Below are 1,153,433 nucleotides of genomic sequence, written 5' to 3' on the forward strand. Positions count from 1 at the left end.
TTAATCCACATTTTTAAAACTTGTTTCCATTATAGTCAAATAAGAAAATAATATTGGAAATTATATTTATACAGTTGATTGCAAATCACTAAACTTAGTAATCCTAATATAAAACAGGATGACATGCCTTGTTTTATTCCCCTTCATAATGAAGTAACACATTCCAAAATCACTAGAACCTACCTTCTAATTGTCAGGCATTAAGTAGCAAAAGCAAAAATAAAATATTAAAAACATATAGAAACCCTGCATTTATGTTGCCTTTCTGTCAAATATGGGAGCCTGTTTATTGCTAATATAAGTGCTGTCATATAATGCTGTGATATGAAGAGGATACTTCTATTTGCTTTGCCTTTCATGTAACTATACATCACTAGGAAGTAGCATGATGTCTCTGCAGGACATAGACACAAACTCTTGAGTTGTAACCATGTCTCTTTCAAAGACGACTTCTATTGCCTTCACTTAACCTCTCTGCTTCTGTTCACTCATTGTTAAATGTGGGATAATATTTTCCTACCCTCACAGATTGCTAAAAGGATTAATGTCTGTCAAGAGTAAGTGCTATATAAAGGCTAAATGTTATTAACAGTAAAGTGCTTGGTAATATGAGAACCAACATTTTTACCTGATTAAGTTGATATCTTACAAAAACGATTAAAATAAACTGCAGATAATTAATATGCCTTCACTATGTTTTGTTTTAGAAAAGCATGGAATAATGATTATACTCAAGCAGCATCAAAAAACCTTACTTCACTTAATTAAAACAAATTTCTAACATTCTTCAGACACCAATACTTACAGTACAGTCAGAGAGATAAACATCCCATTTGGTCCCCAGACAACACATCTAAACAAAAATCATTTGAGTTGAGTTTCTGCCATTAAAATTCTCCAGTCCTTCAGTTCAGTGCTTGATTTCTTGCAATAGTTGAGAGCAGAGAAGTTAGACCGTTCAGTAATATTTCATAAACACAGCTCCCCAAGCACAATAACTCCTACATCTCAGTTATCACTCACTTGTAAGATTCCTAACTCTTTGTGGGAGAGAGGGCAACCACATTACCATATAAAAGTTTGAGGCATATCATGGTCAATAAACAACAACTGCTTTTTCAAAAAAGCAGTTTGTCCTTGTGCCAGTTTGTTAGAAAACTTTCAGAACAAGTTATCTTAGATATTTTTTACTGACATTATCTTTGTTATGGTTAGAGACAGCTACCAAGAAGGTGTGGGTGTTTTCTGTCTTTTAGAGTCCTCTGGGTTATACAAAACTCCTTCCACCATCCAAATGCCTCATTCTCTGTGTGGGCTGTTCATTTCCCCATTGCACACTCACTCTAAATTATAAGCTTGTGACAGAGGCAAGAAACTGGCCCAGACCACAAAAAAAGCTTTTGGGGGTATTAAAGTGCACAACTGTAATTTTATACATACGTATTTTTTGAAAAGATTTTCTAACTCAACCAGCAGCTAAAAGCTGGCTGAAGAAATTAATGACTGAAATTAAATTACCTGTATTATGAAGCAGATCACACTAGATGTTCATAATGTTCTGCATGGCCTTGAAATCTATTGTGTAAATTTCTTTGGGTGGGGGGGAGGGGATATTTTGTTTTGGTCCAACAAAAAATCAAGTTTCTTCACAATGTCCCTGGTAAAAGATCAGCGATAATGTTGTTCACATCTGTTTCCTTTCAGATATGCTGTAGTGTCTAAATAGTGCACAAACATATTCATATTTTACAAGATTAATGATATTTTCAGTTTCATGTGGAAATATTACAAATAGGATGCTTTATTATCCTATTATTTCTAGTGACTCAATAATGCTTTGGACTCAAGCTGGTTGAGTATGTCAGGGTCCACAGACCATGCCTGCATACCAGCACACAGGGAGCTAATTCACCCAGATGTACAAAAAGTAATGATAAAGAGCCAAGTGCCCAATTAACCTCAAAAGATGAACAGGGAACTATGAAATCAGCCATATGACAAGGATCTAAAAACAATCATATTTATAGGATAGCATAAACATTACCATTTGCTTCAGGTATATTCTTTGAAATTCAGTTTGTGCTGGTAAATGTAGGAGAGCCCTACAAAGGGGTTAGGTCTGTGAGAAAGTCTAATACAATTCCTAGTTAATACAGAATCCAGTTTGCATTCCAGCCTGGGATTTTGTGCATTTGTTCTTATTTTTTTCCAAAGCCATTTTGTTTTCATTTTTCTTCTTGTAATTGATATTTTCTTTTTAAACTCTCCTCTTGAAAATAGAGTGCTCATGTTCCATGCTTAGGTTTGAGATTTATGTAAACTTTCAAAGGCAGAGGAACAGTGAGAATTTTTTTCCAGAGATCAGCACTTTGCTGAATTAAAAGCTATTTAATTATTTGACATTTTACTCATGTTCTCACAAAATCAACTTTTCTATCTGACTACTACCACATTTTCAATGATTTTCTACAGTGTGTGAGGTAACTAGCGAAGAGTTGGGTTTATCTGCATATTTTTTTTTTTTTTTTTTGGCTTCTTTGAGTTTGTAGTGTGGCACAGCAACCATCTATCAGCTGGCTCGTCAGACAGAATAAAGATTTGAAAGTGGAAATAATCCATGGCTTTAGCATTACTCAGGTAAGAGTCCTATAGAACTTGATGGAGCAATAACTTTTCTATGGATTTCTTTAAAAACCAACCTGTAGCATTCTCTAATATGGATAACATTCTTTTCTAAATTCTATAGGTTTTCAGAGGAGATTTTATAAAATCTTATTTTCATGTCTATTAAATTATCTAAAGCTTTTAAGCTCATAGATTCCCAGCTTCTTCCCTTGATAGTTTACTACATTTTAGACACAAAGTGGAAGAATCATAGGTTACTGGTTTGGGAAAGAAGAAATATTTTAGGTCTATTCCTACTAAAGGTTTTAATATGTGTTGAGACATAGTTTCCAACAAATCTTCACTGGCCCAAACATAATATTGCAGGCGTGGCCAAACTGCAGCTTGCGAGCTGAGCACAGTTAAAGTGCGGCTCGTTGAGCTCCCCCCCAACCTCCACCCCATTCTCCACCTACCAGACTGGAGGAGGAAGTGTAGGGCTTCTGTCCTGTGGCAGGGTGATAGGACTAGGGGCTCTTCCCTGCATGGAGAGGTTCTGGGGGCTTGAGTCCTGCATGGGTGGGAGGAGATGGTGGGTGCCGCTCCACAGGGCAGGTTGTGTGTGTCTTGTGGTGCTCAAACTTCTGAAGATTATTGTATGCAGCTCAGAGGGCCTGTAAGTTTGGCCACCCCTGTAATATCACTAACCCCAAGGGTTGAAAAACTGAGTCAGGTTTCCACAATCATGAGATTAGCTTCCAAGTCATCACATAAAAAAAAAGTTTGGTTCTTTTATTTGCCCTCTGAGTTGAATTTTTAGGGTTCAATTTCTTTGTATTCTTCCACTGAGGTCTAGTAACTAGTCTCCCCCCTCACCTCCAAATATGACATTTGTGAGAAAGTTGGTAGAGTTGACAATACTACAAAGATGTGATGCTGGTTTTAAAATATGACGACAAAAGGAAGCCTAAAATGATGTGAAACGTTAGGCCAAATTCACCCCTGGTAGAAGTGGGTATACCTTTGGCGTTAAATCTGCTTCGAGCAGGGCGCCGTTTAACCCAGAATTTATATACAAAATAACAGGTTTCAGAGGAACAGCCGTGTTAGTCTGTATTCGCAAAAAGAAAAGGAGTACTTGTGGCACCTTAGAGACTAACCAATTTATTTGAGCATGAGCTTTCGTGAGCTACAGCTCACTTCATCAGATGTTTACCGTGGAAACTGCAGCAGACTTTATATACACACAGAAATCATGAAACAATACCTCCTCCCACCCCACTGTCCTGCTGGTAATAGCTTATCTAAAGTGATCAACAGGTGGGCCATTTCCAGCACAAATCCAGGTTTTCTCACCCTCCACCCCCCCACACAAATTCACTCTCCTGCTGGTGCTAGCCCATCCAAAGTGACAACTCTTTACATAATCAAGTCGGGCTATTTCCTGCATAGATCAAGGTTTTCTCACATCCCCCCCACCCCCATACACACACAAACTCACTCTCCTGCTGGTAATAGCTCATCTAAACTGACCATTCTCCAGGTTTAAATCCAAGTTAAACCAGAACATCTGGGGGGGGGTAGGAAAAAACAAGAGGAAACAGGCTACCTTGCATAATGACTTAGCCACTCCCAGTCTCTATTTAAGCCTAAATTAATAGTATCCAATTTGCAAATGAATTCCAATTCAGCAGTTTCTCGCTGGAGTCTGGATTTGAAGTTTTTTTGTTTTAAGATAGCGACCTTCATGTCTGTGATTGCGTGACCAGAGAGATTGAAGTGTTCTCCGACTGGTTTATGAATGTTATAATTCTTGACATCTGATTTGTGTCCATTTATTCTTTTACGTAGAGACTGTCCAGTTTGACCAATGTACATGGCAGAGGGGCATTGCTGGCACATGATGGCATAGATCACATTGGTGGATGTGCAGGTGAACGAGCCTCTGATAGTGTGGCTGATGTTATTAATTAAATTAATTAAAATAAGCATTTCAATTTTTAAAAAACCAATAGTGCAGTAAGAATTGATCTCAGCGTGCAGGTAAATATGTCTAATATGAGATGTATCTCAATGAAATAGCTCTTAAGCGAACAGGAGCAACAACCATGGGAGTTTGTGAGGGAGTATGAAAAGCCAATTGTACCTAGCATACTGTAAACTTAGGCCAATACTTCCCCCCGCACACACAGAAAAAAGATCCTGCAAGAATAAAAAAATAATAATAATGCATGCAGAATTCCAGCAGCAAGGTGGGGGTTATCCAGTTCATTGCTCTGAATTCAGCATGCATAATTATGTGCCTTGTGGGCAGGTGCCATAAGTGTGCAAGCAACTCATGGTTCTATGAGACAGAGTATGGGCTCTTGATGCCAGAGTGACTGAACTGGAGTAGCTAAGGGAGACAGACAAGTACCTAGGGGAGACTTCCAGTGACATAGTGCAATGGTCCCATTCCCGGTCTGACAGTCTCTGTGCTATGGAGGAGAATGGAAAGTCTTGGGAAAAGGCAAACATTTAGCTGGAGTGGAGGAAACCAATCCCTCCTTCTAGATGATGTAATGGTTTCCTCTTGCTCTGAGGCTACCCCTCTTGGGAGGGGACCCCAGTTATTAGGAAGAGACAGACGATAGGAATGGGGGATTCAATCATTAAAAACGGTTGCTGACCTCTTGGGACTTCTAGATAGACTTGTATTCAGTGCTGGGGAGGCACTAGTGTTTGTGGTACATGCAGGTACCAGTGACATAGGGAAAGATAGGAGGGCAATCCTGAAGGCCAAACTTAGGCTGTTCGATAAGAGATTAAAGTCCAGGGCCTCCGTGGTAGCACTCTCTGAAATATTTCCAGCTCTGCACACAAGACCAGACAGACAAACAGAACTAGAGGGTCTAAATGTGTGGATGAGATGATGGTTTTGGAACGAGGATTTAGGTTTATTAGGAACAGGGGAAACTTTTTGGGAAAGAGGATACTATACAAGAAGGATGGCACCATCTAAACCAAAATAGAACGAGATGGGTGGCATGTAAAATTAAAAAGAGCATAGAGGAGTCTACACTGAGTGCTGGGGCCAAGCTGGCACATGTGGAGAACATACAGTTTGGACAAAGACATCTCTTAGGGAGGACTTATTCAAGACATACTCTATATTCTAGTAAAGAGGGGATGATAGGAGTTGCTGAAGTACAGGTAGGAACTGAAGAGAAACAGTCAAACAAGAGTCCCATTCAATTATATCACATGAAGGCAAACAACTAAATGTTGACAAATTTTATAAATGCTTGTAAAAAAATGCTAGAAGTCTAAATACTAAGGGGGTGAACTACAGTGCCTGGTATTAAATGAGGATATTGATATAATAGGTAGCAGAGAACCTTGATAGATGATCAATGGGATATGGTAATAGCAGGTGTACAAAACATATAGGAATGACAGATTAGGTTGTACTGCTTGGCACAGGCACCAACTTTTTTCTGCACAGGTAGGTGCTCTTGCCCCCTACCCGGCCCTGCCCCTACCCCAAGTCCCCACCTTAACTCCGTCCCTCCCTGCCCCATTGGATCCCTCCCCAAGTCCCAGCCCCGGCCCTGCCTTCTCCCCCAAGCATGCCACGTTCTCCCTCCTCCCTCTCCCTCCCAGGCTTGCCACGTGAAACGGCTGTTTCGCGGCACCAGCGCTGGGAGGGAGCAGGAAGAAGCAGGACGTGGCGGCACGCTCAGGGGAGGTGGCGAAGGCAAGCTGGGATGGGGCAGGGACCCACCGGTGGGTGCAGAGCACCCACCAATTTTTCCCCTCCAGCCCTGGAGCACCCAAGGAGTTGGCACCTATGCTGCTGGGGGAGTGGTATTTTATGTGAAAGAAAGTATAGAATCAACTGTAGTAATAATCTTAAATGAGTCAAACTGTACCATAGAATCTCTATGGATAGAAATTCCATGCTTGAACAGTAAGAATATAGCATTAGGAATATACTACTGACCACGATGGTGATTGTGAAATACTCAGGGAGATTACAGAGGTTATAAAAACAGAAAATGCAATAATAATCGGGGATTTCAACTATCCTCATATTGAATGAGAGCATGTCACCTCAGGATGGGATGCAGAGATAAAATTTCTAGACACCATTAATGACTGCTTCTTGTAGCAGCTAGTCCTGGAACCCACAAGGGAAGAGACAGTTCTTGCTTTAGTCCTATGTGAAGCACAGGATCCAGTCTAATTTCTGAGTGGCATAGCACTCATACAATAGATCTGGGAGTAACTTACATGCTGCAGCTATGGGAGCAGACCACGAGAGGTAGCTCTAGGGTGACCAAACAGCAAATGTGAAAAATCGGGATGGGGGTGGGGAGTAATAGGAGCCTATATAAGAAAAAGACTCAAAAATTGGGACTGTCCCTATAAAATTGGGACATCTGGTCACCCTAGGTAGCTCTTATCGCAAAGCAGTGTAGAAGGCAGCCAAGGCTGGAGAATTGAGGAGAGAGAGCTGTTCATTGGTCCAGCTTGTACTCTGGGTAACGTTACCACAAGAACCAGTGGTCACCGAATGAAATTAATAAGCAGCAGGTTTCACACACACACACACACACACATAAGGAAGTGCTTTTTTCGTACAACATGCAGTCAAGCTGTGGAACTCTTTGCCAGATGTTCTGTTCATTCCCTGTGAAGCCTCTGGCACTCGTTACTGTCAGGAGTCAGGGCTAGATGAACCCTTGGTCTGACCTAGTACGGCCATTCTTGTGTTTGTGTGTGTAAGTATTTACAATAAGTGGTTCCCTCTCTTTTTATATTGCTTATATTTATTACCAATACAACACCAAAAGTGTCCTTGCCCTCATATTAGCCTGACTTAGGACAAGTGATAAGAGATTGACAAATGGGCTGAGAGGGACCCACAAGTACTTGAACAAAGAGGAAGCATCCTTTTAAAAGCAAGTCAGTCCCAGAAGTATCTGGATCACTACTGGCTAACAATCCTACTTCAGACCTAGGTAGTAAAGGTCACAGGAAAACCCTCCTGAAAGTCATAGCATTCCTCTCTTTTTTAGAGCTAGGCAGCCTAATGCAATAGGTCAACAGGCTGGAAATCTGGTCATTTCACTTTCTCGTGACTTAACATATCAACTGGTGTTAGATATTGCAATCATTGTTCTCTCTATTTCCATGAACTTAGTTATGTTTTTATATCGGAAAGTTACAGGTTATTAATCTTAACTCCGCAGGGTTCATTCATGGTCTACAGCAAGTTCCTTTTTGCAAGCTATAATAATGTGCCTTATTACTGAGTACCATGTCTTCTGTGACTTCAGCTCTGCAGCACTGGACTTTTGCCACAGAACATATCCCCTAGAAAGTGGATTCCCTAAGAGAAAGCCAACACCAAGACAGGGCTGATCAGTACTGTTTACAGCAGAGGTGGGCAAACTACGGCCCGCAGGCCGCATCCGGCCCACAGCACTGTCCTGCGCGGCCCCTGAGCTCCTGTTGTCTCCCCTCCCCCGCAGCCACGCCACCGCATGGGCAGCGCTCTGGGCGGCGCGCTCATGCAGGGCAGCGCGTCTGGCTCCGGCATGACTCCCAGACATGCTGCTGAGTGGCATGGTAAGGGGGCCGGGGTGTTGGATAAGGGGCAGGGGGTCCTGGGGGGCAGTCAGGGAGCAGGGGGAAGCTGGATAGGGGGTGGGGTCCTGGGGGGCAGTTGGATAGGGCAGAGGTTCTTGGGGGAGTAGATGGGGGTGGTTAGGGGTGGGGGTCCTGGGAGGGGGTGGTTAGGGGACAAGGAGCGGGGGGTAGGGGGGTTGGATGGGTGGGAAGTGGGAGGGAGTGAATAGGGCACAGGGGCCAGGCTGTTTGGGGAGGCACAGCCTTCCCTACCTGGCCCTCCACACAGTTGCGCAGCCCTGTGTGGCCCTTGGGCCAAAAAGTTTGCCCACCCCTGGTTTACACACTGACTAACATGTTGGTAAAGTCATGATCAAAAGAATCAATACCTGCTGCCACAAGTGCCAATGTCTGCCACCACTATAGCTGCTAGACTTTCTGTCCCTGTGTCCATATGGGATGGAAACTTCCCACCACCATGGTCTATGAAGTGAGGGAGAGAAAGAAACACCATCCAGGGAGCAGATTTAGGTGGGAAAAAGGTGGTGGTCTTCCAACCATATCAGAAAAGTCACATTATTACCATGTGCTCTCAAGGTTCAGTTTTCCCAAAATGGGGATCCAGAAAATCCATGGGGTTTGATGGTCTTCTCCTGACTAGACTCAGATGCCCCACCAGACTTCATGCACTTGACTTCCATTTTGGCCCTGAGTTGCCTTACACACAGTTTCAGAACACCAGGGAAGTACCAGAAGCCTGGAAGAAAGTGAATGCTGTGCCAATATTTAAAAAGGGTAAACAGGATGACCTGGGTAATTATAGGCCTGTCAGTCTGACATCGATCCCTGGCAAGATAATAGAGCAGCTGATATGGGACTCAATTAATAAAGAACTAAAGGAGGGTAATAAAATGAATGCCAGTCAAAATAGGTTTGTTGAAAATAGATCCAGTGAAACTTTGATTTCTTTGGATGAAATTAAAAGTTCAGTTGATAAAGTTAATGGTATGATGTAAAATACTTACACCTCTGTAAGACATTTGCACTATTATTGCACAACACTGATTAAAAAACTGGAAAGATATAAAATTAACATGGTACACATTAAATGGATTAAAAGCTGGCTAACTGGTAGGGCTCAAAAGGGAATTGTAAAGAGGGAATCATCAACTAGGTGCATTTTCAGTGGGGTCTTATACGGATGGGTTATATGACCTATAATATTTATCAATGACATGGAAGAAAACATAAATCACTACTAAAGTTTGCAGATGACACAATTGGAGAAACAAATAATGAAGAGGGAAAGTCATTAATACAGAGGAATTTGGATTGCAGGGTAAACTGGATCCAAGCAAACAGCCATTTTAATATAGGTAAACATATACATCTAAGAACAAAGAATGTAGAGCCTACTCAGAGCATGGGGGACACTATCCTGGGAAGCAGTGACCCTGAAAACTGTTTGGGGATTGTGGTAAATATTCAACTGAACATGAGCTTCCTGTTGAATCCTGAATCAAAAGAGCTAATCCTTGGATGCATAAACAGGGGAATCTCAAGTAGGAGTAGAGAAGCTATTTTACCCCTCTATTTGTCACTTTTGTGATCACTGCTGGAATACTCTGTCCAGGTCTGGTGTCCACAGTTAGGGTTGCGAGAAGACTTCTAAGAAAGATTACAGGATTAGAAAACATGTTTTATAGTGACAGAAGGAGCTCACTCTATTTAGCTTAACAAAGAGGACAGTAAGGGATGACTTGATTACAGTATGTAAGTATATCCAGGGGAACAAATATTTGATAATGGATTCTTGAATCTAGCTCACTCAATGAGCGGAAGTTGAAGCTAGATAAACTGAGATCTACTATTTTAACAGTGAGGGTTAACAACTCCATGAAATATAGGCTCTAGTTTGGAGAGATTTGATAGTATATTTTATATAGCAGGTCAGACTAAATGATCACAGTGGTCACATCTAGCCTTGGAATCTATTTCTGCAGGGTCCAATTCTCAGGCAGCAAGTGACATGTCATCTTCCAGGAAGGATATTAGGGGATTTCTTCTCCAGAAGCTAGAGGAAAGGGGGGGGGGAGCAAAAGAATAATTTCCTCACTCCTCTTATACTTAAGAGCCCTGAACCCCACTTTGTGATGCAAGCACAACTTGCACCCCTTCTATATGATTCTTCTCTACTTCTGTGCAATGCTCCTGGATTTCTCTGTCACTCCACCCACTGAAATTCTTCAAGTTGAAATGCACAGTACTAGTCACAATTTATTGCCGGGCATTTCATACCACCTCACAATTTTCAGACTTAAGCATAGGGTTTTGCTGCAGGATAGCTCCAGTGCTCCACAGACTCCAGAGAACCCTGTCAATATTTCAGTGACTAATAGAAATAATGAGCAACAACGACTTGGTGACCTTTTTAATACATGACTGAGTTAGTGCTCTTTACACAGAAATATACAGATTGTGCGCCTGTCAAGCATACCTTGTAATCCAACATTCACCCTATGCACAATCAGGCATAAATCATGGGCCTTGAGATTTTGAAAGTCCTGTTTGATCTGGGTGGGGAGCGGAGGCTTGCAACTCTTTTCATGTAATTTAAATTTAAATACCCACCCTCCTCAGCTATGGGGAGGAATTTCTAATAACCAGCATAGCAAGGGCAGACTGGCACACTGTATGCTCTATGCACGGAGCCCTATTTAAAGTCTCTATCCCCCTTCCACATTCCTGCCTGAGCTAAACTTGAACCAAGAATGTTTGACTCAGGTTGGAGGTTTGTGGTATTTCAAAGGCTTACATCGTAGGCAAAGCAGGTTTGCTCACGTTCTGGGTGGCTGGCATAAACATACACGAAGGACAACATGCTTTAGGAGCAGCTTCTCGCCCCATTTGCCCCCCTCCCCCCCCCCAATCAGGCTAACAAAGAGGGGGTGGGCTAGGGAGAGGAGCCTCCGGGAAGGTGACTGACACCACGGGCGCACTTCAGTCCGGGGAGGTGCAGAAGGGGACTGAAACGAAAGCCCACACTTTGGGGCCCGGCCCCCGCAGGCTCCCCGCGCTCACCCCAGCGATGGATCGGGCCCCTTTATTACCGGAACGCGCCTGAGATGCTGCCTCCCGGCTTCTCGCCGCGGCCCCGGCGGCCTTGGCCAAGCCAGCGGTGCCTCCGCCAACGCCGCTGCGGGCCCGCGGGGTTTGGGCTGCCGTCCCAGCCCAGCCCGTCGGCCCCCTGGAGGCCGGTGGGGCGCAGAGCTCGGCGGTGGGGTGGATTCTCCCTGGCTCCCAGGTGGCGCGGCTCCGCAGCTAACGCCATGCAAGTGCTCGGCCTGCTGCGCCAGGCTCCTTACCGACCAGCCTCGCCAGCGTCCACCGCCAGCACCAGCCAGGGGCTGCACGGGGCGCGCCCGGCCGGGCCCGCTGCCGCCTCCAGCACAGGGAGGCGAGAAGCGCCAGCCGCCCCCGGCTTCTGCGGCCAGGAGCGGAGCCGGGCGGAGCAGATCAGGAGCCGGACGCTTTACCTGCCCCGGCCGGCTCTGGAATTGCTCCCACTAATAAGGCGTCGGGAAGAGCAGCTTTCTGTGCCAAGTAACCCTCTTCTCCCCCCGCCTCCTCCCACCCTCCTCCCGGTCTCCTCTCCGGCGAAGCCAGCTCGCAGCTGCTGCTCCCCGGGAACCCATCATGAAGGAGGCGACGAGAAAGAGCCCAGGAAACAACTGGCCTTTAGCGCCTTCCTTGTGGCCCGGAGCCGTTGGGTTGAGGTGAGGGCGCTGTGGGCCGAGTCCGGGAGGAACGGAGCCTAGAGATCCAGGGTTTTATCCTGCGCCTCCTCCGGCTTTGTTTAAACTGGAGCTGGGAGAGATTTCCCCCTCCCCCCCGCTCAGATCCCGTGCACATGTTGTACACCCGCTCACATCTCAGCTGAAAGCCATCAGAGAGAGAGAGCTGGAGGAGGTGGCTCGGGAGGGAGCTGTTCATCCCCCTTGATCATCCCCTCGCCAGTCCCTCCTGCACACTTAGAGCTTTGCACCTTTGCGCATTTTTTATTTAATAAATTGGTGAGCTCATTATGTTTTTCTTTCTTCTCTGCTTGATCAGTCCCAGGAGAAGAATGGTAACACGAACCGCATCAGAGTGTGAAAATATTGTCCGGGAGGGAGAGAGACCGAGCGGTGGTGAATGCACTTTGCAATACGCTAACAGTGCCTAGAAGGGGGGAGGGTAAGTCTCAGACTAGTTGGTATTTTGCTGGTAATGATGTCAGCTGTCTCCTTCAAGGGCTCTTTTCCCTCTGTCACGAAGTGCAGTTGAGGCTTGAGGGCGAGGAGGGGAAACCGAGGCCGTCTCCGGAGGGGTGTGTGTTTGGTTCAAGGAGTTCAGAGCTCGCCTTTCAAACGGGAGTTCCTGTTCCCTCCTTCGGTCCCAGCTGGAGTTGCACCTTGTAGCTCCGGATTTCTTTCGTGGTGGGAAGCAGCTGTTCTGATGGGGGAGATGATCTCCTCCTGCTAGAGGCAGAGGTAGCATTTCATCTCGCAGAGGAAGAGCTTGCAAATTGCTCCCTGGCAGTCCCGCTCTGATCAGTGGGTTGCGGAATTGCGTGCTTTGACCAGCGCGTGGCCCCCACTTCCCACCCAATTTCCCGTAAACCATTTATTGTCGTATCGATTTCTCAGTAACTTCTGATCAGTCTATCTGCCGATCATATTTACTCTCTTGTTTTATAATAACGTGGATCGATCATGTGCTTCACAGTTTCCTCGGGAAAGCCTCAGCCGATGGGCGATGATTTCAGTCGCATTTGTGGGGGAATTAAGTGAATCTGTGTTTGCGTTTGTTCCGCAGGTTACAAACTCGCCCTGTGAACTGCGCGGATTGGTGGTGACTCGAGGCTTGTAACAAAAGTTTCTTCTAACCGACTCCCAGTTTCGGGGTGACGGGGAGAGACAGAGGGGAAAGGAAACTGGCCCCGAGTGCAAGGAATAGCGCCTCTTCTTCTATATATGCTGCCATTTGCCATGAAGAGAAAACAGAAGAGATTTTTGCAAATGACGTTGTTGTTCATGGTGGCTTTAATTTTCCTGCCTAATATTGGCCTGTGGTCTTTGTACAAGGATAAGCACCTGGTGAAATCCCCAGAGCCAGGAGAGCAGCAGGTGAGTGAGGTGTGTGTGTGTGTGTGTGGGGGGGGAGTTATAGTTTTGTTTGCTAAGTAACCAACCATTAAGATTTAAAAGCATCATTTAGCCTGATCCGTGGCTGCTATAAAAAGCTAGTTTGCACTTAATGATGCTCATGTGTCATTTTTAACTTGAGATTGCTTTGAATGCCAAATTATATTTAATAGCTTGATGACGTCTTTGATATCCCAAATGGTAAATATAATGTGGAGAAAAGGAAAGCATGCATTATACAAAAAACGTTAGCGAGGATATTGTAGAAGGCAAATTAATCTATGGATTTAAGTTTCTCAGAAGAACACTTGCATGAATGGTTACAAAATCTGACTATGTAATGTTAAAGAGCTGGGACCAAATGCACACTCTGATTTAGACAGGCACAGTCCAGTGGCTGTATCCTGGCTAAATTTGCCCCCCCAAACTCTGTAATATTCACTAGGGGGAAACAAAAAGTGCAGACATCAGAACTTCCATCTAGCCAGCATGCAGTCAATGTTGCCTCCTAGAAGGAAATACAGCAGTGTGTCTATTAAAATTGCTCATCATCCAATCAAGTTAACTGTCATTTGTTCTTCTCCTGCTAGGAACTGCTTTTACTTTTTCTACTAGAAACTTAAAGAAGTGACTGTCAGTCTTCTCCTTTCTACTGAATGTTGTTAATATGGCCTGCTACAACTGTAGATAATGTATACAGAGATCAGGCTGTGTGTTTGATGTCATAATATGCACTTAAATATTTCAAAAGTACAGTCCTTCAGTCATAGTTATTATTAGCAGCAGTTGTTATAACCTGTTTTTTCTTAATATGGTTCAGCTAATTAGATTTATATATTGCTCATAAATCTCAATAAGACTTTCATTAAATTATATATATTGAGAGTTGTTATAATTCAATATTTTTAATCACTAACTGCTCTTAAATTACATAATTACTTCTTTTGCATAACACTGCTGTGTTTCCACTGTGTAATCTTTGGTATGCTTTAAGGCTGGTTATTTTTTAAAAAAAGTTTAGTTTGATCTTTTAGCTTGTTTACCATTTCCACAGCATTGATATGAGTTTATTAGATAGCATCATGTATCATCTTAGTATATTAATATTCTTAATTTCAAGGGTCATCACCCATATACATCGTACAATTTGCACATATTGAATGTATTTGTCATCCTATTCAGTTGAACAATGACATATGTCACTAACAATCAAAGAGTTTTGCTACTACTAAAGTTTACTCTTCACATTACCATACCTATTATGTATAGTTGTAAAATGTTGTGAATGAAGATACTACTTTATAATAATAGGAAATCAATGTCAGTTCCTCTATTTGCAGAATCCTTTGTCTTTACAGATTTTTTTAAAATACATTGGATCTCAGATTATTAGGAGCTAGAAATATTTTTTTCGAAAGAAAGTCTAAAATATTGATTGGTGGCTATCAGTAGTGTACAAGGGGGGAAAAAAAACCACTTTAAAATCTTTTCAGTTTCTTCTTCAGCTGGTGATTTAAGGAAGGTAAGGTGTTCTATGCGAAATCAACCTTTCAATGACTGACGCACAAAAACAGTTTCTGTTTTCTAAAAAATCATGGCTAGAAATATATTTTCCAGTTTTAGAGATTACAGCCTAAGTAGAGCAACATGTATAAGAAAAAAAGGGAAACAATTAAAAAAACCAAATACTACAAGAGTGAACTTGCCACCTCTGAGAGATCAGCTGGTGGAATGTGTGAAGAGCTAATGAGTCTTATTAATAAGATTTTAGCAACTTTAAAATTGAGTAAGTTTTATTTCTAATGCTAATTGAACAGCAATGTGACTGCGGGAAACGAACGGTAAAAACAATAAAACCTGGCAATGAAACTTTCAGCCCTGACTTCAACTTTACAAAACGATCTGGATCTGTTCAGTTGCCTACAGTCCAATATCACTATCATAAGTGAGGTTCATTGTTGAAGATGTCATAACAAATAAGAACATCAGGTTGAAGTAGAGGTGAGTAATGTTACTTCCGTACATTTAACTCGTCCAGTTGATGTCATGATTTAATGTATGCTATATTATAGACAAAGGTGTACAAAAGGAACAAAGGATTCAGATAGTTTTGAATCAAACAACTTAAATACTTACAATCTTCTTTTTTGCTTTATATTTTAAGGTAATCTCAGGGAAGAGAATTGGTAAAACAATGTTAACAATCTGCTGACCCATTTTTCTAATAACTGTACAAAGAGAATAACTGTTTAGCCGTGAAACTATATTTCTTACAGACTTTTTATATTAACATTCTAAACTGATCAATAATGAATGCTGCAAGTTAATTTTAAGCCTAATTAAGTACGATATCGAAAAAGTTAGCTGTGATGTATTTTAGTTGTGATGTCAGAGAAAGCATGTATAACTTGGAAAAATTAGTCTGTTACTGTACAACATGGATATGATTGGGAAGAGGGGGAAAGAAGAGAGAATTATGACCTTAAAATAATAGGTGAACAATTGGTTGAATCAGGAGTGACGCTTGCTGTCATGAATAAAACATGTGTCCAACTTTTTTATAGTATATTTTGACATTGTCTGTACTAGTTATAGAGCTGATATCTTACTTTGTTAAAATTAGGCTAACATTATGTTGAATAAGCATCAGCTGTCCTTCACTGGAGGGTACGGTATAGTTTTATGGCACTTTGACTCTATATATTGCATAAAAATTACCAGTGAATTTTTAAAGAAGATATCTTCCAACTTACTTGGTGAATAAAGGTTCTGTCAACCATTTTTACCTTACGAATCTGCTAGTTACAGAATAGGATGCGAGGAATGATAGTGGGCTGACTGAAGCATTGACATCATGACAATAGCAGGCAACAAAACTACTCAAAATGGATCACATGGTTAAATGAGGTGTCTGTTTTTATCAATATATAGGAAAGAGGCCCTGCTGTATGGTATGGTTGCATGTGGGGAAAATCTGTGGTATTTATATACCTGAGCTGATAGACTATGTTACAGTGAAATGATGATTTTACAGTTCCTAATAATAATTAATAGAATTTTAGTAGACCATCCTTAAACTTATTCAGATCACATTGTGAAAGTCTTGTATCATGGAAGTCTTGCATAGCTATTGTTAACATCAAAGCTTGCTCTTATGAGAGGGAAATGGAAAATCAGCTTGGAAATATGATACTGGCAGCACTGTTTCGGAGTATATCATCACTTTAGTCATTGTGCATTAATTTTATATGCAGTACTAATCCTTGAGTGTTTCATACAGTTTTATTTCTCTGGTCTCTTGTAGTTTTCTGGAGTGATTATTTACATTTTGGTAGCTTTATCACTCTGCTGATAAACACAAACCGATCAATTATCATCACAAGTATTTAAACAGAGACTCCAAAGGCACAGTGGCACAGACCAAGGGTTCTAAAATGACAGGAAAGAATATTAAATTCTCCCTAAAAATCCTGTTTAACAATTAAATGGCAATTAAGAAACCCTAAATATAAATCTCAAAAATGAAACTGAATTTCTCTTTTACTCTCTATAAATCAGTCTTCCTTTTTATACCATGGAAACAAGATACATGTAATAGACCAGGTTGTCTTTCTTTCTTTTTTTTTTAATGGCCTTGTTAATTCTTTAGCACATCATGGTGTATTTGAGTTCTATTTACAGTTTTTACAGTTGGCGTTACTTTATTGTAACTCATTCATTCTGTTCCTTTGTATTGTTTGTCACTGAAATATTCATATACATTATTTTAAGTGTCTTGTCTGATCTCTTCTTATCACCTGCCCAAGGAAAGGAGTTTGGATATTAAACTACTCTGATTCACTGTTTTAATTTCACTTCTCATTTTCTCTTATTGGAGTGCTTGTTGTTGCTTACTCCTGTAGCCACTATGATATAGTGCTAAAACAGAGCTATTTAATTTGGATGGTGTGACACCCTGACACCCCAGTATTCACCTCTGCCATGAAATTAGTGTATGTTTTATAGAAAGTATAGCTTGTGAGGTATCATTCTAAAAGTCTTGATCTGCTAGACATTAATATCTCGTTGCATTATATGTGTTATTGTTGTGTGTGAAGTTATGAAGTTTGGCTATGTATGTGTTACTGAAACATGTGAGGTTGAAAACACCCACAAGCAGCCTTTCAGGTACAACAGTGAAAAGGCCAAACAATGTTCATGGCTTATTGAGGAAATGCACACAGGCACAAGGATTACCCCAGGAACTGTGTACAATAGAGACCTCTCAGAGATAGCACTACACAATGGGAACCGTTTGACCCAGTTCAGCAAAAGAGCTTTCCAGCAAGTGTGAAGAAGATATAAAAGGGGGATAATGCGATCATGAGGCTACCTCACTGTCCTTGCAACAACACACCTGGAAACACCCTGGAAAGTGATGGTCTCAGATTAGAAGGATCTTTAGCCTGTGTATGAAAACCTGGGAAACCAAAGGCAATTTGTGCCTTAAGACTCTGCCAGTCTGTTTATCACTCAGGGTGAGAATTTGTTAATTTATAACCTACCTATCTAGTGTGTTAAACTCAGTTTGCAGTTTTTGTTTATCTACTAAAATAGTCTGCTTTGATCTGTTTGCTATTCCTTATAATCACTGAAAATCTATCCTTTGTAGTTAATAAACTTTTTTGGTTCTCTCTAAACTAGTTTGTGAAATTCATAACTGGAGGCAAAAAGCTGTGCATATCTTCGTCCACACTGAGGGAAGGAGTGAATTTCATGAGCTTACGCTGCACAGTTTTCTGTGCAGAGCAAGACAATACAATTTTGGATTTGTACCACAGAGGGGGAGGGCACTTGAGTGCTGGGCAATCCCTTAGTTGATTCTTCCCATGCAGAGCTGATTTCAGTGTCTGTGTCATTCTGCAGATGGGTGTGTCCCTACTTGCTTGTGTGCTAGAGGAGGCTTGAGGGCCTGGCAAAGCACAGGGTGAGGGACCCCAGGCTGGTGGAATGGGCGGGCTCAGTGGGACTCCAGTACATCAGGTGGCACCCCATCAGTGGGGGACAGTCTATCACAAATGGTATCTTTGTAACACTTTTATGCACCTGTAATACAGTTTTATCCATGTTTATTCTATGCAACTATTCTTTAATGTAGGAAAAATTATTCCACAGGATAGAATGTCCTGTAATGCCTTTCATAGTCAAGGTATCCCAAAGATAGGTACATGTTGAAAATTACTGTGTTATTTTTTATTGTTTGTTTGTTTGTTTTTTGAGGGAGAGGTGGGGTGGAGAAGGTAACATGGTAAAGTAAGAGCCCACCTTCAAGTGATGGTCTTCATGTATTCCATTGTGCATGCTCATGCGCTCCATGTGCCTAAGACTGGAAGATTTGTTAGTAATATCCATTCGTAATGCCTGTGCCCTACTGCTCCGAACCAAGGCCATAAGGGGCGATGCAGACCAACTGACTCTCCAGTTCCATTCCGCTGCCGATGGAACCACTCGGTGTCTGCAGCACTTGATACTTTCTTCAGCTTATTTACAGTTAAAATTGTAAAAAGTTCCTTTAATACTTTTAGATAGTTTTAGCTATTTCTTAGTACCTAGTTAGTTTAAATAAGCTTAGGGCTTGGGTGTTCCCTCTCTCCCTCACACTCTCTTCTGAACAGGGTGACCTGAATGCCTGGGATTCAAGAATTGTCTCTCCTGGCCCTCCCTGTCAGTAACCATCTGAAGTGCCTCTTACTACCTTGGGGAAACTCACATCCTCTTGAAGTGCAGGGTTTGCTGATCCTTCTGCAGCAGGACTCAACAAGTCCATGAGTGTAGACTTTGAAGATATCTTATGGATCGTGTTATGAGGCCCCAGTTTGATCTGGGTCAGACTGCAGGTGGAGGCACTGAGATTCCAAGGCCAAGAGGAGTAGACCTGAAGACTCTCTTTCACACAGGGACATTAGGAGGGTAGAAAACATACTCCTCAATGATTAAATAAATCCTCCTCTAGGTCCACTTTCAAGAAGATGACCCCTTTTTCAATGCTATTAAAGTTGGGTGAGATTCTGCGCCCTTGGTAAAAGGAAGCTGAGGCACTCACAAGAGACACAGTACCAATCTCCTGGCTCTAAAGAGCAAGAGTAATTTGAGACTGGCACCATCTGCTGGAATGGAACCATCCATGGTACTGACGAAAGAGAAGTATCAAGCTCTTCCCCCTCCAACTATTGTATAGTCATACTATGATAAGGAATTGTTGGCGCTGAAAGTTCTTACAATGCTGACTCTTCCAGACAGAGAGACAGGAGTCCTCCATGCCACCACAAGCCTGCAGGGAGATACAGTACCAATGAGGATATTGTCATCCTCCAAGATGTAGAGTCTCCCATTCAATCCTCATAAGGATCGATACTACCAGACCAGGGGTGGCACAAAAGAGAGAGTTGCTCCCTGATATCTTCCCCAGCAATGATCTCACAAGTTCTGTGATTCCAATAACACCACCCATGGAAGTGGGATCTATCTTTTCCTCCTCAGGTGCATCAAAAATGGGCAAGAGACCATCACTGCCTGCAGTAAGGAGGAGTCAGGAGGTTAGTCAAGATATAAGATTTAGAGTCTCTCTTGGGATCCTTTCCATTCTAATAATACAGTGCACCCATGTTGGGACCAATGGTGTGGGATCTATTCCATGAGGGCCACCTCAACCACCATTTGACCCTCCTTAATGGCTGTAATGAGGACAATGTGACCGATACATATGCTATCCTGTGTCAGAACAACCTGTCAGAAATCACGACATTCCTCTCCTTAGAGAGAGGAATCTGAACCTGCTTAGGAACTAATGGAAGGGGAAGAAGAATCGGAACTGATGGGGTTATCATCATCATCATCCCCCGATAAGGTGGTTGTGCTGGCCTCACTTTCTCCTCCTGATTACAGGCAATTCCAAGACTTATTAAGGTTGTCTCCTTCTCCTGGAGGAAATGCAGGAGACATCTCAAATTCCTCGACATTCTGTAGCACATGGGACCTAGCAAGGGACTGCCTGTTAATGAAGATATTTCAGAATCTGGCAGGGTGGTCTGGCATTCTCCAGCCACATGTAGTCCCACTCCAAAGAGGACAGAAAATAAATATTTTGTACCAGCCAAGGGAGCAGAATTTTTATTTACATGCCCTGCCCTGAACTCCTTAGGCCAAGCAGTCTCTGAAAGAAACAGGCAATATTAGCCAAAATCCATCCCTTCCGATAAGGGAGCTGAAGGGTTGGACCTGTTGATGAGGAAAGTTTTTGCTTCATCCAACCTATAGTTCCACATAACATTCTGTCAGGGGCATTAATTGTTAAATGCAACTTTGTTAGTAAATTCTGCAAACTTGGAATAATTAACAAGCTCCTGCAGGAGGACAGAGCACAGTTCCAAGCTGCCAGGTCATTTTCAAACCTCAGTCAATGCAGCAGACACAACTTCCTGTTTGATGGCAACAGCTATTGTCATGAATAGGACATTGTGGCTTCAGTCCTCAGGATTTTCCAAGGAAGTCCAGCCTACTGTGGAGAATTTGTTTGTGAAGGGAACAATCTGTTCAGTGGGAAGAGAACTGATTTGTTACACTTACTGAAAGACTCAAGGGCAACCCTCTACTCACTAGAGATCTATACTCCATCAACAAGGAGGAAATTCCACAGGCCAGAACCATATAAGCCATGACTCGCACCTCAACACTTTAATGATAAAGGGTTTATGAATCACCAGAGAAATGACAGAAGTTGCAGTAAAACAAACACATTTCCCCTTCTTCCTCCTTCCAACGCTAACCTGCCACTAAGAAACACTTTCGGATTTCCGAGAGCTGTGAACCACTCCAGATACCATGTCCATCTACCCAAACTTATAATATCCAGTTTTGATGGCCATCTGTTTCTTTTCTTCCAAGCTTGTCTGATAACAGTCAAATGGGTACTTGACATTATTCATACTGCCTACACTATAGAGTTCCTTTCCCTGTTCCTCTTCAGGGACGCCTCTTGCAAAAGGATGCACAGTCAAGAACTAGATCCTCTGCTTCATCTGTGAGAAATAGAGGCAGTGCTGTTGTAATACCAGGGAAAGGAATTTTTACTCAAAATATTTCCTCATCCCCAAAAAGAAGGTAAGATGGAGTCTCATCATGGATCTCAGATAGCTCCATGACTGTATCTGCAAACTGAGGTTCAGTTTCAGTAATTTCCTCACTGAACAAAATACTACTGATTCACAGCTCTCAGTATGAAGGATGCTTATTTCTATATAGACATCCATTCCTCCCACAGAGGATTCCTAAGGTTCACTGTATGTTCATACCATTATCAATATACGTGCTTCCCTTCAGCCCTGCAACTATGCCAAGGATATTTACAAAAGTACTTTGTCGTAGCAGCTCATTCTAATGACTGATTACTGAGGGGGTGATCTCATCAAGAGGAACTGACAGCAACCTCAACTTTGGTCAATCTTCTGAGTTCACTGGGAATCTGCATAAAGTTTTGTGCGTACAAAAGTCCATTTTAGACTATAGACTAGATTTTATTGAGGCAATATTGGACTCTATCAGTGCCAAGGCATACCTTCCTCAGGACAGATTCCAATCTATAAAGAACTTGTCACACAACTTCAGCTGAGCCCACAGACATCAATCCATTCATTCTTATTCTCCTAGGTCACATATCTTCCTGCACCTGTGTGACACCCTTCATGGGACTTTGCGTTTGTTGTCTCCAGGATTGGCTTTGAACAGTATATGTGCTGAGCAAACACAGTATGGAAAAGCTAGCATTGATTTCCACACACAATGCAAGCTTCTCTAGCCTGGTGGGAGAACAAGGCCCCCTGCCTCAGAAGACATTAATCACAGTGCTTCCTTGTGCTATATGCTTATCTAGATAGGCACTCCACCCTAAGGGACATGGACTTCTCAAGGGTCCTGGATGCACATAAAACTATAACTGTGTGCAGTCCGTGAAGCCTGCAAGCGATTCCTGCCATTCATACAGACCTTGTATAGTCAGGTGATGTCAGACATGATTACAGTATTCAACGTCAACAAACAAGGGGGTATGATATCCGTACCTCTATGTATAGAAACTGTCAATCTTTAGAACCGGTATATTTGCCACCAGATCACTCTGTTGGCAGTGCAGCTCTCAGGAATACACAACACATTGGCAGGCAGCCTCAACGGACAGTTTTCCAAGGACCATGAATGGGAGCTACATGATTCCATAGTATAGACATATTTTCCCAATTTTGGGGGGAGGGCGTGTTCCATCCTAGTATCTGTCTGCATCTCAAGAGGACTGAAAATGCTTGATCTACTGTTCCAGAGGAGCTCAAGGTCAGGGAGACTCACTCCTAGTCATTTGGTTGGGACAGCTGATGCCTCAAACTAGACGGAGTGTTGGTCATCCTGATTGCTCCCAGATGGTCTAGACCATTCTGCTTGCCCAATATTTTTCAGATGTCCCTGGACTTGTTCTCTTAGGACAGGCAAGGTCAGGCATCTCAGTACAACTTCCCATCACAGGACAGGCTGGTATTTGGATGGGTGTTGACTCTAAAAAGGACACATTCACAAATGGTTGAGGTTATTCTTAACTACAGTAGGAAGGAGTCCACTAGAAAGTGCTACGTAGAGAAGTGGAAAAGGTTCTGTCTGGGGTCAATATTATCTGATGACTCTCTAACATCCCCATTGTGTTTAGAATATATAGATATTCTAATATATCCTTTCTTTAAAGACTTTAGATCTGGGTACACACAACAGCTTTTTCTGCCCGGCATTCCCTAATTTACAACCACTGTACAATGTATGTACAGTGTCTGAAAGGTCTGATCATAGCCTTTCCTTGCTATAATGAAACCTACTCCATCATGGGGCTTCAATCTGGTCCTTTCAGAATTAACAAGACCTCCATTCAAACAACTGGCCTCATGTTCTTTGATCCACCTATCTGTGAAGGTTCTGGTCGCCATCACCTCAGCTAGACAGGTAGGTGAGCTGATCCATCAAGGTTTGGCATTCTACCTACAAAGAACAAAATCTTTTAGGAAATTGCTTAGACTCTCAACTAGGGCCAAAGCTGCTTTGGTAATCTCACTTTGAGATGTTCCTCTTACTGAAATCTGTAAAGCTGCAACATGGCATTCTGTTTGTACCTTCATGAGACATTACACCCTGTTGCAAGTTTCTTCAGCTGATGCTTCTTTGGGCACAGAAGCCCTCCAGTCATCGATACCACAGAAGTCCTCGTACCCTCCTTTAATTAGCTCTGCTTGTCAGTCACTTACAGCAGAATACACAGGGACTATCGCTTGGAGGGGGAGGAGAAGTTACTTACCTCATGAAGTAACTGAAATTCTTCAAGATGTGTGGTCCCTCTGTGTATTCCTCTACCCACCCACCATCCTCTCTGCTTTGGATCCTTTATGCAAGATTCATGGTAGAGAAGAAACTGGAGAGGTGATTGTTCTGCACCATGCCATATGTCCTCTCTTTGGAGCACAAGAAGGAGAAGGGCACAGGCATGGACTAACAGACATTGCTAGCAAAAATCTTCTGGTCTCAGGTGCATAAAGCACAAATGCACCCATAATGGAATACAGATAGGCACTACACATCTTGAAGAACTCAAGTTACTATACAAGTCAAGTAACTCCTCTTTATTCTTATTTGCTAGAAAACTCCTCTATTACCCCTATTCTATTTGTTTAAATCCTTCTCTCACCTCCAAGTCTCCCTCCTTTTGGTTGCTAGAATATCCTTTTCCTACTGGCTTGAATTCTTCCCCCACCTCCCCTGCCCCTAGTTTCTCACATCATTCCCCTCCTCCTATTATTTGCATACCCTTTCCACTGTTTCTCTCTTTTCCTCCCCCTCCCCAGTCTGTCTGTCTGACTTCTCCACATTGGAGAGTCTATAGGAAAGAGTGCTTCAACTTTTGTGCTTCTCTGGGTGTCCAGCATCTGCCTGTGTTCCACAATGTTCTGCTGCACAAGAGCAGAACAGATCAGAGATGAGTGGGTACTTAAGTTAGCTCCCTAGGTGCACTGGCTACTCCATTCTCCCAGCAGTACACTAGTGAGCAGGGCTTTGTCATGAGTGAAGCAGGTAAGGAAGGTAGGTTGGCAGGGGTCATTAAAGAAGTCACCTTGTTCTCCCAGCTCCTGCTCTTTCCTCCAGCTCCTGCTCTTTCCTCCATCACCAACACTGCATCTAAATCTAATGTCTTGTGCAAATTTACACTGGTTTAATTTAGCTGGTTCAAACTCCTACGTGGACACACCTAGGTTGATTTCAAATTGATTATGTCAGGTTAGCTTGGGCAGGCTGAACTGATATGTCTGTCTATGGTACTTATATGATCCCCATCACCAGAGTATCTGAGCACATCACAATCACTTTAGGGTATTTATGCTCACAACACCTCTGTCCCAACTACTACTGTCCCAACTTCCCAGATGGACAACTGAGGCATAGACTAATTGACTTGCCCAAGGGCACACAGGAAATCTGTGGCAGAGCAAAGAAGTGAGTCTGGGTCTCTGAAGTCCAATGCAAATAGCCTTCCTCTCTAGTTTGTCCTTTCTCTCTAAGATACAGGATATAAGCAATGTAAGAGTATGCACATACAGTTTTAAGTCACACCTTTAGTTAAATTACTACAACTTTGTGTGTCAATGAGTCTATGCTTCCGCTTTCCCTAGCCACTTTTTATCCCAAAGCATTTTGTAAAGCTCCAGGTGAGATAATGATAACCGAGGGGCTGTATAGGCAAATATGGCAGCTGTTGAGAACTCAGCAATAGCCAGAGAATATAGAAAACTACAGGGCATTTGGAGAAATATGCTGGGATAGTTTTACACAAATTTGTAGAAAAATTAGTGGGGATTTTACCAAATGTCCAGAATGTTTGCAGTAATTTATTTTCTATTGTGCTTGGATTTGTTGTTTATATTCTAATATGAGATACTATTGTAAGCCACAAGGAAAATCATGAAAACAGGAACAATCTTTACAGAGTTTTTACAAAGTAGTCTTGCCTGCACCACAGGGAACCTGCAAGTTGAGTGAAAACATCACTTTATGCCCTATTTTTTTATGTCCCATAGCAAACATCTCCATGAAAAGAGCCATCTTATATTCTTTTTATTACTGGTATAGTGGAAGCTGGGTAGTGGAAGCTCCATTACTACTTGGTACTTCATTTTCTCTGTCTACTGACCTGCAAGGGGCCCTATAGAGAATGGAGTAACTTGTGATGATCTTTGATGACCCTGTGGCCTACTAAGAGAAGTGTTGATTCTCTGTTAATGAAATAATAGTTTTTCCTCCCCAAGTGTGATAGAATATTCACTGATATTTGCATATTTAAAACTTCCAGCCTTTTTCATGTGGAACATCCCTTCAAAATTATTTATTTATTGATTTGTAGTATCAAAGCACCTAGGACCTCCAGACATTGTGCTAGACACTCTACAAATACAGAACAAAAAGACAGTTCCTGCCCCAAAGAGCTTACAACTTAAGTATAAGATGAGATAAAAGATAGAGACAGATGGGGAAATAGAAGGAAACAATGAGACAATATTGGTCAGCATGATAGGCTATGATCTCAGTGTACCAGTGGTCTAACCATTGCCAGGTTTTTGCAGGCATCATGGAAAAGGAAAGTTTTGAAGCAGGAAAATGAGATAGTTTTGGCAATGTTTATGGAGAGCTGCTCCCCCAGCCTGCAAGGTATTATGGGAGAAAGCACAAAGGTGCTTGTTTGATAATTTAACAAATGGGTACTGAAAGTTGGCATCATGGACTGATTGGAGTCAGGAATCAGTATCTTGATAGTGAGTGAGAGAGAGAATGTTAATGCAGATGAATCTTGAAAGTATATAAATGCAGATCCAGTGACTCCTAGCCTGCCTGGCAGTCACAAATCAGAGCTTAAATGGTATAAAGTTCTGTCTACTGGCTGTCTGTACAGGGGTGAATTTCACTTGCAGTATAAATAGTTAAAAATGCAGTTAAAGGAGGAAAACGTGTTATATCTACTTTTGCGTGCCTGTACATCTTGGTGTGATCTTAAAAAGTCTCATTTTAAAATGATAGAACTTTTATTACTTTTACTTTTGGCACCTAACAATATTTTTATGTTGAATTCAGTATACCAGAGGAAGTCCTCCTGTGGCTAATCTGATACCTGTCTCTTTGCACGGATATTACCCAGAAGGGTATAATTTTGAAGATAAAATGACTATTTTCTATATCTAAACTACAGTCCAATTTAAATTTTATGTATGTCTATTATACAAATCCTGTTAACATTTTCCCCTGTCTATTTTAGATTAATTAATTGTTGACAATTTTTTCTAGGAAAAAAAATCTAAAAATAATCCAAAACATTTTCCCCATGAAGAATCTAAGGCCCTGATCCTGCACTGAACTCAGAGTATGTGGACCTCTGCATCCATACAGAGATCCATTTAAGTCAATGAGCTATTGTGGGCTCAGGTGTCTGTCCACAGGGAGCACAGTACCGAATTGGGACCTAAATTAGAAAAAGAACAGCTCAGCTATATAAAAATGTCAAAAAATAGCTACATTATGGCCCTGATCCAGCAAAACACTTAGGCATGTATTGACTTCAGTGATATAACTCTATGTTCATAAAGTTAAGCACACGTTTAAATGCTTTGCTGGATTGGGGCCTAGGAGAGGGGCATGTTTGAATGGTCACATTAAAAAACACTGCAGAAAAGTGAATTTGAAGGTTGATAATTTACTCAGAAAAGGAACTCAGGAAATTCTCAATTAAGATTCCCACACCTACCCCACCTCACCCGCAGCCAGTCAGGCGGAGCAGACTAGGCTGACTAAAATAAGCTACAGCATAAATCTTTGCCCTTCCCTCAAAATTAATGGGATGCTTTTTTTTTTTTTTTTTGGGCAGCGTGTAGGGGCGGTGGAACCAGTCCAGTAAACTCTTTCCCTTGTCTTTGGTTGACATGATCTCAGCCTAATATACCAGCTCCCGTCTGAAAATGTTTTAATAGAGTAACCTCAGAGTACATGGTATACTGGCAAGCCCAAGTCTCTTATGATTTATGGCTTGCTATACATGCTGTACAGGACCTTGTGCTGCCATTTTTTGGAGAAGGTTCTTCTGCTGGAACCTTCCTCAAAATAGTTCTGCAATTATGGAGGAGCGAATGAACTCTCTTCTCTGAGGACATTTGTACAGCTTGCCAAGCATTACTTACAGAGTAGTATTCTGAAGGGGAGGAGAAAGCTTGCTCAACAGATGTAGTTATACCATACTAGGAGGAGGCAGGAGGCAAACGTCGTGTAGGTAGGAATTTAACTGAAAATTGTCTGCCTTTCTCATTCATAAGTTCTCTCACATGGCATCAACAGATCTTAAACTGAGTTTTTCTGACTCTTATTAAAAAATACTGAATTAATGGATTAGATGATGGCCTCCAAACTTATTCATATCTAGTTTCTCAACCACTGACCTGACCTGATTTTTCCAATGACAAATACCTGCCTTGACAATCATGTCAGCTGCCAAGCCCCATACAATTGCACTGTGTGAAAAAGAAATATAAAGTGACCTGTACAAAGTGGTTCTATATGAATTATGAACTTACATTTCTGTAATGCCTTTCCTACTACTGAAGGATTCCAAGTGGTCTATAAGCTTGAACTAATATACAAGATATATAGTCCCTGATTGTCCACTCTGTCCAAGAGTTGTTTGTAACTCCCTGAATCAGAGCTACCCGGTCCCAGCACAAGTTAGGGATGTACATGGACAGCACAAACTTACGCCACCGGTGTAAGGTACCTCAGAGGACTTTATACCAGTGGAGAATTGGACAGAGTAGAACTTTCTCCTGCAATGCCCCCTCCCCTTCCTCTCCTCCGCACACCCTGTTTCTGGAATGTCTCCAACATGCTCTCCCCTTATCACTACACTGGGAAGGAATAGATAGCTCTCATACAGGATAGTAGAGCCACCTCCACCAGATTTATAGCAGCAGAGAGTTCCCATACAGAGGGAGCCTTTTCCATTAGCCATCTTTTGATGAATTTAAGGCCCCTTCGTACTGTTTATGCAGTGCAAATTGGTCTTAGTGGACTAGATACTCTGGCCCATACAGTTCATACATTACTTCATCCACCACTGAAAAACAGTGAGTTCTGGGCTAAAACATAGTGACCATTTAACAACCTATATCAACACCATACAAAAGTTTAGGACAGAACAGGAAACTACAGTAGGAATTTATCGTATGTTTCACAGCTCTATTTAAAATGAAAAATGGGTTAATCTGTTTTTGTGACCCATTCCTCCTTCCTCACCCCACAAAAGAGCATTATAAAGAATTTATTTTGAGAAATAAGAGTATGAAAACAGGTGGTTAGTGATCACATATGTACTGAAACCTTATAGCCAGATTGTGATGGGCTCCTGACTGGTTATACAAGGTGGGGAAGAAGCAAGGAGCATTCCCAATGCCTTGTGTACCTGTTTGGGAGCTAATGACAGTGTGGCTGGGGAGTGCAGACACTGTGGCCAGATATCCTTGTCAGCAGTGCTAATCTCCCAAGAAGGGGTGGGATGGATGAGAGTATTCTATTATAAATGTGTTTACACTGCTCTCATCAGTGGACTATCCCAGCACCTTCCACTAGGTGGTGTGACTAACATCTGTCCTGTGTGGTTCTCTCAAACCTCTCCCTAAGGAGAAAGTTGTGTGTTCAGTGTTTGGTTTTGGTAGTGGTTGTTTAAATATGTGTGTGTCAGTGCTTAATTTGTAATGAAAGAGGTGTCCGGGCTCAAGCTTGATGGCTGGAGAGGGGTGGCTGCTGGCCGGGTGCTAAGTTCTGAAGGCAGTGCCTCTGCGAGAAGCAGCACAGAAGGGTGGCGTGGTATGGTGGATTGTTACCCTTACTTCTGCACTGCTGCTGGCAGCCAGAGAGTGGTGGCTGCTGACTGGGAGCCCAGAAGTCTTTGAAATGCCAAGCCTAGAGGGGCCTGGGCTCAGCCCCAGCAAGCCCTGGCACAAATTAAGCACAGGTGTGTGTGTGTTCGCACGCATGCACTGCTATTTTGTGTTTATATTAAGGCAAGGTCAAAGTGAATCATGCAATTGGAAGGTTTGTTAGGGTCCTTAGTTCCTGGGGGAGTTTGTTCCACAGCCTGGTAGTAACCCCACAAAAAGCTCTGTCTCTTGCACAGAAGAGCTTTACCTTTTGCACAGTCCTGCCACGCTACTCTGAAACTCTCTCTCAGCTCATGGGTCAACTAGTAAAGCTAGTCAGCCAGAGAGGTGAGTGCAATCTGCACCTGATCTCCTGCCAGCCAGAAGCCTCAGAAGGATTTCTTTCCTGGGGTTCCAGCTGTGACTCAGCTACTTTGCATTGTCTTCCAGCACAGGGTAGTTCTTAAAGTCACAGCCTAACACATTTGTTGATTTTATTAACCATTTTTATGGCAATTTAAACATGTATTAAAGATTTTTAAGAAAGGTTAAGCACACACACTGGTCATGTAATGGGGAAAGATCTCCCCTATTCAGTCTCTCAGCATACCACACTCTCTCTCTAAAAAGAAATACATTTCAATGTATTAATTATTGTTTGGATTTCTCATTTGAGTGCTGTGAAAAATTATTATATTTGGTTCCTTGAATCTTGGAACTTTGTAGATTGCCTTTCTAAGGAGTGATTGTTACACATTAGCATGGAGCGTGCATGAAGAACACACATTAATGCCACACTACAAGAAGTATATTGCTATCTTACAGGCTCTGATAAACAACCACATTTTAAGTTGTCTTTGATATATACACAAAATGAATGACAAGCTTGAATGGATGTTGTTTATCCAAAATGCTTCAGTATAAACTAAAGTGACAATCAAATTGCTGATCAAATTTTGCAATTATAACATGGATATAAAAATGTAAATCCAGAACTTTTGACATTAAGTAAAGCCAAGAGTGCTCTATTAAAATAATGGTCACAAAGCACAACAAGGAAAGGGATATAAAAAGGAGTTGGGATAGTTATAAGAATTACCTGAACCCTCTATAAAACTGATGTATGAAAGCATCACAGCAAAATATTGAATAGTTTTTTTTTTAACTTTTGTTGCATGCAGAATTAGTTTGTTCAGCATAGTAGATCCCCCAACAATAGTAAGGGCATCCTGGAAAAATAATTGAAACTTTCAGACACATTTTGCCAACAGATGTTGAGTGGTAGGGAATTTTCTCTAAGTATGTCAAGAAGCTCCATCCTATAATGGTCAAATCTTATTTTCCTTCTTGGTTTATCAAAGCCCAACAAGAAAAAGCTTTAGAATCTTCCTTATGGCATAGAAGGCCCATAAAGAGATAAAGCCTCCAATAAAACTACTGCCAAACATTCATCAGCATAATCCAAGGATTTATGTCAAGGAATTATGACGTGATTGGAATAACAGAGACTTGGTGGGATAACTCACATGACTGGAGTACTGTCATGGATGGTTATAAACTGTTCAGGAAGGACAGGCAGAGCAGAAAAGGTGGGGGAGTAGCACTGTATGTAAGGGAGCAGTATGACTGCTCAGAGCTCCAGTACGAAACTGCAGAAAAACCTGAGTGTCTCTGGATTAAGTTTAGAAGTGTGAGCAACAAGAGTGATGTAGTAGTGGGAGTCTGCTATAGACCACCGGACCAGGGGGATGAGGTGGATGAGGCTTTCTTCCGGCAGCTCGCAGAAGCTACTAGATCGCACGCCCTGGTTCTCATGGGTGACTTTAATTTTCCTGATATCTGCTGGGAGAGCAATACAGCGGTGCATAGACAATCCAGGAAGTTTTTGGAAAGCGTAGGGGACAATTTCTTGGCGCAAGTGCTAGAGGAGCCAACTGGGGGGGAGCTTTTCTTGACCTGCTGCTCACAAACCAGGAAGAATTAGTAGGGGAAGCAAAAGTGGATGGGAATCTGGAAGGCAGTGTCCATGAGTTGGTTGAGTTCAGGATCCTGACACAGGGAAGAAAGGTAAGCAGCAGGATATGGACCCTGGACTTCAGGAAAGCAGACTTCGACTCCCTCAGGGAACGGATGGGTAGGATCCCCTGGGGGACTAACATGAAGGGGAAAGGAGTCCAGGAGAGCTGGCTGTATTTCAAGGAATCCCTGTTGAGGTTATAGGGACAAACCATCCCGATGTGTCGAAAGAATAGTAAATATGGCAGGTGACCAGCTTGGCTTAACGGTGAAATCCTAGCGGATCTTAAACATAAAAAAGAAGCTTACAAGAAGTGGAAGGTTGGACATAAGACCAGGGAAGAGAATAAAAATATTGCTGGGGCATGTAGGAATGAAATCAGGAGGGCCAAATCGCACCTGGAGCTGCAACTAGCGAGAGATGTTAAGAGTAACAAGAAGGGTTTCTTCAGGTATGTTGGCAACAAGAAGAAAGCCAAGGAAAGTGTGGGCCCCTTACTGAATGAGGGAGGCAACCTAGTGACAGAGGATGTGGAAGAAGCTAATGTACTCACTGCTTTTTTTGCCTCTGTCTTCACTAACAAGGTCAGCTCCCAGACTGCTGCGCTGGGCATCACAACACGGGGAATAGATAGCCAGCCCTCTGTGGAGAAAGAGGTGGTTAGGGACTATTTAGAAAAGCTGGACGTGCACAAGTCCATGGGGCCGGACGAGTTGCATCCGAGAGTGCTAAAGGAATTGTCGGCTGTGATTGGAGAGCCATTGGCCATTATCTTTGAAAACTTGTGGTGAACGGGGGAAGTCCTGGATGACTGGAAAAAGGCTAATGTAGTGCCAATCTTTAAAAAAGGGAAAAAGGAGGATCCTGGGAACTACAGGCCAGTCAGCCTCACCTCAGTCCCTGGAAAAATCATGGAGCAGGTCCTCAAAGAATCAATCCTGAAGCACTTACATGAGAGGAAAGTGATCAGGAACAGTCAGCATGGATTCACCAAGGGAAGGTCATGCCTGACTAATCTAATTGCCTTCTATGATGAGATAACTGGTTCTGTGGATGAAGGGAAAGCAGTAGATGTATTGTTTCTTGACTTTAGCAAAGCTTTTGACACCGTCTCCCACAATATTCTTGTCAGCAAGTTAAAGAAGTATGAGCTGGATGAATGCACTATAAGGTGGGTAGAAAGTTGGCTAGATTGTCGGGCTCAACGGGTAGTGATCAATGGCTCCATGTCTAGTTGGCAGCCGGTGTCAAGTGGAGTGCCCCAGGGGTCGGTCCTGGGGCCGGTTTTGTTCAATATCTTCATAAATGATCTGGAGGATGGTGTGGATTGCACTCTCAGCAAATTTGCGGATGATACTAAACTGGGAGGAGTGGAGGGGAGGGATAGGATACAGAGGGACCTAGACAAATTGGAGGATTGGGCCAAAAGAAATCTGATGAGGTTCAATAAGGATAAGTGCAGCGTCCTGCACTTAGGACGGAAGAACCCAATGCACAGCTACAGACTAGGGACCGAATGGCTAGGCAGCAGTTCTGCGGAAAAGGACCTAGGGGTGACAGTGGACGAGAAGCTGGATATGAGTCAGCAGTGTGCCCTTGTTGCCAAGAAGGCCAATGGCATTTTGGGATGTATAAGTAGGGGCATAGCGAGCAGATCGAGGGGCGTGATCGTTCCCCTCTATTCGACATTGGTGAGGCCTCATCTGGAGTACTGTGTCCAGTTTTGGGCCCCACGCTACAAGAAGGATGTGGAGAAATTGGAGAGAGTCCAGTGAAGGGCAACAAAAATGATTAGGGGTCTGGAACACATGACTTATGAGGAGAGGCTGAGGGAACTGGGATTGTTTAGTCTGCAGAAGAGAAGAATGAGGGGGGATTTGATAGCTACTTTTAATTACCTGAAAGGTGGATCCAAAGAGGATGGATCTAGACTATTCTCAGTGGTAGATGAGGACAGGACAAGGAGTAATGGTCTCAAGTTGCAGTGGGGGAGGTTTAGGTTGGATATTAGGAAAAACCTTTTCACTAGGAGGGTGGTGAAACACTGGAATGCGTTACCTAGGGAGGCGGTAGAATCTCCTTCCTTAGAAGTTTTTAAGGTCAGGCTTGACAAAATCCTGGCTGGGATGATTTAATTGGAGATTGGTCCTGCTTTTGAGCAGGGGGTTGGACTAGATGACCTCCTGAGGTCCCTTGCAACCCTGATATTCTATGATTCTATGAATCCAGCCCATTCTAGTATATGAGAGTGAAATCTGGATCTAACTCTAACAATACCTTGCACTAACTAGCATAAAACCCCAACAGTAACCCAACAGTTGCAGTTCTACAAACACTGCAGGTGTACAGGAACTCCAGCTACAATAGTTGCAGAGCATGATGGGGCTAATGCCCCATGCTAATCAAAGAAGAAAAGAATATTCAGGCTCTGGTATCACCTCAGTCAAAGGAGCAAACACTCCCTTCACCACAAACCACTAGAGGATCAAAAGCTATATCCAAATGAAAACACAATCCAGTCATTTGTCATCACTCCCTGGGCCTCAACAAATCCAAACTCCTGACCAGCAGATCAAACAATCAAAACTGAAAGATGCTCAAAACGCAAGACCCACACCCTAAGCCACCAATAGATAAGTTACTGGGAGGGATAAATCATAAGCAGCAGCAAGCTGGCCTGCCTCAGATCCCTGCACAGAGCTATCATACTAGGAGACCACCTCACTTCAATGAAATATGCAAAACTAAGGCAGATTCTCACCAAATCAGTGACCACAACCTAGAGGTGGAAATGAGGATGTACAAAGCACAGTCTAAACCCAGAGAGGTGTGATTGCATGGCCCGTGTAACAGAGGACAGATTAAGACAGACCAACCTTTCTGTTCCAAATGTCTCAAATATGAGGAAGGGAGACAAATATTTCCTCTAATGATCTGGAACCTTAGGACATCTCATCCAAAAGTGATGAGGAAAAACTGTCTGGTGCTGGAAGAGAGAGAGAGAGCGTGCAGATGTCACTGTGCTACATAGCAACCTGCCACCAGATCTTCAGTGGTCTGCAATGACAAATGGACATGAGGGGGGCAGAACCCAAACAGAGTGTACAGTCCTATTTGGGGTGCATCATACCTGCCTTTCAAAATGTACTTGATGGGCCTGTGGTTTTCTTCCACTCTGTCAACACTTTATTGTTATGAATAGCAACTCAAGTCATATTGAATTGAAAACAGAATAAGACTCAGTGTGTTGAAGCTCTCCTTTGTTTTCAGCCTTGTTTGATCCACTAGAAGAGTGGACTCTATAGAAATACTTATTAGTCCTCTGTGCTATTCTTATTTATTATTGTAGTGAGTGTCAAAGGTGCCAACAGGAATGGAGCCCCATTGTGCTAGATACAAATGTACAAATGTATAGGAAAAACATTGTCCCTGTCCTCAAAGAGCTTGCAAACTAATTTTAGTAACATCCAAAATGCTATTTCCTATTTCTGCCATTCTGCAGTGTTACCTTTTTATCCATGTGTGATGATTCTTGGGGTACCCAGGACTGTGAGTCATCTTGTTATTCCTTACCTCCAGTGAGGAGGACTCTTGGAGTAGCTCCTGGGGGTGAGCTCCCTAACACCACCAGCATTTTAGCCATTCCAGCACTTTTCTTTGGGCTATGCCAGCCCTAACTTTGCTTGCAGGTTAACAATAGGTGCACCCCAATCCCAGAGCCCCCTTGAATTGTTCCCCTGTGATATCCACCTCTGACACTGGCTACTCCCAGAAATTCCAGATCCTCTGCACCTAAAGGTGCAGGGTAGCCCAGTTGACCAGTTTTACCTTAAACTGTTGCTGCTGTAAACCACATAGCACTCAGGTGAGCACTTACAACCAACCAAAAGTAGGTTGATTTAAGAGAGAGTATTTAACTAGAAACAAGAGTGAGTGGTGAAAACAACTGGTTACAATACAAAACAAAATCATAAAACCTGGGGCTACACTTATCAATAGTTAACTTTCCTTTCCAATAAAGTAGATTTTCACTCCCCGCTTCTTTCCCCTCCCCCCAAAAAGCAGTCTCTTGCTAAGTTGGCTGATTTCTCAAGAACTGGGATCCAAAACATTCATGAAAGAAAACTCCTCTCAGCCAGGGGTTTTCCTCAGTGAATGGATTCAGAGTGTCTTTTCCTATGCTCTGTTACACTGAAAACAATCTTTTGTTTCTGTTCACAACAACGGCAAAGCTGTTCCTTTTTCACCTCCTAAGAGGTTTTGATTGTTTGGTGGTACCTCTCATGGTTTTCCATTGATAGTTTTGGGAAGGAGCAAGGCTGTTCAATTGAGCCTTTTATTATCTCACCAGCTGATTAGGGAGGGGAATGACCATTCCCCTTGCCTGAATGTGTCATCACCCAGACACATTATCTCTGGAGACCAGTTTTTACTCCAAGTCCATAAAGCATGCTTTCAGTATAAATACATCATTTCTTAAATATTACCCATACATTGACAAGTTACAAGCATTCTTTAGACACCACACATGATATCCTTTAGGGATAAATACCCTGCCAGATATGTGTTTGGTGTAATGAGTTTGTCAGGTGTGAGGTGAGAGCTGCTTACAAAGAGCAGGGGGACCCTTTGCCAGTGGGTCTTTCTGCTCACATGGTGTTACATAATGTTTTTTGTTGCCTGCTCCTTCACAGACTATTTATACACATTTCCTTTTGCAAAGGTTGCTCTATACCAGGAATTCTCAACCCTTTTCTTTCTGAGGTTCCCCTGACATACTATAAAAACTCCACAGCCCACCTGTACCACAATAACTCTTTTTCTGCATATCCAGTAGATGAAAAGCGAGGGCCAGCATTAGCGGGTAGCAAGCAGGGCAACTGCGTCAGGCTCCATGCCACAGGGCGCCCTGTGAGGCTAAATTACTCAGGCTTCAGCTTCAGCCCTGAGTGGTGGGGCTCAGGCTTCAGTCCCAGGCCCCATTGAGTCTAATGTTGGTCCTGCTCCCTGAAACCTGCTCATGGCCCCCCAAGGGCCCTGGACCCCTGGTTGAGAACCACTGTTCTATACGATGATTTACCTTAGGGATCGTCATGGATTCTTTACTATACTTTTGTGAGTCTTTGCTATTAATGAATGCTTCAGCTCTCTGATTATCTTGATGTTCTGTAAGATATGGAGCTATTGAATCATCTGCTAGAGGAGCTGTTGGCTCTTCACATTCACTCTCATTACTAAGAATAAGATTTTGTCATGGAGGTAATGGACTCTGTGACTTTCAGAGAACTCCATGATATTTTCCGCTTCAGCTGGAGCCCCATGCCCTGGGACGGCGGGTGTCTGGGAGCTATCAGCTGCCGATGGGGCTCAGGAACACTCAGTTCCACCAGCAGTCAGCCTCCCCGCCTCCATTATTTTTAGTAAAAGTCATAGGTCACAGGCTTCTACGAATTTTTGTTTATTGCCCATGACCTGTCCGTGACTTTCACTAAAAGTAACCATGACAAAATCTTAATCTTACTCATTCCTTTCTGACATTTAGTTATCTTTACTCTTTGCACGTGGATTCTACCTTTTATTTCTCCCTTTCAGTCACGAAGTCTATCTCCAGTTTGGTCATGAAGAAAAGGTTTCAAAGATCTTGTCTGCCATCCTTCTCTCCTCCTCATGTGCTTGCTAACAAAATCAATTGGCTTGATCCTCTCAGCTTAGTTACCTTTTTCAGGTCACAGGCCGATCTGTAACTTATTGACCTACTCTTTGGGAGAGCCAAGCTGTTCTGTTTAGTGATGCTGGAAAGTGAGGGGGAAGCTGCTGGTGGGAGTGAAAGGAAAATAAGAGGAAATACACAGAAAGGGGGATTAGTGCAGGCATAAAAGTAACAGAGAGGAGGAGGAAAAGCAGTGTCAGGGGTGGGGGACATATTTCCCTTGTGTAATATGTTCCGAAATCGCCATGTCTTATTGTTAACCTCCTTTCTTTATTTCACATTTCTGTTTTCCATATCATTTTGATGACTTTTTAATGTGTGTGTGCACAGCTCAGCTCTACCTTAATTCTCCACTGTAATTTCTTAAAGTATAGTAGTAAAGCTGTTTTGGAATGCCATGGATTAATGATGCATTTAAACTGCTTTAAAATGACCCCAGGCGAGGTCAATTATTGAAATAATGCCAGTGAGGAATATTTTATTTTGATTGCAGTAAGCTCTTAGTTTTATGTTAACCACATCATACAAATATGACCTGCGAAGTTTTAATGTTGTACTGAATTCAAAATAGCATATTTCAAACTCTTTTTTTCCATTAAAAAAACCAAACCCTGAAATCTCTGCTCAGACTTGGCATTCAGCAAGCAGACTCTACAGTCTCATTCTATTCTAGTATATGTATGGTCACTGTTTTTGTGCTGATTCCGAGTAGAGCAGGCTTGTCTGACCTTTGTGATAAAAAGGCAGAATTTACTGAGGCACAGGTGCCGCTTATGGTCAATTAGGTAATCCTGCATTTTCTTTCAATTCCATAGCCTCCAGCTCAGTAATATTATAGTGCCTCCCAAGTATTTAAAAATAGATATAATCTCTCCTTCTTCCTTCCCAGGGAGAAATAGCTTGAGTAGCTTAGAGTGGGGTTTTATTTATTTATTTATTTTTGGTAGTGGGTGTAACTTGAGGTAAAAGTAAGATTCCCAAACTTTTACTATACTGTTGGTAACGACTCCTTAAACTCCTACTAAAATCAAGTCAAAGGCAAAACAGGGATTCTGAATGACTTTTTTATTATGTTTCTGACATGCTGTGCCCTTTCAGACAGCAGCAGACAGCTACAGGTTTGCAGATGATGATGTCAAAATGGAGAATCATCAGATTGTTCTGAAGCTCATGGATAGAAGCAGGCCTTCAATTCCTCTCAAATTCCGGGGTAGCAAAGGCATCTGTGACAGTGTGTGGAGAGAAACATGGACTTATGTGTTCCACAGTCACACAGTGCAGGGCAGTGCACTGAAAAAACCACAACCCAGATCTCTCTTGGGCAAATTGACTTCGGTGGCGAACAAATTTAAATCCTTAGTGATATTGCCATTGAGATGGACTATGAGGTGCACTAAACAGGAAATCATAAGAGATACTATGAAGGTGAATTACCGTCATGTGCTGGCACCTGAATGGGAAGTAAGGATAATTCCTAGCACTGTGTGAGACTATTGTGCAACAACAGAGCATCAGAGAACTTCTCCCTCCCCCAAGCTTCATTCACAAAAACAGTACATCTAATTTCTTGTGATGAAGTTTGCATTAGTGATTATAATGGTAATTATGTGCAGAAGACATGGCTTCCTTTCTTCCTTTGGAAAGGAGTCACTTCCATTTGCTTTTTATTTTTGAGTGGAGCTGGTTGAAAAATTACATTTTTAAAATAATTTTGATTGAAGAAAGGGACAAATTTTTCACAATCAATTTATTTGTTGTCAGTAAATCCCCCCATATTTTAACTGATTTTACTTTTGAATATAGAGATGTATTGCTGTTCCTCCTATGAGCATTCATCTCCCTTTCAGGTCTTCTGGTTAGCTATATTACAGATAGAAAGTCATCTCAATGGCAGCATTTAATGACAGCTGACCCTCCAATGACATTGGGATTGTCCACTTATACTTTATAATCAGGTAGTCCCAGCTATATAACACTGTTGTCTGCAAGTCCTATATGCTTTGGGGACTCACGGGTCTTGCCAGAGGCAATGCATGGGGGGGCATGCGGGGTCATGTGCACCCCCTCCCCCAGATTTGCTGGTTGGCTTGTACTGAGCATGCTCATTAATACTGCTGAAGCCGGCTGCCCTCATTCTGCACCTCCCACTATAGGCAGGCACGGGTCATCTCTGGGTCTTGGAGCGTCAGCATGACCCACATAATTTTAACTGCGGTGGTGGTGTTTCTTCTTCTTCAATATCTAGAAGAGGAGCAGTCCTTGGAGGAGAAGTGATAACCTCTTATCACCACCACAAAACTCTACCTCTACTACTGCACATAACAAGTGACAACAAATGGGGCAGTCTTCTGTAAAAGAAGGGAGAATGATGCTGGAGGTTTGCCAAGCAGATCTATAATAATCCCACCCTCCATCTCAGCAGTAGAAGAGGAAGAGAAACTTTAGCCTTTTCCACCAGCTTGGAGCAGCCAGACTATGAGGAAAGGGTATGGTAGCCAGTTATAAGGCCAGGAACTCAGTTTACTAGTCTAGGAAGCAGGGAGTTTGGTGGTGACTGAGGCCCATGAGAGACCAACAGGGATCTTAAGAGTCACTATAGGAGCCCAGTCAGTGGAGGAAAAAAATGAATACATTATTTTTTAAAAAAAGCGTAATCCCAGCAGCCACAGAAGAAGGAGGGAGGGGAAAGTAGACCACTGTCTTTTGTTGCTGCTGCTGCTGTTGTTGTTTTTGTTATTAACTCTTTGTGATGTGCTCAGACACTACAATGATATGTGTGGTGGAAACACCTGGATAGGTAAATAATCAATGTGGAAACCAATAGCCACTTGTGGAGGGGCACTAGGGTGGGCTCTTTCCATAGATGAGGAAGGGACAGAGCATCAGACAGAAAGTTGTGTAGGATAGGATCCTCACTTTTAAGTTGTGCTTGGAATCCTGCCCACCTGTTTTTCTGGCCTTACCAAATGTTGAACCCGACATTCAGCACACTAACTGCAGCAAGCATTCTCTCATCGATCACATTTATATAATGTGTACAGATTGGGTCTTCGGAGCAGAATCAGAATCTACAAGAAACCTAAAAAACAAGTTGTGGTATTCATTAGCACTTATCCATGACTTTGGCCCTCAGCGTGAACAATTTGCCTTAAACTGAGTAACATGTAACTTCAGATTACGTGTAGTAGGTGGTGTTGGGAGATCAAGCCACACGGAGTGAAGAGATTTTAAATTAATTACCTGGATGTCTGAAAATATCTTTTCAGACACCAAATATCTGGATGGCTGAAAATATCCAGGTATGCCAGAAAGGATGGTAAAAGTTGGCATAAGATTCATAGTGTTGCAGTTTCTTAGTGAATTTGAGGTGTAGCAAATTGAGAGATGATGTGAAACTATGGTGGACTGAACATATCTGTAATTATATGCGTTTTCATATTTAAAAAAAGTATTTCTGTGTGCCAAACTGCTTCAGAGAGAGAGAGAGAGAGAGAGAGAGAGAGAGAGATAAACCTCAGTAACAGAAAATTGAAGTGCAGGGGTGGTTGGGGGAGATTTTCAAAGGCACAAATGGCAGGTAGGCACATAACTCCCTTTGAGAGTCAATGGGAATTGAGCATCACCTATCATTATTGCTTTTGAAAATCTTCCCCATTTTCTGCTGGGCATTAGCAATATCTCCCCCAAAATCTACATGCATGCTTAATTAGAAAAGACAGCAAAAGTGGAGGGAATATGTACAAACCAACTTAATATTGTTGCAATGTCATTTCCCCCACTCCTCCCTTCCTAGAGTAAAGTAGAAAAATCTTGGACAGGGCTGATGGCCAGGCAGCAACCAGAGGTCAAGTTGTTGTCTTGCTTTAGCATGGTACATGTGAAACAGTTGCTTGATTCTTCCTGTATGGGGAAAAGTCTGTCTGCATCAATGCATAATTGTATGGGGTGAGTTCAGGATCTCAAAATTTTGTTTGGACTATGCTGTGGGGCAGAGTTGTACATGTGTGACTGTAGTTAGTACTCTGTGCAATATGAATGATATTCTGTTACTTCTGCCTTATACACGTTTGTTCTTCAGCTCTAAACTTTGTTTGATATACAAGAAAATATATTGGATGCCAGTATGAATGGAATCTATCCCAGAAGTATGCAACTCAGCTGTTCAAGAATAAAGAAAAAAATCTTTTCCCTTAAGTACATGTTTTACTTACTGGAAACCTTTTCATTAGAATTCTGTATGGGATGTGCTAGTCAGGGATTTGCCAGGTGCTTACCAGAATACTACTTAAAGCTTGCTGACAGTTACTGGTGGAAATAAAAGCTGATATTTTTCCAGTGCATAACGCAGTGTGCAGTTGCTAATGCACAGAAGAGTGCATCTAATTCGTAAGACAAAAAGGAGTTTCCTAATGAATGCTCATTTGCTAAAACCTACCTATATACTAGAAAAATCAAGCTTTACATACAGGACAAAAATTGTCCTGTTTCTTTTTAAACATGTATGTAGTTCACAGATCTCGCTCACATGTAAATGACTCAGAGTATGACACTGTACCTGCCTTGCAGTTGTTTTAGAATTACCAGACTCCTGAGTCTTGTACTACTTAGTCATTTTTAGTGTTTTCAGTCTATTTCTTGCCAAAACAATTGGGAGTGGAGTTTTCAAAAGTACTCATCATTGGCCTCACTCTGCACTTACTGAAATAATCGGTAAAATGCCCATTGATTTCAATAGGAACAGTTATAATTATTACTCACCATCTTGGGCTGACTTTCCCTCTCGTTCCCCAATACAGGGTTCTTCTTTTCTTGGGTAGCATCTGTTTGACTACTTGATTTGACTCCTTCCCAACTTCTGTCATTGTACCTTCTCTCATGTTTTCTCCTATGCCTGAAACAGTCTTCCAAAACTGTGCCTCTTTCAGATAAATTCTGAAAATTCATCTACTCCATGAAGCACTCTAGCTATAAGTAGTCCAGGCCATACTGTGCTTGGTTTGTGTTGTCCTGTTTTGTATTGTTCTTCTACACTGTAAAAGCCTTTCTAAGGGAGCTCTAACTTGTTTGGTGGAGTTCCTCTTTTGAACAGCACTACTGGAACTAAACGTACAATAATTTATTATCCTGCACAATGTTTTACTTTTTTATTTTATTTTATTTTGTTGTAGCTTTGTTTTGAGCAGAGCATAGTGCTTGTATTTCTGGTGGATTAGACAGGGGAGTGTTGTAGCACTCAGAACAGAAAACAAATGTTAAAATGCTCTTTGACTTAAGGAGTTTAGACTATATGAATTTGGGATTTGGACACAAAGGCCTTCGAGTTTAAAAGATAGACACGCAGGAGATGAGATACACTGGTGAATCCAGGGGAAGGAGAACAAAGAAACTGCACTGTTGGCTAATTACTTGGCTATGAATTCTAGAAGGAGGGGGAAAGCATCTGGAAATAACATTTAAAATTATGTGGAAAAACTGAGTTAAACTAGAAAAAGGATATCTTGTGGAATGCACCAAATATGACACCTGGAAATCTGGATATCTAGACAGAGCAGTCAAGTATCAGGGGGGTAGCCGTGTTAGTCTGTATCCACAAAAACAACAAGGAGTCCGGTGGCACCTTAAAGACTAAAAGATTTATTTGGGCATAAGCTTTCATGGGCTAGAATCCACTTCTTCGGATGCATGGAGTGAAACAGAGCAGACATGTTTACAACAGGCTTCTTTGAACAGTTCATTCAAACAAAATTTGAGCAGACCATTGTCTGCTCATGAATATAATTTGATCTCTAACCAAGAATGATTTGGGATTGCTTGTAATTTGACCTGAACAATACATACAGATGTAATGACAGTAATTTTATGGAACTGTTTTTTGGAGGATTAAAAATTGTATATGCAGAATGCTGCCAGGCACCAAGCATGTAGAAATAAAAATATAAAATGTACATATTAACATACTGACCCTGGAAATGAATAACCATGGGAAAGAACATCCTACTGCAACTTAGACCATCCATCTTTTCTTTTAAAAATATTGAGAAGTGTGACAAAGAGCAATCTCATCACAGAGTATTAAAATATAAATTGTATATTGGTAAGGACTTCCCAATAAAACCACAGATCTGCTAATTTTTATGTGAAAAAACTAGTAACAGCAAGAGTGCAACACAGAAAGGTACATTTTAATTGCTGAACAATTAAAAATTAACACATACTGATTGTGAAGCCCTTACTTAATTTGTCTAGCTGTATTTAAGATACAAGTAAAACAAATAAAGTTGTTCAGAGGCTGAACAGAAACATGTACGACTTTCTATTTAATATCTGCATACTGGGGGATAAGTTCTCTCCTCTGTTCTGTTGCTGCTGAGATCTTTCTCTCCTTTCTCATTGAGCAGTGTGGACCAATATGGGTTGTTTTTCATGGCTGCCACTTGGGTAAGTTTCTTCACCGCTCTCTGACTCAGTTTCTCTATCTGTAAAATGAGAATGATACAGACCTCTTTTGTCAAGCATTTGTAAAACTACAGAGGAAAAATGGTATAGAAAAGCTGGATATTATTTTATCATTTATTTATTACGACTGACATTGCTGGGAGGCCTCTCCCTTGTGGTTGCTCCTAGAGGACTGACAACCCTGCTGTTGCAAGGGGCTCGCTGCACTGGTCACTTCTGGGAGTTGTTTCTTTTCCTTTCCTGGCTGAGGTAGCTGTGGTTATCATGACCTTCTTCTCCATGGGCTGACCCTGTGGCTTACTTTTACTGTACTTCTCCATCTTCAGTGCTGAATAAAGAAATTATTGCTTCCAGCAAAGCCAGTGAGATATTGTTCTTGCAGGTTAGTGACACGAGAAAACATGTTTCATTCTCAGGTTAAATCCCTCCACCTCTCCCACCCAAAAAGAACCGGCAATTTCCACTGGCATAAAACTGTCATTTTTCACAGGCAGATACACATGAAGAGAGAATATCAGATCTCTTTACAGCCTGTTCACTGTGAAACCAGGGGTATTGCTCACAGAATGCTATGCTATTTAGCATGGATAAGGGTGGCAGAATCTGGTCCTATTGTGTCAGCTTTCAGCAGCTCTGTGAAGGCTCAGCTTCAACTCTAACACAGGGAAGCCTGTCAGCACTTCAGTTTGGCTTCTTTCTATCTGTCTCACTCACTCCTTTCTCTGATTCAGCTCCTCTGTTCTTGACAGAAATTAAACAGAGCAGCAATCATTCTCATGATACCCTCTATGCTGCTACTGAAATGCCTCCCTCCATACATTTTAATTGTTTTTTGTGTTGCTACTCCTCTGATTGGCCAGTTAGTTTGTGAGGCCATTTTGTAGGTAAGGTGGACCTGTTCAAATACAGGATTTTGTCACACAGCAACCGCTGTAAAATTAAAATGTTGGCTGCTGTCACTTAAAACTCAACAAACAGAGTAATGTGTTTTCAGATTAAGGAACTAGAGTTTGAGAGAGAGTTTGTGTCATGGTTGCAGGGCTAGCTGCACCTCAGTCCCCTTTCTAATCTTTCCAAGTGCAGCCCCCCCGGTGTCAGACTGCATGCCTTTACTTATCCAGGGTCAGACCTCCCCAACTGTCCAATGCCTAGACTGGTTCCTGGGCTACAGTATCAGTATCAGCAGTATCAGCAGGGTCTGACTGAGTTTGGATACCTGCCGTACTTCCCTTCAGGAATCTGTAACCAGTGGTTTATATAGCAACCAGGCTGCCTTCTTAAAACATGCTATTGATTCTTTAACAGTAGAAACAAATTATTGCATGAAAAAGGATTTTACAACAGTCTACACATATGTCTATCTCACTTCAAGTTTTACCATCCCCTGATGGTAACCTTTGCAGTCCTAACTCACTCGGGTACTTCTGCCTCAGTCTGGTTTACCCAAACAATGTCCTGCAGTCTAGAGAGAGACACCATTTTAAAGTCCTGCTAAATTCCTTTTTGTTCCTGGGGTTTGGCCCTCCTGTAGGCTAACCAGGAGATCAAGGCACAATCCTCAGGTCCAATGGTTCGGGCATTGTTCTGTAGCAACCGTCAAGTGCGTGCTGAAAAATGGCTTCTCATGAGCCTTTTTTTCCACTTCCTACCTGTTTTTCCTGACAGCTCCCTATTAAACTAAACCAAAATGTTATACTGTAAACATCCCAGTAACCAGGACAACATACGGTATTCATAAATTATTACAGAGCAGCTCCAAACCTGGCACAGGATGGTCCAGTGATTAAAGTATTAGCCAGGCTCTGGCAGAGCAGGGTTCAATTGCTACTCTATTAGAGAGATTCTCTGTGATCTTGGTCAAATCACGTAGTGCTTATCTACACTGCCCTGCAGTTTGGCGTGCACGGGCATGACTAGCACCATGCACCAAAGTTCTGCACTGTAATTCTCACAGGTGTATGCTGCGGATGCGAACTAATAGCTTCCTAGTTTGTGTTTTAATATAGTCCTCTAGGAACCTTTTAGTTCATGCCTTCAGCGTCCACACAGTTACAGAGCAGCACTTTGGTGTGCGCTGCTATTCACATCTCCTACTTCAAACTGCGGGGCGATGTAGACGTAGCCTAACATTCTCTCTGTCTTGATGAAGGGAAGTACTACTATCCCCATTGCAGAGATGGGGAACCAAGGCACAGAAAGATCTTCAACAAGTCACGTAATCACAGGAAAGTGGCAGGATGAATACACTAAAGATTGTGAGACACTTAGTCACTACAGTAATGGAGCCTAGAAAAGTGCATAGGATAGTTTTTTAAAAAAACCTGGATAATAATAGTGGTAACCTTTAACAATCTTTAGTAAGTTTCCTCCCAAGCTAGTGACCCATCGGTTTGCTTCAGTGAGTCTCCCCACGGAGGAGTAAGGGAAGATGCTTGTGGATGCATTTGGAGAATTGGGGCTCTGGACAAATGTATTGTTTGCCACAAAATGTATTATAAGCAAATACAGGAGTCCTAAATACCAGACATGTAGACTGGAGTTGACATCCAAGCACATCTGTTGTTTCCAGGTCACTCGGTTCCAGTGGACACAGGAATTAAAGAAAAACAGATTAGTTCCAAAATCTAAAACGGTTCTTTACAAGATGTTCAGATTTGAATTTACTGCTTGTATTTACTCTACAGTTCCTGATTAATGTACAGATTTGAAAAGGCTTTATCTTATTTGAGTAAGTACTAATACATAAAAAAAAATTGAAAAGCTTTAAAAAGTTCTAATATCTTTTGCGAAAGATTGGATGTAAGGAAAAATTGGTTTTATCTTACGAAAGTTAAGCTTTCGTAAGGAATTCTGGATAAATACTGTAAACAGTACTTATTGTAAGAAACATCTTTATTTTTTGGAGCTTTGACATGGCATTTTTTAGCTACCGGTTTTACTATAATCATGAAATAACTCCGTTATCTATTAGGAGACAGCAAGGCCTAGCAGAAGAATATTGGATGCAGATTCAAGAGACCTGGGTTCTGTTCTTGATTCTGCCACTGACCTGCTGGGGCGAGGATAGGGAAACTGAAGCACAGTTATTCTATCTGTAACCCAGGTAAAGTATTTTGTGAAAAGTTCTATATGAATGCGATAGGGTGCTTGGAGGGCCTGATGGCCGAGTGGTTAGTGCTCCTGACCTCCAACCCCTTGTCTTGCTGTTGAGGGAGGGAATGCGGGGAGAGTTGGTAGCAATGTCTGGTCCATGACCCCAGACCAAGAGTGTTTGGATCTCCCCACTGTGTCTTTGTCCTTAAGCAGGGCATGGAACAGAGACCTAGGACCTCATTCTACCCTCTCCACGGGGTCCTAGCCAAGGACCCTGTAGGAAGTAACACTAGCACGTTCCTCCCCATAGAGAGCCTACATCTGCCACCCTGGGCTGCTTCCTATCTGTGTGCCCTTTCAGTATGGGGCATGACTTCTGTAGTCCAAACAGTCAAGAGCTTCACAAAGTCCCAAATGAGTGGGGCATGCAAGACCTGCTGCATCTTGAAGTGTCTGGTGGTTGGAGAAGGCACTTCTGGGGGCCTTACCCACTATGTGGTCCCCTCTCAGGCTTCACATTCTGTCTGGCTTCCTGGAAAAAGATTCTTCTTCCTTGCAGCCTGTCCATCACTCCTTGCCTGAGCATCTGAGCTCCTTTCAATCGCTTCTCCATCTAGCGTGTGCTCAGAAGGCCTGTAGGGGTAGAGCTACTTGGGCCCAGTATTGCCTTTTAACCACTTCAGGCCTTGGATGGGGTTTGCATACCTTATCACAGAGAGTGAGATACCATTGTAGCAATAGGGCAAAAATAGAAGTAACATTTATGTAAAAAATAGAAAGAAAAGATAGAAGTTAACTTATTACTGTTGTTTTGTTTTTTGTGTTTTACAATTGGTATTTATTCACCATTTACATTTACGCCATTCCACAAGGAATGAGCATTCTCAGTTAGGGGACATAAGAACTGCTAAACCAGAACAGATGACTGGTCTATCTAGACCAGTATTCTGTCTCCGATACTGGCCGGTACAAGGTGCTTTATGAATTCCCATAAAGGACAATTATGGAATAACCTGCACACAGAGGAAGTTTCTTCCTAACCCATGTCATTAAGTGGTTGGTTTATATCCTGAAGCATGAGGATTTATAGCCTGTATATTGTACAACCAAGTTCATCCAGTACTTCATTTTAGCTGACATCAAACTTTGTTCATTACTGATTTCCAGCTTGGGAATATTATTATTCCTTATTGTTCTGCACTTTGGCAGATTCAGTCAAGAGGCCATCATTCTAATAGAAAGCTGTGACCAATTGCTTTAAAAATAAATGATACTTGCACTGATTCAAGGGAGAAGGTTCATTAAAACTCATGTTGAAGAACTCTCATCACTCTTTTTCCATTGCATTTTGACATTGCCTGAAAGACTGTTATATATTATGTTTATTTTTAGAACCTATTGTTCTGTTTAAACTTAGTCTGCAGCATGAAGAAAGCCAATAACGCTTCCCAACAGTGCTTACATTTAGGGGAAAAAGATTGTTCTCTTGTTGTAAGGGACTGTGAGCTGAAAGATCTCTTTGGAAATAACATTTTGGCTTTTGGAGGGGAGGAAAAACTATAACAAGAATCACTGGCTGCTTGAGGGCGCACATACTGAAAACCTCTGTGTCTTTTATTAAGACTTTAATGACATGTATGAGCCAGGACTATAATGTCACTGGCCCTGTTTTCTAATGATTTGCTGTGAAGTGAATAAAAAGAAAAATCATTTTTATTTAATTTCAGAAATTTATTTGTCTGAGATTGACCTACTCTGCCTCTCCATTTCCTACTCAAATGCAAAGTTCTGAGGAACTAGGTTAGTTCCATAGTAATAAGCTTGAAAAGACAAATGTACTTTTCAAAGCTAAATAGTTAGAAGATCAAGTTATTTAATTAGTGTCTTTGAACTGCTCTTAATACAAGTAATAGAGAACTATAGAAGATGAGTACTTTTTTGTTTTTAACGTAGGTCAGAACTAAGATATACACTCAGATTGCTATAACTGTTCTAATTCACAGAAAAGTGAGGGGAAAGCTTATATGGGTTTCAACTGAACCAGAAAACCAAAGTTACGGATAGTCTTAAGACATATCAGTACACCAGTACCTTGGAAATTAATAAGCAGATGTTTCTTAGAGTATAAATTCTAATAGGAACTATACTGAGATGGTCAAATTAGATTCAGAAAGTGACATTGGATATTTCTGTTTGGTTGAATTGTCATCTTCCATGTTCCAACTGCCAGTCATTTTACTTTATTGCTGTGATATGCTTTCACTTTACTAGCATCATTTAGGTTCATGTCACATACAGCAGTAAACATAAATGGAAATGCAAAATGGAATGCAGTCCAGAACCTTTAAGAATTCTGAATCCATGAAACTCTGAGCCATCTTTATCTTTATACCCTGGATTTTCACATAATTTGAATGAACATTTGATTCTGGGAATTGCTCTTTTCAAACAATATGAAGTTACTGGTTTCCCTCCTAGAATTTGATGTATACTTCAGAAAATGTCGGGAGTAATTGGTTGGCTGGTGTGGAGGGGCGGGGGTCAAGTCTGGCACTGTAGGATATCCAAATAGCAGAGAAAATAGAAAAGGGTGAGTGAAGCAACAAGTTACATGTGCTGTCTTTTCTGAACTACTGTAATTTTGAAAATATTAATACATGAGGGCCAAATTCTGCTCTTAGATGTATATATGCAACTCCCACTGTCTTCCAAGTGAATTTCATACCCTCTTATCCATGGGCAAAAAGCAACATTAAAGCTGGCAGATCAGGAATCCTTCTGCTTAGATGAATCCTGGGGTGGTGTAAAAGCACCATACCAACATATATACCACACCTTCTGGCCACTGTAGTCCAGCGAGGGAGTAGGGGTTGTGGTCAAGTCATTTATATACCTTAGCAATCCCAACATCCTTGGGGGCTGAGGGCAACTGCCATAAATTAGAGTAGCCTACAGGCTGCTCTTAATTGTACCAAGTGTCTCATTGACCAGATTGTATCCAGGAGCTGCAAGGTAACTTAAAGCCACCTTTGCAAATTCGTCCTTCAATCCTGACTGAAGTATGGCTCAGCCACACCATAATATCTGGCCTTCACCATCTTGTATACTACCGACTAAAACAGATAAGTGGTTTTTCTTTTCCCTCTATGATATGTTCTGACAGCAGATTACTATGCATCAAATTAATCTGTCCTTTGACAGAATGTCTGTAGGGAAAAGAGATGCATGACTAAGCAAAAAAAAAAAATTCAGAAAATAAAGCTGTAATTTTTGTATATTCTACTTTGCCAAAGCAATTAATGTATTATAACAGCTGTCAGGTTTCCTGTAAGCAGCAGCTAAACAACACCATTGTGGAATTGTGATTAACACCTCTTAACAGCCAATATATTTTTCAACAGCAGTGTAAGGGTGACATAGTGGTGCACATCCTGGGCTGATTTTGGATATAGTAATGTTAGACTGTTGTCAGAAATCTAAAATTTCAAAAACAGGCTTTGAAGCAAGTGTCACGGTTCCTCCCCCACTCTGAACTCTAGGGTACAGATGTGGGGACCTGCATGAAAACCTCCTAAGCTTATCTTTACCAGCTTAGGTCAAAACTTCCCCAAGGTACAAACTATTACACCTTGGACTGGCCGCTACCACCACCAAACTAATACTGGTTACTGGGGAAGAGCTGTTTGGACGCGTCCTTCCCCCCAAAATACTTCCCAAACCCTTGCACCCCACTTCCTGGACAAGGTTTGGTAAAAAGCCTCACCAATTTGCCAAGGTGACTACAGACCCAGACCCTTGGATCTTAAGAACACTGAACAATCCTCCCAACACTTGCACCCCCCCTTTCCTGGGAAATGTTGGATAAAAAGCCTCACCAATTTGCATAGGTGACCACAGACCCAAACCCTTGGATCTGAGAACAATGAAAAAGCATTCAGTGTTTTACAAGAAGACTTTTAATAAAAAATAGAAGTAAATAGAAATAAAGAAATCCCCCCTGTAAAATCAGGATGGTAGATATCTTACAGGGTAATTAGATTCAAAAGCATAGAGAACCCCTCTAGGCAAAACCTTAAGTTACAAAAAAGATACACAGACAGAAATAGTTATTCTATTCAGCACAATTCTTTTCTCAGCCATTTAAAGAAATCATAATCTAACACATACCTAGCTAGATTACTTACTAAAAGTTCTAAGACTCCATTCCTGTTCTGTCCCTGGCCAAGACGACTACAGACAGACCCAGACCCTTTGTTTCTCTCCCTCCTCCCAGCTTTTGAAAGTATCTTGTCTCCTCATTGGTCATTTTGGTCAGGTGCCAGCGAGGTTACCTTTAGCTTCTTAACCCTTTACAGGTGAGAGGAGCTTTCCCCTGGCCAGGAGGGATTTCAAAGGGGTTTACCCTTCCCTTTATATTTATGACACGCCCCCCAAATCTCAGCTAGGGTGAAACACTGGCTGGGATTTCTTCCTGGAGCTCTAGGAAAACAGAGTTAATAAGACACATGCATCTCTAAATATACTACCAAGTACATAAAGACTAACAATATTTTCCACATCTCAAGGACGATTTTAACCAGTTGATTCTGGGAAACTTTCACGGGAGAGTGCATCAGCCACTTTGTTAGAAGCTCCTGAGATGTGTTGGATGTCGAAATCAAAATCTTGGAGAGCTAAACTCCACCGAAGAAGTTTTTTGTTAGTTTCTTTGACGGTGTGAAGCCACTTTAGTGCAGCATGGTCGGTTTGCAGGTGGAAACGCCGTCCCCAAACATATGGGCGTAGCTTTTCCAGAGCGTAGACAATGGCATAACATTCTTTTTCAGTGACTGACCAGTTGTTTTCCCTCTCAGACAGTTTTTTGCTGAGAAACACTACAGGGTGGAATTCTTGATCAGGTCCTTTCTGCATTAAAACTGCTCCCACACCACGCTCGGATGCATCTGTGGTTACTAGGAACGGTTTGTCAAAGTCTGGGGCCCTTAGTACAGGGTCAGACATGAGTGTCGCTTTAAGCTTGTTAAAGGCCTTCTGACACTTTCTGGTCCACTGAACAGCATTTGGCTGTTTCTTTTTGGTTAGGTCTGTCAGTGGGGCAGCGATTTGGCTGTAGTGCGGTACAAATCGTCTGTAATAACCGGCCAAGCCTAAGAAGGATTGAACCTGTTTCTTTGACTTTGGGACAGGCCACTTTTGGATAGCATCCACTTTGGCCTGTAGGGGGCTGATAGTTCCTTGACCCACCTGGTGTCCAAGGTAAGTCACTCTGTTTAGGCCTATTTGACACTTCTTAGCCTTAACAGTTAGTCCTGCCTCCCTTATGCGCTCAAGGACTTTTTGTAGATGTTCCAGGTGGTCTGCCCAGGAATCCGAAAATATGGCCACATCGTCAAGGTAGGCGACTGCATATTCTCCTAATCCCGCTAGGAGACCATCTACAAGTCTTTGGAAAGTGGCGGGTGCATTTCGCAGCCCGAAAGGGAGTACATTAAATTCATACAGCCCGAGATGTGTGATGAAGGCTGACCTTTCCTTGGCAGATTCATCTAGCGGTACCTGCCAGTACCCCTTGGTTAAGTCCAAGGTAGAGATGAACTGGGCCCGTCCCAGTTTCTCTAATAGTTCATCAGTGCGTGGCATTGGATAGTTGTCTGGGCAAGTTACAGCATTTAGCTTACGGTAGTCCACGCAAAAACGTATTTCCCCATCTGGTTTGGGAACTAGAACCACTGGAGATGCCCATGCACTTTCAGAGGGGCGGATTACACCCATCTGTAACATATCCTGGATCTCCCGTTCTATAGCAGTTTTAGCTTGAGGAGACACCCGGTAAGGGTGGACCCTAATTGGGTGAGCATTACCTGTGTCAATGGAGTGGTATGCCCGTTCAGTCAGTCCTGGGGTGGCTGAGAACGTTGGCGCGTAGCTAGTGCACAGCTCCTGGATCTGCTGTCGCTGCATACGCCCAAGGGTCATGGAGAGGTTCACCTCTTCCACACCACCAGCACATTTCCCTTCGTAATAGACACCTTCAGGCCACTCAGCATCGTCTCCTCCCTGGGCTGTAAACTGACAAACCTTTAATTCTCTGGAATAAAAGGGCTTTAGAGAATTAATATGATACACCTTAGGCTTTCGGTTGGAGGTGGGGAATGCTATGAGAACCTCTTAAGCTTATCTTTACCAGCTTAGGTCAAAACTTCCCCAAGGTACAAACTATTACACCTTGGACTGGCCGCTACCACCACCAAACTAATACTGGTTACTGGGGAAGAGCTGTTTGGACGCGTCCTTCCCCCCAAAATACTTCCCAAACCCTTGCACCCCACTTCCTGGACAAGGTTTGGTAAAAAGCCTCACCAATTTGCCTAGGTGACTACAGACCCAGACCCTTGGATCTTAAGAACACTGAACAATCCTCCCAACACTTGCACCCCCCCTTTCCTGGGAAATGTTGGATAAAAAGCCTCACCAATTTGCATAGGTGACCACAGACCCAAACCCTTGGATCTGAGAACAATGAAAAAGCATTCAGTGTTTTACAAGAAGACTTTTAATAAAAAATAGAAGTAAATAGAAATAAAGAAATCCCCCCTGTAAAATCAGGATGGTAGATATCTTACAGGGTAATTAGATTCAAAAACATAGAGAACCCCTCTAGGCAAAACCTTAAGTTACAAAAAAGATACACAGACAGAAATAGTTATTCTATTCAGCACAATTCTTTTCTCAGCCATTTAAAGAAATCATAATCTAACACATACCTAGCTAGATTACTTACTAAAAGTTCTAAGACTCCATTCCTGTTCTGTCCCTGGCCAAGACGACTACAGACAGACCCAGACCCTTTGTTTCTCTCTCTCCTCCCAGCTTTTGAAAGTATCTTGTCTCCTCATTGGTCATTTTGGTCAGGTGCCAGCGAGGTTACCTTTAGCTTCTTAACCCTTTACAGGTGAGAGGAGCTTTCCCCTGGCCAGGAGGGATTTCAAAGGAGTTTACCCTTCCCTTTATATTTATGACAGCAAGTATGTTTAATAACTACTTAGAAAAGTGACTAGGTTGTCAAATGAATGCTTATTGGCAAAAGTAGTAAGCTAATCCTATTGGCTTTTTATATTTTTCTCATTTTGACCATATTAAACCATCAATTTTTTAAAGCACTTCAGGTCTCATTTCCTTGACATGGAGTCTTCTGTGATTTCTTCTTCCTTTTTAATTCCATATATAAGCTTTAAAAACTTATTGTAATAACCTGTTGCAGAAGAATACAGTATTTCATCTCTGGTCTATGTTAGTTCAATTTGTAAATTCACCTGAAACAATGTGTATGATTATGACACACACAATGGATTCCTCTAAAGAAAAGCTTCTTAAAGAAATGTGTTAGAAAAGTCAAGGCAGGACACTTCTCATCCAGTTACTTCTGATAATCCTCTGGAAAAAACCTCAAGGCTTAATTTTGGACACTGAATTATGCTGAGTAAAGTGGCCCAATTATTTCTCAAAATGTGCGATTCTAGTATTGTATGTCTTGGACCTCATGATAAGAGGAATATTTTAGAGGACAAACCTGATGAATAGGCCAATCTGGATTCCTCAGATGAAATTCTGACCCCATTGAAGTGAATGGAAGTTTTCCCCACTTCGGAACTACAGATTCACAGCCTGACATAGCCCTTCATCCTTCAGAGGTATGTACAAAGCTTTTTCCAACTCCCACTGAAATCAACAGAAGAGTACAAGTTGGCTTAGTACCATGAAACTTACGGTGTTGAGATATTTTGGATGAGACCTTCAAACCAGGGATCCTTTCCTTTCTGATTGAATATTAAAGAGTCCATGGAACTTTGTATAAGAACAAAGCATTGCTCAAGTGTCTTTGGCTTAATTTACCTTTTCCCTGCTGTTGTGAAACACACAGTGAATTAGTTGGTTGCTACTCTCTGCCCTAAGGGCATAACTTCATTTATGTGGTGCTGTATATAGATGGCCTGACTTTTCAGAAGTGCTCAGCATGTACCCCTCCTAGTTGATGGAAACAGGAGATGTGGGTGTTCAGCAACTCTGAAAATCAGGCTACTAAAGTGGTTTTGGATAAAGAGGGTGTGTGTTGGGGGGAGAGTGGGGGGATGTAAATTATTGTCCCAACTTCAGAGTCGTTGAGAAAAGTCTGGGCTTCTGGTGTGGGTAAACCTCCAATTGGCTTCAGTAGGAACAGGATCTAGACACTACTGAGCATTCACTATGCCAAAATATTCTTGACTCTGAAGAAATAGATATCAGACTTCTTTGTCAGTTTGGCAACAATCAAATGAATTTCTCCCAGCCTATCAAACTAGATGTATCAACAAAATTTGCACTGTGAAGGCCTTAGTAGATGCTGTAGAAAACACTCATTGTGTCAAGCTCCCAGTTTGTTCTGTTACTAGAATGTATTTTGTCAGCTTCCTTTGTCTAATCCATTAACAAAATGGTGCTTGTCAAACTTATCATAGTTTTAGAAAGAGACTCAAATTTGGTAATTATTAAGTCACTGTCTGAGGAACAGCCAATCTCTACAGTAGCCTGATATATTCTGTCAAATAAGTATTGCATATCCATAATAGGGCAAAGTGTGCTATCGTTTACGTCTCTGTAATCCCACTGACCTCAACAGAGTTATGCCACTGTGATTGAGAAAATAATTTGATGCACTATATGTAGAAGTGGCTTGACTGAAATGAACCATCATAGAAGATCCTTTTTAAAATAAAAAATGTAATATAGACTGAAAGATGTAACCAATTGTTTGACTATACTCATGGGTCATTGTTTAAAAATGTTCAAGAGACTAAACTGAGCCAAAGCTATTGTCTAAAGACAAAGTAGTACAATATGGAAAGAACAGCTGCATGCCCTCCTTCCAAGAAGCAATTCTTATCTTTCAGCATGTTCACCTTTCACAGAAAATGTATTTCAAAGATAATGCATTTCAGCTAGTTGTATTTATATTGTGATATTTACAAGTTACAAAGCTCTTTACCCAACACTAAAATCCAACCCACCATCACCTAAGCATTCCTTAACTTGTTGTTTTATTCTTTACTTTTTTCTTATCTTTGTTTTGGATACTACCTTCCAGACCAGTTGGATAGAGAGGTACATCCCAGCCTGTGCCAGGACACAGCATTCATGTATGTTGGCTTTGACAGACTTCCTGTTTTCTAATGTCAAAGCAGGGATTAGAAATTTGGTGGGATGTGAAAGGTGGGGTGGTAGGAGTATTGTTGTGGAGTCAGGAATTTTCATTTAGCTGTTCTGGTGAAAGAGTGCTTACATTTGGCCAAGTTACAAGCTTTCAAAAAATTTCAGTTGAGACAAGCTCAATAGAGACATGTTAGCATTTGGTAGTTAAATTCTCCAAAGAGTCCATCTACACTGCGCATGCTCCACTTCCTCAGAGCTGTGTGTCAACCAAACTATATTTGTACCATCCCCACAGAGTGACTGAGCATGTGCAGCCTGCAGCTGTAGGCTCTGGACAGGTGTTTCCCTGCAATTGTTGTCCCTACCTGCAAGGGGCTGCAGTGGCACCAGGTACTGCAACCGAGACCAAGGAGACAGTCTTGTTCTCTCAGTGCACCTGCTGGTGCCCATGCAGCAAGGAGAAGAAGACGTTAAATAACCTGACTTGAACGCAGTAATATCTAGCGGGTTATATAGGTGCAGAGGAGATGGGGGCACAGGGCCAGAGCCAGGGTAAGGTGGGGGAGACGTTGGATAGAAGTAGAGAGGAATAGGACCAGGATCCAGCATGAAGGTGGATAGGACCAGAGGGGGAGGGAATCAGGAGCTGTGGGGTGAAGAGTAGCAGAAGGGGATACAGATAAGGTTGGGGTCCAGGGGTAAAATGGTTTGTAACCACTTGACACATACTCTTCCAGAACCTGAAATTGAAACCTGGAGTCCTAAATCACTATATTTCTCTGATGTCAACAAGTAGCTGTGAAATCCATTGACAAAGTGTGTGTGTTTCAGCCCCCACTAGTGTTCTGCCCACTCTAGTTCCAACTATGTTGATGAGTCACATTGTGGGACAATATGGGTCCATGTACTGCACTTTCTGCATTTTTAGTCTACTTTTTTTTAAAAGTAGGAATTACAAACAAAAAACTATGTAAAAAGAACATTAAGTTTGCAAAGTCATGGACTCAAAAACTAGGAAATGTCAAAATTAAGGTCACCTCTGCAACCTTAATATGATCCCTTGGCCGTTTGCATTATGCTGCAGTCTTTAAATGATCACATAATAATTTTTGGACAGGACTCCTGCTTCAGTCAATATGTGTGATGGACAATATTCAGGGAATGAATCAGGGTTGGCTAGTAAAGGAGATGGTTGTCTGTGGTGGTTGTCTGTGGGATAGGGTGACCAGACAGCAAATGTAAAAAATGGGGGTGGGGGGGTAATAGGAGTCTATATAAGAAAAAGACCCCAAAATCAGGACTATCCCTATAAAATTGGGACATCTGGTTACCCTACTGTGGGAACTCTGCTTCATTTGTTGCAGAAATTTAAGATGGGTAGTGAATGAGGCAGGGGGTTGCAGGAAATGAAAGAATGGCCTCAGGGTTAAGAAAGTTGAATGCTGCCCTGAAGAACTGGATTCTACCCCTTCCTCTGCCACATAGTCCCTATGGAATATTGGGCAAGTCACTTAAACCAGACTTTTCACAGGTGGTCACTAATTGTGTTTTCCTCATTTTCTAGGTGCCTGTCTTGAGACCCTGGGGTCTGATTTGTAGAAGTGCTGAGCACTCAGAGCTGGGACTGAAGTCAATGTTTTTCAAACATAGAAAGTTTATATAGAATGCTTAATTTCTGTGCCTCGGTTCCCCATATGTAAACAAGGGATAATAATGCCCTTCACCTCACAGGGGGTGTTGTGAAAAGAAATTCCTTAATGTCTGGGAAACACTCAGATACTATAGTGATGAGCACCTTAGAAAAGCCATGAGGAAGTTATTAACTGAGGGGGCGGCACATTGAGCAGGCGTTGAATAGTGTGCAGTAAATAATTCATGGGGCCACATTGAACAATAAGAGTAAAACAAAATATTGAATATCTGTTATGTGTGCACCAACTATCTTGTGCAGTGAACGAGGCAGACGTCCTGTGGAAAAAAATATTATATGATTGTGTAATTAAGGGTTGTATCATGATGCATAACCCATCAGGAGGCTGAATTAAAGTTGCTCAGGCAACCTTGATTCTGGCATTTCCTAATTTATGTGAGCTTCACTTTTTGCAACATTTTATTTTTTTAATGTAGTGTTTTGGAAGTAATATCTACTTTTAATATATTCTGGTTAGAATAGAAACAATACCTATGAATATAGACAGTCATCAGCCAATTTATGGTCTGTTCCCTACCTTATGCTTTCAGCTGGTGCCTCTTGCTATACAGCAAATGTTCCCTACTATTATCCAAATCCTGTTCTGTCAAGCAGAGACACTGCCTGATGCATCCTCTGCTCTGCAAATCCTACTGAGCAAAGAGGGGCATGCTGGTTGCAAGATGCTCATTTAAAAAGGAGCATTGTGCAATTCCAGCTAGCGTATGCTGCCTTATCGTAGTGATGGAGAATTATCCTTTTAGTAGTTACCAAGCTGTGATGATACATTAGGGATCCTTTTTAATGTAGTTTCGAAAACATCAGACAAAAATGCAGCGAGAATATTCCAGACATATTTTGTTTCCATTTACTCTTTTTTTTAACATCTTAGACCAACATAGTGTAACCTGTTTGCATTCCCAGTTGTCTCTGAGCAGTTCTAGGTTCAGCATGATTAGATTATTAGTTTTAACAGAAACTGTGGCAATTCACTGAATTGTTGGTTAGATGAATCTGGCCCTTATCCTGTGAAGTGCTGCATGTGCTAAATTGCCATTTTCTTCAGTGGATAATGAAGCAGTTCAGTGGCTCACAGAAGTGCTCTGCATTTTGCAGGATGATTCCCTCAGTTAAACTGATCAATTTTAACACCTCTCCCTCCCCCACCAAAAAAAAGTTTCTAGTAGCAGTGAGGGAGGTAGTTTAAAAATTCAAACTCACTTTCAGATGGTAAGTGCAAGTGATCTAAACTAAGCCTAAGCAATATGGGTTCTCTTTAGGACAGCCCTGAAACTGAAAATTTCCACTGAGACACTAACTGGTTTGTGCCTTACTGATTTCATTTCCCTGCTTTTATCCAAAATTTTCTTAGCATCTCAGGAACATGGGATAAATTCACAACCAAACACAACAGAAAGTCCTGTTTGGCCTGAATACAGCTTGCACTTCCCATGCAATATTTATTCTGTGGACAAGTTGAAATATTGTCTTCTGATCTGTCAGTTGAAGAACTTTAATGAGCACTGAATTTACTTAACTTCTTAAGGAAACTGTTTTCATTTTATGGTGAGATTCTTTATTGTTATTATTTTATCAATAACTGTTAGTGTTTATAGGGATTTTAAGTCTTTCACACTTTACACCTGAAAACATAAAGGGTTATATCTCCATACCAGGAACGTTCTCTCAAAGCTGGTGATCCAAATGACAGTACTCATTTATGCTGTGTCTGGATCCTCTGCTCCACCTCTGGCAGTCTTCCTGTGCTGATGAAGGGGTGGAAAAAATGACCCACAGCAATAGATCTTTTCTATCTCTAATCTGTGTCTATGACATGTGAAGGAGTGAAGGGAGCCTGGGCTAGAGCAAATGAGAGGCAGCCATTTCAAACCTTCCTGTCCTTACCTGCAGAGGGAGAAGATGATCTGTTGAGTCTGACATGTCTCTCTACCTCTTTCAGGAAGAGAAGAGCTCCTTCTAGCCAGCCTTCCCAGCATCCTGGTGTTGGAACAGTTCCAGCCATGGGTATTCTCCAAAAGAAAATCTGTTTCTCCTGGGAGGAGCCCTGACGGTGGGCTTCCCACAAAAGACATAACCTCTGGCTCCTGAAGAATTGGGAAAGGGGACCAGGGTGGTAATCAGGGATTCAGAGTTGCTGGAGACAGAGAAAGAAAGCATAGACTAGAGATCTGGAGGAAAGGGTGTGTGGGGAAGGGATGTGAGTTTGGAATGAGAAGGGGAAGTAATCAGCTGGGAATCCATGTTATTATCAGTGACTTTTTTGTTCAGGAAAGGGATGCATCAGATCTTGCACGAGTGAACAGGAATATGTTTTGGGAGAAATCCTGGAGGAAAGCCTTGAGGGGATCTGGAGTTGTTGCTAGTTAGGGAAAGGAAACTTCTCTCCTCTGAAATTGGGAGTTCATGGGTATCTTGTTGGTCAACTCACTTCCCAACTATAAAGTCAGTTTCTCCCTTGTTGATGAGTATCATATACTCAGGATTAAAAGAAAAGTATGTGCATAAATTTAATATCAAACTAATGCAAGTACAGAATGTGCAAAAACATTGTTTATTAGATTATGAAAATATCTAAAGGTGGTTACAGGCTATAGTAAAGAGCTGGGCTCTGGTGTTAAATTATTTGTCAGAACAATTTGTAGTATCAGATTAAATCAGGATTTAAATTTTTTTAAGAGACACAGACATTTCATGAGAGAAAAATGCCCTAAAGCCTTACATCCAAAATGCATCCGTACTGAAGAAAAAACAAGCTTCTCTTTTATTTTGCCAAAGGAACTCTATGAAAATGAAAAGTAGTGTTACTCTGACTGAAGCCCTCTTTAAACCTTAGAGTTCCGTACTGTGTGTATAATATACTAGACCTTCTCTTAAAAAGGAAAAGAACACGATGGTGTCAGGTGAGAGTGGATGGCAGTACAGACCAGTGGGTTCAAAATGTTATCAGGGAACTGACATTGTCTGCACCAGGCAATACTTGCCACCTCCTTTTCGTTTGGGTTTGCTCTCACCAGCAGTGAGTCCTGTGATTGCTAGACTTTGGTGCATACTAGGGTTTGGAATGGCTCTAATTCTGTTGAGGTTTGGAGCATGAGTGGGAGGTGGTCAGCAATGATGCTCTAAGGCCCTAACACAGATACTCATTAGAGGCCCAGTGCTGCCCCACACAGACTGGCACTGGAAGTTACTGACTGCCCTTGTCTTCCCAGTGAAGTGAATGAGAGTTGAGGGCACTTAGTTCCTCGAAGTCGCTAGATCTAAGGTAGGGAGTGTATGCTTTAGAATGCCAGTCATAAAAGCCTGAAACCCAGTGGTTCAATACAGAGCAGGACAGGGAACCAGCAATGAGGAGTAACTAGAAAAATGTCCAATCTCACACATTTCAACTGGTTTTGGGGGCAAAGTTTGAGGGATTTTTGTCTTTTTCTTGTTAGAAAACAAAAAGCATCATGGTGACATTACTGAAGTTGTTAAAGGGATGGAAAGGATAAATAGTATTGATTGAAACAAACTCTGGATGCTTGCCAAGAATACACAAATACGAAGCCAAGATTACATGATTTTAAAATTAGGAATGTGAGAGTGAAAAAGGTAGTTTAAACTGAAAGGTAATAAAGGGTACAGAATAAATTACCAAAGAGGGCAACAGAGGCAACGAGCTTCAATGAGTTCAACAGAAAATCAATTGAGTTTCTAAATGAAGGAGGATATATGTGTGGTGTAACAGGCAAATAAAAATGAGAGAGATGTTCAGGGATGTGGTGTTATGGGCCCTATAATGTAATCACTTTCTTAAAGCTAAATCCTGTCAACCTGAAGTGATCCTGAATCACTTGGATTGGTAGAGGAGGATGTTGTGGGGGAGGGATCATCTCAAACAGGCTATAGAATTCCAACATAAATGTTCCATGGCCACTTCCATGGTAGTCCTTGACACTCTGCCACCCCCCCCTCCCCACACACACACTCCAAATGGTAATGGCCTAGCCACTGCCATTCCAGAGGCCTTGGGCACTGATGCACCTTGGTCCCTCTTATTCTCTGCTTGTGGTACATAATAGTCTAGTCTCCTGTGGGTTGTAATTGGTTTCATTTGTACTGGTGAGTGCTGGGTGCTGTTGGTGGTCTGTGCTATACATGAGCTCAGATTAAATGATCCAGTAGGACCTTCTGGCCTTAAACTCTATGGCACTGCCTCTCACCCTGCCCTTTCCCCAAAAAGGCTGCTCTGCAGGCTCCCCTGCATTTCCATTATTTGGCTTCATGTAGGCATCTGATAGGCTAACATTAGCCTCTGTACTGTTCACTCGGACACAGAGGTGAAAGTAACTTAAATTACTTACTGATATGCAGGAAGGATGGGGTCCTGGGCCAGGTGGTGGTGGAGGGGTGGCTCTGGGCCTCCAAAAGGGGCAGGGCCTCAGGTGGAAGGGATGGGGCTGCAGCCAGATTCCCCCAACCAGCCTTTCATGCACCGCCTGGGGGTCTGGCGGCAATTTAAAGGGCCTGGGGCTCCAGCTGCTACTGCAGCAGCAGCTAGAGCCCCAAGCCCTTTTAAATTGCTGGGCCCTGGGGCAGCCGCCCCTTCCTCCTACACCTCCACCAGTCAGCAGCACTGCCAGTATGGTCGGCTGTGTACTGGCCTGTACCGGCGGCTACTTTCTTACCAGTGCATCGGTCCAGCCTGTACCGGCTTACTTTCACCTCTACTCATACATCTCTGCACCACTTACTGATATTCTCCAAACCAGCAAAAAACAGTGGACCCACGATTTCCCCATGTGATCAGCCCTCCACCACAGCCCCCTTCCGCCACAAAAAGGAATGGAGCAGCAAGAATTAGGATGATTTTTTTCCCCATTAAGGATAGGTATTTGTCAGGGTTCCCCTCACACTCTGAACTCTGGGGTTCAGATGTGGGGACCCCCATGAAAGACCCCCCAAAACTTATATTCTACCAGTTTAGGTTAAAACTTCTCCAAGCCACAAATTCCTTTCCTTGTCCTTGGGCGGTATATTACTGCCACCACCAAGTGATTTACACAAAAATTCAGGGAAGGGTCACTTGGAATCCCTATCCCCCAATATATCCCCCCAAGACCCTTCAATCCCTTTCCTGGGGAGGCTTGAGAATAATATACCAACCAGTTACCTTAGCAATGTGAGCACAGACCAGACCCTTTGTCTTCCGGACACTGAAATCAATCAGGTTCTTAAAAGAAGAACTTTATTTATAAAGAAAAAAAGTAAAAAAATCACACCTGAAAAATCAGGATGGAAGGTAACTTTTACAGGGTAATCAAAAGATTTAAAACAGAGGATTCCCCTCTGGGCTCAACTTCACAATTATAAAACAGGAATGAAACTACCTCTTTAGCATAGGAAAATTCACAAGCCAGAACAAAAAATAACCTAACACATTTCCTTGCCCTACTTACAGTTTCTGTGGGTTTACTTGAATTATTCCAGGTATGGTTTTTGGGAGATAGCGTACTTGCTGTTTTTTCCCTCCATCTGTAGAGAGAACAACCCACAGAACAACAAAACAAATCCTTCCTCCCCACCCTGATTTGAAAGTATCTTCTTTCCTCATTGGTCCTTCTGGTCAGGTGCCAACTAGATTATTTGAACTGCTTAACCCTTTACAGGTAAGGCAATCCAGTACAGCTGCCAAGCATATATAAAGGTTGCTACTCTTCAGTTCATGACAGTATTAAAAAAACATATTTCCTGGAAGTTATTCCATTCCTAAACAGAATAATTTGAAGGATTGGGGCCTTAATGATATTGCCAGCAGATATTTTCTCTCCTTGTTCATTCTTCTCCTGTTTAAAAAAAAAAATCTAATGCGGGAGTAAAAACATGTTTCTTAAAATGACCAATTCTCTACCACGAACAAGAGTCAAAGTGATACCTGACATAAACATAGGATGAAATTTATTTGTCCATGGATGGATTCTGATGAACAGCATGCATTCTTTCAAAGCAGGATCAGTTTGTGAATGATTTGCCTACAGAAAAAGGACTAAATTATCAGGTAATTTATGTGCAGTGCACCATTTGACAAGTCTAATCAATAACATGGTGGGCGTAAAATAAATGAGTGGAATGTTGAGAGATGATTCAAGAAACCTGCTTGGTTAATATAAATGGTCCTGATTCCCTAGAATCACTCTATACAAAGCAATTGAAACAGCATCACCTGCAAAAAATCCGTATTTCTTTGTTTATCATTTTCAGTTGATAGTAATGCTGACTTTGGCACAGGGCATTTCATAGGATTAATGAGCAGTTGTAGGTTAGTGGCTCTTGACTACACCTCAGGTTGTCTATGCCTCCTAGTTGCAAATTAATCTCTAGGAAGTGTTCTGTGCCCTGATCATTATTGCATAAGACATCAACCTACAATCTGAATATCTTAGGAAATGGAATAGTGTGATTCACATCTTTCGCATAATTGTTTTTGATAGTTAAAGTACTTGAGAGAACAACCTTGCTGAAATGTCATTATAATTCCTATAAAAATATATCCTGAAATGTAATACAATTTCAGATCTGGGGGTTCTGACTGAAAAGCTAATGTCTTGCCAAGCATACTGTTTACTGGCTACGTTTGGGCAACATGCAATAAAGCAATGCAATTATTTGGAAAATAATTTATGACAATGAAACATCCGATTTAGTCAGCAGATGAAAATCGAGGTATAACAGGGAAGGTGACTGCGACATGTTTTTATGTTTAGTCAGATATTGGAGTATTGCCAGATACAGGAGTATTTCTATTTTCAGTGTTATCACATTATACAAGTTAGTCCACACATTCCTCAAGGCCAGCATCAATCCAAGAGGGTTTTTTATGCCACCTAAACACAAGAGGCCTGTTCCTCCCCTTGCACCTTGTGTAGTCATATTACACCTGTGTAGTGGGAATAAAAATGCTACCATATGGTGAGATTTTTAGACCCACTTTATTCTTGCTTTACCATCACAAGGTGCAAAGCTGTGGGAAATCAAGCCCAGGCATTTCAAAGACATTTGTATCAGATTTTCTTTTTTAAGAAATACAAATCAGCTTAAAATAATGGACTATGTACGTGGCTTTGTGCCTAGCTTTGCTCAATGGTTTTTTAATAATTTAGGAACCCCTTTTAGGGGAGTTTTATATGAGTAAAGAGCAAGTAAGGTGCTGTGAAAAGGGCTTGCAGAATATGTGTAAGAAAAAACATTTAGGATTATATGATACCATCAGATCCACATTGAGGATATGCAAAATCTGAATTTAGATAAATATTCAGTGGCTCAGCTTTAGACTCTGCACTGTTCACTAGTGCATCTCTGCTCAGTCCACCAAAAACAATGGACCTCCATTTCCCTATGTCTTACAAAAGGGAGCAAGATTTGATTAAATATGAATGGAATCTGCAGAAATTGGCTCAAAGCTGTGAGGAAAATTTGGAGCATACCTTAAAGCTGACTTTGTCTGGTATAATACACACACTTAAACATTTGTACCTGTGCAGTTATTTCCTAGAAGAAATAGGAAGGGCCAAGGGAAGGGTAACAAAATGAGTTGGGAAGAACTTCTTTACATCTGTATATGAGAATAATAATAATTTGATAGTTGTATTACAATGCAGTCTGTAAATGCTGTGTGGGACCATCCTGGCCCAAAGAGTTTACAGTCTATTTAGACAATACATATAAAAGGTGTGAAGGGAAATAGAGTCACAAAGGGGTGAAGTGACTTGTCCAAAGGTCACACAGCAGGCTAGTGGCAGAGCCAGGATTAGAACCCAGTCTCATGATCCATCCATTATTAGACCAAGAGATAGAAGACAACAATAAATTGCAAATTCCTTAGTTTCAGCGAATGTACATTGTTATGGAAGGTGTTAGTATGTGGCTGTGTTACATCTACTCTTCCAAGTTTTTCTTCTTAGCATTCAAACAACTGTGCAACTTTGGGCAGATGTGCTCTGGTGTCAGTTTTGGTTATGCAGGGGGTTCTCGATAGAGAGAACTGTATGAGTCACAGGAGAGTTTGGTATGCCGTGGTCATAGAATCATAGAATAACAGAGTTGGAAGGGACCTCTGGAGGCCATCTAGTCCAACCCCCTGCCCAGAGCAGGACCAATCCCAACTAAATCATCCCAGCCAGGGATTTGTCAAGCCTGACCTTAAAAACTTCTAAGGAAGGGGATTCCACCACCTCCCTAGGTAACGCATTCCAGTGTTTCACCACCCTCCTAGTGAAAAAGTTTTTCCTAATATCCAACCTAAATCTCCCCTACTGCAACTTGAGACCATTACTCCTTGTCCTGTCATCTGCTATCACTGAGGATAGTCTAGATCCATCCTCTTTGGATACATCTTTCAGGTAATTAAAAGTAGCTATCAAATCCCCCCTCATTCTTCTCTTCCGTAGACTAAACAATCCCAGTTTCCTCAGCCTCTCCTCATAACTCATGTGTTCCAGTCCCCTAATAATTTTTGTTGCCCTTCGCTGGACTCTCTCCAATTTCTCCACATCCTTCTTGTAGTGTGGGGCCCAAAACTGGACACAGTACTCCAGATGAGGCCTCACCAATATCGAATAGAGGGGAACGATCACGTCCCTCGATCTGCTGGCAATGCCCCTATGTATACACCCCAAAATGCCATTGGCCTTCTTGGCAACAAGGGCACACTGTTGACTCATATCCAGCTTCTCGTCCACTGTCACCCCTAGGTCCTTTTCTGCAGAACTGCTGCCTAGCCATTCGGTCCCTAGTCTGTAGCGGTGCATTGGGTTCTTCTGTCCTAAGTGCAGGACCCTGCACTTATCCTTGTTGAACCTCATCAGATTTCTTTTGGCCCAATCCTCCAATTTGTCTAGGTCCCTCTGTATCCTATCCCTGCCCTCCAGCGTATCTACCACTCCTCCCAGTTTAGTATCATCCGCAGATTTGCCGAGAGTGCAATCCACACCATCCTCCAGATCATTTATGAAGATATTGAACAAAACCGGCCCCAGGACCGACCCCTGGGGCACTCCACTTGACACTGGCTGCCAACTAGACATGGAGCCATTGATCGCTACGCGTTGAGCCCGACAATCTAGCCAACTTTCTATCCACCTTATAGTGCATTCATCCAGCCCATACTTCTTTAACTTGCTGACAAGAATACTGTGGGAGACCGTGTCAAAAGCTTTGCTAAAGTCAAGAAACAATACATCCACGGGAGGATAGGAGTTCTTTAAGTTAAACACCAGTGTGGACACAAGAACAAATGAATATAAACTGGCCATCAACAAATTTAATTTGAAATTAGATGACGGTTTCTAACCATCAGAGGAGTGAAGGTCTAGGACAGTCTTCCAAGAGGAGCAGTGGTGACAAAAATCATAACTGGCTTCAAGACTGAGCTTGATAAATGTATGGAGTATGACGAGACTGCCAATCTGTGACTTCTAGCAGCAGAGATCTCCAGCAACCAGTGATGGAACACTAGATGTGGAGAGCTCTGAATTACTACAGAGAATTCTTTCCCAGGTGTCTGGCTGGTGAGTCTCACCTACTAGATCAGCATCTAAATCACCATTTTTGGGGTTGGGAAGGAATTTTCCCCTCGGTCAGATTGGTAGAGAGTGGGGGGTGCACGGTTTGCCTTCCTCTGCAGCATGGGGAACAGATCACTTGCAGGTTTAAACTAGTGTAAATGGTGGATTCTGTGTAACTTGAAGTCTTTAAACCATGATTAGAGGCCTTCAGTAACTCAGCCAGAGGTTAAGGAGTGTGTTGGGGAGGTTCTGTGGCCTGAAAAGTTCAGGAGATCAGACTAGATGATCATAATAGCCCCTTCTGACCTTAAAGTCTGAGTCTTTGAGTCTAACATATAGAGGAGCGAACTGATGATGTGTTAGAGGAAGAAAATGTGATAAAGACACATTTTCTGACATTGTACTGGCCTGTGGAAGGGAGAAAAGGAATAGTGGCAAAAACTTTCAGCAAGACCTAGAGGCAGCATGGAAGGAGCACTGGGTGTTGGGGGTGAGGGAGAATGGGATGAGCGGAGACATTGGAAGAGGAAGCCAAACTTTAATTTCTGCCACCCTTCCAGTTGTGTTGTCTGACTCAGTTGCGTTGCCAAGAGGAGGGAAGTTGGAGGGACAAGTCCCACTGCACGCCCCAGTGGCTGCTCCCATTTCCATGGTCAGACCCACACTGAGCTCTGCATTTATGAAAGAGTGTAATCTGGTAGCCATCCTGCTGTCCACCATCATAAACTATTTTTTCTCTACTAAATGGCTGCTATTGGTCTTTAAGGAACAATACAACATGCACAGGCACTAATCAAAATATTTTAATGAAACCTAAATGAATTCTCTTGTGTCACATTCATAATTTAGTAAAAATACTTGAAGGAGAATATAGAATTATTATCCTAGGCCTCCTGTTTTGCCACGCAGAGAAAGATAATGAACTAATCAAAATAATCCTAGGGCAACTCTGAGACCCAAACTTATTTTTAAAAATTATTTTTTCAAGTTAATTTGGCTTTTCCCATGCAGTTTGTGTGATGCTAGGTTGTCACAAAATAATGAGAATAGTAAGTGAATACTTGTTGAGCCTGATATGACATTAAACAAAAAGGAATTCAGCAGTCTTATTTATTTTCAAAACTGCATGCTTGGATATAAAATTTAGATACAGTTCATTACAAATGGAATTTTTTAACTGCTGTGTATGCCAGTCATGAAGGGCCCTTTGTACTTTTTCCTTTCTGTCTGACTAAACAGAGGAAGGAATAATTAAAGACATGTAGGTAAATGGAATACTGGATAAAATGCAACATGGTATTACCAAAGGTAGATACCTTTCTTTGATAAACTAACTGATTATTTACATAAGGAAAATGCAATAGATGTAATCTAGCTGGACTTCAGTAAAGCATTTGACACAGTACCACATGGGAAATTATTAGTTAAATTGGAGAAAATGGGGATTAGTACAGGAATTACAGAGTTGGTAAGGACCTGGCTAAAAGGAAGGCAACAGGCTGTACAGAAAGGGAAATTATCAGGCTGGAGGACTCTTACTATTGGAGTTCCTCAAAGATCTATCTCTGTGGCCCATCTTATTTAATAATTTCATTAATAATGTTGGCACAAGAAGTAGGAGTGTTCTAATGAAATTTTCTGATGGTACAAAGCTGGGAAACACTGTCAATACAGAGGTGGATTGGAATACTATGCAGGAAGAAATAGATGACATAGAGGACTAGAGTAATAGAAGTAGGATAAAATGTAACTGTACAGAGTGCAAGTGCTAATAACAAGAATTTTTGCTATAAACTGGGGCTCATCAGTTGGAACCAACAAAGGAGGAGAAATACCTAGGTGTGTTAGTCAACCACACATGACTGTGAACCAACAATGTGGTATGGTGGTGAAAGACACATCCCAGGATCTCATTTATCAGATGAGACATTTTCAGCAGAGATAGGGAAGTATTAATGCCATTGTACAAGGCACTGCAAGACCTCATCTGAAATACTGTATCCAGTTCAGGTTACCCATGTTCAAGAAAGTTTAATTCAAATTAGAATAGATGCAGAGAATGGCACGAGGATGATCAAGGGAATAGAGAGCCTGTCTTATGAGAGGAGACTAAAAGACCCTTGGGTTGTTTAAACTAACGAAACAACGGCTGAGAAGGGATACGATTGAGCTCTATAAATACATCCTGGGGTAAACCCCAGGGAGAGAGAAGATCTATTTAAGCTAAAGAAAAATGTTGGCACAAGAACAAATGGATATAAACTGTGTGCGAATACAATGAGATTGGAAATTAGAAGACGGTCTCTACCGTTCAGACGTGTGCAGTTCTGAAACAGGCTCCCAACAGGTTTTAATTAGCCTTCCAGCTAGTTTTAATGTGGAGCTTGATAAGTTTATGAACAGGGTTAGGTGATGGGGTTGTCTGTGATTGCAGGGGACTGGATTCAATAACCCAGAAGGTCCCTTCCTGTCCTATGTTCCTAATTAAGTGTTTTTATTAACTGTCTAGTTGATACATTTAAGAAAATAAGTTACTTGTTTTTATATCTGTAATACTGGCAGCTGCCTTCTGAGCACCCCTTCATGGCTCAGAGTCACTCTGCAGTGCCCTACCTCTGTTTCCCCCTCTTGAGGCTCCCTTGCACAGTCTCCACACATTTTTCTCTGTGGTCAAAATACCCCTCCTTGGGTCTGTGTTTATTCACAGAAAATAACCCCCAAAGAAATCTCAGTCCAAAATAAAGTCCATTAAATGAACATTTTTCTTCCTATTCCCTGTCCTTTCTGCCTCGGGAGCGCTGCAGTCTTTCCACTGTTTACTCAGGGTGTCTCCTGCCTTAACAGACTACTCCGAGCCCTTCTTGGCTGGAATCTTACAGTATGTCTACACTGCAGTTAAAATCCACTGGCTGGCCCATACCAGCTGACTTGGGCTTGCTGTGCTCGGGCTAAGGGGTTGTTTAACTGCAGTTTAGATATTTGGGCTCAGGCTGGAGCCTGCACTCCAGTACTCTGCAAGGTGGGAGGGTCTCTAGCTTAGACTGCAGCTCAAGCCCAAACATCACACTGTAATTAAACAGTCCCTTAGCCCGAGCCCCATGAGCCTGAGTTAACCTGCACAGACCAGCCACAGGTGTCTAATTGCAGTGTTGACATACACTAAATCCCAAATGGAGCCTCTTGCTCTTAGTAGTCTCTGTTCTCCCTGAGCATCCCTTTGTGTCCCGACTTTCACTGCAGTCTCCTGCTGCTCTTCATAAGGCTCATTTTGTAATCAGGGTTCACTAGCTCCAGGCTTTTCAGTCTATGGGACAAGCCACCCTGCTACAGCGTCTTTAATCTAAAATGCCTTTAATATATGTTTTTTTTCTCCAATGGTTGTTTGGATAATGGCTTAATATTAAAGAGCTATATTGTCCTGAATTAAATTATAGTTTAATCAAATAAAGATCAAGTGGGTATCACATGACTGTAAATGTCCTGTCACTTTTTTCAGTTGTTTTAGATTATTTTTTCATATACTCATCAGAGTCTTTCTCTCTCCGGAAGGTAGGGAGGGGGACTTTTCACATGGAGAAGTTGATGTATTTCCATTTTTGAATTACACAATTTTTTGCACAGACAGACATATTACAATATGTAAAAATTGGTCATCATCACGGATTTGAATTCCAGAAGTATCCATATCAGTTCCCATTGAAAATGAGCTATCAAGTCTGGATCCTGCCAACATGTAAGCACATGTATTACTGTATTTAAAAGCAAAGCTGGTGCAGTAGGATTACTCAATTAAGCACGTACATAATTGTGTGAAAGATCAGAATCTGAGATACTGGGTAAAGTTTTCTGTCAAGGTTCCTCCCCCACTCTGAACTCTAGGGTACAGATGTGGGGACCTGCATGAAAAACCTCCTAAGCTTATCTTTACCAGCTTAGGTCAAAACTTCCTCAAGGTACAAAATATTCCACCCGTTGTCCTTGGACTGGCCGCTACCACCACCAAACTAATACTGGTTACTGGGGAAGAGCTGTTTGGACGCGTCCTTCCCCCCAAAATACTTCCCAAAACCTTGCACCCCACTTCCTGGACAAGGTTTGGTAAAAAGCCTCACCAATTTGCCTAGGTGACTACAGACCCAGACCCTTGGATCTTAAGAACACTGAACAATCCTCCCAACACTTGCACCCCCCCTTTCCTGGGAAATGTTGGATAAAAAGCCTCACCAATTTGCATAGGTGACCACAGACCCAAACCCTTGGATCTGAGAACAATGAAAAAGCATTCAGTTTTCTTACAAGAAGACTTTTAATAAAAATAGAAGTAAATACAAATAAAGAAATCCCCCCTGTAAAATCAGGATGGTAGATACCTTACAGGGTAATTAGATTCAAAAACATAGAGAACCCCTCTAGGCAAAACCTTAAGTTACAAAAAAGATACACAGACAGAAATAGTTATTCTATTCAGCACAATTCTTTTCTCAGCCATTTAAAGAAATCATAATCTAACACATACCTAGCTAGATTACTTACTAAAAGTTCTAAGACTCCATTCCTGGTCTATCCCCGGCAGAAACCCAGCATATAGACAGACACACAGACCCTTTGTTTCTCTCCCTCCTCCCAGCTTTTGAAAGTATCTTGTCTCCTCATTGGTCATTTTGGTCAGGTGCCAGCGAGGTTACCTTTAGCTTCTTAACCCTTTACAGGTGAGAGGAGCTTTCCCCTGGCCAGGAGGAATTTCAAAGGGGTTTACCCTTCCCTTTATCTTTATGACATTTTCAAAAGCACCTAAGTGTCTTAATAATCTGAGACCCATTTTCATAAGTGAATTGGGCACTTAGGAGTCTAAGTCATATTGAAAGTCAGTTGTGCCCAAACCATCCAGTCCCACATAGTTTCAGTTACATATATTTCAGAAATTTTCACAAAGTTCAGCCCAAATGTGTTTGACACTAGGTAGGTCTACATTTATTTGAAACTTAGCCCAAGTTCACCCAATGGGTTGGTGAAACATGGCAACCTTCTGGACATGGACAGTAGAGGGAGTTTGTAACACAAACTGAAATTAAATGTGTTTCAATTAGCTTGTGAAAGTTTCAGTAAAAGTTTCAATCAGCTCTACAAATCCTATATAGTACATTCCGTTTTTTGGGTTAATTGTAATTGTATTTGTCAAGACACACATCTATTATCAGCCTTCCAATTTCTTTTGTGAATTTGAGTTAATGTCCAGTTTTGTTTGGAAAGGTATTTTTGTTGAAATAGTATTAGAAACATTATGTACCTTTAGATATGAATTTCTCAGTGTTAATATTTTTCTCATGTCCCAAGTTCTATTTCTGGTTTCCCCAGTGCAGTAGAAATTCAGTGCCTAATGAATAAATATTGATAAAATCATGTTTGGAGGGAATTGTTTTTTTTTTTAATTGTTCAGAAGACTTCATGCTCATCTCTAAGAACAAATCTCCTAGCAATAATACTTCCTTTTAATTTCCATTGACGACATTCTGCAGAGTTTGTGAGAGGAGAGGAATTTGGTTTAATCCGCAAAGGTGCATCCCTTGACCATTTCATAATCCCCACTGTTCTCTTCAGATCTGTCAAGATTTTAATAAAGTGATTCACTAGCTAAGAATGCTAGCTTTTAATATACTTTTTTTTCTGTGTTAAGCTAGCAATGTGTTGGAACTAGATCTGTGTCTGGTAACTATTTGAATAATTAAGAATTAGGCTTCTTGTTTGATGCAGGGCTGAACAAGTAGCTTGTTTCAACAGAATAGTCCAAGACAAAAATCTTTAAGACAGAGCTAAGGTTGATTATTATGTTGCTCCCTGAAATAATGTTAAGAGAATATTGTTACAGTTTAGATTATTTTTCTTTTTACTCTAAAGTCTAAAGGCTGTAGAAATATAGAATTATTTTTCTGCACGAACTTTAGTTCTGCCCCTTATCCATGTTAACTCACTATGTATGGGCTGGAAATATATTAGACCAGGAGTCTCAAACTCAATTTACCTTAGGGCCAGTGCCAGTCCTCAAATGCTCCCAATAGGCCAATAACGTCACTTAAGCCTCCCAGAACCTGCCCCCCAAAACTCCGCCCCCGACCTGCCTAGGGCTCTGGGAGCGAGTTTGGGTGGGGGAGCAGGTCTGGGGAAGGGATTTGGGGTGCAGGCTCTGGGAAGGAGTTTGGGTGCAGAAGGGGTGAGAGGTTGGGCTCTGGGAGGGAGTTTGGGTGGGAGAGGAGGTCTGGGATGCAGGCCCTGGGATGGAGTTTGGGTGCTGGATGCAGGCTCTGGGCTGGGGGTGGGGTTGCAGGCTCTGGGAGAGAGTTTCAGGGCTGGGGTGTGTGGGGAGGGGTGCAGGCTCTGGGAGGGGGTTGGGGGGGTGCGGTGCTTACCTGGGCCTCCATGTGCTGCTGCCCCCAGGCATTGCCCCCACAGGTTCCCATTGGTCGCAGGGGTGTTCGGGGCAGGGGCAACACGCCGAGGCACAGCCCTGTCCTGGGGCCACAGGGAGGGGCCAGCAGACATGTGCTGCCGGTGGTGAGTGGCCCCAGGCCATTGTAAATCGCCTGGGGGAGGGGGAGCACTTAGGGGCGGCAGGGGGGGCCAAGGGAGAGACCTGGCCCCAAAACTGCTGGAGCCACGTGGGCAGGTTCGCAGGCCGCAGATGATCTGTGGGCTGTGAGTTTGAGACCCCTGTATTAGAGGGCTAGAGTGGTAGAATAAAGGCAGATACATGTATCTCTAAGATGTGGACTGTCTTCTGGCGAGGAACCCCCATATTTGTCAGCTGATTATTAGTATCCAGCTGTCTGCTACCAGTAAAATGTACTGGAAATATTCTAGATGCATCTTGTCACCTTCTGGTTCCATTCCTTGACATTCAGTGACTTCTCTGTGGGAAGGTAGGTAGTATGTCAACTGTGTGCCACCAGAGATGCCAAGCAAGGTCTACACCACACGCATCTCCTTCCATTGACATATATTTGGACGATATGGTGATAGGCATGTTCCTGATCTGTCAATAAACAACTGATCATACACTTATAGTGCTACAAATGTACAAAGCCACAGTGGTACTAACACCCAAAGCATGTGGAATAGTCTATGGGTTGGGCAGGTGTGTTGCCTCTCTTGCTGATAGCTGCTTGGCAGCACAAAAAGACCACTTGAAAGCAAAAAACATTTATCTTAGGCTACAACTACACTAAACACCATTGACGGCAGCGTGTACTGTACGTGCAGCTACATGCTGCAATGAAAAACACTCCACGTCCACACTATGGCGTGCAGCTACCTGTGTCAGCATAAGACTGTGGTGGAGACAAAGCAGCAGGGAAAGGTTTCAGCAACTCCCCCATGCTGGAGGATTTGCGGCAGTGGTGAGGATTTCATTTTGGCGAGGAAAGGCTCTGGTGGTGGCTTTGGTGGTGGGACACAGTAGGGAAAGTCTGAGCGTTTCTCCACTGCCTCCCCCACCACAGCCTTTCCCTGCAGCAAGAGTCTTTTCTGGGGAAAGACTCCAGCAGGGGGACACTAAAAATAGCAATCTGGACAGGGAGGCATGACCGGAGCGAGTAGAGAGCCATGTAAGGTATGTCCTCGAGTACCAACCCATGCCCTTCAGATGTGTCTGTGCTCTATTTGCCTAAGCCATGGCTCACTGTCTACTATCTATACCTATGCTAGCGGCACTACATGGGTATGTATACTACATGCCATTGAAGGAAGCATACAGTGTAAACGCCATTAAAATGAGGACTCATGTCCACCCTTAAGTATGCTTCCTGTTTGAAGGCATAATTATTCTCATTTAAGTATAGCATTAACTGAACTTTGTAAGGAGTTGAGTGAATCTGCAGTGGTTGTCCCTCTCACCTATTTTGTATATGACATAACAAGAAGTGTATTTTTCATATTACTGTCACTTTCTCTGCACTAGCTTACATTTAAATAGGACCTTTCTTCCTGAAGTAGCACATTTTGCAGACTGTAGACCAGGTCTTTGACCCTGCTCTGGCTGCTGTATACCACACTGGCAGTGCAAAGAAGCATTAAAACCATCTTAACTAGTCCCTTGAGAACCTTTGTTGCACTGGCAAATTCTTAGGTGGGATAGAGCCACTGATGTGGCTCTTGCATCATGTCCTCTGCCTGCCCCTGGCGCAAGGGGAATGTCTGCCATGGAGAGGGTCTGTGCGCTGGTGATCACTGACTCTTGAAACAATGTAGATCAGTCTCGAGGATGAACAGGTAGCTTAAAGCAAAATAATGGGCCAGATCCTCAGCCTTTGTAAATTGCGCAGTTCCTTTGCCTTAAACAGAGCTGTGCCAATATACAGCAGATGAAAATCTGGTCCAGTGTATCTAAAACCTTTCTGATTAATTCACTTGTGACTCGGATGTTCAGTCTCTTTTTCTTATTGTAGCATTAAGTGTCCAGTGTACAAGAATTGTTATTAATTAACTTGGGTCTAAATTAGGGCATCTAAAGACAAATGAGCCAATTCATTTGCAAAGAAAAAAGCACTGTGTTGTCTAATTTAGAAGTAAGCTAAAGCAGGTACACGTGCACCCACTCATGTTATATTAACCTCTAGAGGGGAGAAAAGAAAAGATAAGTGTTCAAGAAATTACATTTTGTTTGTATATTTGAATGTAGTCACAGGTAATGACTTGCACATATGGTGTAATCTATTTCTCTTTCCCCTTATTTCTCTCTTTCTAAAGTCCTCACTGTGCAGGAGACAGAAGCTGTGGAGAGGTTGTGTTTAACATAAGTTATTTCAAACAAGCTCTGATTTTTCTCAGTTTAAGCAGCAAGTCTGCACTATAATTGTGATTTTTTTTCTCTTTGTGCTTCCCACTTAGCTCTGAGTTTCTCTTTTCTCCTTGATTGAACTTCCTGCCTGCTTTCATGCCCTTGTTGTGCACCCTTATCTGTTTCAATGCTTTCTCTGCATTTTCCTGGGCCACTGCAAAACTCGACTCCCTTTGGGCTGTTTTGTGTTTCTGTTAGATGCCATCTTAACTACTCTGATTCTCTCTGTCCCTCCTCCCACCCCCTTTCTCCTTTCCTGTGAGCAGAAATGACATTGCACTTGCTGTCTCGACTTCTCATGGCTGTCCTCAAATATTTTTTGTTTTTGTTTAGGTTCCTGGTCCCTTCAGTGCTCATTGAGCTTGTGAAAGCTACTCTGATCTGTCCTTTTCTCTCACTGCTTTCCTGGACACTTTAGACCTGATTGTTCCCTTAATTCCACCAGTGTAAATCCAGAGCAATGGAATTACACCAGTGTAAAATTGGTATGTACTTAGTCAGGCCTTTTGATGCTATTCTGTGCTATACTGACCACTTCAACCTACTTGCTCAGATCCATTCTCTGTACTCCCCATGTCAGGCCAGTCACTTTCTCTTATCTTTCCCTGGCCTTTCACTTTCCTAGGTTGTTTTCAGTTTCTTTTGTTCTATTTGGGGCCATTCTCAGTCCAAGTCTCCTTTTCCCTTTCCCTTCCAGTTCTTCCCATGTACTTATGTTCTGACACTGTCTATGTGCTGGTGAGATTTTGTTTATTTTACTGATCTTATTTCTTCTGTTGAAAGCTCACCAGAGCAGGGACTATGTCTAGGTATTTCTAAAATGTCAAGTACAATTGAGTCCCGATTTTGATTGAGGCCTCTGGACATTACTATGAATATAAGTAAATGTTATTTATTAATATATTGTATTTGATTTATATATCCTTTCTACACAGAATTGGGGATATGGCACCTGTTGTATCATCTCTAGCATGTATAAATTATAGTTTTAGAACAGGAAATGAGGAATATTTTATCCAGTACAAACTATTATTATATTATTTATTTAGGTAGGTAGATACCTAGGTTGGGATTTGGTTAGGACATTGGAGTTAACAGACCAAAATCAACCCTAGATTAAGCAGGTTCAGCTACAGCCCTACATCCTGCATTTGCAAGAAGTACCTTGGGATCTGTATAATATCCCTATCTAGTTGGCGTCTTATGCAAACTATAATATGCTGGTACGCTCAACAATAATGAAGTTGCTGACTGCTTTGTTAAAGTTAGTTGTCACATATGCAGTTGTAATTGGTCTCCCCTTTTGACACAAAGTAAAAATATTCTTTTTCAGAGTCTTTTCTGGCTCAGTTTAAAAGACTAAAATTTGCACAACTGTATGTATCCTTTCTGATAACACAGACTGTAATCCTTTTGTGAGAAGATCTTTCTGTCAGTTTGGCTCCATAAGCTGCAGACAAATGTGCAGATTTATATTACGATATGAATCTTTTATCATAAAGTGCAATCGGAATATTTTTCTCTTAGAAATTCATTCAGTGGCTGTACCGATAGCATCCTGCTCTTCTCATTTCCGTTGTGATTTTTTTTGTGATTGAATATTTGCAGAGGTATTAATCTAAAGAAGTAGAGAGGCACCTGCTGGGATTTAGAAAAGCACCTAGTCAGGTTAAATGACTTACTCCCATTAAAAGGTGCCTAACTCACTTACTGAGGCCGAGATCCAAAGCCCATTGGGACTGGGCCCTGAACGATTGGGCTAATAATTTGGTTTCCTGGCATGCACACTAAGTCTGCGTTTTAAAATTCCTTTTGTAAATATTTATGAAAAGTTTTACTGTCCGTGTGTGGTGACCTGTTTTACCACACAGAATAGCTTGGCACAAAATCAATAAACCAAATAAAGTGTTAAAGAAGGCTTAGTCTTGTGAAGTGCTGAGTGTGCTCAACTTCCATTTACCTGAGGAGCTGAATTCACTTCGTGTATTACAGTATAAAGCCCTAATGCAGTAACTTAAATACTTTATTTTAAAAAGGCAAATCTGGTTAGGATTTTGAAATTATTCTCCCTGGCTAAGACCTTTGTAGCGTTAGCTACTGTCAAGTTTTAGCTAAGGGCATATGTTTGTGACATACTACAAACTATTTGAGCTATGTTTTTGTGTGACCTCAACTTGGCCGCTAATTCTATGAATCAAAACATTTGTGCGTGCCAACTTACATGCACTACCATTTTATCATTTGTATGTCCAAAGGATAGAAAGTGAACACCTAAATGACAATGCCTGTGCTTGCAATGCACAAACATCAGGTGTTCATGGAACTTCTGTCATTTGTGGGGATTAATGAGAATGTATGCAGAACTAGAAGCCATGCTTTGAATATTTAGCCCTGTGTGGTTAGGTGGAGCATGTGTTAATATAGCTTTATCCTCCAAATATGACTTTTGTTCACAGAGGAAAACAAATGACTCCCTTTGGCCTGCAACAGATTCCTCCAACATGCTCTGGATATTCTATAGGCCGAGAATACAGAAAATGATTTTCACGCAGCTCTAAAGTGCTTGGCTGGAGCGGGCTCTAAATGGCTCAAAGTTTTTGAATGCAAGTTATGTGTAGAAAGAGAGGAGCCCATTTCTGGGAGCAGATATTTTTAGGGTTAAGCAGCACAAACTTGCAAATGCTTCTTAGAGTCACTGAGAGAAGCATTCTCTCTACATTTACAAGCAGTTAACAAGGAATTTGGTGGTGGTGGTGTTCTCCCTCTTTCTAGAATTCGGCTTGAAGAATCATTCTATTTTGAGTGCAACATCCATGCAGATTTTTATTTGAGTAAGCATTGCTTGAGTAAGATATTACTTCTCCCTTTTTGTTTCAGTCAAACTCCTCTTTTGACCCTCAGAAACTGGATCTGTCCTCCCAAGTGTCATGCATTTTTTGAGACATACCTAAAGAGCCACTGACAGATCTTTCTATCTGGACTTGGACTGTGTCTGAAACCAGAATAGATCAATTAATGTGGTGATAGGTTAATTAAAGAGAGTTAAGATCAAATATTCAAACTTGTGTGCCTAAAGTTAGGCACCTAAGTGCTGAGAAGCAGCTATGGTTCCTACTTAAGTCATGCTTCATGTTTGCTGAAGAATTGTGCTAGGGAAAGGAAAGCCACTTGCACTGATCTTATTGCTTCCCTTCCAGAATAGCAAATTTTTGAACATAACTCTGTCAATTTAGCTATAAAAGATATGAGGGTAGATATTTGCCATGTAGTATTGTCATAGCTCCATTTACTTCAATGAAGCTATGACAGTTCATACCGGGCTTTGCCCCATAATTTAAACAACAAAAAATGAGAGCAAAATTCTAGTGACCACAAGGGAGTTGTGGGGAGCTCCCTCAGAGCTAATTTGACACTTACAGGTACAGTAAAGAGAATGATAGTGCCAGTTTCCCCATACCACCTGGCCAGTGTGCCTCAAACTTGATCTGGAAGGATCACTTCCAGAGTTGAGAATGACAATAGTGCTGATTAGTTCAAAATTCGATTCTGCTCTTTGATGTGAACATTCCCCTGGAACCTTACTCCACATAGGTTACCAAACAGGTACCAGAGGTTTTCAGTCACATCCAGATTAGGCTGAATTTGCAGTCTTTAGGTCTGTGAGAACAGTTCACCTAAGGCAGGGGTTCTCAACCTTTTTCTTTCTGAGTCCCCTCCCAACATGCTATCAAAACTCCACAGCCCAGCTGTGCCACAACTGGGTTTTTTTTTTCGCATATAAAAGCCAAGGCTGGTGTTAAGGAGTAGGAAGCAGGGCAATTGCCCAGGGCCCCACACCACAGGGGAGACCACAAAGCTAAGTTGCTCAGGCTTGGATTCAGCCCTGGGTGATGGGGCTTGGGGCCCCTGGCTGCAGTCCTGTGCAGTGGGGCTTTGGCTTTCTGCCCTGGGCCATGCTTGGCAGACGCCCTAAAACCTGTCTGCCCCTGAACCACGGACCTAGGGCATGATCCAGCTTCCACTGAAGCTAATGAGAGTCTTTCAGTTTACCGGGAAGGTCCCTAGAAAGCCAGAAGCTTACTTATATCTGTATTCTGTTACCAGCTCCCTGAGCCATCCAATTCTCCTGTGCATTTTTCTTTGGCAATAATGATTTCTGAGTGAGAAAAGGAACATTCTTCCGGACCTGCTGTAAAAAGTCTGTGAATAGAAGAATGAGAGGTGTGCAAATCTAGAGAAGTATTGAGTTTTTGTAATAGTGTATGTTATCCATGTTCATTTACTCACCAGTATGTATACCAAATGGAGTCTGAGAATCAGTACAGGAAAAAGGTACAGGAAAAAGTAAAAAGTATGTGCCTTAGTTACTTTAAAATGCGCATAAATCTTTCAAAACTGGTAACGGCTGACGGCTGATATAACTTCTTTTGTTTCTGTGTAGCCGGGCAGCTTTACCTTAGTAGTATATTTAAGGTTTGTTGGACTCAACCAGCCAAAAAAAAAAAAAAAAGCTTTCTCAGGCAAAAGAATATATAAAATGAATATCTTGTATTGATTTTTTGTTGTTGTAAAAGACAATCTACAAGTCACAAATTGGACTTATTTAATTATTTTTAATATAGTTTACACCAAGAGATATAAAACAATTTCCTAAATAAACTGAAATCTTCAGTCACTGTAAGGTGGAAACTGCAACACAAATCTCCAGAGAGAGAAACTTTAATTTTTTAACAGTTACTGTTGGGTCTATTTTAGATCCTGTCATAACTGGGATAAAACCTGGGAATTTACTTACTCTGAAATTACATGATTGCAATGATTTAGGTTTAAATGATACTAATTTTTTTTTCTGGGATGATGAGTAAATATGCTTTCAATTAATATGCTGAACTATGCAAAATTAATAACTGTAAGGAATAACATAATAACAGGGCCAGAAGGGGCTACTATGAGCATATAGTCTGATCTTGACTGCATAACACAGGCCATAGAACTTCCCTAAATTAATTCCCATTTTAACTAGAATATCTCTTTTATAAAAACACCAAAACTTGATTTAAAAATGGACAGTGATGGAGAATCCACCATGACCCTTGGTAAGTTCGGATGGTTAATTACGCTTAAAGTTTTATACCTTATTTCCCACCTGAATTTGTCTAGCTTCAACTTCCTGTCATTGGATCTTATTATATTTTGGTCTGATAGAGTGAAGAGCCCATTATTATTTTTTTTTTTTGCTCCCCATGTAGGTATTTATAGACTATATTCAAGTCCCCCCTTAACCTTCTTTTCTGAGTGGGGAACTGACATGCTGGGCTGGGGAAGCAACTCAAACTCATAGGGCCACATTGTGCCCTGAGTGATTCAAGGGGGGTTAGTGAGGGCCCAACTGGCCCAGTGATATTGCCCACTGGTTTGGCACATGCTACTCTGGCAGTGGGACGAGGCCAAAGTACTCTCATTAGGTTGGTACAGCATTCTTTGTATTTCAGGTTTGATTTCTAGGCCCCCTCCACTAATAAAGGAACCAAATCCATCCCTGGTGTAACTGCATGGAACCTGTTGTGGTTGGGGGATACAAGCATAGGCTTTAATTTCAGATACACTTATGCACTCATAGAATCATAGAATATCAGGGTTGGAAGGGACCCCAGAAGGTCATCTAGTCCAACCCCCTGCTCAAAGCAGGACCAATTCCCAGTTAAATCATCCCAGCCAGGGCTTTGTCAAGCCTGACCTTAAAAACCTCTAAGGAAGGAGATTCTACCACCTCCCTAGGTAACGCATTCCAGTGTTTCACCACCCTCTTAGTGAAAAAGTTTTTCCTAATATCCAATCTAAACCTCCCCCACTGCAACTTGAGACCATTACTCCTCGTTCTGTCATCTGCTACCATTGAGAACAGTCTAGAGCCATCCTCTTTGGAACCCCCTTTCAGGTAGTTGAAAGCAGCTATCAAATCCCCCCTCATTCTTCTCTTCTGCAGGCTAAACAATCCCAGCTCCCTCAGCCTCTCCTCATAAGTCATGTGTTCCAGTCCCCTAATCATTTTTGTTGCCCTTCACTGGACTCTCTCCAATTTATCCACATCCTTCTTGAAGTGTGGGGCCCAAAACTGGACACAGTACTCCAGATGAGGCCTCACCAATGTCGAATAGAGGGGAACGATCACGTCCCTCGATCTGCTCGCTATGCCCCTACTTATACCTCCCAAAATGCCATTGGCCTTCTTGGCAACAAGGGCACACTGCTGACTCATATCCAGCTTCTCGTCCACTGTCACCCCTAGGTCCTTTTCTGCAGAACTGCTGCCTAGCCATTCGGTCCCTAGTCTGTAGCTGTGCATTGGGTTCTTCCGTCCTAAGTGCAGGACCCTGCACTTATCCTTATTGAACCTCATCAGATTCCTTTTGGCCCAATCTTCCAATTGGTCTAGGTCCTTCTGTATCCTATCCCTCCCCTCCAGCGTATCTACCACTCCTCCCAGTTTAGTATCATCCGCAAATTTGCTGAGAGTGCAATCCACACCATCCTCCAGATCATTTATGAAGATATTGAATAAAACCGGCCCCAGGACCGACCCCTGGGGCACTCCACTTGATACCGGCTGCCAACTAGACATGGAGCCATTGATCACTACCCGTTGAGCCCGACAATTTAGCCAGCTTTCTACCCACCTTATGGTGCATTCATCCAGCCCATACTTCCTTAACGTGCTGACAAGAATACTATGGGAGACCGTGTCAAAAGCTTTGCTAAAGTCAAGAAACAATACATCCACTGCTTTCCCTTCATCCACAGAACCAGTAATCTCATCATAAAAGGCGATTAGATTAGTCAGGCATGACCTTCCCTTGGTGAATCCATGCTGGCTGTTCCTGATCACTTTCCTCTCATGCAAGTGCTTCAGGATTGATTCTTTGAGGACCTGCTCCATGATTTTTCCAGGGACTGAGGTGAGGCTGACTGGCCTGTAGTTCCCAGGATCTTCCTTCTTCCCTTTTTTAAAGATTGGCACTACATTAGCCTTTTTCCAGTCATCCGGGACTTCCCCGGTTCGCCACGAGTTTTCAAAGATAATGGCCAGTGGCTCTGCAATCACAGCCGCCAATTCCTTCAGCACTCTCGGATGCAACTCGTCCGGCCCCATGGACTTGTGCACGTCCAGCTTTTCTAAATAGTCCCTAACCGCCTCTATCTCCACAGAGGGCTGGCCATCTCTTCCGCATTTTGTGATGCCCAGCGCAGCAGTCTGGGAGCTGACCTTGTTAGTGAAAACAGAGGCAAAAAAAGCATTGAGTACATTAGCTTTTTCCACATCCTCTGTCACTAGGTTGCCTTCCTCATTCAGTAAGGGGCCCACACATTCCTTGGCTTTCTTCTTGTTGCCAACATACCTGAAGAAACCCTTCTTGTTACTCTTGACATCTCTGGCTAGCTGCAGCTCCAGGTGCGATTTGGCCCTCCTGATAACATTCCTACATGCCCGAGCAATATTTTTATACTCTTCCCTGGTCATATGTCCAACCTTCCACTTCTTGTAAGCTTCTTTTTTATGTTTAAGATCCGCTAGGATTTCACCATTAAGCCAAGTTGGTCGCCTGCCATATTTACTATTCTTTCGACTCATCGGGATGGTTTGTTCCTGTAACCTCAACAGGGATTCCTTGAAATACAGCCAGCTCTCCTGGACTCCTTTCCCCTTCAAGTTAGTCCCCCAGGGGATCCTGGCCATCCGTTCCCTGAGGGAGGAACGCCTTTTGAACTCCTTTTTGAACTCCCTCGGAATGAACTGCACTCGTGTCCCTTGATGTGAGTCACATTCCCGGTATATCCTCTGCCTAGCCACGCCTGCTCATTAGCCTGTTACATTGATGTGCCCCAATATATGTGAGGTGTTACTAAAGCATATTGTCCTTTGTGTATATTCTTGCCAGTCACATGAAAAATGAGCTAATCTGCTTTGCCTAATTTGTAAGCCTTTTAAATCTCATAATCCCCCAAATTTGAGTCAAACATTATTGGCTTCATGTTCAGCAAAGAGGGAAATATGAATGTAGAGGGGAGAGTCGGGGTGCAGGAGAAGCAAGAAACAAATATGGTGTGTTCATATAGGGTACCCAGTGTGTCAGTTTGCCCTTTCTATTCTGCTTCAGTTGGAAAGTCCTTACCCAGTATGGGGAGAAGCAGAGAGAGGAAGATGAAATGTTCAAATTACAGGAAAAAAGAGTGGGACCCCCCCCCACAGAAGAAAACAAAAACAAAACAAAACCCAGGACGTTCCTATCTGAAGCACCATGAGATATGCCTGACCATATAGGGTGAATGTTGGATTAAAACATACACTTTATAGGCTTACAATCTATATATTTCTCAGTAATGAGCACTAACTCAGTCATGTATTTAAAAGGTCACCAAGTCGTTTTTGCTCATTAATTCTATTAGCCACTGAAATATTGACAGGGTTCTTTGTAGTCTATGGAACATTAGGACTGTCCTGCAGCAAGAGCCTTTTGAATTCTGCATAAATCTGAAATTTGTGTAGTAGTATGAAATGCATGGCTATAGCTTTGTGACTGTATGCATTTCAACTTACTGAAGAATTTCAGTGATTGCAGCAACACAGAAATCCAGGAGCATTGCACAGAAGCAGACCAGATGCTGTTGGAAAGAAAATTTAGGTTGCTCTTGCTTGAGAGGGAGGATTCAAAGCTCTTAGTATAGAAAGATTGAGGGAAAGTCTTCTTTTCCTCTCCTTCCCATGACCCCTCTCTCTTTTGTTGGGCATGGTTCCAAATAAGCTTCCCCTCCTCCAGCTTCTGGGGAAGGAATCCCTAGCTGTTTCCTTCCTAGGAAGTGACGTTATGTCACTTACTGCCATAGAATTGTTCCCTGCAAGAAAATTCTTAGATTCCAAGGCCAGAAGGGACCACTGTGATTATGAAGTCTGACTTGCTGTATAACACAGATCATAGAACATCCTCAAAATAATTTCTAGAACATATCATTCAGAAAAAAACATCCATTCTTGATTTAAAAATTGCCAATGATGGAGAATCCACCATGACCCTTGATATGTTATTCCAATGGTTAATTAATCTCACTGTTAAAAATGTATGCTTTATTTCAGGTCTGAAATGTCCAGCTTCAATTTCCAACTGGTGGATCATATTATACCTTTCTCTGCTAGATTCAAGAGCTCATTATTAAATATTTGTTCCCGTTTAGGTATTTACAGATTGTAATCACAGCACTTAACCTCTTTGTAAAGTAAAACGAGTTCCTTAAGTCTACCACTATAAGGCATGTTTTCTAATCCTTTAATCATTCTCAGTGCTCTTCTCTGAACACTCTGCAATTTATCAACATCTCTCTTTAATTATGAACACCAAAACTGGACACACTATTCCAGCAGTGGTACTACCAGTGCCAACTAAAATAATCTTTCTCCCACCTGAGACTCTCTCTTGGCTTATGTATCCCAGGATTGCATTAGCCCTTTTGGACACAGCAATGCATTGGGAGCTCATGTTCAGCTGTTTATCCTCCATGACCCTCAGATCTTTTTCAGAGTCACTGCTTCCTATGATAGCGTGACACATCCTGAAAGTATGGCCTATATTTCATGTTGTTAGAGGTATGACTTTACATTCAACCATTTAAAAATCATATTGTTTGCTTGCATCCAGTTTACCAAGTGATCCAGATCGCTCTGTGACAGTGATTTGTCCTTTTCTTTATTTACCACTCCTCCAATCTTTGTGTCATTTGCAAACTTCATCTGTGATTACTTTTTCTTCCTGGCATCGACAAAAGTATTAAATAGCGTATTGCCAAGAACTTATCCCTGCCGGACCCCTCTAAAAATACACCTGCTTACTGATGATTCCCCATTTACAATTGTATTTGCTAACCTATCAGTACAATTGTACAATTGTAATTGCTAACCTATCAGTTAGCCAGCTTTTAATCCATTTAAGGTGTGCCATGTTTGTTTCATATTGCTCTAGTTTTTTAATCAAAATGTCAGGCTGTACCAAGTCTTATGCCTTACAGAACTCTAAGTATATTATATTAGCACTATTGTCTTTATCAACCAAACTTGTAATCTCATCAAAAATATATATCAAGGTAGTTTGACAGGATCTATTTTTCTATAAATCCATTTTGATTGGATTAAATATATTATACTCCTTTAATTTTTTTTATTAATTGAATCTTATATCAGCCATTGCATTACTTTGCCCAGATTCAATGTCAAACCAACAGGCCTGTTATCACCCCGGTCATCTGTTTACCCATTTTAAATACTGGCACAACATTAACTTTCTTCCAGTCTTATAGAACTTCCCCAGTGTTCCAAGACTTATTGAAAATCAACATTAATGGTCCAGTGACCTCCTCTTCCAGCTCTTAGATAACTTGCATTCACAAGTTTTCAGTGCATACTGATTTTAAAATGTCTAATTTTAGCATTTTCTGTTTAACATAATTCTGAGTCAGTATTGGAATGGGAAGTGTTTCATCATCATTATATGATATGACTGTGTCAATTACAGTGGCATCAAATTATATGGGCCTGTGGTGCCCAGGGGCCCGGCTCCACCAATGTTCGGGACTGAGAGCCACTTTGTATTACTTTAGGTATTCTGACTAATAATCCACAAGTGAGAAGCTGGAGTGATCTGAAGGGTTCAAGAAGACAGTAATTTTCCTTTATGGGTTATAGAACGTAAAAAGCTCTTATTATTTTTGGGAGGGTTTGTGCAGGGACAGAACTCATCGTCGTCATCACCATTGATCCGTACAAAATTAGAATTTAAAAATTTTCTATCATAACTTGTTGTTGTTCAATTTTTTTCCTGAGTGAAATAATCTGATGCAGTATTAAGACTGCCACTAAGAATTGTTAATGTATAATTTATAGTCACAATTAAAAAGCATTTTTAACCAAATGTCACAACACAGTGACAAGTAAATTAGACTGAGATTTACATTACAGTACTTTGCAACTTGATTTAGTGTCACTCTGGAGGAACTGACAAACAGCCCCAATGGAGCACAACAGTGGTTTCAGTAAAGAATGCATTCATTTTCCATGTGATAGCAGACTTGAAAGATAGTTGGTGCGTGCTACTGAAGTAATGATTAATAATTTTGTTTTATAGAATGTAGCCCAATAGACTATCACAGCTTTCTATAATCACACAGGAATATTCAGGTCAGACAGAGAAAGAGATTGATAATTCTTAGTGTTTTTGTGAACCAAAGGCTAGTTTTAGCTCCTGTGAAATGGTTTTCATGGTAAGGAAAGAAGACTAATCCAGTTATCATTTCATATGTTTTCAGCCAAAGTCCACAATTAGGGGGTATGGAAAGGTCAACATATGAAAAATGAGAAGATGTCAGGTTAAATGTCGTTAAATCAAATTTACCAAAATGAGGCGGCTGAAACATCATTACGGTGAATGTAGTTGCAAAAGCTGCCGAAGATATAAAGAAAGCATTGACTAGGTTATTATTTTGGAATATCATTCACTGTCATTTTTACAAGGCTTCCATTTTTCCTTGTCTTTCGTTTTTACTGTAAACATAATGTTATAGAATAATAGTATAATTGCATGGTATAATTTAGGGAAGATTTATGTTACAAGAGAAATATAAGCGTGCAATTTTCTTTGGAACATCCTCTAATTCTCCTTTGTAACGAACAGTTACTATAGCTTCCCCAGAGATAGCTAAGAGATATGGGGTTAGATTCAGCAGTACCCTCTGGATGCTTTGCTCTGCTCCAGTGACTCAAAACAGCAGTAAACCAAGCTTAATTTGTTTTAATCCTGGCTACTTGAGAGACTACTTCTCTGTCCATGTGATGCCATGACAGTTGTGACAGGTGCAGTCACTTGAGCTAATAGCTTCTTAATTTAAAAAGGATGGGGCTAGGGATGGGACACTTTTCCTGAGTGGGTTCTTTTACTCTGAAGTGTGCTCCCTTTCCTTCCCCCAACTCAACAGAGTCCTGGTTCAGTTGAGTGATGGGATGGGAGGTGTTTGTTTTTGATCACTGGTCCAATTTATGTGGGCATACAGTTAATCAGTTTTGGTACTTTGCCAAACCAGTTTCTGAGCTTGCAAGATGGTCAAGCAAATCTCTATGTCTGACGATAGAATCCAGCACTTCAGTAACATACAAACCACTTTTTCTTCACTCCTTTTGTTTGTCTGTCTCAGGAACAGCACAAACCAGAGGGTGGTGGTGGTGGTGGTTGTTTGTTGTTGGAGCCTTGCCTTCACTGTCTCATTAAAATATCATTCTCCACTGTCCTTGAAAATCAACAAAACAGATTTTGTTTTGAAAACATTTATCCAGAAACACAGCAGGGAAAATGTATAATAACAAGCTAAAACCAGGTCTGATTTAAACCTATAGCAGCAATAAATAAATAAATAAAATTAAATCAGAATTTGTAATGTAATGCAGGGACATGAGTATAGCCTATATCATCTTTGAATATGTGTATATAAGTATTATAATATGCCCCTCAAGACAACAGTATACTTAGCTGTAGAATAATTAAGTAATTATGTGCAGCTTGATTTGCATATAATTTCTGGATGGGCTGTAATGGCCCATCTGATATTCTCATGGATTTTAGGGTAACAATATAATTGCAGGTTTTTGCAAAATGCACATGGTATTGGTCACTTCACAATTGATAACTGATTGAAGGAGGTTTTAAAAGGATCTGCTATAAGGTTTTCAGTTTATAACATGTAGACAGGCACCCACCCCATGTTGCAGGCACATTAACATACTTTTACAGTAAAACATCACTGGACATATGTACAAATATGCAGTGTGAGACTTTTTTTTTTAAAGCCTCTTCAGCACATTGTGTTCCTCCCACTCTTAGCACAGAACCTATGTAAGGGCATAGAAGGTGGACCTTGAATCATGTTCTGTGTTTGTACAGTACCTAGCACACTGAGACACTGATCCATGATTACTTGTGGCACCTTAGAGACTAACACATTTATTTGAGCATAAGCTTTCGTGAGCTACAGCTCACTTCATCGACATTGGTTAGTCTCTAAGGTGCCACAAGTCCTCCTTTTCTTTTTGCGGATACAGACTAACATGGCTGCTACTCTGAAACCTGATCCATGATTGCGACTCCTAGGTGCTATGATAATAAAAATAATAATAAGTGGCCAGATCTCAAATGCAGACCTTGTAAGTTAAAAACAATAACATGACTTCCACACAGATCTTTTGATAGCCAGTGCAGATCCTGCAGTGATGATGTTATGCGCTTCAGGTATGAAACTCTGCTCAAGAGTCATGGTACATTCTGCACTTGCTTTAGTTTCTGAATGGTCGTAATGTATATAGAATCTGTACAAAATACCCATAACTTGACTGGAAATTAAGTTAAGGTTATGCACATAAGCACTCCAAAGTCAGGAAATGCCAAAATGAAGGTTGCACTTTTCAGCTTTCCAAAATGCAAGTCTCCTGAGGTATATCAGAGCTGGGCTCCTTCCTACATACCATATACATTTCACAGCAACAGCAACCTTTCCACCTCCTTCATACTTCACAAAATCCACAAGGGTTGTGGAGCCTTTGCCAGGATGCCTTACAAGGTCCTATTCCTTCAACACGAGATTATCCTATTGATTTCATCCATTTGATTTGCCTGTTCATTGTTCATAGATACACACAGTACAGGCGTGGTGCACTTAAAGGGCCTGATCCAAACTTTGGGCTTTGGATCATACCCTAACAAGCTTGGTGGGAAAAAAAATCATTTGATGTGTTGTTTTCAAAAACTCATAACTCACATGAAAACCAGTTTCTCCTGGAACCGGGCTGTGCATTACTCTTCATTGACGGCTATTTCTATTCCAGTGTTCTACTTTTAAACCTTAGCAACATTTGCATGTTACAAATAAGAAGTCAGAATGTCTCCATCAATCCACCCCAAGGAGGTGATAAGAGAATTTTTCCCACCTGTTTTTATTTGTGGCCATCCTAACAACAAATCTTCCTTCAGTACCATTATTTGTCATTACTTTGGTGGTTTCTTTCTCTTTTTTTTTCTTTTGTGTGCATTTAAGACCCCCTTATGTCAATGGGACTTATACACATTGTCAAGGGTCAAAGCAATGGCACCTATATTCCCACTCCATGGTTCAGCAAGGGCACCCACTCCAGGCTTCTCAGCATGGGCAATGGGTGAACCCCCCCCTTTTGGGGAGGCTAGCCCTTCAGCCCCTCCCCTTCTTCCCTTGGCATCCCCTCCCAACACATCTGGAGGACACCCGGCCCGCCCACCCTAGCTGCCCCAGCTATGCTGGCGGGCCTGAGCACCAGGACGAGCTTCTCTGGGCTGCTGGCCAACCTGAAGTGCCCCGGTCACCCCAGTCCCTGCCACTGGCTGGAGCAGAGCCTCCTCTGGCTTCAGGTGGGAGGGGGAGAGAGGGTGGGGCCACAGGCCTGGGCTAAGTGAGGCTTAGCCTCCCCTGGCCTACAATACCCACCGCCCATGGGCTCCTGTCTCCTCAGGTGCCCCCTCAGATGTGTCTCTCCCACTCGACCAGGGTTTTTCCAGACTCTGCACAATTCCATGCCTATTCTGTGATAGTCTTGTATCTGTATCTTGTATCTGATAGTCTGAATAGGCAACCCAGACTGCCTATACAGGCTAGCATCTACACTTCGCTTTCTTTTTGAAAGCTCTGAACTGCATAATTGCCAGCAGTTATAAATTATCACACAGCCCATTATAAACTAGCATATTTATTCATAAGGTGAAAGAATTACAGAGAAAACATATTAAAAACAATAAAAGAACCTCCACAAATGCTAATAAACTTACCAAAGGTTGTCCCAGACTCTAACAAGGACCCTGGTAGGTGTCAGTCCTTCAAATCCCACCAATGGGTTTTTCTGTGTTCAAAAGTTCATAAGAACTTTAGATCAGAACCAGCATAGCCATGAATAGTTCAGTCTTTCCTTTATTAGGCTTAGACCTTTTGATTTTCAGATTCTAGGAGAAAGTAATCAATAGACAATGGTCCCCTCCTCTGAGCGTAGCTTCAAAAGCCTGTTTTCTGCAGAAAAAGAGGTGGGAATTTGCATTCAGCTCCCCTAAGGGAGGTTACATACAATCCTCACCCACAATAATTCATAAACTAAGCATTTAATACAATGGACCCCAAACATACTTAAACTTAATTCATAACATCTCCCAAGAATATTAAACGAAATTGCCCTATCTGTCTCTCACAAAGTTTTAGTACTGTCTTGAATAGGGATGTTTTCTGAAATTGTTAAAGTGGATTTTAACTTTAAAATTACTTCCTTGTTTCACTTACGTTAAATATTTACACAAACTACATTTGGAAAGCAATCCACCATTATCTGATTGAAATTTTACATAATTCCAAAAGATATGAAAAACTTTCAACAGATTTAAATTAACTGGGAAATTAATTCAGTTTTGTTAGAACTAGGGAGCTATTAATTCTAAGCACAAATGGTGTAGCTTTAGACTTCTGAACTTGTTAATTTTAGGGAAATGAAAGGGTTTTAAAAATTTCATTACTTTAATAAAAAGAGGACCTCAAGCGTTTGATTACTCTGTAATATTGCTTTGCTTATTTACAGACTCTCACATCAAAGAATCTGAGAATCAACTCCCTGTCAATTTGTCTTTGGAGAGCATGGGCACAAGATTAGAAAACTAATAAAAGAGGGGAAAATGTCAGCACTGTGTGGTATTTTCCTAGCAGCAGGGAAATCCTTTCATGGATGCAGCAGCGCGTAATAGAAGCGAGATAAATAAGGCGACCTTACTCCTTTCATTATAAACCCTATTTTCTAAAGAATAGTAACTCAGCTATAAATATTCACTTTTGGCTGAAACTTGCTATCCAAAGTCTTAGCAAATAAATATTTTTTAGTATTAAAAGACTTGAATAAAGGAAGCAAAACTGATCCAAAAAAGTAATACAGTTAATAAAGATGTTGGAATACACCCAGGAAAACATATCCTGTAAAATCTTACTCACAGGAGTAGCCCTATTGGAATTATTAGGAATACTCACAGGGGTAAGATGTTATAGTATGGAGACCAAGACTTTAAAGTAAAAGAGAGAAGAAAAGCTGTAAAATGTGTGGAAAATGATCGATCTGTCCTTGCATTTATCTTAGATGACTCATGATGGAGCTCCACTATTGATGTATTCTTGTCAGCGAAAATATAGATGTTTCACAGAGAGTAACTGAAGCTTCAGCACAGTGGACATGATCCATAGATCACTGAAGTCAGTGGAAAGGGTCCCAATCTTTTCTATATTCTTTTTCTTTTCCCATTCTTTCCCATACTTTTCAGACCCATGTAGAGGAAAACCTCTTTTTAAAAAAATAATAATATAATAGGTCCTGATTCTCATTTACTGTGAGGCCATTTTGCATCATTTTGGCAGTGAAAAGGGACTTAAAGTGGGCTAAAATGTAACATAATCTGCACCCATTTTGCACTGCCAGAGCAATATAAAGTGGCCTTAGTGTAAATGAGAAGGATGCCTATAATACGTAGACTCAAGAGTGGAGTTTTTGTTCATAGGGAAAACAACTGGTCTAAGGTAGGATTTGATTTCAATTAGTAAATGCAATCAAATTAGAAACTGATGAAAATCAATTTCAGTAATAAAAATGCAAAGCAACAAAAATGTTTTTCTCATTTACATAAGCTTAAAAATAAGTGTAAGATGTGTGAAGATAAGCTAGGGTTGAAGCTGAGGCATGAGAGAGTATATAAGGCCCCGATCCTGCATTTGGATATACACCTAAGCAAGAGTCTGAGGGTATGTGCTTGTTTCCTACAGCACAGAAGTATTCTCCACTCAAAATAACAATCTAAGACATTTTCGTGACCTTGGGTTTTAATGTATATTTTCAGCAATAAAATCTAAAGTGATTATAAGCATTGACATTATCCTTCAAACATGAAATAAAATAAAAATAGTATTTTGCTAACTCTGTTTAGAGGGAGACTAAAACTGTGAAAGTAACCAATTTTTGATTCACAGTCAAACCAAAAAAAATTGTAAAAAATCATTTCCGGTCAATATTTTTTTAAAAAAATTCAGTGAAACAAAAAAGCTATATACTGAATAAAAATATGTTTTGTGTGTACAGTATATTTGAGTCAAACAATATGTTTCATTTGGCCTAAAGAAAAATGTTTTCTTTGAGTTTTTTTATCCTTTTTTCTAATAAAATTGAAATAAAATTCAAAACTAAAAATAATTTTGAATTGAAATATCTAAATGTTTCATTTAAAAAATATCAGATGAAATGTTTTGTTTTTTTCAGAGCTGAAACAATTGAGCCAAATTGTCACAAGTTCTCACAATGTTTCAATCAATCCAAATCTGCATTTTTTTCCCCCAGAAAAAAAGTTAATCAAAAAACTTTTGTGACCTCTAAGAGAGTTACTTGGCAGAGTGGCCTAAAAGGATCAGCAAAGAGCTGGAAGGAAAAAGCTCCTGAATTCTCTTTACATTGCTGTCATTGACTCACTGATATGAACCTTGAACTGTCCTGTGGTATATTGGGGACTGTGTTGGAATTGCAAATTTTCACTTTAAAAACATGGAGAGGGGGTGGGCTCTGCATTAAAGTGTGTGATGAGAATCACTCTGGAAGGAACTTACCTAGAACCAGGTGGGATATGCCTCTCTGCCTTAGGGAGAAGCCTGCTTTGTCTCTCTGTTTTTGGTTACTGTGTGTTATGGTTCTGAATTCTGAGAAATAAAGTTGTGTTGCCTTGCAACCTTCCAGCAACAGTATTTGATGTTTTTTGTCTCACTTCTTCGTATGTATGCCAAGACTTTCTTCTTCTTGAACTTCATTTTTCGATCAGTATAAGGGGGAGGATAATACCAAGTCACAGGTATGTCTGGAGTAATTAATGAATGTATATGCAGTGCTTTGAAGAGGGAAGGTATTCATCTGTACAAATATATTTGGCCAGATCAATCCCATCTATGGTAAAACCTTCAGGAAGTGGGGGATAGAATCATAGAACTGGGAGGGACCTCGAGAGATCATCTAGTCCAGTCCCCTGAACTCATGGCAGGACTAAGGGTGGTTTGAGCATTGGCCTGCTAAATCCAGGGTTGTGAGTTCAATCCTTGAGGGGGCCAGTTAGGGATCTGGGGCAAAAATTGGGGATTGGTCCTGCTTTGAGCAAGGGGTTGGGCTGGATGACCTCCTGAGGTCCCTTCCAACCCTGATATTCTATGGCTCTATGACTAAGTATTGACTAGACCATCCCTGACAGGTGTTTGTCAAACCTGCTCTTAAAAATCCCCAATGATGGAGATTTCACCACCTTCCTAGGCAATTTATTACAGTGCTTAACCACTGTGACAGTTAGGAAGATTTTCCTAATGTACAACCTAAACCTCCCTTGCTAGAATTTAAACCCATTGCTTCTTGTTCTATCCTCAGAGGTTAAGAAGAACAAATCCTGATTGCAGTATTGGGGCTAAAAGATCTAGCCAGTTGCTCCCATCAGCTTTACCATGATCTATAACCTTTATACCAAATCTGTTTTTAAGGAGAAGACTGTATCTGACTAGGGTACCTCACTAGTTAGAATAAAAAGGAGATTTAATTGTAGGAGTATGTACCCAGAATAAACACAACCTATCTATGTATTGTTTCAGAGTAACAGCCGTGTTAGTCTGTATTCACAAAAAGAAAAGGAGTACTTGTGGCACCTTAGAGACTAACCAATTTATTTGAGCATAAGCTTTCGTGAGCTACAGCTCACTTCATCGGATGCATACTGTGGAAAATACAGAAGATGTTTTTATACACACAGACCATGAAAAAATGGGTGTTTATCACTACAAAAGGTTTTCTCTCCCCCCACCCCACTCTCCTGCTGGTAATAGCTTATCTAAAATGATCACTCTCCTTACAATGTGTATGATAATCAAGGTGGACCATTTCCAGCACAAATCCAGGGTTTAACAAGGACGTCTGAGGAACAGTGGGGGAGGGGGGAGGAATAAACAAGGGGAAATAGTGAAGTGAGCTGTAGCTCACGAAAGCTTATGCTCAAATAAATTGGTTAGTCTCTAAGGTGCCACAAGTACTCCTTTTCTTTTTGCGAATACAGACTAACACGGCTGTTACTCTGAAACAAGGGGAAATAGGTTACTTTTTATAATGAATTAACCATTTCCAGTCTCAATTCAAGCCTAAGTTAATTGTATCCAATTTGCAAATTAAGTCCAATTCAGCAGTCTCTCGTTGGAGTCTGTTTTCCAAGATTTTTGTTGAAGGATAGTCACTTTGAGATCAGAAATCGAGTGACCAGAGAGATTGAAGTGTTCTCCGACTGGTTTATGAATGTTATAATTCTTGACATCTGATTTGTGTCCATTTATTCTTTTACATAGAGACTGTCCAGTTTGCCCAATGTACATGGCAGAGGGGCATTGCTGGCACATGAGGGCATATATCACATTGGTAGATGTGCAGGTGAACGAGCCTCTGATAGTGTGGCTGATGTTATTAGGCCCTGTGATGGTGTCCCCTGAATAGATATGTGGGCACAATTGGCAACGGGCTTTGTTGCAAGGATAGGTTCTTGGGTTAGTGGTTCTGTTGTGTGGTATGTGGTTGCTGGTGAGTATTTGCTTCAGGTTGGGGGGCTGTCTGTAGGCAAGGACTGGCCTGTCTCCCAAGATTTGTGAGTGTGTTGGGTCATCTTTCAGGATAGGTTGTAGATCCTTGATAATGCGTTGGAGGGGTTTTAGTTGGGGGCTGAAGGTGACGGCTAGTGGCGTTCTGTTATTTTCTTTGTTAGGCCTGTCCTGTAGTAGGTAACTTCTGGGAACTCTTCTGGCTCTATCAATCTGTTTCTTCACTTCTGCAGGTGGGTATTGTAGTTGTAAGAATGCTTGATAGAGATCTTGTAGGTGTTTGTCTCTGTCTGAGGGGTTGGAGCAAATGCGGTTGTATCGCAGAGCTTGGCTGTAGACAATGGATCGTGAGGTGTGGTCAGGGTGAAAGCTGGAGGCCTGTAGGTAGGAATAGCAGTCAGTAGGTTTCCAGTATAGGGTGGTGTTTATGTGACCATTGTTTATTAGCACTGTAGTGTCCAGGAAGTGGATCTCTTGTGTGGACTGGACCAGGCTGAGGTTGATGGTGGGATGGAAATTGTTGAAATCATGGTGGAATTCCTCAAGGGCTTCTTTTCCATGGGTCCAGATGATGAAGATGTCATCAATATAGCACAAGTAGAGTAGGGGTGTTAGGGGACGAGAGCTGAGGAAGCATTGTTCTAAGTCAGCCATAAAAATGTTGGCATACTGTGGGGCCATGCGGGTACCCATAGCAGTGCCGCTGATTTGAAGGTATACATTGTCCCCAAATGTGAAATAGTTATGGGTGAGGACAAAGTCACAAAGTTCAGTCACCAGGTTTGCTGTGACATTATCGGGGATACTGTTCCTGATGGCTTGTAGTCCATCCTTGTGTGGAATGTTGGTGTAGAGGGCTTCTACATCTATAGTGGCCAGGATGGTGTTATCAGGAAAATCACCGATGAATTGTAGTTTCCTCAGGAAGTTAGTGGTGTCTCGAAGGTAGCTGGGAGTGCTGGTAGCGTAGGGCCTGAGGAGGGAGTCTACATAGCCAGACAATTCTGCTGTCAGGGTGCCAATGCCTGAGATCATAGAATCATAGAATATCAGGGTTGGAAGGGACCCCAGAAGGTCATCTAGTCCAACCCCCTGCTTGAAGCAGGACCAATTCCCAGTTAAATCATCCCAGCCAGGGCTTTGTCAAGCCTGACCTTAAAAACCTCTAAGGAAGGAGATTCTACCACCTCCCTAGGTAACGCATTCCAGTGTTTCACCACCCTCTTAGTGAAAAAGTTTTTCCTAATATCCAATCTAAACCTCCCCCACTGCAACTTGAGACCTGTTCTGTCATCTGCTACCATTGAGAACAGTCTAGAGCCATCCTCTTTGGAACCCCCTTTCAGGTAGTTGAAAGCAGCTATCAAATCCCCCCTCATTCTTCTCTTCTGCAGGCTAAACAATCCCAGCTCCCTCAGCCTCTCCTCATAAGTCATGTGTTCCAGACCCCTAATCATTTTTGTTGCCCTTCACTGGATTCTCTCCAATTTATCCACATCCTTCTTGTAGCGTGGGGCCCAAAACTGGACACAGTACTCCAGATGAGGCCTCACCAATGTCGAATAGAGGGGAACGATCACGTCCCTCGATCTGCTCGCTATGCCCCTACTTATACATCCCAAAATGCCATTGGCCTTCTTGGCAACAAGGGCACACTGCTGACTCATATCCAGCTTCTCGTCCACTGTCACCCCTAGGTCCTTTTCCGCAGAACTGCTGCCTAGCCATTCGGTCCCTAGTCTGTAGCTGTGCATTGGGTTCTTCCGTCCTAAGTGCAGGACCCTGCACTTATCCTTATTGAACCTCATCAGATTTCTTTTGGCTCAATCCTCCAATTTGTCTAGGTCCTTCTGTATCCTATCCCTCCCCTCCAGCGTATCTACCACTCCTCCCAGTTTAGTATCATCCGCAAATTTGCTGAGAGTGCAATCCACACCATCCTCCAGATCATTTATGAAGATATTGAACAAAACTGGCCCCAGGACCGACCCCTGGGGCACTCCACTTGACACTGGCTGCCAACTAGACATGGAGCCATTGATCACTACCCGTTGAGCCCGACAATCTAGCCAGCTTTCTACCCACCTTATAGTGCATTCATCCAGCCCATACTTCCTTAACTTGCTGACAAGAATACTGTGGGAGACCGTGTCAAAAGCTTTGCTAAAGTCAAGAAACAATACATCCACTGCTTTCCCTTCATCCACAGAACCAGTAATCTCATCATAAAAGGCGATTAGATTAGTCAGGCATGACCTTCCCTTGGTGAATCCATGCTGGCTGTTCCTGATCACTTTCCTCTCATGCAAGTGCTTCAGGATTGATTCTTTGAGGACCTGCTCCATGATTTTTCCAGGGACTGACGTGATGGGGCGTCCAGGAATTTCCAGGTTTATGGATCTTGGGTAGTAGATAGAATATCCCAGGTCGGGGTTCCAGGGGTGTGTGGATTTGATCTTGTGCTTTTTCAGGGAGTTTCTTGTAAGGAGAGTGATCACTTTAGATAAGCTATTACCAGCAGGAGAGTGGGGTGGGGGGAGAGAAAACCTTTTGTAGTGATAAACACCCATTTTTTCATGGTCTGTGTGTATAAAAACATCTTTTGTATTTCCACAGTATGCATCCGATGAAGTGAGCTGTAGCTCATGAAAGCTTATGCTCAAATAAATTGGTTAGTCTCTAAGGTGCCACAAGTACTCCTTTTCTTTTTGCTATCTATGTATTGTATGTGTATGCATACAATAGGGCAATTCTACTGTCTTAGAGACTTAAATTTCTGTGGGTCCTGTAGGAAACTTCTTGCAGGGTGAATTCTACTGAATAATTGTCCTCCTTTCAGGAAAGATCACACTTAAAGGACAAAAAATGGCAATAAAGTTTCTCAATTCTCAGACCACAAGCAGGTGACTTGAATGTGCCACTTTTTGGGTGCCCAACTTGAGACACTTATCGTGCTCAAATTGGGCACCCAAAATCAGAGGCCACTTTTGAAAACATGCCCCTAAATGTCCCTGACAGTTAAACTCTTCTCCTGTGTGCCCTGATCCAGCTGTCTTTGAAGTCCATCTTGCCATACAATAACTCAGGGAGAGGAAGCAGCCCATCCCAACTGCAGAGAGAACACTGCCAACTTCCTCAGTCCCATCTAACAAAGAGCAGAACATAAATCTTGGCACATTGTGGCCCCTAGGAAACACATAAAACAAGTACCCATTTTCAATTGGTTGCTCTCCTCTGATCTCTAGTAATAACTGTCAAAGGCTTCCGCTGTCTCTAGGTATATAATCAAAATCAGCTTACCCCTTGGATGTGGACAGCCTCATATATGTTAAGAGATACTGAATAGTAAAAGTAAGTGATGCAGCTTTACTAAATTTACCTGATTGGACCAAACAAAAGAGAGCAATGAATCCAAATGGCTAGTCAGCATCTTTGTGAAGAAAAGTAACACTTTATTAACAAACAAAATGGATTAATCCCCATCCTCATCTGGGCTTTAATATTTAAAGAGATACATGCTGTGTTAGAAGGAATGGCGAAGTCCTTTTTTCAAAAGATTTATAAATACTTTTGAGAGCCAAGTTTGATGTCATCAGTTTACAAACTCAACTTGAAAGACAGCCAGACCTGGGGTTTTCCCATGTTTAATTTAAGGAGATAAGGTTGTTTCATCTATCTTCCTCTTCTCTATTCCCTTTGATCCTTTTCTCACCTTGGTGTCTTTCTCTCTCTCTCTTAATGCCATGCATGATATAGCATAACATTATAGAGAACCTCTCCTGTGTCAATTTATCTATCTAAACTGATTACACTGGATTATTGGTTTACGTATGAAATATTTCCACACCTCCGTCCTGTGCAACCAAGATTGTAAAATAAATATTTATTTAGTTGTCTGTCCCATTCCCAGGATAATGTGATCATGTAATGAAGCTGCCATCATGAATATATGTGGAGAGGCAGAGTAAGGGTAGCATAGAAAATAAGGGAAGAGACACTATCATAGTGAATCATGAATGAGGAACAAAAAGGGATAATTAACAATCCTGTGTTCAAGGGGTTTTTTATGCAACACACATGGTTTATGAAGCTGTCATGCTGTGTGGAGTACTCACAACCATGAGTGCCAACCTCAGGGCAGACTATCAGAAAACAAGGACAGACACCCCAAACTGGTATTATGTTCTCTAATAGGGTTCACCAAATCGGTAACAAATGTGGACTCCTGGATCACTATACCAGTTTTACCATGGAGTCACAGACTCCTTAGAATCTCCAGCTTATCTTGCCACCCAGACAAACTGGACATTGTGATAATAGTCACTTAAACTAAAAATCACACTGCATCAGGTTTCTCCAAGTCCCAAGAGACCAGTCACTTACCCCAGATCAATTGGTATTCTGAATCTTACACCAAAGACAATTCTGGCAGCCAATTCTATAGTAAACTAACTAAAGATTTATTAGCTCAGACAAAAAGAATTGAGTTATTGAGAGGTTAAAGCAGGTACAGTATATGTACACGGGAGTCACAGTTTGTAAGTCCAGATGCTGGCATTCCCAAAAGCCTTTTTCGGGTACCCAGATTGTCTCTGGGGATCTCTGCTTTGCATCTGGTACACTTCCCTATAAGAATCCAATCCATTCAGAGATGAAGGATCTTTCTTTGAATCCATTCTTATGTCTTCTTCTGACAGAAGACAAGCTGACAGTGTCTCTGCCCACCTGGGCTTTTCTTTTGATGATGTTGAGTGAGGAATGCACTTTGAATCTCTGACCTCAGGTCATCACACCCACACAAATGGCCATTTGCTTTGGAATTAGCTCCTTTTCTGATAAAGTCCTTCATTAGCATTCCATAAGGCTTCTTTGATATCTATTTAGTTACAGGGGTATTTACAATGTAAATGTTTGCCATTACATTATGACAGGATACAGATAAGTAAAACAATGCATGTAAAATCCCATTAGTTTTATATCAGAGTAACAGCCCTGTTAGTCTATATTCACAAAAAGTAAAGGAGTACTTGTGGCACCTTAGAGACTAACCAATTTATTTGGTTATGAATGTTATAATTTATAACTGGTTTATGAATGTTATAATTCTTGACATCTGATTTGTGTCCATTTATTCTTTTACGTAGAGACTGTCCAGTTTGACCAATGTACATGGCAGAGGGGCATTGCTGGCACATGATGGCATATATCACATTGGTGGATGTGCAGGTGAATGAGCCTCTGATTCATAGATTCATAGATATTTAGACCAGAAGGGACCATTATGATCATCTAGTCTGACCTCCTGCACAATGCAGGCCACAGAATTTCACCCACCACTCCTAAAAAAGACCTCACACCTATATCTGTGCTATTGAAGTCCTCAAATTGTAGTTTGAAGACCTCAAGGAGCAGAGAATCCTCCAGCAAGTGACCCGTGCCCCATGCTACAGAGGAAGGCGAAAAACCTCCAGGGCCTTCCAATCTGCCCTGGAGGAAAATTCCTTCCCGACCCCAAATATGGCGATCAGCTAAACCCTGAGCATATGGGCAAGATTCATCAGCCAGATACTACAGAAAATTCTTTCCCGGGTAACTTGGATCTTACCCCATCTAAAAACCCATCACAGGCCATTGGGCCTATTTACCATGAATATTTAATTACCAAAACCATGTTATCCCATCATACCATCTCCTCCATAAACTTATCGAGTTTAATCTTAAAGCAAGATAGATCTTTTGCCCCCACTACTTCCCTCGGAAGGCTATTCCAAAACTTCACTCCTCTGATGGTTAGAAACCTTCGTCTAATTTCTAATCTAAATTTCCTAGTGGCCAGTTTATATCCATTTGTTCTTGTGTCCACATTGGTACTGAGTTTAAATAATTCCTCTCCTTCTCTGGTATTTATCCCTCTGATATATTTATAGAGAGCAATCATATCTCCCCTCAACCTTCTTTTAGTTAGGCTAAACAAGCCAAGCTCCCTGAGTCTCCTTTCATAAGACAAGTTTTCCATTCCTCGGATCATCCTAGTAGCCCTTCTCTGTACCTGTTCCAGTTTGAATTCATCCTTCTTAAACATGGGAGACCAGAACTGCACACAGTACTCCAGGTGAGGTCTCACCAGTGCCTTATATAACGGTACTAAAACCTCCTTATCCCTACTGGAAATACCTCTCCTGATGCATCCCAAGACGACATTAGCTTTTTTCACAGCCATATCACATTGGCAGCTCATAGTCATCCTATGATCAACCAATACTCCAAGGTCCTTTTCCTCCTCCGTTACTTCTAGTTGATGCATCCCTAGCTTATAACTAAAATTCTTGTTATTAATCCCTAAATGCATGACCTTACACTTCTCACTATTAAATTTCATCCTATTCCTATTACTCCAGTTTACAAGGTCATCCAGATCCTCCTGTAGGGTATCCCTGTCCTTCTCTAAATTAGCAATACCTCCCAGCTTTGTATCATCTGCAAACTTTATTAGCACACTCCCACTTTTTGTGCCCAGGTCAGTAATAAAAAGATTAAATAAGATTGGTCCCAAAACTGATCCTTGAGGAACTCCACTGGTAACCTCCCTCCAACTTGACAGTTCACCTTTCAGTAGGACCCGTTGTAGTCTCCCCTTTAACCAATTCCCTATCCACCTTTCAATTTTCCTATTGATGCCCATCTTATCCAATTTAACTAATAATTCCCCATGTGGCACAGTATCAAACGCCTTACTAAAATCTAAGTAAATTAGATCCACTGCGTTTCCTTTATCTAAAAAATCTGTTACTCTCTCAAAGAAGGAGATCAGGTTGGTTTGGCACGATCTACCTTTTGTAAAACCATGTTGTATTTTGTCCCATTTACCATTGACTTCAATGTCCTTAACTACCTTCTCCTTCAAAATTTTTTCCAAGACCTTGCATACTACAGATGTCAAACTAACAGGCCTATAATTACTTGGATCACTTTTTTTCCCTTTCTTAAAAATAGGAACTATGTTAGCAATTCTCCAATCATACGGTACAACCTCTGAGTTTACAGATTCATTAAAAATTCTTGCTAATGGGCTTGCAATTTCTTGTGCCAATTATTTTAATATTCTTGGATGAAGATTATCTGGGCCCCCCGATTTAGTCCCATTAAGCTGTTTGAGTTTCGCTTCTACCTCAGATATGGTGATGTCTACATCCATATCCTCATTCCCATTTATCATGCTACCATTATCCCTAAGATCCTCTTTAGTCTTATTAAAGACTGAGGCAAATATTTGTTTAGATATTGGGCCATGCCTAGATTATCCTTGACCTCCACTCCATCCTCAGTTTTTAGCGGTCCCACTTCTTCTTTCTTTGTTTTCTTCCTATTTATATGACTATAGAACCTTTTACTATTGGTTTTAATTCCCTTTGCAAGGTCCAACTCTACTTGACTTTTAGCCTGTCTCACTTTATCCCTACATATTCTGACCTCAATAAGGTAGCTTTCCTTACTGATCCCTCCCTTCTTCCACTCCCTATATGCTTTCTGCTTTTTCTTAATTACCTCTCTAAGATGCTTGCTCATCCAGCTTGGTCTACAACTCCTGCCTATGAATTTTTTCCCCTTTCTTGGGATGCAGGCTTCCGATAGCTTCTGCAGCTTTAATTTAAAATAATCCCAGGCCTCCTCTACCTTTAAACCCATAAATTCTTCAGTCCAATCCACTTCCCTAACTAATTTCCTTAATTTTTGAAAGTCAGCCCTTTTGAAATCAAAAACCCTAGTTGCAGATTTATTTTTGTTAATCCTTCCATTCAGTTTGAACTGAATTAGCTCATGATCACTTGAGCCAAGATTATCCCCTACAACCATTTCCTCTATGAGGTCCTCATTACTCACCAAGACCAAATCTAAAATGGCATCCCCTCTAGTCGGTTCAGCAACTACTTGCTGAAGGAATCCATCAGCTATCGCATCTAGGAAAATCTGAGCCCTATTATTATTACTAGCACTCGTCCTCCAGTCTATATCTGGGAAGTTAAAGTCTCCCATGATCACACAGTTTCCATTAGTATTTACTTTATTAAAAACATTAAAAAGGGCTCTATCCATATCCAAATTAGATCCCGGCGGTCTATAGCACACCCCAAGCACTATCCCAGGGGAGGCTCTAATAGTTTTCTTCCCCAATTTAATTGTTGCCCAGACAGACTCAGTCATATCCATTTCATCGCTTCTTATTTCTTTACATTCTATCTCATCATTGATATACAGTGCTACTCCACCACCTTTACCTTTATTTCGGTCTTTCCTAAACAGCACATACCCTTCAATACCTGTAGCCCAGTCATGACTACTATTCCACCAGGTCTCTGTTATACCTATAATATCTGGTTTCACTTCCTGCACCAGTAACTCTAGTTCCTCCATTTTGTTACCTAGGCTCCTTGCATTAGTGTACAAACATCTTAATTTTTGCTGTTTGGCCTCACTCACATTCTGTACCCTATTAGGCACGGTTATTTTACTACCAGTATAACCTATTAGACTTGTATCTACACTGCCCTTCCTCCTACCTACAGCTGTATCCACTCTTACTTCATTTTCTTTCCACTCTATGCTAAATTCTGGCGTGGAGATTACCTGGACATCTCCCAACCATCTCCCCCAAATTCCTAGTTTAAAGCTCTCTTAATCAGTTGTGCCAGCCTCCATCCTAGAAGTCTATTTCCTTCCCTACTCAGATGAAGTCCATCCCGAGAGAACTGTCCTCTATCCATGAATGCCTCCCAATGGTCATACATCCCAAAGCCCTCCTTATAGCACCACTGCCTAAGCCATCTATTGATAGTCATAATCTTGTCACACCTTTGTTGCCCTTCTCTAGGAACAGGCAGAATCCCACTAAAGATCACCTGAGCCTCAATTTCCTTAAGCGTCCTCCCCAGCCTAGCATAGTCTCCCTTAATACTTTCCAGCGAGAATCTAGCCGTATCATTTGTTCCCACATGAAGGATAATTAGGGGATTCTTTCCCGCTCCCTTTAGAATCCTTTTCAACCTCAGGTCTACATCCCGTATCTTAGCACCTGGAAGACAGCACACCCTCCTATTTTCTGGATCAGCTCTGGTTACAGGCCTATCTATTCTTCTCAGTAAAGAGTCCCCACTCACATAGACCTGCCTTTTCCTAGTGATGGTGCTATTCTCCAGTCTATCCCCTGTTCCCTCTGGCTGCAAGTTCTTTCCATTCCCATTCTCCCTTGTAATCCTTTTTAACCCATCCTGTATCCTCCTGGGGCTCATATTTGGTGTAATCTCCATTAACTCTTCCCCTTTTCCTATAGGACTAACCGCTCTTCTCTTCTTCCTTGCCCTGTCACCTTCAGTGACTACCAGCTGAGCCCCTTCTTCATTTTCCAACTCTGATAGTGTGGCTGATGTTATTAGGCCCTGTGATGGTGTCTCTACGTAAAAGAATAAATGGACACAAATCAGATGTCAAGAATTATAACATTCATAAACCAGTCGGAGAACACTTCAGTCTCTCTGGTCACGGAATTACAAACATGAAAGTTGTGATATTACAACAAAAAAACTTCAAATCCAGACTCCAGCGAGAAACTGCTGAATTGGAATTCATTTGCAAATTGGATACAATTAACTTAGGCTTGAATAGAGACTGGGAATGGTTAATTCATTATAAAAAGTAACCTATTTCCCCTTGTTTATTCCTCTCCCCCCCCACTGTTCCTCAGATGTCCTTGTTAAACCCTGGATTTGTGCTGGAAATGGCCCACCTTGATTATCATACACATTGTAAGGAGAGTGGTCACTTTAGATAAGCTATCACCAGCAGGAGAGTGGAGTGGGGGGAGGTATTTTTTCATGCTTTGTGTGTATAAAAAGATCTTCTACACTTTCCACAGTATGCATCCAATGAAGTGAGCTGTAGCTCACGAAAGCTTATGCTCAAATAAATTGGTTAGTCTCTAAGGTGCCACAAGTACTCTTTTTCTTTTTGAGAATACAGACTAACACGGCTGTTACTCTGAAAACTATACTTCTTACTTACACAAAGCTTTCTGTGGTTTGGGTTGATTCTATAAATTTCCCATCATCCACTGTGGATCCTTTGCTTAGCCCAAAGCCAGGTCCTGGTGCAATGAAACTGCCAGTAGCAGGCTAAACAAGTGAAAGAGAAAAAGCTAATAGAAAGAAATGGACAGATAAAAGGTGGGGACAAGGGCTTGAGGGGATGAAATGGCAAATGATGGGAAAGAAGGTGCACTAGAAGGAAAAAAGAAAAGGAGTACTTGTGGCACCTTAGAGACTAACAAATTTATTTGAGCATAAGCTTCCACTGTATGCATCCGAAGAAGTGAGCTGTAGCTCACGAAAGCTTATGCTCAAATAAATTTGTTAGTCTTTAAGGTGCCACAAGTACTCCTTTTCTTTTTGTGAATACAGACTAACACGGCTGCTACTCTGAAACCTGTCATTAGAAGGAAAAATCTTTTCACCGACAACTTTAAAGGAGAAGTATGGGGAACTAAGGAAAGACAGGAAAAGAAACAAAATCATTATTCCACAGAGCTCTCTGGGACAGAGTCTATTCCAGGACTACTGTCACGGGAATATGGACAAAACAGGAGAGTTGGAGAGTAAGGAGAATGTAACTGAAGCAATCCTCTCTCTGAATTGACTTTCATCAACATAAAAATCATGTCTGCAAACCTTTTACCCATTGTTACAAGTGGCACCAAAGATCATTATAAATGAAAGAAATGAAAGGGGAAAAATCTTTGTTTGCTGTTTTTTTTCTGACTAGTCAATTTCACAAAGCAACAGAACAGAGAAGTATATATAAAATAATGTAATTGGAAAAACAGACTCAGACGGCAGGCAAAGTTCCTGAAACTGCTTTAACTCTTTTCTTTAATTAAATAGATCTCAAGTTGGTCTCTCTTAGCCTGAAAGCAGGCCATATGCAGATTTATGATTTTCTAAATAAAAATTGTCAGGCTATTTTTAAATTCTAGAAACATGGACAAATTAGATGTTTGTATATTTATTTCAGGAGCTTTCACTGGTTTCTATAAACTTAATTATTGTATATTGTCTAAACAGTTATTCTTAAAATCTGTTTTATACATGATTGAATGAAAGGATACTATAAAGGCATTTAAGATACTTAGCACAGTAGAGTTGCAGACAAAAGATAATGGGCAAGATTTAATTTTTTTACATTTTATTAAATTAGTCTCAAACAGAACTACTGAACTAAAGGGAATGGCTGGATACTTTATATACATTAGCAAAAGTCTTTACAAGATGGTGTTTAAAATGCAATTGGGTACTCAGGTAAATGAGAAATTTATTTCCATTAATAAATGTCTAATGTTATATTTGCAGTTTAACCATGATATAAAGAGGTGTGCATTCAGCAGTAATCCACTTCTGTCGTGGCAATGAACTATCTGGCCTTTGGCTTCATAGTTTATCCATCTGAGAGCTGGATCATTACTTTGTAAAATGGAGCACCAAATTTAATCTTTTCTGTTCTGGAGTGCACTAGTAATTGCTATAGTTGCAAAAGGGGACAAAATGCCATATTTAAGTGTGTTGTTCATTTGTCTGACTGTGCTGTTAATGTTTTGCCACAAGGGGGCTAGTTCCTGTTTTTAATACAGGGAAAGCTGATGCTGTAGAAAAATCCAGAAAGACACCAAGATGAACTCAAATAGTAAAATCTGAGAAATCCTCTTTATGTGAATCTGAAGTCCTCATGTAGTTTACATGCCACATAAAATTAAAATATACTTTTAAGTGATTTTTTAAAATAATTCTTTTTAAGGGATTGTGATGGGGTGGACTAGGCTGAAAGGCCCCCTGCTGGAGGCCTCCGGGTTCTGCCACAACCATCCCAGGAAACGAGCAGAAGAGAGGTCCTCCAAGTAGGCTAGAGTGGCTGCAGGGGAAGCAGCCAATCGGGCAAGGAGGGCCACATAAAAGGAGCTACAGAGACAAGACAGTTCCTCACTAGAGCTGCAGGAGTGTGGATGGCTGAGGCAACTGCAACACAATGGACATTCCAGTGCTAGTAGGGACTGGGGGAGCAAGGAAGAGCTTCTGGATGACTACTGGGTCTGAGCTTAGAAGTGCCCTGAGCTAAGCATAAGACATTGGTGAAGGCCAGGGCCTGGAGTAGTGGGCACGCCTGGGTCACCCCCGTAGGCTGCTGGGGAAGGGCCTACAATTGGACATCAGAAAACCCCTAGAAGTGGACTGAACTGTCAGGAGGGCAAAACAGACTAGGAGGGCAAAAACATTGCCTCCAGAGAGGAAGCCCTGGGGATATGGCATGAAGGCAGGGCTCGGACTAGTTTAACTATGGAAACACCCAACCAGAGTGGGCACTTATGAGAATTGAGTGCTGACCTCATTACAGGGGTGTACTCTGTTCCGTTCAGAATCTTAGACCCATCACTGTGGTATCTGAGTGCCTTCCAGTACAGCATTAAGTTATGTGACTAGCAACTGTCATGGGTGGTTCTTTCCTTCTTTCTCCCATCCTCTCCTCAGTGGAGTTTATGTATGTGTAAGGATAGATTCACAAACACTTGGGCACCTAATTCCCGCTGTAAGGCAACTAATCCCAGAATCAGGCCCCACAGGAATTCACAAAGCTCTCACTCAGCTGCCCCCAAACTCTATAGGCAGCTAAACTCTCCTGGTGCCCAAATGTTTACAGTAAACGTTCTCCAGGAGCCTGTGTTTCTACTTGTGTGCATGCATATTAGTGCCACTACAGGCATCTGGACACCTAAAACCCATGAACTGTGGGGAAGATAGGTGTTTCTCCCCCTAACTCACCTGCTGGGCCTGACCTGGTAAGCATTCTCAGAGCTTGCCTACTATATTGGGTCACTGTAAAGAAGCTTACACAAAACAGAAGGGGAAAGAAGAGGAGGAGACACTTCTTCATAACTCTGTGGTTAGAGCACTTAACCTGGGAACTGGGAAACCCCTGTTCAGGTTCCCCCCTCTGACTGGGGGAGATGAGATTTGAACAGGGATTTCTCAGGAGAGTGCCTAAAAACACTGAATTAGGGGATATGCTGATGTGGGGCTCCCTCATTCTTTACTACTGAAGCTGGTCCACTGTGGATAAATATTATTTAAAATTAATTGGCACAGGGGGTCTGGATCCTGGGTCTCTTACCTCCTTGGTGAGGCCACTATCTAAAAATTTTGAGGGAGTTGTTCCTTCTCCTTGCAAGATAGCATGGATGTTAACTTCAAGAGAGGATTTGTAGCTGTAAAACCCAAGCACATGTAGGTGCCTCCTTGCAGCCCAGGTTTAGGTGCCTATCACTGGGAGAGGAGTAGGGATTAACACTCCCCTCTCAGTGTGGTACCTCCCATTGGTTAGTTTAGGCATGGAGCCACCTAGCATGCTGGCTTTTGTGAGTCCCTTTCTGAGGCCCCAACCTCTCCCCATTTATGGTATAGGAAGTCTTTGTGCCTGATCCAGGATTTGTGAATCCCATTGATTTTTAAAGACACCTGAAAGTTATACATGACAATGTTGAGTGTTATTACTCCTATGTTTCTTTGTGAATCTACCCATAGTCTCTAGTAGGGTTCTGCACAGTGTGTCACAAAAGAGTCAAAGATGTCATCCTGAGCAGCGGGTGTCAAATAGCAATGGATCTGACTTTTGTGGGACTGAAAATCAAAAGTTAAATTTTATAGGGAAAATATGCTGAATACTAATGTTTGATACATGTTGTACCTAATTCTAACATTATTTTATTTTAAAAGTATATTTGTAGGTCAGAAAGAGAGAGAAGCAGCGATAGAAAATGCTACCAAATTACCATGAAATCTTAATTTTTCGTTTCTTGATTTGTTCAAGACCATAATCTTGCTGTCATAGGATTGCCAATCCCAACAATTCATTTTACACCAGACCTAACAAATATCTTATAATTGTATACAGTTCATTTAAAGCAGTGTGGGCAAAGTGCAGAATATATCCACATATTTTTTAGGATTTTGGTTTAGTTCTTCAGTGGTATATGTCAACATAGATCAGTGGAGGATCTGGCCTTTGTTTTTAATATATAATCATTTATCTTGATAGCTGGGTTCAGGAGAAATCATTATGGTTGGCAACTTTAAAGAACACTATCAGTGCTGGAGGAAACATTTCCAGAATATTTGCAAATAGACATTTGTTCTGGTCATTTGATATCTTGTTCATGTATAAAAATTCTCAGCAGTAGAAAAATAAGAAATAGAAACACGGGGGTGGGGAAGAGCAGTTGATGAGGCAAATATATATATGTATTTGCTTTGTTAAATACCATTAGTCATACAGCTCTAAAGATTTTATCTGGTGGCTTGCTTTGCCAGTTGCATCAATTCTATATTTGAAGTACACTCAAAACAGTTAATATCACTGCAGTCTGTTTTGCAGATTTAGTTGGGCATACTATTTCACTAGATACCCATGCCTGGAACACAATTTTATTTCTGTGTGTGTCTGAAAACACCCGTTCAACACTGGCCTGCTTATCTGGCAAAGTCAACAATTCTTTGTCAGTATGAATACACTTGCATAATCGTTTTTGCTCAGTTCTTAGCAAATATTTGGCCTCACCACACATCTGTTTTTTCCCAAGGTCTGAACATAGGCAAGTATACTTGACATTCATTCAATTTATGGCAGAATTTTCCTTCTCTGTCTCAAAGGAGACTAGTGTGGGAAACTTCCGAAGGAGGAGATGATTGGTTTGGGCACCATAGTGTGTCTTCTTCACAGGAGGAGGCACCACTAAATTCTGCAACGTTTGGTCCTTCAGTGGCAGCTTCTTTAATAGTCGATCTACTGCTGCAGTATAATTTTTTCACACCGCTACAAATCCTTTTCTGTGCATAAGCTGCCGTATTTATGTTGGCTGAAATGAAGACATTAGCCTTAATGCCAGTAGAAAACGTATAGACTCTTCCCTGGTGCTTTTGTTCTTTGAAGTCCAGTCAGGTTCTGTAAGTGGTGCTGGTCACTACTTAGAATGAACCAAATTGGTTTAGGAGGGTCGTTAGACACTCATGACACTCATGACACTCATATGCAACCCTGAGATCTTCTGCTTCTAAGAAGACCTTACATGTCTCTACATCGTTCAGGGCCGGCACCGAAGAAGAAAAAATGCAACTGTATCTCCATCACTTTTACATAACCAACCAGTCACTGAACTCTGCTGTGCTTTTCAACAAGAGAACAGCTGTTCAAATAAGCATTAAAGTAGCTCTCACTGGTTATTTCAGAGTAACAGCCGTGTTAGTCTGTATTCGCAAAAAGAAAAGGAGTACTTGTGGCACCTTAGAGACTAACCAATTTATTTGAGCATGAGCTTTCGATGCATCCGATGAAGTGAGCTGTAGCTCATGAAAGCTCATGCTCAAATAAATTGGTTAGTCTCTAAGGTGCCACAAGTACTCCTTTTCTTTTCAATGGTTATTGTATCTTTCGGTAGTCTTCTCAAAGGGTTAATCACCTGATTCTACCAGGCTTAATCAAGGACAATTTGCTGCATTGCTACTACTGGTACTAGCGATATTCCTGTTTAAATTTCCTATTTCCATTCAAAGAGTAAACTTTGCTTTTAAATAGTATGTGTGAGACACACAATAAGCTGAGTGATAGAGCAGACACAGGCAATTTCATCAGTACATCCTTTAGACCTGTCCAGAGGAGAGTGGTAGAAACACCAGCAGCTGGTTTGCATTAGCACTCCCATTGCTAGAACCAATGGATCTACATCTGTGCTAGAGCAATGATGGGAGAATGCTCAGCAACAGCAGAAATGAAGGAGCAGTTTTCAAAGGCTTCTCTGGAAGAAACTGAAAGTGATCAGTGGCTCGATATCTAGTTGGCAGTTGGTACAAGTGGAGTACCCCAGAGGTCGGTCCTGGTGCCGGTTTTGTTCAACATCTTAATTAATGATCTGGATGATGGGATGGATTGCACCCTCAGCAAGTTCACAGATGACAAAGAAAAGCTGGGGGAGAAGTAGATACACTGGAAGGTAGGGATAGGGTCCAGAGTGACCTAAACAAATTGGAGGATTGGGCCAAAAGAAATCTGAGGAGGTTCCACAAGGACAAGTACAGAGTCCTGCACTTAGGATGGACGCATTCCATGCACCGCTACAGGCTGGGGACAGACTAGCTATGCAGCAATTCTGCAGAAAAGGACCTGGGGATTACAGTGGATGAGAAGCTGGATATGAGTCAGCAGTGTGCCCTTGTTGCCAAGAAGGCTAACGGCATATTGGGCTGCATTAGTAGGAGAATTGCCAGCAGATCAAGGGAAGTGATTATTCTCCTCTATTTGGCACTGGTGAGGCCACATCTGGAGTATTGTGTCCAGTTTTGGGCCCCCCACTACAGAAAGGATGTGGACAAATTGGAGAGAGTCCAGCAAAAGTCATGGGGGCTGGGGAACATGATTTACGAGAAGAAGCTGAGGGAACTGGGTTTGTTTAGTCTGCAGAAGAGAAGAGTGAGATGGGATTTGATAGAAACCTTCAACTATCTGAAGGGGTTTCCAAAGAGGATGGAGCTAGGCTGTCCTCAGTGGTGGCAGATGACAGAACAAGGAGCAATGGCCTCAAGTTGCAGTGAGTGAGGTCTAGGTTGGATATTAGGAAAACTATTTCACTAAAAGGGTGAAGCACTGGAATTGGTTCCCTAGGGAGGTGGTGGAATCTCCATTCTTCAATGTTTTTAAGGCCCAGATTGACAAAGCCCTGGCTGGGATGATTTAGTTGGGGTTGGTCCTACTTTGAGCAGGGAGTTGGACTAGATGACCTCCTGAGGTCTCTTTCAACCCTGATTTTGCAGGTTAGATGTCACAGTGGTAAAAACACCCAAATCCTTTCTACAGTGTGGTTGCTTCTATTGGTACCACTGGTGGTGAATGAGAGCTGTGAAGTTGACTTGCGTAGGTGTGTTAAGGACTGCAGAGCCTACTCCAGCCATTGAGTTGCTGCTGTCTCCACAAAGTAGCTCTGTGTCCAACCAAAGAACATTCATCCTCTGGCACATCTTTCCAATTCCCAGCTCAGGTACTTGGGACATGTTAACTTTTTTTTGAGAGAGAGAGATTTGAGCATTTTACATTGTGTCCTAACCCTGCTTTTCACAGCATTGTACTGTCTGGCTCTGCAGGTCCACCTCTTTTCGTCCTATAAATGGAAATACAGTATGTGCATGGGGCAGAATGCTAACTTGAAAATTAGTGACATCTATTGTGATCTTTTGAGTGAAATGTTCTTGTTTCACAAATTAATGTGGAGGGCAGAATGTTGATTTATGAAAAATGTTGTACAAGATGGTATACTTTTTCAAATTTACCAATTTTAAATTTCATGAAATCATATGCATGTGTGCGCATGCTCTCTCACTTGCACCTACACACATGCACACATCTGTCTGGGAATGCTTCATAAATTCTATAAGTAAATGTACTGATCTTACATAATTTGAATGAGAGCCAGCCTAATGCCATTTTTTTGTTCAGATTACACAAAAGTCTGACAATACTCTACAGGATTTATAATAGGGGAATAGAGCCCTAAAATTGTAATACATAATGTTCTCTTCATTTGTCAAAATTGTTTTGAAACTCCTAACTAATTAGATCAGAGGGTCATTGAGATAAATGACATAGGCCACAATGACTAACTCCTGTTTATAATGACTAATATTTTGTAGGTATTCAGAGAGTGGAAAGATAATTTCACTGTGATTTGAATGAAATTAGAGATATAACCTTCATGTTTGGAGAGAGAAAATATCTCTGCAAATTGTAATCTGTATCCCAATGGAATAGGTGGGTTTTGCTCGCTGTGAATGCATTCATTGTGCATGCCAATGCAGGTCTATCATTATAGATCTCTAACAGTAATAAAATTACATTCCACATTTTTGGCTTATCTAATTTTGTTAATTAAGTACTGAGTGTTATATTTGAAAAGGTATGTATTCTGTGCCTTCAAGGACTAATGATGAGACATGCTGCTGATTTTCTTGACATCAGCAGTTTTTCTTCCACCAAATTGCAGTGGAGGCCTCTGCCCTTTCCTGAATAATTCAAAGGGAAGATAGAAAATTATTACAAGCTCTAATCTCCGCTTTAACCAGCAATGTTTAAAATGCAGTGTGAAACATGAAGATGAAGAATAATGTTTTGTCATCTAAAATATTTCAGTGATGTGCTGATTACTTTGACATCATAATTATAACATCAAGTCTTCTTGTAAAAGCTAGAGCATTTTGTCTCACTTCTAACAAAACATTTCCCATGGTAGTTTTTGAGTAAAAGGGCCTGGTCCTGCATTCTTCTACTCAGGCAGAAGTCCCATTGTTATCGTGTAATGCAAGATTGGGCCCTAAATGTGTATGATTTGTAAGCAGGAGGATTCAAAGATCCACATTCAACACAGCATTTCAAATCATAGGGTTAAAAGGGACCACAAAGGTCATCTAGTCTATCTTAAATATATTTGTAACTTTAAGAAGGTGTTTAAAACCCATTAACTTTAATATGCTTGACATTGTTCATATACCAAGCAAGACAAACTGTCTATCTTGAGAACCTTAAAATAATCTAGACATCTGATCCTGCAAACACACAAATGAGTGGCTTTATTCATGTGTCAGGGGGTAGCCATGTTAGTCTGTATCCACAAAAACAACAAGGAGTCCAGTGGCAGCTTAAACACTAACAGATTTATTTGGGCATAAGCTTTTGTGGTGGACTTTTTACCCACGAAAGCTTATGTCCAAATAAATCTGTTAGTCTTTAAGGTGCCACCAGATTCCTTGTTGTTTTTATTCATGTGAACTTTATACTCATTATTCATTGAAGTCCATCAGACTACTCAAGAGAATGAAGTAACAGAAGCTTGTTAGTGTCTACATATCAGAACTAGAGGTATGTGAATTTTTTTGCGTGAATAGTAAATTCACTGGAAAAATGCATTTTCAGGAATGCTGAAAGTATTTGCAATTTTTTAAAAAAAGTCAGAACATTTCATTTACAAATTTAGCTATATTTAAAAAACAAACAAAAACAATCTCTTCCACCAAAAAAGGGTGAAAAGCACTCTGGAAATGAAATGAAATATTTTTTTTCTTTTGTTTTGGGTATTATTTTAGTTGGAAACCATTTTTTTTCTTTTTCATTTTGGTGAGAAACCAAAAAGAATTAGCTTCCATATTTGGTCTTGAACGAAAAACCCCAACTATTCACTGAGATCTAATCAGAATATAAGATGAAAGCAGTTTTTCCCAAATATTTACCCAAAGTGTTGGAACACAAGCACTTCAGATATTGATTAGTTCTTGAGAATTTGAAAATGAAATAGACTCAGGAAAAAGGAACAGTAACTTGTTTATTTTCAATGTCCACAAACTGTACAAAGTAAACAAACAGCATGACTAGTGAAAGTGAAGCCTTGTCTGCACTTAAATTTTGCCACTAACAATTTCCCAGCATATTAAAAGCAGCAAAACTTCCTTAGTGTAGATGCAGTTGTTCTAGTATGGACACACTTATGCCAATATAGCATATTGCAGCTCCGCAAAGCGCAATAACCTACACCAATATAAAGCACCATATATTTGTATAACTGCCTCTACTCTAATCATTTTACTGGCATGCTATATGTGTAAAAAATATTACATCCCTTACCAACATAATTATGCCAGTGGACCTTTTTAAATGTAGACCAGGCCTCTAGAAGACATCTAACATTCTGTTTTAAAGTGCTGTTTGTAGAACAAAATCAAATATGATCCTTTAATTTCTAGTTACTTCCCTTTTCTTGAGAGAGTAAAACTGATTTGAAACAATCCATGAGGTGCTAGTAAAGATTTTTTTGCTACATTATATCATTAGTGAGGCAGGTTTGAAGGCCTCTAGAAAGGCAGGAGCTGGTGCCTGTAATCCCCATGTAGGATGGAGATGCCTGCAAGGCTATCCAAAGACCATGGATCCCTAAGCAGGTACATGAAGCTGAAGACCTTCCATACACCCACCAGTCCCATTGCTCCCTGACAGCATAGTATGCTCATGTGTCCGGCTGCTAGTGGTTCCCTACACTCAACTATGCACAGTGACTTTTCTCCCTGCCTACGCATTATCTGACTCTGTAGGCAGCTTCCAGATGAGATAATTAAACTCCTTTAATGTTTTATTGCAAAAGTTCATGTTTTGCATATGCATAGTACAGAAACCTACTGTAAACAAAGAAAGTAGCAATGGAACGTTGAGAGATCATTCTAATTTAAGAAATCTTTCTCTAAACTTTTCAAATCAGAGGTTTAGGACTTTAAAGAGACATTTTTTAGTCCTTTGTGGAAATTTTAAATATGCTGAGGAAGAACTGTGCAAAAATATTTATCCTTGGAGTTTTGACACCTTATAGGAGGGATTCATATTTACTTGTTGCAGTATTAGCAGGCTCCCACTGACCTCTCCACTTCTTCCCCTGTCAGACAGAAGACACCATTTTTTCCCGGTATAACATATAACCTCTTAAAATAATTCCCTCTCCTGACACAGGATAAAATAACTGTCGGCCTCTCTTAGAAATGCTGTTTTTATTGCTGGACAACGTCAAAGGATTTTGTTAACTTTGATCTAAACTGGTGCAAGTACATTGGCATCAGATACCCATCTTAATGTTTGAAGCATCAAGAACACATTGGCTTTGAAACACCAAGAATCGATTTGTGTCCTCAATTTGATCTGCTTAAGTCTTTGAAATGTTTGAAAATACAAACCTTTAAAGTTATTTGTGATGCAGCTTTTATGTTTATAACCTCTTGGTCTAAAAGCACAACACATGAAAAGGTTTTAAGCTTTTTGTCAAGCAGTACACAATATATTTTGTAGGAGTCAAGCTCTATCATGCTTTGCAATGAAGTCACACAAATGAGGGTCATTCTTGTCAGTTGCCAGCTTGTGCAGATCAAGGAGTGACTGGTTCACATTCTTTTCCAGGTGCAAGGCACACTCCATTGCTGTCAACCCATTCTCCCAATCATACATAATAAATGTATTATTCAACAGTAACATTAAATGGCTGCTTACCACTTGTTCTTCTTAATGTAAGGGGACTGTTGCCCCCTTACTAACATTCAGTGGGGGTGTTTTGGTTGGCTAGCTCCCAGTACTAAAAAGGGGGAAGGGTTGATGGGGAATCAGGACCCTGAGACTGACAGCGCCCAGGAACAATGGGGAGAGGACAGTGTTCCAGGTCAGCCTGAATGACAGGGCGAGCAGGCTAATCAGGGAGTCAGGAGGCTAGGGAGGTCCCGTCCTCCATGTGAGCTGGAATTGCCTGGGCCAGACAGAGTGGGGCCCAAGCTAAGCTGCGGAGCAGAGCTGTGCCAGATCCAGAGGGACCAGAAAAGCAGCCCGGAGAGAGCAGACCCTGTCCTGAGAGCAGAGCTGCAGCCCCAAAGCCAGAGGCACAACCCAGAGAGAGCAGACTTGCCCTGGGAGCAGAGCTGCAGCAACCAGAGCCAGAGGGGCCAAAGAAGCATCCCAGGGAGCTGGAGGCAGAGCAGCAGCAGCGTGGAGACAGCGTGGTGCAGCTGGGGCTGGAGCAGTCTGGAGCTGGGTGCGGTGAGCAGCTGGGAAGAGCGAGGGGGACCCTGGGCAGCGGGCCCAGCACAGAGAGACGCCTCAGCCAAGAGGCTCTGCAGGCCAGGCTTGGATCGTAACCTCGACAGGGCGGGGGCGACACTGGGACAGAGGGTCCTACTGCTTAGAGCCTGAGAGCATGTGGCCACCACCAGAGCAAGTGTCCAACCCACAGCATCCCTACAGCACAGCCAGGGCCTGAGAAGGCGGCCTGGGACTTACAAGGAACAGACTGTGAACTGCCCTGACATTCCAGAGACACTGTTTGTGATGTTCCCTGCCACAGAGCGGGTTGATGTGTTTCCTTTAACCTTTCCCATTTTTCCTTATTCTTTTTAAAATTAATTGTTGATTAAATAACTTGCATTTGCTTTAACTTGTATGTAATGGTCAGTGGGTCAGAGAAGTGCCCATTGCAGAGAGAGTGCCCCGGAGTGGGGACACCCTAGCCCCTGACCTAGGTGACCACAGCAGGGTTGGGGGTCGAGCCCCCAGGAATCCTGGGCCCAGCCTTGTTGGCGTTACGAGGACTCTGCCAGACAGGAGAGTGGAAGGGGAGTCCTCAAAGGCACACTGGGTAAAGGAAGTGGGAGCGAGGACTCCGATCCTTTCGCTAGCCCACTTCACCGGGGTAGTGCAGAAGCCAGGAAAGTTCCCCACAAGAGCGGGACTATTCCCCCGCTTACATTAAGCACAACAGCTGGGTTTAGGGTAGAGATTGAGTTAAACCAGTAGTATTTCTTGATTTACAATGGCCACTCCTCCCACTAAGTGCTATTTCATATTTTTTGTTTTCCTCTGTTAAATGGTCACAGGTAGAATTATTTCTCTCTTGGCAGCCAGAAAAAAATTGGGCCTATTGAAACTTTTCCTTTGAAACATTTTTTTTTTACATATAGGTTTTCAACTAAACAAATTTTTTTCATGAAACATGTCTGTGTTCTGCAGAAAATATCAACCTTTCATTGAAAAACCAAACATCCAAAAACTGGAAAAAAAGAGTTCTTAGTGTAAGGGGGAGCTCATTTACACCCTCTTTACATCCAGTGGTGAGCTGCAGGGGAAAGACTTCAGGAACAGACTTTATTTGCATAAACACACCCTACTTTGCCTAGGTGCATAGCATGATGTAGCTGCTTTGCCAAAGTGATCAATTGTGGCTGTTGTTGGGTTGCAAATCACTTTAGTACGACAGTACCAGGAGGAGTGAGCCGGTACGACATTGTGCAACACACTGTGGGAAACAGACTGAGAGGCCTTCCCCATCGGACCGTATGAACTGGAACCGTAAACCCGCTGAATATTAAACCTCACCAAATGAGGGTAGACCCATCTCCAGCCCCGTATTCACTCACTGTACCCAGCATACTGTGGAAAAAGCTAATGTACTCAATGCTTTTTTTGCCTCTGTTTTCACTAACAAGGTCAGCTCCCAGACTGCTGCGCTGGGCATCACAAAATGGGGAAGAGATGGCCAGCCCTCTGTGGAGATAGAGGTAGTTAGGGACTATTTAGAAAAGCTGGACGTGCACAAGTCCATGGGGCCGGATGAGTTGCATCCGAGAGTGCTGAAGGAATTGGCGGCTGTGATTGCAGAGCCATTGGCCATTATCTTTGAAAACTCGTGGCGAACCGGGGAAGTCCCGGATGACTGGAAAAAGGCTAATGCAGTGCCAATCTTTAAAAAAGGGAAGAAGGAGGATCCTGGGAACTACAGGCCAGTCAGCCTCACCTCAGTCCCTGGAAAAATCATGGAGCAGGTCCTCAAAGAATCAATCCTGAAGCACTTGCATACGAGGAAAGTGATCAGGAACAGCCAGCATGGATTCACCAAGGGAAGGTCATGCCTGACTAATCTAATCGCCTTTTATGATGAGATTACTGGTTCTGTGGATGAAGGGAAAGCAGTGGATGTATTGTTTCTTGACTTTAGCAAAGCTTTTGACACGGTCTCCCACAGTATTCTTGTCAGCAAGTTAAGGAAGTATGGGCTGGATGAATGCACTATAAGGTGGGTAGAAAGCTGGCTAGATTGTCGGGCTCAACGGGTAGTGATCAATGGCTCCATGTCTAGTTGGCAGCCGGTATCAAGTGGAGTGCCCCAAGGGTCGTTCCTGGGGCCGGTTTTGTTCAATATCTTCATAAATGATCTGGAGGATGGTGTGGATTGCACTCTCAGCAAATTTGTGGATGATACTAAACTGGGAGGAATGGTAGATACGCTGGAGGGGAGGGATAAGATACAGAAGGACCTAGACAAATTGGAGGATTGGGCCAAAAGAAATCTGATGAGGTTCAATAAGGATAAGTGCAGGGTCCTGCACTTAGGACGGAAGAACCCAATGCACAGCTACAGACTAGGGACCGAATGGCTAGGCAGCAGTTCTGCGGAAAAGGACCTAGGGGTGACAGTGGACGAGAAGCTGGGTATGAGTCAGCAGTGTGCCCTTGTTGCCAAGAAGGCCAATGGCATTTTGGGAGGTATAAGTAGGGGCATAGCGAGCAGATCGAGGGACGTGATCGTTCCCCTCTATTCGACATTGGTGAGGCCTCATCTGGAGTACTGTGTCCAGTTTTGGGCCCCACACTACAAGAAGGATGTGGATAAATTGGAGAGAGTCCAGTGAAGGGCAACAAAAATGATTCGGGGTCTGGAACACATGACTTATGAGGAGAGGCTGAGGGAGCTGGGATTGTTTAGCCTGCAGAAGAGAAGAATGAGGGGGGATTTGATAGCTGCTTTCAACTACCTGAAAGGGGGTTCCAAAGAGGATGGCTCTAGACTGTTCTCAATGGTAGCAGATGACAGAACGAGGAGTAATGGTCTCAAGTTGCAGTGGGGGAGGTTTAGATTGGATATTAGGAAAAACTTTTTCACTAAGAGGGTGGTGAAGCACTGGAATGCATTACCTAGGGAGGTGGTAGAATCTCCTTCCTTAGAGGTTTTTAAGGTCAGGCTTGACAAAGCCCTGTCTGGGATGATTTAACTGGGAATTGGTCCTGCTTCGAGCAGGGGGTTGGACTAGATGACCTTCTGGGGTCCCTTCCAACCCTGATATTCTATGATACTGAACATAGCCGCTGTGTGGATAACTTACCCCATTTCTCGATGTCTGTACTCTGACCGGTTAAACTTTTCCCCCAGTCGGGGAGATTGCAGATTATTATGTGATCCTTGCTCCATCAGCTCCTAAATCGAATTTTGCACCCCTTGATCATCTGTACCTTATCCCCTGACAACCAGAAACTTCTATGCTTGAACTCTGTACCGTTCCTTATTTCAACATTATCTTAATAAAATTATTAAACTTGAGTGTGGAGATAAAGAAATGTTATAGTCTTTGTATGAATGGGAGGCAGCAGAACTGTACTTAGCCTGCCCTGATGGAGAGGGTCAGCCTAAACTGAATCTCACTTGCTAGGCAGGGAGTAGGGATGCCAAATCCCAGTGAAGGGGAGAGAGGATGGGGACTATTGTTCCTATGTGGTGGTGTGGCCTCTGCCTATGCAACCCTCTACACCATTTGAACCTCCCCTCTCCACTGTTTAAAGGCGGGGCTGATTAGACTCAAATGAGAGTCCTTGCTTTGTTCAGTGATCACTGGAGTGAAATTACGGATAACCAGGTGCTGAGCCTTAGACCTGGCATGAGATAGTCTTGCAGTGAAAGAGACTGCACATTCTGCACTGGCTGTGAGGTTCTCCAATACATGCTGAAATCACTGAGAGCTGTGTCAAGTGATGGAATCTCAGAAAGTTGACACTGTGGCAGAGAGTGATGATAGAGGAACGGTGGCAGAGTGAATGGTGGCAACTCTGAGCCAGTTGCAGCAGCAGCCTCAGCAGCTGAGGTGTTGCTAAATGCCTCCTCCGCCACCCAGCTTGGGAGGTGAACTCATATAATTGCACCTCTGAATTCAGAGTCTTCGCTGACCAAGGACTGCAACTGTGAGAGGGGTGCAATGGAGAGAGAGGGGAGTGGCATGTTAAAGGAACATTTGTTTGTCAAATGTTCACTCCACATGGTGAGAAGCTGAGGCAAAGGATGCTGCCCAATGTACTTTTGGGTGGATGTTTGGCTGATTCATGGTTCTGTTTCCCACCTTCGCCCTCTTTATTAAAAGTTTTGTTTGCTATACACAGACTCAGGGCCTGTGAGAGGGGAAGTATTGCCTTTTAGAGGTGCCTGGGGTGGTGGTTAATTTTCCCAGATTACTGGGTGGAGCCTCAAGCCAGTTGTGTTTTGTAATGTTAAGAGGAACCCCTAGATATTGAACCTGGCCTTTCTTGCTGTTGACTCCACCTGGCAGAAGGGTTATATTAGGTAAAAATTGAAACATTTTGATTTGGAAATACTGCCACAGTGCTTGATAGGAGTTGGGATATGGGTTCCTTATGCACTATGAGCAGGGGCTCCCATGATGCGCTTCAGCAGCACACCGAAAGGGCAGACCATAGTTCATCACAGAAAAATAGTTTGGCCAGGAAGACCAGCCCATACCAGACAATGGAGGCATGAGTCATCCTAACTCCAGCTCTCATAAGAGACCATAATGGCATTTCCATTTCAAACAAAATGTCCTGGTTTTCAATTTTCCACAAAACCCCCAACCTTTTCTGTGTGGAAAAATACATTTTCCGACCAGCTCTACTCAACCTAGAAATACGATAAATGCTGGAACTTCTTATTAAGCAATGCAGTGGACTGTCATATTGCACGGTATATCTCTTTCAGAGATGTGCTTGCAACCAAGGACAGCTTTGAGGGCAAGAAGAGCATTTGATCCATGATCACATAAGATGTCAAACAATTTGAGGAGCCATGACAAAGAGCAATCATGATATTTTCACTGTGAGGAAAAAATGACGCACATCATCTACTCTTTGGCTCATACTCTTACTACATGTGCACTTAAACAGCTAGCAGATGTCTAGAACAAAAAGTTATAAAGAAGAGCTATCGAAGAACTGAGAAGGGAGATGGCTAGAATCCTGGTAAGCGAAGGCTAGTGCTGAGTCTGATTTTAGAATAAAGTATTTTTTAAGTAATGTGCGAAGCTGTGTAGAAGAAAGTGTTCTTTGCCTTTACCATAGCATCTTCAAAATTATCCACAGCAGAACTTTTGGGAGAAGAGCCAAGTTAACCCAGGCTGCCTTGACTTGATTACAAAATGAAGTTTTTCTTGCTGTGAGAAATTTTCTATTAACTTCACATATTGCTCAGATGTGTTTGTTTATATTGATTGGCCAAACACAAAGGCTTCGCTGCTTAAGGTCAGCGCCTTTGCTGATTATTGGAAGCCCTTTAGGGCATTACATGGGTTTTGGACACATGTCCATCATAACTGACTAAACCCAGTGGGAAGACATTTGTTGAATGAGATTATCAATACCTCCCTTAATGAGGGTAGAGTGCCAGGTGCTCTCAAAAATTGGTGAGGTTTTCAGTTGGTAAACTATAATCCGATGTTTATAATCTTGTTGACTATGTTAGCTATGCCACTTTTCTCTCTTTTTGGGAAAGCTTACTGAGATAGAGTTCTGGCAAAGCTTCTCTGGTAATATCTGGAATCCTCATTTCTTTAATGCTGGTCAATCCAGTTTTAGATATGGCTTTGGATACAGCTAAACATCATTAGACATACTGGTTGATGACTTCTTCCTAATAATAGGTGATGTCTCAGTTGATTTTATCAGATCAATCTTTGATACTGTTGCTCCCTCGTCACATATCTGTGATCCATAGACCATAGTTGGGATTGCTTTAGAATGGCTCATTCCTTTGCAGCTGAGAGAACTCAGGATAATCATGGAGTATAGGTCAGTTGACCTGAGGGTACTCTAATGCCAGTGTCACAGAATACTATTCTGCCTCCTTTCTGCTCAACTTTTTATATTAGGCATCTGAGAGACAGTTGTGAGATATCTTCAGAACACTGATGATACTCAGCTCTACATCTCTATTTCAACTGATCCTGTTGATGCAGTGGAACAAATTACTTAGAATCTGCAGGATCATGGGATCTAGATAAAGGTAACTGGCTGAGATTCAATCCCTATATGATAGAGATATTGTTGGTAAATTGAGGGAAGCAGTTACATGAAATAATAAGTATCATATCAGCACCCTGACTGAGGCAGTGCTTCTGATATTTGTGTCTCGGTTTCACAGTTTCTGGGTTTGATAGACTTCAGGCTACTATTAGATGCTCAAGCAGCAGCTGTAGCCAAAAAGGCTCTTTCATCTTTATTGGGTGAGATGAATATGATTGTTGGTTCTGGATGAGGATCTTGCTTTGCTTACTTTTGTCTCTTCAAGATTAGACTTCTGGAATGAGCTTCTACATAGGACTGTATCTTCATACCTCTTTGAGAAAGATGCTTGTTCAGAATATGGCAATCCTCCTACTGTACAGTTTCATAGCACTTCAACCACATTAAGAGCACATAATGCCAATGTTCTGGAGGCTGTATAGGCTGCCTTTCAGTTTCCAGGTGGAATCCGAGGTGTTGTTTTTAGCCTTTAATACCCTAAATGGCTTGAGATCATGTTACCCGAGAGACTTTCTGCTTTGTTCTATACTGCTCGAGTTTTCATCAGCTGAGGAATGAAAGCTGTAGTTGTAGGGAGCTAAACAGAGATAACAGAAGGTCATTCTCTGTGAAGGCCTCTCTGTTCTAGAATGCCAGAGTCCAGATTTGTTAACTTTTCACACAGGGTTCAAGGCCCATTTTTCCTCCTAAGCATCTGGGTAGAAATTGTCTGGGGTTGTGGAGCTTTTATCTTGATAATCGGGGTGTTAGGTATTTGTGGTGGGATGAGTAATTTATTATGTTTTTATGTGAGATAGCAAAGTTAATTGTCATATGGGCACCTGGAGAATGAGATAAGTATCTATTGAGGGTCAGACACTGTTGCATAAGACATTTACAGAAGGCATCTATATCCCATTTTCAAAAGTTACTGGGGTACTCTGGAGTCTCTTTTACAGAAAGTCAGTGGGTCTTGGACTCGTAAGTCTTTTTTTCAAAATTGGACTTCCATATCACTTAAGTTCTTTGGACAATTTTACCATAATTCTAAAGATATAAAAATAAGTACAAAATATTATTTATATTTTGTACTGTTTTTACATGTTCAGATTTGAATCCCTTCCGCAGAGAAGAAGAGAGAATACACTTTCAAAAGCAGCTTCAGTTAAGACTTCTTCGCATTCTTGCTATCTCTACCCTTATATTCCAGTTTGTACAGCTCTTAGCCCAGTGGGGATCCAAGTCCATGACCTAGAGCTCCTAGGTGATACGGTAATAAAACCGATATTTTTATATATTTTGTCTTTTGTTATTCCTGCCAAGACAATCTGCTGGAGATTTTTAATTTGTGCCTAAGATTTAGAGAAAATTAGGGAAAGCTGATTCACCGTTTAGTTAAAAATGAGTATTTGTCAAGTCTCAACTCGCCTTAGTAACTGACTAACATTTGAAGAAAATGTGTTTTATAATAATTATTAAAGATATATGCCAAATACAAGTAGTTGACTTGGACTTTTATTAGTTCATAAACCTTTACTTGTCCCTTGTTTACCAACAAATTTTCATGGTTACATGGGGAGCTGTGCTTTAGAATCCATTTAGTCCCTCTGGAATGCACTCCTTAGTGACAGGTCTGGCTTCCTGCACCTTTCTCAAGGGGGAACCATGCAGTCCTACCACTCTTAGACTGGATCTCTGGCTGCAGCCATCCTGTTTGCTATATTAATCCAACAGTCTTAACTGGGTTTGGTGTCTATGACCAGAATAAGTTTGAAGGGACACAAAAACTGCTTCTTCAAAACAATGCATTATTTGTTCACCCAAATGTGCATAGCAATGGGTAAAAACCATTAAAGGCCTATATTCATATTTCCTCTTACCCACATGTTATTCTTTCCTTGTAAACTTTGGTAAATTCCATTCACCCTAGTTACCTCAATATCTAGGCTGGTAGGAACAGCCTGTGACATTCTCTGTCAGAGACCCAGCTCCAGCTGCTTCTGACAACCCACTCAACTACCCTTTCTGCCTAGCTCAGCATCTTTAAGGTTTTAGTATGCCCTTTGACCTTAGATTTGCTCTGGGAAGAGTGAACTTTGCCAGCCTAGTGTGTGAAAAGGCAGGGGGTATTTTCCACTTAATAGCTTCCCCATCATTTCTTCATGGACCCTCTTATGATATCTTTGCCATTGTCACCTTTTCTGTTGTTGTCCCTCTTATACCTTCCTTGATGTAACTCTATTCATTTGGGCAGGATAACATTACAGAGGTAAACTAAGACGTACATGATACTTAAGGTGAAGATTTTTGTCATGGTTATTTTTAGTAAAAGTCACAGATGTGTTTTCTTTCAAATTTATGAAAACTTAGTTAAGCTATGTAGGCCACAAAGTAATAGGCTATATGGGAGATTACCATTATACTGGTTAATGAAACATGCTATAAGATATCATCATCCTATAAATAGTATTCTGGGTAAAATTGCAGCAATTTGCAGCCTGAACAACTTTAAGCATGAACTTCATCAGCTGATTGACAATTATTGCTAAAATGATTCTTTATTGCCAATTAATCCTTAAATTTCTAATTTTCTTAAATTGATGGGTTCTCACAATGAATTTCATAGGAACCTTAAATGCTACTTGGAACAGCTGTTCTTCCAGAATACTGCCACTGATTTATGTAAATAGATTTTATTCTGTACTTGTTTGCTGTTCGCCCATTGCTGTTACCTTAGAATATGGCAAGCAGGACTTTTACAAATTGGAAAGTCTTCAAACAGTCCTATTTGTTGAGAAAATAGTAGCAAAACAGAGTTGTGGGTATAGAATGTCTTCTATATGTTAATAACAGAAAACTATGTTTTAATAACAGAAAACTATGGAAAAATATGGCAAGAGAAATCTTCAATATCTAATTTTTATCTGAATTATTTATCACTAAAATAAAGGAGAGGTAGTTTGTTTCTTGGCATGGACAAAGTAAAGTATTATACTTTCAACAGATTTGTGACTAAGGAAGGATTGTTGCCATCGGAGGATCATGAGATAATGAGGCCACTGTCTGTACTGTCTTCTTTCACGTCCCAATTCTAATGTTGCTGAAGTCAAACTCAGATGACAGTGACTTGAAGAAGAGCCTAGGTCTGTGTAACTAACAAAATCTTCATTAAAGAGATGTGAAGCAGTGAGGAACATTTTGTGCTGGAGAAAAATGCAAACACTAGACATAGCTACAGAATAGTGAATTAGAATTGAAAATTGGAATTATAAGAGTTCTGAACTTTGCTTTAGTAGCACAATGGTGTGACTGTGTAATGCATCGATTTGGGAAACTATATACATTTCTCATGTAATTATATAGTTTGTGTATTTTGTTAAACATAATGTAAATGAGATTCATATCTATGGCCTGATCCTGCAAGGTGAACTGCATAGGCAGATTGGTTGAAGTAATCTCAGGGTGGAAACTCATTCCCTTCCCCTTGCCCAACAAGCTCCTCCCTATTCCAGCATACCTGCTGTGACAAGGCTGTGAATCACCAGCTGGGGACTTGACCATGGTTTTTGCTCTCTTTTGTCTTTCGGAGTGCCAAAATGGGAGCAAAATAGGCAGAAAAACTTCCCCAAATCATTGATTGTGTCCTCTTAATTTAATATACATATATGTGTGTGTGTGTGTGTGTGTGTGCATACACTCATGCTCAGGCACACACACAACTGTAAGGCTGAAAATGTTGGATGCTACTGTAATAGGCAAAATTTAGGAGTAACAGTTATTGTTGGGATGGTAATGTGACCCTATTTTTTCTAATCTATATTCACAACATATTTTGCTTACAAATGTGGAGAAGCAGAAAACTTCTATTATTTCCATCATTATTCCCTATTTGTCTAATGGGAACTTCTGCTGGAAATGGCAGGATCTTTCAAATCAGTTAAAACTGGGTGGGTATCTATTGAGTCTACCAAAAATAGTTCTGTCCAAAATAATGGCCCTACAAACACTGTCTTGTGCCTGCCTATGAGTATGTACATGAGTTGTCCCACTGAATTTGTTCAACAGACCTGTGTTGAATGATCTTATGCAATTTATATTCTGCAGGTCCCTTTCAGGTAATTGTTTCTCTTATGGGAATTGCTTGGGCTACAATGCTAAGGAATACAGGAGGGGCAAAATGGACCATTTTTCTTTTGTTATATTAAAGATACACAGAATTGCTGACTGTACAAATTATTTGCTTAAACAAGCAGTTAAAAGAGCATGCAAGATAGACATGATAAGGAAGTACAGCAGTCAAGGCAATATAAGTTATGGTCACCATAAGTATAGATTTTGTTGTTTATATATCAGGTTAAAATTGTTTCTAATATAATTCACATGTTTATCTAATAGAGGCAGTAAGTGGATCCTTGTGTCTCAGTTTTTTTACTAGGTAGTACAGTATTTTGATCTTACTGAAGTGGGGACAAAAACCTAGGAGAGTAAATAGATAAAGCAGTTCCCTCTGTTTTTATCAGATTGTGAAGCAAAACACTGCAAACTTTCTGGTTAAGAGCTGTATGTGATTGCTGAAATGTACAGGAAGACCAGAAGAACATGTAATACATATTATTTTAGCTTAAGACAAATAAGTATGATGAATGCTTGAAGTAAACAGGAGACTAGAATACTACATACTATCAATTTTCATATAAATATGGCATTAGATGTTTGTGTAATGAGTGGATGAGAGAACTGGAAACACTGGCAGTCATATTCTAAGATATATATATATATATATATAGAGAGAGAGAGAGAGAGAGAGAGAGAGAGAGATAGTATGTATTCATTTGCTATGGTAGAAATCAGGGCTAACTAACAGTAACTGAACTCTCCTTACCCACAAAAAGTGTTTTAAAAAAAAACATATACAACAAACATGAGAGAAAAACATTGTAGGCCATATTTACCCATCATTACTCAAGTTGAATAGTACCTTACTCCACAAATGGTTCCATTGAAATGAATTGGACTACTCATGGAGGACGGTATTAGTCAGTGTAAGGATGGCAGTGTCCTTAATTGAGCGAACAGTGTCTTTCTCTGCCACCAGGGAATGCCAAATCTCAAGTGCAATGAATATTGTCATAAGAGAAAATGGCCTGATTTCTCAGTAACACCAAGGCCTCTGCACAACACTCTGGCCATATAAAGGGGCCTTAAAATGGGCATAATTGTAATTTGCATCTATATTAATTCCCCTCTTTCAGAGTACTATAAAGGGATGTTAATGTAAATGAGAATCATGCCCAATAAGTGTGAAATTGTGCAGAGGGAAACTTTGAAACCTGTCATGATATTGTTATGGACACTGGAAAGCAAACCAGATCCAGGGCATTTTGAGAAATTATTTGTATAGTCAAGTCCTTTTTAAGCTTTTGTAGATGATGGACTTTAATGCAACCCCTTCCATACTTTCAGCCTTGCCAGATTCTTTAAAAAATATAACTTTTCTGTTATTGTTAGTACCTAATGATAAATCAGTGGAAACATTTATATGAATTAACATTCGCTACTGTTTAAGGTTTGTTTGTATGTTTGTTTGGTTTTTTTGGAAAGGAATAATGTTCCTTTAACTTACCAATCAATGAGGATTCCTCAGTTGTCTGATGGTGACTTGAAACGATACTCTTAAGAAAATAAGATTGCTGCTGAATTTTGGGGAATCCTGGATGCTGGTTGCCCGATAAGGAGGCCGAGATAAAGGGCTTGATCCTGCGCCATTAGCTTCAATAAGAGTATTGCCAATGACCCCAATGGGAGCAGGATCAAGCCCTTTATCTCATAAAGTAGCCATAAAGTATTTGCATTTGACATTTTATGAAAGATTACTGAAGAGACAAGGCAAACTGATATGCTGCTGAGGTTGAGGAATTGGCAAGGTTGGACATGCAGCATGACCAATCCCTGAACTATTTGACAACCAAATAGGGAGGAAATGTGGTCCAGTGGACTGGGAATCAAGATTTCTCTTCTGTAATCCCAGCTCTGTCTCTGACTCTTTTTGTGTAACTATAGGCAAGACATTTAGCTTCTCTGTGTCTCAGTTCATCTCTTTGTATAATGAGCAAAACAATACCCCTATCTTAAATAATTATTAGTAAAGTGTTAGGAGATTCGCAAGAAAGGCACTTTAGTGATGCAAGATATTACTACTATTAATCATTTTTTTAATAAAAAAGAAACAAATCTCTGCAACTTTTGAGTCTCTGCTCATTAAAATACAGTTGAATGTACTGCTCTTGGCCCTCAGGGGCTACTGTGGGAGCAGATACCTCTGTGTGTGTCTCTAACAGGTACCATAGGATGAATATTAAAGGAAAAAGAAGTTTGCAATTTGTCATCAAATATAGACATTATTTTGTTTTCAAGTGGTTAACAAGTGTTACAGAATAGAGCCTTTTAGAAGATTTATTTGTGAGTAATTTTGTATTCCAGGCATTAAGATATAAAGAATTAATAGGCACTGGTATTTGAATTTTCTACTACTAGAAATACATTTGAAAAGAAATGATCATTAGAGCAATAGATCAGAGTGTCATCAGCATAACAATGAAATTGGAGGGCATAACTAACCATAATCTTGCCTACGGCTGACATGTAAAGAGGAAATTTTAAAAGACCTAATGTGGTTCCCTGGGAAATTCCAGATGTCACAGAAGAGAAAAAAAAAATAGATGGGGAATAGATTTTATTCCCGTTAGTAAGACCAGAATGAAAAAGATAAATGTGGGTAGTATTTTCTCATAACATGCATTTTCCTTAATATGTAATTGATCCTTTATAAAGTTAGGCTTTCAGTACCAGTTATTTTTATTTTAAATTGTTCATTTTACCTAATTTCACTAGTCTACTGATAGCCATAGACAACACCATTGTACCGCACTAGATAATACTCATGTACTTTCCCTTTTTATAATTGATTTTTATTTCTGAAATAAAAAGTGCACTTCAGAGCTGTCAGCCACTGGGCGGTTCTTTGCATTATGCAATCCCTTTCACGTAAATGTCTTTCCAGTCAGCCAGAGAATAACCTGCCCTTGAGTGAGGGTGTCTGTGATTGCACTGTGCATCCACCAATGTCACTCCTATGAGCATGGTTGCCACATCTCTCTATTCCTGTAAGGGAGGCAGGTGTGGATAGGGTTAGACATTATGGCAGCCATTATGTGGCTGCTTCAGAAGGGGAAGTTCCTCCTTTGAGTAGATAGCAATCTGTCTTTGCAATACAGAAAGGCAGCTTGTACTAAGGGAAGAGCTCCTGAATCCTTATCCTGGCTCTGACATTGACTTACTGAGCAAAACTGGGTCATGGCTTTTGGGTAAGTCACTTAACCTCTGTACTTTCATATCTGCATCTGTGGAAGAATGTACCATAAGTCAGTCACAGTATGAAAGCAGAATTGTAGGTATTCTGAGCCTACTAACAGGGGCTTATATGAAATCTGAGCTTATCTGTCTCTTATCTTCCAGACTGAAAATTAAAGGCCTCCCTTCTACCTTTCCAAGAGCTTGTGGAACTTCAGAGAAAATGCTGATGAGACAGTTTTGTTCAGGTGATTTTGTGGCGTTAAAAGTGATGCACTTTAGCTCTTTTCATTTAAAGCTCAGCTAAGCAGGGTCATTTTCTTTGAAGCCTTGATGCTGCTTAAAAGGCCCTAGGCAGCCTGGTGGCTTTTCTTGGTGAGCTATTTGACCACTATGGTCTGTGGTTCACAGGTGCATATGTGTGTGAGAGAGAAAAACAGTGTGTGTATGTGTGTACTACATATGTGTTGGTGATATCTATGTGATATATTACAGAGCCATGCAATAAATCACCCCCCTTGAGTGTCTTGTTAACCCTCTTCCCACTAAAGCATCTCCACCAGGATTACGTCCAGTATTCCATGGGTGAAGTTCTACCCCACTAAAATCGAGTTTTGTCACCCGAGCCAGTATTTCACCACATACTTCTGAGTAACTTCGAACAGCCACCATTTTCAAAGAAAAATCAACCTGCCTGAGAAGTGTTTACTCCTTTCCCAAATGTGGAATTTCTCCTAAAAACTTACATTTGTGCAAGATTTGCAATATTTAGTACTTGGACCAGTGGCCGATTGAAGTTCTGATATATTAGGAACTTTCAGGGTGAAAAAAGAGAGGTTTATGCCATTGAAAAAGGAGGCTTCCCAGCTCCGTAGGGTAAGAAGCACAAGCTTCTATCCCTGGAATAGCCTGAAAAAAATGGCATCAAAATGTTGATATATTTGTTTATAGAAAAGCTATTTTAGGCTGTATTTTAGAGGTTTTAAAGTAAAAACGTAAGAACGGCCGTATTTGGTCAGACCAGTGGTCCAACTAGCCCAGTATCCTGTCTTCCAACAGTGGCCAGTACCAGGGCTTTATGGGAACTGTACAGAATAGTGCAATTTTGGAGCCTTCCATCCATGTCTTTCTCTCCTGACATCTGGCAGTCAGAAGTTTAGGGTCACCTACACTATTAACTATGTGTTTTTCCCCACTTCTTCAGAATTGTGAACAGTTGGACTTGTAGTTCTAAGACAGACAGCTGGCTTTACAGGAAAAGAGGTTATAAGAACAAGCCCCCAAAACAGGCTTTAGAAAATACAGTAAGATACACTTCCCTGCCTGGAAGAGCATTCAGTCTAAATTATATATACATTACATTAATTACAAAAAATCAAAACTAATAACTCTAATAACCTAAAAATAGGTTTGCTGTAAAAACTGTGGCATATACAGAGTGCATGATAGTGATGCATAAAAATCGTATTGCTGCTTTACTGGGTGACCTGCATAACTAACAAGGGATTAGCTACTCTTGAGTAATATGTCCTTCGATTTACATTGAAAATAAATTTTATTACACCACAAAATGCTCAGAGAATTCTCTCTCTGTGGAAGGACACAGTATGTTCCATTAGGGTGAATTTCACCCCTTTGTAGGGCACCAGCTATGTGCCACTTAAGTCCTGCTTACAGCCTGAATCCTGCTAGCTGTTTCATGCAGGCAGACCTCTTGAAGTCAGTGAGACTCTGCAGGGTCATTGAGGTCTGCCTGTATGGAGCAGCTTGCAAGACTGAGGTCTTAGTCTTCAAGATAAAATGTAAGTGATCCACAGTGTGCATAGCCTTGTTGGTGTTCTGGCCAGGGTGAATTTCACCCATAAAGAAGACATTAGTGTCTAAGTTTCTTTTCAGAAAGATGCTCCCTCTAAAGAGTTGTGGTTTGTGTTTTTGTTTTTGTTTTTTTTAAAAAAATCTCATTGCTAAACTTTTACTAAGCAGGGAAATTTCCACTTTCATCCAGTCTCATGTGACTTTTTTCTTTCTTTGTAAATAACTTTCAAAATAGACAGCACTGAGATAATATGGAAGCTATGCCCTAAACAGATAGAGCACACTTAATAGGGAAACTTGGGATAGCTAATCAATCTACATATCACTTTCATAAATTCCTTCATGCAACTTTTTGCATGCTTGTTTGTTTGCAACAGCACACTCCAAAACATATTCATTTTAAGTTGTCATGTCAAAGAATTCCCTAATGAATCTTCAGGCAAATTTTTTTATTGTACTTGTAGGAATCTTTTGAAAGGACGTATATATTTTTTCCCTTTTACATGTCAGGGAAATAAAATCTGTTAGGAAACCCCCCACACCTCCTATAGGACACTTGAAAAAAGCATTCCAACACTGATAGATAAAATAATATTAATTAATATTTGATACCATATTAGTTGCAATATTATAGCAATCCTAATTTTAATTGCAATGGGAATCCATTTTGAATTGCGAACAACAAAGAATGAATTAAATATATTTCTACCCATTAACTAATAATTTTGAATTAAATTAATTCTGAGACCTTATGATATCTTTATGTACTGTACTGAGGTTAGGTTAGATTACTGCTGTCTGGCTATGTACAGTTTAGTTTTGAACCATTATGTCTGGATGTGGCTACCTTCCTATTGACTGAGATACTGAACCAGCCAGCATTAGTGTTGCTGCAGAGTAAACAGAAAGAAATACACAGCATGCAATACTATGCAGCTTCACACAAAACACAGATGATGCCCCTTCCATCCTAATTTCTCTTTGTACAGCATGGAAGGGGAGGTTCAGCTACTTCTGAGGCACCATGCCCTTCCTCCCTTTGGGAACCAAGAAGTCAAGAGGTTTGGAGATCAGAATTGGGTAGAGATTGGCAATTGGGTAGATTGGGAAGGAGGAGTGAGTGGATGGGCGAAGACAGATCTGGAAATGGACACATTATCCTCCTCCCCCTCTTCTTTGTCCTTACACAGTGTAAATTGAAAAGATAACATAGCCCGAGGCTGCATTATCTTTTCTGCAGAGTTCCCCCTCAGGTTAGTGCAACCAGAAGGAATTCCTATATGGGCAGCTACAGTTGAGCCAGGGAGGCCAGTGCAGGTGCAGAGACAAAGGATTTTCACCTGGTAGTCCTACTTCCCCCCCATCCCTCTTTGAAACACTAAAAAGTTTGAAGCAGATCCTGTGTCCTTTTGAATGAGATGGGAGTAGGAAATTCTGGATGACACCATCCTTGCAGAGATTTCCCTCCCACATATCCCTGAGTTTCCTCCAATAGATTTTACTTTGATAGGCAATAATCTTGCCAACAGAGGTGGGGGGAGAGACATCTCAGACCATAGGAACTGGAATTCCTCCAGGCTCTTACGCTAGCAGTACAAGAATGCAGGGGGTGGCAGAATCCTTACATTCTCCTTTCAACCTCTGCATGCTCATGTAAGGGCCAGGCAGACCTTGGTCCTGTGTTCATGTTTAATGGTGTTTTGTGGAGTGGGGCATATGTGTTTTGCCTGAGTTATAGCTGAGTAAAAACTGAAGGCACAATTTTATCACATTTGTTCATGACAGTTACTCTGCAGTTACACCATTGAAATTAATGGAACTCATGCTTGGAATTCATGAAGTAAAGAATCACTTAGTATAAGTAAGGATGGCAGAATCTGGCTCTGAATGTGAATTTAAGGATTTCAGGCCTACTGTTCCTAAGGTTTTGTATATCTAAAGATACTAGTAAGGAGTTTGTAGAAATATGAATGTGAAGGCACCTGAATATCAGTGCTGTGGGGCCTTTGCTGAAGGCTAGGTTCTTCCATTATACAGGGGATTTTTAATGAGACACTTTAGCAAAGCTTTTTAAAATTTAGCAAAATGTTTTAATACTCCCTTCCCACCAGTATTATAGGTTTCAGCATACTATTCTGCTAAAATGAGAAAATGAAGTAACAAAATTGAATTATTGTACTCCACATAGATGTATGGAAGTGTAAGTAGTATACATGGGTGTGAATTGAACTCTTCAGGGGCAGTATAAAGGAGACTATTGTAAGAGAAGCAAAGAAAGCAAAAAACATATTTCACATATTAAGGACATGAATGAACCTTTTCCTGACTATGCAGTTTAAAGATCTGAATCTCTAAAATATAAAAGTAGAGAAAGGATCCTGTATTTGATCTGGTTAGCTTGTATTATGAGAAGCCCAAAGCAGTGATCCTCGTGATCTATAGTAACCACAGAAATGCTTAGCGTGCTGAGAGCAGGGAATGGAAGATATAGAAAGTGAATAAATTTGGATTGATTTACATTGACCAAATTCATGTCCATAACTCCATTTAAACTTAATTAGAGAATATCCAGGCAAATCTTATTTTCCTTTAGTTTCACAAATCAGAGCCTAAACTTGGAATATTTATTTATAACCTTTTTATATTTAGCACTTTTTTTTCTCTGTATTTATTGGATTAACATTACAAACACCATTAGCAGTTCTTTTCATATTAAAAACCGGTGACAATATTCTCAGCCTTTTGAATGCAATTCAGCTTGGTGTCTCAGTTGATGACATGAAATACCTATCAAAATGTATGGGGATAACTGTACTTTATTCATTTACAGCTACAATTTCTACCATGTATGTATGATATCCTGAATCTGATTTCTTTGCGATGCACAGAAGAATAATTTAGCATAAATATACCGTTAGTGAATGAAGTTGAAAAATTCAGTCACGTGTTTTTATTTTCCTAGTGAATACTTGTTTCCAGACTAAACCAGGGTAGAAAAGACAAATTACAGTTCTTGTGAATCAGTGACTTTTATTATCATTAAATATAAATGGATAGTTGCTCTGAAGTCTGAGTTTTCCAGACTGAATAAGGTTTAATTCAGATCTTTTTTACACAGTCAGTGTTTTAATTTCTTCTTTTGCTATCTTTCATTTGGATCTTTCAGCTGTTTGCTCTTCTAATAGAGTTGTTGCAATGCAAAGCAGTTGAATACCCACATAGAAGAAGTCCAGAGAAGAGCAACAAAAATGAGTAAAGGTCTAGAAAACATGATCTGTGAGGGAAGATTGAAAAAACTGGGTTTGTTTAGTCTGGAAAAGAGAAGACTGAGAGGGGTCATGAAACAGTTTTCAAACACATAAAAGGTTGTTACAAGGAGGAGTGAGAAGAATTGTTCTTCTTAACCTATGAGGATAGGACAAGAAGCAACGGGCTTAAATTGCAGCAAAGGAGGGTTAGGTTGGACATTAGGAAAAACTTCCTAACCATCAGGGTGGTTAAGCACCGGAATAAATTGCCTAGGGAGGTTGTAGAATCTCCATCATAGGAGATTTTTAAGAGCAGGTTAGACAAACACCTGTCAGGAATGGTCTTAGATAATACTTAGCCCTGCCATGAGTGCAGGGGACTGGACTTGATGCCCTCTCGAGGTCCCTTCCAGTTCTATGATTCTATATATAGCAAAGTAGGGATGAGGATTGCTTTAATAGACCATATGTCATTCCGGATTGTACTATCATTGAAGTTACTGAGTACCCTTCAAATAAAACATAGTACAAATGTATTTGGAATTGTAAATCTGTTTCTTTGTTTATTATGAGTTTGTCTCACTCAAATGTGCACATTGATGCTCTCCATTTATAATACTAGTCACAAGGAAGCCTTCTTGGAATTGTCACCAATGGAGTAAGATCAGAATGATTTACTTGGAGTTTTGCATGAGGAACTGCATTTACCAGAAGATTTGTCCTCGTTCTTTATGTGGCAGCCAGTGGGTGGACTGTCCTTGGTGAAAGCCTGGTATTGTGTACAGAAAATGCTGGCACAGTTCATTATCAATGGTGAGCAGCTCAAAGTCAGTGGGCCTGCGGCATCTTTCTGAGAATAATTCTGTCCTATGTAGGAAGCAATTGGTAGATGAAGTGCCTTGTCTATGCAACAGGGGTCATTGCACAGCTGTTCAAAGGAAGTGTTTTGCAGGCAGAATGCCCTTGTGGGATACTTGGCATAATTTATTAAAAATATTAATGTGACCCCTGTGTGTGAACTAATGGAGAAATTCCATAAAAGTTAAAAGTAAAAATGAGGATTTAATAAATAGATACTAAAGGTAATATGGAAATAGTAGTGCAACATTCAATACAAGAAATCTAATATATAAATGAGTGTAACATTTAATATTATTAGTAATCATGTTTATTATGGTAGTGCTTAGTGACTAACAAAAATGGGTTCCCATTGTACTTGGAACTGTACAAACGCAGAGTAGCAGACAGTCCCTGCCCCAAAGAGCTTACAATCTAGATAGACAGAACAGAGGAAAGATAAAGGGGAGGAGTATGACACACAAGAAGAGAGAACAATATGATGGTGTCAAATGTCACTAGTCCCACAAGTTTTATTTGGGTACTGGGATTCAATTCGGAAGGGACAAACTGAATGGAAAGACATGGAAAGCGAGTGGGGACATTGGAGGGAGGGAGGTGGAGAAACAGAGCACCTGAGGAACAAGAAGCATATGAAAGGCAGGTGTAAAGTGAGGCCAAGGTGAAGAGACTGTGACGGAGGACCTGAAAGGAGGTTGGAACTAAGAGCAAATCAGCACACAGGACAGAATGTCCAGTCAAAACTGTAGAAAATACTCTGACATTATCAACGTCAAACAGTCCCTGCTTAAACTGATCCTGCAACCGCTCTTGTTGGCCACCTTTTCTGGTAGTTGGTTATCTCAATAAAGAGTAAAGCTTTTCTGCTGGCTGTTAAGTAGGTTGGACACCCATTTATAGTCTATTCCATACTGTTCTCATATTGTCAGTGTCACAGTTAACTTACCTTTTTTGCAAGGTGGATACCTCCATGGCTGCACCCTGAAATGCTCATTATGCTTAAAATATATCAAGATTTTTGGGATAGAGAGCCTCCAGATAAGGGGGAGGAGAGGATGCTGGTGGTACTGAAGGGAAGGAATTATTTATCCCCATTTCCACATTGTGATATGTCCCAGGAGTACGCAGGTTTGTGAGGCCACCACTACCTGCCCTTAGCCTGAAGGAGTTTTGTTTGTGCTTGCAGTGGAACTGCTCCCTAAAACCAACAGCCTCTAGCAACACAAAAAACTGCCTTCCAGGCCTCCGCAGACCTTGTTCTGTCTGCACAGATAGTGACAGGCACACACCAACCTCCAAATACTGAGAGCATTCCCTGCAGCATTGAGCCCCTTATCCGCTAAACACAGAATTACCAGGACTGCTGTTCCCAAAGGAACAGTACACACCAGCTTGTAAGATTCAACTAGGGATCAGCACTTTGCTTAACACCACAACATGTAGATATATCGATAAAGAATAAGTTTCAACTAAAGTTAGCTGAGACCCTGCTTTGTGAATTCCCAAAACTGGAATAAGTATGTGTGGATTTTTTTTTCTTTCTTCTTCTAGCACTAAAGGAAATACATTTCTTTCTTCACTATGATTCTAGCAGTAAATAATGCCCATAAGCTTTGGTGCACTACCTAGGGAACGGTTTCAGAGTAACAGCCGTGTTAGTCTGTATTCGCAAAAAGAAAAGGAGAACTTGTGGCACCTTAGAGACTAACCAATTTATTTGAGCATGAGCTTTCGTGAGCTACAGCTCACTTCATCGGATGCATGCTGTGGAAACTGCAGCAGACTTTATTTATACACAGAGAATATGAAAAAATACCTCCTCCCACCCCACTGTCCTGCTGGTAATAACTTATCTAAAGTGATCATCAGGTGGGCCATTTCCAGCACAAATCCAGGTTTTCTCACCCTCCACCCCCCCACACAAATTCACTCTCCTGCTGGTGATAGCCCATCCAAAGTGACAACTCTTTACACAATGTGCATGATAATAAAGTTGGGCCATTTCCTGCACAAATCCAGGTTCTCTCACCCCCTCACCCCCCTCCCAAAAACCACACACACAGACTCACTATCCTGCTGGTAATAGCTCATCCAAAGTGACCATTCTCCCTACAATGTGCATAATTAAGGTGGGCCATTTCCAGCACAAATCCAGGTTTTCTCACATCCCCCCCACCCCCATACACACACAAACTCACTCTCCTGCTGGTAATAGCTCATCCAAACTGACCACTCTCCAAGTTTAAATCCAAGTTAAACCAGAACGTCTGGGGGGGGGGGGGTAGGAAAGAACAAGAGGAAATAGGCTACCTTGCATAATGACTTAGCCACTCCCAGTCTCTATTTAAGCCTAAATTAATAATATCCAATTTGCAAATGAATTCCAATTCAGCAGTTTCTCGCTGGAGTCTGGATTTGAAGTTTTTTTGTTTTAAGATAGCGACCTTCATGTCTGTGATTGCGTGACCAGAGAGATTGAAGTGTTCTCCGACTGGTTTATGAATGTTATAATTCTTGACATCTGATTTGTGTCCATTTATTCTTTTACGTAGAGACTGTCCAGTTTGACCAATGTACATGGCAGAGGGGCATTGCTGGCACATGATGGCATATATCACATTGGTGGATGTGCAGGTATACGAGCCTCTGATAGTGTGGCTGATGTTATTAGGCCCTGTGATGGTGTCCCCTGAATAGATATGTGGGCACAATTGGCAACTGGCTTTGTTGCAAGGATAAGTTCCTGGGTTAGTGGTTCTGTTGTGTGGTATGTGGTTGCTGGTGAGTATTTGCTTCAGGTTGCGGGGCTGTCTGTAGGCAAGGACTGGCCTGTCTCCCAAGATTTGTGAGAGTGTTGGGTCATCCTTTAGGATAGGTTGTAGATCCTTGATAATGCGTTGGAGGGGTTTTAGTTGGGGGCTGAAGGTGACGGCTAGTGGCGTTCTGTTATTTTCTTTGTTAGGCCTGTCCTATAGTAGGTAACTTCTGGGAACTCTTCTGGCTCTATCAATCTGTTTCTTTACTTCTGCAGGTGGGTATTGTAGTTGTAAGAAAGCTTGACAGAGATCTTGTAGGTGTTTGTCTCTGTCTGAGGGGTTGGAGAAAATGCGGTTGTATCGCAGAGCTTGGCTGTAGACGATGGATCGTGTGGTGTGGTCAGGGTGAAAGCTGGAGGCATGCAGGTAGGAATAGCGGTCAGTAGGTTTCCGGTATAGGGTGGTGTTTATGTGACCATTGTTTATTAGCACTGTAGTGTCCAGGAAGTGGATTTCTTGTGTGGACTGGACCAGGCTGAGGTTGGTGGTGGGATGGAAATTGTTGAAATCATGGTGGAATTCCTCAAGGGCTTCTTTTCCATGGGTCCAGATGATGAAGATGTCATCAATATAGCGCAAGTAGAGTAGGGGCTTTAGGGGACGAGAGCTGAGGAAGCGTTGTTCTAAATCAGCCATAAAAATGTTGGCATACTGTGGGGCCATGCGGGTACCCATAGCAGTGCCGCTGATCTGAAGGTATACATTGTCCCCAAATGTGAAATAGTTATGGGTAAGGACAAAGTCACAAAGTTCAGCCACCAGGTTAGCCGTGACATTATCGGGGATAGTGTTCCTGACGGCTTGTAGTCCATCTTTGTGTGGAATGTTGGTGTAGAGGGCTACTACACTGCAAAGACAACCAAAGTGTTGTGGGAGGGGGGATATTTGCAGGAAAGGAAGCTATTTGTATGGGATAGGGCATGCTGTGTGTGAACTCAACTAGGACTGTTTCACTGAAATTCTGTAGACCTGGGCTGTTTCTCAAGGCTCTGGTCCTGCAATTGAATCAAAGTTGGCAGACCCTTAGTGCTATGGTTGAGCCCCATTTCAATCTGCAAAGCACAGCAGGCCACCTCAAACCTGTAGGATTGAGACTCAGGATTGTAATTAGAGTTGACTGAAAAATTTCCTCAAAGCTTTTTCAGGAAACAGACACAATTTATCTACATTTTGCGTTCAGTTTTCCCCGTGTTTTTTACCCAGCTCAAGTTTCAATAATACCTACCCAGTTGGTTTTGAGGTTCTGGGTCAACATTTATACAACCTCATTGATGATCTTAACCCTACACAAAAGGTTATGTTAGGGTTCCACAAAGACACCAAGGTGAAGGCTTAGAGCTTTTTTTGGCCACTGGTCTAAATATGAAGAGTAGAAGTAGCCATTTGCTGGACATTGTTTATCATGGGAAAATTGAGATATAACACAATGACTGACAAGAGCACCATTGTAATTTGTTTAAATATAATAGTTTTCTATAGTGCATGTTCCACTTACTTTAGTGATACCCCAGTGTTTTGGGATATTACCATAAAATACTGCAGTGTGTGTTTTAACAAGAGCAAGGATGTCTCAATAAGAGTTCAGAAGTGTTTTCTTTTTCCCTCTTATTTCTTGTTTTTATCTCATCTTATGATAGTAGTGCTGAAGGCTGGTTACACAATATTTGGTCCAATCTTAGTAGGCCCATCTGATAAGTGGTTGTGTTTTTGTGGGTGGGGAAGTAAATGATATGTTAAGTAACATGCCAGCCTATCGAATTTTTGCATCTAATTTGTAGCAAGAGAAAATTAACATATCCTTGCAAACAAGAGTTCTATTTGCCAACCCAATATGCTGATTTTTATATGACTTCTAGCTTGTCTGTTCAATGGCAATGGTTTCCATAACAACTGCCATATCCCTCACCCTGTAATTTTTCAGTTATCTTTAAGGTACAAAACACCTTAAAGAAAAGCATTTAATGGTATGTCATGTGAGCTTTGGACCGTTTTGGAATGTTTTGGAAAAAATGTTTTTTCAATCAAACATTTTATTTCCTACTTAAATGTTTATTACAGTAGCTACTATAGTATTTTCTTTAAAGGAAAACTGTAGAGCATCTGCCCCTAAAGGCATATTTTGTGGATATTTTTAAAATGTCTGGTTTTCGGTGGGGGAGGCCTTTAATGTGATGTTTTGCCTCTCTCTCTCTACATATATAACATTTTAAAAATTAAAAACCCATAATATCTGCATTTGGGCATAAAATGTTCTCTATATAGTATGAATTTGCTATTATAGACACAAAAAAGATGTTAAAAGAACATTATTAAGGTTGCAAAATCAAACACTCAGAAGTTAGGAAGTGCCAAAATTAATGTTACACAGGCATTCACGTTCACATTCACTCCAGGGCTAGAGCACCCACAGGAAAAAATAGTGGGTGCTCAGCACCTACCAGAAGTCCCATGGATCAGCTCTTCCCTGTCTGCCCCAGTGCCTCCCACCTGCTGCAATCAGCAGTTCAGCAGCATGCAGGAGGTGCTGGGGGGCAGGAAGAGGCAGGAGGGGGTGGGAAGGGATAAGGGTGAAGGTTTGCGGGAAGGGTTGGGCCTGGGAGCAGGGGTTGAGCACTCCCCGGGAACTGGGGAAGTCAGTGCCTCTGGATAGAAACATAATTTTTTTCAACAGGAGAGCTTAGATTCTGTTGTCATCCCGTGACTCTGAGCTGAGGCCAGTGGTATGCTCTTATTATGCCTATCCTGTAATCCTTTCCTGCTGAACCTCAAAGCTTTTTACCTGGCTTATTCAAAAAGTCAAACTGTGTGAAAGCAACATCCCATCCAAACATATGGGCATGAGTGAAGGCAAGTAATAAAACAACATACTGTATATGTACATTGTTTGCATTACGTAGACAGGGCACTGCAAATTGCTCCATACACGGAACTCACTTTAAAGTCAGTGAGTGTTTGAGTACAGAACAACCTGAGGCTCAGGCTATATGAGCAACAGGCTTTGACACCATTGAAGTAGACTAACCTGTAGGATTGGGATGGAGAGTGTCATGATGTCTACATTTCCTTCCATCTCAAAGTCTCCTTTTAAATAGGCAGTTTAGTATACATAAGACATGTTTAGTATAAATAAACCAGATGGTTACAGAGCTGTTTTCAACATTGAACATTTCCAAATAGGGATTGTGAGAAACTGCTCAGACTAAGAACCTCTCGGTTATGTTTTAACTGAATTCTCCTGGTATTTAATCTTTCAGTATGATTCTCCTCCTGCTGTTTTCATTCTACTTTTATCTATAAATCAGTTAGCTAAACAAATGTGAAATTCTGGTGAACCGAGAAAGTATGTAGCTCCTGCTCTGAGTTGTGGCACAAGAATCCTCCAGGGTATTTGCTGCTAAGAATGGTTTTTTCCTTCTTCTTACATGGGTTGGGTCCTGGGTTCTTTTGTGATGCCTGGTGCCTCCACCAAAGGTGACTTCTCATTGTGCTTGAAACATAAGGTGCTGTCTGTTGGGAAAATGAATAATGCTACCACTGCAGACAAGAAGTATAAAACACAGTGCATAAAAAACAATAAAGTGCATCAACACAAACCCCAGAAAGAAATGACCCACCCAAAATAACAATGTAACAAAAGGGGGCTTTATTGGTAACAGGAAAATAGCACCTGGGGAAGGAAAGGGTTAGGATAACTAATAAATACTAACAGATCAACAAATTTCTCATCTCCCAACACTTAACTTTTCCAAACCCCTTGCTACCTGGCTGGCACCTTCTCAGACAGATGGCTTGCTGAGGATGAGTCCAGAGATGACTGCTGCAGCACTGTGAATGAATGTTGGCTGGCTGAAACAAAAAAAGGAGGATCCTCTTAAAGTGTCTTCAGCCCTGGGAGGGGCAGGGTCCTCTCCAGGCTCCCGGGTCTGGAGTCCTGTGGACATTTCAGTTGGCTCTCTGTAGCTGGACCTTAGCAGGCCTGTAACTGCTTGACTCATGCACTGGGCTCCCACAACAGTTCAAAGACTCCCTTTGTGGGGAGGAGAGTTAATCAGAGATTCTTTGAGCTGTTCTGCTTGTCTCAGCTCCCAAGCTCAAAACTGAAACTAGAACTAGTCTCATTTTCTCAGTCAGTCATTTTCAGCTGTCCTGTTTCAGAGAGGGGCTGAGAAACTGTCTCATTACTGGCCCAGCAAACTGCTTGTTGGTATCACCCCCCATGCAGAAGAGTCCCTAATGGTCTCAAGAGGAGATTGTAGTCCATTCTATCCTCTCCCTGACTCCAGGCATTCTGGGAAATGATGTCAGAGGGTTCTAGTAGCCATTATTATTGTAGTCCATGGGATCAGATTGCCCCTTTCTCCCCCAGTAGGCCAGTCCAGAGTTCTAGGAGCTGGAGTGACAAACTCCAAGTGGGCATTGCCAGTATATTTATTGACATGGCCCATATTTCTTTGCTGGGGAAAAATTCTTGGTATTTTGATAGAAATAGTTTTCAAGTCATTTTCTTTGCCGAAATCAATAAATGTTACATCTGTATCTTTCTGAACATAAGATAGTGGCTGTTAAATGCTGTTATGTTCTAAAACTATTGGACAGCTGGAACTATTACAAAAAAATTACTGAAATGTTCTGAAATCCTTGACATTTACTAAAAATCATTTGATTCCTCAATGGGACTTGCATTTTATGATGTTCACAGAAGCATCTAACATATGGTCTCCATTTACCTTTGCAAATGTGTAAAGTTGTTGGCAGCAAGTGCACCATTTCAGTAATGTTGGCAGATTTGTTTTTTGTGTTTTATTTTCAAAGGGCATATTCTTTAAATAAAATACTGCTGATTGTGCTTGATTTTTACCTCACCTTTATTTTTTTGCTTGTATTTCTTCCCTTTCACTCTTCCTCCTCCCCATGCCCCTGGTTCCTGATTCAGGGCTACAAGGTAAATATACTACCTGTCATGTTGTAATCAAATGAAATATGATAAATTGGCATTAAGTTAGAGCCACTGTGACTCAGTAATTAATAATTTTCAGTGACATTTTTAGAAAATGTTTTAGAAGATTCATACTTACAGATAAGACAAAAATGAATAATTTGCTTTCACTTTTCTTGTGTCTTGAGTGTTTCTTGTATCACAAAAGCTTATTCTGCAGAGTCTCTGTTGATACTGTGTTTTATGAGATGTATGTATCATGTCCTTGACTGGAACTGATTCCGTTTGGCTGTTGCTGGAAAGCAAGATATGAAAGTGCATTGCAGGGAGGTGCATAGAAGCCCATTTCTACTAGGGCTCCCTGTGCAACAGTGCACAGCATGTGTTCAGATCAGGTCTGGATAATCCACCACTACCATATGGATCCAGTCTTTATCCTCCAACTGTGCTCTGGTTGCAAGGGCTACTACAACTATTAGCTAGTTGAGCTAGTACTATTAGGTAGAGAGGGGGATCCTGCAAGCCACCAACAAAGGTGATGCAAAGGCCCTGGGGAGGAAGGACTAGTGACTCTGAACTCGGATCAAAGACTCAATATGAAGCTAGAGGACTTCTGTTGGATTCTCTGTTAACACTGGAAGATGTGGTAACCAGGCAGGAGTGCTGAGTCCTAAGAAGAGGCAGCACACCACAGGGCCAGAGCAGCTGTTGACAGGGGGCTGCAGGAAAGGAGAGCCTGCTATGCCACTGCCAGCCAGGAGAGGCTGCCTCCAGGATGGTGAGTCTCTGACAGTAAATTCTTACAACACATCCATAATTTTGAGTGGGGTATCTGATTCCTTTCCTCATAGTGATCCCCAGCATCTTTCTGACAAACACAAGGGGCTGGCTTTGCCCTTAGATTGCTGCAGTATTAACACTAGTTAGTTTTTAAAGTTTGGAGTTGATTATTTTTGTAGAAGATCTGGGACTACTAGCTGTTAATAAAGTATGTTGGGAAATAGACTCATAGGGTTCCTGGGACGGAGTGTGATTATGAGAGGAGTACTGTTGGTAAAATGTTGTACTCAAAGTCCTTGCTTCTAATTTTTGAGCAACTTCCATAAACATGCCATGTTTTGCTAGAAATATTTTAATAATAATCAGTAAAACATTTGAAGAAGTTCAATATGTAATTTATTCATTTTTTTGCACTCTCTGACACTAAGCAAAGATTTCCCTAGGTACTTGTTCGCAGTGTGCTTGGAATTTTGAATTGGGATTGGTCACATAGATTAAATAGATTGTTAAAGACAGAAGGGACATTATGATCATCTAGTTTGACCTCCTCTATAACATAGGCCCGAAAACATCACCCAGTGATTCCTGTATCAATCCTATATCTTCTGCTTGACTTAGTGAGTTTCTTTTAGAAAGACAACCAGTCTTGATTTGGATACTTCACATGATGGAAAATCCAGCACATCCCATGGTGACAGGTTTCAGAGTAGCAGCCGTGTTAGTCTGTATCTGCAAAAAGAAAAGGAGTACTTGTGGCACCTTAGAGACTAACCAATTTTATTTGAGCATAAGCTTTCGTGAGCTACAGCTTATGCTCAGATACATTTGTTAGTCTCTAAGGTGCCACAAGTACTCCTTCTCTTCATCCCATGGTGAGTTGTTCCAATGGTTAATCACTACAATGTTTTTAAATGTGCACTTTATTCTCTAGTCCGAATTAATCCCGCTTCAGGTCCATATCCAGAAACACAAGCCAATTAAGGAGATTTTTTTGAGACAGGGGCTACTTGTGTATCCTCGACTAAAAATAGAAAGTTAATTCCAACCTTAATTATGGAGGGTCCAGGACCCTTCCATAATATACGGAAATGGGAGAGGAGAAGTAATTAGATGAAGAACAGACCAAGTGCCTGTAGTATGGTGGAACATAATCTCAAAGCCCAATGTATTGTGAAATGCAGAAAACTTCTGAGATCTGCCTTGAGACACCCAGTCCCCCCAACCCCCATATTTACAAGTTAAAGGAAAAGTTGCAGAGTTTTCACAAGAAAGATGGGATCCATAAACTTCCAAAAACTACTTTTCTCCACTTTCAAGTCCTTCCTTAAAACACTTTTGACATAATGCTTAAAAAAATGGAGATCTGTTAGGCTGCTGGTGTTTTGAAATTGCTGTCTATCCTGCTGCTCAAGTTCATTGTTACCTTGTGCTCCCTGACCGTATCCACTAGTAGTCTCTTTTTTATAATCTGTCATAAATAATTTAACTTTCTGTTCTATTTGTACAGGGCCTAGCACAATTGGGTCCTGGTGCATGACTGGAACTCCTGGCCTCGATTGAAATACACAATAATAGTGATGAATGAGTTTCTATAGTATTTATTTTAGTTTTCTGATGGGCTGAGACTACTCCATATGCTCAGGTGAGGCAAAGAAACCATACTGATTTGATTTCTGATGTAGAGATGCTAAAATTATTCAACTCTTTGAATCCAACTAAAAATTAATAATGATAAATAACTTAATTGATACCTTTACACACATCACTATCTGATTTGTGTGAACAGGGGCTTCATACATTTTATGTCTTTAAAGGCAGTGGTGTGGACTCCCTAAGCTGTTCCCTCCAACGTCAGGGTATCAAATTGGGAAGCAAGAAAATGAGGAACATATAATTGGTGACCATCTGTGAAATAATCAGTTTAAGTAACCTCACTAGCATCATGTAGGAGCTCTGTATCAAAGGCAGAGATAGAATTTAGTTCTCCAGAGCAGCATTCGATTGCCTTAACCATGAGACCATCCTTTTTCTTCCTGCAATCCCCTGCTGCATTCACCAGACACCTTCCAACATCTACAACAAATAAGGTAGGGGTCCTACATTCAGCAGTGTCCTCTAATATACAACAGGGTGGATTGATTTAAATAGGAAATTTAAATCACCAAACATTGATTAAAATACTGTTTTGTATTTATATTGGTTATTTACCTAAAGAAAGGTATATTGGTTGGTTTAACCATTAGAACCTGTTGATTCACAACTAAATGTAACCCTTACACTAAATTTGTTACTTCTTTTTGCGAACCAAGATAAAATGCTATATTTATACACAATTATTTAAACTATTATATACCTCAACATACATTTATCCAGATCCTTATTATTCACATTTTTTATTATGTAACAAAATGATAATTACACATTTCTTCTTTACTAGATTATATTTTATTCATTATTTGTGTTAAGCTGCATTTGGATGGAAATTAGAATTCAATTGAAAGCACAAAACAGCATTTTAATTGTTTTTATTAGTTAAATGAAACTACTTAAACATGCTGGATTTATTACATAAAGAAAGCATTAACTGTAGTTAGTGAATTCATGGAGTGTTTCTGGTCATCATGGGCCAGATTTTCAAAGGTATTTATGTGTCTAACAATGCAGATATATGCCTAGTGAGATTTTTTAAAATTAAAATTCAGTTTATGACAACCTACATTAAGGCCTTGAAAAATATATTTAATTCAAATAAAATATCCAATGTATTTATTTTAAAAATAATCGCTTCTTATCCTTTCTTCTGTACAACTCTTATTTATCCCCAGAGCAGGTCTGTCTTATACATTGAATAAGGCAGGGGTTCTCTGCAAAAAATAGTATGTGACCATAAAGACTGTATTACAATGCATATGCACAACAGAGTCAAATAAAGGTTGCACGAGCAACCTTAATTCTGACATTTCCTAACTTTTGAGTGTTTGACTTTGCAACATTAATACTATTCCTTTTAATGCGGTTCTTTGTGTATAATTCCTAGGTTTCTGTGCCTCTTCCCCTCCAACTCTCCAGTGACTCCCAGTCCTAAATTCCCTCTCTGGACTCATTATCTAATTTCAGTCTCCCGTCTACCACCTTTCTGACTCCTTGCCCAACCAGTTTTAACTTCCTCTCTTCATACCCACCTCCCCCCAACTCCCAGTCCCAGTCTCCTTGCCCAAGAATTCCCAGCCATCTGATACCCACCATGTCTCAGTCCCAATCTTTTGCCCAACCAATTTCAGTCCCAGTTTCTCTTCCCGCAATTCTCTCTAGTCCCAGTCTAACCAGACTTCTTGTCCCAATCTATTCCTTTCTGTCCCACTCACCTGGTTTTTGTCCCTTATGCATTAAGATGGATGGCTACCCTCTCCACGCTGCTTGGGCACCACCGGAGTGGAGTGAGACATTGAGTGCACAGGAGAGACAGGCTCCCTGCTCTCCACTCCAGTGCTCAGTCCTGAGAAGGCCATTAGAGGGAAAGTCATGTAGCCTTGGTCTGGACCATGCTTATTCACTGTCTGGGGTGGCACATGTGAAATCTGGTCAGCACTAGAAAGTGGGTGGGCTTGAGGTGCTCTCAGTGAACATGGAATCTTGGGAGGTTTTATCTCTTAAAAATGAAGAATGTGCAAATTGTGATTTTTTTTCCAAACACTTATAACTTTGCTGAACATGGAGAGGAGGGAAATCAGCCTGAGGCAGATATGCACGATGGCAAATTTCAGTCCAAACACTTAGAGTTTGGAAAAGTTATAAGCAACTGAAAATATGATCTTATAATGGGAAATGTTAGGCAACTTTAATAATATCAGTCCTGCCTATAATAACAATATAATCAGTTCTCACCTCAGAGCCTGATCTGTGTCCCTGTAGGTGAAGTGGTGAAATGAACAGCGATCCAGTTTGGTGCCTAGCAGTAGAAACAAAGACCATCCTGGAGTTATGGATGTATAGGTATACTACTTTTAAGTGGGCCTGTCTGAATATTAGATGGTGACTTAAGAACAGATAGGCCTTTCAACATGCAGAGCCACATGCACATAATCACAAACATCAAAGGGTAGAATCTGGTATAAATTCTAGTACCCGTAACATGCACAGCAAATATTTTGAGGTTAAACTTGTAAATCCTGAGAAGTCACAGGAACATTTAAAAGCTGAGGCATGGCCACCACTCCCCTTTATCCCAGTTGTTGAGGTGCAAATTCGGTATATAGCAGTATATTTCAAATTGATACTTTCACACATGACAATCTGGCAATTCTCCAGAAGTACAATTTTCCAGTTTCACATAAATATGAGCAGGTGGGCTTATTCTATTTTCACTTTAATCACCTCAATGTGCTTTCTTTGTATCAAGTCCTGCACAGTAGAAGATGAATATCTCCGAACAAAAAAATAACATTTAATACGTTTTTATTGATTAAGCAGTCATTAATAACTGTCAGCCTCCTTATCTAGTGATGCCCCTAGATATTCAGTATGGATACATTATAATTATTTCATTGACTTTACACTGGCAGTTTTCCTCTAAGATGTCAGTAAATCATCTTCAAAGTTCTTCCTTCTTAATGCCACATGTCTAGAAACCCACTCATTATTATCAGAACAAAGGCCACTTTTCAGGCTCAATCTTCTAAATACCCCAGAAAGGTGTTCATTGTGAGTTCCTAAAACTGAAGAGAAGAGAACCCCCACACCTCCTTTCTATTTGTAGAAATATGGAATGGATGTCATTCTGAAATTATGATAATATCCCAGATTTCTGCAAAATACCTACTATAAAAAGTTATCTGCCCATGATTTTGTGTAATATAAAGCTTTTCAGTGTTTTAAGCAGACAGATACATTTATTTTCAACATAAGGAAAAAAAAGAAGAGGAAGAAATTAAATACCATTGACAATCCACAGTTTACAAATGTGTGTAGGCTGGAATTAGTAACTTGAGGCAAAGTTATTATTTTTATCTAGACTACACCGTGTGTGTGTGTGTGTTTAAAAAAAAGTTAACTCGTGTCATAGATGGATCTTGAAGATTATGGGCCAGTACTGCTCAGTTACCTGGTGTAAATCTGAAAGAACACAACTGGATTCATCAAAGTTTTGCTTTGCACTGATGTTGGGGAAAGCACAATCTGACCACATAAATCCCTAAATAGATTATATGTTTTGTTATTTTTGAGATTTCTATTTAGTATTTTTAATCTGTCTTTTTGGGTGATGAATTTCATCCCCATTAAAATGTGTTAAAGTTGACCACCACTTCATCCCCAATCTCTTTTGGCTCTTCTCCAAGAGGAAAAAATAACATTTAAATCCTATTGTATTGATTAATCAAACATTATTAATTGTCAGCCTTCAGAGGCGCTGGGACAATTTTTCTAGTGGGGATGCTGAGAGCCACTGAACCAAATTGTAAACCCTGTATATAATGTAAACCACTTCAAGCCAGGGGGTGCTGAAACACCCCCTGCACCCTTAGTTCCAGCACCTATGTCAGCCTTCTTATCTGGTGACGTTTCTGAATATGCAGTATGGATACTTTTTTTTTAAAAATATTTATTTCATTGACTGAAAATGTAAAAGCTAACTGCTGAAAGCTACAGTAAGAGCAGAATTTTCCAATGGTGTTGTCTTAGAGAAACAGATTTAGAAATGTTTCAGCAGGTGGTCCTTAGATATTTTAATATTCCTGTTATGATGTTTTACACTTTTGCTTATTAGCATTTTATTTGTGAACTGTCCAATTTCAGTAGTTCAGATCAAGAATTTCAGCTATTGGACAAATAAAAATATTATTTGGGAATGTGGGAAATACAGATTTGCTGAATCCAGCCCCAGATCTGTGGATCGCTCTCCTTGATATTTCCATTACTTTATCATTCCAAAAGATTTTGTGGCCGTCTTCTTGTCTGAACTGAATATTATCATTCCTGGGCTTTCAAGAAAACGAGTGACAGAGAAATGAGTTTGGAATGCCACTACCTTAATCCCACACTTCTCCATTGCTGAGCCAAAAATATGTGGCTTTCCAGCTCTTTAAAAAGGACAGCTCAGCTCATTTCCCAACAGCAATGACAGGTCACAAGTAGTAATTAGGAAGTGATGATAACTGAGTTGTTAAAAACAAAGCTGAACATTTTGAAAAGTGAATGCAAGTTTTGTTGTACACCGATAGAAATTGGGAAAATATTCTTTAGGAAAAAAATGAAAAGCTTAATTAAAGTTTAAGGAAAACGTAAAGCCTAAGTATAACATCACTCTGCATGTAAAGCATCCATTGTTCCTGATCCACAAGCACCATTTCTATTGGAGATACCTAGAGCACTATCAGCTTTGTTACAAATTATACCTTACAGGTCACGCACACAAACTGCTGTGAATTATACCTAATAGGTCACGCACAGTTTGAGTCTAGGCTGAGGCACATGAACAAAGTCCACAACTGCAGAGTTCCCAAAGATACTAAGTTTATTACGCTCAAGCATGGTGCCCCCCTGCTAATTAGGAGGGGACCCCGAATGCAGGTTATACAGAGATTATATACCTTTTAGCAAAGCATGTTGACCTCGTGCTTCGGAAACCTTAGCCAATAGACAAACTTTTTTTTTATTTACTATTTATTTTTGCTAGGTACATTCTTCGTGCTAGACTATTACTTTAACTACACAACGTGGTCCTAAACCAATGCACCAGTAGCCTTTCTTATTAGGATGGGAGGCTCACATCAAGGCCAGGAGGCAGGGAGTTAGGAACAGACAAAGAACAGAAACCGGGAATCAAGACAGGCTGGAGACAAGGGGTGGGGGTTTTCACAGGAATGCAGTATTTAAGGAACGCTTCTTCTGGTGCATGATGTGTTTGCTTTTAGACAATGGTGGGCCTCAAACTAAAATGGAGTCACATATGCATATATGCTAAGTTTTTCTTAACAGCTTCTGTCTTATTTTGTACAGTATCTGACATTCAAAATAGATGTAGAGTGCACTTTCAAATGGAAAAACAAGTGACTAAGATTAGATTTGTTTAATTAAATATTAAAGTAAATTCTGTATTTCAAAATGTAGGTTTCAGAGAGGTCTGATAGTGGCATACATGTGTGTATTAATTCTTAATTAAATATTATACTACTAAATGTTTAAGAACAAAAATATGCCTCAGAAATTCAGACCTCATTTGAAATATGATTGAAGCTGCAACATTATGTTCTGAAAAAATTCTCCCATGATGAACCAGTGCAGCTCTGCCTCAGGAAAAGACCTTTGGGCATCCTGGGAGATGTAATCTAGCTGGGGAGCATAGCCCATGTCAAAATGTGGAGAACAGACGCATGAGGGGCCTCCCATAAAACATTATGTGGCTCAGGCAGTTGCAGAAATTCATGTTAACATTCAACAGGAATGTTGAAATGTTACATTTTGGCCAAAAACATGAAAATGAACAGTTTTGACATTTCTGAATTGCAATTATTTTGAACTTTTGTTCCATGATATTTGATATTTGACATTTTGTTCCAATTTGGGATGAAAAAAAAATGTCAAAATACCAGAATTTTCTGTGAGACAGAGATCCTATTTTTCTGTTAGCTCTCATATTCAATTTTAACGGACTGTTACTTTATGTATCTTGCATTCTGTATATTGTGGAAGTCACTAACAACTTGCAAACTTCTAAATCATGACTGCACAGATTTAGACTCCCTCTTTGCTTTCTGTATATCGCTTAATCCTGAAGGTTACATTGTGTTCAACAGACAAATGAAAACCATATAAAATAATAGGAATTATGCACAATATATAGAATGTATATATTGGCTCCTATACATGGCTCTTGTTACATAACCCAAACCTGCTTCACCGGCTATATTGTAATGAATATAAAAGTTCCCTCCTCTGAATCATGCTATACTAGCAATTGTCTGTGCTAGTGTCCATCATCAGCAGGAAAGTAAACTACTTTATTTTTTTTAATAAATACATTTTCACAATAAATTCAAAAAGGAACACTATAAACTATACACCAGATTCTGATTTCCTTTACACTGGAAAGGACTCTATTGACTTTAACTGAACTATGACTGATTTACAAGTAAGATCCAAACTGGTTACACTATTTCCTTCCACAGGTTCCCCTTATATTCTATTTTCTCATTCACAGATGAGGCTACCTTTTCATTATTACCATTACTTGTCCATTACAAAATAGGTTTGATAATCTGATTTCCTCTTGTTTCTCATTTTCTACCTCTGCTTCCAAGGCTGCCAGTTAAGTTTCTAAACTGTTTGTTCTGCCTGCTGAAGTAAATGCTGCTATTTGCCCCTGTCTTTCTGTGATAGACTCTTAGATCTTCCACATATGTTAAACATCTGATTTTGCCCCTGAGTTCTGAGTGACACTGACATCTTGAATCTCCATGAAATATCAAGGATTTTTTTTTCATAATGCATTTCTTAACACCCATTTGTTTCTGTGTAGCCTACTGCACTCCCTTCCATACCAATATAGGCAACAAAAATTAGTGTTAAATGATTCATCAGATGATTCATTTTATGTGGTGTGCTGCAAGGATTCACTGGGAAAAGAAGATATGAGGATACAAGACAACTAGTAAAAATGGCTGTAATCTATTTTTGGCTTTTAGATTTGATCTGAAATTTATCAGTATACAAGACTAGATTCCAAAAGTTGCCTGTTAACTGCTTCTGGAATACATGACACATCTCATTGTACAGGTCTTAAAAAAGACTAACTGTGATTAATAGGACAGATGAGAATAGGGCAGCTCTAGCAGTGAGAGAGCCATTACACCGGCTACCAGTAGATGATGGGTAAGGGGAAATGTGCTTGCATTTCTACTAGGCTGCTGTCCCTTTGATGTGTTAGGAATTCTGTTTTGTATTAGCCTCTGGCTTAACAGATAGCTTTACAAGAGAAAGGGTAGTCTCTCTGGAGTCTGCTAGCTCTGCTTGTGGGAAGGTCTCTGTTACTTTATTTGTGCCCTAGAATTTCCAAGAGTTCTGCTATTTTGCCTCTTCCTTCCTCTTATTCCTTCCATAGGGAAGAGGAATGTAAAGTAATTCCAGTGCCTGCCCATTGTTGTTCATAACTTTCCCAAGTTACAACATGATTCCTCACAGCTTCAGTGTTCTCTACAGAGTTCTGAACTGCAGGAGTGGGACTGACTAGAGTCTTAAACTTTGGTGCCATTTGGCAAAATCATAAGCACTGGGGCTATTTGAGTGTAGAATCAGACAACACTGCATTAATTAATATCTGATTTCTTTGTAACCATCAGGGATAAAAATATTTTTAATGAAAGTGTACATTCTGTAGAAATTTGTGGCTGAAGACCCCATGTTCACCAGGAAAAGCTTCTCACTAACCACTGGCAACTGGATGAGTGAGCTTTCCAAGCCTGGCATTGGGTAAGGATCCTGATTGTTTGCTCACAATAGCTGTTAGCATCTCAGACAACACACTGCCTGGGACCTTGACCCTTTTTCTGGTGAATTGCAGTTATTCTACTTTCTTTTGAGGGGATGGGAATTAAAAGGTAAACTTACCATTAAATTTTAGTCAGATTTCTAGATTATACTTAAAACTCTCTCTCTATATCTACAATCGTTTTATGTAATGATGCCCATCACTGTACTATTAGAACATCTCCAAAGAGATATCACAACAGGCCAGTGTTCTGATTTTCTTCTCTGTTTCCCCATGGGCAATATGCATTGATGCTGAAACTAGGGGTTCTGTAGAACCCCCTGGCGTGAAGTGGAGTGCATTATATACAGGGCTTTCAGGGTTTCTCAGCACCCCCACAATAAAAATTGTGCCAGCACCCCTGGCAATATAGGTCATTGGTTGTTAGTTCCTCCCCCTTCCTCATTATTCTGTCTTTACATGCCTGTGTTCTTTTCCCCCTCTTCATCTTGGTTGGTTTTAGTTGTAGCTGTGGGAAAGCTAAAAACTGCCACATATATCACCAGCATCACTGCAATAGTCACCAGCCTGTATCTCCCAGTGCACTAGCACAGAAAGGTCAGAGGACGACAGTGATGCTAGCTCGAGTTTCATGCTGTATGTGTGTGGGAAGAGGACATGTGTATGACCACTGTGATACCAGCACCCAGTGCTACCATCACAGTTGCTGCATCTGGTCATGTATAGTTACTAGAACATCGGCTCCGACCACTGTGAAAATGGTCAGATCCTATGGGTCTATACAGATGATAAATCTAATTTTCTGGTTAACATGTTATGAATGAAGAAAACCCATTTAATTAATTACTCTAATTAAAAAGAGTTAGGACAAAATATTTAAGGAAAAATGTTGGAAATTGCTTACTATTTGTTTTATTTTCTTAAATCTAAGAGTTCATAAGTTTCTAAGGAGAAAGATGTTACAATGAATGCTTTGTGAGTGATCCAGAATATCTGAAATAAAACTAACGTTAGCTTGGGACTATTTAAAGACTGCAGCATGCAAGTGCAGAAGCCTTTCCTTCCCCTCTATGGGGCTCTTTTGCAAACCTTCTAGATCCCTGAGGTTTTCTTTTGTTTGCGCTATTCTGGGCCCCCTTATGACTGTTGTCCTCCAAGTCTGACGATAGGATGTGACTGATAGTGCTACCATTGAATGGGGTAAAGGAATTACTACACAAAAACTCAAAGCATTCATTCTTAATTCTTCCATGTTTCCATCTAAGGAGTAAGGCATAGTCAGAAGTGTGGTCCTGTTGCCAATGATTTTATGTATTTATTAACCCATTAAAATCTTTTTGATGCATAAAAAGAGTCATGAACTTTCATATAATATGAACTATTAGGAGGCAGCCCAAAACAATCACAACACACAGTGTTTGTACTGGAGATGGGACTAAACCAAAGTCCTTCATCCAGACATCCTCTGATTTTGGCCAGGGCTCGATCTGAACTTTATGATTGGCCCATATGTATGCAAGGGCCAACTAAGGCTCTGAATCCAAACCTCTCTGAAATGTGGTTCCATATTTTAATTGTGTGGTTCAGGTCCAGCGTTACATTTTTACACAGCATCTTTCAAAGAAAATGACAAGTATGTTGTTGTTGTTTTTTGTTTGTTTGTTTTGGTTGGTATTTTTTTTAAAGCTATCTGTTAAATTTTCTGAAGGAAAAAAAGGAAGTTTCTCTACAGGGGATGAAGAATTATACAGCATTTTATTCCTCTTTGTTTGTGAAGGCTTTACAAAGAGAATCAAGTTAAAAATAAAGTTATAATATGCTGCAAAAATGAAAGTGAACAGGACAGATATTTTGTTTATATCTTTTGAACCAGTAGGAGCCACACACACACAAAAAGCACTGCTTTGTGCTAGCCTCTGATACTTGGAAGGAATAAAAAGTCTTTACAGAATGTTTTATTAGCTCTGACAGCATGGGAGGCTTCAATTTTAAACTGTAACAAGTAGCATGTATAGTAATTTGTATGTGCCAGTGAATTGAGCACTGCAAATGAATTTAAAATGTGATTTCAGAAATATTGGGGTAAGTTTAATAGTGGTTAAACTCTTACATGAGCATACAATAGATGGTTGGTAATTCATTTGGTTAAACTTTTTAAAAAGGTGTCCTAGTAATAATCAAAACTTTATGGGGGACATTTTCAGACAAATTAGCTGCACAACTGAATGCCTAATTTCCACCCAGTTAACAATCACCTAACTTTGGTAATAACTAGAACTGGGGTGGTAGGGTGGTTAATTTTGAGTGATTGCACATATAATTTGAAAATTTGGTGCTCAGATTTGAAGTTCATTATGCACAATTGAAGACGGAATTAATTTGACTTCAGTGACAGTTTTGGTTGTGGGAATTCTGCAGGGTCAGGCACTGAATAGTTTTAAATATCTGTTTCTAACATCTCTGTTGTTCGCCACTGCCAGAACTCCTCGGCAGGAAAGGTGGTCCACATACAAGAGCCTGCACTCCTTGGAATGCTGGCATTTCAAATGAAACATATTATTTAAGTATCACTTAACATAGGCTCTGATTCCGCAAAACACTTAAATGCTTGCTTAACTTCAAGTATAGAATTCCCCTGCTTAAAATTATGTGCTTAAATTCCTTTGTTGAATTTGTCACTCTGTTAAAGGGACATGTTACTTATCTGTGGAAACTTGGACCTGCGAGGTACTAAACCCTGGGACTTCAATAATAGTTCAAAGAGTTTAGTACCTCAGAAGGTGTCAAGTACCTTACAAGACTGATTCCTCTATGAGATCCCAGTTACTGACTGGGAGAGAGGAGAGTATTGCCAAATTAATGTTTGATTCAAAGGATTATGTGACGGTATTTGACTTATTTTTAAATTAATTGTTTGTTACTGTTGATTTATAACCCCCCACTGGAAACTTGAAATTGATATCTATTTCTTACTGAAATATGATTTGTTCCAAGATGTGCACTGATTTGATACTGAAGACATAGAAGTGTTTTCCCGTTGCCATTGAATTTGTTTATGAATTAACCCGTAGAAATGTTTGACACACAAAAAGTTTTATGGATTTTATAAATAGATTTTTTTTTAAAAAAGGGTAGGTAAAATTTTTGGTCCACCATCCTTTATGTTGTCCTTCTAAAGTATAAATTCAGGTGTATGTTCTAACTAAAAACCTGCAAACCTAGTTATCATGTATTGTAAATTAATCCTCCTTCTGACTGACCTAACTAAAATACATAATAGCACAACTCCTGTACACAGATGACTTCTGGTTTTGCAAAATAAAGCTACTCTGCCAATTTTAAGAAGATGGTAAATCTTTTGGTTTTATCTTGTAATATAAGTGATAGTGGACAAAAATTCCTGGCTCTATGTATTTTGGTAGGATTCTTTACAGAATATAGAGCTATTTTCCCTTTTGTCTTGTTTCCTTGGAAAGGAAACCACCTTAAACCTTTTGTTACTATTGTACCTTGTCAACACAGGGCCAGTGCACCCGATGTCTTAGGCATCAGTGTCAAACCCTGTTGTAGTAATTCACAGTTTCCAGATTTATTTCTGATAGAAATTTTCAAGGCTGAAGGTCAAAATGGTCTTCTCTACTGTCAGCTCAATCAGTGCCATCATTGCTGTGGAGGAAATCAATCATTACTTCAAATTACTGTCCAACAGAGGCAGTCACTCACTAACCTGAATTCACCCATACTCAGCACTGTTCACAGTGGAGTTACTAATGGGTTGATCTCTTCAAAAAAATGTGCAGTGTATCCCTTCTCACTTCATATTCTTACATGTGGTTGTAACAAGCTTTGAGCTGTAACAGAGGAAGAATCTCTTGTTCGCCTAACCAAAGGTTTTTTTACATTGTGATGTTGACATTTTTGTATATTTACCATCTTTTTTTTTTACAGAAATGTAGTGACAAATCAAACATTACTCACTTTATTTTTTTATTCTGAAAACTGAAGAATGCCCAAACCTTTAAAAGAATATTTTCTGTTTACTTTTTATCAAACAAAATTGGGGTGTATACTTAGAGCTTTTCAAGGTTCAGTGCACTAAGTTTAGAAATGAATTAACACTTGCTTGTATGCTTGAAGGTTGAGGTTTTTTTACAAACACACCCCTCTAAGTGGACCCCTTTTCCCCTCACCACCAGAGGTGTGACAAATTTATAGGGACAAAGTCAAACTACATAAATTGAGGTTCATCATGTTTCATTAGGGACTTGAACATAAGACATTTCTGCAGAATTTTTTTCCAAATACTTTAAACAAAAACAGGGCCCCATTCATGGGAAATTGGTGCAGTTTTCAATCAGAACCAAGCCTGAGACAAACATTTCTTGAGTGACTATGTCTGTCACATAGAAATTAGGACAAATAAATTTTTCCTCAAGGTGGCCTTTACATATTCCCATTATTCAGATGTATCCCCAATTCTGCCTAGCACCCTGAGCTCTGACAGTGTGCTGAAAAAGTAATGTGGATTGAGGCCTTGTGGCACTGAGTGTTTGTAGCTGAGGTTATAAGAGGCCAAGGAACTGCCTCTTTTTTAAAAAAAACTTTAGATTGTGCTGCAAATGTAGCAGTTCCACCTCAAGAGATTTCTCTTTGTTTTAACCCCAAATAATCTGTATTTTAGACTTTATAGATAGGTAACTGTAGGTGCCAGGGAAATTAATTGTGCCCCTTCCCAGGTAGGGGGTGATGGTGTCACATTTGTTTTAGTGCTGAGTTTCCCTTGGATCTGGGCTCACATCTATAGCGGCATCAGTTCCACTTTCCTTTGTCCTCAAGCATAATGACAGAGGAAGTAGATCTTAAAAATGGTGAATGTGGTGCTTCCCAAAGGAAGGAATAATTAGAACTCTGGGAGTTCAGAATTTGTCCCATGTGAAATTCTGATTTTTAAAAAATTAATTTTGTCCCAAATCAGGAGAAAGCTGAATTATCAAAAACTTTTCCATAATGAAATATTCCGAAAAATTTCTAATTAGAAATGTTGAAAAAAAGCATTGACATTCCAAAATTTAAATGTTTCATTTCAGTTTGCTGAACTGACCCAAACGCTGTTTTGAGTCACCTCAACATTAAATTCTCTTTTCTCATGGCGACATGTTGCCTTATGGAAATTATGTGGGATCCTAATGCCCCTATTTCTCCACACACACACACCCGTAGCCAGCCTCCTTGACCGGACTATCTCTTCTTTGATGCACCACACAACTTGGTCAGAGAGGAATAGACATTGCATTATAGGAGATATATCCCCTCCAGTGACCACAGCCCACAGGAGACAACTCTCATGAAACAGCGTATTGATGTTTTATTGAATTATTTTCATTCAATAAAACTGAATATTCCAATTTGGGTTGAATGGACCCAAACCAAAATATTTTGTTTTGATTTTCCCATAAGAATTTTATTTTGCAAAACTGAAATTTTCCTGTTGACACTGGATTTTCTGTTGGAAAATCATTCTAATGATTCCCGACCAGCTCTAAGAATAAGAAATGTTACAGTGGATTTGGGAGTGTATGGGTGGGTCCATCGTCTCTGCTCCACCTTATTCAGTTCTGAAAGCACTTCCAGCTGGTCTACTAATACTGGTCATTCTGACTTAGACTCTCACTGCTTCATGGCCAGTATGGGTCTTTGAGTGCTGATGTACCTCTCTTCTACAGTGTCCTTATTATATTGGAGGGATCCAGTAAAGGTCCCTGGGACCCAAAAGATGTAACCAATGCTCTGGAGTCTTGGTTGTGGGAGTTGTTTGATTTCACCTCGGTATTATCTGGGACAAATCTGTAATCTCACCTTGACAACACCTATGACAGGGGAATAAAAGCTTCTGCAGGATCATGTTCCTTCTCAGGCTCCACAAGGAGCTAGTCAGACAATCCTTAGTATGGCAGTGAGGGAACTTCCTGCTGCATTTAGGTTCTTTTGAATTTAGAGTGTATGACCTTATTTAATACCCTAGCATGCTCCCTATTTGCCTTTACTAAAGGTAGGTAGTTCTCATTCCTCAGTATGCTCAATTTAGGGAGGTGGGGATTCTCATAAACCTATCCAGATCTCACTGTAGCTATCAAAGCTAAATGTGCTGGTACAAACCATCTCTTGCCTATTCTTCAGTTGCAGTCCTTGCAAAAAAAAAATCCACTAAAAATCTGAATTAGAGTGAATAGAAGCAATTCAGGAGCAGAACTTGCTAGCCATCAAAGTGCAAATAATACAGTGGTTGCCTTAAGAACTCTGATGTTCATGTGAAATATTTTTTGGGATGAAATGTTTCCTGAATAAACCATTTCAATCTGTAATTTTGCATAAAAGGAAATTACCAAAACTTTCATGTAGCCCTTTGGAGAACATAGAGTGATTAGTGCATATTGATTTCCAAGAAGTCACCCTTATGGAAGAGAGTCATTGCAACACATGCGTCCTTCTAATCACTTAACAAACAGCAGCATGACTTGAGACTTTTTAACAAGAACTGCTGTGAATTCTTTTCTTCCATCAGCATCCTGTGCAGACTGCATGTGTACTAACATAATCATCCCTAGCTGTAAATAGTTTAATGCTGACTAATAGACTCTCACAACTAATCAGCCTTAAAAAAGTATGTTACGTAAACTGACCAGGTATCCAACCAATCTATTAAACTTGAAATGACAAACTGTTTTGCTAGCTTTTATTAGCATAGTTACAAAGAGAAAAGAGAACTGTTTATTCTGCCTATTATTTCTTACTATAGGAGTAATTAAATTTATGTTGTGTTTATTTGGAGTTCACTCTCTTAAATCTTCCCTTCTCATTTCTTTACTTTTTGTGTATATTTTTGTTCTGTTCTCCCTTTATTTTTGGGTAGAGACTCAGATTTTTTTAAAAAGAAATAGAATGAGATTAGCCCTTTCATAGCAGACTGGTAGAAACTAAGCCCTTGGCTCTCCTGTTGTTGTTATACTTTGTTATGAGTAAATTGTAATATAGACCTATAACGCTATCTGGCATCGTAGAGGGATCTTTAGTGCCAGATCCTCAACCAGTGTAGATGATGGACATAATTGCATGCTCTGCTCTATGGTCTCTACCCTGAGGACCTTGCAATATAAGTGAACCAAAGAGAACTTTAGGACAGACGAAAAAAGGACAGGGATAAACAGAGATGAGACTTGTACAGGAGAGCAGTAAAACTTAAAATACAAACAACACCTTTCACTTGCTCACCCATGAGTCACTAACAGGCTCAGGCTAAAACTGGAAGTGTGGAAAGAAACATTCTGTTACTACAACCACTGTGGTAATATACAAGGTTCCCTCCTTAGTAGAAAGTATTACATTGGATTAAAATGACAGTCAGGTGAGTTCTCTTAGGACCACAAAGTTTCTTTGTTAAGGGATACGCCAAACTTATGAACGTAAAAAAAAAAATAATCAGAAAGCCTGGCTCCTGAGAGAAAGTAGTTTGGACAACAGAAAAATAAAAGCAAACTTTTAATTGGTGTTTTAGAGATTGCCAGATGCTTTAGGACTAGAGCATAAAGCATGACAGGGCCAGCCTTTAACCAGTTACTTTTGCCAGCAGAAATAAACCCCATAATTCCAATCAAATATAGCAATCTTCTTCATGATTACATAAAAAATAAGGCTACTTTATAATAGATTCTGATATAAGAAGGCATTTTCTCTGCATCTGGTACATTTATAATCAGTGATACAATCACTTTTCTAAAGGCTTTTAATCTCTCTCCTCCCCATGTGCTCAGCATAATTCTTTCATCGGTTTGTGTACTATATTTTGCTTTAATGACTAAATACAACCTGCTAACTGTTAGGGCTGGGGCCATAACTCTAAGCATATACAGTTATCATATGTCATTATTAATTATTATTTTTATTATTCTATAGCAATATGAATATGCACAAAATATAAATCAGGTGTTTTTTCCTGTTTGGTTGCATTTCTGCTTTATCACTTGCTCCCCTATTAAGGGAAACTTGTATATTAAAAAAAAGAGCATTTGGTGAATATATTTGGAAATACCTCTTTCAAATTATGATTTTAAATGCCACAAAATGGCCAAAATAAAAAAATCGCCTCCAACCCCCCCGCCCCATATGTTGTGTTTGTGTGAAAGTATTTTTACATACAGATGGTCTGAATGCTTAATCACGTAAGGATAGATGCTGCAAAAAATACAGCTAGTTTCTGTGCTGCAAAGCCAACACAAGCTGGGGAAGCTTGTCTGAATCACACAAACAGTTATTGCCGAAGAAAGAGTAAAACATTGCCATTTAAAAGGAAAATACAGAACCATGTTGGGAAGTTTATTGTGTCTTCCAGAATTTCTGAACACCAGCTTAATCTGTATTTTTTGCTTCATAACATATTGGTCACTTAGGGATGTCATTCCACAGGCAGACTGGGGTATTGTATATGGAATGATAACACGTAGTTAAGGGGCACTGTTTACTGTTACTGCATTTCCATAAGTGAAGTCATATAGCATAACTCAAATTACATTCTCTTATTCATGAAATGTTACATGATCATTCTGGTTATGCATTTCTTGCTGCCAAAAATATTTGCACCCACATAACACTTTGCTTCCAAGCATGTCAACAGGCTTTGCAAACAAAGGGGGCCAGTTTCTCAGCTGATGTAAATCATTTTAGCTCACTGTGGCACCACACCTATTTAGGCTAGCTGAAAATATGGCTCAGTGGTCCTGAACCTGAGAGGTGCTGAGAGTCCCTATAACTATATAGCTTTGGCATACTGCACACTCCCAGCGCTAACAACTACTGGGAATTTTCTCAGGGCCATAATGGTGAAGATGCAAAATAGATCATTAGAGAAGATCTCAGAACAGAATTTGGCCCTAGTTTGAGTCTCTCAATACCCCAGAGAGACTGGTAAGAATTAGTAGCCCCATATGATTAACTGTACCCCAGAGACATTAGTTGATTTTCTCAAGGTCACAAGGTGAAGTTAGCTGACTTTCTCAAGTTGATACAGTGAGTCAATGGCAGAACTGGAAACATAACTGTAGAGGGGTCTGGCTGGGGCTCGTCCCTCTCCGGGGCGGCGGGGAACCAAACTACTCGCTACTTCCTTCCAGTGGTTGATGGGGAATAAGGTGGGCCATGGGAGTTTCTCACCATGGCAGCAGTAGAGTCAAACACAGGCAGTTATTTGTGTCTAGCCTGTGGTTGGCAGGCAATAGTGAGTCAGGTGCTCAGGTCCTCAGGCCAGAGATGAGCAACAGTTCATGCAGTTAGCCAGCCCAGGCCCTGGGTCAGCAAAGAGTCAATGGCTCAGACCCTCAGACAGGGACTGAGCAAAGAGAGGTAAACAGCAAACTCAGGCTCTTGGCTCAGAGGGGGAGACTGCTACCCACAAGTTGGGTGGTGGTGGGGTGGAGTGTGGGGACACAGCCCCACCCACTCCACTGCATCCCAGCCCAGAGCCCTAGAAACAACAGATGGCTGGCTGCTGAGTCAGTGGGGATCCTGGCCACAACACACTGACATAGGTTCTGGCAGTGCTGCAGCCAAACTAGGGTCAGCTACCCCAGGGCTACTTCCTAAGAGGTACCTGGGTCTGGATGGTGTCCTCCCAGAGGGAGAGGCCAAGCACCATGGTTTCCTCAGGGTAATTGGCAAGGGGTAGGTTTGGTGGCTCCTCCGGGCTCTCATCAGCATCAGGGATTGGTCGGGCAGGCCTGTATTTGGGTCCACTGCCGGTTGCCAGGGTCTCCCACCCAGGAGCTAGGCCACAGGTGTCTGGCCTCTCCAGCAACTGCCCCTCTGGTGGGCTCTGGGGTTGGGCTTTTATATTTCATGTCCTTGACCTCTGCGGGGCGGGTGCAGGACTCTCTGGCTCTGCCCACTTTGGTGTCCAGAGAGACTCGTCCCCCCCAGGGCGGCAGGGAACCACACCGCCTCGTTACAATAACCCAGGAATACAACTTTCAGTCCACTTATAGATATAGATCTTACAGAACTGTTCAGAACAAAAAGGGGGGAAGGGTAGGGAACGGGGGTTCTCTTTTTCCCCTTTTTTATGTATTAAAATAATTGACTAAGGATGATTTTGTTGACATTTACAGGTAGTGTGAGGAAGGGGAAACCAGCCCTGGACATCAGTGGTAGACCGTTACTCATCCCCATGTGCTTTATTCTAAACAGTTCAGAAACAAAAATGACGGTTTTCAAACATGAGGAACTTTATGAGACTATGTCAGAAATGCTGTTGGGAGACTGAGAATGTCTTGACATTGCAGCATCATTTTGTAAATGGATGTACTCCTCGCTCTGACTTAGCCAGAGCTCTAGCTGTGCTCTTTTTTGTATCCAAACGAGCCAGACTCCAGCCTGCTACAATCATTGCTGGAGGAGGCTTAGAAGAACATCTGAAGAGGAAAACAGCTATAATTATTATTAATATTAAAAAGGGTGCAAAAGAGCAAGGTAGATCAAGCAAATAGGAGAAGCGGATTAGCATGCGTTAGTTTGCTTGCACTTTGTGTCTGCACACAGAGCACAAGATTAAGCTGAATAGAAATCCTACTCTGATGACTATATTGAATTTAGTGAGAGAAAATAAAAGATATAAATGCATATAAACATCACCTTTGTCAAGTGAGATGAATTGTCCATATACAATGGAGGCCTGAGAAATAAGAATCATCTCCTAAAACAATCATCTAACTTGCCAAAAAGATAAGAGTTGTTAGAATAATAACCTAGCAGGACGGCAGTGTAAAAGAACTCTATGGAAACAGATGCCACAACAATAATCTGTTTCTTGCAGTCTAAAAACTCTTAAGGGTATGAACAATAATAGGTGGTAGTTTAACAAAAAAAAAAAAGAAAAAAGCTCAAAATGTATTACAGCACCAATCATCCCATAACCGCTTACATTTGCCAGTTACTCTTTCAAGCATTGCTAAGATTTGGTTGTGTGGTGTCTTTTTGTATCACACATAGTTCAGTTTGATAAATGGCTGCTAGCTTATGTAAAATACTCCCCAGTACAGAATGCTGTGCTGAATGTCAACAGCTGCACCACTTTTGTGGCTTGGCATTGCAATCAATATATGGTGTTCTGGATCATAGCCTCAGAAGAAAAGAATCTGTAGGTTCTTAGCTTGCAGATCATCTATTTTCCCAGCTGGGCCATTGTGCTTTTGGCCCTTAACAACTAGAATTACCACTTTTAGGGGAGATATGCTAGGCAATGCCTTAAGTGCTTTTCCACAGAAATCTTTCATCCTCCTCAAAACTAGCCCCCAAAGAGCAATACATGAGAGAAAATGTTGTAGTCCACCATAATGTAGCATTGTGTTACCATCTTTTGAATGTTTATAACTATTTTTGTACTTTTATAAACCTGCTTATAAAATAACTTTTACTATTGACACCACAGTGTTTAGTTTGAGCACCTTTATTGTTTTGTGGTTCACAAACCAATCCACATTAAAATAGGCAATATTCAAAACAAAGCCTGTTTCCCCTTCTGTTTTTTCTTTTGTTTTTCTTTAACTTAGTTTAAATAAAAGTAGCTATAAAATATAATTATATGAGAACTGTACCCTGAGAATATAAAACATACAAGAACCTGAATAAAATAGTGTGAGAGCAAGTGCATTAGAAAAATGGAAGCATAAACACTGCAATAAAAGATTTTATGCTTATGTAGCCCATTGGTGCTAGGGAAGCAAAATCAAATACCTCTTCTCAGTTACAATATTAATTACCAGCAGATATCCTTTCTGATTTATTTCTAATATTTTCTTTCAGTTTTTGAGAATTGCTTGTAGTGACATTCTTTTCCTTTTGAGAGTTTTCAGCTGCATGAAATCCTCTCTAGAGTTATCTCAATTTAGATTAGCTGGTCAAATGACTGATCAGTTTGCTGACAGATATATGTTTATTTTGAGTATGGTCAAATTGCAATCACAGACAGCTGAAAATTAACACATATATAAATCAGAACATTCATTAGATAGCTCACAGGGAATCGAGAGCCCTGGTTTCGTTTTCAGGTCTACCACAGATTCAAAGCACAACCTGGAAAAGTTACTCAAAATCATTATGCATTAGTTTTCCCATCTGCAATCTGGGGCTAATGCAACTAAAACTCTGCAAGGGCGTGATAAAGTTAAATTAATCCATGTCTGTAGTGTTGTTTGAGAGCTTGAGACTGAAAGAGCTATAGAAGTGGAAATTACTATGATTTTTAAATGATTATGATTCTTTATGTAGCAGTGACAGACTGTAACAAATATTTCTCTTGTTACATGAGTTTCACGTAGGGCCCTGTTGTGCGGTGACCACCTCACACAGAACTGAAATGGGTTAAGGTGGCCAGGCAAGCCAATTAACTCCACAGGCTGCACCTGGAGGAAGAGACAGGGAGCAAGTAACTAATTGGAAGCAGGTTCAGCTGTGCAGGAACTGATAGCTGGCAACAGATGGCAGCTGCTGGGGAAGGCTGCAGGGAAGTTACTCCCTAGGAAGAGAGGAGTAGGGGGAGGTTGTAGCTGGTAAACCCAGAGAGAGAAGGGGAACCACGTGAGGTAAGAAGCAGTCCAGAGAAGGAGCAGTGAGGGCTAAAAGAGGAAAGCCTAAAACTGCTGAGTTGAGCTTACCAGCTACTGAAGGAGCAGGGGAAGGGAAGACCACCTAGAACTGCTGGGGAAAAGGGACTTTGCTACTCCGGAAGCGGGGGGGAACACTGACTAACCTAGCTGGAGGACACTGCAGTTCCTGGGATGAGAGAGGAGCCGCAGAAGCGCGAGAGAGGCTGTGCAATGGCATGCAAGCTGAGGAAGGGGGCGTTGACCTCAACAGCTAATCCCCAGAGTGACCAGGAGGAGGCCCACACTAGTGGTGAGTGGTGCATCGTGTGACAGACCCCCTTCCTTTTTTCTCAAAGAGCTTTGAAAAAGTGTTTTACTGTCTCTTGTTGTTTTGGGATTTGGAATATTCCACACAGAGCAAGAAATAGCATGATTTCTCAAGGACCTATGTGTGACTAACTGTTTTTGAATGTTGTCATTTTGATTCAGTTTTTTAAAGGAGAGACAGACATGGTGATGTAAGGCAACAAACCATAGAACAGTAACAAAAAAAATTACAATAGAATGCATATGGTCGACACAATCTGCAGGAGACTCAAGCTTCTGAATATAAAGCACCCGTTGTCATTGTCCAAAGCTTAAGAGATGTTAAGGAGATCTCTGGCTGATTCAGAAATTTCATTTTCCAGAGTTGCCTATAAAACTCTCTTCTTCATTTTTCAAATTGCATGTATCTACATCCATCTGAACTTTTGCTTTGATTTTTTGTTAATATAATTGATTATTAGTATTTAATATCAGAGATGGTCAGAAAATTTCAATAAATACAAAACCTCTTTTTAAAACTTCATAATCCCCTCTCTCCATATTCTGACCAGCTGCATTTAATATTTGGAACCAGATCCTTGATGTAAATCAGCATAGTTGTGGAGTCACACAGATGTAGAATAACTGAGATAATACCCACTTTCGCACCACAATTAATTGAGTAATCTAAAATAAGGTTTGCAAACTTTTGCAAACTCTGAATAGCTGTTTGATCCAACCATCTTCATGGTCCTTACTGTTGGATATCATGGACATTTGCACAAGCTGCTTTTTGTTTGCAACTCTTTTTGCAGAAAGATTGTGCTGTAGATACATGCCACTATTTACATGAGAACAAAATTATTTGTTGTTCACTATTCATTATTATTCTGTTACATTATTCATTATTATACTGTTCATGAGTGCCCCATAGGCTGAAATTTATGTGCATAAACTAATTAAGAATAATGAATAGATTTATAAACATCAAATTAAGCTTGTGAATCATTCACAAAAAGAAGAAATACGAAAAATCAGTGAGCAGCATCTTGCATCTCCCACCCCCCCAAATCAAATCAACCAGTTCAGTGTAAAACCCTAACTCCATCCTGGCCTCTTTAAAAGAGGACCAGCAATCATGGATCTTGCTTGCATTTTGAGTTTCTAATGAAACTTGTAATCTGTCAGTTGAAAGAGGCTCTTAATGGTATAATGCAAGCCTTACACAGCTCTAATATTAAGGAAATGAAGCAGATAAAATTGTGAAATGTTTCATCACAAAATTGAACTGTAATGGAAAATGAGTTGGGTTTGCTCGATCCAAAGCATGCTGAAGTAATGGAAAGACTCCCATTGTCTTCAATGTTTCTTTGCAACAGGCCCTAGGGGTATAAGCACACCATGAACTTGTAATGAGGAAAAGATGATGTTTCTATTTTTTATTAATTTACTGTTTAAAAGCTGCAGTTTTTCTGCACTCTGCTCCAAAAGAGTAGAATGATTCCTGTTAAGAGTAGGTAGAAAATAAAAGTAGAAAAATAAGTGTTTTTTTTGGCAGCTCAGAGTGATGTCATTGGGCATGCTATTAAATATAATTTTTTATCTTTTAAAAAGATATATACACTACTCCAGGCAATAAGATAGGACTTCTTGCGGAACCACAAATGATCAATTGCAAACGAAATGATCAACTTTTTATTTAATCTTTGTCAGTTAATGATCAATTTCTGAAAGATTTACTAAAGTTTGATACATGAATTACAGATTACAGTGACTTGGATTTATAGAAGTGTCAGTTAGGGCTTGTGAACACAGCCCTTTATTTCTGAATGCTGTTTTATGCACCATCATAGATGGTTCAAATGTAACCTATTACTGCATGGAGAGAAGGTCCTATTTACTAACTGGTAGAGAAGTTTTCAGGGTTGTAGGCTTTCACCTGGTGGCTTTCTATCGAAATGCCATAAACAGTTTTTCATATGCATTCATCTTTATTTGGGGCCATGGCTGCATACAGGACTCATACTAAGGGCTTGTCTTTGTGCAGAATTCACAGGGAAGTTAATCCAAACCCCAGACACGGTCTTAATGTAGAATAAGAGTGTCCGCATAGGGAGCTAGAGCAGCATATCTGTTCAACAGTAGCTATTTTGCACAAGCTGTCCTGGGCTTTTTTTCTTCGTGTACACAAGCCCTCAGAGCTGCCAGAAGACAGGACATATTGTGTAATGTCATTGCAGCCAGTGCTCTCCTGACCATTCTTATCTACTGAGTACATTACAATTCTTATGCAATAGGCACCATGTCTCCTTCGGCCATAAGCCTGGAAGTCTGAGGCTAGGTCTACACTATAAACTTACATCAGTAAAAGTAGATTGCTCAGGGGTATGAAAAATCGACACCCAAGATCAGTGCAGTTATATCGCCTTAACCCCAGTGTAGACAGTACGAGGTTGATGGGAGAGATTCTCTTGTTGACATAGCTACTGCCTCTTGCGGAGGTGAATTAACTATGCCAATGGGAGAAGCTCCCCATCCACGTAGTAGCATCTCTAAAGCTCTGCAGCAGTGCAGCTTTTTAAAGGTAAACCTGTTCTGAGTCTGCTATCGGCCTGCTTTTCAGATGACCGATCAAGATGTGAGTGCTTCACAGGGCCCACTTCAAAAAGAGTCTACCAAACAAGTGAGTGGAAAGCTTATTCTGTGAGGGGCTAATTTGGTTTAAAAAAATTTATACAAATACTAATGTTTTATTTTTTTACTTTCTGAATCTCATCAGACCATTTTGCTATGAGAAAACATAAAGGAAAGGAGGACATGGGGCCTGACTCTGCTCTGTCTTACACCTTGTATAAAGTATGAAAACCTAGGATGTGAAATGCTATCGTATCAGAATGGCAATATTCTACGCACGCTTTGCACTCACTCTATATAGGTGGAAAGGATGCTGCATGACACATAGCAGTGTAGAATCTGGCCCACTCTTCTTGCCCCAAAAAGTTTATAATCCAAGGGTCCCGCCTTGCAGTCATAGTGTACATAAAACTGTCCAGGGAGTATAAGATCAGGGCCTGAAGCAAGTATAGACAGTGTAATTCAAACATTCAAGATAGGTTTATGATCCAAGCCTGAAGCTGTGCAAATACACAGTACCAGGGATGTCAGTTACTTATCTAACATCTTAATTTCCAGGTTAGTTTAGTTTAATCTGTTTCCTGACTGGGAAGTGTAAGTTACACTGCAGTAGAGGGGCACCTACAAATCACTGGTATACAGATTGTGTGCATCTATTCCAAAATATCGACTATGAATTCAGTTCTACCTATTCCAGCAATGATGCTGGAAAACTGATACTAATGCATTGATTTAGGGTTCTTCCAACAATATAGTTAAACTGCCTGCTGGCAGTGTGCTGTACCTTGAATTTCTGTAAAAGAATATACAATCGGAAGTCTAGTATTTATGATGATTTCTAGAAATATTGTATTCCAGCTAAACAGAGCCATGTTACTTCCATTTATTTCTGTACATTTAGTGTTGGTTATCCTCTACCAAATATGAAGTTTAGTAATTTTTCAAGTAAAATAAAATGTGTATATGGCAACGCAACTGTCAGAATTGCAGGGCAAGCTGTGTTTTAGCTCCCTTTTTTAGTCCTCTAAAGTGCATCACTCAGATTATAGGACAAGGTTCATTCACCTCTTTCAAGGGTGGATTCATACAGTTCGACTGCTTTGGAACTGTCTGTGGGCTGCAGCCCTGTTTATCAACCATGTAAATATGAGTGTTTGGCACCTTAAAGCAGTTTTCCTCCAGGAGTCTGAGACAGTAGCTGATTAAAGTGAGTTCAAAAACATTTCTTCAAAACAAAGCATAATGTATTCAGCCCAAAGGTAAGTAGTATAAAGAGCAAAGGGTTAAAACAATAAAAGGCTATATGCCTGGGTTTTACCTATATTATCTTTCCTTGCAAGCTTTTTTTAAGTTTTCCTCACCCATTTACCCCTATGTCTGCCTGGGACGGACCGCTTTCTTCCTGAAGTTTCTCTTTCTCAGGCTATGTTTATACTGGCAATTGAACGATGACAACGTTGTGTCTTTCAGAGGTGTCTTCCCGCTTCCCCTGAAAGATGAAAGTTTTGCCGTGACAAGTGGCAGTAGGAACAGTGCGTTGTTGGCATGAGAGCTCTTCTGCCAACAACACAAACTCCGCTTATTGGGAGTAGAAGTATTTTGTTGGCAGGAGAGCCAACAAACAGCAGCGACACTGTTCGACTTTTAGCAACATGGCTGTGGTAACACAGCCATGTTACTAAAAGCTGTGTAGTGTGGACATAGCCTCAGGGTGTCTCTGTCAATGTCTCCTCCAAGGCAGCTGGAGACAACCCACTCAACCCTCCTTCTTCCCTAGAACATAAGAATGGCCCTACTGGATCAGACCAAAGGTCCATCTAGCCCAGTATCCTGTCTTCCAACAGTGCCAGGTGCCCCAGAGGGAATGAACAGAACTGGTAATCATCAAGTGGTCCATCCCCTGTTGCTCATTCCCAGCTTCTGGCAAACGGAGGCCAGGGACACTATCCCTGCCCATCCTGGCAAATAGCCATTGATGGGCCTATCTTCCATGAATTTATCTAGTTCTTTTTAGAACCCAGTTATAGTCTTGGCCTTCACAATATCCTCTGGCAAGGAGTTCCACAGGTTGACTGTGCGTTGTGTGAAGAAATACTTCCTATATACGTTAAACCTGCTGCCTATTAATTTCATTTGGTGACCCCTAGTTCTTGTGTTATGAGAAGTAGTAAACACTGCCTTATCTACTTTCTCTACACCAGTCATAGAGCTCAATCATATCTCCCCTTAGCCATCTCTTTTCCAAGCTGACAAGTCCCAGTCTTATTAATCTCTCCTAATACAGAAGCCATTTCATACACCTAATCATTTTTGCTGCCTTTTCTGTACCTTTTCCAATATATCTTTTTTGAGATGGGGCGATCACATCTGCACACAGTATTCAAGATGTGGGTGTACCATGGATTTATATAGAGGCAACGTATTTTCTGTCGTATTATGTATTCTTTTCTTAATTATTCCCAGCATTCTGTTTGCTTTTTTTGACTGCCGCTTCACATTGAGTGGATGTTTTTCAGAGAACTATCCACAATGACTCCAAGATCTCTCTCATGAGTGATAACAGCTAATTTAGACCCCATCATTTTATCTGTATAGTTGGGATTATGCTTTCCAGTGTGCATTACTTTGGATTTATCAACATTAAATTTCATCTGCCATTTTGTTGCCCAGTCACCCAGTTTTGAGAGATCCTTTTGTAGCTCTTCGCAGTCTGTCTCTTAATACAAAATTACTAAAGATAGTTATCTTCAAATTGTCACCTCACTGGTTTACCCCTTTTTTCCAGATCATTTGTGAATGTTAAATAGGACTGGTCCTAGAACAGACCCCTGGGGGACACCACTATTTTCCTCTCTCCATTCTGAGAACTGACCATTTATACCTACCCTTTGTTTCCTATTTTTTAACCAGTTACCAATCCATGAGAGTACTTCCCACGGGATAAGAGCCTTTGGTAAGGGACCTTGTCAAAGGCTTTCTGAAAATCTAAATACATTATATCCACTGGAACACCCTTGTCCACATGCTTGTTGACCCTCTCAAAGAATTCTAGTAGATTGGTGAGGCGTGATTTCCCTTTACTAAAACCATGTTGACTCTTCCTCAACAAATTATGTTCATCTATATGTCTGACAATATTGTTCTCTATTATAGTTTCAACCAGTTTGCCTGTTACTGAAGTCAGGCTTACATGCCTGTAATTTCCGGGATCACCTCTGGAGCCCTTTTTAAAAATTGGCATCATATTAGCTATCCTCCAGTCATCTGGTACAGAAGCTGATTTAAATGATAGGTTACAGACTACAGTTAGTAGTTCTGCAATTTCACATTTGAGTTCCTTCAGAACCCTTGGGAGAATACCATCTGGTCCTGGTGACTTATTGCTGTTTGCTAGCATTGCTAGCATAAATACCAGATCTGGTCACAACCTAATTTTTGTTTGTTGTCATGGCATATACAGTAGCTAGTAGTATCAGAGCTCCTGCTTACCAAAGATCCTACCAAAAGCTTTTTCAATCAAAGAATTGTTGAATCCATGCCATCCACTGCTACCAATGATGTCTGGCCTGCCGGCACAGCCAGAGCAGTACATTTATCTCTGTACACCTCATTTGAGTCTCTTATTAATGCTGACATCTGTTCAGGTCTGTCTTACCACATTACTACAACAAGTCCCTTGTCAAATCTAACCTAATACATTTTGCACTTTTGTTTTTGAACTACATTGTATCTCCAGAAATATAATAGCTGATAAAAGAATGGAAGGACTGTTTAAGAATATAAGACCATCCTACTTCAAGACTTAGCCACAGTTGCAAGTAAATATTAGCAATCACGATTAGAGGCTATTAAAATCTTGAGGTAACTGAGATATGCTTTGAGAGATGATCAATAATCTTGCTAACAAATTGCTTTTTCCAACAAATTTCAGTAATACTGTTGATGTGACGTGTAGTAATTTCTCTGTGTGTGTCTATATATATATATATATATATATATATATATATATATATATATATATATAAAATTATTTTTAGGTTTTAGTATAAAACTTTTCAGAGAATAGACCCTAGTTGGAACCATTTTATAGAGCAATCCCAAGCAACGTAAAAAGCCTGTATACCAAGACTGAAGCATTGTTCTACAGTGTTTGGTTTCAGAGTAGCAGCCGTGTTAGTCTGTATTCGCAAAAAGAAAAGGAGTACTTGTGGCACCTTAGAGACTAACCAATTTATTTGAGCATGAGCTTTCGTGAGCTACAGCTCACTTCATCGGATGCATCGATGAAGTGAGCTGTAGCTCACGAAAGCTCATGCTCAAATAAATTGGTTAGTCTCTAAGGTGCCACAAGTACTCCTTTTCTTTTTGCGATCACTTTAGATAAGCTATTACCAGCAGGACAGTGGGGTGGGAGGAGGTATTGTTTCATATTCTCTGTGTGTATATAAAGTCTGCTGCAGTTTCCACGGTATGCATCCGATGAAGTGAGCTGTAGCTCACGAAAGCTCATGCTCAAATAAATTGGTTAGTCTCTAAGGTGCCACAAGTACTCCTTTTTGTTCTACAGTGTTTATACTTCCTGAACATTTAATATTGTGTGATGATTTTGGTGCTGACCCTTTGGTGAATAACAAAACCTGAGCACCTGAAGATTTTTCAGATAAACTCGGAATGAATCAGTACATCATCATCATCATCATCATCATTCGATACTTAAGGTCAGTTTTTAAAGGTATTTAGATACCCACAGATGCAGATGGGCATCTAGTGGGATTATCAGATGGGCATTGATGCCTCGTTCCCATGGATTTCAGGTGCGTAGGTGCTTTTGAAAATTCCATGAGGTATCTATCTACATCTTTTTTGCACCTAAATATCTTTAAAGATCTGACCTTGAGTACAGAAGATCTGTGGTTGTTGCCATTGAATAGGCCCAAAGGAAATATACCAGATTTTCAGGATGTCTTGTCCAGGTGTTTTAGAAATTGGACACAATTTTATTTTTCCTTTCTTTTTCATATATGGTTCATCTACCTATGATAAAAATGTGCCATGCTGGAATACTGGTAAGAGATGACTGAACTTTACTGCCTGGCACCAGTCAGCTGACTTGGATCAGGCTTACAAATATTAAAACCCTGCTGTCACAGAACAAGTTCCTTATCTTCAGACTCAAGTGGCTGTTGGCAACTAAACACAACCTAGAACTCTCAAGTTCCCCACATTTCATGGGTCATCTCATTTTAAGACAGGTTTTTCTTGCCATTCTTTCACTTTCTGCCTCTACTTTTCAGGGATTTTTCTCCAGTTACTGCAGAAGCCCACGGGGAGTTAATGCTGTCCTGAAAAATCTATGAATCTATTAACGATTAAGATCTAGTTTAATCCCCTGCAGCTCGTAAATCATAAAAAACATCATTTAGTTCTTGCATCCAATCCCATAAAACTGCCTCACAACAGTAAGGAAGAATTGCCGTGCATATAGAGGAATCTTCAGCCAGCATAAGAGTTACGCAATCCCCACTCCTCCTTCATACTGATCACAGGTTCTGGTAGATGTCCTAAAGTAAAGAGCCTCCTCCACCTATTCCTCTTCACGTCAGACATTGGGCCCCACTGAATACATGACTCCAGATGCCCTTGTCACACAGACTCAATCGAACCAGAAGATTTCTGAAACCATTTATATAAAAGAATATTAGGTAAGGCAATGGATGTGGGCTATAAGTGAATAGAAGATTAAAGGGAATTAGACAACAGTGAAATAGTAGCACAATTCCTTCCTTCCGTGTCTAAAACCTTTAGCCCCTAACTAAAGTCTCCAACCCTACTCGTGGTGCACATAAAGTTGAGATGCAGTAACCTGGTGAGGCATTCTGCTCTGCTTGCAGCCACTCAGACCTCTGGCCTGGTGGGGGGTATGTTGCCCTTCAGCCTTCACCTGCTCTTCGGACACATGTGAGTCTGAGTCCAAAAGTTCTCACAAGGCATCCCAGTAAAACAAGCAGTGTCCATTAGAGTCCTTTCCCTGGGTGCTCTCTTACCAGCATCCAGAGCAAGACAGTGCCCCTTCCTTCCATGGAGGTCTCCAGGAAGACTACTCCTGCCAAGATGGCACTTCCCACCCTCCAGCTTCTTGACGCTGAAGGCTGTTGATACTTCAGTATCTGGCCGCTCACACTTAGGTGGCAACTGCTGTTTGCGGATGTTACAAAATTATTCAATATAGTTAAGTCCAAAGCAGACTGCAAAAGAGTTACAAAGGGATCTCATAAAACTGAGTCACTGGGCAACAAAATTCCAGATGAAATTCAGTGTTGATAAATGCCAAATAATGCATATCGGAAAACCTAATCCTGACTATATACATACAAAATAATGGGGTGTCAATTAGCTATTACCACTGAAGAAAGTTCTTTTGAAAACATCTGCTCAATGTGAAGTAGCAGTCAAAAAAACTAACACAAATGTTAAGAACCATGAGGAAAGGGATCAATGATCAAACAGTAAATCTCATAATGTTGTATAAATTCATAGTATGTCCCCACCTTGAATACTGCATGCAGTTCTGGTTACCCCATCTCAAAAAAGAGATATTAGAATTGGGAAAGGTACAGAGAAAGGCAAGAAAAATGACTAAGTATGGAACAACTTCCCTACGAGGCAAGATAAATACTGGGACTATTCAGCTTGGAAAAGACTAATGGGATATAGTAAAGGTCTATAGAGTAATAAATGATGGGCAGACAGTGAATAAGGAAGTATTATGTACCCCTTCACCTAACAAGAACCAGAGATCACCCAGTGAAACTAATTGGCATCAGGTTTAAAACAATAAAAAGGACGCACTTCTTCACACAGCACAGAGTCAATGTGTGGAACTGATTGTGAGGGATGTTGTGAAAGCCGAAAGTATAACGGGGTTCAAAAGGAATTAATAAGTTCATGGAGGATGGGTTCATCAATGGCTATTAGCCAAGATGTTTAGGGATTCATCCCCATGCTCTGTGCGTCCCTAAGCCTCTGACTGCCAGATACTGGGACTGAATGACAACTGAAGGGTCACTGGATGCTTGCCCTGTTCTGTTTATTCCCTTTAAAGCACCTGGCATTAGCTGCTGTCAGAAGACCGGATACTGGACTAGATGGACCAGTGGTCTAAGCCACTATGACAGTTCTTATGTTCTTATTACATTGTGCCCTGAGACGTGGAACGGCCATGTAAGGAAAGGGCAGAAGTACAATATGATTCAGCAGTCCTAGCCAGTGGAGTGGCTCTTAAGGAAACACTATCCACTGGCACAAGTTAGAGCAGTCCTAAAATTGTTCTGCAGTGCTGGCAGTTGATTGGCCCCCAGCAATGCCCGTGATTGGGGGAGGCATGAGTATTTCTTCTGGCACATGTTTGTCATAACTCAGGGAAATTGAGTTTGTTTCAGTAATGTCTTTGTGGTTCAAAAATGTCAGGATCTTGAAGTTTTGAAATAAGGCAAAACATCCAGCAAGAATTGTTCTCAGAAATATAAAACTTTGACTACAACATGTGGCTGAATTTGCTATTTTCTGGTATTCGTGCTACCAAGAAAAAAAATACCATATCTGCTGTTCATTTGCCCAAACTCTGAACGTATCCGCACTTAGTGATGCTTAATGAAGGGGAATGTGCAAAGCTCAAGGTGGCATATCTTAAGTAGCTGTACCATGTAAAATGAATAACATAGTTTGCGGGTTTTTCATCAGTGCCACTTGGCTTTGCTCTAGCACACACTGTAAAAATTTTTACATGGCTGGAGATCATGCAAAAGGAAGTATTGATTTGGAATAATCTTTGAAGGGCCTCATCAAAAGCCCACTGAAATCAACAAAAAGACTGTCATTGATTTTAATGGGTTTTGGGTCATTCTCAAAGTGTGGCTCTATTTCAGTGGTGGACAACCTGAGGATCGCATGCAGCCCATTATGGCAATCTGATTGTGGGTCACGAGACATTTTGTTGACATTGACCGTCCACAGGCACAGCCCCTGGCAGTTCCGAGTGGCTACGGTTTGCTGTTCCCGGCCAATGGCATCTGTGGGAAGCAGCAGCCAGCACATCAGCAAAATGTATCATGGCCCGCAATCAGATTACTCTGATGGGCCGCAGGTTGCCCACCACTACTCTACTTCAAAGAATAACCATGTAAAAAATTATACCAGCTTACTCAACAAATTTGCCTCTTTTTGTGTATTCATTGTCATATCTGCTAACTTTAATGACAACAGTATTTTACAAAATATTATTAGGGTTTCAATTCATGTTACATCTACACAGTTAATCAAGGTTTTGAGTGAGTGAGGTGGATTGTATTCCATTTTGTGCATCATCAACAGAATGATTAACTAAGACCTTATCAGTCACACTTGCACAGTTTGTCTCTTCAGTGGTGCCACACACGTGGATTACAGAATCTATGTTTTTGCTGACAATGCATCTTGATTTTTTGAGCCCAGGATAAGCTTGCAGCATTGGCCATTAAGGGGGGGGGGAAATCTATTTTTACTTGTAAATTCAGCAGATAGTGAGACTTGTGAAAGACCGATGATGCAATGTAGTACAATTTAGATTTACACACATCTAAGAAATTGCTTCATTCACTCGCTTCTTACAGACGAAAGCATGCAACAGTCAGGGAATGTCTTTTACAAATGGTTTTCATGCTATGGAGTCAATGAAAACATATAGGCACCTCTTCTAATTTCTGTCATCTTGTGTCTGCTTTCACATATTCCCTCAAGAACATTAAGAACAATGAGCCTTTTTTTACCAGAGTTGTAGCTTGGTTGATGCATCAATACTGCTAACTGTCAGTAACCACCGTCTCTAACTCCAGAGGAGATGACTACAGTTTTACTATTAAAACTGGGTATGTCATCAGCACTTTTATTTTAGAAACGGTAATGTAAGTCTGCAGCACTAAAGACCTTGCTGAAGGCTTACATATTTGGAAACAGCAGCAGGTCTGTTGCTATAATTTGCAGTGTGTTGTTGCTGAGTATAATGGCCGTTGGGTGACTTGTTTTAAATTTTCACATCCATTCTACTCTTCTTTTCGTGTTTCAGCAGTCTGTCAGAAGTTTAGGGTTGGTCCCTTTTTTTTTTTTTTTTTTTTTGTAACAGCGCAGTGTTCACTGAGTGCGGTAGATGGCACTCAGCGATTTTTAGGTGCCTTAAAAGAGAGATGAAGTATGAACAGAGAAAATGGAAGACTATCTTTACTTCCCCAAATGCCAGTGTCAACATATATTGCTGTATTTCAGTGCTTAGTTTAGCACTGCCCATGGACTTCTTCATTTTTCTGGATCCAGGATACTCACTGTGCATTGACATTGTATCAGGCAGTAGATCAGCAAAGTAAGACAAGTTAAATATCTCAGTAATTGTTTCAGAGTCTGTCTTGCCACAGGATTATACATGTTCATTAGAGCATGGCCTCAGTATACTTGGTCTTGCCCCAGAGTGGGGAGATGGACTATAAATCAGTGTTTATTGGCTTGCTGCCCTCCTAAATTGTGTCAGGGAGATTTCAGGGACCGGCACCAGTTCACGGACCAGTAGTTGAGAAACATTGCACTAGATGCCTCTCAAAGTCCCTTCTAGCCCTCTGCTTTTATGATGCTATGATTAAGGAGACAGAACTATATATTTCAGGCTGGATCATGAACACACCTTGTATGGGTGTACAAGGGCCAAGTGATGGACAACAAGCTTCCAACCTCCTTGCACAGGTATGTAAAGATAACTCTCAGTGACTGTCCCTATGCCCTGGGGAATTTAGGGATTGCTTGTCCCCACAACAAACCCTGGGGAGAAGAATGCCAAAAAGGGAGTGAGACTGGGGAAGGTTGGACCATGCTTTTGTTCTCTCCTCCAGTAATGCAGAGTGTAGCCAGTTCATCATAGGGAGCAATCTTCCCTATCCGAATGGATAGAGCAGCATCCCATGCTCAAGGACAGCCTCTGAGTGATTTGTGCCTGTCTGAGGAACGATTTCTTGGGTTTTCCTCCTGAGTTGGGACAGCCTCGTACCCAAAACTGTGGCTTAAAAGCTATTATCTAGACCTTTATGGTATTACTGAATGTTTGGTGTAATAACGAGCAAAGTTGTACAGTCCACTAGCACAGCATAAAATAGCAATTGTATGCTTTGCTAATGCTACAACGGCACAAATTCATTATCTTTGCCAGTATAGTGTGTCATAGAATCACAGAATATCAGGGTTGGAAGGGACCTCAGGAAGTCATCTAGTCCAACCCCCTGCTCAAAGCAGGACCAATCCCCAACTAAATCAGCCCTCCGCTAACTGGCCACTTCAATTTTAAGGCATTATTTGTTAGTAAAACTGTTTGTTTTTTCAGAAAGCATGTTAACTCCAGAGCCTTTGTCTATATATGGTAACATCTAATTTCCTCCCACTACTTTTCCTTTGACCAACACCCCATCAGACTGTATTCTCATCTACCCTTCCAAGTAGTTGTTGTCACCTACCCTTCACCCCATTGCCAATCAACTTTCTCTCTATCTCAGTCTCCTGCCATCACCCTTGCTGACTGCAGTTTCCATATTGACATCCCTTGCAACACATTAGCCACCTCACCTCTTCCCATTTTTTCAGCCATGGATTACTCTTCCACACGCCAAAATGGCCACTTACTCAACCTTGTTTACACTAAACACAGGTCTTTCTCTGATTTATCAATATCAGAGTTCTTTTTTTCTGGCCAACAACTCATCGCATTCAACATCAGTCATTCATACCTGTTTCTCCCACCACTTCGGCCTACCGTGATCTACCATACTTCAATATGCTTGACTTTTCTGACACCCTCATCTCCCTCCTCAAAACTGTCCTCTGCTTGAGATCAGTACAGTCAGTTGTTCACTCCCTCTGTTGTACTCTCTCCGCCTTTGACTCTCATGCTTAAATTCCTAGATGAATCAAGGATATCTCTCGCCTTGACAACTGTAATATCCTACTCTCTGACTTTCCCACACGTTCCCACATCAGTCCATACAAAATTCAGTCATCATCCTTGCCCATTAACTTGATCATGTGATTTTGATCCTTGAACATGTCCGCTGTCTCACCATTTGCTATTGCATCAAATCCAAGTTTAGCACTTTCAAAGCCCTATATAACTCTCTGCTTCTCCTATATCAAACTGTGTGCACTACCTACATCACCACCTCTGCTCTGCAACTGTTCTCACATTTGACCGACCGTTTGCCAGCTTGTCACATCATTGCATCAGTCTTTTTATTTTAAACAGTCTAGTTCAACCCATACCATTTTCATAATATGATCTTCTTGCACTCATCTGCATGATATCTCCCCGTCCACATTTAAATCTCTACTAAGGAACCCACTTCTGCTGTGCTTCCTCCTATGAATCTAGGTGACTTGTACCACTTTAAAAATCCCTATTTGTTGTTCCCCTTCGCCTAACCTCTCTCTGCTTATTTGTCTGTCCTTCGACCTGTGAGGCCTCTGGGACAAGGATCATACCTTCCTCATCTATGGAAAGAACCTAGCAACTCATTAGCACTACCATGAACAAATAATAAATAAATCTATCTTGAAATCAGCATGAGATTCATATTCCAATTGGAAACATTTCTACTATTTTAGCCATCAAGTTGCCATTTGCTGTTTATCAAAGGCAACATTAATTGTTGGTCTTTGTGGTAGCTATGACTGTGTAAGCATATGGGGTTTTTTGTTTTTGGGTTTTTGTTTTTTTTTCTGAGATGGCAGGAAAGGAGCTCATAGGTATAATTTATAAGTTTTTCTTGACAACTTCCTGAATGACCCTGGTAAATTTTTTCTGTCTTCAGCAGGAGTTGAGGGAGTGGGAAGTGTCAAAGAAAATGAGAGAGAATTATTGTTTTTTAGTTTTATATAAATGCAAATCCACTTTCAAAAATTCTAAGAAAAACTTAACTAACCTAAAAAACTATTTGAAGTAAAATCGCTCATTACTCAGTTCCCATCTACAGAATCCAATTTTTAAGCACACCACCGTGCTAAGTATTACTTGTGCTGATCCTGAAAAAAACAAAAGTTAGGTTGTTAATAAATTAAGACTAACTCTTAAACAATCAACAGGAGATTCTTATTCCAACATAAACTGCATTTGGGTCAGAAACAAGCAAAAGCTTAATATCCTAATAAATATCTTATATACCAGCTCTTACCTGACTCTGATCTGTAGTGGGAGCAGTACACTAGGAAGCAAACAATTGAAAATATTTAAACTGACAGCTAATAAACAAGCAAAAGTTTAACTAATCAACAGGCTGTGGTATAGTTCACGTGCTGTAGCGATCTAAAAGATCTGACCTTTTGTGTACAAGCTACGCATGAAATGAAGCCCTGAACAAAGGCTTCTTGCAATTCCCTACTTGCCCCTCCCATTCTGATGGATGTAGTGGATGCTGCTCCTCCTGATGCTAGCAAGGAGGACGCTTCTGTTTATGTAACTACCATAAATGGATGCCTCTAGTGTTCCAAGACTCCTACTGTTCCTAGAACAGTTACTCTCTGCTGAACAAGCCAGCCTCTTCAGAGTTCAGAAGTGTCCACAAGTTTCTGCTTGTTTGATTTTTTTCAGTTATGTAGACCATGGTGCTACACTGGCCACCACGGAGGCAGATGCCTGCCGCCACACAGGGATCAGAGCAGGGTCAGGTCCTTAATGGTTTTTTAAAATAATAAAGTTGAAAAAAGGTATTTTAATTGTACAATGTTTATCAATAGACAGTCAACAAATTCTATTTAAGGAGGGGAGGGGCAATGGATGCAAGAAAATATTTGTGTGATTTTTATTTATTCACATCCAGAAAATGTGGATATAATCATTTGATTACTAGAGTAGGAACGTTTTTTCATTTAACGTATAATTAAATCACTGGTGAGGGAACCAATGTTGTTAACAGTTAGATCGTAATGACTACTGTTTAAATTACTATAGCTTGTTCTTTCATTGTGCAAGCATCACCCTCCAAGTAATGTTCTTGTCATTTCAGCAGTGACATCGGGAAAATAAATTAAATTGCTTAAATTTAAAATAAACAATGCATTGATAGAGCAAGCATCATTGTGCAAGCAGAATAAGTATCACAGTTATCTGCACTCAGCCTATTGTTGTATGGATGGGGTCTTTTCTGAATTATTGGAGAATCCAGTTTTACCCCCCCCCCTTTTTTTTTTAAGGTAAAGGAATCCGAGTGCTGGAAACCTGATTATATTTTTCCAGCCAATTTGCCCAGTTCTGTATCTTGTGCTGCTGCTGCTAGTTGTTGGTGTGCTAAAGACAGCACCTGGGAATCTCCCTCACTGCTCTCCGCAGTCTCCATTGATCCACTAACTGCCTGACCCCAGCCCTACTGAAGTCAAAGGTAAAACTTCCATTGACTTCAATGGTGCACAATCATTCTCTACCTTCTTACTCCTCCCCTGGGTTTTCTTTTCTTTCTATTAAGAAACTGAGCAAGTAAAATTTCAGCAGCTTATTATGGGGAGCTCTTCCTCCCAGCCTGCTTTTAGCACTTGCACTCAGCAAGATGACAGTTATGCTCCTCCTTGTTTTCAGGAATAATTTCCACTGTTAGCTTGGTCATCCTCATCACCAGGGATCCTAGAAATCCATTTGCCACTGAAAAATGCAGAATTTGCCTTTTTACAGAGAATCTTGTAAATTTTGTGAAAAAATAAAAACATATATTCACTATTAACTAAATTTTACTGAAAGTACCAGTGTCACATATTCAATGCACACAACATCCCCCTCTTGTGGTTTGATTTTTGAATGCTCTTTAAATTTACATAGCTAAACATACCACAATAAACTGCTTCTGGTGTATAGCGGTTATTCAATGGTGTATAGGGGTTCCTATGGTAATGCCTCTCAAATTTCACTTTAGCCTCCAGACATGAGTAACTAAAATTACAAAAAGGTGCAGAAAACTTTAAAAATCACCTCTAAAGACCATGTCAGTGAGTCTTTGGCAAGGACAAATTGCACATTACTATAATGTGCTGTTCTCTACTATAGGCAGCAAGGGTATAGGTTACGTTCAAAGGCAGACAACTGTAGAACACATGGAAAGCGCTAAATGTAAATTGAATGAAAATGAGACTGAAACAGCAGGGCCATAAACAACAGTAAAGAAATAATGCACTGTTAATGAATCATTCTATTTTATTTTATTATTGTAATTGATGGCACTGGTAGGTTTCAAATTTGCTTAAAAATTGTGAATATATCAGTAAGCGTTCATCTGATACCTATATATATAGTGACTAGGGAAACTAAAGTTCAGCATAGTGTTTGTTTTTTTTACAGAGAAAATGTTGGGGTTTTTATCATGGAAAATTTTATCACGGATCCCTGCTTATCACCAGTTCACTTGAAAACCTGTCATTCTGATCCACCGCAGATATTTCTTCTCTGGAGATTAAACAACAGCTTGTACTCCTCTTAAGCAGTTATCTCTGGCCTCTAACTTTGGGCTTTTCCTAATCTTTGTCCAATTAAAAAAAAATCTGTTTCTTTGCAGTAAATCACCATTGTCACCAATGGTAAATCACCATTCCACCAGCAGAAGCGCTTAGTTGTGAGAATAAAGCTGTGCTGGCGGTGACCATATAACACTGACTCCAAATTTCTGTCTATGGTCTAACCTGGCTCTTTTGGCAAATTCCTCCCTTCAAACCCTTCTTGCAATCTATTCAAAATATTCAGAGTGGTAATGAATGTGCTGATAAGTAATGGCAGTTACAAATGGGAATGAGACATTGCTTTAGTTACCACTGTAGGAGGACAAACTTGTGATATTTCCCCAAATCTTTATACAGAGTCCAACACCAAGAGTGTTTCCTGGATCTGACTGTGCTTTTCCCAAGGAGCAGGCATGTGTATGCATGCACACACCTACATGCAGTCAGTGCATATAAGTGTGTGTGTAACTGAATGTAGTATATGGTGCTAGATGGTGACAGAAAATGGGAGACCACTATATTTATAGAATCAGTGTTGGAAGGGACCTCAGAAGGTCATCTAGTCCAACCCCCTACTCAAGGCAGGACCAATCCCCAATTTTTGGCCCAGACCCCTAAATGGCCCCCTCAAGGATTGAACTCACAACCCTGGGTTTAGCAGGCTAACGCTCAAACTACTGAGCTATCCCTCCCCATGAGGGATTCAATAATGGCTCGATCCATCACTCATTTTGAAGTCAATGGGAGCCTTTCCATTGAATTCCGTGGGTGTTGGACCAAAAACATATTTCTTTAATATCACTTATTTGGATCTCTTGCAATCTCTTCCTTAGGTGCTATATCTCCTTACCACCTTTTACCTTGCAGGATCAAACCACAAAGTTTTCTTAATGTACTCCTCCTCTTTATAAAGGTGAGATCATCCAATCTTGAAGCAGGGGGGGAAAAAACAACTATGTGAGTTAGGTAACCAGTCACATAGTTCAAGCAGTAAATTCCAAATACTACAATTATTGCAGCAAAATAGAAAACAATTCATGAGGTGATTATTTGCCTAAATCATCCAGTAAACTATCTTGAATTAGGAGTACTGTCATCTGCACCCTTGTCACCTCACACCTTCTTTTTGCAAAAAGAAAAGGAGTACTTGTGGCACCTTAGAGAATAAATTTGTTAGGCTCTAACAAATTTATTCTCTAAGGTGCCACAAGTACTCCTTTTCTTTTTGCGAATACAGACTAACACGGCTGCTACTCTGAAACCTTCTTTTTGGTTTCTGAGTTGTATTCACCCACCACGGCCCCTTGCATTACACTTTCATAGGAGAGGAGAGCCTCTCAATGGCTCATTTGACCAAAACTAAGTGTGGGGGTTTCAGAAGCACATTTTGTTTCCTCAGCTAGAGCTGATGGGATTTTTTTGTCCACAGAAAAATTTAATCTTTCAGAAAAAAATAAACTGAAAACTTCTGGCTGCTAACCAAAGGTTTTTAGACAAAAAATCTTTTGATTTGGAAGTGCTGTCACTGTGCCTCATGCGCCCATTCTCCTCTATGGACTGGAATCCGTGGTCAGATGACTTCTCCCATGATGCTCGAGGGTCTCACTCTCTTGTTGAGCCATTGTGGTGCATCATGGGAAATGCAGAGAACCTGGCTCAAAATAGAAAATGGGTGCATGAAGCACCTGGACTATAACCCCCTTGAGGCACTGCAATGGTAGTAAAACAAAAGACGATTTGTGTAACATTTACTTTAGTTGAATACTCTACAAAGCCCAGTGTGGATGTTTGCCTTTAGCTTAGCCCTGGTCTACACTAGGACTTTAGGTCGAATTTAGCAGCGTTAAATTGATGTAAACCTGCACCCGTCCACACGATGAAGCCCTTTATTTCGACTTAAAGGGCTCTTAAAATCGATTTCCTTACTCCACCCCTGACAAGTGGATTAGCACTTAAATCGGCCTTGCCGGGTCGAATTTGGGGTACTGTGGACACAATTCGACGGTATTGGCCTCCGGGAGCTATTCCAGAGTGCTCCATTGTGACCGCTCTGGACAGCACTCTCAACTCAGATGCACTGGCCAGGTAGACAGGAAAAGGCCTGCGAACTATTGAATCTCATTTTCTGTTTGGCCAGCATGGCAAGCTGCAGGTGACCATGCAGAGCTCATCAGCAGAGGTGACCATGATGGAGTCCCAGAATTGCAAAAGAGCTCCAACATGGACTGAACGGGAGGTACAGGATCTGATCGCTGTATGGGGAGAGGAATCCGTGCTATCAGAACTCCGTTCCAGTTTTTGAAATGCCAAAACCTTTGTCAAAATCTCTCAGGGCATGAAGGACAGAGGCCATAACAGGGATCCGAAGCAGTGCCGCGTGAAACTGAAGAGAGCTGAGGTAAGCCTACCAGAAAACCAGAGAGGCGAACAGCCGCTTCGGGTGAGAGCCCCAAACATGCCGCTTCTATGGTGAGCTGCATGCCATTTTAGGGGGTTCTGCCACCACTACCCCAGCCGTGTTGTTTGACTCCTTCAATGGAGATGGAGGCAACACGGAAGCAGGTTTTGGGGATGAAGAAGATGATAGCTCACAGCAAGCAAGCAGAGAAACTGGTTTTCCCGACAGCCAGGAACCGTTTCTCACCCTGGACCTGGAGCCAGTACCCCCCGACCCCTCCCAAGGCTGCTTCCTGGACCCGGCAGGCGGAGAAGGGACCTCCGGAGAGTGTACCTTTTTAAAACACTATACATGGTTTAAAAGCAAGCATGGGAAAGGATTACTTTGCCCTGGCATTCGTGGCTCTCCTGGATGTACTCCCAAAGCCTTTGCAAAAGGTTTCTGGGGAGGGCAGCCTTATTGTGTCCTTCATGGTAGGACACTTTACCACTCCAGGCCAGTAACACGTACTCGGGAATCATTGTACAACAAAGCATTGCAGTGTATGTTTGCTGACGTTCAAACAACATCCATTCTTTATCTCTCTGTGTTATCCTCAGGAGAGTGAGGTATCATTCATGGTCACCTGGTTGAAATAGAGTGCTTTTCTTCAGGGGACACTCAGAGGAGCCCGTTCCTGCTGGGCTGTTTGCCTGTGGCTGAACAGAAACGTTCCCCGCTGTAAGCCACGGGGAGGGTTGAGGGGGTAGCCACGCGGTGGGGGGAGGCAAAATGCGACCTCGTAATGAAAGCACATGTGCTATGTATGTAATGTGAACAGCAAGGTTTACCCTGAAAGAGTGTAGCCACTGTTTTATAAAATGTCTTTTTTAAATACCGCTGTCCCTTTTTTTTCCTCCACCAGCTGCATGTGTTTCAATGATCACAGAATCTTCTCCTTCCCAGAGGCTAGTGAAGATTAGAAAGAAAAAAAAACGCACTAGTGATGAAATGTTCTCTGAGCTCATGCTGTCCTCCCACACTGACAGAGCACAGACGAATGCGTGGAGGCAAATAATGTCAGAGTGCAGGAAAGCACAAAATGACCAGGAGGAGAGGTGGCGGGCTGAAGACAGGGCTGAAGCTCAAATGTGGCGGCAGCATGATGACAGGAGGCAGGATTCAATGCTGAGTCTGCTGGAGGGAAAATCAGTATGCTCCAGTGTATGGTTGAGCTGCAGCAAAGGCAGCTGGAGCACAGACTGCCACTGCAGCCCCTCTGTAACCAACCGCCCTCCTCCCCAAGTTCCATAGCCTCCTCACGCAGATGCCCAAGAACGCGGTGGGGGGGCCTCCGGCCAACCAGCCACTCCACCACCGAGAACTGCCCAAAAAACAGAAGGCTAACATTCAATAAATTTTAAAGTTGTAAACTTTTAAAGTGCTGTGTGGCATTTTCCTTCCCTCCTCCACCACCCCTCCTGGGCTACCTTGGTAGTCATCCCCCTATTTGTGTGATGAATGAATAAAGAATGCATGAATGTGAAGCAACAATGACTTAATTGCCTCTGCAAGCAGTGATTGAAGGGAGGAGGGGCAGGTGGTTAGCTTACAGGGAAGTAGAGTGAACCAAGGGGCGGGGGGTTTCATCAAGGAGAAACAAACAGAACTTTCACACCGTAGCCCGGCCAGTCATGAAGCTTGTTTTCAAAGCTTCTCTGATGCGTACCGCGCCCTCCTGTGCTCTTCTAACCGCCCTGGTGTCTGGCTGCGCGTAACCAGCAGCCAGGTGATTTGCCTCAACCTCCCACCCCACCATAAACGTCTCCCCCTTACTCTCACAGATATTGTGGAGCAAGCAGTAATAACAGTGGGAATATTGGTTTCGCTGAGGTCTAAGCGAGTCAGTAAACGGCACCAGCGTGCCTTTAAACGTCCAAATGCACATTCTACCACCATTCTGCACTTGCTCAGCCTGTAGTTGAACAGCTCCTGACTACCGTCCAGGCTGCCTGTGTACGGCTTCGTGAGCCATGGCATTAAGGTAGGCTGGGTCCCCAAGGATAACTATAGGCATTTCAACATCCCCAACAGTTATTTTCTGGTCTGGGAATAAAGTCCCTTCCTGCAGCTTTTGAAACAGACCAGAGTTCCTGAAGATGCGAGCGTCATGTACCTTTCCTGGCCATCCCGCGTTGATGTTGGTGAAACGTCCCCTGTGATCCACCCGGGCTTGCAGCACTATCGAAAAGTACCCCTTGCGGTTTATGTACTCGGCGGCTTGGTGCTCCGGTGCCAAGATAGGGATATGGGTTCCGTCTATGGCCCCACCACAGTTAGGGAATCCTATTGCAGCAAAGCCATCCACTATGACCTGCACATTTCCTAGGGTCACTACCCTTGATATCAGCAAATCTTTGATTGCGTGGGCTACTTGCATCACAGCAGCCCCAACAGCAGATTTGCCCACTCCAAACTGATTCCCAACTGACCGGTAGCTGTCTGGCATTTCAAGCTTCCACAGGGCTATTGCCACTAGCTTCTCAACTGTGAGGGCTGCTCTCATCTTGGTATTCATGCGCTTCAGGGCATAGGGAAAGCAAGTCACAAGGTTCCATGAAAGTGCCCTTACGCATGCGAAAGTTTCGCAGCCACTGGGAATCGTCCCAGACCTGCAACACTATGTGGTCCCACCAGTCTGTGCTTGTTTCCTGAGCCCAGAATTGGCGTTCCACAGCATGAACTTGCCCCATTAGCACCATGATGCATGCATTGCCAGGGCCCATGCTTTCAGAAAAATCTGTGTCCATGTCGTGATCACTCACGTGACCACGCTGACGTCGCCTTCTCGCCTGGTATCGCTCTGCCAGGTTCTGGTGCTGCATATACTGCTGGATAATGCGTGTGGTGTTTAATGTGCTCCTAATTGCCAAAGTGAGCTGAGCGGCCTCCATGCTTGCCTTGGTATGGCGTCCACACACAAAAAAGGTGCGGAACAATTGTCTGCCATTGCTCTGATGGAGGGAGGGGCTTCTGATGACACGGCTTACAGGGTTGGCTTCAGGGAGCTAAAATCAACAAAGGGGGTAGCTTTACATCAAGGAGTATTTCAGACAGGACTTCATGGAGGGTTCCAATAAGAAATGGTGCACCTAAGTTATTGTTCTTATTGGAACAAGGAGGTTAGTCTGGTCTCTGATTGATACATGGCTAGATTTACCTCGCTGCACCTTCTCTGTGAGTGACTGCAGTGTGACTTAGAGAAATGAGTCCCCTAGATGGGGGAGGGTGGGAAGCAAATGAGTACAAAACAAATCTGGTCTATTTCTTGTTTTGATCCACTCCATCTATCTTTTACATCTTTAGCTGGCAGCAGACGGTGCAGGAGGACTGCATGCCATCCACTTCTCATGGCTGCTCGGCAGAAGATGGTGCAATACGACTGCTAGCCATCCGTATCACCTGCCTGCTCACCATAAGACGGTTCAATAGGACTGACTGCAGGACTAAAGAGAATGACCTGGTCAAGTCACTCCAAATTTAGTCCCTGCGCCCATGTCTGCCCAGGCGCTCCTGGCTGATATGGCCAGGAGCACCTCGGACATGACTATGACGGCTACCAGTCGTATTGCACCGTCTGCTGCCACAAGGTAATGGGTTGCTGCTACTGTGTAGCAATGCAGTACCACATCTACCAGCACCCAGGAGACATAGGGTGACGGTTACCTGAGTGGGCTCCATGCTTGCCGTGGCATGGCGTCTGCAGAGGTAACTCAGGAAAAAAGACGCGAAACGATTGTCTGCCCTTGCTTTCATGGAGGGAGGGAGGGAGGGAACGGGGGCCTGACAATATGTACCCAGAACCACCCGCAACAATGTTTAGCCCTATCAGGCATTGGGATCTCAACCCAGAATTCCAATGGGCAGCGGAGACTGCAGGAACTGTGGGATAGCTACCCACAGTGCAATGCTCTGGAAGTCGACGCTTGCCTCGGTACTGTGGAAGCGCTCCCCCAAGTTAATGCACTTAGAGCATTTTCTGTGGGGACACACGCACTCGAATATATAAACCGATTTCTAAAAAACCGACTTCTATAAATTCGACCTAATTCCGTAGTGTAGACATACCCTTAGTTACAGAGTACAAGAAAATCTTACATCTCTTGAAATCCAATCCCTCCCTCAGCCTGACAGCCTTCTATGCTGTATCTAAAAACTTTCCTAATCACGACTTCCTCATGAAGTCTTTCAATCCAAGCAGCTCCTAGAGTCGGCTAGGGTTCGATTCTGCACCCCTGAACTAAATGGGGGCATTGACTTCAATCGGCACTGGATCTGGCAGTGTCTCAGCAGGCTCCCATTTTCACAAATATTTTTTGGAAGATAAGTATACACAGTAGGGATTGGTAATCATGTGGATTTCCCTGTCCTCCAGGAGCCTATAAGGGCAGGAAAGAAGGCCAATTAGAACTATTAAATAGCTACCTTTTGAAATGCTTAGCCACCTGGCTCAAATACAGTAATTCTAAGATTATTTGGTTAATTCAGGTCTCTCAAACAGGCAGAATGTATTTTCTCCCATAGCCAGCCCTCTTTCATGTTATCCCTTATTATAAAATATCAGTTGGTCTACACTTAAGTTTTCCCAGCATAACTATGTTGGCTGGGATGTGATTTTTTTCTGACAAAGCTATGCTGATAAAAGTCCTAGTGCAGTTACACCAGAATAGTTTATTTTTGTTCCTGAACAAAAATAAGCCATTCCAGTAGAAGAACTTTTAAACCAGTATAATTGCATCCACAGTAAGATGGTAGGGTGGGTGTGGGAGTCGCCACTTTGACTATGCAACCATAATTAAAGCAGCAAGACTTTTTAAGCGTAGGCAGGTTCCTAGCAACAGACCCCAGACCATCCATCACAGATGCATTTGTAAAAATTGTGACATGTTCAGTTTGACTGGTAAATTGTTCGTCATGAATTATTTTACCATCTCTAATAATAAGTAAGGTATATAATCATAAAAGTGGTTCTTATAATGGATTTCAGTGTAGTCATGACTAAGTGCATGAGTTTTTTATAATGGAAACTTCATGGCATTAAAAGGGAACACTACTGTCACTATAATGTTCTCTGCTATGAATATATTCCACCTGTGTAGTACAGTTATAACTGCGGGGGGCGGAGGGGTGTCCCACAATGATAGAGGGGCAATATGGGTGAGGTAATATCTTTTATTGGACCAACTTTTGTTGGTGAGAGAGACAAGCTTTCGAGCCACACAGAGCTCTTCTTCAGTTCTGGGAAAAAGTATTCCTACCCTTACAACAAAATACAAGATGGACCAGATTTAGCATAAGTAGTTAGTGTATATTGTAAGGGACCACTCAAGATAGGTGGCCCATTAACACCTCTGCAGACATAGGACAAAAAGAGGGGGTCAGTGGGTTACAGATTGCTGTAATCAGCCATAAATTCAGTGTCTCTGTTCAGTTCATGATTTTTAGTGTCTAGCAGAGTAATGAATTTAAGCTTCCAGGCTCGTCTTTTGAAAGTGTGCAGGTTTCCTTTGAGGATGAGGACTGATAGGAGAGAGATTGTGTGATCACTTTGTGAAGAGTGTTCACCCACAAGTGATGTGGTGTTTTTGTCTTTTATCATTTCCCTGCATGAATTCATTCAAGAGCACAGTGATTAGCTGGTTTCACCCACAAAGTTATTTCAATAGTCAGGTGTAGGATCTATGGATCTTGAAAGGTGTGTTGTGGGAGTGGGGGGTTTCAGTCATTGTAGCAGTGGAGATATGGCTGCAGGTTTCTTGTATATGATTGTCTGTAGGGTTCCATTCTCCAATATTCCACACTTTTCATGGGACACCTTGAGGAAGAATTCTGGACAAGTGCACCATGAAACCAGTAATAAGCCTGAGATACATAGATGACATTTTCATACTCTAAAGAGGCAGCTTAAACTTCCTCATAGATTTCTACCACAACTTCAACAACTGACATTGGGGTTACCATATTTCAGGTTCCCTAAAATAAGACAGGGCCAGAGAGGAGGAAGGTTGGGGGGGTGGGAGGGAGGAAAGAAAGTGGTATTTGATGTGGAGGCTGCAACTCCAACTGTCAGCCCCCTCATGGGAGGAGAAAAATCCCCCACAATTGCTGATATTTTAAAAATCCGCCTGGATGGAGATGGGCGAACCAAAAATGAGGTCAAGTCCAGGAAAATCCGGACTTATGGTCACCATAACCACCACCCATGCATTAAACACTCTCTGGAACCTTCCCTCCCCCCAGCCTACACTAAAATCAACTTCCTGGATACCACAGTCAGCTTCAACAATGGAACCCAATGAACAACTATATACAAGGAACCCATAGATCACCCTACCTATATTCATGGATCCAATAACCATCCCAGACACATCAAGAAATCTGTTTATCTACTGCCAGGCACTCAGATACCAGAATATGTTCCAAGGAGAAAGTCTGGGATATTCACCGTAAGACCCTCAAAAGCACCTCCATCAACCAAGGACACCCCACAAGAGGAGTAGATCGCATCGTAGAATGGGCCACTCAAATACCCAAAGAGACTCTGGTTCAATACAGAAATAAAACCCCTCTGACTGTACATCCCGAACTACCACTGTGATGGGATCCCTGGGGTGCCATCTGGGACTCTGGGACCACTGTGCCCCCTTATCTTTCCAGCCTAGGCTGTCTCTCGCAATGCTTTGCTAGTGACAAGCAGAAAACCCCTCCAGGTGGTGTCATCACTCAGCACAACCGCATGTGGAGCCCCACACCCAGCTAGAGTGCATGAATGCTCTCAAAGCCACTCATGAATCACACAGAGAAAGGCACCAGCCAAATCACCCAAGCTCCCAGCCTTCCTTCCTCAGGAATATACCATCTTGCATGGTTCACGACCTTTTCTTGACAATTGCAAGTTTGTTTGGTTCATCACGTCATCAATGGAAAGTGGATATACACGACCAGCCTTTGTAAACCTGAGCAGATTTACCAAACACTTCAGGCAAACTCACTGGTAAAGATAAACAGTAAAAACAAGCTTATTCATTACAAAAGAGATTTTGAGTGATTATAACTGATAGGCAAAAAGTCAGAGTGGTTACCAAAATATAAGCACGCAGGCTAAACTCTCAACCCTGTCAGACTGGGCAACGTCTAGATTAAGCAGTTTTTCTCACCCCACTGGATAGTGCAGTTCATAGTACACAAGTTTCACTTTTGAAACCTAGGCCAGTCTCCTCTGTTGGAGTCTTCAGTCTTCTGACTGTTCTTGCTGCTTGCAGTATAGATGGGGGAGGAGATAAGACCAAGCATGGGGCCACTGTGTTCTGTTTTATACTCTTAGTCCATGTGCTTGGAGAACACTAGTCCAGGCATGTCTCATGGGCATTGTTGAGTCACAAGGTAAAGCTATACCCCAGTGTATCTCCTGTGAGTGAGTCATTGAATTGTAACTCTGCTGGACAATGGCTGGTGGTGTCTGTTCAGCACCCACCTGGGGATTGGTTACCTCCTCCCTTGTTATTGTCTCTGGAGAACTAGTATCTGGGCACTTCCCAAACCCACGGTGTATTTGAGTGAAAACTATAAAACACAATTCTTATAATTTTATATGCGTTAATGGTACACACATTTAGATGGAACAATGGCTTCTGCAGATCATAACCTTTCCCATGATACCTGACATGGCATGCTTTATATCCAATATCACAATTAATGTATAATGAATAATATGGGGATTACAGGGTATACCCTCAAGGTATAGACTGTCACAGCCACTGGTACCACTCCACATGGGCACCCATATAGGGTATCATCAAACAATTACAACCCATACTCAAGGGGGACCCCTTCCTGAAAGAAATCTTCCCTGAACCACCACTTCTGCCCCCAGCCTCTCCAAGCTCATCATCAGAAGCAAGCTGCCCACAGACTAGGACACACCAACTCAAAGTGGCATCAAACCCTGCCAGAAAAACAAATACAAAACCTGCAGCTATATCTCCACTGCTACAATGATCAACACCTTCCACAACACATCTTCCAAGACCAATGGATCCTACACATTCTTATCACAACATATGTGCTATATGTGCTATATCCCATCCAATGCCCTCTTGAATGGACTTACATAGGAAAATGATTAAAAGACCAAAAAACCCACAATACCTGTGGATGAACATTTTTCTCAAAGTGAATGTTGTGAATGTGCCTTTGGTCATTTGAAGGATCACTGGCATTATTTATTTATGAGATTGGATCTCAGTGAGAAAAAATCCCAAAGGCTCTAGCTACCTGCTGTGTCCTGCATAATATCTGTGAAACAAAGGGAGAAAATTTTCCGCTAAGGTGGAGATGTAGAGGCAGGCTGCTGAATTTGAGTGGCCAGATACAAGAGCTGAACTATGGTGAGCTATAGTGGTATGAGTTGCTGTAGCATGCTCCACCGGGCCTCTCTCTTTTGCGGCCTGGAATGAATTTTGCAGTCATTGCTGTATATGTAGGAATCTAACATTGTCAATGCACCTATTGATATTGTTTGTGAATGATGTTATGGGTTCTGTGACACAGTGCAGAAACAAGAAATCGATTGCTGTCAGACCTGCTCATCACCAGCCACCATATGTTGTGAACTAACAAAGATGAATTATGTTCCAAAAAAACAGAATATTATTCTGTAACATGAACCAGGAAAATTAAAAAACCCCATATTTAGAACTTAATAAAACAAGGGATCAGAACTTACGAAGGGGAAAGAAAAGTTATTTCAGGTGTACATACACCAACCATGTCTTTCACAGGTCAGTGTATATGAAGCTGTTCTTTTCTTCAATGTCTCCCTGGGTAGAATGGTCAGGGTAGTGCATTGACCCCAGATGCCACGTGGTATGTTGAGGTGGGGTATAGGGAGATCCCAATATAGAGTCCTCTATGGGATGCAGAGGGAGGTGATGCCACTTGAGGAGGTGGTGGTGTTAAGTCAGTGTAGTGGGGCATTTATGTTGGCGAGAGCGAAGTTTAAGTGAAGACGCTTCCACAACTAGGCCACTGTAAGCTGCCTTGCATTTTGCAGTGTAGACCAGGCCTAAATCTCTCCAAAGGAACATTATTCTACTTAGAGGAGTAATATATTCTTGAATTCTTCATAAATCTGATTACTTGTGCATTGAATTTCATGCCTGAACAAAATCCTTGTTTTTGATTCTTACAAAGGGTTTTTGTTGTTTTGTGCTTTAGCTCTTTGAAATTGATGAATGGACACAGCAATCATACTGTAAGTGTATACAAGGGGAAATGGCAAAAGCAAGAAAAAATAGTGTTCTTTCGTATACTGATAAACAGCTTTGCTGCTATTACCGGGGGGGGGGGGGGGGGGGAGTCAATAAAATAATCCACTATTCTTCATGATTGTAAATGAAGCTTTTAAGTAGTTGAAAACTGTGACTAACCAACAATTATGAGAAAGTGTTCCTCTCCTTAAATATAAAGCATTTTTTGTGCAACTTTTCTTTTACCTGCTATAGCTTTTTAGATAAGGTGCCACCAGCATCCAAAAGATGCCGGAAAGCAAACCCTCATTACAATTCATAATGCAGATAGCTATCTAATGGAAGGCCATGAATTGGCTGCCAATTAAAGTTATGCTCTTTCAATTTACACACAAGATAGATTAATTCTAAAACAGCTCAATTCAGAGACCAGCTATACTGACAAAAGAACCTGCTTTCCAGTTATTTCTTCTTTTCATTCCAGTAGTGTGTGTCTTGTGTTTTTTGTGTACAAGTGTCATAGGTGTATGGAACCAGAAAGATCTTCAGCAGATTAACATACAGCCTGGGCTCAATTTTGCAAGTTCCTGAGTGGCCCTTGAAATCCATGTGAATTAATGGCACTACGCTCCTTGCACAACCAGTTGTAAACTGATATGCCTGCCTCCTGCAGTATAACTTTTTGTTATGAGAGATGTGAGACAGCTTCTGTTTAATTTGACTTAAAGTGAACAAAACCCATGTGTGGTTACATTGCCACTTTCAAGTTTGCATTCTAAGAAATGGTTTGTCTTTGAGGAGAAGCTAGAATTCAACTCACTTTGGATCCTTGACTCCTAAGATATTCAGGTTCCTTAATATAAAGACCCTTTGATAAGCACACTGCTAATATGATGTATCTTTCTAATACCTCTGTTCTGAGAACCACTGTGCAGAGAAGTCAGAGTGTATTAGAATACTGAAAGCATGATGTATTAATGCTGTTGAGGACTTTGAGCTACAGAATCTAAACTAGTTCTCAGGGAATAAAAAAGGATGGTAGCTCTGTCAGGGTTATGGCTAGACTAAGGAAGGTTACTTTCAGTCTTAGATACTGGAGAATAAATCCCTGTTCCTTGGGTTTAGTGTTAATCCAAAGAACAATGAAATGTTGTTAGTACCATTCTCTTTTTTGTTGTCTTGGTTCCCTATTGCTCTTATGTCAAGACATAGCAAGCCTTAATCTGGTCTTGTATCTCTAAGTCATGAGGAAAAAATGTGGACCAACAATTACTGAGGGAGTGCAAATTGGAAAGAGATAAAGATGGGGGCTTGGACATTTTAAATATTTTGACAACTGAGAATATAAGGTTCTCAGTGTACAATATAGATATGGAAAAAAGAAAAGGTTCCAGGTTTTGTGCTGGAAATGGCCCAACTTGATTATCATACACATTGTAAGGAGAGTGATCACTTTAGATAAGCTATTACCAGCAGGAGAGTGGGGTGGGAGGAGGTATTGTTTCATGGTCTCTGTGTATATAATGTCTTCTGCAGTTTACACAGTATGCATCTGATGAAGTGAGCTGTAGCTCACGAAAGCTTATGCTCAAATAAATTGGTTAGTCTCTAAGGTGCCACAAGTACTCCTTTTCTTTTTGCGAATACAGACTAACACGGCTGTTACTCTGAAACCTGTCAATATAGATATGGAAAGGTAAGAACTTTTCAGACATCTTTAAACCAGAAAGATTAACTCACAGTATGGTAACTACAGAAGTAAATTATTTATAGTAATATTCTGATTTGATATCACTACCTAGTTGGAGTCTCTGACGCTACGTCCCATATTCTTCAAAGAGCTATGCTTATGATGTGAATATGGTATAACTAATATGTTCTATGCAAGATGGGTCAATATCATTGGAAAGGTTATGATTATCTCTTTGTATGTATGTATGTATCAGTTCTGTAGCTGAAGTTAGGAATATGGACTATGTATCAATTACTAAAGTGTTTGCACCTGGGGAATGCTCACTAGACAAAATGCAATCAGTCTGACTGGTTAGTCAATGGGCAATTAGGGAGGACAATAGAACTTTGAAGATGCTAATCTCCTACCTTCCCTAGAAGCTTCCTGGGATGCTGCTTTGACACTGCAGGGTCATGTGATCATGTCACCTGGTACTGGATTTCATCTTGGACTTCTGGTATTTTTCCACTAGGTGGGGTGGGGGGGATACCACTGAGAGACAAAGGATTCCTGCCATATGTAAATCCTATTTAAGGCAGGGAAGTGGTAATCAGGGCTCTTCTCCACTACCTCCTGGCCCAAGAAGGAAGAGTGCTGAAAACATCTGAAGAAACAAAGGAACTAAGTGGGGGGTGGGGGCTGAGCCCAGGAAAGAAAGGTCTAGCCTGTGAAAGGAATACCTGGAGATTTAAGGTGCAAACTGTGCAGTTTACTTTCACGAAACTCTGCAACCTGCATAAAACAACATTTAGGGTGAGAATTTGCTACTATTAACCAGTTAATTTAGTGTATTGAGCTTAGTTGTTGTGTTTTGTTTTTTATTTACTCAGTAATTTGCTTTGATCTGTTTGCTATCCCTTATCACTTAAAATCTATCCTTTGTAGTTAATAAACTTGTTTTTGTTTGTTCTAAAACCAGTTTGTGTAATTCATAACTGGGAGTGGGGAGGGGCAAAAAGCTGTGCATATCTTCCTCCACATTGAGGGAGGGGGCAGAGTTCATGAGCTTATGCTGTATAGATTTCCATGCAGTACAAGACAATACAATTCTGGGTTTACTCTCCACAGGGGGTGTGCACTTGAGTGCTGGGCAATTTCCTAGCTGAGGACAGGTCTACACTACAGCTAGGATCAATACTCTGAGATCGATCCACCTGTGGTCAATTTAATGGGTCTAGTAAAGACAAGAAGAGTAAGGTAAGTCGATGGGAGATTTTCTCCCGTCGACCCCCTCATGGTGTAGACCCCGCGGTAACTTGACTTAAGGTACATCGACTTCAGCTACCTGAATAACATAGCTGGAGTTGTGTAGAGTAGGTCAACTTACCATGGCCTGAGTCTTCCCATGCAGAGCTGATTACAGACTCTGTGTGGTTCTATAGCTCGGTGTGTCCCTACCTATGTGTGTGCGCTGGAGGAGGCCAGAGAGCCTGGCTCAACAAAACAGTGAAAGGGAAAGACTGGGTGGAGCAGGCAGACTCAGTGCAACCCCAGTACATCAAGTGGGACCCTGGAAGCGGCGTCCAACCCATCACAGAGGCATCTTCATATTGTTATTCCTGAAGTTTATTTCAGTTAATAGGAAGTCAACAATTACTTTTATCTTATTTTTATACCAGTAAGGATGCTAGAAGCTTACTTATTTACATCCATTATCTACTTCCATGTTCCACTGTAAAATTAATCAGCATTTCAATAGCTGGATTGTGATATCCTTACTTGTCTTCAGCAGTTCTTCTGATTGAAATCAATGGGACTACTTGAGTAAGTATTACTCAACATGAGTAAGGGTACCATAATTTGTCTTCAAATATCTAAACTAGCAATATTCTAGATCTAAAAGCCGTGAGAATTAAATAATTTTGCTTTGTTGATTTCTGTAATGTTATGCAGTGCTATGAGTTAAGGGGGATATGTGAAGAAGTAATATGACAAAATGTGAGGGAATGTACCACATGGTATTGTAACCAAACTAGAACCCTTTTGGACAGTGTACTTAGTAAGTGATTCAATTTTTTCTGGAAAACATTAATCTTTCTAGATTAACTGAACCAGCTGTTCACCTGAGCGTGTAATCTATGCCATAGCCACATTTCTGTCTACTAAATATGTATTGTTTCCTATAAACAATGTTAAGAGTGTGACCCAAATGAAAGGAACTTCAAAACTGAGTACACCTAACAGCCCATTATTATTTAAAACACCACCACCAAACACACAAACACAGAAGATCGAGATACAAAAGGAGCACTTAAAGATGATAAAGTCATTGCGGAGAAACTAAATGAATTCTTTGCTTCAGTCTTCATGGCTGAGGATGTTAGGGAGATTCCCAAACCTGAGCCGTCTTTTGTAGGTGACAAATCTGAGGAATTGTCTCAGATTGAAATGTCTCTAGAGGAGGTTTAGAAATTGAGCAACTTAACAGTAACAAGTCACCAGGACCAGATGGCATTCACCCAAGAGTTCTGAAAGAACTCAAATGTGAAATTGAGGAACTGTTAACTAGTTTGTAACCTGTCCTTTAAATCAGCTACTATACCCAATGACTGGAAGATAGCTAATGTAATGCCAATATTTAAGAGGGGATCTAGAGGTGATCCTGACAATTACAGACCGGGAAGTCTAATGTCAGTACCGGGCAAATTAGTCGAAACAATAGTAAAGAATAAAATTGTGAGACGCATAGAAGAACATAAATTGTTGCGCAAAAGTCAACATGGTTTCTGTAAAGGGAGATCATGTCTTACTAATCTATTAGAGTTCTTTGAGGGGGTCACCAAACTTTTGGACAAGGGGGATCCAGTGGACATAGTGTACTTAGATTTCCAGAAAGCCTTTGACAAGGTCCCTCACCAAAGGCTCTTATGTAAATTAAGTTGTCATGGGATAAGAAGGAAGATCCTTTCATGGATTGAGAACTGGTTAAAAGACAGGGAACAAAGGGTAGGAATAAATAGTAAATTTTCAGAATGGAGAGGGGTAACTAGTGGTGACCAAGGGTCAGTTCAAGGACAAATCCTATTCAGCTTATTCATAAATGATCTGGAGAAAGGGGTAAACAGTGAGGTGGCAAAGTTTGCAGATGATACTAAACTGCTCAAGATAGTTAAGACCAAAGCAGACTGTGAAGAACTTCAGAAAGATCTCACAAAACTAAGTGATTGGGCAACAAAATGGCAAATGAAATTTAAAGTAATGCACATTGGAAAAAAAAAATCCCCACAATACAGACAATATGATGGGGGCTAATTTAGCTACAACTAATCAGGAGAAAGCTCTTGGAGTCATCGTGGATAATTCCCTGAAGATGTCCACACAGTGTGCAGCATCAGTCAAAAAGCAAACAGGATGTTAGGAATCATTAAAAAAGGGGCGGAGAATAAGACGGAGAATATTTGATATAAATCCATAGTCCACCCATGGTTTGAATACTGCATACACATGTGGTCCCCTCATCTCAAAAAAGATATACTGGCATTAGAAAAGCTTCAGAAAAGGGCAACTAAAATGATTAGGGGTTGGGAACGGGTCTCATATGAGGAGAGATTAAAGAAACTAGGACTTTTCAGCTTGGAAAAGAGGAGACTAAGGGGGGGATATGATAGAGGTATATAAAATCATGAGTGATGTGGAGAAAGTGAATAAGGAAAAGTTATTTACTTGTTCCCGTAATATAAGAACTAGGGGCCACCAAATGAAATTAATGGGCAGCAGGTTTAAAACAAATAAAAGGAAGTTCTTCTTTACTCAGCACACAGTCAACCCGTGGAACTCCTTGCCTGAGGAGATTGTGAAGGCTAGGACCATAACAGGGTTTAAAAGAGAACTGGATAAATTCATGGAGGTTAAGTCCATTAATGGCTATTAGCCAGGATGGGTAAGGAATGGTTCCCTCACCTCTGTTTGTCAGAGGGCAAAGATGGATGGCAGGAGAGAGATCACTAGATCATTACCTGTTAGGTTCACTCCCTCTGGGGCACCTGGCATTGGCCACTGTCGGTAGACAGGATACTGGGCTGGATGGACCTTGGATCTGACCCAGACGGTCATTCTTATGTTCTTAAGTTAAAAGCCACTATAGCAGGCATAACCCAGAGAGAAATTTTACAACCAAGTGAGAAAACCCCTTTGGGTTTCTAATGAAAAGGCTGACATAATGTAAGTTGCACAGTGTAGACATCATTGTTATGATGCTTACTTTATTTTTTTTTTGGGGGGGGGAGGTGGGATGGACTTCAAGGGATGGGGCAGGCCACCTTTACTTGCTTAAAGTGAAATAGTTTGTACCTGTGCCCAGTCAGTGGTACATTATGAAAGATTAGAGATGGAACATATTTTCATGATTAAGCATAAATATCTAATTTTACTGAACATTTTTGTGGTGTGAAAAATGAATCCATTTCATTCACCAAACTTCCCATTCTTTCATAAATATTCCTGTTTTATTTTTTAAAATGGACAGAATGAACTGTCCCAAATTTAATTTTTTGTGTTAAAAAAAATACTGAAGCTTTACAAAACCTAAACTGAACAAAAAGGTTATCATGAAACAAACACAAAAGTGTGTATGTGTTTGGGGGGAAGGGTTTAAATTTATTCTGTTGAAGACACAATAACTCTCTGTTTGAGAACCAGAAAATGAAACTGACCAACCAGCGCAGGACCATGTTCAGGAGTGTCAGAGACTGGAACGATTTTTGAAACCTCTCTCCCTGCCCCACTGCCTTCCCTTCAGCATTTCCTCGCTTTCCCACTGCAGTTTTTCATCTTCATGGTTCCCTGTTCCCATCACCATGATTTTGTCATCTTCAACCAGTAGGTTTTACATTCTTATATTTAAACATAATTATCTATCCTCAATAATTTAATCTCCCTCTTATTTTTTGTATCCTGATTTATTTTGCTAGTTGTGTAACGCTGACAGACTCCAGTCATTGTTGGGCGGGATCGAACCGGAGACCTCTAGAACTTAGTGCATAAGCCTCTGCTGCATGAGCTAAAAGCCAACTGACTGTTAGCTAAGGCTATAGAGCAGACTCATTTTATCTCTCTCACTAAGTGGTCTTGATGCCACTAGATGGGACACAACACCACACCCAGAACGTGTGTGGGTTACATTTGCACATGTTAAGATTGAGGCAGGGGCAGCACTCCAGGCAGATGACCACACCAGCATATTCCAGGGAGGTAGTTCCTTACTCTTCCAGTCACTAAAGAAAATGGTGTAGAACACAGCTGGGTAAATCCCTATTCTCCCCTAAGCAGAACACTCAGACATTTAATTCACTGTCTGTCAACCCCTTAAACATCCACCTGTGCCCCTCACCATTCATTAACTCACCTAGTCAATCCCAATTAATTGACATAACCAAAAATACCACCGTTCGCTCCCAGTCAGTGCCACATACACCACACCTTCCCACCTGTAAACCATGTGCACATCATCACATATCCCAGACAGTCATCTCCTAGTTACCCTACTAAACCCACCACTCACCCAGCGAACACCACACACTGTAGTCTATTCAGGTTTATACCGCACTTATCTCTGTAGTATCTGAGCGCCTTGCTGTCATGCATTAAGCAATGTGACTAACATTGGTCAGGTCTTGTTTGTTCTCTCATCTTCTCTCCTGGGAAAGAAGCATGTGCAGTGGGATGCCTTGTTTTGGCAAGGTTTTCGGGCTTAATGTTTAAAATATATCTTTTGCTTTTTATTCATTTTGGTAAAGTCAAGGAAATGTGCACTTGGAGTGGAAGATGATCATGTTTTGTGAGGGTCCTTATTTCCAGGGGTAGTTCATTCCACAGTCTGGGACTGGCCCTCAAGAAAATTCTGCCTCCCATACAGATGTTACCCTTGTTTCAGAGAGTTCCATTGTGCCAGAGGAGTAAAGTTGTTGGCCATGGTGACACATTCCACTCAACTAGCCATGGCTTCACTTTCACCTATTTCTCCAGTCATATCCTTCATCAACACACCCACACCTCTCCTCGCCCAGTCACCTCCACCACAACACTGCAGATTTCGAGGGGACGAGGAGGACCTCACTTACCTCAGGGAGCAGGAGTTTTTTCTATTTCCTAGTGAATCCAAAAGCTGGAGCAGCAGGATTTCCCCTGCATATCTCCTCCAGGTTTTCCTCCTCAACCTCTTGTTATCGCATGCTGCTTGCAAGGATTGGGAATCATTCTTGCCTCTCCCTGCCCTGTACTGGATTTTTTAGTACACCTTTCAGAGTCATACAGCTCTGATCCACGCTGGCTCCTCTACAGGGAGAGTCATGAAGTGTCTGGTGGTTGGAACTCAGGCGCCCTCTGCTGCTACTTGTATGAAGTGCAACTAGCAGCTTTAAAAACAAACAAGCAAACAAACATCAACATAAAAATAAACAAAACAGCAATCCCAGGACCCTGGCACAGCCCATATTCCCATATGTCCATCCGCACATCCTCATAGCAACTCAACGTCGTTTCACCTTTCAGGCTGAATGAAACAAACAAACAACAAAAAGTAAAAAATCTAGGGGAAAAGTAAACTGCATGTTAAAAATTCTCTCTTTTAGTAACCTATGGTGCTCTTTGCATGGGAAATGACTTTATTAATACTGCTTTCATTCTGACAATATCTGCTTTAAAATGAGAAATAAATCTTTTAGTAAAATTTGAAAAAAAAACCCAAGAAGTCAAAATGGGATTTGTTGTGAAAGGGACGTAAGGTGAAAATTCGTTCTTCATTCTTTTCATGTTTTGTGTGGCTTAGCTGTAGTAATTCCTTTTGAAGGTTCCCCTTCTTGAGCTTCACAGTGTCTGCTTCATTCTTCATGTAACTTGAACTGTTGCTGTTAGGCAACCAGTTAACAGAATTCTTCTGCTGTCCAATTATTCAGAAACCCATGGTACTGTAATATTCAAACTGCTGACAGATAATGTGATGATTTAGGGCTGCTTTACAGCGCTCCAGGCTTATTCAGCTGTAAACTGAATAAGTCTTCAATTTTCCTCCAGTTCACTACTGCTAAATTCCCATTCTTCACACTCATGCTCCAGGGCATCCTTATTTTAGCTCTTTAATACTAATTTAATTTATGCTCTTTACATTTACAAATACCTCTTCAAGTTGCTTAACTAGCTTTCTTACAAGAGCAATTAGCAGTCTATGTTTTAGAAGTGAAAAAGTCAGAACAGAATTGGAACAGTGGTTATTTGTATCCATCCCTGGGACAATATATCTTGAGGTTGGATTATCATGATGGTGCTTCATCAGGTACAGTGGTGGTAGCCTCAACTGCCATGGCATTTTACTTCAGGTAGCTTCTTCAGTGCTTTGGACACTGCCTTTTAAAGGTTTAAAAGATGACACAGCAGAATTTGCCTTGGGTTTAGTATATACACCTCTTTTTTTCGCTCCCAGTGATATAGTCACAGATCATAATAATTCATAACATATTCTAGAGTCCTCGGATATATGCTAAAGTGAAACAGCTACACTGGTAACTTTTGAAAAAATCAAATTCTGTGTGTTCAGTAACTGTTCCCTAATTTGTTTCTCTCTATTAACCATTTAATGGCCATGTTAAAAGCTAACAATTTAAGAGCTCTATACTTTGTAAAAGATCTCTGTATTAGTATCTCCATTGCATAAATACACACATATATCTTAATGGCTCTAAAGTAGTCAATTTGATATTTTTTTTCCAAAAATTTGTATATGAATGTGTGTAGTATACCTTGTACAGTACCGTTTTGTTCTGAAATTTGTATAAATGTGTAGCAGGATTTGTGGTACAGATGTGCATTATACATTAATGGCTCTGAAAGTACCTACACTATTTTATGACAGATTTATTCTATCGTGTTTTGGGGATGCATCTCTAGTGCTATGGTTCTATAAACCCTGCTGCTGTTTAGGGGGTGTGATAGGGTATACACAGCCCACACTGAAGAAGGAGGGGTTAAGGAGCAATTCTGGGCCCAGGTAGCCATGCCCTGCTGCACCTGCAAAGCCTGCACAAGCAGGAGGCAGAGCTTAAAAGGGAAGCAGAGCAGCTTAGAGGGAGGCAGGTGGTAGAAGGGAGCAGACCTGAGCTCTTGTGAAGGAGTGTCCCAGGAGCTCTTGTTGCCTGAGACTTGGAAATGCTGACCTGTCCAAGCCTGCAGAGGAGGGACTGGTGACTTTTGAAGGTTAGAAACTTTAATTTTGTGTTTGGCTCTTTATTTTACCCTACAGAAAGAGGGGACATGGGTAAGAAGTGATTGGAAAAGGTGGAAAGTGGAAAGGGTGGGCCTGGGTTCCATTCCCAATCCCTAAACTGGGAACAATGACAGAAGTCTATCCTTCTGTGGGGACCCAAGCTGGGGAAGATCCTGAAGCTGCAAGAGTCCAGACCCTAAGACCCTGACTCCAGGGGGAAGCCCTTTGCTGAGTTCTACAGACTTCCATCTCATTGTACTCTGTGCACCCCTAAAGGGGTGGGCTCGAATGTGTAACCCAGCCAGAGGGCTGTGTTGCTAAAAGGACAGACCCCCACACAGTAGATCTACAGTGAGAAAGGGGAATGTCTGAGAGGAAAACATCGTGCTACATGCTGGCCTGATCACTAGGCAGCACTGCTGGTCAGTTCCCCTTCACAGTGGGGTAGTGTCCATATTTTACAGGGTTTGTCATTGTTCTACTATGACCTTCTAAAAAGCTCTTTTAGTTCAATGTATGTCATGGGTATTGCTGTTATCCTCCTTTGAGAGCTCTGTTCATAACTTTTGAATAGTAGGTGGTAAAACTGAGAGGCAGCACAAGCAGGGTAGGTAGACTGGTTTTGCTTGGCAACAGCTTCTTCATGCTAGAATTTTCTCCTTGTTTGAACAAACCCAACAGTTTTACTGACTTCCTCACCCTGGCATAGAAATAGTACTCAAAGTTTGGACTATTAAAACTTCTTTGAAAACCTTCTGAGTGGTGTACAGTCGGGTCATTTTATGGAGTACCTTTTGATGCTGGTCATTCATTTATTACCTGGTAGCTAGAGAGTCACAAGTAAGTCTCGGTGTCCTGCTCTCTGGCCATGTATAATTACACATTTTACAAAGGTCTGGCCATAGGATGGCTCCAACATAGTGTCTGGGTTTTCCTGATCATAGCTGTCCTGTAAAAAAAATAAATTTTGACAAGGGGTGCAGAGATTGGAAGTAGTATTTTGTAATCTGTGTGTTAAACTTCAAGACTATGATTTGGGCCCATCTCCTGCATTAGCAGGCAAAGCACTCCTGGTTCTGATGTAACTTATAGTGGTGTAAATCTGAAATAGCTCTATTGAAATAAATGGAGTTTCTCCAGTGAAAAAGCAGTGTTAGTCCACTGTGAAATTCAGGCTCCTCCATGTATCTGCATTAAAAAAAAAAGTTTAGAGGGCTTGTTTTGTCTTTTTTTTCCAGTGTTCACAGCTTTTTGTTACTGCATTGCAGTTTTAAACAAATAACCCCATAATTATTACTTTTGACATTATTACTATAATAAAGTTTTAACTATTATCCTGCTTTACTTCAGTTATTTCTGAGTTATTTTAAAGCATAATAGAGCTCAGATTGTGGCACTTTTGTCAATGTGTTACCACAGCTGGCAGTAGCAGCTTTTAGCACTGCACTACTGGCTTCCCTCGGCATGACAGCTAGCAAACCACTCTCCATTATCTTATTGAGGAACTTTTGGGATCATGCATATTTACAAAAATAGAAAAAACGTCACGTTAAGGAAATCAAATATAAAAATAGCAGTTAAACTATTATTTCTGTACTCCTGCCTGTACTGAAACCTCTTCCCCCCTTAGAAAAGCTTACATGTGCCTTATTATTTCAAAATAACAATGTTTAAGGAGTCTGCTTGGAAGACTCTTAACATAGCTTATGAAATTTCTCCTACAGTATAGATGTCTATAAAGACTGCTCTTGCAAGTGGAAAAAATAGACCTGAGCTGACTTCAGATAATTTGTGAGCACAGTCTTTAATGTTAAACTGGAACTGAACTGCTAATGTCAGAGTTATTTATTTTTAAGCTCTAAAAGCTGATTACGATCTGAAGTCTGTACTGCAGGAAGAGGTTCTCTCTGACCTCAGCAGTGCCACAATAATGTATATTTTAATTAAGCTTTCTCGTAAAGTAATCTTCTCACAGAGAAAGGTATTAAAAATGAGGCCAAATAGTGCCTTCACTTACATCCATTCAGTTCCAGTGGCTGACAAGAAAATTTGCCCATTTGAGTCTTAAAAACTGTACACCGTCATTAAACACTTTGTTTTAGAATAGCATGCCTTCAGGTAAATTGATTTTTCAGTTAAAACACTGAACCTGGTAAATCTTTGGAAGTCTTTATATGCTGCTATTGGTACATATTAGCTGCAAGATGGAGAACAGGCATGCAGATTCTGAGATCTTCCCTTGCTGCTTGGCCCATCAGGGAGTTGGAGCAATGAGACAGAAAGGAAGCAGAGTGGCCACGTCTTCAATGATTCTTCCTGGTCCACATGAAATTGCCTTCCTCCCCTTCATGGTCAGAAAGAATAAACACACCTAAAAGAAAGAAAAGCAGAAAAAGATTCTATCTCGGAGAGAGAGTTTTGCCTGTCAGAGAACACTAATGCGTGTCAAACTAGCTTCGCCAACTAGCTAGAGAAACTAACATATCCGTACATTTATAGCTTTTTCTGATGCCGTTTAGTTTAACAAAACAAACATCTAACACTTCATGCCATCAGGATAATTCATCAGTACTACAAGTTTCTTAACTGTCATTTTGTATGAACCAATTTTTAATTTGCTCCTCCTATTTATCTCCCCAGATTTCTCACACGAATAAGGGATGTTATGCTATACCAAGCACACAGGATCTTTTTTAAGAGAGAGGGCAAATACGCCATATTTACTGAGAATACAATAGTTAGCATATGCTTTTCAGTCACACACATACACATCATGCACACAGTCCTGCCAGTTGATGTTTTTATAGTTACCAATCTGTTGTAGCTTGAGTCAATCTAACGACCAGTTAGATTGAACACGAGTGAGGAGCTGGGCTCTGTCGGTCGCGATCTGTTGCTCCAAGGTTTTGGCAGGACTGAACCCAGAGTTTCGTGGCAAAACACCCCAGCTTTATACTTGTAAATTCCTATTTGAGTCCAAGCATTTTGCAATGTCATCCTTTAATCATTAGTCCTTAAGTGGTGGTAATCTTGGGGTTTTCCATTTTTATAATTTGATGGTTATTGTCAGGCTTTCCATCATTATTTCCTATTTGTTGTCTTGCCTTCCAGGGTGGTTGCCTCACCTCTGAGCCCTTCAATGCTGCTAACATGATTAGCATCAGATACAATGGATGTTTTCTGATTGTCTCCTGGTGTTTCCAAGTCTCACTTTTTCTTGACCATCTGGACGTTTGTGATGGCTTTCACACCTTATCTTTTCTTGATGCATGCATTCCTCATTCACACAATCTCTCACAGAGAAGACAGCAGTATTTTATATTCAGCAGAATACATTGTAAATTAAACTTCACTAAATCTTGTGGTCAAAACATTTTACATTGTGGCTCAGGCGTTTAACATTTCTTTAATCTAATTAACATAGACACAATACAAGATCCTGTCTTTTACTCACAAAACCTTAAACCAAAGAAATGACTAGAGGGAAGTTTATAATGCATATAGGAAACAAGATCCCAGTCTCAGACGGTCATTCCTTTCTGTTATTCAAAAAGGGTGGCTGGGAGAATTAATTCAAAGTTTACATCAATTTTTATAGTACAATTATAAAATCTTGTCCCCACGGGTATATTGGAAGAGGGAATAAATTCATTTGAATTAACATAGGTCTTCATCTCAGAAGCATTATTTGGTTATTCCTTTATCAAGAGAAGAAATCTTTCAATCAGAGTTAATTTATGTGACAGAGCTGTTGGTTTAGTTACATGGATTTTTCTGAAAAAAATTATAAGGTGTGTTTTGGTTTGGGAATTTTTGGCTTCATGCTCTTCACAGACTTCCTGCTTGCTTTTTTTTTTTTTTTGGTTCGATCTTGGGGCTTTGGCTGGTTTTTCATTGTCATTCTAACTTATTTTTATAAGCCCTTCCAGCTGCTCTCCTAATGACCCTATCAGACTCTCCAGGATTTCAACCATTCTTGGAGGATTATAGTTTTATTAGCACTCAGACTAGGGCGAAACTTTTTTTCTAATGATGTTCTATTAGCCCAAGCAAATTCTCTGTAAGCATCACATTTGTGTCCTTCAGAAAATCCTATGGCATCCTCCTAGATTTCTCTGTTTCCATAATACTCCAGTAAGACTGTTTTGTTTTCAAAGTACTTTTTCTTTCAAGCAAAATTATATATATATATATATATATATATATATATATATATATATATATATATATATATATATATATATATATATATATAGGATGCAAGTAAATGCTCTGATTCTTTCCAGCTTTCCGTTTTCCATCTGCAGTCTCATACAAAGGGTGTAATCCAGATTTTTAAATTTTTTTACGCATTTCTCCACTCAGTGTTGCTAGGTCTATGTTATTTAGACAGCCAAGTCCCATTTTCAGAAGTGACTTAGGCACATAAGCATTCCTAAGTCACTTACACCTTGCAAAGCTGAATACCATTAAATGATTACACCTTGCAACACCTAAATACATTTAAAATCTGGGCCTTGGGTCTTGCAACACTGAGTGGAGCAACACCAGAATATCTTTAAAAATCTGGGCCACAGTCCACTAGTTGTCTAGTGTTCTCAGCAACTGGAAACATATTCTCTATTTCACATCCTAGCTATGTGGTGGTACTTTCTTCAGAATCACATTGTTAGGTTCTTCCTGTTGGTTTCACCATAGGCATGATCTTTTATTTATTTTTTGTGGGGTAGGGGGGGTCTACAGGTGACACAGTAAGGAATAATACACAGCCTGCTTTTCTCCTCTACTTCTCACTCAGAGGCTCTCTCCCAAAGCTCTTGGATTTTAGGTTTAATGGAATGGATTCCCTCACCTACAGAGGTGATCCTGCAAATACCAACTAAGCATGTCAGTTCCCTTGGTAACTTGTGTACTTATTATGCAACAATCCTTCACTCAGTAGAACAGTTCACAAGCAGTAGTATATTTTTCTTTTCTTGTTTATACATTTCCTTAGAAAAGCATTATTCATACCGAAAGCTTGTTGGTGGAGATTTGGCAGGAAATATTCTCCCTTGTTACATATGTTAACCATAATATTAAATAATACTAATAACGTCTAAAAACCAACATGGTAAAATCTGTTTAGAAGAATAGGCTATGTAAGCATAAAGAGCAGAGGATTAAACTGGAACATACAATATTCCCAGAGGATTTATTTATAATGAATTAAGCAGATTAACAATCATATATTCAATAAGCAAATAAATAAAAAGCATTTGTTTTTAATGGTCATGGTCCAAATGATTCAGTTGTGTATGCCAGCAATCTTTCCAATGATCTACCCTTCAATGTGCAAGTAAAAAAAATAAAATAAAAAGGACATGTTTAAAAGTGTTCTTTGGGGGGTTTTAATGCAACTCCTAAAAAGGGCAAACTCTCTCCTTAGGTCTTATAACTCCACCAAATTGACCATTACAGTTGGAGATGACTTGCGTGTTTTTCAGTTATCTGATCTTTGATGTTCCCTTAAATCCTGTACATAGTTTATAAGGAAGCTTATACCTTCCCAAGGAAACTAATAGCTAGTCTAATTTAGTCCTGGATTTTTTTTTCTACATATATATATATATGTTGGGCTACATTTTATCCTTTTAACCCCATATTGATAACGTTTCTCATTTCTCCTTTCTGATCCACAATCACATCCAGCCTCTTGAAAGACAAGGTATCTCATGTGAAACCATAACAGTTCTCTGTGATCTAGTGAATGATTATGGGAAAGACCACCTGACCCCAACAGGATTCTTTTCCGTCAGGCTATGAAATGATTTCCTGAAATTGCAGCCAAACAGATCTCCTGTGTGCCAGTATATAGTACTTTCACAAAGCAATTGAGAAATCCCTGAAGACTGAGAGCCATCAAGATTCGGACAACAGCTCTGAAATATATGAGTTCTCTAATGTGACTTTTCTGGCCTTAGATAAATAACCACTGATGCCTAACAGCCAGGTTGTATCTTAATCAAGTTATCTGACTTTAATGAATCACAGCAATATGTTGTGCAAGCTTTTCCAATACAAGCAGTGTAAAACCAATGATATGGACATTGGTTACTGTCTTACAAATGTTCCAGCCTATCAACATGGCAGCTAATGCAGACACCATAATAATTTTCCCCTGAAATACCCTTGAAAACAGGTGAGTCTTGAAGCATCTCCTGAAGATCTCCAAATTCAGGTTCTGGAAAAGCAGTACAGGAAAAATTCCAAAATCAGGCACTCACCAACATCCTACAAATTAAGCCAGGAGCACATCAGACAGTTGTGATGGGTTCGGTCACAGAGATCCTCTTGGGACTGTCACCTGATGTGCTGAAATTACCTCTGAGCCTGTTTTCCCTGATGGCTTGGAACTCCAGAACCCTGCCTTGTTGAGCCAGCACTGTTCCCTCTAAGCTGTGCACGTGTGCACGCACACACAGATCCTAAACCCCATGCACATGGTGAAACACCACGCACACAAAAATTTGCACAGAAGTACAACAATTTCAACAGAAGAAATTTTTTGCGCACACGGCCTGTCAAAAATTAGAGGGAACATTGTGAGCCAGATAAGCTAGTCTGCTGCAACACAGACCCAGGTCTGATCCACGGCACCAAAGCTGCAGGCTTTAACCAAAAACTGCTTATCAGGTCACCTCTCTCCAGTATCCAGACACCCAGCTCCCAATGGGATCCAAACCCCAAATAAATTCGTTTTACTCTTTTTATAAAGCGTATACAGGGTAAACTCATAAATTGAGAGAGATGCACAGCTGTTTGCTCCCCCAGGTATAAATCAATTACTCTGGGTTAATTAATAAACAGAAGTGATTTTAAGTAAGTATAAAAAGTAGGATTTAAGTGGTTTTAAGTAATAACAGACAGAACAAAGTAAGTTACCAAGCAAAATAAAACAAAACACCAAGTCTAAGCCTAATACATTTAAGAAGCTGAATACAGGTAAATCTCACCCTCAGAGATGTTCCAATAAGCTTCTTTCACAGACTTGACTCATTCCTAGTCTGGGCCCAATCCTTTCCCCTGGTACAGTTCTTGTTAGTTCCAGCTCAGGTGGTAACTAGGGAATTTCTCATGCCTGCAGCCCCCTTTGTTCTGTTCCACCCCCTTTTATATCTTTGGCACAAGGCAGGAATCCTTTGTCTCTCTCTGAGCTCCCACCCTTCCTTCTAAATGGAAAAGCACCAAGTTTAAGATGGATTCCAGTATCAAATGACATGTTCACATGTCCTATGAGACTTCATTAGTCACTGGCTGGCACCCACGTATACAGGAAGACTTACAAGTAAATAGAATCATAGATGGGTAGGGTTGGAAGGGACCTCAGGAGGTCATCTAGTCCAACCCCCTGCTTGAAGCAGGACCAATCCCCAATTTTTGCTCCAGATCCCTAAATGGCCCCCTCAAGGATTGAACTCTCAACCCTGGGTTTAGCAGGCCAATGCTCAAACCACTGAGCTATCCCTCCCCCCTTATTAAATAGAGTCACTTACAACCAATTGTCCTAGTTAATGGGAGCCATCAAGATTCCAAGCCACCATTAATGGCCCACACTTTGCATACTTACAATACGACTTCAGAGTAATACTTCATATTTCTAGTTTTAGATACAGGAATGATACATTCATACAAATAGGACGAACACACTCAGTAGATTATAAGCTTTGTAATAATACTTTACAAGAGACTTTTTGTATGAGGCATATTCCAGGGACATTATATTCAAATTTATAAACATATTTCCATAAAACATATGGAGTGCATAACAATCACAACTATTCTGATATCAGATAGAGGCAGAGAAAGTATGTCAAATAGACAGAATGTCAACCACTGGGGATTTGGAGATCAAAACTAGCATATTAACCTTCACTTGGAAACTGAATGGTAGCCAGATGCAAATTATTAAGTATAGGAATAATGCGTTTCCTGCATGAAAGGCCTCTTCAATGTGCATTAGCTTCCATTTCTAGATGATTTGAAGATGATGTTCCATGTACAATGTATTACATTAATCCAACTTTGAGGTGAATAAGGCACATATAATTGCTTGTCCGATAAGAACTATTTTTGATACTTGTGCTGGAGTTTCCAGAAGCAACTGGGGAAACAAACTACAGACACATCCCACCAGTCAAAGATGCTGATATAACTCCCTCAACTTCTTTTCTTCCATCCTATCAGCATGATTTCATGCTATTCTACCATTGTAGTCAGCCAACTAACTCTGACCCTGCCCCAGTTTCTGTTAGGTGAGTCATTCTACTACAATGGCTGTATCAGAAGAGAAATAGTGTGTGTCATCATACTGAAGCTAGGACAGGAGAGGTAATGGTCAATAAGCATACAGTTTCAATCCCTCTTTCCTCTACTGCAGTCACCAAGTCATGGGGTCAGTTTCTACAAAGGGCATCAGTGGAGAACTATGGTCAGGGCAGCTGGCTGTTCTAGCATTCAACAACTGGCAGAAGTCCTCAAAAGACTGTCAGCTGAATGTAACTAGATAGCAGTGTGCTCCAGCCATACTGCCTCCCCATCCCTACCAAGTGCTATATACAAGTGGCCAGGATACTGTAGGAGATGGATATGCTGCGGGGGAATCTCCAGATGGGGGTTGCAACCACCCTTATTTCCTGAATCTTATTACGGGAGTGGAATGGGCCTCCAAAATCCGGAGTGCCCCATGCATGAGTGGAGTCAAAACACATGTGGGCCAGTGCCTTGGTTGTCATGGAGTCCACAAAATCCTGAGATGATTCACAGTGGCTGGTATCCAAAAATTGAAATAATCCAGGACAATTAATCTAGGCAATTTAGACCCCACTAGAGAGAGGCATACCAGGAACGGCACTGATGCAGACCAATTTCAGTCTGTGGGTTTAATCTTATCGCCTTTCTGGTTTAAAGTTATTTATTGCTTTATGTCTCTTCATACATCTTGTTCCTAATTACAGCCAGCTATTAAGATTAATGCTTACCTTGGGCAGGCAGTGTTTGCCAAGTTTGCCTTTTGTTTTGCCTGCCTGATGGATGTGCAGAAAGAAGAAGGGTTACAGGATTTCCCCCCTTGGAAACTGGGAAGATTGATCAGCTGTAGGGATAACAACGGCATCACTTTGGATTTGCTACTGGATAAAAACACATCAAAATTGTTCAGGACACCAAAACTGAAAATATATTAGTCAATGACATGATTGTTTTCTGTAGGGATTTTGTTAACCTTTCACCACCCTGATTCATGTTTGTTTCATGAAGCCGAGGGAGAAAAAATAATCTGCTGTCTTGGTTTCCTGACTGTTCTGACTGAAAAAAGCACTTTTTAAAAACATTGGTGTCTTCAGTTTGTTCAGTTGAACAGATTGCTGAATCTATTTCTGAAATTATGAAAGTGAGATTTGCAATACAATTATAGAAATGTGATATAGAAATGCAGATTAGAAGTTTATTCAGAAAGGTTTTATGAAACTCGGATGGAAGCACCTGAGCTGAAACCAAATCAGAATCAGAGATGGGACAGCTGGCAGAGTTTACCATTAGGGCCCTGGGCCTTGAACTCACTCCCTACTGAGGCCTGTAACAACCCTCCAGGGCAGATTTAATAATTTTTTTAAGATGATGTTGAAATAAAAAGAAAACGGTACAGAGTTCAAGCTTAAAAGTTTCTGGTTATCAGGGAATAAGGTACAGATTATCAATGGGTGCGAAATTCGGTTTAGGAACGGGTGGCATATGGAATACATAATCTGCAATCTCCCTAATGGGGGGTAAAAGGTTAAAGGGACAAAGGACAGACATTGAGATATGGAGGTATGTTGTTCATATAATGGCTATGTTCAAGTGTGGAGTATAATAGTGGAATGGATGATAAGGATGGATTTACTCTCATTTGGTGAGATTTAATGTTCAGTGAGTTTGTTTCCAGTTCATATGGTTCAATGGAAAAAGTCTCTCAGTCCCTTTCCCATAGTTGACGCACGATGTCATACCGGCTCACACCTCTTGGTACTGTCGTTGGCCGGTGATGTGTTCGATGTAGATGTCCCTGGACCATCGGATGGTGTCCGAGACCATGAAGCGCTGCATGAGCCGTGTGTAGCATCGACTGATCCCACAGGTCCGCAGCACACGCTCGTTGCAGGAGTCCCAAGCGTCCAGGGCTCCGACGATCAGGGCATCCATCTGCACCTCGTAGCCCTTCGCTCTCAGGGTGTCAGCCTAAGAGGGGGTATTTTTCCAGCTTATGAGCTCGGGCTTCGCGGAAGACGGGAGTCCTGTTCTCAAAGGAGACTGTGATGTCGACGAAGATGATCTTTTTCTAGGCCTCGTCGGTGACTGTCAGGCAACTGGCTGACAACTGGCTGTCAGTCCCAGGAATGGCGCAGTTCACGGCAACCTCCCCCAGACACGGTGCGATGGCATTCATCAGGCGGTTCTGGATGGCATTGTGGCACAGCTGCCAGGCTCTGGAGTGGGGCATGCAGCTGCATGGGATGTGGGGTAGGGTCTCGTTGGAGTAGCTGCACTTCTTGCAACGGTTTGTTAGTGTATTTGTCAAGCATTGTCAGGGATGCCCAGAGCATTGAATGGACTATTCTTTTATTGATTTACCGATCTACGGATTTTTTTTAACATTGTCACCTCAGAAATTATATGACGACATTGGGTAGGATTTTTTTTCCTCTACTAAGATTCACTTGACACAGGAAAGGGAGATGACCATCAGGTTCCTTGAAAAAGTCAAATGACTCTGGCTCTAGCTCCACTTAAGTTGGAACAGCCTATGAATTTAAGCCTACACTTCCAACCCTGAAAACTCAATCTGGGGTCTGAAAATCAGGTTGTTGTGTTTCTGGCTCTTACTCTATCACCAGTCATAAAAGTCCTGTCATTAGAACTTGGTTAAGTTTGGTGATGTGTGAACCAGAATAGAATTCAGCTACTCTTCCATCACTGTATTGCTCCAAAAGTAAAATGACGCTAGAAGTTTTTGTATGTGGTTGGTTGGTTGGTTGTTTTCTCTCATTTGTTTTGGGTGTTTTTTTTTCTTGCCAGTGAAGTAAACAGGATTGATATGGAAAACAAAGATGCAACATCTCTGTGGAATCAAAAAGTGCCAATTTACATAGTCACTCTTCTGACTGAAGGTCACTTCAAGTTGATATTAGCTTTGAAGATTTTAATTTTCTCTCGAGAAATGATATACTAGTTTCTTGACAATTATAGTAATCAAAATTGAGCATTCCACTTAGACAGCAATACAATTAAAAATAAAAGTCCAATATAATAGTATAAATAATTACTTACATAAAAATTGATTACTTAAACACTTGATTTTTTTCCCTTGAGTAGCTCTTATGAAAATTATATTTTTGAACTGTACTGAAGAATGCTGTAGTAATATGGCTGGAAGGAAACTAGAAGATCCTCAGCTGGGATACATTGTCATAACTTGAATGAAGTCATGACAATGGAGCTATGGCAGTTCACACCAGCTAAGGATAGATGTGTATCTCCTGAGGTAATCTAAGAAAGCAAAATTTAAAAAAGTTAGAAACCATGTAACAAAACAACTGTATTAAATGGTACAACTTTATATAACTTTGCTTTGTATATCATCTTTCATAGGAACTAGATCCCAAAATGTTGTAGAGAACTGAGTAATACAAACAACTATTCTTTGAACAAGTAGTTTTTTAAAATAAACAAATATAAAACCCACAACTCCTACTACACTTTTCCTATTGACTTCCTTTTCTTTCCCTCCCCTCAAGCTGGACATGCCAGACATAGTAATAAACTTATGATAAGTACATGTCAGAATTGGCTTCGGTTCTCCCATTTGCCAACAACTAATGAACGAGATCAACTGACAGTTTGTGGGTTTCTGACTGACAGCAATTTGTTTAATTTAAGCAAGTCACCAGAATACAAGTTTCATTAGCAGAGCCAGGGATGGCATGCAAGTGGTATTTAGCAAGAGGAGTTACTTTTTATTTTGTCATTCCCCTTTCATCTTTTGGCAGAAACAGAAGGAATTTGATTATTTTGCAATTACTTTGAGCTAAGAGTAGTTCTTTAATCAGTGCCAAGGATAGTGGGAAGGTAAAACAACAAAAGATCCTAAACAGAAACTGAAACCTAGAAATATGACTTAATTTTCAAAAGACCCACAACTAACATGTTTTATTGATTAACCATAATGATCATCACAGAAAATGGTAGATTATATGCCTTGTATGCTGAATGACAAGAGTAGCCTTGTATGCTGAATGACAATTTACACCAGCTGAGGATGTGCTGCGTAGAATATGATGGATTGCTGATGAGGAAAAGAGCTACTGACGTCTGTTCTATTTGTAAAGAATCGTAGTGAAAGTTCTTGCACCAACTGTGATGAGACTGTTGTGTAAAGGAAGAGAGAAGAAACTGAGAGTAGGTGATCAGGACAGAGTAACATGGTCCAGGGTAGCTTTAAAAATCACAAGGATAATGAGGGATGAAGTCCAAGTTTAAAACACACCTAGACCCACACAGAGTTGGATCCTTTGGAACTAGATACTTATATGTTTAGGCAGTTGAAGAGTTCATGTATGTATGGGGTAATGTGTGTGTGCTTTTTCAAATGGGGGAGAATACTGGAGGCAAGAGGGCTGGAATGCGTAGAGAGCAGAAAAGCTACAGTGTCTCAGGTGAAGGATTTTTGCAGAGGTAGAGTCAGGGTGATTTATGGATCTTGTTGTGAAGGTGATTTTAGGCAAGTTTCAGATATAGGAGAAGGAGAAACTGTGATGCCAAGTTTACAGACACTGGAGTAAATGATGACAGTAAGTTGAGGACAGAGATACCAGATATATTGTTATGAATTTTACCATAACCTGAAGTTGATTTTTCAGTTACTTAAAATGCTACAAGCTTGAGCACAGTGCACCTTGATTCAAATGTCTCTCTTTGATAGAAGCACATTTTTCAATAGGGTGTCTGTGCTAGCCTCTAAAATAGGGCAAAAGTCTGCCCTCTAATGTAGATGCACAATTTCTGATGATTTCAAGGGAAAGGACACATGTATCTGAAGACAGAATTTGTCCCATAGGATTTTGAGGGGCTGCAGAGGAAAATTCAGACCTAAACAGAAATTGATGGCTATCGAATCAAATTTCAGCACCCTCAGGAATTTTGTCTTTTTTAAATAGATAAATTAAAGAACAGTCTACAATCAAATGTTGACCATGCAGCAATAACAACATACATAGGTCCGATGTCTTTTTTTCCCCTTCTAACCTGTACAGTACTCTTGTGCGATGCCCATCTTGCACTTGTTTATATTTATACGTACTGAGCTAGAGAATCTTAGACCTTTGGAACTCAATGTGCATTGCTGAAAAATCAGTAGTGGCTTTTATCTATACATCTGCTAGAGCTAACAACTACTATCAATGTTTCGTTATCACATTCAATAGGTGACGACAACTCTTTTCCAAAAATAAATTTTGTTTGCAACTTATTAGTTTCCGAGGTTACCTTCTGCAGGAATAAATGTGATCTGTGCAATTTTAGAATGCATGTTTTGTGTACTGTGGCTAAGGTAATTGGGAATGCTGTTTTAGTGAAGATACTTGCAAGGCTAAATTCAAGCAAAATAATTGGAAAGAGCTGGGAAAGATCAAAAAAGAACCCTAATATTGGTGGAACTCGGTCACGTAGTCTCTCTCTTAGGTTTATATAAGATGCAAAGTAGACTAGTTAAATGGGATCATGCTCAAATATAAGTCCCTTTAACTTTCAACAGTTTCCTTTTCCTTGTTGATATTTATTCAAGTTCCAAGATTTTCACATCATATTTCATATGCCCCTCATGGCCTGTTGGCTAAGATTGACTCAGATACTGCTATAAAATCTGGAATTATATTCTGCATTTGAAGGAAGTGATCTGTTCTGCTTGTTTGTTACTTTATCTGTAATGAGAGTTCACTTTTATAGTATGTATTTTAAATCACAAATTGCAATGCTGACATGCGAGACTTATTTGTTGAATGCTGACCCATGTCGTTGGTGTTGTACAGAACATAGGGGAAGGCTTGGCCATGTCCTGAAGAGCTTACATTCTAAGTATAATTTTCTGTCTTAGAAAAAAGGAAGCATTCATGCTGGCAAAATATATATAACTTGCAGTGTGTAATTAAGTGTGTTCAGGTTGCAAAGGTTGGTATTCCCCCACAGATGCAAAGATACATAATGGATAAAAGTTAGGATGGCCGACAGGTGTGTGGGGATAAGGCAGGGAAGGCTGGGTGGATTCTTTCCTATGGCTATTGTAGCCTTGAAAAACTATGGCAGAACAACTGCTTCAGTGAGAAATAGGTTACTGCCAGTCCCTAAAAGTATTAGCTGTGCTCACTACTCTGTCACTCTGCCCTCCTCCATGAGCTTGTAACCTGACTTCTGTGGGTAAGCTGTAACGCTACCCCCTTTCTTCCACTTTTGTTGAGTTTCTAGAAGCATCATTTAATTGAAAAAAAATGTAGTAGATATTTGATGCAAGATATGCTGCTGTTCAGGCTTCCTATATGCTCATTTTAAATAGCCAATGTCCCTGTCGTAACTTCTTTCATCCTAACATCAAGGAACGCCCTAGTGGCCAGAGACGTGGAGGGGAAAAGGCTGTAACTCCAGCTTGAAAGAGTCTTTCATACTCCGTGTGAAAGCCTGGGCTGTCTCACTAAATAGACTGGGAAGGTATATGAAAACGTTAAAAGTAGAGAGGACTATCCAGATACGAGACAATAGAAGGTATTCACTTAAAGAGGTCCTGTTCGAATGTAGCTCACATAAAATCTACAACTCAGGGCACGCTCCTGGAATCAGATTTCTGTCTGACCCCATTTTTTGCCCCAGCAAGGCAGGGATTTAATACAATAGCCTGCTATAGTTGCTTGCCCATACTATTCTTTTTATTAGAATCAATATACCCGCTTCTCCAGTGTTAACAAAACCTTTCTTGCTGTGAAAATTACATCATTAAATCAGCAAATGCACTTGAAAACAGGTAACTTATTACATGCTTTAAATTAGAAACATAACAAAAAGAAAAACCCACAATCTCTTAAAATCATAACTTTGAATCCAGCCAGTTACAAACAAACAATGGACAAAATTAAATCGTCACTAATTACTCAAATACATTTTCCAGAATTCCTTTAACCTGTAGCCCGGGATCACTTCCCTTTCACAGGAATGAAACCTCAAACACTGTGTGTGCCCTGTGGCTACTGGCAGGTTTCTGTTTCTGGAAGCTGGATCTGATCCTTCCTTTTTCTTGTCCATATGGCTTGGGGGAGACCCTGGCAACATGGTGCACACGAGAGGTGAAATTGTTGCATGTCTGAGTTAATGACAACTCAAGATTGTCAAATCACAGGCTCAATTGGAATTATTTAATCAAAGATTATTGATCGGAGATTAGTACAGCGCTATAGAGAAAGAATAGAAATGTTACCACTCCTTGTTGTTAGATGGAAGCTGGTTCTCTCTCTCCTTCACTGTATCTGGAAGGATGCACAGTTTCATTCATCCATTAAGTTCCCATACTAGGGTCATTATATAGAGCAGTGGCAGATTAGTCATTGGGCCAAGATGCCCATGCCCAGGGTCCCTGGCCAATTGGGGGCACCCGAAAAATGGGCGCCCATGCACCCTGACCTGCTCCACGCATGCACACCCCCAGCACTTCTGCTGGGGAGCAGAGTCAAGCCCCCACGCCATGACCCCATTTCTCCTGCAGGAGTGCTAGGGGACACTGCAGGTGAAAGGGTTGTGGAGGGGCCCCCATTTGCTCTGGCCCAGGGCCCCACAAAAGAGTAATCTGCTTCTGATGTAGAGTTTCAGACAAAGAAAACCTCTTTGTCTAAGAAACACATGTTTTGATGTCATTTCTATACATTCTCAATTTACCTGATTTATGTATGAAGGCATGATTATTTACAGCTGAGAGGACTAACAATTCATCAAGATAATCTCTCTCAGTGGGTCCTTCTTACCCCCATAATCATTCTTCCCTCTTAATTGCCCAACAGAAAACATGTTCTGTAAGAATCATCCCTTATTAATTTTCTAAGTTTATATAATGCTTATGTAAGCATTTTATATATGTATGAATAAAATATACTGGGAGATAGTTTCCAAGAATATCTAGAGTATTATAATCATGAGTGCACCACATATTAAATACAGCTTAATGCATAAAATTCATGAATAGTGTTACTTATCTGTCAAGGACCAGTGTTCTGGGCCTTAAAACTTGGACATACTCCTTGTTAATATCATTAAGGTTCTAAAATCATTGATATATAAATGAATCAAATATACAAGAAAGTAAAGGACTAAAGGGTTACTATTTACTAACAGACACGTATATCTGCAGGGGATCCACTTATTAGGGGGAACAAGGGAACTCTGGCTGTGTTGGGGTCCCTGCTGCCCCCAGCTTCTTAATTACCGGGCTTATCAAACTTCCCCACTTTTTTTCTCTCCCCAAATCAACCTATTCCTTGCCTCTGAATTGGACAGGTCACCTTGAACAAAAGAGATTTTCTGTCCATCAATAGAGATAGCATGAGAAACTCAGAACATGTACTGACCTGTATTTTGTGGCTCATGCTGAGCTTAATCCCCAAAGAAATAAATGCAAATTAACAAACTAAAATCTCACATGCTTCATACTCTATTTATTTACTCCATATTTCTTAAAATACTTCTAGCAAAGACTTTGACTATTTAACTAACTTTGCCAATACATAAGCATAACTTTTGAACTCCACAAGCAAGAGCAGATAAGTTTTATTTATGACATCATCATATTTACTCCTTCTCATAATACAAGAACAAGGGGCCACCAAATGAAATTAATAGGTGGCAGCTTTAAAACAAACACAAGAAAGTATTTTTTCACACAATGCACTGTCAACCTCTGGAACTCCTTGCCAGAGGGTGTTGTGAAGGCAAATACTATAATGGGGTTCAAAAGGGAGCTAGATAGATTCATGGAAGATAGATCCATCAATGGCTATTAGCCAGGATGGGAAGGAATGGTGTCCCTAACCTCTGTTTGCCAGAACCTGGGATTGGGTGACAGGGCATGGATCACTTGATGATAACCTGTCTGTTCATTCCCTTTGGGGCATCGGCTATTGGCCATGGTCAGAGGAGCTCTCATCTTGCAGAATTTGGTAGTTCCACAAGAATTTTCTCGCTTACACAGTTTCTAGGCTCCAGATGTATAGAGTTTCATCTGGCTTTAAGATTAAACTCGATAAGTTTATGAAGGAGATGGTATGATGGGATAACATCGTTTTGGTAATTAAATATTCTTGGTAAATAGGCTCAATGGCCTGTGATGGGATGTTAGATGGGGTGGGATCTGAGTTACTACACAAAATTCTTTCCTGGGTATCTGGCTGGTGAGTCTTGCCCATATGTTCAAGGTTTAGCTGATCGCCATATTTGGGGTCGGGAAGGAATTTTCCTCCAGGGCAGATTGGAAGAGTCCCTGGAGGTTTTTCACTTTCCTCTGTAGCATGGGGCACGGGTCACTTGCTGGAGGATTCTCTGCTCCTTGAAGTCTTTAAACCACGATTTGAGGACTTCAATAGCTCAGACATAGGTGAGAGGTTTTTCGCAGGAGTGGGTGGATGAAATTCTGTGGCCTGCGTTGTGCAGGAGGTCAGACTAGATGATCATAATGGTCCCTTCTGACCTAAATATCTATGAATCTATATCTGGAACTTGAGTCCTGAGGAATTGCAGAAGGGCCAGAAATTTTGGCTTGTAGAAAAATTACACTTTTGCAGAACTTTAATGTGTTCTTATTTTTAGATATTATTTTGTAGTAGCAGTGCTAGTTATAGTCTGAAAATTGATTCCAGCATCTCTGATACTGCCAACCCCAAAAGTTCAAAAATCATGAATCAAAGCTCCCCAAAAATCAAGGCTTAAAAAAAATCAGGATAATTTTTAAAAATAAAATTTGGGGGTTTTGTTTTGTCTTCTGGGTTCTGAGCCTTTAGGGAGTGTTTGGGTCACAGTTTCAAGCTTTTCTCTGCAACTGTGAGAGCTAGAGACATACCTCTTAAAAATGTGCTGAGATTTTCATGTAATCACAGGACTTAAGGAGCTGGGAATCTAAATAAAACATAAAATTATGAGACTCGTGACAGACACTGGGAGAGAAGAAAGGAGAAAAAAAATGGAGTTTTCAATACTGTAAGAAACCTTGAAAGAACAACATAAATTTAGGGCAGACAAATACATGCTTAAGAAAGGACCATTTTAAGGGGTTTATGCACATTTTTATGCTCCTTTTAGCTTCCCAATTGACCAACAAGATCTGTATTCTTCTAAAGGAATGAGTTGTGGGTTTTTTTTTTTTTTTGCATTCTTTCTAAAATGTGCCAGCATGGACATATTTTTCCTGCCAACATTCTGCTTTCTGAACAATGGGGAAGCAGAGTGGTTAGCCCATAGGAATGCCAATTTTACGTAAACTAATAAATTGGGACTTGTCATCTTTAACAGCTTCTTAAGTTTTATAATGGTACAGGTCACATTTTCTTTATCAAAAACCTCATTGGTAGTCTAGAGCAGATGTATCATTTTCATTGAATAATATCTACAATAACTGTTCAAAAACATCCATTGGAATGTTCTGTCAACTCTAATAGCAGTGGAGTTGTAAGAAGTGGTTCTTTTTATTCAGATGTGTTGGTCCCGCTCTCCATTTTCCCCTGTACATCTGTATCTATGCCGGACCACCATACTGCTGGTTTGTGCCTCAGTTTACACACATATAAACATAAGGTGGGTTTGTGTTTATAAATTATTCTGACACCCCTATAGGAAAGGCTCAGTAGAAGTGTAATTATTAATACTAACTTTATGGCTTAATAATTGGGGAATCTCCAGGAATATATGAAGGGAATCTTTAAACAACAAATTCAGACTTTCCCCTTATAAAAAATGTTTGAGCCCTAATAATCAAAGTCCTACCAACAGTAAATACTTTAGAATCAGTTGTGTTTGTGAAGTTCTTGACGATGCAGAAAGTGGAGTGTTATACTAGCTTTGCATTGCTGCTAGTAGTGTAAAAAACAAATTGTCAATAAACTAACCAGGTATCTTTTGAAGGACAACTAAGAGCAGTTACATGGAGAACCATCAGCTATTTTTACCATGTCACTTTCTGAGCATAACATAGACAATTAAAGGCCTGTTGCCTGGAGATTAGGGCACCCTGAAAATGGAGCTAGAAAACACGGCCAGAGAAAATCCGCATTTCTACACCAGTTATTACAGTTTAAGGTAGCTTGTCTTGCATAATTTTCACAAAGTTAACTTTTCATATTTTGACAATGGTAAAAGATTGCTAATGTTATGGTTATATTGCCAGTCTCTGAAACTATTACAAGTTAAAGTTCACACAGTTGGAATGATCCGTCTAACTTGACAAAATTGAACTAGAGTGTCGTAGGCCATGCTGACCAGGACCAGAGCAACTAAAGTAGATAATATAATTTTAAAAATACCAACAGGGATTTATGCTAAAGGATACTACACTTCACATTGCTGCTACTGTATGTGGAACTAGTGTTGGCAATAATAAATTTGGCACTCAGTGTAGACAATCACTCAAAGGATTCAAGAGAAAGCAAATACGTTAATTAGGTCATATGATGACCTCAGTTATGGATAATCATTTAAATTCCCAGTTTAGGATTTATACCAATTAGTCAATTAAAATTCCAGTGCAACACCAATCTAGTGAAACCTCTGTTTAGGTGTTCAAATATAGATTATCAAATGTTCTTAATGACTACACATCTCATATGGCAAGAGCAAGGTTTTTGTTGTTGCCATTCTTGAGCATAGCAGGGTTTGCTCAGATAGTGGACATATCAAACTGATCATTTGTATTGGTTGCTCCTTAGACATTTATCCATCTGGCTGTTGTGCAACTCAGTTCTGAGGTTACCCCTTTTTACTCAACTACAATCCTCATTCCCTAATTCCTCTCACTTCCCTATGGTTGTAAAATTAAACCTCCAGGGAACCAGATACATTTTGATGCTCTTGCTCTCCTTTCCTCATCAGAGAAACTATTTTATCTGATAGCTATGTCCTTGAGTACATTTGAATCTACAATGGATGTAAACTCCTGCTCTTATGGCCAAAGGTCTTGATCCTTCAAAGCCCATGGCTTAGTCACTGGGACACTGTCAACTTGATTTTTCCATTTAATAGAGCTTCCTTCGAATGTGTCCATATCAAATTGTATTAATCCTTTAAAATTGCATATAAGATTTTTTTTCTGATTCCTTGCTGATGTTTGTAAGGCTTTTCTACAGTAAAGGAGAAACCAGTGAATGTAGAAGGAAACAGTAACACTGACTACCCACTCTGTACTCTCAAATGCACAAAGTAAACTAACCAAAAAAATACAGAATATAGTCGACATCTTACCTAGGAGATTACTATAAGGGTATGACTTGAACTATAAAAGCACACATTTCAGGTAGACATGTGATGTTCAAGCTGATTCTGTCATGCTAAAATGGGTAGTTTCCGCAGGAGAACACCACATTCTGAAATGTTGAGAAAGCTGTATATCTCTCTGGTGTAAATTACAAGCAAGTTGGTGGAGGTGAAGTAAACTTTAAGATCTCCATGGAAACTTGCTGATTACTGTCTTTCCCATGGAAGAAAAGAGCATTTCTGTACCAGTATGTTCTTGCATTAGGAGCTATCTCCTGCTCAACCAAATATCAACAAAAACTAATACAGTTGCTGGTATGAGAGGCCTTTGGAAGAGGCATGGAATCAAAATTAAGATAGTACCAAAAAAAAAGAAATTGAGTATGGCACATATAGCTCTTGATCCTTCAATCCATGTGCAGGCTGTTTTTTCTATTTCTTAGTATATATACAGAATAGTTTTTGGATATATTGTTCTTCCTCCTTTTCAGGTAGTGCTGGATGCAAAGTAAACTCCTGGCCCTTTCAGTCACTTAATAAAACACATTTTGTATGAAGTAGAAGGTATGCAGTTTACAAAATGGCATTTTTACAACTCCTCTTGCCTACAAGGAGCAGTGGGAACTTTTGAATTTTTTATTGCAACACCAGCCTGAGATGTTTTATACTGTTATAAAAGCACCAACTGTGTCTGTGGGGAGTAGTACTGGAAAATGACTACTTTGAGAAATACTTGGTCTGAAAGGTATTCATTAAGATGGATATTTTGCTTTAACCCCAAAGACTGCTAAGAGTGTAAGTGATACATAAGTGAGATCTTAATAACTGGTGAATCAAAGGTCACATTCAATATTTTCTCAAAAGAAACCCTGAAGCATTATGGGGTCGGATGCTTCTCTTGAGCCTTAAATGTGTAAAAGCAAACTTATCCCTTGTAGCTCTGCTTTTCTTATGCTGCGGTTTGTTATATACCCCACGATGTACAGACACAGTGCTGATGGTGGCTAATTTTGATTGATTTCATTAACCTCAGACATATGAAATCCATGTACAGGGCCAAATTTTTACATGTGTATTTACAAATGCAAAATTAACACGTGCAGATTGGATAATTGTACAATCACTTGCCCAATTGCAACTGTACTTTAATTTGCCTGTTTTTAAAAACTGGCCTACTGCCTTAATCTAGGTACATTTATGTGATATATACTTGTATATGTGAAATAATATACTCTGTGATTAAATTGCATTTATCATGTTCATTTCCTCTTTGCCCACTGATCCATTTCCTGGTTATTACCAGGGCTGGATTAATGCAGGGGCTTTAGGGGCTGCAGCCCAGGGCCTTGGGCTAAGGGGGACCCCAGCCCCGCAAAAATAAATCCAATTATATGTATGAAAAAATGGGGTTGGCAACAACCTTTGGCACGTGGCTCATCAGGGTAATCCGCTAGCAGGCCGCAAGACAGTTTGTTTACGTTGAGTGTCGGCGTCTGCAGGCAGCTCCCAGTGGCCATGGTTTGCCGTTCCCAGCCAATGGGAGCTGTGGGAAGCATGTGTCCTTGCATACCCAATTTATATGGGCAATTATTGCAATTACATGTGCAAATAGACAAATGAGCATAGAACAAATCTATTTTATCAACGTATCTTATTAAAACAACTTCCCTCCTGATCATAATTATCAAGTGATAAAATCCTATCACGTGCCATTTCTTATTGGTTGGATCTGTGCGCCTCTGCAGGGGTTTCATAAAAATGTTGGATGATAGTGCACAGGCACCTAGAAAATATGACAGCGAGCTCAAAAGAGGAAAGTGCAGAAGTTAAAAAAGATTCGTGAGGAACAGTTGTTAAACAAAATACCAAAATTGACAGGCTATTTTAGTAAACCACCAACAAATGCACTAGATATTAGTGATTTAGAAAATAAGTCAACAAGCATCACAAATCCATGCGAGGGAATGACAGCAACCCCAAAAGACAGTCCAGACACAGCCAGTCAGCCAGTTTTGGACAAGATTGAAATAGCTGCATGTGATGAAGGTAAAAATGCAGCTAACTTTGACCCATACAGCACTGATGCAGCATGCTGTGGCCCAATAAATGAAACAGTGCAATCTTATTGGATCACAAAAGGGCCAACACTATGTCAAAACAAAAACTGATTTTTTTCAGTGTCTAAAAAACAATACACACAACAGAAAAAGTGTTTATCGAAAACCCTCTTCACATGTACTCTTCAAAATGGGGGATTTATACCTTGTGATTGGGTTCTGTATTCTCCATCGACAGGATCTGGGTTTTTTTGTGTGTGTTGTTTGGAGATTTGTCTTCTAATACAACAACATTTAGTGGTTATGGCTTTAATGACTGGAAACACTCTGCAGTTCTTGTTGAGCACGAGAGCAACATTTGTCACATAAATGTAATGCTTACCTAGATTTCTCTGACACAAGCCAAAGGGCAAATCAACTTAGAAATGAAAAAACAGTTTGAAACTCACCTTGCTTATTGGAAAGAGGTCCTCAGATGGGTTGTTAGGTTTCTGGCAGAGCGTCTGCTTTCTTTCAGAGGAGACAATGAAGCTGTTGGATCCCCCAGTAATGGAAATTGGGCTCGCTGGAATTATTGAGTCACTTTGATCCTTTTCTAAATGAACATATAAAAAAAATATGGGAACGTTGGTAAAGGAAGGTCTTCATACTTTTCTTCAATGATTTGTGAGGAATTTATAACATTAATGGGACATAGGGTGCTTTCAGAAATAAACAGTTAGTTGCAGATTGCAAAGTACTTTTCGATTATTGTAGATTCCATTCCTGACATATCCCACGTATATCAACTTACGTTCATTGTCCACTATGTGTCGCAAGAGGGGCAGATTCAAGAGCATTTTCTTAAATTTCTCAAAACAAGTCATACTGGAGAATTGCTTTGTGATTCAGTTTTGCAGAAGATGGACATTGACATAGCAAATTGCAGAGATCACTGTTATGACAATGCTAGTAATATGTGAGGGGCATACAATATCTGCAATCATGAATTCTGGAGATAAGCCACTTAGCAGAGTGGGTAGCTTGCGCAGCTCACACTCTCAATTTAGTTGGGGGTTACGAGCGTAAACTGCTGCTTGGAGGCAAACGATTTTTTTTCCTTTGTTCAGTCGCTTCTTAATTTCTGCTCAAGATCAACCACTCACTGGCAAATTGTTACTGCAGGAATAGAGCTAAATGACAATAAGTGAATTGAGATGCTGAAAGCTCTTTCAGATACAAGGCGCTTCGCACATGCCCAGACTACAAAAGCACTACGGCTGAATTATGAAAATATTCAGGAATCTCTCCGAAAACTAGCCGATGATCCAAATCAGAATCCAAATATGCACAACGATGCTCAATCACTAGTCATGAAAATGGACAAGCTGGAAATTGCTTTTCTTTGTAACCTCTGGAACACAGTTCTGCAGAGATTTCAAGCAACTAGCAGTGCACTTCAGGCTGTTGACCTTGACTTGCCTAATGCTGTAAAGTTGGTGGGCTCTTTAAAGGATTTTGTGGCTGGTCTACGAGTTCAGTTTGACAGCTTTGAAACGATCGCTAAACAAATGACACCTCGAGTTTCTCAACAGTATAAACCGGAAAAGCACCATGAACTGAAGCATAAAAAACAGGATGAGTTTGGGGAGATGGACTGAAAATTGCCAGGCTGAGAGAAATTTTGCGTGGAGGTTTTCAATGTTGTTGTTTGATAAATTTGTTGCAGAATTGCATCGCAGGTATGAAGGATACAAAGGGGTATGCGGCTACTTTGGATTTATGAATAATCTTCATATTACTTTCTGCATCAGAACTACGTGATTCAGCTGTCAAACTACAAAACAAATCTAGTGCTGATTTACAAGAGGATTTTGCAGATGAACTGGTTCAATTGGCAGGAGGTATACTGGATGATGTATTGGACCAGATCATCAGCATGCCTCCCATGAGTTCAGTTGATTTATATCATTTCACACCAAGGATCCAGCTCATTCATTTTTTTTCCTGCATCTAATTGAGCTCTAATTTGTATCCTGAAATTTTGGAAGTAGTTGCATTTTTTAAACTCTCATTTTATCACTGTGGCCCATAATCACATTTTATTTGGCCTTTTATCTCATAATCCTATTAGAATTCCGGGATGCTTGAAATTTCATCATAACGCTACACAATGTTTCTGTCTAACTTGTTCAAGTAAAGTTCAGACTTGGTTAAAGTGTAACTTTCTGAAAAAATTAGTTTCCCTATTTATTATTTCTGAATATCTCCACAATGAATCTGCTGTTTAAAAGCTACCTCTTGCTTGTAAACTTTAAGCCCTGCAAACTCCATTTAGAAACTCAAAATCAAGCTAGGTTCTTTCTGGCAAAGGTACCAACAAGGTTAAAAAAAGTCTGCAACTGGAATTTAACAGTACTGCTGATAAATGATCTGTAACAGACTCTCAGCAGGACCTGCAATAGTAACAGGAGTAAAATGCAGTAACAGTTTATTTTTATTGTAGTATAAGCAGACGTGACTTAATATACCTGAAGAGAACAGGTCTGTGAAATAAGAAGTTACTGCTTTTTTGTAATTTTTCAGAGTAGAATTGTTTAACTATAACTACCATAAGTGTCCATGAAACCACAAGTGCTTTTGTTAGGCAAGACTGGTAACCCCATATAAATCTATGTCCTTGGTCTTCCTCCTCAATTTTCTTCCCATTATTTTTCACTATCTATAACCTGGAACATATTTTTGACTGTGGACATTCCTCCTCCAAAATTTCTGAAGTGTTTAATCCAATTTTCATTGTTTCAGTGACATTGCCTGTGACCACTTTTGCTTTGATTCAACTTTTCCTGTAAGATTAATCCATCTTCTAGACTTAACAATTGTAATTCCCTCCTGTATAGCCCCCTCTAAGGTCCATTTTAAAAAGGAAGGTTAGGGCACTACCTTGGGATTCTGGAGATACAGGTTTAATTCTCTGCTGCATCACAGACTTCCTGTGTGTCCTTGGGCAAACCACTAAGTCTCTTCCTTAGTTGCCCATCTGTAAATTATGAAGATAAATACATTAAAGATTATGAGGTGCTGAGATATTGTGGAAACAGGTGTGGCAGGGTACTCTTAGCAGCTATAAATTGGAAGACAGCACGCTGGTCATGTAGAACACACAGGGCACTGGATGTAGTTTAGTGTAGGAGGGACTTAGTCTGGATTTGGAAGGGTAGAAGGGATTCTTTGGACCCGTACGGAGCATGATGGTAACTAGCTCACCAGCTTATAGCTCTGAGAAGAAAATAGGCAGTATAAAAGACTTGGCCAGGGAACAAGAGAGGGGGCTTCCCCATTACTGCTGCTATGTTGTGTATGTACCTGGAGCATAAACAGTAATAAACACACTTGTTGGAGGTACCCTGGTGGACTGTGTGAATTAAGCAGCACACAAAAAAGGCCTACCAGCCAGGGTTTCCAAGAGCTGAAGAGGAAGCTGGTTCACAAGGAGCCATAAAAGGACTCAGCGAGTTCATCAGATAAGTAGCAGCATTCTAATCAACCGCACAGACATATCAAAAAGCATGACTACATCATCCCCATCCTCAACACCCTGGCAGCAATGCCAACCCCAAGCAGTCAAAACTCCTAACTCAAGCCCTAAAACCATGAGATCAGTTTAAAAATCCATTTTTTTTAGAAAGCATGGTTATTTTTATTTGCCTTTTGGTTTTTGAGCCTTTAGAGTACATGAGTCATGTTCTCAAGCATCTCTTCACATCAGGGATAGAGTTGGGCTTTAAGAAAAAACAGCAAACAGCATGAGAGTTCCAATAAAACCAAGAGTTGGCAATACTACACTAGCTTCCTGTTTATTTCCAGAGGCTGTTCAAAACGTCCTTCGTTGTTAGAAGCACTCCATGTACCAGTCTTAATCTCATAGAGCATCTTTCAATCTACTCTCACTGCATATTGAATATCTGCTTCCTATCTGATCTCTCCACTGTGGAGATGAGAACCTTTTTCCTCTGTAGCTCCTGTCATCTAGAACAGCTTTCATTGTGTGTACCTAAGCTGTTCCTTATCTATGTTTAAGCCTCCTCCTTCTTTACATAGTCATATTTTCCTCCATATGTTGTACTTATGACAGCAGGCTTTAATGTATTTGCTATACACTACTGTGGCAGAGCTCATTCACCCTCGGTATGCATCCCCTTGCATCAGTGCAGGCTGTTGCTGCTATCTTCGGCTCCTCCTGACAACCCCCTACCTCTGGCCCCAAGTCTTCTGCAGCTCAGACCTCTGGTCAAGGTACTTAAGTTAGGTTATCATAAACAAGTCCAAACCAAACCTCTTGGGCTGCTGAAGTCATTTCTTCTATACTTGCAATTTCAGGACTTCCCTTGCAGGAGCCTACATTTCCCCCTTTTTTCCATGTGTAGTCACCCTAGGTTTTTCTCAGCCAGTGAGTCCTGTCTCCTCTGTGCTCTCTCTCCCTCAACTGAGCTCCTTCAGACTACTTATTATGGCTCCCAGCCAGAGAAGGCAGAGCAAAGCTAATTAGCTACTCACCTCCCCAGATGCAAAGCAGGACTCATTTGGGGCATTTGCTAGCCTTGCAGGTGATGAGGGTTAAACCTGATTACAGTGGTCTTTAACTGTACTGTTTTCTGTTGTCTTGTATTTCTTAATTTGACTTGTGCTTTTTATGAAAGGCATTATACAAAATAAAGTGGCATTGTATTTAAGATTGCAAAACCCTGCTGATAACCATATTAAATGGCTTCTGTATAATAATTAGTACAAAATTATAGAGGAGCAGAAATCAACAGAAATATATGTTTTATGGTGGAAAGTGCAGTGTTGCTGAACTTCTTTCATGTTGGACCACATATGTTGCAGTATATAAGTGGGAGTGATTTCTGAGTGATATACCATAGATTGTTACTATATAAAGACAAAGAACAAAGCATTTGCTATAGGGAAAGTAGGAGAAAGGTCATGGAGACTAAACTTAGGCTGCTAGGTAAGAAATTAAAGTTCAGAACCTCCATGGTAATGTTCTCTGAAATGCTTCCAGATCCATACACAGGGCCAGTAAGATAGGCATGGTCTAAATGCATAGATGACATGGTGGTGTACAATAGAGGGGTTTAGGTTTATGAGGAAATGGGGAACCTTTTGGGGAGGAAATAGCCTATACAGGAGGGATGGGTTCCACCTTAACCAAAATGGAACCATACTGCTGGCATTTAAAATCAAAAGGTTATAGGGTTGTTGTTTTTTTTAAAAATCCTTTAAGGGCTGGGGAAAAGCCAAGAGGTGTGGAGAAGCACACAGTTTGGGCAGAGACAACCTCTAGGAATGAATTTTATTTCAGGGGGAACTCAATTTCCTAGCATAGATGATAGCAAAGAAGTAGGTAAAGTACAGGTTGGAACTAGTGAGGAACAGTCCAACATAAGGGTCCTACTTAAACATAACACATGAAGGCAAGCAATTAAATATTGACCAAATGTACAGGTCCTTATAGACAAATGCTTGAAGTCTAAATACTAAGATGTGTTAACGAGACTGCTTGGCATTAAATGAGGATATTGATATAATAGGCATCACAGAAACTTGGTGGAATGAGGATACATAAAGGGACACTGTAATATCAGGATACAAAATATATAGGAATGGCAGAGTAGGTCGAGCTAGTGAGATCGGTGGCACTATATATGAAGGAAAGCATAGAATCAAATATAGTAAAATAAATTAAACAAATCAAATTGTACCATAAAATCTCTATGGGTAGAAATTCCATGCTTGAACAATACAAGTATAACAGCAGTAACATATTACCAACCACCTGACCAGGCTGGTTACAGTGATTGTGAAATGCTAAGGGAGGTTAGAGAGGCTACAAGACCAGAAGACGCAATAATAGTGGGTGATTGAAACTATCCTCATTGCTTGAGTAAATGTCAGCTCAGGGCATGATGCAGAAAGAAAATATCTAGACACCATCAATGGCTGCTTCTTGGAAAGTTAGTTCTAGGACCCACAAAGACCGAGGCAATTCTTGACTTAGCCCTAAGTGGAGTGAAGGATCTGATTCAAGAGATAACTATAACTGATCTGCTTGGTAATAGTGACCATAACATAGTTAAAGGATGTCACATTTTATGGGAGAAAATACAAAAATAAAATAAATCCACCAGCACAATTTAAAAAGGGGAACTTCACAAAAATGAGGATGCTACTTGGAAGGAAATTAAAAAGAGTAGTCGCAAGAATAAAATCCCTGCAAAGCAGGATGGAGACTACTTAAAAACACTATAGTGGATGCTCAGACTAAATGTATCCACCAAATCAGAAATGCAGGAGGAGGGTCAAAAGAATGCCACCATGGCTAAATAGGCAGTGGGGCCACTACACAACAAAGATGTTAAAGGAGCACTCAAGGAAGTCACAACCATTGAACGGAAGCTAAATTAATTCTTTTGCATAGGTCTTCACTGCAGAGAATAAGGGGAGATACCCACCTGAGAGCTATTTATTTTGGAGTGGGGTACTGTCTGAAATCTGAAGTACTGTCTCAAATTGATGTCAATAGAAGAGGTTTTAGAACAAATTGATAAACTAAACAGCAATAAGTCACCAGGACCAGATGGTATTCACCTAAGAGTTTTGAAGGCACTCAAATATGAAATTGCCCAAATACTAACTGTGGTATGAAAACTCACTAGAATCAGCCTCAGTACCAGATGACTGGAGGGTAGCTAGTGTTATACCATTTTATTTACAAAAAGGGCTCCAGAGAAGATCCTGGCAATTTAAAGACTGGTCAGCCTAACTTCAGCACCAGGCAGATTGGTTGAAACTATAGTAAAGAACATTCTTAGACAGATCCACACGATATGTTGGGGGAAGAGTCAACACAGCTTTTGTAAAGGGAAATCATGCCTCACCGATCTATTAGAATTCTTTGAGGGAGTCAACAAGCATATGGAGAAGGGTGATCCAGTCGATATAGTGTAGTTGGATTTTCAGAGCCTTTGCTGAGGGACCTTCTCCAAGGCTTCTTAAGGAAACTAAGTAGTCATGGGATAAGAGGGAAGTTCTTCTCATTGATCAGTATTTGGTTGACAGAAAGGGAAAAAGTGCTAGGAATAAATGGTCCATTTTCACAATGGAGATAGGTTAACAGCACCATCCCCCAAGAATCTAGGACCCGTGCTGTTCAATATATTCATTAATGATCCAGAAAAGGGGATGAACGGTGAACAGGCAAAGTTTGCGGATGACAGAAAATTACTCAAGATAGTTAAGTCCAAACCTGATGGTGATGAGTTACAGAGGGATCTGACAAAACTTGGTGACTGGGCAACAAAATAACAGATGAAATTCATTATTGATAAGTGCAAAATAATGCACATTGAAAAAAATAATCCTGAGTAGACATATGCCATAATAGGGTCTAAATTAGCTATTACTAACCAAGAAAGAAATCTGGGAGTCACTGTGGATAGTTCTTTGAAAACTTCTCCTCAATATGCAGCAGTGATCAAAAAAGGCTAACAGTCTGCTGGGAATTATTAGGAAAGGGATACAAAATCAGACAGAAAATATCAGAATGCCATTATATAAATCTATGGTGTGCCAACATCTTGTGTTCAGTATTGCCCCATCTCAAAATGATATAGTGGACATGGAAAAGGTTCAGAGAAGAGTAGCAAAACTAACCAAGGCTACAGAATGGTTTCATATGAAGAGAAACTAAAAAAAAAGTTAGGGCTGCTCATCCGGGAAACAGACAATTAAGGGGAGATGTGATAGAGGTCTCCACAATCATAAATGGTGTGGGACAAGTAAATAGAGAAGTGCGTTTACCCCTTTCACATAATACAAGAATCAGGGATTACCTGATTAACTTAATAGGCAGCAGGTTTAATACAAACAATAGGAAGTACTTTTACACAACAACAATCTTGTGGAACACATTGACATGGGATGTTGTGATGGTCAAAAGTACAACTGGGTTCAAAAAGAACTGGATAAATTCATGGCAGATAGGTCCAAGAGTGTCTGTTAGCCACAATCCCATGCTTGGGGTGACCCTAAACCTCTGAATATCAGAAGCCAGCAGTGGAAGATGAGTGAATCATTCCATAATTGCCCTATTTTGTACATTGTGTGGACCACTTTTGGAGACTGGATACTGGGGAAGATAGACCATGGTCTGACCCAGTATGGCAGCTCTTACATTCTTGTGTTCTAAAGGTTGTCAGTGGCTTTTGTTAAAGGACATGAGGCGTTCTTTAAAATTCTTTAAAGACTGATTTTTTAATTAGCATTTCACTCTCATAACAGAATATACCAAAGGTAGTTTAATGTAGCTTCTGGCTTTTGAAGGTAACATTAGTGCAGTGAAAAATGATACCATGGAGAGAGGCTTCCTTAAAACTTCTATGTCTTGGTTCATTCCCCAACACTTAATGGAGGACAATAACAAAACCTTTCAATTACATTCTGCTGTTGAAGTGCATGTGAATTTTATTAATCTTAAGCTTCCTGGGAGATTTCTTGTAGCATACTGTCTGAGACAACAAATATGGCACCCCACATAAAACCAGGTCATGTTTTATGAATATTTAACTTGAGTTAAACTTTTCAGAAAGAAATAATGACCTTGAAAACTCCTTGTACGAGTACAGCATTGTTACACAAAGGCCATTGCTTTTGTCATTAATCAAAATAGACTGTGCCTACAGCTATTGTTGGCTTTTCAAAGTGAATTATTAAAAGATACAGGAACATGAGAAGTATTTATTGAAGATCATTTTATCATACCGAAAGGGCAGGAGTCATTTTGTACAGACTATAGATGGAGAGTTTTTTCATTTGCATTTACAGTAGGTCTGTAAATTTGTGCTTTTAGCATGTCATCTCAAAATCCTATGCTGTTCAAGCAATAAGGATTTAATAAACCAGCTGCTAAATATTAGTGTCTTTGTTCACAAAGACATCCTTGGAGTCAATTATCCTGATTCATGCAAAATAACATCCGCTGACACCTCACTGCATATCTTTTTTGTTTTTGTATTTCTGCATATTTGCAGAAACATGCAGGAAGGCATTACAAAACCTCAAAGGGGTATCAGTTAGATAAAGAAACAAATATTTAGCAGCCTGTTCATCTTAATTAAAATCCTCATTGCTAAAATGGTATATTGATTTGTAGCTAACACGCATGCTGAGAGTATGGAGTTTGAGACCCCAAAAAGGAGTTTTTACATCAAGATGAAAATAAGATAACGCTACTTTAAAAAAAACAAACAAACTTTGGTAGATTTCAGAACAAGAGTGAAAAACAGAGTTCTATAGGAGTGCTGTATTTTCAGTATGGTGAGTAGCTTGACTAACTGTTGGTGCTACTAATTGGAGTTATACACATTAATTCTCTCACACCATAGTAACTCTAGTGAACCTGATCCAAAACATAAGAACAATATAGGTTACATAATAAATAGGTATAGATGGGAAAGAACTCTTGTGACTTGCATCTTCAAGGAGTAATTCCTTAATGAGAGTAGTGTCTCCTAACACGTTTATGTTAAAGAAGATTAGCTTCCAATCAAGGTTCGATTAAAAAACAATGGCACATCTAATATATGTCTGCGGGTATTTTTAGGGTCATATTCTCCTTTGATAGTAGGGATTTTTGAACAGGGCCCAATGCAACTGCATAGTTGGTCATTTATTACGATCAGGGAAGCCAGAGATAAGTTACTTAGTGAGCTCCAATTTAGTTCTGCTCCATAAAGGAATAGTGTGCACCCTTCACTACTGTGTGATGGAGATTGCAGCATACAGAAAACCACACCATGTCGTTGCAGTCATATACCAACTGGCAAGGTAGCAGCAGTCCCCTAAGCAATCACTAGGGGCCTGATCCAAAGCCCTTTGAAGTCAACGGGAGTTCTCTCATTGACGTTAAATGGCTTTGGATCTTGTACTCTCCTGCTGCTGAACTAGAGGCAAAGGGGCTTTCAATGCCATTTTCCTTCTCCATCTCACTTTCACAGCGCAAGGAAGGAATGGCTTTGTTTACCTAAAGAGAATACATGATGTCTCTTGTATATAAGGATACTATATGTACTATAGCATCCTTGCTTTGGTAGATACAACTTGGGGTTACCCTGCTTGTCAATGAGCTGTTGAGCTCCAGCCTTTGGAAGTATCTGTCAAAATTAATTCTCAAGTATAAGAAATACCGGTTTACACACAGTTCAAAAGAGGACCCAGCACACTGTTAAATGAGGCATAGCTATGAGAAAAGTAAGGCTTTTATAGGGATGTAATTGTAAGGAAAAACAAACAGTCCACTATGAAGGGAACAGTATTGTCCTGGAATACTATACAGTACTTCATTCATTCTTAGGGTGCATATTTTGTGTATTTCAAATTAGATTCTACAGTACGTGGAAAAACTAGCAACTTTTTGACAGTAAGGTAAAAAGTGTGAGTGGTCTCTTTTCCAGAGGGAGTATTTTGTGATGAATAATTTATACAACATATTGCATCTCTTTCTGTTTGCAAAATATCTGAGAGAACACACTAAATTTCTGAAATATATTCATTATTGTGTTCTCTTGCTCTGTAAACAACAATATGAAGAAGCTGCATCAGTGCAATCGGGTTCCAAATAACTGTTTACACTAATTATATGAAAACATGCAAGACCTACCTACATACTGCTTCTCTAACTCATTTCTGGAGGCTTTCCAACACCGAGAACACAGTGAGTGGTTCCAGAGGGCTTTCAAAATATGTAAAGAGATACCGTGCTATACACTACATATTATGTAGATTTTTTTCTGTGCATTTAATTTACTATATTGCTTGCTATTTAAAATTAAAGCTATGGTATTCAAGATATGTTGTTTAGGTGAAATCAGTCCCATAAGTCAGATAAAATTGTTTCTGTTCAATGGCTGCATGAATGAAATTCTTCTGATCAGATTTCTGGTGCTAATGCTCCATGAAGTGCATTTAAAATGTACTTTTTGCAAGGGTTTGATTGTGGAAACTTAAAATTTGCTTCTTTGAGCATTCATGCTAGTAACATCAGTTCCATAGCTATTCATAGAATGTTAAAATAAAAAAGTATGTGGGCATGACCAAAATGAATTCATTTAAATAGTCAAATGCATTTTTGCTGATTTTTTTTTTATGCAGTATTCACCCAGCTCCCATTTTAATTCACTGAAGTTCACAGCTCATCATGGATATCCCCTACCTATACACCAACACCGCTCACAATGACGGCATAGCTGCTTGCCTCAAATATTTACAAGACAATAGACGATCCTCAGATATCCACCCCAAAAACATCGCCAAACTCACCCATTTCATCCTCACTCATAACAATTTTACATTTAACAACAAACAATTTGTCCAAACCATGAGAACAGCTCTGGGTACTAGAATGGATCCCTAATATACCAACCTTTTTGTGGGACCCCTTGAAGAATTTCTGGACAAATGCACCATGAAACTAATGATATACCCAAGGTACATGGATATTTTCATCCTTTGGACAGATGGCTTAAACTTCCTCACAATTTCAGCAACCACCACCCGTCCATTAAACTGTCTCTGGAACACTCCCACACTAGCATCAGCTTCCTGGACACCATAATCACCTTCAGCAGTGGAAGCCGACAAACAACTTTACACAAGAAAGCCATGGATCACCACACCTATCTTCAGAGATCCAGTAACTACCCCAAACACAGCAAGACATCTTTTCTCTTCTGCTCGGTGCAGAGGTGCTGGAACAGTTTTTATAGTGGGGGTGCTGAGAGCCATTGAACCAAACTGTAAACCCTGGATATAATGGAAACCACTTCAAGTCAGGGGTGCTGCAGCACCCCCCACACCTCTAGTTCCAGTACCTATGGCTAGGTAGGCACTAGATATCACAGAATATGCTCAAAGGAGAAAGTCTGGGATAAATACCTTAATACACTTAAAACCATCATCGCCAAGCAAGAACACTCCACAATCGAAGTAGATCAAATCATGGAATGGGCCACCCAAATGCCCCGAGAGAACCTGCTTCAGTACTGAAATAAACACCTTCTGACCGCACACCCTAGCTGTCACCTACCACCCCACGCAGGAACCCATACTGGGTATCATCAAACCCATACTCAATGGGGAACCCATCCTGGAAAAAAAATCTTTGCTGAACCTCCTCTTCTGGCCTTCAAACAAAAAGCGATCACTCTGTCTGACCTTTCAATTCTAATCCTCAAATGAAACCTGCTCAACACTTTCAAAAGATGAGCCTGGGAGCTTAAATTCATAACTTTGCTAGACACTAAAAATCATGGACTGAATAGAGACACTGGATGTATGGTTTATTACAACAATCTGTAACCCATTAGCCACCCTCCCCCAACAACTTCCCCACCTTCTTTTTCTCCCTGTGACTGGAGGTGTGTTAACGAGTCACTTAACCTTGAAGTGGTCCCTTAAATACTGTGCTAAACAATCTGTTCCACTTTATATTTAGCAGTAACAGTCTGTGTTATTTTCCCAGACCTGAAGCAGAGCTCTCTGTGGCTCGAAAACTTGTCTCTCTCACCAGCAGAAGTTGGTCCAATAGAAGATATGACCTCACCCACCTTGTGTCTCTCTAATCTCCCTCCATCTAGTTTTTGGCTAACTTGTGAAGTTTCCAGTTTCCTGTCTCAATGTGAAGATGAAACTCATTTCTTTTAAACACAGTTTGTATTGTATTTCAGGGAAATGAGATTATGTTCAAGAAAAGGAAATCTTAATCCCCATTCTTTTCAAAATAATTTATACACAGTTCCATAGATAGATAGATTAGATTTGATATAATTTGTAGAATTATTTTAACTGGAAACCAAATTAAGGCTTGGCAGATACAATATTAAACCCACATAAGGACAAACTCACACAAACTTAATATGTTTTAGTTTAAAATAAATAACTAAAAGCTCAGCTGTTATCAATATTTTAAGCTTTAATATTGTATGCTGTCTCTGAATCCTGACTTGTAATGAGGACACAAGTAAATGGAGTGGGAGAAAAACGAGAAGTTTGGATTCAAAGCCAAAGAGTTGGGTTCTAAATCAACTGTAAACATTCAAGAAAAAGACTTGAGTGTCCTTGTGGAAAGCTCAAGATAAAACTTTTAACAAGGCATCACCACCACATAAAAAATATGCAAAATGGTGTCAAAAATGGGACAAAATAGTGAATATTTTATACCATTACATAAATAAACGGTGCACCCAAATTAAATTCTGTTCACCATTTTTTTTTTTAAAAAAGTTTCTAAAATAATTAGAGACAGAGAGAGACTGTGTTTGAGAAGAGACCAAAAAGAGTAGGGATCTTTAGTTTAGAAAAGAGATGAATAAAGGGGAACATGATAGAGATATGCAAAAAATGAATGGTACAAATCTGATGCTTATGTCTTGAGGTAGCCTAGATATTTTGACTTTGATAAGCAGTTAAAGAACAAGTCTCTACTATAGTCACATAACAGGAAAAAATAGGGCGAAAAAAGCCTCAATTTTGACAAAATATTGCTTGTGGATCTGTTAGTGAATTTTACTCTTGTTTTGATGTGAGAGAGTTATCTGATCTTGTTTTGTGAGTACATATGGACTGTTGTGAAATGCAAGCCTTCACAATTTCTTAAGTACTGAATGGTCAATGACTTAGCATGGATTTTAATGGTTTACTTCAGGCTTGACTTCAATGCCTGGGAAGCTATGAGGGTAATACATGAAACATTCAGTTTGCAAATACCTGGAGGATGAAGGGTTAATTACTAGTGCCAGCATGGATTTACTAAGAACATGTCATGCCACACCAGCTTGATTTCCTTCTTTGACAGGATAACAGGTCTGGTGGGTAGGGGGAATGTGGTGAACATAACATACCTGGTTTCAGAGTAGGAGCCGTGTTAGTCTGTATCCGCAAAAAGAAAAGGAGGACTTGTGGCACCTTAGAGACTAACAAATTTATTTGAGCATAAGCTTTCGTGAGCTACAGCTCACTTCATCGGATGCATTCAGTGGAAAATACAGTGGGGAGATTTATATACACAGAGAACATGAAACAAGGGGTGTTACCATACACACTGTAAGGAGAGTGATCAGGTAAGGTGAGCTATTACCAGCAGGAGAGCGGGGGGTGAGGGGGGGAACCGGGGACCTTTTGTAGTGATAATTAAGGTGGGCCATTTCCAGCAGTAGACAAGAACATCTGAGGAACAGTGTGTGTGTGTGTGAGGGGGAAATAAACTATTTCTCCATGTTTATTCAAACCATCAAACCCTCATCCTGACAAGCCCATGCCCCTACACCTAGACCCCTCTGATGAGCCCCCCACCCCACTGATCACCAACGAGCCACACCTGCATCCCCACCCCATCAAGCCCCACTCCCCAGCACCCGGACTGTCACAATGAGCCCTCCACACCCAGACCCCCCCCTGCTGAGCCCCAACCACTTTCATGCAGAGTCCCATTGCCCTTGCACCCAGAGCCCCACAATGAGCCCCTGTGCATCCAGCTCTCACCACTGAGCCACCTGCATCCAGATTGCACCCCCCCAGAAACCTCTCACCCCACGCCTGGATCTCCACACACTAAGTCCCTCCATACTTGTATCCTGATGGGCTGAGCCTGCCCACCCACGTCTGGTGCACCTGGCACAGAGGGGCTGGCTCAGCCCTTGCATTGTGTCAGGGTCAGGTGCAGCCTCACTGACGAGTCCTTGTACCAGGGGACATGGGGGCTTCAGGGTGATCTCCCACCTCAATGCAGCCAGTGGCCTGTGTTCCCCACTGCCATGCTGGAGACACATTTATTTATTGGCAAATAAAATTTGCAGAATTTTAAAATATTGTGTAAATTTTTTTTTGCACAGAATTAATTTTTTGGCACCGAATTCCCTCAGGAATATTAAATCTTAAGAAAAACTTCCTAACTCTAAGAACAGTAGGATAATGGAACAGACTGCTCAGGGAGGTCACGAAAGCTCCTTTCCTGGATGTTTTCAAGAGGAGGTTGGATAGCCATCTGTCTTGGATAGTTTAGACACAACAAATCTTGCATCTTGGCAAGGGATTAGACTAAATGATGTTGAGGTCTCTATGGTTCTACAAATTTACTTAAATGATGTGTTTGTGGAGGAAGTATGAGTTCATAGTGTTTTGCATTACATTGCGAGGAAATGGGTAGCTTCCATACCATTAAGTTATGGGAAATGGTGGGCATTGTCCAGCTGTACTGAAAGAGGAGGAGGCAGGAGACACTTGATATGGATTTAATCAGGCCGTAACTTTATTATATAGATGTCTGGGACTATCCAGCAGATAAAGAGTACAGTGCAGGCAAATCCATATTTATTCAAATCACTATCTGGGGCTTCCACCAGCCCCCATTCATTTTCCATCCAAGTCCCCCAGCTAACCCATGGCTTGGACCTTACTATCCATCCCCCTTGTAGGAGGGTTAAGATGGGCTATAGGAACGGGGGTGGGGGGGATTGGTTGGCTCGCTGCCATACCAGTTGTAGCAGTCCCCAACCACCCTGTCCCATTCTGTTCTTTTATCCAGAACCTCCTTTTAAGTCCTTTACCAGGCCATTTATCTGGTCACTGTATCCCTTCTCCATGAAGTACCTGCACAGGACATCCACCCACACTTACTAAATAAGTTGTGACATATAGCCTACCATCTTTTCTTCTTACCAGAAAAGGTCCTCCCTGACACCCACTGTGGGGAAAGGTTAGAAAAACCTTACTCCACCAAAGCCAATATGCTGTGAGGGAAAAATTCCTTTCTAGCCCCCGTAAAAAGGAGTGACTAGCACAATGCCCACAGCAGGTCCTAACCCAACCTGATATTTGCCACCTCTCGGGGAGGAAGGGTGGGTGCTGCCTTGCCTGCTATGTGGAGAAAAGGCTTCCAACACCCAGGGTTTGCACCTTTATAGCCTTCCATCGTCACATTCCCCAGGGGGGTGAGTCAGTGCCGCAAAGCTGACCACTGCTCACCTTTGCAGCGGTTTCTGACCTCCTTCCCCCACCCTTGCCATTAAGCACTGCTGTATTCTTTCAGCAAGCCCGGACAATGTTCCCCTGCTTCAGGTGTAGTATGGTCACTGTGAGTAAGGGAAAATGTAAACACAGTGGGAAAGACCGAGAACAATTATTTATTACTTTGCTTAATTACAACTTAATTTCTTTATACGTTTGATGAGTGCTGGCAATGTGTTTGAATGTGTGAATGTTTTTTTTAAAAAAAGCTTCAAATAAAAGGTCAGACATTGAAAAATGTCTTAAAGGTTAAATTTTAAATGAAATTTAACTCAAACTAGACAATAAATTTAGTTGAAAATCCTCAGAAAATTTAATCTTTACCCCTACCCCTCTCCCAGATTATGTGCTGTGAATTTGGAGATAACACACTGCATCCCTCATACAAAACAGAAAGCTTGGATCCATTCATTAAGTGAAAAATTGAGACCCACCATAATAAATTTGTAGAGGCACAATTGCACCTCCTTAATAAGTGGCCAAATCCTCAGCTGGTGTGAATTGCCATAATCAATCAAACTGTGGCAGTTTACACCAGTTAAGGAACTGGTCCATGATGTTTAGTAACAAGAAAAGGGCAAGAAGATAAAATTGATTCTGAGCTTGTCTAGATGAAGTATCAGAGGGGTAGCCATGTTAGTCTGGATCTGTAAAAGCGGCAAAGAGTCCTGTGGCACCTTACAGGCTAACAGACGTATTGGAGCTTATGCATCCGACAAAGTGGGTATTCACCCACGAAAGCTTATGCTCCAATACATCTGTTAGTCTGTAAAGTGCCACAGGACTCTTTGCCACTTGTCTAGATGAAGAAAAACAATACCTCTTATTTCTGTTTTCTGATAAGGTTTTGAATCATAAAAATTGAGGAGGCAAAACTGGCTTCAGAAATAACTGCCACATGGTGGCTATTAGTAAGTATGAAAACACCTGGTTTAGAAAGCTGCTCTCAGCAGGAAGTTTCATTATATTTTATATAAAATATGCACTTGTTTTAGATAAGTACATATATCAGTATTAACAGACATTTAAAACCCTGAGTATAGCTCTAGTTTCATAGAGATCCTGCAGCCAGAAGAGAAGGAATATAGGCCAACAGTAATACTTTCAAAGCAAAGTAATACAGCTGATTGAAAATACAGTATAGCACTCCCAGAAGATGAAGGTGTGAACTTCCCCATACATCATCTTAATGGCAACATTTTCTACAAAGCGACATGAAGCACTCCTTTCATATTTCATGAGTTCTATTTGCCTGGCTTCAGAATGCCAGATGTGCCAGTGAACAGCACTTCAATATTCATGGATTTCTGAGGTGTTTTTGACAGTTGTCAACTAGAGAAATGGCTTTATCAGGAAGGAATCTGACTTGATTTCTGCCACTCACTCACCCACATATCCAAACATGCTTACATTAGCAATCTCTTTGAAACATGTACTATCTCCACATTTCTTTCATTAAAATATTTTAATATGTAACTGAAATATTTGTCCATCACACACAGCTGCTCTCATCTTTTTAGCTCTACAGTCCTAATATTTAAATTACAATAGTAATACCATGCTATTTATGATAGAAGATGGACTTTCATATCACACACAGAAAATCCACCGGGAGCTAATATTCTTCATGCTCTAAAGAATAAAAAGAAAACATAATGTGAGTGTCATAATAAACATTAATATTTACCTGAAATTTGTGCACTGCTTCTTTCTAAATTGTGAATCCACAACAATACGTCAACTATCATCAGGCAATAGATCCAGTTCAACAGGTAGTATGTATGTGTGTCCTTTTGAGCTGTGAAAAGCTATGGAGCCTGACTGTTCATTTAGGCAGCCCAACATAGCAAGTGTGTAAATTTTATTCTGTGATTGCCAGAGAAAGGGTACTTTCAACACGGAGTGTCATCCATTCAGTCATCCTCACATCTGTGGAGCTCAGAAACCTCATGAACCTAATGGAGTTTCTAAGGGCCAAAAAACTCCAGCCGACAGCTTAATAAGAAGAAGCTTATTAAAGTTAGTAATGATTTTTGTTATTCCATATGGGAAAATGTTCATTCATCTGGACACTGGTAAGTCATGAGTCCTTTCAGCTGTAGTTAGTTTATGTGAATGAGGCTAAGTGGTAAAGAAAATCTTCCTCAACAACTTTAAAATTTCAGGTTTCAGAGTAGCAGCCGTGTTAGTCTGTATTCGCAAAAAGAAAAGGAGTACTTGTGGCACCTTAGAGACTACCAAATTTATTTGAGCATAAGCTTTTGTGAGCTACAGCTCACTTCATCGGATGCATTCAGTGGAAAATACAGTGGGGAGATTTATATACGCAGAGAACATGAAACAATGGGTGTTACCATACACACTGTAACGAGAATGATCAGGTATGGTGAGTTATTACCAGCAGGAGAGCGGAGGGGAAAAAACCTTTTGTAGTGATAATCAAGGTGGGCCATTTCCAGCAGTTGACAAGAACATCTGAGGAATGGTGGGGGGGCGGGGAAATAAACATGAGGAAATACTTTTACCTTTTGTAATGACCCATCCACTCCCAGTCTCTATTCAAGCCTAAGCTAATGGTATCCAGTTTGCAAATTAATTCCAATTCAGCAGTCTCTCGTTGGAGTCTGTTTTTGAAGTTTTTTGTTGAGGAATTGCAACTTTTAGGTCTGTAATCGAGTGACCAGAGAGATTGAAGTGTTCTCCAACTGGTTTTTGAATGTTATAATTCTTGACGTCTGATTTGTGTCCATTTATTCTTTTACATAGAGACTGTCCAGTTTGACCAATGTACATGGCAGAGGGGCATTGCTGGCACATGATGGCATATATCACATTGGTAGATGTGCAGGTGAACGAGCCTCTGATAGTGTGGCTAATGTGATTAGGCCCTATGATGGTGTCCCCTGAATAGATATGTGGACACAGTTGGTGGCAACAGGCTTTGTGGTAAGGATAGGTTTCTGGGTTAGTTGTTCTGTACATTCAAAAACCAGTTGGAGAACACTTCAATCTCTTTAGTCACTCGATTACAGACCTAAAAGTTGCAATTCTTCAACAAAAAGCTTCAAAACAGACTCCAACGAGAGACTGCTGAATTGGAATTAATTTGCAAACTGGATACAATTAACGTAGGCTTGAATAGAGACTAGGAGTGGATGGGTCATTGCACAAAGTAAAACTATTTCCCCATGTTTATTCCCCCCACCCTCACCCCCCACTGTTCCTCAGATGTTCTTGTCAACTGCTGGAAATGGTCCACCTTGATTATCACCACAAAAGGTTCCCCCCCATCCCCCTTGCTGGTAATAGCTCACCTTAAGTGATCACTCTCGTTACAGTGTGTATGGTAACACACATTGTTTCATGTTCTCTATGTATATAAATCTCCCCACTGTATTTTCCACTGAATGCATCCGATGAAGTGAGCTGTAGCTCATGAAAGCTTATGCTCAAATAAATTTGGTAGTCTCTAAGTGCCACAAATACTCCTTTTTTAAAATTTCAGTCATAATATGCAAATAGTCATAACCTGCAACTTAAGCAATGAAGAATTCAATACCTATTTTTCCACAGGTATGGTACTACAACATATGGGCTCCGTATTCATTCTGCAGTCAAAGTCTGGAGCTGCCTGGGGGAAGGAGAGGAGCTCATGTGAAAGAACAGCCCATCGTAGATCTTGAGCTTCTCTCTGCCCTCCACTCAGGGCTGCAGAATTTATTGCAGCCTTAGAGCTTCCATGACTTTTAGAACTTGCACAACAACAGAAGAGTGGGACCAGGACTGTACACTCTAAACTAGGGAAGGGGAAAGGAAACGATTTGTATCTTCAGGTGTATTGGGAGGAGCCATTGGGTAGTTGAGGATGACTTGGAGGTCCATCCATATTGGGAAAGTGGAGTTCCCCCAAATGGGTGAAAAATTCCCTGGCTGACAACTCTCATCAGCCCTTCCACCCTTTCCATCTCCCCAGGTACCATGCTTTCCAAAAGAAACCAGCATTGAAAATTTGTGGTTTAATGTTATAAAGCTTCAACTTTTTGAATTTGTCTACTGTCATTAAATAATTTTCTGCCCCTCCTCTTCCTTTTGCCCAACTCCCCATAATATCCCAAACTGAAAATTTACATTGATTAAAAAAAGCGTAAAAGCCATAATTTTGTGTGACTGTGAAACTTTAAATCAATAATAAACATGTGTAAGAATAAACATTGATATCTTTAGAAATTACATAAAAAATAAAAATTGAATTCTGCCGAGCCCATGTATATACAGTGAATTTTGTGCTAATCATCAGTCGTGTGCCCCAATAATCAGAAATTAAGTGCCTGTGTGAGTCACTCCATGTCAATGACGCTGAACCTCCTGTTACTGCAGTCAAAATAATAACAGTAACTTAGGTGTCATTAGGTACTGTATAAATAATAATACTGTTGTCTTGTTTTATCCTTGTATAATTTTGTCTCTCTCAAAATTTGTTGGAGTGGCATATTTGTTTTTCGAATGAAAACTTTTGCAACTGTGCAGAGTTGTTATGTGTCTTACGCAATCAGCACATTTTTCAAAAATATGCCAGTTTAGTATTCCGTAGCTAATCAGGTGCTTTTATCATTTGGATGAGGAATGGATGATTAGAGAATATAATATTCGCTTGTGACATGCCATTATGCAAAGAGAACCATATTGGAGAAATTCTGTGACATAGCAGTATTTCTCACCCTGATTTGCACAAGGCTGAAGTCAAATTTATTGTAAGCCTGCGCCTCTGGTAAATCTGGTTCCCACTTAAGTTATGTCAGTAAAAGGTATCCCTCTACTGATGTCAGTCATTAAATTCCTTTTAATTTTCACTGACTAAACTGCAGATTATTTCACCTTTGTCCTACACTTTAAAATTAAAGTCAAAGATTAAGAGAGCCTGGTGGTTTTTGCTGAGGAAAGTGGTAGCCAAATATCAAAATCTGTATTTAAACCATGGGCCTGATTTCATAAAAATGTATGCATATATTGAACTTTATTCACACAAGTAATCCCCGGGACATTAATGTAAGAAGTCAGTGAGATTACTTGTGTTAATACAGTTCAGTATATGCATATGTTTAGCAGAATCTGGCTGGATGTCAACAAATTACAAATCAGTTGTGAAAATAAGAAGTGGAAGAATTTTAGTGAGGAATGTTGGCTTCTATACACAGCCTATACCATGACAGATTCCATACAGAGCGTACCGTATTGATTGCAGGTACAGGACATAGCACCCACACTAACGTGAGAGGAAGGAAGGCTGCCATATTTAAAATCTGATGTCAAACACAGCCATCTGTAATGCTAATACTCCCTATAGAAGGAATGAAAATCCACTGATATGCACTGACTTTCACTCCACTTCAGTTCACTATAAGTATATTCCAGTTTACATAGAATTAGTATTGCTGATCATAGTGAGGGGCTCTTGGTACAGAGATAATCTGCAACAGTTAGTTCTTATTTTAAAACAAAACCAAAAATCTCAAAATGTACACATATGCACACATGCTTCCAGAGCTATTGCTCAGGAAAGTAAATTCCTTGGACCAATATAAACTTTCAAGAGTAAATTATGTCCTTTCAGGCTTCAACATCTCTCAAGAGAACATTCATTATAAACCTGCTGAAAGCTGAGGAAATAGGATCTATTAAAAGCAATGCTTAGCATTTTAAGTCACACAAAAGCAGGCAGTTTTAGTTTTTCATTTACAGCCAGCTAAAATAAGATCAGGACATTGTGTGCTAATAGTCTGGCCACTCTGATGTTATCTTAAATTGCTGAGCTTTTCATCTTAACCTGCTTGCACCAAGTCTATTGGAAAGGGGTTAATAAAACACACATCAGACAAAATAAAAAAGTGTGAGAAGGTTACCAGATCAGACAGGTGCATTTAATCCACAAGACCTTTTTAGGTTATTTTAAAAAAAAAAAAGCCACAAGGTAATTTGTTTAAATTTAGTGAACTTGCATATTAGTAATCAATAATAAGTCATTAATCATGCTGGTAGATAGATGAAGCACTTAATTTACTGTGGGATAAGTCATCCAAGAGAAGTTACTCTTTGCCAGGGCCAGTTTTTGACCTTTCTCCCTCCCACCCCAATGAAGTCTTATTACTGAGGAGATTTGTTAATATTGAATGGACATGAGAACACAAATTGGGAGAAGAGGCAACTGCATTGTATATTGTAGCTCTTCATATTTCATGGAGACAGTAGGTAAATTTGCCAGAAAACATTTCAAATGTTAGAAGCCCTGGAGGTTAGTAGAAACAAAAGGGCATTCTTGGCAAATGGTTGAAATGCAAACTTGAACCTATCACCTTCCAGCCTGAACTTTTGTGAGTTTGAGCTTGGGAGACATATCAGCATGACTCAAGTCATCATGTTTGTGACATGTGAGAGTTGCTCTGAACACAGAATTGGAAGATTCTGAGTTCTAATTTTTTTTCTGATTTATCACTTTGACCCAGTATTAGTCACTTAAACTTTCTGGCTCCATCTCTTTGTCTTTGAAATACACACTTACCTAACTCACAAAGTTGTTGTGAGGATCATTATTTGCAAAGCACCTTGAATATAGTGTTATTCAAGTGCTCATTAGCATCTTGTATGATTTATTATATCCTCGTGTGACACATGTACTTACATTTATTATATGTGTATTTCACCCACAAACCATTCCTTTTGTTGTCATCCCAAAGCATCTTTGCAGACATGGGGAGCAGGACAGTAACCATGCATTCCTGTATGTGGCTTGTTCCTCCATTAAGCCTCGCCTGGTCATATCCCTGTGTATGATGTCTCACCATTTAGTCAGTGCCCAGCCTCTGGGTTAGACTGACCTTGGTTTTGTGTTTATATTATTTTCTTTTGCATCTTATCATCTGTTTCTTTTTGTCTTCTGCAGTGTCCCCACTATTATAATTGTTTTGATTATAACCAATCTGTACCCTGATTTCACATCCTACTTTCCTTCTGACTTTTTCATTTGTCTTAAAATTCATTCCACTTTACACCTGTCATCTCTACTGCCTCTAACTTTCTGATGTCAATTTCATTTAAGTGCAGCTGCTTCAGACCAGAGAGTAATACTGCTAGTACACTTATTTGATAAATTTACAGCTGTGCTTCTGTAAGAGAATTCCTGTAGCTGTGTTGTGCCAACGGGAAAGAGCTCTCTGGTTGACATAAAGTGGTGGTAGCTATGTCAGCAGGAGAGTGTCTCCCGCCAACCTAGCGCTGTGCACATGAGAGCCTAAGCCGGCAAAATTTATATCGCTCAGGGTGTTTTTTCACACCCATGAGCAACAAAAGTTTTGCAGACATAGGAGCTAGTGGGTACATGACCTAAGATGAACACTGTAGGTGATGCTTAGATTTTGATCTTTCAGACTTGGGCTACTCTCTGGCCATTTCCAAAGTTACAGAACTTATTATTTTAGTACATGTGGATGCATGTTGTTGTTTTGGGAGAAGCTGAACAAAACAGTGATGGAGGTAACAGCTGCTTATACCTGCTTGTCCAAGGTCTGTAGCAGCAAAGGAATTCAGAAATCTTCATTCAGTTCCAATGTATGCAATATCTAGTGCTGTTTAATTCGATGTAGCAGCCTAAATACTGTACATAAATATAATGTGTGTTAAAATGTAAGTATGCTGTGGAAAATTAATCTCTCAGGTAGTATGACTCAATTACATTTTATTGAGTAGGCTGTGTTATTTTGAATAATCACTTAATTAAATTAAACCATTCTTCTCTCTTTATTTATATCCACAAAAGTTATTTATTGTAAATTATTTAACTTTCAGACAGAATGATTGCAAATGTATGCATTTCATTTAGTAATACACATGAGTTTGATAGAGGCATTGGGGGCTTGAGGGGAACAGAGAAAACTCGTAGCAGAAAGTGGGAGGACTTGAGGACCATTTTGAGAGGAGCATAGCTATGTAGGGGTGGTTTGTGCTGTGTGTGGGGACATAATGGGTGTGAACTTATAGGTGGGGGCATCGAGCAGAAGTGGGATTTGAGTTAGATGTCTGACCCCGAAGACCTTCCTGAGCCAAGTTAACATGTACTGTGCTACACCATTTTTGCCAGTGTGGTGCAAGTTGTTGTTAGCAGACCAGAGAACATGGCCTAACTCAAATCCCACTTCTGCCCACTGCTGCCACCTATAGGCCACACACCTAGTATGTCCCCAAACATGACACAAATCACCCCATACATATCTATGTTCCTCTCAAAATGGTCCCCAAGTCCTCCCACAGCACCGCAACAAAGTTTTCTCCCTTCCTCTTAAGCCCCCAATGCCTTCCAGTGTATTGACCCAATGTTCTAATCTGCTCTTCATACATCCTTGTTCCCCTACATACATCCCTATAGCCCTGCCATTCAACATGCTTGCTTCTTCCCTACATCAGCATCAGTGCTGCCTTCAGAGCTGGGTTCCTCGGCCAGCAGCCTCCACTTCGTCTTCAGAGCTGGGTGGCCAGAGACTGACACCTGCTGTCTGGGTAGGTGTGGGGGAGGCAGGGCGTAAACTACTACAGATACAAAGAAGGGGGGCAAGATCAAATACGTTTTTGAGAACATTGATATATACTTATAATACCTCCCCTCTACCCCCTCCTCCAAAAACAGTGCAAACAAAACAAAAAGCACTGTTAATTTGGTGATAAGGTTCCTCAAGTGCAAACTCCACTTGTACTGTATGTAATCTCTAAAAATCTAGGAAATTCCCACTTTATAAAATGCATCATCTCTCCCTGTCATTCTTTATTTCTTCAGTGTCACTTTTTGTTGCATTAGAACTGTGTTAGTGTGGCAGAGGAATGGAATAACAGGAAATAACAATGAATTTTTAAGATGTGCATGTGTAATTGGAGTGTCTACATAGAAAAGCATATTGAAGTCACTATTTTGTGTTTAGGAAATATGCTTTAAAGTAGAATGGTTTGGGGGCTGATAGAGGTTGTTGGGGTGAGAATTAAGGTTGCACATTTCTTCAGAGTGTGATGGAGGTGGTACATGCATAGTGGCTAAATATAGGTGAATAAAAGGACAGATTTTAGTATTATTATTATTGTGGAATGGGGAAAAGAGAGAGGAATTTCACAGATCTAGATTTTTAGAGATGACTTTGGTAGAATTTGAACTTGAGAAACCTTACCTCCAAGCTAACAATAATGTTTTTCTTTTGTAGGAAGCTACATATGAATACACTCCAAACTTTTTATGGACTCTGTTAAGTCAGTACTTCTTTGTCTTCATCTGTGAGCAGAAGCTATTGCTTTAGGGCCAGACCTTGCAATTCCTAATCAGGTTAAACTCTGGTTATACTCAGGATCAGGCTTATAATCAGAGTCTGATTGTATCTGGGGTCCATAAGAGAACAAAATGCTTCCCAGACATCATTACATAGAATCTAAATCTCGAAAAATGGTTCCTGCCTTCCTCCTCCTCCTCCTGCTCACTGCCACCACAGTAATTGACTGACCCATCTACTGCCACTTTTCTATTGCTGCACTCTCTGCAGCTCTCTAATGACTCTTTGGAAAATGTTCATTGAGACCAATGCACTTGAATCTTATTTTTTCCATTCAACCTTGCTTTTTATTAGTTTAAACAGACATCTTGTGGTATTCTCTCAGAACAGAGATATTTATATATATACCATAGAAGTATATTAAACAATTGCTGTAGCCTAGAGCACTCATTAAATTTGAAATACAGTAAACATTTATTATATGAGAAATAGCAGACTGCACACCACTGGCTAAACAACAAATGTGTCAAAATGATGCATTAGTTGAATTTTCCCCAGCTTTTTTTCTGCCCCTTTTTACCTGAGAATAAGAAAACTGTGGTTAGAGAAATATTAGAGATGGAGTTGTGGAGTAAATGATATCAAAAGCAACTACCAATCTGATAAGAGTGAATTGTTAGAATTTTCTCGTTTATTGTTTTGTTTGTTTTTGTTTGTTTTTATTTTTAATCCAATACCATTATCAACAGACAAGAAAACAGATTGATATGAACAGTTGAAGTACAAAATAGCTTGTGGAGGTTTGTATTGTAGGAAATTTCAGAAGTGGATTTTCACTTACTTTTCACTCAGGATAAGCAGGGCTGGATTAAAGCATAGACCCTATCCCATCTTAGGTCTTCTGACGAGGGGTCTGAATAAAAAGTGAGGGAAAACAGAACTGAGGCTAGAACGTGGCTCTCTGTGGATATTACTTTCTTTCCTGACTGAATGTGTTAAACAACTTCTTTACTGAAGCTCAAATGCCTAGATGCAGTGGAAAGAAACTTGTGTTTGTGTTAAATGTCATTCTCTCTTTAGTGACACTTTATAACTGGCTTAGGATGGAGTCAAGGCTGTTTACATGGCAACTTGATTGTATAATGTGGTTGATAAGATTTAGTTAAAAGTAAAATTTGTGAAGAAAAATGGCAGGATATATTTATTGGTGCAGACATGGAAATAAAGTGGTGAAGAGATTTATGTTTACTTTGTAGCGGGTTCACACAGGCATGGTTAGAATTTTGTCTGAAAGTTGCTGTCCAACTTAGTTAAATGGCAGCAAATGTAAGAGGATGTGGGTGTAAAGTGAAAAGTGGTTCTTCACTCTGCCTTAGCAGCTGGTCTAAAACTCCCTAATTTGGCTCTATTACTTCAGTAAGAATAATTGAAGGATGTTTGGCACCATCTCTGAAAATCACCCAGGTCCTCCTGTTGACCTGCTAGAAAGAATTTATTTTTAACTGAGAAAACTATCCTTCCCCAAACTTCTCTGTCCATACTCCCTCATTATTTCAAACCCACATTTTAAAAGGGAGTACTTTTTCTTGGATACTCATTCAAAATCTGTGTTCCAGAAAGTGAAATACCATAAGGGTATGTCTACACAGTGTCTGGGAGGGTGCTTCCCAGCATAGGTTGACAGACAGGCAGCAGCTCAGTCTCACCCAATCCCCTGCATATGTACTCGGGCAGCCAGCTCATGGCTGCCACCCATGCTACATGGCCACACTGATATTTTTAGCATGCTAACTCAAGCAGAGCTAGCATATGTGTGTCTGCCCACCCTGAGAAGCACCCTCCAACTGCTGTGTAGACATACCTTAAGTTCAGTGCAGCTTGCTAGTTTCATTGTTCAAGCTGAGTGAAGAGCAAAAAGTAAACAAACTGCATCCAGGTTGCAAAATATATTTTATTTTTTATAAAGCTTATCATTATAATAACTAAGCTAAGGTGATATTAAATAACACAGGAGAAGAAGGGGAGGGACTGAGAGCCAGAGCCCCGCTACCTGGGGGAAGATTGGGGGATGTTCTCTCCACAGGTATCGTTGCGGAGAGTGGACCAGATGATATGTCTGGGGCGAGAAAGCAGAAGGAGACTCCGCTGGTTGGAAGGCATGAGATGCGCTGTCCTGAGGTTGGGGGTTCCACGACCACCACCCCCAAGAGGAGAAGGCGGGTGGTGGTGGTCGGGGACTCTCTCCTCCGGGGGACTGAGTCATCTATCTGCCGCCCTGACCGGGAAAACCGAGAAGTCTGCTGCTTGCCAGGGGCTAAGATTCGTGATGTGACGGAGAGACTGCCGAGACTCATCAAGCCCTCGGATCGCTACCCCTTCCTGCTTCTCCACTCGGGCACCAATGATACTGCCAAGAATGACCTTGAGCGGATCACTGCGGACTATGTGGCTCTAGGAAGAAGAATAAAGGAGTTGGAGGCGCAAGTGGTGTTCTTGTCCATCCTCCTCGTGGAAGGAAAAGGCCTAGGTAGGGAGCGTCGAATCGTGGAAGTCAACGAATGGCTACGCAGGTGGTGTCGGAGAGAAGGCTTTGGTTTCTTTGACCATGGGATGGTGTTCCATGAAGGAGGAGTGCTGGGCAGAGACGGGCTCCATCTTACGAAGAGAGGGAAGAGCACCTTTGCCAGCAGGCTGGCTAACCTAGTGAGGAGGGCTTTAAACTAGGTTCACCGGGGGAAGGAGACCAAAGCCCTGAGGTAAGTGGGAAAGCGGGATACCGGGAGGAAGCACAGGCAGGAATGTCTGTGAGGGGAGGGCTCCTGCCTCATACTGGCAATGAGGGGCGATCAACAGGTTATCTCAAGTGCTTATATACAAATGCACAAAGCCTTGGAAACAAGCAGGGAGAACTGGAGGTCCTGGTGATGTCAAGGAACTATGACGTGATCGGAATAACAGAGACTTGGTGGGATAACTCATATGACTGGAGTACTGTCATAGATGGTTATAAACTGTTCAGGAAGGACAGGCAGGGCAGAAAAGGTGGGGGAGTAGCACTGTATGTAAGGGAGCAGTATGACTGCTCAGAGCTCCGGTACGAAACTGCAGAAAAACCTGAGTGTCTCTGGATTAAGTTTAGAAGTGTGTGCAACAAGAGTGATGTAGTGGTGGGAGTCTGCTATAGACCACCGGACCAGGGGGATGAGGTGGATGAGGCTTTCTTCCGGCAGCTCACGGAAGCTACTAGATCGCATGCCCTGATTCTCATGGGTGACTTTAATTTTCCTGATATCTGCTGGGAGAGCAATACAGCGGTGCATAGACAATCCAGGAAGTTTTTGGAAAGCGTAGGGGACAATTTCCTGGCGCAAGTGCTAGAGGAGCCAACTAGGGGGGGTGCTTTTCTTGACCTGCTGCTCACAAACCGGGTAGAATTAGTGGGGGAAGCAAAAGTGGATGGGAATCTGGGAGGCAGTGACCATGAGTTGGTTGAGTTCAGGATCCTGACGCAGGGAACAAAGGTAAGCAGCAGGATACGGACCCTGGACTTCAGGAAAGCAGACTTCGACTCCCTCAGGGAACGGATGGCCAGGATCCCCTGGGGGACTAACTTGAAGGGGAAAGGAGTCCAGGAGAGCTGGCTGTATTTCAAGGAATCCCTGTTGAGGTTACAGGGACAAACCATCCCGATGAGTCGAAAGAATAGTAAATATGGCAGGCGACCAGCTTGGCTTAATGGTGAAATCCTAGCGGATCTTAAACATAAAAAAGAAGCTTACAAGAAGTGGAAGGTTGGACATATGACCAGGGAAGAGTATAAAAATAGTGCTCGGGCATGTAGGAATGTTATCAGGAGGGCCAAATCGCACCTGGAGCTGCAGCTAGCCAGAGATGTCAAGAGTAACAAGAAGGGTTTCTTCAGGTATGTTGGCAACAAGAAGAAAGCCAAGGAATGTGTGGGCCCCTTACTGAATGAGGGAGGCAACCTAGTGACAGAGGATGTGGAAAAAGCTAATGTACTCAATGCTTTTTTTGCCTCTGTTTTCACTAACAAGGTCAGCTCCCAGACTGCTGCGCTGGGCATCACAAAATGCGGAAGAGATGGCCAGCCCTCTGTGGAGATAGAGGCGGTTAGGGACTATTTAGAAAAGCTGGACGTGCACAAGTCCATGGGGCCGGATGAGTTGCATCCGAGAGTGCTGAAGGAATTGGCGGCTGTGATTGCAGAGCCATTAGCCATTATCTTTGAAAACTCGTGGCGAACCGGGGAAGTCCCGGATGACTGGAAAAAGGCTAATGTAGTGCCAATCTTTAAAAAAGGGAAGAAGGAAGATCCTGGGAACTACAGGCCAGTCAGCCTCACCTCAGTCCCTGGAAAAATCATGGAGCAGGTCCTCAAAGAATCAATCCTGAAGCACTTGCATGAGAGGAAAGTGATCAGGAACAGCCAGCATGGATTCACCAAGGGAAGGTCATGCCTGACTAATCTAATCGCCTTTTATGATGAGATTACTGGTTCTGTGGATGAAGGGAAAGCAGTGGATGTATTGTTTCTTGACTTTAGCAAAGCTTTTGACACGGTCTCCCATAGTATTCTTGTCAGCAAGTTAAGGAAGTATGGGCTGGATGAATGCACTATAAGGTGGGTAGAAAGCTGGCTATATTGTCGGGCTCAACGGGTAGTGATCAATGGCTCCATGTCTAGTTGGCAGCCGGTATCTAGTGGAGTGCCCCAAGGGTCGGTCCTGGGGCCGGTTTTATTCAATATCTTCATAAATGATCTGGAGGATGGTGTGGATTGCACTCTCAGCAAATTTGCGGATGATACTAAACTGGGAGGAGTGGTAGATACACTGGAGGGGAGGGATAGGATACAGAAGGACCTAGACCAATTGGAAGATTGGGCCAAAAGAAATCTGATGAGGTTCAATAAGGATAAGTGCAGGGTCCTGCACTTAGGACGGAAGAACCCAATGCACAGCTACAGACTAGGGACCGAATGGCTAGGCAGCAGTTCTGCAGAAAAGGACCTAGGGGTGACAGTGGACGAGAAGCTGGATATGAGTCAGCAGTGTGCCCTTGTTGCCAAGAAGGCCAATGGCATTTTGGGATGTATAAGTAGGGGCATAGCGAGCAGATCGAGGGACGTGATCGTTCCCCTCTATTCGACATTGGTGAGGCCTCATCTGGAGTACTGTGTCCAGTTTTGGGCCCCACACTTCAAGAAGGATGTGGATAAATTGGAGAGAGTCCAGCAAAGGGCAACAAAAATGATTAGGGGACTGGAACACATGAGTTATGAGGAGAGGCTGAGGGAGCTGGGATTGTTTAGCCTGCAGAAGAGAAGAATGAGGGGGGATTTGATAGCTGCTTTCAACTACCTGAAAGGGGGTTCCAAAGAGGATGGCTCTAGACTGTTCTCAATGGTAGCAGATGACAGAACGAGGAGTAATGGTCTCAAGTTGCAGTGGGGGAGGTTTAGATTGGATATTAGGAAAAACTTTTTCACTAAGAGGGTGGTGAAACACTGGAATGCGTTACCCTGGGAGGTGGTAGAATCTCCTTCCTTAGAGGTTTTTAAGGTCAGGCTTGACAAAGCCCTGGCTGGGATGATTTAACTGGGAATTGGTCCTGCTTTGAGCAGGGGGTTGGACTAGATGACCTTCTGGGGTCCCTTCCAACCCTGATATTCTATGATTCTATGTGAGATTCTGAGCTCTGCTGCCCCAGGGCTGAAGTGTCAATTTCCCATGTTCCTGTGTGTGTGCTGGTGGTTTGGTTAATGCGGGAAGCCAGATAATGGAGGCTCAGATAAACAGGGTTCTAAGGTATTTCAATTTTCAGCAGCGCTATTTTGGCTTTTCATTTTTCATAAAGAAGTCAACATTTTCCACAGAAAATATCCCATTTTCCAACCAGCTTTACTCACAGGTTTTTAATCTCACTGTCGTCCCTTTTCATTCATTTCAGTGGCATGCTGCCCATGGGAATTGTGAGGTCCTTGCAACCTCTTGCTGATGAATTTGATACATTGTAAAGTTTTGTACCTCATCTACCTTTCTCTCCCAGTTGTTTAAGAGACAGATTGTATTATTGTAATTATTATTGTATTATTGCATTATAGATTGTAAGAGACAGACTTACTCACATTAAATAGTAGTGTGCATCACAAATTGTCCCACTGAAGTCAAGCAATCAATTTGTGGAATAAAGTACCACTCAGTATGATCACAGTCTAGACAAATGTTACTCCTCAGGGCTCAGGATCAATATTCAGGCAGATTGTCAGATCACTTTTAAAAATGTACTTGATTACTTTTGAAAAAATTAGTACAAGAAGAAAAGGATTATAGGAAAGATATTTGTACAAAAGAAAACAGAAGTTATATAAAATCTGTGCTTACATATATGTTAATTTTATTTATACCTATTTGCAACATGGTAGCACTCAGAAGCTCCAGTTGGTCTGAGGATCCATTGTGCAGGGGGGGCTGTTCAAACACATTATAAGAGACAGTTGCTGTGCGAAAGAGCTAGCACTATAAGGTTTTCAAAGCGCTTTAGCTAAGCCTCTTATAACACACTGTGTTTTTAAGTATCATGAGCCTTATGTTATAAATGAGTAAATCAGTTATCCTAAGTCACACAGAGTCAATGGCAGACTTGGGACTAGATGGGACTCCTAGACTTCTGCTCTAGCATGATAACACTAGGATAACCATGCCAAAAATTTCAATTGCACTGTATTCCAGCATCATCCGGTCTTTCTCAATCTTTCTGACAGGTGTACAGTGGAAAAGAACAAAAAGCAGAAAGCGGTAGGATGAGGGAGAGTAATCTGTCTTTAACATCTTTGTTGCTGGAGGAAATGGGTATGAAGCTTGCCTGTGGTTGTTGTAGAATCTGTTCTCCATTGGCTGGAAACTCAGATAAAATTTTATTTTATATATTAACATAGTGCACACAGCTGTCAATTTTTAGACTTTTGCTGAACCTCTCTTGAGCCTCTTGTTTCCCTGCCGGGATTCCATATTTCTGTCTGCTTAGCAAACCCTTGGAAAACAATTAATACAGAGCAGCAATGAATTTCTTCTTCCAACTCTGCTGGCACTCTGAGAAGGAGCTTTCAGGGGGCTGCTACTTTTGATCCTGCTTTTGTAATATTTCTTTTTGGATCAACTATAATTTAGAAAGGTGTTTTTGTTTTGTTGTTTTTCCCTAACACCCCAAGCAGACTAATTTTTTCAGGCATCAAGGCTTTTAAGCTTCTGCGTGCATTCTCTATTTGCAACTGTGATACTATCCTGTCAAAGATGCATACTTATTTAGCACATGAATGACTGTGCAATATATGATGATGTTTTGAGATTGGCTCAACACTTTAAAAAAGACTAGCTGAAAGAAGAAAATAAAATAGGAATTCACAGATGTCTCCATCTTATTTTGATTACAGCGGGAGTGCAGTTGAATAAGATAAGCCATTGGACTGAATATTGCAAGGCTAATGAAAAGAATAGGAAAATATTTTCTTCGTTTGGTTTTAAGTTATATATACAATTATTTCTAAATTTTATAGTCCCACTTGTTTTATCCTGAAAACATTATTTTTTAGGATTGTTTAGTTCGAAGAAAGGGTTGTTTAGTTCTAAGAAGCTTTTCTTATATTGATCTTTATTATATGCATTCTACAACAAACTCATGTTATTACAACTAAAAAAGGGCCACATTGAGAATATATTTACAATTTTTATTAAAGCTAATGTTAAAAAAAATTGTATAATACATAGGTTCGGAAAACATGTCTGTACATCTGAGTATAGTGCTTAGATTATCCACAAATACAAAGTTTGTTTTTAAAAGTCATATGATACATAGAGTACACAATCAGCAATAACCCAAATTTAAGTGAATAGATTTAACAATACAGTTTAGATATTAGAATCCGAGTACTTGGGTACATCACTCATGAAAAGTTGTAAAGCAATTTGGTTGTGGAAAGCAAAATATATCAATGAGTGGAGATGGTCCCTCAATAATTGAAAATTAGGTTTGTTGTCTATTTAGAAAATACAATCCATGGGGAAAGTATTTCAGTTACTTTCCTGACTGTGCTTCTCATTGGCACTCCAGCTCATCCCTCCTGGTATTGCCGATGTCTGGTGATGTGTTCTATGTAGATGTCCCTCAACCACCTGATTTGTGTCCGACACCATGAGTTGCCACATCAGCTGAGCGTAGCATTGACCGATTCTACATTCTTGCAACATTTGCTCATTACTGGGGTCCCATGCGCCTAAGGCTCCGACGATCAGTGTATGTGCCTGGACCTGGTAACCCTTAGCTCTCAAGGTTTCAGCCAGAGGGGCATATTTCTCTATCTTTTGAGCTTGGGCATCGTGGAAGGCTGGGGTCCTGTTCTTGAATGGCACTGTGACATCCACCATGATGATCTTCTTCCAGTCCTCGTTGGTGATGACGATGTCCAGTTACCTAGGGAGGTGGTGGAATCTCCATCCTTTGAGGTTTTTAAGGCCCGGCTTGACAAAGCCTTGGCTGGGATGATTTAGTTGGTGTTGGTCCTGCTTTGAGCAGGGGATTGGACAAGATGTCCTGTCTTAAGAGAGACTTCCTGCCTGAAGTAGAACCCAGCCACAGGAGGAGGGCTGAGGCCTCCTGAGCAGGGGCAAGAAAACCTTCCAGGTGTCTTATATGGAGCCAGCACGGGCATGAACATGAGCAACTAAAGAAGAAAGTTACACCCTGTAGAAACTGTTGATAAACCAAACCCCATGAAGGGGGTATTTGCTTTGAATTAATATGCTCTAGGTAATAGAAAGAACTGGAATGGATGCTGAGGGCAATGTGCCTGAAGGACCATGAGGGGACACAAGGGTGTGTGCTCAAGGGCAGCACCCAATTATATAACCCCATCACATTTTGTAGGAGAGGATCAAACTTGCCTCCATGGTTTGGGTTGTGTCTCAGATCTAGAACAAGAAGTGGCCTTTTAAAGGCAACTAATGATTTCTGTAGCCCAATGATCTGCCACAGGGTAAGAATAATAGTATAGTGATCAGGTAACTAACCTACTGCAAAAATTTCAGAAGGGGGGTTGTACAATTGTGACATTAAACTATGTAAGTATTTAAAGGTCTAAATCCACGAGGCTTGTTTAAACTGCATAGTTAATTTAATTAATGTATTACTTTGGATTAATTGATTATACAAAAATATAATTGAATTAATTAATGCAAAGGAGACTGCCAAGATCTCATGTCTACCCACATTTATTTGACCCATAAAAAGTAAACAAAATAATGAAAGTATCGACCGAGTCCAGTCATCTTAGGTAACTGTTGCTTTCGCCTCTGAGAAGAACAAATCCTCCTTGTGGAAGAACATCATCTTCAGAATCCAGAGACTAATATGCTTGATTTACTTACAACATTGCATGGTGTAGAAGTTTAGGTACCTATAATATTTGTCAGTACTGTTGTAAATAACCCCCTTTTATGGCCTTGCCAACTTTTTTCAGTTAGAATGCAGAATGGGATTTATGTTCTGTTTCTACTTCCTGGACAACTCTGGCATGTGAGCTATTTGCTTGACCAGAAGATTTAGGTGGCTGTGGAAGAGAAAGGATAGCTCATTTCTCCACCCCAAATTATATTCTTATATTCTGATATAGATTTTAAAGCATTGTTAAGGTGAGAGCCAAGTGGAAGCACTGAATCTGATATTACAGATTTAAAATATGCATACATATATAGTACATATGAAATGTTGCTCTCCATATAAGGTCATCTGAGACCTGTTTTATTAATTTTAATGGAATATATGGGCTAAGGGTGTTAATATAACCCGGTCACTGTCCAACATTAAACAGTGTTAAACAAGTTCCCGGGTTTGGTATACAGAGACATTAGCCTACTTAACAATCCTTTAAACCGTTTATTAAAGGTGCAGAATAGAAAGGCAAACAGGGAAAGCATTTGAAAAGTAAAGTATTAAGTCAGGCTTTTATTTTAACACCATCTTTTGTTCTTTCCTTTTGCTGGAGAGTTTTAGAAGAAAAAGCCACTTGTTTGACCATCTCTTAAATAGTATTAAAGATGGTAATAACTGTCCTGTGGGGTATTTTTTTAAGTGAGTTGTTATGAGCTGGAGCTATTGTTGCTAATACTGTTTAAGTCTGAAACTGTCCTTTCTGGGGGAAAAAGGCACTAGCTAAAATGGGCTGGCATGATACTTGCTGCTGCGGTTAAAGTCAGATCTCGTTCTATCTCAGCTGTTGATTGAGATTCAGCCGGAGCTAGTAAGGGTGGCAATGTCATATGGATACCTCTCTCTGGCCCGAGCTGGTCAGGACCTCCCTCAGGATTAGGACAAAGAAAGGCTGGGTCCCAGGAGATGGGGTGGCAACCATGATCATCAAAGCTACTGGAGCAAGCTTTGCCTGTCCTTTTTAAGGACCCATAAAGGGAGTAATGTATGGAATAGCCCATCACCTCATTATTTTGTCCACTAGTTAGGCCTAATATTCAACACATCAATTTTGGTTCATAAATTTCCAGCTCCATATTTTCTGATTTTAGCAAATTTGATTTCAGCATGTTCCTTGAATCACATCAGCATGGCCTTTTTTGTTTGCCCCAATTTAGTCTCTCTGTCTGGTCCTCTGGCACCTGTTTATAACATTCATTATTAAAAACAACTTGACCTACTTTCCATCAACATTTCTTATATTGTAGGTTATTGTAACAAACATCTTATGAGCGTACCTATTTTTACAATTAATCTTAACCATTAGTGTAAATTTGTAAGCCCAGTTATCAGAACCATCCTTATCCACATAGCCAGAGATCAGGTACTCAGATCTTGAGCAAGTCTTTTGGCTTTTATTGGCTTCAGTGCTGATTATACTGGACTTAGTGGGCAGAAAATCTCTAATTAAAACTTGCAGTACTAACAGTTAAGTATCCTTCTCTTTGAAATAGTCACACAACAATGTGGCAAATATGGGGAAAGTAAGGAAATGCAAAATACATATTAAGAGCTTAATCTTTGGTAATTATTCTTTATTTATTGTACTTCAAGCAGTTCTCAAAGTCCCGAGTCAGAATGTGTTGATCCTATATTAATCTCTCTAAGTGCTCATTTAAAATCTAACAGTTTAAAGCCAGAAGCAACCATTATATCATCTAATCTGACCTCTTGTATATCATAGGTCATTACATTTCATCCACATACCCCTATACGGAGCCCAGTGACTTTAAGTAGACCAAAGTATTTCAGACCTTGGGACAATAAATTCAATTTCTGATGTTTATAGCGCACCAGTCACCATACCATCTAGGCACCACTAATACAAGTGTTTATAGTAGAGTATATATTATGGGAATGATCACTTGATGCTTACGTGTTCTGTTCATTCTCTCTGAAGCACCTGGTATTGGTCACTGTTGGAAGACAGGATACTGGACTAGATCAACCCAGTATGGTTATTCTTATGACCTTTATAAATATTATAGATCAAGCTGACAAAAGGGGCAATTTTTCCCTAAGGAAGACTCTACTACACCCACAAAAATATATTTCTATTCTATTCTTATACTGTTGTGTATGTTAGTCTCCCTTTATCTAGAGATATGGAAATTGAGGGTGAGGAGTTTTTGTTTTGTTTTTGTTTTTTGCAAACAGGCATTGGTGCATGGACGTTAAGGTAAGTGTGTGCTAATCTGCAGTAGAAACCATCCAAAAGACAGTATTGCCAACTGTTGTTACAGATGTCTCCCCATCTCGAGCTCTCTTATTTGATAACTATTGCAATATTGCCACCTTTCACAATTTTATTTTTTTCTTAAAGCTCGTGAAATCTTGTTATGATGTGAGAATCCCAGGTTTCATTTATAAAAAGGTGTACGTTTCTAGCCATCATGGAGAAAAGCTTCCGAATATTAACTTGCTGAAAAAACAGAATGCAAATAAAAATAACCCAAAATGTATCTTATAAAAACATCAACCTCATGATTTTTGGGCCTGATTCTTGATTTATTTTGTAGAGTTGGGGTTGACAATACTGCAACAGGCAAGTGCTGTTTATTTATTTTTTTAAATAGTGACTGGGGATGGTTTTGTTCAACATCTTTATTAATGATCTGGACGATGGGATAGATTGTACCCTCAGCAAGTTCGCAGATGACACTAAACTGGGGGGAGAAGTAGATATGCTGGAGGGTAGGGATAGGGTCCAGAGTTACCTAGACAAATTGGAGGATTGGGCCAAAGGAAATCTGATGAGGTTCAACAAGGACAAGTGCAGAGTTGTGTACTTGGGATGGAAGAATCCCATGCACTGCTAAAGGCTGGCAACCGACTGGCTAAGCAGCAGTTCTGCAGAAAAGGACCTGAGGATTACAGTGGATGAGAAGCTGGATATGAGTCAGCAGTGTGCCCTTGTTGTCAAGAAGGCTAATGGCATATTGGACTACGTTAGTAGGAGCATTGCCAGTAGACTGAGGGAAGTGATTATTCCCCTCTATTCGGCACTGCTGAGGCCACATCTGGAGTATTGCGACCAGTTTTGGATGTGAACAAATTGGAGATAGTCCAGCGGAGGGCAAAGAAAATGATCAGGGGGCTAGAATGCATTACTTAGGAGGAGAGGCTGAGGGAACTGGGATTGTTTAGTCTGCAGAAGAGAAGAGTGAGGGGGGATTTGTTAGCAGCCTTCAACTACCTGAAAGGGGGTTCCAAAGAGGATGGAGCTAGGCTGTTCTCAGTGGTGGCAGATGACAGAAGAAGGAGCAATGGTCTCAAGTTGCAGTGGGGGAGGTCTAGGTTGGATATTAGGAAACACTATTTCACTAGGTCGGTGGTGAAGCACTGAAATGGGTTACCTAGGGAGGTGGTGGAATCGCCATCCTTTGAGGTTTTTATGGCCTGGCTTGACAAAGCCCTGGCTGGGATGATTTAGTTGGTGTTGGTCCTGCTTTGAGCAGGGGGTTGGACTAGATGACCTCCTGAGGTCTCTTCCAACCCTAATCTTCTATGATTCTATATACCTTTCTGTGCATGCAGTTATCTCATTTGTGGGAAGCAGTAAGCATGCATGCCTCAGGCCATCCTGAAAATAAATTCTCTGGGAGGTAAGGGCATACAGGTAGATAAAACTGGCTTAATCGGAAACTCACGTGGGTTTGTACAGTTGCATTTTGAGTTTTTAAGTTCAAATGGAAAGCAAAGCTGAAGGAAGTGAATTGGCTCCTTCTGTAAGGCATACCTAAATTTGGGTGAACTCAAGCTACAGGGCTTCCCAATCCCCTACTTATAAATGAAAATTAGAATTAAGCTGGTCTGAAGGTTTTTGTTACTGGTGAACTTGAACAAGAAGCAGTTTCTATTTATCTATTAAGAAGGATACAAGTACAATCAAGTATCATGGCTGTGTACATTTCATGTTAATAACTTTTATGTAAACTCTGTGCAAATCTGTTACAGCCCTCACCTTCCTGGAAAATTGCCATTACAGGCTTACTTCCAAAACTTGCATTAGTGTTGAGAAATAAGATGCTGCAGAGAAGATTACAAACTGCTATGTAGAGACTGGCAATGACTAGAAATCAGAGGAACCCTCTTCTCTCAGCCACTGCATCTCTGCAAGAAGTAGTATCACTGAGGGGGAAAAGCAAAAAAAAAAAAAAAAATGTCTCCTCAGCTTCTGGTGTTGCCCAGGAGTGTAAGAGGAAGATCTCTTCATAAAAAAGTGACGTTATCAGAAGGACTTCTAAGACTGTCAGAGTTGCTTTGAAGTGGACATCAGGGAGAAAGGGTTACTTACTTTCTCTCCCCATTGTTCTTTCTGCTGTTTTATCGGGGTTATATCACTCCCTTGTTTCCTGTTGCATTTAAAACCAAGTTAGGAAGGATTGGGGGTATTTTGTAAAGTTCCTATTTCTTATAATCCTTGATTTACTATTACTGTTATTACTCTTATTCTGACTGTCAACACTGTGCAGCTACCTCTAACGCAGCCGAGCTTGGGCTTTACAGAAATGATTCTCCTTTATTAACTTATACAGTGCTATACTGAGGATATATTTTCCCATCATAGTATTACATTTAAAAGTTCTCCAGAGGAGGGAAATGGGGTTATTATGGAAAAATGTTACAGTCGAATCTGCTGTAAAGACCCATAGAAAATATCAATGAGACATTCTCTTATATTCAGTTTGTCTACATGATCGCAGGCTGTTACCACAGAACGCACCAGTAAGGCTTCTGAGGTCAACTGCTGCCGTTACGGCTGAGGTTTCTTTTGAAAAGATAGTTCTTGCAATTCAGGGACTAGAGGCACGGGTTGATGTGGTTGACCCCAAATTAGACTCTAATCATTTTTTTTCAGGGAAAATGAGGGAGAAATAATTGAGAAGAACTTTGAAAACTCACAGAACACTTACAGTGAACTGAAATTTTGAACAACGTAGTTCAAAGCCTCTTCCAGATAAATGACTGAAGGTTAATTCCAGATACGTGAGAAGATCAATATTTCTAAAAAATTATATTAAAAAACTAAGTGGTGAAACTGTATAGACTATATTACATGGGAAGTCAGACTAGATGGTCACACTGGTCCCTCATGGCATTCAGATCTTTGAATTAGTATAGTGGGATTTCCACTGACCCATTGGGATGGGAGAACATTTCTGATCTGACATCTGCCTTTTTAAATTCTATAGGTGTGTTTTGATACTACTTGTATTTAGGAAATCAAATGAAGCCTTACTAGAAGCACAGGAACTGACATGGTGGATAAGACCAGGGGTCTCTGAAGTCCACTGTTCTGCCTCTAACAGTAGCAAGGGCCAGATTCCCACAGTAGGTGGTAACAGAATAACTTACTAGGGAATTTCTTTCAGACACTCATCATTTACGTATTGGCGTATGTCCCGAAGCATAAGTGTTTATATCCCTTCCAAACATTTTTTTTAATCCTTAGTAATACAACTCTGAATTTTCTAATTATCCATATCTAATTCTTCCAGATCAAGTATTTCCTCCACTGTAACTACGTCAGTTTCAATTAGAGAGAATTATGTAACAAGTATGGGTAAGAAAAGGAATGAGGTTATAAAATGATTACAGGTTCTCTATTTTCTTTTTTTCAGTCTTTCTAAGATCATAGGCTAGAAGGCAGAAGTTATTACTTGCTTTAAGTGTTTCTTGCACTAAGCTACACTTGTCTAAAGACAATGAAAATGCTTTTTTCTCTGATTATGGTTAATATAAGGAGTTTCTGATAATTAAAATGAATAATGAGCCTTTTTCTGATGATTTTGCAAGGAACTTGGAATGGTAACATAGTCTCCATTACAGTGTTGATATCATGAGAGTAACATTATGTGGGGCTTTTTTTCCTTACTTATTCTGAAGCTCTCTGGTGACAGAGGATCCTTCAATTTAGCATTGGATTAATTAAGGTGGGTTGTTTTATTTTTAGCTGTGTGGTCTTTCTACTCCAAGGTGTTTAGAAGCTTTAAGTATTACTGAAAAGGTTTATTATACATAATTATTGTAGGATAATTGTGTAGGAGTATTATGATTTCTGAAATCATTACATATTAAAAACCCTATTGAGTAGAGATGCAGTATGACAGGGAATAGGTACAATAGGGTGAGAGAATAATAGCAATGGTTTCTGATACTAAGGTATTAAAAAAAAAGCTGCTAGTCGATGCCTCAAAGCCACACACATATATGAGTTGAACATAGTGATCTCTATACTGATTCAAAGCAATGTGCTTTATTCTTGCTGATAGCATGAAAGCGAACAAGTTTACACAATGTACACACAGAATTCATGCTTTCAGAGTAGTGTTGCTCCTTTTCAGAGGGTGAAAAAATATGGAAAGGATGTGCCTGCAAAGGGCTGGATCTTGCAAAGGAGTTATAGGGAGCTGAGGGCACTCAAGCAACTCTTAAGCTCAGCCTATCTTATTCTGGGGATAGTAGGCTAGAATTAATGGGTTTGTATGGATGGTCTAAATGAGAAAATAATAAGGCCCTACGTATTTAAACTTCTGGTCTCACCTTTACAAGACACAATGCAGGTTTCTAGTTTCTGTGAGAGAGATACAAAAAGATTAGACATTCAGGATGTCCTTTAGCAAGACTCTTGGACAAAGTGATAGAAGCAGATCTTAGACTTCTCTGGCATGGACTTACTTTTCAAGCTATTTGTCTGTACTTCAGTTGTACATACACAATACTTGCTGCTTTGAACACCTGCTATGCATGTCGGAACACTGCTTCCAAGATGTTCCCATTTTCAAATTTGATATTTAGTTTTGAAAAGGAATTAACAGGGCATCGATGTTCAAATATTCTATGAAAGAGCTGTGACTAATGATAAGAGATCCCATTAATACTGTATGCAGGCAAAATCCTGAGTAAGTTATATGGACCAAGTATTCTAAAGTCACCTTTCTAAAACTGGGATGTGCAGATTCCTCATGGTTCTAGCCCTATGAGTACAATCCTGATGCTTTTTATGTCTTATACATCCATTGAAACCCTTGTCTTGTTTGGCAAACTGACTTGCTGCAGTGAATTTATGAGGTTCAAACCTGTATCTTTGTTGCTACTTGTAAATTTGCAAAGTGCAGAAGTTGTTTGGATTGTATGCTGCATTGCAAGTTAGCACATTTCCCTCTCTCTAAGATTAGGAGGTTCTCTTGAGTTTTTTGCTTGTTAAAAATAAAACAAAGTTTTGTTGTGCCCAGTACAAGAAAATCACTCTTTCCAGTTTTTTGATTTTTTTAATCTGGTTTCTATAGCCTGATGTTCTTGGCCAAGTTCAGATTTTGATCACAAAGTTCTATTATTGTGGGATCCAATGGTCTGATTCAGGAGTCATGAAATGTAATGATATTTGACCTATATGAATATACAGTAGACTGTATTTCATTGTCTGTGTGCATCTATAACCTATTGGTAGAGTTGTAAAGATGGAACCAGAAATTACCTGTTTCACCTTGCTCAGGTGGATTTAAGTAAGTTAGGATGAATTAATCTTTCTTGAAAAAGTCAATTTTCTAACTCCAGTCCAAACTCTAAATATTCTTGTTTTATACACAATTTTATACACAGTATTAATAGATGTCCTGTGCAGATGAAATGTGTTCTACCTTCCTGTGATGTTTTGTCCACCCCACGCAAGGCCTGAAGGGGTAACTTAGGTCAATTAACCTTAGGCTGCACCTGGAGGAAACCTAGGAAGTGCTGGAGCCTAACTGCAGATAAAGTCCAGCTGGGGGAAGGAACAGTGTAGGGCCTATAAAGAGAGGAGGTTGGCAGGTTGGGGGAGGAAACCTGCAGTTGAACTTCCTGATACAAGGAGAATACCAGGAAGCTGCAAGAACAGAGTAGGAAGCTGTCCAGGGAAGTAGCAGTTAAGGGCCCAGAGCTTCTGGGTTGAGGGTCCCTTGACTGGAACTGGAACCGGAACCCTTTGTAGAGGGTGGGCCCATAGTCTCCTACCAGCCACTGTGGAGTGGCACAGACCAGGTAGTGGGGAGCAGACTGCCTGGGACAGTTTGCCTCAAAAAGGTTGAGAGGGCTAAGCTATGAAGAGGACAGTGCTGCGTAATGCACACTCACATATTTGCCCTGGCTTTCTTTTGTGCAAAGCCCCATCCTATACGTGTTGCTTTGAGAATACCTACTGGATTGGGCTCCATTAGGGAGATAGGTGAGGCGAACACCCTCCTATCCCACCACTTCCCCAACCCACCCACCCACCCCTCCAGGGCTTAGATATGAGCTAGGGCTCTGAGCAGCTTATTAGCTGTGGGGCAGTGTTGGGACTTAGGTCTCCAGCACTGGAATGGGAGAGGAGCAGGAGGCCATGACTCTCACTTTTTAACATGGGTGTAGTTTTGGGGGGCATTGCAAGCCTCAGGCAGGCACTGAGTAGCATCAGCAGGGACTGCACTCTGCAGCTGATCACAGTGCTGAATGGCAACTGGTGGGAAGGGCAGAGGAAGATGGGCTGCACGGCTTGTTCCTGGCGAGCTAAGTGCAGTCACTGGAGATAGGAGACTGGTTGTACCAAGTACCTGAGGGGCTGGGGAGCTAGGGCTATGAGGGAATGCATGGGGTTGGGGAGAAGGGGCACAGTAATCTACTTTGGGCTTGGCTGTGGCAGAGGTGACACACGGGGGGGCATGCAGGGTCATGTGCCTCCCCCAGATTTCTCAGGACCCCTCTGGATGGGATACCCAGCAGTAGCGAGAAGGCAGCGCTCTTCTAGCAACTGCACTGTGTGTATGTACGCGTGTGTGTGTCCTGGACAGGGAGAGAGGAAGCTCAGGGCGGCTGGCTGCCGGGTGCCAGCTGAGCTCCTCCCCCCATGGGACTGTTTCTCCTTCCCTGCTGCTAGCCACAGCTATGTGTTGCCTCCCCACTCCACACTTCAACAAAGGTTCTGGTGCCCTTGACTTAAGTGGCTTTGCGCATGCCTACTGGCAGAAACTCAGGAGCCTAGAGGACTTTAGGCACCTATAGCCAAATAGCGGTTTGAGGTCTGTGGTGCCTAAAGAGACAGTGCCTTTTGTGGACCTAGTCCAGAGAAAATAAGTGACTTGCCCAAGATTACACAAGAAATCTGTATCAGAGGAAGGAATTTACTTCAAATCTATCCAGTACCGAGTAGCACTCTAACCAATGCATCATTCATTCTTCTTGCATGGCCACATACTTGCCTCTGCAGATCACTGTAACATATTTGAAAAGGATTGAAGCAAGCATTCACATTAGATGATGTACCCTAACTACATTACCTACTTGTAATATATAAAAGTGCTCTTTTGTTTGGTTCATGGTAGTTAGACTGACTTCACATTTATTGGCATTACATTCTGTTTCCCTATTATTTTGTTGTGGTGTTGAAGTCAGTGGTAAAAACTCCCATTGAATTTAATGGGAGTGGATCTGACCCCGTATCACAAACTGTCTATTGTTCTTTTCAGTGTGTCAGTTTTTCTAACCTTTTTGTTTTGTTTTGGCTGACTGAACTTATCTTTGGAGAGACCTTTATTGTTAATTGAAACATACTGTCCAATTGAATACTTACATTCATTAATTATAAGGTTGGTAATGACCTTGTTGGTCAGTTCCTTCATCCAAAGGCTTTAGTTATATGTGGATTTCTACAGACTCCTCATTACTTCTCTCCCTTTTTTTAGCTCTTGCCTTGAATGCTTCCTAAAATGATAATCCCACTGCCTGTCTTGGCAGGTTATGCTATTAATTAACTTCACTAAAATAGCATCCCATTATTTAGCCTGCATTTTCCCCTTAATTTTATGCCATTGCATATTGCAGCACGCTCAATAACTACTGAAATGCCTTCCAATTTTATTAATTCCTCGCTCTTATTTATAGAGAATTACCATGTTTTGTTTCACTGTTTTTGTTTTTTTCTTCTAGTGTCTACTAACTCAAATTTATCTACTTTTTTTTTATGTTTTCTAACCTTTTTTAAAATTGTTCTTTGGACTCTCTCCAGCTTAGTAGTAGTTCTTTTAAATAAAAATGTGTCCCAAAGCTTCACACAGGATTCTGTCTATTACTTCATGGATTTTGTGCACAGAGAAATAATTATCCCTGGTGCTGGATGTAACACCTCTCTCTAGATATATTCAGCATGCTGTAACACTGCCTTTTTGTGGCAACATTGTATTTCATATTCAGTACTTTGTCTCCAATTCTTCTGAGGTTACTTACTGTAATACAGTTCCCTAATCAATATTTTCACTTCTTTATACTTGTCCCTTAGATTCTTTCCTCTCCAAATGAATGTCCTCTTAATGTATTCTGATAAAAGCTCATTTAAATGGTTTTTACTTATTTTCCCATCTGTTTAAAATCCCAGGGCCATAGTGTTAGCCATGTCTTTTCTCTTCACACTGTAAGCAAATGTTTACAGCATGACTTCTGCTCCTAATGCTAAAAGACTTCTGAAGATATTTAATTATATTAAAACCAAACCTGACTCTTGTTCTTCTGTCTCTTTCATATTTGACAGAACACTGGTAATTAATCTTTGTTTATAATCCTTGAGCCAGTTTTATGCATCTTTCAGTAATTCCCCTCATTGCCTTCAGATTTAGGGCAGGAATTGCCTTCCTATTGCACATATTAGGCACTATGATACCATAATATAAAGAGTATTAATTATTTATACACATGGCTATAGCCCTGGTCACACCAGCACCTGTGGCCTTTGGGACCAAGGCAGGTAGTCCTTCCCTTCAATGCAAAAAGATTCATTCTCCTCTTCTCAAAACTGAGGAGATGTATCTCCTTAATGGTCCCAATTCAGGAAAACATCTAAATTTGGGAAGGGCATGAAACATGTGAAAATGTCATATTGAAATCAATGGAACATGAGCTAATACTTACTAATAAGTATGTGCTTAATCACCCTTCTTGAATATGGATGGATTTAAACGTGTGCTGAAATAATTCTCTGAAATGGGCCATAAACAGCAGTTCTCTGATTCCACACTGCCATGATGCACTGCATATCCAGATACTACAGCACTTAATATTACAGCTACATATATTAAGTATATATTAATTTGGTCTCTTTCCTGTTCCTCCTTTTTGCTTAGTGTGCTTATTATACTCTAGCTATGTTGTAGTAAATACTCGGCTGATAGTGTAAATTGTTGTTATAGCTCCATTGACAACAATGAGGTTTTGACAATTTATTCCAGCTGAGGACCTCTTTCTCTAGTGTATCCTCGCACCAATACTTTATAACGTAGTTGGTGAGTCTGGCAGGTATTAGCAGAGGAAAAAGGAGCTACTTGAAAGTGACTGTGCCAGTAACCCAAAGCATGTAGATTCAGTTATTTTACAGAAAAATAATCAATAAGTTGTCCCAAGAAGCAATGATCATCTGCCTACTTTATAGGTTTAATGCTTAAATTAGACCCACTACTTTCACTCCCCTCCTTGACACTTGACATTGAATCAGTGTTGCCTTCTGGTTGTGTGCTCTTCTGTTCAGCTTCTGTGTGGATTTGAACTACATTTAGATGCATGGAGGTGTTACCACCTGTTTCAAGATACTTAATTAGCACTCTTCAGCAGCTCTTCATCTTGGTGAGTGAGCCCTTGATGCTGTTCAAGAGTAACACTTGTGTTCTGAGACCAGCAATCAGTGACATATTTCAGTTGTTAGTACTATAGAGATGGAGAGAGATTTTAACCTCTTATGGAGATAATTTCTGTAGCTATGATATCCTCACTGGACAGGAATCACTGGAAGAAGAAATCAGGAAGAACAAATGTCAATTATTCATTATTTTTACATCTAACTAAACTTATATTGGGATGTTACAAGCAATAAGTAACCCAGCAAAATTGAGTATTTTCTGGTTTTTGAATCAGCTGTGTACAAAAAAGGACAGCATGTAACATTCTCTTGCTGAATGTGGCATGAAATTATGATTGGATGTCTCAGTTTAAAAACCTTGTGAGTGTGTGCATAGAGAGAGTATGTTGTCAGCTTGCATTATTTCTTCACACAGGGGATAAAGTTGTTGTGCCCACTAATTGATGGATGTGATCTGGTAGAACATACGCTGATCTGGGGTTGGTGGGAAGAAACAGGATACAGCAAGCTTCTGAACTATTTATTTTCCAAATTAAAAAAGAGAGAAAACAAACAAATACAAGTTATGTTGTTATAATATTGTATTGTCAAGATGTGGCCAATTCCTGCTTGACCCTTTTACTTGTATGCTGCACCTTTCCCTCCCACCTCCCTCCATTTTGTCATTTTAAAGTGTAAGGGCAGGGACCATATTTTTTTTTTTTGGTGGTGGTCTTATACAGCACTTAGCACTTTGTGGGAATTACCAGAAACCAATAAAACATAATACAACAGATCTTTGCCTTTATATGCCTGAAAGGTGATTTCTTTCTTTTATAAGCTTTTATGATTGCATCTTTAATATAAACCATATTATTTGTCAAGTATATTGATAGTTAAAGCCAAAATGTATACTATTTTACAAAACTTTGCTCACTTGTGGCCAAATTATACCATCATCACTCACAAAGAATAATAGCTTGCTCTGAAGTTATTCCCACTGGTTTCAGTGGAGTAAGGTACTACTTAGTGTGAGTACAGTGGCACCATGTGGCCCTAAGAAAATAATAATATATGTTACTTAATTTAATGTAACGTCATTTACTGCCTCAAGATAATGTAAATGTGCCATTAAATTGGTTGAGAAACATTTATACAAGATAGAGATGTAAATTCAAGAACCGGTTTATCATTTTGCATGCAGTGACAGATCTGCAGCAGATGTAGTAGTGACCAATAGCATAAAAGCAATTTCAGAAGTGTGCTATTGTGTATCATACAGATTGAGAATTTTGTGGCGCCTGTGATCCGTTTAAAAAGTGCCAGCATTGCAACTTCTAATTTTCAATGCATTTCTGGTGTGAAAACAATTGGCGATATCAAAATTATGACTCTTAATAGTACTACAAGCATGAATATTTGTAACCGATTTTATAGCACAGAATTAAGGTGGGTGAAGACTTACTCAGCTTGAACTGAAAATCAAAAGTTTTCTATTCCTTAACACTTAGACTCATAGTTGTTGAGCTCAGATTCCCGATAAAGGTGTTCTAACTTACAAGTTTGATGTGATCAATGCCAGTGAACTTTTCTAATTTATTAGTTGGCAGTAAATAACTGCCAAAAGCCAATCAATAAATAAGAACTCATCTCAACAAAAAACTTTGCCTCTGAGATAATATGTCAGGGCTACCAGGAGTCAGTTGCTACATATTTCCAAAGCAAAGGCCCAGTAGGATCAGATGAAGGTTCTAAACTTTCCAGGGTTATGCATTAGTTTCTGAGTTTTAACAAAGTAACTATAGTTCTGGTAAAACCAGACAGTTGAAATGTATATCATATTTTCCCCTAGTATATTGCAAAACTTTCACCTGCCAAAGATGAACATAGATATTATTTTTGGAAGTGAGACTATCTATCTATCGCTATATATATCTATATATCTCCTCTACTACACCCATTCTGGTAGCATTATGTTACTCCTCCAATTTAATTGTTGATCAAGAATTAGCTGCAGTATCTCTGAGATAATATAATATTCAAAGAGGTGTTGGGGCTGATTGCAAGTTACCTTGTGGGGCTGTTACAGAATGGCTTGGGGGGAGCTAGTAGTGACCTGGCTTTATCCCGTCATGTGGCTGCAAGCCAGCCTGGCCGGTCAAACCAGAAAAAAGATAAGGAGGGTTAAGTGTGGGAATAGAAAACAGTAGTGTTTCCTGCCCGAGCCTGCTTGTGGATGTACATTATCTCTTAGAAGGAGATAATTAAAAACAGCTATGCAGATTGCTTTAGATGAATAGTCTCACCTGCGGACTCTGGCCTTGTGGGTGCCCAGGAATTCCCCACGCTGGAGCAGCGCCTGCTATGAGCCCTCAAGGACAAGGTTGGAGGGTCCGGGACTGTCCGTAGCAGAAGGGGCATAAGCATTGATGCTTGCTTCCTTGCTGAAAAGCACATATTTAATAATGTGTGAAGACTGGGAAGCTTCTTATACTTTGGTAATAAAACCGGTTATACTATGCACCTGGTGTGGCTTCATTAAGTATATCTGAGCCCCCTCCCCTGCGACCCCTTTGGCTTGACAAGAGGCCATTTCATTGCAAGTGAGTCATTAGTTTGGCATTATATAAAACACAACATTTTTGGAAATACTACATGCAAGTTGTGACAGGTTGGATCACAGTAACCCCCTTGGGAACTGCCAACTGATGTGCCAAGACGACTTCTGTCCCTGCTTTTCCTGCTAGTTTGGGACTCCAGCACCCTGTCTTGCTGAGCCAGACACCCCAGTCTGCTCCAACACAGACCCAGGGTCTGAACCACATACCCCAAAGCTGCAGACTTAACTGAAAGCAACGTAAGAAGTGTTCCTGTCTTTAACACTCAGATGCCCAACTCCCAATGGGGTCCAAACCCCAAATAAATCCGTTTTACCCTGTCTAAAGCTTATACAGGGTAAACTCATAAATTGTTTGCCCTCTATAACACTGACAGAGATATGCACAGCTGTTTGCACACCCCCCTCCCCCCCGGTATTAATACATACTCTGGGTTCATTAATAAGTAAAAGGTGATTTTATTAAATACAGAAAGTAGGATTTAAGTGGTTCCAAGTAGTAACAGACAGAACAAAGTGAATTACCAAGGAAAATAAAATAGAACATGTAAGTCTATGTCTAAGAAAACTAAATACAGAAAAAACCTCACCAGTTCCAATAAGCTTCCTTTTACAGACTAGTTCTAGTCTGGGTCCAGTAATCACTCACACCCCCTGTAGTTACTGTTCTTTGGTCTGGTTTCTTTCAGGTGTCCTTGGGGGTGGAGAGCCTCTCTTGAGCCAGCTGAAGACACAATGGAGGGGTCTCCCTGGGGTTTAAATAGACTTTCTCCTGTAGGTGGAGACCCCCTCCTGTCTCCTATGCAAAGTCCAGCTCCAAGATGGAGTTTTGGAGTCACATGGGCAAGTCGCATGTCCACACATGACTCAGAACTTAGTTAGCAGCCACGGTTCACATGCTTCCTTGAATGTCCTCAGGTAGACTTCTTATGTGGATTGGAGCCTTACAAGATTCATTGTCCTTTAAGTGTTTCTTGATTGGGCACCTAATTTGCACATTTGTTTCTCAAGAAGCTGACCAAATACTCTATGAAGGCTACTTAGAAATCAAGTCAGTACAAAGCGAATATTCATAACTTCGAATACAAAAATGATACATGCATACAAATAGGATGAATAGATTCAGTAGATCATAACTTTTACAGAGATATCTTATGTATATGTAGCATAAAACCTATTCTAGTTATGTCATATATACATTCATAAGCATATTTCTATAAAGCCTTATGGGAGGCATCGTCACACAAGTAACTTAGAAATAATCAATGTGTTGAGAAGTGTTGATGGAATGCATATATCATTTGAGCTGTCAAGTTAAATATCTTTTGTATTCTTGTAAAATGTATTTTTTGTTTTATTGGCAGCACAGGCTAAGTAATAAGGAGCTCCCAAGAAAATTATATTGTTGGAAGAGGAAATGGGTTATGAGGAGGTTGCATGATGTACAAAAGAAGAGGGAGTCTCTAATGGTTATAAGAAAGCATAAAACAACAAGTCGTAAAGGTGAGTTGAGTTGGCAGAGGGACGGTAGTAAATAAGGAACAAGTGCAGAGATATTGGCAGGACTAGATTTGGCAGGGCAGAGAACTTTGAAGGTGAAGGCAGAGGTTGTGAGATGGAAATCAATAGGAATGGAAGCTAGTTGGAACACGACAAAAGGGTAACGGCAACAATGGAGGAAGGTAATATTAGCAGTGGCATGTTGGATAAACTGGAGAGCAGAGACAGGAGAAGTAAGGAGGCTAAGAAGGGGGAGGCTTCAGTAGTTAATACATGAAATGACAAAGGCATGGAAAAGGGTTATAGCTGTGGCAATGGAGAGGAAGTGGTGCATTTTGGAGGCGATGAATCAGAAGAGCCAACAAGATTTGTTTGTAGGGAACTATCTAGAATAGCATTTCTTTTATCTGGGAATTAAGATCTAAGACTTGCATATAAACGTGAGCTCCACAATGCAGAGGTGGAGGGGGGGAAGCTATGACTTCAGCATAAATAATTCTTTGAATACTCTATGGACTGTTTTATAAGAAGTTTGCTGTGTGTCCCATTTGTCTTGCATTTACTCTGGGTGACAGAACAGCTATTGTGATTGTCTTGAAGTATTGCAATTTTCAAAAATTTTACTTGACATTTAAGTTAAATGTGAGGCTTCACTTGTCTTAATAAATTCATAGCATTCCTTTGTTTCATTTGATTTTACTGCACAGGGAATTCAGCACACCCATTACCATTATTAAATTGAAAGTATGTTATTATCACATCAGAGTTTTAGAAGTTGGCATATGAAATGATGGCAAGAGCACAATATCTCTACCCTCCCGGTGTGCTAGATACAAAAGTCATGCTATTTGCTAATTATGTAGATTGTATTCTGAGAACAGAGATGTTGAACAAAACTGGAATCAATAGAGTTTGTGGTACGTTTTCCGCAAGGCGGGGGGTATCAGGCCCAACAACAACAACAAAAACCACACATCCTTTCTATTCACAAATTACAAAGTTCCCGTCCATGGAGTAAGGGGGTTCTTTATTTCAATTTACCCAAGTAGACAGCAAAATGCACCAACAGTTTCGTAGGTTGTTTCAGACACTCTTCAAAGATGTCTACTCCAAAAACATCATAAAGCAAAGGATTACAAAATTTAAAAGAGTAAAAGTGAGTGGCTTTTTTTTGTCCACACATTAATAGGAAGGTAGAACACCACACCTCCAGATAGCTCTCTGTCTTGTGGAAAGGTGGACAGTTTATATGCTCCCACATCCTTTCTATTCACAAATTACAAAGTTCCCCTCCATGGAGTAAGGGGGTTCTTTATTTCAATTTACCCAAGTAGACAGCAAAATGCACCAACAGTTTCGTAGGCTGTTTCAGACACTCTTCAAAGATGTCTACTCCAAAAACATCATAAAGCAAAGGATTACAAAATTTAAAAGAGTAAAAGTGAGTGGCTTTTTTTTGTCCACACATTAATAGGAAGGTAGAACACCACACCTCCAGATAGCTCTCTGTCTTGTGGAAAGGTGGACAGTTTATATGCTCCCCTTTTTCTCCATCCTGCCTTGCCAGAAGTCATTGCATTGTCCATCCTGCCCTGTGTTTTTGGCTCTCATAGAGAGAGACTGGCTGAAACCAACAACAGCCAGCCTGATCCTTAACCACTGAAGGAGTTGGGGAGTCCCAGCCACTCATATAATATCTGGCCCCAGGACCTGAAGCCAGGGTCAGTCCAGACTTCTTTATAAACCTCCCTGAGAAAAATTCTTGCCCTTCAATGATGCACAGATATTTTAGTCAATTCTGGAATAAGTTGTTATTGCCTCAGGAGAAGCACCCTAATAATCTGATCTTGAGATGTATCCCTCTTGATTTAAGAGCTGTCCTGGTGGCTGAGTATTCTCCATGAGGAGCCTTTAATTTGGGAACAAGTTCTCCATCTTTGTCTGAAATAGCCCATGTCCATTATCCATCATTTGTCCTGCAAAGCACATCTACTTCTTTTGGCTTTGTAGAGATAAGGTTTGCTGATGGTTGAGGTCTATGGGAAGGTTGGGGAGTTTGCAAGAGTTTGAGAGGTCAAGTTGTCTGAATTGTTGTGGGGCTAGATGCTATTTTTGGGGGTAAGTAACCTATGTCAGAGGTGACTAGCATCTCAGACAGACACCTTTTAGAAAACTGTTTATAAATCAAAATTAATAAGGTCCAAAGGTCTGTACCACTCATTACACATAAGCTGATTTAGTGAATGGAAAATAGCAGAGAGAAAATTCCATTCATCACTGGATCAACATGGAAATATGTGCTGTCTTCTCCAGTAGCAGCGATATCTCTAGCAGCCAGAGAGCACATTTTACACAGCCTAGTGTGTATCACTTGTTGGTGAGAAAGAATCTCAGACTAAGGTCATGATTACACATACCTCTGGAGCAGTTGGTCTAGCAGGGGTCAATTTATCACGTCTAGTGAAGACGCAATAAATCAACTGCCGAGCGCTCTCCTGTCGACTCTGGTACTCCACCGGAGCGAGAAGCATATGTGGAGTCAATGGGGGAGTGTCAGCAGTCGACCTACCGCAGTGAAGACACCCCGGTAAGTAGCTTTAAGTACGTCGACTTCAGCTATGCTATTTTTGTAGCTGAAGTTGTGTAACTTAGACAGACTTAACTCGTCCTCCCCCCGCACCCAGTGTAGACCAGGCCTATGTGGCAGGCTAACTGTACTACTGCAAGAAAGTATTAGTTTTGTGAATGTTCTAATCAAATTTTATTATCATCATTCAGTTCTATACAGTTTCTAAAGAAGATTTTTTTTAATTTCAAGAAAGGAAAATCTAATAAGTTATTACAGGTTCATATTTCCAAGGGCCTGTATCACTAAAATACATACAATGTGTGCGTGCGGGTGTGTTATAATGGGGAATGTCAAAAGATCACCATTTGCCAGCGGACACACACATTTCCTTTTCTGAGGCAAAATACCGTAATGTGGAGGGGGCTCTGTGAGGCTCTCTCCACAAAGATTTTCCCCCATCATATCATGAGGCACACAGGATTTGCCCCACTGTACAATAGTGGCTGTGGCACCTACCCACAAACCTGAAGCTCCTCAAGGCTGCATGGTAACCTGGGCTATCTGTAAAGAGGTCTTGTGCCTCCATACTGCTCAGTCCCCTGTAAGCTTCTTTCTTTGATTCCCTGGCACTGCAACTCCACTGGAATCCATTCAAGTTCAAGCTGCCCCAGTCATGAATGGCATAAATCATGGATCAGATTTCAGAGTAGCAGCCGTGTTAGTCTGTATTTGCAAAAAGAAAAGGAGGACTTGTGGCACCTTAGAGACTAACAAATTTATTTGAGTGTAAGCTTTCGTGAGCTACAGCTCATTTCATCGGATGCATTCAGTGGAAAATATAGTGGGGAGATTTATATACATAGAGAACATGAAACAATGGGTGTTACCATACACACTGTAACAAGAGTGATCACTTAAGGTGAAAAGAAAAGGAGTACTTGTGGCATCTTAGAGACTAACCAATTTATCTGAGCATAAGCTTTCGTGAGCAACAGCTCACTTCATCGGATGAAGTGAACTGTAGCTCACGAAAGCTTATGCTCAAATAAATTGGTTAGTCTCTAAGGTGCCACAAGTACTCCTTTTCTTTTTGCGAATACAGACTAACACAGCTGTTACTCTGAAACCTGTCACTTAAGGTGAGCTATTACCAGCAGGAGAGTGGTAATCATGGAGGATGGATAAGGCCAGAAACCAGGCTGGATGTGAGATGATCTACATTTTCTTCTGACATCTGCTGCAAACTTCCTTTGTAACCTGAGGTGAGTTACTTTAGGCCTAGGTTTTCAGAAGGGTTCACTAATTTTGGGTGCCTCCATTGAAACACTGAGAGTCTGATCTTCAAATTTAGTCAGCATTTTCACAGCATTATAGCGGAAGTTCAAGAATTGTCTTATTTAAAGCTCCAGTTCTGCTGATAATGTTCTTTATGCCCTTCAAACTGTTATGTTTTTGAGATTAATTATCTTCATTTTGTTTTGTGAAAATCCTGGATATGTGTCCAGTGTCATATCTCCGAGGTGCTCATTGGCACTTCGAACAGAATATGGAGGCAGCGGCTCTTCACACTTCAGATACTGGCATGGAGAAATCTAGGTTCAAGTATGCCAGCAGCTAATAATGTTACAGAATCTAGCATGGGGTAGAATATTTTGGCTGTAATTTGGGCAGAATATATGGTAGCCAAGGAATCCAACTGTGAAAAATAACCCTATAGAAATAGACACACATTCAATAAATAAAATAAAAACCAAATGGAGCCCCTAAATGAGTTTGATGATTCATTTTTAATCTTGATCTGCAGTCTGCTATCATGAGACAATCTGTGGTTATCTCTGGGAAACAGCATCTGGAAGCTCTCTGGATTCCCTCCAAACTGCTTTGAAATATATGTCAATATAATAAAACACAAAGGATAGTCAGGTGGGCTTATCAGGTTGGTGGCAAAGTCTGCATTTACAAGATGTTCTGTTCATATCTGTAATGTTCATTGTTATGAATTCTGTTTTTTTAACCAAACTGAGAATAAACCTTTTATTTAAAGAGCCAAACACTGCTTTACAAATTTATGGATTCGCCCTCATTAGTACACATTAGAGGAAAGGCTCTACCTCTGAAGGTCTCAGGTTCAAATTCTGCTAATAGTTGAATCAAGTGGTTACTATAAAGACATGTTATAATGCCATAGCCACATCACTACAGTTAAGGTTGCATCATGATGTCTGTTTAAAGGTTGACCTTTCTCAGGCCAGGTCTACACTATAGACCTATATGGATATAATGACATCACTCAGCCCTGAGTGGCGCAGCTATACTGACCTAACCCCCCCCCCCCGCCCCCTCCCCGTCTAGACAGTGCTATGTCAATGGGAGAGCTTCTCCTACTGATACAGCAGCTGCCTCTTGGGGAGGTGAATTAACTACACCGGCAGACTCTCTCCCATCTGCATAGTAATGCCTTCGATGTAGCACTAGAGCAGCAAGGGGGAGGCTGAGGAAATGCATGGGGTTTAAAGTTCTCCATTGTTAAAACGAAAGGATTGATCTTCACAAAAAGAAAAGCTACAAAGGAATGCAAACTTTACCTGTATGGAGAACAAAGAGATATAGTTAAAAGGTTTACATTCCTACAGACAATATTTTATATTAAAGTATTTTGGAAAGATCATATAGCCTATGTTAGAGATAAATGCAAAGAAGGATCAACCTACTTAAAAGCTGTTGCAAGGACTAATTGGGGAGTGGGTAAGAAAACAGTGCTGATGGTATACCAAGCCTTAATCAGACGACTTATTTAATATAGCTGCCAAGCGTTTGGTTCAGCATCAAAATCAAAACTTAAAAAATTAGGTTTAGTGAAAGCACAGCTATAACATGTTGTGTGGAGTGCTTTTCTTACAACACCCATATGTGCGCTACAGATAGCTGCTAGTGAACTCCTGTTCCACTATGAATGAAACTCCTGGACCTAACTTTATGGGTATGTAAGGACTTTGATAAACAAAGAGAAAAGAAGCTACATTACTTTATTTAATGAAAATATTGGGGAAATGGGATAGTATTAGAAAGGTATATTACCTAAAACAAACAGGGGAGGACAAAATATATATATTTGGTGGCCACTATGGACTATCCAGTCAAGTCTACTTCACTAAGAAAAGGGGGGAGCACAGGAGGCAAGGATATGGGATCTCTGGATGGTGAGATCTTGCCCTTTCCATCCCCAGAGAGTGGGCTACCGGGGAAGTTTACTTCCAATTGTATGTTGCTGCACAAGGTTGCACTGGTGACCTGCTGGAGGGGACCCAATACATAATACACAGGTGCTTATAAGCTTGGAAGTATCCAGCCTACAGTGGTCCGAAAGGGTGGAGGAAGGAGCCCATTACAGGAACCCAAATTGTGAATGCCATTTAAGAACATGTTCACTCCTTTGTTTGTGTAGAATTGCAGTCTGGAAGGACTACAATATGCATGCACCAATAAAGAAAACAAATTGCAAGAGGATTTTAGGCAGCCACTTCATGGTTACCTGAGTAGTTTGAGGACATGTGCTGATGCAGTGTGCTTAGTGAACACATCTCTGATGTTTCTAGTCAGAACCTTTGTACACCTGTGAAATAAAGACTTATTAACTTGTGGCAAGCAGCAAGAGTTCTCTGTTAAAAGTTTTTATTTACTGTGAACACAGCAGTATAGTCAGAAACCGGTTTAACCGAAGCTTTTGTTATATCAGGTGGGGAGGAGCCAGAGACAGAGGACTTTGTGGTGATAGGGAGAAGACAGGGTATGGGGAAAGGGGTTGCAGTTGTGGAGGATTGAACAATGAGGACTGGTGGTGGAAGGCAAGCCTTGGATTGGGTATTTGAGGAAAATCTGTATTTTTACTAGCCCAAGGGGGAGAAAATGGTTACTTCCTGATCTTGGGGCAGATTAAGACACAAGACACACAGTGCAGAGTTTTGGAACTGGGAGTACAGCTACCTTTACCTGCTGAGGGAAATTAAATGTGTATGGCCAGGGTTGCCAATATGTGGATTCTGAGTGATTCCACAATCATGAGGTTGCAGAAATTTGAAGACAGCAAGGAGTACACCATGATGTGGGGACTGCTGACTACAGGCTGATTTGACTTTGTATGCTAATTGCAAGACATGGTATGTAAAACTGCCTAAATGACAACTAACTCCTGCCTATAACAACTTTTCCTGTTCAACAAACTCAGAAATTCAATGGCAAAAACCTACAGCAATGCAGAGCTAAGGTTTTGTGGTGAAATGCCATCCCCTGCCAGGAAGCTGAGTTGAGCAAAATTCAAATGTCTGAGACATCCTGTGGAACCTTGACTCCACCCTCCTTCAGCAGTACTCCTATAGGCTCTGTTAATGCACAAACTTTTACTCTGCTAACACCATAGGAGCTGAAATGTACAAGCTCTTCACCTTCTTTTACAACTCATACAATCTCGCTCAACAGATTCCATCTAATATTATTATAGGACAAAAACAGCGTGGATGGAAGGTTGCTCATGTTATCTTCACTCTACCCCTTTTAAATAGGTTTCAGAGTAACAGCCCGTGTTAGTCTGTATTTGCAAAAAGAAAAGGAGTACTTGTGGCACCTTAGAGACTAACCAATTTATCTGAGCATAAGCTTTCGTGAGCTACAGCTCACTTCATCGGATGCATACTGTGGAAAGTGTAGAAGATCTTTTTATATACACACAAAGCATGAAAAAAATACCTCCTCCCACCCCACTCTCCTGCTGGTAATAGCTTATCTAAAGTAAACTATTTCCCCTTGTTTTTTCTTACCCCCCCCCCCAAACGTTCTTGTTAAACCCTGGATTTGAGCTGGAAATGGCCCACCTTGATTATCATACACATTGTAAGGAGAGTGATCACTTTAGATAAGCTATTACCAGCAGGAGAGTGGGGTGGGAGGAGGTATTTTTTCATGCTTTGTGTGTATATAAAAAGATCTTCTACACTTTCCACAGTATGCATCCGATGAAGTGAGCTGTAGCTCACGAAAGCTTATGCTCAAATAAATTGGTTAGTCTCTAAGGTGCCACAAGTACTCCTTTCCCTTTTAAATAATGCCTCAATATGCACGTAACACGTACACTGGCCCTTAAGATTCAGGAGGTTCCAGATCCTGGCATACACTCTCTCACTCCCCAGACAAATACCACATGTCTACAATTTACATACCACTTGACAGCCTTTTATAGCTCCCTTACATTTATAAGATACTAACTCAACCTAAACTTTCACTTAACTATTATTAATGCGTAAGAATTCTCTCATGTTCCACTTCACTGCTAATAATATCATGGGTAAGAAAAGCCCTAGCCACTGCTACCAACATGATCGACACAATTCTGTACTGACATGATGTATACTGCATTCTGAAGGTACAGAGGCACCTCTTCCTTTGCCTCACACACATCAGAGGGTGCAAAACATAGATTTCAAATCATAATCACAGCTCTGTCATGCATCTCAAAGTAATCCACACATCCCCATATCAGAAACATTCTTTTACCTAGCAAGCCAACTATTGCCTCTGCCATTTAGCATAGGTACACTTAACACACTGACTGCATCTGGAGTGTACACAAATGATTTGCACTGGCGAGTGCCAAGTCCATTAACCCACTTGGGTTGAAACACTTAAGTTTATTAATGTAAACCTTTATTTGAACCAAAGCATACCCTGTAATTAACTATTAAAGCAATAACAGATATACAGAAAAAGATAATGAACGGTTACCTTCCAATTAAATCAGACACACAGTATTAGCCATTTCATTGATTAATTATCAATTATATGTAAGCCATATATGATAGCCACACCATTTATTGACTACTTAGCCCATTATTAGTTTCCTCAGTGGTATATTTCTGTTTTAACCCCACTTCCCTGTTTGTTGTGGTCACTGACCTGGTTGGGAACACAACTATAAGCACTTGCTTTTTAAAAAGCAAACTATGTATACAACTTTTACCTTGAGTACTTTTGCAGTTTTCACAGAAATTTTCTGTCCTCGAACATTAATAAGCTTGGCCATTTTATTGGTAAATGTTGATTTCATCACACATGCACAAACCAATGAAAAAATATTTCCATTGATGATGATCAACATTTAGGATCGGCAAAGTAAGAAAAATGCTGCTTGAGAAGTTTAAGGATGTTTACTTCCTTTTTTTGACATGTGATGTTGACTATTTGTGTTTTAACAGTTGTAAAGCTTTAACTTTTTGAAGCTCAACATCTGAGGTTGTTAAATAATTGTCTGACCTACCTCCATAATTTCCCACAACTGTGAATATTTAAATAGATAAAAATAAGAAAGCATATAATGCATAATTTTGCACTATTAAAATTTAAATCAATACAATTACCCATTAAACATTGTCACACTTTGACTTTAAGCAGACTCAAGCCTGACCATTATTTATTAGGAATAAATTGTCTAAGGAGGTTATGGAATCTCTGTCATGGAAAGTTTTTAAGATCAGGTTAGATAAACACCTGTTATGGATGGTCTATATAATACTTAGTCCTGCTTTCAGCACAAGGGATTGGACTAGAAGACCTCTTGAGGTCCCTTCTAGTCCTACACTTCTATTATTCCATGATTATTGCTCCTACATAATCCTAATAATTTGGCACACCAGTGGTAGTGTTAGATAAAATTCTGTGGATGAGAGAGAATGGGTTATAAAAGGAGAAGTGCTTGTACATTTCAGCAACTGTGGGGTTGGTGGGATAAATGTGCGTGTATGTGTGAAGAGGGCGTAACCGTGCATTCCCTGGCTTTCAAAAGTTGTTTTTTCTCAGCTCAACATTCTGAAGGGGGATGACATACAACGAATCAACCCTAAGTCTGTATTAATATAGATATTTGCCATTGAATACATACTTGGTTTTTAGGAGGGGGGTGAGGGGATGAGAGAACCTGGATTTGTGCAGGAAATGGCCCAACTTTATTATCATGCACATTGTGTAAAGAGTTGTCACTTTGGATGGGCTATCACCAGCAGGAGAGTGAATTTGTGTGGGGGGGTGGAGGGTGAGAAAACCTGGATTTGTGCTGGAAATGGCCCACCTGATGATCACTTTAGATAAGCTATTACCAGCAGGACAGTGGGGTGGGAGGAGGTATTTTTTCATATTCTCTGTGTATAAATAAAGTCTGCTGCAGTTTCCACGGCATGCATCCGATGAAGTGAGCTGTAGCTCACGAAAGCTCATGCTCAAATAAATTGGTTAGTCTCTAAGGTGCCACACGTACTCCTTTTCTTTTTGCGAATACAGACTAACACGGCTGTTACTCTGAAACCATACATACTTGTGAGGATCATACCGGCCCTACAAAAACAGTAATCTTTCCCTATGGTACTTCTCAGCATAATTCTCCGGTGAGGTCTTTAAATGACTAATTCTTCATTCCTTTTACAAAATTCATTATATAACACTTACAATTATACTCAGTGAAGTATGTTTTTAAATCATTTCATCTAAACAACACTTGTGAAATAAATTAAGTACTGTTAGTAGTGCATTATCCCTGTTTATTTTTGTTTGTTCATTTTGTTTTCTAATTTGAAAAATCTAGTAACTTGCAGTGGCTCTTCCAGTCATTCATGCAAATACATGGGGTTCTATTATATGTGTTAAATATATGATATGGTACTTATAAAAATGCATATGTACATTTTTAAAGCATCTGTATCTCTGAAATTTTGCACATGAGTAATTCAGTGGTTGAAAGTAGAAACATTAGTTTGGCATTTACCTAGGGAGTTGGTGGAATCTCCTTCCTTAGACGTTTTTAAGGTCAGGCTTGACAAAGCCCTGGCTGGGATGATTTATTGGGGATTGGTCCTGCTTTGAGCAGGGGGTTGGACTAGATGACCTCCTGAGGTCCCTTCCAGCCCTGATATTCTATTATTCTATTTCCTTGATGGTTAAGGAAAAAATAAAGTTTAGACCGAATCATTTGAATAAATATAAAGCTATGAGAACTGACATTTGCACAGCTCATGCGTGCACAGTGGAATTTTGCTGTCTGTACTGTAACTTACTGTGTGAAAGGATGTACACAAATTTTACTTTGTATTGTTTAACAAATCATATTTAATGATAGAAGAAAAGACCATCTGTCAAGACTTACATAAAGAGGCAGAGTTGGAGCTGAGCTTTCAGCCTTAACATTACATTAAACCTAAGGGGGGTGTTTTATGGAATTTAAAAAAAAAATGTATGTATAATGGGGGAAGAAAGAAGGCAAAGTTCCAGTTCTCCTAATCCTGCATAACTTCATTTCACCATGGCTACAATCCACTCTTCAGATTCTGAATGCAACTTGACAGCTTGGAGAAACATAGAATTTTAGTTTGTAAAGGTCTATTTGATTTTCCAGTTCATAATTCTAGTAATGCAAAACTTTCTCAAGTGCTTTCTCAAACCTACATTTTGAATTATTCTAGTAATAAGAAGCCTTCCATTTCCACTGGAGGACTATCCTATATTTTAATTAATCTTATTTTTAGGAGCCTAATCTCAGTTCTCCTTAAACTGTGGCCTACTTTTAATCATTTATCTAAAGACAATCCTCTACCTCCCTTAATATGGATTCATTTTCAATATTTATGGAGTACTATCCTTTTCCCTTTAATATTCTTCTAGACAAGATATATATGCTTAGTTCTTTTGACCTTTCCTTATACATGCATTTCTTCTTATTTATATCATTGTAATCCAATGAGGACTAGGGTTCCATTATACTTGGTGTAGTATCAACACATATAAAGACATCATCCTTATCCTAAAGATGTTGTTGATAGATGTTTAATTGTGTGTGTGTTTTCTGCGTGCTGTACTGACTCTGGCCAGATAACCTGGACAGCAGGCTCCGATCAAACTGCCCAATAAATCCACAGACTCGGTTCGTAGCAAAGGCACTTGGTCAGATTTATTGTCAGTGAAGCATGGGCCTAATGTCCTGGCTCAATGGTTACAGGTACACTAACACATGTATGTCTGTTGGAATGGACTAGCTCAGTTAATGGCAGGACTTTCCATTATCCCCTAAGCTTGCCAAAGACGCTCCCTCTGAGATACTTCTTTATTCACCAATACCAACAAGTTTTGTATTGCCCCACTGACGCGACCAGGTGCCACCCTCTGATGTATCCAGGAGCCGCCCCTTGCGTTGTACATGTTGGTTCGATCAAAACATCTCTATCCATCATGCTGTCATATCTTTAAGATGGGATGGCATGTCCCATTGTCTTTTGGGAATGTTTGGTATCAAGGTGTTCTGGTACCACCTTTCTGGAATGTGTTTACATGAGTGCCTAACACTACTTAGGCATGTTTATTTCTGCAATATCAGCACTGTTCTTGCCAGATTCTGTGAGCAGGGCCTGCCTTTAGTTCACAGCTCGACTTTGCTTTATATTAGCAAAGCTTTGACCACTACTTTAACCCAGGCCTCAGGCCAGGCTTCTGATACAAGGGTTTCTGACTCAGGCTTTTTTCCTACTACAGATGTTACAATCTAAGAGGAAATAAATGCTTATAGATCAAGACTACTAAAAATGGGTGCCTAAAGTTATGATCCTAAATCCATATTGAAGTGCCTACATTAGAGGGTTGCCTTTCCAAAATGTTGGATTGCTGTTCCAGCAGCTGCCAATGACTTGACATCAATGGAAATACTTATGTGATAAGAGCTCACCTGTGTAAAGTTTGCCCAATCTAGCCCATATAGTCTGGTACCTCTCACATTTATACATGTCTAATCTGCAATGCAGAAGTCAAATCTCCACATGAAATCCATAGAGGGAACGTGTATATAGTACAACCTATTTTCTATCATCTCCTTTCTTCAGAGATTACATTCATCATAAGAACGTGAATGTAAAAAAGCACTGCGTCTCAGCAGTATCTGCTTATATTGCCATATGCTTAAAGCTTTACAAAGGTTTTAATTTGTACTTTCCAATAGTAGAGAGTGCATGTAAGCTTAAAGGACCAATATGATCTTATTTTTCACTGTGTTATATTTGTTGTTTAAATGCTCAGGAATGTTAAGAAAGAGGTTTTATGCCTGATGTTGTGCTCAGTCCCCACACAACACTCACTGATTTTAAAAAGAATCTCCTTAGTGGTTAGAATTGGGCCTTGTAAGGAGGTGCAGTTCCAGCTCGGCTCTAGGGTAACCAGTCCAAATTGGCTCCTTTCCTGTAGTGTGGCTTTATTTGTTACCAAACATTCACAAGACATAAATGTCTAAGCTTTCTCTTCTCTCCCTGGATATGCCCCTTCCCTTCCCCTCACAGTATAGTACATGCTACTATTGAATGCAATACTGATTAATCTTTGTTGTTATGCCAGAGAAGTTTTTCTGTTTATTACAGCTTGAGTTTATGTCAGAGGTAAAGTCATTAATATTCTCTCTGCCTGCTTTCTTTAATGGATGAACTGCCTTGGGAGATCTAGTAAGGCCAAACTATGAGGGTAATAATTTGTTAACCTTTGAGATTGTCCTTAGCCTTAACAAAACTGAGGAAGATACTTGCTGCAGTATTGCAAGTCGCAAAGAAGTCTGTGTGTGTTGGCTTGTAAGGGTTTATTTTCCAATGAAAAAGCCTCCTTTAATATTTTGAATAATTTCATAGCAGAACATTTGTCTCTGTTTGCCGCTCAGGGGATGTGCATAAGCTCTTGTTGATGTGTATAAATATACACATGGTACTTCCCACACAGAGAGAAGAGAACATGCCCATGTATATTTTAAAGTCATCTAAATTAAGAAAATTTCACCAAAGCATTAGCAATGTCAGAAAGTTAAGTTCCCAAAGTAGAGTCAAGACCATTATTAGTTATCTCTTATTAGGGTATAAGCTAAAAGGATAAAAGTAGGACTCTGACAGGCCAATGAGGATTCCAAGCTGTTTGGATACCACAGTGCTCTTTCAGGAGTTCGGATTCATTAGCTTCATTACACCCTTGAAATCCACTCTCTTAAGAAAGAGTGAGAAGCAGATTATTTTAATGATAAAATGCTACAGATCTTAGGAGCCTGTTTGTTCCTAAAATCTATGGACTATGTAATAGCAATCATTAATAAAGCAATTCTTCAGTACCTCTGCAAAATCTTGGTGGGAAGGATTAGAAGCTAGCATCAGCTATTCTACCATACGTTTTAAACTGACCTACTGACTCCAGTGTAAATGATTCTGAAACCAAGAAAGGACTGTTTCTGGTGCTTTTAAAATTATGCAGCTCTCACATACAATCCTCACTGGCTTCTGATGCACTTGTCTTTAAAGTTTTCATACTAAGTAAAATTAAAGTGAAGTAAAGCTAATATTTAAAAATATATATATCAGACCAAGACTAACAGCTGTTGTTCAAACAAAACTCCTGTTTGTAAAATGGTACTAGGAAATCCTTCGTTCCAATTGGCTCATACCACCACCAACACAAATCTAATATTCATCATCATAAGTAATATTAATACACCAGTTTCCTGAGGCAACTGGCAAACAGTGAGGTGTATTTGGAGGGTTGTATGAGGGTGGGGAGTATTTTTTGCTTCTTTTACAGCCATTTCTTTCTGATTCAAAGTCATCATTTCAGGAAGGCAAAGAGAATATATCTAAGATAAATATTGTAAACAGTTGCAGAGAATATGCATGTTTTCACAAGAAAATTATGTCGACAGAAAGTAACAGGAAAATAAATGAACAATCTATTTTTTACACTGGTCGTAGGAAGTCAAATGAATATTAGGTACAATAAGTCAGTTTGAACACAAATAGTAGACACACTTGCAGATTAGCCAGTCTATATGCAAAGTTTGGGGGGTGTTTACACAGCAGTTGGGATGTGTAATTCCCAGTTTAGGTAGACCTACACACTAGCTCTGCTCAGGCTAGCACTTAAAAATAGCAGTGACTCAGGCTAGCCACTCCAGTACATAATCAGGGGATTGTGAGAGACTGTAAGTTGGGCAGCTCACCTGAGCATCAGCCCTTGCTGACACAGCCGTGTGGCTATTTTTAGCATGAGTGTACATCTACATGAGCTCCCAACTGCTGTGTAGACATATCCTTAGTGTAGTCACATTATATATGGATCAGTTTTTAATATGTTTGGAATGGCTATGTCATATTGCCCAAATTAATTTGAGTTGATACTTTATTGCAATATTTTTTTTGAGTTCATGGTTGTGTGTCTTTTGGGGCAAGGGGAGGGGGGGGCACATTAGTTCTTTTAGATGCTGCGAGAAGTAGCCCGCTAAGGCCCATCTTTACTCATGCCAGTCCCATGATTGTCAGATTCAGGCTGTAATTTGTTCCATGTCTTGCATTCCTTGAATCTTGTCTAGCCATATCTCATGTGAAGGGGCTCTCTTTGTATGCCACAGAAGGTGACACACCCCACCAGCTACTGTTACAATTTTGTGCAAATTTTGTTTTGTATTACTGTAAAGAACATGAAGGGTTCTTACCAGAATATAAAAGGTTGGATTAGTAGTAAAACGGATTGAAAGACATTTTGCAGACTACTGTTTGTGTGACCAGAAATTTTGTATTTGAGACCAGTCCCAGAAAAATATGATTGAGTAACTTATCTGCACCCATCTCCAAAAGAGAATCAGGGGTCTGTGATGGGGTGTTCACCCCACACTTGCCCTGAGAGGGTTAAGGCAGACTGACAAGGGGGCTAACTATCCCAACAGGCAACAGCTGAAGGGAATCAAATGGCTAAGCAATCTCCTGGTTGAAAGAGGGAGCCCAGCTGAGGAGGAACAAGCTGGGCTGAGAGTATAAAGACAGGAAATTGGAAATAGAAGGGGGTGGCTGAGAAAGTCTGCAGTCACTTGTTAGGAGGAGAGTTTTGAGGCTACAGTGACAGGTAGCCTATAGTTACTCCTTGGGAGAGGTGAGTTAGGTGGCTGGCAAACCCCAGAGAGGGGAGTGCCTGATGGGGTAGGAGAGGGCTCGGGGAAAGGCAGTAAGGTCCAGGAGGGAACAGACCTTAACCGCTGGCTAGAAGGTCCCAGAGTCGGAACCCGGAGTAGAGGGTGGGCCTGGGTTCTCCTACCAGCTAGTGAGGGAGTGGTACCATGGGGCAGTGAAGGGGAAGACTACCTGAGACTTCTAGTATGGAGAAAGTTTTCCCCTTCCAGGGTACCAAAGGGTTTCTAAATCTAACAGTGACCTGTCCGGAGGACTGGCATGAAGAGGCAGCAGTAGCTTGTGAAGCAAGAGAGGGGTGGAGAGATCGTGTGTAACCATGGGAAGGGGCATCAACCTCACAAGCTATTCCCCAGAATGACTAGGAGAAGGTGTTATCCTAGTGGTTAATGGAGCATCCTGTTACAGGGTCTTCGTATTCATTTTTTGTTAATAACTGGAGTGTAGAAAATATGTATGATATTTTCTCTTGCAGTCCTCTCTAAGATTGTGAGGAGATGATGTAATGAGTAATGAGGGCATCTGTCCAAGTGCAGCCTTCTGTGAGAATCTGGAAGTCTCATTCTTTTCTCTGTTATATGCAGTTACTTGTATGCGTCTGCATCATTTAGGACTTCATGAAGTGTGGATATAGTTCTCCAATTTTCCTGCTTTCTGCAGGACTTCTCAATTCAGTTTCAAATATGGTCATAAGCTGATCAGTATTTCCCCAGTCAGGAATAAGGTGAAACGTGTGTCACAACAGAAGGTACATGTGAAAATACAAGCTATCCAGTCTGCGTAGTTCATTCAGCTGTTGAAACTCTTTTTTGTGTCTGTAATAAGAAGGGTGGTCTACAGTCCTCCCTGCTGTGTTGTCATGAGGTGTTTTCCATTTGGTGAACCTTAACACTGTAAAAAAAAAATCAGCCATTTCAAAATATGAAAACAATAAACATTTGGAAAAAATACACAGATTAATACTCCTCAAATACAAGTCCATATGCAAACATAATTTTCCCAAACCAATACTGTTAAACACTTTTACTATTGAACTAATTATACAATAACATTGTTTAAATGCTTTACCAGAAAAACCCTCCTCTTGATGAACTGATGGTCAGAGTTAAAGTTGTGGTCTTGTGATGAAATATGTATTTCTTTATATTGGATAAGATAACAAACACAAATATAATATGTCCTTGCTTTTCAGCGACTTGGTTTTGCACATAACAAATAAAGTTCTCTCAACTTTAAGGCTCAATTGTACTGATTCTGTTTAAGAGGCAAACATGTCATGGTCCTATAGATATATAAAAATTGAACCTGACTCTCTTTGTGTTGTGTAAAACAGTTTAAAACAAAATAAGTAAATTATTTCAAAATCTGAAGTCTATAAAAAAAGTAACAAAACGAAAGCTTCATGTATTCTCTCTTTTCCTCTGTTGTTATTGAAAAATTAGCTAAGTGAAGCAACGTACAACTGGAAGTGTTTTATATGCTTAAGTGCACACTGCTTTGTAAAAAATATTTGCCGTTCTCATGTGAAATCATTTTAAATCTCTAATCTGATTTTTTTAAAATATTTTTGAGAGAAGACTGCTTTTGTTGCCTTTAACAATTAATACTATAATAAAGCAACCTGGCAATCTCTGTGAGAGAACTCTAATGATCCAGACTATGTCAGCAAGATATTTATCACAGATTTTTGTAGTCAGAATTATTAAGTGGGGTTGGCTGTAGGACGCTCTATATCACTTGTTGCAGAAGTTTGCACAGGCAACCTTAATTCTGGCATTTCCTAACTTCAGAGTGCTTAACTTTGCGACTCTAATAGTGGTCTTCTAATGTTTTTGTGTGTGCAATTTCCTAGATTTGAAAAAAAAAAAATCCATCATGTTGATACCCACGTGAGTCATCAGTAGACTTGGAGCTTTTAGATTCACCACACAAACTATTATCAGATACTATTTTGGGTTGCTGTTTGGTAACTAAGGCTACTATTTAGCCACTGGTATTTTTAGTAAAATTCATGGACAGGTCATGGAAAATAAACACAAATTCATGCCTGTGACCTGTCCATGACTTGTAATATAAACACCTCTGACTAAATCTTGGGGTGCCTGCTGCTGCAGGCCAGGGACCCAGAGGGCTGCTGCTGCCGGAGGGGTGGGGGGCGGGCAGCAGCACCCAGGGACCGCTGCCAGGGGCCACCGGAGCAGCCTTAGTGTTGTCACTAAGCCTGATCCAGATTCTCACAGCTCCTAGTGGTGACCAGACTCTGTATGATCCATTCCACTGAGCAACTGAACATGCTGCTTTCCCTGCTATTTCCTATGTCTGACCAGACTACACATATGCCCCAGCTGAGATCAACTGAACATGTTCTCCCTATCCTAGAGCTGCAGGGGAAAGTCTGGCTTTCCCTATAGTGACTGCTTCCAGTTGCTCCAAGCATGGGTGGGGCCAGGCACTGGAGCTGCGAGCAGGCTACTGTATGGTCTCAATGCCCTCCATGCCCCTGGCAGTGTGGAGGAAGAAATCATATGACTTGACTACAGAGAGGTGGGAAATGAGTAGATTATGATACAGTCTAGTGAGATTCATACTGCAGTGGGAGAGGAACTAGGACTGGCTGGGTGAAGAGACTGGGACTGAGATTTGGGAGATTTGGACGAGGAAACAGATTGGATGAGGAGGTGGGGAGGGGTGGGACTGGCTGGACAAAGACTGGGACTAGAACAAGTTTGTGGGAAATGGGGGTGGGCAGGTGTGAAGACATAAAAGTAAGAGCTGGCATGTGAGGGGAAAATAGGGAGTGGGTAGGCAAAGACTGGAGGGGAGGGAGGGCAAGGGACCTGGGAAAAGATGCTGGGGAGGTATGTGGGGAAAACAGATTGGATGAGGGCCCTGGGGGAGGATACTTGGTCTGGGAGCTGGGACAGGCAGATTCATGAGGAGCCAGGAGTGGGGAACTAAGACTGGCTGGGCAAGGAGACTGGAACTAGGTATGGTGGTGGGGAGGAGTTGGGGAATTCAGATAGTAAACCCAGTAGGGCTGGTAAGACAAGGAGATGGAACTGGGATGAGAATCCTGAGGCATGGAGAATGGAGGCTGAGAGATTGGGACATGAAGCAAAATGTGGGGAAGAGACAAGACTTGGGACAGAGACAGATTAAAGGAGATGGGGCAGAACAGGTCAAGCTTGTGGGAGACAGGCAAAAGAAAGTTTTCATTAGAAAACACTTTCCTTATCTTGGAATGGAACCCAAGATTCTTGAATCTCACTCGTTTTCTGCTGTCAGAAAACAGCTGTGAAATTGACTAGCAAAATGTCTTCCCACTCAAGTTAGGAAAGACAGAATTAAGGTTGCCTGTGCAAACTTCTGCAACAAAGGAGGTTAGGTGTTCTACAGACAACAGCCTCCTTCACTGTAGAATCCTGATTCATCCCCAGAGCACTGTCCATCCTATGCAGTGAATGAGGCAAGAGTCCGAGGGGCGGGGAGGAATCAGTATGTGATCATGTAATTAAAGACTGTATCATAATGCATACATATAAGTGGATGTATTAAGGTTGCACAGATAACCTTAATTCTGACATTCCCTAGCTTTTACATGCTTGACTTTGCAACCTTAATAATGTTCTTCTAACACAGAGGTGTGCATGTGCGTGCATGTGTACAATCAAGTCTGAGAACATTTTCAATAGTCATTGTAAAATGGCTGAAAATGTTGAGTAATATTACTATGGATTGGGGTGAAATCCTTGTCTCATATACGTCAATAATAGTTGTGCAATTAAGTTCAGTGGAGCCAGGAATGCACCTGCAACTGTGAAGACTGGGTGTGGCATTCACTATTTTGAGAAGTATGTGTTCTTTGCTCCCTGAATGGGACCCCATTCAGACAAGCATGTGCTGAAATCCCGTTGATTTCAATAGGAATTAAGAATATGCTTCAAGCATATTCTTTAAATGCTGCTCTGAATAGGGATTGGTTCCTAAATAGGGCTATAATGGGCATGGGAAGACAAAATTGAAAGAGAAACTTTCTTAAGTGTGTGAAATTTATCATCCGTCCCACTGATCTTGCTAGGCTCTCATTTCTGGAGCAAAGGGCATCGGATGACAGGGACCTTAATATTTGTATTATAATTTCTTGTATGTGTTGACTAACTATGGTGGACTTATGTACCACATTATGTGCTTAACACATTAATATATCCATATAACATGATATTGTGCAAATATATGCTATCAGTTAAATGGCCTGAATTGGCCTATGTCATTTTATAATGCTGTTCATTTATGCTAAGTATCCCATAACACCGTGCATAAGATAAAGTAAGTTTGATCTTAAGTAGACAGGAAAACTGTCAGGATCAAGATGAGTGTTCTACTGTGGTACAGGCCTAGGACATGTCTCCACAATCTTGGCACCCAGAATACTTGTGTTTAGGAAAAGAGAAAAGGGATACACTGTAGTACCAGAGAAACAAGGTAGAAAGATGACCAGTTAAATCTAGCCCAAGATAATATTTACAAGTAAAAGAATACCGTATGCAGGTTGGGTATAACTTTAGAAGTGCATCTTCTATTGAAGGTGAATTTAAAAACTCTGCATGAGGTGGCTTCCCAGAAACTGGTATATTTTGTAATGAACCAAAGTGCGGTCAAGAAAATGACTATACAACACGTGATTAGTTTGCTGATTGATTTGATGATGGATTTGTCTGACATATTTTCTTGTATAGCTGAGATGTGGCCACAAGGTATAGCAGGCTTTCTATCAGGGAACTTGCTCCAAATGGATAATAGGCACAGCATGAATTTTCAGATGGTAGTGGAGAAGAATGTTAATTCCCTGTTATGAAAATCTTAAATTTTGGTTTAAAGTGGCAATAGTTGAGGTACACAAGATCCAGTTGAGCTGACTGACTTTTATGCAATTTAGATTGGAGTTGCCTAAATACACTGTTTTGGGAGACTTCAGGGTCCGTCAGGTGACAGCTCTTCTAAGCTGACTCAAGATGTTATGGGTACTATGACAACCATGGAGATGGTGGGGCTTGTTTCGTATTCTGCGACTAGGTGGGCAGAGGTTTCCCTGGAATACAGAGAACCTGCCACAAATTAAATATGTGAGACAGAAGTTAGAGTATGTGGGAGGTTATTGCAGTGCAAACTAAACCAATTACAGCTAGACATTTATTAAAATTCTATGTTGTCACTGTGGAGGAGGAGGAGGAGATGTTTTTCTTCTCAGCAAGACCATTCACAAAGTTTCATCCAGGAGAGGTTGAATGATAGCTTAATGAATCCAGGCTGCTCTCACCTGGCAGCAGAGCTGAACGTTTCTTGCTATGAGTAGCCTTAATTTTTTCATGGATTAAAATTGCCTGCATTATATCTTATTTACGGATTGAATCTGATTTTATCTAGTTAGCATTGATTTGTCTGGGTGTGTGCAATATTTATATATGTACCTAAAGCTAATACAAAGTGGTATATTTTTCCGATCTTTTCTTACATATGTTGCTGTTCTGAGGGTCTACCACCCTACTCTTAAAAAAACAAACAAAAAGAAAAACCCAACAAAACATTCTTACTTTTTTTTTCTAATATTGATTCTTAATTGCAGAAAAGGCTTTTATCACTGACATTTTAATGACTGGCTTTATTGGTTTAATACCATGAATAAATATTGTAATTAGTTTATTGCATCTAGTATATGTAGTCATTACAGTCATGAGCTAAATCGCATAGGGAGACAATCAGGTACAAAAGGCCTCCATCTCTTAGTAGAATGAAAGGAGAAATTTCCCGTGACTATGTTTCCATTCCCTTTAGGCCAACAATAAGAGAGGGAATATATTAATAGAAACTAGATTATGACTGACTTCCCAGCCAGTAGAAGTTAGTGGTGTGCGTGCATACACACACAAATGCTTTGGGAGAATTGCAAATGAAAAAGATATTACTCAGTAAATGTATGTATAAATGGACTCAAGTTCCAATCCATCAAAACATGCTTACATGGAAGTATATGAGTAGTTCTGATGAAGTCATGGGAAGCAAAGCATGTGTTTAAATACGTTTTGATAAGTCAGGGCCTCATGCATTGTGCTTTGAATCTAAACTGAACAGGGGCTTTTACCAAAATTCAGAACCACCGCAGGAGTTATTCCTTCTCTCCACAGCCTGTTTTGTGCTAACAGACTGAATAATCAGTTTTTGCTACTTTTGCAAACTGAATTTCAGGCCCAACCCTGGATGTTATTTGCTACCTTTGTTACTTGGTTGTATCTTATGTGTTTGATTCATTCCGAGAACTGCTTCAGGGTACTGCTACAGTTAGTTAACCTCCCCACCCCCTCTGATTTGTGAAGCCACAGTTTCTACCTGGGGCCCCTTTATTGATGATCTATATTCATGGGCTGTTGTAATTATAAAATATGATAGATTATTAACCTAAAGATATGTGGTAATAGAAACATTGTGATAATGTTGCATTATTTGTGGGTGCACAGTTATCAAACATACTATTTTTCCCATGGTTTGCAAATATGCTTGAAAACAAAGAAAAAACACACTTCTTTTATAGGAAGAGCTATTAAAGGTGAAATGAAATGCTTTATTAAAGAAAAGTAATTGAAAAAAGGAACTAATAATTAGCATAGCCCACTTATCACCTTACAATAGATTTGTAATAGTGAAAAGAGGCTTCTGACCTTCTGGAGAAATATACTATAGGGGCACAAAAACAGTTCTTAGTGGAACAGTAAAGGAGAAAATGATGTTGGAGGTGAAGCAAAAATATATTTTAAACAAAAAACCTCCAAAATAACCAGAAGTAGTATTACTTGATATAGGTTACACATAAAACACTGGCTAGTGTTTAATCCTAGATAGTTAACAAAATATATGTGTAAACTTCCGTGGCAAATACATGTTTTTAGACTCACCATAGGTGAAAATAATTTCCTTTTACATGCCTAAACTGGCATTCATTTCCCCCCCCCTTTTTAAGAGTCAAATGCATAATCAAATCTAATGCATCTCTCTGCCCTGACTGATGAGGTTTATTTATGTCAACAACTTCCAGGAGAAACAAAGATCACTGCATTTAGGCCTTAACAGTTCTTTTGTTTTCTATTTTTATAAAAATATTCGGATTACTTTAAAATGTATTTATTTGGAAAGAGTTTGTGGGTCAAGGGAATGGTGGTAAGAGAGGTTAGGATGCCAGTTTAAATCCAGTTGACATCCCTTGTAATCAAAATATCTTGATCTCTGATAGTTCAGTGGATAGCTACATGTAAGAAGTTTGGTCTCAGGCCCGTTCACAGAAGTTGTCAAGGTTCCTTCCCCACTCTGAACTCCAGGGTACAGATGTTGGGACCTGCATGAAAGACCCCCTAAGCTCATTCTTACCAGCTTAGGTTAAAAACTTCCCCAAGGTACAGACTTTGCCTTGTCCTTGAACCCTATGCTGCCACCACCAAGCGTGCTAAAGAACAGGGAAAAAGGCCACTTGGAGATGTCTTCCGCCAAATATCCCCACAAGCTCTACACGCCTTTCCTGGGGAAGGCTTGATAAAAATCCTCACCAATTTGTACAGGTGAACACAGACCCAAACCCTTGGATCTTAAGAACAATATAAAATCAATCAGGTTCTTAAAAGAAGAATTTTAATTAAAGAAAAGGTAAGAGAATCACCTCTGTAAAATCAGGATGGTAAATACCTTACAGGGTAATCAGATTCAAAACATAGAGAATCTCTCTAGGCAAAACCTTAAGTTACAAAAAGACACGAAAACAGGAATATACATTCCATCAGCTCAGCTTATTTTAGCAGCCATTTAACAAAAGGAAATCTAACGCATTTCTAGCTAGATTACTTACTAACTTAACAGAGTTTCTAAGACTGCAGTCCTGATCTGTTCCCGGCAAAAGCATCTCTCTCTCTCTCTCTCTCTCTCTCTCTCTCTCACCCCCCCCTACCCCTTTGTCTCCTGATTTGAAAGCATCTTATCTCCTCATTGGTCATTTTGTTCAGGTACCAGCGAGGTTATCTTAGCTTCTTAACCCTTCACAGGTGAAAGGGTTTTGCCTCTGGCCAGGAGGGATTTTATAGCACTGAATACAGAAAGGTGGTTACCCTTCCCTTTATTTTTATGACAGAAGTCAATGGTATTCACTTCAGAAAACGATCAGCAGAAAAGTAAAGAAACAAATGATCCGCCTTTGCCTTTTTCATTCGTCAGTTGAGTTCAGAGAAGAAGCACATTGACAGGGCACTTTGGGGAAGCCTGACTCTGTTTATGCTGTAACGGGAGAGAAACAGAAGTATTTATCTCCATGGGTGTCAAGCTAGAACTTGTGGAGGGTACTAATCCTTCTTACCAACACATTCGGTATAAATTTTAAGGCACAGTATGTGATCTTTTTATGATTTAAGATCTTAAACAGTTGTTGTTTGTGTAACTTTTTTATTAAAAGAAATAAGTTCACCTTGGAACCACTGTAATTTAAAAATATATTATTTGGCAAGTTTAAGTAAACACAAATTGTATTGATTTGTTGTGTTTAGGGGTTTCCCCCTTCCTGGAAAAAGCATTTCAGAACATAACCATTTAAGTTAAGACCATTTGGGACAAACAAAGTCTAGATTTTTGCCAGGATGCTCTGGTGAATTTTACTGACTCTCTCACAGTTACAGCTTGGAGTTTCATCACACTTCAAACTTTGGTGGGACTTGAGGTAGTAGCAATTACTATTCTATCAAGAACATGAATAGAGAAATTCATTTGATCAGCACAAAGTCTGAGTAAATGGGATTTACATGGAAGTTTTATCTGGAGAGTCGCAGGGGGATTATCCTCCACCTCTACTAGAAACCAGTGTATGAAATGCCTGTCTGTGCTTATGACAACCCTTCCTAACCAAGCCTCTGTAACTTCTCCAGCCCATCCATGAACTCTTCCTCCAGCCTGTCTATGAACTCTTCCTACACGCTCCTATGGATAGAGCAATTGTAAAATAGAGTTTATAGCATGCTAAAGGTTGCAGTGTCCTCATGCATTGCCTGTCTCCATCCTCCTCCTTCACCCAATGCTCTCAGCTCAGAAATAAGCACACCCTACACAACAGAAGTATGGCACTTCCACAGCAGTTCAAGGGCTTAACTATACACCGCATTAGTCTAGCAGAGGAGTGTAAATTCTAAAGCACACTAGTGTGCTGTGCACTAACTGGCCCATGTGGACCCTGCTGACATGCAGTAAAGGTTCCCAAGTATGCATTAATGTAGTCTCATTTCAAATAGCACAACCTCAATATGCACTAGGAAATTTTCGAGGTGTGCCAGTAGGCAATGTGCTAGTGCACACTAGAATTTACACCCCTCTGCTGTAGCCTAATGCAATGTGTAGACAAGCCAGAAGTTGTACAGAGGTGCACAATTTTGTTCAGTAATAGCAATGAAAAGAGTAGTTTTCATAATGTATACGCACAAAATTTGATACTTTGAGTAACACTAACATTTAGTGAAACTAATTCCACAGAACTGGTATAAATTTTTCTGAATTTTGATTTTTTTTCAACCAAACTTTTGGTTGAAATTACAAACGTTGATGAAAGAAGGAATTTTCAGCAAATGCTTCTGTAAAATTCCTCCCATTTTCGACCATTTATAGAGAGCAGTAGAACTGGTTGGAAATTTTTGAAACCAAAAGATGATTTTTTTTCAAAAACATTTACAATTTTCCCCTCAATTTTTTACCCATTCTGTAATTTCATAAATGCACATACTCTTAGCTGTGTACCCTACAGTATCTTCTGTTTTTAGAACAGGAATGCTTAACTTCTGTAAGTCATATTTTATGAATTGCAGTTTTGCTTTGAAGTATGTGTAACAAGAAGGTAAGATTTTACTCTTTCCCCAGCTGGTAAACAGATGCTGAAACACTGTGAGTAGCTGCTGTTAACTATGGTTTATGTATTGGGCAAGTATGGTTCATTAGACTCTACTCTGAATATTGTTTCCCCTTGGCCTTAGCGGTTAGCTAATATTTGGGATGTAGCCAGGTTGTTCCTGTTAGTGGGAGAAATGGATGATATCTGGTAATCTTTGGTTCAATCTTATTTGATTATTATTACCCATATTATTTTATCCACAGAACCCCTGCTTCAGTCAATGCACAGGATGGATGTGCTCTAAGGATAGTCAAGGTTGTTTAGTGAAGACTCCTCTCTCTTTTGTTGCATACTCTGAAAGGTTTGTAATGAATGAGGCATGGGACTGCAGGAAGAGAGAATGATCTTTTGAATATGAATGCTATCTTGGAGACTGTTGCTGCCACTCGGTTCCTATGTTATATCAGCAAAGTCACTTACATCAAACTTGTCAAAGGTAGTGTGACGGGGCAAGGCCAGATGGCTATAGAAAATAATGGGAGATCGATATATTAGCTCCAGGCTATACAAATCCCTGGTACCAGGTTAAGTGAAATGGAAACTGCTACAGGTCAATTAAGACACCTGGGGCCAATTAAGAACTTTCCAGAAGGCAGGGAGAAGGCTAGGTCGATTGGGACACCTGAAGCCAATCAGGGGCTGGCTGAAACTAGTTAAAAGCCTCCCAGCCAGTCAGGTGGGTGTGTATGTCAGGAGCTGTGGAAGGAAGTTGTGCTTTTGGAGAGGGTGAGTAGTACACACCATATCAGGCACAAGGAAGGCAGCCCTGAGGTAAGGGTGAAGTGGAGCCTGAGGAAGTGAGGCCTGCTGTGGGGGAAGTAGCCCAGGGAATTGTACATGTCATGTTTCTAAAAGGTCAACTATCATAGCTGATACTATTAGGGTCCCTGGGCTGGAGCCTGGAGTAGAGGGTGGGCCTGGGCTCCCCCCCACCTTTGCCCCTGAGTAATCACTGAGACTGGGAGACAACAGAGACTGTGCAAGGAAGGATAACTTCTCCCCTCCCTTGCCTGCTTATGATGAAAATGGCTCAGTAGACTGTGACCCTTCTCTCTAGAGAGAGAAGAGTTACGTGGAGGGCCACAGTGAGCCTCTGAGGCTAGTGAAATCCACCAGGAAATGTGGGACCCATGGAGGCAAGGTCAGAGCTTTGTCACAGTAGTCACTTCTGGATGTTAAAGGCTGTATTGTAATTTGCCCCCCTTGTTCATATGCATTAAGGTTGCATAGCAGTGTTCATTCTGGAATTTCCTTACCTCAGTGTGATTGACATTGCAACCTTGTAATATATTTTTTAATCCTTTCATTTGTATTTCCAATTTTTTTTGTGATTTAGTTGATTTAGAACAACTCTAACAGTAAACTGTCTTTTGTTTGTGAATTTACAAAGTATATACACAAATCCCATTTCCCTTAATACAGTATAATCAAACAGTACATTTTTCCTTGCTCAGGGCATGTCTACGCTACAAACTTAAGTCGACCTATGTTAGGTCAACTTACAGACACTGCAGTAATTACCGCGTTTTTTCTTGTCCACACTACCCTCCTTCTGTTGGCTGTGCGCATCCTCACCGGGAGCACTTCCACCGACTTAAGAGGGGCAGTGTGGGGGGCTGAGGGTCTGGACTCTCAGCTCTGTGTGAAGCTCCCTGCTGGGAGCCCAGTGCCACCTGGGCTCCGTACTCACCGCCACTGGCTAGCACACCCATCAATTTCAACAGGGTCTGTGTTTACCTATGGCTCAAAGACCTGCTTGTTGGCAGCCTCTTGCATAACAATTTAAAGGAGGTGGGGAAGGAACCCCTATGTACAGCAGCTGTCAGAGAGAAGGCGAGGTTCATGTCACACTATATTGAAAACACCTTTTTAATAAAATGAGACCCCTGAAGGGATCATTTTTTGACTCTGCGAAATGTGCAGATTGTGTTTGTTTAGAGTTGGGGAGGGACTCCACCGGCTCACAACAAAATAACTAAAAAAAACCCAAAATGAACACCTAGTTGAGGTTCGTTGAAAACATTTATCACAAATACTTTCAGAAACATACTGAAAGTAGCTTTGTTTGTTGGTGTTGAATGTAGTGTTCATGTGCTACACTTGTATGAAAGTAGTGAGTTTATAATATATAAAAATGATTATGCATTTTCCCAATTCTTACCATAAATATTTTCAACTCCATTTTCTTAAGTGCTTTCAGAAAGGCTTTACTTTAAGCTTTAAATCAATATTCACTGCCTGTTTACAAAAGCCACCCTGCTTTTTTCAAAAGACAATGGTGGTAGTTAAGACCATAATCTCTCCCCACCATGGGAATAATTTGATACCGCACAGACATGCGGGAGGGATTGTGACTGTAGTGAATTTGCTTATTTGCATATTCTACCAAAAATTGCTATTCAGGATAAATCATTTAAAATCTATCAAATGTGCTAGACTTTCTGTGTGTAATTTTAAGAGCAGGCTCAGGGCAGAAATGATCTAGATCGGGGTAGGCAACCTATGGCACACGTGCCAAAGGTGGCACGTGAGCTGATTTTCAGTGGCACTCACGCCGCCCGGGTCCTGGCCACTGGTCGGGGGGGGCTTTGCATTTTCATTTTAAAAGAAGCTCCTTAAACATTTTTAAAACCTTATTTACTTTACATACAACAATAGTTTAGTTATATATTATAGACTTCTAGAAAGAGACCTTCTAAAAACATTAATGTATTACTGGCACACGAAACCTTAAATTAGAGTGAATAAATGAAGATTCAGCACACCACTTCTGAAAGGTTGCCAACCCCTGACCTAGACTGAAGGCTAGATGTGCACTGTTAATTTGATAACAAATAATTGACAAATAGTTTTGAGGTTTCCTGAACTAGTCATTGCTCTGCATGCTGTATTTGCCAAGTTTTAAGCTGCAGCATTCTAAAACATTGTACAGACAACATGTATTGCCAGGATTGCAAATAAGTTATCACAGGTCTAATGAAAGAAGTTAAAAGAGAAGTCAAGAAAGTTCAGTGCAATAATAAGAGCTTTTTAACTAGCAGAAGCCTTTACTGCAAGGGCACAAGAATGGATTTTATGAGTTGGACGACTCAAACTCTTTGTGGAAAAAGTGGGAACCTGACCTTAACAAACGTCACAAATTTAGAAAAAAGAATCAGCTCCAGATTAATCATTAGCTAAGTGGAGAGTGCAAAAAGGTGTCTATTGTGCCTCTTTGAGCTGTAATATGAATTGATACTACTGTGCTTTATTGTAAAATTTTCTGACATTCAGTCTTAGAGCTGTTATGTTTTTGCTCAAATATCACGGCTATGAGCACGTTATATGGAGATTAGTTTAGCTAGTAACAAATAAGGGATGCAAGGAATGTTAACGGACTTTAGTTTGTAGGAACCATATTATTATGTTGTCACTATATAAAGTGTTTTCATTTAACTGTGGATTTTTAAAATATTTTGAGCTGTCTCCACAGAATGGACATCTGTGGATATTATTACACACACAGTGTAATACACCTAGAGTGCCATCTCATTGAGGAATGCTGAGACATACCCAGGTACAATCTGGACTGATGAACAGCTGTGTCACCTCAGTTCTCTAACCTGGGGTGCCTTTTACACTGCTTTGCTGTGAGAGCTACCACTCCTAGTCTGCTCACGAATAGCTTCCAGCATGTAAATGGCGCATAGTTATATTGTATGAATGCTCTGGCCAGCCACTCTTGAATTACACTGCCGAGCAACACCAGCAAACTCCCAGTTCCAGACTTTCCCCAGAAATGTGAGTCTTGTACTGCCCAGCCCCTCCTGGATAATATAAGCTCATATAAAATCCATCATTTCATTAATAGAAAATGATGTGCACAAATCCTGTTATCCCAAATGGAATTTCCAAAACACTTCAGTCTAAACATATTGGTTTAGATAAAACAATAAAGCACATTTATTAACTACAGAAGGATAGATTATAAGTAATGAAGCATAAAAGTCAGAATTGGTTACAAGAAAAATAAAAGTAAAATGCAACTAATGCATAACTTAACAAACTAAAGTAAATTCAAAGCAAAGGTCTTTCTCACCACATGTTTCAGCAGTCTTACTGGCTGAATTTTTCAGTTAGGATCCCTTCCCCAGTCCAATGCTGCTTCCTTTGTCCTTCAAGGGTTGTGGGTTCCATGGGTAGAGAGAAAGGGAGGACTAATTTGGGGAGTTTATTCTCCCTTCTTGTAGTTCTTTCTCTTATATGAGAAAGTCTGTGGACAGGAACCCCAAGCTGTTTCTTTGCCAAGATGGGGATTTTTCACTTACACCCCCTTGTGGTCAGACGTTGACTGTGTGTGTGTTCATTTGGTGTGCTGTCCCAGCTCTGTGCAGATAGCAGAGATAGCAGACCTCAATTAAACTACCCAATAAATCCACAGACTTGATTTTTAGTGAAGGCACCCAGCCAGGTTTACTGGTAACAAAGCACGGTAATAGCATCTGGCAGACTCCACGAGGATATTAAGACATGTATGCTTGTGACAATGGACGCAGCTCAGTCAGTGGCGGGACTTTCCACTGCTCCCTAGGCTGGCCAAAGACACTCCCTCTGAGATACCCCAATACAAACAAGTTAATACTGCCCCTTTGTCATAGTTCGTTACTGCTGTGGATGTTGCTAGTTATCACCAATCATTTTGTACACATTTGTTCAATTAAAACATCTGTATTGCATACGGTCATCCTGACCTTATCTTTTAGGAGGGGTCAGTGTGTTCCTGTTATCCTTGGGGAATGTTTTTGTACCATTCTTAATATTGGAATGTTCTGGAACCACTTGATATTGGGATATGTTTGCCTGAGTATTCTGTGACTAGCACTTCTCGGAAACGTGTATGTCTGCAATATCAGCCCTGTTCTTGCCAAATTCTGTAAGTAGGTCCTGCCTCATACCAGGACTCTAATTCAAGGGCTTATGTCTCAGGCTCTCTTCCAACTACACCCCTCTCCTGCCAAAGAATGGCCACTTAACCAAGTGATGGTCCATTTGATTTTGCTGACACCTGGCTGATTCCTCAGTCTGCCTTTTGTCTCTGGGAAACTGGTTTGCGGTCGCTTGCCAGACTTGAAACACGTCTTAGTAATATCGTACAGAACAATCTTTACTTTACATACAATTTTTGCCACACATATTTTACCAGGACAATAATGGTTAGCAAATTGAGTTTTCAAATGATATCTCACAAGGCATGCTTTGTACAAAATTTATCATAATCCTGTAAAATTTGTGAACACAGGAGTACAGACCATAAATGCCAGCTGCTCACTTAAGGATTTTAGAGTGGGGTGATCAGTACGTAACCACCAGTATTAACTTAACTCGCACACGGTGGGTGATCTGCTTTCAATCCAGTTCTGTAGTGGGAGGCTACCTGCATTCAACCTGAAATGCAGGTAAGCACAGCCACACACACTTATACTTTTCAATTCATGCTACATCAAATTCCTAGCTGGAATAAATTCTGCCAAAATGAGTTCAGCAGTGTTGTTCAACCAGGTTTCTGTAACACATGCACCAATGTAATGTGTGCAATATGGAGGCTTTCATTGGAAGTAGACACCATAGAATCCAGAAATGAACTGGCACAAAATATTTTTTTTAGAATATCTATTGTTGCCTCCAAAACATGACTGAAAATACTTCACCTCCAAAGCAAAGCTGCTATGAAAGTATAGCAGTTAGTCCTAGAAACACAGTACCTAAAAAGGAAAACACCATCAAATACAAATACGTAAAGAAAATCAACGGTGTCAGATACTTACAGGCTGGCACTATGATTAGTTGTATGCTTCCTTTAGGTATTTGTGGGGCGTGGAGTTGTGGGATTTGGGATTTTTTGTGGGGGCGGGGTTCAGCAATGCTTTCTGGGACAATTTCCAGAAATAAGGGAAATGTGATAGATCAAATGCGTATCCAAATATCTATCCTAGCTACATAATCTCCTACCTTCTCTCTTCACAGGCTCTTAAACTTTGTACATTTGGTCTAGATCATCTCACCTTCACTTCATTCCCCCCCCCCAAAAAAAAAAAATGAAAGCAAGGATTATGAATACTGCAGAATAGAATTTGGACAGATTTAAATTTAGTCAGTGATTCCTTCCCGCCCCTTACCTGATTATATGGAATGAAAAAGGAAATAAAACATGAGTATCACTTTATTTTACAGCTCTCAAGACTGAGACAACTCCTGCTTTTGACCTATCCCTTTGCCACTAAAACTAATAATGCAGGGATATAATATAATGGGTATAATATATATGGTCATTTATGACCGTCTATATTTTTAGCACCTAAGCTTCTGTGCCGTCTTAGGCTTAATAGAGGATTAATTCTTTTATTTTCCACCAGTGATGTAGGCCAGGAATTGTTAGTCTGTCTCAGTCAATTTTTTTTATGGAGGATGCATTGGGCTCAAAAGCTTAATAAGTCTGTCCTTTTTTTACATGAAAGTTCCTCTTGTGGGAATTATAATAGGAATTTAACCTTGACTTAATTTCCAGAAAATTGTTCCACACAGATGTAGCATGTCATGTACTGGGGCATTACAGTTGTAATGTACTTTAATTTTGCAGTGTAGTTTTAAAATAATTGAAGGTGGCTGAATAGTAAGATGAGCTGTTTAGAATATGAATTGCTAATAGTAAATTGCACTACATCACAGCACCATTCAGATATTAAAACGGTCATAATCAGGCTATTATTGACACCCAAATCATTTCAGTTTGGTGTAAACATTAGAAGTATAAGCTTAAACACTTCCCTTGATTTGTAACATGAGACCCTAACAAAAGGGAGTATAGTGTAAAATATTAAATCCTATGACAATACAATAGTGGACAAATAAAGGATCTTTAATTACCTAAATAACAGTCAAAACGTAGAGCTACATTTTCAAAAGCATAAACACAACTCAATATGAATTCATATCACTCATGAGAGAGGAGGAGAGGATGGTTTTATTTGTTTCTGAGGTTGAAAGCATGGTTCTGAAGATAGCACTGGATTTCTGCTTGTATTGATCTACTGCACAAAGAAACAATAAAGAACAATTTAATAAAAACAATGGAAAGTGCTGGAAGTTTTTAATATTTTAGGATTATTGATGTGACTAAGCATCTGAATTTGCACGATTTTATAGCTCAAGCCAGTTGTTTGTGTGGTCATCCTGAAAAGCCGACTGTCTAGCTGATCAGATAGCTCCATTGATTGAGCACTCTGTCACCCTGTTTTTATTTCTTTTCCAATGAGATGTTGTCTCACAGAAAGCACCTTATATTGGAGTGATCCATTGTCAATGGAAGGAACTTTTTTTAAAAAGACTTGCAATATTCAAAGAATACTCTGTGCTGCAAACACACCAGTACACTTTTCACTTAAATCCAGAAATGTTGAAGCTAGGTTGCACTTGTAAACTTAGCTCTGCTCTTTTGTGCTTATGCACCACAGTATAGTCTTTCATAACATGATCACATGTTATTTCCACAGGTCCCTGCCTAATTTAATGCTTGTGGTAATTACAGTTAATGGTAATGGGGGTTACAAGTATTACTTCCCCCCTGTGTTTGTATTCCCCTACTGGTTACTTCTCTGTAGAAGTCTGATGCTAAGGAGGCTAAAGTTATTGCTACCACTGAAGGAAAAAAATGATCTCTAAAAATCACATTTAAATTGTTCACAGACATCCAGAATGGTCTGTTTATCATCTCTGTGTATCATTGGAAATATATTCTTCCTTGAGGTCCAAGAGGGAAATCTGTTCCTATAAATTTGTCTCCTGCGGGATATTGCCTTCTAATACTCATAAGCATCCTCTTTATCTTAATCTACATCCGGAGAAGACTTTTAACAGCTCTAAAATAGAAGATTAGAGTCCTCCTTAACTTCATTTACTTATATAATAATTTTGCCAATAGTTACTAAGTCAACCTTTAAATTCATCCGTGTGCAGGTGTGTGCGCATGGAAATAATGAGGCCTGCCCACATAGTTTCCATTCAGAATTGCAAATGAGTGGCTAAACTCAGGGAGAGAGACTTGATCTTGAAGCACATAACCATACCATTTTTTTTTTTTTGAGTGCATGTTGTCTCTTATCCTGCAGCAATTGCTGTCTGCCTTCTAGGGCCTCTTTATCATGCACTCAGTGGACTATTAAACAAAATAATAATACAATGCCAGCAACTGGACTTTTTGAAAACAAGATACACTTGAGAATGTTAACTGCATTGGCCTGATTTCATAAATGAATATCTACAGGGCTGCTCTCCATCTCCAAACAGGCTAACAATCATGGTAGTTAGTACTCTGTGTACTGGGCAGAGAAGGGCCCAGGGAGTCAATGGGAGTGTGTCTACTCAACCCTATTCCTTACTCTCATGGCCTCCTCCTCTTAACCATTCCTCCCTCCTTGTCCCCCAAGATTCCTGACAGAAATTCCAGTGCAACAAAATGATCTCTGAATGGTGGAAAGGAAATATCTGATGCTGAGAAGGGGAACTGATGACTAGATTATAGAGGGTGCCTTGAATAAGGCAATGGCTTATTTCCTTTGTTTATGGTTTGCACTGGTAGGATACACAGTCTAGGAGCTTTAACAAGATTTTTTTTTTTATCCAGGAGCATCTTTTTTTTTTTTTTTATACTCACCACATATGCAAATTTTAAAAAGAGAACATAGTGCAGAACTGGAGATATTTTTTCTACAAATATGTTTTCACAGTTAATGTATAATCTGCTGAAAAGAATGTATGGTGAGTGTCCAGCTGTAAGCTCATCAGCTCTCTACCTTCCCCTACAACCTTCCACCATGGTGGTGCTGCCATTACCATGGCAACACTCTGCCACTGCATGTCTTCTCTATCTCTGTTCCATTTTGTCCTCACCTACTACACCCAACATCTGCATTTCTGTGATACTGCTACCATGGCAACAGATAACAGCAATCTACCTCTGCATCTCCTCTCTCTGGTTAGATGCAAGCCTATACCAAAACACAAACTATATGGGCTCAGCTACTTGGGAAATAAAATAGTCACTAAATTCTTCAATTCTATAATGAATTTTCGATGTTTTATGCATTAGAGATGTGATTGAACACCCAAGGTTTTCTTCCATTTTGTTTTTGATAGGGGGAATATTTTTGAAGGTGGTGAGTATAGGGATCTTCCTGAGCTTCATCAGAAGGGTGATGCAAAACTCACAGCTTGTTGCTAAAAGGCTTTTGTTCCACTCCTTCATGTTTAAACCTGGGCTTAGTCATTGTAGGGTGCCAGACTGTTTCTCTCCTGGGCTTCAGGAGTCTGGATGTGGATCCAGTACTGAACTGAAGTGTTTCATCAGGAGAGCTAGTGTAATAGGTACTCTGACTTATCAGTAGGTGCAGCTTCTTTGTGAGATTCACTTTGTGTTTGTTTTGCATTGAAATAGTGCTATAAAAATCATGTTGAGTATCGCATTGCTCATTGGAGCTAAATCCTGTAAAGGAGAGTGAATTTGTGTGGGGGGGTGGAGGGTGAGAACCTGGATTTGTGCTGGAAATGGCCCAACCTGATGATCACTTTAGATAAGCTATTACCAGCAGGACAGTGGGGTGGGAGGAGGTATTGTTTCATATTCTCTGTGTGTATATAAAGTCTGCTGCAGTTTCCACGGTATGCATCCGATGAAGTGAGCTGTAGCTCACGAAAGCTCATGCTCAAATAAATTGGTTAGTCTCTAAGGTGCCACAAGTACTCCTTTTCTTTTTGCGAATACAGACTAACACGGCTGTTACTCTGAAATCTTTGAATTTACTCACTCCACTATATGCATACTCACAAATTGGAGGTACGTGGAATAAACCTGTACTAATGAATATTTGCATTTTCCCCTGCCAAGGAAATCAGCAGTCAAGCCTTATCGTTCTAAACATTAATTTCTACTTCATCTGATGATGCAGGAAAAAAGTAGTAGATTTTGTAGACCTTTACTGAGTCCATAAGAATTTCTGAGATGTGGTGCTTTAAAAAATAAATCAGTGTGCTTGTGGTATATATTTATGTATCCAATTTAAGATAAGCCCTAGATGCCAGCTCAGTTGAAAAAAATGTATTATTCTAGTTTGCTACACAGTAAGTTAGACAACTGACACTATTTCTATGTAGGAAATAACCTTAAAGCTATTCCTGTGGTGGCAGGGTACACAATAATATATATATATATATATATATATAATAAAATGCAGAAAGTCACAAAGTGTTGCTCTCAAAGCAAATGTGTTGATAAATATGGCATTTTTGTAAGCTCATCCCACTCGTTGGAAAGAATATCTAAGTTGATAGCTGCATATGAATGATACAGTATATGCTTCATAATTGGAATGATTATGAAAATGACTGCAGCTTGATCAAGAAAAAAGCTAAATGCTGCTCCAAACTGGACATTTATATATGACTGTCTATTTCTATTGGTTCTACCTTTCTAGAATGTACTTTTACTCTGTCCTTGCATTCCTGTTTGTATCTGAAGAGCAAATTCATTGAAATGGAGAGCCATCCATATTGAATGGGAGTGTGTGTGCATGAGCAACTTTTTTCTTCCGTGTATGATTGATTTTTTTTTTCAACCCCTCTGAAATCATAGAAAGATAGGGTTGGAAGGGACCTTGAGAGGCAGAACAAAGTATACCTAGGCCATCCCTCACAAGTATTCGCCTAACTTGTTTTTATAAACCTCTGATAATGGGGATTCCATAACCTCCCTTGGAAGCTGATTCCAGAGCTTAACTAGCCTTATAATTAGATTTTTCTAATATTGAACCCAGATCTCCCTTGCTACAGACTGTCTGTCTGTTTCTTGTCCTATCATCAGTGAACATGGAGAACAATTGATCACCATCCTCTCTAAGCCATGCTGAGTGCATATGTAACCCACACGCCTCCTGGGTGTGGTGTTCTCTCCCATCCAGTAGTACTGAGATCATTTAGAGAAAGAGATAAAATGAATCTGCTCTACAGCCTTGGCTAACAGGAGCTGGCTTTTAGCTCATGCAGTAGAGGCTCATGCACTCGGCTCCAGAGGTCCCAGGTTCGATCCCGCCCGCCAACAACCAGGGTCTGTCAGCGTTACACATACCCAGGGGTTTCAGGCAGATTTATACTCTGCACAACTAAGCAGTGCTGCTGCTCGTGCTCCCGTAGCTATACTGCTTACCAATGAGCGGTAGTGTGAGTAAGTGTACATGAGCTAGGAATCATACCCCTAGCTTGTCGTCTAGATGTAGTCTGTGTGTTTTTTAAAGGAGGAGGCTTTTTCCATAATTTTGATACGACTTTTCAGTTCAGAATGATCAGCAATTTATCAGCACTTGATGCTTTTTTGGTCAAATTCATGAATTTGATAAAACACTTACATTAGTTTTCTGCATTAGTGCACTTAATAGTATTTAGTGGCTTTATGATTCTAGCAATTTTCCTTCAGTTTCACGCATCCATTAGTGCAGTGTATTGATAGATACTTGATAGATGGGATTTTAAGATGCTCCACTTACAGGAATTAAATGTAAGAATTACCACCCATGATCTAGCTAATCCAGTATTCTGTCTCCACCATGAACCATGTATATGCCTGATGGAGGGCATAAATTGCCTGTAATGCACCTAAATAGTGAAATTCTAATGCTTCTGGAGGCAATTGCTTCTTCGTGGTCATTGGAGGTCAGTTTACATCTTGAAGCATTAGGGTTGATAACTCTATCACTTTTATCTTAGCAAATGTAATGCATAGGATGTTCTTATTCACACAGAGCCAGATCTTGATCTTGTGAAGGCCTTACACTTTACATGACAGCATTTCTCTGTCTGTATGTAATGCAGTAACTTTCCACAGCACATCTGATCAATTCCAAAATTTCAGGGACTGTTCTGGGCCAGAACAATATTGATTTTTTTCAGGGGGAGAAAGGGGAGACCAAAGCCCCTACCTTCTGATAAGTATAAAATATTAATTGGGTGGGGTAGGTGGGAATGTGGGAGGGGACACAGCCCCTGTCATGGGGAGAGTGACTCAGGAAGTGTTTATCTTAAGTGAAAAAGGCGGCAGCAGCATTCTAACAAAGATTATGAAATATCTTAGCAATATTGTATTGATGGGGAAAGGCTTGTTTAATCATGCTGTTTATAGCATTGCTAAAGTAACACAAACCATTATCCAGATATGTTTTGATCATGACCTTTACTATATTGGCTTATTCAATTCTGTCTCCTTTAGAAGGAGTTTTAAAAAATGGAGGTCACCAATATAGTCTCTATTTAGGGTGACCATGCATCCTGTATTTACTGGGACAGTCCCTTTTTTAAGCCCTCTCCCGACTGTCCCAACATTTTTGGCAAAAGTGGGCATTTGGCCCATTTTCTCTTGCCAACTTTGGCAAGAGAAAATGGGCCAAATGCCCACTTCTGTCAAAAAGGTGGAGTGTGGTGAAGCCAGCCCTGCATAGGGTAGAAGGGGGAGAAAAGAGAGCTCAAGCAAACAATGATACCATTGCTCTCCCCTGCATGAGGCTGACAGGCAGGGATCAAGCAAGCAGCAATGCCAGTTTCACGTGGGGTGCAGTCAGGGATCAGGTGAGCAGTGATGCCAACCCCACATGGGGAGTGGGGCTTGAGTAAGCGGCTTGGGACAGCCCCATGCGGTGGTGTCTCATTTTCTCTTTGGGACATAAGGTCACCCATCTCTATTATACACGTCAACCTCAGCACCATCTCCATGTGAACACTCAACCCAAAAACTCAAGATGGAATCATCTCATAATACACTGCTATTTGTTAATGTCATTTTTACAATAGAATGTTGGTACCATATTTATCTATGAATCATTGCCTATTTGCATTTTATACTCCAAAAGTTCACGTTAGCATTGATAGTGCATGATATCAATACTAATGTGAGTGTAAATAGTGATAACTTTTATGCTATCTGCAGGTTGACGAGGTTTTATTTTAAAAATTTAGTAGAGATTGACTGATTTAAATAATTAGACTGTAGCAATCAGATCTGATTAACTTCTGCATTAAGAGGACATCCAAAGAAATCTTTTAAATTAAGCTTTAATTTATTTAGGAGGAAACTTTTGGAAAATCAATCATTCAGAAGAGAGGGTCAAATCCAAGTATTGTATGAAATAAAATTAAACTGTTACATTTTATATGACTGAGTTACAATTCTATTTCAGGGTTCTTGTGATTACCCAAATCACTACTGTTACTGTGCATGGAATGTCATTATGACAGAATGATCTACATAACTCTCTCTAAATTAACAGTTGTCTGTAGTTGCTCACCTTGCTAGCTGGGGTGAGGCTTTCATGGGGCTGGGAGCAGTGGAGAGATCTTCTGGGGCAGTTGGGGAGAAATCTCAAAGCAATGTTCTATGTGGCCCATCTCCTTTCCTTTTTTTCTCTCCCCCTTCTCAGACCTTTGCTTTCAGCATATGGGGGCTACTTGTCTTTTTCCCCTTAACCCCTCTTCCTTCTTTTCCTATGCTGAAGAGCATGGAATGTGGTGTCACATGCTGGATCTAGGGCCCAGGCTTTATGACCCGTCTTGCCCACTGCTGCTGACACCATTGGGAGCTGGGGATGGTGCTGGGGCAGGGTGATTGGTTCCCGTTTGGTGGAGGTGCAGTCTGATGCAGGGGGGCTGATGCAGTTTGCTGTTTCAGCCAGGTAATCATTGCAGGCTCCCTGTTTCAGCCCTACCCTTCCTCTATTTGTAGGACCTCTGGTAATACTAGGGGCAAGGCTAATTGCCAGTTTTGGGGTCTGGAACAGATTTTTCCCACATGGCAAAATGACAAACTGTTGTGAGGTTTTTCACCTGCAATCCACCACCCAAAAGAGCTGGTTTTGGTGAGTTAAATTATAAGTATAACCATTTCAGTGGGTTCCAAGGCAGTTGATGGGTTAGAAAGGATTTGACTGAGGTCCTTGTAGAGTGCCTGGGCATTAATCCTGGGCACTGCAATACCTGGTGAGGGGGAGGCTTCTGTTTCTTGTGCAGCTTATGACTCCTTTTATCTTTTCTCTCCTACTTATAGTGTGGAGGAGGTGAGTGGGTGGGACTAGGGTCCCATGCCAGGCCTGATAATGATGTAAATAGGAGATGGCATTCAAAATCACCCCTGGTTTATGAGTGGTTTCAGAGTAACAGCTGTGTTAGTCTGTATCCGCAAAAAGAAAAGGAGTACTTGTGGCACTGTAGAGACTAATAAATTTATTTTAGCATAAGCTTTCTTGAGCTACAGCTCGCTTCATCAGATGCCTTCAGTGGAAAATACAATGGGGAGATTTATGTACAGAGAGAACATGAAACAATGGGTGTTCACCCCATTTCCTCACTAGTATTTGAAATATTCTATTTTACATAGAACTTGATTACTAGCACATCCGTTGCCTGCTTTCATGTTATTCAAAGATAGTTAACATGAAAAAAAAATGCTGGGATTTTTTGTATTCTTTTTCTTGGTTATAAATCCAGTTCATTTGCCTGACCCTGCTTTGCATTCAAAGCAGCACATGCCTAACTGTCACATATCAGTGCACAGCCACTTAAGTTTATGCTTTGTCTTTACATATTGCTGCACCCTGACCTTTGTTTTGGAAATGAGGGGGGAGGGTTTTTTAAGTTCTCCCATTCCCACAGGAAGCTTGTGGAGCAATAAGCCAGGATACCTACGAAATGCTCCAGAGAGAATTAAGTGCTGGGAGCGGGGTCCATAGTCCCTTCTGCTTCAGTCCAAAGTGGGCTTCAGCTGCCAGCTAAAAATCCATGAGGGAAGGTGCTTTGTTGGCTAGTGGGTATATTTGTGCTGCCTATCCATACTGCTTGCTTTTAAAAACCTCACCTCACCCCATTTCCTCACTAACCTCTCTCACCTACACTTGGCCTCTAGTCTCCTCCAACTCTAGTTTAGTTGCAGCAAAAAGAGCAGGATTAGGGTCAAAATCAGCACCCATAAAGTTTAGTTTTAAATGTAGGGTTATGGGGGGGGGGGGGGGAAGAGTAAGAAAGTAAGTGAAATTTAGCCTATCTCCTGCAATTGGATACAGACGCATCCTATTCTGTCTCAGTACAATCAGTTTAGGGATTAATTTCAATGTTAATATACATAGAATCATAGGATTGGAAGGGACCTTGAGAGGTCCTCTAGTCCAGTCCCCTGCACTCATGGCAGGACTAAGTATTATCTAGACCAGGGGTGAGGAACCCTTTTTTTCTATCAGGGTCACTGACCCACAGAAAAAATCAGTCATGGGCCCCACATAGCCCTGCGGGGAAGCGTGGAGTCTCTTGGCTTTCTCCCCTGCCCCCGCAGTGGGGCAAGTCTGCACTCACAGCTCCAACTCTGCACGAGGGCACAGAGGCTCGGAAATTTCCCTAGGCTCGGGGGTGGGGCCAGAAATGAGGGGTTCACAATGTGGGAGGGGGCTCTGGGCAGGGGCAAGGAGGTTGGGGTGCAGGCTCTGGGGTTGGGCTGGGGATGAGGGGGTTTGGGGTGCAAGAGGGGGCTCTGAACTGGGGCCAAGGGGGTTGGGGTGCAGGATGAGGTGTAGAATGCAGGGTCCGGGAAGGAGTTAGCGTGGCAGGAGGGGGTTCTGACAAGGCGTAGCGGGTTTAGGATGCAGGCTTTGGCCAGATAGCACTTACCTCAGGCAGCTCCCGGTTGGTGGCACAGCGGGGCTAAGGCAGGCATCCTGCCTGCTCTGACTCCATGCTGCTCCCAGAAGTGTCTGCTGTGTCTGGCCGCTGGGCAGTCCACAGCTCCCATTGGCCGTGGTTCCCAGCCAGTGGGAACTGCGGAGCTGGTGCTGGGGGTAGGGGTAGCACATAGAGCTTCCCTTATCACCCCTGCATCTAGGAGCCAGAGTCCTTCCAGCTGTTGTGCAGAGCCAACCAGACTTCTAACGGCCTGGCAACCCTCCTGCCACAGTGGGGTGAGCCAGTGCTCACAGCGCTAGCCCCGCAGGGGGTGCTGAGGCTTGGGGCTTCCAGCCAAGGGCACAGAGACTTGCTGCGAACCAGATGAAATGAAGCAGGGGGCCGGATCCAGCCTGCGGCCTGGAGGTTCCCCACCCCTCATCTAGACCATCCATCATAGGTGACAAGGCACACACAGGGCCATATTAAGGCATAGGCAAACTAGACACATGCTGAGGGCCCAGTGGATGTCTTGGCGGTGGGGAGCAACCTGAGTGGTGCTGCAACCCCATGCATCAGGTCACAAAGGCCAACTACCCCATTACATAGGGATAGCGGGGCCAGACATGAGAGGGAAATGGGGCAGCCAGTGTTGCTTTGCCTCATTGCTGCTGTGGGGACAGCTCCTACATCAGATCCTCCCCAGGGTCCAGCCTGGCCTCTCTCTGCTTCCAGCAGTCATAGAATCATAGAATATCAGGGTTGGAAGGGACCCCAGAAGGTCATCTAGTCCAACCCCCTGCTCGAAGCAGGACCAATTCCCAGTTAAATCATCCCAGCCAGGGCTTTGTCAAGCCTGACCTTAAAAACCTCTAAGGAAGGAGATTCCATGCCTCTTGTGCTCTGCAGAACTTGTTGAGTGACTGCATGGGGGAGCTAACCACAAAAGGGAAGCAGGGAGCCCTATCAGGATGGACATAAAAGGATTTGGCCTATGGATGGGTTAAACAGCCTTTAGGTACACATTCTCTTCCTCCTCACCCACCCCACCAAAAAAACCCTAACCGTCTCCATCTACTGGCTGAAAGTTAAGGGAATAACCTGAGATTAACTTCTGAAACAGTGATGAATTTGGCCTGTATATAAATGATTTTTGTAGCACAAATATATTTATCCTCTCCTCAGGATTGCTTTTTTTTTTTTTCTTCAGTCAAGATTCACATTTATTCCTATGTGGTATTTTACTAAAATACCTTTATAAGGTACAGAACAAACCCATGAGATCCTGGGTTAATGGCTTTGCAAATAGTAAATTACCAGTAGTAAATTCAGAATATTTACCTCTGAACGTAACGTGAGCCTTTATATTAATTATTCTAATATATAATCTGTTTAATTTCCCTGTTAATGGGAATGATCTAATTAAGAGACAGAACAAAAAGTAGGAAAGTGCCCTATTCTGTGGTTCTCCATCTTATACCGGCACCCATGGGATAACCTTGTATGGAAATGTTATGCCTTTACATCCATCTGTTTGCCAAGCAGTACTCGGTTGCACAGATGGCAATACTCAAAGGACCCTAAATTATCAGCGGGAGTTCAGGGACTTAGGGACTTGTAGTAGCTTACAAATTAAGTGCTAACTGCTGCTTTTTCTAGTCCTGAGCATCCAGATAGCTTGCCCAGCAAACCGGGAAATGCCAGAGATGGTTGGATGAGGCACATGTTCTGACAGTTATGTTCATCCTCTTTTCTTTCCTTTAAAACAAACAATAAGTGTCCTGCAGCAATGTCTTCTGATGCCTAACAGAAACATTTTTGTCCTGAACTGATCCTCATTTCACTAAAGCACATAATTGGGCTAACAATTATACTTATTTTTCCACTTCTAAAATATGATAGATTTTACTGAGTGTACTGTTTCTGAAAATCCATGTCCAGTAGCCCAACAAACAGATCTATAGTAAAGCAGAGACAGAGCAGTTATAAGGATAATATTGTTCTCTTCACTAAACTAAAATTCTTTGTTCAATGTAAAGGAGAGGGTAACTGTGACTCTTTGCAGTGTTCTTTGAAACCTCTTCTTCCTGGACTCCACTGCTTCAATGAAGAAACCGGGAATCCTGAATACATCTGCCTCTAGAAACCATCTTTAGGGGAGGTAACCATGGACTGGACTACTAGATTTGTTTTTCCTGAATTCCCTGTAAGTTTCTGGAAGAGGGGTATTCTGATTATATATGTTCCTCCTTCAACCTTGCTTCTTTCCTATTTTATAGAATTCAGACTACAGAAATGGAGGGAATGGTGCCAAGGACACATCTGAACCTCTTCTCCCATTAAGCTAGGGGACACCTACACACAGATGTAAGGGAATGATTGAGTCCTGTTTTTAAATATTCTTTATTTCTATTTGGAAAACAAATAACTAAACTATTGTATTTGTCATCTAAATTGTTGGGGAAAGTAATGGTGAGAGCAAATAAAAGGCAAAATGTCAAAAGCCAAAACATATAATTTCAGAATAATAATTCTCAGTACTGATATAGTGCCTTTCATCTAGTGTTGCCAGGTGTCCAGTTTTCGACCTGAACACCCCGTTGAAAAGAGACCCTGTCAGCTCCGGGCAGCTCCGCTGCCTCAGTCGTTAAAAGTCTGGTTAGTGGCACAGTGGGGCTGGCAGGCTATCTGTCCAGCTCTGCGCAGCTCCCGGGAAGGGCCGGCATGTCTCTCTAGCTCGGGGTGTGTGGGTAACCATGGGAGTTCCATGTGCTGCCCCCACCTCAAGCACCAGCTGTACAGCTCCCATTGGCCAGGAACCACAGCCAATTGGAGCTGCAGGGGCAGCGCTTGGAGCCTCCTGGCTGCGCTTCCATCTAGGAGCCACAGGAACATGTCACCGCTTCCCAGGAGCCACCTGAGGTCAGCACCGCCTGCAGTCCAAACCTCCTCCCACACCCCAACCCCCTGCCTAAGGCTCCTCCCACACTCACACTCTCTCTCTCTCTCTGAACCCCTTGGTCCCAGCCCGGTTCCCCCTCCTGCACCCCCAGACAAAACCCTCACCCCCTCCTGCCCCAGCCTGGAGCCTCCTCCCACAACCTGAACCCCTCATTTTTGGCCACAACCTGGAGCCCGCCCTCCAGCCCAGAGCCCATACCCTCTCCCACACCCCAACCTCCTGTCTCAGCCCAGAGCCGCCTCCCACACAAATCTTTTTTTTAACTATTTATTTAATAGGTTGGCACATTTGGTGCATTGATCACTACAGTATTTGCTGTTCTCATATACCATTTGAAATCTATTAGCAGTGATATAATAGTAAAGGTATTTTTATATGTTAAATTATAGGAATATAGAGTATCTGTAATATGTACATTACAGAATAAGAACGAGAGGCTGCTAGGCAACTCACTGACACCACATTCTACAGGCCATTACCCTCTGATCCCACTGAGGGTTACCAAAAGAAACTGTACCATCTACTCAAGAAACTCCCTGAAAAAGCACAGGAACAAATCTACACAGGCACACCCCTAGAACCCCGATCAGGGGTATTCTATCAGCTACCCAAGATCCATAAACCTGGGAATCCTGGATGCCCCATCATCTCAGGCATTGGCACCCTGACAGCAGGATTTTCTGGCTATGTAGACTCTCTCTCCTCAGGCTCTATGCTACCAACACTCCAGCTATCTTTGAGACACCACTGATTTCCTGAGGAAACTACAATCAATTGGTGGTCTTCCAGAAAACACCATCCTAGCCACTATGGATGTAGAAGCCCTCTACACCAACATTCCACACAAAGATGGACTACAAGCCATCAGGAGCAGTGTCCCCGATAATGTCACGGCAAACCCTTGTGACTGAACTTTGTGACTTTGTCCTCACCCACAACTATTTCACATTTGGGGACAATGTATACCTTCAAGTTACTGGCACTGCTATGGCATACCCCACAGTATGCCAACATTTTTATGGCTGACTTTGAACAACGCGTCCTCAGCACTTGTCCTCTAATGCCCCTACTCTACTTACGCTACATAGATGCACATCTACCAATGTGATATGTCGTCATGTGCCAGCACTGTGCCTCTGCCATGTACATTGGTCCAAACCGGACAGTCTCTACACAAATCAGATGTCAAGAATTATAGCATTCAAAAATCAGTCAAAGAACACTTCAACCTCTCTGGGCACTCAATAACAAACTTAAGTGGCAATTCTTCAACAAAAAAACGTTCAAAAACAGACTCCAATGACAAACTGCAGAACTGGAATTAATTTGAAAACTGGACACCATCAAATTAGGCCTGAATAAAGACTGGAGTGGATGAGTCACTACAAGAACTTAAAAAAAAAAACAAAAAAACTAATCTCCCCATGCTAATTTGCCTCCACTGTTGCTCACACCTTCTTGTTAAGTGTTTGAAATGAGCCACCCTGATTACCACTACAAAAGTGATTTTTCTTTTTCATCCTGTTGCCCACTGGGTAAGGCTTCTTTTCATGTACTGCTATATATATATATATATATATAATCTTCCTATTGTATTTTCCACTCTGTGCATCTGATGAAGTGGGTTTTAGCCCACGAAAGCTTATGCCCAAATAAATTTGTTAGTCTATAAGGTGCCACAAGTACTCCTCATTGTGGTGTTTTTGTTTTTTGTGTTTTTGTTTTGTAATACTCCAGTAATGCTATTTTACTTTTAAATTGCAAATGTCCACTTTTTAAAGATAACCACTGCATGGTGTGTAACATTACTAGAGGCTTTATTTCTTTGTCAGGAGACATTGTCTTATAGACAAAAATAAATGTGTTTTGTGATCTTTTAAAATCTTACAGAATATTAAACATCTGATTACCTGTCAGACATTCACATTATCTGAATTCAAATGTAGCAATGATGAAAATCCCCTAAGAATACTGAGTGACCATGAGAATTAACCACAATCATCAAAGTACATTTGTGTATTCCTAAGCGTACCACCGCTTACTAGCAGTGGCTGCAACCTTTTCAGCAGACATTTCAAGAATTACTTTGACACTCGACAAATTAAAAACAGGTGTTGGAAGCATTCAAGCTTTATGCTTTGATTATTACTTTATCACACTGATTAATTACTTTGGTTAGAATTGAAGTTAGCTAATGTGGTAGCATTTTGTTATGCTTATACAATTCAAGATTTAGATTAAGTTTTTTGTTTTAAATAATTAAAATAAAACTTAATTAAAATTACCTGAAGGTTCATCAATGAACAAATTCCTTTACATATTTTACATTGTCGTCACAGCAAAGAATCTTTGTATTTTAACAGATCAGCTCTATATGGGATTTAGAAAACTTCAGTGCACAACTATAACAACTCTAAATATATTAATTTGTGTATCTTTGCTGTTAGTTTAAAATATGCAATTTATATTACTGAATACACCCAAATTATCTGTATGGGGGCATATAGGCCTCACACTGGCAAGAAGGAGTTAATGAGGGCCTCTGGATTCGATTGGCCCCATGACACCTGTATTAGATGTCAAGAGCGCAGATGGGTGTTTTAAAAGGAGGAGACCAGATCAGGTTGGGTCTGACAAAGAAGAAAAGTAGAGCTCTACTTCTCCCTTGGTGAGGGAAGCCTGGTTTCAGCCAAAAGTCTGAGACAGCTTGCTGCCTGGATGAGTCTCCCGGTAGGTGGGATGACCAGGCCCAGGAAGACTGACTAAAAGTATTGGCTGCATGAAGACAAGCCCTGCAAGAACGGTGGACTCATGACCAGGACTCCTTGGATGATCATGGGTTTCAGTTCACTCTATTCCTTGGCTTGGAAGGAGTGGGACTCAAAAGTAGCTTAGCTAGAGGGCAAAAAACCCACTGTACTGGACATTTGAGAAGTGGCAATAGACTGTCAGACCCCATGACAGGGTGAATAATGCCCACAAGGGGGCACCACCAAGGGAGGCCTGTAACACAATGTTAAGATTGCAAAGTCAAGCACTCCAAAGTTAAGATATACCAAAATTTAAGGTTGTCTGTGTAACCTTAATTTCACCTTCTTGTGCATATGCCTTAATCAGGGTACAGAATTGACTGTGTTCTGGGGATGAATAGGGGTATGTAGTGAAGTAGGTGTTAGTTTGTGATCATATGATTAAAGACCATATCATAATTAGGGCCCTCCCAAATTCATAGTCCATTTTGGTCAATTTCACAGTCATAGGATTTTAAAAACCATAAATTCTATGATTTCAGCTATTTAAATCTGAAATTTCATGGTGCTGTAATTGTAGGGGTCCTGACCCAAAGGAGTTGTGGGGGGGTCACAAGATTATTGTAGGGTGGGTTGCGGTACTGCTACCCTTACTTCTGCGCTTGCTGCCAGTGCTGCTTTCAGAGCTGGGCAGCTGGAGAGTGATGGCTGCTGGCCGGGAGCCCAGCTCTGGAGGGAGAGCTGCTGCCAGTGTAACACCAAATACCCTGTTTGTCAGTGGGCAGGATTGAATTGGGGACCTCTGGTGCTTAGTGCATGAGACTCTACCGCATGAGCTAAAAGTCAACTGTCTCTTAGCTAAAGCTATAGATCAAACTCATTTAACTCTAAGTGGTCTTGGTGCCACTAACTGGGACAGAACACCACACCTGGAAGCAGGCAGCAGAGCAGACATAGGGATGGCATGGTGTATGGCATCACCACCCTTGTTTCTGCGCTGCTGCCTGCAGAGCTGGGCCCTCAGTCATCAGCTGCCACTCTCCAGCCACCCAGCTCTGAAGGCAGCAGCACAGAATAAGGGTGGCAGGGTATGGTATTGCCACCCTTACTTCTGTGCAGCTGCTGGTGATGGTGCTGCCTTCAGAGCTGGGCAGCCGGAGAGTGGCGGCTGCTGGCCAGGTGCCCTGCTCTGAAAGCACCAGAGCAGAGGTAAAGGTGGCAATACCATGACCCCCCTAAAATAAACTTGTGACACCTCCTCACTCCCCCGCAACTCCTTTTTGGGGCAGGACCCCCAAGTTGAGAAACCCTGGTCTCACCCATGAAATCTGTATAGTATAGGATAAAAGCACACAAGACCAGATTTCACAGTCCGTGACGTGTTTTTCATGGCCGTGAATTTGGTAGGGCCCTAATCACATTGCATGCATACCTACGTACAAGGAGTCAAATTAATGTTACATATTTTCTAAATTTTGAGTGCTTGACTTTTGCAAACTTGATGTTTTCATCACATAGCTTTTGTGTGTAACTTCCTAGTTTTGTGGGATTTTTTGTTTCAGTTTTTTAAAGCAAACTGAAAAAACATAAATTCCATCCTTGTGCCAATCTACTCCTTTCTGCAGTGAATGGAAGCATCAATCAGCTGTGTCAGACTTACATTTTTACAGTGATAAAATATATCCATTCTCTGCCCTTTCATATAGTCCCTGGTTTTATAATGTTACTAACTTATATGGTATCCTGATACAATAAATTTGTTTAAATACTGATGTGACCCACTAAGAGTGGAAACTATGTGTCTTAATTATTTTCCCTTCCTTTTGTTTTTATTTATAAGCCTATGTGTACTGCTCCTCTTTAACAAGTAGTACAATATGTTGGTAGCATCATATTTTTCCACAAAGACAGACTGATGTTTGTAGCTTGTGTTCTCACATACATTAATATAATTGAGCATTTTATGACCTTTGCGGTATGATGATTTTCTTGTAAATAATTTGTGCTGAGTCCAGACCTCAATGAATAGTGTAGCTTCACCAGAAGCAGACTGAAGAAGGCCCTAGGCCATTTACACTAAACCCAGGCTCACCAAGAGAATTTTGAAGATAATAGAAAATTGACCTCCATCTGTTGTTGGGCAGAATCAATTCACCTCAGGCTTACCATACACCTTACAAGGCATTTAACACAACTTGAGCAGATGGACCTCTGTAGGTAATTTTGTTGAAGCAGTCCAAATAATAATTCAGACTACTTTCAGTTCTCCAGAGCAAATTTCTGGAAGATACAGTGCAATGTCTTTAACCTTTTTGATCTTCCTGAGAGTTCATCCTTATCTTAGTTTGCAATTCACAAGTCTGTCTGGATTTCACAAGTGAGGCTCTGGACATATAGCTGATCCTCTGCATTGACTGTATATTCTTATTTTGCATTGTGGGATTATTTTATTTCCATATTTTAACAATTTCTAATTTAAATTTCTTTAGAAGATGCCAATGGTTTGAAATCCCTAGTCATTCTTATAAGTTAGATATTACTGTGGATTCCTGAAAAATTTCAAACCCACTTTTAATCTTTTTGAAAAAGGAGAAATCTTAAAATGTTTGCAACGTAGGGAGATTCAATAATTTAAGTAGTAAGTTAATCTTTGTAGATAACGTGGTGTTTTCTGTGTAAAAAGCTTGAGCATTAGAATACTACTTTAAGGATTGCTAAGAAGGGATTGCTTATTTTCAAGCTTCACTTTTACTCTAATTTTAGATGTGAATTGTGTACAATAGATCTATGAGAAATCTTTTGACTTAGTGGATCATAACTTTGATATTACAGTGAGCAAAATTTCCTTTTGATAGTCATAATAGTCTCAGAACTAGAACAATAGTTTATTGAAAGAAAGCAAAATATATTTTATAATAAAAAACCTTACACATTTATCAGATTGTTCAGCAAGGATTAATTCTGGGCCTTTCTTTTCATTGTGTACGTTAGCAACAGAAGTCGGGCGATTACTCAAGCACTCAGTCTTTGCTGTGCTAATGATCCCATCCTTTAAACAGATGTAATATATGTTAACATGTCAGAAGTAAATTGCAGCCATTTTCTGCAGGAATTGAATAAGACCACATTCATTTAAAATTTCCATTTGACTTAGATAAAACAATAGTGAAAGTCTTCCTTCCAGAAAAGACTACTAGTTCATTTTTAAGGTTGGCTCTTTGAAATGAGGAATTAAAACAGCTGAATTCTTGTACTCTAAGTTATTCCTTACCTGTTCAGAAACACTTTTGGTACTAGCCTTGGAGCATTAGCAATAACGTGCATTAGAAATATTGATATCTACAGGATGAAAGAACAAAAACAGCATTTTTTTTATCCCAGATTGCTTCCATGCTATCTGTTTTCATGAATTCGGACAACAAAGCAATGGCAGATTTTTAAAAAAATATTATTTTTAAAGTAGTTCTCTTGGGTGACCTCTTCTTTGAGAGGGGGAAGTTTTTTAATTCTCTCTGCTGATCTGTTCTTACAGATTATACCGAGGCCCAAAATAGCCTCAGTGTCTGTCGTTAACATGTTTTTATAAATACTAGTAATATGTAGCTCTTATATAAAGATTGCTTTTAACCCTGAAATGTCACATGCAGTGGCAATGCAACCATCCCCACACCCAGCTTTGCCTTTGTTATGACTTGTCTACACATGAAATGCTACAGCAGCATAGCTGCAGCATTTTAGGGATAGACACTACCTACATGGATGGAATGGGCTCTCCTATTTGCAAAGGTCACCTAGCTACTGCCTCTCAGAGAGGTGGGTTGATGGAAGAATTTTTTTTTTTGTCAACCTAGCATTGTCTACAGTGGGGGTTAAATTGGCTTAACTATGTCTCTCCGAGGTGTGGATTTTTCATACCCCTGAGCAATATAGATGAGTTGACATAAATATTGAGTGTAGACCACGCCTAAGAGAATAGTATTTTGTTTAACTGGCACATATTTTTCCCTTCTGGGCTCTAGATGTGAGTGAGACCAGAATCTGAGGTGCCAAAAAACCCACTCCACTATTGTTTCATTTGCAGCTGGGAGCCAACACGCAAGACATCTCATGACACCTCTTTTCTTAAACTTTCAGAGCAATTTTACAAATCCATGAGGTGGTGAGAGTTCTAGTTAGCTTCAAGTTATTGTGCAAAAGTTTGTCTGAAGAGAAAGTAATAAAATCTAAGGCTGGAAGGGACCAGTCTGACCATCTAGTCTGACCTCCTCTGTAACACAGGCCATAGAACTTCCCTCCAAATAATGCCTACAGCAGAGCTTTTGGAAAAACATCCAATCTTAATTTAAAAATTGTCAATGATGGAGAATCCTCCCTGATCCTTGGCAAATTGTTCCAGGGGTTAATTACAATGTGTGCCTCATTTCCAGTCTGAATTTGTCTACCTTCAGCTTCTAGCCGTTGGATTATGTTACATCTTTCTGTGCTAGATTGACCAGCCCATTATCAAATATCTGTTCCCCATGCAGGTACTTAGACTATAATCATCACCCCTTAACCTTCTTTGTTAAGCTAAATAAATTGAGTTCCTTGAGTCTCTCACTATAAGGCACACTTTCTAATCCTTTAATCATCCTCATGGCTCTTCTCTGAACTCTCTCCAATTTATTAACCTCTGTCTTGAACTGTTGACCAGAAGTGCATACGTATTCCAGATGCAGTTGCGCCGATGCCCAGAACTGAGCACTTTGAACTTCACCTATGTCAATCTCATAGCTGCTGTACTTTGTTTCTTGTCTAATGGTAGCACCATGGTGTGCTGATTACTCTGGGTGGAATCCTCAAAGGGACTTGGGCATTGCAACAGTTAGCATCATGGTGCCTAACTCTTTAGGTGCCTAGAAAATCACAGGAGTAACACTGATCCACAAAGCCAAGTTAGGTTCCTAGGCTCCCTATACAATGAATGGAGGTGGGTGGATCCCCCACCTAAGCTAGCCAATGGGAGATGTGCCCCATATTTGTCTCAGAGATAGGAGTCTAAATCTAGACTGCAGGGAGGCACTTTCCTCTGCTAGCAATCCATAGGATTCCCTCTCCTGGCTTCGGTACCTCTGCAGTTTCTTGAGGAATGAGTTTGGCTGCTTTTTTGTGAAGCAAGACAGGTGCCTAAGGAGGAAGAGGTGGTGGTGCCCATCTTATAACTTTTAGCCTAGTAGTTAGAGTACTCATCTGGGACATTTGAGACCCAGGTACAATTCCCTCCTCCCTCACAGAGGGGCAGAAGGGGGTCTCCCATGTCTCAGGAAAGTGTTCTAACCACTGAGCTATGGGATACTCGTATCTGTCTATCTCAATCTCTCCTCTTGAAGCTGTTCTATTGTGGATAAATAAAGGGATTGGAGCAGGGGAACTTGACCCAGGGTCTCCTGTGCCTAAGGTGGGTGCTCTAACCACTAAGTGCAGAGTCATTCCCTCTCTCTCTTTATGGCCCAATCACTGTTTGTTTGTTTATCCGCAGTGGGACATCTTCAACCGGAGGGCACCCACATCACAATACCCTATGGCTCAGTGGTTACAGCAGCCTCAGAGAGAGGTTTTGAACAATGGTCTCCTTTCCCCCCCTCTCTCAGGGACAGGGGAGTTTTGTGGCTGGGTCTCCTACATCCTAGGTGAGTACCCTCACCACCAGGCTAAAAGGTATACCACCATCACATCCTCTAGCTGGATTTGGAATGGAACGTGATCCAGTAAGTGTGCTCAGAGGGCCCCTACTAGATTGGGCCCCATTGGGAGTGTTAGGTTGCCGACTGCCTGTCTTCCCTTGGTTCATGAATCACGCTGTCTTAGGCAGGAGACAGGTGTCTGGAGACCTAGAGTGATGCAGCAACATGCTTGCTGACAGGCAAAAACCTAAGAACCTAGGAAACGTTTGCTTTGAAAAATTTAGCTGCCAAGTGAGGGTAGGTGCCTACAGGGTTCAAGAGTATTGTCTTTGATTTAGGTGCCTTAATCTGTGTTGAGGCACTCTGGTTAGTTTTGTGGATTCCACCCTCAGTTTTCATGTTCGGCTAACTCGCTACTGCCCACATTTCTGTTTGAATGTGCATTAGTGATGGTTTTTTATGCCAGGTCTTAGGGATGACTGACCCACCAGCTGATTATCTCACTATCCATCTAGCAGTCTCCAAATGTCTCTGGGAAGATCCCTGATTGATGCTGGCTAATTAAATAGATCCTGTGCTCAATCCCAGGATGATTGAACAGATCAGACATTTAGCTGTTTATTTTTTTAACTGGGGTTCTTGCCTTACTTGCTGTTCAATTAACCCCTGAGCAGGCTGACTTCGTTCTCTACAAATTCATCCTCTGCTGCTTCAGTTTTGCCATCATTGGTTGTTTTTTTTCCCCAAGAGAACTGACAAAATACAATGTAATCTTCCTTTTCTCAGTGGCTCACCTTCCCTTTCTCATTCCCTCTCATACTCTTTTCTCCTTAGCCTGACACTTTCCCGTGGTTGTTTTCCCCTCACAATAGAAGCTTGTTTTAACCTCTCCCATCTTAAAAACCCCACTTGCTTCTTCCAGCTCCCTTCTCTATTTCACTTGAGTTCAGTGAATAAGTAGTTTGTGATCAGTCTGAAGTTGCTCCCAATCTAGCTTCCATCCTTTCCATGCCACTGAAACTGCTCTTGCCAAGGTCTCTAATTAGTGCTTCCTAGACAAAGCTCAGAACTAGTACTCAATCCTCATCCTCCTCAATTTGTTGGTCATCGTTGACAGCCAGTCATGCTCTTCTTGAAATCTTGTCCTCTCTTCACTTCCATGACTCTGTCCTCTCCTGGTTCTCCTTATACCTCTCATTACTTCATCAGCCTGTCCTTCTGAAGATGATCTTCAGCTTTTTTCCAGCTTTTCCTGGGGGTTCCACAGAGCAACCCCAGAGTTCTATCCTTGGGCCTCTTCTCTTCCCCCCACTACACCTTATAGCTGGGTAATCTCATCCACAAACACATCCAACCACTATCTCCATGCTGACAACTCATCAGTCTCGTGCTCTCTTGCTCTGTGTGCATGTTTGCACGCACTGGACAGGTCTCCTTCTGTCCAAAATAAAATATCTGCCTGTCTCTCTAACATCTCCTTGTGGCTATCTGGTCATTAGCTCACACGCAACATGGCTAAAACAGAACTTTTCCCCCCGCCCCTCCTCAATCACTGTGGACAACATCGCCATCCTGCCTGTCACTCAGTCCCATAATCTGGGTGTCATCCTTAATTCAGACATCTCATTAGGTCCTCACATCCAGGCTACATCTAAATTTTGCAGATTCTTACATAACATCACCAAATACAGCCTCTCCTATCCATCTACATAGCTAAATCTCTTGTTGACACTGTCCCCATCTTGCATCTGAGTTACTGCAACATCTTTTACTCTGGCCAGACAAATGCAATCTTGCCTCACTCATATCCACTCAGACTGCTGCTGCAAAGATAGTAGGTCATTCTCCTAGCATGTCACTTTGATCATGTCACCTCTTGTTACCCTCCTGGGTGCAATCCAGACCAGTGAGATGCTGTGTCGCCACTTACCCTTCAACCTTGGGTGCTTTACAATGCCTTGCTGTTGTCGCTTTCCCCAGAGTTGCTTACAAACTGCCTGCCCTCATGGCATTTACTCCCCCTGTGTCTGTGTGCAGCCACAGCCCTGGTCCAGAACCTCTGATCCCAGCAGCCTGTCAGCAAACACCAGCCACACCCTGGCTTCTGCTTGTCTTAGCTGCTGTTTTCAGAGTGACCCCAACACACTCCCAATTCCAAATTTCTCCACAATTGTGCATTTTGCTCTGTCCAACCGTCTCCTGGACGGCTCAGATATATTAGGTCCATTGTCCCTTTAAGGGTACAACACAACAATTTACCACCTTAAATAGTTACCCAAACAGTTTAATTTAAACACACTGGGTTTGATTAAACAGTAAAACAAGTTTATTAACAAAAGAGGATAGGCTTTAAAGTGAGTTCAAGTATAGGCTTTACAGTTAGAAATTACAAGAAAAATAAAGAATTTCTGATGCTAAAATTTTAACAAATTAGGCTTGATTTAAAGCAAAGATCATACCCACCGCCTTACTGACTGGGCAAGAGGTCCTAACCAAAAAGGTCAAAGTCAAATGGCTCTTTTGTCTTCTGAGGTGCAAAGAGAGACAAAGAGAGGGGTACCTTGGAGTGTTTGCCTCTCATTTTTATAATTCATTTCTCCCTTTAAAGTGTAAGCTCTTGAGAATGATTTCTAGGTAAAAATTCTCTCCAGCAGAAAGCCTGGCAGCATGAAGTCTCCTGGTGAAGAGTCTCTCCTGCTGTTTTTTCTCATCCTTGAAATGCAGATCTCCTTTGTCTCCTGCTTTCTTCCTTACATTGTCTGAGGACTTTGTTTACCATTGTATGTGAATTTGAGGTAAACACACATCCCTTTTAAGACCTGCTTGACTCGATTTGCCTAACTGTTGCTATCTCAGTTTGAACATGACCCACCCACATAATTCAGGGGGAATTCATAACTTCATATATAATGCTGCCACATACACTTCACCGTAATATTGACCAGGGTTTTCAAATGGTATCTTACAAGTCATACTTGATGCAAAAATTATTACATTAGTGTGTAGGGATGTGAATACAGGCTACATTCAGTCACAACCCTCTCTGAATACCCTCCACTGGATCCCCCTTCTTTATCAATTTATCCACTACTCATCCTCACTTTTTTCAAGGCCCTTTGTTACCTATAATCATTCACTACTGACATGTCACTTCCAACCTCCAAATAACCCATGATGCCAGTCTCCATCGCTCACTGGTTACATTTTCAAAAGAGGTGCTTTTCTCCAGTGCTGCCCCTCATGCTTGGGAGGGGGTGCCCATAAACATCCTCAAGCTGTTTCCTTATCCACCTTCAAATCCTTCCCTAAATCTCTCTTTGCCATGATGCCTACAAAAACCTTGACAATGGTTAGGCCACTGGTGTGATGGTATCACTACCTATTGGGCCGAGCAATGTAGCCTTACTGCATCCTTGTACTCCCTTTGCACTTGTCTGCATCCATCTGTTTCTTCTACTTAAATTAAAAGCTCTTTGGGGCAGGGACTGTTTTTTTTTTCTTCTGTATTTGTTACAGCACCCAGCACAATGTGGGCTCTGGTCCATGACCATGGCTCCTGGGCACAATGATAATACAAATAAATAACTACTGGGCTCACTGAGTGCCTGAAATCCTCTCTATTGCAAAAGTTTACAGAGGTATAATTCTACTCTGAAAAGTGTTGTCAAAATGGCACCTTCTACTTAACACATCTGCTCTCTGTGGATTTAGTCATAGCTGCTTGACTTTGTGTCTAAAGTTAAGTTTTTACTACTTTTTGCTGCTACTGCTAACACTGCAGAGCTAAGGCAGCTAAAAGTGTGAATTGCATTCTATTCCTTATTGTGCATTGGGAGCAGAATTGTTACTAAAATGCAATTATAGGGTCAATTAGTTACACCTGTGTAAACCCGTGAACAGGCATGAACTTTCATAGGTGTTTCTGAGAGACTAATGTGGAGAACAGTGGGTTGCACAGGTTTAACTGAACACAAAATTTCACCTGCTGAATCCCAGTTTCTGGAGGTGGAAGTGAGAGAATCAAAGAGTCAAGCCTGAACTACAGATCTGTGGTTGAGGTGTTAGAACTGACAGTTAAAGGAAAAAAGTTACTTGTAAATTGCTATGGGGGAAAAATGTCATTAGACAATCAACATGGTATCCTACTATGCCCTGTTTCAGAGTGAAGTGGGGCTTATTAAGCATTTTGTTGACAAAAGTTGAATTTGCAATAAGTTGACCTGGCCATATATTCCAATATCCTTTCACAAATTTTCATACTAAAATCACAGGGATGCAAATGTTTATATTGTATCAACAGATCTGATATGGCAAGAATAGCTTGGTTCATTTTAGCTGGAAATAAAAATTAGCACTTATTTTCTGGTTTTCATGGTCAATTTCCTCCCATCAGAAACTGGACAAAGACATTGGTGACTTATTGAGGTGCAAATTATAGTTCAGATTTTTACTGACTCCAGTGGTATTCCTCATTTTAAGTACAGGGAATACAACTCAAATTTTAGAGTAGCTTTAAATGCAACATGTGAGCTGTAAAACAGGCAAAATAGTGTATGGCATTCAGTGGATGCAGTGTCATTGTAACTTACCAGCTAAGACAGCAAATAGAGGGATGAAGCAGGAAAAGCAACAGGTATGTATAAGATAAAGCTGCCTCCTGCCCACTTCCTTTAAAATAATCCCTACTGTTAGTTGCTTTTCCCACTCACCCTGTCTTTCTCTGTGTACTTTGCATACCCAATGAATGCCATAGTGGTTCCAAGTTACACTACTTAACTGTTTGTACCTACTTTGTCTCATTTATGTAACACATTTTAAAGTCAATCTCTTCTTTGAAGGTACATGGATCTTTATTAATAGTACAAACACCTATAATGCAGTGCAAAAAGACACTCTGGTCTGTATGAAACAGGACTCCAACTAAACTCTCTGACCCTATACCACAACAACCCCATACAGAAAATAGGGAGGGTAGGGAGTGCTGGGAAGCACCTTGGGAGGTTGTCCAAATAGTTTGACAACTGTGAAAATTTCAGTTATCAATATAAGATCATAGGCATTCACAAAAGGGAGTGCTAACTGTTACATCACCATTTGAGACACACAAAAATTTAGTCCTTTAATATAATTTATAGCTGATGGCATCAGGGTGGCATTTCAGAAATATGCCCAGAGAGAGGGAGGAAGGGCAACAGGAACAAGACATTTCCATGGCATTGTTTGTGTTATAAACTCTTCCAGCTAATGTTCTCCTTTTCCCCCAAAGGAAACCAAATACAAGAAGTCTGTCTGTAAACCAATCAATCTAAATATTAATAAATTAGAAATCCTAGTGAGTAGCATTCTATACTGTATGTAATAGCTCTAATATTTTCAGTATTCACGATCCTTTATTTCACATGTGAGCTCCAAGTATGGAAATGTATAAATGTTGGTTTTTAAACCAGTTTTAATCATATTTTACCTTTTCTATGCTTGGACTTTATGGCAATTCAATGGCAATTCTAGGCATGTGCTTTTCATTAACTACCCTGGTGTGGGTGCTCTCTCACTCATTCACGCTGTCAAATTTGTCTGATTCTACTTTAATGTCTTTGTACCTGAGATCTCCATCTTCATATCTACAGATAGAAAGTGAAATTTAGTAAAAAGCCTGTGTATTATAAGATATGTTAAACTGACAACTTAATCCATTTCCCCCTTTAATTCCTCCCCCAGACCCAGGACGTTTTAAAAGTTCATCTTGGCTGGAGTTTGAAATTGTAATAGTCAGGGGACAGGAAAAAGAGGGCTAATAATACTAATCCTTTGTTCTTACAGTAGTCACCAATAAAAAGTTAGCATTTGAAACAATTTCTGCATAATGGTATTTGAGGACATATATTTTTCCCTGTGGCAAATGTTGACTTTATAATGGTGGTAATTGTTTTTATTGCAGGGTGAGCTGTCCCTTTAAGGGAGCCTTGGATTGAACCTCTCAGCCAGCAGAGTATGTGATTAGGAATTAGACCTGCTGAGGGATATAAGGCCAGCTTGATGTTGGGTAGGGCCAGGGAAAAATTCAGAGGAGCAGGAGGATTCTATAAGCTGCTGTATAGAGTCAGGCTTGGAGAAAACAGCAGAGGCTCTCCTTAACTTCCAACCGGAGAACCTGGAGAGAGCAAGCCTGCGGGGAATAGGACTCAGAAAGGCTGGGGGAATGCTAGCCTGTTGAGGAAAGCTTTAGTAGGGAAAAGGTTAAGCCCTGCACCAAGTAGTGTGACCCAGAATGGCCTTAAACTTTAACAACCCGAGGATTATTAAGAAAACATCCGCAGTACAAAACTTCTTTCCCTGAGAGAGAATGGAAACTAAGGCAGTGGAAAAAAACCTTACTGGCTAAGCCCCTGCTACAGTACCATTTGTCTGTTTAATCACAATTTTAAAGCACTTATCACTACAATATCTAGATACTAGCTCATAAGTTCTCAAAATGCATTACAAGCATTAATGAATTAATCTTTGCAATAGCCCTGTGAGGAAATGAAATGTACTAGTTTACAGATGGGGATACCACGGCCAGTGGTTTCAAATTCAATTGAAATTCAGTCCATGGGGCGGTTGTCTGAAAATCAGGCCATTTTTATAAAGATTAATAAATACGGATTTAGGTGCTAGTTTTGGGCATTTTAAAATTTTTGTTGTAAGTGTCTTGTCTCAACTCACACAAGAAATCTGTAGCAAAACTGAGACTCTAACTCAGATTTCCTAACTAACAGCACCTGTGCCACGAAGACTATGATAATTACTTTTAAAGATTATTTTGGTGCAAGCACTGTGCATGTTGTGACATAAGCAATTGAAAGAGCTTCAAACCTAAGTTTGGTGCTTATGTGCTGGGGGAAATGTCAGACAAAAGCTGAAGGTTAAATGTCTAAAGCTCCGTTTGAGTTACAGTAGCTTAGTGTGCTCAATGAGGTGTAACCTTCAATTCCCACAAAAAGTGCGGGAGACAAGGAAATATAAATTGATACACCGAGTTTCAATCAAAGCTGTTCTTTCATCCTATTTTAATATGCTATTCACAGTCTGGCTGTTTATACAATTAGATTAATTAATCACAGTACTTTGTTTAGTGAAATATACCATGATTGCTTCTGTAATTGAAAAATATCAGCATAAAATGGAAAGGTCAATTTAAATGGCATAAGACAAAGGAGAGAATATCTACTTGTTCAGTCTTAAAGTTTTTGGTTTAAAATTACAGCCTGGCCATACTCTTAGATTTGAAGCAATTCATTCAATCTTTTCCCTCTGCCCCCTAGTAACCCCCTTCTCTCACACTCTGGCACAAATGGAAGAGCTTTAATGCAGCCCTGGATTATTTTAATAGTCTCAATATTAAAGAAAAATCAGCTCTCTTTCAGCTATTTATTGATATTTTTGAATCCCCACATATCAGAAGTTGGAGATGGAAGAGACCTGTTAGATCATAAATCCACCATTTCTGGTGCTTTGTCAAGTCTAATGTTAAATACCCTTAGCCATGTATTAAACTTTAACACAGAGATCTTTCCAGGGTAGTAACAAAACTTTTAGATTATTTTAATCACCCTTTCAATGGTATGTCCATTTTAAAATAATTTTAGAGAGGTTTCTTTCTAGCTCATACAATGTATGAGTAGTTGGCTGAACTAGTGGTTTGTTAGTATCTGAGGTTGTTTAAATGTTAGTGGCATCATCAAAGTTAGACAGAAAAGACCTATTACAGTAGGTAATTTAATCCATCCTGTTGCCAGGGCATGATTATTACTGATGGTACATTTTCTAGTTGTTTGTCTAGTCCCAGTACTTCCCCCTATGAGACTATTGCACAGCCTATTATATTTCTGTCAGAAGTATTAGGCTATCTATTAGAAAAATCTATTTTCCCTTGCTCTACTTCATTTAATTTTTACCCTCTTCTGCCCTATCTCATGCACCTACCAAAATAATGCCTTTCCAAGTATGGGATCACATCTGTGGTTTACAGGCAGATTGAACAGTATGAGAGTATAGTGTTCCCAGATGGCTTAAAGCTCACTGTAGCAGTGCATTAATTGTGGTGCTGCTCTGTGCATGCCATTCTGTCTCTACTGTTACACCATTGTGAACACTACCCTAATTTTTGATAAGCTGGGATGGCGACAAGAGGCTGAGAACAGCTTAAGGACCGTCATGGTATACGGATGTCCCTACCATCCCTCTTTTCCTGCTGACAGCAGGTAGGGTGGTATAGTGTAAGTCTCTCGGCACTGGTTCTATGCCAGAAAAGGATCACCTCACATTGGAGTGATCCTCCTTGGACCACTTAAGCCATTTTTATAGGCAGGTACACCTTTATGGTCGCAGCACTGCATTGCATGCAAAGATCTGGCCAATGGTCTTGACGTCATACAGAATGCAGCATTGGTGCAAAATCCATTGGGATGCCCTAGGATAAGTGGGACTACCTCATCTGAAATGAAAATAAAACTCTGATTGAATCAGAAAATGGAAATACATCTGCGGAGACCTGGAGGAACGGACCACTTGGAGAGTTTTACTGTTTCTTGATCCAATTCCATGAGTTTTAATCATCCTCTTGCATTTCTCTTTGCGGGACAACAGCTATGATGTCCAAACAGGCCATTCTGTGCACTTACACGCTATGGATTGCATTATCTTTTTACAAGACCCATACATAAATTAATCACCTCTTCATTATCTCTCTACTTAGAGGATTTCAAATAAGTTTCTTAAATCTATTCCTGTTTAATGACAAATTCTAAGTAATAGAATTTGTACTATAGGTAACATGCCCCATTAACATCATACGAAGGGGAGGTAAAATTAATTTTAGTCCAAATGATTTGCAAACCACTATATGGGCGACATTAATGCTCTTTCCATGTTCATGTTCTTCTCTCAAGAATGAATGTCTTGACATAAGATACAGGACTGTTTCACACTGGAACCTGTCAACCTCAAATCCTCCTCGTGCTTAATTGTCATGCCATCAGATTAAGAAAAATGTGATTAACCTTTTTTTCTTTTTTGACATAATTTTCAGTAGAAAAAGTTCAACGTGTGTGTGTGTGTGTGTAAACCTAAGAAGGTCCAACTAAGACCCCCAAAGTTTGGATGATTATCTGAAGCACTTCTTGGCTTACCTGAAATTTGTTCCCTCTTCTCATCCTGTTTCCTCCCTCTTTTCAAAGCAATACCATTATTTTTTTCCTTTCCTCCACTTCATCCACTGAGTCCTCTAATCCCTTATTTTGAGGAGGTATTTGTGTGTGAATATAATTGATTATGCAAAGTTTTTAAATGTGGTTGGATAAACATTGTGCTTTCTATAAGTTGTTGACTAGTTCCAAGTGTCATAATTTGATAAATATAACTGGCTTTCTTGATTGCAAAATGTAGTGTTTGTGTTAGGACATAAATTTTGGGATGAAGGAACCTCAAAAGATTCAAAATGTGGTTTGTTCAAATTATCCAAACTCATGTAGGACCTCACAATACCACATTACCATCTCTCGCGACACAAGTTCACTCTAACCCTATCTCTTGGAATTGTAACCTGCTCCTGTAACCTGCTCCTTTGTCAACCATCTTTCATGAATGGACTGGTCTCCCTTGGTAGGCTGCCATGATAGGTCACTGTCCTATTAAAATCTAGGATGTTCTTTGGGGATAGCAGTATGGAACCACTCCATAATCCTGCCACTGACCGTTTTTTTTTTGTTTTGTTTTGTTTTTTTAAATAAATGGGTCAGATGCAGGTCAGGAAATGCTGCCATTCCTTGTGACAAAATGAATCCAAATAGCTTATGATAATCGTGTTGACCACTGGAGCGACCCAGGAGACCAAAATGAATACCATATGACTTGTGACCAATCGCAACCAACTGATCTTGCTCAAACTTTGAAAACATACTAAAAAGTTGCCAGAAAAGTATGCAGTTGAGTTGGTAGGAAAAATGGGTTGCACATAATTTCATAAAGGCTTCTGATTATTTTAATGTAACTTCTTCCATTTCACACCTCTAAAGTTTTGGCCAAAGGCTTTTCAATAATTCAGAAAGGTCTAATATAGACATTTAATAAAATCCTGGTGCCACTGAAGTAAATGGCAAAACTCCTATTGACTTCAGTCAGGTCAAAATTTCAGACTGTAGGTACTTTTGACAAAAATTGTGTGATTAAAAAAATGTGTGATGGAAAAGCATAGCTGTGACTGTCTTATGTCTCACAAGATATTATGGAGGCATAGATACTGCATTTCACGGTGCTTGAACAATGGATTTGATCTTTCTTTGGTCTGTCTCTTTTGGTCACTTATAACATCTCATGGCAATATCTATGTAATCCAGTGATTCTGTCTCAGTTTGAATATGCAGTCATATTCCTTCTGCTCATACCATGTTATGATCTGGCTTATTGGTTTATCTGTTTACAGTAGTAAATCCAAATTACATAGCTGTTGGTGATTATGTAAGGAATGTGGTTTTTACTTTTGGAAATGTGGTGGCTGATTACCTTTTTTTCTCTCTTAATCTTTGTATCTTTTTCTTCAATAAATTTAGGTTTATAATAAAAACATATTGTACAGGGAAACATTTCACATGTAAACTATTCAAAAACAGCCTATGTTCCTGTTGGGGAAGAAGTAAAAAAATTAACAAGTCTTATGTACATAGTGTTGTTCAGTACAGATTTGTGAACTCCCATCTAAATGCCTTTAAATATATATTATGCAGAAAATATAAACACCTGGTAAGGATAATCAAAGTATTTTAATCAATTTAGAGAACAAGGCAAAGCACAAACTACTTTATTCCATATCAGCCATTAAAAGCTTCAGATTGGCAATACTTACTTCCTACAGTGAAATCTCCACAAAAGGCAGCATAATATCAGCTTTTCAGATATAGCAGGACATTAATGTCCAAACAAATAAAATAACATAGAAATCAGAGTTCTTAACTGCATTGTAAAAAATTCCTCTGCTTCATGTCATCTGATCTGACTCAGAAATTGATAAGTCCACTGTGACTGCTTGGAGATCTAATGTGCACACTCAGCATTCCAAGAAAAGTTGTACCATTTACTACTCATGATTTTGCCAGGGGAAGTAGTAGAGGTAAGCTAATTTACTGGAGAAAGCTTTGTTTGGTATTAACATACGGTACGTCCATTCTCCCTCATGAGTCAAATTGGGGGGGTTTGGTGGAGATGTATGTTCTTAATACCGCGAGTCATCAGAGTACTTCCAGCAGTATTGTTGATTGACATGTTCCTGAGATGAACTTGATACTTCTGTTGCATTTAGTAACAATTTGAGACCATCAAATAAAAGGTGCAAATGGAATTATTTAATCAAAGGTTATCAAAGATTAAAGCACTGTACAGAAAAAGAACCAATGTTACCAGTCTTTGTATGTTGAAGAGTTAGCCTCTTTTTCCTCCCTCTGTAACTGGTGGAATGCTGACTCTTTTCATTCCCAAACTAACTCCCAAAACCTCTTTCCTTTTATAGTGTTTCAGACAAATTCTCCTTTCATTGTGTTTCTAGTTCCTCATTTTACCTCACTATTTATGGAATTTATTATGGATCCTGCATGCATAGCTTTACAAGCTAAAGAATTTCTAATTCCATTAAGAACACCTGTTGTAATAAACACTTCCTAATGAGTTAAAAACATCTGGGAATGGATCATTTCATAAGTCACAGAAAACGTTTGATAAATATGTTCTGTAATTTATAAAGAGATAATTGGATTGCAACCCCTCATCTATTGCCCAGTCTTGTTTATTATGACATACTTCTGTAGGGTCCCTTCATTAGTTTCAAGGGGTCCCTTCCCTGGATATCAGGGCTTTGTTAGTAAGGTCAGGGTAAAAGTTGAGACACGTTCCATTGACTTCATTTTCCCTTCACCCATTAGGTTCAACTGAAGGACAAACATTTTCAATGTCGGTATAAGGCACTGACTATATAGATAACTCAATTTTTATGTTACACAACATAAAAAGGATTTTGGTTAACATACAGAAAAAAGGTTAATACTTACTAACACTTCCACTTAACACCCTCAAAGCTTGTTTTAAAGACTTCGAGTTAGAGAATCCACCATTTATTCTAGTTCAAACCAGCAAATGACCCATGCCCTACACCAAAGAGGAAGGCAAAAACCAAAACAAAACCCCAGGATCTCTGGTAATCTGACCCAAAGAAAAATTCCTTCCCCACTCAAAACATGGCAATCAGTTAGACCCTGAAAACATAGGTGAGGTCCACCAGCCAGACAGCTGGGACATAATTCTCTGTAGTAATGCAGAGCCTTCCCTATTCAGTGTCCCATCTCTGGCCATTGGAGATATTTGGTAATAGCAGATATGAATGGGCCATATCCCATTGTAGGCAACCTCATATACCTCCCCTCCATAAATGTATTTATCTTAGTCTTGAAAAGAGTTGGGTTCTTTGCCTTCACTACTCCCCCTGTTCCAGAATTTCACTCCTCCTGTTGGATAGAAACCTTCATCTAATTTCAAGCCTAAATTTGTTGATGGCCAGTGAATATCCATTTGTTCTTCTGCCAACATTAGCCCTTAACTTAAATAGCTCCTCTCCCTCTCTGATGATTACTCCTCAGCCTTCATTTTGTTAAACTAAACAAGCAAACCTCCTTAAGTGTTCTCTCATAAGGCTGGTTCTCCGTTCCTCTGATCATCCCTAATACAGTGGTGGGTGGCCTGCAGGCCTCATGTGTCCCATCAGGGTAATCTGATTGCAGGCCAGGAGACTTTTGCTGACGTTGACCGTCTGCAGGCATGGCCACAGTTTGCCATTCCTAGCCAATAGGAGCTGCAGGAACTTCTGGAACTTCTCTGGGTCCAACCTTGATCATGCTGGGATCAATGGCAAAACAAACATTGGTTTCAGCGGTCCAAGATCAGGCCAGTAATCTCCCACTTTCGGAAATGTCACAAAAATGCCTATTGAAAACACAACAGTTTGCATGCTAACATTTGCCAGTGAGCTTAGAAGAGGTCTCCTTATCAAGCCACTTTCTATCTGAGACTTCAACAAGACAATTACAATGTAAACCTGCCAATTAAGTTAATTTAACTTATTTTCTTCAGAAGTCTAAGGTGTTTTAAGAGTCCATTAGTGAATGGAAACTGCTGCTTGAAACAAGGGCGGGAACAGAATATATTGAGATCTAGTAATCACACACAAATTGGAACATTGGTAGCATGCTGAGCACAGTCAGCACTTGGGGTTTAGCAAGAGACTAGTTTGACTTAGAAGGACTATTTTAAGATGTAATTTAATATTAGTTGTTAAGAGATGAGATTTTAGTTTTAATTTTTTGTCATTTTTATTCCAGTATAATGTAAGCCATATGACTGCTCCAGACCCCAAAATTAAGTGCTGAAACATGCCAATTTTGTATGTCATTTAATTCCTATGCCCAGTTGATCTTGTTGCAGGAAGAAAGACATCTGATGGAAACAGTACTATGTTCAATTTTCTCCAGTGTAAAAGATTACTTTGTAGAATGGCTTAATTTAGAGTGTCCATTGCCAAACCAACACTCTGATACTCAGGAAAATATTCTAATGCCATGCTTTCTTTGTAAATTTTGGTTATTCTATTAAAGTCTCGAAGGTTTTGGCACTGCAGAAAGCAACATTAGTATGTATATTAGTATATGTAGTTCTACTGTATTCCATCACAAATCAACAAAACAGCCCAAAATACACTTTTAAACTGACTGCTTCTTACTGTGTTGAAGTATTTATCAAAAACCTTGAAATATGATATGAAACGGAACAGGGATATCATGTTTTACCATGACTTGACAGTATGGTAGAATGTATACAAAGATTTGGTGTTAAAGCTGACAAAAGCCGTTTTTAATGATCTATTGATTTCACTGTAAAAAACTGGAACTGTAAAAGCTAATTTTCTGTCAGCACATGTATACCCACTGAGGGACAAATTTAATTTGCAGCATGCAGCAGGAAATTAAAGTATGTAACATTGCTTTCATTTTTATTGGAAAAGCATGGATGATGGTCATATGTGCAAATTACTTTATATGTTCAAATCTGACTTCTGTTTTTTTATAGACTACAGTATAATGTAACATACAAAACTTCTGTGAATATCCGTGCAGAGTGTCTCCCAAATTAAATCAAGTCCTTGTTGGACCTCCACAACGCATAATACTTGTTTTTGATATAGTTTAATGGTCATATTTTAAATGCTTATGATATAGTGCTCTTACAATTCAAGGTAGTGCTTCCTTCTTGCATCATTGCTAACTCCAAGTGGTCAGGACTTAAGTTGGACTCTATATATCAAATTTGGATTTAAAATATTTTAATACTTTTGGGGTTCTTTATTTGCCTTGTTTCCTGAACATTTAAGGGTCACCTTCTCAAGCTTTTCTCCATAAACATGAATGGTATAAAATTACTTATTTTCAAAAAGAAAAGCTGAGATTCTCATGCAGTCACCTGACTCCAGAAGCTGGAGCTTTAAATAAAAACATCAAATATTGTTACATTGAATTCTTGCTACAAATTCTGTCACCAAAGCAGAGATGCCTGATTTCAGCTACAGGCTTGAGGAGAAACTTCCTTGGTATGCTGGAGGAAATCTTGACTCCTGTTTTGGTTTCCTCCTTTCTTTTGTTTTTTGTTCGATGTGTAAGCTATTTATATGGCCCCAATCACTATCCTCATAACTTCCCTGTGAAGTATACTCATGTGCATTTTTATGGATGCAAAACTCAGGCAGAGAGACTGTTAGCTTAAAGTCACATGGGTTGTCTGCTATTGAACTGAACCCTGGTCTCCCAAGTCCCAGGCTCTTTCTTTCCTATCTCCATCTTACTTCCCTAATCCCGCCAGGATTATACATATTTTAATTCTTATTTGGACACCTAAATCAGTGGCCTGATTTTCAAAATACCTAGCACATGAACTCTGCCAAATTGTATATTTACTGGGCTGTCATAAATCATACTGCAGCCTGAATTTGCATTTTCATTCCTCTGTGATATGAAAGTTTAATAAATTAATCACTTGCAATTATTTGTAAAAATAAATGATACATTTTTAAAAATGTGATTAAGAAAACACCATAAGGAAATTCAAGTAGTTTCCATTCTCTTCTAGTGCTATTTAAACAATCAGTGATGTGAACTGCGGAGGTCCAGTCAGTATAATGCTTGTTCTTGACAGTGTGATTAGAGAATGTTTTGTTTTTTATCCTGTACTGTTGATGTTGAGAACTTTTTCAAGAGAAAGGTGAAAGGCTGTCTTATATAAAACTATTATTTAAAATTTGTTATAGCAACACAACATGGTGAGGAAAAATTAATATTCAATCATCACCCATCACATAAACAACATGTTACTCATCTGCATGTCCAAGAATCACTCAGATTTTCATAAACACATTTTGATAATGTTCATCACGAATCTCAATAGAGAATGCTGCAAAGTGTGAAGGGGGAAAAACTTTGATATGTAAATATTCTAAGCGCAGCTACTGTTAGAAATGGAACTTGCTGCAAGTAATAATAGCAATAATGCCAGTGAATTCCCCTTTAACGCTCCTCATATTTTTCTGCTTTAAAAATAATTACTGAATCAAGTAGCTATTAACAACATAATGAAATATTAAAATAACCTTAGAGGTTCGGTTCTAAATTTTACAAAGTTTGAAAATTCACTCTGTGGACTTTCCCTTAGCTCATGCAATTGTATCTCTACACTATCCTCAAGTCCAAGAAGAGGCATGCCCAATGTTATGAGACAATATAAAAAGCTTTAATTTATGTGTTCTCTAGCTCCTCTGGGTTTATTAGACAATCATAAGTTATTTTAAAGTAGCTTTGTGTTTAATTTCATACTGTTTTCATTTGGATTTGTAAGAATAGATCTCTCTTCTGGTTGAAAAACCTGGCTCTACCACTGATCTGTCTTTCAAAGCCTGAAGTCAATGGGTCATAGGTGGTGGGCTGGAGAGCTACTAAGCTCACCCTGCACTCCCTGGGTGGCAGCAGCAGCAGCTCCTGTCCTTTGGGGCTAGACCCAGCTCATCAATCCAGGCATTGCAACCTGGCACACAAGGTCTCACCACATTTTGGTTTGGCTGTGCCACGCTCTCCCCGCCACAGGCCAGTCATGGTAGGGATGAGTCCAGTCCTGCATGACAGGAGCCACTGCTGCCAGATGAGGGTGGAGAGGGCTCGTGTGAAAGGCGCTACACATACACCTAAAGGCTGTCAGGGAGGCACTCCCCCCCCCCTTCTATTGGCTTCAGCGTGGGACAGGGTTGTTTTCGGTAGAGAGATGTAATACCTGAGTTGGAGACCTATACAGCTGACAGAAGCAGGTGTGGGGAGCTCACTTAGGTATCGCAGTTACAATACACTTCAATACTACTTCAGAGGAAGGATGGTCCAGTGGTTAGAGTGCTAGCCTGGGACTTGAGCCACACTGTTGTGAAGATGAATACATTAAAGATTGTGAGGTGCTCAGATAGTGTGCTGGTGGTGGGGGTCAAATAAGTAACTTTGGTATAATTTTTAGGCCTACGGCAGGTGCTCGCTCTAGGTACCAATCTGAGTGGGAGTAGGTGTACATGGAGGAGCCCTGATATTGCTCCACCCTACTCATCAGTGCCCCCTTTCTGGCTCTGAATGCTGCTGGCTGCACCATTCAACCCATCCTCAACAGCTGGAGAGCGCAGGAATCAACTTTCAGGCTGCCTTCAGATGCCCTCTTTTCCTCCCTTGTGCATGCCCACAGAAGGTGCCAGGCCTTGTTTATATGCCACTGTAATTGAAACTGCCATAGTTTTTCCATTGAGGAGATAATAGATCATGTTACAATTCAAAGGGAATATAAAACATTGCCAGAAGTATGTGGGAGATGTTTTCAACATGCGTCAAAGGGTACCAAAGCTCAGCATTTTTCTTGGTGCTCCTTGGCATACTCAGGAAGCCCGGCAATATGCAGTAAACGAAAGGTTCACAAATTCCTTTACCCAATATCTATAGCATCTTAACCAAATAGGCAGTACTATTCTGAACGTCAGTGAATGCTGAGAGCTCTTCATCCACGGATAATGGTCTCAAAAGACCCTACCTGTACCAATGAATCTGTTAGTTGATCATGAAAATGCATATTATTAGGGATCTTCTAAAAATTGACTTGATAAATCAGGAGTCTAATATGCAAATACAGATTTAGGGAGCTTTAATTCATAGGTTACTGCAACATTTGTTTGCTGTGTTAATGGGAAACATTTTTAAAATTCATCCTGTAAACTTCATACTGTACTGAGTATGCACAGCTATTGCATGTGTTAATACTCGTTTTGAAAACATAAAGTGGAAAAGAAGGGCATCAGACTTCACTAATTCTTTCTGTGCCTCCATTTTTAAATTTGTAAAATGAAGATAATACTTTCCTGATAGGAGTATACGGGCTTAATGCATTGATTTTTGTAAAGCTCTTTGAATGAGAGTTCATGAATACACTATCATTATAATTGCACAGTAGATTTTTTTTTTTAACCTTCACTCTGCAGGCTATCTTAGGAAATAAGTGTCTTTACTTTTATTCCCTATCCCAACCTAACACTTCTTTCCTTGGGACAAATTGTAAAGTTAATGGGAATCTGCTTGAGTAAAAACTGGGTAGGGACTTCAAGAGTTCATCTCGTATCTTTTGTGTGGTGTCGGCTAATTTTTAAAAAAAATCCTTTCTCCTGGAGTGAATTGGGGAGGTATGAAGGATTGGGGGTATAGCTTGTGCAGTGTACCACAATCTGAGGAGGAAGAGACAATGTTTTCTTCTCCGCTGAACAGTGCTAAAATCCAAGCATGCTCTCAGGCTGCTCTTTTCAATACTCGGCGAGGGAGAGAATCAGATCAGGCCAAGAGGATGAGTGCAAGTGAAGCCTTAGTATAGAAGTACCAGCAGTGGCCCAAATGGTGCAGAAGAAACTGAGGTAGACGGAATGAGGAGCTTGGGTGACTTGTGACTTCAAGGAGACAGAAGATCGTATCCTGTAACTGGTAAGGAAGAACTAACTCTGATCAGGTGAGAGAGGAGCAGAGCTGGCTCTTCTTTAGGTGGAAGGAGAAAAGTGGAAACGGGGGCTACTTGCTCACTTTCAGAAGGAGTTAGGGAGCAGTGGTGGCAGAAGAACTTATTTAGTGTATGAAAGGGGAAGGGATTCAAACTGGTTAGCTGTTTGGCAGATTTTATCTGCGATGTTATTTTTGTTGCTGTCAGCATTGGTCATTTTGGGGGCAGGGATGAGGGGGAATGTAACTGCCAGTCCCATCTCCTTCACTTACCCGAGGTACCAAGACTATGAACTGGTACTGGTGTTACTGATTTCCTTTATTCCTATAGGCCTGCATCTTAGAAGTCTCTCCCCTCTTACCTCTTCTAATCATAAAAGGATGATAGCTTTCATTTCTCCCCATCCCCATTTAAAAACTAAGTGAAAACTTTATTACCGCTTCGTAAATAGCAGCCAAATTAAGAAGAGCTGATTGACCTGTGGTAGCTGGATCTACCCCAGATGGGGCTCCTCTGATTGACCATGTTTGGAAGAGTTACATTCCTCTGGAAGCTGCTGAGTAGATTCACCTGACTCATTTCAGCAGATGGTGGCTTGTTAAGATTGTTTAGTCTGCAGAAGAGAAGAATGAGGGGGGATTTGATAGCTGCTTTCAACTACCTGAGAGGTGGTTCCAGAGAGGATGGTTCTAGACTATTCTCAGTGGTAGAAGAGGACAGGACAAGGAGTAATGGTCTCAAGTTGCAATGGGGGAGGTTTAGATTGGATATTAGGAAAAACTTTTTCACTAGGAGGGTGGTGAAACACTGGAATGCGCTACCTAGGGAGGTGGTAGAAGCTCCTTCCTTAGAAGTTTTTAAGGTCAGGCTTGACAAAGCCCTGGCTGGGATGATTTAATTGGGGATTGGCCCTGCTTTGAGCAGGGGGTTGGACTAGATGACCTCCTGAGGTCCCTTCCAACAGTGATATTCTATGATTCTAAGTCCTCTATTGTTCAGGGAAAGCTGGGGAGAGAGGGAAGTTAGGAATTGGCTGGTTTGGGGAGAAAGCCTAGGATGATAGTTAAGGTTTTTGAGTTACCAGTACAGCAAAACCCTAGGTAAGATGTGAGTTTGACCTTATACAGCAGGGGTGGGCAAACGTCCACATCTGGGTATGGAAATTGTAGGGGGGGCCATGAACGCTCATGAAATTGTGGATTGGGGCACAGGGGGGAGTGAGGGCTCCAGCTGGGGATGCGGGCTCTGGGGTGGGGCTGGGGATGAGGGATTGGGGGTGCAGAAGGGTGTTCTGGGTTGGGGCCAAGGGTTCAGAGGGGGAGAGGGGGGTCAGAGGTGCAGGCTCTGGGCAGTGCTTAAATCAAGCAGCTCCCAGAAGGAGTGGCATGTTCCCTCTTCTGGCTCCTACGCAGAGGTGCAGCCAGGCAGTACTGCACAGTGCCCCATCCGCAGGCACCATCCCTGCATCTCCTATTGGCCTCGGTTCCTGGCCAATGGGAGCTGTGGGGGCCATGATTGGGATGAGGGCAGCATGAAGAGCCGCCTGGCTGCCCCTACGCATAGGAGCTGGAGAGGGGACACACCACTGCTTCTAGGAGCTTTGTGGAGCCACAGCATGGTTGGAACAGGACAAGCCCCTGACCCTTTCCCTGGCTGTAGTACTGGAATGGGACAAACCCCCGACCCCACTCCTCAGCGGGAGCTCGAGGGCCAGATGCAAACAACTGAAGGGCCGGATGCGGACCCCAGGCCATAGTTCACCCACCCCTATTATACAGTGTGTAGGCTTCATTGTGGGTAAGGTGGGGATGCAACTTATCCTCCTTTTCCCTCCCTCACCCATGTAACTAGCAGCAGGGCAGATGGGGACAAACCAACTGTAAACTTCCTCTCTGCCACCACAGATTTTGAATGTTGGCTGTAGTCTGGGGAAAAAAACATTGGTATGATAGAACTTCATGGATTTTTCTTGATAGCTTTTCAATCAAACAGCAATGGAAATGAGTGTTGTAAGGTATTAAGCTGTTTTAGGAAGGATGGGGGAATAGTCTACAGATTTTCTGTGTTGCATCAAAGCCATAATTGAGTTACAAGAGAACAGAGGTGCATCTGCAACCACAGACTTTACACTTGAATCTGGACCTGAAAGAGCTTCCTGATTAAACTTTTTTTTTTGTCAAATCAATACATTTCTACATAACATTTTTTGTTTTAACAAAATAATATTCAATGCAAAAAATCCCAAAATATTTTGATCAGCTCTACAACATACCCTAAAATGTAGTCCTTGGAAACTCTGCTGACCCAATGTTCCATTCGGATAAGACAGAGCTCTCAGATGTCTGGTTAAATTGGTTGTGTGATTATAAAATACCTGACAAACTCTAACGTTCAGGAAACTTGCCAGTAATCTCAGAACACTAGTGACCAAGTGTTAAGAAGAGGGAGTTAGAGAACAGTAATATATGGTTGAGGTTTACTAAAGAGGTGAGTTAAGGGAAAGAAGAGAGATTTGTTTGGGTGGAAAGTAAGGAGGTGCTTTAGATAAGCTTTAGTTAGTTAGTTGATTTGTTAGAATGCATCACTGGCATTTTTCTAACATGTCAATTCCATTGCCTGAGAGTACTCCTTAACTGAATGCCTTCTTCCAACATGGTCAATAGTATTGATATGGCAGTAAGTTGTTTGTAAGTAAACACTAAAGTAAGATTACAAACTAGTTCCTCTTTCCATATCCCCATATTTCAGGAAATGCAAAAGTTAACATAACTATATTTTTCACATGGTATTTTCAATACCTGTGTTTTTCCTTGTTAATTATGTAAGTTACTATATTACTGTTTGTAATAAAATCCATACCATGAAAAACACAGCATGGTTGAGTTAACATTGCTGCTGGAACCTTTACTTTGCTTTTCTGATTTTAACACAGTGCAATGGTAATCTTGCAGTAATAGGCCTGATATAATGTGTGTGTCTTTAGAAAACTTCATGGTAATGAAATGACCTGGAGCTTGGTATTTCCTAAATGGCTTTTAAAGGTTTTTCTTTTCATTTGCATTTAATGACCTGATGTTCCTGCAGTGGTGCCCATAATATCTGAAACTAAAAACACAGTCATTGATTTAAGTGTTTGCGAAAATTAAATAACCTTGAGTCATTCTGATTTGAAATCAAATGCTTCCCTTTTTTGTTTTGTTTTTGTTTTGTTTCTATAATGTAAATGTCAATGAAATAAACAGTAACTTGATATTGTAGCATAATGAATATATGGGACAGAAAATCTGGGTGGGTGTCATAAATATAAAGGGAAGGGTTAACTCCTTTAAAATCCCTCCTGGCCAGAGGAAAAATCCTCTCACCTGTAAAGGGTTAAGAAGCTAAAGGTAACCTCGCTGGCACCTGACCAAAATGACCAATGAGGAGACAAGATATTTTCAAAAGCTGGGAGGAGGGAGAGAAACAAAGGGTCTGTGTCTGTCCGTACGCTGCTTTTGCCAGGGATAGACCAAGAATGGAGTCTTAGAACTTTTAGTAAGTAATCTAGCTAGGTATGTGTTAGATAATGATTTCTTTAAATGGCTGAGAAAAAAGAATTGTGCTGAATAGAATGACTATTTCTGTCTGTGTGTCTTTTTTGTAACTTAAGGTTTTGCCTAGAGGGATTTTCTATGTTTTGAATCTAATTACCCTGTAAGGTATCTACCATCCTGATTTTACAGAGGTGATTCCTTTACTTCTATTTACTTCTACTTCTATTAAAAGTCTTCTTGTAAGAAAACTGAATGCTTTTTCATTGTTCTCAGATCCAAGGGTTTGGGTCTGTGGTCACCTATGCAAATTGGTGAGGATTTTTACCAAACCTTTCCTAGGAAGTGTGGTGCAAGGGTTGGGTGGTTTTTGGGGGGAAAGTTGTGTCCAAACTACGTTTCCCAGTAAACCCAGTTAAAGTTTGGTGGCAGTGGATATTCCAAGGACAAAGGATAAAATTAATTTGTATCTTGGGGAAGTTTTAACCTAAACTGGTAAAAGTAAGCTTAGGAGGTTTTCATGCAGGTCCCCACATCTGTACCCTAGAGTTCAGAGTGGGGGAGGAACCTTGACAGTGGGGGTGAAGAAATTTGTTATTAAATAAACTGGCTACAAATAGTCAATGGAAATAAGTGTGTGTGTATCTTGGCAACCTTTCATTTATTTCTTTTTACAATGTTTTAAGTGTGTTTAAGAGGGACTATTTGATGCCATGTAGCATTATTTTTATTTTCTGGATGACTTTTCTTTTCTAAGGTTCCAAAGATCAGTTCCCATACTTCTGCCTACTGGTAATGGGTTGCAGTTATGAGCCTGATGTCACAGCGTTCTGAGCAACTCCTGCTTGTGTCTGAGTGTCCTCAAAATCTATTGAAGCTAATAGGGAACTGTATCGAAATTTGAAGGAAAAGGTATTCGCTTGCAGACAGGCAACTTGCTCACTCTTAATTTTGTACACATCTTGTGTTTAATGTGGATAGGTACTATAGGAATGCCTGATGAGGCGAGAACGTAGTCCTGATATCCCGGGGGGGAAGAGAACAGTCTTATGCTTACCAGACTGTGAATTAAAGATCTTTGTTTTTGCATCTCTGCCACAAACTTCCTATTGTCCGCTGGAAAATTAGGTAACCACTATATGCTGTATGTTAATTCAAAGTGTTGTTGAATCAAGTAATACTTGCTGTTGCTTGGTGACTAGAAGTACAGAGGAGTGGGGCAGGGGGCGATGCAGTCACCAAATATATACCCTCCTAGATAGAAGGCTAATGGCCACTCACAAGAATAACATTGTATGCCAACTGTTTGAGATTTCAAAAAAGCCACTGATTAACATAACTTTAATCCAGCAATGGCCTATGTTGTGTGGATCCAGATCACTAAATCTAACACTTATGAATCCTGTAGAGTCAGGGGTGAAAGTAACTTAAAGGACTTACTGGTACACCAGAGTCCTGCACAGGGGGCGTGGCCTCAACTGGAAGAGGTGTGACAACAACTGGAAGAGGCAGGGCCTTTAAATACCCGGGGCCTTTAAATCAAGATTAAAGGCCCCAGGGCTGCAGCTGTGAGCCCTGGGGCCTTTAAATCACCACCGGAGCCCTGTCGCCGCTACCCCAGGGCTCCAGTGGTGGGGCTCGGGAGCCCTAGGCCCTTTAAATTGCCATCCTGGGGAAGCCAGTCCGGTCTGGCATGGCATACCAGCTCTTGCTGGTATGCCGTACCGGACAGTACCAGCTTACTTTCACCTCTGTGTAGAGTGCCCATTACCTAAAAGATAGCTGCTTCACTCTTCTTGATCTAGTACTTAAGAAGAGAGATGGACCACTCAGTTGGCTGGCAGTTCAGATATAACCTTTTGGTTCCATTTGTCAGGCTAAACTGAAAGACATTTAAGTAGTGATAAGCCTACCAGTCAGTGTTTAGTGATTGGACATTAAGGGAGAGAGAGTGAGTGAGAGAGTATGTCAGTTAGGCTTCGTCTTTCTCCATAGATGCGGTTTTCTCATCCAGCGCTTTCAGAAAGTACAATACGCATCCTGTACATAATCTTACTATAGTCCCATGAATGGCAAGCTATCTTGTCATAATAGATGGTGTTTGTAAGTGGAACTAGATTGGGACCAGGCTTGAGTTTGGGGCTAGATTTCAAAATTAGATGTGGTTGTGCTGACATTTAGTGTGGTGTTTTTTTGTGAGAATTTAGACAAAATATGCAGAAAGGTAATTTTGATGTTAAGATAGCTTCCCCATCCTGATCAGTAGTAGAGCTTTGTGAAATTAATAGTTTCACTATACTGTTACAGGAATATCTGTCCTCATAAGATTGCAGCCATATCTGTACTGAAAAAGTGAAATAGGCTTCTTAAAATATTGTATTTGACCAGGAACCAAAACTAGGGAGGTATATGTGTAGCCAAGGATTTGAGTTCAACACTGAAAGTGTCCAGGATTGTCAATGGATTGAATTGTAGATGCTGGTTTTGAACTATCTCTTTAATTTGGTCTTTGGCTGCAATATGAATAAGAGCTATTGTATATGACTTAGAACGGAGCAAATAATTCACTTAATGAATTTCTTAAGAACATAAGAATGGCCATACTGGGTCAGACCAAAGGTCCATCCAGCCCAGTACCCTGTCTGCCGACAGTGACCAATGCCAGGTGCCCAAAGGGAGTGAACCTAACAGGTAATGATCAAATGATCTCTCTCCTGCCATCCATCTCCACCCTCTGACAAACCGAGGCTAGGGACACCATTCCTAACCCATCCTAGCTAATAGCCATTAATGGACTTAACCTCCATGAATTTATCCAGTTCTCTCTTAAACCTCATTATAGTACTAGCCTTCACAACCTCCTCAGGCAAGGAGTTCCACAGGTTGACTGTGGGCTGGGTGAAGAAGAACTTCCTTTTATTTGTTTTAAACCTGCTGCCCATTAATTTCATTTGGTGGCCCCTAGTTCTTATATTATGGGAACAAGTACATAACTTTTCCTAATTCACTTTCTCCACACCACTCATGATTTTATATACTTCTATCATATCCCCCCTTAGTCTCCTCTTTTCCAAGCTGAAAAGTCCAAGCCTCTTTAATCCCTCCTCATATGGGACCTGTTCCAAACCCCTAATAATTTTAGTTGCCCTTCTCTGAACCTTTTCTACTGCCAGTATATCTTTTTTGAGATGAGGAGACCACATCTGTACACAGTATTCAAGATGTGGGCATACCATGGATTTATATAGGGGCAATAAGATATTCTCTGTCTTATTCTCTATCCCTTTTTTAATGATTCTTAACATCCTGTTTGCTTTTTTGACTGCCGCTACACACTGCGTGGATGTCTTCAGAGACCTATCCACAATGACTCCAAGAACTTTCCTGATTAGTTGTAGCTAAATTAGCCCCCATCATATTGTATGTATAGTTCGGGTTATTTCTTCCAGTGTGCATTACGTTACATTTATCCATATTAAATTTCATTTGCCATTTTGTTGCCCAATCTTCTGTGTCCCTTCTTGTGGAATGCTAAATTTTGAAGCATTCGTGGATTGATTATGAACAGGTACTTGTAAGCATTTGACATTTTTAGCTCTGTTCTTTCATTGTTGTTGGTCATATAAAACCCATTCCTGATTGGACTATTGTAACTCTTTTATATTCAGGAGGAAATCTTGAAGGAAATGGGGCTCTGAATCTCTCAATGAGAGGTAGCAGTTGAGAGAGAGAGTAGATAAATAAGATGAGGGGATTCTAGAAGTTTAAATCTTTATTTCTTTTTGAATAGATATAATTGCTAAAAAGAAAATTATTGTAACACTTACTGATTGGGCACAGAGTTTAAATTTACAATTATTTGATATAAATGTGATAAAAGAATATTATGTGGACCTGGCTGTGAAAGGTGCAATCGGATCTTCATCTGACTCCTTTAACTGCCTCTGTGTCAGTGCTTTGGTAAGTGGTTTTGGGAAAATCTATTCTATCTTAACTCTGCTGTATTGACTAGTGTCCCATCTCTATAACTAAATAGTCACAGCAGTGATATCAGTTTCTTATCCATGATCATTGAGATGTTCATGTTAGACAAATAGCAAAGCAACAAAAGCACATTTAAAGCAAATTCATTTTCAGGCTGAACAAAATCACTGAAAGTTTTGCAGTATTCACCCAGCTACAGTAAGCATAGAATATCTTTAGACAGGTGAAACTTACCCAGACACTTAACTTTTTTTTTCTTTTTTTACAGTTCTACATTGAATTGTACTTCCTGCTTATGGCAGTATTTCTATTTGCATTGGAGATCACTAAAATACCCTTTAAATGAGAGTCAAATGGCCCCCGAAAGTTTGATAACATTTTTTAAGAAATTTGTATTTCCATGTTGTTATTTACTTTAGCCTAAGAAGTTGATTCTAATTGTGTACCTCCATACAGTGAAATTAAAAAAGTTAGATTCCGCAAAGAAACAAAGCATGGCTTCTTTGCCTGTGACATCCATCAAAAAGATTCAAATTTTCTTAATCACACTCCTTTTTTGGTTCATCATAGTCTCTAATTAAACCAGATGTTAAATCTTCTCTAGAGGAGATGGATCTTCTGAATTCATATAGTGTTTTAGCAGGCTGGCATTCCATACGGTTTGAGGTTAATATCAAAATCAAATGGTGAGGTAGACACTGCGTGTAATCTGTTTTTGTGTTGACAATTCCTCATGGACCAAAACACTTAAAAATTTGCAGCTTACAGATTCTGACTGGGTGTAACAAACAGCTGGAGTATAAAATATTCTGGAATCTTTGACAGTCAGTCAAAAACCAGATTCACATGCAGAAAGAGCTTTAGACCTATTACAGTAACAGCTTAACTTTAGGTACACTTTTTCCAAAATTTGGCTGAAAAGATAATAGCCTAAGGCACCAATCCTGCAAAGAATTATGCCCATGTTAACCTCTTTGCACATTAGTAGTCCTATTGACTTCAATATGACTATGAATGTATAGAAGTGTGTGCCAGATTGGGCTTAAAATACAGATTTATAAGTACTCATGGCTCATAAATTTCACTACAGTTAGGTTAAAACAAAACAAGCCTTATATCATTAATTCCCAAGCTAATACTCAGGATCATTAATATCCAGGGTACCTAGCAGGATCACACTTTACTGATTTTATAAAATAAGAACACCAACATATAAGAGCTGCATACAGACTTCAGAATGTGCAGAAAACATTCATTGACATGCATATTAGAGTATTTCAGTTACACATTGACAAAAAATGCCACATTATTTTTGTACCTTTTGAGGAGTCTGTTATCCATTTAAGATGATAGCAGAGGACTCTCAACCCCTTGAGATGAGAACTAAAAGCCCAACTTCTGTCTAAAGGCCTCAGTGGTGAACAAACCTTCTCTCCCACCTTCTATACCTCCCACTGTGGGCTGATTTCAGTGGGAGTGCTGGATGCCAGTCAGCACTCTTGAAAATCAGGCCATTTACATGGGTGTCTAAGTATGGACTTAGCTTAACATTTGGCACCCATTTAAAACATACAAACCAAAAAAACAACTTGATCTCTGTGCCACAGATCTGGCTGGCTGCTCCCTTTCAGCCAGCTACCAAACTGCTGTGAGGGGAATCCAAGCCTCTTTTAAGCTTTTAGAGCCTGAAAAGAGTCCAGCCACAGCCCCAGTCTCTGGGTCCTAGACAATGGGAATACAAACCTGCAGTTTAAGGGTATATGTACAGTTAAAACACTAGAGTGGCACTTCTGCAGCACTTTAGTGTAGATACTGCCTACCCTGCCAGGAGGGATTCTCCAACCTGTGTAGGTAATCCACTTCCCTGATGGGTAGTAGCTAGGTTGACAGAAGAATTCTTCCATTGACCTAGTCCTGTTTCCACTGGAGCAGTAGCTTCCCTTACAAATTGGTTCATATTTTACATTGTGATATTTTCAGCTCTTGAATTAAGAGTTAAAATTCCTGCCTAGAAAAGGCAAGGTGTATTGTTCGTTCTCTGAAAAAGCTAGTAAAATACACTACAGGAAGAAATGTCTGCTATTTTAAAGACTCTTGCTTGATTGTTAAATCATTTTAAAAAGGATTTTGTGTGTGTGTGCGGGGAGAGAGATCTGATCACTTTCAGTCTTTGAACTGCTCGGTGGTTAAAATTAACAGTTTGTTCCCACTCTCCATTTTACTTCTCTTTTGTGCTTTGTTGTGCTGTTTGATTTTCCCTTATTCCAGTTTAGCCATCAATTTATGGTTGAGATGATGTTGTGTTTCTCTTCAGCAGTAATACAAAATCACAGTTCTGTAGTAGGAACCAGTACACAAAAATACCTGTGCTACTTCTGAGCAGGTGCCTTGTCCTATAGTCTTTCAAAGAAGGTGTTACAGAAACTAGTGGTGATATTTATTTGTTTGTTTGGCATCTGAAAAGGCCTAGTTGAAAAGGACAAAGCAAAAAAGGAGATTGGCAAGGCATATAGCATTAACTTTTGAAATCTCACTGATCCTTCTTTAGAACTTCTTATAGTATCACATTAGTGGTTGGCAATTTTTTCTTCATTGGTGTGTGTATATATTTTCATAAGTCTCTTAAAATCTATGAATATCTTCCCTAGGGAATGGGGAAGGGAAAATGACTTCAAGCCATTTGGGGGTCTACCTAGTCCTCAGAACAAGGTAGAGTACCCTTACTTGGACTTCCCCGGTCTCCTAGGAACGATGGGCAGCTGAGAATAGCCATAGCCTAGACCCTCTTCCCAGCATTTGGCCATTTCTCCCCCACACTAGGGGCCACAAGTGTGTGTGTGTGTGTGTGAGGGGAGCAGGGTGTAGAGCCATTCTGCTAGCTCTCTGACATGTGGGAGAACTTCATGCCGAACTACAGATGGAGCAGAAAATCAGATCCCAACTCATAACTGGAGGTTCTGTATGCAGGCTGAGGAACACAGCTTATGCTGCAATGTTGTTACATGGGATCTCATAGAATCATAGAATATCAGGGTTGGAAGGGACCTGAGGAGGTCATCTAGTCCAACCCCCTGCTCAAAGCAGGGCCAATCCCCAATTAAATCATCCCAGCCAGGGCTTTGTCAAGCCTGACCTTAAAAACTTCTAAGGAAGGAGCTTCTACCACCTCCCTAGGTAACGCATTCCAGTGTTTCACCACCCTTCTAGTGAAAAAGTTTTTCCTAATATCCAACCTAAACCTCCCCCACTGCGACTTGAGACCATTACTCCTTGTCCTGTCCTCTTCCACCACTGAGAATAGTCTAGAACCATCCTCTCTGGAACCACCTCTCAGGTAGTTGAAAGCAGCTATCAAATCCCCCCTCATTCTTCTCTTCTGCAGACTAAACAATCCCAGTTCCCTCAGCCTCTCCTCATAAGTCATGTGTTCCAGACCCCTACTCATTTTTGTTGCCCTTCGCTGGACTCTCTCCAATTTATCCACATCCTTCTTGTAGTGTGGGGCCCAAAACTGGACACAGTACTCCAGATGAGGCCTCACCAATGTTGAATAGAGGGGAGCGATCACATCCCTCGATCTGCTCGCTATGCCCCTACTTATACATCCCAAAATGCCATTGGCCTTCTTGGCAACAAGGGCACACTGCTGACTCATATCCAGCTTCTCGTCCACTGTCACCCCAGGTCCTTTTCCGCAGAACTGCTGCCTAGCCATTCGGTCCCTAGTCTGTAGCTGTGCATTGGGTTCTTCCGTCCTAAGTGCAGGACCCTGCACTTATCCTTATTGAACCTCATCAGATTTCTTTTGGCCCAATCCTCCAATTTGTCTAGGTCCCTCTGTATCCTATCCCTGCCCTCCAGCGTATCTACCACTCCTCCCAGTTTAGCATCATCTGCAAATTTGCTGAGCGTGCAATCCACACCCTCCTGTAGATCATTATGAAGATATTGAACAAAACCGGCCCCAGGACTGACCCCTGGGGCACTCCACGTGACACCGGCTGCCAACTGGACATGGAGCCATTGATTGCTACCCATTGAGCCCGACAATCTAGCCAACTTTCTATCCACCTTATAGTGCATTCATCCAGCCCATACTTCTTTAACTTGCTGACAAGAATACTGTGGGAGACCGTGTCAAAAGCTTTGCTAAAGTCAAGAAACAATACATCCACTGCTTTCCCTTCATCCACAGAACCAGTAATCTCATCATAGAAGGTGATTAGATAGGTCAGGCATGACCTTCCCTTGGTGAATCCATGCTGACTGTTCCTGATCACTTTCCTCTCATGTAAGTGCTTCAGGATTGATTCTTTGAGGACCTGCTCCATGATTTTTCCGGGGACTGAGGTGAGGCTGACTGGCCTGTAGTTCCCAGGATCCTCCTCCTTCCCTTTTTTAAAGATTGGCACTACATTAGCCTTTTTCCAGTCATCTGGGTTTTCCCCGTTCGCCACGAGTTTTCAAAGATAATGGCCAATGGCTCTGCAATCACAGCCGCCAATTCCTCTAGCACTCTCGGATGCAACTCGTCCGGCCCCATGGACTTGTGCACGTCCAGCTTTTCTAAATAGTCCCTAACCACCTCTTTCTCCACAGAGGGCTGGCCATCTACTCCCCATGTTGTGATGCCCAGCGCAGCAGTCTGGGAGCTGTCCTTGTTAGTGAAGACAGAGGCAAAAAAAGCATTGAGCACATTAGCTTTTTCCACATCCTCTGTCACTAGGTTGCCTCCCTCATTCAGTAAGGGGCCCACACTTTCCTTGGCTTTCTTCTTGTTGCCAACATACCTGAAGAAACCCTTCTTGTTACTCTTGACATCTCTTGCTAGCTGCAGCTCCAGGTGCGATTTGGCCCTCCTGATTTCATTCCTACATGCCCGAGCAATATTTTTATACTCTTCCCTGGTCATATGTCCAACCTTCCACTTCTTGTGAGCTTCTTTTTTATGTTTAAGATCCGCTAGGATTTCACCATTAAGCCAAGCTGGTTGCCTGCCACATTTACTATTCTTTCAACTCATCGGGAAGGTTTGTCCCTGTAACCTCAACAGGGATTCCTTGAAATACAGCCAGCTCTCCTGGACTCCTTTCCCCTTCATGTTAGTCCCCCAGGGGATCCTACCCATCCGTTCCCTGAGGGAGTCGAAGTCTGCTTTCGTGAAGTCCAGGGTCCGTATCCTGCTGCTTACCTTTCTTCCCTGTGTCAGGATCCTGAACTCAACCAACTCATGGTCACTGCCTCCCAGATTCCCGTCCACTTTTGCTTCCCCCACTAATTCTTCCCTGTTTTTGAGCAGCAGGTCAAGAAAAGCTCCCCCCCCCCCAGTTGGCTCGTCTAGCACTTGCACCAGGAAATTGTCCCCTGTGCTTTCCAAGAACTTCCTGGATTGTCTATGCACCGCTGTATTGCTCTCCCAGCAGATATCAGGAAAATTAAAGTCACCCACGAGAACCAGGGCGTGTGATCTAGTAGCTTCTGCGGGTTGCCAGAAGAAAGCCTCATCCTACTAAATCCTGGCTCACGTTAAGCGATCATGAATAGTTAGATGATCTTCAATAGAACTGTGGGGAAAATCTGATGTATTTTTTTCTAAACCTTTTATCATTTTTGTTCCTTTCTGGACTCTCTCCAGTTTGTTCACTTCTTTTCTAAAGTAGGGAGCCCAGGACTGAACACAGTACTCCAGCTGAAGCCTCAACAGCACTGGATAGAGCTCTCCTATTAATACAACCCAGAATATTAGGCTTTTTAGCAACTTCATCACATTGTAGGCTAACATTCAATTTGTGATCCACTATAAGCCCCAGATCATTTTGTAGTTGTGCATTTGATTTTTTTTCTTCCTAAGTAAAGTGCTTTGCACTTGACTTTTTTGTATTTTATCTTGTTGATTTAAGAGAAATTCCCCAGTTTATCACAGTAGTTTTGAATTCTAATCCTGTCCTCCTGAAGTGCATGTGACTCCTCCCAGCTTGCTGTCATCTGAAAAATTTATAAGCATACTCTCTGCCTCCTTATCCAAGTTATTTAATTAAAATATTGACTCATACCAGACCTAGGACTGTCCCCCATGGGACCCCACTAACTACCCACTCCCAGTTTGACAGTGAGCCATTGATAAATACTCTGAGTATAGTCTTTCAACCAGTTGTGCACCTTCCTTGTACACAACTGTAACTTGTAACAGTCCTTGTAACTTCATCTAGAACACATTTCACTAATTTGTTTAAGAATGTCATGTGGGACTGTGTCAAAGCTTTACTAAAATCAAGATATCATACCATGTCCCATCTAACCACCAGGCCAGTAACTTTGTCAAAAAGGGAAATTAGGTTGGCTTGGTGTGACTTGTCCTTGACAAATCCATGTTGGCTGTTGTTTTCATGTAATTATCCTCTAGATTCTTACAAATTGATTGCTTAAGGATTTGTTCCAGTGTCTTTCTAGGTATTGAAGTTGGACTGACTGGTCTATAATCCCCTGGATCCTCTTCATTTCCCTTTTTAGATATAGGTACTATGTTTTCCTTCTCCAGTCTCCCTGGACCTCTTGTCCTTCATGAATTCTCAAATACAATTTATAGTTCCAAGATTGCTTCAGCTAGTTCTTCACCTTAGGGTGAATTTCATCAGGCTCTGCCTGCTTGAATACATCCAACATAGCTAAATATTCTTTAACTTGTTCCTTCTGTATTTTGGCTCATGTTTCTTCCCTCTTGTTAATATTTACTGTGTTGTGTCTGTTGACAATTTACCTTTTTAGTGATGATAGAAGAAAAATCAGCATCAAACACCTCAGCGTTCTTGATGTCCTCTGTTGTTACTTCTCCTTCACTACTAAGTAGAGGATCTACACTTTCCTTTGTCTTTCTCCTGCTCCTATTTATAGAACCTCTTCTTACTTCCTTATATGTCCCTTGCTAGGTGTAAGTCATTTTGTGCCTTAGCCTTTCTGATTTTGTCCCTACATGTTTGTACTCATATCACAATTCAGAATAAGTGCACCTGTATTCCTCCTCTGTGATCCCTTGAGAGTACCTACTTGAGGCTCCCAACTCCTCAGCCTTCACCATTCTTGGGCAAAGGTCCATATCTCTCTCCTGACCTGTACTGATCCCAGCAAGCCAGGCTGCTTAAATAGGCTAGTGTCTGTGCTTTGCTTTTTCTTTTGAAGGCTATGAACATCTGTAATTGCTAGCCATTACAAGCTACCACACAGCTCTTTCTAAAAAAACATGTTTATTCTTATGGTGAAAGCATTAAAGAGAAAACATATTAAAAACAGTAAAAGAATCTACACACATGCTAATAAGCTTATCGGAGATCACACCTTTCCCCCAACACCTCCGCAAACTCCCACAGGATTCCCACCTTTCAAATCCCACCACGAGTTTTTTCTGTGGTTACAAGTTCACAACAGGTTTAGCTCGGAACCAGAACAACCATGAATAGTGCAGTTCATCATTTATACAGCTTGTGCCTTGATCTTGGCCTCATGCAACATGTGATCACCAGACAAAGGCCCACTCTTCCAAAGGCTAGTTTTTTGCATAACTGGGAATGGAGAATTTGTATTCACCTCTCCCTAAATATTGCCCAGGAAATAGTTCACATCTATTGTCCTAAAAGACTATTCTTGTTGCCACATCCGGGTAAATACAGGTGTGTTAGTTTGATGTCTGTAGTATGCAAGGTCTTGGAAAAAAATTTGAAGGAGAAAGTAGTTAAGGACATTGAGGTCAGTGGTAATTGGGACAAAATACAACATGTTTTTTCAAAAGGTAGATCATGTCAAACCAACCTGATCTCCTTCTTTTGAGAAGGTAACAGATTTTTTAGACAAAGGAAACACAGTGGATCTAATTTACCTCATTTCAGTAAGGCATTTGATAGGGTTCCACGTGGGGAATTATTAGCTACATTGGAAAAGATGGGGATCAGTATGAAAACTGAAAGGTGGATAAGGAATTGGTTAAAGGGGAGACTACAGCGGGTCACACTGAAAGTTGAACTGTCAGGCTGGAAGGAAGTTACTAGTGGAGTTCCTTAGGTATCGGTTTTGGGACCAATCTTATTTAATCTATCTATTACTGACCTTGGCACAAAAAGCGGGAATGTGCTAATAAAGTTTGTGGATGACACGAAGCTGGGAGGTATTCCCAATACAGAGAAGGACCGGGACATCATACAGGAAGATCTGGATGATCTTGTAAACTGGAGTAATAGTAATAGGATGAAATTCAATAGTAAAAAGTGCAAGGTCATGCATTTACGGATTAATAACAAGAATTGTTTGTTATAAACTGGGGACACATCACTTGGAAGTAACAGAGGAGAAGAAGGACCTTGGAGTATTGGTTGATCACAGGATGACTATGAGCCGCCAATGTGATATGGCAGTGAAAAAAGCTAATGTGGTCTTGGGATGCATCAGGCGAGGAATTTCCAGTAGAGATAAGGAGATGTTAGTACTGTTATAGAAGGCACTGGTGAGACCTCATCTGGAATACTGTGTGCAGTTCCAGTTTCCCATGTTTAAGAGAGATGAATTTCAACTGGAACAGGTACAGAGAAGGGCTACTAGGATGATCCAAGGAATGGAAAACCTGTCTTATGAAAGGAGACTCAAAGAGCTTGGCTTGTTGAGCCTAACCAAAAGAAGGCTGAGGGGAGATACGATTGCTCTCTATAAATATATCAGAGGGATAAATACCATGGAGGGAGGAGAATTATTTAAGCTCAGTACCAATGTGGACACAAGAACAAATGGATATAAACTGGCCATCAGGAAGTTTAGACTTGAAATTAGACAAAGGTTTCTAACCATCAGAGGAGTGAAGTTCTGGAACAGCCTTCCAAGGGAAGCAGTGGGGGCAAAAGATATATCTGGCTTCAGGACTAAGCTTGATAAGTTTATGGAAGGGATGATATGATAGGATAGCCTAATTTTGGCAATTAATTGATCTTCGAATATTAGCAGTAGATAGGCCCAATGGTCTGTGACGGGATGTTTGATGGGGTGGGATCTGAGTTACTACAGAGAATTCTTTCCTAGGTATCTGGCTGGTGAATCTTGCCCACATGCTCAGGGTTCAGCTGATCGCCATATTTGGGCTGGGAAGGAATTTTCCTCCAGGGCAGATTGGCAGAGGCCCAGGGGGGTTTCACCTTCCTCTGCAGTGTGGGGCACGGGTCACTTGCTGGAGGATTCTATGTACCTTGACGTCTTTAAACCATGATTTGAGGACTTTAATAGCTCAGACATAGGTTAGGCATTTGTTACAGGAATGGGTGGGTGAGATTCTGTGGCCTGAGTTGTGCAGGAGGTCAGACTAGACCACCATAATGGTCCCTTCTGACCTTAAGGCCTATAATTCTGTGATTCTTCAGTACAGATTTTTGATCATCCAGACCCATAATAACTTTTGCTTTTAATACAATGAAATTCAAGGATACTTCAACTTAATTCATTAAGGTTTTCCAATAATATTTCAGGAAACTACTATATCTGCCACATGAACCTGAGCAAATTGTCCTTGTTTCTTTTTTGTAGGATAGAATTTTTTATTTTTGTTTAAAGTCATTAAAGAGCTGTTGGGGCAATACTGACCTTTTAGAATTTTTCCTTGACATGAGGTTAAAAGTCAGTTTTCATCAGTCTTAAAATCATATTCCATTAATTTGTGTGTAACTGGATGTGATGGTGCCCCCCATAAGGTTTTATGGAAATATGCTTCTGAATGTATTTATGACATAACTGGAATATGTTTTATGCTACATATACCATGTAACATATCTAGGTAAAGGTTATGATCTACTGAATATATTCATCCTATTTGTATGCATCTGTCATTGTTGTATTCGGAGTTATGAATATTGGCTGTATACTTGTTTGATTTTAAATAGCCTTCGTAAGACATTTGGTCAGCTTGTTTAGAAAGGAATTTGTAAGTTAAGTGCCCAATCAAGAAGCACTTAATGCACAATGGACCTTGGAAAGCTCCAATCCACATAAGACGTCTACATGAGGACGTTCAAGGTAACATGCAGACAGTGGCTGCTGCCTGTAAAAACTGAGTCATGCATGGACATGTGACTTGCCCAGGTGACTTGCCCAAAACTCTCTGTCTTGGAGCTGGACTTTGCATAGGAGAGAGTAGGTGATCTCTACCCACAAGAAAAAGTTTATTTAAGCCCGTGGGAGACCCCTCCATTTTGTCTTCAGCTGGCTCAAGAGACAGCCTCCCCACCCCCAAGGATACCTAAAAGAAACTGGAACAAAGGACAGTAACTATAGGTGGTGTGAGTGATTGCTGGACCCAGACAAGAAGGAGACTAGTCTGTAAAAGAAAGCTTACTGGAACACCACTGAGGGTGAGATTTTGTCTGTATTCAGGTTTCAGAGTAACAGCCACAAGTACTCCTTTTCTGTCTGTATTCAGTTTTCTTACTGTATTAGACTCAGACTTGCACATTTTATTTTACTTTATTTGGTAATTCACTTTGTTCTGTCTGTTACTACGTGGAACCACTTAAATCCTACTGTCTATATTTAATAAAATCACTTTTTACTTATTAATTAACCCAGAGTATGTATCAATACCTGGCGGGGGGGGGGGGGGGGCGGGGCAAACAGTTGTGCATAGCTCTCTATCAGTGTTATAGAGGGCGAACAATTTGAGTTTCCCTGTATAAACGTTATACAGGGTAAAGTGGATTTATTTAGGGTTTGGACCTCATTGGGAGTTGAGCATCTGAGTGTTCAAGACAGGAACACTTCTTAAGCCACTTTCAGTTTAAGCCTACAGCTGTTAGGGGATGTGGTTCAGACCTGTGTCTGGGTTGCAGCAGGCTAGTGGGTCTGGCTCAAACCAGGCAGGGCACGAGGTCCCAAGCTGGGAGTGCAGGAAAAGCAGGGGCAGTAATAGTCTTAGCACATCAGTTGGCAGCCCCAAGGGGGTTTCTGTGATACAACCTGTCAGACTGGCCTCTTTAAAAAAAATAAAAATAAAAGGAGCCAAGTCCAGGAAACAGTTTTTTCAAATGGTTTTAAAAACTTGTTAAGCAGTATAGAAACAACAAAAGGAAAGGCTTTCCTCAGTTGCTAACAAGGGAAATCTTGGAGATGTCTGCAGTCCTTCAACTCAAGTTTCCATAGCCATAGAATCTGCCCTACTGCAAAATTCCTTCACTCTTTTCCACAGAATTTTGGCTCTGAAATAGTACAAAATTGCAAAAAACGTGCTTTGTGTTCATAAGCAACACTGTGGTGTATGTGGGGGGGCAGGGGAGGGCAGACGGGTGTACATGTACATTTAATTGAATCTAATCCCCTAACCGCTTCTCATTAACAGGTTTCATTAGAGATATTACGCTGTCTGAATGCAATAGTTAGGAAATGGCTCACAAAATCACTATATTTAATTCTCCTCTAGAATGAATGAAGGCATGTAAGATAAAGCCTCAAAAATCACCATGGTATCTTTTTTTCCCCTTAACTGTATTTAACTTGATATAAGGGAGGTGGGGGATCTATACACACAGATTCCAATTATTCTTTTGACAGCATCAGCTATGTGTATATATATTGTGAGGTTTTGTTTGTTTTGTTTTCCTTTCCTGTTAGTTATTTTTGAAGGGTCACCTAGTCCTAACAAAATTCCAGAAAAGGATTTCAGATGGATATAGGCTAACCACCGTATTTACTCATGCATTGGATTAATGAGCTGGAGCTCCAGCTTGTTTGTTACATAGTGTTTGGATTTATATTTACCCTTTTCCTAAATTAATGTCAGTGAATGTATTTATTAAACTATCAGAGGGATAACCGTGTTAGTCTGGATCTATAAAAGTGGCAAAGAGTCCTGTGGCACCTTATAGATTAACAGACGTATTGGAGCATAAGCTTTCGTGGGTGAACACCCACTTCGTCAGATGCATGTAGTGGAAATTTCCAGAGGCAGGTATAAATATGCAAGCAAGAATCAGGCTAGGGATAACAAGATTAGTTCAATCAGGGAGGATGAGGCCCTCTTCTAGCAGTTGAGGTGTGAAGACCAAGGAAGGAGAAACTGCTTTTGTAGTTGGCTAACCATTCACAGTCTCTGTTTTATCCTGAGCTGATGGTGTCAAATTTGCAAATGAACTGAAGCTCAGCAGTTTCTCTTTGAAGTCTGGCCCTGAAGTTTTTTTGCTACAGGATGGCTACCTTTAAATCTGCTATTGTGTGTCCAGTGAGGTTGAAGTGTTCTCCTACAGGTTTTTGTATATTGCCATTCCTAATATCTGATTTGTGTCCATTTATCCTTTTACGTAGGGACTGTCCAGTTTGGCCTATGTACTTAGCAGAGGGGCATTGCTGGCACATGATGGTGTAGATTACATTGGTGGACGTGCAGGTGAATGAACCGGTGATGGTGTAGCTGATCCGGTTAGGTCTGTGATGGTGTCGCTGGTGTAGATATGTGGGCAGAGTTGGCATTGAGGTTTGTTGCATGGATTGGTTCCTGAGTTAGTTACTATGGTGTGGTGTGTAGTTGCTGGTGAGAATATGCTTCAGGTTGGCGGGTTGTCTGTGGGTGAGGACTGGCCTGCCTCCCAAGGCCTGTGAAAGTGAGGGATGATTGTCCAGGATGGGTTGTAGATCACTTATGATGCATTGGAGAGGTTTTAGCTGAGGACTGTATGTGATCATCTGGCTGGGATGATTTAATTGGGTATGGGTCCTGCTTTTGAGCAGGGGGTTGGACTAGATGACCTCCTGAGGTCCCTTCCAACCCTGATATTCTATGATTCTATGATGGCCAGTAGAATTCTGTTGGTTTCTTTCTTGGGCTTGTGTCACAGCAGGAGGCTTCTGGGTACTCATCTGGCTCTATGGATCTGTTTCCTTATTTTCTCATGGGGGTAACATAGTTTTGAGAATGCATGGTGAAGATCTTGTACGTGTTGGTCTCTGTCTGAAGGGTTGGAGCAAATGCGGTTGTACCCCAGCGCTTGGCTGTAGACAATGGATCATGTGGTGTGTCCGGGATGGAAGCTGGAGGCATGAAGGTAGGCATAGCGGTTGGTGGGTTTTTGGTATAGGGTGGTGTTAAAGTGACCGTCACTTATTTGCACCATGGTGTCTAGGAAGTGGACTTCCCATGTAGATTGGTCCAGGCTGAGGTTGATGGTGGGGTGGAAGCTGTTGAAATCGTGGTGGAATTCTTCCAGGATTTCCTTCCCATGGGTCCAGATGATGAAGATGTCATCAGTGTAGCGTAGGTAGAGAAGGGGCATGAGTGGACAAGAGCTGAGGAAGCGTTGTTCCAGGTCAACCATAAAAATGTTGGCATATTGTGGGGCCATGCGGGTGCCCATAGCAGTGCCACTGGTCTGGATATGTATTGTCACCAAATTTGAAATAATTGTGCATGAGGATAAAGTCACAGAGCTCAGCAATCTGTTGTGCTGTGGCATCATTAGGGATACTGTTTCTGACAGTTTGTATTTCATCTGTGTGTGGGATGTTTGTATAGAGAGCCTCTACATCCATGATGGCTAGGATGGTGTTTTCTGGAAAATCACCAATGCATTGTAGTTTTCTCAGAAAATCAGTCATGTCACGGTGATAGCTGGGAGTGCTGGTGGCATAGGGTCTGAGTAGAGAGTCCGCATATCTGGACAGTCCTTCAGTGAGTGTGCCAAAGCCCGACAGTCCCTACATAAAAGGATAAATGGACCCAAATCAGATATTAGGAATGGCAATATACAAAAACCTGTAGGAGAACACTTCAACCTCCCTGGACACACAATAGCAGATTTAAAGGTAGCCATCCTGCAGCAAAAAACTTCAGGACCAGACTTCAAAGAGAAACTGCTGAGCTTCAGTTCATTTGCAAATTTGACACCATCAGCTCAGGATAAAACAGAGACTGTGAATGGCTAGCCAACTACAAAAACAGTTTCTCCTTCCTTGGTGTTCACACCTCAACTGCTAGAAGAGGGCCTCATCCTTCCTGATTGAACTAACCTCATTATCAGTAGCCTGATTCTTGCTTGCATATTTATACCTGCCTCTGGAAAGTTCCACTACATGCATCTGACGAAGTGGGTGTTCACCCACGAAAGCTTATGCTCCAATAAGCCTGTTAGTCTATAAGGTGCCACAGGACTCTTTGCCACTTTTATTAAACTATGTTGTGGTTGCAAGAAAGATCCATAGTACATTAGAATTGTAAATGCTATCAAGTAAAGTAAATGCAAATAATTAACAAGAGTGTGCCTAAATGCAAGTTGGAGACCCCAGCAAACTAGCTGTAGGCTGCAACACTCAATGCTCTCAATGTGGTGTGATCTTATTTAAATTTTATTCAATGAGCCAGAATGACCCCAGATGCAGGGTTTCACAGGAAGGTATGGTCTCAGAGCAGAGTTGTACTTAATTTTGTTAGGGTAATGTACAGCATGGACACCATTTTCTTTTGAAAATGAACTTTTAAATTCTTAGTTCAACACTCATATGGACTGTAAACTGAATCAATCACATGGAATTATTAGAATGCATATCAGTGAACTCAGTGCTTGAGTAGGAACATTTTCACCTACAGAAGTGACAGTTTATCAAGCAATAACTGTGTTCAGTAGTTTTCTCAGTTGTTAACCAATTTTCTCTGTATTATGTTAACAAGTAGAAACTGTCTCTTACCAGAACACTAGAATCTATTATTTTGGTGAAAATACTAAAGTAAGTATCAAATTGCTCCTGGCATTCATCAAAAATCAGTTGCAATGTGAATCTTATGTGAAGGAGCAAATGGTTTCGATAGAAGGGAGATCTGCAATGAATTTCACAATTCTCTTTAATAGTAGAGAACAGATACGTGGAAGGTATGGATTCTAAATAAACATCTTGGGCTTTGTTTTTGCTAAAAACAGTTTAAACACTTCCTCTAGCTTTGTCGTTTCTAAGAATATGCATTTTTAATTAAAAGATAATGGAATGACTTCTTTTCTGACCTCAGTAATACAGACTGGATTGCATTTCCAGTGATAGGTTTGTAAGTTACTTGCCCATACTGTAAGAATTAAGCAATGACCTATATTAGGTCATGTTAGAATTTAAAATCATCATGATAGAAAGGTGGATAAAACATGATGAATTACTTCTGTGAAAGAGATTTTCCTTTCCCTCCTCAACTCGGTTTTCAATCTATTAATAGGTACTCTTAGGACATTTGAAACTACTGCAGTAATTAGAGATACTTGATACTCAATGAATTTGAGTATTAGTTTCCTGTCATCAGAAAATACAGTATGTCAAACAATCAAGTAAAATCAAATAAGAATGACTGATGGATCTAAATCTGGTTGCCAAAATGTTTATGCACATTTCTGACATAAAAACCAAGCAATCAACCATCACTGAGCTAATGCATGCAGCTGTCCTACTTTTTTTTCCTTCCACCTTCCTGTTACATGTAATAAGCTGGGTATGCTTTAGTCTTGTACTGCAAAACCATTGAGTATCACCCATTTTGGGGCTGCCAGTAACACTAAGTGTCTACATCATTAATGGAATAGGACAGAGTCCTGTGTTTATTTAGTTCATATACTTTAAGCATATGAGATTTATAACCATTTTTAGCACAATATAAGATGTTGGAATTGTTGCACTGTTCAGTGGAATGCTTATCAAATGTTGCTTCCCTAGGGTTGCCTTTCAAGCAGATCTTTATGTTTCCATTGATGCACACTTGAAAACATTTGTAAGAAGCATAAATATGAATATGCTTTCCATTTTGCATAACTTTTTGGCTTGAAGCTGCAATTAACAGAACAGACCCACTTTTTACCTTCAATTTAAGTGGCAGTTTTCATATCGGGTAGATAGCAGTAAAAATGTATAATATTCCACTTCACTTGTATTTCCATGTCTACATAATTTCAGAGCAAGTTTTCTTAAATTAAGGGTTCGAAAAAAAATCTCCAGTGGCATTTGAAATTACCTTTTCAGTGCCATATAGCCTGTCAGATTCGGATTTTATTTGCTATCTACTACTTTTATTTAATGATACTTTACCATTTCATTTTTGAGAGCCTTTTCCAAAAAGAGTCCGAGACAAAAAAGTCTTTTACTGTTGGAGGCAGGTGAAATATACTGTAGAAGTAGGGCTCAAAATTGGCTAGCACATGTTGGCACCATTTATCTTTACTGCTTCCACACTTATTACCTGCAAGAGAGCCTTGACAAAGTGGCAGGGAACATTGCTTGGGCTAGTTTCCACATCATGAGGAAATGTGCTGACTGGTGTTCTGTTTTCTCTGACTGTGTTTAGGCAGAGAGCATGAAAACTGTTAACCATTCTGTTCCCTCAGGCAGAGGGGTATGGCTGAGCCTAAGGACCCCAGTAATCTGAGGGCAGGGGGTAAGGTGGAAACTTGGCTTCTAACTGGATGTGGAAAGGGCCATATAGAAATTCCAGCTCCATTATCCAAGGAAGAAAGGATGGGGAGTATGTTATGGTTCACTGGGTAGGAGATAGCATATTGGACAGGGCAGTATGGTCCAGGGGTTAAGATGCAGGACAGTAATCTTAAGACTAGATTTTATATAGTCACCATGGAAATTGTCATGCACGATCTACCTATTCCAGATGAGACCTGTCTCTGAGGGTTTGTCTCTACTTACCAAGGGATTGATGCGTGGCGATCAATCCACTGGGGGTCGATTTAGTGAGTCTAGTGAAGACCTGCTAAATCAACTGTCGATCACTCTTCCATCAACTCTATACTCCCCCGGAATGAGAAGCATAATCCGTCAACCCAGCATGGTGTAAACACTGCAATAAGTCGACCTAAAGTATGTTGACTCCAGCTGCATTATTCCCGTAGCTGGAGTTGTGTAACTTAAGTCAACTTAGTCCCATAGTGTAGACCTGCACTGTGTGTGTCAGTTACAAGTCAGGCCTAGTAGGGGGTACTCAAATCTTTATCTGAAGATTTTGGAAGCATTTCCTGTCAGTTTACTGTGGTCTCTCTTATGTTGCTGTTTGATCCTTTAAAGCAAAAATGTTTTACTATGTGGGTGAAATAATATTCGAAACTGAAAAAAGGGATCAAAGTTTGGTGTGCATGTGATTAAACACAGTGGAAATGTGCTGCTAACCAGTGTATATTCTGAGACAAATTCTGCCCTTTAACTGTGAGACTCTCTGAAATCAGTAGGAATAGCATGTTTGTAAACCGATGGCACAATTGTGTCCTGTGGTGACGACTTAACTCATAACTATATCTCATGACTATAACTTGAAAGGTTATAGCATTCACTACTGTTAAATGTATTGGCCCCGAAAGTGGGGTCGATTAACTGTGCTTGGGCAGGGACCTGAGGCAGTGAAGTGGGAGTAAAAGTAAAGGAGGCTTTATGCCACCTTTTTGAAGCTTCACAATTCTGAGGCTGGCCAACTGACCTCCAACATAAATTACAGTGGCCCTAAATTGTTCTAATTTATAATACACCTAGCTTCCTATGATTCCAAGGAACTGGCCTGACATTTAAGAATAGCCATAGCATAGAAATATTCTCTCCCAACAAACTGAGGGCTGGAATATGTAAGGCCAATATGCCAGCAGTACCTCTTGCCCTCCTCTGGTTCCCACTATACCAGGGCCACATCTACTGGCTTTACAGGCCTTTTGTATTAGTGGAGCAAAGTGAAAGGGCTGGAATAGACCCAAGAATGTGGTCCTTTGTGTGTACCAATAGTTTGCGTTTAAGAGCCCTATGGAGGGGTGCTGAGCACTTAAATCTCCCGTTGTGAGCAATGATTAGTTTAAAAAATTGCTGGACAGCTCTTGAGTTTACGGGGTTGGGAGGTGTTTTGTGTGTCCTGGGTGTTTTGTAAACTGCTCACTTTCAGTGAATCATCTTCCTTCCCTTTACCCTCTTGCTATGAAAAATCCATGGGAGTGAGAAATACAAGGCTGAAGAAGTGGTACAGTTTTACTGTTGTTGTGTGGCTGTTAGTCATTTAGTCGAGAAAGAAATGGTGTAGCTTTCTTGCTAAATTTTCAGGTCCAGCTAGACTTGATTTACTGCATGTGGAGTTCAATATGTGCCTTGTATTAGCCAAATACCTTGCAGACAAGAATGGCAGACTCAAAAAGCAGTGCTACAAAATATTTAATCTCCTTTACAGTTGTATTGCTGTACAATACCTGGTACAAAATTAAACTTGTTAGAAACCAATTTTATATTAACTTTCAGTTAAAAGGATGCCTCAATTCCTGTATTAGATCATAAATGCCTCTATGCTTTAATAATAAAAATCATTCCCTTCCTTTTCTACAGACATTTCCACTGGGCCTGGGAGATGGACAACTCTATACCTGGACAGATGGCTTGAAAAGAAAGGACTGGCATAACTATGAAAGTATTCAGAAAGATGCTATGCGTACAGGTATGGTGCTCAAAGTAAATGTAAATCTTTCACTCGTTTTTCCAGTGAGGCATTTTTCCATTAGAGTATTTGCAGATGCTAGCTTTCTGATGTTTGCTCACATTTCACTGCACTATCTCATCAGGACATGAGATTTCAAGTTGAGATTTTTTGGCCAACTAGAAATAATACCTTGACTGGCAGAATAGGTAGGTGAAAAGAAAAAAAGGTTTTACTAGCCCTTATATAGTAGTTGCATCTTTATCATGCTAGCTATAAGTGAAAATGATTTATTCTGTTCTTTTTTTAAACCGCTCTTGAAATCATAATTAAATAGACTAGGAGTCATGCTTTCAAAAAAAAAAAAAAAGAGAGAGAAAAAAAGATGCTTTACTTTACAAAATCATTGTTGTTGGAAGGTCAGTTCTCACCCAGTATCAAGAACCTCAAGGTTCTATTGGGCACAAAGGAATCCAAATAAGTTCTAAGCCTACTAATATGTTAGTAACACTGACTCTACTTGTGGTCTTAGTCTGTCTCATTTATTCTGGCCTTCAGATCACAATGAGATCTAATAGTATGATAACCCTTGTTATATGGCTTTATACCACAAATGGAGGAAAAATGTCAGTGGTATTCCTTGAAGTGCTCCTCCCTCCCACTCATAAACACAGGAATATGCTCCAATTTACCACTTTTTTGTTGCTTAATGTAATTTATAACTACCCTATATGAAAGGGGTTAAATTAAAAGGAGTACTAGAATCACAGAAATTTAGGGCTGGACAGGTCCTCGAAGTCATGTCCAGCTCCCTGTGACAAGGCAGGACCAAGTAAACCTAGTCCATCTCCAACAGGTGTTTTGTCCAACCTGTTCTTTAAAACTTCCAAAGGCAGGGATTGTACAGCCTCCCTTTGGAGGGCTATTCCAAAGCTTAATTACTCTTAGTGTTAGAAAGTTTTGTCCTAATAGCTTACCTAAATCTCTCTTGTTGCAGATTAAGCCATTACTACTTGCCCTACTTTCAGTGGACATGGAGTATGGTTGATCACCATTCTCTTTATAACAGCCCTTAACATATTTTGAAGGCTGTTATCAAGTCTCACCACTTTTCTCAAGTCTAAATATGCCCAGTTTTTTAACCTTTCCTCATAGGTCAGGTTTTTAAACCTTTTAAACATTGTTGTTGCTCTCCTCTGGACAATCTCCAATTTGTTCACATCTTTCCTCAAGTCTGGTATGCAGGATTGGACACAGTACTCCATCTGAGGCCTCACCAGTGCCAAGTGGAATGGAATAATTACCTCCCATGTCTTACTTACAACATTCTTGTTAATACATCCCAGAATATTAGACTTTTTTTTTTTTTGGAACTACATCATGTTGTTGATTCGTGCAATTTGTGATCCTCTCTAACCCCAAGATACTTTTCAGCAGTAGTACTGCCTAGCCAGTTATTGCCCATCTTGTAGCTGTGCATTTGTTTTTTTCTTCCTAAGTATGTTACTTTGCACTTGTCTTTATTGAATTCATATTGTTGATTTCAGACCGATTCTCCAGTTTGTCAAAGTTTTGAATTCTAATCCTGTCCTCCAAAGTGCTTGCAGTTCTTCCCAGTTTGGTGTCCTCTGCAAATTTTGAAATTTGATAAGCATTTTATCCAAGTCATCAGTGAAAATATTTAATAGTACCAGACCCAGGATTGACTCCTGTGGATCCCTATTAGATGCACCATCCCAGTTTGAAAGTGAACCATTGATAATTAACTACTCTGAGTATGGTCTGTCAACCAATTGTGCACCCACCTTATAGTAATTTTATCTAGGCAGCATTTCTCTAGTTGATTTATAAGAATGTCATGTGGGACTGTGACAAAAACCTTATTAAAATCAAGATCTCTTCCACTGTTTCCCCTATATCCACTAGGTCACTAACCCTGTCAAAAAGGTGAGGAGCAATAGTCAAATCCTGCCCTTATCAGAAAAGTGGTTGAAAGTCCATATGCTGTGGCAGTTTGGCTTCTGTGAAATGAGTTTTGTTGTCTGAATTAAGTTGCCAATGTTCAGTGTCCACATCCCAGAAAGTACCGTTACAGCTTATTCTAATTGACAGTGTTGTTAGGCTCAGTAACTGATCTTGCAAGGTTCTGAGCACTCACTGCAATCCAGTAAAGCATTTAAATGTGCTTAATTTTATAATCTCACTGGCTTTTTTTTATCAAGTGCAACACCGCTTCTAAAAAAAATTATCCTCTAATCTCCCCATGTATGTCCTAAGTGAATAGGAGTGGAGCATGTAAAGTTGTTACAGGAAAATACGCAATTGACATACCAGGTTGGACAAGTGTTCACTCAGTATTCAATCTCTGACAGTGACAGAGTACCAGATGCTTCAAAGGAAGGTGCAAAAAAACAATGGAATTAAAAGTATTTTTATTTTTGTGTGTTTATTTTTTGTTGTTGGGGCTTTATCTTGCATGCATGCTTGCTGAGGAATGTGATATGTTTGCTAACTGAGGTGGAAATTTTTTTAACAAACCACTTGATATTTTGGCAGCATGTCACTGATCCGCTGTATTATGACTAATTAGATTATTACCAATTCCTATCCAAGGAATTGGAGTTCTAAACTGTCTGTAAAGAGCCATGCACAACTGTGGCATTGCATGAATACTAATAATCATCATAGTCTGTAGTATAATGTCAACTGAGAAATTAGGAGAGACTGTAATGTAATTGCAGCATCCAAGAGTCATCATCCTAATCTGCATGTTTAGCTCTAGGAGAATGTCAGTAGCAGTTAAATAAAATTCTAATATCTTTTCTTATTGTCAATAATAATTAATTAAAATATATTGATGTATTTATGGCTTTAGCTTCCTTGCCATAGCAATCACTGCAAGATTCCTTAGACAGTCAACTTTGGCAGGCAATGTCTAAGCAGTATTCATTATTATTCATTAGATTAAAATTAACTTTTAATGAAATCTTTCCTTTGACAGTCACAATATAATAAAGCAGGTGCAAGGTTGGAGTGCAAGAGACTCTGAATGCACTCTGTTGGGACATACTGTATTATTTTTCTTCTGACTACCAGAAGAAAATTTATCTGAAATCTACTTCTGGTTAAAATTATCTAGGGAATAATCCTCTCAATCTGAAGACATTAAAATAGCAGCAATGAAAAGACTTCTCCTGAGATTTCAGAAATGTCAGTCACAGCTCACTACATTGAAAAATATAAATGAAGTCTTTTTAAAATTCAGCTTCACTGTTTATCTCTAAAGCTCACATTTTCCAAGGTACAGGGGATGTTAATTTCATAAATCTAATTATGGAGAGATGCTAGTCTAGCTGTGATTAAGGTTATTGTTACAAGTTTTGTTCTAAAGCCAAAGTTTGACCCTCTTCTAGTTTCACTGAAACAAAACCAATGTGCCTGTACTTATGCACTTGTGGTTCTCTATCCGGAAAGAAAACTGGGACAATTTTGAGGTTAAATAGACAAGCCATTTGCAAGACATGACAGATGTATTTCAATTTATACAAAATATTCTAGCCCATCTTTTTAACATCATATCTTTTAAATGCCTTTGCATTTATTATGAAATTCAGAATTTGGTTTGTTTCCTCAACAGGACTGCCCCTCTGTGGGCTGTGGAGGTCCATTTGTGGTGTGCTCACAGTCTCCAGGTCTCATAACTATATTCCAAGGTCACATCTTGAGCAGGGATAATATCCAAGAAGGGTGTAGGTGTGGGATGGCTCTGAGCTGGAAGAAAGAGACAGGCCGTGATGAGGTCTTGATGTAGCAGAGGACTAAGGTGAGAGCTGGGCTATATCTACCCAGTCTAAGCCCAGATCTATAGACTTGGGCTTGCACTACAGTGCTAAAATCAGCAGTGTAAACATTGCAGCCTGGGCTGGAGGGTGGGGCTCTGAAGCCTATGTGGGGGGATGGGTTCCAGAGCCTTTACTGCAGCGCTGGCTGCAGTGTTTACACTGCTGCCTTTAACAGCAGCGCAAACCCAAGTCTGTAGACTTGTGATCTGAGACTTGCTGCCACAGGTTTTAAAATGCAGTATAGACATACCCTTAGTTGTGGGCTCCTGCAGAGATTGAGCCCCTCAGAAACTAACCTTTCTTCTTTGAGTGATTATCCACACAGATTCCACTCTTTGCATGCATGTGACCCATATGCAGCACGAGATCGGATTCTTTTGGCCAGCAGTGTCTATTGGGGATGGGCCTGCATTCTAGTTCCCCTTGTATCCACTCCCCTGGAAGCATAAAGGCCAAAGCAGGCCCAACCATGCCCCATGCCTTCTTATTACTTATGGCAGCAGACCTGAATCCCCTACTCTGTTGGCTTGCTCTTCCTATAGTGCAGTTTAGTCTTCCTTAGCCTTTTATAAAATGTGTAATTTTCTTTTTATACCAGCCAGCAAAGAAAAATATATTTAAATATAAGTCTGTTAAACTAGAACCCACCCCCATGTACAAGGTATTGGCATTATAGCAGATTTAAGACCAAGGTTTAAGACCTGTCCTTCATGAAACATATCAACATCTATTAATGACTGCACTTCCAGTGTCTGCTTTGTCTTGGAGAAGGACATGTCCCAGAGTAGTATTCAGTCTGTTGCTCTTTTCCAGAATACTCACAGTGAAGGAGGCACATCTGGAGCTCTCTCTTCTAGAGAGATCAGAACTGGCCACCTCAGAAACCGAGAGGAAGGCTACGAAAGGCCTCCACCATTGGGTTAGTCTCTCGGTGCATCAGTGAGCTGTTGTTCTGTCCTGAGCTCCAGGGAGACATCCACTCAAAGGCTGCATTCGTTCTCCACTATGTTATATCAACAGAAAGGAGCACCACCTCAAGGATGAGCCCAGGTGCAGAACACCATCCCTTGTACCTGACAGAGGCAGAAGGGTGGTCAGACTTGATTTGCCTCAGGCTCATTCATCCAAGGGTCATAAAAGCCCCAGTGAGGGCTCAGCTTAGGGTTTGGGATCCACCTGAGTGTTTTTTCTTGTCGGATCAAGGCTATAGTTTGTACACATGCTTTGAGAATCGTTGGGATGAAAGATATTATGTAAACAAAAATTAACCCACATCGCTATTTACACTTTTTTTCAACATGGTTATTTAAAAACTTTAAGACAAACACACTTCTGTGAAACAGCAAAATGTCCCATTGATTTTGCCAGTGGACAGTTCTGTTCCAACCAGAATAATGCTGTTCTTGACCCCAAACTTCCTCCTGTACTATACCTTAGGAAATATATAATCTTTTTTAAAAGAAACTACACCTTTTTCTGCCTACAGTTCTCCATCTGTGATCAAAATAGAAGTTGATTTACAACACTTTTTGATCTTCTTTCTGTTAAAATGTATCTATAGCACCAACATTAAATTAAATATTAGATAGAACTGCTGCTTTTCAAAGGTTCTAGAGTCAGATTCTGAGGGTTCTGCTCGTAGCAGAATGTGTCCCTTTTGGGAGAACAAGGAATCTAGTTCTTTGTTTCAGGTGACTACACATATTTGAGTTGAATATCAATGTAATTGGAGAGAGTCCTGTCCTGGAAGTATGGGCATTGGTGTTGAGAAATATCAGGCCAGCCATGACATTGAGCGGGCTTTTGTTTTGAGTCATACATTGTTCATTTAGGGCTGTATTTTGTGTGGTTTTTCAGAGCTTCTTCTCCCATGGGGCTAGACCAGTGGTAGGTTTAACATATTTCAATCTGTGCATGAAGCAGAGTTCAACACAGCGAAGGCTTGGGCAATGATGCCCTGAATAAATAAAAGTCTGAGCCACCTTTTTCCTAATTAAATGTGTTTTCATCAGCTGCCAGAACTTTGACAATGGCAGAATAGCTGAATAATAACTTCTGATACCTGGCTGTGCTGATAGCTGTTGGTTAACCCAGTACACCTGGAGAGTTAGTCCACATAAGTATTCTATTTAAATCAGGCAGGAAACGTATATTTCTGAAAGAACATGGTGTATGGTTCACCATTCTCATAGTGACTGAAATTTCCATCTGGCACATGATATATAAATACAAACAAAAGTGAAGGTGGTTTACTGTATGGTATTCTTGGAACTCTACTTGGCTCTGGATTTACAGGTAGCAGCAAATATCAGATGGCTTAAACTGTATGTGAAATGTTTATTTTTCCATATTGCTTCTCAGGTGTGGCTATTCATGATTTTTAAAAAAGCAGTTTCTGTGTTCTTTTCCCATGATTAAGGCTACTATTTAGTCATGGGTATTTTTAGTAAAAGTCATTGACAGGTCATGGGCAATCAATAAAAATCCACGCCCCCATAACCTGTCCCTGTCTTGGGGCACCTGCTGGGGCAGGGAGCCACTACTGCATTGGGGCAGGGCCAGCAGCACTGGCCACCGCTGCTCGGGTCGTCCCTGGGGTCAGCTGCCTGGGGCCGCTCCAGCAGTGGCCGATGTGGCCGTCTGCGGGGCCGCCTGAGAATCTGGCTGCAGAGCTGCTCCAGCAGCAGCTGGTGTGGCCGTCCCCAGGGACACCTGAGCAGTCTGGCCTTGGGGTCAGCCACACTGGCCACTGCAGAAGTCATGGTGGTTGCAGAAAGCCATGGAATCCATGACTTCCGTGATCTCTATGACAAACACTGAGCCCTACCCATGATTTCTGGTGGTTCAGTAATATCTTTCTTAGGCATCCAGAAAGGAGGTTGCCGTCTTTCCTTTCAGAGACAGACCTTACTGTATTATCTGTGCCTTTTGTCAACTTGAGGTTAGATTACTAGAGTGTATTCTATCGTAGGCTGTCAACAAGCCATTTGGAGGTAGTGTAGAATACGATGCCCTGCTTATTAAGTGGAGTTTCTTGTAGAGCACATAGTCTATTCAGAACACTGATCAGACAAGCAATCGATCAACTTCCTGTTGAAGTTTAAGATTTACACTGTAACCTTTGAATGATGTGGGTCCCAGCGGTTTCAGAGACCACATTTCTTGGGCACTACAGTGATTGTGGCATTTGAGGTTATGTAAAGCACTTAAGCTAAAAGCATTTACTGGCACAATGAGGTGGGCTGGTGGCAGAGCAGTCTTAGCAAGGGTTTAGAACTGGCTTTCTTCCCTGGCCTCTCAGAACCCATGTTGTTGGCCAGAATAGGTAACTCACCTATTCTCCTTGGGTACTTCCTGACAAGCCTACTTTATAAAAGATGTGATTGAAGAGGTGGTAGAGATGGGGTTGTGAGACAGTATTAGGAGATTTTCTTCTTTCCGAGATCTTTGGGTGTGCCCTTGCTTTTTTTTGTTCTTTTTGGTTGCCTCTTATTGTATTGTAAAGTATTCTTGTAAATCTGTATAATTCAGTTAGTTAAAGTAGAAGGTATACAGGTAATTATTGCCCTTTTAAGAGACGCTCGGTTACATCACCTACATTCACTAGTTTAAATGATCCTGAAGACAACTTCCTCCTCTGCAAAAAGCAGTGGCACAGAACTCCCTTTTATTTCCCAAGCCTCAGCGAGTGTGCCTCCCTCTAGCATCTTTCTGCTTCACGCACTGCTGCCCCCTTGACTAAGGAATTAGAGTACCTGGGTGGCCAGGTGTATGTCTCACAGATACCTATTCATCCCTCTTCCTCTGAAGAGGTGCAACACCACATGCCAAAAAATGTGCTCTAATTCACATTTAGTGTTCTAGGAAGTAGAAGTGGAGCATGTGATGTGACTATATGACCATAGGAATTGGCAGATAAGGGTAGGCTATCACACTGCATTTGTACTAACCCTCTGGCATTCAAGGAATAAACCATTGTTGGCCATTGGTACCCTGCCCCAATCCTGGTCCCTAGAAAGAAACCCTTCTTCTGCCTCTGCTTCAGGTGTTACTCAGATCATCAGGGAGTAAATAACTAGGCGTGTGTGGCAAGTATGAAACACTATAGCTGGCTGACCTTACCTGCATGAAGTCCTGGCCACTCATAGACGAGCTAAGCAGTGCGCAGTAAGACTATTGGTCCAGATAACAGGGAGGGATGAGTCTGCCATGGTTGTAGAAACACTTACCCCTAATAACTTGTTGCTGCTCAAGACTATAAAAGGAACGTGGCCTGGGGACACAAAACAGATTTCTGGGTTGTATATTTTTTGCTTGTGCTGCAAGAGCCTAACAAAAAAGAGCACCTCTACATATACCAAAGACACTTCAAGGAAAAAATTAATCAGAGCCTCCTGTCTCTTACTGAAGTGGAAGGCTGTGCTTGGTTATGTTGCTCATAGATGGGAAAGCTTTCTAACTGTCCTCAGTGGTTGACTGATGCCATGAAGTTTGAGCATTTGCATCCCTTTATATTGATATAGAATGAAAACTGTCTTCTGTAACTGTAGCTATTCCTACAAATATCTAAAGCTAACTTCTTGGCCTCAATAATCTCCTTTTGTTGAACAAGTCTACAGGTAAATTTTGAGGTTTGTATGGGTGTTTTTCTCTTTCAATTTCAATCTTGTTGTGTTATGAGACGGTAAATAGGAACACCTGAACTAGTTTCTCTAGACATTTCTTCATATGTCTCTAAGCAAAACCATCCTAATCTTCTCAGTCTCTTTTCAAATGGAGATCTGCCCATGCTTCTCCTCATTTTAGTTCTTGAATCATGCAGTGAGAGGAGCAAATCAGGAGAATATGCTGCTATTGGGGCAAAGGGACCAGCCAAGTAGCCAGTTACTGCTAGTGATCCAAGCCCCAGGCTGTGCAAAGGATGGAAAGTGAAAAACAATGTGTAAAAATGTTTTGAATAAACTATGGTGCCTATCAGAGTACAGCCCTAGTGAAACCAGTGTTATTTCATCTAGTCTTGCCAAGTACTTGTATTCAAAGAAAGGCATGGATCTCTGTTTTTGCACTTTAATACCTGTAATAGAAATACTAGCGAAGGGCATTGGAGAGTGTATGTTCAGAGATAAGTCAGTCTTTCTCATAAACCTAACAAAACATAAATAGCTTTGATAGACATTTTAACAGTTTCTGATTTTATTTTTGCCTAATTTTGTTGCCTTTTTGCTAAGCAGTTCAGCAAAGCAGTCAAAGATTACAATTGCTAAAAAAAGATTAATCAGAGTAACTGATTTTAGTGCAGCTGGTGTCATAACTTATTTCCGATAAGAAATCAGCATTAAGCTAAGAATAGTTCCTATTAATTTAAGCTCTTTTGGGAATTCAACTAAGAAACAGATGACATGTCTTGATGAGGAACCTGCTTAATTTACATTAAAAAAGCAAACAGTGAAAGGCACAAACTGTACAATGGCATAGTTCTGTTCAGATGAGTACTGAGCAGTAAGCCACATCGGCATTTCTGAATCAAACTGGAAATATCACCCTCTAAGTAGGGATGTTAATCCTCCTGTTAGCAAACTTCATCTTATTTTTTACACTGATCCCAATCCTGCAAGATGATGTATGCCTCCTGAAAAGGGCTGTGTATTCTTGACTCCTATTAAAGTCAATGGCTGTTGCAGTTGCTCAGTACCTTGCTGGACTAGACTTAATTTGCTTACCTAAATTTTCAGTTTGGTTCTGCCAAAAAAATTGATTTTTACTATTCAATTTAGTGGAGTGCAGGGGTGTGAAATTATATGGCATGTATTACAGGCAGGGCAGGTATTGCCACCTATAATTAAGGTTGTCCCAACACTTCCCTTTACAAGATCCTGTTTTCAATTGCTTAGAAGACTGCCAAACACAAACAGTTTGGGCTTAAATTTTCCATGCCAAATACCTCTTAGGTTGATTATTTTTTGAGCCTAGACAACATAGAGGAGGAAGCTGTCTGATTCAAATGTAGAGGGGACAAGAGGTGGATTAGGGTGGGGTGCGTGTGTGTGTAGTGGGATATGGATTGAGATAAGGAGTGGGAGGGAGAGATTAACAGGCTGAGCAAAGGCCCTGAGACAAAGAGGTAAGGCAAGGGAGGGGAGATGCTGGAATTGGACAAAGAGTCTAAGGGGGGAGACTGGAAGCCAGTGGGGATGGGGGAAACTGGAAGACAAAGGATGGAGAGAGACTGATTGGATGAGGAGCCAGGAAGGGGGAGAACTGAGAAACTGGAACAAGTATGAGGCTCCTGATAAGTGGAGATCAGAACTGGCTAGTGGAGGCAGCATGCTGAGATTGGATGAGAAGCTGAGAGTGGAGAGAGAGGTCTGGGACTAGAACAGATTGGTGGGAACAGGGCAGAAGAATCTGTAACCACTGGAGCATGGCCCGCTCCAGAACCTGGAATGAAATTATTATAAAATTTCTGTGTCTCACCATTTTGGTCCACAAATATTTGTGGAAGGCACTGGCCAAGTGTCCCATGCCTTTCTAGTACTGCTGCTCATAATGGATGACAACATACTACTGTTATCAGTCACTCTATTAGCTCAAGTGGCAGAGGTCTCCGTGGTGCATCCAAAAGTTCCCACCCTGCAGATGACCCGTATGCATGGCAACGTGAGTACGTTAACATCAAAGCCTAAGAAATGTGCAACCTTAATTCAGCCCCCTTGTGCATATGCATTATGATAGTCTTTAATTGCATGATCATATTTATTTTTTTTTCTGGAGGATCTCTCTCCCACTGCACAGGACTATTGGTGCTCTTGGGATGAATCAGGCTTGTGTAGACTGTTGTCTCTAGGACCCTTGCCTCATTTGTTACAGAAATTGGAAAGCGTGCAGTGAATGAAGCAGGGGTTGAAGAAAGTGGAAGGACAGTCTCTCGCCATTAAGGCAGTAGAACGTTGCCCTGGAGAATTAGATTCTATCCTTGCCCCTGCCACAGAGTTCCTCTGTGGTGCTGAGCAAGTCACATAAACCAAATTTCTCAGCGATGGTCTCCAAAGCCATCCCTTGGGTAGGGCGAATCGGGGCCACTGCCCCAGGGCCCACGCTTGATAAAATCATGAGGCAGGCGAGCAAGGTGAGGAGGCAAACAGGAAGACGAGTGGCAGACAGGCAGTGGGCAAGGAGGATCCCCCCTACCAGAAGCTCCCTCTCCCTGCAGCACCTCTTGCCCGCTGGCGGGCCCCACTAATCAGCACCTCCCCTTCCCTCTCCATGCCTACCATGGATCAGATGTTCTGTGGTACCAGGAGATGCTGGGGAGGAGAAAGGAGCAAAGGCTCAGCACGCTCAGAGGAGGGGCAGAACTGGGGAGGAGGAAAGAGCTGGGGCAAGGGCTGGAAGAGGTGGGGCAGGAAGAGGCGAGGCAGGAGTGGGACTTTGGGGGAAGGGGTGGAGTGGGGTGGGCCTTGGGCAGAGCAGGGGGGGAGCACCCCCGGCAGGTTAGGTGCCAAATTTCTGTGTCCCAGGCCCCACACACCCCTTAGGGACAGTCCTGATGATCTCTAATTGTTTCTTATTTTCTGGGTTCCCTATCTGAGATACTGAGGTTTGGTTTGCAGAAGTGCTGAACATTCAGATCTGCAACTGAAGTTGATGTGGTGTGGTTTGAACATAGGAAGTGCTATATAATGCAAAGAGATTCTGAAAAGTCAGGTAGTAGGTGTCAGTATGGGCATACAAAATTGGTGGATACTTTGACCTTAATCGTTCTGTGCCTCTGTTCCTTATTTTTGAAAGGGGGATAATACCATCTCCTCACCTCATAGGGGTGTTGTTAGACTACAAAATGATGTTTTTGAAGCTGGCAGAGGTTAGAGCAGTGGTGGGCAACCTGCGGCCCGTCAGGGTAATCTGCTGGCATGCCACGAGACAGTTTGTTTATATTGACCGACCACAGGCATGGCTCCCCGCAGCTCCCAGGCCAATGGGAGCTGTGGGAAGTGGCACAGGCCGCAGGTTGTCTACCACTGGGTTAGAGTGAGTGCTGTAGAAAACCCCATAAGGAAATTGATAAATTTGTTTTTAAAACAGTGTTTGAAAAGGGTGCAGCAAATAAAGTGTAGGACCACACATTAAGCAATGGGAGAAAAACTAAATATTAGCTGCTCGTTATGTGTACACTGAAGGACGCAGTAGTCCTGTGGGGGGGAAAAAGTGTGATCATAGATTCATAGATATTAAGGTCAGAAGGTACTATTATGATCATCTAGTCTGACCTCCTGCACAATGCAGGCCACAGAATTTCACCCACCCACTCCTGCGAAAAACCTCTCACCTATGTCTGAGCTATTGAAGTCCTCAAATCATGGTTTAAAGACTTCAATTACAGACAGTATCAAAATGCATATGCACAAGGGCTGAATTAAGGTTGCACAGACAACATTAATTCTGGCATTTCCTAACTTTTGAGTGCTTCATTTTGCAACCTTAATTATTTTCTAAAGTCGTTCTCTGTGGTATTTTCTTTGCGTTTTTTTTAAAAATACAATGGGGGGAAACAAATTTGATTATGAAGCATAAGAATGACACTGTTTTGGGGTATACAGACCCTATGTTGGCCAGGAAGGAGTTAATGAGAGCCCTGTGGGCTCAATCAGCTTCTCCCTGTTATTACTGTGCCAGGGGTGTCAAGTCTGGAGGGAGAAGTTAGTCCTATTGGTCATAGTATTGCACTGAAAGCTCATCTTCAGTTGATTGTCCAGCTCCACCCACAAATGTTTTTCATAGTTTTTGCTTCCTGCGATAAAGTCCCCCGTCCTGTAAGTGTGGCCTACGTTCCTAGATACACACACATACTCACTCACTCTGTTTGCTGGCACCCAGCTTACCAAACAATCTATATTGTTCTGTACCACTGACCTATCCTTGTCATTATATACTACTCTCCTTACCCCGATCTTGTTTTCCTCCAGATCACTGATAAATAGGGTTGCCAATTTTGGTTAGATGTGTTCCTGGAGTTTTCATCACATGACACAAACTTTAATTAAAGATTAATCATTAATTCCTGGAGACTCCAGTTTTTAATCCTTTTAATGTGTGCCTTGCGAGTCATCTGAGTCCTACCTCATGTTAAGCCAAACAAGTTTGTTTACATTTATGGGAGATAACCACTTCTTATTTAAAAAGTTACCTGAAAGTGAGAACAGGCATTCACATGGCACCATTGTAGCCGGTGTTGCAAAGTATGTGCGTGCCACATATGTTAAACAGTCATACGTCCCTTCATGCTTCGACTTGTAGGTTTTAAAATTTTACATTGTTCTGTTTTTGAATGCAGTTATGTATAAAAAAAATCTACATTTATAAGTTGCATTTTCACAATAGAGATTGTGCCACAGTACTTGTAATGAGATGAATTGAAATACTATTTTTGTACAGTGCAAATATTTGGAATCAAATCTAAAAGGGATCACTGTACTCTTTTCTTTTTATTCTGTATTGGAATTGAAATTGATATATTTGAAAATGTAGAAAAACATCCAAGAATATGTATAATAAATTTAAATTGGTACTCTGTTGTTTAGCAGTGTGATTAAAATGGCAATTAATCATGCCTATTTTTAATCTCATGATTAATTGCAATTTTTTAAATTGTTTGACAGCCCTAATATTTTACTCTTACTATAAACTGACCTCTCAGTAGAGTTAGTGTGTTACGATTTGAAATACATCCCAGGGTCACCGCCTCCCAAAACTATGGACCAAGGTTTAATAATGGTCTGTCACAGTGGTGGTATAATTCACATTGCAGGTGAGAGCTGAGGAGATGTTACACTGTGATAAAAGATTATTTAATGATGGACAAAACAATACTAATGGTTGTGGGGGAAAAAAACCAGAAGTGGATTCCACATATCTACAATAATGCTAAATATATGAAGAATGTACATAAAAAGTGAATACGCAAATACTAAACTTACTACTACACGTACTACAGTAAATATAACCTTCTAAATTAAAAAAAAATCTATATCTACTTCTTTGTACAGGCTATTATGGGTTATTAGTTTAAGGCTCCCCTTTCCCTAAATATCTCACTAGGTGCTGTTTAACACCAAAGTCAGTCTTTGAGCCTCAAGCATCTCATCTCTTCCGGAAGAGATGGACTTGATTTCAGTGCTGCTTGCTGGGGCGAGGGGGTGCACAGCAGACCAGATCCACAAGATCTGAAGGACCTTTGGTTCTCCATTTTGGATATCCAGGATAACATGGATTGAGTGGTGAGGGACGAGCAAATCCGAGACTCAGGAACACACCATCACTCAGGGACTGACCTGACCAGCCAGTTTTAAACCAAAGGGACCTTCTCCTGCCCATCTGTCCTGCTTCGCCTCAGCCTCTCCACTTACTCTGTTTCTCTGTCCTGGTTTCCCTCCATCCCTCTGGCTGCCCCCTCCTCTCTGATCCCGTTTCTCTGTTTGCTCACAGATGATGTTTCTCTCCATCTCTCTTTCAAGCTCCCCCCCCACCCTCTCTTTTCCCCCAACTGTCACTTTCCCTCCCACTGAAGGGAAGAGTTTGTCTTCTTCAGAGAACGACAGCACATTCACCCTGAATCCACCCTAAATCACATGTCTCCTTATAGGATTGAGTCCCTTTATCATATTTACATTAGGTTTGTTCTCTGAAACATTTGAACCTTTTTTGGCTTAAATAAAAAAAATGGCAGCCTGTGGCAGATGGGGAGGGGGGGGAAATTACAGACCAAAATTTGGCCTGTGGTTTAAAATTTGCCACAGTTAGAAGCAACTAAAAAGATGGCTGCTGGCATATTCTGTGCATTACAAATGCCAGTTAGAATCCATTAGGTGCTCTAGGCTATACAGGCTCTAGCTCTCAGTGGGCTACCACCAATGCAAACAGATTCCAAGTAACGTTTGTGCCACAGAATTAGTGATTCAAATGTGGGAGAGCCATTTTTGATTGCCAAGCTTTCTGCATTATGAAATGCTGGAGGACTAAGAGACAGGAAAATTGATGAAATTTTCCAGTCAAGCAGAACTGGTGGAAATAAAATATCAAGCCTTTTAAAGATGTACCCAATTCTCTTTTGCTCTGATTTAGAGCTGTCCCCTTAAAATTAAAGGCAATTGAAGTGACTTTGGAAAACTCACACCCTGAAGTTTTACTGAAGTCTTTGTTTTTTACAAATATACGAGTATCATATTGTTACTGAATGAATATTTTGAGGCAATTTTCTTTAAAAATTCTTTGTTCTTTTCCTCATAATTTTGGAGATACATATTTTACCAGGTTTTTAGTGTTCCCATTTGTATTCTTAAATGGCTATCACAGAAAATTCAGTATAATGGAAAGATAGTTAATTTGTGGAAAAAGGATGCTAACTGCTAAACATCTGTGCTGTAGCATTGAACATAATTTAAAGACAGACTTAGCTTTCAAAGGAGGTTGGTTAAAACACAAGTGATTTTAAAATGCCTTTTTCAAAGATAGTTTGTGTTTGAACATGGCTCTTGTGTACAAATATGCTCCCTCAGAAAGAGATATTTAAAACATATTCAATCTCCCAGTTGTTAACTTGGCAGCTATTCTAACATTCTCTATTTCTTTGGCTGTGAGAGCTATTATGGTGGCTGCTTTTATTTTTTTTTTAAAGGGAAGTAGATGTTGGAAGGGGGGAAGGAACTGCTTCTCCTATGTATTCAGTCCAATGCTGGAGATAAAAATCATATTTTAAAATTTTGAAGCCGTACACAAGCAATCCTGACTGATGGTGTCAGTGTAACTGTGAGGTGTGCTCTCCCCATATAAATCTCATGATCACCTCTTAAATACAAATTATTTATTGGACTCTAGCAGTGACGTTGGAACAATTTTTATAGTGCGGGTGCTGAAAGTCATTGAACAAAACTGTAAACCCTGTGTATAATGGAAACCACTTCAAGCCTGGGGATGCTGCTGCACCCTCAGCACCCCTAGTTCCAACACCCCCGTGCTCTAGTGACTAGTATGTTCTAGTTACTGTAATGAGGCTAAACGTGCTAGGGCCAGATTTTTAAAGCTATTTAGCCACCAAATATTGTTAAGTGCCTCGTGGCGTTTTCAAAAGTACATAGCCACCTTTAAAAATGCCAGTAGGCACCTCTCTGCAGCTTAAGGGCCTGATTTTTAAAGGTAGTTTAGTGTTCAAGTGACACTTACAAATTGTTAATTATTAATCAGTAAAATTCACAAAGGGAGTTTAGGAAAGATCAAGACTGTGTACAAATCTTATTCTGATCTCTGTGTCAGTTACTTCTGTAATTGCAGATTACTAATGAAGTAGTGCCTGTTTTTTATGCCTTTTTATATGAATTGCTAGGAAACAAAATCTAAAAACAGAGACCATTATCTTCAGCAAAAGAAAGGGTGGCCATTTTCATTTTAAAAAGGAGATGATAAACATTTAAAATGGCATTGTTGAAAAAAAACAAAGGACAAATTCAAAACAAGCAGTGGGCAGAATGGGGAGCAATATCCTTTTCCTCTTGACGGTACTACCAATTCCAATGTAGACCCCAAAGAATCATGAGGTTGTCCTAAAAGTAAAAAAAAATATTTTTAGGAGGTCCATTTTACTTGCCTTCCAGTTTTTGAGCCTTTAAGGTTTGTAGTCACCTTCATGGAACTTCAAGGAAGCAGCACAGATTGCCAGAGGGAGCAAGCAGGAAGTTGGTCTGTTCACATAACTGGGCTCTTAGCTGCAGCATCTCCGTAAAATAGTTCTCTTAATAAAGAGCCATTTAAGTTTTAGAAATATGGAATTGTGACTGACCCCGTAGTGGGTCAACAGGGGATGACCAATCACTGTGCACTATAGACTGAGCATTTGTTCTGCCCCACCCCAGGAGCTACAGAGTGCCCTGTCCTGTGCTGCCCTGCCCATAGGGTCAGAGCCCTCGGCAGCTTTTGTTTACCCCAGCCAGATGGCTTGGGAAGCAATAGACCTGAAAGTTTTCTTTGCCATGGCCCAGAGGCTACGGACTATTTGGTTGCTCAGCCCTGTCCAGGGTCCTGAGTTTCCTAATCACAATCATTTGACTTAGCAGGGTATCCCAACAACCGTGTTGGGTTTTATCAACCCCACACTGGACCAATGGGGGTTGCCTCGCTCAACGCACCAAGCCCCCAGGATATGAATCCTATGTTATCTAGTGTGCAATACGTGAAAGAAGGTTCATTCCAAGCTTTTCTCTGCAACTATGAGGACTGCAAACTTCTCTTTCAAACTAAAGCTGAGATTCTTATGCCACTATGATTCCAGAAGGCGAACTTTAAACAACAAAAACAAAACCACTCCAAATATCACAAGATTTGTGATTAATATCCAGGAGTGCAACACTATCATTGTTCAGATTACTGACTTAAAATATGCCAGGATTATTCATGTACAGCTCTGACCAAACTAGAGTGCACAGGGATTTGACTTGTTAGATAACCTACTTTCTATTATTCTGAGGGGATTCATCAGCACTCCCACAGTGTGTTTTAGAGTGAAGAGCAATAGAAGCGTTCCCTCAAAAGTCTTTGGTTAATCCTTTTTGTTTTTAAATTATGCTTGTTTACAAATGTAGAGGAACTTTGCCAAAGCAAAGCTTAGTATTAAGATGCCTCTAGAAGTATTATAACGCTGCACCAATATGATAGCAGAGTTAAATGTAATTCCCAATGGGTTATGAAAAGGCAATATTTGTTGTGTAGCAGTTACGTTTACAATCTAAAAGTTGTAAGTACTGTATGAAATGAGTTACTCCTGTCGTTCTTCACTAACAGCAGTAAAAATGAAAAGTTCAAATACTTAAATAGCATTTCAAGTGGGTTTCACTGCATAAAATCCTATCACCGTGAGCTATGTAATATATAAATAGAACAACTAGGTACCATACACCCTCTCCCCCATGAAAATATGCTGCTTCTCACAAAACACTTGCAACCTAGGTTAAGTTTACATTTTTAATGAAGTATATCACGTCTAGTGCCACAATGATAGCAGCCTGACATAAGCTGTGGACTTTTCAAGTGTTAGAACAATTTCTAATGATCCTGCCAGCTAGAGCCCAAAGCTGGGTCCAAAGGTTTCGGCTGGTTTCCACTAACAAGGCTGTAGTGAGAACAGAGGCCTACAGTGTATTTGGAAGCTGCTGATACTGAACCACCCGAACAAGGGATTAGATTGCATGAATCATGTTGAAGAAAATGAGGACTGAGAACCCTAACCCTGTGTGGCAAAGGGAACATATGGAGAGACTAATTCTTGTACAGTTGTAGAATTAGAAAACTGGTGGAAGTATCAACTCGCTTATTGTTTTTTTTAAAAAACAAAACAAAACAGGAAACCAAACTCGGAGATAGTCAGGAGAACGCGGTTGTGTGTTTCTGATATGGCCCATTGGGTCATATAAGAGAGGATTGCCTGCTTACAGAGTGTAGCTGTTTGGACAGCTTACAGTCAAGCTTGTTATTTGGGACATTCTCTCCTTAGGGTATGCACCCCATCTTATGTAGTACGTGTTAAGGTAGCTGGATGGGAAATGAGAGACTTGATCAACTCCACATGTGGGCAGCCCTTAGTCAGGGAAACACTTCCAGGTAGCAAGAATAGACAGACACGTGCTGGTAAGTATTTCTTGTATACACAACAAGACCTGGTTCTACTGGACAAGAGAAATAGAGGGAGATGTAAGGTCAGCTGGAAAACCTTCCCTGGCCCATAATCATACACAGAGACCAGCAACATTTCCTAGCACTAATATACATGGGGGTACTATTCGAACCAGTCAGTGGCAAGATGACCCTAGCCCAGACAAGAGGTTTTTTGTGCCCAGATGAGATTATTAGGAGTTGCCTTACAAGAATCCCTCTAAATCAGAATTGCTTTTTGGAGCTATTCCTGGACAGCACATGTACATGCTGCCCAAAATCAGTGCTGAAAATAAAGATGTAGCCCTTCGTATAGTTTCAAATTTTCTTCCTTGAGTTTCCCTACCCTTTTTCCACAAATACAATGATATTTCTCATATCAAACTGGTAACATTACTTCTAATAGCAAAGAGAGGTCACAGTAGTGGGAGTTCACTGGAAATCAAATCCTATTGAGGAAAATAAAAAGGAACACACTATGGCAAGTGAAATGTAAAAATATAATTAGGGAGGCCATTGTTTTTTAAAGAGCCACTAGCAAGACACAAACTAATACCAAACATTTTAGTTCATCAGAAGCAAGAAGCCTGACAAACAGTGAGTGGGGACTCTGGACAATCAAGGTGCTAAAGGAGCATTCAAGGAAGACAAGGCCATTGCGGAGAAGCTAAATGTAGTTTTAGCATTGGTCTTCACTGCAGAGAATATGAGAGAGATTCCGACACCTGAGCCATTCTTGTAGGTCACAGATCTCAGGAACTGTCCCAGATTGAGGTGTCACTAGAAGAGGTTTTGAAACCAATTGACAAATTAAATACTAATAAGTCACTAGGAGCAGATGGTATTCACCAAAGAGTTCTGAAGGAGCTCAACTATGAAATTGCAGAACTACTAACTGTGGCATGTAATCTATTGCTTGTATCAGGCTCGGTACCAAATGACTGCAGGACAGCTAATGTAATGCTGATTTTTTTTAAAAGGCTCCAGAGGCAATCCTAACAATTACAGGCTGGTAAAATTAACTTCAGTACCATGCAAATTGGTTGGAAAATATAGTAAAGAGCAGAATTATCAGACACCTAGACAAACATGTTGGGGAAGAGTTGACAGTTTTTGTAAAGGGAAATCATAGAATATCAGGGTTGGAAGGGACCTCAGGAGGTCATCTAGTCCAACCCACTGCTCAAAGCAGGACCAATCCCCAACTAAATCATTCCAGCCACGGCTTTGTCAAGCCTGACCTTAAAAAATATCTAAGGAAGGAGATTCCACCACCTCCCTAAGTAACGCATTCCAGTGCTTCACCACCCTCCTAGTGAAAAAGTTTTCCTAATATCCAACCTAAACCTCCCCCACTGCAACTTCAGACCATTCCTCCTTGTTCTGTCATCAGCTACCACTGAGAACAGTCTAGAGCCATCCTCTTTGGAACCCCCTTTCAGGTAGTTGAAAGCAGCTATCAAATCCCCCCTCATTCTTCTCTTCCGCAGACTAAACAATCCCAGTTCCCTCAGCCTCTCCTCTTAAGTCATGTGTTCCAGTCCCCTAATCATTTTTGTTGCCCTCTTCCCAGTTTTTCCACATCCTTCTTGTAGTGTGGGGCCCAAAACTGGACACAGTACTCCAGATGAGGCCTCACCAATGTCGAATAGAGGGGAACGATCACGTCCCTCGATCTGCTGGCAATGCCCCTACATATACATCCCAAAATGCCATTGGCCTTCTTGGCAACAAGGGCACACTGCTGACTCATATCCAGCTTCTCGTCCACTGTAACCCCTAGGTCCTTTTCTTCAGAACCGCTGCCGAGCCATTTGGTCCCTAGTCTGTAGCAGTGCATGGGATTCTTCCGTCCTAAGTGCAGGACTCTGCACTTGTCCTTGTTGAACCTCATCAGATTTCAACTAGACATGGAGCCATTGATCACTACCCGTTGAGCCCAACAATCTAGCCAACTTTCTATCCATCTTATAGTCCATTAATCCAGCCCATACTTCTTTAACTTGCTGGCAAGAATACTGTGGGAGACCGTGTCAAAAGCTTTGCTAAAGTCAAGGAACAACACATCCTCATCCACAGAGCCAATTATCTCATCATAGAAGGCAATTAGATTAGTCAGGCATGACTTGCCCTTGGTGAATCCATACTGACTGTTCCTGACCACTTTCCTCTCTTCTAAATCATGCTCCCCCAATCTATTAGAATTCTTTGAGGGTGCCGACAAAGGTGGTCCAGTGACTAAAATGTATTTGGACTTCAAGAAAGTCTTTGAGAAGGTCCCTCACCAAAAGCTCTTAACTAAAAGAGGTAGTCAGGGGATAAGAGGGAAGGTCCTCTCATGGATCAGTAACTAGTTAAAAGATAGAAAGCAAAATGTAGGAATACATGGTCAGTGGAGAGAGGTAAAAAGCGGGGTCACTCAAGTATCAGTACTGGGACCAGTGCTGTTCAACATACTCATAAATCTAGAAAAAGGGTTAAACAGTGAGGTAGTAAAGGTTGAAGATTACACTAAATTACTCAAGATAGTTAAATACAAAGAGATCTCACAAAACTGGGTGACTGGGCAAAAAAATGGCAGATGAAATTCAATGTTGGTAAAGGGCAAAGTAATGCACATTGAAAAACATAATCCAAATTATACATGCAAAATGATGGATCTAAATTAGTTGTTACCACTCAAGAAAGAGATCTTGGAGTCATTGTGGATCATTCTCCGAAAACTTCTGCCCAATGTGCAGCAGCAGTCAAGCTAACAATGTTAAAAATCATTAGGTAGGGGACAGAAACTAAGACAGAAAATATCATGATGCCACTATATACATTCATGGTATGCCCAATACAGTTCTGATCAACCCACCTCAAAAAAGATGCATTAGAAGTGGAAAAGAAATACAGAAAGGCAACAAATATGGTTTGGGGTATGGAACAGTTTCCATATGAGGGGAGATTTAAAAGACTGGGACTATTCAGCCTAGAAAAGAGAGGACTAGGAGAGGTATATAATAGAGGTCTATAAAGTCAAGAAAGTGAATAGGGAAGGACCCCTTCACATAACACAAGAACGAGGGGTCACCGAATTAATGTAATAGGCAGCAGTCAACCTGTGAAACTCATTTACAGGGATGTTTAACTGGCTTAAAAATAATTAAATAAGTTCATGGAGAATCGGTCCATCAATGGCTATTGGCCAAGATGATGAGGGTCGCGACCCAATGCACTGGAAGTTTCTAAACCGACTACCAGAAGCTGGGACTGGACAATGTGGGATAGAGCACTTTAAAATTGGCCTGTTCTGTTTATTCCCTCTGAAGCAGCTGGAATTGGTCACTGTCGGAAGACAGGATATCAGGCTAAATGGAACATTGGTTTGACCAAATATGGCCATTCTTGTGGTTTCATTTTGGCTTATACTGTCTTGAAAGCTTGAACATGTACATTTATGATGGGCACTGAGAGGTTGACTTTTAGCATGATCTTTGCACAGAAAATGTCGACCCCTAATAATACTTCCTAATTATTTCATCATTAACCAATGATGTGTCACAATTTGCAATATCCCTTACCTGCATTTCTAAATTTCCATTAGTGCTCTGTGAGGAAATCATCAAAGTTGCTCAAATATTCCAGGTATCCTAGATTTCCTATGTATTTAGAGAGGACAAATCTCTTATCTACACAAACAAAAGGACCTCTTGTGGCCAGAAGCTTTTGTAGAGCAAGAATTGTTCCAAGAACTTCCCTCCAGTACCTTTTACCACTTACTGAATTTCAAGGTCAATGTAGTTATTTAGTTTTTGAAAAAATAAGGAACACATTGATGACCAATGAACTGATCGATTATCTGCAGTCACAAGAGTGTTACTGAACATCATGGCTTCTCCACAGTGGTGAGGTACTGCCAGCAAACGTTAAAATTACCAAGAGCCTGGTACTCAATAATTTCTTTAGTTTGAATGTAATATTCTGTGGTATGGGTAATTGGAGTGAGAAGATGAGAGGGGTGGAGGACCTTTCCTTTCTTTTTTTTTTTTAATCACTGATATTTTGGCATGGGCCTGAGTCTGTGTATCAATCTGGTATTGCTAATATTTTTGCTATTAAAATTATCTGGTAATTACCCTACTGTCCTTCTCATTTTACCTAGGCCACTTCAATATTTCTGTATCCGCTAAGTAAATTAAATCTAATTTGATATAAACTATACACTAATAAGTCATTAGGGAGGGTTTTTTTTTTAAGACCAGCTGCCTTCCCCCCACCCCTCAAGTGTGAGGCATCTGACAGTGAATGAACCTCCTAGAATCAAAGAACTGGGAGGGACCTTGAGAGGTCATCTAGTCCAGTCTCCTGCACTCAAAGCAGGACTAGTATTATCTAGACCATCCCTGACAGGTGTTTGTCCAACCTGCTCTTAAAAATTCCCAATGATGGAGATTTCACAACCTCCCTAGGCAATTTATTCCACTCTTACAGTTAGGAAGTTTTTCCTAATGTCCAACCTAAACCACCCTTGCTGCTTCTTGTCCTATCCTCAGAGGTTTAGAACAATTTTTCTCCCTTCTTGTAACAACCTTTTATGTACTTGAAAACTGTTATCATGTCCCCTCTCAGTCTTTTCTTCTCCAGACTAAACAAATCCAGTTTTTTCAGTCTTCCCTGATGGGTCATGTTTTCTAGACCTTTAATCATTTTTGTTGCTCTTCTCTGGACTTTCTCCAATTTGTCCACATCTTTCTTGAAATGTGGCGCCCAGAACTGGACAAAATACTCCAGTTGAGGCTTAATCAGCGTGGAGTAGAGCAGAAGAATTGCTTCTCATGTCTTGCTTACAATACTCCAGCTAATACATCCCAGAATGATGTTTGCTTTTTTTTTTTTTTTGCAACAGTGTTACATTGTTGACTCATATTTAGCTTGTGATCCACTATGACCCCCAGATCCCTTTCCGTAGTACTCCTTCCTATGCAGTCATTTCCCATTTTGTATGTGTGCAACTGATTGTTCCTTCCTAGGTGGAGTACTTTGCATTTGTCCTTATTGAATTTCATCCTATTTACTTCAGACCATTTCTCCAGTTTGTCCAGATCATTTTGAATTTTAATCCTATCTTTCAAAGTACTTGCAAACCCTCCCTGCTTGGTATCGTCCACAAACTTTATAAGTGTACTCTCTATGCCATTATCTAAATCATTGATGAAGATCTTGAACAGAACTGGACACAGAACCGATCCCTGAGAGACCCCACCCATTATGCCCTTCCAGCATAACTGTGAACCACTGAATGGACTTCCTCTGGGGCATTCATGCCTGAATGGACTTCCTCTGGAGTATTCCTTCTCCATTTCAAATTTTTGAAAGCTCCTCAAAATAAAATGCCTAACTTGGCATAAGAAGGGGGACACTATTGATAGACCAATTAAATGGGGTCGACTTGACTTTGCTAGTATTTGTAAAAATTATCAACCCTGTCAGTTAAGAACAGGCAGTGACTGGGCCCAGCAGAACAAAGAAAAAGTCAGTGATCTTCTTCATATTGATATGGGAAGTCGAATTTTAAAAGAAAAGAGAATGCGTCCTAAAATAAATATTGGCAAAGGACTTGTACAAAAACTTGACAGCAATTATAGCCAATCTAGATCATATTTTTCATCTCACAACCATTACAAAAGAGTTTTCCCCCAACTACTAATGTCTAAGAAAACTTTGTATCTCAGAAAAAGCTATTGTCAATTAACTTTAAAGACTATTTGTCATAAGGGCATGGAAATATTTCAAAAGACCTAGCATAAAAGCTTCAATTTAAATACTTTGCCAAATGTCTATGGCTATATTTCTCAAATATATTGGAATAATCTCTGAAATTGAAATGGTAGAGCTGAGCAAACAATTTGCCATGAATACTTTGTGAATGGGGCCCTTCTTAAATATTTATATTACTTGTGAAACAGGTATAACCTTTCTGTCTGCAGCAGAAAGGCTGGCCTCAAATACCTATGGGTTTCTCTAAAATCTTGCCTACACCTCTGGCTTGAGCCCCCACTCCAGGAAATGGAAAAATGAAACACCTTGCCTAGATGCCCTTGGTAAGCAATATTTCCCCTCTCGCAAGTAGTGGATCAGTGTATACAACCAAGCAAATGATATAAAGGCGGAAAGGACACCGCATTTATTTGGGGAAACAATGAATAACAGTATATTTAAACACTTAGTAACTAATCCACTCCCCCCACATACACACCTACATACAGTTTCTTCTGAAGTAGTTCTCTTCCTCGGGTTCCTTACTTTCCACTGTGTATGTTCAGTGGATCAATGCCACTTCCATCCTTTTCTGTGCCCCCTACTCACAGTTTGTTGCCAGTGGTTAGTTCACACTCAGGTCCATCTCCAATCTCTAGGAGGAAGTGCTACTTGTCTTCCAAGAAGAGATACCTGGCTGCTGCCTCTGAGTCGTCTCTTGATGTAATGCTGTCCAGTCCAGAGGCTCTGCCACCCGACCCAGCTATAGGGATTACCATTTTAGTGATGTTTGTTAGGGACAGCTGGCCACCATCTTCTCTGTGTATCCTCTCACAATCTCTCATCTCAATGCAGATTCTCAGGCTCTACCACCTAATCTAGCTATAGGGATTACAGTGGTGATGGGTAGGGACACCTGTATGCCACCACCTCTGCATTTGTCTCTGCCACCATGCCGGATCTAGGTCCCCACCAGAGTTCATTCAGTTGTCATTCCTCAAGCAATGGCATATGGGACCCTTGACCTTGCCACCAGGGATTTTGTGCCATTAAAGTTGATCTAATAACTTGCTCTTGAACTGTTACTCACTAGAATAATTTGTATTTGTTACTTGTTACTTCGATATTAGCTATTTGATCACCCAAATAGCCTGATATTTCTGTTTCATGGTTGTATACACAGCCGAACTGTCCAAAAAAATACATAATTTCACCAACATCTTTGGTCAAAATTTCAAATTTGCAAATACTATTGTCTGCTCTAAGCTTGTTGGAAAAATGCCCAAATGTTGAAGAAAATTTACAATCAGCTGTAGTAAGCAAGAGCTGAACAATTCAGTGGGGCTTTGCCTTTCCACATAGAGAGAATGGATGTATTTTCTGATGGAGAGTAAGAAGAGCAGGCCTAGGGGATTTTACATTTGAAAAGCGTTTCTCCTTATTCTTTTACACAAGAAATAAACTATATTTTGCTGCAATATCTCTGGCCTGCTTGTCTGTATGGACTGAACTTGTGATTTCAGAAGTAAATGTGTGTGAGCAGTATTTGAACTAAAGGACCAGGCCCATCATTCTGGTGGCAGTGGCCAGACTCATGTATGTGATCTAGCTACCAGAATGGGACAGAGAGTCACGCTGAGTTTGTGTGGATTGTGCTGGTACCTGGATACCACATTTAAAAAGTCTGGGCTCCTATCAAGGGTGACAGACAGGTATAAGCCAAATCTATTGTCTCTTTAGCAGACATTACATTCAATTGACACACAGTGGTTGTATGTGTGTGCACAGTCCTGTTTATGAAGGGTGTAGTTGCTCTTGTCTTGTCAATTTAAATGTCTGAGGAGCAGAGTTCTGGCCAACGGGGATTAGAGACTTACTGTAAATTCCATATCCTATGTGATCTACATGGCAGAAATATGATATACGTTCCTGAGTGGACACATTTAATTTACTGGTCTGTATTTTATATTGTTACCACTAATTAGTCACATTACTCATAAAGTGCTTATATATATGTATGATCCTGTGACTGCCCTCTGCATAAACCTGTCTGATCATCTTCATTCTGTTATGGGAAAAGGCAAACAGGCTGTGGACCTGAAGGTGCACTATAGAACTGGTGCCATCAACTCTGGGGAGCAAGGGTGGGTTATAACTCCTTTTGTACATGATAAAGAGACTGTGTCTCTGTTACTGCTGCAGCTTGTGAGGGATTTCTGTGATAGGGTCTATGGGTCTAAGTTTGCATAAAATATAATTTGCTTCACCAGCCTTGCAATTTTTCTGTGTGATACTGCTGTTTGACATGTGACCTATATATGTGAGGGGTGAGGTATGTGCTGCTATGCTATAATGTATTTTATAAGCTTTAGCTCGTTAAAGCTCCTGACATCACTGCCTGTGTGCAGACCCTGGCTACCCATTAAATGTACTCCCACCTTACCCATGTGGCAGTATCCTTGTAAAGGGATTTGTTCTCTTTGCCACCAAAATGGTGTAAAAATAGAAAACACATTCTTATTGAATGGAACTTCTTCCACCCATCTGTTTGGAAGTTCAGCAGAACTCTGAAACAAAAGCGGTGTTACTTAAGTGCTGTTCAGACACAGTATCACAGTGAGGCCAGACTACTATACAGAGGTTTTTGTGCTATTGCAGGACAAATCATAAGGTCTATCATCAGGTTGACTGGTGAAATATAATAGACTACAACAATCAGATTTTAACTTTTTTTTGAAAAATAATTACTTGGAAGTTGCATTGTCCAAAATATTTTTAAAGTGATTACCACGGTCTCCCATCAATAAATACTGAATATATTTAATAACTTAAATGAGGTTAAGCTACCCTTACAAAATAAAGATTTTTTTTTAAAAAAAAGTTTCCTAACCTCATTTCAAGTCATTAAAACAAGTTTAACGCTTTGAACAGGTAATATTGTTTTGCATAGATAACTCCCAAATTATTGCTTTTAACCAAATAATCGTAGAATGCATATAAAAACACTTTTTTGCTTTCAAACATTCTTTACGCTATTATCCCAGAGGTGAAATGTGATCTGGAGGGCAGCCCTCACATGCCAGAATAATGGGGATTGGTTTCCAGGACATTGGATAGTGGTGACTCTCCCAGCTCAGCAGCAGCCTCCAGAGGGCAAGGAGGCATGATGAGAATACTGTTTGGAGAAAATACCTTCACCTCCCTCATCCCATAGAGAAAATCGTGTTGCCCTCTTCTGGGTCTGTCTCTCTTTCCCCTTTTACAGCCCCTGTAATGGACAGAAGTGGTCCTGGAGGCCCCCAACAAAAGAGAATTTGAGAGATTCTCTCGGTGGGTCATTAAATTGTTACCTTCATATTCAAACTTGCCCTTCCCTCCCTCCCCCCCCAACAAAAATCACACTCTGAACTAGATCCTTCTATGACCTGAAGTTGATTTCATATATTTTCACCAGCCGTTGTCATGATGATGAATCCATTGTTATGGAAGTAAGCTCATTACTAGTCATTTCTGCCAGCTTCAAGTCTTTCATGAAGCTTTCTCTGAATTTTGAAAAATATATTCTGAAAGGCGTGTAAACAAAAAAATGTCTGGAGTCAGCAGTTAGGACCAACTCTGTCTGATGTATCCAGAGCCACATATGTTGTGTGGTGCCAAAACTGAATCATATGCAAAGTCAGGTTTTTCCCACAGAAACATCATGTACTAATCCAGCCAAATCCTTACCTTTTCTCAGCTGTAGCTACAATGTTGTAAATAGGTATGCTTGCACTCTCTGGAACTGAGAGTTGCAGAGTAGGGTTTTTTAAGAAACTTTTTTTCATAACACTGAAGTCCTACAAACGACCTTGTTGTTAAACACTTGTAACAACCTAGTATACCACTATACGAAATCACCATTTGTCTGTATGTTACAAACTATAGACTGGAACTGGTTTATCTTCTCCCACATCCAACCACTTTCCCATTCCTTTGTCCTCTTGGAATGAATTTGATCCTAAAAGTGTCTGAAAGAGCTATCTGAAGTCAGGGGTGAGGGGTGTCAGCACAGCTCTTTTAACTCACATTTACCTTGATCTGGAAGACCTCCTACTACTAATTTAGTCCTGGGTCCCCACACTGAGGGAAAGGGTTGATTATTCTATGGAATAGTGTAAAATTATTGTGCGTTTTTTTTTGTTTTGATATTTTCCAGTAGCAAGCTAGGTGAATGTGCTAAAATAAAATAGTCTAAGCATCTGCTTGAAATTACAAGTGATCTTGCTTCAAGTGTGCTCAGACCTCTTGTCATCACTTTCCACAACAATCTTGATCGTGTTTTAATCGCAGATGCAAAACAAAATTTAAGCTTACCTGCTCTAATACTCACAGTACAATATAAAACTTGTACATGCAAACATTCTCATGACACATGGAATGTTTGTATGTGGGATGCGACACTGCTTGACAAAGTAGGTAGATGGGATTACCAACAACACCTCTCGCCAGAGCCTTGAAACAGTGACAATTAATCAAGGCAGACAAGGATCCAGCCTTAATTGCTGGGGACAATTAAACAGACTGGTGTAAATAAGATGATAGATGATTTAACTACCTTATACACAGCCAGTAAACCTTTTTTTTTTCTTGGAAAGATGCTTCAGATGAACCCTGTAAATCCAAAAGATTTAAAATCATATAAAATTCCCTAATCTTTGGTTTGATTGCAGGAATTACTGGGTGAAATTCTATGGCCGGTGTCAGGGAGGAGGGCAGAATAGATTATCACAATGGCTTCTAGTAGCCTGGCTTTCTACCTCTCTGAATGGTTTACTGTCCTTTTCCCAGGAGATTCAGAGCATTAGTACTGCCTTTAAAGTTGCTTCCTCGGCATAAAAGTTATGCTCTTCCAATCATAAAACAAATTCCGTACTATATGACCTAGGTGTGACTGTCAAATACCATAGCTTTCATTTTAAATATTTTATTATCAGACATTTTCAGCATGCTTGTTAATGATCAATTTGTAGACTTTAAAAATAAAAGTCTCACCAAAAATTGAGTAATTTTAAAATAGGAGCTGTGATCTGTTCAGTGACATTATCCCCAAAAAAGGCTATGTTCATTGAGAAAAATATTTTGTAAATTATATGCTCAGGTCTAATTACTCAAGATTCAGAGACTTTCACTTGGACTCAAAACCTGGCACAGGTTACATTTCTTCATTGTAGAATGCTGATATCTTACATCATTGTCTTCCCGCCTGTTAATCATTGTCTATTTTAACTACCTCCACTGTCTTAAATATCTAAACTGAAGGTAGAGGATTGTAATTTTTAGCCTGGCTTTCCCTGCAAGTGCCAAGGGCAAAGTCAATGCAATTTTGGTGAATTCTCCCCCCTCCCCTTATTGGAAATTTGAATAGTTTCCTCTAATATAGCTAGTGTGATAGACGTAGGCCAGTTGCGAAGAGCAGAGTAGCAGAAGGCAGATATACTGGCCACTGGATTAAGTTTTCTGTTCCCTGAACAGGGGCTGCTCGAGGCTAATGAGAACACCTGACTCCAATTAACCTGCAAAGAGTCAGGTGAGGTCATTAAGCTAATGTGACCACCTGACTCTAGTTAAGGCCCTCTGATACGATAAAGGGCTCACTCCAGTCAGGCAGAGGAGAGCCAGGGATGTAGAGGAGAGGAAGTGCAGCTGAAGGGCTGGTTAATGATGCTACCCTCAAGCCATCAGTAAGGGAGCCCTAAGGTAAGGGTGAAGAAGAGAGAAGCGGGAGAGCTGTGGGGAAGTGGTCCAGGGAAATGTAGCAACTCTGGCAGTGAAAGACTGGCTGCCGACAGCTGCTACTATTAGGGTCCCTGGGCCGGAACCTGGGGTAGAGGGCGGGCCCGAGTTCCCCCCAACCTACCACTACAGAAACACCTCCTGGGAGGGGAAGACAGGCCCCTGTCGGGACAGGAGGCTAAACTGTTCAGGAATAAGCCCATAGGGACAACAGAGACTGTGGGAGTTCTCTCACCAACCTCCTTGCTGGCTTATGATGAAAAGGGCTCAGTAGACTGTAACCCTGGCCCTAGAGAGAGAAGGGCTACGAGGAGCATCACAGTGAGCCTCTGAGGCTAGCATAAACTGCCTAGAAGCAAGGGACCCACGGGGACAAGGATGGAGCTCTGCCACACTAGTTAGTAACTGATTTAATGAAACACTTGTACTAATAGCATGAACTACCATTTCATGGTCCTTAGCATATTAGATGTTGACCAAAACACACTTTTACTGCAGGGCCATGGGGGGGATAAATCCTGATTTGAAGAGAAATGGCATTTCAGAGAGAGCCACTGGATTCTATCTCAAAGACTAAGAACTATTTTATCTTATTTGATTCTTTTCTCTCTCTTCCCCGTTCAACAAGGTTGTGTTGGTACTTTGCAGTTTCTTTGTTCGCAACCTCTCCGGTTTTAGTCATCCACTTGTAGTCCATGCATTGTTTATCTTTCATCTCGGTTACTTCAGCTCTTCCATGTTGCTCCACACATACCTCCCATCCAGTCCATTCAAAGTGTAGTTGTTAAAACTGAGCTGCTTATCCTTTGGTGTTGCCATATCACCACTCCTCCTTAGAATCTCTCCAGTGCCTCCCTTGTCTCAACTACTTCAATTTAAAACTTTTTGTCCTTGCCTGAAGGCTTTGTTATTCTATCTTCACCTAATGTGTTGCCCGCCCACCCACCCACTGCTCTGCTTCACAATTGTTGGCAGGCCTCCTTCCTCAGCTTCTCTCACACCTGTCTCGATATATTTTTCTATGGCACTTAATATAAATGCTCTCTCAAGTTTTGGTCAGTAAGACAATTTACTCTGAGTACCACTTTAACACTCATGTCTTCTGATCCTCACAAGAAGTGAGTTGAGTAATTGTAATATTCTGTATATAAATAAAATCATCAAGTGAACCATCAAGATGTGCACATGCCCAAACTCTCATCAAGAGATCATATTGCTTAAAGTATTGTCCTTCTTTATCCCTCCTCCCCACTATTCACCTTCATTCATCATGATTTATCGATGAACAGCCCATGAATAACTAATGAACAGATTTTCATATCTAAATAATTTGGCGCACATTTAAAATTCTCAGTAATGAGGGTCAATTAAAGATCATTTCATGAACAAAAAATCTAAATTGATTGGTTAACTGATTCATAGAGAAAAATATGCACCATTTTTGGCTTCTTAGCAAAACTGAAACTTGGGTTAATATTTTTTTTAAACAGGTTTTTTTGTAGTCAGCAAAAGTGTATTTAAAGTACCTTCCAGAAAGAATGAAAGCATTGTTCTAATGTACGTAGCCCGAGAGCGACAAGTAGTATCATCTCATGTGAGTCTCCTGAATGAGAATACTCATTCTGCCAGGCACCAAACTTACTTTCAAACATGTAGTCCAGCATAAAAGAACATTTAAGTGTCTGATATACAAAATGGCCCAGTTTTTTATTCAGTATTTTAAGGTTGGGAACAGAGAAAAGTCCATGGCACCAGGCTGTTTTCTTTGTGTAAATGAAGGGTGTTTTTTTAAGAAGGGAAAAATAAATGTTCCCCCATAGTAACCAGTGATATCAGTCTAATACTAATTAGCAATTAGTGTCAGTGGTTCAATTCTGTATAGATGTATTTCTATCTCAACAGCATTAGAAATGGTGCCAAAGCACTAAATGGATTTAGTACTACTTTAGATTGTATTTTGAAAATTAATGGGCAGTCCTCAAAAGTCCACTTTCTTTTCACTTAAGTCTATAATAAATTTTTATCATTATATTTTGTGGAGATTTTATATTTTGTCTTTGTTAATATTTCCACTAGAGGTGATTTGATCATGTTTGACTCACTAATGCTCTATAAACTGGTGGTTAGGATACTGGCCTGACACGTTGGAGACCCCAGGTCAAGTTGCTCAGCTGCCTTCTCAAACTATTTTAATTGTGTGCTTAATCTTGTTTAAGGAGCAGGCCCAATTTTCATTTCTACATACACTTGAAGTACTTTTCAAAGAACTAAATCCACTATTTCTCTGTAAGTACTGAATTGGGCCATCGAGCCTTTCGCAGTCCGGAAACTTTCATTGAAATCAAACTATTTCTGCCTGAATTATAACAACAATATTAGATGGAGTGGGGTTTTTGAGAGGAAGGTGATAAGTACCTTCAAAAATAGATAGAAAACCATATTAACAGAATACTTGGAGCCATTTCAAACAACAACTCGTATTATGTGGTTTGAAACACAGTTTGAATCACAGTCCTAAATAATGCTTAACTCCGGTTTCAAGTTTAGGGTCACCAATCTCTCACCATGCTTTTACAATAATTAACAGATGGATTAATTTTAAAACAAAAGTCAGAAAATACTGTCATTTCATCCAAAGGAGTGTCTCATGAATGCAGAGATGACTTAAGGGCAAAAATAATCCATATTTACCAAAAATGCATGGGGCCTGCCTCTCTTTCTCTTCCTCCTTGTGTTTCCAAGTGCCTCACACCTTGTTAAATAATTTCAGGAAACTCTTTGAAGTGTAGGGCATGGATTAGAGAATCTTTAGCCTTCTGCCTGTGGTCATGGAGCTAGGGGTTGCTTTCTTACTCACTGAAGAATCTCAACTTGCCATTTCATGGAGTTCCATTTACAGAGAAAAGATAAAGGAGTCAGCCTGGTCTCTCTCATCTTTTAGAGAAGTCCTATTGAGAACTTCTCATGGGACATGTAATTGCCGCATGCATCTGTGTATAGGAATGTGATGTATTCAGGCTTCTCAGAGTTAAATGCAGCAGTTTACTGAAAATGTTGCTACATGCATGTCAGAGAATATTAAGTTTCTGCAGAGATTAGGGCTGTAGCAGAGCTGTTAGTGACTTGCTGTAGATGCTGAATTCTGCTTCTGATATAAAGTATATTTTATAAAGTACGTGGCAAACTGTTCAGTATATGGTGGTAGGGAGTGATTCATGAGTCCACAAGATCTGCCCCTGCTTAACTCACTTACCAGCAATAGGATTGAATTTAAGTGTTGCCACGGGTGAAGTGAAAATAGTGATGGAATGGTTAGACTTCACGTAGTCAGAAAAAGGTGAAATAATGGAAGAAAGGTTTGGCATGGGAAGCAGCAGTTGTGTGTGTTCATGTTAGTTCAATCAATATGTTTTGCTGTTTCCACAACAGGACAGAGACAGTGCGTGCTCAGAGCATATTTACTAAACTCCAGTAAAAGATTTTTTCAGATAAAGAATTTGTTTTCAATAACGAAAAGCAAATGAGGAAGGAAAACACTGATGACTGCTGCAATAGTAATTTGTAAGAAGATGGAAAAAGCGATTATTGAAAGTTAGGATTTACTGATGTAAGTTTGCTAATAGTACTGTGCACATGCCACTAGCAGAGGGAGTAAATGACTTGGAAGAAAATGTGAAAAAGAAGGAGCCATGGGAAAAGAGCGTGGTGATTCAGTGTTACACTCTGGGGTGGAGGGAAGAATCTAATGTCTTCAAAAAACATTTTAATCATAAAAGTATGGTGGTTGCATAATATCATTACAGTGCTGAGTTAAGTGTTTAGGTGCCATAAATGTGTTTCGCCATGCCTTAAAATGTTGAGAATTTTTTTCAAATCTTAACTCTGAATGTCCTTGGTTTATAATGTTTGGTTTTGAGCATAATTACAATACCTCTCAATACCTCTACAATATTGTTTTTCTCCTGGATTAATGATATGTTCCCTCAACTTGAACTCCATATTAATGTATTTTTGTTTACTAAAGCCTAAAATACATTCCAATGTATTTTTATTGTGCTATAAATATGCTCGGTGATAAATGGACAATGAAATAAATACATGCTATGCAGAAGAATTTACCAGCTAAGGCCCTGTCTGCAAATTCCTGTCATTTGAGTAATCCTCATATAAGTACTCCCATTGACTTCACTGTGGGAGGAAGGCTGGCCTTGTGGCTAAGGCACTTGAGTGGGAATCAGGTTATGTAGCTGCTTTTCCTGCTTCTGCTGCAGACTTACTGCGTGACCTTGGAAAAGTCACTTAATCTCTCCATATCATGGCTTTCTCATCTGTAAAATGGGAATAGATTCCTTACTATGGGTCTTGTGAGACTAAACCCATTAGGGCTAGATTGTGCCAGGAGGAACAACTGGCTTTCCTGGTATGCATGGAAAAGTGCATGCACTGCTACGCCCCTCTTAAGGACGTAGCATACTCTTCTCCATGTGGCCAACCAGCTCATGCATGGGTGGAGCCTTGGATCCCTCCTACTCCACTCCTCCCCAATACAGAGTGGGCAGAAGACTTCTGCATTGTTTTCCTTTCATTAGCCTTTTATTTGGACTCTGATCCAGGGAAGGACACAGGTTTTGGTTGGAGGGCTAAACCCCCAAATGATTTATCCATGGGGAGCACTTTGAACCACCAACTGGAAAAGGGGAAACTGGGGGAGCAGCCATATTTCCATGCCAGGGAAATGTATGCTGCTGTTACAGCAATAGTTTCTTTCAAGGGAAGGGCTCAGGTTTGTAGACTTCATAGTAGTGTAAAAAGGCAGAATATCCAAAAGTTAAGAAATTTACAACCTAATTGCTCCATTGTATATCTTATGTATATATTATAACATATAAAATACCTTGAACAAGAGAGAGAGGAATAAAAGAATGAAAAACCAATAATTCTGGCTAAACTAACTTAAAGTGTAGGAATCCTAACTTTTGCATTTCCTGATCTCTTAAACTTGTAACTCTGAGATTGTAATACTGCATTAAGGTAGGGTTTTTAACATTTAATTATATACAGTATTTGTGACAGTCTAGTTCGAGTGCTTCAAAGAAATCAGGTTGGAGGCACACATTAGTTACAGTAGAAACACTGTTATTAAAGAGAATATTAGAATGCTACTTGTGAGCCAACTTTTGTGAATTAGTTTATTCACGAAAGCTTAAGCTCAAATAAATTTGTTAGTCTCTAAGGTGCCACAAGTACTCCTTTTCTTTTTGTGGATACAGACTAACATGGCTGCTACTCTGAAACCTTTATTTAAGCTGAAATCCTCCTCACTCTGTTAGCTGAATTTCTTTAGATGATCTAGGTCCATATTAGGTCTCTTTTATCCATGTGATTGAACCAAATTGCAAAGCTTTATGGTTGAGATCAGTGGTATTTTTCACATCTTGCTCACTCACTGTTTACAATGCTTGGCTCTGCATAATGGTCTACTGCCAGTCTGTTCTAATGTTAAATGAAGAAAGAAAAAAAAGAAAAGCATTCTTCTGCTTGTGACACTTGGTAATAAGTAGCTGGACTAAATAGAAGATGTACTGTGAGCCTCCTGGCTACAGAGTTGTGATTAGTTTTAGCTCAGACTGTAGCATGCTGCTGTGGACATAGCTTGTCCAGTATGGTGACAGCGGGTCAACTCCTATGAGAACAGCATGTTTTGCTTATTATCATGCATTATACACTATGGTATTTCAAATACACTGGACATACTGTATAGCAGTTGTTTTGGAATCTTGGCTTATGATGATAGGTAAGAGTCTAGATTTCAGTGTTTTTTTTCTTTGTAATTCCTTTGTACTAGTGGGGGTGGTTGTTCCAAGCACTCAAGTTTGGGTTTTTTATGAAGTTTTAATATAAGTTTTCAAATATGAGCTTGCAGTACTCATTTATTGTAATACATGTGTACTGAAATAAAATGTGGAAAAATACAGGCTATATTAATGGTACACTTGAAAGCAGTGAAGTCTCTCTCTCTCTCTCTCTCTCTCTCCATCCTTTTGTGATAAGAAGTGTACTGGGGAAGGTCTCATGCCAGGAATGGGGAAATGTGGCCAATGGGAGCTTCAGGGGAGGTACCCACAGGCGAGGGAAGCGCATGGAGCCCACTGCCCCTTCCCCCAGGGGCCGCAGGGACGTGGTGCCGGCCGCTTCCGGGAGTGGCACAGCCCATCATGGGGCCAGGGCAGGCAGGGAGCCTGCCTTAGCCCCGCTGCGTGCCTCTGCCACCCCAGAGCCACTCCAGGTAAGCGGCGCCAGGCCGGATCCCGCACCCTGAACTCCTCCTGCACCCCACACCCCAACCCCCTGCCCATAGCCCCCTGCTGCACCCTGCACCCCAGCCCCTTGCCCCAGCCCTACATTCATGGCCCTGCATGCAATTTCCCAACCCAGATGTGGCCCTCAAGCCAAAAAGTTTGCCCACCTTTGCTATAGGCCCTATCTAGCCCAAATGAGCACCTGTGGCTGCTGACAGAATATAATTAGACTGGAAACTGCACATGCACAGAGACTGCTCCCACCTCTTAATTAACAGTTGGGCATTAGCAGCTCAAAGCTACCCAGAGCTACCTGCTTCCCAGGGGTGGCAGAGTCTGTGATACTGTCCACATGATTGACATGTTAGATCAGCAGGATCATGGAATGATGCCTAGACAACACAGAGTAGATCCCCATATACTGAGGGAGATGTGTTCTTCAAGAGCTTTAAAAGGGCAGCTATCTCTTCTTGCTTGATGACTTTTGTACTGGAGATGAACTAGGCAGATAGGAGAAGCGGTCATGAAGTCCAAACATTGATCCCAGATACACATTTGCTCAGCAATTTGTGGGAAGGCAGAAAGAAAACCATCAGGATTCACGTTACTCCCACTCCTAGACCAGCAGTCATGAAATGAGCAAGGTTCATCCCCACTCCCAGTTACCTTAAGGTTTGTAGGGCAGAGCCTGGGGCTACTCTGTGTCACCACCGAGTGACGTATGAACTATTGTGGATTGAAATGACTGCTGGTGAGAAAACAGACTGTCTGGATTGTTTGTTTTTGAAGAGCAACTCAACGATGGGGAAATTCATTTTCACAGATTTCAGAGTAGCAGCCGTGTTAGCTTGTATCCACAAAAAGAAAAGAAGTACTTGTGGCACCTTAGAGACTAACAGATTTATTTGAGCACAAGCTTTCATGAGCTACAGCTCACTTCATCGGATGCATACAGTGGAAAATACAGTGGGGAGATTTATATACACAGAGAACATGAAACAATGGGTGTTACCATACACACTGTAACACGAGTGATCACTTAAAACGAGCTATTACCAACAGGAGCGCGGGGGGAGGGAACCTTTTGTAGTGATAATCAAGGTGGGCCATTTCCAGCAGTTGACAAGAATGTCTGAGGAACAGCAGGGGTGGGGGGATAAACATGGGGAAATAGTTTTACTTTGTGTAATGACACATCCACTCCCAGTCTTTGTTCAAGCCTAAGTTAATTGTATCCAGTTTGCAAATTAATTCCAATTCAGCAGTCTCTCGTTGGAGTTGGTTTGGAAGTTTTTTTGTTGAAGAATTACCACTTTTAGGTCTGTAATCGAGTGACCACAGAGATTGAAGTGTTCTCCGACTGGTTTTTGAATGTTATAATTCTTGACGTCTGGTTTGTGTCCATTTATTTCTTTTACGTAGAGACTGTCCAGTTTGGCCAATATACATGGCAAAGGGGCATTGCTGGCATATGATGGCATATATCACATTGTAGATGCACAGGTGAATGAGCCTCTGATAGCGTGGCTGACATGATTAGGCCCTATGATGGTGTCCCCGAATAGATATGTGGACACAATTGGTAACGGGCTTTGTTGCAAGGATAGGTTCCTGGGTTAGTGGTTTTGTTGTGTGGTGTGTGGTTGCTGGTGAGTATTTGCTTCAGGTTGGGGGGGCTGTCTTTAAGCAAGAACTGGCCTGTCTCCCAAGATCTGTGAGAGTGATGGGTCATCCTTCAGGATAGGTTGTAGATCCTTGATAATGCGTTGGAGAGGTTTTAGTTGGGGGCTGAAGGTGATGGCTAGTGGCGTTCTGTTATTTTCTTTGTTGGGCCTGTCCTGTAGTAGGTAACTTCTGGGTACTTTTCTGGCTCTGTCAATCTGTTTCTTCACTTCCGCAGGTGGGTATTGTAGTTGTAAGAATGCTTGATAGAGCTCTTATAGGTGTTTGCCTCTGAGGGTTTGGAGCAAATGTGGTTGTATCGTAGAGCTTGGCTGTAGACAATGGATCGTGTGGTATGGTCTGGATGAAAGCTGGAGGCATGTAGGTAGGCACAGTGGTCAGTAGGTTTCCGGTATAGGGTGGTGTTTATGTGACCATCACTTATTAGCACCGTAGTGTCCAGGAAGTGGATCTCTTGTGTGGACTGGTCCAGGCTGAGGTTGATGGTGGGATGGAAATTGTTGAAATCATGGTGGAATTCCTCAAGGGCTTCTTTTCCATGGGTCCAGATGATGAAGATGTCATCAATGTAGCGCAAGTAGAGTAGGGACATTAGGGGACGAGAGCTGAGGAAGCGTTGTTCTAAGTCAGCCATAAAAATGTTGGCATACTGTGGGGCCATGCAGTTACCCATAGCAGTGCCGCTGATTTGAAGGTATACATTGTCCCCAAATGTGAAATAGTTATGGGTGAGGACAAAGTCACAAAGTTCAGCCACCAGGTTTGCCATGACGTTATCGGGGATACAGTTCCTGATGGCTTGTAGTCCGTCTTTGTGTGGAATGTTGGTGTAGAGGGCTTCTACAGCCATAGTGGCTAGGATGGTGTTTTCTGGAAGATCACCAATGGATTGTAGTTTCCTCAGGAAGTCCGTGGTGTCTTAAAGATAGCTGGGAGTGCTGGTAGCATAGGGCCTGAGGAAGGAGTCTACAAAGCCAGACAATACTGCTGTCAGGTGCCAATGCCTGAAATGATGGGGCGTCCAGGATTTCCAGGTTTATGGATCTTGGGTAGCAGATAGAATACCCCTGATCGGTATTCAGATTAATAATACAGATTATTCAGATTCAGGTACTCAATTACAGATCTAAAAGTGGCAATTCTTCAACAAAAAAATTTCAAAAACAGACTCCAATGAGAGACTGCTGAATTGGAATTAATTTGCAAACTGGATACAATTAACTTAGGCTTGAATAAAGACTGGGAGTGGACGTGTCATTACACAAAGTGAAACTATTTCCCCATGTTTATTCCCCCCCACACACAGCTGGAAATGGCCCACTTTATTCCCCCCACTTTGTCAACTGCTGGAAATGGCCAACTTTGATTATCACTACAAAAGGCTTCCCCCCCTCCCCCAGCTCTCCTGCTGGTAATAGCTCACCTTACCTGATCACTCTTCTAACAGTGTGTATGGTAACACCCATTGTTTCATGTTCTATGTGTATATAAATCTCCCCACTGTATTTTCCACTAGTTACAGTGTGTATGGTAACACCCATTGTTTCATGTTCTCTGGGTATATAAATCTCCCCACTGTATTTTCCACTGCATGCATCTGATGAAGTGAGCTGTAGCTCATGAAAGCTTGCTCTCAGATAAATTTGTTAGGTTTCAGAGTAACAGCCGTGTTAGTCTGTATTCGCAAAAAGAAAAGGAGTACTTGTGGCACCTTAGAGACTAACCAATTTATTAGAGCATAAGCTTTCGTGAGCTACAGCTCACTTCATCAGATGCATATCGTGGAAACTGCAGCAGACTTTATATATACACAGAGAATATGAACCAATACCTCCTCCCACCCCACTGTCCTCCTGGTAATAGCTTATCTAAAGTGATCATCAGGTGGGCCATTTCCAGCACAAATCCAGGTTTTCTCACCCTCCACCCCCCCACACAAATTCACTCTCCTGCTGGTGATAGCCCATCCAAAGTGACAACTCTTTACACAATGTGCATGACAATCAAGTTGGGCTATTTCCTGCACAAATCCAGGTTTTCTCACATCCCCCCCACCCCCATACACACACACAAACTCACTCTCCTGCTGGTAATAGCTCATCCAAACTGACCACTCTTCAAGTTTAAATCCAAGTTAAACCAGAACATCGGGGGGGGGGGTAGGAAAAAACAAGAGGAAACAGGCTACCTTGCATAATGACTTAGCCACTCCAAGTCTCTATTTAAGCCTAAATTAATAGTATCCAATTTGCAAATGAATTCCAATTCAGCAGTTTCTCGCTGGAGTCTGGATTTGAAGTTTTTTGTTTTAAGATAGCGACCTTCATGTCTGTGATTGCGTGACCAGAGAGATTGAAGTGTTCTCCGACTGGTTTATGAATGTTATAATTCTTGACATCTGATTTGTGTCCATTTATTCTTTTATGTAGAGACTGTCCAGTTTGACCAATGTACATGGCAGAGGGGCATTGCTGGCACATGATGGCATATATCACATTGGTGGATGTGCAGGTGAATGAGCCTCTGATAGTGTGGCTGATGTTATTAGGCCCTGTGATGGTGTCCCCTGAATAGATATGTGGGCACAATTAGCAACGGGCTTTGTTGCAAGGATAGGTTCCTGGGTTAGTGGTTCTGTTGTGTGGTATGTGGTTGTTGGTGAGTATTTGCTTCAGGTTGCGGGGAGGTGCCACAAGTACTCCTTTTTTTTTCATTTCCACAGGAACTCTTCCCACCAGGTAACTAGTGTGAATTTCTGGTTGTTTTGGCTTCTGCAGCAGAACAAATTGACCAAGGCCATTTAGATACAGAGTCCGCATTTGTGACTTTTTAGGGTTTATAGTCCAAGAGGCCACTGATATTTTACTGGATCAGGCCTCCAGGGCTTTTTCTTCTAGGGCTTAGAAATACTGTTATGATTTTTTAATTATTACAGAAACACTTATAGAAATTCTGTCAGGGAACTCCTGAGCAAAAATGTGCCTTTTCAGTGATATAAACAACTTCTGAATTCAACAGTAGTAGATATTGTGCCAAGAAAAAGCCTTCTGCTGCCCCCAGGCCTTGACGGAGGTACATAATAAATATTTTAGAAAGCATTCTGAATCTTTTATTGGCAGAGACTTCCAATATGTTATTGGACTAAAGTAGTAAAAAAATCAAAACAATGGGCCTGATTCTGATCCCACTTACACCAGTGTAAAGACAGTGGAGCTAGATTCCTATGTAATGACAGATCAGAATTGCATTCAGAAAGTTGTGTAAATAGTGGGATCCTTTGAGAACTCTGGGAAAGACAGTAGAGAATTGTGATAAACATCTGTCTCAAGTACAAGATCTATTGATTTACAAATAAGAAATTATTCTAGCAACCACCTGCACTCTCCCATTCTATCCTCCAGCCCTCCAGTCTATTCAGCTAAAAATAGAAGCTGAGATGGAGGTGTCTAATCAAGATGTTTTGAGTGATGAAAATGAGGGAAATACGTTTCTGGGTGGCTGGTGTGCTCAAGTGACAAGTTCCCCAGCAGTACGCAGAGATGGTGGAAATCCACTGGTAACCCTTGGATAACTACATAATGTTATCTGAGTATTAGCAGTATTCCTTATAGTACTAGGTACAGGAACACTGAAAATAGTGATATTTTGCCCCTGTATTACAGACCAGCCAAAGGTCTATGCACCCCCCCCCCCCCCGTCCCACTTAATCTGTGGGACTTAACTGACACTTAAGAAATCCAAAGGCCTTGTGTGTTTTATGTAGTGTATCTGACTTTCAGTTTTTCAGGTCATCATCAAGTGAACTTTTACTTAGAGCTGTATTATGAAGAGCATGAAGCACATTATTATTTCTGTTGTGGTCAAACCCAAAGGCTGTAATCAGTATTGGACCTATTATACTACATACTGTACAAACATCTAGGAAGAAATTGTCTTTGCCCCAAGAGCTTATAATATAATGTTAGAAAAGAGACAAGGGAGAGTAACAAACAGTAACGGAGAGGGAGGGAAGGCTGACAACCATACAAGTCATAAGAACAATGGCTTACATAGGCTATCTGTGTGCATAATTTGATGTTATAAGTCATTTTAAAAGTTAATATAAATTTGTTAATGAAATTGCATCATTAATTCCACTGAAGATCACAAACTGACTTGAACTGAGCTCCCAACCATCTTTCTCACAGCTTGAGTTAATTTCTCACTCAGGAAATTTTAAGACATCATCTTAAACCGCCAAAACCATAACACAAATTCCTGAATGAAAATTTATTCAGTCTGAATAAATTTTCATAATTGTCCTTAAAAGAAATATTATCTGTTTCCCCTAAAAATGCTAACAATGCAGGTAGGAATAAAAAGTTGATTTACTTCAAGTGTTGTCCCTGTGGGCGCTCCACTTCAGGTGACAGTGCGTCCCGGCACTGTTGATCAGAGATTTTCAGTAGCAGTGCTCAGTTGGGCCGCTCGTGTGCAGTAGCTATCTCGTGGCATCGTTGGAGTCTTGTTTAGTGTGCACAGGGCCTGACCCCCTCAGTTCCTTCTCAACCATCCTTGGTTGAAGACAGAGCTCAGGGCACTGTGACAGCTTCTCCCCCTATAGACAAAATAGAAATGTAGTTGTTAGATACGTTTATAGTAATGTTTAGTTAGTTCGTTAGTTAGTAGTTTAAAAACAATAGTTTCTTCTCCAATTCCCTGCTCCATTTGGAGCACCAACCGTAAAAGTTTCTCTATTTACCCGTTTCCTAGAGGCACTACCCCAAACATGGCAGGATACCCTGGCTTTAAGAGATGTGGCTCCTCCTTGAGAAGCGATGCCATGGCCCGATGGGCACTCCCTCTGTGTGAGATGCCTTGGAGAAACATGCATACCACAGAAGTGCATTAACTGTAACAACTTGAAGGCTAGAGCCTGGTGTGGACTGGGTCCGGGACCCTACTACCGCACAAGGGACACAAAATACACCTGCCTTCAGTCCAGACGGTCCAAGTGGGGCAGGCAGAGAAATAGACCACCACTACCCATGCCACCAAAACCTCAGGAAGTGGTGTCTCAACCGCCATCTAATATGCTGCAATTTGAAGGATTGGTTGACGGTCTGAATGACCTCCCTCTAACACCAGCGCCACTGTGCCCATTTGGCCACCGCCTGAGACATTTCTACCAGGCTTGGGAACACATCACACAAGATCGTTGGGTTTTAGAAATCATATATGCAGGCTATTCCATCCCCTTTACTCCTTGCCCCCCTACTCTATCCCCTTCCCCATCCCTCTTCAGGGACACTTCTCACGAGCACCTCCTAAGGCTAGAAGTAGATCATCTACTACAGCTAGGTGCCATGGAACCAGTACCAACACAATTCAGAGGGAAGGGTTTCATCATCTAAATACATCACTGTTTTTTTCCTGAAATTGTCTGAGTAAAAAATGCGTTTGTTGAAAAAAGCAACAGGAGGTATAGAAAGATTCTTAATAGATTAGAATATGAAATTTCCATATAGCCAGTCTCTTGGGCCTTGAACCAGGAAAGCATTTAAGCATGTGAATAATCCCATTGAAATGTATTAAGTGTTTAATGTTAAGCACATGCTTAAATGATTTTTGGATTGGGGGCAGGGTGCTCAATATCTTAAAGGATCAAACCTGCCTACAGCAGTTTAACATTCTGATAATAATGTATCCAGGGGCTTTGTATGATACCTTTGTAGACCTAAAATCTGAACATTAGTTTTGTTTTTAATGAAAAATAAATATAAGACCATAAAAAGATATACTGGAGGGATAGTTCAGACAAATATTTGCTTACTTAGTAAAGAAGAGCAAAATGACTTGGTGAAAACCTGTCCTGCATCACATATACCCCCCAACCCTTGAACTAAATTAAACTTCTTTTTGGAAGTTTGAAAATATTCACATTCGGAAGCTTCTCCGAACCAAGATGCAGAACCACTTGAGATTTGCCTATCACTAATTTATTGCCCAATAGCTTGTAGACATCTCAGTTTACAGTATTGGCATTTATTGTTTTTGCCTTTGTTAGCTCAAAATCATGACTTACGGTACATTTAGAATACATACGATAGCCTGTCATAATTATAGGATTGGTTTCTTAGTTACAGAGAGCATCATTAGCCTAGTGAACATAGGGCTTGTCTACATTACCCGCAGGATCGACGGGCAGTGATCGATCCAGTGGGGGGTCGATTTATCGCGCCTAGTCTAGATGTGATAAATCGACCGCCGAGTGCTCTTCCGTTGATTCCAATACTCCACCAAGGTGACAGGCGCAGGCGGAGTCGACAGAAGAGCACCAGCTGTCGACTTACCACGGTGAAGACACCATGGTAAGTAGATCTAAGTATGTCGACTTCAGCTACATTATTCACCCCCTTTTTCCCCCCGCCCGCAGTGTAGACCAGGACATAGAGAGCTACAGCAGGATTAAAAGAGGACAGATTTGACTGGTGTACAGAGGAGAACAGAAGGTCCATGCCCCTTAATTATTTTCTTCTTTAACATCTTACATCTATTGCTAGAAAATTTACTGGTTGTTAAAGGAAAGATTACATTCCTGTTGTTTTTGTCAAGTACTTTAACAAACCCTTTCTAAATATGATAAATGAGTATTTTGTTTGTTAGAAAATGTGACATATCCATATGTGCTACTCTTTCAGAATTTGTATATTTAATTACCACCACAACTATCAATTAAAATGGGATAGACATTGAGTTTCTGAGGGGAAGAAGGTTTTGTGGGAGAGAACTTCAGCATCCAGTTCTATTCCTTCCTGGTATGTCTCTTTCTTTTAAAGCCAGCTTTAAGCTTTTGTTTTCTGGTGGATACTTTCTTTCTGAATCTTTCATAAACAGCAAGGAAGGTGAGGATGATTTGGGACTATGTATTCTTAGGAAGGAAGAAACTCAGTGCTGTCTTATGCTGCAATAGAAGGTGTGCTGTAAGACTCAACTGGTCATGTGAACTACTAGGCACCAGGCTGACCTATCCTGGCACAACAGTCTGATGTAAAAGGCCTGGAGGAAGTGTTAGCAGATTTGCCCATTATTTTGGGGTATGCTAATTTATTAGGGTTGCTCTTCTGGAGGTGGGGGAGGTCTATTGATGTACTGCTTCTGTCACTTGTGTTTTCATATGGAGCTCTACTTCTCCCTGCTGCAAGTTTCCTCCCAATGGAGCTATCCTGCAGGACCTAGGTTCCCCAGGGCTGGGTTCCTCCAACCCCAGAATCAGATGAACACACACACGCACATTAACAGAGCACATCTGAGCAGACCGGGTCAATCAGCACTCCCAAGCTGATCCCTTATGTGTCTCTGGACTCAGCAGCGGGGTCAAGCAGCACTTCTAAGCTGTCACCCTTATATGCCTTTGGACTAAGCAGGCTGAGTCGAACAGCACTTTCAAGCTACCACCCTCCAGTGCCACAGGATCAGCATGTCCCTATCCCCACTTTCACGGTACAATTGTTCTGGTAGTAACCCACATGATGAGCAAACCCCACCGGATTTTTGGGCACCACAGGTAAGAGAAGCATTGCTGCAGAGCAAATGGGGAAGCCAAAAACACAAAAGAGGGAGGGAGGGAAGCAACCAGCTTAGCCATAAAAGTTATTTATTGCCAGATAATAACCATACAAGGAGAGCCAAACAAACAAAACAGTTACAATATTAAATCTAGCTTAAATTTGATTACAAAAGTCAGGTTTAGAAAATTGTAACTGATCACACAAGTCAGAGTTACAAAGCTATACCTAGAGTAGAAAAAAATAGAGAGAGAGAGTTGGGTTCTCACCACTCCGCGAAGCTTGAACCAATCGGGGTTCCGAGATGGTGGTGGTAGCTGAGGGTCCGGAGTGCTGGAGAAAAGGCAGAGTCCTGATTAGTCTGGAGAAGATGAAGTCCCTATGGAAATGATGCAGATTTTGGATCCAGGCATCAGAACACTTACTTGAGCTTGGGTAGGGATTTTTGCAGGGAAACAACAATGGTTCAAGGGAGAACATTAGATTTGTTTGTGGGTGAACTGAGGGCTCAAGAGAATAAACCAAAGTTGCTTTGTTCAGGCTAGGCAATAGGGACTGATCATTCCTGGCTATGGGTAGTGTTACTTCGAGGGAGCTCATAATGCAATTAGGCAGCTTCAGTATTTTGGATACCAATAAAGGATTTATTACTAGAATTGGTCTGAAAACTACTGAGCTGGGTGTGTGTAGGCATGGGTTCATTAACATCTGGAGCAGAGATCTCCCATCACGCAGTGTTTCCCTGCTTTTCTGATCCCAGAACTCAGTGTGGTTCTTGCCTTGGAATCTCTGTTCTCCATTCTGTATGCTAATGGAGATGCCTCCCTGTCCCATCTTTGATGCAAATGAGGTTAGGGGAATTGCCTTAATCCTGTCACCCTTGTCTGGAGGAGTTTAGATGTGTCTCCCACTGCCTTTTCATTGCTTTTTGTAAGTCTTTCTTCTGATTGGCTTTGGTTCAAGCAGAGGTTGGTGTGGGGGCGGGGATGTGTCCTTCATGAGTCAAACAGGCTGGATACTGTGCCCTGGTTCCCCAAGAAGATAGAGCTGACAGGTATCAGAATAGACCTCCATCCACTCTGTGGGTGGGTTCATGCAGAGTTGCCAAGAATGGCAAATTCATGTAAATGATTTATGACCATTCAGGTATCTATATATGTATCCAGACTCCCGTCTCCCACTGGGCTGAAGTAATCATCATTGGTTCAAGTTTAAAGAAGGGGTAGGGGGCAGAAGGGTAAGAACAGGGGCACTTCTCAGATTTAAAATTATACAAATGCCAGTGTGACCAGGGTCCCGGGGGGGCACTCTGAGATTGCTCAATTAGCACAAAATGCAAAGAATGGGGCAGACAATCCCCAAAGGTGGTTTACCAAGCCAGCAATGAAACAGCTTCTACAATACCTTAGTGGTTATCTAGAAGCCAAAAACACAGTTCCCTTAAAGCAACCCAGCCTTGGGCTTCCACCCAGACAGCCAAGTCAAATCATAGAATATCAGGGTTGGAAGGGACCTCAGGAGATCATCTAGTCCAACCCCCTGCTCAAAGCAGGGCCAATCCCCAATTTTTGCCCCAGATCCCTAAATGGCCCCCTCAAGGATTGAACTGACAACCCTGGGTTTAGCAGGCCAATGCTCAAACCACTGAGCTATCCCTCCCCAATATGAGGAGGATTACTGAAAATCTTGTTCATCATATAAAAAGTTCTACCAATTCCAAAGGATTGGACACATTACCAACCACGTCAATGAATATTTCATATCTTCCCCAAATACATGCTTACAATCAATTTTTATTAGCTAAACTAAGATTTATTTAAAAAGAAAAGAGAGAGAGTGTATTAGTTAAAAGATCATTATACATACTGATATGAGTAGAGTTCTTAGGTCAGTTTCATAGTAGTGATGGTGAGCTTTAGTGTTGCAAAGAGTTCTTTCTGAATTAGTTTCATAGGTCATAGTCTCATGTCCAATATCAGGGTGAGCCAGACTGGAGCTGGGGATGTCGGTTTTGAGACTCAAACATCCCCTGATGAAGCTTAAGCAAATCTGAGATAATAGGATCAGAGCCCAAGAGTTCTTTATATAGTTCACTGGCAAGCTATGATAGCTTCTTGATAGCAGGTATTCCTTGAGTTAAGAACAGTGGCTTTGAAGTAGAATCACCTATTTCCTATGTTTACATAGGTAACTAGTTGCATTCATCAGCATAAGGTCATTATGCATTAAGCAGTTCATAGACATATTACTACAAACTTCAAAGAGAAACATAGACAATGAAATTATTACACCCAAGTTTCATCTAAAAGTTAATATTCCCTTTTGATCTCTGAATCAATAGATACAGTAACAGACAGGAACTATCTACATGGTTAACATCTAACAAGATATATTAATTGTATGTGTCTATTTATTACTTCTAATCCTCTAACAATACAGGTTTGCATTTCAAAGCTCTAGTCTATCTAACATGAAATGGCCCTAATTACCATTTACATACTTTTCTGACAAATCTCTAAAAGTAGAATTTGCGTCATTTAGCCCGCTAGTTGCTTAACCCTTTCTGGCTTAATGTCACAGCCAGGTGTTGGGTAGATCTGTCCCCTCCCTTGATAACTCTGGCATCTTCAATTCAGTGGTTCCTCCATGTTTTGCTGACTGATTTCTATCCAGAGCTTTCAGCTAAGTTACCTGTTTCATGTTCTTTCCTGTTTGACCATCAGCCAGCCAGGGAAAGTATCCAACCCCTGCAAAGACATTGGGGAAGCAGTGCAGTATTCAGTGCCTCCCCAACCTATTCCCCAATGCTATCTCCTGGACTGAATTAAATCAAGGAAGGTATCGGAAAGTAATATTAGATAATGAAATAAAAATGTTTCAAAATACATAGTGATCATGGCTGTCATGGGATGGTGCTGTTCTACATCATTGTATATATTTTTGTAATGTACAAGCATTGTTCTGTCTTTGAAGATAAAGTTCATTTTGTGGTGCAGTTCTTTGGGGGAGAGCAGTTGCGAGCAGCAGAAAAGTTCACTCACTGCCTTTGTGTCTCTAACTAGTCAGTTTTTGAGGCAGAGTTGCTCTTTGGGAACTGGACATTAATGAATATCAGCCAAAACACCAAAGAGGAGATTGTCTGTCTGCAAGCTGGTTTTGACCACCTCTGTTAAAGAACTGCTGTATATACTGTAAATTGAAACAAGTTACACCTAGAGAATACCCAGATTGTAGATCAATGATTTTACCTCCAATGGGAAACCAATATAAGACCATATTTGTTAAAACCTTTTCTGATTCTACCGTAGTAATACACACTAGCAAGTCACACTCTTGCTAGCAATCTTACAATATGGGCTATCCCTTTGAAATTTTCAGGATGTGTTCTCCCTTATGTCTTACATTTATTTTTTTCATCAGGGAGCTGGCAGCAACAATATGTGCAGCAGGATTTAAATCAGAACAAAAAATCATATGTTCAGCCACTCAGTGATGATGATCTAAACTTAAATAGTGGTTTCCAAAATTACCTCCTTGTTTCTGTTGTCCAAAATGGAAACTATTTTATTTTCTTTTGGGTCAAATCCAGATGCTCTCATCCAGATTTTACTCAAGTCGTTGATTTCAGTTGACCTTATAGAGTTATAACCTAAATTTTTAAAATATTTCTATAGCATTATATATTTGTGTGGCACTGTACTCCTGAGATGCTAAACTGAAGTCTCATCCAACTGTGAAGATGAAAATAAAATATTCTATCTTACTTTTGAAAGTTCACATGATAATTCTTGAGTCCTGGTTATTACAACTGATTTTATTCAGAGCCGTTATATTTTCTAAGGCTGTGTTTCAGCTAATGTTGAACTTAATAAAGGCTTCCTACTCACCCGATCATTGCATTACTTATTTATCCCTTACATTGTAACACATTTTGAGGCCCATTGAACATGCAAGACTTCTGTCCTATGAACCAAATCTTATACTGTGTATTTAGAAAATGATCCCTCCATCCACATAGATAACTGGCCAACCATCCTCAGCAGAAAACACTTTTTTTCTTCCACTATGGTGATGACTGATATAGAAAAGCCTCCGATTAAATAAATAAATTAAATAAATTGAATTTGGTTTCTTGGTCCTCAAAGAAGAAATTACATTTCCAAATCTTAGAAGATGGTGGCACTCTGCACTGACAGTGGGAAAGAGTCTAACAGATTGCAGATTATTAATCAAGGAAATCGGCAACACTCGATTGCAGATGCACAAGATAGCAGATTTGAAGCCAGGTGTGACACTGAAGTGTTTACTTTAACAGAGTTCTGACTCTGATTTATTTTTGTGCACAGAATCTATTTCAAAAGATTAAATCACCAAGTTTCACTAGGCAATATCAGAGATGAGGAGGAAAGTACTGTAGAGTCTCTTACATTAACTTGACTCTTGCATTCTGACACTCTTAAACCCACATCCATACGCTCACTGACTCGTGAAAGTGAGTGTAAAAGGTTCTTACACATAAGGAGCTGGAAGATGTGTAAATTAAATAAGAGGATGTCTTCTTCAAGTTCCGACTTCCTATTTGTTGTTGTTCTTGCTACATGCCTCTTTTCTGGCCAGTTTTAAGCTTGTGGCCAATGGTGTCGCCCCCCCGCCCCTTTGTCCCTGGTGAGAAGAGTTTGACTTTTTCTTTCAAACGTGTAACTCACTACAACTTTACATGGCAATCTTCTCCTTGCACTAAAATTACTATAAAGCACTATGGGGAGATGAACTTTCAGAAGTCACAATGTGGCTGTCCACTTACAAATGGTGCTGTGTGTAGACAGCACGCTGGTTGGTGTTCTGAAATCTGCACTATTAGTTTCTAAGCTCTTGCACTAACAGATCCCTTGATGAAAAAGAGGGAATAGTGGCAGACCATTCTCGGTGAGAGGTCCTCCGCTCTGGAACTTGCTTGCTGCTTTGGTCCATTGAAGTTAAGGTCTTTTTGTTATTCCAGCTTTGCATGCTACAAGGATCACCTGTTTTCTAACTTTTGGTTAGGGAGTAGGTTTAGGCAGGATGTGTCCGGTACTGTCGTTGGTTATTCTGGAATGTTATCTAGCTTGGATGGTTTGGACTGGGCTCTTCATTTGGACTTCTGGATTTTTTTGCATTTGTTTTTTGTAAGGACTAGGGACCCCAAAATTATGATTGATTACTATTTAAGAATTGCCTGGACATCAAGGCTTTTAAGAAAAGACAGGGCTGAGGACGATAAGAATAATATTAAAAAAGTCTAACGGCAAGGCTTCTTCAAACTTTCCAAATAGTTTTCAGCCTTTCACCAGAGTGTGCTGTTGTTGCAGCTGAAGAGACTTCCCTTTCTTCCATGTTTGTGAATGAATGAATTAAAATATAGATATCAATATGAGGTATTATGTGCCAGATAAATAATGAGAAAAATAGGGAACTAGAATACCTATTGTGATTAAATGTGTAAAAGGGAAGTGATACAGCTTTGGGCAAAATATTGTAAACTTTAATGACAGGGTTTAACTTAAGCAATCCTGTTAAGGAAAGAAGTAGTTCATATTAATTTATTTCAGTTTAGTGATGGAAGTGAAGAACTAAGGCTAATATTTGGAATCAAGCACGCTTTTTGCGAATACAGACTAACACGGCTGTTACTCTGAAACTTATGCTATTAAGTTAGTGAAATTCACCTATGCTGAAAGACAGTAATTAAAAGGGACAGGAAGCAAATAGTATGTGATGTTGCACTTCATATACTTTATGAAAACATGCTTATGAATTTGAATATGATGTAACTGGAATATGCTTTATGCAAAAGGTATCTTGTAAGGTATCATTACAAAGCTTATAATCTACTGTGTGTGTTCATCCTATTTGTTTGCATGTATTATTTCTATGTCTGGAGTTAGGAGAATAAGATATAAACTTGTATCACTGATTTAAACATATTAAGTGGAGGCCATTTAAGGGTACTCCAGAAACAATCAATTGTAAATGGCCTTAGTTACTTGAAAGCCTTCCTGTGTATGTGTGGGCCAGCCCATGGGGAATGTAGATTAGGGGTCGTACAATGACATGTGACTATGTCACCTGATGATGAAATCCATCTTAAATCTGGTACTTTTCCATTTAGATAGACTAGAGCTTTGAAATGCAAACCTGTATTGTTAGAGGATTAGAAGTAATAAATAGACACATACAATTAATATATCTTGTTAGATGTTAACCATGTAGACAGTTCTTTGTATAAACTACATGAACTTTAAACTGGCAATTTCAGCAGCTGGCAGAGTGGCAACTTGAGCAAGCATGGTGTGCAAAGTTGGCCAAGGGGTGCATTATAAAGAGGCCCATGGAACGTGACTTGCAGAAGTAAGTTGCTTTTGGAGCAAATCAGCCAGTGTTCAATGTATGTCTCAAGATGGTTGTATGAACAGCTGTGGCCTAAATGGCCTTGCACAAGCTGATATGCACCAAGAGACTAGAAAATTTCAGCCCTAATTGCAAGAACTCAAAAGGCATGCCTTGTTCCCTGGTGAGAGAACAACTCTCATTTTGGCTGGACACTTTGAATTTTTGGCATGAATATGGGTCATTATCTGACTGGAGATGCTGGTATGGACCAAGAAGATAACCCAATTTGGACTACCCAGCATAAATGCTTTTCTTCTTCAGCATATCACTTTCTCAAACCATAGATTCCTGGAATGGAGATGACTTGGATCCTGGCTCAGCCACCTGGGAATCAACCTGGTGATATTAAGTACCCAACTCCTGTAGACACATGATTTAACTGTCTCTTTCTATTTTCCAGCAATTTGGTTTGCCCACTAGCTCACAGAGAAAAGACTATAGTTGTGTCCATCCTTTGATCCACCTGCATTTGCTGTATCACGTCCTGCTGTGAACAGTAACGGAGTGAGGGCTGAGTAAAGATCTGGTGAAAAGTAGCACACATGCTTTCTCTTGTGTAAAGACCGAAGTCAGTCAATTGACCACTTCCTGAAACTGGGTACCTAAGCAGTAAGGAAGTGTAAATCTTTGTGTATATGCTTTAAAGATTGTCAGAGTTATAGTGTGTGGTGTTTTGTAACAGGTTCCCATCATCGTGGTTGTAATGTGATTTTGAAACTAAACAGTTTATTGTTAACTAAGGCTGTGGAACACTGCATATGTCTCCCTAGTTAAGGGTTTCATATAGCCTTTCAAGTTCTAGGTATATACAGACCTAAAATGAGACCAAGCGTGCAAGCTTCTTGACCTGTACCCAGTCTATGTAGTTTGTCATAAAAATGTAAGTTTGATTAAAATCCTTAACTATCTAACAAACCCTGGAGCTAATATCATTTGTGGGGAAATAGGCTAAAAGGATCAGCTATTATATATTCATTCAGAAGGAGACCTTGATGAACTGGCATGTAAATAATTCACCAAATTGTCTTATGCTTTAGCTTTGGATTGTCCTCCCTCTGTGATAGCAACACTGGAGTTGATAACCACTTGGCACAAGAGAGGCCCTATTCTGAAGGACTCTTAGTCAAAAGTATAAACAAGGTCACCTTCCCAAGACAGTGATTGAACATAAGTGTTACTGTCTATTGTGGTTGTGGTGTTTGATTCTGAAAACATGGATGGCTAGTGTATCGACCAGTTTTCTAGTTTATCAAAATCATAGTCCAATATTATTTTTGCCATCTTGCATCCGATACTATTATTTGCTGTTTATAAGAATAGTTAATAGAACACTATACAGTTAAACTCTCAAGGCTTTTATCTTTAGGTAAGCAATCAAAATTAAGAGAACCTTAAAAAGGCAGGATGGGTAATCAGTTAAGCAGTATGCTTAGCTATGGTTTCGTTTATACCCCATCTTTCTTATATTTGTGTGTGTTAAGAATTTTTCTAAAAGTACCAGGAAACAACGGGAATAGGTGATTTAATGAAAATAGCACACATTCATTAAGACATGGATTTAGTAAAGCACTTCAACACATAATAACCCCAGCCCTGTTCAGCAAAGTACTGAGGCGTGTGATTACATTGAAGCACATGCTTAAGTCCTCTTGAAGTCATACAATCATAGAACATTAGGGTTGGAAGAGACCTCAGGATGTCATTTAGTCCAACCCCCTGCTCAAAGCAGGACTAAATCATCCCAGGCAGGGCTTTGTGAAGCCGGGCCTTAAAAACCTCTACGGATGGAGATTCCACCATTTCCCTCGGTAACCAACTCAAGTGCTCCACCACCCTCCTAGTGAAATAGTTTTTTCCTAATATCCAATCTAGACCTCCCCCACTGCAACTTGAGACCATTGCTCCTTGTTCTGTCATCTACCACCACTGAGAACAGCCTAGTTCCATTGTCTTTGGAACCCCCCTTCAGGTAGTTGAAGGCCTCTTCTGCAGACTAAATAAGACAACTTCCCCCAGCCTCTCCTCATAAGTCATGTGCCCCAGTCCCCTAATCATGTTCATTGCCCTCTGCTGGACTCTCTCCAATTTATGCACACCCTTTCTTTAGTGGGGGGCCAAAAATGGGACGCAGTACTCCAGATGTGGCCTCACCAGTGCCAAATAGAGGGGAATAATCACTTTCCTCGATCTGCTGGCAATGCTCCTGCTAATGCAGCCCAATATGCCATTAGCCTTCTTGGCAACTAGGGCACACTGTTGACTCATATCCATCTTCTCGTCCACTGTAATCCCCGTGTCCTTTTCTGCAGAACTGCTGCTTAGCCAGTTGGTCCCCAGCCTGTAGCAGTGCATGGGATTCTTCCATCCTAAGTGCAGGACCCTGCACTTGTTCTTGTTGAACCTCATCAGATTTCTTTTAGCCCAATCCTCCAATATGTCGAGGTCACTCTGGACCCTCTCCCTACCCTCCAGCATATCTACCTCTCCCCCCAGCTTAGTTTCCTCTGCAAACTTGCTGAGGGTGTAATCCATCCCATCAACCAGCTCATTAATGAAGATGCTGAACAAAACCAACCCCAGGAGAGACCCCTGGGGCAGTCCACTTGATACCGGCTGCCAACTAGACATCAAGCCATTGATCACTACCCACTGAGCCCAACAATCTAGTCAGATTTCTATCTACCTTATAGTCCCTTCATCCAATCCATACTTTTTTAACTCGCTGGCAAGAATACTATGGGAGACCGTGTCAAAAGTTTTGCTAAAGTCAAGTTATATGACGTCCGCCAGTTTCCCCATATCCACAGAGCCAGTTATCGCGTCATAAAATACAATCACTTGCCCTTAGTGAATGGGACACATACATGTGGTGAAGTGCTTCAGTGAATCAAGGCCTGGGTTTGGTGTGCAGTGAAATGGATATACAGTGTAAGTGAATATTGTAGCAGTAGATTGAATATAAGAAAACAATGAGGTTTGTATATAGTCTAGGAGATTTGAGTGGATTATATCCCTTATCCATTTAGCTTCTATTAGCCCATGTGCTAGAATGCCAAGTTTGCAGTTGATGAACCTTGATTATTCTCAGTAGCAAAGCCAATGTTTTTCTGCTGTCTATGGAAACATAAATAACATCAAATTTAAAATACAGAACCTGTCAGTGTTTTTTAATCAACAGTACTTTTATCTAGTGCACATTAAAGTTGCACAGAACTGCTGCTTTTTAAATGTACAGTTTGATTTGCTCTTGTTCTCTTAATAATTGGCATATCTGGCAACTGTGCCATTCTGGCTGATACTGTGCCATTTTTACAGTGTTGTGCATTTGTACTTCTGAGAATAATGTTCCTTTTCTTGTCTCACACAATCCCCTGTCATGCTGTCTACTGTGCAAGAAAGTGTTCCCTCTCTCTGCTGTATCTGACATCTTCCATCATATGCAGATGTTTTGATTCAGACACTTCTGGCTACCAGCATCACAAACTGAGCGTAAGAGCTCAAACCCCTGGAATACATGTCCATTCCAAGGAGACATAAGAGCTCTTCCATTGGGACTGAAGAAGCCTTGTTGTATATGTGCCACTCTGATAAAAGCAGACTTCCAGAGAATTTCTGTAACCTCACACCTTCTCTTTTACAATCAGATTATCTGAGGGTTTTGGTGGCTTTTAGAAAATATTTATTATTCTAAGTTCCATGTGCATTTATATACTTACAATAGCATTCGGCTAACTAACATGGAAGTGCCATATTCAAAAAAAAAATTACACTATTTTAGGAAATATAAAACCCCTTGTGTGATAGGGAATAAGAACATTCTATTTTCAGATTGTTTAGACCTGAGTAGTGAATTGAGAAGTCTGATCTAAAAAGTAATAATTAAACAACACTTGAGTTTTATATCTGGGTTGTGTCCTAGAAACATGTCAAGATTGCAGTCCTGCACCACCTTCTGTTCCAGGCAGTGATAGGGTTTATTAATGACTTTCTTCTTGATCAGTAGCCATCATTTTTGCTGCAGGTGAACAACTAATTTATGGAATAAAAGGGTAGAATTCCAGTAATTAGTGGAGATGGCCATGAATTGTTGTACTGAATCTGAACATCCCTGAACTTTTGATAAAATGACACTGATAGAGATAGTGAGCCAAACTTTGTGGTATGAACGAACTTCTTGTATTTTTTCTTAGCATCTATATGAGAGGTTTTTTCCCCAAGAAAGCTTGTGAAAAGCGAATGTGTTGTAGATACTTCTGTGGATATATAATTCCACTGAAAGTGTTAATGTGTCTGTCCCCAAAGTTGTGTTTGGGACTAGAAATATGACACTGACTTATGTGACCAATATCATATGACATTGTGAATAGTGAATATTTGAAGTTGTCATGGCAAATATTTCATAAGCAATTCATTGACTGAAATACATTCACTTAAACCAAATAACATGTGAAACCAGAGTAGCAAGACAGCATTTAAAAGGAAAGCTGTGCTATGTCTCAGAGCTGCTATATATTTTCTCTGCCACAGCTTGTATCAGAGAAAATGTAACTGAACCCTACCCAAGAGGGAAATAGAGGTATAACTTATGTAGGAAAGGGCTCTAGGTTTGAACCTAAAGGAAGACAAATATTAAATTTCAAATCCAATGTTTGTTTGTTTGTTTGTTCTCTTTTAAAAAAAAATGCTGTTCCTATGCTGCCTTGAGTTCAGGTCTAGAATTGAGATAAAGACAATGTTAACTTCTTCACCTTTGAATTCTACTATCTAATTTAGAACCTAATTTTTAAAAAGTTTACACTTTTTGTAAATGCACCATGTAATGTCACTGAAGCCCTCAAAAGTTTACTTTTTACAGCTTTCTGACTATTGCGTACTTCAACGGCATAGAACTCAGAAGTATTTTTTCCAAGTGTCTTTGGTCCAGAGGATGAAATTCACACTTCCACAGCCCTACAACGAAGGGCTTGTAATAGGCATTCTGTGTCATGGAAGCTTTGTGCTAGCAATGAGCAAAGACATCCCCCAAATATTTCAACATGGAGAGGAATTGGGGGAAGACCAAGGAGTGGGCCACTGCTGCTCTATACTATACTCTTATATCAAGTGTTGCCATTTTATCACAAATCTCTCAATATCTGAGAATTTCAGCTTTCATGGTTCCTTAATAAACTAACTTTCTAGCTCTGATGGTGGCAGAGGGAATCTTGAAAATGTGAACCCCAAAGGCTTGAAAACTAGAAAATAAATAAATAATAAAAAAAACCAAAAAACCTTGTTTCTAACAGCTCATGATTTTCAAGCCAGTTTGTTTGAGGTTTGCAGCTCTGACCCATGACTTTGAAATTGTGGGGTTGACAATGCTGATTTATGCTAATTAGGATGCCCAGTTAAAGTGATGTCTTTGTACTGTTCTCGTGCCCCATTACCACCACAAAGTATATGGGGAACAGAAATTGTTGCTATTTCAAACTATATATTGGAACAGAGCTACAGAGGCAAAGGATTGGGGAGGATCCCATCCCTTATATCCTTACAGAGCTCCCCCCCTCGAAGTACAATAGTTGACACTTCCTTGGTAGAAGAGTAATTCATCACCCTTTGTGACTGGTCTTTCAGGAAAGGTACAATGTCTTGTGAACTGTCTCTCTCTCCTAGTTAGAGGAAACTTCAGAGGAAATAGTCTCCTTTAAAGAAAAAAACACCTGACTTGAAAGAGAGCAAGCAATGGGATTATAAGGGACATTAATTAGTGAAAAGGATGTGTGAGCTGTCTAGTTTAATTATAAAAAGAAAAGGAGTACTTGTGGCACCTTAGAGAAGTGAGCTGTAGCTCACGAAATCTTATGCTCAAATAAATTGGTTAGTCTCTAAGGTGCCACAAGTACTCCTTTTCTTTTTGCGAATACAGACTAACACGGCTGTTACTCTGAAACTAGTTTAATTATACAAGCTGTCTGTTCTGGGATTTCCTCAGTAGTACTTTCCAAATTGTGAATTATTACAACCAAATAAAAACTGCTTGGGGTCTACTTGGGATACATGCTGAGAGATTTATACACATTGACCACTATATAATGCCTTGTTGGACTGAAATGTGACAGCATATAGCTATTTTTTATCATTCAGATCTAATATTAATCCACCGGTAGACTTTGACTAGTGCTCTGTATTAAAGCGGGGTACTGTAATCAATAAATGAGCAGTTTTTGTTATGATTATTCATCTCACAGCTATTTCGTGTGAATTTCATGAAGATTCGCATAGAATCATAATTTCAGGGATTGTGTGTCCATATTAGCTTTAGGGATTTTGATATTTTCCTTTTGAATAGAAATAAGTTAACCGTGAATAACAAAACCTTTAAATGTCAGTAATCTCCAAACCTGAAATAATCATTTATCGGCACCATTACAAATGAAGCCAGAGTAAACAATGAAAATACTTAGGGCTCCTCACAATTTTACTTGCAAAGTTAAGTATTTGGTGCCAATGCAAAGAGATTAAGCTGGCAACATTAACTGCTGTCACCATACTAAATATATTTTCCCTTAAAGGTTCAAGAATTTCCCCTCTAAAAACTGGCTACAGCCTGGAAGTATCAGGAATGAGTGAGAAGTGGGAGATTTAGAGAAAGTTGTGGCTCAGAAAGAGTAATTCGCATGGGTTCTCAAACCCTTTGGGGCTGATTCAAAGCCAACAAGCCCACTGAAGTTAACAGAGAGAGTCTGGGAAAGTCTGCATTGTGTGCACGCACGCACACACACCACTAGCAGCAGCGAGTCTCAGAACCAGGTCAATTGACTTGGAAACACACACTGGAGTTAAAAATAACAGTGTGGATGTTGCTGCATGGGTGAGAGACTGGGCTCTAAAACCTGGTGAGGGTCTCAGAGAGAGTGAGTGCTGTGTAGATATCAAAAGAGCTGAGATGGACATATAAGAAACTGGTGGTGTACAATCTAATATAGAAGGCCCCGATCCTGCAAAAAAATGATGCTTATGTTCATTAGGACTACTAGTGTAAAATTGGGATACAGCAAGGGAGACCTAGGCCTGCCCACCTTGGCAAGCTCTGAGCAGAGACCCAGCAGCTGCCCCCTCCACTCCTAACCTTGCCTGAAACAGAAATGCAGGGCAGCTGCACAGGAGGTAACAGGCTGGGGAGCTGCTACCCGAGTCGTGGAGCTGTGGGCTGCGGGGGAGGCCCCAGCACTTCCCCGAGCCCCCTCTTCTGGGCAGCCCAGATTCTGGGGCTTTCCATAGGAAGCAGAAGTGCTGGGGGTTCATTGGACTGCACTGTACCTCCCACTGTGCTTTTCGCGCTCCACCTTCCTTGGCATTCAGAGCCTTGTCTTGGCACATTCCAGCACTGCGAACCTGCCTGTGACAGGCTCTGCCCTCTGCAAGCCATGTGCCCAGCTATGCTGTGTGCACAGGTCACTCTGTGCCCTACTGTCTTTACCCCGGGACAAGTGCCCAGCCTCAGATGGCTCCTCTCCACAGGCCCCCTCCTTAGAAAAATTTTGGTTTAACCGTTGTGTAAAGTTAAGCACATGCATAAGTGTTTACAAAATTAAGCTTAAAATTTAGAATCAGTGGCACTGGATTTAAGGAGTATTTTAAAGAAAAGTTTGGAGGTATTACTATGTGAAGAAATTCCTAATGCAGTTTCTTTGGAGGCTATCTTCACATTGTCAGCAAATCTAGCTCTCACTCACATGAATGCAGGGTCCTCTCTGTAGAATTATGGATACGACAATACTAGAATTCTGTGGAATTTAAGGGAACTTTTCATGCATTTGGCCAAAAGATCTTTGGTTTTAATAAAAATGTACAATCCTTTACTTTTCTCCTAATACAATAAAAAGTATAAATTAAGTTTCCAGAAATATAAAATTTTCTTTTGAGTCGACAGTACAGATGTGAAAGAAGCATATGAAATAAATCAAGTTATATTCTTCTCAAGGGCAGGAGAGAAAAATCAGTATTTTCTGACTAGTACACCTTATCGCACTTTGAGATGGTCTTGTAATGCCAAAGACCAAATATCCTTCCCCTTTTAAAAAAGGAATATAGCGAGATATGCCACACTACTCAAAGTGTGAGGGAGCAGAGGATCAGGCCTACAAGGTTCAGAGGAATGACAAGCTAGACCTTAGATCATCTGTCTTTTAAAGGCATAGATCACTTTTTTCTTTTCTTGCTGCCTTGTCTACATTGCAGAGGAGAGTTTTTGGCTTTCTATTAGTCAAATTTGTACTGCACAACTGTGCAAGTGAGGGCAGCTATTTACCCTCATGCACATACTGAACAATGTAATGCAAGATTGTTATAACAACCCTGTAGGAAATTATTCTTTCCCAGCTGTTGGTTCACATGACTATGGGGGAACTTACAGCCATTTAGTCAGGTATTCAACATCCTGCCCTCTCCCCACCCCAAACTAAGAGTTACAGAAGTTGACAAATTATCTTTTATGTCTTTTATAATTAAAGGTTACACTAAGGGGATATGACTAAGGACCATAGTTCCCCGCCCTCTACTAAAAATGAACTCCTTTTTTCCTATACTTAACTTAGAGTGGCACTTCCTTACGGCTCCCTCTCTTCCTTGGCTGGTTCATTGAGGGGTTTCCCTCGTTTGAATCTACTCTAGCTACTACTCGTTTCAATCTACTCTAGCTACTACTACTTATTACATAATGATTGCCTTCCCCCTTATATTTTTGTAATGGTATTTGTAACTAAAGAAGATGACACCACAGCTGAGCAGAAAAAGGTAATTCAGTTTCATAGAGGAATTTAGATTTTTTTTCAAAATTTGATTTCACTGTTTCAGAACAAAAATGAAACATTTTGCAATTCTCCATGAAGGGAAATGGACCCCTGGCTTTGGCATAGTCTGCATGATGGGCTGCCCCAGAGCCATGGGCGCAGGAAGTTGGGTGCCAGAGCGCCTTCTAGGGCTGGCAGGCTGCTCAGGCATCATGAACCTGGAAGCCTTGGGAACCCAGGCTGCCAAGGAGCCACAGACTTGGGTGCCGGGACTTCCATGGCTTTCAGCTCCCTGGCAGTGGAGCAAAGTAGGTGATCTGGGAGGAAACCAGCCATGATTCCAAAGCAAAGTCATTGTAATCGAACTGCCTCCATCAAACATTTCTATTTAGATGAACTGGCAAAAAATATTCTGTCTGAATTTTCCCACCAACTTTAAATGACACCATCATTTAAGTGTAGGCCATATCAAGGACAATAATGTTGAAACAAATGTGAAAAGCTTTTGAAACTTCTAAGTTTAAATATAAATTTGAAAACAAGACATGAAAACACTCTTTAAAGTTAAGGTCCAGAATTGGATCTTAATCTAAACTACCCCAGAACTTTCGGGAAATTCAGATTAGTTCTGATTTGATGTTCAGTCCATTATATGCACTAGACCTGAATCATGATGTTTATATCAACATGCATATCTAGATCATAAATTTCCTTAGAAGTGTTCAGGTGTGAGGTTCTGGTTTGAGTCCATCTCTGCTATATCCTTTTCGTCCTTGCCTTCTCCTTTTCCCATTCATTAGGGTTAGTGGCTCTTGTTCTTCAGCTCCAAGCATTTTTGTTAAGTGCATCTTCAAGCTGACACCATCCTTCTTCATATCATCTCAAACCATCCTTTCCTAGGTCTTCCTCATGGTCTTTGCCCTGTGACTGCTAGTCCTTGTGCTCCCTGGCCGGCATATTCCACATCTCATCCTCTCATGAGCCTGCCATCTGAGTGGATACTCTCAGCTTTTCTGCGATCGGGGCTACCTGTATCAGGGATCATACCATTTTATTGCATAGCCTATCAGCTCTCATCTTACTCAGAATCTACCTAAGTTTTCTCATTTCAGCAGTATGAAGTAGTTCTTTTCTCTTTGTTCTGACCCACAGATCTTTGGCCTAATCATGATCTTTTCAATTTGCTCTTTAGGATACGTGGGCATATTCTTATCATAGAGAATTCCTATCAACTCCCTCCATTTACACCAGCCACTCTTCATGTGGCTCCTAACATTCACATCCATGTTCCCCTTATGGTTAAACACTGAAACAAGGTGTCAAAGTTCAGGGCAGCTGTACCTGTATTTCCCCTTAGTGGTCCAGCAAGGCACATACTATCAGGCTTCCAGCCCCCTAGACTTTGCCTTCACAAGGGGAGAGCCACCTGTTTCTCCCTCCTGATCAGGTATTTCCAGGCTCAACAGTTCCCTGACTTCACTGTTATTCCCAGCAGGCTTGCTTTGCTTCTCCCCTCAGAGACCATAAACAGTGTCGTTGCCCCAGTTATAAGTTACCACAGTGTTCTTCCTAAACAAGCATACTTTATTCTTAAGGTAAAAGCACTACAGAGATAACATTAACAATAAAAGAACCTACACACATGCTAATAAGCTTGCCAGAGATCACCCCCAACTCCATAAGGGCTCTGGCTGAAGTCAGTTATTCCAAGACTTTCCTAAGGATTGGGGTTTTCCATGAGTCCTGTCCATTTTCTTGATCAAAACAAAGGCCCTGAGTCAGCTTAAACTCAGCCTATGTATTCAAAAATTCTTTCTTTGTCAGTTGGTTCCAAGAGAATCCAGTCTGAACCTTTGAAGAGACAATGACTACGTAATGAGCCAGACAATGGGTCCTCTCCGCTGTATGAAGCTTCAAAAGGCTGATAACCAGATGAAGTATATTAGCAAGCCCCCTCCTCTAAGAGAATTTACCTACAATTTCACAACAACATACAAACAATTACATTTTTAATACAATGAACCCAAAAGGAATTAAATTTAATTCAATAGATTTGTCCAGGAAATTGCCATATGTCAAAAACTATTTAAAGTGTTGCATAGTCTTTAACTCTACACCATCCAGTTTTACTGGCTTCTCATAGTCCCTTCCAATGAAGCGCTGCATGTATTCTGTCTTTTATGTTTGTTTGTTTGGCTAATTCGTAAGCCACTTTCTTCTAATGCAGCTCTCTCTAGTTCTAGGTCCCTTTCCAGTTTATATTTATCTTCCTGCGTGTCATCAACAAAACATGCTCCATGGAGCCTCTCTACTAATCTCCTGTGTCCTGGTGCTCATTTACAATCACATATAGGAATGGGCTTTGGGCTGATCCTTCGTGTAGACCTATCCTTTCTGTAGTTGCAACTGCTTCTTGCTACTGTTGTGCTACCCTTGTACATGCCCATGATAGTCTGAGCATGTGTCTCTGGCAGATTGCATAACCTCATGCTTTACTATAACAGCTCTCTAGGAATCCTTTCTGAAGGGTTAAAATCCATGTGCTGTTTACATAACCACCTGGTATATGGATTGTGTCAGCTCTATAACAGGCCCAAAGTTTGGTCAAAAGGTCAAAGGCCTAGCAAATAGTAATTAGCTAAAAACGCAAAATACAAAAAAAAAACACGTTGCTTTGCTAAAATAAGCCTAGTGAGCAAACTGCCAAATGTTAAAGCTAAGTACTAAATAATTGTGTCTTATGCAAAGTTGCAAATAAAACAAAAAAGCCCTGGTTCTGTTGTGTTACTTTCTTTTGTGTAAAAAAAAAAAAAAAAATGTTCTTCCCACACATCCAACCTTAAGTTTATAAAAAGGTTAAAACATGTCAGTATAAAATATGGCGTCCTCCCTTTCCCAAAAACCAATGCCTGCCTTAAAACAAACAAACAAAAAAACCAACTCAATCTTTGTCATACTTTCACTGTTTCTTTGCTTTAACCCCTAAAAATGTACCCTGTTAAACAATCGAAAAATTTGCTTCATTCCTATAAACCCCAAATCAAAATTCCACATATATATGTTATACTAATACATTTTATTAAAGTACTAATTAAATGTTAACTTGTTAACTTAAAACTATGGGCAAAAACATTATGTAATCTTTTTAACCATTGGCCACTGTGCTATCTTGTCTTGCTGCTAAACGTCTCCGGGGGTGTAAAACTGCCTACCCCGTCACTTTCCCCCGCCCATGGAAAATCCATATATTCCATTGTAATCAATTAATTAACAGTGTCTGAGCCTAATAAGCAACGTAACACTCAGTCAGTGCTGTACTTAATAAGAAAAGGAGTACTTGTGGCACCTTAGAGACTAACCAATTTATTTGAGCATGAGCTTTCGTGAGCTACAGCTCACTTCATCGGATGCACTTGCTTGCACTTGCTGTAGCTCACGAAAGCTCATGCTCAAAAAAGTGCATCCGATGAAGTGAGCTGTAGCTCACGAAAGCTCATGCTCAAATAAATTGGTTAGTCTCTAAGGTGCCACAAGTACTCCTTTTCTTTTTGCGAATACAGACTAACACGGCTGTTACTCTGAAACCTGTACTTAATAAGGTTGCTGTGCTTAACTCTACACGGTGTAAATTTATGTTCCTTCACTGTCTAAGTCTTCTCTAAATCCACCAAAACTAGGAGTTTCTCCTGGTACTTTTCCAGCAATATTTGGGGAGCAGACACTGCATCTATTGTTGACCTGTCTGGCATAAAGCCAAATGGGCTGTCACTTACTTGATCCTCCAATTCCATCCAAAGTCTTTTCTTGATCATTCTTTCTAGACAGTTCATCATGTGACTCGTTAGCTTGATGGGTCAGTAATTACTACATTCTTGTACATCTCCTTTGTGCTTGAAGATGGGGACCAATGTGCTCTTCCACCACTCATCCAGCATTTTTCCAGTACTGTCAGGATTCTGAGGAAAGGTAGGCAGGATTAGTATCAGGAGCTTGGGAGCTAGGAACTGAAGCCAACAGACATAGAAAGCGTCCAAATCAGAGACAGAGTTAGGAAGCAGGCTAAGGGTCAATATCAGATACTGGGAATTCAGAACAGAGAAGCAAGGCAGTGGTGGCAGCTAGCTAGAGATCCGTGTTGTTCCTTGGACACTTTCTGGTATGCTGCATGGTCTTATAGAGGATCAGTGATTAAATCGGGGATCACTAAGGCAACTGTCAATTAGATCACGCAAGAGGTTAGCTTTGTGTGGTGTGTAACCTCTGTGGATTGCGGGTCACGGAGTGGCCAGGTTACAGCTGTCAACAGGTGGAAATGCTGGTTGCCTGGCAGCTCTGAGATCCCAGGTTCAAGTCCTGCTGATCCTTACAAATATGGAGAGTTTGTCGTCATCACCATTCCCTCATGACCTAATGCTTTATAAGCCTCAGCTGGTACACTGTCCAATCCCACTGCTTTTCCCCACATCATGTGAGGTTGTTGCTTGCACATATTTCCTTCAACTGTTTCTTCACTTCCTCTTCATTAATCTGTTTCAGAGTAACAGCCGTGTTAGTCTGTATTCGCAAAAAGAAAAGGAGTACTTGTGGCACCTTAGAGACTAACCAATTTATTAGAGCATAAGCTTTCGTGAGCTACAGCTCACTTCCTCAGATGCATATCGTGGAAACTGCAGCAGACTTTATATATACACAGAGAATATGAAACAATACCTCCTCCCACCCCACTGTCCTGCTGGTAATAGCTTATCTAAAGTGATCATCAGGTGGGCCATTTCCAGCACAAATCCAGGTTTTCTCACCCTCCACCCCCCCCCACAAATTCACTCTCCTGCTGGTGATAGCCCATCCAAAGTGACAACTCTTTACACAATGTGCATAACAATCAACTTGGGCTATTTCCTGCACAAATCCAGGTTTTCTCACATCCCCCCCACCCCCATACACACACAAACTCACTCTCCTGCTGGTAATAGCTCATCCAAACTGACCACTCTTCAAGTTTAAATCCAAGTTAAACCAGAACATCTGGGGGGGGGGATTAGGAAAAAACAAGAGGAAACAGGCTACCTTGCATAATGACTTAGCCACTCCCAGTCTCTATTTAAGCCTAAATTAATAGTATCCAATTTGCAAATGAATTCCAATTCAGCAGTTTCTCGCTGGAGTCTGGATTTGAAGTTTTTTTGTTTTAAGATAGCGACCTTCATGTCTGTGATTGCGTGACCAGAGAGATTGAAGTGTTCTCCGACTGGTTTATGAATGTTATAATTCTTGACATCTGATTTGTGTCCATTTATTCTTTTACGTAGAGACTGTCCAGTTTGACCAATGTACATGGCAGAGGGGCATTGCTGGCACATGATGGCATATATCACATTGGTGGATGTGCAGGTGAACGATCCTCTGATAGTGTGGCTGATGTTATTAGGCCCTGTGATGGTGTCCCCTGAATAGATATGTGGGCACAATTGGCAACAGGCTTTGTTGCAAGGATAAGTTCCTGGGTTAGTGGTTCTGTTGTGTGGTATGTGGTTGTTGGTGAGTATTTGCTTCAGGTTGCGGGGCTGTCTACAGAACCTTGTGCACTTTCTGTAATAAGTTTCCCCCAAACCTTGTTGGTATCTTAGTAATTGACTTGGTCATTGTGCATCTTCTATAGGACCTCATCCTTGCATCTCAGACTAACTTCTCTAGCCATGCTTCTCTGCCATTTTATCCTTTGTTCGACAACTTTTCTTTTGCCCCCCCCCCCACTAGACTTTTCATCTTTATATCCATTACAAGCAATCTATGTTGGTCTGCAATCTGCTTTCCTAAGGTCACTTTACAGTTTCTCCTGTTTTGTTTAAATTTCTTCCTATTGTTAGAAAATAATTGATCTGGGACTTGTTGCTGTTGCTCTTTATATAATTAAATTAAATATACTTCTCTCTCTATACGAAGTACATATTGGTAACAATGAGCTCTGGCTAACGCAAAGATATCCTCATCAGCTTCATTTCTGGTTCCAAAGCTTTGTCCTCTATGACAATCATCGCAGACCTGTATTTTCCCACATGTCTCTGAGATCTGCTCTATGATTATTCCTGTTCCATTCCTCCTCACTATATCGTTGTCTACTGTGCCAAATTTGAACCTTCTCTATGATGTCACATAACAGAGACCGGTAACTATTTCATTTTGTACAGGGAAAGGTGAGCATGGAAAGCCGTATCCTCTAACAGAGGAAGACCGTGACGATTCTGCTTATAGGGAGAATGGCTTCAACATACTTGTTAGTAACAACATAGCCCTGGAACGATCGCTACCAGACATTCGACATCCCAAGTAAGTAAACTATATTTGATCAAATATTTCACTCTATGTATTCACCTGTTGTGCCTTTCTGGTGAAGTACCTCGCAGCCTAACAGGAAATGTGACTGTAGCTGTGGTGCTGTGTGATGAAGGTATTTTGTCCAAGTTGGCCAAAAGTAGATATATAACTATTTGCTGGAGTTAAATGTACAAGCAGTGCAGTAGTTTGGCAGCCTTATGTTGAGGGGGTGAGAGTTTTCTGGTTTGTGGATTTTATGGGGTTTTGTTCGAATCTGATTTGATCTCACAATAAATACTGTAAGCTGGATCTTGGTGAATCCTGCAAACAATTTGTGAATATTAACTTGTATTTTTAAACAAGTTTTCACTGTGTTTGTGCCCATATCCCATTTTCCTGAATATTCTAGTTGTGTTCCATGGCAGAAATGTCTGCCGAAACTATAAGTTTTAAGTGAGTAGTTGATATTCTGAATATTCAGTAACTCATGAGCTTGTTTGATTATGTTCACTAGGAACCTGATTCTAATAGTTTTATTCTGTATGTTTTTAAACAAATAATGCAGAATATTCAGAGTGTGAAATTTGAACTCAAACACATTTAATTGTGCTAGAAACCTGATTCTGTTTGTTCCTGTCATCTAGTCAGGGAACAGAAATGTACTCATGTAACCAATCCAAATCAATCAAGACAATTCAAATTTCAAATGCTGACTCTTCACAACAAATGGTTTACAATCTACACTACAAGAAATATTTGAAGAAAATAGTGAATCATTTAGAAAAAATAATAAATTTAAAATCAAAATCCTCTGATAATTTCTGATCAGAAAGAGGCAAGAATTGTAAAATATGTTTTCAATTCATCTAAAAAGCTTGCTTTAAGATAAATTAGCATATCTTTGAAATAATAATGCATCTGTATATATTTTTTAATGATTCTCCAGGACTTCATTTTTGATCAGACTGCTCTTCTATTTACAGAATGATTTCCCCCTGAGTTATCAGGCAGTATTTTATTAGACAGAGATAAATGTCATAGTATGTTAGAGCCTCCTGCTGCTATTGTTAAATGAGAGTTTGAAAAATCCTAGCAAATCTTTAGTGGGGAAGGGTGACAAGTCATATTGCTTCTGGTATACAGTATTTTGGCAACTGCTTTTTTTAGAGAAGTTTTATTTATGAAAACTTCAGTCTCTGAATATGGTCTCCTGACCTTCCCAACAGCAGAAGTAATGAGAGACTGTGGTAGGAAAAAGTTGATGCAACCAGCAACAAGTAAGGATACTATGTAAGGGGAAAAGTTCAGAACAAGAATAGATGACTAACTAAACTTTTAACCTGTAGTGGACCCTCACTCTTCAGTGGGGAGGGAGGCCACTCCATCTCTCTCCAGCAGGCAACAGAAGTCTGGCTTGGGCCCTGCTGGTCAGGGCCGAGCAAAAAGCTATAGTTTTCAGTCTCCTGGCTGGTGCAAAGTGTTAAGTCTGGGGCTCTGGCCTGATTCTGGGGTAGAGCAACAAGCAGTCTTAGCTCTGAGCCTCCTGACTAGGGCTGACAGCAAACACAGTCTGGGCTCTGGCCCTCTGGGTTTAGCCTTAGCCAGGAGACTCTAGGCTTATATTTACACTACAGACCTTACAGCAGCACAGCTATTCCAGCTGGAGAGAGCTCTCCCGCTGGTATAATTAAACCACCTCCAACAAGTGGCGGTAGTTATGTTGGTAGGAGACGCTGCCCACACCGATGCTTTTGTCAGTCAACTTGTGGTTTTTTTCATACCCCTGACCGAAAAAAAGGCAGACAGCAATCTACAGTCTAGGGCTCTGGCCCTCTGGACGGGGCAGAGAAATAAAGAGTCTTTAGATTCGAGCCTCCTGGCTAAGGAAGACAGCAGTCGACAGTCTAGAGCCCACAGCCTCCTGGCTGGGGCAACCAACCATCAGGGTACAGCCTTCCGGGTGAAGGGTGAGTGTGTTGCCAATCCTCAAGTGTGGAATACCAGAAAAGGGGATAGGGAGACCACGGCACAGCTTACTCCACCAGATCCCAGCCCAGGACCCTATTATTGGTGGATGGTGCTGCCACTGCGTCAGCAGGAAAACTGAAATCTGCTGCTTGGTTTCTCAGCAGCACAACCTGACCGAAGTCTTGTTCCCCTGGTCTACTTCCTACCTCACTTAGTCGGTGTTCCTCCATTGAGCTGGGGCTTTGTCTCATCGCCTCACCATTGGGCAGTGGCAACTTCAGCCACTTTCTGGGGTCCTTTGACTCTTCACTCAGTAGGGCACTGGTCTGCTTGGCTGCTGGACCAGGGTCCCACAGAAGGCTCGGCTCTCTAGAAGAGACATCCATCTCCTTCTGTGGTGCAGCCACAACTGAGCTGCAAGACACACTTTTTATACTTGCTGTCCTGCCCTGGTACTTCTGGTGGGGGTTTGGCTCCACCTATCGGGGGAGGGTAGTGGTACCTCGCTCTCAAGTCCAGAGGGAGGCCACTCTGCTTCACTACAACCCCTAAAAGGTCCTATTCCCACTTTTTTGCAGTGATTTACCTCTGGCAGCTTATTGGCTCACTTTTGGCTGGGTGGAAAGAAAATATCAGAAAAGTAAATAACTGTTTCCTTTTCCTTAGAAAGAAAAGGAGTACTTGTGGCACCTTAGAGACTAACCAATTTATTTGAGCATGAGCTTTCGTGAGCTACAGCTAAAGTCTGCTGCAGTTTCCACGGTATGCATCCGATGAAGTGAGCTGTAGCTCACGAAAGCTCATGCTCAGATAAATTGGTTAGTCTCTAAGGTGCCACAAGTACTCCTTTTCTTTTTGCGAATACAGACTAACACGGCTGTTACTCTGAAACCTTTCCTTAGAAAGTTTATCACTTACAACTCACTATTAGGACACTATTTCTCACATTTTAAACAGAACTCTCTAATAAAATAAATCTTTAAAACGGACCACTTCTATACATTCAGGCATCACCTCTGACAGCTGTCAGTACATCATATATTTGTGCCTGATTTGGTTTTGCATCCATCTGAAAGATCATAAGCAACTTGCACCAGGGAACCTCTTACTTAATTGCAAAGAATCAAACACATCAATGGTGATAAATATTAGATCTAATAGAAACCTTCAAATGCTGATTTTTTTTGACAAAAAAGGCACATTTTTCAACCAGCTCTAATAATATTGACAAGTACTGTGAATATGGGGGAAAACCCAAAAACATACTTAAAAACTAAAGTGTGTGATATTTTTTCCCATGTTGTCTTCCACTTGCAATTGCTAAAAATTTTCCCTTCATCCCTGTTTGATGGCAGCCTCAAACTCCCCCTCTGTTTTTCCTTTCTCCATCAGCTACCTCTTCAACATGGAATCATTTCTGGTTTTCATGCCAGGAAGTCTTTACCTCAATCTATTGCTTTCCTTTCTCCCTACACTTCTTTAGTAACTCTTATACCCAGGCTGGGGGAAAGAGGCGGGTTCCCTGCCAGACAGACTAGCTCTGTCCAGGAGTCCTGACTCTGCCCTTACTTCACCACCTCATGATGCATCATACCCAAGTAAAATGGTCAGTTTTGAAGGTGTATAAACTCCTCAGGACAGGTGTGCATCATATGAGGTAATCATCTATTTTGAAATGTTCAGAGAACTGAATGGAATTAATAACGCTGGATGGGAAATGGTGGGGGTGGGAGGTGAGGGGAAATCTCGAAAACTGAGAATTTTTTTGTAACATTCTTGAAATTCAAAAACAAAGAGAGACTATATAAATGCCAACATAATCGGGTAAATAAAGAATTTCAAAATGTACGGAGGAGGAATTAACCCAAGGAGAATCCCCAAAAGAATGTATTTTGTTGTTGTTGTTTTCCTATCTAAATACCATATTGTATGAATTTATTTTAAAAAACAAACAGTGTCCTTGTAGGACTGTATATTAATTTCCATATCCCAATGTTGATTTCCATAGGATGAATGCAAAGAACTAACCCTTTTTTCCTAAACTGTATGTTTTAAAAAAATTTGTTTATGCCTTGTGGCTGGCAAAATTATCCCCAGGTTGCCTGAAATTGTCTTCAGCAATTCCCCCTGACCAAGAATGTTTCCAGTAAGAAGGAATTTAAATGCATAATTGCACAGCATCAAAGTCCCATTAAACTACATTGTTGGCATGATAAATATGCTCATAAAGAAATCTCCTCTCCACAACAGAATATCTTAATTTGTGTTGGTGTTCAAAAGAGTGTGAATGGAAACAATGCAGAAAATCGTAAGAGACAAAAGGAAGATAAAGTGTCCATTTCCCTGTTTTTGCCAGTATATCTGGTAGTAATTTGTTTTTTACCCACAACTAGTCACATGGGGCACAGCATTTCTCAGAATCTCCCCAGAAGCAAGGCATTGTCAGCAGTGACTTAGTAGGAACCAGTCAGCACTATAGTGACCGCTTTCTTTTTCTTAGTAAGTGACTTTCACCCCGTCAAGGTTCCTTCCCCACTCTGAACTGTAGGGTACAGATGTGGGGACCTGCATGAAAACCTCCAAAGCTTACTTTTACCAGCTTAGGTTAAAACTTCCAAGGGCAAAAGGTAAAATAGTTTGTACCTTGGGGACTTTCGCTGCCACCACCAAACGTCTAACCGGGTTTCTGGGAAAGAGTGGTTTGGAAACATCTTTCCCCCCCAAATCCTGCCAACCTTTGCACCCCACTTCCTGGGGAAGGTTTGGTAAAAATCCTCACCAATTTGCATAGGTGACCACAGACCCAAACCCTTGGATCTTAAGAACAATGAAAAAGCATTCAGTTTTGAAAAGAAGAATTTTAATAGAAGTAAAAAAGAATCACCTCTGTAAAATCAGGATGGTAAATACCTTAAAGGGTAATTAGATTCAAAGCATAGAGAATCCCTCTAGGCAAAACCTTAAGTTACAAAAAGACACAAAGACAGAAATATCCTTTCCTTTCAGCACAGCTTAATTTCTCAGCCATTTAAAGAAATCATAATCTAACACATATCTAGCTAGATTACTTACTAAATTCTAAGACTCCAGTCCTGTTCTGTCCCCGGCAAAAGCATCACCCAGACAGACCCAGACCCTTTGTTTTTTTCCCCCTTCCAGCTTTGAAAGTATCTTGTCTCCTCATTGGTCACTGTGGTCAGGTGCCAGCGAGGTTATCCTAGCTTCTTAACCCTTTACAGGTGAAAGGGTTTTTCCTCTGGCCAGGAGGGATTTTAAAGGTGTTCACCCTTCCCTTTATATTTATGACAACCCCAACTAGCTCATTTGGAAAACCACAGTCCTCAGGCACCCAAATCATTCTCCTGTTCTGATTCAACCAGATTATTATACTATTCAGTGTAGCCCTGTACAATTGATTAGGCTTGGTAATATCTGTATGACTTGATTTGCAAAAGCAAACAAGGCTTAACTCTGCCAACCTTACTCATGTTATGTAGTACTGTGAGTGTGCGGGACTCAACCCTGCAGCGCCTTCTGCTAGTGTCCTGGGAATTAGATCTACTTTCAGCCTTGGAGCGCCCTCTGCAGGCTAGTGTCCCGCTTACGCCAGGCACCCATGTCCCTCCCAGACCTGGTGCCCCTTGTACGCCAGCGTGCTGCCCCCTGTCAGTAACCCCTCACTTGCAGGGTCTCCCCTCCTCAGGGAACCCCCACCCCCTATCCCTACCTCACCTCAGTCATAGGCTACTGCCAGTCACCAGAAAGCCCCCCACGCCCTGGGGCAGACTGCTGTATAAGCTACTCATCACAGGCAAGGTTGGGTTTGGACCTGCTGCCTCTGTCTAACCTTGGGCTGTCCCCTGCAACCCCAGGACCTGTTGGGCCTAATACTAGGCCACAGCCTGGGACTTTCCTGGCTGGAGCTCCCCCAGCTCCTCAGGCCCTTCCCCAGCCCTGCTCCAATCTAGGTACTCTGCTTCGGTCCCTGCAGCCAGGTCCCCCCACCCCTGAAGCTAGAGAGAGTCTCTTGAGTTGCAGCCCCTTTATAGAGTCAGCTGAGGGGGGCGTGGCCACAGCTGAGGCTGCCTCTCAATCAACCCAGCCTAAGGATCCCAGCCCTGGCCCTCTCCAAGGGCTGGCTTTTAACCCCTTTGACCTAGGAGCAGGTGACCACCCTGCTACAAGTACCTTATTACACAAATCGTCCATTGCAGAACTGACTGCCCCAAATAGGACAGAAATGATTTCCTGTGAAACTACTTGTGCAGTAAGGTACATGTGAATTGGGGTGGCAGAATCAGACACTAAAGCTCTAATGTCCACTGCTCAGGCCTTGAAGGCCTGATCCAAAGCTCACTGTAGTAAATGGGAAGACTTCCATTGACTTTAATGGGTCTTGAAGCAGTCCCTGTATGAATGATCTTCCCTTGTGCTTTTAGGTAATAAACAGGGAAGGAACTTGATAACTGGTACCAACCTGTTGTTGTTCAGCACAGTGTATGTTTATAGCATTATACCTGTGATGATATATGATTGCTAAAATAGAAGTTTCAGAGTAGCAACCGTGTTAGTTTGTATCCGAAAAAAGAAAAGGAGGACTTGTGGCACCTTAGAGACTAACCAATTTATTTGAGCATAAGCTTTCGTGAGCTACAGTTCACTTCATCGGATGCATTCAGTGGAAAATACAGTGGGGAGATTTATATACACAGAGAACATGAAACATTGGGTGTTACCATACACACTGTAAATGAGAGTGATGGTAACACCCATTGTTTCATGTTCTCTGTGTATATAAATCTCCCCACTGTATTTTCCACTGAATGCATCTGTCAAGGTTCCTCCCCCACTCTGAACTCTAGGGTACAGATGTGGGGACCTGCATGAAAAACCTCCTAAGCTTATCTTTACCAGCTTAGGTCAAAACTTCCCCAAGGTACAAAATATTACTCCCGTTATCCTTGGACTGGCCGCTACCACCACCAAACTAATACTGGTTACTGGGGAAGAGCTGTTTGGACGCGTCCTTCCCCCCAAAATACCTCCCAAAACCTTGCACCCCACTTCCTGGACAAGGTTTGGTAAAAAGCCTCACCAATTTGCCTAGGTGACTACAGACCCAGACCCTTGGATCTTAAGAACAATGAACAATCCTCCCAACACTTGCACCCCCCCTTTCCTGGGAAATGTTGGATAAAAAGCCTCACCAATTTGCATAGGTGACCACAGACCCAAACCCTTGGATCTGAGAACAATGAAAAAGCATTCAGTGTTTTACAAGAAGACTTTTAATAAAAAATAGAAGTAAATAGAAATAAAGAAATCCCCCCTGTAAAATCAGGATGGTAGATATCTTACAGGGTAATTAGATTCAAAAACATAGAGAACCCCTCTAGGCAAAACCTTAAGTTACAAAAAAGATACACAGACAGAAATAGTTATTCTATTCAGCACAATTCTTTTCTCAGCCATTTAAAGAAATCATAATCTAACACATACCTAGCTAGATTACTTACTAAAAGTTCTAAGACTCCATTCCTGTTCTGTCCCCGGCCAAGACGACTACAGACAGACACAGACCCTTTGTTTCTCTCCCTCCTCCCAGCTTTTGAAAGTATCTTGTCTCCTCATTGGTCATTTTGGTCAGGTGCCAGCGAGGTTACCTTTAGCTTCTTAACCCTTTACAGGTGAGAGGAGCTTTCCCCTGGCCAGGAGGGATTTCAAAGGGGTTTACCCTTCCCTTTATATTTATGACAGCATCCGATGAGGTGAGCTATAGCTCACGAAAGCTTATGCTCAAATAAATTTGTTAGACTCTAAGGTGCCACAAGTCCTCCTTTTCTTTTTAAAATAGAAGTGTTTAACATGGAATGAGCTTGTCTTTTAGAAATTTGAAAACTGTATTTCATCCCCATTGCCAGCTATTTTATTATATTTGAGAAATGTAAGTAATATGCTTGTTTACAAATAGATTTACTTGTGTAAACTAAAACTCTATGCCAAGTAAACATAGTTCTTATACCTAGTAATAAGTTACATGCTACAATTTGACAGCAAGTTTCCTAAAAATATATACCATGTTGGCCTGTTTTGTCAGATCTCACAAATTAAGCAGATTTGGGTGTGGTCATCCAGGGGCTGGGAGATTAATGGAAGGCTTGTCCACACAGGGAAGTTTACTGACAGAACCATAGTAGTATAATTATACCTCTATAGTTATAAATGTGCAGCTCCCTGTGTGTACAACCTTTTCTGGATTAGTTTATTCTGCTTTCAAAGTGATATTCTGGTCTCTCTCCAGTTTAGCATAAATGTCTCCACACACGGAGCTGGAAAACTATAACTACGGACATATAATTATAGAATATGGTTATGCCAGTAAATGTTGTCTTGCAAACAAGCCCTAACTCTGTGTGTGGCAATAAGTGGTGATTAAATAGGTAGAACTCTTCCTTGAGAATGGCTGCTGTGCCAGTGACCCACTTTGTGCACAGGGGCATTGCGTTCTCTTCAGAGCTAAAAAAAAAGCAGTGTCCTTGTGGAAATTCCTGAAGAGTTCATGAGACTATGGTGTCTGGTCTTGTAGTGAGGTGGTCTGGTTCCCCGCCACCCCGGAGAGGGATGAGCCTCTCTGGATGCCAAAGTGGGCGGAGCCAGCGAACCCTGCACCTGCCCCTCAGAGGTCAAGGCGCAGGACCGGAAGTATAAAAGCCCGACCCCAGAGCTCAGTTGAAACATAGCCACCGGAGAGGCCAGACACATGTGGCGGAGCTCCCAGCCACGAGACCACGGTGACTGGCGGCCAACCCGAGGATTGGCCAGATCAGCCAATGCCTGATGCTAGCCCGAGCCCAGAGATGCTGCCAAGCTTGCTGTTCGTCAGTTACCCTGAGGGCCGCCAAGCCAACTGAGCGCCAGTTACCCCGAGGAGCCCATGGTGTGTGACCCCATAGAGGATGCCAGCCGGCCGGACCCAGGTACCTCTGGAGGGGGAGGTAGGAAGTAGCCCGGGGGCAGCTGACCATAGTCAGGCTGCAACACTGCCAGAGCCAATGTCAGTGTGTTGCAGCCAGGAACACAGCAGTGGGTCTTCTGCCGCTGCTAGGGCCCTGGGCTGGGATGCAGTGGAGTGCATGGGCCTGCGTCCCCCCGCCACCCATCTCGCAGGTGGCAGTCTCCCCCTCTCCCAGGCCATTTGGAGCCAGGAGCCTGGGTTTGCTATTGAACTCTTTGCTCAGCCCCTGTCTGAGGGCCTTGAGCTACTGAGTGATTGTTGCCCCGCCCTGACCCTTGCTATTGAACTCTTTGCTCAGGCAGGCTAATTCCCCGACACACCTGACAGAAGTAGTGAGGTGGTCTGGTTCGCCAGAGAGTAATAACCCCAGGCCGGACATGCCTACAGGTCTTTACTGTTTTTATCAGGAATACCAACAGTAAACTCAGACTCATTTCTCTGCTCCAAAGCCTAGCTGACAACTAGAAAATATTCAGAAAAATACTACAAAAATATCTAATATTCACATTGTAACATCATTTTAATCCCTGAAACATCAGACAGCTGTTTCCAGTGTCTGGCTCTTCTTTTCTCTCCATGGGCTAGAACTTCATTTCCAAACCAATTTTGTTCTCACCTCAGTCTGAAAAGACTTATTATCATTGTATTTGCAGATGGTGAGGGAGGGGTTAGTTTGTAACAGCCATGATGGAATGGTCTTCACTTTTGTGCTTTTAGCAGGGATACTTCAAGAAGTACACTTAAAAATTAATCCTTTATTATTGCATTAATGGATAGTGAACACTACAATTAAAGTTGAGAAATGTTTTTTGGTTTCTCACATTATCTCCAAAATGTTCCTTTCAACCTGGTAATTTCCATCCTTGGTCTTAGCCCAAAGATGAATTTTTCCTGCTTTAATGATTAAGGTAGATTGTTGCACTATTTGTGAGGTACGCAGATGTCAAAACCCAGGCCCATTTTCCTACTGTAAATTCTTTCCTTTCTCTGTCTCCTATAACTCAGATAAAACTATAGCAATTCAGCTCAAACTTGGCAAAGTCATGTTCTTCCTTGAAGAAAAATCAAGTTAAGCTTGAAGCACAAGGGCTCAGGGCTTATTATAAAAGCTTGGAAATCTGAACTCTCCTGGAGAGGAAAAAAAAAATTTGTATTCCTTTGAGTAACTGTGCACATATACACCTGAAGTGGAATGTATGCGCACCCAATGCACTCAAGTCAGAGGCCTTTGCCACTAGGCTGCCTGCTCCTACCTCCAATCTCGTCATGAGCTGAGCTGAGCCGAGGATATAAAAAGAGGAGTGTCTGCCACCTCCCTCTCAGTTCCTTCTTGCTTGCAATGGTCAGAGTTGGAACTCCCTGTAGCTTTTCCTTCAGTTAACCAACTTTAAACCTTTAGTATATGTAGTTCTCATAATCAGGTAGCATTAGTAGAGTTAGTGATATTTTTAGCTAGTCAGTCTGGATTTTGTCATGGAAAAAATACCCTTAAGCAGCATGCCACTTGCAGGACTGTTATCCCTGTCATGCAGTGTTATGAGAGTTCATGTTCAGTTACTTATCCACCATAATCCTTACATTCCTTTCAGAGTCACTGCTTTCCAAAGTACAGTTTGTCATCCTGTGACTCTCAATTCTTTATTCCTAGATTTATTACTTTACATTTGGCACTGACAAATATACACATGAATCTTAATAGAATAATGCAGATGTTTCAAGCTTCAAACTACATATGAAGGTGTGTTTTAGAATTAATGATAATCTTAACCTGTTCTGCCTATGTGAAAGTTTCTTTTTCAGCAGAAACTAACAAATGTTCTTCTATAGAGAATAACTTAAACTGAAAATGAGAAATGGTGGCCATTTTGAAAGAGGGCATAAGCCTGTGTCCTCAGTCCCCCTGAGAACATCGCCATTTTAAAATAGGGCAATTTGTTGAGTTCTTGAGTCCTGAAGATGTAGATTTTATGCACTGACCTTTGTTGGACAGCTAAACTTTCCATTATGAAAATAACAGCAAAAAGGACCATTAATCATAAACACAAATTTTCAAAACCTATGTGTTGCACTAGATCTACTCAACATGGAGAATATGAGGTACAGAAAAATGTGGACTGTAGGATGGAAGGGCAAACTAGGATGTGTGAATCTAGGGAAATGTATGTAGGTGGAAGAAGCAGTGAGAACTTGGAGCACAGGAGAGAGAAGGAGCTACCCAAGAGTGTATGTCAAGGTTCCTTCTCCACTCTGAACTCTAGGGTACAGATGTGGGGACCTGCATGAAAGACCAGCTTAGGTTAAAAACTTCCTCAAGGTACAAACTTTGCCTTGTCCTTGAACTCTATGGTAAAAGAATCACCTCTGTAAAATCAGGATGGTAAATACCTTACACGGTAATCAGATTCAAAACATAGAGAATCCCTCTAGGCAAAACCTTAAGTTACAAAATGACACAAACAGGAATATATATTCCATTCAGCACAGCTTATTTACCAGCCATTTAAACAAAAGGAAATCTAACGCATTTTTAGCTAGATTACTTACTAACTTAACAGAAGTTCTGAAGAGCATTCCTGACCTGGTCCCAGCAAAAGCATCACACAGACAGACCCTTTCTTCCCCCTGCCCCCTCCAGCTTTGAAAGTAACTTGTCTCCTCATTGGTCATTTTGGTCAGGTGCCAGCGAGGTTATCTTGGCTTCTTAACCCTTTACAGGTGAAAGGGTTTTGTCTCTGGCCAGGAGGGATTATATAGTTCTGTATACAGAAAGGTGATTATCCTTCCCTTTATATTTATGACACGCCCCCCAAATCACAGCTAAGGTGAAACACTGGCTGTGATTTCTTCCTGGAGCTCTTGGAGAAAACATCGTTAATAAGGCACATGCACCTCTAAATATGCTACCAAGCGTATAAAGAATAACAATATTTTCCACATCTCAAGGACGATTTTAACCAGTTGATTCTGGGAAACTTTCACGGGAGAAGAACCAATTTATTTGAGCATAAGCTTTTGTGAGCTACAGCTCACTTTGCTGTAGCTCACGAAAGCTTATGCTCAAATAAATTTGTTAGTCTCTAAGGTGCCACAAGTACTCCTTTTCTTTTTGCAAATACAGACTAACACGGCTGTTACTCTGAAACCTTTCACGGGAGAGTGCATCAGCCACTTCGTTAGAAGCTCCTGAGATGTGTTGGATGTCGAAATCAAAATCTTGGAGAGCTAAACTCCACCGAATAAGTTTCTTCTTATTTCCCCTGGTGGAATGAAGCCACTGTAGCACAGCATGGTCGGTTTGCAAGTGGAAATGCTGTCCCCAAACGTATGTGTGTAGCTTTTCCATAGCGTAGACAATGGCGTAACATTCTTTTTCACTGACTGACCAGTTGCTTTCCCTCTCAGACAGCTTCTTGCTGAGAAACACTACAGGATGGAATTCTCAATCTGGTTCTTTCTGCATTAAAACTGCTCCCACACCACGCTCAGACACATCTGTGGTTACTAGGAATGGTTAGTCAAAGTCTGGGGCCCTTAGCACAGGATCAGACATGAGTGTCGCTTTAAGCTGGTTAAAGGCCTTCTGACACTCTTCGGTCCACTGAAGGCATTTGGCTGTTTCTTTTTGGTTAGGTCTGTCAGTGGGGCGGCGATTTGGCTGTATTGCGGTACAAATCGCCTGTAATATCCGGCCAAGCCTAAGAAGGATTGAACCTGTTTCTTTGACTTTGGGACAGGCCACTTTTGGATAGCATCCACTTTGGCCTGTAGGGGGTTCATCATTCCTTGACCCACCTGGTGTCCAAAGTAAGTCACTCTGTTTAGGCCTATTTGACACTTCTTAGCCTTAACAGTTAGTCCTGCCTCCCTTATGCACTCAAAGACTTTTTTGTAGATGTTCCAGGTGTTCTGCCCAGGAATCCGAAAATATGGCCACATCCTCAAGGTAGGCGACTGCATATTCTCCTAATCCCGCTAGGAGACCATCTACAAGTCTTTGGAAGGTAGCAGGTGCATTCCGCAGCCCGAAAGGGAGCACATTAAATTCATACAGCCTGACATGTGTGGTGAAGGCTGACCTTTCCTTGGTGGATTTATCTAGCAGTACCTGCCAGTACCACTTGGTAAGTCCAAGGTAGAGATGAACGGGGCCCCTCCCAGTTTCTCCAATAGTTCATCTGTGCGTGGCGTTGGATAGTTGTCTGGGCGAGTTACAGCATTTAGCTTATGGGAGTCCACACAAACATATCTCCACATCTAGTTTGGGAACTAGAACCACTGGAGATGCCCATGCACTTTCAGAGGGGCGGATTACCCCCATCTGTAGCATATCCTGGATCTCCCATTCTATAGCAGTTTTAACTTGAGGAGACACCCGGTAAGGTTAGACTTCGATTGGGTGAGCATTACCTCTGTCAATGGAGTGGTATGCCCATTCAGTCAGTCCTGGGGTGGCTGAGAACGTTGGTGCGTAGCTAGTGCACAGCTCCTTGATCTGCTGTTGCTGCATACACCCGAGGGTCATGGAGAGGTTCACCTCTTCCATGCCACCAGCACTTTTCCCTTCATAGTAGACACCTTCAGGCCACTCAGCATCATCTCCTCCCTGGGCTGTAAACTGACAAACCTTTAATTCTCTGGAATAAACGGGCTTTAGAGAATTAATATGGTACACCTTAGGCTTTCGGTTGGAGGTGGGGAATGCTATGAGATAATTAACAGCTCCCAGGCGCTTCTGGACCGTGAATGGCCCTTCCCACGACGCTTCCATTTTATGGGCCTGGAGCGCCTTTAATACAATGACCTGGTCCCCCTACTTTGAAGGAACGCTCTCTGGCATGTTTATCAAACCAGGCTTTTTGCTCTTTTTGAGCATCCTGTAGGTTTTCTTCAGCAAGGGCCAAAGAGGTTCAGAGCGTGTTTTGTAGGTTGTTTACAAAGTCCAGAATGTTAGTTCCTGGAGAAGGTGTAAATCCCTCCCATTGCTGCTTCACCAACTGTAATGGCCCCTTAACCTCACAGCCATATACAAGTTCAAATGGTGAAAACCGTAAACTGGGATGTGGTACAGCTGTGCAGGCAAACAGCAACTGCTGCAACACTAGGTCCCAATCATTGGAGTGTTCATTTATGCATTTTCATATCATGGCCCCAAAGTTCCATTAAACTTCTCCACCATGCCATTTCTTTGGTGGTGGTAAGAAGTGGCAACCAAGTGATTTACCCCATGAGCTTCCCAAAGGTTTTCCATAGTTCCTGCCAGGAAATTAGTTCCTGCATCTGTGAGGATGTCGGAGAGCCAACCTACCCTGGCAAAAATGTCTGTTAGTGCCTGGCAAACACTTTTAGAATAGAATATCAGGGTTGGAAGGGACCTCTGGAAGTCATCTAGTCCAACCCCCTGCTCAAAGCAGGACCGATCCCAATTAAATCATCCCAGCCAGGGCTTTGTCAAGCCTGACCTTAAAAACTTCTAAGGAAGGAGATTCTAACACCTCCCTAGGTATCGCATTCCAGTGTTTCACCACCCTCCTAGTGAAAAAGTTTTTCCTAATATCCAACCTAAACCTCCCCCACTGCAACTTGAGACCATTACTCCTTGTTCTGTCATCTGCTACCACTGAGAACAGTCTAGATCCATCCTCTTTGGAACCCCCTTTCAGGCAGTTGAAAGCAGCTATCAAATCCCCCCTCATTCTTCTCTTCCGTAGACTATCCCCAGTTCCCTCAGCCTCTCCTCATAACTCATGTGTTCCAGTCTCCTAATAATTTTTGTTGCCCTCCGCTGGACTCTTTTCAATTTTTCCACATCCTTCTTGTAGTGTGGGGCCCAAAACTGGACACAGTACTCCAGATGAGGCCTCATCAGTGTCGAATAGAGGGGAACGATCACGTCCCTCGATCTGCTGGCAATGCCCTTACTTATACATCCCAAAATGCCATTGGCCTTCTTGGTAACAAGGGCACACTGTTGACTCATATCCAGCTTCTTGTCCACTGTAATCCCTAGGTCCTTTTCTGCAGAACTGCTGCCGAGCCATTCGGTCCCTAGTCTGTAGCGGTGCATTGGATTCTTTTGTCCTAAGTGCAGGACTCTGCACTTGTCCTTGTTGAACCTCATCAGATTTCTTTTGGCCCAATCCTCCAATTTGTCTAGGTCCCTCTGTATCCTATCCCTACCCTCCAGCGTATCTACCTCTCCTCCCAGTTTAGTGTCCTCTGCAAACTTACTGAGGGTGCAATCCATGCCATCCTCCAGATATTGATGAAGATGAAGATATTGAACAAAACCAGCCCCAGGACCGACCCTTGGGGCACTCCACTTGATACCGGCTGCCAACTAGACATGGAGCCATTGATCACTACCCGTTGAGCCCGACAATCTGGCCAGCTTTCTATCCACCTTATAGTCCATTCATCCAGCCCATACATCTTTAACTTGCTGGCAAGAATACTGTGGGAGACAATGTCAAAAGCTTTGCTCAAGTCAAGGAACAACACGTCCACTGCTTTCCCGTCATCCACAGAACCAGTTATCTCGTCATAGAAGGCAATTAGATTAGTCAGGCATGACTTGCCCTTGGTGAATCCATGCTGACTGTTCCTGATCACTTTCCTCTCCTCAAAGTGCTTCAGAATTGATTCCTTGAGGACCTGCTCCATGATTTTTTCCAGGGACTGAGGTGAGGCTGACTGGCCTGTAGTTCCCTGGATCCTCCTTCTTCCCTTTTTTAAAGATGGGCACTACATTAGCCTTTTTCCAGTCGTCCGGGACTTCCTCCGATCGCCATGAGTTTTCAAAGATAATGGCCAATGGCTCTGCAATCACATCCGCCAACTCCTTTAGCACTCTCGGATGCAATGCATCCAGCCCCATCGGCTTGTGCACGTCCAGTTTTTCTAAATAGTCCTGAACCACTTTTCTCCACAGAGAGCTGGTCACCTCCTCCCCATGCTGTGCTGCCCAGTGCAGTAGTCTGGGAGCTGACCTTGTTCGTTTTAGCCCTGATGTTGCTTAGAGCTACTGCTTCCGGCCATTGGGTGGCAAAATCCATGAAAGTCAGTATGTACTGCTCCCTCTGGGTGTCTTTTTTTGGAAAAGGACCCAGAATATCCGCAGCTACTCGCTGAAATGGAATTTCAATGATGGGGAGTGGCTGCAGAGGGGCTTTGACCTGGTCTTGGGGTTTTCCCACTTTTAGGCATTCCTCAGAAGACTGGACATAGGTAGAAACATCCTTGCCCATTCCCTCCCAGCGGAATACCTCCCCAAACTGTCTTTGGTCCTCTTCACCATAGCATGGCCACTAGGATGATCATGGGCTAAGCTTAAGAGCTTGACCCAGTACTTAGTTGGAACTACCAACTGTCTCTGAGGATGCCAGTCTTCCTGGTGTCCACCAGAAAGAGTTTCCTTGTATAAAAGTCCTCTTTCTACAACAAACCTGGATCGATTAGAATAGCTGAGAGGCTGTGGGTTGCTCCATGCCACCGTCCAAGCTCTTTGGAGGCTTTCATCTGCTTCCTGTTCAGTCTGGAACTGTTCCCTTGAGGGTGGAGACATCAATTCCTCATTGGATTGTGGATCTGGGCTTGGTCCCTCTGGAAGCGATGTAGGGATGGAGCTGTTTCCTTTGACTGTGAACCGCTTTCTGCTGGTGCACTATGTTGGCGTTCAGGCTCCGGCTGAGCCTCTTGAGTAGGGTTATCTGCTGCTGCCAGTGCAGGTTCGGTGGGTCCTGCTGGTGTTGGGGTTGCAAGTACTGGATTCAGTGCTGGCAATGGTTCTGGTGCCGGTTGTTCCGCCGGTTCCAGTTCTGAGACTGGCTCTGTCTGGGTCTCTGTGACTGGATCCACTACTGCTGTTGCAGATGTTGGCATGGGGTCCAGTTCCATCACCTCTGACCGGGTCCTGGTAGAAGTTTCCGGAACAGAGCTAGGCGTGACAGCTTGCTTAGCCTGGCTGCGAGTGACCATTCCCACCCTCTTGGCTAGCTTCACATGATTGGCCAAGTCTTCCCCAACAGCATGGGGATGGGATAATCATCATATACTGCAAAAGTCCGCGTTCCTGACCAGCCCTTGTACTGGACTGGCAAATTGAAAGAGTTGGACTTGAAGGGTTGAATTGTTACTTGGATCTCTGGGTTGATTAAGTTGGGGTCCACTAAGGAAGCATGGATAGCCGACACCTGTGCTCCGGTGTCCCTCCACGTGGTGACCTTCTTCCCAACCATACTCACAGTTTCCCTTTGCTCCAAGGGTATCTGGGAGGTATTTGGGCCTGAGGACCTCTGGTGTGATTCCTGTGCAATGAACTGTAATCTGTTGGGTTTCTTTGGGCAGTTGGCCTTTATATGCCCCGGCTTGTTACATTTAAAACATTGTCCAGCTGACGGGTCACTGGGGCGAGGTGGGTTGCTGGAGAACGGTGTGGCGGGATGATAAGGTGTCTGGAGGGTTCCTTGGTGTGTAGTTGGGGCCTTGGGCTGTCCCGGTAGTAGGGTGTGGTCTGAGGTTGTCCCTTCTGGTATCCGCTCCAACTGTGACCAGTTTTTTTTCTTTTCTGCCACCTCCACCCATTTGGCTCCAACCTCCCCTGCCTCGATTACAGTTTTGGGCTTCCCATCTAGGATGTATCTTTCTATTTTCTCAGGAACACCCTCTAAGAATTGTTCCATTTGCATTAGGAAGGGCAAATCTTCTGGAGATTTAACACTTGCTCCTGATATCCAGGCATCCCAATGTTTCACAATGTGTTAGGCATGTCGGGTAAATGGCACGTCTGGTTTCCCCCTTAGGGCTCTGAACCGCTGACGGGAATGCTTGGGTGTTAGCCCCATTCTGACACTCGCCTTGGTTTTAAACAGTTCATACTTGTTCATGTGTTCCTTCGGCATTTCAGCCACCACCTCTGCTAAGGGTCCACTGAGCTGCAGCCTCGGTTCTACCATGTATTGGTCTGTAGAGATGCTGTACCCAAGGCAGGCCCTTTCGAAGTTTTCTAAGAAGGCCTTGGTATCATCACGTGTCTTGTAGGTTGGGAACTTCCTGGGATGTGAAGCGGTACCTGGAGAAGGATTGCTATTCTGCTGAGCCTTTGCCTTCTCCATCTCCAGTGCATGCTTCCACTCTTTTTTCCTTTGCCTCCATTTCTCTCCTGTTGGCAGCCTCTTTTTCCTCCTCAGCAAGCTTCCATTCTTTTACCTTTACCTCCATTTCTCTCTTGTGGGCAGCCTCTTTGGCTTTTTCTGCCTTGGGTTCTGTCATCTTAGCCTCTCTGTTTTAACTAACTTTACAGCCAAGAGTTAAAAAAACCCCAAAGAACTGGCTTGTAAAATTTTTTTTGTGCTGTAATGTGATACCTATGTTCTCTGATAGCTATTCTCAGCCTACAGAAAAATCCTTTGTCTCCAGGCAAATAGACAGAAAACCCCTCTAGTTGCTCTTAGCTAAAAAAAAAAACCCCAAACCTCTTCAGATCTGTGAAAAACTTGTGAATTTCCCTGCAGGAGGTTAACTACCCTGTCTTGAGGTAGAGAAAACTCCAGCTCAAAAAAGACAAGTCCCTTTGTTATGCTTACTGCTTTGGCCCTCAGGCAGAGACAAAAAAACTCTAACTTCTTTCAGCTTAAAACCTGTTTCCAAACAGCCCAAAGGAAAAAATGTCCTTTTAAAATTCTACTGTGCTTCTGCTTCAAAATGATCTTAAAAAAAACCCCCTTAAAATTATCCCACCGCTCCGCCACCATGTCAAGCTTCCTTCCTCACTCTGAACTCTAGAGTACAGATATGGGGACCTGCATGAAAGACCCTCTAAGCTTATTCTTACCAGTTTAGGTTAAAAATTTCCTCACGGTACAAACTTTGCCTTGTCCTTGAACCCTATGCTGCCACCAGCACGCGTGTTAAACAAAGAGCAGGGAAAGAGTCCACTTGGAGACGTCTTCCCCCCAGAATATCCCCCCAAGCCCTACAGCCCCTTTCCTGGGGAAGGCTTGAAAATAATCCTCACCAATTTGCGTAGGTGAACACAGACCCAAACCCTTGGATCTTAAAAACAAGGAAAAATCAATTAGGATCTTAAAAGAAGAATTTTAATTCAAGAAAAAGTAAAAGAATCACCTCTGTAAAATCAGGATGGTAAATACCTTACAGGGTAATCGGATGCAAAACATATCTCTAGTCAAACTCTGGACAAAACCTTAAGTTACAAAAAGACACAAAAACAGGAATATACATTCCATTCAGAACAGCTTATTTACCAGCCATTAAACAAAAGGACATGTAACGCATTTCTAGCTAGATTACTTACTAACTTAACAGAAGTTCTGAAGAGCATTCCTGACCTGGTCCCGGCAAAAGCATCACACAGACCCTTTGTGTCCCCCCTCCCCCCTCCGCCTCCAGCTTTGAAAGTAACTTGTCTCTAGATTGATCATTTTGGTCAGGTGCCAGGGAATTTATCTTAGCTTCTTAATAGCCTCTGGCCAGGAGGGATTTTATAGTTCTGTATACAGAAAGGTGGTTACCCTTCCCTTTATATTTATGACAGTGTACATGCCATCAATTTTCAAATACTCCAGCAAAACAGTGGCAGTAAGCAGAATTTAGTTAGCTAGTATGTTATGGCTGCTTCGTTTTGCTCTAGAGTGTCAAAAAGCAGCCACAGCATACTGATGAATCTGGTAATTTCAATTTTTAAAAATGATTTGAGGTTCTACCTCAAATCACGAGAAATGCTGCTAAATAAGTGTTTCCTTCAGAGTAAATTCCCACAGAAATCTGTGATTTATTGGTTCAAAGGCCAGAAGGGACCATTGTGATCATCTAGTCTGACCACCTGCATAACACTGTCCCTCGAACTTCCCCCAAAATTTCTAGACAGGGCCGCCCAGAGGATTCAGGGGGCCTGGGGTCTTTGGCGGTGGCGGTCCTTCTGCTCCAGGTCTTCAAGGCACTTTGTTGAAAACGTGGAGCGGAAGAACCCCTGCTGCCAAATTGCCGCTGAAGACCCGGAGCAGAAGAAGCGGCGGCGGGTCTGCGGCAGCGGGCCCTTCACTCCGGGTGTGTTTGGCGGCACTGAAGGACCCGCCGCTGAAGTGCCGCAGAAAACTTTTAGGGGGGGTGGGACCCTGACAACTCTCCTGGGGGCCCCTGCGGGGACTTGAGCAAATTGCCCCACTTGCCCCCCCCCCCTTCTGGGCAGCCCTTTTTCTAGAACATACCTTTTAGAAAAACATCCAATCTTGATTTAAATTCAGTGATAAAGAATTTACCAAGACCTTTGGTAAGTTGTTCCGATGGTTAATTACTTTAAGATGAAATTTACACCTAATTCCCAGTCTGAATTTACCTAGCTGCAACTTCCAGCCATTGGACTGTTATACCTCTCTCTGCTAGATTGAAGAGTCCGTTATTCAATATTTGTTCCCCATGTAGGTACTTGTAGACTGCAATCAAGTTACCCCTTAATCTTCTCTTTAAGATAAATAGATTCTGCTCCTTGAGTCTCACTTGACTTACTGACAATCTAGGTTTGCATACCTCATGGCAGATTAGTGCTAGAACTCCAAGATACTTAAGAGGAAATAAATTTGCCTAATATACATGTTCTAAATTTAACTATATTTAATGAAATTCTTGGATATAATGAATTCTTAAAGTAGATTTATTTTTCAATTACATTTTGATGTGAAGATAAAAACAACTTAAATAGCCTAAGAATTTATTCCAATTCTTGTTTTGGCATTCTGTGTATGTTTGTATGTTCAAATTTTATTAATTGGATAAGAAAACTGCATCTTCTTCCCCTTCAAAAAGAGAAAAATCATTTATAATTTCCATTTTTAGTATGAGAGCTAAAAAAGCTGGAAAAAATCAATAATGGGCCAAAACCATAGCTTTGCATATTAGTGGCTTTGTCTTATGTATGCAACTATTACCATCCTCCTCTCCCCCCCAAAAAATTGTCCCAATTTTTCACACTTGCTATCTGATCCCCCTAAGTGACATTAGCCAGCACAGGCTGCTTAGGTAGCCTGGGAATTAGAGTCATGGACAGCGACATGATTTTTGTTTGTTTCTTGTACCTTAAGTAAAGCAATCCCTTTGAAATTCACTGCAAATGAGACCTATTTCTCCTCTGCCATGAGACACTGAGGTGTTTAGTCACTAGCTTCAGTGCGACCAGATTCATGACCTGAATATTTTAGGTGTCTGTCTTTCTTTTTCTTTTTCTTTTTTTTTTTTTAAGGTGGTAGGGTAGAGGAAAGGATATTGTCGGGAAGCTTGTCAGGTTTTTTGAAACCTGCAATATCTCATAAAAAAATAATCTTTTAGCCCCTAGTAGAGGTTTTGCTTGAGTAAGGACTGAAGCAATATTGTATAACATCCTCAAAATAATAGGGAACAATTTTTCAATATGTGAAGTTTCAATGTTGTTCATGGTGGAGAAAGAGACAAGTTCTGTTGTGGTGAATGCAGCTCTTTATTGAAATATTGGCCATAAAGGAATGCCTATAATGATCCCAGATTAGCTACAAACCTTAGGCAAAATTTAAGCAGTCATGGAAGGGATTGCTGACTGCACTACAAAATACAAGAAGCACTAGGAAGAAGCTCATGATTACTGACAAATTGACTGACAAAGTTGACATTGTGACATGCCTCCTGGAAGTATAGTTTCATGGATGGTGTTTCTTGGAATGACAACATTTGTTAAGGATGTGTATGAGCATCAGTTTCTAGGTAAGCAGAGGGAAAAAATCAACTATACTTCTCCCCTCAAGTGCAATTCAATCTGATATGAATCCAGCCAATAATGCCCACAACAACAGGGCAAAGATTAGGTTAATCTAGACCACTTTTGGTATGGAGAGGGTAGGGAGTGTTTTTTTTTTTTAAAGTGACTCAGGGTAAGAACTTCTTGAAATATGTGCGAATAACTTATCTTACAAACTCAGCCCTTTTTTCTGTTTTCAAATTATCTGCAAATAGAGCATTTTTTCAATTTGACATAATTATTCAAATAATTAACTATGAGCAAACTAGCCTATGGTTCGTTCAAAAACAATTCACTCTGAATAGTTGACGTTCCTTATTTATTCTCTGGTCACCTAAAGCACAAGGGGTAAAATCTTGGTCCTACTGAAGTTGATGACAAATTTCCATAGTATTGCTTCTGGTTGGATGACCTAATAAATATTTATTAACTGTTTGCAAATAGTCTGTAATTATTTCAATCTATTGGAAAACTAATAAAAAAAGCTTTACAAAATGGTCACCAGAATACTCAGACACAAATATTTATTTCCATAAGTATTTGTGATGCCTTTGCTTTCTGTGAAAATTCTGGTAGAAGGGATGAGGCAGAAGTCTCCCTCATTTGAAAGTTTATAAATATATATTTTTAAAGCAATAAATTGTAAATTACTAGGTTTTAGTTGCAAGAGTAGGCAAATAATTTTACTGCATTCACCCAATTCTACTCCAGATACACCACAGAACTGGTATAGAGACAAATGGGGATTTATTTTGTAACAGTAGATATGTAATTTGAAATAATTATTATTACATCTTTAACTACTTATATGCCCCCCATCTCTGTAGTACCAGAGGGCCTTCCAAGTATTTAAAAATAGGAATAATAGCTGTCTGTCTCTTGCTTTCTGTTTTCCCTGCCTGTAAGAGAAATAGGATGATTGGTTTATAGGTTGTTTGCTTGCTTGCTCGTGTTTGAGAGTGGGTGAATGTGGTATGAAGACTGTTGAGGAAATGAGTCTTATATTTATTTCTGAAAGTGGTCAGTTCCATAATGGTCATTAACTTTTGTATGAGTGAGTTCCATAGTCTAGGTCCAGCTCCTGTGAAACTTTTGTGTCCCGTACTCACAAGCCTTCTCCCATTGGCACACAGTATCAAAGTTTCAGTGGAATATAGCCAGCATAGAACGACATGGTTACAGAGGAAGAGGCATTCTCTCAGGTAATTAGGGACAGTCTCTCAGGTTTGAATATTGGGACACTAACTTGAACGGGATGCTATAATCAGTGGGAATTAATGCAGAGAATTAAACAGATGGATGATGTTTTTTGCAGTGACATTGTTGTTAGACAGCAAGAACTGGCTGCCTTTTGTACTACTGGGAACTTTTTTAGGGCTTTTCTGGATTTCATAGGTTGCAATAATCAAACCTGAAAGTCATTTGTGGATTGATCTCTATGATTAGGTTTATCTGGTAAGCTGGGTCACAAATTTTTGGATAATCACACCTGAGAATCGGGGGGGGGGTGTCGTTTTGTTTTGTTTTGTTTTTTTTTTGCTGCCATAGCTATTTTGTTTTTCAAGTGCTGTTGAAGCCTGACTGGCAATTGGAGGTAAAATGCCAACTGATTTTGAGGTATGTTAGAAGCACTTTCTTCTTATTGACATGACCTTAGTCTTGCCTGGATTCAGCCAGTCGCTCTTCATCCAGGTCTTGCTTTGGAGTAGGCATTGAGAAACCCGGGGAGATAATGCTGAGTACATTTGATGTAAAGGAAATGTAGGCACAGATGTCATCCTGGCACCGCTGGCACTTATGCCCAAATTTTCTTACTGGCTTTTCCAACTGCTTCATGAAGTTGCTGAATAATATTATGGAGAACACGGACTTTGTGGAACTCTAACTGAAGGATTTGGAAATGGAGATGTTATCTATAATGTTTCTGAATTTCATCTGATATTAAGGACCAGAGAGACAAGATGGATGTGGTGATGTCTTACTGGACATTTCAATCATTTCAGGCCACTTCTATTCAATCTGCAACTCCTTGAAAAGGACCAGGGATATTTTGTGAACAGTAATAGTCTTGTTGCTATTGCCAAACAAAGGCATGGGGAGGAGGAGAGAGAGGAATCCTCAGTTTTATCCATACCATTTAAGTATTTAATCTAATAAACAACCTGAAACAATGCATTGTTGTTGTAACTGTGTTTGGTCCCAGGATATTAGAGCTCCTCCATGTTCTAGTTGCTTTAACTCTGATTGTATGGCAACAGCATCTGACATGTGGCCAAACACCCAGTTGTACAATCCCTTGTTCATTATAACTTAGATGCTGGGGAACAGGCCACAGACATTTTTAATGAGTTGTCAAGGTTCCTTTCCCACTCTGAACTCTAGGGTACAGATGTGGGGACCTGCATGAAAAACCCCCTAAGCTTATTTTTACCAGCTTAGGTTAAAACTTCCCCAGGTACAAACTATTTTACCTTTTGTCCCTGGACTTTATTGCTGCCACCACCAAGCATCTAACAAAATATAACTGGGAAAGAGCCCACTTGGAAACGTCTTTCCCCCCAAGCCCTACACCCCCTTTCCCGGGGAAGGCTTGATAAAAATACTCACCAATTTGCATAGGTGAACGCAGACCCAAACCCTTGGATCTTAATAACAAGGAAAAAGCAATCAGGATCTTAAAAGAAAAATTTTAATTAAAGAAAAAGTAGAAGAATCACCTCTGTAAAATCAGGATGGAAAATACCTTACAGGGTAATCAGATTCAAAACGTAGAAAATCCCTCTAGGCAAAACCTTAAGTTACAAAAAGACACAAAAACCGGAAAACATTCCACTCAGCACAACTTATTTTATCAGCCATTTAAACAAAATAGAATCTAATGCATATCTAACTAGATTGCTTATTAACCCTTTACAGGAGTTCTGACCTGCATTCCTGCTCTGGTCCCGGCAAAAGACACACAGACAGAGAACCCTTTGTTCCCCCTCACACCCCCCACCCCCAGCTTGGAAAGTATCTTGTTTCCTCATTGGTCATTTTGATCAGGTGCCAGCGAGGTTATCTTTAGCTTCTTAACCCTTTACAGGTGAAAGGGTTTTTCCTCTGGCCAGGAGGGATTTAAAGGTGGTTAGCCTTCCCTTTATATTTATGACATGAGTTAGTCAGGTCAAAGCCTGAGTCTGTTACTCCAATTCTGTGAAGGTTTTTAAACAAACAAGGACTACCCCTCACTGGTATATAAGGAGTTAAAGCAACCCTGGGGAGGCTGTACCAGAGACAGCCAATAAGGAAAAGGCTTGTAGTGCCAGCCAATTAGGGGAAGGTTTATTGGAGGAGCTAATCAGGGCCTGGCTGGCCCATATAAGAAGGGGCTGCTGAGCAAAGCAGAGTTCAAGGAGGGACGACTGGCTGCCCTGAAGGAAGGAGAAGAGCCAGCACCATGGTCTGAGTAGTGCTAGGTGGGGCCAGGAGAGCATGAGTGTGCTCCCAGACTGAGGCCCTGATACAAGGGCAGAGAAGGCCCTAGAGCTGCAGGGAAGAGGCCCACAGAAACAGATGGTGGAAATTGGAGGTGACCCAGTTGCTACTGATGCAGGTTACTAGACCCTGGGCTGCAGCTTGCCACTGAGTCAAATGGCTTGACAGAGGACTGCTGCCCGCCCCCCACTCCCAGAAGGTGGGATGGGAGAGAACCAACTGGGGCTGTGTCCAGAAGAGGACACCACAGTCCTGAGAGTGACACAGGTCCTGAGGGCAGAAGCTATTGCAGTGAGACACCACTAGATGAAGGTACACCAGCAAACCTGAGCTAATTCCCAGGATGGCCAGCAGAAGGTGCTGCGGTGGTGAGTGACACATCGCGTTACACATGGTGGAGAATGCAGGCATATGGTCACCCCTAATACACAGGGAAGATAGACAGTGGGCACTACTGCCTGGTATAGATGTTTGCAAGACTAAGGTACATGTATGGTGGAGAAAATGGAGTCAGAGGCCTTCTTTGTGGAGGGCTCTGGAGCCTTCCTGAACTGGACTCCAATGTTGGTGCCCCTGCAGAAAGGGGCCGACAAGCTACAAGGGCAACTTCAGATCCTGGTACAGCAGGTGCTCACAGCCCAGCAGAGACAATGGGAGGCACAGGAGTACCTGCAGACCTCTATGTCTGGACTAGCAAAGCAGCAGCTGTACCTGTTTAAGTCACTGCAGGGTGGAGCGGGGGGGAATGGGGGGTTCCATAACAATCACAGGAAGCAAGAGGGGAATTCAGGCCCCAGGACCAGGAGGTGGGAGAATGTTTTGCCTGTGGGTGGGGGGAGTGTCCCTGTGGGAGTGAGGAACAGAGGCCTCATCTGGAGAACAGGAAAGCAAAAGAGCCCAAGAGAGACCCCCTTGTAAGGAGAACAAGGAGGCACTGGGCATGTGGAGGAACTTCTCTCTGGGTTTTAGGGGTATAGTTAACCTAAGGAAAGGGCCCAAGCAAAAGGAGAAGGACGATGAGAGGGCCATGGCCAAGAGGAGACAATGGCTGTGCTTTCTGTGCCATGAGAAGGACCATATAAAAAGGCATTGCCCCCAGAGGAGAAGGGGGGGATGCCTGAGTGCCAGGCTCAGTCAGAGACAAAGAATGAGGGAGCAGTGAGGACCAAGGCCCTGATAGACAGCCATCTACCACACCTAGCAGGGGGAGGTAGGGAGGCGATGGGTAAGATGAGTGGGGCAGAAAGGACCCAGAGAAACAGGGGAACCCACATGGGAGTAGGACAAGCTATGGTGGGGACCCAGACAGACAGGGAAACCCACACGGGAGCGGGACAGGCTACTCTGGGAACCCAGAAACAGGGAGACAGGCTGCTCCTCTTGGTGGAGAGCCTGAGGCAGGAGAGAGACACCCTATGGGCCCAGCTGTGAGAGAAGCTGGAAAGATGGGGGGGGGAACCCTCCCCCCAGGATGTGTGCTTTTAAGGGGGAGGTTGTGTGATGGGGTGGCTGCCCCAACTGGTATATATGGGGTTAAAGCAACCCTGGGGAAGCTGTATGGCAAGCAGCCAATAAGGAAAAGGCTTGTAGTGCCAGCCAATTAGGGGAAGGTTTATTGGAGGAACCAATCAGGGCCAGGCTGGCCCATATAAGAAGGGGCTGCTGAGCAAAGCAGAAGGGGTCACTCTCTGGAGTTCAAGGGGGGAGAACTGGCTGCCCTGAAAGAGAGAGAGAAGAGACAGCACCATGGTCTGAGTAGTGTTGGGTGGGGTCAGGGGAGCATGAGTAAACCCCGGCTGACTGCTGCCAGACTGTGGCCCTGATAGAAGGGCGGAGAAGGTGCTAGGGCTGTAGGGAAGCGGCCCAAGGAAACAGACGGCGGGAGCTGTAGGTGACGCAGAATGTGACTGCCGGTCCCTCCCCCTCCCCTTTTGGCCCCAGTTGCCACTGAAGCAGGTGGCTAGACCCTGGACTGCAGCCTGCCACTGAGGCAAGTGGCTGGACAGAGGACTGCCAGCCCCCCAGAGTGGGGCACAGACAGAGGGCTGTGTCCAGAAGAGGACACCATGGTCCTAAGAGTGACATGAGTCCCAATGGCAGAAGCGACAGCGGCAAGACACCACTAGATGAGGGCGCACCTGCGAACCAGAGCTAATTCCCAGGAGAGCCAGCAGGAGGTGCCGTGGTGGTGAGTGACTGTCATAAATATAAAGGGAAGGGTAAACCCCTTTGAAATCCCTCCTGGCCAGGGGAAAGCTCCTCTCACCTGTAAAGGGTTAAGAAGCTAAAGGTAACCTCGCTGGCACCTGACCAAAATGACCAATGAGGAGACAAGATACTTTCAAAAGCTGGGAGGAGGGAGAGAAACAAAGGGTCTGTGTCTGTCTGTAGTCGTCTTGGCCGGGGACAGAACAGGAATGGAGTCTTAGAACTTTTAGTAAGTAATCTAGCTAGGTATGTGTTAGATTATGATTTCTTTAAATGGCTGAGAAAAGAATTGTGCTGAATAGAATAACTATTTCTGTCTGTGTATCTTTTTTGTAACTTAAGGTTTTGCCTAGAGGGGTTCTCTATGTTTTTGAATCTAATTACCCTGTAAGATATCTACCATCCTGATTTTACAGGGGGGATTTCTTTATTTCTATTTACTTCTATTTTTTATTAAAAGTCTTCTTGTAAAACACTGAATGCTTTTTCATTGTTCTCAGATCCAAGGGTTTGGGTTTGTGGTCACCTATGCAAATTGGTGAGGCTTTTTATCCAACATTTCCCAGGAAAGGGGGGGTGCAAGTGTTGGGAGGATTGTTCATTGTTCTTAAGATCCAAGGGTCTGGGTCTGTAGTCACCTAGGCAAATTGGTGAGGCTTTTTACCAAACCTTGTCCAGGAAGTGGGGTGCAAGGTTTTGGGAAGTATTTTGGGGGGAAGGACGCGTCCAAACAGCTCTTCCCCAGTAACCAGTATTAGTTTGGTGGTGGTAGCGGCCTGTCCAAGGTGTAATATTTTGTACCTTGGGGAAGTTTTGACCTAAGCTGGTAAAGATAAGCTTAGGAGGTTTTTCATGCAGGTCCCCACATCTGTACCCTAGAGTTCAGAGTGGGGGAGGAACCTTGACAGTGACATGCCCCATTACAGATTAATAAAAGGTAATAAGTAAGCAACTTCTGTGAATCAAGGAAGATAAAAATATATAGAACAGTTGTGAGATTATTAAAAATATAAATATATTTGGATATTTGTGCTGTACTAGTGCCTGAACACCATTGTGCTAGAGGCTTTAGGCACATGTGAAGTGTAAACTCAATCATGGAATGAGTCTGTGACTTTATAGTGCTTTAATAACAAATATGCTGCCCTCACTGGGCACTTATGTTGTACAGGCCAGCATCGATTCAGAAAATGATGGTAAATCTCTGAATGAGGGTAGTATGTTGACAGAAGTTTCTGAAGTTCAGTCAGGTTTCACTGACTAATACTTGCTCACTGCCCAGCTGAGAGCTACAGTGAAAATTAAAGATTTTTCTTCCCCTTCCCCACTTCCCTCTGCTTGCATCCAAAGTAACTTTACAGGATTGTTAAATGGAAATAGAAATTACCACTTATTACTTTTTCAAGTCCAACTGACAAGGCAACACAGAAACACAGTATAACTGAAGCTGGCCACTGTAATTTGAATACTTTAACACTCTGAGACAATTATTATGTAAATCTTCACTAGAAAAATGTCTTGTACAAGGTTTTTTTTTGTTTTGGCGTTTTTGTTTTGTTGCATGCTTGTCCTTAGCCTGATGCCAGGTGGGCACTGTATTCTCTGAAATTTGATTTCAGCTAGGAAAGAATGTGTAGACAGAAACTCAAAAGAAAATTGAAACTATTTTTCTTCTTTGCTGTGACTTAGTCTGACATGCTTTTATAAGAATTAAAAGAGAATATTGTGAGTAATCTACTTTTATGATCTCTTAGCTGCTATAGCGGGTTGCTTCCTAAAATGTTTTGCAGACAACCTTTGTTGCACTTAACTTTTCCTGTGCCATTATCCATCAGAAAGGGCAGTTTTACAAGGCAGTTAAGTCTAGAAGGCGTAAAATCTGGTAGCTGGCCAATGTACTGCCACTGGTTTCCCTTAATGTGTATAAAATGTTGTTGTTATAACCAAAGGGGAAAACAAATTGCAGCTTTTATGAATTGACTTTTGCTATAAACTGACTGAAATGGTGCCTGCACTGCCCTCCTTTCTCATCATTTTAGAAGCTCATTTTCTTTCAGTGCTTTTCTACAGAGCTTTGTTAGGTCTCTTAGAGATACTAACTGTCATAGTTTTAAAGTTGCACATCTTCAAAGATTTTTTTTTTACACATGGAGATTTTATTAATGATCCTTTTTACCTCTAATAATTGTATGAAATATGATCCTGTTGTCAGGAAATGCAGGAGAATGAAACATAGATTTAGGGATGGATTTTAACGCAAAAGTTAACTTGTAACTCTAAGGGGGGAGGATTAACTTCTCCCTGGCCCCCAAAATACAAGCATTTATTAGGATCCTGTGTAGTGTTAAATATAATCTGTCAAATAACTAATATTCAGAATTGGCCCCATTCAGCCTAAACCCCAGTCCAATTCTGAATTCTCTTCCTCCCCTCCCCTTACCTGTCAGACAATAAAAGGTACACATGAAAGGTAAGTCAGCCTGCAAAGATTTAAGACTTCCCTTTTTCCTCCAGGCCTAATAGAGGCCTGTCAAGATTCCTTCCCCACTCTGAGCTCTAGGGTACAGATGTGGGGACCTGCATGAAAGACCCCCTAAGCTTATTCTTACCAGCTTAGGTTAAAACTTTCCCCAAGGTACAAACTTTTTACCTTTTGTCCTTGGACCTTATGCTGCCACCACCAAGCGTGTTAAACAAAGAACAGGAGAAAAGTCCACTTGGAGACGTCTTCCCCCAAAAATATCCCCCCAAGCCCTACACCCCATCTCCTGGGAAAGGCTTGATAAAACTCCTCAACAATTTGCATAGGTGAACACAGACCCAAACCCTTGGATCTTAAGAACAAGGAAAAAGCAATCAGGATCTTAAAAGAGAATTTTAATTAAAGAAAAAGTAAAAGAAAAACCTCTGTAAAATCAGGAAGGGAAATACCTTACAGAGTAGTCAGATTCAAAACATAGAGAATCCCTCTAGGCAAAACCTTAAGTGACAAAAAGACACAAAATCCAGAATATACATCCCATTCAGCACAACTTATTTTATCAGCCATTTAAACAAAACAGAATCTAATGCATATCTAACTAGATTGCTTATTAACTCTTTACAGAAGTTCTGACCTGCATTCCTGCTCTGGTCCCAGCAAAAGCATCAGACAGACAGACCCTTTGTCATTCCCCCCCCACCCCCAGCTCTGAAAGTATCTTGTTTCCTCATTGGTCATTTTGGTTAGCTGCCAGTGAGGTTATCTTTAGCTTTTTAACCCTTTACAGGTGAAAGGGTTTTTCCTCTGGTCAGGAGGGATTTAAAGGTGGTTAACCTTCCCTTTTATATTTATGACAAGGCCACTGATTATCTCCCAGGTCTCATCATAGCTCTGGGAGCAGTCTCTTTTGATTCTCTCACCTACACCAGAACAGTGAGTTCTGATACTACAGACTCCACTTACAAACATACAGCTTCTTAAATTCCTGTCCTTACTTCTAATTAACCTAGAAACAGGCCTACAGAATGCTGTGAGGAAGGTGGGGGAAAAAACCACCAGGCACCTTCCTCAGTTTTGCCCTGAGGGAAAAATTCCGTCTTGAGAATCAAGACTAGTAATTGGTCAGAACTGCAGCATCCTAAAAAACAGAGTTCAAAGTATACACCCATTATAGGGCAGAGAGGGTGGGATATCAACCACTGCAGAATGATTGTTGGATGCTCTGAGGGCTTCAGATACAGCAAGGAGGGGACTACAAGAAACAGTCAACCCTTCCCTTTCCCCTCCATATACCAGCCACTGGCAGCAGGGAAAGGCAGTGGAACCTCTCCTCCTGTCCCTGCCCACCTTGGCATGATTTCCATGTGCATATGGGGAAGGGAACAGGCAGAAGGCTCCTGTGCAGCTGAGTGAGCTGGCTGAGCTCCCGCCTCCTTTCAGAACCTCTATTTGAGATAGGGGACATTTTTATATTTTAAATTGCTAAAAAGTTTTGTGGGCACCATTTTTTAGCATTCATGTTTTCCTTGTCAGATTGGTGTGCAGGAAAATCCCACCCTGTCCCTGCAACTGAGTCTTTTAGGACAGCTAACTTGATTTCAAAAGATTCTATTATAAACAAACTCCTTGATTCTCAATCCTCATTCAAACATAGGAAATAAACTTGTTTAGAATGAATGGCTAACTCATGGTATTAAGTATCTAGGAAGTTTAGGTAAGGATGTGATATCTGTGAATAAAAGCACCCCTATATTCATAACCTACACTATTGTAGTAATCTTTGTGCAAAATATGCCTTGTGAGGTATCCTTTAAACAAATTACACAAGAATATTCATGATTGGTGTTATGTATGTACAAAATGCATATTAAGAGTTATGGACAAAAGCTGAAATTATGACTACAATATGTTTACCAGGCAAGTCTGGGGAGGGGGTAAACTGGTTCCTCAAAGACAAAGGACAAGCTAATGCCTCCAGGTATCTTCAAAGTTGATTGGCAATCACCTGGCAAGTGGCCATTTTTGGGCAGCGCAGAGGGGGTAGGAACAAATTGATCTGCATTTTAGCAAACAGCATAGAACCTCTTTCACCATGAGACTCCATGTCTCTGTCCTCACAGCTGGAATGAACTTTACCTAGGGATAACCCTCAGGGAAATGCATTTTAAAGGGTGACTGGACTATAAAAGTGAGGGACAGAACGCCGCAGAAGTGCGTACACTCACGCTCTCACCCACCTTAGAGAACAAAGGAACAAGCCCTTTGTCTCTGGGGCAGATCCTGAGCTGAGAATTTGGTCAGTCATGTTGCTGGGAACCTGTGGTAAGGACTTTATCTTGAATCAAGTCTAGCTTAAGTTTTAGCTACTACAAAGCATTTAGTCTTTTCCTTGTAACTGTTTCTGATTTTAATACTTGTACTATTTTTAATCTAAACTAATCCAATACTGTATTTAAACCAAACTCTATGGTAATTCCAGTTAAAAGTAGCAAACTGTTGAATATTGACTTTTACAGGGGAAATGGACCTTTATATCTGAACTGTCCAGGAGAGGGCTGGAAAGTGTAAAACACACATTTTGGGAAAATTTGGGACTGGGAATGTGTTGGGGTCACTCTGTGAGGCTGTTGTAGACCCGGGTGTGGCTGGTGTTACTGACAGACTGCTGGGGTCACAGTTGCTGGACCGGGCTTCAGTTATACACAGACCCTCAGCGTTTGACCTGCATGCTGGTTAGCTGTTTGTTGAGTGGCCCCATGTTGGGACCTAAAATAGCAAACCATTGTGAGGCAACCAAGGTTGCAGAACAGGTGATGACACAACCTTTTACTCGTCTAGATTGCACTTGCAATGTGAAGTCATAATCCTTTAACGATCTTCTGACCATATATGATATGCCCAGTAAAGTCTTATAAAACTATCTAGGGTCAAATGCTCTGCTCAACTAGCAAAAGGGAGAAAAACACTCACCAACTGGATATCTGGCCCATGAAGTTTCCTCTTATCTACACAGATGACTGTTGTCATAATTGAGTTTACAAATTTAATTTAAAGATAAACTGTAAAAAGTGAGTGAAAGTGTCACAATAACCTGTAATACTACGAGCGTTGATGGGAAAAGCTGCAAAAGGGAGACAGACTGAATTAGTGCAAACAAAACAGGCTTACAGAATATAACTCAAGGACTGTTAAGATCATGCATAGTAAACAAGAAAAGTGTGGAACCAAATATCAATGAGCCAAAATTAGTGTGTTGGAAACTAGGCCTGATTCAGGGACAAAATCCTGGGAGAATGGGTTATTCTGTCCACCGCTCCCTTTTTGATTCCTTAAAGAGTTTTTGGTGAGAAAAATTGGCTACCAGAGCCAGCTTCACCATCATGACTGTCACCCCACCATCTCCTGGGACCCCAACCACCTTCATCCTAATCCTGAGAGATGTCCTGATCGTAATGGGCCAGAGAAAGAGACCCAGATAACACTGCTACCTCCAAAGACTCCAGCTAGATTTTTAAACAACCATCTGGGATATGAGACTGTCTCCCTCCCCAAATGTGTCCTCATCCTTCTCCACTTTTTCTTTATTTTGCTATCCTTTTCCTTTTTTCTTTGTCTCATATAGGCATTAGAGAAGATGATCCTTGTGGTCCCTTCTAATTCTGTGAGTTTTGTTTAGCTGGACAAGACTATATATTTAGCTAAACTGCTGTAAGCCTGTGGCCAGAAAGAGGCAATTAATAGTAATGTCCTAAGCAGCCTGATGCTGGTACAGCTTTCTCAGGTTTTGATGTGGTTGATAAGACCATGTGCTGTGCCTGTGTTTCTCAACACCAAGTTGCAAGTGAGAATCAACACCAAGGACAGAAGCTGCAGTTTCTATCTTTGCTGTTCTTTTCTTCCCCTTTTGTGTGCGTTTGTATTCTTTTGTCTTCTAGGAAATGGGATCAGACTTTACCAGTAGCAGCAATGACTACATGTCCAGCTCATCTCAACTAACTTTTTCTCTTTTACCCAAAAGGACAGTTGTTATCTAAGACAATGAAGTTTTTCCTTCTTAAAAACTCCCTTCAGCTAAAAGGAAAGGGAACAAGGGATGGTAAAATGAAAGTCTTATTTAATACTTTACATGCCAAATTCCTTAACTGTTTTTCCTTCTCTTCTGTGTCTTGAATAAAAAGTTTAAAGGATCTTAATGATGTTTGTCATGGTACTAAGCAGGCAGACTAACGTTGGCAAATGACTGGGCTAACATCTTTTACTCTTTGGGCCCTTTGTTCCATTTAAATTTAATAAACAGCACATTTTGGCTGTTAAATTAAACCACTTGAAAACAAATTAATAGACTTTTTCCAGTCTTATGAAATCAATAAAGTTCTCAAAACAAAACTATAATCTTTTTCGTGCCTCTCCAATATAGAACAGTTTGATATTGCCAAAGTTTCCAAAAGCACTTCATCAACTATGCTTTGTATATTTGAGATCTCTGAAATGACAGGATCATAACTGATTGGGGCTCAACATGTTGCATACTAATCATAGAAAAATAAATTTTAACTAAGGATACCAGGGAAGAATCTTACTGCTGTGAAAACTGCTATGAAATGTGTAGTGCTCACGAAAAGCAGACAGGACCTCTGTTTCCAAAGTTTTATCTTAAAGTCCCCATTCTCCTGCCCTCCCCACCCCCGCATTAATGGTGTGGAACTCAATTAAGCTATCACAGAAGGTTGAAAAAATTATTCGATACTGACAATTTTGAAGCAATGATTTGTGGGAGTCTTGATATCTCAAATTCTCTGCTTAGACAAGAAAACTACACCAGTTCATCAGCCAAATAGTCCGTTGGTGTCAATGGAACTACGTTGATTTACAACAGCTGAAGATCTTGTCCTAGATTTTCTTTTGTCAATAAATAGGGCTATATTTAACACAGGAAACTGCTACTAATATTTCACTGTTCTATGAAAACTGGTGCAAAATGTAGTGTGCAGGCAACATGCAGAATGCATCTTGTTATACTTGTACTCTTTATCTTTCCCTTTTCTACTGTACAAGGCTTACTTACATTTTTATTAAGTTATGTATATGAATGATCCAATAATTCCTGACTATCATGGTATGTTACAACTGGTGTTCTCACCTATCTCCTCCTCCAATATCTCTACCAAGGCATTTTGGATTTCAGTTATATCACATAATAACAAAGGCAAAATTTACTTTGAGCTTATATTTAATCAATAAGTTTAATAGAATGTATTCACATTTTCACTAAGAAATTGACATTCTGTTAACCTCAACCAGTGAACCTAACATTCAACATTGTAAAGATGCAGGCAATGCAACTGCAAAATTGATTAATGATTTTATCCCATATTTTAGATGTACATGTACAAAAGATATGCATTTGAACACGAGAGATTTCTGAACATTTGGAATACAGTAACTGACTATTTGATTTAATTTGTATTAAACAGAAGACTTCCATAATGTAGGATTGATTATTACAACCCCATTTTACATCAGTTGAAATTTTATTAATGCTTTATATTAGATATCTCTTTATGCCTATTATGTCATTTGTATTATCTTTTAAAATTCAATAAGGATGTTAAATGAAAATGAAGAGTCTGCAACATAAAGTCTGCAAAAACTGTGACAGTTAAATGTAGATCATGAATCCTTGCATCTCTGCTTCCCCTGGTTAACTTCCATGGTGCAAACAGACCGGATAGGTAATCTCTCTCCTTTAATGCACATATTCCTTTAGTAAAAGCACACTATAGTATTTAAACTTACCAATCATAAACAGCAACTAAATGGGCACACAGTCAATAAACTAGGTTTCCTCAAAAGTCATGGGCCTAAGTCTTAAGGACAAAGCCTAACCTACACTTTCCTCTTCAAAGCACAAGACACTCCAGTGATTGACTGTGCTTTGATTAAAGAGCACGCCAAACTGCAAAACTTCCAGGATGGGAAACAACTTTTTTGGGACTGTATTATTTCAAGATAAGGTAAATTTTAACAATAGTGTATCTTCTCTTGGCTATTCACCAGCTGCTGTGAGGTGATCCAGCCACCGGAAAGTGTGTATTTTAAGACTCCAGAGTCTGAACAGAGACCAGGCCCCACCCCTATTTTAAGGCATCTTAGCGTATTCTGAGGGTGAAGATCTTCTATCACCCTATCCTAAGAGTTGCAGCTGCATGGCCCACTGCCCAGTCCCTGAAACCAGTTGCTGATCACTCAGACTACACCCCGAGCTAATACATTCTTTTCCAGAACTCTACCCAAAGGTATGAGCCTTCTGGTTTATCTATTCAAGGGGACATGTGAGAGGTGAAACATATAAAATGGATACTATGCACAGGATTTTACAGCACTATTTTCCCTTGTTGCTTTTCTGTACCAACAGCCTGCACCTGATACTCTCTGACTCAAGAGTCATGACAACATCCCAGTTTTGGTTTTATTTTCAGTCTCTCATAATCAGGTTCAGACAGAATATTAACCTGAGCTCCTGTATCCAGTTTCAGTGGAATAATTATTCCATTCACTGTGATACGCAGTATCCAGCCCCTCATCAGGCTTGCTGGATCCCATGTCTATGAAATATTCCTCAACCAGATTATCTTTAACTGAATACACTTTTCTGCATTTGGGATCTGCAACATTTTGCAAAATGATTATTTTCCCCACATTTATGACAGTTTTCCAAAGGCAACACACTGTTTGGGGCCATGCTGTGATCCCCACACTTTCCATATGGCTGGCTGTACCCAGTTTCTCCTAGGAGTGGTTTTCATAGTGAGTGGTTCCACTCTTTCATTTGATCTATTAGGGCTATATTCTTTTCCACTTTAGTACATGGATAATTCCTTCTGGTGAATTCAGCTCTTTGGCGTGTGCTTCCACAATTGCTGCTATTTTGCATCTTTGGAGAGCCTTTTCTATCAAACCTATCATAACTATTTGACCAGTCAAAAATCCTGCATGTCTGATATTAAATCCCATCATACTAACACTAGGTCATTATGGAATATAAATGGCAATTTAAGGTTTGTTGGACTGTAAATTTTCTCATGTGTATTATGGGTGTTAAATTAACTCATTCAATAGCGCTCAGTTTCTCATTTCTTGCCTGAGGTGGATCTTTTCTATGGAAAAAACATTGACTGTACATTTCTCATTATACCTCAAGCAACAGCAACCACTAGTGTTCGGTTGAATCATGTTTATCATTCTAATACCTTGTTTTCAGTTAGTCAGCTTTCTTGAAACTAACCTCTTGGACTGAAAATTTTCCAGAGTTGGTCACCATCTGAAGGTGAATGTTTCTTTCTTTAAAAAATAAATAATTGAATAGAAGAATGGGGGGGAAATGGTTTTAAAAAACAATAAATTACCAAGAAATCCTTACATTTGTTTCGTTTGTTTTTGAAAAAGTAGATCTACAGCTAAAATGGCTTAGTATAAAAAGTTGCAGTTTGGTATTAAAATTCTGAAGTGCTTTGAGCATTCTGGTAGAATTGATTTTGATTTAACACTTTTGAACCTTTGAAAATCATGTTGCATGTACAATAGATTTTTCACCGGATTTTCTCACTTAGGGTACCTCTACATTTCACTCTTCTTTCAGTGGCTTGTAGTGTACATACACACGTTCTCCTCCCCGCTTCTCCCCATAGGTATAAATAGCAGTGTAGCCAGTAAGGCAGAGTTTAGACAAGTAAAGACGTACCTGATTGTTGTTGGTAAGTTCCAGAGTGCATATGCTACATGGCTCTCTACTCTCCCAAGTCCTGTCCCTGTCTACTCTGCTGATTTTAGCAATGTAGTGTCCTGTTGCCTCCCCACTGCTTGAGTTTTCCCCCAGGCGAAGTCTTAAGCAGTTGGGAAAGACTAGCCTTTCCCCACTACCTCCCCAGTCTGCTGCAGGGAAAGAATCCGGTAACGGGGAACGGCTCTGCTGGCTCCCAGCTGCTGAAGTCTTTCTGCCACTGCAGGGAAAAACTCAGTGGCAGGGGGCTCAGCCTTTCGCTGCTGCCTCCCCCATGCCAGAGTCTTTCTCTCATTACAATGAAAGGCTCTGGCAGCAGGGAGCTGTGAAGTCTTTCCCCGCTGCATCCCTCTGCAAGAGCCTTTCACTAACATGTGAAGATATGCATTGCAGTATGGATGCAGTCTGCTTTTCACAGTAGCATAGAGCTAAACATATACTTCACGCCACTGTCAGTGGTGTGTAGTGTAGATCTAACTTAAGGTTTTCTCAGAGTGAAATAAGGTAAACCAAATTAAAACCATTCTAATTGTGGCTGTGTCCCCCCACAGTGTTTAATGCAGTTTAATCCACTTTTAATTTACACCTTCAGTTAATATGAATTAATTTTCCCGAGTCCTTGTGTAGACAAGCCCTAAGCTTATAAAGGTACATTGACCGAGAGACCTCTAGGCTCACTGAGTCTAGTCCCCTGCTTCATGGATAATTTCGTTCATAAAATTATCAAGCTCCATCACAAAATTTAGAAGTAATAGGGGCAGACAAGCTATGTTCATAGATTCCGAGGCCAGAAGGGATCATTGTGATCATAGAACTTCCCCAAAACATTTTCCAGAGTACAACTTTTAGAATAACACCCACTATTGATTTAATTTTTTCTGTTCCAGAACTTCACACCTATAATGGTTAGAAACCTCCTTCTAATTTCCAACCTAACTTTATTCTTGCCCTGTTTATATCCCTTTGTTCTTGTGCCTACATTGTTCTTTAGTTTAAATTAGTTCTCCTTCTCTTGTGTTTACTCTTCCTCCCCCGCGCCCCCCCTCGGATATATTTATAGAGAGATCATATACCCTCTCAGCCTCAATTTTGCAAGGCTAAATAAGCCAAGTTCTTAGTTTCCACTTGTCAGATCATCTTACTAGCCATTTTCTATATAAATTGAAGTTTGAATTAATCTCTTTGAATATGGATGATCAGAGCTGTACATGGTATTCCAAATGAGGTCTTACCACTGTCTTGTATGGTGGCACTAATATTTCCTAGCTGTACTGGAAACACCTCACCTGATGCATCCTAGGATCACATTTACTTTTTTATGGCCACATTATGTTGGTTTATAATCATCCTGTGATTGATTAATAATACACTAGATTTGTCTCCTCCGTCGCTTCCAACAGAGGAGCCCTCCCCCCCAGTTTATAGCCGAAATTCTTGTTGTTAGAGCCTAAGTACATGACCTTGCAGTTCATAATATTCAATTTCATTCTACTTCTATCACTCCAGTCCTCAAGGTCATCCAGTTCTTCCTGTATAATATTCCAATCCAGCTCTGTATTGTCTCCCGACTTTGTGTCATGAGCAAATTTCATTAGTACAATCTTACTTGTGCCAAAGTCACTAATAAAAATGTCTCAAGACTGATCCTTGAGGAACTCGACTAGACTATGGCTCCGTTACAGAGCTTACAACGGTGCAGCTGCACTGCTGTAGTTCTGCTAATGCAGATGCTCTACGCCGCCAGGAGAGAGCTCTCCTGTTGACTTAATTACTCCAGCCCCCACAAGTACTGCAGCCCCCACGAGTAGCTACATTGGCAGGAGAAGCTCTCCCCCAATGTAGTGTTATCCACGCTGGCACTTAGGTCAGTGTAATTTACATCACTTGGGGGGAGGTTTATTCACACCACTGTGTGACATAATTTATAATGACTTAAACTGTAGTGTCTGCATAGCCCTATTAATCTCCCTCCAGCCCAATAGTTCTCCTTTCAGCACAATTTATCTCCCCTTCAGCCAGTTCCTTACCCACCTTACAATTTCTGTACTCATCTCCATCTTCTGCATTTTAACTAGTAATTTCCCATGCTGTGTCAAGTGTTTTACTGAAATACAGATTAGATCTACTACATTTCCCTTGTCTAAGAAATCAGTTAGATTAATCTTTCTTTGATTTAAAATATCTAGCCACTGTCTGCCTTTGGTAAACCCATGTTGCATTTTATTCCAATTTCCATTTACCTCTGTCTTCAACTTTTTAAGAATAGTTATTCTTAAACTTTGCATATTTGAGTTCAGACTCATGAGTCTGAAGTTGCACAGATCACTTTTCCCCCTTCTTAAACATTGATACCACATTTGCTATTCGCTGGTCATATGGTACCATCCCCAACTGAGAGATTTATTAAAAATCCTTGCTACCAGAATTGTAATTTCATGTGTTGGTTCTCATAGTATTCTGGGATGGAGATTACCTGTTCCCCCTACCTTGAGGACATTTAACTCTGAACTTTGTTTCCACCTTGGATATGGTAATTTCCATTTCTGTATGTGAAAGAATTGAAAATACAAAGACAGTACACATGTATCCATGGTTGTAAAAAAAATTCTGATATTCTTATGGTAGCTGGAGGATAATATGTAATTATATCATTAAAAATCCTATTGTGATGCATATGGAAAAGATGACAGAGTTACAGTCTTAACTCTAAAAAGAAAAGGAGGACTTGTGGCACCTTAGAGACTAACCAATTTATTTGAGCATGAGCTTTCGTGAGCTACAGCGAAAGCTCATGCTCAAATAAATTGGTTAGTCTCTAAGGTGCCACAAGTACTCCTTTTCTTTTTGCGAATACAGACTAACACAGCTGTTACTCTGAAACCAGTCTTAACTCTGGCATTTCCTGATTGGTTTTCAGTACTTAACTATGCCAGCTCAGGCTTTATCTTAAAACTTGTTCTTCACAGATGAATCTCTGCACCCCTCAGGTATCTGAAGGGAAAAGCTCAGACTTGCAGATGGAAGCAGGACTAGGGAATTTTGAGGGGAGACTGGGTGAGGAAAGTGGTCAGTGGAAGCATGTGACTAAAAGAACTAGGCAGAGGAAAAGACGGGCTAGTGAAGGAGAAATAGAGCTTCAGAATAGGTTTGCAGAGTTGGAAAATGAAGAAGGGGCTCAGCAGGTAGTCACTGAAGGTGACAGGGCAAGGAAGAAGAGAAGAGCGGTTAGTCCTATAGGAAAAGGGGAAGAGTTAATGGAGATTACACCAAATATGAGCCCCAGGAGGATACAGGATGGGTTAAAAAGGATTACAAGGGAGAATGGGAATGGAAAAAACTTGCAGCCAGAGGGAACAGGGGATAGACTGGAGAATAGCACCGTCACTAGGAAAAGGCAGGTCTATGTGATTGGGGACTCTTTATTGAGAAGAATAGATAGGCCTGTAACCAGAGCTGATCCAGAAAATAGGAGGGTGTGCTGTCTTCCAGGTGCTAAGATACGGGATGTAGACCTGAGGTTAAAAAGGATTCTAAAGGGAGCGGGAAAGAATCCCCTAATTATCCTTCATGTGGGAACAAATGATACGGCTAGATTCTCACTGGAAAGTATTAAGGGAGACTACGTTAGGCTGGGGAGGACGCTTAAGGAAATTGAGGCTCAGGTGATCTTTAGTGGGATTTTGCCTGTTCCTAGAGAAGGGCAACAAAGGTGTGACAAGATTATGACTATCAATAGATGGCTTAGGCAGTGGTGCTATAAGGAGGGCTTTGGGATGTATGGCCATTGGGAGGCATTCATGGATAGAGGACAGTTCTCTCGGGATGGACTTCATCTGAGTAGGGAAGGAAATAGACTTCTAGGATGGAGGCTGGCACAACTGATTAAGAGAGCTTTAAACTAGGAATTTGGGGGAGATGGTTGGGAGATGTCCAGGTAATCTCCACGCCAGAATTTAGCATAGAGTGGAAAGAAAATGAAGTAAGAGTGGATACAGCTGTAGGTAGGAGGAAGGGCAGTGTAGATACAAGTCTAATAGGTTATACTGGTAGTAAAATAACCGTGCCTAATAGGGTACAGAATGTGAGTGAGGCCAAACAGCAAAAATTAAGATGTTTGTACACTAATGCAAGGAGCCTAGGTAACAAAATGGAGGAACTAGAGTTACTGGTGCAGGAAGTGAAACCAGATATTATAGGTATAACAGAGACCTGGTGGAATAGTAGTCATGACTGGGCTACAGGTATTGAAGGGTATGTGCTGTTTAGGAAAGACCGAAATAAAGGTAAAGGTGGTGGAGTAGCACTGTATATCAATGATGAGATAGAATGTAAAGAAATAAGAAGCGATGAAATGGATATGACTGAGTCTGTCTGGGCAATAATTAAATTGGGGAAGAAAACTATTAGAGCCTCCCCTAGGATAGTGCTTGGGGTGTGCTATAGACCACCGGGATCTAATTTGGATATGGATAGAGCCCTTTTTAATGTTTTTAATAAAGTAAATACTAATGGAAACTGTGTGATCATGGGAGACTTTAACTTCCCAGATATAGACTGGAGGATGAGTGCTAGTAATAATAATAGGGCTCAGATTTTCCTAGATGCGATAGCTGATGGATTCCTTCAACAAGTAGTTGCTGAACCGACTAGAGGGGATGCCATTTTAGATCTGGTCTTGGCGAGTAATGAGGATCTCATAGAGGAAATGGTTGTAGGGGATAATCTTGGCTCAAGTGATCATGAGCTAATTCAGTTCAAACTGAATGGAAGGATTAACAAAAATAAATCTGCAACTAGGGTTTTTGATTTCAAAAGGGCTGACTTTCAAAAATTAAGGAAATTAGTTAGGGAAGTGGATTGGACTGAAGAATTTATGGGTTTAAAGGTAGAGGAGGCCTGGGATTATTTTAAATTAAAGCTGCAGAAGCTATCGGAAGCCTGCATCCCAAGAAAGGGGAAAAAATTCATAGGCAGGAGTTGTAGACCAAGCTGGATGAGCAAGCATCTTAGAGAGGTAATTAAGAAAAAGCAGAAAGCATATAGGGAGTGGAAGAAGGGAGGGATCAGTAAGGAAAGCTACCTTATTGAGGTCAGAATATGTAGGGATAAAGTGAGACAGGCTAAAAGTCAAGTAGAGTTGGACCTTGCAAAGGGAATTAAAACCAATAGTAAAAGGTTCTATAGTCATATAAATAGGAAAAAAACAAAGAAAGAAGAAGTGGGACCGCTAAAAACTGAGGATGGAGTGGAGGTCAAGGATAATCTAGGCATGGCCCAATATCTAAACAAATACTTTGCCTCAGTCTTTAATAAGACTAAAGAGGATCTTAGGGATAATGGTAGCATGATAAATGGGAATGAGGATATGGAGGTAGACATCACCATATCTGAGGTAGAAGCGAAACTCAAACAGCTTAATGGGGCTAAATCGGGGGGCCCAGATAATCTTCATCCAAGAATATTAAAAGAATTGGCACAAGAAATTGCAAGCCCATTAGCAAGAATTTTTAATGAATCTGTAAATTCAGGGGTTGTACCATATGATTGGAGAATTGCTAACATAGTTCCTATTTTTAAGAAAGGGAAAAAAAGTGATCCAAGTAATTATAGGCCTGTTAGTTTGACATCTGTAGTATGCAAGGTCTTGGAAAAAATTTTGAAGGAGAAGGTAGTTAAGGACATTGAAGTCAATGGTAAATGGGACAAAATACAACATGGTTTTACAAAAGGTAGATCGTGCCAAACCAACCTGATTTCCTTCTTTGAGAGAGTAACAGATTTTTTAGATAAAGGAAACGCAGTGGATCTAATTTATTTAGATTTTAGTAAGGCGTTTGATACTGTGCCACATGGGGAATTATTAGTTAAATTGGATAAGATGGGCATCAATAGGAAAATTGAAAGGTGGATAGGGAATTGGTTAAAGGGGAGACTACAACGGGTCCTACTGAAAGGTGAACTGTCAAGTTGGAGGGAGGTTACCAGTGGAGTTCCTCAAGGATCAGTTTTGGGACCAATCTTATTTAATCTTTTTATTACTGACCTGGGCACAAAAAGTGGGAGTGTGCTAATAAAGTTTGCAGATGATACAAAGCTGGGAGGTATTGCTAATTTAGAGAAGGACAGGGATACCCTACAGGAGGATCTGGATGACCTTGTAAACTGGAGTAATAGGAATAGGATGAAATTTAATAGTGAGAAGTGTAAGGTCATGCATTTAGGGATTAATAACAAGAATTTTAGTTATAAGCTAGGGACGCATCAACTAGAAGTAACGGAGGAGGAAAAGGACCTTGGAGTATTGGTTGATCATAGGTTGACTATGAGCTGCCAATGTGATATGGCTGTGAAAAAAGCTAATGTCGTCTTGGGATGCATCAGGAGAGGTATTTCCAGTAGGGATAAGGAGGTTTTAGTACCGTTATATAAGGCACTGGTGAGACCTCACCTGGAATACTGTGTGCAGTTCTGGTCTCCCATGTTTAAGAAGGATGAATTCGAACTGGAACAGGTACAGAGAAGGGCTACTAGGATGATCCGAGGAATGGAAAACTTGTCTTATGAAAGGAGACTCAGGGAGCTTGGCTTGTTTAGCCTAACTAAAAGAAGGTTGAGGGGAGATATGATTGCTCTCTATAAATATATCAGAGGGATAAATACCAGAGAGGGAGAGGAATTATTTAAACTCAATACCAATGTGGACACAAGAACAAATGGATATAAACTGGCCACTAGGAAATTTAGATTAGAAATTAGACGAAGGTTTCTAACCATCAGAGGAGTGAAGTTTTGGAATAGCCTTCCGAGGGAAGTAGTGGGGGCAAAAGATCTATCTTGCTTTAAGATTAAACTCGATAAGTTTATGGAGGAGATGGTATGATGGGATAACATGGTTTTGGTAATTAAATATTCATGGTAAATAGGCCCAATGGCCTGTGATGGGTTTTTAGATGGGGTAAGATCCAAGTTACCCGGGAAAGAATTTTCTGTAGTATCTGGCTGATGAATCTTGCCCATATGCTCAGGGTTTAGCTGATTGCCATATTTGGGGTCGGGAAGGAATTTTCCTCCAGGGCAGATTGGAAGGCCCTGGAGGTTTTTCGCCTTCCTCTGTAGCATGGGGCACGGGTCACTTGCTGGAGGATTCTCTGCTCCTTGAGGTCTTCAAACTACAATTTGAGGACTTCAATAGCACAGATATAGGTGTGAGGTCTTTTTTAGGAGTGGTGGGTGAAATTCTGTGGCCTGCATTGTGCAGGAGGTCAGACTAGATGATCATAATGGTCCCTTCTGACCTAAATATCTATGAATCTATGAATCTATGAATCCTGTTTGACATCAGTGGGGTTTTTCCTGGGTATACAGTTTTTTCTGTGTAGAATTTGCAAGACTGGGGCCTTAGTGCCTGTCATTGTGGGCTGCTGACTAACCTCTATTCAACACTGACAAATGGGACTTTACTGTAATTCTAATTCATAGCTTTGATGGCCCAGATGGGACTGTTAGGATAATCTAGTCTGATCTGCATAATAAAGGCCTTAAAATTTTACCCAATAATTCCTGCGTTAAACCTCTAACTTTTGGTTGAGCTAGGCCATATATTTTAGAAAGACATCCTATCGTGATTTAAAGAATGCATGTGATGGAGAACTTAAAATTTCACTGTGTAGGCTGCTTCAATGAGTAATATTAAAAATTTGCATCTTATTTCTAATCTGAATTTGTCTAGTTTCATCTTCCAGCCATTGGAACTTGTGATGCCTTTCTCTGGGAGGGTCATGTGAGGCATTGCAGCTGTGACAGAATCCAGAGTTAAGTATACCTGCCATGCAGCGCATAAAATGTTCAGGTTGTATATAGAGAGACAGGAGACACACAATATGACTCAAAAGTGCAGCGACAGAATTAGGTCGATTATATAATTTCTCTATGGTCCCTAATCCTGACCTCGAGAGGGGCCATCTAGTTGGCAACTGGCCTGAAGGTCAGCATACTGCCATCAATAGTCTTTGCATGCTCCATAACATGCTTCTTCTGGATGCGTTGATGGTTGGCCTAGGCAAAGACCAGGTCCATAAAATTGCTGGATGCTCCAGCGTCTATTAGTGTGAGTTAGGTACAGTTGCTTTCGTGTGGTAGGGGTCTAGATCTGGAGGAGGACCTGCAGGTGTGGTTGTTGGGATCTGGTTGTAGACCTTGTCTAGGCTGTGCCTGGGTCATGTCCAACTGCAACCCCCTACCTAGGCTGGATGGGATGGTTTCCCAGCACCGTAGGAGATCTGGGCCTGTGGGGGCACCCTGAGGCAAAGTGGCCATTTTTTGCCACAATACAGGTCAAGGTGTCCTTCAATCCCTGATGAAAATAGTATACTTGAGCCATCTCATTCCAGGGTGAATCCATGGTCAGGAGCTGGAAGTGGGCGGTGGAGAGGGGTCATGATCCCTATGTGAGGAATTGTAGGGCTGCTTCAGTGGCACAGGCTCAGTTGGGGTCATCTAATACTAATGAGAGGGATCAAATGAATTCTTCAAAGCAGCCCAACATTAGGTAAGCCTGTTCCAGGATGGGTGAAGCCCATGTCACTTTCAGGTGACATTGTAAATAAGCGGGCATTATCTCCCGTACATGTAAACAAACTTGTTTGTCTTAGCGATTGGCTGAACAAGAAGTAGGACTGACACTTGTAGGCTCTAAAGTTTTACATTGTTTTGTTTTTGAATGCAGTTATATTTTGTGCATAATTCTACATTTGTAAACTTTCATGATAAAGAGATTTCATTACAGTATTTGTATTATGTGAATTATGTGAATTGAATACTATTTTTACACTGCAAATAATAAAAGTGAGCACTGTACACTTTGTATTCTGTGTTGTAACTGAAATTGATATATTTGACAATGTAGAAACATCCAAAATATTTAATTTCAATTGGTACTCTATTGTTTAACAGTGCAATTAAAACTGATTAATTGTGATTAATTTTCATCAGTTTTTTGAGTTAATGAGGTGAGTTAACTGATTAATCGACAGCCCTAAAATGGATCAATCGGGTTGATGCTTTGTAAAAATGAATTAAATAAATTATTTAAATTTCCTTGTTTTAAATCACTCCAGTCTACATCTGTATTGTACTTCCTAAACAAAACTACACATCTACAATTCCCCATTGTAAATTTCCTTATTCCTATATAAATATTAATCTATAGCGCAAATTAAAATCTAGTAGTATTATAGCTAATATGGCTTTTCTCCAGGATTATGCAACTCTCTCCAAGCTACTATAATATAAATAAATAAATGGGGACTTGTGGAACAGAATATCCTGCTCTCAAGGGCCCTAGTTTGGGAAAAATCCCTATTCAGGAGGAACACTTAAGCACATACATGACTTTAATGTGATTAAAGTTAGGGTGACCAGATAGCAAGTGTGAAAAATCAGGACTGGAGTAGGAGGTAATAAGAGCCCATATTTAAAAAAAGCCCCAAATATCGGGACTGTCCTTATAAAATCAGAACATCTGGTCACCTATAGCGAGGCAAGACTTGCCAGTGTGGCGCCTTCTGCTGGTCGTCTCAGGAATTAGCTCTTTCCAGCCTTCTGAGCGCCCTCGGCAGGCCAGTGTCTCACCTGCCACAGGCCCTGTGTCCCTCCTGGATCCCAGTGCCCCTTTTCCTCAGGGTTCTACCCCCCAGAAGTAATCCACTCTCTCCGGGTCTCCCCTCCCTGGGGAACCCCCAACCCTCTGAACCCACCTTGCCTCAGTGGCTACTGCCAGTCATCATCTAGCCCCAGCTCACTGGGGCAGACTGCAGTCTGTAATGGCCACTCATCGTTGGCAAGGGGTTAGGACCTGCTGCCTCTGCCTATTCCCAGGCGGTATCTCTGCAGCCCTAGTACCTCTGTAGGCCTTCACCTTTACCAGGTTGGAGCTCCCCAACTGCTCTTGCCCTTTTCCCCTGCACTGCTCTGCTTCGGTAACTTGCTCCCAGGAAGCTAGCCCTTCCCATTCCAGGGCTAGAGTGAGACTCCTGTGCTTCTGGCCCCCAGTCCTCTTACAAAGGTCAGCTGGGTGCTGATGGAGCTGGCCACACCTGTGGCTGCTTCCCCAACCAGCCTAGCCTTTTCCAGCCACAGCCCTCTCCAGGGCTGCTTTAACTCCTTCTGGGCCGGAGCAGGGTGACCACCCTGCTACATCACTCTAATTAAAGTGCATGTGTAAAGTTAATGTGCTTAAGCATCCTTCCTGAATAGGGATGGACCTAAGTACATGCTTAAATGATTTCATGAATTAGGGCCAATTATAATGGTATAGAAACAGAGTTACTCCATTAATACCAATGAAGCTACTCCATTCAGATTTTCACTGCTGTGCCTGGGGATGGAAATTTTCCTAAGAATTTCGACATGTAGATAGTTCAGTCCCATCAACACAGGAATGGCTTATAATGTATCATATTGACAATGTGAATTTCCTGATCATAATAACAGTATATAGTGTCTTTACTAAACTAAGGGTGGCTTTGAAGAACGTTTTATATAATCCATGATGGTCACATAGCTTACAACATATTTTAATTAACTCTCACTGAATTTTTATGCATACATTTACAGTATTAGATATTCTGTGTGCTGCCTGCAGGCATTTAGGAAATAGTGTTAATATTGGAAAGTAACTTTTATTCATTTTTCAAAGTAAAACAGAGTTAAGGAGCACTAATCAATACTGTGTTTCTGGGACTTTCAAGAGATCACCTGTATTTGGGTAAACTTTGAGTCAGTTTGAGTTGGGCAGCTCAGAACATTGTACAAGGCTTTCACAATTTACCTCACCTTAGTTTCAACTGGCTGTCTTGTTAAATTAAACAAATGTAAAATATATATAAAAAAACCGAGCCACGTAAAAACTGTACACCTCACTATATTTTATCGTACTAATATTGTAAATGTGTTAATGAATAATAAGATTGGTGTTACTATTTGGCTTTATAAGAAATTAGTGGGGTGAGGGACACTTTTTGATAGCTCCAGACCCTAACTCCTCATTCTTCACTAGTTCTTAAAGGTTTCAAAAGGTTAATACTCACTTTCAGGTAGGGGTGTGTGTGTGTGTGTGTATATATGTATATATAGAGAGAAAAAATTTAGAATAGCCTCTGGGGCAATCTCTTCTATATTCACAAAAAGTACTTTTAGAAACTTATATTGTAACATAGCCAATTGCTCAAATACTCTGGCTACTATTAGCCTCTGTGTACTCAAATAACCTTGTTACTATGTATTCACTATCTCTGAATTCAATTCCCTGGGTGCCCATAGTTACTTAAAGGTGTGCATTTGCTAAGCACTGCAGTCTGCTCATGACAAGGAGGAACAGTTACTATTCACTTTGCATTGAGGCCAATATACATGAGCATTATCATTTTCCAAGTAAGTATTCTTACCTGAGTAAGTAAGTCTGGCAGAATTCCCTGTATTGAAGTGTAAATGGTTTCAAAAATCCCATATTGTGAATCATAGAATAATATTGGAACATATTTGTGATAATATTCAAGTAACTTTCACAGAACACATGAGATGTCAATTATGTTGGCATCTTGAAATTGATACGTAGTGCTCTGAGGCACAACATATGGGTTTCAAAGGTCAAGAAAGGCAATCTCTTGCTACGTGGAATTTTATTAAAAACATTCTTTTCTTCTCCCATCCTACCATAAAACGACCCAGATTATTTTAGGTTGTTAGTTTCTGGTTGATACTGATAGGCAATTCCTGAGCCCACTGTAGTAAATATCAGGTATTCTTGCTGCTACTGCTACTTCAGAACAACAAAGAACTCCCTTTTTAGACCATGATTCTACAAGGTAGTTAGGTATATGCCTAACTTTAAGGATGTGAGTAGTCCCACTGAGCTTAATATGATACACATATGCTTAAAATTTTGCTGAATCAGGGCCTATATCTACTCACTGAACAAATACTTTAGGGAATTTTAATTATTTGATTTATCTGATCATGACCGTCTTTAAGAGCATAATGCTCCTGTATTAAAAACCATTACTACGTGTGGGCTGAAAAATAAAATAGGCCATTATGAATATAATAAAGCACTTGCCAGAAACCGTTCCAACTTGAAGCTTTCTTTGAATTTAAACAAGGTTATTTCAAGGTTATAATGCAAAGTAGTTTTAGTGCAGCAGCACTCAAAATATACACTCCAAAACTCTTGAAAATGAATTAATAAATGTTGAAATAACTAACATTGCTAATTCCAAAGTCCTTTGATTGCTTAATGCTGAGGAGAAAATAGGTACACTTCAAAATACATTTTAGTAGGACTAAAGCTGGTTCCTAAAAATTCTGAGCTGATATTTTGTCTCCTCATCCTTTGAATAAATGTAAGAATAAGTTAAAAAATTATTCAGTAAGTAGTAACAATATGACCTGCAATGAAAGACAGCCTCTATTAATAAGAACTTGTTGATGTTTTTTTATTTGATTCCTATCAGTAAAACAGAGATGGGGGAAGAAACAAGCCAAAAGAAATTCTTTCAAGACTTGCAAATTAGTTCAAGTCTTTGGATGCATCATGAAGGAACAAAATGGACACTGTGTAGAATCAAGCACGTGGATTTATTATGCATAGCACTGGCGGAGTGTTACTTTGCTTATTAGGCTCAGAGACACTGCCAAACAATTGAATACGATGGATTTATGGAATCATCATGGGCGGAGGAAAGTGATGGGGTGGGAGGTCCCGAGCCCCTGTATAGGTCTAGCAGCAAGACAAGATATGCACAGTAAGCCAATAGTCTAATGATTATATAATGTCTCCACCCATGGTTTCAGGTTAACATGTAACATATATTGTTTGTACACAGGTGTTTTCCTTTAAACAATGTATAAAGTGTATAAGTACAAAATATATATGTTGAATTCTGACTTGGGGTCCATAGGAATGAGGTAGCTCCTCTGATTGTCCAACAGGTACATTCCTGGGGGTTAAAGCAAAGAGACATTGAAAAGTACATGGCAATAGAAATTGTTTTTCAGGTTGCTAATTGTGTTTCTAAAAGGCTAACATTGGCATCTCAGAGGGAGGAGGTGCACCAATTAGAAGAGGAGATGTCAGATCTCATACCGACATGCTTGGACCTCTCCATGAACTGAAGGTTGGTATGTAAGGGAGAGTGTCAGTATCTCTTCCTGCAAAAGGAGTAGACCTAGACACAGGCATAGACACAGTGGGCCCCTTTCAATACTTTGGTCTGTTTTCAGCTTCAGATAAGAGTGTGAATTACTGCTCCCCATCTGGAGTTTTGCTTACCATGCTTATCTTAGTAAAAAACAAGGTTGTCTCTTGTTTGTTCTACTTCTCTTAGCTAATATTGTTCACTTTTTGCTAGGCCTCTAGCCTCTTTGACCAAGCTTTGGACTTTGGGCCTCTGAAAAGTTGGTGACATAGCCTGTGTTAGGATTTTACATACACAGCACATGGATTTTGGCCCTTTACATCATTAGAACTATTATCTTTGTATTTTCATGTAAGTCCTAGGGCTATCTGGATTGTTTTAACTGGTGAATTCCATATGTAGGTTCCAAGCATCATTTACACTATAAAAGTTCATGATGTTCTATTTACAAAATTATTTCTGTCCAGTGAAACTTCCTGACATCCTAGTTAGTAGGAAGGAATAGTCACTGTTAAAGACCACCAATGATTCTCAATAAGCCATTTTCATAGATTCCAAAGCCAAAAGATAGCAATGTGATCATCTTGTCTGAACTCCTGTACAAAACAGGCCAAAAAAAAAAAAAAAAAAACCTCCCCAAAACAATTGTCTTTGAACGTCAACATGTCTTTCAAAAAAAAAAAATCCAACCTCAGTGTAAAAATTACTAGTGATGGTGAATCCATAATGACCAATGGAAAATGGTTCCAGTGGTTCATTACTCTCACTGTGAAAAATTTATACCTTATTTCCAGTCCAAATTTGTCTTGCTTCAACTTTCAGCAATTGGATCATGTTATACATTTCTCTGCTAGATTGAAGAGCCCATTGTCAAACGTTTGTTTCCCCGAGTAGGTACATATAGACCATAATAAAGTCAGCCCTTAACCCTCTCTTTGTTAAGCTGAATAAATTAGGATCCTGGAATTCAGGTTTCAGAGGAACAGCCGTGTTAGTCTGTATTCGCAAAAAGAAAAGGAGTACTTGTGGCACCTTAGAGACTAACCAATTTATTTGAGCATGAGCTTTCGTGAGCTACAGCTCACTTCATCGGATGCATACCGTGGAAACTGCAGCAGACTTTATATACACACACAGAATATGAAACAATACCTCCTCCCACCCCACTGTCCTGCTGGTAATAGCTTATCTAAAGTGATCATCAAGTTGGGCCATTTCCAGCACAAATCCAGGTTTTCTCACCCTCCACCCCCCCACACACAAATTCACTCTCCTGCTGGTGATAGCCCATCCAAAGTGACAACTCTCTACACAATGTGCATGATAATCAAGTTGGGCCATTTCCTGCACAAATCCAGGTTCTCTCACCCCCTCACCCCCCTCCCAAAAACCACACACACAAACTCACTATCCTGCTGGTAATAGCTCATCCAAAGTGACCACTCTCCCTACAATAAGAAAAGGAGTACTTGTGGCACCTTAGAGACTAACCAATTTATTTGAGCATGAGCTTTCGTGAGCTACAGCTCACTTCATCAGATGTTTACCGTGGAAACTGCAGCAGACTTTATATACAGACAGAAATCATGAAACAATACCTCCTCCCACCCCACTGTCCTGCTGGTAATAGCTTATCTAAAGTGATCAACAGGTGGGCCATTTCCAGCACAAATCCAGGTTTTCTCACCCTCCACCCCCCCACACAAATTCACTCTCCTGCTGGTGCTAGCCCATCCAAAGTGACAACTCTTTACATAATCAAGTCGGGCTATTTCCTGCATAGATGACAAACACCTACAAGATCTCTGTCAAGCTTTCTTACAACTACAATACCCACCTGCAGAAGTAAAGAAACAGATTGATAGAGCCAGAAGAGTTCCCAGAAGTTACCTACTACAGGACAGGCCTAACAAAGAAAATAACAGAACGCCACTAGCCGTCACCTTCAGCCCCCAACTAAAACCCCTCCAACGCATTATTAAGGATCTACAACCTATCCTAAAGGATGACCCAACACTCTCACAAGTCTTGGGAGACAGGCCAGTCCTTGCCTACAGACAGCCCCGCAACCTGAAGCAAATACTCACCAACAACCACATACCACACAACAGAACCACTAACCCAGGAACTTATCCTTGCAACAAAGCCCGTTGCCAATTGTGCCCACATATCTATTCAGGGGACACCATCACAGGGCCTAATAACATCAGCCACACTATCAGAGGCTCGTTCACCTGCACATCCACCAATGTGATCTATGCCATCATGTGCCAGCAATGCCCCTCTGCCATGTACATTGGTCAAACTGGACAGTCTCTACGTAAAAGAATAAATGGACACAAATCAGATGTCAAGAATTATAACATTCATAAACCAGTCGGAGAACACTTCAATCTCTCTGGTCACGCAATCACAGACATGAAGGTCGCTATCTTAAAACAAAAAAACTTCAAATCCAGACTCCAGCGAGAAACTGCTGAATTGGAATTCATTTGCAAATTGGATACTATTAATTTAGGCTTAAATAGAGACTGGGAGTGGCTAAGTCATTATGCAAGGTAGCCTGTTTCCTCTTGTTTTTTCCTACCCCCCCCCCCCAGATGTTCTGGTTTAACTTGGATTTAAACCTGGAGAATGGTCAGTTTAGATGAGCTATTACCAGCAGGAGAGTGAGTTTGTGTGTGTATGGGGGTGGGGGGGATGTGAGAAAACCTTGATCTATGCAGGAAATAGCCCGACTTGATTATGTAAAGAGTTGTCACTTTGGATGGGCTAGCACCAGCAGGAGAGTGAATTTGTGTGGGGGGGTGGAGGGTGAGAAAACCTGGATTTGTGCTGGAAATGGCCCACCTGTTGATCACTTTAGATAAGCTATTACCAGCAGGACAGTGGGGTGGGAGGAGGTATTGTTTCATGATTTCTGTCTGTATATAAAGTCTGCTGCAGTTTCCACGGTAAACATCTGATGAAGTGAGCTGTAGCTCACGAAAGCTCATGCTCAAATAAATTGGTTAGTCTCTAAGGTGCCACAAGTACTCCTTTTCTTATTGTAGGGAGAGTGGTCACTTTGGATGAGCTATTACCAGCAGGATAGTGAGTTTGTGTGTGTGGTTTTTGGGAGGGGGGTGAGGGGTGAGAGAACCTGGATTTGTGCAGGAAATGGCCCAACTTGATTATCATGCACATTGTGTAGAGAGTTGTCACTTTGGATGGGCTATCACCAGCAGGAGAGTGAATTTGTGTGTGGGGGGGTGGAGGGTGAGAAAACCTGGATTTGTGCTGGAAATGGCCCAACTTGATGATCACTTTAGATAAGCTATTACCTGCAGGACAGTGGGGTGGGAGGAGGTATTGTTTCATATTCTGTGTGTGTATATAAAGTCTGCTGCAGTTTCCACGGTATGCATCCGATGAAGTGAGCTGTAGCTCACGAAAGCTCATGCTCAAATAAATTGGTTAGTCTCTAAGGTGCCACAAGTACTCCTTTTCTTGATCCTGGAATTGTTCACTATGGGTGTGTCACTGTCTTGAGTGATTCACGTCCATGAGTGCCTACCTCAGGGCAGACGGTCAAAAGCAGGGCAGATACCCCAAATTGGTGGTATGTTCTATAATTAGATTTCACCAAACCAGTACCAAATGTGAACTCCCAAAGTACCACAATAGTCTTATAATGGAACCACAGAAAGTTCCAAGACACTCCAGTCTATTGTGCCATCCAGGCAAGCTGGACTATGTGATAAATGATCACTTACACCAAAAATAACAATATTTTCAAGTTACACCAGTCCCAAGAGACCAGTCAGTCACACAGGTTGACTTGCATCCTAGATTTCACACCAAAGGCAATGCTAACAAAGGCTTATTAGCTAAGAAAATGGAATGAGTTATTGAGTGGTTAAAGCAGGTAAAATGTATGTATAGTCTATAATTTCAAAAGGTAGCAGTGATGTAGTAATCTGGCCAGTTTCCCAAATGTCTTTTAGGGCTACACAGAGTAACTCTGAGGATCTCCATCTTTGTATTCAGTTATTCTGCCCTGTTAGAATCCAAACAGTTCAGAGATGAAGAATTATTACTTCTGTCCATATTTATAGCTTCTTCTCACAGAAACGAAGTGATCACAACAGTTTCCACACAGGTCTCTTCTTCATTAGGTGCTGGAGGAGGGAGAGGAACACACTTAACAAAGTATTTGATCCTTGAACTCACACAATGGCTCATTTGCATTTAATTAACAGGATTTAACATAATCTTGTAAGAGACCATCATTTGCATTACACAAGGCTTCTTTCTCATTTGATGGGTTACTTAATTACAGGGGTATATACAATGTGAATGTTTGCTGTTACAGTATAACATAGGGTATAGTTGAGTGAGAATAATACATGCAGCATATTTATTTTGATAATGCTAACACACAGGTAAACAAAGGTAACACACAGGTTTCCAGCTGTGCATTTGTAAGCGTTCAGTGAGGCATCAGAGCTTGGAATGAACCAGCACCTGGTCTGCCGGCAGGAAAATGGGTATGTCTACAGTGCAACTGGGAGCAAGCCTTCAGACTGGGTATACAGACTCATGCTAGTGGGGTCTGATCTAATGCACTATAGATAGCAGTGTGAATGTTGTGGCTTAGACTCTGAAGCCCACATGACCCCCTACACTTGAGAGCCTGAACTCCAGCAAGAGTCACAATATTCACACTGCTAATTTCACTGTACTATCTCAAGCCCTGCTTAACATGAATCTGTCTCCCTGATCTGGAGCATCCCAGCTGCAGTATAGACATACCCTGTGTGGCATATTTTCTAATCCTTTTATCATTCTTGTCTCTTCTCCTCCCCAATTTATCAACATCTTTCTTGAATTGTGGATATCGTAACTAGATGCAGTTGTGTAGAAGTCCAGTAGCGGTTGCAACAATGCCAAATTTGGAGGTAAAAGAACTTCTCTATTCCTACTCCTAACCCTCTGTTTGTGCATCCAAAGATCTCATTAGCCCTTTTGGCCACAGTATCATACTTGGAGCTCATGTTCAGCTGATTATCCACCATGACCCAAAAATCTCTTTCAGAGTCACTGCTTCCAGGATAGAGTCCTCCATTCTGTATGTATTGCTGACAGTCCTTTTTCCTAGATGTTATGCTTATATTTGGCTATATTAAAAATGCATATTGTTTGCTTGTCCAGCTTACCAAACAGTCAAGATTGCTCAGATCTTTTAGCAGTCTTTCATTATTTACCGTTCCCCCCAATGTCTGAGTCATCTGCAAACTGTATCAGTTATTATTTTTTGTCTTCTACCAGGTTACTGATGATAAAGTTAAATAGCATAGGGTCACAAACTGATCCCTCTGAGACTGCCCCCAAGAAACAACACCCAATCAATTATGATCCCCCATTTAGTTATAAATTGAGACTTATCCAGCTTTTTAATCCATTTAATGTGTGCCATGTGAATATTCTAGTTTTTTAATCAAAATGTCATGAGGTAACAAATCAAATGCCTTACAGAAGTCAAAGGTAACAGTGTTGATGTAATACACTTAATCAGCCAAATTTGTAATATCATAAAAAATTCAGGTTAGTTTGGCAGGATCTACTTTCCATAAATCTATGTTATTAACATTAATTATATAATCTTCCTTTAATTCTTCATTAATCGAGTCCCATATCAGCTGCTTCGTTATCTTGCCCAGAGTCGATGTCAGCTGATGACCTATAATTACGCAGGTCATCCGGTTTATCCTTTTTATATATTGACACAACATTAGTTCTTTTGCAGTCTTCTGGAACTTCTCCAGGGAGGGTTCCAAGACTTATTGAAAATCAGCATTAATGTTTCAATGAGATCATCAGCCAGCTCTTTTAAAATTCTGAGATGCAAGTTATCTGGACCTTCTGATTTTAAAATATCTAACCTAGGAAACTACTTTTTAACATCCCTCTGAGATACTAGTGGCATCATAGAACTGGAATGGACCTTGAGAAGTCATCTAGTCCAGTCCCCTGCACTCAAGGCAGGACTAAGTATTATCTAGACCACCCCTGATAGGTGTTTGTCCAACGTGCTCTTAAAAATCCCCAGTGATGGAGATTCCACAACCTCCCTAGGCAATTTATTCCAGTGCTGAACCACTCTGACAGTTAGGAATTTTTTCCTAATGTCTAATCTAAACTGCCCTATGTATGTGTGCAACTGATTGTACCTTCCTAATTGGAGTACTTTGCATTTGTCCTCATTGAATTTCATCCTATTTACTTCAGACCATTTCTCCAGTTTGTCAAGATCATTTTGAAGGTTAATCCTATCTTCCAAAGTACTTGCAACCCCTCCCAACTTGGTATTGTCCGCAAACTTTATAAGTGTACTCTCTGTGCCATTATCTAAATCATTGATGAAGATATTGAACACAACTGGACCCTGTGGAATCACACTCATTATGCCCTTCCAGCATGAATGTGAACTACTGATAACCACTCTCTGGGAACAATTTTCCCACCAGTTATGCACCCACCTTATAGGAGCTCCATCTAGGTTGTATTTCCCTAGTTTGTTTATGAGACGGTCATGCGAGACAGTATCAAAAACCTTACTAAAGTCAAAATATACTACATCTACTGCTTTCCCCCTATCCACAAGGCTTATTACCCTGTCAAAGAAAGCTATCAGGTTGGTTTGACATGATTTGTTCTTGACAAATCCATGCTGACTGTTTGTTGTTTATCACCTTATTATCTTCTAAGTGTTTGCAAACTGATTGCTTAATTATTTGCTTTATTATCTTTCCGGGTACAGAAGTTAAGCTAACTGGTGTGTAATTCCCCAGGTTGTCCTTATTTCCCTTTTTATAAATGAACACTGTATTTGCCCTTTTCCAATCTTCTGGAATGTCTCCCGTCTTCCTTGATTTTTCAAAGATAATCGCTAATGGCTCAGATATCTCCTCAGTCAGCTCCTTGAGTATTCTAGGATGCATTTCATCAGGCCCTGGGGATTTGAAGACATCTACCTTGTCTAAGTAATTTTTGAATTGTTCTTTCCCTATTTTAGACTCTGATCGTACCTCATTTTCACTGCCATTCATTCACTATGTTAGATGTCCACTTGCCACCAATCTTCTTGTTGAAAAACTGAAACAAAGAAGTCATTAAGCACCTCTGCCATGGAAAATGTCATCATGCGATATCTGTTTTTTTTTTTTCCCAACTGTAGAAAAAAATCGAACACTTCTGCCTTTGCTGCATTATTATTGACAAGTTTACCATATCCATCTAGTAATGGACCGATTCTTTTTGTTCCTAATATACTTTAAAAACTCCTTATTGTTCTTAACTCTTCTGGATATAGATTTCTCTGTCTCTTTTCCTTATCAATTTTCTACAATTCCCAGCTTCTGACTGCAATTCATTACTATTGACTTCCCTTTCTTCCATTTGTTTTATATAGATATCTGCTTTGACTTCCCATATGAACCATGTTGGTATATTAACCATATAACCTTCTTCCTTAGTTGTGGTATTATGACTTTTGAGGATTAAGTAAAAAATATTCTTAAACAATTCCCAATCATCATGCACAGTTTTTCCTGATTACTTTCTTCCTCAGAGCTGATTTGACTCTCAGTTGTGTTCAGTTTTGTGAAATTGGCCATTTTAAAACACCAAGTATATGTGGTACTCATTTGGACTTCCTTCTGTTTGCACATAAAAAATGTGATCAATTCATGAGTACATGCACCTAAGCTACCATAAATGTTTAGTTCTGTGATTGGTCCCTTTTTATCTGTCAAGGTGAAGTATAATATAGAAGTCCCCCGTTGAATGCAACACTTCTTGAGTTAGGAAATTGTCATCTGTAATATTTAGAAATTCCAAAAGTCATGGTGTTACATAGTGTTGAACAGTATCATTGCAGTCCACCTTTTATTAGACATCTCTTCTAAAATGCAGAAAGTCAAGAGCAACAGGGCACTGACAGATTTACTCCCATTTAAATTTGTCAGGGGTTCCAGACTTTTGGGCCATACCCTGCAATTCTTACTCGGATGGAACTAGAGAGACAAGATGGGTGAGGTAATATCTCTTATTGGATGAACTTCTGTTCTTGAAAGAGACACGCTTTCGAGCTACACAGAGCTCTTCTTCAGCATCTGGGAAAGGTGCTCAGAGTATCACAGCAAAATACAACATGGGACGGATTGTTTAGCATAAGTAGTTAACACATACTGTAAGAGACCATGTAAGGTGAAGTGGCCAGTTAACACCTCTGCAGCCATAGGACAAAAAACAGGGTTAGCAGATTCCAGATTATTGTAATAAGCCACAAATCCAGTATCTGTTTTAGACAATGATTTTTAAAGTCTAACAAAGTTAGGAATTTAACCTCCCAGACTTGTAATTGTTTGTTGGTGCCTTGTATGGGTTCCAGTGTGGGGCAATAGGTGACAAGTAGGGGCATGTAGTTGGAAGGCAGAGTTTCTGTATTGAAACAGGTATTTGGGAGGGTCATTCCATGATGCAATCTACTTCTCTGGAATGTCCCTGTCTGGTGAAGGCAGTTTTAAGTGTGTTAAATTGTATATCTCAAACTTTCTCCTGGGAGCATATTCAGTGAATCTGAATGCCTAGCTGTAGATAACAGATTTCTTGGTGTGTTTTGTATGGTTACTGGTAAGTGACCTTCCTGGTAGGTAAGTGTGGTGATCCATTCGTTTCTTGCATATAGTTGTCTGCAGGGTTCAATTGTTGTAGCTGATCATGGTGTCCATGAAGTTGATGCTGATGCAGGAGTATTCTAGAGAGTTGTTTGAAAGGGTGACTGTCGTTGACATTGTGATGGAAATCTGTGAAGGAGTTTACGTAGTCTGTCCAGAGGATGAAAATGTCATTGATATCTCCCAGGTATATCACTGAGTTTCTGCCCTTATCCAGAAAGTCTTCCTCAAGGTGAAGAGGTTGGAATTTTGGGGAGCCATCCTGGGGAGCCTTGTCTGTTACCATGGTTTGGACAAAGTGTTTGTTGAAAATAAAATTGTTATGGATGAAGATGAAATGGATGAGGTTGGCAATGTGTTTAGGGTGGATATCTGAGTATTGTTCATTGTCTTGCAGATATTTGTTACCGACAGCTAACCCGTCATTGTGAGGGATGTTGTTGCAGAGGGAGGCGACGCCCATGGTTGGAATGATAGTGTTCTGAGGGAGGTTGTTAATGTTGCAGAGTTTCTGGAGGAAATCGGTTGTGTTCTGGAATAAGCTGGACTTTTTGTGTGCTGAGTGATTTGAGGATGGTTTCTATGAGCCCTGATACTCCTTCAGTAAGAGTGCCATGGCCAGATATGATGGGGATGCCTGAGTTCCCTTGTCTGTGTATCCTTGGAAGCATGTAGAAGATACCTGGGATGGGTGTGTGAGGAATGAGGTTGTAGAGTTTTTCTTGGGGTCGTTTGGGAAAGGATTTGATTGTGTCCTTAAATTCCTGGGTGATTTGTGGTGTGGGGTTGTGTTTGAGTTCTTTATAGTAGAAAGCTGTTGATTTGCCTTGTTAACATAGTTGTCCTGGTGGAGAATTATGATGGCACCCCCTTTGTCTGCTTGTTTGATTGCTGTCTGGTGGATGGATTTCAGGGGCTTCTTTGTCTTGTGACTGTAGTGGTGTTAATTGACCACTTCACCTTGAATGGTTTCTTACAAAATGTGTGAATTACTTATGGTAATCTGTTCCACTTTGGATTTACCTGTAAGTACCTTTCCCAGGCATGATGAGCTCTGTGTAGCTTGAAAGTTTCTCTTTCAAGAACAGAAGTTCGTCCAATAAAAGATATTACCTCATCTACCTTGTGTCTCTAATGTCCTGGGACCCACACAGCTATAACTACACTGAAATCAGAAAAACCTCACAGTCATTTCAGTTTTCAAGACTGAACGCCAAATGCTGTCCTCCTTTCTTTCCCCATCATCCTTTCCAGCTATTGTCTCTTAAGACACTTTTCCCACCATTGCTACAACTGTTGTCATTCCATTAGCAGTAACAAGAGTGGGAGTGCTGATATCTGACAGCATTCTTATTATTGTTTCATCAAGACCTGCTCTGAGCATGGTTAAAGAACACAGAGGTACAAAATGATTGTGCCCTTTCTAAGCTAGTGGGAATTTGCTACAATGGGTGGAGTGGTAGCGATAGTGAAAGGTTTTAAGGAAGAGAGTTGAGGGTATGTAATGGGCTCTAAGCAGAGGTTCTTAGAAGTTCTCCTCCTCTTATCCTGTGTCAACCTACCAGCTGTTAGAGGCCTTGCCCTACCCGGAGCATCAGGCCTATGAATACAGTGGACACTCTTTTGGTTGACCAACCACAATATAACCTACATGGTGCTCCAGCATTTGACCTTGAATAAGGACTGTACGGTTCAGCCAATAGTTCATAGTTTATCTGGTGTGCTTATATGAAAGAGTGTGAAAGTTAAGGTATAAGCACTCCTAACTTTTACCCATCGTGGAGGATTGGGGAAACCTGACCAACCCAACTCAGAAGAAGAAAAAATATTTAAAAGGTTCCTACATTTATACTGTAACCAGGGCTGTAGTTCTCAGCTCATTTAGATGTTCCTGTGCTAGCTTTAAGCTAGACAGCTCTCTAAAAATAGCAGTAAGATTGCAATAGCATGGATTTCAATGTGGATTAGATACATGAGTTCATAGCTGGGATCCACGTGGGCTTTACAGGTGATTCAGAAGACTCTGCAACTGTGAGCTCACTGCTATTTTTAATGAGCTAGCTAGATTAAAGCTAGCATGGGTACATCTATGTGAACTGTAAATTACACTCCCTGTCTCAGTATAGCCATAGCCTTAGTGTTGTGCTCTTTGGTGTTGGTTCATATGTGACAAGACATCTCCTGCTAAAGCCTGTGCAAATACTTATCAAAAGGAAAGATTCGGGGGGTTGGGGGGAGAAAACATGAGAACGGAATATTTGAGAGAAAAAGAGTAGAAACGTTTAGAGTGAAATTCCCCCCTCACATTCCAAGCAGTAGTGTTTCATAGAGGACACTATGAGCAGGAAGGAATTTTTCTCACAAACTGGGAGGAATGCAGCACAGTAAACTTAATCCTTCCATGTTGCTATTATATTTCCATAAACTGGCATAACAGTAGCTACCACTATGCAATCTCTATACAGGCTGTGTTGGCCATCAATTCTGCGTATTCTTGCCCCTCATCCAACCCAACCTAAACCACCTCTATGTAGACCTGATTAAGCTCCCTTTAAAGTCAATAGGACTATTTGCATGATTTCAGTAGGAACTGGATTAAGTCCTATGCTGGCATATATGGGCCTGTAAACAGTCCACCATATGGTCACTCTCATTACTATTATTATTCTGCTTAGTTAAAAGTTACCCTGTGCTGAGCGTGCTCTTTTCCTTTTTGAAATGGTTAGTTGTGAAGAACAACACAATTTTTAGCTATAAGAGTCTTAGATAATTGCTAAACTAAAAGCTTGCTTTTAGAAATGCAACGAGTAATGCAATTATGCTTATCCAGGAAATTTAACTGTATGCGCACAATCAACAAAACTTGGAGCCTAGTCCAATGAGTGTTCCATGTTCACTTTCCTTTGTTTGCAAATTGAAATACTTTCTGCTACTAGAACAGAAAATCAGTTTATAAGATGCTTTTATAGATCAGCACAAATGAAAATTCACCTACGTTCAGTCCTCATGCTGTTCTACATAAATGTTGATGCATTGTTTTAAAAAAAGTCCATATTTGATTCTTACATTGTGGAATAAAGATCTTTTGCATTTTAAAAATCTGTGCAATCTGTTGTGGTTTTTTTCACCCTGGAAGATAAGAAATATTTTCTCCATGCCTTGGAATCTTTAAGTAACCATTTTCTCAAATGTGTTTATTAAATGGTTTGTATCTAAGTTAAAAAGTTTTCTACAGGAGTAATATTTAGGGGTCATTAATACAAACTGATTGCTGTTAAATTGGCAGCTTTGTTACCATGTCTTAGGAACACATGAGTGAAGCAAAAAGTAGTTCAGATCAATTTTATTGCTAAAACAACTTGAAAAACCTTGATTATTCACTAGTGGCCATTTAAAGCAGTTACCACATAATAATAGTTATAACAGCAACAGTTTCCACTCTATTTAGAATACAAGATAACTATATCAGCTGTGTGGTAAGTCAGCAACTATTGACTTCTAAATGGATTCTACTAAATGACATTTAATTCAAAACACAAACTGAACTGAAAATGTTTGTAAATCAATGTTATAACCTAAAGTAATATTTGATATTCATAGTAGTCCTCTCAATAAAATAAGCATTGACACTTTTATGTCAAGAGATGATGTAAGAAAACAAACCGATTTGAAATTCTCATGCCTAGAAGTTCTGAGTCCTAACCTAAATTTTATTGATTTTTATTGTGACTTGTAATCAGTAATGTCATGTATTTTTACTTACTGATATGGATTTCCATCTTGGGTGAGCAAACAATAATGCAGAATATTTTATCGAAGTTGCTGAGGATGTCATCCAGAAACAGAGAAAATTAGTTCTTTGCCTTCTGCTCAGACAACTAAAACAAATGGAAAAGATGAGTGCCACTCAGATGTAATCTTCCTAAATTTCTGTTTGAGTGTTCCTCACACTATTTAATCTTCATTGAGAAAGAACAAATACCCAACATAGTCTTAAAGTAAGTTGTAGAAGATAAAATATTTTTCTACAATCATGATCGGCCTCACACTCAGTTGTTGTTTTTTTAAAAAAAACAGAAATGATTGGCAGCTCAGCTTTTCCATCATAAATAGAATGACATTCACAACGTCAAACATCGCGGCCTCTCCCACAACCACAAGCCTCTATATAAATCCATGGTATGCCCACATCTTGAATACTTTGTGCAGATGTAGTCAACCCTTCTTAAGAGAGATACTGGAATTGGAAAAGGTACAGAAAATGTCAAAAAAAAAAACCACCCCAAAACGATCAGGGGTCTAGAACAGCTTCCATCTGAGGAGAATTAATAAGAATGGGACTGCTCAGCTTGGAAAAGAGATGATTAAGGTGGGGATATGATTGAGGTCTATGAAATCATGACTGGTGTGGAAAAAGTAAATAAGGAAGTATTGTTTACTCTTTCTCATAACACAAGAACTAGGTGTCACCAAATGAAATTAAGAGGCAGCAGGTTTAAAACAAACAGAAGGAAGCATTTCTTCATACAACGTACAGTCAATCTTTGCAGTTGTGGAACTCTTTGCCAGGGGATGTTCTGAAGGCCACGAGCATAACAGGGTTCAAAAAAGAACTAGATGAATTCATGGAGGATAGGTCCATCAATGACTATTAGCCAAGATGGTCAGGGATGGTGTCACTTGCCTCTGTTTGCCAGAAGCTGGGAATGGGCGAGAGGGGATGGATCACTTGATGATTACCTGTTCTGTTCATTCCCTCTGGGACACCTGGCATTAGCCACTATTGGAAGACAGGATATTAGGGTAGATGGACCTTTGGTCTGACCCAGTATGGCTCTTCTTATATTTGCACTAAGTCAAAAGGGAACTTGGATCAAAATAAAGCACATATTTCAGAAGAGAAAGACACTAAACTTACAAAAGCTCTTATGGGTTTAGGAGGCACTTAATTACAGACTGACAAAACCTTTGCATAGATTAATTACAGGTTGACATAACCTTTGCATGGATAAGATGGTGCTTCAGTCTTGTCTGAGGTTCTTTTATAAAATAAAGCTCCATGTTTTTTCCATGCCCATCCCAGGGAGACCCCTTGCCACACTCCAAGCTTTAAAGCTCCTTGAGATTCTACTTGGAGCAGGATGTAAAGGCCTGAGAATGTCCATTCAACTTTTGTCTCTTTGATACTAATTCCTTGGGAAATGCTCTCGTTAAAGCCATACCTAAAGCGCTGTCTAACTGCATTTTTCACTGCTATGACCTGGCTGGCTGACAGTTAGGTCATGTCAAGGCTTATATTATCTGAGGCAGAATATTTTCTACTGTCTAACTTCTGAAATTTTAAATCTGGATTTTAGGCAAAAGCAGCTGCATGTCCTCACTCATACTTAGTAAATCTCTTCTGCTTGCATTCAGATCACAGGGAGGAACCTTGTTTTGGTTCCTCAGTCTTAGAAAACATGTTTCCACAGAAGCAGAGCTCATATTCTCCCATTTCTTTGTAGTTTAACACTGATCTTACTTACAGTGCTTATGGCAGTGTTCTTCTTTATCTCTTTTATACATCCCTTGAGTTACAATATTTACCATCCATGAATGAGACTCCTCTAAAGAGACAGTCTGGGCAGCAGTACTTCCCAAATGTACTTTCAGTCCCCATTTTTATTAAATAAAATGAGCTCAGGCCCTGCCTTCCTGTGCGCTAGAGGCAATATTTGTATATGGGTGCAAGGAATGAAATACTAAGATACTTACGTATATTAGTACACAAAGACATTGTGTGTGTATCCTCTATGCTTTACTGGTTATATATCCTTCTCACCCTGTACCGCTTGCCTGTCCCCATTCCCTTCTCTCTTCCTATCCACTCTCCTGCCCCACTCCTCTGCTGCTATTATCCAGCCACTGGACTCCTATCCCACCTCCATTCCCTGGCTCCTATCCCACTCCCCTCTGCTACCCTCCATACCCTGACTCCTCCTGTCCCCATCCTCATTTTCTCCTAGCCACCCTTCCCTGAGCTGGCTCCTGTCCCCTCTCCCTGTAAACACCTTCAACCCCCATCCCCACTTCTGCACACTTCCAACCTCTGACTCATTGCAACCCTCCTCCTATTCTTCCTCTTTTTTCCCTCACCACTCTGCATTCAAATCAGTCTGCATCCGGTTTCTCTTCTCTGCTGCCTTGCTGGAAGTAATGGGAGGTTGAGAGCACAAGACAGGCAGTGTCCCTGGTATATCTTACTGTGAGACTATGGATCCTAGTTGCCAGATGCTGCAGTTTCAGGGAAAGTCCATCTTGGGGCAGTTAGAATCTTCAGAGACTTTAGCTGCCAAACTCTAAAAAGTCTGTATTGAGCATATATGAACTGTGATTTTTTTTTTTCAGAAACTCATAACTTGGCCAAATTTGGGTGAATTTTCACAGAGATGGCAAAAGGCACATCCCAGATAGAAAGAAACCCCCTCTGACAAATGTCAAGGCCCTGCTCCAATGTATGGAGGCATTAGAGCTTCCCAACAAAGAAGTTGTAATAATTTTTTAACCTGGGTAAAACTTAAATATAGCTGGCCAGGAACTGGATTTTTGTGAGAAATTCCATGATTTCATTTTTTTCTACTCCAAAACAGAACAAAACCAAAAAAATTGAAAATTTCTCACAAAACAAAATTCCTTTCCCTCCCCCAAAAATGGTTTCAGGTTGAGTGAAACATTTTGATATTTTGTTTCAATAAAATCAAAATGTTCCCATTGACTGATTTTATATCTATAAAATTAAAAATTGAATAAAAAGTCATTGCAAAATGGAAAATTGAAAAGTCCCTGTTTTTTCCAAATGACATTTAATTGAAATTTACATGGTTTTCGCATAACATTTAGTTTTGGATTAACTGGCATTTTCCAATGGAAAAAATTTCTGTCAGAAAATTTCCAAATAGTTGAATATTTTCCCTTATCCAATTCTCGGAAATAGTTGAATCACTTTAGATGCAACTTTATATACAGATATAGATATAGATATATCATACTCCTGGGGGAATTCTGCACCACTGCGCAATGTGGAATTTTGCAGAAATTAATGTGCGCTCAGAATTTCCTTTCCCCCCACAGAAATGAGCTGCAGTGCTGCTAGCCATCACTAGGGTCTGCTGGACCCTGAAGAGCCCAGCTTGCACATCGAAGACACGGAGGGAGGGAGGGAGGGAGGGAAGGAGAGGGAGCTAGATGGTTCCTGGCAGCTGGAGTTCCCAGTATGCCCTGAGGGAAGGAGAGGGCAGAACGCAGGGAACTCCATGCAAGCCTGGGACCGAGCATCAGGCTGTTTCTCCCTCTGGATCCCTGGGCTCTGGGGGTGGAGGGGGACAGGTGTCTGGGAAAGAGGGAGCCCCTCAGCTAGGACTGGGGGGAGACGGGGTGCAGGTATCTGGGCTGGGGGGCCTGCGGCTGGGTTTGGAGGGATGTGCGGGTACCTGGGCTGGGGGAGCCCCCACAATTGGGCTCTGGGGAGGAGACAGTTAGGGTGAGCTGGGGGGCTCCTGAAGGTGGGCTTTGGGGGGGTGACTTCCTAGCTGGGCTCTGGGGGGGCGAGGCAGCAGAGAAACAGGAACTGGGTTCTCATAGGGGTTTCTTTAACACTGTACTCTGGGGAAATTTGTGTGTGTGTCTGTATTGTTACAGACATACTTGCTGGCAGGTATTTTGAAATAAATTACCAAAATAATTGAAGCTGGCATGATTATGTAGTGTTATTTTGACAAATAACATTTGCAGAATTTTGCAGAATTTTAAAATATTGTTTGCAGAATTTTTAATTATTTGGCATAGCATTTTTAATTTTTTGGCACAGAATGCCCCCCAGAGTAATATCAGTTGGAGGCAGACACTTAGCATGGAAAATTTCAACTCAAACTGTTAAAGATTAGCAAAATTATAAGCAGTTGTAAGCCAGGTCTTAAAATGAGAAGTATTGGGCAACCTTAAGTATAATACCACTTATAACTAGGTGAAAGTTCCAAGTCCCACCAAAATACTGGTCAGACCCATATAGTGAGAGAGCCTGGTCTATATATGTAACTCTGCTTCCCTCTGGACAACAGCTTCCAGGATTCTCACTCATTCACTCACCCTTCTCTCTGCAGAGTGTGGGGCTTGAATGATGAAGTGATATGTAGGGAGTCATCAAAGGAGTACTCATTTGTCCTGCATGTAGTCCTTGTTCAGGAATGATTTAGATGCTCTTGTATCCATTTCAACTAAACCCTGGCCTTGTATTTTTATGTGTAATTAAAGATTAGGGGGTTCTTTCATCCTGAAGCTGAAACATGATCAACAGGGCAGACCCCTGAAGCAATCTACAGATGTCTGAGGATCAAAAATCTTCAGAGGTAGGAAAGCTTCCGAAATGATTTATGCTGGAGGCATGAGACGCAGGAGTAAGCCTCCTGCATCAGGATGTAAATTTTCATAGGTCCAAAGAAGCACATGGAACTATGATAATTCTTACCAGCTGATATGCCCTGATATCTTCAGATAAGTAGAATTACAGGTAATTTAGTCTTTTAAAAATAACTAGATTATGTAGACATGAAGAAAAGCAGACTGTTAGGGGCTGGAAACTTTTAATGATGGACACTAAACATATGAAACTTCATATTTTCTCTTTCAGATTAGAAGACAGCACACATTTTTCTAAGAACTCTTTGAATGTAAAGCTTTAAGTATATTTTCCTTATATCATGATCAGTTAACATAACCTCTCGTTTTCATGAACAAAAACTAATGCCAGTGATAGGCCACCTGTCAAGGCTGAATCCCCACTCTGGCACTTTGAGTACAGAAGCTGAGAGCCCACAAGGATTTTTAAAACTAATACTTGCCACTTCAGGCTTGTATTAAACTCCCAAGGTTATAACTTTTCTCTGACCTTGGCTTGGTAAACGCTGCCACCACCCAAATGCAAAAAAACCCCTTGGACCCAGGAAGGAGCACTTGGGAATTCCTCCCTGTGGGGTACCCTCAAGCCCTTTTACCCCCGCCCCCTTCCAGGGAAGAGCTGAGAAAGAAAACAAAGGAAATTAGATGTTGCTACCAGCTAATCAAACATTCACAAACCTCTTAGGACACCAAAAATCCAATCCTGTTCTTAAAGGTAAATTTTATTAAACACAAAAAGGAAACAAAAATACATCTGGAACTTAGATTTTTGCTAGATTTTGAAAGAGCAATTCCAAAAATTACGCACTCAAAATAGCTTTCTTGGGGGTTTAGCTTAAAGGTTACAAGCAACCAAAAGCATCTGGGGTTAGCCCAGAGGAGATTCACATGCCAAAATAAAGAAATAAACCTGATCACATCTATCTAAACATTCCTAATTTACTTACATATTTGGGAGATTTCAAATAAGTAATTCTAGGTATGATCTGACGATCATTCCTGGCTTAAAGCTTTGTACAGCATTCCTGCTGCCCTCTGTTCCCCTCTTTTCTGGAGAGACACAACAGACACAAGGGAATGCTTCTTTCCAAATTTAAAAAAGTTCTAGCCCTTTACAGGTAAAGCAAGCAGAGTACAGACACCAAGAGGGATTTTACAGCTAACTGGCTGGCTGGGTGTCCATAAAAGGGAGCTACCCCCTCTTCATTTATCACACCATTTGTTCTGAGGATTAAGCTTCCCAATGCCACAACCATGGCACGGATATTTTTATTTATTATTTGTGTTCTTCACCGTAGTGTCTGTAGCTATAGAATTTACTGCTGCTCCATTCCAATTTCTTTCTCCTCCAGTGAAGTGGGGGTTGTGCAGAAAAAGGAGTACTTGTCTCAGTTTATATGGCAATGAAGAAATTAAGAGCTGGCTGTACCTTGCTAACAGTTAAGAGTGCTTCTCAATGTCACGGATACTTGTGAGGAGAATGTGATAATGAAAGTTGTGCCTCGCATCTGTTCCCAAGACTGTTGAGTTTTTAATTAATGTTTCCTGGAAAATATAAGACCAAAACCAAGTTTCATTATATTGTTCAAAGAACACTAATAGAGTCTCTTCTACAATTACTACTGATGTAAGGATAAGGTTAAACAGAAATTAAAAGGAACAACAGTCACAAGAATGACATGCTTGCAAGCTGCATGGCAACTTTAAAAAAATACCACAATAGAAGCTCAAACTAAATGTGTATCCCATTTTTTTTTTAAAAAAGGAAGAGTACCAAAACAATGCCACCATAGCTAACCAGCAGAGTAAAAGAGGCCATTAGAGACCAAAATACATCTTTCAAAAATTGGAAGTCAAATCCTACTCAGGAAAATAGAAAGGCACATAAACTCTGGTAAGTCAAGTATAAACATGTAATTAGGCAGGCCACAAAGAATTTGAAGAGCAACTAATGGAAGCAAAAACCAACAGCAATTTTTTTTTAACTACAACAGACCCGGAAGCCTGCCAAACAATCCGTGGGGCTACTTGTGGGGCTCACAGAGCACTCAAGGAAAATAAGGCTGTTGCAAAGAATATATTTAGCTTCTCCGCCTCTCTCTTCACTACGAAGAATGTGAGGGAGATTCTCATATCTGAGCCATTCTTTTTAGGTGACAAATCTGAGGAACTGCCCCAGATTGAAGTATCAATAGAGGATGTTTTGGGAACAAACTGATAAATTAAACAGTAATAATCACTGGGACCAGAGGGTATTGACCCAAGAATTCTGTGTGAGGGGATGAATCAGGTACCATACTTATACAATCTTTGGCTTCTTTGCTGCACTGGATAAGAAGGCATGCCAACTATGATCTGAACATCCATTAGGGACTGGGCTGAGGTCACCAACTCTTTCCCATGGGTTACTAAAAAGATATGGGATCATAATGACTTTGCATCACTGTTGACTGGAGCTGATTTTGAAATACTGACCTTGAGATAAAAGGCTCTATAGCCCACTAAATGCAGTGTAGCTATCCATGCCAGACGTTATTTGGTTTGAAAGTTTACCTCAGAATTAAGGAGCTTTGAGACATTGTTGCAAAATGATGAGCTTTTAAGTATGTCTTTTACTGGATGGCATTATATAAATGCAGTTGTTGATTAACAGTTCTGAAATACCTTTGTCTTGAAGTTAGCTGCAAAAGATTAGTGTTGATATCCAGAGACATATTTTTTATAGCACAGTGGCATCCATTGTATTGAATATTTAGATGTAGAGCTGGAGTTGTACTTGCGTAAGTCTTTGTTTGAATATATACCATCTAGTAAAATAACTTTTCATTGTCTACCAGTTTTGCCTTTTTGAGTAAAGAACTAATTTTACAATTCTTCCCTTTGAATAATAAAGGGATCATTCAAATTCTGCTTTTCATATGATATTCCAAAAATATTTTGAGTAAATATATCCGTATAAAGAGAAATAGTATTTAGAATGCACATCCTCCACTAGTTACTCAGGAAAAATTCCCACTGAAGCCAGATAATCTAGTTCTGAGTTTACATCAGCATTTCACTATTGTACCTTCAAAATTTTCTAATTTAAAGTGTTATATTTGTAAAATCCTTGCTATTGAGTACTTGAATTAAAAAGGACCCAGTAGTTATTGAATATTAGTTTCGTGGCAGGTACTGTTTAGGTAGTTAATGCTACTTAATTAAATACATAATTTAGTTAGTGATGTGATTGATTGAAGAGTTAAAGACACTGTTTGGATATACTGAGTCATTTCACACCAGAAAATGTGATGGCTGAAGAGAGCAAACAGTTGAGTTGTATATACGAAGTCCATTCTACTCTTCTGTGTTCTTATACACCTCCTTTTTTTTTCCCCTTCTCAGCTGTAAGCACAAGGTATACTTGGAAAAGCTGCCAAATACTAGCATAATTATCCCATTTCATAACGAAGGATGGACTTCACTCTTGCGAACCATATACAGCATTATCAACCGGACTCCAGACATCCTTATAGCTGAAATCATTCTTGTGGATGACTTCAGTGACAGAGGTAAGGTCCAGTGGGTAAGATTGTGACTATGTAGAAATTAAAGGAGAGGAAAATATAAAGAAACAAAATCTGTTTGACCAGTTGTACCCAGAAAAGATCAGTTTAGTTGTTATAGTTTGCTCATGCATTGAGCACTGTTTGTTTAGTTAGGTTTTCATGGATAGCTTGTGTGTTACTATGGATGAAGGGTGAAATATATATTAGATTAAGAAGAAGAAGAAAAAGATAAAAGTTCTCTCATGCCTTCCCACTAATAAAATGTTCAAATTGGTGTATCTTTCTGAAATGCTGCAAATTGTAATGTTGTAAACATCTTTTTTTCTCTAGGCTTTATTCTCTCCAGTAAAAACCTATTAACTTTCACCTTTTGGATGTGACTTGACAGATTTCTTAACTTATGTTTATTGCATGAGGCAGCTCCATTTAACTGTACAAAATAGCCATACCGAAGAATGACAATATATTTTTTTCCAAATATTAGTCTTTTGACTAGAAAGGGATAATTGCTTCAGAACATGAGTTAGTTGAAATTTCTAGAAGTCTGGATACAGTAAAACTAAAAAATCTCCTTTTTTGTTTTGTTTTTTTTGTTTTGAAGCCTTAGCCTCTGAGTTGCTGAAAGTGTTCGTCATCCTCCATCATTAGTTCTTGAATTCAATATCATGAAGTCCCTTCTCTTCTTGGTAAAATCCAACAATGGCAGCTTGAGATTTTGATAAAAAAATCAAATAATTATTTCTTTTCAAGTGTACATTATTTTTCTGATCCTAAATCTTGTAAACAACTTTGAATATTAAAACTATCAGTGGGTACTTGATTTAGGTGAACCTTTCTCTGAACTGCAATCCACCAAAGTTGTTGCTCATCTCCAAATGGATTGATATGTGGTATAAAGGGGAAACTGCATTCTTGGGTAGTTTTCTAGATAATTAGCTTTTGTCTCAGTATGGAATTTATCAGAGCAAATTTCTGACCTACAACTATGATGGCAGGAAGCCTTTAGGTGTCTGAGAAAAATGTTTGAGGACCATAGCTGTGACAGAGCATTTCTCAGCAAGATTTTTATTTCACAATAATATTTGGGGGTGGAGGGAATGGTGACACATGCATCTATCTTGGCTTCTCATCACTGTCATCTCTATTGCCATATAGATTTTGATGAACTGTCCTTCTACATATAATGTAGTTTAACTGTAATCATGAAGTAAGCAAGTGTAATGCTGGCTGCTCCCTACTTGATAGATTCTATACTATGACCAGAGTTTTCTGGGACAAGAATCATAAGGTAGCGTTGCAATTTTTCGACAGGCAAGTGATTTTCCAGTAGTAAACAATTTGTAGAGACATCTGTAAGGAGAAGTCTTACTGGTTGTCTGAAAACATACTAGAAGTTAAAAAGAATAATTTTACTACAAGAGAACATTGTTACTGAGACCTTGTTCTCTCATAATCACTCATGACCATATATGTGTTGGGAATATGATTGTATATTAGTGGTGTTTTATGAAGGTTTTACTGACTATAAAAGTAGCTTTTATAATATTAAATGTTATTGGTCTACCAGGTTTAAATCTACCTCCTGGTTACGAGAGAGAGTCAGTTACAATTAATCAAAGAATCTTGTCTCTCTTTTAGCAGTTTTCAGTGTGTTGGTTTGTTTCTAGTGAGGGCCCTCTCCTGTAAGCAAGACCTCTCTTTACCAGGGTGAAAATATTTTGTGTGAATAAGTGTCACCACATTTCAACTTTTAGAGTACATTTTCAAAACATTGTGCAAAGTTTTAGCCAAACTCTATGGGAGTCACAAAGTTCAAAACGGCATGCAGCTTTGAGAAAGTCTTAACCCAACAAGACATTTGTTGTTAATACAGGGATAAAGATAAGGCTTCTGAAAGAGACAGTACAAGACTGTGTCCTTCTGAAAAATAAATACTAGTTTAAAGAAATTACTTGCCAAACCTCTGTTCCTACCTCAAAGATGCTTGACACTAAAATAGTGTTTAAAAAAAAAAATCTTCCAGTGCAAAATGCTGATTCAATAGTATCTAAACATTTCATGGAAACTTGAATTGCTGTGGGGGCTCTCCAGCTCCATAATAGTAGAAATACCTTATCTGTAATTAGTAAAATCCCTTCTTCATCCTGTACGGGAACTTTTTGGAAGACTAGGAGAGGAAGCAAAGAAGGCATATCTAAAACAGTCTAGGGCTAATTAATCTCTTGGATACATGTGTTATTGAAATTCATGGGAATAGAGAGCAAATTGTTGTACTCTATCACCTCTGTGCTGGAGATGTTTTCACATGTGCTAGTGATGAATGTGTATCCATTAGTGTCATTGTCCTTTTTCCTAATAAGTGCCATATTGTGGGTGCCTGATTTATTCTAGTTCCTCTTGTTCTGGACCCAGTTATATTGTTTAAATAATGTTACATTTGTGCCATGGTATTCAACTGAAAAGCGTGAATTAGTGCACTCTGCCATTAAAGTTTTTATGTGGTTCAGGATGGGAGTAGGTTCATTTAAACTGTACTTATCCCTTCCAAATTATTTTAAAACTGATGGTAGGTGTCTAGCATTCCCTCACAGGTCCCTTTATTAATCAACTCTTCTTCAAAACACTGTTGAGGAGAGATTACTAAGCGACAGACAAACTAGTTGGAAATATAATTATTTAGAAAAGTGGAGAACACTTAACTTCACAGGACTGTAAAAATAGATGAAGGAATGTCAGTTCTTTTCTTATTTTATATTCTTACCTAATGCTAACACTGAAGTGCATATAAAGAGTCTTAAATGACAGACAGCAAAAATGTTTTAGTGCATAGCATACCACTGAGCATTTGGCTAGACTATTTATGAAAAGTTGTTTGTGTGCCTTGATTTTATTCACATTTATTCCTTCAGCTTTAGCTATCAATACCAAAACCTTTGGTTTGTTCATGCATAACATTAGCAATAAATTATGACATTTAGATGATATAAAACTGGAAGAATGACTATACCTTTTAAATTTTGATATAACCAAATCTAGGGAGCTGGTATAAAAAAGGAAGCTAAACAAACGTTATAAAATATTGCCATGCAATATTTATTTATGAAAAAATTCAGTATTTGATGACTGTGTGAATGAAAGAAGCTCTCACAATCCGGAGGCAGAAATCTACATTTTGGTATATCTCAGAAGTCACAGTATCTTAAAAAGCCTTTTTTTCATATATTTCCTATTACATCTGAAGAAATCAAAGAAAAATGTATTGATGTATTTAGTAGAAATAGTTCTTTTCTCTGGTTGTCTTAACAACAATGCGGTAAAAAAAGGGATGTGAAACTTTAGGTGAGCCATAGTGTTTTATATGATCATAACAAGAATGTAAAACATAGTGTGTTGTCAAGGTCAAAGAGAAATGAGCCTGAGTCTTAAAAGAACGTAAGTAAAGGGGTGATCGGGGCGGGGGAGGGGGGGGAGAGAGAAATTCAAAATACAAATACAAAACATAAAAAAGAATATACTGTCATTTAACAAGCTCTATAAGAGACAAGTGTTTTATTTCCATGGCATGATTTGTCTGAAAAGGCACTAACTTGGGAGCTAATAGTACTAGATTACAGCAGACCTCTAGAATCAGGGGGTTTGCTTCTCTTCTCCTAATGAGCTGAAGTCTGTTCTCTCAGTTAGAAAACTGCACTGATTTCTGTTTAACTGTGTTCCAGCTCTGTGTCATTGTACGACTTATACTTCTAAAATATATATATGATCATTTTTCTGTAAAGCCCTCTTCTAATTAAGACCTTTATCAGCTGTAAAATCATTTGGTGATGCACAATATTTTCTTCCAAATTGTTTTACTGTATTTTTGCCATATAAAGTTGCTGTCTACTGAAAGCTAGAAAACAGCTTTCATATAAGCTTTCATAAGATTTCATTAAATCTTACATATGTAAAAGAGTGCAAAAGAGATCTAATTCTAATTTTGTTCAGAAGAAATGTGAAACATCTTTGAAAATCTTTGGGTGAAGAATATTCCAGTACCTGATCCATGCAAGCCCTCTTTTTGCATATAGTGCAAGCAAGCCTCTTCAAGTTATACATCCAGGAGTTTAAAAATAGTCTAGATCAGTGGTGGGCAACCTTCAGCCCACAGGACGCACGCGGCCCGTCAGAGTAATCCGCTGGCAGGCCATGAGAAATTTTGTTTACATTGAGCACCCTTAGGTATGGCCGCCCGCAGCTCCCAGTGGCCGCGGTTTGCCGTTCCCAGCCAATGAGAGTTGCGGGAAGTGGTGGCCAGCACATCCCTGCGGCCTGCACTACTTCCTGCAGCTTCCATTGGCCGTGAATGGCAAACTGCAGCCATTGGGAGCTGCGGGTGGCTATGTCTGCGTACGGTCAATGTAAACAAACTGTCTCACAGCCTGCCAGTGGATTATCCTGACAGGGCCGCAGGTTGCCCACCACTGCTATATGCAGTGCTCACCAGTGATTAAAAACTGGTATGTTATAGAAGGTGTAGTTTAGCATCTCACTGGCTCTTCACTGTATTCCCCTTGGGGAATACTTCACACATTCTTCATTCATGTAGCTCCATGCCCAATTTTCCAGGGGTTTCTTGCCTGGTTTATTTAGTTGTTGGCTATTTTGTTTAGTTTCTAACTTTCCTTGGACAGGGACTATATCTTCCTCAGTGTCTGTAGAGAATCAAGAGCACCATCAATGTACAGATAATAATATCCAGCAGCAGCCAGTTTGGCCATATAGCACATGTCTGACTTTATTGCTTCATGCAAGATTGCAAATAGTGATTTGGCAAGGTTGCGGGCTGCCTGTTTTAAAAGCAAAGCAGTTGTAGTTCAGCGTCAGAACTGTATGTCTTTCTCAAGAATAATAAATTCAGTCTGTTTTATGGCAGATTAAATCCCATTTATTTTACTTGCAGAAGCTTTTTGAGTAGGATGTCACTTGTGACACCAGTTTATAGGTGCGTGGCTTCAGATGTTGGGCAGGCATAACTTTTAGCGATTGAATTAAGGCTATGTGCCCCACACTACAAGAAGGATGTGGAAAAATTGGAAAACATCCAACGGAGGGCAACAAAAATTATTAGGGGGCTGGAACGCATGACTTATGAGGAGAGGCTGAGGGAACTGGGATTGTTTAGTCTGCGGAAGAGAAGAATGAGGGGGGATTTGATAGCTGCTTTCAACTACCTGAAAGGGGGTTCCAAAGCGGATAAATCTAGACTGTTCTCAGTGGTAGCAGATGACAGAATGAGGAGTAATGGTCTCAAGTTGCAGTGGGGGAGGTTTAGGTTGGATGTTAGGAAAAACTTTTTCACTAGGAGGGTGGTGAAACACTGTAATGTGTTACCTAGGGAGGTGGTGGAATCACCTTCCTTAGAGGTTTTTAAGGTCAGGCTTGACAAAGCCCTGGCTGGGATGATTTAGTTGGGGATTGGTCCTGCTTTGAGCAGGGGGTTGGACTAGATGTCCTCCTGAGGTCCCTTCCAACCCTGATATTCTATGATTCTATGTTGCATGTTTAGCTATCTTGCCACAGGAAAACTTTGCAGTAGAAGGAGGTTTCTGATATTGTGAATGATCGCTATTCACAATAGGTTTCAGAGTAGCAGCCGTGTTCGTCTGTATTCGCAAAAAGAAAAGGAGTACTAGTGGCACTTTAGAGACTAACCAATTTATTTTAGCATAAGCTGTAGCTCACGAAAGCCTATGCTAAAATAAATTGGTTAGTCTCTAATATACCACTAGTACTCCTTTTCTTTATTCACAGTAGGTGTTCTCGTATGTCAAAATACATAACTTCCCTTTTAAAAAAGGAAAGGGTCAATGAATAAGTAAGGGTGAACAAAGCAATATGTGGAATACCTGAGGCATATTAAAAGTAACGGATTCACGGGACTGGTCCCTCTCTTTGAGTCCTAGATTCACTACTTCTGCCTTCAGCTATCACTTTTATCCCACCTCTTTTGTATCTTTGTTTCATTTGCCCAAAAGTAATTTGGAGGGGTTTGTTTTTGGAGTTTCTTTGGTCAGTGCTTTAATAAAGCCATATTTGCCCAGCAGAGAGGCCAAAATCCTGACAGCATCTTGTAACTCACTCCAAATGAACTGCTAGCCAAAGGCAGCAAAGGAAGGATTAATATGAATTCCTGGATAAAAGCTGGCACTTCTTCTTAATCTTTTGGCCCTTTATTTCATTTAATTTCTGAAATGATTGAAATGGCTGTTTCCCTCTCAGTGAGGGACATGCTGTATATCGTGAGCTACAGCTAGAGCTGACATTTAAGCAATAACTCCTTTTCACACATGGCACTTATTTCTTCTCCATGACTCTAGCAAGTTGAGACAGTGCCATGGAGAGCACTGTAATGTCAATTGGAACAATAGTTTGCAACCAGTACAAGCATTGGGCCAGATCCTGAAATACATGGACGGGGGGGGGGGAATTCATATTGATTTCAACAGAAGATGACTCTGAATCTATTGCTCTAAAAAAGGCTCGTGCTATTTCTCACCATGCCCATGTATAAGTGGGGGGTGCTGCCTCTATGGCATTTAATTTGCTCCTTAAGCCTCTGGAAACCTTTGTCAAAGAAAGCAAATGGCTCTAAGGTATGCAGCATACAGCGCAGGAAAGAGGTGAGCAGTGGAGGGGACATTCCACTTAGTGGGTCTGTTCCCTGCAGACCTATTGTGTTTCTGCCCAAAAATCTAGGCAGTAATTAATGCAACTTGGAACAGTTTTAGTTCATCTCTGTTGTCTCTGTAGTTGCTACTAATAGTCCATAGAGGGACCTTACTAATAATAATCTGCCTCCGATAGGAGGTATGCTATTTGGGAAGGGAGGATACCAGTGAAACTACATAGATGGAGAGCTTGTCATAATAGGAATGCCAACTTTAGATCCTCAGGCTCTGTAGGATTGAATGGACTAGCCGCCAGCAAGCTGTATCCTAAAGCCTTTGCTCCCCAATCAAATTGACAAATCTCTCAATAAACACGATGCTGCTACTTACTCCAGCTACCGGAGCCAAATCATTTGGATTTGATGTGTAAGACAGTATTTGAATGCAAATTTCTATTGTGTTATAGCCATGTGTTTTTCTTCTTTGTATGGGAAAGCATCTTGAGGTTTTAGTCTGGTATGGGCCCCATTATACTAGGCATATAACTACACAGATGTACACTGAATAACAGTCCCTGCCCCGGTCCTGCAAAGGATTGCAAAATTTTAAAGTAAAAATTTATATAATCTGAAACAATGTAATATTACTCCATGTTTTGTACGATGTGTTGAAAAATACTTTCTTATATTAATTCCTTAGTGGCAGGTGGGCCTTCAAGCTGTTTAGCCTAGTGATCTAGTAGTAACATATTACTGCTTGCAAGATCCATGTTTGGCGCTTTAGAATGGCAGGAGATGCTACCTTACAGGAATGAGGCACTCTATCCGTGCAGATGGAAGCACTTGATTTCACTTTTGCAGCAGAGACCTCTAGAGCCATTCAAGGGAAAATATTGACTGACTCTAGAAGAAGGTCATACACAGTTCTTTTAAGCCAAAAGGATGCAGTCTTCCTGACACAAATTCGTGGGAAGAGAATAAAAGAGGAAAATAACAGGAAATGCTGTGAACTAATTCCTAGAGGTTTGATTGCCCAACCCAGGACATGGGGTTCAAATCACCCCTAAGTTTGGGATTATGAGTTATCTCTTGGGCCAAGCCCCCAAGTCTGGGGATATTCTGATTTCAATTAGATTACAAATCTAATTTTGCTATTAGGTCCATCTCTAGTTTAAATAACGTAGGTTATTTCTGCTAATGCTGCATTGCATAAGTGCATCATAAAAGGACATGTAAGCAGCAGTAGGAACAAAATGCTTTTGATTTCCATTCCAAGATTCCCAGTTGACAGAATATTCAGTTTTCCATTACTCTTTCCCTCCCTCATCCCCATTTTGATTATTTAATATTATATCCTTCTATTGTTGTTTTTTTTCCTGAAATGAAGCTTACAGCCTTTTGCTTTCAGCAAGTGAACCCACCCATATCAGTTTCATTACCAAGGCATTACTGCTTGGCAGAATGACTTGGTGTACCTGTGGGGAACAGGAGAGTTTTCCCAGCAACAGTAGTTGCACTCATTAGACTGATGGTCATCTTGAGAACATCTGCAGCCAATCTCAAAATGGATTTCATTCCCTACAGGGTAGAATATTGTCATGTTGGGACGCGGGAAAGAAGCAATTTCAAATAATTGAAATCACATAGTCCAGCTGCTTTGAACTGGTTGTGAGTGTGGCTGGAATAGGAGATGTAATTTTAAAGGGGAAGAAAAAGCAAAACTAGCCTTTATATGAGGTATCTCAAGCCCAACTCAGCTGTGTTATGAAAAGACCCATTCTTATTCCTTGCACAGTCCCATGCATAAGATGTTGCAAATGACAGGTAATTTTACTTCAAGAATTTGTAGAATCACAATTATGGAGGCTTTGTTTCCATGATCTTTGGATCTGAGAGTCTCTAGAGTAGTTCCATTGCCCAACCCTCTGAAATGTGTGAAGGGTACATTTCTGCTGGTGACTTCAGACTGCATTTCTCCCCAGTGTGAACATAAGGATTTTAAGGAGAATGTGAACAAGGTGGTGTTAACATGCTGCCAACTGGGGCTTCTTTATGTCTGCTTCCAAAAATGCGCGCACACACATTAGTTGCACATGATCTCATTCTGACTTTTGAGATATCTGCTAAAGACTTAAGTGAGGATTCTGAACAATGTCTGTATGACTATTTTGTAATGTAAACCAAATTTGTAGTTATGAAATATCTCCCTATATATACTGTGAGAGTATATTTAACTCTTTTCTCATGTTGTAAATTATATTCACCCTACTTTTTTCTATTTCTTTTTTAAATTATTCAGTTACGGATCCTGAAATGCTCTTGTATGGGTGTTATGGAGTTAAAATAAGATTAGCTAAAGAGGAAATTATCCCCCAATTCTCCATGTGAAATATTTAGACTTGGATTTCATAAACAGCAGAGAAAATTGCTAAACCTGGGTGAACATTAATTTCTGCATTAGTTTCTCTCTCCAGCATCAGCTGTTTGCTTTACACTCCAAAGAAAATGATGATGACAGTACACTGAAACATCCAACAACCCAAAAATGGGCTTGAACAATTAACTCATGGTTACCGTCTTCAGCTGTCATCATTGCTGAAATATGAATAAATCAGAAATAGTCCAAAAGCTAGAAAACCTAGGGTATTTATAACAAAGCTCTCTTCATATTTTTGTATATTTTCATTTAGGATTTATGTTAAATTTGTTTTCAAGCTGTAAAATAAAATAAAGGTGATGTTTTAGCCCGCTTTAGCTGAAGCTGTGATATCTGATCTTGGAAATCACAGAAGCTTTCGATGGAGCTATCAGAGACTCAAAATCTGTTAACACCTGCAATTGGTGTGAGCAGAATGGTGGCCAATCCAATAAGCCTTGGGCCATATCAGTCTCAATTCATCCCCAGAATTGTCATGTTATATATGAGAAACTTGTCCCTGGTCATGTGGGGCAATACTCTGTCTGTTCATTTTTACTTATAATCAGGCTTTTGGCAGCTTCCAGATGTATTCCCTGTCTTACAATTTTCAGATTAAGTTTCTGATTTGATTTTTCTTCTTGGGTACTAAAATGTTGATCTGGGCCTCATTAATTATTGTGTTTAAAGTTACTGAGCATCTCTCTTTCTCTGTCTGCCTCTTCTCTCCCCCACCCGGCACACACCACACCACCTGAAAACTGAGTTATAGGCCCTGAAAAACAGACAGAACAAACACTCCACTCCCCACAAATATCACAGTGAATTTAGTAATAGAACAGACAACAGCACTGTATAATTCAGAATTAATTATTCTGCATTTCTGGCTAAATTAGTTATTTAAAAATGGGTGACACCATTCCTAGAACTGGTACAATTTATATGCTGTGAATAAATTATTCAACTGATTATCATATTTTTCTGTTGACTATCATTGTGAATGGATACCAATTTCTGCAAATGGATTAATTTTTTGTGAAACAGTTTGAATGAACAATTTTCATCCTTCTTCCTGGACATGTTCACTCTGGCTATTTGCTGGTTGGTAACTGAGGTGTGTAATTTGTCACCTAAGTCACATGGTATTGTTTCTGTTCCCTGATGGCATGAATGAAAATTTTAAAATTGAATAATAAACTAAGTATAGCAACTAATGCTAAATTTCTTGAGTAAATAATCGCTTAGATTAAAAATTTGTTCTTAGTATACTTTCTAGACCCATCTATACCTTCTTAACTGTGACTATACCTTCTTAACTGTGATAATCCTGCTATTCTAGTCCTGTGTATACATTGCCACTAATACTAAATACCATGAGGTTATTTTTATGTGTTTACTCAGCACCAACAAAGAAAGTGATAGGCACTTTACAGAAAGGTGAAAAGATTCCTGCCCCAGAGATACTACAATCTACCTCAAATTCGCATATACCTACTATTACTGTAATATCTGAGCACCTCACAATTTGTAATGTATTTTTCCTCAGAACATCCCTGAGAAGTAAGGTACCGGGGCATAGAAAGACTAACTGACTTTCCCATGGTCACACAGGAAGTCTGTGGCAGAGCAGAGACCTGACCACAGGTTTCCAGAGTTTGACTAGCCCTTGCCACGGGATCATCCTTCCTCTCCAATAGTCAAACTAGATGAAGTACAGATTCGGAAAGGATAGGATGTGAGGGAAAGCACCAATATGCAAAGAAGCAAATGGTGATGTTTAGAATGCACCTTGGTCTACATTTGTAAAATATACAGGAAAGATGTAGACAAACTGGAGAGAGTTCAGAGGAGAGCAACAAAAAATGATAAAAGGTTTAAAAAATATTACAGTGGGCATATTTAGTCTTGAGAAAAGGAAATTTAGGGGAGATCTGATATGTCTCCAAATAAAAGCTCTTGTTCACTTCGTTTGGCAGTGCATGTACATATAAGAAGATTGAATTTTCTATAAAGTGCAGAAACTTTCAGAAATGTCTCTCAATTTATTGTTCAAACCTTTTGCAGGCTGTTACTTAAACTTGTGTGTTTCATCACTAACCTACTACAAAATCTAAAGGTGGGGGGAGGTAGGTAATGTGTAGTAAATGCATGCCTCTAAGATTTTACATTTAACAGGGACAAAAGGTTTGTTCTGTCAAATTAATTTGGTAACCCTGACAATCTGAGACATTTTAAAGAACTTAAAAAGCTACAGTGACCTTGCTTTCTGAAGGCAATTTCTGATTCCATTAGGGCTTTGTTATGTCCTGATCCTGTCAAAAAAAAAAGAAAAAACAGGATTTTTTTTATATCTTAGTGTGAAAAAAGCTGTAATTCATCTACATTCATTTAATCTTGTTGTATGCCTGTGGAGAGCATTGCAATAGATAATTGGACAGCATTTGTTTTTGATGACTCTTCCCTAGCTAATAGACAGTTCCACCATATTTCTTTCTTTGCATAAATGAAGGTCATGTTGCCATCACTATCTCTTTTCTTTGGCATCTATATGTGTTTATGCAGATAGATTGTATTTTGTGCAGACAAAGACCAAAAAAGTACTTATGCATGTTTATTTACTGCTATGTGCTCCTTAGATGTACCATAAGAGACACTAACAATGTATGAAGTTGTCCTATTTACAAATCATCCCATATATTATCCAATATTATCATCTTGATAGGATTCAGGAGGAGAGAAATATTTTATGGCATTCAGGATTTTAAGAAATTATTTTGGTCTACTTTTTTTTTCAAACTATGCCCAAGTATCTTCCTGCTGCAGATGGGCAATTTAGGAAGTTTATAAATATGTGCATGCTTTAGCAATCTGTCAGACACAGTTTGTCCGGTTTTTAAAATGTTGCTGATTTGTGCAAAAAAATATGAGTAACTTGCTGCTAGAAATTGTACATGATTTATTTTAATAGGACTGGGTTAAATCAGAATTCCAAACCTGTGTGCAGGTCCAGACATAGTGGAAAGGCTATGGAGAAGAAGGAAGAGCAAGCATGGAGGAATAGAAGTGGGCCAGATTGTGGCTAGTGCACGCTGTGGGCCTTTTGAGACAAAACACCTTATAGTTGGAAGGAAAAAAAAATCCTTTATCTTTTAAATAATGGCATATTCCTGCTGGTATTCTGGCTAATGCATATTGGGGCTGAATATTTTGTCCCACAGAAAAAAAAAATTCTGAATTTTCCTGAGGATACAGGCTGTGCACTTGAGCTGTACTATTTTGTCTCACAGTAAAGGGTGACTTTCATTCAACAGCAACTACAAAAAAAGAAAAGTGCCAAATTCAGTATTCAAGAACTTAACTTTAAAGAAAAGGATTGTGATCTGCAACCAAGGTGGTGTAGAACAGAATGTGTCTATCTCCAAAAATACATTTCACCCTTAATGAAAACCTGTGGATATATCATTTAAAACCTTGGGGGTTGGGGGGGAAATCGAGCCAGCATTACATCATTTGGCACAGGTAACCTGAAAATGCATAGCCACCTAACAGAAATAAAATCCTGCCTCATGCAGGATGCAAACTGAGAGTATTCTATCTAGTGTAGCAAACTCCCACATTTCAATATCTGTGATCCCTAGGGCTTTTTTTATTGCAAGGTCAGATCAGAGATGACACAATATGAATTGCTAATTATGTCCACAACATCTGCTTCTAATATGTACATTCTTTAAGGTGATGTTAATTCCTCGTAGCCTGCGGTTATATCCATTTTCAAAACATCAAAGCTTTAATAGTCAGGATTTTTGAAGGATGATTTAATTATACTTACTGGTAATTATATTCCTGTGCACTTTTCCATGTCATTTTTTTAGCTTTGAAAAGAGTAAACCAACAACCTGTAATGTTAACTATGGGCCAAAATGTGCATTATTTACCTGGGGCCAAATCATCTTGTGTGTGGGGGGGGAAACAAAACAAAAACAAAACAAAAAACCAAGGGACTAATGAATCCTGAAATTGAAACTTGTGGCGTTCCCAGCTAATCCTCTCATTGAGAGACGGAGAGTCATTTTCACCTCAGCTGACAGAAGATTGTGACTCTGTTTGCTCCTGGGACTACCATCCCATGGAGCTACTGATAGAGATGCAGGCGTTGACTGGTCCTCCCAGTGTCCACTACTCTCTTGATCTTCCAGATACAACCTTTGGCCCTCCCAGAAACACCAGTGTCCATTCAATCTAATAGGTCCCTTAGGATCCAGGCTATCATGGAAACCACTGACTGTGGCAACAAACAAACCTCCTCTTCTATGGCAAATTTTCAAGGGTTTAGAAAGGGATAGGGCCAGGGAGTGAGTGGTCATTCATTGGCCATACTGTTTCTAGACAAGAACATCTCATTTCGCAACCTACCCCACCAGGTCTCTGAACTGCTGTAGGGAAGAAGAAAAACCTCTCCCTGGCCCAGCCAATCTGGCAGTAAGGGAAAAATTCCCTTCCACTTCTAAAAATCCATAGTGCAATGCTCATAGCAGACTAAAAAAACTGGATCCTACGCTAATCACAGGGTGAGAGCTCAGTATAGAAACATAACTTTTGATTTGTGTATATCCTATAGAAACTTTTTTCTGCTTTAATTAGCCTTGTTTTAATAAACAAAATCTGTCTGTAACCATTTCTGTAATAATTTTGATTAAAAAATTTAAAAAATAAAAGGACTAGTTTTTTGTAAAATATTTGACAGTATGAACAATTGTTCACAAATTTTATTTTTGATATGGTCATTTTAAATTTTTTTTTAAAAAAAAGTTAATCCATTTCTGAAAGAATTGGTGCTTTATAGCATACTTCAGTTAATACTTTTGATCTGTTTAAATAAAATTTTTGAAAAAAATCTATTTAAAACTTTTAAATATATTTAATTACAATCTGTGCAGTATCCATTCCAATCAGTGAGTGTGAGAGAGAGACAGGGATTGAAAAGGAGCAAGAAAGTGAAGTAGTCATGTAATGAAAATTAGTATTCTTTAATCTTTACAGAATAATTCAGAACTGATTTCAGTCCTTTTATTGACTGTTATTCCTTTAAAAAAATATTTCATGCCTACATCAATAAAGAAAGCAAAGATAGTGCATGCAAACAAACAAACCATATTTGAATGCTTAAAACAATTGACTTATCCGTATGCAGTTGGAAACTATAATTGATGCACTCATTTTTTCCATAACCCTTTCCATCTTGTTTTTTGCATTGGTAGTTGCATCATTATTGTAAGTGGCTATCATCGGTTGTCTGTGATTATTGTCTAATATGCTGCAATGTATAGGTTGTTGAGAGTGCTATTTAAATATATATTATTTGAATGGATGGAATTCTCCCAAGATTTTTGAAATCTCATTCCCTATTTTCTTCTTGAACTTCTTCCTTGGGCAATCCACTGAAGAAAGACTGGATACTGTTTCATCTCAAACCTATCAGTGCCAATCAGTAGTGTTTACTGTTCTGAGTTAGCATAATGGGGCCCATTCTTTATTGGTCCTTGTGTTAAAATAATTACCATGAATAATGAAAATAATCAATAAATAAGATTCCTCGAAAGCAAATGGCACCTTTTTCTCTTGGACTGAATGCACTACTTCTGCTGAATTTCTAGTCCGTGTCAGCCTAGTTGAGGTTAGGATCTGAACTCATGCTGCAAGAAAACTGGACTGGTTTCTCCTTCTCCTGCCACCACCTATACTATTCTTAGACTACTGTTCTCTCTTATTTAGTTGTACCTTGCCTCCTTCCTACGGTGGACAACTTCTCTTCATGTAATTGTCACGCTTTTTGTTATTCAAGCTATATTAAGAAGGGGCAATTATCATTCTCATGTAAAAAAATGTGATTTAACCATAGATGACCACAAAATAGTGTTTTATAAAATGGAATCCAACAAAGTCAAAATTTGGGCTTTGTTTGTTACCTAAAACTAGAACATCTGTGGAAGAGGTTATATCTCACAATTTAAAACCCTTTCAAGTGGGGAATATATACTTCAATAAACAAAGCAACATGCTGTATGTAAATAGTCAATAATAAACTGTTTTTGTCCACTGTGGTTTCACACTTCCATTTCCTCACTTTAACACAGAAAATGACTTGTATTCCAGTCTGCTGTAATGGTTTTTATTTTCTCTATTTGAATACTTTTAGAATTCATGCAAAGCTCATTAGAAGGAATGTGCTTGTCCTGGTAATAAAACAATTATGTTGATGGAAAAATCTATGATGAAATGGCTTGCAACTCATGTAGGATATCTAATTAATTTTGCACACACTGCATTGAGTTTTAGCAACCTGCTTGTGGGAAGAAACTCAATCTGATAATGCTTAAATAGCACTACAAAAAAATCAGTATACTCTATTATGAACTCTGAAAATAACAAATTGGGAGAAAAGAGTTTAATATCACTATTCTTTTCCTTTATGATGATGATTTTTACTGTAATAGCCTGTTAAGGAGGCCCGCAGGATAGAGCCTCTGTGCTTTGTAACATCAACTGTGCACTGTTTTTGTGATGGGAGAATATTAAACTATAGAACACTAGTTTTTTATTGCATATATTCTTGCTCACAATGATTTGCATCATAAGTTACTGGTTTTCATATTATTGTACTTGTACCAGTCTATATGAAATAACTTTCTCTTACCTCTTTTTTTTTTTTTAAACTACCAATCTATTTGTTGTGTTGGCCTTCTGCACATGGCTGTGTTTCACCTTTTGTGAACAGGCAAAATGTTTCTTTAGTAGAAAAATGTGAGGCTTTTTTGTGTATTTGTCACTCTAGAACATTGGAGTGTCAGGTATCTGTCTGGTAGCTGGATGTCAAGAAATATGTTGATCTTCTATGAACGTTTTGCTTGCATGTTTCCACAGCACAGTGCTGCTCACTGCCAGTGCCCATATAGTAGGACAGTGGACGCAGATTTTCTAGCTGCCATTATGTAACTATATGATGTGGCTGTGATTTCGCTTTGCTACGCTTTGAGCAGCTCAGCATGTCCCTTCAGTGTGGAGGTGCACTGGTTCTTCTTTTGGTGTGTGGAGTATAAAAAGGCTTGGAAGTATGAGTTTTATTGGTATTGTCATTAAATGTTAATTTTACAAAACACATACACACAGACCGACTATATATGTATACAGACACACACACACATACTGCTTGAGAACTCGGAGCTTGATTTACGGATATTTACTTTGTATATTTTGACAAGTCATGCTGAAAATATGTATTTTAACAGTTATAAAGCTTTAATCTTTTGAAAATCAATTGTTACTATCATTAAATAATTTTCATAATTTCCCCCATAATTTCCTGCAACACTGGAAATTTAAATGCTTAAAAATAAACTTTGACTTTGTGTCAAATTAAATTTAGAAAATTGAATTCTGCAAGCTGAAGTATAAAACTTTTGGGAGAGTAACCCTTGTTTGTACAGCTCCTAGTATAATAGGATTCCAAACCTGATCGGACTCTCTTGACATTAGCATAATATAAATAATAAATCTATTAAATTAAATATTTACCAACAGAAAATAATGTCAGATAATCCTCTACTTCAGAAGATCATAAACAAGCGTTAGTTTGTCCATAAACCAAGTAGACAGTTTCACCATTACTCTCAATGACTACAGCATTGACTTCTCTCAATTCAAGACATCCAACTGAAGAAATATTTTAACCATACTGTGGGGAAAAAAACATTCTGCAATACTTACTGAATCAATATGAGACGATATTGTTGCAACTTGGGCGGGTCAGAATTAAGGTTCTGATTGTTGTGTGCATGTAACTTGTTGCAGAAATGCTCTTAATTTCCTGGGTTTCTAATATTTCCTCTTTATTTAATTGTTGTCTTTTGGATTTTTTAACTTTAACATTCTCGGTAATAGACCGATATGTGCCTTCAAACTTAACTTAGCTGTACTACAGTTCTTTTTGTTTGGAAAGTGGTTTATTCATTTTTTGGTTTGGTGTTGTGAAAAATGTGAAAAAAGCTAAACATCATCATCTTGTTTTTGAAAGGACAAATGAACCTAACTTTTCCAAATGGCTGTGGCTCTCCTACACTATTCCGTTTTGCTGTCTTCAATTTAGTTACAGAAATGCACTGCATGAAGGATTACACTGATGAATCTGTGGGCTGTGAACTTGCTTCCTCAGAACTTGAGTGTGGGTGCCACTGCTGAAAACTGCTGAGGAAAGCACTTTGTTTTGTTTTAAACAGAGCTGTGCTGCTTCAAGACCAAGGTCAGCTCCTGGTTACAGTCTTTAACAGCTGTTTCACTGTTTCTCTTGAAAGTGACTGTCTGTAGACTGCCATGCAAAGTAGCCCAAATACAGTCAACTTTTCTTAATATTGTAAGTGTTTAAATATGCAGATGGAATGAATTAGCTAAACTAATAATAATGACCTGTAAATCTGATTTTTCTGCTATGTAAGAGTTGGAGAGTACAGATGCTAATTAAAAGACTTAGATTAAGCCATGGTAAATCAAAGAGAGGCAAAACGGCTCCTTTCTGTTTCTCTGATGAGGAAGCATTGGGACTATAAAAAACATTTTTTGCTGTTTTTCATGGCTTCAGGGAACTAGTAGTTGTCAAGGAGAATTGAAATAGAGCGATTGATGTGATAAGGTAAAAAGTAGGTGATGTAATCTTCCTCCCAGAAGTTTCTTAGTACATAGGTTGTTTTGCAAGGGAAGGCTTAAAGTAGATTGATTATACATGAGGTAGAATAAAATAGAAGAATTAACCAAGATAATACAGTATTCATCAAGACTGTTTCCTTTACAAACAGAGCCAAAAATCTATATAAGTGATGATAATGAAAACCAAACAACCTTAGGGTAGAGCATAATTGAGAGATTTATTGTAGGAAACAACAACAAGTAAACCATCTTTATATTCATTGTGTAGCATAAAGAATTCATTTCTTGCAACAGGAACAATTATTTTCTAACTGGATATGGAGCCATGTTATTGCTTGTCAGTTGCATATACTGTCAGGTCAACCAAAATGACAGCAGATTTGATGTCTCCTGCAGAGCAGATCTTCAAAAAGCCCTGAATTAGTGTTTCACTAACTTCCAGCAAAACTATGTATCGTGTCTCTGAATACCATGTAATATGTTTTATATGTTTGACTTATGATTCAAATATGAGCGAAGTAACATGAATTGTAATGGATATACAAAGTTATCGTAATAGAGAGGCAGAATTAAAGTTGTACATTTCCTGACTTTTGACTGCTAGGCAGAGGCAACCTTAATCTTCTATTAGTATAATTTACTTCCGTTTTAAAGGGAAAAAAATAACCTTTGGATATGATGTTCCATTTTTTTTGCGTCTGTCCACTGGCTCCCTTTTTTCTACCCTATCAAACATAAGCTACTTGTCTTCGCTTTCGTGGTCATTCCAGACCTATCCCCACCCTACCTATTATCTTTCATTCTGTATAGAAAGGTCAGCTCCCATTTCTGATCAACCCATGATGTCAGCCTCCATTGCCCATTTGTTAGACTTTCAAATGAACACGTTTGTGCTTTCTCGTATGCTGCCCCTCTAATTTGGGAGCAGCTCTTTGTGAACATCTGACTCCTTATCTTCCTTCAGATCTCTTCTTAAAATTCTCCTCTGCCCTGAAGGCAACAAAAAAGCTACTGGGGTGCTACAGCCATCCTATCATGCTGACTTTTTTGTTTGTTTTGTTTGTTTTTTGTACTCATTTTCAGTCTGTCTGTATCCATCTGTTGTCTCTTACCTTATATTATAAGCAGTTCTGGGAGGGGGCTATCTTTTTCTTCTGTGTTTGATAAATGTTGAGTAGTACTTTAGTCCATAGGTATTGCCATTTACAACAATGGAATGGAATATGTGGAACAGTGGAATAAGGTGTTACTCAGAATGCCCAAAAAGGGGACAGCATTGGACCCTATGTGGAACTATTTGCCTAGACATCACTGGAACATGGAATCCCACGCAGTTTTTGTGATCTGAAGGAGGGAGCCCTCTCCTACATATCTCAGGAAGCTCAAACAAGAGAGCCTGTCTTCACTGAAGTTTAGGATAGGTGGATTTGATTTAAATCACTAGCCAGGAAGACTCAATTTAATCATGGTTTTCTATATAAAAGTGCATTCTTGTTGGTTGTTATAACCTCTTCACAACTCAGAGATAGATGTAGGTTTCATTTTTAGAAGGTACTCACTATACATTTTTAAACAGTGATTTATTCTGAAAACTTTTCAGATTAGTTTTATAGCTATATCAGAAAATGAATGATTGGTTATTTCATTGACCAAAGGTAATTGAAGTAGATATTTATGAAGTCACTGGGAGGTGAACTATCTCCAATTCAAAAGGTTAATCATTAATATTTGGAGAATTTTCTTGCCATGCTGTATTAGGAGGAGAACATCACCAGAAGGAAATTTAAATTGTTTTATTTAACTGAAACAAAAACGTTAAGTATTCTGGATTTTTTTTCTTCAACAGCGAACATTATAATATTTTATCAAAACAAGCATATGTCCCTCACTTCTCACATTTATCTCCAGACTTCTCCTCCTTCTCCAGATCTATTCCGCCCCCAACAATCTTCTATTCATTGAACTTTTTGAAACTTTGCACTTTTAGAGAGAGGTAAGGGATTGACTCTGTGTACACAAATTTGCAGAGGGAAAGTAGAGTTGAGGTCTGTTATTGCTCACCTTTATATATTAAAAAGAAAAGGAGTACTTGTGGCACCTTAGAGACTAACAAATTTATTTGAGCATAAGCTTTCGTGAGCTACAGCTCACTTCATCGGACTCATACAGTGGGGAGATTTATATACACAGAGAACATGAAACAATGGGTGTTACAATACAGGCTGTAACAAAAGTGATCAGGAAAGGCGAACTATTACCAGCAGGAGAGCGGGGGGGCGGGGGAGAGGGGAGACCTTTTTGTAGTGATAATCAAGGGCCATTTCCAGCAGTTGACAAGAACAGACTAACATGGCTGCTACTCTGAAACCTGTCTTTATATATTACTGTATTTATTTATTTAAAAACATTTTTGCTGTTAACAAGCATGTTACCTCTGAAGACACAAATCCACGGTTTGAGAACTGCAAAACTAAGCATCTCTGATGGTATCTTCTAGACTGAGCACTGAGTCCCACTGGGTAGATAGAAAGATTAACCTAAATAATCTATACAGAAGCCCCTGGAACCCTATAAAATTGGGTCCCTAATCTGTGAACTATTGGAACTCATATACAAAACTCTTCTTAAACATTACATGAATATATTGTCTCATACTATAGAATTAAAATTTATAATCCCTATTCCATGATGAGAGATCTTTGTTTTAATTAAGATACATCATAGCTCAATCTTTAGATAGGTCTTTTTTTCCTCAAAAAGCATTTTATCAAAAAAATCCTATTTAAATAAAAAAAAAATCTGATTTAAAAAAAAATCATTGATTTTTATCCACCCTGATTGAAGAGTAGTGTATCTTACTTTTTGAGATGAGCAGTGATGGATGCTTTAAAAAATTGTACTTTCTGCATGCGCAGTACAACCATTATGATTTGTAGTGCTTTTAGCAACAATCTTAGTGAACGTAAGTTGCATATGGGTAGCTATCCTGTGTGCTACAGAAAGCTTAAAAGAAAAAGAAAAAGGTAGAGAAAGATGAAATGCACTGAGCTTTTGGCAAACACTTCAGAATTTCTCATCAGGCACTCTGCATTGTTACTACCACTTTGCAGCTCAGTTTCATGGCTTTAGGGAGCTCTCTTGAACTAGAGATTCTCCTGGGTGGTGATACATGGCCCCCACTCCAGATTTAAGCTTTAAGACAAGTTCTGTCTTTAATTTCTTCAGCATTATGGATTGCAAACTGCATGAGGTCTGTCTTTCCTTGCTATGGTATTTTATGGTATTTTGAGATTGTGCACTGAACATGTTTCACAGGTGTGTTTAATTAGATATTGCAACTGGGAGACCAACAATATCTTACCTAATGGAGCAGAATGAAATTAGCTCCCTAAAACTCCTATTTATTATAATAAACTGTCTCATTCCTGGGAGAATACCTGATTCATTTATTTGCCTGAAAATATTTCTAGCCAGCTGGAATTGTAACCTAGCAGATAAGATTATGCATTTGAGGAACTTTATGCTGAAGAGATACTGTTGTTGTTCTACAGTGATATTATAAAGACTCAAGAGAGCAGCTTATTGTTAACATAATATGAGCAGAACAGCAGAAGATACTTTGTGGAAAGCTCTCAGGTGGGCCCCAGGATTAACATATGTTTATGCTTCTTTTATATTTTAAACTTTTGCAGTGTTCCCACGGCTCTCTAATCAGATCTCTTGCCCTACCAGTAGATTACAGTACAGCAATTGAAAATATTCTGTTTGTGATGTCTCAAAGCACATGTTAATGACTCCATCATTTGAACAGTGTAAAAATATATATATTGGCTGTGGGAGACCATGAAAACAAGATTTGTGAGAAGTGCTTGTACCCTAGTGGCCCTGTGTAAACAGTGAATAATAAGCAAAGTTTATATTGATTTGAACAAGGTGTGGGAAAATGTTTTTTCCTCATTTCCTATTAAAGTATGTTATACCGATCAGATGCCCCCTATCCCCCGCATCATGGGAATATGACTATTACTAGAATGACTGTATAATTCTCAGTTACTGCTGCTACTTTTTGTTTTACTGGCCACTGTTGGATTTGTTTCTGTTAAATTCAATTGAGTTCTGTAGCTGAGTCCTGTTGTAGCCATTTTGCTTCCTGAGGTACAATTTTCAAAATGCCTAAGTGATTTAGGAGACAAAGGCATGTTTACACGTAGATTGTGTACCCTTATAACTCTTTCAGTTGGGGATGTGCTATTTTTGCTGATAGAGTTATACTGGTACAACCACCAGCATGGACACAATTGTAGCCGTATAAAGTTGCCTTATACTGGTATACATGTCCCTCTTCTATATGAGAACGAGATATGCCAGCATAAGCACTTTAATATCAGTATAATTGTGTCCATATTAGGAAGATCTTACCTATTGGTATTGCTATGGTTAAAGGGATACAACTTTTGTGTATAGAAAAGGCCTAAGTCATTTCTGAAAATTGGATTTTAAGAGCTTAAGTCACTTCAATGCTTCTGAAAATTTTACTCCAGGTCTCAGAACTGCAATAATTCTGATGTAAATTAAGGTCCAGATTGCATTTATTTATTTATTTATTTATTTATTTGCATGCACATGTCCATAACTGTTAAGAAAACCATTCAATGGGACATAAGCACATGTTTAAATGCTTTGTTGAATCAGAGCCAAAATATCGTAAAAGACAGTTTATTGATGCCCATAACGTAAGAAAATGTGTGTAAAATACCCACATATTTTCAGAATATTGATGAAATTATACAAGTGCTTTAATTAATGGCTAAGTACCTTTAATTAATGACTAAGTACTAGTCTGACATGTTCGTTTTATCTGCAGCATTTTTATTCCATATTTTAATGTAATGTGTCGATTTATTTTTCTCAATAAATGTACTTCTGTATTTTTCTCTATTGTTTAGTAACAAAGGAACTAACAACTGAGAGTTATAAATGTTGTTTTCTTTACAATTTTTGAAAGAATGTATTGTATAATTTATCTATCTTTGAGCTGTTTTTTCCATACTGAAGGCCTTTCTGTTTTGACATTTATTACTGTGTTATTCATAACATTTTTAGAGCACAGAGGTAATGAAAATTTAGTCTCAATGTAAACATGAAAAAGATCTTAATTTTTCACTATTCAGTAAGCATTAGTAAACAAGGCAAAAAATTTACTTTTTCTTACTATTTTTACACAATGTAGAATACCATACACTGGGTAAATGTCTTGATTTTGATTTGCAAGGCAAAAATTCAAACCATTTGAAAGCACTAAATGAGTAGTTTGATATGCTTGCAGTTAACCATTTTGCCATTGCAAATGACTACTTGCAGATTAAAATAAGGGCTTCTCAATTTTTTTGAAAACTTGATTCTTATATTTATTTGGGGATTTTAAAAGTTATTTATTAATTTTAATAGTTTGCAGCATGACTACAGACAGTTGACTATTCAAATTGTGCATATTAGTTTCTATCTGGTAATCTAGAGAATTGAATGTTAAAATGTTGGATGCATGATAAACACTGAATTAAGAACGCATCTGTCATATTATGCTAGTACATTACATCAATGTAATCCACAGCTAATCTGAAGTGAGCACAAGGCAAAATTTACCAAACTTCGTACAGGTAATTTCACATACCAGCTGGTACATATGTCCCAGACTACTTGCAATTAAGTGAAACATGCAAAGAGAAAAATAGGCTTTTGATTAAATCTATAAGGCAATTCTTGGTTTGGGTGTAGTTTTCAGGCCTCTTTTGCATTTGGTTTGGGATAATTTGGCATACAATAATCTAAAATGTATATCTTATGTCCAGAGTTCTGTTTTGGTTTTAATGACAGCATGCAATCAACTATAGCAAGTAGATGCAAGAATTGCTTAGTTCATTACATGTATCAATTATTAGGAACGAAATATTTCCCGAATGCTAAAACGATCTAACCAAATGTTCCTCTTGAGCTGTGAGCCCAAATGTGCTTATCCGGAATCAGTGTACATTTCAATACTGGCAATAGACTGTTCATTTTTAAACTATTACATGGAACAATTAGAAATAGTGACTGCCAGTAAGAGATTAACCTATTTGTACAACTAATAAAATACATAGTTAAAATATTAATTTGTGGAAAATATGAAGGCCAAATAAATGTTAGTCATGTGAAATGCATTATTTTGAAACTTTAAGTGCAAAGTTTCTAGAGCCGAGTAATACATTGCCTAATATAGTGCCAGTTATAAGGATACATTTCAGAGTAGCAGCCGTGTTGGTTAGTATCTGCAAAAAGAAATGGAGTACTTGTGGCACCTTAGAGACTAACAAATTTATTTGAACATAAGCTTTCGTGAGCTACAGCTCACTTCATCGATGAAGTGAGCTTCATGCATCCGATGAAGTGAGCTGTAGCTCACGAAAGCTTATGCTCAAATAAATTTGTTAGTCTCTAAGGTGCCACAAGTACTCCTTTTCTTTTTATGAGGATACAGTTGTTTTTCAAACAGGCTTCTCAGGTAGTTTTAACTTCATGCCTTCCATTGCACTCAAGGTGTTTGAATGTGTTCGGGCAACAGAAATCCTGCACAAAGTACACCTGTGGCCTTCTCTGGAGCCCAGTTCTGCAGTGACTTTCTGTGTGCAGGATCACAGTAGGGCTATAGGAAAGAACAGTGGGGATCCAGCCACTCAGATCTGCTATCCGTGTTTCCTGCGGAGCAAGGATGCAGAGGAGATGCAGCTGCTGTGTAGCCTCTGCCAAAGGAAAGGACTCCTTCCCTGGTCTATTTCCACTCACCCACACCCACATACTTACTCTTGCTTGACTCAGGGTTGAATGGAAGGATTTTGCAAAAATTACCTAGAATATTCTGCAGCAGATTAAGACATTTAATACTGCACAGTCAAATAGACTATACTGATACTGCTATCCCTTACCTTGAGTTTTCTAGAATTGACTTTTTCACACTTCATTTAGCATTACACAAACATCATATTCTATTTTTCTTCTGAGCAATGAGCGGTTTCTAATATAAACAAAGCTTTTGTAACTCCTAGGCTTTGTTTTGTTGGAGAAGAGAAAGCAGATAGATTGCTGTGTGTTTATGCATCCCATTTCCAAGTATTGTTGTGCACAATTCTGCACGGCCCTCAGTCCCTGCTAAACTCTTTTCCTCTTTTCTTCCCAACCCATCACCATATCCTCCTTTTTCTTTCTTGACTTTGAAAGATGACTTGGTCCAGGGCTGTCTTGAGGCGATGGACTACAACATTTTTCACCAGCTGACACAAATTGATCCCTTGGTGTCAATAAATAATTTGGGTAGTTTCAGCACTTCTAATTGGTGCTTTTACAGCTCTCTCACCAGCCTGGCAGATGTGATTTAAACTGACTATAAGACATGACTGAAAAAAGAAAAGGGACAAAAAGGAATGATAACAAATTCATGACAATATCCTTGCTTAAATTTCAGTCAAGAAGACTGTGGTTACTTCAGACATCTATTTTAACATTTAAAACACTTGTTTGAAAAGCAATAAATTATATTTTAATGTATATAAAAGATAGCTTTTAAAATATAATGTATAAAATATATATTTTTTAAAATAGAATTTACTGCTATTCAAACAAATGATTAAAACACTGGAGACAGGTTGAAAGAAATATATTATAAAATATGCATTGTATATCTGGAGTATACCTGCTCTTTAGATTAAATGTGAATTTGAATTTCTCTTTTAGATTGGCTCACACATCTTGGAACATGGTACTAGAAATATCACTAGTAAACAACCCATGTGCCTCAAGAGCTGAACCTTGATTCTTGCTCATCTGGTATTATGGTACTGTGTGGTCAGGAAAGGAAACTGAGACATGTTCCTTTTGCCACTGTGATGGGGTGTTTAAACCCTCCAATGGAAATGAAGGGGTTAAGGAGAGCAACTCTGGGTTCAGGTGACCCCAACTGAAGGGCGTGCCCCAGCTGGAGGTGGAGCTTAAAAAGGGAACCAGATAATTCAAAAAGGGCCTGACAGGGCAGAGACAGATCTCCTGAAGAAAGGTGCTGCAGAAGCCTTTCCCTGGGAGACTGAGCCTGCCTGCTGAACCCAGAGGGGCGAAAGGTTCAGTTACTCTTTTTCTTTGCTGTTTTGTGTCAAACTGTAAGACTTTGGTAGGAAAGTGGATGGTGGAAAGTGGCCCAAATAGGCAGCCTGAAGGCACTCCTGGGTGCTGGACATTGTTGCCTCTTACCGGGCCCTGGGCTAGAGCGTGGTGGAATGGTCTCCCTACCAACTACCGTTGTTACAAAAAGCATGAAAACCCTCACTTCCAGGCTCCCCCTTGGGGAAGCAAGGGAAGGGTAAAGACTTGAAAACTCTAGCTGGGACTGGACACATGCCGAGCTCAATAGACAAATGGTGAGGGCGTGGGATCCAATATCATCTTTGGACTCAGTTTTATCCCTCTCCAGGGTAACAAATTAGTGGCCTGCTGGAGGGTTATGTCAATACCCACCAAAAGGCAGACTGCCACAAGTGTGAATGGCCAGTGAGAGACATTGGCTGACATTGGAGGCGAGGCCTGGTGCTCTATCTACTAGGCATTCCCATCAATGAGCTCTTTCATCCCAGAATCTCTGTGCTCCCCAAAAGTGAATATGTACTGTTATTACCACTTTATAGATTGTAAAAATGAAACACTGAAGGGTTTGACTAGAGCTAGTCATGAATTTATTAAATGGTTTCTCACTGGGAAATACCGATTTGTCAAAACTGAAACTTTTTGCAGGTATGTACTCTCTCCAATTTGTCCACATCCTTTCTGTAGTGGGAGGCCAAAAACTGGACACAGTACTCCAGATGTGGCCTCACCAGTGTTGAATAGAGGGGAATAATCACTTCCCTCAGTCTGCAGGCAATCCTCCTACTAATGCAGCCCAATATGCCATTAGCCTTCTTGGCAACAAGGGCACACAGCTGACATGTATCCAGCTTCACATCCACTGTAATCCCCAGATCCTTTTCTGCAGAACTGCTGCTTAGCCAGTCACTCCCCAACCTATAGCAGTGCATGGGATTCTTCCGTCCTAAGTGCAGAACTCTGCATTTGTCCTTGTTGAACCTCATCAGATTTCTTTTGGCCCAATCCTCCAATTTGTCTCTCACTCTGGACCCTATCGCTACCCTCCAGTGTATCTACCTCTCCCCACAGCTTAGTGTCATCCGCTAACTTGCTGAGGGTGCAATCCATCCCATCGTCCAGATCATTAATGAAGATGTTGAACAAAACTGGCCCCAGGACAGACCCCGGGACACTCCGCTTGATACTGGCTGCCAACTAGACATCGAGCCATTGATCACTACCCATTGAGCCCGAAAATCTAGCCAGTTTTCTTTCCATTTTATAGTCCATTCATCCAATCCATACTTTTTTAACTTGCTGGCAAGAATAGTGTGAGAGACCTTATCAAAAGCTTTGCTAAGGTCAAGATATATCATGTCCACTGCTTTCCCTATATCCACAGAGCCAGTTATCTCGTCATAGAAGGCAATTAGGTTGGTTAGGCATGACTTGCCCTTGGTGAATCCATGTTGACTGTTCCTGTGCAGCAGTCTGGGAGCTGACCTTGTCTGTGAAGACCGAGGCAAAAAAAAGCATTGAGCACTTCAGCTTTTTCCACGTCATCTGTCACTAGGTTGCCTCCCCGTTCAGTAAGGGTCCCACACTTTCCCTGACCACCTTCTTGTTGCTAACATACTTGTAGAAACCCTTCTTGTTACCCTTCACATCCCTTGCTAGCTGCAACTCCAGTTGTGCTTTGGCCTTCCTGATTACACTCCTGCATGCTTGAGCAATGTTTTTATCCTCCTCCCTAGTCATCTCTCCAAGTTTCCACTTCTTGTAAATTTCCTTTTTGTGTTTAAGCTCACCAAAGATTTCTCTGTTAAGCCAAGCTGGTCGCCTGCCATATTAGCTATTCCTTCTGCACAACAGGATAGTTTGTTCCTGCACCCTCACTAAGGCTTCTTTAAAATACAGTCAGCTCTCCTGGACTCCTTTCCCTTTCATATTAGCCTGCCCATCAGTTCCCTGAGGGAGTCAAAGTCTGCTTTTCTGAAGTCCAGGTTATGTATTCTGCTGCTCTCCTTTCTTCCCTTTGTCAGGATCCTGAACTTGACCACTGCTGTCCAGGTTGTCACCCACTCCTACTTCCCCTACCAATTCTTTCCGGTTTGTGAGCAGCAGGTCAAGAAGAGCACAGCCCTGGTTGATTCCTCCAGCATTGGCACCAACACTCCCCAAAAACTTCGATGGGAAGCCACATCCTGATTCTTGTTTTCCACAATAATTGATTACATTGAGGCCTGATTTTCCAGCCATTCCTCGGTCTCATTAAAACTGAGGTTTATGTCTGTTACCCAGTGAGACTGCTCATCTGAGTATTAGTGAAAGATTAGAATCCTGAATTAGTAGAGTCTCGTGTTATTTGGTGTTTTACTTAAAGCCTCTGCTTCTGGAGACAAATGATTGAGTATTGTGGCTTTTGTTTAAAATAAGAAAATTTCTAGCCCTTGTGTTTGTAGAGAGAGATTTAAAATGGGACCGGCTTAAAACACAGAAGGCAAATGAAAAGAACCCAAAATATGTAATTTTGTTTAAATCTTATGATTTTAAATCAATCTCATGATTTTGGGGGTGGGAGGTCTGCGATGATTTTTAAACATTGGGAGTTAGCAGTGCTGGAATTGTTTGTTTTATACTAAGATTGCTTTCTAATGGATTACAGTCATTTTTTCTCTTCAGGCCACTTAACACAAGGGTGATCCTTTCCCAAGCCATGAGTAATAAGATGCTTGCTTTTCTGCTTTCCAGATTGGGGTGACTTCACCTCTTTCCTATCTTTATGTGCCATGTGCTCCCAACATCTTCAAAATATACCATGCTAGAAAACTTCTGCAAACTTTATCTATGTAGAACCATGCAAATTACCAAAAAGTCTCCTAAAAGGCTGTCATAAATATAAAGGGAAGGGTAAACCCCTTTGAAATCCCTCCTGGCCAGGGGAAAGCTCCTCTCACCTGTAAAGGGTTAAGAAGCTAAAGGTAACCTTGCTGGCACCTGACCAAAATGACCAATGAGGAGACAAGATACTTTAAAAAGCTGGGAGGAGGGAGAGAAACAGAGGGTTTGTGTGTCTGTCTGTAGTCGTCTTGGCCAGGGACAGAACAGGAATGGAGCCTTAGAACTTTTAGTAAGTAATCTAGCTAGGTATGTGTTAGATTATGATTTCTTTAAATGGCTGAGAAAAGAATTGTGCTGAATAGAATAACTATTTCTGTCTGTGTATCTTTTTTGTAACTTAAGGTTTTGCCTAGAGGGGTTCTCTATGTTTTTTTAATCTAATTACCCTGTAAGATATATACCATCCTGATTTTACAGGGGGGATTTCTTTATTTCTATTTACTTCTATTTTTTATTAAAAGTCTTCTTGTAAAACACTGAATGCTTTTTCATTGTTCTCAGATCCAAGGGTTTGGGTTTGTGGTCACCTATGCAAATTGGTGAGGCTTTTTATCCAACATTTCCCAGGAAAGGGGGGGTGCAAGTGTTGGGAGGATTGTTCATTGTTCTTAAGATCCAAGGGTCTGGGTCTGTGGTCACCTATGCAAATTGGTGAGGCTTTTTACCAAACCTTGTCCAGGAAGTGGGGTGCAAGGTTTTGTGAAGTATTTTGGGGGGAAGGACGCGTCCAAACAGCTCTTCCCCAGTAACCAGTATTAGTTTGGTGGTGGTAGCGGCCATTCCAAGGATAACGGGGGTAATATTTGTTACCTTGGGGAAGTTTTGACCTAAGCTGGTAAAGATAAGCTTAGGAGGTTTTTCATGCAGGTCCCCACATCTGTACCCTAGAGTTCAGAGTGGGGGAGGAACCGTGACATGGTGGCAGCGGTGGGATTAACCTGAAATCATTTTGAGATCCAGTTGAGATTTTTTGAACTAGAAATACAGATTTTAAAAAGGAATTTTTAGGAAGTCCAGAAGGCAGCTTTGAAACTGAAAGCAGCTTGGTTTCTCTCTGCTTTGTGGCCAAGCAGAGACAAAAGGGGATTATCTTGTGAATTGCAGGTTTCATTTGCCTGGAGGCAGGGTACTTAACTCCTGCAGGGAAATTCACAGTCTTCCAACCCAGAGGTTTGTTTTTTTTTTCTTTTCTTCCTAAAAGTAAATAGGGGGTGTGTGCTCTACCCATTTGCCTGGAGACAAAAGTGGCAGGGTTTTTTTTAGGATTTTGATTTTTTTTTTGTTTTACAAGGAGCACAGGTTTGAAAAGAAATTTTTTTTTTTTCTTCGTTGGGCTGGGTAAGCAGGTTTCCAAGTAGTTGGAGGTTTTTTGCTTTAATTTGGGCCCAGAGCAGAGACAAGGGAATTGTCTTTTTCTGTAGGCTGACAATCACTATCAGAGAATAGGTATTCTATTCCAGCACAGCAAAATTTTACAGCCAAGTTTTGTTTGTTTATTTCTAAACCTCGGGTGTAAAGTTAGTTAAAAACAGAGAGGTTAGAATGGCCAAATCCTCGGCTCGACTACAGCTGGAATTAGCCAAATTTCAGGCTGAGGAAAAACAAAGGGAACATGAAAGACAGATAGAACTCATGCGGCTGGAGAAGGAGGTACAGGAGGCTGCCCACAAGAGGGAAATGGAGGCAAGGAAGCATGTGGAGGAGATGGAGAGGATAAAGGCCCAGCAGAATATACCAACAAACCCTAGCAATCCTTCTCCAGGTACCACTTCCCATCCCAGAAAGTTCCCCACCTACAAGGCAGGTGATGATACTGAGGCCTTCTTAGAAAACTTCGAAAGGGCCTGCCTTGGGTACAACATCTCTACTGACCAATACATGGTAGAGCTGAGGCCGCAGCTCAGTGGACCCTTAGCTGAGGTGGCAGCTGAAATGCCTAAAGAACACATGAACAAGTATGAACTGTTTAAATCCAAGGCGAGAGTCAGAATGGGGATAACACCCGAGCAGTCTCGTCGGAGGTTCCGAGCCCTAAGGTGGAAACCAGACATGTCATTTACCCGACATGCCTACCACATTGTGAAACATTGGGATGCCTGGATATCAGGAGCAAGTGTTGAATCTCCAGTAAATCTGCCCTTCCTAATGCAAATGGAACAATTCTTAGAGGGTGTTCCTGAGGAAATAGAAAGATACATCCTAGATGGGAAACCCAAAACTGTAATCGAGGCAGGAGAGATTGGAGCCAGATGGGTGGAGGTGGCAGAGAAGAAGAAAACTGGTCGCAGTTGGAGCGGAGACCAGAAGGGACCACCCCAGACCACACCCTATTACCGGGGGCCGCCCAAAGCCCCACCTACCTCCCAAAGAACCCTCCAGACCCCTTATCGTCCCACCACCCCGTTCTCCAGCAACCCTCCTCGTCCCAGTGACCCGTCAGCTGGACGATGTTTTAAGTGTAACGAGCTGGGGCATGTAAAGGCCAACTGCCCCAAGAACCCCAACAGATTACAGTTCATTGCACCGGAATCACACCAGAGGTCCACAGGCCCAGATACCTCCCAGATACCCTTGGAGCGGAGGGAAACTGTGAGTGTGGGCGGGAAGAAGGTCACCGCGTGGAGGGACACCGGAGCACAAGTGTCAGCTATCCATGCTTCCTTAGTGGACCCCAATTTAATCAACCCAGAGATCCAAGTGACGATTCAACCCTTCAAGTCCAACTCTTTCAATTTGCCTACAGCCAAGTTGCCTGTCCAGTACAAGGGCTGGTCAGGAATGTGGACTTTTGCAGTCTATGATGATTATCCCATCCCCATGCTGTTGGGGGAAGACTTGGCCAATCATGTGAAGCAGGCCAAGAGGGTGGGAATGGTCACCCGCAACCAGGCTAAACAAGCCGTGAGGCCTAGCTCTGTTCCGGAAACTTCTATCAGGACCCAGTCAGAGGTGATGGACCTGGACCCCAGGCCAATGTCTGCAACAGCAGTAGTGGATCCAGTCCCAGAGACCCAGACGGAACCAGTCCCAGAACCGGAACCAGCCGAACAACCAACACCAGACCCCGTGTCAGCACTGAATCCAGTACTTGCAACCTCAACACCAGAGGGCCCCACCGAACCTGAACTGGCAGCAGCCGATAACCCTACACAAGAGGCTCAGCCGGAGCCTGAATCCCAACATAGTGCACCAGCGGAGAGCGGTTCACAGTCAACAGAAACAGCTCCATCCCCTATATCGCTTCCAGAGGGACCAAGCCTAGGTCCACAATCCCATGAGGAACTGATGTCTCCAGGATCAAGGGAACAGTTCCAGACCGAACAGGAAGCAGATGAAAGCCTCCAGAGAGCTTGGACGGCGGCACGGAGCAACCCACCGCCTCTCAGCTCTTCTAATCGATCCAGGTTTGTTGTAGAAAGAGGACTTTTATACAAGGAAACTCTTTCTGGGGGACACCAGGAAGACTGGCATCCTCAGAGACAGTTGGTAGTTCCAACTAAATACCGGGCCAAGCTCTTGAGCTTAGCCCATGATCACCCTAGTGGCCATGCTGGGGTGAACAGGACCAAAGACCGTTTGGGGGGGTCATTCCACTGGGAGGGAATGGGCAAGGATGTTTCTACCTATGTCCAGTCTTGTGAGGTGTGCCAAAGAGTGGGAAAACCCCAAGACCAGGTCAAAGCTCCTCTCCAGCCACTCCCCATCATTGAAGTTCCATTTCAGCGAGTAGCTGTGGATATTCTGGGTCCTTTTCCGAAAAAGACACCCAGAGGAAAGCAGTACATACTGACTTCCATGGATTTTGCCACCCGATGGCCGGAAGCAGTAGCTCTAAGCAACACCAGGGCTAAAAGTGTGTGCCAGGCACTAGCAGACATTTTTGCCAGGGTAGGTTGGCCCTCCGACATCCTCACAGATGCAGGGACTAATTTCCTGGCAGGAACTATGAAAAACCTTTGGGAAGCTCATGGGGTAAATCACTTGGTTGCCACTCCTTACCATCATCAAACAAATAGCATGGTGGAGAAGTTTAATGGAACTTTGGGGGCCATGATACGTAAATTCGTAAATGAGCACTCCAATGATTGGGACCTAGTATTGCAGCAGTTGCTCTTTGCCTACAGAGCTGTACCACATCCCAGTTTAGGGTTTTCCCCATTTGAACTTGTATATGGCCGTGAGGTTAAGGGGCCATTGCAGTTGGTGAAGCAGAAATGGGAGGGATTTACACCTTCTCCAGGAACTAACATTCTGGACTTTGTAACCAACCTACAAAACACCCTCCGAACCTCTTTAGCCCTTGCTAGAGAAAACTTACAGGATGCTCAAAAAGAGCAAAAAGCCTGGTATGATAAAAATGCCAGAGAGCGTTCCTTCAAAGTAGGAGACCAGGTCATGGTCTTAAAGGCGCTCCAGGCCCATAAAATGGAAGCATCGTGGGAAGGGCCATTCGTGGTCCAGGAGCGCCTGGGAGCTGTTAATTATCTCATAGCATTCCCCACCTCCAACCGAAAGCCTAAGGTGTACCATATTAATTCTCTAAAGCCCTTTTATTCCAGAGAATTAAAGGTTTGTCAGTTTACAGCCCAGGGAGGAGACGACGCTGAGTGGCCTGAAGGTGTTTACTACGAAGGGAAATGTGCTGGTGGTGTGGAAGAGGTGAACCTCTCCATGACCCTTGGGCGTATGCAGCGACAGCAGATCCAGGAGCTGTGCACTAGCTACGCGCCAACGTTCTCAGCCACCCCAGGACTGACTGAACGGGCATACCACTCCATTGACACAGGTAATGCTCACCCAATTAGGGTCCACCCTTACCGGGTGTCTCCTCAAGCTAAAACTGCTATAGAACGGGAGATCCAGGATATGTTACATATGGGTGTAATCCGCCCCTCTGAAAGTGCATGGGCATCTCCAGTGGTTCTAGTTCCCAAACCAGATGGGGAAATACGTTTTTGCGTGGACTACCGTAAGCTAAATGCTGTAACTCGCCCAGACAACTATCCCATGCCACGCACAGATGAACTATTAGAGAAACTGGGAAGGGCCCAGTTCATCTCTACCTTGGACTTAACCAAGGGGTACTGGCAGGTACCGCTAGATGAATCTGCCAAGGAAAGGTCAGCCTTCATCACACATCTCGGGCTGTATGAATTTAATGTACTCCCTTTCGGGCTGCGAAATGCACCCGCCACTTTCCAAAGACTTGTAGATGGTCTCCTAGCGGGATTAGGAGAATATGCAGTCGCCTACCTTGACGATGTGGCCATATTTTCGGATTCCTGGGCAGACCACCTGGAACATCTACAAAAAGTCCTTGAGCGCATAAGGGAGGCAGGACTAACTGTTAAGGCTAAGAAGTGTCAAATAGGCCTAAACAGAGTGACTTACCTTGGACACCAGGTGGGTCAAGGAACTATCAGCCCCCTACAGGCCAAAGTGGATGCTATCCAAAAGTGGCCTGTCCCAAAGTCAAAGAAACAGGTTCAATCCTTCTTAGGCTTGGCCGGTTATTACAGACGATTTGTACCGCACTACAGCCAAATCGCTGCCCCACTGACAGACCTAACCAAAAAGAAACAGCCAAATGCTGTTCAGTGGACCGGAAGGTGTCAGAAGGCCTTTAACAAGCTTAAAGCGACACTCATGTCTGACCCTGTACTAAGGGCCCCAGACTTTGACAAACCGTTCCTAGTAACCACAGATGCATCCGAGCGTGGTGTGGGAGCAGTTTTAATGCAGAAAGGACCTGATCAAGAATTCCACCCTGTAGTGTTTCTCAGCAAAAAACTGTCTGAGAGGGAAAGCAACTGGTCAGTCACTGAAAAAGAATGTTATGCCATTGTCTACGCTCTGGAAAAGCTACGCCCATATGTTTGGGGACGGCGTTTCCACCTGCAAACCGACCATGCTGCACTAAAGTGGCTTCACACCGTCAAAGAAACTAACAGAAAACTTCTTCGGTGGAGTTTAGCTCTCCAAGATTTTGATTTCGACATCCAACACATCTCAGGAGCTTCTAACAAAGTGGCTGATGCACTCTCCCGTGAAAGTTTCCCAGAATCAACTGGTTAAAATCGTCCTTGAGATGTGGAAAATATTGTTAGTCTTTATGTACTTGGTAGTATATTTAGAGATGCATGTGTCTTATTAACTCTGTTTTCCTAGAGCTCCAGGAAGAAATCCCAGCCAGTGTTTCACCCTAGCTGAGATTTGGGGGGCGTGTCATAAATATAAAGGGAAGGGTAAACCCCTTTGAAATCCCTCCTGGCCAGGGGAAAGCTCCTCTCACCTGTAAAGGGTTAAGAAGCTAAAGGTAACCTCGCTGGCACCTGACCAAAATGACCAATGAGGAGACAAGATACTTTAAAAAGCTGGGAGGAGGGAGAGAAACAGAGGGTTTGTGTGTCTGTCTGTAGTCGTCTTGGCCAGGGACAGAACAGGAATGGAGCCTTAGAACTTTTAGTAAGTAATCTAGCTAGGTATGTGTTAGATTATGATTTCTTTAAATGGCTGAGAAAAGAATTGTGCTGAATAGAATAACTATTTCTGTCTGTGTATCTTTTTTGTAACTTAAGGTTTTGCCTAGAGGGGTTCTCTATGTTTTTTTAATCTAATTACCCTGTAAGATATATACCATCCTGATTTTACAGGGGGGATTTCTTTATTTCTATTTACTTCTATTTTTTATTAAAAGTCTTCTTGTAAAACACTGAATGCTTTTTCATTGTTCTCAGATCCAAGGGTTTGGGTTTGTGGTCACCTATGCAAATTGGTGAGGCTTTTTATCCAACATTTCCCAGGAAAGGGGGGGTGCAAGTGTTGGGAGGATTGTTCATTGTTCTTAAGATCCAAGGGTCTGGGTCTGTGGTCACCTATGCAAATTGGTGAGGCTTTTTACCAAACCTTGTCCAGGAAGTGGGGTGCAAGGTTTTGTGAAGTATTTTGGGGGGAAGGACGCGTCCAAACAGCTCTTCCCCAGTAACCAGTATTAGTTTGGTGGTGGTAGCGGCCATTCCAAGGATAACGGGGGTAATATTTGTTACCTTGGGGAAGTTTTGACCTAAGCTGGTAAAGATAAGCTTAGGAGGTTTTTCATGCAGGTCCCCACATCTGTACCCTAGAGTTCAGAGTGGGGGAGGAACCGTGACAAAGGCTTTCTGCACTTGATAATCTTCTTTCTGTGCTAATGTGCATTATTGACCCTCTGTCATTGTCATCTTTTTAAATGTCCTGTTAATTAGGGTATGTGGTTATTTCTATCTGTGGGTGAGAGAAATTGTAGTGCTCAAGAAAGCAGTGGTGATTAAAACCAGGAAGTGCTTTGCAAATTTTACTGCATTTCACTCTCCCTTGTATAGTGCAGCACCCCTGCAATTACAGTTCTTGGCCTCTCAAGAGCAGAGGTTGTCAATTGTATTGAATTGTCACACACTGTGATGGTTTTGACATGTGGATAAATGAATAAGGCCACCAAATTCATTTAGTTTTTGAAGCCAGATTAAAGCTAAATCTTTCAAGGAGAAAACCTAGTATTAAGCCATTCTGCCACCTAGCTCTCCTGCATGGTATTTCTCAACTAGAGAGGGTGACACAAAGCTGGATTTCATATGCATTGTTTTACTTATGACATGAAATGTGAAACCTAAAGAGAAGTGGTGGCAAATTTGTGAAATTTTACAAAGCATTTTCATCTGTCTTGAATAATTTTCTGTAAATGAAGTAAGAAAGACACAGTTTAGCTTTTTTGTTTGTTTTTAGTGTGTAGGAAGAGTGGGTGGTTGACTCCTGGGTCTTATTTGTGAGTGGTCTATGGTACATCAGAAAAGGAAGTAGCAAACAGTACAAACAAACCCAGAAAACAAAAACAAACCACTTAAAGACAAAGGAGCTATTGCACCTGAGTAGAGCAAACCGTGACCCCTTTTTGGTTTTTTGTTTAACACACAAAGGAGAGAGTTGGAAAGGGAAAGCATAGCCCTCCCTCGGGACCAGTTATGTGTGCTTCCCCCCACTTTTTACACCCCCATTTCCACACATAATGAAAGTGAAGCAAAAGAATGCACCAATGTGGGTGCATACGTGCACGCACATGCACACACAACATGAAATTAGCAGCTGGTATTTCAAATATTGTTCAGGTGCCAGACAGCTCTGAAATCATCCACAAAATGTGTGTGCAGGGGAAGGGGCGTTGTTTGATTATTATTTTTTTTTCATCAGCCATTTTGTCACACATCACACACCACATACATTGAACTAATGTAACTTCAAAATGAATGGGTAGTGGGAGATTTTTTAAAACGTATAAATGGCAGTGAGGTGCTTAGCTCTCATAGATGAGTTTGTCTCTGTAAATGTGAATGAGCCAAACCATCTAATTAAGAAGAAAAGGATTCTCTTCCTTAAATACCTTTAAATCAGATTTCTTTGATTTTCAAGAAACTCACTCTTCTTCAGATGATTGTGAACAATTACAGAGCACATAGATGAGCAGGGGTTCCTACTCATCTTACAAAAATACTGGAAGAATGGTTAGAGTTGTTGAACATTATATTCATTTTGAACACATGAAAACCACTACTGAAGATACTACGAGATTGGGTCATTGTATATGGTCTAGATTTGAGCTGTTGAGAAATGGGAAACTTTTTTTGTGAAAAATTTGCCCATTTTTCATCTGAACATTTTGAATTGGAAACTTTTTGACCAGATGTAGTGTGGCTATAATTGCTACATATGCACTAAACAGGAAATTTGTCAGAACCTTTTCAGATCACCTTAATTGTGTTCTATGATTGGAGAATAGGTCTGGCTTTCCCACTACCTCTCTCACCAAGCTCTATATTACACAAAGACTGTATTACTGACATGCATCTTTCATATGTATGGGGACGAGCTGCCCACCAATACAAAGAACTGTTCTTTCTCCCTTAAGGCAAAGCACTTTTCTTTTTGAGAATAGGCTTAATTTTATCCAGTATAGGAGACCGAGATCTTTGGATTAAGCATGCTGTGGGAACAAAATCTCCCTTTGTGATGATGGCTGTATATTTACTGTTTTGTGTGTTTGTTTTGGTTAGGTTAATCCATGACCTGTAATATATTTTTTTCACCTGCCATTGTGGGAAAAAATTGATGACAGAACAGCCATACAAGAACTAAATTCAACTTTTGAAGATTTTGTCACATAATGATACACAGGAAGTTAGTGTGTCTCTTTATTAGTAAACTTCAAAAATAGCAATAGGAGAGAAATGTCAATGTCTACACATTCAAAAAAAAATGAAAAGCTACCACAGTTCTACAGCAAACTGCATTCTTTAGAAAGTATGTAAAGTTCACTTTAAAAAAATCCATACACCTGGATAGAAAATGTATTAATCTTTGTGGTAAAACTGATGCCTTAGAGACACACACAAGAGGTTTTTTGGAAGGATTTTATTGTGGAAAAAAATAACAAAGATGATAAGTTTCAGCATGACTGTTTTTTTAAAAAAGTAACAATTGAATCACCTCCACTGAAGTCACAGAAGCTTCTTCTACTTCAATATCAGTAAATAAAAACAAATTGGAATCCTTTCCACAACACTTTACATCTATGATCAGTCTAATGGACAGATGCACAATATGCTAGATGGGGTTCGATTACCAATAATCACTTCTGAACATTCTAAATTCTGATACTTTACCCTAGGAAATAATCAATCTAATTTAATCTCTTCATAGAGTTCCTGATGGGTTTCTTCCAGAATGCTGTACAGATCAGGCTTATGCTATAGCACCTATATTGGCCCACTCTTTAAACAAACCATTAATGATCCATAAAAGGACCGAAACCTTGTATGAAACCACTCTTACCTTATGATTATGTTTTAAAAAGAATAAATTGTCAGAAGGATACTAAAGAGACAAGGTTGGTGAGGTAATATCTTTTATTGAAGAGTGAAGAGACAAGCTTGATCCAATTAAGAATATTACTTCACCCACCTTGTGTCTCCAATATTCTGGGACTGACATAGCTACAGTGATACTGCAGAGAAAGATATGGAGGTATTTCTCTTCAGAATACAGATTTTAACATATTTTCTAAAACGTTGGCTTCCTATCTGAGGAAGTAATGACATATTTAGTTCATTGTAATTAGGTGGGATTTATCATGGCAATAATAATGTTAGAAAAGCAGTGCACATAAATAGATGAATTTAAAACACAACATAAATTCCTACCTAGGGGCCTGGGTGACCTTTAAAATTAACTAAAAGTACAATACCAGAATAACTGCACAACTAAAACATCAGCAGAGTTCTCTCCCATCCACCAATCACATAACAATCACCTGTAAGCACAATTATTAACAATCAAACTCCCACCCATCACGTTTTCATACTAAAGATCCATTCTCACCAGCCTCTCCTATCCCAAATTCCCCTTCAGATAGATGAATTTTGCAGCAAGCCTGGAAGGTCAATAGATTCTGAATACGTTGGGCCAAGCTGTGGAACATGTTCCAAATTCAAGGGGCACTTGCAGAGAACACTCTGCAGCCTCATCCCTGATCCAGAGGATTTTAGCCTGAGCGGGTCTGATCACAATCGCAGCAGTATTACAGGAAAAGAGAGAGAGTATATCTCTCATAGGAATGTCCCAGTCATTTGGGGCTTTACATGTTAAAAGCAACACCTTAAGCTCTCCTCAGAAACCAACAGGCAGCCAGTGGTGGATCTCAGGACACTATCACCTACTCATGTTGAGAAGCCCCACTTAAAAAGTGAGATCCTTTGTTGAGCATTAGCCTCGTTGTGTATGCTCACCTTATTACAGTTATCCAATCTAAAGGTGACAGACGTGAATCACATCTCTGTAGTCATTCAGAAGCAGCTGGATATCTAACCAGACCCCTAGGTTATTCATATTGGTTACAAATCATGGGCATGCATCTTCCAGAAGTCTGGGGGATGCTATTACCTCCACAAGCTCCTCTGCTAGCTGCTCCCAACCCACCATGATAGTCTCAGACCTCTCTGATACTTTTTGTAACAACTTCTTGTATACATCTCATAAGGGAGTGATAAAACAGATCCTTAGGCCTGAAAACCAATTACCTATTAGTGCCCTCTGCAATCTCCCTTTTAAAAGAAACAAAGTCACCGAAGAACAGCCTCTCCTGCCAGAGAACACAAGTGCATCAACAGCATGAAGGTTTCAGAGTAGCAGCTGTGTTAGTCTGTATTTACAAAAAGAAAAGGAGTACTAGTGGGGCCTTAGAGACTAACCAATTTATTTGAGCATAAGCTTTTGTGAGCTACAGCTCACTTCATCGGATGCATTCAGTGGAAAATACATTGAGGAGATTTATATACACACAGAACATGAAAAAATGGGTGTTATCATACACACTGTAAGGAGAGTGATCACTTAAGATGAGCTATTACCAGTGGGAGAAAGGTAGCTGATAGATCTAATATGAGCATGGACACTAGCTCTTTATCCATTGCCAAAAAATTATCAACCAATGCAACAAAAGGAGTCTCTCTGTGTTGGAATCTAGATTGCCAGGATCAAGGTAATTGGAAACTTCTAGCTACATGAGAATGGTTTTGCCATCTTTTCTCTAATCTTAACCAAAAATGGAAGATTCAGTGCTGGTCAATAACTGGACAGATTGTCAGCATCATTAGCAATCATTTAGCAGAGGCCAAATATATACTTCCTTTAAACAAGCTGTAACCTATCAGCCTCGAGAGATATTGACAATTTCCATTTGCAAAGAACACAATATTTTCACAGAGATCTTACCAGCAGGAAGGACAATAACTGTGCTAAAGACTGGTCAGTCTTTTAGCACTAAGAATATTACAATTCTGTCTCAACTTTTCATGGAAGGTCAGCTGAGGTCTTTATAGGACCTGAGAAGAAATATGTCTAATGCCTTCAACTTTGACATTTTGTTATTAATTATATTCACAATCAGCAGCAAAGTACTAGATTTCTTTAAGATTTTATGAAAATATACATGCAAGTAATCATCTTTAAATATACAATGCACACAGGACATTATATGCAGTTTACAGTCAGAAATACATCCAGCTACTGCACTGTGATGTGGAAGTATCTTCATAATTTTTCTGTCTTCTATATCAGTAAAGAAACTAAAACTAACTTATAACATCTATATTGTTACCTTGAAGAAACAACTTTAAATTGATAACTTCTTCTTGTATCTCTGCTGGAAGAGCTGTGGTGAAATTGTATGGTGGAAGAGTTCTTTTATTACGCATGCTAGGCTTGATTAAAAATATGTTCTTGCAAATTATTGGGCTGTTTATCTTAATCTCATACATTAATTTTGTTGGGTATATTGTGTCAGGTCCTGACAATGAGCTGAGATAAACCTGTTGTGACAGGTCGGGCCAGATGGCTACAGAAGAGTGATAGAAGGCAGATGTATTAGCCCCAGGTTAAGTAGGTCCCTTTTCCCTGGGTGTGGTAACAGGGAAGGTTCCAGAACAATCAGGAACCTTCTGGAGACAATTAAGACAGACAGGCTGATTAGAACACCTGCAGCCAATCAAGAAGCTGCTAGAATCAATTAAGGCAGGCTAATCAGAGCATCTGGGTTTAAAAAGGAGCTCACTTCAGTTTGTGGTGCACGTGTGAGGAGCTGAGAGCAAGAGGTACTAGGAGCTGAGAGTGAGAACGCAGACTGTTGGAGGACTGGTGTATACAAGCATTATCAGACACCAGGAGGAAGGTCCTATGGTGAGAATAAAGAAGGTGTTGGAAGGAGGCCATGGGGAAGTAGCTCAGGGAGTTGTAGCTGTCGCACAGCTGTTCCAGAAGGCACTCTAGACAGCCGCATTCCACAGAGCCCTGCGCTGGAACCCGGAGTAGAGGGCGGGCCTGGGTTCCCCCCCAAACCTCCCAACTCCTGGTCAGACACAGAAGGAGTTGACCTGGATTGTGGGTTCATGAAAACGGCCAAACTGAGGGCTGCAGTGAAGCTCCAAGGCGACTAAATCCGCCAATAAGCGCAAGACCCACCAAGGTAGAGGAGAAACTTTGTCACACTGTAAACATCTCATGCTTGATGTACAGAATGCACTGGCCAGATCCTGGAAGAGAAATACAGCTCCTGCCTAAACTGAATGGACCAGCAGATTATGGTTTTATACTTTTTCATAAAAAAAATTATTGCTGTCTAACAGGAGTAAATGTCAGATTTGTTGCTGCGTGGTTGCCATTTTATTGTTGGCCAACATAATTCTTAACATCCTTAAGATTTAGATCTCTTGCATTAATGTAATGCAATATGCTGAATTATACCTGATGTAAAGCCCCATGGTTCTAGAACCAGACCTGTAGAGCTATCAGACCATTAACATCTCCAGGCTACCATGAAGTGGCAGCTATAACCAATGCATGCTGCACTTCCCATGACCTGCTACGGACACAGACCATGGCAAGTGCTGCCTCAAGGGTTTGACAGGCAGCAGCCCTCCTGATTGGCTCCGTGCACTATATAAACCCAAGGGGCCTTCCAGGCAGTGTTTAATTTGTGCCAGGGTTTGCCAGGGCTGAGACCCGGCACCTCTGGGCTTGCTGTGTCAGTTCTGAAAGTCAAAAAATTGCTTGAGCCCCAGCACCTCTTTCATTACAAATTATGCACTGCTTCCAGGAAATATTCAGGCAACAGCGTGTATCTTCTGCGGCTGCCACAACTATTCCTATTCTATGCTTTTGAACTCCTGGCTTGAGCGCTGCTTGTTTTTGGACTTTGCCTCCTGATTTGGACTCTGAAACCTGACTTGGACTTGGACTCTCAGTATTGACCCTGGCCTGGAACGGACTACAAACTGCTCAGCTACTCCTAGCCTCAAGTTTGCCTCCTCTTTGACACTCGGCCCTCACTGCTCTTGTTGAAGTCCTCACACCTGATTTTCTCTGCTGGGTAGACTCTGGTAATGATCTGCCAAATATAGGGGAATCATTTAATCTGTGAACACCTATTGTTTCCTCACAGCATTCATCATATAATTTCATATTCTTGTGTTTTATCTATTCTTTTTACTTCAGAAGAAAGTTAGCTTTTTGTTTTATTCTTCAAGGCTTTTCCTTCCAGATTAATTTGTTAAAATTCAATTTTCTCTTCTGTGTTGAATTAAAAAGTATTAAGAGTATATGAAGCAACATGAGAGAGTGAACTTTCCAACAGCATTATATGGATGTTTATATTTTTTGCTTTTTCAACCGTGAATTTTTATATGAAGATCTTTGTAACCAGGTTACCATCATTGTATTTTATCTCCCTCTCTCCCCACAATGCTCATTTTAAGTCTCTCATAATTTTACATTGAGAATTTAAAAAAAAAAAGTCACCCCTTCAATAAAATATTTTCTCTGGCATTCAATTTACCAATATGATATAAAAGCATCTCTCCCATTTCACAGTAATTGTGCCATAAGAAGAAGGTGAGTGCTCATGTATGTGGATTAAGTCTTTCTTGCATCATGGCTGTTCACTATTTTTGTTTTATGCAAAACACATTTGTAACTTTCAAATAGCTCATTTGACTCCTTATTGATCTTATTTTAAGGCAGAAATCATGGCACTAAGCCAGAAATCCAAAACAGAAGGAAAGTACTTGTGAAATGTCACAATAGGTTAAGATTAGTAAAGCATCTTACTGTCAGAAAAACTGAAATTGAACAAATAGTTCACAGATGCCTTTTCCTCTTAATCTGAATTTACTGAAGTTGTCTGTGTCTGGCTAGAATATAAATTGCTACAAAGTAAATGTTTTCCCTTTTCTCATACCTAATATATAATAAAATGTTAATCTGTGTGATTCCTACATGTATTATTAGATATTGGCATGACCAAGACTTAAACTTGTGACGAATATGCGACACATAAATCTTGGCTCCTTCTTTAATTGCAAAAATAGTGACTATTATGCAGCTGATCTTGCAAATTCAAAAATATTCTGTACTTTAATTAGGCTTACTTTATTTAAGTGCTAAAGGCTGCAACAGGCCGGCAATTGCTGGAGTGCTAATAATACATAATATAGTCAATTGCAAACAGCAGTCTAATTTGTTGATTTCAAGTGAGGTGTAATTATATTGCTTCATTTGCTGAGCAAATCATAAGACAGTTTCTCTACATCAGCCTGATTGTGTAATGAAGAGCTAATTACAAACAGCAGTGTTCTTGCAGTAAATTTATTGTAACTGTTGATGCCAGGTTGGCTCTAGTGTGAAAATGGCTCATTAATACATTAACAAAAGCAACAGTGGAACACTGCCCAGTTGCAAGCCTACCATTCTCTCCGTTTCAGGAGGCTACGGTGATTACATGCTTTCCCATATAATTACTAAGAAAATGGTGTTTGATTTAGTTTTGCCACTTTTTTGGAAAGAACTAAATGGCATTTTTAGAAATTATTTGAAAAGCCTTCTTGTCAGCCTTTCATGTGTGCTACTTTATGCCAGGTGTGTTCTGGAAATTGAAATTTGACTAGAAGCTGTTTCAGGTGTCATGCCATTGGTGACAACTGAAGTCTGGTATGTCAGCTTTCAAATGCTCTGACCTCTAAAATAATTCTTGCTATTGCTGTGATGTCACATGTCTAATGGGAAGTCACAAGACCAACAGCTGACTGCTGCCATTCTCCTGTTTGTGTCAGCCCTATACTAGCTGAGAGATTCTAGTTTGGATGTGGATATTTTCTTCCAGTTAAGCTTGAAATGGTAGTGTGCTGGTGCAATAGCTCTAGCACTTAATCTGAATTTTATTAATTGCCTTGATTAACTGGATCGGTTGGTGATCTGAACCAGTCATTGGGCTGATGCATGTCTGGGTTCTGTTTTCTGACTATTCCGAAGTCTTTATTAATCAGTGTTTTTTAAATAATTTCTTTGAGTTCTATGAAGTGTACCTTCTTAGAGGTAGCTTCAAAATATCAGAATACTTTATTTATTTCTGAATAGATGTGTGCAATTGACTGCGTTTTGTTGTTGTTGCTGTTGTTTTTTAAAAGCCTGGCACTCACAGTAGACGGAATACTAGCTTGCACAAAGGTTTTGATACCTTGTCATCAGTTAAATGGTGCATTTGGCCTGATGTCCTATGAAATTGCCTCATATACTTTCTAACCTGGCGCAATAGCACTAAATACAATTTCTTCCTTGTGAATCTGCAGTGTCATCTTATTTACCTTATAAATCCACTTAGCAATAGGTAAACCTTGGTATTCTAATTTGATTTGGGTAAGGACCAAAAATACAGATCCCCATGCACATACTTATCAGATCTGCAGAAATGGGCATAATCATACAACTCAGACTTTTTTGAGAGATTTCTGAGATTTAACTTTAGCATTCCAGAAAGACATACATTTTACTGTGCTAAATCAGATCAGTGTTCTAATTCCTGATTCTGTGTTTTTAGACTGTCTTCTGAATTTGTGCCACAATTATAAATAAATACCTTCATTCTAGGGTGCTTTTGGTTTTGTATAGCTGCATTTCAAATATATATTTCTTATGGGTGACAGGCCTGGTCCCAAGAGATCATGAATACATCTCCCATTGAACTCTGCACCTTTTAGATCCAGACCCTTTATATGTATACATACACTATGAAAAATAGTTTACAAGAGGAGTATTTTAAAATAGAAAAGATACTGTATATTGTTCTTGTCTTTAGCACTATGTTATAACCTAAAACCTGGAGCATTGTTTGAGTTATTGCTTAGATCTTCCTCTTGCAAGTAATATGCTCACATCTCCTGTAGTCAGGGGTGAAAGTAACTTAAATCTCTTATGCAGGTCTCCCAGGCCCCTGGGCAAGGTGGTGGGGGGGGGGCCTGCTTCAGGCCCCTAGAAGGGGCAGGACCTCGGGTGGAAGGGGTGGGGCCAGTGGTGCTGGAACAATTTTTAGGGTGGTGATGCTGCTGAATCCCCCCCCCCACTCCTGTCTGCGCCTCTCACCACCGCGGCTGCTGAACCCTGGGCTGGTGCCAGGAGCACAGCCCCATGACTGGGACCCCGGGGCCGGCAACAGTGGAGAGCCGGCAGCCAGGACCCCGGGTGAGGGGCCGGGACCTCGGGGCTAGCGGGTGAGGGGCCAGTGGCCAGGACCCAGGCACCGGTGGGGCCCTTGGGCATGGGACCACTCTGGGCAGAAAGTCTGAGGGTGCTGCAGCGCCCCCAACACCCTTACTTCCCATGCCTATGGGTGGGGTGGTGGGGCAGTGGGCCAGCCTCCCTCAGCCAGCCCTTCACTGTTGCCCAGCCTGTGCCGCCCAGGGCTTCGGCCACTGCTGCAGTAGCAGCAGTGGCAGCTGGGAGCCCCAGGCCCTTTTAAATTGCCAGGCCCCCATGTTGGTGGCCCTGCTGGTACGGTCCTTAAAGCACAGCTGCGGCAGCACTTTAATGTCAGCTGTACCGGCAGCCACTTTCTTACCAGCAGCCACTTTCTTATCGGTACACCGTGCCGGCTTACTTTCACCTCTGGCTGTAGCACTATAGAGGGGGCCATTATTTCTCCTTTTACATCTTTATGAAATGAAACAAGACAGTTGTTTTCATATTTCTATCTGTTTCACTCATTTAAAATGTTCCATTTGTCTCTCCCCAAGAGTATGGGGATGGAGCTGTAAAACATTTTTTTTTAGCAAAGTATTTTTTCCACACTAGACTATACATCAGAGGAGCAGAAAGAAAGAAGGTACTGGAATTTCAGGATAGCTGATTTATCGTCTTACAAGTGTCAATTGATTCAATCAAATGAAATGTCATGTGCCTTCCTCAACAGAAGACAGATTCCTCTTCCCCACCCTCACCTCCCACCCAAAAAAATGCTGGCAGAATTTTGTAGTTAACCCATTTTAACCATCTTGATGTGATATCTCTGCCCTATGATAGAGCACTTGTCACCAAAGGGCCCTATCTTAATCCTACTGAAGTCAGTGGAAATAGAATCCAGGATTTTCAGCTGGCTTCCGTTGGCCCTGTACCGGGCATCAGAGCAATCAGGAAAAGTAGTAGGTTGGTTGAAGGAACGTTTCTCAACTGGGAGGACTGATAGTTTTCTATTCTTATCTTACACGTGTCGTCCAGCCTTGTCCACATTTTCAAGAACCTCCATGGCTTAGCTCTGGTCTACATCTTCATCCGAGTCTCCTCACCATCCCCCGCTCTTTCAGTGATACCAACCTCAATCTCACATTCATTTCCTTGTCTTTTTCTTGCCCCATGCCTTCTTTTAAACAACGCCTGTCTTTACAATCTCTTCACCAAGTTACCACGCTCTCATATCCCTCCTTTAAAGTAAGTGTGTTCCCTACAAGAATTGAATTAAATAAGAAAACACCCATCCCCCAGGAAAAAAACAGAAACATCAAGATGTACACATGCCTGATCTAATTGCATGACTTTATTTGGAACCTTTATCCTGTCTCACCTCTTTCATTCCACTTCCTGCCACATGTATTTATTACCCTGATTTGTTGACATGACAAAAACCTAGATTGTAATTAATCGCTATGTTTTGGCTCTCTGTGAGAGGCCCTCATTGGAGAGGATCATATAAAGTTCCTCAGCCTACAGAAGTTAATGTGACAATACAATTCAAGGTCTCTACCCATTATTTCATCCAGTTTCTATAGGCTGCAGTTGTATTATATTTTTATTCATTACTTTACTGCTTAGATTTTATTAGTCTTTTAATTTCCATGCTTATGATTACATCTAGTGTGAACTTTATAAAATCAATACCTAAAGTTCTCATTGCAGCTGTAAAACTATGTGGAATGACACTACACAAGTGATAAATGCTTTGGCCCATATAGCAAGCACCATTTATTCCAAAGACATGGCAACTCAGAAGGCTGAAGATGATAAACGGATACACGAGAATGCAGGATTATTCATGAGCTTGACAGGTTCTATGACAACAATGCCATAGAATTTTTATATTAATGTTTAATATGTGTAAATGTGGCATTTCTTTTATGAGCATTACTGTCATTTCATATTTTAGTGCCTCACCATTTTAATTATATTCAATTTCCAATATCTATTCTAGGGGGCTGATTTTTTTGAGCTGTGTAGATGAGTAGTTTCATAAAAGGCATTGGAGGAACAAAAAGAGACAAAGCTCCCATCCTTGCTAGCAGAGAATTATTACATGTGGTAAATATATATAAAAATGCTAAACCATGAGATATACAGTTAAGATTTTCCTTATAAAATATATTAGATTTATCATTCCCCTTAAAAGTTTCCCTTATGGTCTAAAATCTCTAGTTTGTATGTCAAGTGTTTTGTTTTTTAAAAGTAGGCATAAAACATTTGAGGAGAGGAGAGAGGTCAGCAACTGGTATATCTCTCTTTTCATGTTGCCATACATGCAGTAGTCTTTACTGGATGATTTGTCTGTTGTTTTTTGGCAACAGAGAAAATCATCTGGAAGCTTCCTCATTCCCCCCCCCCTTTCTTTTCTGGAACTACTTGGTTTAAAGCCTTATGAATCCAGTTGTCTTTGATTAACACCTTCTCTGCAGGAATATATATCCCTTAAAATTTATTTGGCAACTTGTGTATTAAAAGACAAGAGATTACACATTCATACCAATTTATCAGTTGGTTAAACACCACTTAACACTATCTACATTCATCCCCATTATGTTGAATTTGTGCTAATAGTGTCCTGTTTAAGCAATGGTTATTGCCATTCAGTATCATTAGCTAAATCAGTTTTCTGGGAGATATCTTAGTAAAGTGACAGTCCCAGTTCAGCATGTTCCAGTTAAGCAGAGTATTTCGTAATAGAATATTACACTTACACAGCACTTCTCTTGAAGTGTTTCATGATGATTACATATTGTGACACAGTAGGGAGCGGGGTGGATTAACCGGGGAATGTCATCTAGTTCTGCTGGGACTGTCTGCATGGAGGATGGGAGAGCAGGGGATGACTCAACTTGAGTGAGGATACCTGAGTCTGTAACCTGAGCTGGGAGGGGGTTGGACCCAGGTGACACCTTTGCCCAGGAGGAGTGAGATTGCAGAAGCGGAGTTTCAGTTTTGGGCTGGCTGGGAAGATGCAGGGAACCCCAAGTCTGGGGTCTAAGCTCCTTGCCCCCCAGAGGGACCTTGTTGAGGGGTCCTGGTTGTATTTACAAGCCCTGCTTGGAACTGTGTTCCTGTCGTCTAATAAACCTTCTGTGTTACTGGCTGGTTGAGAGTCATGGTGAACCACAGGAAGTGAGGGTGCTGGGTCCTGACTCCCCCACACTCTGTGACACATGTGTAGAACTATTGGACTACAGCTGCCTCTGTGGTAGAGGGCAGCTGCTAACTGGCACCTAAGAAACTGCAGTTTAATGGGGAGAGGGGAAATTTTGAACAATAACATTGGGGCAAACACACATTTTTACAATATGCAGCACAGGCTCTTTAACATTGGCTCAGTGTAGTCCGAGCTTAAGTTTTTAGGAACTTGTCTGAAAAGTCTTTATAATAAACTATAGATGACTTTATTTATCTCTGTAGAAGATGGATTGAGTAAACCCTGGCACTGTAGGAGGAAATTATTAATACTCTTAAAATAGTGATTTATGTTTTCAAATATCACATATCAAATAACCCTCACAATCCTCCTATGATTATAGATAAGAGGGTGCTTTTATCCCCTTTTCATAGCTGGGAAGGCAGAGGCAAGAGAGGGTAAATGGCAGCCAAGGTTACACAAGTCAATCTCAGAAGTAGGATTAGAGAACCCTGCTCTTCTGATTCACTCCCTGGATAATCCAGTAGACTTCCTTGCCTCCTATACAAGTCACTTTAAACTCTGAGCATCTTCATATTGAAACCAATTGCATTGGTTCCATTGCCAGAAGCCACAAACCCAAGGGAAAGAGCGAGAGGAACAGGTCAGTTACTTGACTAACATACCTGTTTGTGCAACAGGCTACATAATTTATGAGATTTTTGAAAACTGTAAAATGCACAGTATGGCACCTTTATAAATACCATTTTAGTACTAATGCCCCTTCTCCCTGTTAAAGTTGCCTTCCCAAAAGATGCCTGAATGGATGCACTTACACATAATAACAAGTGGTCTGACAAATCCTATGAATTGGGCTTGTACCTTTCATCTGATTTATACCTAGAAACAAGTTATATTTGAACAAGACGTCAGCTGTTACACTGAGTGATATGTACACATTTCCAATTTGGAAATATTTTTACACATTCACAACTCAAGTGGCTGACTGAATTTGGTTGAAATTTAAAAAAAAAAAACTACACTCATTTCTGGGCTGAGATTGCTGGGGAAAAAAAATTTCCCAAAAAGATTTCTGTGCCTTCCCCCCTCCCCCCAACACAACAGATGGAAAAATTATGATGGAATTTGCATGTCAACTTTAATTATAGAGGTCATTACCATAGCTACTGCAATATAAAAATATAATTACATTATTATTGCTTTAAGATGCTGTGCCCTGTGGTACCAAGGTAATATCTTGAAGAATTCTGTGGGAACTGATATTCTGGTTATCATCTTGGGTTAATTCTACTCAGCAGTGAATTCTCCTGAGCACTATTTAAGTTTTAGAACTTTTGTTTTCAGTTGCAAAAGCCGTTTGAGATTCCTTACTCTCAAATGCAGTGTTTCATTGGAAAATGAAGCATAAAGCTTGGAAAGAAGCCATGGACACTGAGCACTAAAAGGAGTAAATCACAGGTAATGCTTTAAGTGCTCTGCTAGTGATTTATGAAGTAGAGGTATGGACCTAATTGTTTGTAAGTGTCCAGTACTTTTGGGTATCTCAGATTCAGGTGCCCAACTTTAGAAATCTACAGCCTGATTTTCAGTGGCTCCATTGACTTCAGTTAGAATTGTTTTGCTCAGCACTTCTGAAAATCATCCCTCCATATCTCAAAATGGACTTCAGAAACGGAGGTCAAACCCAAAATTAATGGACACTTAAAAGCCTGGCCATAAAATGATTGCAAATTGTAAACAATTATATTAGTAACAGACAAACTCCAGAAGCTTGGGAGGTTCAATTCAGATAAGTATAGAAAAGTATTCTCAACTGAAGCTTCTCTGAACCTGTACAACATTTGAGATAAGCAGGCCTGTGGCAGGGCACCACTCTCTACACAGCTCTGATGGCCCCTCCTCATGGCTTATATGGGGAATTAGCTCGCCACTCTCCATGCCCTGTCCAGCTGTCATTCAGTCTGTTGCCTCAGTCACTTGCTCTGTGGTCCCCCTCTGACTGGTCAGGAGCTGCAATGCCTCTCCTTCATGGCTTAGTCCTCCAGCCAAGTCACAATCATTCTCCTATTCAGGGTTTCCACCAGTCTTACTCTATGCAGTCTCCATGTCAACTGTGCCACTTCCACAGTGGCTTGTAGGGAACCCTGGCCCACCCTCTACACCAGGTTCCAATCCCGGGGTCCTCGAACCAACAGTTATGGTCTGTTCTCTCAGCCTTTTACTGTTCCTTCCTTGGACTGCTTCCTACACTCCTATTACTGGCTCCTATGTGCCACCCTTGTATTAGAGAATTTGACTGAAGACTTTCTCACTGCTGCGCTAGAGCTCTATTGCCAGCTCCCTGGCTTTATAGAAGCCCTGCCTGTTTTTGCCCAGGTGAGCTTCATCCCCAATTAAGCCTCATAGAGGCCTAGATTCCCTCCAGGTGCAGTTTATGGCTAATTGGCCCTTCTTGCTTATATTAATCCCTCTAGGGCTACTGTGGCTCTCTTCCTCCTCCATTCTGACTGTAACTCCCAGTCTCACCTTGTGTTAGCTGTTGCTTCTATTTTTGACAATCTATTTTTTCATAATCAGATATTCAAGGGGAATCAGGCAGCCACGTCATTGTGTCCTTTTTGGTTTGTAGAGTCTCTTGAGAGTAAGGGAGTGAGGTGATCCATTCTTCCTTTCTGATGCAACAGCTGCGTGACGGGTTTTGTGCCTGAATTCAGGGCAGGCCCACAACATTTTGGCTCCTGAGGCAGGGAGCTCAAATGATGCCCCCATGCCCCTTCGCTTGGGCCAAAACTTTGAAAGGTCTCAATTCTGACTTCTTCCTGTTCTATTCCTCTCATGGTACTGCTCTGCTACCTACCCCAATAAAAGAGAACTAACAACTTAAAATGCCTTATTCAAAAATGTTAAGTAACACTTAACTTTCAAACACCTGAACAGCAAATGTAACTTTTCTTGTCTGCATACTAAACACTGGCATTTTTATCTGTTTGAATAATCAAAGTGGTACTTTCCATGCCTTCTTGGTTGCAAAGATTTGAACTGCTTCCGGCTGAAGGTCCACAGTCTGAGCCAGCTCATGCTCTGTTGAGAGGGTTGCAAGGCCGACCAGCCTCTCCTGTGTCATTGTGGAGCATAGATGTCTTTTTATTAACTTCAGCTTGGAGAAGCTGCGTTCTCCACTAGCAACTGTTACAGGGAGTGTTAGAAGTATGTGCAGAGCAACAAAAGCATTTGGAAAGAGGGTGGTCATCTTTTTCGTGCTCATATATTCCAAAACAGCCTTTGGATTTGATCCTGCTGAAATGTATTTTGAAAGGGCTTTCAGTTCATCACCTAAATCACTCGCATCAATATCGCACATGTCGTCATGTGTCAACACTGTCTCTAGTGCCCTGCATTGCTGGTGTAGGCCGCCTTTAGGTATAGTGTGGAGTTTTGGAATATCATACAACATCCCAAATATACTGCTGTGTTCCTTGAGCTGCATGAAACGTTCTTCAACTGACTGTATTGCACAGTCTAGCACCTCGTTAAAGAATTCAACTTTGAATTGTTGTTTGGGGTCTCTTATGGGATTATCCCATACCTCATAATCAAAATGTTGTCTTCTTTGGTGACTCTTGTATTCTTGAATGGGTGGGAAAATAGCTTCAGTGTGAAGTTCCTCTGCCAACTTCTGTACACTCTTCAGAACTTTTTGAAATCCCTCATCTGACGGGAAAGACTGTAGGTATGACTGCTTTGTCCAGTTGTTCCATTGCTCCAGATATATCAAGGTCAACACCTTGGAGTCTCTTGCTTACAACATTTATTTCAAACAGTATGTCATGCCACAACACTAAGCCACACAGAAATTTGAAGTTATGTATGTTTCTAGAGATTCCATTTCCCTCTGCCACTGTTCTCCCACGAACAGTTCCTGTCATAGCATTATCCTCCATAATGGCAACTATGGCATCATCTATCTTCCTAATTTGGTGTTTGATAGGCTTTATCGCTTCCACTCCACTTTCCCATCATGTGGCACTCAGTGGTTTCAGTGTCAGAGAGGATGTTCCCAGATGTTGCTTCAAAATTTGGCATCGATGAGTTGATGCAGAAAAAAATACATAGATGCTTCGAATTACATTAAAAAATTCAGCAGCCTCACTAGAAGCTGATGCTGCATCACTGACCACCAAGTTCAATTAATGAGAACTGCATGGGACAAAAAAAGCTCGAGGGTTTAACTCTCGGATCCGTGTCTGCACTCCTCTGTTCTTTCTTCTCATGTTGGCACCATTATTGTAGCCCTGACCTCTCATGTCAGCAATTGCAATTCCCATATCTTCCAGCTTTTTAAGAAGCACATTTGTCATACCAGCTCCTGTAGTATCATCAATGTCAATACATTCTAGAAAATACTCTGACAGTCGCCATTTGTCATAAATATAAAGGGAAGGGTAACCATCTTTCTGTATTCAGTGCTATGAAATCCCTCCTGGCCAGAGGCAACATCCTGTTACCTGTAAAGGGTTAAGAAGCTCAGCTAACTTGGATGGCACCTGACCCAAAGGACCAATAAGGAGACAAGATACTTTCAAATATTGGGGTGGGGGGAAGGCTTTTGTTTGTGCTCTTTGTTTATGTGTGTGTTCTCTCTTGGGACTGAGAGAGGCCAGACAGAAATCCATCTTCTCCACCCCATCCTAATCCAAGTCTCCAATATTGCAACCAGTATAGGTAAGCCAGGCAAGGCGGATTAGTTTATTTTTTGTTTTATGTGAATTTCCCCTGTGTTAAGAGGGAGGTTTATTCCTGTTTTCTGTAACTCTTCTTATTGTCTTTTAGTTAATTCACTCACTGTGAGTAAGTGTGCATGCACAATCACAATAACCTTTGAGTGTGTAATTGCAGGAGCATTTCCAGCACCTAATGGCATGACTAAACTCTGATAATCTGGCCTATTACTTTTAAGGTAAAAATCAATTAAGCTTAATTCCATTTTTTCTGCAAAACCTTACATACATATGCATGCCACAAGGGGCTAGAATGGAACCTGGCATCCCTAACTTTAGCAACCACAACCCCCACGATGGAGAATGAGAGAAAGATAGATAGTTTGTAGAGTATGAGTACAGAAGTGGGAGTTAAAAACTCCTCATTTCTAGCTCCTATCCTCAGTGTATTCCTCATTGGTTTTGAAAAGTCACTTGCGCTCTCTGCCTCATTTTCCCCATTTTACAAATAACATTTATTTGTAGATCACTCTGAGGACAAAGGAGCTCTTTACAGGACTGCTAAGGATAATATAATTCTTGTTCCTTCTCCATATATCATTATTTGTAACTCAAATATGTTACAGAATTAACTTTTCACACTTGGAAGGTTAATTTAGCTCAGAGCAGAATTAGCAATGGCAGATTGCTTTAACCAGAAGTGTATAAATAGAAATTTGACAGCATGTGCATGTTCTTACTTAAGAATTCTGTTCTTGACTCACAACTGGTATGTTACATGATAGTTTGGTGGTGAACACTTGCACTCCTCTGTGAAGATGGCATGGGGCCCATTTCTAATAGGTGCCAAATCAACATGTTTTTAGAGAGGAAACCTGCATATTGCTGCAAATACCATCCCTGCTATAGGAAGGGCATCTATTTTGACAGTGCTGACAAACGTGTCTATCATGATACTCTTTTTATATTTATGTGCTGAAAAGGGTTACTTGAATAGCAAAAGTAAAGGAGGCACCTGTGCCTAGCCACGAGGCAAGATATAGTGTAAGAATCACCTTGGAGAGTATATCGAGGCGCAGCTGGTGGGCTCTTCTTGCTTCTGCCCCTGCTGCCCTCACAAACCAGTCAGGGATGCCTCAGGGTGATGCAATCACCAGCATATTTTATTTATATCTATTTCCCACCACCACCTTACTATCTATATACAGGATTTTGGAGCCAGGCTTCACAAGCAGAAGACCAGAGCCGCCAGTCCCTCTCAGCCTCTGGCCTCTCCCTTTCCCCCTGCTCCTCCCCCCACCCCTTTTATAGCCCCTGGCTAATTAACCTGGCAGCTGTTGCTAGTTGTCAGGCAGGCACAGGCCTATTCAGCCAGCTCCAATCTACTCCTCTTCATTGGAGTGGGCCTGGCAAGGGGCTGATTAAACACTCCTTGCCCAGCACCAAGTCACAGAGAGGAAAATATAACAGATTTTTGAGCAATGCTACACACCTGGCCCAGGACAAATATTTTGTCTTTTTGGCTAATGAAAATGGCTTAATAATTGATTTTGCTATAAAAATCCACAAAGCCACCACTTTGTCCTCCTCTAAAACTCACTTCTCTTGGTTGCCTACTAAATGCTCAGCAATCCTTGGTGCGTTGTGACTCCTGCCTATCATGCTGATTATAATCCTCTCACTGGTATCTTATGTTTCTCTGTTTTGCTTTTTTTTAATTCATCTGTTGTGTCCCATCTTATAGTTAATTATAAACTTTCCAGGGCTCGGACCATATTTTAGTTACATGTGTACATCACCAAGCACAAAGGAGCTGTGGACTTTAGGAGCTACTGAAATACAATAATAAATACTAGGCTCTTACTTCATGTTGTCACTATGTCCCTTTAATCTCCCTTCACCACCCTGAACCGTATACTTAGAACATCCTCCTCTTTCAGGACTACCAATTGGTCTCTCTCCCTTCCCACCAGTAGATCTTTCCTTAACATGCATTTCTTCTACAGAATCTTCATACACGAAATTACTCAACTGTATTATATCCATCATCTTCCATGTATTAGACTGTGGGATTTTTAAGGCAGGGACCGTGGCTTTTCATTTATTTTGAACACTTATGGCACTGATTATAGTATAACTACTGTGCAAAGTTTAACTGTGTTTAAGGTCTGAAGCCAAAGAAAATAAAAATAGGGAGCATTTCACTGGAAGCAAGCCACATGGATTGAAGGGAGGCAAGTAGTGCAACAGCAGAAAGGCAGAAAAATTGCTTAGAGCCCCAACTGACAGAACAGTATATTCTACACTTTTTCTTTATTTAATAAATACAATAATCATAGTACCAGACTGGTTTACCAGGAAAGGGGCGATGACTGAAAGGTTTAAGCATCAGCTTTAAAATTTCTATGATCACTGGAATTGGGTGAGAGTCAACTAAGCTAAGCTCCCAGCAGTATGAACTCATAGTCTGGACTCTCAAAGAGGCCTGAGCAAGCAGAGATCCAATGCAAGTGCACTCCCCTCTAAGCATCTCTCAACCACTCTCTCTGCACAGGCACTGAATTATACTCCTGGGAGGAGAGAGGGGTTGGAAAGGGTCTTCTATAGTTGGAGAAAACAACATACCATCTTTTACCAGTTGTAGTGGGAGTGATTCAAAGACTATAAGGCTAGAAGGGACCCCATTTGACCTCTTGGACTGTACAAACCATAGGCTTTCACCAAGCAATCCCTGCATCTAGTCCAGTACATCTGGCTGAGCTACAGCATATCATTTAGAAAGACATCCAATTTAATTTAAAGATTTTAATTGATGGAAAATCCACAACACATGCCACTGATAATCTGGTGTCCCTCTACAACTCAGCAAAAAGTTCTTTAGATGTATGGCCCAACTTGTCCTCCAGCTCTCAGCTCACCCTGCAATTGTATGTGTGACTCTGGAGAGATGGGAAAAGGTGGGCACTCATGGAACACAGAATTGTCCCCCCTCAGGCTGTGTTAGGGTGACCACCTATTTAGATGGCAAAAGTGGGACACATGCAGGGGTCCTGCCTCTGCTCCTCCTCTTCCACAAGGCCCTGCCCCTTAGCCAGGCCAGGAGCCAAGAGGCCAGGGTGCCTAGGAGCACCCTTGGCCCGTGTCCTGGCCTCCTGGGTCACACTGTCTAGGGCAGGTGGAGGGGCTAGAGGTGGGCTCCCCACAGTGGCCCGGGCTGCCTGAGTGGCTCTTACTACTGCCCGACTCTGGCTTCTGTCCTGCCCAGGGGGTGGGGGCTCAGAGGAAGAGCTGGGGTTGGGCCTTATGGCAAGGGAGGCTAAGGCCCACTTCACCCTTCCCACTGGGAAGAGGCTGGCACTGCCCCTGAGCCTTGGACAGGCGTAGAGGGGCACCACAGGAAATCTGGGACAAATGCTGTCCCAGAGTAATTCTGCATTTCGGGACTGTCCCACCCAATTTGGGATGGGTAGTCACCCTAGGCTCTGTGTAGACCTCTCTAGTTACAGAACAATGCAATGGAATATGTGTTATGATCTGGCACCTAGTAACACAACTTTTCTTGTGCTTTTGTGATTCCGGTATATTTTCTCTGGCATTATCCCCACCTGGTCTCCTTTCCTTATCACTTGCTAATGCCTCTGCAGTTTGACTGCTATCCTATCATCAGGGCCGGCTCCAGGCACCAGCTTTCCAAGCAGGTGCTTGGGGCGGCAATGAGAATGGGGCGGCAGTCTGTGTCCCGCGGCGGCAGCTCCGCCACTGTTGCGGTGGCGGCGATTCGGCGGCGACTGCTTGGGGCTGCAAAATTGGTAGAGCCGCCCCTGCCTATGATACTGATTGGCTGGAGGGAGGTTGTAAAAAAGCCATACCCACAAATTACCATGAATACCACTGAAACTACTAATATACAGAAGTGGAGATAAAACCCAGCAACTCCAGCCCCCCAAAAAGAGGCTTTTTAAGGTCAAGGAAGATCTGTTAATAGTAGTATCAGGTCCATACATTCTCTGTAGGCCCATCACTACATGGTGACACTTAAACAGTCTGACATTCTGTTCAGTGGAGTGGAGTGGTGCACAAACAGTTATAGCTAGTATAGTACAAAGAGTTGACTAAACTGCAACAAAACGTTTATGTCCACCAGTTTTTCCCTACCTGTTATTTTTTCTTAGCCTAAAATAGGCCATTAACAATGGAGTGCAAAGCTCAGAAACATCACTCCCTGTGAGAAATTTCTGATCCACAAAGTTCTAGTTGTTCTGAAATTTTCTGAATTGGATTCAGTTATCATAGATTTCTGAAGTAATGAAATCTGTAAGTTTAATATTTATAAAAAAAAAGTCTTGTAATTCTTGTATGCACTAATTCTCAGTTATACTGTTCTAGTATATTGATGAAAATAGAAAGTTTAAAAATGCATGCTGTCTTTTATCTCCTAAGGTGCCTATGGAAATATTAGGTATCTCTAGAAAGAGTTTTTTTTTTCTTACAAAGTTTCATCCAAACTGACAAGAAGCCTGTTGTGACTGGATGACCTGTGGAGATTATAGTTATTGGCATGCAATAGATTTACAGAAAAATGTGCTTGATAAATAGCCTTCAAATCTCAGTAAAACGTCTCATCTGGAGAACTCTACAGAAGAAATTATTTCATAACCATCTCATATCACGGATCTTAATTAAAATCCACCCTTGTTTTGGCCCCAGAATAAATTTTAAGTGAAATTACACTGAAACATTCCAGTTGACTGATCTGTGTGTAAGATTAGCATGGTCATTCATGCCAGTTGGGAACTTTATTTGCACCTTTTCATTTTATTTTCTTCTCTGTTGTAAAGAGGTCAAGAGGAATGATGTGATACTTTGATTCTTTCTGTTTACATGCACACAACCAAGTCCATATAAATTCAAATTCAGGCCAGTCAGCCTCACTCACCTCAGCCCCCGGAAAAATCATGGAGCAGGTCCTCAAGGAATCAATCCTGAAGCACTTACACGAGAGGAAAGTGATCAGGAACAGTCAGCATGGATTCACCAAGGGAAGGTCATGCCTGACTAATCTAATCGCCTTCTATGATGAGATTACTGGTTCTGTGGATGAAGGGAAAGCAGTGGATGTATTGTTTCTTGACTTTAGCAAAGCTTTTGACATGGTCTCCCACAGTATTCTTGTCAGCAAGTTAAAGAAGTATGGGCTCGATGAATGCACTATAACATGGGTAGAAAGTTGGCAAGATTGTCGGGCTCAACGGGTAGTGATCAATGGCTCCATATCTAGTTTGCAGCCGGTGTCAAGTGGAGTGCCCCAGGGGTTGGTCCTGGGGCCGGTTTTGTTCAATATCTTCATAAATGATCTGGAGGATGGTGTGGATTGCACTCTCAGCAAATTTGCGGATGATACTAAACTGGGAGGAGTGGTAGATACGCTGGAGGGCAGGGTTAGGATACTGAGGGACCTAGACAAATTGGAGGATTGGGCCAAAAAGAAATCTGATGAGGTTCAATAAGGATAAGTGCAGGGTCCTGCACTTAGGACGGAAGAACCCAATGCACAGCTACAGACTAGGGACCGAATGGCTAGGCAGCAGTTCTGCGGAAAAGGACCTAGGGGTGACAGTGGATGAGAAGCTGGATATGAGTCAGCAGTGTGCCCTTGTTGCCAAGAAGGCCAGTGGCATTTTGGGATGTATAAGTAGGGGCATAGCGAGCAGATCGAGGGATGTGGTCGTTCCCCTCTATTCGACATTGGTGAGGCCTCATCTGGAGTACTGTGTCCAGTTTTGGGCCCCACACTACAAGAAGGATGTGGATAAATTGGAGAGAGTCCAGCGAAGGGCAACAAAAATGATTAGGGGTCTGGAACACATGAGTTATGAGGAGAGGCTGAGGGAACTGGGATTGTTTAATCTACAGAAGAGAAGAATGAGGGGGGATTTGATAGCTGCTTTCAACTACCTGAGAGGTGGTTCCAGAGAGGATGGTTCTAGATTATTCTCAGTGGTAGAAGAGGACAGGACAAGGAGTAATGGTCTCAAGTTGCAGTGGGGGAGGTTTATGTTGGATATTAGGAAAAACTTTTTCACTAGGAGGGTGGTGAAACACTGGAATGCGTTACCTAGGGAGGTGGTAGAATCTCCTTCCTTAGAAGTTTTTAAGGTCAGGCTTGACAAAGCCCTGGCTGGGATGATTTAATTGGGGATTGGTCCTGCTTTGAGCAGGGGGTTGGACTGGGTGACCTCCTGAGTTCCCTTCCAACCCTGATATTCTATGATTCTATGATTCAAATAACCTTGTTATGGCTGTAGTACTCCCCGCAACATTTTTGTGTTTGGCACTTTATTATAAAGCAAAGAAAGGAGTCACTTATGTAACTTCTGTGTTCTGAACTGAATGAGAATATTCAGGAAAAAAAGTAAAGTGGGTGGAAGAAGTAAATTCAAATTCAGCTTGTGCAAATAATTCTAACTTAAATGCAAAAAATTGATTAAAAAAGATGTTTTGAGAGGAAAAATGGAGGTGAAATGTATATTATTCTGACATGGTTCAGTTTACTGACTAATAAAATGTATATCTGCATATTTAAAATGTGAAGACATGAACTGATTCAACATTCCTGAATATTTATGCCCCGATCACACTGCTGAACTGAATATAGGCTGTCCCTTTGTAGTATGAAGAGATTTGTACAAACACTGGAAGGTCTGCCCTTATTACCAAGTGTGATATGTGATCTCTGATTTGAATACAAGACTATAATTCAGGTAATATTTCTGATGTCATAAACTTCAAGTCCACAGTTTGAGCTAAATATAAATATCAGAAGGAGTCTATAATTGAATTTCCACACTGGTATGCAACTAGAGATCAGATGTTACCTTTAATGACACATACAAAATGATTGTCTTATTTGCCCTTGGCTATGATTTTTTATGTTGTGTGTAACATAGATTTATTGGAATTTTAGCTCAAGGAAGTACTGTGGATAGCATATAGTAAATGAAGTATCAGAGTCTGACATGGGACAAGACAAAGGGTTAAAACTAGGTCTGATGGGGACTTTTTTTTTAGCAGATTAATTTATGATGATTGCACAATTAATGGTGAACAATATAGAGAGGATATGTGGTTATGGCACTGGACTAGGATTCAAGAAATCTTGGTTCAGTTCCAGAATCTTCCATACACTTCCTGCATGACTTTTGGCAAGTGGCTTAATCTTTGTGAATCTTTTTTTCTCATTTGTAAAGTATGGGGATAATAATCTTTTTATTTGTCCCATCCTTGGTCCATTTTATCTGTTTGGGATGTAAACTATTTAGGGCAGGGACTCTAGGCTCTCTTACTATGGATCTCTAGCTGCTACCATAATATAATTCATAGTATTAAAAATGAACTTTAATTAAATATGGTATTTTTGATTCAGCCAAAATACTCCCCATTTATGGTGCCCATCATTCATAACTTTAAATGTGCTATTCCACACGAGTTATTGCTACACTTCTTTTTTTTTATTCATCCTAATTCTGCATTTATTAATCTGTCATTTTTTACAGATGCCATATGGGAATACTGTGTACTGTTTGTGATATATAAGAGTTGCAAAAATAATGTACTTTTCAGTTTACTGGCAAATCCAAAAAAAAAATATTTGGGGTCAAAATGAATTTTTTTGAAATTTTCAGTGAATCAAAATGTTGAGAAAATTTTTTCAGTTTGAAAAACACATTTTGTTTCAACAAAACTGAAATGTTTTGTTTTTATTTTGACCATTTTTAATTGTTTTTAATAAAATGAAAGGAAATTTTGAAACAGGCATTTTGAAATGAGAAACTGAAATGTTGAATTTAAAACCTGTTGAAACAAAATGTTTAAACTTTTTGGGGGGATAGGTTTTAGAGAGAGGGAGTGTATTGAAACAATCTGTCAAAATTGCCACAAATTCACTGATTCTACATTTGGGGCAGTGGAGGGGTTGAAATAAATAAATAAAAATAAGTTTTGACTGAAAAAATTTCACCCAGCTCTAACTATTACCAATCATTCATCAGTAATTAATTTCATATACTCTCTGTTGATTCTCTGTTGAATTTTCTTTCAGTAGGTTGTCTATTCTTGGCCTGTATAACAAAATGTATTCTCAGAAATAATGCAAGGACAGTATTGATTCACTCATGTCAGGCACAAGTGGCAAAGAATAAAGGATATAATTCTTTTTTTTCATGTGAGCTGCTGTGGCAGCACATGTCAAACTGGACAGTTAAACTGATTTTGAAGATTCTACCTTTAGTTGCTGTGGATAATCAAGATATGTTCCCCTCGCCCATTGTCACCGTGCTTCAGGGAGTCACAGCTGAGAGAGCCAAATTCAGGACAAACTGCTGAAAAATAGGGCAGACTCACCCCAAACTGACTGTTTTCTCATTAGATTATACAAGTAACAAGTAAGTAACAAAAGTAAACTTCTGTCTTACCACACTGGTAAACAGGAAGTCAAAAATGCAGTCTCCTTAGGAATTCTAGCCTTTGTCTCACCACCCAGATACTGGACTATATTATGTGCGGTTACTGAAAACCAATTTAATCAACTATAGGGTCTTCTAATTCCAAGAGATCAGCCATTTAGCCAGATCAATATATAGCCCAGATTTTACTCAATAGTCATGCTGAGGCCAATCCTTTAGTAACTAGAAACTAAAGGTTTAATAATCAAAGAAAAGAAGAAGAGAGTTAATAATGGTTAATAGATCATATGCATAGAAATAATTGCAAAGTACTCATATCAGGTTTTCAGCAGTGATGGACTAGATTGCTCTCTTGTAAAGTATGTCTGGTAACTTCCAAGAGATTGGAAGTTCCTCAGTCCATAGTTCAAAATGCTCCTTTTAGTTGTAAATCCACAGTCCAGAGAATCAGGGCTGGAAAAAGGCAAAATGGAGATATCTATGGGGTCTTTTATGTCCTCTGCCATGTGCCTGGAAATTTACTGTCTCAAAACAAAGCTCATAGCCCGGTTTGTAGAAAGTTACTGGCTCAAGACGGAATCCAGGGTCACATGATCATATCACATGTCCTGATTAGTCACAGGGGGTGCCATTGCCCATATTTTTGCTGAGGCTCCCACAGGAAGTGCTATCTGGGCGAAATGGGTTTCTTCTATGGCTCATTGTGAGAGCTAAGAGTCTTTGATGGGCCATCAGTACATAGCTGCCTGGCCTCAATATAAATTTTATCTAGTGGGTGTCACCCAGGAATAGAGTATATATGTCTGATGTCTGTATATGGCCAATATTTATGACTTCAGATACAAAAATGATACATGCATATAAACAGGATAATCATACTTTGGAATTCATAACTTTTCCATTGACATCGTATGTGACATATTTTGTACAAGAGTTGTTGCAATTGTATAAATGATATAAATGGTCATATTCAATCATACAACATTACACCCATTAAATCCTAATGCTAATGAAAAGGGATCCAGACTGACTCTGGAGCCAAAGATCGGACAAGCAAGTGCTGTTTCTCACATAATTACCACTTGTCCATTTTTTCTCAATATCTATTGCCTGCTGATGCTAATTTTTTTTCTTCTGAGCCTCTTGCTGATACCTTTGAGTTTCCCCTTTTACATTGTGATTCGTTGGGTGGGGGCTTGAGTACAGTGAAAACGCACATCACTCCATATTTAAAGTCTTTACCTCTATAACATAATGTAGCATACATTTCTCTTCTCTGCTCTGTCAGTGCCCCTTGGGTATAAACCCTTCACTATTCCATCCCTAGGTATCTCCTGGGCATGATTGTGCTAAATTGTAATATGGGCTACAAAGTCACTAGGGATAAGCAACAGCTGTCCTCCAGCTTTATTTTCATTTGTGCCCTTATCTATATTTCAGTCCAGGTCCCCTGAAATGGAAAATTGGCGTTTATCATCTGTGACTTCTAGTCCAGAAAAATATTGATAAATTATACTTTGCTAACAGAATGATCTTCCTTCATCTAAGCTTTTAAAAGAAAAAGAAAATAGGCTACAACACTAACAGACATTTCAAAATACACAGTAAGTGCATATGTAGCAGGAGAGTTGGTTGGCAGGGACTGTGGAGCCTTTCTATAAAATAATTCATATATTTTTACTAGTTCAGTGTGCATATAATTTGATTGCCAAGATTAAGGTTAAGGATGAATTGAGACAAGGTAGAAGCAACATCAGTTCCTTCCAGCGTGGACTACAATGAAACATTCTTTATTTGTTGTTCACATTTCATAAATAAACAAGCCAACCATTTTTGTAAGTTTGCTAAACACTTTGTGTTGACATTTAGGCTACACTCAGCCAAAAAGTTAGCAAAACTCTTTCCCTTTCAGCATCTCTCACTCTTCTTTTTATCCATATCTCATGGATATATTATGATCATGGGTTTAAGAGGCACATGGGACAAAAATTATTTCCTCTCCAAAATGCTATAGCTAGCCCTTATGTTTCCTTCATGAACTCTTAAGCATCTCCTTTTGAATCCCCTGAATGAATCTGGACATTTTTAATCAAGAACATAGCCACTAAAACACAAGCCTGCACGCCCTTGTGGTTGAGTTATTCCAGCTCCACTTTTTTTTCCTCAAGTAGTGATTCTACAATGAACATTTTTAGTAGAACATTTTAAACTTTAATGTTGAAATTAGAATTTTCTTCAGCAGTTGCACATCCTCCCATCATTGACTCATTGTCAACCATGTCTAGTTTTATCAGCATCACATCTCCTTACATGTAGAATAATGTTCAGTCATTGTTATTTCACCCACAATATTGCCTGTAAGCTTGGACATAGAAACAATAAATCCAAGTCCCTTAATATGTAAGACAAGGACTTTGGAAGCAACATGAACGCAACTAAATGTCACTTGATAAATAAGCACAGTAGCAGATGTGCACTTGCGAAAATGTGTTTCCATGTCTGCAATGATAGGTTCATGATGAGATCCTGTAATCTTTTTTTTTTTAAGCAGTGCATCTTTTTCAGATTCCTGTGACAAATAATCTCATCTCTCCCATAAATTTCCATGAACATCAAATAGAATATACAGAGAGAGATTAAAAGTCATTTTTACCAATATCAAGTTAGGCCCTGATCCAGCGAAGTACTATAGGCATGGAATATAAGCATATGCTTAAGTGCTTTGCTGAATTAGGACCTTATGCAGTTATTGTTTTGACACTACTATTTAGCTAAACAGGATTGTTTCACTGGTTTCCTCATCCTCCTGCCCCCCTTACTCCTGTTATATGTTTATCTACAGTTTGACAATGATTTTAATTATATACATCTATAGTTCCTAGCTAAAAATGTCCAACATTGACACTTCAAGCTGGGAAGATGTGGCCACAGTGGAGGCCTGTTCAGGGAGCCAAGGCTGAGAGGTGGCTGAGAGAAAGGAAAGCAAAGAGGAAAATGCAGCAAGCCTTAAGCACTAGTAATGCACCAACTTCATCTGTCCTGCGTTTTATGCCAGCATTATCAGTGGCAAGGACTCTTGCTAAAGAATTGGATTTTTTAATCACTCATGATGCTGCAGCATGATACATAGTAACTGAATTTCTTTGGTGCATGCACCATCATCTTTTGAAATGGGCTGTTGCCCCACATAGTTCCTAGCAGAACAGGGCCTTGATACCCATGTGAGGCCTCTAATACTAGAGTAACTGAAATGATGATAGTCATTGTAATCATATACGCATGTGTGCAACAGATACTTTCTAGTACCAGCATATTTAGTCTCTAATTATTAGTCCACAGTTTACAACATATGCTATTTGATGGAATCCTCACTCTTCACTCTAAGTCCTCCAAAAAGGAGTAAAGAAGTAACCTGGACATACTATGCCTGTCCTTCCAAAACAGGGTTAAAGTCAAACAAGAGACTATTGGGTAGCCCCCTTGGGGTCTCTCCAATGTGCGTGGTCAGAATAAATGCAGAATTTCATTTACCATTGCTGCCATGTCTCTTCACTTTCATTAAATTCTTCACTACTCCAGAATGACTTAGAGCTGTGGATCATATCCTTCCCAACCTATAAAACACATTTTTTTCCAAGACACACTACATTTAAAGTTAATTAGTTTCCTTCCAATTGAATAAGCCAATAAAATTGAATTATGATTATTAAAAACATAAAAATGACATCAGTCCTCAGATTTGGAACATTCCCATACATGTATTCATGACATGCAAATTTGATTGAGATACAGATCATCTGCACTTTGTATTCTGACAAGACAATATGCTAAGATAGGGATGCGATCTCAGTTTCAAGTAAAAGGCAAGGTCATGTTCAACAAAAAGTGCAGTGACAAAGCTGACTGGTGCTAGCCAACCTGCCTGATCATCCGGCTTCTTTCTGCACCAATTGGTCTGCCTTTACTTTGTTTAATGTTTGTCTAACATATGTTTGTATTATTCATTTTGACTGTTTAGAGGAGGGATTAGCTTGTCAGTATATGACAATGTGCTGGTAATGCCAGGAAGCTAAATGTTTAGTAATTACATTTTAGGTGCAGGTGATGCATCTGATGTTGGAATGAAAGAAAAACAAACAAATTAGTTAAAGATAAAAACCATTAAAATTTGGGGCAGTTAGCCCATCCATGACTACAGTTCTGTTTTTAATGATCAAAATAGCGTACAAACATCTAACCAAGCTGGAAATTATACCTCCAGCTCAAGGGTATGTCTTTACTACAAAGTGAAGGTGTGATTTTTTAGCATTATTGGGCATTCCCGTGCTTTCTTTGAAATAGCTAGCAATCTAAAACATTGTGTAACAATAGTAATGAAGATATGGTGGCAGGGGCTTCAGCCTGGGCTAGCAACCTGAGTGTGGATCCAGGGTCCCTGGCATCTAGTTCAAGTGCCACTGTAACTGCTATTGTACTAGGTAGATTAAAGCTACCAAGAGTAAGCCTATCCATGCTGCAATCACACCTTTGGTTGCAATGAAGACATATCTTAGGAGGCACAGTACAGAATTCCCAGCCCAGGGAGGGAGACAGGTTGACAAGCCACCATTACATCCTCCCAATTCTGTGCTGTCTGTAGCTCCAGCCATAATTTGGACACCATGGGGCACTTCTAAATTATGGCAGTCTCCCTGTGTTGTCCTGTCGGCAGTGTTCAGTATCACCACCGAGTTGTTTGCGGGGTCTCTGCCTTACCATGCCTTTCTAACTGTCAGCCCCACCCCAGCACATCTCCATCCCTGGGCTTATGAGTGGTTCTCAAAATGCAGCCTGAAACTGTCTTCCTCTGTTCCTGTGCCAGAGAAATTCTCCCTGAGGCAGATCCTGGATGTTCAGACTGTTTACATGACTCCAGTCCTTTTACCCACCATGAAGGGGCTAGAATAGGTGTGAGGATCTCGCCCATAGTGTTTTGTGCATCCACGAGTTGTGTGTGCATTTTGCTTGGCATATCTGTAGGGCAGGCCTTGGAAAATTGGGCATTATGTGTATGCTAACTTTCCTTCTGTAAAAAGAAAAGGAGTACTTGTGGCACCTTAGAGACTAACCACTCTCCTGCTGGTGATAGCCCATCCAAAGTGACAACTCTTTACACAATGAGCATGATAATCAAGTTGGGCCAACTTAGGGTTAGGGCAGGAGAGTGAATTTGTGTGGGGGGGGTGGAGGGTGAGAAAACCTGGATTTGTGCTGGAAATGGCCCAACCTGATGATCACTTTAGATAAGCTATTACCAGCAGGACAGTGGGGTGGGAGGAGCTATTGTTTCATATTCTCTGTGTATATATAAAGTCTGCTGCAGTTTCCACGGTATGCATCCAATGAAGTGAGCTGTAGCTCACGAAAGCTCATGCTCAAATAAATTGGTTAGTCTCTAAGGTGCCACAAGTACTCCTTTTCTTTTTGCGAATACAGACTAACACGGCTGTTACTCTGAAACCTTTTCTTCTGTAGTTATTTTTAGATAAATATAGGTAAATCTCTGAAAATTGGGACTCACTGTCTTGCACCATATGTAGTCATTTACTCTTGTCCAAAGTGAGTGCCCAGAGGGTGAAAAATGCTGCTATACTCACTTTGCACTTATTCTGAATAGTGAATGTGACTACATCAATAGCAAGGTAGTGAAAAATCAGATACAGGAGATCTGTACTGGTAAGAGTTTCTTCTTCTCTTTATTCCCCACCTGAAATCATAATCTTCTTTGACTTTACAAGTAGTTGCTATGGAAAAGACAACATGAAAAGAATTCTACTTCTTGTGCGGAATAAAAAACAAGAACAGAAACAGTTCATAAGAGTTCAACTGTTTATAAAAATTAGATTTTGTTTTCATGCAAAAATCCTTTATTCTTTCTTTTGAAATAAACTGTGCTTACTATTTGTATTACAGTAGCACTCAGAGGCCCCAATTAGGATACATAATTCCTTACCAAAAGTAATAAAGGTCAAGGAAGAAATCACAAAATATGACACATCATGCAGAGTCTGGGTATATTCTAAGTATAACTTGTTTTCCTAAATACGATGACTTTTTCCACATTTTTCCGAGGCATCAGCAACTTTTTAATTTATAATGACACTAACAATCCTGCTATACTTTGCATTATGAATTATGGTTTAAGTAATGCCCTTTTCTCTTAAACAATTCAGTATGTAATTTTGACTTGAGTTTGAAAGAGATTTTGAATATCATGAGAGAGATTTCCATTATGAAGGGAAGCTACATTTTATGAACATTCCCATCAGATGGATCATCATAGATTACCTGATTAACAGTAAGTCATCAGCAACAAGACTTTTCATATATGTCATTTAAAAAGAAGTCAGTTTCCTTCCTAAGGACATAAAGTACAGTACATCTTGCAAAAGCTAACAGCATCATCAAACCTTCAGTTGTAAGCTGTTATATTCTACATATGTTCCTTCATGGCACAACAGATCGGTTTTACCCGACCATGGTGTAAAACCTACCAATCCATTTGAGGGTGAGGAGGATTGTATGCTTAAGTACTGCTCAACCAGTGATTTTCTTTTAAAGAAAAAAACATGGAAACCCTTTTACCATGCCTATTACTGGTACTGTAATGTAATTTTTAGTACCTTTTCAAATCATTAATGATTAGGAATGCACTTTTGCCTTAAAAGCGTGCCTGCAAATTTCCATCGTGTTTAACTTACTTGATTAGGAAGTTTTACATCATTTCATGTTTTAAAAACTGGGCAGCTGAACGTTTACAATGTTTTGCCAGTGGAATTCTGCTTCTAATTTATCTGAAATACTTCATGCTCTGTTTTGCTTCTGTTGGTCCTTCTGACACCAGTGTTCTATTCCAACATCAGTGTTGCCTCTCTGTCAAAGGGTGGTGGGTGTTGGAAGGTTGGCTTCCCAGCTGAGGAAAGATCAGTGATGCGGAATCTAGGTATATTCTACGTGTAACTTGTTTTATTTACACATAAAAACCAGCCCTGAAACGAAGATGGTCAAAGAGCTCATAGGGCAATCTTTTCATTCAGAAGTCTCAGCCTAACACCAGTGCCCCATACGATAAAATACAATAAGGACTAATGCAAAGTACACCACTTAGGAAGGAACAATCAGTTGCACACACACAAAATGGGAAATGACTGCACAGGAAGGAGTACTGTAGAAAGGGAACTGGGGGTCACAGTGAATTACAGCAAATATATGTCAACAGTGTAACTGTTGCTAAAAACGCAAACAGCATTTTGGGATGTATTAGCCGGAGTGTTGTAAGCAAGACATGAGAATTAATTCTTCCACTCTACTCTGCGCAGATAAGGCCTCAGCTGGAATATTGTGTCCTGTTCTGGGCATTTCAGGAAAGATGTGGACAACTTGGAGAAAATCCAGAGAAGAGCAACAAAAATAATTAAAGGTCTAGAAAACATGACCTATGAGGGAAGATTGAAAAAAAGGGTTTGTTTAGTCTGGAGAAGAGAAGACTGAGAGGGTATATGATAGGTTTTCAAGTCCATAAAAGGTTGCTACAAGAAGAAGGGAGAAACATATTTCTCTTTAACCTCTGAGGATCGGACAAGAAGCAATGGGCTTAAAATGCAGCAAGGGAAGTTTAGGCTGGACATTAGGAAAAACTTCCTGTCAGGGTGGTTAAGCACTGGAATAAATTGCCTAGGGAAGTTGTGGAATTTCTATCATTGGAGATTTTTAAGAGCAGGTCAGACAAACACCTGTCAGGGATGGTCTAGATAATGCTTAATCCTGCCATGAGTGCAGGCAACTGGACTAAATGACCTCTCGAGGTCCCTTCCAGTTCTGTGATTCCCACAAAGCAAGGCTGCCTAAGGCATTGACTCTAATCAGAGACCAAAGCAGAGACCAAACTGTCCAGCAAGCACTGCCTCTACAGAGAACTTTGTGTAATGAAAACTAACAACATAGCTTGTCTTCCCACAGCTGACCGTTGGCTCCCACTCAAAGACCTTAGAAGACTGTGGTGATACCTGCTGGTGGCTGCTATTTACAATATTTTGGCAATGGGTTTCTGCTTTTAAATTTTCTCTGAAATGCTTTAAAGTCTGTTTGATTCAAATAGAAGAAACAAAAGCTGCTTTTTATAACCAAAAAACCCAATGATCATCTCCGAAGTTGTTGGTGAGTGGAATCTTCAAATAACAAATGTGTTGATAAGGGCTTTGCACTTATCATAACATCTGTTCCATGAGTATTCTTTTGACAAGAACATTTGTCACGGTTTTTTTTAATTGTTTCCCGAGATACATACACAGCAGCAGAAAAATATCTCAGAAGATACAAGACAATATATTTAGCAGAACATTTACTACTCTGGCTGGAGTTCTTAAATTTGCTGCACAGCTCAACAGTGCCACTGTGTACATGAACTCTGAAGACAGACACATTTGGGGACTGTTTTTTCATAATTGCATTCCTCAGTTTAGCATGAAAACACATGCTGTTATGTATGAAAGATGCACTTGCATTTATGGACATTTCAAATTAACATGCATTACCTGCTTTTCATATGGAATTAAATATTCTGTGCATGTAATTTAGGAATATATTTTTGCCCCAATCTAGTGAAAGCATATGCTTTAATGCTTGCTAGAGGCTTTAGGTTTTAGCATCAGAAGGTGGATGTCTATTTACCACTTCGTTTCTCAAAATTAAAAACAAAATAATTTGGTCATCCACTGCAAGCAGATATAATGTTTCTCCAGCTCACTTCTCACCAGTATTTCATAGGCTTGATCTATACTTAAAAATTTATACTGGCAGAGCTTTTTCAGTCAGGGCTGTGAAATAAAAAAAAAAACACGCACAGAGACATAACCCTGCCAACAACCCCTCCTCTTCCCCCCAGTGTGGACACAACTATGCTGACAGAAGTGCACTTCTATCAATAGCAGACGTCGTTTAGGAAGTTGTGTTCATGCAACCAACAGAACTACTTCTGTGGCACAGCTGAACTGCATTTACATTGAGGACTATGCTTGCACAGGCCCTGTAGTGTAGACATAGCCATAAGAATTGCAGCCCAGCATCACCACATTTTCTGTGTTTTGCAAGCCAACAAAAATATAGAAAGGATGGTCAGAATGTTGGGATCCGTTGTGAAGAATAGTTTAGAATAGACATCTTTGATATGGAATTTCTCAGCATAAATAGATTTAAGCAAATAAGCAGATAAACATTAACTGACAAAGTATTTAATAAAGAAATGCCATGCAAAAGCTCTTTGCAAATGGAAATGAAGAACAAATTATTATGCTTGGCATTTAAATCCTGAAAAGCTAGGGGATATCAGTGCTTTCTTGTGTGGCTTATGTGCTACTGTCCTCAGACGTGAATGAAATAATTTTCATGTGCAGCAGTCCATTCTTAGTTGCTTAATTCAAATGGATATCTAGCAAGTTGTACAAATGTCTTCCATTGCCTTTTCCATTCAGCCAACCATAGCATCTAACTAACTTGAGGGAGACCTATCTGCTTTATGATATTTCTGTTCAAATGTCACTCATGAATTGAAAAGTGCTCTGGAAAGCAATCATTGTGTTTTGCATCATTTTAAAAGTGCTGCTGTTCTTCTTTTTCAGTGTTTGTACATACAAATATTCTCCTCTACAAAAAAGTTGTGTGATCACAATTAATTGCTAGGCAGTTTTCATTTAGGTGGATTCTTGATTATGATAAATTGAATTCTTTGAGGTTTTGAGTTTATGGTGTTTCTGGCAAAATAAGAATCCTGTACATTTTGGTAAGCTTATTTTATTCTCTGGTAGATCCACAAAAGAAACCTAAGAAAGGGTTCATTTCAAGCATGAAGCTCTATTATTTGCATAGAACAAGTTTCTAATTAATTCAGTTAAATGTTTAGAATATATTTAAGTTTGGGGTTTTGCTGAGCCTTTAGTGTTTTACAGAACATTTCCTGCTCTTAAGTTACTCCATTCTTTTTAATGGAAAACTTGATTTTCTGTTTGTTTTTTATTAATTTTTTCCTCTGAAACCAAGGGTTTAAATTAAAAGTAGCGATTATTTTGTAAAATTCAAAACACATTTGTTTTTTTTTAAGTTTCAGAAATCACAGGTTTTGCAAAGCCCAAAGCACCAGTGGGTTTTCCCATCCCCAATTTTAATAGAATTTTAGCTTGTCAGAATTAATTTTGTAAGCTTGTGGATGTTGTATGATTGTAGGCATGACTTGTAGGCATGACTTATAGGCAGTGCAGGCTGTTGTCACTTCGTCTTGACTTAAATGGGACTATGACCATGCTTTAAATTTATGCATTTTGCTCGATTAGGACCTTATATGCAAATTATTCGTCTGTATGGAGCTGTTGGCCCACAGGCTAAAAAGACCACGAGTGTGAACAAGAGGTTTAAGTTTACTAAAGACCCAATCCTACAAAGCACTTAGCATGCATAATTCCAGCAAAGTTAATCGAGATGGTGAGGTGCTCATCACTGCCCAGAACCAGACCTTAGCTGGCAATATTCTAGGTTTAAACAAGAACCAGCTGCTGGTTAGCCCAATATCAGTTTTGGGTTTTTTTGTTTTGTTGTTTTTTTGGTCTTATTTCTCCAATTGTGTGGAAGTAAAAGTTATTCAAATATAAATTTTCTCTTAGGGAGCAGGAAGGGTTGAGTGAAGTGTTGTGTATTTTCTTTGTTCTGATTAATAAATGGCAAACAAATCTAGCCTTTATGCTTGTTAGTGATAAACCCAATAGCAGTGTAGTTGGCATCAGTATCACAGGAAGTCATAGTCAAATACTAGGGCTAATTTTATAGCATTAACAATGTTCACAGCTATGCAAGCTAAGATAATGGAAGGGTAAATTAGAACTCCCACTTCAGGGTATAAGCTGATTACTGCAGAGATCCAAAGAGATTTGTTCTCTCATGTAAAGCATTGCACAGTTGACTAGATGCATTGTGTGTTTCTAATTATCCTCTCTAGAATCAGGTTGCTTTGGACAGTGAGGAAAGCAAGGAACAGGACAGGTTGGAACAATGGCCTTATCTAATAGGGTAAATCTGTAATCATTGCAGCTCTTAGGTTAGAAGGGATGATAGATTTTTCAGGCCCAAGCTAAGTTTTTAATGATGTTATATTTAGAGTCAGTTAAATATTGGATCTGTCAGCCTTGACATTGTCCTTTTAAAAATTATCTGAAACATCTTAAGCTACCTTCATGAGCATCTGTTAAATTTAAAAGTGTTAATATTTGTATAGCCCTTCCGATATTTTTCCACAAGTTATGGAAACATTTTTTTTCACGGACCACTTGAAAATTGCTGCGGGTTTCGGCGGATCACTTAATGATCTTTCCAAATGTTGTTTGTACCACTAGCTAACTATTGTAAAGCGCTTTGGATAAAAGCGCTATATAAAAAAATTAATAATAATAAACTTTTTTTTGTTCTACAAATAAAAGCACACAACGCATATTTTATTATCAGTAGTCTTACCTTTTTAATGTGATGGATGTGCCCTCTCTCCCTCGACCATGGCAGCCCCCAAGCTGGAGCTGGGAAGGAGGGCTGTCTCTCCCAGCCAGCTCCAGCCCTGGAGCCAGGGAAAATTGCCTCTTTCTCTGGCCACCACAGCCCCGCACGTACCAAATTCCCTCTACCCCCTCTTCTCACCCCACTGCCCCTTACCACCTACCTCCTATTGCTCCCCAAGGCCACCATCTCACCTTATATGTGCGTCTTCTCTAGGGTCCAGGCACCTAATTACTGGAGCCATGCCTGTGCAGCTCCACTGATTAGGTGTGTGGCCCTTCATTCTCTTGTGTGTGGCTGTCCAGGAATGTACCTTAGAGGGAACTATCCACAGGCCATCTGAATGGAGCTTGCAGACCACTGGTGGTCCATGGACAACAGTTTGAGAACCTTTGTCTTAGAGCATAACTATCATTTCTTGTGCAGCTCAATTTAAGGTACATTGCCTCTTATTCCAAAAAGTTGATTGATAAGGTTTTTCTCATTTGGTATATATTTCCCTTGAAATAACTTGCCAATTTTAGATAAGTTTTTCTCACTTACTACTAATGCAGCTTAACTTTCAACACCAAATATAGAATTAGGTAACTATCTTCATTAATGAAGCCACATGTGTTACTACAGCATCTGGTATCAAAAGTGGGGATTAGTAGGCAAAAGTGCAAAGTTAGCTATTGGTGGTTAAGGTTCACTTAGTGTATGTGAATAGCTTATACAAAAATTGTATTGTTTTTATATATAATGAAAAAAAAATTCTGTTTGGAACAAATGGCTTGTTTCACTCCTGTTGTTAGAGCCACATATATGTTTATTTTTGAGAGAAAGAGAAAGTGGTATTTTTTAACCTTTCTGGAATTCTGAAGTATTTGCATAAACATAATATATATTTGAAAGTTTTGTTGGTTTTGTTCTTGTTTTACTTTGATACTAAGAACATTAGGCTTTGATTTCAATCTGAATAAAAACTTGAAGTTAAAAAGGAAGTGATTGGAACACTAATATTCTTGTTATGCTTATTGAGAGCCAATAAAAAAACTAAATACCTATGCTGGGTACAATCCTGAAAATACCCACCTGGTTAACTTTATGTACTGAAGTCAATAAGGCTACTCACAATCATATACTTAAAGCATATGGGTATGCAGGATCAATTACTGAACAAGGATAAAGGAAAACCAGTTTGCATAATTTATTTAGACTTCTGAAAGGCCTTTACAAAGTCTAGTGCAAGAAACTACTAAAGAAGTTAAGTTTTCATGGGGTGAGAGGGAACTTAATCTCTTAGATCAAAAACTGGCTAGGAGGCAGAAAATAGATTGGATTTTATGGTTGATTTTCATCGTGGCAAAAGGTTAACAGTGAGATGCCTCAAGGTTCAGTAATAAGTAAGTCCCATGTTGTTTAATATATTTATTAATGATCTGGAAAGCAGAGTGAGCAGTGAGGTTGTGAGATTTCATACTTATCTCAGAAAGTGCAGGATATGGATTTCTTCATATTCTTCAAGAACAAATGTATTATTCGATAGAAAAAAATTCATGCAAGTGGTAGCTCAAAACATTGGTAAGTTTGATGATCCTAATAATTCCAAAATGGAAAAATACTACTTCTAGGTATTTCTGGAAGGAAAAGAAAGCAAATTTAAGCAATAACATTGTTGTGTTCTCTCCTCTCTTCCTCCAGTATTCAGTTGCTAAACTGTTTTTCCCCTGTGTTTTTTAGCAAAAAAAAGAGGGATCTAGCAATATTGTTTTAGAGTCTTAGTGGGTTCTGTTTTCTCTAGGCACACATTTAATTTCCATGCGCATGAGTGACTTCTACATATATTAGGAGACAGCAATAGACTCTTAATTCACAACACTGTTTCATTGCAACTGTTTGATTCAAGCCACTACTAAGTTCACCTTATCATACCCCCCCCCCCGAGAAAAGAATTATATTCATGACCTCAGTATTAAAAAAATGTGAGTATGTAGATGTTGGGTATTTTTTCTTAATGCCGCAGCTCCTGGAGTCAAGTTATTTGTGAGAAACTCAGCTTTTGTTTTAAAAAGTAAGCTTCTAGCCCTCATGGTTGCAGAGAATAATGTGAAAATGTAACCTGAATATATCCCAAAAGTTCAGAAAGCAGAATGCAAAGGAAAAGACTTCCAGATTTCTGATTTTTATAAAAATCTAATCAAGTTTTAAACATGGGTTTTTAAGGCCTAGCTCATGATTTTCAAATATCTGGGGCTGGCAATACTGTAACATTGTAATAAAAAGAAGCATTTTGTGCTATCATCCCCATTGGATTCCATGCACACAAATCTTTAAATTTCCACCCAGCTGGCAGGTTATAGTTTTAAACTTTTCAGACTTAATCTGTACACTGAGTCTAATGAAGATATTAGGGCAGCCGTGAAAAGACAGCAGCCTATTAGGAAGTAAGACTTTCACCTACTTTGAAAAACCTTCACTCTTGAGCCAGATGGCCATTAGAAGAATTTTCAGTAGTTCTACCTGCAGCCATGGCACAGAGAAGCTCTTTTGACAATGCAGTGTTTAGCTTTACACACAATTTTAAAATACTGTGTATTATTTCCTTGGAAGGGAAAATGTACAACAAAGTCTAATTATTCTAAAAGCCATATTGGTCATTTAAAAAAAAGAAATTTCATGTCAAAATCCACAGCATTAGGGTTTAATAAGCAAGGCTTTTACCTTGCAATACTATTTAGTGTCTTATCAAGACTTGCCAGGATCCTGTTGAAGAATTTTAGAGAACTACTTCAGGCTAAAGCTTCATGGTGCATTACTTAAACATACTGTACATCATTTAGAATCTGATGGCTTCAATTGCTGAAGAACCATTGGATTCAAAATCAGTAAAAAGTCGATTTATCAAAATTAAAAATGTAAAAGCTTTTCCACCATTTTACATTTTAGGTAATATGGAACATTTGGCTTTTGGACAGCAGAAACTAAACCATGAGAGAGGTATATTAGATAGCTAAATAAATGAAAATCAGCATCCAAAAGAACTTTAGGTGATACTGTGTTTATTAGACATGTATGTATATGTTTATGTGCATTGTTGGAATAATAGGGCTATATTTTAAATTACTGAAATATAGAATGGGCTCAGGAATTACTATAAAGGATTTTACCTTTTCTCTACTATAGGTAACTTTGTCTGCATTGAATATTTGGAAAATAAACCAGTTCAGTGTGTATTGTATAAATTAAAAGATTAGGCTGGCAATTATAAAACAAACATAAGTTTCAGTGAAATATTTTACTAGCTAGGTGAACTTAGTTCTCCTTACTTAATTTACAAGAAATACATTACAATGGTCAATTTGGTACTGCAGCTGGAACACAATCAAAAAGTCAATTGTTAGATTTAATTTAACTCAATTTGCTGAAAGCAGCAGTTATTACTTCACCTTGATTTTAAGGAAGAACAATGCTTTCCTGGTAGCTTCCTTTTGGCTATGTCTCTCCCATTTAGCTTGGCTGATCACAAAGATTATATTCAGCTTGGTTTGTCTAATATATTCCCCTTCCCATGTTACACAATGCCTATAAATCACTGATAATCTGGCACAAACACAAAATTATTTATTAAACTCCAGCCTTAGAGAAGCTTTAAAATGTCACTGATTTAACCTGTGGATCCCTCACTGTTTCCATAACAGACTTATGGGTTTAGTGTCTACTTTGAGGAACAGTTAGTAACACACACAGAGATACACACATGCACAAACACACTAGTGGGTGTTGGAGTGATTTGAGTATCCTCAAATTGCTCTACAGAAGGCTCTTCAGACCACCTTCTTTTTAATGGCTGTAACTCACATGATTGGTCCAAGTTTGGCTTTAAACTGATAAGACATGATCTGCATTTTCATATGCACTGGGATTTTGATCTTTACCTCTCTCTTGGTTACACCTCTGGCTTGACTTAGTAAGTGTCAGAGCTCTTCACTTCTCCACCAGGTGGCCAGTCTAGGGAACAGAACAGGATACAGCTTCAGGTATCTTGTTGATGCAAGAGAGTCCCCACACTCCTTTTCTCCACATGATTGGCATTAGTTTTGGATATCAGTGATTCCTCTGCTCCACCCTCAGGCATACTCTTGTCCAGGTAGGGGTTCCAGCATGTTGGTGTAGGTCACCAGGGACCAATGACTTGACACTTTGGTCTTGGAGTTACATCCAAGTTTCCAGGGTAGGCTGTACATGTTGTAACCCAATTCTTTACTAACTGCAAATAGATGTCTCTTGAAAACAGAATGGCAGAAGTAGCCATGTGATAAGATTTGACTGTTTAAGCATTCATGAATTATTCAAGGATATGCATTCACACGTTCCCACATGTTGTCTAGGACAAGTAGATAGCTTTTATGCTAGTAACACTTTGCCTACAAATAAAAAGTATCTTTAAGTATCTCTTAGCAATGCTGACTTCTGTTATTCATTTGGTCAAACAAAGTCACTCGCACCTGAATCTAGATACGTCCTGTGTTCTTTACAGCGTGCATGTGTGTAAATAGGAGAAAACTATAATTGCCATCTCCAAATTTAATTTGAACTTCTAAATAAAGCAATCTGAGAAAACGTTTTGGAAAAATATTTTTTAGTCAAGACCCACCAAAACCATCTTGTGAACTCTCCCTTAGGAGTTACGATGGAGGGCAAACTGGTGAATTGAATGAGGACTACTGGTTAAAACAAGCCACTGAACATATTTCAGACCCTCTAAAGCAAGCAATGTCAGTGGGTTCCCAAGCAGAGCAGCATTTGAGTGGTTCACCTAACAACTTTTTCATTTATTTTTCCAGTTTACGCACACATCAGAAATGATGTGATAAAACTCATCAAAAGTCTAAAGATAGTAGATTGATCCCTTTCTATCAACATAGTCAGAAATCCAGACCATTAGAGCTGAGCTAGTTAGCAGTCAGCAATCAACAAGATGTTTGGAAAAGGAATCAATTTCTTCATTTTATCAGGTATAAAGTGAAAAAGGATCCAGTTAGCACCAAAGGCTGAACTGTGGGGCGTCTGAAATCCAGAACTGAGTTCATATACAAGTTTCACAATTAAAGTTTCTCCCAGAATTGGGCTGAACCAAAGCTTCATTTCTGAATAACCCTAACCTTTGGAGAGCAGAGGGTTAAAATACAAACCTGAGCCCAGATATGGATTTTACAGCTTGAGACTACCTGTAGTTAGCACTTTTGTAGCAGAAACTAATATAGCCATTTCTGTATGGCTATCATCATCTAATCTCTTTTTTATTTTAATTTGCTTTTACATAAGTCCCAAGATTTTTGCTGAAAGTGTTTGTATAATGAGCATGATTGGCTATGAGTGCTGAACTGTCAGCGATTGCTATCTGTTATCTGTAGGAGTAAGAAAATTATAATAACTACAAGTAAATAGTTATACATATCTAACAAGATTTTACCTTGTTATATCCAATGTATGCATTTATTTGTCCAACCCAGTTTTGGTAGTCCAAAACTATTTTTTAAAAGTAAAATAATAAATTACAGTCTAGAAAACGTGCGTCTTTCACATTTCCCAAGCAGCCTTATGATAAATCACACCTGGGCCCTGGTTATGTCAAACGCAGACCATTAAAAGGGTCTGATTTTGAAAGAGTGCCTCTAATTTTGCAACTGCAATTAATTGCGGGGACAAACGATATTTACCTGATTGTGGTTAAATCCTATCATTTTTGCCTGCAGTTGATTGTGGGTACAGTTAAAGACAGGGAAGATTGTGCCTCTAAAATTATGGGCTAGGCTGAGTACCATTTTAAAATGGTAGTGTCTGATTATGAAAACCCTTACTCATGTGAGGAGTTATTACACATGATATGTCATTGGATTCAGTAAGGATTATTCATATAATAAGCATCCAGGATAAAAATTTTAGTCTTAACAGTATGTTATATCCCTGCTATGATGTGCATGATACAACTGAAATCCCACTTTTTAAAAAGCACTTCCTTCTTCCCAGCGCCCCCCCACCAATAACTTCCATTATATACAAAAAGTATGTATTTCCTCATTATCTAACGTTTTCATTGTTAATAGTGAATCACATATGGTATTTGTGAAATCGCTGTACATAAGTCTTCCAACACACATCTTTAGTTATGAGCTGTGAAGGAAAGTAGTAGGCGCTGATCCCGGAGGGTGCAGAGTGTGGATGGGTGCTTGTGCCTGCACTAAGTACCTTTCAAAATCAGGGTTGTCACAATTTCAGCGTAACTGCATCTGTATCCCTCTCACACACTCCCACCCCACATGGTTTAGTCCAGGACTGCCCAGTCAGGTCTCTAGCCATTACCTGTTTCTGGGCAGGTCCCACTCCCTTCTGAGCAGGGGTCTTAAGGCTGGACAGCCCCCTGCTTTACACTGTGATGTCCCCAGCAAGCCAGTCTGTAAGGATGCCAAGACTACAACCCAGGTCTGCAGTACGTGGGATGGCTCACGTTCTCACAGTGCCACCAGGAGACCATACAAAGCCACAGCCAAGTAGCACTGTGGAGAACAGGTGCCACAGGCAGTACCACCCAAAGGAATCAGAGTGACAGTACTCCATGGCCCTCTGATTGGCTCACCACACCATTTAACCCTGTAAGGTGCCCCAGAAAGTTATGTGGGGCAACTTCGCAGACTTTGGGCCTGCTCTGACTCCAGACCTCATCTCATCCCCCAATCTCCAGCCTCTGATCTCAGTTTGACTCTGACACTGACTCTTATCTCCTGACTCTAGCCTGGTACTACCTTGGATCTCCAGTCTCCAACCCTGGCGTGCCTTTGACTCTGATTCTTGCTTATTGAACCTGACTCTAGCAATTCCTCTGAGCCCCCGGTTCACTGATTACCATCCCTGACGTATGGGCTCCAGCCCAGCTATGACTGCTGGGCCAGACCAGCTACACCCCGGTCCCTTACACAGTCTGCCTATAAACCAGCACCTGTGATTTACTTTCTCTTTGAGGGATCTGATCCTGCAGTTACAAGTTACCACACTGCTCTTTCTAAGCATGCACATTTATTCTTAAAGTAAAAGAATTACAAAGACATCTTTAAATAAACACACATTTAAACACATGCTAAAAAGACCAGGAGTCACCTATCAGTTTTATGGGACCCTTGTAGGCCAAAGTACCACTGGACAGACAATCTTGTCCATTTGTTGAATCATAAAGAAGGATCTGAGTCAGTTTAAACACAGGTTTCAGAGTAGCAGCCGTGTTAGTCTGTATTCGCAAAAAGAAAAGGAGTACTTGTAGCACCTTAGAGACTAACCAATTTATTTGAGCATAAGCTTTCATGAGCTACAGCTCACTTCATCGGATGCATACTGTGGAAAGTGTAGAAGATCTTTTTATATACGCACAAAGCATGAAAAAATACCTCCTCCCAGCCCACTCTCCTGCTGGTAATAGCTTATCTAAAGTGATCACTCTCCTTACAATCTGTATGATAATCAAGTTGGGCCATTTCCAGCACAAATCCAGGTTTTCTCAACCCCCCTTCTCCCCCCCACACGCAAACCCACTCTCCTGCTGGTAATAGCTTATCTAAAGCGACCACTCTCCTTACAATGTGTATGATAAGCAAGGTGGGCCATTTCCAGCACAAAACCAGGGTTTAACAAGAACGTCTGAGGGTGTGGGGGCGGGGCAGACGTTCTTGTTAAACCCTGGTTTTGTGCTGGAAATGGCCCACCTTGCTTATCATACACATTGTAAGGAGAGTGGTCGCTTTAGATAAGCTATTACCAGCAGGAGAGTGGGTTTGTGTGGGAGGGGGAGGACGTGAGAAAACCTGGATTTGTGCTGGAAATGGCCCAACTTGATTATCATACACATTGTAAGGAGAGTGATCACTTTAGATAAGCTATTACCAGCAGGAGAGTGGGGTGGGAGGAGGTATTTTTTCATGTTTTGTGTGTATATAAAAAGATCTTCTACACTTTCCACAGTATGCATCCGATGAAGTGAGCTGTAGCTCACGAAAGCTTATGCTCAAATAAATTGGTTAGGCTCTAAGGTGCCACAAGTACTCCTTTAGTTTAAACACAGCCTTTTTTATGCCAAAAGTCTTTCTTTGTCTGTTGATCTCTGGAAAACCCCGCTGAACCAGTATATGCAAACCTCCCCAGGGGATGGTAGCTCCCTGGAGGAGTTTACAACTTGAGTGGTTCAGCTTAATCTCTCCCATTATTTTTGGTTCTTGGAGGAGTTGTGGTAACTCTCTCCACTGGAATTGCATACAATCCCTGGCCGGCACTGATCCATAACTGAATACAATATGGTACCCAAAGATATTTCATGAGATTGCAATATCTGTCACAAGAGCTTATGTTTATCACTTTCTCTGAAGACCATAGATAATGTTAACTTGTTACCATACATTTTAAATTAAAACACATTTTCATAACAGGTGAAAATAAGATGCAGGAAATCTAGATATTTTTCATAACATTTTTATAATCCCACTGTAGTGTTAGTTACTACATTAATTTATTTTATTTTTTTTCACACCTTGCCATGGTTATTTATTTTTAAGCAATGGTTCTAAGCCATATTCTACATTTTCTCATGAATCCAATCTGATCTTCTAAATATATCAGTGATTAGTTTGTCTGTTTTTGTTCTGAAGGTAAATCAAGGAGAAATAGCAAAACAAGATTTGTGCAGTCTCTGTTCTCACTGCAAGTAGAGTCTGTTCTGTTTCCAAACATATGCGATTATTTATATCACTTCCAAGCTATTAAGTTCCCATGAGAGGATAAGGTTAGCTTTCATACTTGTGAGACACTGGATTGTATATCTCTTCAGTGACTACAGTAGAGCTATGTCATTGTTCACCAGCAGAGAATCTGGTCCTCTTTGTCTTAAGGTATATTTCCATTGCTTTTATGTACCATACCTTTATTATAGTTTAAAATATGAACTGAGAAAATTACACAGGTAACAGAGCTCCAGATCATGTCATTTAATATTCTTCTTTGTGGTCATAGCTGAACATTTTCAGATTCACTCTGCAGGTTTTAGCTTTCCTAAAATAGCACTCCTCAAATCTGACTTGAACAATTGTGTACAGTCTAATTATACCAGTGACTAATGAACAGCCATCATTTATAAAATATCCCAGTCATAAATGTTGCTAATCCTAAATGAAGTGTAGTGAAAGGGCTTCTGGGTTTTCAATTTGAAGTCACTGACTACTTGAATTAGTCAAAATAATTGACTCTTTTAAACAATAGGTTTCTGCTTTTGATGACACTGCATCCAATAAGTATCTTTATGGCTAGACAAAGGATGGCAATTTCCATCTCTTACTAATTATGAACTTTAGGTTGACACATCTATTGAATGTGTATGGATGTAAAGTCTAATTGAATTTTGATGGCTTTGCAGAATCATAACGGAGTACTGAAATAGGATTCATTGACTCAGATTTAGATTGTAATGTGATAATTCTTAAAAGCTAGCTTTCAATAAACAGTTTAACTTAGTGATTTCACTACAGGACTGGCCATATTAGACTCAGCAATGTGTTTCAGGAACTGTCACTTAATGATCATAAATATGCTTGTATAGAACAAGAAAATAAAAATTAAAGTGTTTTAATTATTTCTTGTTGGGGAGGAGGAACCTTGATGATGACTGATGCTCTGTTTAGTATTAAATAAGGAAGAACAGATAGGCTTCAAATGAGAAAAAATGGCCCATAGAGAGGTGTATTTTCAATGCCATGTGCAAGGATTTAATTTCTTGTTTCCCAGTAACACTGATGTGAGTCAGGTATCTTAATTCCTGAATACTGTAAGAAGTGCTATCCTTTAGTTTTGGATTAATTACACGAACATATTTCCAATAAACACCATTGGGCAGGTCCTCGGCTAGTGTAAATGGTCATTGCTGCATTTAATTTAGTTCCAGAATGCTACAGAAAAGTGGTGTTAGTGATTTAAATGATGGCACTCTTCAGTGGAGGCACTTCAGAGAAGGCTTTGCGTTTTCTGTTTTGACTTTAATATTCCTTTTATGTTTACTCATTTTTGAGTAGCATAAGTCTCCTGTGCACTCGTCCTTCAGAGTTGATGCTGGACCAATGTCATAGCATATAGAATCAAGATCATTGTCAGCAGCTACCACTTTTAATGTTAAGACACGGGTGTCAATTGTGATGCTTGAGCCAGATTCTAGTTTCTACTTCGACCTACCTACAGTGCTATTATGCACATCAGAAGTACAAAGTATGTTTATTATTTGGTTGCCATATTCTTTACTGCATGTTCTAAACTTTAGTTTGTGTTTTATCCTACAGTGCTCTTTGGTTGTTTATAGATCAGCATTAAACATCCAATGCACTTCAGTGGTAAGTGTCCTAGATCAGTTAATCTCACCTTTCCAGACTACTGTATCACTTTCAGGAGTCTGATTTGTCTTCTGTACCCTAGGTTTCACCTCATGTAAAAACTACTTGCTTACAAAATCAGACATAAAAATACAAAAGTGTCATGGCATGCTATTACTGAAAAATTGCTTACTTTCTCATTTTGTCTGTGTGAAATTTTAGTTTGTATTGACTTTGTTAGTGCTTTTTACATAGCCTGTTGTAAAACTCAGCAAATATCTAGATGCGTTGATGTACCCCCTGAAAGAACTCTGCATACCCCCACGGGTAGACATACCCCTGACTGAGAACCACTGTCCTAGATAACCCTTAAGTATTTCACTAAACCAGCAGTTCTCCAAAGTGGGTAACAACCCCATTTTAATGGGGTCACCAGGGCTGGGGTTAGATTTGCTGAAGCCTGAGCCCCACTGCCTGGGATTTAAGCCCTTGGGCTTTGCCCCCTCCCACCCGGGGCAGTGCGGCTTTGGTCCCAACCTTCTGGGGTCGTACAGTAATTTTTGTTGTCAGAAGAGGGTCATGGTGCAATGAAGTTTGAGAACCCCTGCACTAAACTAACAAAAGGCCCTGATTCTGCATGCAGATAGACTGGTGCATCAACATGGAGCTCCATTACCCTGAGTGGGGTTCTGCATCAGTCCACCTGTGTAGATCACATCGCAGGATTGGGGGCTTAATTAGTTAATGTTTCTTAAGAGCGCAACTGTTTTAAGAAAGATAAATGCTGAAAGTCTGTTGGCAAACTTGAAAGTTCACTTAATTATCCCTCCAAATAAAATTTCTATTTTCAGATATTACATTTCCTCAGTTTAGTTTTTACTAAAAGGTAAATTCAGTTTCCAAGGGAAGATAATATTTCTTGGGTATTGTTCTGGAGATTTTTTTTTAATCAGGATAACCCACTTTAAATGATTTTTTTTTTTTTGCCACTCTTTTTCCTATTTTGACTTGTAACTTCCCTAAGGCTTTTCCTGAATTTGAAAGTTCTGTTTTCTTTAATGAGCTTATTTTTTATTCTCTCTCAAATCTGCAGTTAAAGAAAAGTAATAGATCATACATTATTTGGAAGTCTACTGCAGGCATCCTACTTGTTCTTTCAGTTTTGCTCTGGTGTAAAGGCAGGCAGGTGAAGCGTGAACTGTATTATATCAACTGCATTAAGTTGCGAGGAGAGATTCTGCAAATAACATCTCATTGAGTTCCCATGAGAAGGCGGGGAGGTGGATTTTGTAGACAGTGAAAGTTGTTGTAGCCCTTTTCTAAGGTTTCCAAAGTGACATATTACCAAGTATCAGAGGGGTAGCCGTGTTAGTCTGTATCCACAAAAACAACAAGGTGCCACTGGACTCCTCGTTGACAAACTGATATAACAACTAATCATAAAAGCCTAGTTAAATAGGGAATGGTGGTTATTCAAGTTCTCAACCAACCACTGTCTAATTATGGAGTACAATTTCCAGTTGTGACAGGGTCGGGCCAGACGGTTACAGGAGAGTGATAGAAGGCAGATATATTATCCCCAGGTTAAGTAGGTCCCTTTCCCCTGCGTAAGGTAACAGGGAAGGTTCCAGAACAATCAGGATCCTTCTGGAAACAATTAAGACAGACAGGCTGATTAGAACACCTGCAGCCAATCAAGAAGCTGCTAGAATCAATTAAGACAGGTTAATCAGGGCATCTGGGTTTAAAAAGGAGCTCACTTCAGTTTGTGCTGCGTGTGTGAGGAGTTGGGAGCAAGAGGTGCTAGGAGCTGAGAGTGAGAACATGTACTGTTGGAGGACTGAAGAGTACAAGCATTATCAGACAGCAGGAAGAAGGTCCTATGGTGAGAATAAAGAAGGTGTTGGGAGGAGGCCATGGGGTAGTAGCCCAGGGAGTTGTAGCTGTCGCACAGCTGTTTCAGGAGGCACTCTAGACAGCTGCATTCCGCAGGGCCCTGGGCTGGACCCCAGAGTAGGGGGCAGGCCTGGGTTCCCCCCAAACCTCCCAACTCCTGATCAGACACACGAGGAGTTGACCTGGACTGTGGGTTCACGAAAACAGCCAAATTGAGGGCTGCCATGAATCTCCGAGGTGAGCAAATCTGCCAATAAGTGCAAGACCCACCAAGGTAGAGGAAAGGAGTACTTGTGGCACCTTAGAGACTAACCAATTTATTTGAGCATGAACTTTCGTGAGCTACAGCTCACTTCATCGGAGGTAGAGGAGGAACTTTTTCACACAGTGCATTATAGTCTGCTGGTTCTAGCATGGCTGGATAAGGGAAGCAAAAATAATTATTGGCATACAACAGTTTTCCACTTCCTGTTCCCTTGTGTCTGGGGCAAGGGAACATCTGCGGGGGAAATAATTCAATAATCTTTCCTTCTGGTGAAAATCGAAAGGGTGAGCATTTGTTTGATCCTGTGCCATTTCGTTCGGTTGTATAATGACTTTCAGAAAAGATCTGTTTTTTGGGAAGCTTTAACTACAGTTGCTATGTGGAGTCAGAAGGCTGCTGGAGACGGAGCACAATCAAGAAGTGCTAAGTTTTCTCTCTGGGTGTGTAAATATGAGATCTCCAATATGATACTCTCCATCAGCTTTGGAGTGAGTATAACTTTTGGATGTAATATGATGTTTCTATCATCCAATCACCCTTGGGGAAAAATATAAATCTGCATTATTTCACTTTTATCTTGTCTTATTTTGCTTTTCCCCTTTCCTAGATTTTGTCACCAAAGTATAATTTTGTATAAATGAGATTTCCTTATGACCCTTTGTCTTCATTATGGCTGTGAATTGAGATTATTGAAAGGCTTCATTCTCTCTCTCCATTCATGGTGCATGTTGCTTGTCTTCTGCACAACAAACCAATAGAAGGCAGATTGAGTGGCTCCCTCTGGAACTCTGATTGTAAATTAACATGGGGAAAGTGCCATACAAAAATCACCATATCTAGGAATCCAATCTCCCAGAAGTCTTCTATATTTTAAAACTTCAAGTCAGACTCTTGACTCTTCCGGGGCAAACTTTTTCAACAGGCCTCCAAAACGGTATCTACAACGCTCTTCATTACATGTGAAATACCTGTATTTATACATGCGAGCAAGACATCACATGCAAATATGTGCACAAGCAAAAAAAATTGGCCCTCACCTGTGATCCCCATTTATACAGCACCATCAATGTCTAGAAATAGTGTTATTTTAAAATTATATAGCTAGTTGAATTATTATTACTACTTATTAGAGTAGTGATGAGAGGTCCCAATCAGGACCACATTGTGTTAAGCAGTGTACAAAGACCCAGTAAGAGACAGTCCCTGCTTCAAAGAGCTTACAGTCTATTGAGACAAAACAGAAAAAGGGTGAAAGAGGAAACGGAGGCATAGAGAGGTGAAATGATTTGCCCAAGGTCACACAGCAAGTCAGTGGCAGAGCTGAGAGTACAACCTTGTCCTCCTGATTCCCAGTCTAAAGAATCAGGCTCATCTCTTCAGAAATAATGGAAGTCTTCATTTTCTTTCTAAAGAAGTTTGTGGCCAGTATTCACATTAAATTCTTATAAAATACACCATAAATTTTTCTCCTATGATTGCTGGTAGCGTCTATCCTGGAGCATTTTACTGTACCTTATTAGAGAAGGCAAATGAAAAGTTGCTTGAATATGGCTGTGGTACTTGTGCTGTCATTAATTAGCCAGTCAAGTGACACTGCGAACACTTCGCCCTCCTCTGATTGTATATTGAATATATTTAACACTTCTATTTAGTACTTCTATTAGTATCTGATCTCTCACCCTTGTTAATCTAGAGTAACTCAGTTGACTCAGTGATGTTACTCTGGTTACACACTGTTGAGTGAGATCAGGCTGGCCCATTTGATGTATATTTTCTGGTTCCTGCAACTAGATGGTTCTTTTCAAATTATTTACCTGCCTGGGGTGGATGGTGAAGGCAAACTAAAAGAAAAAATTATTAAACAGAGATTTTACTCTTTTGTTCACTATGTTGCTATTGATAGAGTTCTAGTAACTACACTTACCGTGGATAGATGCTGCGGTGATCAATCCACCGGGAGTCGATTTAGCAGATCTAGTGAAGACCCGCTAAATCAACTGCAGATCACTCTCCCGTTGACTCCAGTACTCCAGCCGAATGAGAAGCATAAGGTAAGTCAGCGGGAGAGTTTCTCCTGTTGACCCAGCGCTGTGTAGATACCGCAATGAGTCGACCTAACCCTGTGGTGTAGACCTGCCCTAAAACTCAGCAAATAAAACATGGGTCCTTTTTTCCCCCTCCTTCTGAGAAACTGTAGAGTGATTTGTGTCAAACAGAATTAGAATGGTGCCAAACTCTTACTTTGCAGTTCAGGTTTGGCATGAGGGTTATCCTTTTTTGTGTGTGGATTGAAGGTTCCCTGCAGGCTTGAGTTAACAGAAACATTACCTGAGCACTTGACTGTAATGCTAGAACTGTGGGGATCTTCCTACCAATCATTTCTTCCTATTCCTGTTGTTTGCTAGGTACATTTCTGCATCCAGGGATCCAGCAGGAGCCGCTAGTGTGCCTACTGCATATGTGTATGTAGTCCCTCACATGCATACACAAAGAGCGCAGGCTTGCAATTTAATATGATCTTTCTCTTTGTAAGGACAACTTTTTACTGAAATGTCTGAGGCATTTCCAAAACCATAGTTTTAAAGCTTTTATCTCTTTCAAAAGAGGAACAAACTGAGATACCTTAGAATAATTATTTGTGAACAGCATAAAAGTCCCCAGTTATTGGGATAACTACAGCTTGTGTCCCAAATGACTTTTCATGCCAAGGTTGTTGTTAACATAAACCTGAAAAGAGCCATATATGCATTGCTCAGTGCATGACAATGTATTCATCTGATGAGTCAGTGTAAATGCCTCTGTATCAGAGCAGGTTTTATTGTTTACAGTAATGGAAGTGTTTAGGAATGACAAATTTATCAGTGTGCCTAAGTTTTCTTTGTAAAATTTTGGATAATCAGTTTGACAGGATTTGCAGCTTTTCAGTTCAATCAATATTGATTCCAGATATGATCTAAATCCAAGTCTTGCTTATAGCTGAGAAGGCTAAATTCTAACAGAGGAAAATACTGTTTGTCAGCTCAAATGCTGCCATGGCAAACGAACACCTTCAATGTAATGTACAAGTGAATTATTCTTTGTTTCATATACTATTTTATTTACTATATTATTTCATAATATTGCCATTGATAATGTTCTAAATTGCTGTCAAGCAAGACATACTATATGAAACAATTTAGTAGCTGCATAGTTTATTTTGGTATGTTGAAATAGAAATAAAAATAACACCTTTCTCAGCAACTAAAATACTCTGTAATTGTGAAATAAAAGCATTACATTACCTGAAATGCAGGTGAGCTGAATATTCATGGTATAGTCTAGTCTCTGTGTTATATGCCTATATACTAAAAGAAAGCAATATAGATTCATTGGGGGTGGGAGGCAAAGAGAGAAGATCTAAATGTTTTGTACTTATATACATTATCAAGTGTATTTTACTAGTGTACATCTTGGTTTGGGGGGGGGGAATCATAGAGCTGTTGCAGAGAAAGAGAAAAAATATTGGGAAACTCCTGCCCACTCCATATGTCAGCAACATTGTTGTTAAAGGCAACCCTGTAATTAGAGCTCTGATTGGTTATGGAATGGGCAGGAGTAGAAAGAGTAGGTCCTTCCTAACCTACCCACAAAGCCCTAGCTGGCTAGAGAACTGACCAGAAATGCCGCCCTTACTACCTTCTGCCAGCTCCCCTCCCACTGAAGGATGGGAATGTCACTCTAGAAAGGATCTTGCATACAGACCTGTTTTTCATTTGCAGGGATGAAGCAGACCCCGATGCTGAGTTTGTGGATTAGGAGACGGATTTAGAGAGCAGCCTGGGTGCGGATGGCTTCTACAAGCTCTCATTGTGTGACATGCATTAATTGGCCCCTGACCAAAGAAGCCCTAACCTGGAGCTAATGGGGTCATTTGGATGGTTTGTTGTCATTTGGATAGAATAAGAGCTCTTTTGTTAAGCATTGTGGATTTTTTGCCAGAAGCTGGGAATGGATGACAGGGGATGGGATCACTTGATGATTACCTGTTCTATACATTCCCTTTGGGGCACCTGGCATTGGCCTCTGTCAAAAGACAGGATACTGGGCTAGATGGACCTTTGGTCTGACCCAATATGGCCGTTCTTATGTTCTTATTTCATTATATTGTCATTAATTATTCCATTTAATGGCACTGTGGTTCTTCTCTCCATGCTGCTAAAGGTTTTGGAATAGATCTCTGTATTTGAGTGACTGTCGTTGCTACCTCCCAAAAGGTTGTGAGAGAGTTCTCCACCCCAAACCAAGGGATGGAAACTTGGAATAGACTCTGTGAGAGAGGGGCCCCTTCTTCACATTCCTTTGAAACTTTGTTATTTCACAGTTCACAGGTTATTTCATCTGTCACATCATCTCTCTTCATTCCTGCACTCCTCATCATCATCAGCTTCAAGGCAAATCCCACAGGGGTGTAGTTTCCTTGCAGATCAGGCACATCATGGATTGATTTCTAGCTAGATCCATTAGACAGTCTGGCTGGATATTCTGTGTCCATCACTGGTGATCTTTTTTTGGCACCAGTGCTAATTCTATATGCAACGTAGCCTGTGTAATTAACCTGTGTTTGTAGACAGTGATTGAAAAGTTGTGTAATGCTTTTATATGATGGCTAAGTACAGTATAAAGTTTATTGAATTGTGTATATTACAAAGCTATACCCAGATAATGCATTACCGATGTGGGGGGGAGAGAGTCTAATGCATATCGAGTGTACTTTACTTGTGAGGAGCACTTTGTTTTACTAAGAGAAAATCCTAGTTGCCCAAACTTTAGTCCATGCTTTTTGTCTCTCAATCAGAGGTACAGTAAACTCATCAAATAACAGTGTGGTGTTCGAAGTAAAGAGCAGTCTTAAATTATTACTTTGGTGTACCTCATATGTTGTCTTTTGCAGGCTCAAATGTGTAATCTGAACAAGAAAAATTATAACAATAGATAAGAGTGGGTAAACAATTAGCTGCTCAACCTCTAGGCAGCTGAGTTTCCATTATTCAGTGCTGGCAGAATGTTCTAAGTCAGTTTGTCTTAGCTCTGTATTCCTCTGTAAAAAAATACTTCTCCCATTAACATACTAACAGAGATAACCTTATCAAAAGAATTTGTGAACTAAAATTTTAGAAAAAAGGACTTAAAAACGGTGTATACTTTAAGGGCACTTATTTCTTCACTATCTTGGAGTGTTTTTCCAGTCAGTAATTTCTTTCTGCATATTACAGACCATTTTACGGATGGTTTTGGGGCAGTACTCAGGAATGCTTTGAGTCCTTCAAGACTAATAATTCGTGGCACAGAGAAGAATCTGGACCTCCATAGAACTTCTGAATAAATTTAATCCTTCAATTAAAGTGTAGTCCTTTTCTCCTTAGAAAGCGTATTTTTCTCTTTTAGACCAAGAGAGACCTATAAAGCAAGTGACACTGATTACTTTTTCAAGTACTCTGTGAACTGTACTTGCAAGTATGTTACCTCTAAAATGTTCATAAATGGGACCCAATTCTGTGAGGTATTTAGCACTGCTGATTCTCATTGAAGTAGAGGCGTTATAGATGCACAAGAGTTAGCAGGACCAGGGCATTGCTCTTTAAAGATCTGATCCTTCATATGTTGACGTTAATGGCAAAAGTGCAATTGACTACAATGGGTGAAGGATCAGACCCTAAGGATGTGATCTTGAGCATTACTGAGCACTTTGACTTATTTTTAAGTCATTGGAAATAATAGATGCTCAGCACTACTCAGAAAGGGCTGGGCATCTTGCAGGATTAGGCTTTTACTATTTAAATTATGAACTGTGATGACTTTGAAAACCATTCCTACCTAATAGATATGTAACTCTTGATCATCAGTTAATCAATAAGGGTGTCAATTCTGCATTCTAAATATTATATGTCTGTGATTTAATGTATTAATACTGTACAAACTTCCTGGTAAAAGTAATGATAAAATCCATGTAGAATTAACTCATATAACTTTTGGTCTTTTTGTCCATTTGCTTAATCAGGAAAGCTGTATTCAGGTTAGTCCTCTTACAATGGAGCTCGTACTCCTAGTGATGTACCAGCTTGTACGATCAGAGCTATAGGGGAACTGAGCCATTTTTCTTCCATTAGCCCTGAATGAATCAAGCTTCTAACATTTTAAATGGATATTTGTATTGATTAAGATAAATATTTGAGTTTGCAAGATAAATTGGGGATTGTCACTTCCCTGGTTGGTGTTATATTCCATCTTGCCATAATAAAGGGGGACACTCATATTAAACAACTTGAAGATTAAAATATTTTGCTAGTGTAAATTTATATAAGCAAATTCAACAGCCTGAACCTGAGTGTCCTCTAAAATGCCCTCTGATCCACAGCTCATTTAAGACAATGGAAAAACTTCAAGTGACCAGGAGTGTGCTGTTGCCCTTACAGAAAGACAAATGTTCACCAAACAAACATAAAGTATTCAATTATTTTCAGTGCTTTTTAAAAAAAAAAATCTTTGTCTCAACAAAATAATGATGATGATAAAAACAAGACCAACATATTCTCTGTCATAGTAATGACCCCAGTGGTTGTAGAAATACTGTTTCACTTGAACAGTATCCATGAGTACCAAAATTTTGGCATAGGAGAGTCGTCATATCTGAGGTAAGAAAGAGCAGCTCACCATCAGATCAGCTGTTCCACTGAGGTACTGCTAGAAGAATAACAGATGGGCTGTCAGCCCCTGCCAACTGTCTAGTTCCTCAATAAAATTAATGTAGTAGGCAGTACCACTAGTAGCCATTTTCCAGCTTGAATGGTAGAAAACATTTAATTGTGTGGAACACTCTCTGTTGAGAGAGTCCTGCTATTACCTTATGTGGCATTTTTTGTGTCAAAGCTGCAACCAAAAATAACATCTAGGAAGAATCTCCAAAATGTTGGACCCTTCTAGCTACCTAGACTATGCCCTCTTCTTTATCTCTCCAATGAGCTTTCTAGAGGGCAGAGCAGAAGAGGCAACTCTTCCCATTTTGGCAGTTTTAATGCTTGTAATTTTCAGTGCTTTTCTATCAATGTTTTATTGGTTCCTCTGTTTTTGTCCATAGGAGCAGCAGCTCCAAAGAGAGGGAGGCTGAAAGCACTCTGGGTATGATAGCACTCTATGGGGCTGTTCTATTCTACTTCCGAATCTGCCCCAGAACTCTCCAACTAAGCAGCAGTTTCCAATGAGGGATCAAAGTGCCAGCCTGCAGTTCTCTCCCAGCTGCTCAGTGTAGCATCAGGGATGCCTGCAGCTAAAGGCAGAGCTTTCCTCAGCAAGAGCCTTCCTTTAAAAAACATCAGTAAATTTTTAAATTCTTTGTTCAGCCAGACACTTTAAAAAGTTGAAACAAAGACGTGTTTAAATCTCTCTCTCTCTCTCTCAGAAAATGCTCTACTCTTCTTTCACTGCGCCTTTGTCATTTTTACGCAGGTCTTCTTCAAGAGTTGTTTCATTTCCCAGTTCTCTGTTTTCCTTGCTTGGATAATCAATGTACTCTTCTGGGACAGAAATTCTGAATAGAAGGAAAAACAACTTTTATCCTTTCTTGAGCAAATAAATTAACTAATTGAACACCACCGCTATTTTCAGTTTTGCCCCAAATTAATTTTCTGTTAATAGGGATCAAACCTAAATTAAACCTCTTTATTCTATCTTTCCCTCTGCTCCAGCTTGTCCTCTGGCAATCCATTAGCACATTTCTAACGTCAAGCCAACTGACTTACTCCTGATAAAGTTGACAGAGAAACTTGCTGACTTATGGGATCCTCCAGACAGCCTCCCCAATGCAATCAGTTAAACATATTATAGGGACTATATTGTTCTTAATGTAAGTCAGCTGAAATCAATGGTGCTACAGCAGAGGTATATTTAGCCCAGGTAGCCTAATGTAAACATGAGCTAGGTAGGGGTGTAAATATATTTCATAGGCAGAGTTCAGAGCAATGCTCATAGTTACAACTGCTTAACCCTTTCCAAGGAGATAGAACACCCTCCCTGAGGGGATGAAAGGTTTGGGCAGGAGACAAACTTGGTTATTTCCAAACTTTTGAGTGCTTCACTTTGCAACCTTAACATTCCTTTAATGTAGTTTTTGTATGAGACTGATATTTACACACACAGAGATTCTGAAATCAATGGAGTCATGGCAATACTGTAAACCAGATAAGGACCTGCCCTTTCTCATCCTTATTACTCCTAATAGCTGACCAACATTTGTGCACTGTTAAGTGTTTTAATGGTTTTTAGCTACTGTGGACTTTCTTTAAATGTCTTAGATAACCCATAATAGTGTGTTGGGAGTTATTTTGAGTAAATGCTCAAAGCAATTGGCTTAGTAGTTTAAGGGCATTTCATCAAGTCTTACTTAAAATTTACAGGCTCTAAATCCCTACATAGAATGTCTCAAGGTAGATTGCTCATCATCTTTGTTTTCATCATCTAAATTTGCTTTTTCTGACACAAGTCAGAAAAAGAAACTTTTTCCTTTACTACTTTATTTTGTGTTTGCCATAATATTTTCAAGGGAAACTTAAGCCTCACACTTAGTATGTGAAGATTTCTTTCCAAGTGGAAGTACATCACATTTCTAAATCTGGTATGACACTTATCCTCTTGGAGAGTTTGCACTATGGCCTAAAATCCTTGTCTCCTGCTTAATGTTTAAAGACCGCTATACAAAATATGGCACCCTTACTCAGAGTGCAGTGGATGGAGTCCTCATGAAGAAGGCAATTACATTAGTAAAAATTCTGAATTCTTAGGCCACACTGGATTGGACCAGAGATCCATGTGTTCCAATAAATAAATCAATGGGAGCTGATGGGTCCTCAGCCCTTCTGAAAATCAGGCCAGTTATGTAGATGCCTAAATATGGACTAAGGCATCTGTTTTTAAAAAAAAAATGAGAGAGAGCAGGTGGGGAGAGGGATGGGGGAATACACAGTTTCAGAAGCTTTTTCCCCTCTTTTACCGTTTCACCCAACTCTCACTATCACAAGTCTCTCAATATATATAAACTTGGTAGGCTACAATAGCCTATTCTGAACTATTAATTGTTTACATTTAAAAAAACCCTCTAATTGTATAATTACATAATCTTATGAGTCCTGGCAGTCTTCAGATGGGGCAACGTGTGAAACATTGCTTTATGAATAAATAATTTACAATGTTTAATAGATTAAACTGTAAGAAATAAAGTCAGCTATAACACAGCAATATGCTACATAGTTTCTGCTTCCAGATATACCAGTGAAATAACTCCATTGAGTACAGTGGGTTTTTTTCCTGGATTTAGCCTGGCATAACTCAGATCAGAACTTGGCCCTACCTGTGGTTTGGGCAAGTGTGTGCACACAGGGATAATGGGAGAATAATGCATGACATTCTCTATGTTCTGCAACAACAGGGCCTGCTCTTCACTTGATGTAAATTAATGTGGTTCTGTTGACTTCAATGGAGCTGCACCAGCTGAGATTTTGGCCCAATGTTTGGGGGTGGGAGGGGCGGGATTTCACACACACCTGTATTCAGTTGTTTGTTTTTTTTTTACCTTCTCTTACTGACATGACTCCAATATCCACAAGAAAGAAAACTAGCATTAACTGAGACATTAGCAGATATAAATTCTTGGGGTATTATACTGTGTAACTGAAGGTAGGGTAGGGAGACCTTTTCACTGTCAGATTTTACTACAGTCTATGAATGTTAATGCAGCTAATAAAGACATGCTTTAGTCCCTGCATATGAAAATACTGAAGAAGGTGGGAAAGAAGGGGGAGGGGGATTAAGTATCTTTAACATCCATGCAATAAGGAAGAGCTATGCTTTTTAATGCTGATGTGGTATAAGTGCAGCTTTTTATTCAAAAAATAGAATGATGGTGTAAATAGGCAGATTTACAAGGGAAATAAATTCACACTAATTGCAACATATTTTAGATCTTTGCAGATGATATCCAGTCTCTGTACTACTGGAGAAAATATACAAGTAACACACTTTTGCAGATATATAGAGCTTGTCATCCAAGCATGACAAATATGAAATAGTTCTTCCTCAAAACACCTGGTAGTCTAATGATATATGGGGATCATGTCACTCCTACTGGCTGATAGCTGTTTAACAGCAGCACTTCTCAATAGTTTAAGACAGGAAGTAAAGAGTACCATATGCAAATAAACTTCAGGGAGGCTTTCTGTAGATGGAATCAAGTATCAGAGGGGTAGCTGTGTTAGTCTGTATCCATAAAAACAGCATGCCACCGGACTCCTCATTGTTTTTGTAAACAGAATGTAATTACTAAGATGCCAGGAATTCACCCCTATGCTTTGAAAATGTCAAAGGATCTTCAGTGACCACATGAGGGCAAGGCATTAGTCTTGTACAACAGACAAACGATGGCACACCTGGAAGCAGTATGGGGTTGATCCAAATCCCATGAAATCTATGAGGTCTTTCCATAGACGTACACCCTGTCTCTTTAAATGCTGTGCCGGGGCATTGGTTATGTTGTGACTCAAAGGGAAAAGCATAATATACTAAATCATTAGCATCACATCCTGCAGCACCTACTCCAGGTGGTCCTTGTAGGTCTCCCATCCACATATATCCAGGTTTGCTCTTTCTGAGCTTGTGAGGTTTGACAGCATCATGCACATCACAAGATGGAATGTACGTAAGTGTGAGTTGCTCCTCAGTGTTCCTTTAAAAGAAAAGATGGCGGAAGAGCTATGCCTTTTAATTAATAAAGTACATTTACAGTCCTTTTAAGCCCTTTTGTCTCCTTCATTGACCTCTTTTTCTTTATCTGCTTGAAACTTTTCTCCTTATTTATCGTGCCTAGTTGTGCAAGAGGTTAAGATAAAGAAAAATGGTTCAAATCAATAAAGAAGATGAGGTCAGTAAAGGAGACAAAAGATGGTGTGTAAAAGAGACAAAATGATTTTAAATGTTGGTCATTGATTTAAAACATAGTCCTTATTAAAATGATGTTGTATACGTTCTCTCTGCCTCAGTATATATAAAGATTGATAGAGATGGATGCCAGAAACAAGTTCACATTAAAATGTGGTGATCGAGAAACAAGAACATTTGCAACCTGACAGAAATTCAGGGCAAGAAAACATCTTTTCTATAACTTTGTGAGTGTCAAAAGTGATGGATGAAATTCAAGAAATGTATTTAAAACCTTTTTTAGAAATGGGAAAAGCATAGTTTAGACTTATACTTAAGTTGCAAACTTCTTGGGACAGGGCAACGGTCTTCTTATCCTATATTTGTACAGTGCCTGGCGCAATGAGATCCTGGTCCATCTTTGGGGCTCCAAAACCCCACAATACAAATAACAGAGAGCAGTGAGCAGATCAGTTCAGGATGGAAGGAGAGAACTCTGAGTACCAGTGTAACAAGTAACTGTACATAGTTATAATTTTTAATGTTCTTATCTACATGCCTTCTCTCAATATGTACCCGAGCCTAAAAGCCTGTCGTTATTCTCAGCCCGAGAGACCACACAGCATGGGAATCCAACACCTTCCCCAACGTAAGATGTTTGGGGATTGTTAGCTAGAACACACTCGAACAGTGAGAGCATGCTTTTTGAAAAAGTTAATGAAGATGCCAATTTTACCACACCTAAAAAAGAACCATTTGAAATGCCCCAAATGAAGCAAGCTAGGTAGAAGTAAAAAGGAAGCAATTATATTGGCATGCAAATATATTCAGGACAAAGTCATCATATCAAAAAATACTAATGTTAGCACTGACATCTGCTTTTGCTAAGAGCAAGATAAAATCAGTATACTTTTTAGTAAACGGTAGACTGTTTTAGTCTTTTAGAGCCTCTGCACTAAGTGAACGTAATCATATTTTCTATACCACTTGTACCTCTCTGAGTCACACGTGGTGAGGGGGCTTTTGCTGCTCACTTTTCACTGGGATGGAACAAGTCAGTAATTCTTTCTTGAAGGTTTTATTTAGAGATTTAAAAGCATAGAGGAAAATAGCAAACCACTAACTTAGCAATCACACATCTCAGCATACCGAAAACTTGCATTTCCTCAAAGGCTACCCAGGGTAGGCTCTTCTCTGTTTCAGTTGCAGAAAATCAAGAACCACCTTACATTCTCCTATATGCACAAGAGCTTTCTGTGACCCTTCTGGTCACAGCTGATAGCCGTCCTGCTGTTGTCCTATCTGGTTTTCCCTTTAGAATGAGTGTCCATGTTTTTCTAAAGTAAATAGATACTCTGTTCGCTCAGTGGAATCCATTACCATATTGCCCAATATTTTGTTTTAGAAGGCATCCTGTTAAGACAAACACTCTAGTGTCAAAGCAGATAAACCAGTTACAGGGGATTCCTGTCTATTCCACAAGAGCAATGACCCAGGAGATGAGTGCTCTGTTATTTTTGGTAATGGGCCACTTGGTCTCAATGGTTTGATTCGATACAGAGGTTATGTCTTAACTTGTCTGGGCACAATTAGACTTCATACCATAACTTTAACCCCACTCTCTTTCCCATCAATCCTCAAAAATAATTCTAGAAGGTTAACTATAAATCCTGGTTTGTCAGCAGGGCATGAGAAAACAAAAGAATTAGCATCTAGTGTGTAAAGTCTAATAGCTACAGATACTGTCCTTCGTAACTGTAGTATGAGTTAACCTAGACTATAAGAAAAAAGGAAAAGTTATTTGTCTTTGTTTTTCATGTGTTTCTTGTTTCTAGTTTTTTAATCGGCTCTTCCCAAACCGTTGTTGTTGTACCTTCATGAGGTGGCTTAATGGATTGGTGCAACCACCCCTCCCTGGCCAAACCCCTTCATACCTGACATAGTTGCCCAAGTATCTTTGTCTTTCTGTCTATTCCCCCACATACACACTAATTTTTCTGGCTGTTTTCTTTTTTGCTGCCTTTTCTGCCTCTTGTATTCTCTTTTGCTCTTTTACATAATTTTGTTGACTCTTCCCCCACTCCCACCACAGGAGCTCATACCCTGCTCCTCTTTCCCTATGCACCAGAAGGTTATGCTCTGCTCTGAGTGGAGGGACAGCCATTAATGCCTTTCCTCTACTGCATAAGAAAGAACATTATACTTCATACAATCATAGCATATCAGGGTTGGAAGGGATCTCAGGAGGTTATCTAGTCCAACCCCCTGCTCAAAGCAGGACCAATCCCCAACTAAATCATCCCAGCCAGGGCTTTGTCAAGCCTGACCTTAAAAACCTCTAAGGAAGGAGATTCCACCACCTCCCTAGGTAACCCATTCCAGTGCTTCACCACCCTCCCAGTGAAAAAGTTTTTCCAAACAGCGAACCTAAACTTCCCGCCACTGCAACTTGAGACCACTACTCCTTGTTTTGTCATCTGCTACCAGTGAGAACAGTCTAGATCCATCCTCTTTGGAACCCCCTTTCAGGTAGTTGAAAGCAGCTATCAAATCCCCCCTCATTCTTCTCTTCTTGACTATGTACTTTACTTGACTATGTACAAGGACCCCAGATTTTAAGATGTGTTCTTTCCTGACTAAGGGAGAGAAAAGATATAAAAATAGAACTGTCTAGCGGAGTTTACATGCAGTTTGCTTTTGTCACTCTTCCCCAAAGATTTGTGAAAACAAAAACTGCTCATGCGAACGTTTTCAGAAAATCAAACCCAAATTGTGAGTCAGATTTACAGAACATGTTCACAAATCTTCCCCTCCCCACAATATTCACCCAGATCTTCTTCCAACTATCTAACAGCCACTTTGGCTGTACACCATCTCATACTTGCCAAAACTGAATCCAGAAATGGGGCCACTTATCCAGATGGTGAAAATGTATTTAGAAAAGCCTGTATGTAATGTCCTGAAAATAATGAAGTAATGAAATTCCTTCTTCTTTCTCAGTTCATATGTGCCTTTTCCTTTATTCCATGTGTATTATTTTCCTTCTTTTTTCATACCCAATACATTAGCCCTTTCTCTTTTTTGCAACACAAGTCTCCCTCAATGCTGTTAATCTTTTCTTAATTCCCATCCACATCCAGATCAGCAACCCACTCAATTCCCTGACTCACATTCTCAGATACTCCTAAATCTGCTCCAGGATCTTTTGCACTAGGTTTTTCAATACCTTCCTGATGCCCTTCTTTGATAACCCTATAGCAGCCAGCACAAAGGAATCTAAGGCACATTCAGGAAGAACTCCAGGTGAATGCTAATGAGAAAACAGCATGGTAAGCAGTTTATGCAGTGGCCTCTGAGCTATGGTCACTGAGTTCTTATATTCTGTTCATTCCTTGTGTTGACCTTGAACAAATAATTTTAAATTACGTGCCTTAGTTTTCCCAGCTGTAAAATAGGGACAAAAAAATCTATCTTGGAAGCACATTATGAGGCTTTCAGATTTTTGGGGAGAAAAGGAGGCTAATGAATGAAGACAGATGAACAATAAATTATGATATTAAAGGATTGGTTGAGACAGAGAAGGCATTGCATGGTAAGGAAGAAAAGATTGAAGCTCATGACAGCTGTATCAGAGGAAGAGGGATTAGCAAAGAGCCCTATGGCTACATAGTGGCTGGATTTGTTACTGGATTTCCTGTCCTTGTTCAGGAACTGCTGGGGTATATGCTGTCAAATGCCTCATGAGTGGAGGGAGCACATTCCCTCATGCAACCACAGAGTACCTCATATGTGCAGCTGCTGTTGCCTATTAAGGAAATGTGGCAGCATCAACAGATGAATATTCAGATTTGGATATGGCATTGGAACATTTCATTTGCTGCCAAATTTAGGGCACTTGGCAAGTAGGCTGACAGAAGCTAAATTTGCATTGATACTGCATTGCCAAAATGTACATATCAACCATCCCTGACTGACCTGGAAAGGATTTAGGAAGAGTAGAAAAGCAGTCAGTATCTGTTAAGCATTTTTAAAATTCAGTTTTGAAATAATATTTTAAGTAATGTGATTATTTTGGACTTTCTTTCCTATAAAATTACCATTTCCTCTTTCATTACTTAGTATACTCCAGTCCTTTAGAAGCTTTGGAAAAAAACCCTATCAGTTGTGTTTTGCATTTCTAACGAGTCTTTTTTCCTGGAGTTTTTTAAGTCATTTATTGTACTTCAAACATATTTTGTCTTTTCCTGATTTGCATAGCCCTGTCTTTTTTGCATTGTTGATCATTTTTTGTTTTTCCTCTAAGCATTGGGCTGGTTTTTGTTCATTTTCTTAATCCTTTCCTGATAGCACTTTGTCTTTGAGACAGTGTGCTTTCATAGAAGAAAGGAACTGGATAATACTGCAAGTTGAAAGGTTTAAAATAGTTACAACTCCCTTCTTCTAAGTTGTCTTACATTGTGCCTTATTTATTCATTTTATTTCTGTTTCTCTCTGATCCTGTTCAGATATCTTTCTATTATTGTTGTTCCTAATAACCATATTATACTAAACATATCAGATTAAAGTAATTTACAGTTGCATGACTCCAGTGTGCATCTAAATTGTTTTAACTTTTTTATATTCTGTATTAGTTTATACAATATCTAGGTTGAGATCAACATTTTCAGAAGTGCCTAAAGTTAGATATTTAAGAAGTCCATATTTTGGCACCTAAATGGCTGGCCTGATTTTCAGAAGTGTCGAGTACACTCAGCTCCTGCAGTACATGAATTTCATCTCATACACTCACCTCCTGGGGGCTGAGAGTGCCCAGAAACATTTACAGGACATCTGGCTGACAGTGAGACAATAAATAATATAAATAAATATAAATATTTACAATAAATATTTACTTCACCATCAAAAATTTAATCTGTATAAAGTAATTTTACACACTATAATCCTAACTCTTTAAAATTCCTTTGTGTCCTACAGGGGGTTTTCTTCGGTGAATTCAATGATTTAACAGAGTTCCTATTGTCACAAAAAAAAATCTTGAGTGGTGGGCAAACTATGGCCCGCAGGACCGTCCTGCCCAGCCCCTGAGCTCCCAGCCACAGAGGCTAGCCCCCACCCCCTACCCCATTGTCCCCCCTCCCCTGTAGTTGTACCGCCGCACGGGCAGCGCGGCTTGCACCCGCCGACATCCCAGGCTTTCCAATAAGGTAAGAGGGTGGGGGGAGAGGGGGTGGATAAGGGGCAGGAGGTCCCAGGGGGCAGTCAGGAGACGGGGTGGTTGGATGGGGTGGAGGTTTGGTGGGGGAGGCAGTCAGGAGACAGGAAGCAGTGGGGTTGGATGGGGGTGGGATCCTGGGAGGTCCCAGGGGACAGGGGGACAGGGAGCGGTGGGGGGGCAGTTAGCAATAGGGATCCTGGGAGGGGGCAGTCAGGGGACAAGGAGTGGGTGGGGGTTGGCTGGGTCAGGGTTTCTTAAGGGGGCAGTCAGGGGGCGTGAAGTGGAAGGGGGCGGATAGGGGGCAAGGGCCAGGGCCAGGCTGTTTGCAGAGGCACAGCCTTCCCTACCTGGCCCTCCATACCGTTTTACAACCCCGATGTGGCCCTCAGGCCAAAAAGTTTGCCCACCCCTGATCTAGCACATCAGTGATCCTATTTAGAGATTATATCCTTTAACTGCTGAAGTCCAGAAAAGGAAAGATTTTGCTGATCAGATAGATTTGCCATACTTTGGGAATGACCGGGATGTTTCTATGTTTATTCTCTGGTGGATTCTCTATGGGACAGGAGTAGACATCTCTGTCTGCATGTCCTTATCAAGCATGTCTGTAATACATTCACTACATATTGTCATCACTTTGGGATTTGACCAAGTGTCTCCTGTTAGACTCTAGATTCTGTTTTGATCCTCTGGAATGGGAAGGGGAAAAAATTCCATCTATTTAGAGGGTCAAAACCTAACCAAATCTTTCAATTAAAGTTCAGTGATAAAAGATGAGTGCTTCTACAATGGGGAATTGTGGGTTTTTATAGTTTTTCTCTATCTGACCTCTGATTTAGTAAGATGTTTTCCATTGATTTGTACAAAAAGAAATCTACTGTAGCAATACTATCCACCACAACCCCCAAAACTTTTTCAAAGTCACAGCTTCCCAGGATAGAGTCCCTCATCCTATAAATATGGGCTACCTTCTTTGTTCCCACATATATACATTTACATATAATATATACATTAAAATACATATTGTTTGCTTGTACCCAGTCTACCAAGAAATCCAGATTGCTCTGAATCAGTAATTTGTCCTCTTCATTATTTACCACTCCTCCAGTTTTTATGTCATTTGCTAACTTTATCAATGGTTTTATGTTTTCTTCCAGCTCACTGACAAAAATAGTATAGGGCCAATAACTGATCCCTGTGGGACCCCACTGGAAACACACCTGGTCAATGACTATTCCCTGTTTACAATTACACAGAGATTACAAAATGTAATTACATTTATGTAGTTAAACATTCTATTTAACATTTTAATTACCATTACAATTTAAAATTCATGGAATCATAGTCGTAGGACTGGAAGGTCCTTCAGAGGTCACCTAGTCCAGTCCCCTGCACTTATGGCAGGACTCAGTATTATCTAGACCATTTCTGACAGGTGTTTGTCTAATCTGCTCTTTAAAATCTCCAATTATGGAGATTCCACAACCTCCCTAGGTAAATTGTTGCTGCTGTTATATTTATTATTTGCATTACAGTAGCCTCTGTCAGGATTGTGACTCTCTGTTATGTTGTGTACTGAACAAACAAATTAAAAGATAGGCCTTTTGCCATAGAGATCACAATAGAAATAGGTGGGAATAGACCACAGTGGAGGGGAAGACAAGAGTGACAAATACTAGAAAAACAAGACTGCATGTTAACCAGTTGTACCATGTTGAGACTTCATATATGTCTTTTTTCTTTTTCTTTTTTTTTTTAAGAAGATAACAATGGATTACTGAATCATAGACATATTGCCTTCCAAATTGGACATAAATTAATTCAAACTTAAATCATTTAGTCCAACCCTTATGATTGTTCTGTTCACTTACAGTGATACTAGACTTTTTATTCCATTTAGCATATGGGAATTCAAAATACAGAATAAATGAGCATTGCCAGGATAAGCACTTGACTCTAACAACCAAGTGATGGCTAATGAACTTACATGTTAGACAGGGCTAGTGTTTGTGAATATATATTTTGTCATTAAATAGCTCTACATTGCTTTTAAGTATAATTGTGTGGATATTAGATTAATAAATTCCTTATCTTATATTTTATTTCTCCAATCAGTCTTTGCAAACCTTGAGAAATATATGAATGAAACATAATATAGATTCTTATTTTCAAAACTGTTTTTGTCAATAGGAATGAAGTGCTCTCAAAAGCACCAAATACCTCCTAATAGGCCAATTTTATTTTACTGCTTTATTTCCCAGGAGTGCATTTTCAGTAGTTAGTTTGTGAAATTATGTACACAATTATCATTACTGTGCATTGAGTTTAAAAAGAAAATGTGGACTGCTTTTGATTTAAATAATTTATTGTTGTTAGCTGAGCTGGCCATGCTATCCACAGAAAAACAAAAAACAAAAAAATAAGACAAATCTTGCTCTTTTTTCAAACATACTTATTTTATTTTATCATTTGAAATTTTTTACAGTGGTTCTTGCACATACATTTTAGGCTATGTATTGCTTGTAAATTATATTCACCGCATGTATTTGTTATTCATTATTGATTGTTACCTCTCTGTGAATAGTCAGCTTAGTCTCAAGGTGTTACAGCTCCTTCCTAACTCGATGAGCACAGTTGCGATAAAGGAGAGGCCAAAAACAAGTTATGTGTCCTTCGATTGACTCCAGGAGAGTGGGAGAACTTTGTGGAGTTTAGAGTTCTATGATGAGGGTTCAAGTTTTTTAGGGCATTTGAAACAGTTTCCTTTCTGTGCCATTTGAGTCAGGCCAAACCTGAGACAACAAAAACAAAAACAAGTAGGTAAGATTGGAGGCAAACTTAAGATTCATTTCCTTTTGCTACATTCACATGAAGTATTTGTAGTTTTTACAGGTGCTGCCTATATTTAAAGCTGCCTAAGACTTTCCATTATAAGACCCTATTTTCAGTTGCTTATAGCTTATATAGTTGTCAGACTTTAACTGCTTGAGCTAAAATTTTCCACACTGGATATCTGCCTCAGGCTGAATTTTGTATGGAAATCTTCAGCAAAAGTGGCTCAACCTTTTCTGAGAATCAGATTAGGGAAAAAATGTATTACTTTGTTCATTTAAAAAAATTCTTGCCACCATTTCATTCAGAAGCTCTATCATCTCCATGCTTTGGAGTAGAAGCTTGATATTTGTCAGGGATATTGCACTGGTGTTAGGGTTGTGCCTTTGAAAATGTGCTCAAATTTGGCAATGTTATAAGCCTCTGGAAAAATTGCAGCTCACACATGCTCAGTAGACACTTGTTAGAATTAGGCAGCTAAAGTCTTTCAAGAATCTGTCTGTACTGAAAATGCTCCAGCCCAGGGATGCAGTGAATGATTAGGACTTCCTGGGAAGAGACATTTCAGATAGCCAGCTCCAGGAACGCAAAGCAGGGAGACTCTCTCTCCTGTGCTCCACATTCTTTTAATGTATTTTTCTACATAATTATTATTAGTATTATGGTAGTGCATAGATGCCCTCAACCAAGATAGGGGCCCCATTGTGCTAGACACTGTTACATATGCACAGTAAGAGACTGCCCCTACCCCAATGATCTAATTGTCTAAATAGACCAGACAGACAAACTATGAGAAAGGAAGGAGAGGGGCAGAGAAGTGAAGTGACTTATCCAAAGTCATGCAATAAGTAAGTAGCACAGAGACAATAAATTCTAGGCCTCCTGATCACTGTCCAGTGCCTATTCCACTTGACCACATTGCTTCAACTAACTTAAATGGAGCTATGCAAGTTTACACCATCTTAGAATCCGGCCCATTGTGTACAGGGAAACAGTTAAACCAAAATGTTAAAACTTATTTGTGAGCTCAGGCATAGCCATCATGTTGATTCCTATTCCTAAACAGAGCTGCTTGTAAATTGTTCATGTATTTTAAATCTATACTTACCTGGAATATAAATGCCCATCAACCATATTTTGGAAATATCTACCTCCTTGAGGGATTATATCATTAAATATTTTCATTCCCTTATAAAACACGTGGTTTCCACTCGTGAAATCTTGACATCATCACTGTACAAAAGATATGAAGAGATTGACTCCTTCAATCTACTCTCTCATCAACATCAATTTCTTAGTCCTCTGCTAAAAGTCATTCAGCACAAGCTGATGGTCTCAGTTCTTATCGAAGTGGAAAGAGTCCACAACCCAAATACAACCATCACCACTACATCTTATTGCAGGTTGCACCCAGGTTGGCCTTCTCAACAGGGAACTAAAGGAATGAATGATCCATGGGTACTAAACTATTTTCTTATCTCTGAAGGAAGTTCATACAAATCAGAAGTAATGTACTTGTAAGTGCAGTGTGGAAAAGCTTGTCATTACTTATGGCTACACAGGACCTGTAAGTAGTGAGGACTTTTGTTTCCATTTCAGTCATTCTGGTGTCTTTGATGAACACTTTGTCCATCTTAGAGTGAGAGAAAGAAATATAAACACTATATACCTATATACTCAGTTAGCTTCTGTGATCAAGCCATATGAATGAATTTTCTGTAACTCACTCTTCTATTACAGTAATTACTTGCAGGAGTCTCTTATGTAAAGAAAACAAAACATAAAATGTATGAAAAGATCACACCCAAATTAAATCAAAATCACATAATAAGTGATTAACATTTAGCCCACAAAATAACTGCAAAAGATATGGAGAACTCTGAACTTCACCCAGCGTTGTTGTTTTCCAATGAAAGTTTCCCCATTTGTGGAAAATATAAACTAGTGTCAGTCTCCTAGCTAATACTAACCCGCATTAACCTCTAATGCAAAAGTCACCATGTTGTTTAAACTCACTTAATGTAAAAATGTAGCATATATCAGTGGTTCTCAACTAGGGGTCTGGGGCCCCTTGAGGGGCCATAAGCAAGTTTGAGGGGGTCCTCCAAGCATGGTCAGTGTTAGACTCATGGGGGCCCAGGGCACAAAGCCAAAGCCTTACCACATCAGGCTGCAGCCTGGGGTCCTGAGCCCCGTTACCTGGGGCTTAAGCCGAAGCCTGAGAATGTAGCTTCGTGGGGGCACTCTGTGGCCCACAGAGTTTTTATAGCATGTTGGGTGGGGGACCTCAGAAAGAATAAGGTTGAGAACCCCTGTTTTATGTCACATTTTTTCATATATTTTAATATTTTGTCTCTTTACATCCATTTTCTAGCAAATACGTTTGAAAATTCTCCTTATTCACTGCAATTTGAGATATAATGTCTGTAAAGCAGAAATCCATAAAGCTGCCTATAGCAATAATTGTTTCATGTTTCCAGTCCTCCTAGGATTTTTCACTTGTTCATTTCTCTTAAATTGTAAATTTGAAATTGCTGATTCATAGTACTACAATGATTTACTCTAGGAAAATAAATATAATCTCTTCAAACTTCACTTTTGTGAGTCATAATTCAAGTTTTAATAACTTACGTGCTATCTAACATGCCAGATATTGTAGGGCAATTCACTTCTAATGCTGTCCATGTAAGTTGTATATTTCGGTGAAATGTCACTATCTGTGTGGGGTACTGGTACATAATAATAAATAAATGTTATTTTTCTGACCCTCTGCAGAAAGTTTCTGAGTGTCACTCCAACGCAAGCAGAGGAAAAATTAAAGGAATAACTTCAATTTTTATTTAAAATCATGGCCTGAATTACCAAACAGTTGCATTGATGTAAATGCAGAAGGCACAGCCTCCAATCTCCTATATCCAATTTGGCGGATCTAATAACTGTGGATATGGAGCATAAAGTGCTGTTAGGAACATGTAAGAGCTATTCAGAGCCTTAAAGTGGTAACATATAACAGAAAATATGGCCATGTTCACTTGCAGTGCAGAGGCTGCAAAAGACTAAAACAGTGAACTGGTTAACAGATTTAATTTTCTACTATATCTGCCACATCTGAGGAAATCTGAATGTCATATATTCCATTAAATTGCTTGAGATTCCTCTCATAGGTGGTAAAACACCCATTTCTTGACTTTTCCCATTTGGGGAAGTTACAATTTATACATGGAAAATTCACATTTCTTTTGCAGAAATGATAGTGAAGGTTCAGAGCAATTTGCTTCAATTTCCTAGTGAACCATAAATGACCCCAAAAAAACTCCAGAACAAAACCACTTGAGTCATCGTTATTAGGTGAGAATCCAAAAGCATAAAAGAATTGAATGTGACTACTTGGCTTCAAACTGTGCCAACAAATGGTGAATTTATAAAGACTAGTGAAAGTAGGCATAATCCCCATACATTTTTCCCTACAGGCCAGCATTATTTGATTTTACCTGCATTGAGCTTCAGCATCCTTAGGATAGGTCTACATTTAAAACACTACATTGCTGCAGCTGTGCCATTGCAGCATCTCAGTGTAGACACTACCTAGTCTGACGGGAAGGGTTCTCCCATCAGCATAGGTAATCCAACACCCCGAAAGGCAATAACTAGGTTGACGGAAAAATTCGGCTTATCTACGCCACTCTGGAGAAAATCCGCACCCCTGAGTGATGTAGTTAAGATGACTTAATTTTGTAGTATACACCAGGCCTTATCTATGTACCATCTCTGTCAGGCACTGGGATAGCAGAAATATCACAGTAAGCAAGTTTGACAACAAGAAGTTGCAGAGATGGGTATCAGCCATATATTGGTGCCCCTTCATCTTGCAATCTTCCCTTGTGACTCTACATCTGCTTTGAAGAAGAGGATTGACATAATGGAACCACATGGGTTTCCATATGTCAAAGCTTATTATTAGGGGGAATAACTGCCCTCCTAAGTCCTCTCAGAGACAAAGTGAAGAGTACAGGAGTAGCCAAACTTACTGAACCTCCGAGCCGCATACAACAATCTTCAGAAGTTCAGGGCCCGCCTGCCGTGGCTTGGGGCTTCAGCACCGCTCTTGCTGAACCCCCAGCAAGAGCTGCAGTTTGCCCACCCCTGGAATATTATAAGATTTCCCCACCATCCCTACTTAGGCTCACAAGTGAATCAGCAAAACCATATGGTCAGTGGATTCAAAAACTGCTCTTAGGTGTAACATAATCAGCACAGATACCTTACCTCTGTTGTGTGCCTCACTAACAACTGATTGTCAATAAGATACTATCACTGTCTTGGTACAACAGCCATGTCTGAAATCAGACAGGTGGGGATCAAGAATAGCAATAGAATTTAGGTATAACTGAAGCTCTTGAAAAACCATTTTCTCTGAAAAGAAAAGATAGAGACTGGGTAGTGGTTATGAAAAATATTAATGTTAAAGGATAATTTCCTAAGGGAGAGTTTAAAAACCATATTTTTATTAGTGGCATACTGGCCTCTCTCGGAGTTATTAACAGTTCTCATATCTGTTGGTTTCTACCAGGTATAAACAGCAAAGTTCTAGTGCAAATGGTGAGATGACGTTCCCCCAGTACATCTGGAACCTTGTCCCCCAGGAGTCTGTACTAGGACCACTATCATTCAATATATCATAAATGATCTGGAAAAAGGGGTAAACAGTGAGGTGGCAAAATTTGCAGATGATACAAAACTACTTAAGATAGTTAAGTCCAAAGCAGACTGCGAAGAGCTACAAAAGGATCTCACAAAGCTGGGTGACTGGGCAACAAAATGGCAGATGAAATTTAATGTTGATAAATGCAAAGTAATGCACATTAGAGAAAACAATTCCAACTGTACATATAAAATAATGGGGGCCTAAGTTAGCTGTTACCACTCAAGAAAGATCTAGGAGTCACTGAGGATAGTTCTCTGAAAACATCCAGTCAATGTGCAGTGGCAGTCAAAAAAGCTAACAATGTTGGGAATCATTAAGAAAGGGATAGATAATAAGACATAAAATAAGACATATTGCCTCTATATAAATCCATGATATGCCCACATCTTGAATATTGTGTGCAGATGTTGTTGCCCCATCTCCTAAAAGATATATTGGAATTGGAAAAGGTACAGAAAAGGGAAACAAAAAATATCAGGAGTATGAAATGGCTTCCGTATGAGGAGAGATTAGTAAGACTGGGACTTTTCAGCTTGGAAAAGAGATGACTAATTGGGGATATGGAATAGGTCTATAAAATCATGACTAGTGTGGAGAAAGTAAATAAGGAAGCGTTATTTACTCCTCATAACACAAGAACTAGGGGTCACGAAATGAAATTAATAGGCAGCAGGTTTAAAAAAGAAGGAAGTATTTCTTCATACAACACACAGTCAACCTGTGGAACCCTTTGCCAGAGGATGTTGTGAAGGCCAAGACTATAACAGTATTCAAAAAAGAACTAGCTAAATTCATGAAGAATAGGTCCATCAATGGATATTAGCCAGGATGGGCAGGGATGGTGTCCATAACCTCTGTTTGCCAGAAGCTGGGAATGGGTGAGAGGGGATGGAGCACTTGATGATTACCTGTTCATTCCCTCTGGGGCACCTGGCATTGAGCACTGTAGGAAGATAGGATACTGTGCTAGATGGACGTTCTTATGTTCTTAACCTCAGTTAACTAAACATTTGCAACCCAGACAGGAAAAAGGGTGTATTTAGCTCCACCTGTTCTGATACTTGTTTTTGCAAGGGACTAGAGTTTCGCATGTGGTGAAACATTCTCAAAAATAATTCAAATAAACTGGGAGAAGATATTTCTATATTTTTCTATAAATTGTCTGAAATAAGCACTAACCACACTTATTAGAAGATTTTAATATATAGCTATATGAGATATTGCTACTACCCCTGAATAAAGATGACACACAGCTGTACTAACCTTAAAGAAGATTTGGGAAGGAATTGTGACTCATAATTCCTCCTGGGCTGTCCCTCGAAAGAAATACTTTGCTACAGCCCTTTACAACATATATCACACTTCCCAGTTACATCCAACCAGATTCTGCAAGGTGGTACACTGTGTGAGGACAGAGGGACAGTCAAGACTCTCCCCCCCCAACCCCCTCCATCACTCTCTACCCCATTCCATGCACTTGCTTGCCAGGGTGGGTGGAGCAGTGGCCTCAAAGAAACTGCTTTCTCCTCACCCACTTCTTCTGGCACCTCACTGTCCTGGATGGTTGATTTGGGCTGGTGATAATCTGACCCTTAATTAGGATGTGCTAATATTTTAGTTTTTCCATATCTGCTTTTCACTTCATGAAAATGAAACCTATAAGTAATTATGGTGATAGGAAGAACAATCAAAAAAGGCTTAATGAGAAAGTATTGATTGCAGAAGCTAATTGAATATGCAGTTATACTCTGTAGTACTGTTGATTATTGCTTAATGATTTTAATAGATCATAGAATCATAGAATATCAGGGTTGGAAGGAACCCCAGAAGGTCATCTAGTCCAACCCCCTGCTCGAAGCAGGACCAATTCCCAGTTAAATCATCCCAGCCAGGGCTTTGTCAAGCCTGACCTTAAAAACCTCTAAGGAAGGAGATTCTACCACCTCCCTAGGTAACGCATTCCAGTGTTTCACCACCCTCTTAGTGAAAAAGTTTTTCCTAATATCCAATCTAAACCTCCCCCACTGCAACTTGAGACCATTACTCCTCGTTCTGTCATCTGCTACCATTGAGAACAGTCTAGAGCCATCCTCTTTGGAACCCCCTTTCAGGTAGTTGAAAGCAGCTATCAAATCCCCCCTCATTCTTCTCTTCTGCAGGCTAAACAATCCCAGCTCCCTCAGCCTCTCCTCATAACTCATGTGTTCCAGTCCCCTAATCATTTTTGTTGCCCTTCGCTGGACTCTCTCCAATTTATCCACATCCTTCTTGAAGTGTGGGGCCCAAAACTGGACACAGTACTCCAGATGAGGCCTCACCAATGTCGAATAGAGGGGAACGATCACGTCCCTCGATCTGCTCGCTATGCCCCTACTTATACATCCCAAAATGCCATTGGCCTTCTTGGCAACAAGGGCACACTGCTGACTCATATCCAGCTTCTCGTCCACTGTCACCCCTAGGTCCTTTTCCGCAGAACTGCTGCCTAGCCATTCGGTCCCTAGTCTGTAGCTGTGCATTGGGTTCTTCCGTCCTAAGTGCAGGACCCTGCACTTATCCTTATTGAACCTCATCAGATTTCTTTTGGCCCAATCCTCCAATTTGTCTAAGTCCTTCTGTATCCTATCCCTCCCCTCCAGCGTATCTACCACTCCTCCCAGTTTAGTATCATCCGCAAATTTGCTGAGAGTGCAATCCACACCATCCTCCAGATCATTTATGATTACTTAGATAACTAAGTAATATTGAGAAATAACCTACTGCAGTTGTGATTGATTTCACATCTCATTGAAAGTGGTGGTATCATTAATACTTTAATAGAAACTAAGGAGTTTATAAGAAAGTGAAAATATTTGATTGTATAAGCCATGAAGCAGTAGATTGGCAAAATGTTGGCTGACAGTCATTTATAACTTCCAAACAAAAATTGCTTTGCAATGTATTGAGGAAAATTGAGCAGTGCTGTTAAAAGTAGTTATTTACAGTTAACAGATTTCTAGAGAGTCAGCAGTACATAGTTGTGGAAATTACATACTTTAATAAGGCATACAAGTTTGTGCTGTACGCTGCTTTCTTTTATATAGGTTTAAAAACTCGTTCATAATATAATAATATGGCTCTGATTGGTATTTATAGCTCTGAGACAAGTTCTGGATGCCAAGAGAGTGGTTCAGTTTCCCTAAAGTTTCGTGTCCTTGTTCGTGGAAATACAAGTCATTTTAAAATTCAGTTAAGGTGCACTTCCAGGAACCTTAAAGCTGTAACAGTAGCAATGTTATTTCTCAGTTTACCTTCAATATTTGCTACTTCTATATTTTATATGGAAAACTTACTGTGGGTTACTTACCCAAACTTGCACCGAGCCATGTGTTGCCATCATTACTATGTGTTTTATGATTTGGTAACACTGTAAATGATTAGGTTGCTTCTAGCATCAGTTTCCTGTGTGTGCTAATGGCACTGGCATACCAGCACTCAGTATTCACCCTGCTGAGAAGCCAAAGGACGATGTGGATCTTCACAACGTGTAAGTATCTGCTCCCCAACTGATCCTGGCCACTTGATAGATTAAATTATCCCTAGCCCTTTATTTTGGCAGCAGTCTTTGTCAAATGTTGGTGATATGTAAGGCTGCAATCCAGAATCCCGCCAAAATATTTCAGAAAATCCACATGCCTGAGTTTAGAGTCACAGCAGGTGACATTCAGGCACTTCTTCGCATGGTGGTGTTCAGGTGGAACATGGAGACAATTGGTTTTTTGAGGGTTCGATTGGAGTCGCCATGACCAATGTTGGTATTCCAGTTTTTTTCAAAAAGAAAAGGAGTACTTGTGGCACTTAGAGACTAACAAATTTATTTGAGCGTAAGCTTTCGTGAGCTACAGCTCACTTCATCGGATGCATTCACTGATCCAATGAAGTGAGCTGTAGCTCACAAAAGCTTATGCTCAAATAAATGTGTTAGTCTCTAAGTGCCACAAGTACTCCTTTTCTTTTTGCGAATACAGACTAACACGGCTGCTACTCTGAAACCAGTTTTTTTCAGATCTTCTGAGCACACATTCCACTTGGGTGAAAGTGCTCACTTGGATGGAGAGCAAAAGATCATCAGCATCTCCAAATTTCCATGAAAATGGGTGGTGGCATATTGCTGATATAAATATTAAAGAGTGGTGGTGCCAAGACGGATCCCTGTGGTTTTTTTTTAAATAATTTGTTATTTGAGCTCATTAACACCCCTTGCATTGCCTTTAATTTTTTTTTATACAGCTATACTCAGTTTACATTCCCACTAATACATCTGGAAGCAATTAAGCAATATACCGATTTCTATTTTTAAGTGATTTTGATTAAACTATGTATAGTGTAATAATTTAAATTGGGTTGTTACTCTGCCTGCAGCAGCTAGCACGACTGATTATTTACAGACACGTTTATTGGGAAAGGCCTATTTCTTACACAATAGCTCTAAAGGCTTTTCAGGGAAATAAGCATGAAGTGATGGTAGTTGTTACCACCTGACCTCCCCTTTTCACAAATTGTTTTATTACTAAGGGTTTTACCGGGCATGGCTGCACCGAGTTGTGCGGCCATAACTAGGTTTCATTATTAAATGAAACATTTTTTAACATCTTAATTTATTGCCTTTTTCAACACTTATTTTTTTAACATTTTTACATTAACTGTTTAATTCCTTCCAAACTTTGTAGTGTTAGTTTGTGCAAAAGCTTTTCCTAACTGTAAATATACACTTTTTTTTTGTGATACCTTTTTCAGCTGAATTTTTTGGTGACTTTAAGCTTATTTTTTATAGGCTTTGGTCTTATTTTTTTATCTCAGTATGCTTTTCCTGCAAAGCTGTACTCACTAAATATAGTCTTTGAAGGACATCTGCTTTTTAGTTCAGATTTATGTAAATAGATAACATTGGTCTTTTTCCCCTCAAACTTTTAGGATTGTTTTTAGTTAGTTTGTTTCCTCCTCTACAACTTGGATTTTCTTTTTATGTTTTTTCATTCATTCCTTAAGGTGGCACATTTCATTTGTAACATTTTAGTCAGTCACCTGAAATAATCCTTGTGAAACTGCTGCCTTGATTTGGTCTTTCTTTGCCATAGGATAAAAAAATAAATTTTTTATGCCTGCCTATGCATCCTATTTTTGGACATTTTAGTGTCATTTAACAGTCCTCTGCTGTGCTTTGCCAAACATTCTTTTACACAGGTATTTAAAGTACCTTTCTAATTTTCTCACAGTTTCTATTTTGTGTTAAAAATGCCTGGTTTGACTGCCTGGCATGCACAGTATTTATCTCTTTTTGCTCTTCCAGCTCATTTTTTCCCTCAAGATTTCTAATATAATCATTAACTCTTTTATTTCATTACACAGAGTTTCTATTCCCAGGATTTGTCACTACAATAACAATTTTTTTTCTTTTTCTTTTTTGCATTTTTATTCAACGTTATTTACTGGAGTTTCTTTTCCACTTGGCCCCAGTCTCCCCCTTATACCTCTCTGAGGAGTCCATAGGGTTCACTCTTTGATTTAACCTACTCCTCCAGTGCCCTGGTAACCTCCCCAAATTTAAAAGCTTTCAATGCCATTGCTAAACTGATGGATTATAAACTATATGTTACCTGTTCCGGACTAATGGATCCGATCCGACTCATGGCACCACTATATTGGGGTAGCCTCAGAGACCTCTTCCATTTGCTTCCCAGAGAACTCAGTTCTACTCTAAACTCATAACTGAGGTTTCTTTATGGGCATACAATCAAACTAAAACGTGAGTTGATCAGGCTCAAGAATAGGGGGTGGGTATAGGGCATGCAACACATCGAAATCTCTTCTCTTATACACAGCAAACCTCTTCTCTTGTATACATTTACATGTTATATCATATTTACTACACATTGCATTACATGTTTGGGAATTGGTTTGGACACTTTGTAGGAACCCATCACTGTACACCAGGCTCTGTCCATGCAGAATTTACTCTTTACCTCATCTTATGTTCCTGGCTTATCTCATCCATTGTTATCTTGTCCATTGTAAATGGTTCCCTGGGTGTTCCCCCTTATTTTAGCTAGTGCAGACATTCTGTTTTCAGCTAATCCATTTACCTCCTTAAGCCTGTCTCCCAAGAAATGAGGCCTCCCCCATGTTTAATTACCCATGGCAAGCCCAGCCTACATTCAGTAGGTGAGATCGGCTGGTCTGTTCCCTTAGATGCCCACAAAACTTGTGGTTGGTGAACGTAACTGGCAATAGGCTCAGTGTTGTTCTGCAATGTGCTATTTTCAACACTTTCAGGAGTGGGCCATCCTGCCAAACTGTGTTTATGACAGGGAGAGAGCCACAAAGACCATTGCTGTTTTGAATTCTCATTGACAGTGGGCTTCAAAATGGGCTGTTAGTACAATTACTTGATCACAGGTGGTTCATCCTGATATGAACCTGAATTGCTCTGTAGGGATGTAGTCCTCAAAGACATGGTCAAGTGTCTGGAATAGCAACTTTCCAAGAGCTAGTACATAAAGTGTAGTAATTATATCAGCCAGTTGTTTTTCAGCTCATTGGCTGCTTTTCCTGGTTTCAGGATGGCAGTGACTGTTGACTGCTGCGATACTTTTGGCATTTGGCTAAGGGCATATGCGTTGGTAGAGAAACATGTCAGTCAGTTGTGGCCATGCTGATCTAGGTTTTTCAGACATTTTGGGAAGATGCCATCTGAGCCTGAAGCTTTGCAAAGTCTGGTGAGTGTTATGGTCTTGTTCACTTCTTCTTTACTGAATGGCTGTGATAAATTTTATGTTCCTGGGCAGCAGGATAGAGAGTGATGAAGCTCGTTTTTCACTTTTCTTTTGTGATGATGCTCTGTTTGAACCACAGAGTTCAGGAGAATTTGAGTGATTGTGACGTCAGCTGTAACATGTAGCACTCTGTTTTGGAGAAGATTAGCTCTGCAGAAGTTATGGAAAAGCCTCCAGGCTTTCCTGTTTGAGTGAGTAAAATCTAGGCTCTGCATAGCTTTTGCCCATTGCTCTCGTCAAGCAGAGTTCAGTGATTCCAGGAGAGTGGTTGCAGCAACAGGATTACCTGTTGTCCTGTACTTCTATAGTAGTGCCTCACTGTCTGCTGAGCAGTAGGGTATGCAGGGTTTCCTGTAGCCACAGGAGATGTTCCTTTTTGTAGCCAATTTAAGGAGGTTAATAAAAATATTGTAGTTGGCTATGTTCATAGGTATTTGGCAAACCACTTTTTCTATGGTTCACATGAAATATTCAAAAATTGTAGACATGCATTTGAATGCTACTATGAGAACTGTCACTGAAGAATTAAAATAAACACGGACAGGTTGGCTCCCTGTCCCAGCAATAATACAAGAACATAACTACATGATAACAAATCCAGACTTACCCCATCCGCAAAGATCTCCACCCTAAGCTCCCATCCCCAAGGTGCCGCCTTAAGTCCAGGAACCCCCCTTCTGGTTAGTGACCAAAACCCTCAAAACTTTGGGACGGTCAACTGTGGTAGAAGTTGTGGGAAAACAGTGGGGTTAAGAATCAAGACTAGATCATAGATCCTATAAATCAACCACTGGGCTTCACCATGGCACACAAGATATGGGTCACAGTAAATTGCATCAGAACCTCCCAGCGTCATTGCAATTACCTACAACACGAATAAAAACTGAGAGATGGCCTGGTATGCAAATGTGGAGAAGACATCCACAGTATGGAACATCTAATGAACCACTGCCCTCTAAGATTTTCTCTAGAGGGACAGCCTTTGATCCATTCCATGTCACTGGAAGACATAGAGTAAATTACGGACTTGGACGTCAAGCTTAATGTTGCTTTTTAAGTTTGCTATGTGGAAAAGGAAGTATCAGTTTAGTTTTGTACTATTATGGTGACATAAAAGACATTCTAGGATTTCTTTTACTGTCTGAGGGACTGATTTTGTATTAAAATCAGGCCATGTATTCTATCCATATTTCCTCTGTCATATGTAATCTCTCCTCTAATGGTAGCCTCCTGATTCCTTTTTTGTGTGTGTTTTTTGGTTGGAATACTTTCATGAATGTAAAGCAGGCTGACCAGGTTTATTTTTCTTAATATTATTGGCACAGTGTAGCAATAGTGGATAGCCAGTTTTCATAACGGAAATGAAAGTCACTAGAAGTAGACAGAGTTCACTAATACAATATGAAAACCTTGTCCTTATCTCACTCTTTCTAGAGGATCTTATTAAAACTTCTAATATCTTTGTAAATTAAAAAATAGTGATACTGTACTAACATCTCTGTAATAAGAAATGCCCTTTCACACACATAGTCACAGCAATATCCCTGTACTGAAAAAAATACACGGTTTATACTCTGACCAATATTGCTCCAAGAAGTGTAGGTAAAGAGCACCTCTTGTAGCATTTTTAACTTAAAGCTACAGCCTAAGAAATAATGGCAATTAGTGACAAATTAGTATGTAGTATAACAAAGGGCTGGCTTGCTTGCTTGTATCTTTTAATTCTTACCTCCCAGATGTGTAAGTGTAGTTTAAATAGCAATGTTTCTGGTATGTAGTTTCTGCTGATACAGGCTCTAAGGGCTATATTCCTCTCTCAAACCTGATTTTACCAGTGTAAATGAAAGGGAAATCTAGCCCTGGATTCCCTTCCCTTTTCTGGCAGTCACTCACACAGCAAATCCAGATGATAAACGTTTTGGTGCCTGGTGAAGTGCTGTAAGGAGAATGTTTGAATTAGGGCCTACCCATATAGCTATAGGATATACATGCATATTATTCACCCAGAGGACTGACTGAATTTCAGACTTCCCAAACTGATGTACAGGAATCTACTCAGGTGTCTTCTAAGGTGTGCCTACTCTGCAATGTAAGCCCAGGGTAGAGCTCAAGTTAGCAAATCTTGAGTTTGTCACCCGACGGCTTGAGCATATACACTCATTTGTAAGGAGTTACGTTAGGAACGAGCATATACACTCATTTGGTTAGGAATTACTGAACCCAGGATCCCAACCTGTGGCTCTAGCATCTTCATTGCATTATGTGGGCTCAAGTCCAACCATCCAACTTCTTAGTACCCTCCCAAAAAGTGAGCATTCTAGACTTTTGTATGTCGTACAGTCTTGGTAAACTTGACTGTTAAAAACTTGACTGTCTAGAGGACAAAGAAAGTCAGCCCATGGGCTTGTTAGATACTTTTAGGGACACCCAGAGAACAACTCCAAGGGACTGCATCTACACTGCAAGGCAGTAGGGTTTGAATTCTGGGTTCCGACTTGACTCAGTCTCAGACCCTGGGTCTGAGTCCTGGATTAGCACAATTTGTGTTAAACAGAAGGGGTGTTAAGCTTGAACCTGAGTTAGACCCCAAATGGTCAACAGATTGCATGACATGTTTGGCTATGAGCTAATATCCTGGTTTCTTTTGTAATGCATATCCTTGGTTCTTTTTTCCGAAGCCTAGGACTATTTGGAGATGTCCTTATCTCTGTCCTCAGTAAGATTTCCACTCTTGCCCATGTGAACAAAAACAAGTCAACTTCTTTGTCTCTCTGTCATCCTCCCTGTGCAGTATTGTCCACTCAAATACAGATTGTCCTCAAAATTTGGGGTCCTAGGAGGAAGGATTTTCCATTTTCTCAGCACACGCACCGAGTCTTGAAGGTCTTTTTGATACAAAGTCTACTTTACAGAATTCCTTACTCTTTCCCCCCATACCCTACCTTTTCCCAAGATCAGAGGATAACCATCATGGTTAACACATTCATTGACCTTTTGAATATAGGAATTGCTAATACTGGTTCAGACCAGTGATACATCCACTCAATATTCTGCCCTGTCATTGATCATATATCAAAAAATATTAGTGAAACTGAAAGGAAATAAATTTATACAAACATCTGATATTTTTAATATTCATGGAATAAGTATAACCTTAAAATGCAGGCATTAAGGGCCAGATCCTTAGATTCTGTAAATCAGCATAGTTCCATTAACTTCAATGGATCTATGACAGTTTACAACAGTTGAAGATTATTATTTATACTCCCAGTAATGCTTAAAAGCTCCATCCAGGAGTGGGGCCCCCCTTATGTTCGGTGTATTTCCACACACAACACTGCCTTATCCCGAAATAAATAACAAACAATGTCACATTATTAGGAGAAACAGTCATGTAAACATGATCAGAAATAAGGCTGCTTATGTGAATTTTGATTTAGGTACAGATGTCGGCAACATTTACTGCAGGTTAATGCAGAGTATTTGTGGTGAGCTGAGGGTTTGGAGGAAATTTCTCCAGGCTTTTTGGAGTGTAAAAAATAATTATCATGAACAAACAGACAGAGCTTATATTGTGAAGATGAAAGGTTATTATCAAGTAAGGGCCACCAAATGCCACCAAGTAAATGCTATCAAATACAAACACTCATTAAACTTTGCTCATGTGAGTAGTCCTCCAACCAAGCCACCATTGACTGTATTAGTACTCCCAGCCTAAAAGACCTACTGAGGTTGGTCAGAACATGTAACAGGCTTACCAAAGAGAGAACTGCCACCATGGTGGACTTGTCAGCTGTGTTTTTCAGGCAAATTTGTCTACAACTCCCCTGCACCATTCCTGGCCCATACTACCTACAGGGAGTAGTGAGGAGACAGACTAATGCAGAGAGGGGAAACTTGCAGCTAGAGCTTTCTGGGATTGCAGCTTTTATTTCAACAGCTTCTCAGTCTGGTGAACATCCTGTTGTTAGCCAAAGGACAACTCCGTCCCTACAGGGTTTAATGGGTTTGTCAGACTGGGACTCTCGCTGTTAAAGGTTGTCACATTGCAGGGAGGTCACTGAGGGGTATGGATGTAGAGAGAAGCATAGAAGCAAGTTGGGTGTGGGCTGTAGCTGGGAACCCGGGAGTGAGGTGGGTCAGAACGGCTAGTACAGCAAGTAGAGCCATTCTGTTGGTGATTCTGGAGAGCTGTCAGCTCTGCTTTGCAGATCTCAGTTCAAGTTATGGAATAACTCTTTTAATGTTTAGGTATAAAATTTGGCCAACATCTGAAATGTTATGAGACTGTGTGAAATTTGATGTTTTGGTGACAGGGATGATTTCCCTGAGTCTGAAATATGTCAGACTCAGGGAAAATTTATAAAGAGGAAATTTTAAAATGTTAACTCTACAAATGTTGGTAAATATCTCATCAAACAAATGTTATGAAGAATTCAGTTATCTTCTGCAAAGTTATTTTGTGAAAATGGAGATTGAATGTAACCATTATAATCTTAAATAAAATAACTTTAGTCCTGCTTCAGCAGATCACTTCAGTACATGCTAATAGCCCACTGAATTGAATGAGATTTAAGACTATGTTTATTCTGACACCTGACCATTTATTTCTAACACATACTGATTTTTCTGGATGAAGTATTCAGTTATGCTGTATCTTTAGTCAATAATACACAATTTACCTAATTTGCAAACTGTTACACTGTTGAGTTAGACTAGTAAATTGTAGCACACTACATATAAGGTATTGAATAATTAGATAGTGTAAGAGCACTGTGAAACATATATGAGCAATCTGCTGTTGCTTTAAACACATGCAACTTTTGAAGCCAATGGAATTGTGTTCTCATGATGTTTAAGGACTCTCAGAGCGCTGTACATCACCAGCATCTGGAGACCAATTACTGAAGAAACTGCACAGGGGTGCTGCCTCAGGGTTTTGAAATGAATGAGTAATATATAAACTCTATTGTTTCCTACTGAGAGTGATTGGAACAGCATCAGAAGGAAATAAGCTTTTTAGAGGTCGAACTGAAAATAAAATTTCAGCACACAATTTAAATGGAAGCAGTTTTGTGTTTCCATATGTAGTGTATTTCATGGGTGAATGGCAGAAAGTTTATTTAACATTTCAGAATTCTGGCTTTTAAAAAAAAATTGAAACAATTATATTTTAAAATCCAAGCAACCTCATGTGATTTTATTGAGTTAATCCAAGAATTAGCATTCCATATTTAATGCCTGTTATAGAACTGAGTTTTGTGACTATGAAAATTTCCTTTCCAAAATACAGCACTCATTTTATAATAGTAATTTTATTCAGTATGAGTTATAATAGAAACCAGATTTAATCTTGCAAACTATTGTTTTTCTCTATCTAACAGACTTACCTGTTGCATTTCTGTGGACCAAAATCTATTGCAAAGTTTTACATGCAATAATATTTGACACAACCATTTAAAGGTATGATAGTTCACCAAATTCCTCCCTGTTGTTTGTTTGCTGTCTGTCTCTCCCCCACATTATCTAAAAGCCAAGTACATTTTAACTGGAAGTAAAATATCCTAATGGAGACCTTTTGGATTTGAAAAAGAAATCATCTCTTATTTAATAGCAACAAATGCTTTTCTCAGTTCAAAGCATTTACAAATTTAAAAAGGAATTGAATACTTTGGTGCCATTAGCTGGAGTACACTATCAAGACATACAGAACAGAAACAATATGGGAACCTAGCTTAATAAAAAATGATTGAAAGATGTTTGGCAAAGTGCCAAGAGAAGATTGCATTTTCAAGAATTGAACTGCTTCCACTAAAGGGGTGAAGATATTTAAGATATCAGGATTTGGTTCTCCTTTGCCAGCATTGTCAGTTGTTCACTTTTGTTTCCAGCCTCTTGACACATGGTTCAAACACAGAATGGGGGCTTCGTTCCTCAAAATTTTACTCCTGCAAGCAATCCTTCCTCAAGCAAGTAGCCCCAATGTTAAGGTAAAAGATTGTGCAAGATGATGTGCTAGGTAAAAATTGGTCAGAATGAAGGTTTTATTGTATAATACATAAGAACATAGAAACGGCCATACTGGGTCAGTCCGTCTAGCTCAGTATCCTGTCCTCCGACAGTGACCAATGCCAAGTGCTTCAGAGGGAATGAACAGAACAGGTAATGATCAGGTGATCCATCCCCTCTCACCGATTCCCAGCTTCTGGCAAACAGAGGCTAGGGACACCATCCCTGCCCATCCTGGCTAATAGCCATTGATGGAACTACCCTCCATTAATTTATCTAGTTCTTTTGTGAACGCTGTTACAGTTTTGGACTTCACAAATCCTCTGGCAAAGAGTTCCACAGGTTGACTGTGCATTGTGTGAAGAAATACTCCCTTTTGTTTGTTTTAAACCTGCTGCCTATTAATTTAATTTGGTGATGCCTAGTTCTTGTTATAAGAAGGAGTAAATAACACTTCCTTATTTACACACCAGACATGGTTTTATAGATCTCTATCATATCCCCCCTTAGTCATCTCTTTTCCAAGCTGAAAAGTCCCAGTCTTATTAATCTCTCCTCATATGGAAGCTGTTCCATACACCTGATCATTTTGTTCCCCTTTACTGTACCTTTTCCAATTCTAATATATCTTTTTTTGAGATGGGGCAACCACATCTGCACACAGTATTCAAGACGTGTGCATACCATGGATTTATATAGAGGCAATATGATATTTTCCTTCTTATTATCTATCCCTTTCTTAATGATTCCCAACATTCTGTTAGTTTTTTGGGGTTTTTTTTGACTGCTGCTGCACATAGAATGGATGCTTTCAGAGAACTATCCACAATCCAAGATCTTTCTTAAGTGGTAACAGCAAATTTGGACCCCCATCATTTCATATTATAGCTGGGATTATATTTTCCAATGTGCATTACTTTGCATTTCTCAGCATTGAATTTCATCTGCAATTTTGTTGCCCAGTCACCCAGTTTTGTGAGAGCCCTTTGTAGCTTTTCGCAGTCTGCTTGGGACTTAACTATCTTGAGTAGTTTTGCATCATCTGCAAATTTTGCCACCTCACTGTTTACCCCTTTTTCCAGATCATTTATGAATATGGGGAATAGTACTGGTCCCAGAAGAGACCCCTGGGGGACACCACCATTTACCTCTTTCCATTCTGAAAACTGAGCATTTATTCCTTTGTTTCCTACCTTTTAACTAGTTACTGCTCCATGAGAGGACCTTCCCTCTTATCCCATGACATCTTACTTTACTTACGAGCATTTGGTGCAGGACTATGTCAAAGGCTTTCTGAAAATCTAAGTACACTATATTCCACTGGATGACCCTTGTCCACATGCTTGTTGACCCCCTCAAAGAATTCTAGTAGATTTGTGAGGCATGATTTCCCTTTACAAAAAACATGTTGACTCTTGCCCCAACAAATCATGTTCATCTATATGTCTAATAATTCTGTTCTTTACTATAGTTTCAACCAGTTTGCCCAGTACTGAAGTTAGGCTTACTGGCATGTAATTGCCGGGATCACCTCTGGAGCCTTTTTTTAAAAAATTTGCATCACATGAGCTATCCTCCAGTCATCTGATACAGAAACTGATTTAAATGATAGGTTACATACCATAGTTAGTAGTTCTGCCATTTCACATTTGAGTTCATTCAGAACTTTTGGGTAAATGCCATCTGGTCCTGGTGACTTATTACTGTTTAGTTTATCAATTTGTTCCAAAACCACCTCTATAAACACCTGAATCTGGAACAGTTTCTCAGATTTGTCACCTAAAAAGCATGGCTCAGGTTTGGGAATCACTATCATATCCTCAGCTGTGAAGACCGATGGAAGGAATTAATTTAGTTTCTCCTCAATGGCCTTATCGTCCTTGAGTGCTTCTTTATCATCTCAGTTATCCAGTGGACCTGCCGGTTGTTTAGAAGGCTTCCTTAAAAAATAAATTGCTATAAGTTTTTGAGGCTTTGGCTAGCTGGTCTTCAACTTCTTGTTTGGCCTTCCTAATTATATTTTTACACTTCATTTGCCAGAGTTTATGCTCCTTTCTATTTTCATCAATAGTATTTGACTTCCACTTTTTAAAAGATGTCTTTTTTTGCCTCTCACTGTTTCTTTTACTTTGTTGTTTCGCCACGGTGGCACTTTTGTAGGTTCTCCTACTATGGTTTTTACTTTGGGGTATACATTTAAGTTGAGCCTCTATTATAGTATCTTTAAAAAGTTTCCATGCAGCTCACAGGGATTTTGGCTCTGTACCTTTTAATTTCTGTTTAACTAACTTCCTTATTTTTGTGTAGTTCTTTTTTCTGAAATTAAATGCTACTGTGGTGGGCTGCTATGGTGTTTTCCCCACCACAGGGATGTTAAATTTAATTATATTATGGTCAATGTTGGAAATATTACGGAATATGCAATATTATGGAAAATGTTGCATCTGTAAATTGAGCAAATTAGATATCAAAGTCAATTGGGGAAAGTATATATGGATCCCAACAATATAATTTTTGCCGGTGTTTTTCAGAATGAATGTGTGCTTTAATATTATCCTGCAGGATGATAGGGAAAGGGTGTTTGTTATATATGCTAGACCTCAGCTCCTGAGAATGCATTGTTTTAGTGACATCCTTATTATATGCCTGTAGCCTATGATTCTAAGCATGCGGCCAAGACTCTGATTTTCATTTCCCCGCCACTTCAGCCCCAGACACTTTTCTCTTTAAAGTTTCATGAAATATTAAAAATCTCTCCTAGTATTTCTGAGTCAGAGATACTGGAGATGCAACACCTCTATACCTATTACAAACGCATCACTTTTTCAAGACTGTCTCTAAACTTTGTGGTCTGAGGAATTATTTTCTGGCCACTTCTATCTGGAAAAGCTCAATGAATCAAAGAGTCTTTAACTCTGCATCTCAAAATATCACTTCTCTCCCTTCCTTTCCCCAAATGGAATCCCATGCAATATTGGGCATTGTTTTATTTAATTATTTCTGCTTTCTGTAGTATTACTAGAAGACCTTCTTTGTAAAAATCTAACTAAAATCTGTTTTGGGGTGGGGGTGTTGTTTTTGTTTTCTTGGTTTTTCTAGATAACTAGGATGGAGAAAAGTTCTTGCTTTCACTGTTTCCTTTCTGTGTAGCAATGTCAGTTCCAATGTAGTGTTAAACAATGAGAGTTAAACAACTCTTTAATGCAAAATGATTTACTTGTGTCGGATACTTTAAAAATATTTTATAGTGTTTGTGACATAGGATGTGTAACACCTTTATGTTCTCAAGGCTTGTTTAGACATTTTAAGTTGGTTTGACTCTCTTCCTCCCCTCGCACCCCACACGCCCTTAGGGAAGAAGGAAGTACTTGCAACTTATCAGCTAATTATATATCACTGTTCTCTTAATAAAACACAGCCATGTTCTGGCAAACTTTACAAAATGTAATATTTTATTTAAACCTCCATTAAATTGTCATGTTGCTTTCTTATTGCTGCTGATGACTGTGACAAGATGTGCGGGAACAGAAACTGTCATCTTTCAAACCAACCTGTTCCTTTGTCTGACTCATTCACCGTTTCACTAGCCTGGTATTTTGACAGCTCAGCCACTTCGACTGTTTGAATTGTGATGCCATAAACATCACAAAGCAACATCACTGAGGGAACTGGGCAGTTAAAGCAGATTGATGATAAAGCAAAAATCAACTATTTGTGCACACATATCCTTGTAACTGTTCTATAAAGAGAAAGAAATTAAGAAGGAATTACCATTTTTAAAGTTTGTCACAGCATGGCAGTAGTTCTTCTAGCTCCAATTAGCAAATGTTCACTCCTGCTGCAGATCACAGATATATGTTTGTACCCAGAGTTATTTTGATACCTTGCTGCAGACATCTCAGCCTCTTACCAACCCAATAATGGCCTGATTTTAATTTCTTTACTGACATTGAATACTACCTTATTCTACAAATGAAGTAATTATTAATTATTATTAAGACTGTGAGTCTGTCACAGAAGTCACGGGTTCCATGACTTTCTGGGACCTCTGTGACTTCTGCAGCTGCCAGTGAGGTTGACCCCAGGGTTGCCCGAGGAGCTGGCCTCAGAGCCACTCAAGCAGTGGCCAGTGCCACTAGCCCCAGGGGCCACTGAAGCAGCAGTGCTCCCCAGGGGCCTCGGAGTAGTGGGGGGGGGCAGTCAGCCCCCACTGCTGAAGCAGGGGCCAGCCATCGGCCCCTGGGGCCCCGCAGAACAGTGGTGTCCCAGGGCCACCTGGAGCAGCAGCAGCACCCCAGAGCCCTAGGAGTTGATAAATTTTAGTCAGGGCGGTTTATAGTAAAATTCATAGACAGGTCATGGGCCACGACGCAACTAGGTCAATGGAAGAATGTTTCCATTGATATAGTTACTGTTGCTCAGAGGGGGTGGGGAGTAATATCTCTACATCGATAGAAAAATCCCTTCCATCAGTGTAGGCTGTATCTACCTTAGGGGTTATGCTGGCATAGCTACAGTGCTGTATATATACTGATATAATAGCCATAGTGTAGATACTCTTAGTATGTTGAGAACTTCTTCAAAGAGAGATTATCTCATAGATCAGCAAGAACCAACTGGCTGCAGAAATAGTTAGCAATTTAAAAATGCCCTCTGATATTTTGCTGACTAAAAATGATTCTAGGATGACTAAAAAAAATTCCTTGTAGAATTTTTGTAGAATGCCTGGAGCATTGTGGCATATATAACTCTTTTATTCACTATCCCTTCAACATTATATTTACCCTATAAATCACATTCTCTGTGAGAAAGCCTGTCATTTAATTGCTTGCATTTTACTTACCTTTTTAATTTTTAAGAGATTAACTCCTACATGACATAATTTAATTTAACTCTGATATCAAATTGGGGACATAGTTAAAAAAATAAGAAAGAGGGAGAGACTATTGAAAGAAGCAGTGATGTAGTAAAAGAAGGGAAGGCTGAGAGAGTTGGTGTTATCTCCTAATCTACTTGTCTTGGTTCCTATACTCTGTTCATCACTAGGGTATCTGAAGGCTTGTCTATGCAGGGACACTCAGGAAAGTTATGATGAACTAACTAAAGGTGTGAAGTGAAAGCGCACTCTCTCCTTCCTTCTACCTGTGCTCAGTATGGGGTTTATACATTCTGCCCTCACATCTACAGTGTGACATGTTTCAGTGGTAGCCGTGTTAGTCTGTATCAGCAAAAAAAAATGAGGAGTCCTTGTGGCACCTTAGAGACTAACAAATTTATTTGGGCATAAGCTTTCGTGGGCTAGAACCCACTTCATCAGATGTATGAAGTAAAAGATACAGAAGCAGATATAAATACATGAAAGGATGTAGGTTGCTTTACCAAGTGTTAGGTCAGTCTAATGAGATAAATCAATTAACAGCAGGATACAACCGCATTTGCTCCGATCCCTCTGACAGAGACAAAAACCTACAGAATCTCTATCAAGCGTTTTTAAAATGGCGTGAAGTGAAGAAACAGATTGACAAAGCCAGAAGGGTACCAAGAAGTCACCTACTACAAGGCAGGCCCAACAAAGAAAGTAACAGAATGCCACTAGCCGTCACCTACAGCCCCCAACTAAAACCTCTCCAGCACATGATCAAGGATCTACAACCTGTCCTGAAGGACGATCCCACACTCTCACAGATGTTGGGAGACAGACCAGTCCTCGCTTACAGACAGCTCCCCAACCTGAAGTAAATACTCACCAGCAACTACACACCACACAACAAAAACACCAACCCAGGGACCAAACCCTGCTACAAACCCTAATGCCAACTCTGTCCACATATCTATTCAAGGGACACCATCACAGGACTGAACCACATCAGCCACACCATCCGGGGCTCATTCATCTGCACATCTACCAATGTGATATGTGCCAGCATTGCCCCTCTGCCATTGGCCAAACCGGACAGTCTCTATGCAAAAAAATAAATGGACACAAATCTGACATCAGGAATCATAACATTCAAAAACCAGTAGGAGAACACTTCAATCTCTCTGGTCACTCAATAACAGACCTCAAAGTGGCAATTCTTCAGCAAAGAAACTTCAGAAACAGACTCCAACGTGAAGCTTCAGAACTGGAATTAATTTGCAAACTAGATACCATCAGATTAGGCCTGAATAAAGACTGGGAGTGGTAGGGTCATTACAAAATTTAAACTTAATTTACCCAATACTAATTTCTCCCTACTGTTACTCACACCTTCTTGTCAACTGTCTGTAATGGACCACTCTCTTACCACTTCAAAAGTTATTTCTTCTCCCTTGGTATCCTGCTGTTAATCGATTTATCTTGTTAAACTGTCCTAACACTTAGTAAAGCAACCCACATCCTTTCATGTATTTATACCTGCTCCTGTATCTTTTACTTCATACATCTGATGAAGTAGGTTCTAGCCCATGAAAACTTATGCCCAAATAAATTTGTTTGTCTCTAAGGTGCCACAAGGACTCCTCATTTTTTTTCACATCTGCAGTGTTTGTTCTCAGCTTGGGTAGTATACTCTCTGTGTGTTTGTGGAACTATCAGTCATGTTGATGGGAGATCCACACAAGAAGAAAGAGCAGAATGTCTCGAGGTGAGATCTGCTGTGTGGAACTAGGAGGGGAAGTTTGCTTTTTCTAATTAAGGGCTCGATACTGTTCCCACTGAAAACTTTCAGTGACTTTATTGGGTAAGGATCACGCCCTAGGGCCCACTCCTACATGGGCCCTTGCTCTGAGTCCCACGGAAGTCAGAATAGAGGCCTACAATGTATATGTTAAAAATGAATTTTAAAACCAGCTTAAGAAATACTAGTTTCAATGTCTCTCCCTATTAATGGTGCTGGTTTCTCTCATCTGGGAACATAGCTGAGCCCTAAAACACTGGTGTGTATTAACTTCCTTTGATGTTAATTGGAATTTTTCCCATATCATGACTGCAAGATCAAGTCCAGTTCAGTGAGTTATCACTTTACTATAACTTTCCAACGGGAAATCCAGTCTGGTGATATAGTTTGAGACACAGAAAATACAAATCAGTATTTGAATACGTAACAGGAAAAGAGCAAGTCTTGCAAGATAACTTATATTATTTAGGGAAATTAAGAGGTTAAATTTAAGAGTAGTTCAACATTTCTTGTGTCTCCAACTATGTCATCAGACTGTCATGATGACAATTTCCCCTAAAATGGTCAATGCACTAAGTTTAAGAAACCCTTTTGTAAATTTTAGTGATTTCAGGACCAATTCTGCTCTTGTTCTTAAGTGTGAATCTGTAGTAACTCCACAGACATCTCTGGGATTATTCCAGTTTTACCCTTGCTTTATTAAAGAGAAGAATTTGAACCTTGTTCCTGTTTGTTATTAGGTGGATTAGACTAATCCAAAGAAGTTTCTCTTTCAAAGCTCCAGGAAAGCTTAGAACATACATTGCACTTTTCAGAATGTTATGTATTTCACCCTTTACCCTCTCCCTCTTTTGCCACAGTAGAAGTCATTAGCAAACTATTCCTCAGAAGTCTTCTCCCTTTTTATTTCTATGAAGCAGTGGCAGTTGTGTTGGCTTTACTTGTTCATTTTTGTCTTTGCTCTGGATCTGCTGAAATAGAATAACATGTCAAAAATATCATGAACTAGGCTTAATTGAGATTTGAAATTGAATTCAATTGCCTCAAAGTTGGATAAAGAAAACCTACTGTATAGCGAAAGCACAGAAGGTGTTAGCAGAGAAATTAAAAATAGAAGAGAGGAGAAATTGGGGTGAACTAATTAAAAGCAAATAACTGATCTAACTTTTACAGCATACATTTACTATAACTCATAATTTTTACTAACTCAATTTTGCTGTATTCTCATCTTGTATAATTGATGCCCTTTCTACATATATAAGATGATACCTTGTATTGTCAAGAAATTTGTTAATATAAAAAATGTACAGCATTTCCTCAGCACTAGGAAACTGCAAATGCTTTGACTACTCAGATACTCTCATTGGTTTACAAACTCATACAGATTCAGGGATTATTTTTATAATTTGTTTACAGTTGTGCCTCAAATGTCCAAGGCACAGCAGAGACACATAGGATTACACTGTTCTTGCCTCAGGAGCCTGCTACCAAAAGTTTCTAGCATGATGGGACCCTAATTATTAGTGTCTTTAGGTGCTACTAACATGCAAATAATAATCCTTGCCTCATTCTTTAATGGATTTATTTTGGTTTTGTATGGATGTAAATGAGAGCAGAATTTGGTCCTTATTATCCAAAGGAAGCAGGGTGGTATCTAGTGTAATAAAAAGATGGAAAGGTTTCAGCTGGAGCTGTTTGAAATTTTTGAATGAAAAATATTCCCTGTAGAAAAGGAGATTTCATTAACATTGACTTTTTCAGTAGGAAAATGTCAATTGCATTGAACCAGTCTGATTCTCCGACTGGAAAATTCAAAATGAAAAGAATTCATTCAGTAATGATCAATAGTTTGCTGTCAAACTGAAAGGCTGTATCTAGCGGTGTTCTGCAGGGGCCTGTCTTGGTTCAGGTACCAGTCAATATTTTTATTAATGACTTGGATAATGGAACGGAGAGTGTGCTTATAAAATCTGCAGATGACACCAAGCTAGGAGAGGTTGCTTAGACTTTGGAGGATAGGATTAGAATTAAAAATGACCTTGCCAAATTGGAGAATTGGCTGAAATCAAAAAGATGAAATTCAGTAAAGAGAAGAGCAAAGTACAATAGTTAGGAAGGAAAAATGAAAAGGGCAACTACAAAATGGGGAATAGCTGGCTAGGCAGTAGACTGCTGAAGTGGATCTGGAAGCTATCCCTCTATTAACTCAAGATCTACTTCAGCACAAATTGAATGAGTCATTAATGTGATGCAGTTGCTGAAAAGGCTAATATCTTTCTGGGAAGTATTGACAGGAGTGTTGTATGTAAGAAAAGGAGGCAACTGTCCTGTTCTACTCAACACTGATTAGGCCTGTGACAAGTTCGGGGCACCACACTTTAAGAAAGATATGGACAAATTGGAGAGAGTCCAGAGGACAACAACAAAAATGATAGAAGGTTTAGAAAACCTGACCTGCAAGGAAAGCTTTTAAAAAAGCTGGGCATTTTTATTCTTTGGATAAGATGACTGAGGGGGTACCTGATAAATTTAAAATATTTTAAGGACTGTTACAAAGAGGACAGTGATCAGTTTTCCTTTATGTCCTCTGATGGTAGGAGAAGAAGTAATGGGCTTAATCTGCAGCAAGGGAACAAGCTTCCAGGGAGGTTGTGGAATGCCTGTCCTAGAGACTTAAAGAACAGGTGATTTCAGACAAACACCTGTCATGAATGTTCTAGATTTACTTGGTCCTGCTCAAGCACAGGACTATATGACTTCTCAAGGTTCCTTCCAGCCCTATGACTTTTTGAACTGACACGTCAAGATAAAACTTTTTTTTTTTTTCATTTTGATTGAACATGTCATTTTGTTTCCGTTTGGGGGGATGTGGAGGGAATCTCCTTTCAGTTTTGAATTTGGAATTTTTTTCCTCCTGTCTTTTAATTCCATCCCCTCCTCTTCCTGCAGAAGAAAGAGGAAAATATTTGAGTGTATGTGAAACTCTAGGAGGAAAAAACTTTTCGTATTTGAACTGCTTTTTCAGCATATTTTCATTTGAAAATGTCAGTTCTAATTGAAACAAAGTGAGAAATTTTATTTCAAAATTCATGGATAATGCCAAAGGGATCATCTGATCTGACGCCTTCCATAACATGGGCCATAGGACTAACTGAATTAATTCCTGTTTGAGCTAGAGCAATTCTTTTAGGAATCATGATTTTAAAATTTCCAATGATAGCAAACCCACTGCAACCCTTATCAAGTTGTTCTAATCATTAATTACCTTCACTGTTTAAAAAAGCAATTATACTTTATTTAGAATAACAGGATGTAATGACAGGTCAGTCATACCTGAGCTAACTCAGGACCTGGAACAGGGAAGCTGCAGCAGCCCACATTTAATGTGGGTGAACGCCGTGAGTCATAACCCTAGGTTCTTGGTGCTTTCGTACAGTTCACACTGGTGCTTGCGTGCCACCACTTTACTGCTCCAGAACCTGAGCTAGCTAGATTAAAATTTGCTCAGGTATGTCTACTCAAGCTGCAATCACACCCTGTGATTGCATTATAGACATATAGGCATAGTTTGACTTCTATATGTGAGGGGGGCAGGACTCAGTGGGGCTCAGGCCAGCTCTGCACAGTGGGGTCTGGGGAGGGAGTGCCACCTCCACTCCTGATTTGCCTCAGCAGCCCACCTAGCCTGTCTGGGTTGAGGGGGAGGGGCACAACCAACAATTATAACTCAAGGGGTGTGCGGGGGGAAGTCAGCTCAAAAAGTTTGAAAACTGATCAGGGTGCAGGCAGAGGGTAGCTAGGGACTGTGTGTCGGGAGAGGCTCGCACTGAGGTCATTGCTCCCCGAGGGCTCTGCCAGCCCTGGAGCTGGGTCTCCCCACCTGAGTGGCTCTTACCAGCTGTGCAAGTAGTCAAAGGAGATAAGGAGCTGAGAAGTATCCACAGCCCTGGGCACCAGCATCAGGAGGAGGAGCTGGGAGAACACCGAGGCTGCCTGCTCCACAGCATCAGCCAGAGCAGCAGATGCCCCGTGCTGCCCGGCTCAGGTTTCTGGTCTCTGACCTGCACAGAGGGCAGGGCCGTGGGTGGGGGAAAAGGAGCAGGTGTCGGGTTTGTAGTCACCCCTGGGGCTGCTGTGCTCTGGTTATGGCACTGCAGTTTGGGGGGAGGAGGGGACAGTATCCCTCCCGTCCCCACCCCATGTCTCTCAAAACTCTCCCCATGATTATAGACATCCTAGCTTCAACTTCCAGCCTTTGGATCTTGTTACACCTTTCTCTGTTAGGTTGAGGAGCTCTCTATTATCAAATATTTGTTCTCCATGCTTATTGACGCTGATAAAATTGCTCCTTAACCTTCCCTTTGATAAGCTGATAGTGAAAGGCTAAAGGAGCACAGTCTATAAGACATGTTTTCCAATTCTTTAACCATCCTTCCAACCCTTTAATCCAGTCCTTCTTGTAGCTCTTCTCTGAAGCTTCTCCAGCTGTTAAATATCCTTCTTGAAGGGTGGACACCAAAACTAGACACAGTGTTCCAGTAGCTGTTGCACCAGTGCCAATTACAGAGGTAATATAACCTCCTATTCCTACTCGAGATTCCCCTTTTTATACATCCAATGATCACATTAGCCTTTTTGGCCAAAGCTTCGCACTGGGATCACAAGCTCAACTGATTATCCACCATGGTACCCCAAATCTTTTTTCAGATTCTTCCCAGAATAAGGTCCTCAATCCTGTAAATATGTTCCTAGTTATATTACTTGGCATTTAGCTATATTAAAAAACACAGGGTTTGCTCATGCCCAGTTTACCAAACAATCTTGTTTGCTCTGTATCAGTGATCTGTTCTCTATTATCTAACATGTCCCCCAAACTGTGTCATCTGTAAACTTTATTGATTTTATATTCTCTTCCAGGTCACTGATAAAAATTTTAGGGATTGTAGGCCAAACAACTGATCCCTCAGAACCCTAGGAACACACCGCTGAGTGATGATTTTCTGTTTACAATGACATTTTGAGATCTATCAGTTAGCCAGCCTTTAAACCATTTAATGTGTGCTGTGTTTATTTTGTATCGTTCTAGTTTCTTGATCAAAATGTTTGGTACCAAGTGAAATGCCATACAGAAGTGTAAGTATATTACATCAATGCTATTACTTTTATCAGTGAAACTTGTAATCTCATCAAAGAAGGTATCAAGTTAGTTCAATAAAATCTATTTTTCATAAACCCAAATTGACTGGTATTAATTATATTATCATCCTTTAATTCTTTTTTAATTGAGTTCCATATAATCTGCTCCATTATTTTGCCTGGGATCGATGTCAGGCTGACAGGCCTATAATTGCCTGGGTCACCCGTTTAACCTTTTAATATATTGGCACAACATTAGCTTTCTTCCAGTCCTCTGGAACTTCTCCAGTGTTCCAAGACTTATTGAAAATCAACATTAATGATCCAGAGAGGTCTTGGGCCTGCTTTCTTAAAACTCTTAGACACAAGTTATCCTGACCTGCTGATTTTAAAATATCTAATTTTAGTAGCTGCTGTTTAATATCCTCCTGAGTTATTGTTGGAATAGAAAGTATTTCATCTTCATCCATGATAATGATTACATCACCTGGCTTGTTTCAAATACAGAACAGAAATATGTATTGAACACTTCTGCCTTTTTGGCATTATTATTGACAATTCTACTGTTTCCATGTAATATTGGACCAATATCTTCGTTAGAATTCTTTTTGTGCCTAATATATTCACAAAACCCTTCTAAGTATTCTTAACTCTGCTGGCTATAGATTTCTGCTTGTCCTATCTGCTTGTGGATGAAAACTACTATTGGAAACTCACAATTTTCCATAGAGAAAAATCTTTATTTTGTGACCAGCTGTAGTGTCACGTAGCAAGTTAACCACAGTACTGTGTGCACAAACGATCTTCAAACATGTGCTTCTGTAGTTCGTATTTACAGTTTTTGCAGCTCTTCATGCTTACAAAATGGTACTAGCACCATTTACCCACTTATCTGCTTCTCATACGAATGCCTCCGTGCCTTCTTCAGACACCTTCTTCTTCACCTCCGTGCTGATCTTCAAACATGTGCTTCTGTAGTTAGTATTTACAGTTTACAAAATGGTGAGTATTTACATTTACAAAATGGTGCTAGCACCATTTGCCCACTTATCTGCTTCTCATACAAATGCCCCCGTGACTTCTTCCTTGCTGCCTCTTACACATGGAACATCTTTCCTAAATAGATCAGTGATGTCATTACCTTCTCAAATCTCCCCTCAGGAGCCTGCAGTGAGGGCAGCCCCTAGGCACAGAGGCGGAAGGGATCTCAGTGTGCTGCTCTGGCTCCCTCCTGCCCAATCAGAACTGCGGGTGCGGGGCTAGCAGGTGCTGGCAGTGGGCAGAGAACCTTCTGCCCTCTCTCCCCCCTGACCCGACCCTAGGAGCCAGAGGGACCTGCTGGCTCTTAGGGTCTCTGTGCGCTGCTGGCGCCTGCAAGCCCCGCTCCACGGCTCCAGCAGCTCCCATTGGTGCTTTTCCCAACCAATGGGAGCCACGGAGCTCGCATTTGTGGCAGGTGCAGCACGTGGAGAGTCTGGAGACACTCACCCCTCTCCCGGCCCCTCGCTGCTCTGACCCTAGAAGCCAGAAACCTCCCAGCGGGGCTGGTGAGTGCGGCCAGGGATGCGGGCAGGGCGTGATGGAGTGAGTGTCTGGGAGGTCTGTGGTGGCGTGCTCGGCTGTGAGGGTGTGGAGGGTGTTGGGCAGTGGGGGAGGTTTTGGTCCAGGAATGGTCCGCTTTTGATTGTGCAGCAATAGTTAAGTGTGACTTCAGTTTTGGAATTCATCAGGTCAAATCCCTATGTTCAAAATACAAAGACTTTCTTGTTGAAGAGATTGTTATAGTCAGTCAGTACAATGACTTCAAGTTTGCAGTAGCCGAAAGAATCAAAAGCCAATTGGTTTTAAGTTTCCTGGATATGGTGACATTTGCTCACCAGAACGAACAGTTTCAGGATCTTGCAAAGTTGATAGATATTGGAGGAACATTCCGAACATCAAGTGCAGGCTGTGAGTGTGGCTTTAGCTTAATGAACTCTCTAAAAAACAAACTATGGAATCGTTTACAAGTAGATCATTTGGACATGCTGATGTGTATTAAGAGTTACCAGCTGGCTGGAGGACTGATAGATCTGGACAGAGTTTATATTGAATGGGCAAATGAAAAAGATCGCAGGGCAAAACAGTAAGGTTAGTTTAGCAGTCTTTGACATTTCAACCAATAGGGAAATTAAAATTCACTTGTAATTACATATCTTATTCTTGGCTGATAATCATTTATTGATATTTTTTAGGAAAACTTTCAATTTAAAACACAAACTCCTATTTTTCTTTTTTTACTTATGATGTGTCAATCTGAAAACCCATATAAATTGACACAAATTGCAAATTAAAAATTTTAAATGTATAAGCATTTTACTCTCTTGGGGACATTTGCCTCATGGGGCACAAATTTGAACTCTGCTTCAAAAATTTGCACAGAAGAAATTTTTTGCTCACACGGCCTGTCAAAAATTAGAGGGAACATTGCTCAGGACCCACTTCTTCGAGTATCCCTAAAAATCTCCCCAATTAATTCTTGCAGGTTCCATTTATTTATAATTATAAAACTCAATTTGTAAATGTTAGCATCTTGGTTTTAGTGATGAATTGAAAATATTGATAGATACTGCCTGTTGGTTCTGTTGTTTGTCTTCTTTCATATTACTTCATGAGGCATTGTGTAGTGAGGTTAGAACTGGAAATGATACTTTAATTTTCTTTCATGCTATCAGAGGTACAGCAGAAGATACAAAAGTATTTTCTAATGTGCAACCTATCTGCAGGGTTGAGATGAAATCCTGGCCCTACTGAAGTCAATAGTAAAATTCCTGTTGATTTCAGGGGGGCCAACATTTCACTCAACGAATTTACAAAAGATGAGACTGTCAGACAGAGACAGTTGTAAACCATTTGACCTTTCAGGGCATGAAAATGCCTATTAGAATTTGAGTGTCTTTGCTTGGTGGAGATTTTACTTATGTACTGATTTGGGAGGTTGTTTTATGGATATAGAAGCAGTAACCATTTTGATAGATGACCAAAGCTGGGGTTCCAAAATCAATCTTATATTGAGATTCCACTATAGAAGTGCATGCGGGCATATACAAGCCTACATACACCTGGGGGGCGGGGTGTGTATATGCAGCTGTTTTGGGGTATTTCCTGTTTTGAAATTTCTTTTCTTTCTATGCAAAAAAAACCCCAAACAAACCAGAAAAAACCCACAAACAAACAAACAAAAACCCTCTCCACATAATCTGGAAGACTCAACAGATAAGTTTGGGAACCTGAAGCAGTAATAATAAATAGATTCTGTATTGATTCTTACTAGTTCTCTTTCAGAGTTAATATGATTAAGTGCCAATCTAAAAATCTGGTAATACAGAACCAATATAATTGTTTCCTGATAAAATTATAATAAATACTATCTAACAATGAATTCCAATGGCAAAAAAGGGAATAGCCATTTATTTTAATCAGACATACACAGATGCACTCACTTTGCATAATTAGACAAGAAAATGAGGGTTTCCTGATGAAAATGCATCAAATTGCTAATATTTACAGCCATAAATCCTTGATGCTTTGGATTTTACTTCATCTATTCAGTTGCAGTAAACAAAAGTTTACTGTCTAAAGGAAATTTTGGAAAAAAAGCCTTCATTGCTCTTTAGTGCCATTTCTCTGCACCATAATGATTTGTTTTAATTGTGACATCTCTCTGCAAACAGTGTTTCTAAGCCTTTCGGTATCTGAACAATTGGAGAATTCTCTTAATTTACAATTTGGAATGGAACCTTTTAGCACAAACAGAACTTTGGCAGATTTAACACATCCGTAACAGCTGTTATAATTTGCTGTAATTTTTTATGCTACATCATAAAGAAAAGGCCATAACTCCCATCTCTGGCTTATTCCTTACAGCTTTTCCTGCTGTGGACTGCCAATTATTAAGAGTAAGTAATGAAAGAGTGTACCCTTTGGAGCAGCCAATTCTCAGAACCATTAGTTTTCTTTTATACTCCAGTCTAATTCCAGGAATGTGCTAGATGAGAAATAAGACATATCATGTCATTTCAGGGTAATATCATGTAATTTTAGGGTAATAAAGAATTCATTTCTGGAGAGAGAAGTGATCTGATATGAAAAAGTTCAATTTCATTCTCTCCAGAGAGCCTTACCTATTCAGATGTGACCTTGTATAATTAAATATATTTCAAATATCAAGAGAAATGGCAGCAGAGAAGACAATAGAATTCTCTATTTTATGTTGAAATGAAATTATATGAAGCAGTCAGTGTAATATAAGGTAAAGTAGATGGCTACCATTCATTGTTTTCACTGGAATTCTTTCTATTTGGTTCTGTGCATTATGGTGTTATAAGGAAGCAATTATATTCTGTGCTGTATTACCAGATTTTTAGACTGGCATTTAATTCTGAAAGAGAACTAGCAAGAATCAATACAAAACTTAATTTGCCATTATTACTTTAATTTAAAAAATATATACCTAAATAATAAAGAGGAAATGGGATGTGCTTTCTATGCAAAAAGCTACAAATTCAACACAGAAAATGCTTAAAACAGCTGAGCAAATGCAGGTAGTTAGAAGATAAAATTAAGCTTCTTCAAGAAAGACAGGTTTAATAATGAAGAAATCTGCTCTAAAGCCTTCTTCACTAAAGCAAAAATGAAATTATTTTAAACAAACCCATATGCAATTATTTCATCAAAATCCTATTTTTCACTGAAGCTGACTTATCCTAAGTGACACGTTTGTTTGTTTTTTCAGTTATAAAGGTATGCAAAAAATAATAATCTCTCATTCTGTGTTTGATCTCCGTAGTCTTAATTTAACTTCTTTAGTTACAGTAGGTACAGCATTGTATTCATTTAAATACTATTTAAGATGTACGATGGGGTGGGCATAGATAAGTTTTTATAAATGACAGAAGATAGTGTTGATAATGCTTCTAATTATAGTAAATAGACTGAAGGGCAAATAGCCTGTTCAAAAGTCGGTGAAGTAATGGAGTCTTTCCACTGACTTCAATCAATTTTGGATCAGGCTGATAAAGGGTAAAGAAAATGTACTACTTAAACCCCAGAATAGAGGATTGGAGTTAATTAGCTCATTCACCTGTATTTGCACTTTTCAGGGTGGTTTCACAAAATCTTTTGATTTCAAGTCCATCACAAAGTTCATAGAAGGTAAACACTTTTTAAACACTTTGTTTTCAGATAGATACATTTTCTTTTTGTCTGGCATTACAGTTTTAGCACAAAACACCATCATAATGCCAAATACCATTTTAAAAATATGCTCTCCCTATGCATGTCAAGGTTCCACTCGGAACTCTAGGGTACAGATGTGGGGACCCGCATGAAAGACCCCCTAAGCTTATTCTTATCAGCTTAGGTTAAAAACTTCCCCAAGGTACAAACTTTTACCTTTTGTCATTGAACCTTTATGCATGAACCTTTACGTCTAACAAAAATAGCAGGGGAAGTGCCCACTTGGAAACGTCTCCCCCCTCCAAAAAAAAAAATATCCCCCCAAGCACTACACTCCCTTTCCTGGGGAAGTCTTGTTAAAAATCCTCACCAATTTGCATAGGTGAACATAGACCCAAACCCTTGAATCTTAAGAACAATGAAAAAGCAATCAGGTTCTTTTCTTTAATTAAAGAAAAAGTAAAAGAAAAACCTCTGTAAAATCAGGATGGTAAATACCTTACAGGGTAATCAGATTCAAAACATAGAGAATCCCTCTAGGCAAAACCTTAAGTTACAAAAAGACACAAAAACAGGAATATACGGTCCATTCAGCACAACTTATTTTATCAGCCATTTAAACAAAACAGAATCTAATGCATATCTAACTAGATTGCTTACTAATTCTTTACAGGAGTTCTGACCTGCGTTCCTGCTCTGGTCCCGGCAAAAGCATCACACAGACAGAAAGGACCCTTTGTTCCCCCCTCCCCCACCAGCTTTGAAAGTATCTTGTCTCCTCATTGGTCATTTTGGTCAGGTGCCAGCGAGGTTATCCTAGCTTCTTAACCCTTTACAGGTGAAAGGGTTTTTTCCTCTGGCCAGGAGGGATTTAGAGGTGTTTACCCTTCTCTTTATATTTATGACAAATGCCAAATACCATTTTAAAAATATGTTTTCCCTATGTAATGGGACTAACCCTCATAATTTAATGGATTTATTCTTCAATCATTCTTTCTGAATTGTGCCATTTTTAAAATAATACTGTAACTTAATGAGGTACACAGTGAGGCTTGGTCAAAGGATGGAGCCAGCCAGAACAATGTGGTTTAGGTTTCCATTTATTTAGGCCAGTCAGCGGATAATAGTGAGTAAAATTTCTCTGGCAGTCTGAGATTTCTACTTACGTTAATAATATAACGAGCATTCATAAACTTCTCTTTAGCCATCATATTTCTAAGACTCATGTTCTACCCTAGTACAGTAAAAAATAAAAAATATGTTAAAATCTGTAACACAAATTATATTATTCTTTCCATTCTTCGCTCCACCATGACTAGAAGTGTGTTCATTTAAATGTTCAGTGGTTATATGGTGGTGGTAACGTCTCATGCACAATACCAATAAACAACTTTTTCGAAAGATGTTGTACATTTGGGCATGGACACCGTCAAACATAGGCTTTCTCTAAGCTGCAATGTTCCTGTGGAATGCAGCCATCTTGGAGCGTCATGAAAGATGAAAAGGAAAAGGACCTAGGTTCTGCGGAAAAGGACCTAGGGGTGACAGTGGACGAGAAGCTGGATATGAGTCAGCAGTGTGCCCTTGTTGCCAAGAAGGCCAATGGCATTTTGGGATGTATAAGTAGGGGCATAGCGAGCAGATCGAGGGACGTGATCGTTCCCCTCTATTCGACATTGGTGAGGCCTCATCTGGAGTACTGTGTCCAGTTTTGGGCCCCACACTTCAAGAAGGATGTGGATAAATTGGAGAGAGTCCAGCGAAGGGCAACAAAAATGATTAGGGGACTGGAACACATGAGTTATGAGGAGAGGCTGAGGGAGCTGGGATTGTTTAGCCTGCAGAAGAGAAGAATGAGGGGGGATTTGATAGCTGCTTTCAACTACCTGAAAGGGGGTTCCAAAGAGGATGGCTCTAGACTGTTCTCAATGGTAGCAGATGACAGAACGAGGAGTAATGGTCTCAAGTTGCAGTGGGGGAGGTTTAGATTGGATATTAGGAAAAACTTTTTCACTAAGAGGGTGGTGAAACACTGGAATGCGTTACCTAGGGAGGTGGTAGAATCTCCTTCCTTAGAGGTTTTTAAGGTCAGGCTTGACAAAGCCCTGGCTGGGATGATTTAACTGGGAATTGGTCCTGCTTTGAGCAGGGGGTTGGACTAGATGACCTTCTGGGGTCCCTTCCAACCCTGATATTCTATGATTCTATGATATGAGACAATCAAAATTCCATCAAGTCAAATGGTCTGGGAGAAGTTCCTAGTTCTCTGTGTTTAGCAAAGAAAGAGATAAGTACACTATAATTTTAGTGATTTTTGTCTGTGAAGTAAGCTTGAGGGGATCACTGTGTGAGGTCACACTTGGATCAGGAAAAAAGTGTAGATATTCTGGGTTGATTAACTGCTTTAGCATCACCATTCTGTCGTTTGGCTGATGCAGTTGCATCCAAGAGGAATACTTTTTAGCTTTATGGTTGTTTCTATGTAGGCCATGAGCTATTTGTTGGTTTTGGTTGAGTGAATCTTGCACCATAAGGATTCCAGCCTATCTACGTACTTCATTTTGTGTAGTTATTTGGCTTCACCCATCACACCGATCCTCCAATGTAAGGGAAGAAGTCTGAAGCAGAATGTAATTTGTAGAGTAATCTTTAGATTAATGTTATCTTCCCAATTTAGAATTCATATAGTATAGGGTTTTGGAGATAGTGGTTTGTTGAGTCTCTAAATCGCCTTCAGTGTAGACCATTACTGTACTGTTGTAACTTGCTGCCAGAGGTGAAAGTAAGCCGGTCCGGTCCGGTAAGGCATACCGGTAAGAGCCAGTACGCCGTGCTGGACTGGATCGGCTTCCCCAGGCTGGCGATTTAAAGGGCCCGGGGCTCCCTGCAGCGGCCGGAGCCCTGGGCCCTTTAAATTGCCTCCCAAGACCCACTGCCGGAGCCTCGGGGTAGCGACAGCAGGGCTCCAGCGGTGATTTAAAGGGCCAGGGGTTCCAGCCATTGCGGGGAGCCACGGGCCCTTTAAAGCACCGCCGAGCCCCGTTGCCGGAGCCCTGGGGTAGTGGCGGCAGGGCTCTGGCAGTGATTTAAAGGGCCTAGAGCTCCACTGCGGTAGCTCCCCCTTTAAATTGCCCCTGAGCCCAGGGGTTCCCAGCTCCCTCTGCAGCTGGTAGCTCCGGGGGTGATTTAAAGGCCCTGGGGCTCCCAGCCACAGCCGGAGCCCCGGGGCCTTTAAATCTTAATTTAAAGGGCCTGGATATTTAAAGGCCCTGCCTCTTCCAGTTGAGGCCACGCCCCCTGCTCAGGACTCCAGAGTACTGGTAACTCCTTTAAATTACTTTCACCCCTGCTTGCTGCTCATCTTAACACTCTGGTTCGTACAAGTATGACTTGTTCCTAAGTCTAAGTATAGGACAAGGGATAAACATTTATTAATTAAAGTTGGCATTCATACATTATTTCTCATGCTGTTCAGATATTCACTTTATTCTGTAAACTGTATGTTTACATTTCACTTGATTCTAAAATGATATAATTAATTTACTAGTTAGTATTATTTAAAGTGCAAATTGTTGCTAAGAATATGTAAATAAATTATGCAAATTGACTTTCAGCACAACATGAAAAGAATTCCAGTTTAAGCTTCCGTTCACTGAATACAATTTCAATCAGTGTCTGCTCTGCAAATGAATTCATTTGTAAGACCAAGCAAGACATCTAACTTGCAGGCAACTGTGAGGGTCTCTGGAATTTCAGCAGTGTTTCCTGCAGCAGCAGCAGTGCTCTTCCGTACTTGTGAGTATCTGTGAGAGTTTGGAACTGAGTTCTTGGCTATCGTCCTTATGTCGGTATGACTTCCAGGTACATTTTTCATTCTATCCACAGAAGAGATGGAGAATACAGTGCCAGCCTTATACAAAGAAGAGTATTTTAAACTCAGGACACTGAATTCACTTTTCAATGAAGGTATAATCAGGTGCCTGAAACCAGAATTACAAGAAGTATGACAACACTTGTCATATGGTTGCACATCGACTTTTGTGGTGGTGTCACAAAATCAAATTTTGACAACAAGAGAATATGACAGTCTGTGTGGCTGTTGTGTGGTGTTTTTCCCCCACTTTATAACAGTGTAAATATTTCAATGAATAGTATTTAGTAACCTTTAGCACAGAGGTGGACAAACTATGGCCCGCGGGCCACATCCGGCCCAGCCCCTGGCCCGGGACGCTCGCACTGGGCCCCTCTCCCGCTGTTCCCCCTTACCCACAGCCTCAGCTCACTGCACCACCGGTGCAATGTTCTGGGCGGTGCAGCAGGGCTGTGAGCTCCTGGGGCAGGGAGCAGGGCAGGTTGGATAGAGGGCAGGGGAGTTCGGAGGGGTGATGGGGGGATGGATAGGGGTCGGGGCAGTCAGAGGGCAGGGAACAGGGGGGTTGAACGGGAGCAGGGGTCCCGGGGGAGGGGCAGTCAGGAAGGATGGGGGGAGTTGGATGGGGCGGCGGGGGGCAGTCAGGGGACAGGGAGAAGGGGCAGGGGTCCCGGGGGGGCCGTCAGGGAACGGGGGGGTTGGATGGGGCAGGAGTCGGGGGGGCTGTCGGGGGGCAGATAGGGGGTGGGAACTGGGCCACATCCCCCTCCCCTAACCGGCCCTCCGTACAATTTTCGAAACCCAATGCAGCCTTCAGGCCAAAAAGTTTGCCCGCCCCTGCTTTAGCACAACTATTTCACTAACTGGCCTCTCCTAACTTCTCACCTGTTCCGGGAATGTGAGCCTAATTCTGCTCCTAGTTATGCTGGAGAAAATCTGAAGTAGTTGTTATGACTATAGAGCATTTAAATTGGTGTAAGTAAGAGCAGAATATGGTGGTGTATTTGCAGGGATGCATGTATATATGAAGCGGGAGGGCAGGAAACAGCCAGCATTTCTCTGAAAGAATTTTAAATGTTACTTCAGAAATAGTTTTAAAAGTTTTTTGCAAACTACCTTCAGATTGTTCATTTGCGGCTGGCATCTTTCCTTTTTATCTGGCATCTGTTTGTAAAGGACTCAGGATAATATTAATTTCCACGGTGCAGTGATCTGAGGTTAAAGCTGCTGCAGGTGGTTGGCTTAACTGAAGGCTTGCCTGCATGGGGAAGTTAGTGCACACAGATCCAGAATGTGAATTTACAGCACACTAGCTCCACACTAACTTCCACTGTGGACACACTTACTGTGCACTAAAAGGTGGCTAACTTAATACACTTCCAAAGTGCATTAAGCTAGTGCACACTAAGGCACTCTTAGGGCTTGTCTACACTACAAAATTAAATCGACTTTATCTAATTTGACCTCGATCCTCTCAATTAATTAAGTCGATTATGCATGACCACACAATGCTCATTGTCTCAATGGTGTGCATCTTCACTAGCACTCTTGATGGAGTGCATCCTCACAAAGTAGTGCATCGTGGGTAGCTATCCCAAAGGGCAACTTGCTGCAGTGTGTTTTGGGAAGTTTGTGCAATGCCTCATGGGATCAAAACATTGTCACAGGGGAGAATGGGAACATTGCATCGGCATCCCATGACGCACTGTGCTCAATGGCAAACAACCCAGTGGTTTACGTGCCTTAAAACTGCCACGTATATTCCATAACCCCAGAAGCATGGAACCTGCTCAGTTGTGCACTCTTGCTGTGAGCATCTCAAACACCACACGCCTTCTCCTGCAGTATTTCCAGAGCCGAAGTAGGGTCCGCTGCTTGGAACATTGTGATGTCCTGCAAGCAACCCTGCTGCAAGCCATTGAAAAAAACAATTCACAGTTTCTGCTGGCAGTCACAGAGCAGCTGCACTCTGTTGAGCGTCGTTTCTGTCCCATGAAACAAGCACTGACTGGTGAGACTGCATCATTTTGCAGGTATGGGATGACTAGCAGTGGCTGCAGAACTTTCAAATGCAGAAGGCCATCTTCCAGGAACTTTATGCAGAGCTTTCTCCTGCCCTGCAGTTCAGCAACACGAAAATGAGAGCTGCTCTGACAGTGGAGAAGTGAGTGGCAATCGCTATTTGGAAGCTTGGAATGCCAGACAGTTACCGGTCAGTGGGAAATTAATTTGGAGCAGGTAAATCAACCATGGGAGCTGCTGTGCTCCAAGTGTGCAGGGCCATTAATTGACTTCTTCTACGAAGGGTAGCGAGTCTGGGAAATGTGCAGGACATGGTGGATGGTTTTGCCACGATGGGGTTTCCTAATTGCAGTGGGGCAATAGATGGCACGCATATCCCCATCTTGGCACCAGACCACCTTGCGAAAGAGTACTTAAACTGAAAGGGGTACTTTTCAATGGTGTTGCAAGTGCTGGTGGATCACGGGGCATTTCACTAATGTCAACGTAGGATGGTCAGAAAAGATTCATGATGCACACATCTTTAGGAACTCGGGTCTGTTCAAAAAACTGCAAACCAGGACTCTTTCCAGACCACGAACATTGATGACGTTGAGATGCCTATAGTTATCCTGGGGGACCCAGCCTACCCCTTGCTCTCATGGCTCATGAAGCCATACAAAGGCCATCTGAACAGCAGTAAGGAATGGTTCAACTATAGGCTCAGCAAGTGCAAAATGGTGGTTGAACATGCCTTTTGTCATTTAAAAGGGTGCTGGAGAAATTTACTAACAAGGTTGGACCTTAGTGAAGAGAACATCCCTATGGTTCTAGCTGCTTGCTGTGTGCTCCATAATATCTGTAAAAAAGGGGAAAATTTTTCTGCATGGGTGAGCATGCGAGATAGATCGCATGGCAACCATTTCTGAGCAGCCAGACACCAGGGCAATAAGAAGAGCACAGCAAGGGGCGCTGCCTATCTGCGAGGCTTTGAGAAGCCATTTCAGTAATGAGTCACAGTAATGTGAGCTGCTTGTCTCCATTCTGCTTTCCCAAACCTTCACCTCGATTGTATCACTGTCCCTGTAAAGGCAACCCTCCGCCCAAGCCCACTGCTTCTACTCCATAAAGAACATTTATTTCTCAAATCCATTTTCTTTCTTTAACAAACATAAGTAAAAAGGGAGAACCGAAAAAAAAGGTAACCTTGTGGGAAAGGGGTTGTAAAGTTGGAATGGGAGAAACATTTTCAGCTGTGTAACATAAAACCGCATTCCAGGCCATCAAAGGTCTGTTCCTTGTACCCTACCCCTGAGTTAAGGGAAAGGGATAATTGACTTTTCTCCCATGCCTCAGGGAATGCTTGTGGGAGGGTGATTCTGTGTCAGGCCATGCTGGCTGGCTGTCCACCAGGGTCTGCAGAAGGACTGTACCCTCCTGCTTCTGTTCCTGCAATTCAACCAGACTCCTCAACATGTCTGCTTGGTACCTCATTCCAAAGCATGCTCTTGCTCTTGGTACCTCTGCCCCGCATGCTCTTGCTCATTGGAAGCTTTCCTGCTCTCCATGTCCATGTCTAACTTCTTGGACAATGAAATCCTCCATGCTCTCAGTTCTGTGTCTGCTGTCCCAGAGGCGTTCATTATCTCAGCTAACATGTCCTCCCGCGTTCTCTTTCTCCTCCTTCCAATCAGCGAAAGTCTGCTTTCAGGTGTTGATGACATGCCAAAGGACACATTTCCAGCCATCAGTCATGGGAAAAAATAAAGGAGCCATTGTATATGAATAAAATGTTTCCATAGCAAAGCTGTTTGTATTAAAAAAAACAACAACAACAAAACCCACCACCCTTATTACACTAAGTGCAAGCCATTACATAATCAGAATCTGTAACCGTTCACTGTGCCATTTTGCTGCTCCAGCCCTGGTGAGTAGGCCCCCCTGGGTCATGGGGGACCTACTTTTAATGAAGTTTATGGCAGGCTCATGTCAGGAGCAGAAGTAACTAATCAAACAGTGTCCCTTCCCCATAGCACCATGGGAAGTTGTTTATGAACAGGGCTGGGGCAAATGTTTTCACTCCCAAATTGTGGAATCTCTCATGTGAGGTCCCAGTTCCCTATCAGCCACTTTAAACTACTTGCCAACCCATGCTGAGCACAGAAAAGGCACATTAGTGGCTGCATGGTTTGGTGATCCGGAATGTGGCGGAGTGGGGCAGGTTTACATGCCCTTTGTTTTATTTTTTGTAAGAGTACTTTTAATGAGAACTTCCCCTGTTTCCCCTAGGTGACCCTATGTGATATCAGTCTCCTGAGGGGAACAGAGGCAGAAAGGAAGGAAATGCTGCAAATGTCTGGGTATAGACCTGGTCCTTATCCTGCTATGCTGTGTACTGCAATGATGCCAGCAGAATTAATTCAGGAGTTGCATGGAAAAGTGTCCTACCATGGTGGAAGAAATAAGACTGCCCTGCCCAGAAACCTTCTGCAAGGGATTACAAAGTATCTCTATGAAGGTTTCCTAGAGATAGCCATGGAGGATTCCCAGGCTATCCCAGTCCACATAAACAGTCTTTTCTGGGGCCAACCTCTGCATAGCTGGAGCAGTCTCTTGTAAGCAGAGAACCACAGCACCTAGCTTTTCTTTCACAGTAAATATGCAATACCAGTGAATGTGTTTGCCTGCTAAAGTTTAACTGGACTTTGATTGTAACTGTATACTTACCAGAGGTGCCTTCCCTGGCATCATGGTCAGCCACCATGATGTCCTGCGACCCACAGGGCTCCAGGGTTAAAAATATTTCCTGGCTCTTGCGGAGAATGGATCCACCACTCACCAGTCTCCCATTCTCCTCCTCCTCTTCTTCATCTACCATATCGTCCTCCTTGTTGTCCCTAGACTCTCACACCTGTGAGCTGTCCACATTGCTTGTGGGGGTGCTGGTAGGGTCATCCCCGAGAATTGCATGCAGCTCATTGTAGAACAGGCATGTGGGGGGTTCAGCACGAGAACGACTGTTGACCTCCCTTGCCTTCTGGTATGGTTGGCGAAGTTCTTTTATTTTCACACAGCACTGCTGTGTGTCCTTCGCGTAGCCCTTCTCCCCCATTCCATGAGTGATCATTGCATAGATGTCAGTGTTTTTTCTACTGGATCGGAGCTCTGCCTGCACAGACTCTTCTCCCCACACACAGCGATGAGATCCACCACCTCCTGTGCAGACCAGACTGGAGAGCATTTGGGGCATGTAGTCTCCCTGATCAGCAGTGCTCAAGCTGTCATGCTCCCAATGCTGATCAAACAAGAGATGGAAATCAAAAATTCCTGGGACTTTAGCAGGGGAGGGGCTGATTCCTGTGTACCTGGCTACAACGCAGCAGAGTTGAGAATGAACTCCCAGAACAAGCACAGATGAGCATTGTGGGACACCACCTGGAGGCCAATTAAGTTGAATTGCACAACGCTTCATCTGTACTACCTCACAGTCAACCCATGAAACTCGAATTAAGTGCTACGCCTCTCGCAGAGGTGGATTATAGCAGTCGACATTAGAGGTGACTTAGGTTGGCGTAAAGGACCCGGTAGTGTAGACACATATATTAACAGGTCAACTTAAGGCGGCTTCCTTTGACCTAACTTTTTAGTGTAGACCAGGCCTTCGTGTGCTGTAGGTGTGTCTACATGGGGAATTAGTGCAGAGTAGCTAATGCACTTCAACTACTCTATGCTTTTGCCCTACGTAGACAAGACATGAGTGTTGATTATTTGCTCTTTAGTTTTGCTGCATTAAACAAAAATAGCTATTCATCTCCTTCAAAGTATTCTATCCAGTTTCTTTCTCTTATCCCCTTATCATATTACTTTTTAAAAACAATTTAATTATCTATTTCGTGATGCCTTTTTAAGTGGTGGCGCATGAATGGAAAGCATCTGACCACACTCTACAGAATAGATGTCAAAGGCTAATCCAACCAGATGCTACATCTGCTGTACTGTTTTGTACTGCAGATCCTAATACCTGATTGGGAGCAGTTGTCAGAGAAACTGTTTTTGTTTTTGTTTTATTTTAGATAATCCTTGAGTGATTCTGTGATTCTCTGACATTCTGGCAGCCCTTTTTGTGACCTTATCTCTCTCAAAATAATAATTCATTGCTTTAGTAACTAAATAGAGAATAAGGTTGGGTGATTCCAGAATGACATAATTTAGCACAAGTGCAATAGAGAGCTGTAAAATGCTCACTTAGCTTATGGTCTCTAAAATTAACAAGCTTTTTATCATCATGAGGGGTTTTTTTTAGTCACTGGTAAATATAATTAATGCAAAACTAGTTAACAATAATGCTAACAACATCCATGATCTGATTCGGGGGAAGGAGACCAAAGCCCTGAGGTAAGTGGGAAAGCGGGATACCAGGAGGAAGCACAGGTAGGAACGTCTGTGAGGGGAGGGCTCCTGCCTCATACTGAGAATGAGGGGCGATCAGCAGGTTATCTCAAGTGCTTATATACAAATGCACAAAGCCTTGGAAACAAGCAGGGAGAACTGGAGGTCCTGGTGATGTCAAGGAATTATGACGTGATTGGAATAACAGAGACTTGGTGGGATAACTCACATGACTGGAGTACTGTCATGTAGGGTTATAAACTGTTCAGGAAGGACAGGCAGGGCAGAAAAGGTGGGGGAGTAGCACTGTATGTAAGGGAGCAGTATGACTGCTCAGAGCTCCGGTACGAAACTTCAGAAAAACCTGAGTGTCTCTGGATTAAGTTTAGAAGTGTGAGCAACAAGAGTGATGTAGTGGTGGGAGTCTGCTATAGACCACCGGACCAGGGGGATGAGGTGGATGAGGCTTTCTTCCGGCAACTTGCAGAAGCTACTAGATCGCATGCCCTGGTTCTCATGGGTGACTTTAATTTTCCTGATATCTGCTGGGAGAGCAATACAGCGATGCATAGACAATCCAGGAAGTTTTTGGAAAGCGTAGGGGACAATTTCCTGGTGCAAGTGCTAGAGGAGCCAACTAGGGGGGGAGCTATTCTTGACCTGCTGCTCACAAACTGGGAAGAATTAGTGGGGGAAGCAAAAGTGGATGGGAATTTGGGAGGCAGTGACCATGAGTTGGTTGAGTTCAGGATCCTGACACAGGGAAGAAAGGTAAGCAGCAGGATACGGACCCTGGACTTCAGGAAAGCAGACTTCGACTCCCTCAGGGAACGGATGGGTAGGATCCCCTGCGGGACTAACATGAAGGGGAAAGGAGTCCAGGAGAGCTGGCTGTATTTCAAGGAATCCCTGTTGAGGTTACAGGGACAAACCATCCCGATGAGTCGAAAGAATAGTAAATATGGCAGGCGACCAGCTTGGCTTAACGGTGAAATCCTAGCGGATCTTAAACATAAAACAGAAGCTTACAAGAAGTAGAAGGTTGAACATATGACCAGGGAAGAGTATAAAAATAGTGCTCGGGCATGTAGGAATGAAATCAGGAGGGCCAAATCGCAGCTGGAGCTGCAGCTAGCAAGAGATGTCAAGAGTAACAAGAAGGGTTTCTTCAGGTATGTTGGCAACAAGAAGAAAGCCAAGGAAAGTGTGGGCCCCTTACTGAATGAGGGAGACAACCTAGTGACAGAGGATGTGGAAAAAGCTAATGTGCTCAATGCTTTTTTTGCCTCTGTCTTCACTAACAAGGTCAGCTCCCAGACTGCTGCGCTGGTCATCACAGCATGGGGAGTAGATGGCCAGCCCTCTGTGAAGAAAGAGGTGGTTAGGGACTATTTAGAAAAGCTGGACATGCACAAGTCCATGGGGCCGGACGAGTTGCATCCGAGAGTGCTAGAGGAATTGGCGGCTGTGATTGCAGAGCCATTGGCCATTATCTTTGAAAACTCGTGGCGAACGGGGCAAGTCCCAGATAACTGGAAAAAGGCTAATGTAGTGCCAATATTTAAAAAAGGGAAGAAGGAGGATCCTGGGAACTACAGGCCAGTCAGCCTCACCTCAGTCCCCGGAAAAATCATGGAGCAGGTCCTCAAAGAATCAATCCTGAAGCACTTACATGAGAGGAAAGTGATCAGGAACAGTCAGCATGGATTCACCAAGGGAAGATCATGCCTGACTAATCTAATCGCCTTCTATGATGAGATTACTAGTTCTGTGGATGAAGGGAAAGCAGTGGATATATTGTTTCTTGACTTTAGCAAGGCTTTTGACACGGTCTCCCACAGTATTCTTGTCAGCAAGTTAAAGAAGTATGGGCTGGATGAATGTGCTATAAGGTGGGTAGAAAGTTGGCTAGATTGTCGGGCTCAACGGGTGGTGATCAATGGCTCCATGTCTAGTTGGCAGCCGGTGTCAAGTGGAGTGCCCCAGGGGTTGCTCCTGGGGCCGGTTTTGTTCAATATCTTCATAAATGATCTAGAGGATGGTGTGGATTGCACTCTCAGCAAATTTGTGGATGATACTAAACTAGGAGGAGTGGTAGATACGCTGGAGGGCAGGGATAGGATACAGAGGGACCTAGACAAATTGGAGGATTGGGCCAAAAGAAATCTGATGAGGTTCAATAAGGATAAGTGCAGGGTCTTGCACTTAGGACGGAAGAACCCAATGCACAGCTACAGACTAGGGACCGAATGGCTAGGCAGTAGTTCTGCGGAAAAGGACCTAGGGGTGACAGTGGACGAGAAGCTGGATATGAGTCAGCAGTGTGCCCTTGTTGCCAAGAAGGCCAATGGCATTTTGGGATGTATAAGTAGGGGCATAGCGAGCAGATTGAGGGACGTGATCGTTCCCCTCTATTCGACATTGGTGAGGCCTCATCTGGAATACTGTGTCCAGTTTTGGGCCCCACACTACAAGAAGGATGTGGATAAATTGGAGAGAGTCCAGCGAAGGGCAACAAAAATGATTCGGGGTCTGGAACACATGACTTATGAGGAGAGGCTGAGGGAATTGGGATTGTTTAGTCTGCAGAAGAGAAGAATGAGGGGGGATTTGATAGCTGCTTTCAACTACCTGAAAGGTGGTTCCAGAGAGGATGGTTCTAGACTATTCTCAGTGGTAGAAGAGGACAGGTCAAGGAGTAATGGTCTCAAGTTGCAGTGGGGGAGGTTTAGGTTGGATATTAGGAAAAACTTTTTCACTAGGAGGGTGGTGAAACACTGGAATGCGTTACCTAGGGAGGTGGTAGAATCTCCTTCCTTAGAAGTTTTTAAGGTCAGGCTTGACAAAGCCCTGGATGGGATGATTTAATTGGGGATTGGTCCTGCTTTGAGCAGGGGGTTGGACTAGATGACCTCCTGAGGTCCCTTCCTACCCTGATATTCTATGATTCTATGATTAGACATAAGTTTTTGCTTGTATCACCAAGACAGGATTTGATGACTCATCTGTGCTTTGTGAGGCTACAACTAACTCCAGCTGGCTAATTGATAGTTCAGATCATAAGCATAAAAGCCGCCTAGGGAGGGTGGCTGGCATAGGTGCCAACTCTGTGGGTGTTCCGGCGCTGGAGCACCCATGGGGAAAAATTAGTGGGTGCTCTGCACCCACCAGCAGCCAAGCTCCCCTCACCCCCTGCCCCACCTCGTCATCCTCCTCCCCTGAGCCTGCCGTGTCCCCACTCCACCACCTACCTCCCAGTGTTTCCCACCCGGCCGCCGCCAAACAGCTGTTTGGCAGCATTAGCGTGCTCCGGGAGGGAATGGAAGGAGCGGGAACATGGCACGCTCAGAGGAGGTGTGGCCAGAGCCAGGGCGGGGATTTGGGGAAGGAGTTGGAACGGAGGTGGGGAAGGGGCAGGACAGGGGTGGAGCCTCATGGAAGGGGTGTAGGGGGGGCATGTGGGGTGTTGAGTACCCACGGGAAAGAGGGGAAGTTGGCACCTATGGTGACTGGCCCTTCCTTTTTGCATTTGATCTCTTCCAAGAATGACATCCTTTGAGCTCATGCATTTGGTATGTGAATCCTGGGATAAAACCAGTGTGCAAATCCTGATCATGTATAGGCCACCTGGTTGCTCCACAGGCTTCTGACCTGAGCTCATTAGATGCCAGTTATCAAAACACCATGGCTGATTATTCTGGGGGACTTTATGGTCTATGCAGATTACATTTCTAATGATGACCCAGGCTCCCATGACCGTCATGTCAACCATGAGTTTAACTCAGGTAATTTCTCTCCAGATCTGATCTTTCTCCTGGCTACCACTATTGGGGATAGGGAACGTGCTTTTTTTGTGGTGCAGTCAGCAGCACCTTCAGGGTCTTACTAATCTCCTAATGTGGCAGAGAACTTGTACTGATGATCACCCTGGGTGTTTAGTATCCTGTTTAATTCCAAAACTCTCTGGGTTTGATTCTATCATGCCTTTGGACTACATAGTTGGTGGCTTGAGCGGGTACTAGAATGTGCTAGATGCCTAGGTGACTTCAAAGGAAAATCATTGCTTCCCTCTGCAAAGCCAGACATGACTCTCCAGAATGTTTTTAGAGGAAGACAAAGTGCTTCTAACTGAGCAGGAAATGGTTTAGGTTTCCTAATTCAGTTTCTGACAAATGTTATGTTTAATAAAGCAGTGAGCAGGAACAGGGACTAAAAAGAAGAGACAACAGTTAAGAGACAAGGAAAGGAGAGGGATTCCTGACTTTGGCTGGAAAAAGAGAAAAACCTTTTAACTTGTTTTACTTCCTCCCCTGGCTGGTGAGCATAATAATCATAGAGCCATGTTTGTCTTTGTCTTTTTGATGATGTTCTATGGAGCTGTGTGCCAATTTCGTTACACAGCTTCAGTTAACAGCACCAAATAGTTCCAACTAGCCAGTCACAAGGTAGTTTTTAGGCTAAAACATAATACAAATCCTGGGTCGTGGAGATCTGCCATGAGTGCTATAAAGGAAGTAGGCTTACTATGTCACAGAAATCACGTGAATGTCTCTCATTGCTTCAGATCATAAATAATTACACCCCAAAGCCCCGAAAAGAACATTATGGTTGCATAATCAATCACTTAAAAGTTAGGAAATGTTGATGCAAAGAACATGGGACATAGCTGTATATTTTTAAAAAAAAGATATTAATGCATCTCTGTCTATTTAGTTACTATCCTGCTGTCATTGGTTGGGTGTATTACTGTAGCACCTATGAGCCCTAGTCATAAACCAGGACCCCCATGTTCTAGGTGCCATACAACCACAGAACAGAGAGACCCTAGCCCAAGGCATTTACAATCTAAGTACTGAACAGGAGACAACTAATGGATTTAGACAGACAACAGAGTAAAAGGAAACGAGACAATATTGGTCAGCATGATATAGGCAGTGGTCTCAGCATACCAGCAGCCTAAATCATTGTCTAGCTTTTTGTAGGTAGGCTTCATGGCAAAGGAGGAAAAGGAATTAGTTTTGCAGGTGTTCAGCTCCTTCCCCAATCAATTATTCTCTCTCTTACAGGACTTCAGCTGACTTTCCCCACTCGGATTCCAGACCTAGTCTCCCTCCCAAGGCACCTTAGGCAAATTCAGTGTTGACTCCCCCCCCCCCACCCCCCAACATACACACACACCCATGAATTCTTATAACTATCTCCTTACCCAATCAGTCCTAGTCTTCCCTGGGCTTCTTATCCAGCCTCTTCCCACCATCAACTTGCTCCCAGTGCCTCCCTGGCTGCCATTGCCAGTCTCCTTGCCCAGCTATCCAGTCTCCCCTGTTTCCCACTCCCACTTTTCCTCTCACCCTCACTGCCACCTTAGTCAAATTTAAATGTATTTTCACTGGGACAGCAATAGAAACATCACAGGCAAAAAGGCCACCCCTCCTGCCAAATTTCAGTGTCTATTGCAAAGCATGGGGACAGTAGAGCTTTTGAAGGAAAAGGTCTCCAGAATTCTTTAACATGGGGGAAAGAGCACATTTTCCCCTACTCTTGTTCTCAGAAACAACTGAACCATCTGAGCTGAAATTTTATTTTATATATAAAATAAATTAAATAAAATAAGAGGCAGACACCCAGCCTGGAAAATTTCAGCCCAGGTGGTTAAAGTTTGGCAAAGTTATGAGTAACTGAAAATATAGTCTTATAATGGAATGTGTCAGGTCACCTTAATAGACTAGTCCACCTATACTATCTTAATTTGTAGGCATTTCTAATGTGCTTGTCACTGTAGTGTGTGAGCATCTCCCAACATTAGTGAATTAGCCACACAGCAAGGTAGGTCTGTAGTATTATGTTATCCCTGGAAAAGCTGGTGCCCAGAAAGGTCTTGTGACTTGCTCAAGACCACAGGGATTTTGTAGAAGAACCAGAAACACAATCCAAATTGCCTAGTTCCCAGTAGTAGGCCTTATTTGCAGGACTGTCATGTTGCAGTGGGCATAGGATAAAACTTCATTTATATTATTGTTTTATGACACTATGTAAGTGCATATAGCTTTATAAATATAAAAGAAGACAAGATTCCTGTCTCCACTAATTTATGATCTACTTAGGCATTTACTCGTCAATAAGCACGTCTTTCTCTAATGTCCCTAGATAGAAACAAACATAAGAAGGACAAAATCATTGTCCTGAACTCATACATTTTACAAAGTGATTATACCCTAAAGACAGATATCTACTGAGTTGAGGCTCTAGTTTTGGTTACCACTGGATTGTGCGATTTTTTGAGAGAATGGAAAAACCTTTTAATTTTGACTTGTGTTTTTCTTTAATCTTCCTTTTGAAAGGCAAGGAAAATTGTAGTATTAAGATTTGTTTAATTTCACCCACAGTTTTCCTGGAATGACTATCTTTTCTTTAGATCCTGAGAAAATCATTTTCTGATAGAGACTCTTGAAGAATTTTTGTGAGGTGTAGGTTTGCAGATTAGCAAAGTGAGAATTAGTGCCATTTAAATAGTTTCTGAAAGATTATGATTTGCATTCCTTCTGCCTGAGATCTTAATTATGATATTATGGTTTTTATGAGAGTTGTAATTATGTCACATCCCTGAAACAAACAATAACTGGATTCCTTGAAAGATATTATGTTGAATCACTATAGTGTTTAAGGTTTTAATGTTTTTCTGACATGCTTTTTTTCGTGATAAAAAGCATGTTAAGTAGAATAGATAATGTGTATGGACAAGGTGGTCATAAATGAATAATGCACAAGTGTAATAACCTCTTTTCTATTTGTAGTGAACCACTAAATGCCACTTTATATAATCCAGATGTCAAATGTCCATGAAAATAAATGAAAGCCAGGCTCAATTAGTTTAGTGATCTTTAAAGTCCTTTGAACCTCTTACTCCTGTGTAATGGAGAGTTCTTTCATTTCTGTGCACTGTTAATCTCTCCTGCTAGGTTAAATAATCTAAACAAATCTGAGAGAATAGAGGTGATTGTCTGGATGAATTTGATCAATATAAGAATGATTTTGTGAACTGGTTGGGGGAAAAACTTTCAAAAGCCAAGCAACTAGTACTTTTTATAAAGATAAATGTTTTATTTTATGGAAAATGTACTTTGGATGAACACAGAGATGAATCCAACAATGTTTGTTTTGAACAAGAAAACTAATGTATAACAACTGTACATCACTGAAAACTGATATAGGAAGGTCTTTGCCAGTTTGTGAAGCAAGTTAAATTGGACAACGTAAGGTGACAGCATAGCAGCCAAAGTTATCACTTAGCAGATTGGAAGAGTTTAAGGATCTTAATGGGTTTTTAGAAAGTCTATTATATTTCAATCAGAGTTCTAAATGTTTCTTAGGAAAAATACTTATTGTAATTATCTGTGGCTAATGCATTCTTCATGCTAGCAAGGAGCTATAGAACTTGGCAAAAGTGGTTATGCAGGAGTAAATGAAAAGGCTTAAAACAATCTGTATGGACTGTCTCAAAAGACACGGGGGAGACCTGCTTGGAATTATAAACCCGCATTTCCTTTAGATTCGTTGTTTGGACCTAAACCACCACATAGCTTTTGTCTTTAGACCGCTGTGGGGGTAACAAAATATTACCTAGCTCTTCTGTTCAATTCAGTTACCCGATATCTGATTTCTCCTAAGCATAATTGTTAGTCGCTGAAAGAGCTAGGCAGTGTGAACTCCTTGGGTTTTCAGTTGCTACCTTTAGTGACTTTTTTTCTTCAGAGATGGATGATATTCTCTATAGACTGATTTCAGAGTAGCAGCTGTGTTAGTCCGTATCCGCAAAAGGAACAGGAGTACTTGTGGCACCATACAGACTAACAAATTTATTAGAGCGTAAGTTTTCATGGGCTACAGCCCACTTCATCGGATGCACAGAATGGAACATATAGTAAGAAGATTTTATATATATATATATATATATATATATATATATATATATATATATATATATATACCTACAGAGAAGGTGGAAGTTGCCATACAAACTGTAAGAGGCTAATTAGTTAAGATGAGCTATTATCAGCAGGAGAAAAAAACTTTTGTCGTGATAATCAAGATGGCCCATTTAGACAGTTGACAAGAAGGTGTCAGGATACTTAACTTAGGGAAATAGATTCAATATGTGTAATGACCCAGCCACTCCCAGTCTCTATTCAAACCCAAATTAATAGTATCTAGTTTGCATATTAATTCAAGCTCAGCAGTTTATCTTTGGAGTCTGTTTTTGAAGCTTTTCTGTTGCAAAATTGCCACCCTAAGCCTGATGCCAACTCTGTCCACATATTTATTCAAGTGATACCATCATAGGACCTAATCACATTAGCCACGCCATCAGGGGCTCGTTCACCTGCACAACTACCAATGTGATATATGCCATGTGCCAGCAATGCCCCTCTGCCATGTACATTGGTCAAACTGGACAGTCTCTACGTAAAAGAATAAATGGACACAAATCTGACATCAGGAATCATAACATTCAAAAACCGGTAGGAGAACACTTCAACCTCTCTGGCCACTCAGAAAAAGATTTAAGGGTGACAGTTTTGCAACAGAAAAGCTTCAAAAACGGACTCCAGCGAGAAGCTGCTGAGCTTGAATTAATATGCAAACTAGATACCATTAACTTGGGTTTGAATAGAGACTGGGCGTGGCTGGGTCATTACACTTATTGAATCTATTTCCCTAAGTTAAGTATCCTGACACCTTCTTGTCAACTGTCTAAATGTGCCATCTTGATTATCACTACAAAAGTTTTTTTCTCCTGCTGATAATAGCTCATCTTAACTAATTAGCCTCTTACAGTTTGTATGGCAACTTCCACCTTCTCTGTAGGTATATATATATATATATATATATCTTCTTACTATATGTTCCATTCTGTGCATCTGATGAAGTGAGCTGTAGCCCACAAAAGCTTATGCTCTAATAAATTTGTTAGTCTGTAAGGTGCCACAAGTATTCCTGTTCCTTTTTATATAGATTGAAGCATATCCAAATAGGGTGACTAAGGCAAAGTTTACACTTCAAACCATGAATGTAAAACCATGAATGTAAATGCACATTTGTAATTATTGTTGGTATGGTAAACAAAAGCATTTCATGTCAAATATAAACAGCTTACTGTAGGAGTTTTAGAAATTGCTGACATGACTGACATTTCACTCTTTTACAGTGACTGCTCTATACTTAATTTCCTGTCATATAATCTGTTCCAGAACTAGCTGCACCTCTGTCCTCATTCCAGTCTCTCTGAGTGCACCCCTTCAAGCATCAGGCCTGATGCACCCATTCTGAGAAAAAGCCTTGGGCTACAGTACCCTGTGCATCAACTGTATTTACCCAGCCTGAAATCCAGCTACCTCACCTCTGGAATTCATATTTATCATATACTGAATCTCAGCTATCGCTATTTTACCATTGCTGGCCACTAAGAAAAGCAGAAGACAGAAGGAGAGAATCTTAGTTAACTAGTCATCAAAGAATATTCTATCAGTGCTATGTGGCCCATATCTATAGACCAATATTCTTACTACCCCAAACATCAAAAGAGCCTCTCAGGTCATAGACCCATTTTAACATCTAAACGCTTTTCATTCTCCTTTCTTTTTTCCTAAAGAAAAATATTGTCCTTTGAGTTCTGTACCTGGAACGTGTGAGCTATCGTTTGAAACATGGATATAGTCTAACATATCCACATCCTCTCATCTAATGTGTGTATCAGAGTCATTTAATTTCATGTCTTTGCAATAAAATGCAATTGACCAATGCAGAAACCTCCATAATCTTTTCAGAGACTAAAGCTCTCATCGTTATGATGATGAGATCTCATGTATCAAAACAACACTGCCAAAAAGCCTCGGATTCTTTTTTAATAATAAGAGCTTGAAAGCTGATATACCAGAGGCTGTAGCATTTTTATTGTTATTATTTTGCATTAGATTTGTAATAACTGTCTATATTTTTCATGCAACAAGCAAATGAAAGCTAACCACAATTTTTTGCCATAATTTTTCTTATCCTCTCATCATCATTTTATTCCCAGAAACACTGCACTGCTATTTTGAAAAATTTTAACTGCTGCTTGTTAGCTAGCAGGAAAATTACAGGATTATGATGGGTCACACTCTGTAAACCTGCTTTCTTGAAATCGACTGCTATATCCATTCCTCCTCAAATATTCGTACTCAGAGACTGTTCAGTGACTAACATTTCAATTTCAGTAGTCACAGTGACATTGAAAGAAAGGTTTAAAAATAAATTCCTTATTGAAGTGCCTTTCTTTTTTTAATTTTTCAGCACCTTTTGGGCTTTAATTCAGTTTGTTTCCAGTTTGCTTCTTTTCCATAGGTAAATACGCTGTATTTTGTTTTAACAGTCACATAACAACATGGTAATATAACACAGTACTCTTTACTTTTGTACAAGTCCACTTGATAAACTCAAGGTACTTTAAAAAAATCATAGTAACATTTGTTGATGAATGAAAGACAGTCTAAAGAGAAAGCTACAGTGTCTTCGGTAAGACGTTTGTATAACTTAACACTCACAGGTCATAGTGTTTGATAATGATGCACCAAAATAAATATTACTAAATCCTGATTAATGTCAAGAGAAAGAAAAGCACCAACTGCAGTGGAATAGATACACTTATAATGAAGTATAAGCAATGTTTTATTAGCAATGTTGATTGTAGCAAGGACCAATTACTTTCCATATGTTGTAAATAATATTGCATGAATGCATTCCTGGTGATTTGTTTTTTACAGTTCCTTAATCAAAGGTTGACTGTACACACAGTTTAAAGAATATTGTAATGGGTTGGGTCACAGTGACCCCCTTAGGACTTCCACCTGAAGTGCTGAGACTACCTCTGAGCCCATTTTCTCTGGCAGCTTGGGACTTCAGATCCTTGCCTGGTTGTGCCAGATACGCTAGCCTGCTAGAAACACAGACCCAGGTCTGAACCACGTCCCCCAAAAACTTCAGGCTAAACTGAAAACAGCTTAAGAAATGCTCCTGTCTCCAACACCCAGATACCCAGTTCCCAATGGGATCCAAACCCCAAATAAATCCGTTTTACTGTGTAAAGCTTGTACGGAGTAAACTCATAAATTATTCACCCTCTGTAACACTGATAGAGAGAGATGCATAGCTGTTTGCTCCCCCAGGAATTAATTACTTGCTCTGGGTTAATTAATAAGGAAAAAGTTATTTTATTAAATATAAAAAGTAGGATTTAAGTGGTTCCAAGTATTAACAGAACAAAGTAAATTACCAAGCAAAATAAAACAAAAACACGCAAGTCTAAGCCTAATACAGTAAGAAACTAAATGCTGGTAAATCTCACCCTCAGAGATGTTCCAATAAGCTTCTTTTACAGACTAGACTTCCTCCTAGTCTGTGTCCAGCAATCACTCACACCCCTGTAGTTACTGTCCTTTGTTCCAGTTTCTTTCAGCTATCTATTTGGAGTGGAGAGGCTATCTCTTGAGTCAGCTGAAGACAAATGGAGGGTTTCCAGGGGTATATATAATCTCTCTCTTGTGGGTGGAAACCCCTCTCTCCCCCTGTGTAGCATCACAGCTACAAGATGGAGTTTTGGAGTCACAAGTCCATGCATGACTCAGTTCTCTACAGGCCGATGCCATTGCCCACATTAGCCCGAATGTTCCCAGAAAAGCTCAGATGTGGATTGGTGTCTATCAAGGTCCATTGCTAGCCAAGTACTCCCAATTACTTGAATAACCCCTTCACGCTATGTTGACCAAATTTGCCTTAGGTGCTTTCTACAGCAAACACTTTCAATACAAGCATAGAGCCAACGCTCATAACTTCAGATATAAAAATGATGCATGCATATAAATAGGATGAATATATGCAGTAGACCATAACCTTTACAAAGATATGTTACATGGCATATCTAGCATAAAACATATTCCAGTTATGTCATATTTACACTCATAAGCATATTTCTATAAAGCATTATCGGGTGCAGCATCACATATATACACCCTGTTCTTGAATCTTTAGGACTTAACAAGAATTATTATTTGAGAATTCTGATTACTGTGGATTCAAGTACTTTAGACTTGCCACACAAAAATTATTCTAATTAAAATAATTAATGACTTTCTGTGTCTCTTGCACTTGGATATGATCCAACTATACCCACACCACCAGCAGCCATGATATGTCAAAAGGACAATTAAAAAAAACCAACTTGTCATATCTGTACTCACAATTCTTGACATCTGATTTGTGTCCTAATAACATCAGCCACACTATCAGAGGCTCGTTCACCTGCACATCCACCAATGTGATATATGCCATCATGTGCCAGCAATGCCCCTCTGCCATGTACATTGGTCAAACTGGACAGTCTCTACGTAAAAGAATAAATGGACACAAATCAGATGTCAAGAATTATAACATTCATAAACCAGTCGGAGAACACTTCAATCTCTCTGGTCACGCAATCACAGACATGAAGGTCGCTATCTTAAACCAAAAAAACTTCAAATCCAGACTCCAGCGAGAAACTGCTGAATTGGAATTCATTTGCAAATTGGATACTATTAATTTAGGCTTAAATAGAGACTGGGAGTGGCTAAGTCATTATGCAAGGTAGCCTATTTCCTCTTGTTTTTTCCTACCCCCCCCCCAGATGTTCTGGTTTAACTTGGATTTAAACTTGGAGAGTGGTCAGTTTGGATGAGCTATTACCAGCAGGAGAGTGAGTTTGTGTGTGTATGGGGGTGGGGGGGATGTGAGAAACCTGGATTTGTGCAGGAAATGGCCCAACTTGATTATCATGCTCATTGTGTAAAGGGTTGTCACTTTGGATGGGCTATCACCAGCAGGAGAGTGAATTTGTGTGGGGGGTGGAGGGTGAGAAAACCTGGATTTGTGCTGGAAATGGCCCAACCTGATGATCACTTTAGATAAGCTATTACCAGCAGGACAGTGGGGTGGGAGGAGGTATTGTTTCATATTCTCTGTGTATATATAAAGTCTGCTGCAGTTTCCACGGTATGCATCCGATGAAGTGAGCTGTAGCTCACGAAAGCTCATGCTCAAATAAATTGGTTAGTCTCTAAGGTGCCACAAGTACTCCTTTTCTTTTTGCGAATACAGACTAACATGGCTGTTACTCTGAAACCTATTTCATATTACTATACCTTTTATTTCGCAGTCTGTAATTAGCACTGAAATTTTTATTCCCTTTTGTCTGGTTTCATATCTTCAATAGAAAGAGATATGACAATTTTTATATTCTTAACTAAGGCTGGAGTTTTCACAGCTAAAAAAAATCTCTGGATTTGATCTCAATGTATGATCTCTGCATATGCCAGATATATGTATGGTGGAAGGCTCCCATCATCTTTCTTCTGTACCCATAAGGCCAATGGGCAGCCATAATCTCAGTCCAGCATTCCAGGTTTCCAGTGCAGAGTTAGCATAGGAAGACATGTTGAGGCCTTTCAGAGGGTATTGCAGCTTTCACTCTAGCATGCTGAGTGAAATTGAATTGACCAGCATGCCTTTAAGATCTGCTGCTCAGTCAAATCGCCTGTGCATACCCAGCCACCCACATGGACTTTGACAATCAAAGCCAGAACACAGCCCTTAGTATCGTCAGAGTATGTTGCTGAAATACAGAAAATAACACAAAACAATTTAACCTTTAGGACTTTTGATAATACTCAGGTAGGGACAGTGATTAGCCACACTGGAGACTGGACAGTTTTCTGATGTTTGAGGCAGATCACTGGAGAGCACTGTGCTAAAGGTGGATTGTTTCTAGCTCCTGGAAGATGGAGCATATGGAGAACCCAGTTCCACGCTGCCAAGTGTGCCTCTGGCTTCTCCCAGCTGAACTTTCAACATCAGAGCCAAATTCTGATCCCAGTTCCAGCACACTGCTGTAATGGAGTGTGGGGTCCATAAAGGGGCCAACAGGGCTTCTGGGGGAGCTGTCCCAGCACAGGATACAACCTTCCTCAGCCCCCTGGGTACTGGTGTTTCCAGGGACAGGAGGAAGTATATTGTAAGTGTGCAGCAATTTTCTAAAAAGGGTCATATTTTTGGAGTTTATTGCACCCACACTACATACACCCGCATTGTATAGTATTTGAAAGCTTATTTTAAATACGATTCGGTGAGGTATGATGTGGAGCAGGCAAGTGGTGCTGTAAGAGGCTGCCCATTGGCCTTGTACGTACAGAAGAAAGATGCAGGGAGCCTTCCACCATACATATATTTGACACATGCACAAATCATAAATTGAGATCAAAATGAGTGTGTGTGTCATTTTTTTGCACAGTTCCAGGAACACTGCAACACGACTGACTCCAGTTGAAGTTAATTTCAACATCTTAATGATGGTGTTTATTGGTCAAAGCTACCAAATGACAATGTATTAAAAGATTATTTTTTACTGGATTTGCATGGGCAAGATTTCTTTTTCTTTTTTTTTTTTTTTTTGGAAATGAAGAAGCTGCTTAGTATGTGTCAAAAGGCAACTGGCAACATTTTGCAATATGCTAATGTGAAATGTTTTCACGGTGCATATAAGAATTGTCAAAGTCTCTCAAGTGATTGTAATAGTTATCTATATTTTCAGCTGAAACTTGCAGACCAGATCAGTCTCATGCTGAAGGTTGTGCAACAGCAGCAATAGATTGCATGCTCACAGTTGTACTGCATAGTGGGTAGATATATATGTACTAGAATTCCTAATGTAATGCTTCTCCATTTTTTAAGCTTACAATGTAGTATCTAGTCTGCGGGTAGAAGGTTTTAATTTGTGGTTGCTTGTGCATGCACTATTAGCCTTTGAAGTATTCTAGAAACTAGCTTTTTAATTCACTGACACAAAGGAAGGTATTAGTGTTAGACATGACAATACATAGCTTCATATTACGAATATGCAAAGTTATGAGAGAAAAAAGTGGCCTAACAAGAAGTAATGATGACCAGAAGTAATGATGACAAAGTCCAAGAACAAGTCCTTGCCTCTGCACTAAGTGGGATGAAGAGCAAGTTACAGCTCTTACCAGCCATGTCAGCAACCATGTGACAAACCCATTTGACCCTGAATCACATGCAGAGGTGCTGATCGACGTATCTACTGGACTGCATGTAACATCAGATGTACAAGAGTCACTACTGAAAATAACAGATGTTGATGAAGAAGAAATGGAGAGATTTGTGAGATATGCACTTGATTCTGATGGGACATGTAGCTTCTTCAGCCCAGTAAAGAAATCTGGTATCAAAACATTTTGCTGACATGACCGAGAAGACCAACTGTAAGTCTGGCAAGGAAGAGACAATCACAGTAGCTCTGAGTCCAGAAATTGTTTTCTACAGATCCCTGTCCTTAAAAAGATGCAAATATGATTCAATGGCAACTGTTCTTAGGCACAGGTCCTACTGGGTGTAACTATGTTCCTCTTCCATGCTGATGGAAGCATGAGAAGAACAGACAAAACTGGATTAAAGCATCAGCTGGAAGCTCAAACTGAAAGAATCTATAAACTAAGAAAGAATTCCCAGTGTACATCAGAGATGCCATACAAATGATGTCTGGAGATAAATTCAACACATTTGATGAATTTGCTGCTGAGTACTTGATGCAGGTCCTAAAAGAATTTGACAAAGCTAATTCTGTAATCAAAGATTTTGACAGATGGCAGTAACTATGAAAACTTCAGAAAGACAGTGCTGGGCAGGATCTAAGGTTAGATGCAAGAAATAACAGTTGATTGGTGGACACCTTGTGCCTCTATGGAAAAAGTCTCCAAATGTGGAATCCAACAAGCAATCAGTTGTAAAATTCCTCTGGGTTTCTGTGTGTCAAAGAATAGATAGTAATTAGTTCACTTGATATAGATGTTTTGGTCCTTTCTGTTTATTACTTTCCAAAAACAAAACACACAGGTAATGTGGATTGAAACAGACACCATTACCAGCACAACTAACAAGTGTCACTTCATACTTGCGGATGCAGTTTGTGATGCACTCATTCCTGACTTCTGCAACATACTTCCTGCTGTACATGCATCAACAGACTGTGTCTTCCTTAGATATTGGGAGGAGGGGGGATCTGTATTTGATATTGTTAAAACCAAGGGAGATTACCACGTAAGAGATCTTGCCAAATTGTGAGTGACAGACAAGCTGAAATTTCTGCAGCAAGAAGGTTGGTTAGCACTGCTGTATGACCAGAGTGAGAAAGAAAAGAAGAATCTCAGAAACCGGAATAGTTTGCACCTCAGTGTATGCATCAGAAAGGACAAGTCACTGACCAAACTTCCACCTATGAGGACACTTTTGAAGAGCATGTCAAAAGAGCATTTTGACAAACAAAGATTTGGATGTCTTTACACACAAGTAAACCAGATATTGGATCACCATTGCAACATGGACAGAAAAATGTTTATGAACTACTTCCTGTATTCTTCAAGGGTTAAATGGCATCTGAGTTTCTGCAAGATCTTATATGTGTCTGTACCAGTAAGAGTCATTGCACAATCAACTGTCTGTGGTCCAAACAATCATCCCTGCACAGAACTGTGTACATGCCTTAGCAAAGAAGACTCTGGTTACCCATGGACACCAACAAAGATCATAATAGTGAACAAGATTATGATGATTGACTAGAAATGTCACCAACACTATTACATTTCATTGATACCTGTACAAATTTATTAGACTTTGTTTTACCCTTTAGATTGTTATTGTGACACTTTGAGGTCACAAAGAAATCCAATTTTATGTCATGAAATAATACATAGAGTATTATTAAACTAATAGAAACACATGCAAATATTTCAAAGTTGTCATTTTAACATGTTGATGATGTCATTGTTTATCCCCTCTTTTATGACAGGTCATATCAAACCTCATTTCAAAGTAGACATAGAATCATAGAATATCAGGGTTGGAAGGGACCTCAGGAGGTCATCTAGTCCCTGCTCAAAGCAGGACAAATCCCCAACTAAATCATCCCATCCAGGGCTTTGTCAAGCCTGACCTTAAAAACTTCAAAGGAAGGAGATTCCACCACATCCCTAGGTAACGCATTTCAGTGCTTCACCACCCTCCTAGTGAAAAAGTTTTTCCTAATATCCAACCTAAATCTCCCTCACTGCAACTTGAGACCATTACTCCCTGTTCTGTCATCTGCTACCACTGAGAACAGTCTAGAGCCATCCTCTTTGGAACCCCCTTTCAGGTAGTTGAAAGCAGCTATCAAATCCCCCCTCATTCTTCTCTTCCACAGACTAAATAATCCCAGTTTCCTCAGCCTCTCCTCATAAGTCATGTGTTCCAGCCCCCTAATCATTTTTGTTGCCCTCCGCTGTACTCTTTCCAATTTTTTCACATCCTTCTTGTAATGTGGGGCTCAAAATTGGACACAATACTTCAGATGAGGCCTCACCAATGTCAAATAGAGGGGAACGATTACATCCCTCTATCTGCTGGCAATGCCCCTACTTATACATCCCAAAATGCCATTGGCCTTCTTGGCAACAAGAGCACACTGCTGACTCATATCCAGCTTCTCATCCACTGTAACCCCTAGGTCCTTTTCTGCAGAACTGCTGCCTAGCCATTCGGTCCCTAGTCTGTAGCAGTGCATGGGATTCTTCCGTCCTAAGTGCAGGACTCTGCACTTGTCCTTGTTGAACCTCATCAGATTTCTTTTGGCCCAATCCTCTAATTTGTCTAGGTCCCTCTGTATCCTATCCGTACCCTCCAGCGTATCTACTTGTCCTCCCAGTTTAGTGTCATCTGCAAACTTGCTGAGGTGCAATCCATGCCATCCTCCAGATCATTAATAAAGATATTGAACAAAGCCAGCCCCAGGACCGACCCTTGGGGCACTCTGCTTGATAGCAGCTGCCAACTAGACATGGAGCCATTGATCACTACCTGTTGAGCCCGACGATCTAGCCAGCTTTCTATCCACCTTATGGTCCATTCATCCAGCCCATACTTCTTTAACTTACTGGCAAGAATACCGTGGGAGACCATATCAAAAGCTTTGCTAAAGTCAAGGAATAGCACGTTCACTGCTTTCCCCTCATCCACAGAGCCAGTTATCTCATCATAGAAGGCAATTAGATTAGTCAGGCATGACTTGCCCTTGGTGAATCCATGCTGACTGTTCCTGATCACTTTCCTCTCCTCTAAGTGCTTCAGAATTGATTCCTTGAGGACCTGCTCCATGATTTTTCCAGGGACCGAGGTGAGGCTGACTGGCCTGTAGTTCCCCGGATCCTCCTCCTTCCCTTTTTTAAAGATGGGCACTACATTAGCCTTTTTCCAGTCGTCCGGGACCTCTCCCGATCACCATGAGTTTTCAAAGATAATGGCCAACGGTTCTGCAGTCACATCTGCCAACTCCTTTAGCACTGTCAGATGCAGTGCATCCGGCCCTATGGACTTGTGCTCATCCAACTTTTCTGAATAGTCCCAAACCACTTCTTTTTCCACAGAGGGCTGGTCACCTCCTCTCTGTGCTGTGCTGCCCAGTGTAGCAGTCTGGGAGCTGACCTTGTTCGTGAAGACAGAGAGGAAAAAATGCATTGAGTACATTAGCTTTTTCCATATCCTCTGTCACTAGGTTGCCTCCCTCATTCAGTAAGGGGCCCACACTTTCCTTGACATTCTTGTTGCTAACATACCTGAAGAAACCGTTCTTGTTACTCTTAATGTCTCTTGCTCGCTGCAACTCCGAGTGTGATTTGGCCTTCCTGATTTCACTCCTGCATGACTGAGCAATATTTTTATACTCCTCCCTGGTCATTTGTCCAACCTTCCACTTCTTGTAAGCTTCTTTTTTGTGTTTAAGATCAGCAAGGATTTCACTGTTAAGCCAAGCTGGTTACCTGTCATATTTACTATTCTTTCTACACATCGGGACGGTTTGTCCCTGTAACCTCAATAAGGATTCTTTAAAATACAGCCAGCTCTCCTGGACTCCTTTCCCCCTCATGTTATTCTCCCAGGGGATCCTGCCCATCAGTTCCCTGAGGGAGTCAAAGTCTGCTTTTCTGATGTCCAGGGTCTGTATTCTGCTCCACTCCTTTCTTCCTTGTGTCAGGATCCTGAACTCGACTGTCTCATGGTCACTGCCTCCCAGGTTCCCATCCACTTTTGCTTCCCCTACTAATTCTTCCCGGTTTGTGAGCAGCAGGTCAAGAAGAGCTCTGCCCCTAGTTGGTTCCTCTAGCAGTTGCACCAGGAAATTGTCCCCTACACTTTCCAAAAACTTCTTGGATTGTCTGTGCACCGCTGTACTGCTCTCCCAGCAGATATCAGGGTGATTGAAGTCTCCCATTAGAACCAGGGCCTGCGATCTAGTAACTTCCGTTAGTCGCCGGAAGCTTTCAAATGCCGTGGGGCAGGGAATGACGGAGAGGATACAATAAGTCAACCAAATTGATGATGGCTACAGCTCACCTGTTCCAGGTAGCAGAGGGAATGGCTAGAGTGCCCTGAGCTCTTCTTGGTTGAAGAGTAGCCCATAGACAGCTCTGAAGAAGATGCCATAAATTACAACAGCCGCCGAGAGAGACTGGAACTGGGAAAGGGTTTATTTTAATTATTCTGCATCAGCCTCTTAGTAAAGAGCACTAAGGATTAAATACTTAATAACCAACCTTACATTCCTTATATAGATTAATTGATATATAAATGTGTATATAAAAATATACTGATATTCTGGAGCCGCAAATTCCAGAGGACAATATATGCTAAAGGTCATTATGCAAGAGCAGAAATCAAAATAAAACTCTTCAGGTCAGTGCCAGAGAGAGACAAAGATATCTGGGGTGGGAAAGAACTCATGCAAGATGATGCCCTGTCTTACACATGCTATATTTCACTGTGTCAGTCCAGTCATCTTATACAAACATGGTCTCCAAACATGCTCATGTATACACACAGTCACTGAGTAACACCCATGTTACAACTATTGTGTTAAGTGGCTAATGTGTCAGAAATATGAATTCTGTTTTTAAAATACTTCAAATCCTTAATTCTTTAAAATACATAAAAATGATAAAATATGTTGCAGCATTTAGTCTAAGCTATTTGGCAGTGTCCCTTTTACCCTATAGAGTTTTAATATGTTCAGTCCATAATAATTTCTTTAAGTGCTGAAACACATATTAACTTAGGGTGAAATGGCTCCCTGGCTCACATACCTCAAGTATATGATGCAGGTATTTTAAAAACAGCTATAAAGCCTATTTACCACATACGCTATATTGACTCATAAAGAAGCATTAGAGTCTCAGATACATAATAAAAGCCTAAATACTGTACACAGGGGTTGTTTAGTCTCTCGAGTAATATATTTTTTATAACTTTTCATGATTTTTTTCTCAAATGTTTTTAATGCAACTAAGTACGTAAAGATGGCATTTAAGTAACACTAAGGGTTTTCTTTAAGCAGACAAAGCTGGCACTCCACTCTTAACTGAGACAATCATATTTTGTGCTTTTCCACAGAGATCTGAATTAATGTTGGCCCTGACTTCAAAGTGATTTGCTTTGTGTCTTTAAATCTTCTCCCTAATGCTAAAGAAACACTGAATTTCACATTTTATAGTACTAATTAGGGCTGGTCCTGTAAGGTCACAACTGCAATTGCAGGTGCTCATTTGAGAGTTGAGGATGCTCAGCACCTTTCTGGATCAGGCCCTTAAATACCTGGAAGCCCAGAGAGTGTATGTGGCTTTGAAATTCAAATGCACTGCAGTTATGTTTTTACCTTGTCATTATGAAGATTTTTGTGCACTCCTAGAAATGAATATGCAGAAGAAATGACTCCAAATGCATGATGGAAATGAAAGGAGATTTTCTTCTTTGTTTTTTACATTCCTTAACAAAGTCAAGGAGAATCAAGCTGCAGTCAGGCAAACAACATTGAAAACCCTCACTACCGTTAAATTGTATTTTGTAAAGACCTGTGAAAAGCCAAATAAGTAATGCGAGTTAATAAACTATCCAGGTCTTGTTTTTACATTTTGAACAACAGCTTCTATATGCTAGTGAATATTGTACTCATAGTAATGGGAGGGAGCACAGTCATCCCTCAGGCTACCTAACAGAACTGTAATGGGAACATACAGGATTTGAATGTACAATAAGAATAGCGGCCTCTATTGCAACCTCTCTCTCTCTCTCCTCTTATTCATAGCACAAGTAATTGCGGGACCGATCCAATCCATTGATGTTCCTGGGCATTGGATTGAGCCTTTGGGTCCTGATGCTGCAAACATACTTAATCTTAGTTTGCAGGTGAATTAAACCCTTTTTGGTTTTCTATCTGTATTTTTTTTAAACAAAGATGTTATCAATACCAATAATGACTGTTTATATTAATCATAACCCCAAAGCAAATTTGATATTCGATTCTGTTTCCATTGTTTATAATTTGAGTGCTAGTACTTACTCTAGAGGCAAGGTGGATGACGTAATATCTTTTATTGGACCAACTTCTGTTAGTGAAAGACAAAAGCTTTCAAGCTCACGTGTTCTCTTTTACCAGCCCAAGTTGATCCAAGAAATGATACTGCCTCATCCACGTTGTGTCTCCGATATCCCGGGACCAGCACAGCTACAACACTGAAAGCATATATTTACTACACAAAGATTGCTTGGATGGGGTTTGGATGAAGACAGGCCCAAAATTGTCTACTTCAATTGAATCCTACAGACTGTCAGTGTGGTCTATAACTGATTTCTTCCAAATCAGTTCTCTCCATTTAATGTGAGACAATAATACTTTTTTAATCTGAATCTAAAGGAACAGGTAAATATTTTATGGCACTACACAACTTATAACTAGATTTATGAAAAGAGATTGTTTTTGACAAAAAATTCTATGTGATGCTTCTGTTATACTGTAGATAAGTAAACAAGATTATGACACAACGGTATTAGAACTTGTTGTGTTCTAGATGCTGTCAATAAAATGCTATATTAGCCTGCTGGATAACTGCCAGAATTGCAATTCTGTTGATATACATAAGAGTTTTTTTAAAAAAATCTCAGCAGCAGCTTCTACAGGTGACTGTGTAGTAATTTCTCAGTGGGGACTTGATGACCTACAGTACAGTAATTAGTTTCTGCATTCTTCTAGGATAGCCTAGAGCTGTATGGGTATGGCTAATTGTATTTCTCTAAGAGTAGAATTCCAAATTGTCCAAAAAAAACCCCAAGAATCATCACACTCAGGATACAACTCTGACTAACATACAGTTTGAGGGGTCTAATCTTCATGAATACATAGGAACACAGGAAATACAATATCTGATCACACCAAGGGGGCCATTTAGCCCAGTTTCCTGCCTCAATAATGGCTAGCAGCAGAAGCTTCTGAGAAAGGTGCATTATATACAACAGAAGACAGGCATGTTTCTGAATTTCACGCTATGCAATTTAAAAGCTTTGTGGAGTTTTGAACACTTCACTACAATAATAACGGACATTTTTCAGGGGTTATCCCGGTTTTGCTCTCGAATAAGAAGTCAAAATATCCAAAAGAATCAAGAATCAGGCAGAACAGAAACTATTTTAAAAAGATAAGAGAATAGTGCCAGACACCCTTCTGCACCCCCCCCCTTTGTATGCTTCTGGATCTGCAGTGGATCAGAAGCTCCTCTACCTCACCCTCATAGTTTCTCATTGGCATATTATGAGCTCAAATGCCATTCTGTCATGACTACTACGTGGAAACTCTTTACTGCAAAATGTGTGTATTGTATGAGGTGTCTTGTTTTGGTATGTGGACCTGTGCATAGGCCCTGGCCTAATGGTTGGAGTTCACCCTCAATGTATCCTAATCTCACAGGGGTGTTGTGAGAATTAAGCTGTTCATGTCTCTGAAGAGCTTTGAAGGTAAAAAGTGACGTAGCACGAGCAGATATTAGTAGCACCCATTAAGACAGGGATTCTCAAACCTTTCCCAGCACAAATTCAAATGGCAAAATGGTGGCATGGTCTGGCATTGCCACACTTACTTCTGCAGTTCAGCACTGCTGGTGGCAGCAGTGCTGCCTTCAGAGCTGGGGGCTCAGCTAGCTTGTGCCGCCGCTCTCCACCACCCAACTCTTAAGGCAACGCCTACTGCCAGGAGCAGCGCAGAAGTAAATGTGAAATGAGGCACTAGTAAGTCTGCTGTGAAAAGTGAGATTTGTATGTTTGTTAATTTTCACAGCCTCCCAGCTAGCTATCACTTTTCACAATAGACTTGCTTCCTTCATTCATATTGGGTTAGAATCTCATACATTCAGGGTATGTCTATGCTATGGGGACTATACCAACATAGGTACATCACCATAGCTATGATGGCGTAACTCCATACTGTAGACACAGCCTAACTGATGGAGGGGCTTTTCTGTTGGAGAAGGAACACCACTTCCTCCAACGATGGTACTTAGGTTGACAAATGCATTCTTCCGTTGACCTAGGTGCATCTACACAGCACTCAGTGGTGTGGATTTTTCACTCCCCTAACCAATGCAGCTATGTCAAACTAAAGTTTAAATGTATACCAGGTCTTAGTTGTACCTTAGGACTTGTGTATACCTACAGGGGCACCGCTACAGCACTGCACTGTAGACACTTGTGACAGGGTTTTTTCCATTGCTGTATTTAATTCACCTTCTCAAGATGTAGCAGATAGATCAACTGAAAAATTCTTTGGTTGACCTAGAAATGTCCATACCAGAGTTTAGGTCATCTTAACTACATCTCTCAGGGGTGTGAGTTTTTCATACCCTGGAACAATGTATCTAGGTTGCCTTAAGTTTAGTTGTAGACCAATTTTTAGTGCTTGAGTAGTCTTAGTGATTTTAGTGAGACTTTTCAAGCAGCATGGTACTACCTAATACAAAGAAGTGTATGAGAATTTTGGCCCATTGAATGCAAGCCAGTCCTTTACTCAGCAAACTCCATAAAACACTCCAATGGCTGACTCGTCAATCCTTAAAAATACTATCCTTTTTAACACTATTCTGACAACTTATTCAAGTGCCCCAATGTGTGTGTTCTGACATATTTAAGAAAGTCACAAACCACCACTAAACGTATATTGTACCTGAAGGACAGGGCTGTAAGGGAGTTCAAGCTAGATTGAGAGAGACACCTTGCTTTCTTATAAATATTTCATACTTCTTTATTTCTTTATTGTTTGGCTCAATCTAAAGCAATTCATCTACACAGAAAATACAGATTTTGAAAATATACCATTTTATGTATATTTTCTGTTATGCCTTTTTTTTTAGAATAGCAAATATCTCAATTGCTTTGCTGCATACTTACAATAAGCAGCCTTGGTGATTGACTAGATCTCTCTTTTTTTTTAATTTAATCAGTTGCAGCAGCTGTTTGCTGCCTTGTCTGCTGTATAGTAATGGAGATGATCCCTTAAACAGGAAAAATCAAAGACTTACGAATACAATCAACAATCAATTGGTGTTGTGGGAGGCAAGCTGTTTTCATACCTGTACTTTTGGGGGCGAAGGGGATTTACACTATGTCTGTAACTTTACCTGCAGGTATATAAAAGTCATTGCAGAGTGTAGTGGGGTGGCTGCCCCACTGGTATAGTAGATAGGGCGTCAGCAGGCCAGAGGGGATGTGCTAGTGGGTGGCCAATCAGAGAAGGTCTGCTAGGGAGCCAATCAGAGGCTGAGTAAGAGGCAGCCAATCTGGGCCAGGCTCAGCCCTATATAAAGGCTGCTCAGGAAGGAAGTAGTCAGTCTCTCCCAGGCTTTCAGAGGGTAAAGGTCTGTCTCCTGTGTGAGGGTACCGGCAAGGGGAGCAGAAGGGAACTCCAGCCTGTTACCTGTCAGGCTGCAGGCCCTGAGGGAAGGGCTTAGCTGGTACAAAGGGGCTGAATAGGAAGCAGCCCAGGGAGAGAAGAAGGGCAGGAAGGCTGCTGCCAAAGGGTTCCTGGATTGGGACCCAGAGTAGAGGGTGGGCCTGGGTCCCCCCCTTGCACATACACCCAGCCATTGGATGTGGTGATAGCGGACTGCACCAGACCGCTGGCCCAAGAGGTTAGACTTTGGGGTGTGGGTGGCTGCTGCAGCTGGGTGAAGTGAAAGACTGCTGATAACCTTCCTCCCCCCCATCCCCTGGAAGGGGGAGAGCAAGGACTAAGGGGTACTACTGGAGGGCAGCGTCTTAAAGAGGACGCCCCAAGAAGGGAGTAACATGGGTCCAGGTCCCAAGGGAGGGATGGGACACCACCAGTGAAGGGCGCTCCACACTGGACTGAGCTAATTCCCTGATGAACCAGCAAGCGGTGCTGCAGTGGTGAGTCCCAACCTTGTCACACAGAGGAATAACTGAAAGTTTTATATATATATATATATATATATATATATAGTGTGTGTGTATAACTTACTTACTCCTGTGCAATGACTTAAAATAACTCTAGACTTTGATTGTTCTAGAAGAACACCAAATCATTCAAAATAGGACAAAAAAGCCTGCTTGGGTCATGAATTTTTCATAATTATTCATAATCTCATTCCCACTCATTTTCTACCTAACCTCTTTGAATATCTGCAGTGATGGTGTCTCTTCCTCTATTTCAGCCTGCCTAACTCAAACTTGGGCAAAACCCCTTCCCAGAGCCCAGGCAAAATTTTCAGTCAGGAGATGGAAGCAGTTTCCTATCTGTGTTAACCAGGCAGGCCTGCAGCAGCCTGCAGGATGTGACTGACCCAGAAGCACCTCTGCTCTGTGCTGCTCGACACCTTTGTCATTACCTCATCGTGCCTCCCAGGAGTGTGCCCCACTTGCCCTTACTCATAGGAGAAGCTGAGGGAACAAATTTCATAGGCCAGATCATCCTGTCTTCACACCACTTGGGTTGATGTTCTCTGCATTTTCTGTAGATTCCCTGTACTGTTCTTATCTGATGACCAGAATTGCTCACATCATTCCACAACAGGAGTACGTAGAGAGGATTGGAACTATGTTTGCACTACTGAACTTGTCCCAGGACTGAGTAGAAACATGAAGCTCCAGGCCTTTATAGACTGATAGTGTAGTATTACCTCCCTTGTTTTGTGTGTCTTTTTTTTTTTTTTTTTTTTTTTTTTTACAATAGTAAATGGTAAACTAAACTCCTCCTTAGTTTACTCTCTACCATTCTTGCATCTTTTTGGGACTCTTGTTTCCCTGATGGCTGTCTAGCAACTGTTTCTGAAGCATTTATTTTGTGTATGTTGATGTGATGTATGTCTACTGTGGCCATTGCATGAGGACGTGGATATGAAATTAGTTCCTGGCATTTAGAATGAAAACAGTTTTAAGTAGCTCACATACTGCCTAACTAAGATGACCTTCTTTAGATGGTCAGGGTTTACTAATTCAGTCTTATGTGTTTCAATTGCACCATCACAAATGTGCAGACAATAAAACTGGCTGTAAATATTTCAGTAAGGAACACATCTGAAAAATACCCAATAAAAAGCTTATTGTGTTTTGGACGAATGTTGTTTTTTGATGTAATGACTATGATTTATGTCAAAACTTTGTACAATTTAGAAAAGATTAGCCATATAGCTTTTAATGTAGGTCAAACAGGAAGGAACTTCTCTTTATCTTATTTGATAGAACTGTTGCCTGAAGACCATGCAAGTTACTAATTAAATCTGTGCAAAAAGACTGCCATTTGTTGTTACTTTTCTGGGGTACCTCTACATTGATATGGGGTAAAGGGTGTCTCTGGAGCTACCATTATATTTAGGTTGCCTTTCTTTCAGAAGCTCTCATGTGTCTATTGTTTACAGCAGCCCTCTGGTATTTGGCCCTGGGAATCCTCTTGGGGTAAAGCAGTGTCCTTCCTTTTGTCTTGTGAAATTTCATTCAGATTTGGCTTACAAGTACAGTGTAAAAATTCCCATTTTTCTTCTACCCCTTTTGATATTCTTTTTGTTTGAGGCAAGTTTGTTTCAAAATTTTCCTTTAATTTTATTTTAAATACTTTGAAATTGAGACAAAACAGGTTTTTTCAACTTTTTGAAATTACCATTCCAAGGCTGGGACATTTGCCATGGCACTCGGAACACCTGTCAGCTGCAAGAGCAGCTGTAGTGGAAGGGGGAGGAGAGAAACAGGTTTCTCACCCACCCCTTCCCTTCATCGCCATCCCCAACCAGCACATGAGCCTAGCCTCCCATTCCCCCTCAGAGGCTACTACATGGGGCATGATCTTCACCAACCCCTAGGAGCTCAAGAGAAAGAGACAAGCACCTCTACTACTCATCCCCCTCCGAAATATAAGGCCCCAGTTTTTTATCTTCCCCTCCCCTTCCTAGGGGCACCTCTCCCCAAGGTGATGGGGAAAGAGCTGAGCCAGGCTCCGCTCATAAACCACCCAGACTCTGCACATGGACCCAGTAGCCCATAGGGACAAGAGACCCTCACCTCCCAGGATGGGGAAAATAATCAGGTTGGACTCATCCTGCCCCAGCACATGATGCCAACAGCCCGTCCCCTATCTCCCCTATCCTCCTCCCCTCCCCATCGCTGATAACAGCCTTCTCATGCTGCCAGTAACCCAAGTGGTAGCAGTCTATGCTACAGTATGTAAGGCTCAGAGTCCACACCCTGCAGATGATATGGTGTTCATGGGGATTGTAGACATAATTGTTTTTTACCTTAAAAAAAATAAAAGGCTAGGATTATGATGGTTTCCACAGGACCTCTGCCTGTGGATGCACAAAGGAACAGAATTAAATTATAAATTTGGCATTTCCTAACTTTCAAGTGCTTGACTTTGCAACCTGGATAGTATTACTTTGGCCCAGTTGAGGATCAGTTGCTAAGATCTGTACAAGCACGTAGTGTGGACAGTTAATGCCCTAAAGAGCTCATATTCTATATTCCTGGTGAAACTGGTATCACAACTATGCAGGTTTGTTGATTTTGACCCAAATATTTGCTCTTGAGAAATGGATTTGTTTTTACCAGGTCAAAACTGCTTTTTGTTCCGGCATTAAGCAAGAATAGTTATGTGAAGTCTTTACTTTGTAATTCTTGCAATGTCTGAGTTCAAAGAAAGTTTGTGGTTTTGTGAGATGGAATAGTTATAACTTCGTATGGCATTATTTGAATATGTTGTCACTTGATTGCTTGCTGGAGAGTTTGGGGGATTGAGTTCAATGAAGTTCACTTAAACGTCTAAAAAGCAGTTTTTTTTCTAATTTTTCTTCAGACTCTCTTAGAGTCCAACCCTACAGATTACTCAGTAGCTCACAAAATCAAGCATTTAATTCTATTAAATATTGCAGCCCCTGAGTTCTGTGATGGGTTAATCTGTGTTCTGCAACATCCCTCCAGGTCTTGACTGACTTAGCTGTAGCTGAGTGTAGCTTAGCTGTGTACCACACTACCAATCCCACCATACTGCTTTTAACCTTAATTAATGACATTTAAAATAGTGTTTTGAAACTAGAAACCAGAAGACTTAGCTCTTGAGATCACTGGCTGGATGAATTAAATGAACTAGTTGTTAACATCTTAATGCTAGTAAAAGAAATGATAAATATCAGAGAACATTCCCTGCTGTTTGCTTTGCTGTGTTTGTCATTTAGTTTGCATTTTATATTTTACACAGTTGAGAATGAGAAAAAAGGCTGTAGATAGTAAATTATAATTAAGGCATCTGACTGCCAAACAAATGGTGAAGGAAACCTTTTTGTAAATGTCATATGAGGAATAAAAAGCTTGATTTGAAAGAGTCTTACAAACAAGGTGTGCTGCTAAACTACAAAAAGAATCTTATATGAGCATATGCTTGAACAAAATGTGATTGGGGGAGAGGTGCGGGGGGAATTAGGACTAGTCTGTACTTATATTTAGACCTTTAGAGAGTGTGCTGCGGTAGGGAATCATGGATTTCATGATAAAAATGACAAATGTAATGAAATTGTGAGAGGGTGTGTGGCCATGAACACAAGATGCAGAGAATCTTATATTTAGAAAATAAAAACATCGTTAATTAGGTCCACTGATTTTTTTGTTTTAAAGGAGGAGGAAGGGAAGAAGGCAGGATTTCCTTCTTTCATTCCCATCTTTCTGCTAGAAAGGAGCTTGGCTTGATTTTCTGATCATTTTAATATTCAAAATGCAAAAGTGTAAGTATTATAGTCTATTCATTATTCTGTGATATTATTCCCTTATGCTTAACTGTGCTCCGTTAAGCTTTACTTTCCACCATTAGATTGTCTAATGCATCAACCCTCAAGTCTTACTCTTGAAGTAGTCCCCACTTATGTGCTAATTAAACATATCTTCATTCCTAATCTAGGAAGGTAATTCATAACATGAAAGTATAAAAGTAAGGTTCTCTCATCTGACAGTGGGGTAGTGTCCAGGAGCTCTATATTAAGGAGAGGGTGTGGTTGAACTCTGAGGGGGAAGGTGACAACCATCTGCTTTACTGGTACCTCCTGCTGACTGATTTAATGGGGGGCAGAACTGGCATCCATCTCCAAGAAGGCAGCTTGTCCATGAAGTGAAAGTGAGTCTGCTACACTCTAGGAATTGAAAGGAGTTCAGCAGTATGAAGGAAAACACAAAGGAGTCTCCAGAGCAAATAGAAAAGCAACTGATTTGTCAGGTGTTTTGCACTGAACAGGAAGGGTCTTCTGCCTGCTGTGTAAGTTACTCATCTGTTCCAATCTATGTTTTCACAGCTGTGCATTGGTAACATATCCCATCAAGTCATGGTATGGAACTTATTCTCCACAGTGACCTACGCTGTGGTGGTTGAGAAGTTGGTGTAATTTGCTTAGTACATTAATCACAGCTGTGTCAATAGTCCCTTGTGCTCTTCCCATCTGTTTGTTGTATCCACCTATTGGCTCTTGTCTTATGCTTAGATTGTAAGTTCTTTGGGACAGGGATCATCTTTTCATTATCTGTGGTGTAGAGTGCTTAGTACATTGGAGCCCTGATCCTTGATTGGGACCTCAGTAATAACAGATGGGCACCCCCCAGTCTTCCTCTGCATGAGTCAGGCCCTATTGCAGTTGCTGTGTTCGCTTCTTCTTACTAACTCTTTCTTATCTGCACCTCCTGGGACTTCCTAAAGGAGGGGAGGAACTGAGGCAATGGCCCTACTCCCTTCCCAGCTGTGTCAGCAAATCTGTTTGGCTGCAGTAGTGAGTATACCCTGACCTTCATAAGGGCTCGTGCTAGGTGTCCTTTTTCTTGTGCACGAGAATCTTGAGGAGGCATTGTGCCCTGCCCAGCACAACCCCCAGTGAAGCTATCTATGCCTTAAAGGCATAATCTGGCTCTTAATTATTTAGCGGTAAGTGGCCCTATAGCTGTTCCACAGGTGTAACTCCTAATGTCAGTGGGGTTGAACTACTTAATTTATAGTTCAGTAACTTAAGTTAAAATTAAACCAATAAGGTATTGGAATAGGGTCCATAGATCAGATGTTCCAAAGAAGGCTGGCTGAGCACATGGTGCTTGCTCTCTTCCTTGTTTCCAACTGCTAAAGTTTATTAAAAGGCCACTAAAATACATTAAATACTTTCTTTTCCATGTTAGCAATTGATCAATGGGAGGGGATTTGAGGCTGGGTGATGAGGAATGTGCGGGGAGGTGACTATTATTGTATGTTAGGGTGTCCCTAGCCTCTGTGTGCCAGAAGCTGGGAATGGGTGATGGGAGATGGATCACTTGATGATTACCTGTTCATTCCCTCTGGGGCACCTGGCACTGGCCACTGTCAGAAGACAGGTTTCAGAGTAGCAGCCGTGTTAGTCTGTCTTCTGACAAAAAGACCAGGAGGACTTGTGGCACCTTGGAGACTAACAAATTTATTTGAGCATAAGCTTTCGTGAGCTACTGCTCACTTCATCGGATGCATTCTGATGAAGTGAGCTGTAGCTCACGAAAGCTTATGCTCAAATTTAAGTCTCTAAGGTGCCACAAGTCCTCCTGGTCTTTTTGTCAGAAGACAGGACACTGGGCTAGATGGACCTTTGGTCTGACCCAGTAGGGCCATTCTTATGTTCTAAGTGAAAGCAGAATTTGGCCCATGTTATTTACAAAAATAAGTAAAGGAGTTGTGCAATAAGCACTGCTAAAATCTTCTGTATTGTTTGAGAGGAAGTGAAATGACTGAGGGTTGGTGGTATGTGCTAAATGAGATCTGTGGCCTTCCATCTCTAACAGTCCACTATATCTTCAGAATGGTCAGGTCACAGAAATTTGCTTTTCTCCACAGTGGGTGGCTCCAAGTTTCAGAAAGCCACAAGAAGCTGGAAGAAAGGCTAGTGACTTACTCTGTAATAGATTGAACAAGTCTTTGTGGTTTCAAAGACTTTCCTATTGCTGTCTCCAAGTATCAGAAGGAGCCATTGTTTTGTTTAAGTATATCATTTTCTGCTACTAAGACTCATTTTGTACTTTTATTTATTCATTTTATTTTAATGGGTGGGATGGACTTTAGGCATCTTGGAGTGGTGGTGGTTTTGTCTTCCTATAAATTGGTTGGATTCAAAGCTCTATGCCTGGTGTGGAGTTCACCTGGCATCCTCAGAGCTCATCTTCCAAGGACATGGTATATTATGACTCCCAGTTAACCCAATCCTATGTTAGTGAGGAGCAAGAGGGAGGAAAGTGGTGGTCTGTTGGGCCAGAGTGGTTAAACTTTGGATAATGAATTATTCATAGATTTTTTTTGCAAGAATGGATCATTGTTCTATTATAGTCTGACCTTCTGCATAGCACAGACCTTAGCATAGCATTTCACCTAGTAATTCCTGCATTTAGCCCATAATTTATGGTTGAGCTAAAGCATATATTTTAAAATCCAGTCTCGGCGTTCAATCTGATGTAAACACTCCAAGTGATGGAAAACCAACTAAAGTAAGTTCTAATAGTTAATTACCCTCACTGTTAAACTTTCAGTCTGACAGAATTAGTTTAGCTTCAAATTCTAGCCTTTAAGTCCTGTTATGTCTTTGTCTGCTTGATTATAGAGCCTCTGCTATGAGAAATCATCTCCTCATTTAGGTAATTACAGAGCATGATCAATTCTTGACCTTCTATCTGATAAGACAAATAGGCTAAACATACCTCGAATGCCTGTGGGGTCCTCCATGGCCAACATGAGTGACAGATTTTCTAAAAAAAGTATACTAACCATATGACTGTAGAAAATAAGAACACTAAGAATATTTTGACTGCAGAATTTTTTTTCACCTTCGTTTAAATACCAAAGATTAATTAGGTGGACAGCAGTACTTCAGATACTAAACCAATTAGTTTCTGTAGATTGCCCTAAGAGAGCCAGATTCACTACTTCCTTTTTAACACTGTGGACATGAATTGTGTGTTGGTTTTTTTTAACCTCTACCAAACCTATCTTGCACAGATTTTGGTACACCAGTTTCTTTGGCCTTCAGGATTTCTAAAGTGGATCTAGTTTCACTTTCTTCTCTTTATGTTACTGAGAGATGGAGCAGTGTGTAATTACTGTTATAATTGCTAAAACTGTTTACACAGCTACATTATTTGTCAAATTTCATTCTACTTAAATATGGCTCTTTACAAATCCAATTCACCAAGCATCAATAAAAAAAACAATTAAAAATTGAATTTTAATGCAAATGTGGCCTTTTCCCTATTCTGCATGAATGCACATTCCTCAGACTCATAAGCCTTGTTTTTGACAGTGTATCATTGAAATAACCAAGACATCACCTTGTTCTTATTGTTTCATGAGTATGAGAGATCAAGATTCATTTTCCTCCAGCAAAATTACAAAGGTCAGCAGCACCTCACAGAAATCTGTACAAAAACAGCTTAAAACATTTTTACCCAAGTGTGCAAGAAGATTTCTATAATGTTGTGCCCTATTCTGCAATACAGAAAGTTTGGATTAAGATGACAATGCAGCTTTTTGGGATAGTGCATCAGCCTCAAGCCTTCAGCAATGTATACGGAAAGCTCAGTGTGCCCCTCCCCACCTTTTTGTAATGTGTTTTGTTTGTGTTGGGTCAAGTCATTATCTCCTTTTTCTATGAACTCAAATGGAGTTTTGACAGAGCAAGGTTTTCACTACTGGGCATGATCTGAGGGTTCAGCACGATGTAATGCTACAATATATTTCAAGATACGGACAAGTCAATGTAATGACCAAAAGGCTTTATGATCTATCTAGACAAGTAATATTTTGTGTAATGGTTTGTGTACAGTTATACGTGGAAGACCATACTAACCTTTTTTTTTTACAGAATTTACACTACATACTGCTTAAAGGTATACATTATTGGAAAGTTCCTTATTTTTTTGTTTTTATTATGACACTCAAAACCAGGAATATTAAATCTAAATGCCAAAACCCTAAATCCCAATAACATATAGGGAAATAAAGAACTGAACAAACAATAGGCTGTGAACAGTTTATTTGGAAAATTTAACATAAACTCCTTTTCACTGATTGAGTTGTATCATTTGTTCACTATTCAAAATTATTTCATGAATGTTTTATGCAAACAAATTTTATCCTTAAATTGTTCACAAACTGCTTTGAGTATTGCTTTGATTAGTCAATATTCCAAATTCAATGTTCAAGTTATTTTGAATGGAGACATAAGTCACATGATATACTTTTCCTTATTCGGCAAATATAACTCTTAGAATAAGATTTCCAATGTAAATACTTACAATTAGGAGTTTCAACTGAATGTTTTGGAATATTAATAGAAAACATTCAGTTCAAATTTGCTGTTTTGGCAGGCATTCCTGCCAGTACATTTATTTGCTAAGATATCTTCACACACAGAATACAAACACTGTCAACGCAAATTTTTAAAAATGGAATGAATGTTTGTGAATAAAGGGCTATGTTGTCCTCAGTCCATGTACATGGCTTGCATTAACATGTCTGACCCTAAGTGTCTGTTTTAATACCTGAAGATGAATACATTACAACTTAAAGTTAAGATCCATTCCCAACTCTTACTTTATATCTAAGGTTTTTACAGAGTACCAATGAAGCTGTGAGTTTGTTTGGGTCTTCAAATACCTCATGATGAAGGCTTTGTAGAATGAATTCAGCATACCATATTCTGAATTTACTTGTTTAGAGTAAGTCGGATGTTAACATTTATGGAAACGTGAGGAAAAAGGGAATATGGGTCCTTTATATCAAGTTAGTATGTTGGGAGTTTACATTAAAGTACATGTTCCTGTTGGAGCGGTCTAGAAAATTGAAATTCATTCCTGGGGGGGCAGGAAATGCAATTTTGTACATTTTTTTTGTGTGTCCCAAATTGGGACAGTCAAAAATGTGAATCTTTTTCATGGGAATGGATTTTCAGAGAAACTATATTTCTGGAGAACTGAAACAGATGTTTTCAGTTTCCCTGCTGTCCACCTGGAAGGCGCTTGTCAATTTCACTTTCTCCCTGCAAGCAGAAAGCAAAATTAACTGAACCTTCCAGGCAGGCTGCCAGAGATTTAAATATTCAGCACCCTGGTACCTCCCCCACTCCCAACCACCTGGCTGCTGGAGAGGCCTCTGGCCTATTGGGAAGACAGAGGCAGAACACTCAGCTTCTCTGCCTTCCCCCTCCCCCAGCCTGGCTACAGCTTCCTGGCTGCCTGTCTAGAAGGCTCTCATTAATTCTGCTTTTTCCCTGCAAGCGGAATTAACAAAAGCCTGCCAGGTGGGCAGTCATCATTTCAAAATGTTTTTTTTTGGGAGGGGGACAATCTTGAAATCTTCCCACGGAAAAGTTTGATTTTACTCACAGGCCATTTTCTGTCAGAAAATTTCTGACCACCTCTAGTTGCTGCCTCTTTAATTTAAAAAAAAATTGCTTTGATTTACATTTTACCTGATGAAATATTTTTATCTAATTTATTTGGACAAGAACTGGAAGTGGAAATTTAGTACCTACATAGCGTGCGTCTTTTTAAGATTGCATTTTTAAATAAGGCTCTTTGCAGTTTAACAGACTGTTGGAAAAACTTCCTTCTGACAGAATATTATAATATACTTTTCAATTTCACACTCAAAGATTCTGTAATGGGGGACTGTAGGTGTTTAAGTTTTCAGTCAAATGGATTTTTAATATTTTTAAAATCTGTTTACTTACATACAGTAAATGCCCAGAAACGAAGCCTCTGAAATGCAAATGAAGAGCTACAAGACTTTTTTCTGCTTGGAAAAATTCAGTACTATTCTTACAAATGAGAAATAACAGCTTCTATAGAAGCTAATAAGCTCATAAATGGTGTGTAATGCAATAGTACATGGTGCACATCGTGGAAAGTATGGAGTATCTGCCTTGTGCACCATCAAGCAATTCCCAAATGTACAGACAGATCAGAATGAGCACAACACTTTGTGAATAAGCAGATAGAGAATTTCCAGAATATTCGTACAGCTCTAAATCAGAAAGTTTGCCATAAAAAATGATTGGTGCCATTTCTTTTCCAAAGTAAAAAATTTTTAAAATAGGAAAAGCATTTTATTTTCATGACCTCAAGCGCTATTCAACTTTTTTTAATTAATCCATTACCAAAGAGAGGGTTATACCAAGAAATACACTATAGTTAGTTGTTCACAACGACTGTTAATTCTGTACCAGTAGCATCGAAGAACCCCAGTCAGAGATCAGGACTCCTTTGTAGTAGGCACTATACAGGCAAACAACACAAGGATGATTGCTGCCCCAGAGAGCTCAAAATCCAGGAATTAGGCTGTTAGTCATTGAAACAAATTCTGCCTATAGTTCAGTGGGCCAGCATATTCAGCACAGAACTTAGCCCATTAAGTACAATTTTGAACTTGCATTTTAAAGACTGTTATATATGCTACAAACAAAAGCTACTTATTAGAATTAAAATGAAGGCTCAACATCTGATGCATTGAGTGTTGAGTCACTTCAAAAAGGCTGAAATGAAGTAATAAGATTAAATACAAATAGGCTAGGATGTAATGATGTTTTAAAGTAAAGATTAGCAAAGTGCTTTAGAAAATGATTCCCACTGAAGAAAAATAAGTCCTCCTTTCACCCTGCCTCTTTTAGCCTCACTGATGCACAGAATTCTGTTTTGAAGTAGCTAATTCAAAATCTGCTTCTCTAGATTGGAGAGTTAAGTGCTTAAAAGCTTCTAGCTATATCTCATCCCATGTTAGTGCTCGCTGCAAATATATCGTGAGATTTTTTTTTCCTAATTAACACAAAGATCTCTGTACATAAAAGAGCCTTCAGTATCAGAGTGCCCTATATTCTGTTTCTATTTGTGCTTCTCTCTTTTCAGTGGAGGGTGATTGGGCTTGGACATGAATTGTTGTCATGTTCCACCATCTTTCTCTCTTCTTGCTCCTGCTTTCAAGTCTTCCATCAATGCATATATTATTCCTTTTCAGGAAGCTATAAAACAGATTGCAAGACCTATATGATACCTATCTGTCTTCAGGGACTGGGTTTTATGAGAGGGTGATAAGAGAAAAAGCCTTTCACTTCAAAACATGGATGTGCATAGGTAGAAACATTGGAGGGAGGAAGGGACAGATGCTTGTCCTTTGTAACTTTTTTAATCACTGGGGATGTCTTTATCAAAATAGTCCCTTTCCTCCAGCTGTACCACAAAGACTAGCTGCAGTCTGCTGATGGAGAAAGGGGGTATGCAGGGAATATGAATGGGATTCTTATTTAGGAGTTGACCACTACCCACAGCTGCATTTTATTTTTTTCTACATCAACAATTTTTATTTCCTATCTGTTGCTTTATTTGTACAGTTGTATCTAAGGGGATAGAAAGTACATACCAACGCCAACACTTTAGAGCTGTTCTTTTTCCGCTGGTAGTCTCCTAAGCCTTCAGCATCCTAGTTGGCTGCTCACATGCTTTATAAAGCCTTCAGGAAAATCAGGGTGTGCAGGGGCATGTGCAAAGAGGGGCAAGCAGGCCCACAAGAGTAGTCAGAGGCACAGAACTCCTCCAGCCCCAGGGATGTGAGGCAGGGGAAGGAAGAGCGAGCTCCTGCTAGGCCAGGGTGGGGGGAAGGAAGAGCAAGCTCCTGCCAGGGGGAGGGAAGAGACCCATCCTCTGGGGCTGGGATGGGGCGGAGGAGAGGGCACAAAACATGCCTCCTCCAAAAGGGGTCAAAGTTAAATTTCTCTGCACACCCCTGAGAGTATGATTGTACTTGATATAGACAAAATTATTTCAGGAGAGAGCAGAAGTTAGCCCACTGAAAGGGAAACTTTTTTCCGCCCTACCATTACTCACACTTTCTTGTCAACTGTTGGAAATGGGCCATGCTGATTATCACTACAAAAGTGTTTTTTTCCCTCCTGCTGATAATAGCTCACCTCAACTGATCACTCTCGTTATAGTGGGTATGGCATTTTTTCGTGTGTCTTCCTACTGTATTTTCCACTGCATGCATCCGATGAATCGGGTTTTAGCCCACAAAAGCTTATGCTCAAATAAATTTGTTAGTCTCTAAGGTGCCACAAGTACTCCTTTTCTTTTTGTGAATACAGACTAACACGGCTGCTACTCTGAAACCTGTTCACCATGAGAAGAGGTTATAGAGTAGAGCCCTCAGTAACTCCTCAGGATTTGACTTAGACTGTTTTTGTTTGGTTTTCCTCAATAAATATTAACTCATAAAAGAGAAGTAATTTGAACTAAGAAGGATATTTTTGAATTACCCTGGTGATACAAAAGATTCAAATAATGAAACCATGTAAAATGTCTCCTCATATCAGCTTTGTAAAGGAAGACCATCCTGCAGAAGATTAAGTTTTCAATTAACTGACTCAGAAGTTCATAATGTAAGCCTGTGCCTGTAATTAGGCTGTATTTGTTATTTGGTTAATGAGGTGGTGCTCATTATAAGAAAAGAGGGCTGCAAAACTTCTGCAATTATGAAGCAACCCAAAGTTCTGAAGTTGAGTCAGCTCTTTCTAATAGTTTCACAAAATTCTGTGACATCTAACTGATTTTCTGAAGCATATTATTTTGCTAAAGCTTTTTCTTTTAGCCTTAAGTCAAAATGAATAGCTAACAGAACTTTGTTGTTTGGTGATATAAATGAGTATATTAGCTATATAAATATTGCCACACGTAATTAATGTTCCCACCACCCTATTAGTATGCCACCTCATAGGCTCTAGTCACGAAATTAATGGATTTGCTAGCAGGGGACATTACTTGGGCTTGACACTGCTTTGGTTCTGCACACATCCCTGTTCAGTTGTCTTTACTGTAACTTGATTTATTTTCATTCAATTCCAGAAATTACATTATATCAAATTACTATAGGGCAGCCTCTGATATGATTCTCTCACTAATATAAGTACTTGTGTTAATGCAGATTATTAATCATATTGTATTTTACTAATCCCTTGAGAAATGCTTCAGGAATAACCAATGGCCTGCTAGAGCTATAGTACCATTAAATAAATTATTTTTGCCATGTGTAATACAGTACCTTGTTTGGGAATGAACCATCCAGCTGTTAGGATTAAAATATTGACAAATAGTTTTAAATAGTTCCATCCAATTTGGAAGTATTTACTTGGCAGGCTACGTGGAACTAGGTTTGGGGAAATTCTACTATGTTCAGTGTTTTGGGTTAACAGAAATCAGCCTTAATATTTTTAATCTTGCAAGACCTTATTTAGATCAAAAACTCAGTGACTTTGCAGGATCACATCCTTATTTATTTTAATGGTAATAAATGTGTTTGCATATAGCTCTGTTCATTCATGGGACTCAAACTGTTTTACAAGCAGTAAACCTTAAAAGACCCCGTGAGGTAGGCTACTCTTGGCTAAACAGCTGTTTCTTAAAGGTGCACAGATACACTCACACTCCCCCTCCCCAACAACTCTACCCCTTCACTGCATGCAAAGTCTATCCTTCTGTCAACACTCCATCCAGAAAAACGATGATCTTCAAAGATATATCAGAAGGACTAGGCTCAGCTACATCAGCAACTACATCTCCATCCATAACCTTGCCGTATAATTGATATTGTCAGGGACATGCAGCTAACCAGGCCAAGGATGAAGTATGTGAGAGAGAGAAATAAAACATTCTTGGTTTATGAGTTTTGGCCTTGAAAGAAGCTTCCACAGAACTTAGTCTGCTCTGTTTCTAGATTCTGAACAAGTTTAAAGCATGCTGCAACACCTTCCTCATTGATAAAGTTTTTGTATCATAACAGGAATGACACACCCCCCAAGCAGAGCTTCCTATAACCAGAGGAGGAGGAAAAAGAGTAGGACACTCAGCTTAGTCCATTAAGGGCATTTTTAGGCAGATTTCATTTATTTGGTAAGCACTTAAATGGTGATAGGCACTTTGACTATAGAAAATCCTGAGATACTCTTCTACAGGTATGACAGATTGAAATATACTATCTACATTAAGTATTTTTGTGACCCACACACCAGTTACTGTAATATTTGAGCAGTATTTAATGTATTTATCCTCACAGCACTCATCTGAGGGAGGGAAGTACTTCTATCCCTATTTTACAGATGGAGCATTAGAGCACAGAGAAAGTAAATGGCATGTCTGAGGTTACACAAGAAGTTTGTGGCTGTGTAGGAAATTGAACCCAGGTCTCCCAAGTCCCAGAATACTTCTATTCCGGAGCATCCTTTCTCCCTGTATTACTACTATTATTGCTTACCTTCTCCATCTTCCATTTGATTTAATTTTGTTTTCATTTGTTTCAAGAAACATGCTGAAAGTAATTTGATCATTGCTTAATCGGTTTTAAAGATGTTTATGAGTTGTTTACTTAAAATAATTCCATACTCATGGCACTAAAAATATCTGCCATATTTTCCGGTAGCTGCAGTATAATCTTATTTGAGAGAGCTCTGGAAGAAACCTGGAACAGATAGTCTCTTGTAGGTAGGGGAATGCATGACAATGAATGAAGAAATCAAAAATGTGGCAACAGTGTTCTATAAAAGATTGTTATGTTAACATAATCTTGAAAATTTTGGGTGATTTCAGGTACTGTACACTTGGCTTTAACGGATATATTTCCAGGATACATCAATTGCCTTCTTACTAAAGCAAGTGGTATTGTGACAGATTCTAGTTTCTTTAAATTAGAATTGGCTATGTGTATATTGTAGCATATAAGATTATGTTAAAACAAATATTAAATTTGTCTATGTGACAGTATAGAGAGAGCAATTCTAGTGGTACTGGCAACTATAGTTCAAGTTAAATGGACATTACCCCTTTTAAACCAGAGAAATGGGTTTATACCTTTAAAATCAATTAGATTTAAATAGGGTCCATAATTCGCTCTCCTGTAATTACTTTGTGTGTACATATTCGGAGGAGACTACACACTGTGGCATATAAATTGTAATTCCACATGCTGTTCCTTTTAATTACACAAATTTAAATATATTATGCAATATATTTTTTTTTATTCTAACTCTTTAAAGACATTGTTTGGGATTGGTTTGTTTTATTGTCATACTCAAGATCCCAAACACTAAATAGTTTAGATGGAGGCCTCAATCCGGATCAGGACACCGTTACAGTCAGTGCTGTGCAAACACTCCAACACTACAAAGACAGATCCTGACAGTCTGATATTTAAAATAGAGCCAGCAGGATTGCGTCTACCTGCACTTTGGCCTAGAGTTACGTCCTGTGTTATCTGACAAGTACCATACAGTATTACATCAGAAGCTTATATTAAGGGAAACACAAAAGAGGAAAAAATAAGGCTGCACCTCTTAAACCTTAATTTTTGCAATTTCCTGATTTTGAGAGCTTGATTTCTCAACCTTACTATCAGACAAATACTAGCTTCCTCCCTCCCACCCCCCAATCCAATTGGCTTGATATGGGATTTCTCTAATTCAAGCTTCATAAATGCAGCCGTTCTTGACTAAACCCAGAGGGGAAAGTGGGCCAGTATAGTGTACTGGTAAGAAGTAGCTGCCAGTACCGGCCCATACGCAGCCGCTGTTAAAGTGTTGCAGTGGCAGTGCTTTAATGTCACTGCCCCTTTTGCCACTCCCCCCTGTTGGCAACCATTACCGTGGCAGCGGCCAGAGCCCCAAGCCCTTTAAATTGCCACCAGAGCCCCAGGTGGTGCAGGCCAGGCAGCGCGGAAGGGCTGGCTGCGGGAGGCTGACCCCCAGCGCTGCCCCTTCTGGGGGCCTGGAGCAGGCCCCCATCCCAGTAAGTCTTTTATGTTACTTTCATCCCTGACTAAACCTCAAGTTCTGGGCCGTACTGAAGCTGTAGGCCTCTCAAACACTGGGCCATCACAAATTATGGACCATGTTGAAAAGTTTTGGATGCACCTGTGAGAACCTCCTAGATCAGTACACATCTACCCCTTCCAAATGTCACTAACTTAAGTCTACTCAATCTGTATTCTTCAAACTTTTCTTGTCATGTAGGTCTTGTTGAGATTAAAAATCAAGCAATGTTCAAAGAAAATCAGTTCAGACGCTATAAATTTAACATTTGAAGTTGAAAATTGCATCCCTAAGAAGACAGTTAAGTATTATAGGAAGAAGGATTTAAAATGTTTTGCTGTGCTTCCCTATCTGTCTTTTTGGAATAGGCCTTGTAATGCAAGCTACTGTACTAAGGAACAATGGGATGACTTTTAATGGCTTCATAAGTTTCTTGCTTTAATTTGGGTTTGTTTCAAACTTAAACTCCTTGAGGTTTGCTTTTATTACTTTTTATGCTTTCAAGTTAAGATGTCTCACCAGTGTTATTTTCTTTAAGTAATGTTTTTTTTTAATTCTCTCCTTCTCATGTTCTTTGTATTTGCCTTGCTCTGCTAATCATCCCTTGCCACACAACCAATATTATATATAGCATATGGTAGGCCCCTAAATTGAGCTGTCATCCATTTCTCTTATTCCTGTGATGCATGCAGCAATGTTCTTGTTTTATATTTTCTTTCTTTTCCTCATTTTACTGTTAAAATATAAACAGCATATTTTTCACTACAGCAGTATTTCAGCATCTGTCATACATATAAAGGGAAGGGTAACCACCTTTCCGTATACAGAAGTATAAAATCCCTCTTTGCCAGAGGCAAAACCTTTTCACCTGTAAAGGGTTAAGAAGCTAAAAGAACTTCGCTGGCACCTGACCAAAATGACCAATGAGGAGACAAGATACTTTCAAAGCTGGAGGGGTGGGGGGGAACAAAGGGTCGGTCTGTCTGTCTGTGTGATGCTTTTGCCAGGACCAGGTCAAGAATGCTCTTCAAAACTTCTGTTAAGTTAGTAAGTAAGCTAGCTAAAAATGCGTGACATTTCCTTTTGTTTAAATGGCTGGTAAATAAGCTGTGCTGAATGGAATGTATATTCCTGTTTTTTTTTCATTTTGCAACTTAAGGTTTTGCCTAGAGGGATTCTCTGTTTTGAATCTGATTACCCTGTAAGGTATTTACCATCCTGATTTTACAGAGGTGATTCTTTTACTTTTTCTTTCATTAAAATTCTTCTTTTAAGATCCTAATTGATTTTTCATTGTTCTTAAGATCCAAGGGTTTGGGTCTGTGTTCGCCTATGTGAATTGGTGAGGATTTTTTTCAAGCCTTCCCCAGGAAAGGGGGTGTAGGGCTTGGGGGGAGATATTTTGCGGGAGGTGGGAAGACTTCTCCAAGTGGGCTCTTTCCCTGTTCTTTGTTTAACATGCTTGGTGGTGGCAGCACAGGGTCCAAGAACAAGGCAAAGTTTGTATCTTGGGGAAGTTTTTAACCTAAACTGGTAAGAAAAAGCTTAGGGGGTCTTTCATGCAGGTCCCCACATCTGTACGCTAGAGTTCAGAGTGGGGAAGGAACCTTTACAGCATCTATTTAACTCTAGACCCCTACAAAAGTTGTAGCAATGAATCTGTCTCATCCCCTCTGGGATTTCCTTCTCAAGAAGCCTCACTTTGAAAATTGTGTCCTACTTCCCTATTTTGCCAAACCTAATACTAAGAAGCTTCAGGGTGTGCTTCTTTGTAAGGTCCATGGAGAACAGTAGTACTGGTCACAATCATCCTCTTGATTCATATTTTGTTCATCTGTTCATTTTACCATTTGTACTTTCAACTTATTGATCATATGAGAAAAAAATTCTACAGGGATACATGGAAAATGAAGAGTTATCAGTATATAGTCTGTAAGTGGTAGCCTAATGACCTGAAACTTTCTACAGAAAAAGAATTTGCTAAGAAATTAAGTGAACAGTTTGGATCAATCTCATCTTGGGGTAACACAATTGTAGTCAGCGTACTCCCAGGAAGAATTTGGCCCTTTGCCTTTATAGCACAATGCATTTTTCAGAGGTGCTTAAAAGAGAAAATCTTAGTATGATAACTTTGCATAAGAAGGAAAAAAGCTCCAACATATATCTTATAGGGGGTGTACTGTACTATATATTATCTTTGTGCAGAGACTAAAACTATTATGCAGTCGGAGAATGAGTATGGTAAATTGTTAAAACAGCAGGCCAGATGGGCCGCAATTCTGAGTAAGATGAGGGAAGCATTGTCAGGATCGTAACATTAATAAGGTAGGTAATGTGGATCAATTTGTGCTGCCCTTGACTTTCTGCTTCTATTTTAATTCTGAAAGATCATGAGCTGCCTCTTGGATGTATTTGATTAATGGGCTTGTTTAAACAAAATTGGTGAGGTCAAGCATGATCCAAAATTATGAAAAATATGTATTCCAGGGCAACTTTCCACTTTCCAAATTACTAATGAGTATAAGTTCATTCTCTCTTAGTTCTAATTGATTTTTAGCAATGTATTATCTCAGTGACAACCCATAAGAGCCAATAGTGTGCCTATGGCAAGTTTAAGGGCTTGTCTACACTGCCCTGCAGTTCAGATTATGGGGGTGTAAACAGCATGGCACACAACTGCTATTCTGTACTCCCCCATATGGATGCTTGGGGTGAACTAAAAGGTTTCTGGTTCTCATTAAAGTAATCCTCTTCAAACAGGACTACATTAATGCAAACTAGTAATCTTTTAGTTTGTGCCCACAGCATCCATATGGGGGACTGTCTACACTTGAAATGCTTCAGTAGCACAGCTGCACTTCTGTCCGACTTCAGTGTAGGCTGTACATACCCCGATGGGAGGCGCTCTCCTGTTGACATAGGTAATCTATCTCCCCAGGAGGTGGTAGCTAGATTGTCGGAAGAATTTTTCATACCCCTGAGTGGTGGAGTGAAGCCAACTTAATTTTCTAATGTAGACCAGGCCTAAATTACACTGCACTTTTAAGAGATACAGTACTTGCTGCATAAAGGGGTTTAATATGCATGATAATAAACAGTAAAACTGAAACAAAGTTCCAGTGCATTGCACTGTTTAATAAATCACCTCCTAGTAGAGAGTACAAATCTCTGCAGCCTGATATAGAAAAGAGGAGGGGGGCAGGTAAAACAAATGGAATCTAAAAGAACTGAGGGATTTTTCTGCAGACAGTACAATAGAAAGTTTATTTCTATTTATTTAGTTTATTTTGCACAAAAGCTTACCACAATGTAACATGAAATTGTCATGCTCTTGCCCAGCCTGTGCTGAGGAATGGTGCCAGTCACTGGAGATAATGGTTATAAATTTTGAGGTGTTTCCAAATAAGTTGTACAAAACTTGGAAAATGTTAACCCACCTTCCTCATTTTGTCCAGTGTATCTCTCAACTTTAGCAGGGAGGACAAGTACAAGTCACATGGGCAGTTCTGTTCTTTTTTTTACGTGTGTAGCACACTGATTTCTTGCTGTTGCTTTCTTTTCTTTCTCTCTAGAGTCCGCTGCTCTGTGCAGATCCAGCATCTTTTATAAACCAAAGATGCCATTTTTGTTTCTGAAGTGAAAGAAATGAGTTTCATTGCATTTATTGCCCTGCTATTAACAATTAGTTTTATTATATATGGCAAGTATGTCAATGTGTTTTAAATCCAATCTAAAACTGAGTTGTCCGACTAATGAATCACCTGAAATAAAATGGAAATACAGCATTACTTATCTATCTTACTATAATATGCTTTTCCTATATTTATTCTATTCTTCCAGTCACTGAGCAAAGGCCCTACATAACATGCTGTCTAAATTTAAAGTTGGATTTTACGATCACTATCCTAAATATTAATTATTTGTACCATTTTGATTTAATATCCCCTCATGAAATCCTGTTACACAACAATACCCAAGAGCTTTATTTACTTTACTTTTTTTTTTAAAGCAGGAATTTTGCTTATTTAAATACTATTATTGAAAATTACAAGCTGGGGAGAATCTGCGACATTCCCTCTTAGGCTGGACTTAAAGCTAAATCTTCAACATGGAGGTATAAGTAGGATAAAGAGTCTCTTACTTTTAGACTTGGACCAATGGAGTATTTTGGTGATATAACTACTTTATTGAAAATCATTATTTGCTTTTTTTTATAGTTTAATAGCGGTGGCCACCCTTAAAAATTGCTAATTTTACCTTCCATGAATGTATAAATTTTGTCTCAGTATCTTCAATACGGCCTTATACTTCTCTACAGAATACTTACTATATGGATTCCTTGAATGCTACAAGATTTATTAATTTTAAATTAATACTTAGTAAAATTGTTTGCAAGAGTGAATAAGTTTGGGAATAAGATGGTGTTTTATACTTCCTTACTGTCCTATGGCCAATCCATAGGGCAAGAGGTGATCTCAGCTACTGTTCCTTAAAGGAATTAGCAAGTTTTAAGAATGACCAGTTGTCACGGTTCCTCCCCCACTCTGAACTCTAGGGTGCAGATGTGGGGACCTGCATGAAAAACCTCCTAAGCTTCTCTTTACCAGCTTAGGTCAAAACTTCCCCAAGGTACAAAATATTACATCCGTTATCCTTGGACTGGCCGCTACCACCACCAAACTAATACTGGTTACTGGGGAAGAGCTGTTTGGACGCATCCTTCCCCCCAAAATACTTCCCAAAACCTTGCACCCCACTTCCTGGACAAGGTTTGGTAAAAAGCCTCACCAATTTGCCTAGGTGACTACAGACCCAGACCCTTGGATCTTAAGAATAATGAACAATCCTCCCAACACTTGCACCCCCCCTTTCCTGGGAAATGTTGGATAAAAAGCCTCACCAATTTGCATAGGTGACCACAGACCCAAACCCTTGGATCTGAGAACAATGAAAAAGCATTCAGTGTTTTACAAGAAGACTTTTAATAAAAAATAGAAGTAAATAGAAATAAAGAAATCCCCCCTGTAAAATCAGGATGGTAGATATCTTACAGGGTAATTAGATTCAAAAACATAGAGAACCCCTCTAGGCAAAACCTTAAGTTACAAAAAAGATACACAGACAGAAATAGTTATTCTGTTCAGCACAATTCTTTTCTCAGCCATTTAAAGAAATCATAATCTAACACATACCTAGCTAGATTACTTACTAAAAGTTCTAAGACTCCATTCCTGTTCTGTCCCCGGCCAAGACGACTACAGACAGACACAGACCCTTTGTTTCTCTCCCTCCTCCCAGCTTTTGAAAGTATCTTGTCTCCTCATTGGTCATTTTGGTCAGGTGCCAGCGAGGTTACCTTTAGCTTCTTAACCCTTTACAGGTGAGAGGAGCTTTCCCCTGGCCAGGAGGGATTTCAAAGGGGTTTACCCTTCCCTTTATATTTATGACACCAGTGTAGCTGCACTAATGGGAGTCTTACAATGCCCAGCTATTTCTAGAAACAATAAAGCATTTTATCCCAGCCATGAACTAAGGTGGTGTTTATAAGTACAATTGGCTTCCTGTCTCTTAGTCATTTTTTAGTCTAGTGAGCTAATGTTATTTTTATTCTATATAACTTCTCCTATATGGCTTTCTTATGAATCACTGGTGTCATAAATATAAAGGGAAGGGTAAACCCCTTTAAAATCCCTCCTGGCCAGAGAAAAAAATCCTCACCTGTAAAGGGTTAAGAAGCTAAAGGTAACCTCACTGGCACCTGACCAAAATGACCAATGAGGAGACAAGATACTTTCAAAAGCTGGGAGGAGGGAGAGAAACAAAGGGCCTGGTCTGTCTGTCTATATGCTGCTTTGCCGGGGATAGACCAGGAATGGAGTCTTAGAACTTTTAGTAAGTAATCTAGCTAGGTATGTGTTAGATTATGATTTCTTTAAATGGCTGAGAAAAGAATTGTGCTGAATAGAATAACTATTTCTGTCTGTGTATCTTTTTATAACTTAAGGTTTTGCCTAGAGGGATTCTCTATGTTTTGAATCTAATTACCCTGTAAGGTATCTACCATCCTGATGTTACAGGGGGGATTTCTTTACTTCTATCTCTATTAAAATTCTTCTTGTAAGAAAACTGAATGCTTTTTCATTGTTCTCAGATCCAAGTGTTTGGGTCTGTGGTCACCTATGCAAATTGGTGAGGCTTTTTATCCAACATTCCCCAGGAAAGGAGGGGTGCAAGTGTTGAGAGGATTGTTCATTGTTCTTAAGATCCAAGGGTCTGGGTCTGTAGTCACCTAGGCAAATTGGTGAGGCTTTTTACCAAACCTTGTCCAGGAAGTGGGGTGCAAGGTTTTGGGAAGTATTTTGGGGGGAAAGATGTGTCCAAACAGCTCTTCCCCAGTAACCAGTATTTGTTTGGTGGTGGTAGCGGCCAATCCAAGGACAAAGGGTGGAATATTTTGTACCTTGGGGAAGTTTTGACCTAAGCTGGTAAAGAGAAGCTTAGGAGGTTTTTCATGCAGGTCCCCACATCTGTACCCGAGCGTTCAGAGTGGGGGAGGAACCTTGACAACTGGTATGCAACTTTATCAGATAGTCTTAGTTTACCACTAGAGTTTGATGGGCCAGATCTTCAGCTGGTATATGTATCCTCAGCTGGAATCAGTATAATTCCATTGAGGTCAATATACCTATGCTGGTTTATACCAGGTGAAGATCTGGCCCAGTATCCTCAAGAACCAGCAGCTGGTGAGGTATAGCCTTCTGGAGACTCTTGGTTACTCTCTAATCCTTTCTAGTTTGCGTATTCAAATATATTAATTTAACTATGACTAGATAAATGTAAACAAGCCTATATCTTTAGCACATATTTATGTATGTTCTTCTAAGTCATGGCTGTTTAATTTGACAAATCTCACAATATAAACATCTCTTTCTATTTCCACATCTCTACCAACCTTCCACATTCCCCACCCAAAAAACCCTCAAAATGAACAAAATATCCTATCTAAAGCAGAGTTTTGAGCCCAAAAAGGAAGACACGCCAGAGACTCCATGAAGTACAATAGGGACTTCACTATTGCTTTTGATTTTAGATTGAAGGTGCTCAGATACTATGATTATGTGCAGCAGTATAAAACGGATAGATTAGATAAAGACCTGCAATCAGGTCTGTCCAGGGGATTCCCTGTGCCTGCCTGGAACCTCACTGCAGTCAAAGTAGTTAATAAATAAGAATACGTGATTATATACCCTAATTCTAATATCCATGCAAAGTTTTAGCTTTTCTGTTTCAGCCAAGAATTGTAGAACACGTCACATCTCAAGTGCTACCCGAATTATTGTAGCATTATTTAAGTAACATTCAGATTATAGTGCCTTTTTTCCATATGATGGCCATGTCCTGATAATGACCAGGAACAAAAGACTCTAATTACATCTTTGCTAGAAAAAAGTAAGAATTTTACCAGTAACATATTTTAACATGAGAGCTTTTATTATGCAAGTTTCATTTTCTTTGTGCAGGGTGAGCTACAGTTTATAAAACTTGCTTTTGGAGACTCAGATACTGTAGTGAAATACATTTATTACTTTCCAGCTGACTGAGACCTGCATGAAAATAGCATCAAAAGTTACTTCAGCAAAAATTAGGTTAAAAAAGGAAGACAATAGCAGCACTTTGTAAGAGCAAAGCCAAATCTGTTTTATGCAACCATCTCATTTTGGCAATAGTTTGCAGCCTTCTGCGTCATCAGATTTAACTTGTTCAACGTACTTGCACTGTGAATTTATTAGTGATAGGCATCTTCGGCAATTGTTTTATATGCACAGAATCAGGAACTGAGCAAGGTAAAGATTTTGTATATAGGTTGCTTACAAGCTGTAGTTGCATTATGAATAGAACATACAGTCCATTGTCCAGATTGGTACCTGAGTGTTAGAGCTTGAAGATTGGCCTAATTTAAGAGCATTTATGCTTCATGCAAACATAACACATACAGCTTATCTCTTTTTGTTCCAGGGGCAATGTGGCTTTCCATACTCTTATCTTTTTCTTAAAGGCATTTGCTATGTGTCGATGCTGAAGAATTTAGACCTATTTTCTAATAAAATTCTCTCCACAGTAGGGTTGCATACATACAAAATGTTTGTTAGTTACAATGTAGATTCCACACATTTATAATGTATATTTACGTAACCATGTATCACATTTTAATGTTCTCTAACTTCACTTTAAACTTCTATCTGAGTTCATAGGTGGGTAGGAAGATTCTCATCCGTAAATGCAATGTTTTATTTCCTTGTGGCCAATTAGTGCAGTTCTATGCTCTAGAATGTTATTTCATGCAAAATATACATGCTAAACCTGACACCCTTTAATAGTCTGCAAATTACAGACCACAAAAAAATCTGCTGCATCAGAAACTGCAGGTTGACTTTCAGGGCCAGCTCCTGCTGTTGCAGCTCAAGTGGAGCCTGTTTTTTTTTTTTTTTTTTTCTTTTTAAAATCACTTTACCTGTAAGTGAAGGTGAAATCCTAGTCAGAGGTCAGGCCCAGGTTAAAGAATTGTGGGGTCTTGTGTGCTATGGAAATTGGGGGGACCCCCCCATCAGGGTTCCCTCCCCACTCTGAATTCTAGGGTACAGATTTGGGGAACGGCATGAAAGATCCCCTAAGCTTATTTCTACCAGCTTAGATTAAAACTTCCCCAAGGCACACATCTCTATTTGTCCTTGGGCTGAGGTATGCTGCCATCACCAAGTGATTTAGACAAAAAATCAGGGAAAGGACCACTTGGAGTTCCTATTCCCACAAAATATCCCCCAAGCCTACACCCCCTTTCCTGGGGAGGCTTGAAAAATAAACAAGGTGAGCATAAACCAGACCCTTGGGTTTGTAGGACACTAAAAACCCAATCAGATTCTTAAACAGAACTTTATTATTAAAAAAAAGTAAAAGAAGGACCTCTGTAAAATCAAGATGGAAGGTCATTTTAAAGGAGAATGAGATTCACAATACAGAGGCTTTCCCTCTAGGCAATACTTCAAAGTTACAAAAAACAGGGTTAAACTTCCCTCTAGCACAGGGAAAGTTCACAAGCTAAAACAAAAGATAAACTAACGCATTTCCTTGCTTTACTTATAATTTTTATAATCTAGATGCTTAGTTCAAATAGGGCTTTGGGAGATGTATTTTCCCTGTCCTGATTCCTCGCTGACCTAGAGAGAACCAACAAAGGGAACAAAGCAAAAACCTTCCCCCACAGATTTGAAAGTATCTTCTCCCCTTATTGGTCCCTTTTGGTCAGGTGCCAACCAGGTTACCTGAGCTTCTTAACCCTTTACAGGTAAGGAGGCATTTTATAATACCCTTAGCTGTATGTTTAACTAACACACACACACACACACACACACACACACACACCCCTTCCCTAAACTATAGCTCTGCTCCACTGGCTGCCAGGCCTGCATGGCATGAACAGTATGCTGAGCTCCTGCACAGCCACTCGGCAAAACACCCCATCCACAAATGCACCAACCCCACCACACAGACAGACCCTCCCAAATGCCCTGCCCACCTCACATATACCCTAATAACCCTCCACTAGCCCCCACTTAGTCTGACAGTCCCCACACATCCTAGAAGCCTGACATACATCCCACTCACCGCAAGCCCCAACATCCCTTCCACTGACCCCCATCCTCTGCCCTCCTACACTCACTCCTAGCCCCTCACCCACTGCCCCAGGACCTTTCTGGCCACTTACCAGCATGACCCTTTCCCCTGCTCTAAGCTCAGTGTTCCATTCCAATCCCAGGCTAGGGCTGTCCCTCCCAATCTCTGATGCCCAATTCCATTGACTACCATTGTCTGCCCTGCTTTCATGCAGCCCCGCTCTACTCATGTTGTTGCAAAGCATGGTCCTGACAGATGGGCAGCCAGGCCAAATTTGAGCGGGTGGCATTGTAATTGGCACACAGGCTTGTAGAACCACTCAGTTTTTTGTTTGCTGCCCACTGGTCAGAATTCCCCCTAAAATGGGGTTCTTGGTGAACTTGAACAAGTGCACATTGGTTAATCTGGGCCTGTCAGAAGATTAGTCTCTGTGGTACCTAGTTATGAAGCACACCATTTAACTCCAAATTCATCTTCTATTCTGCACAAGCCTGATGTTCTCTTTATTATAAATTACTGGCAGCCAAAATGCTGCAATATGAATTTGATATTATAATAGTTTAGAAAACATCGTATATAGTACCAGTATGTGTTAAACTTCTCAAACTATACGTGTTAAAATTAAACCCATATGTAGTTTCCATTTCTTCTGCGGTTTGTTTTTCTGTTTATTAATTGGGAGTATTTTATAAATCAGTAAATAAATATCGTAAATGAAAGGAAATGGAGTAGCTGGCTAGAATTTGTTTTCCACGCACATCATAACTATGTAAAATGAATGGGAAACTGTCACCTTAGCATGCTGTGTAAACACATTAATTTATCTCTATTCTTGCCTAATGTTTTTGTTTACTTTTTGCATTTCTGGCAGCTTAGACACTGGAAATCAATAGTCATTTTCACTTTAGTTTATGCTCAGCTGCATTTCCAGGTTCCTAATGCTACAGTTTGTGGGGTTCAGACAATGTTTGTTGTTGCTGCTTTCGTTAGATTATGTTAGTGGTAGCAGTTCTGTTGGTCTAAGGTTTTATAAGGTTTTGTTTACGTTGCTAATTTTGGGCTAATCATCTGTTTGAATGCTGTTAGTTCACCAGTCACACTGTCTGGAGTGGCTCAGGAGCAAGAGTGCTAACCTCAGGGCAGACTGTCAAAAGCAGGGCTGACACCCCAAACTGGGTGGTATATTCTTCAATTAGATTTTGCCAACCCAGTAACAAATGTGATCCCCAAGATCATTGTAACAGTCTTATCACTGAGTCACGGACAGTCCCCGTGGGCTGTCCAGTCTGTCTTGCCACCCAGGCAAACTGAACTTGGTGATAAATGGTCACTTAAACCAAAAATCACAAAATATTCAGGTTGCTCTCAGTCCCAAGAGACCAGACACTTACCCCAGATCAATTTATACCTTTCATCTCACACCAAAGACCACAGAAGTAGCCCATCCTTTTATAAACTTAAAGATGTATTAACTAGGAAAAAGAAATGAATTATTTACAGGTTAAAATAAGTGTGTATGTATATATAATATGCACAAATGAGCTTCAGTCTGTAATTCAAAAGTTGACAGATGTTGTAATCTGTCAGCATTGAATGGTTTTTTTGTTTTTGTTTTTTTTAGGGCTTAACCCAGGCTGACCCTGGGAATCTCTGCTTTTTGTTTCTTAGCTCCAGCCCTTGAGAGTCCAAACAGCAAAGAGATGAAAAATCATGTTAGCTATTTCCATTTCCCTCTTTCAGCATTCAAACTGATTGTGAAGAGGGCCTTGTCCTGACTTCTCCATGGATGGATGGGGCAATTAACAAAGCTTCTGTCCTGTGATGGTCCACTTCATTTTTGATAGCCCTCCTAGATAAGTGAGGGGAGCCACTCATCCCATCTGAGTTCACAGGTTCAGACCAGGCATTTTTACAATTATAAAATTTATCTTTTACCTTGTAGCATAAAAAACAGACATTACAAGTAAGATTAATGCATGCAGCAATTTACAAGTATTTGCATAGAGTCTAAACACTAAATACATTCTTATAAGACTAATACGTGTTTTGAACAAAACTAACGTACAAGTGAGCTGGTTTGGTTTTCAGCTATGAGTGTCAGTTCTTAGCTAATGCCTACGGCCTTGGCTTGACTTGGTTTACCAGTGTCACACCCTAGTTATAGCAAAAAAAAAAAATATTTTTTTTTGCAAATATCAGTTTATTGTCTACAGTTAAAGAACCTGAAGTCCTTTCTGAGTTCTTAGTCAGGCAGGAGTTACAATGGGACAAAACATTTACTAAAATCAATCGTGGTTTGCTTGAGTAAGGACTATAAGGTCTGCCCAAAATGAAGTTCTTTTGTGCAGTTACTGGGAAAAATGGCATTGTGGGCTAGGTCCGCACCATGGAATGGGAGCGGGGACAGGAGTAAGGAGAATCATAGGGACGGCAACTGAGATGCTCCTGAAAGGGGATGGGGAAATATATGAAGCCTCCAATCGTTGGCCAGACATGTGAGAAGTGAATGGGAGTATGACACTCCTAAAAGAGCTGTCACAGAGTGAGTTGCTCTGGTGCAACCAGAGAGCCCTGGGAAGTATTCTGCTTCCTTGAGCACTCGGAGGCAAAAGGCCTGTGTTGGTGTCCATAGGGTTGTCCAGCTTCTTGCTATCCCTTGCTGTGGGTTAAGTGCTATTAGCAAAATCTACCCTGAGTGTGTTCTAAGCCACAGCTTCTTCCTTTAGAGAAAAAAATGTTTGTTTTTTATTCCCTAAGTGCCACTGAGCCAGCATAGCTCTTGGAGTGGGATTGGATTCTATTCTGGCTCATGAGCCATCAGCAGTTGTTCCCTGCATTCCAAATGCAGGGTCAAATGCTATCTACGTTTTACACCTGAACAACCCTATTAAAGATCCTGGTGTCCACAAAGAGCATAATTTTGTGTGCAGATTCTTGAAGATGAGAGAATAGAGCTTAACCTCCAGCTCTGAGCGACTTTATCAGTTAAACAAAAATTCCTTAAACTTGTAAACTAAGAAAATATGATGTCAAAATGACTGACACAAATAGTTATTTTTGAGAGTAGAACCATGCCTTAACAAAATTTCAGGCACTTATGGAATCCTATCCAAAACTGCGTATTACTGTGTTGGCATATAATTAGTTTCTCTAGGTATTTTTGATTTATCAGCGAGCATCACCCCTCATATTTGTCTCACCCACCAGTCTGTGTTTCTCCAATTTTATGCTGGTGTAAATAAGCTCAGTATTTTGCAATGACTATGCTGTAACTCCATCATAAATAATAGAAACCATACAGTACGTGGTATTACCATTAAAATGTTACATCCTGCTAATGCAGTCAGTAAGAACCCTTGTAAATTTCCATTCCTACATGTCAATTCTTGCTCAATAAAAAATGCATTATAAACTATCCTCTGTGTATAGGGATCTGTTAATGAGCCTGTTCTATCAGAAAGGCCAGCAGCTTCAGATAACTCAGCAAGTACATAAGTCATTCTCATATAATTTTTCCCTTTGTTAAGCTTTTTATAACAGATTTTTAAAGATTGCTACTGAAGATTTGTGGCAGTCTTGCTTTCTACTCATTTGTTCCATTTATTAGGAACACTAGCTCTTATCACCCAGCAATATAGAAAACAAACAAGATAGACATTTTAATATGGTTTTAAACTGTCAGCATTCCAAATGAAAGGTTAAAACAAAAGTTTTAAGTACAGAAAATTATTTTTTGCAGGATGGGAGGTGTTGCTTATTTCACTGGATATGATTCTGTTATAGGATTGAATTCAGAAGACAGTCTGACTTTTTAGTTACAGAGACTCCATTAGCATTTGAAAAGGAATGGTTATAAACTTTAATTCAGAAACTCAGATTTTCTGTGCAATCCATTGAAAGCAAAAATCTGGCTACTTTCCCAAACCAAATTATCACAAAGTCACAATTTACTCATACTCATGAAAAGAAGTTGTCAAATGCTGATGTACAACACAGCATGCTTGGTCCCCATCTTCACCTCTTGCAACGGTATGGCCTTTCAGAGGCAAACACTCTGGCTTACAGTTGCCAATGCAGTCAATCAGCAAAGATTAGAAGATGCTGATCATATGTTTTGTTGCTCTAGATCTGTCTGTGGTCTGATCCTGGAGCAGCACCACCTGTTGATTTGTCTTCTGTACTTTTATGTGGAGCTCCACAAAATCAGGATGTTTCGCCTGTAGAATCAGAATTGTTTCCTTTATGTGCTTGCCCAGGTTGAAATATCAATTTCTTTTAGGCTATTGTATAATTTGTGTTTTGGACGCCTTATGAACAGTGTTATAGAATGATTAAACCAATAGCATTTATAGAGTCAAGTTTTTTTTTTTAAGGCAGTTATTTTCAAATGACTTTGTTTTCAACTCTGGCCAGACTCAAGATGTTTCTGCTAGCAGAGTATTGATTTAAAGCATATGAACACCAGTGGCAGAGAATGTGGATACCCCCCAGCTGCTTCTCCACAGAAATATCTACCATCTTCTTGTGCTCCCTGACCTGCTTCATAACAGACAGCAACAGCAGGGGAATCTCAGATGCACTGCCTCCCGTTGCTGTTAGTTGGTGGAAAAGATAGCTAGCAAAATTAATAAATGAATGGAGAAAATGGAGGAGGCAGAGAAAAGTGTCTCTAATTTAGAGAGTGAGAGGCTACTACTTCATCAGTTTGCCCCAATTCTAGCAAGAGGTGGTGAAAATGGTAAAGTGCCTACGTGACAGAAAAATAGAGATGGAAGGAGCACACTGCTCATTGTTGGTCTCCAGGAGGCCCCAACCTACAACCTGCTTTGGATAAGTGACTCCCTGAGATTTTAAATCTGGAATGCAAACACATCACTTCATAATGACACTGGTTGATTTTAATGCACTGGCCAAGAGCTGTTGTACTGTGGCTTCACAACTTCACAGATCAGGTGAAAATCCTAGCAGCATCATGGATACAAGAGCAGTGAGAACACAAGGTAAAATTAGTTTGCTTGTTTGTTTTGGTTGAGCTGAGGTGTTCATGCCACCCCAGTTCTGAAGGGGTTAGCATAGGCTAGATGGGCCAGTTAACCTCATACACTGCACCTGGAGGGGAGCCCAGAGCTTGATAATACTTAATTAAGCATGAAGCTCACCTGGGTGGGAACTGGTGGGGGGCTCTGATAAAGCTGAGAACAAATAGTCTCCAGTCATTTTCTGACAGAAGGGAGGTTTGTTAGAGATGACAGTCTGGCAAGAAGCCAAAGGGCAAAGTAGCCACAGGGAATGGAGGAAGCACAGATGGGTGGTAAACCCAGAGGTGCCAGAGGATAGAAGGAGGGAGTAGGACATAGCCCAAGGAGATGACAACCAGGTTTGGGAACAAGTAAACCATAGTTGTGAAGCATAGGGTCCATAGGACTGGACACCAGAGTAGAGGGTAAGACCAGGTTTTTCTGCCAACCACTAGGGGAGTGTCACAACCTTGGATATAGAATGGAGGACTGCCTGGAATGGCAGAGACAGCTTATCCAGAAACCATTGACAAACTCAGGAAGGAGAGGACTGTGGTGACCTGGCCAGAGGCCTAAGTCACAGAGAAGATAACCACTCTGAGTCCTAGAGTGAGAGACTGAAACAATGGCTTAATGATGAAAGGAACAGGCATTGTTCGAGCTAATCCCCAGATAAGCTATGAGGAGGCATGCCAGTGGTCAGTAGTGAGCCCCATATATTTGTGTTCAAGATTTTTCTCCCCAGTTGTGGAAAGAGAGGATGGCATGTGCTGAAGTCAAAAACTCCCTGATGGGTAAAGGCTTTAATTGTGCCCACCTGTATCCAGCAGTGCTAAAAGGTCTAAAAGATGATGTGGCACGTACATTCCACAAACCCAGAGAAATAGCAGCCTTGATCCAACAGATCAAGCCATGGTCTGGGAGTATAAAGGAGCCTGAAACTCAAAATACAAAGTTTCTGTATTAGCTCAAAATCGAATGGCACATTTATTCATAGTTTTTTAAAACTACAAGTTATATCATGCAAGCTCTTACTGCATCAGAGGGTGGGGTGGGCGCTGTGTTCAAGTTTTTCCTCCTTTCTATAACTTATGTACTCTACTGTTTTGCCCAGCTTCTGTTATCTCCTCTTTTATGTCACAGATACCAATATCTAGTCACGGTTCTTACAGCTGTTACATTGGCCATGTTTTGCAATGAGGAGTCTTCCCTATCCCACTCTGGATTTTAATACAGATGGAATTGAGATATTCTTAGTGACAGGTTTTAATTGTTTTCCACCAATGTCGAATAGAGGGGAATGATCACATCCTTTAATTTGCAGGCAATGCTCCTACTTATACAGCCCAAAATGCCATTGGCCTTCTTGGCAACAAGGCACACTGCTGACTCATATCCAGCTTCTCGTCCACTGTAACCCCTACGTCCTTTTCTGCAGAACTGCTGCCGAGCCATTCGGTCCCTAGTCTGTAGCGGTGCATAGGATTCTTCCATCCTAAGTGCAGGACTCTGCACTTGTCCTTGTTGAACCTCATCAGAATTCTTTTGGCCCAATCCTCCAATTTGTCTAGGTCCCTCTGTATTCTATCCTATCCCTATCCTCCAGCGTATCTTCCTCTCCTCCCAGTTTAGTGTCATCTGCAAACTTGCTGAGGGTGCAATCCACACCCTCCTCCAGATCATATATGAAGATATTGAACAAAACCAGCCCGAGGACCGATCCTTGGGGCACTCCACTTGATACCGGCTGCCAACTAGACATGGAGCCATTGATCACTACTGTTGAGGCAGACAATCTAGCCAGCTTTCTATCCACCTTATAGTCCATTCATCCAGCCCATACTACTTTAACTTGCTGGCAAGAATATTGTGGGAGACCGCGTCAAAAGCTTTGCTAAAGTCAAGGAACAACACGTCCACTGCTTTTCTCTCATCCACAGAGCCAGTTATCTCGTCATAGAAGGCAATTAGATTAGTCAGGCATGACTTGCCCTTGGTGAATCCATGCTGACTGTTCCTGATCACTTTCCTCTCCTCTAAGTGCTTCAGAACATAAATCAAACATATGGCATCCTGATTTCAAAAGCAGACCATTCTCAACATTTAAGAGTAAACCTCCCCCCAGAAAATAAAACAAAATTCAGACTAACGGCCCAATAATGCATCTAGCCAATTCTGTGCATTGGTAGGCATGGATGGGGAGGGAATGTCTTTCTGACGATTTGGCAATCATTTGACACACTGAAGCATGAGATTTGATTACCCTTATTATCTTAGCTTGCATAGATATAAATGTTATGCATGGTCATAAAATTAGCCTGCTGGTATTTTATATTTTTTAAATCAGCTACAGCATTTCTCTTTGATCTCACAGGGCAGTCACTGAACACCTGCAGTTCTCTTGCTATTCTTTGATCTTTTGTATAAGCAACTATAGGCTACATAAAGAACTATTGATTATTCTGGGCTTGTCCATCTTGAGAAGTCTTTTCTAATCCAGCTGTTGGCTGAATCACATTGAATCACTGTTTCCAAGGCTTTGAAAGAGTGAGATTTCTTTAATTGCTCTTAAAAGTGGAGTGGGAAGAAGGTTATCTAATGGTCACCTATTGTAACTTGGATGAAGGCAATTTTGACACTGATCAAATAACATTTTTTGAAAGATTTACCGCACAGCTGTCTGTTAAATACACAGGTAGTTGGAAGGTCACAAAGTTGAGTTCCATGTAATTTTGTGCAGTTGCTGTTCATAAAGCTTGTTGTAACAAGCAGAAAAGTTAGCATTTTTTAAAAATTTCAACCAATTTATAAGTGGATCAAAAATGCAAAGTATCTTCATCAAAAATTCAAAACATTTTTGACAAGCTCTGATTATATAAACCTTTTGAACAATTTACCAAGTCTTACTGTGGATTGTCCATCATTGGAAATTTTTAAATCATGATTGGATATTTTGTCTAGAAGTCATATTCTAGGGATTTGGAGGGTGGGGGTTCATATGGAATTAAGATAAATGTTATTTATTCAATTAAACCATATCAAATTAGGGTTAATACCTTTGGTCACACTGTACGTATTATTAGGGCATTGTATAGACCTTCTGTAGTCAGGAGGGGGATCTTAATGTACTTCATCCACTGCCAGCTCTTTGAAGCCACACCTTAGCAGAGATACCCATAGAATCCGTGTTCGGGTTGAGATTAAGTCTAGTAATTTTATTAGCATGCATGTAGGTTCTTTTGTTGTTTTCTATGTTTTCTCAGGAATACTTTTTACCTTAATAACATGGGCTTACATAGGAAGTGCTGTGTGATACCTTTATAACTGTAGTAACTTCACCTGTTTATCATATCTAGAGAGAAAGCAAGGAAGTATCTTTGGGCAATCTGTGTGGGCTGGGAATAACGCAGTTCAGGCAAGGCACTGTGCAGCCTGAAAAATACCCCAGTCAGAAGGGTGAGGGAAGCATGTCTTTGCCCAAAAGAGGCAACAGCTTCAGCACTGGAAGACTGAAATTGAGTGCCCTTGCTGGGTCACTAAGGGGAAGTACAAATACATTTGCCTTGAACTGTGACTAGACCTTTCATTGCAGTGTGGGGGAACAAAGTGAATAGAAGTTATTTAAGATATTTATATTACATAAGGCAATAGAAAAAGGTGCATTTTAAACATAAATTGTGCCTACACTGTTCATTTTTATGGGTCTTAATGGAAAAAATTAAAATTAAGCAAAAAATAGGAAAAGCTACATATGTGGATCTACTGTATGCTTGTGGAGAAAGGTACACTTTTTTCCCGTTACACTAGTAGTATTTGGTGAACAGTGTGCCACATTTCCCCATGATTACATAATGAAAACATGTACTGTATGTACCAATGGAGGCAGAGTTAGGTTACAATATTAACTCTGAATTTCTGATTCTTGTGCAATTCGCATCTGTACAATAGCATTAATGTAGTTTGCATATTTTCTTTTAAGTGTGAAAAGAAAAATATGAATAGGTGAAGTTCAACTAGAATTGAAGGAATACTTTATGTAGGTGATTAAATACTAACTGCATTCTCATTGCTAAAAGATACTGTATGTGTGGCCAACCTCATTCTTGTTTTACATATGGGACAAAATTAGAGACTGTAGTTGTATGACTGCAAGCTACTGTTAGTTTGCTGATGGTTATTGACTGACACCCGAGGGAGTGGAGAAACAAGAACAGGACTCAAATCATGTCTGTTACTTTAGCGCTGCAGGACACTACCAGTAGCTAACTAGGAAAGACATCAAATGGTTTAAATTAAATATTTCATTAATTCCTAATTATATATAAAAAACAATTAGGGGCCTGAGCCAAAGCCCATTGGAAGATCTCCTGTTAACTTTGGTAGGCTTTGGATTGGACTCTAAAATCAGCTATTGTTATAATGGAGAAGCAATAGCCCTAGAATGCTCAATACAGTGGTCACCATCAGAATGTCAATGTTGTCCTACAGTGGTATCTAAGGTCATTCAGTTATCTAAATTGAGAGAAATGCAGTATCTCAAGTACCATTGAGCTATAGGCTGACTTTTTTTATGAACAAGTACTATGTACTTTTATCCCAAGTTAAGCAAGACCTAAACTAACCTTTTAAAATGTAATATGGTGAGTCCAATAAGGCCATCTGCTTTCAAGCATCCAGTGACTTTTTCTTCAGTTACAATTTACTGTCACTCCCACAGTTTACTCAAGCTAGGATGCTCTTGTATAGCTGGAATATCATTTGTGTTTTGATATCATTAGCTTTAAAATTACATTTAACATTTTATAAGGTTGTTGTTGGGTGACTGTTAAGGCTGAATCCCCACTCTGTCACTCTGAGTGCAGAAGGTGGGGGCCCACAAAGATTCTAAATATTAATACTTGCCACTCCAGGCTTGTATTAAACTCCCCAAGGTTACAGGTTTTTTCTGACCTTGGCTTGGTAAACGCAGCCACCGCCCAAATGCGCCAAGAAAAAACCTTCAACCCAGGAAGGAGCACTTGGGAATTCTTTCCTGTGGAGTACCCTCAAGCCCTTTCACCTCACCCCCCTCTGGGGAAGAGCTGAGGAAAAAAACAAAGGAAATTAGCTGTTGCCACCAGCTAATCAAACATGCACAAACCTTTTAGGACACCAAAAATCCAATCCTGTTCCTAAAATGGTAAATTTTATTAAAAACAAAAAAAAATACATTGAACTTAGGCTTTTGCTAGATTTTAAAAGAGCAATTCCAAACATTAAGCACCCAAAATAGCTTTCTTTGGGGTTAGCTTAAAAGTTACAAGCAAACAAAAGCATCTGGGGTTAGCACAGAGGATATCCGTACACCAAAATAAAGAAGTAAACCTAATTGCATCTATTTAAACATGCCCTGTCCAATGATTTCTTCAAGGTGTGGAAGATGAATTTTTATACCTAGTTCAAGCCTTACAAAGCATTCCTGCTTATAGCATTGCTGTTCCGTGTGTCCTTCTCTGGAGAACAATAGGCAAAGGGAAAGTTTCTTTCCCAATTTTAAATAGTTCTACCTTCTCATTGGGCCTTTTGGTCAGGTGCCCACTTCCTTTTCTTTACCTGTGGGACTTTTAACCCTTTACAGGTAAAGCAGAGAATAGCTACCAAGAGGGATTTTACAGCTGGCTGGGTGTCCATAGAAGGGAGCTACCCCCACACCCCTTCATTTATCACAGTGACAATTTGAGAAGAGATGGCAGGGAGGTTTAGTGTTGAAGGTAAAGACTTGTGGAGTATTTAAAAGAATTACAGTCTGGCTGGTCTGAATGTAACATATGGGCCTTGTGTATATTTAGTATCAATGGGACTACTTGCCTGAAAGGATTTGTAGGATCAGCCCTGAATCTGCAGGGTGATGTGTGTTTGAACTTTTATTAACATCATTCTAATCAACATCACTGCCAATTCTCTTCTCCTTCATAGGCTTTTGGGTCATCTTATGTCTTTCTCCCCCACTACCCTGCTGAACAAGTTCCTTTGCCCATGCCCCTTGATCAAAACTGAGATGGGGATGTAGGGTTCAGAAACTCTTTACTCTTCAGCTCCTCTGATCGTTACAGGGTAATTTTTCTCTTTGTGACATCTGTGTAAAACCCATTTGTCACTGATCCAGTCAGACTACTGTGAGGTTAATCCAATCCTTGGATCCCAAGTGTTTCAATCCTTCAGGGCATGAATAGAGTCCAAATCCTAGCGCCCCAATCTTGGGGTCCCTAGGCACACTCTCAGAGCACAGACCCCTGTGTCTAACACTCTCTCTTCTGAAACTCTTCTGAACTCTGTCCAGCTACCTAGCCCTCTGGGTGCAGCACTGACCCTTCAGATTCCCCCATTTCTTAAACATACCAATCCCACCACAAGGTGTGAACCTTCTGGTTTACTTTGCCTCCCTGAGAGAGTTAAAATATGGTGGTTGTGAAACACACGACACTTTGAACAAGTCTAACGTGATTGCTCTTTTATTTAATCATATAAAAAGTAAAGATCCTATAAGATAATAAACATACTAACTCACTCCTCCCTTAAGAGCCCTTGTAAGGGGCAGGGGAAACATCTTTGTCCAGAAAGACAGGCAGGGTCCTTTGCCTCACAAACTTCTGCATTCTAGGATGTTTCTCCCTCATGCAGTTCTCTTCCCTAGATGTGTGACCTTGCTCTCCTTTCCAGTGCTTTCTCTTTCTGTTTCTCCCCCAATGCTGTGTATAAGAAAGATGACTGTTTTGTATCATTGTTGCTACCACTGTTATACAATTGAAACAGATCTTGTACAAAGTATGTCATATAAGGTGTCAATGGAAAAGTTGTGATTTGCTAAGTATGATTATCCTGTTCATATGCATGTATCATCTTTGTATCAAAAGTTATGAATATTGGCATGTACTTGTATTTTATGCATGTGTTGTATTCCTGGGTGACATCCCCCAAATACATTCACCTGGAGGCTAGACAGCTATGTGTTGAGGGCCCATTAAGAACACTTCACTCTAACAATGGGCCATTGAAGAAACTCATCCTTACCAGTAGGTCTTCCTGCACATGCCTCAGGCTCCAAGGGGCCAATGGCCATCCCTTGTGACTCAGCAAAATGTGCAAGGACATGTGATGTGCTCACGTGACACTGGACTCCATCTTGAGCCAGTAACTTTCTATAAACAGGGGCTATGGACTTCATTTGGGACAGTAAATTTCTAGGCACTTGAGACATCTCCATTTTGTCTTCATTTCTCACTTCTCTCTGGACTGGATTTCTAACAAGGACTGGTGACCCCCAATCTGTCTGGGTGATTCCAGAGAGACTTTTGAAAGCTAGCAGTTTATTCCATCACTACTATGATCCTGATCTATGAACACTGAAAATCATTTGTATGTATAAGATCTATTAACCGTTTCTGACTCTCTATTCTGCTTTTATTATTTAAACCTTTGGTTTTTAGTTACTAAAGTATTGGATCAGTGCGATCATCGGGTATGATCTGAGTTTTATATATTGACCTGGCTAAGTGACTGATCCCTTGGGCTTGGAAGGCCCCTATATCTGATGAAATTGGTTTTCTGTAAACACTCATCATAATATCGGGACTGTCCCTGTAAAATCGTGACATCTGGTCACTCTACCCGTGACAGACCGACTGGTAGGCATAAGGGGTTCACATATGCTATAGGACAGGGGTTCTCCTTTTCCTCTTTGAGCTTCCTCCCAACATACTGTAAAAACTCAACGGCCCACTTCTGCTACAGCAACTGTTTTTCTGCATATAAAAACCAGAGCCAATATTAGGGAGTAGCAAACAGGGTAACTGCCCATGCTACATGGGGCCCCATGCAGCTAAATTGCTCAGGCTTTAGCTTCAGCCCTGTGTGGCGTGGCTTAGCACCCTGGGCTTCAGCCCTATGCCATAGGGCTTGAGCTTTCTGCTCTGGGCCCCAGCAAATCTAATCCTGGCCCTGCTTGGCGGCCCCCCTGAAACCTGCTTGTGGGCCATGGACCCCTGGTTGAGAACCACTGCTGTAGTACACCCCTTAAAATGAAGTGGGTAATTACAGATTAGCAGGCAGTAGGGTGTGTTACAAATTGTAATGAGCCATAAAACCAGTGTCTCTGTTAAGTCCATGGTTTTTAATGTCCGGCAGACTTTTTAATTTAAGTACCTACGCTCGTCTTTTGAAGGTGTTGTATAGGTTTTCTTTGAGAGCAAGTACTGAGCAGTCAGATATTGAGTGATCCCTTTGTGAAAAGGGTTTGCCCACAAGTGCTACAGTATGTTTGTCTTTTCTCATTTTTCTGTGAGAGTCCATTCGAGAGCACAGTGATTGGTTCCACCCACATAGTTGTTGTAGGGGCATTTGATGCACTCGATGAAGTACATCCCATGTGATAGGCATGTGTCATGTATGATATTTTGTATGCACAGTCATAGAAAAACCTCAAGGGACATTTTGATGGCTAGTGACATCACTCACGCTATTTTAAATTGGTGACTCCTGTGCTCGTTTTTCATTCTGTGGCTGGCCTTGATTCTGTGGCACGCCATTTGACACAGCAAGGGAACTGAATACCCAAACCCCCCTGTAAGGGGTCCAGCAGAGAGGCAATTAATCAAGGCAGACAAAAAAAATCTGACACTAGGACTACACGTACATTCTGTTCGTGGGAGTGTTGGGAAAAGTAAATGCAGTCCAAACCAAGTCACTAGGAGTCTTTCCATTAACTTCAATGGGCATTGATTTAGACCCTAAATCTACTGCAGCCTAATTTTTCTAGAAATAAAGCCTTAAACAAAGCCTGTGTGACTCAGTCGAAGGGTTTACAGTTCGTTAGAGAATTATGAACTATACTTCTCTTTAAACTCCTATCCTTGCTCAATCTGAAAGGTCCGAAGCCCAGGCACTTATTCAAACCCTCCCTTAGATTACACTTGTTCATTCAATCAAGGAACAGAAACAATACTTCATGATTTTTTTGTGACCAGTGGCTGACATACTTGAAATTTCCGTTATCCGATACTAACTGTTCATGATCAAATCACAGAATTAAAAGTCTTGTAAAATATTGTTGTGTAATTATCAAAAATTAATACAGCTGCAGAAACTTCAGCTTGCTCGTGCCTGGTCTGCAAGCTGAAAAAGAAACTACGTTTGAGAAAATTATTTGTTATGAATTACTCGCACAGCTTTAGCTGTCAGCTAAAGAGTTGATCCCTACAGCTAAGAGACCATGCCAACTACTGTGGATGGGTCTTGCTTTTTTTTAATTGCTTCTCTTTACCCACTTTTACAAGGCATTTTTTCAGTTCTGTGTCCTGATGGTTGGTTGCTCAAGTGACAAGAACTGTCAATGGTTATAGTGGGTAATTATGCTGATGCCTGCAGACAATCCATCATGGTGGATTTTGCATGTGGCTGCTGGTAATTAATCATAGAGCAGCAGTTACACAGCAGAGGAAATTTATCTTCTAAAGGGCAGTACAGGGTTGGAGCATGAGGAATAATGAGTCTATAGATGATAGCTCTTGTTTACCAATCAATCTTTCCATTTTTTTCACTTTTTAAAATCATATACAGAGCCTGGTGAAATCATTCACAGAATTGATAAGGGGTCAGGGTGGGGGGGGGGAAAACCCATTTGAAGAGCTCTCTTAGCACTCTTAATTATTAATACATTCCTTTTTAGTATGGAATGGAAGGTAAGAATTGGATTCTGCACAATAAAAGTGATAGTATAGTTCAAATAGTTCTGTGATGGGGGAGAAAGGAAATAATACTAGGGCTGAACATAAGAGAGCCAAATATCACTTGCCATACTCAAAAAGCAGTAGTCTCATGGAAGTGATTGCCTTGCAAGATATATGAAAGCTTCCCCTAAAATTTTCAGTTGCCATTTAGCTCCTGGATCATATGGCATAGTGCTGTGGTACCGATAAGACCTGACGCCTAATAAATATTGTCCTCCTTTTGCTGTTCCATGGATAGTTCCCAGCAATGATGGATTAGCCACTGGGCCAACGGGACCTGTGCCCGGAGGTCCCTGCCAACTGTGGGGGCCCATAAAAAATTCGCTTCCAGGGAGTGGAAGCTTGGAACCCCAACCACTGGGCAGGCAGGATGAGGGAAGCCCTTCCCCCTCCCCAACCCCTCTCACGTGGCTCCCGACCCCGTCCCCATAGACAGACAGGGCAGGAGAAGCCCCAACCCTGGTTCCCTGCAGAAATGTGGGGGGTGGGAACCCCAGCACCTGGACCTCTGCTGTGGCCATGGGATTGGAGGAGCTCTCACTGCCTGCTGCAGCCCCTGGGCCATGGTGTGGGGACTGAGCTTCTCTGGTCTTGGGGCTGTAGAAAGCAAAGGGGGTTGCGGGGCAGAATTGGGGAGGCCCCAGGGCAGGGGCAGAAAGGGGAAGGGTTTGGGCAGAATTGGGGGTAAGGATAGAGGCAGAAGGGATGGGGAGGGGCTCCCCCCACTTGTTCTGGCCCAGGGCCCCAGAAAACCTTAATCCGCCTCTGGTCCTGAGCACTATACTTTACTGAAGATTTTACCTTTTTGTCTTCTACCATGATGAAGCTCCATGTTGGACCTCAGCTTATTATATTTTAGGTTAAATATACAGCTGCGTAAAGTACATGTACCTTGAAATGTTCAGTGCAGTTGCCTCCCTTTTTGGAAACTGTGCACATTGTTGGACTGCTTCTCATTCTTAGGCAGTTGGGTATGTTAATGATTGGTGTTCCTTCATGATAAGTTGCTAGACAAGTGATTGTGAGAGTGCATTTAAGTCCAATGATTTTCTGGAGTCAAAGGACTACTTGGAGACTAAAATTAACACCCTAGCATCTTTCATATGTACCATTGGTATTAAATATGCTGTTTGCCTAGGGAGAAGTTTCATGTGTTGGATAATGTGACAAATATATACACAAACATCTGCCACCATACTTTTTCAATGTATCCAAGGACAATTGATACCCCAGCATTTCATCCACATTGAGACACTGAATGCGCTGTGCCCAGCAAGGATGGAGCCTCCAAGACATTTGGAGTTGCAACTGGCTACAGGCAGCAGGGGAAGTCAAACCCACTAGAGCGCTTGCAGCTACCTGGTAGTTATGTGACTTCTCTTTGGTTCTTGTGGAGCCATTGTCCTCCAGGCAGCAATGCAGTTTTACTTCTGCAACATCAGAGTTACAGGACTACAAAGCACTAGCAGTATCCCATCACCTTTGATGGATTCAGGCAAATGTAGTGGTTCCCAGAATAGGGCAGCAGATACTCAGGTAGTAGTAGTGAAGATGCATGGAGGAGGGGAAAGGAGCATCAGCATTCATTATTGTGATCTCAAAGTACCACCAACACTCTACCATCTCTCACACAATGTCTCGAAGACCTTATTCGCCTGTGACCTCATGTCCTTCCATATATTAATATTTTTTCTGTTCCTTTTTCCTTTTCCCTCCCCTTCTTCACCACCCTACTCAACTGCTGTTCTACCCTTCTCTGATGTTGGCAGACGGTGCCTACAGATTGTGTACTTTTTTAGGATAACTGAAAAGTATCATAAAATATATGGCCATAATATTGATCTCTTGTCAATAATTGACCAATCTCAGAGCTCTCATTTGTGCAAGCTCATCTTTACATCTGGGATTTCTGCCACTGGAGACAAGATGTGCAACCCTTGCCCCATGATGGCTCTTATGATTTATAGTGAACTAAGCAAATCAATGGAAAGGCTAGACTGGGAGCCAATCCGGAGCAGCCAGCAGTGAGTTCACTACTATAGCCTATCCCCATCTTTACAAGGTACAGTTTAGTCATAGCAGGAAGATCAGACAGGACTCCACCCCTTTGTCCATTTCATGGCATGCTAAATAAAGCCTGACCTGGCTCAGAAACATGTGGACAAGGGTAATTTAGTGGATACTTTCAAGAAAGTGTACTTTGTTAAAGGCTTTCTTGAAAGTACACTGAAAGATGCTCATCAAACACTCTTAAGCGAAGTTAAGCTGTCATGGGATAAGGAGGAAGGTCGTTTTATGGATCAGTAACTGGTTACGAGATAGGAAACAAATGGTAGGAATAAATGCCAGTTTTCAGAATGGAGAGAGGTAAATAGTGGTGCCCCTCAGAAATCTGTACTTGGACCAGTGCTGTTCAATGTATTTATCACTTTTCCAGATCATTTATTAACAGTGAGGTGGCAAAATTTGCAGACATTAACTATCTTGAGTAATTCTGTAAGTCCAAAGCAGACTGCGAAGAGTTACAGAGGAATCTCACAAAACTGGGTGACTGGGCAACAAAATAGCAGATGAAATCAATGTTGATAAATGCAAAGTAATACACGCTGGAAAACATAATCCCAACTATACATACAAAATGATGGGGTCTAATTTAGCTGTTACCACTCAGGAAAAAGATCTTGGAGTCATTGTGGATAATTCTCTGAAAACATCCGCTTTGTGTGCAGCGGCAGTCAAAAAAGCTAACAGAACCATTAGGAAAGGGATAGGCAATAAGACAGAAAATATCATAATGCTTCTATATAAATCCATGGTGTACACACATCGTAAATATTGCATGCAGATCTGGTTGCCCTATGTCAAAAAAGATATGTTGGAATTGGAGAAGGTACAGAGAAGGGCAACAAAAATGATGAGATGTACAGAACAGCTTCTGTATGAGGAGATATTAAAAAGACTGGGACTTTTCAGCTTGGAAAAGAGATGACTAAGGGGGAATATGGTCGAGATCTATAAAATCTGGACTGGTGTGGAGAAAGTGAATAAGAATGTTATTTACGCTTCACATAATGCAAGCATATGAAATTAATAGGCAGCAGATTTAAAACAAAAGGAAGTACTATTTCACACAAGGCACAGTTAACCTGTGGAATTCTTTGCCGGGGATGTTGTGAAGGCCAGGACTATAACAGGGTTCAAAAAAGAACTAGATATGTTCTGGAGGATAGAGCCATCAATGGGTATTAGCCACGATGCGCAGGAATGAAACACCGTGTTCTGAGTGTCCCTAGCCTCTGTTTGCCAGATGCTGGGAGTGGATTATAGGGGATGGATCACTTGATTGCCTGTTCTGTTCATTCCCTCTGGGGTACCGGACATTGATCACTGTCTGAAGACAGGATCTTGGACTAGATGGACCATTGGTCTGATGCAGTATGGCCATTGGTATGAGACATAATTTCTCCCAAAAAGGGAGGACTCAGCAGGAGGGAAAACAGAGAAGGAAGAAAGTCAGGTACAGCCGCATCTTGGTAGGGAGAGATAATTTGCATGCTCACAGGTCTGATTCTCCAACCCTTATGTTTCATGCTGAGTAATACTGTATCACTCTCACATCACTCCACAGCACGCATTGGAACTCCTAGTGTGAAAGTAGTACTCCTTGTAACAAGTTACACAACTGGGCCTTCAATTTTAATTTTCTCTCTCCAAATCCTGGCATGCTGTCAAGAAGAGAGGTGGTCTTTCTGATCTCCTAATAATAATAATAGTTGTCTGTGACTTTCACTAAAAATACCCGTGCCTAAATCTTAGATGCTGGGGGCAGGGGTGCTCCAGTGGATGCTTCTTGGTGGGGGGGGGGCAGCCCTGGGTCCCGGACCCTGCCGCTGCTGCTCTAGGCAGGGGGACAGTCCGGGGTGCTGCCACTGCAGTTTCTGCAGTTGCAGAAATCACGGAATCTGTGAAAGACTTGCAGCCTTAACTATAAATAAAATGCTCCAAAGTGGTATTTTAATGCTGTTTGTTGTGGCAAAGAATTTGCCCATTCTGTTGGAGGGTGAAAGGTATACTGATTGTTCCCTCTGTTTTGCTAGCTACAAGAGGTTCCCATTAATTATATTCGGTTGTATCCTCTTTTCAAAATATCATAGACTCATAGAAGATTAGGGTTCGAAGAGACCTCAGGAGGTCATCTAGTCCAACCCCTGGCTCAAAGCAGGACCAACTCCAACTAAATCATCCCAGCCAGGGTGCTGGGCCTTAAAAGCCTCTGGAGGAGAAAATATATTTGATCATTTTAACCTGAACCATTATTTTATTACTCTATATGCTGTAGAGCAAGGGTGACCAGCCTGTGGCCCTTGGGGCTCATAATTATGGCGATTGTACTACGAAGAAACTTTGTGTTGGTATTTGATTATAAAAATGTGTTCCCTAATACCTGTAGTTTTCTCAGAAGGAGTTGGGGAGCAAAGCAACCCTTGAGAAGGGATTTGGGGATCCAGGTTTTTGTTCCTGGGAAAACTGGAATGTGTGTGCGGAGGAGGGCATGAGCTGAATACCTGAGGACTGGGTGGTAGAAAGCAAAATTTGGGGCCTCCTAGGATGTTGCAGATGTTTCCTTCAGTGATTAGGGCTGAGGAGGGGGGTTTTGTAGGGGAGGGATTGGGGAAGAAGGAAGAAACGGGTATATTTCTGAGGGTTTCGGATTCTAAGAGTAGGATTTGGAAATGGTGGATTCATATTTCACCTCCAAACCCAGCTGGTAATCAGGAAGAGCAGCTTTGAATCTAAATTTTAGTGTAAGCTCAGAGCTGCTTGTAGGCTCTTACGTTTTTGGATTTAAGATCTTCAGTCAGTTTCTTAAGAATTTAGGGGAGAGGAGAGCAAAGTGGGGGCTGGAGAAGAAAAATAGCAACTTTAAATTGCCCCTTACCCCTTATTGTAGTCCTTCCTCTGCTCTAACTCCCCAGAGCAGAAAAGCAGCATCACTACTGTAGATTTTAATAACTCCACTGCAAAAATATACAGTTCTTTCTATCCCAACCAAGATGTTGGCTGGATGTTTCTCTTTTTTTTGCAATGAAGTGGGAGTAGGCAAGAGGTGGTTTTGCAAGCAGGGGTGGGTTGGAATGAACTGCTGATTCTAGGATGGAAAAATAATGAAATACTTCGGGAAATAAAATGAAATGCTGGAGTCTCCCATTCCCTCTATTGCCCTCTCCTCCTTTGGCTTTGACTTTTTATTTCTAGATTTAGATATTTAAATTTATACATGTTTAAATTTTTATAAAAATTTTACATACATTTGATATCTACTGGATTTTTGCATATGGTTGTGCTCCCAGCCAATAAGTTTGTTTTGTGGGAGTTTAGCATGGTGGTGGAACATTAGCATTCTAATTTTGTAGCGTTTTACACCCGCTTTGCATTCACTTTGTGCTGGTGTTAATGGTTACACAATGTGCAAGATCGTGGAGAATCGGGCCCCTTATTTCTCAACCTCAATTCTGCCCTGTGGCTCAGAGTCCATAGGAGAATGTGGCTTCCAGCAACGGACAGTTACTGAAAGATTAGATTAGCCAATCTTAAGGACTTTCTCTGAAAAATAGATCACAGAATGCTGTGAATCTCTTCTGATAAACAGAGCTCTTCTATATAAAATATAACAGCCGAAAGGCAAAATGTGTTAAGCTATTTATAATTTTAAGTAGTATTTTTAAGTAGTGAAGTGTGTACATTGTGACCCAGAAGTTAGTTTAATTAGCCTCAGCCCAGGAGGTTAATTTTAAACTCAAATTACGGCATGGTCTGCTGCTTTTAAATTAAACTTTTACTACTTAGCCATGTGAGCATATTTTATTTTTTAAATGACTTTATAATCAAATAATTAGAGAGTCTCCCAAGGACCATTATCAAGTGGAATAGGAGCACAGACAAATGTCAAACTGGAGATCATCATTGTCACTGATCTAAAAGTGTTTTTGTGAAATCTTCATTAACTCAGTGCAAACTTGATGATGCTTAGTTGGTTGAACACTAATTTCAGATTTTCCACCACTATTCCTCCCCAGAAAGCGCATTCACCCTTTTATCAACTAAGCTGAATTTTAGAGGCACTCTATGGATGGCACTGGCCGTACATATTAGATGTTGCACAGCGGTGATCCAAGAGCAGAAAAACACGTGACTGCCCTCCTCAGTTTAAAGAGGCATATATGATTTTGTGTTCATTTTCTCCATAGTACCTAAACCATTCAGCAGCAAAAGTGACTGAATAAATCAAATTGCATTCTATGCTATGGCAATCTCAGATGAACCAAGCATTGGATACATGTTGTTCAATGTGTAACGTACTTTAATAGTAATTAAGTACATAACATCTTTCTGTCTAACTAGAGGTGGGTGAAAATTTTCATAGAAAACTTAAAGTGAAAAATGCAGATTAGACAACACCAAAATGTTTCACCAATTTGTTGTGGATTTTGTTGAATTGTTTTGGTTAAAAACAAATTCCAATTTAAAAAAAAATTAGTTCAAAATGACTATTTCAATATTTCCTTTAATTGAATTTGTTTTTGTCAAGATAAAATCATTTGTTCGACCCAGTATGATTTTTTTTCAGATTTTCTGGTGAGCCAAAAAATCTGTGGTTTGTACTTCTAACACTAGTAAAAACCCAGTTGAGCACTAGATCCTAGGTTTTGGGAACCAGTGAGGAAGTGTATACTTTATTATAGTTCATCTACCTGAGCCTCAACCACCATCACTGATTTTCAGTTTGCATTTGTTAATGATTTTGCATCTACCTGTGTCTATGCATTTTAGTCATAAAACACAACTGGGAAATTAGTTTTGTGGAAGATAAAAGTGGATAACACCCAGAGCAGTTTCTTAAAATATTTTGGAATTTTGGGCAAAAAAATACACACACACACACACACACACACACCAACTTTATACTTTTTTCCAAAGAAAATTGTACAATACAAATATTTTTGAAACACGTTGCAGTCAACATCCCAGGTATGCTTATTACACAGTACACATTTCTTGCCACTGTCAGGTGGACTTTGGTGGGTCTTGTGTGTCAAAGGTAGCTGGTCCAGAGTAGGCAGAACCTGCCCTGCTTTTCAGTGGTCTGCACAAACCTCAGAGTGAGATGAGAAGTAAGGCTATAGAAGAAACAAAAGGAAGGGCCCCGACTCAGATGATGATGAGTCTGACTCAACTGCACATCATGACACTGTAACTCATTGAAATCCAAGAAATTACATCAGCCTAAAACTAGCATAGTGCAGTAGACAATCGGGCCCATTAACAATACTGCATGGGATTGTGTACCAATTGCAGCTGTCACTACTTTCTTCTTCTCTGCACAATTCCCACTGACTTCAACTAAAGTTAGATGCCTCATCTTTGCCTGATCATTCAAATTTTTATTCTCAGGGCATGTTGCCTTTTTGCATGAGTTTACCATATAAATAAGATAAGACAAAAGAACATGAAATAAGACACTGAACAACAATCCTGAGAAGACTGTCTGGGGATTAGTAGTTATGAGGAGGAGGGATAGGAGCATATTGTAGGGAAAAATGGTGGTACTATCCCAAGCTCCGCCTACACATGATGCCAAAATAAAATGAAACTTAGTCACTTATGCATAATCTTCAGTACAAGATCATGCCTCTCCTTTCTCGTGTGCTTGATTAGCAAAACCAGTAAGCTATGTTTACATTTAAATGATCACTATTAGGGTGTCAGAATTAACACCTCCTTAAAATGAATATTTCCATTTTTGCCACTTACCCTAGATTTAAGTATTAGAAAAAATGGAAAGCAGATTAAAAACACTGAAAATCGAATGTTAGATAAAAACTTTCTTTGATTTTAAAAAAAATCTTCCTTAAAGTTTCTAAACTAAAAATGCTTATATCATCATATCTACTCTCCTCGCAGACTCCTGAGGTGAACTCTCAACCCAAACCAGTTCAGTTATATACTGCCACTCAGGCATAAGTCAGTAAAGAACAGCGGGCTTATACTAAAAGAAAAAAAATTCTGTCATTTTTAACTACTGACATAAAGTAAAGCAATTACTTGTTTGTTAAGAGTTAGTAGCAGCGTTGCCAGCAGATCGAGGGAAGTGATTATTCCCCTCTACTCAACACTGGTGAGGCCACACCTGGAGTATTGCGACCAGTTTTGGTCCCCTGACTACAGAAGGGATGTGGACAAATTGGAAAGAGTCCAGCAGAGGGCAATGAAAATAATTAGGGGGCTGGGGCACATGATTTACACGGAGAGACTGAGGAAACTGGGGTTATTTAGTCTGCAGAAGAGAAGAGTGAGGGGGGATTTGATAGCAGCCTTCAACTATCTGAAGGGGGCTTCCAAAGGGGATGGAGCTCTGCTGTTTTCAGTGGTGGCAGATGACCGAACAAGGAGTAATGGTCTCAAGTTGCAGTGGGGGAGGTCTAGGTTGGATATTAGGAAACACTGTTTCACTAGGAGGGTGGTGAAGCACTGGAATGGGTTACCTAGGGAGGTGATGGAATCTCCATCCTTTGAGGTTTTTAAGGCCCAGCTTGACACAGCCCTGGCTGGGATGATTTAGTGGGTGTTGGTCCTGCTTTGAGTGGGGGATTAGACTAGTTGACCTCCTGAGGTCTCTTCCAGCCCTAATATTCTATAGAATATTCTAATATTTCAGGAAATTACTTAGTAAATTGTAATCAATAAAACTATAAGAAACCCCTGTAAGCGCCATAAAGTAAGTATGTTAATGGGTAACTGAATTAATTAGTTTAATATAAACAAAATGCTGCTATTACTAATGGGGAAGAAAGGGTAGTCTTGTGATTAAAGCACAGGAGTGGGAGTCGGGAGATCTTGGTTCTGTTCTTGACTCTGTCATAAGTTTACAGTCTAATTTTTGGGACCACGGTGTGTCTCTGTGCCTTGCTTTTCTCCTATATAAAACAATTCTTCTGTACCTCATGGGATGTTCAGTCTTAGTGATTTATGAGCATTAGTAAATTATGAGATCCTCAGAAATTGCTATAGGTGTCTAAAATATTATTTAGAGGAATAAACATAACTGTAATTTTACTTGTAGATTGTAAAAATTATTTACTAAACTTAACATCAATTACTAAATATAGGTATTTGGAAATATATTTTTCCTTTTCTTTGGGTGCGTGTATATGTTGCTGCAACCACCTTTAGCATGAACTCAGGGAACATTTGAATTGATAGAACAGGCTTGGAGAACAAGAAAATCTTTTTGAACACACAGGACCATTTCCTGGTCTCGTTGAAGTCAACAGGAAAGTTCACCTTGAGTTCAGTGCAACCAAGGATTTGCCCCACTTGAAAGAAGCTGACTAGCTATTCTCCACAAAGGTACTGACCTCAAGAATGGGAATATTTAGTGCTCTACAGACTCTGTACAACTACTGATTACTCTTAACATTTTTAGTCTCTTCTTTCCTTTCTGCAACCTCTCCTCCTGCCTCAGCCCCTCTATTTCCTCTCACACCCCTTACTTTCTGAGGGCTGCCCTAATTTGAACCCACCTGACTACAGCCCCCAGGAATAGGTCTGGCTGCTGGGAACTGTCAGCGAGGAGCACCTCACATCTCTTTTCCTGGGGTATGCTGCCCACATTTCCCTTGCACTGAGGGTTTCTGCAGGGGTGAGGGGGGTGGCAGAGAGCCAGCAGAGCTAGCTGTCATCCATCTAGAGACTCAACCTGGGAAGAATGCATCAGAAATTAGTAGAATTCAGGGATTATAAAACAATCAATTGGCAGAATGATTCTTTGAAATGAGTAAATATATTTCACTCCGAATTGGAATCAGCAACTGCTAGACTTCTTTTGAAAAGCACTAAAAATATAGCAGAAGGACAAAAACAGAGGAGAAAGAGAGAGAATGAGAATAAATCTTATTTTTATTGTCGGGTACTTACATGTCTACTCCAACTCAGCAGGTTACCATTCTGATTGAAGAGAGCCTTAGGTGGCCTTTCCCTAGTACCAGTAAACTACCTTTGAGCCTGCTACTTATTCTCTTGGGGCTACTTCTCTGGAAGTGATGACTGGTACTCAAGCATAACTAATCACATTTAAATTTCTGACAGATAATGAAGCAGAAATGTTTTCTGTTCTATTGCACAAATGCTGTTTAAGGAAGAGACTTGAATCTTAACAATCACTTACATGAAATGCAGCTGTTCAGTTCCTTAGATCCTTTGCACAAAGTCTAACTCATTCCCATAATGCTATGTTTCCAGCCTTGGTCATGTTGCTTGCAGGTTGTAACCTATAAAGATATTGCAATGTGGTAGTCATGAAAACTAGGTCTTGCTTCACTCCATTAATTGCTAAACTATTTATTTCACTGACAGCATACATCACCTATAAGCAACAGTACCAGAGTGGTTATCTGTTCACTAGAAGAATGTTCATTTTAAATACTAGTATAAAATCACCATACTAGAATGTGCAGTATTTTAAAGTGTGAGATAATTAAAATAAATATAGTATGAAATAGTTAAGTAATTGTAATTAATCAGGTTTCTCATAAGTTGACTGAATTTTGGGTTTTGTTAATTTACAGAATTGAGAATTCTTATAAATGTATCAGTTTTATTAATTAAAATGGAACGTAAAGATAATTAGGAATTTAGAGAAAGTGAAATAAAGTTGGATACATGTTATTGAGTACAGAATTTAAATGAAGGAATTTAACAGGCTATTAAAACTTTACTAAGAAGTAATAGATTCAATCATAATAAATTCTTATCACAAATTTGTCAACGTACTACTCTAAAGAAGTGATTTACATACTAGTATGGGTCTATGGATTCTTAACACAAATGCTTATCAATGCATCAGTCAACTGAAAATTACATGACTGTCAGGGAAAGTTAAACCAGAAGTAATTCTAAAGATATAAACTTAAACAATTACTTAATTACTGAAATATCAGTATAAGTCAAAAGACAATAATTCACAGTTAAGCCTTTTTTTTCTTTATCCCACACATACAAATGTCTCACACCAACCAGGGTATATAGTTAATAATTCAAAACTGCTTCTGATTTCTCTTGCAATTCACAATTGGTATAACCACCTGCAAACCAAATACTTAAAATCTTATAGTAAATTACTTAAACTAAATATTAAACCAATAGTAAACTATTTAGCATATGCTTTTAATAATCCAAGATTCTGTTTCTTGCCTTAGAAGCTGTCAGTCTCATAGGTTATCATAGCTCATGTGTTATCTGAAAATAATTGCTAACTCCCTAATTGCTCTGGACCTGATTTGTTTTTTTTCATGCAAGTAAGCTCAGCTTCCTTTAGAAGTTATAATTATAGTTTCCTGCTATAGCACAATGAATTTTCCAGTCTCAACACTCTTAATTGTATTGACTCAAAATTATTTCTAGATATTTAGGGTGTAACACAAGTATACACCATACATTTTTCTGATGAACCATAGGAGGTTTGTCGTGGTGGAGTATCTGGACTGTTTCTCCTCCTCTGAGGCCATGGGTATACTAAGGGATGAGGAAAAAGAAGGGAGGTGCAAGGGGAAAGGGAAAAACTTGTGTGTGTGTTAGAGAGAGAGACCAGTTATATATGAGGTGAGCAGTAAAATGGGGAATTGAGGGAATGTCAATCATGCCTCCAAGGTTTCCTGGGAGTTTTAACCTTTCCTAGTAGGACTTCAAGCTTGACAAGGCCCCCTTAGATCCCTCAGACAGGGACTCTGGTCTGACAATCCACAAGAAGCTAACCTTATGGAGAAGCTGCCTCCAGAGCAGAGTTCTGCTCCTTGAAACATCTTGACCTGCAAGTCTGCTCCTCTCTCTGCTTCCAGCCTATGCCCTAATAGATCATGGCAGGATGTGTGATTTCCAGATGCCTCACAAGAAAAGCTAATAATTCTGCTCTGGAGACCACTGCTCTCTGTAATACATCCTGCAACTACCAAGGCAAGAGTACTAAACCGATAGAACTGAAGAAATCTGTTAGACTAGCACTCATGTCTACCGCCTTAATACCGGCATGGGAAAGCCTAGCTGTGGGGAGAGGGCCTGGGCAAGGTAAGGGATGACTGAGCCGATCAGAATGCTGCAAGAGATTAACAAAGCACACTTATGTTGTCTGGCTAAGTAATTTGTACCCCATCACTGTAATATCTACAAATCTATACATTTGGGTCAAATGTATTAAATATTATGTATTTTTACTGGCTGAAAAATGATGTCAAGTCATACCACACGCTCTTTAGCTCTTGGAGCTGCATCCGCATCCAAAGTATGTTACGGTACATTGTCTGTGTTATAACTTTGTATGGTATATGTGTAACCGTATCTTTTCACAGAATATAAACCCTATCCTCACTTTTCTGACATGGTCTCTAAGAGAGAATTTGTGTCTATTTTGGTAGATAGTTTTGGGAGGAAATAATCCTTCTTTCCCTTAATAGGAAAGATACTGATCTAATTGTTTGTCCATCTGATACAGCAACAGGTGCTGCAACTAATTTCAACCAAAGCCATTTCAGTTCAGAAATAGAAATGGGATAAGTGTAATGGCTTATTCTTGTAATTTTTGTTAGTTTAGTCTGTTAAGCAAATTGCGAACACTTGGGCCATTATGCAGTATCTTGTGTAGTGAATCATAGAATCATAGAATATCAGGGTTGGAAGGGACCCCAGAAGGTCATCTAGTCCAACCCCCTGCTCAAAGCAGGACCAATTCCCAGTTAAATCATCCCAGCCAGGGCTTTGTCAAGCCTGACCTTAAAAACCTCTAAGGAAGGAGATTCTACCACCTCCCTAGGTAACGCATTCCAGTGTTTCACCACCCTCTTAGTGAAAAAGTTTTTCCTAATATCCAATCTAAACCTCCCCCACTGCAACTTGAGACCATTACTCCTCGTTCTGTCACCTGCTACCATTGAGAACAGTCTAGAGCCATCCTCTTTGGAACCCCCTTTCAGGTAGTTGAAAGCAGCTATCAAATCCCCCCTCATTCTTCTCTTCTGCAGGCTAAACAATCCCAGCTCCCTCAGCCTCTCCTCATAACTCAAGTGTTCCAGTCCCCTAATCATTTTTGTTGCCCTTTGCTGGACTCTCTCCAATTTATCCACATCCTTCTTGTAGTGTGGGGCCCAAAACTGCACACAGTACTCCAGATGAGGCCTCACCAATGTCGAATAGAGGGGAACGATCACATCCCTCGATCTGCTCGCTATGCCCCTACTTATACATCCCAAAATGCCATTGGCCTTCTTGGCAACAAGGGCACACTGCTGACTCATATCCAGCTTCTCGTCCACTGTCACCCCTAGGTCCTTTTCCGCAGAACTGCTGCCTAGCCATTCGGTCCCTAGTCTGTAGCTGTGCATTGGGTTCTTCCGTCCTAAGTGCAGGACCCTGCACTTATCCTTATTGAACCTCATCAGATTCCTTTTGGCCCAATCTTCCAATTGGTCTAGGTCCTTCTGTATCCTATCCCTCCCCTCCAGCGTATCTACCACTCCTCCCAGTTTAGTATCATCCGCAAATTTGCTGAGAGTGCAATCCACACCATCCTCCAGATCATTTATGAAGATATTGCATAAAACCGGCCCTAGGACCGACCCTTGGGGCACTCCACTTGATACCGGCTGCCAACTAGACATGGAGCCATTGATCACTACCCGTTGAGCCCGACAATTTAGCCATTTTTCTACCCACCTTATAGTGCTGTATATTACAGTTGGGCAAATTCATTTTAATTTTTGATCAAATAAATTGTGGAGTTGACTCTGCAGTGAAGTTGACTCTACTTCCACTTTAGGTTTAAAGCATTCCACTCTATTTTAGAAAGAAAAGTGCATTGCAGAAATATTTGTTTTTAAATTTGACTCTAAAGTTATTGGACTCTAACTGGGTGAAATTTAGAGTGGCAGCCGTGTTATTCTGTATCAGCAAAATCGAGTCCCTGTGGCACCTTAGAGACTAACAGATTTATTTGGGCATAGGCTTTCACGGGCTAAAACCCACTTCATCAGATGCATGGAGTGAAAAATACAGTAAGCAGTATATGTATCAGAGCATACTATATTTTTCACTCCATGTATCTGATGAAGTGGCTTTTAGCCTGTCATAAATATAAAGGGAAGGGTAAACCCCTTTGAAATCCCTCCTGGCCAGGGGAAAGCTCCTCTCACCTGTAAAGGGTTAAGAAGCTAAAGGTAACCTCGCTGGCACCTGACCAAAATGACCAATGAGGAGACAAGATACTTTCAAAAGCTGGGAGGAGGGAGAGAAACAAAGGGTCTGTGTCTGTCTGTAGTCGTCTTGGCCGGGGACAGAACAGGAATGGAGTCTTAGGACTTTTAGTAAGTAATCTAGCTAGGTATGTGTTAGATTATGATTTCTTTAAATGGCTGAGAAAAGAATTGTGCTGAATAGAATAACTATTTCTGTCTGTGTATCTTTTTTGTAACTTAAGGTTTTGCCTAGAGGGGTTCTCTATGTTTTTGAATCTAATTACCCTGTAAGATATCTACCATCCTGATTTTACAGGGGGGATTTCTTTATTTCTATTTACTTCTATTTTTTATTAAAAGTCTTCTTGTAAAACACTGAATGCTTTTTCATTGTTCTCAGATCCAAGGGTCTGGGTCTGTAGTCACCTATGCAAATTGGTGAGGCTTTTTACCAAACCTTGTCCAGGAAGTGGGGTGCAAGGTTGTGGGAAGTATTTTGGGGGGAAGGACGCATCCAAACAGCTCTTCCCCAGTAACCAGTATTAGTTTGGTGGTGGTAGCGGCCAGTCCAAGGATAACGGGGGTAATATTTTGTACCTTGGGGAAGTTTTGACCTAAGCTGGTAAAGATAAGCTTAGGAGGTTTTTCATGCAGGTCCCCACATCTGTACCCTAGAGTTCAGAGTGGGGGAGGAACCGTGACATGGTGGCACAGTGGTGGGATTAACCTGAAATCATTTTGAGATCCAGTTGAGATTTTTTGAACTAGAAATACAGATTTTAAAAAGGAATTTTTAGGAAGTCCAGAAAGCAGCTTTGAAACTGAAAGCAGCTTGGTTTCTCTCTGCTTTGTGGCCAGGCAGAGACAAAAGGGGATTATCTTGTGAATTGCAGGTTTTCTTTGCCTGGAGGCAGGGTACTTAACTCCTGCAGGGAAATTCACAGTCTTCCAACCCAGAGGTTTTTTTTTTCTTTTCTTCCTAAAAGTAAATAGGGGGTGTGTGCTCTACCCATTTGCCTGGAGACAAAAGTGGCAGGGTTTTTTTTTTAGGATTTTGATTTTTTTTTGTTTTACAAGGAGCACAGGTTTGAAAAGAAATTTTTTTTTTCCTTTGGGCTGGGTAAGCAGGTTTCCAAGTAGTTGGAGGTTTTTTGCTTTAATTTGGGCCCAGAGCAGAGACAAGGGAATTGTCTTTTTCTGTAGGCTGACAATCACTATCAGAGAATAGGTATTCTATTCCAGCACAGCAAAATTTTACAGCCAAGTTTTGTTTGTTTATTTCTAAACCTCGGGTGTAAAGTTAGTTAAAAACAGAGAGGTTAGAATGGCCAAATCCTCGGCTCGACTACAGCTGGAATTAGCCAAATTTCAGGCTGAGGAAAAACAAAGGGAACATGAAAGACAGATAGAACTCATGCGGCTGGAGAAGGAGGTACAGGAGGCTGCCCACAAGAGGGAAATGGAGGCAAGGAAGCATGTGGAGGAGATGGAGAGGATAAAGGCCCAGCAGAATATACCAACAAACCCTAGCAATCCTTCTCCAGGTACCACTTCCCATCCCAGAAAGTTCCCCACTTACAAGGCAGGTGATGATACTGAGGCCTTCTTAGAAAACTTCGAAAGGGCCTGCCTTGGGTACAACATCTCTACTGACCAATACATGGTAGAGCTGAGGCCGCAGCTCAGTGGACCCTTAGCTGAGGTGGCAGCTGAAATGCCTAAAGAACACATGAACAAGTATGAACTGTTTAAATCCAAGGCGAGAGTCAGAATGGGGATAACACCCGAGCAGTCTCGTCGGAGGTTCCGAGCCCTAAGGTGGAAACCAGACATGTCATTTACCCGACATGCCTACCACATTGTGAAACATTGGGATGCCTGGATATCAGGAGCAAGTGTTGAATCTCCAGTAAATTTGCCCTTCCTAATGCAAATGGAACAATTCTTAGAGGGTGTTCCTGAGGAAATAGAAAGATACATCCTAGATGGGAAACCCAAAACTGTAATTGAGGCAGGAGAGATTGGAGCCAGATGGGTGGAGGTGGCAGAGAAGAAGAAAACTGGTCGCAGTTGGAGCGGAGACCAGAAGGGACCACCCCAGACCACACCCTATTACCGGGGGCCGCCCAAAGCCCCACCTACCTCCCAAAGAACCCTCCAGACCCCTTATCGTCCCACCACCCCGTTCTCCAGCAACCCACCTCGCCCCGGTGACCCGTCAGCTGGACGATGTTTTAAATGTAACGAGTTGGGGCATGTAAAGGCCAACTGCCCCAAGAACCCCAACAGATTACAGTTCATTGCACCGGAATCACACCAGAGGTCCACAGGCCCAGATACCTCCCAGATACCCTTGGAGCGGAGGGAAACTGTGAGTGTGGGCGGGAAGAAGGTCACCGCGTGGAGGGACACCGGAGCACAAGTGTCAGCTATCCATGCTTCCTTAGTGGACCCCAATTTAATCAACCCAGAGATCCAAGTGACGATTTAACCCTTCAAGTCCAACTCTTTCAATTTGCCTACAGCCAAGTTGCCTGTCCAGTACAAGGGCTGGTCAGGAATGTGGACTTTTGCAGTCTATGATGATTATCCCATCCCCATGCTGTTGGGGGAAGACTTGGCCAATCACGTGAAGCAGGCCAAGAGGGTGGGAACGGTCACCCGCAGCCAGGCTAAACAAGCCGTGGGGCCTAGCTCTGTTCCGGAAACTTCTATCAGGGCCCGGTCAGAGGTGATGGACCCGGACCCCAGGCCAATGTCTGCAACAGCAGTAGTGGATCCAGTCCCAGAGACCCAGACGGAACCAGTCCCAGAACCGGAACCAGCCAAACAACCAACACCAGACCCCGTGCCAGCACTGAATCCAGTACTTGCAACCTCAACACCAGAGGGCCCCACCGAACCTGAACTGGCAGCAGCCGATAACCCTACACAAGAGGCTCAGCCGGAGCCTGAATCCCAACATAGTGCACCAGCGGAGAGCGGTTCACAGTCAACAGAAACAGCTCCATCCCCTATATCGCTTCCAGAGGGACCAAGCCTATGTCCCCAATCCAATGAGGAACTGATGTCTCCAGCATCAAGGGAACAGTTCCAGACCGAACAGGAAGCAGATGAAAGCCTCCAGAGAGCATGGACGGCGGCACGGAGCAACCCACCGCCTCTCAGCTCTTCTAATCGATCCAGGTTTGTTGTAGAAAGAGGACTTTTATACAAGGAAACTCTTTCTGGGGGACACCAGGAAGACTGGCATCCTCAGAGACAGTTGGTAGTTCCAACTAAATACCGGGCCAAGCTCTTGAGCTTAGCCCATGATCACCCTAGTGGCCATGCTGGGGTGAACAGGACCAAAGACCGTTTGGGGGGATCATTCCGCTGGGAGGGAATGGGCAAGGATGTTTCTACCTATGTCCAGTCTTGTGAGGTGTGCCAAAGAGTGGGAAAACCCCAAGACCAGGTCAAAGCTCCTCTCCAGCCATTCCCCATCATTGAAGTTCCATTTCAGCGAGTAGCTGTGGATATTCTGGGTCCTTTTCCGAAAAAGACACCCAGAGGAAAGCAGTACATACTGACTTTCATGGATTTTGCCACCCGATGGCCGGAAGCAGTAGCTCTAAGCAATACCAGGGCTAAAAGTGTGTGCCAGGCACTAGCAGACATTTTTGCCAGGGTAGGTTGGCCCTCCGACATCCTCACAGATGCAGGGACTAATTTCCTGGCAGGAACTATGAAAAACCTTTGGGAAGCTCATGGGGTAAATCACTTGGTTGCCACTCCTTACCACCATCAAACAAATGGCGTGGTGGAGAAGTTTAATGGAACTTTGGGGGCCATGATACGTAAATTCGTAAATGAGCACTCCAATGATTGGGACCTAGTATTGCAGCAGTTGCTCTTTGCCTACAGAGCTGTACCACATCCCAGTTTAGGGTTTTCCCCATTTGAACTTGTATATGGCCGTGAGGTTAAGGGGCCATTGCAGTTGGTGAAGCAGCAATGGGAGGGATTTACACCTTCTCCAGGAACTAACATTCTGGACTTTGTAACCAACCTACAAAACACCCTCCGAACCTCTTTAGCCCTTGCTAGAGAAAACTTACAGGATGCTCAAAAAGAGCAAAAAGCCTGGTATGATAAACATGCCAGAGAGCGTTCCTTCAAAGTAGGAGACCAGGTCATGGTCTTAAAGGCGCTCCAGGCCCATAAAATGGAAGCATCGTGGGAAGGGCCATTCGTGGTCCAGGAGCGCCTGGGAGCTGTTAATTACCTCATAGCATTCCCCACCTCCAACCGAAAGCCTAAGGTGTATCATATTAAGTCTCTAAAGCCCTTTTATTCCAGAGAATTAAAGGTTTTTCAGTTTACAGCCCAGGGAGGAGACGACGCTGAGTGGCCTGAAGGTGTCTATTACGAAGGGAAATGTGCTGGTGGTGTGGAAGAGGTGAACCTCTCCATGACCCTTGGGCGTATGCAGCGACAGCAGATCCAGGAGCTGTGCACTAGCTACGCGCCAACGTTCTCAGCCACCCCAGGACTGACTGAACGGGCATACCACTCCATTGACACAGGTAATGCTCACCCAATTAGGGTCCACCCTTACCGGGTGTCTCCTCAAGCTAAAACTGCTATAGAACGGGAGATCCAGGATATGTTACAGATGGGTGTAATCCGCCCCTCTGAAAGTGCATGGGCATCTCCAGTGGTTCTAGTTCCCAAACCAGATGGGGAAATACGTTTTTGCGTGGACTACCGTAAGCTAAATGCTGTAACTCGCCCAGACAACTATCCAATGCCACGCACTGATGAACTATTAGAGAAACTGGGACGGGCCCAGTTCATCTCTACCTTGGACTTAACCAAGGGGTACTGACAGGTACCGCTAGATGAATCTGCCAAGGAAAGGTCAGCCTTCATCACACATCTCGGGCTGTATGAATTTAATGTACTCCCTTTCGGGCTGCGAAATGCACCCGCCACTTTCCAAAGACTTGTAGATGGTCTCCTAGCGGGATTAGGAGAATATGCAGTCGCCTACCTTGACGATGTGGCCATATTTTCGGATTCCTGGGCAGACCACCTGGAACATCTACAAAAAGTCCTTGAGCGCATAAGGGAGGCAGGACTAACTGTTAAGGCTAAGAAGTGTCAAATAGGCCTAAACAGAGTGACTTACCTTGGACACCAGGTGGGTCAAGGAACTATCAGCCCCCTACAGGCCAAAGTGGATGCTATCCAAAAGTGGCCTGTCCCAAAGTCAAAGAAACAGGTTCAATCCTTCTTAGGCTTGGCCGGTTATTACAGACAATTTGTACCGCACTACAGCCAAATCGCTGCCCCACTGACAGACCTAACCAAAAAGAAACAGCCAAATGCTGTTCAGTGGACCGGAAAGTGTCAGAAGGCCTTTAACAAGCTTAAAGCGACACTCATGTCTGACCCTGTACTAAGGGCCCCAGACTTTGACAAACCGTTCCTAGTAACCACAGATGCATCCGAGCGTGGTGTGGGAGCAGTTTTAATGCAGAAAGGACCTGATCAAGAATTCCACCCTGTAGTGTTTCTCAGCAAAAAACTGTCTGAGAGGGAAAGCAACTGGTCAGTCACTGAAAAAGAATGTTATGCCATTGTCTAAGCTCTGGAAAAGCTACGCCCATATGTTTGGGGACAGCGTTTCCACCTGCAAACCGACCATGCTGCACTAAAGTGGCTTCACACCGTCAAAGAAACTAACAAAAAACTTCTTCGGTGGAGTTTAGCTCTCCAAGATTTTGATTTCGACATCCAACACATCTCAGGAGCTTCTAACAAAGTGGCTGATGCACTCTCCCATGAAAGTTTCCCAGAATCAACTGGTTAAAATCGTCCTTGAGATGTGGAAAATATTGTTAGTCTTTATGTACTTGGTAGTATATTTAGAGATGCATGTGTCTTATTAACTCTGTTTTCCTAGAGCTCCAGGAAGAAATCCCAGCCAGTGTTTCACCCTAGCTGAGATTTGGGGGGCGTGTCATAAATATAAAGGGAAGGGTAAACCCCTTTGAAATTCCTCCTGGTCAGGGGAAAGCTCCTCTCACCTGTAAAGGGTTAAGAAGCTAAAGGTAACCTCGCTGGCACCTGACCAAAATGACCAATGAGGAGACAAGATACTTTCAAAAGCTGGGAGGAGGGAGAGAAACAAAGGGTCTGGGTCTGTCTGTAGTCGTTTTGGCCAGGGACAGAACAGGAATGGAGTCTTAGGACTTTTAGTAAGTAATCTAGCTAGGTATGTGTTAGATTATGATTTCTTTAAATGGCTGAGAAAAGAATTGTGCTGAATAGAATAACTATTTCTGTCTGTGTATCTTTTTTGTAACTTAAGGTTTTGCCTAGAGGGGTTCTCTATGTTTTTGAATCTAATTACCCTGTAAGATATCTACCATCCTGATTTTACAGGGGGGATTTCTTTATTTCTATTTACTTCTATTTTTTTATTAAAAGTCTTCTTGTAAAACACTGAATGCTTTTTCATTGTTCTCAGATCCAAGGGTTTGGGTCTGTGGTCACCTATGCAAATTGGTGAGGCTTTTTATCCAACATTTCCCAGGAAAGGGGGGGTGCAAGTGTTGGGAGGATTGTTCATTGTTCTTAAGATCCAAGGGTCTGGGTCTGTAGTCACTTATGCAAATTGGTGAGGCTTTTTACCAAACCTTGTCCAGGAAGTGGGGTGCAAGGTTTTGGGAAGTATTTTGGGGGGAAGGACGCGTCCAAACAGCTCTTCCCCAGTAACCAGTATTAGTTTGGTGGTGGTAGCGGCCAGTCCAAGGATAACGGGGGTAATATTTTGTACCTTGGGGAAGTTTTGACCTAAGCTGGTAAAGATAAGCTTAGGAGGTTTTTCATGCAGGTCCCCACATCTGTACCCTAGAGTTCAGAGTGGGGGAGGAACCTTGACATAGCCCGTGAAAGCCCATGCCCAAATAAATCTGTTAGTCTCTAAGGTGCCACAAGGACTCCTTGTTGTTTTGGGGTGAAATTTAATAGCCTGTGCTATACAGTTGGTCAGACTAGGTGATCTAACTGTCTGACACTTAAAGTTTTGAAGGCGATCTTGCATTCATGTATGCTCAGTGTTTGAGAAATAATGGGACATGGAACTTTTCAGCTGAAGGCCGTTACTGTGATATGGCAGTTTGCTGGCCTAACTGACATGAGTTGGTGGTCTCAATCCAGTTCCCAGTGAACATGTCTGAAATCCTGACCTCATTAAAGTCCATGGCAAAACTCCCATTGGGAAGGGATTTCCCACTGGGCCTAGAATTTCACTCCAGATGTCCACATCACAAAAGTCAGATGACCAGTTGCTAGTGCCAAGGTACTAGGCTGAATAGACCGAGAGACCACTTAGCTGTGGATGCCACAACTCAGTTGATACAGATGGTGAAAAAGTATGGGGAGACTCGTTCTTCTGCTTAAACTGCTCCACTTGGACTTTAGTCTCTAAGTCTGAACCATTGCCAGTTTAACTCAGTTTACCATTAAATTCAAATGAACTACAATTAGAATTTAAGATGATAATGAACGTAAAAGGAAATAGCAAGAAGTTTATATTATGACAAAGCCTGGTATTCCACACTGGTTTGTCTATAAATTCTTGGAAAGAGGATATTCCTACCCTTATTTGAGCTCAGTGCAGGAATTACTAGGTGAAATTATATAGGCTATGTTATGCAGGAGATCAGACTAGGTGATTGTATTTTTCCTTTCTGGCCTTAAAAATCTGTGAATTGTATTTATCTGTTTACAGGCTTTCTATGGTCTCTTCACTTTTGTGTCTGAACACCTCAGACATTAATGAATTTATACACACAACATCCCTGTGAGACAGTAAAATATTATCACTAGTCCTGTTTTTTGAGCTGGTGAATTGAGGCACAGAGAACATGCGACTTGCTGAAGGTCATATATGAAGTCTGCCATAACCAGAAACAGAACTCCTGTGTCCCAATACAGTGCCATTACCATAAACCAAATGACCTCTCCAACAGACTTATTAGTAATTACCTATTGACTTACTATTATTATTACAGATAGCATGCTGGCTAACCTCTTAATTACCACAGTGAATCCATATCCTCATTAGTTGCATTTATACAGTGCTATGGTGCTTGGCAATCAAATGTCTGTTCCCTGAGGGGCTTAAAGGAATTATCCAAAATTTACATAAATATAGCTGAGAGCTGAATTTGGCCCATAGAAGCTACATTAGATTTAATTCAGCAAGGGATTACAAACTAAGGAGACAGTATGGGCTGATGAGAGAGTCAGTAGTGAAAGATTCATGTTGTATATGCAGTTTGTTAGCACTTGTTCAACCTCCTTGAATTAAAATGTGTGTCTGTGTGTACTGTATTGGTGTTTGAAGGGTAAGGTGAGAATCGGTGGTGGAAGCCTGGCCAAAAGAAGTGATTTGAAAATCACATCTCCTATTTCTTGGTTAAACATCACATGCAGTCCAAACTCGCTGGGAATTCTTGATTAAAATGTAATTTACAGGCTTTTCTCAGTGGCCCAAATTGGTGGTGATCTGCCTTGTCTAGGGTGACCAGATGTCCAAACTCTGGACTGTCCCTATAAAATCTGGGGTCTTTTTCTTATATAGGCTCCTATTACCCCCCTCCCCAGTCCCGATTTTTCACATTTGCTGTCTGGTCACCTTAGCCTTGCCTAGCAGGATCCAAGCTTCTATTCGTGATCCCATTCTGTTGTTCTGCATGCTGGTGGAGGCTGAGGCCCTCAGTGGGAAAAAGAGTAAAGGATTGTATGCCACCATCATGGCCCCTGGAATTTGGGGTCAGCTAGGAACTAATTTGGTCTCTGGCAAATTTAGAGTAGTGTAAAGGGGCTAGAATGGGGCCAAGGATCTGACCTGAAGAACATTAATCAATCTGATTACAAATTCCTTCTCCTCTCAGACACTCACCTTTCACTCTTCTGATTCTTGTTATGACATTATTTCAGTAGTTCCGCCACCATCGTAGAATTTTTCATGGCCAGAAAGACTTAAATTTCTAATTTAAACCATCAAAATCAGCAAAACCATAACTTTTATTTAAAAGTTAAAGTAAAACCACTGTCAGGCTGCCTTTAACATCAAAGGAAGCAAAACAAAGACTCAAGCCATTTTTTCCCTCTTCCCCCTCCCCACTCAGGTCACCTTTAAGGCTTAAATGCTCATTTGCCGTATCGTGTATGTCTCCGGTTTGTGGCAGGCACAGAAGGGGTTCAGACATTCTGCTGAGAACTTGTTGAGCTTGTAATTCTGTGGTTGCTCCTCCAGGCTGTACAAACTACTTGAGAGAGTGAGAATGCTAAGATATAAAAAAGTGTATTACAGTATTTGCCTGATACTAAGGGAATATTATATTTCTTTCCTTAAGGTTGTGTGAAGGCGCTTGAGGACAGCAATAATCTGTGGTATATTCACAGTATCATAAATATTAAAATCCCTGATTTCCTCTGTAAAGTCAGAAAATATGTATTTTTCAAGCCCATAAACAGAGCTGTGAGTACACATGGCAGGAGCTTTATCTGATTGCCTTCCTTAGCACAAAGCTGGGGAGGGGAGCCATTCGGATCTGGCATTAAATGGTGGTAATTAAAATGCTGTTTGATATTTATAGATAGAAATTTGAAATGGCTCTCTTAAGGGCAGAATACCCTTCCATTGTTTTCTCTGCATCTGATATTTTTACCCAGTCAACTGGATATAAAGAGTTCTTGTTTAAATGTAATGCAATCAGATAGAATTGAAAGAGCAACAGCCTGATTCAAACCTCACCCTGGTTTTACACATCTGTGTAACTCCTTTGACAACCGTGAAGTTACTCCTGGTATGCACCAGGGTAAAACGTACCAGAATCATGCCCAGAGTACTCTGAGAGGACTGATGAAATAAATAATATACATGGTCAATTGCCTAGTTCCTTGGAAGGTCCTATACCGTTTGCTTTGAACCATACTTTATATTGAACTAATTGTTACAATCTTTTGTTTAGCAAAAAACAATGTGGTGAGGTGACCATTAATCAGGTTTTTTTGCTGGTGCAATTCATAAACCTTGGCTGTATGATAAAGCTTTTGCCAAGCTTGTGCCTCAGAGGTGGTAAATTCAGCTTGCTAAAAACACATGTCCATATACTGTATCTTTCCCACATACCTAGTGACAGATATGGGTGAAGGGAAGAAAGGAACACATCAAGCCTCTTCACCAATAAGAAAGAAGCAGCAAGTGAAGGAATACTGCTGAAGGGAGTAAAACAAGGTCCTTCCATCTTACACAGAGCCAGCTCAGCAGTGCACTTCTTACATCAAGGAGGTATGAAGCCCTGATCTTTCCCCATTTCCTCGCAGCTGGAAGTAGAGCCAGCCTCCTCCCCCACTGTACATATGAGGTGTTTCACCGGTATAACTATCAGTCTAGCCAGTAAAATACTCTCATGCAGACAAACTCATCTACCCTAAAACACTTAATAGTTGAATCAGTGCTAACAAAATCATAGCTTGATGCTCATGGCCACACAGAGTGCTTAAGATAAAAGATTGCTGCAAAGAAAATGGGAGGAATCATAAAAAAGGAGAGTAATTCTGTGGAAAAGTAAGTGGAAGAGGCACCTGATGAAAAAAGAGAAGTCTGTTGGAAGAAAAACTGACTAGATGCTTCATCTAGACAAGGGCAGGAATGTCTGTCAGGGGAGAGTGTCCCTCATCCAAACCTTTAAAAGGATTCAAGTTTGATTCAGGAATAGCTATATGGTATGAACCAGTTTTTGTGAGGGCTAGTTCACGTATCCATAATCTAGATAGTAGTGGGGGAGTTGCATTTTTCAGTCTGGGAATGAAATTTATGAAAGATAAGTCATTTCAGCTGGTGCACCATTTCACAGATATGTCAGGGTCATAAAGAAATGTATAATCCTAATTATTTATTGAGTATTAGCTTTAGACACCCGCTATTATTTTGAATAAAATCTCCATGTTTCCTATACAGAATGTAAGAACATAGGCTTCCTGGCCTGATTCTGTCCTATCTAGGTCTTTCTCTTCTTTGACCCGGCAGTTATTTTCATACTTCTTCCTAAAGCACATACTATTATTGCTGTCTGCGGTGGTTTATTCCATATATTAATGTGTTGGTGTAAAGAAATTCGGCATACTTTCCTTTTAGGTCAGGACTTTCTTATCTGAAATTCACGCCGTTCTGTTCTTGTATTAGACCCTAGCTCAGATAGCTCTGTGCAGTGATATCTACACTAGCTATTTTCTTATTAATTTGGATCCCTCCTGATCTCTCTTTTTCTCCCCCTCCCCCATGGAATACAGACCCGTCTTTTCTGACTCTTTGGACTAAAGATCTTTCATACTTTTAGATTATGCCGATTATCCCTTTCTGTATCTTCCCCATTTCTAAGATATTCTTTTAATAATGAAAAAGATCAGTTCACGACAAGTTAGAATGTGGCCTTGCTAAACCTGGGTGATTGAAAACTCGTGGCGAACCGGGGAAGTCCCGGATGACTGGAAAAAGGCTAATGTAGTGCCAATCTTTTAAAAAGGGAAGAAGGAGGATCCTGGGAACTACAGGCCAGTCAGCCTCACCTCAGTCCCCGGAAAAATCATGGAGCAGGTCCTCAAAGAATCAATCCTGAAGCACTTGCATGAGAGGAAAGTGATCAGGAACAGCCAGCATGGATTCACCAAGGGAAGGTCATGCCTGACTAATCTAATCGCCTTTTATGATGAGATTACTGGTTCTGTGGATGAAGGGAAAGCAGTGGATGTATTGTTTCTTGACTTTAGCAAAGCTTTTGACACGGTCTCCCACAGTATTCTTGTCAGCAAGTTAAGGAAGTATGGGCTGGATGAATGCACTATAAGGTGGGTAGAAAGCTGGCTAAATTGTCGGGCTCAACGGGTAGTGATCAATGGCTCCATGTCTAGTTGGCAGCCGGTATCAAGTGGAGTGCCCCAAGGGTCGGTCCTGGGGCCGGTTTTGTTCAATATCTTCATAAATGATCTGGAGGATGGTGTGGATTGCACTCTCAGCAAATTTGCGGATGATACTAAACTGGGAGGAGTGGTAGATACGCTGGAGGGGAGGGATAGGATACAGAAGGACCTAGACAAATTGGAGGATTGGGCCAAAAGAAATCTGATGAGGTTCAATAAGGATAAGTGCAGCGTCCTGTACTTAGGACGGAAGAACCCAATGCACCGCTATAGACTAGGGACCGAATGGCTAGGCAGCAGTTCTGCGGAAAAGGACCTAGGGGTGACAGTGGACGAGAAGCTGGATATGAGTCAGCAGTGTGCCCTTGTTGCCAAGAAGGCCAATGGCATTTTGGGATGTATAAGTAGGGGCATAGCGAGCAGATTGAGGGACGTGATCGTTCCCCTCTATTCGACATTGGTGAGGCCTCATCTGGAGTACTGTGTCCAGTTTTGGGCCCCACACTACAAGAAGGATGTGGATAAATTGGAGAGAGTCCAGCGAAGGGCAACAAAAATGATTAGGGGTCTGGAACACATGAGTTATGAGGAGAGGCTGAGGGAGCTGGGATTGTTTAGCCTGCAGAAGAGAAGAATGAGGGGGGATTTGATAGCTGCTTTCAACTACCTGAAAGGGGGTTCCAAAGAGGATGGCTCTAGACTGTTCTCAATGGTAGCAGATGACAGAACGAGGAGTAATGGTCTCAAGTTGCAGTGGGGGAGGTTTAGATTGGATATTAGGAAAAACTTTTTCATGAAGAGGCTGGTGAAACACTGGAATGCGTTACCTAGGGAGGTGGTAGAATCTCCTTCCTTAGAGGTTTTTAAGGTCAGGCTTGACAAAGCCCTGGCTGGGATGATTTAACTGGGAATTGGTCCTGCTTCGAGCAGGGGGTTGGACTAGATGACCTTCTGGGGTCCCTTCCAACCCTGATATTCTATGATTCTATGATCTGAGACATCAAGAGGCAAATGTAGAGATCTTCATAGATTCCTGAGTACTTGACTTAATTTCAAATTTCTGCTTGCTATGTCTAGGTTGGATTATGTCTTTTAGTTATAGATCTTTTAATTTTTGTATAAAACATTGTTAGTTTTAAATGTTATAAATTGTCTAGAGCTTGGACTAGATGCAAAAACGTTGAAATAAATAAGTAGTGTTTCCAGGAGTGCCTTTAATACTGGCAGGTACAACTTGTTGATTCTATTAATTCCCCTATCAGAGGTACTTTTTTTTGTAAAGGCTGTTCTTCTTGAAGTGACTTAATGACTTCCTGGTGTTTAGGATACCCCCATGTAAATCAGTTGTTGTAAGATTCTTGATGCATTGGCTATTTTATGCTTCCTGTCTCCACACATGAATCCCTTATACAATATTAAAAAGTTTTTTTTCAAGTCTAGTTAACTCTTTGCACTCCTGGAATTGTTTTTATTTTTTGCTGCTATTACATACTGTTTTGAGTTTCACTTCCCTTCAATCTTGTTGCTTCTCCTATTCATGGTCTATAACCATTGAGAGTACATTCTTCTAATACTTTGCTACAACTGTAACATCACTTTAGTTTTCAATATAGTGAACTGCATAAGCCACTTATCTGACCATTCTCATTTATATCCAAGTCAATATGGAACAGATTCTGCAAACCTTACTCCTGTTGAGCAGCACTTACTCACTGAAGTCAATGAGACTACTTGGTTGAGTATGTCTTACTGCAAGAATAAGGGTTGCAGAATCCATCTGTAATTATTTTACTGACTCCTCTCGTTTGCATTGACCATCCCTCCCATGTTGTATTGCCAGCACATTTTATCACTTTATTGCCAGTGCCTTTTTCCACCTCATTGATGTACAGAGTGAAATAAACCAATATTAATACTGTTTCTTGTCACCTCCCTCTCCTCCAAATTGCTCTGGGTGTTAATCCAGTCACCTCCTAATTTAATGTTTACAATCTCTTCCTCACTGTTGAAGTTAAACTCAGTAGCAACCACATATTCTGAAGTTCTTTATTGAAGCTTATAAAGTGTATGTTCTCCTCGCCACAGCGATAATTCAACCCACTTTGTACAATTCAGTAAAGTGTATTTATAACAATTAAAATTGTACTAAATTGTATTCTTGGGATAACATGAATCCAAGAAAAAAAATTCTGTCCTGTGTTCTCTCATTCTACCATCCTCCTCTGGTTGGTGTTCCAACTGACAATGACAGGCTTTGCAGAGTCTGTCCCCAGTTTTCTGCACCCAGAGTGTTGAGGGAGGAAGCTGAGGGAAGGGAAATCCTAGGACTGATTTGTAAAGAAGATATTTAAAGTGTGGGGAGTATTTTAAAGGGCTCCATATCCTAGCTGCAAAAACTAGTGTGTGTGCACTTGTGCCCTTTTGCTCTCTCCTTCTCGCTTGCGCTCACGCTCTGTGTGTATAATAACAAATCTTTTAACCTCAAGGGAAGTCATAGTTTCCAAATTATATTTTTCCTAGTAACCCTAGGCATCTTTCTCCTTCCTTCTCTTACTCTCAAACACTTGCTGTATGAATGGACAAAATGACTAAACTTTGCAGTGAGAAAATTTTGCTGCAGTTTGAGGGTTCTGGCACTTAGCACTAGTTAAAGTAGAATAATTCCTCAGGCGTTGTCTGGTCCCTCTATGCTAAAACATTTTGCTGGAAATCTAAGCTTTCTTTTAGTGATTGGAATTGGGAACCCTGAGGACTAATTTTTATGCATATCACACTAGAAGCATACTGTGTGTGTGTGTTGTGGCGAAAAGGTACATGCTATAAAAGAGATGTTTATAGAAATACTAACACAGTTGGGACAAGACATACAGTAGCCATGTGTCAAAAGGTAACCATGATCAGATGTGAACTGGAGGGTCTCTCTCAGGGCCAAAGGGACCTAATTTTCCAGAGAGTAATAAATTTCAGATAATTCCAAATTTTTGAAATTTCTCCGCCACAAGATTTAGTTGTAGTTTTGCTATATTGTAGTGGGCATACTGTGTACCTTTTCAGTGATGTGGCTGGTGTCATGCAGTCTGGAGTGGCTCATGACCATGAGTGGCAACCTCCAGGCAGACTATCAAGAAGCAGGCCAGACACCTCAAACTGGCGGTATGTTCTATAATTAAATTTCACCAATGCATTTGAGACATTATGCCCCGTAGTCTTCATAGAAATATTGTTATGATATGAATATGGTATAACTAAGATATGTTTTATGCAAGATGGGTCACGTGAGATCATTCGAAAGGTTATGATTTACTGAATGTGATTATCCTGTTTGTATGCATGTATAATTTCTGTATCTGAAGTCAGGAATATGGACTACGTATCAATTACAAAAGTGCTTGCAGCTGGGGAACACCCACCAGACAGTAGGCAAACAGCTTGGATGGGCCATTAGGAAGGACAATAGGACTTTGAAGATACTAATCTTCCCCCCTTCCTGAGAAGTTTCTTGGGATGCTGCTTTGACACTGCAGGATCAAGTGATCATGTCACCTGGTACTGGACATAATTTTGGACTTCTGGTATTTTCCATTGGAAGGGGGTGTGGGTCAAACAAGGAAACAAAGGATTCCTGCCATATGTAAATCCTGTTTAAGGCTGTGAAGTGAGTTAATCATGGCTCTTCTCCACTGCCTCCCCACCCAAGAAAGAAGACGGTTCAAAACACCTGAAGAAACAAAAGAACTAAGCTGGGGGAGAAAGGTCAGTTTGTGAAGTGTATAGCTAGAGATTTAAGCTGCAAGTGGTGCAGTTTACCTTCAAGAAAGTCTGTAACCTGCTTAAAACAACATTGAGGCTGAGAAATTACTATTTGAAACCATTTTCTTTAATGTATTAAGCCTAGTTTGTGTGTGTGGTTTTTTTATTTGCTCAGTAATGTGCTTTATTCTGTTTGCTATCCCTTATAATCACTTAATTTACCTTTTGTAGTTAATAAACTTGTTTTTTGTTTGTTCTAAAACCCAATTTGTGCAATTCATAACTAGGGCAGGGGGAGCAAAAATCTATGCATATCTTCCTCCACATTGAGGGAGGGGGGCGAATTTCATGAGCTTACCCTGTATAGATCTCTGTATAGCCCAAGACCATATCATTTTGGGTTTACACTTCAGAGGGTGTGTGCACTTGAGCACTGGGCAATCTCTGAGCTGAGTCCTCCCATACAGAGCTGATTGCAGACTCTGTGTGATTCTGCAGCTGGGTGTGTCCCTACCTGTGTGTGTGTGCTGGAAAGGGGCTTGAGAGCCTGTCACAGCAGCACAGAGTAAGGGGAACCCAGGCTGGTGGACAAGTGGGCTCAGTGGGACCCCAGCACGTCAGATGGCACCCTGGAATGGGGGTCCAACCCATCACACCAGTAACAAGTGTCAACTCCTAAAGCATTATAACAGTTTTATTGCAGAGTCACAGATAATCCCTCTTGGACATTCTAGTACATCTTGCCACCCAGCAAGATGAACTTAATGGTAGATGGTTGCTATACAGTAAAGATCACAAAATATTCACGTTGCTCCCAGTCCCAAGAGAGGAGGGTCATTTTGTCAGTTTGTACCTTACATCTCATACCATAGGCAAAGGTTCTAGCCAGTCCTATAGTGAACCTATAGCAATTTTCATCAGTAAATCTCAAAGTGCTTCACAATCTTTTTAATGTATTTATCCTCCCAGCATCCCTGTGATGTAGGGACGAACTACAGTCTCCATTTTACAGATGGGGAACTGAGGCATAAAGAGACTGTGACTTGCTCAAGATCACACAGGAAGTCCATGGGAGATCAGGGAATTGAACCTGGATCTCCATTGTCTTGGGCCTTAACCATTGAAGCCTCCTTCCTCCTCTTGGGAGAATGACAGCTACTTTGTGGCAGTGTGGGGGCACAGTCCTTTCAAATGGTAGGTCCTTCCATCATGAGACTTCGTCATAATCTATGGTTTCGGAGTAGCAGCCATGTTAGTCTGTATCCTCAAAAAAGAACAGGAGTACTTGTGGCACCTTAGAGACTAACAAATTTATTTGAGCATAAGCTTTTGTGGGCTAAAACCCACTTCATCGGATGCGTGCAGTGGAAAATACAGTAGGAAGATAGATATATACACAGAGAACATGAAACAATGGGTGTTATCATACACACTATAACGAGAGTGGTCAGTTAAGGTGAGCTATTACCAGCAGGAGAGGGAAAAAAACCCTTTGTAGTGATAATCAAGATGGGCCATTTCCAGCAGTTGACAAGAACGTGTGAGGAACAGTAGGGGGAAAAATAAACATGGGGAAATAGTTTTACTTTGTGCAATGACACATCCACTACCAGTCTTTATTCAAGCCTAATTTAATGGTGTCCAGTTTGAAAATTAATTCCAATTAACTCTATGTAGATCTTGGAAGACCCACAGCTTTCAGAGGCTGAACATCTTACCATTTTTAGGGGCAAATTTGTCCCTCACCCCCACCTTAAAAGAAGAATTGGAAAGAAACTCTGAGTGGAATTGTGTGGAATTTTTCAGTCTATAGATGGGAAGAATTCCTGTAGGGAAACATTGGCCTTTGAGTGTGAAGTGCCAAATTTGAAGGAGGATTGAATATAAAATCACTGCAAAAGAAAATTTCTGAAAAGGCCATTATATTCCCTTCTCAGTAAGAGCTGTTGTTGATTTCTCTTTCAATACATGGTGGTTGTTGTTTTTGTTTTTTAATAAGGTCTCTCCTGATTTTAATCCAACAATGTTTTGAATGAGAGATTCTGCTTATTAGAGCGCTGAAGGACACTGGAGTTAAATTACTCAGAAGGCTCTTTGTCTGCCTGTGAATCTCTGCCCATGAATTAAACGAGCAAAAAGAACCAAAAACAAGTGTGCAGCAGGGACATGAAGGTCATTTTCTTTTTTGTTTTAGCACAGGTCAAAGTAAATAAGTCTCCTTTTCTGTTCTGAAGATTAAAAAAAAACACTGCAAACCAGCTCTCTTAATATTGCTTTCCATTTGAGGCTCTCTTGGTAAAAGAGGCAAAAATCACAATAGGAGAACAATCATGAGGCTCACCCCACCACCAGAGAAGAATCTTTACTTCTTCAAAAACAAGGGCTTGTTATGAGATCCTGGTAAGGTAGGAAAACATGATTGTACAATGATCCAACTAGCTGGGGCAGAACTGACAGCACTCTGAGCCCATGCTTTAATCTTTCAGCAACCTTAATTTGTAAGCTAAAGATTAAAAAAAAAACTGCTTGAAAAATGACCCATATATCACAGCACTCAAAATGCTTCCTCCCCCTGCCCCTCCCATTCCTTTAATGAGCATATCTTTGGAGACTTTCTCTGGTTCGGACTGCTTGGAATTGACTTAGTCTGTCTTGCCTTGAATTTTTGCTTTGATTTTGAGAAATGCTTGAGTTGTCATACCTGTTATGGTAAAGTGAGCTACATTAAACTGACATTAAATGTTTAACTTGTACCAACAAAAATTCGAAGTGCTGCCAATCCATTCTTGGCTCATGTTCTTATATCAAGATATCGTGGCACATATGGCAGATGATACTGCCAAAAGCTTCTGCAGTACCTGTCAGAGGCACTTTGGTGTTTGAGCAGCAATTTACAGGGTCACACTGGTAACATAAAAAGAAAAGGAGTACTTGTGGCACCTTAGAGACTAACAAATTTATTTGAGCATGAGCTTTCGTGAGCTACAGCTCACTTCATTGGATGCATACCGTGGAAACTGCAGAAGACATTGTATACACACAGAGACCATGAAACAATACCTCCTCCCACCCCACTGTCCTGCTGGTAATAGTTTATCTAAAGTGATCATCAAGTTGGGCCATTTCCAGCACAAATTCAGGTTTTCTCACCCTCCGCCCCTCCACACACAAACTCACTCTCCTGCTGGTAATAGCCCATCCAAAGTGACCACTCTCTTCACAATGTGTATGATCAAGGTGGGCCATTTCCAGCACAAATCCAGGTTCTCTCACTCCCTCACCCCCCTCCAAAAACCACACACACAAACTCACTCTCCTGCTGGTAATAGCTTATCCAAAGTGACCACTCTCCCTACAATGTGCATGGTAATCAAGGTGGGCCATTTCCAGCACAAATCCAGGCTTTCTCACCACTCCCCCCCGGGAAACAAACACACACACACACACACTCTCTCTCCTGCTGGCAATAGCTCATCCAAACTGACCACTCTCCAAGTTTAAATCCAAGTTTAACCAGAACGTCTGGGGGGGGAGGGGTAGGGAAAAACAAGGGGAAATAGGCTACCTTGCATAATGACTTAGCCACTCCCAGTCTCTATTTAAGCCTAAATTAATAGTATCCAATTTGCAAATGAATTCCAATTCAGCAGTTTCTCGCTGGAGTCTGGATTTGAAGTTTTTTTGTTGTAAGATAGCGACCTTCATGTCTGTGATTTGTGCTGGAAATGGCCCACCTTGATTATCATGCACATTGTAGGGAGAGTGGTCACTTTGGATGAGCTATTACCAGCAGGAGAGTGAGTTTGTGTGTGTAGTTTTTGGAGGGGGGTGAGGGGGTGAGAGAACCTGGATTTGTGCAGGAAATGGCCGACCTTGATTATCATACACATTGTGAAGAGAGTGGTCACTTTGGATGGGCTATTACCAGCAGGAGAGTGAGTTTGTGGGGAGGGGGGGGCGGGGCGGAGGGTGAGAAAACCTGGATTTGTGCTGGAAATGGCCCAACTTCATGATCACTTTAGATAAGCTATTACCAGCAGGAGAGTGAGTTTGTGTGTGTATGGGGGTGGGGGGGTGAGAAAACCTGGATTTGTGCTGGAAATGGCCCACCTTGATTATCATGCACATTGTAGGGAGAGTGGTCACTTTGGATAAGCTATTACCAGCAGGAGAGTGAGTTTGTGGGGGGGCGGGGCGGAGGGTGAGAGAACCTGGATTTGTGCTGGAAATGGCCCAACTTGATGATCACTTTAGATAAACTATTACCAGCAGGACAGTGGAGTGGGAGGAGGTATTGTTTCATGGTCTCTGTGTGTATATAATGTCTTCTGCAGTTTCCACGGTATGCATCCGATGAAGTGAGCTGTAGCTCATGAAAGCTCATGCTCAAATAAATTGGTTAGTCTCTAAGGTGCCACAAGTACTCCTTTTCTTTTTGCGAAGACAGACTAACACGGCTGTTACTCTGAAACTGGTAACATAAAAGTTTCTTCAGAATTTATAACAAAAATCAATTATTTGAGATTTTGGTTAACATCTGTACCGCCTTGTGCTATGGTGCAATCATTTCTCATGCAGATTCCTGGGTTGGACTAAGACCATATTTACAAGGGAGACCTACAAAAAACCCAGTCAATACGACAAGGGGTATTGGGATTCAGTGGATGACTCTTCCCTATGCATCACTATTCAAGTAATGCACCAGTATGGTGCTGCAGGCATTGTGGTGTTGATGGTGACATTTTTGGGGTAATACTGAAAACCAGGAGTCTTCCACTTGGGGCCATTAAATATCCCATGAAACTTTTTTTCTAAATATACGTATATTAATTTCAGTTCAGATAATTACATACGTACCACAATTTGTATCAACTGGATGTATTGCTGTTCGATTTTCCGGTGCTTTCTGTTTTCTGCTTCTGTTGTACGGTAGCTTGTTTCATCCTATAAGCATCTGTATTTCAGAAGATTAACAAATTCCAATTAAACCTGTGAAGGAGGTAAAAGTTTTGAAATCCCTGGATTAAAGATGTTATCAAAGTCATTTAACTGCTCTCAGACATATACCAGATATTAGCAAATAAGAAAGTCATGATAAAGTATAGGAAAAAATTCATATCCAAATAATTATGTGCTGGTCATGTTAAATTAACAGTTCCTTAATTGTCACTGACGCTAAAGGTGGTATTTCTATTACAGCAAGACATTTCATATATAGACACATCATCTAATATGCCAAGTTCAACCTTCAGCAGTGTCACCATGGACGCTCTGCTATATCTCAATCTAAATGTCAGCACAACTCTCTGTGTAGGTCATGTTAACAGTTCTATGAAATGGGTCATCTCTTCTTCCAGGGAAGAAAATTGTTTTCATAGTACAAAACATTCTGATGAGGAATATGGAACTTCTATAAAAATCTATTTTAAAATATGTCAGCTTTATTTTTTCCTTGTAAATGCAGTTTTGTTTCTCATTTTGATTTTTCTTTTCCACTTTTCAAGTAATATGTAGAAATTAAATTGAGCAAAGTAGAACTGGTATCATTTACTATATTAATGATCTGGAAGAGGGTTGAACAGCAAGACAGCAAACTTTCCAGATGGAACAGATTTATTTACGTTACTTAAATCTAGGGTATTATAAAGCTCTTTAAAAGTAGCTAACAAAGCTAGGTAATTGGGCAGCATGATTCCTAATAAAATTACATGTAAACAAGCACTGGTAATGTGCATTGGAAGAACAATGTGAACTACTCATAAGAATGGCAATACTGGGTCAGACCCAAGATCCATCTAGCCCAGTATTCTGTCTTCCAACAGTGGCCAGTGCCAGGTGCTTCAGAGGGAATGAACAGAACAAGTAATGGGTCCAGTTTTGTTCAACATTTTTATTAATGATCTGGATGATGTGATGGATTTCATGCTCAGCAAGTTCGCAGATGACACTAAGCTGTGGGGAGAGGTAGATACGATGGAGGGTAGGGATAGGGTCCAGAGTGAACTAGACAAATTGGAGGATTGGGCCAACAGAAATCTGATAAGGTTCAACAAGGACAAGTGCAGAGTCCTGCACTTAGGACTGAAGATTCCCATGCACCACTACAGGCTGGGGACCGACTGGCTAAGCAACAGTTCTGCAGAAAAGAATCTGGAGATTACAGTGGATGAAGCTGGATATGAGTAAGCAGTGTGCCCTTGTTGCCAAGAAGGCTAATGGCATATTGGGCTGCATTAGTAGGAGCATTGCCAGCAGATTGAAGGAAGTGATTATTCCCCTCTATTCAACACTGGTGAGGCCACATCTGGAGCACTGTGTCCAGTTTTGGGCCCCCCACTACAGAAAGGATGTGGACAATTTGGAGGGAGTCCAGCAGAGGGCAATGAAAATGATCAGGGGGCTGGAGCACATGACTTAGGAGAAGAGGCTGAGGGAACTGGGCTTGTTTAGTCTGCAGAAGAGAAGAGTGAAGGCGGATTTGATAGCATCCTTCAATTACCTGAAAGGGGGGTTCGAAAGAGGATGGAGCTAGGCTGTTCTCAGTGGTGGCAGATGACAGAACAAGGAGCAATGGTCTCAAGTTGCAGTGGGGGAGGTCTAGGTTGTATATTAGGAAACACTGCTTCACTAGGAGAAGGATGAAGCACTGGAATGGGTTACCTAAGGAGGTGGTGGAATCTCCATCCTTCGAGGTTTTTAGGGCCTGTCTTGACAAAGCCTTGGCATTGGTGTTGCTCCTGCTTTGAGCAGGCAGTTGTACTAGATGACCTCCTGAGGTCTCTTCCAATCCTAATCTTCTATGATTCTAATCATCAAGTGATCCATCCCCTGTTGTCCATTCAAAATGCTATAGGGATAGATCCTCAGCTGGTGTAAACTGATGTTGGCTCCACGGGAGTCAACAGAGCTCTGCCCATTTAAAATGGCTTATGATCTGCTCCCCTATATGTGCAAGAAAGCCAAATTATAGTCCTAATCATTCTTTCCCCCTGGTGAACATACTGCAATAGCATAAACTTCCAACCTTTGGAAAATAAGAATAGGAATTCAGGATGGGTATCCCTCCTGGCAGTGCACTATTCCCACTGTGTAGGCTACTTGGTAGCCCCAGTACCTTTAGTAGCACCCATTGTGTGTCTTTTGATTCACAAAGTGTCCAGAAAGCACCAATTTTAATATCACAGAAGTGAATATTAGAGGGCAACTAAAGAACAGGCATTAAAACAGAAACAAGAAAAATTAGGCTGGATGAGGAAATGCATAAGGGAATGATCCCTTCTTTGTGAAAGGCTATCTAAACTGAACTATTCAACATGACTTAATTTGGTTATGACTCAAAGGATTAAAAACAACACATCTTTAGACTTTATTAAATTATTGGTATGAAACATTGCCTTCTGCAGAAGAATAGCACAAGACAACAGTTGCCAGGGTTAATGTGGTACATTGCACTATTATTTCTTGTGACATTGGACAATAATAGACTAATGAAAGCATTGCTTTATAACGTAGTTTTAAAAACAGAACTTAAATTGCTGTTGTCTAAAATGTTACTAAACAAAAATGTCTTCCTGTGTGGCCACACATCTACTTACTCCTGGTAGCTCTGCTGAGCCAACACAGCTAAGCGTGAATGAACTGGAATCTATTCCTTGTGTATCCACAGAATTGTTTCACTAAGTTCCAATGAGTTGCAGTTGCAAGCCTACAGAAGACAATGGGTTGTACAAGAATCATTGGGGGTAGAATCTACAGACCATGTATAAACAGGGAAATCTTAAATCTGAGTAGAGAGGTTATTTTACCTCTGTATTTGGCATTGGACTGACAACTATTGGAATACAGTGTCCAGTTTTGGTGTCCACAATTCAGGAAGGATGTTGATGATAAATTGGGACAGGGACAGGAAAAGAGCCATGAAAATGATTAAAGAATTAGAAAACATGTTTTATAGGGATAGACTAAAGGAGCTCAATTTATTTATCTTAACAAAGAGAAGGTTAAGAAGTAATTTGATCTCAGTTTTATATATACCTACATGGGGAACAAATGTTTGATAACAGGCTCTTCAGTGTAGCAGACAAAAGGCATAACACAATCCAATGGCTGGAAGTTAAAACTAGACAAATTCAGACTGGAAATAAGGCATACATCTTTGACAGTGAGGACTCAGAGAAACAATTTACCCAGGGTCATTGTTCCCTTCCCCTCCCCCCCCCCCAAAGACACATTCTGGGATCTATTTTGGGGAAGTGCTACAGCATGTGTTATACAGGAGGTCACCCTAGATGATCACAATGGTCCCTTCTGGCTTTGGATTCTATGCCACAATGGATTTTCATTGTTTTGTATACATGGAATTCTTGTCATGAACTACAGGACCCACTTTGTTTGAACATATATAGCCTTTCTGTTGCGATGATGGAAAAATGAGTTTCTAGTGTCCATAATACCTCTAGATTTATGTATGGCATAAAACAGAAACATTATAGCATGGTGTGTGTTATCTGAAAGGGTGCATACAGAATTATCTGACCCACCCCTTCAGTAATCCAGTATATAATCCTGGGTAGGCATTATTTGGAGCCAGTAATTAATCTATACATCCTACCTATATGAGACCACCTGTAGGTATACCACTGTAATTTGTTCATTTATGCAAGTGTGTATTATTCCTCACTACCAGCATTACCAAATAATCGTATATTCCCAAAATAAGTTACAGAGAAAAGGGCCTTTCTAAAACTATTTTACACTATTGCTATTTAGAATATTGTGTGTGATGTGTTGATATAAGACCTCTAAAGGGAGTCACCTCCAGTCCCTTTTGTCTGGCGGACGAGTTAATAAAATACAGATAGTTTCACTGGGAATGGGGGTAAAAAGGAAATGAAGGAATTCTGTAGGACAAAAAATGTTTACATAATCTTAATATTGAGGAACAGACTGACAAGTGCTTGGGTGTTGTTTTTTCTTTTCACTCTTTTGCCTTTTGGGTATGATGTGAAGTCCTGACCACTCCAGGGACTTGAATCTCATCTTATTGATGCCAGTGTAAGTAACTTCTTGTCTGAAGTCAAAGGAATTATGTGGCTTCAGGATGTGAAGTCAGTGGAATTAATCTGGATTTACACCAATGTAAATCAGTTCAAAATCTGGTCCATTTCTTTAAGATTTATAATAATGAGGGCATTCAATTTACTATTTGGGACAAATTCCATCTGCAGTAATTCTACTCTACTTAACTAAAAATCATCTCTGTACTTTAAACTAGACGCAATAGTCTTTACTCAATAGTTCACAAAAGGATGCAATGTGCTGTTAAACATTTGCCATTCTTTCACTTGAGAGAGAGCTGTACTTCATCTTGAGTGAAACAATTCCTACAGAGTGAGAGACAAATTCTTTACTCATCTACAACAGTGTAAATCCAGAGTAACTTCTCTACATTCAGTAGAGTTGCTCTGTATTTGCACTGGTGGAACTGAGAGCAGAATTTCACTCTGTCTGTGTGTGTGGTAGTTTGAAAAGGCATTTGTAACCTTTATTAAAACACCATAATGCGTGTGAATAGTGCTATATAAATCAATAAATCATCATCATATAAGACATTCTGACATGAACTGGCCATAGTCTCCTTCATTTGCCACATTAGTTCCCAGGTATTTCAGTACTCTTTGACACCTAAAATTACATGCTTGTGAGATGTATCAACCATAATATTTTCCTTCACATTGTTTGTTTAATTTTGTTTCATAACCATGTATGATTCGCAGTCATGAAGGCTGAACATCAGTTGCTCAGCCAATACCCCGGACACATTTAGCAATGATTTAGATTGCACTCATATCAATTCAGATAATATTAGCTGTGCCTATTAAATGGCTGTCAGTGGAATCATCAAAATCAATACTTTATTTGTTTTTCAGGATGCGACTGCACTGTAGAATCGTCCACTCCCCTTCCAGTTATCCCTGATCTGCTGTTGCACATGCTTGGCAAATGCAGCAACTGAGATAATAAAAGTTGTATTAAGCCTTACTACAAGCGTACTCCGCCAGTAGCATTAGGATTTTGTATAATGGGATAATTTTGTTGCTTGGTAACCAAAATATTGCAATTGGAGTGCCTAAGAAAGCAAGCTGGATGCAGTGTATTTCTTTATTTAGAGAAGTTTACTGGTCTACATATACTGCATATTTACAGAATTGTGATTAATGTTACTGCACACTTGTGACCATATAGCGTGCGAAGCTTTTGTGTCCTCGGGAGATCCACAAATGGGAAAAAACCTCCCATTCTGTTATACCACTTCATTTTAGATGGGATTTACATACTCCTTCATTACACACTAAGAAGTGGCAACTTCCACCCTCCCCTGCCCATGGGGCTTAGTGATTCTTTCTCTTTCACTTGCATCTGCATTTGATTTTAAATTTAAAAAACATATTTTGAATGGATTCCCATGGCTATAAAGCAGTACCAGATGAGATTTTTTTTAAAAAATGTACTAGTATTTTGTTACACTAGGTAGGTGACAATGACAATGGTTCGTTCATGTGACTGGAGCAGAGAAACATGATCTCTGATCTAGCAAAAACTTATTAATGTGCTTAACTTTATGCATCATGAGTAGCTGCATTGAAGTCATTGGGACTACCCAGAGTGCATTAATTTAAGGTCATAGAATTATAGAAATGTAGGGCTGGAGGGGACATCAATAAGTCATCGAGTATATCTCCCCCAATTGTGTTAGGACCAAATATACCTAGGCCATGTGTGACAGGTGTTTGTCTTATCTGTTCTTAACCTCCAATGATGGGAATTCAACAGCCTCCATAGGTAACCTGTGACAGTGCTTAAATACCCTTATAGTTAGAAATTTTTTCCTAATATGCTATCTGAATCTCTCATTGCAAATTAAGCTAGTTATTACTTGTCCTACAGTCAGTGGACATGGAGAACTGTATTGTGAATCTTAAGGTTTTTAATAAGACCTATAATCCATTTTGGCAGGATCAGGATTCTGTTTCTTACTTAGATGTGACCTTAAGTAAGTCAGGCTGGGCTTCTGTTTTTCTGTCTTCAAAGTGGGGGTCATAATATACTGGAATGAGAAACACTGTAAGTAATTTACTATTAATCAGGTGATGGCTATTTTTGACCCCAGTCCTGCAATGGGATGTGCCCAGGCCCCATTGAAGCCTGTGGAACTCTGTGGGTCCAGTGGTGCAAACACAAGCCTCTCATTGCAGAATTGGTGCCTATATTATCAGAAATGATGCAGTAGCTTCAGAATGGAGCAGATCATTTTTCAGATAGCAATGGTTCCAATAATTGACACAGATTTTGTGTTTGTACAAAAGCTTGTAATCCACACTCCGTTTAACCTACACAATTCCATATTTAGGATTTTAAATGGATTGGAATTTATCGCCATTGCTTTAACTGACTCTTTCAGTACTTTGCCTCCTGGCTCCCTCACCCAAGGCGAATTCCCATGAAAGGCAGTTTCTATACTCCTTAAATAGAATATTGGTACCTTCTGGACAAAGTAGTATAGATTTAACCCACAGGTGTGTCATAGCAAGTGGCAATATATATTTAACTGCATTGTGAATCTTGAGGTTTTAGTAAGATATAACCAGAATTGCAGGGTCGTACCACTTAGCGCCCAAAATTGCAGCCTTTACTGAGTCAAGCCCCCTTTGAAGTCAATGGGAGGTTTGCCTAAGTAAGGATTACAGCTTTTCACCCACAGACTTTTAGAAAAAAGGATTAAGACCCTGGTCGTCAAAGATGTTTAGATCATGTGTACATTACAAACTTACGCCAACATAACTTGTGTCTGCATAGAGCCGCCGCAGTTAGTACATTGCTTCTTGTGCCAACACTGTCTGTACTCACCAGAAGTGCTTGTATGGATGCACAGTGCTGTGCATGATGGGTAGGTATCCCAGTGTGCAACTCACCACCATCCAGCACCCTGTCATTTGGGAAGTTTTGGTAATGGATGATGGGCCTGAAATAAGTCTCTTGGGGTGACTGGGAGCATGGAGTCAAGTTCCCCGTTTGCAACTTTCTCCATCTATATATGTAGAGCCACAAGAAGAACCAAATCAATGGTGAGCATGACAATTTCTTGGAGGACAGATTGCTGTGAGACTTAGCATTCAAAATTATTGGTGGTGTTCATAGAGTAGCTGCTGATGGTGGAACGCTGCTTCTGGGACTGAGAAAAGAGCACTGACTGATAGGATCGCATCATAATGCAGGCTTGGGATGACAAGTAGTAGCTGCAGAACTTTCAGATGTGCAAGGCCACATTCCTGGATCTGTGTGCAAGGCCACATTCCTGGATCGGTGCACCAAGCCCCAGCCATCCACCTTAGGGACACCAAAATCAGAGCTGTACTGACAGTGAAGAAGCAAGTGGTGAATGAACTTTGGAAACTTGCAACACCAGATTTCTACCTGTTAGTGGGAAATAAATTTGCTGTTGGGAAATCTACAACAGGGGCTGTTGTCATTTAAGTGTGCAGAGCAATTAATAGTCTCCTGCTATGCAGGACTGTGATTCTCAGCAAAGTGCAGGAAATAGTGAACAAATAGTCCATGGGGCTGCATGCGCTGCATCCAAGAGTGCTAAAGGAGTTGGCGGATGTGATTGCAGAGCCATTGGCCATTATCTTTGAAAACTCATGCCGACTGGGGGGAGGTCCCGGATGACTGGAAAAACGCTAATGTAGTGCCCATCTTTAAAAAAGGGAAGAAGGAGGATCCTGGGAACTACAGGCCAGTCAGCCTCACCTCAGTCCCTGGAAAAATCATGGAGCAGGTCCTCAAGGAATCAGTTCTGAAACACTTCGAGGAGAGGAAAGTGATCAGGAACAGTCAGCATGGATTCACCAAGGGCAAATCATGCCTGACTAATCTAATTGCCTTCTATGACGAAATAACTGGCTCTGTGGATGAGGGGAAAGCAGTGGACGTGTTGTTCCTTGACTTTACCAAAGCTTTTGACGCAGTCTCCCACAGTATTCTTGCCAGCAAGTTAAAGAAGTATGGGCTGGATGAATGGACTATAAGGTGGATAGAAAGCTGGCTAGATCGTCGGTCTCAACAGGTAGTGATCAATGGCTCCATGTCCAGTTGGCAGCCGGTATCAAGTGGAGTGCACCAAGGGTCGGTCCTGGGGCCAGCTTTGTTCAATATCTTCATTAATGATCTGGAGGATGGCGTGGACTGCACCCTCAGCAAGTTTGCAGATGACATTAAACTGGGAGGAGTGGTAGATATGCTGGAGGGGAGGGGAGGATAGGATACAGAGGGACCTAGACAAATTAGAGGATTGGGCCAAAAGAATTCTGATGAGGTTCAACAAGGACAAGTGCAGACTCCTGCACTTAGGACAGAAGAATCCCATGCACCGCTACAGACTAGGGACCGAATGGCTAGGCAGCAGTTCTGCAGAAAAGGACCCTAGGGGGTTACAGTGGAAGAGAAGATGGATATGAGTCAACAGTGTGCCCTTGTTGCCAAGAAGGCTAACAGCATTTTGGGCTGTATAAGTAGGAGCATTGCCAGCAGATCGAGGGACGTGATTTGTTCCCCTCTATTCGACATTGGTGAGGCCTCATCTGGAGTACTGTGTCCAGTTTTGGGCCTCACACTACAAGAAGGATGTAGAAAAATAGGAAAGCATCCAGCGGAGGGCAACAAAAATGATTAGGGGGCTAGAATGCATGACTTAAGAGGAGAGGCTGAGGGAACTGGGATTGTTTAGTCTGCAGAAGAGAGGAATGAGGGGGGATTTGATAGCTGCTTTCAACTACCTGAAAGGGGGTTCCAAAGAGGATGGATCTAGACTGTTCTCACTGGTAGCAGATGACAGAACAAGGAGTAATGGTCTCAAGTTGCAGTGGGGGAGGTTTAGCTTGGATGTTAGGAAAAACTTTTTCACTAGGAGAAGCACTGGAATGCATTACCTAGGGAGGTGGTGGAATATCCTTCCTTTGAGGTTTTTAAGGTCAGGCTTGACAAAGCCCTGGCTGGGATGGTTTAGTTGGGAATTGGTCCTGCTTTGAGCAGGGGGTTGGACTAGATGACCTCCTGAGGTCCCTTCCAACCCTGATATTCTACGATTCTATGATTCACAGCAATGGGGCTCCTGAACAGTGGTGGGGCAACAGACAGCATGCATATCTCTCTTTTGGCACCAGGCCACTTTGCCCCAGAGTTCATCAACAGAAAGGGATACTTTTCTATGGTTATGCAAGTGCTGGTGGACCACTGAGGATGTTTCACCAACATCAATGTGGGCTGGTCAGGGATGGTGCATGATGCTCAGATCTTTAAGAACACAGGACTTTTCAGAAAGCTGAAAGAAAGAACTTTCCCAACTGGCAAATTATCATTGGCAATGTTGAAATGCCAATAGTGATCCTGGGTGACCCAGCCTACCCCTTTTTTCTCCCTTCTGAAGCCATACACCAGCCACCTCAACAGCACCAAGGAACAATTCAAATACGGGATCAGCAGGTGCAGAATGACAGTTGAATGTGCTCTTGGTTGATGCTGGCATTGTTTACACAAAACATTGGATCTTACTGAGAAAAATATCCCAATGGTTATAGCTGTCTGCTGTGCCCTGTATAATATATGTGAAGCAAGCAGGAATAGTTCCACATGGGTGGAGGTGGAACGGCTGTCTCCTGAGTTTGAACTCAGTGGGTGAACTGGTAGGGGTAGGGCAGTGATCCCTGATGCCGTGTGGAATGATGAGGAGGTTGTATAGGGGAGGTCTGGTATTCAGTTTTCAGTGGCTGCAGAGGGAGGTGAGCCTGAGTTTGCAGAACCTGTAGGTCCACCAGAGTCTGCAACATCTCTTTGCTACCTGAGAAGCCCCATTATGTCCTGAGGCATCTCCTTCTCCTTTTGATGCTGGGAATTCTGGGCCTTTCTCATCTCCATTCTTTCCTTGTCAAGGCTGTCTGCTATGTTCATCTTCCAGGCCCTGTGCTCATGGCCCAGTGCTTGCAGGATCTTATTGGACATGTCATCCCAAGTCCTCTTATTTCTCCTCCTCATCTGACTCAGGTGCTCTGGGAGTGTGAACGGGGAGACCCTGAAGGCCACACTGGCAGCAGCTGCAGATAGAACACACAAGGTACCATTGTCAGTCTATTCACTGTGGAAAGCAAAACTTAAGATGCAGAAATCACTCCCCTTGATCCCCTAAAGTTTTAAGCACTACACTATCGTTTTTGCTTGGGATTGCTTGTGCAATATGCCAGTCATGGCACCAGATATGGTGAGTATATCCCTCTGGGGGTTAGGGAAAGTAAGGAAAGAATTGCTCAGTTGCATGAATCTTCCAGTATAAGGCAATGGCACTGAATACTTGCACTGTATCCAACAAGTAGTGATTTTAGCTGATATCTCTCTCCTGAGGGCAACAAAAGCAGAGAGCACAGCTGCTGGTGGTGTCTTGAAGCCAGCCAGGCCTGTAGGCTGTTAGCCTGTTAACTTAGACAAGCACAATTGCAGTAATCACTGAATGCCATGGGAAAGTGTCCTGCGACAGAGGACGAAATAAGGCAGCCATCCCTAGAAACCTTTGGGATAGGATTGCAGAGTACCTCCATGAAAGTTTCAGCAAGATCTTTCAAGGGACATCACTGTGGACATAAACTGCTCCCTCACCACCACCACCACCCCCCACCGCCCGCCCACCTACCTAAATCTAGATGTGACTGAAAAGCAGATGGCAACTCTACCTCCCTTGGTTGTACCACTACCTCCTCTTATAACACGAGTAAATTAATGAAAAGACAAATGCTCTGTCCTAATTTGGGGGTGCCTTCCCTGTAATGAAAATTAATCTACACATTTATTTAAGATTCCTTCCCCTGCATCAGGCTTGCCTATTCTGGACTGTGATGGAGACAAAAAGAGGTCCTGTCTCACTACACAGGTGGACGCCTGATCACCTTTTCCCATTGTCTTTCTATTTCTCCTTCTCCTCACTGTTCAGAGTAGGGCCTGTGACTCAGGCTTCTCACAGTTATCCAGTGCTGGAGGTGGTGGGGTCTCTGCTGAGTATGGCATGCAGCTCTTTATAAAAACAGCAAGTTTGCAGTTCAGCTCCCTGGCCTTCTGGTATGCCTGCCTCAGTTCCCTGAATTTCACACAGCACTGCTGCTGGTCCCTGTTGTACCGTTTCTCCTGCATCACCCGAACAACCTGCTCATTGATGTCCACATTTCTATGGATGATTCAGAGCTGTGCCTGCACAGCCTCTTCACCCCACAAGAACCAGGAGATCCAATATCTCATCTACTCCGGGCAGGAGAGTGTCTAATGTGTGCAGCCAATGTAGTTAGCTGGGTAGTTGCACTCAAGGATGGTGAGCTGCTAGATGTGTTTGCCAAGCCAGGCAATCAATAAAAGGAATTTCATAAATCCATGGGGCTTTAAAGAGGAAGCCGGCGGTTTCTGGTCTTCATGACCACTGGGCAGTGGAGTTCATAATGGTGACCAGAGTGGTCAGTGTCAGGAATTGTGGGACAGCTCCTGAAGGACTGTTGAGGTTGACATAGGTAACACAGTGCCTACATTTGCACTTCGTTAACCTCTGTACATTGACCGTGAGTCAGTGCCACTTGGAGGTGCTGTTACTATGTCACCATAACAGGACACTTACATCGGTGGGAGACAAATTTAAGTGTAGACTTGTGCACAACTAGGCAGATGCAAGGCAGCTTACATCACTCTAACTTTGTAGTGTAGACAAAGCCTTAGGCTCTTACCTGCCACTGAAATCAACAGGAATTAAGTTCCTAAATACCTTTTGAGGATAAATAATAAAGATTGGCAAAATTGTTCATTGGTTCAAACTTCACATGAAACCAAACTAATCATGAACCCTTTTGAACATTTGGATTGGTTCTGATAAGTCTCTCCAAGATGAGTTTGACCCCAAAAGCTTCTTTATTGTACCTTTACAATGCCTTGCTGCTGTATCCTCCAATTTGGACTGCTCACAAACAGCTTCCAGCATGTAAATCACTCCCAGCTATGTCTGTGTGTGCTGCAGCCACTCAACCACACCTTGAATTTTACCAATCTTGGTTCTGCTGCAGGGTGACACCGACACACCCTCAGTCCCAGGTCTTCCCCAGAAATGTATGTCCTTCTTGCACAGCCCTCTCCTGGACTGTACAAATATATGAAGTCTGCTATTCCTTTAAGGGAATAATATGCCATTTTATTATTTTAAATAGAGTACCCACATGCTCCAGTTTTAACACACTGAATTACATAAAACAGTAAAACAAGTTTATTAACTACACAGAGATTTTTGAGTGGAAGTAATGAGGCATAAAAGTCAGAAGTGGTTACAAGAAAAATAAAGAAACTGTTTACTAGTATCTTAAACTATCTCAGTTGTGAAGAAAACTTTCTCACCACATGCTCCAGCAGATTACTGACCAAACTCTCAGGTTGGCTCTCCTCCAAAGTCCAATGGCTGTTTTCTTCTCAGGTGCAGATAATGTAATTGGCAGACAGAGGAGGGTGTCTTGAGTGTCTACCCCTTCATTTTATAGTCCTGGTCCCCCTTTGAGAAGCATTTCCAGTTGTGAGCAAGGTGACAGGAAGTCTGTGTGGAAGGAAACTCCATGCTGTTTCTTTGCTAAAATGTAGATTTTTTTTTCCTCTGCTCTCCTCCCTGCCGAGGAATACCCACTAAGCAGGTAATGGTCCATATGCCTGGCTGAGGTGTCAGCTTGCCCTTTGTCTCTGAGGAACTGGTTTGACCACTCCCCAGATTTATCTGGAAAGTCTAATTTTAGTCATGATTTCAGTTTGTTTCTAACTTCATATAATGCTGCTACATGCATTTTGCCATGATAATATTTATCAGGAAATTGAGTTTTTAAATGATACTTCAGAAAGCATACCTTGTATGAACATTATTACAATAGGTTGTAGGGTGTAAACGCAGAGGTATATTCTGTCATGGGGGAGTTAAATGTATTTATTTTTTCTTAATTGACTTAGTACTATGGAAAATGTTTACAGAGCCACTGTATATTTCTTAATGTAATGTAGCTTATATGTAGCTTATATTTAATGTAGCTTATATTTCTTAATGTTTCTCTGCATTAAGAGCTTCATTAGGTCTTTGAGCTTCATGGAGCAGAAACATTGAGTGAGCTGCTCTGCCAACTGAGGCAAGATACAGACAGCTCCTAATTTGTTTTCACAGACTGAGAGAAATTGGGTAATAATCAGTGAGTACAGAATCAGGAATTAGATGCTAGAGTGCAGTGCCATAATGTAACACCTTACCTACAACATGTAGGTACACAACATGTACTTTACACCATTACACTGAGACTGATGTAGTCATAACACTGCACCGTTACTAGGTAGAAGGTTCAGAAACATGTCTCTGACTGGAGACTGGACTTGCTCAAGATCATCAAAGCCTTAAAGCTACCTTATTAAAGCAATATTTTAAATAGAGATAAACTGTACTGATTACAATCAACAGTGACAGGATATTTACTGAGTTCTGTGCTGATCTTTAATTTATTTAACATATGAAAAACAGAAAAGAAACAAATTTGACCGTAATGTCATAACATGCCAATTCTATGCATGTTTCTCATAAGAACATGTCTCACCTTTAAAAATGCCTGATGTTGTTGTGATTTTTTTAGAATAATTATATTTATTAGTAACTCACGGTGTAGTTTCTTCAGTATTTTTCTGCAGCATTTAAAAATAATTAATTTAATCTTATTCTTCAGAAAGTGTATTGGTGCTAAGTAAGGCACCAAAATCTGCATTACTTCAATAGATCTTATGAATGTGCAAACAGAAACCAATGTGAATACTACATTTCAGAGTTCAACTTTTGTCTGCAAGGAGTGCTAGGGCTCAGAGCGAAGGGGGAAGATGAACAGATGTTAACAAAAGACTCAGACATTCATCTTGCAGAAGGATGGAAGCTGCTTAGAGCATGATCATCAAAAGACAAGAAAGTGTTAGATCTGATTATTCAGACATTACTTAGGAAATTATACAAAGCTACTAAAGGAAAATGAACACTTGAAGAGGACTGAAGACTAAAGTTCAAGTGTAGTAAGCTTCCCTTTTCCTCCTTGTAAAACACTGGATAAATCTGGAACAAATAGTAATAAATCTATTACTTCATAAAGGTAACTGCCAAATTACTGTTTCAGTTCAGCTTATTTTTCCAAAATAGAGAGATGCAAATGGCAGTCACAAACATTCAGAAAGAATGGATGCATAGGGGCAGTCTCCTGTTGAAAATGCCTTCTCTCAGATAAGTAACATTGACATCCCGACAACTCATTCTCATTAAAGATCTATAGCACTTTTCACAAGACTGGGACTGTTAATATGCTCCAGTCAAATTCCACCACATCCTACCTACTGAAATTTACCCTGCAGTGTCAGTCAGTATTCTTTTTCATTTTATGCTCTAAGCTGCTGTGCAGTGCTCCACCTTTACCTCCCACAGACGTAGAGATTTTGAAGATGGTTAAAGGATTCTCATACAGACTTTTTTTAACACTTGGGCAGTCCATTGGCATGAACTGCATTATGAGAGTATATTATTATTTTAGGAAAGGAAGTTACTCTCAGAACATGGGAGTGGTGGTATGTATTTTACTATCATCTACCGCTTTGACCTCTCCTGGATTTTATTTGTCATTTATGGCTTGTATCTTCAGCCATCTGCTATATTAGAAAAAAATAATGTGTTATGCCTTGAACCCATTTTCTCAGCACATCTCATAATGAAGAAAAACATAAACATTCCCAACTACCATCCATACCCTTCATCAGCTAGAAGGGTAACTGTATTAACTGGTGCAATAAACAGTGTTTCGTTGTACATTAGTGCAAATGTAGTTTGAGCCAAATTTTCATTCTCTTTGAGATGAGAACTATAGATTCACAACATTTAACCTCTAGAGCCTTTTTTTGGCACCGTTATATTCCATATCCACACTCTTCTTGTGTATTTGCAGTTCTACTCTCCTATTGCTACTATTGCAATTGTAATTCTTGGCAGTATCAACAGACAGGTCTGTGCACAAATCAGTAGTAGATGGTACCCTCAACTGAAGCAAACCTGAAGAATCAAAACTTTACAAAGTGGAGATTTCCATTCTTGGATAAAACTGCTAATGAATTCCATGGGGATCTTGCCAGAGAGAGTACTTATTTTCTGAGATCTTTTATTTTGACCATTCTCTTTCTGCTCTACACTGCAAAGTAATTTTCTTAGTGAACAAAATAGAATTACTTCATTAAGGAAGAAATTTATATGTGCAGTGGAAACACGGAGTCAAAGGGCAGCTATCTCACTCCTTGGTGCTTGAATGTCATAAAATTGAAGCTTCTAGTACTTAATTAAATAGTAAGGTATTATACATGAGTTCCTGATGTTGACAGTCTAATGAGGAATTCCACATGTTGACTATATAACCATAACTTGTGTGGGTAGAAAGAACTATTTCGCATGGTCACATTTGATTTTTCTATTAGTGATACTCAATAGCACCACTTTGCACTCGACTTATTGTAAAAACTTAAATCCAATTTCTTTTCCTTTTGAGAAGCATTAGCAATCCACATCCCTGTATATGTCTTAAATCTATTTAAGTGCAATAATACATACACTAAATTACAAATTGTTTTACAGACATATTCCGGGACCTTTTGAGTAGGGTGACCAGACAGCAAATGTGAAAAATCAGGACGGGGAGTGGGGGGTAATAGGAGCCTATATAAGAAAAAGACCCAAAATCAGCACTGTCCCTATAAAATTGGGACATCTGGTCACCCTACTTTTGAGAGTCCTGTTTTTCTCTGTGAAGTTGAATAGATACCTGACTCATGTCTGTCACCCAGTTCTCTAATCTAAAACTTGCCTGAGCAATAGATTATGAAATAATAGAGCTCACCTGAGGAAAGAAGTGTTTAAAGACATCTCTGGAAACTTAACACCGGCAGTTTGATTCCATGTTTTCTTCTAGCAGTGTTACTGCATTTATTTTACTCCTGCAACCACCTACACACCTACTTAACTTTAAACACATAAGCAATTTCATTTACTTCAGTGAGACAACCCATGTGCTTAAAGTTAAGCACTTGCATAAACGTTTTGAGGATCAGGGCACTGATCTGTAATTGTTTGATTCACAAGTGATGAACCTCCAAAGGTGTGGAGATTTAGCTCTAAACATACCTGAGCTAGAGATGGATGTGAGCTATGAAGCCCAAATCTATCATTGGGGCTGAATTTTTCTAATGTTTAGTGGTGTCTAAATCCTCTGTTTTTGTTTCAAAACACATTCACAATACATTTTTACTAAAGTCTGGATGTCTTACAAGACTGTCAGTACTCCTTTGTTTAGTCTCAGTCAGACATTGTTTGATTCATCCCTGGTGTCATAACCATACAGCTAAGGGTAGCCTAGAATTCCTCCTTACCTGTAAGAGGTTAAGAAGCTCAAATAACCTGGTTGGCACGTGACCAAAAGGACCAATAGGGAAAGAAGATACTTTCAAATCTTGGGGGGTGGGGGGAGGCTTTATTTTGTGTTTTCTCTTGGGATGCAGAGAAGCATCAGGTCAGAAAACTCCTTCTTCTATAAACCATCCTAAAAGTCTCTCATATTACAAAAATTGTAAGTAAAAGCCAGGCAAGGTGTGTTAGATTATCTTTTGTTTTGCTTGTGAATTTTTCCTTTACTGGAGGGAAGTTTATTCCTGTTTTTTCTAACTTTGAAACTAAGCCTAGAGGAAGTTCTGCTGTGTTTCTGATTAAAGTTATTTTCCATCCTGATTTTACAGAGTTGATTTTTACCTTTTTAAAAAAAAATAAATAAAACCCTTCTTTTAAGAACCTGACTGATTTCTCTATTGTCCTAAGACCCAGGGGTTTGGGTCTGTGATCACTTTGTAACCAATTGGTTAGGATATTATTCTCAAGCCTCCCTAGGAAAGGGGGCGTAAGGGCTTGGAGGGATATTTGGGGGGAATGGGAACTCCAAGTGGTCCTTTCCCTGATTCTTTGTTACATCACTTGGTGGTGGCAGCATACCGTCCAAGGGCAAGGAATTTGTGCCTTGCGGAAGTTTTAACCTAAGCTGGTAGAAATAAACTTAGGGGGTCTTTCATATGGGTCACCACATCTGTACCCTAGAGTTGAGAGTAGGGAGGGAACCCTGACACCTGGTTATGAAGAAGTCCTTTTAGATGTTAATTGAAGTTGCAACACACGGATGTTACATATGTGTCTGTATCTGCATATAAAGAGACATAATATGGAGTATACAGAAGACTAGTCAGGTATAAAGACTTTAACTAGCTTCCACTTTGGATGTCTGTAGTGCTCACAACAGACAAAGCCACTATTGAATCATGTAGGTCATCCCAGATGAGTGTCAGTATAATCTTTGGTTTCAGAGTAACAGCCGTGTTAGTCTGTATTCGCAAAAAGAAAAGGAGGACTTGTGGCACCTTAGAGACTAACCAATTTATTTGAGCGTAAGCTTTTGTGAGCTACAGCTCACTTCATCAGATGCATACTGTGGAAAATACTGAAGATGTTTTTATACACACAAACCATGAAAAAATGGGTGATTATCACTACAAAAGGTTTTCTCTCCCCCCACCCCACTCTCCTGTTGGTAATAGCTTATGTAAAGTGATCACTCTCCTTACAATGTGTATGATAATCAAGGTGGGCCATTTCCAGCACAAATCCAGGGTTTAACAAGATGGTCTGAGGGGGGTAGGAAAAAACAAGGGGAAATAGGTTACCTTGCATAATGACTTAGCCACTCCCAGTCTCTATTCAAGCCTAAGTTAATTGTATCTGATTTGCATATGAATTCCAATTCAGCAGTCTCTCGCTGGAGTCTGGATTTGAAGTTTTTCTGTTGTAATATCGCAACTTTCATGTCTGTAATTGCGTGACCAGAGAGATTGAAGTGTTCTCCGACTGGTTTATGAATGTTATAACTCTTGACATCTGATTTGTGTCCATTTATTCTTTTACGTAGAGACTGTCCAGTTTGACCAATGTACATGGCAGAGGGGCATTGCTGGCACATGATGGCATATATCAAATTTGTAGATGTGCAGGTGAACGAGCCTCTGATAGTGTGGCTGATGTTATTAGGCCCTGTGATGGTGTCCCCTGAATAGATATGTGGGCACAGTTGGCAATGGGCTTTGTTGCAAGGATAGGTTCCTGGGTTAGTGGTTCTGTTATGTGGTATGTGGTTGCTGGTGAGGATTCGCTTCAGGTTGGGGGGCTGTCTGTAGGCAAGGACTGGCCTGTCTCCCAAGATTTGTGAGTGTGTTGGGTCATCCTTCAGGATAGGTTGTAGATCCTTGATAATGCATTGGAGGGGTTTTAGTTGGGGGCTGAAGGTGACGGCTAGTGGTGTTCTGTTATTTTCTTTGTTAGGCCTGTCCTGTAGTAGGTGACTTCTGGGAACTCTTCTGGCTCTATCAATCTGTTTCTTCACTTCTGCAGGTGGGTATTATAGTTGTAACACTGCACCATCATGTATTTTGTATATGCTACATATATTATAGAAAAGTTACTTCAGGAATGTTTATCAATTTTAATGTACCCAGGAGCCCCAGTCACGAGACAGGACCCCATTGGGTGCTGTCTGAACACAGAACAAAAGGATAGTCCCTGCCCCAAAGGAGCTTACAATCTAAGCGTAAGACAAGAGACAACAGGTGGATAGAGATTGATGGGAGTACAAGTCAACAATGAGGCAATATTGGTCAGTGTGGTAGTTTTTCAAGTTTAAAAAAATATTGAGACTACTTTTGTATCCCTCTGTCTGTAAAGCAAGAAGCCTGAGGGTGTCTGTACTGGGCTCGGGGAAACATAAAAGCCTCTCTACAAGTAACACAAAGTAGTTTTTTTTTATTAAGAAATGCAATCAATGGCATATTTATTTCTGGTGTTCTTAAAAATGTGGGTGAACTGTGGAAGAATATTTTAGATTATTCAGAAAAACCTTTCTGCCTAGGGTGCAGTTCACATTTGGTTGCAGTTGTTAATGTAAGGAACTGCAGCTAACTAGCCTTTCACAAGATATTATTGCAGGGGTTAACTGTACCAGAGAAAAGTTCATGAGTCTATCAGGAAGGTCTTATTTAAAACAGTCTTCACACTTTAGCTTCAATGAGAACATTTTCAGGATCTGGATTATATTTAGAGAGATTTTTTTAGTCTCTAGGACAGTAGTTTAATTGCTACCAGAGGATGAAGTGCTACATAGTTCCCTTGAGCCTTGATTTGTGGGAACAGCAGCTGTAGTTTTCAACTGTATATTACCTAGTGGACAGCTCTGATTCCACAGCAGGTGTTAATGTGGCAATTAAAGGAAAAATGCAATGAACAGGTAGCAGGCGAGTCATTTAGATGACATGAAAAGTAAGTAAATATCAAATACAACGACCCAGAGAAAATATAACGCCTCAAAACATAGATTCAATTCATACTAATGGTTTAAAATGCTAAATGGTATTGAATGTTAGAAGGCTGCAATACTTATAAAGAAATGAGTTGTTCTTTATATGCTGTTATCAGAAGTGACTGTCACTAAGGCCATTGCTTCTCCCCGGATCCAAAGCCTATGCTGCCACAACCAGGCTCAGTCAAGAAGGCTTTTTTTTTTTTTATCCAAGGATTATGAAACAAACAGAAATTAGTCTTAATTCAGTTGTTGGCCTCAGGCTTCAGGGCTACACCCCCACCTCCGAGTTGTCTGGCACTCCAGCTCTTGGCTGCCTCCCAGCCTCAGTCAGCTCTGCTCCCCACTGGACCCACCACAGGAGTTAGCTCCATTCCAGTGTACCTTTTCCTCCCTGGGCTCAGCCTGCCTCAGTCCTTCCTCCTTTCAGCTGCCTGCTAGGAGCCCTTTATAGGCCTAGATGTAGCTCAGCCCTCTTTAATGAGCTGGATTAGGCTCTCCAGGGGAGCTGGGCTCATCTTATACACAGAGACCAGCTGCCCCATGACCGTGACAATGGAAAAGTATGTACGATGAGACCAAAAACATGGATTCTAGACCGTGCGCTGATGCTTTATTTATTTTTACCAGTTTTTCAAGAGGATTCACAAATTTACACAAGAGGTAAAATTTTCAAAAGTGCCTAAGGGCCAGATTTTTAAAGATATTTAAGGGCTGAACTCCCATTGCTTTGACTTGAATGGGAGTTAGTCATTTTTGAAAATCCCACTATCAACTGATATGCACCTATGGGTACCTAAACACCTTTAAAATTTTGGCCTGTAGCCTCCTTACTCACTTAGGCACTTTTGACAGTTTTACCCAAGGTCAAATGTGTGATGAAAGACAACCTAGAATAAAAATCACTATTTTACATACTTGCCAATAGCAACTGTTCTCCATTTTCAAGTAAGTAATCAGCTTTGCTTTTAGGGGCATGATGTGAAAGGGTGAAAAGTAGCCTGAGATCAGCTTTTAATCATGTATAATATTAAACAATGTCAAATGCTTTTTCAATATTGGTCAAGCTCCAGTTACATCCCTTCCATGTTGCATAAATATAGTTTTAAGTTGAGTATTGCTGTATGTGTATATGCAGAGTATGTCTGAATTTCTAATTGATTTCTAAAACCCTTCAGCAGGTTTTAGAGCAGACCTGTGTCCAGAAAGAACTGAAATTTTGATTGAGATGATGAAAAGAAGTACAGAGACCCCAAACAAACAGGCAGATTGACATGAACTCTTAGAAAAATAAATGGAAACAAATAACTTTTGTTGACTTTAACTTATTTAAAGTCTGTTGCAGTTATTCTGCATGTGTACATTCTAAACATGTTTAGATCAAATCTAGGGATGATAAAACTATATTTTAATTGCATATGTAAACAAATATAGCCACAGCCTTCAAACTGATGTAGTGAAAGCTTAAATACCTGTTCTAGTTAGCAGAACCAGAAAAAACTGCTCATCATTCAATATGACCTGTATTATTTAGTCAAACTATTTGCTACATTAATCTCACGACATTAATCCCAAAACATTAATCCCACCAATATCTTGGTCATTTATTCTTGTACAGCTGATGTTTTCAGCACCATGTCACTATTAGAACTGAACAAATAACATGTTCAATGCATGTGCCTTCATTTTTGGTTTGTTTTTTGTCCATGAACAATTTTTTTCAAATTTATATCTTATTCAAAATCATTTACCAATCAATATTTATGAACAGTTTTTGTCTCTGATGTGTTTATGAGCAAGTTCATTGCAAATACTCAGTACTGGATAGTCAAGTTTTATTGGCTGGCTTTGACTGAAGATGTAGATGTGAGGGTATTGTTTCTGTTCACTTGTTATGTAACTTAGTCAGGTGCACGTACTTGCAAATGCTAGTTCAACATTCTTTTCTGAAGATTCTCTAATTTTTGCTTAAAATTTGTATTTTCTGCAAAGTTAATTGTTCATAGATTGTTCATGATCAGAGAAAGCAGGTTCCATTTTTAATTCAAGCAATTATTTGCAGACATTGTTTTTAGGTACATGTCCAACTCTTACTACTATATTCTGTGGGTTAGAATAGCCTTGGAGGGGCAATGCAAGAAGATCCTTCCTCCCCACTCATCAATAAGGTTTGCAAGGCTTCCCACAGTAGCAGCCCTTGTGCTCCCTGCTCTGCTGGTGGAGCGAGTCCCAGAAAAAGGGAGCGAGGAGGAATGGGCCTGCTCCCTCACCAACTCAAGTAGCAGGACCAACACACCAGAAGAGTGATCTGCTCCATCCTAATGCTGCTCATCTGTCTACCACCCCCATCAATAAAAAGCTTCCCATACACCAAGGAAGGGGCATAAATGTCACCATCTAGCTCTTTGTATTCAGATTTTCCCACTATGTTTTACAAATTATCTGCACTGAATTAAAGCACTACAAGGTTCTTGAAAAAGGCACTTGTTTGAAACAAAAGTAAATTTTCATTTCAATTTAAAGTTTTATATATATAAATTGTTTTCATAAACCTACCCTAGTCTTATGGCATGATATGAACAAGCATCCTGGTCACACCCCACACCGTTGTCTAATTAAACAGATAGCACTGGTGTATAGAGGCTCTTAGAATGGAGCTAATGTTGACATTGATGGACTAGGTAAAATACTGTCTTGCTGACTTTGTTGTTTTCATAATATTCTGCAGAGCTTTACTACAATAGCAGAGACATTAAAAACACTGTAGGATTATTGGAATAAGCAATTTTGAAAACTCAGAAATAGTTTCCAAGGAAACTGAAATAGGCTTAAAGGTTATATGTTACCAATTTCTAGCTTTCCCACATATGCAGACATCCTTCGGAAGTAATATTGTGACATAATATTCCTATATGAACAACTGCAACTCCCCAAAGGTGAAATTCAGACCTGTGCAAAGACCTTGGCTTAAAGAGGTCTTGAATAATACACATTAGTGGCTCTCTGTGCTGGGATAAATTTCACCCTAAGGGACTCCTTTCCTCTTAATGGGTAAAAGATTTATACAAGTAATTCCTGTTAGTCCAAAGCAAATTGGGCAGATTAATTCCCCATGCATCAGTAGGAAATGTATGCATTCCTTGTTCTGAACATCTTAAAAAAAATGTTTTTGTTTTGTTTTGCAAACCTAGTTCATTTGGAAACTTTTATCCTGTATTTTAATATTGTGAGTTGCTGGTGTGTGTTTCCCCCAAAAAAAGAACCAATTAAAAAAAAACACTACTAAGGGAAATCTGGACTATGCAGTTGAGAGAAAAGCCCCCTTCTACTTCCATTTTCTCCAGTAAAATGTTAGTCTGGTAAGAGTAGGTGCCCTATATATGGCATACAGTACATTGTATATGTGTGTTAACATTTTCTCTCTCCGCCCTTCTGTTCTTTTTTAGTTTCTCTTACTCAGTTTTACCCACTACATCCTCCACTGTTCACCTTATTATTTTCTTTTGTCCTCTCTTCACTGCTTTTTTTCCCTACTGCCTCCTAAGCAAAATGTGAACCCCAAAACATTTGAGCTTGAGTCAAACTTCCAAGCTGCTGTGTTAAGCAAGGTTTGAAACAGACCAAAACAAATTGATCCATAAATAATGTAGTAAGAATATGAGTTGGTTTTCAAAGGTGCCGAGCACCTGAAGCTCTCATGAAAGATATGGAAGCTATGAGTGTTTTAGCACTTCTAAAAATTGGACTCTAAGGGTTTTTGTTTTGTTTTTTAACAAATCTATATAATAGCAGCAGTTCTAAACTGTGGTCCATAGACCACTGGTACCAGCAAAACACTTCCAGCTGGTGTAGAAGAGCTGGTGGATCACAGGCATGAAGGGAACAGATCAAATGGGAGGAGGAGATGAAAGAGAGAGCAAAAAAGCAGAGTGTGATTGAGATTTTCAGAAAGGACAAAACACTTGTCAGATTGACAGATAAAATACCAAAAAATATTCCTATTACTTTTTCCATGCAAGTAATTGCTGTAGTTGCCACAGGGATGTTGCATGATTGCAAATGGGAAGGGGAGGTTGCCTGTGAGATTGTGAATGGTAAGAGAGGTCATGCATAACATTTATCTATTCACATGTGACTCAGTTGAAAAAACTTCATGTGGAGAATATTTTCTACTTTCATATTTAAGTCCTGAATGCTACAGAACTTTCTCTTGCTGTTCACTCTGATGATTGGACTGGGCACCAGTTAAAGCACAAGCTCCACTGTGTCAAGAAGCTCCACTGTGTCATTATGCCTGTTGTGTATTGTTGTACAAGTGGCTTTGTTCTGAAGTGCACTCAAGCACTCCCAGACAAAATAAAAGGAAACAATGCTGCTCCACTGATCATATGCATACATATGATCTTTCAGTTAGTATGGTGATGGCTACACATAGTTTGGTCATTCAACATGACTTTTAAAAATTGTTATTTTGGGTCCCGTCTCCCCACTAGTAATTCCCTATCCAAAATCAGAATGACTGCTGTAAGGAATTGTCTTGGAACAGCGAAGGCTGTCCTGGGAGCGCTGTTTAGCCAGTGTTTGTTCTTATTCAACACTATGAACAGATCTACTTTTGCCAGGAGGACATCAATTACAAGTACCTCAGAAGGCATTAACAAGAGTAGCCACACATGTGTTCACACAGTTTGTGATCAGGACAGGAGCTTGCTGAGGTCAAATAATCCTTGATGCACTAAAACCAACTAGCTTGAAGTCAAGAAGTAAAAACCAAAATCTCTAAGGTGTATAACTTGCACTGAAGATCATCTTCCCTTTATTTTTTTTTCTTCCTTCATCTGTTGATTAGCCTCCGGTGGCTGGAAAACTGCACACTGGACTAATGCAAGAAGGGTTATAAATTGTATGTTACAAATGGGCTAGAGCTATCCGTTCCCTGCAATGCAACCAACAATGTCAAGATTGGAACAAGGTGGGAGAGAGGAAGCAGGCTTCAGAGGTATGTTAGGTCAGGGACCTGTGGGATGGGCTTGAGTTTCCCCAGACTGGGAGCCCCTGGAGCAGTGAAGACTGGGATTTCAGGTACATGGACACCCTGATGCAATTACCTAATAATGTTAAAATTTCAGGAAAATAAATGTACATGGTTCAATTAATGTACATCCACTGTAGCTATTTAAAATATGCAGTCTTGGATAGGGTATATTTCATACTATCAGATTGTTTAATTGTAAATGTAAATTATGATCTGTATCCTTACTTTAATTTACATGTCCTTATATTAATAAAGGTATAAGGATTATCCTTTAAAATTAAGCAATCTTATCTATCTCAGAGAACATCTCAGTTACTTTAAAGCAGACATGACCAGACTGATACTGAAATGGATTTGATTACTCTTTAAGAACCATGAAACAGATGTGAGATCTTCACAATAAGATAGTGTCACACTAGCAATATATACATCCGCTGATCACTGCTAATGTATAACTGCTCTTTGATGGAGTGTGCAGCTTATTCTTTGACACTGTTCTTTCAGATGCTTGTATTTTTCACTTCATATATGACAAGACCTTTTAAAGAGCCATTGGTCCAATTTCACTATACTCTCTTCTCTGAAATAGTAATAACGAGTGACTACATGAACTTAATAAATGTGCTTTCTCAGTTTCTACTCCTATGAGACTCTTAACCCCTTTCAAAAACAAAAAACACATTGGCTGAAGCTGTGGCATTTACATCAGGGTGAAATCCAAGTCCAGATTTCCCCCAAAATTGGGAGGGGAGGATCTATTGTTACATTTTGGACACTACTATAGGTTTCTGTGGCATTGCACTGTAGAGAGCAGCGAAGAGAGGCAGCTAACTGGGAAATGTCAGCTGGAGTAGTCCAGCTATAAACTCTGTGCTTGGAGGTAGCAGGACTTGGTGAGTGGTGAATTTGGTCCACTGGTGGATTGGTTGCTTGTTCTCTGTATACAGGCTATGTAGCTGCGCCATGGAGCCTGAGACAGGATGTACCAAGCCCACATTGGACCAACAGGGCCGGATCAATCACTGGCCTCTCCCCCTTGCTGGTGCTGTTCATGCTCCAGGTGGAAGGGACAGATAAAAGGAGGCAGCCCAGGTCACACCGTGGACCCAGACTATGCTGTGGACGACCAGCCGATCACAGAGACTGACTGGGATGCCAAGACACTGCCAGCCAAGGAGATTCCCTAGATGGGCCTTATGGGAAGAAGTGACCCAGTAGAAGCTGATGCTTAAATCCTTAACGGGGAGTTTCCCCGCTTCATAGAGCCCTGGATTAGAACCCAGTGGAGTAGGGTGGTCCCAGGTTCCCCAAACCCCACTTGCCACGAGGTGTGGCTACTCTTTATTTGCTCTGCCCCACCTTGGGGGCTACAGACTGACTATTTCTTCTGCCCTACCGAGAGTGTCAGAACCCCAGCCAGGAGGCTCGGGGGCCATAGACTCTTTGTTTGCTCTGCTCCACCCCGCTTGGAGGCTATGGACTGATTGTTTTTTCAGCCCCACCAGGGGTCCTGGGCCCTCCTTGTTGCAATTATCTGACTCCATAGGGAGTCCCGAGAACAGTGACGGGGGTACCAACCCTGCACTGGGCCAATGGAGGCAGTCCTCCGTGACACCGCCCTGAAAAAGCCCTTAGACCTTTGATCAGTGCCTTCCTAAAGGTAACAAAGCACTAGCCTTTGATAGCCCAGTTTAATAGCCCAGTTGTTTAAAGTCTGAGTGGTTAATCACTGCCTGGTAGTGAAGGGCAAACCTGAGCTGAGCTAAGTAGCGAAGACTTAATATAAAAAGTCACTTGCTAAGCAGATGGGAGAGGCGTGAACAAAGGCAGCTAATGGAAGTTAGAGGGAGTTGAGAGAGGGAAAGTGAGAGGCTTCCTTTCCATGTTCTGCACTACATGTGATATCAAGATGAACAGAGATGGTGACCTGCACTAGATGCCCCATGTTGTTTCCTGCCTGAAGACAGAAGGGACTTTCTCTGTATGAAGTGCACATTGGTGGTTGTGCTGAAAGAAAAGATTCTTGGACTAGAGGGGCAAGTTGAGATTCTGCTAAAACTTAGAGAAGCTGAGGAGTTTCTAGACATCCATGTTTGGGAATCTATCTGTACCTCAGGTTCAAGTAAGAATGGAGCTGGTCACAAATAAATCTGTGAGAAAGGAAATCAGAGAGGAGGTCTGGCACTTCATAATCATCAGAAGCAAGATGTCATAGCAGTATTCTATGTGACTGGAGACGTATGATGATTGGCATACTGTGGTCATCAGAGAGAGGAAAACTAACAGGAATTCCCCCTCGCTAGAAGTTTGAAATTGATATCAGGTCCTCAGGGTGGAAGCTACGGAAGATATCTTTCTCCTTTCCATTGGATCTTGAGATGTACAGAACACGTGGACAACAGCTTAGACCAACCTGTAAGAAAATCAAGCTTACCTTCAAAGAGTTCTCCAATTGTCCATGGTAGACAGATGATACTTAGTGGAGAGTCAATATTCAGAAGAATTCAAAGAACATTCTTCAAGGGACAGGCGAACAATAGGACCGTGTATTGCCTTCCCAGAGCAGGGACGAGAGATGTCACTCTAAGATTGGATAGGCTTCTGAAGTTCTACTGGCAAGGATCCATTGGTGATAGTTCATGTTGGCACTAATGACACTGTGTTGTGGGAATTCAGGGAACTCGGAAGCATGCCAAAGAAGAATATCCAAGCAATCATCTGAGATCCTTCCTGTCCCACAAGCAAAGGAAGATGAAGACAGAAGATTCTGAAAGTGAATCACTGGCTAAATAAGTGGTGCAGGGCTTAGGTGTTGTGAAACATTGGCCCATCTTCTATGGGGAGAGGTAACTGTATAATTTGGATGGTCTCCACCTCAGTAGAAGGGGGACCACTCTCCTTGGAGACAGGATGGATAGAGTAGTCAGGAGGGGGTAAAACTAACCACAAAAGAGTAAAAATCGGGACGATGTGAGCATTCAGCACAAATTTGAGATGTTGAGAACAAAATTAATCAAGGAATCAAAGGACATGAAGAGACGGAATTCTTGAATGGCCTATACCCTAATGCTAGGAGCCTGGGTAACAAACAAGAGGAATTGGAATTGCTCATTTATGAGCATAAATTCTATCTAATTGGTATTACTGAAACTTGGTGGGATGATTCGCACAATTGGAATGTTAAAATCAATTATAACCTATTTAGGACTGATTGAGTGGGCAGAAGGGCAGGGAAAGTGACTCTTTGTCAGTAATGGTGTTAGCTGTTTCCAAGTCACGAATAACTCAGAAGAAAATAATCTTGAATTCTTATGGATCCTAACAGATAAAGCACAAAATGGGGTACCTCCTGGTGTCTGTTATAGACCACCAAATTACACTAGGGAATAGGATGATCACTTCCTTATGCACCTATCTACAATTTATAGAAAAGGTGGGGGGGAAGCCTGTGATCACTGGGAATTTCAATTTGAGTGATACATATACTGGAGGTCTCACACTGCCAATAGTAAGACATCCTTAGAATTTCTATACATTATAGATGACCATTTTCTAACTCAAAGTGTTGCAGCCCATGGGGGAGTTATATATTAGACCTCATCTAGACAGATAAACAGGAAGTGATCATAGAACTAAAAACTAATGCTAACTTAGATACAAGTGATCGTGACCAGTGATGTGGAGATTTTATTTATATATGTATGTATGTATTGCTTTAAAAGGGCCAATTTCACAAAGCTGAAAAAAATTCTGAGCAAAATCAGCTGGGAGAAAGACACTAATCATAAAAATATGAATGATAATTGGAATAATCTAAGAGTGCTTTACTAGATGCCTCAAAAGCCACAATCCCACGAAGAAGGCTGCACTAGATAAACTAACCAGGTTTAGAGGGGAAGTGAAGGCAGCTGTAAAAAATATACAACAAATATGGAAGAGAGGGGAAGTAATTACTATAAACCAGAAGTTAGGAATCATAACAAATTGATAAGGAAAGCCAAGGGACAGAAGGAGAGCTCTATGGCCAGCAGGGTTAAGGACAATAAGAAGTTTTTAAAATATATTAGGAGCAAATGAATCCTGGCAATGGTTCATTGATACATGGAAATGGTAGAATTATCAATAATAATGCAATAAAGGCCGAGGTGCTTAGTAATATTTCTGTTCTGTATTTAAGGGAAAAAACAGGTGATGCGGTCTCATCAGCTGCAGATAACTCTTTCCATCAATATCTCTGGAGGATGTTAAACAGAAGCTACTAAAGATGCACATTTTTAAATCAGCAGGTCCAGATAACTTGCATTCAAGTGTTTTAAAAGAGCTGGCTGAGGCACTCACTGAACTATTAAGTTGCTTTTCAATAAGTCTGGAGGCACTGGGGAAGTTTGAGAAGACTGGAAGAAAGCTAATGTGCCAATTTTTTTAAAAGGGTAAACAAAATGACCCTGGTAATTACAAGCCTGTCCGCCTGACATTGATTCTGGACAAGATAATGGATCAGCTAATACGGGACTCAATTAATAACAAACTAAAGGCAGGTCATGTAATTAATGCAAATCAACATGGGCTTGTGGAAAATATATCCTGTCAAGCTAACTTAATATCTTTTTTTGATTAGATTACCAGTTTGGTTGATAAAGATAATAGTGTTGACGTAATATACTTAGACTTCTGTATGGCAGTTGACTTGGTACAGCATGACAGTTGATTAAAAAAGCTATAACAATATAAAATTTACATGGCACACATTTAATGGATTAAAATCTGGCTAACTGAGAGGTCTCAAAATGTAACTGTAAATGGGGAATCGTCATTGATTCCAGTGGGGTCCCACAGGGGTTGGTTCTTCGGCCTACACTATTCAGCATTTTTTTCATTAGTGACCTGGAGGAAATCATAAAATTATCACTGATAAAGTTTGACGATCACACAAAAATTGCGGGAATGGTAAATAATGAAGAAGACAGGTCACTAATTCAGAGCAAGCTGGATCACTTGGTAAACTAGGAACAAGGAAAATATGCTTTTAAATATGGCTCAATGTAACAGTATACATCTGGCAACAAAGACTGCAGGCCCCAAAGATTTGGGGGTCATAGTGGATATTCAGCTAAACATGAGCTCCCAGTTAGACGCTGTGGCCTAAAAAGCTAATGCGATCTTGGAATGCATAAACTGGGGAATCTTGAGTAGGAGCAGAGAGCTTATTTTACCTCTGTATTTGGTACTGGTGTGACTGGTGTACAGGATACTGTGTCCAGTTCTGGTGCCCACAATTCAAGAAGGATGTTGATAAGCTGCAGAGGGTTCAGAGAAGAGCCAAAAAAATGATTAAAGGACTAGAAAACATGCCCTATAATAGATTCAAGGAGTTCAATCTATTTAACTTACAGAGAAGATTAAGGGGTGACTTGATTAGTCTACAACAGCAGTTCTCAAACTGTGGGTCAGGACCCCATTTTAATGGTGTCGCCAGGGCTGTCTTAGACTTGCTGGGGCCCGGGGTCGAAGCTGAAGCTGCAGCACCACAGCCCTTCAGCAAGGCTCAGGTTATGGGCCTCCTGCCTGGGTCTGAAGCCCTTTTGTACAGCATGACATGGCCTTCTCACCCAGAGTGAGGGGGCTTAGGCTTTGGCATTGGGTCCCACACCTGGGTGGCAGGGCTCGGGCAGGCTCAGGCTTCAGTCCCCTCTCCTGGGGTCGTGTAGTAATTTTTTTTGTCAGAAGAGGGTCGCAGTGCAATGAAGTTTGAAAACCCCGGTCTATAAGTACCTATGTGGGGAGCAAATATTTAATAATAGGTTCTTCACTCCAGCAGAAAAAGGTATAATACAATCCAATAGCTGGAAGCTATAACTAGAAAAATTCAGATGGGAAATAAAATGTACGTTTTTAATTGAGAATAATTAACCATTGGAACAATTTACAAAGGGGCACGGTGGATTCTCCATCACTGACCATTTTTAAATTATGATTGCATATTTTTCTAAAAGCTATGCTAGGAATTATTTTGGGGAAGTTCTCTGGCCTGTGCTATGCAGGAGGTCAGACTGGTCCCTTCTGGCCTTAGAATCTATGAAGGACTGTAGCTGTAGTATCCAGAGATAGGCATGATACATGCTACCCCTTGCAGTTCTCACAATGTGTTATCCATACTAACCCAGGCTGGCCCAGTTCTGAACAAAGATTTTTAAAACGCTATGTTTTGTGGACAAATCTCCAGCAGAAATTAAACTGAGATGGTGTATTTGAATCTCTTATAACCCAGTCCAGGTCTTCAGGAAGGAAAGGTGGTAAATGCGGATACTGCATGTCATTTAACCCTTTAAAGGTTTGTAGAATCATTAAAAGAAGAGAGAAAAATATTTATTATCTAGTCCATCCCTCTGGCTATGCAGGATTGTTCTGTTGCACATTTGCTAGTGTTTTGTTAAGGTTAGTTTCAAACATCCCAGGTGATGGTTATTTTGACAAGTTATGTAATCTAATGGGTCCAGAGGTCTTTCCTCTGTTTTTCCCCTTTGTTAATATCATCTGTTCATTTCTACTTATGCTGGCAGGTACCATCCTAAATAAATAATTCCTCTCCATTTTGGTTTCCATGTTTCATATTCTTCAAATGTTTGTACACCATTATCATGTCCTCCCTTTGCAGTCAGTTATCAAACAATACCACATTTGCCTTTTTTTAACATTTTCTCTTAAGTCAATCCTTTCAGGCCCCAAGCATTTTTGTGGTTGTTCTGTGAACTCTCCAGTTTGTCAGTACTCTTTTGGTATTGCAGTGCATAGGATTGCTTTATGGAAGTTCAGTAACATAAGATTGTAAATATCTTTTTGTGATTTATGGGGATATATACAGGTGAGTACAAGATTCTCACAAAGGTGCAGTGTTTGTTGTATAGTCCTGGGACATGAGCTGTTCCTAATTTGGGTAATTGAACCAGTGGTTTAGTGCTGGTGTAAGAATCAATGGTGCAACATGTCCATGCTAGCCATGCGCTGCTCTTTGCTGTTTAGCCAAGCATCCACACTTGTGCTGTGTTGAAGCTGCATTGCCCTCTAATAATCTATTCCCTCAATTTCCAGCACAGCTACCTGAAACCTTTATTAGTGGAAGTTTTTGAAAAGTCTGTTGGGGTAGTACAAAGGTCAGAGCAAAGGTCAGACCTGAGAAATGTTCAGGCGTTTGGATGTAGGGTTTTGGTTTGGCCGAAGCAGTCATCCATTTTTGTAGACCTATTCTAGAGGGAGTGTACAGACAGCTACCTATAGGAATTGAAAATAATCTTCCATGCTAGTCTTACTCCTTGCTTTCAGTGCCTAATCTCTTTAGTAACTCTATTCAAAACTAAAATTTCCTTTGCACCAAATAAAATAAAAACCAGTGGCTGGTACTCTGACACTCTGTTCTTGGACATGGCAAAAAAGAGGAAAACTTAAGTCTGATGCAGTCTCCTGGGGCTTTTTATTTTTAAAAAGTTATATACAAATTTAGAAAATTGACTGTGGGTCTGATCTTGTTTCCCATTGTTGTTAGCAGCAAATGTCTGTTTACTTCACTTGGAGCAGAACTGGACCCTGTAGTTAATTTTTTTTAAAAACTCCAGACCTCAGCTGTTAATTTAAAATTCAGTGTTTTTTCTGCTTCTCAAATTCCCGTCCTTAATGAGGGTCCCTGCCAGACTAAAGGGAGGAATGAAGAACATCAATGACACTCCAAAACAATATTGGCAACTGAGAAGTATGAATGAACAGGTTGGTTCAGTTGGATAAACAAGAAAGAAAAGATCCTAAAGACAAAAAATACTTAATGCCTTTATTCCCAAGCTTGATATACCCAGCAGCTCACTTTTCTCAAAAAAGAGCTGAGCATCCATCCATGGAAAAACTATGGAATTATTGTTTGATTAACTGCTCGTACTGTCATTACTTGATGCCTAATTATGCATCAGTGTTTGCCTCATTATGTCGTGAAGCAATATGATGGCAGATTAGTTTGTGAATTGAGAAACCGATACCTTTTTGATAGCTATTCCTTGTGCTTCCTTTCCTTCTCAAACAGAGCACTGAATCTGAACAACAGGTTAGCTCTGTAGCTATATAATCGCGACACCCCCTCCCCCAAATACCTAGCCTAGAAGGCAAACTCTTCACTGCAAATGACCAAAGAAAGATTGCTTGAATTAATCTTGAGCAGATCACTTTCCTGTGTTACAGTTAGGGCAGGTTTTCAGAGGAATACCATCAGCTGCAGATTTCGAAAGACTTTCTCAGCAATGTTAATCCACTGCGTCCCTTGCTTCTGCTACATTCACTGTGGTTCATTACATAGCAGTATCCTGAAAGGCAATGCCTAAAGCAGAGTTAACATTTTCAAACTGAGAGGGGGTGAAGGGGGGAAAAGCTTAGGGGGAGAAATCAGGATGGTGGGAAGTTCAACCATTACAAAAAAAGAAAGTGACAGGATACAGAAAGACCACTACAAGCAAACAAGTAGCTAATGCAGTCACAGGATTGTAAAAGCATTAGCTGATGAGAACTGAGTCAAAGTGTCAGAAGAGGGAATGCACCTTCCCTGAGCAGTCCTACATGGCAAGAAGTTAATCAAGAAAGACTTGGAACACGGACAAAGGAGAGAAAGAGAAAGTCAGGACAGTAGCATGAAGCAATCTAGAAAGTTAACCAGGTGCTTAGATTCAGCAATAAAATAAATTAGCACAATTTCTCAAAGCTTGTGCCCCTTCTGGCCACCAAAGTTGTTCTCAAATGTGGGAGCTATATTTTAGAAAAGATATTGAAGAAATAAGAAAGATGCAACATATCCGTACACTTAAATATCTTTGAAAAGTGGTGTTTAATTCTAGGATTTATATTGCTTAGAAATGCAGGGTGCCATGCTGTGCGGTGTTGAGTCCATGCTGCAAGGTATTATGCATCCTCAATTTGTGATCTGTTGAAGGTGTACAGTGTCTTGAACAGGGGCTCAGCACCATGCAGTATTGGACCCTACATTAGAAACTACCTTAGAAGGAAACACATTTTGTTATGTTGTTGTAAAGCCAAAGCAACAAAGCAATGATGTCAAACTCTAGAACAGTGATACTTAGATCTCAGTGATTCAGGAGCCAAATTAGTGATCAGCATTACCCAAAAGAGCCACAGTAGTGTTAATTCATTGTTTCATTTATTATTCTATATACTCACAGCAAAATGACTGACCGAGTATTCCGCAATTGGTTAATAATATAGTAAAAGCATCCTGATTGGTTAATAATTAAATCACACCGTGTTTTAATATCATGCGCTGCAAAGAGCTGCAAGAGAGACATTAGAGCCACATGTGGCTCCCGAGCCTCAATCTGAATATCCCTGTTCTAAAACAAGGATTAATGTCGGGTGGTTTAAACTGAACCTCAGGCAGTTCTGGGCTCAAAGAGAACATGCAAGGAATTTTCTTGCTCACAGACAGCCAATCCTTACTCAGGGAAAACTTCCACTGAAATGTTGCCTGAGTAAAAGGACTAGAGGCTGAATAAGGACTTAAGGGTTTGTCTCACTATGATTAGTATATGGAATGGACAACAAAAATGGTAGCACACATGTCTATTGTTAGGCAGAAAGTTAGCGGAATGCTAAGGGCCAAATTCTGAAACCCTTATCCACGTTTAGTAGCACCTAGGGTGCTATTCAGTGTGAGTAAAGGAATCTGAATCTAGTGCCAATTTTAATAAAAAGGTGCAGGGATTACATGAGCTGCATGACCTCCTTTCACCCTTGAAAGTGCCTGTGTTCCTATCCTTTATGCAAAAGTTCTCCAGCATGCTGTGTCTAGGGCTTTTGAGGGGTTAAAAAAAGCAATGTTGGAAAAAACAATTTTCTAAGATGACAGTGCCTAGTATAGAAGCCAGTGGTATGTTTCGGAGGAAGAACTAAAAATATGTCAGATAGTTTCAGGCAACGCAGAGAAAATGTCAGTATAATGACAGGTCTCAAATCTGCAAGACTTTTCACTGTGTTATAAATATCTAGAAATTGTCCTTGTTGACATGTTATTGTCAAGTATAGTTTATAATTGTTAACAATTAATGCTGTCATGATGCAGTTTAGTCAGTCATGTTACGCTGATAATACAAGGATGACATTTATGACTAATTTACTGCTATCCAAGAAAATGATGCTTTCTCCATTTCAGTTCTCAGTAACCTCATTTAATTGTGTCCTAGGAGGAACCTCAGACTTTCATTCCTTGGAGATAGTTTACTGTATAAATACTTGTGTAATGAACAGAAGTGTTAAAAGAATCAAATTTTAATGCAACAAGGTCATCCATTTGACAGGTTTGAACTGTATAATTATGCCCAGAAGAATTATCTGTAGGGAAGCCTTAGATTTATTTGTTACCGCACGCTTAATATATAGTTTTCCTTGTAAATGATATTAGTCCAAATCCTCCACTGACTTAGGGACACACTTTTGTTGCACTACCAGTGTGAGGAAATCTGAAAGCCAGTGCAGTCTGCCCTGGAATGATTTTCCGGTACAGGGGGATCCTCTAGCAACACAGAGCCAACATAACACCTTCTATTTCACTTCCCTCTTCGTGGGGGCATGAGGGTCATGGCCATGAGAAAAGGCAAACAGCCAGAGTTTCTGTAAGCCCTGCTGATCCCCAGCTGGCACAAGGGCTTTTTGAAGCAATTAGCAGCCCATGTAAATTAGGCTATTCTAATTTAAATCAGGGGAGCAGCCACTCACACAGCAGACCCAGGATGGCTGAATGGGCTTCGATACGTTTGTCTTCAGTACTATTCTTACACCTGTTGGGGGTGTCATGCTGTCTGGAGTGGTTCACAGTGAGTGCCAACCTCAGGGCAGATTGTCAAAGAGCAGAACAGTTACCCCAAACTGGTGGTACATTCTATAATTAGATTTCACCAACCCAGTAACCAGTGTGAACTCCTGGATCACTATACCAGTCTTACTATGGAGTCAGACAGTCCCCTTGGGCACTCCAGTCTATGTTGCCCCTGGGCAAGCTGGACTTAGTGATAAATGGTCACTTACACCAAAGATCACAAAATATTCAGGTTGCTTCCAGTCCCAAGAGACAGTCACTTACCCCAGGTCAGTTTGTACCTTTGATCTCATATCAAAGACAATGCTGGCAACCAATCTTATAGTAAACTAACTAAGGATTTATTAATTAAGAAAAGAAATGAGAGAGTTATTTACAGGTTAAAGCGGGCAACATATATGCACAAATGAGTTGCAATCCTAGGTTCCAGAAGGTGACAAAGCAGTAGTAATCTGTCCATGGAATGTCTTCTCAGGCTAACCTAGGTTGACCCTGGGGATCTCTGCTTGTTTCTTAGCTGCAGCCCTTGTAAGAATCCAAACAACAAAGAGATAACTATTTCTTCTTGTGAGCATCTTTATATGCCCTTCCCCCAGAATTCAAACCTGTGGGACGAGTGCTCCTGCACATAACTTCTTCAGGGGTGGATGGGGCAATCAACAAAGTTTTTGTCCTACAATGGCCAATTTAGTTTTGATAGTCCTTCTTGATGGATGGGGGGAACCACTCCTCCAGTCTGAGTTCACAAGTTAAGAGCAGGCATTTTTACAGCTATAATGCAAAATTTTCGTATTACCTTTAGGGATTCAGACATTACAAGTAAGATTAATGCATGCAGCAACTTACAAGCTTTTATAGAATCTAAACCCTAAAACATTCTTACAAGTCTAACAAGACCTAACTTGAACAATACTAATATACAGGTGAGCTGGTCTGGCTTCCAGCTATGAATCCGTCAGTGCTCAACTGACTCCTACAGCCTTGGCCAGAGCTCGCACCTGTTTTGCCTGTGTCACAGGGGGTATTAGCCCCAGAAGTTAAAACATGGAGGGACACCGAGCCTCAGTGCTGGAACTAGGGGGTGCTACCACACTCCCAGGCTTGAAATAGTAGTAGTAACCCAAATACATCATTTCCCGCTTTCATCACCCGTACAATAAAAATTGTTCTAGCACCACTGGAACAGAGTGGAGCACAGTTCTCCTTTCTCCCTGGCTTATGTGGTGAGAACTCCCCCTCCTGTTCCAATCTGCTTCAACCACTGCTTAGTCCTGGTCTCCTGCCCATAATCTAATTAAGGTAATTGTTATGCTTAATTGTAAAGAAAATTATCAGCTAGTTTATTCTTAACTTCCTGTTCTAGGTGGTTTTGCAGTGTTCCTGTGTGCGTCATTCTGAGTAGAGGTGGCTGCATTTCACAATTTACCATTGCTATGGTGAGAAAAATGATTCCTCTGTGTACCAGTAGTTAGTAAGGAATTTTGGATCTTTCTGGATGAACAGAACTAAAGAGTATTTTATATTTATATACTATCTCTCTTTAGAAAGAGAACTTGTAGTTTGCTATACATAACAAGAAACATACAGTGAAAGGTAGAGGCAAGCTTAAAGTAAAGAAGGTGAGAGGATTTTCCCAGTGATTCTCAAAGACTTTCCCTAAGCATAGACACAAACAGGGCTAAGGGTGTATATTAAAGGATAATATGCTTGAATGTTGCTAAGTTACTGTAACAAAAACCATTTTTCCAAGTCTTTCTCTTCTCATCACTGTCTTTCTTTTTGGGGACATATTTTGCTGTCAGTCATGAACACCAATGAAAGAAGACTGCCAGTCAGCACAATTAGCAGAAATGGGTAGTACAAAATAGCAAGGTTTCTCATTACAGGGATGACATGAAATAAACTTTCAGTAAAGAACAGCTTAGATTCCCTATGTAACCTTTCTAAAAGGGTTTAAAATTTAATGAACAGAATTTGATTTCTGTATTTAACTTTGGCTTGTGAAACAGGATTTTAGCTGTTGTATTATGTTTTCATAGTATTCCAATTCTCTTTTCAGTAATGAGAGCTCAATAAATTATGTAAATGTATGCAATCCTTACTGTGTGTATTGAACCTCGGTCTTTAACTGCTCTGAGCTCACAATCTCTGCAGCTAATGGAAGAGAAAAAGATGTCTTCAAGGCACCTTTCTGCCTTCCTGATCATAGGATTGGCCAAGGGCTGAAACAGTTCTATATTCAAGTTAGAGCAGCCATAGGACTGCTCTAACTTACACCTAATGGAACAGTCCCCCTAGGGATTAATTTTCTGACCCAAAATCTGCAGAGCAAGGGGGCTTAATTTCCCAGGTGTCTCTCTAGGGCCTTTACTTCTTCAAGTAGTGTCCCTGTGAGTGCTCCACTGTAGGTGTGCTTGCGTCCCTGCGCTGCTGATCAGAGAACTTTGGTAGCAGTGTCTGTTAGGCTCGTGTGTGCACCGCCCCCCCCCACCTCGTGCTCTGCCACAAGGCTAACCAGCACTGCGCAGATGAGCCTACCTCAGTTCCTTCTCAACCACCCCGGCAAGAGACGGAGCCATTAGCAGTCTGTTTATCGGATTGTTATTCCTATAGGAATTCAAAGAGTTAGTCTGAGGGCATGTCTACACATACAGTGCTGCAGCATGTCTGTGAAGACACCCTATGGCTGATGGGACCTCTCCCTTTGGCATAATAAAACCACCTCCACAAGCAGCAGAAGCTATGGTGGCGGGAGAAGATCTCCCACCAACATAGCACTGTTCTCACCGGCACTTACATCCTTGTAACTTATGTTGCTCATGGGGATGGTTTATTCACATCCCTGAATGACACAAGTTCTGCTGACATAAGCTGTAGTGTAGACATAGCCTTGGAGTTCCTCTAGTTTTGTTTTGTTTTTTTCTTTTTTAAAAAAATGAATCTTTTTTCCCTTTGTCTGGGGTTTGCCCTAGTGCAAAGTATGCCCGATTCACTGGGGTTTAAGAGGTTCCTCTCATGCAAAGAGGCCATCCCAGTAGCGGACAGATGTTCCTGCTGCATCCGTTGTCTCAGGGAAAGCTGCATTTCCCAAAAGTGTGGTTTCTGCCAACAATTAAAGTCCAGATCTCAGAAGGACTGAGACTAAAACTCTTCCTCATGGAGATAGCCCTCAAGCTGTCCCTGGACCCATCTAGATGGTGTGAACCTTCCCCAAAGTCCTCAACGTCTAAGGTCTATGAGTCAAAGAAAACAGCTGTGGAACCCTCAGATAAGGCTTCAAAAAAGAGTCATGAGTCCTTAGAGTGATCTCCAGGCTAGTCAAAAAATATCTCTGGCACATTCAATGTCGTGAGCTCCAAGGGCACTAAGGCCATCCAAACACAGTACCCATAGCTCATGAGGTTCTGGTGTACAGATACCATTGATGCACCTAAGGATGTGATGGCATCAGCACCGAAGCAACAGTACCGACAAGGAAAGGTAAGGATAGAGACTGCACTACCTCTGGGAAGATGCTGCCAGTACAGGCATTACCGTCGGCACCATCAACAACATGCCATCCAGCCTCGGAGCACTCAGTATGTCCCAGATCTGATCCCCTCAATGCCATTGACCCAGCACCAACAACCACCATCAGTACCGAGTATGACAGCACCATAAGAGTTCAGACACTCAAAGGACCTTATGGTAGCTGAGATACCAGAGTCTCCCCTGCTCTGTACTGTGGCCCTGGTACCGAGTTTATGTCGGACACAGGAATCTCCACCAGTACTGGGTTGTACACCTCTAGTGGAGAATTGGAGAGTAAACAGGAGGAGGTTGTTTCCCATCACTCCTCTCACTTTCCTTATAGTGCCCACTACCAATCTGGGTCCCCTCAGTCATACCCTTCCCCTGCTCCGCAACCACCATGGTATGGCCAGCCATGAGCCCAACCACCATGACCCCTTACACCACCCCAGTAGCCCTACTGGGATCCCTAGGCAGCATACAGACTCCACACCAAACATCTAGCGTGGCCCACCGTGAGCCTTTGAGGTGCTCTCCCTCAGCCATGGTATCCAGAGCCTCTGAACCTCTCAAAAAAATCATGGAAGAACAGGAGGTCAGATTCAGGGATGCTAGAACAATTTTTACACAGTGCATGCCGATGATGGAAATCATGTATTTATGTTTGTTGTTATTGCTTCAAGCAGGAGCACCCCTAGTTCTAGCACCACTGGTTGGATTTGAGGAGGAGGTCACACCACAGACCAACATTTCTTCCTCCTCTCCAGACAGGGCAGTGATGTCTTCTCTGCTGTTTCTAGCAGACAACTTCAAGCTATTTCAAGATTTAGCAAAACGGGTGACAGACACTTTGCAGATTCCTATTGAGAGGAAAGACACGTATCATTAACTCATGGACATCTTACACACTTCCTTTTTCTCCAGAATAGCTCTCCCCAGCAATGAGGCCCTTCTGGACTCAGCCAAGCTTATTTTGCAAACTCCAGCATCGGTCATGCCTCCCTTCAAATGGACCAATAAAAAATATTACATCCAGGGTAAGGATATGGAATTTCTTTTTTCCCATCCCCTCCCTAGTTTGATAGTTGTGGATGCACTGTACTCCCAAGGTTGTCAACACCGGGTGAAGTCCACCCGCTATGACAGGGATTGGAAGCACCTTGACCTATGTGGGAGAAAGACCTATTCATCTGCTATACTGCAATTTAGAATTGGAAATTCTCAGGCTCTGTAAGCAAAATACAATTACATCAGTTACTCTAAGCTCAACGCATTTATTGATCAGCTCCCAAAGTCACACCAAGAACAGTTTCATGCTGCTGTTAATGAAGGACAACTGGTGGCCAACACAGAACTCCAGTCAGCACCTGATGCAGTCGACACAGCAACCCAATCTATCTGCACAGCTGTTATGCAGTGAGCATCATGGTTGCACCTGTTCAGCTTCCCTAAGGAAGTGAAGACTACTGTAGAGGACCTCCATTCAAGGACGCCAAAAAGATTGACACATCCCTCCATACACTCAAAGTTTCCAGAGCTACTCTTCAGTCATTAGGGATTTATATACCTGGACAAAAAAGAAAATTTAGTCCTCAACCTCTGCATAAATCCCAGCACTCCAATTCAGTGCTATTATGAGCCTCAAAGGAAAAAATCCAGGTTTTCAAAATGTAAACCATCAGGCCCACAGTCTTCCTCTTCACAACCATTCACCTCAAAACATCAGTTTTGACACCTTGGTTGGGACACTTTAGTGACCACTCCTCTCAACACCAACTGCAGCTGATCAACCCATCATATCCATTTGGGTGCTGCTTTGCTTCGTTCAACAACAACTGGGAATGAATAACATACATAAAATGGATTCTGGAAATCATCTGCAATGGGTACTTCACCCAAGGGGTACTTCACCTCCCTCCCCATCAACGCCCTTCCCCCTCCCTCTTCAGGGACCCTTCTCACGAGAGTCTGTTGCAACAAGAAATAGATCACCTTCTCTGCTTAGGAGCCACAGAACTTGTGCCTCTGCATCTATGAGGCATAGGTTTTTACTCTCATTATTTCCTGATGCCCAAGAAGAAGGGAAGTTGGAGTCCCATGCTAGACCTTGGAGCACTGAATAAGTTTATCAGAGCTCAAAAATTCAAAATGGTCACACTAGCAATGATTATTCCATCTTTGGAACAGGAAGATTGGTTCTCGGCCCTCGACCTGCAGGATGCTTACTTCCACAGCAACTCCCCAGATTTACCCTGGGCCAGGACCCTTACCAGTATAGAGTACTCCCCTTTGGAGTCTCATCAGTTCCAAGAGTATTCTCCAAGGTCCTCTCTGACATGGCAGCTCACCTATGTTCCCAGGGGATCATGATCTACCCCATGCCTGGAAAATTGTCTCCTCAGAGTCTGGTCATTCATTGAGGCCCTTTGGGCTACCTAAACTACTGTGGACTTGTTCGTGGAGCTGGGCCTACAGATAAACTTCCAAAAATCAATGTTAACCCCTGTACACTACCTAGAGTTCATAGGAGCTGATCTTGACTCATTACAGGCAAGGGTGCTCCTTCCACAGCACAGGTTCACAACTTGTCCATGCTCAGAGTCCGTACAAATATCACTGCCTTTAACTTCTGGGGCACATGGTTGCGGGCATGTCCATGATAACTCATGCTAAGCTTTACGTGAGGTAGCTCCAGACATGGTTCAGCTTGGTTTACAGGCCAAACAGAGACAGACTAGACAAACCTTTCTCATGGCCCACCAAAGTCAAACACTCCCTAGACTGGTGAAAGACCCAGCAAATGTCTGCCTGGCGATGTCCTTCTCACAACCTTTCCCATCATTATTTCTCACCATTGATGCATCCCTCAAGGCGTGGGGTGCACATCTCAACAACCTCATGGAGATGTCTCTTCACATCAACCTCCTCAAACTCAGAGCAGTCAGGAATGCTTGTGCTCACTTCCGCTAATCAGAGGTACACACACGAGTCATCGCAGACAACACAGCATGCATGTACTACATAAATCGTCTGGGAGCGGGGCGGATCTCACTCCCTCTGTGCAGAAGCACTAAAGCTGTGGAACTAGTGCATTTCTCACTGTGTCACAATATTAGCAGTCTAGCTTCCAGGAGTACAGAACACGACAGTGGACAGTCTCAAGTTCCCACACAACCACAAATGGGAGATGAACTCAGCAGTACTTCATGAGATATTCAGATGGTGGGGAACACCAACTATAGACTTATTCGCCACTTACCTGAACAAGAAATGTCCATTCTACTGCTCCCTGGAAGGCCTCAGACAACACTCCTTAGGGGACACTCTCCTTCTCTTGTGGGACAAGGGCCTGCTATATGCCTTTCTCCCAATCCCTCTATTATCAAAAGTCCTGTTTAAAAATAAAGAGAGAGAGCAAATGTCATACTGATTGCTCCCACATGGCCAAGACAGACATAGTACCCTTACCGGTCACAGCTGGCAAAGTGTCCACTGATCCTTCTTCACAACCTCTCTTGCACAGCCAAGGATGCACGCTCAACCACAACATGTGGATACTGTGGCTCAAGGCCTGGCTCCTTCATGGTCCCAACACATAGAAAGATCCTGCTCTGAGGAGGTACAGGAAGTGTGTAGCTGATTTCCTACTGTGTAGTAAAGTCATACTTACCTGCAGAAGTGGACCAGGTTTCAGGTTTGGTGTAATTCTAGACAAATTCCCCTGACATCTGCTACTCTCCCAATGATCCTAGACTACAGGCTGACTATCAAGAAATCAGGACTATTTCTTAGTTTATTCAAAGTACACCTAGCAGCCATAACATACTTCCATCAACAAATAGAGGGATACTCAGTGTTCTTGCACCCAACTACAAAGCAACTCCTCAAGGGTATAATAAACATTGTCCCCCAACCCAGACATCCCACCCTAACATGGGACCTAAACTTAATACTAAATACTCTGACTAGGCCACCCTTTGAACCTATGGCTCCTTGTTCGCTCACATACACGTCAATGAAGACCGCATTCCTGGTGGCAGTCACCTCGGTGAGGAGAATAGAGAAGATAGTGGCAATGATGTCAGGCACACACCCATTCTACAGTATTCTTTTGGAACAAGGTTACACTCATGCTACACCCAAAGTTCGTCCCCAGGTTGACTTCGGTTTTTCACATAAATTAACTGATTCACCTCCCAGCTTTTTACCCTAAGCCTCACCGATATAACAGGGAGGCTATTCTACACACGTTAGATGTTAGAGGGGCTCTGGCCTTTTACCTGGACAGGACAAAGACCTTTAGAAACTCTCCTAAGCGCTCTCTTTCCATTGCGGACAAATCAAAAGGTACACATATATCTGCACAGAGACTCTTGAACTGCATTAAACAATGCTACGAGATTCGCAGAGTCATTCTTCCATCTGAAATCCATACACACTTCATAAGGTCAATTTCCACCTTAGTTGCCTTCGTCAAGAATGTCCCTATTTTGGAAATCTGCAGAGCAGCCACCTGGGCATCTGTACATACCTTTACAGAACACTATGTGGTTACAGGTGACTCAACTTCCAACGTCAACTTTGGCACCTCAGTATTATCATCCATAACAGACTCGACTCCAAAGCCCCAGACCTCCATTGGGAACACGGCTTGGGAGTCATCTACAGTGGAGCACCCATAGGGGCACTACTCAAAGAACAAGAGGGAGTTACTTTGTGCAGTGACAATGGCTCTTTGAGACGAGTGTCCCTATGGGTGCTCCACGACCCACCCTCCTCCCCTCTACTTTGGAGTTCATGTCAATGACTCTTCAGTAGAGAAGGAACTGAGCGTGGGTAACCTGTGCAGTGCTAGTTAGCCTCACGGCAGAGCACAAGGTGGGGGGACAGTGCATGTGTGGGCCAAACGGACACTGCTACCAAAGTTCTCTGATCAGAAGCACACGGACACAAGCACGCCTACAGTGGAGCACTCCTAGGGGGACACATCTTGAAGTGCACAAGGTAAGTAACTTCCTCTTTTCTTGGCCTCACCATATGTCTGCACTGTAGCCACACTAGTCCCTGAGTCTGGGAAAGAAGAATGTAATCAATCTCTGGCTCTGTAAGATCTGTGGCTTTGATGTCTTTTCTAAAATCTCTCCATGCTCTTCCTGGGAAACTTAGAGGGTCTAGGTGAAGAAGTGCTCACCTAGCACTTCTGCCACCAGGAGGAATCAGTAAGAAACATTACACCTTTTAGCCACACAAAGAAGAGGGAAGAACAACAATTCCATTTAAAAAAACAAGTTCCTCCTCTGTCATCCCTATCAATTCAAAGTGTATACTTTTGAACACTGAATTAACAATTGGGTATTCTACTTGAGCAGACCTTTAATTACTAGGACGAAACAATTTTCTCTTCACTGCTCTTTTAGAAAAACTCCTCCAGGCTTTAAATGAAGATAAAGAACCCACACAAAAGAATTACAATAGAGAATTTGTTTATAGACTATCAGCAATGCAGACATAATGCTGCCCTTTATCATCACTTGTCATACTAGTGACAGCCTATAAAACTCTTGCTCCTGCACGACTCTTTATTTGTCATCTTCTGCGCCAGCTCCTGCCCTGGCAGATGCCTGGCATGTATCAGACATATGATTTATTACCTCATTTAATCAACACTGTGAAAGAAAGAATGATATCTTTTCTTTTTAAATGACAAATTAGGCATCTTTCCCCCTATTTTTAGTGACAGGAGTGCTGACTTTTTTTACATCTGAGGTGCCCCATTTATTGCTCAGTGAAGAATTTCAATACTCTCTCATGCCTGCCTCTGAAAGTGAAATTTATGTAATATTGCCGCATATAAATGAAGCCATCCTACCTCAGTGTTTTATTGCCATGGCAAGCTTGCTTGAACTGATTCTGCTGGCAATAAATGGCCTGAATGTGTTGTCTCTGGGAGATATAAAGGCCTTTCATTTCATTTTGTTTTCTATTTTGCGCATCACATTGGAATTTCTTTAGAGAATTTCTCCCAAAATTATGGTGTTGCCTTGACACTGAAGGATGTGCATGTGTGTTTGGAGATGCAGCTTACTGGCTTCTCAATGTACATGGATAATGCAGAGGGCATGTGTATACAGGAGACTTTCTTGGAAGATGATATCTACAGCAATAGAATAGTCTTATCAGGCTGGTGATAAAAATTAAATTGAGATGTGTGTGGTAAAAATCAGATTCCCCCTCCCCCATCCCACGCTCCGCCCTTTCACTATGAAGGGAAACTCAAACTGGAGTTCTGTGGTAAAGGGGCAGTTTATTTTGATATTATGGATAAATGTGATGTTCAAAGCCAAAGCTCATAGAAATTAGTAACAGAAAATACTAACAGATCTACTAGATGAGATCTTGCTAGGACAGGGTTATTTCCTACAGCATATTCTCAAATGCTTGTACTATCTAGTTTTCAATGATCCTTAGCCAAAGGGGCTTTCACAGTTTTGCCTTTCTTCTGGGCACTGACCTTCATGACCACTAGGTTGTGAGGTGTTTTATGTGGGGGCAACTCTTGAAAACAAACTACAAAGTGCTGCTCTTGCAAAAACAGCAGCATGATTTTTTCCAAGGGTCTTGCCAACACTCTGAGAAGTGCATTGGTTGCTTATATGTCGGTGACTGACCATCAAGATTTTATATTTAGCATTTATATAACCTTAGAAAATATTGGGGCAGTGGCCCAGAGGGGCATCTGTTGTGTTAGGTCTCATTATGTGTCTGAGATTGGCAGGACTGGAATCGAGTGTCCTGAGACATACATTTGAAATGGAAGTGTAGTATGGAAGCACTTGCATATTGATTTAACTTGAGGAGTGTTATTATCTGTGAACCCGATTTTTTTTATTTTGAGAAATCTTCCTTCTCTAAACCATATTATAGTAGATTGTTGAAACTGGGTTCTGCATGCAGCTTTTGTAGTAAAGAGATTATGGATTATGTACTAAATCTTTCATCTTTGTAAAATCTCAAAATTAGACATGTATTAGATGTAGTTATTGATACTCTCTTCTTCTGTATCAATGTTTAGGATTAGAATGTTGCTTATATGGATTTAATTTCCTAATTTGCTCAGGGGTTACTCAGTCTAGACACTTTACATGTCTTTAGTAATCACTAATTTTCTTGAATTTTTGAAAGAGCTCTGGTGTTTTGATGGCATCAGTCAAACTGATCTCTTTAAAAATGAGTATTCTCTGACATCCAGTACTTTTACTTTCTGAGTAAGTAGGATGACTCTGTAGGTACAAATCTAAGTAAAGCTATACTTAGAATACTATGTAAATAGTACACATTTGTATAGTCAACTCTTTTGTGCTCCTGGTGCCATACTATAAACCTAATAAAACGACTAGGTCACAGGACAAAAATAGTTTTATCCTTTTGAATAAGCCCAACTTAGGAAGACTGGATCCTGACATTCAAAGATGTGCTGAGTTATTTAACACAGTGTTTCCCAAAGTGTGGGATATGCTCCCTGGTAGACATGAAGGGCTAGTTAGGAGGATGGCCCATCAAGATCTCTCCAGTCTCAGCTTTCACTTTAAGTCTCTGGCTGTTATGTTTGTGCAAAAAAACTTTCAAAATATGAAGAGCACAACTGACGCAGAGATGCTTGAATGAGTTTGCAGGGAGCCTAAAACCATAGCTCTGGGATTTCATTTCAATGGTTGCTAACTCAGATGTCAATGAAGATACTATAAACTCCAACATTTTCACTGCTTAGCAAATGCGGTAAGAAAGGAGAAATACCTTAGGGCTGGTCTACACTGGGAACTTACATTGGCAGGGGTGAGGATTGAGAGACATAGCAGTGCCAACCTAACCCTCGTGTAGACAGTGCTAGATTGTCAGAAGAAGTCTTCTGTTGACCTAGGCCTGGTCTACACTAAAAAAATTAGGTCAGTGTAATTATGTTGCTCGCGGGTGTGAAAACTCTATACCCCCCGAGTAGCATAATTAAGCCAACCCAAGTCTCCATGTAGACATCACCTAAGTTAACAGAAGAATTCTTCCATTGACCTAGCTACTGCCTCTGGGAGGTGGATTGCCTATGCTGATGGGAGAACCCCGCCTGTCAGTGTAAATAGTGCCTACACTGAAGCATCAGCATTTCCCAGAGTGTTTGAGTTTGGTTTTGTTGGGTTATGTGTTTTTTTGGAGGATGTGGGGGGATGGAAGGTGGATAAATTCCGATGTTAGGCCACTGACAATGCATGGCAGTATTGCAGAGAGGATGTGATTTGGTTTCATTTTCCTGAAGAGAGGCGCAACTCTTAAAAGCTTGGGAAACCCTGGTTTACCAAAACATGGGGAATAGAATGAAGTCCTTTTGTACTGGGTGTCCATTTGTACTTAACCAAGGCAAGAAACAATTTCAGGGTTAATCAAAAGAAGAAGTGTTGTTTAAACTCAGAGGAATTAAAGCAGGATCCTGCAGAGGACAAGGAAGAATGCCTTTTTCTTCCGCTCTTATTCCAAATCCCAACTGCCCTTTCTATCTTTTCCTTTCTTCCCTGTGATGGTAGGACTCGTGAATGATTTATTTGCTTGCGCTGCTTACTAGTGCAGTTGTGCCAATTAAATTCATTCTACATTGTCCTCAAATAGAAATTGTTAGTCCACCTAACAGCTGTTCTGTTTATCTTATTGTTACGATGAAGTGAGCTGTAGCTCACGAAAGCTTATGCTCAAATAAATGTGTTAGTCTCTAAGGTGCCACAAGTACTCCTTTTCTTTTTGCGAATACAGACTAGCACGGCTGCTACTCTGAAACCTGTCATCTTTAATGTTATCCTCATCATGTGTCTACTTCATCCTGTCTGAAATATAGGTTGTGGGCACCCTGAGGCCAGGGCTGTCATCTTAGTACTTGTCTGTACAGTACCTAACAATGGGACCCAGATCCTAGACTGGGGTTCCTTTGTTTTCATACAAAAAAATCACAGTAAGTTTAACTAGATTTCTAGGTGGAGGTGGGGGGTGAAGTGATCGTTGAGTTGTGGTAAATTTTCAGAATTTCACAGAAGCACTGTACCAACTAACTTTGGCTTGATTTACCATGGAAATTTGCAATTCTCAACAGCATTAAAGCTGTTCAATTTCTTAATGCTATAGGGTGATTAAAACTACTACAAAGAGAAAACTGGCTCAGAACCCTTTAAAAATTCTCTTATGCTGCTGTAAGGCACATCTGTGCCTTTGTTCTTAGGTATTGTTACCTTTTCCTGTATTCTTATGCTCAAAGAATAACTATGAAGAGAGCTCCTAAAAGCCAAGGAAGGAGTGGGGTAAATATACACTTTAAAGGGTCTTACAAGTGGAAACAAAATGTTTCAAGGATAACTTTGAATTTAGGAGTCATGATGCTGAATCCAGGTGGTTTGCTGACAAATCATAAGCGTGTACTTCTTGAGCAGGTAAAGAGAGTATTGCCAGGGGTGTGATTAGTGTCAGCTGGTGCCCAAGATAAGTGCTAGGGATGTAGGTAGTAATCTACACACATCCCTGCTTCTATGAATGGAGGCTGATCATACTTTCAAAGTGAAAAATTGGGACAGTCTGCAAAGTCAGGGGGAGGGAGGCAGCTTCTTTCCACCTCTTTCAGAATTTCAAAAACTGGGACACTTTACAGTCAAGGAGAAAGCAGTATGTATCCTTCTTCCATCCTTTTTATTATCCTCTCCTAGCACCAGTCTCTCTCCCTCCAATCTAGATCTTATCCCACCATCTCCTCCTCCCCCAACACACACACACAACCAATTTGCCCACATCGTCATTCACTATTTGACTGTTACCTCCTGCACTCAACCCATTCTCTTCCTAGTTCAGTACTGCTCCAACTCAAACTCCATCTGCTCAGAAACACCTACAGGCCAATTCCTCTTCATAGCTCAGAACTACCCCCTCAACCTAAATGGTCTCAAGCTTAGAAAACACTCATCCCGACTCGTACCCCTCCAGGTTAGACATCTCATCCCCAGAGTCAATTCTTCTTTTCTGACACTGAGGCTCAGAAGTCCCCAGTTCCAGCCTGTGGGTCTGCAAAGGCAGAAACAGAGGCAGCAGAGAGCATGGGGAGACAGCTGTTTACTCTGCTTAAGTGGGGCTAGTGCCACACACCTGAATTTCCTGCTCTCTCTCTCATCTCTCTGCTGCTTGTGGTAGGGTAGGAAGGACTCTGGTGTCGTCAGGTGTAGTGCAGCCTCCACAGTCCACCAAGAGTCTCCTAGTGGTACAAGGTGGTACTGCATATTTGCCGCATTGAATTGTGACAATACTGGTGGGGCTTAGTGCCTAAAAGCCAGGAATGATGTTTATATCCAGCCGAAGCTCAGTGGAAAGGATATGCTTTTGCTGTTAATGCTTCTGCTATTGCTGTATCTGTGCTACAAAATACACTTGTTGAAGAACAAGATGGACATCTGAATGCTGTATTGTTACAAAACCGAGATAGTAGTGCTATTAAATGCTAAGAGCATTCTCCACCATAAAAATTGGTAAAATAAAAAGATCAGGACTTGTTGTAGCCAGTATTCCAATGTTAATTCAGCTGCCCTAGTTACCAAGAAACAGAGGTTCAAAGGAAAAAGACCCCTGAAAAAAATCATTTTTCAGAAGTCCCTGTTTTTTCCCCCATAGAGCATAAGGAATAAAGAAAAAATGCTCTTTTTATACCACATCTGGTAAAGCACTATTCTTCAGATTAAAATCCTACATGCCCAAAGCAAACTGTAAAGGCTATATCATAAACCCCCAAAAGTGGTTTAGAATGGAAATATCCATATATCCTTTGTTATAGAAGCCTGGTGAGGGATTGCTTAAAGGAGATATGTACTGGAGAATGTGCTTCTGCAAATTTTATTCCCTTGCTAATGGAACTTAAAGAAGAACTGTGCATCTAAGTGCCCCATTGTACATGCAATTACCCAGCCTGTATATGGCCAGTGTAGGCTTCTTCAAACAATAGGAAGCATCCTCAGATTGAGGTCACTGCTGAATAATAGGCCTTTTTCATAGAATATCAGGGTTGGAAGGGACCTCAGGAGGGCATCTAGTCCAACCCCCTGCTCAAAGCAGGACTAATCCGCAATTTCTGCCCCAGATACCTAAATGGCCCCCTCAAGGATTCAACTCACAACCCTGGGTTTAGCAGGCCAATGCTCAAACCACTGAGCTATCCCCCTCCCACCACCTTGATACCTGCATAAGACCAAAACAAAGAAATCTTGGTTGATGGCAAATTTCCTACTATCTATAATAATATAGGGCCTGATCCAAAGTCCATGGAGACTATTGGGAACAACAGCATTCCAAAATAATTCCAAATTCCACAGCATAACAAAGACAAACAATCAGAATCTTAGAGTCATTTTTGATGTGCATTAGCTTGTATCCACTAGCATCAGTAAATGCAGCCAGAGCCGTCCCTTGGATAGGGCAAATTGGCCGGTGTGACTGGCCGGCACAGTTGGTCCTGGAAGATGAATCTGTCACTTCCGCAACTACCCTGTTGTTGGCAGTTAGCGGGAGACAGCACCCGGCTCGGCCACCCGCGTTTCGGTGCAGCAAGTCCCCCGACCTGACCGGAGCCCTGAGCCGCCGTGGCGCTATGGCCAACGATAGCCCCAGGGTAGGCACCGGCAACTGCCAGCAGCAGCAGGTGGCCCACCGGCCCAGCCGCTGATGCAGAGTGGAGCCCTCAAGTCAGCGGGGGCTGATTTGTCCCGGGCCTCTCATCCTCCCTAGAGACGGCCCTGAATGCAACATGTCAAAAGTGCTAAGTATTGGAGACCAAGCTTTTCCCTCCTCCTTTCCCTGCCAAATAGTTACTGAATTTATTCAGAGCAGGAATGAACATGACAAACTGAAGTGTTTCATCATAGGCAGTGGATTATTTTCCCGATTGTAGTATTTTCAGTAATTTATTTACGGTGAGGCAAAACTGTAGGAGGTGATTTCACTTCTATTGTTTATTTCTAATTAGAAGAAAATATATTCCAAATGTGCTGTTATGTGATGCATACACAGTCAGGCTAAACAGACAGAATAGTACAGAATATATCAATTGTTGTACTTCTACAGCTTAATTTTATTTGCAAGGCAGCCATCCATTTGCTTCAAGCTCCTAGCCAGTTACCACTTGCTAGTTTATTTGCCCTCCTCATAAAAAAATAATTTAGTCATGCTGATTTAACACTTAATTTTTAAAAATTGCTTTCCATGCATCTTCTTACATAATTAATAAAAGTAGAAAGCCTGCTTGGAAAGGGCATTGTTTGAAAACCATATGTCAGGATGATCATCTGGCCTTGGGCTGCAGGAACTAGAGAATGGGTGAACATTCTGCAGTTGTTTTGGCTGTGATTATATGGTGCATGGCAACTTGCCAGTAGCAGTTAAGTAGCAGTAAAAGGTCTAGAATGTCAGTGGTTTCCTCTGTGTATTAGCACAAAGATCATTTGCAGTTTAAGAACCATCTCAGAAAGGGTTTACAGCAGATACTGAAGGATTTGAAATTACAAGAAATAAAAGGGCGCTGAATGCTTATAGTGGTATCTGCACATGCCCATTCTTAGTTTGGCCCTCCATGGCTGACACCTCTACCCTTTTCCCCTTCTTTCCAGAACACTTGAAAGAGAAGTTGGAGGAGTACATGGCCCGTTTTGCCAAAGTGAGGATTGTGCGCACCAAGAAACGAGAAGGACTGATTCGGACCAGATTGCTGGGAGCCTCAATGGCTAAAGGAGAAGTCTTGACGTTCCTGGACTCCCATTGTGAAGTCAACGTGAATTGGCTACCTCCATTGCTTAGTAAGTGCTTGAACATTAATTGGCCATTAATGTCAGAACACATGGTATAGTTCCAAGAATTAAACTTGTGCCCCAAAATAAGCAGATCCTTGCACTATATAAAAAGGTTAGTACTGTACTGCAGGTGGCCTGTGACAATTCTGATATCCCACACACAGCATGAGATTTCTAGACCTTCATATACAATACACCACTGATTTTTGCTGCAATAATTGGACAGATATATATACTGGTTACCTGGAAAAAGTCTGTATAAGAAAGAGCTTGTTTGTTTGACAAAACACAGGAATCTGAGCTTCTTTATTCCAGAGATGACTAGTATAACTTCTGCAATATAGTTCTGCTCTCCCATAGCTTAATTTCCTTTTTTAAAAAGAGACCTCTAAATCTAATACTAGGTAAGGAATGTACTGTAAACCTAAGAGCATTAAGTAATGTTTGGTATGCACTATTGTACTCCTTAGTCTTCCACGGTCCACTAAATCAGCTTTTGTTGTAAATATATCCCAGATTTTGGAGTTAAACCCAATAACTGCATTCACAATAGGAAGCTCAGAAAGGATGATTTGCTATTTGTTGGATTCTAGCTGGAACCAGCGAAGCTCCATTAGTCAAAGCATGGGAAGAAACAGTTGTAAGTAGTCTAGGATTTAAGTCAGGAAATAATGCTCCCTTCCCTACACACTTGACTACTCACCCCTCCAGAGAAAGATGAGTAGTGCTTCCTTACTTGAGTACAGACAAGAAACTTTTTTTCTTTTTTTCAGTAAAAGCATCTCTCATAAGGATGGCAGTTTAGCCTTTCCTCAGTGAATGGTATTATGTCTTGAGTTTTGCTGCTGGAACTGGTTTTGTGGCAAAACATGCTGATTAAACATATTCAAGCAGCAAAATGCCTAGTTCTGTTTCTGAACTATGCAACATAACCCAGAAGGCCAATAAACAGTCTCCCTAAATATCCCTGTCAGATCAGTACCAACATAATTCACAAAATTTAAGCCCATATGCTTTCTGACTAGAGTTACAGGGGCACCATTTAGGGAAGGCAGGAGGAGACCCCGGGTTGGGTTTTTTACCATATTTGGGTGAAGTTCTCAGCAGGGGGGAAGATGCAGCCCTTCTCCTCCCGTTGCCATCTGCAGCCATAGCATTGCCCCTTGCCCCTGACATGGAACTGCTGCTGGCAAAGCTGCTCAGGACTGGGAGCCTGAATCCCAATCTCCTGCGCAGAGCCAACAGGGCCTCATGTTGGGGTGTCCCCCTCCCTCCTACCCATTGTGTAGCCAAGCAAGCAAAGCATGCCCCTCATCACAGCTCCTGCCTTGCGGAGCTGCCACCACTGTGCCAACTAGGGACTGAGCGCACAGCCAGCCCCAGAACAGCATGCCCCCCTCGGACACAGCCCCTCTCCATACCCGAGCTACACCCCTCCCAGCCCCTAGCTACCCCCTGCCTGCACCCTGAGCTAGCCTCTCTGCACACAGCCCCTAGCTATCCCCTGCCTGCACCCTGTGCGGTTTTCAAACTTTTTGAGTTGAGACACACACACTCTTTGAGTTATAATTTTTGATTGCATCCCCCCTATTATTTGAAAAAAAGCCTGACAGCTTTCAGGTGCCTACATAACCTTTAGAATCACGGTTAAAGTTGCCCCTTACCTACCGAAATCTGAAATAGTACCCCTGTTAGGGTACCCAAATTATGTATCCAGTCTATTCCCTAGTTATCACTTTTCCTTATTTTCAGCATCAGCATTAACCTTTTATTAAGAAGCGCACCATCTTCATGTAAAATTCAAGCTGCTGGTCGTGTGAAGGAGCACAGAGACCAGTAGACTTCCACAAGCTACACGATCAGGTCACTGCTGAAACCACTGGATGAGCTCACCTTATCTAGCACAGATGGAAGTCTTCTGCCTGCTGTTGAGGTTTAAGGGTTAACTGGGTGTTGCTCAGTGCATCCCTCAACTAGTGCAAAAATCTTTATGCTTCTGACCTACTGAGGCCTAAGGCTAGGACGTCCAGGTGTCTGGTTTTTGACCAGAAAGTCAGGTTGAAAAGGGGACCTGTTGGTGCAGATCAGACCGGACACCCAAAGTCCAGTTACTGAGGGGGGGGGGGGAGGCACCAAGTCATCACCTGCACCAGCCGCTACTCAGCCAGGGCTGCCTCCTACCTGATCGGGTGGCTGCAGATCCCAGCTCCAGCTCCACGCAGGGAGAGCAGGAGAGGGGAAAAGCAGTGAGCAATGGGGAAAGAGGAGTGAATGGGGCGGGGCCTTAGGGGAAGGGGCAGGGCAGGGGTGAGGCCTAGGGGAAGGGGTGGGGAAGGGACGGGGCTTTGGAGAGATGGGGAAGGGAAGGAGAGGTTGCAGAATTACTGCTGGTGTGTCTGGTTTTTAAATATTACAAAGGATAGGGTTGCCAACTTTCTATTTGCAGAAACCAAGGATAGAGTTGCCAACTTTCCATTTGCAGAAAACCAAACACCCTTGCCCCACCCCGCCCCACCCCTTCTCTGAAAGCCCCGCTCGCTCACTCCATCCCCCTCCCTCCGTCACTCACTTTCCCCCACACTTGCTCATTTTCACCAGCTGGGGGTGCAGGCTCTGAGGTGGAGCTGGAGATGACGGGTTTGGGGTGCAGGAGAGGGCTCTGGGCTGGGGCCAAGGGGTTCGGAATGTGGCAGGGGTTGGGGTGTGGGCTCTGGAGTGAGGCTAGAAATCAGGGATTCAGGGTTCAGGAAGGGCTCCGGGCTGAGACACGGGGGTTGGGGTGTGGGAGGGGGTGAAGGCTCTGGGCTGGAGGTGCGGGCTCTGGGGCGGGGCCAGAGATGAGGTGTTTGGGGTGTAGGAGGGGGCTTCGGATTGGGACAGGTGTGTGTGGGGGGAGTGGGCTCTGGGCAGCGCTTACCTCAGGCGGCTCCCAGGAAGCTGCCGACATCTCCCTCTGTGTCCTAGGTGCAGGGGCTGCCCCCGCAGCTCCCATTGGCCACAGTTCCCAGCCAATGGGAGCTGCGGAGCCAGTACTGGAGCAGGGGAGCAGCACATGGAGCTTTCATGGCCACCCCTAAGCCTACGAGCCAGAGGAAGATGCCAGCAGCTTTCTGGGAGTCACTCAGGCAACCTGTCTGCCCCACTGCAGGCGGCCAACTAAACTTTCAATGGCCTGGTCAGCAGAGCCAACTGGGTCCCTTTTCAACCGGGCATTCCAGTCAAAAAACGGATGCCTGGCAACCCTACCAAGAATCACCCATTAGACCTGGAACTTGAAACAGAAAATAAAGCAAAGCAAACGTAAGATGAACAAAAAAAAAAAGTTTCAAGGGCAGCCTGCACTATGTCTTCCTAAAGGGAGGAATAAACCATTTCAGGACCAGTCTTACTCCCTTTAAAGTAAATGAAAAGTTTCTAGTTGCTTAAATGGGAGCAGCATCTGGCCCTCTTATTGACAGTGGTTCTAAATACCTATTTGTACATTTTTAACCGAAGGATGCACCTCGTAGCTCTTTTAACGCCTCCTGCATTTTTTGAATGATTCTAGATGAAACTCTAGTGAAGCAGATGGCACATTTGGCACTTACTGCTCTGATGCTGCATCCACAGGGTGAGCTAGGCTGCCCTTATTATGTCTGAATGGATCTGCAGAGCATGTTGAAAAGTCCTGACAGTGAGACAAACTCAACTGTGTTCTAGTGTGAAGGTTTTCTGTGTTTATCAGCCTGCCCTGCCCCTATTTCTGAACAGTTCCTCTGGTTGAGACCTCACAAATACTAGGGCTGAGAAAAGAATAATCACTTAGGGTTTTATAACATGAGAAAGTTGCAACATTTTAAGTCAAATTGTGTTTTAACTGGTGCAAGCCCATGTATGGAAACTTTTAATACAAAATAAGAGTGGCTTATTTGGGGTTAGCTTAAACTGATTCCTAATTGATCTACACTAATCAGAAATAAGCCACCCTTATACTGAAATGAGCGTCCACACAAGGTTTGTTTGCTGTGGTTTAACCAGATCGGTTCAAAGTCACTCCTTTAGTTAACGCAGTGTAGTTGTAGCCATGTCGGTCCCAGAACATTACAGAGACAAAGACCCGCCTTCTACCTTTAGTTAAAGCAGTGCAGTGTTCTCATATAGACCAGGACTTCTCTCTCACCACAAGAGCAGTATAGCAACAGTGAAATGTTCTGATTACTGGCACATACGCTTTTTGGTTTGGGGGGGGGGGGGGGGGTTTGGTGCATTTTTTTTAAATGCACAATTTAAAAATGAACAGATTTTGTTGAAACTTTCCAAAAGAAATGGCCTCTGGGCAAAAGCTGAGCACAGAAATTTTCAGACAAAAAGGAATTTTGAGAGAATTATGAGCAGTTGGAAAGGGAGTTACACTGGATTTCAACCATAGCTCAGCTGTCATTACAGTACCTCTTCAAGTGTGTGTGTGTGTGTGAGAGAGAGAGCGCAGTTACTCTCAGCCCTTCTGCAGAAGGCTGATCAATTTGAACGGTGGATTGGTATTTCCTCACACACGCACACGCAATAATATGGTTCCATCAAGAGCCATATTGCCATGAAAGAGCCCTGTAAATGGGCTGGCGGGCTGCCTCCTGAGCATGCCCTTATGGTTTGAGATCACTCTTCAACAGTCCTGCCTCAGTTTTCTCACGTCTCTTCAACTCAGGGCCCCTGAAACTACGAGACAAACTACGAGACAACACACCCCTCCTTGGAGCTGAGTTTATTAACATAACAAAATCAATCCCAAAACAAAAGTCCTCAAATCTTCAGCAACTCTTTCTCATTCACTCTGTCTTTCACACTGAGGTTTCCCCTCCCTGGAGTCTTTTTTTCCTGAAGACTCAGGGTTTCCTGCTGGAGCTTACTCACTCCTAGCAGTCTCTATAATGTTTCTTTCCCTATTCTCTCCATCCCCCCAATTCTCTGAAGTGTCCTGTTCCTCTTTATAGGAGAATCAGCTCCTCCTTATCCAACTGGTTCTACTAATTAAACTGTACACCTCATCCCAGGTGTGGTAGGCAGGGCTACTTGTATGGGGCAGACCACTAAGCTTTAGAGGGGCAGGCTACCTCACTACAGTGCTCTTGAGGGAGGAATGGGTTCCATAGATCAGTGCCACACTTGCCAGTATTGCAGGTTTGAAGGAAGATGATGCCAAGGTGAGTGAGTACCACTCTAACCCAGTTCTCTCTATGCTTATCTGTGCCCTTTTCTGATGCAGAGGGTTCCAATCCTGCCATCTGTTCTCAGGGAGAGGCTTCTGCAGGTTCCTGGAAGGGATAGGCTTATGCTAGTAAGCCACCTCTCTACCTGCCCAATGCCCCCAAACCCATATGCTTGAGCTTCCCTCCATCTGTGAAACTAGAGGAGAGCATCAGAGCCAAAATGTCATAATCCCATGTTGACTGTTGCCAGGACTGCCATTGAAAAAAGATGGTATTAAAACTGACATGGTGGTGGTAATTAAGTATAATACTACCTGGCGCACTAGTCCATGTTGTTACTTTTAGTAATTATATCCTAATAATAGGAAACCTCATTACAGCTTTTTAGAGGAGGCCTGCAGATTTTTGTGAGATAATTTACGTGTTTTTACTGTGTTTCACCATTAGAGGGGTAAGTCTGAAAAGACGACACAACTTCCCGACGTAACCATTTCACGCTACTGGACATCTCAGAGCTGCCCCTTTTCCAAACCTCAAATGAGGAAAGGTGGGAAGTTGAGTCTCACACTGACACTTCTCAAAAGAGAGAGGGAGAGAAAAGAATACACTGGAGCCTTCTTCACTCCTCATAGAAACGAGCAATACTTTTTTGCATGTTGTTGCTTCTGGCTTTGGAGTCCACCTTTAATTTTCAGTGTTTGAATTAGAAACTGGTGCACACTAAAATGCCACAACAGCAGATGCAGAATTACTGCGAGGTCCTGTATTCATACATTGAAACACAAATAAATGGGAAAGCATTTCCTCTTCAAGTTCCCACTGTACAGACCTCACACTAAACAAGTAGTGTTTTTATATTTTACTTACTGGCTAGTTTCTTTGTTGACAGATTGGGGACAGCCCAGAGTAGCAAATGACAGAGATATAGATGACTGGACTTCTCTGGGTCTCACTGGGATGTGACTAGCTTTAAAGAATTATAATTGCTTCTAATCAATGCCCAACTGCATTAAGTCCACTTTAGATAAAGGTCTGATGCAGATTTGAAAAGTGAAATGATTTGGGGGCCGTAGGGAACTAAGCAGGCAATCTTCAAACTTCAAAAAACCTGGGGGATTTGTAATATGATAGATGGCTTGACTAGACATGCCATTTCCTATTTTCTGCTTTCATCTTTCAGACCAGATTGCACTAAACCACAAAACCATTGTGTGTCCCATGATTGATGTCATTGACCACAATCACTTTGGCTATGAGGCACAGGCGGGGGATGCCATGCGAGGAGCCTTCGACTGGGAAATGTACTACAAAAGAATACCGATTCCTCCAGAGCTCCAGAGGTCTGATCCCAGTGACCCCTTTGAGTAAGTAGCAGTAAAGGGAAGAGTTCGAGCAAAAGGCAGAGAGAGCAAATAAGGTAACTGTGATAACAGAAACACCAAGCCCAGGGCTTTCTAGACCAATTAGCCCTAATTAAAGGTAATAAAAGCAAAAAGCCACAAACGGCAGAACAGTGAGAAAAGGTCAGTGTAACAAGTTATGAAATAGCAGAGGGTGTGCTTGGATGCACAGAGTTTCCTTGCCTCTGGCATGTGTCAGCAGGATGTCGGGGAGGAGGGCAGGGAAGAGGACTTTGTGCGTAAGAGAGAGACCAAGACAGAAACACATACTTGTAGTTAGTGGGAAAGAAGAGTTGGGAGAGGACAAGAAATAAATGTGACTATAGTTATTGTCGTCTTATTCCTCAGAATATTTCCGGAACATACTTTAGTTTGATTCTTTTGCTGAAGATTAATGCAATAGCTGCACTAATAGCTGAGTCCACATTCTGCTAGAAAAGGCTCTGTTTATGATGGATGGTATTGCTACTGTCTATGTATTGCTATCATTTAAACACAGTCCTATCAAAGCAGAACAATATCAAGCTGATTTGTAAATAATATCTGATAAGACCTTGTCAGATCCTGGTATTGTATGGATCAGATAATTCATAGTAATGACCTACTAGTCTCCACAAAGCTGGATCTATTTTTATTTTATTTTATTCTTGTCATGTAAGGACAACATAGGATTTATCCTCATCAGCAGAGAGAGAAACCTGGCTTAGTTCATTAAACTTTCAGAATCAGTCATGCAGCTCACAACCCAGCAGGGCTGGCAATGAGATTTGCTCTGATGCTCTCATTGTCCATTACTGAAACTCAGCATTGTATCTAGACCTGCCATTCAGATTTGCACAGTCTAAAAACATCAAAAAAACTTTCTCTGGTCTCAAAGCCCAGCACTACCTAAAACATTGGGTCTGATTTGTGCAGAATGCAGCACCGTTTCTGTGGATTTGACAGGTTCTGTCCCAGGGGGAAGAGATGCTGATTCCTTGGGCTTATCTTCACTGCAAAGTTAAGTTGTGTTATAACTAGATTGCTCCAGTTATCTTGACCCTGTCTGCACACAAAGTCCCCTCACTCATGTGCAACGGTGTCAGAGCAACCACAATTTATTAGCTGCTAACACGACTACTCTGTAATGTGGATGCAGGCTAGTGCTGCAGCACAATGCTCAAGAGCCACTAGTCCTCCAATGCCTTCCCACTGGGAAATGTACTACAAAATGTACTCCCGATGCCTCCTATGTCCCTTGGACAGTCATCTTTGCTTGCCATCTACCTATTCCCTGCTTCCAGACCAGAAGTCACCTAGCACTTTGAATAGTCTAGTCCAGATTTCGAGCCCCACCTTTACACATGGCTTCCACCACCAGCAATTGCAGTCCTCCAGCTCTTGTTCAGAGCTATTTTTTGTAACACTTGCATTTTTCTAATGTTTTGCAGTACTCAACTCTCAGAGGAGAGAAAAAAGAAGAATTAAAAGGGAGACATTAAATCAGTATGTTCTATTCAAAACAAAGAAATAATTAATGCATCTCCAGGCAGCCCTAGCTTTTATACTAGCAAGTCAAAGGCAGGTTTTCACTGTTTTCCTGTAGTCAATAAAATGGCAAAAATAAGCACTACAATATGGCATAGCAGATATTATCCTTAGAGTAATGGCACCTGTAAGTCCCTATATAAACTTTTGAATTTTTTTGGATTCCAAAGGGATGGGTTAGAATAAAGTTCTCCATGGTTAAATATACCATTTAAACAATATGCAGACTGCTTCTGCAAAAGTTAATGTGTTTTTTAAAAGTTTATATCCAAAACAATGGTAAAATCTGGTAACTGAAGAAAGATGAGAAATGGTGTGTGCATTTAAGACAAAAACAAAGTGCATTGGGTGAAAAACAACTCTTGTGTTTATTCACTATCTTTAAAAATATTATCTTTGTATAATGTCTTTTATAAAGAGGCATCATAAACAAGGACAGTCTACATGGTATATGTAGTCTAGTAATGTCAAAACAACCTGTAACACAGGCACAAGACAAGTAAAATACAATATCATACATATACAGGCAGCTTCTTTAGATGCTGTAATCTATAAAGCTGCCAGAGCCTTTCCCCACTGCCAGAGCCTTTTACTGTGGTGAGGGAAAGGCTCTGTCTGTGGGGAGACAGCAGAACACTATACTGTTAAAAATAGCAGTGTAGACATGGGAAGCACATCTTGTAGACAGCCTCTGTGGGGTACATATCCTAGGGTTCAGGTGCATCTTTACTTGCCTAAGCAGTGCCTCACCATCTACATTGCTATTTATACCTGTGCTGTGTGTACTCTACACAGTATCCAAGTGTAGACATGATGGTTGGCGGGGGATGGGTTTTTTTTGCCAATATAGTTATATTGGTACAAGCCCAAGTATGGACACAGTTATATGGGTACAAAGTGTCTTATAACAGTACAGCTTATTTTCCTTCCCATATGGAAATAGCTATCCCAGTAAAAACATCTTTAAATCAATACAACTGTGTCCACACTAGGGGACTGTCATAAATATAAAGGGAAGGGTAAACCCCTTTAAAATCCCTCCTGGCCAGAGGAAAAATCCTCTCACCTGTAAAGAGTTAAGAAGCTAAAGGTAACTTCGCTGGCACCTGACCAAAATGACCAATGAGGAGACAAGATACTTTCAAAAGCTGGGAGGAGGGAGAGAAACAAGGGGTCTGTGTGTCTGTTGGTATGCTGCTTTGCCGGGGATAGAACAGGAATGGAGTCTTAGAACTTTTAGTAAATAATCTAGCTAGGTATGTGTTAGATTATGATTTCTTTAAATGGCTGAGAAAAGAATTGTGCTGAATAGAATGACTATTTCTGTCTGTGTGTCTTTTTTGTAAGTTAAGGTTTTGCCTAGAGGGATTCTCTATGTTTTGAATCTAATTACCCTGTAAGGTACCTACCATCCTGATTTTTCAGGGGTGATTCCTTTACTCCTATTTACTTCTATTTCTATTAAAAGTATTCTTGTAAGAAAACTGAAGCTTTTTCATTGTTCTCAGATCCAAGGGTTTGGGTCCGTGGTCACCTATGCAAATTGGTGAGGATTTTTACCAAACCTTTCCCAGGAAGTGGGGTGCAAGGGTTGGGAGGATTTTGGGGGGAAAGACGTGTCCAAACTACGTTTCCCAGTAAACCCAGTTAGAGTTTGGTGGTGGCAGTGGTTATTCCAAGGACAAAGGATAAAATTAATTTGAACCTTGGGGAAGTTTTAACCTAAGCTGGTAAAAGTAAGCTTAGGAGGTTTTCATGCAGGTCCCCACATCTGTACCCTAGAGTTCAGAGTTGGGGAGGAACCTTGACAGGGACTATGCTGTACCAGTATAGTTAAAGCGGTTCAAATTTGCAGTGCAAACAAGGTTTTACACCTTGTGTAGTTATAGAGCTCTGTGCAAAGTTTGCACAAAATGTTACTCAGTCAGAATGGTAGCATCTGACACTGACTGCCTTCATTCATCACAGATGTAAATTACTACACCAGGTGCAAGGAAGGATTTAATCAGGCCTGTAGTACTTGGCACCTCTGAGGTGATTTGAGTTCTCTTGGTTGCAGTAGACAATATCAGGTTTGATCCAGTGTTTACCAAAGGCAATGGGAGTCTTTCTGTTAACTTCCCAGGGACCACTACTTTACATCACAAACTGGGAGGCAGAATACAAGGTAGCCATAGGGCTGCCACCTCTGAGGTACAAAAGAGGGGCCATTCTGAGCTAGGAGAGGGGAGTACAGAAGTGGGCAGCAGTGTGGGAGACAGGAGGTGGCTCCAGGAGGCGGAGCCGGGCCCCTGCTGAGCAGAAGCAGTCACCCCATGGTGAGGAACAGGGCACAGTGAAGCTGCTGACATGAGCTCTTTTTGCTCTCTTCATCGGCTTATTGGTTAGGTAGGAAGCAGTGGCTGCTTAGAGGCTCCTGACGGAAAGCCATGGAGCAGCAAGGACAGAGGGTGAGCAGCATCACCACACAGGAGGAAAAGGAAGAAGAGATCCCACTAGCAGCTGCTCGAGAGGTGACTCTGCTAACAAAAACCAGAACTTCTAATGTCCTGGAAAGGCTTCTATATTTCTTGGAACAGCTATCTCAAAAAAGGGGCAATCTTGGGAAAACCTGTTCCCTCTAAGCTGTGCGCGTGTGCACTCGCACACAGATCCTAAACCCCGCGCACATGGCGAAACACCGCATGCACAAAAATTTGCACAGAAGTATCATAGAATCATAGAATATCAGGGTTGGAAGGGACCCCAGAAGGTCATCTAGTCCAACCCCCTGCTCGAAGCAGGACCAATTCCCAGTTAAATCATCCCAGCCAGGGCTTTGTCAAGCCTGACCTTAAAAACCTCTAAGGAAGATTCTACCACCTCCCTAGGTAACGCATTCCAGTGTTTCACCACCCTCTTAGTGAAAAAGTTTTTCCTAATATCCAATCTAAACCTCCCCCACTGCAACTTGAGACCATTACTCCTCGTTCTGTCATCTGCTACCATTGAGAACAGTCTAGAGCCATCCTCTTTGGAACCCCCTTTCAGGTAGTTGAAAGCAGCTATCAAATCCCCCCTCATTCTTCTCTTCTGCAGGCTAAACAATCCCAGCTCCCTCAGCCTCTCCTCAAAACTCATGTGTTCCAGTCCCCTAATCATTTTTGTTGCCCTTTGCTGGACTCTCTCCAATTTATCCACATCCTTCTTGAAGTGTGGGGCCCAAAACTGGACACAGTACTCCAGATGAGGCCTCACCAATGTCGAATAGAGGGGAACGATCACGTCCCTCGATCTGCTCGCTATGCCCCTACTTATACATCCCAAAATGCCATTGGCCTTCTTGGCAACAAGGGCACACTGCTGACTCATATCCAGCCTCTCGTCCACTGTCACCCCTAGGTCCTTTTCCGCAGAACTGCTGCCTAGCCATTCGGTCCCTAGTCTGTAGCTGTGCATTGGGTTCTTCCGTCCTAAGTGCAGGACCCTGCACTTATCCTTATTGAACCTCATCAGATTTCTTTTGGCCCAATCCTCCAATTTGTCTAGGTCCTTCTGTATCCTATCCCTCCCCTCCAGCGTATCTACCACTCCTCCCAGTTTAGTATCATCCGCAAATTTGCTGAGAGTGCAATCCACCCCATCCTCCAGATCATTTATGAAGATATTGAACAAAACCGGCCCCAGGACCGACCCTTGGGGTACTCCACTTGATACCGGCTGCCAACTAGACATGGAGCCATTGATCACTACCCGTTGAGCCCGACAATCTAGCCAGCTTTCTACCCACCTTATAGTGCATTCATCCAGCCCATACTTCCTTAACTTGCTGACAAGAATACTGTGGGAGACCGTATCAAAAGCTTTGCTAAAGTCAAGAAACAATACATCCACTGCTTTCCCTTCATCCACAGAACCAGTAATCTCATCATATACAAAAATACAAGTACAAAAATACAAGTACAAAAATTTGCACAGAAGAAATTTTTTGCACACACAGCCTGTCAAAAATTAGAGGGAACATTCGTGGCAACCCTAGGCATTTTGTGCTAGGTCAGTTCTTCCATTCAGAAGTACTTTCTTTCCAAGAACAAAATGGACCAAAGCATTGCTAAAAAGCAGCGTGGTTTTGCTTTGACTAGCTATTATTATTTTGTCATTCAAAGCCAGTACTGCTTTTCTTTATGCAGAAAAAATACAGCTTCTACTTCACTTATTTTCACAGGCTGAAAAATATCTGATGCTTTTAATACATAGCATATGACAAACAAGGTAAACATTACAAGCCTAGACCATCCGAAAGTTAATTGACCTTGACAGTTTTTGTAGCAGTAAAGTTGAACCATTTCCCTTTAGGTATGTGTGTACTGACATTAAAGGCAGATTCAACCAACAACACACTACTATTCTGTGAGCAGTAGGGATTTTATTTTTATTTTGTTTTTTGTTAGGCTAAATATTTTGCCATTGGTATTCTAATAGCTGTACTTCTTGCCAACCGTTTCCGATCTGAGCAGATTCTTAATGAACTGAGAAATTGCCAACTTTTTAAATAAGATACCACTAGTTAATAGCTATGTGATTCAAAAATGGTGGTGGTGGTTTTTTCTTTTTTGTTTTGGTTTGTTTTTTCTCCCCTATTGAAGATGCTGGCACAGTGTGTGTTTTAGCATGGAAGGTCACCTCAGCCTAAGATGTGCTGCACATCAGAAAGCAGACCACAATACTGAAGACTAAAGCACAGCTTCTATATTATTTGAACAAGAGACTTGCGTTCTGTCTGCACACAATCAAAATATTGCTGCAGTGGACACAAGCAGAGAAAATTGTGTGAGTAGCCCCTAACAATTGGAACTGTTGTCAGGTAGGCTTTTGCTGTGACGGTATTTGGCAGCTTGCTGAACTCCATAGCCAGCTGAGCTGGTAACTTTGGAATCAAAATACTTTTGTTTTTGTTTTTACTGTCATCCAGTTTGGCAGTTGATTACGTATGACAGTTGCATCTTCTTACTGGACACTGTATTTCTGTATAAAATTCACTTGACTGGGAAGAATCTGGACTGTTTTAGCCATTTGAAACAAAAGTGTGGGTATGTCTTACTGTACATACATCCACATTGTCATTCAAGCAGCAGCTTCCTTCCTAATTAGAGCAGAACTGGGAGCATAGCTGCAGTGCATCTGTCAGCTTTTCAATCAGGCACCCCCACTTTCATTCCTTTGTAACTTGCTCATCACAAATTGGTTTTCGACTAAAACTTGCATAAAGGTTATGACTTTGGAAATGTGTGAGTGACCCAGCAGCCCATCCCACAAACTATGTTGATTTTATGATGCCAGTGCATGTACCCTGAATCTGCAGCCCATTGAAGGCAATGGCAAAACTTCCATGGATTTCACTGGACCAGGATTTATCCCTACAAGCTAAATTCTTCCATCGAAGCTCCGGTATACATCCCCAGAAAGCAGTTTGTCCAATGAAATTTAAAATCTCTTCTGTAACTGTCAAGGTTCCTTCCCCATTCTGAACTCTAGGGTACAGATGTGGGGACCTACATGAAAGACCCCCTAAACTTATTCTTACCAGGTTAGGTTAAACACTGCCACCACCAAAGTGTTACACAAAGAACAGGGGAAGTGCCCACTTGGAAACGCCTCCTCCCCAAAATATCCCCCCAAGCCCTACACCCCCTTTCCTGGGGAAGGCTTGATAAAAATCCTCACCAATTTGCATAGGTGAACACAGACCCAAACCCTTGGATCTTAAGAACAATGAAAAGTGATCAGGTTCTTAGAAGAAGAATTTTAATTGAAGAAAAAGTAAAAGAATCACCTCTGTAAAATCAGGATGGTAAATACCTTATAGGACAATCATATTCAAAACATAGAGAATCCCTCTAGGCAAAATCTTAAGTTTTAAAAAGATACAAAAACAGGAATATACATTCCATTCAGCACAACATATTTTATCAGCCATTTAAACAAAACAGAATCTAACGCATATCTAACTAGATTGCTTACTGACTTTTTACAGGAGTTCTGACCTGCATTCCTGCTCTGGTCCCTGCAAAAGCATCACACAGACAGAGAGAACCCTTTGTTTTCCCCCCCTTCAGCTTTGAAAGTATCTTGTCTCCTCATTGGTCATTTTGGTCCGGTGCCAGTGAGGCTATCTTAGCTTCTTAACCCTTTTCAGGTGAAAGGGTTTTTCCTCTGGCCAGGAGGGATTTAAAGGTGTTTACCCTTCCCTTTATATTTATGACAGTAACATATATATGGTGATCCTTAGGGATCATGCAGGCTTCCCAGCTTTTCTGTGCTAAGTTAAATGGGTCTGCGAAATATAATAGTGGTTTGATACACAACAGTGCTGGGAAGAGACTGCTCTTTATTCCCTGGCACCCATCAGATGATATTGATTAGTGTTACAAAATGTTCATACCCCTGGCATGTGGCAGACATTAGTAATTATCGATACCAGTGGCTACTGTTACAATTCATTTTTATCAGATCCAAATAAATTACAATATCAATTCAAAACAACCACTTAGCAATCACAAACTAATAAAACCAATGCATTAAACATACAGAGCTATATAGGAGGAAGGATAGGGTACTGTTCAGAGCAGGTACTCTTTGTTATATATTTGTACAGCACCTAGCACAATGGAGCCCTCAGCCATGATTGAGGTGGGGAAGGGGGTGCTACTAGAAGCTATTGGAATACAAATAAATTATAATAATAATAATATGTTATTGGAATGACCTGACAGCTGAGAGGATTATTCTGCTCCTTAATGGACATCTGTCAATAGCTATGATCTCTGAACTGCTGACTTCCACCTGTGAAACTCCATGTCTATGTGGCCCTAGAACTACATATTGCCTTCAGCGTAGTTCTTTCTGAAGTGCCCTGATCAGCTGCTGAAGTAGATCTGCCACCTTCAAACCTGTTGTTTTCCTGGAATTTTTTACTAGACAGGATGAGTGTGTGTTGTTTTTCAGATCATAAGAGAGAGAGAATGGTTCAGTGGTTAGGGCATTAGCTTATGACTTGGGAGATCTGGGTGTGAGTCCTTACTCCACTGCAGACTTCCTTGGGCAGGTCATTTAGCCTCTCTTTGCCTTAGTTCCCCATCTGTAAAATAGGCGTATTAAGACTTCCATACCTCACAGGTGTGTTATGAGGCTAAATACATTAAAGATTGTGAGACACTCAAATACTGTTGGGGCAGTGAGGCATCAATATAGAGAGAGAATTTCAGTTGCATTCTGGATCTTCACAAGAAAAGGAAACCAGTAGCTTCCTTGAATTTGTATTGATGTCTTTGGTTCCTCTTCTGGGACAGACCTTCAGGTTGGTTATGACATATGAATTTGGAGTGGATGGCATAGCTGATTGCCAGTCACCTTCTCTTTGAATTGCATCTAGAATTACTCTTGCAAACTATTGTAAGGTTTGTGTCTTGTCTGAACTTGACACATTTTTATTTTAGAAATGGAGTCATATTTACTTCTCGACCCTTTTCTTGCAGCTCCTTGCTTTCACTATTTATACGTTCTCTTGAAAGCATGTCAGCTCACAGAAACTCCTTACTAGGCCTGTATTTCACATTTGACAAATGCTTTTTGCAATTTTATGATCATTTTCTGAAGTTTAGGTAGTGCTTTTGGACAATGATTTCTGTAATATGGCTTCCGCTGCTTTATAGTCTGTGTCTTCTATGACTGATCTCTGCCCATAAACATATTCATAAAGCCTCTCACAACCAGGAACAGTTGCCAGTATTTCTTTTTCTATCTGAGCATAGTTCGGTTGTGTTTTAGTCCATGCTGGGTATTCACAGGATATACAGCATAAAGACAGCCTCCAGACCATGTGAGTTTGCATAGACTAAGGGCCAGATTTTCTGGTTTAGTTAAGCTGTGGTTGGCAGAAGATCAAAGACAGTCAACAATAACTTTGATACCTTTTTGTGTTCTCCTAATCCTGTGGTACTATGAACATCATAAGATTTTTGAAATGAAAAATGGAAAAACTGATACACCCACAGGCAAAAACTGCCACACCCATGACACACCCATATTCCCTCCCCCTGTTAATGTGGCTCTACCTCCTGTGGGAGTGAAGAACAATGTTTCTGTATAACCCAATAAGTTTTCACCAAAAATAAGTGAATAAGAGACAGATACGTATGTTTAATTAACATTGTGTTAATCTGAGGTGTAAAGTTCATCAAGGCCAAACCTTCTGCTGATGTGACTTCACTGACTTTTCTAGAGTTACCCCAGCAAACAATTTTGATTGAGAAGTTAGATAAAAACATCAAATACTCTTGATGGAAGGTTGAAATGTAACACTACTTTATTTCTTAAAAGTCAGAATAACCCACAAGCCCCCCAAAACAGAAACAAACAAATCAGGCTGCTCCCTAAATCATAGAAGCACAACTAACCCCACCTTATGAGAGGCCAGCTGTGTGCTGATTGATTGCTGCTAGGCTCAGATCGCATGCTTCCCTACAGAGTCCCTTAGCCTATAAGCAGGACCAGGAAAAATCCCTGAAATTTTCAGAGAGCCTACCATTTTGACGCAGTTTTCAATACACCGCCAATAAGCAGTTCAAATCCCTCCCAAAACAGTACTTATCAAACTGCTCACAATTACTTGATGGCCTGTCTCAGATGACTAGAGCTGTGTAATCATTTTCTTTGGTTTCAATATGTGGGAGTTGACATTCTCCAAATATCACTTTCACTTTGGATTTTGGATTTTAACACAAAAACTGAAAGGATATCTTAAATGAAATCACCAATTTCTACAGTTGTCAACCTGCTGCCTCCCACAAGTATTGCATTAATTTACAAAGTACCACACTACACAGCTCCTCTTATACACAGCAGCATATCTATAGAATGGGTTACTGAAACCAACATAAACACATTTAAATTGGAGAAGTCCAAAGGAAAATTCTTAAGGACCTTAATTTCCTTCTAAAAGAAAAAGAAAATCAGTAAGAGACCAGGTTACTTACTGCCTTAGGGTGAACCATTTGAATCAGTCAATATCCTATTGATTTAAATGACTTGGCTTTTAAAATTATAAAAAAAGAAAAATCCCATTGAAAAAATTCCAGTGAAGAAAATTAAGCTTACCATTAGTTTAAGAGAAAAGATGAGCTACTTTTTTTTTCCTTAATATACTTTCCAAGGGACACAAGAATTTTGGCCCAGATTTTGATGGTCTGCAAGTCCTGTGCTTCTAAGGGTCATAGGATAATGTCAGAATCCCATTGCAGATTTGTCACTTTTAGTGGTGTTTCTGTGTATGGGAGCCTGGGAGCAGTTTGTGCACCAAATTCCAGCTGTGCAGGTAAAATGCCATTCTTACAAAATTACAGATTTACAGATCTTCATTTCATTTGTGTTTGTACTGTAGAAGCTCCCAAAAGCAGAAGTGATGTAACCCAATGTCAGCCAGAACCCCCATTAAGGAATAGATAGCCTCCAAACCATATTGTTTAGCAAGTTTTATAGATGCAAATTAATGTCAATGTTGGCCAGAATGAACCTATATTCCTTAGAGTCTACACAACGTGTTGTCACTAGAGGTTGTTTATCAGTCTGTGCTTTGTAAATCTCCTAGCCTTCCATATTTCCTAAAAATCATCATTTCTTCCAATATCTACAAACATGATGTAGATCTAATCCATTCTCTGGCTATATTATCATTTTATTTCTACAACGCTGAACACTGAACTGATAACACATCTGATTTACATCTTGTTTAACTCAGTCATGTGCTGGAGGGGACAAGCAGGAGCCGCTTGCTAAAATTCCACTAACAAATTGAATACTCTGCGTCAAACAGCTCCAGTCCTGTAGTATTCTCTACCATAAGGCTCAAGCTCATTTGTGCAGGAAACGGAGCTTTCTTGGAAGCCAGTCCAAGACTGTGAAATGAACTTTCATAGGAATTGAAGACCATCATAAACCACACCATCTTCCCACTCCAACTACAAGGTATACTTCTTCAACCTTGCATTCTCCAATATAAAAACATATTTGGTTGAAATTAATTAAATTAAAAAAATACCAAAAAGTCCAACACCAAAAATAAACAAAACAAAACCCTACACTGCATATTGGGTTGCATTAGTAGGAGTGTTGCCAGCAGATCAAGGGAAGTGATTGTTCCCCTCTATTTGACACTGGTGAGGTCACATCTGGAGTATTGTATCCAGTTCCCCGCCCCCCACCCCCATTACAGAAAGGATGTGGACATATTGGACAGAGTCCAATGGAGGGCAACGAAAATGATTAGGGGACTGGGGTACATGACTTATGAGGAGAGGCTGAGGGAACTGGGCTTATTTTGTCTGCAGAAGAGAAGACTGAGGGCGGGATTTGATAGCAGCCTTCAACTACCTGAAGGGGAGTTCCAAAGAGGATGGAGCTAGGCTGTTCTCAGTCGTGGCAGATGACAGAACAAGGAGCAATGGTCTCAAGTTGCAGTGGGGGAGGTTTAGGTTGGATATTAGGTAAAAATATTTCACGAGGAGGGTGGTGAAGCACTGGAATGGGTTACCTAGGGAGGTGGTGGAATTTCCTTCCTTAATGATTTTTAAGGCCCAGCTTGACAAAGTCCTGGCTGGGATGATTTAGTTGGGGTTGGACTAGATGACCTCCTGAGGTCTTTCCAACCCATATCTTCTATGATTCTATTACTGTACATACAATTTTCTTGGGAAAAGATAGAGAGACAGAATGAACCACATGTGACAGATGGTAGTCACATTGCTTAACACAATCCTGGAAGGCGCTCACATACTAAGGTGATGAGGGCAATATAAGAAAACATGAAATAATAGAATAGAAGAAAGTGTTGGCGTGAACTTACATGGAGTTCATTTCTATATACTACATATAGATGACTTCTTCCTGTATGCAGTGGTGTTCTAGCCGTGTTGGTTCCAGGATATTAGAAAGACATGGTGGGTAAGGTAATATCTTTTATTGAACCAACATCTGTTAATGAGAGAGATGAGCTTACACTGTCTCCCACCTTAGAATCATAGAATCATAGAATATCAGGGTTGGAAGGGACCCCAGAAGGTCATCTAGTCCAACCCCCTGCTCAAAGCAGGACCAATTCCCAGTTAAATCATCCCAGCCAGGGCCTTGTCTCTCCTTCTGATGATTTATAAACAAATTTAGAGATGACCATGGCAGAAATGACTAGTAAGCATACTGTATTTCTGAACAACAAATATTTTACCTTTGGGGCATACAAATTCCTTCAAAAGTCAGGTATTTTTAAAATACTTCTCAAATCGTGTACGCAGAAATCAATGTATTACATGGTGATGGGGTACAATATAATTCTATAGGTGAGTAGATGGATTATGTAGATAGAGCCTATCAGTTAGATAGCTAATATGTATATAATATACACACATAGAGACAGTATATTATACAGGGGGGAAAGTATAAACATTTCCAGAAAAGTACAGCTTAATACTGCCAAGTGGTATTGCCTGCTCTCTTACCTATGACTGAGATAAACCATGTGGTTATTTGTTTAAATGCATATTGTTGTTTCTTTTGTGCTTGGCACTTTATAGACAGATATGAACACAAGGTCCCTGTCCCAGTAGCTTACAGTCTAGTTACATAACCTATCAAACAAGATGAGAGAGTGGCAGGGGGACCAACTAATGCAATGTGATTGATGGGTGAGGTAAAATATTCACATTGTTAGTGCAATAGTGTTTTTCATTTGTGCATGTGTGCCTCCTGCAAGGAATGTTTTCAGTGGATTAAGGGGCTTGGGGGAGTGAGAGCTATACTTAGATTCCAATCCATAGTCCCTTATTATTTCACTGTACAAGCATGTGTATCCAGTGGCTACAGTAGATGGAAACGGGAAGGGAAAGCTCTCACCATATGAGTGAAGAAGGGGGAGCTGTAGGGAAGCACTCTTTATCCAACCAGGAGATCTCTCCATTTGCTTTTAGCATTAGCAGGAAAGCTGTGCCCACTTTGCTCTCCTTTACTTTAACCCCTGCAGCTATCCCCAGTACCAAGGTTTTATCTCAGGCTACAGAAAAGAAAGTTTATGAAAATCATTTGTTAAAAATATCTGGAGAATATTTGATATCAACGTGATAGGTGCCTCAGAAATAAAATGGACGGATAGACAAGATCACCTTCTGAGGTATCCCTAGACACTGTGTCTATAGTGCACACTAAACCCAGACTGTGACTCAGATTTGAGCCCAAGTCCCCCTTCCATTCACACACAAATTAGTCTGATTCAGATCAGCAAGCACCTCGGACCCTGCTAGGGGGTAAGTAAGAGCCCACATCCTGCTTTGACTCAGGTCCAAGTCCTGTCTTTTTGCAGTGTGAATACAGGTCAAGCCACTGATCCGAGTCAAAAGGTCTCCATAGCACAGTATGGCTGCATTAGCATGGCTGTGAGACCTAGGTCTACCAACTGTAAACCTAGGTTTACAATGCAGTGTGGACACTCAAGCACAGGTCTAGTGTGTAGTGTATACATCCCCGTGACAGGTGGGATTTTTGAGGCTATAGTTATAGTGGCTGTGAGATAACTGCACATTTCAGAGGCATTGTGATGCAAGAGTCAAAGACCAGGTGCCTCAAGCATCCGACGAAGTGGGTATTCACCCACGAAAGCTTATGCTCACGTACATCTGTTAGTCTATAAGGTGCCACAGGACTCTTTGCTGCTTTTACAGATCCAGACTAACACTGCTACCCCTCTGATAATTATCAAGAAAGCTCCCAACATTCACTGCAGTGCATTATTTCATTTACAAAATGCTACCATTGTCTTTTTTGAGTGACAAAGAAGAGTAAGGCTAAACAGAGTTTGCCAGTAGCTGTTCCATAAATTGCAAGGCCTGTGACCTTTATTAGTCAATCAGATTGCTCTTTCAGTTCTGCCCATTTCCAAAAATACCCAGACCCAATGTGGAAACTGCGTATGGCTCTATACATATAAGGAAAATACAGTATAATCATTCCTTCAAGTAAATGATTTTGGAGATCAGTATCTTTGGTGTTTTTTAATTGTCTGATTGTTGTAACTGTTACTTCCAGTGTTGGCAAGGCGTTGTTTGTTTTTAATTACCAAAGTTAATTAGCCACCAATAGAGCTAGCAAATAATGAGCAGAGCACATCACCCACCTTTCTCTTGGCTCCACACGGCAGACAATTTAGCTGATTTTGAAGACCCACTCAAGACTATTTTGTGCAAGTGCATATAGGAATTTTGTTTTCCTGTGAGTACGAACACATAGGGATGTGTAGTAAATTAGGGTCTGTAGGGTCAATGCCAAACCAGCAATAGAGGGAGAGAACAGAAGACTCAGAAGATTTTAACAGTCGCCTACATTCTTCCACTTGAACCATTTAGAATATATAAAAAGCCATTTAGCAGCTTTACAGGGTACCCAAAGAAAAGGTTATAAAAGCTGAAAAGCAGGACAAAATGCAGGCAATGTTTTTTTGGGGGGTGGGGGAGATATTAAGTATGCAGAATGTGATGATTATCTCTGAGAACAACAGATTTCAGTGGTAGAGCTGTTTGAAGTGCATTTGAGTATGTTTTACATGACATTTTAAAGCAAATTCAGGGGAGGAAGAATGGTCTTTTGTCTTCAAGAGCTTGTCCACACAGGAAAGTTTTACCAGTTATACTGGTATCGTTCTACCACTATAATCCCCCATAAGAATGCTTTAATTCCAGTATAAAAGTGTCCTTTTTTTGGTTATGCTTAAACCCCTTCTTAAGCCACAAGCTGAACCAAAAAAATATACCAGAATAAGAGCATCCTTATGGGGGATTATACCGGGTTAACTGCATTGGCTTAAATTCACGCCTTAGCTTGTATCTTTAGAACGTTCCCATATAGACAAACCCTGAGTTTGTTACATAGGGATAATAATATTTAGCTACCACACAGGTCTATTGGGAGGCTTAGTTAATGTTTGTAAAGTGATTTGAGATTCCCAGTTGAAGGTGCTATAAATGCAATATATTATTGTTACAATAGCTGCTTTTTTATATTCATCCCAATATTAACATTTTCCTAGATTAATGGACCATTGTGATCATTTGATGGTATTGGGAAACATTTTCAAAATCACCTAAGTCCTTTCAAAACCTAGCTTCCATTTGCAGTCAATATCAGGCTTCTAAGTGAATTATGCACTTCTGAAAATTTTACCCATTTCCCCTAATGGCACAGAGAAAACCAGAAACTTGTTAGCAGTATGGTGCTGAGGACAGTGGTGTCATATATCCTATAATGCTGTCATTCCTCTGTTAATCACAGTTCTGTAAATTAATAGAATACTGATCACACATTTAAGAAATTTGACAGTATAAAGTCCAGTTTTTTTCAAATCTACTTTTTTCCCCCTGTTTAACTTGGCACTATTTGAAGTTCATTAATATTTTTCTGAATATGAAAGTTTCTTTAAAAATACCAGGGTAAAGCTGAGATACTTGACTAGTATATAAGAATGGCTGTGCCCGGTAAGATGATTGATTGGCTTCAGTTGTAGACAAATCCTATCTGTCTCATCTAATGATTATTATGATTATTAGATAATTATTGTTAAGAAATCTAACCTCATAGTTAGATAATGTGTACAAATGTTGGAGTATGGCAAAGACCACCAAAAAGCTGCTTCCTGGAGAAATTGCTGGACTTCTATCTCCATCTACTGGTAAAAGGAATAATGTCTCAATTCAAATGCTACTTTTAAAAAATCCAAGCACAGTGCAAGGAGAGATTTTAAGTGCAAATCATCTCTAGATAGAGTATTCAGTGGGACTTTATTCAGACTGATTAAGCCAATGACCTTAAATTCATTGATCTATACTGACTAGTCATAGCTTAATACAGAAAAAGGTATTCTAATATTCTAATGCAGAAACATGGATGTTTCTATTTAGAGTCAGACTGGGAATCTTGTCAGCAGGAATACACTGACATGTCAGAGAACCAGATTTAGAGGATGTCTCAAAAGGCTTCTTTGTATATTGGTCAGTGGAACTTAGCAACGTCACAAAGGTGACATAATTAAGATAATAGTTATGCTATGAGTTCAGGGGACTGGACTAGATAACCTCTTGAGGTTCCTTCCAGTTCTATGATTCTATGATCATTAGGATCCAGGGGAATGATGAAAAACATCTACTCTAACAAAACGTCCAGCCAGATGATCCATAGAATCGTATTGATGTTGGTTTCCAATGGGGACAAAAGGAAGGTAGGCAAGATATCCTGATTGCTCTGTAGCAATTAAATGTATTACATATCACTGTAGTGCTGTATGTATCAGATATGTTACCCATGATAGAGGGCTATACTTGCTGAAATGTAAGTGTAGTATATACAGTGTGAGTCAAGATATTCAGCACCATGCCTTTGAAATGTTGTTTTAGAAGCTTAAAAATAACATTTCTTCTGCTATGATTGTGTCCATTTCCATTCAGCAAACATCGATTTTTTTTTCCTTCTGTTTCTAATGAAGCTTGAAATTAACACAGCTTTTTGTTTGCTTCCTTGTTTACAACAACATTGATAATATTAGCACAGCTGTGGGAATAGCATTTATCTAGCTGCTGGATGGGAGCTCAAACTATTTTTAGGTAGGTCCCATATAACCAAATATTTTTGTTTTCTAAACGATTTGAAACTTTCTGAAGTATCTAACCTTTCATTTCAATGCCTTGCAGCACTACATTTAGAAGGATATTTAGAATTCAGAGCATATTCTCCATACAAATGTTTAGGAAAGAACAAACTTTGAGCTTAAACTAGTTGATCGTTCTCATTTAACCTCATAGATCTTAAGGGCAGAAAGGACCACCGTGATCATCCTAGTCTGACCTCCTGCACATTGCAGGCCACAGAACCTCAACCACTTCTGAGACAGACCCCTAGCCTCTGGCTGAGTTACTGAAGTCCTCAAATCATGGTTTAAAGACTTCATGTTACAGAGAATTCACCATTTAGTAGAGATGTTGTACTGTTAAGAAATGTAAGTAAACAAATCCTAAAATGTGCTTTGTAAATATAACACAGTCATCATTCTGAAGACAGTTAGGGAGAGTAATACTGGTGAAAATGATTTTGATATTGAAACCATGCTATGAGATTTCTGACCTCATTGTCAATTTGATATACGTTTAAGTAAACAAAGTAAATTTTAAGTAAACGTTAGTGTTATCTAGAAGGTCAAAATCCATTTGTATTAAATAGTAAATTCATCTCTGTCAGTCTATTATTTGTATTGTCTCCAGGTATTGATTTCTTGCACCGCAGTAATGTGCCAGATAGATAGATAATTGATTTATACTTTGACTTAAAGTAGAGGATAAGAGAGAGAGTGGGATTTGGGGTGTCTTTTATCTGTTTTTCCAACATGGATAATTAATCCTAATAACTTATTCTTTTAGAGATACTTTTATTGGGACAGAGAAAGGAAGAGTGAATCTATGGCTGTGAACCACAGCTTGAGCTGTGACAGCTCATCACTGTGACGTAGCAGTATTTGTGACTGACAGTTTGGCCAAAGTGGTTGGCCAAAAGAGAACATCAAGGGAATTTCATGACAGGTTTCTTTTCTGCACGTTTGATTTTTCCATATGCTTAAATTATTCATTATTGCTGCTGCTGCTAAATCAAAGAATCTCCAGGGATGATAATTAGCCAAACAGCTAAAATCAGGAAGAAAGAAATTTCCCAATTATCTATTAATTATTTTGTGAATACTTGGAACTGTTGTTTAAAATGTCAGTAGAGAAAGCTGTAAGGCAGGATTAGAGAAACTCCAGCGGTAAGTCATTGAAGTTAATGACAAAATTCCCATTGACTTCAGTTGGACAAAGATTTCACCCAACAGATGTAAGAACAGGGAGGCATAATCTAAACAGTAGCACTTGTGTGTCTCACATCTCATTCTGAAGGTACTTCAGTTTCTCACTTCTGTGAATTAGCTAAATTCTTCAGTTATTTTTTCAGTTATTCTTCAGTATTTTTTCTACATATCATTGTTGGTTGGAATTGGAGTTGAATATCCTCAGTCTTTTCCTGTGAGGTCTGAATTAAGGATTTTATGTCCTGGTGCCTGGTTGCTCTTTGTTGGTACAATAGCTGCAACCAGTTGAGTAGGAGTGGGGAGCAGAAGAGAGAGGTGACATGATCTTTATACTAACCTATCAGTAGCCCCCTCAGTGTGCTGTACAACATGTTCCTGGTCTTCATCAACTCTTTTTATTTTTTAAAGTTGTTATAACCCAGGTTTATACACTTTCAGGTGTATATTTTTTCAGCATTGTGAGTATGATTGCATCAGTAAAGTTAGGACGAAGATTCTGGAATTGGAAATTGATCCAGTGTTGGGCTAATTATTATTAAAGTGCAGGCCCTTTAATACTTGTGGGGGAGTTCTTAGCTAGCTCTATTCTATTCCAGATTTGCTCCTTAAAAGTACCACTGGGACAGGGAATGTGGTCATTGAGGGGGGGAGAAGTGGCCTTAGGGAGTGGTCCGGAGTTTTTAAAGAAGACACTATTCCACGTTTAGTGTCCAGGGTCTGAGCTCTGTGAAGTGAGTGGGCTGGAACTCCCTTCTTCCCTCAGCAGTGAGGGACAAGGCTGACTCAGAGTAGTTTCCAGTTGGTCTCTTTCTGACATCCAGGAGACCATAGGTTTTCTGGGAAATACAGTCCTCCCTCGTGGTCATATTATAGCCCTAGCCTTTTGCAAGACATGTTGGAAGGTCAGGGAATATATAAAATCTTCCTCCTCCACAGCTGAGAGAGACCTGGAAGAAAGCAGAGTTTGCTGATGGTCTCTCCTAAAACATAGCAAGTAAACCTTCTTTCTTTGATTATTCTGTAATACTTTTGTTTTTGTAATGGTTTTGTGGATCATAGCTATGATGAGCATCTGAGCCAAACTCTGAGAGAACATGGACATGCTTCGCTGCAATTTTTCCTCTTGATTGAAATAAATCCCTTAGCAAGGAATTTTTTTTGTTTATTAATTCTATGGGCATGTCTTTTTGTTTTTGTTTGTTTGACTTCTCACATGGAACTTTTGATTGTGGTCTTATTTAAAACTTTCCTTCACATACGTTAGTGAATGTATTATTCCTTTGGAAGTAGGGAAATATTATTATCTGTATTTTGGATGTGAAACTGAGGCACAGAGTAAGTAACTTGCCCAGTGTGACTCAGGAAGTGCATGTCAGAGCTAGTAATGTTGAGCCCATAAGCCCCAGCCTAGAGCTATAATCACAAAAGCGTCCTCCCTTTCTAGGCAGTGGATTTGGGCAGTTATGGCTTCTGCTGTATCTCCCAACATCACCTCTGGGGCCTGGAGGAAGGAAATTTCTCCCTTCAGATAAGGAATTGAAAGTACTACAGCCATTCATGTTGTGATTATGGAACTAGCAGCACCAGATAAACACTGGGCCTTCAACATACTATCATTCTGCTGTTTGCTGCCATTTGTGTTTCAGTTAGGTATGCCATCATGGTATTTGTTATGAAGCATCTCAGATAAAACTTCCTAATGCATAATACAATAGTGTGCTAAATTCTAATGCAAGTGAAAACACATGGCAGAGGCCAACTTCCACTCCCATTTAAAACACCATCTCCCAGGCCTCCTTGCCCCAATCCTTTCCAGCAACGATATTTCTAGAGTATATATTCTGAACTCACTTTGTTAATTATTCAGTGCACTACAGTAAGTTGCCTCTTTGACACATGAAATGTTAAGTATAAGCATCTCCCAAAATATTTTCTGCCAGTTAGTTGTAAGTAGAGTTAGGCAAATAACATAAAAATGTCCCAAACATTTGGATTGAACTTTTAAAGGGAAAACACTCCAGCCTCCTCTTTTGTGTTCACTTTTAGTGATGTCGAAGCCGTTTAATTTTATTGCCCAAATATTTATGGAAATCCTATTTCAAATGTGCTTGCATGGGCATTCTCAGAAAGCACATTTTAAATGTATGCATGTCAATATTCACACTGGAATGCATTCATGCTTAGTGACACTGGAAAAAATTTCAAGAGTAGGGGTGCTGAAAGCCATCCCTTTTCCCCTGTCCACGCCCCCCGCCCTGAGCTGGGGCCGGGAGCAGAGATGTGTCTCTAGGAGCGGCGGACCCGGACAGGGGTAAGGAGGCCAAGGCTGGGGCCACAGTTGGGCTGGGTGCAGGACCAGCACCCCCCCCCCGCCCGCGCATCCCTTCTTCTCGCACCTATGTGCATGCTCATCCAGTCGGGGAGCAGAAACAGTTCTGTACCATGTGACTTATTTGACCAATGACAAGCCACACAACTCAAATTTTGAATATGACTTATTAGTCCATAGAGACAAATTTTAAAATAATATTAATTGAATAATTCTGAAATAACAAAGACACTCAAATGTACTTGGTTTGACAAACATATTAAACATTATGAATTGCACACATGGTTCTTTTTATACTTTACATGCTTTGGCACTCATCTTGCAATTCGCCACCTTTGAGCACATTTCTGCAGGGGTGCAGGACCTCTTTGAAGTCAGTGGAGCTCTCCAGTGCACCCTCATGCAGTGAATTGTAGGATCCTGGCTCTTTGTTAATATTGGGCTAATATAATTCATGGTTATAGCACCCCTACAAATAAGTATACTGCCCCACATTTGCACAGAAACACATAACTTTTGGCACTGTGTTGCAACCCCAGCATATTATTATTCCAACACTAATTAAAATGTGGCAAACGTGGGAAGCTCACCTCGACCATAATAATTAAAGCTTTTGATTGAAAAATCTATTAAAGTAATACTTCAGTCTCCCCTCATTTTCCCATAACCAAAAAAACTGCACACTGTAATCAAGCCTTAAAGCACATAAGTGAGTTTTCATTAAAAATAATCATCTTCTGTATAGAAGGTCAGAATACTGCCACAAGAACACCAGGCATCATCCCTGTTACTTACATTTATTATTACTTGCATAAAAGCTAAATGATCTACTGCAGATATTCTTATACTGTATCTCAACATTCACTACCTGTATAAACTCCTGTAGAATCAAACTGTGACTGTCAGGAGGGCAGTTATACTGTGCCTTCTAGCCTGCCTTGACCTCACAATCCCAGAGTCTCTAATAAAGGCAGATACTGAGTTACTGCAGTGGTGTATTATGTATGTGTTCTTACTAATTCTTTCATGCTTTACGTCATTAAAAGAAAATCCATTTGCTGCTGAAATACTCGCTTGTTATAAAGTCTTTATGGCCATTAAAAAAAACCCTGAAGTAACTATAATACCTCTGTAAATCTCAGCCGATTGGTCTCTTGTACAATATACATAAGAAAACAGAGTATGAATTAATTCATCTTTTTAAAATTTAGTGGCAGAGATTTTGGATGGATTTTTGGTATAACTCTTCTATTAATTTATTCATTTCCTGAGTGAAATGGTTTCTTGGATTAGTGTAATTTTCTCCAGAACTAATATGTAATTAATTGGATTCATTAAAACTGAGCTGGGGTGGAGAGACCTTTTTTAAAAGGTTGTGTGCCTGTGTCCTTGCTTTCAATTTCATGTACTTTTACTGTTTGTAATATCAACAAATGGCTGAGCGCAAGTCAAGGTGAAAGTGGTCCACTTTAACCCATTAAGTGTAACATATATTATGTCAGTCCTTAATTTACAGAGATGTGGCCTCTAACTTTTAGTTCCAAGCAACTATACTATAATCTGAACATTTAGTTATTTTTAAATCTCTGCATTGTCTTATCCTTGCCCACTTCACAGACCCAGTCTCTCTTCCTCCATTCCTCTAGTACTCAATTCCTCTCTATCCCTGGTAGGATCAAAAGCCTGCCCTTCTGAAACTATTCCCTTCTTGATCAGCCTACCTGTGCTTCTCTGCCTCATTGTATCACTTTCTGTCCAAATTGCCTCTTAAAATGCTTTCTTCCTTTCCTTTGCCTCCCAATTTCTCTCTCACTCTATTTTTGGCCTTATAACTGAAAGTTTTAACTGTATTAATTTTTGTGAGTTTTTTTTAATAATTCCAGTGCCAAAGTGTCTGGGAAAGAATCTGAAGTTGGATAAGGAAATATCTGTCTTTGAAGTGAAATGTCCTGGAGTCTTCTGGTGAAAATTGTTTTTGGTTTGATCAAGTAGTGATCCTTTGAAAATCACACTTTTTGCAGGTACAGCATATTGATTTTTAACACTCTGTAGCAGTGTTTTGAACAAAGATAGGCTGTGCATGTGTACATTCCTAACTTAGTAAAGCAGTGAAAATATGTAGTGAACATGCACAGGGAATGAAGTGGGATTCAACAGAAGTCCTTGCCTAGTTTATAGACCTGATCCAAAGTCCACTGAAGACAATGGAAAGACTTGCATTGACTTCAGTGGGCTTTGGACAGGTCCTTACTGCACATCTCATAAGGTACACAGTAAATGCTGCAGGATTCTACATTCACTGTGGTCTATTGTAAAGTGATAATTGAATTATTTGGTATGATTTCAGGAAATCTTTGTGTTGGAGGTAATCTAGATTGAATCATGTTTCCTTCCTGTTTCATCTAGTACAGCGCATCAGAGAACCTTGGTGATCTGCAAGGGCAGTGAGAGGAAGGAAGTATATAGGAGCTAATGTGTTAATGGTAGCAGCCAATGAAAGTTCATAATGTTTCATCAGCTCTTCCACTCATTTGCCTCTGGGGGTGGATAAGACTTTAATTTTAGGTGCTCTGATATTTGGCAGCATTCGTTGAACTTTCAAGGATGAACAGTGGCAGTTGAGCATTCTTCCTATTTGTTTCAGAGTAGCAGCTGTGTTAGTCTGTATCTGCAAAAAGAAAAGGAGGACTTGTGGCACCTTAGAGACTAACAAATTTATTTGAGCATAAGCTTTCGTGTAGCTCCCTTCATCAGATGCAATAGACTCCAACAAGACAGCCAATTCAGCAGTCTCTGTTGCATCCGATGAAGTGAGCTGTAGCTCACGAAAGCTTATGCTCAAATAAATTTGTTGGTCTCTAAGGTGCCACAAGTCCTCCTTTTCTTTTTGCTTCCTATTTGTGGAATTTGTGTTCTGATATTCCTTTGGAGGCGCTAATGTAGTGTAATTCATAGCACAGAAGCAAGGGGTTTCCTCACGCTGGTGGGTTTTTGTCAGTGCTGGAAGGGCACTATATCTTTTTTTGGTTGTGGAAGCCACTCATGTCCTTTCCTTTGTCTGTTGCTTTTTAAGGCAGGAAGCATGTACAGAGCCTAGAATAATGGGCCATAATCCTCAATGGGTGTTACTATAATACTTACAATAGTATAGTACTTTCTGTGAAATATAATGTCAGGTGCTAGAAGTCTGTGCAACAGCTACATAAAAGGCATCTCATTTTCAGTTACATGATAAACAAGATCACTACTGACTTCACAAAATCTTAGACATACTACACAACTCACTCAGTCAAGCTGCAGTTAAGAAATATGGTTGCCAGTATGCCATTTTCCTAATTTTGTTCAATCGGAAAACCTGCTGTTTTTGTCAAGATGGCAGTGTCACATAATGGACACAGTTGTACACATGAAATGTCTTGATTTTCTGACTGTTTACATCCCAGTACTTGCAGAAGTTCTATGATCCATCCTAGCACCTGCAGAGTTTAATCTCTGCACTGATCTCTGCATGGAGTATAAGCTCCCATGAAACTGGGAGAGAACGTAGAAGCTCCGCATCTTCTTCAGTCCCCGTCCCTGTAGAAATTACAGTCCCATAGTGGTTAATTCAGAATCTGTACACTCTACAGATAGTTTACATTCTTCATTTTAGAGTATGGTGGTCTCTTGGAAGAAGTGCATGGTGGGGAGGGAGTGAGGTTCTTTTGTAGTGGTTGTATGGGAGGAGTGCATAAAGTGGTTTTACAACACACCCCGTAAGAGTTTTGAGGGAACCTGATGTTCCACAGCTTCCTCAGGCAATGTGGAGTTTGCTACTGACATAGTGATTGTAAACTCTGTGGCAGCCCCACAGAATTGACAATCTCTGCATTAACTTCTATGGAAACAGTAAAAGCATAAGGGGATGCTCCAATTTTCTTCAGTTCTATAGGGAGTAAGGCAGCAGTGAAGTTTCTAACATACAACTTGTGCCGCTTGGTAATGGCCCTACAGTCTAGAAGCTACTCTCTGGACCCAGCCTTAGAAATGCTGCAGTTTTCCCATGGGAAATGGCTTAGCATGAAGGATACTTAATGCAGAAGGCTCCTCAATAAGGAAAAGAGGCATCTGCTACATTATCCTGAATAAATATTTTTTCTCTTTGTGAGGCGGGGGGAGAGAAGAGATGAGGAACTAACAATAAAAACTTTGATGGATAGTATCCCAAAAATATTTTTGGTTCAATATTTTTGAAAAGGGACTGATCCCAATGAGTCGAAAGAATAGTAAATATGGCAGGCGACCAGCTTGGCTTAATGGTGAAATCCTAGAGGATCTTAAACATAAAAAAGAAGCTTACAAGAAGTGGAAGGTTGGACATATGACCAGGGAAGAGTATAAAAATATTGCTCAGGCATGTAGGAATGATATCAGGAGGGCCAAATCGCACCTGGAGCTGCAGCTAGCAAGAGATGTTAAGAGTAACAAGAAGGGTTTCTTCAGGTATGTTGGCAACAAGAAGAAAGCCAAGGAAAGTGTGGGCCCCTTACTGAATGAGGGAGGCAACCTAGTGACAGAGGATGTGGAAAAAGCTAATGTACTCAATGCTTTTTTTGCCTCTGTTTTCACTAACAAGGTCAGCTCCCAGACTGCTGCGCTGGGCATCACAAAATGGGGAAGAGATGGCCAGCCCTCTGTGGAGATAGAGGTGGTTAGGGACTATTTAGAAAAGCTGGACGTGCACAAGTCCATGGGGCCGGACGAGTTGCATCCGAGAGTGCTGAAGGAATTGGCAGCTGTGATTGCAGAGCCATTGGCCATTATCTTTGAAAACTTGTGGCGAACCGGGGAAGTCCTGGATGACTGGAAAAAGGCTAATGTAGTGCCAATCTTTAAAAAAGGGAAGAAGGAGGATCCTGGGAACTACAGGCCAGTCAGCCTCACCTCAGTCCCTGGAAAAATCATGGAGCAGGTCCTCAAAGAATCAATCCTGAAGCACTTACATGAGAGGAAAGTGATCAGGAACAGCCAGCATGGATTCACCAAGGGAAGGTCATGCCTGACTAATCTAATAGCCTTTTATGATGAGATTACTGGTTCTGTGGATGAAGGGAAAGCAGTGGATGTATTGTTTCTTGACTTTAGCAAAGCTTTTGACACGGTCTCCCACAGTATTCTTGTCAGCAAGTTAAGGAAGTATGGGCTGGATGAATGCACTATAAGGTGGGTAGAAAGCTGGCTAGATTGTCGGGCTCAACGGGTAGTGATCAATGGCTCCATGTCTAGTTGGCAGCCGGTATCAAGTGGAGTGCCCCAAGGGTCGGTCCTGGGGCCGGTTTTGTTCAATATCTTCATAAATGATCTGGAGGATGGTGTGGATTGCACTCTCAGCAAATTTGCGGATGATACTAAACTGGGAGGAGTGGTAGATATGCTGGAGGGGAGGGATAGGATACAGAAGGACCTAGACAAATTGGAGGATTGGGCCAAAAGAAATCTGATGAGGTTCAATAAGGATAAGTGCAGGGTCCTGCACTTAGGACGGAAGAACCCAATGCACAGCTACAGACTAGGGACCGAATGGCTAGGCAGCAGTTCTGCGGAAAAGGACCTAGGGGTGACAGTGGACGAGAGGCTGGATATGAGTCAGCAGTGTGCCCTTGTTGCCAAGAAGGCCAATGGCATTTTGGGATGTATAAGTAGGGGCATAGCCAGCAGATTGAGGGACATGATCGTTCCCCTCTATTCGACATTGGTGAGGCCTCATCTGGAGTACTGTGTCCGGTTTTGGGCCCCACACTACAAGAAGGATGTGGATAAATTGGAGAGAGTCCAGCGAAGGGCAACAAAAATGATTAGGGGTCTGGAACACATGACTTATGAGGAGAGGCTGAGGGAGCTGGGATTGTTTAGCCTGCAGAAGAGAAGAATGAGGGGGGATTTGATAGCTGCTTTCAGCTACCTGAAAGGGGGTTCCAAAGAGGATGGCTCTAGACTGTTCTCAATGGTAGCAGATGACAGAACGAGGAGTAATGGTCTCAAGTTGCAGTGGGGGAGGTTTAGATTGGATATTAGGAAAAACTTTTTCACTAAGAGGGTGGTGAAACACTGGAATGCGTTACCTAGGGAGGTGGTAGAATCTCCTTCCTTAGAGGTTTTTAAGGTCAGGCTTGACAAAGCCCTGGCTGGGATGATTTAACTGGGAATTGGTCCTGCTTCGAGCAGGGGGTTGGACTAGATGACCTTCTGGGGTCCCTTCCAACCCTGATATTCTATGATTCTATGATCAAAATATAACATTTGATATGTTGGTATGAATGTAAGTACCAGTCCTGCCCTCGTGTGTAGGATTTTGAAAATTTACACAGAAGGTTTGATTTATTTAATATTGTGATCCATTCACACTGGGCTTCAGTTTATTGTACTAAGAAAACTGCCTTTTCCTGAATAAAGAACAGTCTTCAGCAATTTGTTAAACTCTTTAACACGATCAAGGAATATAATTTAGTAGATGATATGTGGGGGAAGAATCTTCCTGAATCACTTAATCACTCAGGTATGTGTCTCCTAGGGGGGAAAAACCCAGCATAGCAATTACACCTTGTGTGTTGCAGTCAGGCTACCAAGATGGCCATAATTTGAAACATTTTATTTTAAAATGTTATTTTTAAAGATTAAGAATTAAAATACTTTAATAAATAAAATAAAATAAAAATAAGAATTAAAAAAGAATATTAAGCAAAATGTTTTCAAGCCTAATGTGTGGGAAATTACATTTAAGTAAACCTTTGAATTGGCAAATCTAGCTGTGATCTTCCTGAAAATATATTATTTCTCTATCCAAAAAGTGCTACAATAGAGTGAATAATTACTTTTTATTTAGCAAAATATATTACATTAGAAAGATATTACATTAATCTCCACCTAGAGTATGCATTGTTCATGCTTCATCAATGAACCACTTTTCTGTACTTTCAAGCTATTCATACAGAAAAGAGAGGTGGGGGGGGAATTAAATAAATTGACACTTCTTTCTAAGAAACATACGTTTCTCATTCACATAAGTTATTTGTCAAGCACATGATTTATACTCATTGAGGCATATTTGTCTTTTGTCTGAATACGTACATACATGTACGTGAATACATCAACATAGTGTGGTGAACTTCAGTCTGAAGAGCTTTGGAGAGCCTATTAAATGATCATTATTGGTTCATTTGTGTAATGTTCATTGTGGGGATGCCAGTGTTCATGGTAGCAAGAGATTGTAGGTGTTGCATTTATATATCCTGGAGTATTGTACAGCTTATTGTTTGGGCACATAACAAATAATAATTCTCATGATCTCACACACAAGCTACATACCTACCTCTGCAGCATATCGGCTTTCTACTATTGTAAAAGTGGACCTCTAGTGGCATTTTTACCTAGTGCTTGCAGTGTTCCTGAAGTTAGGGCAGCAAAAATAGGATGGCAGTTTTCACTGTTCCTTCATTATTCTTCAATAGTTATTTCAGAAGAAGTTTCTACTGTGTATAACAGCGTGTTCCACATTTACTGAAATCTTATCCTACAGCATTCTTCTCTGCAACTGAATCTAAACAGGAGGTGCACCGTTTGGTTCATTGCTTTCAAATCCATTAAGTCTGGCAGGAAGTGAAATCAAATCTCAAGATGAATTTCTCAATAGTGGGAGAGGGAGGTTATTTCATATCTTTCTAAATGGGGAGTTGGATTGTGTCAAGTTGTCACCTTGGGAAATGCAGGTATGTGAACCATTCTCAGACTAAGAGAAGGGTATTTAAAGGGTATGAGTACAGAAAGGATGATGTACAAGGGAAGCAAATCACTAATACAGAGCATGCTGTGTCAGATTTGCCTGAAGTTGTTGTCTGTGTTCTGGGAACAGAACAGACAGAGACAGAATGCTGACCTCTACTAGACTCACCCTTTTTTTAAAGGAAATGCACTCAGGCTCTCTTTCTCTTTCTTATTCATTGCCAAGCAATTGTATCTTACTGCCAATGGAGGTCTTGCCCTCTAGGAATAGGTGCATTCATAAGTGATTAAATGACCTTGTCAAGAATCCACTTCAGTTGACCCCAAAAGACAACTTCGTTTTGACTGTATTGCTTTTCTGGCTCCAATAAGAAATAAAGCCTCATCACTGAAACAGCAAACACCATTATGAATGGGGTTGTTTAATGATACACAGGATTTTTTTTTCTTTCTTCCTTAGTTTATTTTCTTTCTGCTTTCTCCCAACACTAGTTGTTAATGGAATAGCATCTTCTGTAATTACAGCGGTACTATGAGGTTGCCTTGTAAATTACAGTTCTGAGGGGAAAAAACTAGCTAGTGAATATGTTCAGGGGATTGGAGGTTTGTTTGTTTTGTTTTTTTTTGTGCGGGGGGAGTATCTTATTTGATTTATTTAATAAAAGAGCTTTTTTTAAATAACTTCACAATCCTAGAAAAGATTTTAAAGGGATGCTATCAAAGCTTATCGCAACATTTGTTTCTTGTTTTTCACATTTCAATCTGTTCCATTGAATTTAGGTGTGTGTGTGTGTCTGTGTGTGATTTTTTTTTAAAAAAAATCCTCCACTGATTTTGTTTTCTTGGGAAAAAAAATATAGCTGAATAAATATTGAAATAAATGCTTTGCAAATATGTTCATGAATAAATTACTTAAATTCAATCTGCTGCTATTTGTGGGGTCATGCCATTTGTTCTTTACAGGATATAGACACCTACCAAGTATTCTTGAAAATGTCTGCTAATTTCAAAAATGGCATGAATTTGTACCAGATGTGCATTTTTAGCATTCAACATTCTGTGCTCTCTTTCTTAATAAGCTTAAGAGAGAAAAATCAATACCATGTGATCCAACAAATCTTGACTAGTGAGCAATGTGTAAAACATTTGAAAACAAGGAAGCTGAAAATTTTAAAACAATCAGCCAATATTTACAAATTGATACTAGAGCTGGTCAAAAATAAAAATATATTTTTTGTGAAAAAATATGAAGTGTATAGGACTTAATTTTGACGTGTTCAAATTTACCATTTTCAGTTTTTCCCCAAAATGATTATCAAAATGGTTATTGAAACTTACTGAAAACCTCTTATAGCTCTTGTTCTTTCTTTCTCCAGTTGCAACACTCTCCCCTCCCGCTCACCCAGGTCTTGATATTCCTGAGCAGGAGTGGGGGAACTTGTTGTTTGCTGCACTCACTTCCTGAAGTCTTGCCCAATCCAGGAAGAGAGAAGGAAGTCCTAGCGCTTGTCGACACTGCCAATGAACAGTGCTGCACCTTTCTTGCTCAAAGGTGTGAAAAACACACCCCTGAGTGCAGCAAGTTCCAGTGCTGAAAGCGCCAGTGTAAACAGTGCCCCAGCACTGGGAGCTATGCCCCCCGTGGAGGTGGGGTTTTTTACGCTGCCACAGCAGTGCTTTAGCATTGCCAGTGTAGATCAGCCCATATGGGTTGCCAGTGTAGACTAGCCAGCCAGGTGCCCCCTATCCCAACAAAGAAAGATAGATGTCTCCAGTGGCAGGCAAAAATATACAAATTTTAGCAGCTAATCAAAAAAGCAAGAGGTGTCTGCGGCCCTCAGAAGTATAGGGAAAAGTGCAGAAAGGTAGAACTCCCCTTCCAAAATCCAGAAGTTAAAAAGATCTGCTTGCACCACTGCCATTCCATAGGTGTTTGGGAGTGGGACATAACAAGGGTAGAATGAGCTCGTGGAACTTACTGTTCCCCTTAGAGAGGAAATCCTTTAGGGTCCCAAAGAAGACTTTTGCCCTTCTGGAAGATACAGTTTTTCCTCAGCTAACAGCTCCTAACTCCAACACCTTCCGACCCATGCAGTTGTCACTATAGAACCTACTACACTTTGAGCAATAGGAACAGTAAGGATGTGGCGCAGAAAAGTAAAAATGGTGATGATGTGAGTGCCTGGAGGATTAAATTGTGTCAGGTAGCCTGAGGAGTTTGACTGCCCAGAAGAGTTAAACTATATAAGCTATGACGCCAGTCTATACTTCCTGCATTTATACTGTGTGATGGCTGTGGTACCATTTTAGACTGTGAAGTAACTGAGGCTCAGATTGAAGCCCTGCGTGAAGTCTAAGCATTAGAAAGGGCTGGAGTTACATTCAGACTTGGTTTAAGTGTGTGCAGCTCTAAATCTGATTCCTGGACTTTACAAGAGCTATTACTACTATCTTTGCACCAGTATCAGAAATATTTCCTTAGGGTGCCCTGTTAGAAAAACCTACCACATTTGGTGTTCTCTATAAAATAATGTTCTTAACTGCTGCCTCTGAGTATCCCTTCCTTACAGAGCCCTACCTTTCAACAACTGGGCAGTCAAATTGAGGGCTACTCAGTTATAATGTAGGATTTGACCTTGATGGAGGAGACCTGGTGTGTGACCTGTAGTCCAGTGGTGACTGTAAAGCCAGCTCTAACAGTGATGGAAACTGGAGTTTCCCTGGCCAACTTGTTACTACACAAACATTTTCTCTTCTTGTTCTTTTTGTATCTACAATAGTTATAGAACCTTGTAAGTTGGTTTTAAAAGATCTATTATCATCCAGTCCATTTCCCTGCTAATGCTTGATTGCTCTGTACAGGATTGCTTTCTTTAAAAAAAAGAAAAAAAAAGTCTTGTTTTAAATGTCCCAAGTAATGGGGCTTTCACTAATGGATTAGTTGGAAATGAATCAGGATAACAGGTTGCCCACAATTTTCCCTGCTCTTCAAACATTTGCTAAAAGAAATCTATATTTATTTTAGCTATATATTATTTGTCTAGCTAAATCACAAAAAAGATTATATCTTCTGCAAATACTACTGAATTTATATAGCAGTCTAGCATTGCATTGTGCTCCTACACAGGAACACACATTGAGGTTTGAGGTTTAATAAGCTACAATAAATTTGTAGTATGGTTTCTTAATTATTGTTTACGGTTCCCAGCATTCCTTGCAGAGATTTCACTATGGATGTGCTGTAGATATTCCACTACATATAGGGCAGTTATGATGCAGTATAAGAAAAGGAGTACTTGTGGCACCTTAGAGACTAACATATTTATTTGAGCATAAGCTTTCGTGAGCTACAGCTCACTTCATCGGATACCGATGATGCAGTATGTAGGTGCTATTCTTGTCATTTCTTAGACTGACATGCTTCATTTCAGTTAATTTTCATAGTAGCCTGTGCCAGAGCTACCCAGCATGCCAGAAAATTATTGCAAACTCCTCTTCATCATTATCTGGTCTTCAAGGGCCAGATCCATAGCATAACTCTGCTGACTTTACTTTGCTACATTAGCTTCTACCATCTAAAAAGACATGTAGACTAACACACTTGACTTAACTATGTAGATAGAATTGCAATGTGTGTGTGTGTGTATGTACACTAGAGAGATAGAGCAAGTGTGTGTGCTTGAAGGTCTAGTCCCAACCATCTGAAGGTCTAGTCCCAACTTCCCAAGATCTTTAGGTTTAGAATCAGAATCTCTATATTCTGAATTTTAGATCTATGGTAGTCACTGTCACAGTGTCTGAGCAATTAAAGTTTGTAAGCAGTGCTGTAGTAATCTGCTAGTTTTCCATAAGTCTCTCAAGGCTTCCCAAAATGCCTTTGGGGACCTCAGTCAATCACTATGGATTCCCCCCATCACAATCCAAGCAGTTCAGAGATGAAGGATTATTCCCTTAAACCAGTATTTATAGATCTAGCTCACAGCAAACTAGCTGACAGGTATCTCCACCCAGGTGGGTTTTGATGAGTAGCAGTGGCCAATTGACCTGTGAATGTCCAGTGTTGAACATGAAACAAAGCTTGCTTTGAAATTAACATTCTACTTCATATGCATACACAAGTAATCCAGTTACAGTAATATATATAATGTAATTGCCGGCCATTCATTACAATAGGGATGGATAAGTGGAAACAATTCAAGTATCCTTCATTAGTATTCATGAAGTTCTGCACCCTAAGTAAATTCTCATTCTCACACTAATGTACCTTTTGATCTAGGGTTATTTATTATCGGACGTGCATAATAGCAAATAAACAAGAGGACATAGCCAAGCTTCACACTACAGTTATATCTTACAAGTGAATCCGTTTGAACACACCATGACCTTTTAATGTTCCTTTGATTTCTATTACCATGTGAGTGAATTAGTCTGCTCGCAACCTGTGAGACAGCATCACAGTCACATTTAAAAAGTGACAGTTACCAATAAATAATGTAGCAACTATATCTCTGCCACTGTGTTATTTCCCTACACTTAGAATAGGAGATAGCTGTGGTATCTCCACTGGTAAATTTTTACTTTCTAATGGCAACCGCTGTTTAAGATTTTGTTTTGCCATCGGAACGTTTTGTTATCAGTTACTGTATATTATTATAGGGAATGACAAATTCACATCTGAATTCTAAAAATCAGACACTTGTTATCATTATTTAAGTGAAGGAACAAAATAAGGTAATGGAAACCTTTCAGAAATACCTCAGGATCCTGAAGTTAAAACTCTGAGGTATTCTTATACATAGATCAAAATATGGATTCTCTCTCTCTCTCTCTAACATATAATATTGGTAAGACACATTTTCCTGGATTCTTAATATATAACAAATGAGCTATGCAAGTGTAGAGAGATGTCCCTATGCCTGGTTTTCATTTTATTTTTATTATCATGGAGATGGGAATTGTTTGTTTGGGGTTTTTGGGTTGTTTTTTTCCTTTTGATTCACTAGGAATGAGAAAACAATTCCCCTTTTTGTGGAGTGATAAAAAGGAAGGTTCATTTCCTTTGGTTTCCACAGCAGTGCCTGCCCATCTTTACAACAACATCAAATTAAAAGCAGACACTACTATGGGACAACAAAGTGCTCAATCTCATCAGCTTTCAGCTCCTTCATCCTTCACTGTGAAGTGGATTCCAGTGTTTTTCTGTCAATTCCATTTTTGACAAACTGCTTTCACAGCTTTTACAAGAAAATGTCATTGTGCTTCTGGTGCAGGCAAGGAGGAATCTAATTTCATTATAGTTAACTGCCTGCCTCCCTGTTACCCTCCATAATAGGGTATGCCTGCTTTCCCATTACCTTCCATTATAGTGTAACATAGTATATTATAAAGCTTTAATAAATAGCAAGGATGAGGCTAAGAGTACATTTCAGGAGCCCAAATTACATTTGGCCACATATCTGCCTCTTCAGTTCATGGTGTTTGCTGGCTTTTCACAATCTAATTACAGCATTCTCTGAAAATTGCTGTCCACTGGTAACTGGATGACCTGCTTTATGTAGCACAGACGTGAAGCTACGTAGGCTTTGGTCTTCATCCTCGCCACCATGTAATTGCTGTAGACTTCCATATTAATCCCCAAAGACTAGAGTAAATGAAATATTAAAATTACCTTTTATGCCCATTCCTGAAGCCTGGATTAGGGCAGTAGGGGGGAGTGTGGGTGCAGTTGCTGACAGTACTATGGATAGGTTGATCAAAGGAATAATATTCATCCACATCCTCTGCTCCATGGCAGATCACAGGCCATATCATTAACGGTGTGTCTCATCTGCTTAGCAAAGTGTAAGGCCCCGTCTGCTTGAATCAGTATCACTGTGTGCATGTTCAAGGGAGCCTGAAGAAAAAGCTGATTCCATCCAAATGTGTGCCCAGCAGCAGCATTTGAAAGGATTTCTCTAAAGAAAAGGAGCGGCATATTGTAACTGTGTGGCTTCTTTTTAAAAATCTCCATTATTCAAGATGATCTTGTGCGAGGGAATAAAACCCTTGTCATCGTTCTGCTTTGGTCAACTAAGCATAGACTTGACACATTTGCACCCTATAATATTCACTGTCATACATATAAAGCCTTGGTTTGCAATGAGACGCTAGGTCTGAATACTGGGGAGGAGGAGAGTTTGGCGTGGGGAAAGTGTTTCTATTTCATTGAGTATTTGAGTTTTGTCATTCAAATCTCTCTGTCTTTCAGAGCATTTCTTCTAATAGGGTTTCTAGGATGGACGGTACTCTGAAAAATAACGGGACCAAATTCTTCATGTCACTGCGTCTCCTTTACAGTGGCTTTAACTGCCCTAAAGGATCCTTCAAGCTATCTTAAACAACATTCTGTGAATAGGTCCAGTACTGGTGTCATGTAGATCTAGCTTAGGCAGCCTTATGCTGGCCTATCTGCAGCACAGGGAATATGCCAGGAGTAGGAGGGGGCATGGCTGGATCTCTTTGTGCTCAATCTCTTTTGGTCTATGAAGCAGCAAGGTGGGACAGAGTGTGGCTGGAGAATTTTAAGCTCATAGTCTTTTGATCTATAGAGAAGCCCATTGATGGATGTGGGGAGCAGACATGCCTGCCCTGGAGCAGCCTAGAATTCTGGGGGTGAAACGTCACATTTACATACAGATGTAAAGTCACTTTTTTGGGCTGTTCCCCTTGTGCTGCACCTCCCTGAGAGGCATAGCTCAGAATCTGGTCCATGTATTTATCTGAAGGATAAATTCATAACATATTACATTTGTAGTATTAGCATTTTTAAAGGAGTAAACTAATTAAGAATGACTCAGTAATAAACTCTCCATGCTGATTGAACCTGTTATAATAATTTATCTTCAAACATTTTAGGGGAGCGAAGGAGAACACTACTAAGTATGGAGTCCTTGGGAGTTGAGAAAAGTCATATGAAGCTAGCCCACACCTAAAGCATACTCATGGATCAGAAGTAGATCATCTGTACATACAGCCATCTTTAACAGAGAATCTCAAAATGTTTGTTTGCTTTGCTTATGAAACTACTGAGAACACAAACAAAGCAAAAGTAGGCCTTGGACAAGGAAGATAGTTCTCTGATTTATTCATTTACTGTCTACAAAGAGGGTACATATTGTGAACGGATATTAATTCTGTTGCCCGACTATCCCTGTATATTCTTAGTGCATTTGCTTGAATATATTGACGGAATATATTGAACTATCGTTATTCCTTAGGACTGGTAAGGTGGTGTTAGTTACTGTACAACCTTGGCCCATGTCGCTTGCCGCAGCCCCCATTGGCCTGCAGCGGTGAACCGCAGCCAGTGGGAGCCGCGATCGGCCAAACCTGCGGACGCGGCAGGTAAGCAAACCAGCCCGGCCCGCCAGGGAATTTCCCTGAACAAGCAGTGTCCAAGTTTGGGAAACACTGACCTAGATGATATATAGCTGGCCTTGCTTTTCATTTGAAGGTAGAAGTTTAATCTCTATTAAGATGTCAGTTTGGCGTAAAGTACCACTTGTTATAGCTATAGACTCCCTTGTTAGCTAGAACAGCTTTATTCCTGTTAAAAAAAACAAGATTTATTCTAAGGCAGAACATTGGCCTAGCTTTAAAATTCCAGCTCAATGTACCCCTCAGGGAATAGAGAAGAGACTTGTAGTTGCACCATGACCCTCATTTGTGCCTCCTATTGACCTATGGAGTCCCCTTTCATAATGTAAATAATTGGATTTTTACATGAACAAAGAAGGGCAACTTGCCAGGCTTCTGAGATTCTGTGGCTATGAAGAATGCCTACCCAGAATCTCTCTGCTGGCTTTTTGACCTTGAGTCAGCTTTTAAAGCAAAATCTAACATAGTTTTTCCTTCTGACAAGATGAGGAAGATTGTATCTTTTTCAAAAAGAGCTGTTTAGTTTCAGACATGCCTCACACTGAACCCTTTCAAAAAGAGGCCTAAATGTAGGTTCTCGGTTTTGGACAGTGTGCAATATTTTGCCTCAGATGGAATTTTCTTTAATTTTCAAAGCTGATTATTTTCACAGAGAACAACCCTGACAAATGACTTCCATTGATTAAAAAGTGGTGGGTGAAATTCTGTGGCCTGCGTTGTGCAGGTGGTCAGACTAGATGATCATAATGGTCCCTTCTGACCTAAATATCTATGAATATATGAAAAAAAATGTATTTTAAATTAAGAGGAGCCAGGATCCAAGTCCAGTTTTCACTTAAAAAAAATGCTCCATACTTTATATTTAGATTTCTTGTTGTGGTTCAACTGCAAGGTATGATTTTGTCAGGTATCTTTTATGCTAACTGAAAGTATAACTTAAAAGTTTATCCACTGTGGGCTCCATGCTAGGAAAAATATACAAAGAAGCCTGGTTTAAAACAAGACTTTAAAATATTTATAACTCACACCTCAAGGACTTTCTTCTCTTCTTTACACACACTGCTTTTGGTGGAGCAGGAGGATGGACTGACATTCATGTTAGATCAGTTAGAGTTTTTTGAGTTATTGCTTTTACAGTTCCTTAAAAATACTAATATACACACGTGCATATGAATACATATATTTAAGCTTGCTTTTTCATTGCTTTTACTGTGTGTGTGTGCGTGTATCATATATACATGTCTACATGAGTTATATATGTATAATTAGATTTTCATTAAATTCTAATTAAAGAAACGTAAGCTTGACTTTTATACATTGCAGCAGTGTTCTATTGAATATAAATGATAGGTTAGGTAAGAGAATTCCTAGTTTCTTAGTGTTTATAATACCAAAGTATTTATTGAAATGCCAAAGTGACCACAATGTTATTTAATGTTTACTTTAAAATGTACTTGTTTGATATAACAGCTCACAAAGCTATCATGGATTAAATTAATTGATGTTTGTAAAGTACTTTAATAGTCGTAGATGAAAGTCACTGTATAAATGCAGAGTTTTATCATGTTTATTCAGTTCTGTTCCTAGTGGGCAAGTTTATGCCACAACTGGCACCAATATGAACTCTTGTTGGCAGTCTTAGTAGAGACGCAATCGATTATATGGGTATGGAAACTGAGCTACCTTCCCGCTCTTAGTGGTGTATCTTCCAGGTCAAGTCTGAGGCACAGTGGCAAGGGTACTATAGGAAAGTGTGTGTGGCTGCTGTGTGTCCCCTCCAGATCCTGCTCCTAGAGGTATCCAGTCTTAAAGGCTATTATAGCAGCATCTTTTCACAAGTATGAAATTCACCAAAAAAGCATTATTTTATAGTGAGAATTAATGGAACTCAACTATTAAATTGAAGGAGAAGGGAACAATGATGAGGATGCATTGAAGGGTCCAAATTAGAATTAGGCAGTGTTAGGCATGACAGTAACTCCATTGTGGTTGATGGAATAACACGAGTGTAAGATCAGTGTGATGAGAATCAGTCCTTGTGTTTCTTACCTAATTGCATCCATGTACAGAAAGGATGATTTATATTTAATATCAAAATGCTACTTTAGGGATGAATTAAAATACGAATTAATAATTAGAAGGATATTTATCACTATAGGTTTATAGCCATTTTATGGTATGTTAACAGTATTATTTTTATTTAAGCTAAATGAAACATTTAAAAATTTTTTAAAAAATTCAAGGTAACATTCAGCAAAACATAGTTTAGACAATGGTAGCAAAATAAGGTGAGATTTTCTGCTGTGCCTCTTAGAGGGGGCCAGAGCAGACATGAGTATCTTACCCCTGGTTTCTTCAGGTATTTAATCTTTTGTGTCTTGCCTCTAGAGGATGGCTTTGAGCTTAAAGCTGTTGATACTGTAGATAGATGTGATGAATTCAACAGAGAGATAAATGGAAATGTTTCCCCTATTAATGAAAAGCAGCATTGAAACATGGCAGCTGTTTAACAGTGACAATACCATTACACAATGGTAGGCCAGGTTAGGCCGTGCAGAATATTAAAGCCCTCTAAAATTACAGAGGGAGTCTAAGTAGATAGAATACAATTACACAAACCAGAAGTACAGAAATTAGAATTTGGTCCAATAAAAAGGGGCTATCACCGCTTTCCCCCCCGCTCCCCCTCCGCCACTCCCCATCCCACATCACACACACTTGCTCGTGTGAAAATTGCTATGGGACTTTACGTCCCCTCAAGTGATCAGGACCTCAGTTTTACTCATCCAGAAGATGAGAAAGGAGGGCAGGAAATGTACTGTGTCTATTGCTTTGACTGTACATAGTGTGTTACTTATGGGTGTCAGAAAACACTGACTTGGTGAGTTGATGTGCAGCCACTTATGGAGTGGGACTGGGTGGCGCTGGCAGCACCAGTTTCCCATGGCTATGATGTAGCTGTGTGTCACGCAGAATGGACTTCCATCTCATCCCTTGCACGGCATCTTCCTTCATCAAGAGTCAGTAAGGGAGGTTTTAGGCTGCTTAAATCCCTCAAAATTGCATCTTCCAATCTCATTTATGGGACTTGGCAGCACACTGAACTTATGGTAGCTTCTTACCTTGCACAGTTGACATGCTTCGTGACAGTCTATTAACTTCTAGTAGAATTCTTTGAGGTTATTGTTTCCAAGACACAGTCAGAAGATATAACAGACACTGACACCATTTATGCTTTGACTTTCAGAATATATTTGTTATGTTCCACCCTGGAACTTATTGTTGTGAAATGAACAAAGTCATGAAATAAGAGGAAAGAGAGTTCATTGGACTGAAAATTTGCTACAGGTTGAAACATAGGGCATACTCTTGAAATGGAATTGATGTTACAGCTGCAGCTTTAAAAAAAAAAATGCATTTACCCAAATTATTGAGATGACGGTATGAGAGGGAAGGTTGCAAGATGGTCAGACTGCGTGGAGCCATAAATAATGAAAGACACTAGAGTGTTACAGAAACTGTTAGATAATATAAAAAATTTGTTGTTACATTTTTAAAATCATGTTACATTATTATCATATTTCCACCATCTATAATGACAACTTGTAAGTTTATAGAAGTAAGATCTCTCCTTTATAGATTGCATCCTAAAAACTCTGTTCAGTGATGTCACAATTCAAAGTGTGACAGGAGAATTTCTCCCATAGTGACAAATGGTCATTGGCGGCAGATATGGTATCCATGAATGAAACAGCCAGGAAAAATAAATGGGGCCCTGACCCTGCAAAAGTGTGTGGATCCTCATTAGGGCCTCAATTCAACAAGCACATGCTTAAACTTGAGATCCCAGTGCAGAATTGAGACCTTAAGCAGCAGAATTCTGGGTAGTCAATTTGGGTTTACTAGGCCTAAGTTAAAATGTAAGTCTTAGTTATGTCTGGTGATGGGATATATTACTGCAATAGCTAGAGACACACAGAGTCAGGTCACTGATCAGAAAAGAGTTCCTGTTTGTACACTAGAATTTGCCTGATTAGCAATGGAAAGGGTAGGGATAAAATAATGAAGACTATATGATTGTTTCATGGGCTTTATACAAAATATAAATTGTTTTAAAGTTAGTCTAAGTTTGACAGTGGCTCTAAAATACTTTCACTAATAAATTACTCATACTGTTAATGCAAAAATAGGGAGAGAATGGGAGAATGAACATTAAAGCAACAATGAAAGATTCATAGTGAGGATATAAGAATTACTGTACAAAAGTCTGATGGTAGTGAGAACCAAATTAAATCAGCAAACTTAGTGAGCAGAATTTTTTTGTATAAAAATATGATAAACAAACAAACAAAAACAAATGAGATCTTAGGCTCTGGTTAGACCTTAGTAGAACTTCGATGTCTGGTACTGGTGAATCTCTCTCAGGAAAAAAATAAGTGCTCTAAATGAATGCAATGTGATACAATTATAAACCTACCAGGCTTCAGAAAGAGGCCTGGAAAGAAGGTTAACCACTTCATTGCTAATCTTGGACTCCAGCATCTGTGCTACATGGCATGTGGTATTATATGAATGCCCTATGTTCCATTCTAATCGCAATGAAACATCATTTTTTACATTTTTGCATTTACTTAATGCATAGAATGATGCCAGAGGCAGATTTTTGTCTGATGTACGTAAGACCTTAGTAAATAATTCTGGTCTTTTCCATGAAGAAGAATCATCATAGTTTCTTCTTACATTAATGCATAATTAGGAGGAATATTATTAATCCTAATACAAGTCATCTTGCATTTATAAGATACTCTTCTGCAGGCAAGGAAAGGTGATGCACCATCAGGAGAGCAGGCACATGTAGAGAACAGGTCATCCCACTCCTGCTCCCCAGGGCAGAGGTCAACAGAGATACGCTTTGGTGTGCTAAAGTGGCTCCACCAAGAGAAGAGAGAGCCACAATGTGCACCTGTCTATCTCTGCAGAGTTAGAAGAGAAGGAGCAATGTTTTTCAAAGTATGGGAGACTTCTGGGTTCCCCAGAATCCCCCTGGTCTGGAAGATTCTTCTATAAGCTTTTAAATTTATTACTGTCCATGCTAGGAAAGCAGTCAGGGATCTCTCCCTTTATTAGCCATAAGTCATTGCTTCCTACTCCCCTACCAAATGGGCATATCATGAATCCTCAGGCTCCAGATCCTTCTACTTATATTGGAGTAGGGCAAGGATTGCAAAGTCCAAATGCAAATCATATTTCAGCCACAAGAGGTGCCAAGACTGTCTTCCCATTTCTCCTCAACCATGAAAAAAAACAAGACATCCAAATATTCTAAAAGGCCAAAATCAAAGAGAAAAGCACAGGACTGGTCATTTCTCCACACTTCAGACCAGTCTTACTCACTCGCTATCTCCTACCATTAAGGGGCAGAACTTTTTTAGGACTTGAATGTGGCTAGTTGGACACAGACTCTGATGCAGATTCAGAGAAAAACCTTTATGTGTGTAATGATCTGGTTCTTAGAGCTGATGGACCAAATTCTGCTGGATGAAGTATTCAAATGTGAGCTTAGGTAACTGGAATTTGTCTCAAAAAAGATGGGATAAGAAAATATTACTGTGACAGTATCCCTGGGGTGCAACCTGGGACCATGGCGCCCCCTTATCTCTCCAGCCTGGGCTGTCTCTCACAATGCTTTGCTAGTGACAAGCAGCAAACCCCTCCAGGCCCTGTTATCACTCAGCACAATAGCATGTGGAGCCCCACACCCAGCAAAAAAATCAATGAATTCTCCCTGAGCCACTCATGAAACACGCAGAAAAAGGCACCAGCCAAATCGCCCCAGCTCGCAGCCTTCTACCTCAGAAATATACCATGCTCAAGACCCTTTCTTGAACAATGCAAGTTCACCACTTCATCAATGGAAAGTGGATATACACCAGCCTTTGTAAACCTGAGCAGATTTTCCAAAAACTTCAGGCAAACTCACTGGTAAAGATAAACAGTAAAACAAGTGTAATGATTACAAAGGAAAGATTTTAAGTGATTCTAAGTGATAGGCAAAAAGTCAGAGTGGTTACCAGCAGAAAAGAAAATATAAGCACGCAGTCTAAACCTTAACCCTTATCACACTAGACAGTATTAAGATGGAGCAATGTTCCCACCCTACTGGATCTTACAGTCCTTAATATACAGGCTTGTCTCTTAAACTTGGGCCAGTCTCCTCTGTTGGAGCCTTCAGTCTTCCGAGCATTCTTGTTGCTTGCAGCTTAGGTCAGGGGAGGAGAAAAGGCCAAGCATATGCCCACTGTGTTCTGTTTTTTACCCTTCGTCTATGTCAGGGGTGGGCAATAATTTTTGAGGGGGGGCCACTCCACAAATTTTGGTAAGTAGTCATGGGCCGCACATTTCTACTATATTAATGGAGGGGGTGTGCGGTCTGGGAGGGAGTTTGAGTACAGAAGGGAGCTCAGGGCTGGTGCAGGAGAGGGTGAGGGGTACAGGCGGCTCCCGGCCAGCAGCACAGCAAGGCTCAGGCAGGCTGCCTGCTTGCCATAGCCCCATGCTGCTCCCGGAAGCAGCTGCAGCCTGCTGGCACATCTCTGCGCACCCCTTGTGGGGAAAGAGGGGCAGAGGGTCGCCATGCACTGCCAGCACCCGCAAGCACCACCACCACGGCTCCCATTGGCCAGTTTCTGGCCAATGGGAGCTGTGAGGATGGTGCTGGGAGTGGGGGCAGAAGTGTGGAGCCGCCTCCCTCCCCCTGCCATTGACGCACGGAGACATGCCAGCAGCAACCGGCTGCAGCCACTCTGGGTGCTGCATGGGGCCACAGCTGGCAGGCAGCCTGCCTGAACGCCCCACTATGCTGGGGGACTTTCAGCAGCCCGGACTCAGAGATCACAAGGGGGCAGAGGAGTCCAGACAGAAATATTAGTCATGGCAGGCAGACAAATTTTAGATGGGCTGGATTCTGCCTGCGGGCCATATTTTGCCCACCCCTGGTCTATATGCTTGGAGAACACAAGTCCAGGCATGTCTGGTGAGCATTGCTGAATTACTGAGCAAGGTTGAGCAATTCCCCTAGCGTGGCCTTGTGCAAGTGAGTCATTGAATTGTAACTCCCTTGCTGGACAATGGCAGTTGACAATTGTTCGACACCCGCCTGAGGGTTGGTTATCCCCCTGTCTTTGGGGGGCTAGTCTCTGGGCACTTCCCATATTTTAGTGACAATCATACAACACAATTCTCATAACTTCATATGCATTCAGCATCTTGCTCCCCTGGGGTGTAGTGTATCACAATTACTCCCAGAAGAGATGGGAGACAAAAGCAAGCCTAATGCATGATGTTAGGGATGTCCTGCAGAGATGCCCGTATAACTAGATTAGTTAGCACACTAAGCTATCAGTCTATATAGATGTTTATACCAAACCCATTACCACATATGAAACTGTCCAACCAGGGGTCATGATTGGAAACAGTAAGAGAAACCATACCAATTGGCTTCAGCTCCAGGAATTACAGTTGAACGGAAAAAAATTGTCCAGACTATCACTTCAGCCCTCTAATGACTGAGTGTGCAAGGTTGCTGTTCCAGTCTCTTTCTTAATAGTTTGCCTAATTATAATAAATGTTGTGAATTTTAATGAACCAGCATCTACGAAATAAGCAAGTTTTATCCTATGTTATAGGTGTAAAGTCTGTATATAAGCTTTTGCTGCACAGTATCATTTGTACAGTAAATGCCTGCCAATTGTTTCCCAACGTGAAGTCCCTAATTAGACAAATGAAATCTGATTGGCTTCTTTGAATCGGGGCCTGTGGGGGGCTGCCTTTTTCACTGTGTCCAGAGGAATGGTCATGAAAAACACCTGAATAAAAGCACTAAAGAGCCTGTGTGCCCCCCAGTGATTTCTGAGGCTCCATTTCACATGCTTGTAAAGATCGAGTTATAAGCTTCCTTCATGCAAGTTCCACTTTCTAAGTGGACATTGTGTTTTGATTATTTTGAACCTGAAGTCACAAGGGACCTGTTGTAATTAGAATTACTTTTGGTTGGAGTTGAAAATGTATTATAGCAGTGAAAAACCCCAGAGGAAGGTTTCTAATAGGATTTCACTGGATTTATTCATTTGTGGGACAGTCAGTCAATATTTGAGGTACAAAAAGTCAATAAAAGTAAAAAGCCCATTTATATTCAGAGTATGTTATAGGCTGTGGCTTCGCCAGCTAACTATTGAATCTTTTTTGAAAAAGAGCTACTAACTACTTTGAAAAACGGGCTGTCTGGGGAAATACCTTACTTTTTATCCTTTAAAAAAGAGGGCTTCCCACTACAACTTCTTATCATTTACAGAATAATTAATACACAATGTAATTTAATCTTAAGAATTAAACACTGCACAAAAACAAACTGTTTAGCGGAAGCAAGAGATAAAACCTCTATCCATCCTGTGTTCATTATCTGTAACGTAGAGGAGAGAATCATTTCCTATTATGCTTTCAGAATACCATGTGTAGGGGGATGCTCTGCCACTGTAAAGCTCTTCCTGCCATGGCATAAGAGGGAGGGAAAGTGCTCTGTGGGGAAGAATGAAGTAAAAGGGGATTATGATGGATCAGAGTTCCACTACACGTGATGCCATGCTGGGATATGATCTGAGCTCACACATCTAACACAAGTAAGAGTAAGGCCCCTTCTACTCTAACTTCCACAATGGCTCAGTGGCCAGGGACTGGGAGTCAGTGCTGATTCCCTGTGACTGCCTATGCGCTCAGACACACTGGAGAATCGGGATCTCTGCTCCTTGACTAGATGAGTTATAACTCTTACTGTCAGATTTCCAGTACAAATACTCATGTTTGTGAATTTAAAACTCACTTTTCCATGAATGTTCTCTAATATTAACTTAAAACTTTCCTCCTGTAAACTCATTTGCTCTGTCATCTATGGAAAGTGAATACAAAGGAGTGAGAAAACAGTTAATGAAAATTCAGTTAATGTATTCATGTGAATATTCACCCCCACAAAAATTGAGGTATTCGCCTGAGAGGTAAATTATCAATGTGGGACTAATTTCAAGCAGATGTTTTGCTCCTAACCACTGTCACTGCTCTGCAGCCAGCCCCCTTCACTGTTCTGTTCTCTTTAAGAGAGCAACTGTGAAACTGAAATGAACTAACCTGTTTTGCTCACATATTAATGGTGGGAAGGGATGGGAAGGTTCAAAAGTGCATAACTTCATATGGAATATGGGAATTACATGAAGCACTTTTGCATGTTTCCTGAGTCCTTTTCCTACGAACAAAAAAAATCCTGATTTAGCAAATATAGCTGAATTGATTAATAATAAAACTTATTTGTAAAAGATGTCTGCCATGTTCTCCCACGCTATATTTTTCTTCATAAAATAGCTCTCAGCTACAGTAGTATCTAAACATCATGGGATAAAGTAGCTCTAGATGATGATTTCTGAGAGATTAGTCATGAAACTTTGATCTAGGATCCACCTTTCTCCAGCAATTTAAAACAACCTGACATCTATCCCCCCACCACCACCCTCCCCCCCCACACACACACACAAACATATACTGACAACGGCTAGCAGCCTCATCATTATCTGTCAATTGGCATTGTTGATCTTCTCCGTTTTTCAGGCATGACATGATGGTACCTGTCATTTACAATTTGTTTTAATTATTCCTCAGGTCTCCTGTTATGGCTGGAGGTCTGTTTGCTGTGGACCGAAAGTGGTTTTGGGAGCTGGGTGGCTATGATCCAGGCTTAGAAATATGGGGAGGAGAGCAGTATGAAATCTCCTTTAAGGTAAGTCAAGTCACTTCCATTTAATAGTTACTTACTCTGTTTGGTATGACTCTAAAGGTTTGGGGTTTAGTTATCCGAACCCAGATTTGTGATGCGCTTTATCATCGTGTTGCCTTTATTCATACTGCGTATTGCTCCATAGTCAGACCTCGTTCTGTACAATATTCCTTTGTTTTATAAAGGAGTTTCCACTAATTTCAGTGGAAAATGTATGCCATAGATCCCTGAGGCCATACAAAAGTCAAATAATTGCATATTTCAGGCCAGTTTTTCAATATCCCATGATACGTTAATTGCATATTTGCTTTTGTGTATGCCTACCTATGTACACAAGTGTCCTTTGAGTGTGTGCATGCATTTTTTATGTGCTTAAGTTGCTTATTTGCCCATGTCTAGTTGGCAGCCATATTAACTTCCACAAGCACATCAGGTACCTGTATGCATTAAGTAGGTGTATGCAAATGTACCTAATTTAGAATATGTAATGCATTATGTTCAAATATAAGGTACCCAAGGAATTAAAGACTTTGCCTTTTAGCCTCTTCACCATAATAACTTTCTCTTTGTAGCAGGGAATAGTCAAATGACACATCAACATTACAGTTCACATTTAGCTTCAGGATTTTCCCAGCCTAGTTCTAAACTTCCACAAAGCACAACCCCAATTTACAATGGAAGAAATATAGTACATAAATCATAGACTACATTGTACACCTAGCTACATCTGAGTTTCAATGCTGGAGAGAACAAAGTATTGAATGAAATGCACAGAAGCTAACCTAGCAAGTCTGTACTCCCAACTGCTAGGCTGTTTTTAATGGATGTTCTTAGGAACAGCTAAATGACTTGCATAACTGTGTTGCTATCATGTTAGTTTGAATCAGCTTTATATAAGAGCAAAATAAGACTGGAGGGCAAGAGAAACTCACAAGATAAATGGATGAACGGGTTGTTCGGATACACCAATTCTGCATTCTGTATACTCGTATACTCATAAGATTTTATTTGACCATTTCCCATATTCCTGTTATTTGTCATTGTGAAGAATAAAATTGGAATGCAGCCCATTCCTCTTTGTGTAGAAACCATAGTAACGGCACTGGAAGTTCAGATACTAAATTGACCCAGCCTGTTTTGTTTTAGCGACAGATTTTTTGGAAACAACTATGTCACACTGGGTCCTATTTCAGTCGTATCTCCTCATTCATCTCATTATTGTATATTTACCTTAGGTTCCTTGTCCCTCCTTATTAGCGTTAAAAAAAACATTAAACAGGATTTTGTAGCATTTGACTAGAAGGAATAACAACTTTCTGTTTGTGGATGTTCAACAAAAGCAGAAAGGTCACTGCTTTCTATGGAATAGTGAAAGGAAAAATAAGATCAGCAGAGCAAGAGAAAGCAACCGAGAAATACTTTTTGATATATAGGTCATTAAGTGAGGCTATGTCTACACTACTACTGGCTCGACACTCCGGCGATCAATGCACCGGGGGTCAGTTTAGTGGGTCTAGTGAAGACCCGCCAAATCGACTGCAGATCGCTCTCCGGTCAACCCTGGTACTCCACCCCAAATGAGAAGAGTAAGATAAGTCAACTGGAGTCACTCGCCCATCGACCCAGTGCGGCGTAGGCACCACAGTAAGCAGGGGGTGAAAGTAAGTCAGGACACTTACTGGTACAGGGCTGGGGCGGGGCCTCAGGCAGAAGGGGTGGGGGTTGGGGGTCAGCATCCCCCAGCCAGCCCTTCCAGGCTGCCCGGCCCACACTGCCCAGCGTTCCTGTGTTGATTTAAAGGGCCCGGGGCTCCGGACGCCACTGCTACGATAGCGGCAGCAGTATCCGGAGCCCTGGGCCCTTTTAAATCACCAGCCCCAGGGCAGCTGCTCCCTTTGCCCCACTCCCCCACCAATCAGCGGGGGGTGGGGAGGAGCAAAAGGGGCAGGGACATTAAAGCTCTGCAGGGTCCTTTGCCGCAACAGCATTTTAATGTTGCTGCCACGGCAAAGGACAGTCCTCCCCCACAACACCCCACCCCCGGTCAGTGACCCTGCTGGTACGGACCCTACCAGCAGGGCCACCTACTGGGGAGACTGCCATGCCAGCGCTTTAATGTGGGCTGGGTATGGGCTGGTGCGGTTCTTACTGGTACGCCATACTGGCCCGTACCAGCTCACTTTCACCCCTGACAGTAAGTTAACTTAAGCTACATCAACTCCAGCTACATTATTCATGTAGCTTGAGTTGTGTAACTTAGATCAACTTACCGTGGTAGTGTAGACATAGTCTGATACTATTGGTACTCGTGATTGGGAACATTGGAAAATAAGCCCCAATTAATCTTGAAAGCAAAAATCAGCCTTGGAGTTGGTCAGTTTTTGAGCATTATTGGATAATTTATTACAACACCAATGCGCTATGGGCAGGAATAAATAGGAATTCTACAAAATAAACCTCAAACATTCCAACAAGTGAAAATAAAAATTCTAAAACTACTTGATATACTAAATTTGATTTGCTGTGCCTCTATTACATCTATGATCTTGCGGTTATGGTTTCCTCACAGCTAAGCATTGTCAAGCCCAGTCGGCATGTGGACAAAACATTTGCAAATTGCAATGATGTATGTGTTTGGTACTGAACCTGTCTCATTCACAAAGACTTCAGCACAAAGACGTTTTGTAGGATCAGGAATATTTTTCCCTAGAAGTCAGTATTGAACTAATAGCTGCAAAACATGATGTTACAGGGAGTGATGTGTCCCACAGATGCCAACTGTTGCATGAGATTTAAGCCTGACATTCTGACAATTTGTGACTGTCAAAAGTTCTGTGGGATCTTTAATGAGAGTACAGATAATATCCTGGCCAAATGCCAGTTTGAGTAATTATATTTAGCCTACCTACAGTTTCCCCTGAAGTGTCAACTAGATACAGCATTCTTTGCACTTCCTGTCCCAAATGGCTCTGTAATATTGCTGTGTGTTGTTAAACTGTCAGGTTTCACCTCAGACTTGACTGCATGTCAGTTAAAGGTCACAAAGTTGAAGATATGGAGTCAAATTTGAATTTTCCCATAGTTTGGGGTGTTCAGATCTGGAGGTTTGGTTCAGGCCCATCTCTAATTTCAGTGACAGATGAAGTGACCCCTATGTATTATTTATAAATCAGTTTGAATAAGGCTTTGTAATCACTCAGATTTTTTAAAGTTTGCCTGACACTTGTTTCTCGGTTTGCAGGAGGCAACTTGGTTCCCTTTTGTTAGTGTCAGTCTCCATGTAATATCATCAGAGATGGCAGAAGTTATCACAGCTCTGATATCGTGTTGATTAACTGAAATTTCAGAATCAGAGTATACCAGCATAATGGGTGGCTCCTGGGGGAGAGGGAACCATGCCTTGTGTCTTATACATATTAAGTCTTCAGAAGACAGTCTCCAGATTAATTTTTTTAATAAAAAATAATATATTTTGTTTTTCTGACAGTGTAACCCCAAGATCATTTTTTAATTAAAAAGATAGAGACTCCTGCTGATACTCTTCATCATGTGATAATATTTTTCAAGCTAGTGAATGGCTGGAACTGGACAGATTAACAATGCCTTTTTTCAGTAACCAGTAGGAAAGTGCTGTGTTACACTGTGAATACACTAAGAAACTGCACCATCTACTCAGGACACTCCCTACACTAACATAGGAACAAATCAACATACCTTTAGAGCCCCGACCGCGGTTATTCTGTCTACTACCCAAGATCCACAAACCTGGAAATCTCGGGACTCCCCATCATCTCGGGCATTGGTACTCTCACTGAAGGACTGTCCGGATATGTGGACTCTCTACTCAGACTCTACGCCACCAGAACTCCCAGCTATCTCTGTGATGCCACTGATTTCCTGAGAAAACTACAATGCACTGGTGATCTTCTAGAACACACCATCCTAGCCACCATGGATGTAGAGGCTCTCTACACAAACATCCCACACACTGATGGAATACAAGCTGTGAGGAACAGTATCCCTGATGATGCCACAGCACAACTGATTGCTGAGTTCTGTGACTTTATCCTCACACAAAATTATTTCAAATTTGACGACAATATATATCTCCAGACCAGTGGTACCGCTATGAGCACCTGCATGGCCCCACAATATGCCAACATTTTTATGGCTGACCTTGAACAATGCTTCCTCAGCTCTTGTCTACCTATGCTACACTGATGGCATCTTCATCATCTGGACCCATGGGAAGGAAACCCTGGAAGAATTCCACCCCACCATCAACCTCAGCCTAGACCAATCTACACGGGAGGACCACTTCCTAGATACCATGGTGCAAATAAGTGACAGTCGCGTTAACACCACCCTATACCGAAAACCCACCAACTGCTATGACTACCTTCATGCCTCCAGCTTCCATCCCGGACACACCACACGATCCATTGTCTACAGCCAAGCACTGAGGTACAACTGCATTTGCTCCAACCCCTCAGACAGAGACCAACACCTACAAGATCTTCACCAAACATTCTCAAAACTACAAAAAGAAAAAGGAGTACTAGTGGCACCTAAGAGACTAACCAATTTCTTTTTGCGAATACAGACTAACATGGCTGCCACTCTGAAACCTCTCAAAACTACGATACCCTCAAGAGGAAATAAGGAAACAGGTCAACAGAGCCAGACGTGTACCCAGAAGCCTCCTGCTGCGAGTCAAGCCGAAGAAAGAAACCAACAGAACTCCACTGGCCATCACATACAGTCCTCAGCTAAAACCACTCCAACGCATCATCAGTGATCTACAACCCATCCTGGACAATGATCCTTCACATTCACAGGCCTTGGGAGGCAGGCCAGTCCTCACCCACAGACAACCTGAAGCATATTCTCACCAGCAACTACACACCACACCATAGTAACTCTAACTCAGGAACCAATCCATGCAACAAACCTCGATGCCAACTCTGCCCACATATCTACACCAGCGACACCATCACAGGACCTAACCAGATCAGCCACACCATCACTGGCTCATTCACCTGTACGTCCACCAATGTAATCTACTCCATCATGTGCCAGCAATGCCCCTCTGCTATGTACATCGGCCAAACTGGACAGTCCCTACGTAAAAGGATAAATGGACACAAATCTGATATTCAGAATGGCAATATACAAAAACCTGTAGGAGAACACTTCAACCTCCCTGGACACACAATAGCAGATTTAAAGGTAGCCTCCTGCAGCAAAAAAACTTCAGGACCAGACTTCAACAAGAAACTGCTGGGCTTCAGTTCATTTGAAAATTTGACACCATCAGCTCAGGATAAAACAAAGACTGTGAATGGCTAGCCAACTACAAAAGCAGTTTCTCCTTCCTTGGCATTCACACCTCAACTGCTAGAAGAGGGCCTCATCCTCCCTGATTGAACTAACCTCGTTATCCCTAGCCTGATTCTTGCTTGCATATTTATACCTGCCTCTGGGAATTTCCACTACATGCATCTGACGAAGTGGGTGTTCACCCACGAAAGCTTATGCGCCAATACGTCTGTTAATCTATAAGGTGCCACAGGACTCTTTGCCACTTTTACAGATCCAGACTAACAGGGCTACCCTTCTGATACTTAATAATTTCATTTTATAGATGATAAACCGTAGACACAGTGTAATTAAATGATACCGTAAAGGGAACTGAGTTGGTGATAGATCCGCTATTTGAATTCTGGAGTTTCTGGTTCCCAAGGCTGCACTCAGTACACTATATCATGCTGTCTCACTTTCCTTTCCCCTGTTTTACTGTAAATTCTTGCCATTCAGAAGCCTTATAACTTCTAGGGAATTTTTGCAATAACTTCCCAACATAATTAACACTGGTTCAGCTCCAGAAGCAAATTGGGAGCTCTTGTGAACACTGGTCATTGGCTGCTGTTGCTGTTTTAAGAACTGTTCTCTCACCCTTCTAAAAGATCTAAGTGACACTGGGTGAATTTTGGCTCCTGTTGAAGCAAACTGCAAAACTCCCACTAATTTTAATGAGGCCAGGCTTTCAACCCTAGTGTTTAAAATGCTGGTGGCAGCCAGTGGCCATTTACAGCAGAGATCCCAGTTCTGGTACCCCTGAAATAATGTTAGGAATATTCAGAGGATTTTTTTTCAAAGTTTCCTTAGTTAGTGTAGATAGAGCTAGGAATGGGCTTCCAGGAACCTGTTCCTCTTACTAGCTGGAAGAGGCCAGAATCAGCCTTGGAAATGTATATGTACAATCCTTTCATTGATTTTTATTTGAAACACATCATAAAACTAACATTTCATGATTATATCTTCTCTATTTTAGAACTATTTATTTAGTTTGTGAGCAAATTTAGTGCACATGAAAGCAAAGAACTAACACCACTGCTTAGACTAAGGTATAGCTCAGACTAGCACTGTGCAAGCATTTCAGTAGGGTCATACAGATCCAGCATTGAATCTCACTGCTGACTCGGTTTCCCTTTCTTGGACTTCTTAAAAATTGCATAAAGACTCTTGTAATCTGGAATCTGCTTTATTAAAACTTCACAATCCAAATGTCAACTGAACTAAAGTCTTTCTCTAACTCTACAATTTCTTGGCCTCGTGCTGACTGTAAAGTTCTTTCACAAATCCCAGGTCCTGCTGCCTGGCATTTCCTCAGTCCTCCTCCACTAAGGCTTCTGCCTCTCTTAAGGTTTCTGCCCATCACTGGAAGTAGCTCCAGCAAGATCTCTAGCCCCATCCTTTCCCCTAACCTAGGCTCACCTGCAGGAACTGACTTGCTCTCTGCAGGGCTTTCTCTCTCTGAGCTGTTTCTTAGTCTTTTAAGCCAAGAACCAGGTGGTCTGCAGACTATCTGATCCATGGCATCAAACCCATCACCTGGGAAGCAGCTAATTAGTCACAATTAGTGATACTAATTAGTTAATTTTGGAGAGTTTTCAATGCCTGTGGCTTTACCGCACACAAATGCTGCAAAATATACAAGGAATACTCCTATAATCCACACTGATCAAATAAGACAGCTAGGTTTATGTTGGAACCACAATTGTCCAATAAACCGTATGTTCAGAAATTTAACTAGAGGTGGGTCTTTCTACAAAAAAATATTTCAGTGTAATCTGTTCTACGTGAAACTGTCAATTAACCCCTTCATAGCACTTCAGTTAGGTATTTAATAAAAAGCAAATTACAAATGCCATGCAAATGTATATTTTCACTACACATGATGCAATAAACAACCTAAAATGCCAGTCTTGCATCTCAACAGTTAAGTTGTTGGGCAAATCTGTAAAATCCCAGTGGCTCCAAGAACTGAAAATGAAGGCAGTTATCTTGACGGGGTTGCCATGGGGTGTACATTTGTGTGAAATGGGTCCTTTGCAGGTGGCGAGGAGCAGAGCAGTGTCCAGCCCTGTGGTGTTTCTAAACCCTGAGCTTTCAAAAATAATGAGTCAGGATCCAAAAATGTATGATATTGGCTTAAAAATAATAAAATTGGGGTCTCTTTATTTGGTTTCCTTGTTCTGAGCCTTCAATGGGTCATGTTTTCCAGCTTCTCGCTACAATAATAGGGGTAGAAACTTCCTTTTATTAACATAAAAGCTCCGTGTCTCTCAAAATCAAAGGACTCCAGGAACTGGGCTTTTAAGAAAAATATTAAGCTTAATGAGATTCATGGTCAGGTCACAAGAGTTGTCTATACTGCATCTTGTTGATGCAGGTTAGCTCAGGAAAGAGCCACACAGCAGTGGGCACAGCGCTGCTTCTTTATAAGTGAGCTATGCCTGGGCCTTCTCCTCTCAGCAACGTACACAGTAATCACTTCGCTTCCCTCTCCTCCCCCAACTGCAAATCATGTACCTTTAGGCCCACGATTTACTATCTTGTTATTATTAAATTTATATTATTAGTTTTCTCTTGCTTTCTTTGTTCCATTTTCATAAAGTAACATGATAACTGCACAAAGCAATAGAAAATACACTGCAAGGAAGAATTCTGGTCGTTTCCTGAATGTTCAAAAGTCTCTCTGGGGTCACTCCACCATACCCTTAGTGGGCATCCATTAACTCCCTGTCCCTCTGTGCTCTTCCAGTCTTGGGCTCCTCCTTGTCCCTTCTCCACGGCACTCTGCAGTTGGAAGGACTGATCTTTTATTTGTACTACCACATCTATCAAACTCATTCTCCCGCATCTTCCAATTCACATCTCCAAGCCCATGAGTCCTTTCCTTTATATTTATTTGTACTACAGTAGCACCTAGAGATCCCAACCAAAACTCTGGCCCCATTGTGCTAGGCACTGTACTTACACATAGCAGATAGTCCCTGAACTGGATTGCTTACAATCCACATAGACAAAATAAAGAGTGGGAGGTGAGGCACAAAGAAGTTAAGGGACTTGCCCAAGTCTCTCAAAGTCTGTGGCAGAGCCAGGAAATGAACCCATATCAACCAAAACCCAGACCAGTGCCTTAACCACCAGACCACTGCATCTTCTCTTTTCAAGCTTGCCTTTATGCCTTTCTCTTTGACCCTCTCAATGAAGTGTTCTGTGATGGAGTACAGATGCATACAGATGTGGTCCCCTCATCTCAAAAAACATATACTGGCATTAGAAAAGGTTCAGAAAAGGGCAACTAAAATGATTAGGGGTTTGGAATGGGTCCCAGATGAGGTGAGATTAGAGGCTAGGACTTTTCAGCTTGGAAAAGAGGAGACTAAGGGGGGGGGGGGGGGTATGATAGAGGTATATAAAATCATGAGTGGTGTGGAGAAAGTGAATAAGGAAAAGTTATTTACTTGTTCCCATAATATAAGAACTAGGGGCCACCAAATGAAATTAATGGGCAGCAGTTTAAAACAAATAAAAGGAAGTTCTTCACACAGCGCACAGTCAACCTGTGGAACTCCTTGCCTGAGGAGGTTGTGAAGGCTAGGACTATAACAGGGTTTAAAAGAGAACTGGATAAATTCATGGAGGTTAAGTCCATTAATGGTAAGGAATGGTGTCCCTTGCCTCTGTTTGTCAGAGAGTGGAGATGGATGGGAGGAGAGGGATCACTTGGCCATTACCTGTTAGGTTCACTCCCTCTGGCGCACCTGGCATTGGCCACTGTGGGCAGACAGGATACTGGACTGGATGGACCTTTGGTCTGACCCAGTATGGCCGCTCTTATGTTCTTAAGGAGCTGATAAACTATAATTTAGTGCAGTGTTTCCCAAATGGTAGAAGCCAACCCACCCATGGATGACAGGAAGGTTTGAGATGGGTTGCCACATCCAGGTCCACATTAACCCATCACTGCGCCCTAGGCAAATACACTTCTACCAGGGTGCAGGGGAGGGTTGAAAGCGAGCCCATCCCACATTCAGCCCTCAGTTGGGTCATAGCACCACTCAGGTTTGGCCTGGCTGGAACACACTCCCCACCCTTCCTCTCCCCACCAGGGGCTTCCTTCTGCATCAAACTGGATTAGGGTTTCAGTGCCAGAGTAGAGGGTGCATACGTATAATGGCAGATTGCCAAAAAGACACAATGTTGTTGGTTTCAGTGTGGTCGCCGTGTTAGTCTGTATCAGCAAAAAAAAAAAAGAGGAGTAGTACTTGTGGCCTCTTAGAGACTTACAAATTTATTTGGGCATAAGCTTTCGTGGGCTAAAACCCACTTCATCGGATGCACAAAGTGGAAAATACAGTAGGAAGATAGATAGATAGATAGATAGATATTATACACAGAGAACATGAAAAAAATGGGTGTTGCCATACCAACTGTAATGAGACTAGTGAATTAAGGTGGGCTATTATTAGCAGGAGAAAAAAAAACTTTTGTAACAGTTTTTCAAACAGTTGACAAAGTGTAACAACTTTTTCAAACAGTTGACAAGAAGGTATGAGTAACAATAGGGGAAAATTAGCAGGGGGAAATAGTTTTTACTTTGTGTAAGTACCCATCGACTCCCAGTCTTTATTCAAGCCTAATTTAATGGTGTCCAGTTTGCAAATTAATTCCAGTTCTGCAGTTTCTCGTTGGAGTCTGTTTTTTCAAGATTTTTTTGTTGGAGAATTGCGACTTTCAGGTCTGAAATTGAGTGACCAGGGAGGTTGAAGTGTTCTCCGACGGGTTTTTGAATGTTATCATTCTTGATGTCTGATTTGTGTCCATTTATTCTTTTGCGTAGAGATTGTTTGGTTTGTCCAATGTACATGGCAGAGGGGCATTGCTGGCACATGATGGCATATATCACATTGGTAGATGTGCAGGTGAATGAGCCTCTGATAGTGTGGCTGATGTGAATAGTGATGATGGTGTCCCTTGAATAGATATGTGGACAGAGTTGGCAACGGGCTTTGTTGCAAGGATAGGCTCCTGGGTTAGTGTTTTTGGTGTGTGGTTGCTGGTGAGGATTTGCTTCAGGTTGAGGGGCTGTCTCTCAAGATCTGAGAGAGTGAGGGATCGTCCCTCAGGATAGATTGTAGATCTATAACAGTGTATGGCAACACCCATTTTTTCATGTTGTCTGTGTATATATATCTTCCTACTGTATTTTCCACTGCATGCTTCGGATGAAGTGGGTTTTAGCCCACGAAAGCTTATGCCCAAATAAATTTGTTAGTCTAAGGGGCCACAAGTACTCATTTTTTTTTCTTTACAATGCTGTTGGTGGGTCAACTTAGTAAAAAGTTTGGGAACCACTGCATCGTAAAATATTCCTGTTCTGAGCTTTCTAAATTAAATTGACTTGTTTTGTTGGGGGGAGGGTTATTTTATCTTGGCTACAGCTCATATTCATTGCTATTATATGAGACATTAGAGATATTGAGAATTTTATTGCTTGCTAGTTAGGCCAACGGAGGCATCAACATTGTGACAGCATTTGGGAGCTCCACACCAGCAGAATTCCTTTTCTGGTGCAGTTGAGGTCTGCAATATTTAACACAGAAGATTTCAAGTTGTTTCTCCAATTTCTGACAGCATTTAGCACAGGTGACATAAAAATACACATTTAAAGACAAGGTTCCCAGCATTGATCTTCCCAAGAAAATATAAAAATTCCTTTAGTCATTCTGAAGCTAAAAGATAAACAGGAACAGCTGCTAAATATCCTACAAGCTGGCCTGAGATTCATTCCAATTACGCTACAAAATGCACCTCAGGTGCAGCACAGCACTTTCAAATTAAGTTTTATATCTATCAAATACAAGCCTAACATGCAGTGATATTTCCTCCCAATTGTTATTGCCTCAGTGTATCTGATAGCCTTTTTCTAATTCCTTTTCTTTTTTATTGATCTCCTGCAGCATCAAGAAGATGCAATATATGTGTACTTCAATACTTATTACATATGTTACAGTAATAAAGCACCTAGATAGATTTCTGCTTCCTCACATTATGTATGTGCTCTGTAAAAGGGAGCTGACCTTCCACTGAGTTTATCTGCTAGGCTGTCATCTTTTCCAAGGACCAGCCTTAATCCTTTTATTGTCTTCCCATGCCCTAGAAACACTGTCGTAATAAAAATTAATAGTAATTGTAAATGAGTGGTTTCCTCCCGGGCACCACCTTGTGGCCTCAGGGCAGCCCCTCGCCTTACATTCCCTCTTGACTAATTCAAAGGACTCCACTTCAGGCTCCTACTTAACCAGGACCGCTCCTGGGAACCAGTTTATTACAAAAATCTTCTGCAAATAGTCTTCAACAAAAGTCCCAAAACATAGTTCATATCACCCCATGCAAAGGGTCCTTGTTCTCACCATACCCCAGTGACTTCCATCACAGCTTAGGCTCCTATCTGTCCTTTTCCATCCCTTTGCCAGGCTGACCACTCCAACCCTTCCTTCTAGAGCGCAAGCCTGCCTTTCCCAGTGGGAAGTCTCACAGCCTCTGTGCTGGGAGCATCCTTACCAGGGGAGCAATCCTCCATTCCCCTGGCTCTCTCACTGTTTCTCTGGGTCCAGCTCTCCAGCAAGGAGAAATCAGCGGGTAAGCCCCTCCTCTGCTCCCCCTTCATTCAGTCCTCTCTGGCCCTTGTCTCCAGCTCTCCATCTTAGAGCTAGCAGGAACTTCCCTCTGCTGCTCCCCCTAACTTCAGCCCTCTCCAGTCCTGGCTCAGGGACACCAGCTGGCAAACTCCTCTTGCTTCTCTCCTACCTTCAGCCATCTCCCAGGAGCCACCTTCTGTCTCTGGCCACTCTCTTCTCCTATCTGATTCAGTTCTGGTTTGACTCCTGACTGACCTTTTATAGATCCCCCAGGTGCTGCCCCATGCTTTGAATTGGCTGGGATCATCTGGGATCATCTGGACTGAAACAGGAGAGCTAAGCCCAGTTTCATCTAATGGGCCAGCTACTCTATTACAGTAATAAATAATATTAAACTTACTTGTATAGTGCCATCAGTGTGCTAGGTTATTTGCAGTCAGCTATAGTCCCTACTCCAAAGAGCTTACAGTTTGACAAGAAGACATACAACCAAAGGATTGTCAGGAAGGGGAATAATGGAACATGAAGGAATGGTGAAGTTAACCACATCTTGTTAGTTTCATTATGTATTTTTGTGTGTTTGTGCACATGTTTTTCAGTAAGTTAGGAGAGTTGAGAGTGGATGGACAAGGGTTTAAGGGCCTTGATGAGATGTTTTAAGAAAGGGCTTGTAGGAGGAGAACAGTGTAAGCAAGGTGAACTGGCTAGCCGCCTCAGAGTGAAAACCTGTCAATTTTAACTATTGTTTTTTCAGACTTTTCTGAGCAGTAATGAAGCTGACAATAATCAAGTCACTTTTTGTTTTCTGCTGTAGCTGGGGAAAAAACAGACACAACAGCCAGCAGTAGAGAAGATCTGGAAAATGAAAAAGGTTTGGTGAGATGGATTCAGAAATGACAAACAGGGGAGTTGCAGAGTAGTGGAAATATTTCCATTTCAGTAGCCAGAATGTTGAGGAAGGAGTAGAATGGCAGAGAGAGAGCTAGAGTTGCAGCTGAGTAAAAGAGAACCCTCCTCTTCATAGCAACTGGGAGGCTACAGGATAGGAGGTGAGAATAGAGAGGGAATGGTCCTTCTCTGTTCCAAAAGTAATTATTTTCAGTGGGTGGGGCTTCACATTTATTAGGCATATGCTAGCTGGAGGCTGATAGAGAAGATGGTGCCCCTGAACACCATACAGGGACAGCACTGTGGTGGTAACTGTTCCCTTACTCAGCTGCTGTACACAATGTGTGTCCCCCATTGCAGAGTTCACCCTACCCAGCAAAATCACCATTATCCTAGACCTTGGCTCTACAAGTCTACATAGACCTTCACTTTTCCTGTTACTGTCCTGACTTAAGGTGACGATGATGCTGAGATGATCAGCATGCGCTATTGCTGTGTTCTCTATTTGTCTCATTCGTCTGCCAGCACTAATTTGTTGTACCTTTTGGTCTTGTATGAATTTGAATGCATGCTGTTGTGTTCACTGTAGGGCTGGGGAAGTTTTACTTAGACTTCCTCTGAGCACTTTTGCAATCTGCTCTCTGGGAGGAATATTTAGAATAGCCAAAAGGCATAACAACAGGTGTCTTAACTATGCTACCTTTTCTGATGGTATATGCTACATATTCCCATCGTTAATTATCTGGTTTCCACACATCCCATGTTGTTTTTTCAGTGAGAGCATAACAGCTCTGGGGTAAATTCCTGGCTCTACTGAAATAATCATAAAATTCCCATTGAGATCAGTAGGGCCAGCATCTCACTGCTGTTGTCTATGTATTGTGTTCTACCTTTCCTTAGACCACAAGCACATTTTTCTCTCTGCCTCATGTGTACAGAACACACTGGATGCAGAAACTGGGCCCTTCGCATGTGGCTATGCATATGCAGAGACTGAACCTTGCAACATGGAAGCTCTGACAAGATTCTGGGAGATACAGCATCATGTCTTTTTTTTTTTTACTTATCTTTCATGCCTCCTTACTGAGTTCTTCATTGTCTCCAGAGCGATCCTTCCAGATGTTTATGAAGTGTACTGTTGCAGCTTCCACACAGTGTCAATAGAGAACATACTGTCATAGTGACCTTGCTTGACTTCTCAGTGAAGCTAGGCGTCGTTATATGCTTTCCTAGTTGATTACAGAATGCAGATGCTGCAGAGTAACATTTAGGGAATAGGAGAACTCTTAAAAGGTCAAGTTCTTCTACTCTAGAACTTTTCCCAAAGTTTGACTATTTCCCCCAAAATAATCTACAGTACCTCCTCACTTAATGTTGTAGTTATGTTCCTGAAAAATGTGACTTTAAGTGAAACGATATTAAGCGAATCCAATTTCCCCATAAGAATTACTATAAATGGGGGGGGTTAGGTTTCAGGGAAACTTTTTTTTGCCAGACAAAAGGCATTATATACATTTTAAACAATTTTAAACAAGCAGTTTAATACAGGTATACTGTGCAAGCACAGGCATCGACTTTGCTGGGGAGCTCAACCCTCGGCCCGCCCCTCCACCCCTTCCTCTAAGCCCCCACCCTTAACCCGCCTCTTCTCTAACCCGCCTCCGCTCCACCTCCTCCCACTTTTCTCTGCATGCTGCGTCCTAGCTCCTCCCCCATCCCCTCCCCCTCCTGAACGCCGTAAACCAGCTGATTGCCACGGGCAGGAGGCAGGGGGAGCAAGGGGAAGGCGCTAATCCATGGGGTACGCCGGCAGACAGGAGGCACCGGGAGGGGGGGCGGGGCTGCCAGTCCTGGACAAAACAGGCAGCCAAATGACATTATAGGGGAGCATTGCACAGCTTTAAACGAGCATGTTCAGTAATGGAGCAGGGACATAATATCGAAACAACGTTAAGCGAGAGGACATTAAGTGGGGAGTTACTGTACCATGAAAACGTGGGGGATGAGGTGGGGGTTAATGGAAATTTTGCACTATACAAAAACAGTTTTTCTAACTAACCTAGATAACAAAAGAGTCTTAATCACAAATCTTTTGCTCTTCAAACCTCCAAGAACTGAATAAATCAGCATTACGCTGTGGCTGCAGTTCTCTGTCTGTAAGACTCTGTTTTTCTGTTGCTAATGGTTTCCTCCTTCTCTTTCTGCACATGGGGGTGGTTTGCTTGCTGATGATCTCACAGGTTGGAGGCTGAAAAAGCTGAGACTGCAAGTGGTCTGTACAGAACTAGTGCGGAATTGTGGGTGTTCTGCTTACAGAACAATTTGCAGACTCAGGGAGCTGAGAAAGTTGTTTTGCCAGGGTTATGAAAAGCAAAGTGATTTTACTACTTGACATATTCAGCAGGCTGCTGCAGGATTGTGTAGCCCCAGCACTAGGTCTACAAGTGCATTTTGAACCCTTAGACAGTGGTTAGTTTTAAAACCTATTTATATGTTTTGCTATCCTATTTACTGTCGTCTCTGATGCTCCCACTGACTTGTTAGTAGAAAGTCAAAATACGCTCTTTAAAATCAGTATGTTTATCCTACAAGTATGTTGATCCATTTTGCCAACCTACCATATTAGTAGTCTGGTTAGCTGACAAACTGAAGTACACCAGTTCTCATGTCACTGAAGTATATAAAGTCATGTCTATCAGAGTTGCTGGGCTGGTTTCCACTGTGACTATTGCATGATTCAGTCTCCCCCTCTGACAAAATCATCTGTTAAAAACAAGCAATATTGAAGCCCTTGTGAAGAGTGAAATTGCTCATCGCTCATCATCCTGTAGCACACACATCTGTGGCCTGATTTTCAGAGATGCTGTACACTTACAGCTTCCACTAACTTCAACTAGACTTGTGGTTGTTCAGCACTTTTGTAAATCAGGCCCTTAAACATTGAAAATGAATATGCCAGTTGGCGCACTTTCTTTCCGTATCAGAAGCTTGCACTAAAGATGACACACAAGTGACTTATGCCACTTTCTGTATATATATGAATTTGGGTAGATAATCTATTTTGATACTTCTGTTTCAGTTTTTCTTTAGAAAAGTACATCCTAGTAAAGAACCAAGCCTTGTACTGATTATATACTATAGATTGTAGGCCAAGGGTCCTGAGTTTAACTTCTAAATAATCACCTGATAGGTATGTTTAACTGCATATTGCCAATATGAGACCACTTTTGAAAATTTGGCCTTTTTGGAATTAAAAACGTAATTAGTAAATTTAATTAGGAGTATTAAAAATTTGGAAATTCTTGGATAAAGACATCTTGTTTATATTGTAAAAAGCATGGTTGGTAGATACAGTAGCTACTATTCTTTATAGTATAGTTTGTATTGTTCTTTTTTAATGTGATCTCTTTTTGTAGCGAGACCCCAAGTATCAAAACATGGATTTTCCTTCATCTTTCATTCCTAGCTATTCAGAATGAAATAGGACTGTCACTAAGAGGGATCATTGCAGAATGATTTCTGGATTTTTATCTTCCCTGCTGGCATTCAGTTGTCACTGTTTGTTTCCTTTTCAGGTTTGGATGTGTGGAGGTGGCATGTTTGATGTTCCATGTTCTAGGGTTGGACACATTTACAGGAAGTACGTCCCTTATAAAGTTCCATCTGGAACCAGCCTGGCACGAGTGAGTAGCTGCTAGTTGAAATTTTCCATCTTTAAAGTGGTCTTTAAGTTGTCAGTCACTTCACTCCTTATGGGTCGATTTCTTTATTTAGAATAAAACAATCCAATTCTCCATTTCTCTGACTAGCATATAATGTGCTATTACTTTTGTAATCGCGCCTTTCTAAAGGCAAGGCTTCCAAGAACAAAACAGTGCTCAGTAAAAAATAAAGTTAGAGGCTTCAGAACAGAGGCATATTACTTTCACATTCATGCAAAAGAATATATGAATTACCTGAAGCACAGGATTGCCTTTTACACACTCACTGTGATTGTCAGTAATGGTTTTATAAGCAAAATCTGACAAGTCACTGGGAATTTGATGGTTGATTTTTAGGCAGGATTTTGATCAGTCAGCAAATTAATCCAACAGCCTACATCTTGTGAAAGGAATATTCTTTGGAACAAAAGAATTGATCAGCAGTGATTTAAATGACTGGTTATAACCTCTGTGAGGATTTTGACCACCTTATTACCATGAGAGAGTAGGGAACTATGAGATCACAATACTCTTTCAAAGAGATTAAACATCTCTATATCCATGAGGTTTTCCTTCTTTAGAGGAAATGGACCTATGAAAACTATACATTTCTTGAGAGAAATGAGGGGCTTGTTCAAGGAATGTCAAAAATGGGAAATTAAGGGCACTGCTGTGACTTCCAGGCAAATATTAGTATTTATTAATCCTTAATTTTAACCTTTTCCATTTAAAATGTTACCAGATGGTTCATTTTTATTTCCATTTTTAGAACATAAAATGGCATAAATATTGGTGTTTGCCCATCACCATAGGGAACATCTTATGAATCATATTTTTTCTTACTAATGAAAATATGTATGAATGAAAAATAAGTCTCTTGCTTTAAGGAGGAGAAGCTCTTGACATCTGTGCTGCAGGACTACACTCACTATAATGATTCCACAGCCTAGCAGACCATAAGCCTAATAAGAGAGACAAGAAATGAATTGTACTCTATCTGCTAACTGCATGCAGTCAAGTTGCCTTTCAGGTAGTTAAAGAGAGAAAGCCCTGCCCTGGAAGAGCATGCGTGCTGGCAGTAAGCACAGCAAGTAGGAGTCCTAATATGTGATGCAATATGGAACATGAGTGAATTGATAAGGTAGTGTACAAATAAACCAAGAGCCACTGTAAATGCTTTGAACATACTGTAGGAAATGCTGTTAAATCTATGCCTCCACTAAGAATAATTCCGTCTTGTCCATTCTCTCAGCTTTTCCAGGAAGATGACTTTCCAGAAGTCCGCTTTACATTGTAGTGACCTGTCTCTTGCTATTGGAACCCAGATAATGGAGTGTTTATCTAATGGAGACACTAGATAAACACCTTAAAACAGGAGATTTGAACATTAGTTTCTTTTCTCCCTATTGCACTAAAACAGAGTAGAATATTTGGATGGCTAGAATGCTCTCTACTCTACGTTAATTGTAGAGGTGGAATGCCATCCTTTCTATCTGAGATATTATCATATGGCTCAGTTCAACAGTTAATTAGCTTCCACAAAACCTCTGCAGCCATGGTGGCTAATCTGGATTCATTAGGCAAAATAGTCCTGTCCTCTCTGCCTTTCTGTTTGTAATAAGGCCGCCATGAAATATTACATTAAAATTCTCCATATCCTGCAGAATAGAGTCTCTGACCATGCACAGGATGATTGCCTGGCGTCATTCAGAACTGATAAGCATGTTGTGGGGAAAGAGCTGGTGCCCTAATGGGGAACATTCCATCCTTCCTGTTTGACTAATGGGTCCTAATACATTGCTTGATATTTAGGGGAACCTCTTGGTAGGCATTTGTTTGAAGGGGAATTTGAGTCATTAAGCTTCCAGGCTTACTTGTAGTACGTTATCTTAAATAGTACTGCTGCTCTTAGGGTGTAATGTTAACTTGAGTCAGGGACACCTAGAGCATATGAATAGGCCTACTCCCTTTTCAGCATTCATATCAATCTAAATAAATAGATAATCTGTCAATCAAGGAAGAGCATTCGGTCCCTGATCCAGCAAAGCAATTCAGCATGGGCATAACTTTATCCCCATTGGCTGATCAAAGTCCAAAAGATAAAGGTTTGGGGAGACAGTCCAAAACTAAAACAGTTATCAAGATCGTATATAGTCTTTTAAGGAACAGGGAAGCCCCACCTTACTGAGCTAGTCTCCCTCTAATTCTGAATCAACTGCCTTATATGAAGTTATTAACCAAGTGGGCGCACACAGAGATGATCTGGATGCTGCAGGTGTTTTTGTGTGTGTTTTTGTTTTCCCTTCAGATGCTTCATTTAAAACTGCTCTCCAGTTCAAGATCATGTGAGATTGGTCTCACAGTTCAGGGAATTGCACCTGTATTTTCCCCACAGTGGTTGAGCAAGGTCACCCACTCCCAGCTTCCCACTCCCCAGCCATTGCCTTTCTGGATGGAGACCTGTGCCCCTTAACCTTTTAACTGGGGTATTCCCAGGGTGCACAGTTCCCTGCCTTCACTGATAGGTTGCCCAAGGACATCTGCTTCCTTTCTCTTCAGAGACTGATAACAGAGTGATTGTCAATAGTTATAAGCTGCCCCACAGCACTTCCTATGCAAGCCTACTTTATTCTTAAGGTAAAAAGCATAATAGAGAAAACATATTAAAAACAATAAAAAAAACCTGCACAGTTTCTAATAAACTTACTAGAATTAATCCATGGATTCTAGCAGGCCCAGTCCTTCCAACCCTACCCAAAGGGCTTGGGTCCTGTCCATTTGCTAGGTCAGGAAGAAGGCCCTGACCCAATTTAAAGCAAGACTATTTATCAAAAAACCCTTTCTTTGTCTGTCAGTCTCTGGAGAGTCCAGTTTGAACTAGTATGTGTGCACCAGTGGCTTCTCTGGAGATGTTATAACCTGAGTGAATTGGTCTAGTTGTCGTCCCCACCCGCTCTCCTATTTACCCTTCCCCTGGAAATACATACAATTCCACAGTTGTTTTCAATGCAACAAACTCATGTGGGGCTCCCAAAGCAGCCCCCTACAGCTCCTGCCTCTGTGGTTCTGCAGCCCTTTAGCGTGAGCAGACCCTGCGGAGGGGCTGGACCCCACATGGGAGAGGAGAGCAGGTGCTCTGGCTGGTATAGCACCATAATTTATAGGGACAGGGCTGATTACAGGTCAGTAAAGCCTAACTTTAGTACCAGGCAAACTGGTTGAAACTATAATAAAGAACAGATTTATCAGACACCTAGATGAACACAGTATGTTGGGGAAGAGTCAGCACAGCTTTTGTAATGGAAATCATGCCTCACCAATCTACTAGATTTCTTTGAGGGGGTCAACAAGCATGTGGACAAGAATGATCCAGTCAATATAATGTACTTGGACTTTCAGAAAGCCTTTGACAAGGTGCCACACCAAAAGGCTTTTAAGCAAAGTAAGCAGTCATGGGATAAGAGGGAAGGTTCTCCCATGGATCAGTAACTGGTTAAAAGATAGGAAACAAAGGATAGGAATAAACTGTCAATTTTCACAATGGAAAGAGGTAAATAGTGGGGTCCCGCAAGAATCTGTAGTAGAACCTGCGCTGTTCCACATATTCATAAATGATCTGGAAAAGGGGGTAAACAATAAGGTGGTAAAGTTTGCAGACAATACAAAATTATTCAAGATAGTTAAGTCCAAAGCTGACTGCAAAGAGTTACAAAGGGATCTCATAAAATTGGGTGACTGGGCAACAAAATGGCAGATAAAATTCAGTGTTGATAAGTGCAAGGTAATGCACATTGGAAAACATAATCCCAACTATACATACAAAATGATCAGGTCTAAATTAGTTGTTACTATTCAAGAAAGAGATTTTGGAATCATCATGGATAGTTCTCTGAAAACATCTACTAAATGTGTAACAGCAGTCAAAGAAGCTAATAATGTTAGGATCCATTAGAAAAAGGATAGATAAGAAGACGGAAAATATCATAATGCCATTCTATAAATCCATGGTGCACCCACACTTCGAAATCTGTATGCAGTTCTGGTTGCCCATCTCAAAAATATATCAGAATTGGAAAAGGCACAGAGGAGGGCAACAGAAATGATTAGGGGTATGGAACAGCTTCCATATGACGAGAGATTAGGGTTAAAATTTAGGATTAAAGACTGGGACTTTTCATTTTAGAAAAGAGATGGCTAAGTGGGATATGATAGAGGTCTATAAAATCATGATGATGTGGAGAAAGTGAATAAGGAAGTGTTATTTACTCCTTCCTATTGCATCAGGGGTCACCAAACAAAATTAATAGGCAGTAGGTTTAAAACAAACACAAGCAAGCACTTCTTCACACAACATACAGTCAACCTGTGAAACTCATTGCCAGGAGATGTTGTAAAGGCCAAAACTATAATTGAGTTCAAAAAATAATTAGATAAATTCATTGACAAGAGGTCCAACAATGGCTATTAGCCAAGATGGTCATGAATGCAACCTCATCCTCTGGGTGTTCCTAAACCTCCAACTACCAGAAACTGGGACTGGATGACAGGGGAAGGATCACCTGATAATTGCTCTGGTCCATTCATTCCCTCTGACACATCTGGCCACTGACAGAAGACAGGATACTGAGCTAGCAGGACCATTGGTCGGATCCAGCATAGCCATTCTTTTGTTCATTCAAAAACTGGCATAAGGATCACAGTCTCTACTATACTGGCCTATCAAAATCCCATTCATCTGGGCAGTAAGCACTGCAAACCATCACTAGTGTATCATACTATACACCCTAGTATGTATCACGGTGTCATTTGTCTTCTTTCTTTTAGGATCACATTTCACACATTCTCACGCTATCAGTCAAGCCCTGCAAAACCTAGACATACTTTTTTTGCTGAAATGTGATCTATAAACTAGGAAATCTCCATGTAAAAAATATTTTGCCAGTGAAAACATTCAGTGTCACAAAAAGTGAGCAAAACAAACTGGAAAAATAAATACCACATTTATAAAGCAGACTCTGACAAACAAAATAAGAGAGAACTACTAAAGAAAAAGACTTTTTTGTAGATGCCTCAGGATGTTGCTGCCTGCCAAACACAGTCAGTCCCCAATTTACAGGTAATTGCACACAGAGCAAGATTAACGGGTGTACAGATGTTAACAGTGATTCCACTTCCTAAGGAAGCACAAACTGATTATCATTCATTCCAAACCCTACTGTCTTGGCACAAAATCACAGCTACTAATAACTATTTTTGTCTGATTGTTTTATGTGAAATAATTTTCACTAAAAGAAGTCTTGAAACCTCATACAAGACACTGCCCCAATATATAAGTTCTGGATTCTTTTGCTACATTATTTTAACTACTTTGGTATTCAGAAACATTGCTTCATTTTTATGCATTCTAGCTAAGCCATCATCTCCTAGCCAGTTATCTGGTAAAACAGATTTTAAAATAAGATCAGCAATTTGTTATAGGTACATTCCAGTTTATTAGACAGGTTTTGTAAACTCCATACTAATAGATTTTTCTCTTCATGATTGCCTAAACAACATAAGAGTTCTATCAATAAAAACTCACTGTTCCATGACCTTAGAATTTCAATACATGTCTACAACAATCTTTTTCATTTGCAAACATTTTAAATCAGACTTTTAGCACTGTCTCCAGAGCATTACACTACTGTAGGTCTTTCTGAACTAGGGATTGGCAAACCCAGTGAAAGTCAACTTTGGATGTTAACCCGAAAATGTGGTGAATCCTAATCTTAACTTGAATTCCTCCCTGCACTCTAGGGCTTGGGATCCCAGAGCCCAGTGATCCTCTGACCCAGCAGGCACAGCATGATGACATTTGCCTCATTGCACTATGTTGCTGAATTGGAACTTGCAAGAGTTTGGGTTCAGTTCAAGAGGCAGGGATTAAGGTGGGTTCAGATTCCCAGCTGAACCACTTGCTCAGCCTTTTCCTGTGGCTTTTTAAAGGGTTCTGTAGACCGAGATACCGTAGGCATACTATCTTGTGCTGTGATTCCCAAAGCCAGAGCATTAGGCGTGATGACTTTTTTTTCTAGCTGTAAACAATGACTGGGGTTTGCTGAAAACAGCACTTTTGAACATTTTTGTCGGTTTCCAGACACGTTATAGGACAAAGTAGAATCAGTGAGTTAGACGAAGCACATCCATAAAGTTACATTATCCACTGACCTCAATGCAAACTGACAGATGGCTCCTTTTGTATTTTTTTTTAAAGCCGTCTTCACAAAAGAGACTGAGGCAGCTCCTGTGTAAGGTGACAGCACAGGTAGCTTTGCAGTCACTCAGTCCTTTAGCCCAGCAAGAAGCAATAGACTTCAATTGTGATCCAGCAGTCACCATAAATGACAGAAACATCAGCTTGGAATGAGCGGGTCATTTGGGGCATTATCCTCTTGCAGTAACACAATTATATATAACATAACAATGCAGTTTTCCCTCTTAAGTTCTGAGTTTTCATTATAGTACCTCTTATAACATTTAGACATATTTATAAGTCCATAGTCAAAATTAATTAATAGTTGAATCAAAGTCTCAACCCAGTCTCAACAATCAAGGTCTCAATTGTTTTAAGAAGGAAGTTTGAATAAATATCTGCATGGTAATTTTTGAATGCAAGAAAAACAAAACAATCAGCATCTCAGTTTTTAGATGCTTTCTTCAAGCTAACAAAAATGTTTTGTTTTAAAGGGGAGAAAGAAACTACCTGCTTATTCATGGTCTATTAATCATTTGAAAAGGAAAAACTAAAACTGATAAATATATTCTATCCAGTTTGCAATGGCAGTAACTACTTTTTGGAATTTATTTGCTGGATTATCAAAGCAATGTTGTCTAGTACCTAGAGAAACATATTGGGAGTCTGGACTCCTGGATTGTATTTCTAGCTCTGCCACTCCCAAGCTGTGACCTGTGGTAAATCGTTTAGCCTCATTGTGGCTCATTATGCCCTTCTATAAAATGGGCATCAAACTATTTGCCTGTTTTAAAGAGGTGTTGCTAAACTGTCACAGGGCTTCATGGCCAGGGAAATAGAAGGGGTAAATAACAGTCTGTATCCAAACTCTGCATGCACTGCATAGTGCTTCCATTGCAAGATGTGGTTACAGCATGCAACTGAGGGTGAATAAAAATAACAGAGCATATTAATAGCAGTGTATAGAGGCAGTAAAGCCACATGGCAAAGTGACTCTCCCCAGCATACAGAAAGCAGCTTGAGTTTCTAGCTCCTTACTCTTCCAGTAATGCAGTTAATATATACCACTAATTGTGTCTGAATCAAACGCAAACATTTCCAGGGCAAAACATGGCATCTACTTTGCAGCAGCAGCAGTACCACAGTATTTAGGCTGGAAGAGGGATTAATATCGGTTTTCTTGCAGAAAGTGCCATGAGCTTTTTAATGAATGTAACAGTCAGGCCTCTGTTTTATTTCACATCTGAAATACGGCACCTCTCATTCTGCACTGTGGCTTCCAACTCTATTCCAAGGCACTGATATCAGAGCTGCAGAGAATCCCTGAGTGAAGGAGTGCCTGTGTACTATGGTGATTGACACTTCGTTGACACAATAAACTAAAACTAGGATCTAGAATAAATAGCCAATGAGAGAAAAACCTATTGTGATAAGTAAGATACGCAATCTGCTTAAAAGAGGTCCTGCTTATGACTGCCAGCTTCCTGGAACATGTTTAGATTGCCACTAGAGCAACAGGAACTGGTTACAGGACCCAAATAGGATACAACAGCTTAATAGTGACAAAAACCAAAGTGCATGGATTGGGGATCAGGCTGGCGTATGTGCAGAGAGTGAGGTAGGCACAAAGGAGAAGAAATGGGTTATGAAGGTGGAATGGCACAAATAATAAAAGCATTGTACTGCTTTACAGCCAGGGGAAAAACCATTTTCTGCCTAATAACTGCTGGAGAAATTGGGAGCAGAAATAGTATTTTTATGATAATTTAACAACTGTCTAAAAAGTCAATTGAAAAAAAATCCATAGGATAGATCCATGCAGTTTCATGCACCATGGAGGGTTCTGTGTATTGCTCATAAATATTGTCATTCCAATCTGGCATACCATCCCTGTCTCTAAAACAGGAAACTATAATATTCCTGTTAGGGACAGATCCATTTAAATTTTGCTTCCCTGGAATCTTTACCAGGCAGTTGTGCTATGCAGCCCCCAGCTGTTAAGCAGTCATTCCATTCCCAAGAATAAAGTCTCTGCTTCTGCCCAGCTGAGTTGCCTGAATCACCATAATCATAATGTCACACAGGACTCACCTGAACATGTTTAATGAAGAGGTATACGGGATTTGGTGGGAGAGATTAAACTGTCAGCCACAAAAGAAAAAAAAACAGGAACTGAAAATGGCCCAAAACATTCCAACAAGAATAGCAATTGAGTAAGAAAGTGCACATTTATCTCTCTCTGTAGCTGTGTTGAACTCTACCTTGTGTTGAAGTCCTGAACTGTCCAAAGAAAGTGAAAGGGAGAAAGTAATTTTAATTTAACGAACATGTGATGTAAAATTATTGTTAAAAAAAAAAGCATAGAACAGAGTCACAAAATTATTTTAAGTGAGTTTGCCTAAATTAAAAGAACTGGTGATTAAGGGTTTTCAAGGCTCCTAGTGAGGTAAGAGTTGTAGCAACAAAGTAAAGTGTAATTAAAACAAGATGAGATTCATGCATGGGACAACTGGATACTTTGCTTCGATTGCTCAATTTCAGTGGAGTGAGAGTGTCAACACTTCTGGAGACATCGCTTCATGACCACAACTGTCTCCACCCCACACAAGCACATATGCATGTACCATCTCACCATTAAGCTTTCTTCATCCTTATCCAGAAAATTGTTCTGACCAGACATGACAAGGAGAGAGACCCAGATGGCATTATTATCTTTGTGGGCTGTGCCCTGAGAAACTCCTGAGATGTAAACCTAAGGGTATGTCTACACTACGAAATTAGGTCGAATTTATAGAAGTCGTTTTTTTTGAAATCGGTTTTATATATTCGAGTGTGTGTGTCCCCACAGAAAATGCTCTAAGTGCATTAACTCGGCAGAGCGCTTCCACAGTACCGAGGCAAGCGTCGACTTCTGGAGCGTTGCACTGTGGGTAGCTATCCCACAGTTCCCGCAGTCTCCGCTGCCCATTGGAATTCTGGGTTGATATCCCAATGCCTGATGGGGCTAAAACATTATCGCGGGTGGTTCTGGGTACATATCGTCAGGACCCCGTTCCCACCCTCCCTCCCCCCGTGAAAGCAAGGGCAGACAATCATTTCGCGCCTTTTTTGTCTGCTGCCAGCCAAAGATGTAAAGGATCGATGGAGTGAGTCAGAACAAGAAATAGACCAGATTTGTTTTGGACTCATTTTCCTCCTCCCCTGTCTAGATCACACTGCAGTCAGTCACAGAGAAGGCGCAGCGAGGTTAATCTAGCCATGTATCAATCAGAGGCCAGGCTAACCTCCTTGTTCCAATAACAATGATAACTTTGGTGCACCATTTCTTATTGGAACCCTCCGTGCAGTCCTGCCTGAAATACTCCTTGATGTACAGGCACACCCTTTGTTGATTTTAGCTCCCTGAAGCCAACCCTGTAAGCCGTGTCGTCAGTCACCCCTCCCTCCGTCAGAGCAACGGCAGACAATCGTTCCGCGCCTTCTTTCTGTCCGGACGCCATACCAAGGCAAGCATGGAGGCCGCTGAGCTCATTTTGGCAATTAGGAGCACATCAACCACCACACGCATTATCCAGCAGTATATGCAGCACCAGAACATGGCAACGCGATACCGGGCGAGGAGGCGACGTCAGCGCGGTCCCGTGAGTGATCAGGACATGGACACAGATTTCTCTGAAAGCATGGGCCCTGCCAATGCATGCATCATGGTGCTAATGGGGCAGGTTCATGCTGTGGAACGCCGATTCTGGGCTCGGGAAACAAGCACAGACTGGTGGGACCGCATAGTGTTGCAGGTCTGGGACGATTCCCAGTGGCTGCGAAACTTTCGCATGCGTAAGGGCACTTTCATGGAACTTTGTGACTTGCTTTCCCCTGCCCTGAAGCGCATGAATACCAGGATGAGAGCAGCCCTCACAGTTGAGAAGCGAGTGGCGATAGCCCTGTGGAAGATTGCAACGCCAGACAGCTACCGGTCAGTTGGGAATCAATTTGGAGTGGGCAAATCTACTGTGGGGGCTGCTGTGATGCAAGTAGCTCAAGCAATCAAAGATCTGCTGATATCAAGGGTAGTGACCCTGGGAAATGTGCAGGTCATAGTGGATGGCTTTGCTGCAATGGGATTCCCTAACTGTGGTGGGGCAATAGACGGAACCCATATCCCTATCTTGGCACCGGAGCACCAAGCCGGCGAGTACATAAACCGCAAGGGGTACTTTTCAATAGTGCTGCAAGCTCTGGTGGATCACAAGGGACGTTTCACCAACATCAACGTGGGATGGCCGGGAAAGGTGCATGACGCTCGCATCTTCAGGAACTCTGGTCTGTTTCAAAAGCTGCAGGAAGGGACTTTCTTCCCAGACCAGAAAATAACTGTTGGGGATGTTGAAATGCCTATATGTATCCTTGGGGACCCAGCCTACCCCTTAATGCCATGGCTCATGAAGCCGTACACAGGCAGCCTGGACAGTAGTCAGGAGCTGTTCAACTACAGGCTGAGCAAGTGCAGAATGGTGGTAGAATGTGCATTTGGACGTTTAAAGGCGCGCTGGCGCAGTTTACTGACTCGCTTAGACCTCAGCGAAACCAATATTCCCACTGTTATTACTGCTTGCTGTGTGCTCCACAATATCTGTGAGAGTAAGGGGGAGACGTTTATGGCGGGGTGGGAGATTGAGGCAAATCGCCTGGCTGCTGGTTACGCGCAGCCAGACACCAGGGCGGTTAGAAGAGCACAGGAGGGCGCAGTACGCATCAGAGAAGCTTTGAAAACCAGTTTCATGACTGGCCAGGCTATGGTGTGAAAGTTCTGTTTGTTTCTCCTTAATGAAACCCCCCCCCGCCCCTTGGTTCGCTCTACTTCCCTGTAAGCTAACCACCCTCCCCTCCTCCCTTCGATCACCACTTGCAGAGGCCATAAAGTCATTGTTGCTTCACATTCATGCATTCTTTATTAATTCATCACACAATTAGGGGGATGACTACCAAGGTAGCCCAGGAGAGCTGGTGGAGGAGGGAAGGAAAATGCCACACAGCACTTTAAAAGTTTACAACTTTAAAATTTATTGAATGCTAGCCTTCTGTTTTTTGGGCAGTTCTCGGTGGTGGAGTGGCTGGTTGGCCGGAGGCCCCCCCACCGCGTTCTTGGGCGTCTGGGTGTGGAGGCTATGGAACTTGGGGAGGAGGGCGGTTGGTTACACAGGGGCTGTAGTGGCAGTCTGTGCTCCAGCTGCCTTTGCTGCAGCTCAACCATACATTGGAGCATACTGCTTTGGTCCTCCAGCAGCCTCAGCATTGAATCCTGCCTCCTCTCATCACGCTGCCACCACATTTGAGCTTCAGCCCTCTCTTCAGCCCGCCACTTACTCTCTTCAGCCTTCCACCTCTCCTCCCGGTCATTTTGTGCTTTCCTGCACTCTGACATTATTTGCCTCCACGCATTCGTCTGTGCTCTGTCAGTGTGGGAGGACAGCATGAGCTCGGAGAACATTTCATCACGAGTGCGTTTTTTTTTTCTTTCTAATCTTCACTAGCCTCTGGGAAGGAGAAGATTCTGTGATCATTGAAACACATGCAGCTGGTGGAGAAAAAAAAGGGACAGTGGTATTTAAAAAGACACATTTTATAAAACAGTGGCTACAGTCCTTCAGGGTAAACCTTGCTGTTAACATTACATACATAGCACATGTGCTTTCGTTACAAGGTCGCATTTTGCCGCCCCACACCGCGTGGCTACCCCCTCAATCCTCCCCGTGGCTTACAGCGGGGAACATTTCTGTTCAGCCACAGGCAAACAGCCCAGCAGGAACGGGTTCCTCTGAGTGTCCCCTGAAGAAAAGCACCCTATTTCAACCAGGTGACCATGAATGATATCTCACTCTCCTGAGGATAACACAGAGAGATAAAGAACGCATGTTGTTTGAACGCCAGCAAACATACACTGCAATGCTTTGTTGTACAATGATTCCCAAGTCCGTGTTACTGGCCTGGAGTGGTAAAGTGTCCTACCATGGAGGACGCAATAAGGCTGCCCTCCCCAGAAACCTTTTGCAAAGGCTTTGGGAGTACATCCAGGAGAGCCGCGAATGCCAGGGCAAATTAATCCTTTCACATGTTTGCTTTTAAACCATGTATAGTATTTTAAAAGGTACACTCACCGGAGGTCCCTTCTCCACCTGCCAGGTCCAGGAGGCAGCCTTGGGTGGGTTCAGGGGGTGTACTGGCTCCAGGTCCAGGGTGAGAAACAGTTCCTGGCTGTCGGGAAAACCGGTTTCTCCACTTGCTTGCTGTGAGCTATCTACAACCTCATCATCATCATCATCTTCTTCGTCCCCAAAACCTGCTTCCGTGTTGCCTCCATCTCCATTGAAGGAGTCAAACAACACGGCTGGGGTAGTGGTGGCTGAACCCCCTAAAATGGCATGCAGCACATCATAGAAGCGGCATGTTTGGGGCTCTGACCCGGAGCGGCCGTTTGCCTTTCTGGTTTTCTGGTAGGCTTGCCTCAGCTCCTTAAGTTTCACGCGGCACTGCTTTGGGTCCCTGTTATGGCCTCTGTCCTTCATGCCCTGGGAGATTTTGACAAAGGTTTTGGCTTTTCGAAAACTGGAACAGAGTTCTGATAGCACGGATTCCTCTCCCCATACAGCGATCAGATCCTGTACCTCCCGTTCAGTCCATGCTGGAGCTCTTTAGCGATTCTGGGACTCCATCATGGTCACCTCTGCTGATGAGCTCTGGATGGTCACCTCTGCTGATGAGCTCTGCATGGTCACCTGCAGCTTGCCACGCTGGCCAAACAGGAAATGAGATTCAAAAGTTCGCGGGCCTTTTCCTGTCTACCTGGCCAGTGCATCTGAGTTGAGAGTGCTGTCCAGAGCGGTCACAATGGAGCACTCTGGGTTAGCTCCTGGAGGCCAATACCCTCGAATTGTGTCCACAGTACCCCAAATTCGACCCGGCAAGGCCGATTTAAGCACTAATCCACTTGTCGGGGTGGAGTAAGGAAATCAATTTTAAGAGCCCTTTAAGTCGAAAAAAAAGGCTTCATCTTGTGGACGGGTGCAGGTTTACATCAATTTAATGCTGCTAAATTCGACCTAAAGTCCTAGTGTAGACCAGGGCTAAAAGGTCTAGACCCTCTTAAGTTGAAGCTTTGTAGCTAGCTAGTCAGTATTTTGTGAGATTCTGTGTATTTTAAAGGGAAGTGGTTCAAATATTGTGGAGCAAAAACTGGTCCATGGTTAATGTTGCATTCTACTTTCCATTGTAAGCCCAATGGTGCCTCTTCCCCACTAAAAAATATACTTTTCAATCTCCCCTCAATTAATATAATTTGAAATCTCTTAGAAGATAAAACATGTTATAACTAAAATGTAATAAGAAAGCATTAATACCTATTTTCTATGTCCTAGATCTTTAAAATAGATATCTGAAAACATTTGAGTAGGTGCAAAAATTGTCCACTGGTTACACATTCCAAAATTTAAGAGGAAAGGATTTAACTATATATTAAAAGTTAGTAAGTACCAAGCAACGAATGTCAGAAGGAATGTTAAAATTCCTGTTATGTCCTCAGATATGATGGTGATATGAATAGCTACATAGATAGGCTCTTCAGGGGTTCTCATGAGTCTTAGGAAGATTTCAAGAGTATGATGAGCTTGCCATCCTGCTTGGTCATCTAAAGAGTCTCAGTGCCCACTCCTACAAATCTTGGGCCTAGTCAGTACCTTGAGCATCTCAATGTTGGACATTATTATGTAAGGAAAGACTACTTTAGGCACTTTTAGAAATTTCTAAAATGTATTGGTGTCTCTGGCCATTTAAGATCGAGCTCTGGCCCTGTTTCAGGTTCAGTCCAAAATCAAGGTATTCTGGGGTTTATTGTTATAGTAGGGGAATGATAGGTTGGGAAGCAGTGCATACTGGGAAGGATGACAGAGATGTATAATTTTGCCATTTCAGAAAGAGGTAGGAATGGAAGGTAATAGGGCAAGCTGTTGAGTCTCTCCAGACAAGGTGCCTGGGAGGGGTTTTAAAAGAGTCTTATAAAAGACAACAATCAAAGAGTTGGGTAAAGTACCCTGAGGAAAGGTTGGTGTTGTGGGCTAGAAAGCCAGAGGCTCAGTGGGAGGGTAGAGAAAGACCTCAAAAGATTAGGCGATCCTCTTAAGAAATTCACTGCTTATGGTTTTCCACCAAAAGGCTGTGAAGAAGCCGAATAGTAAAGGTTGATTGGGAGTCCGTGCATGGAAGGGTGATGATTTGTCTTGGTGAAAGACCATTTGTGAGCCCCTGCACCAACAAGTGGAGGTTTAAAGGACTTCTTTTGGACTTTTATTTTGCTGGACTCGTTCCTTCAGAAAGGATGGAGTATATTTCGTTAAGCCAGAGATCTAGACTACTCTACAAAGGAAGGGGGAAACTGAGGCAGTAGCTACATTTGCTACTGAAGAGGTAAGCCACTGCTACAGTTATTTACCAGTTTCCTCTTCCTTGGTGTCCTGTAGGACTCATGGTACTAAGTCAGTGATCGGGTGGCATCGTTTAAAAAAAATAGTATCATAATACTTTTAAAACTCTAAAACACGTCTAAAATAGTTTTCAATTAAAACGTGGGATAAACAGAATACATGAGAGGATGATGTGCTACTGTAAAGGCAATATTAGCACTCATGGTTTTGCCTCTTCCGATTAATGTGGTTAAAATCTAGTTTAGCTCTGTCTACACAGGCAAGGGCAAATAGTATGCTCACGTGGTTGGGAGATTTCCATGTTATAATGTTCCCTGAAAGAGAGTCATATTGCCTTTGTAGCTGTCATTCTTATATCAGATTTATATTTCCTTTTGTCATGGCAACACCCCATTCCGTTGCTATTGAAGGCTAATTTCATGTAAATTACCCAGAAGAATTGCCTTGTTTTGTTTCCAATGAAATAGCAACAAAATTCAACCTTGTGTGGGGCATAAGTCATTCAGAACAGGGACTTCAGTGTTGTGATTTCTTAAACTCCCTTAATTGCACATGCCCCCATTCTTCTGGTTTTAATGTGTTTGCTTCACAGAGACAAAGCACACAGTAACTTATCTTACAGCACCAGCCGAATGTACTTCATTTGTGATGTATCTCGCTGTCTTTGTATTCAGATAAGCCTTATTAGTTCTGAGATATCTAGGTTTGTGCAGATGCTTGAAGCAAACTAAATTAATAAAATTCAGGAGAGTGGTTTTCAAATGAATCTTGAAAGCAAATCAGAATAGGAATCAGGCTCACAAATATGCACAGACAATTCTGAAAGGCTACATTACCTTCTGTTGCTGATTCTCAGATGTATATTGTCCTCTATCTTATTACAGAACATATCAGCATTTTGCAGCTCTAGCATTCTATAAACAGAACATTACACGGTTTGAGGATCTTGTTTTTTACAAACAAGGCTATAAGATTCCTTTAGTGTCAGAATGTCACCCAATGTGATGTGCGTATGGTGTTTTTGTTTTGCGTTGGACAGCTGTGGAAGTGCAGATTTTAACTTGACAGAGAAAGAAAATGAAAGCCAATTAGAGAAACTTCTGGAAAAAGGGGCATCTGTGAAGATGCACGTTAAGTGTGTGAGGGGGAGAGATGAATGTACTGAGTCCATACCCAATGCTGAACAGATAATATTAATTTTGTGGGGTTTGGTTGTATCAATTATCTGTTGCCGCCTTAATCTATAAGACCTCTTTCTGAATCTGTCAAAACAGTCGATAAAGGAGAACCAGGTGCCGTATTTATTTGGACTTTCACAAAAGTCTTTGTCAAAGTCTGTCACTCAAAATTTTAAAAAAATTGAATAGCCACAGGTTGAGAAACTGGCTAAGCAAAATATAGGAATAAATGGTCAGCTTTCATCATCGGAGGTTAGCACCATGTTACCACAAGGTTTCATGCTAGGACTAGTGTTTAACATTATTAATTATATGAAAAAGGAGGCAAAGGCATGAAAATTGCAGAAGACAACATTATTCCAGTTAGTCAAGATTAAAGAAAACTGAGAGAAACTTAAGAGGCATGTAACAAAGCCAGGTGAATAGGCAACATGATGAATGCTGACAAATGCAAGACAATGCACATTGGAAGGAATATTTTGTACTACTCATACTGTTTCCTGCAGGGGTGGGCAAACTTTTTGGCCTGAGGGCCACATCGGGGTTCCGAAACTGTATGGAGGGCCGGTAGGGAAGGCTGTGCCTCCCCAAACAGCCTGGCCCCCACCCTCCTATCTGCCCCCTCCCACTTCCCGCCCCCTGACTTCCCCCCTCAGAACTTCTGACCCATTCAACCCCCCCTGCTCCTTGTCCCCTGACCACCCCCTCCCGGGACTCCCCACCCCTAACTGCCCCCCGGGACCCCACCTCCTATCCAACCCTCCCTGCTCCGTGTCCCCTGACTGCCCTGCCCCCATCCACACCCCCACCTCCGACAGGCCCCCCGGGACTCCACGCCTATCCAACCCCACCTGTTCCCCGTCCCCTGACTGCCCCCCCCGAACCTCCACCCCATCCAACCGCTCCCTGTCCCCTGACTGCACCCCAGGGCTCCTGCTCCTTATCCAACCCCCCGGCTCCCCGCCCCCTTACCATGCCACTCAGAGCAGCAGGACTGGCAGCTATGCTGCTGCGCTGCCCGGCAGGAGCTCACGGCCCCGCCGCCCAGAGCGCTGGCAGCATGGCAAGCTGAGGCTGTGGGCAAAGGGGGGCAGCAGGGAAGGGGCCTGGGGCTGGCTAGCCTCCCGGGCCGGGAGCTCAAGGGCTGGGCAGGATGGTTCTGAAGGCCCTCATAGTTTGTCCACCTCTGGTTTACTGGGTTCTAAACTCACTAACAAAGGAAAAGTCCTGGGTATCATAGGGAACAGCTGAATGAAGACTACTGCTCAACATGGAATGACAGTCAGAAAAGCAAACAGAAGTTTAAGATGCAGAAAGAGCAGGATGAAAAATAAGGTGCTCAATAGGCAAAAGACACACCCCTATGGAGTGTATTTAGGCCACTCAGCACCTCACAGAAAGTGTTCAACATCTCAGTGGTTTGGCCCACAACTTACCAGTCTTTGTCCATGGTTTTTATTATGTATTTTAGGATGCAAAGTTAGACCGCAAGTAGGTATAATGTGTAGCCATAATAGTATTTCTTTTCGCCCTTGTAGAAGTGTAATAGGACATACTTAATCCCTTGCCTATATAAGTGTACTGGAACCAGTGGTGTCATGCACCAAAATGATCAGAGGGCTTTATGAAATACCAAAAAAAAAGATACAAACCACTCAAAAAATATTTAAAGTAGCATTTTAAGGTCTCTCATAAACCCATGCATGCTGCAGTGTCTGTGTACATTGAAGGGGTCACCCTCTACTCTGAATGTCCTGCTTTTTGACAGGCAAGAGAAAAATCTGGACTGAGCCTCATTCACATGCAACTTTCCCTTGCCCCACACAGATGGGGGAGTCAGTTGCATAGGCAGTGGCATTCTAGCCCTGGTGAATTCACAATTGATTTCATAGTTGTGATCCATGCAGATGAAGGGGAGGGGAGTGGCAGACTTGGACCAGGGAGTAGTTGGGGTACGGGTAGGTCCAGAGGGGCCACATCATCCTCTCACCAGCTCTGTGGAAACGATCCAAAAAAGGTAACACAACCTAAACTTGGATGGCTTTTGTTGCGTCCCGAGAACCTCCCCACTTCGGCCCATGGAGAGATGCATGTAGCTACACTGCCGGCTCTGTCTGCTGCAGGTGTGGCCTCCTGCAGCTCCCATTGGCTGTGGGAGAGGGACAGAGACACCATCATTAGTTGCCGGGCAGAGTCAGCCATGGAGGCAGCATCACTTTTTTCCACAATGAATATAAACAAGTCAAAATACCGAACACAACTATCTGTTGCACCTCTTGCTGCAATCCTGAAGGTTTCAACTGCTCAGTCACTGAGGTCAAACATCAACAAACTGGCAGAACTGAAGCGTTGCCAGGTGTCTGGCAAACACTAAAAACTCTCTGGCAGGCGAAGAATTGTATAAAGTTGTAGGACAGTTTTATTATTTCGAAGAAATTTGAAATAAAACATACAATATAAATGTGGTTTTTTTTCTGAACACCATCTTCAGTGACATTATTGGCCCGCTGGGAGGATTTGAGGACTGGCACTGGCCCTAAGGTAAATTGAGTTTGAGACCCCTATTTTATGGGGATGCAACTCACTCAGAGACTTTAAGGCCAGAAGGGACCCTTCTGATCATCTAGTCTGACCTCCTGCACATGGCAGGCCAATGAACCTCACCCACCCACTCCTGTAATAGGTCCATAACCTCTGGCTGAGTTACTGAAGTCCTCAAATCATGGTTCAAAGACTTCAAGTTACAGAGAATCCACCATTTACTCTATTTTAAACCTGCAAATGATCCATGCCTCGTGCTGCAGAGGAAGATGGGAAAACCCCAGGGTTTCTGCCAGTCTGGCCTGGGAGAAAATTTCTTCCAATCCCAAATATGGTGATCAGTTAGACTGTGAACATGTTGATGAGACTCACCAGCCAGACACCTGGGAAAGAATTCTCTGTAGTAATTCAGAACCCTCCCCATCTGGTATCCCATCTGCAGTCGTTGGAGATATTTGCTAATAGCAATCTTCAGGCCCCTCCAAGCTACCTGAGCAAACACCCATGCAAGAAAAGGAAGTGGCTTCATTGTTCTGTTGACTATCCTAAGCTCATCCTTCTATGCAGCATTACTGGTTACAGGCATTAGTAGTTTATGTAATGTTGTGTATTCAGAATTCATCCTACCTTCTGAATATATTAATAATGCCCAGTTAGCTGTGTGTAACTAGAGAGCCTAAGCAGACTTGTTACTAAGCCTGTCTTTGCAGATATGTCACTCTGGCTTCTGAAAGATCGGGGACATTTTGGGGCCCTGAAGGAGATGCATTGTTCAAAAATTGGACTGCATATAATATTTTACTATATGAAGCAAAACTCCAATTTCAAAATTCAACTGCATCAAAACTATGGAAAAACAACATTAGCAATCAAGTAAAAAAAAATGGGAGCTTCACAGTGAGATGCCAATTGAAATAATTAGCTGAATTTTTACTGTATCTGGTTAATTAAATCCCCATTCAGCAATTGCACTGAAGTATTAGAAAAACAAACTGCATGAAGCCATCTGTCTAATTAAATCATGCTCCTAACTGTGTTTAATTCCAAAGAGGTTTACCATTTATTTAATACACCACCATCCAAAACATGATAAGATTCCAAGTCAGGGTTGTTGTTTTTTTACTTTGTGTCATTTATATCATCTAGTCAAAGCATGGACAGGTTAATGACTCTTTCTTTCTGCTACACAGAACCTGAAGCGTGTGGCAGAGACATGGATGGATGAGTTTGCAGAGTACGTTTACCAGCGGCGGCCCGAGTACAGGCATCTCTCAACAGGCGATATCTCAGCCCAGAAGGAGCTACGCAAGCACCTTAAGTGCAAGGACTTCAAGTGGTTCATGGCTGCAGTGGCATGGGATGTCCCTAAATATTACCCTCCTGTGGAGCCCCCACCTGCTGCCTGGGGGGAGGTAAGGAATACCCAAGCTAGACTAAATTTAACTGCATGTTCCATCTTTATTGCAAAGCAATTTGGTAGATCACCGAATTTCATATGAAGTTACTGAAACTTTTTACATTATAACAAAGCCCTTATGAAATGAGGTTTGGCTCCTATTACTAGTGGTGTCATTAAGGGAGCTTGTAGTGATTGGAATGATCTATGAAACAGCCACTAAAATAAGAAACTGACATGTCTGATGTCTATGGCTGTTCCCGGTATAATCCCTTATAATCTTCCGTGCACCATGATGTGCATGCACAACAAGGACAGGAGGTTCAGAAAGAACAAATAGTCATTACAGCATATTACAGGATGGCTTTCAGAATCTGATTTTTGACAAGGGAAGCCTGAGGTCAGTGCACATTTTTATATGTGTTATTACAAATTACATGCATAAATTAGGTATTCGTTAGGTACCTATCTAGTGTTTTGTCTGGTCAGATTTGCACATGCAAATGTAAATATGCAACAATGAGTGGGGTTCTTTTCCTAAAAAAAATTGGCCCATCTTGCCTCATTCTATGTTCTGATAGTTGGCTTTAGTTAGTGGTATCACAGCTGGAGTTTAAACAAAAAGGAAATAAGGAGCCATACTTTAATATTATTATGCCATGCTGGGGTATGTGTTAGCAGGTTGCTGGGGTGCTTCTCAGATGCATTCTGCCTTCAGATTTATTCCTCTTAACATATTGGGGGAGCACACCAATAGCCTACTAATGCACACCTTGTGGCGACAGGTTGCGTTATGTATTAGAAATAAATTAATACACAAGGGCTGTAGAGAAGGAATATAATTTATATGTCTTGTTGGAAAAATTGCACTGGCCTTTTGCATCTTCCACTTTAAAGGAGAGATGCAAAAGATTTTTTTTCTTTTTGATTATGATTTGTAAAGAAGGCTTGACTTTTTAACATATTTTTCTGTCTTTTTTTTTAAGAACTTCGGAAGTATCAGTAATGTCAATTTTAGCCTTCCCTGGTTTTGCTAGAGGACTTCTTGGGGCTCTCAGATTATAAGATTTTACACATGAATTGAAGGAATGAAAGGGTTTAAATTGGAACAAATGTTTTTGGTGAAATCCCCTAAACCTCCAGGGGTCCCCATTATGCCAGGATATTCTCCAGGAGGGGAGATCTAGCCACTTTTTGGTCCCTTTCTCTTAAGAACATTTTAAAATAAACCAATTTTTTTACATATTGTAGCAGGATTTTTAAAATAACCTCTCAGATTACAGTCACTTGGGCCTTTGCACTCTTATTTTAGCCCCCAACTACAGTACCTCAAAGTACTTGATGGTGCCAGTGCCTTGACATATGCAAACTCCTGACACTGTGAATTCCCTCATTTTCGTTTCATAAACTTCATTTGAACTGGTTATACCCAGAGGCAATAGAAAATTAATAGAAGAAGTCAGGAAAGACCAAAGTTCAGTAACTCCTCCATGTCCCTCCATCAAAACCCACACTCAGACACATCTCTGCAGCTGCAGGACTTTGAACATGTGATATATACCTACCTTGCTCTATTGTACAATCCTCACTCAGTGTTCCAGAGAGGCAAAAAGGACCATATCCAGACCTGTGAGATTCAGATATTCATGCTTTACACAATTAATACACATTTTACATGATGCACTGTCTGGAGTGGCTCACGACTGTGCGTGCCAAGCTCAGGGCAGACTGTCAAAAAGCAGGGCAGACACCCCAAACTGGTGGTATGTTCTATCATTAGATTTCGCCAACCCAGTAATTAATGTCAACTCCTGAATCATTATAGCAGTCTTACCATGGAGTTACAGACAGACCCCTTGGGCTCGCTAGTCTATTTTGCCACCCAAGTAAGCTGGATTTAGTAATAAATGGTCACTTACATGAAAAATCATAAAATATTCTGGTTGCTCCCAGTCCCAGGAGACCAGTCACTTACCCCAGGTCTTGGACCTTGGATCTCACAGCAAAGACCATGCTGGTAGCCAATTCTAAACTAACTAAGGATTTATTAACTAGGAAAAATAAATGAGAATTATTTATAGTTTACAGCAAGCAAATAAGTTTCAGTCTACATTTCAAAAGGTGACGGTTATAGTAATCTGTAAGTTCTAAATGTCTTTCAGGGCTAACTCTTGCCAGGCAGCATGGGGATCTCTTTGCTTATGTTTAGGAATCTTTGCCCCTCAGAGTTCAGACAGCATGGAAGAAAGATTCAGTTTCTCCTGTCAGGGATTTTTATCCTCTCTGGTCCAGAGTCCAAAGTTATGGGCTGAGTTATGCATCCATCTCTCCTTCCCGGAAGGAGTTAGGAATGCAATCAACAAAGTCTCTGTCCTTTGATGCTACACAATACGTCATTTGCCTTCAGTAGGCCATGGACAAACACTTTACCTTAATCAATGCTTCTTTTCCTGTTTGGTGAGTTAAAAAATTACAGAGGTTTATAGTGCAAACACTCAGTATAACTTTATACCATGGGCTGTAGGGATTATAAGTGAGATAAATATTTGCAGCAGTCTACCAGCATTTCATAAAATCTGAACACATCTTTATCAACTTAACATCTAATATCTATTTTGATAATACTAACACCCTGTAAGCAAGACTGGTTTCCTGCTATGCATTTGTGAGTATTCAGTGAGGGCCTTGGCATGAGCTGGCACCTGGTCTGATATGATATTAAGGTGTTTTTAAAATGAATCATGGGGACTGTGTATCTTTTTTCCTATTAAAAATACCCCCAGACACCACAGAATGGAACTGAGACCCAAAGGCTCTCCCATTCCCCTAAAAATATGTTCCATCCGTAAACTAACCTTAGCTGAAGTTTTTTTCCTGCTACTCTATATTTTTTTGAGACTTTCCCATTCCTGGAAAGTTTTAATTAATTTGTCAGCACTTGCAGAGACTTTGAACAAACTTAAAGGCCAATGGCTGTTATAATTAGAAATTGAAGGAAGGAAAACAGATTGCTCCTTATTACTTTAGAAGAATTGAGCAGCCAGAAAAACTTCACTGGCTATGCATATCAAGAATCTTTTATGGGACATCTGTGCCAAGATGGACTGTCATTCACTGCCTTCTCCACTTGTACTTGGAAAGGATTTACATCTGCTTCCCTGTGCCAATCTGAGACAAGGTAAACAATGAAGTCCTCAGACAATCTGTGGCTCCAGCATCTTAATACCTAGTGAATGATGTGTGCAGCCTTCTTTTCGCAACTTCTCCCTTCTTTTTGCAAACACACCTGCTGGGAATTTGACTGGTAAATGTCTTGGCAAACTCTATTCATGATAGAAAAGAAGTAAATTAAACAAACTCCTTTTCACCCTTGATGTTGCCTGATCTTTGGGAATTAATTGTGCCACTGTCCTATGTAGCTGTCCTATGTAGCTGGAAGAGTGTATGTGCTCCATCTGGTATTGTGCTCTGAAATGCATGCAAAATGGCAGTTGTATAATAGATGTGGGAGACATTTAGTATATACTGAGTATATTACTATTAGTTTTGTATCTATACAGGAGGGTAACACCATTTTTACTGCTACCATGGGAAAAATGCAAATTAAAACAGCTTAGTTTGATCCTTCTGATTGTGTCCTGGATTGCCAAGTATGTGCTACCAGTTGAAGGGTATGTCTACTATCCATTAAATGATGCATAAACACTCCTTTCTGTTCAAAGAAATGTAATTTCATGCAGTGCTGGTACTTGAAGTCTTGTCCAGTGAAGTAAAAAATGGTGCTGGGGTGGATGAGATTTGTCATGAGAATGATTTAATAGTTTTAAAACTTAGATTCAAAGTACTTATGGTCCAATGTGTATTTACAATCATTTCAAACTTTTAACATTGTCTGTGGGAACGTGTTTTTTAAAAGACGAAACATAAAATGGTGACCATGAGTAAATTGGTTCTGGACTTTGTGTCCTGCTTTCAAGATCCTACAGGAAAATCATCCCTTTTCCTGATCCAAAACTTAAATGTTAAGGTTTGGCTCTGTTCTGCTATAGGCCTTGTTCAATATTCAGTAAGTCTGTCTGGCATTGCGCTCATGCTAAGTCATGGGGCCTGAACCCACTCCTCTCTGGCCCCCAATGAGAATTCACGGATTTCATAGAACCACTTTACAACAGTGATGGGAAATCCCAGAACTGAAACACTGAAATTAAACCAAATAGCCTATATGAAAAAGCATCAAAGTTTTAGGACTGAGTAACTCTCTTCTCTCTGAAAGAGAAACAGATGTCTTTTTAGAAGTGTCCGCTTCATATCCTTAATGACTTTGAGTCAATCTCAGTCCATCAGTTGGTCATATTTATGTTGTACAAAAGCAATATAACATTCACCCAGCCCCATATTGCATATGCACACTTTCTGCACCACTCAAATTCTCTCATCAAGGTTAGTGTCAACCTGTGATCGACAGTCCCCTGCTTTCTCTATGTTTCATTCAGGCTGTGCTTGACTTCTTTTAACCTGGCCTTTTCCTTTTTTATGTTTCACACAAAGAACAGGACCTTTTAAGTTACTGCATATCAGTTAATATGAAAGGAGGCTCATTGCTTGGCATTCAGTCTGTAGATTCTGATGTCTGAAAGACTATCTAAGGGCATATTGTGTAGTAAATAATAATAGTATTGTGTAGTAAATAATAAATCTAAGGACTAATAAGTGTAGTAAAGCCAGTATAAGTACTGCTTACTTAAAAGGCAGAGGGTGAACAGAGGCATTCCCATTTTTGCACCCAAGTGAATGCTGCTCATGTTCTCTCTAGGAGATACAGCCACTATGGTATTCAGGGCACTAAACCACATTGTGTGAAAAGCATTCTGTAAATTGGTAGCAATTGGAAGCCTCTTATGATGCTGTATTGAATTGCCGTGACCCTGACAACAGAGTCGGGGCATCATCTTTGCTATTCAAGGGCAATACATCATTTGGACAGATTATTAAACTGAGCAGTAGTTCTGACATGATTTGCCATTCATTTCATGTACTGGAGATAACTTAAACACCTAATTTGAGAACTCTGTTTCAGTCATTTCCTGAATCCTAGACATGCACTTGCAGTTATTAAATGTCATTAAACTGGTATTATTCCATAGTACCACATAAAGTTATTTTTAGATGAAGGTTACACATTCCGAAGAGTACTGATATTTATTTTGAAATTGATGTTTTTGTGACCTTCAGTGCACAAAACTGAGATCCAACTTGCCTTAGGGACTGCCTCTCCCTTTCTGACTCACCACAACACTTGCCTTCATCAGGAACACGTAAGCATCCTCGGTGAGATCATGGCTCCTCGGAAGTCACTGGGAACTTTGCCATTGACTTCAGTGAAGCCAGGAATTCACTCTGTCTCAAGTGAAACTCGTCAGAGCTGAAAGCTGAGCATTGCTTTCAATGCCTAAAAGGGATATTAATTTAATATAGTTTTCTGTATTTTTAATTAATCAGAGGCAGGAATTGTCACTATGTTAGCACTGGAAGTTCTGTTTATCTCAGTGGCATCTTTTTTGACATAAATTAATGCAAATTTCCTCAAAGGGGAAAAAAAGTTCTCATGTTGTTTTTTAAACTAGATAAAGGAATTTAAGGTGTGACTACCCTGTCACTGAGCTGTCATTATATTTTTTAAACATAAGAGACACTGACTTTTTGTACATTATCAATTCTAAATTTACCAAGTGTGGATAAAGCATTTAAGAAAAGATTTTTCCAACTGGCTTAGGGGATTTAGGAGCATAAATCCCATGGGCTTTCTATGTATTATGTGCTTCTAAATCCCTTAGTCACTTTTGAAAAAAATCTATCCCTTCGTTTTGGTCTTGTCGGGAAAATTTGGTGCCACGAGTAGTGGCAGCAGCAATTTGCATAATGTGCGACAGCTGTTGGCTGTCAACCTGTGTTTTGGAGCAACCTGGATCTTCATGATGAGCAGTTACAGAAGATGCACTCTGTCTTGTAATGTCCCCAGTCAAACTGATCAGTTGTGCATTGTCACTCACACCCTCCATGAATAACATCACATGAGTTATCTTCACAGCTAATCAATTAGCAAAAATATTCCAGAAATCTGCTTTCCACGTTTGGATGGTGTGGCAAATACGCAGTGGGCATGGCCTCTCTGCACTCCTGATCACTTTTTAAAAGTGTCTGCACTATGCAGTGGAACTCTGCAGTCTCATCGTTCTGCCCCCGACTCTCAGTGCCTCAGCCCATTCTCCAAATAAGTTCCCCAACTCCAATTTAGAAGACTGTGCTGTTTTAAATTTCTGCATAGAATCCTGCATACTATTTAGTTCATAGCTGCAGTTCAGTCGCAGGGATTCACAGAACAGTGATTTCCGGTTTCTGTTCTCTTCTGATAGGGGCTGCTATCCGAGTGCACGAGCCATTTAAAACTCCCCTAAGCTTTGATGAATGTAAGGAGTGACAAAGAGAAACTACTCAACTAGGACCTGAGAGGACTGTGAATCATATCATGGCAGAGTACAGACAGGTGCCTGCAAAGAGGCAGAAAATCAAGCAGCCTCCTTTAGAGAAATATTTTGTGAAAATTACAGGTAGAAAACGTTGATGGTTTTCATGAAAGGGGTATGCATTTTTAAAATTAATCAAGATTTTGGTTTCCTTAATAACAAACCTTCTTGGAAAGAATTTGTTTTATAAAATAGCATTTTTGCAGATCAGCATGGTTTTAACTGGCACATCAAAATGTGCATAGTAAGAAAAATATGTATGTTTGCTTCCAGGCTCTGCCTCATCCACTCATTTCCAACCCCTATATCACCACCCAAACCAGGATAAAAGGAGAAGTTCTTATTTAATCTTCAGCATAAAAGAAAGGGTTTACAGTATAAAGGGAAAAAGAAAAGGAGTACTTGTGGCACCTTAGAGACTAACCAATTTATTTGAGCATGAGCTTTCGTGAGCTACAGCTCACTTCATCGGATGCATACCGTGGAAACTGCAGAAGACATTATATACACACAGAGACCATGAAACAATACCTCCTCCCACCCCACTGTCCTGCTGGTAATAGCTTATCTAAAGTGATCATCAAGTTGGGCCATTTCCAGCACAAATCCAGGTTCTCTCACTCCCTCACCCCCCTCCAAAAATCACACACACAAACTCACTCTCCTGGATTTGTGCTGGAAATGGCCCACCTTGATTATCACGCACATTGTAGGGAGAGTGGTCACTTTGGATAAGCTATTACCAGCAGGAGAGTGAGTTTGTGTGTGTGGTTTTTGGAGGGGGGTGAGAGAACCTGGATTTGTGAAGGAAATGGCCCACCTTGATTATCATACACATTGTGAAGAGAGTGGTCACTTTGGATGGGCTATTACCAGCAGGAGAGTGAGTTTGTGTGTGGAGGGGCGGAGGGTGAGAAAACCTGGATTTGTGCTGGAAATGGCCCAACTTGATGATCACTTTAGATAAGCTATTACCAGCAGGACAGTGGGGTGGGAGGAGGTATTGTTTCATGGTCTCTGTGTGTATATAATGTCTTCTGCAGGTTCCACAGTATGCATCCGATGAAGTGAGCTGTAGCTCACGAAAGCTCATGCTCAAATAAATTGGTTAGTCTCTAAGGTGCCACAAGTACTCCTTTTCTTTTTGTGAATACATACTAACACGGCTGTTACTCTGAAACCTGTCAGTATAAAGGGAAAAAATCCTTTAAATGTCCTTAATATTGAACAGTCTTCTACAGAACTCATTTGGGCTTGTTCCAACAACCAGGGTGTAAATATGTCTTTAACTTTTACAACATATTTAGACATTTTTAGCAACCTAAAGTTTGTCAACCAGATCTTTACGTATATTAACCATTCAAAGCCTTGAGTAGCACAATGCTTACTTAAATCACAGGCTTCCACCAGTGCTTCAGATCCCATGAATCAGCTTCCTCTACAAAGTGCAGGGTTTTTTATAAATATCTCTACCCAAGAGATTTGGTGGAAAGTGTAATTGTAATTCCTCCCACTGATTAAGAGAAATAGGGAAATACTTTAATTAAACATTCAAAACTCTAGATTGTAAAATTGAATATTCTAATATTTGATAAATACTAGTTCGTAGTTGAGTTGGCAGTTTTGACACTTTGTGCCAAAAATATTTTGTATTTACAATTCCCGCATTTTATGGAGGTGCCCAAGAAACAGGAACATTTATCAGTTACGGTGGAGGATATTGTTTTTTTCATAGCTAACAGACTAATATCCCTAGCTTCAGACAGTCATGGTGCAGAAGATTAGCAAGGGATGATGTCCCGTCATCCTCACTTTTAAGGCCTGCCACAGCTTAAACGTCTTGCCTCTAAGGCCTTCCACAATCCCACTTTGGCCTATGTTTCAGATTCTGCTTCATGGCATGTCCCTCCTCCCATGATTCGCTCTATCTATGTACTGAATGACCTCACAATCCAGTGTGCCAAGACCCTTCCGTCTCAGCAAAATTCTTCCTAGGTATTGTCTACACTATGAAAGAGGTATCTTGTTAACATGTGTTAGCTAACCATTGTTAAAATCCTAGTATAGACAAGGCAAGTTGTAGCTTTAACATGTTATCCAGTCAAGGAAAACCTGACCCTCACTAGGCCCGTGAGGAGCCAGTGCCTGATCTTCATGGCCTGGACACTTAGAGTATGTCCATATTGCAATGAAAAACCTGCCGCACCGAGTCTCAGGGCTCAGGTCAATTGACTCTGGCTTCAAGGGCTAAAATTGGAGTGTAGATATTTGGGCTTGGGCTGGAGCTCAAGCTTTGTGACTCTCTCCCTCCTTCCCCATGGGGTCTCAGAGCCCAAGCTCCAGCTCAAACATCTACACTGCAGTTTTTAGTACCACCGCCAAAGCCCTGTGAGCCTGAGTCAGCTGACCCGGGCCAGCCACAGCCATGCTGCAGGTCTTTTATTGCTTTGTAGATATACCCTTTAAGCACAAGGAGCTGGAGCCAACAGTCGCAAAAGTTCCTCTCCGTCAATACCTTCTTTTTCCCAAGTGCAGGAGCAGCAAGGAAAGCAGGGAGAGCCAGGGCCTGCCAGTCCCCTGACTCCTAGTATCCTCCCCTTCATTCCTCTACGATTGGGACCCTTTGTGGGATTTTGCTGCATGACTCTATTTAAGACCTCCTGCACTCTTCACTAGTGTTTGTGTCTCAGCATGCAGTGTGATGGTGTTCAGAATCTTGATGCACATTAAGGCATAAATACAAAGTTTGCAGTGTTTTCTGAATGACAACATTGTTTCCCACTACATCAAATTCTACCATGGAGGATGTTAAGGGCCAGATTTCTAAAGGGGCCTCAATCAGGCATTCACTTTTCTGTCTGCATTTTTGCCCAGAACTGCCAACTCAACTACGAACTAGTATTGGGTTATTTATCAAATATTAGAATATTCAATTTTACAATCTAGAGTTTTGAATGTTTAATTAAAGTATTTCCCTATTTCTTTTATCAGTGGGAGGAATTACAATTACACTTTCCACCAAATCTCTTGGGTAGAGATATTTATAAAAAACCCTTGAGTGCTTTTTTTTTTTTTTTTTAGCATACTCAGCTGTGTGTGTACAGGTAACAGAAACTGGGAGTGAACAAATGCGCTTTGCATGTAACCATTCTATCTTTTGTACATATGACTATCAGAATCTGCCCCTGTGTCTTAGAAGGCTGCTCAATAATTGCATATGTACAAATGAGGAAAACTTCTTGAAAATTTAGACTTGCCTTTTTCAGTAGTTTTAACTCAAAGTCCAATAACTTAGAAATGCATATTAGCCTGTTATTGGAAATGGGGGTCTCAGATGCACGCTTCCTTAATCAAGAAAAAACAACAACAAGCCACACACTGTCTGAGACTTCCTGCTTTCCTTGCCCTGTTATACAAAAGAATATTGTAGGATTTGCAAGCAGCATGGTGCTGATTCTCTGTAGAATATTCCCTGTCGTTCTGACAGCAGTTTGAACGGCTCCATTCAGTTTCTAACAATGGCAAAGGCCGCATAGAAGTACCACAAAGCAGGAGTATGAGCCCGATTTAAATGCTTTTATCATCAAACCCTTCTCTCCACCCCAAATAAAACAATGCTCTCTGACTGGAAGAGTAGATTGAGGCAAAGAAAGGATGAGATATGGCACTGGGACAGACACATACAACAATGCAGAGAACAGAGAAACAAATGCTGAAGAGTATTTCATTAGTAGAAAGAGGAGAGGGGAAACAGAGAGAACTGGGCAGATAGGAAGTGAGCTAAAGGAAACTTTAAAAATGAAAACTCTCTCCAGAACAGTATATGATAGATTGAATCTATCCCTTAAATGTAGAACAGGATAAGAAAATTCCCTCACCAGACAAAAATATGAAAGCCCTACTAATACCATAAGGCTTTAAAAGTGAAACATTGAAATAGTATTTATTTTACTGTTAACACTAGTTTCATAGCCTCTCTGTTTTAGTTGGTGACTATGCTTTGAGTATATAACATGAAGAGCGAAACATTAAGAAAACAGCTAAGAGTTTTCCAGTAGGACAGATACTCTTTATTTGAACTAAGTGAAATTAATCACATTAGAGGTGTCTGAATGAGGCCCTGGTGAGGTAACAGTCAAAACTGTATTTGAAATTGATCTTTAACTTCAGTTTTAAAACCTTGAAAATTTGAAATTAAAATGTTTCCCTGATCTTGCTAGTTTGTGTTTTTCTAGAACATGTGAAATGAAGGCAGAGTTTTGACAACCTGGTTGACTACTTCAGCTCAGTCTTACACTACTTGAGCCTTCAGCTCAGTCTTACACAGTCTGTGTGAGGGATTGAGCGCTGAGATTCTTTGAGCTAAATAATCAAAGTTGCAAGTCAGGTCATTTTGCCCAGGCAATAGTGTGCACGCAATTCTCTGCAAATGTGGAAAAGTTGTTTTCATTTCTAAGTTTGCAAGAATCTCACAGTTGGTTTTTGAAGATGGATATATATATCTGAACATATCAGCACACACATTTCGTCTTTAATGGGAGAGATGAGTGCTCAGCATCTTTGAAAAACAGGCTCTAATTCTGTATTGTAATTTCAAGGAAATTTGACATGCACTCCGTCTCCCATGCACTTAGCTTTAGCAGCATTTTTCATAAGTGGAAGTTATTTGTTTTTGTAAACTCCTTTTACAGTGGTTATTTCTGTGTGATTATTTAAGCTACCCTTTCCCATATGCTGCAGAATAATTTCCCTTTCTCCACAATTGCTACCTACTACCAGATGAAGCCAGACATATCAGTTACCAGGATTCTGACTGACTGACTAATGACTAGCATTTTGTTAAGAACTCCTGATCCCAGCTGGGGTGCCATAAATTCTATCTGCCTTAATACCTTCCTTCTTGTGGAGGAGAAGGGACCTGTAGAAATCAAGATTCTTCAGCATCATCTTATTCTCTCTAAATTCTTTTCAAAGGTGTTCTGCTAATTTAAATCACAGAAGGGCTAAAGGGATGAGTTCTGCCCATTTTCTTCTTTATTCCCTTCAAATTATTTGTCTAGATCTGAATCATCCTTCCATGTTAGATATGACTCCCTTTAGAGTCTATCAATGCTACTCCTGGAGCTGCCTGCAGGAACTGAGAGAGAGAGAGATTTCCTCCATCCTCTTAGAGAGCTTAATGTGCTGCTTAGCTTCTGCTTGCCTGGGGAGTCATCAATTGTGTTCAGAACCTAAATTCAGATTCCCTATATGGTCACACATTACAGTAACACTAGACAACTATTTCCCTTGAAGACATCTTAGAAACTAAAATAGTAATTGTATATAGCACTGTACAAACAATAACTAATTAACCCTCAGAATACTATTTGAAGGTAGCTAGATAGTTACTATCATCCCCATGTTACAGAGGGAGAAACAGAGGAATTAAGTGTCTAGTTTAGTGATACTCAGGCTGAGGCTCAGGAGCCACAAGTGACTCTTTAATGTCTCTCTTGAAACTCTTTGCAGCACATGATATTAAAACACTGTATGATTTAATTATTAACCAATCTAAGTTATTAACCAATCAGGATGCTTTTACAATGTTGTTAACCAGCTGTAGTTGATAAAATAATAATACTTGGTCAGTCATTTTGCTGTGAGAATTATATATATATATATATATATATATATATATATATATATATATATATGTTAGGGCTGTCAATCTCAGTTAACACATGTGATTAACTCAAAACAAATTAATGCGTTTTTTTTTTAGTGAGCATTAATCACACACCTCTGGAGATGGGGCTCAGCAGAAGCTGGGTGGGGAGGGAGGCACCCCTTTGTCTGCACCATCCCCTCCCCCACTGGACAGGGCCGGTCCGAGGGGTGGCAAAGGGAGCCATCACCCAGGTGCCCTGCACCGTTGCATGCCTCTGGGGCAGGAATGCCCCTCCTCCTGATGCTTTGCTCCACTGCTGCTCCTCCCTCCCTCCCATGGAGCCACGCCTGGCCAAGCTGCTTAGGACCAGGAGCCTGCCTCCTGTCTGCTGCACAGAGTGGGGGTTGGGGAGGTGGGCTGATGTTGGGATGTCCCTTTTCTGCCACCCATGTATGCGGTCACCGCTGAGCAGGGGGTCAAGGAACAGAGGGATCCAGTCTGCTGCTGGCTCAGAAGTGAGTGCTGCTGACAGCAGCTGCTGCCTGAGTGCTCTGCTTAAAGAGATAGCACTCCCCCAACACACACACCCACAAGCACTGGAACTGTGTGTGTCTGAGCTTTAGAAAACTATCACCCTGAATTCTGATAGAGGTTCAAACAGGAGATTCCTTTGAATGAACTTGATCTTGCTTGCTTTGTTGGCAGGAGAGGAACAAACTAAACTTTATCCTCCCAAGATTTCTTTTTCATTCCAGTCCTTATACCCCAAACTATTCTAATAAAAAACGTAATCTCAATTTCTTTACAGAATTTTTCAAATACTGGAGCAGAGGAAGGAATAGATCACTTCCCGGATACAGTCTCTTCAGCCTCTCTGCCACATACAAAGCCCCATTGATGATACATAAGCAATGTGCTTATAGCCATATCTCTAGTTTCTGACTGAACCAAGACAGAGTCAAATCTCAACATCCTCATCCTCACAAGTCCTATTCTGCAGCCTGCTGTATAATGTGAAATGTTGCTGCTTGGTTTTGCAGATTCGAAATGTGGCAGCCAATCTCTGTGTGGACAGTAAACATGGGGCCACAGGGGCAGAGCTGAGGCTAGATGTTTGTGTGAAGGATGGCTCAGAACGGACGTGGTCACATGAACAGGTATTTTAATGACATAAAAATGCAGCGTAAAATTGTTGCTTCTCTTCCCCAGATTCTAAAGACTTTTCTGAGGTTTTCTCCTCCTCCTAAGTCTAAACACGGTGTGGAATTTTTAAAAATCTGTTGTTGGCCTTAATAGCTTTTACAGAGCAAACCTTAATATTACCTTAGGTTCTCCGCTAGTCATCTTTTTTGCTGTTTTCCCCTAGCTTCATTTATGGAAAGAGGAGTTATGCCCAGAAGTTCTTTAGGCTTCCGATTTTTGCTTAGTTACACAAAAATGTTGACTTGATTCATTTAGCTCTCAGCATTTCTGAAAGTAGACATGTTTGTCATGAAACATCCACATCTGTATTATAAAAGAGCAGAGGAGCCTACCAGACATGTCTCCTTGTCCCTTCAGCTGAATAACCCTAACGACTGGAAATAAGATCAAAAGATTTCAAATATGGTGGATTCCAAGTGGGTCAGGTCAGTGGCCAAGAAAATGATCTGAGCAGCTGTGCTTTAAATGAATTTTGGGTAGAAGGAAGAAATATGTATTTCCAATAGTAACCATATGGATTCAATCAAGAAAAGAAATAATTAATTAATTATCAATCATGTTTATTAGGACAGTGCCTAAGAGCCAATCAATAATTGCGCTAGGCACTGTACTAGTAGATAGTCTCTTGCCTGAAGAGTTTACAGTCTCAATACACAAGGAGGGTGAACCATGTGATGGCAACAAACATTGTGTTAGTTCCCAATATTTGCGGGGGGGGGGGGTTTAGGGGGTTTACTTAGGAGGGGATAAGCTAAATGGAAAGGGAAGGCAAGAGGGTGAGGAGGACAGGTCAGGGGAGAAAGAGGTAAAGGGCAGGTGAAGAGGAATAAGGATGAGGTAAAGAGATGGAGGGAGGCAGAGGGTTGGAGCAAACAGCCAATCTGCACAGGGCAGAGAGAGAGTGCAGTCAAAACTGTAGGAAGTTCTCTGAACACTGAAAGATCCCTGGTTTGGCTGCTTCCACTACTACCATTATTGGTTGGCCAGCTGCTCTGTGCTATTTTTCTCCAAGGCCATATGCTGAGGAGGAGCGTAGGGGAAGGAAAAAGGGGAGGCACCACTTGGGTCATAGTCCCTGCACAGTCCTGAATCCAGGGAGATTCTGTGGGTGGGTGGGCCGGCCTGGCCAGAGCCCCATTTTGTCCTCTCCCATCCCAGTGCAACTATCCTTTGGCTGCTTCTGCTCCTACTGTTTGGAAACAAAGGAAAGAAGGGTGCTGGGATGGTACTTAAATGAGTTGGGGTAAAGGGACAGCTTTTTGAGAATGGGGGGCAAACAAGGAAGAGAGAGAGAAGGTTGAGAGCAGTGGAGACATGAGAGTGAGGCCAGGAGGTTAAGGATTGATTTAATCAGTCTATAAGTATTTATATGGAGAACAGAAATTTGATAAGGCTCTTCCATCTAGCGGACAAAGGTATTAAAAAAAAAATCCAATGGCTGGAAGTTGAAGTAGATAAATTTTGACCAGAAATAGGGTGCACATTTTTAACAATGAGGGGATTAACCATTGGAACAATTTACCAAGGTTTGTGGTGGATTCTCCATTATTGTATTCTTTTTTAAATTAAGATTGGATATTTTTCTAAAACAGATGCTCTAATTCAAATAGGAATAGGAATAGGAATGCAGGGAAGTCCTATGGCCTGTGTTATATAGGAGATCAGACCAGATGATCACAATGGTCTGTTCTGGCTTTATAATCTATGAGTCAAAGGAGGTCAGGCAAGGATGCTAGAGGGGGTGCAGGAGAAGACACAAGAAACTTGGTGACAGGGGAGAGAGTTTGTTGGAGGAAAGAATCAGAGGTGCCAACTTTGTGATTTCTCCAGAGGTGTTGGACCCCAGCCCCGCCTCTTCCTGCCTCCGCTCCTCTCCCTCCCCCCCGCCAGTGCCTCCTGCATGCCACTGAACAGATGATCACAGGCAGGCGGGAGGTGCTGGGGGGGAGGGAGAGGAACTGAGCAGTGGGGCCTGCCAATGGGAGGGCGGAGGGGGAGGAGCTGATCCACGGGGCTGCCGGTGGGTGCTGAGCACCTACAGTTTTTTTTCCATGGGTGCTGCAGCCCCAGAGCACCCATGGAGTCGGTGCTTATGGAAAGAATAGTGGAGAAAGAGAATGGAACTGATCTTTTAAGAAGACAGCTAGGCCTAGAGGTACTTAGCCCTGGTCTACAGTAGGAGTTGAGGTCGAATTTAGCAGCGTTAAATTGATTTAACCTTGCATCCGTCCACATGATGAAGCCCTTTTTTTCTACTTAAAGGGCTCTTAAATCGATTTCCTTACTCCACCCCCGACAGGGGGATTAGTGCTGAAATCGGCCTTGCTGGGTCGAATTTGGGGTACTGTGCACACAATTAGACTGTATTGGCCTCCGTGAGCTATCCCAGAGTGCTTCATTGTGACCGCCCTGGACAGCATTCTCAACTCAGATGCACTGGCCAGGTAGACAGAAAAAGGCCCGCGAACTTTTGAATTTCAATTTCCTGTTTGGCCAGCGTGGCAAGCTGCAAGTGACCATGCAGAGCTCATCAGCAGAGGTGACCATGATGGAGTCCCAGAATCGCAAAAGAGCTCCAGCATGGACCGAACGGGAGGTACGGGATCTGATCGCTGTATGGAGAGAGGAATCCGTGCTATCAGAACTATGTTCCAGTTTTCGAAATGCCAAAACCTTTGTCAAAATCTCCCAGGGCATGAAGGACAGAGGCCATAACAGGGACCCGAAGCAGTGCTGTGTGAAACTTAAGGAGCTGAGGCAAGCCTACCAGAAAACCAGAGAGGCGAACGGCCGCTCCGGGTCAGAGCCCAAAACATGCCGCTTCTATGATGAGCTGCATGCCATTTTAGGAGGTTCAGCCACCACTACTCCAGCCGTGTTGTTTGACTCCTTCAATGGAGATGGAGACAACATGGAAGCAGGTTTTGGGGACAAGGAAGATGATGATGAGGAGGAGGTTGTAGATAGCTCACAGCAAGCAAGTGGAGAAACTGGTTTTCCCGACAGCCAGGAACTGTTTCTCACCCTGGACCTAGAGCCAGTACCCCCCGAACCCACCCAAGACTGCCTCCTGGACCCGGCAGGCGGAGAAGGGACCTCTGGTGAGTGTACCTTTTAAAATACTATACATGGTTTAAAAGCAAGCATGTTTAATGATTAATTTGCCCTGGCATTCATGGCTCTCCTGGATGTACTTCCAAAGCCTTTGCAAAAGGTTTCTCGGGAGGGTAGCCTTATTCCATCCACCATGGTAGGACACTTTACCACCCCAGGCCAGTAGCACGTACTCGGGAATCATTGTAGAACAAAGCATTGTAGTGTATGTTTGCTGGCATTCAAACAACATCCGTTCTTTATCTCTCTGTGTTATCCTCAGGAGAGTGATATCATTCATGGTCACCTGGTTGAAATAGGGTGCTTTTTTTAAGGGGACATTCAGAGGTGCCCATTCCTGCTAGGCTGTTTGCCTGTGGCTGAACAGAAATGTTCCCCACTGTTAGCCACGGGGAGGGGGGAGGGCCTAGCCACGTGCTGGGGGGTGGCAAAATGCGACCTTGTAACGAAAGCACATGTGCTATGTATGTAATGTTAACAGCAAGGTTTACCGTGAAAGAGTGTACCCATTGTTCTGTAAAATGTGTCTTTTTAAACACTGTCCCTTTTTTTCTCCACCAGCTGCATGTGTTTCAAGGATCACAGGATCTTCTCCTTCTCAGAGGCTAGCGAAGATTAGAAGGCGAAAAAACCGCACTCGCGATGAAATTTTCTCTGAGCTCATGCTGTGCTCCCACACTGACAGAGCACAGACGAATGCATGGAGGCAGACAATTTCAGAGTGCAGGAAAGCACTAAATGACCAGGAGGAGAGGTGGTGGGCTGAAGAGAGTAAGTGGCGGGCTGAAGAGAGGGCTGAAGCTGAAAGGTGGCAGCAGCGTGATGAGAGGAGGCAGAATTCAATGCTGAGGCTGCTGGAGGATCAAACTAATATGCTCCAGCATATGGTTGAGCTGCAGGAAGGGCAGCAGGAGCACAGACCACCGCTACAGCCCCTATGTAACCAACTGCCCTCCTCCCCAAGTTCCATAGCCTCCTCACCCAGACGCCCAAGAACGTGAGGGGGGGGCCTCCAGCCATTCACCCCAGAGGATTGCCCAAGCAACAGAAGGCTGGCATTCAATAAGTTTTAAAATTTTAAACTTTGAAAGTGCTGTGTGGCCTTGTCCTTTCCTCCTCCACCACCCCTCCCGGTGCTTCTCTCCTCCACCACCACCCCTGGGCTACCTTGGTAGTTACCTCCCTATTTGTGTGATGAATGAATAAAGAATGCATGAATGTGAAGCAACAATGACTTTATTGCCTCTGCAAGCAGTGATCGAAGGGAGGAGGAGAGGGTGGTTAGCTTACAGGGAAGTACAGTGAACCAAGGGCAGGGGGGTTCATCAAGGAGAAACAAACAGAACTTTCACACTGTAGCCTGTCCAGTCATGAAACTGGTTTTCAAAGCTTCTCTGATGCGCACCGTGCCCTCCTGTGCTCTTCTAACCGCCCTGGTGTCTGGCTGCGCGTAACCAGCAGCCAGGCGATTTGCCTCAACCTCCCAACCCACCATAAACATCTCCCCCTTACTCTCACAGATATCGTGGAGCGCACAGCAAGCAGTAATAACAGTGGGAATATTGGTTTTGCTGAGGTCTAAGCGAGTCAGTAAACTGCACCAGCGTGCCTTTAAACATCCAAATGCACATTCTACCACCATTCTGCACTTGCTCAGCCTGTAGTTGAACAGCTCCTGACTACTGTCCGGGCTGCCTGTGTACGGCTTCATGAGCCATGGCATTAAGGGGTAGGCTGGGTCCCCAAGGATACATAAAGGCATTTCAACGTCCCCAACAGTTATTTTCTGGTCTGGGAATAAAGTCCCTTCCTGCAGCTTTTGAAACAGACCAGAGTTCCTGAAGATGCGAGCGTCATGTACCTTTCCCGGCCATCCCACGTTGATATTGGTGAAACGTCCCTTGTGATCCACCAGTGCTTGCAGCACTATTGAAAAGTACCCCTTGCGGTTTATGTACTTGCCGGCTTGGTGCTCTGGTGCCAAGATAGGGATATGGGTTCCGTCTATTGCCCCACCACAGTTAGGGAATCCCATTGCAGCAAAGCCATCCACTATGACCTGCACATTTCCCAGGGTCACTACCCTTGATATCTGCAGATCTTTGATTGCGTGGGCTACTTGCATCACAGCAGCCCCCACAGTAGATTTGCCCACTCCAAATTGATTCCCAACTGACCGGTAGCTGTCTGGCGTTGCAAGCTTCCACAGGGCTATTGCCACTCGCTTCTCAACTGTGAGAGGTGCTCTCATCTTGGTATTCTTGCGCCTCCGGGCAGAGCAAAGCAAGTCAGAAAGTTCCATGAAGTGACCTTACACATGCGAAAGTTTCGCAGCCACTAGGAATCGTCCCAGTCCTGCAACACTATGCAGTCCCACCAGTCTGTGCTTGTTTCCCGAGCCCAGAATCGGCGTTCCACAGCATGAACCTGCCCTATTAGCACCATGATGCCCACATTGCCAGTGCCCGTGCTTTGAGAGAAGTCTGTGTCCATGTCCTCATCACTCTCGTCACTGCGCTGATGTCGCCTACTTGCCCGGTTTCGGTTTACCAGGTTCTGGTGCTGCATATACTGCTGGATAATGCATGTGGTGTTTAATGTGTTCCTAATTGCCAAAGTGATCTGAGCAGGTTCCATGCTTGCCGTGATATGGCGTCTGCACAGAAAAAAGGCGCGGAACGATTGTCTGCTGGTGCCCTGACGGAGGGAGGGGGCGACTGACGACATGGTTTACAGGGTTGGCTTACAGGGAATTAAAATCAACAAAGGGGGTGGCTTTGTGAGAAACTGGGCCCCCTCAAGGACAGAACTCAAAACTGGGTTTAGCAGGCCGTTGATTTCATGGAGGGAAGGAGGAGAAAATGAATACAAAACAAATCTGGTCTATTTCTTGTTTTGAGCCATTTCCTCTATCTTTATACATCTTGCTGGCAGCAGACTGTGCAGTACAACCGCTAGCCATCATCATCTCCTGGGTGCTCGGCAGAAGACAGTGCAGTATGACTGCTGGCCGTCGTCTTCTTCTAGCTGCTGATTAAAAGACAGTGTACTGTTGGTAGGACTCAATCGCCATGAGACGAAACTTAAAAGGGAAATGACCTGGCTGAGTCACTCCCATGTTTGCTCAGGCGCCGCTGACCTCATCGAGGTCGGTTAAAAGAGCACCCAGGACTATGTCGACGACGGCTACCTGTCATACTGCACTGTCTGCTGCCAAAAGGTAATAAACTGCTGCTGTGTAGCAATGCAGTACTGCGTCTGCCAGCACCCAGGAGACATACGGTGATGGTTAGCTGAGTGGGCTCCATGCTTGCCATGGTATGGCATCTGCACAGGTAACTCAAGAAAAAAGGCGCAAAACGATTGTCTGCCCTTGCTTTCACAGAAGGAGGGAGGGAAGGGGGGGCCTGACGATATGTATCCAGAACCACCCGCAACAATGTTTTAGCCCCATCGGGGATTGGGATTTCTACCCAGAATTCAAATGGGCGGCAGAGACTGCGGGAACTGTGGGATAGCCACCCACAGTGCAACGCTCCGGAAGTCGACGGTTGCCTCAGTACTGTGGACACACTCCGCCGACTACATACACTTAGAGCATTTGTGTGGGGACACACACAATTGACTGTATAAAAACGCTTTCTACAAAACTGACTTCTATAAATTCGACCTAATTTCATAGTGTAGACATACCAAGGCACCTAACTCCCATTGAAATTAAATTCCTGTGTGGAAAGGGAGGGAAGGGGATAGGAAGGTGGGAGAATTTTTGGAAGAGTCAATGGTTGGAAATAAATGACTGCAGGATTTTCTCAATATTACAGTGACTATAAGTAGATTTAATTTTAAAAAATACTATGAGTCTAATTCTGTTCTCCCCAACATTAATGATCAGTAGTAATTCCATCAAAGTAAATGAAGTTAAACCAATGTAAAACCAGTATAAGAATAGAATCAGAACAATGGTGTCTCTTTAAACTGACTGATCTATGCTTCACAGACAATCTGAATTATTCCTGTGTGGGTGATACATAATCATATATGCATTCATACAACAGAATATTACGTGGAACAATGCAAGAGATTATGTCCTTGAAAATAACAGTATGGTTTCATTGGGAAAGGACTGTTGAAGCCCTAACTTTAGCAGACAGATAAGTGTAATTGATTAACTGCTTCAGAAAAAACTGGTAAGTTCTAGTGCAGATATTTAATGTGCATAAATTCAAATAAAGTATATAGTACTAATGTTTGTATTTAATAATTTAGGGGTCAGTCCTACAAGTGGCAGACTGCTACTTTGGGTGGTGCTGAGCACCTTCAACTCTCTTGGACTCCTGGGTGTTGAAGGCACCTCATAGAATCAAGCTCTGAGTTGTTTATATTTGTATTCATTCCACTCTGCTTTTCAATAGATTGGCTGAAATTTGAAATATGTAGTTCAAACATTTATCAGCAGAGGGCAGCTCTAGACAAGCAGAGCACCATACAGGGTGAAGGAAGATAGAAAGGTTAATACATTTTTAACTCTAGGAGATTTTCAATCCTCCAAACCAATAAAGATGGAGCTTTTCAGAGATTAAACTTGGCCAACAGAAGAGGGGAAAGGTTGATCACTTTTAAAATTCAGGTGAAAAGTAAATATGATTCTAAGGTTAAAATGATACAGTCTATATTTTATTTTGCAATAACGAATTGGAGGTTTCTTTTCAAGATGAGATTACACTGTGACCGAAAGTTATTCTTTCAATTGTGGGGAACGGAGTTGTGATTAATTTATCCACCTTTCAGCATAAAGTCTTAAATAAAATAAATGTTTCAAAGTATAAATACTATGAGGATTATCATCTCTAAAAGAAAATTAAAGCAACATAAATGCAGACTAATTTTCATCTGAAGAGGAACTTATTTTTCATCTTCAGGTAGTGTCCCTATGGGTGCTCCATTTCAGGTGCATGCAAGCCCCACACACCTTTGACCAGAGATTTTCATTAGCAATATCCATTCAGCCTATGCATGTATCCTAGAAATCCTCATGTCACACACCGAGGCTATATAGCCCTGCACAGGCAAATTGCCCTCAGTTCCTTCTCAGCTGTCTCTGCCTGTGATGTGCCTTAGTGTGACTGCAGCAAGTGCATGTCAGCTACTTTGCCTCTGGTAATTTTAGTTAGTTTCATTTATTTTAGATTAGATTCATTTAGTTCTAGTTAGTTAATTAGTTAGTTAATTACTTTTATTTGGAGGACTTCATGGGAGCCCTTCCTTCCAGAGAGGGGCATGCCCAGTTCACTGTGTTTTAAACGCTACCTCACCTAACATGAGGCCATCCCATTCAGCGATGGACACTTCAAGTGTGCTCACTATTTAGGAGAGGCCCATGTTCTGCTGAAATATAACTTCTGTTTAGCCCTCAAATCCAGGACAAGAAAGAAACAGGAAATCAAGCTGTGACTGTTAATGATGGTTCAACCTGGTGCGGAGCCAGGTCAGTAGAACCCCTTGTACATCAGTCTCCGGGAGTATCTAGTGTGCAGCTGACCTCGGCCCAGCACTCCCCTAGAGAGGGGAAGGCTTCAGAGACCTCCTCTAAATATGCAAAGAAGAGAAGCTCTAACTCACCTTTTAATGAGTCCTTGAAAAGACTTTGCTCTCCAAGCAAATCAATGGGCTCGCAAGCCTCCACCTTGAGGCATAGTACAACAGAGGCTAAGGGTTCCTCCAGTACTGGTGGGTTAGGGAGACCCTGTAGCTCTAACAGCAAACCTGGTTCCAAGAAGGCACTAGTCCCATCTGGAAGAGATAGGCAGAGAAAGCATAGAAGAGCCGTACTCTCGGACATAATCACTCTTCCTGTATCTCCTGTAACAGGCTCTTCAGTTCCACATGTGACCAAGCTCCGGTCTACATCAGTAGCTACCTCAGAGCACTCAAAAACTTCAGTACCATCTGTCAGGGAGAAGTACAGTCTGCTCGGCTCTACACAACTACATGCAGTACCGCAACATTTGAGGTACCCAATAAACTTATCGGTGACTGCTGATCCAGAGTCTCCATTGCTTGCCAGTATCAAGAGCCACGGAGGAGACAGGGATTACTTCAGCGGAGCACATATTGCTTGGTGGCAGCAACCTTAGGTGCCACCACCACCCCCATATAGACCTCAGTGGCCATATTGGGATCCAGGGGCAGTCATCACGAATAATTCTCCAGGGCCCCAACCTTGTCCCATCACAATGATAGAGAGGCACAAAATTCTCCTTCCCAACACATCACTCAACAGGAGGATACTTTTGTGGATTAAGAGGCTAGGGCAGGCAAAGAAGTTACCCCTCAGACTACCATCTTGTCCTCATCACCTGATGAGGTGGTAATGTATCCTTCTCTTTCTATGGATGATGTTTTTCAGCAATTCCAAGAGCTTGTCAAACAGATGACAGACTCCCTACAGATACCTCTCAATCAAATCAAAGAATCACAACCCAAATGGTTGGATATTCTCCACTCTGCAACTCCATCCAGAGACACCTGCCCTCTGAATAAGGCTCTCCTGGAACCTGCAAAAACAATTTGGTAAACCTTAATATCACCTATGTATAAGAGAGCCGATAAAAATATTATGTTCCCTCCTAGGACTGTGAGTTCCTGTTCTCCTACCTTCCACCAACTCTTTGGTGCTTGATGTGGTGAATGAATGAAGTAACCACCACTGACATAAGTGCAACCCGTGTGAGAGAAACCAGAAGCATCTGGACCTTCTAAGGTAAAAATCCTACTCATATGCAACCCTACAATTCCACACTGCAAGTTACCAGGTGTTGATAGCCAAATACAACTTCACAAATTATGAGAGGTTTAATTCTTTTTTTAACACATTCCTCCAGACCAAAGGAAACAATTCCAGGCTATTATTGCTGAGGGACAGTTACTGGCCAAGACAGCCCTTCAAGGATCTTAAATGCTGCAGATACATCAGTTTGTTCTGTCTCCACTGCGGAAGTGATGCACAAGGCAATTAAATGGTTGCAATTATCTGGACCTCTCTGGGGAACCCAGAATACAATAGAGGATCTCCCATTTGATGGACTGAAGTTGTTCAAAAAGAATACTAATGAATCACTCCATGCTTTAAAAGACGTTAGAGCCACATTGGATTCAATGGGTACCTACACTCCTGTGAACAAAAGGAAATGTAGTAGATCCCAAACAGCCCAAAGATCCTGACCGATGCATTTCTCTGGGTTTCAGAGACCTCTGGAACCTCCAAAAAAGAGAGAGACAGTTTCCAGAGAGAGAGATACTCTAATCCATCTGACACTAGTTCACAGCAGGCTGCTGCTTCTTCTAATCATCAGTTTTTATGGGATAGTCAAGAATTTAAACCCTCCCCATTCTCTTGACTGTCAGCTACAATCATTTGCCCACCTCCTCCCCATTTGGAGACCTCTCTCCCATTTTCAACCAGCTTGGGAACATATCACCTCAAATTTGTGCTAGAAGTAATAACAGTCTACACCATTCACTTTATCTCCCTTCTCCATTCCTCTTCAGTGACCCCCTCACGAGCTCTTATTAAGACAGGAAATAAACTCCCTCCTTTCTAGCTGAGCGACAGAACCTGTTCCTGCTCAGCACAAAGAGAAGAGGTTTCTACACAAAATACTTTTGTGCCAAAGACAAAGACTTCCACAGAGCAAGTCACCCATCTCACAAAAGATATATGCATTTTATTATAGGTCAGGATCACTTTCAGTACCAAGTGTTCCTGTGTTTGGCCTTTCCTTGGCTCAGAGGGTGTTCTCAAAGGTTATAGTGGTAATGGCTACCTACTTGCACTGACAGGCAATGATACTGTTTTCATACCCCAACAGTTGGTCTTACGTGGAGGTGCTTTCTGCTATACAGAGGACACTTGCCTTTTCCTGAACTTGGGCCTGCAATTGAATGTGGGACTATTCACCCTGACTCCAGTACAAAATATACAGTTTATAGGGACATGTTTGGATTCCCTGGTAGTCAGTGAATTTCTTCCTAGGGACAGATGCTGAGGGCTACTAAATGTTGGCAGGTCTATGCAGATGAGCCCCCAAACCTCAGTCAACAACGGTCTTCAGCTTCTGGGTCCCACAATGTTCTTGCACTTTTGTGACAGATCATGTACGATTATGTGAGCTTTTCTTGACCTGCTGCTCACAAACCGGGTAGAATTAGTGGGGGAAGCAAAAGTGGATGGGAATCTGGGAGGCAGTGACCATGAGTTGGTTGAGTTCAGGATCCTGACGCAGGGAACAAAGGTAAGCAGCAGGATACGGACCCTGGACTTCAGGAAAGCAGACTTCGACTCCCTCAGGGAACGGATGGCCAGGATCCCCTGGGGGACTAACTTGAAGGGGAAAGGAGTCCAGGAGAGCTGGCTGTATTTCAAGGAATCCCTGTTGAGGTTACAGGGACAAACCATCCCGATGAGTCGAAAGAATAGTAAATATGGCAGGCGACCAACTTGGCTTAATGGTGAAATCCTAGCGGATCTTAAACATAAAAAAGAAGCTTACAAGAAGTGGAAGGTTGGACATATGACCAGGGAAGAGTATAAAAATATTGCTCGGGCATGTAGGAATGTTATCAGGAGGGCCAAATCGCACCTGGAGCTGCAGCTAGCCAGAGATGTCAAGAGTAACAAGAAGGGTTTCTTCAGGTATGTTGGCAACAAGAAGAAAGCCAAGGAATGTGTGGGCCCCTTACTGAATGAGGGAGGCAACCTAGTGACAGAGGATGTGGAAAAAGCTAATGTACTCAATGCTTTTTTTGCCTCTGTTTTCACTAACAAGGTCAGCTCTCAGACTGCTGCGCTGGGCATCACAAAATGCGGAAGAGATGGCCAGCCCTCTGTGGAGATAGAGGCGGTTAGGGACTATTTAGAAAAGCTGGACATGCACAAGTCCATGGGGCCGGACGAGTTGCATCCGAGAGTGCTGAAGGAATTGGCGGCTGTGATTGCAGAGCCACTGGCCATTATCTTTGAAAACTCGTGGCGAACCGGGGAAGTCCCGGATGACTGGAAAAAGGCTAATGTAGTGCCAATCTTTAAAAAAGGGAAGAAGGAAGATCCTGGGAACTACAGGCCAGTCAGCCTCACCTCAGTTCCTGGAAAAATCATGGAGCAGGTCCTCAAAGAATCAATCCTGAAGCACTTGCATGAGAGGAAAGTGATCAGGAACAGCCAGCATGGATTCACCAAGGGAAGGTCATGCCTGACTAATCTAATCACCTTTTATGATGAGATTACTGGTTCTGTGGATGAAGGGAAAGCAGTGGATGTATTGTTTCTTGACTTTAGCAAAGCTTTTGACACGGTCTCCCATAGTATTCTTGTCACCAAGTTAAGGAAGTATGGGCTGGATGAATGCACTATAAGATGGGTAGAAAGCTGGCTAGATTGTCGGGCTCAACGGGTAGTGATCAATGGCTCCATGTCTAGTTGGCAGCCGGTATCAAGTGGAGTGCCCCAAGGGTCGGTCCTGGGGCCGGTTTTATTCAATATCTTCATAAATGATCTGGAGGATGGTGTGGATTGCACTCTCAGCAAATTTGCAGATGATACTAAACTGGGAGGAGTGGTAGATACGCTGGAGGGGAGGGATAGGATACAGAAGGACCTAGACCAATTGGAAGATTGGGCCAAAAGGAATCTGATGAGGTTCAATAAGGATAAGTGCAGGGTCCTGCACTTAGGACGGAAGAACCCAATGCACAGCTACAGACTAGGGAACGAATGGCTAGGCAGCAGTTCTGCGGAAAAGGACCTAGGGGTGACAGTGGACGAGAAGCTGGATATGAGTCAGCAGTGTGCCCTTGTTGCCAAGAAGGCCAATGGCATTTTGGGATGTATAAGTAGGGGCATAGCGAGCAGATCGAGGGACGTGATCGTTCCCCTCTATTCGACATTGGTGAGGCCTCATCTGGAGTACTGTGTCCAGTTTTGGGCCCCACACTTCAAGAAGGATGTGGATAAATTGGAGAGAGTCCAGCGAAGGGCAACAAAAATGATTAGGGGACTGGAACACATGAGTTATGAGGAGAGGCTGAGGGAGCTGGGATTGTTTAGCCTGCAGAAGAGAAGAATGAGGGGGGATTTGATAGCTGCTTTCAACTACCTGAAAGGGGGTTCCAAAGAGGATGGCTCTAGACTGTTCTCAATGGTAGCAGATGACAGAACGAGGAGTAATGGTCTCAAGTTGCAGTGGGGGAGGTTTAGATTGGATATTAGGAAAAACTTTTTCACTAAGAGGGTGGTGAAACACTGGAATGCGTTACCTAGGGAGGTGGTAGAATCTCCTTCCTTAGAGGTTTTTAAGGTCAGGCTTGACAAAGCCCTGGCTGGGATGATTTAACTGGGAATTGGTCCTGCTTTGAGCAGGGGGTTGGACTAGATGACCTTCTGGGGTCCCTTCCAACCCTGATATTCTATGATTCTATGATTCTATGCCATCCAAGGATGGCTCAGAACAATTTACTCACCAAGCAGACACAGCTTATACAGAAAGGTATCAGTTCCCCAGCAAGTGAAACACTCCCCAGACTAGTGGAGAAAACATCGCAGTGTAGGTGTGGAAGTTCCCTTCCTCCAACTGATGCCAACTGTAACTGCAATGACAGATGCATCTCTGTTAGGATGGGGAGGCAGACCTTGCCATTCATACTGTACAGGGCAGATGGTCACCCCAATAAACTACCCTCCACATCAACTTGTTGGAGCTAAGGGTGGTCAGAAATGCCTGCCTTCATTTTCTGCTTCTCATCTTTATCAGAGTCATGATATACAATATGGCCTGCATGTTTTACATCAACTAGTGGAGATGGGAAGGGGTCCCCTTCACCCTGTACCAAAGCAATAAAGTTATAGAACTGCTGTATATGGGATTGCATAAGAATTTGGCAGTATATCTCCCTGGCAGGCAAAATATCACAGCCGATGCTCTCAGCAGATCTTTTCCCCAAGACTAAGATTGGGAGTTGGACTCTCAGATACTTATTGGCATATTTCAAACTTGGGGGTTCCCACAAGTTGGACCTCTTCTTCACAGCCTCAAACAAAAAATGCTACCTCTTCTACCCAAGGGACGGTTTAGGCTGTGATTTATTGGTGGAGTACCTTCTTCCTCCCATGGACAGGAAGGTGTTTTATTCATTTTCCCCAACACCTCTGATTCTCAGGTGGTGAAGATGATCAGACAGGACAAAGCCAGAATTATCCTAGTGGCCTGACATTGTCAAGGTGGACATGGTTTCCTGACCTGCTTCACCTAGCTCTCTGTCCAGAAATAAATCCTCCAATCATTCCTCAACTCCTCTTGCAGGACACTGGTTGACTACTGCATTCCAATCTGAGAACTCTCCACCTCAAGGCATGCTTCTTCAATGGTTCATTGAGTTAGAGTCAGCCTTTTCTGCAGAGGAACAGCAGATATTACTAAATAGTAGAAAAGAGTCTACCAGAATTACTTACCTTCAAAAGTGGGAAAGATTTTGTGAGTGGTGTGACCTCCAGAAAATTGTTCCTGAATCTGCCCCTCTTCCACTGGTTCTGGACTACCTGTTGCATTTAAAGGAAACATCGTTGACGGTTAGCTCTCTCAAGGTTCACTTAGCTGTATTAGCAGCTTTTCATTCCACAATTGAGATGTTATCGCTCTTTGCTCATCCTACAATTATAAGGTTCATGAAGGGCTTGGAAAACACTTTTCCACAGGTGAAAGCCCCTACTTCAGTTTGGGACCTCAATCTGGTTCTTAGCAATCTCATAAAACCAATGGCAACCTGCTCATTATAGAACTTATCTATGAAGACCGCCTTTTTAGTGGCTATTTCATCAGCCCAAAGAGTGGACAAAATTGGAGCCTTAATGGCAGACTCTCATTTCACAATTCTACAAAGACAAGGTTTCCTATGCCACACCCCAGATTCCTTCCTAAAGTATCAACTGAATCTCATTTGAATCAGACTATTCATCTACCATTTTTCTTTCCAAAACCATCTTAATTCCATTTTGTAGACTGATCTCCACATTCTAGGTGTCTGGAGGGCACTGGTTTTCTACCTAGATATAACTACATCATTCAGAAAATCTCCTAAATTGTTCATTCCGTTTGCGAACAGATCTAAAGGATCTACTATTTCTACCCAGAGACTGTCAAAATGGATCTCCAGATGTATTATTGCGTATTATGGTGCTGCTAGCATTCCACCTCCTCCCAGAGTGTTAGCTCCTTCTACAGGCTCGTCACAGTCTACATTTTATGGCCATAGTTAAAAAATGTCCCTGTGACCCAGGGGTGCCAGGGGGAGCCCTCACTGAAAATGCCAAGGTCAGGGCAGGCTGCAAAAAGGAGAGCAGATACTCCCAAGATTGGTGAGTAACACGGAAATTAAATTACCCAACCAGCCAGAAATTGCGCTCTGATTTCCACACTGGTTTTCAAGAAGCAAAAAAGAGTAATCACACAGCCCCCTTATCGTATTCCATTTCTCTGGTCCCCAATCAGCACCTAGGTCCAGTACAATGAGAAGTTATTTTAAAACTATACAAAATGTTCTTCTGACCCCAAAGGGCCAGCCATATTGCCAGGTCAATATTAGGTTGGATCTTATCCAAAAGGAGAAGGGGTGGAGTGGGGGTGGAGCTGGGGGCAGAGGTGGGGTCGAGCGCCCACGGCAAAGTGGGGAAGTCAGTGCCTATGATACCACATACCTTGCTGACTCATAAGGTGTATCCCCTAGTTCTTTACAGTGTGTTCATTGTATAGTTGATGACCCTTGATGGACCATTGAACAGCTTGGCAGTGCTGGTGCCAATCTGTCCAGGGATGTCTTCCAGAAACACAGCACAAGTTTGGAAATACAGATATACCATACATATCTATAACTCTTAATACAAACATATAAACATGATTATCATACTTGGCAATTTGTAACATTTTTCGCAGAGACCTCACACGGTATATCTGGTCAGATTCCTTGCAATTTTATAATATTGGTGTCAACAATATCATAAAGTGTCCCACATATTCCATACAGCATCACAGTCCCTATAACTGAGATCTGCAGCACTGCTACATGATCCTCTGTACATACCGTCTCAAGACACTACACCCTAATCAATGCTTCTAGATTGGATGCAGCAGCTGGTGATGTAATTCTAGATTCTGAAACTCATTCTTCCATTCAGGGGTTCTGCTTGGGAGTCACTTGCACTGGAGCACCCATAAGGACACTACTTGAAGAAGAAGAATGTACTCACCCTGTGCAGAACTGTTCTTCTTTGAAATGTGGGTCCCTGTGGGTGCTCCACTACCCCCTCCCCTCCCGCCCTCTGCTTTGGAGTTTCTTGTGAGACTGGGCAGTGGAGAAGAAAGTGAGAGCAGTTCACCCACGTAGCCCTATATTCCCTCGGTATGGGTTGTGATGATGTCTAGGGTGCATGCACAGACCGAACTGATGCTGCTAATGAAAATCGCCTTTCAAAAGCACATGGGGTGTACGTGCACTTGAAGTGGAGCACCGATGGGGACACATATCTTGAAGAACCACCATTACTACACTGGGTGAGTAACCTCTCCTTTTTAAACTTAAAAAAAAATCAGTTTTGAAGAAGCAAAGAAGATTCACTATGCAAAAATATTTGTAGTGGGAGGCTTAGTGCTTACCATTGCAATGGTGAGCAGCTTTTTATTTGATTATTCTTAGTCGTTCTTTACATTATACTGGTTTCTGGATTATTTTAGTGACCATATGAAGCTAAAGATTCAAATACATTCTAAGAGATCTTGAGAATCTTGATGGAAGGTCATCCACCCTGCAAAATGTTTGTGGCAGGGTATGATAGGGCTTTCACCCCCACTGGCTAAAAAGGGGTTAATATAGCCCTGGGGAGGCTGCACAGGAAGCAGCCAATAGGAGAAGGGCTGTGAGGAACAACCAATCGGGGCCCAGCAGGCCCATATAAAAAGAGCCGCAGGGAAGAGCAGGGTCAGTTGCTGCTGGGAGTCCAGGGAGTAAAGACTCTGTCCCTGGAGGGCAGAGAGAACATAAGCACCTTGAACAAAGTCATGGTTGACTCATAGGACTGATCAGCTGAGTGCTCTGACCCCTACTCATTTTTGTTGCCCTTTGCTGGACTCTTTCCAATTTAGTCAACAGTGTGCCCTTGTTACCAAGGAGGTCAATGGCATTTTGGGATGTATAAGTAGGGGCATTGCCAGCAGATCAAGAGAACATGATCGTTCCCCTCTATTCGACATTGGTGAGGCCTCATCTGGAGTACTGTGTCCAGTTTTGGGTCCCACACTACAAGAAGGATGTGAAAAAAATGGAAAGAGTCCAGCGGAGGGCAACAAAAATGATTAGGGGACTGGAACACATGACTTATGAGGAGAGGCTGAGGGAATTGGGATTGTTTAGTTTGCGGAAGAGACGAATGAGGGGGGATTTGGTAGCTGCTTTTAACTACCTGAAAGGGGGTTCCAAAGAGGCTGGATCTAGACTGTTCTCAGTGGTAGCAGATGACAGAACAAGGAGTAATGGTCCCAAGTTTCAGTTGGGAAGGTTTAGGTTGGATACTAGGTGGGTGGTGAAGCACTGGAATGCATTACTTAGGGATGTGGTGGAATCTCCTTCCTTTGAAGTTTTTAAGGTCAGGCTTGACAAAGCCCCGGCTGGGATGAATTAGTTGGGGATTGGTCCTGCTTTGAGCAGGGGGTTGGACTAGATGACCTCCTGAGGTCCCTTCCAACCCTGATATTCTATGATTCTATGACCTGTATAACAGGAGTTAATGTATGCTGACCCTGCCGTGAGACAGTGATATAACATTTTGTAGGATTTCACTCACATCATGTAACTGGGGGCAGGAAATCAAGATGAATCTCTTGGCAGCACTCCCTCCATTCTAATTTATGGAGCCTGCAGTAGCCTGAAAGATGACCTTCCATCGCAAGATTCCAAAGGCAAAACTGAAGACAAAAGGCTTGTGATTGTTTTTAACTTCCTGGTGAGGAGTGAGGGATCAGAGGGCTGGAGATGTGCAACTCTGTAGTTTCAGAGTTTTAAAATGAAGATCCAGGAAACTTCAACGGAAAGGAAAACTAAATAAATAAGAAGAATAAGAATAAAAATATGTTGTAGGAAACAAGCTTGTACTGGCAGTGAGCCAGTCTGGATGAGTTAATAGCTCTTTTCCAGCTCTTACTTCTAAAGGCTAGATTCTGACTTCGGGCAGAGCCCTGGGCAAGGGATCAGACAAAAGTAAACTGGGATGTGCCAGCAGCAATAACGCCTGCCTGTCCAGGCTCAGCTGTGCTGGTTAGCAAATAGTAAAGTCATGGCTCTGTGCCCTCCCTGGTCATATTCTCTGGGGAAGAAGGGACAGGCAGAAGGTGGGCACTCCACACCTGCTTCCTCCTAAACACCCTGAACAAACATCCAAGCAGTCTAAACTGGGATGGGGGAGCTCCTAATCCCTTACATAGGCATGTAATCCAAGTCACAGTCTAGACCCCCGACGTTATTTGCTCTGTTTCCACCAACTTCAGTGAGAGTTGAAACCGTTCAGCAGAGGTTTCCTATACCACACCAGATCAAGGCCTAAGAAAAAGGCAATGAATGATAAGCAACACGAGTTCATAAAGGATATTTGTGTCAAACAAACTCTAGCTGTCTTGACGCTATTACAGCTTTAGTGAATGCAGAGAATTCAGTGGATATAACTGTCTAGACTTTAATACAGTCACATATCACAAACTAGTAGAAAATTGGAAATGTGCTGTCTGGCTAAAGCTAATACTGTACAGTGGACACAATACTGACTGACAGACCATAAACAAGTGTAATTACTAACAGAACAATGTTGTTATGATGGAAATTGTTAATGACTTCCATGAGCAGGCCTTTGATCTAAAGCAGATCACAGACCTGGTTAAAGCCAACGGGTGTGCAAAGCACCCTTCTTTCAGGTTAAATGGAAGGAACAGCTGGAAACAATAGAAGCTTCTGCCTGAGGCAATTGTGGAAGCATGGCACTTGGCACAACTCCTGATGAGAAGCTAAACAATGGGTTAAGGGATTGTTTGGCAGGGTGTGGTATGTGTGTGTTGAGTTGATTGTGGTCCTGAGAAGGAGCACAGAGAGAGAGAGCTCCCTGTGGCATAGAATTGACTGGAGGGGCACACTTGGAAATTGTGAACAAAGAAACTGCCTGTTTGTTCCTATTGTGTTCAAGGAAATAGTGTTTGTTCTTTGTAAATAAACAAGACTGATTTCTATCATCCATTTCTCCTCCTAATGAAAACAGTCCTGCAGTCCCCAAAAATTGGCTAATGGTATGAGTCAAACGGGCAACAGCATCAGATTATGAGGAAAGTAACAAGTGGAGTGTCATGAAGCTCATCACTTGGACTATTACCATGTAATATCTTCACACATTATCTGGGGGATAAAATACCAGATTTGATATCAAGCTAAGCAGAATTCCCAGGACAGTGGAAGATAGACTGAAATCACAAAACGATGAGCCAGTGTAAAGTGATGAGATTGAAAGAGTGATGGATGCCACTGAATTGTCTCTGTGAATACAGGATTTTAATAGTTGTTTTGGGGTGGTTGGTCCCCCCTCCAATCTAATTTTCTCCTTTCCTGCGAAGTTCTAAGAAGGAGTTCCAGTCTCTACTGAGATTGCTTTTATTATGGCAACACCAGGGAGAGGCAGCACTTGCAAAAAGAAGAGTAGATATTGTTTCAAAAGGCAACAATTTGAGAAGACAAAGAAAAAAAAGCCCGGATGTTTAAGGTCCAATATTGCTCAGACCTCCAGGGCTGGAAATGAAAGCTATATGTTGGAAAATCAGAATTCTCAGGTTTCAGACAGGACATGGTGCACAAAATTTATCTCTAGCAGTCCCCAAGCAATCATATTGAGAAATCATGCAATTATTGAAATGGTGGGAGATGAGGGACACAAGCTGGTAATTTGAGTATCAATGCATTCTGTATGGTAATTTGAGTATCAATACATTCTCAAGGTCCATAGATCACCAGTGTCTGTGGCGCCCTTCCTGCTGATATGCAGAATGAAATATTTTGAGAATTAAGCAGAGAGAGATTAGAAAATGGCCCACGAGAGGCTCTATCTCTTACAAAGTAGTCAACAGAGTGAGAGAGTTTCAGAACCTCTGTTCCACACCATTGGAAAGCTGGGATTCTCAGCATTGGTGTCTATCGTTGGTTATTTTGAGCCGCAGGCCTGTAACTTGGCTTGCAGACTAACAATGATAATTTTTTTTCTTTAAGACTTATACTTTTTTGAAGCAGCAGCCTTGCTTCTGCAGTGCCACTTCCTGCTTCTCCCACTGCTGATGACATAAAAAGGTACCTCAGCAGGAGGTGTGGGAGTCTTTGTTCAAGAAGCACAACAAAAAGCAGAAAATGACTTAACCTTTTACAAAGCAAAGATTGATTTAAAAACCATGTTGAAGCTGTCCACTGTCCTTTGCTGTAGATAAATGTAAAACAGTACTCTGGGGGAAAGAGGAAATAATAAGCACAGCATAGGGCCAAACAAGGAAAATGCTATATCATCAACTGGTGTCTAATTAATCCTTTTCCATGACATGCAAAGAAAGGGCATATACATTGGTTTGGTTTTTGTTTTTAAATGTCTTTCAGCAGCCATATATTATCATTTTACCTGGTTGTTTTTGTAGCTCTTTACCTTTGGTTGGAGAGAAGACATCCGCCCTGGGGAACCTCTTCACACCAGGAAATTCTGCTTCGATTCCGTTTCGCACAGTAGCCCTGTCACACTGTATGACTGTCATGGCATGAAGGGTAACCAGCACTGGAGCTATAGGAAGGTTGGAGTCACCTTGGGTCATTTTCAGATATTCATACTATCTTGAGTTGAGTCTGTATTTGGAGAACAATGTGTTTGTCCAGTCAAAAGACATTGGTTTTAAAAACCATTATGGTTTATTCCAATTTAGCTTAAATGAAAATCTCTGTAGAGCATGTTTCTTTTAATATGTAGAAGGCATTTATGCACATTGTGTGCATTTGCAGGTACTTAGGTCAAAGTTAAATTAATATGGATTTGATCCAACATAGAGTTGGCCCTTAGTCCTTGAAAGATGCTTTACCATTTTGACACTTTAAGACATGTGTCATTTTAACAAAGGCATCACAAGGAATATTTTTATTGTATGTGACAGCAGCAAGAAATGCTGCTCATGAGTTAAATATTAATATTTTACTATACTTTAAAGAGTATATTTGGCAGATAAATTACAAAAAAAATTAACATTAAAAGCATTGTTGTAAGCCCACAAAAAAGAGGGAGTTTACAAATCAAGCGTAAGCAGTTTAGGTGTCCCTTTGATCTGCTGTTTCAACCCATTTTTATAAATCACTAAAAATATGTGGTCATGCTGGAAACTGTGTTCAGGGCAAACAGTGCCACAGTAATACTAACAGGATTTCAAATAACATTATTAACACATTACTGACTTTGATTAACCCTTTCACTTTTGCAATCTATGCAGTTTTCTTTGAAATGCTGAGGGATCCCTTCCCACCCATTGATCACCTCCACATAATCACCATCACCTGTGTGCCTACATTTACTCGAGCTGAGCGTAATGGCAAGGATTTGGATTTTACTGAACATGTCTCAGTAGTACTTTCTAGTTTGAGATGATGTATTCTAGTAAACTGAACTATAACCGTTAGAAATAGTTTAGCTACTGACATTTTCCTCAGGTGTCTAGTTATTGACCTTCGCCATTTAATCCAGTATTTACATTGCAAGCAGAGACGTTCCAAAGGGTTTTCCAGAAATGTGATATATTTGAAACTGAGGTAGCATCTGTAATCCAGCTACACTAGCTAAGCCAGCTCCTCAGATGGTGTAAATCAGCAGAGCACCATTGAAGTCAGTGGAGCTATGCCAACGTATACCAGCTGAATATCTTACTTTGTACCCTATGATAGTTCTTCCCTGCTTCAGATCCACTTCCAGTTTATCTTTGTGCCTATCCAAACTGCTAGCAAGAAGCTTTAACAACTTTAACACTTCATTAGTGCTTAGTGTACCAGTTACATGTGACAAAATGCAGCTCCGGAGCTGTCTTCTGTACCCGGTTCATCACTTTTGATGTGGACAGAATCCAGTAGACAGCCAATGAAATAGTATCACTTTCAAAAACACTGCAGCGTATGTCCCTTTAAGTCCCCTGTACTGCTTTGTTTTTGTTATCTAGAGGGAAGAGATCTCATAAAAATTCTCGGGACAAGTCAAATGTTTACATCTGAATTAGAAATTCCTTGAAAATGTTTTTTATAATGAAAGTGCTTGCACAATTTTAACCATAATACAAGCCGGGTAGCAATCTACCTTCTTAATTGTCATACTACACAAGTGCCTCTGGTTTGACTACATAACTTCAAAACAAGGATCCACTGACACTGCAAAATTAATGGTTAAATATATTACCCTTGTTCAGGTCTAAGCTGATTTCTCAGCTGAGCTTGACTGTATATTAAATAGTTTTTGATTGCCTCACATCAGATGTAGGCCAGATCTACACTAGACACTTTTGCCAATGTAAGTATACCAGCAAAACCCCTCCTAATGTAGATGCAAGTTATACCAGCAAAAAGTGCTTACACTAGTTCCCTGAAGGAATAAGTTATACCAGCAAAAGCACTTCTATGCTGATATAACTGTATCTGAACTAGGGTTTTTGCTGGCATGGAAATGTCTCAAAAAAGCACACCTCTAACCAACGTTACTATGCTGGCAAATGTTCCTAACATAGATCTGGCTGTACTTTTTTTTACAAGTGTCTATTAATTTTAAACTAATCGTGCAAAAGTATCCATAAGAATAACAGCCTACAGGGAGGCAACAAACAGCCCGTTTTCATAAACAAAGACCACATCTGTTACTCTGCTCCACCCCACCCCAACCCTCCCTCACACCTTCTTAGTGATCACCTGGAATTCTTTTTTTTTAATTCTTCTCATGTCACATGAAGTACTTTAGTTTTTGTCATGAATCTTATAAAATGCTCAAATAAAGCAAATTTTGCCATGTTTGCTATATTAGCCAATCCCTGTCATTTTCCATTTCTCCCAGTAAAGGGACCTGCCCTCAGTTTTTATTTTAGCGTTACTCCAGGTGGTTTGAGTCTGATACAGCATGATTCAATTTATGCACTCTGACACCTTTATTTGTAGAGCTTCTATGAGTATCTAAGTAGGGACAGATTTAGTAGATTTTAAAAAAACAAAGCCAGCTGTGAAAAATCAATTTAATGATACTATAATTTTACTCTAAGTGTAGTAATTAGGAAATGTGCTAGATTTACAACATCAGAAACTAAAGTTCTCTATCCAGAAAGCATGTACAAAGAGAATTTGTCCCTACATCTCTGTCGGGCAGTCGGAGCAAAACTGTCAGAGGAATTCTCTCACCATGCCCATTAGGCCCTTAGCTTCTTCCCTGAGACTGTTAATGGGCGTATCATTCTTACGGTGGTTTTTATCATGTGGACACCTGTCTGGGAGAAACTGTGCTCTACCACCTCCTGTTAAATAAACTACCGCAGACATCCACGGATAATGACTTTCAGTCACTACTGACCTTGGCTGTAGTTAAAGAAGAAGTGAAAGGTCATGAGACATCGAACCAACTACTTGAGCAGTCCAGGCCTGCTAGTAAGTCCATTATCTTATGGAAAAGGTTTTCTTTCTAAAATAGTATTCAGACTTGCCTACATGCAGAGAAAAAAATCTCATTACTCTTCCCCGACAGGACTGAAATCTACAGGAGGATTTCTTGTGGCTTTTTATGCTGGCTGTGAAGGAGGATTTATGCCTATGCCCCTCTGGCTGCAAGTGGAAAATTATGCTTTACAGCACAAACTACAAACAAATGGTCCTGATTCCATGTCCGTTGAAGTCCATGACCCAATAATAATTAAACCTTAGGCAAGAGAAAACTAGAGATGGCAATGGATAAACATTTGTTTAAGAAACCAAGAAGTTTTTCAGAGTAATAAAAAACTGTTCTTAAAAGGGACACTGTCTGCTTCCTAATTACGAAAACTTGTAAAAGGCAAGCCGCAACCATAATGAATCCAAAAATTTGCACTGCAGATACTAACCCAGAAGTGCACAGGCTTTCTTTGGGAAGGCAGCAGTGCTCTTGAATAGCACATTTCTCCTGCTGGAACAGGGTGCTTTCTGCTTGTGCACAACAGGGGTATTTCAGTTTCCAGGGATCCTGATATCTCAAAGCACAGAGGACCAGACTGTGCTTGTGCTTGTGTTTGGCCCTTGTGGAAAAGGTTAGGAAGGATGTAAGAAGTCTTCTCTCCCTAGGGGCCAGTTACAGTCACAGCTCTCTCCTGAGTGCAGGGACTGCTTGGCTGCTTGCCACAGAGGGGGCAAGGAGGGGCAATCTCCACACCCGTTTAGCCCTGACCGCTAGAGCTGGTCAACCACAAAGAGAAGGGCACACCTGCACCAGGGTGTCTCATGTTCTCATTGGGCAGCATGGCTCTGCATCCTTTCTTCCTTAGGGCACTGCTTTAATAGCACAGCCTAGCCCTGAAAGACCAGGATCCTTGCGAATTGAAATATTCTGCCAGCTCACACAAATGGAATGGACAGGCAGAGATAGGGAAAGCAAGGTGGGAGCCTGCATACAAGTGATCCAAATAAAGCCTATAGGTCCAGGTTAGCCCTGTCAGCACTGACAGTCTCTGTCAATTATTTTTACTTTAAATATATTGAAACAGGATGTATTCAGCTGCCAGTTTGGGGGAGCGATGATATGTGAGGTGAGAAGCCTCAGGAAGGTCAGAAGGACAGAACTGAGTCTTGGACTTTTGAATTTGGTCTGTCTGTTGCCGGTACTGAAAACAGAAATAGGTCAGACCAAATTACAGGAACCTTTTCTTGTTTGTCTCTGATTCTCTTTCTTGCCTTCTACTCTGTGGCTGTGCAAGTGTTCACATCCTGGATTAATATTAAATGTTGGCAGGGTCATGCCTGGCACAGAGGGAGAAACCTGGATATGCTTACCAGGGATTATCTGAAATGTTATTTCAGCAGCTAGAGTAAGTGTATTGTACAGCCATCAGAAACTTTCCAGCTATCTAATCAGCCCCACGCCACACAAAATCCAAATACATTAGAGCTTTGCAACCCTCAGATATTAGCACCCAGTGAATATTTTCTTCCTTACCTAAGATTCAAATTCAGTGCGTTAGTCTTCAGTGTTCTCAACAAGCAGTGCAACTGGAATTTACACTGATGTAAACCAAATTGTGAGAGACCGAGTTTGCATTGTTTACAGTGCAGTCCTCATTTTACCAAACTCCAGCTAACCAAAACTCCCAGTTAATAATAAATATCCATTTTTGTTTTCTAAGCAACTTAACAAATATTAATACTCTCAAAACTTCCATAAGGCAGGGAAACAAATATTATCATCTCCTTTTTACAGGTGGGGACAGTGAGGTAGAGCATTTAAGTGACTTGTCCAACCAATGCCACATGGAATCTGTGTCAGATGTATACAGAAAGCACATCAGACTTTTCTTAGAGTCTCATGAAGATGGGAAGATAGGAAACTAGATCACTGGTTGTTGCCATTTGTCTCTGTGCTTTTATTCTCTGAGGTAAAAGACAAACACTTTTTGTCCTAAGAAATCACTCAGCTATCTATATCTCCCCAATAATAGCTTTGTTTTTCACTCCAGATTATTGCTCAAAGAATATCTACAGAAAACTAAATAATCTGAGCTAGGGTTGTGTTAATCCAAGTTCTAGAAAATGAGAACACTTTTAATCACTTGGTATTTACTACTTAATTCTATTTTTTCTCATTCCCGTAGGACAAAACTTTGTTCCATCCAGTAAGCAACAGCTGCATAGATTGCAACCCAGCTGAGAAGAAGATTTTCATGAACAGATGTGATCCTTTATCTGAAACTCAGCAGTGGATTTTTGAACATATCAATATGACTGTTTTAGAAAAATTTAACAGCAAGGCCAGTTCCTAGGGAAAAATACAGATTGCAAACTGCATTTTGGCCAGCATCTGGGTCGAAGGAGTCAGGAATTTAAATTTCCTAGATCCAGGAAGTCTTTTCTGAGGATTAAGCAAATGCCACGACAAAGGCCAATGGGCTGTCATTGTGGATGCACAGTATCTGAAGAACTTGGCTGAGAGCCTCACCAGATGCTGCTGAGAACTTCAATCTGACAATTCCCTTGCTGGCCGAGGGAAAACTTTATTTAAAAAAACTTTTCAAAACATTCTGAGTTAATAAACTGAAACAAAATTCTAGAGTTTCTCAGGTCAAATCCTGCTGTAGTGAGTAGTTATGAATGGATGCTATTAGTTGGGGTGGGTATATGGTGTGCATGACTGCTATGGGAACCTGCAGAAATCACAGGTTAAGAACTAACCCACACTGGTGGAATGTTAACAATTTCCCAGCACTCCAGACAAACTATATGATCTGGTGCCATTCTCTTAATAAAGGTTAGGTTAAGCGGGATTAACCCTCAGATGATGATTTTAAACACTTCCCCATTACATTCCTTTCATTACCAAAATAGGAATGGTAGAAATATAAGGGTTTAGAATTGTGTTGTAACGAAGCATGAAATAGACTTCCAAGGTTTCAAAAGTCCCATTTCTCCTCAGCATTTGAAAAAAAAAGGCCATCAAAGTAATTAAATCAGACCTCCATAGATGATATAATCTACCTAACACTCATCAACTGTGATTCAAATCTAGCCTTCATCTAAATTAAAGGCCAAAAGAGTAACAAGGCTACCAAATCTTGAAGTCATTCAATAGCAGGTATATGCACCAATAATAGCAGCACAATGCAAGGTTTGCAGAAAGGATTTCCCCTGGAAATCTAGATTTACTTTTCCAGTATTTTTATTAAAACTAAAATTGCTTTAAATCAAAGAACAATATTCAGAGACATAAGAGGCATCAGGCGTGACAGGCTAATTGTTTATTGTAAGTCATAGAGACTTACAGCCAAATAAGCATTGGTACACTGGCATCAGTTACAAAGTGTCGGCTCCCTGCACTGCAGCTTACAGGATCCTGCAGGAATTACAGGAGTTTTAGGGAGAGAGGGGGTGTTTTTGTTTTTTGCAAGGAGGTGGGGAGTCCTGTAAAACTAGCTAACTCTTTTGCAAGAACGTGATGAAATCATTGTAAAAACCGTGATTGTGCCACAGTTTTCAGCTAAGGCATTGTAAATTTCTGGATGGGAGAGTTAGGAAATGAAAACAAGTATAAAAATCAAAAAAAGTTCAGTATTTTCACCTTTTAGTAGCATAAACAAAACTATCCAACCCACCACAGAATTTTCTTGCACTGATTATCATTTTGGCATATAGTGTCCATCAGCTCTTATATATTTTTGGCATGGTCGGGGGAGAGTTAGTGGGTTAAAAATGTGTTTAGAGAGGCCTGTTCTTCTTCTTCAGTGAAAATCAATGAGTACCAATGTGGGCCATAGTAGAGAGTTTCTGGAAGTTCTAAAATTAAGAGCACATTTAAATGGCCTGGTTTTACTTGAAACCTGAACCAAGAGATGAAAGCACCGTGAATGCAGACATTAAAGCTTACAAAAGATGGCTGTAATAGCACTTGTCACTTTCAAAAATATGTATGTAATTAATCTGAAAACTTTGTCTTCTGTTGCTAGAAATGTGGCCAGCTAACCAAAATGTTCATATTTCAACTGTCCAGCCTGACAGTAGAAGGTGATTTTGTTTTGTTTATTACTCTTTCAGCTGTATCTGGGAAGAGCAATAGTTGTACCTGGATGATGACTGTTATCCACACTTGTGTTTCTGTTTGTGGCTATGGGTTCCAAACCTTAGGTCACAGGGACATTTTAGGAGGAGCATGTCAGATCTGGAGCCTTCAGGATGCATGTCCTGAAAAATCAATTGTATGAAATACAACAGTATTGGAGAATTGCAGCAAGGGAGTAAAGATCTATTTCAAATGTTCAAGGAGCAATCTGTCTGTAGAGTTAAACTATTACCATTACGTCTGTAAATATGTTACTGTTCAGATTTAATTTGAAGACTCACTACGCTGCAGCATGGAAGACAAGACTCCAGATTTTAACCTTAGCGTCTCTTACACCTGAGCCCAGGAGAGGTTGATGATAATCTGAGTTTTCATCAGAAAGGGTTTGACTTTTTTTTTTTTTTTTTAAGTATAGCTACCAGTAGTTAGACCCCCAACGGGTCATTACACACTGTCCACCCTCTCAGCTGCAGGACTCATAGCACAATTCATTTGCATCTTGAGCATGAGGAAAGAAGATTTGAAAATAGAAGAAAAAATTATGTCTAGAGTGTGAAGGTGAAAATGAAATTCCCAGGATATCTATTTGGACTTTCCCAAAACCCTCAAAGCCATGGTATCAATAGTGTCTGAGGTGGAAGGGGCAAAGGAGAACTGCTCTAAATGCTCCAGCATACCTGGCTAAACAATCCATTGCACGGCTTATAGCATTTAGTGTATGAATGTATCCTAATCATCTGTTTAAAATATTTAAAGGGCACTAGACTGCTGTTTTGGCAAAGACATTCTATGCCTCTTCCAGATGCTCAGTATTGTTCTGGCTCTAAACTAACCTCTGCCACAGGAAAACTTCCCATTATTTGCAATTAGACAAGTGAAATCTGGCGGTTTTTCTAAAATCCATCTTATTAATGAACAAACTTCCACATAATTGAAATTAAGATCTTTTAACAAAACATAATGGTGCTCCAGATAATGTTTTCAGTTTCTATAAGAAGAAGGTCAGTGCAATTTCACATAGAGAAATTATCAGGGAGCCCATAGTATGTGATGTGACTTGAACAAGACACCTTAAATGGAAAAAAAAAAAAAGTGCTTAAATCAATGACCAGATTTCAGGCACATGGTCCTAAGGGACAAAACTTCTACCACATATCCCCACCACATACAAGTGAAAGTTGAAAGCCAGATTCGTTTCCTCTTTCTATCCCCTTTGCATAACCAGAGCCAGCGCAAAGGGGCCAGAAGCTGGCTTCATCCTCCCTACTGAAGATTCCTTTGGTACTGGGGAATTCTAACAGATCTAGAGTTAACATAGCTGGCTCCTCTCCCACCACCTCTCTCCCACCCCCACACCCTCTGTGGTGGAAGGGGGAGGAACATGTTGAAGCCAGGGAGGATTGGGAAGGAGGAGTGGCTGGCGCATGCTAGACTCTAGGGACCTTTCCACCAGCTGGTCACAGCACAGAATCAGGCAACTATACCCAGCTCCCCGCCACCATTACTGGCTACTGCTATGCTGAGCAAAACTCTGGTGCAGCAGGGAAAAAGGGTCTAAGAGTGTAGGAGACTTACAACTAGCTAGTTAAAATTCATTCAAAAAGTGTAGCTCAGACGTACTTCAGACAATCTCATTTGTGATAACAGGTCTTCAGAATGGGACATGGCTGCCAAAACAATGGTTCCTTCACCAAAAAGCTTAAGTTAGTCATAAATTGTCATCTGCAGCTGGGAGATTTTGCGGCATGAAGTTAAACTGAGAGTCAAATCCTGCCTTGAATATTTAGAAAAGCCTCCCATGGATCTCAATAGAGTTCCTTAGTGATTTTATGTGTAGAAATTCTACAAGTCTTCCCACAGCCATATCCCCTTCACCACCCTCACCCCGCAAAAATCGGCACAGCTCAAAGGGCAGAAAGAAAAATAAATTTTGTCTCCTTTATTGCATGCAAGAGAGCCTACTGAATTGTTCAGCGTCAGCATGCATCTCTCCAAAATGGCAGACTTGGGTCCTTTGAGAACTCCCACTAAACACGTAATTAATTTTTTTTCTAAAAATCACATCAAATGTTGTATTTCTCCATATCTTATAAAGCAACTCCCTAAAAGCACCATTTAGAGTTAGTTCTACATATAATGAATTTCAATGGAGCTATGCCAGTTTACACCAACTGATGAACTGTCCCTATATTTTTTCTGTTTCTAAAAACATAGGTTTTTTGGGAGGAGAGATTCTATTTACATGGTCATGAAAATAAAATCTTTAGTTTATAAGAGTTCGTCAGCTCCTGCTGTTCATTCTTCACTTTAATGTTATTAGATCTATTTGTGACATCAAATGTAATTGTTGCAAAAATTATAATGTAACAAAGGATAGGACCTTAACTAGAGAAAGAGGAATAAGCAACAGGTCCATCTAAAACTCTTAAGAAAGCAAGGTCTTGTTTTCATGCAAATATCTCAAGTCATAAAATAACAAAAGTGGGGTGGGAGGCGAAATAAAGTCATGTCAGCACAGCTATTTCTAAATAGAATTATTTTCAAATGTTTCCAGGAGCATCAGCAGCTCTTTAATCTGTCACAGTGATTGACATGTCAGAGAAGTAATCTTGCTGAAGAAGTCCTGACATTGTGACAAGATTTCACTTCTTCTTAGTCGTGATCTGATTTCAGAAAGGCCAGGTTGTTTTGAGACAATGCTTTCAGCAATCCCATTCTGATACAATGATTAAGGGTGTTTAATAGCATAACGTAATGCACATTTGTGTATCTAAATAAGGTCAGTTTATAGACAAAATGCTCCTTAAATATTGAAATAAATGTTTAATGTTCAGAACTGTTCATCATGATAACGATATCTCAGTTTAAAAGAAAATGGGCATGCATTTCTTAACCCAGTATGTGCTTACATTCCACTGACCTAAGTGAAATTCTGGGGCCATGGAAAACCAGTAGCAAAAAGGTTCAAACTAGCTCAGTGAAATGAATTTAGTGGTCTCAGTCCTTTTCACAAAGGACAGGTGTTCCCATCATAACTGATGCCAGTTTGCATTCTTGTTGGCAGTCTCAGCAGAAGCTGAAGATTGAATAAGATGGAGACTTCATTCCCCTTTCATCTTATCCAGTCGGATCAGGGCAGTATTAGGAGGTTTGCACAGCTGCTACCACCCATGCTATACCTCTGTCATCCAGCATTTTATATGAACGTACAACATCCACATTAAATCAGAAAATTAAAAAGAAAAAATATATTTTAATAGTCAGTCAAGGTGGCTATAAAAACCACTTCAAAGCCTTCAAACTGAAAAACTGACCTGAGGCAATTTTGTGATGGGTACTAGACATATACAGCTCATGTACTGCTCACAACATAGAGGCTGGCTAGGACTGGACTAGGAAGCCTGACTTGCCTAGCTGACCCACAAATCTGTGCTGTATCTGTTGGTTCAAAGAGCACAAGAACCCCAGAATTGTTTTTGTACATCATTGTTGAGAGCTCATCTTCTTTGAAACAAAGAATGAGCTTCCATAAATGATCTCACAGTATAGACCAATGAGGAGTTGCAATATGGAGTTGCAATAATATTTAAGGTAGTGGCTGCTGGTGGAGATGCAGGTTTAACAGGAAAAATACCTGGCACCTCTGCACACAGCAATCACAGGTTCATCAGACTTCTTGTTCCCAAACAAAAGTCCTCACCTGGAAAAACTTTGAATGAGTAAGTAATATGGCTACTTAGTGGTTCTACCCTATGCAGTATTTTCTAATTACAAGTTGTACTCTGGATCTGAATCAGAGTTTGGTACCTCTGTAGTTGATGGCATTATTTTTAACCAACTCTGTCCGCCTTGTAACTGTCGTAGATGAGTATGTGTACCCTTATGGTATTACCTCTGTGAGTGTTCTGTGGGCACAATACCCAAGAAAATGAATTAAGCAGGAAAAAGCAACTTTGTCTTTCAAAATGTTAAATTGAATACTAACTAACTTTTAGCTAGAGATAAACTGAAAAACATTTCAGGTGCTTCCCAAAGTTCAGTGTTGTCCAGAGGAAACTGCTGAAGGTGTATATTTGGGCACTACTTTCCTACAGTAAACTTGCCAGGCATCAATAATACCAGTACTAGCACCCAGTAAAGTGGAACTTCCAAATATTATGTGGCAGCACTCTGCACGCTGATTGGCTGACGGTGTGATTTTAATAGAGAAAGTATCTCCTTCCATGGATGGTACTTTAAGGAAGAGCTTTCTGCCATGATGGTTAGGTATGCCAGAGACCTTTGGTGACATCTGTCTAGCTATCTTAGATATATATATTTATTATTTTACAGTGCCCAACAGTGTACTTGGCATCTCCTTGTGCAGATAAGAAAACAGTTCTTGCCCCAAAGAGCTTACAGTCTAATTTCAAACAGTGATGGAATGAAGACAATAGGATGGGGATAGTGAAGAAAGCACGAGCTAAGCACTAGGACTGTGGGGTGATTAGTGATGGTATGTGCAGAGCACAGTGAAACAGGTTATTTTTTTCAATTATGTACATAAATAAATGTGTTTAATGATTTACTATTTGTAGGCATCCTGGTAGAAGTGGATCTTTGGGGGGATATGAATGAGGAGAGGTAAATGGTCTTGTGGACTGAGCCAAGGATGTTCCATGTGTTGCGAGTGACATGGGAAAAGGGCACAGTGATGGTTGTCAGAGAAGCAGAGACAAGACCGGGTATTGAGGCTGGCATTATGGGTAGAATGGAGGAGATGTAAAGTGAGATGTGATGAGTCAATGTTAGATAAGTGATGCCAGTATCTAAGAGACATTTGCAATTGGAGGCAAAACTTGGTTCTCAGTAACCTCAGTCCTATCCCTGAACCTTTTTTTTTTTTTAAATTTGAGCCCATAACTCCCTAGCTTGAAAGAATCACAGACAGACAAATGTCCAGTCTGTCTGTTTCTGAGCCCTGGGCATCCCCATCTGATTTGCGCAATAGGATATTGGATACAATTTGCTTAGAAATCCCAAATGAAACTAAAACTAAAATAAAACAATGGTCTGGGCTACAGGAGAGAGTAGAGATCTGCTAGGCCCATGATTCATTCAGTAAAACTGAGGTTGCTAGCCTAGGAAAGTGATTTGCAGGAATAAACCTAAATTAGGAAGATCATGAGTCGCAAGCCTACATACAGGAATTTGCGAAGCTGGATGGCAAGGAGGTTATGTCTTGCCAATTTAGTTGGAAAAGGAGGGAGGAAGCAGATAGCTTGGAACAGGTAAGGACCAGGAATCACATAAGCCTTGTATACTCCCTGAATGTGAAGGGAGTAAATTCATGGATTACGAGGTCAGAAAGAACAATTGTGATCATCTAGTTTGACATCCTGTATAACACTGGTCATAGAACTCTCCCCCGCCAAAAAAATTCCTAGAGCATGTTTTTTTTAGAAAAACATCCAAACAATTTAAAAATTGTCAGTAATGGAGAATCCACCAAGGCCCTTGGTAAACTGTTCCAGTGGTTAATTATTCTCACTGTTAAAAATGTATAGCTTATTTCCAGTCTAAATTTGACTAACTTCAACTTCCAGCCACTGGATCATGTTGTATCTTCCTCTGCTAGATTGAAGAGTCCATTATTAAATAATTGTTCCTCATCTGGGCACTTATGGACTGTAATCAAGTCAACCCATAACCTTGTCTTTGTTAAACTAAATAGATTGAGCTCTTTGAGCCTATTAAAGTGAGGCATGTTTTCTAATCCTTTAATCATTCTTGTGGCTCTTCTCTGAACCCTCTCCAATTTATCAACATCCTTCTTGAATTGTGGGCACCAGAAATGGACAGCGTATTCCAGAAGCAGTTGCATCAGTGCCAAATACAGAGGTTAAATAACCTCTCTACTCCTACTTGAGATTCCCCATTTATGCATCCCAGGATTGCACCATTTTGTCCACAGCATTACACTGGGAGCTCACCACAATCTCCATATCTTTTCAGAGTCACTGCTTCCCAGGATAGAGTCCCCCATCATGTAAGTATGGTCTATATTCTTTGTTCCTAGATGTATAGATTTATATTTAGCCCTATTAAAAGACCTAGTTTCCTTGCATCCAGTTTACCAAGTGATCCAGATCACTCTGTATAAGTGACCTGTCCTCTTCATTATCTACCACTCCCCCATTTTTTTCTCATCTGCAAATTTGATCAGTGATGATTTTATGTTTTCTTCCAGCTCCAGAATAAAAATGTTCACTAGTGTATGGCCAAGAACCAGTCTCTGTGGGACCCCACTATAAACACACCCATTTGATGATGATTCCATGTTTACAGTTACATATGTTGACACTGTCAGTTAGCCATTTAAAGTGTGACATGTTAATTTTATATCCGTCTAGGTTTTTAATAAAAATTTCACACAATACCAAGTCAAATGCCTTAGAGAAGCCTATTATATCAACTCCATTACCTTTATCAACCAAACTTGTAATATCATGAAAAAAAACCAACACCAAGTTAGTTTGACAGGATCTATTTTTCCATAAACCCATGTTAATTGGCATTAATTATATTTATCAATCAAGTTCTGTATCTGCTACTCCATTATCTTGCCCAGCATCTACTATTAGTTTGCCCAGGCCTATAATTTCCCAGGTCATCCTGTTTACCCTTCTTAAAAATATTGGCATAACATTAGCTTTCTTCCTGTCTTCTGGAATGTCCCCAATTTTCCAAGACTTATTGAAAATCAACATTAATGGTCCAGCAAGCTCCTTAGCAAGGTCTTTTAAAACTCTTGGAAGCAAGTGATCTAGAGTGGCTGATTTTAAAATGTCTAACTTTTAGTAGCTGCTATTTAACATCTTCCTGAGATACTAGTAGAAATGAAAGAGTTTTATCATAAAATCTGACTACATCATCTGTTTTTTCTCAAACACAGAACAGAAATATTCATTACACACAATAATGCCTTTTCTGCATTATTGATAATTCTACTATTTCCATCTTGTAATGGACCAGTACCAAATATCCTGAAAAACTCCTCCTTATTGTCCTTAACTCTGCTGGTCATTAATCTCTCCTTGTGTCCCTTTGTTTCTCTTATCAATTTTCTACAATTCCTAGCTTCTGATTTATATTCAATAATATCGACTTCCCCTTTCTTCCATTTGTTATATATATATATGTATTTTATTTTTTATAGATGCCTTCACTTCCCCTCTAACCAGATGAGTTTGTAACCAATATGGCCTTCTTCCTCCATTGTGTCTTTTATGGCATCAAGTAACGAGTTCTTAGACAATTCCCAATTATCACTCATATTTTTCTGATTAAATTCTTCCCAGCTGATGTGGCTCATAATTATTTTCAACTTTGTGAAATTGTTCCTTTTAAAGCACCAAGTATCTGTCTTTCTCACTGGCTGAGAATTTATTCATTATAAATGTGATCAAGTCATGATCACTTGTACCTAAGTTACCATTAATTTTTAGGTCTATGATCAGTTCCTCTTTATCTGTCAAAATGAAGTCTTGTATAGAATTTCCCTGTGTTGGGTGAAACACACTTTTGAACTTGAAGATTGTCATCTATAATATTCAGAAATTCCAGGGATATTTTACTACTGGCAGCATGAGACCTCCAGCATATGACACTCAAATTGAAGTCCACCATGATCTCACAGCTTTTCTCCCCTACACATTATAGATAGGCTAACCTTTGAAATATAGGGAGAAGGACCTCCCTTTATTCCAAAGGTCAACCACTGGAAACTTTGGGTGCTTATTCATGTTAAACCTTTTATAACTAGTCCATCACTAATCTGCAGGAACAGATGGGTAACCAGTATTTTCCAACAGGTTCATTTTTAGAATGACGAGAACAATTGCAGAGTCCAAAATACATTAATGACAAAATGTAAAACTAAAGTGGTGATTTGTTGGGTGACCAAACCAGCACTGAGTTTTAACTTTGTGGGTATGTGTTGCAAATCAAATAGGCTGAAGCAGAACACTGGGATCAATGCTCTCATCTCAACTTAAAATAAAAGGTTTATCTCTGAAAGCAGTTTGCATCACAGGCTTTTCTAGATGGAGAAAAAACAGTACCCAGATGTTCCAGGAGCCGCCAATCCAGATCACTACCAAGTAGCTCTGCCACTTGCTGTCCAGAGGCAAGATTATGCAAGTTTCTCTCTAGGCATTCTCTTTAGCCCTTTAAAAGTCAGCTGATGCCTTCATCCCCAGTCTTCCTTCTCCAGCATCAAAACTTCCAGCATTTGCACTGTAGATATTCCACCCCCCCACCGCCGCCAACTATTCTCTTTTTTTTTCCCTCTTCCCTGCTTTGCCTTCTTTGTCTCCCAGCCTTCACCCACTTGCTACACTAGCCAGTGACCCACCACAGCAGTTGAGCTCAGAGCTCTCATCCTTCCAACTCAATCTTTCTGCAGAGTCTGTCTCTGACAGAGTAAAAGTTCCCAGCCTAGCAGGACAGGTGGCATTATATCTTCACTGAGGGAGGGGGAAGATTCCATAGGCCCAGCACCATCTAGCAGCAGGTATCCCATCGTCTCTTGCCTCCATAAAATACAGTTCTACTCTGAAAAGGGACTGTATGTTTAAAAAAAAAAAAGCATCTTAACAGGTCTGCTTCTTATGTGTATTCAGAGTATCTGCTTAATTTGGTGACAAAATTAACCCTGTAGAGTCAGAGTTATGCGAGACTGAGTTGAATGTTTTTCCATCTTGTGTATTCTAAACAGAATTGTACTAAATTCCAGTAAGACACACCTGTGAAAATATATTGAAGTGTTATATAAGTGTAGTGGAAGTGACTATGTATAATGCAGTGAAGAGTGTGTTATAAGTACCGCTGTGTGCTGATCTTCAGAGCATAGGAATCTGTCACAAAGCCACTTACAGGTCCTTAGCTCAAGATGTAGCTGCTCATGATTTTAGCTCTGGATGTCCCAAGTTATCTGCCAAGATGGTGGCTGTCACAGATGACAGAAAAGAAAGAACTCAGCTAGACTCCCAGAACTCAAGCTGAATTTGCAGAGCTGGCAGCTAAATCGCTGAAATACAGCCAACACGGAACTTCACAATGCCATTTCTACAAAGTCTGTTATGTCTAACTGCCATACATGAACATTGTTCACTAAAAAATCTCATAGGATGGCCAAGAAAAAAGATTCCCCACAGGAGGTTAACAGATCACAGACTAACTTCAAGGGCTGGCCTCCAAGATCTTGGTTTCTTGCCTTCTTACCAAGTCATAACCATAACCAAGCCATTCAAGTCATAACCATGTTTCTCCACAAGGGTCCCGTTCTCTATCTGTATCCTGCCAATGTAGTCTTTATAACTAAAAGGTTGGCAGAATTTAATTGAATTGGGATTCTTTTGGCTATTCCCCCATTATTATAGAGATATCTTTACATCCAATAAAGCTTTGACCATATGAACCTATTGATCAGCGTGGGGAGTCATCTTCCAGTGGTTCGAGTCCATAGGTCTCTATCCTCTCAAAACTTCTATAAATTCCTTTCATTATTTCCTTTAGGATGGGTTCATCATTGGACTGACACATTTCCATGTGGATACAAACATCAGCCCTCGAAGCTCTATTCTTAACCAGATATCTGGATAATTTGGCAATCCCATTCCTTAATTACTTAAAGTAGTCTAGCACCTTGTCAAGGTTCCTTTCCCACTCTGAACTCTAGGGTACAGATGTGGGGACCTGCATGACAGACCCCCTAAGCTTATTCTTACCAATTTAGGTTAAAAACTTCCTCAAGGTACAAACTTTGCCTTGTCCTTGAACCCTATGTTGCCTCCACCACGCATGTTAAACAAAGAACAGGGAAAGAGCACACTTGGAGACGTCTTCCCACCAAAAATATCGCCCCAAGCCCTACACCCCCTTTCCTGGGGAAGGCTTGATAAAAAATCCTCACCAATTTGCATAGGTGAATACCCAAACCCTTGGATCTTAAGAACAATGAAAAAACAATCAGGTTCTTAAAAGAAGAATTTTAATTAAAGAAAAAGTAAAAGAATCACCTTTCTAAAATCAGGATGGTAAATACCTTACAGGGTAATCAGATTCAAAACATAGAGAATCCCTCTAGGCAAAACCTTAAGTTACAAAAAGACACAAAAACAGGAATATACATTCCATTCAGCACAGCTATTTTACCAGCCCTTAAACAAAAGAAAATCTAACACATTTCTAGCTAGATTGCTTACTAACTTTTTACAGGAGTTCTGAAGAGCATTCCTGATCTGTTCCTGGCAAAAGCACAGACAGACAGACCCTTTGTTCCCACCCCCGCTCCAGCTTTGAAAGTAACTCGTCTCCTCATTGGTCATTTTGGTCAGGTGCCAGCGAGATTATCCTAGCTTCTTAACCCTTTACAGGTGAAAGGGTTTTGCCTCTGGCCAGGAGGGATTTTATAGTTCTGTATGCAGAAAGGTGGTCACCCTTCCCTTTATATTTATGACAGACCTACACTGAATTTACCAGGTATCTAGTGACAAAATGGAGACTCAGTGTCGGGTTTAAAGCCCTCTTCGAACCTCTCAAAAGCTTCATTTATGTTCTTACAATCAAAGTGACCTACGTAACAGCCATCTCCTCTTCCAGACATATCAGTGAGTTAGACACCCTTTCCTGCAAGGATCCTTTTCTTCCATTCTTCTAGGACTGTCCACCACACTGCTCCTGAGTGTACCCACAAGGTTTACTATTTCACACCACCCAAAACAGATATTCTCTGCAGCCACGTAGCCAGGTGGAGGGAACAGGGCGAGCGATTAAAAAAAAAGGAACCACCTGCTCCGGGTGTCTTTGGCACTGAAGGTCCCACCGCCACCGTGCCGCCGAAGACCCGGCGCGAGTGAGTGAGTGACTGAAGGTCCCGCCGCCAGGTGAGTAAAAGCGCTGCAGCGAGTGGCGCCTTTTTTTTGGATTGCTCCCCCCGTTCCCTCAACAGAGGAAAATTTAAAAGGTGCCAAGACATTCACAAAGCGCCACTTGTGCTCAGTGAGAGAAATTGGCATATTCCTACTCCAGTCAGCAAGTAGGCAATGCCAGCCACTGGCAATCTACATCAATTATGACCAATTAACAGATAAGACAAAGTTGTCTAATTCCATGGGAGTTGACAGTACAATAAATGATTACTGTAATTTGTTAAATCTTTCTGAAATTGTGGGAAAATGTTATTTTTCAGGTGTGTGCACTTAAGGTATTATATACTGGACTATGACCAATAATATATACTTTATAATGAATAAAATGCAAGCCTACATTCTGTGCTGACTAGGCTAAAATAGTTGGCTTAGATCTTAATTAATCATGGCTGTAGAAGCTTTGATAAACTTGATTCATTAAAATAACATTTCAGTGTCAATCCTAAAGGATTTACAGAGAGCACATGCCTGTAAATTACTAGACTGTAATGCAGATCTTGAAATACGGAATAAAAATTATTCGCCTGTCCTGTTTTATATTCAATTGTATTAAGTTATGGGACACAAAAGGAAAAAATTGTTGAAGTACCATCTCCAAAAAATTACCTTGATTTGAATGAATAAATACCTCTCAGAAATCACAGTATTTATTTTTTCAATTTGCCTTGTATACATTGCTACAGGGGTTCTAACAACAATTTTTTTGGTGACCTCGGAGTGTGGCCACCAACTATTGCTGGTGGCCACACTGACAATTTTTCCTAAAATACTTAATTAACTTTAGGAAAAACAAATAAATATTCACATACACACATCCAAATCATTGTAATTTATTTATATAGGGGGGTTTTCAGACTCAATAATAAAAATAATTTACAGTTGTCTCTATTCTTTACTGGACCTAAACAGAACAGAAACACAAATAAGGTGCTTTGCATGTTCCTGTCTTTTTGTTGTTGTTTCTTTTGCTTTTTTCCCCGCCCTAAGACTTGCAAGATGGTAAGAAACTGTATTAGAATGACCTGCTCTGTCAAGTGGATGAAGAACGTGAAAAGTTTTTTCATGAGTAAGCCATGTATAACAATTATGTGGCTTCGTAGGAATTCATAACTGTTTGCAGTTCCACATGCCATGACCCCATGGACTTTGTGATCATCAGCAGGGACAAAACTCAGCATCTTCTTCTCCAAAAAACACAAGCCTTTATCACTGAAAGAGAATCTGTTAGCTATAGCAATGTTAGGGCTGATATCCTCAGTGGCTCAGCCACTGGAAGGAGATATGGACATACACACTTCAATATATCTGACATTTTATAGAGGGCAGTTGTATACATACACACTAGCCCACACAATATAAAGTAGAAACAAAGGAGCTGAAAAAGATAGTAGGGGTCTGATTCTGATCTAACAATGGTGTAAATTGGGAGTATCTTCACTGAAGTAATGGTGTCACACCTATGTATATTCTCTGTGAAAGCTGAGACAGGCTCTTTCGGTGAATTCCTGGCCCTTCTGAAGTCAATGGCAAAGCTCCCATTGATGTCAACGGAGCTGGGATTTTACCCAGTGTTTTTATTATTTTTGCTTGACTTAGCTATTTAAGTACATCAGAGATGATTCTTCTTGTCATGTCCTTACTTCATTAGATTGGTTGAAACATGCTTATTCAACTCCATTGCAACTGAAGATGAATAACAACAGAAATCACCTCAACAGACAGTAAATAGTTCCAACTTCTATCTATAAAATAGAAATTGTATCCATTTTGTTGGTAATAGAATTTTTTGCCTACTGAACCAATCTGAACATGCAATGCAGCAATTGATTGCTCATGCTGTGTAGATGACAATAGTCAATCGTCTTTTCAAGGTATTTTTTGCTAATGTATGTTCATTTTCTTTCAGGCAAGCAAGGAATGATATTTTTTGTTTCTTTCCCATTTTTTATTCTTTTATATGTATATCCTCACACACATTTCACTTGCACAGGGCTGTGGTTAAAAAATTATTCTCAATAAATTAATACTTGACATTCCACTGAAGTCAGTGGAGTTTCACCAGGGATTAATTTGGCACAATTTGTTTTGGGTAGCATTTGTTTATTGTAACACTCTTCTGAAGCTTCAATGAAGCAAGCTTTGGTTTTCAAGCCCTTTAAAAATAATAGGTGACAAGAAAGACTACAAACGCCCATTAAAATAACTGATTGCTGCTTCTCTAACAGGCACAAAAGGTGCCTATAATCAAAACCCAACTAAAAATAATAGCAGCCAACTGAGGAGGAAAAAATTGATTGATTATCTTAACTGTCATTTTAGCCAATCCAATAACAAAGTTATCTGGGCCTAAGCCTTTATAGGGAGTTCAATTGTGTAGTACTTAACAAATATCCCTGAATCACTGCTTTAAATGAAGAGAATTCATGAATAGCAAGACAGCTGCAAAAATTAGCTCCGGATCCCAAAGGAGGCGGGAGTTGTTAAGATCAGAGGAACTAAGCTTGGCAAGAGAACAACTGGCAACAAAGGACAGTTATTAAAAGAACATTAAGCCATTTTCGACACCTCAAAAAAAAACCAACCACCCCCAAACAATTAGACATCAGTTTTAAGATAAACAACATGGCCTGAAGTAGAACATAGGATAGCTAAAGTTTCTCTCCTCAGTATTGTCAGGAACTCCCAGCCTGAGGAAAGGACTTGTATAAAATACAAGACAGGCTTATCTGAACATTGTATCAGATGCAGACACTCTACAAAAAAGGCTTTTGAAAGCATTTTGCAGGCAAGGGCATGTGTGGGGAACGTGATGAGAGTTGGAGTGGGAAGAGGAACATATGCCTGTCTGAAGATGGAGGGAAGAGGAACACATGCCCTGCTTCTCACCGTACTTCTGGACCACATGAGAAATGAAGTTGGTCAGTCCCTCTTTGCACAACTTCGTAGGCTAAAAATCACTGTGTGGTAAGACCCAAAATGAGTGTGTGGTCACTGAAAATATAGGTAGCATGGGGCCTGGTCCAAAACCCACTGAAGTCAACTAGAATCTTATTAGATACGGGGCTAGAAATCGCTATACTGTAAATTTTCCATCATAACATTATTAGCAATATGACTATGTCTACACTTGGAGCTAGGGGTGTAATTCCCAGCTTGTGTAGACATACTTGCTAGTTCTCATCAAGCCAGCATGCTAAAATAAATAGCCTAGCCACAGATTCCAGGTAGGTTTGTATTTGGGGCATCTAGTCTCTGCCTAGGCTACCACAGCTACACTACCACTTTTAGTGCACGAGCTTGATAAGAGTTAGAACAGATATGTCTATGTGAGTTAGGAATCACCCTACTAGCTTCAAGTGTAGGCACAGCCCAAAATTCATACAGCTATCATTTTGGAAGCCAGAGTGTCATTTTCAGTAAGACTAAAGTGTAAGTTGACTAACATAATTCAAAAGTTCTTGGTTTTCTATTTGTTACTTTATATCTCGTTATCAGGTCAGGATGCAGAATGTAAATATAGGCGGTAGGACAAGAACATTAAAAAGGTTTCCCATTTCATTTTATTTTAGCCTTGCTTGGTGTCTTTAAGATAACAATATATAATATTGCTTTCAACATAGCTTATTAGCTGGGTGAAACCTTTTCATGGGTTGGGTTAAAACCCTTTTGAGGTTGGTAGGTGTGACCTTACTGTTCAATTAACATAACACGAAACATCAAGCCGTCACATTCTGGGTGCAGTCCAGACCAGTGAGGGGTTGTGTCACCAGCTTCCCCTGGTGGGTAACCGTGGGTGCCTCATAATGCTTTGTTGCTGCAGCTCCCAGCCTGGGCCACTCACAAACAGCCTACAGCATGAAGGTCACACCTTGAGTGTGTATAGGTGCAGCCCTTGTCCAGCAGCTTGCCAACAATACACTAGTCACAAACAGGCTTCCACCAGACATGGTTACTACTTGCAGGGTGACTCCAACACACTCCCAAACCCAGGTTTTCCCAAAAATGTGTGTTCTGCACTGTCCAGCCATCTCCCAGTCAGTTCATATATGAAGGTTAATTGCCCCAGCATGGAGTCAATATTCAACTGTTTGTTAGTTATTTTAACTGTAGTTACTAAACAGTTTAAATACAGCTCTGGATTGGTTTAGATTAAAAATAAAATGAGATTGTTCACAAAAGAAGACAGGATTTTAAGTGACTTCAAGTATAAGAGACAAAAGTTAGAAATGGTTATAAGACAATAAAAGTGAAAACACTTGTCAAAGTCTAAAACTTAATAAGAACATAAGAATGGCCATACTGAGTCAGGCCAATCTAGCCTAGTATCCTGTCTTCTGACAGTGGCCAATGCCAGGTGCCCCAGAGGGAATGAACAGAAAAGCTAATCATCAAGAGATCCATCCCCTGTTGCCCAGTCCCAGCTTCTGGCAAAGCTTTCGTTCAAGTCTTTGTTTAATATGGCTTTTCTCACCCACAGTCTTCTAGCAAGATGGTGACTGACCCTTTCCCTGGTCAGGGTCACTCCTAGAGGCCTAAAGCTGCTGGTGCCTTTGTCTTCTTAGGTGAAGGACAGAGATCTTTGCAGGGGTGCTGGAACAGTTTGTATAGTGGGGGTGCTAAGAGCCATTGAACCAAACTGTAAACTGTGTATATGATGGAAACCACTTCAAGCCAGGGCGGTGCTACCGCACCCCCAGCACCCCTAGTACCAGCATGTATGAATCTTGGGCTTCTTCAAGTGATTGCTCATGTGCGTTCCAATAGGTGTGTGCGCACGCCGCATGCACGAGTGCCGAAAGCTTTTCCCTTGTGGTACCCGTCAGGTCAGCAGTGGAGACCCCTAGAGTGGCGCCCTCATGGTGACGTATATATGAGCCTGCTGACCTGCCGCCCGTTCAGTTCCTTCTTACCGCCCATGACGGTCGTTGGAACAGCTTAGTGTTTGCTCTAGGCAAGTTACTTAGCCTAGTGATTACCTTTGTCTTCAGTGTAGATAGTTATTCAAGTTAATAGTTGTAGTTATTGTTCTCCCAGGGGGTTCCCCGCCTTTGCTCTACTCGGGCATGCCTTGGCCGCAGGGGTTTAAACCGTGCGAGAGGTGTGGGAAGCCTATGCCCACAAGCAATCCACGTGCCAATTGTCTCAAGTGTCTCGGCGAGGGCCATCAAACAGATAAGTGCCCTACTTGCAGGGGCTTTAAACCCAGAGTAAAGAAAGAGCGGGACTACCGCCTGAAACTCCTTTTGAGGGAGTCGGCCCTTCAGCCGCAGACGGAACCGGCGCCGGTCTCCTTGGTACGTAGTGTGCCGCCCTCGATGCGGGATGTCCCAGCACCAAGGAAGGACCCGGCAAGGAGCCACCGGCACCGTTTCTTGGCATGCAAGGCCAGTGCCTCGCATCAGCGCCGACCCCAGTCTCCGGTGCCAAATAAGAAAAAGAAGCCGGACAGAGGTCGTTCCCCTGTCAGGAAGCCGAAGGGCGATCACAATGGGGTGAGTCCTCTGGTTGGACACCCCTGTCAAGGCCCTCAAGAGCCAATGCTGTCAGCCTCGGCCCCGGCTGCAGAGACCTTGAGTCCGGCGGGTATGGAGTCTCCTACCCGTGGGGAATTGGAGGAAGAGCTCGACCTCCCCTCCAGTCTGGACACCTATGAGGCGACCCACGACCTCATTGATATAATGTCGCAGTATCCAGCCCCGCATGTGCGTGATCCGGGCCTGCAGACTCAGCTACTAGCATTGGTACCAACCGTAGTAGTGTCCCCGGCACCGAGAGGCACCACTATACCACCAATGACTTCAGCATGATGTTGGTACCAATGTCGGCAGCACCGATGATGGCGGCACCAATAACAGTGGCACCGATGATGGCGGTTCCGATGGCTACGGCACCATCGGGGACAGCAATGCCGGCACCGCCATTAATCCAGCACTGTGGTAAAGCCATATTGCTACGGTGCCGGTCTCTGTCCCCTCGCTACCGTTCTCCAGCACTGTCGGGCTCCGCTTCACCGTGGTCAGCGTCAGAGTATTCTTCAGAGTCAGAGGCCGAATCTTCACAGTCCCGATGCAGTCATTACCGATCTCGGTCCCAACATCGTTTCCGGCACCATCGGCCAGGGGAGCAAGCGGCACCGGTAGCCACTTGGCTACCCCAGTGGCAGGGCCCAGTACAATGTCTCTTTTGGACCCCCTGGGCCTATCATCAGGTGCAAGGCCAAGGTTCTAGACCTGTGTCGGTGGTATCGGGGCCCCATACCCCTCCATCAGCGTCATCGATGGCACACCGCTCCCCTAGGGCACTGGAGGACCTGACACAGGATGTGACTGTCTATCAGCCGCAGACGACCACAGCTCCCACTTCACCGATGGTAGAGGCCACTCAGCCGATCGTTGTCAGGACTCCTGAGTTACCATGTCCGGCCTCTAGACACCCGGAGGGGCAGGAGGACCTGGTTCCGGGAACATCTTCCTCCTCTTCGCCTGATGAGGCTGTGGCAGGCACGTCCACCGCTTTACCACCAATGGATGTCAAGGGCCACCAGGACCTACTTAGGAGGCGGAGGAAGTTGCTGAGGACTTAGACCCCATAGTAGATATCCTCGCCCCAGAGGGTCCCTCCAGAGTTGCATTGCCCCTCATAAAGTCTCTATCCAGACCACCACCAACGTGCTTTGGCAGACTCCAGCCTCTATACCACCGACGGCTAAGGGTATGGAGAGATGCTACTTTGTGCCACAAAAGGGCTGTGAGCACCTTTTTACACACCCCCAACTGGGTACATTGGTCGTAGACGCAGTAAATCATAAGGCGCGGCAGGGTCAACCAGGTTCCACTCCTAAGTCATGTGACGTAAAGAAGCTGGACCTCTTCGGCCATAAAGTCTATTCAACTGTGGGTCTTCAGCTTCGAATAGCTAACCAACAGGCAGTGCTAGGCCTTTAATTCCTGGTAGGTGTTGGCCAAGTTCCAGGAGTTTATCCCGACTGATTCATGTAGGGAGTTCAGAGCCCTCCTGGAGGAAGGCAGGGTGGTGTCTAGAACTCCTCTTCAAGCAGTCCTCAATGCAGCGGATTCGGCAGCTAGAACTATGGCCACTGCCATCACTATGAGACGTAGTGCATGGCTCCAGGTCTAGGGTATCCCTCCCGAGGTCTAAAATACCATACAGGACCTTCCCTTTGACCGTGAGGGCCTGTTTGCCCAAAATACGGACAAACGTTTACTCAGCATGGCCTGAGTCCTTGAGGTGGAGATCTCTTAGGCTGCACACCCCTGCACCTCAGAGAAGACCTTTTAGGCCTCAGCTCCCATCTCACTTCTACCAAGGACCCCCTAGATGGGACCCACCTTGAAGGAGGCACCCACAGTCTTCTTCGGGCCACGGCCAGGGTTCGACTAAACAGCTCCCTGGCCCTAAGCCTAACTTTTGAAGTTACGCACGGGGATGGCGCACCAGCCGCCTTACCAGATCCTTCCCGTCCCTTTGTGAACTGACTGTCCCACTTCTACCGGGCTTGGGCTCAGATCACGTCAGATCGCTGGGTCCTCAGCACAGTAGGGGCAGGATATTCTATCCAATTCTGCTTCCTACCACCCTCCCACCCCTCTTCAGGACCCTTCTCACAAGCAACTTCTTTTACAGGAGGTTCAGTCACTCCTAGCACTAGGGATAATAGAGAAGGTCCCTCAGGAATTCAGGGGCAAGGGGTTCTACTCCCCTTATTTCCTTATCCTCAAGGCCAAGGGAGGGCTTCGGCCTATCCTGGACCTGCAAGACCTCAACTCATACATAAAAAAGGTGAAGTTTCGCATGGTCTCTCTGGCCACCATCATTCCCTCAATGGAGCAGGGAGACTGGTATGCCGCCCTCGACTTGAAGGACGCGTATTTCCATATTTCAGTTATCCCTTCCCACAGGCGTTTTCTCAGGTTTGTAATCAGTGGCCATCACTACCAGTTCAGGGTGCTTCCGTTCGGCCTTTCCACCGCTCCTCGGGTATTCACCAAGTGTGTGGCGGTAGTGGCAGTGTTCCTCTGCAGGCGCCAGATCCAGGTTTTCCCATACTTGGACGACTGGCTTTTCACGGCAGAATCCCAAACAAGGGTAGCGCAGCACATATCCCTGGTCAGGGACACATTCATAGAATCATAGAATAGAATCATAGAATATCAGGGTTGGAAGGGACCCCAGAAGGTCATCTAGTCCAACCCCCTGCTCAAAGCAGGAGCATTCCTCAGGCTGGGCCTTATATTGAATGAACCCAAGTCTATCCTGACCCCCACTCAAAGGATAGAGTTCATTGGAGCCCTCCTGGACTCTACGGTCGTGAGGGCGTTCCTCCCAGAGCTACACTTCAAAGCAATTGTGAACATTATTCATACCCTCCTTCGTTTTCTAACCACCACAGCCAGAAACTGTATGGGGCTTCTGGGACATATGGCTGCTTGCACATATGTGGTGCAACACGCCAGGCTCCGCCTTTGACCTCTACAAGCGTGGTTAGCACCGGTGCACAGGCAGGGCAGGGATCCATTGGACTCAATAGTGACCCTCCCCCCGCAAATACTCAGCTCCCTCCACTGATGGCTCCAACCTTAGATGGTCTGTGCGGGAATACCTTTCGCAAAGCCCCAACTGACGATTGTCCTGGTTACGGACGCTTCGGCGCTTGGTTGGGGGGCTCATCTGGGCAGTGTCAGAACCCAAGGCCTCTGGTCCCAGACAGAGCTGTTGCTGCACATCAATGTCCGAGAGTTGAGAGCAGTTCGCCTGCATTCCAGACATTTCAGAGCCATCTCTGGGAGAGGTGCATATCAGTACTCAGACAATACTGCAGCAACATTTTATATAAACAAACAGGGTGGTGCTTGCTCCTTTCCCCTCTGTTGGGAAGCCCTTGCCCTGTGGGATTTTTGCATCACACACTCCATCCACCTGCAGGCATCATACCTTCCTGGGATGCAGAATGAGCTGGCAGACCGCCTCAGCCACTCGTTCCAGGGACACGAGTGGTCCCTCAGATCGGATATGACGCACTCAATTTTCCAGAAGTGGGGCTTTCCCCATAAGGACCTGTTCGCCATGCGGGGCAACAGGACGTGCCAGAAGTTCTGCTCCTTCCTGAACCACAGCCCAGGCTCCATTGCAGACGCCTTTCACCTATCTTGGGCAGGGCACCTGATGTATGATGATGAACCTTTCAGTGGTCACACCAATAATGCTCCCCATCTTCCCATCCCTAATTTCGCAGGACCACGGCTGGCTGCAGCACCCCAACCTGGAGTCTCTCCACCTCACAGTGTGGAAACGCCATGGTTGAACCCTTTGGAACTCGTGCTTTGGAACTTAGTGCTCGAACTCAGTCAGGGAAGTCCTGTTGGGAAGCAGAAAACCCTCCACTCGAGCCACGTACCTGGCCAAGTGGAAGCATTTCTCCATTTGGTCCCAACAAAGAGGATCTGAACCACAATCAGCCCCAGTTCCCCTTGTCCTAGACTACCTCTTGGAGCCAAGCGTTGGCGATATCATCCCTAAGGGTACACCTGACGGCTATTTCAGCCTTCCAGCCGGGAATGCTGGGCGGGGGATCAGCATTCAGTAACCCTATGGTGGGCAGGTTCCTTAAGGGCCTTGACAGACTTTACCTACATGTACCTCAGCCCGTTGCCTCCCTCCCACCCCCCCCGAGACCTAAACCTGGTCCTATCCTCTCTCATGAGGACCCCCTTTGAGCCTATGGCTACCTGTCCTCTCTCCTATCTGTCCTGGAAGGTGGCCTTCCTAGTAGCTATAACCTCTGCAAGGAGGGTGTCCGAGCTCAGAGCCCTGACTTCCGAATCCCCATACACAGTGTTTTATAAAGATAAGGTGCAGCTACATCCCCACCCTGCATTTTTGCCCAAAGTGGCCTCCCAGTTTCATGGGAACCAGGACATATTCTTGCCTGTGTTCTTCCCTAAACCCCATGCCACCAGCAGGGAGTGTATGTTTCACACCTTAGATGTTAGACGGGCCTTAGCCTTTTACATTGAATGCACAAAACAGTTCTGTAAATCACCACAGCTTTTTATTGCAATTGCAGAAAGGATGAGGGGGTTTCCTATTTCATCACAGAGAATCTCATCATGGATCACGTCCTGCATCAGGATGTGCTATGACCTGGCTAAAATTCCAGCTCCACCTATTACAGCGCATTCCACCAGAGCACAAGCGATGTCCGCAGCTTTCCTGGCACAGGTCCCTGTCCTGGACATCTGCAAGGCAGCAACATGGTCTTCAGTCCATACCTTCACTTCCCATTACGCCATTACCCAGCAGGCAAGGGATGCTGCTACTTTTCATAGAATCATAGAATATCAGGGTTGGAAGGGACCTCAGGAGGTCATCTAGTCCAACCCCCTGCTCAAAGCAGGACCAATCCCCAATTAAATCATCCCAGCCACGGCTTTCTCAAGCCTGACCTTAAAAACTTCTAAGGAAGGAGATTCTACCACCTCCCTAGGTAATGTGTTCCAGTGTTTCACCACCCTCCTAGTGAAGAAGTTTTTCCTAATATCCAACCTAAACTTCCCCCACTGCAACTTGAGACTATTACTCCTTGTCCTGTCGTCTTCTACCACTGAGAATAGTCTAGAACCATCCTCTTTGGAACCACCTCTCAGGTAGTTGAAAGCAGCTATCAAATCCCCCCTCATTCTTCTCTTCTGCAGACTAAACAATCCCAGTTCCCTCAGCCTCTCCTCATAAGTCATGTGTTCCAGACCCCTAATCATTTTTGTTGCCCTTCGCTGGACTCTCTCCAATTTATTCACATCCTTCTTGTAGTGTGGGGCCCAAAACTGGACACAGTACTCCAGATGAGGCCTCACCAATGTCGAATAGAGGGGAACGATCACGTCCCTCGATCTGCTCGCTGTGCCCCTACTTATACATCCCAATATGCCATTGGCCTTCTTGGCAACAAGGGCACACTGCTGACTCATATCCAGCTTCTCGTCCACTGTCACCCCTAGGTCCTTTTCCGCAGAACTGCTGCCTAGCCATTCGGTCCCTAGTCTGTAGCTGTGCATTGGATTCTTCCGTCCTAAGTGCAGGACCCTGCACTTATCCTTATTGAACCTCATCAGATTTCTTTTGGCCCAATCCTCCAATTTGTCTAGGTCCCTCTGTATCCTATCCCTGCCCTCCAGCGTATCAACCACTCCTCCCAGTTTAGTATCATCCGCAAATTTGCTGAGAGTGCAATCCACACCCTCCTCCAGATCATTTATGAAGATATTGAACAAAACCGGCCCCAGGACCGACCCCTAGGGCACTCCACTTGACACCGGCTGCCAACTAGACATGGAGCCATTGATCACTACCCGTTGAGCCCGACAATCTAGCCAACTTTCTACCTACCTTACAGTGCACTCATCCAGCCCGTACTTCTTTAACTTGCTGACAAGAATACTGTGGGAGACCGTGTCAAAAGCTTTGCTAAAGTCAAGAAACAATACATCCACTGCTTTCCCTTCATCCACAGAACCAGTATCTCATCATAGAAGGCGATTAGATTAGTCAGGCATGACCTTCCCTTGGTGAATCCATGCTGACTGTTCCTGATCACTTTCCTCTCATGTAAGTGCTTCAGGATTGATTCCTTGAGGACCTGCTCCATGATTTTTCCGGGGACTGAGGTGAGGCTGACTGGCCTGTAGTTCCCAGGATCCTCCTTCTTCCCTTTTTTAAAGATTGGCACTACATTAGCCTTTTTCCAGTCATCCGGGACTTCCCCCGTTCGCCACGAGTTTTCAAAGATAATGGCCAATGGCTCTGCAATCACAGCCGCCAATTCCTTTAGCACTTTCGGATGCAACTCGTCCGGCCCCATGGATTTGTGCACGTCCAGCTTTTCTAAATAGTCCCTAACCACCTCTTTCTCCACAGAGGGCTGGCTATCTACTCCCCATGTTGTGATGCCCAGCGCAGCAGTCTGGGAGCTGTCCTTCTTAGTGAAGACAGAAGCAAAAAAAGCATTGAGCACATTAGCTTTTTCCACATCCTCTGTCACTAGGTTGCTTTTCCGTGTAGACTATCCCCAATCACTTCTTTACCTAGCAAGTAGTGTTTACAAGTCATATCACAGTGAAACTAGAAACCCCAGTCAAATCAGCTCCCTATTGTGTTGGACACTTCACAAAAACACTCTGTGAGGCAGCCTCTATCCTGAAGAGTTTATAGTCTAGATTGCTTTAACAAAGAAACAACTATATCAATAACACTCTGACATGATCGTACCACCTGCCCCACCCACCCACTCTGCCTTACGCTCCCTCCCTTAAGATTCTGCTTCCACGGGGAGGCTGGAAAGCCACCTTGTCCTCAGGTTTCTCCCAGGCCACTTCCAGCACCCAGGGGGCAAAGGTAGATCCTTGCAGGTGTCAGATACAAGAGGGCACATTGATCCTGGAACCTATACTCTAATGTCACTGCAACCAAGGCTGTTGGAGGTGTCACCCTGGTCAGCCCATAACCTAACCTCTCTCAGTTATAGCCCTTATCACTCCAAAGTCTGTCTCCCAACACTGAAAGACAGCACACAGAACTGCTGACATCATCAGGACTCCTACACTGTAAAGATGCCAACTCCATGTGCCTCCAAATTCCTGTCTCTGCAGGTGGGGTAGTGGAAAGAAGGCATTCAGCTAGCTCCCTCCCCGTGCTGTTACTACAAATGAGTTTATCCTTAAATAGTCACCCTCCCATGAGTTCAACAAAGGGCTCCAGTCAACAAAGGGCTCCAGTCAATAATATAGTGCTCAGGGAAGGGACAGGGATGCTCGTGGGGCCATGTGTCCCTAAAGTACTGGCTACATGTGGTTGGGGAACAGATAGGGTCCAATTATCCTCTTCCTCCATGCCCTCATGCTGCTGCTGAGTCTCTTCTCCTTGCAAGAAACCCTCTCCTTTCTGAACTGGTGACTCATTGAACCATTTATCAAGATTTTCCTCCCCAAGATCTTTTTCAAAGGATTGAAGATGTAATAATTCCCTCATAGGAAATACAGGATTGTCAAAAATGGATGGAGGATGAAGTGACACAAAAGAAAAAAGTCCAGGCTTGGCTAAAACTAAGAATATCCACTTTGTTACCCTGAGAGACACCATCAAGGTGGAGATACACAGTCAAATATTTCATCTTCTATCACAGATCCAGAACACTGAACTACATAGGTTTCTTTTAGGTTCTTGTATGGCACTCATCAGTGTAGTATTTAATTGCATACGTATGCATATGGAAGTGAGACTACCATACAAGCAATGAAAAAATGCATAAGCTGATGCACAGTACGAGTATTTTTCAGGTCTTAGAAAACTATCTAATTAAATTATAAAGAAAAGCAACAGAGCGAGTTTCAACAACATTATTAATATGGAAAAAGGATTTGCATTTCAAATGGTGAAGCAACAAGCCACTACAAGTAATCATAAACAATCATTACTGGTACCAAAAGATTAGCAATTAATATGAACAGTGTTCCAGCAGTTTGAGATCCTTGTTTATGCTGTATACATATATTGAAAGTTTTCAGCTAAATTTTTACTGCAGCTTTTTGTTAATTTGCTCACCAAACAACATTTTTAGTACATAGATTAGGTTTTGACCATTTGAGCACTTTCAAATATGTAGCTGTGATTAGATTTCATAATATCTGTTGATGGATGAGACTAGATATATACAAAATATGTGAAATATCTAACTATTATTGAGCAGTTGAAGCATACCATTCTGTAAATGGGCATGGTCTTTTACAGACCATAGACTAAAAGGGTTTGCAAGAAACAGATTCTTTGTTATTTTCCATTTTGTCAAGTCAGGGGTTAATAACTCAAGCTCACATGTTTTCAGTTTACAGCATGTTACAAGAGTAGGCTAATGTCTCTCACCTTTGTTATTTGCATGGTCTTATAACTGTTGGCTAACAATATCCACAAAGAATACGACATCCGTGGGATCACTGATGACACACAAAAAATCCCTCTCTACAGGTTATATTTTATCCTATTTTACAAACAACTGTCTCTATACCAAGTTTACTTGGTCCCAAAAGGGAATATCTGAAGTCATACAATGAATGAAACCAAAACTGAAGCTATGAATTATATGGGCAGGAAAAGGCTATAAAGGTGCCTACAGAGTAGGAACTATACTTAAACGTAGCAGGAGGCCCATGCCCCAGGCATCTAGCTCAAATTTTCAAAGAATCTGAGGTTCAAAACCTGAAAGTTTATGAAAATTGAATGGAACGAATGGATGATGATCTGATCAACACAGTTTGAGGAGCAAAAAGGTCCTGTTGGGTTCCAGGAAATGGACAGCTACAAGCCTACCCACAGCTAAAGGCTCCTCCCCCAGCCTAAGGGGAGGGGCCATTGAGCCCAGGACTCAAATAAGTATGGGGGACAACAAAAGAGAAAGCAAGGACAAGTGTGAAGGTCAAAGGGTCAAAAGTAGGGAACCTGAAGGGGACACCAAGCAGAAATTGAGGAGAGAAAAGGTGTCTGGAAAGCTGTATGGGAGAATGAGAAGATTCAGGTTAAGAGGCAGCAGTTGGACAAAGTCTGACAGCAAAGGTTTATGACTGACTCCTAAGAGTAACTTTTATGGGCAGGGCAGAGTGGGGTGGGGTCACTAAACCTACTAAGGGAATTTGAACTTTGAAGTGTACGCACTATGTTTGTAGAACTGGTTGAGAACAGCGGCTGCTCACACAACTGAAATGTTTGTTTTTTTTAAAAAACAGATATCGGTTACAGGACAACACCCACTAACAGAAGGCCTCCATTCAATAAAAGTGGGACCTATTGAGGAAGGGAAATAGGAAGTTATAACACACTACACAAAAGAATGTGTCAGTAAGTAAAGTTGGTTGGACAAAACAAACAGCTGAGGTATGTGAGGTATGTGTTACTTAGAGTAGGTCTATACTACCGCTTAAGTCGCTCTAACTTACATCACTCGGGGTGTGCAAAAGTCCGCCCTATCCTGCAAGCGATGCAAGTTTTGTGCTGTCCACACCAGCACTATGTCAACTGGAGATGCTCTCCTGCCAGCATAGCTTCTGCTTCTCACTGAGATAGAGTAATTATGCCAACGAAAGAGTGCTCTCCCGTCAGCATAGCATGTTTTCACCAGACACCCTACAGCAACGCAGTTGCATCAGTGCAGCTGCACCAATATAGCACTGTAGTGTAGATTTGCCCTTAGAAACTACAAGCCTGCTGTTTTCATCAGAGAAAGTGGTAAAGAATTGTTAAATAATTGGATTTCCCTTCTGGTGTGAAATGAAACAATATGTTTACTGAATTAACTAAGATTGTTTATGGACAGCAACAGGTATCTCATGCCTAATATTGGTTTGGACTTGTCAGAGGCTGTTTTAGGTTATTTGATAGAATTGTCTTGGTGCATACTATTTGCTCCTTATATGGTAAGGCAAAGCAGCCTGCCATGAGACAACAGGGTCCACAATTCAACAGGCAGGCTGATTTCCATTCTTCTTTCTCTGTTTGGCAGGTCAAGAAACATTACATTTCCTTCTGTGAAAGGGCCGCAGAGGGGCCAATGAGTGGTGTATTTCACTTACAGGAGGAAATCCAGATAGTTGCTGCTCTTGGACGGGTCAACTTGACATTAGATTCAACTGATAAGGAAGAAATTGGGAAAACTGAAAAACAGAGCTTGGTGATCCTTTACAGTAACATGGTCCGGTCTGAAGATGCTAGCCATATCTGAGTGAGCGATGTTCTCCATCCTCCTGCAATTAAAGCAGCTAAAAAAGCTAAGTGGAAATTCTATTGTAACAAACTTATCTGTGTTTAAATTCTTCAAGGAGATCAATGTTTTTTAAAAATGTCTCCAGAACACATCATTAGCTGCAATATGTTCCATGTTTAATATAGAAAGACCCAATAACGGGATCTTGTCATCAGGTAGGCTTTAAAGTGTCATGGCAGTATTTCTTTCTCAAATCTAAGGCTATATCTACACTAGCACTTTTGTCAGAATAAATTATGTCACTCAGGAGTGTTAATAAACAACCCCGAGTGACATAATTTACACCAACAGAAGCACCACTGTGGACAGTGCTATGTTGGCGTGGTTTAATTATGTTGATGGGAGAGCTCTCTCCTGTCGGCCCAGAGCAGCTAAATGGGACACCTAAAAGTGGTGCAGCTGCATCGGTATAGCCATGCCACTGTAAGGTATCTCGAGCATAGCTATGGCCTAAGTGGGAGAGGTAGAGCATGACTAGTTTAAAGAGATCAAAAATTGCTTGGGAGCTGAAAAGTATTACTTTCTGAACCTTTTTTACCCTTCCTTTCCTCCCCAGCATCCCCTCCCAACCCCCATGGCTGGAGGGGTGTTAACAGGCCACTTCAACTTGAATAGTCCCTTGAAATATGTGAAAAGAAAAGGAGTACTTGTGGCACCTTAGAGACTAACAAATTTATTAGAGCATAAGCTTTCGTGAGCTACAGCTCACTTCATTGGATGCATACAGTGGAAAATATAGTGGGGAGATTTTATATACACAGAGAACATGAAACAATGGGTGTTACCATACAGACTGTAACAAGAGTGATCAAGAAAGGTGAGCTATTACCAGAAGGAGAGTGGGTAGTGATAATCAAGGTGGGCCATTTCCAGCACTTTACAAGAACAGTAGGAGGGGAAATAAACAAAGGGGAAATAGTTTTACTTTGTGTAATGACCCATCCACTCCCAGTCTTTATTCAAGCCTAAGTTAATTGTATCCAGTTTGCAAATAATTCCAATTCAGCAGTCTCTCGTTGGAGTCTGTTTTTGAAGTTCTTTTGCCACTTTTAGGTCTGTAATCGAGTGACCAAAGAGATTGAAGTGTTCTCCAACTGGGTTTTGAATGTTATAATTCTTGACGTCTGATTTGTGTCCATTTATTCTTTTATGTAGAGACTGTCCAGTTTGGCCAATGTACATGGCAGAGGGGCATTGCTGGCACATGATGGCATATATCACATTGGTAGATGCGCAGGTGAACGAGCCTCTGATAGTGTGGCTGATGTGATTAGGCCTTATGATGGTGTCCTCTGAATAGATATGTGGACACAGTTGGCAACGGGCTTTGTTGCAAGGATAGGTTCCTGGGTTAGTGGTTCTGTTGTGTGGTGTGTGGTTGCTGGTGAGTATTTGCTTCAGGTTGGGGGGCTGTCTGTAAGTAAGGACTGGCCTGTCTGTGTTAACTATTTATGCTAAACAATCTGTTCCATATTGTATTTAGCTGTGACACTCTGAGTACATTTCCCTGACCTGAGGAAGAGCTCTGTGTAAGCTTGAAAGCTGGTCTGTCTCACCATCAGAAGTTGGTCCAATACAAGATATTATCTCACTCACCTTGTCTCTCTCTGAACTTGGCACACTGCTGCTGAGTGTTGGGGAAGTGATCTATATTTCATGCCTTACCCACTTTTCAACTGAATTTGTTTTGTAACGTTTTACAGTTCATTTTACTAAAGTCAAGAGTCATTTTATCTTGTCACTGTTTTTATTACATCCAGAACCAGTGATAACAACATCTTGGCTATTAGTTAATGCCAGAACATAATTTTTAATCAGTGAAAACAAAGGCTTAAACACAGGCTTTAATGAAATCAAGACCAGAGTCTGTGGGACAGAAATTTTATCCAATTTGTTGGGGTTTTTTAAAACAAAATAAAGAATGATGCAAGTAAAATCTTATTGGTGCTTAACTTCTATCGTCAGTGATTTTGGCATGATGTGTAAAATAGAACAGTCTCACAATTTTTTAAAAGGAGTTGCATTTTATCTCTTCTGAGAGTATTAAGAGGCATTTTTCATACCATCAACATGGCTAATTCTTGCAGGAGAGCTAAGAAAAGGGGTTACCAAGATTATGCAAGTAGTATATGATATCATGAGTTAAAACAAATCCACTTTGAGAAATTCCAATCAAAAAGGAAAGGAGTACTTGTGGCATCCGATGAAGTGAGCTGTAGCTCATGAAAGCTTATGCTCAAATAAATTTGTTAGTCTCTAGGGTGCCACAAGTACTCCTGTTCTTTTTGCGAATACAGACTAACACGGCTGCTACTCTGAAACCAATCAAAAAGGGTCACAGAACACAATACTCTTTGTACTCTTCTGCAATCTCTCATGAGTGCACCCTTCCTGGTGATAAGTCCTGGGCCTCTGCTTCATTAAAGGGGGAGTCCTGTGACTCTGCCATTCTCATACTGGGTCCCTAAGCTTCAGCATCCCTGTTTCACACTGCGGCTCCTGCAGCAGAGCCAGGTTTGGTTCCCTGAAAGAGTCTTCTTTCTTTAGAAAGATAGAATTGTAGGACTGGAAGGGACCTCAAGAGGTCATCTAATCCAGTCTCCTGCACTCATGGCAGGACTAAGTATTTGGGATCTTAGTAACCAGAAAATGTATGCAGTGACACACTTCAGGCTTTTCAAAAACAATGTATGATGTGTCAACAGGAACCCAGAAGTCAGATATGGGTTGAAGTAACTAAGGCTGTACACATGAATCTTACCTTACTTTTTAGCTTCTCCATGCTTAGTTAAGCAGGCCCTACTTTAGATGATTGCCTCTCTTTCTGGTCTCCTGGGTGGAGAACTCTGAGCAGGAGTTAACCCTTTGAGTCTCTGTACAAAAGTAGGTAGGTAAACTGAGCCACACATTTCATTAAAAATAATAATAACCTTCCAAGCTTTCTACAGAAGTTAAACCTTACACTAGCAAAATCCCTAGAAATACCCTAACAGAAGACAACTGAACATTTCCAGTAGTTACATATCAATGTAATCAGGGGATTCAGGTTGGCAGCTGAATAATAAAGTTACCTTACTCCAGGGGTCTTTGAATAACAACATATCTGGGACAGGAATTTAGATTCTAATTGCATAGTCATTACAACTGTTAACATGTTATTTTAATTTCTTTGGATTCCTTTCTACACCTGTTTTCCATTTATTGTTACTGTAAAAATCCACAGAAACTTGTATGCATGACACAAATACCTCAAGAAGAGGTTTTTAAGCAATAAAACATTAGTCCAACCAGTCAAGATGCAGTTAAATGAAGCTAAGGTTAAGTAAGGTTAATACTCTGAATGCAAAATCTCTTGAAACTAGTGTTCTTTTTTTTTTTTTTTTTGCTACTACCTCGATGGGGCCACCCAACACATGTATATAGAAGTATAAGTTTCCCCAAATTTGAATAGTTGGGGACAGAGACAGAGTTAGGTTCTTTGGGTAAGTCTCAATGAAGATATATTAGAAACCTTCATTGTTAAGTGTGAAACTTTCAGGAACCAGAATGCAACATTCTTGCAGCTAGGTTTTTATTATTGAACACAACCTAGAGGAGATCAGAAAGAACCCTAGCCTGAATATTCACAGAGTCTGATACAAAATCCACCTTTATGCAGCAGCTTATAGGCAATAATTGCTACTGAAGAACATCGATATGGATAAGGGGGTGGGCTGTGCAAAGTGTGACAAAAAGGCCACATGTGGCGTGCAGGATCATGAAACAGAAACTGAGCAATGAAGGCTCTCTCTCTCTACCACATACGGTTACTGTAAGGAGAAGGCAAATCTAATCAACTACAGTATATGATTTTATTGCGTATGAATAGAAAAATTTTGATTGAGCTCCTATATCAAGGGAAATACAAGTGCAGGTAAACAACATAATAGGGTGCACTGATTTTTATTTAAAACTTATGTAACTTTACAGGCAAATTGGGAGATGCCCTCAGTTCCTCTGGTTGCATAAAAAAGGCATGCAGAGAAAGTTCCCAAGGTGCCAAAGAGTAAAAACAAAATACTTAAGCTTGACAGATGGAGACAACTGCTCTACTGCTGACAGTTCACTTCTTTGAAGATTCGAGCACGAAGGATCAATGTGAGTTTGTGAAAACCATAAACACAAAGACAGATCAATTACTGACAATTTTAGCATCAGCTAAAGTAAGAGCAAGAGAGAGAAATTTCATAGTCTAGCATCAAATGTAAGCAATATGAAAGGGTGGGGATGCTGAGTGGGCATACTGTAGTGAAGAAAAGCACCATATATTTAGGATCAGAAACTTTATTCTAAAACAGCTGTAAATAAATAATAGCTTTGTGGAGTAGAAGCATAGGCTTCTAGAGAACCGTGAATGGATGAGGCATAGAGGAGCACTAGGAATTAGGTCTCACAAAGAAGCCATGGATACTATTACAAGTATGGAAAAAATTACTACTTGAGTTTCTGAACCTGGAAATTAAAGATCACAGAAAGTGCTATATGTAACATTTCTATATGACCTCAATAAGCAAAACTCATAGCGAAAGCACTGTGTCATGTAACCAGGGTGGAATTTACCATATTTCTGTGAGTTCTGTAGAGTTCAGGGGTTCATATAATTGCAGTCCAACTTGCAACAGTGACTCCTGGACCCCTACCCCGGCCAAGGGCTTCTGATTGGAGTACAGGCTTTAGCTCCAATTACCATAGCAACAAGAGCTCACCTTTTTGAAAGTAGCCCGCCAGGGTTAGAGTAGGTGCTACAGCCTCAGCCTCACACTCAACCTTAATGATTGCAGAGGTATCTGTTCCCTATCACGGCTCTGTGCCTCTCCCTTCCATCCTGTCGCTGGAGTCCATTGCCTGTTGCAATGAGCCCACCACCTCGTGTGTGTTCGAAATTAGTCCTTGAATGAAGTGTGGGGAGGTCTCTGTTGGAAAGGTCTGATGGTGGGATTTTATAGTATTAGACTGTTTCCAAAAGAGTTATTTAATCAGACTTTTTCTTCAGCTTTTCTACTCCCTTGTTAGTTTAAATGAAGCCATTCAGGGTGGACTGCCCACATTCTGTGATTTTACTGTCCTGTGCTTCATGGACCCCCTTGGATTGTAAGCATTGCTCCCATTAGTTCAGTGAGTTATGCTGGGTTTGCCTGCTAAGTAAGGACTAAGGGCTGTGGAAAGGCTGTGCTCATGGGGTGAAGGTTGTTTCCCGAGTTGGAGGAATCCCTTTTTTATTCTTGTGCCACACTTATCCTCCTGGCTAGTAGAACCATGTCTCCTGCTTAACGTCCGAGGACTGCTGCTCACAAAATGGCACACCTGCACGGGCAAAGAGGTGACATGGCGTCCCTCTGCAGGACACACAGCAGTGACTTTTAGAATGGCAGAGAGAGACAAAAGCTGGGGTTGTGTATTGTATAGGGGAAGAATGAGACCAAGCTAGTGTTACACTCTGTTTTAAAGAGATTTTTTTCCAAATTGAGTCTGCCTCTGTCATAAATATAAAGGGAAGGGTAACCACCTTTATGTATACAGTGCTATAAAATCCCTCCTGGCCAGAGCCAACATCCTGTTACCTGTAAAGGGTTAAGAAGCTCAGCTAACCTGGCTGGTATCTCACCCAAAGGACCAATAAGGGAACAAGATACTTTCAAATGTTGGTTTTCTCTTGGGACTGAGAGAGGCCAGACAGAAATCCATCCTCTCCAACCCATCCTAATCCAAGTCTCCAATATTGCAACCAGTATAGCTAAGCCAGGCAAGGCGGATTAGTGTATCTTTTATTTTATGTGAATTTTCCCTGTGTTAAGAGAGAGGTTTATTCCTGTTTTCTGTAACTTTAAGGTTTTGCCCAGAGGGGGATCCTCTGTGTTTCGAATCTGAATACCCTGTAAGCTATTTTCCACCCTGATTTTAGAGAGATGATTTTTACCTTTTTTTTTTTTTTTTAATAAAATCCTTCTTTTAAGAACCTGACTGATTTTTCCATTGTTCCAAGATCCAGGGGTTTGGGTCTTCTGATGATTTTGTAACAAATTGGTGAGGATTATTATCAAGCCTTCCCCAGGAAAGGGGGTGTAGGGCTTGGGGGGATATTTGGGGGGAAGACGTCTCCAAGTGGGCTCTTTCCCTGTTCTTTGTTTAAAAAACACTTGGTGGTGGCAGCATACTATTCAAAAACAAGGCAAAGTTTGTACCTTGGGGAAGTTTTTAACCTAAACTGGTAAGTATAAGCTTAGAGGGTCTTTTATGCGGGTCCCCACATCTGTACCCTAGAGTTCAGAGTGGCGAAGGAACCCTGGCAGCCTTCCAGGTCAAAGAAGAAACCCCTGCTTAGTTATAAAGCCTTTAAATATGTGAATGCTGATGACAACCCTTGTAATGGTGAGAGTTGTGTATGATTACAAAAGTTAAATTCTTGGGCACTTTTGTGAATTGCGATGATCAACAAAGCAGAGAACTACAGTTCCCATCAGCCCCATCCCAACTGCACTTCCCTTGCCGGGTAAGGAGAAAGGTCCTGAAACAGTGGCTGGCTGCATTTGGGACGGGAGTGGAGTGGGAGCAGAGGTGAAAGTAAGTTAAAAGACTTATCGGTACGCCGGACTCCTGAGGAGGGGACGTGGCCTCAACTGGAACAGGCGTGGCCTGAACTGGAAGAGGCAGGGCCTTAAATCCCCGGGCCCTTTAAATCTTGATTTAAAGGGCCTGGGGCTCCAGCTGCGGTAATGGCAGCTGGGAGCCTCGGGCCCTTTAAATCACCCCCGAGCTACCAGCTGCAGAGGTGGCTAGGAGCCCTGGGGCTCGGGGGCGATTTAAAAGGCCCAGGGCTCCAGCTGCCGCTACTGCAGTGGAGCCCCAGGCCCTTTAAATCACTGCCAGAGCCCTGGGGGCTCCTGGCTGTCATGGCTACCCTGGGGCTCTGGGCTCTGGCAGAGCTTTAAAGGGCCTGGGGCTCCGCTGTGGTAGCATCTGCTGGAGCCCCAAGCCCTTTAAATCCCCGCCTGAGCCCTGCTGCCCAAGCCTTGGGGTATCAGAGGCTGGGCTCCGTCGGGAATTTAAAGGGCCCTGGGGCTTCAGCCGCTGCTACCGCCCCGGGCCTTTAAATCCCCTCCGGAGCCCCGCCGCCACTACCCCAGGGCTTCGGCAGCAGGGCTCCGGCAGGGATTTAAAGGGCCAGGGCGGTAGCAGTGGCTGGAGCAGTGGGGCCCTTTAAATGCCTGTGGGAGCCCCACCGCCGCTACCCCAGGGCTTTAAATTGCCATCTGGGAAAGCCGGTCCCAGGACGGCGCACTGGCTCTTGCCGGTACACCGTACTGGGGTGTACCGGCTTACTTTCACCTCTGAGTGGGAGACTCGTGGCAGCAAGAAGCTGGAGAGAAGCCCGAGGAAGAGGACAGAGCCACATGTGGAGCAGGCTGTGGCCGTCAGATGATACAGCTGGATGCAGGTCTTTATGGGACTTACTGGGAAGCAGCAGCAGCTGGATAGGGAGTCCAATGAGAGACACTAACTGAGCCTGGCCTGGAACACTGCAAGTACCTACTTGCTGAAATAGAGCCTGGACTGCAGAGGGCACCCTAGGCACTAGGCCTGAAGAGCCCTGACTCTTGCTTTGGACAGTGCCAGGAGCTCAAACAATAACTGTTATTGCCAAACTGGACAGTCTCTGCATAAAAGAATAAATGGACACAAATCAGATGTCAAGAATTATAACATTCAAAAACCAATTGGAGAACACTTCAACCTCCCTGGACACTCAATTACAGACCTAACAGTGGCACTTCTTCAACAAAAAAACTTCAAAAACAGACTCCAATGAGAAACTGCTGAATTGGACTTAATTTGCAAACCGGACAGCATTAAATTAGGCTTGAATAAAGACTGGGAGTGGATGGGTCATTACACAAAGTAAAACTATTTCCCCATGTTTATTTTTTCCCCTACTGTTACTCACACCTTCTTGTCAACTGTTGGAAATGGGCCATCCTGATTATTACTACAAAAGGATTTTTCTTCTCCTGCTGATAATAGCTCACCTCAACTGATCACTCTCGTTATAGTGGGCATGGCAACACCCATTTTTTCATGTTCTCTGTGTATATATCTATCTTCCTACTGTATTTTCCACTGCATGCATCCGATGAAGTGGGTTTCAGCCCATGGAAGCTTATGCTCAAATAAATTTGTTAGTCTCTAAGGTGCCACAAGTACTCTTGTTCTTTTCATTTTGCACTGTAACTGTCTTAGGCATTGTCTACATTGCCACTTTACAGCCCTGAAAATTTCTCGCTCAGGGATGTGAAAAAACACACGCTCCCAGTGCTGCTCGCTACTCCCCTTGTAGGGGGTGGGGTTTTTTTACAGCGCTGGGAGAGCTCTCTCCCAGCTCTGGTGCCGTGACTAGACAGCTATGTTAAAGCGCTGCCGCAGCAGCACTTTAATGTTGCTAGTGAAGACATGCCCTTAGCCTCTGTACCTAGAGTATCGACGAATTTTCCTTTTCCAGCCAGCACTAGGAAAACACCCTTTCCCTTAACCATGTGTCTCAGTAGTTATGGGGACGCACCAAGGCTAGTATCTACAAGGCCACCCTGGTAAAGCACCTACTGTGCTTGTCTCCAAGTTGCAGTACACCTGGCATTGCTGCTGACACCTGCGGGGGTTGGTGTACTGGACAGCCATAATAATGTAAAGCATCTACGTACAGTATATTTATTTAAGAGTGTAGAAATTACCTTTGAATGTATGCTAACTTAAGTTCCATTTTCTAGGGAGAATGCTATTTTTTTTTTTGAGATGTGTGTTAAGATTGCTGAGGTTAATACATATACAAGAGGCTCTACGCATACATCAAATAGACACACCCTTGCTTACTGAACTATAACATGGAACTATTCACAAGAACAAAAGCCTGTTTCTAGGTCCCTGCTGACTCATCTCTGTTAAAGGGACGTGCCAAGTAACTTAACTATTTACTGAGCTCTCGGATGTTGCAACAAAGACTGCTTCCCAGCATTTGAAGACAATTAAATGAGAGAAACCTGATGGGGATTTGGATTGTGAGAATATAACAATGCAATTTTGCAGAATCCTCTACTCCTTGTGAATATAAGGAAGCAGATATATCTGAGTACAGCAGTTCTTTTAAATGAAATCAAAGAAGACTAAGATTATTAAATTCCCAACCAAAATCTTTTAGAAGTTACATGACAGTAATTTAAGGATAAAAAACAAAACAAACCTTATGAGAATACTGTCACGATTAAAAAAACCAAAACCCAAGCATTAGAACCCTGCAATTCTGACTAATGATTAATCTTTAAAAAACCCTAAACATTTGAAAGCATGAAAATGCACAGTTAAGGTCACCCAAACAATCTTAAATCTGCCCTCAGAGACTCCAGTTTCCCATCTTTCCTTTGTTCCTGTAATATCTACTTTGGAAAATGCTCTTGATCCAAAAATAATATACCTTACAAAGACTTTAAGAAGTGTGTACAGAAGCAATTGTACTAGCAGAGTGATTGTACCACTGCCATCCTCCCATTTTCCTTCACTGTCTCTCCCTCCCATGAGAAGGTCATTAAGGCTGAAAGAAATGGTTACAGACATCTTAAATGTGGAGGAGACAATGTACTGGAACAGCTTGTAGGGGGTGGTATTGAAAATGTGCCCCACAGTGCACTGATTTTTATAACTGGTTCCAGACCTATATGTCTCCATTATTAAGCATAATACTTAGTCACTCCAATACCCTTTACGTGTAAGCACTATAATTTCAGGATCTAGGGTCTAGGAAGTGTGTATATATAGCTACACTAGCATTATCCTTAATATTCTTTGTATAATTGGTGGCCCCTGGAGTCTTAATGGAGAGTAGAGAATGCTTGCCTTCAGTAATCTAGTTATCCAACAAGGATTTTTAAAGGATTTTTCTTCATACAGTATATAGTTCTAAAGGAGGCTGGAGTCAATGTAAACAATGTACAATTAAAAGTAAGTCACTCTAGTTTACGTGGTCACTGATGGGATTCACTTCTTTGCTGAGGGTGAGATAAAATGGTTTTATTGTTTGTTTGTTTTTTATTCAGGCCCTGGAGGAAGAGCTATATAAGATGATACCTCCTATAGACTACCTCTTTTCCGTAAATTTCATACCCCCTTTCTACTTTCCTCCAAGCTCCCGAATGTATATTCATAGCAAATAGAGGGGAAGGGAAATTCAAAGTTACCCCTTTAAAGTCAGTAATCAAACCAACTGGGTGAAAAAAAGGGCTACATTCACAAGGGGGAATTAAGCATTGCAATGTCTGACTTTTAGTCATCCTGCAGTCGTGGAAATCATAACCCCAAATTAGGCAACCAAGCTCTCTATAAAATGCCTGATGAGTTAGGCACCTAAAAAAATTCACAGAAGCAATCGTGCTGAGCAGGGAGCTGCCTAAGACAGCCAGTAAACAGTGCTTAGGAGAGGGGTGTAGCCTAAACCCTGCCCCTCAAAGAGAGTTACATGCCTAATTCTGGACCTGTCTCTGCTCAGGATTCACAACTGTGAACCCTCACCTGAAAACTGGCGCCTAAAGCAGATCAGTCCTTTCTCAAGAAAAGTTTCAGAGAAAGAAGAGGTGCCTCCCCTGCAATAGCCCAATGGTTAGAGCACTCACCCAGGATGTGGAAGACCTAGATTTAAATCCTTGTTCTACCTGATTCAGAGCAGGAACTTGAATCAGTCTCCCACCTTGCAAAAGAGTGCCCCGAACACTGGGCTAGAGGTTATTCTAGGTGGGGCTCTCAATCAGTCCTGTTGAAGTTGTTCCACTTTGTAAGAATACTTAAATATTCATTGAGCCAGAGACTGACTCTGTAGTCTAGTGGCTAGTGCACAGGTTCCAGTCCGTGCTCCAATAAATATTTACATATTTCATACAGAGTGGAACAGATTCAACAGGAGAGACTGAGCGTGACCTACCCCAGAATACCCAATAACACAGTGCTTAGCATACTCACCTGGGAGACCCCCAGTTCAAGTCTCTGCTCCTACTCAGACAGAGTCAGGATTTGAACCTGGGTGACTATCACTGGGTTATAGTGTACAAGGTGTTCACCACTTCCCCAGCTTTGTTTCACACAGGACCCTATTTGGTAGGTGGGCTTTTAGGCAGCCTCTGAGCACATCTACTGCATCAGGCTCCACTGGTGAGATAGTGGGGGAATGCCTCATTTATGAATTCCACCAGGACTCAGGTTTAAGTTAGGTGCCAAGCTGTTCAATGGGGTCAGGACTTACATGGCTGTGCATGTACTCACCAGCACAAATTCAGGTGTCATGAGGACTTTTGACACTTAAAGGGATAGGTAGCAGCTGAGTTGTGGTTTTATGAATGCCAGTGGCACCTAAGTCCCCTTCAGAAATCTAGCTGTAAGAGGATTGATAATTTCACATTAGAACTGCTAAGTAGACAGGAGTGTACAGTTTTAGATGTAAAATTGCAAAGGAAAGTAATTGGCTGCATGCAAATTGCTTGGACATACACCTTGATTAGTTCTTTTTCTGATTATTTTCCCCCAAAACTATAAGAGGTCATAGTACTGTTGACCTGTCCCCACAGCTCCAGGACTGACACCCCACCTGGAGTCTGGTTCAGGCCTTCTGTTGCAGCTCTTCAACTGTATTTCTTCCAAATAACACAAATTCAGCACATCACTCGTCCCAGCCTGGGTCTTCTGCTCTCTACAGCTCATGCATGCCTTTCTGGCAGTAACCCTTCCCTAGGCTCCAACTTTCTTCCTATAACACTCCTCTTTGAGTGAACTCTTCTAAACTTTATAGAAATCAGGTGCTTCTCACCTGTAATCACCTTATCCCTTCCTCACTGGGTCTGGCTCAAGACACCTGTTCTTTAAGGGGCTCTTCCTCAAAACAGGGCTGGCTGGTCCAAGGCCTCCTGCCTCTTAAAGGGGCAGGTGGTCCTGTTACAACCACAAGCACTTTCAAAAAAGAACAAGAGCCAAAGTCATGAAACAAATAAAGAGGTTCCTTTCTGGATTCAGTCTTGCCTGCAGTAATTTGCTGGTGCACACACAGCAACAGCCATGGGATGGCAGAGTCATCATTTGTTAGTTCAATCCATTCAAGTAACTAGCCACCAACAGCAATAACAAACCTTGTTTGGCATAATAAGTCAGTGTGACTTCAAGGTTGAACAAATAGCCTTGCTAAAGCCTGGATAAAAAGGTGAAAAATTAATAAAGCAAACAAACCCTTAGCAAAACAATATTAGCCAAACACAAAAGCTCCAAAACTCAAGCGCAAACTGCTGGATCTAGCACAATGCAGACAGTTAACTGTGATGGTATTGATTTGTCATATCAAATATTTGGAAGTGTCTGTGATGTTGCACTCTATATGATTTTATGAAAATATGCTAATGAGTGAATATAATGTAACTGGGATATGCTTCATGCAAAAGGTCTTTTGTAAGGTATCATTACAAAGCTTATAATCTACTGAGTGTGGTCATCCTATTTGTACGTATGTATCATTCTTGTTTCTGAAACTAGAAATATGAAATATAACTCTGAGGGCCTATTGTAATTATGCAAAGTGTGGGCCATTAATGGTGGTTTGGAATCTTGTTGGCTCCCATCAACGAGGACAATTGACTGTGGATGGCTGTGTTTGCAGGCAGGCCTTCCTGTGAGTCAGGCTGGGAGGAATGATGGCTTGGGGTCTCACAGGACATGTGACCATGTCACCTGGTACTGAAATCCATCTTAAAGCTGGTGCTTTTCCATTTAGAATGGGGGGTGGGGAACCAGAGAGACAAAAGATTCCTGCCTTGTGCCAAAACTATATAAGGGGGTGGAACAGAACATAGGGGGCTGCAGTCATGAGAAATCCCCTAGCTACCACCTGAGCTGGAACAAGGGCTGTACCAGGGGAAAGGATTGTGCCCAGACTAGGAAGGCGTCCAGTTTGTGAAAGAAACTTATTGAAACATCTCTGAGGGTGAGATTTTATCTGTATTCAGTTTTATTACTGTATTAGGCTTAGACTTGCATGTTTTATTTTACTTTGTTCTGTCTGTTATCACTTGGAACCACTCAAATCCTACTTTTTGTATTAAATATAATCACTTTTTACTTATTCATTAACCCAGAGTATGTATTAATACCTGGGGGGAGGGGAAACAGCTGTGCATAGCTCTCTGTCAATGTTATAGAGGGCAAACCATTTATGAGTTTACTCTGTATAAGCTTTATACAGGGTAAAACAGATTTATTTGGGGTCTGGACCCCATTGGGAGTTAAGCATCTGAGTGTTAGAGACAGGAACATTTCTTATGTTGCTTTCAGTTAAGCCTGCAGTTTGTGGTTCAAACCTGGGTCTGTGTTTGTAGCCAGCAAGCGTGTCTGGCACAACCAGGCAGGGCTCTGGAGTCCCAAATTGGCAGGGAAGGCAGGGGCAGAAGTAATCTTGGCACATCAGTTGGTAGCCCCAAGGGGGTTTCTGTGATCCAGCCCATCACAGTGTCACATGTGGTTGGCCCCACAACCCTCCTCAAGTCAGGGCAGAAATTCTGAAACATCACAAACGCATCTTGTGGGTACCGAACCACAGAATCAGGCCTCTACATGTATTTTTTTCCCTAAATTATTTGTTTCCACATTGTTAGCTCTTGGGTACCTAGCTACTGTCTCTTACCAATATTGTAACTCTGTGTGTGTAGCCATATATAGTAGATGGTCACTTTTCCATCTGTGTGTGTTTATTAAAGGTGTCTTTCTGACAGCTTTTCCCTTTTACCTCCTTGTCCTGTAAAGCTCTATTACTCTAGTGTTTGTGTCTAGATTCTACCAGTCTTACCTTGTGTTCCTGCACTTTTATTGTTGATCTTTTGCTCTCTAAGGATCTGATCTGTAACCCATCAAATGCCCCTATGAAATGCTTGGTCTCTTCAACATCTATTGACATTTAATGGTAGCTGAAGTGCTAAGCATATCTCAGGAGATGCTCAGCACATTACATAATCTGGCCCTATTAGACATCCATTTAGTCTTACTGGCTGTTCTCTGAAAAGGGTAGATTCTGCTACTCTTACTCTGAGCAGTACCATATTTCATAAGTAGTTCATTGAAGTCAGTGGGACTGTTTTGTAAAGTAAGACATTTATGAACTGGAGTAACACTGACAGAATGTGGCCCAAAGTTTGTACTATTACAATTTGTTCTTGCTCATCATCATCATCATCATCTGAAAATCCCACAATGTCAAAAGTCATGGAAATACTGTATAAAATAAATCAAACATGAAAATCACGTGACTCATGACAGGCATGACATTCAATTTTACTATGCAACTTTCAACTGAGTGAGCAAGTCTAGTATCTACAGCAGGGGGTCTGAAAAATAGATTCTGTTCCCAACTCTTCCACTGACTTAACCCCTCTGTGCTTCAGTTTCCCCCCCATCTTTAAAATGGGAGAGATACTTAATCTTTGTAAAACATCTTGAGATCAGCAAATGAAAGAAACACTATTAATGTAAAATATCATAGTGCAATTACCACAACATTCATTTCCAGTGTTAAACAATAAAAATCTGCACAATCCAAGTGCTTGCCAATGTGAAATACATCGTATACTTCACATATTCCTTTTATAGCCCAAATTCTTATCAAAGATATTGGGGACTTTGGGTGTGCAGAGAAAGCAGAATGAGACTCCTGTTTGGAATGTGTATACAACAAGGCTGAAAGCAGGCTTCAGGCAAGTCTGGCATCAAAACCACACAGTATATCAGATGAAAAGGCACTACATCCTTATGTTAAGAAGCAGAACTGTTGTAACAGTACAGCATATATGACAAAAAAAGTGGAATATCTTGGGGGAAATCTTCACTGTAAAGACTGCATGCTTTGGCACATTGTTTACAAGAGAACATCACAAAGAAACTGATTCTTTAAAAAGTTTTTAACTATAAAGAGTAAATCTTCAAAGCAGTCCATGGGAGCCTTGCACACAAATCTCATTATTTTGAAAGCTGCTTAGAAACTCTAGCCCTCAGAGTCAACATACCACAATACATTCTGAAGTATGATTTCAAAGAGCTACAAATGCTTCTAACAATTAGTTAAGTTTAAAAAAAATACTAGAAGGATTTAGAAGGCTTTGGAAGGAAAGAATTACTGAGGGTTATGTATTAAGAAGGAGGTAATTGAAAGTGATTCGGGGGGTACAGAAGGATGTGGATGCGGTTAAGGCGGCTGGGAGATTACTGTCAGTTTTACCAGACTTCACTCCAACTAATGTAAAAGAGCCGGATTCTGGTATCAATCAATATAGCTCCTTTAGCTTTACTGGAGTGACTCGATTTACACCAGCTGAGTCCATGATGCTTAAGTCTGAATGGGTACAAATAAACAAGTGGTGAAAGCTTATTTAAAAAAAACTCAGAAAAGGTACAGTTTAATGTTTCATATGCCAAAAATACTTGCATTTTTGAACTTGAAACTGCATATAAATAGTGGTGAGCAGTTGTATGCATTCAATTCTTAGGGCTCTTGGAGAACTAAGTGATTTAACAGTAATGGGACCTATAAACAGTTTGCTGTGAAGCCTGGCTTATCAAAGGCAAAAATTAATTGTCAGAAGAATTGTGCAGCACTTGAAATATGGATGATGGTCACTGAATGAAGGTTTCCAAAGAAACTGACTAGGATATGAATAATACAGTAATTTACTAATGAAAAAAATCAGTGAGGGAAGATCCTGCAGATCAAAAGATACTTCTCCACTTACTCAGGCAAAACTCTTCTTAATATACAGTATGGTTGGTCTTTCTTTTATTCATCCCTCCTGGCTTTTGACAGTGTATTAGTTTTAAAAATGCATGTTTTCAAAATGAATATTTTTAATATGCAGGTGTTGAGCATTTATTCATAGAATGTCCTGTCTCTGTAGTCACGTGGGGAAATATAAGTATTGTGTAAAACAATTTGCATCCTATTTACATTTATAATATTATGAAATTCAATAAGCTGTTAGCTGAAGCTATTTAAAAGTTTTCTTGACAATTGTGTTGTATAAAATGCAACAAAAATCTTTGCTGTATGAGAACTTGAGATTTCAAGGACATAAATTTCAAAACTAAGGGTGGGGTAAAAAAATGAAAACCCCATTAGCTACAAAAAGGCCCAGATTGTTGTTTTTGTTATTTTAATAGGTTATTAGTAAGTATTAAAAACAGGAATTTCTTGTTCCTCATAGGTTATAAAATGTGGCATGTCTTTAAACAGAATACTTCTGTGTCAAACAGTCATGTGTATGTACAGTACATTACAGGACTGAGTTCATAAATCAAAGATTGAAAAAGAGTTTGTTGCAATATATTGCTATGTTTTTGGACACAATCTAGAGAGTTGCTGTGTGGAGACATGGTACCGCTCAGAGCATTTCCTAGCGCTGCTTTTAGTGTTATGATTTCAAGTACATGTATGGACTGTGGTAACTGATTATCGATATATTATTTTCCTAGTTCAATCCCATTTCAAAACATGCTTGGTCACTTTTGATTTGGGGACAAGACTTCATTTTTTGCATCTCCGCTAACCTTTTATGTATGCACTGTTTCATAGCACCTGTGGGAACTTGCACGCTTGATTCAGGCACCTCACAGAACAGATCAACTTACTCCCCAAAACAGAATGTTTACATAATTCTAGTAAGTGAACAGAGAAAACTATGGGGTAGATTTTAAAAAGCACAGATGGGATTTAGGCCCCCAATGCCCATTGACTTTCAACGGGAGTTAGGTGACTTGTATATTTGGAAATCTTCTGGCCTATATTTTGAGTAAACATTTTATCCTGTATACCAGGTCTGTTTATAAAAAGAACAGAAAAAACTTTATGATTTGGGGATACCTAATGGAATCCAGATGTGATGCATGGGGAGGGAGGCACACAGAGTCATGTGCTCCCCCAGATTACTGCCAGGGATGATATGCCCTGCCTTGAACCCCTCTGCATACCACCAGAACCTTGTCCCCCACACCCCACTATCAACAGTTTTACATCATCTTTGGTGTAATCCATCCCAATAAAACTTGGAATTAAATCCTGACTCCATTATGGTCAGTGGAAAAACTCCCATTGACTTCAATGGGTCAGGATTCCACCCCTGATATATACTTCATATCCTATGGGTTGTGTGGGGTATAAAGCAGCTGCATTCCTATCATATATGCCAAAGCTGCAACAAGCAGGCCAAATCTTTCAGATCCTAGTCAGCATGGACTTTCAAGTGATCTCAGTGATCTTAACCATGATCAAGAAACCTTGGACATTGGCCCATTCCTGAAAATACTTCAGCTAAACATTGAAGGTTTCTCAGCTACTAAATGCTCCATTCTTCAGTTCATAGACTCCAAATGAAACATGGATATAATCTGCCTTTAGAAAACGCATGTTAACTCCTTTTCTGCCCACTGCCTTAACATCAAAGGTGAGTTGTGAGTTACTCTCTGCATACTAAATATGGCTGTGCTACCTATGTTAGAGTACATCTTGCTGACCTAGAACCATTCCCATCTAACTCAGACCTCTGTGATGCTCCCCTGACCTCACCTGGATCACTAGCAAAGGCAATCATCTACTTCAAGTGTACTGAAAAACTTCCCGCATAGTCAACATCATCCAATCCTTACTGAAGTTGGAGTAACTATACCTATTGCGAGCAGTAATAAAACTCACTGGAACTATCAGAAAGCAAACTGGCCCAGTTTTGCACAATTCACTGACCACTACATCACTGTATCCCACACATCCCTGTGGAAGAAGCTTACATACAATTCACAATAGCCATTTATGAAGCTGCCACTAAGTCAATTCCACGAGGTTATCGTCAGACCTGTATTCCCTTGCCTAGGTGAGGAGTGTGCAGAACTGCTCAAGCAATATTAAGAGAGTGGTGATCCAGGCATCGCCACATATCTTTTTGACAGCTTGAATTCTTTTAGAAGAGCATGATGAGAGCAGGCCACAGTGGAAATAAACATGGAAAGATCCAGCCACAAAGCTTGGGCATAATCAGAAAACTCTGTGCTGCTCAGAAGCCTCCAGCACAGCACCATTTTCTCCAAACAGTATTGCTACCCACCTAATAAATGTTGCAAAGGCAGACAAGGACAAAAAGTTTGAAGGATAAGTGAAGAAGAAATGGCAGCAATATAAACAGTGCATACCTGAAACAGAAGACTTCCAGCCTTTCACCACAGATGAAATAGAAAGGTAATTCTAAACACTGAAAATAGGTAAAGCCTATGGACTTGATAACATCTCTCTCAAATTCCTGAAGCACTTTGGAATAACTAGCAGACAAAGGCTAGCCATCTTTCTTCTAGAGTCATCCAGGGGAATAAAATAAACTCTATGACTCTGAGACCTGAAGGGGCCACTAGATCATCTAATACCTAAGATTTTGTGGAGAGCCAAAGTAATAGCCCTGCCAAAATCTGAGAAAGACCTCAACTTGCAATAATTTACCTCCCCATCTCTTTGTTAAGTTGAATGTATAAGTTACTTGAAAGGCTTATCCTTCAAAGAATTGCCCCATCGCTGATGATGTCCTGAGTGTAGATCAAGCATATTTCAGCCAAACCACAGTAAGTCTCACCAAATACTGGCACTCAGCATCTACATCAAGAATGGCTTCCATGCCCAGGCAGAAGACAGGCGCAATGTTTCTAGATCTTACTGCTTCATATGACACAATCTGGCATACAGACCCATGTACAAGCTATCATTGATCTTACCGACGTGGGGTGTCCTGGCTGTGCAGCTGTTACTGAGAAACCACTCTCACAGTTTCAGGGTAACTGCATCTGTTTTTCTTTTATGTGGTCCTTTGAGGACACATGCTTAAAGCTTTCTGGCTCCCAGCTATCACTTCTATTGGGGAGAGATCCTTGTCTCACTAGCTCCTGACTGGGTTCTTTAAGGCTGCACAATTCCCTGTCTACACTATGATAGCTCCAGCAAGCCACACTGGACTGCATGTTTCTTTTGGCGGCATGTAGAGTACATACCTGCATAACCCCAGTACTAGTATAAATAGCAGTGTGAATGGTGAGGCAGGGCTTAGGCAAGTAGAGTTAAGGCATGCTTGAAGGGCATGGGTATGTATGTGAGTACATACCGACATGCTCTCTACTTGCCCAAGTTATGTCTTCCTGTCTACACTGCTATTTTTAGCAGTGTAGTGTCCCACTGCTTCCCTGTTGCTGGAGCCTTTCGCTGCTGCTGGAAAAGACTTCCTCAGCGGGGAAAGGCTCTGGCAGGAAGGAGGCATCTGAGAAAGCGTCACCTTTCACACTGCCTCCCCCACCAGAACCTTTTCGAGCCACAGGTAAAGATTCTGGCTGTGGGGAAAGGCTTTGTCAGCTCCCCGCAATTGGAGCCGTTCCCTGCTGAAGTGAAAGGCTCCAGCAACAGGCAAAGGTTCGGGCAGCTCCCCATTGCTGGAGCCTTTCGCCACAACAGGGAAAGTGTTTCCCGGCAGTGGGAAACAGCTTTGCTTTCTCTCCAAGGGCTATGACCAGTATATTTACCACAGCTCTTTCTAAACAAGTACCTGTATTCTACAAGCATTACAGGGAAAACATATTAAAAACAATAAGAGAACCTACACATATGCTACAATGCGTACGTGAGGTCAGCCCCACTCCATCCTTGGGCTCTGGTAGGTATCAGTCCTTCAAAACCCACAACTGGGGTTTCCGCATGGTTACAAGTTCATCACTGTCTCAGATTCAGAACCAGAACAGTGGCTGAACAGATCAGCTCTTTCTTTATACAGCTCAGGCCTAGGAGCTCAAGTCTCAAGGAACAGGTAATTAGCAGACAATGACTCACTCCTCAGGACATACCTTGAAAAGGTGAGGTTTTTGCATAACTGGAGGTGGGGAATTTGCATTTACTTCTCTCTAGGTATGCCCCAGAAAATCAACTTCACACTTATTGTCCCCAAAGTCCATTCTTGCCTGGCACATTTTCAGTATTGTCTTTTGAATCACATCCCCTCACCTGGAGAGGTTACATACAATTCTAGCCCACAATAATACATAAACTTTCCATTTAATACAATGGACCCCAAAGATACTTAACTAAATAAGGGCTCCCAAGAATAAATCAGGAAATTGCCATATCTGTCACAGCCACTGGTTCCAAGTTTTACTTGGACAAAGAAACAGCTCCTGGAGGTCCCAAAACAATGGTCTATCTCAGGGCTCATTTCTAACACGAACACTTTTCAACCTCTTCAAAAATGACCTTCTCAAGACCACGCCAGGCGTTTAATTTATGCAGATTACATCTGTCTGGCAGTACAGGACCAGGATTTCAGTCACCTAGAGAAGTCCTGAATGCTGACATGGAAGAGATGTCCCCCTACTACAAAAGATGGGTACTTAAACCTTGTATCAAAAATACAGTTTCCAGCTGCTCCATCTATATCACACAAAGGCCAATAAGCAGCTCAACTTCTTTTTGAATAGACACAGGCTGGATCACACACCAATGCTGTGTATCTAGATGTTACACGGGAGTGCACCTTGATTTTCATGGAACATCTTACCAAAACCTTGCTGAAAATAAAGACAAGAATCATAGAATCATAGAATATCAGGGTTGGAAGGGACCCCAGAAGGTCATCTAGTCCAACCCCCTGCTCGAAGCAGGACCAATTCCCAGTTAAATCATCCCAGCCAGGGCTTTGTCAAGCCTGACCTTAAAAACCTCTAAGGAAGGAGATTCTACCACCTCCCTAGGTAACGCATTCCAGTGTTTCACCATCCTCTTAGTGAAAAAGTTTTTCCTAATATCCAATCTAAACCTCCCCCACTGCAACTTGAGACCATTATTCCTTGTTCTGTCATCTGCTACCATTGAGAACAGTCTAGAGCCATCCTCTTTGGAACCCCCTCTCAGGTAGTTGAAAGCAGCTATCAAATCCCCCCTCATTCTTCTCTTCTGCAGGCTAAACAATCCCAGCTCCCTCAGCCTCTCCTCATAACTCATGTGTTCCAGACCCCTAATCATTTTTGTTGCCCTTCGCTGGACTCTCTCCAATTTATCCACATCCTTCTTGTAGTGTGGGGCCCAAAACTGCACACAGTACTCCAGATGAGGCCTCACCAATGTCGAATAGAGGGGAACGATCACGTCCCTCGATCTGCTCGCTATGCCCCTACTTATACATCCCAAAATGCCATTGGCCTTCTTGGCAACAAGGGCACACTGCTGACTCATATCCAGCTTCTCGTCCACTGTCACCCCTCGGTCTTTTTCCGCAGAACTGCTGCCTAGCCATTCGGTCCCTAGTCTGTAGCTGTGCATTGGGTTCTTCCGTCCTAAGTGCAGGACTCTGCACTTATCCTTATTGAACCTCATCAGATTTCTTTTGGCCCAATCCTCCAATTTGTCTAGGTCCTTCTGTATCCTATCCCTCCCCTCCAGCGTATCTACCACTCCTCCCAGTTTAGTATCATCCGCAAATTTGCTGAGAGTGCAATCCACACCATCCTCCAGATCATTTATGAAGATATTGAACAAAACCGGCCGCAGGACCGACCCTTGGGGCACTCCACTTGATACCGGCTGCCAACTAGACATGGAGCCATTGATCACTACCCGTTGAGCCTGACAATCTAGCCAGCTTTCTACCCACCTTATAGTGCATTCATCCAGCCCATACTTCCTTAACTTGCTGACAAGAATACTGTGGGAGACCGTGTCAAAAGCTTTGCTAAAGTCAAGAAACAATACATCCACTGCTTTCCCTTCATCCACAGAACCAGTAATCTCATCATAAAAGGCGATTAGATTAGTCAGGCATGACCTTCCCTTGGTGAATCCATGCTGACTGTTCCTGATCACTTTCCTCTCATGCAAGTGCTTCAGGATTGATTCTTTGAGGACCTGCTCCATGATTTTTCCAGGGACTGAGGTGAGGCTGACTAGCCTGCAGTTCCCAGGATCCTCCTTCTTCCCTTTTTTAAAGATTGGCACTACATTAGCCTTTTTCCAGTCATCCGGGACTTCCCCGGTTCGCCACGAGTTTTCAAAGATAATGGCCAATGGCGCTGCAATCACAGCTGCCAATTCCTTCAGCACTCTCGGATGCAACTCGTCCGGCCCCATGGACTTGTGCACGTCCAGCTTTTCTAAATAGTCCCTAACCACCTCTATCTCCACAGAGGGCTGGCCATCTCTTCCCCATTTTGTGATGCCCAGCGCAGCAGTCTGGGAGCTGACCTTGTTAGTGAAAACAGAGGCAAAAAAAGCATTGAGTACATTAGCTTTTTCCACATCCTCTGTCACTAGGTTGCCTCCCTCATTCAGTAAGGGGCCCACACTTTCCTTGGCTTTCTTCTTGTTGCCAACATACCTGAAGAAACCCTTCTTGTTACTCTTGACATCTCTGGCTAGCTGCAGCTCCAGGTGCGATTTGGCCCTGATCAACCTGATCAGCAAATTAGTTGGTTCTATCTGGGAAGCCAATGCACAGACACTGTGGATATGTTTACATTGCAATATAAGGCCAGGATTAGTAAAACTCAAGTTAGCAGACCCTGGGTTTATTATTTTAGGGCTTGAGTATCTGTGCTCATTTGCAACCCCAGGTTGTTGAACCTTGGGTCCCAACCTGAGTCTCCAATGTCTACTTTGCATTATACGGATCCTGAGTTACAAAGAGGGAGCAACCATGTCCAGAGAGAAAGATGGAGAGAGATGGGGCAAGCAACTAAAGGAAGGGCTGTCAGACTAGCTGAGAGCTAATCCCCAGATGATTACTAGGAGACGCCCCAGCCGTGAGTAGCAAACCCCGTCACAGAGACAGTTAGACTATTACATTTGACTTGATTGTCTATGTAGTTGCAATCACAATATATTATAAACATATACACATCCCTTATCCTAAGGGGGAGGCTGTGAAACTTACCGGGGCACTGCCAGGGCCAAAGATTGCATCCCAGAAGCATTGCTGTCCCATTGCTAGGAGACCCTCATTTAAGCAGAGAGGAGGCTGGAGGGAGGGAACTAAAGCAGCAGCCCAAGATTTCCCAAAAGAGGGGAGCTCTGATTGGTTCTTTACCCCATGGACCATATGGCTGGGAGAGAGGATTTAGTCCCTCCCTCTGGGGTGTCAGTCGAAAAGGGAGAGAGGGCAGGGGACATCCAGTTCCTCTCACAGAGTGATTGATTGACCGTTTTTTTCAGTTTTCCCAATTTGCAACTGGGAAACCATTGAGTTTGGGAACCTAAGGGCCTACCACACCATTGTGAAGGGAGTGACTGCCCAATGGCTAGTTCAGCCAGCTACCTTCTACAGCCGACTCATTGACAGTTACCTCAGCCAGGAGGAAAGCAGAAAGCTTATAGCTAAGCTTGTTACCCCAGCGTGAGCAGGCGTCAGACTACCACTTCGAACTAAGAACCTATTTTGAGATCCAGACTGCTCTGGACCCCTCTGACAAGATGGACACTGGACCACACAGTGCCTGCAACGTCTACAAGTGCAACACCAACCAGTACCTGGACTTGGTGATTGTGTAAAGTGATCAGAACAGAAAAATAAAACAGAGTTATGGCATGTACATATATTTTAAAAATCTAGCCATATTTGTATATATTTGTCAAGCTGCCGGCCATGACTTCAGAGCATGAATATTAACTTCACGACAGACTGTTAAGAATCAGGGCATAAACTCCAAATGGGTTGTGAGTTCTAGATTTCATGAACCATTTATTAAGTGTAAACTCCCCAGGCAAATATAACAGCTTTAACACTCCAATGTGTCTTGCCACCCAGGTAAGCCTACCTTTGTGATAAATGGTCCCTTACAGCACAAATCACAGCAATATTCAGGTTAGTCCCAGTCCCAATGAACCAGTCACATACTCCAGGTCAATTTCACTTTAAATGTCACACCAAAGACAACACTCGTAGCGAATCCTATAGTAAACTATCTAAGAATTTATTAACTAGGAAAAGGAAACAAGAGTTATTTACAAGGTAAAAGCAGCTAAACATACATATGCAAATGAGTTACCATCTTAAGTTTCAAAAGGTAATAGAAGTTTCTTTAATAAGCAAATGCTATAAGTCCTTTAGGGTAAATCCAGGTAAGCACTCTGGTTTTTTTGCTTATGCCTAGAAAACCCCTCAGAGTGCAAGCAGCATAAAGATCCTGTTCCTTCTTATTAGAGATTTTAATTCCCTATTCCCCCTTTTGCTCTGATCTGCAAACTCAGCTGATGGGAGAAATTCATTTGAATGACTCATCTTCAGGGTGGAGAGAGAGAGAGTATAACTAGTTCTTGCGTTTGTTGTGTTTATAATTTCCATTGTTTAAATAAATATTATTGGAATTGTTTGGTTATTTAAGAATTGTATACGTATTTATGAAGGGAGTACAGTATCAACTGTTAGGGTGGATTACTAATTATTTCCCCAAGAGACACCAGCATTAGAGTAGCAGTTTGATTTCCCCAGCAGGGAGACCCACATCAGTAGAATGACCCAGGACCTCAGGATGTAAAGCAGATTTGTGATGGGGTTTAACCTTGCCTCCATCCCCACCACTGTCAAGGCTAGGAAATGCACCCAACTAGACTCTGCATGTGGAGAGGTGAGCAGCTAATTGGCTCTGAACCAGAGGGGGCAGAGCTGAGTCATAATTAGTAGACTGAAGGAGCAGGAGAGACAGGTCTCTGCCCCTGAGAGAAGTCCAGGATTAGGATAATAGATAACAAGGGTAGCACACATAGGGACAGCATAGCTCCTGCAAGAGAAATCCCAAGGTAGGGTGTCAAGGTTCCTCCCCCACGCTGAACTCTAGGGTACAGATGTGGGGACCTGCAAGAAAAACCTCCTAAGCTTATCTTTACCAGCTTAGGTCAAAACTTCCCCAAGGTACAAAATATTACACCCGTTGTCCTTGGACTGGCCGCTACCACCACCAAACTAATACTGGTTACTGGGGAAGAGCTGTTTGGACGCGTCCTTCCCCCCAAAATACTTCCCAAAACCTTGCACCCCACTTCCTGGACAAGGTTTGGTAAAAAGCCTCACCAATTTGCCTAGGTGACTACAGACCCAGACCCTTGGATCTTAAGAACAATAAACAATCCTCCCAACACTTGCACCCCCCCTTTCCTGGGAAATGTTGAATAAAAAGCCTCACCAATTTGCATAGGTGACCACAGACCCAAACCCTTGGATCTGAGAACAATGAAAAAGCATTCAGTTTTTTACAAGAAGACTTTTAATAAAAATAGAAGTAAATAGAAATAAAGAAATCCCCCCTGTAAAATCAGGATGGTAGATATCTTACAGGGTAATTAGATTCAAAAACATAGAGAACCCCTCTAGGCAAAACCTTAAGTTACAAAAAAGACACACAGACAGAAATAGTTATTCTATTCAGCACAATTCTTTTCTCAGCCATTTAAAGAAATCATAATCTAACACATACCTAGCTAGATTACTTACTAAAAGTTCTAAGACTCCATTCCTGGTCTATCCCCAACCAAGACGACTACAGACAGACCCAGACCCTTTGTTTCTCTCCCTCCTCCCAGCTTTTGAAAGTATCTTGTCTCCTCATTGGTCATTTTGGTCAGGTGCCAGCGAGGTTACCTTTAGCTTCTTAACCCTTTACAGGTGAGAGGAGCTTTCCCCTGGCCAGGAGGGATTTCAAAGGGGTTTACCCTTCCCTTTATATTTATGACATAGGGTTTTGCCAGTAGAAGATTTCGGTAGTACAAGGGGGCAGAATAATTATCCAGATTCATTTGGATTTGTTTGTGATACCCTGCAAGGAGTTTGAACTTTGTGACTTGGACTGAGTGCTGAGCCACAGAAGACCTGGAGCCAGAGCAGATGGCTAGCAAGAGAACTGGATTCCACTGACATTGCACCTGGATGCAAGGTGGCAGTTCAAGGGTGAATGTGCCCCCTCATATTGGTACCAGAATTAGGATTCTGGGGACCCCAAGGAAGAAGGGAGATACCAACTACTTTAGGGGCAGGAGCAGTTGGACACACTAAGGCTTTTTTATTTCCTTTGGGGAACATGGAGGATGTAGTCTGCATGCTGGCAGCCCAACAGGAGCAGCTGTGTGCTCCTTATTATATCTATTACAAGGACAGCAAGAACATTTCCTGCAATGCCTAGAAAATGGACCCTAAGGACCTGGGTAATTTCGGGAGAAGAAAATTCTGCCAGACCAGTACCCACCCTGGCAAACTTGGGTCCAGGTGATAAGCCAGAGGTGTTTTTGCACACTTTCAATAGGGTAGCAACAGCAGGAGGGTGGGCAGGAGGGTGAATCCTCCTGGGCAGCCTGAGTGGCCCCATTCCTCTTAGGAGCAGCTCAAGCGGCCTATGGAGCTTTGTCTGATGAGCAGGCACAGCCTTACAAAATTGGAAAAGGAGCCATTCTGGATAGCTTGGGACTGACCTCTGAAGCATACCATCGCTGGTTTAGGATAGAGTCTTTCCTATGTTGTAGGGAGGGTGCGCCTAGAGAGGCAGCACATTTATGGGATCTGGCAAAACAAGAATTGATTCAGACAAGACTAGATCTGGTCTATGAAAAGAACTGTCAGAAGCAACTTGAAGGGGAGCAAACTGCTCTGCGAACCATGGAAATGTGACAAGGGGGCCCTGACCTCTGGAAGCCAAGAACAGGCCCCGGTGGAAGAGGAAACTAATTGAGTGAGTTCATAGGGAATGGATATCCTGAGTGAGGAGAAAGGAGAAGATGCCTTGATCGTAGACCCTGACCTGCCACTCCAAGGGTGACCACAGGAGGCCAGACCAGTCATAGAGAGTACACAAATCAGGGAGTTTTAACTGCTATAGAGGAGGCCCTGCATATACACACCCAAGATGGAGAATACTGGAAGGAATGTTATGTTACGTTGATGTGCTAGATGTTAGTTCACCCAAGTATATGACTTAGAGGAAGAGCTGGAGCAACTGCAGGGCCCTGTAGAGACACAGGGAGAGAGTAACCTGATGGGTACTACCTTGAGGGTGTGTGTGTGCAATGGGGCTTAACCCCCATCACCTACTAGGCTAGCAAACACACCCAATTAGTCATGTTCTGCACAAGGGGGGTGAGCAGCTAATTGGCTCCCAGCCAGAGGGGGCAGAGGTCAGCCATAATAAGTAGATTGAAGGAGCTCAGTTGATGGAGACACTGCAGAGGGAACAGGTTTCTCTGGTTGAAAAACCTAGGGTTAGGGTAATAGCCAGATATAATGATATAGTATACTACAGATGTAGTGAAAGAGAAACTCTGAGATAGAGTTTTGCAAGTAGAAGGAGAAGACCTCAACAGCCAAAGGAGCAGAAGATTTATTCAGATTAATTTGGACATGTTTCCAATACCATGGAAGAGGTTTGAACTTTGCCTTGGTCAGAGGGCTGAGCTACAGACAACCTGGAGCCAGAGGTGCTGGAGCCAAGGATACCAGTGACATGGCCAAATGGAAGGGGGCTCCCCAAGGGTTATTGTGTCCCCCACAATGCTCCACACCATCTGAGTTTGTTCTCAGTCAGAGGTGCCAAGTGGATTGCATATGGCTTGTATGAAGAGTTGCATAAAGACTACATTGTTTATGGTGGTGAGGAAGTTAAAATTCTTCCCTGGAGTAAAGAAAAGAAGTTGTCTGTTCCCTGAGGTAAAATCTCTTCTGCCAGGAATGAAGATAGGTGTTCCTCTAGGTGAGGCTGACTGAGATAACCCAGCAATGATGGAATCTTCTGGGATTAATTAAAGATGTGGCCCAGATATACTTAGGGAGAATATCAGAGCTGACCTAAATATTAGAGAGAGGGAGGCTCTCTCTCTCTCCTTCGTTGTAATAATCAATTCTGACACCCAAAGCTGAGCCCTATGAGTCAGAAGAGAAGGGGCTTTGGGGTATAAGCCTGAGAGAAAGGTAACTTATTGCTTTCCTTTTTATTTATATGATAAACCTGCTTGTTTGATGGCCTGAAGATAAAAGACCAAAAAAAAAAAAAATCATTTAAAACCTGAGCCTTATCTTGGTGTATTTTGTTAGCTGATATGGAGCCAACCAATTTTTTTTACTTGGCCCGGCTGTGAATCAAACAATGGTGTTAGGATCTAGATATTCAGGACTGTCTGTAAAGGCCTATACTCTAAGAATTTAGGTGTATTCTTATCACTTGGCTAGTTATAGAGGTACAAAAGAAAGAATCAAAATCACTGTCTGTCGGTGTAAGGGCCTTCTCTTACTTGTGACAGTTTGTGGCCCTGTGCTTAGGCTAAGGCCTTTGGCTAAGCAGCAGAGGCAGCCATAAGCTAGGAAGCGAACAGTCACATCCTCACATTCCAAACTAGTCACATTGAAATAAGGTGCTATTGGGCTGTTAGGCACTATCAGGACAGGATTGTATTCCTATCACCTCCAGAAAAAGGGAAGTGCCTAGAAAATGTAAAAGAAAACTTAGTTTGATAGCATCCTGTCTGGCAAGAACTCACTTATCAATAGCTGGGATGTGAAATCCCCACTTCTATATTGTTTTGTCATTATAGTTCCCGCTTTGCTGTTTGTTGTTTCTGTCTGCTGTATAATTAATTTTGCTGGGTGTAAACTAATTAAGGTGGTGGGATATAATTGGGTACATAATCATGTTACAATATGTTAGGATTGGTTAGTTAAATTTCAGGAACATGATTGGTTAAGGTATAGCAAAGCAGAACTCAAGTTTTACTATATAGTCTGCAGTCAATCAGGAAGTAGAGGGGTGGGCATGCGGGTGAGGGAAATGGGAATGGGGGTAAGAAAATTGGAATCATGTTTTGCTAAAGGGGGAAATGGGAACAGGGAATGGGAGTGGGGAAATTGGAATCATGTTTGGCTAAGGGCAGGAATGGGAACAGGGACACAGGTGTAAGGCTCTGTGGTGTCAGAGCTGGGAAGGAGGAGACTAAGGAAGGAAACTGGAATCATGCTTGCTGGAAGTTCACCCCAATAAACATCGAATTGTTTGCACCTTTGGACTTTGGGTATTGTTGCTCTCTGTTTATGCGAGAAGGACCAGGGAAGTAAGTGGGTGAAGGAATAAGCCCCCTAACAAATGGTTCAGAAAGCATCTCCCAAGGAGGAAGAAGGCTGTTTAACATTATGCATGTTTTCTGTAGCCCCCAGTTTGCCCTTAGCCCTCTTGTTTATTACCAGGGGCCTAATTTGCAAACAAAAATGCTTTTCACCAATTTCAACAATATTGTGTTTGTTCTACAAACAATTAGGCATATTTTCCATTATGTTGTTGAAGAAGGTGGTGAAATTAAAAACAGTAAGGGGATCAGTTTTGCCCCAAGTTATGTTGGGGCAGTTCCCATTGAGTAGCCCCTTGAGTAGAATCATAGAATATCAGGGTTGGAAGGGACCCCAGAAGGTCATCTAGTCCAACCCCCTGCTCAAAGCAGGACCAATTCCCAGTTAAATCATCCCAGCCAGGGCTTTGTCAAGCCTGACCTTAAAAACCTCTAAGGAAGGAGATTCTACCACCTCCCTAGGTAACGCATTCCAGTGTTTCACCACCCTCTTAGTGAAAAAGTTTTTCCTAATATCCAATCTAAACCTCCCCCACTGCAACTTGAGACCATTACTCCTCGTTCTGTCATCTGCTACCATTGAGAACAGTCTAGAGCCATCCTCTTTGGAACCCCCTTTCAGGTAGTTGAAAGCAGCTATCAAATCCCCCCTCATTCTTCTCTTCTGCAGGCTAAACAATCCCAGCTCCCTCAGCCTCTCCTCATAACTCATGTGTTCCAGTCCCCTAATCATTTTTGTTGCCCTTCGCTGGACTCTCTCCAATTTATCCACATCCTTCTTGAAGTGTGGGGCCCAAAACTGGACACAGTACTCCAGATGAGGCCTCACCAATGTCGAATAGAGGGGAATGATCACGTCCCTCGATCTGCTCGCTATGCCCCTACTTATACATCCCAAAATGCCATTGGCCTTCTTGGCAACAAGGGCACACTGCTGACTCATTTAGTATTTAGGATAGATTTGAGAATGAATATCTAATTGCTACTGTTCTTATTTGAAGTCATGCAAATACAAATAACTTCCTTCCCAGTTCTTTTAATCTTACAAGTAGATGGAAAAATTAAACTGGTTTCAAGAGCAATGATTTTACAAAGTGGGAAAAATTAGTTAGGCGATAGCTTAATATCTAGTCACTGTAAATCCTCTTTTTCTAAAGGAAGGTTTCTCTGTTGATTGAGAAACTCAAAGTAAAACAGTTAAGTTATACTATGCAGTGTATATATTTGTACAAAATAAAGATTTGCTTTTGTCCTCCAATCTGTACGTGGGCATTTGTGGAAAACAATGTTTTGGCCCCATTGTGAAAACAAATTATGTGAACAGTCCCTGTCATAAGTATAAAGGGAAGGGTAAACACCTTTAAAATCCCTCCTGGCCAAAGGAAAAACCCTTTCATCTGTAAAGGGTTAAGAAGCTAGGATAACCTCGCTGGCACCTGACCAAAATGACCAATGAGGAGACAAGATACTTTCAAAGCTGGAAGGGGGGGGAACAAAGGCTCTCTGTCTGTGTGATGCTTTTGCCGGGAACAGAAAAGGAATGGAGTCTTAGACCTTAGTAAGTAATCTAGCTAGCTATGCGTTACATTCTGTTTTGTGTAAATGGTTGATAAAATAAGCTGTGCTGAATGGAATGTATATTTTTATAACTTAAGGTTTTGCGTAGAGGGATTCTCTATGTTTTGAATCTGATTACCCTGTAAGGTATTTACCATCCTGATTTTACAGAGGTGATTCTTTTACTTTTTTTCTTCAATTAAAATTCTTCTTTTAAGAACCTGATTGCTTTTTCATTGTTCTTAAGATCCAAGGGTTTGGGTCTGTGGTCACCTATGCAAATTGGTGAGGATTTTTATCAAGCCTTCCCCAGGAAAGGGGGTGTAGGATTTGGGGAGGATTTTCGGGGGAAAGACATTTCCAAGTGGGCTCTTTCCCTGTTATATATTTGTTAGACGCTTGGTGGTGGCAGCAATAAAGTCCAAGGGCAAAAGGTAAAATAGTTTGTACCTTGGGGAAGTTTTAACCTAAGCTGGTAAAAATAAGCTTAGGGGGTTTTCATGCAGGTCCCCACATCTGTACCCTAGAGTTCAGAGTGGGGAAGGAACCTTGACAGTCCCATTAAAGTCATTAGGACTACTTATATAAATAAAGGTTTGCAGGGTTGGACCACAACTGAGCTTTGTGAGATTGTGCCATCATCAATATTACTGACTTCATGTGCTAAAACATCATGAGTCAGGCCTCCCACCCCAAAATCATGAGATTAAAAAACTTTATTTGCCTTTTGTATTTTGTGCCTTTTAAGGTTCATATTTTCAAACCTTTTTCCAAAACCATGAAGGCTAGAATGAGTGAAACCTTTCGGGAAAATAAATATAATACTTGTTATAAAATGATGAGTGTTGGGAACATTGCATCTTCTCAAAACCGGATTAATGGTCATCCAGGTGGCTTTGTTTTATATGTTGAAACGTCAAAGAGAGGAGGTTTTAGCACAACATTACTGATTTGTACTTTACTTACTGAAAATCTGATAAATCTAAATCTAGTAATAGGTGGCCTGATCATGCAAGATGCTGTGCTCCCTCAGCTGCTGCTGCTCCGAGTTACACAGTTGCAATTCCCACTGACTGTCCCATGTCTAACAGAGTGAAAGTCTAATCAAATTTCTGGTGTGAAAGCATACTAATTGGAATAACCATGCCTTCCACTGTTTAAGCATTCTTTTCATATGGGAACACTACAGGAGTGGAAGCCACTCAGCATCCAGGAGGAGTGCTCAGCTACTGGCAGGATCAGGCTCTTACTTTCTGTAATCACCACAGATATGCAAATGTTAAATTGTCTAGGAGCATGTTTTTATGCTTAATATGTATTAATGTAAAGCTTCTGACTTTCAATAATAATAAATATTACGTTATGTGTGGTGATGATCCTTGAAAGGTTTTGGTTCCATCAAATATACTTGGCAGTAAAATGAATAATCCTGCTCCCATAAGTTTCATGCTACTTAGAGTAAAACTCTTCTACTTTTCTCCAAAGCAGTATTGAGAAATTTTAAAAGATACGAAGTAGCAATATACTCTACTATATAGTTTTAAAATTGCTATTTGTTCTGGAAATTGCTTACCGTGGAGTGACCAAAAGGTGCATAGTTTTAACTGTTTTATACCACTACTAAGGCTTTGATACAGGAAAACTTCCCTGTTCAGGACAACACTTAAGTGTGTGATTAGAACAGAGATTGACTTAAGCACAAGCTTAAGTGCTTTTCTGAATCAGGCATGAGAAAATTGAACAGGAGGGAATTTTTGTATCCAAAATGTGTGGTGTGGTTACAGCAATTTATTATGCATGCCAGGGAGGTAAAAAGGTGTGTAACACACCAGCATTTCAGCTATGGATTCAGGTTTTCCACCAAAACATGACTGAACATATAGTTTAGCTGTAAAAGCTAAATCAACAAATGAGTTTAAAGGTAGTTTTGTCAGGTTGTTTAGATCCAGAATTTAAGTTATGTTAAAAGAGAAACAAAATTTAAATGTTTGGTTTTTTTAAATTCCAATGAAATCTGTCCAGATTTTCACATTCCTTTAGTGTTTGAAACACCAGTCATTACTGATAGTCTAATGCGTAGTAAGACTCTTCAAATCAGTTATCAGTTGTATCATCACTAGTATGAAACATGGCAACAAACGTTTAACTTTTTTTTCTTTAAAATATATTCAGCTATCTGAAACTAAAGAAAAGTAATTCATATTAAGGCAATATCCTAGGTTGGATCTATGTGTAAACTCGTGAATGACACTACATTAGGGTTACATCCTCGTTTTGCAGGACATTGCCTTTTTTGAGAGCGAGGCTACATCCTCTGTCCTGGCGGATTTCTCAAACAGGAAATGTCCTGGATTTTTAAAGACCAAATGCTATAGCTCAGAAAGAGACCTGATTGGTCTGCTTCATGATTGGTCCCTCCCCTGCATCCACAGCTAATTGGCCCATTTATTTGCAGTCACACCTGCCAGATCCCACCCACGCAGGCCCCAGCTCCTAGCCCTGGGGAGAGGGTCCTGAAGGAAGGTGCTGACTGACTGTCACATCCTGGGCTTGCACCAGCCACTGTGACAGGCAGTGACACTACCCTGCACCTCCAGTGAGTGCCCCCACTGCAGTTACCTCCTCCAGCACCCCAACTGTACCCCCTCTCCATTTCCCCCCCCCCCAGCTCTTCTATCCCCTTCCCCTACAGTGTCCTTTTTGGCAACCTGAAATATGGCAACCCTACCGTACAAGAGTGCTGCCAAGAACAGGTCCTATGAAATGAAGATGGTGAAGCCATTGCTCCTGGAACACACACAGTGTACATTTAGGGGTTGTCATAAATATAAAGGGAAGGGTAAATCCCTTTGAAATCCCTCCTGGCCAGGGGAAAGCTCCTCTCACCTGTAAAGGGTTAAGAAGCTAAGGGTAACCTCGCTGGCACCTGACCAAAATGACCAATGAGGAGACAAGATACTTTCAAAAGCTGGGAGGAGGGAGAGAAACAAAGGGTCTGTGTGTCTGTCTATAGTCTGTCTTTGTCGGGGATAGACCAGGAATGGAGTCTTAGAACTTTTAGTAAGTAATCTAGCTAGGTACGTGTTAGATTATGATTTCTTTAAATGGCTGAGAAAAGAACTGTGCTGAATAGAATAACTATTTCTGTCTGTGTGTCTTTTTTGTAACTTAAGGTTTTGCCTAGAGGGGTTCTCTATGTTTTGAATCTAATTACCCTGTAAGGTATCTACCATCCTGATTTTACAGGGGGGATTTTTTTATTTCTATTTACTTCTATTTTTATTAAAAGTCTTCTTGTAAGAAAACTGAATGCTTTTTCATTGTTCTCAGATCCAAGGGTCTGGGTCTGTAGTCACCTAGGCAAATTGGTGAGGCTTTTTACCAAACCTTGTCCAGGAAGTGGGGTGCAAGGTTTTGGGAAGTATTTTGGGGGGAAAGACGCGTCCAAACAGCTCTTCCCCAGTAACCAGTATTAGTTTGGTGGTGGTAGCGGCCAATCCAAGGACAACGGGTGGAATATTTTGTACCTTGGGGAAGTTTTGACCTAAGCTGGTAAAGATAAGCTTAGGAGGTTTTTCATGCAGGTCCCCACATCTGTACCCTAGAGTTCAGAGTCGGGGAGGAACCTTGACAGGGGTGGACGCTCAAACATTAAAGTCTGACTGATTTTAAAAGTGTATTCAAAAGTTAATACTATGCCAGCAAAATAAGGAGTTATGCATCACAAAAGCAAATGTTATTTTAAGTAACATGACAAGAGGGAAATAATATTTCCAACAATGTATTCTGTTAATGTAATTTTAAATTAAAAATTAAAAGGCTAACAATTATCGCAACAGCCACTAAGGCTGAAAAACAGGATAAGTAATTATCGAAGTACACAAGCTAGTCTTAATACGTGAAACAACAGAACCTAGAAATAGCATACATTGATTGGCACTCTATAAACATCATAGATGTGTTTAAGCAGTGTTTCTCAAACTGTTGATCCAGACCCAAAAGGGGATCACAAGGTTATTGTAGGGGGTTCGCGATATTACCTTTACTTCTGTGCTGCTGCTGCCTTCAGAGCTGGGCAGCTGGAGAGTAGCAATGACTGCTGGCCAGGTGCCCCGCTCTGAAGGCAGCGTGGCTGCCAGTATCTGCACAATAGTAAGGGTGGCATTTTTGAGGGGGAGGTCGGTCATCTTGGCCTGAAATATTTTCAAAGAGGGGGCCCAACAAAATAAAATTGAGAACCCCTGTGTTAGAGGATCAGAAACTTTCCTTATCAGAAAGGAATGTAATAGGTGCTACAAACTATATATTAGCCATCAGTGCTTGATAATTAATGAGCAATAATTAGGATACTTCAATACAAGCAAAATAATAACTAAGAGTAATTTAAGTCTTTTTCCTGTACATCCTAAAGATTGTACTGTAGTATAAAGCAAGGCTCTACACAATATATTCAGCTCACTTTCTGTTGTGATGGATTGAAATATAAGATGTTAGCGGTGATGCTGCAGGAGGGAAATTATGATTTAGGCACGACAGGAGCATGTTGGGCTAAATTTTATGACAAGTGTCAACGCTGAAAATTATTATTATAGAAGTGACAGAAAGGTAGCAAGATGCATTATATGTCAAGAACATTCATATAAGCAGTGAAATACTAATGGATAATTTTGGTAGGAGTTGCAATGCAAATTCTATGGATTAGAATGAGAGAATAGTAAATGAAAATTAAGTTAGTGTCTGCTACAGACTATTAAATCAGGAAGACAGGGTAGGTAAGATGAAGTGCTTGTGAATTAGACAAAATGTGAAGACCTGAAGCTCCTGATATTACCAAGGTATCTTCCAGTCAATTTTATGTGTATGAATGAGACAGAAAACCACTTACCATTCAAAGTAATATGAAATTAAAAGCCTGTAGCTCTGTTAATGTTAGACTTTTTTTATTATTATTTTTGTGGACACAGTCTGCCTCTCCTCCATCATTCCCTATTCCAACGTGAAGCCTGCTGAATTATTCCAAACCATGAACTGCTTTATTAATCTGGAATGCCTTCACACAACTCTAGAACCCAGCGTCTGCTGCTACTAGGAACTATCAGCATGTTTCTCAAAGAAAATCACTTACATATAAGAAGGCCTCTCTGCACAGCAGAAATCATGCAACGATCCTAGGCCTGATAACATGATACTTTCCCCTTTCTGAATTCAAGCCCATGTACACAATAGGAAGTCTGAGAAGCACTGCAGAGAAACTGAGCTCCAACCTTGACCAATCCATTCTCTTCTTCGCTAATGAAAGTGAATTGAGAGCAACTGGGACCCTAATAACTGAGATCATCAACCTTTAGGGACATTTACCACTCTCTCTAAAGCAAGTCTCAATTTGGCCAGTATTTAAGAAATGATCTCTTGATACAACAATCTTTCCATCTATTGCCTCTCGTATCTAACCTCACAACCTTGTGCAATTGAGAAACTCACCAAGAGTTGCCTCCTACTCTGCATCAATACTGTCAAGGTTCTGGAATCTTCCTTGGTGTTAATGGCACTGACATATGGATCTCCTCTTGGCCAGGTAAATCTGTTATTTTCAGTGGGAGATTTGCTGTGGATTGAGTGTAGTAGATGAATAACTTTGTAGACCTGGCTCACAGACAATAATTCAAAATGCAAATAGCTCTCTTCACACAAATAGCTTCACTCCCACTCTCTAATCCATGGAAGGCTTGTACCTATATGTAATAAGACTCACTGAGAACCAATGCTGCCAAAAAAAAGTCAGATTGCTTTTGTGTGTTTGTTTTCAAGGGTGATGGCTGATTTGTAATAAGATTCAAAACAGCATTAGTGGGAGGCATAGCCAAATGATTGAAACATACCACTAGGAGTCAGGAGATATGTATTCTGTTCCATACACTCCTTGTGTGACACAACCTTTTCCCCCCTTCCCCATTTGTAAAATGAGGATAACCACGTTATCCTTCTATGTGTGAGATTTAATTCGTACTTTTAAAAGTACTTTGAACTCCTCAGGTAGAAGGTGCTATTGAAGTGTAAATTATAATATCTCAACAAAAGATAGCAGTATTGATATCAATCAGAGTTAAAATGAAGCTAGATAAACGTGCAGTTCACTTATTAAAGGCTAAAATGTTTATAAATCTTATTTCAGGAAACAATAAAATAATGAAAAACATTAATCGGTATAGAGGATATTTAAATAAATAAGTCAGTGTCTACTAGTTGACACTTACCAACTTTTCTTTTTAAAAAGACATCAACTCCAAGGTTGCACATATACTAAAGCCCCAGTATCTCACATAGTGAAATATCAGAGTAAATGAAAATTCTGGCAGTGGAATTTTTGAAATTTCTAGGTATAATGCTGTGCTTAAGATAAAATTATTCTGATGAATTCCTACAATTCATTGCTGTTTTTAAGTGCTTGGGAAGGTGGGTGTTGGCAGTTGATTGGGGGGAAAAACTTGGTTTTGACCTGTGCTGAATTAAAATGGTATATTTAATATATATTAAATAAATAACACGAGCTTAAACAAGTCCTGGTACACCCATAAGCACTGGTCAGGCTGAAAGGCTGTAAACAAAAAAACCCATCAGTCCCTCTGAAGAGGATCACAGTTAGGCACCTTTGCAATTTTACGTACAAGGAAGCTTTTATAGCACCTTATGTTTACCTCTTATTAGTAGACTAGGGGTTTTGTTTTTATGGTCATTAAACTTCATTAAAATCTTCTTTCAATAATTCTGGTCATGTAAATCTAAAGTGCTTTACTGTGGGGAAAATATTTATTCAGGACAACAGTTAACAAGTGTATCCAAATATTGGTTTGTCAGATGCTAGCAAAATGCATGAGACTGACATTTTCTAGCAGCCCTGGAGGCAGATACCATACCCTCAAGTGCTTAGAAAGAAGGTGATAGAGTGGCTTAAAGGATTGGTAATTGGATACTTCACCTTTAGGTCACAGTAGGTCATTGGTTCAAGTACAGAATAGGCTAGTAATGACTAAAAATAATACTATCTGACAGCTATTTGGAGGCCTATGTGAAATGCATTGGTGATCTTAATACAATGCTTAGTAGACATGTATCAATGCTCAAAAAAGAAAATGAAGATGTTTGGCAGCTTTCTTAGAAATGTTTGCATAGAAATACTGGATGTGGGTTACCTAGGCTGAGGTATGTTGACATGGAAGTTAGTTTCCTAACTAAATTCACTAGGACTCTTCTCTGAATAAGGACAACGGGACTGAGCCCTTGAGGTTTATGCAATATGTGAAGAGGGGTAAGTCACTATCTGTAACTTCTTAGGCTATGTCTACACTGGCAATTGAACAACAACAACTTTTGTCTTTCAGGTGTTAAACCCTCCCTCCCCCCGAAAGGCAAAAGTTTTGCTGCAACAAGTGACAGTGTGAACAGTGCATTGTCGGCAGGAGCGCTCTCCTGACGACAACGCAAACGCTATTCGTTGGGGGTAGAAGTTTTTTGTCAGCAGGAGAGTCAACAAACAGTGGCTACACTGCACGACTTTTAGCGGCACAGCTGTGGTGACACAGTCGTGTCATTAAAAACTGCGTATGTAGACATAGCCTTAGTATTGTCATAGCTTCACTGGTAGAAAAAAAGCTATAGTTAGTAATGCCTTTGGTATCATGGAAAAAATACAATTAAAATTGTAAATATCTGAAGTCACTTCTAAGCTCATCATTATTTAGAATCCTAGGAGATCCAATCAAGATAGAGATCCCATTCTATCGGGCACTGTACAAATAAACAGTCAGTAACATTTCCTTCCCTGAAGACCTTACAATCCAAACAAAGAAAGTAGACAAAGGTAGGAGGAAAAACAGAAGCACAGAGAATTGAAGTGACTTGCTCAAGGTAATACACTAGGTCAGTGACAATGCCAGACATAGAACTCAGGTCTCCTGACTCCTACTCCAGTGCCTAGTCCACAAGGCCACACTGCTTCCTAGTGGACAGCTGCATTGTAGCAGTCTAATGAAGCCATGATTCCTTTGGGAGGAAAAAAGCATTTTATCTGCCAAGTTGGCTGACATAGGAACTGCTGTCCTCAGGCAATTGGCCTGGGGTGAGCGTGAAGCTTTCCCTGATAGCTGTGGAGGCCTTATTCATCATTTTTGCAGAATTTAAACTTTCATTTAAAAACAATTGCTTGTTAGAATGACCACACAACTGAACTGAACAGGCCGGCTGAAGTGGGGCGAAGGGGGAATTGCCCAGGTGCCTGGGCGATTTAAAAGGGCCCGGAGGCCCCTGGCCACTGCCAACAGTGCAGCAGAGCTAAGACAGGCTTCCTGCCCGTCCTTGCTCTGCACCACTCCCGGAAGCTGCCAGCATGACTCTGTGGCCCCAGAGGGGGGTGTCTCTGCATGCTGTCCCCGCCCTGAGTGCTGACTCCACAGCTCTCATTGGCTGGGACCTGTGGTCAATGGGAGCTGTGCGGCTGGTGCCTGTGGGCAGCAGCGCATGAAGAACCCCTGCCCCACCCCCCCCACCTACAAGCTGCTGCCAGAGGGGTGTGCCGGTCACTTTCAGGAGCCGCCTGAGGTAAGCGCTGACTCCCTGACCCTCTTCTGCACCCCAACCTCCTGCCCTAGCCTAGAACCTGCACCCCCCCCCCAAGCCTGCACCCGGCACCTCTTCCTGCACCCCAACTCCCTCCCAGAACCTGTACCCATCACCCCTCCCACACCCAAATCCCCTCCCAGAGCCCACAGTCCCTTCTGCACCAAACTCCTCCCAGAGCTTGCACCCCGCACTCCAACCCACTGCCGCAGCTTGGTGAAAGTGAGTGAGGGTGGGGGAGAGCAAGCGATGGAGGGAGGGAGAATGGAGTGAGCAGGGGGCTGGACAGGGGCATGGTCTCAGGGAAGGGGCAGGGTAGGGGCGGGGCAAGGGTCTTTGGGTTTGTGCGATTAGACAGTTGGCAACCCTGCCAGGCGGGCATGTGGAAGTCCTGGATGTACTGGAAGAGTGCATGCAGCAGGCAGCTCGCTGGGCACCTGCCAGTGCAGGTGCAGCACTGCTCAAATGTCAGGTGGACCATCCGTGCGGGCACGGCTTGTGTGTGCATGGGGGCCCATTGACTATTCTGCCCCGCAATTGCTGTGAGCGGGCCTGGAACTGACACAGTAGTGTCTTCCTCAGTCTGCTGACAGACCGCTTCAATGATTCAGTTATAGAGCAAGCAACAGCAGAGTGAAATTACAAGACTCTAGTCAGTTTTACAATCAATTACAATTGTGGGCAGCATTAAGACTGTAAATAATTATTTCTTTCTTCTGCTGCTCCTTGAGAAAGCTATGAGTTACAACAGAGGAGGAATTAGAGTTGGTCATTGGAGAGGAGGTCCCAAAAAATGGACATTGGCAAAAAGAGACAGTAGGGGAGACCTACTTTTTTTGCAGTAGACGCCATGGGGCTCGGAAAGGCAAAGAAAGATATCCCCCCTCTTTCACCCTTCTAAGAGCTGGAACTTCAAATTTAGAATGAGCGCCTTAAGGGGGGTCTCCACTTGTCTTTTATATTTATCTCTACGTAACAGGTGTCCAGTAAACTTTTCAAATTCTAGATATAACTCTCACTGGAAAACACACACAAAGTTAAGCACTTGTGCAAGTGATTGCAGGTTTGGAGTCTTTTACTGTACCTTTAACTCAGCATTAATCTATTTAGTTTTTTGCATCAAGCTATTAGAATGGGGAAAATGTTAATGCCACTAACACTGCTGTACTAGTTTTCTGGACGAACAGACACTTCAGTTTCCAAGTGTGTAAAGCACTACATTTCCTATTAAAAAAATCATCCACGGGGAATCCTATTGATAGGCAATATCTTGTTCTAAAGTAACTTATCACTGAAAAGTCAATGTTCAGGATTGTTGGATCTATATGATTCCTGCAGTGTGAACAGGAATTTGAAAAAAACCTTAGTAAACCTTAGTGACTCTGACTGACTATACAAAAGCAGAACTGTTAAATAAATAAAATTGTTTTTACATGGCTGCTTTCCTGATAACTGCACTTGGACTACACTAATTTTTCACAACTGTTGCACAAGCTAAAAACAGAATGCTTAACTTTCAGTGCAGTTCATTTTTCTCAGAAGAGTGCAAGTGTGGAATGAAAGACAGGTTGGCTTAAGATTGCTGTCAGGAATACAAGCCAAAATTTGAGAAAAGTCAATGATTTCAGGAATTATACTGAATTTAGATCCTTGTTATTTGCTCAGACTGTGTACAATTTGTTTCTGGTACACCAGTTTAATACTATGGACAAAAACAGTACTTGATTTCAATAGGTCTACTCAACATGAATAAAGTTAAGCATGTACTTTGCATGGTATTGGCCTGAAATTAGTTATACAGAAAGTTGGGAAGTTATTTTTATTATTGTTGCAAGGGCTAGCCCTGGGTAGGGGAATATAGTTTATTTTCTAAAGTAAAATATCTACAAGGTTTTCATTCTTTTCAATACTTAAGGCATAAGATTTACCAGACAGGGCTACACACATACTAAATCATTTTTAAGGCCTGACACCCTGGGCTCCGTTCTTTGAAAGTTTTCACCAGTGATGAGGCCAGTGCACATATCAGAGTTCCCATACATCAAATTACAAACATTCAGGGGGAAATAAAGTAAAAGTAGTATTGTATGACAGAGGTCTGGTGCAATCTGGGTTCGAATCTGGTATGATGGTAGTTTTAAAAAAGGCAGTTATAAATCCCCGTGGACTCTGTCTCTCTTTCCAAGCCAAGGTAAAGGCATAAACCCGGAAATGATCCCTTCTTCCACCTCACCAAGCTAGGAGCAGCAGCTTGGTGTTTGTACACCTCATCCCAGCTTTACTCGTACAAATCCACCTCCTTAGGGAGACGTGTGAAAAGGCAACCTACAATCAATATGGAAAACTCTCCGGGCTATAAATCAGCCACGTGGAGCTGTCGCTGCTGCTGCGGTGACTTCCTGCTTCAGATCATTTGAGCTGTTGGGCGCAGCTCAGCAGGGAAAAGACGAGACAAGCAGCAGAGGAATCGGGGCAGTTTTAAGGAGGGGGAGAAAAAGTTTGTGCCTGCAGCACAGTGACGGACTGAGCAGGGGGCGGCGGCAGTAGCAGCCGGCGGCGGCGGCGGGAAGGCAGCAGATCAGCAGGCTGGGATCGGGGTAGAGCTAAAGAGAGGAGCAGGAGCGGAGAGCAGGCGGCTAGAGCGAGCAGGAGCGGGGGGCGCAACGCCAGGCGCGGGCAGGGAGCCGAGCCCGGCTCCGGGCTGGGGACGGGGTAGCTCAGGAGGGGGCCGAGGCGGGCGGCGGGAGCGGTAAGCGGTAGCAGGGCGTCGGGCCGGCGCGGGACGATGCGGCTGAAGCTGGGCTTTCTGCTGCGCGCCGTGCTGCTGGCGGGCAGCTTCCTGGGGCTGCTGCTGCTCTGGTCCTCGCTGTCCCCCCGCGCCGAGGAGCCGAGCCCGCAGGGCAGGATGTGGGTGAGTGAGCGAGCGAGCGCTCGGGCGGGGCGGTGTCTCCCCCCAGTGCGGGGGGATGGGGAAGGGGTGTCTCCCGGCCCGCCCAGCCCCCTCCAGGAGAGGCGGCTGCTCCTGGCAGGGCCTCCCTCCTTCGCTGGGCGGCGGCTGGCGCCCAGGCTGCGGCCTGTGGCGTTTGAAGGCCCGACCGGGGAGCTGCGGCCGGCCTGGCTAGCCGGGCTCCTCACAGCGCCCGGGCACCATGCCCAGCCGTCCCCGCTGCCGAGCACGGGTGGGGCGGGCTTCGCTGTGGCGGGCACGCGGGGATCGAGCCCCGCTGGGCGACCGCCGCCCTCGGGCCTGCCCTGACCCTGTGGCTCTGGGCAGGGGGAGTCCCGCCCACCCCCGAGGCCGTCGATACCCGTGAGGGGACCAGGCTGCGGCCCGTGCAGTGCCCCGGTGCAGCGGCAGCCTAGCCCCAAGAAGGGCTGGCTTTGGTGGGTGCAGCGCTCTTCTCCCCCCCCCCCCCCCCCCGTTACTCGGGGTGATGGTGGCGGCATGCAGCGCCCACTGAAATGTCTGAGCAGACCTAGGGAGGATCAGGGACATTCAATTGAGAAGGGAGACAGACCGGAGCTGAGGCTCTGGAGGTGTATCCGGCACTCACCGAGTTCATTAGAGCGACGCTGGAAGGGCTATGTTATCCCGCGCCCGCAGGTGGTAGGAAATAACCTACCTTCTTCTGCGAACTAAATGGCAGGAGCAAGAGCTGCACAGGTGTACAGGGCTAGCTGTAGTTAATCAATTTCAGTCAGAGGCAGTCTTTTATATACAAAAACAATGCCCTTACCTTGTTCGTTTTGGATAAGAGCACTGGCTCAGGCATATGCTTTTATTGCAGTAAACAATAGCTTGAACAGTGATTTCCTAATTGTGGAACACTTGATATACATCTCAGCCTCAGGGTAATTCTGGTAGAGGCCTTGCACCTCTGTATTCATGCCTGGGAAAATGTACAGAACATTAATCCTGGCACTTTTAGTAAAAGCTACAAATTGCACCATTTTTGCCTCGGCCTTCCCAGTTGATCTAATTCCTAGCTGACTGGTTGGATTAAAGGCACATTTTGTCACATTAAGATAATTAATGTCTCAATGTAAACTTTGTAAAGTGTCCAGATACCTCATAATGCTTACTTTTTACCATGTATTAAAAAACACTACACGTTTTCTTCTCTTCCCCCTTTCACAAACTTTCTTCATTCTCCTGTGATGTGGTAGTTCTCATCTCAAGGGGCCCCCACTGTGCTCCACCTACTACAGACAGAGGAGCATTTGTGGTAGAGACAAGAGAAGCAGATCCAGCAGAAAGAGTAACATGAAAAGCTCTTGCTGCTGGCATGATAGTAGTAGTTGGTGTGGGGGTGGCAGAACAGACCTTATTCAGGGTTACAAGTCCCCACAGTGAAACAGTAGCATGGTCTCTGATATCTAGAACAACTGACTGCTGTTGTAATAGCATTTTGTTCTTAAAATATTTTTTACCAGTAGCTTGTAAAAATGCTATACTTCAAGAGGTCTGAGAAACAAATGTGCATGCTCCCCAACTGCATGTGTTACTATAGAATTACTGCAGTTGAGAATAAACCAGCCCTCCTTTGACTGGATTTGCAGTAGGTATTTCTGTTTAGATCATATCTTGTAAGTGCTGTTCATCATGCTGAGGTTCAAAAGCTAAGTTCAAAGTAATCTCGGAGATCTTACTTTAACCCACAAAAGCAAGCAAGGAAATTTCATAGTTAAAACTAAAAATCTGAGATGACATTCTGGCTTTCACTCATTGTGTGTTTGGCTTTTATAGCTGAACGCTTTGCATAATAACCAAGAGAAAGTTAGTTTGTATAATTCTTAACTTGTGAACATTAGTAGGCTCTTTCAAGAGATGTTGCTATCGTTTGGAACCCATACAGTTTGTTGGATCGTGTCAGATATAGTTGAGATGATGGATTATAATGGCTCCTTTGGAGTTCTCATGGTTGATTAGAAAATGAGTTTTCTAATTTCTGATCTGTCCTTCTAAAAACATGTTTTGTGCCCGTACAATAAACCCATGTTTAAAATCTTTAGAATTTTTAGTTGCATATGAATTTTCTTGTCTGTGACATTTCAGTTTAAATTCACTAAAATCATTTATTTTTATTTTTAGTGCTTATGAAGGGTGTTAGTCTTGACAGCTTTGGAAACTAAAGTCTCCTAAAAGAATAGGCAAATCATGGGTAGTAGTTATTGAGAGATAATTCAGGGTCTATCCTCACAGCAAAGAAAAACCCATGGCTGGGCTGTGCCCACTCACGTGGGCTTGCATGCCTTGGGCTGCAGAACTGTTTCATTGACACCTGAGCTCTGGGACCGTTGTGCCTCAGAGGTTCCTAGAGCCTGGGCTGCAGCCTGAGCCCAGAAGTCTACACAGCAATGAAACAGCCCCACTGGCTGAGCTCTGTGAGTTTGAGTCGGCTGCCGCAGGCCAGCTGCAGGTATCGTTGCAGCTTCAGGTGGTTCCTACTGGTCACTATTGAGGTGCACTTCCTGATGTGAAGAATCTTTCCCCGCCTCTGTGTGCGTGTATTGATTAAAACGAGGACTGTAGTGCAAAGAAACTTCCACCTTTCACAAACACTGAATTCACTCAGATAAAAATTGCTTCTGAGCTGAAACCTTGTGGCCAAGTTGAATGATTACTGACAAGGTGGATGAGGTAATATTTTTATTGGACCAACTTTTGTTGGTGAGGCCTGGTCTACACTATGAGTTTATGTTGGATTTAGCAGCGTTAAATCCGAATTAACCTTGCACCCGTCCACACAACGAAGCCATTTTTTCAAGATAAAGGGCTCTTAAAACCAATTTCTGTACTCCTCCCCAACGAGGGGATTAGTGCTGAAATCGACATCGCTGTTTCGAATTAGGGTTAGTGTGGACGCAATTCAAAGGTATTGACCTCCGGGAGTCATCCCACAGTGTACCATTGTGACCTCTCTGGACTGCACTCTGAACTCGGATGCACTGGCCAGGTGTACAGGAAAAGCCCTGGGAGCTTTTTAATCTCATTTCCTGGTTGGGCAAGCGAGCTAATCAGCACAGGTGACCATGCAGTCCCAGAATCGAAAAAGAGCTCCAGCGTGCACCGAACGAGAGGTACTGGATCTGACCACTGTATGGTGAAAAGGAATCTGTGCTATCAGAACTACGTTCCAAAAGACAAAATGCCAAAACATTTCAAAAAATCTCAGAGGCCATGAGGGACGCAACACAGTGCCCCATGAAACTTAAGGAGCTCAGAAAAGCGTACCAGAAAACCAAAGAATCAAACAGACGCTCTGGGACAGAGACCCAGACATGCCGCTTCTATGCTGAGTTGCATGCAATTCTAAGGGGGGCCGCCACCACGACCCCACCCCTGTCCATAGTCTCCGATGATGGGGTACTCTCCGCCATGGCTGAGGATTTTGCGGACGGGGAAGATGAGGAGGAGAACGAGCTCGGGGAGAACACACAGTACACTGTTCTCCCTGACAGCCAGGATCTTTTTATCACCCTGACTGAAATACCCTCCCAACCCAATGAAGCCGGAGAGTGTACCTCTGGTGAGTGTACCTTTTAAAATATAATACATGTTATAAAAACAAGCGTTTTTTAATGATTAAGTAGCCTTGAGGACTTGGGATGCATTCGTGGCCAGTACTGCTACTGGAAAAGTCTGTTTACGTGTCTGGGGATGGAGTGGAAATCCTCCAGGGATATCTCCATGAAGCTGTCCTGGAGGTACTCTAAAAGCCTTTGCAGAAGGTTTCTGGGAAGAGCAGCCTTATTCCGTCCTCCATGGTAGAATACTTTACCACACCATGCTAGTAGCAAGTAATCTGATATCATTGCATGACAAAGCCTGGCAGCATATGGTCCTGGTGTTTGCTGGCATTCAAGCAACATCCATTCTTTATCTCTCTGTGTTATCCTCAGGAGAGGGATATCGTTCATGGTAACCTGGTTGAAATAGGGGAATTTAATTAAGGGGTCATTCAGAGGTGGCCGTTCCTACTGGGCTGTTTGCCTGTGGCTGAAAAGAAATCCTCCACGCAGTTAGCCACGTGCGGAGACGGGGGGCAGCATTGGCGCTGAGGGGTTCGCGTTTGGCTAGCAGGTATCTTCTCTGATACCAGCCAGGCGGTGGGGGGAGGGGAAAAGCGATCATCCCAGAGAACTGGGTTGGGGGAGGGGGTTAGTTTGGTTTCTGCTGCTGCACGTTAACAGGAAAACTGCAGCACTAAATGGTCAACTCAACGGGCTTTGCTTGGTATGGGAAAAGAGGGGGCTGCTGTTATGAAGGTTGCAGAAGCCGAAAGACTATGGCTTACCATGGCCGCCTGCAAGCCGAATTCTATTGCCCGGCCCTGCATGTGTGATCTCTAACACCAAAGCCGCAGGCACTCAATATAAGATGCAAAATGCGACCTTGTACCAAAATCACATGTGCTATGTAATGTGAATAGTGTTGTTCACTGTGAAAGAGTATAGCCATTGTTCTGTAAAATGTATCTTTTTAAATACTTCACTCCCTTTTTTTCCTCCAGCAGCTGCAAATGTTTCAAGCCTCCCTTCTCCATCCCAAAGGCTATCTCAGATAAGGTGGCGAAAAAAACACACGCGATGACATGTTCTCTGAGCTCAGGCAGTCCTCCGGCACTGACAGAGCTGTGTGGAGGGACACAATAGCAGAGTACAGGACAGTGGCCGATGAACGTGAGGAGAAGTGGCGGCAGGAAGATCAGAGGAGGCATGAGGCAACGCTGGGCTACTGCGGGATCAAACGGACATGCTCCGGCGTCTAGTGGAGGTTCATGAACGGCAGCAGGATCACAGACTGCCGCTGCAGTCCCTGCTTAACTGCCCTCTGTCCTCCCCAAGTTCCATAGCCTCCTCACCCAGACGCCCAAGAACGCGGGGTGGGAGGCTCCAGGCACCCAACCACTCCACCCCAGTGGACAGCCCAAGCAACAGAAGGCTAGCATTCAACAAATTTTGAAGTGGCCTTTTCCTTCCCTCCTACCCTCCTCCCACACCCCACCCTGCTACCTTGTCAGTTATCTCCCTATTTTTATAATCAATTAATAAAGAATACATGTTTTTTTTAAATGATAGTGACTTTATTTCCTTTGCAAGCAAGCTGTGATTGAAGGGGGGCGGGAGGGGGGGCTTACAGGGAATTTAGAGGCAACCATGGGGGTGGGTTTTCATCAAGGAGAAACAAACAGAAGTGTCACACAATACCCTGGCCAGTTATGAAACTGGTTTTCAAAGCTTCTCTGATGCGCAGCGCTTCCTGCTGTGCTCTTCTAACTGCCCTGGTGTCTGGCTGTGTGTATTCAGCGGCCAGGCAATTTGCATCAACCTCCCACCCCGCCATAAACGTCTCCCCTTACTCTCATAGAGATTGTGGAGCACACAGCAAGCAGTAATAACAGTGGGAATATTGGTTTTCCTGAGGTCTGAGCGAGTCAGTAAATTGTGCCAGTGACCCTTTAAACGTCCAAATGCACATTCTACACTTCTGCACTTGCTCAGCTTATAGTTGAACAGCTCCTGACTACTGTCCAGGGTGCCTGTGTACGGCTTCATGAGCCAGGGCATTAACGGGTAAGCTGGGTCCCCAAGGATAACTATAGGCATTTCAACATCCCCAACAGTTATTTTCTGGTCTGGGAAGTAAATCCCTTCCTGCAGCCGTTTAAACAGACCAGAGTTCCTGAAGACGCGAGCGTCATGAACCTTTCCCGGCCATCCCATGTTGATAGTGAAACGTCCCTTGTGATCCACCAGTGCTTGCAGCACCATTGAAAAGTACCCCTTGTGGTTTATGTACTGACTGCCCTGGTGGTCCAGTCCCAAGATAGGGATATGGGTTCCATCTATGGCCCAACCACAGTTAGGGAATCCCATTGCAGCAAAGCCATCTAGTATGACCTGCACATTTCTCTGAGTCACTACCTTTGATAGCAGCAGCTCAATGATTATGTTGGCTACTTGCATCTCAGCAACCCCCACAGTAGATTTGCCCACTCCAAATTGATTCCCGACTGACCGGTAGCTGTCTGGTGTTGCAAGCTTCCACAGGGCTATTGCCACTCGCTTCTCAGCTGTGAGGGCTGTTCTCATCTTGGTATTCTTGCGCTTTATGGCAGGGGAAAACAAGTCACAAAGTTCCATGAAGTGCCCTTATGCATGCGAAAGTTTTGCAGCCACTGGGAATCATCCCAGACCCGCAACACTATGTGGTCCCATCACTCTGTGCTTGTTTCCCGGGCCCAGAATAGGCGTTCCACGGCATGAGCCTGCCCCATTAACACCATGATCTCCAAATTGCGGGGGAATGCGGTTTTAGAGAAAAGTGTGTTCATGTCCATCGCCTCCTTGCCTGGTTTTTCAGGTGCTGGTTCTGCATACACTGCACGATAATGCGTGAGGTGTTTACAATGGTCATAACTGCTGCGGTGAGCTGAATGGGCTCCATGCTTGCTGTGCAATGGCGTCTGCTCCTGCTTGGGCAATCCAGGGAAAAGGGCGCAAAACGATTGTTTGCCGTTGCTCTGACAGAGGGAGGGGGCGACTGACAATATGGCTTACAGGGAATTAAAATCAACAAAGGGGTGGCTTTGCGAGAAACAGAATGCCCCCCTTAAGGACAGAACTCAAAAATGGGTTTAGCAGGCGTTTGATTTCACAGAGGGAGGGAGGAGAAAATGAATACAAAACAAATCTGGTCTATTTCTTGTTTTGATCCACTTCATCTATCTTTATACATCTTACTGGCAGCAGACTGTGCAGTACGACCGGCAGCCATCATCATCTCCTGGGTCCTCGGCAGAAGACGGTGCAGTATGACTGCTGGCCATCGTCTTCTCCTGGCTGCTGATTAAAAGACAGTGCACTGCTGGAAGGACTCAATCGCCATGAGATAAAACTTAAAAAGGAAATGACCTGGCTGAGTCACTCTCATGTTTGCCTAGGCACCCCGAGCTCATCCAGGTCGGTTAAAAGAGCACCCTGGACTACGTTGATGACAGCTACCAGTCATACTGTGCTGTCTGCTGCCAAAAGGCAATAAGCTGCTGCTGTGTAGCAATGCAGTAGTGCATCTGCCAGCATCCAGGAGACATATGGTGACGGTGAGCTGAGCAGGCTCCATGCTTGCCGTGGTATGGCGTCTGCACGGGTAACCCAGGAAAAAAGGCGCAAAACGATTGTCTGCTGTTGCTTTCACGGAGGGAGGGAAAGGGGGCCTGACTATATGTACCCAGAACCACCCGCGACAATGTTTTAGCCCCATCGGGGATTGGGATTTCTACCCAGAATTCAAATGGGCGGCAGAGACTGCGGGAACTGTGGGATAGCTACCCACAGTGCAACGCTCCAGAAGTCGACGGTTGCCTCGGTAGTGTGGACACACTCTGCCGACTACATGCACTTAGAGCATTTGTGTGGGGACACACACAATCGACTGTATAAAAACACTTTCTACAAAACCGATTTCTATAAATTCGATCTAATTTCGTAGTGTAGACAAGGCCTGAGAGAGACAAGCTTTTGAGCTAGAACACCACTCACTCTTCTGGTCTAGGAAATGTACTCAGAGTGTCACAGTTAAATACAAGGAGGAACAGATTGTTTAGCATAACTAGTTAACCCATATTTCAAGGGACCATTCAAAGTGAAGTGGCCTGTTAACACCTCTACAGTCGTGAGGGAGACAGGGGTTGGTTCGTGGGTTATAGATTGTTGTAATAAGCCATAAATGAATGATTACTGCCAATTATAAAGCTCTGAAAACAAGAGTTTATAAACTTGGAAATGCTGACAGACCCTTAACTTAGCAAGCAGCTTTCTGCTAGCTCTTAACTGTGCATGCTCCTTCCTTGTATCCCTGGGTGCATGCACAATTGCTGCTTGGCTCAAGTGGTTAGAGATCTCAGGTCACATATAAAAAGAGTGATTTGGAAACCACTTCCAGCTGAGGCATGTTTTTTAAACTAGCAAGAGCAGGTCTGAAAAGTATGAATCTGGGGAAAAGGTATTCTGTCCATGGTTACCTATAGATGATATATGCAGGTTGAACTACTCAGACTTTTAATTTCAGTGATAAGCATTTAATCATACATTTAGGAAAACTGCACTTTATTTCTAATGAAGAGTTAGATTTTTTTTCTCTGTGTTAAATACACTATCCAAGAGAAAAATCTAATCCAAGTGACTAGGTCTTAATTTATTAGTCAAGTGAATTGGTTATTTTGTTTACAGTCACTTACTTTATGTATCTTGTAGTTTGTGTGCTTGATGCTTTATGTATAAAAACAAGGTCCAGGCCCTGCAGCTAAAATATAGCCAACACAAGTGTTAGTGTATGTATGCCCATGGTGCAGTGAGTTAAGAATGATTTGGAGGAGAATAAAGAGGATGGTTAGCGAATGGTGACTCAGTTGGTGACATAGAATAAAGCATTGAATTTGGAGTTGGTTAAGGAGACCAATGGAGCAATTGTATAGTGCCCACTGACAAGTCTTTTCTGTTTTCTTTTCTTTTTTTAAAGCAGATAAAATAGCATGCATAAGACAAAAAGCATGCATAAGACTAGGAACGTTACTACATTTGAAACTACATTTGAAAGTATGGTGATAACTGCTATGTTGGACATGATAACACTCCATGACACTATCCTGTATTTACTCAAGAGATTTGTACCTCTGGGGATGTACTTTAGCATTTTCAAACAACAACAAATGTTAGAAGCACTGGTAACGTTACAAATCTTTCAGAATGCAGTTTATCATAAATACATTGTCAATGGTCTGTGGAACAGCTGATAGATTTTTAACATGAGAAATGTTAAGTCATATATTGTGTATCTAAAACTTAGGAGGTAACTTTTGCATTGATTGCCTATAACTTTCAGTTGTTTAACAATCAAAGTTATTGCATTCAGGTTGGAAGGAACATGAAGGTATAAATGTCTCGTTGTTTAGCAGTCGTGAAAAGGTCAAGATAATCATAGGGTGAATCCAAAGGAATTGGAGGGGCTGGGAAGAAAATATGCCACTGTATAAAACCATGGTTGAGACTCCACTGGGGCTAGGAGTACTGTGTCCAGTTTTGGGAACCTTATCTCTGAAGGATGTACAAATTTTGGAGAAGGTTCAGATAAATCAAGGTACGGTATATAGTTTCTGCAAAACCTGAGCAGTTTGCAGAAGAATTCTAATCTAACAGTGACAAGGTGAAAAAATGAATTCTTCTCTGCTTGGCAGTGATCCCATATGAAATAAGCTAATTTTACAAGTAGAAAGAATTCTTGTATGTATTTTCCTCAAAACTACCAGCCTGCAAGAAGTCTGAGATCTCAGTGTTGGGTTCTTTTCCTTGTGTGTCATTATCTTTTTTGGTTCCTGCAGTAGAGATTCTGTTGGCCAGATTATGTCCTTAATTGAAGCTGTGCAACTCCACATCCTTCAGTCAGGCTGTTCAAGTTTAACTGGTTGGAAGTTAGTAAATAATTCTGATTTGTGCATTATATGTACCTAAGAAGATATCATAGTGACCTTTTAAGGGAATTATATGAACTGAGCAACAACAGAAACACATGGACACTAAAATGGAGGGGCAGGGAGAAAAACTTGGGCTAAGTATACGGAGGGCTGTCATCATTGTAAAAACATTTGAAATTTTCTTCTAGAAATGATGGAGGAATTTACATTACAAAGATTCTAGGAGAAGAAGTAATTGCTTGTCTCACCAGTGGTATTTGGGGTATAAATGTAATTCAAATCTTAATTATGGCAAATTTTTTGTTCTTATATTATTTATACTGGAATTTACAAATGTGTACCCAACGCACAAGCCTCTGGGGTATATCTATATAATAGCATATGTATTGAAACATGACTAACTGTTTTAGGGGGGAGGCAAGACTTTCTCCTAGGGTATATCAGCAGAGATGGTTTTACAAAGTAAAAGTAAAAGCTAACTATACAAAATCCAGCAAATGAACAGTTTGGGGTGGGGGAGAGGAAGGAGGAAAAAAGTCCACAAGTGATTGAACGGTATACACCTCAAAGACGGGAGGAATCATTAGGAATTAGAGTGTAGTAATGTGAGAAGCGATGGAATGTAGTTAAAAAATAAAATTTTAGGTTAAATATCAGGAAGGGGAGATTATTCCAGTGTCATAATCTCCCAAGGAAAGTGGTGGATACCTTTATTTCTAAACGCCTTTTAAAAACCAGTCTTGGTAAAGTACTAGAAAATGTGTTGTGCTGAACAATCTTGTATAGGTAGTATAGTTGACTAGAAAAACCTACTCTATAGGTCTCTGAGTCTAATTTTTCTGTGGCTACTGGTATTTGGGTTTGGAACACGCATCAAGGATAATTTGTTTGGATGAAGAGGGTGATGTTACCTACTAAAACACTATTTTACAATTAATTAATAATAATAAACTCTTTTACATCCTCTCTGTTTTAATAAACATTCGTCAAGCAGCAGTCTAACCAGTTCAGAAGCTAGTATGCTTTTGACTAGCAGTTCTCAAACTGCACTTCAGCAGAGTTGTTTCCAGATTAAACACAGGCTTCTGTTAGAATGTTTGTTGCAGCAACATATTTTGTCTACTATGAGGCAGCTTTATCCAATAGAAAAATACCTCATCTATTCATGTCGTGCAAAGCACATATCTAACAAGTGTATTTCACACATTCTATTTCTAATGATTGCTGTTGGTGGGTATTAATACACTAGTCTTATCTAAATTCTGTTTCTAAATAGTGTAGCAAGGAATTTTATAATTGTTACTACTTTTCTGAAGTGGTTTTGTCTGCATTATGTCCAGTTATACTGATAAGATAATTGTTTCTGTCGCTAGGTATTACGCTACAAATTCTGCTTCTTATATAGAAACTACATTATTGTTTGAACAAAAGAAAAAATCAGAGACCAGTTTGCTGAAAGTCTTTTTCAAGCCATACAATCTAAAAATAAGCTAGAATTTAATTTTTTACTGCTAAGGCTAAATAATGCACTTGTCCACTAAGCATTATAAACACATAGACACAGCAGGGAATAAAATTCTAATAAACCACATAAGCTTTCAAGAAACAAGTATTTGGAATTGTATGACGTTCCGAGGTGCAATCCAGACCAGCGAGGGGCTGTGTTACCACTTCCCTGCAACCTCAGGAGCCTCACATTGCTTTGCTGTGGTAGCTCCAATCTGGGCCGCTCATAAACAGCCATGCAGCATGCAGGTAATACCCTGAGTGTTTGTGGAAACTGTAGCTTGTCAGCCACAAGTCAGTCACACTCTGGCTTCCACCAGCCTGGGTTGTCACTTGCAGGGTGACCCTAACACACTCCATCTCAGATTTCCCCCCAAAATATATGTTTTGCACTGTCCAGCCCTCTCCTGGACAGGCCAGATATATTAGGTCCATTGGACCTCAAAGGAGATCAGTGTACAACAATTTATTACCATAAATGAAGTTACCCACACCGTTCAGTTTAAAGACAATACTAGATTGGTTTTAATAAAAGAATAAAATGAGTTTATTTAACTACAAAGAGAGATTTTAAGTGAGTACAAGTACAAGGCATTAAAGTCAGAAATGGTTACAAGAGAAATAAAGATAACACTTTCTAGTGCTAAAACTTGATTGAAGGTAAAATTCTTACCTCATGCTCCATGCAATAGGGCTGACCCTGTTTCAGGTCGGGATTTCTCCCAAAGTCCAAACATTTTTTCTTTTGTCTTTTTAGGTGAAAATGAAAGATATGAATAGGGAGAGAGAATGTGGAATGTTTTTGCCCCTCACTTTATAGTCCCGTACTTCTTTTGAAATGCGTTTTCCTGAGGGTTACCCCTAGATAAAGTTTGTTCCCACTGTGAGGTTGGATCATGGAGTCTTGTGAGGAAAGAGGTTCCATGCTGTTGTTTGCTAAGATGCAGATCAGTTTGTTCCTGCCCGCCTCTCCTTCCTCCCCCCACTGTCGCCCTTGCCAAAGAATGGCCACTTGATAGGTGGTTGCCCATTAACTTTGATACCAGTAGAAGTGCGTGTCAGCTTGTCCTTTGTCTTTGAGAAATGTGGTTTGCCTACTCCCCAGATATGTCTGGTAAACACACTTCAGTCATGATTTCAGCTTATATTTATAACTCTACATATAATATTACTACATACATTTGATCGTGATATTTTTGATCAGTGAGTTCTTTGTTTTCAAATACTACCTCACAAGGCATATTTTGTACAAAGAGTATTACAGTAGTGTGTACGGTGTGAATACAGGGTTGCATTCCATCATCGACCCCTTCTGCTTTGTAAGTCTTGCACCCTTCACTCCCTGCACCAGCAGCCAGGAGTGAAATGGTGAATAATAGTGAAAATGTTATAATGCCATTATATAAATCAATGGTACTCTCTTACCGGGAATACTGTGTTCATTTCTTGCTCTCTCTAAAAAATTATTAGTGGAATAGAAAGGTTTCAAAGACAGATGAGAATGATTAGAGGCATGGAAAGCTTCTATATGAAGAGAGGGTGGGAGGAAAAATTGGGACTGTTTACTTAAGAGACGAGGCGAATTAGAGGGGACATAAAAAAGTATACAAAATAACAGTATAAAAAAGATAGAGATCAGGCGTTTCTGGTTCCTTCCCATAGTGGAAGACGAAGGGGACATTCAGTGAGAATGAAAGGGAGCAAATTCAGAACTGAAAAAAGGAAACAAATTTTCACATAATTTGCCCATGAAATTCACTTCCAAAAGATATAATTGAGGCAAAGAGTTTAGCAGAATTAGAGAAGAAAATGGACATCTATTAACATTTGTATTATGGTCGCACCAAGAGGCCTCATTCAGGATCAAGGCCTTGTTGTGCTAAGTGCTGGACAGAGACAGTCTTTGTTCTCAAAAGTTTACAAGCTTACAGTCTAAAACAAACGTAATCAGAAATGACTAGCCAAACAAAATATATTCTCTCAATTCACAGGGCATATGTTTTTTTTAAAAAAAAAAAACAAAAAGCTTCCCTTTGTATGGATAAGAAGAATATCCAGTACCATGAGATCAGAATTAAAAAGCGAAAAGTTTGGGTAAGGATGCAAGCACTCATTCTCCAGGCATGACCCACCCTTACACTAGTGAGGGATTAGAAAGAAACTTTCCCTATGGGGAAGTCCAAGCTGGACCTGTACCCAAGACAAGCACAGCTGGCCTGTGTCCCAAGTGTGTTGTCATTTTCAGAAGTGACCCTGGCACTTCCCCGCCCGTCAAATCTGTGCCAGTACCGCTGCCTTGTCTTTGGGGCCTGGGCTTGGTTGGGGGTCCGCACAACAGGGGGTCCGTGCCCCACTTCTGCCAGCCACTGCTATCTCACCGCATGGCGTGTGCTGTGGAGTTAGAGACACTGCAGCTTGTCATCACGCTCGCTCTGCACCACACATGAGCGCAGTGAGGTGGCGGCAGCCAGCAGAAGGGAGGCAGGCAGGTGGTGCTGCGCTGACCCCATGGGCAGGAGGAGGTGATTAGAGATGGCTCCGCTTGAGCTTGTGAGGGTCATGTTGTTGTCAGGTCCCGTTGGGTTGCAAGGCTCTACTGTGGTGGCATTTTTGCACCTTTTTTCTGAAGCAGCTGGTACTGGCTACTGTTGGAGACAGGATCCTGGGCTAGATGGGCCACCGGTTTGAGTCAGTATGGCAATGTGTATGTTTGGAAAGGGGAGGAAGTTCTGTGTTTACTAGACGCCTACTTGCCAGACATAGTAATTTACTCCTGGGGGAATTCTGCACCATTGCAGAATTCCCTGTTTCCCCCACAGAATTTCGGGCTGCTGGACTCTGCAGAGCCCAGCTCACAGTGAACGGAATGCTCAGCCTGGCAGGGCTGGAGGCCGCACGTTCTTTGATCCTCATTCTCACAAGGACAGAGAGGGCCTGGGAAACCCAGCTCAGGGCAGGGCCACACCACACCATGTCCCCAGATGGGACAGTAAGAAATTGTGAGGAGTAAAGGCTCTGGGGGTGCTGGTGTCTGGGCTGGGGGCTGCCCCGCAGCTGGGATCTGTGGGGTAGGGGGTGCTGGTGTCTGGGCTCTGTGGAGAGGGGGGTTCTGGTGTCTGCTCCGTAGTTGGGCTCTGTGGAGAGGGGGATGCCCCACGGCTGGACTCGGGTCTGTGGAGAGGGGACTGCTGGTATTTAGGGGGTGCCACGTGGCTGGGCTCTGTGGAAAAGGGGGTGTTGGTGTCTGGGCTGGGGGGTGCCCTGCAGCTGGGCTCTGTTGGGAGGGGGGTGCTGGTGTCTGGGCTGGGGGGTGCCTTAGTTGAGATTCTTTGGGCCCTCTTCTTGCAGTATAAATCAGAGCAGGATTTTTCTTTTTTCTCTTCAGGGGTCTGGCCAAAACCGTGTAACTGTCTAGTTGTGAAAAAGCTAGTATATTCAGTAAGGTATCTGTGTCGAAGGGGAAATTTTAAAAGGAAGAAAAGTGGCAAGCTTAACATATAGTAGTAGACCGGGGGAGGAGCTCAGTTGTAGTGAGCTTCTGTTGTTATCCAAAATGAAAAGGTTCCAATTCTGAAAATATGTGCCTTTTTATGTGGGAAGAATATATATGCTTATGCCTTTGGTTTTTCACTGGGATGGAGGTTTGGGTTTGGGGGGATATTAGGGAAAATCACAACACTGGTTTTGTGCAACTCTTTGGGAAAATTATGAGTTACTATTACAGTACTCTTTTTGGATAAAGACAAACTGTTTCTGTTGATTATTTTGTAATAAACATTTATTGCTTGTTATAGAAAATGTTAAAGTGACACTGTGAACTTGAAATTGAACCAGTTTAAAAACAATTTAAAAATAGTTTGTAATGGTGTACCTGCCATGAGTCCCTCTGCCAGTCTGTGGTTTTACAATTCCATTTTTCTATGTAAGGCCAACCTTCTCACAGATTTTGTGTCCCAGTCTTTAGGTGTCCAACCATAGACACCTTGTGCCTGATTTTTCAGAGGCATTGAGGACCTACCATTCCCAGTGAGGGATTAAAGAACAAAATCTATGTTCACTTATTTTGTACAGTTGAAAGTGTTTTGTTTACGGTCATTTTCACTGTTTCAGTGTACTCACATGGAGCCTGATCCACTGCCCATTGAATGGGATGGGTAGTATGTAAGCGGGGGAATAGTCCCGCTCTTGTGGGGAACTTTCCTGGCTTCTGCACTACCCCAGTGAAGTAGGCTAGCAAAAGGATCCGAGTCCTCACTCCCACTTCCTTTACCCAGTGGCCTCCCTGCCCTTGAGGACTCCCTTCCACTCTCCTGTCTGGCAGAGTCCTCGTAACGCCAACAAGGCTGGACCCAGGATTCCTGGGGGGCTCGACCCCCAACCCTGCTGTGATCACCTAGGACAGGGGCTAGGGTGTCCCCACTCCAGGGTACTCTCTCTGCACTGGGCACTTCTCTGACCCACTGACCACTACATACAATTTAAAGCAAATGCAAGTTATTTAATCAACAATTAATTTAAAAAAGAATAAGGAAAAATGGGAAAGGTTAAAGGAAACACATCAACCCACTCTGTGGCAGGGAACATCACAAACAGTGTCTCTGGAATGTCAGGGCAGTTCACAGTCTGTTCCTTGTAAGTCCCAGGCCGCCTTCTCAGGCCCTGGCTGTGCTGTAGGGATGCTGTGGGTTGGACACTTGTTCTGGTGGTGGCCACACACTCTCAGGCTCTAAGCTGTAGGACCCTCCGTCCCAGTGTCGCCCCTGCCCTGTCGGGGTTACGATCCAAGCCTGGCCTGCAGAGCCTCTTGGCTGTGGCATCTCCCTGTGCTGGGCCCGCTGCCCAGGGTCCCCCTCACCGCACCCAGCTCTGGACTGCTCCAGCCCCAGCTCCACCACTCTGTCTTTGCTGCTCTGCCTCCAGCTCCCTGGGCTGCTTCTTTGGCCCCTCTGGCTCTGGTTGCTGCAGTTCTGCTCCCAGGACAGGTCTGCTATGCAGGCTGCTTCTGTGACTCTGCTCCCAGCACTGTCCTGCTTCGTGGGCTGCTTTTCTGGTCCCTCTGGCTCTGGTTGCTGCAGCTCTCCTCCCAGGGTAAGTCTGCTCTCTCTGGGCTGTGCCTCTAGCTTTGGGGCTGCAGCTCTGCTCCCAGGACAGGGTCTGCTCTCTCTCTCCAGGCTGCTTTTCTGGTCCCTCTGGATCTGGCATAGCTCCGCTCCCCAACTTAGCTTGGGTCCCTGCTTTCTCCTTAGCTCGGCCCCACTCTGTCTGACCCAGGCAAATCCAGCTCACATGGAGGACAGGACCTCCCTGGCCTCCTGACTCCCTGATTAGCCTGCCCGCCCTGTCATTCAGGCTGACCTGAAGCATTGGCCTCTCCCCATTGTTCCTGGGGGCTGTCAGTCTCAGGGGGCTGTCAGTCTCAGGGTCCTGATTCCCCATCGACGCTTCCGCCTTTTTAGTACTGGGAGCTAGCCAACCAAAACACACCCACTGAATGTTAGTAAGGGGGCAACAGTCTCCTTACAAGTAGGTCAGATCCTTGGAACCTGAATGGACAGTGAGCTCCATGCAGGCATTCAGATTTATTGATGTTAGTGGGGCTGTAAGGTGCAGGGTTTGGCCTGCATGGAGCTTGTTTTATAATCAAGGCCTTAGTAGTCACTTTTCATCTATTGTATGAGAGACTCTCCGCAAAGGAAAGAGGAACATTTACAGCCAGATTTTCAGAAGTATTCACTAATTTTGTGTATCTTAAGCAAAGACTGACTGACTATACGGAAGAAACAGTGAGCTTACTATACCCAAAGTGCAGCCAAACATGGAAAGTTAATGTCACAATTTTTTCCTCAAATCTTAGTTACAGTAATTTCTAGTGTTGCTCCTGACAATAGTCGGTTAAATATTTAGTAGGTTAAATATTTTCAGATAAAAGTATGTATTTTTTTTAAATGTATGCTCCCCTCTAAATATCCTTTGAAAAAGCTTTTAAAAAATCTTCATGCCTATTCAAACTCTTGCCAGGGTGACTAAAGAGGAACTTAAAAAAATCTATTAAATATTTGGGAAATAAAATGACACTACTATTCCACACTCTATCATGTTACAGAATAAATGACTACACAATGGTTTTTTGAGTAATGGCACGGAAATGACAGAAATCTTATTCTGTTTTGGTAAAGGGCTTAATTTAATCTAAAAGGACGTTGCCAAGGATGTAAAGTCTAAGCTGTGACCAAGGATGTTCTGATGTTTGCAAGATCCCTGTAATTCATTTGTTGTTTCCCAATATAAAAGTTTCAGTGCTTTTTCACTTTTAAAAGTTAATGCTAACAGTCCCACATTAATATTAAACCCATTATAATGTGAAACAGGTAAATTAGTTACAAGTGGGGCTGCTTTTTAAATCCATAGAGAGATGCTGCAGAACTATAATTACGGTCCTTATAAATGTATGTGCACTAAGACTGGCAGTTGGAGTACTATATTGGTACCTAGGTTTTAGCATTATGTTATGTACAGAGCAACTGATACTATCTGAAAAATGGAACAAATGAAACATGCACATTCAGGAACTGAGCATTTGAAAATTTGAAGGTCTTAATTAGCCTGATATTGTTTCTCAAGGGTCCCTGTTGCTGCAGAAAGAGTGTTGGACCATCCAAGGAACCCGTACCAGTAGCAAGTAGCTCCCTTTATTTAGTTTTAAAGTGATGCAGTAGAACTTTAATGTCTGTATTAACTAATGAAATAACTGCACAAGCAAAACTGTATGGTGCTATTGCAGTATTTACCAAAGAAACAATGTATAGGGCTGCAGAATTCATTTCAAGTACAGTCACTGCACCATGCTTGTTGGGCTGTCATTTTTAGAAAGCTTTTAAAATGTTTCACATCACTGTTCTGTGTAGTAGTTGCTTTTCAGTGGGACATTTTAAAATATCAGTTAATCAAAAACTTAATTATTTTTAAAAATGTGGAAGTCTGGGCCAGCGAGCATTGTGGTATTTGGCACTCATCATAGATGGTGCATCAGGTGCGTTTAAGATTAATTTTGAATTCTTTCCAGATTCTGAGGGCCATTTAAAATAGGTTATTAACGTTATTTTGAATAAAATTGAATTCACACGGATGCAACTTTGTGCAGAGGTCCTAGAGTTCTGACTTCTGGTGTTACCACACTTTCTCACAGAGGATCAAATATGTCAATTTTGTGATGTCTGCTGTAGATTGGCCTTCCGGGAGGGATGTTGTTCCAGAATCCATGCATTGCCAGATGGCCAAGCAGCATGTAACCTCCTCGTTATGGGACTGACCCACTGCAGAACTCTGTAAAAACTGTATCAACACACCAGTTGCTTGAAATGAGTTAGTATTTACTAATGAAAAATGGCAGCATCTCTGTCCTATTTTGTCAGACTACAAATCTTCATTATAGAAGCCTGCCGAGAGGAGCCCGTTTATCCTTCACTACTGCTACATTAATAGCTCCAGACTACAGTGTGTACAAAAGGAGACTTTTGCTTCCATAGAACAGTAAGACACCCAATCTGAAGGGAAGCTTCTGGTCTAATAAGTTATTTTTAATCACTAGATTTCGTTAACAATTATAGAATGCAAGCATCTGCCATGTGTGATTAGTTAAAAAAAAACAAAACTAAACATACTGCTTAAAAGGTCTCTGCCTCCTCTCTGTTGGTTTTCCATAATCAAAATGTGAATTAAAGATGACTAATGTAAAAGCTTACTTTTATTTAGAATATATCTAACACTAAAATATTGGGGCATGGGGAGCATTTATGTTGAGAAGCTGTTTTGGATAGTGACTTCCCCCCTCATTGTATTATGTCTGGCCACATAGCCATTTTAAATTAATGTCATCATAAAACAAGCTGTTACCAGCATGGTTATCAAATAAAACCAAAGAGCTTCTTCAGGTCCTTGCAACCTATTTGGTCTATTGGTTTGTTTCTCTTCTACCTCCCTCTTCCCCCAATCCTCTGACTAATGTAGATTTAGTAGAGGATTTTAAACTCATGACAAAGATTTGAATAAACTCTAAGCAGAGGTTAAGCCAGAGCTTATTCATTCAAAATCTTGAAGGTCAGGGTTTATCAGTTTGTTGTAGCTTTCCTTAGCTAAGCAATAGGAATAACGTTCCCACATCCTGTGACAGATGTTTTTATAACAGTACAGCCATGGCGGGTGGGGGTAGCATAAAGTTGTGCTCTCCCTTTTCAGGTAAACTCCCAACATTCTCATATGTGGAATGGATAATTGTTTTTTACGTGCTGGCTCTTTCCTACTTGGGATTCAGCAAATGCAGAACGGTCTCTTGAACATTGATTGCATATATTAGACCTGATTTTGCTGAGTCCTAAGTGAAATTATTGTTCCAGAAAAGAGTTCTTATTTTTCCTGGGCTTGTATGAGTCTCCCTCGAAACAGGTTGATGCCTCCAACTGCTGAGCAAGGGAAGGATGCTGGGATTTCTGCCAGATTGTTATCTCTGGTCCCTTTTCAGTCCCGTCAGCTGGAAGGAATCATACCGTTTTGAAGATTCTTCCCTTCCATGTGTGCACACACCCTCTGGCTGCTGGAATGCAGGAAGAACTGTCTTTGTTCCCTTCCAATACAGAGCCTTTTGGTTGCTGCATGGATGGTCAGGATTGTCTCCATTTAATTTACACCTCTCAGCCTCTTTTTGAGTTATCCATCCTAGTCAATAGCTCCTGTGGTATTGCGCCTGGCTTTCCAAGCTGCAGCAGAGTGAAACTAGCCTGACAGCTTGGTGGTTTCACTGCTGCCCACGGGTATATAAATAGCGGCAGTTATCACTGCTGCTTGGAAAAGCCATAAGCAATAGCAAAAGTACTGGAGTTGCCTGAAGATTTTGGAAGAAACAATGCACCAGTTTACACTCTGCTTACATTTGGAAGATTTTCTTTATATTCCAAAGGGCTCACAACCTTTAAAAGAAAGTAAAGTGTAAGCTGATAGCAATTTCCTTTTAAAAAGAATCCATATTTAATATGTGTGTTTTAAGCCCTTTGTAACTCTTGTTCAATGATAATTGCTATTATTTAGCAAGAACTTGTCTGATTTATTCAATATAAAATGAATTTTTGCATTATGAAATTGATCTCTGCAAGTGAAAAAGAGCTTGAAATTTCATTCTAATTTTAAATTAGAAGAAAGCTCATGGTATGGCACAAATTGGGATTGTCCTTTGTCCCTGTAGAAATTTTTCTCTGACTTTCAACACACAGGATGATGATAGCTGCCTGATAGTTGTGGGAGGAGTACACAATTGGATTTTTCAAGACAATATAATTATTCCAGATGTATGAAAGATAGGTGTTGAAAGAAATGGACTTTTTATTACTGAGAAGAAAAGAAGGCACATTCTTTTATTCTTTCATGTGCTTAGAAACCATGCAAATCTTTCACCATATATAACATGAGAGACACTACAAGAAGGATGTGAAAAAATTGGAAAGAGTCCAGTGGAGGGCAACAAAAATGATTAGGGGACTGAAACACATGACTTATGAGGAGAGGCTGAGGGAACTGGGATTCTTTAGTCTGCGGAAGAGAAGAATGAGGGGGGATTTGATAGCTGCTTTCAACTACCTGAAAGAGGGTTTCAAAGAGGATGGATCTAGACTGTTCTCAGTGGTAGCAGATGACAGAATGAAGAGTAATGGTCTCAAGTTGCAGTGGGGGAGGTTTAGGTTGGATATTAGGAAAAACTTTTTCACTAGGAGGATGGTGAAATACCGGAATGCGTTACCTAGGGAGGTGGTGGAATCTCCTTCCTTAGAAGTTTTTAAGGTCAGGCTTGACAAAGCCCTGGCTGGGATGATTTAGTTGTGGATTGGTCCTGCTTTGAGCAGGGGGTTGGACTAGATGACCTCCTGAGGTCCCTTCCAACCCTAATATTCTATGATTCTATGAATATTGGATTTTTTAAAAAAATCTTGTTGCCTTGAAACACAGTATGAAGGGTTGTGGTTTTTTTTTTTTAAGACAGGAAGTAATTCTTCTTATGAGAAGTTAAAGAATATATTGTAGAACAATATGGAGGCAACATTCTTTTAAGGAACTGAACATTTTGGCTTTTCATATTTAAAAATCTGTGTTCTAGGAGAAACTCTCTGCTTGTCTTCCCCTGTTTTACTAGGTATTCCAGATGACCCTTATCAGTGAAGTGATATTTCAGCTCAGACTGTAACACAAGGCATAACAGAAAATGGAGAAATAAAACTGAATCCTGCCTTTTGTGGGTTTGTGATGCTTAACAATATTTGAGTGTGAGATAAACAAGTAGGTCGCTATTTACTGAACTAAAAACATCAGAAATCTTATTTTACTTTAATATGTAAATGAGTATGGAAAAACTACCGGGAATAATAATAAACCTGTAAAAGCTGCTGGGAAGAAGATGTAATGAATAATACATTTTTAAAATTTTTTTTTATTAATCCTGTTGATGAAAGGATAACAAGAAAGATGGTGATTGAGTTACGATTTTCTTCAGGGAGAAAGGAGATGCTGTTTTCAGCCTTTTTCGCTCTTGAAATATGTCCTGCTACACTTATATTTAAATTGTAGTTTAAAATCTTCAGCTAAGACCTCAAAATTAAATTCTTCAAGGTGTGTGTGTGTTTGTGTGTGTGTGACATGCCACATATGTGGTGGTGATAGCCTTGTGATGAATTGCATTTATCATGCACCTTTGACTGCTTCTCTGTCCCTTAATCCATCTCCCCCAGGACTATTCTAACATTCCAAACCTCTGAGCAGGTTCAAACAGCTGTTGCTTTTTAATCATTCTGCTGCAAAATATTTCCTGTTTCTCCTAAATGTGGAATATCCCCTCTAAAAAGTATATTGGTGTCTGACTCAGGAAAGGCCAAGAAGGGCCACTGTTCCCTGCTACCTGCTTCGCTCGTGTCCTTCGTAAGGCTTGATTTTGTAATCCTGACTCAGGCAAATTCCCATTGGTTTTTTTGTTTGTTTGTTTTTTGGCCTAAGTCTGAGCTTTGTGATCAGGCAACGCATTGGGAAATTATTGATTTTGTCTGGGTATCTAATGCTTCATTTAGTTTAAAAGTAAAGTTTGTATGTTTTTTGTTTTTAATATCATGCTGTGGTCAAGTGTAAGATAGGCTTTTAAAGATGTTTGCATCGTCTCTTGACAGGGCTGCCTGATTAAGCTAGTTTACACAGCCCCAAGTGTGGTCCTGTCTTTTTGTATGTTAGAAAACAGTTTTTACCTGCAAAATAATAAACAAACAAATGTTGATAGATCTGAAATGAAAAGCTTCAGTTAAAAACTTCCTGTATACTGACTTCATTGGCGTGTATGTGTGCTTGGTCAGCCCTGTACAAAAACATGTGAAGAGACCGTCTCTGCCCTGAAAAGCATGGACTACAAAATGGCAAGTGACATATGAAGGATGGGTAGAGAGGGACACAATCTAATACAAGTGTATACAATTTTTACATACATTTACAATTTTTTACTCTGAAAATTACTTTATGCCCACTATCCTCCTCTGTCCCTGAAACACTTAATTGTCTGATTTTAAAAATATATGTTTAATAGGCATCATGGCAGAAGTGGGCCTTGAAGAAATGGACTTGATGACTGTATCCATTCAGGGAGGGACTTGAATACTTATTCTGGAGTCTCGGTTTTAACCAAACCTCAAAGCTTAATTATTCAAGTGAAGAGCTTTGAACTTCAAAGATTTGAGTTCTTAACCAAACATTTTTACAAGCAGTAAACTTTATTAATAAGATTACATGTATTAATACAAGTAATTATTCCCATGCTAGTTGTAGAATTTGTATGTCATGCAGTTAGACCTGCTGTTGAAAGTACTGACTCTTATTCATTCCTTGAAGCAAAATCCATGCATCTTTGCTTTTGTCTGTTGCATTCAAACTAACTTAAACAGCAGCAGTGTCAGCGACTTAAGGTTCTGTACTACTGATTAAATGCAAGAATTTCCAGCAGGCATTAGCAAAGTGACTTTTATATTAACTCCTGTCGAAGGCTATAAGAACCTTAAGGACTTTTAAGACATAAGAAGCTCACCAAAGGCTGAGAGGCTTTTTACCTGCCAAATGTCTGATGTCTGGTACTTTATTTACTGATGTCTTCTTGTACAATCATTCAATCTTTGAAGCTGAATAAATAAACCATTCCAAAATATTGTGGACATCTTTATTTTCATGTTTACCAGTGTTTGCTGACATGTGCATCCATGTTCTTGTATTCCACGATTTATGAGCAGTCTGGCTTCATAGTGAAGGGGATATCCTCTTTATCCCGTTGCAGATGTTGCTAGAAAAGATTCTAAAAGCTTAAAACTTCAGTTTTATTTTTAAGACTATAAAGGAGCCCATCATCATGTGGGTGGGGGGACAGGGAATAGAGGAGAGAATGTGAGGGGGTTATTTACACACCTTGTATGTTAATATTGTCTTTTAGAGACTTCATCAATAGAATTGGCTGTAGAGCACCAAACAGTAATGTGCTTGGTGACTCTCACTGTAGAGCAGGGGTTGGCAAACTACGGCCCATGGGTCACATCCAACCCGCCAGCCGACTTAATCCGGCCCTCGAGCTCCTGCTGGGCAGCAGGGTCTGGGGCTTGCCCTACTCCTGCACTCTAGCTGGGAACCGGGGTCTGGGGCCACTCCACATGGCTCCCGGAAGCAGCAACATGTCCCTCCTCCAGCTCCTATGCATTGGGGCAGCCAGGGGGTTCTGCGTGCTGCCCCCGCCCGCCCCAAGCGCTGCCACCTCAGCTCCCATTGTCTGAGAATTGCAGGGCCAATGGAAGTCGCAGGGCGGCGCCCGTGGATGAGGCAGCATCCTGAGCTGCCTGACTGTGCCTTTGCTTAGAAGCCGGAGAGGGGACATGCCACTGCTTCCGGGAGCTGCTTGAGGTAAGTGCCGCCTCGAGCCTGCACCCCAACCCTCTCCCGTGCCCCAACCCCCTGCCCCAGCCCTGATCCCCCTCCTGCCCTCTGAACCCCTCGATCCCAGCCCCACCCCAGAGCCCACACCTCGAGCTGGAGCCCCCAACCTCACCCTGAACTCCTCATTTCTGGCCCCATACCAGAGCCCATTCCCCAGCCGGAGCCCTCGCCCCCTTCTGCATCCCAACCCCAATTTTGTGAGCATTCATGGCCTGCCATACAATTTCCATACCCAGAGGTGGCCCTCGGGCCAAAAAGTTTGCTCATCCCTGCTGTAGAGGATATAATGAAACACAGTGTCCACACATTCATAATAGCAGTTCACGCTCTGCTATAACAAAATGATGAAATGCATTCTGAGCTTCATCTTCTATACTTAACAGCAAAATGCAGTAAGCCTGCTGAAGTGTGGCTTGTTGTGTTTGTCATGAGGTGAAAAGGCAATTTACTAAGGTGCCTTCTATGTTCAGTATGGGAACTACAACACCACTTCACTACGGTTGCGAAACACTTTTTTCACACATTGTTTGGAACACATATTCTTACTGTATTAACTTTAAAGAAAAAAAGTAATTTTTTTTTAAAAGGGGGACAGATGAGAAGTTTGTTTGCTTCAGTAATCTGATATGATACTCTATTTTCACTGAATGTCATGCAGATTTTTCTCTTCCCCTCCCCCCCACCCCCCAAAAGAAAGGCATGGAGGAGTGGTGGGAGGGAGAGAGTAGGGACACAAATGAATTCATTATTTCTGTTTAGCAAATCAAAATAAGTAATTTCTTGTGGAGACCAAGTGAATATCATATAAATACTCAGGTGCCTGTCCCAGATTTGTTTTCCACTCTGTGGTAAATCCACTGAAACAGTCTGCAAATCTTGTAATTTTTTTTCAAAGCAGAGTTTCTCAAAGCTTCTTACAATGCCCTTTCATAACTTTAATGATGATAAAGTCTTGAAATGTAGCATATGCACGGAGGGCTGTGTAAAGACAGAGCAGTGCATTTTCATTTATCTTGAGAAATGTCTGCAGTACACTTAGTCTCCTAATAGTGATAAATATGGACAAGAGCTCATCTAAAGAATATTGAAACATGCGAGGTGTAATTGCAGTCCCCTCCAGAAACCTATTTGAGACCACTCTCAATGAATCCAATTAGTATATTCTAGCTACTAGTTCCTTGCTCTAATTTCTCATAGCTGGGGTACAGATGTATGGTTTTAAGTAGTTTCATATACTGTATTTCAGATGATTGTGGAACTTCATCCCTATTCCTCCAGTGTCCTTCATTTACTTTTATCAGCACTATGTTCATAACTGATTTCCAAGCCTGGAGGGCTAGAGCAGCTGCGCCAGCTTATCATGCAATTAAAAAGATTATATTGGCAGATAGGAGTGTTTCATTTCATCTTGAAAACTTCATGAGGTTTTTCTCAGAGAGATGCAGATGAATATTAGGATCTCAAGTGTAGTAATTGAAAGTAAACAAAAAACCCACACAAAATAAATTCTATATGATTTGTAGTTCCTTATATGGCTCCCTACCACTCAAGCAAAAACATCTGACTGTTTTTGACCCTTACGCCTCCAAAACCTAACATCTATTTCAAACATTAATATTCTGTAGAATAAGTCTTAAAGAGGATAATGCTGGTTTCTCAGCTTTCAAATTACATGCATTCCTTCCCTAGTCCACACAAGGTCCTGATACAAGGTTTGGTCTTGATAAGATGTAAAATAAAGCACTTTGTGTCCCAAAGAACTTTATATAATACTTGTATTCATGCTGCACTACTAAAATGCAGCCGCTTCTGGAGTAGAAGAGAGCAACCAGTTTCCTGCAAAAGTGGGGAATCAGAGAAACTTTAATGAAAGACAGCTGGGTAAACCCTTAGTCTTGAAGTCATGGAGAATCTGGCCGTATGAATAGACATGAGTTTTGTTTTTAAGATCTCATTCTAACAACTTATGTATGCACACATTTGCATAGTACTCCAGAAGTGAAGAAGATGATTTACTTGGCAGAAAGGTCACTAACTCTATGGAGCAGGGCAGTTGAAATGCTATGGCAAGGGTGGCCAACCTGTGGCTCTGGAGCGACATGCGGCTCTTCAGAAGTTAATATGCAGCTCCTTGTATAGGCACCGACGCAGGGCTGGAGCTACAGGTGCCAACTTTCCAATGTGCCAGGGGCTGCTCGCTGTTCAATCCTTGGCTCTGCCACATGCCCTGCCCCCACTCCACCCCTTCCCACCCTCTCCCCTGAGCGTGCCGTGCCCTTGCTCCTCTCTCCTCCCCTCACAAAACTGCTGATCAGGAGGTGTGGGAAGGGAGGGGGAGGCACTGGTCGGTGGGGCTGCCAGTGTGTGGGAGGCGTGGGGATGGGGAGCTGCTGGGGGGGCCCTGCTGACTTATTACTGTGGCTCTTTGGCAATAGACTCTGGTAAATTCCAGCTCCTTCTCAGGCTCCGGTTGGCCACCCCTGTGCTATGGCAAAAACAAATCCCAGGTTGGACCCTCTTAGTGATACTATGTTGAAAATCTTTTACCCAAGAAGGTATTTCCTTCACTAAGACAGGATGGAAATTTTGTTTTAGGATGGAAGGAAGTTACAGTAAGACTGGGTCAGCGATCAATAAACTACTGTATTGTGAAAGGTTCCAGAAGCAAAGGAATGGGACTACTGATTGTGGTATTGTGAGGAGCACAGGTGCAAGACCAGATCAGATGGTGGTGTGAAAGGATGCAAAGAGGGCAGATTGTGGAAAAAGCGGAGTAATGAGAAGGTAGCAATGACAATCATAGAATCATAGAATCATAGAATATCAGGGTTGGAAGGGACCCCAGAAGGTCATCTAGTCCAACCCCCTGCTCGAAGCAGGACCAATTCCCAGTTAAATCATCCCAGCCAGGGCTTTGTCAAGCCTGACCTTAAAAACCTCTAAGGAAGGAGATTCTACCACCTCCCTAGGTAACGCATTCCAGTGTTTCACCACCCTCTTAGTGAAAAAGTTTTTCCTAATATCCAATCTAAACCTCCCCCACTGCCAATGTATTGATGTTGGAGGCGATATTGTTGTGAATTAGGACAATCTTAGACTGAAAGAAGGAGAGCTGATCTCATGCTTCCAGTGTTCTAGGGGAATAATCAAAGACTATTTCAACCTGGACCTTCTAGTTGGTTGATTTTAAATGTTCTGTCATAACCATAAAACTTCAATTCCTTTTTAAACATTCCTTTTATTCTCCTTTTCAACTTTCTGTGAATGAACTTCATTTCATCTCGTGAACTGCTTTTCAGCACAGGGCTTTATTTTTGGCTGGCTTTGTAAACGCTTTGCTTTGCAATGTATTTCTATCTTTGTGTGTTAGAACTTACCTCTCTGCATACTATGTATTAGAGGTAGCTGTTGTAATATGTGAAAGTGCTGGAATGCCTTTAAAGACATGATTAAGTTAGATAGATCACCATATACTAAATTCCTGATGGGAATGTGGTTTGACAGTAGTCCTGTTCACAAAATACCCAACTTAATTATTTTCAGTTTAATAGTATCCTTTTGCTCTATTTTCTTTGTTGCATTGCTAGTGCTGGTTAAAAGCAGACCCCATTTGGGGAAAGTTGGGTTTCTGGATGATTGATCTGTAGGTATCCAGGTCAGTCCATATCGCCAGATGTTCAACATTCAAACATATGAAGAACCAAGTTATATATTTCATTATAAAAGACTTGGAAGAGTGTGGTAACGTTTTCAAGAGACCTTAAATGCCTACACCCTTTTTGAAAATACGACTTAGGAGTCTGTCTCTTAAGCACTCTTGAAAATTTTACTTCTGGTCAACCATGAATCTCTATTTGAAATGACAAGTATTGTGAAATTTAGATAGTATTTAATGTCCAGAAAGATGCACAAAACTCCAAAAGCCAATCCACTTTTTCTGAATTCTTCTGGCGCTAGTAAAAGAGTGTGGATTGGCAGTCCTAGAGACTGAAGTCATCTAGATATCCACATAATCAGCATACCATGGTTAAGGCTATGTCTTAACCACGGGTATTTTTAGTAAAAGTCATGGACAGGTCATGGGCAGTAAACAAAAATTCACGGCCCGTGACCTGTCCATGAATTTAACTATATACCCTTGACTAAAACCTTGCGGGTGGCCCGGAGGTGCCACGGGTGCTTGGGGGTGGGGTGGGGGCGGCCTGGGGGGTACTGTAGGGGCTGGGGGGGGTACTATGGGGCTGGGGCAGGCTCCCTACCCTGTTCCTGGGAAGCGGCGACCTCAATTCCTAGCGCCACATGCTGTCTCTGCCCCAAGCCCCGGTTCTGCAGCTCCCATTGGCGGGAACAGCAGCCAATGGGAGCTGCGGGGGCAGTGCCTGCGGGCGGAGGCAGCACATGGAGCTAGGAGCTGAGGGAGGAGAGTTCCTGTCGCCCTTCCGGGGAGTCACCCCCAAGTAAGCGCAGGCACCCTGAGCCTCCCCACCCCCCGCCCAAACTCCTGCTGCTGGGAGGGTGGGGGCCTGAGACTGCCCCAGCAGCAGCTGGTGTGCCTGGCCCAGGGGCTGTCTGAGCTGTTCAGGAGGCACCCGGGCCAGGTGCACTGGTCACTGAAGAAGTCACGGAAAGTCACAGAATCCATGACCTCCATGACAAACCCGGAGCCTCAATTATGGGCAGTAGCAGTGTAAGCTTCTTGGTCTTGCAGTTTGTCTCCGTCCTAATTTGGAGAGCTACTTCCAGGAGCTGAGAGGATAGTTGTGACTCCACACCCATTTAGCCAGTGGCCTCCGCTGAGACTGCCAAAAAGGTTGCAAATTGTTTTGGTGATCTTGATCCCTGTCCACAGGCTGACTCATTTTGCATAGGCTGTTTTGTGTATTGAACAGTTATCAGATAGTAACCACTGCAGGTCTTACAGATCTAACCTAGGCTTGACTCAGCAACCTGCAGACAAGCCTCTGCAGTTCTGCCTTTGTGAAACAGAATAGCATCTGCCTTCAGTTTATAGCATGTGTGTAAAAACAAACAAACCTGTGAGGGGAACCTTGCATTTTAGAGCTTTCCTGCCACCATCCCCTCTTAACAGTGTATTTTGGGAAGAGAGGCTGTAACTACAGATCTTGGAGATTTGCCTGGAAAGGGATCCCTTTCTATGCGGAAGTAGGAATCCTCACCTTGCATGGATAGTTGCTGTTCTGCCAGTTTCTCAGTAATAGACGCAGAGGAGACCCTGGGGAGGTAGTATGAATCAGATGGAAATCTGGGCTCAGAATGTGATGGTGGGTAGAAAGCAACATCTTCCCTGGAGGTCTAGGAGGAGGCCATGATGTGTCGTGTTCCATGTGGAATAAATGAGATTTTATATATGGAGGCCCCTCATTCTACAAATATACGTGCCTTGGATAAATTTTCTGTCATTCATAAACTTAATGCTTCTGTAAGTTTCTGTATTCATAGGAGAAACTCTTGCTGTAGATATTAAATACTGTTTTTAAAATGACCTTTCTTACAGATACAGCAATAAATTTCAGAGTAAAGTTGTGGGGTTTGTGTTTGGGGAGAAAAAAAGACACATCATATTAGGATGTTGAAGCGGATTATGTTTCAGTAGAAGTACAGTGCTGAAAAATTACTGGCTCATAACAGTGTTGATGTTTCACTATATGGTATATAGATCTCTGTGTTCTCTATTGTTGTCTGGACTCAGTCAATCTTGGGAGACAGGCCAGTCCTTGCCTACAGACAGCCCCGCAACCTGAAGCAAATACTCACCAACAATCACATACCACACAACAGAACCACTAACCCAGGAACTTATCCTTGCAACAAAGCCCGTTGCCAATTGTACCCACATATCTATTCAGGGGACACCATCACAGGGCCTAATAACATCAGCCACACTATCAGAGGCTCGTTCACCTGCACATCCACCAATGTGATATATGCCATCATGTGCCAGCAATGCCCCTCTGCCTGTACATTGGTCAAACTGGACAGTCTCTACGTAAAAGAATAAATGGACACAAATCAGATGTCAAGAATTATAACATTCATAAACCAGTCGGAGAACACTTCAATCTCTCTGGTCACGCAATCACAGACATGAAGGTCGCTATCTTAAACCAAAAAAACTTCAAATCCAGACTCCAGCGAGAAACTGCTGAATTGGAATTCATTTGCAAATTGGATACTATTAATTTAGGCTTAAATAGAGACTGGGAGTGGCTAAGTCATTATGCAAGGTAGCCTGTTTCCTCTTGTTTTTTCCTACCCCCCCCCCCCCCCAGATGTTCTGGTTTAACTTGGATTTAAACTTGAAGAGTGGTCAGTTTGGATGAGCTATTACCAGCAGGAGAGTGAGTTTGTGTGTGTATGGGGGTGGGGGGGATGTGAGAAAACCTGGATTTGTGCAGGAAATAGCCCAACTTGATTGTCATGCACATTGTGTAAAGAGTTGTCACTTTGGATGGGCTATCACCAGCAGGAGAGTGAATTTGTGTGGGGGGGTGGAGGGTGAGAAAACCTGGATTTGTGCTGGAAATGGCCCACCTGATGATCACTTTAGATAAGCTATTACCAGCAGGACAGTGGGGTGGAAGGAGGTATTGTTTCATATTCTCTGTGTATATTTAAAGTCTGCTGCAGTTTCCACGATATGCATCTGATGAAGTGAGCTGTAGCTCACGAAAGCTTATGCTCTAATAAATTGGTTAGTCTCTAAGGTGCCAGAAGTACTCCTTTTCTTTTTGCGAATACAGACTAACACGGCTGTTACTCTGAAACCTGGACTCAGTCTGTTTTCCTGTACATCAAATATGGCCACCCCCACCTTCATTTCATCCACACAGTTTTTGTAAATAGCTTTTGTCCTGGATATTTAATTGGGCAGTTCAGAATAACGCCTAGAAGGTGCTTCCTGATACCTTTGTGATAGTTGCGATCTGGATAAATAAATCCCTCTGCCTCCAGTTTGAGTTGTTAGTTCATCATAACTTTACATCATATCTTCCTGATTATTTAAAGCACCTTCTAAACCGAAGGCATTTTTGTTATGAAATTCTCTTCAAACAGTTTGCATATTCAAATACTCTTTTTAGTAGTTCCGTAAAGCTGAAAAGTCATAGTTCAGAAGCAGAGGGAAAACAATTAATTCTCAATTTGGAGCCTTGCATGCAAACTTCTGAATACCATTATTGATCTGAGACCCCTTTTTGAGGGCTTTATTGTTTTGTTGCCTTGTGGCAATGTGTTGAGGGAGAGGAGTTCAGCACCATGTTTTGTTTTTCTTTCTTGATCAAATCAACTGTGTAGAAGTGCTCCGTAGGCAATACTAGATGCTTGCGGGAGGATACTTCTGATACAGGAACTACAATGACAGTTTTTCAAATTGAATCTACTGACATCTAACCCTTGTCTGGGAGAATGGGTCATCCCAGTGGATGACCTTTTCCCGCCATCCTGTGCTACTCATAAAGTGACTTAAAACGAAAACACTGAGCCATTCTTAATAAAATCATCACTCACAAAACTAGAAAATGTAGTCTAACCTTTTTTTTAAGGGCAAGGTTAGTAAGAGAAGGTAAGCTCACACTTCTAAAAAAATCTTATAATAGCAAATGCTGAGGAAAGTGAGGGATGATAGCATCAGTTGGAGCCAGGCACAATGCTGAGCATTGTGAGAGCTTGCACAGCTCCCATCTGCAATATACATTCATTTAGCGATAACTGTGTCCCTGAAAACAGCGTTGTTGATTTTTAATCACAAGTGTCTTCATCCAGTCTTTCTCTTTCCCCCCTGTTTTCTGCATCTCTCTGTCATATCTCAGTATCTGTCTTCAGACATACTACATACACAGTGCATGCACTCTTTTGGTTAATTAATAATCTGATTGTCTCTCAACAAGATATATCCACGGATCTCTGTCTTTTAAAATTACAAATTACAGAACAGTCTTTCTCTTCATTAAAGCCTTTCTCTCTGGGGGAGAGGCATTGTTCAGAAGACTTCACTGGGGGGTATGTCTACACAGCTGATATTAAATTGCTGCTGCGGCAGCGCTTTAATGTGGCTGTGTAGTCGCGGCTCCAGCACTGGGAGAGAGCTCTCTGAGCACTGTGTTTAAAAAAAAAAAAGAAAAGAAAAGAAAAAACCACCTCTGCGAGGGGAATAGCTTATCTACACTGCCACTTTACAGCGCTGAAACTTGCATTGCTCAGGGGGGTGTATTTACACATCCCTGAGTGAGGAAAGTTTCAGTGCTGTAAGTGGCAGTGTAGACAAGCCCTGGATGTGAATGCGACAGCTTCTCTTTTCAAGGGCATCTCTGGTCCTGCAAGGAGGTCCTGCAAAGAAGGAGGGGAAAGAAAAGCGCCAACAAAACAAAAATCCTTATTGTAATATGTCAGTGCTTGAAATCTTTTTTTAACAGTTTGAGTTGTAGATACAGTATTACTAAAAATTCTGTAAGCTCACTTTTTTTTTTTCCATTTTAAAAGAATGCAAGCTTAGCTGGCATAGAAGATTTAGTTTGTCATCTTCCACATTTTGATAAATCTTGATATGGAGTCTTCAAAGCCCCTAAATTATTGTTCTTTTCAGATGTTCATTTACCAGACTGTGACAATGGACAAGGATTTATTTCCTAGTAGAACATGTTTACATGTTGCAGTCCTGTTTGCTGCCCCATGGCAGGATAGTAAATCTTGTGAGTTAACAGGTTTGCAACTTTTCTAGCTCTTCAGTCTGATCTACACTGGAAAGTTGTACTGGTATATTATTTCAGTTGGGGGTATGATTCTATTTTATCTACTGAAACAGTTATACCAGTACAATCCGTGGTAACAGGAATGCACTCATATCAGTAATAAGGTGCTTTATATCAGTATAACTTATTCTCCTTCCCATACAGGAATAAGCTGTGCTGGTATAAGCACTTTGATGTCAATATAACAGCATCCACCCCAGATGGTGGATGAGTGTTTGTACTGCTTAATTATATTAGTATAGTTTAGTTAAAGTGATACAACTGTGATGGTCTTACATTTTTCTCTTCCCCCAAACCCAGGGCAAATTTCATCATTTTTCCTGAGTGAAGGTATTTAAAACCATGCTATTATGGGACTGCAACATTCAGTCAACTGCTGTTGTGAAGGGGGTAGGAGGAAAATCATAGAAATACCTGGGTAGATTGATGTTGCCTTCCTGTTAAATTACACTCAACCCTGGCTCTCTTATGTTGTTCTAATCTGATTTAAATATGCCATTCAACTTGTCTCATGGCACAAAAGTCAAGAAAATAAGAGATTTCTGAATTGATTGTGACATATAAAATTAGTTGTTCCTGATTTATGCATAGCAACTTTATTCAGAACTCTGTTTGCAGTATTTTATCACCAGTATGGTATTTTCAAGGATTAACATTTTGAACAGGTGGTAGTTGATTGATATTAGGCATGAGTCACTTTAACCTTATGACAGGTTTCAGAGTAGTAGCCGTGTTAGTCTGTATTCGCAAAAAGAAAAGGAGTACTTGTGGCACCTTAGAGACGAACAAATTTATTTGCGCATAAGTTTTCGTGAGCTATAGCTCACTTCATCGGATGCATTATTATAATCTTATGGTTACCAATGAAATGTTAGAGATGGCATCCAACAAAGAGTTTTGTGAAATTGAAACATTATGAACACAAGCTACTTACAAAAAAACCAATGACATGTCTACACTACAAAATTAAGTCGACCTAACTTACATCTGCATACAGCCGCCACAGTAATTATGTCATTTGTTTGTGTCTACACTTTTGCTTCTTGAATCGGCGGTGTGCGTCCTCATCAGGAGTGCTTGCACCAATTGAACTCTCAGTGTGGGACATTGTGGGAAAGCTTCTGAAAGGCAGTAACTGTCAATGTAAGGAACGCAGTGTCTACGCTGATCCTGCTTCGACCTAACTACATCGACACTGACTCTATCCCTCTTGTGGAGGTGGAGTTATTAAGTTGGTGTAGCAGGCGATTTACATTGACAGGAGTGAAATTTTAGTGTAGACACTTACATAGTTAGGTCGACATAAATTGTCTTCCATGAACCTGACTCTATAGTGTAGGCCAGGGCTTAGGGTGCAGATTCATCTAGGTGCTGTCTTGGGAGTCGGGAGGAGACAAGTGAGGAGGCATGATGGTAGGGCATTTAATTCTCTTGCTTCACTGGTAATTGGACTGGATGCTTAAGTACTTTCTCCATAATGACTTGTTTCTCCCTTTGAGCATGGAAGACCGCTCCAGCTGCATGTTTGACCATATGGGCTACAAAGGGTGGCATCTTCCAATCTCTAGCAAATGGGATTGAGTAAAGTAATCCAAGACCTGAAATAACATACCTTCATGGTTTTGGCTCAAACTAAGTGTATTTTGTTATTTTAGTTCTACTTAAATGTTGGTTATCTTTAAATTTAAAGCTTATAAGTCCTCAGAAAATGTATTCAGTACTCCAAGGACATGCTTAAGGTTTGGGGATGGTTCACTATATTCTTCATACATAAAAAGAACTGAATCCCTTCTTTAAGTGCAGAACATAACCAAAAGTCCTAAATTATGGAGTGATGCGGTCCTCCATAATATTTTATTCTCTCAAATCTATTTCAACATGCCTCTTTCTATTTTTGCATGTTTTAGTAATTAGTAGTAGTGTCCACAATTTGTTTTTAGTGCTGTACAATCATACAGGAAGGCAAACATCCTGCCCAAATTTTTCAGTTTAAAAAAAACAAAGTACAGGTGAAAAGGTGGGGGAAAGGTGAAGATAAGTCTATGTATCTTTTCGTAGCCTAGTAAACAACTTTTGTCTTCTCCAACTTTGTGTAGGAAAAATCACTTTCTTTATAATCAAATATGGGATCATGGGGTACGGCCATTTTCAAAAGAAGCTACTTGTTTCTCAGTGGATATAGGGTAGGGGTAGGTGAACTTTTTGGCCCAAGGACCACATCTGGATATGGAAATTGTATGGTGGGCCATGAATGCTCATGAAATTGGGGGTTGGGGTGTGGGATGGGATGAGGGCTCTGGCTGGGGGTGCAGAAATGAGGAGTTCCGGGTGCGGGAGGGGACTCCGGACTAGGTCAGGGGGTTGGGATGTTGCGGGGGAGAGGACTCTGGCTGGGGGTGCGGGCTCTGAGGTTGGGCTGGGGATGAGGAGTTGGGAGTGCAGGAGGGTGCTCCGGGCTGGGACTGAGGGGTTCGGCGGGTGTGAGGGGGATCAGGGCTGGGGCATTGTAGCTGAATATAGTGTTGTAAACTCTCAGTTAGAATAAGTTGTTCTACTTGGATGCCTGTGGTACTTGCAGTCCAGTTACTTTCCAGATTTGTGCTTATTGTGTGACATGTAAGACGTAGAAAAACAGATTTGTTTGCAGATATATAACTTCAGCTTGCATATTGTTTGAAATGCATTGCATAGAAAATCAGAGTGATTCTACCTGGTTGTGGTTTTTTTGTCTTTAATAGAAAATTAGACTGTACTGTACAGTGTTGTAGCCTTATTGGTCCCACGATATTAGACAAGGTGGGTGAGGTAATATCTTTTATTGGAACAACTTCTATTGGTGAGAGAGATGAGCTTTTGAGCTTACACAGAGCTCTTCTTCAGGTCTGTACTATGATTGCATAAGCCTGCTTTTTATATACTGCAGGCTGGTAGGTGTACAACAGATAAAATGTGATGTAGATTGTATGCCCGTAGTACCAATAATTTTTTGTAGAATATTTTTATTTTTTGTGACCTCTTGAATTTTTTTCCCTTTGCTAGTCAGCTATTGTGCTTCTTATGACATGGGATGATATTGACAACTGCTGTGAACACTGTAAAGCAGGGCACTTTAGCCTTGACTTGGAATAGGGCCTCGGAAGCCAAAGTGAGCATGTGTGCCAAGGGGAATCATGGAGGAACTCAACTGGATGGGTTGTCAAGCCACTGCTGCTTCTCGTACTACAGAGATAGGGTGCATGCAGAGTGGCGGGGGGCAAGTACTGGCTGAGCAGGTAGAGAGGTCGACACTTCCTTCCTTAAATGAAGATAAATATTTTCTCAGTTACAAACTATAATGACAGCAGCTCTAGGAACCCAGAAATCTCACTTGCCTGAGTCTACCAAATCAGCCCCAGCTGGAAATTATCCATTAAAAGCTGCTTACATGCCTCAAAGGTCTGCCATCTCCATTGCTCAGTCTCCGGCTGTCTTTGGCTCCTACGTCCTTGCAAACTGAGCTATAATCCTGGCATCTTTGGGTTAGGGTCCTGTACCCCTGGTCTTTTCAGCTGTTTATGGTGTACTTTTAGATGATCAGCTAGCCAGACTCCCTAGTATATCTGGTTGAGCAGAGGGGAAATACTTGAGTATTTTGTCTAGCGCATTGTGGAAGTGGTAGGCTTCCTACCCAGACCTGGATCTTCTGCGTTTTTTTTTATTTTTATATTTTTTATTTTTATTTTTGAAAGCTCTTTTAAGCTTATACGTTTGTCTCACCAATGCATTGTACTGTGTAGAACTTCAGCAAGCAGCTTGGACATCCAGTTATACACCAGTATATTTATAGAGTCTACCTGCTCTTTTTGGATGTGTGCCACACCCTATAACATGATTGGAGCTTGAACGTCTGTCTCTGTCCATCTGGAAGGACATTCATGAGATGTTCTTTGTTCTTGAGATCTCAGTATGAGAGGGAAGAATTGAGTTATCAGCAAGTTGTTGCAGATCAGTTTTTTAAAAGTCTGGAAATAGCTCACAGTTGTCTATGGTGAATGCAATACTGTTTGTATGTGGAAATCGCTTCTGACCAAGTTGATCCCAGTGGAGTGTAGAAACTAGTAGACTAAGCTACCTTACTTTAATATAGTAATAGGAGGACAATTTGCAGTTTGGCAGTTACAAACGTATCTGTGGAACAAGACTGAGGCTGGATCTAGTCTTCCTTCTGAAACTGTACAATTGTAAACCACCTGGAATACTTTTGTGTGTGGATGTGGAGCATGTTACAAATATTTTAGGTGAACAAAAGGTACTCACGTTTGTCTAGATCTAGAATATTTCTCTTGGTTCCACAACAGCATACACAAGTAATTTATTGTTTATATCCTTTAAATTTAGTGGGTTTGTTTTTTGAATGGTATGCTGTATTTTTACAACAGGAACCTCATTTGTCTCCAACAGTATAAGTTGTTGCGAAGAAATTAATATGATTAATATATAAGATTTTTAATTGCCATGTCTAAGATGACTATCTTTGTGGGTGTTTGTGAAGCACTTTCTCCAGCAAAGATATAATTGAAATATTCTATGTGAATACATTTTTGTTTCACAAATAGTTGCTCAGTGGTTCTTATGTTAAGGTTTCTCACTTGGGTAAGCACGAGAAAGTTCTTTGTAAGGATTGCTTACCTTCCTGTGCTTCACACATCACAAAGTAACCAAGTTAGCACAGTGACTTAGCATTCTATGTGTTTTGGATAGACATGTAAACTTTAACTTAAATTCTATCTAACAAAAACCACAGTGTAGAATCAGGCAAGATTAGAATAAAATTGCAATTATGTATACTTTTTTAAACTATAGTTATAAGGCTTCACAAGTTCTAAGATTTACTATAGAAGAGGTAGTCAATAGGTGGACTGCAGGCCATATCCGGACTGTCAGACACTTTTGAACGGACCACGGAATCTTTTTATTTACTACTTCTTATCATTATTGTTTTTTACTTCTCTGGAGTCTGGTCTATGATGATACCTTGACCAAGAAATCTGGATCTTGACAAAAAATAATTGACTACCCCTGCTGTAGAATCTAGTCAACACAAATGCTTGTATATTCTGTCTTCTGTGGAAATTATGAAAGGTCACAGATCTAGCTTTTAGAGTTGGCAGGTTTTTATCAATGTACAGCATGGGAAGAGAGGGTAAGATGCAGACAGGGTTTGCTCAGATACCATGGTGATGGGCAACTATATAAAAACCTAGATAAGTTGCAGTGCCAACATTCTTCTTTAGCTGAAATGCTCTTAGGCCCAAATTCTGCTTTGATTTTACACCCTATACAATCCCACTGACTCTTATGATCTTGCATGTAATTGATGTCAGGGTCGAGTTTCTCTGAAGACTCAGGAGACTTCTAAATTCTGCTTTTATACTGGATCACATGATGATTAATCCAGTGATCTGCAGTCATACAAGTTATTTTTGGATTTTCACAGGTTACCCCCTTTCACCTTAGCTGAGGAGTTTGTTTTGTTTTATTTCTTTGAAATTAGTAGCCATCTACAATGAAATCTGTTTCCAAATATCAGACTTGTTAGATATGTTGGTTCTCTCCAATGCCTGTTTTGAGCCTACCTCTTGAGCAGTCTTCCATATGCTTGTCATAGCTGTTTTTCTTGTGTTGCACTTTCTACAGAGTGCAGCGTGCTGATGGCCAAGTGAAATATACAAAAAATCCTAATCTCTTGAATGTCAGTCTGGTAGTTCAGGCCCAACATTTCTGTGTTTCTGTATCCTGTGATCGTTTTGGTTATATGAGCTTCGTTTCATTTCATTTTTTATCCCAGCAGCACCAGTCTCCTCTCTCGAACACAAAATGTACATTTTAAAAAAGTTTTATGCAGCAATATTCAAACACAATGGAAAGTCCTTATTTTGATAGTTGCGGGGTTAAATGTTCCACTGCAATCTACATACTACAGCTCTGTACTAGTGAATAAAGACCAGAAAGTAAAACTTAAATAGTAACAGACTGGTGTAAGTTCACTGTGCAAACAGAAAAAAATGCAAAATGAGAACTGCTGCATGAATAATGAAATGTAAATATGTTAATTAAAAATAAAATTGTTAACATTTTTGATGGTAGAACAAGATCCTAACGGGAACAGGGTTAAGAAATTAAGTTTAAAACAAAGTGTCCTTTGTAAGTACAGCCACAGGCTAGCATAGATTTTTTTTTTTTATTAAAGTACGTTAATTTACTTTCTCCAGTCCTCTGTACTGTAAACAGGATAAATCTCTGACCATTTTCCCAGATTTGTCAAAATGCTACACCCTGACACCTCCCACCCAGTTTCAAGTTAATCTGGTACTATTGTTTTTTGCATGAACAAAGAGCTGGACTGTATGTGGCTTAGGCAAGTGTAGGAAAATTAAAACTTTTAATGTGTTAAATGCATGCTGAAGTTTGTAGTGAAGTGTCTTGACTCAGCAAGCTGATGATATCCTGAGGTGGTCTCTACGGACACCCAAATATCTGCTAGATATTCCTCTTAGTAATTCTCTCTTAACCAATTTGAGATAAATACTAGTGTGTTAAGGGTGAATCTATTTGTATACATTGTGAATTTGTATACTTGGAATTTGAGTGTACTAACTGACACACTTTTAATTTCTTCCTCTCAATTTACTCTCTTCTTTCATTTTTTACACATTCAAGAGTTTTATCTAGCTATACATTCTTTTCGGTTCACCTTGGTTTCTTTTGAATATCATCAACCTTTCCTCTATTTTTAAATAAAAGTCTCCTGTTTTTGTTTAAGATCAAATTAGTACTTTGGACATTATTTCAGAAGTCTCTAGGTAGTCTATATTCTCAGACTGACTTACATACTCTGCTTTCATAGTTAGCATTTCTATTTTTTATATCTTTATTTGCAGCCATCAGATAAAGTCACATTTAGCCAATTGGCTAACTTTTCAGCCTTATGCAAGTCATGCCATTTTTAAAATTTTTTTTAACCCTGGATGATTTATAATAGTGCTTGTAAAAGAGAGTCTTCTAGTAGTGAGTAAAGCCACTTGTAGATGGCACAGGTTACTGTTGAATACCAGCAGCTCAGTGTTGCATCTCAGGTCTCATTTACTGTTAGGACATTGGGCTGTCGTTTTTGTTAATTTTGAGCCAGACAGTCCCCTTTTGTGGGGAAAAAATGCAAAGGAGAAAAACTAAGTAAAAATGACTCCTTAGTTTTAACTAGCTGAAATATTGATTCATATTCCCTTTAAGGGGATTAGGAAAACAGCATCAGGGGCTTGCATTCATGAGGAGCCAGAGGATTAGCAGGGAATCCAGGCTCCCAGCCCTACACCTCTTGGGGCATGCAGTTGGAGAGCCTCAGTTCTGTGACCTAGCGTTTTGGCTGTGCTTCCCTTTGACCACAACTCTATGCTACTCTTCATCTGAGTGGCTGTTGGTTATGGAGTTCTAATGCAACACTGACAATTGTTTTTACCATTCACAGAGACTGTTCTGATTTTTACCTGCCTTCTTATCCGTTCTGTAGAATAGGGAGAGAGGGTGCTGCAGAGGGGAACTTACAATGTAGACTCTCCTCCCTTTCTTCTCAGGCTTTTCCTCCAATTTTCTCTCCTTTGAAGTGGAAGAGAAGAGAGAATTTCTCTCTTTTTGAGTAATGAGTCTTTCTCATAGCTGTGCCTTCCAAGTTTGGTGTGAACATTTTAAAAACGGTTCAAGTGACTGTGACAGTACATTGCTCTTTGGTTGAGGCAGGCCAGATTCATTGATCAGATGAATTGAACTCTTTTGTTGGGTGGTCATTCATTAAAAAATGAAAAGCTCTGAAGGTTCCTAACTAAGGTGGTATTATTGAGGGGTGACAGCCAAAAGTAGTCACTCAGTTAACACGTGTTTTGTTATTTTGGAATCTTACGTAACTGTTGCATCAAGGCAGGTCTATAACTGCTTGATTTGGGTTGGACTGTGGCATGTGCATTAGATAACATTCCCTCTTTTTATATGAACAACCATAAGTAATTCCAGTAGAGTGCTTGCTACCTTACAACCAGCCTCTCTTAAATCGCACTTACTCCATACCTCTTCTGAGTCTACTTACATTACATATATTTTTGTCATGCATACATAAATCTTTAGAGAAAACTTTAAACATAAACTTGGATTTAAATCATGCCTATTTATATTCTAGATAGTACTCCCCAAAGGTACAAAAAATATTTAGAATATTAGAAAAAGCATCAAGGAAATGCATCACAACACTATTTCTCACAAAAGAGCCACCAATTACAATATGACTAATTGAAATACAAGAAATGGAACATCTCTGCTGATAAACCAGAACTGATTTGAAGATTGCTGGGCTTCAGCCTGTGAACTCCTTCTAAAACACATTAAACACACCACTAACACTTTGAGCTGAATCTACTCTGTACTATATCTAGAAAGGTAGCTTTTTTCTTATTTATTGTACGTTCTGAATAAGTAACACCTATCTACTAACCAAATACACCTCTGCATTAAGGCCCTGATTCATAAAACCATGTAAGCATGTGCTTAAGTCTCAAAGTCAATGGGACATAAGCATGTATGTTAAGCACATACTTTGGTATTTTATTGTATTGTGGCCCAAATATTTGCATAACCAACTGTACAAATGCTTTACAAAGTACTAGTTGACCTTTTAGTTTACAATGTAACAATATTGCAACATATTGTTGTGGTATAATTTCACACAGTGTATCAATTTGGAATGAATTAGTCCAAAGGAAGAAAATATTCTTTCTACACTGGCAGAAGAAGCTACTGCTGTTAAAAGTGAGATTATCACTTCAACAGTCTCTGAATCCAAGTGCTTAAGTGACTTCCTCCAGTTCACTGGTGTGACTTTCTTTAAAACATCATCAGCAAACATATATTTATTGAATGGCTCACCCTTAGCTCTGAAGTTTATTATAGTTGGCATTATGGAGAGATGATTGCTGGATGTCCATGTCATAACCAACTCCTCCTCTTCAGCAGTTAAGGTGTGACCCTGGTACCGAGTATTGAGAATATTTGCAAGAAAATGATCTGGAGATAGTGCTTGTCCCATTCATTTTTTTAATGCTTGTAATTTAACTCTGTCATTGAGATCTTAAAAAGAGAAATATGCACTCAGTTTCTTCTTTCAACAGTGTCAGCAAAAAACAGCTATTTCCCTGCATTTTGTTCAAGGCTACAGAAATAGGGTTCAGGGTACTCAGCACGTGTTCGACATTTCTCTTAAGCCCGATGTTGAGAACTTTGGCTGTGACAGTGCCATCTATTTTTTCACAATTTTGTTCACAAACTGTTATCAGATTAGGCCAGTTTTTGATATAGTGCTCAAAACAGTCCACTGCTGAGTTCCATCACACGTCTTGTGGGAGAGTTAGCTTGGTTCCTCCCACTTTTTTCAGAGCAGCTGCTGCAAAGTGGTTGTTACGGAAGTATTTTGCAATTTCAACAACATTAGCCTTTATTTCTGGAACACTGAAGTCTTTGGCTAAGACATGTATCAAATGAGCACTGCAACCGTATGTTCTTAGCTTGGGACACTCTTCTAAATAATTTCTTCTCATTTTGGATACATTTGCAGCATTGTCTGTGACCAAGCTCCGTACTAGACATTTGAATTTTTTTCTGCAGTTTGTTATAGCTTTTACTGCTACTTCTTGTAAGTAGTCTGCCGGGTGTGCATTTCCTGATGTATCAATTGTTTCTGTAATGAAGACATAAGCACATACAACAGGATCATTGTGGACACTGCTCCACCCATCAAGACTCAGGTTAACAGTTTTATCCTCTAGACCTTTTACACACTGCTCAATTTCTCTTTCATACACTTTATCCAGCAATTTGCCTGCGACATCTGCTCTGTTGGGTGGACTGTATCCTTGTCTTAATGACGGAACTATGTTAATTAAGTGTGATTTCTCAATCACATGGAAAGGAGAGTTTCTTGCATAAACAAACCAGGCAATTTTTTCATCAATTACCTCTTTTTGTAATCTCCTGGTTCTTATCACAAACTTATCTATGGTTGTTTCTGGATGATGGATATTTTTGGCTACAGGTGATGTGCTATAGCTATGTGACATACATGACGTGACTGAAACACTATCATTGGCAGATGACTCTGAAATGATGGTGACCTTGAAGATGGATAGTGTTCAGAATCCTGTATGTTGAGGATGGATTCTCCTAAACAAAATAAGTCAATGCAGTTATTTAATTATTATTACCATACTGCTCATTTAGTATTACTCATTGCATTCACTGACAGTACTACTTTAAAGGTGAAAGTGAAAAAGGAAGATCTGCCTATTTCAGCTATTTATTTTTTATCACAGCTGCATCAAAAATGATAGTACCATAGAGTAACAACTATATTTTTCCCTCAAACATGAGAATTCAAGAATAGTCCTGAAGGAAGACAGGCAGTCCTTAAAGAAAGAAGTATAAAATAGGAAAGTTTACCAACCTGAAGATCCTGCATGTTCAGACATGTTCCTTTCCTCATCTTCAACGCAGCTTCCTCCTGAGAAGGAACACTTCTCGTGATGTTGTTTCATTTGGGCAACCAGGCTTTGCATTTCTTTGTTGCACTGTTTTCATTTCATTCCTGTCTTACCCCAGGTAGAGGAACTTCATTAAACTTCATTGGGTCTCTTTTATGGCCTGCTGCCATTATAGGTTTTCCCTTCTAGTGAGAGAATGGTATGGTAGATCTCAAATCAATGAAGGTACACTCAGAAAGACCTCAAAACTTCTGGAATATGCTGCCCAAACAGTTTCACTTTTTTGTTTTTACTGCCTGTCCCTCTCTTCTCACATTTAGCACCAGATTACTTCTCCTTGTCCAGATCTAGTCTGCCCCCAACAATCTTCTATTCATGAAACTGTGCACTTTTAGAGAGAGGTAAGGGATTGACTCTGTGTACACAAATTTGCAGAGGGACAATAGGATTGAGGTCTATTATTTCTTACCTCTCTCTATTTTTTTTTATTTTATTTAAAAACATTTTGCTGTTAACAAGCATGTTATCTCTGGAGAAACAAATCCACAGTTTGAGAACTGCAAAACTAATAATCTCTGATAGTATCTTCTAGGCCGAGCACTGAGTCACATTGGGTAGATAGAAAGATTAACCTAAATAATCTATACAGAAGACCCTGGAACCCCATAAAATTGGGTCCCTAATCCATGAACTATTGGAACTCATTTACAAAACTCTTCTTAAACATTACATGAATATATTGTCTCATACTATAGCATTAGAATTTATAATCCCTATTCCATGATGAGAGATCTTTGAGCTATAATGTATCTTAATTAAAACTATCTTTAGAAAGGTTCTTTCCTCAAAATCCAATTTTTATCCACCCTGGTTGTAGTGTGCTTCCAAGTCTTAGACTGAATCAAGTAGATAAAGAATGTCCTGGACTGACAGTAAATCATGTGGGAGTTTGGAAACTGCCTTAAGAAACAAGTGACATAATCTCTAATTAATTAATCTCTGATTACAGATTTGGCTATTAATTAGCTCAGCACCACTCAAATTGTTGCCCTCAGAATCTGGGATTTTAGTAGCAACTTTGGTAGGTGATGAGTCTTTTTTTTTTTAATTGCTAGAATCCAGTGAATATGAAGAGTATCATGTAGGTTCCCTCTACATCAATGCCTACAACTTCTGTTTTACAAGGTGATATGAATGAGTAAGATAATTTATAACATTGTTAACTAACTAAGGAATTTTCTTTTTAAGTCTTGTCACTTTTGGAGGCTTCTTCATTCTATAAACCAGTCCTTCATTGGTTATACACTGACATTTCCTTCTGTCTACAGTAGGACCTCCCTCTTGATTTCCAGTGGCAGTCGTGAGAGGATATTTTTCATGGTAGCTTTTACTCTTTTCACCAGTCCCCTCTGGTGTATGTATGTTTCTTGTTGTTTTTATTTGTGTTTTGCTTTATTTCTTTCATGGCAGCTTTGTTACCTCCTTGCAAAATGTGCCCCAACACATGCTGAGCTACTTCCCTGTTGTCTTGGCCTTGTAAGATTTCCTCAAAAGTATCAGTTATAGATGGAAGTGTAGTTGTAGTAGTCTAATAACTTGTTTCAGCTACTTGGTTCATTAATAATTTCTGCATGTATTAAAATAACCCTGGTGCAACAGACTCTTGATCAAATTTTCTACTTTGTTTGCCAGCTGTTACGTTGGCTTAAATGCTTTCATCAGTGTTCTAGGAAAAATTAAACTTTATCGTTATTCCTGTTTTCTTCACAATTTGAAGAAATCTTAACAATAGGTCCTAAATAATGGCCTTTGTGGGATTTTCAGATGCACTCAACATTACCCTAATTGTACTCCCATTGAATTCAGTGGGAGCAAAGTTAGGTCAATACTGAACACTTTTGAAAATCCTGCCCTTTGTATCTAGTGTAAACACTGAGCCCCTTTTAAAAGGTGCTATAGAATAGTAAAGCATTATTAAATAACTCAGTGTTCTTTACCAAACCATTTTATAAATGGGAGAAATTCAGCCAGAGAGAGTAAGTGGGATTTGTGGAAGTGCCTAAGAGAATTAGGAGAACTGGTCCTGTTAGAAGTCCCCAGTAACTCTCTCTCCAAGCATGTGGCAGTTGCTGGTAGAACCTAAAGTCCAATCTGTAAACAATACTTGCTTGCTACTACTGTTTAATTACTACTTTAGTACTGAGTATCAGCATATAAAGTTTAGGATTTAAAAAACTGAGTTCTATATTTATCATAGTTTGTAATGGTTTCCTGGTGTGTGTGTGTGTGTGTGTGTGTTTGTTTTTTTTTAATATACATATAGGAGGACAAAGAAGCGAAGAATCCCGTGCCAGACAAAGGAAACCATGGACTAGCTCCAGGAAATGAGAGATTCAAACCTGTGGTACCCTGGCCTCATGTCGAAGGCATGGAAGTGGACTTAGAATCTATTCGAAGAAAAAATAAGGCCAAAAATGAACTAGAACATCATGTTGGTGATAACAATCAGCAGAACATCATGCAGAGGCAATATCTCACATTTAAGCCTCAGACATTTACATACCATGATCCTGTTTTACGACCTGCAATCCTTGGTAATTTTGAGCCCAAAGAACCTGAGCCTCATGGAGTTGCTGGTGGCCCTGGAGAGGAAGGCAAGCCATATGTATTAGGACCAGAATACAAAGAATCCATTCAAGCCAGCATTAAAGAGTTTGGGTTTAATATGGTGGCAAGTGATATGATCTCACTAGATCGGAGCATTAATGACTTGCGTCAAGAAGAGTAAGCAGACTTCTAATTTTTTGTTCTTGTTTTGTTGTTGTTGAAGGATTGGATAAATTTTTTACATGTGTTTTAACCACATCTTTAAAACTATAGATTAGATGACAGGTTTCAGAGTAACAGCCGTGTTAGTCTGTATTCACAAAAAGAAAAGGAGTACTTGTGGCACCTTAGAGACTAACCAATTTATTTGAGCATAAGCTTTCGTGAGCTACAGCTCACTTCATCAGATGCATACTGTGGAAAGTTTAGAAGATCTTATATACACACAAAGCATGAAAAAATACCTCCTCCCACCCCACTCTCCTGCTGGTAATAGCTTATCTAAAGTGATCACTCTCCTTACGATGTGTATGATAATCAAGGTGGGCCATTTCCAACACAAATCCAGGTTTTCTCATCCCCCCCCCCCCCTCCCCACACACACAAACTCACTCTCCTGCTGGTAATAGCTTATCCAAAGTGACCACTCTCCTTACATTGTGTATGATAATCAAGGTGGGCCATTTCCAGCACAAATCCAGGGTTTAACAAGAACGTCGGGGGGGTCGGGGGTAGGAAAAAACAAGGGGAAATAGGCTACCTTGCATAATGACTAAGCCACTCCCAGTCTCTATTCAAGCCTAAGTTAATTGTATCCAATTTGCAAATGAATTCCAATTCAGCAGTTTCTCGCTGGAGTCTGGATTTGAAGTTTTTTTGTTGTAAAATAGCGACTTTCATGTCTGTAATCGCGTGACCAGAGAGATTGAAGTGTTCTCCGACTGGTTTATGAATGTTATAATTCTTGACATCTGATTTGTGTCCATTTACTCTTTTACGTAGAGACTGTCCAGTTTGACCAATGTACATGGCAGAGGGGCATTGCTGGCACATGATGGCATATATCACATTGGTGGATGTGCAGGTGAACGAGCCTCTGATAGTGTGGCTGATGTTATTAGGCCCTGTGATGGTGTCCCCTGAATAGATATGTGGGCACAGTTGGCAGCGGACTTTGTTGCAAGGATAGGTTCCTGGGTTAGTGGTTCTGTTGTGTGGTATGTGGTTGCTGGTGAGTATTTGCTTCAGGTTGGGGGGCTGTCTGTAGGCAAGGACTGGCCTGTCTCCCAAGATTTGTGAGAGTGTTGGGTCATCCTTCAGGATAGGTTGTAGATCCTTAATAATGCGTTGGTGGGGTTTTAGTTGGGGGCTGAAGGTGACGGCTAGTGGCGTTCTGTTATTTTCTTTGTTAGGCCTGTCCTGTAGTAGGTGACTTCTGGGAACTCTTCTGGCTCTATCAATCTGTTTCTTCACTTCCACAGGTGGGTATTGTAGTTGTAAGAATGCTTGATAGAGATCTTGTAGGTGTCTGTCTCTGTCTGAGGGGTTGGAGCAAATGCGGTTGTATCGCAGAGCTTGGCTGTAGACGATGGATCGTGTGGTGTGGTTAGGGTGAAAGCTGGAGGCATGTAGGTAGGAATAGCGGTCAGTAGGTTTCTGGTATAGGGTGGTGTTTATGTGACCATCGTTTATTAGCACTGTAGTGTCCAGGAAGTGGATCTCTTGTGTGGACTGGACCAGGCTGAGGTTGATGGTGGGATGGAAATTGTTGAAATCATGGTGGAATTCCTCATGGGCTTCTTTTCCATGGGTCCAGATGATGAAGATGTCATCAATATAGCGCAAGTAGAGTAGGGACGTTAGGGGACGAGAGCTGAGGAAGCGTTGTTCTAAATCAGCCATAAAAATGTTGGCATACTGTGGGGCCATGCGGGTACCCATAGCAGTGCCGCTGATCTGAAGGTATACATTGTCCCCAAATGTAAAATAGTTATGGGTAAGGACAAAGTCACAAAGTTCAGCTACCAGGTTAGCTGTGACATTATCGGGGATAGTGTTCTTGACGGCTTGTATTCCATCTCTGTGTGGAATGTTGGTGTAGAGGGTTTCTACATCCATAGTGGCCAAGATGGTGTTATCAGGAAGATCAACGATGGATTGTAGTTTCCTCAGGAAGTCAGTGGTGTCTCGAAGGTAGCTGGGAGTGCAGGTAACAGCCAAGCTCTGCGATACAACCGCATTTGCTCCAACCCCTCAGACAGAGACAGACACCTACAAGATCTCTATCAAGCATTCTTACAACTACAGTACCCACCTGCGGAAGTGAAGAAACAGATTGATAGAGCCAGAAGAGTTCCCAGAAGTCACCTACTACAGGACAGGCCTAACAAAGAAAATAACAGAACGCCACTAGCCGTCACCTTCAGCCCCCAACTAAAACCCCTCCAACGCATTATTAAGGATCTACAACCTATCCTGAAGGATGACCCAACACTCTCACAAATCTTGGGAGACAGGCCAGTCCTTGCCTACAGACAGCCCCCCAACCTGAAGCAAATACTCACCAGCAACCACATACCACACAACAGAACCACAACCTAGGAATCTATCCTTGCAACAAAGTCCGCTGCCAACTGTGCCCACATATCTATTCAGGGGACACCATCACAGGGCCTAATAACATCAGCCACACTATCAGAGGCTCGTTCACCTGCACATCCACCAATGTGATATATGCCATCATGTGCCAGCAATGCCCCTCTGCCATGTACATTGGTCAAACTGGACAGTCTCTACGTAAAAGAGTAAATGGACACAAATCAGATGTCAAGAATTATAACATTCATAAACCAGTCGGAGAACACTTCAATCTCTCTGGTCACGCGATTACAGACATGAAAGTCGCTATTTTACAACAAAAAAACTTCAAATCCAGACTCCAGCGAGAAACTGCTGAATTGGAATTCATTTGCAAATTGGATACAATTAACTTAGGCTTGAATAGAGACTGGGAGTGGCTTAGTCATTATGCAAGGTAGCCTATTTCTCCTTGTTTTTTCCTACCCCGCTCCCCCCTCCGCCCCAACGTTCTTGTTAAACCCTGGATTTGTGCTGGAAATGGCCCACCTTGATTATCATACACAATGTAAGGAGAGTGGTCACTTTGGATAAGCTATTACCAGCAGGAGAGTGGGGTGGGAGGAGGTATTTTTTCATGCTTTGTGTGTATATAAGATCTTCTAAACTTTCCACAGTATGCATCTGATGAAGTGAGCTGTAGCTCACGAAAGCTTATGCTCAAATAAATTGGTTAGTCTCTAAGGTGCCACAAGTACTCCTTTTCTTTTTACAGAATAGATGAAGCCAAATAAGATCTCTTGTGTTAGAAGACTTCTGTTACATCATACTGAACACTTCCCTGTGTTCTTATTTTACTTAATCTTTTCTTGAATATTAATCTCGATTGATTGCCCTTCTGAAGTAGTCCATTCTCATGCCTGATCACTTGAATTAGGATGTCTTGGGTCAGCCACTTCTTTAATTACCCTCTTTTATTTTTAATCTCTCATCAAGATTTTTTAATATTGTGAATAAGCCTTTTTATGTCCTTTTAAAGTTTGCACAGAGCATTACAACACTTCCTCCTCCCATCACTCCGCAAGCCCTCTAAAGAGAGCTCTTTCTAACAGAAAACCAAAACTAAGAAATATATTCTTTCCCTTGCTGTATGCACCTATAACACTGATTACCTGCCTACGTCCACAGAACTATTTATCTGCCATAGAGGTGTTTAGAACTCAAAGCTGACATCAGCATAATCTTCCTAACCACTTTGCTTATTGCATATTGTAGTGAAGGAAACTGCTCTAGAGATTTAAATTCCTTGCTCTGGTATGTAGGGGTTTTGGGGTATATTTTGGTGGGGCTTGGGAGTTTTTAACAATTTCTTCCAATTGCTGTACAGATAATCTTTCTAGCAGCTCGAGAAGGCTGGATTGTGTTCAGTCTTCACATTTTCATTATTAAATCTGTGTTAAGAAAAGGTCCTCTGAGTTCAATATATTGATCACTGCAAAATCATTTACCACTATTATCTCTCTTTTTTTTCTCTGTTTGCTATGTGAAATATGGTACTTGTCTATCTCATTCCCTTGCCATCCCCATATGTGGAGCTGTACCAACCACAGGACTTGAAGCCAAGCTCTGGATTGTGTGTCTCAGCTGTGGCATTTGAATCATTGGTTGAGTGATTGGTTACTGTAGCGCCACCCGTGTATTTTCTGATGAGTGTTTTCCACTCCAGGAGCTGAGACATAGTCAGCCATCTGCTAACCTGACTCATACTTTTACATCTTCTGTTGTTTGAATTTACTGCCTGTTGTATGCTTGTTAAAAAAGAAAAGGAACATATTCTGAATGAACTGCATAGAAACTACAGCATTTTTTCCCCCATCTTCTTTTTTTTGTGCTGAGGGCCACAGATTCATTACAATGGGTACTTCTGCCTGCTTGCAGCTTGGGGGCGGTTCCCTGCAGTTTCCTCCACAGTGGCAAGCAGCTCAGCGAGACCTCTTTACCGCAGAGCTTTTCTGAGGAAATTTCCAAACATTATTTCAAGTGTTTATAAGATCATCTGAAGAATTTGTTTATTTCCCAGATATGTCCCAGGGCTGCTTTTGATTTATGCAGAGAATGACCCATCAGCTTCACTTTACCTTCTGAGGTGTCTGCAGCAGCTGCTCCCCCTGCAGGCTTCAGGGAGAGAGCTCTACCAAGAAAAGCCAGAGGCGGAAGGAAGGGTCTGTATCTCCCCGCTCTCCCCCTGCCATTAAGTGTCTTGCTGGGGAGCAAGAGTGTAGTTTCCCTTCACAGCCTAGGCTGGGTGGGGGTCACATTGGACTCTCTTCTCTGGGTCAGAAAGGATTTGAGCAGACTGGGAAAAAACTGGCATCAGGGAAAGCAGCTCCCATCTCCATGGGGGGGGTGAAGCACTTGAGTCCCAATAGCCCCCACCAACATCCACACCTTTGACTGCAGAGCTTGGTTAGCCCCCATCCACACACACACTTTCCTCTCCCTTCCCCACCCTGAGTCCCCTTGGATTGGGGATGGAGACACTGGATACCACACAGATGCTGCCAACACTTGAGAGTGCAGTAAGGGGCCTTTTGGTTCAGCTCTCTCTACTCTGCGGCCAACTTCATCCTCCTTCTGAAGCAGGATTATGGGGACAAAATCCCAAAGGGAGAAATAAAATGAGTAATAAAATCAGTGCTGGGTTCTCCTGCTCACCTCACAGAATGCAGCATGGTCAATCAGTGCAGAAAAGATAGTCTATAGATGTGCTGATTCTTTTAGGCATGCAAACACGCAATCCCACAAAGGCAGTTCTTCCTTCTAAGGAGACCAACTGCCAAAATCAGAGTTTGAGAATCAAATAGTAAACTATATTTAAAATACAAAAAAAGAAAGAATTGAGCCTCTTTCAGGCAAGACAGCATTGAATATTGTGCAGCTTACATTTAGGAAGTCTATGGGGGCCTGAGACAAGCTATAGCTAGCTATCCCTCCTCATGCACCCTGGAAAAATGTAACAGAGGGATAGGGGTTTCCCACTGTCCCCAGAAGACGGAGAAAGTATCTGACTTGCATCCCCAGCTGTTGCTGTGGTTCAATATGCCCTAAGGTCCAGGCTGTTGTTCCCAACTTGAGTTGTAGATTGCCATGTATCACCACCACCTCCACTTCTTCCTCCCAGCTCATGCTATGGAGCAATCAGAGGGACAGCAGTCCAGATGTGAAAGAACTGGTAGGCTGTAAGCATCTTCTTGACTTACCATTTCTTTCATTTTACTCTACTCTTTCACCAGCCTCCATTTTATAAGACCGGAAAGCTGCTTGGTTTGCACACATCAAAACTTAACTTGGTATCTGTACTGAAGAGAAATGCAACTATTTTTCCTGGTAGTCAGGGACACAGTGTTTCTAACTGAGGGAGACTTTTACTTGAAAGAGTGGCCTACCCCTCTGGATCTTCACAGGCAGTCAAGTCCAAGCATACATCAGTTCAGCCCCTCCTCTAGGAATGAAAACTCTCAGGTGACATCAGGCCAACAAAAAAACCCGAACTAATATGATCTGTCATCTGACAATCTGAGTCTTCCTCTTATTCTACTGGCAGGTGAAAAGTCCAGTTTAACTACTATGATAAACCAATGAAACAGAGCCTTGAGTTCTTCCAGGAGGGTTTTACTATGGTGGTATGAGGGTCCAAACAAAAGGTCAAGACTCTGTGGTATAACATTCTCAGCCTTTACAAGAAAAGGAAATTTAGCATAAATCCCAACATGAGATGCTTCCTTAGGGCATCAACTTTATTCCTACTCCACAAGGTCATAGAGCACGACCTTGGAAATTCATTTTGCACTTTGCAGCAGTACTCAGATTGAACCCCTGCAGAAAGATTCCTTATACTTTCTATCCACTAATGTAGGCCTCCTGATGGCTCCTATGTCCAGATCAGATTGTGGGGGGAGGGCCTTGAAATTGAGCTTTCTCTAATGAAAGCCAATATTATACTTTTAATTCTGGCAGTAGTCCTTTCAACAGTCATCACATCCATTCTCTATGCAAATTCAAGAAATAGTCTTCCTTCAATTAAGCATCAAAGTCAAGGCCTTATGAGAACTGACCATTTCAGGGCAGAGTAGTCATCTCTCCAGTATTGAAATCTGCTAGACAGCACATGGCTATCAATACATAAATTCACCAAATTCTTCATATTGATTATCCAGTCTTAACCAATGCCATTTACATTCTTTTGGCAGAAGTCTTCTCCTTAGTCATGCCTAAGTGCATGAGAAGATGGATAAGATATTTATGGATAATCTACCTCATTTTGGATGTCCATGGTTAAAGGGTGATCCTGCTTCCCACTCTGAAGCCACGGTGCTCTGAAAATCCTATTGTAATGGATCTGTGTACTTTAGCATGAAGAGGAATTGGAAAATTTATCAGTGCTTCTCCTCAAAATTTCTTTCTTCAAATAATAGGATCCACAGATCCAGTCCATCCTAAGTACAAATGGATCATCCAGAATAGTGACAGAAACTGATATCCAAGGATTTGGGTTTGTAGTCATTAGATAGGATTTACCTTGCCCCGCAGTAAGAGAAATTGTTGTTGTGCTTTTTACCTAAAGTATATTTAATACAATCTGTAAGTGAGGAAGGAAGATTTGAACTATGCTGGCTGTGGAAGTTTTCTCAACTGGAGGGAACTTTTGGAGGTGAGGCATTCTTGGGCTGCTAGTGCCTGACAGTCTCTCCCGCCTCCACACTGAAAGCCGACTTAAATACCCATTGTCGCAGATCTGTGGACCTTACTACTCGAAGAAAGAAAATTTTCAGGTAAGAATGGATGAATTTTCCTATTACCTGAGTTAAGCAAACCATTGTTTCATCTTGCCTCACGTGGTGATTTTCTGTAAAATAGTAGATGTTTCTAAAACTACTCAGTATGTAGATGTGTCTCGCATGCAAAGCAAATGTGTGGTTTTTCTAGCTTTTTTTTAGTATAAAGCACACTTTTTTTTTTTTTTTAACTGTGCCTTAACCCCCAAGAAACCATTGAAATTGGAGCTGGATACTCTAGTTTTATTTCAAATTACTCACACAAACCTACATTAAAAACATTATTAAGCTTGCAAAATCATGCACTCAGAAGTTAGGACATGCCAGTATTAAGATTGCCTGGTCTTGAGGGAGCGTCCACCATTGCTCTGTGGGGATGGTGTATGCACAATCCTGTCAGTATAGGAGCTGAGATAGGCTTAAGTATGCTTAGTGAGGATGGATTCTTCAGAGATTAAATCAGCTCAAATCTAAGTAATATCTGCTGAGCATGTGCAAACTGCAATTTTTTTCCACAAAGGCTTATAATTTGGCCAAATATAGGTGGATTTTCATGGTGACCGCACCAGGCACATCTCTGACACAATTACTACAATCCCAGTGAAATTTCAAGTCCCTGCTCCCAAGCATTGGGGTGCTAGAGTTCTTAGAGAAAGTTGCCAGAATTTTTTTAATATGGGCAAAACAACGTATTTTTCCCTTACCTCGTTCTCTGAAATGACTGAACCACGTTGGCTGAAAATTTCCAAAAAAAAAAAAAAAAATTTGAAAGAGAAATATACCCAGCATGTAAAATTCCAACACAAACTGTTAGTTTGTGGAAGTCATTAACAATTGAACACAAAAACTTATAATGTCAGTGTCAGGTATAGTGTCAGGCAAACTTAACAATAGGTGGTGCTAACAGTCCTGCATATAAAACTACGCTGCAGAATGTATCCAAGACTGAAACAACAGGACTTTGACATTTCATATCCTTAAGAAAGCTGTGTACACACTGCATTAATTAAAGCAGTAATTTTACTGCTTGAAACTTTTACTCTTGTGATTGTCAGTGAGGTAACAAAGTTCTCCTATTAAAACAACATATTTGATAGAATAACCTAAAATCCATATGTGGCTTCCTTTTGGTAGAGAGAGTTCACTGTGCTAAGTTAATTCAAACCAAATACAATGTAAAATGAGTATTTGTATTAGAAACTTAAATCAAGAAATATTCTCTTAGGGTATACTATGAATAAATAATACTTTAGAAACTCCCTGTCTGTCCTATTTACTAATTTTTATCTTATGTTAGAGCCCTTAGGCCAGAGATGTTCATTCTGTTGATCAGATTATATGCCAAGATAATAAACCGGGATAATTAACTATTTTGGCCCTAGGAAAGGATGAGTACTCAACATATTGTTCTTCTCTTTGCCATTTTATTATATAACAAATAGAAAGTGTGGTTACAAATGTGATGGCTTTGTTAGGATTTTATTTATGCTAGTTTTTTATCTCTCTCCTTCTCCCCACTATTTACCTATATATGACTTTTCCAGTTATAGGAGAAAAAATTGAGTAGTTTGATGACTGTTAAAGTATTTGCTTGAATGTTTGTGATATAACGTGGTGAATTAGGTTAATCTTCTCTTACATAATAATAGATCCAAGGCTTGTGTGTCTGAGATGCACGGTGCACAGCATCAAATACCTCAGTCTGCTGCTTAAGTGCTGCACTTCTTAAAATCTGACTTTGGTCAGCAAGTTATCATTTGAAAGTTACAAATTGAGTTAGGCTATTTTGCTGGCAAAAAAATATTCATTGTGATATAACTTAAAATAAGACTTTCCATCAAAGCAAATTGTGTGTGTATTATTAGTTGAAGGTAAAGCAGCAAAATTATCATAGAATTGTTCTCAATAATCTTTAAACCAGGAAGATCCATGTTTAATTATGTTGCTCCTTTGAATTTATTGTTGCTCTTCCTCCCAGTTCTTCAAGGGTTTCTCCCCTCCCTTTCCTACCTTTAATTACATTATAGCCCTTACAGGGCATATCCTCTGACTATATACAACTATATATTTTCAGTGAAGGGGTACTGTCATCATGGATAATTTCTTTTAAAAAAAACAACAACACTTTCTGCTGATTTAAATTTCTTTTCAGTAATCTGAAATAAAAAACAAGATTCTCCTTTCTTATTCTTTTGGTCACCTAAATGTAACATAACATTGTTTAATTTTTTTCAAGATCAGTTTTTATAAATGAACAATCAACCCATTTTGGTCTTGTTTACCTTAATTAAAAATTGCACTTCAGAAATGTCACAGTAGTTTATCATGTGCCAAACATAACTTATTTGTGTACAAAAATTAAGAAAATACTTTCTTCAATATATTTTTGCAGCACTGTGTATAATTCCACTTTTACAGTAAAATATACTTTGACAAATTATGAAAAATAGTATGGAATAAAGTATTGTTTCTAACTTGATATGGGTTTAGCAATAGGGTGAAGTTCTCCTTTTCCCTGCTTCCTAACGTTTTAGGAACTGATAAGAGCAAGACAGTCAACCATTTTGATGGTTGACTCAAAAGCGGAAGAGGGCAAAGATTTCTTTTCTTTTTTTTTTCTTTTTTTTTCTTTTTTTTCTTTTTTTTTTTTTTTTTAACCTATAGTTTTTGAAGGGCAGGAGGTTCTCATTATTCCTAGACTATTAAAGGTAGGAAAGAACTTGTCTTGGTAGGAAGATAGGAGTATGGAAGAATCCATCCTTCCGATAGCAATCTGGTGAAAAATAGCCCTTTATTAGGTCAGAGTCATAATGATGTGAAACTATCACGTCAACATCCAATGCGAATGCCAGATTTTGTGAGGAAGCCGCTGCTAACCAGAGAGGGACAATATTTAAGCTGAGCGCATAGAGTGAATTTAATAAGTTCTAAACAAGCAGTTCTCAACCGGAGGTCCGCAGCTCCCTGGGGATCCGTGAACTCTTTCAAGGGGGCCGCGGGGCTCAAACCCAGACCCCAAGCCCTAGTGCCCCTCGTGGGGCTCAAGTCGGGACTCCCAGGAGGCACAGAGCTGAAGCTCCGATCCCTGCCGGTGTAGTGATACAAACAACTCCCTGGCAGCACTTCCTACCTAGGTTGTACTGAGCTGGCTCACCGGTACTGAGCAGGCTCAGCAGGTAAATGCTATTGGTGGGGAAATGTGCCGCCTGCTGTTTTGCCGTTACACCGGGCACTGCGGGGTAGCTGCTGCTCTGACTGGTGCCATGGAGCAGGCAGCTGCAGCATTCCCTCCTCTCCTCTTGGTGCCCCGGGTTGAAACTGCTCCTCAGCTCCTGAGTCCCAGCCCCCTTTGCTCCCGCAGAGGCAGCCAGTAAGAGCCACCCATGTGGGGAGACCCGGCTTTGTGGCTGACAGACGCCTCCGGGAACAGGGACCGCAGGGAAGCCTTCACAGCACACAGCCCCTAGTACCTCCTCTCCATGCACCCTGAATTATGCCCTCCCTGCACCCTGATCTGCCCCTGCCTGCACACAGCCCCAGCTGCCACCCTGTGTGCACACAGCCCCAGCTACCACCTCCCATAAGCTGTTTTCAAACTTCTTAAGCTAAGCCCCCCATCTTTGAGTTATAATTTTTGGTTGTGGCCACCACCTTCACCAAGACAGACAGGCAGGTGGCCTGCTGAGGTGAGCACTCCCTCCCTGCACCTGTGGCCCCTCCCTGCCCCAAATAGAAGTCAGATTACACCTATGCCCAAGGCCCCTGCCCCGAGCCCTCTTTCCTTTTCTCTCCCCCAGCTGGGCTCTGGAGTTTTTATAGCACATCAAGGGGGGGCCTCAGAGAGGAAAAGGTTGAGAGCCCCTGTTCTAAACAACTGTTAATTTTTCAGTCAGCCCCACTCTATAACCAAGGAGATTCCACAGAAGGACTCAGTGCCAAAGCTTACTTTATTCATGAAGGTGGTGATTTGCTTAATTGCATTGTACTAATTACACATATGATACTGTTTAATTAAATAAGCTTTTAGTAATTACAGTTGATATCTGTGTCCTTGGAAACCAAGCATTAAGGACTTTCATTCATTATACATGAAGCCTAGGGAACAATCAATTTTTGTAATATGGCGCACTATAATAATTCCATGAATTACCAAAAGAAGTTTTATTATGCAAATAGTATAATAAAACAGTGTTTTACTGAGACTGAAGTTTATGAGAATCAAGTGAATTATAGCTGTCAAACTTGAAGAAGAAGGCTATACTCTTGACCGCATGTCCTCATAAGCTGCTTTGTTGGCAAGACTCCAAAAGGGGAAAATATAGCTATTTAAAAAAATAATTAGCAATGTATTGGCGGATCAGACCTCCAGTGTCTTGTGTGTAGCAGGAAAATGTGTAAGCATTTTTCTGTACCAGTCCAGCTCTACCAGTGCCACTAACAGTAGAAGAGTGTACACAGAGCCAGTGTGCTTTAACACTATGCGCTGCTGCCATTATAAATTTTCCCATTGTAGATGCACTCCAAATGTGGGTTATTCCCCTACTGGGGAAAAGAGATGTTGGCACAGACATAGGTATCTGTAAGTGAATGTATTTGTATGTGTACTCAGTCTGAAACGGAGAGACTGAGCTGTAAACAGAACGTTAGATTTGAAAAATCAAATGTATATAGTACAGCACTTTCAGAGCTCTGTATTCAAGTTCTCCACTAGACCTTGCAGCTTTTTTCCATCTGCTGTATGCAAGACTTCCCAGTCCTCACCTGTCCACTCTCATCATGTGCTTTTTTTTTTTTTCCTAAATGCTTTTGGGCAAATGGAGTGTTGCTCACCCATGTCAGATGTTAAGTAGCACAAAAAAGAAACCCAGTACATTCATTGACCCTATATGCTCAGTATCATTTTCTCAGCAGGCTTGTCACAGGGGAAAATACCATGTTAGAACACAAGTTAGCAATATGATGTTAAACACTAGTTAGCATTTGGTATACACAAGAACTGTCATGATTAACAAATCAGCATCAAATAAAATGTATTAATATAGCCTCTTAACCTTAGGCGATAAAGATAAATGAATGTTAACACTAAGATTAACCTTCTCCAAAAGTCAGTTACACTTTTAAAATCATCCCATTGCAAAACAATGTATAATAATAAAATAACCATGATTAAAAATACATTATTTCATATCGGTCATAAGGAGCCTCCTTTTCACATAATTTTTTTCTGATTTTTCCAGACAACCAGGCAAATAGGGTGGGAGGTTGTTTTACCCAAACTTTTGCTTTTTGGGGGGGTCAAAACCTTTTCTAAACTAACTACAAAATCTTTAGGAATACAGATAGAAGAGCAATGTAAAGCAGAAAAATTCCAGCATGGAGTCCATGATGTAAGTGCTGTGATAAAAGGTGAAAATGTAATGTGCAGAGTAGAATGAGAGAAATCAAAGCTTAGTGTGAAAAAGCAGCATTTTTACCAAGTGCAACAGAATACGAAATATGAAACTTGTGTGGCAAAACAACAAATATTTATTGGGACCATAGTCTGAAAAATATCTTATGTTAAGGGCCATCATCCATTTTTTTTTGTTCCAAAATTACCACCATTCCGTGTCCCCTTATTTTAATTGTTGAAAATTATGTACATCAGAAATAAAGAATCTTAAAACTGGTGCTATAGAAAGAGTTATTTACATGAAAAAGAATGAATTCTGCATTGTTTTAACTTTCCTGCATTCACTTTTTTGTTTTGTTTTGTTAATCCCAAATTTGGGATGTTTGCACAAATTGTATTCCACATCTGGGCACTGGCAGATTAAGAAATGTGATTGAGATATCTGTGCTTCCATGCACTTTAATAAATGTAGCCACCACTCTGAAAAAGTTTGTTCTTTGGAGACTGAAGGGCGATGGTAGGGCTTTAAGTAGGGGAAGCTGGGATGTGGTGAGGAGCGTTAGCCATTGGAGCACAGGCTCCAGTTGCTAGTTTGACTAAATAGCCTGGGGGATGCTATCTCCTATTAAATCATGGAAAAAATGGTAAACCAAACTGACTGAAATGATCGGTTTGGGGACTGTTTGTTCAGCTTCTCTCCAGATCATCTTTCTGTTTTATAAAATATATTTACATAACTATCATTTACATGTGGATTGCCTATAAACTGGATAGAATATTTTCCATATGTAAATTGGAATGCCTAATTTACTTGGTCACATCTAGTTAACAACAAAATTGATACGTCATAATAGCAATCCTCAAAACCACTTCTGGATTATTTTAGGTCCATGTGGTATATCCGGTAAGAGGGTGGGCTGTTAAGACTTCAGAGTATTAAATGGCTGTTGGTTATTTGCAAAAGGTCATGGACCTTTTCCTTTCTTTTGAGATGACTACAGTAATTCATGCAATGTTTTCTGACTTGCAGAAAGTCTTGCAGTTACAAATTTAGGATTTTATTGCTGTCAACAGAATATCTGAAAATGCTGTTTGGGGATTTTAGTTGGATGTTTTGTGAATGGTAGTTCACCTCTTAAAAATAAATGCCGTTTTGTTTTAACTATTCTTCCTAACAAAACTTGATAACTAAAAATACGTCATGGGCAGGCTTGAATTCAAAATTTGACTATGATACTAGTGTGCTGGTCAGTGAAAGGCTGTTGGAGGAGGTAATGAGCAGACATGACTGCAAAAGATGATTGTGAATGAAGAAATGTGCTTTTAAAAAAAGACTTTATTGCAGCTACTGTACCAGTAGCATACCACTTTTGAGCAAAGGATCAGAAAAGTGAGCAGTACAAAATGGCTACCACTAGGTGGCATGATGAATCACAAATCTTTTGAAATTGGAATTCAGCTTAAAAATGCAATTTATTTATGAAGGGTTCAATACTGGTTTGATCTTTTCTTTATATAATTTTAGAAGTAAATTAGTTACTTTTAATGTCTAAATGACATTTGGAATATGTTTCAGTAATGTAAATGCTAAGTTTTTACGGCCTACATTTTCAAAACTGACAGGTTTCAGAGTAGCAGCCGTGTTAGTCTGGATTCGCAAAAAGAAAATGAGTATTTGTGGCACCTTAGCGACTAACAAATTTATTTGAGCATAAGCAGTCTCTAAGGTGCCACAAGTACTCCTTTTCTATTTTCAAAACTGTTAGTTAATTTTTGGTTCTCCACTGAGCCTGAATTTTTTAGCCATTACAACTCCCACAGAAGTCAATGTAAGTGCTTAATACCTCTGAAAATTGGGCCCTGTACATTTAAAGTTGGGTATCCTAAATGAGTGGACACTTTTTTTTTCGAAAATATAGGTCGAAATGACTACAGTATAGATAAATAGATAAGGTTATGGTCGAAATATAAAACATAATTTCTTAAGCAAGAGAGACCATGATACTAGATTTCTTAAGAATTAAAAAACTAAAATATAGATGAAAACTTTACTCTTAAGATATCCAGTATTAAATAGCCCATTATAATTGTTTCTCTCCCTCTTAGGTTGGGGGGGAACTCTAACTTGACCACAATACCTATTCTGTATCTTTCTGCTTTTGGTATTCAAGAGTTGTAAAAATGGAAAAGACCCATGAGGCTATCTAATTTGTCTCTTTGTCACTTCAGGGTTGTTCCCTACACTACATTTTTTTTCCCTACTGCTTTGTGAGTTATAGTTTCTGAGCAATGATTTGAGCACTAACTCAAATGATATGTTCTAATCCTCAGATTGTTGCAGGGGTTCCATGAATGTTACATATTGTGGAACTCTATAGTGATTATTTTTAGCCGCTGTCATCAGAAGGGACAATAGCTAATGTGGTGGGAATGCATTTCTGAATACTGACTTTATTATTTTTATGAATTGATAGTGGTATTAAGTTGCCATATTGATAGCACTGCATTCACAGGACAGACATTGTACTTCATTGGGAATACACATTTTTCCATGTTGCCAAGGTAATGCCTGTTTTCTGGAGGGGAAATGCATGCATACACTGAACAGAGTGAGAAATTAACTCTATTTCCACAAAAAGAAAAGGAGGACTTGTGGCACCTTAGAGACTAACAAATTTATTTGAGCATAAGCTTTTGTGAGCTATAGCTCACTTCATCAGATGCATTGAGCTGTAGCTCACGAAAGCTTATGCTCAAATAAATTTGTTAGTCTCTAAGGTGCCACAAGTCCTCCTTTTCTTTTTGCGGATACAGACTAACACGCTGCTACTCTGAAATCTATTTCCACAGTAATTCAGTTTTTGTGTCTGTTAAGGATGGTCACTCAGCAGTACCCATTGTTGTCTGATGTGAAGACCTGCTGCCAGAAACTGAGATCATCAATTCATTTCAGATAGATCAGGCACCATAGTGAAAGATTCTACTTGTTCTGCTTTTAGACAAAATGTTCGGGGTAGACTAGTGAAGAAAACCTAGAGAGAAACTGACTAGCCGCATGTTAGTTTCACTGTGATGTCAGTGGGATAAAATGTTTCTTCTCCTTCACAAAACAGGTATGATCAATCCCCCTTCATCTTGTCCCTTCCCCTCCCCCGCCCCAAAAGGATTTCCTTTCCTGTGGGGAGAGGTGGGATATCTGTAATTTCATGACAAATTTAAATTGCTACTGGTGTGCCTGATCTTCCTGTATCTGTCTCAGTGTTAACTTCATACTTGGAGTCTGAAAGGTGCTGTATAAAAACAAATTCTAATCTATTCTTTTTTTAGTCTGGCCAGTCATGATTTTTAAGTTCAGTGTGAAATTATGTAAAATCAGTTTAAACTATAGGCAAAACTTACTCTGTGCTGTTACTTGGAATTAATTTGTACCTGGTATTTATTTAGTCTACCACTGGATGTCACCACTGTTCCACATAAATGCAGCCAGGAAAAGGATTTATTTAGTGTTGGGAGAGAAAGGAGGAGGGAGAATCCATTTGGCACTTAACTATTGGAAATCGTTTAATTTAACGCTTCTCAGATACTGGCAATTCATAGCATACGTTTGAAGCCATTAGACGCACACATTGTTTCAAACTCCAATTGGCAAATGCAGAATTGTGAGAGTAGACTGAATGTATCGATTATTGTAGACTCTGAGTGCCATTCACAGGCTTGTTGGTGATGAGTCACCACACTGACTGTCCAAGAAATTAGATCAGGAAATGGCTAGGAGTAAGATCTTACTAGGCGTATAGATGTTGTAGTATTACAGCTTACAAATAGCACATTTATCCAGAAATGACTTTCAACCTACAAGTGCAAAAAGAAAAGGAGTACTTGTGGCACCTTAGAGACTAACCAATTTATTTAAGCATAAGCTTTCATGAGCTACAGCTCACTTCATCGGATGCATACTGTGGAAACTGCAGAAGACATTATATACACAGAGACCATGAAACAGTACCTCCTCCCACCCCACTCTCCTGCTGGTAATAGCTTATCTAAAGTGATCACTCTCCTTACAATGTGTATGATAATCAAGTTGGGCCATTTCCAGCACAAATCCAGGTTTTCTCACCCTCCGCCCTTCCCCACACAAACTCACTTTCCTGCTGGTAATAGCCCATCCAAAGTGACCACTCTCTTTACAATGTGTATGATAATCAAGGTGGGCCATTTCCAGCACAAATCCAGGTTTTCTCACATTAACATTCATAAACCAGTCGGAGAACACTTCAATCTCTCTGGTCACGCAATTACAGACATGAAGGTCGCTATCTTAAAACAAAAAAACTTCAAATCCAGACTCCAGCGAGAAACTGCTGAATTGGAATTCATTTGCAAATTGGATACTATTAATTTAGGCTTAAATAGAGACTGGGAGTGGCTAAGTCATTATGCAAGGTAGCCTATTTCCCCTTGTTTTTTCCTACCCTCCCCGCCACCCTCCCCCCCCCCCCCCCGACGTTCTGGTTAAACTTGGATTTATGCTGGAAATGGCCCACCTTGATTATCATACACATTGTAAGGAGAGTGGTCAGTTTGGATGGGCTATTACCAGCAGGAGAGTGAGTTTGTGTGTGTATGGGGGTGGGGGGTGAGAAAACCTGGATTTGTGCTGGAAATGGCCCACCTTGATTTTCATACACATTGTAAAGAGAGTGGTCACTTTGGATAAGCTATTACCAGCAGGAGAGTGAGTTTGTGTGTGTGGTTTTTGGAAAGGGGACGGGGGGTGTGTGTGTGTGAGAGAACCTGGATTTGTGCTGGAAATGGCCCACCTTGATTATCATACACATTGTAAGGAGAGTGATCACTTTAGATAAGCTATTACCAGCAGGAGAGTGGGGTGGGAGGAGGTATTGTTTCATGGTCTCTGTGTATATAATGACAGGTTTCAGAGGAACAGCCGTGTTAGTCTGTATTCGCAAAAAGAAAAGGAGTACTTGTGGCACCTTAGAGACTAACCAATTTATTTGAGCATGAGCTTTCGTGAGCTACAGCTCACTTCATCAGATGTTTACCGTGGAAACTGCAGCAGACTTTAAAGTCTGATGAAGTGAGCTGTAGCTCACGAAAGCTCATGCTCAAATAAATTGGTTAGTCTCTAAGGTGCCACAAGTACTCCTTTTCTTTTTGTGTATATAATGTCTTCTGCAGTTTCCACAGTATGCATCCGATGAAGTGAGCTGTAGCTCATGAAAGCTTATGCTCAAATAAATTGGTTAGTCTTTAAGGTGCCACAAGTCCTCCTTTTCTTTTTGCGAATACAGACTAACACAGCTGTTACTCTGAAACCTACAAGTGTAATGTCTACTAACTGTTAGATCTGCAGAGATTAGGTTGGATTTGTAGAATAAAAAAAAAGTCTAGACATTCGTTGGTTTTATGTCAATACGATAGGTCTGTTAAATATACTAGAGCACAAAATGCTGTTAAATTGCTCACAGACGTTTCATGATGGTCTGCTTTTGTAACCAGATTTTTAAGAATTTTTTTTAAGCTATTACAGGAATAGAACATGATTTATTGTTAGATTTTTTTTCCTTTTGAAAATTGTACCGTCAGGAAGGAAGAAACAAGCAGAACATTTGTTTTTTAGCTTTAAAATAAGGCTGTCACTCCCATTTTTCGGGTGAGTTATGTGGCTTTTTTGGGAACAGGATGCAATCTCTAAACTGTATTAATTATCAATGTCTTTCCTTATTTGAAGAACACAATAACAGTGCTTAAACTTTGAAAAGACAAAAGTTGGCAGTACAATCTAGATCAGATACCACCTTCTCTCATAAGGCAAACATACAGATATTTTCTGTGTCCTTTAAATTGAATTTTTGAATGGATTTCAGCTACCATTCTGTCTTGGAACATGATACATTAGAGTGCATGATAACAGTGTGGTAGAAATATTTCCAAATAAGCATAACTAAAACTCCAAACTTGATCCAGATAAATGCATATTTAAAACAGAATACAGTTGGAATATGTAACCTGCCTTGAGTAGATATGTAGTGGAAAAACTTTCCTCCAATAAATAACTTAAAAGGGACACAGTAGCTAAGCATGTAGCCTGCACACAGTATAGTACATATAATGCCAACAACTCGCATCATAGTGGAGGGATACCAGAAAAGGTTTCTGCTCCAAATTGGAGTTATTCTTATTTGAAATCAGTCAAAAAATTTTGTGACACAGACTTTGGGTGAAAAACCGGTGGTCTGAATGTACGATTAATTGAAAGTCTGTCCACAGATACTTGCATGTCCTTAGCTGATAGTCAGAAGTGATTGTCTTTTATTCTTTCTATCTCCAGCTATAAAAATATCAAGATACAAAATATACAGTCTCTAATCCATATTCTTAAAGAGCTCTTCTGATTTCAGAAGTGGTATTTCAAGCTCATTTGAGAGAGTAGAGGCTTCATTAGGGACAATCTTAATAGATTTTGCAGTCAAATTAAAAACTGATTTCTAGAATGTGAGACTAGTATGTGTCCACCAGATTTCAACTTTACTTTGGTGATATACAGAATAGCACTGAATCACATCTCCTTACAATAGCAAAACTCTTCCCTCCTTTTGTACAAATGCCTATAGGCATCCACAATGGTCCAACTATTTCCATGTCTGCTTGTCTTCTGAATTTTGTTTTTGAAACATCCAGTGGCATGACGAATGTAGTTGTTCAGTTTATCAATCAGATGCAGGATTCTTTACAGATAACCTCTGGTACAGTATACAGGGAAATATAAAAATGAGGAATAAGGTGTGAGCTTACTCTGTCTTTCTTTGTTTTTCTAGAACACCAAGTTAGACAATGCTGGAAAACAAGGTCAGAATCTCTCCTGTTCAGTAGACATTCTTGTAGCTAACAGCTGAGTTAATTTTCAACATGGCAATAGATTAACAGTAGGTTCCTCCAATTTTCTGTAGTAGGACTGGTGGTATTGATTACCATCAGGTGGATTGTGAAAGCTCCTTCATGGGAGGTTTTCAAAAGGAGGCTGGATAGCCATCTGTCTTGGATGGCTTAGACCCAACAAATGCTGCATCTTGGCAGAGGGGTAGACCAGGTGACACTTGTGGTCCCTTCTAACCCTATGATTCTCTGGGAAAGGATACCTGGAAAAGGAGTGCCAGAGCCAGGCTGTGGGTGGCCTGTGTGTACTGGTCAATTACCAAGTTGCAGTCAGGAGACAAATAGTGGGGTTGGAATTGAGCCGGCAGTCAGGGTCAGGTACCAAGTTGCAGGTGGGAGACAAGTAGCACAGTCAGGTTTGAGCCAGGTCAGGATGCCAGAGAGTCAAGCTCAGGCACCAGGTTACAAACAGCGGGCAAGTAGCAGTCAGGGACAAACCAGGATCGGAAGCCAGAGTCTAGGGTCCACAACACGGCAAGGTCTAGAGTGGAAGCAAGCAGGTGTTCTATGTCGTCGCTCACACAGCTCACCTGATTTATATACCAGCATGAGCCAATCAGTAGACTGGTGTGGGGGTGTCACCACTCAGGCACTGCTGGACAGTTCTTTCTGCAGTGTCTAGCTTCATACAGTCCCGCAGCGGAAACTCAGCCTACTCTTCCAGTAGTGATGCGGTCATGCGGAAGCATCAGCCCAGAACCTCCATGGTTCCATATTCCAATCCTGCAGGTTCTTACAGGGAGTGAGCAGTAAGGTGATAAAATTTGTAGCTGACCCAACTTGCCTAGGCTGGTCACAAGTAAGGAGACTAAGCAAATTCAGGGGGATCTAATGCAATTAGGTAAATGGGCAGTACAGTGGCAAATGAAATTCACTGCTGAGAAATGTCACGTAATATGTATTGGAAGGAATATTTTGAACTACTTAAATACATTGCTGGTTTCTAATGACTTGTCAACACAATGATTTTGTGCATAGCAAGCCAGGGTGTGACTCGATAGCACACTGACTGGCTGTGTGGATCCTGTTACCGTGCACTAAAAGTTCTGTCGTGCACTTTGATGTACTGCATCACCCTATATCTCATATGATCTAGTAGAAGTAGAAGGGTTTTAGAGACCTGAACAGTCTGAAAGGATTGGAAGTGTTTAGTTTGGTGAGGGGACATACGGCATAAAAAATAATAAAGGGCAAAGTTGTGGTAAATCCTGTTTTCCTTTTTTAACCATAGATATTCTATGATTCTATGATTCTGTAAGTCAAAGGGGATATTCAATTATGTTAAAAGGTAGCACATTTCAAACTGATAAAAGAAAATACTTTTATGCAGCATCCCACATCTGGAATTCATTGCCCCAAGATGTTAGAGCCCAAAAACTTAGTAGTATTTTTAAAATATTTAAATCTTTTATATGGATAATGAGAACATCCACCATTACATTAGGTTGGATATAAACCCACATTGCTTCATTAGAAATTTTCTCTGAAGAGGGTATTCCAAAGTTGTCCACTAGGGGGTTCCTTGCAGTTTACTTTGCACTGTTGTGTGACCTATGTCAGAAGTATGGACTACCAGATGGATATACTGTTGTCATATGATGTGCCACCTCCTGTGGTCCTAGCCGCTGAATTTCTGTTAATGTGTGAGGGAATGGCAACCATTTAAAGGTTACTCAGCTCAGAATTTTGAATATTACTTTTTTATTATGGTGACTCCTGGTAGCAACATCATAGATAGTTTACGTTCTAAAGTGGCCACCAGTTCTTGGGGGTTTTCTCCCTAAACGTAGGTGGTCTATCAGTGTGAAATTTCATACTGTTCATTTTTATGCTCTTTGAATTTTCTGTGCAGTTCTTGTTTGGTCTCTTATTTGATAAAATTTTTAATAGGAAGCCTTTGAAGTTGGACTGTGGCTGAAATTTGTCATTGGCAGTCTGAGCTTCATTGTTGATTTATCTGTTTTAAAAAATTTCATATCTACACAGAATTTGGCAGAAAGATGTATCCTCAGTAGATCGGGTACAATGCTTTATTTTTGTTTTGGCCATGGGGGAAATGGATGTCAAGGCACTTTTAGCCTTCATTCATTATAGCTGAAAGTTTATGCACCAGTGATTGCCAATTAATAAAAACTTTTCTTTTGTAAAGATAAAATCTTCTCCATAAGCAGCTATGCTTTTCTGTCAGATTTTATATAGAGCAGAAAGTTTTATATGCAGCAGTGGCAAATGAGCATATGTGTGCAGCTTTTGCACATCTGTCACTTAATAACTGTGTGATTAAAAATGTGTTTAGATATGAAAGGACTGATAAACCAGGGTTTTGGGACACAGTGGGAAACAGTCCACCTAATGTTTATAATAGTAATTTACAAGATTTTGCAGGTTTTTTTATCCTAAATATGTGACACAAATGGAAACATTTTACAAACTATTATTTTTACTTGTAAGAATGTGGTTTACAGGAACATTACAAACTGGTTGCTGCTTTTTATAAATTAGTAATATAAATGTATTATGCAGAAGGTCAGAAACCATAATGGTCTCTCCTGACCTTAAAATCCTATGAATCTATGAAATAGTAACGCTATATTTTGTTTTTGATATCCTGCTTATCTGTAACTAGAAGCAGAGACTTTAAGTAAAACTTCATTCACACACACTATTAAGAGATACACGGGCAAATCTACAATAACAAAATAAAATCTTTTGCAGGTGCAAGTATTGGCATTATGATGAGAACCTGCTCACCTCCAGTGTTGTCATTGTCTTCCATAATGAAGGATGGTCCACACTCATGAGGACAGTTCACAGTGTAATAAAAAGGACACCAAGGAAATACTTGGCAGAAATTGTGATGATTGATGATTTCAGTAACAAAGGTAATGCATAGGCTATTAACAATGAATCTGTAGAAAAGAGGGGGAGGGAATATTAAAATAATTTTAATAATTAGCTTATTGGATTTATTATTCTGTTATATGGATTGTGTGTAACTGTACAAGAAAAACAAGATGGTATTTATACAGTCATTTTCATCTTTCAGTAAAACACAAGCTACATCTCAATGGATAGTAATGAAAAGGAAAACATTGGTCTATATGCATACATTTCTGTTCTATGCATAGAATTTGTGGCAGGTTTTCCCAAGAGTTTGGTTAGCACATTAGTATGGAGGTCTGGGTTAATTAGCACATTCTGTCATTGGGAATTTTAAGAAGGATAATCTGGTTAGAGATAAATTGAAACAGCTCACAGCACTATGCTCTATCTGTAACTGTCAAACCAGTGAGCATGAAGTACTTATCTACTTGTATTTTCACTGCTTCTCTTCTTTTAATCGAGGAGTGCTAAATTTGACATAAGAAGTGTCTTTCATCTTACCCTCACAGGGAAATCCTATCTTAATTCTGACTATAGTCGAAATTTGACTATTACTATTCAGTAAACCATATTAATTTTTTCATTGTCTTAATGTTTTTTGGAGCCACCCATGATTCTTTGAAACACAGTACTGCATTTACCATTGCTTATATTTCATTGAAAGAAAAACTATTTTACCCACACATTTTTACATGAAATTTTCTTTATTTCGTGGTGGCATATGGGCTCCAGCTGCATGTCATCAAAGCTTCCAGACGTTTGTAGTCTTTCCTGCCCACGCTCGTCATCCCTGTTCTTCCTTTCCTCAGATGTGAACCAAGATGGGAATGTATATGCTGTGTATACATATGTATGATTTTAAATATATAATATGCATTATAAAATACATGCTCTCTTGCTCGCTCTCACTCTCTCAGAATGTTTTCCTAGTATTGAAATCTTCAGGTCTAATGCTCATTGGCAATGTAAAGTGAAGCTGATTTGAGAAGAGAATAGCAAGAGGTGGCATGTTAATGTACATGTAAATAAGATAATCAATGATATAGAGAGGGTCAGTTCGATGTCTATTTTCTTTGATCAGTTTTCAATTTAAAACACTTCGTTTTATACTATGCATAATTAATCTGAAAGACACACTGCCACAAGATGTTGTTGAGGCAAAATTCCTAGTAAGAGTCAGAAAAAGATTAGACATTTGTGTGAATAAAAAATATTTGCTTCTACAGCAAGGATAATTTTTGGTTATGGCACTGGACTTGGATTCAGGAGTATCGGGTTTTGTTACGGGCTCTACCTTTTCCTTTCTGACTTCAGGCGAATTGTTAATCTCTTTGTGCCTCAATTCCTCATCTGAAAATGGAGATAACAATACTTCACTACCTCACAGGGTTATTATGCAGCTAAATCCAGAAATACTGGGGAGGGAGGGACAGCTTTCACATGCTACAGTGATGAGGGGCAAAATAAGTATTAAGACAGAAAAATTAGATAAAATAAACATTTATAAGGTGCATAAACCTGAGATTAGAAAGAAATTTCCTCTATAGGCAAGTTGTTGTATACATGATTATTATGGGATCTTTGCATGTTCTTCTGAAGCATCTTGTACTGGTAGCTGTGAGAGTCAACATTACCTTTGGTCTGCTTTTGGTATGGCAGTTCCTATGCAGAGCTAGTATTGCCAAATCTTGACGCAACGGCATTTCTATGCTGTCTGTCCCTTGGATTGGTATATAGCAAGGACAAGGCCTGTCTGATCATAGGTGAGTATGAGCTACTCTTGGAGTCTGGGATCTGCTGTCCCATATACTCCTTTTTCTCTTTGAATAGTTGAATTTGGAGATATGGGGGGCATCTGGCTATGTGGGGACCCAGTGCTGACGTGGTTCTCCTTTTGTATTGTTAAACAGTCTGGCACACAGTATACTTGTCTTCTGCCTGTCCCCATCTCACAGGAGAATATTGGTAAAGAATGAATCCTAGAAATTAATTTTAAGGATGAAATGATTGTATTAAAAGCAGGTTAGACTTTTTGCATGTAAAGCATTATTAAAATGATAAATAAACATTAATTTTCACAACATCCCTATGAGGTAGGAAAATATTAGGAGCAGAATAGTACTGGACCCAGGACTGACCCCCACCCCCCCGTGGGACTCCACTAGATATGCCTTCCCAGTTTAACAGCGAATAATTGATAACTATTGTTGGAGTATAATCTTTCAACCAGTTGTGCATCCACTTTATAGTAATTTCATCTGGACCACATTTCCCTAGCTTGCTTACAAGAATGCTGTGAAGGCCTGTGTCAGAAGCCTTACTAAAATCAGAATGTTTCACAAGTACTCCTTCCCTGCATCCATTAGACCAGTAGTGCTGTCAAAGAATGGTCCACTGTATTCCTGTTGACTCTTAATGTAATCACACCATCTGAGAAGCTGGTTTAGACTTTTATATAATATGTAAATGTTTCTCTAAAGGATATGTTTTTTTTAATAATTTAGTCAGCAGCCATATATTAGACTTTTCAGCTGGTATCACAGCTATCTTTATGTGCAATTCATGGACTTGCTGAGCCAGTTAAATAAAAGCTAACATCACTGTAAAATTAGGTGGCCTGTTTAGTAAAAGTTTGTTGGTATTTAATCTGAATTCATAGTACTGTTCATATTGTGTGAATATGACTGACTATCCACTTTATATAGGTGACTTTCATGGACTGTCTGGCATAACAGACCTAGTACTACAAGATAGAATAGTATATGTCAGGGGTGGCCAAACTGGTTCACAGGGTCGCATAGCGCCCCCACCCCCACGCCATCTGCCAGCCTGGTGGGGGTGGGAGGGAATCTTGACACTCTGCCTTGCAGCAGGGTGGTGGGGTAGGGGCTTCTGCCCAGCGGAGAGAGGGGTCTCAGGGCTTCAGTCCTGTGGGGCATGCCTGCTGGGGCTCAGGGTTTCAGCAGGAACAGGACTGAAGCCCCAAGTCCCATAAAGTTCTTCCCATATGGCTGATGCCTTGAGCCCCAGCAGGCAGTGCCCCAGCTCTCGAGCTTCTGAAGATTATTGTATGCAGCTTGGAGGGTCAGAAAGTTAGGCCACCCCTGGTATATGTGTATTTAAGATTATAAGGAAAAATTAGTATTTTATTACCTGAGAAACAGCATGACTATGTAATTAGCATTGTCATATAAAATATATAGACTCTTAATTATAGTCTTTTATTCTTACACATATAATATGTATCCTAGTGGATAGTGTGCTGGATTGGAACTCAGAAGACCTATGTTCTATTCCCATTTCTGCCACTGGTCTGCTGGTTGATCTTGAGCAAGTCACTTGTCTCTCTGTGCCCCATTTTCCCTATCTGTAAAAAGGAGGTGGCAATATTATTTCTTTTGTGAAGCACTTTGAGGTCTACAGTTGAAAAGCATTATATAGAACTAGGTGGCATCATATTTCCTAACTCTCTTCAGTGTGTTTAAGCATGCAACTTTAACATAGTGAGGGGTTTTTTTTTATGGCATTTGCTATGTCTTTTAGGGGTGGGAGGAAACCAACCAACCAAAACATAATCTTACACCATTTGACTAGAAACTAGCAGAGGGCCATATTCCAAGCATCTTATGAAGCCAGTCTCTGTGAACCTTAGGAGCTGGGGATCTCCTGCTTTCAGGCTGGCAGATTGGGGCTTCTCACAAGAATGGAGCTATTACACATCATGTAAGCTTCTGAAGCCAGGGCTTCTGAGAGGCCCTGGTCCCAGCATAGGAACATTTTGTAAAGTGTGCTTATAAATCTGTCAGATATATGTACAACTCTACCATTCTTAGCTGCATGCTTCACACATGCTATCATTGTTAGTGATTTACTGCATGTGCATACAGTAGTACAGTTTTCACAGGCTCAGTTAAATCAAAATTAATTTTGTTTTGCGTTGAACTGAAAACAATAGCTAAAGATATTAATATTTGAATTTCCTCTTTTTCCCTATCTGGAACTGGTTAAATGCAGCTACCAGACAATGTTGCCTGAAAAGCCTGAGTCTCAGCTCAGGTGCTTTGTGCTATATTAACTGCATTGCCCTCTTAGTAGTGAAGAATGGAGCTCTGATTCCCCACATGAGAGAACATTGAGTTGCTTGAGATTAAGGTGATGTTCTTGCTGTTGGCAGTGTTCCTAAATCCCAGATTCAGAATTATAAAAGGTCATGAATGGCACCTATTAGCGTATATTTTTTATTCATTAATAATGTTCTTTTCTAGTTATGAGAAAGAAACAGCATTTTTTATGCATCTTTAATAATTTTCAAAACAATTCTTTATTTATAATAATCAATTGGAAGTAATTTACTTATTGAATGGCACTCTTCTCTCTCCCCCTGCACTCTCTCCTGTGCACAATAGTTTTTGGTTGTAGAGAATTTCCAGAGTGGGTTTTCTTTGTTAACTTGTTTTGTCAGACGCACAGGAGAATAGCAATGACAGGAATTCAATGCCAAGTTAGTAAAATCATCACAATTCTGATATCTTCAATGGAAAAGTGTGCATTAATAGGATGTTAAAATCCAAAAACTAAAGAATGCAAAAATTTCAAAAGCAGCGTCAACTTGGCCACATCGTGTGCATATATAGACTATTTCCTTCCCATTGTTTCTCATAGGTATAGCTTTAATATATTTTCTTATTTTGCCAAATGTCAGACATAGAGAGGGTACAGCTGATTGCTGCAGGTACCTTACTTTTTATATTTCCTGAATCCCTCTGTTTTAACTGTACACTTTAATGGTGCATTAACATTGTGTTTTGCATTTAGGCCTCGACTCAGAAAAATGTTATGACTTCCATTGAAGTCACTGGGACCACTTGTGCTTAAAGTTAGGCTAATGCTTAAATACCTTGCTGAACCAAGGTCTTAATGTCCTTCGTAAACAAAAGGGACCAGATCCTCAGCTGGTATAAATTGGCACAGCTCCATTTGAATCCAAAGGAGTTACGCTGATTTACATCAGCTAAGGGCTCCTAATCTCAGCTTTTCACTAGTTCTCAAGTTGTCATAGGTTTTGTCTACACTGACCATTTTTTAAAAAAATCTTGTTTTATTGCCACTGCTGCAGCTCCACAGGAGTAGCGGCAAAGGAAGAGCTAGCATAGGCCGGGAACCACTGGTTTTACCAATGTATTGGCTAACCCTGCTCAGAGCACATATAGATGAAACAGTGGTACAAACATCTGTTAATGTTGATGCTTTGTCTATGCTTGTGCACCTATTGATGGCACCAGTGGATCTGCATCACTGGTAGCATCACCATGGGAGAGTTTACAACAATGGTTGGTGTAGGTAGGACCTATGATAACTTGGGAATTAAAGAAACGCTGACATCAGTAATCAATCAAGGAAGTAAAATCTGAACAGTTGAGAGGCAAAAGAATATTTAATCAGGCTGTTGATAATAATTTTTGGTCGGTTGGTTTTTACTAACATTTTTGAGTAGGGAATCTTTGTTAAACATTGAGTTCACTCTGAACCTCCTACATTAAATGACAGAGCTCCGTATTTGGAAACGTGTAGGAGGTTCTTCAGCAAAACTGGGAGAAACCAGACTAGCTATTCCTGATATTTCTAAGGTTTTTTTAAAAATAGCAGGAATAAAACCTTAATTTAAAAACAAACAAACCTTTCCTTTGAAACCACCTTTATATGTTTTTTGAAGAAACAAAATGTATCTGCTTGGTGGACAAAATTCAGCACTAGGCCAGTGGCAGATTTTCTAGACATAAAATGTCAGGGCTTTATATTCTGATGTCTTGCATCCCTGTAAGGCTAAACTTTGGAACTGTATAATATTGGAAAGGGGGAAATTCACAGCTTCCCAGTGAGAACAGGCACTTGCTCCTAGGCCTGGAAGGGCCTGAGATAATGGATTTCAAAGTTCTGAAATACTTACCATTGAAAAACATTCCATAATCCATGTTAGAAGTTTTTATAGTTCCCTCTGAGCCCTGCATAGGTGAATTTATAATAACTAAAGCACCTGCCTTTGTAGGCAGAAAGTGTTAGAAATAAATTCAATTTTTAATAATCAGGAATGTTTTACAGAGAGCTAAATCTTCTTGTAATATATGAGGCATATAAGTAATGGTGTGGTATAAAGCTTTTATGGACATTTGTGTGGGATACCTTCATAACTTTCTTGTAGTTATGAATTCACACTAAATTCATTTTGTAAAATGTCTATCCTGCATCTATCATGTATCCTCTATATCAGGGGTGGGCAAACTTTTTGGCCCGAGGGCCACATCTGGGTGGGGAAATTGCATGCAGGGCAGGGGGTTAGGATGCAGGAGGGAGCGTGGGGTATTGGAGGGGGTGCGGTGAGCAGGAAGGTGCCCAGGGCAAGGGGTTGGGACAGAGGAGGGGTGTGAGATGTATGAGGGGGTTCAGGGAAGGAGGTTGGGGTGCGGCAGAGGGCTCAGGGCAGGGGGCTGGGGATCAGGAGGTGTGCAGAGTGCGGCCAGCTCAGGGCAGGGGGTTGAGGTGCACGAGGGATGCGGGGGATTGGGGTGCCAGGTGCAGCAGGGGGCTCAGGGCAGGGGGTTGGGGTGTGGCAGGGGACTCAGGGCAGGGAATTGGGGTGCGGGGTGCAGGAGAGGTTAGGGCTCCGGCCCGGCACCACTTACCTGGAGCGGCTTCAGGGTAGCAGCGGCATGCACCAGGGCTGGCCCCAGCCCCTCGCCACTCCCAGAAGCGGCTGGCACCACGTCCCTGTGGCCCCTGGCGGGAGGGAGGGTAGGGGGAAGGGGTGCGGCAGAGAGCTCTGCGCGCTGCTCTTGCCTGTGAGTACCTCCCCTGAAGCTCCCATTGGCCATGGTGCCAGCTGCTTCCCGGAGCGGCGAGGGGCCGGCAATCCTACGGGCTGGATCCAAAGCCCTGAGGGGCTGGATCCAGCCCGCGGGCCATAGTTTGTCCACCCCTGCTCTATATAATGCATAACACATACATCATATATATATTTATTATATAAATAATTGTCCTTTTTCCTAACTTAGTCCTTAGGTATAAGTGACATGTTTGTAATTCTCAAAGAATTACAGCTACTTTGCAAACGTATGTAAAGGGAGAGAGAAGAGGATAATCAGATTTTGTCCCTACTGACTTCGACAATCAAATTTTTTATGTTGTTTTGCTTTTTAAGGGAGGGTTAAATAGTATTCAGTATTCAGGTGGCTTTGGAAGAAAGCAAGTTTAAAAAAAAATTCCATTTTTGGAGCACGATTCCTGAAATAAATTTTGATACCGTTTGGTTTTTTTAAATCCCATTTTTATTTCAATTATTAATACATAATCTCATTACTTATATTTTGAGGTTGGAATCTTCTTAGTAGTTTTGTCAAAGATGACATAAAATGTAATAATTTTAAGACTAAAATCTAAGGCTTTTTCTATATATAAACTTGTACTGGTTTAAATAAACTGGTGCAAACTAATGTGTGGACCCTTATTTTGGTTTGAGTGGCTTATTTTGGTGTAGGGTAAACTTGTTCTTAATTGACTTAAGTTAAATTGAAACATGTCAGTCTTAAATTAAAATAGGAGTCCACACTGGGTTTTGCACTGGCTTAAGGAAATCCGTTTCAATTAGCACCTTTATTTAAATCAATGCAACTTCATGGAGACAAGACATACCTGGCCTGGTGCGTGTTCAGACTTTTCTGAGTTGAATCATTAAGGGCAAGGTTAGGGTTAACCCTTAAGAATGAAACACTTTTTCCATAACCGTGCTGTAGGGATGTGATTTCTACATCAGAATATATTTGTTCCTTAATCTATTGATTTTTTTTCTTTTCTTTTCTTTTTTTAAATATTTTTTGTCAAATTTGTAACCGAGCCCTTTAAGTATGGCCCCTCCTGTCCCTGCTGCCCAGCCTGGCTCCTACCATCCTCCCTGAAACTTTCTCTCTGCCTCAGAGTTTTTCTGCCTACTATCAGTGATTCTCCATCTTTATCATTTTATGTATTACTTTGTGATATGATCATCAGATGATGGACCACAGTGCACACCCCTCAGTCGTCATCCTTCAGCTGCTCTGAGGTATTGCTGTAGCTCTGTTGGTCCCAGAATATGTGAGAGACAATGTAGGTGAGGTAATTTCTTTTATTGGATCAACTTCCTTCAGTGGAAGGTATTCCAGTCTGTTGAGCTTCACAGAGCTGTTGAAACAGATTGTTAAGTAAAAGAGGTAACACATGTTGGGGCAGTCACTTGAAATTAAATGGGCAATTGGAGGTTACATTGTTATGCATAAAGGGTTTTCGGTGGACTATTAAGGACAGCAGGCAGTGTGGTATATTGCAAATTGTTGTAACGAGCCATACAACAATGTCCCTGTAATCCATGGCTTTTTGTGTCTAGCTGAATTATGAATTTAAGTTCCCAGTCTTGCTCTTTCAAAATGTTGTGCAGATTTCCCTGGAATCTCTTCATGAAAAGAGCCATCCAAATACCCCGGGAGAACCTGCTTCAATACAGGAAAAAGAAACCCACTGACCACTAAGGTGGTCATTCACATCTTCCCGGAATACTGTAAATTCAGGTACTTCCAGGAACAGCCTGCGCAGTACCGGATTTACCATAGTGCCGGGCCCACGGTACAAAGGGTCCTGGGCCTGCCCGCTCTTCTCTGCCCCCCGCCCATCGGTCTCTCCTGCGGGGGCAGCGGGCAGAAGCTTGGTCCTGTAGGCTCCACCAGCGGCCAAGCTCACCCCTCCCCTGCCTCTTCCCGCAGCGTGCTGCCTTCCCGCCCCTCCCCATCTCCCTCCCTCTCCCTGCTGCCGATCAGGGGGGAGGAGCTGAGCCACAGTTCAATGAATAGAAGATTGTTGGGGGTGGAATAGATCTGGAGAAGGAGAAGAAGTCTGGAGATAAATGTGAGAAGTGAGGGACATATGCTTTTTTGTTAAAATATTATGTTTGCTGCTGAAGAAAAAAATCCAGAATACTTAAAGTTGTTGTAGTAGTTAAATAAAACAATGTAAATGTCTGTCTGGTGATGTTCTCCTCCTAATACAGTCTGGCAAGAAAATCCTCCAAATATTAATGATTAACCGGTTGAATTGCAGATAGTTCACCTCCCAATGACTTCATAAATATCTGCTTCAATTATCTTTGGTAAATGAAATAACCAAACAATCATTCATTTTCTGATATAACTGTAAAACTCATCTGAAAAGTTTTCAAAATAAATCACTGTTTAAAAATGTAGAGTATGTACCTTCTAAAAATGAAACCTACATCTATCTGTGAGTTGTGAAGAATATGTATTAAGGTTATAACAACTAACAAGAATGCACTTTATGTAGAAAACCATGATTAAATCGAGTCTTCCTGACTAGTGATTTAAATCATGATTTAAATCAAATTCACCATGCCTGCTGTGCTCTTGCCCCTGGACCCTTCATTCCCCAGGGGGACCCACAAATATGTTTGGTGCCGGGCACACAAAAAGTTAATCCGGCCCTGAGCCTGCGTCCACCCCCACTGGCATGCCCTCATACACATAGTGCATGTGAGGTCACCCCGCATAGAGGGAGCCATTTTTAAAAGCACCCTGCCGCGTCACTCTCGCCCTGGCACATGTGAGGTCACGTTGCACAGGGGATACTATTTTTAAGTGCTGGAGGGGTGGAGTGGCATCCCCCATCCGATATTGGACCAAACCAGAGATGTCTGGGTTTTGTCTCAGGTCTGGATTGGGGACAAACCTCTCAAAAAGGGGACTGTCCAGTTTAATACCAGATGAGTGGCCTCCCTACTGACTGCACTCTTCTAGTTGTCACCTGTCAGCCCACACTGGAACCCATACAGGGCATCATCAAATAAGTACAACCCATATTTGAATGGGACCATGTCCTGAAAGGAATCTTCTTCTGGCCTTCAAATAACTCCCAGCCTCACCAAGCTCATCATCAGAAGGAAGTTCCCCACAGACCAGGCACCAAACTCCGCCAGAACAGCAGATACAAAACATGCAGCCCTATCTCCATTGCTACAATGATCAATACCTGCCCCCACAACACATCTTTCAAGCTTCATGGGTCTTATACATGCTTATCACAACATGTGCTATACTTCATCCAGTGCACCAAATGTCCCAATAACTACTGTGTGGGTGAAATCAGACAATCGCTATGCTCTCTAATAAACTCTCACAGAAAAATAATAAAAGACAAAAACATCATGTCACCTGTGGATGAACGCTTTTCACAAAGCGATCACTCCATTTTTGATATTTCAGTACTTGTCCTCAAGGGAAACCTGCCAACACCTTCAAAAAGTGAGCCTGAGAACCTAAATTCATAACTCTGCTAGACACCAAAAGCCATGGACTTTACAGGGATGCTAGCTTTATGGCTCATCACAACAATTTGTAATACACACACTATCTGCTACCCTTAATTGCCCATTTCAAACCCTTTATGCATAACAATCTAACACCATTTCATTTCAAGTGACTGCCGCCAACATGAAAAGGAGTACTTGTGGCACCTTAGAGACTAACAAATGTATTTGAGCATAAGCTTTCGTGAGCTAGAGCTCACTTCATCGGATGCCGCCAACATGTTTCTCCTTCTACTTAACAATCTGTTCTAACTTGTATTTGGCTCTCCTTCCTTCTCCAGACCTGAAGAAGAGCTCAAGAGCTTGTACCTTACACGAATAGTAGTTGATCCAATAAAAGAAATTACCTCACCTACCTTGTCTCTCCTTCTAGTGAATACAGCTGCCACTACAAGGACATACTCATTGAGGAGATGGGTGGGAAGCATTGACTGACCCTGGGGATGCGGGGGTTGAAAGGGATAGGGGGATCCAGGTCTGGCAGAACTTTGCCTCAAGTTCCCAGCAGTTTTAGGTGACAAAAACAGATAACTTAACAAAGACATCATGCAAATTGCCCAAAATAATTTGATATCGAGTCAAAATCGTGAGGAGTGTTAGTGAAGAGTCATTGACAATGGTCTTTGCTGAAAGGTGGTTCAGAATCTACTTTTGCAATCTCTTAGTATAGTGCAGCTATTAACTTTTTCTGTTCTAAAGCTAGAACTCCTGCTATAAAATCAGAGAACTTCAAATCAAGCCTTTATCACACTTATAGGCACTTTATCAATAATAGATTCGGCAGTGTTGTATTTGAGACCTTTTTAGTTCTGAACATCTAGATTTCCTTAGTAAATCTGGTCAGTTATGTTTAGTTTGCATTAAGAGTGTAACGCTAATTATTATAACGTGGAAAAAATTCTTTTTTATTATTATTTGATAGCGCACTTAAAAGAAAAACTAGACGAGTACATTAAGCAGTGGAATGGCCTTGTAAAGGTATTTCGAAATGAGAGGAGAGAAGGTTTAATTCAAGCTAGAAGCATTGGAGCTCAGAAGGCTAAACTTGGAAAGGTAGAAAATGTTTGATAAATAAAATCATTTGTATTTTCTTTATATTAAAATAGATATTTTTAACAAATCTTAAAATGGTTATTTTATTATGAACATTGTTGAAATAAGAATGGCTTAAATTCTTAAAACCTCACTGTGAGGTATTACACCACAGTGTAATAAAAAAAATTGTGTAAATTTGTGTCAAAATTTAAGATATATGATAATTCAATCAATGTGTGTTTTGTATACAGAAATCTCAAATGATATTATATCTCCCTGCCTTTTTTTGTTTTTAAAGGTTTTGATTTACCTTGATGCCCATTGTGAGGTGGCAGTTAACTGGTATGCACCACTTGTAGCTCCTATATCTAAGGACAGGTAACGCTATCCTGTTTTTCTACAACTCAGAAAGCCTCCTAAGAAGAAAAATAGTCACAGTAACAATCTTCATGTTTCAAACCATATTCAGTGTGGTGTTCACATTACAACTATTGCATCATCTCCCAGAGTGGAAGATATTGTCATGTAACAAGTGACAATCATGCAAATAAATCTCTAATTAGTTTATTTTAATGGAGGTACTGAAATGTGGGTTACATTTAAGGGGAATCCAGTCTGTTGCAATGACTTTATTTTACAGGCCCCCTGTTGTGATAATGTCGTACTGTAGATGAATGAGCAGCTTGCTTAAACAAGATTATTATTATTAAAGCTAATCAAAAAGATTATATTTAAAATGGAGGTAGGAATTGGGGAGAGAGAAAGAGCTCAACTTTGATTTAGTGAGAATTTTCAGACTACTAAAGCCTGTGTGATCTTAAGGTTGCAATAATTATGGTAGTTACTACAAAAATATATTTGTTTCTCTTAAATCTAAAGTTAGAGAATAGTTTTAAACAAATCCTCGCCTTTGGGATGTGCTTGCCTTGTCTGCATGCCCAGACATTGTGCTAGTAGTTAATGTTGGAACCACAAGCCCTATGTGCATGAAACTCCATTTGAGCCTATAAAGGAATGGACCCCACCTGCCTCCGATCCTTTGAACCACCTGTATGCTGCAGTTGCTCTGTGCTGTTGTTTTAGCTTTATTTGGCTTATTCAGTAGTTGAAGGAGGCGTATGGGAGTGTGGCGTATCTTTATTTTAAAGCTGTTGAATCCCTCAGCCTATTGTACCACTAGAGTCTTAACTACAAGTATGTCAGAGGCTTAAAAAGTGCCAGGAAATAAGTCCTGCAAGGCCACTGTGTTGGTGATAGGCCAGGTCTCCAGGTGCTTCAGTTGTTTGGAATAGGAGCACTTCTCTTGCTCCTGTTCAGTCTAATGTCCCTTTACCTGGGGGAGGCAGGTTGTGGAGAACGTTCAAGAAACAATCTCAAAGACAAAACCTGAGGAGAAATTGTTGCTGAAGGCCACAGTGTTGAGGAGCATTGATACCTGCTACTCCATTGTACAAAGCCCTGAAATGGATATTTGCAAAGAGTTAAATAAAAGAGCTACTTTTCTGGTCTCCTGGTTGGAGGTAAAGCATTATGCTGTCATTTCCCCTTTTTTGTTTTTCTCATTGTATGTAGCATTTGCCTCTAAGATGGAAGTGTTTAGGAAAAAATTGAAAAAAGCTTTCAATTCAGTCAAGGACTAGCTTAGTGGCTTGAGCATTGGCCTGCTAAACCCAGGGTTGTGAGTTCCAATCTTTGAGGGGGCCATTTAGAGATCTGGGGCAAAAATTGGGGATTCATCCTGCTTTGAGCAGGGGGTTGGACTAGATGACCTCCTGAGGTCCCTTCCAACCCTGATATTCTATGATTCCAATGCATCAGCAGAGCCTCTGATGAAAACACTGGGAGAAAAACAAGAGACTGTTGATCTTCATTGAATATTGTGTCTGATGGATCACAGCGAACCGTGTATTTGTAAAAAGCAAACGTAGAATCTTCTGATGGAATGTTTGGCCATTGTGTTTAAAACCACTGCTGAGACATGCCTGATCCAACAGCAGCGAAGTTTGGTTTGGTTTTTCCCCAAAAGAATGGCTTTATAGGGCAACAGTACACCGTTCAGACTTGAATAGTGAAAGGCTCAATTTGCAACAAGAAGAGCTAAAACTATTTTTTTTTTTGACAGCTGAGATCCCACATAAATAGCAGCAATTATGGAAAGATTATAAAATCGTGAGATCTGTACTTCCCTTTAACCCTCTCAGGTCTCCCATTTTTCCCCCTCATTGCCCCAGGCAATATTTTTTCAGAAGGCCAGTGATAGCATTGGTATGTCAACATTTCCACCATAACTTCTCTGCTTTCAATATGCATTTCATAGATTCCAAGGCCAGAAGGGACAATTGTGATCATCTAGTCTGACCTCCTGTATAGCACAGGCCAGAGAATTTCCCCAAAAATAATTACTAGACCATACACTTTAGAAAAAAACAACAATTTATTTCTTAATCGCCAGCAATGGAGAATCCACCACGACACTTGGTAAATTGTACCAGTGGTAAATTTTTAACAGTGAGAGTAATTAATGCCTTATTTCCTGTTTGAATTTGGCTTCCTTTAACTTCTGACCATTGGATTGTGTAATTTGATGCTCTGGCATCAATGTGAGGACTGTTACAGTATATTCTTTTTTTTCTTCCATAAGAATGGAGTTTTACATTTTTGAGATGATACATATTTACATTTGACCTTTCATTTAAGTTACATTTCAATAAAAAATGAAAGTTAATGGTAGATGTATTAGATTAGACAGCATATCTTTCTTAAATTATATTTTGCTCTCTTCTTCCCCTTCCAAAATGTTTCAGAACTACATGTACTGTGCCTCTAATAGATTACATAGATGGGAATGATTATTCCATTGAGCCGCAGCAAGGTGGGGATGAAGATGGTTTTGCGAGAGGGGCCTGGGACTGGAGTTTGCTGTGGAAACGAATTCCATTAAGCCACAAGGAAAAGGCCAAAAGAAAGCATAAAACTGAACCTTATCGGTAAAGAGTGCTGTTTTTATTCTGTTAATTGTTTTGAATGCATATCTAAATCGTCTCATTTTTCCCCCTCTTTTCCCATGAACTACGATTCGTGTAAATGTGACATTTGGGTCCTTGTACCTAACTTCATCCTCACTGCCACCATCCACAACCCTGCAGAACCACATGCACTGTGCCGCTCATAGATGTCGTAGATGGCAACACTTACAATATTATACCCCAAGGGGGTGGTGACGAAGATGGGTTTGCTAGAGGAGCGTGGGATTGGAGTATGCTGTGGAAGAGGGTGCCTTTGACCAAGCGAGAGAAGGAAATGAGAAAGACACAAACTGAGCCGTATCGGTAATCACTAAATCACTTACCCATTTCTCTTCTTAAGGAGATACTGATCTACTAAATACTTGCACGTATTTTTAATACTCTAACAACTGAAGATGCTTTGTCTAAAAAAAAAAAAAAAGTATCTTACTGTTACTGATTATTTTGGTCAATCGCTGCTAATGTAGCTTCACTAACTTCTTGTGCCTCTCTGTTTCTGTTATGTACTTAACACTTCAAGCAAAATATAGGATGCATTTCAGAATAATAATTTTCATTTGGAAAAACAGATGTTCTTATCATTTGGTTTCCAAGCAAAATTCATGGAACTATATTAATGGGGGCTCTTTTCAGGTATGGTTTTGAGAATAATAAAAATTGCTTACTTAACTGTTCCATAATAAGCATGCTACAAAAAAATTCATAATACATAAAATGTTTAGGCTGTTTTCTCTCATGGATGCATCTGTACAGCTCCTTGTTAATAGGTCAATGCAAGTGCATCAGGAGCCATATAGCCCTCTTTTTGTGTCCGATCATTCCCACTTGCTTTATGGAAGGTCCCACCTGAGAAATACAAGTGCACTACTTCGAAATCTTAGGAAGATAACCCAATTTGCGCTCTGTAATGTACTTAACTAAAAATAATTCCAGTCTGTCTTTGAGGAGGGATTTAATTAATTTCATGTATTCCATCCTATTTCTTTTGCTTCATGAGTGTAACATTTTCTTTTCTATCAAAATACATGCAAATTTCTGCTTAAATGTTAGCGTTACTGGACTTTTTTTGAGACTTGGGAGGCTGTGGTTCTGCTCTGTATTTTCCCTTATACTACTGTAATCTTGTAACCAATTACTTTATTTGAAAACACTTTCACATAATTAGAAAATAGTGTTTCATATAACTTTTTACTTGTGGTTTAAACAAATTGCAGGAACTGATGTTATCCTTCACTCAGCTCTCACCCTGTGATTCTTCTTTGCAAAAATGGCAAAACATGTTCAAGGAAATTATGAAGCTTTGGTCTATTCAGTACTTTATGTAATATAGACAATATCCTTTCATAGAGAAGAAGGCTGTCCACATTGGAACTTTATCAGCACTAAACTAGTTAGTGTTAAGCTGTTTCAAAAGTTGGTATCACATTCTTTGTCCACAGCTTTATAAACTGTTTTCAGAACAATTCTGACGATCAAAATTTTTAAAAAATGGTTTTGGTAACAACTATAATAGTTGAATTCTTGACCGTTTAGCTCTCTTTCTGAAAAAGAACCTTATCCCGTTATGCCCAGGCTATACACACATTTTACTGCAGTAATATGAAAACAAGTAAAATTTAGCTAATCATTTTGCTGAAAATAGTAGTGTAGGCAGAATAAACTGGTTCTTAAACATAAAAAATAAAATAAACATTTTGTAATGTGGAAAGATCCTCAGAAATCTTAATGCTCACCACCTTAGACCTTGTAAAATAAACTGTTAAGCTTGTGTGGATTTTATAGTGTTCTTATCAGAGGCCAAGATTGAAAAGTCAACATTTCAGGCATGTGCTCTCCTTTATTTTTGGGGTGCTTGTTTTTTCTGCATATTTGCTTTTTCCATATAATGTTCCACATCCCTGCATTATGCAGCTCTTTGGTTTCTGAAAAGCATCCATATGATACAACTATGTGGAATAAGGGAATACAACTACAGTAAGTAGCGTAGTTAAGGGCAACATGCAGAAAGAGCCCACCATTCAGAAATTTTCACAGTGATAGATTCACAGTTTTTGTTCACCTTCCTCTCTGCCACTCTTCTGGGTTGCTCAGAGAATGTGTGATAACTCTACAATTTAGTTTAAATGGTTCCCTTCCATGCATTTCTATGCAGGGCAGGAATATATAGCCATTAGTATTTAAAAGGGATACCATCAAGTTCAAAATTCAGTATATTAAAGGATTCCTTAATGTTACTAATGACACCACCGTGAAACACAGCAGATTTTTTAAATCTGTTCACATTTTGTGTTACTAGTTTACTTGTTTGGATTTTATTTACCTCAGTAATGATGGGCTGGAGACTTTGGTTCTGTTCCTGGCTGTGCCACAGATCATCTTGGCAAGATGGTGATCATCTCAACCCATGTTTCCTTATCTGGTGGGGTTGGGTTTTTGTTTTTTGTTTTTTGTTTTAAATAATTACCTACCTTGGGTGAGGCTTAATTCATTAATTTTTCGATAGTGCTTTTTGATCCCGAGGTGGACGATTCAGTACAAGTCCAATAAAAATAGACTAGCTAGTTTCACTTTCTCATGTGCCTAGCATATTGCTAAAGAATTTTATTTGCAACTATTGCAGTAAAATGCTTAAATCAAAACTAGAACATTTTTTCATTTAATAGTCTTTAATGTTATCAAAATCTTGGCATACGTAGAAAGGTTTTATAAAACTGTTTTATTAAACAAAACCTAGATTTGAAGCCTGTACACTGCCCCTCTTAAACATTTCATTGAGAATAATTCTAAATTATTTATTCTCCATGCCTGGCCCTCCCACTGGCTTCACATTAATAATTTTTTTAAAAGTATGGATTGAAACTGTAACTAGGATGTTACACAATGAGATTTTTAAGGTAGCAGCTTCTCAGAACACAATTTGTGTACTGTAGAGTCTAGTCCACTGCACATGTTGTCATATTCATCAAGAGATGAATAGACCTTTTCTGTTTGTCACCACAATGGTTCTTGTCATGGCAATAAGTGGCGTGAAACTTCAGATGCAGATTGGCTGAAAAGTGTGGGCCAATGCTCTATGTAATTCAGAACTGTAATAAGTGACTTCTTTAAAACTAACACAGGTATCAAATTCAGAGACTCATTGAAGGCTTATCAATGAACCAAAAATAAAGCCAAGTAATTTCTAAATGTATTGCCATCAGTCTAATCTTTTACACGCATTAACAGGAAATTGCTTCTTATATTAAGAGTAATTTTTTTTTTCCAGAGGACTGTCATGTTCTGTTGGTGAAAGGAATTACTTTGTTTGTTCTTTCTCTTAGGTCCCCTGCAATGGCTGGTGGATTATTTGCCATTGAACGTGATTTCTTCTTTGAACTGGGTCTCTACGATCCAGGTCTTCAAATCTGGGGTGGTGAAAACTTTGAAATTTCTTACAAGGTAACAGCAAAATTGATCTGCCTTTTAAAATGAAAAATTAACTTAGTTCTAGAAATACTAACCTAGATGGACATGACTTTAAAGAATGCTGGCAAGAAAACTAACCTGCCGATGTTTTTTCCCCCTTCCCCATCAGCCTTCTGGGTGGAAAATGACCCTATGGTTCTTCAGAATTATGGACAATTCTTTTAAAAAATAAAATAAAAGAGGCTTCCCAAAACAAGGGCAATAAAAATGGAAAAATCCCAGTGAGGTGACTCATCACGGACAAAACCAGGGCACAGGATTTTGTTTTGATTGCTAAACACATGCATGCTCTTCCATCTAGCAAGACATTTAAGATCATAAGAATTAGTTTCTTATGCCCCTTCAGACTCCAAAGGACACAGATACAAGCAGAACAGAGAGCTGTGTCCCCAAAAACAGGAACAAATATTTTAGACCGAATTTCTGGTCTGACATCCTTGACAATGACCCTTTAATTTTGGGCTGAATTTTATTAAAGTAACTGAGCATGTTTGTAATCAGATTGGTGTTGCAATCAGACCTCTCCTAATGAGCCTCAGTCCTTGTTTGCAACACCTTTCTTTTTCCAATCCTGGGCCTTGCTTGAGCAAGGGACTAGTTTGGGTCTAGAAAGTGACCAGTGTTCTGTGTAGTAATTTTTGAAATGACAATGGAAGTCATTACATAGTCCTATAATGAACATTTAAACTAGTTTAACTTCTGGACAAAAACAAAATTTGAGGACAACTCTTCAGAAGAACTGAAAGCCACTTTAACCGATGTTGTGTTCGAGCTTACAAATATAATAGTATTATGTAAAATCAAAACTTGTAAAGAAAACCTCTTTAGTAAACATTTAAACAAAACTGCTGAAAGAAAACCAATAGGATAATAAGATCCATATAGAGAAGAAAGTAAAATATTATGAATAATACTGTCTGTTAGGAATAGATGGTCCCAAATCCTGCAATCCTAATCTGGAATTAGATGTGATTTGGAGCATCCCCAGGGTTTTAATGGGTTCAGCTCACGTGTGATAGTTCAGGACCATATTTAATTATAAACATTTAAAAGCAGCATTATTTAGTCTACATTTAAACTGTCTTTCTTTTTTCTTAAATTTAATGGATGACCCTAAAGTGGTGTGTGTTATTGTGTCAGCGTTATTTTTTCACTTTAGTGGTTCTTCACCTCCTTTTTGGTTTTAGTGTTACAACAGTAATGTTGATGGATAGATGGATTTCCATTAACTGGAGGCTTGATCTCTTCAGGATGTCAACAAAGCCCATTAAAGGACACCTGTCAGGAATGGTCTAGATCGGGGTGGGCAAACTACAGCCCGCGGGCTGCTTCTGGACCATCAGACATTTTTATCTGGCCCTCGAGCTTCTGCCGGGGAGCGGGGTCAGGGGCTTGCTCCTCTCCAGCACTCCAGCCCCCGACTCACAATTCCCTTGATGAGCACCATCTTCTGGCATGCAGAGCCGCACTGCGCAAGTGCAACTTCACCACGCTGTTTCCGGGATCGGAACCCCATCCCTACATGCCCCCCCCCCCACACACACACACACAAAGCAGCGCACCCAATCCCCTCCCGGTCTCCTACGGCTCTACCCTAGAGAGCCTCAAAACCACCCAGGGGCCGCACTCATCCCAGCTAGGGTGCCTCCGCCCGTGAAAGTGCCTGGTATGGCCTCCTTGGAGTCACTGTTGGCAGGGCCCCTAGGAATCCCCGGTACTGCCCCTGTAGAGCCCCCAACCCTGCGCCACACCCCATGTGTCCCCCCTCCCTCTCCCCTCGCTAACATCCCTTATAGAGCCCCTATGCTATACCCCATAGACTCCCCCTCCCCCACTAAACATTCATGCCCGCCATACAATTTCCATACCCAGATGCGGCCCTCAGGCCAAAAAATTTGCCCACCCCTGGTCTAGATAATACTTAGTCCTGCCCTTAGTGAAGAGGACTGGACTAGATGACCTCTTGAGGTCTCTTCCAGTCCTATGATTCTATGAATATGTGATTAGGATTATCTCCTAGTTTTGTTGCAATTTTCTTAAGATTCTCCCTCAGTCACTGCTACTGTACTTTGGGATGGACGAATCTATCCAGAATAGAGTAGTCCAGTGAGTTACCTAAGGGTTCTGTGTCCCCATAACTTTCATTAGGAAAAATATTTGGGGTGAGGAACACTGCCTAGGATGATGAAATATGAGCTGAAGTTTAATAAAATAAATCCTGACCAGCTGCAGTTTCTGTATACCCATTTATTCCTGTCTTTGCAAATAGTCATGGAATAGGATCTCAAAACCATGATTTATAAAATGGTGTTTGTAAACATATCCATTGTAGAACAGAAGAATGTACTGGATACAGCCCAGGACTTTTATTTCAAGCCCTCATTGTTAATTTTACTTCAGGCTTAAGCATAAATTTATTTTATGAGCTTAGCGTGTTATCCAATTAATGTAATTAATTTTTTTTACTCTATTGTAAATTAGTTTGTATTTGTTTGGGTTTTTTTTAAGTTTAGTTTACATGTGTATTATCAACTTTTCCACCACATTTTTTTCTTGACCTTGTAGATCTGGCAATGTGGAGGGAAGTTGTTGTTTGTTCCTTGTTCTCGTGTTGGACACATCTATCGTCTCCAGGGTTGGCAAGGAAATCCACCTCCAGTGTACGTTGGGTCCTCTCCTACGCTGAAGGTGAGACTTCACTTAAAACTGCAGAGTGGTTTGACCTTAAATAACAATACTTGTACACATACTACATTTCTTCTTTATTACAAGTCTTCGAGTATATGTCTCTATGGGAGTGTGCCACCATAGGATGCACATGTGCCCATGCACTTGTAACCAGAGAATGCAAAACGGTGTCCACAGGCCCTTGCCTGCACAGAGCAGAATCTTGTGCCTTCAAATGAGAGCATATAAGGAGGCATGGACCTGCTGTTACCCGGTTTCTTTCAACTGCCTGCAGCTTGAGACAGAGCAATGAGTGTCCATTGATTCTCAGCTTCCTGCCTTTCTTTGTATGCTATTTTTATTCTTAATTTTTTCCCTTTATTTTCTTAATTATTTGATTTCTTTAGTTTTATACAGTTGTTTAGAAGAGGACTTATCTCCCCACACACCCCACTGTGTTATACCGAAGACCCCAGGATTTAAGCCCTTCCATACCTGCCACAGGTCTTTTCCCAATAGTGATGAGCATTTGAGCTGTGTCCACTGCCTAGGAGACATCCACGTCCCATTTAAGTATAAGGTTTCTACAGGATTTAAAGGCAGGTCTTGGAAACAGGGGTGGCTAGACTGAAGCTCCTACTAGTGGATTGTTCACTAGCTCTCTCCACCCCTGTACGTCGGCCTCAATGTCCCAGGCTGCCCCAGTGGCAGCATCAACTTCAGAGTTTAGCATTTCTAAGAAGCTTCTTTCTCTTTCCAGAGAGCCTAACAAGAGGGGTAGGTCACCCCATAAATCCCTCTCTAAGGAGACCTCACATCCTGCAACGGGTACAGCTGAGGTTCTGTCAGAACCTGCTACCAAGCCACCAGTACCCTACAAGAAGCAGCATGTGAATGAGGCTTCTAACAGACAGCACAGGTAGCAGTCTACCTCAGTACCGACTGATCCTTCCAGGCACTGGGATATGCACAGGCCTCCAACGCACTCTCTGATACCATCACCTCCCTTACACCAGGGCTCTGAGGTTGGAGAAGCTCCTCTACAAGCCTCATCAGTACTGTGCTCAACATCTCAGCAATGCCAGGCCCTAGTACTGGACACAGCCTTCCAGATTTCTTTCCCTGGAGGACCTGTTTATACCAGAAGTATTGGAGTGTTCCCTACTGTGATCCTCTGTCCGGGCCCCATCCCCAGAATTGCTCAGTTGGCTTGAACCTAGTTGGACCTCCAGCTTTCAGTACACCACCCATGATTGAGACTCTCCCCTTCAGCCTTGAGGATGATTCTTCTTCAGACTCTGAGGTCTCGGTACAGGGCTCTTTTTTGGTAACTTACCACTACAGGCCACTGAGCCAGTATTCTGGAGACCCCACCATATGTCCAAGAGCCAGGAATTATGAGTATCTATGGGGACTATTTCCCTGTCCACCGCCTCAGTGGGCTTACTGGAATCCATTGGGTTATCTCTGTGAACAATTTTATAGGGTTCCAACCAGAAAGAGACCGCATTACCGCATCATTCACAGGCACTGACTGACCAACGTTCAGTACTGCATGATCATCCTCTGGTACTTTATGCCCCCTTGGCAACAGGAGATACCTAAGAACAGTATGAAGAGAAACTTACCCCCATCAGCTAAATCCTATTCATCCCTAGATGAAGTGGTAATGCTGCCGCCGCCACCTTCTTATGCCGATGATTTTCGGGCCTTTGAAGACCTCATGAAACACCTGGTGAAATCTCTCCAGATCCCATTAGAGGAGATCCAAGAGTCTCAACTCTCCTTGATGAACATGTCAGATATCACCCTACAGGAAAAAATCACCAAAAAATGAGGCTCTGTTGTTGCCTGCTCATGCAGTCTGGTCAACACCTGTCACTATCCAGTCCACCTTTAAATGGGCAAATAAAAAGTATTATATTCCAGTCAAGGAGATGGAGCGTTTCTTTTCCCACCATATTCCCAGTTTTCTGGTGTAGGACGCAGTTAAGAAAAGGAATAGGGAGATCTTCTTTTTATGATAAGGAGTCCAAACTTTTAGATCTCCTGGGTAGGAAAAGTTACTCCTTGGTAGCTCTTCAGTTTTGTAAAGCAAACTACCAAACCCTGTTGGAGAAATATGACTTCAATACAGATTCCAAGTTCACTCATTTTATTGAACATCTGCCACAGGACCAGAGAGAAAAAATTCAGGCCCTCATTTCGGAGGGTCAGTTGATAGAAAAAACCTTCCTCCAAGCTGCTCTAGATGCCATGGGCACGGCTTCTAGATCCCTCGCTGTGACTGTGGTTATATAGAGAGCATCTTGGTTCCAGCCTTCCAGTCTCCAAAGAGAGGTGCAGAATACAGCTGAAGACTTTCCCTTTGAAGGGCCAAGTTTTTCAGCTCTGACATGGACTCTTCCCTCTACACTCTGAGGGACTCAGCAACTACCTTGTGGTCACTGGGAATTTATGTTCATGCAACAAAAAGATGGTTTAGTAGATCTCAAATGTCATAGCAATATAGGCCATTCCAATACATCTGCAACAGGTTTTTCCCAGACTTTCAGAGGAGGAGATTTAGACCTCAGAGCAGAGGACCATCCCCTTCTACAGCAATATCATCTGCACCTCCTTTTAAGAAACAGTTTTGACATCTCGGTCAAGGGCCTCAACCAATCTACCTTCCACTTCCTCCTTGCCTGGGCACAAATTATCTTAGACAGATGGATTTTGGAGGTGATCAACATGGAATAGTGTCACGCTGCCTGGAATGATTTATGACCATGAGTGTCTGTCTCAGGGCAGATTGTAAAAAGCAGGACAGACACCCCAAACTGGGGATATGTTCTATAATTAGGTTTCAGCAAGCCAGTAACAAATGTGAACTCCTGGATCAAAGTTTTACCATAGAGTCACACATAGTCCCCTTGGGCAGTCTAGGCAAGCTGGACTTAGTGATAAATGGTCACTTACCTGAATATTTTGTGATTTTTAGTATTACTCCCAGTCCCAAGACTGCAGTTCAATTTGTACCTTAGGTCTCACCCAAAAGACATAAGAGCATAAGAATAGCCATACTGGGTCAGACCAAAGGTCCATCTAGCCCAGTATCCGGTCTTCTGACAGTGACCAATGCCAGGTGCCCCAGAGGGAATGAACAGAACAGGTAATTATCAAGTGATCCATCCCCTGTTGCCCATTCCCAACTTCTGGCAAACAAACACTAGGGACACCATCCCAGTCCCTCCTGGCTAATAGCCATTGATGGACCTATCTTCCATGAACTTATCTAGTTCTCTTTTGACAACACTGTTAGCCAATCCTATAGTAAACTAATTAAGGATTTGTTAACTAGGAAAAAGAAGTGAGTTATTTACAGGTTTAAGCGGGCAACATATATGCACAAATGAGTTTGTCTGTGACTCCAAAGGTGACAGATGTAGTACAGGACCCCGGCCTTCCGCGAAGCCCGAGCTCGTAAACTGGAAAAATATGCCCCCCTGGCTGACACCCTGAGAGCGAAGGGCTACAAGGTGCAGATGGATGCCCTGATCATCGGAGCCGTGGGCGCTTGGGACCCCTGCAACGAGCGTGTGCTGCAGACCTGTGGGATTGGTCGACGCTACACACGGCTCATGCGGCGCCTCATGGTCTCGGACACCATCCGATGGTCCAGGGACATCTACATCAAACACATCACCGGCCACCAACAGTACCAGGAGGTGTGAGCCGGGACGACATCATGCATCAACTATGGGAAAGGGACTGAGAGACTTTTTCCATTGGACCATATGAAGTGGAACCATAAACTCACTGAACATTAAATCCCACCAAATGAGGGTAGATCCATCCTCATCATCGTATCCACCCATTATACTCCACACCTGAACATAGCCATTATATGGACAACATACCCCCATACCTCAATGTCTGTACTTTGACCCGTTAAACTTTTACCCCCAATCGGGGAGATTGCAGCTTGTATTCCTTCCTAAACCGAATTTCGCACCCCTTGATAATTTGTACCTTATTCCCTGATAACCAGGACCTTCTGTGCTTAAACTCTGTGCTGTTTTCTTTTTACTTCAACATTATCTCAATAAAATTATTAAATCTGTCAGTATTGAATGTCTTTTCAGGGCTAACCCAGCTTGATCCTGGCAATTTATGCTTTTTTTTTTTGGCTCCAGCCCTTGTAAGAGTCCAAACAGCAAAGAGCTAAGAAATCTTCATCAGCTATCTTTGTTTCCCTCTTCCTGCATTCTAACTGATAGGACAAAGCCTTCCGCACATACTTCTCCATGGATAGATGGGGCAACCAATAAAGCTTTTGTCCTACAATGGCCCACTTAATTTTGATAGTCCTCCTGGATGAGTGGGGAGAGCCACTCTTCCCATCTGAGTTCACAGGTTCAGAGCAGACATTTTTACAATTATAAAACAAATTTATATTTTACCTTGTAGCATGGAATACAGACATTATAAGTAAGATTAAGGCATGCAGCAACTAACAAGCATTTTATAGGTTTAGAGTCTAAACACATTGTTACAAATCTTAACATCTTGAACAATATTAAAATATACATGAGCTGGTGTGGTTTCCAGCTACGAAATTGTTAGTGTTCAGCTGAAGTCTACAGACTTGGCAAGTGCTGGTACCAGGTTTACCAGTATCACAGATACTCCATCCATTTCCACACCATCCCCCACCACCTGTCTTCTCCATCCCTCTTCAGGGACCCCTCTTAGAAAGATCTCTTGAAACAAGACATCCAGTCTTTCTTTCTTCTGCAGGTAATTGAGCCAGTCCCCACAGAGCTCATCAGAAGATGTTCTGTTCCAACTATTTCTTAGTTCCCAAGAGGGGCAGAATCCTTGACTTAAGAAATGTGAACACCTGTATCCTTTCACAGCACTTCAGGATTGTGATGCTAGCCACTGTAATCCTATCCCTATATCCAGGAAACTGGTTTGTTGCCTTTGACCTCCAGGAAGCCTACTTTCATGTACTTACCCACTAATCCCAAAAACATTTCCTACGCTTCAAATTAAGCTCAGAACACTACCAATACAGTCATTCCCTTCAGCTCTCCACAGTCCCAAGGGTCTTTACAAAGTTTCTCTCGGCAGATAGTCCATCTGCCTCAGTGGAGCATAGCAGTATTCCCTTACTTGGACGATTGGCTCCTCAGGGGTTGATCATTTCTAGAGGTCCAGGTTGCAACCTCCAGGGCTCTAGCCCTGTTTCACTCTCTGGGCCTTCTCATCAATATAAGGAAGTCCACACTGACCCTAATCTAAAGAATTGACTTCATTTGAGTCACTCTAGATTCCCTAACTGCCACAGCCAAAGAGAGAGTCTCCACTTTGTCCATTCTAATCTCAATAATACAATACAGCTCACAAACAACTGCAAGAACTTGCTATAACTCATGGGCTACATGGCAGCCTCCATGTCTGTTGTGCCTCATGCGAGACTTCTCCTCACGTGCCTTCAGACATGGCTACGGTCCAGGTACACCCCAAACAGACAGTCTTTCCAAGCGCATCACAATACCTCAAAGTTCTGGACTTAGGTGGTGGAAGGAAACACTGAAGTTCTGCATGGGAACCCCATTCTCACATCCCTCACAGATACAATAGATACTTCTTAGATGGGAAGCTCACTTCCAAGGGGCCACAGTCCAGGACAAGTGGTCTGCATAAGAGGTTATGCTCCACATCAACATTCTGAAGCTGACAGCAGTTAGTTACACTCACCAATACTTCCTTCACCCCATACAGGGTCATTCCATCCGTGTAACGCTGGACAAAAGAGCAGCACTATATTATCAACTGATGGGGCAGAGCAAGATTCTAGTCCTTATGCTTAGATTCATTAAGGCTATAGAACCAGTGCATTTCCCATCAGATAGAGATCTCCACTGTCTATCTTCTAGGCCTCCAGAATACAGTTGCAGACTCCCTGAGCAGACATTTCCTTCAGGATCACAAATGGGAGCTCAACGATTCTGTCTTCCACAGTATGTGCCAGATTTGGGGCTTCCAAGAAGCAGACCTCTTTGCCACCCCAAACAACACAAAAAGCCACCTTTTCTGCTCCAAGGGAGGATACAGCTGCCACTCATTGGGAGATGCCCTCATAATGCTGTGGCCCCATCCCCTATTGTATGCTTATCTGCCTCTACCTCTAATGCTCAAGCCCTTACTCAAACCATGTCAGGAAAGAGCAAGGGTTCTTTTCATAGCACAGCACCAAGACAAGTGTGGTATTTGAACCTCCTCCACCTCTGTGACAACACCTCTCTGTCTTCCTATCGAGAAGGATCTCCTGACACAGAACTCAGGGACCCTGATCCATCCCAACCCCTCCTCCTTGAAGCTGAGAGCATGGTTCCTGGATGGTTCTTGAGCATGGAGCTAACCTGTTCAGGTGAGGTCCAGTCAGTTCTCCTATCAAGCAGGAAACCTAGTACTCACAAAACATTTTCAGAAGTGGAAATGCTTCCACTTCTGGTGTTCCCCTTTGCTCTTCCCAAGCCTCAGAGGTTCTGCTCTCCAAATCCTGGACTACCTGTTGGATTTAAAGATGCACAGTCTGTCAATGATGCACAGTCTGTTAATCGGGGTACATTTGACCGCTGTAACAGCCATCCATTCATCTGTTGAAGGCTTCTCAGACTTCGTCCACCCTACTACAGCTACATTCCTCAAGGGCGTATGCAATTTGTTTCCCCCCTGTACGGAACCCAGCTCCCCAATAGGACTTCAGATTGGTTCTCAGTCCCCTGAGGAAACCTCCATTTTGAACCAGTGGTGGTCTGTTTCTCTCCACATCTCCAAGTCTTCATTCCTCATAGCCATCACTTCAGGCAGTGAATGGGAGAGCTCAGTGCTCTTATGGTTGACCCACTATATACCACCTTTTATAAAGATGAGGTTACACTACATCCCCCTCCTCGCTTCCTCCTGAGGGTCTCTTTGGAGTACCACATTAAGCAAGAGATACACCTGCCTGTGTTCTACCCAAAAACCTCATACCTCCAGAGGAGTGAACCAGTTAACGTAGACTAGACATCAGAAGGACCCTCATCTTCTACCTTGACAGGATTAAGATCATCCTAAACTATGTGTGTCATTTGCAGAGGGGATGAAGAACAACCTCTTTCCACTCAAAGACTAAGTGGGTTTTGGGTTGCATCTTAACCTGCTATGAATCGGTGAGGATGCAGTTAGTTCCTTCATAGAGTGACAGCATGTTCCACTGGAGCTCAGTCCACATCTGTACTCTGCTGAAGGATGTTCCCATAACAGAAATTTGTAGTACAGCAACTTGGCCTTCCATTCATACCTTCGCCAAGTATTACACCATTTTACCTGCTTCCAGAGATTATACTACCTGTGGTGATGGTGATGCAGTCCTCTGAAACATTTTGGACTTGCCTCTTCAGCACTGACTTCCTGGCTGAGTTACTGCTTGGGAGTCTCCTACAGTGGAACATACATACTTAAAGGAGGAGATGTTACTTATTTTACAGTAACTGGAGTCCTTAGAGATGTTTTGTTCCTATGGATGCTTCACGTCCTGTCCTCCTTCCTCTCAGCACTGGAGGCTCGGCTTCACAGTCAAGAAGGAACTGAGTGACAGTAGGTCCATGCCTCCTTATATGCCATTGTTTGGAAGCCACAGGCGCTGCTATGAGCAGATGTGAGCCTGCAGACACCATTTTACATTCTCTGGTCAAGAGGGCACAGGCACATGGCCACAGGACAAAATATCTTGAAGAAATCAAGTTACTGTAAGTGACCGTACTCTCTCTATTTAAAGAACCCTCATTTTTCTTTAAGAATAGTCAGTAAGTCCTTGAAGCACTTGTTTATATGAAAATTCCTCATCAGGAATCATTTTCTTCCTATTGAGTAAAATATACACCACTACCATCCTCATAAATACTGTGTGATGCATTCCTGTGCTATAATAATATTCTGTTCTAGTTTAAAGTGCAGTTCTATTCTGAAAGTGACAAGGTAAAACTGGTACCTTCTTACTAAACAGGTCTCTACTCCCTTGTGTATTCAGTCATATCTGCTTACTTCAATGACAAGAATGTTTTAATTGCATATTGTTAACATTGTCTGTACCATGCTGAAAGAAAGAGAGAACCATCTGTGACAGATGCATTCAAATACTACAGTGATGAGGTCCATATAAAAATGTGTGCTAGACACTTCACATAACAGGTTCCTTGACAGCTTACTCCAAGGAAGAAAATGAAGACTGGGGAAGGGGGGAATAAGACCGCGTGTGATAAGATTGTGTGAAGTTAAAGATCATTTTACACTTTTTATTTTCATATATATATATATATATATGTTTATAATCGTAATTCCTGTTAGTACTGCCGAGCCAATGCAGGCATGGGAGAAGAGATGGAATCTTTCTTGTGTATCAGTTGAACTGTTTAAGGCCTGATCCACACTTAAAACTCAGGTTGAAAAATTTATGCCCCAAGAGATGTCATTAAGCCAACCTATGTTCCAGTATAGACACAACTAATTCAATGGAAGAATTCTTCTGTCACCCTATCTGCTCCCAAGAGGTTAGATGGGGGGATTAACTACAATGACAGAAAAAAGCCCTTGTGTTGCTGTAGCAAGTGTCTGCACTACAGCACTGCAGTGACACAGCTGTGCTGCAGTGGCATCTGTAGTGTTGACAAAGCCCTAAAATCCAAATCACTTGTGGTATCCAGTTGGGGGTTAATAGGTGTCACTCTCTGTTTTAATGCTAGGAAGCGTAGAAGGTGAAAATAAACTGCAGATGACACATCACATTTTCTAGAGTATTGCAGTCAAATGAACAGCACTGTTTTCATTCTATTCATAACTAAGGTATCTTTTTCTTCAAAAAGAGAATTCCCCAGACTTAGTTATAATTACAACCTTCACTAAGGTTTCAGAGTGGTAGCCGGGTTAGTCTGTATCAGCAAAAAGAACGAGGAGTACTTGTACCCTCACTAAGCTCACTTACTTATGCTAGTCTTACCCCAAAAATATATAAAAAGGCTACTTTTGTGCTGTATCTTCTGTTAAAGGTGGCAAGTTGGGTGCGTATAACGCATGTATTAACATGTTTATAAGAATTCTTAAATATGTGGGATTAAATTCCTCATACATACATGGGTTCTGTTTTGCAGTAGTGATGGGTATGGGTTCTGGGTATGGGTTCTGTTTTGCAGTAGTGATGTTTTTTTCCCCCCCCATACAGAACTATGTCAGAGTGGTGGAAGTTTGGTGGGATGAGTACAAAGATTACTTCTATGCCAGTCGTCCAGAGACAAAAGCACTACCATATGGGGATGTATCTGAGCTGAAAAAGTTCCGTGAAGATCACAACTGCAAAAGTTTTAAATGGTTTATGGAAGAAATAGCCTATGATATAACCTCACACTATCCCTTACCGTCTAAAAATGTGGACTGGGGAGAGGTATGTACAGTAAATGTATCTAAAATCAGCACATGCGATAGGTTTTTAAAGTTGGGAGTCCACAATGAACTCTGTAACTTCTTGTACATGATAAATATTTTAATATTTAAACAGAAAACAAAGAACTATTTTGGTTACTGTTTATAAATGTGGAAAATGAGGGAGATATGTATATTATTTTTTTACAAGTATGGCATCACCTCAGTTTGTTTAATATTATCCTGCCCGAGTGTCAGGAGTTAAATCCAAGGAGGCTGTTAAGTGGCATGCAAACAAAACAATACAATGACAAAGATATGGCTCCTTAAGGGAACAATGGGTGGAGCTATTAATTGGGGGAATGCCTCTGCCTGGCTCCAACCTGGTTGGCATGTTTTACTCTTCTCAAGGCTAAAAGACTAAGATCATAGAGGATCCTAAACCTTCAAGATGCTTTCCTAGAGAAGAAGGGGCGGCGGGGAGATGAGTGGGCTGTCAGCAGCCATGGCTAGATATGAGTTTCTGGCAGACAGACTTGCCGAAGTGCAGCAGGCAGGCTGGCTCTCCAGAGATGGTAATAAACTGGACCTACCCAAGCTATGGATAGAGAGAGTAATCCTAGGCAGACTAATATGTGTATGCAACATTTAGTTGTTTAACCCATTTTCTTAGATGTTGTGTTCCTTTTGGCAAATCATACTACTTTGTTTTGAATAAGCTACTTTTTGAGTCACTTTAACTAGCTGCTGGTCACAGGTCTCCAGAGATAATGAGCTTGCAGGTGCTAAACCCACTGGAGCCTGTCAGGTTGACTCATTTGATAAATAGGGAGGCTGCAGCCCAGAGATCCAGTCTAAAAAGTGGCAGAACCACATGGTTCCACCAAGAGGGGAGGAAGGTAGCAAAGCCTGTCTCCCTGGGGTGAATGTGCGAAGGAGTTAGTGTTCTAAGGCACAATTTACCCAGTAACCATGACACTAAATAGCAAGTCTGGATAACACCTGACAGACAGGTATGAAAGTACTGTATTTATAGAGTAAGGACAGGAGATCAAATGCAACAGTAAGCAACCAAGTCATGATGTTTTAACGTGTGTTTTTTATTAGTTCTACATTTTTGTTGAGAATTCTTTTGTCTGTGTCTACTCTTCTTCATTGATGTTTATAATCCCGAGTCCTCCTTTCAGAGTAAGAATGTATTTTGAGAAGAAACTTGGAATCACAATATGGTGTTCAGTGCTCTTCACTATTTTTGAAGTAGGGGCCGCTTTGGCAAAAAAAACTTCAATGTGAAAGCCACACGGGGTGGGGTTGAAGTGTGAGAGATGGCCCAGGGTAGGGCAGAGGGTGGAGTGCAGAGGTGAGGGCTCTAGGGTGGATGAGGGTTTTGGGGTGTGGGAGGGGGCTCAGGGCTGGGGCAGATGGTTGGCATGCGGGGGTGAGGGCTACAGGGTGGGGATGGGGGTGAGGGGTTCAGGTGCAGGAGAGGGCTCAGGGCTGGGTCAGAGGGGTGGGATGCGGGGCATGGGTGAGGGCTCTGGCTGGGGGTGCTGGGCTCTGGGCTGGTGCCGGGGATGAGGAGTTTGGAATGCAGGCAGGCTGCCCCGGGGTTGGGGTCCAAGAACTCACCCCAGCCCTCTCCCTGCCAGCAGCAGCTAGCTCTGAGGAAGGGATGTTTCTCTCCCCTGCCGGCAGGCAGCACAGTAGCTCCAGGAGAAGGGGCCCTCTCTCCCCTCTGCCGGCCGGCAGCACAGGAGCAACGGGGGAAAGGGGCACTCTCTCTCCCCTGTCAGCAGCAGGGAGCTCCAGGGCCAGGGGAGAGCCCCACAGGAGCCCTGCAAGCCCCAACTTGCTTCCCTGCCCAGTTCCCACACATCCCCAACCTCTCTCCTCTCCAAGTCTCTGCTGTGCGGCCCTTTCGAGCTGCTGCACAGGTATTTACAGCCTGCTGTGCGGCTGCGCAGCTTCGAGAGAACTTAGGGAGCTGCCACTGGCTCGCAGGCCTTGCAATGAAGAACACTGGTGTATGTAGAGAAGGCATATCTGGAGACAATTACTCATTCAGAATAATCAAGATATTTGCATTTGAATGTGACTTTGAAGGCTGTTAAAATTACTGGGACATCACAGATTCAGCATTCTCATTTAATTGCAAGAAAAACTACTTGGCAGGGTTTAAATTCAGCATGTGATTTACAGGAATTGAATGCTCTTTCACAGATTTACAGGAATTGAATGCTCTTTCACAGACAATCCTAGTTGGGTTTTTTACATACTCCTTTGTAGGATTCCCTGTTCAGCCAGGGAAATGCCTTGGCTTACGAAGATTGTTTATTAGTCACCCAGAAGCCCTGCCCTGTCTCCTCCATGAGTACACTGAACCCACTTCTGCAGAACCTGGAGGCAGAGATAGTGAATGTTCTAACTGGCAGAATAAGCCCTGAGTTCCATCCTACTTCTTAGTCAATTGGATAATCCATTAGATGTGCAAGGGAGTAGTTTAAAGAACTTCCTCTTCTATGGGTATGAAGGGTCTACTTATGTGACTTCAAGAGAGCAGTGGTGGAGTACAGAGTTGTCCAGTGCACAACAGGCATGTTGGGAATCTGTCAGGGTCTATTATGAGGCCTTTGAAATTGTTTGTACAAAGTGCATATGAAGATGGACAAACAGTCCTGCATCTGGAAGCCCGGGGAAATAAGACCATCTCCATCAAGGCAAATCTCTTGCCCAAGAGTTAATACAAAGCAGTACATTAGTGGATCAGCTATAGAACTGTTCCAAAGTCCACCTAAGGTGGGGAAAATGTGTCAACATCTAGCTCCTGACTGAGCTGTGAGAGTCACTGTGATAGTGTCTGGAAAAAAGAAGGCAATGAGGGACACCTGACAGAGAGCATCCCTGAAAAAAGGAATTGAAGCCAGCAGCCCCTGGGACTTGGATGAAGTGACAAGGAAGCTTGAAGTAGTGTGACATCAATCAGAGTGCTATGTCCTCAGGCTTCTCTGAAATGTTTTTGATCTCTCTTAATTGATGGCCAGCAGTCATTACACAATGTTTACAGTATTTTAATGCTCCTTTGTTTCACTTTTAATAACATTGCCTCAATTAATGACAGGTTTCAGAGTAGCAGCCATGTTAGTCTGTATTCACAAAAAGAAAAGGAGTACTTGTGGCACCTTAGAGACTAACAAATTTATTTGAGCGTAGGCTTTCTTGAGCTACAGCTCACTTCATCGGATGCCACAAGTCCTCCTTTTCTTATTGCCTCAACTGTATTTCTGGGTGGCCAAAAACATTTTTGACTCTGCTACTTGGATACAAGGTTCTTTCCAATCCTATTTTTCTCACATTTAAAGGATTCCTTCACTAAGTGGATGGCTGCTTTTTATTGTAGCCTCTTGGGCTAGTGTTCATGTAAATCCTTCACTAATTTCCAGCTGTTTAAAACACCCTAACTTTCAGGTAGGTTCTCCCTCCTTGTTTGTGGAATCACTAGACTAGAATGCTGGTGAACAACCACGACACTGATGTAGTTAGTCATTGGCTGCATGTGTGTTCTCTCTGCGTGCTGCATTGGCTCTGGCCAGATAGCCCATACAGCAGGCTCCGATCGAACTTCCCAATAAGACCACAAGACTTGGTTTAGTAGCAAAGGCACCCAGCCAGGTCCTAGCTCCCCGGTCAAATTTCTGCAGTTACACTAGCACATGTATGCCTGTAACAATGGACCAGCTCAGCGAATGGCAGGATTCTCCATTCCCCCCTTGGCCAGTCAAAGACACTCCCTCTGAGACTCTTCTTTATACACCAATACAAACAATTTACATATTGCCCCTGTGACATGGTTAGTTACCACCCTTTTACCTTGTACACATTGGGCTTATCGATCAAAACATCTCTATTCATCACCCTGTCATCCTGACCTTATCTTTAAGAGGGGGTCAGTGTGTCCTTGTATCGGCTCTGGGGAGTGTGTTTGCATCCTACTTGGTATCTGGGTGTTCTGGTACCACCCTTTTGGAAGGTGTTTACATGAGTCTCCTATGCCTAGAACTTCTCAGGAATGTGTATATTTTTGCAATACCAGCCTTATTCTTGCCAGGGTCTGTGAACCTGCACGCAGGCATGTTTTATAACGGGACCTGACTTCTGCTCACAGCCTGACATTTGCTAACTTTGCTTTCTATTAGCAAGGCTTGACCACTACTTTAGTTCAGACCTTTTATACAAGGGCTTGTGACTCAGGCTCTCTCTTTCTACTACAACTGGGTTAATATTTGACTGGAAATTTCATTAATCCCTGCTGTTCATGACTTCCAAAGGTTGGTGATAAATTGTATATGTTTGGGAAGACAGCTGTGATAAATATCCATAGATTTATAGAATTTAAGGCCAGAAGAGACCTTTAGATCACTCTAGGCTGCTGGCCAGTCCCCTCAGCCCAGGAAGAAGTGACATCATGTCCAGAATCTGGTGCAGACCCTCTTCTCAGGGCTTCCGTTTTATTTCTTCCACATAAAATTAGTGCAGCACATTGAGCATCCCTTCCCCCATAACCTGGGGTGTTCTGTAGGGGCTTATCTATTCACTACAGGTTTCCATTCTACAGGCCACTTGCCTGACAGCCAGACCCTGCTTCCTCCTACAGGAGTCAAACTACTTACTGGTAGTTCTAGCTCTCCTTCCTGTTACTGCCTTCAGGCTCCTGGCAGCTCTGTTCCAGCTGAGTCACTTTCTGCCTTTTTATAATCACCTGATTCTTTGCTGATATGTCTCAGCTACCTCCCTACTATAATATGCGAAGCTAGGCCCAACTCCTCTAAAAGGGAATTTTTGGCCATTCATCCCGTGACAATTAACTAGTCAAACAATATGTATATGACAGGCTCTTACAGTTCACCCAGTTACCCCTGCATTTAGCTCAAAAACTTGTTTGACTAAAGCATACTTTCCAAACAGGCATCCAGTCTTGATCTGAAGATATCAAAGGAGACATTTTTTTCCAGTGGTTAATCACCTTCACTGTTTGTTTGTTTTTTGCCTTATTTCCCATTTGTATATGACTGACTTTAGCTGCCAATCATGAATCATTTAGTACCCAGTGTTTCCCCTCTCCTCCCCCCCCCCCCAATGTATCAGATAAGCTCTCCGTTTTCTTTTTCATTGAGCTCTTTAAGTCTCTCAATGTGTACGGCATTTTCTCCGTACTTCAAATAATTTTGTGGTTCTTTTCTGCACCCTCTAGTTTTGCACAATCTTTTTTAAAATGCGGACACCAGAACTCTACAATGTTGACGCTTTATCATAGTAATTTTCTGACATTCAGGTCAAGCTCCATTTCGTTTTAAGTCTGAATAAAACAACCTTCTATCTCATCCCTCAGATCCTCTCCTAGGTGGAAAGCCCGATCAACCCTAATTACAAGCCCCTGCTGCACACCATTTAGGAACATATAAAGAATTGAACATCCTTTCATGGGGGATTAACTGCATAAGAAACCAGGCCTACACCTGAAAGAGCTCCTGCTCTGTATGAATATGGTAAATTTGAAATCAAACTTCCATACAGTATATTCACTAGCATACTTATGTCTGTTATCTCACAATAGCTCTCAAATTAGTATGGCCAGTTGGATTCATAAAACTTTCTCCTGATAATTTAACAGCCTTATCTCATTTGATTCCAATTTCTTGCAGTCTTGCTTCAAATATCTGTGTATACTATTCGTTTTGGAGGACGATGAGTAGGATATTCCTTAACTTCTTTGCACTGGACATCATATTTGTCCAAGGTCTAAACTAAAGTGCAAAACCCCTTTTCCCCTTCTCCCCACAGATCAGAGGCTTTGAAACTGCTTACTGCATAGATAGCATGGGGCACACCAATGGCGGCTTTGTTGAACTTGGACCATGCCACAGAATGGGAGGAAATCAGGTAAATAACCTTGAGGCGAGAAGTTTGAAAGAGACAGTCGATGCAATGAATAATCATAAAGCTGTTTCTCTGATAAAGTCCCTAAAACTACTGTGCTTACCAAAAAGTAGAATAAATGCGGGGGAAAAGTCGTGAACTGTGTCAGCTTTTATGGGTGGGAATTTGGGATTTGTTTCCACTCAGGAAATATTCCCCTTACCCACTGTGGTGCCTTAGTTATTACTTCTCAGAACTGTGATATAGTTATAGGTCTGCAATGCACTGATGCACTAAATGGCTTTCCACTACCAGAAACAAGGAATCAAATACAAATTAATTCATAAGTGAAGCTGAGTTAAACTGGAAAAAGCTTAGTTCCTAATAGATAATTGTAATAAGACTATTGCACAATTTGCCCCACGTCTTCACAATTTTGCCATCTCACCACCACAAGGACAAATGTACAACCTACTTCAGGCAGTCAGGTAGCTTTATCTTCTTGAATTTGATACTTTAAATTTTGGAAGTCTGTAAACTGAAAAATGGCTCAAAGCAAAATGGTAAGAAGAGGTTAACAAAAAGTTATCTTCCATATATATATATATGACTTAACCCTATGCAGTCAAGCTTTGTCAGTAGTGCAGTAACATACAGGATGATGTCCCTGTTCAAAAATCATGTTCAGTTGGCTCTTAATGTAAAAATGTCACTGTTGTCACTGTAGTTTAAAATATAGCACAGTACCCTGTGAAAATACATTTTCAGTATACAGTACTCGAGAAAGCCTGTGAAAAAATCATTCTTTTTCAGTCCTAAAATCTTACCTTAATAAAATGCCAATCTAAGAAGTAGCAGAAATTATCTGTTTGTATTTAAGTTTGGTAGTTTTCCCTCTGGCCCAGTGCTCTTTAGTTTTTAAATTTATTATTGTCTTCATTTGAAAATACTGGTGAGGACAAAAGTTCACTGGCTATCAGCTCTTTGAAAGATAGTGATTATATAGCCATCAAACTGCAGATTGATTTATCCAGCTCTTCTCAGGAGCCTCTCAGATAACATCTTTTGCATTTATCCCCTTTGTTCTTAACTTAATTTAGTAGTCTCATATATTTAGTTTTCTGAGCTCAGAAAGAAGGTACTTCATATGCTAAGTCTCTGATAATGAAAAGCTAATATGTTGCATCACTTAAAATAAATCACCCCTATTCAAGCAAAAGTAGGTGTGATGATAATTTCAAAAGACTATTCCAGACGATTTAAATTAATCGTTATAGTATTGCTTCTAACATTTCAGTTACCTTATAAGTTCACCCTTTGTGTTTACAGTAACAAAAATTTTTCTTTTAGCTTTTTCGAATAAATGAAGCTAATCAACTCATGCAGTATGACCAGTGTTTGACTAAAGGACCTGATGGATCAAAAGTTATGATTACGCACTGTAATCTGAATGAATACAAGGAATGGCAATACTTCAAGGTATGTGAGCATATGGTGCAAGGGTAGGCAATTTGTTAAGACGTTTTTTAAACCCCATGTCGTTAGACTTTGTGCACACATCTGGAAGTAAAACTGTAGGACCAGATTCACTGAACTTGGTGTGGCAAAATGTAAATTTCACTTTCCTGTACCAGGCTCTCCCCTTGCTTTCTGGGAGGAATTCACTCTGAGGGAAGATGGGTTTTGTTGACACTCTCCCAGGATTTCCACTGCAGGAAAGCAGCTTTAAGTTCCACCAGGACAGCTGCTGCCAAGGAAGAGGGAGAAAAATTGTTCTCCTTAACCTCTGAGGATAGGACAAGAAGCAATGGGTTTAAATTGCAGCAAGGGTGGTTTCAGTTAAATATTAGGAAAAACTTCGTAACTGTCAGTGTGGTTAAATACTGGAATAAATTGCCTAGGGAGGTTGTGGAATCTCCATCATTGGAGATTTTAAGAGCAGGTTAGACAAACACCGCTCAGGGGTGGTCTAGATAATACTTAGTCCTGCGATCAGTACAGGGGACTGGATTAAATGACCTCTCAAGATCCCTGCCGGTCCTATGATTCCATGGGTATGTGCTGAATCAGCACATTCCCGCTGCCCCCTTTTTGGCACTGTGGTGGCCCGCACACCCCGATGAAGGTTGCAACAGCTTATGCTCACAGCAGCCTTCCTGCTAATGTCCTTCCCACCAAGAGAGTTCTCTACAATGTCTGTACTGCCAGAAGCTGGCATAGATGCTAGGGTGAATTTAGCAGCTCGAATAATGTAATTTGATTACCTTGCATATCTAGACTGAAATAGCGTTCCATTTAAATTACATTCTTCAGCAGTCCTGAGAGGGGATAAGGGAAGTACAGCAATGCTAATTCTATTTCTGCTAAATTTAATTATTTTTATGTGTTGCCCTGTGCCTTGTTCAGCATTTGGTTTTGTTCTTTTGAGTTAGCTAACTATTCGCTGAGTAAATATTGTCTTATCTTTTCTAAATGATGTGTGTGGCTGCTGTGTAATGCTGTTGTGAAAGATCTGAATTTTTAAATGAAGTATTGATTTCATAGCTTGTAATAGTTATTAAGTAAATACGTATTTTCGTATAGGTATTAACTTTGAAAACATTTTTATCATACTCTATTATATTTAATGAGTCAGCTTATACTTTTGTTCCAGTAAAAAGAGAGAGACAGAGTACACTAATAAGGAAATTTGGCCTTTAAATACGTGCACACACACACCTCGATTGTGTATTTGAGGGCATAATATGGTCTAATAGGGTTGAATGCCAGATTGCTATTACCCAGTTGTTTTCTGAATCATTACCATCTAGCTTGTTGGGCATTTATTAATTCACTCATTAGTCTGTTGGTATCTGAATTCTATTTGCCTGAAGCAGCTAGATTCTTTGTTAAGCATTATGTGGTGAAAGTCCATTTGCCTTCCACTGACATGCAAGTTTTTGTAATATTTGCATACAGCTGTGAAGTCCTGAATAACAAAAAGCTGTTTGTATGGAGCTAAAAAGTTGGGAAGAGACAGACAAGATCTTTAAATTCCAGGAATTTAGATAAAAATCAATACACACTGTTTTGGTGTCTACTTTGTTCTGTAGTATATATGTATAACTTGTTTGCTCTCCACCAATTCTAATGTGGCCCAGCATGTTACTTGCCACTTCATTAGGCTTTGTTTTTACATGAGTTGAATCCCTTTCCACAGTAGCTGTGCCAATTGTGCAATTGTTTGCTTCAGTGTTTCTGTTACTAGAAGTTAGGAGACAGTGGTCCAGTAGGCACAGCACAGAATGTGGACCAAAACATTGGGTTTATTTTCAAAGAAACGTGATAAAAGACGATAAAAGATGGGTAAGCAAACAAACACTGGAAACTGGGTGCACTTGTGAGCCAGATTTTCAGTGTTTAATTACTGTGCAACCCATTTTTAAAATATATTCTCACTGAGGGGGGTGGACTGGGGCAGAAAGATAACAATTATAATCAGTACAAGAAATGTGATGCCCAGGGCAGACATGAACAGCAACATTTTTGGGGAGGTGTTTCTGTGTCGGTCAAACAGTCACAATATTTGTGCCACTGTAGTGAATCAGTTATGTGACTATAGGGATTCGGTAGCAGTGCTGCTATAGGCCACTCAGGTATCCCAGAGAGAGTATAGCCAGATCTGGTCAGACTATTCCCTTTGTCTTTTGCTGACTTTTGTTGATCTGGGGGACAACAGCTATCTCATAACCCCACTTCTCCCTGCTACCATTGGAAAAAGGAAATGTGGGAGAAGAGCTGAGGCAAATCCTCACTTTCACCCCAAATATTTGAATTGCTCTGATGTTGGCATTATGGTTATAAGTTTAGGTGAAGCATAAACAGCCAGATCAGATAGCAATCCTAAGCAGGAAAGGTCTTGTTTTCAAGCATTTGTCTTTAATAAAAAAAAATTGTCTAACCTAGATTTTTTTAAATCAAACATTGAAAACATAGTTTAGAATCAGTTATGCAGAATTAACCTGTTTCCTATGAGGAATAAGTATGGGTTTTTAAAATGGACCAAGTGCATCTATTTACTTTTATAATGTAACATTTCAAGATGTGAAAATGTAGGCCTAAAAAGTGATAAAATTATTAATGTAGAAATGATACTTTCACAAGGACCCTGGGTAATTTGTTTTTAAACAGCTACACATATTAGATGGGGAAAATTTTAAATCTATTTCTGATTCTTTTGTTTTCCAGAAGCTACATAGATTTACCCATATTCCTTCAGGGAAGTGCTTAGATCGCTCAGAGGTCTTACACCAAGTCTTTATCACTGAATGTGACTCCGGTAAAGCAACACAAAAATGGGAAATGAACAACATTCTTAGTGTATAGACAAAACAAACAAAAACCTGGCCTACTGAAACATTAATTTGTGCAGGACTGAAAATAACCTGAAAACTGCTGCAACTATTAACTTTGTACAGCTGCAAGCCTGAAATCTCCTAACTTGGCTGAAGGACATAGATGAACTGTGATATTACAATAACATTATCATCTGCAGTTAATGTTTACAAAACTGCTTTTACCTTAAACTTTGTAGATGTTTACATCTTTTTGTTTTAAGATGTTAGGGGTTTCATGTGCTCTTATCTGTGTTTTATAGGAACAAAGTTAAAGGCACTGTGGTCTTCTTTGGGATTTCACTCAGGGGTCTGAAGGCAGTTTTTTTACACACACTTGAAAAGGTTGGAGTAACCAGACTTTCACATAATGTGGTGATTATCAACCTGTTGTATCTTTTTATTTAATTTTACATCCTACCAAGCACTGCCACAGGTTACTAGCCAGAGTGGCCTTCTTTCACAATCATGCTGCTTTTTTGGAAAGGTAGATTTCAACATATTTAGTGCCTCTTTCATTTCTCTATATATTTTACACGAAAAACATTTGATGGACTGTATGGTATGGATATGTTGATATGTCATTGATAAGGATTAATTGTACCACCCATGTAATTACCTAAGACAAGTTTGTGTTGCCAATGTGACTTCTGTATTTACTACATATTGGTAAGGCAAATAAAGGTACAGACCACACCAGAAATGCTGTAGGGGGTCCCAAAAATATTGCAAAATGTCCCTTTTGAAGCTAGGTTCTGTAATTTCACTGGAAATATGCTGAGTAGCACCTGGATGCAGCTGGTATATTAGGCTTTGTCTACACTAGCGCTTTTGTTGGATCGGTGAGTGAAAAACCCCCACCCCAACTGACGTAAGTTTTACCAACAAAAGCGCCAGTGTAGACAGTGCTGTCAGCGGGAGAGCGTCTCCCTCCAACATAGTTATAACTGCTCGTTGGGGGTGGTTTAATTAATGCTGCAGGGAGAGCGTTACAGCGGCGCAGCTACAGTGGTACAGCTGTGCTGCTGTAAGATCCAGAGTGTAGACATAGTCTGAGACAGCACTAAAGCAATTAAACATTTATTTTATTTTCAGTATTAAAAAAAAGCCAAAAGAAACTGAACCTGAAAGCGTTCCGTGATATATCTGATGAAGAGAGCGCTCTGAATTACAGCTAAGAACTTACAAACACTAACTTCTTTGTTTTATCATGCCGTACAAACCTCTGATGTATTTTAAAGCTAAAGCAATGTATAAAATTAAGAATGGTCAAGGATTTTGTGACATTGTTAATATAAATTGAATTCACCTGGAGGTGAACTAAAACTTTAAGTTAAAAAAAAAAAATTCAAACTAATTAACATACAGGGGTAGACTTTAAAGGGGCACTATCAACTAGTTTTAGATCCAGACTCTGAGACTATTAACATCATGAGTTGCCTTGACTTACTAGGAGTTGAGCCCTTTGCACCTCACAGGATCAGACCTTGAAAGTATTTGTTTTAGAACCAAATTCTACCCTCAAATGCAGATTAGCATTGCGTGTAACTTCCATTTAAGTTAGTAAGGGTTATGTATCACAGCTTTATAAAGGTCAAATTCTGCCTTTAGATATCTATCTATGCATATTTTGGCAATGATTTGGGATCTCTGGCTTCTTTAAACTTCTCAGCTGTCCTTTAAAAGGTGTGAAAAATAAAATTAGAAAATAAAGGAGGGAAAAACTGGAAAAAGGAGAATAAGAGTATAGGTAACTTTATTATTTGTGTGTGTGAAAACTGACTCCATTTTTTGTGTTGGGTAGATTAATCATGTTACTATGCATCAGTGAAAGAAAGGTGGCATATAAATCGTGAAGGTGTGTATTTTAAATGGGTATTTTGTGCAATTCATTAAAAGATACTGTATGTGCATATGAATCTGTATCTGAAACTGCAAACTACAAAACATGAAAACATCAGAAGCTGTTGCTGTAATGACTTTTCCTATTGTAGCCTGCTTGGGGAAATTTTTTTTCCCATATCTTGCTTTGTAAACTGATGATAATATCACTATGCATTTCTACACATTTTATAAATTTGATTTATGCAGATTTTGATACACTGTATGTTTCTGTAGAAATTGTATAAATCTTCAAAAGTTTTATTAGGATAAATTTGGGAAGACGATGTGCATCTTAATGCTGGGTGGTTTGTTTTCTAGGTGAGGAAAATAAATCAAATATTTTAACTTGTGGGTTTGTTATACTTCTGCATATGAACTAATTCTTTAATATCATTGTAGGAACTTTTCCCCCAAATCTAAATTGATTCAGACAACTTTGAGTGCTATATACTTAAAAGTATTTAAAAGTAGAGGATTCTATTTTACTTTTATTCAGGTGCCCATTGTCACTGAAGTAAAGGCCAAGTCTTCTAGCTGCCTGTATGGCACAACTAGAGATTGTATTCCCCTATCCTGAGCTGATTGGACAAGAAATGAGGATACCAATTTAAAAACTGCTGCTTCCAATGCTGCTGCCTCTCTAGGACCTCATCTTATTTTTTTAAAGATAGAAGAATGTGAAGCTAACACCCTCACCATCAGTCAGTCTGGCAAAGGACACAGAAACAGATCTGAAGGAGTTCAGACACCAACAGCATTGTGTTCAAGCTTCCCCTCGTCCTAGGAAGCCTATGACACTTGTAGAATTACTGTACCAGCTGGGAGCAGGTTTCCTTGGGACTGAAAGCCTCTGACATCAAGTAGTTCCCTAAACCACCCTGCTTCAAGGCAGGCTTTTACATTTTACATATGGGGTGCCAAGAAAGTGTCAGAACTGGTGAGTTCCAGAATCAACCCACTGGTTCTTTTCCCCATTTACAGTCATATTCCTGCAACTGCTACCTACCTTTTCTACGCCATCCACCCCAACTTGGCTATCTTCAGAACCAAGAACAGCACCAGCTGCTCCTCTGAAAATATATCCAGGAGCCCTCATAATCTCAGTGTGGGCCTGAAGTGTAAAGATGCTACACACAGCACCAGGCTAGTGAGGAACCCCCTTCAAGACAAAATGGCATGTGCAGCTGGATATGAAAATACAAAGGGATGCTTACAATAAGAGTTTTTTCTCCAAGTCTTTGCTATGTCAACCAGACTTTCAAACAACCTCCAATTTGGACCACTAACCCAACCCTGAACTCTGAGTACACAGCAGTTTGCAAGACAGTGTGATTAGGCATATGCTTTTTAACACACAACCAAAAATGAATAAATGCTGTCACCCTCCCCCTGTAATTGATGGTTTGAATGGAATCTGGAAGAATAGTTAAGGCCTTATGATCATGGGTTGGGGAGGGACAGGACAGACTGGAGGCCACAGAACATTAATGCCCCATGTGTGGGGAAGTATAAATCCAGCACAGCAGCAAAACGGAGTCTGCTAAAGGATTAGGACAGGAAACCAGAGTGAAGTGGATTTTTGAGGTTAGGAAAACCATGTTCCCTAGAATATTTTCCATTCCTATCAAGGTCTTCATGAGAGATGGGGCACTGCTTTTGTCATGTGGTCAATAGTAGGTAATTATAGGACTGAAAGGGACCTCAAGAGGTTCTCTAGTCCAGTCCCCTACACTCATGGCAGGACTATTATCTAGACCATTCCTGACAGGTGTTTATCTAAGCTTAAAAATCTCCAATGATGGAGATTCCACAACCTCCCTAGGCAATTTATTCCAGTCCTTAACCACCCTGATAATTAAGAAGTTTTTCCTAATGTCCAGCCTAAACCTCCCTTGCTACAATTTAAGCTCATTGCTTCTTGTCCTATCCTCAGTGGTTAAGAACAGGTTTTCTCCCTTCTCTTTTAACAACCTTTTATGTACTTGACAACTGTTATGTCCCCTCTCAGTCTTCTCTTTTCCACACTAAACAAACCCAATTTTTTCAACCTTTCCTCAGTTTTCTAGCCCTTTAATCTTTTTGTTGCTCTGCTCTGGACTGTCCAATTTTTCCACATCTTTCCTGAAATGTGGCGCTCAGAATTGGACCCAATACTCTAGTTGAGGCCTAATCAGCATGAATTCTTGCTTACAACACTCCTGCTAATACATCCTAGAATGATGGTTGGTTGGTTGGTTTTTTTGCAACAGCGTTATGCTGTTGGCTCATATTTAGTTTGTGGTCCACTATGACCCCCCAGATCCCTTTCCGCAGTACTCCTTCCTAGGCAGTCATTTCCCATTTTGTATGTGTGCAACTGATTAAGTGGAGTACTTTGCATATGTCCTTATTGAATTTCATCCTATTCAGACCATTTCTCCAGTTTGTCCAGATGATTTTGAATTTTAATCCTATCCTCCAAAGCACTTGCAACCCCTCACAGCTTGATATTGTCCACAAACTTGGTAAGTGTACACTCTTTGCCAGGGGTGGGCAAACTTTTTGGCCTGAGGGCCACATCTGGGTATGGAAATTGTAGGGCAGGCATGAATACCTGGTGGGGGAGGGGGACTCTATGGGGTGTACCATGGGGGGGTTAAGGAATGTTAGGGAGGTGGGGGACACATGGGGTGTGGGCCTCTAGGGGCAGTACCAGGGACTCCCAGGGGGCCATACCACTGGCTGGTTTCGAGGCTCTTGAGAGTAGAGCCGTAGGAGACACTGAGGGGATGGGGCGTGCTGCCGCATGGTGGGGGGGAGCTACTGCTTGGGGTGGGGTTCTGACTCCAGAAACAGCATGGTTAAGTCGCACGTGCAGTGTGTGTGGTTCTGCATGCCAGAAGATAGTGCTCACAAACGGAATTGAGAGGTGGGGGTGGGGGAGTGCCAGGCAGCTAGAGCAGGGCAAGTGCCTGACCCTGCTCCCCAGCAGGGTCACCAAGGGTGGTTTGCCTGGGTCTCAGCAAGTCTGAAGCCCAAGCCCCACCACCCAGACCTAACGTTACATGCCCTCCCGCCTGTGGCTTGGTCTTTGGTCCTCCTCCTGGGGTCGTGTAGTAATTTTTGTTAGGAGGCCCCGAGGCAATAAAGTTTGAGAAATACTGACCTAGTGCATAGGGTCACCCACAAGCCTCTTCCATTCTGAACTTGAGAAATAAGACCCTAAAAACATGGATATTCAAGCATGTGCTTTAAAAGTTTCTGAGCCTATGCAGACAGACAGCAGAATCAAGGACCTGATTATTTAAAGCAGAGTCCATTTGTTTGAATCAGTGTAATAGCTCCCAGTACCATCAAAATTACTTTGTAAAGTCCCCTTTTGTTAAGGGGAAGGGATCAGCTCACCAGTAAAGCACCAGTATACTTAAACTATATAAGTGAAAACATAGTGGTAGAATAAGATGGTTTAACATGTACAGAAAAAAAATTGTAAGGTAAAGCTGTTATCATTGTACCTATTGGCAGCTACAGAACATCTTTAGACAAAGCTTTAGGACCCCACCTCAATCTTTCCTTTTAAAGGTGGCAGTGTAGCTGGGGTGTGCAACATCAACATACCACCACTCCTATGCTAGCAGAATTCACTGATAATGTAATTTAATGGTATCAGTTAAGGAGGAACTATTTCACTCAAAGTGATTGAAGAAAATTGTTAATGTTCATTAACAAGCAAGTGTATTCACAACTTTAAGGCTATGTCTTCACCACAAAAAGGTTTTTATCGTCTTTAAAAAAAACAATTCTTTCAGCAGCAAAGAAGGCCTTTGGAAACAAAACATTTACCAACCTCCATTCAGGGATTTTACTTTGCTAAAGTTGTTAACTTATCACTAGAAACAGAACAGGGAAGCCAGTTTCAAGCAAGCAATGATGTAAAATGTAATCAACTCACATGAGAAAAATCTGAATCCCAGTCCTTCCACTTACTAGCATCTCAGAAGTATCCAGAAGCACTATTTAGAATCAGGGCCCCATTATTATGATGCATTTAGATTAGGGCAGTCCTACCCCAAAAAGAGCTTACAAGTAAAGGAAGTTTAAAGTGTTAAATTATAAATACCTAAGTGTGTCCATTTATTGCTTTATGATCTTAAAGTATTTAGAAGATGCTCCAAGGCAGTAACAGCAGAAAACAATAATGTACATCATTTTATTACAAAATTGTTAAAAAAGTAATACAATGCAATATTCTACAAAATATAAGATCAGCTATTTTGCTACTTCCTATGTTTTACTCTGCTAAAAACATCAGACTATCAGTCACTGAATTTTAAAGAAACCATTAAATATGCAGAAACATTCCACAACATCCGTTTTTTGTTTTTAAGAACCTAACTGTAGCGGCCCTCAGCTACTACTTACATTAAAAAATATAGGTCTCCCTACAAAGAATCACATTACCTATACACAATTCTGTACAATTTTTTTTTATACTGAAGCTAACAATGAGCTGCACTTGAGTTCACATTCTTAGCAAAATATTGGACTTCGAGCACAAATCTTTACAGCAGGACATCCATTTACTCTTCATCTTCATCCTCCTCCTCTTCGTCTTCCTCCTCCTCTTCATCCTCCTCATCTTCATCCTCTTCAGGTTCTGCCTTCTTCTTAGATCCTGTGGGCCTACCAGGACCTTTCTTTCCTGCATCACTCTTGCCCTTGGCACGGTATGCTGCAACATCCTGAAAGAGTGATGCCATTAAGTTTCAAGGAATGAATTACGTCCCTGTAAATCCCGAGACTAACGTTAATTTAACGTTTGTGTTATACTGAACTGTACAATATATGAATTAGATGCTTTAAGAGCAGGGGTCTCAAACTGGCAATTAAGACCCTCCCCCCCAAAGAAATCCCCAGATCAGATTTCAGGGGCTTATAGCCTTCCTGCTTTTTCTGTCTATTTTAAGATGCAATTTTGGTAAAGAGCAGACTGAGAACCCCTGCAATATCCAGTCTGAATATTTTTACATTTTTGTGTTTCCCTAAACAGTAAGGCCTTATCTAAACCATTTCTAGAGAAACTGAATGTTCCTCCGTTTTCTGTCACAGTGTGTTGTCTATTCAGGATTGTGAGCTAGCGATGCTTTTTTCCCCTTCTGTCAAGCATAAAGCATGCCAGCAGTATTTCATTTATAACTGCTCGAACTCTGAACCACATATACTTTCTTGGATGTTTTCATTGTACCTTTTCATATTTCTCCTTTAGTTTTGCTGCCTTCTGTTCAAATGGTTGTTTATCTTTGGCTGACTGCTCAGACCACATTTCACCTAGTTTTTTTGCAGTATCCCCAATAGACAAGCCAGGATGGTCACTTTTGATCTTTGGACGATGTTCAGAACAAAAGAGAAAGAATGCAGATCTGATCAGGGAGAAAGAAAGAAAGAAAAAGGTGTCACACTGACCAAAACTGAAAAAACACTTTTCATTTCCGGATGAAGACACTTACGGGGGCCTTTTAGGAGCATTGGGATCCTTTTTCTTTCCCTTCTTCTCGCCTTTAGGAGGAATATAATTTTTCATCTCTCTGTCATAACGAGCTTTATCTCCTTTCGCCAGATCTTCAAACTTTGATTTTTCTTTTGCAGACATTGTCTGCAGACACATTGCAAAAAGAGGCGTTAGATCAGCTAAAAGGCCTGGTGACTCATTAACAGCTAACAGCAGCTGCACCCGAGGATCCTTTTCTTTCCCATAAACCCATGAAACAGGCTGACGAGGCGGTGGGGGAGGGGAGTCACGATTCCCAGACACGAGACCCCGCACCGTTCTCCACTGAGCTAGCAGGGAAGCCCCGCCCGCCCCGAGGTGCGGCCTGGCCGGTGGGCGGGCGCGGGCCCGGGCCCGGGCCCTCTCTCACCTTCCATCTCTCCGAGCACTTCCGGGAAAACTCGGCGAAGTTGACCGAGGAGTCCGGGTGCTTCTTCTTGTGCTCCTCGCGGCAGGTCTGCACGAAGTACGCGTACGAGGACATCTTGCCCCGCGGCTTGTTGGGGTCGCCTTTGCCCATGGCGGAAGCGGTCACGGGGCCCTTGGGGAGGAGACGCGGAGTGAGGGGAAAGGGACGGCGGCGCTTGCCGGGCGGGGCTGCGGCTGAGGCCACTCCCGCCGATCCCCTAGCGGCGGCTTCCCGCCTCACCATCCCCCGGGCCCGGCCCCTCCCTCTCCCGAGGAGCCAAGCGGCCTCCGGCTCTGAGTAAACTTCCACGGGGCGGGGCGGCCTCCCCGGGACTAACAGGCGCCTCCACCCCACCCCCACCGGCGGCCCCGCCGAAGCTACAAACCCCCCTCCCGAAATGCCACCGCCCCCCCCCCACACACCTCGCGCCCCAATCCGCGGGCGCGGCCCTGCCGACCTGGAGAGCCAAGAAGCCCCCCTAAAACCACCGCCCCCCGCGAGGGACCAAGCACCCAGTGCGCCCAGGAGCCGCCGCGCCGCACCCCACGGCTAGTCCCGTCCCGTCCCGACTCCCACTGGCACCGTCACCAGCACGGAGCGGTGCGGACGCTCCTCAGGGCAGGCTGCAGTTGTTGGGGCCTTGCCTGGTGCGGTGAGAGGCGGCGGCTGCGGGGTGTCGGGCTCTGGTGCTGGGATCTGCTCCGTCTGCCCCAGCCAAATGGTTTCTCTCCAACGCACTTACAGCCTCTTGTTTTCCACAGTCCTACCCGGCACAGCAACTTGACCCACAGCACCTTCGGGCCCGCCTACTGCGTCATTCGATTGGCTGACACACCCTTTCGAACCGCACACGGTCACGCCCCTAGGCTTGTGAGTACAATGGATTGGGTCCTAGCTCTCTTTACGTCATCCCAAGAGCAGCGCATAAGTTAGGTCGAGCCTCAGGGGTTCGTTGGCTCCTGTACTCGTTGGAACCGGTTAGGGAGAGGACGAGGGCGGGACTAAGATCGACGGCGCCGATTGGAGGTGAGCAACAGTTTAAAAAACCGCGGGGATGTCCACGATTGGCTGCAATGGAATACCCGAGCTGCGATTGGACAAAGCGGGGTGGAGTAGCGTGGTTTAAAAATACAAAGGGAGGGGGAGGGATATGAAGTGAGAAAAACAAGAGACGCCTGAAAAAGGTGCGGGTGGTGGACAGGATTGGCAGTCTGAAAAGAGAGATGGCTGTGGCTTGAGGAAAGGGAGCAGGCGGGCGGGTTTATTAGTAAACTTCTTATTTACCGCCTACAGGCCGTTAAAAACAACGGGGTTTGTGGACACACACCACGCTCGCATGGGTAACATAGGCCGGCATTAGGGGGCTGCTGTCGGTCGTGAATGTGTGGAACCTGGAGCGGCTCCTGGGGACTATTACTCCCAGCAGGCCTTGCTCCGTCTCTAAGGCGGCAGCTCGGTGCAAGGTGGAGTAAAGCATGCTGGGAGTTGTAGGCCTCTATTGACCGAATTTACTCAGCAGTTCGCTCCTGTGTTGAGGCTTCCGCGTCCCCTAGGAGGGTCGGGGATTTCTTTCCCAACCAAGCGTTGTTGAGGCTGAGAGGCGCGGGGAACAGGCTTGGTTTTTGTAAACTGGAAAGTCCAAGATCTCTGTGCCCTCCCCCCGATATTTTTCTCTGATTGGCTTTGCCGCCCCCCGCCCCGTGTTGAAGGAAAAGGGCTTTTCCCGGTGCCTGGCTACTGCTTTCCCGGCTCCCTTCTCCCCCCAGCGTTTCACACTACGCAGGGGATCGATGGGGACAGATTTCAATGGCGGGTGTGTTTGGCCCTCCCTCGAGGGAGGGGAGATTTGAAGAGTGGCCGAGGGTTGGTGTGAGGCGGGGGGTATAGCTGGACGGGAGGATTGGGGATGCAGGAAGAGCAGGCTCAAGGGCTTGGTCGGGAGCGAGGAGCTGCAAGGCTGCTTGTCAAGCTTAGGCACTTTGATTCGGGGTAAACTGCGGAGAACTGTGGAAACGGCTCATTGGAATGCACGCAGCAGACATCCCCACCCCACCCCACCCCCAGAGCGAGAGTGACTGTAAACACTGCCTTAAACAGCCGCTCCAAGAGCCCTCCTGCCTGCCCTCCTCCCCAGAGCATGTGTGTGAGAGCTGGCAGCAGCAGGGCCAGAGGTGGGTTATGTTTTGCTGATCCAACGAACAACGTGTGGCAAATAGCAAAACCATGTTTTAACTTTCACTTCTACGCCGCCTCCTCAAACCATCACAACAAGTCCCCTTTCACTATCTTCATTGTTAAATGAAGCTGAAAGCGGGACGCGCTTAGCTTTGTTCTGTAGCACGGGTTAGCGTTTACAGCTCAGAGGGAGGGTGCAGTTCATGCTTTGGGGCAGGAGGAAGGTTAACGGCTATTGTTGGGTGGTGGGGATGTCTGATAACCGCACCTTCTTCCTGCTCCTACTTTCAAGGTAGTTGATTGGGGTTATAACGCCCAGGAGCTCTGGATCAGTAATTATGGCTTCCCAGGCTTTCTGAATTGTATAGGTCTGGTCCATACAGTGAGTCCCCCTCATCAGCTAGTCCTTAAAGGTAGCATGGGTGGTGATTGTGTGTGCTGCTTTCAAGCTTTGCTTTATGAAGTGTTTCCTTCTTAGTGCGCTTTCCCAGCTCTTCTCCTGTGACAGCTGAACTTCTTCCTGTCGAAACAGAGCCTAGAACTTGTGTAGCTAGGAAGTTTTGACCTGCCTAGTTCCTCTCATTTGGAGCAAGCCTCTTTTCTTGGTAAGTGAGACAGTTTTTACAAACCCTTCCTTTAGGAATGTAGGACACTTTTTTACAATGCATATTTCAATGATGAATTTGCACTCTCACACTTTTTTTTTTTTTTAATCCTCATATAAACTATCAGTCTTCAGTCTATGATTGAAGAGGCTGGGAGGTTTCCCCTTTCATCTCTTGTACAAGGATAAAAGGAGCCAGTTTCAACAAAGAGTGGTCATCTGTTTTTTATGTTGTAGTTTTCCTGAAGAGAGAGCTGTAGTTGAAAGCCTAGAGACCGTATTCAGTAACAGTAAATCTGTCCTGTCTACAAACTGTTAACTTTTACAGTTAGTACTTATCAAAGCAACATGTTACACTGGGGAGTGAATTTGGCCCTCAGAGTTTAGGTGCTAAAACTTGTACATGCTTTTATTTCTTTCTGTTCTCCTCTTCCTACTCTAGATCTATTTTTCTTTTGATATTATCTTAGTCTGTTTTGTTGTCACTAAGGCCTGGTCTACAATACAAAGTACAGTTGATGTAAGCTGCCTTGCATCAACCTAGGTGTGGGGGTGTGTGTGTGTACACTTAGACCTGGTACACCCTAAAGAGTTATGTCGATGTAAAGCAACTTACAATACAATATTTTCTCCTGCTGATGTAGCTAGGTCAACATAATGGCATTGCAGACACTGTATTGCTTATGTTAATTTAACTGGCCTCCAGGAGCTGTCCCACAATTCCCATTATGACCACTCAGATCACCATTTTGAACTCTGCTGCCCAAAGCAGTTATTCTGGTGCAGAACTGCTGATATGCTGCTTTTACAAGGAGCTGCATGCTATCCTCTGCAAATTTACTTCTTGCTATGATCTCAGAATGATATGCTCTCCCTTTTCCCCTGTGCTTTGCATTTTGCAACCCCTTCCCAAGACACCCACAGTGGGATAGCTACCCATGGTGCACTGCTCTCTGTTAATATAAGCTGCTAATATGGACACACTCTGCTGATGCAAGGAGCATAGTGTGGACGTGGACAATCAACTTAGTTACTGTGGTGGCAGTATGACGACTTAAGTTGACTTAATTTTGTAGTGTAGAGATGTTCATAGATTTGTCTCCCACCAATGTAAGTGCCTTGTTATGGCAATGCAGTAACACCATGGTTGATGTACTGAGGTCAACACAGTGCATGTGTAGACACTACATTACCTATGCTACCCTAACAGTTCTCAAGCAGCTTTCCCACAATGCCCAGCGCTGACCGCTATGGGCTCAAGGACACCAGAACATCACACTCCACCACTTATAAAACTGAATTTTTGAAATTCCTTTTCTTCATTGCCCAGCTTGGAGAACTATGTGTGTACACCATTGTTATATGTAAATACCCAGCTGACCATGCTGGCTGTATGCTCCAGATGCTCTGGTCTGGAGTAAACAGGAGATATTGGATCTCCTGGGCCTATGGGGAGAAGAGGCTGTGAAGGCACAGCTATGGACCAGCCATAGAAATGTTGACATTTCCTGCATTCCCTGTATAATCTGCTTGTAGAAGGGGTAGCGGTAGCAGTGCCGCATGAAAGCAAAGGAACTATAGCAGGCATACCAAAAGGCCAGGGAGGCCAACAGTCGATCTAGTGCTAAGCTGCAGACCTGCCGCTTTTAAAAAGAGCTGCATGCCATACTTTCTGGAGACCCACTGCCACCCTACAGATCTCCATGAATACCTCTGAGGCGCTCGAGAGACAGAACCCTGCTGTAAAGAGCGATGATGAGGAAGATGCGAAATGCCTCTGGGGGTCCACCTGTGTTGCAATCCAGGACCTGTTTGAGACTCCACTGCCGTCCAGTCAGTCCTGGCAGTTGAGAAAGGGCAAGCCTGATGCAGGGGAAGAAACCCTGGGTCAAGCACATACATGTGTCCCCCATTACAGTGATGTACTGATGGCACTCACAACTTAGCAGGACACAGCTATCGACTTTTCATTAATTTACTTGTACAAGAAGAGGTAGCGGTACACCAAAACTCAACGTAGTATTCCAGAAGTGGTCTCACCAGTGTCAAATACAGGAGTAATATAACTGCTCATTCCCCTGTAGTTAGCTGGGGACCATGTGGAGCAGTTTACGTATACAAGGATGGCCCTTGAATCCTCCTGAGAGATCTTGATAAAACTTCCATGAAGGTACTCTGCAATCCTCTCCCAAAGGTTTCTAGGGATGGCAGCCCTATTTCTTCCTCTGCGGCAGGATACTTTTGCATGCAATTTGGCAATAATTTTGACAGTCGCCATTGCAGTAAACAGGCTAGCAGCATATGGGCCATGGTGGCTCTGGGATGGCAGTAGTAGCTGTGCTCTCTCTGCCTTTGTCACCCTCAGGAGGGAGATACCAGCTAAAATCACCGGCTGTGGATAGTGCTGTATGCTCATAGTTTCATGCAAATGAGCAATTCCCTTGCCTGTGGCAGGACATATTTACCATGGATGGTGCTGTGCACAATCACTCCAAAGCACAAGTGTCAATAAGCATGTCTTGTTTAAAACTTATGGGGAGCAAGGGAAGGGAATTCTGACACTTAACCTTCACTTCCTGTTGTGGCCATACTGATAAGCAGAATTTGGCTTATAAGAGTTGGCTCCCTATATCAGTGTTTCTCAACTGGCAGATTGTTGACCCCAAGGGAGGTTGCAAAAGGCAATCAAGGTGGTCATGAGGTGTTGAAAAATTCATTACAATGTAAAGCAAAGAAATAGTCCCTCCCCCACACCCTGCCCACCCTTACCCTTCAAGGTCAAATATTCTTTGTTGTCTTCTCGAAACACACACACAAATACTTTATGTAGGCTTATCATTGTTAGCGTTGATACTTTTGTTTTACTTTTAATTTTATAGTAAATGTAAGGCAAGGCATGAAAATTTTTGACTTTGAATAAGGGATTGTGAACCTGGAAAGGTTCACTATCATAGTTACAATTTCAACCAGGGTTCATTACATGCTTTTTTTTTTTTTACCCCTGCTCTAATAAAGAACAGAACAAAAACTTTAATCTTTTTATTATTATTACTGTTGGGATGGAGTAGAATTTTGTTTTGCATAAGCGTCAAGTAATTTCATTAGGTGGTTTAGAAATTACAGTTGGTTACAAATTTGCCTCTTTGCAATTCAGAACAATATTTTTCCAGTCCCTTCTAACTTCAAAATAGAAAAGTTTACACACTTAAATTTCTTTGTGGATGGCTATATTATATTCTTGTGCATCAGACAGCATACAAACCCAAACGTTTATAGTCACTAACATCCACTATATCCTTCAACATAACATGGAAACCAGTACTGAAAACTTTCTGTGCCTGACTAGTGATGCTGAAAACTTTCCATGGCAGTGTGGATGCTAAACATTTTCAATATGAGCATTCTTGTGTGGAAAATGTTCTGCTTCAAAACTGTAGTGTGTAAATCTTTCCTTGCCAGCATGCTAGGACAAAGGAAACATTTTCTGAGTGTGTTTGACTCCTACAAAATTGGACTTTACCAAACATTCCACTAAACTGTCACTATCTTCCCTTTCCTCTATGCAGCCACTCCTCTCTCCAGAGGAAACCACAAAAAAGAAATTTTGTGTTCTGATCCATATTCCCTCCCAGGGATCCAGTCCTTGCTTTTCCTAAAGCTAAATTATAGAACTTAGAAGCTCCATAGTGCTCTTCTCCTATGCAGTCCTTCTAGCATCAGTGTCTGTCAGTCCATGCTCAGCTTGCAAGCAACACATGGACTACATCAGTTGAGGGTATGTAGACCCCAGAACTTCACACTTACTTTTTATTGTAGAGCATAGGAGGATCAGGCACAATTAAGCTCATGAAGTTATTGTTTAAATTGTATGGCTCCCTAGTTCCATGCCTCTCCCCCAGTCCCTAATCCACACCACAATGAAACGTTTTCTTTTTTCTTTTTTTTTTGGCTAATTTTGATTTATCTTCATAAAATATAAATTAAGAAAACAAAAACTGTGGCGTACAGGGAATATTGAGGAGAGGGGAGGGCATAGAACAAGGGAACCTACCTGAGCTGCAGAGCTGGAGAACTGGTATAAAGAAAAGTGCACAGTGGGCCAGAAAACAATGGTTCTAGATTGAAGTTATATATAATCTGTTTTCCAAGATTACTTTTCAAGCCCTATTGTCCATATGAGTTCATCTAATCAATTTCCCAATTCCCCCTCCCTCATTCCATGGCAAAACATTGCTCTTGATCAGTACTGATACTGTTTTAAAAGTGGGGAAAAACAGGGAAATTCACACAAAAAATCCTGGTAACATAGATTTAAGATTGCTCTAGTGAATTTTCTTATAAGCATAATCACTAAAAAATGACAAAATCACCAGTTAAGGCCACAATAGAATCCAGACCAACCTCAGCTCACATCAATAATCATACAAACATCCTAAATACTCATGCCTGACCTTAACTCTGACCTCAAAATTATTTATGTACAAATATCACAGTATAGGGTGAAATGCTGGCCCTGTTAAAGTCAATGGGAGTTTTGGCATTTACTTCAATGGGGCCAGCATATTACACATAGACTTTACAATTATATGTTTACTTCTGGGGAATTTTTCTTAATGTAGCTGTAGTTGGAGTTAAGGTTATGCATTTGATTGTGATTGTGATTAATTCAATGTGTATTCCAGTTCAGTGGTTGGTTATATGTTACAGTTGAAAAATGTTGCCTTAACTTAATTTTTGTTGATTGCATTGAAAGGAAATGCACTTGAGCAACTTTAACTCTAACAACAATTTTTGTGTAGTAGAAGATTAAAACTCAAAATATGGAAGGCATTGAAAGATGTCTCTCACTATTTCAGAGATCACCTGTAGCAGGGTGCTGCTGCAAACACACCTAATCAGCCCATACCATGCCAGCCTCAATCAAGGGAGATAGACTGGGGCTGGTTGAAAAGCCATATGTCTGCCTGGTGATTGCCAACACCTGCCAGCCTGATAGGCAGAAGCTACAAAGGCTGGGAAGGAGGCAGAGTGAGAGAAAGAGAAATATAATCAGTCAGGGAGGAAGAAGCCCTCTAGCTGGTTACTGACCCAGCCTGTGGTAGGTGAGAAACCTGTAAGGATTGTATATAGTTGGATAGTGGTGGAGGGAAAATGCTTAAAGAATAATGGACACAGGTGTTGCACAGAGCTGAAATCTCCCTGGATTTATTTGGGAGGGCAACTGGGCTCTGAATAAGAGGGGCTGGCTGTGCACCCTGTGATATCCCCTTATTAGACTATGACTTAAAAATCTTACAACAAAAAGGAAGCAATTATATATAATTTTGACCTATTCCATACCCATATCTATGATATTAATTATGTTTGGGATGTTGTCATTTTTAAAAAACAGAGCTATCTTAACAGTTGATTAACTGAATTTAAAAAAACTGAATAATTTGCTGTACCTTTGAGATTGTAAGTATGTACTTTCTCTGTATCTGAGTTTGATAAAAATTAGGTAATATAGTACAGTTGCTCAAATTTTAAAAACTCCTAATTTTGAAAAAAAATTGTCAAAACTTTTGAAGGAAAGAGGTAAAAAACATTGTGAAAACTATTCCATTTTTGACCCACTCTATATAACAGGAATATCTCTCTATTTTTAATGTATTATTCTGAACAAACAATGTTCTCCCTTACAAAATCTCATGCTTATTGCACATGCTATGCAAAGCCTGCATAACCAGTTAAGCAGCTCTTATTGTTGCTCTATCTTAAAACAGAGGTATACTTGTCCCACTAGGAGTTCTAAAGTTCCGTGAGTTGTTTTGACTTTGCTGTGTACCAAATATCTGAAATAAAGACAACCTACAGTAGACGCTGTTAAGGACAGCTGCAGAGCAGAGTGAAACTGAAGTGGTCATATGATAGGAAATGAATACAACAAATCTATATTTGTTCTAACACAGATAATATTAGGAACACCAGCTGTTCTTGGTCACAATGATTGTTCTACCTATATTTAACTGAACTTTTTCAAATTCCATTCAACAAGAAAATAGCAGTTTTGCTGGTTACACTATTTTTACAATTTTTCTTCTGATTTGTCTCTGTTGGGTCTGATTCTCATTTATTCTAATGAGAATCAGGCTCTTTATTATTATTCTAATACCAAGAGGGAGGCAAGGAGACTCTAGTCACAGTCCCAGCCCTTGTGTAGCTTGAGCACCTGGACAGACTAGTACTAGTGTGCAGTATTGCCAAACCCAAGTGTTCAAAAAATCATACGGCACCACCACTCCAAATCATGATTGGCTTACAAATGATGAAATGTTAAAAAGGGGCAGAGGGAAGATATGGCTCAGGGTGGCTCTGTGGAAACAATTTTGTTCTCTGACGGTTGGCAAATAACCCTTTTGTCTGTGCATTTAAAATATATATAAATTCATGTGTGTATTAACACAATGCATTATATTGGATATATATTAAAACAAAATATCAGAACTATTTAGTATCTATACTCAATCTCTAAAATCCATGGATTTTACTTAATTTTCTACCAATTAATAATATCAAATAATGGTTTCCCAGAAAGACTTCTGGATAAGGATGTGTGTCTTGCATGTACTATTCACTGTGTAAATTTATAGAACTATGAACATGTTGTATAATAATGAGGAAGGTTGTTTTGAAGAGGAATTTAACCTGTAGGGGAACAGATAAGACTTTTAGAGAATGTGAACCTGACTCCCATTTCTCCCTAAAATTGCTAACAGATAATACTAGAAGGGAGGAGAAAAACAAGGATCTATGTGTTTACTTTGTGTAATCACTGTGAGGTGCTCAAATGCCACAGTGATGAATGCAGTGTAAATACATACATACATAGTTCCTTTGCCAGATTTTAAACAGCAAGTAGATCTTTTTAAAAATATGATGATCAAACAGGTCTCATTAACCTATAAGCTAGTCAGACTTATTAAATACATATCTGATTTTTTTTTTCTTTTTCCCATGGAGAACAACATTTAAGAGTGTCTCTCAGGGAAGCTGCAGACCTGTAGTCATCAGAGAATTCCACACTTGCATTGATGGGAAAATAGAGAGCACATCATGCTGGTACCCAACAGGACAAAAGTTTTGTGAATTTCTCTATTTGCCTGTTGGAAACTATGGTCTTAAGTGCCCTCAGCTGAGCCTGGTGCTAGCTGGTTCAGCCCTCAGGTCAGGTAATGAGCCCAGCTCATTGCCTTAAAGGTCAGCCTGCCCAGTAGGCTGCGAGGACTCAATAGGTCTGGATTTAAGTTCAGTATCGGGTAGGTCACCAGCTGCTCAACGCTTATGATTGCAGCTGTAATCTCTCCTGTGCCTTCCTCTTTCTAGCTGTACTCTTATCTTGTTCCTAGCCTTGCTCCTGACATGCTCCTGCCTGGTTCCTGTCCCACTTCAGTCTGCTGTAGCTCTGCTCCCTTGCATGGTTCCTGACTCCAGCTCTGACCCTCAGCTAGTCTCCTAGTTCCTGTTCTCAGCTCTAACCACTAGGCTGGGTTCTGGCTCTAACCACAATGTCAAATGGCACATAGGCAGTATCATGGACCTGCACTTCTTCAAAACATGGTCATTAAGCTAATTTTAACTTTCTCCAATAGAATTTCACTTACTAAAATGCAGGATTTCCTTGATGAAATTTGATCAGCTCACCTATCTCACTTTCAAGCTCTGACCCCATTTTTTAGGCCAAGCTCTTTGCACCTTGCATCGCATACTCTAAAGGCATGCCTATCTCCTTCTCAGAATAGCCAACATCTAGTCAACAAACTATTAAATCATTAAGCCATATTTGCCACTTCACACCTTCTTAATTGAATTCCCTTCTGTATGGCATTCCAAAGTTGCTCATATCTAAACTACAGGCTATTTAGAACACAGTCACACATCAGTGCTCATACTCAAACGCTCTTATGAAACATTTAGCCCTGGTCTACACTAGGACTTTAGGTCGAATTTAGCAGTGTTAAATCGATGTAAACCTTCACCCTTCCACACGATGAAGCCCTTTATTTCGACTTAAAGGGCTCTTAAAATTGATTTCTGTACTCCACCCCTGACAAGTGGATTAGCACTTAAATCGGCCTTGCCGGGTCGAATTTGGGGTACTGTGGACACAATTCGACGGTATTGGCCTCCGGGAGCTATCCCAAAGTGCTCCATTGTGACCGCTCTGGACAGCACTCTCAACTCAGATGCACTGGCCAGGTAGACAGGAAAAGGCCCGCGAACTTTTGAATCTCATTTCCTGTTTGGCCAGCGTGGCAAGCTGCAGGTGACCATGCAGAGCTCATCAGCAGAGGTGACCATGATGGAGTCCCAGAATTGCAAAAGAGCTCCAGATGGACTGAACGGGAGGTACAGGATCTGATCGCTGTATGGGGAGAGGAATCTGTGCTATCAGAACTCCGTTCCAGTTTTCGAAATGCCAAAACCTTTGTCAAAATCTCCCAGGGCATGAAGGACAGAGGCCATAACAGGGATCCGAAGCAGTGCCACGTGAAACTTAAGGAGCTGAGGCAAGCCTACCAGAAAACCAGAGGGGCGAACAGCCGCTCGGGGTCAGAGCCCCAAACATGCCGCTTCTATGATGAGCTGCATGCCATTTTAGGGGGTTCAGCCACCACTACCCCAGCCGTGTTGTTTAACTCCTTCAATGGAGATGGAGGCAACATGGAAGCAGGTTTTGGAGACAAGGAAGATAATAGCTCACAGCAAGCAAGCGGAGAAACCGGTTTTCCTGACAGCCAGGAACTGTTTCTCACCCTGGACCTGGAGCCAGTACCCCCCGAATCCACACAAGGCTGCCTCCTGGACCTGGCAGGCAGAGAAGGGACCTCCAGTGAGTGTACCTTTTAAAATACTATACATGGTTTAAAAGCAAGCATGTGAAAGGATTAATTTGCCCTGGCATTCGCGGCTCTCCTGGATGTACTCCCAAAGCCTTTGCAAAAGGTTTCTGGGGAGGGCAGCCTTATTGCGTCCTTCATGGTAGGACACTTTACCACTCCAGGCCAGTAACACGTACTCGGGAATCATTGTACAACAAAGCATTGCAGTGTATGTTTGCTGGCGTTCAAACAACATCCATTCTTTATCTCTCTGTGTTATCCTCAGGAGAGTGAGATATCATTCATGGTCACCTGGTTGAAATAGGGTGCTTTTCTTCAGGGGACACTCAGAGGAGCCCGTTCCTGCTGGGCTGTTTGTCTGCAGCTGAACAGAAATATTCCCCGCTGTTAGCCACGGGGAGGGGGGAGGGTTGAGGGGGTAGCCATGCGGTGGTGGGAGGCAAAATGCGACATTGTAACGAAAGCACCTGTGCTATGTATGTAATGTTAACAGCAAGGTTTACCCTGAAGGACTGTAGCCACTGTTTTTATAAAATTTATTTTTAAATACCGCTGTCCCTTTTTTTTTCTTCTCCACCAGCTGCATGTGTTTCAATGATCACAGGATCTTCTCCTTCCTAGAGGCTAGTGAAGATTAGAAAGAAAAAAAAAAAACGCACTAGTGATGAAATGTTCTCTGAGCTCATGCTGTCCTCCCACACTGACAGAGCACAGACGAATGCATGGAGGCAAATAATGTCAGAGTGCAGGAACGCACAAAATGACCGGGAGGAGAGGTGGCGGGCTGAAGAGAGGGCTGAAGCTCAAATGTGGCGGCAGCGTGATGAGAGGAGGCAGGATTCAATGCTGAGGCTGCTGGAGGGAAAACCAGTATGCTCCAGTGTATGGCTGAGCTGCAGCAAAGGCAGCTGGAGCACAGACTGCCACTACAGCCCCTGTGTAACCAACCACCCTTCTCCCCAAGTTCCATAGCCTCCACACCCAGATGCCCAAGAACGCGGTGGGGGGGCCACCGGCCAACCAGCCACTCCACCACAGAGGATTGCCCCCCAAAAAGAAGGCTGGCATTCAATAAATTTTAAAGTTGTAAACTTTTAAAGTGCTGTGTGGCATTTTCCTTCCCTCCTCCACCACCCCTCCTAGGCTACCTTGGTAGTCATCCCCCTATTTGTGTGATGAATGAATAAAGAATGCATGAATGTGAAGCAACAATGACTTTATTGCCTCTGCAAGCGGTGATCGAAGGGAGGAGGGGAGAGTGATTAGCTTACAGGGAAGTAGAGTGAACCAAGGGGTGAGGGGTTTCGTCAAGGAGAAACAAACAGAACTTTCACACCGTAGGCTGGCCAGTCATGAAACTGGTTTTCAAAGCTTCTCTGATGCGTACCGCACCCTCCTGCGCTGTTCTAACCGCCCTGGTGCCTGGCTGTGCGTAACCAGCAGGCAGGCGATTTGCCTCAACCTCCTACCCCGCCATAAACGTCTCCCCCTTACTCTCACAGATATTGTGGAGCACACAGCAAGCAGTAATAACAGTGGGAATATTGGTTTTGCTGAGGTCTAAGCGAGTCAGTAAACTGCGCCAGCAGTTAAATGTCCAAATGTACGTTCTACCACCATTCTGCACTTGCTCAGCCTGTAGTTGAACAGCTCCTGACTACTGTCCAGGCTGCCTGTGTACGGCTTCATGAGCCATGGCATTAAGGGGTAGGCTGGGTCCCCAAGGATAACTATAGGCATTTCAACATCCCCAATAATTATTTTATGGTCTGGGAATAAAGTCCCTTCCTGCAGCTTTTGAAACAGACCACAGTTCCTGAAGATGCGAGCGTCATGTACCTTTCCCGGCCATCCCACGTTGATGTTGGTGAAACGTCCCTTGTGATCCACCAGAGCTTGCAGCACTATTGAAAAGTACCCCTTGCGGTTCATGTATTCGCCGGCTTGGTGCTCCGGTGCCAAGATAGGGATATGGGTTCCGTCTATAGCCCCACCACAGTTAGGGAATCCCATTGCAGCAAAGCCATCCACTATGACCTCCACATTTCCCAGGGTCACTACCCTTGATATCTGCAGATCTTTGATTGCGTGGGCTACTTGCATCACAGCAGCCCCCACAGTAGATTTGCCCACTCCAAATTGATTCCCAACTGACCGGTAGCTGTCTGGCGTTGCAAGCTTCCACAGGGCTATTGCCACTCGCTTCTCAACTGTGAGGGCTGCTCTCATCTTGGTATTCATGCGCTTCAAGGCAGGGGAAAGCAAGTCACAAAGTTCCAGGAAAGTGCCCTTACGCATGCGAAAGTTTTGCAGCCACTGGGAATCGTCCCAGACCTGGAACACTATGCGGTCCCACCAGTCTGTGCTTGTTTTCTGAGCCCAGAATCGGCGTTCCACAGCATGAACCTGCCCTATTAGCACCATGATGCATGCATTGGCAGGGCCTACGCTTTCAGAGAAATCTGTGTCCATGTCCTGATCACTCATGCAACCGTGCTGACGTCATCTCCTCGCCCAGTATCGCTCTGCCAGATTCTGGTGCTGCATATACTGCTGGATAATGCATGTGGTGTTTAATGTGCTCCTAATTGCCAAAGTGAGCTGAGCGGCCTCCATGCTTGCCTTGGTATGGCGTCTGCTCAGAAAAAAGGCGCGGAACGATTGTCTGCCGTTGCTCTGACGCAGGGAGGGGCGACTGATGACACGGCTTACAGGGTTGGCTTCAGGGAGCTAAAATCAACAAAGGGTGGGGTGGCTTTACATCAAGGAGTATTTCAGGCAGGACTTCTCGGAGGGTTCCAATAAGAAATGGTGCACCTAAGTTATTGTCCTTATTGGAACAAGGAGATTAGTCTGGCCTCTGATTGATATGTGGCTAGATTTACCTCGCTGCACCTTCTCTGTGAGTGACTGCAGTGTGACCTAGAGAAATGAGTCCCCTAGACGGGGGAGGGGAGGAAGCAAATAAGTACAAAACAAATCTGGTCTATTTCTTGTTTTGATCCACTCCATCTATCTTTTACATCTTTGGCAGGCAGCAGACGGTGCAGAAGGACTGCATGCCATCCACATCTCATGGCTGCCCGGCAGAAGATGATGCCATAGGACTGCTAGCAATCCGTATCGCCTGCCTGCTCACCATAAGATGGTTCAATAGGACTGACTGCAGGACTAAAGAGAATGACCTGGTCAAGTCACTCCAAATTTAGTCCCTGCGCCCATGTCTGCCCAGGCGCTCCTGACCGACGTGGCCAGGAGCACCTCGGACATGACTATGACGGGTACCAGTCCTATTGCACCGTCTGCTGCCACAAGGTAATGGGTTGCTGCTACTGTGTAGCAATGCAGTACCGCGTCTGCCAGCACCCAGGAGACATACAGTGACGGTTACCTGAGCGGGCTCCATGCTTGCAGTGGTATGGCAATCTGCACAGGTAACTCAGGAAAAAAGGCGCGAAACTATTGTCTGCCCTTACTTTCAGGGAGGGAGGGAACGGGGGCCTGACGATATGTACCCAGAACCACCCGCGGCAATGTTTTAGCCCCATCAGGCACTGGGATCTCAACCCAGAATTCCAATGGGCAGCGGAGACTGCGGGAACTGTGGGATAGCTACCCACAGTGCAACACTTCGGAAGTCGACTCTAGCCTCAGTACTGTGGAAGCGCTCCGCCGAGTTAATTTACTTAATGCACTTAGAGCATTTTCTGTGGGGGGACACACACTTGAATATATAAAACCGATTTCTAAAAAAACGACTTCTATAAATTCGACCTAATTTCGTAGTGTAGACATACCTCTAGTTTGTCTCGAAAGCTTTGTCTATATTTGCACTTTTGTCGGTCAGGGTGTGGACAGCGCTATGCTAGCAAGAGAGTGGCTCCCGCTGATGTAGCTACTGCCACTTGTTGGGGGTGGTTTAATTATGCCAGAGGGATAGCTCTCCCGCCGTCATAAAGCGGCTATACAGGAGACCTTGCAGCACAGCTGCAGTCGTACAGCTCTGCCACTGCAAGGTCTGTAGCGTAGACATTGCTTAAATTAATTTTTGGGGAGGAGGGTTTGAGGGTATATTACTCTTCTTTTGTTTCTTAAAATCTACGTTTCTAAGCAAACAATAATTTGAAAAGAAAACATTTTGTTTAGAAAAAAAAATTTTTTTTCCAGTTAAAACTATTTGCCTTGTTGGATCCAAACTTGCAAATAGTTTTGGTTGAATTGAAACTGCATTTCTCTGGCGAATAAACTATTGTCTGAAAAATTTTGCCTAGCTCTAATTGCACATAGTAGATGTGTTTATGGATGTCCATGCAGGTACACCATCTGGTGTCTCCTTACTAATGATCTTCAGGGCAAGAGAATAAGAGGCAAAGAAGCTGATAAATTGGAGATGATTCAAAAAAGAGCCATGCCAATGGTTAAAAGATTAGAACACATGCCTTATAGTGATAAGCTCAACTGATAAGAACTCAATCTATTTATCTTAACAAAGAGAAGGTGAAGGAGTGACTTGATTACAGTCTATAGGCATCTACAGGGAGAAAAAATATTTAATAATGGGTTCTTCAGTCTAGCTGAGAAAGATATAACATGACCCAATGGCTGGAAGTTAAAGCTAGACAAATTCAGACTGGAAAGAAGGCATATTTTTTTTAATGGGGAGAGCAATTAGTTATTGGAACAATATACCAAGGATCATGGTGGATTCTAAATCACTGACCATTTTTAAATCAAGAGTGGCTCCAGCATGGACTTGTGAAATTGACAAGAATGACAGCCAACAGCGGATGTAAGTAATGCAGTGTCTACACAGACACTATGTCGCCCTAACTACACCCAACACAGCCCTATGCCTCTCATGGAGGTGGAGTTGTTATGTCAGTGTAGCAGGGCACTTATCAGCTGGAGCAAAGCTGTAGTGTGTACGCTGATAATTAGATCCATGTAAGCTACTTTACATTGACCTAACTCTTATGTAGACCAACCCTAAAATAACATGTGTATGAATATTATTTTAAATGTTAAGAGCATATACCCGATTTAATAATTTTAATTGGATTAAATGACCTTTAATAAATAAGCAATAACATAAGAAAGTGTAGTTACAGCAGAATACACTCTCACCAAGAGTATAGCAAAGCCAAGGGTCTGTAACTACTCACCCTATATAGCGTTCTCTATATTTTTTATGTCTTAACTGCAGGATTAGCCTGGGTGCTCGGCACCCAGGTTAGCCTAGCCTGGGTGTGAGCTGTCACATTGCCATGCCCTACCTGAATTACTCTGGCCTCACTGGTACTGTACTTCCACACGTGTCTCTAGGACTTCTGGGTGGAATATCCCATGGTTCTAGGTGCTGCAATAAACTGAGCTGCTCTATGATTCTTCCCCATTTAATTGTAGGAGAACTTTTGTGTCCATCTAGGCACCAGGGAGGAATTGTGGAAAGGCACTGGAAGACTATTAGCACTTAAGTGATTTAGCCTGTGTCCTCACTGCAAAGTGGATGGGTTATTAGTGGAACCTAGACTCTAACCCCTTTGCTCAGCTGAGCCAGCTTGCATGGCTTGAAAGTACCACTAAACTTAGGTGAGAGAATTCTGTGTGTGGATGGGAAGTGAGGGTGGGGGTTAAGGGCATCATGGAAAGAGCTCAGGCTAACTCTGCAGTAAAGACATACCTAGTGTGTCCATTCTATCTGAAGCTTGTCTTCACTAGCCCTTTCTTTTTTTTAACCTTAATATGTTTGTAAAAGCTGATATAAACATTCCCCGATTTCATTCCTGGCTACAGTTGTTTGTTTGTTTACCCTAGACTGATCCCTAGTTATGGTTAAGGTTGCCTAAATGTTTTTATCATCCTGTTCTGGTCAGTGCTTTCATCTTTACTGATTAAAATTTTCCTGCAGGAGTAAATGCCCAAAGGTGAATTTTATGTAAAAAGTGAATGTGTACATCTCCCAAAGTGTATGTTGAATGGCGTAGGACTCCATGCTACATGAAAAATAATGTATAGACCCTCTCAATAGAGAAGCATAAAGGGGCCTCATTGAGGAATGGCTTGGTATATGGCAGCACAGGTATCTTTCACCCTGGCTGGTAGGCTCAATCCATAAATTAATAGGAGTCTAGTAATTGTTTTCATACTCTTTGTAGCCGTTGCCAGTGTCCTCACTGTAATACCGTATATGAATAGTTGATGAGCTAACATTACTGTAATATGTTGGTTTATGTATTTAGTATGGGGTCTTTTGTCCTGATTTCTCTCACTGCTCTAGTACATTACAGTGACTGTCCCTCTAATGAAGAGAGATGGAAACTTCTCCCTCTGGCTACTACCCTTGCCACTCTTTCAGTCGTTAGAGGAGGGCATTTGAGAATGATGTGCAATTCTCACTCCCTCGCTGGCTGACTGTACAGTCTGTGCTATGTTATCGCTTCCTGCCATCTCAAGGAGCTTAGAACTGAGCTTATAATGCCCAATGACATCTTGACCTTCTACGTGGAAGGAGGAAAAATTAAATCAGTGGTCACTGCAAGTGACACTCCTTTACAATTTTAATATTGTTTTGCTGTACTATATACTACAGCAAAATAACTGAATTGGCAGTTTTAAAGAACCAAAACTTCTGTGTCCATAGCACGCTGTAGAGAAGCTATTTTTTTTATAATAAATTCATTTTTTTTAAACTGTACATCACATATAACATCTCCCTTCCATGTGAAAACAAATGGTTGACAACTAGCCCAACAAACAGTTTGGATTAGATATTCAAAAGGAGCAAAGTGGCCTAGGAGTACAAATCCCTCTGACTTTCAAAGGGCCTTATGCACCCTAAGTGATTTAGGGTCTTTTGAGAATACCATCCCTTGATATTGTGGTCACTGTGAGCCATATGTAGCCCAGATAAAACCAGGTGCTGGAGATCCCCAGGCAGAAGACCATCAGGGTGAGTTTGTGGAGCTGAAGTGTACCTAGAACCTCTTGTCTGCTGGGATGGCTCCAACGGGCCAATTCAACCTGAAATGTGGCAGTGCTGTCTGAGAAGAGGGTGTGGCCAGGACAACAAGGGGAGCACACTTTCATCACAGTGCCTTAACAACCACTGCCTACTGGGTTACTATGGAGCTTTGGTAGCAATCCATAGCTTATCCCCAAGACTCTGGTGGAAAATCTTTACCAAGTGTGGCAATTAACTCCTTCAGGGTTAATCCTCAGCCCACAGGGGCCAGGCTTGCACAAAGAGAATCCGACCATGTATGTTACATTGGGCAGAAGCCCTGGCTGAACACAGCAAGTAGGGAATAAACTCTTTGCTTGCCTCTAGGTATAAAGAGGGGTTATGAAGTAGAGTTAAAGGGGTCTAATCATGTAATTGGCAGAAAAACAAGGAGCTCTATAATGCAGTTCTTGGGTACCCAGAAGAAGGGGACTGAAAGGAGGGCCTCTGAAGAGATAAGGATCTTTACCCAATAATTAAAGAACTAGATTGTATCACAAACTAAGACTTTTTCCTTTCAGGTTATGTAAAAACATTTTTGTTACAACCTGTGAACCTTCAAACATGGACTTAAACCTTTAAAAGAGAAACTGTCTTGATGAATAGTTGTTGTTTTTTTAATTGTTGGATCAGGTGTTATCTGTTTCATAGGTTTAGACTAGGTGATATGATTTTCCTGGCTATGAATTTTATATTGATGATAATTAGCACCTTAACACTGTATGTTCAAAGGGCTTTGGAAATATTAATGATTGATGGCACAGGACCCATGACTGCCTTATTAGCCTTTACCTAATAGTAAAGACTACATTCAGTAAAGATAAAAGTCCATCACAAATAGTAAATATACATAACAGAAAAGAATATAATGCTGCATTATTGTTTTA

At 41.1% G+C, this 1,153,433-nt stretch overlaps 3 protein-coding genes and 1 long non-coding RNA gene across 10 annotated transcripts; 3 read left to right on the forward strand and 1 right to left on the reverse strand.

Annotated features, from left to right (window-relative positions):
- Positions 1-11,198: 11,198 nt before the first annotated feature.
- GALNTL6 (polypeptide N-acetylgalactosaminyltransferase like 6) lies at positions 11,199-946,558 on the forward strand. Of its 4 annotated transcripts, none has more exons than XR_012158633.2 (14): positions 11,199-11,993; positions 12,331-12,453; positions 13,075-13,385; positions 376,334-376,442; positions 443,392-443,530; positions 514,960-515,126; positions 817,717-817,902; positions 824,263-824,446; positions 870,118-870,235; positions 886,689-886,796; positions 906,430-906,651; positions 919,850-919,966; positions 922,275-923,113; positions 923,688-924,336. XR_012158633.2 is itself a non-coding variant. In XM_073341635.2 (14 exons), the coding sequence occupies exons 3-14, from the start codon at positions 13,233-13,235 to the stop codon at positions 946,241-946,243; spliced, it is 1,821 nt and encodes a 606-aa protein (XP_073197736.1). In that variant the 5' UTR covers positions 11,199-11,993; positions 12,331-12,453; positions 13,075-13,232; the 3' UTR covers positions 946,244-946,558. The 4 variants fall into 4 exon arrangements, 1 of the variants encoding a protein (XP_073197736.1); XM_073341635.2 differs by lacking the exons at positions 922,275-923,113; positions 923,688-924,336 and adding exons at positions 940,880-941,029; positions 946,076-946,558; XR_013635712.1 differs by lacking the exon at positions 12,331-12,453.
- A 69,927-nt stretch (positions 946,559-1,016,485) lies between these two features.
- GALNT7 (polypeptide N-acetylgalactosaminyltransferase 7) lies at positions 1,016,486-1,128,294 on the forward strand. 3 transcript variants are annotated; one of them, XM_073341646.1, is made up of 13 exons: positions 1,017,011-1,017,095; positions 1,038,344-1,038,486; positions 1,062,804-1,063,264; positions 1,085,567-1,085,733; positions 1,097,056-1,097,186; positions 1,097,467-1,097,546; positions 1,100,315-1,100,497; positions 1,103,515-1,103,632; positions 1,106,225-1,106,347; positions 1,115,583-1,115,801; positions 1,121,618-1,121,716; positions 1,123,043-1,123,171; positions 1,125,920-1,128,294. In XM_073341646.1, exons 3-13 carry the CDS (start codon positions 1,062,909-1,062,911, stop codon positions 1,126,055-1,126,057), a joined length of 1,743 nt encoding a protein of 580 aa, XP_073197747.1. In that variant the 5' UTR covers positions 1,017,011-1,017,095; positions 1,038,344-1,038,486; positions 1,062,804-1,062,908; the 3' UTR covers positions 1,126,058-1,128,294. The 3 variants fall into 3 exon arrangements, with proteins under 3 accessions (XP_073197746.1, XP_073197745.1, XP_073197747.1); XM_073341645.2 differs by lacking the exons at positions 1,038,344-1,038,486; positions 1,100,315-1,100,497 and adding an exon at positions 1,099,973-1,100,155 and having other exon boundaries at positions 1,016,486-1,017,095; XM_073341644.2 differs by lacking the exon at positions 1,038,344-1,038,486 and having other exon boundaries at positions 1,016,495-1,017,095.
- A 3,830-nt stretch (positions 1,128,295-1,132,124) lies between these two features.
- Positions 1,132,125-1,134,675, reverse strand: HMGB2 (high mobility group box 2). 2 transcript variants are annotated; one of them, XM_073341651.2, is made up of 5 exons: positions 1,134,530-1,134,675; positions 1,133,847-1,134,017; positions 1,133,436-1,133,581; positions 1,133,174-1,133,348; positions 1,132,125-1,132,670 (listed from the first exon to the last, which is right to left on the reverse strand). In XM_073341651.2, the coding sequence occupies exons 2-5, from the start codon at positions 1,133,994-1,133,996 to the stop codon at positions 1,132,509-1,132,511; spliced, it is 633 nt and encodes a 210-aa protein (XP_073197752.1). In that variant the 5' UTR covers positions 1,133,997-1,134,017; positions 1,134,530-1,134,675; the 3' UTR covers positions 1,132,125-1,132,508. The 2 variants fall into 2 exon arrangements, with proteins under 2 accessions (XP_073197752.1, XP_078708636.1); XM_078852510.1 differs by lacking the exon at positions 1,134,530-1,134,675.
- On the forward strand, positions 1,134,530-1,146,735 carry LOC140910529 (uncharacterized). The gene is made up of 3 exons (XR_012158634.2): positions 1,134,530-1,134,911; positions 1,136,539-1,136,665; positions 1,146,127-1,146,735. It is a non-coding gene; the product is annotated as an uncharacterized LOC140910529 (long non-coding RNA).
- The last annotated feature ends 6,698 nt before the right edge of the window (positions 1,146,736-1,153,433 follow it).

The sequence above is a fragment of the Lepidochelys kempii genome, chromosome 4 (assembly GCF_965140285.1).
Source record: "Lepidochelys kempii isolate rLepKem1 chromosome 4, rLepKem1.hap1, whole genome shotgun sequence".
NCBI lineage: Eukaryota > Metazoa > Chordata > Testudines > Cheloniidae > Lepidochelys > Lepidochelys kempii.

Excerpts from the sequence above, each read along its gene's own strand:
- GALNTL6 (XM_073341635.2), top strand. The coding sequence starts at position 13,233 with ATGCTGCCATTTGCCATGAAGAGAAAACAGAAGAGATTTTTGCAAATG. Across the intron at positions 13,386-376,333 it reads CAGAGCCAGGAGAGCAGCAG|ACATTTCCACTGGGCCTGGG; the intron begins GTGAGTGAGGTG and ends CCTTTTCTACAG. Across the intron at positions 824,447-870,117 it reads GATCCCAGTGACCCCTTTGA|GTCTCCTGTTATGGCTGGAG; the intron begins GTAAGTAGCAGT and ends ATTATTCCTCAG.
- GALNT7 (XM_073341645.2), top strand. The coding sequence starts at position 1,016,970 with ATGCGGCTGAAGCTGGGCTTTCTGCTGCGCGCCGTGCTGCTGGCGGGC. Across the intron at positions 1,085,734-1,097,055 it reads TGATGATTTCAGTAACAAAG|CGCACTTAAAAGAAAAACTA; the intron begins GTAATGCATAGG and ends ATTATTTGATAG. Across the intron at positions 1,123,172-1,125,919 it reads AGGAATGGCAATACTTCAAG|AAGCTACATAGATTTACCCA; the intron begins GTATGTGAGCAT and ends TTTGTTTTCCAG.
- HMGB2 (XM_073341651.2), bottom strand. The coding sequence starts at position 1,133,996 with ATGGGCAAAGGCGACCCCAACAAGCCGCGGGGCAAGATGTCCTCGTAC. Across the intron at positions 1,133,349-1,133,435 it reads AATGCTCCTAAAAGGCCCCC|ATCTGCATTCTTTCTCTTTT; the intron begins GTAAGTGTCTTC and ends CTCCCTGATCAG. Across the intron at positions 1,132,671-1,133,173 it reads TAAAGGAGAAATATGAAAAG|GATGTTGCAGCATACCGTGC; the intron begins GTACAATGAAAA and ends TCACTCTTTCAG.